This window comes from Drosophila biarmipes, chromosome 3R (genome assembly GCF_025231255.1).
Source record: "Drosophila biarmipes strain raj3 chromosome 3R, RU_DBia_V1.1, whole genome shotgun sequence".
Taxonomy (NCBI): domain Eukaryota; kingdom Metazoa; phylum Arthropoda; class Insecta; order Diptera; family Drosophilidae; genus Drosophila; species Drosophila biarmipes.
In genome coordinates, this window is record NC_066616.1 from 28,567,058 (window position 1) to 29,663,336 (window position 1,096,279).

The window sequence follows — 1,096,279 nt, forward strand, 5'->3', positions numbered from 1 at the left end:
TGCTGCAGGTTAGTCAGCCATATCGGCCAAAAGTTGCAACTTTCCAAAGTCGCCAAGGGAAAAAGCCAACTGCCATGCGATCCTCGGCTAATAAGCCACCTATGTGGATTTTTCATTCCAATAAAAAGAAGGCAGAAGGAGAGTGAGCGTAATGATGCAAATTTTGGCCAGGGCCAATGATGATTGTTATGATGCAATTGCCGGGACCCAAATAACTGCAATTGCGCGGTCCTGCCACTGCCACACAATAAAGACGCTTTCTGGCCCCCTCTATTATGCTAACTCGATTTGGGCAAACAGTCCGCCAAATTATTGTTATTATGCGGAAATGGCCGAAAAAAAGAAAACAGCCCCGGAGATAGCTAACAAATTGAGGGGGGACTTTGGGGGGATATCAAACTGCAAGCTCTTACGAAATTGGGCGCAGAAAATTGGCAGCCGACTATCGCACCATCTCGTTCGCTCGCCCAGCAGATACATAGATACATACTCTTACAGATATATGTAATATGTTAATGGCAAACTTTTTCATAGCTCGTTCAGAGCCGATACAAATCAATCATTATACTTGCCGGCAGTGTAATTTGTACCCCTTGCTTGTTTTCACTTCCTATTAAATTATATTTGGCATTTAACGAAGCGAGGTGGGTGCACCACCAACGGCAATTGACATCAATTACACGACAGGCGACTCCTGGAGCCGTTCCTCCGGGATCCGACGGGAGCAGCCCGGAGGAGCAGCCCTGGCCCCCAGGCATCAAGTTCCCCCCGAAAAAGGCGCGGCTCTGACAGCTTTTTGGGCCGCAATTTGACGCACGCCCGTTGTACTAGCAACAATAACAGTTGCAACAACTAAGCCAAAACTCTCCCAAGCCCAAGCTGCAGATACACCAAGAGAAAACATAATGGGAACTTAGTTAGTTCTGTACTAAAAAATAATTTATCCAAAATCGATTATATATCTCGAAGCTATTTACATTTGAAAATCGGTAATATGCTCTTGTACCTTTAAAAGAATTAAAATATAAATATGTATAAGATACTTTTATGATATATTTAATGGATGTATTTATTTAAAAAATAGAATTTGCTAAATTTAATAAACTTTATTAAAAACCTTCACAAAAACAGAAACTTTTAGCCTTGTGGTAATTGAATTTCTCCCAGTGCAGTATCTCCTGCCTGCCCGACGTGATTGAGTAATTTCGATTGTCTTGTGGCAGAAGTTTATCAAGCCGAATAATATTAACGACATGCCCCGGCTGCTGTTGGCCAAAGGAAAGGCAAATAATGCAACAGCCGCACGTCATTTATGGGTGCAATGTGGTGGTTTCCCCTCGGTGGTTCGGTGGTGCGGCGGAGTCCCTCCCAGTTGGTCTTGATAATTTTTCGGGTGTCGCTGGGGCAGCGTTTTTAATTATGTTGCAGCATGCGGCCGGGCAGAAAGTGCATTAAAATCCGAATATATTAAGTTGAAAGTCCGGCGGGGTCTTGAACTGTGGGCCAGCATAAAATAAATTGGTTTTTACCCGTCGATGATTGCCAATCCCGGCAGCGAGGCAGGAAAACCAATGACCATGTGGCTGGTTTCCATCCATAAATCAAAGGCGATGCATAAAGCGAGTTCTAAAAACAGGCGCCCACAAAAAAATTGTATATTGTTCCACCCCAGGAAAGCTGATCCGTCTTATCGATGGATTCTTGCCGAAAACTGGCATTCCTTTCGGGCTTATCAGTGTAACTCAATACAGCCGTCGTTTAATCAACATTCTTGGGTAATTTTTGTGGATTTTTGGGAATTTTCGCCCTTTGCGGCTTACGCAATTGAACAGGACTGGGGGATCGATACATGCTGTGCACTTTTTCAGCAACTGCACGGAGTTTGCGGCTATCGAATTTCACCAGGCCCCTATATCCACACCACATGCCTTTTAAAGGGCCGTTTAAAAACCATTAAGCCGCTGCGGCGCAAATTAATGAAGTTAAGTGACCGAAAGGGTTTGCCAAGGCAGCTCATGAGATTGAAAGATACAAAACGGAGACACGCTTAACAACAGTTAATGTCAGCGCAGTACTTGCAGATGGGCCATCTGGTAGAGTTATTAATTAAATCATTAATTTAATAAATTGCCACTGGATTAACTCGAAACGCATGACGCATAGAGGGGCTGCCAATGTGCGAAAACACTTTCCCAATCATCAAAGTCATTCATACGCCTTTCAACCGAAGGCGCGTGCAGCCAAAAGTACGACTATCCGAGTATCTGCAAGATGCAGGCGCTCGCCGTTGATATATTAATGATGATTTCTCGTTTTTCGTTCGTGTCTATTTGAATTGCATGATTCAACACTCAGCGGCTGCGGCTGCGGCAAACTGCAGCTAATGTGCCACTCTGTATCTATTTACATTGCCCCTATCTGTATCGGGGTATCGTATCTGTATCTCCGAGATACTGCATCTCGTGCACGTAGCTTTCGGCTTTCTGCCGCTTTTCGAAGGGGGCGTTTCTTTTTGTAATCCAATTAACGCGCCCCCTGCTCATCCATCGCCTTGAAGATCTCCCCCCGGATATTTTTCGTATTTATTGATTGTTTGCATAAACAATAATTAAGGTTGCGATGGGAAAGGCAAACTGTGCAAACTTTTACTTCTGGCAATCGAGTGCGAAGTCTCAAGTACATGCAAAATTGTGCAATCCCGATCCCTGGCAATTGCATCCCCAAGGTCGCTCTATAGATAGAAACGCTCGACGATCGGCAATCAAAACGAATTATACTATCAACATCAACATGCCCCAAATTGTCAATTTGAATTGGCGAGCGCTTAAATTTATCCCCCGCAGATATTTTTAGAGCTCTCAAGACCGCCGGATGATCGTAATAATGAGCCGATTCCACTGCCGATGATGATGATGATGACGGGGATCTCGTGAGGTGAGTCACACCTTTGGCAGAGTTCCCGTCGCCGTTGAGTGATGGCTCGTTTGAAGATTTATTCATGCCGCTATGCAAAATGCCAAAAAAAAAAACAAAAATAATGCATTCGAGTATATTTCTTTGGCGTTATTTACGTTCGCTGCGCGGGACATTTGACGCTAAATGCAATTTAAGACCAATAAAACAAAGCGTAAAAACTCTCATTTGAATACCCAGGCTCATTATGCATGCGGCGTCATATCGCCAGAACAGCGGGCAATTGCCCAAGCAAAAAAAGGCCCACAAAAAATCTAGAGGCCCACAAAAAATTGCAAAAATCAAGAGCCCATTTGCATACAAGGCTCCGCCGAAAGTTGGGGAGTGCCGATCGGTTCTTGCAGCTCCCTCGAGGTGACAACGAATCCAGCGGATCGACGGAGCTGGATTCGCGGGCATTGATGCCTGACACACTGACACTGACTGGTATTGAGCAGACTAGTGCACTCGAAAAAATTTGGTGTCCTCAATAGAATTAATAGAAATTATACACCACTTAAGTCCGATAACAAACTGACAGATAACTTTTTGTTAGAATTTAGGTCATATGATCAGAAAAACCTATGCTGTTCTGATTATTTTATGCAGTTTTTATTATTAGTTTTTATTATTATATAATATCATAGGATTTTAATTTCTATTTTAAATAAATGCCAATATCAAAAATATTTATTAAAGTAATACTAGGTATTTCACACTTCTATCTTTCAACCTAGTTTAACGACAGTTTAACGACTATTTAATAAATACTATTTAATTTTGAGCAATTTTAAACCTTAATTTGAAATTGTTTCTTTGGTGTAAAAATCTAAGTTAATTATATTCATGGTGATTTGTTTTCCCCAGTGTTGTCCCCAAGCTTCAACGGAGACTGACTGAATCTGAAGCCGAGGCTGCGCCTAATTGATTAATTGCAAAACAACAACGAAACACGATTTGCATTTGGATTTCGATTTTGGATTTTCGATTTTGCCGTATGCTGCTTAATTTTATTTTTTGCCTTTAGAATGCAATTGGAACTGTCAATTTGCATTTAATTCGGCGAAAATAAATTGCTGCCTGACTCACGACTTGGCTGCGGGGCAGCAGCGGCCGCAATTTGGCTTTAAGCTGCAAGGCTGAGATTATACATTTCTGATATGTCGCGAAATCGTATTAAACAATTTTCTGATACTGCTCGGATTCAAAAGCAATTTTCGGTGCGGCGATGAGTCGGATGAATAAATTTCGATTACCAATATTTAAATGCTAATTAAATCGGCCGCTAGGCTAGGCCATTAATAATAATAATTCGTTGACGCCGGCCATGAGCTGACCTTGCCATGGAAAACACATGCAAGTGTCACATAATGCAGCGGGATAACATGGTCGGTGGACAAGGGGCTTACGATTTACATTGTAGTCAACCAGCCGGAATCGCCACCTCCCCCGCAATCCCCACCTGAGTCGAAGGAGCTCGCTGACCGGAGCAGCAACAAAGTGTCGATGTTAACATCAAGCCGGCGACAAAGTGAGGCAGATAACTGCGGTTTTTAATCAAATCAAATGCAACGCCAGCAGTGCCACAGTAATGTAATAGCAACAGACGACAAACTACCAAGGCACTGCGAAAAATCATTACTAAGACGACACACTCAAAAATGAAATAATAAAATATATTTAAAATGTTTAAATAAAAAATATATATTTAATGTGTAATTTATCACATTCATGAATTATAATGACTTCATACCTAATACTTTTGTATATTTTTCGAAGACGACAGAAGATTATTTAAAATACCAAAAATGTACCCTAAAATAATAGAAAAAGTTGCATTTATTGCTATTAAAAAATCCAATTAATTTAATCAAAGCCACAAACCTTTTTTGCCGTGCAAAACCAAATGGAAAGTGTTAAAAAATTGATAATAATGCGGTGGCGATGTTTTTCACATGCCTGCGCACGTTTCTTCCCGCTTTTTGTTTTGCATACCGTGCTGTCAGGTAAATGAACTTATAATTGGCCATAGAGCGTATGCCTCAAATGTGTTGATGATGCGTTTTGCACAGCCATTGTGCAACGCCTTGATGCCGAAACGTTGAAAGTTGCCAGGCGGTCTGTCTTTCTCCCTCGCCTTCACCTCGAGGAGGCAACAAAGTTGCCCTCGCCTTAAACAATTAAAATGCTGCAATTTTTCAGCACATTTCAGCGATTATCGCAGCTGCCACACAGAGCAAACAGAAAGTGATAAATACTTGCATATCGATGTGAGTATCTCGCCACGGTGAGATAACCCTCGTGCTAAAAAAACACGAAACAGAAAAAAAACACACTGCAAAGCCGAGTAGCCCGCCAAAAAGCCAGGCTCAGCTGCAGCAAAAACTTGAGCAAATGATAATAAACTTTCACGCCCATTAATTGGCTTCGCATATGCACAGGCACATAAACAGCAGAGGTGGAAAATATTGTGCTAGTACAAGTTAAATCAGGATCTTAGCAGGTTTCAGGCTTGAGTGTGGGATAGCCTTAAAAAAGTACGTTGAGCTGTTATAGAATATTAAAAAAATAAAGTAGGAACTCTGGATCATATATTTGGTAATGGATTGTAATTATTTATATTACAAATGAATTTTTATTTGCTAACTCAAACCTTGAGTTTATATTTTTATTGGTAACCAACTCTATTTTACTGCCCTCTGCTGTACTTCTGTTTTATTTGCTGTTACCGCAACTGGCGCTGGCCACTTTTACAGCATGCAATTCGTCAGCCGAGTGCAGCAGCCTGGAAGCCTGCGAAATGCAGTGCCCGTCTCGGAAAAAAAGGTCATAAAACAGCGAGCAAAACAAAAGTAAAAACACTTTCACTGCAACCTTGAGATGCCGCCGCGGCATGTTGCACATCTCTCCCAGATCTGTCAGCGAATTGACCACTGGACACTCGTTCAATTAACCGCATTTATTTTTGGCTGCGTGAGTGATTTCGTTTCAAGTTCGATTACGCAAGCGGGCCGGCGGAAAAAGTTCTGTGCATGCAAAACAAAAGACTTAGGCAACGAACTCGTTTCGGCTGACCCATGCTGCCGCTGCAGTATCTGCTGCTGCAGCTTACTTCAATGGACTAAATTAACAAAATCATATATCACCGGGCGCTTGGTCAGCTCGGGCGACCTCCCAGCTAGCAGCAGGAAGATGGAAGATGCCTCCAGCCGGTTCGCCGCTTGTTGTTGGCTTGATTTATGCCTTGCACCAAATGAAATGAATTGTGTAACCTTTTTTTTCGCTGTTGTGCCCGGAATGACTTGGCTTCTCGGGCCGCAGAAACAGTACAAGGCACTCACACACAGGGCGAGTTAACGCGAATTTTCTTGTTTTTGGTCGTGGGCAGAAGCCGTCCCCACGTCCCCACGTCCCCCGTTCCCGTTTTCCTCCTTTCTGGCGGAATCTCCAGGGATCCAACACATCACATCCCCCCCCACCAGATCTGCATCTTGCGAAAGGCGGGGCCACGCAGATGTAGATGCTGCTTATCGCTGGCGGCGCATCGCGGGCACGTTGCGGCCATAAAGCAAATCAAATTGCAACAATTGTTGGTAATATGTTAATAAATTGTTGGCCCAGCAGCCTCACTTTCATTAAGTTGTGCGCACTGCGCAGCACCGAATGAGCTTCGTTTAAATCGAATTTATTGCCGGGCCAGAAGTCCCTGGGTTTCGATCGCTGCGATTCAATTCGATTGTCATCGCAATGTGGAGATGCCCGTTTGCGTATTTCATCAGCAGCATTTGCTGACTAACTCGCCAATCTCAAGGCAATAGACATTCACTGGCATAAATATTTAGCAGTTTCCAGGCAATCATGCAGAGAGGAAAATGGGAAAATCAATTCTTAACTTTCTCTATGAGTTTTAAAGATGTTTTTCTTATAAAATAATAATATATTAGTAATATTTAAGTACTTTAAATAGTAAGTTAGTTAGTTATTTTTAGGTTTTTAGTTTTTTTCCCCCCGAACTTCAACCTAAGTGCAGCAATTAACATTGCTAAACTGTGAGCCTCTCGACTGCAGTTTCGTTTCCAGAACTTCCCATCGCCGTTTACCAATTTGTGTAATTACGAAAAATTATAGAAACCACATGTCGCTAATGGTCGGCGATCGCTCGATGGATTTGCTGTCGACCGCAAGTATTCTCAGGCCCGTCAATCGCGCGGCAAGCGAAAACGGCTTTTCGAAGCTATCGCGGCAAACTTATGAGCATTAGCCGTGAGTTTGGCATTTTGGCCAAATATGGCGCTGGATTTGAGCGGCGATTTATGTGATTTGTTCGGGATTTTGGTAAATGCTGCCCGCCCGCCAATTGACTTGTTGTTGCCGCCCGGCCACGCTAATACAAAACTTTATGGGCCAAATCGCATTTGTTCGCCCCAGAACCAAAGCGGCTTAAATGCGGCACAGTAGCCGGCTTTTCGATGGCTTTTTGTAGGCCTTTTCTTGGCTTTTTGTTGGCTTTTCTATTTGTGAGGAGCAGCGTCATAAACTTGGGCATTAATGCGATGTGGGCAGTTGGAAAATGAAAAGTTAACTCCGGCGAGGTCAAGGCGAGGTATGATGTGGTGTGCGTCGACTGGTCGCAGGCACTGTGGCTCCTCGACCTTGATGTCCACGCAAAACAACTTAATTCCTGCTAGCTGCTTTATTTTTATTCGCTCCTTCTGAGCTGGCCAAACAAGCGTTGCTGATTTTCCACAATGGCTCCTCCTTCACCCTTCCAGTAATCCCGCAACCATGAATTATGCTCCGCCACAGAAAACATTTAACGAAATGAGCTGCGCGCAGGCACACAGGCCATAATCATGGCCAGAACCGAACGGAGCCGAACAGTACAGAACCTTGAAGTGCATTTTTAATGCCAGTGCTTGTCTGATAAGATTAAGTCATGAAGAAAAAGGGCTGGGTCCTGGTTGTTAGCACAGGGTCCAAACGCTGTCTGCGAAAGTACTTAGCCCAGGTCTCGAGTGTGTCTACATGACTCTCACTTTTCGAGGCGGAGTTGGGCACTTGGAAAAAATTAACCACGAGAATGGGTAGTTGGGGGTTTCCTTTAACACTAGAAAATATATATAAAAGAAATTATCAAACTATGAGACTAGAAAAGTATTATATTTCGGTTATTTCCATAAATCAGATTATTATCAATTTGTGGACTAGTTTACATACAAAAATTAAAACTAAGTATATTCTTTCGAGTTATATTTGATTTTGTGATTTATTATTTGTAATTGATCGATTTGCTTATTTTTACAGGTCTTGAAAGCTTAAACCAAACACCCATTTGCTTATTTTAGGACCTTTTTCGAGTGTAAGGGCAACCACTTTCCAAGGCAATTCAAAGAGCAACGTTAATGCATATTTAAATGTCGATTTGCAAATTGTGGCTAGTTGTTGCTCGATTCCATTCCATTTCAATTATGTTGCGCAATGCGTTGAAATTGCGCGTACTTGTTATTGTTGTGTTCGTTGTTCGCTTGTTGTTTCTTTTGGCCAAAAGAGTCATTTGGCTTTTGTGGCCAAGTTGTTGGTGCCTAGCTCTGGGCCTCCAGCAAATTGTTTCCGCGTGTTGCAGCTTAATTGTCTCGAACAACATAATTCGCCTTCATTTGCAGGCAAAGTGCCCAAAAAACAATTTCGGTCAAACAATTTTTATGTAAGGTAATTTCAATTTGTTGCCAAGTCGTGTGTGTGTGTCTGTGTTGGCCACGCGAATTCTCACCGCTTGAGACTGGGCCAAAACAAAAAACACACATATATAAAAACCAATCGAGTGAAAGAAGCCACAATGAGGGAGAAATAACAAATAATGCCAATTCATGCAGTTTAAAACATTTGTTCGACATTTCAAAGCCCCGACCGCCCCACAGAGAAAGAAAGCCCCATTCATTGGCACGCATTCGCATTCCCGTTTCCGATCCCGATCCCGATCCCGCCTCCATTTCCCCTGGCATTCCCGTTCCCAAACCCATTCCGCAACCCATATCCACTGGACCGCAGCCATAAAATGTCTTAATCAAGGCGAAAGAAGGTTGTTGACCTTGTCACGGAGTTTCCATTCCCAATTCCCCACCGGAGTGCCACTAAGCCAACTCCAGCCCCAGCTCCGACTCGAAGTAGTTACAACTTTGTCTTGGCCAAGCAATTAACTTATTTTTGCAGCTGATGAAGACAAACCGAGCCAGCTGATTGCAATCGGCCAGAGCCACACAAGTTGGCATTTCAATTTGCCATTTGAATGGTTAGGCCAGGCCAGCCCAGTTGGCCATGTATCTTCATTATTGGCCAGCACGTGCTGCCTGAGAATAGAGTGTTGGCCTTTGGATTATGAGTCTCTATCTTTGTTCTAGAACCCCTTGAATTTGGGTTAATTTGCTGCTCATCGAACAGCCAATTGAATCAAATACAAAGTGCTGACTAGCCAGCCAACTGGGACGGGCAATGATATCTAACTAAACGAAATGAGTCGCAGTGAAATGAAATGTATCCAGGCTTTTGGAAAGTACACGACTCTCCGGCTGTAAATACACTTAATGGGGGTGTAATTATTTTTTTATCGAGGTAAGCAGCATTGCGTAATTTTCCTACTGAATAGATGAATCATGATAATGACTTAGGAATTTATAGTATATTTTAGGATATTCTAAGCCATAGTTAGTGATTGAAAAACAATTGTGAAACGGGCTATGACTAACCTTACAATACCTTTAATACCAATAAATGCATCTTGGAAAATAAAACCCATTGTATTTATAATACGTAATGTATCCATAGAACTATTAACCCTTAGTAGCAATAATTTTAAGGTAAGCGTATTTGAAGATCCCAATCCCCCAGACAGCCTTTCTTTCTTGTTTCCTTAGGTGCTTGTTACTCATGTTGTTATTGTTGTGGCTGGTTGCGATTTCCGCGAAATGCTTGCCATGATTCACTGAACAAGCTCTGAAAGACATGTTCAGCAAACTGGAGCGGGAAATGGATCCGATCTATGGCTCCCAGGGAAACGGGGAGCGGGCGCCGAATGGATATCCATAATTTATATGTAGATTATGCACTCAAATGTACGATTTGATTTGCAACTGTCAATACGTTTGCCAGACCACATGTGAAATGTGATGGAAAGTTGGCCAGCAACTGCTGTGTCTCCTGTCCAGATTTTTGATATTTTCCTCTCAAATATACTGCAGCACTAAGCCTGGGCTTTTGGTGAAACACATTTACTAATTGCACATGCACAACGTTTATCACTCGACCAACGGCAAAGCAGACGGCGGTTACAAGGAAAACTCATAAGCATTATCATTAACAATATTATTGTTGTTGTCAGCAGCGGAGGTGCAGAGGCATCTGCATCTGCATCTGTGCAACATCTGCTGCTGGGGGGTAACATCATCAGCAAGCACAACAAACAAACAAACAAATAAACAGATAAACAGACGGACAAACAAACCCACGGACCAAAAGAGCCATCTCACCAGCGAATCCGAATCCGACGGATCCACAGAGGCACGGATCCACGGATCCGCGGATCTGCCTGCGCATAATCAGCAAGGCATTTAATAATTTTTATGTTTATATATTTATATACCTGTACAATATTGTTCGTCGCTCACCCACGCCGAACTGTCGACCGAATGTCTGGGAAAGCTGGGCTCGCCGGCGACTTTATGAAGCGTATTTTTGTTGATTTGTCGCGGGGTTTGTGTTAAGTGGCCATCATTAGTTAAATATGTGCATTTTTCTTTAAGGATTTTCGCCGGGCGAGAGAGATAAACGACTGAAATATGAACAGCTCGTTAATGCTGATGCACTTTTTGCCGGCCTTGCAGTGCTGGCTGCTTTCAAATTGCCGTAATTCGGAGGTGGCTGAAGTTGGCTTTCCTTTTTCAAAACGTCTCTGTCGCAGAATAATTGCACGGTCCAAAATGTATTACAAGAAAAGGTTATTTTCTTATCTTGATGTTATCCTTTGTTACTTTAAATAATCAGGATACGATTCAAAGATAAGATCTTAGTCCCCTTATAAGAAATTTAAAAGAAAAACGGTTTTTAAAAAAGGCTTGGATTAGAGCTTAATTTTAAGTTAAATAATAAAGTATTATTTAAAAATATATAATCTGTTATTGGTTTTATATCAGAAAGTCTTGGGTTTCAAAGCCAAATTATTATGCTACTCAAAACCTAAGATACATTCTTGGTTTTAGAATAACTTTTTTTTTCTAAATGCATATTCCTTCACCCATTTTCCCTCAGTGCACCGCCTCACCCTTTTCCAGCATCTCATGGCCTCCCGCGCAAATTGGCAGCTCATTGAAATGCATTTGCGGCAAGTTGCAGGAAATTGAGAGACAATTAACCTGATTAGCGTGTGCTTGGCAACTTTCGTGTCACAGCGACTACTGTGCGGCGATAGCGGTACATTTGTATCGTTAGTGGGCCCAGTTCCGCTCCAAACCGATGCGATACAACTCCACAAGCCACCCGTACCGCCCGAACTCCGCACTTCCCACTCCCATAGCCCATATACCATATACCATACACCATGGACCATATCCCAGCGCTTTTCCAATGCTTTCTGAGTCAGTGTGCCGGGCGAGATCATTAATCACAGCCTGGCCGGCATCGGGACCACAGCACGGATACGTAATTTAGTAGCCATAAATAAAAGAAACTACGGACTGCGCGCTGCGAGTGAAATTGAAATGTTTAAGCGATGAGACAAATGCTCGACTTGATTTGGTCGAGCTTTTTCTGGCGCTGCGCCGCTGAAATTAATGACATTTCGCGTGTATTTGGATGTTGTTTATAAAAACAGCATTCAATTTGCATTAGCAATTGGCAATTGATTGATGGCAGCAACGAAAGTGGTTCGAGATGGGACTGCCAACCAGAAAAAAGCGACCCACGCACATACACTTCTCAGACTTCTGCGTCTCTTTTCTTCGCACCCGGCAATGAAACAAAAGACTCAAGCAACGAACTTGAGCCATCGATACAATGGAAATCCATCGACAGCCCATCGAACCGCGGAATATGTTTTACTGGCCTGCTTTATGGCCCCAATAGAACATAAAATCCGAACTACCTGGCCGATGGGCAATAAACTTACCTTCCGTGCTGCAAAGGAGTGAAAGTCGCTCCCCCATCTTGCCGACGCATTGTCAACATGGTAACATCTTGGGGAAAATAGTAAAAATCAAAATTATTGCTAAAACAAAACAAAAACAGTGCCTGGCCGAGAGACGGATATTATCGCGTTGCTTTGTAATTTCAATTAATGGCTCAAGAAGTATAAAGTTTTTAAGGCCTCGCTGAGCTGGCATTTAATTAAAACATGTGACGGCATTTATGATGGGTGGGCGAGTGTGGCGTGTCATGCGTAATAAACAAAGGCAATGGCAATGGCAGCAGCAGCAACATCAGCGGCACAACAGCAACATCAGCGGCACAGCAGCAACATCAGCAACTAAAGCAAGTGACAGCAGCGGCGGTAGTGGGAAAAAGTGTGAAAGAAAAGCCCCAGGCTCTGCGATCGCCGAGCTCCGGAATTTCTATAGAAGTGAAATTTCTGCCATGCCTACGACGAGTGTGAGTGTGTGAGAACCGCAAGGCAATTAATTTGTGGGAAATACCCTCGACTTTCAAGAAGATGGCCTGGGCTAGTAGCTCAATTAAAACTGTATAGAAGTTTTAGATTTTTGCACAGAAAGAATAAATAACACCATGATTATTGTTTTATAAAATCGATTGTCATTGATCCTAATTTAATATCTATCCTTTAACTAAATGTATTTTTAAATATCTAATTTTTGTTTGATTTAAATTCTTCTTGATCCTGATTTTCATAACATAGATACATTAATTTGTAAGAGGTATTTTGGTATTGATTTAAGAAGTCCTTAGGAAGTATCGTGTCAGCTTGAAACATACGAAGCCTTATATCAAAAATATGACCATAATAACTAATATTTTAGGGTATCTTAGGGGTCGAACCTTCTTCCAGACTTTTTGTTGCTTTTCAGCGGCTTTTCAGTTGGTAGCGAAAAGCATTTTATAAATTAGAGCAACACTTGCCGCGCTGCCAGTGGCTGTTTTCCCTGTTGTTTTTGTTATTTCAGGTGCTGTTGTTTCTACCGCTTAAGCTTCAGTTTTTGCTGTCGTAGTTGTTTTTGTTGCAGCTACCGCCGCACCTTGCATGCGAAAATCTTTTCACGCCTCGGGCCAGGCAACATGCGAAAAACTAATTTCGGTGCACACATCGTTTGTCTCGGCTCTCCATGCCGGAAGATGTTTCAATTTTGTGAAAAATCGCAACAATTAAATGATTCAGGTGGCCCGATTTCTACTCTGTAATCATTGTGGCCGCCTTAGCCACACAGCAAGAAAAAGCGATCTCAATGGTGATCGATTGCGCTTTAATTGTTTTTAAGAGGCTGTACTTTTAAAAGCTATCGTATTTTAAACGCTTATTATTATTGTTATCCAACTAGACGTGAAGCAATAAAAGAAGAGTTTGCATAAGCAAAAATTAGATTATAAACATGAAGAAATATTACAAAAATGATTACAAATTAAATACAAAAATCTACAAAATATATCTCACACTTCCCAGAGGTATATCCATTTGTAATTGATCTCTATTTAGCGACTGATCGCCGCGATGACATCATTTCAATATTACATCGGCTCTCAATCCCATGCATAATTTGTCTGAAAATGGTCAGAAGACATTCGGCCATTAAAAGTGGACATAAATCTTGGGATTTGTGGGATTGTCAGTGGCCGGCCGCTGACAAATCAATCAATTCGGGGGACAGATCGAATCGCAAAAGTTGCCAGTTCGGCTGGGCCAGATTAGAAGCTTGTTTTCGTCACGCTCGACAGCGTTTTCCGAGCCACCAAAAAAAATGGCTTCCAGTTCCCAGTGGGCCATACACGCCGCACACTCGAGCGTAATTGATGGATTTGCCTAAATAAAGAAAACATAAACATCGCGGGGCAATAGTAGTGCGCAAAACGCAAAACGCTTTTCCAGCAGGTGAAATTTCCATCGTTATTAATGATGATGACTCTTTGCGCCGCCGCAAATATTTGACCAACACTACAAAACCAAGCCAAAAGCCAGATGTGTAAACTGACCCACAAAAAGCCTGGCTCCGACCCACTGGTCTCCCGGTTGGACAGTTTCCCAAGCGTTTAATGAAAACTGCAATGCAACAGCGCCCTGCGGCGACCCAAAATCCAAAAAAAAAATATGGAAATATGAAAAATAAGCAGGAGAAAAACCTGGGCGCCATAATTCAGCAAATGGCCAACACACTTGTGCAATTTCATAAAGCATTTTAGCCCAGTGGCCACGAAATAAAAAAGCACAGTTGCCACACATTTCCGCGTAATCATCATAATTTTTCCGTGTTTTTCATTTTTATGAATCTGTTGATTTAAGGCAATCGAGCCGGGCCCCCCAAAAAAATATTCAACGATAAAAATGTGGGAGAAATAAAATGGCACATTAAAACACATTTCAATTTGGACAACGGATGACGATGGCTTTATTTATTATTGATTAATGCCGCCAAGAGGAAGATGATCTGCGCAGAATTATTATGTAACTTTTGGCAGACTCGAGTGATTTATGGCCCGTGGCATTGGAGCATTGGATTGGCCATCGGGCCCGAGATCTCTTGCTCTTGGCTTCGTTTTCAGGCACACCGAAAGAAAATATGGTCAAAGAAAAGCTACTATTGTTACATTAATTCTAAGCTATTGGGAATCAATTTGGTGTCGATAGGATGAGTATTAAATGAACACTTTTCAAAGTATTAAAGCAAAATTTTTAGGTTTAAAAATAATAACTGAAATACATATTCAAGATTGTTAAATATTGAAAACATAAATCTAAACTTTCTGTTTGTTTTTGTGTATGCCAGGCCAGCCTCTGACTTCCTGTCCATGGTCCTCTGTCCATCTGTCCGTCTTTAGAGGAGAACTTTTCACATGCGGGACGAGGCGATGATGTCTTGAACTTTTGGGGGCGCAAAGTCGCAGCCATTTATTATCGGCGGTAAAAGTTTTTTCTTGCCATTTTTTTTGCTTTTCCTGACTGAAACATTTTACAGTTGTGTGTCATGAACTTTAATGTTGTTGCCAATACAAAAGCTGTAGGTGTTTGGCTGGCTTTTTTTTTTTTGCTCTATGCACTTTTCCAATGCGCCTGCCAATATGTTTAAATGTGAGCAGTTCATGGGAACAGCGCACGAGAAAGTCGTTGATTTAGGTGTCCGATGGGGTCACCCCGAAATGGAAATAAAGACCAGCAGAGCAGGGGAAAATACAAAGATGCTCGGACTGACATTTCTGGGTTAATACGACAATTTGCGGACTTTTGACCCAGGGTGTCAGTGGCTGCAATTAAGCGCACGTTTAATAACTCAATCGAAATCGCCAAATTTTCAAACCCCCCAACGACCCGCGTCAAAACGTGTTCGATTGATGGATCTGCCTCTGGACCGGCCTTTGACCAGCTCCATTATTAATTGCCGCCTTTATGAAAGTGTAAGCCCGGCCAAATCACGACACTTACCGTACCGAACCGCCTCTGGGTTTTCAGGCCCATTGCCGCAGCGTGTGAACATGATCACAGCCACAAAACGCTGCTCACCGCAAAGGCAACTTTGTGATCTTAATTCACAACAATGTCCGCGAGTTGCGAGGGGGTTCCAATGGAGGGACAAATGCCCTTTTACACTTTTACTGGACTAAAAGGGTTTATAAATATTTAGTTTTAAAAATAACCCCCAACCAACAAATATACCATACTGAACTACATTTATTCCCTTAGTTATTAGTTATGATCTTCGTAAGTTGATAAATCATGTTTACTATATAACATAAATTTACCAAAATATATTAAAAATATTTTAACTTTAATTTATTTTTTAATTTTCAATAAGTTTTTCTTTCAGAATAATATTCTTAAATTTTCTTGATATAGTAAAAACCTATACAAACCTAACTGCTACACAACATTGTTAGAAATTGAGCGGTAGTATTTTTAAGGGAAACAATTCTTCATAACTTATTAAATTTAACTTTATGTTTCCTCCTAGGAACCTTGAAATGACATGGTAAAGTCCTATAAACTCCCTACCACTTTTCACCCACCTAATTCACTTTCTTCAGCTATTTTACCAGCGCCTAAGGTAGTCTCATTGCCCATCTTTTCACTAGTGTATGGCTCAACTTAGTCGCTGGCAAAAGCAACCAAAACAGCGTCTAAATTTCTCACAGGTTTGTAATTTAAGAGCCCCACAACAGCCGGCGACTACAGCATTTACAACATATACGTATCCGAGCCCACGACGACGGCGAACTGCGGCGATCACCACAAACTAATTGCAAAGTTTAAATGCGATACTTTTATGCATTTTAAATATTTCAATTAGCTGGCACAGAGTGCGGCTGGCAGATGGCAGATGGCAGATGGCAGATTGAAAACCGAAATGGAAACGAAAGGCCGAGGTGGCTGAAATGGAGGAAATGGCAGAAAGAAAGTGCCAAAAGCGTGGGGCGCCAGCGAATGAAGTAAAATGTGTTTACACGAGCGCAGAGGAGAGGTCCGTTTGCTTAACCCCTGCGCCGAGTGAATATTGGCAAATTTATGAACTTTAAGCTGCATTTATGCGTGCGGCTTATAAGCAATAAAGGTAACTTAGTGCCAACAATGTCATAAAGGCCGCTGTCACATAAACCACGACGGCTTCGGCAGCGCGGCCACAATGGAAGTCCGTCGGAATCAATATGCGAATTTATATGCAGAAACTAAAAAGCGTAGCATCCCCGAGAGCGCCAAAAGCGAAAACAAAATTAATAATCACAAGAATTTCACTTTTCACGCAACGACAGCAGCAGCGGCAACATCATCATCGGCTTCGCATGCCTTGTCACCCACAAATAAACCGGGGAAAGGAATCCCAACCTGTCTATGCAAAGTTTGTATACTCTTTATGCTCATTTCAAAAGATAGAACTCTATATTTTCATTTTTACACATTTTATTATTTAAAATTCGTTCTAGTATTGTAAAATATTTTTAAAGGGATATAAATTATAGATTTGTGCATGGTCTTTTGAGATGTACAATATATAATCTGAATTATTTTCAAACTATTATCAAATTACTATTAAAAACAAACCTGATTTCGATTTACAAAAATTTGGATTTGCCTTGCTTATAAAATGAGTATACATCTCCGTCTGGAGATTATTAATATAACATTGTTTTATAATGGTCTATTCAAGTGGAACCAAACATATATATTTCATTTAATATAATTTCTAGTCTATTTAGGAATCTTATATCTCATTTCCACTTTTATTAAAGAAATTAATTTTTTTATCAAGTTTACTTTAGGAATCCATCATAATTTTAACTAACAAAAAATAAAAAGCTAAGTTTAAAGACAATCGATGTACCCCCATCGAGGGTATGAACAGCTGGGGCCAAGTGAAGCGCTGGGAATACAGTTGCATAAATTTATTGAAATTTGCATTTCGGTTTTCGAGGTTTTGCCGATGATGTTGTTGCTGCTGCTGCCCCGCTGCTGCATTTTCTGCGCCGCCGAGGTTTGGCCTATAAAAAATATGGCATCGATTGATCGCAACGCAAGATATTTCAATTAGCGTAAATACATTTTTGCCGTTGTTGGATGGGGACAATCGGACAGCCGGACGGACGGGCAGACGGACTGGGGACACGCACAGCGCTCCATGAAAGAGAAATCGATGATGTTCGGAAACAGAAACGGACAGACGACCCAATCGACCCAGTCGGAGATACGTTTTTGTGCCGTACGATGCGTAGATTAACTTATGGTCGTGTCGCCGTTAATAATGCCCGCTGATAACGAGCTGGCGATCTATGCAAATTTCCCTACTCGTTAGTCAGAGACAAATATAGGCAGGCACTCGATTTGGAATAGGAGCGCGTGTGTGGGGTGGGATTGTCAGCGATTTCTTCCCAGGATCGGTCTGTTTCTCTTACAAATATATGTATCTATGTATATTGCAAATCAGGCGAACACGATAAAACGTAGATCGAGGCAAGCAGGTGCGGCTTCCAGGTTTCATTAGGGATCTTCTGGCGTTATGGTCACATGCATCTGCTTCACACCCCGCAGGATGACCATGTCCAGGTTTTTGCTATTGTCCGCCAGGGCGTCGTAGACATCCGAGGAGTTCTTGATCTCCTTCTTGTTGATGTGGGTCACTATGTCGCCGGGTTGCAGACCACCACTGGAATTCAGGGGAAATATAATATATATTATATATATTTAAAAAACCTAAGAAATGGACTCACCTGTGCGCCGGTGAGCCCACGATGACCTTCCACACCAGCACGCCGTGCGTGAGATTGCTGGGCATGTTCTGGCTCCTTGACTTCAGCTCGAACAAGATGTCCGGCGTGAGCGTCAGCATGGTGATTCCCATGTACCGCTTCACCGGATAGCCTGTCTTGTAGGCCGAACCCTTCTTGCGCCGCTCGGCCGCCCGCTCCAGAAAGACCTTCACATAGTCAATGGGTATGGCGAAGCTGATGCCAGCAGTGACCTTCATCGAGTTAACCCCAATGGCCTCGCCATCCAGATTGACCAAAGGGCCGCCGGAGTTGCCAAAGGTGATGGCAGCATCCGTTTGCAGATAGTTGATGTCCCTGTTGCGGAGGCCAAGTTCCTGGGAGGCCCGTTGCGTGGAGCTAATGACGCCAGCGGTGACGGTATTGCTCAGAGCCAGTGGGCTGCCCAGGGCCACTACCCACTCGCCGGAACGCAGGGTACTGCTCTTGCCCAGACGCATTACAGAGAGATTGTTGACCTGTTGGGATAGATGGTCATGGATTAAAGGTTTCTCTGAGCTCTAAAGGAGCCTTTCACCTGTATGCGCAGCGTGGCCAGGTCAGAGGTCTGATCCACGTCCTCGATGGTGGCGGGAAAGGTCCTGCCGTCGGACAGGCGCACCTGAACCATCGTGTGCGGCTTGTTGATCACCACATGGGCGTTGGTTAGTATAAGACCGTTCTGCTCGATGATGAAACCAGAGCCATTGGAGGCCGTGATCGGCTGGCCGCTGAAGTAGTCAAAGTGGCGGGTGTCCTTGATCTCGATGTAGACCACCGAGTCCGCGCATCCCGCCACCACGTCCGCTATAAAGTTAAAGTCCCGCCGCCGGCCGGTCATCTTGGAGGCGGTGATCGTGGGCGTGAGATCCTCGCGCTGGATGACCACAGCACTGACCACGGCGCCCAGCGAGAAGGGCACAAAGAAGCGCACCAATCTCCGCCAGCCTTTCTCCTTTTGCCCGCCATTTTGCCGATCCTGCCCACTGTCACTGTTACTTTTGGGATCTTCATCTTTAGACGTTACGTGGCTGCTCGTCCTCTTGGGGGCATGGCTGTGGAGCACTGGGGAGGCTAGACAGCGTCTGAGGATCACTTCCAGGCGGTGCGTACCGCGCAAAGCCATCGATTTCTGTGATTATTCCTAGTTTGTTATTGTTATTTAATTTCTCACTTCTCAGCTGGCAGCTGATTTCAATTTGGCACACTGCCACAAGGGCTGCCTGCTGCGACACCCACGGCTATCGATAGGCGATAGGCAGTGCGAACAGCTGTTGGCCGCGATGCTTCTTCTTCGCACTCGCATTAGAGGTGGCCGTTCGGCTATGCTTCACGGGAATTTGGCTACTGGGCATTTAAACAGCTTTCATTGGAGCAAAAGGCAGTCGATTCATCAGGTGCTTATTGTAGTATTACTATTCAAAAGCCTGCTATCTGAAAAATATCTAATTGAAAGCGAATTTTGTTTTCCCTGTTTAAATAAGTAAATTACTATCTAGCTAATTTATAGCTGGTTTTCCCGCACTGTCACAGCTGTTGCTGCCGCTTCTTCTTCCTCCCACCAACACATTTCGCTTTGCATAACAGTTGCAGTCAATTGTTTAGTTAAATTAAATCAATTAAAATGTCCAAGGCGGCTGGCAAACTGAAGTCCCTGAAGAAGACAGTGGAACGCGTGACGCACACGAGCAAGCTGAAGACGAATATTCCCGCGGGCATGGCCGCTGCAGGACCGCCATTGGGTCCCATGTTGGGACAGGTGAGTAAGCCGGCTTTAAATTTGATATCCTAACTATATCCAATCCCAAATCCCCCAGAGAGCCATCAACATAGCCGCCTTTTGCAAGGACTTCAACGCCAAGACTGCGGAAATGAAGGAGGGCGTGCCGCTGCCCTGCCGCATATCCGTGAACAGCGATCGCAGCTACGACCTGGTCATCCATCATCCGCCGGCCACCTTCTTCCTGAAACAGGCGGCGGGTATCCAAAGGGGCACCATGACGCCCGGCAAGGAGGTCGCCGGCATGATCACCCTCAAGCATTTGTACGAGATTGCGGCAATCAAGATCCAGGATCCGCCCAATGCCCTGCTCACCATGCAGGTAAGTCCTTCCGAAATGGGAATCTGGCTCAGTTCTTTAACCATTTGATTTTCTTCAGCAAATGTGTGAGATGCTCATCAGCATTGCCCGCACCTGTGGCATCAAGGTGGTCAGGGAAATAGACCCGGCGGCCTATGGCGAGTTCCTCGAGGAGCGCAAGACCATTGTGGAGCAGCAGCGGCGCGAGTTGCAGGAGAAGCGGGAGGCCAAGATGTTGCGCACGGGATAGGTTTGCTATTCTGCACACTGCTTTTAATTGTTAAAATACATTTATACTTAAAGTGAAAGAACTAATCTATGCCAATGCGTTTGCGGTCCTTGGCGGCGTTCTTCTTGCGGCGCTTTTCCAGATGCTTGTTGAGTTTTCCCTCGCTTTTCAGCTTCTCGAACTGGGCCACCAACTCCTTGGCACGACGCTCCTCTGTGGGGGATAGAAAACATATTTTAATGACAGAATTTTGTAAATCTTTAAGTGCTACAAACATACTCTTTGTTAGGTAGTGAGGCTGCTGTCCTAAATTGTGTTTCTTTTGAATGTTGGCCCGCTCCTTTTTCAGTTTCTTCTGCTTGGTGTGCCACTTCTTATCCTCCACATTCTTGTTGATCAGCCGCTGCATGGTGTCCTTTATTTTGTGCTTCTCCTCATCGTCCTCCACCTCGTCCAGTTGCTTCTTCAGCTGTCCGACCTCCTTAGAGCGAATTTGGGCTACAAACTGGTAGTTCTTCTTGAAGGTTTCCGCATTGTATGTCCCTGACTTTTCATCGAAACGAGGATCTCGGAGTTCTACGGTTTTCTTGCGCTCCACTCGGTGTTCTGCTCCCAGAAATGGAACCTGTCGTCGGGTGCTCATTTCACGGGGACGGTTTTTGTTTAGGCGTTTTAGGTCGGTTTTGCTTTTGGGCTTCTGGGGTCTGGAGCTCTTGCCCCCCAGAACAGCCTCTTTGTACACCTTGGCGCCCAGTTGCTCTTTGAGCTTCATTATCTCCTCGAAGGACATTCCCTTGAGGTCCTCGCGAATAGCATTCTGAAGGTGGTTTTCTATATACCAGTTCTTTGCTCAATTGGGTAATATTTACCTGGGTTTCATCATCGCTGCTTGCCTCGTGCTCAGAGGCTGATGAGGCTTCACTGGAAGAGGACATATCCTGCCTAAATTTCCTGCAAAACTATATTTATTTGCCTCTAAAAGAATTTCACGTGTTATTGTTTTGTTTTCAAACAGCTGTTCTCTGATTTCGATAACGATTGGTCGTATCGGTAAGAGTTACCCAACACTTATTTAAGTTAGGCGCCATATTTGAAATTTAGTTTGATAGTAAGTTTTCAAAAATACTTGAATTTCAATTAACTAGGCAATTCTAATTGAAAAACCATAGATACAACACCAGATCCCATAAAAATAAACCCATATAGTTTAGAGTAATTCTCAATGGTGTGATTTATTTTTGATTTAATTGCAAGTCTTACATAGTTAGGTAAACAAATGTGAATTATTCTTAAATCGTTGGGGAACAGAAACAAGCAACGAAAAGATCGAGAAATATACACAATTAATTGTCACAACTAAGTCCAGAAGAGGATTTAAACCGGCTGATAAAGTTGTCTGGATTTTGATTTTGAAGCGAGCGGCAGAGTAACTAGAAAAATAGTTTTCAATATTTATTTATGTTGACTCTCTTTTAGCCAAAATTTGATTAGCACACACAGACCAATGAAAACTTTAAACAAGATGCCCTTAAACATTTAATTCTAAGCAATTCAGTTATAGTTACATTAGTCACATGTAAATATTTTATATAGTTTCCGTATGTTTATAAATATTTTGTTTATATATATGCCCTATAGTATATAGTTTTCTTTGTACACGTACACACAGATAAAGTAAACTTGATTGCAACAACTAGGAGAGTGTGTGGGACCGGATTATTCGTATTGACCGAGTGCGAATATTTGCCAAATATCTATCGTATTCGTATTTTGCTTGAGTTCGAGTTCAAAAATTGACTGCTGTGTATCTTTAGGCTAATATTTATATTTATACAATCAAACACAGTACGAAAGGTATTACTCATTCCCCATCAGTTGCCTCGTCTTCTGCCTTCTGTTCGATTTCTCTATGTTTGTGCTGTGCTCACAATCGTGTGGGAAATATCATATAATATTGCTATAGTTTGCTACGTAAATACACACCTCTGTGCATACATATATGTCTATTAGTTAGCTATAAAGTAGGTTTCAAGCTGATCGATCACAGGCGAGGACTAGTGGTGATCCTTCTTCCGTCCCTTGCGACTCCTGATGTCCGATGCCTGGACTGTAGCCTCAAAAATTCTTAACTTAGTAGTTTTCATATAGTATTTCATACGTTGACTAGCACGATTTGGTTGGGGTAACTACGTACACGCTTAGCTAGTTGTTTGGATTCGATCTACTTAGTTAGTTTAGTTTAGTTTCGCGGTTTTCGATCACCTATAGGCGAAAGACAGATAGATAGAGAGAAGGGATAGTATCCGACAAAAGGTTCAACCCGGGGGCTTCGCACCTTCGGGACCTTAAATAGATCACATATTTTGACATTCACTTATGCTTAATATTGCAACTGCATTTGCTTCTGCTTAATGCTCCTCCGCTTGTATATGGATAGTTATAGTACTTAAAACATATTTCAAACATATACATATACCCCTGCATTTGTCTTCGATTTCGATTGAATTTGATGGGGGTTTTGTTCATGAAATTATACTTTTATGGATTATAATAATAAAATGTTTTTGACATTGTTATAGGGAAAGGTTTTTAATAAACAGAACGCAATACAATAACGCCTTTTTGATATTCTTATAATCAACCACATTAAATTGAAATTTAAGCAGCATTCGCTGCTTTTTTTAAAACAATAATTTCATCAATAAAAACTCTTCCCAAATTCAACCTAAATCGAATGCCAAACACTGTAATATATACAGGTAGAGCACAACAAGTTTTTGTGAATTCGCAAACCCAAAATCCAATTAGAACTCGGTCATCCCCCCTCCGCACTTGTGGTCAGTCTCACTGCCCGTCGTGCTGGAGGGAGTCGCCATATTCTAATTGGAGGGCTTTCGTCATAACAACGCGCACAGCTTGGATCGCTTCTTGGACTTGTCCACCATCTGACCCCCGGCCGAGGAGGTGGATGACGAGGCGGACATGCGACCCATGCTGCCGGAGGCCTGCGGCTGCGAAGGACTCGTGGGACTCTTGTCGTCCATGTCCTCGCTGACATGGGACTCCAGGAGCTTGAGCGAGGTCTTCGGCTTCGAGCCATCCATGCTGTTGTAGAGCTTGGAGGAGAGCTTGGATCTCACCGCCTTGCCCAGGGCTCCGGTCTTCTTCATGCTCAGCCGGGAGCCACTGCGTTGGTGCTCCGGCGTGTGACTGTCCTCGCTGCCGTGCTGCGACTGCTGATTGCAGTTGAGCGTGGTCACCGTGAACTCGATGTCCTTGATCTCCTCATCCGCACAGGCGGCAAACTCCTCCACCGGCTTGTCAATGGTATCGTGATCGATCCAGGTGAGGCCCATCTCCACTTTCTCGGCCAGATCCTGCCAGTTGCGTCGGTTCTCCAGGGTGCCCTCGTAGAGCGGAGTGATCCAGGGGAAGGTGTCGCAGAGCACTCTGTAGAGGGGGAGGCATATAACATCGATGAAACCCACCTGCATCTTGGGCAGCTCGTCCTTGCGCTCCCTGGAATTTTATTAACATTATGAACCACACTTTATTTGACCTTCGGCGGGACTCACCTGTCCATCATGGCCACTGGCTGGGTGTTGAGCTGCAGCTTCTCGAGATCGCCCTGGTCGAAGAACTCGTCGGCCACCAGCTTGGCCACCTTGTGCTGAACTTCCCAAGGCTTGGCAATGGCACTCACATCGCAGGCTGTCATCATCATGCCACAAAGTACTGAAACAAAAGATATTTTAATAAAAGTCAAGAGAGTTCACATCAGAAATCGTTTAAAATATATTAAACTTTAAAAGAAAATTATTAAAAGTTGTATAAATACAAATTCCAAATGTGGAACATAGAAACTTAAAAAAATGGTGTAAATTGTTGAGTACAATCGCGAGTATGGCAAAGATTTAGACTCACAATCCTTCTTCTCCTCGCCCTGCCAGTCGAACTCCCCGTTTTCCACCAACTCGAGGAAAGCGTTGCGCTTCTTGAAATACATGGCCAGATCGGTGGACAGGATGGCGCTTTCCACTGTTTTCATTACCGAGCGATAGTCCTCAGGTGAGAGGGCCTAAAAAGAAAGCAAACACATTACTACCGGCAAGTCAAGTTCGCAAACAAAAAGCCAAGATTGCTATTCTATTCTTAAACTGCTATCCCAAAAAAACACCTGTACCGGCGACGTCACTTTAGAATAAGAATTGGGCATGTGCCTAAACACAAGTTCACCACTTATCCGAGTCAAGGTGGAGTTAATTCAACGCTATTCTGGTAGACAATGTATGTGGCTGGTTGAAGGTCGCCATCTAATCTTGGGGATACTATAAAAACGCGGATTTCTCAGCAGAAGGCATATCAGTTTACAATTGAAGCATCCAACATGAAGTTGTCTCTCGTTCTCTTCGTCCTCTCGGTGGTGTTGTACGTGGCTCAGGTGAGGGCTGCAGACAACTCAACCACCACAACAACCACCACCACGGAGGCCACCACAACAACCACAGAGGCGTCCTCTTCCTCGACTTCGGATGAGAACAGAAAGAAAGTTTATCTCAGCAATCTGAAGTACAGCATCAAGAGGAAAATCAGGGTGGGCACGACCGCCAGTTCCTCGAGCAAATCCAAGTCCAAGTCGAAGAGCTCCCGTGCCAATGCTCGCAAGGGTCGCCAAAATGCCAACAAACGCAACAGGAAGTCCTCCAACAACCGAAAACTCAACAAGAAGAACCGCAATGCTCGCGTGGTTCGTCGTTAGCCTGAGACAAGTTTAAATTTTCCAAATAAAGTGTTACAAGTTTTAAAAGATACATTAAAAGTCTCCATATTTTTTGGTAAATTATTGGGTAGTATGGCACAGCTGATTTAACTAATCTTTTTTAAAAGATTTATAGATAGACCAGCCTTTGTGATTCTAAAGGATGGCTTTCTATATATAGATACAATATTCCATTTTTGTAACCCTTTTTTTCAACATCTCCTAAGTGATTTATTTACCTGGAATATGTTATTTCCCTCCGAATTGAGTATCATCACGCACTGATCGAAGTGATGGTGCTCCATCGTGCTGGTGGTGTACAAAATAGCCAGTGGAGATTCTGTTTTGGTCTGGAAGGCATTGTTGGTGCCGCGATGATCCAAATCATGGCACAAACAGGCCACCAACAGGCCCAAAATCTCCAGGTCCGTCATGAAGCGCTCCATCTTTCCGGTTTTAAGCATGGCAAACATCGTTTGGGCCACGTTAAGGGCATGCCGCCAATTGTGGTACTTCACAGGACGATAGTTCTTTCGAACACTCAAGACCCAACGGCAGAGGACCTACAAAGTGGTTATTAAATGGGGAAAATAAATATATTTGTTAGTTTTCCGGCACTCTAGCTTTATTTGATGTAATTTAGAGAGATTAAAAAATTGTATTATATTGATAGAGGACTTACATCATAAGGTATTTGGAACTGAGATACCAGATTGCATTGCATAAACATGCGAAGAACCGCTCGACAGGTATCATCATCCACCAATTCAAAGTCTGAATATAATAAAAATGAATACAAAATAATAAAACTCAGTTATTATAGGTTTTTTTAAGTAATCTCTAGATAGATATAGAAGTCTTATGAAATTTCTTACCAGTGAAGGTGAAGCTGTACAGGTTGTAGGCCTCCGCCTCCGCAATCGCGTCCTGGGTGAGCTTCTCCGTCTGATCCTGGCTAGCGGTGGCATGGTAGCTGAGGCACTCCAGAGCCACCTTCTGCTTGGCCATCAACTTGCAGGCATTCTCGTACATCTGGGTGTTGTGGATGCCCAGGCCGCAGAAGATGGCGAAAGCCTCGAAAATCGAGGCATCCGACTCGGTGAAGGGAACGCCGTTGGCCTTTCGGAGGGGGGTATCAAATAATATTTAGTAAGGTATTTTAAAAATAATCTATTTTTGTTTTGGTAGTATCACCCACCTTGTTGATAAGTTGGGCAACGCCAATGACCGTCTTCTGGGCATTCATGATGGGCATGCAGAGGATGGCCTGGGTGCTGTCTATTTCATCCTCCGCCCGAATCTGATTGTGTTCCCTTACCCACTCGTGCACATCGCAGATGTTGACTGTCTGCCCGGTGGTGGCCACAAACTGGGCAATTTGGGCCAAAGTCGAGGAGCTCAGCTCGCTGATAGATGGCCTCGAAACATTGGCAGCCTGGTACTCGCCGCCGAGTTCGAAGAGCACAGTGAAACGGTTGCGCATTTTCTGTTCGATCAATTGAAGGGGTTGCCAAATACAAATATCAGAATCAATGGGTTGGAAAGGAGTCTAGGCCGCAGGTGGACTTACCTTCTCCTCGAAGCTATCGGCGGATTTGATGGCGCGGGTGGCTGGCTGATTGGGCTTCTCAATTATCTTCTCCAAATGGCTCTGCGGTGGAAGGGGCGAGAAGAAGGGCAGAGGGAACATTAAGTGGCTGCCACTAATGGAGCTCGTAACGGCTGCCCCAAGCCGCCAACTTGTTGATAAATTGCATTGCGCTGCATCGCACTTCCCTCCCAACACTTAGACAAACATTAGTGCAGGTTTTTGCAAAGAAATCAAATCAGTAACTATAAAATTCAATTTATAAACATTCCTCAAACAAAAAAATAAATTGGTTTTTAAAAGCTAAATGGAAAATAGGGATAAAATAATATCGGTATCTAGACAACTTTTGTCTTGAACAATCAATTTTGGAGGATTTCGTCTTGATTTCAAGAACGTTTTTTCTCGAATAACTAAGGAGACGCATTCTCATATTTTAGATACTGACTTTTTTGGGCTTCTTTTTGTGTGTATATTTAAGTTCTTATAAATACATCGTTTAATGTTTTACATTTTTAAAAAAATAAATTTAGAAAAAGAAATACATTTATAAATCTATAATTTCTGTTCTATCTTTCTATTTGATAATCACTCTTTCAACAAATGTTTTTTGGAAACTTTTTCTATTTCTTGTAGAGTTTTGTCCCAGTGTAATAGTCCTCCGCAAACGGGCAACATAAACCGCCCACTCCCTTGCCACCCGAGCATAATTAAGCTGACATGTTGCACATGACGGGCATGTCAGCCAAGTTTTCAGAGACCTTCCGTCCGTCCGGCGGGCCCAACTCGGCTGGACCTGCCCCTGGGGGCCAGTTGGGCTTTATAGGCTAATAAATTGTCCATTACACTTACATGCATTTGCATTATCAGCTGGCAGCAGATAATGGCTAATTTGGCCCTGCCATTTCCCCGAATTAAACAATCATCGCAATCAACGGCATTTATTGGCCAGAATGTCCGCTACATATCGAATTAATAATAATTTCTGTGAGAAATGAAGGGCTCTTGTTTAGTTCACATAAAGGTCACTCAATTCGATATTTACGGCCTTCGTTTGTTTACCGCTGGCCGTAAATTAATGCAGCCTGCAGCAGTTTAATTATCCGCATTCATCAAATTGGCCGAGCAAAATGTCTTTCATATGCCAGAGGCCAGGACATCTGTTTTACTCCTTTTACGGGCAGTTTCATTTAAAATTTTAATGCGTAATCCCTGGAGGAAGACCTGTGGCAATATTAATGCGCCCTGTTGGCCAAGGATGAATATGCAAATCAATTGTACATATGCGTAGTAAATTGTACGTACTTTAAGTGCATCTTAATTGATTTCAGAGAAGCATGATTGAAACGAATAAATATTCCTCCAAAAATCAATTCGATAGATATTTGTCTTTAATAAATATAATTTAATTATTATTAAACAATTCTTCAATTTTTATAGCTTTTTGTTTTGCAATAGAAACAATGTAAGAACTATTATTTTTCTATCATTGGCTTGTGTAAAACTACAACTTTTTAATGCATTTAATTTTTCAATTACTCTTCAATTAATCACTTTGTATAAATACTGCTATTTTAATTTTAACTGCTTGGGAAGTACTTGTTATATGCGTTGATAATTTATTGTAATATTCTATTTAAGAGACAATGACGTAGGTCAGTTATTAAGACAAATAATGACTCAAGTTATTTTCAAACCAGTTCTAAATGCCAATTAATTCAGTACCTACTTTACATGGCTCAGAATAGGTCGAATAGGTCCAATCGGCAGCCTATAAATAATGACAGGCAATCAGCGAGACATCAGCTCTAATGAAAATTGTCCAGACTTGTACATAATTTTCCCAAATCCCCCAAAGGCCACCACCACCGAGCTGTCAAAATTCCAGGCGATGTCTGACACTTCATCATTGCCGAATTCCCGCCACGTGGAAACGCCCACAGTCGAGTCCCCAAAAAACATAATGTAAATTGCACACTTTAATTTCCTTGGGGTGGACGAACACACCAACAAAATGGACCTCTCGGTGGCGTTTAAACAATTTTAATAAAAGCGACAGGCACACAAAAAATTAAATGGTCTGGGGACCGTGGGGCTTCTTTTTTTATTATTTACAGCGCATATTGAGACAAGCAAATAGTATACATTCATACACTTTAGTTGTCTGCAAAATAGCGCTTGATTAATTTTATTTTAAAGTGCACTAGTGTGTCTACTAAGAAATAAATGTTCTATAAAAACAAGTTTACATCAAGCAAAGCAATTGCAACTTTTAGTTAAAGGGGATAAGTAATAGCCTTTAAGTTGGTATGGATAAAGTCAGATACAATTCCTGCAAATCTTGTTCATAACGATAATAGTGATTAATTTGCATTATTAAATAAACTTCACTCCACGGCCTTACTTATATATAAGGGTTAACCATTACATTGAGAAGCACCTTATTTTTATTTTTTTCTAATAAAGTGTCCTTTTTTGAGTGTTCAATAAGAAGTGTAAATGGGCTCGTGTTAGGTCTACCTGGACCCATTGGACTTTCAAATAAAATAGCGATTATATCCTCAATTATTTGAGGATCTAGTCTATGTAGATAATATGACCATGAAGCTGGCGGAGTACCCACGACTGGAATTTAAGATTATAACTCAAAACTTGTTAGCTATTATGACTCGTGGTATAAATAAACTGGAAGCTCTGGTCTATGAGATAAACTATAGTTAATAGATTAGTCGACCAAATAAGAAATAATATTATAATATTAATTACTTATAACATTTTTTCATTATTAAATATTTCACTTACCGCTTCGCAACAGTCGAGGTCCACTAGGAAAACCGAGCACCTCTCGCACTTGAGAAGTTCGCGGGCCTCTGTCATGATTTTGGTGACGAGGCACTCGAGATTGTTCTGCTCCTCGAAGATGCTGCGGGCCAGATTGAGGAGGATTTGGTTGCGCCGGTATTCCTGCACGGACATCTCAAAGAGCTGGGCATTCTGAATGCCGATCCCGCAGAAGGTCAGATACCGACGGAAGATTTCCACGTCGTGCTCATCGAACTCCATGCAGCCTGATATAGTGTATATATTAATAAATGCTTTAAAAAGATGGCTACCATACCCACCATTCGTTTTGTTGATAATTTGCGCCACGCCTATGATGTCGCCCTCGTAATTGCAGATGGGCATGCAGAGGATGGCGTTCGTCTTGTAGCCGGTTTTCAGATCGATTTCGCAGTTGAAGCGCGCATCCTTGTAGGCCTCCTTGATGTTAATCATCTGCTTTGTCTGGGCCACCATTCCCGCGATTCCAATGCCAAAGGGAATGATAATCTCCTCGGCACTGGCCCGAGTCACCGCGTCCTTGAGTGCTGCAATCAAACGAGATTCAAACTCGAGTCAATCAAGGGGAAAACGGCACAGCGATGGCGAGAGCCATCAAAAATCATGAATAAAATTCCCGAATTAAAATTGCTTCACTCTGAGTATTTACATCTTTAGGTGGGAATCAGCGCTTTTTAAATGGAAATTATGCTTCTTTTTACTTAAGCTGTGTCTTTAGGTTTAAGAAGTGCATTCAACTCAACTTTAGTTTAACATTTTCTGAGACTTTTCTTATAGTATTAATAAATTTAGCTTATAAGTAAAGCCCTTTAAAAATCCCTTAGGCCTGCCCTGTATCTTTTTATAAGTTCCTAATGCCGCTACAATTGAAATTTAAGCACGTCCAACCTTTTTCCATATACTGCCTCGAAATTAGTTCAACCGTTGCGAAGCGTATTAGGACGCAGATAAAGCCCGTCGTGCATCTGAGTAAATATTAAATTTATAGGCAAAATATTCACTCTGCCATGCAAAAGATACAAGAGCGCAGGGCCCTCGCGGCAACACCGAAAAAAACACAGAGAGAATAATATATAAATAAATAATGACAGGGCCCCCGAAAATCCGAAATCCGAGGGCAAGAAGTCAAATGTGAATTTGCATGAGCTCGCCATGAGTGCCGCCTCAATCATAAGCTCAGTGGACCTGGGCCACATGTATCCGTATCGTATCCGTGAAATGGTAGATGTATCTTCGGCTGGGGGCAACACCCTCACTTTCAGCATTCCACATTTCCCAGCTCTAATCTTTCTCGCATTTTCCCCACTGAATTATGTAGCGGAAGCGGTGGCTTTTACTCACGGATCTGCGCCAAAGATTCATTACGAATGTAACGCACTTCGGTATGAATATGTCGGGCTGTTTGTTTTTGTGGGCGGAACCTGCGGGAGCACGTTCTCGGAAAATGTACCAGCCACTTCACATTTGAAGGCGACCTTTTGGGTTTTATGTGCCGAAAACTTTTAATGCCCCCCTCCTTTTTCAGCCTAATTTCACTAATGTGTTTGCCGGCCCCTTTTGGCCAGGCCAAGAATTATTTACCCGGCCGCTAATGAGTCTCAATTTGTATACGTCTAAGGGGTTGGCCTCTAAAACATGTTCAAAATTGCTTAAGGGTTAAAATTTAGAAAAGAGTGAGCTTTGTAGTTTCTAGATTGTTTTTCCATTTCTGAAGAACTTAATGTTATTACAAGGTTTTGTATTTGTAAAACCAAAGGAAATCTGATGATGAAACAATGTATTATTTCATTTTGAAATCCAACCTATTAAGAAAAGCATATATGCTGAACAACAATTCGACAAAATCTAACAATTAAAATGCAAAATGCCTATTTTCCTCGACCTTGATTGCTTTTGCCTACTCCTCTCTTATACATGGATTTCGACCATGTTTTCCTCAGTCTATCTGCCTTTTAACAGAGTCCTTCAGTCTATTCCCCCTGCATTTGTGGAAATCACTGAGCTCACTTGTCTCGCCTTTTCCCCATTTTTCATTCATTTTTGCTTTCTTCAGCCATTGTGCTACTGTTCGTTGTGTGCATTGTTCACCTTAATTAAAGCGGGATTACCTGTGCCACAAGGACTCCGCCCCCAAACACAGTGCACCCTTACAAAACCCAAAGTGTGTGGGGCAACAAAATTGCCAATGGAAATGTTGCATTTCCATCGCAGGCTCACCTGTCTTTTGAGTGACATCGAATAGCTTGGCCACCAGATACTTGTTGGTGGGCGTGCCCTTGGCCAAAAAGAGGGAGCCCCGATCCGCGTGGGTGAGCAGCCCGACATTGACCAGAATCTTGTGGCACAGCACGTCGATGTCCAGCTCGTTGGCCACGTCGCGAATCAGTTCCATGAAGAGCTCGCCCTCGTCCAGGTCCATTAGGTGCCTCCGGCTCTCGGGGAGCGACGATGCCGAAGAGTTCGAGAGACTCCGAGGGGATTTCTGCGGGCGAATTGACGAAACAGACACCATTAACGTTAATAGAATGCTTGAGGATTCATTGAAGCAAAACAAAATTTGCACAACGAGATCCAGATACGATCTAAATAAAATATATAAGCCTTTGTTTTTTGGCTAAAAACCGATATTTTTCTTTGACCTTTTTTGCCGTAACTTGGTAAAAATTGGTAAAAAACCTTAAAGTTGGACGTTTTTGGACGACTAACAAGCTCCATAATTAATCGCAGTAATTTTCTTACTAATTCTGAAAACTAAAAAATGTAGCAAATTTTGACTTTTTACACCATCGTATCTTTTGCAAAAATGTGTCAAAAAAAAAATTTTTTGGGTGTGAATGGCCATTGATTTGAAATTTTATTATGATTTCAACGAGGTATGACATTCCGTTTTAGAACAAATACTTTTATTGTTTCGACCAAAATACTGATTACTTTTGGTTGGAAAAGTAAGACTTTCGTTTTTGGCCAAAAACCAATTTTTTTATTTCCCCTTTTTGGTATAACTTGGTCAAAAATAGTCCGAAAACCAAAAGGCGATTTGTCTTAGACAGCTAACAAGCTATATAATTAATTGCAATAATTTTTTAGCTGGTTCTAAAAACTTAAAAATTTTTCAAATTGTCACTTTTTTTGCAAGGGGTAGCAAAGTCTTTTTTTTGCAAAAATTGGTCAAAAATAAAATTTTTTAGTTATAAATGCCAATTGATTCGAAATTTTATTGCGAGTTCAACGAGGTATGCCACTCCATTTTTGGACTATTATTTTTGTTGTTTCGCCCAAAACACTTATTATAATTCGGTTAAAAAAAAAATTCGTTTGTTGGCCATAATGCAATTGTTTTCATTTCCTTTTTTGGTGTAACTTGGTCAAAAATGCTCCAAAACCTAAAGTTCATACAGTTTTGAAGAGCTAACAAGCTAGATATTTGATTGCAATAATTTTTTGGCTGAATCTAAAAACTAAAAAATTTTTCAAATTTTCACTTTTTTGCAAGGGGTAGCATAGTCTATTTTTGCAAAAATTGGTCAAAAATAAATTTTTTTAAGTGTGAATGCCAATTGATTGCATATTTGTTTGTGAGTTCAACAAAGTATGGCATTCGGTGTTTGGACCAATACTTTTATTTTTTCGCCCAAAATACTGATTAGTTTTGAGTGAAAAATTAAGACCTTAGTATTTGCTGAAAATCGATTTACTTATTATCAAAAAGGTCAGATACCTAGAGACGCAATTCTTTCGACATATTTGTTATAAGTGTATATTATTTAACCATACCTATTTATAGAAGCACAAATTACACTCCTTCCCAAAAACATTCTAGGACATCTTGAGCGTTTTCTTGAGCCCTGCCAGTACGTGTCTGGACAGTAATTGAATTCTATTGTCTGGCATGAGAAAGCGGAATAATTCCGCTATTTAATTAGATTCCATATAAATAGCTTTATTATTAGCTGGTCATTATTATTTGGCAGGACGAGAGAGCAGGGAGCACTTTAAATATTTAACAGTGCATTTAGGGCAATAAGGGCTATTGTCTCCGCTCACGTACCATTATTTCTGTTTTCGATTTCTGGCCATTTAGCCCTGGTCCCCAATTTCATTGGAAATTAACTTGGTCCGGTTCAAAGGGTGACTATTAGCAGCAGTTGGCAGTTGTGCCTTTAAGCGGTTCCCCGGCTCCAGCTCCAGCTCCAGCTCCTCGTCCTGCGGCAATGTGGTAATTGAATACCGAAAAAGGCCCCTGGTCCTGAATCCTTGGAAGCCCTCTGAATACCCCGGTAGCCCGATCCTGTGACCTGTGCGTGCGAGAGGCCAATTAACCGAGTTGGGAGCTGCGAGCTGCGAACTGGGAGCTGGTTACATTGCGTGTGCCGTCCTCATCCTGGTCCTGAAAACAGGCCATCCCATTGCCACCCGCCTCCCCGTCATTTTTACTGACAAATTAAAGCTATTTACTGGCGGTTCTGCCCTTTCCCATGTGGCGCCTGGCCAGAAATATCAATAACTACAATGTGTATGAAAATAAGTATACTACTTAAAGACACTGTATTTTCTTTTGGTATCCCTTATTATCCTATTATTCAAAATTCTCTTTAATGCTCAATTATCTTTGTGTAAAACAAAATGAATTGCATTTCAATCCTTTTGTATTTTTAATCCCCTAACGAATGCCCTTTTTTGCTTAAGATATAAAAAGGGGGGATAAATAAAGTAATTAAATGCCATTAAAATCCGACTTAGCAGAAAAAGCTGGCAAAAAGACTCGTCAAATAATCTCCGCCCTGTTTGGATTGAACTGGAAGTTAGAAAAACATGGCTGTTTGTGTTCGGGTGGGAACAATGCAAATTCATTAAATAAAATGCAGACAAATAAAGGGAAGTGAAAACAAAGCCAAGCCAGACGGAGCGTTAAGTAAATTTGAACTTCAGCCAGTGGCATTGAGTGTTCCCCTTAAAACAACAATAAAATCAACGAACGACGTCGAGCACTCGAGCTGTTTTCATTATTGTTCTTTTTTTCGTACTCTTATTTTTTTTTTTGCAAAAGGAAAGTGAAAACATGAAAACGAAATGACTCTTAATGGGGGAAAACGTCCTGCATGGCATGAAAATTTCAGTGCCTATATATGGCACACCGATGCTGCCGATACAAATGCGGATAAACAACAGGGGCTAAGAACTGGAAATACCCTGAGCGGGGATTGCAGTTTGCATTGCGTAACATGCACTTAAATAAATTGACAATATCGACAACAAAAGGGGGGAGGCGCACACGTGCTGCACACCTGCTGCAGAAAAAAGTGGGGGGGAAAAACGAAGAAAAACTGCACTCACTAAGCCAGACAATCGCTGAAAGGTCTCAAAGGTTGGCTGCTTGTTGTTTTACCCAGGACACTGGCCTAGTTTTCCCCCATTTTCCCTCCTTTCACACACAACCACACACACACTCAGGCCGATGGCCTGGCTGAAAGAATTTTCCACTGACTTTTAGTTTTGATTCACAAGTGCCCAGGTGAGTGCCGATTTCCATGCGGGACTCGAGCGCACTTCTTGTTTGGCTGCGAGTATTCCTCTGTTTTTGCCCAACCAATTGCAGCTGAAGAGCAATTTGCAGTTCAAGTTGTGATCTAACATAATTTGGATGGATTTTCCAGAAAAGAAAAGTAAACATTCGGAAAACGCACTGCACGAGTGGGTCTCGATGACAGTTGCCAACGGCAATGAGTGGTTCAAAAGAGTTCAATTGAGTCATCGAGTTCAAGCACTCGCTCGATGGCCATCACGAGCATTTCGAATAAACAGGCAAATAAATAAGGTATGCAGAGGTAATTGAGTTTAACAGTCTTAAGTGTTCCCATTAGGAATTTGTAACCCCTTAATAAAACTAATCCACTCATTCGAAAAATATTATATAAGTATTGATTATCTATACCATTCCGATTTTAATCTGAAACTTTACGCATTTTTTAACTATTTAAAGTGTTTGATAAATTAAAAAAATCTAATAACACTCAAAAAATTCAAAAACTATTATAACGCCTATTGATTAAACATACCAATGATCTAGTAAATTTTTAACCATATTTTGGACACATTTTATTTAAAAATTTTAAGCCAAAGACAACATATATGTACTCTTATGAATGATGTATCACAATCCAGCACAAAAATTTACATTTAAAATCATTATACAAGAAATGAAATCAAAGTGAAATATTATTAAATATGTATAGTTTTTGCAATAATGAATCATACATTTTTCATGTGTGCCAATAAAATCGCTCACTCGAAATTCATTTCACGAAAAGGCCATTCTTCACCGAAAAAGGTCAGGTCACACATTCATTCCGCCGTGTTTTATTTTATGTTATTTTCCCCCTGAAGCGGCGTTACAGAAATATCAAATAAAAGTTAATTGAAAAATACTTGACGCCGACGTGAGGCAGCGATTTAAAAAACCTGCCGGCGGAGCTTGTTGTCAATAAATAAGCAATAAATGTATAAAGCATGCTTTTTTGCTGTCGATTGAAGGCGAGTACTCTCATTTTTAGTGCCTGAATTAAACATAAGCGTAGGAAAAGGTCCTGAAATGGCAATGGCGGAGGCAATGCCAAGTGGCTGTGTGAGTTTTTCCAATTAGGGAACTTCACACGCAGAAAACGCCAAAGAAAAGCCAAAGGAAATTTGTGAAAATATCAATTTAGTTAATTCGCTCGGCGAGAAGGCGAACAAAGTTAAATAAAAGCGGAAATCCAGCGCCGAGGCAGCAGCAGTGCCAAAAGTACAACAAAACAGGGCAAAACAAAGCAGGGCAAACACAAATACCAGCTCAAACAGTCGCTGGATGGCGGAAAGTAGTTGGTGAATGGTAGTCGGTGGGCAAACAGAGCTCTGGCTGTGTGAAAGGCTGAAAGGTTGGTGGCCAAGTGCTGGGGACCCGCTGCAATTGCCACTGCCACTTGGCAAATGCAACTGCATTTGCACTTGCCGCCTTTGTCTGGCGGGAAATTTCGGGGACAGGAGAGAAATGGCTGAAATAGATGGCATGGATTTGATGGTAGAGGACCTCAGATTTGGCGAGCAAAATTAGTTTAGTCAAATAACAAGGGCTAAGACAACTTTTAATCAAGAGTTGGATTTGCCTCTGAGTTGAAATTGATATTATAATTAGCTACTAGAACATGAGAAACTATTCTGTTAAAAATAATATGATTATAAACTTAAAAATTATGTCAAATTAATCTGGTACCTCCTTATCTGATATCTCTCTCCGATCTATTTTATAATAATAATATGATAATAAGACATACCTGCTGCACGGTGGGCGAGGCGGCCATCCACTGCTGGAAGAGATCCGAGGTGACCGAGGGTCGCTTGTGCGGCTTGCGATTCTCGATGAACTCCTGCAGCCGGCTGAGGGCCTCCGGAGGAGCCCGCTCCGTCAGCCACTTCTCGAAGGCCTCCGGCTTCTCCTCGAACAGCCGGGCCACCTCATCCACATCCTGCTGCGAGACCGTCGAAGTGCTCGCCCTGGCCAACCTATCCGGCTGACCCGTCTGGGTTTGCATGCTCGTCAGCGAGGGCGATTGGGTTGGGGAAGTGGCCATCAGCCTGGAGGCACCATCACCTTCGCCGGACGGAGATCTCAGCTTGATTTCCGGACTGCGACTGGTGGTGGTGGTGTTGGCCGCAGGTCGATTGTTATTGCTCTGCCGGTGATGATGCTCCAGCTTGACCTGATTGCCACTTGAGCTGGCGGAGGCGAGGGCTCCAGATCCCGAGCTGCCAGCTGCCGTTGATGTGGCCGTCTTGTTGGCGCCATTGGTCAGCGGTTTTGTCGAGGATGTCGCCAAGGACGAGGATGACGGGGTGGCGGCTATGGAGCTGCTGGTGGTCATTTCAACCGGAGCTGCGGCGCCGCCAGCTGGCGATGACACATCTGTCATGTTGCTGCTGCTGCTCAGTGTGCCGTGCCTGAAATCATTGCGGGCCAAATGGGAGGCAGCTCCTCCTCCTCCTGCTGCTGCTCCTGCTCCTGCTACTCTTTCTCCTAGTTTTTCTGATCCTTCTGGTAGCCTTTGCCTCGTTAGCCAGACTCCGAATCCTGCTGCGTCCGCTGATTAAGTCACGTACTCGCCCACTTATGGCGGTGCCCGGTGCTCCTGGAATCCTGGGGGATTTTCCCGGCCAACCTGTTGCTCTGCACACACCACCACTTTAATGGCCAGGTGCGTGGCAATGGGGTAATTGATGATAGGCCAGTCTCATCGGTTAGCCGCCAGATTTCGCTTCACGCACGTCTGCCCCTTTGTTTGTCTTTTTCGAGCGGCTTTAAATGCGTCCACTCGCCGGTTAACCGTTGATTTTTCCCTTTGATTGAGGAAAATCTGAAACAGAGAGAAAGAAACGGAGAAAGTTAGTATTTGATGGCGGATTAGGGGCCAGCTTAAATGGAACAAATGGAAAGTTTAGACGCAACTTTGCCACATTGCCACTTGAGGCTAATGGCTGGCTGCCATTAAGCGAATCGCTTTCGAAATTCTAGATGAGCAGGGCGTGGCCTAGCCGAGCCATTAACTCTGAGTGCGGAGGTCCTCCCACGTATCTCCTTATCAGTTGCTTAAAAATTAATGAGTTGCCGGGAAGTTTGCCAGGATATTAGAAATTCTTGCAGGTTCTTACGACCTAGCACTTTCACTGAATTTGGCTAAAGATGTTTTGATAAAACATATATTATAGCCAATAAAGATATAAAGGTTCTTTTAAGATGGTTTTACAAAAATATAGTATTTAATTAAACAAAATATTTTGAAATTATTAATCAAAAATACTTGCTATACTAGTTTTTTTCAAGTTTTTTAAAGCGCATTCCATACTTTCTTTCAAAACCCTATCTATAAAGAAGTGATATTCCACGCATATTAGCAAATACCTGAACGAATAACTCCAAAAATCTTTTATTTTACTAAAGGTTCGGCCCAAGAATGCAGGAAACATAAATTTCACAGCTCTCTACCAATTTGAATTCCGAATCAAGATTTTTTATACAACTCAAGTGTCCTTCTCGCCTGCCTTTTCAATTCCGAAAATGCGAATGTATCACATAGAATTTATTTGCGGGTAATAAATTCGCAGATCCCCCGGCGGAGTGGGGAAATCTCTTGGAATCTCGGCCCGAATGCGGAATGGAAATAAATTTAAATGCTTCAATGGGACACAAATTTATGGCCCGCCCGCCCCCGAAACCGAGGGCAGGGGCATAGGTAATTTCAGCTGACGTCAAATGCAAAAGCCAGGACTCGATAGGTGGCTTGCATTCACATTTCCGAGAGCATAGAGCCGCAAACAAAAGAGGAAAAATGTTTAAAATGAAAAAGGGGGTGGCTGGTGGAGGCGGGGTGGTGAAACAACGTTGCCATTTGTGCACATTTGCATTGAAATGGCCCTCGACATTTGCATGGTAAACACTTTCGGCGCTTGCCACGTGCAACTAGCAACTTGCAACTTGCCACTTGCATCGAAATATGCTGTACCGAACGAAGCCAATCCCATCTGCTCGTCATAAAGCAGCATCAAAGTGGGCCAGTCCGGTTTATTTCTGTACGTTTAGTACATCCTGTGAGGGTCCTTTGTCCTTTGAACATGCCACCTTGACCACCGGCGGCGATGACTTCCCGTGCAGCCTGCACTTGCTCGGACTCTCGACCTCTTCCTGCGGCATAAACAATGGTGTTTTGAATAAAACACTGAGCGAGAGGACAGGCCACAGTGGCCAGGACTTTATCACGCACTCGTTTGCAATTTCAAATTGGGTAATAAATTCCTGAACTCCGCTCTGCAGATGGGTTTTGTCCTCTTGTTTGCCCTGGGTGGCCTGTAAAATTGCTTTGTTCTCGCCGGGGCTTTCGTGGGCGATACTTTCGACCCCCCCGGCTTAGTTGCTGCTGTAAATTTAATGTCAACACTAAAGATTAAGAGTTTAATGCGCACTTTGGCAAACAAATTTTTTGTTCCCCCTTTTATGGCCAGTCGACCTTGCTCGAAGTGCCATAAATCGAACATTAAGTTGGCGAAATTATAAGCTTAGTGGCGCTGCTCTCGAGCACAATTAAGTTGATAAAATAAGGAGCAAACGAGAACTTGAAGTGAATTAAGCCTGATTTAATTGGAACCATTTTAAAGTGCAATTTAATTGGGCAAATGCGCCATAAAGGAATCAGTTATGCCGTGCGACCTCTGGCCAAACAAGAAACTCATTTAGAAATTCATCAAATTTACATTAGTATAACATAGCGTGCCAGCGGAAATATCTAGCATTTGCCTGAGCCATGCAAATATATTTCACTGCAAAATGCAAACAATTAGACGTAATTAAACCCATGCAAAATCTGCATTTGCCAAAGCGTTTAGCTGCCATTGAGGCACCCGAATCACCCACCGAAATCCCGGTGGAATCGACAATGCCACCACCACCGCCACAATCCATCCGTCCCACCGCGCCTGTCCATCAACCAAGTCAACATTTGCATAATTTAAAATGGAGCACTGACGCTGCGGTCGCCCGGATGCCTTCAGCAGATAGTTTGTTTCCTAATTCGACGGCAGAGCAATTAGAGCTGGTCATGAGCAGGATGAGGACGAGGATGAGGATGGGGATGGGAATGGGCTTCGGCTTGGGGATGGGGAATAGGCCTGTCCTGCGGGTCACGCACTCGCTTCCGGAAATGAGCAGCGGAAATCACCGTCGACGGCGCATACAAAATGGTAAAATGGGACCCATATGTGGGGGCCGTATATACTATGTAGTTGCGATTATATTAATAGCACCACCAAGCCTAGTTCTAATAAGTTTCTGTATGCACTGCCTTGCCCAACTTGTATTCTCATTCGAAGAAGCATGAAGTATTCAACATTAAATATTGAATATCTGAATATGTGTTAAATTAGATCATCTCAGTTCTAAAAGCGTACAATTTTAGAGATTTATTTTTCATGTTGTAAAACAAAGGGAAGTATTTTTTAATAATAATAACATATATCTTCAACTCGAAAAAACTTTTTCTCAATAAATTATTTAGAAGTATTTCCGAAATTTTGTTTTAAATTTAAAGAATATTATAAATGAATGAACTTGAACTCCCGTAACTCCTGGCAATTGTGTTTTCTACTAAGATGGTAATAAAAATTGTTATTAAAAAGAAATTCAGGGGGGGAGAAAGTAAGCCCAACTCATGCATATCTAAAGCTCCGCCTCGGTTATGGCCTTCGCTTTGCATAAAATGTAGCGCATTTTGTGGCATTACTTTCTGCATGAAACCACCAAAATAATTAGTATAAACCGGGGATTACAAGCCCTTTGTAATGTTCCGCTAGCATGCGAAATAGTTGCGACTGCAGCTCGCATTAAAATCGCCGGTGTTTATTGCAAATTGCAATCAGCCAGTCAAATCAGCCGAAAACAAACAGCAGAGCCTCGCCTCACTCATATTTGCCTTAATTAAAAAAATATGTGTAAGTTGGCTTCGGTGCTCATGTACACTTAACCAGAGGCAGTAGTTATTTTTAATTAAAGTGCGCCCCGAAAACGTGTCAGGGACGCAGGATCCGTGGCTCTCCCGGCTTACAGGATGCAGTCTGCAGGTTGTAGGTTGCAGGTTTTCAGGCTGCAGGTTGCAGGACGCTTTGCGGTTGGGGCCACGTCACTTTCCGAAGGCGGGGCATGCAAATGACTGAACGGGTCCTGCGGTCACCGCTGCCCAACCGAACCACCTCCACCGCCCAGCAGGACAGCAGGACACCTGCATCGCCCAGCGGAGACCATAAATAAAAGGCAAACAGCGAGGGGGCACTCGCAGAAAATTTAGAAAACAAATTAGCATTAACTACATTAAGTTTCCAGCTTTAAGGCAACTTTAACAGAATATTCTAAATAGAAAATCGTTTGACTCTTGGTGATTTTTTAAAGCAAATATAAAAACTATAACAAAAAGTTGTATACATATACATATGTATGTTTTGAAGAATTGTAAAACTGTGTCCTAAAATCTACTGAGAAAGTGATTCTTTGACATGAACTTGTGATATACAAAGGGATATAAACCTTAATTAAAGCTAATACACTTTACAGTGTTTCCATATTATAAGCAGCAATTTAATTGTAGTTAAAGATTCCTAATTATAAAATGTGAGCTATATTAATTTTAGTTAATTTCGTAAAAATTTAATTTTTGCATTATAGAAAACAAAATAAAATGTATCTCCTAGATTTAAATTTAGATTTATACCTCCTAGATTTGAAAATTAATAAATCATTCTAAAATAACATTTAATCAATATTAAATTTATGAAATGTTGTGCTCTTTAATTTTATACAACAGATTAATTTAAAACTAATTTTTTTGCTTATTAGGATTTTAAATTAATTTCATTGCGTAATCAACTAGGTAAAAATTAGCATATTAATTGGAAAATCCTCTTGAGACTTTCAGTGTGGGTCCATTCAATGGTGTTGGGGCACTGGGGCCAGCACGTTTGAAATTACGGAATTAGTGGCGAGCAGCACACGCAAACAGTTGCAACCACCCCCAAACACCCCCAATCACCCCGTCGCCAAACCCACGGCCACCGCCACATTGTTGCCATTTTGCAAGCGGAAGTGCCTATTACACGACGTGCGTGCAGTGGAAATGGCCGAAACGGGGTAAGTGGCAGGGGGGCACTTTCAGGGAGCTCGAGAAGGAGCTGGTAAATTAACTTTGCGGCTAGTTTGTTGCTCTGCAGCCGAGCTGGCCATGTCAGCGCCTCCCGTCGCATGTTTTCAATTTGCCAAATTGCAGCGTTGCATTTTGGACGCGACTTCATCAGTGGCTCTTAGCGGTGCTCTTGGCCGTTAGACCCCCTTTTTGGCCCCCTTTTGCATTTAAGGCATTGGCAGGACAGTCACGTAGCGGCCCAATGCACATGCACAAAGTCTGCCGCATTGCTGTTGCACTTTATAAGCTTTCAACGGCTGCCGCATCCCAGAGGAAATTTTGCCTTTTTGGCTTAACAGTGGAAAATGCGCCCAAGGCGAAATGATGGGCGGGAAGGGGGTGGAAAATCCTGGTGCTGACATCTCTCCAAAGCCAAACACCCCACAACCCCCTCTCGAAGCCCTGCTCATGTTGTGGTAATTCAAAATTTACATTTCCCACATGAGCAAGAGGCCTCCCCGAAACATTTTCTTAGACAATACTTGTTGCATAATAAATGTTTGCATGCCTCGGCTAGTTGCGAGGAACCTTCGGCTGGATTTTCTAAGGAATTTCAGTGGAAAATTAAAACTATATATTTAAAGGGAACCACAAGGAGTGCACTGATTATGCTGTTTATGTTTTCAGAAGATCTTAAATTAAGAATTAAATATAAATATTAAAAGATAATCCATTAAATTAAATTAAAATTAAATATGTAAAATATTTCGAATATGTTTAGGTGCTGTAAAAACTTATATTTTAACCAATAATATATTTTTGGTATAATTTGTTTGGCCATTGTTTCCCATTCGAAATTTATCAAAGCCAATTGATCAAAACTTTTTTTTGTATTACAAATTAATTACACTTGGAGATGAGAAGAACATTTCTGAACCTTCGGTCGTTTGCCGGATAAGTCGACATGTAATCCACCTGAAGTTGCCATTCAAGTGGCTCCTGACATTAGACCAAATGTGTACCGGCCACAAATAAAATGACATGACATGGAGAATCCCTCAACCTCAACCCCACCTTGTGATTGCCTTTCATTGTGCCAGAAATTCCTCTGTCGAACTGGAAATGTTTGCCCTGGGCATGCAAATTGGAATTTATTGTCAGTGGCCATGTGCTTCCCATACTGCAGATGTCAAAAATTTGCTATTTATTGGAGGTAAACTGCAATCGAAAATTGGCGAATCTATTTGCCTGCGGATGGTTTTCAGAGCGTGTGTCAGAATCCAGCAACCGAATGTTTACCATTAAAGAAACTCTGATTTCATTCTATTTATTTATTTATTTGAAGAGCTCCATAGATGCCTGGCTTTGTGCAATGTTTACACAGCAATTACCAGCAATATTGGCTCACCTCAGAGTTCACTTGAAAGTCCTTAAAGCACGGCAGCAGAAAATTCCTGGCTGCCAATATTTTTGCCGTTGGTCATTTAACAAACCATAAAATTCAATTAAAATGCAATTTCGTACGAAATGATGAATGGACCCAGTCAAATGCACAAAGTTTCTTGGCCAGCCACAATATTCTCCTCTTGCAAGCGTGTCAGCATCAGGGGGGAAATTCAAATCGCCAAAAGCTTTTCAGCAGATCAACTTTCCACCCACCGTAGCATCATTAATACTTGTCGCATCCACAGAGACTCAGTTTAGTTTTTCCCTGTTTTTTTTATGGTGGAAAGCTGAAATCTAGTCATGGCAAAATAATTGAAAAACTTTCGGCTGGCCCCGAAACAAAGTCAAGGCGAAGACAAAGTAAGCTGTGATGCTCCAAGGCATTCCGGCTTTAATTAAAATGGGGAAAACTCAAGGAGTAGTGGGCTCCTCTTTGAAAAACCCCCAACCAGAAGCTAAGTGAGTGCCAGGGGCCTGTGGTCTGTGCAGTGTCCGTCCATTAATGCAACACAATAACCAATTTACCACTTAGCTTTCAGCATTCAGCTCCTTGGCACTGCAATCCCAGGCGCTCCGAGTGTAAGCCGCCCTGACAGCACCTCTTGAATCCGGTCCGCCGGGTCCAAACAAGGCCAACTGCTCCAAACGGCTCCGGCGGGCCAACAAGGCGCATAAATGTCAACAATGTTGACTGAAAATAGTGGCCCGCTGACAGAATAATGCAGCGGCGACTCAACCGCTCAGCAGCTCGGCAAAGTGAATGGGACGGCTCGGCACTGGGTGCATTGTGTCCTGGGCTTTTTTGTGCCCATCTGCTCTTCAGTGGCCGGAATTTTGCGGGCTGGCCCTGGCGAAATGGCCTCTTCAGGCCGTCGAACGGGGAGAGATGTAATCCCACAAGGAAAATTGATTTAATCATTTTTGACATTGCCTTCGACCGATTTTTCAATGTCATGTTAAGATTTAACTTGCTGGCTGAAAGAGAACATTAAGATGCAGTTAAACTGTTCAGAAAGACACTTGCCCTTTCTCAACGTCCGATTTCTCAGTGTCATGTCAGAAAAAACTAAGTTGCAGTTAAATTGCTTAGAAAGGGATTTTTGATTTCTCAATGTGTTGTCAATTTAACAATATAACATATTCTGTCAGTTTTATTTGTTTAACCTACAAATTAAATTAAGCAAGCCTTAACCTCAAGTTAAACTGAATACAATTTCTGGGAAGCAGTAAAGCCGAACGTTAACCTGACTTTGAGAAACCGGCTCTTGGGACCTTTAATTTTAGGCAACCAATGTACTTCTTTCGCAAAATCACATGTCAAACTCATAATAATCACCCTGGAAGTCCAAAATCAAATAAAGTCACGGTCCTAGATAAAAGTTCGGCTGCCACACCGCATCCCGTTACCAATTTAAACAATTTAAATATGATTTCCGACGTTTCATGTGAGGAACTGGAGTGAAATTGATTTCATTGCTCTCTCTCTCGGGTGACACACACATCACAAAACCCCGTGGCTGTGCCCGGCGAGGTTTTGAGCTTGAAGTGGCAATTTAATACCACTTTGTCTGCCGGCGTGTTTGTTATTCAATTTTGCCATCGAAAACACACGAAATATTCTACGAAACAAGCCGCAATAATAACGTTGCTGCATAATTTGATAACACACCATTGAGGGGCCGTTGAAGACTGGTGTTTTGATGGGTTCCCTATCTATCTATATATATAAAATACACCATATCGTATCTTCCCCCATGTATTGTCACACGGAGACGGAGATTCTGTCAGGCATTTTGTGTTTGCACAAGCTTAAGTGGCATTGGCTTTGGCTTTTGTGTCTGCCACAGTCGCTTTCTCGCTCTCCTTGTCTCTGCTCCTGTCGCTGCTTCCGTTTCCGCTCCAACCACCCTCACCCACTTCCGGTGGCTCGGCACCTCGGCGGAGAGTAACCTCTATTGACAGTGCCTCTTAATGGCATCACAATATTTAGCCCTGGTTTTGTTTCAAGACAATTTATGGCTGATTGCATTGATTGATTAAGCGCACTTGTTGTTTCTATCCGTTTCGCAGGAATCGCCTGACATTCGCCCATTGCCGCACTTTAATTAGCTCATTTTCCTTGGCCAGGCTGAGTTGAATTCTAATTTTGCGGATTGTACACGAGTAAACGAATTTGCGGCCCACCAGCCAAACTTTGCAATTAAAACTTTCGGCAAACAAATATTGAATAATAAATTGTTTTACGCTGCAGTTAAAAGTTTTTCAAGGGGGGCGGTTTTGTAAATGCGACTTTAATTCGATTAGAGAGTGGAGATGGGAAATTACACAGAACTTTTGCGCAGCAAGTCAAGAGTTTTTAGCCCAGACAATGTCAAAGTCCAAACCAAACTGGGAGGCCCAAGTTGAATGGAATAAAGAGACGACTGTCAGGATGATTCGTCGTTGGAAGCCGAGGAAATATGACAGGACATAAAGCACATTAATTGCTCGCCATCGGGCACAAGAAATGCTCGATGTCAATTTAGCTCTGACTCATTACTATTCAGCCCGCACTCGAGGGTCCTGAAATCGACACTCAACGAGGGCAAGGACATCGGCGCTGTGACATCCGCAGTGAATGCTTCATAAACCAAATCACGGCCAGCCGTCGGTTGTCATTTTTCACATGAACTCAAGTTTTTCTGCAATATATAAAGTATACAACTATACATAGACAGTGTGTTCACATATTCTTTTGGCTGAGCTTTGCTCTTGTATTTGCCGAATTTTGTGCAAATAATTCGAGCACCCTAAGCCACTCACTGACTCAGCAGAAACAATCGAGAAATCCTTTGATTTCCTTGAATGACAAAATGCTGCTGTTATGTAGCTAAGCTGCAAATGACATTAGCCCCGGCTTACCAGGCAAATCCCAAATCGCAAATTCCAGTTCCCAAATCCCGGTTTCGTAAATACCGCACTCGAAGCCCTTGCGAAGTGAAGCCAAATCAGTGTGTGAGTTGCAATCACAGGACTCGGTCGAAGGTAAAATTAAGTCTAAACCGATTCGAGTGCATCGGTTGACCTAAGCCAAGCGACCATGAGCGGGTGTGTGCATCCCAAGGATCAGCTCTGCTGATTATCCAGCATTTTCACAGCTGACTTGAGCCCCATTCGATGTCCTTTGTGCACGGCCAGAGGGCGGTGAGCTTTAGATTCGGAGTCAAGACGGCAATTAATTGGCTTTTCAGAGGTATTCATATGGAATGAAATTAGTCTGTGATTGCAGGCCTGACTTGGTGGCATTCAAACACATTTACTCGGCCAAGCAAAATGGAGCACAAATGTGTATTGTCAAGTGTTTTCATAAGGTAATGAAGCTAAAATATGTGGGTAATGGAAGGTTTTTGGTTTAGGCTGTAATAACTTAAGAATATATATGTCATTTGCTTTAAGTTAAACTTCAACTTTATAAGTTTCAAAAGTCGTAAGGGGACATATTTTAGCTCATTTACTCAATATACAATAATTTTTAGAGAGTATTTTTGGTAAGGCTAGTAAAAGTTCTTATAAAACCGAAATAAATTTAATTTCCTCATCTATTTAAATCATGTTTTTTCTAGTTCTGTAAACAGTTCCCATGCCTAGTTCCCTTACTTTCTTAAACCATATTTCCTTTCATAAATTTTGCAGAAATTGATTATAATACAAATATATTAAGCAAAGTCTGTGGTCAGCAAGTAGAACAAGGTATTCATATTCAAATAGTTCGATGCAATCATTCAATCAATGCCGCCGTGACTCAACCGCCGGCGATGGACATTGAAATGCCATTAGCGTGTCCGTGCTTGGGAACCGCAACAACTGTGGTCAAAACGTGGAAAGGACACGGGACAGGACAAAACAGGACAGCCCGAGACCACAATACCGCATCGCTGAAAACTAATTAAAGTCCTATTCGCACACACCCACTTCCCTTCACTCACCCCATTTGAATAATACATTTTTTGCGATTTGCGGCGTTGCTCATACGCCGTGGGGTGCCGTGTTTGGCAATTGTCGGGATATATACGTATATATGCAGGAGACTACTTCGCACACACTTGTGACCCATAAATGTTTAATTTTATGCAGCTTTCTGTCGCCTCGTGGCAACATAATGAAACGCTCGCCGCATTGTTCGCCCCACAAAAGGTCAAAATGGAAAGTTTTAAAAGCCTTTTCCACCTGAGCTCCAGCCACTAAATGCTGTCGAAAGTTTTTGGCTCTCGTGGGGATTTTCGCAGCTTTTAAGTGGCAGCCGTCTGTAGTGTTTCATTAATTAAACACCAGGTCTGCCTGTTAGTCAGTCGCAGACTCAGCGAAAGGTAGAGTGTAATAATCAGGACTTCAAAGAAGTAGATTCTATAAACGTAATACCTCTCTCTCATACCTCTCAATTGTAATTATTTAAAAAGGGATGTATTATGGTGGTGCATTTTAAATAGTTTTCAGTGTTTTAAAATTTTATTAAGAACAATTTACTCTTAAATTTAAAGTTACCATTTCTTAATGCACCCACAAGTATGCAACACTTTATGCCCCCAAGCACATTATCCACCACTTTCAGAATATTAATGCTTCATTTTCTACTTTAAAAATGTTCAAATCCTCTATCAAAAACTTTATGACCAATTGAGTTGATAATTTTTATCTGTTCCCTTGCATCCGCCATTTTCCTTAACATTTCCCCCTGAACTTCAACCATTTTCCGCATTTTCCCGGCTGTTTGTAAATGGCTTCATCAGCTTAGTCAGCTGCACTCTGTTTGCGAAAAGCTGCCATGGAGGTGCACTTATATTCCAGCGGCGGGGAATCATAAGTTGTTGATTTCGGGACTTGCTTGCCACATGGAGCTTAAGGATTCCGCGAGTTGGGGAGCTTCTCAGGCTATCGATTTGTCATTTGGCAGGCGCTTATGCCTTCTATTTTTATACCAATAATGACTGCGAATTGTCGCTAAAATGTTTATAATGTTGGCGCTGTACATGTAAATTGCTTTCCCAGCAGGCCAATATATATAGAGGCACACATACACTCGGTGAAACATATATACTGGTAAGTGCTCAGATCTTTTGGCGGCGTGGAATTGTATTACGCGCCAGATAAGCTGCTTGGCATTAACTGCGAGCACTCATTTAATGAAACTTTTTTATTACTTCCTGGCGTTACGCCGGCCATTTAAATTGCCGCCATTCGATTGGAATCAATGGGATTTTTAATGCGATTTCGATTGGCAACTGTGGCAGAGCTATAAGAGTATTTATGGAACTCCTTCATCATCACATATGCAGTTTGACTGAATAGGCTTTGGCTGTAGTTAATGGAGACAATTTTAATAAGGATTTATATCTTTTATTTAACAGCAATTAACATTGAACATGTTTAAAAATCTTCTGTCAATTTGATGTAAGGAAATTGGTTGGTAAGTCAGTTAAAAAATGTAGTACACTGTGTGTAAAGGGAAATAAACTTGTAAACGTAACTATTTCTACTTTAAATTCTGTTTTCTTTTCAGTTAAAAAACCAACAAGGAAATTTTGTGGATTTTTTTCGGAGCCCATACAAGCATAACAGGGCACTGGCGGAACTGGTTTAAAAATGCAATTAAATTCGCTCGCACGATGTAGCTTGTATTATCAAAAGAAACAGCAAGTATCGAAACTGAAAATGGGGAAAAAAATGTGAAATTCAGTGGGAAGATCCCGGACAACAGGGAAAATATGGTTGAACATACGAGAACTGCATGGCAGCGACGTATTTTTTATGATTTTTGTCAGCCATTCGGTGGGGGTGCAGAATTTATGAGATCTGCAAAAAGTGCCGCATGTGCTGGCCGCTGCCAAGGAATCCAGCAGATACGATACGTGCTGGCTTTCCCATACATACATGGGTGTTTCGGAGGCAGCTGGCAGAATGAGTTTTACCCCCCATCGTAGGTAAACGGGCATAAATGTTTTACAAAAAAACTTGTTCGTGCCACACGTAGAAGGAATAACATGCGAATTAATTAATTAAACGTTAGTTAGGCTCCATGTTTAAGTGTCGCAGCTGCCGCCTGCGAAACACACATTAATGCCACATGCACGAGTGTCCTTTCGGCGGGGATACATGTGTGTAATGGATGGACGTGGAGGCAGGACCCAAATATAATTGACAGCTGTGATTTATGCACGTTAGCAGTAATTGGACATTCAACAGCATGGAGCATCGGCGAATCGACTGGGAAGGTGTCCATGGACACGATACCAAGTCAAGGTTAATTTAATGGTCGGCCAGCCATTTCTGGAAAAGGAAGCCAGCCAAAAAGCAGGGAAATCTTCATGGCCAACTGGGGGGGAGAAGAGTTTTCCACAGGCAGTGCACGTAAGTTTGGGTAGGTACACACACTTACCTTTTAAAAGGTCAAACTAAAATTTGCATAAGGATTTTTGCTCTGCTTATAAAAACAACAGAGGTTATCAAACCCCCTGAGGTAATATACTATAACTAAGATTTTACTTTTAAAAAGCTACTAAATAATTCTCCTACTAGCAATGTTATTAAACCTTCGGTTACAACCTTTGGGTTTAAAAGCAAAAAAACATTCAACGTTAATATCCCATATAATAATGTAATTAGAATAATCACAAATTAAAGAGTTAAAGTTGAGTGCCCAAACAGAACCCTCGGTTAGCCAGAAACCCACCCAAGCCTGCCATATATTAATTAACCATATTGTCTGAACTGACAAAGTAAAACCGAAGCGTTGCCAATAAAACTAAAGGGCCTCAGATTAGCCGAATACGAAAACAAAAGGGCCAAGGAAACGCAAAGAATTGCCAGAAATGAGGCAGAGACTTTGGCTCAAACATTAAATTTGATTGAGATTAATAGCGAAATAAATGCTAAAGATTATTATGGCCGGCGGTGGCCATTATCAGGGGAGAAGGGCAAAGAACAGAGACGAAAATTAAGCCAAACTTGGGTGTTAATCTCATTTCTTGTTACCGAATGGAATATATATAATTCCACTTTGGTATAATGCATTTTACCGACCTGTCGCTGCCACTGACCAGTTAATTGTGGGGCTAATTAACATAAATCAGCTGGAAAATGGTCGCCGAGCCCACAAATTCACTAACCCAAAGGAGCTGGGGGTGGTAGGCCTGAATAAACAATTGTGTAACTTCATATTGGACCAGAAACAGAACCAGTGGGCCAGACCAATTGGCATTTGGTATTTATGCCCCGGCTCGGAATGTGCAGTCCAGGAGTCAGTGTGTCACTCAGTTGCGGCTGCCCACGGATCCCACAGGACCTGGTCCTCGTCCTGGTTCACAGTCCTCGGTCCTCCCAACTGCGTGTGTCCTTTGCTGTCAGTTTGTTTGTGGCCCTGTGTTAGTTTGTTTGCTCCCGCTCTGCTCCTGCTGCTATTTATCATGCAACCATGGCACGTTTGTCATCCAACCCCTTTTTCGGCACGCCCTGCCCATACCACCGCCCCTTGGCATTTCCCGGGGGGCATGGCCCCGCCCTTCGGAACGCCAAAGGTCCCAGGCAGCACATTAAGTGGGCTGCTTTATGCTCTTTGCACCAAGCGGCGAAACAATTTCAGCGTACATAAATTTCATTTATGAAAATCATTTGCACAAACTTCGCCATCCGAAAAGTATGCTACAAAAATGTTCGTTGGCAACAGTGCGTATGAGCATTGTGTCAACTAGTTGTGCACACGGAGAAAAAATTTTTGCTATTAATAGTAAAAAGAAAGGAATACAAAAATAAATTGATTTTAAAATTAAAAATGTCCTATCTTAATCCCAAAATCCCAAAAAATAAAATTTACTAGGGCTGTTGAAATAAATATTTTAGTATTAAAAATTAGATCCGAATATTTTTTATATTTAAGAAAATAATAACATTTCCATTAAAGTTCTTAAAAATAATATTTCTGTTCTTAAACTAATATTATTTAAGGGACCGACTATTTTGTTTATCAATGCCCTTTACTACTTTGTATCCTCATTCGTTTCTCTCAGTGTGATTGAGCTGATTGCTCTGTACTGTATCGTGTGCGTCGCTTATGATTGATGTGTTCGAGAACCGCCTGCCCAACCGCCTCCTGCGTTTATTTTTATGTCGCCCGTTTGTGTGCCTTTGCATTGGCAATTTCGGCTGTTTCGTTGGCTTCCTTTTATGATTTCAATCAAGTCAAGTGGATTTGCATTCTTGTTTAAGTTTTCATGGCCCGCACGCTTCTGCCACTGTTATTATCGCCTTTTTATGTGTCTCTGTGTTTGCGGGGCTACCCGGTTTCCTGGGAATTTTATCGGAGCCGCGCATCTAACTGGGTCAACAACGGGCATTGTTGTAGTCCCTTCCCCCGGGGATCGGAATTTCCCACCCCAGGATTACTTACCAGGCGCTCTTGACCACGTTTTAGCGCGTCTGTCGGCAGCTTATTAGCATTAATTGTGAACTAGAATTGGATGTCCGAGGGGCGTGACAATGGCATAATTGTAATGGCCACAATTCGCTTTAATTAAGTCTGCGTTCTGGCCGGACTTGAGGTAATTTAATCCCATTTAGCTGTGGACTTTAATGCCCAACACTTGGCTTCAATTATTAATAAACTAAAACTTGGCTTTGTCAAGTTTTTGGCTTTTCATCAAGTAGCCTAAAACATATTTTGATAAATAAATTAAAAAAAGGAAGCACAGCAAATCTGAAGTACAAACATTCCATGGAGAAAACTTTGGCTGAGTGAAAAGTTTTTTGGAATTTCCTGCTTTCCTGTTGCATTTTGATGGCATGCAGAGTCCTCACTTTTTCTTTCCACTTTCCACTCTCTTCACTTTCCACCATTCATCAAAGGAATAGTTTATGACGGCACAAGGGCGATCGCCTCGGGTGGTCATTTATCAAGAGAAAAGTTTTGAAAAGTGAAAATCCAAATAAATTTATATTAACAACGAACACGTCAAAGTTCTCCGTTCGGGCGAAAGTTGCTAAGCGAATTAATTTCGTTTAAAGCCAAAAAATCCATTTAGCCGGCTGACCGCATGTTGACTTTCATTCGCCCTTGATGGCAGCTAATTGAGACTGACTTTGCACTCCGGTTCGGCTCAATTAATTGCAATCAACTGCGCTGGCCTGTAACCCTGCACTTTTCGCACAGTCAAATATGGAGTTCGGCTTAACCAAAGTCAAATGTTGACTGTGACTCACAGTGACTCAATTGCCTGTAAGCGGAAACCAACTTTGCGGGGACGAGAAAGAAAGTCTTTGCCAGCGACAGCCATTAAATATATATTTATTTCGCGTCATATACCTCGATATGTGAGCATTATCGACAGTAAATGTTATGGGGACCCGGAATAAGTATCATGTGCCAATCGAAGCAAGGAAGGCACTTAAGAAAAGCGGAGAAAAATTGAGGAGTTTAAGTATCTACATCTAGGAATTACATATTCGGGGACTCTCACAAAGCACTAGGGTTTCGGTGTCAATGTATAGATGTCTAAAAGTATGCCTCAATGTTTTATAAAATCAGAAAAGTGGCAATCTATATTTCACTGCATACTTTTAGGCTCCTTAAAAGCGATTTCAAAATTTTGATGACTTGTGTAGGAAAAAATATCTAGAAATTACACTTCATATTTATGCTTTAACTTTTTAATAAATATTTCATGAGCCTCCTCATTCCCCAAAAATAGATTTTCCAACTTTGGTGCCCAGTTGGCGACATGAAGGTATTTACCCAGACACTGTAGCCAATCCCCGGATTACATGATTTCTTATTTTCTGCCACCGTTTTCGCCCGTCCTATCCATTACTGACTCCGTGTTCAAGTTGTAACAACCTTCGCTTTAAAATGGCCCAACTTATGTATTGCACAACTGGCGCAAAAGTTTTACAATGGCAATCCGGAAACAAAACGAGGAGCTGGGACCAGGAGCAGGATGCGGAGACGGAGACGGATCCGGCGAGGTAACAGCAGCTGCTGGTTACGGCTACAGCACGAACAAGCCGGAGTCGTGTAAGCCGGGAAAAAATATAGTACAACCGTACAAAGTCAGGGGCTTGGACCACGGGGCGTATGAGTCTCCAGTTCCATTTGTTTTACCAGTGCAAAGGCAAAAGTTAGCCCTCCCCACAGCTGAAGGTGAAAAATTTAATAAAGCGCATCTGCAGCTTCACTTGTTGATGGTGATGGATATTTTGCGGTTTCCTTGGCCACTGCGGCTCTGGTTCTCCCCACTGATTTGGCCCTTTTCCCCATTCCTGTAGATGTTACTTTCCGCCCCGGGGACCCCGAGACAAGCTCATCAGACTGCAGAGCTTTCGGAATGCTCGGCTGCCAGTTGCGAGTTCCCATTTTATTACTTGATGTTTGCCCTATGAATATTTGAGGAATGCCAGGAATTTGCAGTTTCCATTTAATGCACATTTCCGCCAGAGTTACTCTGCAGCTACAAAGTGAAAGCCAAGGTATTTTCCATAAAGCAAAAGTTTCTGCTGCCGTAAAACTACACTACGCGACATGGGAGAAAAACTGGAACTAAAGAAATGTGATTTAAAAAATAAAATACTTTTTATATTTTAAAAAGCCCTCTAAACATTCCTTAACTACAAGAAAATATGTTTAGTATGTTCTTCTGTTTGTATTTAGGGAAATGCAACTTTTGTTATCTAGTGCCATCATTGCATTGTAAGATATTTTTTCCACAAGGCGTAGTAAATATGCATATCGAAATTTGCATACATTGTTGTGCTTTCATGAAAAACTATTTTTTATATTTGTTTATGCAATTTTTCCGACGAGATTCACACTTGCCTCGTAGAAAGTGTCCAGAATTTTAATAGTATAAAACGAGAGCCTGCCAAAAAAAGGGATAACACTTGGTTACTGTTGGTTACTATTCCCCTGACACTTAATAAAAGTCAATGTTTGCCGCATTCAAAAGTCCAGCACGTAGCCCGCAGGTGTCTGCCAAACGGAACGGACTGCAAGTGACTTACATTCGGTTGGCAACTTGTATAAATATTGCAGAATGGCCAAATAGACAAGCATGCAGGCGCACAGACCCAATCGATAAGGGGGAGGTCTGTCAAGTAGAGTCTTCTACCCACTCCAAATCATCGTTGCGGATAACCGAAGACGGCGATGATGATGATGTTTGGGGATGTGGGCGAGGATGTACGTGAGACCCTGGCAAGAGCGATATAAACTGCAACTTGGGCGGCGGTGCTTGCAATGTTTTCATTATATTTCAGCCCGAAACCGAAGGACGATAAAAATTTTGATGCTCGAGCATATAATTTTATAAGGACAGGACAGGCCAGGGCAGAGGAGGCCAGGCCGGCAGACAAACAGTTCCCAAGCTCGTTTTCCTCGCGGCAGTTCGTACAAATGTCGGCTTTCCGTTTCCGCCTCGCACATGGCGGATATTTTACAACTTCCGGCCATCTTTTACGACCTCAGTCCCCGCCCCAACCACCCACTCGAGTGCCAGGATAGGTCGTTAAATTTTAACACTGATGTGTTAATGCCCCCACGAATGCCTCTGCCAGCCAAGTGGAGTGCATCTCGAGCCAGCCGTTAGGGGCCAAATTTGTTTGACGAATTGCCAAAACATCGGAGCAATTTGTGCCAAGAGCGCAAGCACAAAGTTTGGCAAATAAATCGTCAAGTGCCAGCGAAGTAAAAACCTCCAATAATTCAGCCAGGACAAGTTGCAATCTGGCACCTTTAGCAGACATCCTTGCCTGAAGTGCAACGAAAGCAGTGGCAGGTAGCCATAAGTTGGTTTGCGAGGAGTCACATAATCAGGTGTTGTAGGGTGACAGGTGAGCTGAAGGCAGGTCAAAGGGCTACCAGATTAATGGCATGGGAATAGTGCTTCTTAGGAGTATTTAGGACTTTGTAAAATCAATGAATTAAACTTAAATAATAGAAGTATTTTATAGGTCCCTAATTAAATAATTTTTGATCTCAGCTGAGGGTATACAAGTTTCTTAATAAATATAAAAACCACAATTTTATATTTTTAGAAAACCATTACTTGTTATTGAAAAATAAGTACTTTAATATACAGTATTTTTGAAAAACAAAAGCAGTCGAAAATTCCCAAAGCCAATATAATATTGCGTATTTACAATTCTTCGTTAGACAAAACTATTTTTCACACTTGTCGCAGTCGCAGTGTCCCCAGGCAAATTACGCATACGCCCTGTGTACATCCAACGCAGTTAAGTTACAGCAGAAGTGTTCGATAATTTCCCACTGGGCTTCACAAATTCTGTATTGTGTAAGCATACGTTTATTGATAAATATTTAACATGATTTATTTTTATGCTGATCGTGTGAGGTGCATGAAAAGGTGCTAAATGGCTGCTAATTCAGACCAAAGTGAGAGCTTAAACGCGTGACTCGCCGCGTTGTTTAAACTCTGATTTAATGCTCCTAATGAAGTCTCTGTCTGGTTGATTAAATAATTTTGCATAAATCGCTGAGTGCTTGACACAAATTTTCCCATCAGCGGAATCAGAATCTTTTGATGGCGGTTGAGTTGGCTTCCCCCTCCTGATGATTTTGCCACATCCGTCTCACTATCCTTAACCGCTGTCATGTCAAGCGTTTATGTTAGTTGTGTCCTGTGGCTTCCTTTTTTCGCACAGAGATATATATATATGGCTGTAGGTATTCGAACACGTATACGCACCATCTGCATATCAATCAGATGCCACAGGGCTGTCACTCTTCTGTCACATTTCCCGGCGTGTGAGAATCCTGGCAGGAGTTGCTTCGTGTCCGGTTTTCCGCTGGCTTTTTGTGCTTCTGCTCTTGAAAAATATGAATCGTTCACGTTTTGCATATTTATCATGCGTTTTTCTGCCAGCCCATGTGAATGCTACATTTTCTGTTGCGGAGGTGGAAAATTCTATTTGCCTTCCGATAAGGAAACTCAATTAAAATGCTCGACGTGTCGCAAATCAGTAGAATATACATGGAGAACTTTTAACTTGATTGTGGCATACATTGATTTCTTTTCCAGTGATTCGCCAGCGGCACTCTTCAATGTTCGTAATTTCCCAGCATTTGTTTTTCGGAATGCACTTGGCAAATGTTATTGTTGCATGCCGACACTGTTTGCATTTCCCCGGGCGAAGCAATCGCAGTCGGTTGATGTTTGAAATCGATGCTTTCCCGGAAAAATGGAAGAAAGAACTACGTTTAAAAATATCTTTTCCCAGAAAAACGTCTCAAGCGTTACACTCCCTTCTGGAACTTATAAAAGACCAGACCAGAAATAGACTGCAGGCTTGAATGCGCTTCGAATTTGGTTACATATGGCCGTAGAAATATTATTCATACGCCCTGCTGGCCAGGCCAACGAGCGGCCAACCGCAACGCCAACTATTTATGCTACCAGGCTTCGATGGCATTATCAACTATGAATGGAAATGGAAATTGCTTCAATGCTGCGTATGGCAGCGGAGGAATTTCAATTTTTACGCTCCACGGAGGCCGCACAATTCGTAGCATACATCATGGTCATCAGCGACCCTGGGCACAAAAAAAGTGAATATTAAAATCCAGCCATTTGTTGAGTAGCCCCGCTTTTTTTTTCTCTATTTCCACCATTAGGCAAAACTTTGCGATAGGGTTGTGGGGGAAAAAAACTACAAGTAAATTGCACGCTTTGAAAAATCAGCTCGCATATTTGCCAAGAGTGTGTGCAATTTTTATGATTTACGTTCCATTCGCCATGCTCTAATGTTGTGGTGGGTCACAGATTGATTGCCGGTATTATGTGTGTGGTATGTGTGTGGCGGGGGGCTGAATTTTTTTGAATTTTATTGGCCAGCAACATGAATAGGCAGGCAGTTATGCTTGAAGAATTTCTACCTTGCCCTGGGGGGAAAATGTATATCAAGTATTGACTTGATGTATAAATTATTTATACAGGGGTGCCACAGAAAGCAATGGGACTTTACAATCACTTTAAAATGTTATTTTATGTGTCTAAAAGTATGCAACAATATATTTGAAACTCACCAATACAATGAGTTTATTCAGAAAGATGGCCGTCATTTAGTCACTGCATACCTTTAGGCACATATAATAATAATGTAATGTGTGCTTAATATTTTTTTGGAATTAATAATCTATTGTGTCTAGGCCAAAGTGATCTTGTGACTTCTAGCTCAAGCTTAGACACACATTGCGGCCAATGAAAGCAAGGATGCTTAGCCTTGCCCAAACAATTGCCCTGGCTTCCTTCCACCTACACAAGTCTAATATTTGTGATTGCCGTTTGTGGCCCATGATGATTGCCCTTTGAGCGGTCAATTTACATATGGATAAACGATTAGCAGCTAATAGATTAGTATCTTGTTTGCCCTGCTTGGGCAAGGGGTGATCGAAATAGCCTCCGCGGGTCAGAGCCCGGCGAATTCCCTTTAAAGTGACAAGATGTGTATCAAATATCAACACATTACGCATACGCCGCGTGGCGCGCTGAGGCCGACCGAGAGTGGCACTCAGCTGGCGGTGCGTGCTGGAGCCGCTCGCCGCAGAAGGAAGATTGATTGAATCCAGAAGTGACGATAACAAGCGCTGAGTAAAATGGAAAGCAAACAGCAGTGACGGCGGCAACGGCACGTAAACGGAATATTCAACTATTCAGCTGCTACAGATGGCACTCAGTTAAAAAATCTGAAGCACTTAGGGAAATCCTTGCTTTAATTTAATGGATTACTTTGTCTTCTTTATACTCAGCTTAAATTAAATAATATAAAAAAGGTAAAAGGAACTAAGATTGAACAAATTGTATTGTATATCAATAATAATTATTTTTCCATTTCTAAGAATGCCAAAGAATGTTATACATATACATATTTTTAAGATATTGTTTCAATATAATTATCTTGGTCATTCTAATAACCTTTGTTTTGAAATCCTTTATTGTTGTGCAAAATATTTCAGATATTTTTTAAACTATATTAAAATATTAACCTATTTTCGTCTCTTTAGGATTTGTTGAATCCTTTGTTTTACTATTTGTTTGGTATTTTTAGCATGAATATATATGAAATTATTTGAAAGTAGGCCTAATTTTATCTGCTGTTTTTTTCTAAGAATCTTCACTGTACCTTATGCCGTCGAGACATATGCGTGTGTGCGTGCTATTCAAATGTTTGGCTGACGCCATTCCTTTTTTTAGCCCCCCTCCCCCGCGCATTGCGTGCACATCGCAACTCGACACGAAATTTATGCACACGTTTATTGTTGCTTATGTTTGTTTCTGTGTGCGTGGGTGTACTTCCGTGTGTATGGGTGCAGGTGTGTGTGAGTGCTGGTATGTGGGTGGGCTGTGTGCTCAAGTAAAAGCAATATTTCTTTCACTTTTATGAGTTATCCCTTGCCGCGTGCACCTTGAACTTGTGCAGAGCCTTAAAGTTTGGCCAATAGTACTTGGGGCATACTTTCAGGCGCCTCTTCAACCCTCCAACGTATTTTCCGTTTTCCCGGCAGTAATTAATTTCCTTTTTATTGCATGCGCCTTTTCCTGTCCCCTTGAAGACCCTTGAAAAGCTGACCGTTAGTCAGTTTTTCTGGCTGGGCCAGACTTGCGAATCGGTTTTCGTGTCCATTGAAGCCATAAAAAGTGTAATTAAACACGAGGAACTAGTGTCACATGGCGCATACGTGACATGGGTCGCGTTTCCGTTTCCGTTTAATTGCTCATACGCAACGTGTGCAGCAGCCAGAAGGAGTCTGCCAGGACTCGCAGCAAACGCTTTACTCATCGTCGGAAATTTACGAGGCTGAAGGGCACTGCGATTTCCACTTTGCCATTTGCATATAGCAGCGTCTTTAAGTTGGCTTTTAAGACCTGTTAAGTGAGCCCAGAGCAGCTGATGCTGATGGCCCACATTAATCGCACATTGTGGCACATTTTGCAAAGACAAGAATGTAAAAACGGCAATTTAGATTAAGTCAACTTAATTACGGTTATTAATTAGCTCAAAGTTGGCAAGCTGTTAGTGTTATGTGTGTGGAATCCTGCTCCAGGTGCTGGGGCGTTAGGAATAATACTCCCACACACACACTGGCCGGAGATAATAACTCAACTCGGAGCAACTTGCAGCCTGAGGGCCCACTGACAGCAGCAGGAGCAGGGAAATAAACCCGAGCGGAGTTAAGCATCAACATGAGCTGCCTTGACAAGAAGCACTCGGGCGCATAATTACATGAACACGGCTCCATGTTCCGTGTTCCATGTGTTGTTGGTGGCCTGTTTATGGCCGCTTACGCTGATGCTCTTTTGTCCCATTTGTGCGGCCTTGCCGGCTAACGAAATCGTAACTGCTTTGGAATGGGACCGCACTGAGAAAAATAAACAAAACACGCAGTAGGGTAGAGAACAAATATTTGAACCTCAGTCTAAAAGTGTGCAACAAAAAATATAAAAATATTTTGTTCTTTTGGAGTAAAAATGTTCAATCATTGCATACTTTTGGGCACCTTTATAAGTTGTTATATAACTTTTAAGAGATTGGTGGCACACCTTATTTTCTATGTCTAAGGATATCAGTAGAAAATCAGACTTTCTTAAATATTTGATTTTTATATTGGAAGAAAGAAATTCGTAGAAAAAATTCAAATCATTAGACTATTTAAGTTAACTTCTTTAAAGCCAAAAGAGGTGTTTAAAAAGGATTGTAGAAATATATTGAGGAACTATGAACTTAATATGTGTTTATATTTGTTTGGAATTTTAAAAAACATAATCTGAGGCACCTCTGTTTGTGGTGAACGTCTTACAATGTACCAAGTTTTATCTGTCAAGTCCAAACCTTTTAGGTTAATATTGGGGATTAAAGAAAAACCTTGGATCATGGACATGTTTTGAAATCTATTCAACTAAATTCCCGTTTCTCCCAGTGTTTATCCCTTTATTTGCCCCTTGTCTTGGCTGTCTAACTGAATGCGTGTCTGTCCGCCGGCTTCCTGTTCGCTCGCTGGCAACCTCAAGCGCTCTTCACCTCTTCACCGCCGCTCAAAAAGCCAAGCACATGGGCCAAACAAAAGCGCAACAACGCAGGCAGAAGGAACACGACCCTCGAAACAAAACGAACGACAACAAACTTGGGCCTGGATGGCAACGAACTAATGTGGCATAGATTTTTAGCATAAACAGCGTGGAGCGTTTGTGGCAGCAACCCAAGGAGAGGCACTCGACTCAAGACCCCAAGACCTCAAAAGGAAGCGAGGACCAAGATGGTAGAACAGACCCTCGTATTCAATTGCAAAACCGCAGCTACCACACACAGTGTACACCCACATCGACACTTTACACATGTCCTTTTGCAGATTTGATGGCGAAACGAAGATGAGAGACATGTCCTGCGGCCTGGCTTATGTATTTAGTTACATTTGCCAAATGAAATATTCATACATTCGTGTGCATTTACTTGGAAGTCGTGTACTTCCGCCCCCAAAACCGTGACTATAACGGGGTAGTACACCCCCTTCTTCTATACGGATATAATCTCCCTTACCCGTCCCTTGGCATTTACAATTTGCTTACATTTCAGAATTTTCAACTTTTCTAGTGCGATATTCACCGTTTCGCATCCCAGCCTGCCATATCCACCCAGTTATCCTTTTCTGAATGTGTGCTAACATGTTTGTGTGTACTTGGGTTCCATTTTAGTTAAAAGTTTTTCCACTCAGTTTGCTGGCCAAACAAATGCGTTCTGCAGTTGATGCTGACTGTTTTGGGGGTATAAACGGATTATATACCCTAAAAATCTCGAAATATTATAAATTGAAAACAAGGAAGAACGCTTTTGTCGACGGCCTTGCTTGTTAAATGCACGTTACTCAGCTAAAGGTTGTGCGAGGGAGATGGAGATATGCATGCAGAAAATCGGGTTTTTTCGAGATTGCATTATTTGCTTATAACTTTTGAATGAGCTGTTCGATTTTAACAGTTTTTGGCATGTAGATGGGTATTTATAATCAGAATAAAATACCATTTACACTATTACAGAGTACGACGAATTTAGTATACCCTTTTACTGCACCAGTAACGGGTATGAAAATCAGATTAGTAGTACCATGTAGAGCTGGTTTAAACCTAACCATCTACTTTACCCTGCGCAAAATTCACCGCAAACGGGGACCGGAATGAATAGGCCATTTAAATAATAACAATTCCGCATGGACGACCGCAGCAGGGCATTAACTAATATCACTGGCAGTTTATAGTGTCCGCCGGCAGTCCTACGAAAAGGTCGAGAACGCAAAAGGGTTGCCGTCGGCCATTCAGGGTTTTAAAACTTTAATGTCAGCAAAATGGAATGAGAATGATTTCATTAGATTAGCGACGCATTCATGGGACATACAAACGAAATGACCGATTCATAAAAAACAGTCGCAGACTGTAACCATGTTTTCAAACGTCGATGGGATCAATACTTTCAGTGGGAACGGGGCAGCTGGCCAGTGGATTTGACAGCTAAACTCATTTATTTATTGCCATAAAACTGATTTCAATTTCTGCTCTGTCAGGCAATCAAACCTTCGTAACTCGGTTATAAGCCAGGTGAAGAATTTTAACACGATACCCCGACTGATTGCATTGGAAACCGATAAATGCTGTTAGTTTTAATTGAATTCGGGTTGCGCTGGGAAACGGGTTGAGTTAATTTTCAAACTGCTTTTCAATTGAATTTGGCCAGATCAACAAGAACAAGAAACTCTGAAATTATTCCTACCTGTGCAGTAAATGGTACTTTACTTTAAACAACAAACCGGCAGGCCAGGGAACCAAGAATTAAGTCGAAAAATGTTAATTAAATGCGACATGCACAAAATGAGAAGTCATCATAATCATCATCTTCATTATCGTCATAAGGCAGCCAAGTTGAAATTGTTGGCCAACTGGTTGACTTATTTATGCCGCACGATTACGCCAACCGCCAGAAAGCATCCAGCCATTTTTATTTCATTTTATTTTATTTTCCTTCCGAGTTTCCCAGCCTTTTCGAGACCACCGCTGCTGCTGGCCTCTTTGTAGTCTAAGGGCTAACCGTTCTGGTCGTTTTTTGTCCACCACTCGACACACTTTTAATCCTAATTAATCCTTTTCTGCGAAATGTTCAGCCCAAATGACCAACGGTCGGGGGAAAAACTTTGGGGGCAGTGAAATCGTCGACATCACCACCTCTACTTGTCGCAAATTAACTCAATGAGCGACTCTTGTTCCAGCGGCAATTGTTGTGGAATAATTTAATTACGCCGACGCTGCTCGGTCACTGGGTTCCCCGAAAGGGCATTTTCCCCGTGTGTGGGCGTGCCTTAAAACCAGGCTAACGATTTTCCAGCCCCGAAGCTACGTGGCTCCTCGAAATGTCGGGCTAAGTAATTGAGTCAGTGTGTGCGGGCTTCAAAGTGAACAGTTTCGCAGATTAACCAAAGACTCCGATTAATTAAAACCTGTTCTTTCAACGTCTGAAACTCCCAGGCTTATAATATTTGGCAACTTTAAGAACTTTGCTAGTAGTTTTGACAGCTGAAATTATTATTATTGCTGATATAAATGTGCAGAATCAAACGAGTTTTGTTTAAACTGGCTCAATTGCTTTTAGCCTGTTCTTTTATTTGTCTCCCACCCAATGACGATTTCTCATGAATTGATTTATGATTGGTGCTAAATATGCATGGCACAACTTATAATTATATTATCACCAGAGATACTTATAAATATTATCATACCAAACATTTGGCCCCATGCCTGACCCATTTTCAGCTACTATCGAGTGGCGCACGCGGCGTATGCGTAATCTACGTTATTAAAATTACCTGTAATTGCCTTCCGGCCACAACGAGTTCTAGCCGAGTGGCACTTGCGACCCAGTGAAAGTATAATTACGTGGCAAGTTCGGGCGCCACGTGGCCAGGCAGGTTTATTATTATATAATCGATAGCGGGCGGAAGTCGGTAGCAAAAGCAAAGTCGAGAGCTTTTAATTGGGAATTCGAATTTGTAAACAATTCGGGTTTGGCTTTGGCTTTGGGGCCACCACAACCAGTGATGTGAAAACAACACGGTCAACTTTTTGCACCACAAATGCCAGAACAAAAATATCAGCCAAAATAAAAGTGTTGGTCTAAAAATAGAGCAAATAGACGACGTTGGAAAAACTAAAAGGCAAGGACCGAACAATGGAAGAAAAAACAAAGGGGGAAAAACATACAGAAAGCGGTAACAGGATATACGAGAGCGCCGGGAAAAGGAGGGAAAATTGGAATCGCAGGACATGTGGGACAGTCAAATTTATGCGTTGGTGGGACCAGCGACACAACCTAGACAATAATTTTCGCCCAGGGAGTCGGCAAAAAGCGAACTTGGCCAGCACACACATAGAGTACACCCCTTATCTCAGCCGCACTCGTGTGTTATTTCCGGCAAAAAGCCACCAAAGCGACCAAGAAATCGGGCAAGAGGAAGAGGGAACCATGTAAACGTGGCCAAAAACTTTGCGAAAAATATCGCCGAGTGGCGGCTGAATCGCGACTCAAAATGGCTAAGACGGATAAGCGCCGCACAAAACGGCTAACGGTGAAGTTTTCCCCCAATTTCGTTCTATAAAGGTTGTTTTTTCGCTGCCACTGTGGTTTCGTACCCCCAAAAGTGGCAGCTAAAAGTCCGACGACAGCTGCAGCGGAACCAGTTGCCCTGCCCTCCCAAAAAAGTAAAGAAAAAATAAGAAAAAGCGATTGGGGGCGTGCCCGTGTCATCCGTCTTCGATAGTGTCTTCTGCAAAGATTCCCCAGCTGGAGCAAAAGTTTGCAACTATCCTTTGGGGCAGCTATTAATAGATCGAACTCCATCTTTCCCTCTTTCTTGCAGAGTTTGTTTATGTAGTTTGTAAGCGATTTTAAACGGCAACGTGGCGTATACGTAACATGACTTACCAGTTCCTTTTTTTCGGTGAGCCTAAGTTTTTCGGGCTTTTTACTGCAAGGAAATTGGGAAAAAGTTAATTAGTTTTTAGCAAATGTAATTTTTTATTTAAAGTTTTAAATGAGATCTCGAGGAAAATGAAAGCAAAAGGAAGTATATGTATCCTATTTTTTTGCTATATATATGTTAACTTTTATAATAAAAAAATTTTAACTTTAGTATTTTTAGGAAATTATAAAAATAAATGCTCTAATTGAGTGGAATTTTTAGTGTTTGATAATGAGGATTTTTTTTACCGCAAAAACAAAGTTGCTTTAACTGGGCCTATAAATAAATTAAGCAAACTGGACGTCAAATGTAATTAAGTAGACTTGGATTTATGACTAATTCCGTTCTAATTTCAAAAGGAGCAAATCGAATTAGTGTCCTTTCCTGTCCGAGAGTGTGGGTCCTTTGCATTCCCTTAAATATTCCCTTGCCAATGAAATCCTTCTCGCTCTCTGTTAATCAATAAACAAAAATGATTTTCTCCAAGGCGTTTAAATAAATGAATGGCTGATTAAATGAAGTCGGAAAAGGAAGGAAAGGAAGCGACTTGACAGATGGGCAAAAAGGAAGAGGAGTTCCCAGAGAATAAAATGCAAAGAATTCCCCAGAATTTGGGGAGCAAAATAAACTTGTGAAAACGGAGGAAGGATGTGGAGAAGGTCCTGCTGGATCCTGAGTACAGATGCCGACGCGACCAGCGAAATGTGCTCGGAGACACCGTTTTATGGCCAATGATGAAGGACGCAGGACCACGGACATGGCGGAATAATAACAAAAACAAATATCCGCACAAAAGCCAATGAACGTCAGTCAGCGGCAGACGCCATAAACATGGCCGAGAGCGAATTTTTGAGCCTTGGGTTTTCTGGCGAAAATGTTCCATTTTCCCACCAAGTGAAAGGCACGTGCCGGGCCCCAAAGAGTAAGATAGGAAAAAAGAGAGATACGAAGGAGGGCAAACAAATGCCGGGGAAAATTGCATGCGAAGGGTAATCGCCGAGAACGGGGACTATTTATAAGCGGGCCCCCACGAAAATCGGGACTTCATATACTATAAATCCGCGCGACCTTAACCTTATCCGCCATACACGCGGAAAACCCAAAGACAAACAGAAAACAAGGGGATTCCCACGAGATTCAGAGCGGCCCACTAAAGACAGGTGCGGCGCGGCACTTTGAAAGCTTTTAGCCGGCTCTTCCATTTACTTTGCAATACACCTCCCTGGGCATTTAGCTAATACAGATCTTCATTAGGGGCGAGGGCGACCGAAAAACAATTGCTGAGTAAGTGGATGTGAGGCATTAGGTGGGACATCAGGGCACATTTTCATATTAAGATTTCTAAGATATCTTGGTTCTATAAAAATACTAATGTTTTAAGTCAAATTAAAATTTTTTTATATCTTTATAATGATCTGTAATGCCTATTTTACCTTTATGTAGAAAATAAAATTGAAAAATGAGTAAAAAATTTTAAAGACAATTTAAACCTTCTTTCCCCTGAATTTCTTGGCAAAGGTATGTAACGAAATAGTTTCTTAACAATCTAGAAACAAGTTCCGTTCCAGAAGATAGCACCCACATATTACTATGCCAGACTAATAATTAACGTAATTGGAGTTCTCGAAAGTTGTCAAGAGTCGAGTTTATGACCCTAAAAGCTCCTGTTCAATTTGAAATAACTTGTCACGTTCGCTGGTGGCACAACAAAGAGCCAACAGCAGACGGATAAAGCCGGATAATACAAAGACGAAAGTGAGTCAATAAATTTGACAACATTTTTGTAAAAAATCCTCCAAAGGGGAAGCTGCCGGGGCAAGGAGTGGTTGGCCAAAGTGAGGGCATTAAAATAAAATAAAAGACTTGCTCAGACAGTTGCTCTTTGGAAGAGTGCGTGAGTGGGGGAGTGGGGGAGTTCAGCGGGCTCGGGTCCAGGGGATGATGGCGAACGAACCGTTGACAAAGTCAATGTTGTTCATAAAAAACGAAAACAAAACTTAATGGATTTCACAGACACTTTGGCGGGTCTCCAAAAGGGCGGCCGAGAAGAAAATTGCGCGCGAGAAGAAAAGTGGCAAAATGCGCTGAGGAAGCTCTCAAATAATTTGCGTTAGGCATCGCACGTCACGGGAAAGTTTTTGAGGCCATGCCGGGTTGTTGCTCGCGATTCCCCGTGGGGCGATCCGAAAAAATCACTCCAAGTTCTTTATTCGAGGGTGCCGACTTAGGGATATCTATCAGAAAATATCTGATGGAATTTCTGTTCACGCTCCTGTGCAAAGAAACCCTATTTTTTTACTTGCATGACTGCCATAACCCTTTATTATATCTAAGCTTATCTATCTAACCTAGGAGATCTAGCCTTTTCAATTCTTCAAAAATACCGCTTTCTATTAAGTTGCAATATAGTATCAAAAACAATGTCTCATTAAATTTAATACTTGCCATGTGCTGCAATGCATTAGATAGAATATTTTGTATTTTGGATGAACAGATGTAAACTTAAGTCGCCTTAAGTGTTTTCCACAATAGCTTTTGGTCATTTACGACATTGTAAATCCTAAAAGCAACTGCAATTTTTCTTGAATTATGGGAATCATTATGGTACAATGATACAGTATAACTATAAAAGAAAATACTTTAAAATGGTTGCGAGCTTTTACAGGATAGACAAATTGGTACATTACAAGAATATGAAATATCAGGGCCTTGGTTCTTCTGAGAACGGAGTAGTATAACATGAAAAGATTCTTTATAGATAGAAACTGGGCATACCCCACCTTATAGCGGTACTACAAAGTTGCTAAAAAGTAACGCTCTGTAGCGCCCGCTGCTAATTCTAATACGTATGACATTCAAGGGTAAAATATTTCATAATTCGCACATTTCTGGGGGATTTGGGGAACGCTAATAATTGCGTGCGAGTGTGTGAGTGTGCGGAGGGGCGAGTGTGTGTGGGGGGGTGCTTGTACGTACAGAGGTGATGGTATTTGCGCTGGTATTTGTGCTGGGGTCTGTGTTTGGCTTCGGTTGGTTTTTGTTTGTTTACTCAGCACTCAGCTGGGCCGCAGGCCCTCAAGCACCCACACCAGCGCAGCGCTAATACTCACCTAAACACACACTCACGCATTCAAATGCCTTTTCTTTTCATTTCGGTTTTTTGTATATTTTTTTGTTTGTTTTTTAGTACGTTTCTGTGTTTTTGTCGCGCTTCGGTTGCTGATAACACGTTCGTTGATAAAAGGGGGGTGCACACGAGAAAGTAAATAGTATATTTACGCGCCGCTTGAATTTCAGTTTCCACCCCGTATTATGCAAAAAGTGACTGGATTTTCGTAGCACTAGATTCTAATTCGCGTTTATCCTGCGCGTTTCTTGCCTTACGACCGGCGGCAGTTCCGTTTGCCGCGAAACGCGCACGCACACTTCCACTTCACTACTGAAAAGCAGCTGCTTCCTCCAGCTGGCGGGGGGCGTGGCGGGCGGCAGGCGCCAGGGGCGGTGGCGGGCGGCAGGTGGCGAGTGGGCGTGTCGAGAAACGTCCTTGCCTCTTGCCCACACGAGCTACGCAGCACGAGTACAACTTTAGCACTGAGCAGATAATTCTGTGCGGGACTGTCGCTGTCAGTGTCGCCAAATAACAATCTAAATATCTCGGGGATACTCTCGCCACAAGGTGGCTCTCCCTGTAAGCGATAGCGCTCTCTGCCCCTGTTTATCTCTCTCCCTGGCTCTCGCTCGTTCCTCTTTCTCCCTCTCTCCTTCTGAATTTGGGCTCTGCAGCGTTTTTGGAGCTTTTGCCCAGCTCCGGCGCTTCGTTTTCGCTGCTCCAGTTCGCCTTGGCGCCCCGTTAACAACTGAAAACTGAAATTGTGCCGCCAGCAGAAGCAGCTGGGCTTTGTTTACTGTTATTTGGCGCAAGAACTCTCTTTTCTCTCGATTTTTGGGGAAGAGAGAGCTCTCACGCAGTGGAGAGACCCACAGTAGCTCCAAAGTAAGGAAATACTGTGAAGTTAAAAAGCTGTAATTATCTGTGAAGTACTCATGACTGTGCAGTTAGTTAAAGATATTTTATCCACAAGCTCTTCTTCACAGAAAGCTTAAGCCGATCAATTTTAAATTTATAATTAAATAATTTGTATGTACTCGCATTACTTAAGATCTTGCTAACCAAAATATTAAGCAGGTCTTTACAAACCTAATTTTCCTTTTAAATTCTCACAAAATAATTTAAAAAAAATATTAGAATTATTAAAAAGGAATTCTGATACTCTTTATATTATTTTATCATTCCTATTCTATCAATTTCTTTAATAAAAATAGTGATATTATTTTTACTACATTCTGAATGTTATTTAAATAGCTTTATAAATTATGGAAAACTATTTTTACAAGCTTCATAAATTATCCTCTAAGCTTTCGTAGGATAGACTACCGCACTTTGACCACTGTGCACTGTGGAATATGCGCAGGCGCCGGACTTGTTCTGGTCTGGGGTTTGGTCCTTCAGTTTTTGAGCTAAAAGCCGCATAGTTGTTGCTGTCAGAGCTTCCTAACTCAATCTTGGGGAGCCATGACATTGAGTGCCCAAGAGGAAATGTTAGTAGGCAGAAGTAAAAGCCTACTTTTGGGCGCTAAATTTAACATTAACTCGTTATTTTAATATTTCAAAGATAATACTTCCATAAAAAGAGAAAACAAATAAAAATAATTCGTTTTACTTAAACAAAACTATAGTAACAGTTTTATTTAAGTAAAAAGAATTAAAAATAATAATTCTTGAAAGCCAGTTTAATAACGCTCTTTTTATTCTATAAATAAATAAGATATATGTTCGGTGAAGTATATGTGTACAAAAATGTTTTAAACGATTTCACAACTATCTAATTAAAAGTCCGCACCAAAACCAATTTCCTGTAAAGCGAGTTAATCCCAGCCACTTTATGCAAACTAAATTAAGTGCGTGTCAAATGCAGAAGGGGGATAATCCCACCGCTGTTTGATAATCCCTTCGGCGCATTAGTAGAACTCGCTCAACTTTGAGCTGGCTGGCTCCGTCGTTGTGGTCTCCGCTTGACCAACTCCCTGCTCCTGATCCGCCTGGTCATCCCCATCCGGGTTGTCTTCCGCCTCCGGTTCCGGCTCCTCCTCCTCCTCCGCCACCCGCACCCCATCCTCACAGACGGCGATGGGCTGGCGCTCCAGTAGGGGGCGTGGCAGGCGACTTAGGAAGGCCGAGCAGTAGGTCCGGATGATCTCGCACTCGCCGGGCGTCCGGCTGACCACAAACGCACAGGTCTGGATGATGTCATGCAGCGTGTTGTCCATGTACTGGAACACCAAGTGCTGCTCCTCCGCCTCGCCATGCGTAACCACTTTGCCATGCAAACTGCCGGCGGGGCAAATGAAAAGCCAATTAGCGGATTACCAGGCACACGCGAAAACCCATCTCACCCAACTGGCTTTCCGGGAATTTTCATTTCCAGCTCCTCATATTTGCCCAGCACGTAGTCGAATCGCTCTTTGGCCTCTGCGTCCTCCATCTGTGGGATTGAAAATCGGGTTCATTTGGGCGAAAAAGATTTCATTAACTGGGGGAAGCAGTTAAGAGGAGCAAAATACCGAAATGTGTTTAAAGTTCATGAGTTTGTGCAACATTTGCATACTATTTTAACAAGAGTTTAAGAGCAATAAAGGTAAGGATCAAACTTTATAATTTTTGTTGGATTGTATATTGTTAATTCTTTAAAAAATTTTAGATAAAATTCATATCATACTTGCCTCTTCTATGCAGTGATCGGGCGGAATGCATATCGCAAACTGTAATTGGATTTAAAATTATAAAATATCTATTATATACTCGAATGTTCATATATATACCCACCCCAACATTAGACATCCAAGTAAATCCCAGACAGAGCAGCAAAAATCTGGACAAAGCCATGGCTAAACCGTTCGCTGATCGGCCAAAAGCAAACTAATTCAAAAACCAGAGCTGGTCAGCGGATCGCAAATACAATTGCGAATTATGAGTATAAAATATTCTCGTTCATTGTTCTCGCTTCGCTTCGGTGTAAGATGTGACGTCATGATAATTAGAAAATACAAACAAAAAACTATACATTAGCAAACAATTGGGGACTCATAAAATCAAGTAAATCTCACACGCGAAGCTACCCATTTTTCATTAACATATTTTGCACTCAAACGAATATTTGTCACTCAAATGAGTTGTTTTCGGCTAAATTCAATTGACGCATATTTGCAGCCAAAAACACATTTATTTGCACCCCAGTCTAGGCAAATATTTTCAAATTGCATTTATTATGTGTCTAACAAAGGGGCAAGCTGCATAAATTCGTAATTAATTGGGATGATCTAGAGTAAACAAAAGCCGGGGAGCTATAAAACGCAGTGCATCTGGAGCAGAGGATCATTGAACAGAGCAAGTTCAAGTATATTGCTGAAAACAAACCGAAAATGAGAGCTTTCATTTTGTGGAGCTGGTTGATTTTGACCATTTTTGGCATGGCTTACGGTTCGGGGTCCACATCGTCTTCTGCGGATTCCAGTTCGACCGAATCCTCGTCCGGCGCAGTCTCCAGTTCCACTGCGTCCACGGCAGACTCCAGTTCCAGCTCCTCTACCGAAACCCCGTCCACTGGTCTCTCCAGCTCCTCGTCGTCCAGTTCGTCCAGTTCGTCCACCACCACCACCACCACAACGAGCAGCCCAGTCTCCGTGGATCCTTCGGCAGATACAAGTGCTGTAAGCAAGGATTCCACAGACACCTCAGGAAGTGCAGTATCATCTGAGGACACTGACGACAGCAAGGCTAAGAAGAGGGCGGGTAAGAATAAGAGGGCCCAAAGAAGGAGAAGAAGGGCTAACAGAAGGAGGCAGAAAGGAAGGAGGATGAGACGGGATCGAAGGCGTCAGGAACGAAGGCGTCAGGAACGAAAGCGTCAGCAACGAAGGCGTCAGAACGAACGATCCCCCTAGGAAACATCCTCGACAACAAAACCATTTACAGCTCTGAAATGGCAAGCTGATCTTATAAAATCGTTATTACTTTCAACTTATTTGTGACAATTTGTTTAACAATAAAATTCCAAAGTGCATTCCAAAAAAGTACTCCTTGTGTTTATTCTTAAAATGGGAGGAATAACCTCTTAAAATGTAAGTTTTGGTATTATCATTATTAACCATTTATAGTATCTGTTCCGGAACACCACGTTTTTGCGTAAGATATTATAATATTACATTACAATATCAAATTGATGCATAGATACCAGCACAATTTTAATACATTTTTTTTTCCTAATATTGTTTTCAAGTTATTAAACTCTAAAATTGTTTGTCAATGCTACAAATGCATCTTTGTCTTCTTAAATTCATGGGTTAACTTGGTTTTCCCTCTTAAATAATTAAATAAATAAGTTGAACTCTTTATTTCTAATAATCTCTGAAAAAACTAATAAAGGCAAAGGAATACCAGTCGAGCAGATAAGTTTCAACCTTCAATCTAAAAGTTAGAACGTGTTGACAGATGGCATTGACCATCTTGTGGATAGAATGTCAATAATAAACAGTACTCCAGGGTAATATCAACGAAAGCTTTTCAATTCAGTACTCTTCTTCTAACAACTTAAATACCAGTGGAAAAATGGCAGTACAAAAAAAAGAACCGATAGTTGGCAAATTCTTAGCATACAAATTTGTGTAGAAACAGCTGCGTAAATTCTTCCAATAATCGGAGGAAGAGCCTCTCGACCTCGATCGACCCACTATATAAGTCTTGGAAGAAACCAAATCACCATCAATCAACAAACCCCAGTCAGCAAATCCACAATGAGACCAGCCACTATTGCATCCACCATCTTCGTCCTGGCAACCTGCCTCCTGAGGAGCGGCGATGCGGTGACCTGCACCGCCGACCCCACCGTCACAGGGTGCATCAACTGCAGCACCAATCCCACCAACGCGGAGTGCGTGGCCGAGGCAGCCGCTTCCTCCAGCACCTCCACCACAACCACAGCGGCTCCAACTACGACCACCACGTCGCCCATCTCCTCGGGCGGAAAACGAAAGATCGTGCGCGTCACCGACCTTAACTACTCCGTCACCCGACGCATCCGCCTCAATCCCACCACATCCGGATCCACCAACCGCAGTGGCAGGTCCAACGGAAGACGCACCACCAACGGCAACGGCAACCGCAATCGCAGCCGCAACAGCAGGAACAATGCCAGGCGCGGAAACGCCAGAAACAGACGCGGAAACGTTCGCGTATTCGTTGCTTAAAATGTTAATCCGTCTTAATTAAACAAATTAATTTGGATATGAATTATTATTTTAATTATGTTCCTGATTGAACGCAAAAATGTTGAAATAAAAGAGGGTCTTATATCCATTCGAATATATAAATTATTATTTTTTTTAAGCTCTCTACTTTAAAATCAAATATTTAATATCTAAAATATATCTACTGGAATGGAATTATTCTCAAGTACTGGAAGTTTGTGTCCATAGTTCGAAAAAGGTTACTTTATTTTAAGACCCCACAAGTTTCTTCAGATTACTGATACTCGGAAAATATCTGACTGAATTTCGCTCCCAAAAAAATTGGCAATAAACGATGCCATATTATATTATATTTTCAGCTGTAGATAAACATAATATGAGTCCAAATATATTTATATAGTAAACCTAAATGGTTTTACTTGGAATTTTGAATCCAGATTTATAACCGTTGGTAATTGTGGTTCCTAAGCACTCTCATCAACGTTATCGAGTGCAAGGTGAATCTCTAACTCGCATTCTATTTCTTCGGTGAAGTTTCTGCGTGTTCTATTGATCCGACGAGTGTTCCCATATCTCATATTACAAATTGTTATATATTTTTTGGTTGTGCTGGGGGTGCGCGTGGTGGTAGTGGTGGTGGTGGTGGTGGTCAAAGGATCATCACTTGCTGCTGCCACAGCGACTGCCTCGAGCACACACCCCTCACCGGTGGGATTGCCGATGCAATCGATGCATCTTTTGAGGGTGGGATCTTCGGAGCAGGTCACAGCCATGCAGATGCGGAAAATGCCAACTGCCAGAAGGAGAATTACGGATAGGATGGTAGCTGCTCTCATCTTGGAACGCCTGATCTCGAGCTGCGCCTACCATGTGGTAGATTCGGCCTTTATAGGCACGCAACTTTTCAGCCAAAAGCTATTGCCAAATTTAAGCAGCTGGTTCTTAGAAATATTGCATTATTTGCTTATAGGCAATAACGACTGGGAAGAAAAATAAATTGTTCATTAAGACGAAGTAAATATGTGGATGAGAATACTTCATCAATTTATCAGTAAATTCCATATTTTTGGATAGCGCCTAAATTCGAGCAACGAAATTATTACGATCTCTGCTATTAACCACCTTTCGACCATTGACAAAATCATCCCAGATCTTAGCATAGGTAATAAATAAATTTGTACTGCTAGGGAAATATAAATTTCATAAAAAACAAACTTAATTGTTAACTGAAGTAATGTACTTTAATTGAGAGCTGCTCTTGCTTAAATCCAGATACCTAACCGATGATAATAACATTTCCGTTGGCCCTCCTCAGATTAGAGCGCCTGAAATTGTTCCGACGCCTTCGGTTGCGTTGGGATGTGCTGCTGCTGGAGCGGTTTCTCTTGCCCTTGATGCGGATGCGACTGGTTCTGTTAAAACGCAAATTGCTTATACGAAAGTACTTCGGTTTTCCGCCTGAGGTTTTGGAGGCAGAAGTGGAGGCCACTGTATCAGCACTCGCTGCCGAGGGAGTGGTAGTGGGCGCCGCTGTGGTTGTGGTGGAGGTGCTGGAGGAAGCAGCTGCCTCGGCCACGCACTCGGCATCGGTGGGATTGGTGGTGCAGTTGATGCATCCTGAGACGGTGGGGTCGGCGGTGCAGGTCACCGCATCGCTGCTCCTCGGAAGCCCGACTGCCAGGAGGAGAATTACGGATAGAATGGTTGCTGCTCTCATCTTGGAATGTCTGATTTCGGGTTGGTTTAACCATCTGGCAGAATCGACTTTTATAGGCACGCAGCTCTTCAGCCAAAGATTATTGGCAAATTTACCCAGCTGGTTCTTAGAAATGTTGCATTATTCCCCTTTTTACCGAGAATTTGCCATAACGATTGGAAAGAAAAAATATTGTTTATTAAGATATAGCAAAACTCACTTAAAAAACTGTTGCGAGTGCTTGATAATTTTTATTAGTCGAATTTTTCTTGCTTAGGGAATATTTTACCAATTAAGTTTTCGATTTATTTTTGGAGTAAGCACTCAAAAGGAACGCCAACAAATTTTTTTCTACAAAGTTTATATTTATTCAGAAATTAAAGGATATACTAAAGGATATGATCACTAAACATAAATATTATTTTTTCTAAATATTGTTATTCAAGTGCATTTTAAGATTTCATATTTTTCAACAGCGCCTAAGATCGAGCAACGAAATCTTTACCAACGCTCAGCCCAATTTCCTACCAACCAGCTTTCGACTATCGACAATATCATCCCAGATCTTAACGATATGAGGGGCTGGTATTTAACTAACTAATTTTCTAATAAGAACTGAATAACAAAGTTATTAACTTAAGGCTTTTTGTACTACTCGCTTAGTATTTTGACAGCTGTCGATATTTGGCAAAAGGAAAATGGCCATTCTATCGATTTGTTGGCGCAGCTGTCGACCGCTCTCACAAAAGAACCGTGAACTGTACAAGTGGTATAAAAACCATCGCTGGAGATCCAAAGATCATCATCCAAACCCATCTGTTTGAACTGATATCAACCATGAGGACAACCACTCTACTTTTGGGCCTGGGCCTTTTGGTCCTCTGCTTTTCGAGCCGCATCTATGCTGAAGACGATCCGACTGATGGCAGCACCACCCCAACTGACGGCAGCACCACTCCAACTGATGGCAGCACCACTCCAACTGATGGCAGCACCACTCCTACAGATGGCAGCACTACCCCCACTGATGGCAGCACTACTCCCACTGATGGCAGCACTAATCCCACTGATGGCAGCACCACTCCCACGGATGGCAGCTCCACCACCCCCACAGATGGCAGCTCCACCACCCCCACAGATGGCACCACCTCTCCTTCGACTGGTGGCAGCACCTCTCCCTCGACAGGTGATTCCACTAGTGCTGCGACAGGATCCACGGACAACTCCTCTGCGGACAGCACCAGCACCGGAAGCGGAAGCAGTGGCAATAGGGCTAACAGGAACCGCCGGAACCGCCGACGTCGCCTGCGGGCACAGCGTCGTCGTCGCCGTCAAAATCAGCGCAGGAGGAACCGCAGGAACCGCAGGAGGAACAGTGTCACCAGGAACGGCTGAGCGGTCATAACGGTGTTTGTTAATTTACTCAAAGAAAAAAGCATTAAAAAATGGAATTCCTAAAAAGTCTTATGTGTTGTTTTTCATTCTATAACTGATCCGAAAATAAATCTTAAAGCCAGAAAACTTTTTAGTCACATGAAAATATCTAACATCGAATTTGCATTTCACTTAAATTTTGTTGTTGAAATCTTCCGTACTCGCAGTTCTGCCTTTTTATGACATTTGCTTATCAGTTATGCACACAGACTCTCCAGTTTAATAAACCCATTTTAACGTGATTATCCATTAAAACACTTTATTTCCCTTGACCAATTGAGATTTATAAGCCATAATAATTCCCGATTTAAACCCGCTTCTGAAACTGGTTAGTTCACAATCAGTAGAACTTAATTATCACAGATCAAAGTTTGTTTACTATATAAAATCAATTTATTTACTTTACTTCTGGAAGATTCATTGGCTTATTTTTAGAAAATAACAAGTTATAATTCTCGCACTTTTTATTAGATCACATTTATTTGACTAAGCTCAAGAAACCTGATCTACCAAGTGGTGTCGACCTCAGCCTCATCTTTGCACTGGATCTTGATATTGGTACTCTCACCCTTCTCCAGCAGCCAAGGTCTGTCCCAGATATTCACGGTGCACTCCTTGTTGTCAGATCCGTTGGACAGTTCCACCTCGAATTTGTACAGGGAACCAGCCACCAGCTGGCTGGATGCAGAGGTCACATTCACCACTCTGGAATAAGTGGGATTTTAGTTAAATAATTGTTATAAATTTAATTTATTAGCGCTATACAATATATTTATTTTTAATTCGACACTACGAAGAATATGTGTACCATATATTTATAATTTTACGTTACCCATAAGCAGTCCACAGTTCTCAAAATACTTTGACAAATTCCCTCTATTTTTTGCTTATGATATCACCTCTTTTTCAATGCTGCTTTTATCACTATCTATAAGAAAATACATGTTCTTTACTTACTCGTACTTAGGACCAGCTCCTGCGGCTAGTTTGTTGAGGGTGGTGGTCAGAAGGTCCTTTGCCTTTGCTAGGTCATCTCCTTCTAGGGGATTCGGAGCACCAATCGGCCTTCTCTGATTGTGTTTTATTACAAATTTACAGTATTTTATTATTAAATAATATTTATTTAGTATAAGAAACAGTTAAAACTCACACCGCAGGCAAGGGCCAGGGTCAAACTCAGAACAAAGATCACTTTCGCGGCCTGCATTTTCCTCGAACCACTTGTTTTAAACTGAGTAAACACGGTGCTTAGAGACCGCTTTTATAGGAAACCGATATTGTCGGCGAGTACGGTGAGAATATTTCTTTATTTATTCGCGATTAGCACCAACCGGCCGCTGAGGTAAGAGAGAAGCTAGTGTGCATCTAAACCTGAACCCGGCGACAATGAAGCGGCTCGTTTAGCATCTTTTTACTTAATTTTTAGTTTATTGCCTTCCATTTTATTGGCTTTTGGACTTTACTGCGGTTTTATGATTTTATTTTACTTGTTTGCCCAGGTCAGGAGTGGTCGGTATATATCGGTTCAACGTCGCCCTAAGGTAATGTCTTTATTTAAGCCGGTCTTTGTGTCAACAGACACAAAGAACTCTGAGAAAAACAAACAAATACAGCTCACAAAATGTCAACTTTCTTATACAGCAGCTCAATTCATTTTTTAAATATTAAATATGGTATTCATCACGTTTTTGTCAGTCCATCCATCTGTCAGTACTTGAGTTCTGATCAGGGCTGAGGAAACATATACCATTTCCCTATCAGCAAAAATTATGCCATTTTTCGTTGGGATATACTTTATATTTATTTAAGAATTTGCAAAACGAATGTCCGGAAAGCAGTCCAGATATCTACTCTTTACATATGGGTAATTCCAGAGCTGAGCAATAACTAAATTAGTGTGAGAAATGAGTTCGCGACAAAGTGAATAACGCTCCGATAATTAACTGTCATATATTTAACAAATGCAAGTTAGGAACGAATTACAAAAGTATTTAAAATTCATTCTTGTCTATTTTAGTGGGTGGGGTTCCCCCACACGTTTGGTATGATTAAGAATAACAAAAAAATAATAGTTATGTTACTCATGTCTTGCCTTATCAATAGCCATTGCAGAACAATATGAATCCGATAAGTTAGGAAACTATATTAATAATAAAAAACTTTGCTGCTCCCACGCGGAGATAGCCAGTTCTATTTTGAACCACTCAGTAATTAAAGCGCTGAGGGAATTATATTTCGTAACATCCAAAGCCCCACCCGATGATATCGACGTTGACTAATTGAATTTCCACTATAAGGGACAGAGAAAGAGAGCTCGATTTAGTTTCTGATATATAGAAACAAACTGGTTCTGATAATAGAACTGGTTAACCAACAATGAACTCACAGGTAATCTTGGTTTTTAATCTACTTCATGGACCTGCTGATCCCTAAACAGCCTTTTCATGGTCAGTTTTTTGTAAGTATAAGGGATTCACCCTAGGTAGGGGCTGAAGCCTCAAAATAAATAGAATCTTAATGGCCGAAATAAGGCAGGAAAACCTTTTCAGGTAAGCTGTAATATAATACTTATGTATTTCGTAGGAGTAAACGAGTATTCGATACCTCAAGTGTACACATATTTCACAGTAGGTAATATTCAGTCATATATTAGTTAAAAAGTGCGATCCAGCTCGCCAACTTCGCCGGCGAACTTGATCTTGATGTTGGTGCCGTCCTCCTTCAACCAGGGCTGGGACCAGATCTTAACAGTAGCCTGCTTTTTGACCGAACCATTGTCCAGTTCGACCTCGTAGGTGTTGAGGGTACCAGCCACAACCTGACCCGTCACAGAGGTCACTTTGATTACCCTTATAAACGGAATGTCCAACATATTAGGGTAGGTTCTCGGCGAAAACATAATCTTAACTCACTTGTAGATGGGACCATCTCCGGCGGCCAACTGGCTGAGGGTGGCATCTAGGAGATCCAGAGCTTCCTTCCTCCTATCCCCCTCCAGCTGGGTGATACCTCCTACAATTGGCCCGGTGGACATGGTTATGGCAGCAAAATTCAACGAGGTATTCACAACAAAATTATAATCTATATCCCTCTGTTTATGTTCCGGTCTCGACGACTGAGAGACGACTACTGAAGCTTTTCGTAAAGTAAAAGCTTATATGGTTTCAGATAACAATGGAACTGTGAGAATTATAATGAGTAAGAGAGGCAGTTCGATAACAAAGAAAATACATTACACACCACAAGTTCTGATTTCCATTCCAAAATTAAATATGATAAACTACTTGGTTATAGAACCAGCAGCGATAGTAATAAAGATCTACCGAATACTATATAATTGATCCAACTAATTTGTAACTATTATACCATTCTGAAAACCTCAAAGATAAAAAGGTTTGTTTTTGTAAAAGTCGGGTTTATACAGCCATGAGCTTTGTTTATTTCGAAGGGAAACCTTTTTCATAGGAAGTGGAGTTGTTGTGGGCCGTAAACTCGACTGCCGAGGGGGAAGAACCCTCTACCAGGTGCGGTCCAGCTCGCCCTCGTCGCCGGCGCACTTGATCTTGATGTTGGTGCCGTCCTTAGGCAGCCAGGGCTGGGACCAGATCTGCACGGTGCACTGCTTCTTGTCGGATCCATTGTTCAGCTCCACCTCGTAGGTGTACTTGGTTCCGGAAACAGTCTGGCCGGTCACAGAGGTCACATTTACAGCCCTGAAATCGGGTGAAACAAAAATCAGTGGTTAGTAACAGTCGGCTGCTGGTCATATGTTTGGTACTCACTTGTAGTCGGGACCATCTCCGGTGGCCAACTGGCTCAGGGTGGTGTCCAGGAGGGTGAGGGCCTCCTTCCTGCGGTCGCCCTCCAGCTGAGAGACTCCTCCGACAACCTGCTCTGCATCGGCTGCCTGGATGGCAGCCAGGCCCATGAGAACCAGGCCCAAGAAGTACAACGATTTCACTCCGGTCATGTTGATTGCTCGACGATTGTGAGAAGACTGATGAACAGCCGGCAAAGTGGGCCATTTTATACCTGCCATCTCCGTGGGAGATCAACAGCGGAAAAACACAATCGCCAGATGGCATGATGAGGGGTATATTAGACTGGCGATCAGAACTATCATTAGTAGAAAAACCAAAAGAAATAAAAATTTAAATAAATAAATTATGATATACAATTTTTGTCCAAAAATTGTTGTTCACAGTTTAGAGTCATCAATATTTTCTAGAATTCTACCTATCTTGGGTATTAGCAAGTCTAGCTTTCTAGTCGCTTCTTATCTAAATATTGATAGTTTATATTCAAAGGTCCGCCCATTCGAATTAGCATATATTTACGTTGGATGAGAATGTATTTGTGCTAAATTGCCAACAAACAAAACCGTTCAAAATTATTCTATTTAGGGTCATATAACCCATGGGCGTTAATTAATTGATTTTTCAAGCGGGGACACGGTGCTTCCCAGTAGAAGAGGACCCCAGCGATCTTTAATTTAGAGAGCAGTTGCTGTTTTGATTGGAAAGCTGTGCAAATAAGCCGAAAGCAAACCACACGCCTCTATCTCAATACAAAAACTATACATACATATTCATAAACATGGCTTCAAAGCAAAGACAAACATCTGGTTTGCGGGAAATCACCTGTTATCAGTGTTACTATGAGGTCGGCCGATATGATTGGAGACAAACAAGTTCCTATGTGCAAGTACATAAGTCATTTCTATATTCTAGCGATTACATTAGAAATAATTTGATTGCAATTACTTGCCCAACTATTTGTCATGTTTAGCGCGTATGACAGCGACTAAATAACAAAGCTCAATTAATTATTAATAAATTAAAGCATTGTCAAATTCAAAATTAATTATTTGCACGTGGAAAATAATGATGCTCGAGTAGCATTGAACAGAGCAACTGAGTTCTGTGAAAATTATTATAAAATTGGTAATTTTTCGGAGAATTGAACAAGCAATACATTGACAGTCAACGTAAATTCACAGTTTGGCTCCCTGTAATTACAAATGTATGATTTTTAGATAGAGTTTCAAAAAGTATCAGATATTACATAAACGTATCTTATCACGGAACTTGGGAGCATCTTCCAATCTCAGATTAGATCTTTACAACACAATTTAAGGCAATGAAAAACCATTTAATGATGTATTTATTCCAGCATACCAATTCTTCAAACAAAAGCTGAGGTACAAACTTAAAAGCCTTACGAACTATGCTCTCTACAATATATATTTATGTTCAGTTTTTAAATAACGCATAAATCAACGATATTTTTCGATGCTCGATACCATGAGGTAATTTACTCCGATTATTTGTGTATATTAGGATAAGACGTTTCAAAAATACAAGTCTTCGGGCGAGTGGTTTAGGTAGCTTCCATCTAAATGTGGATGTGTACATGTTCCAGCAGTTGGGCTCGATCATAAAAGATGGCCGAGCACATTTCGCACTCGAAACTGCGGCTTTTCCGCTCCGTTTTACCAGCTGCCGCCGCCTTGGCAGCCGCATCTGCGGCATCGGCTGCGGACACGACCTCCGAGATGGAAAAGAATCCACTGCCTACATCGGCATTGTTGGCGCTGGCAGGTACGTTCACGTTGTAAGAATCTACCCCGTAACCGAGGTAAGAGGATGAGCTACTGCTGACCTTGGTGGCAGTGTTCGCTTTTTTGGCCGCCACTCCCGGAGATGGTGAAGATTTGCTGGCCACGCCTCCGGCCGTTCTTTTGCTCCCTGCCCTTGTTCCATTGGCAGTGATCTGACGCAGATGTCTGGAAGTCCTGGCAGAGGAGGACGACGGAGTGCTCCCACCATGAGCCGTGACCCTCTGCTGGCTCTCCACCATCTCCCGCAAGTCCGGGGACGTTGGTTCGATCTTGATCAGATTTTGCTCTTCCTCGGGCAAAAACTGTGGCGTGGTCGAGGATTCACTGGTAAAGCGTAGACGGGAATTCCTCTCGTGTTTTAGTGGCGAGCGCAAAATATCGTCCAGATCGTTAACCATGCTGGGGTTGAACTTATCGTACGTCTTCTCCCTAAGCAAGGCCGAATCTATCAGCAGATTATCATCGTACATAAGCTGCACCCGCTGCTGTTGCTCCTGCTCCTGTTTTATGTGCAAGGGACTGGAGCTTATTTGATTTGGTGGATGAGTGGCTGGAGAAATGATCTCGTAGTCATCGACAATGTTTGAGGCACTGCTGCGGGTCTTGTCCAGGCCCAAATTACTGGTCTCCGTGCGACTAATGTAGGTCTTGGAGCGAGACTTCTTCGTCGCACTGCCAGAGGATTCTCCGCTAGCGCCCCTCGTCATCTTGGCCTTTTCAGTGTGAATCATTCGGGGTCGCGAATTACTGACAGGTGGAGCTTTGTTAGCAGTCTTGTTGGTTGCTGCCTTCTTCCTGCTGCGACTGCTAGAAGTTGAGGCGGACGATGTGGAAACAGATGCGGCAGCAGAGTGGTTTAAACTTCCAGCTCCTTCTCCAGGCTTTGCCTGAAGTTTTCCTTGCTGCTTGGCCCCAGATCTTGTGTTGGGTGCGGCTAAACCAGTGGGGGTGGCGGGCTGCAGATGAGTATCATTGACCACCACCAGGGAATCGATTTGAAAGAGAGACACCTGGCTGTCCTGCAGAAACTTCTCCTCCCAGATTCGATCCGATTGCTGACTGCTGGTGGAGTCATATCTTGGCTTGGCTTTGCTCTTTTCCTGGGCAGGTTTTACTGCTTTGCCATTGGTCGCGGGCTTAGAATCGGCCTTCGGGGCTGTCGATCCCCTCTTTCGCTTCTCCTTCTTGGGCGACTCGGCCATGTCAAAGAGATCGTCCACATTCTCGACATCAAAGTCGCAAAGGTCTATGTCACTGGCGTACTCCTCGGCTTCGCCATCTCCTGTGGCCTCCTCCTCTTCGCCGTTGGCGTCCTTGTGCTCTGCACGCATGTGAGCAATCTCGAAGGGCTGCAGTTTACGTCGACGCTTGTACTTGCGCGGTCCCGTCTACAAAATATTATATTTAGTAAAGAAACCACGTGAAGGCCAAATAGTACTTACAATGGGTTGCCGCTGTTTGGCGGTGTTTGAGTCACTGTGTTGGATGAGGTGCTGGATGAGGTCATTGGACGAGGCCAGGTCCTCGGAGCAGACCGTGCAATGGTACGTATTACGCGCTACATCCAGACCAGAATGATGAGAGCGGATGTGTTCCCGCAGCACCACCCGTTGATTAAACGCACGCGGACAGACGGAACAGGCGTAGGGCTTCTCGCCCGTGTGTATCCGCTCATGCTTGCGCAGCGTGCCACCATCAGCGAAGGCCTTCCAGCAGTAGCGACAGCCATACGGACGCTCCCCAGTGTGGATGCGAACGTGGATCTGCTGGGAGCTACGCGATCCAAAGGTCTTGCCGCACTCGTGGCACGGAAACAGCTTGCCCGGCGAGGTGGTGCTGTGCGAGTGCCGGTGGTTGGAGAGCGTCCGTCCGTCGGGAAATTCCTCGTGGCACACCTCGCACACCACCGACTTGTCGCGATGCGAGGCCATGTGCCGCTTCAGGCGCGCCTTGTTGTGGAAGTTCTTGCCGCATTTGGAGCACGAGTGGCACTTCTCGCGCGAATGGTCCCATGCGTGCTTAATCAGAGCCTTGCGATCACGGCACTCCTTGCCGCACAGCACGCAGGAGTTGGCCTTCAGTTCCGTGGGGTGGCGGGTGTGCAGGTGCCGCTTGATGGCCTGCTCCTCGTAAAAGCTTATTCCGCATAGAACGCATCTTAAAAAGTAAAAGCATTTAGCAAGTCATTAGAGCTGTGATCATTCTACACTTACTTGAAAGGCGGGAACCGAGCATGGATCTCGGCATGGGCCAGCATCTCCAAAGCGCTGGGGAAGGTCTTCCCGCATGTGCTACAACTGTGACCCGCTGAATCTTTGGCAACCTCTACATCACCGCCAGCAGTGACATCGGAATTGCTTTCGCCGACCACCTGATCCGTTTGCTTGTTGTGCAGCTTGGCATGGCGTCGCAGCAGGTCCTGGCGATGGAAAGAGATCCCGCAATCGTAGCAATAGAACTCGCCGTACAGCTGCTCCTCGTTCTCAGACTCGCTGGCACTATCCTCTGCCGAGGCCGGATCGTACTCCGAGTTACTCTCCTCGAACTGATGCGTCTTCTGGTGCTCCTGCAGGCTGTTGTTGTCCCAGAACATCTCCTGGCACTGGTTGCACTCGAAGGGCGAGTCCACGCGGTGGTTCTAGTGAAGAATAAAGGAAACAATTAGTGGATGATTTTGGCAATAAACTGGTTAAGCCAGTTTAAGGTAATGCTGTCACATTTCATTTAAAGACATTCATGGTTATCCTCTGTACCTTCGTATGTGAGATGAGCGCCTTTTCCCGCGCAAAGGCCAATCCACACTGCTGGCAAACAAAGGGTTTGCTGTCGTCCAGCACCGGGAAGTTTGGCTGAGGAGGCGGGTCGACGGCGATGGGCTGCGACGTGGTGACCACAGGCTGAGACGCCTCAGCCTCCATGTACTGCCTCAATTCTGCGACCGCTGGCTTTTCGGAAATCACGATGAATTGGCTGCTCTCCTCCTTCGGCTTTAGTCGACTGATTCTGCCCCGAGAAGGAGCTGCTGGTGGAGCCACGGTGGCCGGGTAGCTGGCCACCAGCTGAACCTCGCCCTCGTCCACGATCTGATGATGCTGCTGCATCTCTTTTTGCGCCTGCTCCTGTTCCTGCTGCTGCTGATGCTGCTGGTACAGTGGCCAGTCGTGCTCGTAATAGTGATCATCAAGCTGTCGCTGCGACTGGTGCTCAAACTTAATGGCGGAAGAGGAATCGGCTGCGGCGGCCGCTGCCTCGGCATCGGCTGCATCCTGGGCCTCTGCGTGGGCCTTAAAGTGACTGATGAGCTCGGCCCGGCGTGAGAAGCGCGCTCCACACAGCTTGCAGAGATGCGGTCGATCATTCTGGTGGGCCAGCATGTGGTTGTTCAACGTGGCCTTCTTTCGAAAGCGACGGCTGCAGAAGTCGCAGGGATAGGGCCTCAGCGCAGTATACTCGTCCTGCTCCATGTCCAGCAGTTCCTGGGAGCTACTGATCCCAGCTATCTGATCGGCGGCTATTTCCACACTGCCAGGAGGGGAGAGGATCAAACAAATGGTTTAAAAAAAACCTCTGGAATGAAGGAACGCAGCTCTACTCACCGCTCGGCGCCCTGGTGCTGCACCCAGTCGTCCGTGATGACCTCCTCGGTGACCACTTGAGCCTCGTCGTCGAAGGACTCCGCGTAGGCCACTGTGGTGCCATCGGCGGTGACCAGGACTGTGCCGCCCGCTTCGTTGGCCGCCATTATCTCGCTCAGCTGGCCGTCGCGCGCCATGAAGATCAGATTCTCGGCTGCCATATGGTCCAGATCCTCGCCCGTTGGCACCGCTCCGCCGTCCGACTCCAGGATGTCCACCTCGGAGGAGTCGCCCGCGGAGACGTGGTGCTGTATCCACTGGATTCCGCCATATCGCTGGTTGTTCATCACTCGCTAGCCCTGCAAAGAATGCAGTTTCCTCAGTCCGCGGCGCGCATAAACAAATGGGTTGCACAAAAATAACCGGAGCGAGCAACAATTGGTGGCACATGTGCTCCGCAAGACCGAAGACGGTGGGAGAGGGAGAGAGCGACTACGGCGTTGCCAGACGGTGGATCGGAGTGCAACAGAGCGCTATAATCGAGAGAAAAAGCAAGCCTAGCTAGCTAAGATTTTAATTCAAACTAAAACAAAAATACAACTGCTAGTTTTAATCACTTTTGTTTATAGAGGCCAAGATATATAGATATATATAGATAGATATATATAGATATAAAGATATTGTTTTTATTTTCTCAGAAGTGGCAGCCTCTTGAAGGGTTCCAACAATGATAATCAAAATGTTCTCGGCTACTGCTACTTTATCTTTCCGTTTTTTTAAAACATATATTGTCAACTTGAACTTAATATAATTATTTCGCAACATCACTTTCAATACATAAATATAAAACAGAATTTATTTCGATTATATATCTAACTTCCTATTGAGACATTTAGTGTGAGTTGTTTTTCGATTACAATCTACATATTTTTATCTTGAAAATTTGTAGTATTTAAATCTATTGATTTTAGATCAAAAAATCTTAATAATTTACTTTTGAATAATAAATATTTCGCTTTAATTCTCGCATCTAGCTTTTTTGGCTTTTAAAATGCACATCACTGACTTCCAACCGCCGCGCACACCAGTCGTCTCGCTCGCACTGCCGGCACTCGCCCATTCTGCGCGCTTTGTTCGTGTCCAAGCTTTTTCAATGCAAAATATTCCAACTTATAAACACCAATTTGGACCATAAATGAGGTTAAGTCGGCGTTTTATTTATATTCCAGACGACAAGCTCGGCGTAAACGTAAACAAAGTGGCTGGATAAATAGTTTTAATCACAAATTGCGACAGACGGCCGTCGCGTTTGCGGCCAGACGATTACATCACACATCACACGCCCGAAATTCTTGCACAGCCGGACACTTTGGATTATTTTATTTTAATTTTCGCCGAGGTTCTCGGTGTCATTTTGAGGTTAAATTGGTCTGCGGACCACCGAGCGGTGCTGGTGCATTAGTTTACCTTAAATCCAATCCTTATGCCGTGCGCATTCTTCGCTTAATTGGTTTTTAAATGCAGCGATAAGTTTTCTCGCAAAATGCCCATGAACGACCGGAGAAAGAGGAATTGCCATTTCGTCGCCCTCTTCTTGTTCTTCTTCCCGCGCTATTCGCCCTGGCCCGCCCAGGGTTGCCACACGGTGTTCGACGGCGCTGCCACATCGCCGGAAATAGTTCACTGTTAACGGCAATTAGTGTTGGAAAATTGGCGCAAAAAGCATTTTTAATTAAGACACTTTAAATTGTAATTTAGTGCTTAAAAAACTAACGAATGTAATATATTTGTTTCACTGTCTATATTTTTTGACTTAACTTAAATTGAATATTTTATTTCCTTTGCGTAAATTAGACAATTCCGCAAGCTATACTTATTAAAAAATGGTTATTTTAATCAATTTATCGTTGCTCTTTCTTACATTTGATATTTTTAATACGTTAAATAGTTCGTAAAAAAAATATTGTTACACATTTTAAGAAAAAAAAAAAATAAATAAATAATAAATTTTCCCAATATGTTTTTTGCATCATTCGTTTGTTTGAGCAACAGGTATTGTTATTATTATTTAATTGCAAATAAAAATAAAAAAAAATGTTGTGCGTAATAAATTTGAACCTTTTGTTACTTGTTTTGTCCTTCGGCCCATTGATTCCCCCTGTTTTTTTTGCAACATCTGTTGGTTTCAGATCAACAATCATGATTCTCCGTTAACTAAACAATCTTCAAAAGTTAGTAAGCAATTTGATCAGAGTCTTTTGCCAATTTTCGCTAACAATTTAAACAACTGATTAAACAAACTAGGCTTCCGTTCGTATAAATAAGCCTAGCGATTGAGGAACTCTAATATTGCAAATTGAAAAACAAGAAGAGCGGTTAAAGTAGTCACCATGCTGGCATCGAAGTATCTTATCCTGATCGCAGCGATTTGCTGCTTTTTGAGTGGAGCTCTCGCTGTCACCTGCGCGGATGATCCCACAGACGCCGATTGCATCGATTGCACCACCGACACCACCAACGCTGAATGCACCACAACTACAACAACAACAACCACGGCGGCTCCAACTTCAACATCCACAACCACAGCAGCAACAACCAAAGCTGCCGCGACGAAAAAATCGGGGAACAGGAAGAGGGTTACCATTAAAAACATGCGGTATACAGTTAAAAGGAAAATTAAGGTTAACAAATCTGGTTAAATATATAATGAAGCATAATAAATGAAAGGAAAAATACACTAGAATTTTGTACTAATCAAAAATAAAATCGGGTTCACAATACAGGGGAAAACCATTGCATACTTATCGGCGTATAATTTTATGAACCACAAAACTGGAGAAATGGGTCTTACTTTTATGTGTTTAGCATTGGAAAAACAATATTTTCCGAACCTTAGTTTTATTAATTTTAGCTGACTTGGTAATCAATCTATTATAATCTAGACACCTGATACTATATAACCAAGCAAAATACGAGCCTCGTTGTATTGAACAGTGTTAGTTCAGCTGTATTTGATTAGGAAAACTGATTTTAAAATATACTTATTGGTTTTAAAGTTAATTTTTATTACAATTCTTCAAAAACGAAAGTTATTTTTTGTATTTCGTTCATGACATTTGTTTTTTATTCCTTAAAACCAGCTCTTACTCCTAACTCTCGCAAAGAAGTTGCTGAAGAAGTTGCGCATTCTGCCGATTCGTGATCTTCTGGTGGTGGACGTCGTGATCGGGGCTGCAGTTGTGACTGGATACAAAAGTTTGTGCAAGCACTCTATATGGGTGGGATAAGCTCGACAGTCAATGCAAGAGGCATCCGTGGGGGCTACATCGCAGGTCACAGCCGCAACGCCGTCCAGGAAATAGTAGAGAGCCAGGAAAAGCAAGATATACCTCAAAGACACCATTGTGGACATTCACTCCAAGACGACTGAAGAAATGTGACTAAATCATAGACTTATAAGCCAATTTCAAGATCAAGGTTTGCTCAGGTGTTTTTTGCGGACAGAACTAACACTTTTGATATTAGAGGGAATTATTCAATCCAACTTTTTACTCTCATATTAAGGGGTATGATTACTCATACGCAATGTAGACTTAGATAAGTATAGATTATGATTTAAGTCAGATATAAAATAAAAAATACTCCATATTCAGATAAATGGATCCATAATATTTAAGTATTTAATTAAATCGACAGTAATCATCGTTATTTTCAACATTTCGTTGAAACATATTAAAGTAATATCTTTGATTTCAGATCCTAACTATTTCCCCCAAGAGAGTGGTTCTCTTCCATTCGCCTCTCTCTTTTTCCCTTCAATTTGAAGAGCAGCAATGTACATACACATATGCAAACGAGCGCCAAAGCGCGCCAAACTTTTTCCACCCCCTCCCCGAGTGTTGCTTTTGCTTTTTGTTGCCTTTTCGATTGCTCTGCTTTTATTTTTATTGCTCTGCGATCCAAAGCGATCCGCTCGGCTTCTCTTTGGTCCGCTGGGCAGAAAAAGCAGAAAAGCAAACAGCAAACTGACAGCTATTTAATTTTCGTTCGTGGATCGGATCGGTTGGCCATAGCCTCCCCGAAAATACACATATGCACGTCTATATATATTTATACGCCGGATTTCGGACGGTGCGAGTGCAGCGGAAAAACTGAAACTGAAAAAGTCGAGGAAAGTGCTCGTGACTGGAATTCCGCATTTGTTTACCATTTGTGTGTTTTCGTGTTTCTGTTTGTGTACTATGCTCTGAAAAAGGGAAAACAATCGAGATTGGATCAACAAGATTGCAGCGCCACCTAGCGCTCGATTGGGTGAGTTTTGTGTGGATGGGAGCTGTTCGTTTCATGGATTGGACATTTTTTTTATTCTTTTTTTAAATGTTTTATAAATTAAAAATAATGATTTTTTGAAAATTAATATTTTTTTTATTTAACAACTAGTATAATGATAACAAAAATGGGACTGTAAAAATCCACATGGGGTACAAGGAAAAAGTAACCGCCGCTCTTTTGACAGGCGGCGACGACATAAATTGTCAAACTGTCGATCAACATCAAGGCGAAATATGCAAGATGCGTGTCTTAAATGCAAAGGAGGGCCTCATAATGCTGCCTGCTAAATGCTGTTGCAAATGGTCGCCATTTATGCAATCTGCGCAATCCCCTCCATTCCTGCCCCTTTTTAATCGCGATGCTGATCTTCGGCTACGCGTTTTGCATGCCTGCTCTTCTCTGGAATGCGTTTAATTCAAATTTGAATTTCATCGCTTGTGCGAGGAGCACTGAAAAAAACCTGTAGATTAACTAATACTGAAAAGTTGTGAGTAAAGGTCCCAACACGTTGCGGTGAAATATTCAGATTTAAAATGAATTGTTTTCTTTTTAGATATTTAAATCATTTAAATCAATTAAAAATATTTATTGTAGTACAGATTCAAAAAAGTTGAGCATACCATAAATAAAAAATTGTTTTAAAAACTTTTGAAAATCTAAATTTATTAAATGTCTTCAAATTAAAAAAAATGCATTGTTCTAAAAACCACTTTGAAAGTATTTAATAAATGTTTGTTTTGTAATGACCTGAATTCCTATTGGAACAACTTTGTTAACATGGTATGTTGTTGCTAACATTTTCTCTCAGTGTCTGCTTATTCTTCCCGAGGCTGCTGGTGTTTTGCTTTCGCTTGTTTTTACAACGCAAAACACTTGTCCGCCTGAATCCCAGTCGTTGGGAAGAAATCAAAGCTCGCAACTTTAATTAATATTCCACACACTGCCCCACAAATGTATACACACACACACTGAAAAATGTTGTTTTTGTGCTGGCCAGCAAATGGGAATGCATAGATTTATTTTACTGCATTTCACTGCTTTTATTTCTTGGCTATTTTGTGTTTTGGTACCGATCGCATAAGTTATTGTATCGGAGTTGGCTTGGCACACGACTCGGTCGGGGATAAACTGGGCTTCTTATGGAGAGCAATCCGTGAGGCAATCCGTCATACCGGTGTGAATACTGTAAGAAACGTGAATAAATTTGGGCTATTCTCGGCAGGAATTTATGCAAAATCGATTGAGATTTTTACGATTTATGTGACTTGAAGATAAAGTATATAACTGATATTTGAAAGTGCTAAAAATAAATGTTTGGAAGGAATTTATTTTAATTAAATGGATTTTGACCGAACGAGATGTCAATAACTTTTAAGTCAATTAAAATATTTATTAAATTCTAGAGAGCTGATAAAGATCTTGAACATCTATTCCTTTTTGAATATATTACAAAATATTATTAAATTGAACCTACGTATTTGTAATTTAACTAATATATTGTCAATGCCTTTTTCAGCCATCAATTCCAACTATTTCCCCAACTAAACACCTGACTTTCTCTGTGCCAAATTCTTAGCCCGCTTATCATTGGCCTGTTCATTTGCATTTCTCGTTCATGCCATCTGTTCGAATTCCTCGCCAGCAAATGCCATTAATTCGACTGCTCGAAAGCACCTGAAGAACACATGAAAAACCATACCCAGATGTTTCAAATGGGGCGTTAGAGATAAAAAACGAGGGGGGATGTACAATAATTGAGGTCTTTTCAAATGCAAATGCAAAATCAACAGGTTGCAGGCGATGAGCCGACGACAGACTTCTGACAAATGAAAACAATTGAACTAAATTTTAATTGTTGGCCATATTCATTGTCGCTCGGGGGTCTATGAAAATTCAGCCATTTAACGATCTCATCGAGGTCTTCATGCGCTTGTCAACAACTTTGTATTTATGTGCTGTAAGTGGCCAAAAAGCGAGGCTCGTAAAACGTGCGTGGCAGCGCCACAAAGTCGGTGGTTTCGACGGGTTCGGTCGCGGTTTCGGTTTTGGTGCTTCACTACTGGTGGTGCTCCTGCTTTCGGTTGGAGGTGCACCCACATATATCGCATATTTTTTTGGCACAAATTCGTACGGTCGACCGATCGCGATAAGCGAAAAACCGAATAAAACTAAAAACACCGGCGACACAAATGCTGAAAATGAAGAGGGGGACGCCAAAAAGCGCATTTAACATTGCGAACATGAGAAATGTCAGAGTGAAATCCATCAAAATGTCAGACAGCACACTCGATTCCTGGGAATTTCGCAAATATACAGTACGTTTCAGAATTTTAAGACAGGGAAAGCTGACAACAAAACGGATTTTTAATAGTAGGGAATCTGTCTTATACTAAGAAAAACCATTTCAATTGTTTTTAAAGCTGGTGAATGTATTTATTTCTTTGAAATTCACCTTTTTATAAACTAAATTTTAATTAGAAACATATGAATTCACTCAAAAATACTTTATGATGATAAACCTCGGTTATTTATGCCTAATCCTTTTAGATATACGACTCATTATGCTCAAATTACTAGCCAGCTTGATAAATTTTAATTTTAGCGCAATGATTTGTTCAAAACCAAACATGTTTTCTGCTTAAAAATGCCATATCTGTGTGGGTGGAATGAAAATTGGTTTTCGCGGTACAACACTGCGTATGCGTGTTGTCTTTAACTTTTCCTTCTCTTTTGTCAATTTTGCTCTCATTTTGTGTCAGCTGTTTGCTGTGCTACATTTTCCACAGCTGTCTTTCAATTTGCTCCAATTTTAATAAATATATATAGTACATCCACTGAAAGCAATTTAAAGAATTCACTAAAGGAATGTACTCTTTTTTTATAAATAAACTATCAAGAACTGTTTTGCCTCTTTCACTTAGCAACTCTCTTAGCTCGCTCTTTGCTATTTTTGTTTACTCTTATGCAGCTTTCTCCTTCTCTTTTTTAATTGAAATTTTTTGTTTTTGTCCAGCAAATTATTTTAATTGTTTACAAACGATCCTATTGTTGTTGCGCATACACATTGCCTTCTCTTTGACGCTGACGTATTTCTTTTGGCTGGGGCATATTTATTATACATTTTATTGGCATCGTTTGCCAGCTGAGCGGCCAGCGATTTCAATTTTTGAATAACTTAATTTTTTTTGTGCTTCTTTATTGGCCGTTTGACAAATTCGAAAAGCGAAAAGCGCGCTGCGAACGCTTCAATTGATTTATTCGATTGTATTCCGTATCGCGTGGCGCTCGATTGCAAAACCCTCGACCGACGCGGCGCAAACGATCTTGTAAATTGCTCGCTCGTCAAACATCAATCATCAGTCTGCGGACTCGCCCCGTTTTTCTCCCTGTGTAAGTGCAGTTCCAAGCGAGTCATACGTGATGAATAATATTATTCGAAAATAAATGTGATAAACTATTAAAAACAAAACATTAGGCTGGACTTTTAGGGAACTGAAAAGCCGAAAAGTAAAGTACATTTATTTTTGGTCGCTTAAAAATAGTAGTTGAAATATACGTAAGGATTAGTATTAAAATCAGAACTGGAATAACATAAAATATTTTTTTAAGAACTTTTTTTTTATTGAATTTTGTCATGTTGCTTACAGTACAAAATAAAATATAAAATAAATTTCTGAAATTAAATATTATATTAGAATAATAAATGAACATAAGAACATTTAAAAAAATGGTTTACCCATAGTTTTATAAATATGGGATATTATTTTAATATAAATATTCAAAAAGATAATACATCTTTCAATAGGCATTCCATTTTTCTGGACTAATTCATTTCTAGTACCTATAGATACATTTTATATTAAAAAATACTTTTAGCATTTCTTCTTTCGAATTTGTTTACTTCCACCCAAGTGAGATTAATTAAGCACAACTAAAGAAGAACAATGGTAGTTTCACATGAATCCGCAGACAGGTGCCAATGGCAGTGGATTTCAATGTCGGATGGGGAATCTTGGCAGTGCAATCCCCCGGGACAACTGTCTCCGCGGACGGCCGTGCTCCACTTGATCTTGGGTTATTTTTTCGGGATGGGATGGGATGGCTGCTGATGGATGTCGCCACGGGCACGAGCATGGGCACATTAATCCCGCTTCATGCTCAAAATGATGTCGCTGGGCACTGCTGAGGCCGATGTTGCTGCTGCCGCTGGCAACGGCGCATTTACCTAAATTGGAATATCCGGTAAAACGTAATGAAAATCGTAGCAATCAAGCCGAAAACACACACACACAGGGGGCAGCTCTCTCTCACATTGATATGCAAATGAATGTCACCATCTTAAATGGAATAATCGTCTTAAACGAAGGCAGAGCAGCTGCCCCAGCCAGAGGCCCGATCCCAATCCCAAACCCAATCCCATTCCCCGATTCCGATTACGATTACGATCCCCAAACGATATGCTTTAATTGCTTTTCTCAGTGTGCTGCGCAGAGAAAGAGAAAAACGTAGCCTTTTACGAGGTTTTTAATGACTTATTTACTTAATAATTCCATCTTTAATGGCTTGTCAAAAGCATCTAATATACTCCATACCATTTTCAATGTCATCCAGTCGTTCAAATATGAAATACACTATATTTAGAATTTCTAAGTAAACAAAACTTGGAGAGCAGCGAAAACTTTAAACTATTTTCCGACTCGATGAACATTTCCAAGAAGTCTAATTGGGTTACAATGTTGTAAACAAATCAGTTCTGTGTATATGAAGTGAATGCTTTTTGGGTAAAAGTTTTAGCACTGCGGATTTTGTTTTGATAAAATAATAAGTACATAAATCCAGTTTATAAAAAATGATATTTAAAAATTCACATTTAGTCATAACATTCTGGGAAAGCTAAAAATACATCGTATTTATCATCACTTTTCAAAACAATAGATTTTATTTATTAAATTTAATTTGCTTTTAAGAACAAGAAAAAATGTAAATATTTAAATATAGCTGACACACCATAGAAATTCACAATTCATATTATACAGACTTGAGATAAATCAACTCGTATTTTTTCGGGAGAAATCAGGAAAATACACAAAAAATTCTTTAATACATTTGCCTGGCCGCAAAACGAAAACTTTTTATCAAGGTTTCGACACAAATTCAATTCGCTTCGAGACGAGTAAAATGGTGTAGCGTTGATGTATTGATGCCAAACGATTGCGAAGTTCATTAAAGGGGCTGGGGCTGGGGACTTTCTGGGGCGGGGAGGAGTTTCTCGCGCCAAATCAGAATTGAAATCAATATGCGGCACGAATGTGAATTGACTTATAAATAAGAAATATGCCAATAAAAGTATCTGTGGCATTTCGGAACGAGCCACGAACGAGACTCCCAACTAGGGAGCCAAGTACAAATTGCCCCTGGGCAAATGTGTGTTCATTCTGTGGCAATTTTATGGCCCTTGTACTTAATAATTTAATGGACTAATTGCGGTTTGTGGTCACCGCCGCCTGTCGCACTTTCAACTGGGCTAAAAAGGAAGTTGTAAACTGGCAGTATTCCAGTGCTCGAAAAAAACAAAGCCCCAAACTCTGCGAGTGCATCTCTAAAAATAATTAATAATATGGGTGTTTGGGGGAGGTGCACTTCCGGGCGTGATTTTTGGGGGGAAATCGGAAAAGTTGCTGCTTCCGCTGGGAATTCTCTATAGAGTTTCCTTCTCAGACCGTTAGCCATAAGCCCACGCTCTGTACTTTAGTTTAAATTCCTCCCCTTCCCAACCATATTTATGGTTTCTGCTGCTTTTCGTGCTTTGCCATGCGCATATTTAATCAAATAAATTTGTTTAATATTAATTGTTGTGCCCACCTATCTATTTTCTATGGTCCGCAGGTCTCCACTCTATAAATGTGTCCAAAACTTTGACGTATCCGCCGGAAGCGCCTTAACTGGCCATAACAAGTGCAGAGCCCAGCAGGTGGAGGGACTACCCAAATCGAGTGGGAAATAAACAGAAAGACACTGCCATAGCCCACTGAAGACTTTTCCAGCGATTATTATAAGGAAGGAAGCATAATGTCTGTGGGTGAGTACGCGGATAATTGGAAGCTCGTATGAAGTGTCAATGGGAATTTATGATGTGGGAATTATAAGCAGAAAATTTGTATGAAAATGGATTTTTCTTATAAACTGTGTACTATAACTATATTGATCTTAAGTTATTATAATTTTCAAATTAAATTATATTTTAATCAGAATCCTACATATGCACTATAGATGTCATAGGAACAATCTAAAATTAAGACCATTCTTGAAATATAGAAGTACTCTTATAGATCTAATCTAATCTAATTGATCTTTTTGAGAGGTATATTTTAAAAATACTTTGATTTTGTATAATAATGGTATAATACTATCCTATAAATAAAACTGGTATGAAAGGTACTTTGGTTTCAACTCTATTATATACAAACCCCTCTATAAAAAGTGATAAACTAAATGGAGTTGTCCATGCCCCAGAGAACAAGACTTGGGTACTTCGATACCTTTTCTCCTGGAGACCCTCTTTATAGAGAAGCATGTCCAGAACACGACATAAACATGACAAACTCGTTCACGCCCCGGGATCACTTGACACCAAATCAAGCCGAGCTATTCGGTTTAGTCGGAGGAGTTTTCCACTCCTCCCCCGTGGAATTCCTAATGATCACGATCGGCCCACGAAACGGCGAGGCTACTGTGAAAGTGGACTGAATGAGATGCACTTCAGGGCGCACACACCAGCACGCATTGGCAATTTCCCAGAACGCCAACGCATTTATCTTTCGAATGCGAACGATTAGTCCGGGGGCCAGCGAACTAGAGCAATCCACTTAAGGTTGTCCCCAAGCGGAGACGAAACCCAAACAAACAACCGGGCGGGGCCAAGATCGTGTTCTGGGGTTAGTCTGCTGGTCTTGGAGTCTGGCAGGCCCACCTAAAATCGGCAAAGTGCGATATATTTTCCCAGGGAAAATACTAGCTAAGTGTATCTATTAGGTAGAAGATATCCACATCGAGGCTGTCGTAGGTCATCCGTCAATTTGTGTGCCAAGCAGTCATAATGGAGTTGGAAGCGAATAACAAATCAAATGTCGGGCACCATCTAATTAGTCAGATTTTTGTGCCCTGAAACAATGTTTATGTATCTGCAACTCACCCTTCACATTTCTTTCGGATTTCTTTGTTATTTTTATTTATGTCTGTTGACTAGAACAAATAATCGGGCAGCTGATATGGGAAATGGCGCAATTAAAGTACAAAACACAAACTCCCCGGGAGATTCGAGGAGAGAACGAGATACATTGGGTCCTCTCTTCAGTCGTCGGGGTCCGCTGCCCGCATCCATAAAACATTCTTATAAATAGTTTTTGTCGCCGGTGTCTATGTAAATCATTCATTAAATCTGCATTGAATTTCGTCCATTCATTCGGCTTATTTGCGCTTTTTAATTGCACCCATTGAGAGTGGAGTACCGGCTGTTTGTGTGCTCTATAGGGTGATTTTTATGGTTACTCACTCAAATTCCTTTCATTCAGTATTGGCAGGCTTAGGGTGAATGGAAAATGCCTGGGTTTTCCTCTCTTCATTGACTGTATTTAAGCTTTGGAGTAGTAAGAAGAATCTTTAAATTATCTACTAATAAATAATGATTTGTCCTTAGTAAATCATCAAAAATTTAAAAACTATTATGAAAAGATCAAAGCGTTCATAAATCAAATTTAATAAACTGCTTTGAGTCATTTGCAAAATATGATTTTCGTATTTATTGTTCTTAAACCATATATACACCCCATAATCTGATAATATTTCACAGTCTAACACACTCATTCCCCTTTTTTTCGCCTGCGTCACTATCCTTGACGCAAATAATTGAAAATGCAAGCGCAAATACATTACTTTTTCGAATTTTACAATAATATTGAGTCACTGCATTCGATTGCTGATCCATACCTTGTTCTGTTGTGAGGCAGACGCACCTAAAATACCAATTATACTTTGCGTAAATATTTACGCAAATTAATTTTCACTTGTCCGCGGAATTGCCTTTTGTTTCGCCAACATTCCTCGCGACTTGTCTGGCAACTTGTGGCGGTCGAAGATAAAGAAATCTATTAAGTCCGTCGGCCAGACATGGGAAAAGTGGACCAGAGACCCAGTTGGTCGCTCCATGGTGTCTCTCATTGCCAGTGACGACGTCATATCACTCAATATATACTGGTTCCCATATATTGTTTACGCAAATTCCCCTGTCATGTGCTTAATTGTGAGTACCAGCCGTTGGTCTGATGGATATCGTTGATTATTTTATGGCTCAATTTCTTCTGCGAATCATTCGTGAGCTGGCTAACTTATGGCTTTCCACACGCCAGCTGAAAATGCAGCCAGACTATGCCGCTCTAAAAATATAAACACACATTAGATGTCGCCAGACATTCATCTGCTACAAATGATTCTTCATAATTGAATTACATGGCCAGAGACAAGAGCGTAAAAATTTTAATTACACACCTCATAATCAAGCCGCAGAACAGGAGTGTTGAGTGCAAAGGAGCCAAGTGAGTGGGAGTTGGGTTGGAAAATAATCGGGGTATAAGAAAATGTGGTCTAGGGCATAGGAAGACTGGGAGTCCGGCCCCAAATTTCGTGGGGGAAATCCAAAGATGCATGTCGAGACTTAGTGCAAGATGCGTGGTTTTAGCTGGCCTACGTCTTCCTAAAACTATCCCTAATTCCAAACTGAACAAAGCAAATTTATGTGGACAGTTTCAAGGAAGTAAAGAGTTTTCATATGAGGTGAATAAATTGCAGAAACTTTTGTTAATATATGGTTTAGATGAAATTAGATTTTATTATATCATTATACTTTTAAAAAGGTCTATACCCTTAAGATAGTTTAAGAGATCCTAACTCACCGAAACTCCTCCAAGAGAGTGTCATAGTCCGCTTGAGGATCTCCTATTACAAGTGCAGTCCTAGCTAAATAAATCAAAATTGTACTTTCCTTTTGGGGCTGCCCGAAAGTAGAAAAAACGATCCTAAGTGCAAAGCGTTACAAGATCAACAACGTCATTATAAACGTCATCGGAGACACTCTGTAAAAAATTTCAAGAGCCGAGACTGGGGGATCGCAATGGGAATAGGAGAGTGCGGTAATTAATGCTCCGCTGATCCTCTGGGGTATCCCAATTGACATTTAACATCAACCTGTGGCTAGCTCCATTGCCACCACAATGGACCCCATAAAGTTGTGTAATCTCCCAGAGATTCGTTCACCCCGACTTGGATGCCTTGGAGCAACTGCGCAGAAAGATTCCCTGAATAAATCGCTTCCTTCTCCGCGAGTAAGCGAAGTAGGTAAAAAACTAAAAAGACACGCGCTTTATGAGGGCAACAGGGGATGCACATGGTACACGGACTTGGCACGGGGATGTTGCACAGAGAAAATCTCATTATTATATCAAAAACCATAATATTTTCAAAAACCATTTTGAGGTTAGGTTTTCGTAGTAAAAAGTACAGTCAACCTCAATTTTAACTATGCAGTAGTTTTCATAGTAGTAGTAGTTTACAATATTGTAATCTTAAATCCTACCAATATCTAACAAAAACTATAGTTTTTTATAAAGATTTTTTTATTTTCTAAAATACCACTCTTAAATATCATATAAAATCACTATTTTTCTCTTGGTGTAGTCTCCGACTTTTCTTTTTTTGGCTGCGAGTTTTTTGTTTTTCACGGAAGACCACGTTGTCATGTGCTCGGTGCGAGTTTCCATTAAGAAAATAATTAAACATTTGCCGTTGTCCAAAGCCCGAGCTGTTCGGGAGACTGACGGGTCCCGACTTTGGTATGGTATCGAATTGAAATCTGTTGAACAGATGTGGCCGCTCCTGCTGCTCTTGTTGTTGCTGCGGCGGATTTATGAACGGGGGCGCAGCGCATTTTATGCATTTCCAAACACCTTTCCGTACAGGGCTTATAAATAGCATTTGGTATTTGGCAACAATGGGTTAAAAGTCCGCCGCCCTCGCCGGAATTTCGATCGTGTCAACCGCAAGAGGCGACAAATACAAGACAGGCCGGGCCATAAAACCAAGATCATAAAAGTGTTTATTTGATTTCTGATTGCATCTCCAACACCTCCAGTAGCACTGCGCACCACGCACTTCGCAGGTAGCGAAAGAGACATCTTCCCAGCCCTCACCTCTCACCTTTCTCCCTGCTTTCACTTCCTGATCACATACACATATTCCTTGCCTGCCCTGCGACGCTCGAGGGCCTGTGTTTTGGTAACATTCTTCCCTTTGTCTTTGGCATTTCCGTTGTGGATTTTTCTCGAGTGGCCATTAGCATGGAGTGCACGTGCCCGAATCCCCGAAATCCCCTTTCGTGGACAACTATCGAATGTTGTTTTGGAATTTTTAATTACTAATCCTTGGGCGCATCCTTCATTTCGCAAGTTGTTTGTCCCTCGAGAGGGCGGCTTCTCAATTTTCAGGCCACTTTACTTCCGCTGGGCCGCCGTCATGCCGGAGAAACGGATTCGGCATCCGTGGGCGGAACTCTTAACAACTATTTTATGGACTTTTGTTATTTTTTGGTAGTTCTCTGACATGCGGATGGGGGAAAACTAAAATAACACTTTGGGATATGAGTTTTATAGGTTTTTAAAGCAGGCGACTTGGTCCGCAGCACATTTTATGATCTGTACAAGAATATATCAAACACCGGAAAGTACCAAAAACCTATAGTTTTGAAAGAAACAAAATTAAATCGAATTAGCTAGTACTGTCTTTGGTAAAAAGTCCACTGAAAATGGTGTAGAAATCACCGGCAGGCTGATATAATCCCAAACATATCCAAAGGTGTGCAAAAAGTGTTCAAAACATTTCCTAAATCACTTCTTCATTAATAAAAAAAGCAAATATTTGCACAAACAGATTGTATCATTCCAAAGAAATCGTAAGTTTTAAAAATTTTGTTAATCGTGCGATAAAAAAGCGGAAAACCATCGACTGAGCACCTGCTAAATAAGCTATAAACCACTCTCATTATAAAAGAAACACCCACCTTCTGCATGGCCCAAACAAAATTTCTAAATGATACAGCCTGCAAAACTTTTCTTACCAAACATTTTATGAGCCAAGATCTATTCCATTTGTTTGTGCAAACAAAACTTGGCAAATGGTTTGGTTCTGAGCATTTTTATGAATTCTAAGAACTAAAAAATGCTTCTTATAAATTTTCGCTGGGGAAAACGATTGTGAGCACCTGCCCCGGCACGGGCATGAATAATTTTTCATAACATAATAACAATTATGATTATGGGCCCCCTGCTGACATTGTGTCGCGCCATGTTGCCAAACTTCCGGGCAGACATTTCCCTGCATTTCCCTTTTTCCCCCTCGAAATCGGTGCGTTTTCGTCTCCCCCGCCTTTGGGGTTAAATCATAAAAACTGGAAAATAATAAACAAAAAGATTCAATTGAACGTGAAGGAAAACTCGTAGTGCACATAAATGATTCAAAATTTGTGTACCATGAGGGGGCGTAGATGGTAATGGTATGACTACTCGGAATTCGAATGAAAATGTCTGAGTAAATAGGAGCACAAGCTAGGGCAGCGAAATAAATTCAACAAAATAAATAAAGCAATGCACGCAATATTCCTGCAAGTGGCAAACAAATGTTAGGAGCCCTTCCTTCCTTGCATGTGTATAATAACATATATCTGCATAATATGGGGAGTGCCAGTGAGGAAGGTCTTGTCTGGCCAATCGATGGCAAGACAATTTACGGCCAGAATACAGCAAATCAAAAATTCACAATTACGCATTTCCCCCACTCACCGTGTTTTCCAACGCTTTCTGTCTTCCTGTTTGGCCAAAGACCTTCCTGGTCGGATTTCCAATCGATTGGTGGCATTATGCATACATGGCTGTATATTTGTTCAGGCCATTTAGGGCCGCCTTTCAAATCGGTTTTATTACCCTGTAATTACTTGTTCAATATTGTCTTTGATCAAGTCGGAACTTACAGGGAATTAAGGTAGAATAAATAAATTGAGGTACTTGTAGCATGCCTGGTTTTCCAGATATAAAATAACATCATTCTAGTAACCGAAAAATAACATAGTTTCTTTATTAAGCCAGGTTCCTAACTAAAATATGTATCTCTTAAAAATTAAAACATTTCAGATATTAAAATAAAGATTTAGAATATAATAAATCCGTGCATTGTAAAGTATCTTTGAGATACTTCTTCTCCTTTACCTACATATGAACCTACATTTAAACACAGGTACTTATTTTTAAAGACCTTTCCCCTTTCATTGAAGTGTGCCAAAACTGACCCCAGAGAATAGGAATAAAAGAGGACTATATATTGAACTATAGACGGTGCGTAGGAGCAATTAACCTGTCAACGCCGCAGAACAATCAGCTAGAGTGCCACAATTGGCGCCCAAACCCAAAGCCGGGCTGCCATACTCCTCTCTGACTAACTAGACAAAGCTGCCTGGCCCGCCAGTAGAGCGTCTACAGATTTACGACTCGACAGTTGAATCCAGATCCCCCTGGATCGCCTCTTTGTCCCCGGAACACGTGGAGCGTGCTGGCGAAGACAAGCGTTTGACATTTATGTGCAGGCAAATGCACTTCCCCAAGTACGCGCAGAAGGCAATCCGCTGCAAGTACAAGTACCCGAAGTACGGTTCAAGATCATTTGCATCCACCAGCAGCCGAAAAAAGTACAGAGGCACTAGAAAAAAATTGGGAAAAAATAAAAACTAGGTTTTTTAGGTCTAAATTCAACTGAATTTAGATACATTTGCAAGATTCAAAAATTTCCATTGAATCATAATTAATCTTAATTAATCTATAAATAGTACTTAAATACTACTAAAATCTTGTTTTTACAGTAGGGTTAAAGTAAACTTGTTTAAGAATTAAAAAGACACTTATTTTCCAGTGTAACTCACTTGCTCTTCAGAGGGCCACTCAAAGATCAACCCTCGCTGGCAGCCCCTCGCCTTTATGAACTACGAAATGTGCAATTTCTCCCCGGGTCCCGACTTTTACGATTTTTCCATAGGTCCCAATGTGCCGGGCATCTGTCTGCTTGGGTCGGACTGTTGGCCCAGTATCGATGGCTTCGACGTTTCTAGAGTCAGTCCACTTAGGAATTCCTGGACAGACCACATGGAGTCGCTCGCCTTTTGGCACTTCAGTTTTTCAGTTTTCCTAGCTGCTCTGGAGAAAAGTGAAAATGTGTTCCCTTAGCACAATTGTTGCTCTCCTCTGGCTGCAATTTTTAATGTGCCTTTCCCGATGTTGGTTTTTGTTTTTTGCCTTGCCTTTGATGCTCTCGAGTTTCCCCTAATGTGGCTGGAATATGTCGCCTGGCCATAGTTCTTATTATGGCCTTCTATTTTCAGACCATCATTGATGAACATTTTCATGTTGGCAAAAAGGGAAATGTTGCCAATGTTTTTGGGACAAGGGGAGGGAGGGGAATGAAAAATAAAATGCTATGTAGGATGTTTAAAAGTATGGGAATTATATTATAGAGGTCAGTGGAAAACCAAGAATAAATAAGATTCCAAGACTAATTTGTTTGGTTTTATTGATTTCGTGTTCTTTCCCATGACATATCAAAAGAATAATTCTCCCACCGCTTGGGGAAGGTGGGTTCAGTTCTCAGGGTCCCTCCCGAAAACCGTCTCATAAATGCTTCCTGACAGAGAACATCATCGCTGCGACGACGAACCCAACCACAGGCAACCACAGTCGGCGGGCCAACTCAAACTTTGACACTGATAGGACATGGGGAATACTAAGGCGGGAGCTCACCTCAGATGCTACACGTTATGCGCTATGGGGTAGATGGGTCTTCTATTTCTGCTATCGGAACTCATCAAATATGCACGACGAGGCCAAGACAAAACGTACGCTAGGAAAATGGGAAAGGGACTCGAAATCACGGACTCAGAACGTTGGCGATGATAATTTGATCATGCGAAAAGCGCACGCAAAAGAAAAACATGCGCAGGTACAACAACAAAGTGGTGGCAGTCGAGGAAAAGTGAGTTTTTCCTGATCGCCGATCGCCTGGCTGGTCAGGGGTTTCGAGAGGGGGTTCTACGAGTGGGTGATGGCAATATGGCAACCATATTTGAACACTGATCCCGTATGCGTGTGTGCGAGTGCGTGCGCGGGAGGGAGCGAGAGGGGGCGAGAGAGCGAGGGAGAGGGGGAATGTTTTTATGCCGCTGCTGATGTCGCTGCACTGGGAGAAAAATCAAGAAGAAGTTGCATTATGAAGCAGGGTATTTTAATGGTTACTTTACATCTAGAAAAACTCACTGACATAACATTAATATTTTTCAAAGATATATTTTTAAAAAATTCTTTCAACTTAATTTTATATATTTTTTTATAAATATGTACAATTGCTTATGACCTGATCTATAATTATGTAAAACATACAGTATTTCTAAAGCTAAAGTGTACCTGGTGTCACATCTTTTATAAAAAATCGATTAATACTTTATTTTAAAAACATTAAGTATATATGTAGGTGACATGTCCTCATATTTTAGAAAATTCCTTGAACTTTATAATATACTTCTTTAAAACATCGTGTATTTATGTAGGTCAAGTGTATCAGGTACCCACAATATTTTATAAAAAACAACAACAACACAAATTTGTTCATAAAAAACTTTTTTTTATCTTAAATATATTTTGAGAAATATACATTTTATAAATATATTTATAGAAAACTTATAGTGACTTGAGTGAAGTTAAGCCACTAACAATTGATTAAAGTCTTTAAAAAAGTAAGAAAAATGTTGGATCGAAAGAGGTTTTGGTAAATTCGTAGGATTTTTCTCAGTGTACCATGCACGTTGAGGGAATGGGCGAAGAAGCGAGCGTATGGTAAATAAAAACCAAAACATGAGGAGGGATTCTCTGCGCCGGCAGAGGCGGTGGCAGAGGCATCGGCATCGCCATCGGCGGTGGCAGAGGAAAATGCAGACGGCGCGGAGTGTTTTGTTCTCGTTGAAGTTTTAGAATTTATTCCGTTTCGGGATGTCAATGCAGACGCACGCGCTGCGCGATCCAAAGTGAAGTTAAATTCCAAGTCGACCCAAACAAACATTACCGCCTGAATTTGAATTTCGCATCGAATTTGAATTGAGATTTATTTGCCGCGTTAATCAACTGACAATAGTGCTGTTCGCCTGCCATTTTTGGCACTCCACGCTGTGTGTTCTGCTCTTCGCGCCCCAAGCGCAACTTTTGGCGCGTGCGCATGCGCAGCCAGTGAAAGTGCCAATGCATCGCAAATCCGAGCTCTGAATTGTGAGAGACTCGACGAAAAGCTTATAAACTAAGGAAAATATACTGCCCACAAGATCTCAAGATGTTTGTCACTGTGGATAACACAAACGCCTTCTTCTCAGGTAAAAATAGGGGAAGCAGGAAAATAAAAATAAAGAACATTTTACTAAAGTTTATTCCTAACTTTGAACGAGTTCATAATATGGTGTATGTGTTTCTCCTGGATTGTTTAAACATTAAAAAACCTTCCATAAAAAACTTATAAAATGCTAAGAAGTGTTTATGATTATAAAGATTCTCAAAATGGGGAAAGATATTCCATCTTTGTTTTCAGAAGTTCCAATCTGGATTTATTTTAAATAGGGCTTAGGGCAAAGGTTTTAAAATATTTATCTAACTTAATGAAGCAATTAAAAGCAATGTCAAACGTTAACTTTTATTTTTCTGGCTGCGTAAATCACAATATTTAAAACCCTCTTAAATCTAATTTCCTCTAATTTAACTCCCCAGACAACCCGTATTATTTTTGCAATGACACCAAGTCCCCGCGCACTCCGGACTCCCAGTCCTCCAGCCGGGGCTTCTCGATCTTCAAGCGGCGCAACTCGAAGGGCAGCAGTCCCCGGCCCGTGGTGGTGACCAATCCGGAACAGAAGCGCCTGATGACATCCGCCAATCTGGACACAACGGCCTCCATGGCCCTCGGAAGTCCCCGGGGCAGCTTCAATTCCCTCGGCGGCTTCACACAAGTGAGTGGATGATAAATGTAGAGTTAATGGAGCATATTCCGAACCGATTTCGGAGTACTGATTCGGATTTATCGGCTGAATCTGGCACTTCCTGTTAGGAAGGCGTAGAGTGCCCTTCTAATGCGCCGCCCTCTTCCGTTTTGCGTTTTTCAGCACTCGTTCGAGATGCAACCGATGCACATGTACCGCCAGCGATCTTCCAATTCGCACTCGGAGTTCCGGGAACGCCTGAATTCCTGCAACGAGACACACAGCTCCCAGTGTCCCGGAGGAGGAGGCGCTGGTTCGGTGGCTGGGGACCACGACGAGGTCTTCAATCCGCTGACATCGCCAACAAGGTGAGCAATCCCGGGAATCGAACACTCAAGTGGGGGCTGCGCTGATGACAGGATGCGATTGCAGCTGTTGACAGTTTCGAACCGCCCCCTTTTCCGCCCGTGCTAATCGTTGGTCTTCTCCTTTCTCCACCCCTTTCTTTTTTTTCCTCCGCTCGATCTTCAGCAGCAAATCCCATCGACATCACACCCTGCCAAGTGGCGGATCTCGTCGCCATTCCCTGGGAAACTGGGCCCAGCATCAGCAGCAGCAGCACCATCAGAACCAGGGAACCATGGGCCTGGGCTCGCCGGATGAGGTGCCCAGCATGATGGCGCCCCGCCCACCGCTCCTCTCGCCCAACAAATTCCGCAGCGGCTCGCATCGACGAAGAGGTGAGTTGGCGTTGACACTTGCATTTCCCATCTGCTCAGTATGCCGGGGGGCAGTCGCGAATTCCTATGCTAATCTGGGTTCAACAGGTACAGCAAATGCATGTAAATGCAAATCGTTTAGCTAAGAACCCCCTCTTCATTAGAAGATGTATATCTTAGGAATAATATCATACTTTTATGGGAACTTCATAGATTCTAGGTATCTATTTTTATTGTTACAACAATTCTATAAGTCGAATATGCCCATGTAGTTATTTTAATTTACCCTACAAGCTCAGCTGCCGCATTGACAAAGACAAAGTGTTGGGCAAATTGCATTCCCTGCCCTCGTTTTGCGTTCGCATTTCTGCACTTTGGCGGCTGACAGGCGTTCGCTGCCCTGTTTTTCCCCGCATTTCCCCACCCTTCTGGGGTTTTCCCCCCTAAACTCCTCGAGCAACCTGTACCTCGAAGCTCTGCATCACGTTTGCATATTAAGCGCTACTGCCAGCTCCTCAGTTGCCTTTTATTTTCATTTGTTTGGCCTGCCAGGCGCCATGGATCTGAGCCCCCTCATTTGAGCCACGTTAACAACATTGCAATGTTTACGCAAGTGATAATTGTAATCGTGTTTTGTCGCCAGAGCGTCGCCAATCTCTTTGTTTTGGCATTGTTTTCCCTTGCAGTCTAGTGTAGCTGGAGCTGCTGTTTTGCGGCGTAATGAGGCGATCGTGGACTGTATATAGGGGATTGTTGGCAACGCGCCTTCCTGGCTGATTGGCCTGACATTGACAGTCCTCCGCCGGGTGATGGATGCCCCCAGAGCGGGTAGCTGCATGCCAGATGCAAATGCCTCCTGGTTTGTGCCTCACCCACACACTCGTTTATCCAGCAAAAGTCAGAGGTTTATGGTTTATGAGTCGCTCAGGACTCCTTTGCACGATCATTGTGTATTCATCAGAACGTTTTCAAGGTTTCGCTTTCGTGACATGGCGATATGATGGATAATCTGGAGTTGATTTAAGGCAGTACGTGGATTCATTTGTGTGAGAGAATTAAAGCCAGATTTCGTGTAGTTTTCTTGCCTTCTTTGTTTACTTCATAACAGCAAATTCTTGAAGAAATTGCGTTCGGGTTATTTTGTATTATAATGTCAAGCGATTAACGGGCAAGTTGACCCACTTTGTAGCTATGGTCACTTGCAATCTATTCGAATCTATGCGCCATATGCAGAAAACTAGGCAATTCTCCTCAAGCGGCAATTAACCCACTACACCCACGAGCACTTCAGTCGTAACACCTAAATTTATGGCAAGCTAAAATCAACTGGAACTGAAAAACAAAGCCATATTTGCCCGGGGGGCAGGAGTTAAACGCATTTCCGCTTTTCCAATGGCATTAGCAATTGCAGTTTGTTATTATGTCGCTGGCAACATGGCGGATGGGCAACCTGGAGGAGTCAATAAACGCTGGGGGGCGGTGGGTGTGGCCGCATGACGAGCATAAATTGAAATTGAAGAACTGCACGGCCAATAAGGCACATCGAATCAACTGGCTGGAACGGAACTCTGCATAATTGATGGCCGCAGTACGGTGTATTGTACATATGGGAGGGCTTCAAACGTGTTAATGGCACGGAAGCGAAAAGGAGGGGGGAGGAACGGGGAGTTGGGTGGCCACCAACTGCTTTGCATATGGCGCGTGCCAACCAAAACGATTGGCCAAATTTGGCCCTGCCTCGGCCATACCGAGAAATTGGCAGCACAAACTGTGAATACATCAAAGCAATCCGTAGTCCGTTGTGCTGTTTACGCTGGCCATGTTTCCTCCTCATCGGGTTTCCCCATCGAAAGAGCTTCCAGTCAATAACACTCCAAGTAGGCTGCAGTATGCCATCTATCAATTGCACACTGTTTTAATTGCTGCCGTCGCCGCGGAATGTGGCAGGTGATTTGGGGTCAGCCATCCAGTATTCAGAATTCAGCATTCAGAGTTCCGAATCCAAGACAGAAGAAGTGCATTCTGCCGATGCATAAATGCACTTGTTTACCCCATTTCGGACTCCCCCAGCGTCTGGCTTCTGTTTCCAATTCCCGGAACATCTGCTCATCAGATTACGCAGAGTGTGCTGCCCACATCCAGCCACTTCAATGGGGGTTCAATACACTTGGGCCCTCTGCCTTGGGGGTTAGGTCTTTCCCTTCCTCGCTGCGCATATCAAACAGGCCGAAAAACGAGGAAAATAGTCAGGCAGCCGAAAACAGAAATCCTATCGAGGAGCTCAAGTGTCTTCCTTGGCGGCTGAGACCAACACCTGTTGCATGCATAAATACTAAGCTGGGATTTCGGCAGGGTCGGCGTAATTAACATAATTTTTGGTAGGATAATAAGGCCCACTCCAGCCGAAAAAATAATCATGTTCAAGAAAAATATTTCAAGAAGTTTGCTCACGTTTCCCTTTCTTCTTTGTTGGCTACTATTTGGCAGAAGTTGAGTGGAGGGAGATAAAGGATCTTAAGACTTATATAAAAACCATCAAATCTTTATTGAAATCATAAATCAAAATTGCAATTTTCTATATACTTCTTCGATGGCAATCCAGGTCCGCTTAAGTTCCCTCTCCCCTTTAAGATTTATGTCCAATTAACCTGCCAGAAGCAAGTCTTAGCTTGCCATCTTAGCTTAGCCATTTACAAAATTATATTTCTCGCCACATTAAGTTTTATGATGATTTCTTATTTTATTGCTGTTATGGCTGCCCTTGTCTGGCGTTCCAGCTGCTGCCATTTAAATGGCAGTAAATAAAAATTATATTTTTATATGTTTACAAGTTTTTGCCAGTTCCAGGCCCTATATGATACCTAACTGTTAGGGGCTACCATAAAGGGGGTTCCACGGGAGTTCTTTAAAGCTGGCGAAAAGCAAAGACAATTGGAGATCTGTTGATCGCTTAAAATGCCATAACTCCGTTTATAGCCCTGGGGGGCTGGAGGATCGGGTGCCCATAGGTTGTTTAAAATGGAGAATGCGTTGATTAAACGTCACGGGCACGTACAAAAACAACAAGCAAGGCGCGTTGGCTTTTATTATTTTATAATCTACCAATGCATTGTGTTTACCCGGGGTGGGAAAGAGAGGGCTATCGCCGAGAGAGAAAGAGAGAGAGCTAATTGATATTCTTGGCATTCAGTAAAGTCGGTAGCAGGCCCAAAGCCAAGTCGAAAGCCGAGCTTTTGCCAGTCGAAGTTGAAGGACTGTGGCAACTTGACGCTCCCAGCGTTGCGCATGCGCAGTTGAGAACTCTAAACAAAAATAAATCGCCTCCAGCTGCAGTGAAGAGTTGATATATTATAGCCGAAAAACCCTCTGATAATGAAGTTTTGTGCCGCGTCGTGCTGAGGTTTTGGAATTAATAACAACATGCTGCTGAAAGTGGAAGACATTGAAATGGAGACGTTCTGTTGCGGTGAGTAGCAGTTTATCTCCCAGATACAATGAAATGTATCCATACCCTGTGAGACCGAATCTCAATTATGCAACCAAGACAGGAATGTAGAAAACTCTAAGGCGCGGAATCTTCAAAGTGGCTCTTCGCCACTTAAAATGCAGGCCCTGAACTCCCCAACAAAAAGTGATTGAAAATAGAAAAAAAGGGTTCTTCGAGTGGAAGAAACTTTTGTATGGTAATTGAAGGACCTTTTGAAATAAGCAATTTCCCTTTTCGTTTTTTACCTTTTTTTTTCATTTGAACCACACTCCACTGGGGGCACGTGTTTGGAAAGATGAGGGACACGGCTTCAAAAATAGAGCACAGATTGAGTTTCCGCTTAAAACCGTCTAGACTTTGGGTTCATTTCCCTGCTGCTCCCCTATTTTCTAATTAATATCACAAAAAAAAAACGCGGAAAGGAAAATGTAAAGCCAGACATAAAAAGCGGGACATTGAGGGGGAAAACCAGGGGCAGCTGTGCTACCCCAAAAACGCAGATGTGCTGGGGCAGAGCGCGTGCCCTTCTTCGACTAGGCTTCAAAATAATGCTCATATTTCTGGATGCCATGTACACTCAGTTCCCTGCCCTTCCTCGTGCGTGTTTAAAAATAGCAAAAAAGCAAACAGCAATTATAAACTGAATTGAAAGGGCTGTGCGTGATGTTAATGCTGAGTAACAATCGCGGATCGGCTGCGAGGGCTGGGGCGAGGTGGGCGGGCCGGGACGGTAAAAGGGCAGCAGGTGCCGTCCTGCAGGCAACATAAATACAAATACAAATACTAGCACAAACACCAGCCCCCACCAGACAATAATAACAATAACAACGGGCCAGCGAGCAGAATGTGCAGAAAGTAACGTACAATTTGCAGTTGGCGCAAAAAAAAACAATGCGCAGGCGCAGACGCTAAGTAAACATGCTGAGGAGAACTCAGCTTAATGGTGCTGAATATTTTCTTAAAAATAACTCAGAGCTGTCAGTTTAACTATTTCTAAACTGGGTATATATATGCTGGATATTTTTGAAATAAACGTTTATTCAAATCTAGTTTAATTTCTTAAATTAATGATTTAAAGTCCACGTTATTTTGTTGTTTAAGAATATATGTTTTGTTTTAGTTTAAATAGAACCTATTGTAAATAATGTACATTTTTTCAATTCTTTGAATCGTACAGTTATTAAAAAAAGTAAGTTGATCACTGTATTACTAAATATTTAAAATTGTTTAACTAATCTTTAGTATTTATTTGTTTTATAGCTTTATTTTTGTTTCTATGGTTTTCTATATTTCGTATTAGCACTTTCTCTCAGTGTAGCCCATGGCAGCGACTGCGGCAGCGACGCACGCACCGGAAATCCCTCATAGAAGGCTGTCCATGTGTGCGTGCGGCTGCGACAGCCGAAGCTTGCAGCATAAATTGCATGCAGGAAACAAAAACAACACACATGGAGACGCTCGTGCTCGCTCTCACTCCCACCCTCTGCCGTCCCTTTCGCTCCCTCGGTCTTGTTTATTAAACGGAAACGAAAAATTTGACTTGATTATTGTCAAGTTATCATCGTGGTTGTTTTGTTTTTTTTTTAATTTTTTGATGTACGCTTGCCATAAAAAATAACGCTCTTGTTTACACTAGCCAGAAAAAATGCGGGCTTTTTATATTTAACGACTTGATTTATTTAGGACTTGTACTCACGCCTATTAACCTTGAAGTTCTTGTAATCCTAATGTACTAAATTGGTTTTTATGGCAAGTTTTCTAGAGGTCTTGTTACCACAGCAACATTCGTTTAAAATGCATTAAAAAATTCTGAAAAACCTATCCCATAGGCCAAGCATTTCCCTAAACACTTCTCTTGAAAAATGTATTTCCCACACCGAGGAACCAACGAGTTATCCCCATCGCATTCACATGAAACGATGTGTGCATTGTTTTAAATTGGCCAACAAAATATTTATGACTATATTAGGAGCCGCCTCCTGATGCCTGAAATGTTGGTTGTGAAATTTATGGCGACATTTATTGGCAGCCAGAACGCATAGATCAGTGGAATCGCTGCCAGAGTGACACAAATACCTTGCCCATTCCCCCATCAAAATGAATCGAATAAATAAGAAAATAAATAAAATAATACAAAAACCTCGGGAGCGAAACATTTGAATTGTGTTTGATGGAGTGTTTGACAAAGTTGTCGCTGCTCCAACTGGGGCGGGCATTAATCAACATTAGTGGGGGGACTCTGAGGTGTTGGCTGGATTTTCCTCCTTTATAAGACCACAAATGTTGAGTTTAACACGAAGCCCAGCATTTTTTTAATATTTTTGTTGAGAAATTACCATATCCCTCGGTTCGAGTTCATCTTGACGGATGAGGCGAGACATTTGACACCTGCTGCACAATTACTCAATGCCCTAATACCACGAATCCCCAGTATCTGGATCTATTTTTGTAGTTAGTCCCTAAAAAAAAGAGTTGCCGCCCATTGTTATTATAAGGGAATTATGGCGGCCAACATGTGTGTGGGAGTCGGAGTCGGGATATACACAAGGCACACTATATATATGGCTGACAATCCCCATCCAAGTCCAGCGCACAAGCCCTTTTATGACAGCGACAGCGCGGAATAACAAAACATTAATGTCAGAAACGTCAAAAATAACATCAGATATGAGGAACTTTTGCCTGGGACCTCCCAGTTGTTTACAATTCAGTAAAAACTGCCATTTAAATGCATTATGCATTTCTTGAACTTGGCTTATGTCAAGGCCCATCTAACGAGGCAGCTTAATGCGTTTTATAGCAAGTACTTAGTACTGCCTTTTATGAACTTCCCTTCGATGGACTTCGGTTTCCTTTGGCACATTTCACTTGTTCGCTGGATTTGATTACCGTCTCCCATTTCGCATTCCCATCTAGAGTTTACCAAAGAACTCTGCATGGTTGGAAATCTATATTCGGGGGAATTCTGGGGTCCGGGGCCTGGAGTCTGGCATGCCATTGCTTCATTTTCCATGACGCGGCACGCAGCGTGAAAATGCTGCTGCCCCATCCAGGGAATTTTCCCCTGCCACACGGCCTGCTTTAGTATTTGTTTTCCTTATGTTTATGGCTTGGAAAACGGTTCGATGCCTCATTTTTCTTGTAGCTATAGTTTTTGCTGTATCGCTATTTAGGGCCGAAAGTGAAATTTCAAAATGTTGTTTATGTTTGCTTTTAGCGGGAAATTCCTTGTTGGTTTTCGGAGGGAATGCGTAGAAAAGGGAGCTTACTCGATGCAACATTTTATGATGTGTTTTTAAATGTTTTCATTATTAGACGTTTCAATGAGAAAATAAATTTCTTCATTTACTGGGTCAGAGAGTACTCCATTTGGGGGTTATCCAGAAGAGGAAAAAAGTGATCTTGGTCGCATCTGCTTTGTGTTTAGGAAAGTGAAGAACATCATCATCATAGAATATCAGCTAAACCTCTATGGAAATTGGAAATATATTAGAAACAAATAGTACTAAGGAAAACCTTCATTTATAAACACATCTTTGACGACATCTTTCACTTAATTGGAGTGTTCATGCATCACAGTTGCCCAGAGCTATCATTAATCCGTACATTGTCCAATTCACTGACCTCTCCCGAACCCAAAAACCGAAGCACAGATTGCCTCCAGAAACGAGAGACAAATGCAGGCGCATTCAGAGGCAGAGAGCCAAATCAAATGCAATGTCATTTATAATCGTTGTGACTGACCATCCCCATGCTCAGTGCGATTTCCCTGCCCCATGACATCGTTTTCCCCCGGTGTCCAGCTGTCAGAAATTCTCACACTCTGAGGCAGGCAGTCCGAGAGACAATGAGAACAGCAATTTCCATTTAACGATCTGGGAGCTCGGATGCCAGGGGGCGGGGCGAAATGGCTGGACATGGCACCGAAACTAGAGCTAAAACAATTTAAATCACTTATGATTTATGCCTAGTGCGAACTAAATCTAAATTAATACAAATCTCTGCGAGCACGGCATACGGAATTTGGGTTAGACTTTTGTGAGAAAGGACTGCTCGCGGTTCGGGAATAAATGGGGAGTACCACATACTCGCAATTTCATAAGGAAGTCGACAATTAACCAAATCCCAGTGGAAGAGCTGGCCTCAAATTAAAAGATATATATGCGCATAATTAAGTTACAGTTGACATAATTAAATGATAATTGTTATGGTATGTAGGCACACATACATGTGGGCATTTTGAGTTATTTGCTGTTTGTTTGTTTGCCTCTCGAGGGGGAGGGTTAATTTGTGTGTCGTCCGGTGGCCCCTGGGCCCCCTCGAAAGAGCCCCTCCCGCCTTAACCCATTGCGTTCCGCCGCAGTCCATTTAATCCCGCATTCATATTTTTGTGTTCGCCTTTCGCTGATTTATGCCTCTTGCTAAATAAAAGAAAGAAGAACGAAATGAATACAAAAAGTGTCACCATCAGCGGTTGGCATTTATTCAAATTGTCTCTGCCCAAAATGTGCGGCCAGCCCCTCTGCATTTTACCACTCTCCCAAAACATCATCATAAAAATCAAGCCAGCCTGGGCTAAACTCACTTATAAGAACGCTGTTTTTGATGAATTATTTGGGAATTTATGGGGGTTCTTCTTCAATATAATGGGATTTCAAGGAAAATATATCATTTGGTAGAAAAATAATACAATAAATATATGAAATGGTGGCAACAAAGCTTTATCTAAGAGTTTTTGAAATTTAACAGAAAGTAGTTCCACTTTTGAGCTTGATAAGCCAACTGACATCTTCAAGATAACCCAATACTTTCCTCCGCTCGACTGAAACCAGATTCCGCAGCTGCCCACTCGCGGCGTTAGTTTTAATCAATTAATTAAAGGCGTAATCCTAGGCAGCCGCTGATTTGCGGTGGGTCAAACCACTGGCCCACAATTGTGGTTCGCGCAGTTAGTTCCATTCGAAATGTGGATGCTGCGACGACAAATTAGCGCAATGTTTGACTCGCTTCGCGGCGCTTAACAATTGAAAACATTGTATTTCGCTGGTTTTTTGTTCTTTTGTGGAATCTTAAAGCAAGTTTCGAAGCGAACAAATCGAAATCGAAGTGGAAATGCCAACGAAGGGCAGTTGTCGCCTCTTTAGCTGCGCCTCGGGACAGCGAAGGCCTTCCGGGGAGGAGGACTATGTGGACATGGAGATGAGTGAGTTCGGGATGCAGCGGCGCGATACGAGAGGTCCATTAAATTGTGATCGATCACAGCCGAAAAGGCAGAGTATTTTTGCAAATTGCAAGCGAGCCAGAAGGCACAAAGATGATGATCACGAACAAAGGGAGCATTTTGTCTTAACCAAAAGGAGGAGCGATTTAACAATTACCAGATGTTTCAGCACTCAGCCAATCCGGAATATACTATATAGTCCACGGAGCAACTCAATGTCAGACTGCGCTTTTCATTCCCTTCCCATTTCACTTGCAATTTTCAACGGCCGCGCTGCTGTCGCAAAACTGTCGTCTGCCATGTAATTGAGAAATAAATTTCAATGCAGCGACAGCCGCCTCCTCCTCCCTCGTCACAAAATCAAAGTTTGCAAACTGAAATGAAACAAAAGCCATTAAGGCCAAAGTCGGTGGAGCAGGATCAACAACTCAAAACAAAGCTAGTTCCCCACAAATCAAATATATCCGAAAGTAAACCTAGTTATGGTTTGGTTTTTGAGGCAAACTTTAAAGTTCACTTTAAATTTAATTGAATTTGAAAAGTTTTAGATACTTGAATAGAAAAGGTTTTCTGTTTTCAAATACTAAATTTGGCTTTAAAATGCTTTCAGAACTTTTATGATACAGAAAATTAACAATTTTTTTTTATATATTTAAAAAAATTTGAAGCTCAAGCTAAACTTGTATTCGGTCACAGTAATTAATCATTTAAAAGGGCCAAAGCAAAGCTTTCGCAACAGTTCCACTTAATTATGTTGTCAGGGGTCTTTTTAGAGGGCATCAAATAAAATTTGACAAAATTTTGCATATGAAGAGAGGCCGAAATGAAATGGAGCAAAATATATCCATACATTCCCCCTACTTTTTGCATTTCCACATCATATAGAACCGAGAGTTCCAGTTCCTTTGCCTTATAATGAGCACCAGCTGCAGGGAGACGGGAATATCTGGGCGAGAAGGGGGGCAAGTCGGGCAGGAAGAGCAGAAAAATAAGAGGCAGAGTGTACCAGGCAACAGGAAGAAAGAGCGAAGTAAAGATAGAGATACTTCTGCTGACGTCGCCGCCATTTGTGGGTGTCAAGAAGTTCAGATTCTGGCAAATGCAACAGTGGATTTCGGTTTGGCCAGGAGATAGCATCGCTTTGTCTCCACTTTCCATGTGCGTGTGCATCGTCCTCATCTTCATCATCATCAGCCGAGTGCTTGGGTGTTTTTTTGCCCCGAGGAGATTTATTTAAATGCGCTAAACGTGACTAAATTTATGGGGCAACCTGAAGCCGGCGGCGGGAAAAGTGTCGCTGGGACAACACAACTGATTAGTCCGGCCTAATTTATTTGGCTAAAACGGGAGAGAGTAGGAAAACAGCTTCCCCCTAGGTAATTTATTTTGTTTTATTTAGTTTCATCCGAAGATCTTTTGTTTTCCTTCCACTAAAATCCAAATCCATCTATGTATCTTCGGTCAGTCGCGATGAGATTGTCACTGCGGAATGTGGCTGTGTGGAAAGTTCAACAGATTCCTGGCATTATCTCTGAGTTCCTCTAGTGTTAAGCAAGATCTTTGGTGTATTACAACATAACTGATCCAAACTAAATATTTGGGGATTACAAATCGTGAGTGAGTGAGTGTGAAGTATGTGGCATATATTGATGAGAAATGAAAATAAAAATTTATGGTGTGAAAGAAGTCTAGTGAAAAAGCTACATTGTGGCTGTAACTTTCAAAAGAATTTGGAAATTATAAAATTTTTAATCTGTGCTTTCAAAAATAATGACTTACTTGACATATTTACACTTAATATACATTTTTAAAAATCAATCATAAATATTTAAAAAAAAAAATATACCTTCACCTGACTATCAACTTCCAGATGTTTCTCAGTAATCAAAACTATTCTCAAATACCTGACCCAAAACAAAGATAAGTGACAATTTTGATTCAGGTGACACAGTGCCTCACTCAAGTATACCCACACTTTCCCACTGCGTCCTTGACTATCGCATTTTGAAGAATAGCGGCGCTTGAATGGGGCAAAAAGTCACATTCCCCAGGGCAAAGTCAAATAGGATTTCTTCCGGGAGTGGGGACTGTTTGAAGAGGTTACAAATCAAGTTGGTCAAATCCTAAGTAAACACATTATTTATCGCATACACACGCACTGCATATATGAGTTTCTGTGTACATAATGGGAGATTATTCAGGAGGTCGCCTTGGGCCATGGGTTTCTTATCAGCAACTCCTCCGTTTTATTTGAGTTTTCGAGTCATTCTCGCTGACCGTCCCACGATCTTTTCCGCTCATTTTGCAGACAACTGCGGCAACGTGAACAACGCAAGTGGAGCGAGTGCATCCGGGTTCCTGAGTCCCACCGGCTACAATATGGACGACATCCTGATCATCACCGCCAAGCACAGCGAGCGGGCCTATCTGAGGGCCACTTTCCTGAAGAACCACTTCGACAAGATCACCAAACAGCGCGGACGGAAACCATTCAAGTAAGTTTAAAGTTCCATAAAAAATAAATTATTTAAATTTAAATGAGTTAAATATAAAATCTAGAGAGAACTTTAAATGTTCCCAATTTTAAATGTGATTAATTTCATAAAATAAGTTGGAGCTCTCGAAGTGCCTTAATCGCTTTCCATAGTTAGTTAACACATTTCATAATATTTATAAAATATATCTAATATATTTAATCTAATTTTCCAGTTTTCTGCACATCAAAATTGACGATGGTCCCTTCAGCGAGGAAATTGCCCAGAAGTACCAGAACACAGCGCTGCAGATAGTGATCCTGTGTCCCGCCCTGTTGGCCCTTCCCCACAGCTTCCTGATGACCCAGCTGTCGGCGATCATCCGGGTGGAGAAGGTCCTGGCCATCCTGCTGGACGTCAGCGAGGACAAGGTGAAGGAGATGCACAAGACGGCGCTGCCCAGCTACTACAAGTGGCGGCGGTGTGTGGTGAGGGACAATGACCAGGTGCAGATCAGCAACATCCTGGGCATAGCCACCGATATCCTGGGTCGAGCCCTATGCCAGCGCCCTCCATGCCAAGATAACTCCGGCGGAGGAGGTGGTGGTCTATCGCGCAGCTTCTCCAGCTGCACCGAGGGCTTCACCGTGCTGCCCAAGAAGGTGAAACTGGGTCAGAACAAGGTGGTGGCCCTGCTGGCAGAGCCGCTGGAGAAGAATGACACCCTGAAGCTGCTGGTGGAGAAATCCGGCGAGCTGATTGAGCTGCGCAACTTCAAGTGCCGCAATCCCTACACCCTGCAGTTCAACATCCCGGAGGCCTGCATGGAGATCTCCACCATGATCGAGATCCGGATCGAGAAGAACAATAAGAGTCTGGGCGCCAGGCCCATCAAGTGCGAGAGTCGTCTGCGGGAAATGGAGCAGCTGCTGCGCATCGAGGACTCGCCCATAGAGTTCATGTGCCATGCCTTGGGCATTGGACCCGTGGAGCGGGATGCCCTGGATCAGCACTTGCTGCAGTGCTTCCAGCGCAACATGCCGCCCAATTTCCACCTGCTCAGCGGTCCCAGCGAGCGGCAGCCGCACTTCTTCACCCGCCTGGAGTCCAGCCCGGAGGAGTATCCCACCCTGCTGCACTTTGCCGCCAGGTGGGGCCTCAACCGGCTCTGCATCCAGCTGATGGAGTGCCCAGGCGGCGACACCGCCTGCGGCGTGAGGAACTGCGCCGGACGCACCCCGGCCGAGTTGGCCGAGCAGGAGAATCACCACAAGCTGGCGCAGAACATTGTCAGCTTCGCCGAGTTCCATGAGCTGACCACCATGTACCACTACTTCAAGGGAGTGACACCACCTGGCGAGAGCAGTCCCAAGCCGAATGCAAATGTGGTCATCGAAGCTCATCCCGGCAAGGGCAAGCCACCCAAGCAACTGCCCGCGGCGGAGTACATGGAGATGTCCAGTGGATCGGAGCGGGAGAACACACCCGAGGTCAGGCCCAAAACAGAGACGCTGGCCATCTCGAATCTCAACTACATCAGTGTGGAGACGGAGGATGAGAACCTGCAGGCCTCCGTGGCCGAAAAGAAGGTGGAGTCCGAGAAGAAGCTACCAGAAGCCGGAGGCCAACCGGGTCCCGAGAAGACCACCAATGAGCTGAGGATCAATGAGCCACCCTACTACCAGTCCAAGGAGCAGAACCAGAAACCCAAGGATGTAGCCAAATCCCTGGATGAAGTGGACGGTGCTCCTCTCTACCAGACCGACAAGTTCAGCCAGGAGTGCTCCCAGCTGCTGGAGAACCAGCCAGGCAACGACTATGTGCTGCAGCCCTCCAATGTGCCGGTGGTCCAGGATGATGGCAACTACCTGTTCCAGCCCTCCAATCGACCCGTGGAGGAGCCCCTCAGGCTGAGTCGGTCAACCAGCGCCAGAAGCCACCATCAGCAGCAGCAGCCAGGCTACGGAACCCTCAAGCGCAGTGCCAGCGATGCCTCCGCCGCCAGCCATGCACGTTCCAATGCGGACGACGAGCTGGCCGAGATTATGCATGATTTTAAGAACAATGTGCTCTCCATTCGGGATGTAGAGCAGCTGGTGGAGCGCTGGAAGCACCGCAACGATGTCCAGCAGAGCTTCCGGGAGAAGCAGGAGCAGATTGACCAGCTGCGCCGCGAGTACGAGCGCATCCAGGAGCAGGTGAGGACGCACCTGAAGCGGGAGACTCCCTTCGAACGGATCAAGAAGTTCTTCTCGCGATCCAAGACGCCGGGTGGCAATGATAGCCTGCTGGATGAGACCAAGTCCTCGATAGCCACCAGCTGTAGCTTCAAGTCCAGTGGCGGAGTGAGCTCCGGCGTGGGAGCAGGACGACCCATCAGCTCGCTGAGCCTGCAGAGCGTGTCCAGCTCGAGTTCCTCCTCCGGAAGACTGAGTACCGGCAGCAATTGCAGTGGTGCCTCTCTGGGAGATTCGGGCACCCACTCGGATCACGAGGACCGTCGTTTTCCCCACTGCCGCATGATGGACAACTACATGGTGCCACCTGCTCCGCGGCCCGTCTTCACGCCCAGCTCCACGCCCGGTGACGAGCGCCACCAGATCGTCTTCCCCTCGCCCATGTTCAGTTGCCAGCGCCTGAATACACCCACCAGTCCCACGGGATCCGAGCACTACCAGATGTTCCCCTCGAACATACCCGTGTACGGCGTGGGCAGCCAACCGCTGGCCCAGTCCCAGAGCAACAACTACCTGAACACCATCGAGGAGGCCAAGGAGCAGGCGGAGAGCCAGCACTACCAGAATCACAACGGAGTGACCCTGCAGCCCATCAAGCTGAACGAGCGCTCCAACATCATCTACGGCAAGCTGACCAAGAGCAGCTCCGCCAGCGGATGCAGCTCCTTCAAGCCCAAGCAGATCCCAGTCCCCTGTCCCCAGGTGGGCAGCATCGAGGTCCAGGCCGAGGTCTACCAGAATGTGGGAGACATTGCCCCCGAAAGTGAGGCCAAGGCAGAGGAGCAGGCGCCCAACTACATGAACTGCTAGGCCATCCAAACGACACATATCGAAATCGAAAGATTCGACAGAAAGATTCATATACCTAAGCACCCAATTCCGATTATAAAAGCGATCTATTGATCCATCATATTTCATAAAATTTTGATCTGATTCGGAAACCTTGATATTTGCTTAGTCTGTAAGCTCATTCCTTGGCATACTAAATGAGAGGATGAAATGAGTATGAACTAGTTATCGTTATTCTAATTATACTTTTAAGACATTCGAAAGTGGTCCTTAGATCTTTGAAATTTTCAAAACTAAAATTGAAAGTTCTAATGTAAATCGCTTCGGATTATTTGTATTATCTCTGTAGTCTTCGGTTTCAGCAACTAATTGTACATTTGTGAAACGATTGCAAGCAACCAAATCAACATATCATTAGGCATAAATGTAGATCCTAAGTCGATACCAACGAACCAAGCGGCTGAAATATCAGAGCGATTCATTCAAGTTTAAGATTAACCCATTTAGTTTTAAGATTCCCATCTTTGGCATGCCGCTAAGCATGAAAAACTCGTTCATTCTACTATCCTCAGCCCAACCCCACAAAGTTAAACGCAATAAATTTTTTATATATAAGCAGAGCCAAACCTGTTTTCATTTGCCACGTGCGAAGGACGTGGTGTTTTGGGTGGAAATCGGGATGCGGATGTGTATGTGGGCTGTGTGGGAGGCCAAAGTGTCCGTGGCGAACAGGAAATCGTGCGGAATCCCCTGCAACACGCAAAATGGGATTGCAACTGCCAGCGTAAATTTCCCTTTTCGGGAAACAAATGCGAGTTTGCATTCATAAGGACCTGCTGACTGGAACGAGTTTCTCGCGCTGCCCGCTTAAATGATGGCAAAGGGAAATGGCAAAAGTGAAAATGTTTAAAAAGTAACTGAAATGTTTGTAGCACACTTTTCTGCTGACAATCTAATGGCCGCTAAGGGATTTATGTGCAGTGGAATTATTTCAGTTTATTAAAAACAGGAAATTTAAGCAAAGCATGAAATGAAGAGCTCGGAAAAACTACAAAATATAATAAGCAATTTTAATATTTTTGTTCAGCATAAGTCACATGGTAATTAGAGTCTGACCTCAGCGAGGTATGTATTTACTTTTCACATAACAATATTTAATATTCCGATTAAAAATTGCATATACGCTGACTGAAGCAATAAAGACAGGGATATTCACTTTGCTCGCCTTCAAAAGCATGCCACAAAAATGCTGAAATGCGAAATGTGGAAACCTCATGGGAGCAGCCTGTACCCAGCATCCATCCTCGTTGAGCTGCCATTGCCACTCGAGGGCATACATGCATCCACAAACTGCACATGAAAAATATGAAAAAGTAAAAAAAACAGATACGTATGTGCATGGATTCGCATTAAGCCGGCATCTCTTAATTCACACTCAATGGGCCGCAAAAATCTCTCGCTCCGCTCCCGATGCGTACGCTCTGCATAGTATTTTTCCCAGCTGACTTGGCCACTCGCGTTACATGAACACCCACTCCCACTCTCACACTCACACTTTCGCTCACAGAAACACACACCGATGTGCACACACAGTTGCAGGGCAGACAACATGGCCAGAATCAGTCGGCCATCAGTCTCTTGGCCTGCACCATTTCCGGATCCGCTCCGCTCTGTTGTTTGTTTTGTTTTCGTACTGTAACGCAGCGGGAGAGAGAGTGGGAGAGAGAGAGAGGGGAAAGCTCGCAAGGTGAGAGAAGAGCTTTTGGAGAGCTGAGCATTAAGACTGCCTTTATTTAAAATACCAATAAAAGTGATTTAATACCAAAATTGAAATTTAAAAAAAAATAATATTTGAAATCTTAAAAAAATAAATGAAACGTGAAAAGGATAAATTAGTAAAGAAACTTTAATCTAGTTTACAATAAAATACTCCAAAAATGAAACACACAAATCAAAAACTAACCATAAGATATCTGTAATTTCCTTACTATTTATTATTTATTGATTTAATATAATTTTTTAGTACGATAGCTTTATATGAATAACTGTTGAATGCTCATCATATCATAGCCCTCCATACCTTATAAGCAAGGTATTCCCAAAAGCGAGAGCAAAGCTGACTGGGAAAGAGAGAAAGCTGGCCAAAGAGCGCCGGAGAGAGGAGAAAGCTCTCCTCTGGGCAAGGTAAAAGCGAACAAGTGTGTATAAAAAGGACATTTCGTTCAGTCGTCGACTCTGTTAATTAAGCGAAACTGCGACGCAAAAAGGCGGAACGAATTTTACTTCACTTGGGAGGAAAACGTTTTCATTTTCCGCTGCAACAAAGTGTTTAAAGTTCAAATTGCCGTTTCCCATTTGGATAAATAGCCAGAGATTGTGCATCCTAAAATTGAATATAACCGCGTAATCACAGGACCACTTTCGAAGGGATCGTGTTGTGCGTGTGTGCAAACTCAGCAAACTCTTGCAGGCATTTGTGCAGCTTCAACTGCGTAGAAGCCAGGGAAAACACAAGTTAATTAGTTTTACCCACGCCGCAGAATCTTTGATTCGAGTGAAGTCCGGGGACTCTGTGCTAATTAATCCTAGAACCTGCTGGCTCCAAACCACAGCTCGGAAAAATCCAAGAGGCTGGATATGCGTTAACCAGGTGGAGGAGACACTGCTCGTAAATAATTGCAGGTAGGTGGCGAAGAAGCTGGCCCGTCAGCAGGCCCGTCAAATTTATGCCACATTTCCCCCTGCATCACCGTCACCTTTGCCGCCACGAAGAGGACGCATTAACCCTCGTCCTTGGCGGGAATTGTGTGCTCTTCTGGTTGGGATTTTTGTAAATTTTAATTATTTATTTCTGCCACTCGAGAGCGGCAACCGTTGCCACACGAGAGTGCCGAGTACTCGAAACTTTCTGCACAGCAAAGCATTTTTAATGATGTGCTAAACGATCAACTCGAGACCCCCGTAAGTCCGTAAGTCCTCACCTAGCAATGCAGATGTTAATCCTCTGGGTTTTCTAGGCATATACAGGATGTTGGTTGGCAATGAGAACACAGAAATGAGTTTTTAAAATTAAGGATATAGTCCTCTGTTTATTAGAAACTACCTTTGTGTTTTGTAGGTTTTTTAAAGAGTGTCAAAATATTTTAAAATATTTTTTCCACTTTGTTACCCATTAGTCTAAAGAGCGTTGAAATCTATTTACAAATGAGTTCCACATAGAAAGTTAGTTAAGACAAAAAATGACAATGTCGGTATAAGCCAAAAACCGTTGGCAGTACTCAGCTGAAGGAAACCATATTTATTTTAGCAGGCTCAGGAAGTGCATAAGAGAGACTTTTACTTCTTTTATTGTGATATAAAGTGATATAAATTAACTTTAACAATATAAAGAATGACTAAAAACCAAATACTAGACTTGTTTTACATTTTATTGTTATTTTATTGTTGTTTTATTTATTGTAAAGACCGAATTTTTACCGGACTTTTATCACTTATGGAGTTTTAATCACATATGAAGAAACTAAAAATTGAATGGCTGTTCCTCTCTTAATTTAAAAGCGTTAACAATTATTTTCACATAATAAAAATGTCATAACGTGCAAATCGAATCGCAAATCGATTGCATTTCAAAATATTGATTCGCTTTTACTTCAGTTGTGCAGCCCTCAACAAAGCTAAATGATTCTTAAAGTGATTGTGATCCTCCTGCTGATCTCTGGTATAAAGATGGCCAAGGTTAGAAAGTATTGTCGCGTAAAGCCCAGAGGATATGGCAACTGCCTCATGACAAACTACGTATTTTATTATTCCACTTCGATAAGAAAATGCCGCATGATTAAACTCAAGTGCGGCATAATCGGTTTTAATGCTTACGATACCAAGACAGCTTGCGAAAAGACCTGTATCTATGCCAAAAAAATTGAGAAGCGTCCTCCCAGAAGAACCACCACCGTCCGCACAACAACAAAAGAGGACACTATCTACGATGTGGAGGAGTATATTAACGGCAAATCCGATAGCAGCGAGTATTATGCCTATACCGGTTACGTGGTGGAGGAGGAATTCTACGATGAGTCTACTACGTATCGAACCGTTTAAAATAAAACTACCGACTATACCAAAAAGGGAATAAGTTTCATAGTAGTAGTAACCGATAAAACCGTCTTATATGAGGCATCTGATTACAGAGAACATGATTATATAGACAAGAAACATAAGAAAAAGTTATATGTTTCAAATGAGACTGTAGATTATACCGAATATGATTATGTGTATAGGGGTACTTTAAGCTATTCTTGTTCATTAAATGATTATCAAATATATCCCAACTAAAGATGTAAGAGAAAAATCTGGAAATGTGTAATTTGGTTTAAAGACCTACATTCAGCACTCTGCCGACTCAACGCATATAGTACTTTTTCTGGTGCTGGGTTTTTGTTTCAGCCTCCTCTTGGCTTGTCACCAGCGTCTTTGGGTCGAGTTGGCGGGCACTCATAAATATTTCAAGTTGTCAAGGCTGGCCTGTGTGAAAGAGTGTCCTTTTTGTAGCAAATATGTAAGCAGCCGCAACTTGTTAGCGTGTGTGCTGCACAAACAGCCAACGTTTCCGCATCGCCTTCTGTTTTCTGTGCCAGCCAGCGGCTTTTGCAACCGTTCCTCATCGTTTTCTTGGCCTAGAAGCCGTCGCATTGTTGCTATAATTTTAATTACCACTCGGGTGACTTTTGCGCCGTAAGACGGCGAGTGAGTGACTGACTGAGTGAATGAATGAATGAATGGCAGCAGACAGAATGGCTGAGTGGCGGCTAGAAAGCATCTGAGGAGCAGAATGCACATGTGGGCATATAGAAATTCCTGTTTAGGTATAATGCGGGCACGACAAACAATAGCCTGGCAATACAATGCCAAAAATTCCCGAGCAAAGCCGCATTGTTATAAGGCAAAGCCTCGGAGTCGAATGGAAAATATTGCGCATACGCCGCGTATGGCGGTGTGTTTTGGAAAATGTAACACACAGCATAATTGCTTATTTGCCGCTTCGGTGGCGAACTAAACCGCACAGACGAATAGATAACCCTCCGCCCCTTCCGCCCAATATCGATTGTAATCCATGCAAAGCCAATGACCACAGCGAGCCACCACCCACTGCCCGTCCTTGGGTGGTGGGAGGAGGTTTTTCGAAGGGTGGTGCCAAATTAAACTTTCCATAGTCAAGTTTTTAGCTCTGCAGAAACTTTTCTTTGCCGAATTATAATACCTCTAGAGCGATAAAATATGAGTTTAGCCTTATTGTGATATACTTATGTTCAAAGAAGACATTTAAGTTTGGAAATAAAACTGTTGAAGACGTTCCAGACTAATATTAAACAGCTTTAAGCAAGTTTCCCTGCAAAGTTTTGCCCTACTTTATGTTATTAGTTGTGGATTCAATTGCCTGGAATTTAATAAAAAAAATTGCAATGCTATTTTCATCTATTCCTTTGGACTGCCAGGAATTCCTAAGCCCTCTTTCATAAGTGGGCCTGCATAGACTGCATAGAAAGCAGCTTACACAAGCCAATTTAGCCTGATTCAAAGAGCCAAACTTTCGATGAAAATTCAGCGGTCCATGGCAAACGAAAGGTACTTTTTGAACACTATTACCATAATATTTGGGCAACGGCGGACGAGTTAAATGGCCAACGCTTGGCAGCTGCTCAAAGTGCAGCAACCGTAATTGCACTGGATGTAAGCGATAACAACGTTTTTAGGACGATCATTATAATCATGCAATTTGGCCCACGTCCTTTCAAGTACTGCAATGTACCGTCGTCCAGCCAAAGGGAGGGACTATATACAATATATACCAAGAATTGTTATTACAGTTCCCAAAGTCGTTTTTGCTGAACAAACACACACATATATTTATGCTCTATCATAAATTCGCCTTTTATTGATGACATTTAGCCAAGTGACTCTACAGAAAGAAAAAATATGTCTCAAATTCTACAGGTATTGGATAAGTCTATTTAAAAATCAATTGTTCTGGATTGATTTTTACGTATTTCCAAGGGATTTTAGTATCGGGTCACAAAACTGCAATTCTTGGTACTATAACTACCCAAAACTGCACTTCTAATTTTCATAACTGGACTAATTGGATCCCAACCTTTATGTGGGATACCTCTATGAATTTGTAGTGGCATTTTTTAGTAATCTACATTTAAAAATTTTTTTTATACGAGGGTCGAAATTTTAACCCATTTTCATGTTCGATTTTTTCGTAATTCCAATGACTTCCAAAATAGGTCTCCAAAACTGCATTTCTAACTTTCATAACTTTACTAATTGTATACCGATTTCAATGTGGCATACCTCTTTGAATTTGTGGTGGAATTCTCTAATGATCAACATTCAAATATTCATGTTTTACGAGGGTCGAAATTTTAACCCATTTTCATGCTCGATTTTTTCGTAATTCCAATGACTTACAAAATAGGTCCCCAAAACTGCACTTCTAACTTTCATAACTTGACTAATTGTATACCGATTTCAATGTGGGATATCTCCATGAATTTGTGGTCGAATTTTCTAGTAATCTACATTCAAATATTTATGTTTTACGAGGGTCAAAATTTTAGCCCATTTTCATGTTGGATTTTTTCGTATTTCCAAGGGTTTTAAGAATGGGAACCCAAAACTCCACTTCTAACTTGCATAACTTGGGTAAATAAATCTTGATTTATGCGTGGGATACCTCTTTGAATTTGTAGTGAAATTCTCTAACAATCTGCATTTAAATATCTCTGTTATACTCTGTTATATAATTTTAACGCATTTTCATGTTCGATTTTTTCGTATTTCCCAAGGCTTCTTGAATGGGAACCTAAAACTACACTCCTAACTTCCATATTTTGGGTAATTGGAACTTGATTTGTACGTGGGATACCTCTATCAATTTGTGGTGAAATTCTCTTATAATCTACATTCAAATATTTCTGTTATACGACGGTCAAAATTTAAACCCATTTTCATGTTCGGTTCGATTTTATAAATCCACCTCTATAATTTTTTCTATCTGCATCAATGGGCCTGGCCAGATGGGCTCGTCGTCTGTGTGGGCCGGCTAAAAAATGTATTAAAGGAAAACTCATTAACGGCTCGTGCTGTTACTGACCAAAGGCAAGGACCTTCGGCTCGGAATCCTCTGCTCCTTCGGTTGGTCTAGTGGTCTCTTGGTCGGTCGGTTTTGGTTAGTTGTTGGCAGGCGTTGGGACATCGACTACATATTGCATGTTGTTTTGGCTCAAATAAGCCCCAACAGGCCGGCAATTTGGCAACATTCGAATGGGCCTGGCTGGGGATTGGTATCGCCGTCGCATTTAAGTGTTTGTTATAAATTATTCGGCGCATTTTCAAACTGGACAACCGAAATGCAGTAACAGCAATGGCTTTTTATGCAATTTTACTGCACTGTGGCCGCCATCTGACCCCATGACGCATAGAGCATATGTATATACACGTTTGTGGCACACGTTGCTCACATACATAACTTTCCGGTTCGCCGACTTTAGATTTGGTTCAACCCCAAGGGGGTTTCCGGTTAAGGCCAGGTAGCAGGCCCGGCCCTAGGATGGAAATTCAATTTGCCAGTAGACATTTTAATTATGCAAATGAAAATGATTTGAGCTTGTTGCCAGCACCTGTTTGTGGTCTCATGGTGGATAAAAAGTTTTTCCATTAGATTCCAATTCCAGGTATCGACAATGTTGCAGCTGCTGTTGCATAAATCAAAGCCTGTGAAAAACACTTTCAACTAATTAATGGGGGCCATCATTATCGTTATAATTGGTTGAAAGCATAGGCTATGTCCATAAATTGTGTAGAAAATGCTCTGAGTTTATTCGTTTAAAGCATTAAAAATTGGCATTAAAGTTAAATAAAATTATTTTGCTTAATTCCACACATGACTTTTAGGCCACAGACAGCATGGTTCTGCTTTCTTATTTCTTAAGCTGGTTCAAAATCTTGTGACTGGCAAGCACGAAACTTTAGTTTTTAACTGCTTTAGCAACTTTCGAAACGTTGAATCACTCAGAGGGAAACTTGTTTTGAAATTAGTTTTTCCACTCGTGTTAATTGAGCTCCAATGAATAAGTTAGTGCTTAAGACCGGAAAACTAAAGGGTTTACGTGAAGAAAAATTAAAGCTGTCATGAGAATTGTGGCACATGGCGAGTAGTCGCAAAGTACTTTTAAAAGCTTTTATCCACAAAACAGCAACATGTTTTTTCTTTTTTCTTTCGCAACCTTGTAAAAGTCTGGGCTGAAAATTAGCAAAAAATGCAGATATACGATAGAGTTGCGTGACAGGATGGACCTAGACATGTCTGACATTTGGAAATGCCAGAAAGGATCAACCGACGAGTAAACAAATCGCAGACAATTGACTGACTGACGTGCTGTTTGCAGAGACACAGAAAGAGAGAGCCTGCCTCCGAGTGACAGAGACGGGCAGCCGGCAATTAGGATTCAGTGCACTGGGATGGGGTATAAAATACAATTAAGGGTCCATTCCGGGCAGTAAACAACCAGTCAGCAGCAAAAGCCATGTCAGTTATGGCTTCAGCACGTCGCAAAGATTATTATTATTATTATTATTATTACTGCAATTATTGGTATTGATTTTGCAGACGAACGAGAAGTGCAGAGAAAGAAATTGAGGTACCAAAGAGATTATTTTTTTAGATGTATACAATATTATTATATTATGATAGAGAATATTTGAGTTATAATATGTTAGAATGCTTTGCCAGTAAGTTATACTTCAACAACCTCTAAACTAATTTTTTATGTCAATCAGATCCTGAATATTTTATTCTTAGCACTAGTAAGATGTAAGAAATCCAGTAAATGGTTTTTTTTTTCTATCTGCACACCAGAAACCAGAAACCCATTGAGTAAATCATTCGCCTGTCGAGCATTAAAGCAAATTTATTGTTTTTAATGACGGCCCTCGAGTCCTTGACGGCGAGTGCTTTCAATTATTGAAAGGAGCAGACAGCCGGCACACACACGCACACACCACACACAGATACATTCTCGTTGGCTGTCTGCGAATGCTGCATATATAACCGAAAAATTCATTGCATACCCCGAGGCGTGGTGCATGTCGCTCGCCAATTAAACGCCCGTTGCCAGCGAAGAACGCCGACGATTCCGCTCATTTGCCCTCCTCACACTTGGCTTTCGCAGCCGGCAAATTCTAGTATGTTCGCGTGTCGAGTTGGCCTATTCAACTAGTTGGCCAAAGAAAAGCCGCTGGCGAAAATCCATCCCCCAACAGCCCATCAACCGCATCATTGAATTTAGCTTTTTGTACGAAACACTCGGGAAAGTGCACTGTCGAAAAATATTATAAAAAGCCTATCTTTTTAGATTTAATTAATTTTAATTTTAATAGATTTTTTAATGCATAAAAAATCCAAGTTTATTTAGGAAGTAATATATATTATAAATAACATTATTGTTTCATTTTGGATAGTTTCTGAAAGACTAAAAAAAGTATATTATTTATGGGTAAAAATAAAGTAGGTATATTTTTGATGTAGTGCAGTAAGTCTAAATTTATCTGTAAGGCTAGCTGGAAAGCGAATGTCTGCGCTCATCCAGCGGAAGTGGCATTAGCATTTGACATTTAACGAATTTCCAGCGCTCTTTGTGGCCTGCCTTTTTCTTACCAACTTGTCCAGAAACTGAAGGTCGAAGGTGGGGCAATGGGATTCAATCCAATTAGGGATAAGCATCGAAATCGATACCGTTGCTGCACTGCGGTCTCTGGCAATCTTGCATCTAGATCAATGGAAATTCAAATTTATTCCCCTTTTCTAATTGCCATTTCAGACAAGCCAACGACAATGCTGAATTGAGGATTGCAAAATTCTGCTAAAACTGCTATCGGAGATCATGTCAAACGTGAGTATTTGTTGAAAACCTACAGTCCAAGGGGTCAGGAACCTAAATCAGCTCTTGCAGCTTCTCTCCATGGACAAGTCGAATGGCAATGGGGTCTATGCGGTCAGGCCGAACAGCAGCAATGGCCACATGGACAACGATAATGGCCTAAACGGAGCCACCACCTCAACCGCAACAGGAACGGCTGGAACAGGTGCATCTGCGGCAGCCATGATGGCCACGACAAACAACATAAGCATAATGAACGGGGCTGCCGCCGCAGCCGCAGCTTCCGCTTCCGGTCTGCCCACTTCCGCCTCCAGCGAGGACCTCAGCCAGAGCCTTTCCGAGTACACGGATGCCGACGAGAGCATATCCGCGCCCACTGAGTTTCTGGCCGAGGTAGGAGCCATTCAGGTTACCCAAGTCCTAAAAAATAGAAAAGAAAAACTTAACCCGAGAGAGCCAACTAAAGTTTATATATGGTACAAACAGCCAAAGTTTTAGGTTTCCCGTGGGATTTTTTTAGGAATGAAAAATTTATAGGGGATGGCTGCTATTTCTTATCCTTAAATTGGATTGTTTCAAACCAAACAGTAAGCTAAAGAATGACGAATATACGAATATTTTTTAAATCAAGTATGAACGCTTTAGATATACTCATTGCTCAGTGAAAGGTAGTGCGAGAGAGATGGAGGTATGCATACAGAAAATCTGCTGTTTTTGAGATGGGTCACATTATTAATTAATAAAAATTTAATAAATGGTTCCATTTAAACAATCTTAGGCATTACAAAATTGAAAAGTTGTAGTCTTTATTAATTCATTTTCATTTAATTTAGAATATCTTTAGAATATCTTCAAAATAATATTATAAATTCTGTCATAATTTAGTTTTATATGATTCCTCATTCATTTTCATTTAATTTAGATATTGTCTTCAAAATAATATTACAAATTCTGTCATAATTTAGTTTTTTATGATTTCTCAAGTGTTTTTTTACTTCATAAAGTTTTATTATTTTTTCTTTACAAAAATATTAATTCGCTTAATTTATTCTAATCTTTTGTAACTTTTATTTGAACAACAGCTGTTGGCTACTACAAAAGAGCCCCCCTTCCATCCATAATCATTATCTAAGCGCGGCCCAGTTCCCCTTTGTTGCCCAACGCCAACAACAATGGGGATCCTTGGCAGGACCTTATGCAAATGCAAATTGCTGTGCTGCCAACGGAGATTGCGGATTTAAGTCAAAGTCCTTTCGGAAGGATTACGGCACCGAGCGCACTTGGCCAGCTTATTGATTGCTAATAAATTGCTTTCGAGCGCATTCAACTTTCAGCAGAGTCAACTTTTTGTGCGTCCCACAAAAGTGGGCCAGTGGATCGAGGGGGTGGTTGTATATATAGGCACATATATAAGCCTTTTGTTGTTGAAATGTTATGAGAATTTCAAAAGGACTTAATAGCATTCCCTTAAACGTGTACTGTGCCATATCCACCTTACTTCACTGTGCGTTTCTTGTTTCTCCCGCAGTTCCTATCTGCCGTGATGCTGAAGGACTACAAAAAGGCATTGAAATATTGCAAATTGAGTGAGTAGAATGAAAATCAGCTACCAAAGTGTGTCACTGTGCTTTCAAGATCTGCATTTACAATTTTATTGAGTTCAGAAATGGCACAGAAATCACTACAACTAAAGTAGGTGCCTCCTGAAGTTGAATATTATTTTTTATAATTTTGAGACAACGTGTTGCCAAAAAAGCATATTGATATTTAATGAACAACTTTTTTAATACACTACTTAACTAAATAAGATAAGTAAAAGCATTATAAATAAAATAAAAAATTCAAAATCAATCCAGAGATTATCTTAAATACTATATTGCTATTAATACCTCTTGTGTATTTCACTGGAAATACTTTTTAAAATGGTTTCGATTTTTGTCATGTCCTTGATACATTAAATAAAATTAAATTAAATTCCCATAACTTACAGTATTTTTTCCATTTCCACATATATAGTCCTGCAATACGAGCCCAACAACGCCACGGCCAAGGAGTTCTACCCGCTCATCCTGGAAAAGTTGAGGGCAGGTAAGTGGGCTGATGAATGGCGGGCGCACTCAATTAATCCTTATCTGTTTGCCCCAGTGACCACATCCAGCGACAGCGACGAGAACTACAATAAATCTTCATCACCCGACTTGGCTCTGGATCTGCATGCCTCCGATGTGGAGGCGGATGTGGACGGCGACGAGGCTGCAGAGGCAGACGAGGATGCGGATGCGGATGTGGATGCAGATGGCGATGGCGATGGCAGCGAGAGCAGCAACAACTGCTCCGAGGAGGAGGATAATGGATGGGGTGACGACGAGATTGACAACGTGGATGTGATGGATGGCGAGGAGGATGAGGAGGAGAGCAGCAGCAGTGGCGATGACTTCGAGCTGCCCATCGACGATGCAGGACAGGATCCAGTTGCTCTGGCCGTGCACAACCACCACTCTCATAGCCATTCCCATTCCCACAATGACTCGGGATCGTCCAGGAACTCGTCGAGCGGCGGAGGCGGGCGCAGCGACAACACAACGCACTCCTACTCCAGCCTGCTGCTGGAGGAGGAGGACGACATCGTGCCCGTCAGTCTCAACTTTGGCCTGAAGGATAATCCATCAGCCGACCTGGACGTGAGCAATGGCAAGTTAATAATTGAATTAATGTCTGTATATATTAATAACTTCCCACCTGTCTGCAATTCAGGCAACAAAGTACCCTCCGCCTCCTGCAGCGACTCCGAGTCCCCAACAGAACCGCTCACCCAGCGCCTGGCGGCCATCCTGCGCTCCAAGTGCGGCGTATCCGGTGGCGGGGGCTCCGATGAGACCTACTAAACTATGCATCTTGTATAAGCTTAATCCGACGCTGTGCAGGAATTATTTGGGTGTGGCTTATACTGGCGAACTGCTTACAGATGGACAACAGAGAGTTTGATTTTTTACCTGCTGCACAGCGGCATCCATATATTCTTGTATAACTCTATAAAGACACTCCACCCCCTTGCCCGGCTAGTCCAGTCCACTAGTGCGATCGCTTTACGAACCTAGAAACCGTCCCTAACTGCATACTCTCGTATATCGTATCTTGTATCTCCACTTGCAAAGTTTTCTCCCTAGGACAAACATATCGTACAAACTCTATAAGTACTTATATATACATCAATACCTATTTATACCACATATATACTGTACATGTTTAGCCTAGAGACGTAGTCCCAGAGCCCAATAAAGATATACTCGATAAGGTAAGCTGAACTTGGCGAGGCATTAGGGTTTAGGTGATTATATACACACACACGAAAGGCGAGACAGAATCAATATATAGATTTACACGTATATATTTTAGTAAGACACCCATTCAGAACGCACAGGACTCGGAATGCTTTATATATTCGCATTTGATAGAGATCGATTTTTTCCCCGAGAAACAGATGGAGAGCTGCGGAGCTAAGGATAAGTCTGATGAGTCTATGGAACAGACTGTGGAGGAGCGAACGAACGAACGTAGAACTACAACTGAAATGGTCCAAAGTCACAAACTACGTAGAAGAGTGTAAATATATATATTTTGTATCGATTAAGCCTGTACTAGGGTCTCTATATACGTTCGATTTCGTTTAGTAAGTTATACGAGGGACATAACTCTAAAAACTCCCCCAGTAATAAACCCTATAGCCATGTATTATTATTCGTATAAATATTTGTATCTGATATGTGTAGCTCTTGGCTAAGTTTTCCTAACCGTATTGTTGAAATATATAATCCAGTTGGTCTGTATGTTTATGGAGGACACTTGTAATAAAACGAGGCAAGAAAGCTGGAAAAGATCTGTATTTTTATGGGGGGAAGAGAAAACACACTTGCGATTTGATTTATCAAACATTTGCTTATTTATTTTAAATCCATTATTATCAAAGATCTCATTGTTAATCGTAAACTTCTAATTAACACGACTCGCTATCATTTCGTATATATTTTTCGCTTACTGGTTTTTATAAAACTTTGCTGATGATAATCGAAAATGGGGTGTTTTAAAAAGATTTTTTATAAACTCGTTTTTGTTTTACCTATGAAATGCATAAAAAATATACCAAAATTGCTGTGGGCCTCTTATGGCCTTGTATAATATTATAAAAAATTTCTCTGCCCTCGTTTCGAAATGAGCTACGTATATTATCTTCCACTTCGCCGTGTAGCATTCTGATATGTAACAAACTACTTTGATTAAATATTTCATATTTTCTTCGCTCTTTAAATACTGTTTGTTTTTGAATTCGTTTCTTATTATCATCATTATCATCGTCGTTCACGGCGTAATGATCTTTCAGCACCAATGAAAATTATACAAATCAAATACAGCATAACAAAATTCGTTCTATGTTTAAGATTATTTTGTTTTTTTTCGTTTTGTTTTAGCGTAATAAACTATTTTTGTTGTAAGTTGCTCAAAAAAATCAGGTAATGAAGCTTTGTTTGTTTTGTTTCGTGTTGTGTATTGTGTTTAGTTGGTGTCTCAAGTGACAATCCAGAAATATTTCATGATGAGAACTGGTGCTGCGCAAAAAAGTTTCAAGTAACTCGAACGGAAATACATATTGCCAAGACTCTCTTAAACTACCTATAGACCAAGATACACCTTCCGCGGTTAATCAGTTGCACCTGTGCTAACATGACAAGACTTACTATATTTTTAACAATATTTAACATACTTACTCATGGTTTTTAGATCTAAGTTTCTTGCAGTGTGTGTGCTGTCCTCTCGGGTTTAATGTTCGATTTGATTTTTAGATTTAATGCTGACAGTGAGTCGCAGCGTGTGCTTCATATAAACCTGCTATGCGTGTGTGTGGTGTGTATATAAAGAGTATAGTTCATATTTTATATTGTATATGCGCTTAAATTAGGTTCTCGTTAAAAAGAAACTTTCTTTTGAAAACTTCAGGTGTTGCTTGTACTGTCCAGTAGAGTTAGAATACAATTATACAATTACACATTTGTTATGATTAAGTGATTTCTGAGGGTCATTGGCACTAGGTTTGAAAACTAAAAATCGAAACTAAATATTACAAAATAAAATATAAAATCGTTTGGTTAGGATGGAGTTAAAAGTATTTTTTATTCAAAATACAACATTGAAACACATGCACTCTAGTGCGCGAAATAAAAACGTTACGACTACAAAGTAAAATTAAAACTAAAATTACTCAAATCATAATGAAAATACCTTAATTCTTATCGAGTAAGTATAACTATTACTATATGGAGGCATTCGATAACTCACAAATAAAATTATAGTTAAAAGGCTTGACAATAATGTTCAACAGATTACTTTGCACACAAACTACTGTCTGGGGGCAAACAAATTGTACGTTATATGCTTGGTTTATATTTATCAGTTTATGGTTATCAGTCAATGAAGTCAATGTCGGATGAGTAGCTACACATTTATGCACATAGCACCACATCTAATGCTCTTTGTTCGGTTTGGGTCAATTTCTAACTGCCGAAAATAAACGAAAAATTGATGGAAAGATACCTGATCTAAAGAAATGTGTTATATTCCCTTAGCAAGCTCTCGAGGGACCTCTAACAGACTTCTATTAAATTAATCGACCCACCCTACTAAATTTTGAGCTATAGCTGCTGATGATGGTACTACAAACTATTAAACTACAAGTGAAACGTCTCACGACCGCGCCTGCTTATCAAACTAACCGCTGCTAGGCAAGAGGCTTCGACTGAATTGCTTTTAAGCCACAGCTGCTATCCTTGTCTGTGGCTTAGTACCGCTTCTATAAGCAGTTCGTCGACTCTTTAGCGTCGTCAATGTTGGTGTGGTTCTTGATCAGCAGCTGGGCCGAGGGATACTTGTTGAGCTGCGCAAAGCGTTCCATCACGCACGACGAGCTGAGACGGGCCTCGGCGTCGTGGTCCCAGCACTCCTCCATTGTGTCGCAGAACACATTAAGACCCTGTGCCGAAAGAAAAACTATTATTAACTACTGAATTGGTTTAGATTTAAGGATGTGACATACCGGATGGGCGCGCCAGGAGCTCAGCAAGCGAGGACGCAGCTTTTTCATTACCACACTTTCTTGAACTTCGTCTAGCGTCGGCCTCTGGCCGAGTTCCGCCTCGAACGGCAGCTGGAACTCGCCTACGGGTCCGGCAATGTCACACCTCGACACCATCTCCCACAGGACCAAACCGCAGGCATATACATCTATGCGCAAGAAGGCGTCTCTGTTGAAGTTTATCGCACCCTCGAGCACCTCAGGGGCCATATAACGACGGGTGCCCACTTGGCCGTGTGTGTCGCCACAGGACTTGCCTGGCTGGAAGATCATGGCTAGGCCAAAGTCAGCTATACATGCCGTCAAATCGCTCTTGAGCAGCACATTCTTGGACTTGAAATCTCGGTGAGCTATTGATGGCTTAAGTCCATCCGTCTTTGAGGCAGGGATCTCCTCGTGCAAATGGGCCAATCCATTGGCCATGGACTCGGCAATGCGACACAGCTCTGGCCATGTGATGGTGTGCGACTTGAGGTAATCGCACAGCGATCCATTGTGCTGATAGGTGGATATCAGCCAGTACTCTGGCTTGTCCATGTGCTTCTCCACGCCCAGAAACTCCAGGATGTTGGGGTGACGCATGCGGGGCAACTTGTAGATATCGTGCTCCGTGGTCCACGACTCCTTCTCCTGCATGCGGAAGATCTTAACGGCCACATCCTGGCCGTGCAGCTTGGCCTGCCACACATCACCGAATCTGCCACTGGCCTTCTGCTCCAGCAGTTGAATGGGACGGTTGCTCAGCAACGGCGATGAGTTGGTGATCTCAGCCTCGTGCTGAAGGTTTGAATTTGGCATAATTAAAATTTGTGTTTTTAAAAAGCGAAAAAAGGAATACTCACCGTGGGTATCTCGTTGAAATGCGCCTGCTTGCGGCGTCGGTAGAGCAGCAGGCCCATGCCGACGATGACCATGAGCACGCTGAAGACGGAGGTGCCGATGTAGATATATATGGAATTGCTGCCGTCCTGCGTCTTCTCCTTGGGCACTGCAACGATACAAGGACACACACGGGAGCGAACATTAAAGAGGGCTTTAAACGCTGCCTGGCCCGGCCTGGCTTGGCCACAGGTGAACAACATCTCGAGTGGCAGGCAGCGGCATGCACCTGCAGCTGCTGCTGGGGGGTTGCTGTGAAAGGCAAAACGAAAACCAAAAAACGAAAGTTCGCCCCCAATTTCGCATCTCTTTTTCCCCTCATTTTGTTTCGAGATAAAAGCGAGCTAGGCCCAAGAACAAAACAACAAAGAGCGGGGCACAAAAGACGCCCTGGCAGCACAGGGCTCCGAAGTCAAAGGCAGCAGCAACATCCCAAAATAAAAGCAAGAAGAACGGCAAAAGGGCAGTCAACCGACTCGGGGATACCCAGTATTAGATACAATCTTAAGTGCTACAAATCATTCATATGTCTTCGAGAGACTACTTACCTGTCTTTTATATCTATCATGATTATTTTTTAGATTTCTCAGAAGAAAACGGTTTTGTTTACCTGTTAAATAAGGACAAGGTACTAACCGTATATGTAAAACATAACATAAAATATTCCAAGAATTGTATTTAATTGATGTAATTTAATAGTTGGAACTCGACCTTACCTAATCATGGTAAAATTACTTAATTTTGTTACATCCCCTTGAACAAACGCCGTATACCCGTACCTTTAGGGGCACCTTACTATAAAAATAAAAACGAACCAGTGAACGTGCACAGGAGGGCAGAAATTGCAACACATGCGGCTCCAAAAGGGGGTTGATGGGGCCTGCGAATGGCGAGAGTGATGGGGGAGCGGGTGCCACTTCGCGTCGAGAGTTCGTTAACACGAAAAACGTTGCCTCGGTTGGCAGGAGAGGGATTTGGTAGGCGAAGCGCACGCCTTCTCCTTTTGCAACTTGAAGATGCAATAAAAAGCGAGGCAAAAACGCAAACAAAAAAATATATGCAAACGAAAAAATAACGAAATTGGGGTAAACACTCCAAAGACAAATCCCCGAAGCAGCAATTCGAATCCAAATACGAAACGGAAACTGAACCCACCTTGTGTAGTGGCCTCCGTGGTGCTTCTAATATACTTCTGGTTGGAGTTGCAGCGCGATCCCTTGCAGCAGCAGAAGTGTATGTTTCCCTGCCGCGGCTCTGCGCTGGTCACGCACTCCGTCTGATTGCATTCGTGCATGTCCGTGAAGCAGCCCTTCATCTTGATTCGCAGGTCGCCTATGGCGAGGGAAGGAGAGAGTACCCAAATCAATCAGTATGCCCGAAAATAGGGATAACTCCCTTGGCAGGCTCACCCGTTGTCTCGCTGACCGACCAGAGGACATAGCAGCTGGGAAACTTATCCGCCTCCGGCTTGCATCTCTCGATCCGTGTTTCACATGGCTGGGTTGTGTTGCACATCTTCTCGTCAAAGTGCTCACATTCTATTTCAGTTGGCAGGATGGATCCTTGGGCCCCAATCAGGCAGCCGGCTAAACGGAAGTAGATAAAATATTGCTTATTAATATTTGTTTAGTTTAGCAATTTTAAAATATATAAAGCACATTGAGTGCCCTGTGCCTTGGCACAAACCTGGTGAGGGATCAAAGCTAATGGAGTTATTGGTTGCAAGTGCACAGTGCTTCGAGGGGGTGGGCAAATACAGCCTAGTGCATTTGGGAAATGGGCTTTTAAAGCGAGGCCGCTGAGCGAGCTCTTTGTGGGCGCTATCCTTTGTACACATATCGCATGCCCAACAGCAGGAGTCGGGTCCTAAACTGGGGCCTATGCCACTGAAAGCCACCCCATTCGGGCACGGAATTAGCCCCACTGGCCACACACCAGCTTTTGAGTGGGCATGGCCCCAATGCACGGATATGCAGTGCACAGTGGGCCTGACTGTGGGTGAATGAGTCATCTGGGTCACTGCCTAAGATATAATCGCGTCAGAGGTTCTAATTTAACGACAGTCACAACAAATTAGACTAATTTAAATGGTCTCAACATTAATTAGCACTAGACAAAAAATTCCCAGATAATGATTTCATAACTGAAATACAAATTGGGATGATAAGGCTATTATGAAATGTAATTCTTGCGGTTTAAAACAATAAGCAAAATGTATTTAATGTAGAATGTTATAATTATAACTAATAAATTTTGAATATATTATGTATTCAAATTTAAACAAATTTATAAAATAATAAGTCTTTTAACTGTTTTTTTCTTTCTCTCCTATTACTTGCCCACAATCTCAAGGTTGTTTACAAAAGATACATTAATCCTATCCCAACTTTTTTGTTTCCCCAGCTGCACTTTTGCCCCACTGTCCTGCGGGTAATCGGATCGCCAGATGTACGAGTGTGTATGCTCGCAAGCGTGCATGCTTTATAGTAAAGTAGATACATAAGCAGGCACATTATGCACACAGAAAGGGATGGGTTTAAAGTGGCGCTTGTGGGGAAAAAGGAAACAGCAGCAGCAGAAACAACAACAACAGCAACAGGGAAGGGAGCCCACAGCGCCGCAGAAAGAGAGAGGGATATGGACAGGGAAAGAGAGAGAAGGCAGGCGTTGGGGAGGGGTGAGAGAGAGGGAAAACCAGAACCTGTCATACAACAAGTTCCTAATGCAGCGAAATCCATTCAAAGAAATGCTCTGCGTACACACACATGGATCAAGATGGGGGATGGGTTATGCGATCGATTAATACCCATTATGAATTTGGTATACCAAATCTGACTTCTGTACTTATAAGATACTTTTTTGGGATCTTTGAAAGGTTGATCTTAAGTAAGCATATGGTGATAAAGGTAGCACTACTCTGTTTAAAAATTTCGTAAGAATTTCATTCTTTTCTATTGAGTATCCTGTAAATACATATCTCATTTAAAGGTTCCCATTTTCCATCAAGTATATAATAAAAAAAACAAAAATCAAAATGTTTTTTCTGAAGATTTATCATACACATTTTTCGGATACTTAAAGTGGTGATTTGTAGGTACATTATAGTAATGAAGAGTATCTTGTAGATACCCAACTATCTCAAGGGTTACCATGTTTATAGGGCTGAGATTAGAAGGGGGAAAACTGGGTTATCACAGAACGAATACACCCCATATCATTCTCAGGCGCCATGTGATATTAAGGCAGTAATCCCACGCCTCAGGCTGTACAAAATCACGCACGAGGGGCAATATGCAAGTGGGGAATCGAAGGCCTACGGAATAACACGCCAGAGTCGGGAGGTGTTGAAGAAATAACAAAATATAGTATTGTCAATAATGGCGACTGGGAATTAAGGCGCCAATAAGTGTGCACGCACACAGCCGCGGGGCAGCACATACATAGGTGCCAGCGTGTGTACATACCCAGCAGTAGCTGCGCCGTTAGATAAAGCAGATCGTTTTTGGACATTGTTGCCATCGCCACAGGGCCAACTTGTTTGCCAGCACTCGCGCTGCGTATACGTAATGCGGTTCTGGCGCTTCTCGAAGGGCCACTGGCGGAGCTGTGGGTTTTATTTTGGCACTGAGTTCCTGCTGTCTCCTCTCCGCGCACCTATTCTCGTGTATACTAGGTGTGTATGTGTGGGTGGCCGAGTGTGTGTGCGGTGCTGCTGCAGCGATTTTGCTGGCCACACGCCGTTTGCATGCGCATTTTTCGCGGCCTTTCCTCGACTTTTCACAGCAATTCGATCGTGGGTCTCTGGGGCTAAAGGTTATTTGGCAACGCGATGCACTCTTGCGTTTTTCACAGGTTTGCGGCCTGTTTTTTAGGCGTTTTTTTTACAAGCGAGCACGACTTCGGGTTCTTTTTTGTCGCAGCGGGGCGGCGATAGCGATGGCAGTTGGTCGATAACTTCGATAGGCAACCAGGGCTGGCTGAAGAAAAATACTAAATACCAGTATTTTGTGGCAGGTATTTTCAGCTGCGTGAAAGCTGTTCACACTCGCAAACAAATTCTGGATTTTTCTTGAGGTGAGTGTTGCTGCTGGAAAATTAAGTAAATAATAGAGAAATAAGCATTAAAACATTAAGTTTGTCGATAGCAGTATATTAGCAGAGGTATACACTCAGTTGTCTGATAAAAAGAGAGTGTTTAAACAGAGTTTTCGTCTCGAAAATTACCTGCTTCCCTTGCCCCCACAAACATGGCGTCGCTCTACAGTTAATTGCGTCTTCTCTTTTCGCAGGCAATTTCGCAAAGCAAATCAATCGAGTGAAAAATGACTGGACGCGGCAAGGGAGGCAAGGGATTGGGAAAGGGAGGCGCCAAGCGCCATCGCAAGGTGCTCCGTGATAACATCCAGGGTATCACCAAGCCCGCCATTCGCCGTCTGGCCCGTCGCGGCGGTGTGAAGCGTATCTCTGGCCTGATTTACGAGGAAACTCGCGGTGTGCTCAAGGTATGTGACTCCAGGTGGGTGGGGCTCCGAAAACCAGTTGTAATCCCTGCGACAATCCACAGGTCTTCCTTGAGAACGTCATCCGTGATGCGGTCACCTACACCGAGCACGCCAAGCGCAAAACCGTGACCGCCATGGACGTGGTCTACGCCCTCAAGCGCCAGGGACGCACCCTCTACGGTTTTGGCGGTTAAGCGCCCGCCCATGCCTCTACTTAATCACTAACCATGGGTTAACCTAACTACATTCAAATTACTTGATCCAATTGAATCTTAATCAGTAGTATTCACCATACACTTAATCAGACGCATATTCAATAATTCCACAAATATACGGACTAAATAAATCAAAAGATATCGCGTAGAGAGCACAAAAGTTGGGCATCCTTAATGGTTCTGGCGGTTAAAATAAGTAGAGGTTAACCATAAGGTTCTCTTGATTTCTCAAGATTAAAGGATAAGCAAATCGCTATGTATGTATACAGCTGAGACCTAACCGGAGGTTAATTCAACATTCCGAATAGAAACATCTTAGTAATTCGCGCAGGGAGCACACAAATGCTAAGCCTTTAATGGCAATCAGTAAGACCAATTTATATTTTTGTACATTTTTGGCGCAGCTTGTATTCGCAGAAGGCAGGACACTTGCAAAGAGGAGGAGGTTCCATTTTGTACTGGTACTGCCCGGGAGTACGACTGGAAATTTAGCGCTCCCAGTGGGGATCCCATCGAATCGTGTTGGCTGGTTTATGGTGGTACTGCTCCTCGGAAGAGCCGGCAGAGGTGTCGCTGCACCTACTACGAACGGCTGCTGGGATTTTGAGTGGGGAAACCTAAAGTCCTGGCTCCTAGGAGCTCTGCTCCTGCTGCTTCTTGAGCTGCAGGTAAAATTCACGCGGGGAGATGAGTTTGCCTTCTTCATCTTGCGCATCGCCACCACCACCTGCATCCCCATCTCCACCGCCGCCGCCGGACTCGTCCGCCAGCGACAAGGATTCGGAGTGCTTGTGCCGCACAAAGACCTGCATGGAGGAGTACTTGGAACTGGCCCGCAACGTGGAGTCCGTGGTTTCTGCCTCAAAGTCGGAGTTCTCCAGCGTGGCATCGGTGGAGGAGATCTCCTCGTAGCTGGACATGTACGACTCCATATGCATTTCGTTGAGTGGCACCTGGGGACTGTCTTCAGGCCGGGGTTTGAGGCGCTTTTTCGCCGGTTTGCCAGCGTTCGCCTTGCGCTCCAGGCAGCTGACAAACTGCGCCACATGACCATCGCCAGCGCCCCCGCCGCCACGTTTCTGTGACAAAGCCTCGACCAGGGTAGAGGGTTTCTGCCTTCGGTGGGAGCCATCGCCCACGCCCACCGTATAGCCCTTCTCGTAGCCCCGCTTCACCGGCTGCTCTTGCTCGTAATTGTAGTTATAACCATAGCTAGTGTCACCCTCGACCTCGTAACGCTGGCCAGGATTCATCATAGAACTATCGCCAATGTCTGTCTCGAACTGCACAGCAGGATTCAGCTTGAACTGGGGAAAGGTATATAAACGTTAAGGCGGAAAACGTATTCAAGATACTTACATCGCGCTCGTTGGCAAACTCGTGATCCGACTTTGACTCCCGGTTCTTGTTCTTGTCCTCCTTGGGATTGTTCTCAACATACTTTATCTCGCTGCGCACCTTGCGCACCTGGAGCTGTTTGCGTTGTACCTGCTTTTGCTGCTGATACTGCTCCTCCTCGTTTATTGGTTCCGACTCCGAAAGGCTGGCCTCCGCCAGCTCCTCCACTTCATCCTCCTCCTGCTCCTCCTCTTGTACCTCGCGGAGATGCCTCAGCTGCTGCTCCATGGATGGGTGCTTGATCTGCATGTGTGAGGCTTGCTGTAGCAGCTGCTGCTCCTTGCGCAAAGTGGCTATCTCGCTGCGGGGACTGACCTCTGTACTGGTGACAGCGCTGTTGACCAGCCGGTTGAAGTGAGCTTGCCGATAGCTCTGGGAACTGGAAAATAAATGAATTAATCATACGGAAAGCTGCTAAAAGAGCCAATTAAACTCACTCCTTGACGACTTCCGGCATGACCTCGTTGCGCACCACATACTCCCTGGAAACGTTCGTCTGGGAAGCTCCCTGCACGACCTTCTCCTGGACGTTGTGGTTGGAATCGGATCGCATCAGCTGGTGGCTGAGTTTCTCGTTCAGCTTCTCGGCCTTCTTGCGCAGCGTCCGCTCGAAGGAGAGCTGTTCCTCCAGAGCCTTGGTGTGGGCCAGCAGCTGGGACACGGTGACCTTCTTGTTCTTGGGCAGACTCTGCAGCCCGTTGACGCAACTCAGGTCGTACTCCGGCTCCTGTTTCTCCTCGGGCGGTCCACCCAGGTGGTCGCGAATGCTGCGCTGCAGGAACTTGCTTATGCCCTCGTTGTTTCGCACATTGAACTCCGTGATGGCTGTGTTCAGCTCCAGGCAATCGAGGATCAGATTGGCGCCAATGTCCGTCAGGCCGCACCCCTCCATGTCGATTTCTGTGGGGTATTTGAGGGGTATGGATAGCTCTACTTGTACACTACTCACTCTTTATCCAGGCGTCCTCCTTCAGGACCTCGGTGATCCACCGGATGCCGTCGTCGCCGATTGCCGGGTTGTCGGCCAGCAGGACGGTGCGTAGTCCACCAATTGTGTTCACATCCACACTGCGGTAGCGCAGCGACTTCTCCCATCCCTCCGAGAAACGAGTGATCTTTTGCATCTGGATATGTGGGGTAGGGTGTATGAAATCACAATACTGAACAATGTTAAGTAACTCTTACCTTGAGCATATCGGCCACATGCTCGGCGCCCTTGGATGTGAGTCCGCACTCGGAGAGATCGAAGACCTCGATGCGATTCAGGTACTTGGCTGTGTTGCAGACCACCTCGCAGCCCTTATCACCAATGTTGGACTTGCGAAAACTCACTGTTTCGAGGCATTCGTTGTCGGCCAGTGACTGTGGATGGAGGTTCTTCAGGAGAAGCTCTCGACCAGGGTTAACTCACATCTCACCTTGGCAATGGTCTCGATGTAGCCATCCTGCAGTGGCAGACCCTCCAGCTTTAGAACACTCAGATTCTTGTTGCTTGAAACGCAGTTGGCAATCGCCTGAACCAGGCTGTTGAAGATGAATCGTGTATAGATCACCGGTCTTTGGCGAAAGAGTCGGGCCCGCTTCTCAGTGTCTATGGGATCGATGTTGGCTGCCGGGAAAATCAATGAGATAAGTTTTTATTATATTAGTTTTGATTTTATATAGTTCTAGTATATAGTATATAATATTTTAATGGAATAATGGACTTTAATGGACTTTTCAAAGGACATATAAAATCTCTCCTAAAATGCACTTACTTTGTGGATATGTTCGGCGCAGTCGCACCACCAGCTGCTGGAGCACCAGGTCATAGTGGAGCGCCTCGGTCAGGAGCTGCCAATCGCTGACCGCCAGCTTGTCGCCGCACAGCTCCAGGAGAGTGGTGGTCGCATTCGACTTGCTCCGGATTTCCGGCACTGGCGTCAGATTCTTGGCCCGGCACAGCTCCAGATAGCGGAAGTGAAACGAGCGACTCTTGCTGGATTTCTTTACCAGGGGTGGGAGCGATACCACCACGGTATTGCTCTTTCGGGTCAGCTCACCGGAGTTGCCCTTACGCATCATAGTCACTTGACTCACGGACATGTTCTAAGGAATCAGTGATAAATGTTATTATAGTCAAAGGGTCAACATTTTAACCCTTTTCTTGGGCTTCTAGACTTGGCTTATTGGATCCCGATTATGACGTGGTTTCATCTTTGAGTTTGCGGTTGAATTCTCTAATATTCTATTTTAATGGAATTGAATTATTGGGTCTCGATTTAGACGTGGGATACATTCATAAATTCGAGGTTAAATTCCCTATTATTCTACATTTAATTATTACGATTTTAGGAGGGTCAAAATTGTATCCCATTTTCTTGCTAGATTTTTCGGTCCAATGGATTTCAGTATGGGGTTTTCGGTTCCCAGTGTACTTCTAGATTCTATAATTATAGTTATTCAATTCCGATTTTGACGTGGGATACCTCTATGAGTTTATGGTTGAATTCTCTAGTATTCTACATTTAAATATTTCTTAATAAAAGGGTCAAAATTTTAGCCCATTTTCAAGTTTGATTTTTCTGTCTTTCCAATGAGTTTCAGAAGATGGGCCCAAAACTGCACTTTTAGAATACATTACTTAAGTTATTGGATCCCGATTTAGACGTGGGATACCTTTATGGATTTGTGTCTAAATTCCCTATCATTCTACATTCAATTATTTCGTTTTAAAGAGGGTTAAAATGTTATCCCATTTTCATGCTCGATTTTTCGGTATTGCCAATAGGTTTCAGTATGGGGACCAAAACTGCATTTCTACCTTTCATAACTTGACTAATTGGATACCGATTTCAATGTGGCATACCTCTTTGAATTTGTGTTGGAATTCTCTAATGATCAACATTCAAATCTTCACGCTTTACGAGGGTCGAAATGTTAACCCATTTTCATGTTCAATTTTTCCGTATTTCCAGTGGCTTTCAAAATGGGTACCAATATCTGCATTTCTAACTTTCATAATTTGATTAATTTTATCCCGATTTTAATGTGGGATACCTCTTTGAATTTGTGGTAGAATTCTCTAATAATCTGCATTAAAATATTTATGTTTTACGAGGGTCGAAATTTTAGCGCATTTTCATGTTCGATTTTCCCGTCTTTCCAAGGGTTTTCAAAATTGGGTACCAAAAACTACATTTCTAACATTCATAATTTGGCTAATTTTATCCCTATTTTAATGTGAGATACCTCTATGAATTTGAGATAGAATTCTCTAATAATCTACAATTAAATATTTATGCTATACGAGGGTCAAAATTTTCACCCGTTTTCATGTTCGATTTTCCCGTATTTCCAAGGGTTTTCAAAATAGGTACCAAAAACTGCATTTCTAACTTTCATAACTTGACTAATCGGATACCGATTTCAATTTGGGATACCTCTTTGAATTTGTTGTAGAATTCTCTAATAATGTGCATTAATATATCTATGTTTTACGAGGATCAAAATTTTCACCCGTTTTCATGTTCGATTTTCCCGTCTTTCCAAGGGTTTTCATAATGGGATCCCGAAACTGCACTTCTAACTTTCATAACTTGACTAATTGTATCCCGATTTTAATGTGGGATACCTTTTTGAATTTGTGGTAGAATTCTCTAATAATCTGCATTAAAATATTTATGTTTTACGAGGGTCGAAATTATAGCCCATTTTCATGTTCGATTTTTCCGTCTTTCCAAGGGTTTTCATAATGGGATCCCCAAACTGCTCTTATAACTTTCATAACTTGACTAAATTTATCCCGATTTTAATGTGAGATACCTCTATGAATTTGTGGTGGAATTCTCTAATAATCTACCCTTAAATATTTATGCTATACGAGGGTCGACATTTTAACTCAGTTTCAGGTTCGATTTTTCCGTCTTTCCAAGGGTTTTCAGAATGGAAACCCAAAATATTACTTCCAGATACCATAACTTGGGTAATTATAATCCGATTTGAATATGGAATACCCCTATGAATTTGAGCTGGAATACTCTAACAATCTACATTCAAATATTTGTGAAAGCCAAAGCCTTTTAGATTGGAATCCCTAAAACTGCATATCTATTCTAGAGACGTTCTCAAAAAAGCTCGTACTAATAATACTATAATATTCATATAACAATATATATATTCTTCTGGAATAGCTCAACAAAAGGAGAGCAGTTGTAACCTTCAAAATTGCATAAGCCACGCACTTCCGGTCTCCACTGACCAGCGCTGTCAAAGCTCCCCCCCAAGAGTTACGATCCAGTAACGGGCTTGCAGATTGTAAACAAACAAAGCTCGCCCGCCGCCCACTTGCCGGTGGAATTTACGCTTGGCTAATTACTCGCGTGCCTGCAGTCTCTCTCGTTTCGACCCGGCTATATCTTTCTCTGCCCACTAGGGTTGCCATGGCTTTTGGCGACAGCGCGATTCGAGTAGAGCCATGAAGTCTCGTTCGCTGGTTTTCCAAACTCAACGCCAGTCGTCGAGCGGCTGTTGTGGTAAACACTTCGTTCAAAAATCGTTTTCGCCTGTTTCGAAAGTGTAAATAGCTTCAGTCGCTACTCTGTTCGTTCAGCCAAGAACTTGGAAGACTTCGTGTTCTACGGCACGTTCCGTTGCTATTAAGTGATCTGACCACCATCCAGGTTTCGAGGCCCTTACCACTCTTTTAAGTCGAGTTCCGGTTCGTGCATTGCCCAATTTCGAGGCGTGCGACACGTTTATTTTATGCGGTTTCATCGTGTACTCCATGTGTGTGTTCCGCGGGGTTCTTGACTTATGCCTAATTACCAGTGACGTCGAAGCCTTTTCGAAAAAATGTGTCAACCACGAAATTTGTCAGTTCTCTGGTAGTTGTTGAGAGACACTCGAGTGTGACACTGCAAGTGTTGGTTGGCTTCATGTAATTATCCTCAAAGTGAGCCAAAGGATATCCCACAAAAGGATACTCGGACCAAGGGAATATCTATTTTATAGGGGGTAAGTAAGCGGAACCGGTTTGCATTCGTGTCCTGGCATGTGGCGGCCTTTAAATGAGGGGGATAGTTAGGAGGCTTCCTTGTAGGGGTGAAGGAATGAAGACCTACACCGAAATAAATATCTTAGGGACCTCAGTAGAAATTCTGTGAGGAGTAATACAGGAAACAACATCTACAGACTGATCAACATAGAACAACTTTCAAGTTGTGTGATCCCAAAATAAAACCCCACATATTTATACATTTTTTAAAAGAACGAAAACTTTGACAGATATACAACTTATATACGAATTTTATAACAAAAGTTTTTAAAAGTGGAACTAGCGAACACTAATATTATATTTATAAAAATGTTTACATCTGTTTTATATATATGCTTTTATATCTATGCTTTGTAAGAAAAAACTAGGGAATGATTTATAAATTTTATGCGTTACCATTTCGCAGAACTTATAAAAATTGCCAAATATCTTAACTAGATAATTCGCACCTGGTTATTTTACTCGGTGCAGGGAAGCCTGAAGTTCAACCTCGAAGGGTTGGCCAACTTCTTTGCAGCACTGCCAGTAAGGTCAGAGTTTGTGTCAAGGACTTGGCTGCTCTTCCAAGACCAGCCAGTCGAATAGATTGTTTAATTACCCGCAGTGTAGAAATACTTGCAAGGCAGATTTTCAAATAGAAAAGTGCAAAAATCGAGCCGAGCCAGAAAAGGAGCCGGAGTGTAACGGACAAATTGCTCACGACACCAGCCAAAACATCTAAGCCAAGATCCAGAGCTCTTGGCTCGAACAGTGAGACGGATGCGGGCGTCGCTTGAACCCGGGCTATGAGTCAAAACCAAGCCACCGCAACGGAGCCATCTCCAGCTCCCCTGCCCACCAAAATCTCCTTTTGTTTGTCAGCCAGCAAACAATTGTTGGCTGCTGGCGTTGAACTTGACTGTCGGAGAGCCCCATAGTATACCATATATATAGGTATGTACATATCGGAATCGATGGGCATGACAAAAGGGCCCTAATACGGGGGAGGAAGTGTTCAAATTGGAGTACTCGGAACGCCAGGGGCCCGTTTGTTTGCTCGCGGGCCGGAAACTGGAGGCAACATTGGTCACAACACGATCCACACCAATCTCAATCTGCAGCGCAGCACTCGGAGAAACACTGCGATTGGAAATGGATAAGATTGACCAGGTTTTGTAGTGCAGAGATATCAGGAATGTGGGTAGAAAAAAAATTAATTCCTATCTTTCAGTTTTAAAAGTGCATAATACTGAAAAAATCCATCGATTATGCAAGATTAACACTATTTTTTGTAATATTTTAATTTTTTAAAATTTAATTTTATATATTTTTACAATGCAATATACATTTTTTTTGCATTTTAGTTTTGATAGAAAAACAGTAGTTTGGGATAAGTTTGAGATAGTTGAGATACTTTGGAACCGGGTGAAAAACAGGATATTGTTCCTATTTCCTAACTTTAATATTGTTCGAGAAATGTTTTCAATTTTAAAATTAAAACCGTTAGTATTTAGTTTTTATACCATATTACTTGGGTTTTTTTAAATAGCTCCATACCATATTGATAGCTTGTTCCCTGAATCTTCTATAAAAAACTTACATGATTTATCATCCAATATGGTTATTTTTCCTCCCATTTTTACCAAACCTTTTTCAACTCTATACCCAGTATTTTTCCGAGTGTGCATAGGTGACTGCCGCTCTCAGCCGGGCTTAACATATTTAATATAATTAAGTGAGCCCCTGCCTGGCTTGGAAAGTCATGAACCGGCGATTACTGGGGATGGCGTTGGCATGGGGCGGAGAAAGAGATCGGGGGACTTGTCGCAGCGGCAGACAAATCAAAATTGTTTATTGGGATTTCCAATTCGGAGGCGATTACCCAGGAGCCACCAGTTTTGTTTTCTGCGGTTACTTTTAACCCAAAAGCCACAAGATTGGCGACGTTGGTCATTGGTTACACCGCGCCATTTGGACACTTTTCGTGAAGGATTTCACTTTTGGCCCACTCGGACGGGGTCAGAACCTGGCCAAGCGTGAACCCTGCGAGCAGAGTCATTAGCACCGAAGTTCGCTCGGATTTTGGCTAGAAATGGGGATTGGGACCCACACGGGTGTATCTCCAGGTCGCAGATATACCCATCTGAACTTGCGGAAAGGCACCGTCGTCATGGTGGCTGGGCGAAGTGTTTTGTTTGACTTTTCGGCGACTCCTCAGCCGCTTCTGCCACTTTCCACTTACGTAAAAACCGGGGGAAATGTCAGAAGAGGCAGACCGCCGGCGGATTTTGCCGATCTCGCCGGGGCGGCGTAACTTATTAATTTGCCTTAATTCAGTGGGTTTTAGCTGTGTGGAAAATTGGCAGCAAGAAAGTGGAAGTGCGTCTCCCCACTAATGGAGTTAATTAAACTAAATGCGATTTTGAATGGTCTCATTTGGGGTAAAGTGATAGCCCAGAAATTGGGCTAAAAAAGATGTGTGGTTAAGCTTTGAGTTACCTTTTGATTTATTATATATATTTAAGTTGTTAAAAAGGTAGAAGATTTTTAAAGATATTTAGAACGTATAAAAATCTAGGATGGTGTTTCAATAGTTATTTTATAGCTATTAGTTCTTAATTAACTGGGATATATTTTTGAATTTACGTTTTTAAGGGGTATTTTTATACATAGTATCTAGTCCGAAAATTTAAAAAAAAACTTGTTGGTTGTGTTCTCATACTCACATTTATTTACTCCAAGTCTCCAATACGTTTGAAACGGTTATGAAACACACATGAACAATATGTATCTGCAAGTACACATGGGCATAGACAATAAATACTTTAATACCTGGTGCCGATAAAGATCTCCCCCGCGCCCAAAATCATCGACAGCTTTGATAACCCCGATTCGGCTGGGCCGAGGCAGTGCAGCATGAAATTGCCTGGCCAGCGGAGCATCAGCATCCCCGAATCGTCCAACTGACCAAACAACCCAATTGCCGTCGTCGTTACACAAACGTGCTGGCCACGGATGCATGGATAATTATCCACTCCATGGCGATGGCGATGGAGAGAATCGTCCGCCCAACAGCAGAAGATGCCGCAGATACAGATACTCGTACTTGAGGCTCGGAAAATGTTGCATGCGGCGCGTGTTGAAAGCGAAATCAGGCGCGTACTGTGATTACTTTTGAATCACTTAACCGTGATCAGTTAAGGCGACTCTCTAACGACCTTGCCTCGCAGTTGATTTTCCCGCGATAAAGAGGTTGATGCAACGTGCCACAGCGCTCGGTAATCAGCCATCCCAGAGATACACAAATCAATTACCGCCGGCGGAGGCATTTACGATTGCAGGCCATTAAGAAATAGCCAGGCAATTGCGAAATCAATGAACCACACACTTGGCGAATCTCGCGGATCTCCTGCTCCGATTGCAAATGCGCCTAACCGAGTTGAACTCGCAAACAATGGTTTTAATAATGCATAATGCATCTCCAACTCCAACGGACAAATGCAGTCATCGCTCTGCCTCCAAAAAAGATATGTATATATTTCACACGAACCCCATGTGAACAAGGGTTTATCGCGAGTCTCCTCGGGAGTGTGGCAACAGCATCATTATTATCATACTCCCATCATCTTTATAGCTCTATCTTGAGGAAAACTTTCAATTTTCACTCCACTTGAGCGAGAACTTATCCGCAATTTGTTGGAAATTTGCAATGAGACAAATCTGGCACATGAATAAGCCCAAGTAGTAATAATTGCCGGGCAGTTTAGAAAACGTTCCGGTCGTTAAACCTCGTACAAAATAACAACTAAAAACTAAGGCAGCCGCAAAACCCATAAAATTTCTTTAGCGGAATTCCAGGCTGGCGCTGAGCCAGCATTTAAGTAAACTGAAAGCCAATAAAGAGCTGACGCTTAATTAATTTCGGCTTTGAGCATAAAACTTTCGCAAAAAAAAGGCAGATCCACTGGCCAATTCTCACGCAGAACATGCGGACATATAGAACACCTGTAGACACGCAGACTGCGAGTCCAGTTCCATTCTGATTTCTTAATGCACGACCTAATTGAGTTCGCTTTTACATATTTTTCGGGCATGTAGCAACGGCAGAACGGGCACAAGTAACCTCTCTTCTAGAATTCCCCACTCGGAGTTGCCTTCTCGAGCGAAACTGGCGGCGGGTCATAGATCACAGACCATAAAACGTGCGACACATGTGTGCGGGGGAAAATGGGTTAACACTTGGCTCGCCTCTGTCGTAACACTCCGTCTATTTTCTAGGTGTCGTCGTAGTCGTCGCCGTCGCCGTCGCCGTCGCCTGAGTTTACCTGTCATGAGGTAGTCTCTCCAGCTAACCAGTAGCCCCACGATCTAGAAGAATGTACAACGAAGCACAGTCGCAGTCGAGTGGCCATGACTTGGGCAGCATGGCCTACAAGAAGGTGCGCTTAAAAGGACCCAGGCAGCGAAAGCCCCCTAGTTATATAAGCTGCAACCTCACCCAAGTCATAATACTCACCACACTAATCAGCTTGGTGGCCTCGAATCGCCCGCCGCGCTTCGCTATCGACGGGCAGTCGGAGATCGTACTGCGTCTGAAGGAGAGTCCTGAAACGAAAGTGGGTAAGTAAAGTAAAGATCTTCATTCATATTCTTATAAATATGGCTTACTACTGCCAAAAGTAGTCGTGCAAAGTGATCTTATGTCATATGATATCACCTTACCTTTATATCATTATAAAAGAAAAGGTTTGATTTAATATAAGTATTCAAGCTGATATGAAAAATAGTAGTGTGTCATGACTTAAAAATTTAGAGCTGAACTTTTATAATCTGTAAAAAGCGCCAAATGTGATCTAGATCTTAATTCATAAACCTGATGTCAAGTATCTTTATATGGTATGTTTAAAAATGATTAGCTTATCACATTCTTAATATTTTTATCTTTTCGAGCTTATTATTGTCTTAAAATGACTTGCTCACTTGTGGTAATAAATGTATTTCCTACATTTATGAAAATGGCAATCTTTAAATATATAAGAGTGCTTAATATAATACCTTCCTTTCTTTCAAGGAACCCTGATATACACCCTAAAGGGCTACGATCCGGACAACGATCCGCTGACCTTTGGTAAGCGCAACTCGCATGACAGCGAGATCATCAGGATAGAGAACACGGGTGGCAACGAGGCCAAGATCTTTCTGGCCAAGGAACTGGATCGCGAGCTGCAGGACGAGTATGCCATAGTGCTCACACTGACCGACAGTCACTACAGCGATCACAACTATGTGACGCAGAGCTTTCTGCTGCTGGTGGAGGACATCAACGACAATGTTCCCACCTTCCTGCCCTACCAAAATGCCATCGAAATACCAGAGGGCAGTGCTCCGGGAGTGGTGACCACGCTGGAGGCCACTGATGCGGATGAGGGCGCCTATGGCCAGGTGGTTTACTATCTGCAAGAGCTTGACGGGGATAACAAAGTATTCAGCATAGCCACCCACCAAGGGAAAGGCATCTTGCGGCTGGAAAGGGAGTTGGACTACGAAAGGAAGAGTCTGTATCAATTGAGGGTGCTGGCCATCGATCGTGCCAATCAGGGACCCGTAAACACTGGTACAGCTGCCATCCTGGTGAAGGTTAAGGATCTGGAGGATCAGCCACCGGAATTCGTGGAAGTTCAAGCGGTGGCGCGAATCGCCGAAGATGCTCCTGTGGGCACAAAGGTGCTGAGAGTTCGGGCCATCGACGGTGATCGGGGGATCAATAATCCCATAGCCTACGCCCTGGAGGCCAATGATCTCTTCGACATAGATCCGCACACGGGAGTAGTTCACACGCTGACTAAACTCGATCGAGAGGAACAGAGTGATCAGGTGAACGGAGCCCACATCCTGCGGATTTCGGCCACCGAGCTGTCCAAATCCAATAGCCAAATGGCACCCACCACTGTGCGCACTGAAGTTACCATCATAGTGAGCGATGTGAACGATGAGATTCCCACTTTTGGCGAAACCGTGTATCGTTGTGAGGTAAATGAGAATGCCCAGACCAACACCCCGCTTAATTTCATCGACGAGGAAGTACAAAATGTGGTTTTCGATCACGATGAGGGCAACAATGGCACCTTTCGCTTGTTTCTGGATCCGCCCAACGATCTGTTCGAGATCGTACCCGAGCTGGCTGTTAATGAGGCCAACTTTATGCTGCGGGTGAAGAACTCCAAGTCACTCGATTTTGAACAGTTCACCGAGGTCAATTTTACCATATTTGCGAGGGAGGTGGACGAGCCCAGTCGATGGAGGTGGGTTGTTACATCTTATTAAAGATTATATTTTAGATTTTAATCACATATCCCTTTTATAGTTCCGCCCATGTCCAGATTTTCATAAGAGATCAGAACGACAACTTCCCGGAGTTCAGTCAGACGGTCTACAATGCCAGTGTGTTGGAGAACAGTGAACAGGACACGACTATAACCCAAGTGCAGGCGGTGGATGTGGATTCGGGGGACTACGGAACCATGGGCATACGCTACACCAATCTCAGAGGAGGCATAGCTCACTTGTAAGCACTGCTAAGAACGCTGAACTTATAACTACTAATACTACTCTATACTTTTTTTAGACTCAATCTGAACCCCATAACCGGAGTGATAACCATCCAGCAGGCGGGTGGCACAGCCTTCGATCGTGAGATCATTTCCCGGCACTATCTAACCGTAGAAGCCATCGATAGCGCTGGTCAGGGCAACAGGAACACGGCCCAAATAATCGTGGACATCCTGGATGTGAACGATAATGCTCCTACGTTTCCCCAGCGGCAGTACGAGACCAAGTTGCTGGAGAACCAGGCCGAGTTCGAGACCCCCTTGCAATTGGAGGCCAGGGATGCGGATCTCAGTGGCACGGAGAACAGCCAGGTGACCTACGAGATTGTGGAGGGCATGTACCGCTCGAACTTCACCATAGATCCGCAGAGTGGACTGCTGCGTCCGGTGCACCGTTTCGATTTCGAGGAGCTGGTCGAGAGGAGCAGTGGGAGCAGGAGTGACAGCCAGTCAGGAGGATCATCGAGCATTCGGGAGATCGATCTCCTGGTGCGAGCTCGCGATTCCGGCATTCCCATGCTCTCCACAGTGGTTCCTGTGCTAATCTACGTGCAGGATGTGAACGACAATGCGCCCATATTCCAGCGCAGTTTCTATGCCAAAACTATTCCAGAGGATCTGCCAGGTGGAAGTTCGGTGCTCCAGGTGACAGCCGTAGATCGAGATGGATCCTCGCCCAATAACGCGGTGGTCTATCGCATACAAACTGGAGCCAGCGATAAGTTTATTATTAACTCGGAAACGGGAGTTATTTCGGTGGCCCAGGGAGCCAATCTAGATCCAGATCTCACGGACAGCAAAAGATCGCTTTATACGCTTTCAGTGGTAAGTCCACAGGGTTTTCCTTTTAACTTTCTCATAATATTTTGTATTTTTCCTCAAATAGATTGCTTTAGATGGCGGTTTGGGCAACTCCCAGCTTATGACCACCTGCACGGTTAACATCAGCATTCAGGATGTGAATAACAAACCCCCTGTTCTAACTGAAATGCCAGCTTTAAAGATTGTGGAGAATACTCCAGTGGGCACACTGGTCTATCGTATCCAAGCCACGGACTTGGACCAAAAGGCCATCCTGCGGTACAAACTGAACCCGGAACACTGTGAAGGTCGCAGTGAGGAGGGGGCGTTGGTGAAAGCCAGCGAGTACGACTTCCTGGGCGCCTTCGAGGTGGATCCTATTGAAGGAACCCTTAAGGTTATTAAACTGCTGGATCGGGAAAGAGTGGAGCACATTAAGCTGGCCATTGCGGTGGAGGATCTGGCGGCAGCTAAGGGCAGGCAGATCGCGGAGGGTACGTTTTTTAAACAGAATAATATATTAACTCCTCTACATGATATACATCTTTCTATAGGTTTCCTGAGCATCCAAGTGCTGGATGAGAATGACAATAACCCCAAGTTCCGGTTGCCCTTCTACCGGCAATCCATAACGGAGAACAGCATTAATGGAGCCATGATTGTGAATGTTTTGGCCTCGGATGTGGATAAGAATCGCACCATAACCTATGCTTTGGAAGGGAATCCCACCTATCGCTCACTGATGCACCTGGATTCGCAGACGGGGGAGATTGTGGTGGCCAGTAAGATTGATCATGAGCAGCACCAGTGGCTTAACTTCAGTGTGAGGGCCACCGACTCCGGAGTGCCAGCCAGATCCTCACTGGTGGATGTTTACATTACCGTTCTGGATGAGAACGATAACAATCCCTACTTTGTCGGGGGCAGCAAGAACTATACGATCAGTGAGAATGCACTTCCCGGAACCAGAGTGGCCACTCTGCAGGCTGGGGATGCGGATTCCGGAGACTTTGGCAAGATCACCTTCCTGATGGATCGCATCAGTTCGCAGGGAAAGTTCACCATAGATGCGGATACTGGGGTGCTGACGGTGGCCGATCGCCTGGACAGGGAGTTGAAGGACTCCTACAACCTGGTGATCGAGGCCTGGGACAACTATCAGTTCGGTTTCCTGGCCGGAGAAAGTCGGAATGCCTTCAAGCAGGTCTTGTAAGTTAGTGGAACTCCTCTAATGGAATAGCTTTATCACAGTCTAATATCGTAGCATTTCCTTACTGGATGAGAATGACAATCCCCCGGAGGTTAGCCTGCCTGACAGTTGTGTCCTAATCACCGAATACCATGAGTTGCATGAGCGAGTGGCCAGTATAGTGGGTAGGGATGCAGATGATCCGAGTTCACCAAATGGGAGATTGGACTTTGCCATCACGCAGGGCAATAAAGATGGTATATCGAATTTTAAGTAAAATTATTGCCAATATTTAAATATTATATAATTTGTGTAGGCATGTTTGAACTGCGTCAGCTAGACGCCTGGAATGCCCAGATATTCGCCAGCAAGAGTTTGCGCAATAGGTTTGGAAACTATAGCCTTACGATTACCACCCGAGATATGGGTCTTCCGGCAAATATTGTGCACAGCACGCTGGACATTTGCGTATCGGATTTCAATGATCACGCTCCGGTTTTTGTGAGACCATTGCATAACACAACTGTTCGGATTCCGGAAAACGCAACTGTCGGCACTCTGATACTGCAGGCTTATGCCAGTGATGCAGATATGGGGCAGAATGCTCTGGTTAGGTATCGCCTCAAACCCGATCCCCTGGGGAGCTACAAGATGTTCGAGGTGAACGCCAATTCAGGAGAACTCTTCCTGCGGGAGCCACTGAACCGGGAAAAGCAGAAGATTCATGAGGTATGGTATCCCGAAAATTGGGATTCTAAAATATGTTTTATATGCTGTAAATATTTTTTTATTACAGATCCGCATAGAAGCCTACGATCAGGGTTTACCCACCTCGCTGAGTTCCGACTTGGACCTCACCATCTATGTGCGGAATGTAAACGATTACCAGCCTCAATTTATTGTCAACGAAATATCCGTGAACTTTACTGAGCACTCGGATCCGGGTTCTGAGAGAATAAAACTACCCGACACCATAGACAAGGATCAGTTGGAACTTGATGACCCAAATGATACACCTAGTCAAGTGTGCTACTTTATAGTGAGTGGAAACGAGGCGGGATACTTTCGCCTCGATCCCGAGTCTCACATACTGACTGTTAATCGCGAACTGGATCGTGAGGTGGTGGCCAACTTTACCCTTTATGTGCGGGCCACGGAGAACTGTGGAAACGATTCCCTGGCTGGTGGTGGAAAGCGTCGTCGCATGGGTATTGAGATTAATAATAGACTGGGAGGCTTTCTGCATAACCAGCAGATGGGATATGACCGCTATAGACATTCCCGCCAACTGAGATCGCCGGAAAGCAACGACTACGAACCGGAGGATGGAGAGATGGCATCGTATGAGACCTATGACAGCAGTCAGGAGGAGCACTCTGTGCCACTGACACCTACTCACCCAGAATCTGATAGCACTGTGGTGAAAGTCAAAGTGCGAGTGCTGGATATCAATGATAATCCGCCGCGTTTCCGCTCCAAAATCTTTACCGGTGGTATAACGACAAACGCGGATTTCGGTTTGAAATTTATGCGTGTGGAGGCCACGGATGCAGATGAGGGGCAGAACGGAAAGATTGGCTACTACCAAGTAGGCGAGATCCGTCAGACTCTCTCTGAAGGTTTGGAGAATGTGCGCAAGGCTCCTTTTCTCCTCGACCAGGAAACGGGAGAAGTGCAGCTGAACTTTGACCCGCAAAAGGGTATGAAAGGGTATTTTGATTTCGTGGTCTTGGCCAATGATACTTCGGGAATGAAGGATGTGGCCCATGTGTTTATCTACTTGTTGAGAGAGGACCAGAAGGTACGCTTTGTGTTCAGACTCCAGCCGGATGAACTACGAGCCCGAGTGGACTCCTTCAGGGAGTAAGTACAGCTATGCCTTCAAGCAATGAAGCTATTTAAAATAATTTCCTTTTTCACACTCCTAGCACCCTCGGAAACATCACGGAATCCATTGTGAACATAGATGAGATTAAGGTCCATGAGAACAAGGATGGTTCGGTGGACAAAACAAAGACGGATCTGTACATGCATCTAGTCGAGCGGGAGGACAACTCCATATACGAGGTAACCGAGGTGCTCAAGCTGATTGACTCGCACATCGAAAGCCTGGATGGTCTCTTCAAGGAGCTCAATGTGCTGGACACGCAGGCGGCGGAGGCTCAGCTCCTGACCGCGGGACCCACAAGAGGTCCACTGTTCGTCTGGCTGGTGTTCACCAATCTATTCCTGGCCACTCTCCTGGTGGTCACCATAGCTCTTTGTGCCTCGCAGAGGAATGGCTACCGCAGGCAGCTGAGAGCCGCGAAAGTCAACATATTCCGTGAGTTCTGTTTGCATTACATTTTTAGAAAATTATATACTAATATTTGTAATCCCCTTAAGGTGGTCACTCCTCTATGTCCCTGCAACATCCTCAAGAACCTGCCACTCGTGTGCCGAATACCAACAAGCACAGCGTTCAGGGATCAAATCCCATTTGGCTCAAGGGCTACGACAACGAGTGGTTCAAATCAGAGGAAACTGGCAGGTGCGATAATGATATTTACAACCTAATCCTAACCATTTTCTAATGATAATATTTACAACTCCTTAGCATTGGTGGCCACGACTCACTGGATGATAACTTCCTGGCGGTGGCTACGCAGGATATGCACGAAACCCTCAAGGGAACTGCCAAGCTGTTCAACAACAGCAATGATCTAAATCGACACTTTAATTTGTACAACCAAATCGACAAGTTGACCAACAATGCTCAGATCCTGGCCCGAAAACTGGAGACCACGGAGTTATAGCACAAACAGTCCGCACTATTTATTGTACTTAGTTTAGGCTTAGTTTAAGATGAGCTCGTAAATCCCATGTAAATATATCGAAGCTCTTTAGGCAGTTTTAGTCCTGCTGTGTCCTATGGCAAGCAAATTCGTACAAATTAAGGAATCTATATTAATAAAGCAGTAAATATCAGATATAAAAGCCAAGGGTCTGCATTAAACTACCATGTTTTGGAATATAACTATAGCAGCAAAAAATTTCCTGGGACCATCCTAAAAATATGTTTTCTTCTCTTCAATATTTATAATAGAATAACCTATCAAGAACATTAGAAAGGTTATAAATTTCTAAAAATAATATGTTAAATTGGTATCTCTACCTATGTACATACTTTTAAATATCTACTAGAAGCTTGATCTTGTTAGGAGATAAGAATATAATAGCAGACTCACCTTTGGTTCAGGTCCTCAGATAGAAAACAGTGGATAGCCTTCTTCTCAGCAATGATGTTATAAAAAATATACGTATAGAGCACAACTGGAGCACAGGGGAGCCCTTGTTAGTGGATGGCTGGAGGAGCATGTGGCGACCACTTACCACGCGTTGATGACCCCGAGGCGCCGCTCTCAAAACAGGCGGCAGCTTACAAACGTACAAAAAAAATGTCTAATCGGGGAGTCGGCAGCTCAGATAGGCATTTGCATGCATCACAACCGAGAGCAAACGGATCGCCTGCTGAGACATGACATGGTAATCTCTGGGATGCGACCCACGGAAGGAGGAACTGCTGCTGCCACCACTCACCTTTGAACACGGTTAGGATCCGGACCAGATCTGGTCACTTGGCTCAGTGGCGCTGGGCTGGACGCTCGCTCCGATTAGATTCGATTGGGTTGGTGGTCGAGCAAGGAACACAAAATGGAAAACAGCAATTTTCAATGTAACCTCTGAATTTAAAAGCTCGACCGCAACTCGACGAAACGCACTGAAAGAAACCTTGGCAGGTAATGCGGGTTTCTCAATCGGCGGTTCTGCGGACGTTTTTGTATTTTGTTTTCGGGAGTTACTCGGAGTATGTGTCAAGGGAAAACGGAGAAAATTATGTTGTTTAACGAATGTAAGGCTCTGATTGTCTGGCCACCGCCTGCCGAGATCCCCGTCCCAATTTCAGTTCCCGGACACCATATTCCCCCAGGTTCAATGACAAGCCCGGTTGCTTTGGTTTTTTTACTAAAAATATCGTATTATATTTTCAGGGTAAAATATTCAGTTGCCATAAAATCAATCAATTCTTTTTTTTTTCATTTGCTTCGATTTGTTTTATTTTTTTGTTTCGTTTTCTTAAAGTATTTTGTTTGTTTTTTTTTTCGTTTATAATAGTTACACAAATTAGATCACAAAAATGCACGTAAATTACAAAATGAAATTGTACCTCATACCGAAAACATAGAGAAAACTTCAAATGGTGGAAACGAGGCGGCTACTGGAGGGATGTGGGTTTCGTAGGTTCATCACTACAGTTCTTAAAAGGTAGGGTTTATTTTTTGTAACAAAAATAGGGTTTAAAGCATATAATCAAATACATGGTTTCGTAGTTTCGCTACTAAAAAAGAACATAAATTTTGTTCGCGTCACTTGCACAGCGAAGTAGATCAGAGTAGAGTAATTAGTAATGAGCCCGGTAATCGGTGTTCAACCAAGTCAAGAACGAATTCACACAGCTATATCTTAATAGGGGTTTACAGATAGAGAGTGAGACTGTGGGGGAGTTAATCGTATATCATATATTACAGAGTTCCATTATGTTTAAAGTAGTTCCTTCTGCTCCTATCGTTTCGCTTCGATTTCCGCACGGCCCAAAACGAAAATCCCAATGAGAGATGCATGTTTCTTAAAGTGCGATGGGTGCTTCAACATAATGCCAAGTCGATGTGTGTGATACATATACAAATACATAGTTATCTAGTGTTATTAAACTTCTTTCATTCATTTAATACTTGCTTAGAGTCCATGTGTTAAATGAGAAATGAAATCTTACAATGGATGGGGATGGAATGGCTGGGGGGTCTGAACTTCTTTTAGTTTTCATTGAGGGCTGTGATTTGGGGATCGGGCTCCAGTGAGTGGTATATATCGTATTTTAAAGCGTAACAGTTTTCTTGCTTGTTTTGTGTATTGTTGTATAAATATATCTCGTTTTATAAGTGGTTGCTTGTCACTAGACTAAAGAAAATTACATTCCATTTATGTTCTATTTAATATTTGTTAATTTACAGAATCTACGTAGACAAAACGCAAGGTAAGAACTCAAAAATTGTCGGTCAGCCTAATTTTGCTTTTAAAATTTGTTAGGCTAAATTAAAATCGAACAAAGTTTCCGGCCATGGCGCAATGGCTAAATAAAAGAGCTTAAAAATAAATCGAGTTTACACTTTCACATTCTGTTGATTGATTTTTTGTTATTGATTTTTCCTTCTTTGTGGGTTGGTTTAAATTAAAGCTTACACTTAAACGTATGTGTACAGATATATTTAAGTAGTATTGTGTATATATAGTTATATTTTATATATATAAGTATATATAGTTGTATATATATTTAGTAATACGATTCGCGGTTTCAAACTAGTCCCTTGTACGTTGTATGTGTGTTGGTGTGGGTGTCGATGTGGGGTGTGTGTTTCGTGCCAACCAAGAACTAAACCAAACTAAAACTCTTCTGCTTTTTGATTTACTCGAAATTGATTGCAATCCTCGTTTGAGTGTAAGGTGTTCTTGTTGTAAATGCGCTCACAAAATGTTTAAACAAACTCTAGGCTTACTTAGGTTAACGAACTCTTCACTGCACTCAGTAGTTCGTGGTTTAATTCAGAATTCAAATTTGTTGCTAGATTTCCTACTGTTTCGGCTTCATTTTATCTGTTCGCTCCTGGTATCTTTCTATAATTTTCCGTTTTATATGTATAATAAAGCTGCTCGCTACAATCCTTTGTTGGTTCACTAACAAATTAAGTTTACTTTAAGAGTCACTATGCAATGCTACACTTTTCCGCGAATTTACATATTTTATGCTTCTGTGTAGGGATACATATACATTTCATTCTTATTGTTGTTTCATTAAGTTGAATTAAATATTTTTGGACATTTTTTCAAAGATTTTTTAATTTTTGTAATTTTTTTTCGTTTTGGGTTTTTCACAAAAACGCATAACTATATGATTTTCTTAAATGTTTTTTAATTATGCATATAACTTTTAAGCAGCATATAGAAGAGTGTGCCGAAACAGAATTGCAGTTAGGAAATTGCCAAAAGAAGAAAATACCGAAATACTCTTAGCGAAAGCTGCCCGAAAGTGAAGGGGAAACATTTAGTTTGGAAAATCTCTTTCTCAGTGAACTCTGAACGTTGCCCAAATCCGACCTGATGCCGGAATTAGGTCTGCACCAGGCCCCGGATGTCGGAGGCGCCGTTGCTGCTGCTGTTGCCGCCGCCGCTGCTGCTGTCCACGAACAGGGTGGCGGCATCGATGCCGGATGTGTTCGGCGAGTGCATCACAGCATCGGCCAGCAGGTCGTCGCTAACGTCCAGGAAATCGTTAAGAAAGGCGCTGTCCGCCGAGCCGCCGATCGTCTGCTGCAGACACTTGAGGTTCTTATCGGCGATCTCCAAGGCCCGATCCATGGCCTCGCACTCGGCTTGATGCACTGCATCGGCGGCACAGGTCCAAGGCGAGGTGGTGGGCGACATTGGCAGCGGAGGCACACATGGATTAGTACAATGAATAGCTGAACAAGTAAAATTCTGGTTAAATACACACCGGATTGGAACAGCTCGTTGAAGGCATCGTCCGGCAGCGTGTCGAACACATTGACCAGATCGTGCTCCTCCAGCAAGTGGGCGCCATTCAATGCTATGTCATCTGCAAGAAAATAAGGGTGTTATTAAGGGATCTTCTATTTTCTGTAGCTCCAAATGTATTTTTGTATTCGGTAGCTGCTAGAATGTTGTAAAACCTACCAGCATCGTTAGCGCCTATCAGCTCCGACTCACTGAGTCCGCCCAGGCCAGTGTCTTCCGAACTGGCGTACGCCGAGCTGTTCTCGCAAATGCCGAACATATCCTGGCCCAGCAGATCTGCCGTGTTGGCCAGGACAGTGGGTGCCGCATGGCCATTGTGCGTGATTGAGTTGGTTGGCTGGCCCATGGCATTGCCAAAGGCCGTGTTGAACGACGGAAAACTGTGCTGGTTATTGTTATTGTTGCTATAGTTCAAATTATTGTTGTTGTTGAAGTGCACACTATTGTTATTATGGTTGCTATTGTTGTTATTGTTGTTCTGATGGGGCAAATCACCACCGGCCGCTGCCAATTGGGCCACAATTTGGCTAATCTCCTCGGCCTTGATATTGGCATTGTCCAGCGAAAGTAGGCCTGGGCCCAAGTTTGTCTGCTGCTGTTGATCGGCCTCGAACTTGAACAGCGAATCCACCTCCAATTTGGGCACCAAGAGCGTTTCCTGCTGTTGCTGCTGCTGCTTAGGCTGGAAATCCCCGCTGAGTGGAGCCAGCGCTGGAGGAATGGACAGCTGGGACACGTTCTGGGCTGCAGGAAGCGCAGCCGACACACTTGCGGGCGTGTATGGCGGCTGGGAGTGCGAGGTGGCCGACGAGTGCGAGTTGCTGGCAATGGACTCCAGCGAGGTGGTGCTGCTCTTGCGCTGCATACCAGCCGATGGAACCAGCGGCAGTGTGTTAATGTGCCGGACGATGTGGTTAACCATTGGTTCGTTCGCCGGCTTCCTGCCACGCTTCTGCGGACGTGCCACAGCATTTGTGTTTGCCTTGCGCTTACGCTGCTGCTTCACAGGCACACTCAGAGCGGCCAGATCGGCGACGGGTATGTTTACGGGCACCTGCTTCGGTGCTGGACGGCTTCCATCCATTCCGGAACGCAGGTGACTGTGCACCTTGCAAAGGGCCAACGTGTGCAGCACATCGAAGACGGGAGCCTGACAGGCCGTGCCATCCATTCGCCAGGCCACGCAGGGCTGGAAAAGCTGCTGGGTGCTGTTGCTCACAATGTGGCGCTCGCAGTGTGCCGCCATGCTCAACGTGGGCTGCTTGCAGTTGGCCTCCAGGCAGCGGTTGCCAATTCCACTGCAAATGATAAGATAGGTCAATTATACCAAATGAGGCAAAGCTATATACTTACATTCCCTGCTGCTGGCCGGCGTGATCCTGGTACTTGATCAGCATGTTCTGGACGCACTGCAACCGCTGTCTGGCCGCTCGCATGGGTAGCTCCTGCAACGACCTGGTGGACAGCAGCTGCAGCGCCTGGCGCCTCAGGACTCCCTTGCGGACCGCAATCCGCTCCTCACGTCGGTTGCTCTGCGACAGCGGCGAGTCGCGGGAGTGATCCTTGATTGCAGAATGCAGCCAGTGCTGTTGCAGGCAATAGGGCGAGTCGGCCAAAAAGGTTTCGTTCTCACTTGGAGTGGCCGCATTGCGTTTGGAGGCGGGCTTGCGGCGTCGCTGGCGATGAGCCGTATCAGTGGACTTGCTTGGTGATGCTGCAATCGGCTCCTGGGGAGGCGGCATCAAAGTTAGCTGCGGTTTCTTTGCCACGACCTGGCTGTTTCTATTGTTGCTAGTATTAGTGATGCCTTTTCTGCCGCCTTTCGAAGCAATTGGTGCTTGACGGTTGGCGGTGCTTAAATTGGCCACTTTGGAAGACATTTGTTCAGTTTTCTTGGCTAATGCGGGTGCTGATGAGGTTGGGTTGGCTGGAACAGCTGTGGCTGCAACCTGCTGGGAGTTCGTTGAAGCAGGTGCTGCCGGAACAGGAGCCGGTGGGACCAGCTTGGGGCTGAGAACTGCTGGTGGCATCACTTTGAAGCTGGGAGCTAAAGCTGGAACACAAGATGTGGGCATCTGCGGTTGCATTTGCGCTAGCAAAGGCGGTGCGCTTATCTCCGGCGGAGTGGGCGGCGTTAGGGGAGTCACCAGTTTCACTCCCGCTGGTCGGGATTGCAGCGCTCCCTGGCCAGTTGCTCCTGAACCTCCTACTGCTGGTCCGCCCGCGGCTGGAGGCTTTCGGAAGATAACATTGACGGGTATCTCGTTGAGATCGCTGTCCTCCACGCTGTTGCCGGTGGAATGTTTCTGTGGAGCAGCGACCTGTGGTGCTGGCGCGGGAGCTGCTACTGTTCCCGTGTTAAAAACCATCAACGGTGGCGGCTGGGTCTGATTGTAGTTCGTTCCCTGCACCACCGGCTTGTTTGGCGACTCCCCGACATTGTTGTTGTTCTTTAGCTGGCTGTTATTGTTGTTGTTTTGGCAGGACAGTGGCAAGGACTTCTTCTTCTTCAAGCACTCCACCTTCTGCAGGTGTTGCGCCAGTGTGGTGTGATGGAATTTCGATGGCGGCAGGGGTAAACCACCCTTGGGCGATACGGAGATCGGCGCCACCATGGCGGTCACTGCAGCGGTGGCTGGCGGCAGAGTGGGCGAAGGTAGTGAGGCGGGCGATGTGGGCGGGCTGACCAACGCAATGGCAGCGGATTGCTGCTGCTGCTGCTGTTGCTGTTGCTGCTGTTGTTGCTGCTGAAGCAGCTGTTGGTGTTGCTGCAGGAGGATCTGTTGCTGATGCTGCGGGAGATGTTGCAGGAGATGCTGCTGCTGGTGCTGGACATGCTTCTTCTGCGTTTGCTGCTGCTGCTGTTGCGGTTGCTTTTGCCCGTTGTCGAGCAGCAGTGGCGTCTGCCACAGCGATGGAGTGTGGGCGTAGAGCGGAGGCGGTGCTGCCGGCGGCTGGCAGGACTCCGAAGTGGCTATCTTCTCCAGCTGCTGCTGCTGCGGCCGGACTACGCACACGTTGGTGGCCCGCTTCGGCGAGGCCTGCGACTGCGAGTGCGACTGTGATTGCAGCGGCAATGGCAGCTGCAACTGCAACGCCGGCGACTGTCTCTGAGATTGCGTGACATGATGGAAATTCGTTGTGGTATTCGCCAAAGACGCCTGCGCCTTTGCCGCTGCTGTGGCATTCAGTTGTGCCACCAGACTCGCCTTCCTGCTGGCCGCAGCTGTTGCTGCCGTCTGCCTCTTGTTGCTGCCTCTATTGCTGTCGCTTAGGCGGGCTCTCGATTTCTGCAAGGGGTAAGCAAAACAACTGGTTAAAAGGGGTTTGGGTGGACGAGGCATTGTTGCATAAATGCAATTCTATACTAAAGATGTGAAGCTATTGAGGGTTGCTGGTGGAAACCTGTTTGCTTTCAAGTTCAGGTTGTGAATTAATACCAATTGTTCTGGCAATCTACATTTCAAAATTTGTTTGCCAAATGATTAGCATAGGTTTGGCATTTATTAACATTATTTTGGAAGGCTCATAAATAACAAGTTTTTAATAACTCGAAGTGTATTGTGAATCCCTAGGTAGCTAAAACAAAGAACCTATTCGAATGTGGTAATTAAAAACGAATGAAAAAATATATGTTATATATATCCTAGTAAATATTCCTAAAAGATTGGATTGAAAAATATATTGGAATAATACATCTTTTTTACAGAAGACTACAATATTTAAATAACTGGATTCGAAACAGCGTTTTTCAAACTACCATACTTTACGGGTTTGGAGGGTAATATGTACAAAGATTTCATTAAAGGATCTGGGATACCCATCAGTATCTTTCGGATGGCGATTCCTACCTGTGCATTGAATAAAATGGGCGGAGTGACGGCCACAGTCTCTGTGAAGGCATAGGGATCCGCGTCCTCGGACGTCGTCTTGCCGGCGATGCTCTCCACTGGCGTCAGCGTTGCTGCTGCTGCTGTTGCTGCGGTTATCGCTGTGGCAGTCGCTGTTGCAGTTGCAGTTGCTGCTGCAGTGGCTGCTGCTGCTGCGGCGGCGGCGGCGGCTGCGGCTGTGGCTATCCTCCGGGTGGCTGTGCTCTTGGCTAATGTGGCTGTGGCGGTGGCTGAATGGAATCTGGAGGCTTGCTGACATGACATGTCCAATGTGGAGCCGTGCCGTTGCCGCTTTTGTTTCCTTTGCTTCCTCGGCTCTTCTCGGTCAGCTGCCTTTGTTGCTCTCTTGCTGTTGTTGCGGTGCTATCTGTGTGTGGTTACTTGACCTGCAATTCGAAAATACAAAATCAATAAGCTCAAAGTTCACAGGGGACGTCATAAATGGGCGTTGTCACGTGCTCTCAGCCAAAATGCAATTGCAACGCACACACTCACACTCGCACTCGCACTCTCTCTCCCACACACACACACTTGCAGCCGTGGCAAACGAATGGCATAATAAAAACAAACTACAATCAAAATAAATAAATCCGCTCGCCGAAACCAGTTCAAGTGAATCGCTCGTTGCTTTCTCTCCGCTCCGCTTCTGCCCCCTTTCTTCGGCTCTTTCGTCTCCCCTCCCCACCCCCCAACCCCCCCTCCTTTCTCCTCTGCTTTGGGTGCCGCTTGGCACCGCCGACGTTAATAACAAACACAAACGCTGATAGCGCAGCAAAATCGCAATAATTAAAAATAATAAACCCAGACAAACAATCGCCCCGAAACACTCGCGGTCAACATTCTGTTGACTTTGCTTTCAAGGTTTTTTTATTTTTCAAAAAAATATTGTTGGTAATTAACAAACACACTTTATTAAGTAATCTATTTAAAACCCTCTATTAATTATTTCCAATGAATTATTAAAAAAATAATACTATTCAAACTTATTTCTATTTTGTAAAAAAAAAAATTATAAGAAATAGCATATTTAATAGGTAAAATTAACTTAAACTCACAGTTATGTACCTTAAAAAAAAGAAGGTTATCAACTATTAAAAATAGTGACATCTTTTTTTGAGACTTTCAGTAGTAAAACTGCCATAAAATAGTACGTTGTGCCTATTTTGTTGCTCTAAGTGTAACTTTGACATTCCAATAACTTGATCACATATTTTTTTGTGTGTAAAGTCATAAAAGTCAATATAAATTTTAAAAGCCTTTGCATTAACAGTTTATCGCCTGGCATTTAAAGAGCCAACCCAAACTTTCCTAAAAATATTTTTTCCATTGAGGAAATGACTATTATTTAGCATTCGTAGCTAGCAACTTGACCCCAACCGTTGGCTGACCAGCGCAGCAAAAAAAAACGAGCAAATTTGCATGCTAAGCAAATGAAAGAAGCACGTTTGTGTGCACAAATATATGGACGGCGGCGATGCAAAAACAACTGCGCAGGAATACCAAAGACCACAGTCTTATTGAACCTAGCGAAACAGCAATTATTGGGGCGGAGAAAGAAAACAGAGGCGGTGAAAGACAAGCGGGAGAAGTCGAGAAAAAGATAAGCGCAAATCGGGGGCGAATTGCTGGACTTTCCATTGAAACGGGGAGGAAACCGAGAGATACAAGGAGAATGATTCGGTGCAGTTACTCACAACACCACAGCACACACCATATAAGGAGGAAGATGATATGGGAGGGGGTAGTGCTTCACATTTCCGCCCAGTGGGCTCTTTGTTTTCATTCGGTTTACAGCTTTTGATTAGTTTCGCACATATTGATTTACATTCCGGCTGGGAAGGCAAGTATTTTATGATTACACTATGGGCGCACACAAGCCGGGGGAACAAGTTATCCAACTTATAGCTGCGAGTGGAATGCTTCTTTGTCTGTTTATGCTTTCTTTACGTGTTCCGAGAAAGAAGGAAATGACTTTGAAAGCATTTGCCAGTAGCTCCCGCTCCCTTCACTTCCCTTCACTTGACTTCACCTCACAAATTCGAATCCGAATCCGTATTCGAAGGGGGCCCCCCTTTCCACACCCACTGGGCGCATTCAAGACGACTCCTTCGCCCCGTACGTGTGAGTGCAGGAGTGTACGTGACACTTTTGTTTATGCTTCCTATTTTTACTTATTCATCCGACGGACTGCGGGGGGACATTGAAAGATACATATTTAAGGCTAAGGCCTAGCGAGTACACGCCGCATGTGTATCCGTAAACCAAACAACTCCAGTTGGGGATGGCAAGTAATACCCTATCGATATCTTATCTATGGGTACTTGAGAATACGGCTTTAAAAACAAAGTCGCAAAAATATCACGCGAGTGCGGAACAGCCGACTGATTGAGAACTTAAGCTTTTTTCTATTATTATTGGACAGGAAGTTATAGCTCGAACCTTAAATATCCTTTCATTCCTTACTAAAACTAGGTATTTTTGTTATAATATACGAAATCTCAAGAATTCGCGAGAACTATGGATCGTTATATGTTCTTAAGCTTTTCTAAATAGGCAATAAGTTATCATTCGAACTTAAAAGCACATTCAATCCTTACTGAACCAAAATATCTTTTTTAAGATTTATAAAATCTCAAGAATTCGCGAGAACTATGCATTTGTATAAGAACTTAAGATTTTTAAAGAGACAGGAAGTTATCATTCGAACTTAAAAGCACTTTCAATCCTTACTCAACCAAAATATCTTACTTCTAATTCTTAAATCGATGAATGTTAAATACTGAAATATTGATATGATATTCTCGATAATTTGCTCAAAAGACCTTCTTAGTCAATTTACCAAATCGAACATTTCCATTTAATATAGTATACCTTAAAAAATATCATTCTTATGATACAAGATTTTTATTTTTAAATCAATGTAGGAACAAAACTTCCTTAGTTATCGATTATATTGAAGTGATATTCTCAGAATTACTCAGAAGTCCTTCTTGGTCAATTTACCATATCGAATATTTCCACTTGGTATAGTATACCTCAAAAAATATCATTTTTGCGATGTATGATTTCTACTTTTTAATCAATTTAGAAGCAATACTTCCTTAATTATCGATTATATTGATGTAATATCATTGGTAATTTACACCACAAGACCTTCTTGGTCAATTTATCATATCGACAATTTCCACTTGGTATACATAGTATACCTCAATAGCACCAAGTAAAGGTTTTTGATCTCAAAGCCCGCAGACGAATACGAAGTCCAAGATTTTAGCGTACAAACGCGAAGGAGAGGGGCAGAGGGAGATGGAGGAAACCGCACAAAAGCAAACTGTCGATAATTGCAAATAATGACGATGCTGGGAATTTGTTATTGTTTGCTTTTGTTGTTCTGCCGAGCGATCCCCAATCCCCGGTCCCCCGGCCAAAGCAAGTCGTTGCTTTTTGGCCATTTTAGGTCTTAAATGTTAACTCGTTTTTTGGTCCAACTTGGAAACACGCTCGAATGATAAGAAACGGAGACAAGAGACGAGAAAACAAGAAAAGCCAAAGAACGCCGAGACAAAAGCAGTCAAAGCTGCAGATACAGATACAAGCCATCGAACCTGAACAAAAACTCCAAGACAAGCGGGTAGAAACCTTACAAATAGCCGCTGGAAGCTACAAAAAACAGAGATCACTGATCTTTAGATGCTTAATTCTGAGCGCCTAAACTTTATACCGAACGAAGAGCGGCTAGGACGGGAAGTAATAGATGTCAGCCTAATGGAACCATGAAATCAAATGTCTTTCAGAATTGTAATTACAGCTTATTGCGACAAAGTACAGCCTAGGAAATGGCCTTCCAATTAACCTATTTCTACCTATTTATAAAGAAAATAAGTTCGAGTTTAAGGCGGAACTAAAATACAGAGGGGTTCTAGATGGTATTTTAATGAAAGCATGGCTAATTTCTATTGATTTCCTATATTTAGATATGCTTTGAAACCAGCATGTACTTTATCGACGATGAAACCCATGAAAAATGCGAAGAAAATTAGCTTTAAATTGTTCGTAACCAACTAGTTAATAAAAACTCCCATATAAATTACTCATATGGTTCTTAAAAACTTATGGCTGAACATAAATTATTCATTGAATTACCACAACTCTCATTAATCTTCTTCTAATTATGGGCTTTGAGATACTAATCAAAGTAGAAATGTTAGCAAAGTCTAAAACACATCAGTACAATTGTTTTGAATTAGTTTACTTCCATATAGACCAACCAGTTTTCAACGAAGAACGATTGAAATGGTATCTGAGTCATTTCCAAGTTTAGATTCCTTAATTTACCGACTTTTAATAGGCTTACTGATAGAATACCTGATGTGCAAACGCATAGGCAGTGGAATAATAGATCATGTTCATGGGTTTTCAAGGCGATTAGACGTCGTCTGCTGCTGCTCAAAGATTAATGGAAACTTTTGAGGCACCTTTCGGCAGAACTGCGAGCAGAAGCGAAGAAAACCCGCGAGGAAAAGGCATGTCGTGGAACACGAAGGTTTCGGTTTCAGTTTCTGCTGGGTTTCAATGGTCTGGCCAGGTAGTGAGCGACCAGGTAAGCAGAAAGCCGGTCGAGAGGTTAATTACGAGAGCAAAGCGTTTCCAGGCGTTACGCTCACTGGGCTAGGGCAGCATGAAAAGCGGCAGAGCTGGAAAACACACGACTACCAGTTGAGTAGTTGAAAAACTGGGCATGCATTTCCAACACATTTCTAAATGCCTGGGCCCTAACACCCTTGCTTCGCAGTGTTTTACAAATGTTTCTCAATGTTTCAACAGGTAATTTGTGAGGCATCTTGCAACATTGCTGATAACTGTTTATAAGAAGTGGTTATTAAAGGTAAAATCTAAGTTAGGAGCACTTAAATCATAACAAGAACTTTATACAACAACAATAATGATAATTGTCTTTTAGAAAAGGCTGTTCTAAGTTATTGCAATAACCATGTATCTGAACCAATAACTATTTTCCACTAATCTTTTTCATCAAACTATGACGCTTTCACAGCTTATTTAGGTATAACAATTATTAAGAATTTGATAAGATAGTGATTACTCGTAATGTAAACAAGTGGTGTTTAAAAATAAAGATGATTGACTGCTGTTTCGGTGTGTGGAACACGTTGCGTTACTGCCCCGATAAGAGTGAGATATGATGCCCATACTTTCGGCGGGCTTCCATGCTATTTGCAGACTCATCGACATTGACGCACAGCCGCAGAAATTGCATTTAAATGCACATTACATCGTCGCCGGGCGAGGCAAAGGGGCGGGGGGCCCGGGCCCGAACCCGAACCCGTTTGCTGCTTCCTTCATAACCGGAAACTGAAGGCTAAATTGTGCAAAGCGAAAAAAATGAGCAAAAAGAGGGAAAAAAGCTGAGGAAAAACGTAATATAATGACGATCGGGTGGGGGAAACCAGCAGGGCGGGGCGGGCCGGCTGAAAGCCACCGCAAAGGCAGCTGGAAATGGAGATTCGGATGGGGTGGTGAAACGGGCACGGGGGCACTCAGGGGTTAAAGCCAAGAGCCCAGAGCCAGACATGCGGTTCAGTTTGTTCAGCCAGCCAGCGAAGCCAAACGAACTTCATCTGCAGCTCCACTTGGCCACTTTTACAGCGCACGTAGGCCCGTCCACAATCCACTTCTGCCTCCACAGCAATGCTACAGTGGGCACTGCCTAGAGGTAACCCCCGGGGAAACCTTGGATGTGCTGCCAAAATGGGCCAAAATCGTTGTCATAACTCGGGGAGCATTTATCTTTCTTGTTTTCTCGGACACAAACGAACTCCGAAAATCGTGACTCATAGCCGAATATTATTTGGGTTTCACATTCACACATTTTGTCTCACTTTTCTCAGCTTTTTCGCGGTTAGGAACCAGTAACATTAATGGTTTCCGCAAAATGAATCACTAATTTATTTAAATAAATATCAAAATCAGTATATCTCGTTCTAAATCTCTAATATTATTATTTTCTATCTTTTTTTCGTTGTCATTGTTATAGGAAAAAACCATGCAAACATTATGATAGTTATTTTTAATATTTTATTTTAAAGAATATTTTAACGTGCAATTATTATCTGATATATGGTTTAGGATTTTAATGTTTATAGATGATGTAAACTGTTTATGCCATTTTATACCATTTTACTTTCTCTTACATTATAATATTAAATTGTAATCTCCAGAAGTAGTTTACAAGAGGTTTATAAAATTGTATACATTACATCCTTGGACCTTATCTTTTTGTTATTAAGCAATCACAAAAATAATGCAATAACTATGATTTTACAGCCATGCTACAATTATCAGGCTTATAGTGTTCTCAAAATAAAATAACCAAGGTTTACGATCACGATTTGCTTTTTTAATTAAAGTGTATGAAATTCTCTTTTTTTTTTTGTTGTTGTTTTTGTTAGTGAGCGGCAGCTGTTGTTGGTATCAGCAAAAAGTAAAAAAAAGCACACACATCTGTTCCGTTAAAGCCAAGTCAACGATTGTCTCGGTTTCTCACGGACTTTACTCAACACTCGTGAAGATTTTTGGCAATATAAACACACGGGAGGTGGGGGCGGGGGGTCATCTTCACACACACACATGCACATATATGTGGCCAATAAACAAATCCACGAAACTAAACAAAACAAATTACGAATTCCGTGTAAATGAACTTTGGGTGGGGAGAGCGCGTTTTGAGAGGGGGGAAGGGCACTCGAGAATCGCTGTTGCCGGCGTTTTTATGATCTCCCCGCCCCGTTTCCCCTTCCGTTTTTTCATCTTCTCTGCCTTGCACTCATTCCGCCCTCGCCCTTTTTCTGGCTCCCTTTTAGCGGCTCTTTCGCTTCCTGCCCCCACACGCCCCCCTCCCCACACGACCCCAACAAACACACACACACACAAACACTTGCGTTCGGAGTTGCACATGCAGGGTCGTTTGATTTGGAATTGCGTTTTGATTCCTGGCCATATCATCATTTTGGCCTTAACAGCTTTGTGGCTGATTTTCTTTGGTTTCTTTGCTTTGGCGATTTTTGATGCAAAACAAGAATGCGTCACGGCTCACACAAACACTCGCACACACACACACTGGGGCACGGAGACACACACTCGCATACTGTGGGGCCGAGACCGAGAGCGACGAGACGAGAGCGAGAAAATTTACCCAACCGTCTGATGACGATTCAAACGTCAAAGTGGCGCCGCGCAACGTACTTGGTTTTTGTTGTTTGAGTACCCTTCCCATGGACAGGGTTGTCATCGCACTTTGAACTGTAAGGCGGGCCAAAATAAGCGCATTTTAGGCGTAGAAAAAATGCACAGCCCTCGTAAATTATTAGAAACACTTAGTTGCAACCATTTAAAGCCAAATCATGTGAAACAATTCCAAAATAAGCCTTTTTGAGCACTTTTAGGCGGTCACCTCGGCAACCCTGGCCCGCCTCTCACACACACACACACAGTTACGCCAGCACAGACCTGGGAATTTTTTGCTGCAGAAAAATTTTCTTCGCACCAACAATTCCACTTTCAAATGCAATTTTCACCCCTTCAACTTGGCGCTGCGTACTCAAGACGATATCCTGGCTTTGGGCAAATGTGTACTGCAGTACTTTCTGGTGTTTTAATTGGGCATTCAACGCGTTTAACGATTAAATTTGTAATTTTTCGGTGCAGTCGGGCTGAGAGAACACGGGCTGACAAGATGGCGGACAGCTCTGTGCACTCTCCGCACCAACACAGGCGCGCGCACAGACACACGCACGGCCAGTCGGAACCAGTACCTGGGTGTGTTTGTGCGCGGCGTTGCCGGATCCATGCGAGGGCGGTGGCGGTACCACGCGTTGGTTATGTACCTAAATTAACGGCTATTTGAAATTGATTGTTGGTGATAAGAAGGAATAGTAGTTTAAAATGGAAATATTACGGAATTACTTTTTGAAATTAGGTAACTGGGAATAATATTTAAATACACTGAGTAACGCAGCATAATATTTTGGATTATTACTTTGGAAACCTTTGTGTCTCAGTTATACCAAGGTAAAATATCCATGATATAATACTTTTTATTACAACAATATTATTATAGAATACTTATAATCGTAGATATTTTAAGTTTCTCGTTATTTTAAATTAATATGTTATGGTATATTATAGAAATGTGATATATTTATAGTACCATTTCTTAATTTTCTGATACATATATTCGCAAGTTCCAGATATTATAAAAACTCACATGCTTTATAGTGCAGGGGCTTAAAGCGCGTTGCACAACTACGATTATGTTATCGCTCGAAAGCGCCTCTCTGGTAATCCACAGGCGGCGGCGCTTCGCAGGCCGAACTTAGTGTGAGTCTCAGTCGCAATCGCAGTCTCATTCGTTCCGTTCCGCTGTGGCTGCGGCTGAATACTTTATACTTTAAACTGTATCGCATCTGATCGATCCGGTCCGGCATGGGAAGTTTTCCAGCTCTACTTGTTGCTGTCGTCGGCGCGCTGGCATTGGGCGCGAGTGGTGAGTATGCACGGAACACGGAACGATCGTAAGCAAGACTGGCAGTGAACCTAATCTTCCAGCCCAGCTCGCCATCAACTGTGTGTCGAAAATCGCCAGTGGCCGGGTCACCGGACACTGCATCTCCATCCGGGAGTGCGACTACTTCATGCGGATCCTCGTCTCCGGCAATCTCAGCCAGAGCGATCGCACCCTTCTCCGCGAGAACCAGTGCGGCCGGCGGGAGAACGGCGTCCAGGTGGGTGATTCACCGGAGAGATTCCCGATTAAACTCAAACTTCCACAACTCAATGGATCGAGTCGCGGCGAAAAAAGATCGGTTTATATAGGCCTGTTCCGGTTTTCACTTTCACTGATTCAGCCTCCGTTTTCGGATTTTAAAAACCGCTTGAGGGGTCTTAGGAAGCCCTGTGGTTCTTATCATCCCAGATAAGAAATTGTTGATGGGATCGAAAAATCTCTATAAGAGTGCGAAGATAGTGGAATTTTTTCGAAAGCAGTACAGACACTTTCCCTTCTTTATGTTAAAAGTCAATCCGAAAAACCTTGATTTTACATATCCCTTTTAGTTTTTACTTTCTCTGTTTTTTTCTGTTTATGATCTTTATAAAAACTTTTCACTTTTCATTTCAAATTTCCATAAATATTTGTTTAAACTTCAAGTTTATATTAATTTTATTTTAAATTTTTTAAGTTTTGATGAATATTGGAATTTCTAATTTTAACTTTATATCTTGAAAAATACTAATCTTTATTTTTCTTTAAAAAAAAATCAGCAAGTTATTATTTTATTGCTCAAGTAAAATTTTAATATTAACTGTTGTTAATCAAAGATTTAAATATAATAGTTGGTAAGTTTTGGAAGATAGTATGATCGCATTCTAAAACTTAGTTCGTAAGTGAACTTAATATCGGTATGGATGAGATTCCAAGTAGTTTTAAAGAAATCATATTTTAGTCTCCTTATAAGCCCCATTCTCATTGTAACTCCCTAGGTCTGCTGCCCCAGTACCGCTGGCCTGGGAGCCCTGAGTCATCCTCTTTTACCCACGGATTGCGGGACGGTTCGTTGGCAGCGTTCGAATGATACGGACACGCGGATCAAGGAGTTTCCCTGGCTGGCCCTTATCGAGTACACCCGGGGTGAGTTGGCTTGGGGATTTTCTCTGCCTTATATGATATCTAGTAACTTCACTTCCTCCCCCAGGCAACCAAGAGAAGATCCACGCCTGCGGAGGAGTCCTAATCAGCAGTCGCTATGTGCTGACTGCTGCCCACTGCGTGGCCCAGGCGGCGTCCAGCGATCTGCAGATTACAGCCGTTCGCCTGGGAGAGTGGGACACCAGCACGAATCCGGACTGCCAGTTCCACCAGGACACCAAGGTGACGGACTGTGCTCCTCCGTACCAGGACATAGCCGTCGAGGAGCTGCTGCCACATCCCCGGTACACGCAAGCGGACAGGACTCAAGTGAACGACATTGCCCTCGTCCGCCTGGCCAATCCTGCCCAGTTCAACGAGTTTGTGAGCCCCATTTGCCTGCCCAACAAGCAGCTGCGGGCGGACGAACTGGAGGGCCTGCTCACCGAGGTGGCGGGCTGGCAGGCCACCTCCTCGCCCAGGATGCGCAAGAGCTATGTGACCATCACCTCCATCGAGGAGTGCCAGACGAAGTACGCCGGCCAGCAGCTGCACATCCAGGCCTCCCAGCTCTGCGGGCTGACCAATTCCAAGGAGTGCCACGGCAACGCCGGAGGACCTCTCATGCTCTACAAGAACGAGGGCTATCTGCTGGGTGGACTGGTGTCCTTCGGACCCGTGCCCTGTCCCAATCCCGACTGGCCGGATGTCTACACGCGGGTGGCCTCCTACATCGACTGGATTCACGACAGCCTGAGGGCGTAGGAGAGATCTTTGCGGTCACGAAGAAAGCCAGTAAATGTTTGGTGCCAATAACAAGTGTTAATTAAAGTGAACAAACAAAATAAATATATGAGTGTTTGAATTTAGAAATTAAATTTACATAAGCCGTTGAACAGTTCGTAGTATTTTAGGTTTGATAGTAGCTTGTATATTTCCCAAAATTTCAATTTTTTAGTATTAGTATAAGTATTTTAACAGTATTGTATATATTATATTGATGTTCTTAACGTATTCCTAAATATAATATATTTGAATTTAGCGCCAAATATTTTTAGTGTGGCAGCAAGGTGGCGTTTTCTCTGGCGCGAGAGGAGAACTTCCGGTGTTTTTCCGCTTGCGGCACCTGGTCACCTTGCAAATGAGAATAAAAAAAACAGAATAATTTTTGCAAGCTTACAGACTGGCAAAAAAAATCTGAATTTCGTCAAAAGTGTTAACTAAGTGCTGATTGCGTTTTACAAATGGCAGAAGCTGTAAAAAAAGGTAAAGTCCGCAGTGGGCTGATGAAGGCAGGCCACAATCCACTGTCTTATTAAATTATATTTTTCCTCGTCCCACTGCGTTTGGCAGAGTTGCATTTCGAGTTTTTTGGCGGTTTTAATTTGAATCTGATTGTCTCCTGTTCTTTTTTGCAGAGAGTAACGCTCAGCAGCGACCCTTGGATGGCGGTGGCGGAGGAGGAGGTGGTGGCAGCGGGGGAGGAGGCGGCGGCGGAGGAGGAGCAGGGATGCCCAAAAGGAAGCACCGCCGGGGCAAAAAGTCCAAGATGCTGCCCAAGAAGACCAAGAATCACTATCCACAGTGGAAACTCGATATGCCAGCGGGTGCGGGAGCCACGCTGGAGGGGAACGCCCGCCAGAACAGTCGCACCAAGCTGGTGCGCTCCCGATCCCTGCTCGTGCCGTACAACACCAACGGCTTCCTCATGGAGGAGCACATGTCCGAGCTGCACAAGGACGACTCCGATGACAATTGCTTTAACTCGCAGACCGAGGACCAGGTGCTCTTCCTCTCCAAGGAGTTCTCCAATGTGTACGAGCGGGCGCGCCTCGAACGCCTGGAGACCATGAGCAAGCAGGAGCTCATCCAGGAGTGCCTGCAGATCGAGGATCGATACTCGAAGGCCCAGAACGTATCCAAGGAGTTCGGCGCCAAGTTACGCGCGCAGGAGGAGAAGATGCGCCAGCTGTCGAGGGAGAATCAATGTGAGAGAAGCTATAAATCCCCTCAAGAATAAATTGTTTTAACCTGTAACTTTTACTTCAGTTCTTCGCTCCCACTTCCTGCGATCGTGCTCCACGTCAGCGGGTCCTGCAGCAGCTGCAGCAGCTGCTGCCTCGCCGCCCTCTGCAATGGCGCCCACGCCCAGCTCCGCCTGCGAGCTGCAGGCCAGACAACAGCCACCCCAGCAGCCCCAGGCCACACCCATGGACTCCTCCAGCGAGGACAGCGAGAGCGACAGCAGCAGCACCACGTCGAGCACCACTTCCAGCACATCCTCGAGCAGCAGCGATGCCCATGAGATGGGCGTGGCTGGGTTGAACATCGCCAATGGGCATGCCGAACGGCACGAGCGCAGCCGAACCCGTTCCAGATCACGGTCGCCAATCCATCTCAATGGGCATGCCAACGATGAGGAGCGCCAGCGCCTGCTGGACGGCAATCAAATGGATGAGGACGACAACTCCGCCGATGTCCCCAAGCCAGGCGATGCAGTGGTCAAATAGGATCGTGTGCGTCACTCCGACCTGTGTAAATAGAAGACTCAAATGTGGTAGAAAGTGGCGACATGTGGACAGCAACCTTGTTTAGTTTTTAAGTCATTTGTGGGCGCCCCAACCTTGGGGGACTTTACTTCATTCATCAGTTCATCATTCAGCGAAAGCATCAGCATCATCTTATCAACTGCAAGCAATGCAACCCAAAGGCAATTTTATTGGTCTGCCTGGTGTACAATACTTTGAGATGTTGCCTCAACGCGTTGATTTTAATGGAATTTTGTATAATGAAAACTCGATTTGTAGGTAAATAAAAAGTTAAATCGTGAATTCGAACAGGTGTTGGTGATTTTATTTTGGTGCAATACATATTAATGAACTTGGTTTCTAAAACTATCCTATCATTTTCATAATCAGTTCCAACAGCTTAATTGTATTATTAAATACTACTCATAAATTATTTTTATAGACTTTTTCCTAGTTTTAAAAGGAGTCCCTGCTTTGGCTTGACTTATCCTCCGAAACCTTGCCGGCTATACACTTCACCAAGGAGCTGTATTCGGTGGCGTAAAGCGTCCTGGAAATGCCCGCGTACCCCACTCCAACCAGTCGCTGTTCCGCCAAGGATGCCTGTGATTCTGCATTGATTCGCGTGGGTCCTCGAACTGGCATCCAACCGCTGACAGGCGAGCTATTGGCCAGCATAACTCCCCTTATGGCTATGTTGAGACCCATTATGGACAGGGCATCGTCACGATACTCATTCAGCATGGCATCCGACAGACCCAAGTCATTTATGGCGGTCACAACTTCCTCGATCTCCTTGAAATGTGGCAGATAGTTGGCATGTATGAAGTTCACAAAGTTCCTGGGCTCTGTGTTGAAGGCTTCGGTTAGTTCCTCGGGGCTGTGCAGCATACGTTTGTCCTCGTTGACTAAATAAATTCATGAATTAGAGGTATTTATGGAAAGGTTATCATGTGACTTACACTTGGGATTCAGCACTCTTCCTAAGGCATGCATCAAAGTAATGGATTCATCTCTGCCAATGGATTTGAGAGTGCTTTGCATCTTCTTTTTGCGACCCTTGGTGGCCACACTGACATTCAACTGCTTGGTGGGCATGCTGGCTACTCCTTTCAGGGAACTGAGATGCAGATTGATCAGGGCGTTTCTTATGTCGCCTTGGGCGCCTACAACTATTGAGTCAACCACAGTGGACGAGGGCATCTTGTAGATTGCTTTATTCTGCGGCTGCTGCATTATGGAGCAGAAGCTTTTCATGGACTTTTGCATAATTGTCGAGGCAATAGCATTGAAGCTAATGTGCTCTATGCGATGTTTGGCCTTCAGTTGGTCTGGAAACAGACGATAGCTGATGTTCAAGCCCCGGGACTTGGAATCAGCCACTATGAATACCAGGGGGGATTTGCCATAGGTTGAGTACTCACTAAAATGAAAGATTTTTGCATAAGGAATTGATTATTTTATAGGGTTTACTACCCACTCTAGTAACTCCTCAAAGTTGGCCTCCTTATCGCTGAGCAGGACGTTGGGAAAGTCCTCGACAAGGAGCAGTCTCTTGTTCTGCGACTCCAGCAGGGATTTGTAACGCGAGGCGCGCAGCAGGAAGCTCTTGAAGGCCTCCAGGTGGGAGCCCACATAGGAGTCACCACTGGGCTGATCGCCCAGAGCGTTGACCACCTCACAGTCGACGGGATTGATCCACTCCTGCAGCTGATAGCCGAACTCCTTGGACAGGCAACGCAACGTGGCGGTTTTGCCGGAGCCAGTGGGTCCAGTGAGTAGGCACATTTGGGCAGGGAACTTCTTTCGCACCGCCTCACAATGGCGCAACCAGTCGCGAAGCTCACCGATCTTCTTGGGATGCACGGCCAAATCTTCGCTGGTAGCCGGCGCAAAGCTGTCCATCCAGTTTTCCCTGACCTCCGGCGGTGGCCCAGTGCTGTCCGCATCCTGGTCATCATCTATGGCAGTGAGGTCCACGGACTCCACTACAGGAATCTTAGTTGGCGTCGATTTGGGGGTATTCCCGCTTTGAGACCTCGAGACTCTGGTGGTCACATTGCTGGCACTCCTTGTGCGCTTCGCTGGAGTGGCTTCCGAGGGCAACGGACTGGCGGTCAGGTTCATCTCGCTGAAGGCGCATCTCACCCAGGTTTTCTGGACCATTAAATCCTTAATAATCATATGGAAAAACAGAAAATTCAAATTGTTTACCTTCCTTGCGCTCATTTTTGGAAATTGGTGTTTCAGTGTTACCATTTGGAAATATCTTAGAATGCCATGAAACAATCGATAAACCTTAAAGTGGGCGCCAAAATTTAAAAGCAGCTTAAATTATTTGAACGAAGTTTTAGACATTTCTTGGATAAACAAATATTTATTTATTGGCTCATTTATTCTACATGAATTTTTAAGCAAGAAAACATTTATTATTAAAATTAATCAATTTACGTACGTTTTTAGGCTTTTCTTTTTATATTTATTGGACTTTTATTTACTGTTAAAGTTCTTTACCTTATATTTACCTAAAAATTAAAAAAAAATTATTGTACACTTCAAAACGAAATCTTAAAAGGAGATATAATAATTTTTTAAATCCCTATCTTTTATGTTCCAGTGAATAAAAAAGGGGAAACGTAGAGTTCCATCTTTAAAGTTTGACCAGTACTTATACGGTTGCACTCTCTTCTTATAGAACTTTTGGTACCGTTTCTTCAGTATTTTTGACCGCCTTTTAGCTATTGCATCATATCATTGTCGCTTAGTGCTAATTTTTGTTGTTCTGCGTCTTAAATATTGTAAATTTGTACTTTTTATTTTGTTAAAAATATATTGCCATGCATCTGAAAGTGGTTGATCATAATGACAGCTCCGACGATGAGGGCGAGGAGGAGATGCCCAATGATGATCCTGAGTCCCAAGAATCCGATTTGGGCGAGGAAGAAGAGCAGATGGAGGAAGATGAGGAAGAGTTGGTGGACGATGACGAGCAGCCGGATGCAGAAGAGCCCGAAACCGACGATGCTCGCCATCCGTATCCCACACCACCGCCCGAAGATGGCTCGAAAATGGATCCACCCAAGTCAATGGTACCAAAACCAAAAGCATCTCTAACATCGCTAGCATTCATGGCCATTACAAAGCTGGCCAGTCGTTCGGGATCCTCGCTTCAGGCCATCATAACATATCTCAAGGACAACGGTCACGAGTTTAAGGATCCAAAGAAAACCTCGCGCCTTATGCTCCGGGCTCTCAAAGTTGCCATGGAAAAGGGGGAGGTGGTCATGGTCAAGCGCTCCTTTAAGCTCACCGATAAGCAGAAGAACTCCTCCAAGGCTATGGAGAAAATGAAGGCCAAAAAGCAGAAGGAGAAGGAGAAGAAAGCCAAGGCCGAACAAATGCTGAAGGAGAAAGCCGAGAAGAAAGAGGCCAAGTCGAAGGCGAAGACCAAAGAAAAGAAGGCAGCCAAGGAAAAATCACGCAAGCCAACCGAGAGGAAAACAAAACAAGTAAGAATTTATTAAAAAAGATTTAAAATTATAAGTGTTATTTTTAAAAATATTTGAAATTTAAAATTTTTTCAAATACATTATCTATTGTACTGACATTATCTATTGTACAGACTGCAAAAAAGAAAGAGAGCAAAATAAAGGATGAGCCACCAACGGCTAAGACAGCCGCATCCGCTGCCGCACAAGCTTTGCTGGAAACCCCAAAGACCCATAGCCCGGAGGCTAAAAAGAAGCCGGCGAAGTCCAAAACTAAGGTCAATGCGGAACTGTCAGAAGCTGGGAAGTCGAAGAAGCCCCGCAAGTCCATCGGAACTCTGGCCCAGCCCAAGGCATCCAGGCCAAAGGTCAAGGCGGTCAAGAAGCTGGTGGCCGGCAAGGGAAGTATCTCCACACCGGATCAATCCTCCACCGATATATCAAAGGCCCAGGCCATGTCCACTCCCCAAGGACCCACCAAAGCAAAGCGCCAGCGCAAGGCTTAATTACAAACTATTTGTTTTTCCAACATATATGTAAATTATCGTAAATAAAAATAATATTTTCGTAGTGTCAAAATTAAAAGACATATTTTTCAGCTTATATAAAATTTTCTCAAAATTACTGAACTCAACTCTTCCCCCGCAAAAAACATTTTTCTCTTGAATTCAGTTAAACATATATTTTTTTAACATAACTTCGGTTCTATACACATTTGATATCGTTCTTACACATGGGGTACAACACAATTCTTTGCTACATTGAGAATTTAAATTGAATTCACTACTGAAACGAGTCCTTTAATTACTTTTTCAATATCCCCTGCCTTGCGAAACGTTTTTAATTGATTACTTCGATGCGGCGCATTTGTTGTGACAATTGAACTTCTTTGGTTTTTATTTACAAAAGCATATTGCGTATAAACATATACATAAATAGTAGAGTATAGATACAGATACAAGTACGCGGCTATCGTTAGGGGCTAAAATAAAACTTCACATGCAGCGCTTAAACATTAACCATTGAGATACATTCCTAGCACATGAGTTAAGCAACGCCTTACGTCTAATCTTAGTGGGACATCGATAAAGGAATGAATATCAAAGACGACGCAGTCGCAGTCATAGTCAGTGCCAAATAAAATTTGATCGTATCTTAACTAAACCTTAAGTCAATTCCACGCAGGGTGGGCATTTAGATTTATACAGACCCAAGAGCATAGCCAAGAATCACATAGTGGCAGATATAGATAGAAAGTAACCTACAAATTGTATCTTATTTTTTGCACGAGGGCATAGGAGAGTTTTTAGAAATCGGAAAGCAATTTGTTTACACGTCTAGAATAATTCCTTGCTTATTTTGTGGTACATAAATATTAAGCGAACGCAACTATACTAATACAAACATGAACTTTTAAGGAATAGCTTTAAACTATACAAAATCAGTAAGGGTAACAATCAGTTCTTAAATATCCATCGACCCCTCTCATATTTCTTGTTTCAATAAATATTTCTCGCTATGCCCAGGGTCTAGCTGCCTATAGTAGTTTCACTTAGTCTACTTGCTCTGCTCGAATCGCTGTGTCAGCGATGCAATGTTGGACTTTGGCGCCGCCGCCTTTACAGTAGGTGGCGTGGGCGCCGCTCCGCCATTGGCCCGCTTGCCCAGGGCTCCGCCCGCTCCTCCGCCGCTAAATGATGGCTTCGCCGACAGCGGCTTGGGCTTCTGAATGGTGGCCGAGGGGGCAGTGGCCGCCGCTCCCGCCGTCCCATTGGGCAGTGCTTTCGTTGTGCTCTTCATGAAGGATTTGGGACGGTTGGCGATGGCGCCTCCGCTGAGGCTCCCGCTGCTGCTCCGTTTGGCCAGTTGGACCACAGGTGCTGGCTGCGACTGACCGCCGGTTCCTGCCGGCGGCTTGAAGCTGGACATGCTGGGCTGCATCTGCGGCTGGGACTTGTCCGACACTGTGGGCTTTACCCGAGCCACGGGAGCATTCACTGACGGCGGGCGATGATATGTGCTGGTTGATGCAGATGGAGTGGCAGATGCATTTGCTGCCTTTTCCTCCAGCACACTGGTCGCCGGCTTGGGCGGAGCAGGTCGCTGGGGACTTCGGGGGGGATCTGCAGGAGGTGGAGCTGTTGCTGCAGGTGCTGCGGCTACTGCGGCTACTCCAGCTACGGGCTTCCCTGAATATATGGAATCCCCGTTGATCTTCTCCAGTTCATTGACTATCTCGTTCAGCAATCCCATATCGCTGCCATTACTGGCCCTGTTGGCCACCAAATCGCTCCGCTTGAGGGTCTGTGCCGCCGGTGGAATCTCATCGATCACCGAGTATATGTCATCGTTGGAGGCCCGCACTCCGTTCTCCACATACTCGCAGTCGTCGTACGTATTCTCCACCGATCTCTGGGCAGTGGCCACTGGCCTCTGATAGCCCGAGGAGCCTATGGAGTTTGTTTTCTTTACCACCACGGGTGGTGGCCTTGGAGGTGGCGACTTGGGCCTCGAGCTGCCACTGCTGTTGACCTGGCCACTCTTGGGCCGGGGCAGTCCCGGAGGTGAACGCATAGATCCAAAGCTCTGCAGCGGTGTCTTTTTCGTTGGCGATCGCATAGATTGGGCGCGCTTCACCAGATTCTGGGTCTCCTCCTCGCGGGGCGTGGTCTCTGAATCCGAGTTGGAGGACTCTGTTTGGGGAGCAGCGGGCACAGGCATGGGACCGGAGATTTCCAGAGTTCGTAACCGCTCCCGATCGATGTAAGTCTTCTCTTTTAGCGGCGGCTTCTCCTCCTTTTTCAAGAACGATGCAAATCGGCGTATGGTGCCATCTCGTTTAATATTCAGCTTGGGATCGGAGTGCAGGGGAACTGGTGGAGCAGGAGCGGATCGAGTGGGTGAAAGATCCTCTGTACTGCCCTTGAGCGGCACCATGGTTAATGTACTGGAGTCCAACTTGGGTGGCGAGATGATGGGACGTGCCGTTGAGCCAGGATTGGGCGGCGGCAGAGCAGGCGCTGGTCTCACCCAAGTGGCTTCGGGTTTCGGCGACGCAGGGTGAGCAGGTGAAGTGGCGGGCTTCACCACCGGCGGTGGCGGTGCCATCCTCTGTGGTCCATCCTGCTGCACCGTGGGCTGCACAAAGGCCACATTCGGTCCACTGTAGTTACTCGCCGGTGAGGATGCATCGTTCAGGGGTCGCAGAGTGAAACCATCGAATTTGCCAAACAATCCAGTGGTGGGTGTGGTGGAGTCACTTGGGGACTTCAAGAGCGCCGAGTCCATATCATCCGTACTGCTGGGAGTGGATTTCAGTAATCCATTACCAGGCGGTGGACCACTGCCATTTTGAGTGGTCCTCGTGGTGATGGGTTTGCTTCCTCCAGAGGATTTCAAGCTGCAAGGATAATTAAAGGGATTATTATTATAGGGAAAACAAGTTTAGAGATCAAAGCCTTCAAAGTGTATCTGTGTAACATACCAAATTGTAAAACGTGCATAAACCAAAACCCAGTGCTGGGAGGGTAAAACATAGCTTGCGGGCAAGTTAGGACATACAAATAGCAAGACAAATACAAAACCAACACCAGAAATTAAAACAAAGCATTTATTGGAGACACATACAAAATAAGGTCAACTTAAACTAGAAACATAACCGATTTTAGGGTTTTGTTAGTAGTCGTTAAGGATTATGGGCTTTGGTTATTTGATAGCAGCAGCACAAACGTGCAAACGGGTAGTGTTTTAATATGAACGAAAAAGGTGCCTTCGGTAAACCGAATTCAAGATATACCCCTGCAGATTTATTATGCCGAGAAAACCTTCTTTTAACACTGCCTAAAAAATCACCTATATTATTTTTGTATTTCTGAAATCTCCGATATAAATAAAAATTGTTTTAAAATGTTGAACTGCATTTCTATTAACTTAATATACAAATTGTTTGTACGCTACTAAAAATATAATATATAATTGGATTTGATTAAATTCTCTGTTTATTATAATTTCAGCACTACGAATTCACAACCAACTTTGTTTTGCTTTTATAAAACAGATATATACAAGTCAATAAGTCGTTCCCTTCCTTCGGTTTCGAATATGTTTTTAAAATATTTTCATTTACTTATATTATTGTAAAATCAAATACCTCTTTTATATGAAAAGCTTTTCTATATATGCTGAGTATTTTAGATGGAATTAAGCTAAACTTTTTAAATGAGGAGATCTGGATATCTCCAAGGATACTAAAAAGTACCTCTTTTTGAGGAGCTCTTTTATGTACATTGGGTTTTTTTTAGATTTTAAGGATTTTTGAGCTGGAGAGCTCCTAATATTCTGCAAGGATACTTAAAACACCCTCGGCCAAGCGCAAAGTCATGCAGTATTTTGTGGCAGTGCAAGCGAATTTCACTGTTTAGTAGAGTTTAGTTTTAGTTTTTGGCGCACCTCGCGGGGTCGCTTTGTATGAACTGGGCGCCCTCGGTGAGTGCCAGTGGATTGGTGGTGGCATTCAGCCGTGGGGCAGTGATGTCCAGCTTGCGTCTCAGTGTGCTGTTGTTCGTGTTGCTCTTGTCATTGTGCTTGTTCTTGTTAGGTGACTTGGTGTTATTGTTATTGGTGCAGGAGGATGAGGAGGAGGAGGAGGCGGAGTGGGTGAGTGTGGACAGTGGGAGAACACTCGTTGTCCGAGTGGATCCCTTCCGCCGCACCTCGAAGGTGCTCTGGCTCTTCGGCACAGAGGGCGGCTGAATGTGAACCTGATGCACTGCATCCGGATTGGACTTGTGGCGCGGCAGGGTGGCGTGTATATTAGTAATGGTGGCCGTGTTAGTTACAACACCGTCAGACTGGTGATTAGTGCTAGTTGGTGGTGGTGGAGGTGGTGCAGAGCGTGCGGGAGTCTGTTTACAGGCTAGAGTGGAGATGCTGCAGCTGTCGGAGCTGCTGTCCCCTTTCGAGCCGGTGCTGAAGGAGGAGGTCGATACATACATATGGTCCGCCAGCTTTCCGCGCGCAAATAATCCGTTCTTGTAGCAATAAAACAATGCGTAGAAGGTGGCCACCATGGGGAGCACGAAGAAGAACAGCACATACAGGAACTTCTTGAGGCCCAGAGATCCTGGAAAATAAAACAAAAGTAGTCAATAGGTTGGCTCAGAATAAATGTAAGCCAGGTGTAAAATACCATTTGGATCTGTGGCTGGTCCACTGTCCGGAGAGCCTCCGGATCCGTCCCTCGAGCACGACTCGCCGCCAAAGCCCACATCGCAGTGGCAGTGGCCTCGACTATTGCAGATACCATTGCCATTGCAATCCTCCGGGCACGGAGTACCCATGCCCTTCTGCCGCACCGCCGAAACTGGCAGGCATCGCTGATCCACGCACATCTTGTCCTCGCCGCACTTGGCCCCGTTGGGCGTCAGGCCGGGATCAGTGGTCTGCAGGCCCAGATCCACCAAGGCGGTGCGACAGGCCACGATCTTGCGCTCGTGACTGATGTAGGAGTGCGACAGTACAGCTGCCGACTCCATGCCAAATTCGAGTCGTTCGTTCAAGTGGATGCAGTACAGCATTCCACACTTTACATGCTGCTGCTCGCATCGCAAGAAGGTGCTGTTCAGGCGATTGTAGCCGCAGTTCCCGTACCGGGTGCCCTCCATGTTTTTGCTGTAGCAGTGCTCTGAGTTATCGCCCGTGGGTCCCCACAGAATCCGGCACTGCTTGGAATGCGAGCGACAGGAGCCGTGGAAACAGTAGGCCTGACCGCCATCACAGGGCTCCGTGTCCCGCCGGAAGACATCGGCGGGGCAGTACTCGGACTCCCCCGTGCAGTACTCCGGCAAATCGCACTCGTTTTCCGCCTCTCGACAGGCACTGCCCGCCAGTTTGGGACGACAGGTGGTCAGGTCGCAGCACTCGCCGGTGGCACAGGAGGCATTCGCGTGCAGCATGCAGGTCTGGGCATTGCAGCAGGCATTCTCACAGTGCTCCGGCAATCCGCAGTCGCACTGCTCCCCCGGCTCTAGGAAACCATTGCCACAGGTGGGCGATTCGAAGAGCTTTTCTGGCTTGTTCCTCAGGCAGTAGTTCATGCCGCGCGAGAAGGCTATCGTGAGCTGATCGATGCTGCAGCTGCTCCAGTTCACCGGGATAAAGGAGGTACTCGAGGCGGCCATCACGCACTTCTCATCCTTGCAATGGCACTCGGGCGTATCGTGCTCCATGCCAAAGTTGTGGCCCATCTCGTGGGCCATGGTGGTGGCCACCACCGCCGTGTTGGGGCTGTGCTGCATGCTCACTCCCCCGGAGTACTCATATGTGCAGATTGGACCCTTCAGCGCCTTGCCCACAACGCCGCCCTCGAAGACCTCCTTGGTCAGCAGCTGGGCATTGTCGTTGGGGTGGTCCACCACCAGTTTGTTCTTCCGGTAGTTCAGAAAGTTGCGCAGCGTCACGTCGCCGTCCTTGGAGAACTCGATCTCGTTGGCCTCATTCCAGATCACGACGCCCACCAGAGCCACATATATGTTCAGGGGCACATAGAGCTAAAAGTGTGTGGAAAATTATAGATTAGTTAAAGTATATGAAAAGAATCAATTAAAAAATCGAAAAACACAGTTAAAATTTAGAAAAATATTCAAATCAGTCTTTAACTTACAGCATTGATAATGTTGGCCAGGTTTTTGCAGTGCTGGTGCACCTTCTTAGCACTCTCCTGGAACGCCTTGTACACCTTGTTGTCTACGACGATGACCAGCTCCACGTAGCTGGAATACTTGTTGGCGTTGTACGGACCCCGGATCAATTGACTGCTATCGTCCGTCTGACGCCTCTTCCGGAGCAGGGTTCTCTGGAATTCCCCGCCATCAAGGCGGAGTGGCAGTGAGGGAATCCCTCCTCCTCCGAGTCCATTATCCTCCTCAGCCTTTTCGTGGTCGTGGTTGTGGTCGTCCCTGTGGCTATCGTAGCCACAGGTGGCGTTCGTTGGATGCATGTCCGCCTGTCTGCGTAGAACAAATCAAAGGTAATTTGATATTTCCGTGGCCCACAAAACAAATTAATAACGGAAGTGGCGGTGGCGCATAAACATAATGAATGAATAGGTCGGCTATGGTTACGAATTCCGTTCTGGTCAGGGATCTCTGGCAAATATACCCGAACCGGCAAATATTTGTGCCCCACAAATAGGTAAATATTTGGCCGACAAACCCCCTAACCAACCGGCCCCCGATACTCCAAAAAATATATTTCTCTTTACTGCCCTAACATTTATGACAAGTGAGTAAACATTATTTCGCCTGGGTCGAAAGAGCGCCAGAAACTCCCGATTAGATAAGCGCCGTTTAGAAAGCAGAATTATGCCCTGATCGGTAATACCCATTCGGTATCTTGAATTGGGAAAGAGGCACCATTAACTTTGATTACGTGGTTATACCATTTATTATATTTGTTTTGTTGGGATGACTTACTATATTTATTTTGAAGTTTATGATGGTACTTCTTTTAAAATGTAAAATATGTTTTTTTTTTTCAAGATAATAACTGACCGCCTAATAAGATATAATTTCTTAGTTCTATAAATATGTTATAATCATCTAACTTATTGAGAAAAACTTCCAATTTACCTGAACAGATAATGGTCATCCCGAAGTCTTCCCTTACCATCGACATGGGGATGAATAAAGTACGTTTGGCTGCCATCGAAAACGATGCCATCCAGAGCACCACCACAGGTGGAGAGGGCTACCACGGAATCAGGTTGACCACGAATGTGTCCCTGAGATGGGTAAAAAATGTCATGGGAAATTAGTACAAAGCTCCGAAGAACTTCAAACTAACAGAAAACTGCTTAACCAATTTTAATACATTTGAAGAAATTTAAGAAATGTATAAAAAAATTATTAAATCGGAACAAAACTTTAGGTTTTGACTTTTGTATAAAATTAATAATAATAATATTTCTAAAAAGTTTACATAATTGTTTTCATAATGCAACATTTTGTTAAGAATGGTAAGCCTGTTTTCTGTTTACTTATTTTTTAAAGAGGTACAAGTCTCTCTCACCTGATAGTGGCATAAATCAACCTCAGTCTTGGTGAAGTTGCGAACCACATGGCCGGGAGTGGCTCCTCGGCTGGCATTCTGGTATCGCAGGAAGTGGGAGTCCGGCAGCAGGCGATCGTTGCGCTGCAGGTCGATGGTGACTCGTTTGCCCTCGTGGGTGTACCTCAGGCTGATGTGAGGCGTGTGAAGGCCGTCCTGGAAGTCGGTGGAATAGCAGGGAGATAACGTTAACAAGATTAAGCCATTTGGTTGGTCATCCCCTTTTATTTATTTAATTTTTGCATGCAAATTGTGGGCGTGACAATGTGCCGAGGTGCGAATGTGTAATGTCCTGTTGGCCACAGGGGTTAAGTGAAAAAATCCACCCCACATTTTTCGGGGTGACTGCTTGTTGGAACTAATTAAAACGGGTTTGGCTTTTTGCCAGCGCACTCTGCAAACTCCAAACATTTTTTGGCCCACAGGCATTACAAGAATTTTCCGCTAATTTTTACCTCACCGGTAGACTTTATTTTCGGCTTCATTTTAATTTTATATAAGTCATTTTCATTTTATCATGTTTGTCTACACAACAAACACTCACAAAGGTTAAACAAAGAGCTGGCAAAAAGTTTTCAGTTTCATAGTTTACAAAACTGTTGTAAATAAATATAATATTAAAAGTTTTAGGAAGTTTTTAGGCTTCCCTGCAGCTAAGGTATAACTATAAAAACTCTTGTAATTATCTTCAGAATAACTGCAGAGTGGCTGATTGTTACTAGGAATTCTAGCTAGTAAAACAGAAGGTTACAAATTTTAAAAAGCAGCCAAAATGATGTAAGATGTTCTCATGAAATGCACACTTTAAATGACAGACCTTAGAAAATAGTGAATAATAATTGAATGCCACATAATGATATAATGTCCCATCTAGGGCATAATTTTCCCCCTAATTGCCCCAAGACTTGGCTGCGTCCTTGGCTACTTACGGTGGCATCCAGGGTGGTGAGCAGGCTGCGCTTTGTGCGTCCATGTTCCACCTGCGGTCGTATCACAGAGTGAGTTGAGAACTCGTCGAGGACGGTTGCAAAGTCGGCGGTGTGTGCTGCAACGGAGGGGGGGAAGGGGGAAAAACATTCATTAGGCTGATGTAAATGCTGTTAATTACAAACTACTTGGGCCGCACCCATTTTGTACCCCCGCCAAGGTGAACACAAAGTCTTTTCTGCTCCGGAGTGCGGTGTGTCTAATAGGCTTAAAGTCGACGCCGCCAGCCATCTGAAGCTCTGACAACTTGAGCCCGAAATTAAGGCGAAGCGAACGCTCTGCTCTGATAATCATTTAACATGTTGGCGGGCATGTTGAGATACCCTGATAAGACGCAGAGCATCAGTCATCTCGCTCTGGGGCAGTCTTTTGCAGGCCAGGGGCAGGGCTAAATTTAGCAGGTTCATAAATAATATTATATAGATACGGGGCAGACTTTTGGACAAGCACAGAACACGTCTAATTAATGCGAATCCGCCCAGACAGCGCAGATGGCTGACAACCCTGGCATGTATCTCACAGATACAGATACCGATGCGCCTGGCACTTGCATGCAGGGCGAACGACAGTCGCGGTCGGTAGTATAGTTCTGTGTCCAAGTTCATTTGAAAAATAAATATGGTTATCTTACATCTTTTCTGATAATTAATTTTTAACTATAATTAAAATTTTGCAATTGGTGTATTAGAATAAATATTATTTCTGTCAATTACTTTTTATTAGAAAACTTTTTTTTAAGTTGGAAACCAACATATATTTTACATTTTTTTTTGAAAAAAAATCGGTTATTGTGAATAATTGTTCTTCAAGCTCGGACATTTTAATTTTCTTCTTCGTTCTCAATAACTCTATATAAGAAAAAGTTTCGATTCCCGGTCCTACAATCTTAACCGCAATGTTGCATGTTGCACAAGTGAAAAAGTGGACACGCAGACCCCAAAAGCGAAAATCACTCGAGTCCTGGGGCCAACACGAGCAAACAATAAACCACGAAGACCAAGTTACCCCAGTTCTTTCTCCCCCAAAACAACTCTTCAATTTTTGCTGCTGCTGCCAAGTCACTTCTCCCTTTTTTCATGCTCAAAAGCCAACCTCCAGCGCCAAATGTCACACGCGTCAGAGGTTTTTGTTTTACACGACGCAGCGCGTCACAGAATGCTGAAAGTACTTGCGGAAAAAACGAGATTTTGTTGTATTTATTTTTACCACGCTCGGCGTTTAACGCAAAATCATGAAGAGCCCGCCAAGTTGTTCAAAATGTGATGCACATAAAAATATGTTTTTATACTCTTTATTTATGCTCAGCTTTCTTGTAAGAAAAATGTTTCTTTTTGCAAAAAATCTCTTGGGGGTCAAAGCAATTTAATGAGTTCATGTCTGTTATTAGTTCACATAAGTAACATTTTAAAAAGGAGAAAATTAGCTGGTGCCAGGTATTATTTTACAAATGTAAATCCTAAAATATTTTGGTGTTAACCCATTTATTATGTGTCTAACGAATTGAGATTATAAATAACATATTGATAAGGGGGAACACAAAAAGGGGAGAAAGCTTCTGAAAAAGCCTAAAATTCATAGACATTAAGGGTCACTCTGCTATATATAGGTGATTGATGGATCACACGCTGTAGAAAGCGTATAAAGGTGGGTTGTTTTTTTTAGCCTACATTGTTTAGGTATAATTTTAAATTTGGCATTCATTAGAAGAACAAAAACGTGTAAACAATTCGTGATTTTTGCTCATTTATATCAAATAAACTTGTTTATTTAGATGTTTTTCGTGCAAAACGGAAAACCGAATTGAATTCCTGGCAATGCTGAGTGTGGGGAATTGGATTTCCAAGGGCTGTGACCGGTAATGGGATGGGAAGTGCGACTACTTAATGGGTGAGACATCATAAAACAGAACTAATGACTGGCAGACTAATGAAAATTCCCTTTGACCCAAATGTATGCCCTTCCCCAGGCATCTGCTGGATACATCACCATATGGAGATAGGGGAGCTCAGGCGGCATTTGGTATTTCTGGCTTATTGTTTACGGAAAACAATTAACCCAAAGTAAACTTGAGTGATTGATTGGCTCAAATGACGGGCCAGGCCCCCCCTATACGCATCAGTAAGTTTTTCAGCTCATGTGAGTTAACTGCTTTTCTTATTTTCTTTTTCGAGGCAAGCGAAAGAAAGTTCTTCAAACTGTAAAAGTGTCTACAAGTGGGTGTCGAATTGCTCAGCTGATAAGCAGCTGCAGAAAATGCGATAAGGATGCGCCAGCATGCATGTCTGTTGGCAATCCGAGAATCCAGGACACCAGATTGTTGGACAACTGGCGCCAGGAGGCGCCTCAAGGACTATTGTCGTCCTGGAACACTCCGTCGAGTGGAAACTCATTAAAACTAGAACACAACAGAAGCACCCACGCACAGATAGCTCTCGGCGAGGGGATAATTTCACATACTATGCACTGGGGGAAATGTAATGATTATATCGATAATTAAAATATCTAAAATATATTTTAAAAATATTAAGATGACAATAATTATAAATTATTTCATATTAACAACAATATCGATTGTATCGGTATTGAAAATAAGAGAAATTAATACCAGAATTCATGGACTATAAATAAAAATTACCTTTATTGGACTATAAATAAAAATTACCTTTATTTCATAAAAAAATAATCATAAAATAAGATTACATTACAAAATTTAATTTAATATTATTTTAAAAATGCCTTATTCCTTAATTTCTTGACTTTTCTATTTCTATAATTTTAATAAGTTTTAGAATAGAACCTTTTCTTTCAGTGCCACTCTCAACAACTGTGAAATTATCGCTCGCTAAAACCAAGTCAAGCCGGGGACTTGAGCCGCAGGCAAACATATGGCATAAGGGTTTCTAACCGAGGGCGAACCAGGCCGTTCTTCCGTCAATCATCGCACGGGTCATGGATCGAGTGATGATGGATTTCGCTGCTAAAATAAGGAACAAATTACAACCCGATGCCGCTTCATTTTCCCTCATTTTTGACGAACTGATGTCGTCGCGCACTTTGATGTACCAAACATGCCGATGGATGGATGTGGATGTGGCTGATGAGCTCGGATGCGAGGTAAGGATGTTTTGGGCTGTCTGCCATAAACAATGTTTGTTTGGACTGGTTTGTTTGATTCTTCCTCCAGGGGGTAAAAGAGGGAAGACTCGGCAAAGCCCGCAGGGTTAAAACTGATTTCGGTTGCGGCTCACACATTTAATTTTATATCTTCTGTGCATTTGTCACTTGTCTACCCCCAAGGGGTAAAAAATAGAGGGAGGGGTTAATAAATAAATGCCTCTCCGTCCTGTCACCCTCGGATCTTTCCCAGTTCCATATAACAATCAACGGAGGCCAAACAAAAATTGTATTAATAACTGCTGGCGTGCCATAAAAATATGAAATGCATCCAATGGATAAAGCATTTAGTTTTTACAATGTGAAGTTCAACATTGAATTTCGGTTTGAATGGGGAAAGAAAACCATTTCCATAGCTCAAGCCATTTGAATGATGAAAAATGTGAAACCTTCTCGAGTGCTCGTTGGGCCATTGCATTCTTCAATTATGGCCCGGGGCATTTAAATATTTTAAATTATGACTGCCGGGGGCGCGAGCAGCGAAGATATGCCAAACTCAATTTGGGCAAAGTTCCTTAGGATGCCATCGTAAAACTTCCAACACTTTAACAGGGGGCCCCCAAAAAAAAATTGAGAGAGAAATATTAATAGAATCTCGATGCCATAAACAGATTAGTGCAGCCAAGGGCGTGGCCCAAGGGGGCGGGGATTTCCACTTTGGTGAAGGAAAAGCCATTTCCACCAATACCGAAAACCAAAACCAAAATCGAATCGAACCGAATCGAATGTGTGTGCCTAATTGATAAACAAGGCGAGGAGACGATGACGTCGGTTGGGGATATTCGGATTCGAACTCGGATTCCGATTTTGGGGACTTGGCTTCGACTTTGGGCTCTGAAACTGCTGCCGAATACAAATGGAAAATGCATACGTACGTTTTCCCCACTTCCCCTTCCAAAAAAAATGCATTTACTCCCTCGGCTCGAGTATAATTGAATAATAAAAAATGTTCAATTGTTTTTTGGTGCGCAAACGAAATAAAATGTTGGAGAAATTCAAAACAAACTCCCCGACAACAAAAGCAAACTCAATTGCAGGCAAGACGATACCACGCACACACTCATCACAATTTAATTAAATTGTTTGGGCCTTTAGAAGAGGGGTTCCAAATCGAAAACATGCTAACTCTTCTAGCATTAATGGAAGCGCATTTAAAGAAAAATTTTAAAAGGGAAATTAAAATTATTCATATGGATTTCATTGACATGTTTATGGGCTTGGGAACAATAAAGCATAGCTTTTATGTATATGTTTGATGGATAAATCAATGAAGAAATGTTTTGAATGACATGAGACATGAGAATAGAATTAAATATGAAATTTTGAATTAAAAAATAGCATAATACCCCTTATAAACTATTTTGTTTTCATTCCCCCAAACAAGCCATAGATTATATCTTTTGCCAACAATCTTAACGAGACAATTTAGCCATCAGCCACCTACTGAGCAGCACTTTATGAATACAAATCAGCGTTTATCCACCCAACATCTACCAAATGGCCCAAATCCGAAAGTAAATCTATCTACTCCTCTCCGAACAGTAGCCCGCAAAAACGCCTTTCACCTCGATTTTCAACCGACAAAAGGCCGCCAATTCTGTGCCCAGTCAACAAATGCAACAAGCCACGCAATCCGAAAGCCCGACACGAACGCCGAGTGAATCTGGGTTAAGCGCAAACGGCGCATGCGCAGCACCGAAAACCCCCGGGAGATGGGCTTCGATGATTCAAGGTTCTTCATGCACATATGTACATCTCTGAAGTAATATATGTATTGAAATGAGCTTGGAATATGGAAAGACAAAAAGAGTCTGCCATTTTGTTATGCTTTGTACCATTTCAATTGGCTTAAGTATTCTTGACATTCTTCTGAAAACCAAACTTTTTCATTCTAAGAGTTTTATGCTCTTTACCACTTTGTATCAATTGCTTGAATTTTCTTCTTGGTAATCTTCTGATAACTTATTGCAAAACTTTTGCACGTTTCTCACGTCTCACCTGATGGATTTCAGTGCAACTGAGAATACCAGCGAGACAGAAGCGAGATAGCCAACTTCCTTTTCATATTTTGTATTCAAATACATTAGAAGAACAAAGTCATACTTTGCAAATTAAATATGGTTAAAACTTCGGATTGTATAAAAGTCTGGTCACACTATGGTAAGATTTCTTTGCACTGAAATCAGTGTGACCATAACTTGGGCATAGAAAAATTTGAGAATAAATTGAAAAACTATTTTTTTGATATTACTTTAATTTTTGGTACATATAAGTTAAATATATATTTTTTACACTTTTTTCGAATAATAAAAATATAAATTAAAATGCAGAGTTTCTTCAGCTATTGATTTGCATAATATAAATTATTCCCTTTAATCTTTTTTTCCAGACTGACTTTTGCATTGATTTTCTTCGACATTATAATTTATTGGCTGACTTGCCATTTTTCTTGCTTCCCATGAATCCTGTCAAAGTTCAATCCCGACCTTAGGCTGTGCGGCTTTGGCCTGCAGCTCGCTCCTGCGCCTGGGGCATGCACATGAGGGCACCTTCTGAATTATTTATAAGCTGCCCTCGCTTCAGACACCATATCCACATCCACATCCCCATCCCCATATACACTTAAAACTACTTGAGTATAAATAAAACTTTGGCCTGTGCACGGAGCAGGATGAAATGAAAACAAGCAACTGCAGACACGACCGGGGAAACGGAATCAGAAATCAAATTGTAACTCGAGTGCGCGAGCCTCATGAAAAGGACAATGGAGGTAAATGCGATGGGGGCAGGCCACAAAAGCCGCTTTGTTCGAGTTGGTTTTACTTTTTATTCCACATCCCATTGCCGGGCTTTTCACTCCGGGGCGTGAAAGCACTTGAGCGACTGACAATCGTCGGCGAAGTGGGCTTGGCCCGGCCTACGGTTGAGCATGCACTCAGCCAAATGAAGTAGAAGGATTCTCGATCCCAGCATCTCATCCGCTGTCGGATTTGGAAAAACAAAAAATAATAAGAAAGGCGCCAGACAGGTAGAGAGCCCCATCCGATCAAATTAAACAAAGGTGGGGCAGCTCTTCTTTTCCAATCATCCCCATGACTTTCAGTTTCGGTTTATTCCTCGATTCTGTGTGGTCCAGTTGAAAACCGATCACCTGTCAGTCCCGAAAAGAGATCTTAACTTCATTATGCTGGCTTAGGAACCCTTTTCCTTCATTAGAAAGCCATAAAGTGGACTCTAAACTGCCATAAAATGCCAAGACATCTAAATAGGTAAAGGAAATCTAAAGATCCCCTGAGGAACTCTAAGGAAATGCTCGATCTTTTTCTGATTCCACTTTCTATAAATAGTATGTGGGGGCCCCAGCTCCCCATGTCTGCTTTATTTTTGTTGCACTTTCGCTTCAGTTTGTTTCTTTTTCAATTTTTCTGTTGGTTTTTTAGTTCCCCTCCTTTGGCGGAAATTAATTGCCTACAGGATTTGGCTGGTGTTGTGCATAAATTATACTCTCAGGCGGCGGTAATTTATATAAATCAATACCTCGGTACTTGTTGACAGGCTGGAGGATTCGTAGAAGACGCCAGCCAAGCAGCCGTGACCTTATTTTTATGTGCGCCACTGTGTCGCTGCACATTCTGTCTTTGTTGTCTGCAGACTTTAGATTAATTGGACTTAAAATTGCCTATTAATAATTATTATAAATGTATACTTATAGAAAGGTTTCAATTGGAGAAACGTGCTCATTTGTAGTATTTTATATGTATGAAAAAATAATTAGTTGTTTACGTGTGTGAATGTGTACTCGCATGTTTATAATTAAAAGTACACATTTATTTTATCTGCGAGTTTGTGGGCTATTTTCATTCAGTTATTTCTGAATCGATTGATGTTTTCTAAGGGTTTCTCATGTATTGTGCTGTTCATTGAGCCTTCCATCAAATTGGCTGGCCTGTCAATCCATATCAAGCCAATTATTTCCGCACATCACTGGACTAAATCCTCCTCTACCTAAGGCCGCCTGCCAAGCGAAAAACTCCCTAGGTGCAAAACTCAGAAACAAAAGATAAATATACTGTATTCAAGGCAATCATCTGCATTGTGCAAATGCAAGGAGGCATCTCGATTTGGCTAGAGATCATACATAAGTCTCTGCCGCACCTGCCATCTGCTTCTCTCTATTATCCAGGCTCCAGACAATAGCCTCACGGGGGGTTTCCAATCGCCTTTGGCCAGGTCAAAACTGACCATGGAATCTGTGCAAAATCTAATAGAACAAAGCAATGATTTCGAGTGCAAAACAGCAGGCGGCGGTGGAACTTCTCATGCAAGGCACTTCAATGACAAGGACCTCCATTATTTGATGCCACCCGTTTTTCTTTGGGTCTTTGGCGAGGAACTGCAGCTGCGCTGAAGGTCAAGGGCCTGGGCAATTAACACCCTGAGCGCTGGCGGGTGGCATTTAGCACACACAAACGCAAAACGCACAGGCGGCATTTTTCACAATTCCCGAGATTTGGCAAGTGTTTGCGAAGGTGACGGACCGGACCACCCACGGCTAGAATGCCTTTCTTGACTGCCCAGTATGCCACCTGCTTCTACCGAAGATGATCTACGGAATAGCCCACATCGCAAGTGACAAGTTAACGAGATACACTGGGAGAAAATATTTTTAAAAATATTTAATTCTCTTAAAATTAATAATCAATCATAATGATTGAGAATTATTCAACAAAAATTACTTTAATTTCAACATTCCATTAAAAATTTAAAAATCATTCCTTTATCTTACTCTTTTTCAATAAATTCTTAAATGGGTATTTTTAAATTCGATTTTTTTAATAAACATTATTTATAGGGCTTGTAAGTACTCAACCATAAGATATTGAAACATTTAAATCTGTAATGATTTTTCTCTAAATCCTGAATATTTTCCAAGTGTAATTTCAAGAGCATTTGCAGGTAGACACTTTTAGCTAATCCGTGAAATTTCACACCCGCTGTGGTTGATTCTCATAAGGACCAGGTAGGTAACAACCCATCGAGAATCCTGCCTACTCACCTTTATTATTTGGCAAAGGATTTCGATGTTTGCCTCCTGGACACCCAAATCCCTTCCTCAACCGCTCCTTCTCTGGGGTTCCTCATCCCCTGCGCATTGTTTGTTTTAGCATTAAAATTGTCAACTTTATTATCTGTGCCGTGTTGTTTTATCCGAGCTCGGCTCATAAAAAAAGCCAATAACATTGCCGCTGATAAAGCCAACACTATCGCAGCGTAAGAGGAAAAAGAACAACAGCGAGTACAACTTGTTGGTAAGTTGCGCAGATATTACCCACAGTCGGCCTCGTCATCAACTCATAAAGTGCAGAGAAATGGGAGGCAATTAAAGCTGTGGGCAAAAGGTCAACAAGTCGATGAAAAGTTTAACGTAATTGGAAATCGACACTAAATCAACAGTGGGCTGCTCTGCCTTCAACTGGGCTCTACCAGTTTTAAGTCCATAAAAGATAGGCCCTGGGGTTCTAATGGATGTGGAATTTTATCCACCTAAAATATTCTTTTTTAAGTTTTCTTTCTTTTAAATTTTTTATGGCCAAGTCAGTTTATACTTTGGTTTCCCAGGCTTTAAACAACATAATTTCTAATTCAAAAATACTTTTTTAATATTTTCTTACTTATAAATAAATATTTTATTGCCTAGCCAGTTTATATTTTAGTACTTGTAAAAGATGGCCAGTCTTTAAAAAATAAAAAGGCAAAGTTTAAGACATACACTTTGCATAAACTTTAAGAAAACTGGTTCACAGGCTTTGTTGTTAATAAGGAAACCTGTAAAAGTGGCAAAAACCAGATGATTTAACCATTAATTCCAGGTTCACTTCTTCCTACTTACTACTCTTTGTTTCATTTTATTTATGCCATTAGTGAGTGCGATTCTTATCGCCTACTTTTTTTATAAAAAAAAAATCTGTCAGATTTACAATATTCACAGCTGTTGTCAGTTGAGTATATAGGAAATAAAGTGAATAAATAAAATCGCAAGCATCGTAATGACGATAAGGCAACAGCTGACAATCATGATGATGTTGCTGACCGACTGACAGAGTGATTGCTGAAATAAATCTCAATTGCGCTATATAGACTCGTTATATGCAAAACAACAATGGCCAGCAGCTTGATTTATATCAGCTGGCGCCAAGCTGAATGACAGCCCTGTAGGGAGATTATTTAGGGTTTCAGCAACATTTTAAAGTCGCTGAAACATTTTATTTTGTTTACAAAAGGTTAATAATGTATGGGGCTTATTGAGTGTGTTAAATAAAGTAAACATTATTTTTAAAGTAATTATAAAGAACCACAACATTTACAAATATTCTCATGATTATTAAGATCATAGATAGTTTATATTTTTGAAATCAAATTTTTCTACTTGGAGATGCTCAAAAAGAGTTCTGGTATGTTTTATTCTCATGAAAATATTTTTGAGTTTGCAATTTGTGTGTAATTTTTCGGATTTTCCCATCCGTGTAGATACTTTTTCTGTATTCTTGTAACTTTTCTCTTTTTTTCTTCCATTTTTAGCCACAACCATACGCACAATGCGAGGAGAGAAAATTGCACATAAACATTGTTCTGGCCATTTTTGGACTGCAGAACCCCCTCTTTCAGATTGTAGGAGTTGCATACAACTGACCGATCGAAAGAACTTGGCTGGCGCAAAGTAAAAGCTGGCTACTTCTGCCGATTGCCAACATTTCCAATTGCAGTTCGCTTTGGCCGGGCCAAAAAAGGAAATAAAATGCACGCGGGACAAGAAGGTTGGGATGGCTCAGTGTTTCCTTTTCTCAGTGGCCATAACGGATTTTTATGTGGTCAATGATCCTTGAGCAAACGCACCCGCTTCCAGGGAATTTCTCTTTGTTTGAGGCCCTGGGAACAAGATATTGTTTGCATAAAAAGCGGAAGAAAATGAGGGAAAAAACCACTAAAAGAAAAAGTTCACAGGAAGGGGCGTTGCTGCATCCGTTGGCATATTGGGAATTGCATTGGGAACTGTTCCATTGTCCTGCGGATCAATGGTCCTAGGGATGCCTCCTTCTATGTGCCTAATGCCTGCTCCTCTTGTTCCCTTTATGTTGAAATTTCATTACTTTACGGCTAGTTGGTTTCCACCAGGAGTAATTATCATCAGTTTTCCCCAGCCTGGCGGAAAACTAGGTCACATTCACAACCCAAAACCTTGGCCAAAATGCAAGTTATGTGCCAAACTTTTATGAAAACTAACGAACACTGGCGTATCTTATATCAAGCATTTTTTCTGGTTATAGGAAAAACTTTCATATTTGAAAATGGAAAAAATTTGAATTAAACTTTGAATCATTATGAATTCTCCTAGGGTTTCAAAGCAGTTTTTGGCCTGGCCAAAAGCTCACATTTCATTCCATTTTTGGCTGCAGCCGTGTGTCAAACATTTCCAGTTCATTAAAATGTAGCCAACGAGTTTGCCTTAGCCTTGACCATTTCTGTTTTCAGAATTTCTAAATTTGGGTTCTGTAAATTTATTCAAGTGTCTGAACATAAATTGAAACTATGCGATTTCTTATGCAATAAAGAATAAACATACATACCTAAATAAATTATATGAGTGCAGGACAAAGAAGGACTTACTCGAACTTTGTACAAGTTTGGAATTCCAAATAACACTCTGGCGGCTAATTATACATTATTCAAAGCATTCTCGAGTCCTCTTCTATTGGGTGTATGAAAGATAAAGTCAACGAACTTATGGAACGTCTGCACAAGGCTAAACTTTCCTCCAGAAAAAGTCTCCCCACCACCAACAGTTCGATGGCCAAAAAGTGACTCAAAAGAAAATTTTTGCAAATATTTGTCAACTGGAGGAGCTTCTTATATGTGTGTCTGCACATAAGTACTTTTATGTATTTACACTTGCATATATGAGTACATAAGTACAATACTTGTTTATCGATTTTCTGGCTGTCAAACTTGGTTTATTTGGCACTCTCACAGAGATTTATTCAGATAGTAAAAACGGGTAAGCCCCAAAAAATAAATCTACCTTCTCCTCTGAGCATGAGAAATGGCAAAATGTAGGTGGATTTAGCCCACAGAGGAAGAAAGAATAGAAAAACAAATAAGAACCATATGCCATCTTATGACTAACAGCTGTTTGGCCCAAACAAAAGGCCATAATGCGAAATGACAGGCAAGAAGTGCAACAACAACTGGTATAACAATACCTTGGAAAAAAACAATAATTATGCTGATGACGACTCAATTCAGGTTGCAAAACTTTTATTTCGCTGATCTGGGATAACCTATATTTCAGACAATATTATCTTTAGACTCATGAGAAGTTGGTACTTTCTAAAAATGACACACTCAAGATCTAGAATTTAAGTACTTTTAGCTGACATAAATACCTAAACCTCTAACCAAAATTCGTATAAATTTGTAATGTCTGGCTAAAAATAAATAAAAGACAGAAGCCAAGGGGCAAACATTAAGAGGCGATTACCATCTGTTTGTGGGTGAGTCACTTTGCGGATAGGGTCGGTGGTTCTCGTCTGATCCCCAGACTTTGAGCAGGAAGTGCAGTTTTATGCGGTGGCTTACCTGAAAGAACAAAGAAGAAAAATTATTATTAAATTAGCATTGAGGAAAAGGATTAAGTAGCGGAGGCAGACAGCGGCCTTAATGATTAATAACCACTTATTGTGCGGCGCCGCGACAATGTATCTGTATCTACAGACCGCATAAAGGGGCTACAACTTTCCCAAGATCCGTCAACATCGAGACGCACACGCGTTTCAAATAAATCATACGAATCGAGACCGGTCTCCTTTTCTTTGGTTTAAAGACCTCCCCGATTTGTCTTGAAAAATGTGAGACAAAAAAGTTGACTTTGAATGAATGGGAGAAGTACACAAAGATCTAATATTTAATAGATAATACAAATCATATTCAATTATAAAATTAATAACAATTATATTTCATATTATTTGTTCATATTAAAATGAATTAAGTCTTGTTCTCAAATATTGCTAACAAATTTTTTCGAATTGTTTTCGATATCGTTTTTTGTTTTCAGTGTATCCTGCCACAACAGCAATTAAAGCGCACAACTTGTTGTTGCTTAGCTTCAAGTGAAATCGATATCATTTATCGCATGGCGGAAAAACGGTTTCGGGTGAACATTTTTCGAGTCGGGTTTGGGCGGTCTGTGGGTTTCCCATTGCCATTGCCACTCCCCCCGGCCGCCCGTCAAACTTTTCTACCCACCGACGACAGACAACTTTTCAAGGTCGTTCGCTTGGTTAACTTGAGTTTTGCGGTCGCCGATGGGTAGAGCAAAATTTTGCCAATTAACTTTGCAAAAAACACAACAAAGAAACAACAGCAACAGGAGCATCATCAGAACTTTGGTCTGCATAGGGGAATATATTTCACAGATACAGATAGGGCAGCAAAAAAGATACACGAGCTTGTTTACCCGCTGCTGTGCTAAATTGAAAAAGCAAACAGTATTTTTATTAAAGAAAATAACTGGACAACAAAAATGAAAGCAAATTTATTTTAATGAAGTTGTATATTTGGGGTTGACCTTCTAAATATGTAGGTTCACTTAGGTAAAAAGTTTCTATAAATTTGTATTAACGAGGTAAAAAATCTCTCAAAATTATTTTTTTATAATAAAAAAAGAGAAATATATTTTAGCAATTATAATTTTGCCGAAACTCATAAAGATCCCCTAAATAGCCAAGTGTTGCCCAATATGGTAACCATTGTTTATCACTCTGAATAGGCACACAAATAAATAACATAAAAATGTTTCATGATTCGGCAGCTGAAAATTTGTGAAATTCGCACTTTACTCACACCCATATGGTCAGCAAACAATAATTTGGCATTCAGGTTCGGCGAGTGGTTATAGGAAAAGCAACTTCAACCGAGTCTGCTGCCAATTAATTGACATTATGGTGGTGAGCCTGGCGTTTTTATTTTGTTTTCTACATCGAAAATATGAGTTTGGGCATCTCGCTCCATTAGAGTTTATCCGGTTGGGCGGCCACCGTCGACCAGCTCCACAAAAAAGGCAGTCGGAACGGGTTCAGTGAACGAATTTAATTGATTTGCTCTTATATATAAAGCAGTTTTTTTATATTTGCTGCTTGAAAATGCGAAAGTCAAGCTGCCAACTAATTGCTGTGACTGTGGATGGTTCAGTTCAATGAAGTACGTGATGGACTTCAGGAGCTTCACAAAAGAAATGCCGGATCTGCGCCGCTTCGTTGATGGGTCTCTGTATTTACGGTCATATAATTGCTAATTGCAGCAATGCGTTTGCTTTAATTAACAAAAAAGGGGCTAAAGGACCAAGCGGGGGACATTAATTAAAGACCAAGATTAAGCGAGCGAAAAGGGGTGGCATCCTCCCAAAGGAAATGCAATAAATTAAAAGCGTTATAAAAAGGAGAAAATAAAAAGGGAATTTCGCCCGGCGGAAAATGTAATAAACTCAGCGGGCGTAAGTGCTGCAAGCTTGTGTTTAATGCAACGAATAAAAGCTGAGAATTCCTCAAAAGAAAACACTTGCAAACTAAAATATCCAGACACGCCCACCCCACACCCACTTTTTGGACTGAAAACACACACCTTGAACCAACTCGCTTGTATGCAAATTTCACTCCCCTTTCACTCGTGAAATTTCCTGCAACGTCAATAACACAAAAAACAACAAAATAAATGGAGGGAAAAATTCACAAGAAAAATAACAAGAACAATGGGTCATGTGGGGCATGTGTCACGGACGTGTAACCCGTGTAGAACCCCTCGAGTTCCTCGCAGCAAACCCCCAAGGACACTCATTAAAGGCTTAGGCTCGGGGAACGCGCAGCCGAAAGCAAATTTGAGCTGGGCTCGAGAAATTCGTAGTAAATGCACAATGTATCTGCATCTGGGAGATGATAAACTTGCATCCGCATCTGGGCCCGTTTGGCTTGCTCTTATCTCTGGCCAAGTGGCTATACCCTTGCGACCGCCCAAGGACGCATAAATTAACACCCTTTCGGGCCTGTTCCTTGTTTTTGTTTTGACGCAATCGATAACAAAGAATCTGGCTGGAAATTAATTGCGGGCTCACAAAAATAACAGGGCACGACCCGCATGGAATGAAATATCCAGTGGCATCTACAGTTCCCAGAACTCCTCCTCCAAGGAACACCATTAAGAAGTGACAAGGACACACAACTGAAACGGCAGCTGCTGTATCCGAGAAACCAAAGAAATCAAAGGAAATGTGCTAAGTACTTTCTTAAGTAAAGAATTTATAAAAAACATATGGAAAAGAAAACCAAATATACGTAGGTTAGTCGTGAAATTATTTATAATAAATTATAATGGCCTTCATATAAAATATATCTTTATATTACATGGTCTTGAAAAACGCATTTCAGCCTATCAAATTATAACAAGAACTGCGTCAGATGTCGTAAAATTCCATAAAAAAACGATAAAAAGCCTTCATATGGGGGTTAAGCTCGCTTATACGAACGTCAAATTCTATCACTCAAGAAAAAACCATTCAAGGCAGGCCGCAGTCCGAAAAATATCAAAAGACTTCAAATTTCAGTTCCAACATTTCGCCACCAAGAAAATCTGCAACAATTACGCTATTTTCGGGCTAGACTATACAAATAATAAAAGTGAAATCTATGCTTAGAGGCGAGAAAATCAAGTAAAAATGTAATCTACGAAATCAATGAAACTTTCTTTTTACTGATGGCTGATGAAAGCGGTCGGCCAAAAAGCATGACGAGCGGAAAACCCGAAAGGCTTTCCAAGATCTATGGGAAATTGCATGACCATTACTTTCGAGAGAAACGGAAGTGCTCTGAAAAGATATGGCGATGACTTGGCCGAGGGTCTTATATATTGTAAATACATATTTTTTTTCCGCGGAGGTAATTGAAGCTAATTGGGTTAACCTTATTTCTTTGTGCTTAATTAATCCCGCCAAAAGTCTAGAGAACATGCACGATCACTTGACTCTCTGGCGCCTGTGCGAAAATATAGAAGCATATTTAAAATTTATTTTCTCTGGGAACTGGACTGACCAGTTTGGCCTGTAAAACATTTTTTTTTGCTCTTTGCCAGAATTGTATCTCATCAAATGATTCACCAGCCAGTTCTACGAAACGCCGCATTCGCTGTCATGCTAATGAGAAGATGAGACACTCCGCCCAAGGGGCAAGATGAGGCACGTCTGTACAAACATATGCACAGAAGCATGGCAAATGATTTGCCCCGGTGAATCTTCGCCAATGAACTCTGGGGGGCCAATGGAGAAGAAGCCCTCTCGCCACCTCTTTGACCCAATTGAGTTGAGCAATTCACTGATGCTGTTTATTAGATTTCAAGCTGCGCACAATTGTGTCCGTCACTCTAAGCTTGATTTGTCAACAGCTCGCCATTTGCATCCATCTGCGCCCGCACGCATTTCTCAGATAGTTTAGCTTTAACCGCGTTCCAAGCGTGTAACCGATGCCTTGTTCTAGTGTGTAATTAAACCGATTATCGCAATGGGGGAATTTGATCAAATGAAGCTTATTTAGCGGGCTGTCGAGACAGGAAGCTCGTTCCACTTAGATATGAAACCAGCGAGAAGATGGCGGTTGCATCTTAAAGATATTTTGAAAACAATCTTTCTTGCAAAATTACATTTCTACCATCTTTACCAACGGAAGTGCTTCCCTTTTAGGATTTGGTTTGTTTTCTGGATCATAATATATATTTAATATAAAGAAGAAGGACGATAAAAAAACCTCTCAGTGTCAATCTTCTTAAGAATATAACATTCATTCAAATTTATCATTTCGTTTAGTTCAAAGCTATGAATCATTTGCGAAACATTTTTTTTTTACAGAACTTTGTAATAATAATAAGAAATAATACTTGTGAAAATATTTATGCTTATAGCTAATAATTTTCAAAATTATTTTTGTGAGTCCCCAACATTTTTGTTGGTCCCCACAAAAACGTCGATTGTTCCACTGGACTTAAAAGTACCTCGTATAATTTTTATGGTATTTGGATAAACTACTGGATATGCTGACATATGTGCATATAATGCCGGCATTTGTTTGATGGCAAATGCACAGAGGCAAGCCTTCAGGCCACAGGACAAACATTGCGGCCAATTGTTTGCTTGTTCAACTGCCAACCGAATTGACAATTTGTCCACCGTTCAATCTGCCAGCAATTACACACGAAATAACAAGCAATCCGGGCATACCGAGAGGTTCTTCAGAATTCCGCGTTATGTAGGTACACAGAAGAGGGCTTGAGACAGCTTGTCGTGGCTGCATATTTGTTTGCGAATCGCTATCGACGACTGCAGGCGGGGAAATCGATGCACTTTGCGAAATTGGAGCGACTTCGAGCAGGGAAATTGGAGCGGATCAGGCGGAGAGAAGTCTTAGCAGTGGTCGCAGCGACACGCTCTACATCTTTTCAGCCACGCTCCACGGCAATTTGATGAAATGGCAAGGCGCAATTGACATTTTACGTAATCCGGCATTAATTGCCAGCGCGACCAATCAAATGTGCTGAGCCGTCGAGCCATTAAATAATAAATTCGAAAAACAAAGCACTACGAGAAAGGTCCACAGGGCGTCTTAAAAGCATTGTGATTCATAGAGCTTCCTCCTCCAGCCAGGTTGACTCAGAGCACGTGCACGGTGTGTCTTTATTAAAACTCGAAATGTATCTAAGTTAGTGGGGTTAGCCACAGTGGGGTGGCGTGCTCGAGGTGCGAGTGCTCATTGTGTAAGTGGTAAGCCAAATGAGTCATGTAGTAAAACAAGTGCAATTGTTGCAAATGGCGTGGGAAGGACACAAAAGGTTGCGGAATTATTTAAGGAGTGTTGAAGCCAAGGTTGCTTCTACAAGGACGGTAAATAAATAAATTACACTATATAAAAAGGGGTACTTATTCCGAAAAAGGGAAAAATATATATTAAAAGCTTACTTATAAAAAACCATTAAAGTCGAAGAATGACCCTAAAGAAATGATAGCCCAAACAAACCAAGCTTAATCTTTTAAAGCATTTTCTTTATTATTTTGTATTATTTAATGAGCTTTCCATTTGCTGCCTAATAGACCAGAAACAATAGCCCAAACTTTCCCCTAACACCATCTAGCACTCATTGTTTTGCCATGCCGAACACATAAAAGTAATCGACCCTATTGCCATAAATTCCACTAGAATACTTTATATAAATAAGCTCCCTTGATGTTAAATAGTTTTTTATCAGCTCGCCAAGTGCCTTGCGAGTGGCACATATGTAAGTGAAGGCAAGTACGTTTGTACATCCGGCGGAAATGTTGTGTTGAAGGGAGCTTTAATAAAATAAAGTTTTATTGAAAGAATTCCGGGAATGGTGTGTGCCAGGCAAAATTACCCCTCGATAAAATGGTCCTACAGATAGTGACAGCTTTAAATGACTAACTTTCCAATTCGCCTTGGAACTTCACGCTTTGCATAACCGCAATTAACTAATGTCGGTTAATGAGAGCCCGACAAAGAAAAATGTTGACACGTGCCAGGTGCAAATGGAGCTTGGGTAAGCAGGTGTAACAATTACTTTTGACTTGCAGGGCACTTGGGAAATTAAGTAACGTTTTAAAAACAGTTACAACTTTTTAGCACCCCTTATTCTTTAAAATGACTTTTTGCTTTTAGTTTTATAAGCCAAATCCAAATTTAGTTTAAATAATACAAATTTGTATTTATCTTTTGAGAGATTGTGGTTCCAAAATATTTGACATGTGATATATTCATCAACAGAAATTATTATGTCCATAAAAATTCCAAAGCAAATGCGTAATAGTTATGTTATCTTGCAGTTTTTATTATAAATTATTTAATATGATGTGTTATATAATAAAAAGTTGCATTACTGCCACTGAAATATATTTTTTCCGTCCTCATCTTCACTCGCCCCCCTTGTTTTTCACATTTATTAATTAACGCGTTTGAACAATGGAATCCACTCAGCTGGAGCAGAGGAGCTGTTGCTCTAATCTTTGGGCTTTGTCTTGGCGCGGAGATACTTTTCCGCAGTCCCCCGTAGTCCCTGCCCCGAAACTCTTGACCGTCGGGGGGCTACTTTATGGTTCGTTGGCTCTGCTCTCAATATATTATGTACTTCAGCCAGCAAGAAGCTCAGCGGCGACATCCCCATCTGCTTATCGCTCTTCGATAAATCGAGGAAAACTGCTCAGATCCCCGGGAGCAGAAGTATAAGTATAAAGTAAAACAAAATAACAGATGAGATGCAACCAGCCTCCAAATGTGTAGCACAAAATTTCCCGAGATAAAAATAAAATTTCATGGAGGTGGAGAGCCCACAGAATATTAGCGCCGGCCTGCTAATTCAATTAGCCAACGGTTGACGGTGTTTTTTCCGTTTCGGTGTTTATGGGTCGAAAATTTAGGTTTCGTTTTGTTTACAGGAGCCTCTAATGGTCGCCGGATGGCTTTTGAGGTTTACACCAAGTGTTTAGCATAGTGGAAGCATAATGTGACAACATCTTGCCTGACCTAACACAATTTTAATGGGCCTATAGAGAAGGGAAATAAAAACATGGTCGTTAGGTTCAGTGACTTTAATTTGTATTTCTATCATGTTCAGATTATTTTTTTTTCCACTTTTTTTTTAGGTTTGAATTGTTAAAATCATCAGTACATTATTTAAGATTGTTTTATAGGTATAATATAATTTTGTGCTTAAAAACAGACTAAAACTTGATCTAGAAACCATATTATCATATCATGCTAATTTATTTATTACAATATTTTCTATTATATTACATTTTTTAAATTATCATTCAACTATTTTAGATCATATAATTGGCATATCATAATTTTAAAGTTAAAGATCTAATAAAATGGTCTAAACGGGAACTAGAAAGCATATCATTTATGCTTAGCACATTTCTTTCACTGGTTTTATCACACTGACCCATTTCTAGCATTTCTAGCACCTCCATAAATTTTCTTGTTCCAGTTAGCTTGGTAGTGTAATTTACAAAGTGCGAAGCTCCCAAAAAACACCTCTACAGACCCGAAGGCAAACACATAAAATGTATTTACAGATGGCAGCAACAAAGCGCTGTTAACCAAAACTTGTACAAACTTTTGTAAAAAACGAGAACGTAAACAGAAATCGGGTGTTTTACAGTTCAGTGACCTCAAAAAGCAGCTACGTCATCATTGTAGAGGATGTCGCCGCAGTTCTTCATCGTCTGTTTAGTTTTCAAAATAAGCACAGAGCACACCTACGCACTGCCGGTGAAAGAGAGGGGTTTGGCTGGATAAAAAGAGACAGACCGATGGGCATGAGTGATTCCCAGTGCGTCGGACTGCGAAAAGTGCAATTTGCAAATGCAACTGCAACTGCAACAGTCGAAAAGTTCGCAAATGACTCACAATGAAGGTGAATTAGCAACTGTCCAGGCACGAAACGAACCCAAAACTGAACCCGAGCCCAGCTCACTGACCATAACCAGGAAGAGGTGCCAGCTTGCACTGCGAGAAACGTATGCTCTTATGAAAAATAATCAGAGAAATGTAAGGCTAATGCTTTGAAACAGAAAGGTACTAAATTATCAGATTTCTATTTTTAAAATTTTTTATTCTTTTCATTTTTATTTCACATTAAACAAAAAAAAGTAGTAGTGAAAAAAACTTTTTTTTTCTTTTTTTAAATAAATATTTTGTAACTTTTAATAGATAATATACAATTATCAATAATTTTAATAATTTAAATCAAAATAAATATACCTTAGATCTTTACAAAAATAGGAAAACTACTATCACACTTTAAAAAATAATAAAATCAAATACATTTTTTTTATTAATTTCAAGAAGAATAATTTTATGCTATTTGAGAGAAGGTGCAGCAATAAATATTGCTTAAATAATATAGAATTAATATACGACTTGTTCCTTCTTTGGGATTTGTATAAAGTGGTGGGATATTATTTTTTTCAGTGTCTATTCCCAGCTTGCTCCCGGATTCACTCTAGCGTGCTGTCCCATTTCCGTTGCGAATATTTTGTGCCGCCGTTGTCGTCGCATCCCATTACTGATGCCAGTCAGTGCACAACAAAAATCCCAATAGCTCTATGCATAAATTAACCTAACCGAAACCGAAACAGAACGAGAGAGTGAGCTGCAGAGTGCTATTTTCCATTAAGATCCCCGAGCTCGGTTTGTCCTCCGTTTTTATGATTATTTATTCACTTGATTGCTTTTGGCCTTTCACTGTTCTCTGAACCGCTCGAGTCTCATCTCCCAGCTAACCTCGCCTCAGTTCTTTTATTTTGATTAATCATCGAGGGGGCTTACCTTGTGCCCGGCTCATCTCCTTCACCTCAGCCTTGCCCTGCAGTCGCGCTGCACAGCCCCTTTCCATTATGCTCCCCTTCCTGGTTAAAATTCCCAATCAAGCGTTGCATTGGCATTGCACAATAACAACATCAGGCACAATTGATGCCTGACGGAGTGCACTGTGACAAAATACTGGTAAATTTGGGATGCAATTAGAATACCTCTCTAGGAAATGATAGATGTATATATTAGCCACAGTGACTAATGTTTGACTGAGATACAAATAGGTTAACTAAGGAGCCTCATCTTAATATCTGGAATTTGAACCCTAAAACCTCGTAGTAACATAAAAACTTTTTAGTATTTGATGTATAATAAGGTATTAAACTACCTTATAACCTTTTTTTAAACTACAATTTTCTATTAATTATTATCATCATACATATATCATGAAAAACCTTATAAACTTGCTTGCATTTCTCCGTGTAACTTGACTGCATTTCATCTCTCACGGCGGGAATTTCTTTGTTATTTGTTTGGCTGCCTGTTTAGAGGAAATTGCTGCTGCTGCTGCAAACAAACGTGATTTCCTCTGGCTGTTGGCATAAACAAAGTTGCTCAAGTGCTTTCTTGGGGCGTTCCTTCTTGGCTTCACTGTACAGGGTGCCGAATCTCTCTCCCACCGAATGAATGACTAATGCAAAAGCCACATTTCCTTTGCGGGGTTGTCGGGAAAACTCACCCTGGTTAAGTTAGGGAAATAGAGTCATAAATAACACGAGTTGCCCTCTAACCGAACACTTTGTTTCAGTATTTTTGTCTCGAGAGTGGTAAATACAAAAGTTATATCCTGCACCCTCCCCTGTGTTTTGTGGTGCAATTAAACCAGCTTTAATTTAGGCTTAATCTTGGCCCTGCATTGGTCACACACGTATGCACCAACCCCTCACTTTGGGATGATAATCGAGGGGAATCCCGGCCACGTGGCCAGGTCAAAAGTGAATCAGCGAGTCGGCCACGCTGCACGTGTCCTCTTTCTGCCACAATTATATAGTAATGACCCACTCAATTCAAGGCAAATCCATTTTTATCGATTTCTATCTGAGTTGTGAGGGGGAGGCCAATGGGCTGGGAATTTGATTGTAATATTGCACTTCATAGGGAACAAAGAGAGCTAAATGATTACAAAATCTTTGCACAAAAGGGGAATACTTTGTTAAAGTTCTTAACCTTATATATGATATTTGCTTCTTTAACTGGAATAAAAGACATGTATTTCATTGCATTCATTCTTCAACTACTTGATATATTGACAGTTTGCCTCATTCATCTATTATTTCTTAATTGCCGCGGGGTATCCTCTCCTCAAGCTGGACTTTCAAGTAGATTTCCTGGAGTCTATCCATAATACCCCTTTGTCAAGCTCTCTAAACACGTTCTATGAGGCGACGCAATTTATGCAAATGTCGTCCAATTCCAAGTCGCAGACCAGGAGACAGACACTACTAATATATGCATGCTCAGAGGCTTCCGTTGCGAGTCGAGACTCAGGGAATTGAAGAAGTGTATCGGAGGAGCTCGTTCCATTTAAATTCTTTTGACCTGACTCAATCAAGAGACGCTTGATGTGCAGTTCGGTTCAGTTAAGATCTGAAAATTCTGTAAATTGACTTGAGCCTCAATTATGACGGTCATTATGATCACTGAACACTTAAGTTACCTCTCAGCTAGCAACTAACTTAGGTAGGTGAACAACTATTTAGTTGGGCAGTTGCATTTCAATGCAGTTTACTTGATTCTGGCCAAGTTGAGCCGGCTCCCACGCTCTTAGCCAAGCCCATTTAAGACCCCAACAATGCCGCATACTAATGATCCTCCTGTCTTGCCTTTTGCTCGTGATAATGATAATGGTAAGTTGTTCAACTTGGGTAAACAAAGGGCGTGATAAAGAAAACAAACCAGACCTCTATCTGTTTTGGGGGCGTGCCTGAAGAGGTCCCAAAAAAGGCATGGGAATTATGCATAAAAACATGTAAGATGACAGGAAACGGACGAATTAAGTCATAGGAGACATAATACCGAACAACCTTTTATTATAAAGATCAAATTCTGATATTTTTTAGTGAGTATTAAAGGTACTTTACAATCTCTGCCATAATTCATACAAAATTATATCTCATAATGTAATTATAATAGTTAAAACCATTTTTTATTTGTTCCCCTGAGTTAATAACACTTTATTACACATTTTTTCAGATAATTATCTGGCCAACCTCCTACTCAATTTTGAGTAACGAGTCTTACCTCATCTAACCGCTTACTTTCGGCCATTTCGGCCTGTGGCTTATGCTTGCTGCTTTGCCATATAATTGCGCAAATGACATAAAAATGGTTAAGAAAACGCCAGCCAGTTGGCAACTGCAAATCGAACAATGGCAACAGCTTAGCCGCGAACAAGAAACGAGTTGCCAAAAGAAGAGTTGGCCAGAATATGGAGGTTCGAGTTCGGGCTCGAGTGTGCGCCTAAGGCGCTGACCTTTTGGGGCCAGAATTGATGACAATGAAAAGCACGTAAAAAGTGAATACACGCGGACCTGAAAAAAAGATTTAACAGTACCCCAGAAGTGTTGGAAAAAATGGTGACCCACAAAGAGGCTTTTTTAACCGTGAAGTAAAGGGAAAAAGTTGCCGAAGAAAGTTTTTAACTGACAGATAAATCTGCCACAATGAGAGTAAAAGTAAAGCACGCCGCTGCATTTCAAATCAATTTTTACTTTTGTAGTTTTTTGGGTTTTTTTTTTTTCGCGGACAAGGGCCAAACGAATCATTTGAGTTGCTAAATGTAGTGCTACGTGAGTGAAGGTAATCAGTGAATTAGCATGGAAAGTGCTGCCCAAGGGGCGCCTTTTCTATCTGGCAACTACGTGAGATTTTGATAAACGCCGCACTCAGATAAGCCAAACGCCCAACCTGCCAATGGCCGACAAACACCCCGGATGGCACTCATCAGAAATGGGCAAAACAAAGCGAAAGCCACTCCACAGATAACCAAGTGGCCAAAGTGGCAGGCTTCGAGGTGCGGATTGGGAGGGCCAAGAGGTGTCGCAGTGCCCGTCTATACATCTCTATCTATACATCTCTGTGCCAATCCAGAGGCCCTGCAACGAATCTCTAGTCGAACTGGCCAGCCGGCGTCAAAGTCAACAAAATAGAAGCTGGTTTTTCAAGGTTGTTCGGATGGGCGAGAGTTTAACAAAGGCGGGTTGGGGGGCTTAGCCAGGGAAATGGAACAGGGCACAGTGGTAATGAGTAACATTCATTATACATAAGTTTAAAAAAAAAATCCCTTAAAATACACACACTACTACTAATAGGATTATTATCCTAAAACCTGAAAACTCATTGTTCTATGCCAAATATTTCTATAAATTAATTGATTTTACATGGGAGTCCCATTACCATTTGTCTTATGCGATTTTAATGGTTCAAGCCTTTATGTGCCTCGCTTTGGAAGTAGCCCAACCCCAAAGTGAATCACAAACTGGTAGTTTATCTAACTTATTTCCACATTCCATTTGTGGTTTGGCTGTGGTTGGCACCACCAACACTTGCTCGAATTGTTATCTATTTTGCCGAAATAAATTTAAAACATTCTTGGGCTGAGCTTTTCTAACCACTGTACTTGTGCGTGCCTGCGGGTTGAACTTGATTAGGCAACAAACTCGATTCGAGATCCGCAAAAATATTGATTGGAATCAGTTTTCCATAATATGGTTGGGTAGCTAGAGAATACAATGTTCACCCACGTAAAATTGCATTTCTTAGTAATTTAAATAACTTACTTCATAAAAAATCTTTTGTTTCTAATGACATCTGTTTGCATTTTCCTGGAGAGGACCTACCACTTCTATCCTATTGCACCGCCATATGACAGCATTATTAAATTATTTCGGTATTTGTAGTGTTTACTAAACAAGTTCATTTATTATGAGCAATATTTCATATTTGTATAATTATCCTAACATTTAATTTTTAAAAATTTGTTAAATAAATTTTTATAAGAAATCAGATATATTACCCTAATAATTGATTTTCGAAATAGTTGTTTTTCAAGTAGGTTGTTTATAAGCAAATGTAAGATGCATTTTCAACAATGGATGTGTATAATTTTTTTTGGTAGTTCCTTATAAAGTGGGTTTCTATTTCCATGGTAACCACATAGGGTATTTGGAACATTTCCACCTGTGGGTAAGGTATCTATGTGGACATTTCCCCCAGGACTGCTCGGCACTCACCTTTTGGCTTTTGGAACGCTGTCGCTTCCGCCGGCTGGAGGATGTGTCGTTGCAAGCATGTGTTGAGCAGCAGCAGCGGCAGCAGCACCAAGTGCAAGTGCAACATCTTTGGAGCGTTGCTACAGGGCTGCCGTCGATGGTGTTGCAGGGGGATATTTGCTTTTCTGCTGGCGATAGTAGAACTTGCTGTTGCCGCGGGGCCAGAGTGCTGACATCACACTTCCTGCAGCATCTTTCGGGTTTGATGGGTTGGTTGGGCGGCGGCGGTTGGGGTTTCGTTTCAAAAACAGGATGGGGACTTTCGGAAAAAACTCCCTTGCATTTGCAACATTCAAAAAGAAACCGGGTCTCCAGCAACAACGACAACAACAACTAATCACGCGCGAAACCGAGAACAAAAACAACACACATTCACAAAGCGCTGCTGCTATTATAACGGCTTTTGCCTGGTGCTCTGTTTTGCTATCTGTTGTTGGCTCTCTCCTCGCAGCACCCCTCTCGCACTCGCTCTCTCGTGCTTTGCAGAACTTTTGGCCTTGCCTTCCTATTGGAATTTTCTAATCTGCGAGGCGTCTTTGTGGCTCACCGCTCGCCGAAATCACTTGCACATATCCGAGTCGGTGCCAGTTTAGCCTTTATTTTCGGGGCTTTAATTCAATTTACTTTAGCTCAATCGCCGCACACACACACGGAACGCACAGACACACGCGCGACGAGAGCAGGGCGACCGCGACACAACCTACCAGTTCGCTGTCCGAATTTGTTTTGAATGCTCCCACACGCACACACACGGGAATCGAACGGCCGACAACGTAAGTGCAACGTAAGCCAACGTAAGTGTGGGGCTTTTCTCTGCTAGACGCTCATCGAAGTTCGGAACCAGGGATGGCGAAAGGGGGACAGCAACAACGTAAGTGTCACTGTAGGATTTAACAGCGCTGTTAAGATGCTTCAAAATCTAACAGCGACAGAGTTTAGTCGGTATTTTTTTTTACTAGTGTGGGATATTTTTGTACTTGGTTTTTCGGGATTTGTCTGAAAAGGAAATGCACTAAAACAGCAGCAGCTATAAGGATGGTGTAAGAAACCCAGGAATCAGCCCAGTAAAGTACGGCACACCAGAGAGTTGGGTTCCCCATTTGGGCCTGCATCATATATTTTTTGAATAAAATCTTTCAATTAAATAAGTACATTTTATGTATGATCAGCTTATTTTATTTAATTTTTTTTTGTCAAATTTCCTTGGAGTCTTTTTTTGGCAACGTAATTATAAGAGTATAATCCACAATGCTCTTTCTTGATTTATTAGGGAATCTGTAAATTTATTTTTAGAATATTTCCTACCTAAAGCATTGTTACTAAACAGTGTATGTATGTTCGCCAAGCTGTTTCTACAATGGGCCCGCCTTGTGCGGGAAAACTTTTATTTATTTAAACATTTTTTTTTAACCCTTACACTAAACTTGCTCATCAGCCGAAAGAATTCCTAGCTCTAAGAAATTACGGCCTTCATACACTCCCTGCAGAAGATGTGCCCGCAAATTTGGCCATTAAACATTAAAATTACTATTGGTAGTGGTTTTATGGCCCTACTAACCTCCTTAGAAAATCTTCTGTCAATGGATTGGAGGGAAAGAAAGATTTACTTCTCGACGAGGCCTTTGCAGGAGAGGTTAGACTCCGTCTCCCAAGTTTCATCCTTGGCGCTGAGGCCCTTCCACCTGAAGCGGTACAGGCCGACAACCAAATAGTACGATTCTCATCGTCCTTGTAAAACTTTTCAATTACATTTCAGGACACATGGTTGAAATGAAATTTAAAATTGTTTCGTACATTTTTAATAAATAATATTCGAAAGAAGGAATAACTTCTCAATTAGGCCTTCGCAGGAGAGGTTTGACTCCGGCTCCCAAGTGTCATCCTTGGCGCTGAGGCCCTTCCACCTGAAGCGGTACAGGCCGACAACAAAAAATTTTTTCGTACATTTCTAATAAATGATATTCGAAGAAAAGAATTACTTCTGGATGAGGCCTTAGCAGGAGAGGTTAGACTCCGTCTCCCAAGTTTCATCCTTGGCGCTGATGCCCTTCCACCTGAAGCGGTACAGGCCGACAACCAAATAGTACGATTCTCATCGTCCTTGTAAAACTTTTCAATTACATTTCAGGACACATGGTTGAAATGAAATTTAAAATTGTTTCGTACATTTTTAATAAATAATATTCGAAAGAAGGAATAACTTCTCAATTAGGCCTTCGCAGGAGAGGTTTGACTCCGGCTCCCAAGTGTCATCCTTGGCGCTGAGGCCCTTCCACCTGAAGCGGTACAGGCCGACAACAAAAAATTGTTTCGTACATTTCTAATAAATGATATTCGAAGAAAAGAATTACTTCTGGATGAGGCCTTAGCAGGAGAGGTTAGACTCCGTCTCCCAAGTTTCATCCTTGGCGCTGATGCCCTTCCACCTGAAGCGGTACAGGCCGACAACCAAATAGTACGAATCTCATCGTCCTTGTAAAACTTTTCAATTACATTTCAGGACACATGGTTGAAATGAAATTTAAAATTGTTTCGTACATTTTTAATAAATAATATTCGAAAGAAGGAATAACTTCTCAATTAGGCCTTCGCAGGAGAGGTTTGACTCCGGCTCCCAAGTGTCATCCTTGGCGCTGAGGCCCTTCCACCTGAAGCGGTACAGGCCGACAACAAAAAATTGTTTCGTACATTTCTAATAAATGATATTCGAAGAAAAGAATTACTTCTGGATGAGGCCTTAGCAGGAGAGGTTAGACTCCGTCTCCCAAGTTTCATCCTTGGCGCTGATGCCCTTCCACCTGAAGCGGTACAGGCCGACAACCAAATAGTACGAATCTCATCGTCCTTGTAAAACTTTTCAATTACATTTCAGGACACATGGTTGAAATGAAATTTAAAATTGTTTCGTACATTTTTAATAAATAATATTCGAAAGAAGGAATAACTTCTCAATTAGGCCTTCGCAGGAGAGGTTTGACTCCGGCTCCCAAGTGTCATCCTTGGCGCTGAGGCCCTTCCTCCTGAAGCGGTACAGGCCGACAACAAAAAATTGTTTCGTACATTTCTAATAAATGATATTCGAAGAAAAGAATTACTTCTGGATGAGGCCTTAGCAGGAGAGGTTAGACTCCGTCTCCCAAGTTTCATCCTTGGCGCTGATGCCCTTCCACCTGAAGCGGTACAGGCCGACAACCAAATAGTACGATTCTCATCGTCCTTGTAAAACTTTTCAATTACATGGTTGAAATGAAATTTAAAATTGTTTCGTACATTTTTAATAAATAATATTCGAAAGAAGGAATAACTTCTCAATTAGGCCTTCGCATGAGAGGTTGGACTCCGGCTCCCAAGTGTCATCCTTGGCGCTAAAGCTCTTTTACCAGACGCTTAGTACGATTCTCATCGTCCTTGTAAAACTTTTCAATTACATTTCAGGACACATTGTTAAAAAGAAATTTAAAATTGTTTCGTAAATTTTTAATATATAATATTCGAAAGAAAGAATATCTTCTCAATCAGGCCTTCACAGGAGAGGTTTGACTCCGGCTCCCAAGTGTCATCCTTGGCGCTGAGGCCCTAACACCTGAAGCGGTACAGGCCGACAACAAAAAATTTTTTCGTACATTTCTAATAAATGATATTCGAAGAAAAGAATTACTTCTGGATGAGGCCTTAGCAGGAGAGGTTCGACTCCGGCTCCCAGGTGTAGGCCGCCCTCCGCGTCGTCCACAAAGTGAGCACGCCATGAGGATCACCTTCTACCCGATTCGATCTTCAATCAAGGTTTTTTTTTAAATGACTTCATTCAAGCATCTAGGAGAGTCCTTCGTTGAGCGGATGAGGGCTTCTTAAAAGAAGGAACAGTACTCCTTCAATAAAGATGTTTCAAGGCCTTCAAGTTGGAACACAATCTTTGAGCAAAAATGCGAAATATCCGGTGGAGCTGGAAAGAATCGGGGAAAAATGTTGTTAACTGTTAAATCCTTAGTGGATTTCTGAATACGGTCTGACTTACGTGGCTCTTACGTACACTTACGTTTGCTGAACTCGCGAACCAGGGATGGAGCGCTGGCAAACTCGGATTTCCCACCTAACCGAGTACGGTCGCCCCCCTCAGGGCTCCACTGTGCCTACAACAAACTCTCGTTTCAAAACAAAATCGGGCAGCGAACGGCAACGTCGCGGTCGTCGGACGGTCTAGTTTTCGTGTTTTGTGTTTGTTGTCAACCACCCCCGCCGGCAACGCCGCCCCTGGCAGCAAGCGGGTGTTTTTACGGTTTTTACGGTTTTGCTGAATGAAAAGGATCGAGTGTCCCGGTTAGCAGGGGCCCACTGTACGGAGTGAACGCATTGAGAGGTCCTACAGAACGCACTCGCTGCACGGACAGTTCATGAGAATTTGACATTTAAGTGGAAACTGCAGTGCGGCTTTGCGGGTGTTTTTTTGGCTTATTTGTTGTACTCTGTGGCGTGGGCATAGATTGGCGGACACACCCACCCGAAAACAAAAACAAAAAGTAGTCCAAAGGCCCCAATAACCGAACGTGTGTGTGTGTGTGTGTGTACAGTGGGCACTGTAGTTTGTGTGCGAGTGAGAGGAAAGGGACTCGAATCGAGCCGGTTTTCGCGAGTTAATTGACAAAGCAAAGCGGAGGAAAAGCACACAGCAAACATAGGCAAACAAGGGGAAACAAAGGCGATTGTAAAAGAACTGCCGCGATGTTCCAAACAAACTGAGAAAATCTTAGTGTACGCTCATCCTGCGGCTGCGAGGGAGACCACAACAATGCTGAATACCCTATAATTAGCTCCGTTACTCCAACCCCAAGCATCATGGCCAAAACCCCGCCCACCCACCGCCCCCTAGCAAACATGGCCAAATTCCTGGCAGCCCTCGTCACCTGCCTTTGGCTCTGCGCTTCGGCCAGCGCTCACAACTGCCAGCATCAGCATCCAAAGGCCCACGAGGTGAGTCCAAGTCCCCAGAATGTTTGCTTTCTCCCCCTCCTCCTCCTCTCCTCCTCCCTTTCCAACCAAAACAAATAACGTCCGGGGAAAGGCTATTTCGGGAATAGAGAGTTCTCACCTGCACACCCATGCGAAACACTGCCAAGGAACCACTATTTCAAAAAACCTATGCCAGCCTGGGCAGCCTTACAGATCCTTGAAGGGATTTTTGCAATCTTTTTACTTTAGTCGGGGGTTTTAGGTTCCCGATTAACCCAAGGTTGGGAAATACACAGTATAAAAGCAGAGACCAAGTCTGCAATTTTTGATTTTTCAGTAGTACAAAGTCATTTTTCATATTTTATGTAACTATTTTAAACCAACCCAACTATATGACATTTAAACACAATCGTTCAAATCAATTGCAAATTAGACCGCTTTAAAGGTTTTCTCGAAATTTTATTGACTCTAATCTAATCCTTGGTTTTTATATTCCTGATTAATCCATGGTTAGGAAACCATATTCTCTTTTAAAGTTCACAATGTGACCAGGTTAATGGGGGTTTTTTTTTTGATTTTTAAAGCGAATAGTGTGTACTTATGGATAGAGCTGTATTAAAAGGTCAGGTCTCAGACTGGAGAAAACGATTTAATACCATAGAGAGATACAATTTTATAGTAATTGGTTCTCTGATTCACAAATTCGATTCCAATCTAATAGAAGTGTAGTATTATTCAACTTATATCATGGTAACAAATTTATAATTAACCCAAAGTTAGGCAATCTGAAAAAGGGATTTGCTACAACCATGGCGATTATCAACGATTATCTTTGATTAGCTCAAATACCTTAACCTTATACCCACTCCAAAAAAACGAGCAAAATTTATCCGAAATAAATTTATAAATAAAAAGATTTTGTGATTTCCGGCTTATTGGCGATTAAATATGTTTTTCAACTTCAAAAAAAATTATATCCCTTGGTCATAGCTTATGACTCATAACAGATAACACCATTTTTACGAGTTAGTTGCAAATATTTTATAGTTTTTTTTATAGTACTAGCAAAAATCATGTTTAGTTTAAACTTGAAAATGCCTTTTACAAATTACCAGCTTTATGGCCTTTTTGTTTATTGCTGATGTAAGAGGAAAATACAGTTTGTAGGCGCATGGAAAAATCCGTTTGGAAAAAGCCAAAGCCGAAAAATGCTTTCGATGCTCAAATTTCTGGCTTGAAGGCTGCGGGCCTTCGGTTTTGTGTCCTTTGAGGTCATTAGAGCAAGTTCCTAATTGGTACTGTGTGTTCAGGGGAAATTTATAATTGATTGGTTCTGTGCTGTGCTGCGATGGAATGGAAAAAGGCCTAATTAGTGCACTGCCGAGGGGGACCGCTGAAATTGCCGTTCTCATGATTCTGGCATAGAAACAGAAACTGAAACAATAAGCAGGCGGCGATGGCAACCACAGCTTATTGACTAATTCCACCGGATGATAATAATATGCGCATTCGAGACTCAGTATTAAGTCAATGTGCAATGTGGCTTCGAGTCAGGTGGTGGCTGCACATTAGCAGGTAACTCATAACTGGCAACCCACCACGCTGGTGGTTAGCTAACCGCCTACACCACCTGCACCACATCCACTGGTCTAGTTAGGGTTTAATGTCAGACTCTGTCCGCCAACTTGTTGCTCCGGCTTCCCTGGCCAAGATCGCGATTTGGATTCGGATGCAGCCGTGCTTTTGTTTTTCCTCAAGGGGGGTTTACTGCTTTCCAATCAACGGCATTTTAATTGGCGCGTCGCCATAAATAAAGGTCGCAGTCAATTGCGCAAAAGGGGGAAATTTACATGATTACTGTATCTGCGGCGAGTGCGGTACAGTAGGCCCTCAGAAGTTGCAACTCGCAGCAAACCTGAAATTGCAGTTTCGCAAGTTCAAAATTATTTAATTTGTTGAAGTTGTGTAGAAATGTTTGAAGATGTTGTACGAAATTTGGAAAACTTTTTGTTTCTAATTTTTAACCACCTGACCTCGAACACGGTACACAAAGTAGAATGGTCGCCAAACACCACACATTTTTTTGGAGACTATTAGGTGGAATATATATTATTGACCTATCAATAAGTTTTAATGTCTCAAGGAAATGTGCTTTCTCAAAAGAATTTAATAAACATCAATTACCAATAAATTTTTTTTTTATGTTTTTGACAAACAAGAATTTTTTTGATTTTTTTTTATTAAAAGAACTTAAAAAATGGGAAACTCTAAAGTTCCACTTTCCGACGGAGAATTAATATTTTAAACCCTGGAAAAACCGGGAAAAAACTGCAACCACAAGGTGTTAATTAGCGAGTAACCACAGTGGGGTTCGAACAAGTAAAAGTGAACTGGAACGACGGGCGGGGGAAAATTAATTCAGCGACTGTCTGTCGATGGCTAACGATGCTGTCGAGGTCGCCCAGCGTGTAATTAATTGAATTATCTGTAACTTAAACTGTTATAAATGCAGAAAGCCGTCGTCGTCGCCCAGATTGCGTCTATCTCCGTGCCAACTGACTGCGCCGAATGTCTGCCCACTTGAAAACCATCCTGTCGAGAACAGTGATTGTGAAAGAGGATAAAGGGACATTTATAACTGACGGAGGCAGAGTCCAGCGACCGAGTGGGCGAATGAACCCGAATATAAATGCCTCCCAGCCAGTCCGAAATACCGGTCCAGCTGAAGCCGTAGCACTCAATTCTAATTAGTCTTATATAAATCGAAGGAAGGCAGCGAAAAGCTGCGACTACAAGCGCAATAATGTGTAAAAATCCCCAAATTGAATCGTTTGTCACGTTGCCAATGTGCGTGCCGACCCGTCAGCGATGTCGCGCACTGTACTGACCCCGTGAAAGCCGATAAACGCGGACGGAAAGAGCTCTTTAAACGCACGAAATTTCACTGGAACTTCCGAAAAGCTGCCAGTTTAAATAGACTTTTGGCTTTCATTAAGCTGAGCGGACGCTGCAGGGTCGTTCTATTCAGGATAAAATGCTTTTCTGCTCAGAAGCAGATTTTAATCAAGAGTTAGTTTGAAACGAGAAGTCTCTCCATCAGCTTTTTAATTAATTTTTGCCTAACAAGGGCTTGCAAGTATACTATAGTTATGTGAATAATAATAACAAAATTTCCTTGTAATATACTCATATTTTTGCAATTATTATAGGCCTAATAACACACTTGTTTGGATATGGCGACATCATATTTGTTTCTCAGTTTGGTAAATTCCAACACAAATGAAAATGCATTCCGTATTGCCAATGTGTTTTGCAAACATCTGCTTGTATTTCCATTTACATTTCAAGTGGATAGCCGTCTTGCCATGCATCTTTCTACGATTCTGCCTCTAACCATTCCTCACGATTAAATATTTATCAACTTGACGAACACAAAACTTTAAACAAACAAGTTACTGTGTAGCAAAACGCTTTAGACAGCCAACAAGAAGCCATTCAAAAAAAACTTTGGAGCATCCTCGAAGGGGAAGTTGCAGTACACACAAAAAAAAGTAACAAGTAAACTTGACCCAACCATCGATTTCTTTATTTGACCAACGAAATAGTTACTTTTCTAACAAAAAAATGGACAAAACTTAACTTTAAATGGTAATTTAACTATAAAATAGTACCAAAAATTATTGCTAATGGTTTTCATACTGGTTAACCTTTTTTATGTTACTTATTGATACATTTTACCCATTAATAATTTTGTGTGTATAAAAGGAATATCGAAGACGCATTTTCTGACCTTTTCTGGAAAAATGTAGGTGGCTGACTTGCTGCAGAGGAATTCAATGGATTGCAAGTGTAATTGGCCAATTAGGAATGACACAGCTTCAGTTGCAGTAACTGAAGTAGAGTGGAATTTGCATAAAAATGGAATTCGATTATTGCCACATCATAAAGGGGCAACAATGAAAAATATGCTCATGCTTTTTGATGCACATTTATTTTCAGAAAACCTATAAAATGGTTTCTAAAAAGTATTTTCCGAAACCATTATAAACACTCTGCTTATTTGGTAAATGAGTTAAATGGAAAACCCCTGTTGAAAAAAGTTAAACCCGAACTAATAAAAAAACTTTTGTTGCAAAAAAGTATTAAACTTTGTTTTCATATTTTCTGCATAACAGCATTTCTGCCACTTGTAGAAACTAATCAAAAAGTGTGTATAATTTGCAAATTAAAAAAGTTTGACACCCAGTGAGCCCTGTTTTACTCTGTTTTCTAGTCCAGAAAGTGAAGCTGGTGACGAACTTGTTCATAACGATGCCAGTTGCACTTGCCATCCGCTTTTTTCCTCAATCAATTAAAGCGCCGAGCAGCAGAGGGTAATATTAGTAGTCATAGCAATGGCAAATAGACGAGAGCTAGGTAGGAAAAAATCTGGAATTTATCTCCGGCTGGGGGGAAAAACACGTTTAAAAGCTGTTTGGCCAAATGGCTGATGGCGATGGATGTTCATGGTGATGCCGCTTCAGGGCCAACAAACGAAACTGTTTTGAAACAAAACACCGTCAGCTGGCAGCGAGCAAACAGTGTCTTCGGCAGGACGAGGACGAGCAGATTCTGGCCCAAAGTGAGTTTAAACTTGGCCGAGGTCGTCCCAGAGTCTTGCATAAGCCCCTTTTCGCACCAATCACTTCAGCATCTGCCATTGCAAACAGGCATTAAATCTCGCCTCCCCATTCATTCTCATCTTGTGCAACGTGCTGAATTCTGGTTCTCCATTTCAAGGGAGAACGTGCCCTTAATTGAATCAGAAACTAATTAGGCATTGTCTTACTGATTGTGCCACTGATTGGTGCCACGTTTGCATCTACATAATTTAAGGCACTTAAATTGGATGTGTTTATAAAGGGGATGAATGTTACCACTCTATACATTTTGCAGAATTTATTTATGGCCCATAAATTCCATTAATTTCACAAAGTTTATAAACAGCTTATCCTTAGAAATTCTTTATGAAAATTCCTTTTAAATCATGTTATTCAACATTTAATTTGCTGCTGTGCTGAACTATATTTTAATTAGGTTTAGTTCAAGTTATTTCTGTATTTTCTGTATTTAATGTAATAAAGGTAAACCACAAAAGCTTTCATTTTAAGTAATTAAATGATCATAAAACTGCAAGGTTCTGTTTTTTTAATTTTTATGGTGCCTAAACATAATTAGTTTTAAGGATTTTCACAATCAATTAAATTTTATCTAAAGCAATTTAATGCCACATTAAGTTTGGTGCATTGTATTATAAAATACTTTTTAAATTGCTTCACCAGCACATGCATACCCTCAATTAACAATACAAAAAGAAGCATAAACGAATGAACCTGATGAAAATTTCCGATGCAATGAAATATTCATTCCCTGGAATTTCCTTTTTATTTTTACACATTCCACCGCGCAAAAGCTGCAAATGAAATATTAAAATACACAAATCAAATGTATTCACATGGAAATTACTGCGACACAATAACTGGCTGGAATTTTACACCACATTTATTTGTATTACAAGCAGCAACCGGCGATTTCATGGAACTTTTAGAGCCTGTTAATGCAATTATTCAATTGGCCGGACGACTATCATCCCGAGCAAAACTCATCCAATCTATTTGAGTTTGCGGCGTAAATTGCGCCACTTGAAAAGCTGGTGATCCGCCCGGTCAGCTGGTGCTAAAGTGCCTTAGATTAGCTGCAGTTCATAATTTCAATTAAGTAACACACAGCTTTTTGCGGTCAAACTGTGAGGTAACGAACGAATTGAGTAAAAACAATCAGCAGTCGGTCGGCGAACAGATGAGTCAGTTTAAAAATGGGAAAAAGGCAGGCAAAGAGCCCACAAAGTGGCGCAGCATGCAAAGTGGCCATCGGCAAAACCCGGCTCAGAAAATATTACAAAAAAAAAAAGAAGAAATACAGATTGGTAAGCTGAAAAAGAGCGCGGCTGCTCGGGAGAATCCAAGAGTGAGAGTGTTGGCCAAACGAAAGTGAAAGCCCATAAACAAACGCTCAGTTGAAAGCCGCAATTTCGATTGATCTGCCGAACTTGAGCGAGCGTTGAACGCAGGTGACAGTCGGCGGAAAATTACACTCGAAAAAATAAGCCAGTTTTTATGAAAAAGTCCCCTTTTCAACACTTGGTTTTTATCATTATATTGCTTATATTTTTTGTCCCTTTAAATTTGATTAATATTTATTAGATAACATAGAGAAAAGATATAGTCAGACAGATTTATTTGGGTTATTAAAATAGAGATCAGGGTTGATTTTCTTAATTAATGTCAACACACTGTGGCATTGTTATCCGATATTTTTAATAAAGCTTGCATGAATATTTATGCACTTTTTACTTCTTTTTGCTTTGCCAAAATTCGCAATCCTAAAATTGGGTTATTGAAAACGGGAACAAAGCTGATTATATTATTTAATATCATCACATCATGGCATTTATGGAAATTGCATTGTTGTGTCGAGTCCAATACCCACATGAATATTTATTAGCGCTGAATACATTTGTCTAGACTGCCTAATTTATCGGATAACAAGGTGTTCGATTGATTTATTTCAATACCTCTAATGATCAATCAACTAAAATTAGATTTAAGGAATACGAAAATATAGTTAAAAAAATAATAATTTGAAAAAAAACTCTGATAATTTTAAGGCTAAAACTGAAACTGATTTAAGGAAATATCAAACAAAAAAGTAAAGGAAATTTAATTTTTAAACATTTTTCTTTATATATAAAGTGATGATCACTAAAGTTAGGTGGTTATTAGCTTTTGAATTAACTTCCCTAAATTGTTATGGCTCTATTATAGTAATAAACATTACAAAACCAAAAATGGTATTTTTATAACCACTTTAATGGCTATCATTTCCGATTTTCCCAATTTTCCCAGCCGTAAAGTGATTTTTTTGCGTGCACCTTTGTTGAGCGGAAGAGAGTGTAGCCGATGAAGACGCAGAAATGGTGGCAGTTACGGATAGGTTGGCGATTGGCAGCCGGAGTGACTGCCTCCGAGGCAGAGACAGACGTAAATAATTACTCAACCGCCGTCGATGATCGATTCCCGCGCCCAAATTAGCATGCGCAACTGGACAAACCGCGTTGGCGCCTCGTAATCCCAATCCCCCAAATACACCCAGAGCAAACGTGCGTGGCCTGCAGTTGGCCATTTATGACAGCCTTTTTATTTTGTTGAGCCGCCTCTTGTTTGCTTGGCTTTAAAAGTAAATACGGGAGGTAATCAGGCGGGCGCAGGCGCATGCGCAGCCAACTGTGGCCAAAACGAACATTTCTCTTTGCTTTTCTTTGCCTTTTTCGAATTGTTACCATTTCTGCTTTAAACGTGAGTCGCATGGCCAAAAGCTGGACACGCTCGAATGTGGCCCACAAACCGACAAAAATTTGTTTGCCACTTGAAATGTGTGTTAGTATGCAAGCGGGTTGGGCATTACGTCTTATCAACGATTGAATAAGCTTGAATGCTTAGAAAGTGTGGCCAAAAAATATGGTAAAATATAAAATATAACATGATCAAAAGAATATTTTTAAACTTTTTTTGTATGTATATCCGGTTTGTATTATGTTATTAAAAAGAGATTAGCGTATCCCAACCAGTTTTAAAGTGTTAAATAATGCCAGATAATTTTATAGACCAATTTAGACTTACATCATTTTGGCTTGCACTCAAATATAAATAGTTTCCTTTAAAGTTTCATGTTAAAAATATTATTTTTTTATTTTTGGAATAATTATCATTTAAAAAATAGAACTGAACCATTCAGCTTTAACGCTAAGACTTTGTTCACGTACCAAGTTGTTTGTAGGCCATATTGGCCATGATCAACTGGAAAAACTGATAAAACTCCATCTTCGTCCGGAGTCCAATTCAGAAGACTCATCTCTGAGCCAGCCTATCAATAAATATTAAAGATATTATATTTATTGTCAGAGATATTTTCATTACTTACCATGTATGGACAGGTGTGGTTGACATTGGTGAATGCCTTCATGAACGAATATATAAGATTGGGAATGAAGAACTTCCTGCGGTTCTTGAAGAACTGGCAAGCATCCACCCTCATCGCGTACAAAAACGGATGCCAACCGCCAATTTCGCGTTTAACCATTTTGAAATCTATATCAAGCTGCAGCAGATATGGCTTTTATATGTCCTTAAGGGGCTTTTAATTTAAAAATACCTCTGATACAGTTGTATTCAAAATCGCATTGATGCTGAGCTTGTTGCGATTGCGATCGATTGCCTTGATTTTGCATTGCAAAAATCGACCAATTCCTGGAGCACAAAATTCGCAGTTAAGTGAATTAAACTTGTAGGAGCCTCTGACCTTCAGAAATTATCATTGTTATCTTTAATATAATTTGACTTTGCGCTAAAACTTACATGGTTAGAACTAAGACTAAGACTCCAGAGTATGTATAAAAGAATAACTTGTGTCCTCTTCATGTTATGGAATAATACTGATATTTTTGACTGCTTCGTCGTCCATAATAGTTAAGTTTGCTAATTTTCTTTTAATAATGGTTAATATGTAATAATATTTGCCGGATTTTATCTGTGCAATTATTTTTGTGATGACAAAACAGTACTCCATCACGACAGAATAACAATAAAATGGTTTTGTTTTCTTAAATATTGACTAATCCAATAACAATAGATCTTACTTATAATTTTGACAGATATTATCTAAAGAATAAAACAGAGCCATTTATTTTTAGTGCCATGACTTTGTTGACGTACCAAGTTGTTTGTAAATCACCGAAAACTACGGGAAATTTAGCTATAAATTGGTCCTCGTCTGGAGTCCAGTTCAAAAATCAATATTATTTACCGATTCTTAACCAGTATTTTTTAAATTTATTTTTCCTTACATATTATTAATCCTAATATAACAATAAGGTAGATAATTCTCAATAGGTATTACCTAAAGAATAAAACCGAGCCATTTATTTTTAATGCCATGACTTTGTTGACGTACCAAGTTGTTTGCAAACCATATTGGCCATGGTCTACGGGAAATTTAGCTATAACTTGGTCTTCATCTGGAGTCCAGTTCAAAAGTTGCATTGCCTCACCAGCCTTTCAATGAAAGTTCAATATTTATTTATTGTTTATTATTGTAAAATGTTTATAGTGCCGTACTTACCACGTAGGGGCAGGTGTGATTAACATTTGTGTAAGGCTTCATAAACGAATAAATAAGATTGGAAATAAAGAATTTCCTTCGGTTTCTGAAGAACTGGCAAATGTCCATTCTTATGTCGTACAAAAAGGGGTGCCAGCCCCCAAGCTCGCGTTTGACAATCTTGAAATGGATCTCAAACTTTAAATAATATTTATTTTGATGTTTTTTAAGTACATTTTCATTTCCAAATAACCTGCAATATGGTTTTATTTAGAATCGCTTCAAGGTTCATCATGTTGTGCTTTCTATCGATGGCCCTTATGTGACACTGCTTCATGTAACCCATTTCTGGAGCAAGAACTTCGCAATTAAGTGAATTAAACTTATAGGAACCCTTAACCTAAAAAAATTACATATTAAGTTATCTGATCCTTAGACAATTTAAAGCTTGCTTACATGAATATAACACAAGTTATTTAGCCAAAAGATACACAAAACTTGTAGCCTGAACATTTCACGTTTTAATACTGGAATTTATAAACTTCGCAATCCATAATAGTTAGTTTTCTATTTTTTTTGTAATTATATAAAATTGCTAATGACATTTGCGTGATTTAATCTTTAAAAATATTTTAAAGGAATTACAGTACACGCTAACTAAGGAGGAAGGGGTATTGTTGATCATTATTTGTATTGATATTTAAAAAACAATTAATGGAATCAATTTTATAGATAAATATTATTAAAAGTTCAGAACATTAATTTTAAATGTATTTTTATTTAGTCTAACAAAGGGTCTTAATATAATGAAAATAAAAAGTAAATCGTTGCGATAAGCTAATGTATTTCTAACCACCTACTTAATGTGAATGTTGTAATTTATAAATATATTTTTAAACGCCACCTTTCGTTTGAAAACCGGCTTATTCTGAGCCTGTTTTGCGGCACTCATACGATTTTGAGCAATAGCATTTTACCCAATCATGTGAATTATATATCAATTAAACGTATTGGATGTATATTTTCGTCACTAATGGCGCCGCTTTATAAATAAACATAAAGTTGTGGTTAAAGCTGGCCATTGTTAGGCATCGTGGGCATTTATGTGGGCTGTCATTCAACTGTTTACGGTTCGCCTCACAATGCATTTGGGTTGCACTAATGCCGCAGAGATATTGGCACCGCTATACGTCCACCTTTCCCCTCTATAAAGTCTGATTCCACTCCCCCTTGATGACAGCAAACTCAGCGAGCTGCCCGTCTAAATGGTGTTGTGCGTCATCATCTTTCACCTGCCAAACGTTTCGCGGATGATTTGTAACTTGTGCGGTTTTTCAGATACTTTTTCAATGCACTCGACCGCAGCGGCAACTCTGGGCTTTGGGATGACGCTCAATGTGAAGATCGAACATTATGTTGGTTAATTTTTTTCGAGGGTCGTTGTCACGATTATGGCCAGCTTTGGAGATGTATCTCTTTGATGGTTTATGGTTTACGGCTAATGGCTTATGGTTACTTTACTTATATCCACACCTCATGACGCTGGCAGGGCGTTGCCTGGAAGGGATTATAGAGCACTTTATGCGTGAACGTTACTGGAAGCCTAATAAGGCATGGTTGAACTTTAAACTGTCAGAATGCCTTTTTAATCGCATTAAACTGAGATATAAAAATTCTGAAGATAAAGATACATTTGTGGAGATTTATTTGATTAATTATTGATTTCATTAAAGAGGTGCTGAGCTTACCAAGGTTTTTGTATTACAATACAATGCTCATTGTTGATTTTTGGATTCAAGAGGGATTACTGATACAATCTTAATTATTATTATTTTAGTTAGGTTTGTAAAACAGTAAATAAGACATTAATGAATCAGTTTTTTATTGGTAAACAATGATGTTAGGGAAATTAAATAAGCAATGACAAGCAGATATAGTCACGTTCGTTGACTTTGATGGGTGCGACAGAAGTCAAGATCCCGAGACCAAGTCGGACCCCGCGGAACCACGCCACTGTGTTTGCTCAGCTCATTTCAATGCCAAACTCTTTTGTCAGATCGCGATTGCCACAACTATTGTTGTTCTTGGATAAATAGGAATGTTTTTTTTTGCCCCTCCACGGGTTCGTGCAGGTGTCTAACTTTGCCATTTAGCCAGTATTATCCATTGGCAGTTACACTCCACACTTGGGCAGTGAGAACACCTAGCACCGAGCACTTCCCACGATGAGGGCCATATGCTGCTCCATTAATTAAGGCAGCTAAGCTGTCTGCCAGCGCATTTCTTGTGTGCAAATTAGCTTTATTATAATTTCAATTGCCTGCGTCGATAATGTTTTCGCAGTTGTTGCTGCCTTTCACTCCGTCTGGCTTTTCATTCACATATGATTGGCACTCTTTGATGGCAGGAAAGATACATTTACATACTTTCGTTTTCAAGCCCCCCTCAGAGGGCCACCCTGAGCACTTCTCGAGCAGCCAGAACCTTTTAAGACCGCTTTCCGGACAGATAGACAGACCGGGGACATACCTTAATGTATACATTTTTGATGAGCATATAGAAGCATATATACATATATATTTAGCAGCACTCAAGCGCATCTCCCAGATGTCGGCGACAATTTATGGTGATGAGTGTCAAGTGCTTTGTCTGTCTGTCGGCGGATTAAGTGCGGATAAAGGCCCTCCGCGCCATGCATATTCAACGAAGACATCTAATTTATTCCTAATAATTGGCACAGATTGCACAATGCGACCGCAGAGCAGCACGGTAATAATAACAGCGAATAACAATGGCAGCGCCGAAATAAAACCCAAAATGCAAACCAAAACCCAAAACAAAATAACCAGCCACACAAATCATTGACATTTCGATGTGCCAATCGTTCGACATTTTGGCGGGCAATTTAAAATTAATTTCCCTGCAATTTGCGCAGACCAATTACCTACGGGGAACTGCCTTTTGGTGTGGCCTTTGTCTGACTAGATGTCGTCATTTAATAGTTAACAACGAAATTTCGCTTTCGTTTAAGCTCCGCTGAGTGATTTCATGATTTCTTCTCGCCTTCCTCCCCCCATCACAGCTCTCCCTTTCCGTACTATCCATGCGATCTCATCATCCATCCATCTTTCGCTTTATAGGTCGTCCATGGCGTGCGCATCCAACTGGCTGATAGCGAAGACGACTCCGCCGGAGAGGGAGAGCCGTCCAGGCATAGCGTGCGCCGGCGCAGCGTGGCCGCTGAGCAGCCGCTGCGAATTCTGCTCGTCTACGACGACTCCGTCTACAGGTGAGTACCAGCTACACTCTGGAAAAAATATATAGACAAAAAATAAATAACATAAAAAAAAAATATGAAACACATTTGTGAGTAAAGATTAAGGCAATTTCGTTTGGGTTTCAAAGGCGTGGATGGTATACTACTATACTATAAAATATTATTATGTTAAAGAATTGTTTTTTAAGTGGTTTCGAACCTGACACACCACCAAAAATTTAACAAACAAATACAATCTTTTAGTCTTCATTTGATTTATAGTATTTACATTTATAGTTATATCCAAATAGTATATTTATGTTAAGGAAAAAGTCAAAAAATGTTCAATTAAATATTTTTGTCAAGGAAATTTTTTTATGTGAATTTTTCTAATGACATTTACTTAAAAAAAATATAATTTGCGTGTTGTTCACTTAATAATAAAACAATAAATTAAAAGAAGCCTGAGACTACAATACATAATTTAGCCCATGAAATCATTACTATTTTTCTTGTTATACAAATACACTTGTTTTTTTCCGAGTGTAAATCTGTGCTTCAGCTCTGAAAATTGGCTTTAATTGCGCTTTAATGGCAGCCAGCCAAGCGGACAAAAAACAGTTTACAATTTGACTTGGCCGAATGTCAAGTTAACATAAAGCCGCGCTAAAAGACCGGGTAAATTATTCACTCTCCCGAGCGCTTTGCTTTGGCCATGCACCGTTACGGCCGCTCCGGGTTGGGTAACAACAATATCTGACTTCAGGCCCAAATTCAGTTGGCCATGTGTGGCGGTGCGCAATTTGTCCAAATCAACGCAGTGGGCCGAGGTGTCTCCTAAGGTTGGCCATCGATTGCTCCATCCACATGGTCACTTGGCCACTTGGCCGGCGGCCACTGGGCACTGACCATTATAACTGGCCAGATTGGCCGACAGTTGGCTGGGTTCGATTGGCCAGTATTGGCAGCGGACAAGGTCAACAGGAAAGCGGAGAGTTGACTCGACTTGGCTTTAATTTTGGGTCTGAGTTTCAGTTTCAGTTTCGATTCGATGAATAATTTAGTGGTGAATAATTCACTCAAACAGGTGCTAACAGGTACACAATTACCCGGTATGAATATCAGACAGTTGACAGTAAAAATCGGGCGACCTTGGTGTAAAAGTGCTTTCGTTCAGGAATTTCCAGTTTTTTTTCCTTAATATGATTTAATTTATATTTTAGTGATATAACAAAATTTTAATATGGAAATCCAATTTGTAAAATACTTTCACCCGGAGTTTTTATTACAATTAGCAAGTGATTTAAAGTTTGTTTTGGGGTTAATTTGATTTAAGTAATACAATAAACCTAACATTATTTAAGTTTAACGTTAATATGATTTTGCATAATATAAATTTAAAATAATATAGTTATTTTTAGTACTGTAATCCCATTTGTGGTCCTTTTTCAAACGTAAACTTCTTTATAAAAATCTTAGGCCCATCGAATTGAGAACATCGTTGTTTACTTTCACTTTGATTGAGTAAACAATTCAATAATTGAAATATAATATTTTGATGACAATCTTTCCGTTAGCAACCCAATATTCCTGATTTCACCTTGACTAATAAGCTTAAATAACGAAATCAAGTACTGGCCCTTATAAATGGTTGCCAAGGCTTTTGTTATGCACAAAATGAAATTGCCTGCTTGGATTTCCCAGAATCCATACACCTTAGGAAAGACGACACCCACGTCGTCGCACAATCCTTTGGCTCCCACAGAATGTAATAAACAAAACTATTTTCTTGTTGTTTCATGCTCACCACCTGCCAGGCTGGAGGAAGAGAAGTTTAATTTGATAAATGTGAGTTGACATTGCTGGTTTTCTTGGCAACTTGACTGAAGACTTTGCTTTCACCCCTTCCAGGACACCGTGCTCCCGGAAGCCGTGCAGTTCTGGGAACAGGCGCTGATGGTGCGAGAGACCAAGGGCGTCATTCGCCTCAATAGGTGAGTTGCTCGCCGGCAAAGGAAAGCCACCGCACACGGTATAAAGTATTCATAATTAAATTTCAGAAAATGCGACAGCACCCAGGTGTACGTGAAGAACGGCCACACCCACTGCATTGACCACTGCAAGGCGACGACGATGTGCGGCGAGGTCCAGGTCCCCGACGCCCACTTGGATGTAAGTGTCCTTGGTTAGGTCTTCCACGAACTCAAATCAAGTTCAGCTCACGACAAATTCCGGAGAAAAATTATTAACTAGCCTCTGTTAGTTTGAAACGCCCAATTACAAAGAAAAGGCCTTGAGTAAAACAAATGCTTAACAAAATATTTGTAAATTTCAAAACTGGTTTAGGCAAGACCTGAGCAATTTCAGCTTAAATCACGGGTTACTTATTAATGTGCAAGTTTACAAAAAAACCTTTTGGCTTCTTTTAGGAATCAAAATATGGGAGCTAAGCAAGGTTTTGCATAAAATAATAAAATAGGTTCTAATATAGCGGAAAAAATAATATACGTCGGACTTTATGTATATTCAGAGATACTTTGTTGTTTAAGGCCTTATCACCATTGCTTGATTTATAAATATGTTCTTAACCTTATGAACCGGAATCAGGTGTCATTTAGTCAAAAACCCAGCTAAGTCATAAAAACTGAATACATTTTTACGTTAATCATATTATGGATTCCTTTCTTTTACTAACTGTTTTAGGCCTATCGTAGGCCCTTTTATATCTCAGAATCAGCCATCATCTAGTTAAAAATAAATATCGTACTTTATTTTTCGCCTAATCCAATTACAGATTCACTTTTCTGATATGAATCCTAACTTTAATTCCTTTTTCCAGGTCTGTCGCGTGTGCAATGCCACTGGCCAGAACTGTCGAGTTGATAGTAACACGCAGCCCGGCGAAGGCATCGAGAATGCGGACTTCGTCTTCTACGTCTCCGCCAGACAGACCCAGCGTTGTTTCAAGGGCCTGACGGTGGCCTATGCGGCCCACTGCCAGCAGGAGGCGGCTCTGGACCGCCCCATCGCCGGCCACGCGAATCTCTGCCCGGAGAGCATCAGCACCAAGCCGCAGGAGCTGCAGACGCTGATCTCCACCGTCAAGCACGAGATCCTGCATGCCCTGGGCTTCTCTGTGAGCCTGTACGCCTTCTTCAGGGATGATGAGGGAAAACCCCGGACACCCAGAAAGGCGGACACTGGCAAGCCGTATCTGAATGAAAAGTAAGTGATCATACTTCCAAAAAAATCAGATTCTAATCCTCAAAATCCCCTTTCAGATTGCAGATCCATCAGTGGAGCAACGAGACCATACGCAAGGTGGTGCGAGAGAACTGGTCTGTGCGTGGTGGCCATGTCAACAAGGTGGTGGACATGATGGTCACACCGCGTGTGGTTGCCGAGGTGCGGGCCCATTTCAACTGCAATAAACTGGAGGGCGCCGAGCTGGAGGATCAAGGCGGCGAAGGCACCGCCCTGACCCACTGGGAAAAGCGCATCCTGGAGAACGAGGCCATGACTGGCACGCACACACAGTCGCCGGTCTTCTCGCGCATCACCCTCGCCCTGATGGAGGACTCCGGCTGGTATAGGGCCAACTACTCGATGGCCACGCCTCTGACTTGGGGCAAGGGACTGGGCTGTGCGTTTGCCATGCGGAGCTGCAAGGATTGGATACAGTATAACCATGCCAGGTGAGGGGATGCTTTACTTTTATATATCCTAACAGATTTCATAAACTGCCTTCTATTTTATGTTCAAAGGGGCCGCTCTATACATCCCTTCTGCTCAAAGGTTAAGCAGGATCCTCTGCAAACCGAGTGCACAGATGATCGCAAATCTGTGGCCCTGTGCAACCTAATACGCCATGAGTTCGAGCTGCCCAAGGGCTACCAGAACTTCGATAGCCTGAATCATGTGAAGGATGGTGAAGAGGGCTTCTACGGAGGATCAGTCTCGCTGGCGGACCACTGTCCCTATATACAGGAGTTCACCTGGCGCAGCAAGAATGTGATTGTAAGAGGATCTCATTGCCGCTTCAAGGAGAACAATCCCAGTAAGTAAAAACCACTTACTTCAATCAGTTTATTTTTTAATTATTGATCTCCTGCAGAACCTGAGAAGAACTTCGCCCTGGAGAGCTATGGCGAGGGAGCCAAGTGCTTCGACCACAGCGAGTCCATGTGGGAGGAGAGATCCTGCCACCAGACGCGCGAGTGGCAGCACTGGGGCAGTGGCTGCTACAAGTACGACTGCTTCGACGGCCGGCTGCACATCCTGGTGGGCAACTACAGCTACAAGTGCTCCTTCCCCGGGCAGAAGCTCTCCATCCGGATTGCGGCCAACGGGTGGCTGCACAAGGGGGCTATTATGTGCCCGCCTTGCCACGAGCTGTGCGGCGCACAGTTTGCCGCCCAGGGGAAGCAGTGTCGTCCGGGCGAGGAGCCCGATCCGCTCAACAAATACCCGCGCGACAACCTCGCCTGCGGAGCGGGCGGCGAGACATCACGTTCCGTGGCCATAATCACCGCTGCTCTCCTGCTCCTCGGCCTGCGCTGGCGACTCAGTTAGGCTGCTCAGGGTGCAGTGCCGGTGGTGCAGTTTTACTTGCTCTATATGTATTTAGTGAAATTTGTACATTTTAGCTGTATGGTCTAAGCTCAACTTGTCTAAACGTAGGTCGTTTGTAAGTGTAATATTCCCAGCATCCGAACGGGTCGGTTTTATTAGCGAAGAAATGTAGCTGCGATTGTAATCTTTGGACAATTTTACACAGTTTGCACTAACCTTTTGGCCCACCTTAATAGTGTTTCATTTCCGCTATAGAAAAGTCTTTAAAATAATGCTCAAATATTGTCCTTGGATTACTTTTGGTACCTTAATTTTCTTATTTTTTTGGGCAACCGTTCAAATTGACCCCTTCCTACCAAACATTTAGCATATAATCGTAATTGTATTTTGTCCATCCCAAAATGTGATCTTTTTTAAGTGCGTCTTCGGATTTTCATAGCATTTCAAAATTTCAATCACTACAAAGTGGAGCATCCAAAGACAGTTCTATTCTTGAGTACTGATCTGTACATTCCAAAGCCTGTTGCGAAAAATATTTAATATTTGGTACGGTGGCATTTGGCAGTTCCAGTTGCTTGTTGTTAAATTCTTTGTTATTTATTATGAGAATATGGTTTTCGAAATTTGTTGATTGCCTTGTGATTTATGTATTCGATTAGTTTTCGCCTAAGTTCAATGTGTTTTTCTATTTCTGCTGCCTGTCAAGCATTTAAGATCTGTAAACCTCTCGATTTATAAACTAGCTCTTAAGAAACTAAACTTGAAATGTGAATAAACCAAGAGACCCGTGTACTCGCAACTTTTAAAATAGTTTTAACTTTATGTTTATTTGAATACCTAGGAGTAATCAAGCTCCTCAACAAGTTCGTAGAGGATAGCATTTCCATCAGTGTCCTTTGCGGATGATTCTGCTTTCGGCGGAACTTTTGGCCTACTACCCTTGGTTTTGCTCGGCTTAGCGGGTGTTTTAATAAGCTTGGATCTGCGAAAATAAATAAGATTAATTAAGATTTATATTACATATTCAGATGCTACATACGCCTTGGTAAGTTCATCCAGCATAGGAAGTAGCGTGGACCGCGAAACTCCGCGCGATTCCTCCTCGGCCAGTTCCTTGGGATGCGCTTTTCGCTTGTGCGAACGACAGTTGGAGCCGTTGGAGAAGTCTATGCCGCAGAAGTTGCACTTATACGGCCGGATGCCAGTGTGCAGAATGAGATGCGCCTTCAGGGTCTTGCTCCGCTTGAATGCCGATCCACAGACATCACATTTGTACTGCCGTTCATCTGAGTGGACCAATTTGTGCTTGTTGAAGGTTCGGCGGGTCTTGAGCTTCAAGCCGCATATGGCACACTCGTAGATTTGGGCACTGTGGGTATCGGAATGAATCTAAAAGAGGTATGAATGGATTATTTATCCAGTTTTAAGTTAATGGGAGTGCCTACCTTTAATCTAGCTTTGTTTTTAAAGCGTCGCAGGCACACGGGACACTCGAAGGGACATTCCTCGGTGTGGACCAGCTTGTGATCTTTGAGCCCGGTGACATAGTTGAAGCTCTTGCCGCAGATGTCACAAACATAGGGCTTGATCTGCTTGTGAACCCCCTCTATGTGCCGCTTCAGTGTTCCCGGAGTGGTGAAACGCTTTTCACAGTGCGGACAGGAGTTATCGGACTTCACTGCGGGGGGTAAATGGGTTCGGTAGTGGGAGGCCAGCTGAGTGGCCGAGGGGAAACATAATCCGCACTGGTTGCACAGCAGTTGTGGAAGATCTTTGGGCACGGTGTTGTGCACTTCTTCCATGTGACGCATGTAGGCTTTGGGTTTCTTGTACGGCTTGTTGCAAATGCTGCACTTGTAGATGGTTGGCTCCTCTGGAATCCCCTCTTCTTCATCTTCTATGAGATGCTCAGATGAAACATCTTCATGTGTATCGTCATCGGATTCTAGAGCTTCCTCCGCGGCTTTTGATTTAAGGAGTTCTGCTGGCTGCGCTGTGGATATTACTTCATAAGTTTCAATCTGGAAGTCTTCCACTTGGCCTTCTTCTATGATCTGCGATTCTTCGATGTAGTCCTCCTCCGCGATATGCTCTACTTCGACCAGGCAATCAGAGGCTTCGGCGACATAAGGCTTGACTTGCTTGTGAAACCCTTCTATATGTCTCCGAAGAGATGCAGGAGCGGTAAAACGCTTTTCGCAGTGGGGACAAGTGTTGCATAGCACTTGTGGGAGATCTCTGGGTACGGTTTTGTGGACTTCCTCCATGTGTCGCATGTAGGCGTTGGGTCTCTTGTACGACTTTTTGCAAATGCTGCACTTGTATGGGGCTGGCTCCTCGGATGTTTCCTCTTCAAAGGCATCGTCTTCGGGCTCCATAGCTTCTTCGACAGCTTTCGATCTAAGAAGTTCGTGTGGGCGGGCTTGGGATATAGCTTCATATGTGTTAACTTGAAAATCTTCAACTTGGTTTTCTGTTAGCCTTGATTCTTCGATGAATTCCTCCTCCGCTATGCGATCCACTTCAACCAGGCAATCTGAGGTTTCCTGCTGCTGCACTTCCTCCTCCATAGTTTCGACCTCTTCCTCTGCAAGGTGCTCACCCTCGTCCTCTAGGATTTCCTCTTCCATTCCAGCGGTTTGTAGTGCCTCTCCAGCGATATGTAGCTCCTGGACAAACTCTTGAGTTTGCTGCTGTTCCTGTTCTATCACTATAACTTGCTGTTCCATTCCATTGGTTTTGAGTTCTTCTTGTTTGTAAGGAGGAAGTGCCACTGCTCTGTACATTATATGCTTCCATTCGTCGCTGGCCAAGCCGCAATCCTCTCGTAGTTCCTCATAGTTTACCACAGCTTCCGGTTTTAAGGCCTGCAATCTGTTGAAGAGGATCTGTACTTTGCGAACTCTCTCCGAGAATTCCATGAGGCAATCCATCAATGTGAAGCACTCTGAGCACAGGTAGTTGCTCAGCTCATCCTCCTTTTTGATCTGAAAGATGTCATTCTGCTGTTTTATGTTGAATATACTACAAAATATTAGTTATTTACATCCACCCAGAAGTATTTGCCCACGGTCATGGCCAACATGCTCGTCCAGGAGTTCGGCTGCTCCTCCCTGGAGTACACATTCCGGTTGGTCGGATGATCTTGGGAACATAGGCGACACCATTTGTGCCAAATTGCTGGATCTTCATGGGTGGCTACATTTGCTGCGGAAGTACTCGACATGTTAGAAAACCATTTAAAATCACTCTTGTTTTGTTTTGATTAACAGCTCTGTCTTTTAGGAAATACCAGGGCTGGCCACGGCCCAGAAAACCAGGGACGCAAATGTTCTTCGGTTCCAGTTCACGAACCAGTGGATCCGTAATGGAATTTTTTCTATATTTCGAAAATGTATTTTTTTAAATAATTAGAATAGCATTATTTAGTATACCCCAATTGCTAAAACAAAACTTCTAGCCTTCATCTTGCGATGTGAAATGGTTTAAGAAATTACATGTATGTATTTAACAAGTTTTTATATAATTTATTAAGTCTTTCCGTAAAAACATTTAAAACTGTATACTTTATTCCTCAAAAATATATAACAATTTAAAACTCCGCTAAGAAAGCCAATTTTATTTTAAGTTCTTGATTTAATAAACCACAAAAATATGTTTTAAAAATATTTTTCAATTTTACAGTCCACAATTGTTAAGCACTTTCTTTTTCAAAAATCAGCGCCAACCCAAAAACAACCGAAAAAATAAAAAACAAATCATGAGCCATTTACAAAATAACTTATATTTGTAAAATTCAAAAAACGTTCTACTTAGATATTAGTATTTGTGTTATTAACTGCGTTAATTAGGTCCATCATCACTCGAGCTCTTTTAGAAGTTATGAGCATTCTTAAACTGTCCGTAACTCTGCGTATTCTCAATGTCAGCGGCATATACGTTATATAGTATAGGTATTTAAGCTTAGCAGCTCAGGTAAATTAAATAATGCACTAGACTTAAACTAGGTAAGTGTACGAAACAAAATACTAGGGTTTGTTCAACTGCCGTTGATGGCGTCCTCCGACTTCATCGTCGAATTGGAGAGTTCTCCGCCGGCCAGAAGATCGGCACTGGATGCCACGGCGGGCATTTGGGACTGCGGCACTGCCACATTCACTGGGATCATTGGCACCATCGGCACTGCCGTGGTCTCCATTCCCGGGGCGGTGCTGATGGTTCGGGCCAGATTCTTCTGCTGGCGCATCAGCTTCTCCTTCTCACGAGCCGCCTTCAGCTTGTCGAAGTCATCGCCCTCATCCTCCAGTTGCGCAGCCGCATTGGCCAGCAGATCGCTGGAGGACCTCAGGTCCATGTTCTCCACTGCAAAAATATAGGATATATATTACAAAAGAAATCTTATTTTTTGAAAAAATCAATGGCAGCGTGCAACTTCTAAATGGCTGGGGACTAATGCTAGGCGGGAACCAATATGGAGTTGGAATTACGGGTTGTTGGCTACCTACTTGACCGGGCAGAAACCCTTGTCTGCGGCCTTACGTAGTTTAAAATATTAAATTTAAAGGGCTAAGCTGGGGTTAGTACTTAACAAGTGGGCATCGCTTTTAAAAAACACATGCCAATCGCTCAACAAAATTAAACAAAACAAGAAAATTTTAATTAATTAAAATATAAAGTGTTTAAACTCAGAAAAATTTTTAGTCCTATGTTCGAAGTCATGTTTGTTAAAATAAAAATTAATTTTTAAGAAATGATCGTTTTAGCATTTAAATAATTTAATTTAATTTAGAATTTAAATAAATAACTTATGGTTAACGCAAAAACTGGTAAGATAGCAATTTTTGGATTTTATCATTTTAAATAATTTTCTGATACGCAAACTAAAAATAGTTGTAATTCGAAAATAAATCAAAAATCAACAAATAACACTAATTGGGGAGAAATCAGCAACGATTACGTAGAAGAGCAAGCGAAAATATTGAAACGAGTTAATATGGCCAATGGATGTGAACTTTACCGGGCGTGACGAACCACCTGAAAACCTGCGGTGCATCGGGCCTCTCTTTAAAAGTTCCCGAATTTGTTGAAAATGAAGATACACAAATGTTAAAATGAGAGTTTAAGAAGCGGCTGGGCATTCTAACACATCCGCTTGCGGGGATGTTGAAGAACCTCTGGACTCACCTGTCTCCCGGCTGGCTGTCTTTTGGGGATCGTACAGGGACTTGGAGCTCTCGCCCACTGGTGAGCTGGGAGCAGTGGCTGCATTGGACAGGAGCAAGGGACTGCCGCCCGCTGGAGCTGAAGTACTGAGCAGGGCATCCACTCCGCCCGGTGGGAAGAGAGTGGGTTCGTACTGGGACTGGGCACGATTATAGGAGGGCGGACGTGCTGGTATGTCCACCGGTTCCGAGTGGGCGGGAGGCGGCTGCAGCGGCCCAGAAGGGGCAGCTCCCGAGGACGAGCCCGCTGCAAAGATGTCCATGACATTGGGGCGCGGATCGTTGGCCCGCATGGATGTGATGGTGGCCTGCTCGTCCACCTCCTCGATGACCTGTTGGGTAATCCTCAGACTTCCAGCTGGTTTTCCCGCCGACGTAGCCGATCCCACAACTCCTCCCGAGAGGCTGGCCGAACTGGCGCTGGCCGGAAACTTGTAGGGCTGATCCTGGCTGGGCGTGGCCGATCCCGGCCTGCTGTCATCGCGACTGAGGAACCGCTTGAGTGCCGAGGCCACCGTATTCACCCGGGACAGAGTACCCGAGACACTCACTAGCGAGGGCGAGGATCCCAGGCGCATTTTGCCATTGCCAGCTGAGAAGTGTATGCCACTGGCATCATCAGCCTGGTTGGAGATAAATAAATTATATATTAGATTGAGATAGTCTTAGTGGTTAGTAGCTGGCTTATATTCTTAGTTCCGCTGTGCCCGGATTACTCGAAACCATTGAGTGCTCAAAAGTCAGTGCAGCATAAAGCATTGGAAAGTCGTGCAGTGCGAGTGCTGTTAGAGGCTTTAGGCTGTGGACAGATCTCTTAGACAATTAGAATCAAAAGTTAGTATTCACATTCTTAAAGCATAGAGACACAAACACCTTTCTAAGATTATGGTTAGACTGGAGGTGGGGCACAGTAAAATAGGCTCAAATAAACAGGTAATATAATAGATCACATCAAATTTATAATTGCATTCCCAAGCAAACTACATTTTTTAAATAATGTTTTGAAATACATTTTCAACATATTCTCCAACAGAAATCACTAAGGGTTCATTTTTTCAGGTCACCGCTAAGTAGATAGTCCCATTAGTAAGGCTTATCAACTAATATAATTCAATAAATACTTGAATAATTACTTGAGCCTTTACTGTGCCCACCCCTTATAAATACACACTCTGTACATCTAGATTAGGTTTTATATATACCAAGCACCGCTGTGATTCAGAATGCCAATGAGCGAACTGTGATCCCACAAAAGCAATGTCTCTTCGTGTTGAACAAGAAAAAGAGGTTAGAAACTTGTAATTTCGATATTGATTCGGATTTAGTTTCGATTTGGATCAGTTTGCTGGACGAGAGATGATGAATTTGGTTAACCAATCGAGAGTTCAGGTGCCAATGCTTCGTAACGCTAGGGAATGCAGCCAACGTTTTGATTCTAACCTCCTCGTCTGCCGAGCCCTTGGGAAAGTCATAGGTCACGGTCTGGACCCCGGAGTCCGCGACCGGACCTTGAGCTTGAGCCCCCGGAGCAGGGGGCTTCGCTTCCGCGGCGGCGGCGGCGGTGGGGTCACCACTAGCATTACCAACCATTTCATCGATCCGCACGGAGGACATGGTCGAGGGCATGGCCGCGTTCTTGGGCACCTCGATCTTGGCAGTGGACGGCTCCGGATGGTTCTCCCTGAATCTCTCGGCAGCTATGGTGTAGGGCAGCTCGTTGGGGAACACCTCGTCCCAGTACTGATCCTTCAGCAGCTCCGGATGGTCATGGTGCATCTCGTCGACGATGAGGTAGGATACCTGCAGATTACGATCCACCATCCAGTTGACCTAGGGCACATATTATATTAGTATTATGGCTATATCTTTAAACTATCTTATACCTACCTCGAAATCATCATCATCCTCGCCGAAGGGATTAATCAGGGACTCGGCCACCTTGAGCCAACCCATGTAGAAGAAGAACTGCAGCGTGGTGAAGACCGGAAAGTACAGATCCACCTTGTTCAGGTAGGTGGTATTGCCCACCACCTTGCCATCCGTCCACTGCTGACCCATGCAGCAGGTGAGGAAGTAGGAGTAGACCGCCAGGGTCACCACTTGCGTGTAAACTAGGGGCACACTGATGGTATCATAGCTGATGAGGAGTCCACACTGACCCCTAAACTTATTGAGCTCATCGATGATCGTCTTCACCGCGAAATCATCACGAATTCTGCCCTCCTTCCGAGCTCTAGTTATAATACTAGCGGCCCAAACGATGGGCAACCAGTGTTTGGAGGGTCTGGGAAAGGCCTTGTTCATGGTCTCTATAATGGTTTTCTCATTATCATTTAGCAGACCCGCCTCCACTAGATTGTTGAGGCCCGGAAAACGTTTCTTCACACGAGGGGAAACATTCGCCAGGACCATGGTCAAACACAGGCACACATAACGCATAATCGTTCGTCTCATCATACGTCCTCGTTCGTCCTGGCCATGCACATTGGAGCTGACGAAGACCGCAATGGGATCGGGCCAGGGAATGGAGGTGTACTGATTCCACCAACGGGTCATCACAATCGAGACGTAGAAACCCAGCACAAAGGAGAGGGGTATGAGTTCTCTATAACTATCACAGTACTGAACAATGGCCTCAAAGGTTCTGAAAGAAAGTAAATAGTATGAGTCACAGAAGAAGATGTTGCTTTCAGTAGACGATCGGTAGAGAAATGATCATATATGTGGTATTTTAATATCCACTGATTTTATTAGCACCTTTAATTTGCTTTGAATTAGTGGGATTTTTGATGATAATTTTAGGAACAGTGCAAGACAGACAAATAAACAGACTTTTAGGTAGTAAAACACTTTGTACATTCTCGTGACATTTAAATTGTAGAGTTTTTAATAATATTTCTCTTTCGATCTTTTGATGAACTTTATCCAATACTCACTCTTTTTGGTTAGCGTTGAGGCCGAAACGATACACCATGTTGATGGCATAGTAAATGGTCAAGAAGGCCAGAAGATCCAGCCAGACCAGCTTGTAAATGCTTCCTCGCCATCTGAAAAATGTTAAAGGGGTTGTGTTAAACTTATAAATTGGTAATTATTCCCCACTCTACTCCCTTGCCATCAGCCTTTATAAATAGACCGTGAACGTCAACTAATCAGCATACTCTGGCCCTTATCAGGCAATAAATACTTCTGCCATGGATCCGTTCCAGATCCCCCACTTGAAATTCGAATTTGCCTATATTGACCAGCGGCACTGTGTCTGTGAATGAAACGTCACCGCGAATTTAACCTGCTGATACGAAACGATAATTTTGGCCACTTGTTGTTGACACAAAACGTCATAAAACATATGCATGTGTGAGATTGGAGCCCTCGAAATATAAACATTGTCTGTAGAAATGTGCGACTGCCTTGACATGACGTCCAGACGATATTTATAAAGCTTATCAGCCGAGTAAAGCGTGATATAATGAACAATCAAACGATATCTTTGGCCGAAGAAAAGGTACTTCTGGCTGAACCAAAACAACAATTTATGGCTATTTTTAAGGAATTTTTGAAATTCACTTGCTTTGTGGAGAATAACTAGTGAGTCAGGCTGGGAGATTCCCCTTTTGACCAAGGGGCATTGTTATTGACCATTGTTAAGCGATAAACCCATATCAACAGCAGCCTAATTAGATCATCAAACTAGTTAACTGGCAGCCAAGTAGATTACACTAATATGCAGAGGGAAAATGGGGAAAACTCAACCCCCTCAAACTCATTATTAAATTATAATTCAGCCAACGAGCCCTGACAGATGTCAGAGTTATGAGAACACGGGTCTAGATTACACGCTTCCCATGGAGGGGGTGGCAGATACTTCTGCGGCAATTGCAGTTTGCCATATGAAGGAAAGTGGAAAAGTTCTGTAATTTGCATTCGCCGCCATTGTGCTTCTCGGCTGGTTATCCCATCCAATTGTCCAGAGTGTGTCAATGCTCTATAATTAGCGAGCGAGCTGGCAATTTCGCACTGTACTTCCACATCTGTCGATCGTCGGGTCGAGTATATAAGACTTTAACTTCACTCACCTGAGAAGCAATTTAAGAAAACAGCCAAAGCCGCGACAAGTGGCCACTTCGCTTGTGTACGATATTGTCATTTTTCTCTCCTGTTTTTTATTTCACCTCCAACTTAGTGTGTTTGCAGAGCTCTCTTATAGCTGAGATTGTTGTGCCGCCTGTCTTATCGCGACCCACACATCGCTGTTTGTCGAAAACGAAAGTTCCACTCTTCACCTGAAACCAAATAAGATAGAACACGATTTTTTATAGAGCTCTGGGTTATGTAATAACGGAGGAAGTACGGGCAATTACTCATAACAGTACCAGGAATCGTTGACAGAGCTCCTATAACCAGTACAATAATGCAATTTAAATTCTAAAATCGATTTTTTTCACAATTAGACATGCGACGAAAGTTGAGAAGGTAGCCTGCAGCGCGGAAAACAATTGAAATGCATTTAACATTTAACAGAAATGCAACAGCTTCGGGCTGATTATATTAATTGCAGCAATTTATATAGTCTATGCGGCTCAAAAGCCTCGATGCATGTTCAGATACTTGTGTATATATGTATCTGAGTACATCTCTGAACTGCGAAAACACTCAACTTTGCGTGTGGGCGATGTCAAAGTCATCGTTTGAGCATTTAAGCGGTCTCCATTTGATTTCGAGAGGTGTCTCTGGGGGTCAGCCTCCAACGATTAGATACCAATTAACCAAACAAACAGTCCCGAATGCCATCTAGGCACTACCTATTCTCTATTTTAGATTTCGGGGAATAACTGGGGGAAGTACATTATGTAATAGGGCCAAGATGAGCTCATTGAGTTGGGTTTTCCTCGTATAGAACTTTGTTTATCTCCCCTGTACTCTGATGAATTTCGGTCCCAAAAGAGAGACAGTAAAATGCGAGAACTTCTGCGAACCGGTGAGCTAATGATCAGAAATCACACCACGGTCTCGACGCCGAGCTCAAATTATATTACCAAGACCGATCCGACCATGTGCCATGTGATCCAATCCCGGCCTTTCTGCTGGGGAGAACATGACATCATGTATGGGTCTGCTTATTTAGAGGGGATCGCTAGGTATGCTTAAAACCGATCATTCTTTGTTCACAGAAAAAAATTAGATATCACTAGTATATAAAAAAATATTATATTTTACTGAAAAAATTTAAAACGATATAAATATTTAATTCAAAAGTAATTTTTAATGTTAGTAAAGAAGTATAATACTAAAAATACTTTAAAAATTGATCTTATAAATTTCTGTGTGTCTTTGTATACCTATATTAAGTTTGATTTATTTCCGACATGGCTCAGAAAACTCATAAAAAAAACAATGAAGTGACGTAGTCCCCTGATTACCAGTTCGAATTTGAATAGGTAGTCAAGGTAACTCATCGCTTTTGAGGGTTTACAATGCTTTGTGATTATTTTACTATAGTTTAAATATGAATTTTGTGTCTGATGATCTATCACTCCCTTGTAATCCAATGGAGCTGAAATGGCATATGTCTGAGAGCGTCTTAAATTCTGGGTAAACAAAGGAAAAAGCGATAAGAACGAGACTTTCGACTGGATATATAGTGGGTATAAAACAAATAAGCTAATTTATCGTATATGTGAACGATGTGTGCAAGTAAACAGACGCAAACAAGAGAATAGTTGTTTTGTTGGATAAATAAAAAATGCGAGAATTTTTGTAAGTGTCTTACTAAGCAAAAATATTTAATAAGAGGTATAATCTTTAAAGTTAATACTTCATAACCATGGGAAATTCCAGGTTCAAATGCTAATATTTTGACTGCAGCTGTACAAATCAATGCCATTAAACAACAAAGGAGGATCATTATTTATTGTTCCATTTTTGTGTTCAAATCTTGGCATATAGAGGGTAGTCTCAAAGCGAACCCTTTTCCATATTTCATCAGTCCCCAAAGTGGCACTCGAAGTGATAAACAGTCCAGTGTCATTTTGCTGATTTCTTTGTCTCTTATTGTTTATTAAGCAAACTTATCGATGCGCTGGCTTCGCGAGAACTGACCTCTTCCCTTGCCTTTACATAATGCATTTCGCTTTACGGACGCAATATTTGCAGATCAAACTTTCAACGTCAACATTGTTGACCTATAAAGACAAATATATCGGTCATATTTACGGAGACTTGTCGCCATTATCAGGCCCATTAGCATAATACTCAATATTCGTTACACTGATTCAAACTTGACGACAACATTCGAATCCAAATGACCGAGGTTAATGACTTTTTCGGCGAACATTCGGCTGGCGACTTTCGAGAGTTGTCAGTGGGCCAGAAAGGCGCGTGGCTAAATTTAAATTATTTTCAACCGAGAGCACCACATTGCATTTTATTAAAATTCTTGGCATTACAGACATTTCGCGTAGGAAGAAATAGAAAATTAGGTAGACAAGGCGGCAGTGGGAGGTAGTTGAAGTAGGAGATACAAACTTTAAATAAACTTAAAGATAGTGGAAATAATTCTTGAAGTAGAATATTTAAATAATACTTTAAAAAATAACTAAACTTTACAGAATAAACTCAATAATATTTATTTCAAGAATATTTTAAACTTTTTGTTCAAAGAGATAAAAACTATTTTTCTTTGAGAAACCCACAAAAATATTGTAATATTTGATAATTTTGTTTGCTGAGTCTGAGGGTCAACTATTTAAGTTGTTACATATTCACAATTTGATTTATTATTTTTCCGCTTGGCAATTGTTTTATCTGCGGTGAAGTTTGTTAATAGCTTCCTTTTGGTCGCCCAAGTAATTTGCGTAGAGATTGCAGTTGCAAAACCCAAGTGGATGAGTCACATGATGAGAACGATACATATATGATATCCACAGCACATGTAAATGCTATACCTAAGGGCATTTGAGTTTTGATTTTCACATTTTGAGTGGGTTGTCCGATTTCGGGACTGGCAATCGATTTTAAATTCGCTCGTCACGCGTTCGAGACCGATTTTAGTTGTTATTCCTGGCGGTGCAGTGTTATTAAACCGCTCCATGGTCACTTACACTTACATTTGATGTTGATTTGGCTTTGCTTCCACGGCACGCAAGCGGCGGAGCAACAATAAAGTTAACAAATTGGCAGGTAGCAAAAATAAAAGGTAGCAGAGGGCTCAAAACTAGCACTTTGTTGTTGATACTTTTAGTGGTGCAGGTATGGGTAGGGGTTTATGTACAGCGAGTATTCTCTCCACTTGGCCTTTATGCTTCACTATTTTACGTCGTCGTTGCCGCCGAACTTCTTACACAAACACAATCACAGACAAAGGCGGGCACAACTACAGGGACAAGACAGCGGCGGCCATTCAACAAAAATCGCGTTCTTAGGGTTTTCCGTTTCTGGCAAGAAGCCCTTTTCCCACTGGTTTTGGCCACTTCCGCGCTCAACGACCGCCAATGTGAAACTGAGACCACCGCCATGCGAAAATCATGCACTCGACTCGGCGTACAGCTGTGCTGAAAGCGAGTGCGAAAATCCGAGAAATGGGAGAGGCGAGGGAGCGAACAGAGCGTCAAACTGGTTGTTTTGAGAGCCGGCGGAGAGCCGAAAGGCAGATAAGCCGAGCACAGGGCGGGATTCGATGGAGAAAGGGGGTGGGCGCCGGAAATTGAGATACATTTTTATCTACATTGTTCTTGATTCGAGAACAGTCGTTCTATAAAAACGTGTGAGTGCATTTTTGGTTGAGAAGAAACATATTACATTGAGTTTTTTTTTTAAAACTTTTTTATATATTTACACGACTGACTAGACAAATAGTTGAGCTGCTGAGATAAACAATGTGCTGGGTTCAAGCACATTTAAAATGTTTTCAACTTAAAATTTTTTACTATATTTTAAACAAATTTTAAACTCAGATGGAATTATCAGAATGTCTGCTGGTGTATGCAACCTATACTATCAGATATATAATAAATTTATTATTAAAATGTAATTTTAATTTCAATTTACACATGCGCTCCCCTCTACCAACACTCTTGCACTTGAACCTCACATATAGCGGAATTAAAAAAGTGTAGCATACTTTCAGGCACTCGTGCTATAAGAGCTGCCTTTTATTTCATATAAACTTATTAGTGAGTATTTCTACATTCCGTTAATAAAAAAATAATAATTTAGAATATTGATAAAAATTCTTATTTATTTTTCTGCATATTTTAAGGGATAGAGTATTTATCTTGTAGCTCTTGCTCCAAAAATAAAATTTGTTTTTTGAATGTTTTTTGTGTTTCAAAAAATTAACCCAGTAGAAATTTTAATAAAACAAAAAAGTTGGGATCATTTTACAAGACTATATTTATTATTGTTTGCTATGTTGTGTTACTTGTGAGCTGATATGAGTGAATCATTACAAATGAATCTTGTAGAATCTTGATAATATGACTTAAAACTTATAAAAGGATTGTTTTTTTAATTTATAACCCAGGAAACTTACTCTCTGTGCTTGTATGCACAGCCCAACCAAAAACGCAACCCTCAATATGTTGTTTTTTAGTTTTTATTAAATTAAATGATTACATTTTAAATTAATTACAATTCGTACGTTTAACGCATTTGCCAAATGTTTGCTTCTTAACGTTTCAGACTAAATTATAGTTTTTTTCAACTTTTAAATTAATTTTGTTGGCTTGCCTTTGTTTATTTTTACAAGTAGTTGAAACATTTCACTAATACACATTCGTTCGCACTTATGACAGACTAATGACTTATGGTTAAGTGGTTGAATTAAAATTAGGCAAAGAGAACTTTAGTACGTTTAGTTTAGTATTTTACAGCGGCATCGTCTCTCTAAAAAATTTGGAAAACTTGCAGGGAACGATCATTTTCACTTAGTTATGTACATTTGAGACTCAGGTTCGAAATGGAGAGAGGGGAAGTACTTAGCTTAGCTTACAGAACTACTGTTCATTATGGTCGCGTTCTTATCGATTGGGATCTGATCATATATTACTGGGCGGTCCCCGATGGGCGCGCTGTCCGTGTAACGTGGAATGTCTAGAGCCTGGACGCGAGTGCACAATTGCATAATCGTTATCGTTATCGATTGGCATCGACCTTCGAAGTACGTTGGATAAGTTTGGATTTAATACAATACATTTCAAAGTGCAGAAAATGGGGAAGGTCAGGGGAAAATCTTCAAGACAGATTAGTTAGCAACTCTTCGAAATTGACTGTTAGTTATTCGATTGTATTTCTTTTGTGAAGGGACTGATAGCTATAGTTAGTTTAAGATATAGTTAGTTATTACCGGTAGACAGATGCAAGATACTATCGGTTAATTACGGTTGCAGTACTAGGCACGAAATGGTTTTTCATTCTAAGGTTTGGATTTTTCGGTTTTTGTGATCTGTTGTGTTGTAATTGTTGTTTCTTTTTTTGGCTGTCCAGGAGATATATATATATACGATACATAGAGATACGCAGATACAAGATACTTTGTTGGCATGCTTTGTTTTGTGTGTGTTTGGCTCCACAGCAACCGGAAAATAATTTGCGAGAGCAGAGCAGATGCATTTTGAAGTGTAGAATAGAGGTGTGTTGTGTGTGTTTTCTGTTTGTTGTTTGATTTTGTGGAGGCAGCTTAATATCTATCAGACCTATTTGAGTGTATCGTGGAGCCGCCGCTGGTGTAGCCCTTGTGGGCATCCCTGCCGTGCAGCGAGTAGCGGGAGCCGTACTGACTGCCATGCCAACTGCGGTACGGATCGTACTCCTCGATGATCGATGGCTCCTTCTCGATAATCTGCAAAGGTGGGAGATCGGGTGAGATTTATGGAAATACAAAGGTTTCTTAAGGATACACAGAGAAGAATGGGTATTAATTTTTAGTTCTGATAAGTTCTTGACCTAAGAAAAGGATTTCTAGTCATATCCTATTCTCAGCATAAGAACTCGAAAGTATAATGCATAGATTCCTTATTCCTTAAAAAGGCAATATTTTGTTTTCTATTCTCTGCAACGATAAATGTCAGATTTATTACCTCCGTATTAGCACAACTGCAGCTCATAGCAGTGCACAGGAATATGTTCATCAGCAGCATGATCAGGAAGAGTACACCCAGGGTGATGGTCAGCCACAGCAGCCAACTGGGTCGTATGCCATCCTCGCAGTTGCCCGAGATTACTGCTTAGATACAATAAAACAAATACCATAAATAACCCACATAGACATTTAAGCGATCTAAACTCACATCTAGCCTCGGCGGGATCGAGCACAAAGACCGTGGTGCCAGCCAAACTGGAGCCCTCCTCATTTGGCCCGAATTTCCGGGGCCCATTGGTGCCCTTGCCGAAGCCAGCCAGGGCCACATCGTTGCAGTCGTCGATCTCCACACAGCGACCATAGCACTGGATCACATCGCACTGCAGATGCACCTCGGAACCTGAAAGATTTATTCCAGAGAAAGTTAGAGTCTGGAGCCTAGGGGGAAAACTATGCGGCCTACCCTCGGGGAACTTGAACATCGAGGAAAGCACCGCCTCGGCAGCTCGTCCGTCTGCTGTGGGCACAAAACGACTGATGATCTTGGAATCATAGGGGCAGCTACAGGAGGAATATAGGTTATGATCAAAATATTTAGTAATACCTTGAAAAATATTGATCAAAATTAAGGAATATCCTTGAGTGTTTAAAGATCATAGTAAACTAAATCAGTTCCTAAATCATTATTAAATAAAAGCTATTATTAAAGATAATTTAAATATATTTTTTCTTTCAAATATATAATTGAAAAAGGCTTTTGGTCTTTATTATTTATTAATTTTGGAATTACAGCTTCCTTTTTTCCTAATCGAATCTTTAACAATTTTTCTTGTTAGGAAATAACACTTTCTGAGCTCTATCTATGTTAAAAACTTAAGATAATACTACAAAATATTTGATTAAAATATTTAAATAACTTTATATTTGGGATAATATTTATTGAGAATATTTTCTTACCCGCTGTCGTCGGTGAGTTTTTGGGTCCTGTTCTTCTTGTCAAAGGCGAAGCAGTTGCCCACACGCAGGCCGTAGGTATCTGGGGATTGTAAAACCAGAACAGAGCGTTAAGTACCGTCTCTAAATTCTTAATGGGAGCCCAGGGGGCTGGCACCACCCACCGTTTGGCTTGGAGAACTCGGCGCGGATCTTGTACTGATGCCCGTAGACCGTCTCACGCACTCGGTGATCGTTCTCCAGGAACTTGAGCACCACATGGGCATTGTCATCGCTGGGGAGGGTCAAAAACTGGGTTTATTAGGGTCCATATTGATTGGCGGGTGCTTGCTAACGGCTCTGTAATTACTCCGTGTGCCAGGGGCTAATTAAAAGCATGGCCAATAGACCCAAAAGCTTGGGCGAAGCTGCAGTGGCAGGTTCTGCAATTATGCAATCGTAATTGCAATTGCAATTGCAATCTACCTTTGCCGGTCATTGCGCTATAGACAGCTGCTTTTGTGGGCCAGCTAGGCAGCGATAGAAAATATGTGTGTGCACATGTCTAAAACTATTTGTTGTTCGCCTTGTACACGGCGGCTGGCACGATTTTAATGTTTGCGTTTACCACACAGATTCTGTTAACAATTTCTTTGCTTTTTTCCCGGGCTTAACAGAGCGCAACGTTTTGGAAAACCGTTTTTAATGCCATTTTTATTTCCCATCCGGGGTTTCTGTATCTTTTTTACTGAGAAAGACTTGCGTAAGTCGCTGTCGAGCAGAGTCATTGGCATTATGCAAATGAGCCGCGAGGCGAGAAGGTAAATTAAATTGTTTTTCGTTCACCTCAAGATGAGTATCGGACCCCTGCTCGAAAGACGTTTACCGTTAATTGAACTGCTGTCCAGTAAGCACTATAAATTTGTAGATTATTCTGCCTTTTTTGGAATTATTCTCTCTATTTTCTCCTGATTTGGCCCGCACAAAAGAGGCGATTGAGTGAAAGAATCAAAGTGTTTTGTGTTGTTCTGTGCGCTGCCCCCAAAGCTCAATGGCCTTGAGTTCTAATTCCGCACAAGAGGCAAGAAAGAAATTTCGAACAATGGCAAATGGCGGGTTAAGAGCAACACCTACATGCCTGCAACGCCGCCGAAGACCATCCATGGTCAGCACAATTTGCCATTTGATTTGGATTTCCATTTGTTGTGAGCCGCCGCTGAGTCTCTGGAAATTGGCCAGCACTTGGGACTGACGGAAGCTTGACCAAAGCCGAAAAAAAAATTATAGCACACACGGAGCAAATTGGAGCCGAAACAGAACCTAAGTGCAATTGTCTAGACAGGTTAAGCATTTCGCCGACTTACCGCGCGAAGCCCGATTTGCCACAGGTAATCACATAAAACTTATCGTCCGCCAATTCCAGAGTCTTGTGCACACGCACGGCCAGTTGGATGGAACGCTCCTCGGTGCGCTGCGGGGGATTGGGAGTCGTCCGTGGAGGATGGGGTGGGGATGGGCCAGGGGGAGGGCGAGAGAAGTTCATTTAATTGCCGGTTATTAAAAGTTTATGCCCATGACGTTAATGTTGATTGGCTGGAAAACCCGAGTTAGGTCCCAATTTATGCTCAGCCCGCTCAGGCTTCGCCTATAAAACAGGAGCATATATCTGCGGCACTCGCAGGAATAAAGATCTATGATTTTGAATACCCTTTGGACTTAAAAATATTTGGTTTTACATTTTAAAACTTTGCTTTTAACCTCTTCTGAATTTTTAAATAACCTTTAACTTAAAGCTTGCCCTAAAATGCCAATGTGTTTTTTTTAAATTTTAAAAATTATTTGATTATAAAACTATGTTGAAAATTATATTTGTAGAACACAGGTAGATACAAGTTTTGTAAAATAGGGAAATTGAACTTACTCTAAAAGTAGCTTTAGTACCCTGGTATCTTCAAAACATGTTGAAAAAGCAACGTTTATAGTTTTATGTGTTATGCAAATTTTGCATCTATAAATATTATTTATTATAAGGCTCTTATCAATCCAATCTTTACCCTCTTTTCTTAGCCAACAGCAAGGATGTGTTCTGCACTTAAAGGCCTTTCACTAATTTCTTGCACTGTACCAGTAAGTGGCTGCCCCACGACCATGGCTGCAACTTGCACTTGTGGCATGTTAATTGTCACATGATGCAATCGCACAACGAGGAAATGCAAAATGCCGCCAAGTGTGACGCATTTTCCAGTTGTTTATTTTCTCCTTAGCGTTTTTCCCCTCCTCAGCCATAATGGCTCTCTGTTGGTTTACTAAAGCTCATGCTGATGGGCTATCATGGATTTCGGTAATTATTTTAGAATCATTTTGAATATTATCTGCAGCTGGCTTGTGCAGCCGTATGTGACTGCAATTTCTGCAGATGGGCAACTGTTCCAAGAATCTCTGCGCTCGGCTGGCCAAGATTCACCGCGGTAATTGCTCTAACTGTTGCCCAAGGCTTGACTGAGTTATTTTATAGTGTTTTGTAATGTTTTTCCGCCGATAATATAGACCGGCCTTGACCCGCAACAGCTTTCCATATAAAAAGATGTACGTACAAAAAAGTACAAGTTTCTTTGTCACTTCTGAGTGGCTTACATTGCTTTTCCAGCAGCTGGCTGCCAAACCAGTTTGCATTTGCCCAGTAAATAAGTGTCAATGGGTGAGTAAATAAATATATATCTATATAACATTAATGGTTTAATCGTACGCCTCCGCTGCTCAGGGTATTAAGCGTTGATGAATGAATGCTTGGCTAGAGATTAGAGGTTGGTCAGTGGCTGGTTAAAGCGGTTAGCAAATAAACACAACATATTGCCGGAGTCAGAAATAAATACCTTGAATGGGCGGAGGAGCTCTCCGTTCGAGTGGAACCCAGTGATGTCACAATCCGTTGGCTAACTCATGCATCACGCAGTTGCATGCCGCAGCGGATGAGCTCATTATCAGGTTATTATCAACAGCCGAAGAAAATGGCAAAGTTGATTCCCCCTATGTGTGTACTATGAGCGACTCCCATTAACCGTCTAAGTATCTAAATGTGTTGAAATTGCCCGATGGCAAATTGTCTTGAGGCCGCCTCAGCCTACAGCCTACTGCCTTTGGTTATTGCATTCGCAATTAACATTTAAATGTATATAATGGGTGCTAGACACAGAACCATTGCTCCACAGCCATCATCAAATAATGGCAAGCCATCTCGCCAGAGGGGCAACCCACTCGCGCAGCAGCGAAAATAGAAAAAATAATAACAATAATAGTGGCCGTAATAAGAAATAAGTTCAAGTACGCCGAGCCACCACAATGCCGTCTTGAACTTTATGTAAAAATTGTTGGGCGTCTTGGCCATTGTCAGCGCCAATTTCATGCTCTGCCAGCTGCTCCGGAGCAGATTTAAAGATACAAGTAGGTTGGGGTTTGAGGATTGGAGGAGACGAGGGCGAAAGTGTAGTCGGATTGCATTTTTGCTGGCCAAGGTCAGGCTGAGGAGGCATCTCGCCGCAGCAATTAAAGTGGCTCGAAACATATTTGCCAAGAAATAGAATCGAAATTGCCGCCGCCGCCGCCGCGCACAAAAAACATTCTTTTGACACAAATTCCACGCAGCCGGCACAACAATAGCCACATCGGATCCAACATCCAACATTCAACATCCACAACAGCGACTTGGAATGCTGTCAAAGTCGAAGCGTGGAAAGCCGTGTCTGGGCATGTGAAATCCGCCGTCTGCAGTGCAAACTAGACGCCGGCGCAAGCTGCCAAGGCACTCCCTTTCAGAACAGCCAGCAGACATTAAGGTACAGTGGAGAGTCGATGTAGTGAACTCATCAACACTTTTCAAGGACCTATGACAGGGGGAAGGCTATGAATTCCCAAACTAAGGCACGTTGCCATCTTTAAAATTTTATCAACAAATACATACTTTAATATTTCAAAGATTTTTACTTAAATTATTTTTAAATTATTGATTACAATAGATATTGTTTAAAATTTTAAAATTTAGTAGACATCTCCACTGTTCACTGTACCACCTTATACATAAGCAGCGGATATATGCGTGTTTTGTGTACACGTAAAAATAAAATTCAAGCCTCGGTTGCGATAAGCGTGATTTAATTTTATGGGGGACCTCCCCTTTTTTTGTTCGCAGCCCGAAAGGAAGGTGGGCCTTGAAATGGCCCAGCAAATCTCCCCAGCATTGAATGCGGGGCTCTAGTTCTGCCCCAGGTGAGGCGAAAAGGGCAGAAACAAAAACGGAATACAGGGTGCGGTCGCTGGGATTTGACATTGCAATTAATAATGTTGTATGTGCTTGTACTTATAAGCATCTGGCAGCCAGCCCTGCGGATATGGATAATTTGCATTTCAACGCATTGCCGGGGAACCTGGCCACGGGATGACTATGGCTAATGCGATTTGCCTTTGTCTGGCAATTGTTCGAGTGCGTGTGCGAGTGGAAAAGCCGGACCTGAGAGCCAGAGATGCAGACCCACACGGAATTGCAGCCGCCGCCTGTCAACGCCTGTGATGCACGTAGGATTAAACTTGATTTTTATTGCCATCGTTACTATATAGACTGGCCAGCGGAGCAGCGTCTCTGCTGATTTGCGTTGATTTGGGGCCAAGACTCAAGTACACAGCCGATAGGCGGGCTCAAATTTATGCGCATGCGTGCCCTTTTCAGCCAGACAAGGTCCCAGACTTCGGCATCAGGCCTCGGTCTTGGTTTCTAGACCCCAGTCTATGGCTGTCTTTCAGCAGTCTGCTGTCTCGGCTGGCCAGTTTTCCAGCCGGCCCCTGCGATTGCCTCACAGTTCACAGTTGGTGGCTTTTCCTTAGCTGTCTGATTTTCGGCAGTAATTTGCAAATTATATGCGCTGGCTGACAAAATTAATTTGCCACTTGTCAAACGGTAGAGGGTAAACGAAAGACTTAGGACACGAACTTGCTGGCTGCGTGCGCAAGTGGGTTGCTTGGCGTATAATGCTGCTGCTTTGTAAGCCGTTGGAAGGGCTTCTGTTATTTCTCACCTAATTAAGTTCTCTAATTGTATAGTATTAGCAAAATAATATTTGTAATTTTCTCATAGAACATTTACGGTTTCTGAAGTACTTTATACCCAATTTTGAACCCAGGAAGCTATGGAAAAAAAACTGTCTTGACCTGGGGATATTTGGTTCTGTAATATTACATACATTTGAACTAGAGCTACCTTTGATTGTACCATATTTTTTAAAGATAGCTCCCCACTTCAACCCGTTTTACCCTTCCCAACATCAAGTTGTGCTTGGTTTTTAGTGATTAACTGGGTTAGGAAGCGCAGAGGGTTATGCTTACATTGCTTCCACTCACGTTGCTGACCAGGATGCCGCAGTAGTCGCTGGCGCCCTGCTTGGCCCACAGGTTGAGGCTGAAGGCCACCTGGTCGCTGCCATCGCCCATGGCCATGCAGCCGGGTGTGCGGTAGTCCCGGACGTGGACGGCGCCCGTGTAGCCGGAGCTCATCTTCACCTTGATGTTCATCGTGCCCGCCTTGCAAGTGGCCGTCACATGGGGTGCGAACTCGGATGGGGCAGCCGGCGGTTCCTGTGTGGTGACCTGCAATGAATACGAAATGCGTTACCATCTTCGGTTAATAACTTTGACCCGATTTCTGGACCCTGGGAACTAACGCGCCATCGTGGCCGGCAAATTAATGCCAACTCATTGGACAAACACCGGGAACACAGCAGCCACAGAGGAAAATTCAAATTAATTTTAAATGTTGAGCCAAAGAGTCAGCCGTGGTCGCAATTAATTGCAAAAAAAGGCAAAGGCAGCCGGAGATTGGCCAGAACTTTGGGCCAGAACAGCCGGCTGCCAAAGTTCTGCACGTTTTGGGTCAGCTTACAGCTTTCGGCCTTACAGCCAGCCGGGCGCACTGTCAAAGGCATTTGGCTTTAAGATAATTTATTGGCCTGCTCGACTTGGGCTGCTGTCGCTCCGTCGTGATAATTGAATTTGTGCTCCAGCTTTAGAGTCACAGAACGTTAGGGAATGGCCGTGGAAAGAATGGAGTGGGTACACAAAAAAACCATAGGAGAAAAGACAGACAAAATTCTTGGAAACTTGTTAAAAATAATCGTAAATAATGATTTCATTAGGTTTTGAGAAGCTCTAGCGATTTCACACGACAGGTCCATTAATTAATTGCTAAAGACCTTAGCTAATTGCTTAAGCTTACACTATTTTTATCATAAGTTTTAATTTAATTAATAATACCATAGTATTTTTAGCTGTGGATTATTCTTTTCTAGGTTGCCTAGATTTAATAAATAATGCTGTATGCTGGTCGTGATTTAAATAAGTGACATTTATGCAATTCATGTTATTGCTAAAATACTTTAAATAAGTTTAATGCAATTATTTTTTATCCTAATGCTCATATTAAAGTCAGCTTTTGACAAAATAATTTATCATTTATTGTGCAGCGGAAGGAGGCAAACGAAAGACTTAAGACACGAACTGGCTTGCAAGTGAGAAAACGTGTCTGTTTAAATAGGCAAGCAGACTCCAAACACAAATAAGGATTTTCTGGCAGCTTCCAGAAATCAAGTACTCGAAAAATAACATACAATATTTTTCCCAGTGTAGCTGCTAGATAAGCCTTGCCAGAGTTAAGTAAGCCATGTCATGACAATCGCCCGGACGCCGCCTTTGTGGTCCAACTGGGCCGTTTCACGTTTCGCCGGCCCTCGGGCGCTGTCCAAACCAAGGGGATTCCCCTCACAGCCTTTTCCCGGTTCCCTGATCTCCGTCCAAAAAGGCGAAAGGCCTTTGATTTATATTTACTTTCGAAAGCAGACAGCAGCCTTCCGCCCTTCGGCTTGCTTCAAGAATAATATGAAATTTTGTGCAGTCATTGAAGCAATTAATTTTGCACTCGATCCCGCGCCACAGCTACTGTGCGTCAGGTGAAATGCAGCCGGGTGACCCAGTTTGCAGCTCCAAAACGCTGACAGCGAGCCGCAGTCGGTGCCAAAAACATGTTGGCCAGTGTGCCACTTTCTATGGCAACTAGAACATCCACTTTGCATGCCATCAGCAATTTATTGTATCTCAATGCGCCGGCCACTTTAATCCAAAAGAGAAAAATACTATGGAGACAATGACAATGGTGGATCTGGATATGGATCCTCCGCCGATGGGGAGTTCAATGCGCTGCGAGGGTCACATGAGTGGGTCCCCAGAGCTGCGCCGGCGAACTCCCATGACAATTTGTCGTTCGGCGAGAAGGCAATTGTTTTGCATGGATTTTTGCATTTATTTTCTTGCCGCTGCTGCTGCCGCTGCGAGCGGCAGTCAATTAAAATACTTTTTGCATGCTCGTTTCACTATCGTTGAGTGTCGAGTGTGGCGGCGGAGGCGGCGGCGGCGGCGGCTTGTTAAAATAGCTAACCAAATGTACAGCATTTGGCTTTTGTATTATGCAACACGCTCTGATTGTGGTCGGGGTAAAATGGGGGGAGGGTGAAAAAAATAAATGCAAACCCAAATACAATTAGACACTTGCGCTGCCAGTCACGCCATAGCCAATGAGGCAGTGAGCCGCGGCTCTTGGCTTGATGGATTTTCCCCGCAGGACACTGCGGCCGAGTGATTTCTCAAACAAATTCCTTTTCCTTTCCAGCGAAACAAGCAACCAACAGCACATGCAAAATCGTATCGCAAAATCGAAACGCAGCTGGAAGCCCAGAGTCCGCCCAGGATCATTAAGTGGAGCTCGAGATGGAGGTGATTTATATGGCTGCCAGGGGTCAGGCCATAAACTAAAAGTGTTTAAGCCGCTTAGCTATTAAGCCAAGTGACGTGGGCAATTAGTACAGGAAGGCCAGCTCGTTCCTCTCATTCTTTTTTTTGCTGTATTATTATTTAGCCGGGGCAATTATCTGCTTAGGAATGACAAAACTGCAAGAGTTTAAGTGAAAAATGAGGTTCTGTCTAGGGCGGCGGTGAGACCGCCCTGCAAATGCCCTGCACGGCGGGAAAACATGGGAAATTGAGTTGGAGCCAAGCGATTTTTATGGATGTTCTCTCGTAAAACCGGAATGCTGTTTATGGCCCCGCAGACAAATGGTGAGTATTGATTTTATTTCTTTGCAAAAGGGTTATAAAATGTTGAGCAGCAGTTTCGCACGAAAGGAAGGCTTTATTTGAGGTTTTTGGGAGGGGTTTTATATTTTTATTTTTCACTCGAGGTAGGAAAACAAAGGTGGTGAATTATATCTTGTACTTCAATGTCACTTATGCTAAAAAGGCTTCAAAAAATTCCTAAAAAAAAGTTTAGTAAAGGTTTTATACTCAAAACAGTTACCTCTAACCTTATCTAATTATTTCCTTAAAAATTAGATAGCTAACGAAGTTAGTACCTTGCCCACCACTTTTTATTACTGAAAGGAAAGGAATCTGCTCTGAGTGAATTCCTTCAAATTCCCATGCCGAATTTAAGGCCTAAAACCTGATCACCTCCTTGGCTGGGCAATTAAATGTGATTGTGATTTATGTGCACTGCTAATTCCACTCAATTTACGTGGCCCGTACGCCTGGGTGTGTTTCCCTAACTTAAATATTTCGCAAGAGCCAGCTAGGTTTTTTTATATTTGTTCCCATTGATTTGGGACTTTAGTCGAAGCGATACAATCGCTCGAGTCAAAGCTATGGCCATATCCCAAGTGCAGCTGCGCATAGTTGGCCAAAATAGATTGCCAAACATATTCCGATCGCTGGGAGTCGAACCAAAAAAAAGTAAAACAACATAAAAACGACTTAGAAGCTGAAAAAACAAAACTCGTGCATAACAAAAGGTGGGGAGTTGCTTTTAACATACATATTTCGCGTGCATTTGAATTTCCGCTATGTGGCGCTCGGGCAATAAAGCTCGGCTCGAAGTAAATTATAACATAAAGCCCGGGCCAAGCCTTGCCGGCTTGGCTTAGGCCGACTGTTCAGTTGGCCAAGAGTCCAGCGAATGCTGGCTGATTGCAAATTGTCACGGTATTTTCGCTGGCAGCGCATAAATTGCCGTTTAACTCGCATTACAGAGCCGCCAGATGGGAGCATGTGTATCTGGCTTTTCGGCTTTGCCGTTGAAGCTTCGTCTCTGGACCTGGCCGAAAAGCTTAATGAAGCTGACATCGCATCGCCGGTGCGGTGGAAACCCGTTCCGAGCTTTGCCTGATTATATAATGCAAAACGGCCGGACGAGTGACAGCTGAAAGGGTTTTCCAACGGTTTTATCTTTTCGGTCGGTCAGGAGTTAGGGTTCACAGATAGATAAATAAATAAACAACCGACCGGGCCGGCGACTCCGCTAAGGAGGATAAAAGGCCATGGGCAATTAATGTCGCTGCGGCTTCAATTAAATTTCAATTGCCGGCGCTCTTTTTATTTGAAGTTCTGACGCGCTAATTCCATGGCACGTCGATGGTCCCTCGGTCCGTCGGTCCCTCCATCCCTCGGTGGTTACCTGTTGGCCCCACCTTTCTGGCCCTGTCAGCGGGTCTGCACGTTCTCCGCCACTCCACCAGTCGGTGGGTCAATTGTGTGCCTCATAATGAAACGCTGTCGTACCACTAATATAATAATAAGCACTTGTTCGCCTCCCATTCCCTTCTTTATTTCCAAAAAAATAAAAAAAATACCATACGTCTGGCCTTTTGTTGGTTGCTGCTGAAAGGCCATCAATAGAAAAGCTTCGGTTAACTTCTTCGAAAATAATGTTGAACAACATTCCAACGGTGTTCTTTGCCGCTCATTTATGTTGCCTATTTATCAATGGTCCAAGGCATCCAGAAGATACATTTGTATCTAGCCCAGCAGTAGCCCAAACCTATGTCTTGTTTTAATGAGTTTCGCTTTGAGCAGCTGGGAAATTATGCTAAGTACTTTCTATTCTTCAGGTTTACAAGGGCTGGGCTTGTTTTGAAAGTTTTCTTTTAATTGAATTAGCCCCCTTTTTTGGGGCCATCAAAAAAATTCTTATCATCATTTAACCAAATGCAGTGGGCTCAATTTTTTTCTAAAGAAAATAAGAAGCTTGAGAACCTAAGTGCATCTTTGTATTTTCAAGAGTTTATTTTTTTCATAATTTTTGGAGTGCAGGTAATAGCTACCGTGACTTGTTGAGATTTTCTAATTCAAATTAGCCCTAATTTGGTAGCCAAAAGTTCTAATCATTATATATTGCCTAATGCATTTGGCTTTTAATTTAATTATAGGTCTACAAAATTAGCTGAATCATCTTTAATAAGAGGTATTTGTAGACACCAAATATGCTATAAATGGTACAAAAAGCATTGCACCAAAAATTCAAGGCGTTTTACATTTTATGATGTTTTAAAATGAATTTCGATTATTTTATTTATCATTATATTCATTTTATAACATTAGAACTTTTTCCCTAAAAGCAGGTTAATCCAAGTGCATTAGCAGTCCCAACTTTCATCCCAAATTCGAAAGATATTAACCCTTAGTCATCATTTGTTTGATTGAAACAATCGCTTATCGTGATTTTGCCTTCAAAGTTGTCACACTTTCTTTGACCATCGCCTTAATTGCTGTCCAAAAAGTGTGGCTGCACGAAAAAGCGATTCGGAAAAAGTCGTTCCCAGCAGCCAAAGGAAAAACAGCCCTCGGTGTGTCGGCAATTTTAATAAATGTGCACTTTCCATGCGCATCATCTTGGACAGAATTTGAAAGCCAAGTCGGCCCCATACTGAGTTGAAAATTACCCAAAAGCCCCTGGGCCCCAAATGACAGTCGGCCGTGCAGCGCAGCGCTGAGAAAAGCAGAACGGGGCAATAGTTTTTCCCATTAGTTTCAAATAAAACCTACTTTTACCTCGGGCCCCGAAGCTGGAGCAGGAAAAGCACAAGCTCGAGCACAAAGGTAAAAACAATTGCTAAATTGTTTTCTATGCCGACCGACAGGCAGAGAAGCAGAGCAAAGCTGCAGGTGAACAATGCAAGTTAATCAAATAATGAACATGTGCTGGCCCAGCCGCAGGCGGCGGGTAGTGTCAGCCAAGTCAAACAAAAGAAAGAACTTTCTCCGTACTAAGCCGCAGTGCGACCGGCGACCACCGATGACCCAATATGCCAGACACTTTTGCATAAATTTTAATGAATTTCACGCTACACCGATCCGCCCAGCATTGAGCGAAATAGCAAATAATTCGCACTGCGAGTTCAACGCGGCGTTAAATTGCGCCAACTCAGTGGCTCGGATGTGCTTCGATACCACTGAGCTAGTGGGTAGTAGCTCAGCAGCGATGCCAGCTACATGAAGTATCCATGAAATGAACAATTTCAACAAATAAATAAATAAAACTATATGTTAGGATAATAAGCCAAAATATGGCAATTAAAACCAGCATTGGAAAAAATGAAATGCTATAGATACAGTAAATATCTGAATGTATACATACAGTTCAAGCTTAAAGATCTTTAATTGTTTAATTAATTATTCTCGTATATAAGAATATTTAAGTAAAATTACATGAAAATTGGAAGGTATAAACTGCACTTATTTTGCTCAGGTTTTCAGTTGTAGCTTAAGCAAATCAAAGAGTACAGCTAAAAGAATTACTGTTTTGAAAAGCTTACATTCCAAGCTAACGATCCACACCTCTTTTAGACAAACTTATTTTTTGATCAATTTTCTCATTTTTTATCTCGTTGTTTTTTTTGGTAAATTTGACAAAAATTTAACATTTTCAGGTTTGAATGCCAATGGATAGGAAATTAAACTACGAGCTCGGCGAGGTATGACATTCCTCATTCGGACTATTGTTTGCATTATTACAGCCAATACAGTGATTTTGTAGGTCAAAAAAGGGAACTCAGATTTTAGCCGAAAATTGCCTTATTCTAGCAAGTTTAGTAGGGGTGTTTCACAACAAATGTAGAAAAAAGATAAGGGGAAATCATCTCTGGAGAAAAAGTCCGATTCTCACCACTGAAAGTCACACCATTTCGGTCCGAAATCTTTCGTCGGTGACATAAACATGCAATTTTGTTGGCCATTTCCTTCTGGCCAACTCCCCGAGAGTTATGGCCGAAGAGCCATAGCATCTAACTGCGCACACTCGATCTAATGGCCCCGTCGCGGCCAGTCGACATCTCCACATTGAGAACGGCAATGGCAACGGCTTCCTGTCCGGCGGCCAGACTCAGACATCGGAATCGGGGCTCTCGGAGCTCAGATACTACTAACCCAGTGCTGGACTGGCGTTGCGTGCTGTGACCAAACTGGTTGCTCTTCTAATTGCCCCGGTCTGCGGTGCGTGGCCATCGTTTTGAGCTGACCAGGAGATCAGGAGACCAAAGACGCAGTTCACTTCATTGCACCCGGCATTTTGTGGTCAGCTTGCAGTGCTGCTCATATTTTCTGTTAATTAGAGCATAATGGGCCTGGCTTAAGGCCTGAAATTCATTGGCATTCTGCGGTTATCAGCGGCACACAAAAAGTAAATAAATCCCGGCTCAATTTGATAAAACCATCCCGGCCAACTGTAACTGGCGCAAACCGTTAGCACTCATACTCGTTAAAAGATGAGAAGAGAAACAAAACTTACCAAGAACCTAAAGAATTTCAATGAAATGGTCTAGACAATCGGCGAGTTTGTTGTCTAAGTCTTTTGTTTGCCTGCCGCTGGCTCATCTCAAGTTCTTAGAATAATATATAAGCTACTAAGTCCGGATAAACAATGAATCATATTTTTGAGCACATTCATACGCATGCTAAAGTTTTATTTTGTATTTTTTTATTGCCAGCAGGCAACCGCAGCAGTAATTCAGGTAGGGTTGAAGACATTCTACAGGAGGAGTGTGTGGGGCACTTGAATTGGCTTTTGGCAGCCGATGTGAAGCACGTGCTTGTCAGTCGAGAATGGTTTATTTGCGGTTTATTTTGATACCCTCGCAGGGGAAACACAACAAGTGGGCAGCTCAAGTTTCTCTGCTCTAGGCAAGAGTGTCTTTTTTGCTGGTCGTGATTGGTATTTGTAGAGCAAACAAGACTTCCTAGCTGAAATGAGGCTTCAAAATGTATTTTTTGCGATTTAAGTTACTTTGGTTTGTTGTACAAACTTGCTTAATGCTCTCTTTTAGCCTTTTAGCCTTTTATACATTTTTTTTTACATATTTTCTGATATAAGCATTTTTTGTCATATGAAAGCATTCATGGATGGACACTTGACTGATTTTAAAAACAAAATTTGTTTTGACTAAACTTAGCTTAACGCTCTGTTAATTTGGTCACTGTACAGCAGAATGTCAGTTGAATGCTTTTGGTAAAAAAATATAGATCAAATTTCCTTTACCCTAACCAAAAAGTTTGTCCAAGAGCACTTAACTTCAAAATTTGGCCTGATCCTCTCAGCTCCAACCGCAATACAAGCTACCTGTGGTTAAAGCGTCACTTCTGGCCAAATACGCCGGATTCCTGTAGTTTCTTGTTTCTTGTTTCATTTTCTGTTTTTTGTATAATTTTTACTTCGTATACTGAACGGTTGCTGGTTGGTGGGTTGTTCTGGTTGTCTTATATGGTTGCTGCCAGGCCAAAGCCATGACGACATGGCCATACAAACAGACTCGCTTGTTATGTACACATTTACGTATGGATTGCCATATATTCATACACATATATCGAATCGGATGGCTTCGAGAATTAGCATATTTCATTCGCTTTCAGCTTATTTCTGTCGCTGTGCGCTGACATTGAAACTGATTTTAATGGCCCGTAACAACAAAAACATGACAATGACAACAAGTAAACACGCACTTGCTAATGTGCAAGTCAATATTTAGCACCGAAAGAAGGCGTCAATTAAAGTGACTTAACCGTCGACTAAATTTGGTCATCTCTATGTCAAGTTAGGGGTGCCTTAAGCATATTAATCGAAGGAAAAGAAAATAAAATCAATTCAGCCACTGGGCTTTGTGTTAACAACCTTTCTGGTAGGTAGCCCAAAAGCTAACCGAAAAAGGCGGTAGTTCATTTATTGTTTAATGAGTGTGAAAAGCGGGCTGGTCGAGTACCGTAAGGCAACTCCAAGTTTTCAGTTTTCAATTTTAACCGACACTCAACACGCACACATGCGGCGAAATTAACTTTCGCATAAGCTGTTGTTTACACGGGTATTTCTGTCTGACTTTTGGGCCCCAAGCGGCGATGGGTAAACTTATATCATACACCGTCGTCATCATCATTTCCCTCACTTCATCATCAGCGTTAAGATAATAATTACCCGAGAGACTGCGTTTTGTTTGCCGTTGCTTTTACGTATGCTTCAAGGTTTTGTGAGTTTTGCATTAAGCCCCAAAGCCAAAGTAGTCTCTGTTTTTTCTGTACTTGAGGTCTTTCGAGCCGAGGTGTAGGTCGAGTGTTTGCCAAGCCCAGAGAGCGAATTTCGACGCCCACGCCCCCAAACCCGGTGTTTTTTATGATGTCATTTCATACAGCGGCCCCTGACTTCGACGGATAGTTCAACATACCCGTTATCAGTTTGGCAGCTGGAGTGGGCAGTGACAAGGGCGGAACTTGTCAAACTTTTAAAAGCCAAAACGTCAGGAAATCAATTGACCAGTCAAGAGAACAAGCAGCCATTGACAGTTTACTTTTGGGTAAGCTTAAGGGTGTTTTATGAGAAATAAAATAAACAATAAATCTGTACCTCAATTATTTTGTTTGAAGAGTATTAAGTATCTCAAAAAAAAATCTACAAAATGTATTTACACACATTTATGGATTTAATTGCATTTTCTTTAGGTAGGCCTACACATTTTTGTCAATACCAAACCTAGTTGTAACCATACTCTCATGTAATTTTGAAAGTTATGTGCTTATAGTTAAACTATTTTTAAAGAAACTGTATTGAAGGTTTGGCACAGAAACTATACAATAAATAAAAGCTGGTAAAACTGCCTGCTTATTTACCGAATTATGGCTCCGATCAATCGAGAAAAGTGCAGAAAATCCCCCGGATCGACCCAATCCAGACTTAAACTAATTTCGATCGATGCCAAGCCCTGGCAACTCTCACCATGATGGATTTGTGCCATTTCATAGGAAAACTGAAATCGAACCAAGCCAAATCGGAACTGAAACCAAAACCAAAACCCAGAGCATTCCTCACGAACAATGGAGCAGTTTTTTGGGGGGGTTCAAGAGTAAAGAAGGGGGCACAGTTGGGTAAAAGTTAAGATATCGGTCAGTGGCACATTGGGAGTACGACTGCGAAGTGGGCGGGGAATCGGAGCACTAAGCCTGCCCGCAGAGTTATAGTTATGACCGTGGCTGCGCGGCCGATTGCTATTGATAAACTGGCCCCAGCTGGCAGTCAACGTGGAGAGTTCATTAATTTGTCTGCCCTGGAAAATTGCCGTGGAAAAGCCACAGACCAAGTCCAAGAGCCCATAAAAAGGAGAGAAAGAGGAAAAAAGGGTAGAAGGGGTAGAAGGGCCAACCGGCAGTTAACCCCGTTTTCAGGGCCGTCGCAGAACATTATTGTATGCAAATGAAAAGTGAAATGTCCAGAAAGTGCTCCAATTATCTTTCACTTACCTGTCCGACCAGCAGCAGCAGCAGGGGCAGCAGCCAAAGGCCCTGTGATTCCGGCCTCTTGTCCGTCGTCATCGCGTTCGCTTCCTAAGTCTTTCGTTTGGCTCCTTTGTCCGGCGCTGTGTGTATCCTTTTCGGCCAGCTGCAATTACCCGGAACGTTTATCACCCAATTGAGCAATTGTGCAATTGTCTGGCCCTGATTATAGCCCACTTCATGCAACTCACGCAGTTGTCAAGCACTCGCAGCTGCATTCGATTTGGTAGGATTTATATATTTATTTTTAAATTACTCATCCCCCGGATGACTCAAGGCAACTACTGAGAACAAAAGCTAAGCCAAGATGAACTGAACTTTACGGAGGTATTTGCGCTTTATCACCTCGTTTTCATCTGGGCAGTTTGAGATGATTTTTCTAGATTTCTACGGGTCATAACTTTCTATGAAGTTTTAAAGTACGCAGACGTGACACGAGTGCATTGGTTTTCTAATCTTTTAGTATGCCCTTTTTTATCTGATTGCCCTTCTTTCTAAATCTTAATTATGGCCAACGCATCCCATTCTCACGTATTTCGATTTCGTTTTCGACTCGACCCCGACCCGATTGAACCGCATCTAATAAACTTTAAAGTGGAGTTTACTCCGAAAAGGGTTTCGCAAGTCAAATGAAACAATGAGTTGGAATGCCGCAAACGAGTTTGCTCGAAAAATGTTTTTATTTGCGCACAAAAAAGAGCACAAAAGTAGCCCGACTTACGTCATTGGCTCGAAATGTGACAATCAGTAATAAAAGGTGACATTTGTGATACACATAGTCACGAGTTCAATTTCCAACATGTTCCTTAAAATAATGTTCTTAATTTATGCTACTATTTCTTCATAGACATAAGTTATTTATGGCCCACATGTGCGATTTATAGAGCTTTTCTAACAGCGGAAATGCCTGACACACCTACACAAAAACTTGTAAGTAAATATTCTTGAATAACTCTTTCATTAAAGCATTTCCATGCATCTGGGCAGTTAAATGCAATACTCAAGGCAGTCTAAAAAGCTTTGAGAAAAAATGTTAGTCATTTTTATTAGTTAATGCAAAAAAACAGAAGCTGCAGCTAAGAGAGTTACTTTTTTCAGCTAAGAGAGCAGTTCGAAGAGCAGGAGGAGAACTGATTAAACTAGCAAATTCGCGCAAATTCCAGGCACTAAAAAACACTAATTTAAACTTTAACCAGACGCCTGTTAACAAAAAAACTATTTCCCCAAGTGGGCTATAATCAGCTGTAGTTTTCCATTATTAAATATCATTTGTTTAGTTAGCTTTTTGTCCACTTTAAAGTTTATACTTTTTCAGCTCTCAGCAGAGCGACGTGTGAGCAACACGTGAAAACAAGTTTTATGCAACAGCTTATTGTTTACTTATTGTTGTTAGGGCCGTTTATTGAATGTGTTTGTTTATTCGAAAAAGTTGCTTTTATTTGCTATTACTCAGCTACCTGCACTCCGCACTGAAAACACTTCTGGTTCTGGCTTTTAAAACGCGTAAAACACTGGGGTACAAAATTCTTTTAGACGGAACTTTCCGCTTGACACGTTAACGGATCGAGAGATTGTTGGCAACTGAATCGCAGAGACGGAAATCGCTCTAAGCCAAGCTTTGCTTTTTCAGCTTCGCTGCTTGTTTTGTTGTTTCTCTCTCTCTCTCTCTTTCTCGCTCCCCTTTTTGGCCACATCTTCGTTTGTTTTGGCCATTTCTACTATGTCCGCTGGTTCTGGCCATTGAAAGCACTGCCGGACCGCTGGAAAAAGTATTTAAGCCATGGCTTTGGCGCCCAAGCAACAGCTCTCTGGGTTTTGGCCCAGTTGCTCTCTCTATTTATATCATTCCGCCACGCTTAGTGATAAAAATATTACAATGTGCGTTGGTATCTAGGAGTGGAGTCACTGAGAAAAAAAAACTATCTTAGAAAAATGTATATAAATGTCAAAGAACCGCCCAAATAAAAATTCTGAATAATTAATTTTTTATTGACATTAAAACAAATATTTTATATTTTATTTAAATTTTTTTTATTTATAAGTTTAGTTCTTAAATCAGAGATTTATTATTACACTGTAAATACTGCCATTTTGCTTAAATACAACCAATATGAAAGATACATAACCGTAAAATATTTTGTAACATTTAAAATCTAAATATATCTCAAAGTAATACGGTAAAATTAAATTCTTTAAGTTCAGAATATTTGTTTTTCAGTGCATTTAGTAGTGGTGGTTGCTGGCGTTTGTAGCGTAACGCAGACTTCAATGAATCGATATGCCCGCAGGTTTCTCCTGCTCAGGCATGCGCACTATCTTTATAGAGGGTGGCGTTCGGCCAGTGTTGGTAAATGCCTCAAAAATAACGGTGTATTTCAAGGATTTCCTGCAATTTATCAATGAAAAGTTGTAATGTTTAAAAGCCAAGTTATAGTACTTTACCAGATTATTCTATATTTATCATTTAGATTATTTTCTTACTAATAATTTACACTTTAATTATTCTTACTCTCTCTTCTAAACTCTCTTTGTGTAACCAAACTCTCTCTCGCTCTCTTTGAGTACCCACATGCCTTTACATTCGCATTCCTTTTGGTGGGAAACTCTTGGATGAAAAGCCCACTCGCTCAGTGAAAATTTCATCACCGTCGTTGACAGTTCAGCCAAAATTCTCTAGCTCCGCACAATTCGCCCAGCCAAAATCTCTAAATTATCTAAACTACATTTTGTGCTCACTTTTGATCATTCAAAGTCATCGCTCCACGTTCATTCGCCATTTAAAGGAAAGCTAAAGCGCCCGAGCAGGAAAATTCCAGTGGATTTCTAGCTTTTTTCGGTAAATGAAAAGTGCGATTGCCAAAAAATCGAAACACGGCTGAAGTGAAAGAAGGAAAAAAATATATATGAAATTTCTGTATCAGCTAGTCAGCGTTGTTTGCACCGAGTGTGAATGCGAGCGTCTGTGTGGATTTGTATCTGTGTGCGAGTGTGGGTGTAAGTGTGTGTGTGCGTTCGTGTCTGTGTGAGTACGTGATAAGCGTAGACAGACGCCGTAACAACAAAAACTGAGGCCCCGAGGTTAGAGGGGCACCATCGCTTTTATTGAATTACAAGTAAAACAAAGAGCGCGACTTAGCTGGCGATTAAAGCGTCCTCAAAGGGGGGAGGAGGTGGGCTGTGAAAGGGGGTCTTAGGTGGGCGGTGGCAACCTGATAACCCACAAACCCACTGCCAGCGGGAGCCCAAGAGCAAACAGTCCTGAGTGGTGGTTTTGATACTGCTAATTGCTTGGGGAAAATTAATTAAAAATCCCAGAAAACCGAAAACTATTTGCCACTGGCCGCCTGAAAGTAGGCAACACAAAATTGTTTACACTTTGGTTTAGTTTTCGGTTGGTTTTCGGGCTTAGACATTTCTCTAGAGAATTTAAAATGTATTTGGTTTTTCAGCTCAGATATTTATGTAGAGCAGAGAAGACAAGTTTAATTTATGGGATGTTTGTCCCACTAGGTATACAAATAAGTTTAAAGAAAATATCCAAAGCGGTGTCTTCAGCTGGGTAATCTTGAGTGATTTATGGATATACATTTACGGACAATAGAATACATTTGAAAATAATATATAAGCCTATTTAAGTTTCTTTTATCAAATTATAATACATAGGTTTTAAAGAAGAATGGTACTCTTTTTTCAATACCCCATAAGACTAAATTCTCTTTTTTAATGAATATTAAAAAAAATTCTTTGAATGGTTATAGCTGGCATTTAAGCAAAGATAAAGTCATTAGCAAAGGCATATATAATTAAAATAAACCGTCCACCTTTATTTTAAGAGCTAAAGCCCTTTTTTATTTCATGAACTTCAAGTGGCATCAACTTTCTGGCTTTGCTAAAAGCTGCAAAAGTCTTTGACCCCGGACGGAAATAGCAGCCGCAATTTGCGTGAGCCAGCGCCCCGATCTAGACTGAAAACGGTTGGCATTTTTAATTACCATCGAAAAGACATTAAGCCCCCGTTCTTATGACAGGCCAACGCACATATCAGCACAAAGCATTCCCTGGCAGGGAAAAGCCACGGGAAAATGGGTTAAATGCGGCTGCAGGTGCCGCAACTCCGGATGGAGTTTCCTTTGAACCCTTTCTCGCATTCCATTGCATTGCAGTTTATGTAAGCGGTTGACAACTGCTTAAGCTGCCATAGAAAAGAACTTTAATTTGCCACTGACGTTGATGGATTGTAGTGCAACCATGCCGAGCCACCCACAAGACGAGGGTTAAGCTGGGCTATAAACTTTTTCCGGCACAGATTTGTGCAAAGTTCGGGGAGGAGAGAAACATTCAGGAGTAGTTCCAGCAAGCCTCCGGAAAAGTGGAAAACCAACCCGACAGCCGAGACCCTCAACACGTTACTGTGATTATTAATTCAAAAACTTTTCACACACACACGAAGCACGAAGAACTCTCAGACAACATGGCGTATGAAAATATCATGCCAAACACCGAAAAGGCAAAACAAGACTATCGATGCTAGACTCTTATGAATTATGTAAGAAAAGCCAGAAACTTAAGGGCCCTGTGCCCGACTTAATTTGCCAACTAACGAGGCTCAAACAGCAGGATAATTGAATAAGACTTAAAGTTAGCTGAGCTTGTTTACCCAAAAACCGCCTAGTCATTGCTGTTTTGGTGGGCCAAACAAACAATGGAGGTGCCCATCAATAATGAAATCGATTAGTCTGCCTGCCTGCGAGTTAGCATGTCTGCGTTGTGCGCTGAACTTTGACATTTTAGAGCCAAATGCCAAATGTCATGCCCGTTAAGTTCAGCTTTCGCACAGCTTCTGAGCAGAAAGTAAGCCAACAGACTGAGCGGCGTCCCCTGCGTATACGTAATCTGCTTAGCCACAACAACTCATTACAAGATCTTATGTCATGAGTTTCGGGGGCGAGGATTGGGTATACCGATTTTATTGGCGAAAAATTTGATAGTCTCCTGACTTTGTAATGAACTTCAACAATGTATGTGCATCTCATTCGAGCCACAAGGACATTTTCAACACGCTACTCCTTTTCCCAGCTCATTTGTATGCCTGAGCCCCACAAAAGTAGGCTACGAAAAGTTGCACAATCGCCTTGAATATTTTAGTTATGATAAGTGAATCAGCATTTCGCCGACCCCCTGGAGACCCATTAACGCAATTTTCCCGCACTTACCCGGGGACCGCAGAGAACAACAAAAATGGAAAAGGTTGCTGATTTGTTTAGGTGTTATTTACATACAACATTTGGTTATTTGGTTGCAAATGTTTCTGATTTTTTGCTATTGCCCCGGGATGTGTTTGTAGGGGTTGTGTGTGGAGTTGGGCGGGCTGTAGTCGCAGTTTGTTTGGCATGTCCTAGATAGCGGCCACTGCCAGTGCAATGAACCAAAAACAATGTTTGGCTTGGCAGTCGACGGCAGAGGAGCAGAAAAAAGAGCAACAAAGACGACAGCCAGTTGTCTCCCGGGATGTTAACCAGTCGCTCGCCCATTCATTCAGCCATCCAACCATCCAGTTGCCTGGACATCCTCTGCCTGATAGCTGTCCCAGTTGATTTGCTCTTTGTGTTTTCCCTTTTTTATTTCAAGTTACCGAACCGGGAGAAAAGGCGGCCAAATAAAGGGGTTTCCAGTTTGGCGATGGAAAGGTGTGCGGAGAGGAACCTTCAGACCCGGTGGATAACTCCGCAGCAAGTTCACACAAATATCTTTAAAATACCTTTATGTCTCCTTGACTCGCAAGTAAAAATCGTACTTGAAGATTTCACTGATTTTTGTTATATTCTTTAAAGGAACCATGCCATTTTCATAATGGTATATAGGTTCTTTCAAAGATTTGGTGTAGAAATTCTTAGTTAAATGTAACACAATCGTGTTTATATGGGTATTACACATTTCCAAAAGATTTTTAAAGTACACTTAAATACCGAATCCGAAAAATATAATTTACAATGTTCAAGTTTAAGAAGATATAGTATCTCTTGAATAAAGACATTATAAAATAGAATATTTTTTAGTATACTTTGGGCATTTAGGGAGGTATTTCCCAAATAGAAAGGAAAATTACTTTACTTGCTTTGGAAATTTTTTAAAAGTGTTTAGAAGTTAGAAAGTTTGTAATGTCGACAAAAGACTAGTTACTAAAATGTAATTTAAAGTTCTTTGAGTTGGGGAGTAAATCATCATTAAAGTGGGATTTTCTAAGATCTCTCTGGGATTACACTACATTTGTGTAACAGCCTAATTCTCCTTAATCTCTATTGCAGACCAAAGTAGCGCCCACACAGCCTGAGAATCGTAGCAAGAACGTAGAAGCCCTCAGCGACAACGGAGGCCCACTGTTCGACTTAATTGTCGACCACTGTCAATATTAGCGCCATCGCAACTGCTGGGTGTGGGCGAATCTGCGCCCCGCCACCGGTAAGACTGTTCCGAGAGCCGATTCGGGCCCTATGAATACGAACTGCCATCACCACCAGCTCGGCTTAACTCTGGCACCCACAGATATCACACTCTCACATATCTTTGGCCTTGCTTTGCTTTCATCAACAAATTGCTTTTCAGTTTTTCAACACCCAGCCATCCATCTCTCCTTTTTGAGTTTTCCCACCGAGTTGGTCCCTACGCATAAACACAAATTGCCCCACAGGCGGTCGGTGTTCGGTTTGGTTTGTGTGTGCTGGGGACCAACATTATAATATAGGGGCTGAAAAGTTTCAAGTGACACTGCTGTAGGCCTGCGGGCCACGATAATAATAAAATACATACAGAACGCGCCAGGCCGTTTTGGCCACAAGTGCCTGACATTGTTGACTTGGCCCGAAGAGCTTGAGAGCCAACCTAAAAATCCGATTGATTTCTGGCATTTTGCGCCACACAAAAGATCCTTGCAAAAATATAGTGGCCATTTTTGCGCTGGCCATTGTCCTCGAATGTCCTTGCCGCCTGCACCTGTTGCCACCGAAGCTCAATTTCAGCCCCACACTCCGTTCGTTTTTATGTTCCGCACGTGGTGCTTACTTTAATTAAAGTTTAATTTAATACACCTTAATTGCTGCTTTTAATAGCATTTTAGTTTTCTCTTAGACCGACACTCTCTCTGTCCGTTTTTCAAACCCACACACTCACGACATTTTGCTAAAAGCATTTATGCAAGTTTTGTAATTTCATGGTCTACTAAACTCATTACTGCAACAGTTTTGTAAGTGAATTTAAACCAAAACCAAGAGAGTATTTTGTACTAATCATTAAACCAGCTGACATATGAAATTTGAAATGAGTTTTCCACAGACTTCAGTACATTACATGGCGACTGTGTAATGTTTTTTACGATTTTTACCATCTTTCACTGTGAAAATGCACATTCGAAGTGACAAAATTGCGCATACGCCGCATAGCAACTCAATTAGGGAAAGTTTTTAAGACAATCAGGCTCAAACTGAAAACTTTTTTGGCAAACTTTGCCCACACGTAATCTCATTAGCTGTATCCCCTGGGATATGGTTATATAAGGGGACAAACATATCTGTTGAATGCCTTATTTTATGTTTGTGAGACGCTTTAAATTACTGTATGCCTTAATGTTCAATGTCTATGCACCATAAATATCAGAAAACAACTATTGTGAATGCCCAAAATTAAAAGCACTCTAGCTAATTAATTGAATAATTAATTAATTTGTGTTTCGCTTCGGTTTAATGCGCTGCGTATCGAAGGAGCCGAAAAGCAGCACCCTGAATTTCTCGTCGTTCAAATCGAGCTTCACTTCCAATGTTAATTTCCTGAAGAGAAGGTAAAGACCTTAAAAAAGGAAGTGCCACCCCGAAAAGGGGTGGCCCAGTTGAACGAAACTAATTTGGAATTTCATATGTTCGTCTATTTCTCTGTTTCTCTCTCTGTCTCTTCTCCTCCGGCGGTGCTTTTGTGCCACCCTTATATCACTTTTGATACCATCCTTCAACCTGCACCACCCACCACTGTGGGAAACCCACCAAACCAATCACTCGAACACTTGAATACACCACACCCGCCTAACAGATTCAGCTCGGGAGACTTGTCTTCCGAGGTAGACGATGTCGATCCGAACAGCCTGCCGCCGGCGGCACGTCCCATCCAGGACCAGCCGACGAAGCCGCCGGTTGGGGGTGGAGGTGGACCGCCGAATATGCCGCCACCGCCGGCTCCCGGCCAACCGGCCGGAGCTGCTCCGGAGCTGTCGCTGAGCTTTGGTGCCGGCAAAGCCCCGGCAACGGCGGCTCCGGCACCACCGCGTGGTGTCAGTGCGCCGACCAGTCCGGCCAAGTCGCGTGAAAGCTTGCTGCAGCGGGTGCAGAGCTTGACCGGCGCTGCCCGGGATCAGGGAGCCTCCATTTTGGGTACGCTTGGCTCGGCACCTACACTCAGAATAATTTACCAGTCATACCAGTCAAACATAACCTGCCTAGACATAAACATATAATCGTGCTATATCTCTTATACATTAAAAATATTTATGGTATACTGTGTATTGTCATCAAATTTGATATAAATTTATATGTTTATTGTTGATAATCCATGTAGATATTGTTTACATATATAGCTATTAGAAAACCTTTACCAGTTCCCTTGATATCAATCGAATTTTTCTAGAAATATTCATAAGTAGACCGATTATATCTAAACCTGAATTTAAACATGTGTCCATTTAGTACAAACTATTTAGCCCCTTTAAAATAGTCTAATAATTATGTTCTTGATATAAAGAACTCGTAAGAAGTTGTTTGGGACATCAAAAACCTCCATTAATTAAAGTTAGACAAACAAATAGGTTTCATCGAAAGTTATATTAAAACAGAGTTCCTAAAACCACCAACAAATTGAAATACTTTAAAGATCGTATCTCTAATGATGTTCTGTAAGCCTTAGAGATAACCATCTTATACCGGCAGAGATGTATCTATGACCTTTTTCTGAGTGTAGGGACTGTTAAACGGTCTCTGGGCATGGAAATGGACTGACATCTAACCCCAAACAGGAGCGGCGGTCCAGAGTGCCACACAGCGGGCTCCGGCTTTCAGCAAGGACAAGTACTTCACGCTGCTGGTTTTGGATGACCAGAACACGGACTGGTCGAAGTACTTCCGGGGCAGGCGATTGCACGGCGACTTTGACATCCGCGTGGAGCAGGCCGAGTTCAGGGCAAGTACTTTCGCATTCCTCACCCGGTAATCGGGGTAATTACTGTGTGTCCTCTGCAGGACATCACGGTGGTCTCCAGCGCCGACACCGGACCGGTTGTCACCATGGCCGCCTATCGCAGCGGCACTCGGGTGAGTTGTCCAGGGCACTGGAAGAAAATTTATACAAATATGAAGAAGGAAAAAATATTTTCCCTTTTAGAAAATATATTTTTGTTTTACTAAACTTGATAAATAATATTGAAATATGTTACATATATATATAAAATAAATGTAATATATTATTATACTATAGAGACTAGAGTAGATTTAGATTAGTAGTTTTTCCCAGTGTTCCCACCTGGGTAGTTTGCGCTTAATTGGTGCAATAGCACACTGCCCAGCAGTCGTAGATCCAACTTCTCAGCCGGGGATTTCATTGTCCGCCAGTGTTCCGCAGAGTAAGAGGAGCATTGAAAGCGTTTGGCCCAAGGACGTGGGTGGTTGGGAGCCTAGTGGGCGTCTTAGGGTGGCTGGGTGATATAATACGGCGACCAAGGAGCATTAAAGAGCTGGCAGTCTATCAACAGCCTTAGTGCCTTTTCCCTTATTTGCGTAGCACTGAGGTGGACACTCTGGCGCTCCATTTCCATTTGTTTATATCAAGTCGTTCTGTTGACTTTACGATGCTGCTGTTTCAGCAATTGTGGGTGTCACTGGCAATGAAACCCACTTGTAGCTGGGCAGGAATAAAAATAACGAATACGAATACAATTGCCAACTATAACACACTTGTGTCTGTCAGGAAATTAGGCGCCAACTGAATTGCGAGTGAGGAGCTTTTATTTACTTCAAGGTGTATTTTATTTACTTCAAGGGGAATGTTAATCATTTAGGGCCAAGTGAAATGGATTTATACAACATTTCGAGGAGGATTGACAGGATGTTTACCTTCTATGCTCTAGAAATTCAAATTTTACTTCTTTTACACCGCCTTTCTTATTTTTATTGCTCCCAAAAGTATGCAACACAAATAAGTGTTATGACGCAAAATGCCCACTCGACAACAGATGGCGCCAGCTGATCATTAAGGCCATTGAATGGGTTATTGAAATTGATTAAATGTTTATTTTTGGGCTTAGAAACAGAATAAATAAATATTTTAATAATTAATGATATATTTGCTTACTTACCAAGGGTTATAATTAAAGAAAAACTGTAGTTCGGTTTTCTAAATATATATTTTTCGTTTTTAAAAATTACAAACATTTTTTCAGCGTTTGGCCTTCTAAAAGCTAATTACATTTTCTCATTACAATTTAATTTTTATATATTTCTTTTGGAATATCACACCAAAACAGGTCGCGCGTTCCTTCCGGCCGGACTTTGTGCTGATTCGCCAGCCGCCGCGCGACGGATCCAGTGACTTCCGCTCCACGATCTTGGGCTTGAAGTACGGCGGAGTGCCCAGCATCAATTCGCTGCACTCGATCTACCAGTTTCAGGTGCGCACTATAGCTTTAAACTCCCTTTCGAGCTATCATTCGATTCCTTCTGCAGGACAAACCCTGGGTATTTTCCCATCTGCTGCAACTGCAGCGACGCCTCGGACGCGACGGCTTTCCGCTGATCGAGCAGACTTTCTTCCCCAATCCACGAGATTTGGTAAGTGTGCACACGGTTTTAAACACATTAAAAGCTAGACACTAATTAAGTTTGCTTGGTTACAAGTGCAAAGGCATCAATTAATAAATAACACATTAGGCATAACGTACTTATTAAAGCTCTGGACAGGGGGAGGCGGAGAGAGACATGGCATATAACAAGGACAAGCGGACGGGGAGGGACTATCTATAGGTGTGTGGGGATTACGGGCATCTACGGATTGCTCAGGCACTTCTTGTAGAGTTGCGTGCGTCGCCAGGCGCAGCGGGAAATCAAGCCATTGGGCGTCTGCCTCCTGTGCGGCATGCAGGCACTGTAGTCCGTCTCGCACTTTGCGAGCGGCGACCACTTGCAGCTGTCCGCGTAATTTGGGAACCGGAAGCACTGTTGTCCAAAGCAAGGCTGTACCTGGTGAAATAAAATCATAGTTGAGCAGAACTTTCAGTGCATTGGTTCTGCCATCTACTCACTGTGCAGTTGGCGCCCTTGGCATAGCCACCGCCGAAGCCGTGTCGCTCTGTGATCGACATCTTGGTGTACTCCTTGTAGTAGGCGCAAAGGTTCAGGGTCGGCAGCCTTCCCGCAACGATGTAGACCTTGCCGAGCTCCAGTCGTGCCCCACACATCGACTCCTCCCCGGGCGTGGACAGGCGACCATCGCGCAGCATTCGACGCGCCTCGGGAGTTGCCTAAAGAATATATAGTTCAGATGAGCCTTCCAATTACATACTTTAGGATGAATTAATGGTGTCTTATTTTTGAGCTAAAATAATTGAAGTGCATTTTTCTAATGTGTATGTATTTAGAACAAACTCTTTAAGATGGTTAGATTATCTAAATAGCTTCCCTGTTGCGCGTGCTTACCTTGTAGGTGCGCTTGATGCTGACTTTGTAGGTGGTCCTGCCCGGCTCGATGGTCTCCGATTTGCGGAAGACTCGCAGCTGCACCACTGTCGATGGGGTGTTGGAATTTATTTATTGCACTCTCCGCCTGAGATGGGTAAAAACTCACCGTAGTCCGCCTGGGCGAAGTGCGTCTGTGGGTGGGCGGGCTGGCACATGCAGGCGTCCACTGGGCGCCCGTAAAACGCGAGGACGGCGACCAGGACGAGTGTCAATAAAGCGCAATGCTTCCGAGAATCCATGGCTGCGCCGGTTTCCGAGCTGATAAAATGACTTTGGCTTTATGTCGCCGCCAGTGAGAAACCAAGATAACTACTGCAAGGGAAGCGGAAAATGAGGAAAATTGAGATTGCTTTTTGCAACCTTACGAAGGCAATGATTTAATGGGAAAAGACGTATAATCTGCTGCTGAAGGTCACGGAGAGTTTAATTATGTCTGTCTTACTTATGTCATTTGGCTTATCAATGGGGGACAGGCGGCAGGCAGCCTTCCATCAATCCGGCCATCAATCCGCTGCTCAATTATGCATTTAATATATTACACATACGCCCAGTGTGTCAGCAATTAATCGCACTCTCTTGGCACTCCAAGCCGGGATCATCAAGAGCATAATGGGCCAAAGACACTTGATTGGCAAATCCCATCCATCTTTATTCCGGCTCAGGCCCTAAGCCTCGAGCTGTACTCCCCCTCGCAGCAATATTTTCATTTTAGACTTACGCAAAGACGTTTCAGCTGGCAATTTAGAATGCATAAATCGCACAAAAGTAGTTCAATTGCCCGGGCATTTCAATTGAAAATTGTTTATGGGAAATTCATAGAAAAACTTGAGACGCACAAATCGAAATCCATTACAAAACCGCACAAATATCGATGCGATACCACACGATAGATGCACATGGAAACCCGTATGCAGTGCTCATATATGTATATGCCATACCCCCATATATTAACGCAAAAATATTGTATAATATCGAGAGTGGAAAAGGCAAGGCGGCAATCAGCGGCAGCTCCCGATTCAGCGTTGTTGTCGAACTGATCGACGCAGATAGTCAGGTTCCATATAGACAGACCTATGGCCATATGCCTATCTATCCAGGCCTCCCACCCTCCTTATGTGCAACGTCTACGGCCCGGCAATGTGGCAATTAAATTGGAATAAAATTGAATTAAAAGCATTTTGCGGAAAAGCCTCTGGAAAACACACGCATCGAGTGCGGGGAAAGCGGCAAATGGGGCGGGGAAAGCGAGGAGCGGACCTGGGAGGTGGCTGTTGCTATTGATTGAATGCAAGCCAAGCAGGCAGGAGTAATGCATCAAACTATTTATTAAGTGGCAGCCCAAGTGGCGGCCAGACAAGCAGACGCTGGCACTAATGGGTTAAACTGGAGCACACACTCTGGAAAATAGCGAGTTCGGCGAGAGATCACCCTCTGGAGGTCGTTGAGTAAACGGTTTTCTAACGATAGATTTATCAGTCATTATTTCTGAAGGCTTTTCTCATTGGCCGTTTACAATGTAACATTATTCTTGTTCTTATTTTTATGTTATTTATTAATGTTTTCTAAGAATTTTACAAGGCAAAAGAGTAGCTAACCCATAAATATATAATAAATCCAACGAATTTATATCTCTGAGTGCACTCGGAAGATTTTGCTGCTAAGAATATTTAAAAATATTATTGTAACCCAGAATTAACTCTACATTTAAAAGACTAAAATATTTATATTCTGTTTGTTATGGTGTACAAATTAAAATTTCAAATAAATCTATTTTGTTGATTTTTTTATTAAAGACAAATAGGTTCTTATTACAGGGATTTGAGTTAAATTTTTTCTTGGGTGACAGGAAATTTCTAAAAAAAAAAAGTCGTCAGAAATAGAGACAGTGTCGAAATGTCATGGGAGAATTTTCCGTGGAAGAAAAGCTCGACATGTTTTCCCCGACGCAGTGACACTTTGCCCGGCAATTAACGGCGCGGATTTGTTTAACAAACAGCCCGACAAGACAGTACTAGACGGCAACAAACATTGGGGGAAAATCGAGAAACAAAAAAGCAGAAAAACAAACAAACAGCCGGCCAAGGAGCAACAAAAAGTGGCACACACAGACAGACGTCATCAGCGTTTAGCAGATAAATCAAGTTGAGAGCCAATTGGCAGCAAGAAAAGCGTTTCAGAGGCGCGGGAAATTCGCACGATTTCATCGGGCCTTTGGGGACCCCTCTCTTTGTCTCTTTATTTCTATATGCACCCATGGCTGAATGCACAATTAGCCTGGTCATATATCACGCAGGCCTATGCAGCTTGGAGCCAAATGCAACAGAGTTTCCCACTTTTCGTTCGGCTGGAAAATGCTCCCCGTGTTTGTTGACAAGCCTAACACATGTCAATTAAATGTTATATATTATGGCACACGGCGGCCACTGGAACGTGCCGCATTCGACGTCACTTCACGCCTTTCCACGCCCCTCCTAATTGACACACTTGTCTGCTCTGAAGTTCTTGTGTCCTCGCCACCATCATCGATGTTGACATTTGACACTGGTTTCAGTTTCCAGCGGCTGCAGGCCTGCCACTCAAATATGCGGGCTACCATAGGAAACAAAGTGAAAACAATAGCTGTCCACAATTTCGAAAGAAATTAACTCAAACATCGGATCGGGTTCAATTGCCATTGATTTCCACTCTGCCCTCGGGCCACTTAAAGAATGCCGGGCTCAGCAAACTGGGCAATGTTTATGGACAAACATGGAAACAATGTCGTTCTAAGAGGGTAATAAAAAAATATTATTAAATTAATAAATGTGTATTTGTAGGATACAGTTTCCAAAGTTGGAAAGCACAGAAAAAATGTATAGATATCCGAGAATTATATTAGTATTCGTACAAACATGAATTTTAAAGTTTTTTGATAGCATGGAATTTATAAATATTTAAACTATAATCTGCCATAATCTATGAGATTTATATAAAGAAGAAATTTATGATCTGCCAACATTGTCAATTCTATAAATTTAAAATATATAAATACTTAAATACATCTGTTTGACAGACCTATAAGCCCATTAAATACAACTGTTACAGTAACCATTGTTTTAAATTTTCTCGTTTAAATCATAGTTACTGTTGGCAGTATATATGAATTTAAATCCTGCCCGAAAGCCATTTGGAATTATGCAAATTTTCTGATTAACACTGACTAAGACAGGTAGATAGAAGGCAGAAACCAGAGGTATTTCCCAGGTGTATTCAAGGGGATTTGCTAAGGTCAGACATGAAAAGGCCAAGGCTCGAAAATAAGGCAAAAATGGTGGAAAAAGGGTTCACAAAAAGGATTTTCTGGCCACCGAACTAAAGTAGCTAAAGCGCTTTTGGTTTGGTCCACCGTATTTTTCTCGGTTCGCGGAAAACTGCGCCAAATTGGCTCGCCAGCCAAAGCCGCATAATTAATGCGATTTTGGCTGCCGTTCGGTGTTTTGGGAAAGTGGCAAATCTGAGCTGGCCAGCGCTAGTTATCCGCTGAGAGGTTTGGTTTATGAGCACTTAATTGGGGCCATTAATACGGCTGCTAATGCGGAGTAATGTGTGTGTGTGTGGACGAGCCACCAAAAATTGACAGCCGGCGGCACTTCGCATAACAAAAGCCTAAATGCATCGACATAAAAGCGTATTTATAGCTCTCGGATCTTGACTCTATAAAGCACTGCACGCTCCCCCATTTACGATGCTTCATATTTTGCGCCTCCAAAAAGGGCATATAAAATTGTGTCCAATTGGATCTGCTTGGAAAGTCTTTAATTGCACTCGCGAGATTGATTTACTGTGTCGTTTTGCCTTATAAAGTAAGGAACAAAGTGCCATAATAAGCGTAACTGGGTCAGTTCATATCTAATTACTTAGTCGTAGATGCAAATTTGCTTGTACCTTGTCAGGGCTCAGAAAGTGTCCACTAATATTGTTAAAAACGACACCCTTGGTAAGATAATCTTATCTTATCGATTTATGTATTAAGTTGGGTCAGTTCGTATCTAATATCTGAAAATTTGCATATACTGTGTCAGGGATCAAAAAATATCCACTAAGTATGTTAAAAATTACACCTTTAGTAAGATTAAGTACTTTATCTGATGATAATATACAGAATTTTTATTAGGTGGATCATTACTGGCTTACTAACTATAAGGAAGCCTTAGTCAATATATGGGTCATTTGTTTACATAAGATTATACTGACTTTTCCTAGGGTAACTACAAATAAAAGATTAAATTGGATTTTTTTTGGTAATGTACTTCAGTTAAAAACAATAAAATTCCATTACTCAGTAGCCAAAAATTCGGATCGAATGACAATATCGTTCACTTTTCAGCGGTCATTTACTTTTCGATATTGCTTTTGCGGCGTTTCGTTTATACTTGTTTGCTATTGCCGATTGACTTTCTAAACAGTTGAGAATGGGTTCGTTATGGGATCAAACTGCGCAGTCTGGAATTTGATTTTGCCATTACAACGCGATGATGTCACTTTTTGGTGGGAAGGCGGGAGCAGAACCTATCTATAAGCCGAGATATCTTTTAATTAGACCACAGAAATATTTGCCTTGCAATTGGGCAAACAACTTTTAGTGGGTAAACCAAGAGCCTCGACTCTCCAGCTACTTAATGCCGTCTCTGCATTTCTGCAAATTTTCCTAACGATGCTGGGGAAAAACTTTCTTTGGCCGCCGGGCATTCGGTCGACTGCCTTTTCCTTTGTCGGCAGGCTTTACAACAATGAGGGAAAATTAAAGGAGAAATATCAAAGTCACGATCGGGCAATGGGCAATGCCATAATCGGCCCGGGATCAATGCGGCCCCAACAAAGGGGCTTATGAAAAATGCCGCAGCCTGATCTTTGAACTCCGAATTTTCGCTTTGCCAAGAGATATTTCCAAATAGTGTATGCATTACAGATAAAGATCCCCACTATTGGCATTTACATGCACTCAACGACACCTGAATTGCGCATATTTGAGCCGTGGAATTCGAGATGATAAGAACCACTAGTGGTTAATGGCTAATTGAATCATCGCCAGCTGTCGGCAGCTGGTTGACAGCTCCATTCAGGTGTGACGAAATCTTGTTTGGCAGACAACTATGCCAGAGGAATGTGGGAATGTTCGGTGCCCCTTACGCCTCATTAAGCCTTGCACAAGTATGCCGGCCAGCCAATCTGACATCATTGCCCCGAAAATAAGTCTTACGCAGCCTCTTCGCACTCGTTTTTGGCCACTCTCGACTGCAGTTGAGCAAACAAACACAAATTGCAAGTCCAAATTCGTCACGTTCTTGGGTATTTTATTTTGAAAAGCCCAAAACCCAAAATTAAAGAGCGAAACAGTAACGGCACACAGTGTCTGGCGGCAAGAAAATAAACAAACAGGATGCGTAACGTAAATTTAATTAAAAATGCTAATGTGTTTCGAAGGGGGGACCTCCGAAGGTCTGGGGCCTGGACGCGCCTCACATTGCATTGGCGGGGCCATAAAAATATAAATCTTTAATGAGCAAAACCCAATGCTGTTGCATATAGAAGACCGCAAAACAAACACAGGCATATATGTTGGCAAATAATATTTGTGGGCTCCGGATGCGGAATACAATGGACTCCACTCTGTGTGGGCTCGCATTTCGTTATCAAATTGCAAAATTTGCATAAAAATCAATAAACTGTGCAAATAACCCCGCTGGCAGCCGTTCAATTAAAGATTAAAGCGATTTTCTTTGACAATGCCGAATCGCTTTTCGTCAACTTGGCTGATTTATTTCAGCATAACAGGGCTCCATTTGCGAGCAAGTGACAGATCTTGTTAAAGACATTAATAAAATGGAGAAAAAGGAACAGAAAAACAGCGGGGAATCTGACAAATTGACGGGCCAAGGCCCACACACAGAAATCTGAAGGAATTCTGGGACCAAAACGAACTCATTGTCGATAAATTGTCGCCTGACTTGTGAAATTCACGCAACATCCAGACGACTGGGGGAGAAAAGTTATTAATGGAAGGCAATACCAAAGGTTCTTTGTCGCGCTGTCTTAATTGTACAATAATATTTAATTGCAAGATTTGCACAGGAAAATTATTAATGGGCCCTGGATGAGCCGAATGTGGGTGTGTCGGCATAAACAGTCCCGAAACCAAAGTATCTGTGTCTGAGTCGGCAGCCTTATAAGGCGAACTGTCTGTCTTACTTTTTTTTGGGTGGTTTAAAAGCATGCACCTTATATGGGGTATTGAATGATGTGCGAGGGAAAAGTTGCAATCGTCGCGACGGTTATGACAATTTTATTTGCGCGGTTTTTGCGGCTTTTATGCGATATCCACAAAACCACATCGATCGAGTTCTCGGAATTGCTGGCACAAAAATATAAACCTATAGGATATCAACATGGGAAATATATTGTTTAATTTATTACACCATTCAAATTAGGTGAAATTTAAGATCGAGAATACTAATTTTTGAAAAAACGTAAATGATTATCACCAGGTGTTGGCACACTAACGGTCAATATATTTTTCAGACAAATTGATTGTTAAATTGTTTATACCACTTTAGAGGGTATAAATGCATCACTTAAAATCCAATTTGAGATATGGTAAGCATTTAAGATCAAGAATAGCCAGATTAATACTGCAACTTTGTTAATTGTCAGAGAGGAAACTGCAGAAATGTTCATTAATTTATAGGGGTATGCAAAATAATTAGCGGATAATCTCTATTAATAGCCTATAAACAGTCGATGAAAATGTTCAGTGGCTGACACACTGACATTTAATATTAATTAACGTCGAGGCAGTCATTGTTTATATCTGTGTAGCCTACTAACCGGGATTTCGCTACCTCAATAAGTGGGGGAGATAATCTACAGGTGCCATATGTCAATATATGCAACAAGAAAACAAATAATAAATTCAAAACAAAACATGAATTTTACTACGATAACAATACCATATTGTGTATCTGCCGGATAACGTAAAAAATAAAAGTCAACTTGGCAATTTGTTGAACACTTTCCCAGAAAAGCGAAAAGCCAATACAGATAAAAGCTCATTTAAATGTCGCACAAACAGCGATGAGCCAACGGCAAAACCAAAGTCAAATGAAGGAAAAATTATGAATATCCAGGCGAAACAATGTGCGTTGTTGTCGTGCCAAAAGAAAAGGGGCATGGAAAAGCACTTGGAATGCATTTCCACGCATTTCCCCTGGGCAATTTCCCAAATCCCGAGATTCGCTTGTACATTTTACGGGTTTCGTGTGCGGTAGCAGATGAAAATATTTGATGTGAAGACATTAAATATTTTTAGCCATTAAATGGCCAATGCCAAAACACACATGACGTATGCGTAATATGGAAACACCTCTGCCTCATTTTCCTTGACATCCAAGTCTAAGTTTAATACCTAAACATCACCAATATGGCTGGACTTTACGATCAGACGATATTGCACAACCCAAGCGACTTGTATATTTTTTAATGGCTACAGTTTGTTTACAAATTGGCGACATCAAAAACTATTAAGACAAATCGAGAAGAAAACTGGGGACGCTCCAAAAGAGCTGGGAAAACAGATGCTCAGGCAGGCAAATAAAAACAAATTATAAATAAACGCAAATAAATAGAAATGAGCGTTGGGTTGGAAAACTGTGTCGCTGTGTCAACGTCGCCACATTTCCCAGCGCGCGTTTTAAATAGCCCGAAAAAAACGCGCCCGAGTCGCGCGTTTTTCATCTTCTAAATGCCAAGCAACTCTAAAACTAAAATAAAGTTGGGCAAACACAGCTCCGAATTTTGGCCTTTGAATAGGAGTTTGCTTTTTTTTTTGGGAATTCGCACCTCAGGCTTTCGAAAGCAGCAAACAAAAATGCAGGAAAATGGGAAAAAATTGCGAAATGGAATGGGTAATTTAATTAAAATATCTCCTTTGACTTGAAAAAGCCACTGGCAACTATTCCCATTATTTCTTCTTTGAGATGAAAACTTTTTAGAAATTTAAACACATATGAAACTCCCAAAAAAGAAGTGTTATATCCTAGAAGAGCTGTTTTTGACAAGTGGAAAAATCAAAGAGTAAATATAAACGTTGAACTAAAGCTTTAAATAGTTTTGCAGCAAATAATGGATTTAATTTACACAACATATACATAATTAACTCGCTTTTTCTAGAACCAAAATTAGCAAAATAAGCCTAGATTTTTACCTTTAAGTAGCACTCTTTATTTTCTGTATGTAACCAGCACTTCAGACTTTTAAACACTTGAACCCGAAGGCACGAAAAATGGGTAAAAATCGTTTTATGTATTTTCACCGGCACTCGCACTTTATAGAATATATATTCCCGATCTCGCGATTTCTCCGTCGCCGACTCTGTGGCGTTCTAGCTCGCTGCGCTTGCGGTTCTGCACTGAATCCAAGTCAACCGATTCGTCTGTTTTCTTAACCGAGGCCCCGAACCCGAGTACCCCAAAGATCTCACTCAAGTTGCTCGGGAAGCGAGAGATCGTATCGATGGGTTGAGAGTCCCCAGATACATATATACACAACTTGAGTGTTTCGCGCGGCAGTCGGGCGATCAAAAGCGCCATAAATTCCCCGTAAATGAGTGGAAAGTGAGTGGAGGAGAGTCGATTGCATTTTTCTTGGCATTATTTCACCTTGGCAGCTTTATTAATTGCGTGCAGGGGCCTGGTTTATGCTCTCGGCCATAGGCATAGTCGTAGATACTTGGCGCCATGGCCGAAATGAGAGAAAGATATTGCCACACGAAACCGCACAGAAAATAGCGCATCTGTCGTACCGCAAATCAACTAATAACTTAGCCATGCAGCTACGTAGAATCGCCGGCCATCCAACGATCCCACTTCCACTTCCTATGGCCATGTGGCGCACACACGTGCTGCCGCTCCGGTCATGCCTTATGGCGTACTCCACGCTCCACCTACAGCACGTTGCCATAATCTGCATAGCCGACCCGCTAACGCCACCGCACTGGGGCCTTACACCAGGAGAAAAAGTATCTCCACTTAAGTCTAACCTGAGATATATTACTATAATTTAAAATTGTTCATCAAACTACTACTAAAATATCCATTTTAATGTGAAACATACCTAATAAATATCATATCATATGATAATGGATACTAAAAAAAAAGAAACCAGATATATTAACTACTAAATAACTACTAAATTATGTAGAAAAGTATCAAATTAGGCAGTAATCATTAAGCTTCAAAAGAACCGAGCATTTAAGAGACTTTTTAGGATCAAAAAGGTGGAACACTTTGAAGGCCATTAGGAATACCATACTTTGTGAAAAATTTGTCAAATATTTTAGGGAAAATCTCTTGTAGTTATAACCAACTTAAATGTATAAAAGGTAGTTTGAATTAGCTTTTTATTATGATAATTTTCTTGATAACATATTTAAAAATTTTATTTTCGATTATAAATGCTGATATCTACAGGTCTTTTATTTTTCCTGCTGCACCCGTACATGGCTTTCTCAAGCAAAGACCCCCTTTTCCCCTATTAAACCCCCTCAGGGCACCACGGATGCGTCACAGTGCATATTTTAAGTTCGCTGATATAACCGTGGAGCAGGCCTCTAGACAGTGGGCACTCAGGCGGAATACGTAGCAGCTTCCAAGAATGCCGGCTATGTGGGGGTGTGACGTCTCATTCTCCGTCCATAGTCGACGATAATGTCCATAACCGAACCCACATCCAGCGCTGATATACTATATGTATGAACATTGTTTATATTCATTGAGAGATTTCTCGCACTCTGTTGTAGGGGGCTTTTCTTTCAGCACGATAGCCTCTCATCGGCGGCAATTGCGACAATTCTTCGCGCTGCGTCACTTTTGTTATGCTTTTCTTCTTGGCTTTATTTTGATTTATTCACCCCTATCAATATTCGAAATTAGGCCCATGTGTTTGCTTCTGATTTATCAACTGTTTAAATACGCTTCTGGCAGTGATGATTAACAAGCATATATAAATGCAATAACCATGAGCAATGCAGGAAAATTAATAAAATGCGAATTAGTCAAATGTTTGAGGGCAGTGCTTTGTAGATTTTACATATTAATATAGCAATTTGCATACGCCACTGATGACGGCCAGGCATTTTCAGTAAATAGCCTGGCTGACTAATAATCGAGGATTCTTGGAAATGGGCAGGCAAATCAAAGAAAATTTCCAAGGCCAGATACTTAATCGGAACTCGAGGAAAAATAACCAATGAATTTGGCACTTATCCAATGGATTAATAAGCAGCGCTCTCATTATTTCCGCAGCAAATAAAATAACAAAAGCCAAGAGCCTGAGTGCCATCATCAACGTATTGTAATTTATAGAATTCCAATCAGACAGCGAAAAACGTATTGTGATTGCCTCGGTATCTTCATTCGACATACTGAGAAAAAAGTTTGTTGGGATTTATTTAAAATGCAGATATCTATATCTCAATCTTACAATATTTAATAAAATACGTAAATCATTAATTCTAAAAAATGTTTTTGTTTAAAAAAACTTCTGTACTTTTATATTGACTCTATATTAAATTCCTTTAATATGAATATTTAATTAACTGATCATTTTAAGGTCGGAACAAAATGTATTTCTATAAAATAAATTTCTATTATAATATACTATTATATATTATATCTTAAATGGTATAAAAAATATATAGCAGTATAAACTGTTACACGAATTAAATAACTTTATTAGACTTGACCGTTCTCTTTTACTTCTTATTCGCAATTGCCTGGTTTTACATAGCGTCGGGTTTAACATACGATTACTTGAAGTTGGCTGCGATCAATATCGATACTTAACATTATACCAGAGTTGCCAGATTGGTCGCTTTATCACAGAAGATACTTGTAGATGCTAGAGACTATTGAATAGCTAGCCGTTACATTCAAATACTAGTTAATATACACTTACATCGAAAGGTTAGAGTTACCTATACATATACATAGCAGAGTTGTACATAGTTATACTTATAGCAAGTCACTAATCCTACTACAATTCGGCCATCCTGACTGGTTGATCACCTGATCAAGACATATTGACTTAAAATTTATGCCTATTTTATCTTTACAATATATAGATACTTAAGTGGTATTTTCTCGTTATAGGGTACATTTTTATTTCTGTTTTTTAGCTTTTTTAGTTTTTATCCAATGTCTTAAATTTTGCGCACTCCAAACACCTAAATAAGGACTACGTCCTACTTGAAAACCTTCGACGTCTTTTAATAAGAATCTGTCATTGCGCATCGCTTTTGCAATCACATATGGTCCTTTATGTTTGGGAATCAGTTTCCTAGCAGTTCCAACAGTCGAGTCAAAATTTTTCACCATTACATAGTCTCCTTTTTTATAATTTCTAGCCTTTACTCGACTTTTGTTATACAATTTTTCATTATAATCTTGAACTTGCTTTTGGTGGGCCTCAGCTTTTTTCCTTATCTTTGTTAAACTATCTAATTTCTTATTTTCATTTATGTCCTCTAGCTTTTCCTTAAGTTCATCCACAATCTTTCCTTTTTGTTCTACTCCAAACAGCATTTTACTCGGAAGTTGTCTTATACTTCTGTGCAACGTATTATTTAAAGCATGTTCTATTTTATCTATAACATTGTCCCAGTATACACCTTTACTTTGATCAACTAATTTTGCTATCATTGGTCTAAGGCTCCTGTTAATCCTTTCAACTTGACCATTGGCTTGTGGTGAGCCTGTGGCTATCTTGATGTGCTTCACATTATATTCTTCCATGAATTCTTCGAAGTCTTTAGATGTAAAACAACTACCCCGGTCTGAAATTATGCATTTTGGCCTACTATAGGCCCTAAAGTAATCTTTCAATGCCGTTATAACCTCCCTAGTGCTTGTTGATTTAGTTGAATAAAGTCTTACAAACTTTGTGAATCCGTCAACTACCACAAAAATGTGTTTTTTTGCTCTTGACGAGTCTACTGGACCATAATGGTCAATGTGTATTAACTCGAATGGTTTGTTTCCTTTGGGAATACTGTGCAAAAAACCTTCTCCTTTACCTGATTTTGGTGAAAACGCTACACACTTTAAACAATTTTCTATATGTGCAACGCACTTTTTTTTTAAATTTGGAAACCAATAAGTTTTTGAAATTATGTCCATCATTTTATCTCTTCCTATATGTCCTATTTCGTTGTGGTATTTATATAGTACCTGATCTTCCATTTCTTCTGGCACATAGAATAGTATCCTATCGTCATTTGCTTTTCTGTACACTACCCCATTTCTCATTTCAAATAATTTAAGTTCTGCCTTCTCTAAAATCGTTTTAAGCTTCTTAATTTTTAAATCCTTTCCTTGACAGATGACTAAATTTTCCTCAAAGCTGTTGGTTTCCACTATTAGAATATTATTGTACCTGCTGAGAGCATCCACATGCTGCATTTTATTTCCCGCTCTGTGACATATTTCAAGATCATAGTTTTCCATCTCCAAAGCCCATCTTGATATCTTCGGGTTAAGTTCTGCTTTATGGAGTGTTAACTTAAGTGCAATACAGTCGGTTACCAATTTTACATGTTTCCCTTGCAAATATATCCTAAATCTACGAAGAGCATAGATAACCGCCAAAGTCTCGAGCTCAAAACTATGTAACTTAGCCTCATCTGCTGTAGTACGCTTAGAGAAATAGAACACAGGATGTAACTTGCCATCATCTTTCCTCTGCAACAGTACAGCACCAAATCCTAGAGCGCTTGCGTCACAATGTAATTCCGTATCGTCCTTGTGATTATATAACGCCAGTACTGGTGACTCAATAAGTTTTTCCTTTAACGTGAGAAAACAACTCATCTCTTCTTCACCAAATTGAAATGGTTTGTCCTTCTTTAACAAGTCATACAAAGGTTTTGCTATTGTAGAGAAATCTTTTATAAACCTTCGAAAATATGAAGAAAGTCCCAAAAAACTTTGTACTGCCTGAACCTTCGTGGGAACTGGAAAATTTTTTACGGCTTCAATGCCCTTATCATCTGCCCTAATGCCATTCTCAGAAATCAAAAATCCCAAATACTTTATATTTGCTTTCAAAAACTCACATTTATCCATTCTAAGTTCTAATCTGTTCTGTGTAAGCCTTTTAAAGATTTCATCTAATGTTTCTAAATGTTCATTAATATCTTTGCTGGCGACCATTATATCATCCATATACACTACTACTTTGCTTTCTCTAATCATATCATCGAAGATTTTATTAACAAAGCGTTGAAAAACAGCTGGTGCATTTTTGATACCCATTGGCATTCTTAAAAACTCGAATTGTCCTAGTGGTGTTACGAATGAAGTATATTTTACAGATTCCTTATCAACAAAAACATGAAAATATCCATTTTTAAGATCTAACTTTGAGAATACTTTTTTGTCAACTAATTTATCTAATAAATCATCTATGTGTGGCAGAGGGTAATTGTCTTTCAGCAGTGCTTTGTTCAGTTTCCTATAATCAATGCATAATCTAATCTCACCTGTTTTTTTCTTCACTAATACTATCGGAGATGCAAATTCTGATTCGCTTGGTCTTATTATCTCACTTTTCAAATATTCGTCTAGTAATTTTTGAAGCTTGTCCTTTTCTGTATATGATAATCGTCGAGGACTGCAACTGAAAGGTTTTGCATTATCTAGACATAGTTTCATTTCTGCTCTAATCATTGGTTTTTCAGGTCTAGTTGCTTTCACATAACTGTTTTCCAGTATTTTTAAGAAACGACATTGTATTTCATAAGTAGTGCTTTTGTCCCAGTTAAAATCTATAGTTTCGCTGCTTGTAAAGTCGATATTAAGTATTTCGGTTTCAAAATTTTCAATTTCCAGTTGCTCATTTGTACCTGTAGTCGTTGGTTCTTTAATAACCGTTTTCTGTATATTTTGACTGTATTGCTTTGCATTTGTAAATTCAGTTGTTTCACCGTTAAATCTCATAACTGTCTGATCAATATCTTCGTTATTTTGCCTTGTAACTGTTTGACCTCTGCCTGTACTATTCTGTCCCATAACTGTTTGACTTACATTTTCACTATTTTGTCTCATAACTGTTTGACCTTTGCTTCTACTGTTCTGTCCCATAACTGTTTGACTTACATTTTCTCTATTTTGTCTCATAACTGTTTGACCTTTGCTTCTACTATTCTGTCCCATAACTGTTTGACTTACATTTTCACTATTTTGTCTCATAACTGTTTGACTCGTTTCTTCATTACGATCATTATGATTTTTTACGACTGCGTGTTCTGCCTTTAAAACTTTAGTCGGCAATTCCAAAACATTATCGGTTAAACAGTCATCTAAACACTCAATATTATGATTTACTTCAGCGACGCGCAAAGACAGATCCCTAGCGGCAATCGTTGTGTCCATTTTGGTTGTATCTTCTACAGTTATCATCTTTAAAGTTCTTAAATCTAAATTTAAATCACAAGCTTGCATAAAATTTCTACCCAAAATCACATCATGTATCATAGACTCATTGGCGACAACTGTTAAGTTAAAGTAACATTTTATTGTTCCTTTTAATACAAAACATAAAATTTTTCCGTAGATTTGTAATGGGCTTCTATTTATACCAAAATATTGTTCTTTGACTTCATGTAATTGGGCCTCTCTGGGCAACAAAGATATTTTAAGCAACGAAATTGGACTGCCAGAGTCTAAGATGCATGCTGTAACCATAGGAGATATAATTTGACTGTCAAAATGGATTTTAATATACCTTACATATTTATTTACAGCATTTCCCTTTCTTTCCTCACATTGGGCTACAAAGTGGCCATACTTGCCACAAGCATAGCAGGATCCTGGATTCCTTGCTGGTTTTCGACAATCCTTAGCGATGTGTCCTCTGGCGTTGCAGTTACTGCAGCGGAATCCTCTGGTGCTGCTCCTATTCTTGTTGAGCTCCTTTGACGCCGACTCATTTGACTTATCCAAACGGATACCAGCAAACGCACGGAGAATTTGCTTCGGATCTGTGAAACATTGGATCCGGGCCTGATCCCGCAAATTCTGTGCTGGTATTCCCTCGACTATCTGGTCAACCAATTCGTCTGGATCAATGTTGATGCTGCTTGCCAGCATTGTCTTTGCCTCAAAATACACCGCGAACTTTTCGCCATAATGCCACTTCAAGTCCTCAAATTTGCGTCGCGCCTCTGCTTTGGACAGTTTATCGCCGAATGCTAGGATCAGCTGTTCCAACAGATTCTCTGCCGGCTCCATAATACGCGTTGCATTTGCATGCAACCAGCGCTGGGCGATGCCTTTTAGTTTAGCCACAATCACCAATTTTACGCACACTGCATCCAAGTTGTACATTTCAGCAATGTTGCGTACTTGCTGGGTCCAAACGTTTGCGCAAGATGATCCATCGTAATCCATGATCATTTCTTTGGCAAACGAAAGTGACAAACTTGGCGATTCTGATTCTTTGTTTACAACTGCCATTCGTCGTTGCTCAACACCGTTGCCTACATCGATATCGGTGCCGCTATCGATATGAGCACTTCCATCAGCGTTTGGTATTTTTCCGCTCACAGCTTCCTGGAAGTTTTCGCATTGAACTGCTTGCTTACCTCCTGCTTGATTGCAGTTTTCGGGCTTGCTGATGACGTCATTGGCAACTGCTTGCGACGCAGCTCTTACTTGCCCAAGAATGTTCTGGAGCTCCTTTCTTCCAGCTTCGATTTCAGCGCGTATTTGTTGTAGCGACGATACTCCTTCGGCCACGGCAGGAATCTGATCCGACCTAGGGTCGGCATTCTCCGCAGAGAAATGCTCCCCCAAGTCATCCTCTAGATCAAACTCCTGAACGTGCTCAGCCGAGTCTTCGTTTTCAGCGTCCAACGGCACTGGGGACTCCGGGCGAGTTCCACGAACTAACGGGTCCACGCCGTTTAGTCGGGCCGCGAGTTCGGCCTTATTGCCGATTGTCGGCAAGTTCAGTGCCGCCAACCACCGTTTGAGCTGGACGACCGTAAATTGTTGTGCATCAATTAGATCCATTTTATGGGTCAGGACCACTTCTGAAGTTTATAGCAGTATAAACTGTTACACGAATTAAATAACTTTATTAGACTTGACCGTTCTCTTTTACTTCTTATTCGCAATTGCCTGGTTTTACATAGCGTCGGGTTTAACATACGATTACTTGAAGTTGGCTGCGATCAATATCGATACTTAACATTATACCAGAGTTGCCAGATTGGTCGCTTTATCACAGAAGATACTTGTAGATGCTAGAGACTATTGAATAGCTAGCCGTTACATTCAAATACTAGTTAATATACACTTACATCGAAAGGTTAGAGTTACCTATACATATACATAGCAGAGTTGTACATAGTTATACTTATAGCAAGTCACTAATCCTACTACAAATATTCATTTATGTTAGGCATAATTTTTAAAGTATCTTAAAGATAAAGTATCTTAAAGATAAAGTATCTTAAAGATGAATAGGTTCTATTTCTTCAAGAAAAATTTAAAAAAATATTTTTTTGAATATATTAATTAATTGTCGTTTTTTTCTCCTTGCACTTGCAGTTCCAATTCACCAAGTTCCCCAGCGTGCTGAAGGCTGGTCACTGCCACGGCGGCGTGGCCACCGCCCGCCTGGAGAACCAGAGCGCCCTGCAAGACGCCGCCGGCCTGGTGAGCGGTGCCGGCAACGACTCGCATTGTTATTGCACCATCGAGCCCTATATCGATGCCAAGTTCAGCGTGCACATCCAGAAGATTGGCAACAACTACAAGGCATTTATGTAAGTGACCGCAGACTGCAGCTAAAACCGAAAGCTGAAACCGCAATGGCACATGGGTGGCTAAGGGGTTGCGGGTTCCGCGGGGTCGAGTGGTCTGATGATCCCACAGCCTGGCTGATGGCCTGACCTTGCAACTGTCAGCAGACGGCAGACAAAAGCGACCGCTCGCAATTGGCAATTATCCTACCAAGTGCAGCGGCAAGAGTTCATTGTTTGGCTGGCCTGCCGAAATGAAATGAAATGGGGTGCCGGTGAATGGGTTCAAAGACCTCTGGATCTCTCCCCAAACGCATTATCTACGCCTTTTTAGCCGCTTAATTTATTACGCTTATGCCTTGCTCAACCGCTTTCGCTCTTTAACAGGCGCAAATCCATCACCGGCAATTGGAAGACCAATCAGGGATCCGCCATGCTGGAGCAAATCACTTTAACCGAGAAGTACAAAAGCTGGGTGGATGAGGTAAGTCGTCGGACGCGGTATGGGACACTAAATCAAAAGGGGAAATAAAGTTGTAAGGAGCAGCTGACTTTCCTTTTTTAAAATATTAGGGATATTTTTAAAGCTTTTAAAATTATTTACGAACTTACAGGAGTATAAAATTCTTTGCTATGTGTATTAAATAGGAGACAATTAGAAAATATAATATTAGGGCATTTCGAGACCGAATTCATTCCAGCCTATTAACAAGGCCCCAGAAACCCGCTCACACTACCGTTAGTGCCTCGAATTCTCGGCGAATTCATGGAAATCTGGCTCAGCTTGGCTTAGCCCAGTTGAGTTCGGCTCGCATTTATCAAACTTGGCCAATCAATATGGCCAAGGAAAATCGCTTTAAATTATTTGCGGCATTTTGGGTGCACAAATTTGATTTCGGCTGCTTTTCCGACTTCCCCGAGGGGTTGGCCAAAGGAGGGCCGACTTGGAACCAATACCAGAAATCATATTGCACTGTCGTCAGACGACCGAGTTTGCAGTGCCCTCGAGCGGCGGCACAACTTTAATGAGAGCTCATGAATATGCAAATGGCAAAACGGTTAAACGGATTTAGCCGCCAATGAGCCATGGGGTAACTGTAGTTTGCACTTAAACGTTTTTTAGACAGCCTCCTCATAATTGCCGAATGAGGTGCGAGCATTTCGAGACATGGGAAATCCATCAGATGCGGCATTTTATCAATGCGAATGCTCAGCCCGATTTCCTTTGCGTCTCGAGTGACTCACCCAATCAGCCAATGGCACTGCATATGTGCATTAATTAATGGCAGTTTGCTCAAGTGCCAATCATTAGATAAGGCGGCAGCAGTTTTTAGTTACATCTGGAGAAAAATGAGGAGATAAAAATGTTTATCTTTTGGTGAAAACGTGACCACTTTATGTATTTCCCTATCACAAATTACTTAAAATGTAAATTTAAATGCGAAATATTTTCTAAAATGTTTAGTTTAATAAAGAACTTATTTAGTTTAAGTGAATATATAAAAATAGGGAAAGTTCATCCAGTATTTTCCTATGCATTTTTTGTAATATTGAAGAAAATATTGAAGCGTATATTTGTAGGGTGTAGTGCGATTATTAGACTTCACTCTTCAGGTATTTAAATCAAAATGTTGACCTAAGTTATTGTCATAAATTCATCAGATCTGTTAGAAACAAGTCGTATTATTAGTATACTTTTACTAACTATCCAGCTTAATAGTTTTTCAAGAGCATTATACATGTTTCCTTAAAATTTATATTTCCAGTCCTGTCATAAACCCGTCAGATCTGTTAGGAACTTGTCGTATCAATAATATATGATAGCGAAGATAAATGTCGGTATGCAGTTTATTAGTTTCCCCAAGTGCAAGATAAAGTGGGTGGGCCGTTGACGACGTCAGCGGAATTCTAGGCAAGTCGGAATCAGCATTGGCATTAGCTTTAGCGTTAGCTTTAATCAAAACAAACTGTGTGTGTAATTAAAACCGGCACTGCCAACCGGCGGAAACCCACGCAGAAATGTTTGAGCCGATTCCCGTCTGGCTGCAAATGGAATCGAAAACACATTTTAGGGTCACGATGACTCAATCGCAATTCTAATCGTTCCGTATCCATTTCAGATATCGGAGCTCTTTGGCGGCATGGAAGTGTGTGGTCTCTCCGTGGTGGTGGCCAAAGATGGACGCGAGTACATCATCAGCGCCTGCGACAGCACATTCGCCCTCATCGGGGACACCCAGGAGGAGGACCGCCGGCAGATAGCCGATCTGGTATCGGGACGCATGCAGGTGCGCATTTTTTTGCTGTATATAACATTTAATTTATGAATTCCTATTTTTAATATATGATTTATGATATAGCACCAGTAATTTGAGTTATAAGTAACTTTAATTAAAAAATATTTAAATTCTGTTAATATTTTTTATGAATATACTCTACTTAAAAAATATATAATATATATAAAAAAAATAAAATATTATATATATATATATATAATACGTTCTATATTTAATAAATTTCTATAATGACGTTATAAGTAGAAAACTTTGATAGAAATTCAAAAAAAATATAGCGGAGAGTTGGCTTACGTTACTAGGAAAACAAAATTGTGATACAAATATTATATGGTGTATAATAGGAGTGCTAAGTATTTCATAGGAAATTTAAGTCTAAGCTTTATTATTCACTCCAATTTAAGAAAAAAGAAAGCATAAAAAATGAATCACTTTATAAATAAAACATAGAAATGTTTTTATCCGCAACCTACTTTACATTTCTAAGAAAATAGAAATGTCGGAATATAGAAAAACAAAAAATTCGAATAAACACTAGTTAAAAAACCAATTGAATTGCTAACTATTTTATAGGAAATCTAAATCTAAGCTTTGTTATTATCTTTATTTTAAGAAAAATAAAAGCAAAAAATTACTATTTTATATTATGACTATACACTTCTGCGAATATAAAAATGGTTATTTACAAAATTCGGAATTACAACAAATTAGTTTAATATTTTTATGTACATACAATTTGAAATACACCACTTTTGCGAAAATAGAAATGTTAAACATTTCGGAATTCGAAGTTACAAAAAATGTAATATAAATGCAATTTTAAACACCAATTGAATAAGTATTTCTTTAAAAAATCTTGTTTTTTTTCTAAGAATTCCTATCTGTATTTTATAACTACACCATTATGCGGAAGTAGAAATTTTAAATTTTCTTTTTTTTAAATACCAAATATGCGATAGAAATGTTTTTGGAAAACACCGAATAGATGGTTATGTTTAATTTTGGAACTCGGAAATACAACAAATGCGAAAAAAATTGTATCTGTTATATAGCTAGCTGACTTTAAATGTTTAATGAAGTTTTTTAATCCCCTTTATTATCATTTCAGAACGTGTGCCGTCCCAGCATGGCGCAGACGGGACCGGGCAAGCTGCCCTCCCGATCCTCGGTCTCCTCGCGGGCGGAGAGTCCCACGGACGAGGGCATGGCGCCCACTCCGCCGCTCCCAGCCGGCCCACGACCGGCTCCCATGGGCGGACCACCACCCATTCCGGAGCGCACCTCGCCGGCGGTGGGCTCCATTGGGCGGCTGAGCAGCCGCAGCAGCATCTCAGAGCTGCCAGAGGAGCCCTCCTCCTCGGGACCCAGCACAGTGGGCGGAGTGCGCCGCGATTCGCAGACCTCGCAGTCGTCGACCATCTCCTCCTCGGTGTCGCGAGTGGGCCAGAGGCCGCCGCAGACCCAGAGCTCCGTGGTGGAGGACGCCGAGGACACCATGAAGAACCTGAGGAAGACGTTTGCGGGGATCTTTGGTGACATGTAGGAAATCGCTAATAAGAAGCGCGGCAGAACGGCCAGCGAGACGAGCAGCGGCAGCGGGCCGGGCAGTGTGCCCAGCAGCGCGGGACCGGGGACGGGTAGCGGTAGCGGATTCACTGGCTCCTTCCTCGGCAAGCAGTTCTCGTTCGCCGGCGGCAAGGGAGGCGTAACCGGTGGCGAGGGAGGCATCATCTCCACCCAGCCCACCCAGCGTCCCAGCGAGGAGCCCCCAGCCATCCCGGCGACGGCCAGCTCAGCCGTCCGGCCGGAGAGCAGCGTTTCGATTAGCGGTACTACAAATACGGATACAGAAAGAGCCGGCGCCGGTGGCTACCAGCCGGTGACCAACTACGAGCAACAGGAGCGGGTCAATCCCTTCGACAAGGAGCCCAACAAGTCGGGCAGTGCGGCCAGCATACACACCACCACCTCCTCCTCCTCCTCGATGTCCTCGTCATCCATCTCCTCGCGGATCAATCGCAATGGCAATGCCATCAAATCGCCGCCTCCACCGTCGGGTCCACCACCACCGCCGCCCACAAATGTGATGGCCTCGGTGGGTGGCAGCAATGCCAATAGTTCCAGTGGCTACAGGAACAGCTTCAGCAGCTCCCTGAGCAAGGACAAGACCAGTTATGGGAACTACGGCAGCACCACCTCGGTGGAGACCATCACGCGGATGGACACGAACACCACGAACACAGGGGCCACGGCCACGGAGGCGGGCGAGGCCAGTGGCATCACGGCCATCACCAATATCAGCAATAGTGCCGGGATAGCGGCCCCGGCTCCTGGTACTGGTACCATTACCACCTCGGTGACCACCAACGACTGGCGATCGGCCATCGGCATGCGATCGGCCAGTGTCTACAGTGCTCCGGCTGCCGTGACCACCGTGCTGCCCGGAGACACCTCCGGCTACGATTCCAATTCGATTGCCTCGCAGGGCGAGGAGGGCCTCAACAATCCCAGCGATCTGCCCTCGTACACCCGACCCTCGTACTCGCGATCCGAGAGCAATGGTAATTATCTAGCCGTGGGCGTGCTACTGGTCAGCCTCACCCTGCGCAAGACCTAGGGATCCCTATATTACCATATATCATGCCATTTAATCTCATCATTATCGTACTAATTCAGCTACACCCCATATATACATACTTAATCATGTATGATTCATATTACTGGTATAATAGAGACCAACTAAATGTAATCGATTAACTAACCCTAGCCATGTAGGCAGCCGTGTCAAAGTGTTAGCCAAAAGCGGGAAGAGTAGGAGTTGTGTTTCCTTAGCCTAACTGTTTTGATTTTCCTAGCCAAGCTCAGTGAGTAAGCCAAATATTACGTATACGACTTGTGGGCCGCCCAAGTGTTTGTAAGTCTCAGCCATGATAAAAAAAAAAGTACAAAACGCTTGCCTGCACACACACACACCACACAGTACAGTACAACATTACAAAAGACTTACAACAGGAAACGTACAGTACACACTCGCTAGAGTGCACCGCAAACCTGAGTTCAGTTCCGGCTTTTTGGGCACGCAAAGAGAAACAAGAGAAAACTCTAAGATACAATCCAGAAAAAAACCATTTAAAAACACCACAAGAGTACTAAAGCTTTTAGAACATACAAAATTCGTTAGTATTATTAATGCAACCCCTTTTTTTAGTTTTAGCGTGTGTGTGTGCGTATTGCAGTAAATGCAGAGTTATCAAAAGATGAGCCACGGAAAACTGTTATCAAGTACTTGGGTCCTAAAGTCGCTCAAGCATCAGAATCGCAATATTCGAAATCTTCATTGTCATTCACTCACATATTGATAAAGCTTGTTTTTGGTAACGCTCATTTTGCTCATCCTCCCATCACCAAAAGTCAAGTATCAGATGTACAAAAGATTATCGAAATATAAAGTCAAATCAAAAGATGTTAAAACATCTTAATTTTGGTGAAGCACTTAAGCATCTTTCGACATTTATTAATGTTGAGATCTTCCAAAATATAGAATGTTATGCAGTTCTGTCTGTAATATAAAGCAATTTATTTGTAAAACTCATTCTTGTGATCGTCTTTTGTACACTTAGAATTACAGCTCCATTGGCTCACGTAGTGCTAAAGATAAGTGCTAATATCCGCACCCACGCCAAATTGATGTGCACTTGTCTTCGATTGAAATGACCCCCTATTAAACTACAATCGTTTTTACAGCTTCCAAGCACTCGGACCTCGATGTCATCTTCGGGGACAGCAAGACCACCCCGGCCTCCTATGGAAATGGCAAATACACCCGGGCCGCAGGATCCATCTCGGATGCAGATATGATTTTCGGGGGACCGCCCTCCAACTACAAAAGCGATCGCTTCGGGGCCGCCAAGAGCATGAGCATGAGTTCCAGTGGAATGGGTTCCGGAAACGGAAGTGGCATGGGTTCCGGAAGCTACAAGATCTACGAGGGCATCCAGAATGCGGCATTCAGCGACTTTAGCGACTCGGGCAGTATGAGCAGCATTGGCTCGCACACCAAGCGCTGGAGTGCCAGCAAGGAGGAGGAGGACGAACTGGACTTGAAGTGAATCCAGAGGAAATTCCAAAGTAGAACTTTCACCTAGAAACCATTCACACACATTAACACACTCATACGAGCAAACTATGGAAATCTATCTATTTTCTGCCTCTGAAGTTTCCTGGTTTCATGGGAAAAACAATACACTAAGCATATACTCACTCACTACAAGCCATAATCATTGGGTTACTATCGTTTCAAACCACCTTGATCGAAACACTTTCCTTTCGTTTGCCATGAACACACAAAGAACAGGCGAGGAAGCAGCAGAAAATGCTAAGTAGACACTGTAGTACACTACTAATATATAATTATAACCACCAATGCAACAACAATAATGCAAAGCCCATTAGATGTGTGCAATGAAAAACGTCGCCGATGACTTGACTGGTTTTGCAGCATGATAAAGTACATATAAAGAACGAGGAACCTATTTAATTACCATACTTAAAAACATTTTGAAACATTTTCCAAAGCAACAAAATTATATATTAAATATATATATTATTGAGAAAAATATTGAATTATATACCAGACATATTAAACCAATTGAGAGTTGATGACACAAAAAGTATTCGCTAGCATATATTACGTGTTAACCTGCTATCGAATCAATGGGATAAACTTTTAAATAAATCAAATATTAATGAATCTGTTATAAACCAACATGAGACACATATGAAATCCTAAAAACTATATAAAATAAAAGACAATATGCGCAAAGTATAACAAACAACCAAACGTTTAATACTAACATATACGCGATCTAATTATAATGGATAAATCGGTTAACGAACTATATGTATTCGGAAATTACTATGAGCAAATGTTACATACGAAACACACAAAAAACACACGAGAACAAAGCTACTCACACACAAAGTAAATGTTTATTACCACAAATATTATGATTATTATTATGATGTATTAGCAGTTAATGTTTACCAACAAGACGGGCCTGCTTCAGGGGCTTCGAAATGTATGGAAAGATATGGAAATGGAGAGTACCAAGCACGACAAGCAATGTTAAACTAGGCTGAACCAACTGGACAACAATAACGAACCAAACATATTCGAAAATCTAGCGATCCCATGCGATCCACATAAATTTACACGGCTTAGTCGGTACACGAATGTCGAGGAAAGAGCGGATAGAGGGTTTGGAGGCAATGATACTGACGAATATTTAGATAATATACACCAGAAGATATTTATTAATGTTGCAAGCGACAACAACAACGAAGTCATATTATGCATTCGAATACTAAACAATAGCTTCAATTGGTTGGGACTATGATTTAGCCACAGGTGTTTTGATAAATGTTTTTTGTTACGCACAGGTTTAAGCATTATTTAGAGCCATAGACAATTTTACATATGTTATATTTGAGGTAATAGTTACATTTCACTTGGGTTGTTCTCTCTTTTATCGACTAATTGCATTAGAGAATTTTAAACACTGTTATAGGCGGAGAATTATAACACGAGAATACTTGAAAACTTGTTAGTTTTGCAACTCTCTTCGATTTTAGTAGAATCTGCATTCGGAAATGCTACAAATATTTTAATCTAAACAAATTTACAACTATACAATTGAATAACATTTGTTTTTGGGCCAACGGGCTCGGTTACTTTATTCTATATCATCCTATCATCTATATCTACATCTACAAATATATATAAAATATGTATGTAATTATAAGTGAATCTTTGGCTACAAGTACTTTTTCGTAATCGTAAACATCATCATTTTACCCGAACTGGCACATATTCACGGAATGTTTTATAAACATATATTTATAACGACAAAATGTAGAACAGAAAGTACATGGTTAAATGCAGGCATCATTCGAGGAATTCGACAAACGTTCATATATCATGGCACTAGAACCACAACTCACTCAACCCATCCCCCATAACAATATCGTGCATCAAATGAACAGAAAGTGCTGAATACATAAATCGAGAGGGAAACTCAAAGGAAATACTCAAGCATATAGCGTATAACTTACACGACTTCTAATCTGTTGCAAAATATACCAAATAAATACTCGTATTATTGTGAAAGTATAGCAAGAAATATGTACTTATATGTTGTCTGTAATTGATTCAACTCCCAGTCTACCCCAATAAATCCCGAAAAAAATAAAACCAAGGGAGACCCACTCATTCGGTACTCACAAATTTACTGCAAATCTATATATATATATACTACGAATTATTCCAATGAAAAGCGGCAATTGCAATGGCTAAGAAACCGAAAAACAAAACCAAAGTAACAATAAATGAGTTGATGATTGATACAAAAGCAAAGACACAAATTGTTTTCCACTCGACGCACAATTTCGCGTGCGTTTACCTGCGGAATTGAGTTGGCATTGACATTAGGGGATTTTTCGGGCGGAAAAACGTCGGCTGCGTTTTCCGGCTAATGACACCAGGAAAAACACTCTCGCTCTCGCGCTGCGCTTTTCCAGTGCAACGAGGCCTGCAGCCTAATCTCCTCCTCCCAAGTATTGCCTACCTGTAAGACCATAAAAACCAGGCACTTCCCAGGGCCCAGGCTAGTCATCATTTGCGGTACATTCGATACAGACAGATTTAAAGACGAGCAAGCGATCTTCGAGATGCCACAACCAGGCGGGGATTACCTCATCATCGTCACATCTTTCTTGGTTTTGATCTGTTTCCCAGATCTTGCCCAGGCAGCCAGTTATCACTTGGAAAACTATGACCTGGATATGGATAGTGGCGGCATATCGAACTCCAGCAGCGAAGAGGAGTTCTATGGAGGAGTTACCTCCCTGGAAAGACCCATTTCCTGGCTGAGAAGTGCGAGCAACATGATCGGCACTCCAGCTGGCCATGTGGTCATCCAGGTGGCCAAGGAGCTGCTGCATCGCTCAGCCGGAAACAGTCAAGTGGGTCGAGGATAAAGGGCTTCACTTATTTATTTTTTTAATTTTATATTTCCACCTTAGGTTCTAAGTCTGAACCTCACCAATCTTCTGATCATCTTACTGCTCAAAGTCCTGATCTTCTCGGCTGGAATGCTGGGGGCAGGCCACTGGAGTGCCTATGGTTATGGCCATGGTCGCTCGAGTGATAGTAACTATGGTTTGAGTATTACTTCTGGTGATGATTACCTAATAACTGGATTTCTGGCCGCCCAAGGAGCTGGCAGAGATGAGTGTCTGTATGCTGCATCCTGTGCCTGCCCAGCGGCCGCCTATGAATACGCGAAGGCAGGACGTTCTCTTCTGGGAGCCATTGAATTGTTCCAAGGGTGAGTTAATGCAGCTTTAAATGTATATCTTTTCAGAACCTCATCAAGAAAAAAGTTGGTTATAAGAACTGAAAAGCCTATTAAATAATATAAGCATAATACCAAAAATTCATAAAATATACTTCACGATTTATTCATTAGATCTTTATTTTTTATAAATTATTAAACCGTTCCTCCAAGTGCAAATTCTCTATTTAAATTTAGATTAAAATAACAAGATATGATTTTTGAACATTTTACAATTCAAAGAAACTATATTAGCTTAGAAAACTGTATAAAAATTGTACTAAGAACTTAAGGTATCTTTAAATGGTAAAAAATTTATTAATCTCTTCCAACTCATCCTTAGTGTGCCGCTGGAGAAACCGCGCTACACCGATCTCATTGTTCTAATGGAGCGAGCCGCCCACGATGGCTTCCAGGGAAAGGTCTGCAACACCGCCCAGACCTGTGACGGGTTGCTTTAGAGTTAACCAATCGACAACACTATTTATGTATCTATTTAAATGTATATTAAATCATTAGGTTGTAGTACAAACGAGGTGCAGTCTAGAGCTTGGTTTTCTGCTTGTGGTGTACAGTCTCAAATGGTTCAGCATGAAAATCAGATTATTTGCTAAGTATTTTAACTATGCTATGTCTATTATTGTGTCTACTTCGGCTGTTTTTTGTGTGCTTCGAGGACTGAGGACTGCTAATCGGTATGTTCGAGGGATAGGATTAGCGCAGGATGTTCCGGTCCACATTCAGTTGCTCCTTGCCACCGGTTATGGCCTTCACAAACTCGGGATAATGCAGCAGACCATCGTTGTTGTCATCCGCAATCAGCAAAAACTTGTCAATGGCCTCTGTAAAAATAAAAAAAATATATTATAATGAATAAATTAAAAATACTAAATATAACATCTGCTGTGATGAATTTTTCAGTTCGCAATAGTTTTCCCTAGATAGGAGCAATCGTACCTATAAAGTGTTCCAGCTCATCAGTGGCATTTTGTAGGTACTCATCCCGCTCGTTGTTTTTAAAATAGCCATAGTTGTGATGCATGGCGGACTGAATCATCTCGAGTCCATCGAGTGCATTATTATTGTCATTGTCATGGGCCTAGAATAAACACAAACATTAATAGAAGGCTTTCATAGCCTCATAGCCTCTCATGACCTACCTTGAACATGTAGAATATTTTCTCCTCTTCGCTCAGATCCTCCAGATTGGCCTGCACACCCATATCCCTCAGATCATCATCTATGCGACTGAAATACACAAATATTTATAGAATTTTAACTACATTTTCCTTACTCCCCCTCCACTCACTGCTCCTCATGGGTGAGATGCTGGTCCACTCTCCTGGTCTCGCCCCTTGGATGATGTGGACCCCGCTTGACCGCCAGGGTTCCATCGAAGTTCTGGCTAAAGCTGGCTATGCAGATGATGAAGTTCAGCAGGTTGGATAGGTTGCACATCCTATACATTGTAGAGCGATTTTTGCAGGAAACTGTTGTGTGTTGAGTTCGGTTTTTGTGTATTTTCTGCGGGGTGGGTTGGCCAGGCCACAACTGTCAACTGACGGCTGTCAACGTGGTTAACCCTGCGCAGGCGCTGAGCTTTGCGATTTTGTGGCATGTTAACCCTGTCAAAATTCAAACATAGCAACCTCTTTGGCAGTTGTCCCGTTGGTTCAATAGCTCCAGGCACTATTATAAGTTGGGAGACCCCGAGCACACCGTCGCGTTAAATATTTATTAAAATTTCCATCAGTTAAGAGAGATTTCGAGAAAAAATGTGCGAACAGTACTGCGATAAGTTTGAGACCTTCAATCCGGAGGTTGAGTTTGCCAAGTTCCAGAAACGCAAACCCATCGTGAGGACGGCCCAGCTCTACGAGAATCTGCACAAGCGGGAGGATATCAAGTGTCCCTGTGAGTTTGAGGATCTCATTACCCATAATATTTTATTTTTATTTTTATATATTTCCATACCTACCAGACAGCTTCAAGGGCTATGGCGTGGAGACGGACTCCAACACCATGTACCGCACTTGCAACTCGGAATACGGTTACTATGCCCCCAATGCCTATACCATCCCCAAGCGTTTCTATCCACTACCCCAGAATTTCTCCAACGAAGTCGTTCGCTTCGGCATGTATCGCAATTTCTCCCTCAACACCCACATGGATCGCACCTTCTATTAAGACCTGGCTTAAAATCAAACCACTCTCGAATTGTTTTAATCTTTATAAACAATTTTACGGATTTCTAAGCCATTTTAAAATTTTATTCCGGTCAACAAGTGATGCCTCTTTCGCCGTACATTTGCCCTATTAAGCAACCTTAAGCAAATCTATCAATAACAAATTTCAAAATGTAAAAAGCAAAAAAAAATATATAACATTTTATAAAATCACCCGAACGTGACTGTCTTTGATTGTTATGTTAATTTAAGCTTTTTGCTTTGCTTTTTATAAAAAAAAAGAAAAAAGTAAAAAATAACCAAGCAACTCAAGACCAATGCAACCGTTTAAATTAGAAGTAAACTACCAACTGCTGAGCCTTATCATCAAGTCGACAAAATGAGGTGAGCCACATTAGCATAAGTCTGATAGCTGGGAATTCTGAATACCGCCTTCTAGTCAAACCAAGAAGCTACTCGATGCATTGCTATGCGACATTTACGGCAGGCAGGAACAGTTGGCCAGGCGAATGAGACGCTGCTGCAGAGATCCTGTCTTCCAGAGAGGATCCTCGAAGAGGAAGAAAGGACAGCTGGCACAGTTGGCCAGTGGAATGGTCGGAAATCGGGCCACCCTGGAGCGTTTGGATGTGCGCAAGCTCATCGATGTGTGCGCCATCCTGAAGGTGGAGATCCTGATGCTCGGCTATCTTCTGGAACGGGTCCTTGTGGCCAGGGATCGCCTGCAGAGACATCAGGAGGTCCTTTGCGAGTTCGTCACCGCCGTGCTCGTCGTTGAAAGCGGTGAGTTGGAGGTTTAATAAGAGTAAAACCCTTTAATGAAAATGGGTTACAATTTGACCCTCTCTTAAAGTAAATATTTGAATGTAAAGTGTTAGAGAATTTTAATACGAATTCATAGAGGTATCCCACGTGATAATCGGGATTAAATTGCCCATGTTATGGAATATAGAAGTGCCATTTAGGGTTCCCATACTGAAACCCATTGGAAATACGGAAGAATCTGACTGGAAAATGGGCTAAAATTTTGACCCTCTCTTTAAATAAATATTTGGATGTATAATGTTAGAGAATTTAAATACAAATTCATAGAGGTATCCCACGTGATATTCGTAATTAAATTGCCCATGTTATGGAATCTAGAAGTGCCGTTTAGGGTTCCCATACTGAAACCCATTGGAAATACAAAAAAATCTGACTTGAAAATGGGCTAAAATTTCGACCATCTCTTCAAATAAATATTTAAATGTATAATGTTAGAGAATTTAAATACAAATTCATAGAGGTATCCCACGTTATAATCAGGAGTAAATTGCCCATGTTATGGAATCCTGAAGTTCAGTTTTGGGTTTCTGTTCTGGACGCCCAAAGAAATACTGAAAAGCCATTTTCATGGCTTAAAATTCTGACCTTCGGGTAAAGAATATATTTTAATGTTGATAGTTTGACATTTTAACCACAAACCTAAATGCATATTTTTTAAATTCCTAAATGCTCAAAAGAGTATTAGAACATCGTTAACTGTTTAACTATCACCCCCCTTTTTTCGAGTGCACCAAATGTCAAAGTGTGTGTGTGGGTGGAAGGGGGCGTGCCACTGCGCAGGCTCCCCACTGACAGCTGGGGGCTTGGTTTGCTGACTTTGGCCTGAGTTCTGGCCACCGCCGTCAGTCAAGTGCGGAACTCTCAGCTGTGTGGATCGTGAAGTGCGGAATCGAAGGGCCTGCAGAAGATAGCCGAGAAGCCCAAAGCTGAACGCTGAAAAAATCCTCGCTAGCGTCACGCACCGTGCATGTATGTGTGTGTGTGAGTGTGGGTGAGAGTGGGTGCGTTTGTGCTAGTGTTAGTGTTTGCTTTTATTGAATGAACTTTGTTGTGTCCTGTGGCCGTTTCCGTGTGAGTGTATGTGTATGTGTATGTGCGAGCGTTGTGGGCAGGTGAAGCCCATGCGTGTGTGCAAGTGTGTGTGTGAGGCTGACTTGATGACGACACAGCGCAGCATTGAGACTGTCTGACGGGCCGCGCACACACACCAGCACATGCCACTGACTTTGTGTGCGTGAGAGTACTGAAATGTGCGTGTGTGTGTGTGTGTGTGGACCAGCGGTTTGAAATAACAAACGTGTAGAACTGGCCTCCACGAGCGTTTCAGCCTGTCTTATCTATGTTTTTATACCATACCCATCCCCCCTCTCTTTTCTACTTGCTAATGCCCCGCTACCCCTCCTTTCGCCCTTTTTGTCAGTGTGTGTGTTTCTGTTACCCTTGATATTCGTCGACCAAAATACCAATGGTGGCTAGAAAAACAAGGGCCATAAAAATGAGCGCGTGCAAAAGTAGCGTGCCATTACCATGTATTTATTTATTTATTATTTAACTTATGCAGAAGAGCAGGAAAACACACTTCCTAATTGAATTCGAAGGAGTAACAGCAGCGTGCGTAATGGAATAACACAATTTTATCGATCTGCCGTGAAACGAGCCTAGGAAAATGCAATTAAAAACTGCACTCGCCTAAAAGCATGCAATCGAAAATTTCATTAAAACCAACGGACTGTTTTAATGCCTTTTCCTGGTTCATTTCCCGGTGGCACTATTGGTTATAGCCGCCCCGCTCCCCCTATTTGGATGGCTTTCCACTCACATGAGGTGCCTCTTTTGGCCCTGGCTGATATGGCCAGCTTTGTTGCTGCCATTGTTGTGCAGTGTACGAGTGTGATTCATGTCACGCTCTCACACTCGCCCAGCGAAAAGGCTCACGAACTGGCTTTGTTTGGCTACAAAAAAAAATAGTTGATTGGGGATTGCATAACTACAAAGAATGTCCCACAAAAAAACAAAAAAAAAACGAATAAGCACGGCAGAAGAGTTGAAGGCCGCACGGCTTTAATCCATACATATCTGGGCCAAACCATTCATTATCCATTATGCAGCAGTTGAGCAACTTTGATGAGTGGCTGCCGTTTTGCAGTAGGAACATGGCTATGAACCAGCAAGGTTCAAAGAAACTTTAGATGTCAGTTCGTAATTAATAGCCACAGCAAATCTCCTTTGGCCCTACAACTACTTCCTTAATTAAATGCCGCGTGGCTTCAAGCTCGGTTTGCCAGGCCTTTTAAGCACAGAAAATCCTTAGTCTTAGGCTTGTTATTACTCGTCTGAGGCAGCTCGTGCAGAATTATACATTTAAATGCCATGAAATTTTAAGAACAAATTCCGGCTCACAGGTAATTACCTGGCCAAAATGGAAAGGGGGAGCTGTGGCAAACGTAACTACGAAAGTGGGTCAAGAAAGTGGCCAGTAAGGCGGGGGATCGATGAGTGCACCACAAGTCGTGCAATGGCATGGCTACACTAAAATAAAATGTTGGTTCTTATTAAGCTTAAAGCTGTAAGCCTTACCGCTCCAAACAAAGAAGCACATTTAAATAAAGACCAAATTTACAATCTTTTTTTGGATACCAAAATTTAAAAAGAAATATTGAGGTGCCGTAGTATAGATAGATAGAGTTGTTCTTCTTATATAATTTATATTTTTATATCCGAATTTTAAATGAGAGTTTGATGTGAGTTAATATAGATAAATAAATATATCCTTATAGTTGACCACAAAGACTCATTAAAACTATTTGGTTTTAAAGTAAATCCTACTTAATCCTTTAATATTTTTCTAGTGTACCATTAAGATACTGCTTAGTGTCCGCTTTTTCCACATTTTTCCCCCAAGTCAGCAGTCACCTGGCCGAGCTTTGGGAACTGGGTCTGCAGTTGCTTAGTTGTCAAGGTTTTCCTCTATATTTTTCCGCCCTCCAAAGTGTGTGTGAGTTGAATGTTTTTTGAGCTCTTCTGCAAGGCGAACGAAATAGTTTTCAATGACATTTGAGCCACGGCGGTTGGTGTCTATCTCTGTGTGTGTGTGTGAGCCAGACTACGGTCTTGGCCAAATTATATAACTTCAGCATGCCACAAATACCTATGCAAATAGCTTTATGTAAACCAATACGTATTTATAGATGTGCATGCCTAAGTGTAAGTGTCTCTATGTGTATTCATGTAAATCTTGTGTAAATAATACAATAGGCCACAGCAACAACAACAGCAACTTCAACAACTACTACTACTACAAGAACAGCCAGTAAAGCGTAAAGCAAAAATGTAAAACCATAAATAGAGAATCCCCACAACAAAAACTACTGCTACTACTACTAACTGCAGCAGCAACAACAAAGGCCGCTGCGAGCAGTGGCAGAAATCATAGCATACCGTCAGGCGCACGTTAACTTAACATGGGTAACTATGCCAAGCCAAGCACGAAGCAGCTAACACTCATTCTCTACCTCTCTGTGTGTGTACATATCAATTAATATTTAATTTATATATCAATTAACATACTTCTCTCAAGCCTATTAACTGTCGATCGATGTCTTTTAACTTGTGTGTTTTTTGTTTTAGCGCCTCTCAAAGCGAACATAACCAATTTGCAATCCGCCTTCGATCTTTTGCTCGTTTTTTGAAACAAAGACTTAACTCTCGCTCTCTCTCTATCTCTCTTTCTTTACCTTATTTGTTAAACAACGTTTAAAACCAACCAAATAACAACGAAAAGGTAATTTATGCAAAAGAAGTTCAAGAGGAAAGCTGCTGCATATATCATGAAATATTCGTTGGGCACACTTTCGCTAGGGTGGACCTCTAGAAAACACACTTTACTGAAAATTCTTATATCCAATATTAATAACAATATAATATTATATTTCAAAAAATTTTAATTGCTCCCAACTTTTGAACTAAATTGAAGTTTTACCCATATTCATTCTGTATATGGCTGGTAATCAAAAGTAGTCTCATTTAAAATATTTTGTAGTATACTTATGGGAATGTTTCTTGTCTGCATTTAAATGAAAAGATGGTTCTTGTATACAAATTTCACAATGCTTTCTGGTTTAAAAAACAAGTATTAGTAAAAGAAAACTTCAATTCTTAGACTAAGAAGCCGGTAAAATCAAGAGTACCTTTATAGAACGAAAATGTGCATATGTATATAATGTAAATACATATTTTTGAACAAAATGAGGTCCGCTCTAATGCACACATACCAAGACATCGCACATCCACACAGTCGAGGCGCACTTATACATAGAAACACCTACGTATTACTCATGGTAAACGCGCACAATTCTAATTTCCATTATTTCGCCATGTCGCAGTGTTTGGAGGCGTTCGACCCCATTTAACCCATTTAGCCCGTTTCTATATTCCATCCATCCCCGGGCAGTGCACACATAATTTGAATTTTCCGCTGCCCTTATTTGATACATAGATTCACCAGTTTGGAAAATTTACACTTTTGAATACAGCGATTATCCTGCAAAGCCCATAAAACCCCATACCCATACCTACATACATAGATACATCTGTTGCATGTTGGCCAAGTTGTTGCTGTTGTCTTTCCTGGTTTTTTCCCACCTATTTCAGCAATCATTTCACACTCTGCTGATTTCGCTTGTACGTGTTTGCCGTGTTTCCTGTTTTGGCTTTTGATTTTTTTGCTCCTCAATATCGCCGACACCTCTCACATTCTGCCATCAAAGTGTAATTACTGCTCCGCAGTTTACTTTATACCGACGGAGAGCGGTTTATTTATGACGCCCACCGCGTTTATGGCGATGCAAAGTGACACGAGCTGCTGCTGTGTGTGGGCGGCTGAAAAGGCTGAAGGATCCTGCAGGATACAGGAGCACTTTGGACATGTGCGCACACGTGTGCCAGTTCCGAGGGCTCCCAGAAATCCGAGCTCACGTTGAGCGGATGATAACGCAATCTGCTTATCCGGCTTGTCAGAAAGAATCTCATGGATTTCCGACTGACTTGGCTCTTAAACATTGATTGATAAATTACATATGCTGGCAAATTTTTCAACATTTTTTACACATCAATGAAAAATTAAGATATTTAAGTTTATTTTTGGGGAGGAATAATAAAGGATACTAATAAACAAGACTTTTTAAATCTCTGAATATATACCTTAAAGCCAAGTAATAGCATTCTGTATTACTCTTAAAGAAATACATTAATACAGTCAAGTTCAAGAAAATCAAATCTTAGTCTTAAAATAATTTTCGATTTAGGACTTCTACAGGGAAAATTAATGGAGTATAATCCTATTTTAAGTAACAAATAGTATTCGTTTATTATTGTAGCAATTCACCACTGGAAGCTTAAATTCTATTATATTCCTGCTCTTAAGCTTTCAAAAGACTATTTAACAAAAAAGTGAAACATTCTTAAGAAGAATTAAAAGTGTTTTCTGCACAAAAGACTCTTCTGCAGAACAAGCTCCGAACAATGCCCCAATTGCATCTTTAAATGCCATCTTGATTGGGTGCAAACTCATTTTCTTAAAAGTTTTAAAGTAAAGCCAAGGACCAACGAGGCTGTCACAAGCATGGATCCCTTATCAAACTTATGTAGCTTGCAGGAGCAGATGGAAAAATTGAGGGAATAATAAAAAACTTGCTTGCTTTTGGCAGGACACAATGTTCACTTAAGTTTTGAGGGCCGGGCTTATTGGAATTGACAGGCATTTTCAGTCCGCGTGATGCAAATTGATTGGCTTTGCCTTTTTTCCCACTGCCAGTACATGAAAACGAGACCCACGTGGCGTATGAGTGATGCTCTTGGGACGTAGTTCGGAAATTTAATCAAAGTTAAATAGAGGACAAAGCTGGTGTCGGGATTGCGAGAAGTGCAGCGGCAGCAACAACAAGTGTTCCTCGGGGAGTCATTATGTAAGCCATCAAAAGCAGCGTTTAGCCATCGCCATTTTTCCCCATTTTCCTTTGGCTTTCCCCCTCGGAAAGGGAAAACCCTTTGCATAATCGCCCTGGCAAAGGGCTTTTGTCTGGCACCGCGTGATAAAGGCGAATCGCAATCGCTAAGCCGATAATCATTGGGGTTAAGCATTGCAATAGTTTAATGAACCAGCGAGCATTAAATTTATCATCTAGATGGCCGTTGACTGGGGAATTCATTAGCAGCATCACGCCCGAATTGACACTAATGGCTCAGAACGTGCCTGGGCATATAGAAGAGCCCCTGGCCAACTGCATCGTAGATTGGGCCAGAAGAAAGTAGCCCCAGACACACAGACGCCCATGCTACCATTTTTGCAGCACTTTTGGGGTCATGCAATCCCGAGGGATAAATGTGGTTTAAGTACACAGCTTTGACGGCTTTCACAGAGTGGGACTGAATGGGGACATGGGCATTACATAAAGTAAGGTAAATCTCTTTTGAACTGCTCAAAAGGTGGCCAAAAGGGAAGCTGAATTAAAGTTAAGTCTTAGTGCCGCGTACTAAAATGTTTACGGTGGTATAAGGTTATGGCAGCACTGCAAGAAAAATGCTAAACACATTTTTATGACTCTTTTTAGGGTCTCATTTAGAGAAGACCTTGGCTGGGTTTGTTGTAAATTTAAAATATTTCACCTGATTTATGCCTAACTTATTCATGTGGAAAGTTGTTCCATAAATTATATATAATGCGAAGAATATAATAGTTTATTTAATATATTATTATTTAATAATTATTTTATAAATTCGATTCCTGTAAAACTTCAATAATTTAATTTTCCCTTCCTATCTTTAACTTTAGAAAAAGTTTAAATGTTGAAATGAATAAACTTGAACTTAATAGTCCCCAATGGATATATTTTTCATATTTTCTTGATTAAGTATTCCCTATATAAGACATATTATTTATGCTACTGCCATTACCGTAAATATTGCGCTTTCGTTCGCTTCTTCTCCACCTATATAAATAGCTGACAGGACCCATATTCTTTCGGCTCATTAAACCAACTGTCATGCCCTGCGTGTTTTTATGGCTGAGTACACAAGACCAGCTCGCACATCTTCCAGCAGGACACAAAAAACAACACAACACGCACGTGATGCTGGCCAAAGTTTGGTTCTGGTCAAGGCCCCAAGACTCAGCCCAAATGTGGGCTAACTATCGCAGCCTTGACTAGGCAAACACTCGCAGGATGCCAAGTCCTTGGGCAGGCGCGTTTAAAATAATTACACTCACTTGCAGGCTGTAAAGAATGGGGCTTCTCGTTGTCAGTCGCACATAAATCTGCCATGCAAAATGCACTTGCAGTGGAGGAAAAATAGAAAAATATGAGCCCCCCAACGGCGGCCAGTCCATAAAGAATGTTTTTACGTCCGGCGCCTAATTGGTGCGAAGTTGGGAACCCCATTACATAAGAGTCGGCGCAATTAGTATTTCATTAGCCTGGGTCGGGGTCTCCTGATGTCTGCTCCTCCAGGCTCCCAGAGGCACGCAATCTTCGCTCCCCCTAACAGGCCATTCTCCAATTTGCCCAGAGTAAACAAGCCCATGTTTGTTTAGCTTTAACTTCGGCAACGGCAATTCCTAACTGCCTCTTCATTATTCAAATGCCTTTCTCCGAAGGAGTAAACATCTCGGCCATAGCACACTTACTTCCCATACTTAGATGTGTGGATTTGCATAAGCGTGTAAATAAGCGATGGCAGGCAAAGGGAAAGATTCCCTGGCAATCATGTTTATCAAATACAGTTTAGCTTGCCTAGCAAGAACTTTTAATCAAAGAAATTCGAAGAAAAATGGGTGAAACCCAATTTAAGTAAGAATTTAGTGTGGAACTCCAAAAAAAAGAGGTCTCTTTAAAAGAGGTCTAGGTATAACAACTTAGGCCATATCCATATTTTATTTAAATTGTTTAAAAAATATATATAATTGAAACACAAGATCAATTTAAGAAGCTACAACTGTAAAAGTAATCTAAAGGCCTTCGCATAAGCGTATTATTTTTGAAGAAACATTTCAGTACCTCCTTCGAAGCTCTTAATGGATTCCCCGAATTTTTAGCCGTCAGCTTTCAAGGCAAACAATTACACAAATTTCCCGAGAAATTCTTAAGAACGGAAATTTTATTTGCAAGCATTCCATTTCCTCTTTATTTCTCACCCGTAGCTTTTGGGATAACCGGGGAAAAAACAGATTTTGGGTTTTAAATTGGACTCACGTTCTGCTCGAACAGCATGCGCTTGATAAGCTGAAAAAACACAGGGCAGAGGTAAAAATAAAACGGAAATCAAATTATCCGACATAAAGTGCGAGTCTATAGCCCACACGAGGGCATTGAAATCCAAAAGCTGGGAAAAACCACAAAAAAAAGAAAAGAAATATCGATTCGGGGGAAAAACCTAAGCGTAAGCCAATCTGAATTTATGCTGCTATCATAAAGTCAGCGAAAGACATCATATTTTTTATTAACTTGACCTTTAGGGCTGAGTGAGTGGGCGGCAGCTGTCTGAAGCCTAGAAGCCGATAAAGTTGAGCCACGAGGATACTGTTCTCATGTCGGGGTGTCAGCATCGCAGGGCTAACTATGTTTTACTTGGAATGCCGGGACACATGTGTAACAGCCACCCACTCACATATCCTTAGCCACCCACAGCACACTTGTCAACTGAAATAAATGTCATGGTCAATTTAACACAAAGACGGAGACTTGTGTGCTTGTGTCGACCGCTTTTCAATGGACTGTCCTGTGTCACTTTGACTTTGCAGGGGAAGAAATGATTGGGATTTTATGATCCTTTTGATAAAATTTAAAATCTATCTCAAGATATTTCGCCATTTTGCTTTTTGCTCTCAGTTTCTATTTTGGAGAGTACTAAATAAGTCTGTTTAGTTCTTAATAGAGAGCAATTTTGGATGTTATATCTCTGTTTTCTCTCTTCTTAAGAATTGTGGGCTTTTTAAGAAAGACAATTTTCAATATTTCAATCAATCCTTCATAAACGTACTAGTTTTTTCCGTGTTGGCTTTTCTATTGCTTTGATTTTAGCCGCCTTCACTGATGTTTTCTCGCAAGGATGTGGTGCTCACGACACAAATCGCATCCTTCCACAACTGCATGCCGCATTTTTGTCGCTCTCAAGTCAACTCGCCCATTTCGCAGACATTTCGCCACCATTCGGATCAGAGCACTTGGTTGATTAAGTGTCTAAGCTATACGAAATATTTAAATATAAATATATACAACTTTTGTATTCTTTCTTCCTCTCTCTTTTGCGCGCTCTCTTAAAAAACGTATCTTGTGCCACAACTACCAACTCTATATTATTATATTACGAATATCTATATATGTAAAGTTTGCATACTGCACGGATATTGTAAGTGCTAAGGATCCAGCAAGAGCCAAGAGCCAGAATCCTATTTGAATAGAACAACTAAACTAACCTAACCTAACACGAACCCAACCGACCGAAAGTATGCTTTATACGAATTTTGCTTAACTTTTGCAGACGATGCACAGCCTAAAATGCGTTTTAGCCTCTCACCACCGCCACAGAAAGCCATTAGCAGCGCCCGCCTAACCTCGCCCACCAAGAACAGCCGCAGCACCACCATCCACCCCGGCAGCTCCACCACCATCATCCCCGGCAGCAACAATAGAAGCCCCATCAGCGGAGGAAGCAGCTTCTCCACCATGCTGACCCGCAATGGCGGAGGCCACGGAACCAGCCCCACCGCCTCCGCCTCCTCCTCGGCCACGCCCACCACCTCGGCGGATGATGAAGCCACCTCGGACTATAACCAGTGGTTGCATGCCATGAAGCTGGTGGCCCGACTGCCCGGAGGCACTCCACCCGAGTTCCGACGCAAGGTGAGATTCGAGCGTGGGCTTCTGCCAGCATAAGGTCACAGGATGTGAGGGAAATATTTGTTTTATTTATTACTACAATCTCCGAAATCTGTTAACTAAATATGAACTAGATAGCTAACGTACGTTGTATCTTATAGCACATCGAGATACCTTTAATCAGAGTATTTCTGCCGACTAAATAAAATAAATTATAAATATTTATTTATTTATACCAATTTTTAGTAATATAATCGGAAAGCATATTTGTAGAATGTTCATTAGACTTTAGCAACTAAACTTGAATTATTTTTTATAATATTCCTTAATAATTGTTTTTATATAGGCATTATCTAATTTAATAGAAATGATTATTTATTTTATTTACTTACTTAATTCTTTTCCCCATCAGCTATGGCTCTCGCTGGCGGACAAGTACCTCAAGTCGAAGAACGTGGACTGGGCGCAGCAGCGGGAGAAGTGCTTCTGCGAGGAGTGGCGCGAGGACGACGAGGAGCTGGGCATCCAAATCGTCAAGGTGAGCTCCAGTCACGGACGACGCGCTTAATCGCCCCAGGGAATCATAAATGTTTCGCCTCCGTTTAGGATCTGCATCGCACTGGCTCGAATCTGTGCACCGGCCCCGCGGGCTCCATTAACCAGGCCAAGCTCAAGCGCATCCTGCTCGGCTATGCCCGCTACAACCCCGAGGTGGGCTATTGCCAGGTGAGTGCTCCTCGAAGCATGCTTGTCTGCTGTCTAACAGTGCAACACTTCGCGTGCAGGGCTTCAACATGCTGGGAGCCCTCATTCTGCAGGTGATGGACAAGGAGGAGGAGGAGTCCATGAAGGTCATGATCTACCTGGTGGAGGGCGTGCTGCCCACGGGCTATTTCTACGGATCGATGGGTGGCCTGCAGGCGGACATGGGCGTCTTCCGGGAGCTGATGCAGACGCGGCTGCCACGCCTGGCCAAGCACCTGCAGCGCCTCCAGGGACCCGTGGAGAACGCCTTCGAGCCGCCGCTGACCAACGTCTTCACCATGCAGTGGTTCCTCACCATGTTCTGCACCTGCCTGCCCATGTCCTGCGTCCTGCGCGTCTGGGACCTGGTCCTCATCGAGGGCAGCGACGTCCTCCTCCGCACCGCCCTCGTCCTCTGGAGTTTGTTAGAAGAGTAAGTCTTAAAAATGCCATAAGTATATATTGCCAATTTAGGCTAGGTAGAAAATATAAAATTAAAGTAGGTTTGTTATGCAGGTTTTTTAAAAAAGAAAAGATGAACAAATATTGTTTTATATTGGTTTCGCGTGTTTCTTGATTCGTAGGTTTTGTTGGACAGCTTTTATAGAGACATTTAGAAAAAGATGTTTAGTAATATTTTATAAAAGAAGTTTGATGTATCTTACTGTATTGTATTTTGATTACTTTCTTATGTTTTTTAATATTAAATTTTTATTTTTTGAAGGTGAATTGCAACTTTACTACTCCCCATTCAATAATTTTTCAAACTCAAACCTTTATTAAAGACATTCTTAACCATCTGGAGAGCATTCATCCTAATTGCGGCATTTTCGTAATTCTAATTGAATGCAAAACTGCCGAAAGAACGATTACATCAATGTGCATCCACCCAACGTCTGTGCAGAATGTTTGGGTCGGAGTTTTCGGTGGGTGGTTGGTTGGCCAAACAATCGCCGCAGTGCAAGGCGAGAATTTGTGTCAAGGCTGCTGGAATTTTGGCAAGAGTTTTTCTTGCTTGCCAAATGCAATTTAGCAATTCCGTTCGGTCCTTACCCGCCAGGAATTTCATGTTCAGACGTTGTGGAACTTTTTATGGTTCTGTGGAAAAACAAGTTTAGTAAATACGAGTATGAACAAAAAATAAAGAAGCAAACGACATTGAACTATGCTAAGTGTAAGCTAGAAATGGGTTTCAAGGGGGGAGGCCAAGGTCAGGAATCGACTGGGGAAATTGAAAAGATAAGCTCTTGAAGGTGGTTTTTGTATATTTTTTTAAAGACTACCTAATGGTTTTTACTTACTTCATAAGATCTTATCAATTTTATGTGATTTCCTTTCAAGACGTGTGCTTAGTGTCCGATCTGCGGATGAGTTCTATGGCAAGATGGGCTCCTACTCCAGTGAGCTGCTCAATGGACATCTAGTGGACTCCAATGGCTTAATAGAGCGAGTGGTGAAGCTGGGACCCATAGCGGATTTACGACAGCTCAGGGATAAGCACCTCTACAATATTGCCCCACTGCGTCACAAGCAGGGATTGCAGTGAGTTCTAGAAAATATATACGAAGTATTAAGATACAATAACCCTTTCTTCCAAAGGCTCTACTACGACGAGGAGGACACCCACTCGGATGAGGAACGCATGGCAGTGGCCACCGTTTTTGGCTTGAATTGGGGCAGACGTGGATCTGTGGGTCCGGCGGCGGCGGCGGCAACGGCGGGAAAGCAGCAGGTGGAGCAGAAGGACCGCCTGGCTCTAGACATTTCCCTGCTGAAGAAGCAGTATGATCGGCTGAGGGAGCGCCAGAAGCAGGCCCATGTCATCCTGACCACAGCCTGCTCCACAGCAGCCAGGCAGGGAACCAGTGGTCCGGCCGGTAGCTCCCAATCTTCAGTGCCGGTGAACCAGCTGCTCCTCGGTCGCCCGGCGATTGTGACCAACAAGGGCAAGCGGGTTGGTGCCCCCTTGGGAGCCATTCCACCCGCTCGCAAGCCATCCCTTCCAGCCGTGCTCCACACCAAGCCGGCTCCTGAGAAGCAGCTGCGACGGGGAGAGACCCTGCTCTGGCGGGACACAGACCCTAGTCGAAGGCGTCGGGATAGCCTCACCTGGAAGGAGATCAAGGCAGATCGGGCGGCCATGATGCGGGAGGGCATCGATGTGAGCTCTGTGAAGACCCAAAAGCTGCGCACGAGATTCGGGAAGAGCGACAGCTCCTCCTACAGCGAGGATAGCGATGGAGATCAGGACGCTGGACCCGCTGGAGGGGGAGGATCCAGCACGGACACCAGCCTCTGCGACGATGATGATCCCAAGTCCATGGAGAAGAGTCCCAAGCACAAGGCAAAGCTGGCGCGCAAGCTCAAGGAGCAGAAGCAGCTGAGCAGTTCCAGGGAGACGAGCTTGGATCGACAGAGACCCAAGTCCTGGGCACCCAGCAGCAATGAGATTCCCTTCATGCTCATGGGCACGGATAGTGGCGATGAGAAGGAGTCGGCGGTCAGGGAGGAACCGGAAACGGAACTGGAAACGGGAGATGCTGCAGAGGATAGTGCCACTGAGAGCGGTCGCTTTGGCTTTGACAAGGAATTGGATACGGTTAGCTTTAAGCTGGAACCACTGAAAATCCATAGCGATCCGGAGTTTCCAGACCCGACTTCCATTAGTACCTTACCCACGCCCAAGGAAAAAAGCGAAGCTGAAGAGGATCTGCTGGAGGAGCCAAAGGCAAAGCCCTTCGATGTGAGCGATAGTGGAGTGACCAATCAGTATTTCGAAAGGGTCAACAGCGTGGAGCGTCCCAATCGCCTGGAGTTATCCTACTCACTTAACGAGGAGGAGACGGACACCAGTGCCGTTTACCTGGAGGAAAGGGAGAAGATCGAGGGGCACAGTGGCGATAGGGAATACCAGTCGATGCCTCCATTTTTTCCTAGAGAAGATGATAGTAGTGTACAGGTGGCCGGCAAAGTGCCTCAGATACGAGATGACAACATTCCAGGTGAGAACAAGGATGACTACAAAGAGCTCCTTAATATGACGATAGGGGAAAATGCTAGCTACAAACCACCTCCAACCACAGCCAGTAGTTTGAGTAATGCGAGCCGGAAAAGAAGGGATCCGCGACGCAAAACACTCACCCGCTCATCGACCATTGAGATCGAGGAGCGATATCAGGCTCTCGAGCGGAGGATCAGCCAGGATCAGCCGAGTGGTGGCGACAGGCAGTCCAAGTACATCCCCAGCACCGCTGCTCTGGAGGAGCGGTTCAACACCCTCGAGAAACAACTAAGTGCCGAGAAGCAGCGCAAGGAGATGGCCGAAATGGAGGCTGACTATCCCAACAAATCCGAGCGAATTCCCTCCACCGCCGATCTCGAAACGCGCTTCAATTCCCTAACCAAGCAAATGAGTTCCAGCGAATCTAGTTCCAAAGCTCCCATTGATCTTAGGGACGAGGAGTCGCCTACCGGCAGCAGCTCAAAGGAGCAAAAGGATAGCGAAAAAACCAGTAAACTGCATAAATCCGAGGAGCTTGAATCTGAATCTAAAGAAACTACGGAAAAAACACAAACCAGCGATTTAAAAGAAAAGCCTAGCGAAGAAAAGGAGGCAGAAGAAAAGCCACGCCTTAAAAAGCTTCCATCAACTGCTGAGCTGGAAGATCGTTTCAATGCCTTAGAACGCAAGATGAGTGTGCAGAAGAGCAGCCCATCGAAATCCAAGAAAGAACCACCCGATGAAGAAGAAACTAAGGCTGCAAAAGAGCCAGATGAGTCCGAAAAGCCGAGGGAGAAGCCAACAACTCCTAACAAAGATGTTGGGCAGAAAAAAACCAAAACTACGGAGGTTCCTAAATCACCAACAAAAGACCAAGAACAAAAAGTAAAAGCTGAGTCTCCAAAAAGTGAAGAAAAATCCACAAAAGAAAGCCCTAAATCAGCAGAGGAGAACCAAAAACCAGTGACTTCTCCGGCTGGTAAAGAAAAGGTTTCGAAATCGGATTCAGAAAATGCAGAGGCTCCCAAGAAACCGGATCCAAAAGCTGTTGAAACTAAAAAGGCAGAAACTGGCAAGTCTCCCCAAGAAAAAGATTCCGAAAAGGTAGAAACCAGTAAAACAAAGGATTCCGAATCTTCCGAGTCCGATAAAAAGTCTTCTTCTGAAGAAAAATCAAGTGCTAAGAAAGAAGAATCTTCAAAAACTCCTCGAAAATCACCGCCCTCCACTGAAGAATTGGAAAAGCGTTTCAATGCCCTGGAGAAACAGATGAGCACCACCAATATGGAAACAACCAAGGAGTCTGAGCAAACAAAGTCACCGGATAAAAGTAAAACCTCAAAAGAAGAAGAAAAGCCAAAAAAGTCGATGAAATCGTTTGACGATAAAATTAAAGAAGTTAATACTGCAATCGAAAAAGAGCAGAAGAAAGTTAAAACGGAAGATCAAGCTGAAAAGAAAAGTAAGCCAGTTGAGGAAAACAAAAAGTTGGAAGACCCCAAAAAAAATGAAGAACCCTCCGAGTCTACAGAAGAGGGTCTACAAAAGGGAAAGAACCAGAGAAGAGCTTCCGAGCCACCATCTACTGAGGATCTGGAGAAGCGCTTCGAAACCCTGAAGCGGCGCATGAGCACTAAGAATCATTTGGGGACTACAAGCGAAACTGTTGATGAGGCTCTGGAGCGGATCCAACAGGAGGTGATCTCGGAGGCAGTGGAGGAAAAGAAGCCACCTCCCTCGACGGAGGATCTGGAGAGTCGCTTTGAGAAGCTACACGGGGGTGAGAAGAAGAAGGAGTCTACTGCGACAAGCACCACTCCACCCAAGCACGTAGACGTGGCCATAGAGGCGCATATTCCAGAGCCACCACCACCGCCTCCACCACCCAAGGAAAGGCCACCCATCCTGGCCGAACCCGTTCTCCACCAGCAACAGGCTCTGATCGAGGAGCTGCAGAGCAAGATGCGAGGCCAATCACCCGGCGAGGAGAACCTCAAGCCTAGCGAGATCAATCCGCACAGGCAGCGGCAGAGGAATCTCCTCCAGCGACCCACGCCCATGGGCGATGAGACATCGGAAGCACCTGCAAACACGGCTTACTACAGAGCGGCAAACCAAGAGCCATGGCAGCAGCGCATGGTGCGTCGGTTCTCTGATTTACCCTCCCGGGCCGATCTGGAGAACCGATTGCAGTTCCTGGAGAGGCAACTCTACAAGAAGTTCTACAAGCAGCGCTGTGCAAGTGATTCCGAGGTTGCATCGAGGGTCAAGCTGCCGCCCGACGACCAGCCCAGCACATCCCGCCAAGCGAAGGTCCTGGAGGCCGAGGGTCAGCTGGAGCAGCGTGTCCTGGCGCTGGAGAAGCAGCTGAGCGAGAACAGTCTCAAGTTGCTGGAGGCGATGAGGGAGCGCCAGCGGTCGGCGGTTCCCCGGAGCGATGACAGTGGCTCTCCGAGGCGCCTCAGCACGGAGACCATTGACGCCACCGGCAAGGAGCTGGTGAGGTATACCCAGAACATTGGTGAACTGGAGGAGCTGGACGCCCACAAGCCTATCAACATTAGCATTAACATCAAAATGCTGGTCAACAAGGATGGTGAGTCCAAGCAACCCAAAGGTGACTCCAAGCCCACCACAGAGGATCTCACTCGTCGCCTGGAGCAGTTGGAGCAGCAATTGTTGGAGGAGCGGGCAAAGAATGGTTCAATTCCGCCGGAAAGCGAAGTCCCAGAGGAGAAGCCACCAAAGCCAGAGGAAAGAGACGACTGCAAGAAGCAGGAGAAAAACTGCCACAATCAACATGTGAAAAGTGACGAAGTTGAGAAAGTGGAAGCTCCTCTAAAGGGGAAAATTGAACCGGAAGCAGTGAAGGAAAGCAAAACCCTGGAAAACGAGGAAAAAGCTCAGGCTCGAGCCAAGGAGGTGGTTACAGAAAAGTCTGGAAAGGAGGATAAAGCTGTAGTGGACGAAAAACCAACTAAAAAAACAGTTTTGGTGAAACAGAAATCTTCAGTTCAAGAAAAGTCAGAAGAAGAAACTAAGAAAAAACCAGAAACCAAAGTTGAAGTAGCTCAGGAAACGTCCTCCCAAGAGAAAATACTTCCAACTAAGAAGGAAGCACCCTCAACAAAAGATCCTAAACCTAAAGAAGCTCCTTCTCAAGAAGAGACCAATAAAAAGGAAAGTGAAAAGGTGAAGAATGAAGAATCCAAAAGTAAGGAAACTCCCTCTACTAACAAAACTGAAAATCCCAAAGCTGAAACCAAGGAAACCCCTTCTGAAACGGTTTCTTCCAACAAATCAACTAAAGAACTGCCAGAAAAGAAAGAAACTAGCAAAGAACTTCCCGACAAAATGGTGATCAACTCCAGCGATGTGGGACCCATGGATCCCAACAGCAAGACAGTGGTACTCCTGATGGACAATGAACCCAGAGCCTCGAAGGTTAGGAGATTGACTAGAGCCAACACCGAAGAACTAGAGGACCTTTTCCAGGCTCTGGAGAAGCAGCTTAACGATCGGAATCTCGTCAAATCCGAGGATGGTCGCCTGATACGAGTGGAAAGCAAGCCAAGTGCAGAGCAGCAAGAGCAGGCACAGGCAATTTGCGATCTCACCAAGGAAATTGAGGATTTCACCAGCGCCAAGCCGGAGGAGATAGAGAAACCCAAGGAGGTGGAGAAAGCGGAGAAAGCGGAGAAAGCAGAGCCAGAAGAACCCGAGGAGGACTACGATTGGGGACCCAACACGGTGAAACATCATCTGAAACGCAAAACAGTTTATCTGCCCTCCACCAAGGAGTTGGAATCTCGCTTTCGCTCCCTGGAACGTCAAATAAAACTGCTGGAGGATGTGGAAAAGATAGATGTGGAGCAGCGTTTGGTCGAGATCGAAAGGAAAATCAAACTGCAGTACTCGCTTTCCCACGAGAAGGACTTGAACAAGTATCTGGAGCTGTGCGAGGGCAAGGGTTTGGATGATGAGGAAACGTTGCCCTTGGAAACCCCCACGAAATCCGAGGAAACTGCAGCTGGCAGAGATCGTTCTCGAAGTCCTGGGCGCAAGGTGGCCACCAAATCTCCATATACTTCTCCATCGCGAAAGGTCACTACTAAATCTCCATATGTTTCTCCGACGCGAAAGTCTGCCACCAAGTCTCCATATGTTTCTCCTTCCCGAAAGGCAACCAAATCACCCTATACTTCCCCGTCCAGACTTCGCCAGAGATCACCTTCTCCCACCCGATCGCCGGAGAGGAAGTCCAAAAGAAGCCCCTATACCTCGCCAGCCCGTCGCAAGCCACATCCCAACGATCTGCCCATCTCCGATGACCTGGAGTACAAGTATCGGGTACTCGACTTGGTGCGCTCCAAGTCCAAGGAGAACTTGGCCAAGCGCATGAATGATCCCAACAGAAAACCAGCCATTCATCCCCTGGAAATGATTCTGAGTCCCAGTCCGGATGACAGTGCCATACCCACAACGGGCGAACTGGAGCACAGAATACGAGTACTGGATGGCAAGCTCAAGTCGCCGGCGAAAACTCGATCCAAGTCTCGCTCACGTTCGCCCACCATCGAGGACATAAAACGCCAGAAGATGCGGGATGAGCAGAAGCCCAGGACTCCCGTACACAATCTGGAGAGAATCGTTAGCTCTCCTGGTCGACCAGAACCACCCACTGCCGAGGAGCTCGAGGAGCGCATACGCATCCTGGAGCAGGAGCACAAGTTCGACTTCAAGACCCAGAAGGACTACAAGGCATTCAATCAAAAGCTCAAGGACGTCATCTCCCCGTCGCTCTCCTTCGAGGAGTTCCGGGCGGCCAAGTCTCGGGAGCAGAGCCCCCGCCGCCATGGAGCCACCACGCCCAAGTCTGCCCTCCGTCGCGACGATTTCGATGAGCCGTACTCCAGCAGTGCCAGCACCACCCACTACCGCCCCACCAGCCCCAAGGTCATTCGGTTTCGCGACGAAGACATCGACGAGGACGAGGACCGCTTCGAGGAGGCACCCAGGCCGAAGTCGCGGCAGACCAGCGATCGAATGGTGGGCAGCACTATTGACGTTTTGGACTGTTTGGCGGAGAATACTAAAATTCTTGAACGTATTCTTAAGAAGACTCTTGCAGATCAGCCATCGGCCACTCGCAGCTACGCCAGCAGCTCGGAGGGTCTGGACGCCTTGGGTAGTCGTCTAATGAGGGTAAGTGTGGCTTACGACCACCTCAAAGATCTGAAATACATCTATGAGATACTTTGAATACCTTCTAGGAAACCTCGCCGATTACCCGAACCGGAACCCACACGGGCGTACCGCTGCGCACGGGGGAGAACATCAACGACCGCCTGAGTTCCATCAAGAACTCCATCAAATCGATCGACACGCTGTGCGAGGAGAAGCCCTACCAGAAGGAGAAGTGCCAGCGGTACATCGACTCCCTCTTCTCGGACTCGCTGCACTTTGCCAGCAAGAAGAGTTCCCTGGAGGATCTCAGTCTCAGCCGGAGCCTGAGTCGCAGCGAGAGCCGTGGCAGGAGCATTCATCGATCCGGGGACTATGCTCCCTCGATAAGGATCACCTCGGAGCATCGATCTTTGGGTTCGGCGGAGTCCCGCAGGAGTCCGCTGGGCAATAGGGACACGAGTCCTTACCGATCCCACAGGGAGATGAGCCGGGAGCTGTCGCCGCGGCGGAGGCGTCTGGAGGAGGAGGACGAGGAGCGTAAGGATCGGGAGAGCAGTAGGGTAAGACGTGATAACTTGTTGCCAAATTATTTTGCTGATAATCGTAGCGAACTAAGTAGCGGGAGTAGTTTAACCGGGTTTAACCACAAAGTAGATAGACAACTAGAAGAGACGTGCGCCAAGTATGCGGACGATGCCAGACGCTCGGCCTGTCGCACACCGTTGAGCCACCCGTACGAGTCCCGCACCACAGCCACACGCCACAGCCACAGTCACACCGATCCTGTCCAGATCCAGGCCAGCACAACCGGATCAGCCAGTGCAACCGATAGTTTCCCCCGGCCCGTGTCGCCCTACCGCCAGCCCTACGATCCCTACCATCGGTCCCCAGGGGGTGCAGGTGGAGCCACGCCCCTTTACCAGCCCGGCAAGCTGGAGATCCGGCACACCACCGTCACCTCGACCTTCTACGATCGGTTCCTCACCGAGAAGCAGATCGAGCGGCAGACCCACTCCCGTCCGCCCAGCCGATCGCCAGTGGTTTCGCCCTCGGCGCCGGCCAAGAGCTACGCGGATTTGTGCAGCATCACATCCAGCACCAGCACCACCACTGCTTCTGTCACCACCTCCTCCTCATTCATGTCCAGCAGCTATGCTGGCGCCTCCTTTTCGCTGCCCTCCACCAGCAACTACTCCTACTTGAACACGGCTTCGGGTGTCTCCGCCACCTCTCCCAGGGCCAGTTGCTCAGATCTTCGCTCCACCACCACCGCCGCATCCTTGACCACCACCACCACCACTACATCTTCCTCCTATGTGCCCTACAATTTCAGCAGCTCCTTCACCTCTCGCCTGAGCGAACCCATTGCCACTTGCTCGGCCAGTGCTGCGAGCACTAGTTCCCTCACCCATTCCACGGGTGTTTACAATCCCATGATGTCGTTCACGCTGAGGGAACCCCTTGCCAGCGGTTCCCTGGGTGCTTCAAGTGCCTCCCCATTGCTACCGTTTCAGTTTAACCGAAACTTTACTTCCAACTTCGACAAGGAGCAGAACAAACAGTAGAGGAACCCACATCAATCGTTAACCGAAGGTTGTCCATTAACACTAACAAGCCTCGAAAACTTTTTCCCCAACATAAAATCGATACAGTACTCGAACAAATCAAGCTCAAAACTTATTATACTGAGAGAAAAATCAGTCTAAGAACAATACTAGTGTAAAGATATGTTTCATAAGCAAAATTAAAGTCTATTAGTAGAATTTTTAGCTACAAAAGAAAACTTAAGTTTATAAAGCTTGTGTTCTATGTGCAAAACTAAAAATCTTAAGTTTAGTGATATCCATTCAGAACTTTTAAATCCTAGAATTAAACGTTAAATGTTGTTACCTTTCCTTACTGCAAAATTACTTTCCTGATTTTAGATCGGTTTTTATCTCAGTAACTCTCGCTAAGCAATATAAATATAGTAAATATTATAACCAGTTATAGGCGAACACAACTACATATTCTCTATAAATATATACAATCCTGGCAAATCGGATATTTACTCTTCAAGCAACTCTTGCACCAAACCATTTTGGCTTATTGCAACTTACCTCATCTACATTGACAGCACCAGCAACCTAACAGATCATAACTTAGCAAAGATTTTTATACAATATATATCTACGCGTATACAAGGAGTATAGCTATCGAAACTGTAACCGAAAAGGGGGCGAAATGTTATTACATCTTTTTCAGCGTTAAAGTTTAGCTCTAATTGCCCTAACCAGAACACTCAATTAAACTTAAACTTTTCCCTACAATTTACTAATCAATCGGTTTACACTAGCCAACAAATACCCAGATTAAACACACACGGTGTTAAACTCTAAAGTGCATTTTTGGGCCGAGTTAGTCGCGGAAGCTGAGTATAATGATTAATCAAATTACGTTAACTGACTGACACGAGCCGTAAAATTAGTTTGCCAACATTGTTAAATATACACGCAGCCACATATAAATGTACCTATACCAATTGAATGATATATATTGTATTTGATTACATACCGATTGCAGTTGTTGAATTTCAATTATGCAAAGGACCCGATTGCGATTATGAATAAGCAAGCAAAGATAAACCCCAATGCAAATGGCCATAGAAGCCATTATCACTCGCGGCAGCGGAGCCGACAGTTAATCAAAACGATTAGGAAAATTCTATGACAAGTATTTCGATTTGAAATCGGCAAGATCCCCAGGCAAACTATATACCAATTGCAATTGTTAAGTAGGCAAGAGACGTCAACGGCCTCAGTTTATAGGCGCATAAATTTAATATTGTCAACTTGGAACTTCCCTTGAATTTCGTTCTCCCATTATGTTTGTGCTTCTTTTCTTGTTATTAAGACACGTTTGTAAGCCATTTTTGTTAATGTTTGATGTTTTTCTGAGAAAACCACAAGCTAACGAATTGGTACATAATAGTGAAAAATATTTTTATTACAAATTGTTGAAGAGTTTTAAGTTTTGAAATAAAATGAAAATATTTGAAACCAAAGTTGAGTGTTTACTTTCAATGTATTTCGATCGCCGGGAGAGAGCCACTGATAAGCTGAGATGATAGTAACGCCGCCTTATCAACTGAAATGGGTGGATGGAAATCTTTCAGCCCAAAATCAGTCTGAGATTGAAATCCGCGTGGCGTGGACGTGCCTTAGTTAATTCCCTTCAACCATGCAGCGATTTCTGGGAAGGAACAGTCGGAGCCTACTGCTGCGATGCGGTCATCGCTGTCTGGCCACCACTCCCGTGGAGGAGGTTCTATTCCCCACCAAGTCGGACTTTCCCAGCCGTCATATAGGGCCCCGCAAGACAGATGTTGTTGCCATGTTGGATACTTTGGGGTATAAGGTAGGAATACATATGTCCAAAAACCCCTTAATGAGAACCTTCAGATCGCAAAAATTATAAAGTAATTAAAATGTTCTGTTTGTTATAAACATTTCTTATATAACAATATAGGCCTTTAGTTTCGATTATATTAATTCTTAGCATTCTTCCTTGGGTTACATATTTAATATTTATATAAAGTTCTGAAAGCCAGTCATAAAATGGTTTCTTTAGAATTAAATCTAGCTTAACAAAGTTGATTTTCTAGGATATCTAGTAACCTCTTCTATAATCCCCTAGTCCCTGGCTGAGCTCACTGAAAAAGCCGTGCCCCAGAGCATTCAACTGAAGAGGGAACTCGACCTGGACAAACCCCTGAGTAAGTAGCTCCTACGTACATTATAATCCCAAAATAGCTGGCAAAATGGGCGCTGAGGCAATGGACCCCCTGGCGTGTTCGCAGGCGCTGATAAGCCCCTCGATAAGCCCGGTTCAGCGGGGTCCCTCGCACTTATCTGTGTTTTGACTGCCTCGGCTTGATCTTCGCTTTTCGTCTCCGTCTGGCTGACAACAATTCTCCACTTTGGCCCCACAGATGAGCACGAGCTAATCCGCCGAATCCGCGACATCTCGCTGAAGAATCAGCTGTGGCGCTCCTACATCGGAATGGGTTACCACAACTGCCATGTGCCGCACACGATTATCCGGAATATGTTCGAGAACCCGGGTTGGACCACGCAGTATACCCCTTACCAACCGGAAATTGCCCAGGGTCGCTTGGAGTCGCTTCTCAACTATCAGACGCTGATTTCCGATCTCACTGGTCTGGATGTGGCCAATGCCTCGCTCCTGGACGAGGGAACCGCTGCCGCCGAGGCCATGTGCCTGGCCACGAGGCACAACAAGCGGAAGAAGCTCTATCTCTCGAACAGGGTGCATCCCCAGACCTTGTCCGTGGTCAAGACGCGAGCCGAGGCCCTGGAGCTGGAGATCGTGGTGGGGCCCATTGAACAGGCCGATCTACCCAGTCGCGAGCTGGCCGGCATTCTGCTGCAGTATCCGGATACCTATGGTGATGTCAAGGACTTCGAGGATGTGGCTGCTTTGGCGAAGAAGAATGGGGTAAGCTAAGTTAATAAAAAGTCTGGATTGTAAATTTTATATTAATTATTTTATTTCTTTTCCTTTCAGACCCTTGTGGTGGTGGCCACGGATCTGCTGTCCCTAACCCTGCTTCGTCCTCCTGCGGAATTTGGCGCCGACATTGCCGTGGGAACTTCACAGCGTCTGGGAGTTCCTCTGGGCTACGGTGGTCCCCATGCTGGGTTCTTCGCCTGCAAGCAGAGTCTGGTGCGTTTGATGCCCGGCAGGATGATCGGGGTCACCCGGGACATGGACGGTAATGATGCCTACCGCTTGGCCCTGCAAACCAGGGAGCAGCACATCCGTAGGGACAAAGCCACGAGTAACATCTGCACGGCGCAGGCTCTTCTGGCCAACATGTCGGCCATGTACGCCATTTACCACGGTCCAGAGGGCCTGAAGGCCATGGCCAATCGCATCCACCACTTCACACTGACCCTGCAAACGGGTCTCCAGGGAGCGGGACTCGAAGTGGTCAACAAGAACTTCTTTGACACGCTGAACATTAGATTGAGTGGCAATCAGTCGCTGGAGGACCTCAAGGAACGCGCCGAGCACAAACGCATTAATCTTCGATACCTGGAGGATGGCAGTGTGGGCGTGGCATTGGATGAGACGGTCAGCGTGGACGATGTGGATGATCTGCTGTGGGTTTTCAAGGCGGAGGCAACGGTGGAACAAATCCTGGCGCGAGGCGATGTCCTCAAGAACTCGATTGAGAACTCCAAGTTCTTGAGAACTTCGCCCTACCTGCAGCATCCCATTTTCCAGAGTTATCACAGGTGAGATTTAGATCCTTTTAATAGTGAGTGGTTATAGATTTCTTCCTCTTTTACAGCGAATCCCGCATGGTACGCTATATGAAGAAGCTGGAGAACAAGGACATCTCCCTCGTACACTCTATGATTCCCCTGGGCTCGTGCACCATGAAGCTCAACTCCACCACCGAGATGATGCCCTGCTCCTTCCGCCACTTCACCGACATCCATCCCTTCGCACCCGTGGAACAGGCCCAGGGTTTCCATCAGATGTTCAAAGAACTGGAACACGATCTCTGCGAGATTACAGGGTATGACAGAATCTCCTTCCAGCCCAATTCGGGGGCGCAGGGAGAATATGCTGGACTGAGGGCCATTAGGAGCTACCACGAGCACCGCAATGAAGGTCACCGAAATATCTGCCTGATACCCATCTCAGCTCATGGCACAAATCCAGCCTCCGCACAAATGGCGGGCATGAAGGTGGAACCCATTAGGATACTGTCGAATGGTTCCATCGACATGGCCCACTTGAGAGCCAAGGCCGAGGAGCACTCCAATGAATTATCCTGTCTGATGATCACCTATCCCTCGACAATGGGCGTGTTTGAGGAGACGGTGGCGGATATTTGCACCCTGATCCACAAACATGGCGGTCAGGTGTACCTGGATGGAGCCAACATGAACGCCCAGGTGGGCTTGTGTCGCCCCGGAGACTATGGCAGTGATGTGTCGCATCTCAATCTGCACAAGACCTTCTGCATCCCGCATGGTGGAGGTGGTCCTGGAATGGGTCCCATTGGAGTCAAGGCCCATTTGGCACCATATCTGCCAGGACATCCTGTGGTCAGTCCATTGAGCAGTGAGGAGCACAGTTTTGGTGTGGTTTCTGCTGCTCCCTTCGGCAGCTCCGCCATCTTGCCCATATCCTGGTCCTATATCAAACTCATGGGCAGTCGAGGACTGAAGAGAGCCACCCAAGTGGCCATTCTGAATGCCAACTACATGTCCAAGCGGTTGGAGCAGCATTATAAGACCCTCTACAAGGCACCCAACTCACAGCTGGTGGCCCACGAGTTTATTCTGGATATTCGCGATCTTAAGAAGACGGCCAATATCGAGGCAGTGGATGTGGCCAAGCGACTCATGGACTATGGCTTCCATGCTCCCACGATGTCCTGGCCCGTGGCTGGAACCTTGATGATTGAGCCCACCGAATCCGAGGACAAAGAGGAGTTGGATCGTTTCTGCGATGCCATGATTTCCATCCGAGAGGAGATCGCAGAGATCGAGGCGGGTCGCATGGACAAGGCCGTGAATCCCCTGAAGTTGTCTCCCCACACCCAGGCACAAGTCATATCAGATAAATGGGATCGACCCTACACTAGGGAGCAGGCTGCCTTTCCAGCTGTAAGTTGAAAACTATTATAAATTATTTTTTATAATTAAAATTGTCTTATTTTTACAGATCTTTGTGAAACCGGATGCCAAGATCTGGCCCACTGTGGGCAGGATCGATGATGCCTATGGCGACAAGCATCTTGTGTGCACCTGTCCACCTATATTGCCTGATTTATAAGGCGCTTTAGCTCTAAGACAGGTATAATGCCCAATTGTTGACACTTACTTTTTAATGAAAACAAATAAAGGACTTTTTATATATAAATATATACATTAATTTTACTAAACCTATCTTATTTGGGCGAATTTGTTTTCTTAAATAATTATAAGACTTTTTGATTGATATAACTAATTAAATGCATTTTGTTTTGATAGAATATTTTAACCCAGTTTCTTTACAAACTATTTTACTTATACTTAGTTTTCTTGGCTTTAGATTCAATTTTCGTATCCTTTACATGTTTTCTATACTGTTTGTGAAAAGTATTAACATTATTTGTGGGTATAGTCCACTCAGTTGTCTTAGACTGCTTAGTAGGATCGGATGAATCGGTATATTCAGGTATTTCGACTCCCAATAATTTGCAAACCTTTGACAAAACCACATCCACATAGGTGGATATGATTAAATTCGCTTTTTTATCGTGTTTCGTAGGTTGCAGATTACAAATTACAAATTTACCACCGCGTTTGAGATTTTTCAGGGGAAGATCACCGCTGGGAACGATTTGTAGGGTGGTTCCTAGGGCAATATTTAAGTCAGCGATGGTGGAGTGCATGAGGCCCATCTCTAGGTCGTTTTCGGGAAGATCATGTTCCCAGTCCAGAACGTTGTCGTATAGGATACCCGATCTGCAGCTGCGACCTTTACTATCCATGGAAGATTTACATGGCCTGTCCAGAGATTTCTGACCCACTGTTTCCACAGCAGATGAGCTGACAAACTGACGTCTGCATTTCTTACATTGTTCGATGTAAATGTTGCCGTGTAACTCAGAAAGATACTTCCTTTCCAGACCGGATTTTAGGTGCAGACCATCAATGTTCTGGGAGATCACATACTGCACATAGCCACTTTCGATCAGCGCTATGATGGCCATGTGGGTTTTGGTGGGCCTGGCTTCATCGAAGGAGACGTTGAAGTCCGGCTTCTCGCCCTTCTCCTCCAGGGTCCAAACGCCCTTGGGTCCCCGGAAATCGGGAATCCCTGCGGATGTACTAATGCCAGCTCCCGTGTGGAGGACAACGTGCCCGGATTTCTTGATTAAGTCAGCTAGTTCCTGGCACTTTTTGGTCACATCCTCATCGCTGTCGAAGCTCTCGGGCGCTCCCAGGATTCCCTTGTCGTCGTAGGCGGAGAGACCATCCGCGTAGTTGCAGCTCATGGTTTGGTGTATATTAATAAGTTTAATAATTTATTATAATATTAATTTGTTTATGTTTTCTTTTGGGAAGAAGATGTCCATCGAGAGTTTGTTGTTTATAATAAGACCATACAACAAACGCTAAAAAATACCCCAAAACAAGATGTATTAAATTACACTATGCACTGCAAATTTACCCACCAATAATCAATAAAACCACTAATAAAATAATACCATTAATAAAATTTTAAACAATTTTTTGAATTTTGAAATGTTAAATGGTTGAACAAGCTGAACTTATTAAAATGTATATTCATTGTTTTTTAATTTTGTTGGTCAGTGTATTAGGTCGACATCCACATGTTGGGATTTTCAGCTTGCACGGTCACACTCGACCCGCGCGCCTGACGAAACAAAGTGTGCTTCTGTTTTCCAATTGCCGGCAAATAAAACAAATTTCGTCCAGGGCAACAGGAATTGCTTGTTTGATCGTTACAACGCTTGAGTTCACATCTCAACTCCCTCGGGCGAAGAGCAGCTGCAACCGGAAACGGAATAAGAAAGTAACCAGCCAGGACATAAACACAGAAACGCCATGAAGATCGAGGAAGTCAAGAGCACCGTGCGCACCCAGCGCATCGCTGCCCACAGCCACGTGAAGGGATTGGGCCTGGACGAGGTCGGAGCCGCGGTGCACAGTGCCGCCGGATTGGTGGGCCAGAAGGCAGCTCGCGAGGCTGCCGGCATCGTGGTGGATCTGATCAAGTCCAAGAAGATGGCCGGCAGAGCCCTGCTCCTCGCCGGTCCACCTGGCACTGGGAAAACAGCCATTGCCCTGGCCATTGCACAGGAGCTGGGCAACAAGGTGCCCTTCTGCCCGATGGTCGGCTCGGAGGTTTTCAGCAACGAGATCAAGAAGACCGAGGTGCTGATGGAGAACTTCCGGCGCTCCATTGGCCTCCGCATCCGCGAGACCAAGGAGGTGTACGAGGGCGAGGTCACCGAGCTCACTCCCGTGGAGACCGAGAATCCCATGGGTGGCTATGGCAAGACCATCAGCAATGTGGTCATCGGCCTGAAGACAGCCAAGGGAACCAAACAACTCAAGCTGGACCCCAGCATCTTTGATGCCTTGCAGAAGGAGAAGGTGGAGGTGGGCGATGTCATCTACATTGAGGCCAACAGTGGCGCCGTGAAGCGCCAGGGTCGCAGCGACACCTTTGCCACCGAATTCGATCTGGAGACCGAGGAGTATGTGCCGCTGCCCAAGGGCGATGTACACAAGAAGAAGGAGGTCATACAGGATGTCACTCTGCACGATCTGGATGTGGCCAATGCTCGTCCGCAGGGCGGCCAGGATGTGCTCTCCATGATGGGCCAGCTCATGAAGCCCAAGAAAACCGAAATCACTGGTAAGCTGTTGAATGTTTCATCTTAATGGAAACTAATTTATTATTATCGCAGACAAACTACGCATGGAGATTAACAAGGTGGTGAATAAGTATATTGACCAGGGCATAGCCGAGCTGGTTCCCGGAGTGCTCTTCATCGACGAAATTCACATGCTCGACCTGGAGACCTTTACATACCTACACAAGTCCCTGGAATCTCCCATTGCCCCCATTGTGATCTTTGCCACCAATCGTGGACGCTGTGTAATTCGGTAAGACTGAATTAATGGTTGAAAGAGGCATAATAATAGAATGCAGATATATAAACAATGTAATAATATGTCCGTTGCTATGGCAACAGTACATTAGTATAGAATTATTAGATTACCTTTTCATATATAAACGTTTTCGTCACTTTCCCTTTTCCAGTGGCACCACCGACATCGTCTCGCCACACGGCATTCCGCTGGATCTGCTTGATCGTCTGCTGATCATCCGCACACTGCTCTACTCCACCGCCGACATGGAGCAGATCATCAAGCTGCGCGCCCAGACCGAGGGACTGCAGCTGGAGGAGAACGCCTTCGCTCGTCTCAGTGAGATCGGAACCAGCTCCACGCTGCGCTACGCCGTTCAGCTCCTCACGCCAGCCCACCAGATGTGCAAGGTGAACGGACGCAGCCAGATCAGCAAGGATGACATCGAGGACGTACACTCCCTTTTCCTCGACGCCAAGCGCTCCTCGAAGCACTTGTCCGAGAAGAACAACAAGTTTATGATGTAAGATTTTCGATTCCAACTGAATTATTATTCCATTTGCACGGACTTCCCAATAAACAAAAGATGAGCAAGTTTGTTGTGGTTTTAAATATTTTAAAATAGGTATGAAGCTTAAACATTTAATAAATGGAAGTTTTAAAAATGGCGCACTTCGATAAATAAATTCGGCGCTTTCGATTTATGGTGTGTACACACTTTATAAACATGCTGTTTTATCGAAAAATCGTGCTCTGGTCACTCTGATTAGCTCATCCAAACGTTTTCAACAGCGTTTTGTTTTATTTCATAAATAAAACTTCCCACCGACTTTCTTGACAAACATGGCCTCGTTTGTCAAGTCCATAGTGCTCCTGGCCTCCTTGGCCACCTTTGCGTACTCCCTGTACGTGGTGGGGCTCCTGATGCTGTTCCTGTCGACGCCTCGCTCGATTTCGAAGGCCCACACCTGGATTTTCAATTTGCTGGACAACAAGTCGCGCCTGGAGACCGCCTATGGACCCGTGGTGTTCGACACCCTCTACCTGATCGGATTCATCTTCCAGCACAGCTTCCTCAAGTCAGCGCTGGTCAAGAAACTGCTGGCCAACTTGGGCTTGTCGGGGGCCGAGCGTACTATTTATAGCCTGACGTCATCGCTTTGTTTACATGTTTGTATACCTAAGAACTGGGCAAAAATAGCTCCTAACCATATCTTTGGATATTTCAGTATTTGATTGTAAACTGGCTGCCCGCAAAGTCGATTGTCCTGTGGCAAGTCAACGTGGACGAGAGTGCTCCCCTTTGGTGGACCTTTGTCGTCACCCACGGTGTCTGCTGGGTGGTGATCTTTGGCGGCACCTTGGTGATGGATCTTCCGGAGCTGCTGGGCATCAAGCAGGCCTACTATGATCTGAAGTCCTATGGACCGCCGCTTAACTACAAATCAAAGGAACTGCGCAATCTCTATGCCCATGTAAGGCATCCCTCGTTCGTTGGCCTTTCGGTCATCCTGTTCGCCACCAATGTTATGAGCGTGGATCGCCTGGTCATGGCACTGCTGCTGACCACCTACATGTACCTGGCCTGGTCCACGGATCAGAAGGATGTGGCCTACCAGAAGCTTCAGCTGCAGCGCAAGAAACTCGAACTGAAGGCTCAGTAAACTTAATCTCCCTAATGTTCTCACTAAGAATAAGTAGTAATGTGACACGAGTTTGTATTAAATAAGAGTTTTCTAACACTTTTATATTGATTAATGTAAAAATTTTTAAGAATATTTTATATATAAGCTTATTCTTTACCAATCACTGCTTTATAAACACTAACTCATTCTAACAATAGACGGATCAAAGGGTTGTCCTTTAAAAGGGGAACCTTCGGCATCCCAGGCAGTTCGTAAACGTTCCAGGGTCTTAGCTTGTTCTGGGTTCGAGGCCTGGAGTTCACTTTGTTCCTTATCCGCTGCCAGTTGCTGCACCCTAAGTTTTTCTATGGTGGCCTGGGTATCCTCCGGCAGGTCATCTATATAGCGCTCGCATTCAATTTTCTTGGGATCGATTTCGGGATCCCCTTCAAAGAGGCGCTCCCACCACAGTTCCTTGGATTTATCTGGAGGTATATTTATAAATAATAATTTAAGATTTTAGAGATTGTTTTAAGCAAATACCAACCACAACTAATAATCAACCGATTCTGGTCAATGGTCCACACAGCCTCGTTGTGTTTGATCCGCTGGCTCAGGTTTCCCTCGAGGATAATGATCTCGGGACTCTGTTTACTGCTTACTTTGATGTGCTGGGCTTTGATAAGGATGCTCAGCTTTTTTGCCGCTTGAAGATCCTTGGGTAACAGGATGTGCATCTCCAGATCCTTGAGGGTTTGTGACCAGCAATGGGTGTCGAAAACAGCTCCGTTTTTGTAGTCACTGGGGGAGAATGTGATCTCCTCATTAGATTTTTGTGATTCGAGATTTTTCTTGGGACTTTCAACTTCCATTGGGGATACATCTTCACTTTCCAGGACCACTTCTTCAATGGCCGGCGGAGCAGTCTCACCATCATCTTCCAATGCTCCTCCTTCGGCAGTCATCGTTTGGAGCACGCAATCCGGATCGTAGCGCTGCATAGCGCCATATAGGATCTGATCCCTCATGCCCTTGGGGAAGCCAATTTTATCCGACTCATCGCGTTTTGTGTGATAAAAATCGGTACTAAAGGGATGTCGAAAATCAATGTTATGGCTAAGATTATGGTATTAAAAAGTTTACTTGCGTCGCAGGAAGCCGAATATAGAGTCCAGGAATCCTGTAATTGTCTTACGATCCTGGAGAATCCCCATTAGCATGGCATCGTTCCTTTGGAAATCCATTTTTTCAAAGAAAAGATTTTAGTATATGGTAAACAACATTGAACTAAAGCCGGTTTTATTAAATCAGCTGCTTCATCGTCTATCGATAACGCAAATAAAAAAACAAAAAACTATGAAATGTTTAACCATTCAGTATTGCGATAACATTTAATATTTACTTAAGTCTTAGTTTATATTAAAAGAAATCATTTTATTTTAGTAAAAGAAATTAAATTTCTAAATTACAGATAGCAAGTTGGCAGTCCCACGTCAACATACATTTATCGATAACTCTGTAAATCCGTTCCCAAATTATAAATCTTTAAATAAAATAGAGTGAATATGATCGGCAGGCTGTCATTTTGGAACAAAGACAACGTTTCGAACGAGGCGGACTGTCTGGCTTGTCGTTTGGTCAGTGGGATTGGTCTCCTCGGGATCGGTGCCTTTCTGTTGGCGCAATCGAAGAAGCGCCCCAAGCCCCTGGAGAATTACACCATGAAAAGCTTGGCAGCAGGTGAGGCATTCAACTTGCCATCCAAAATCCGGTTCTTATGATCGCTTTCTTCTTCTCCGCCCCCAGCCGTTGGTTTACTGGGCGTGGCCCGACTTGGTAATGCGGATTTCCTGAAAGCAACCACGAAGGAAGCAAAGGAGCAGGAAACAAAAACTTCAAAGAACCCCACTGATCATCAGTTCTTTGCTAGACGTTAATTCAATAAAGTTTGTTAGTTCTTATATAAAAGGTGTCTAATTTATAAATATACAACCTTTAACTTCCTTTTCTAAAACCAAATCCCACAAAGTCCATTGGATTTTTTAGAATTGTAATATATTGTTACCTATTGGCTTTTAGTTCATGTTTACAAATAATGAAGGACGTCTAGGGATTTCGAGTTCTATGCTGCAGGCTTTATACCGGGAAAGGTAATCAACAAGTTATAAGGCAGTATAATAACATTTCTTCTCTACAAGTTTCCTAAATCATAGTTGTTTACTTGGCTCTTATTGATCGCAATATTTTTACCAAAAGTTGTTACTTGGCTTTGAATATGTGTGCTATACTAGGCTATTTTTGATCATTTTACCTTAACAAGCAACTTTAAATTTACAATTGATATATAGGCCACTGTAATCTCATCGATTGCCTTTCCCTACTTTCAAATGCCTAGCGTCCCACCTTGCCCAACTTGGTGTCAGTCTTTGGATTGGCCGTGATGTTTTGCACCGCCACAATTGTCTCGTTGATGTGCGTTTGCAGCTGGCGAAGGCTCTGGATCTGGAGAAGGCGCAGGATGCGCATTGGCAGGTCCAGGGCAGGTTCGTTGGAGGAGACCACGTCGTTTCCCTTGTCGAAGGGGAAGAGTGTGCCCACAATCGGCTGGCGGCCCTTGGCGGCGGGCGAGAGGCGTTCGTGCACCACCCGGGCAACCGCCTCCAGCTGCAGCAGGTGGTTCGGGTGGTGCGGCACGTTCAGCTTGCTGGCCAGCAGACGCACAGCATCCACGAAGGCCTTTTCCTGAACTGTTGGTAAGAAATGAGCATTAATAGGGTTCTTTTTTTATGTTTACTAATAGGATTATTGGTTACCATTAATCTTTCCATCGAAAATGGATTGCACCTTCTGGTGGGCCTGTTTGCCATTGCTCTGGGGAGCACCCTGTTTGCTGTTGATCGAGGCAAACTGTTCAGGATCATCCAGGAACTCCAGACGGACGGCGTGACTGAGGATCCAGGCCAGCTGCTCCTGCTGGGTCTCCAGAGGCGGCATGTTGAGATCCGCACAGTACTTCATGTAGCCCTCCTCCCACACCGCGGGATTGTCTATGTTGCGCAGCTTTTCGCGATCCTCAATGGTGTACAGACGGATTTTCTGGTCCTCCACCCAGAGGATGGTGCTGGCGAATTCCTTGCGATCTGAAAGGGTCAACAATTATTTGGTATGCGAACATCTAGCACGTTGCTTACTGCTCAGCGCCACATCGCCGGGCGTGGGGTGACCCAGGGCCTCCAGTTTCAGCTTCAGCATGGTCTCCTTTCAACCGCTATATTACAAAAATCGATACGATTCGCTTATTAAAAACCTCACAGCCGGTAATGCTTCTTCTTCCTCCAATTGGTTTTGCTAATTTTAACATTAAGTTATCGGTTCTTCTTATCGATAATTTCGCTTTAGTGATGGGACTGTTAGGAATAAAACAATGGAGCTGCTACCTCGTTGTTAATCTAGCTATTTTTCCATCTAGCTATTTTTCAATTTAAAAATATGAAGTAACGAAGTTTCGGTTAGGGGCTTGTTTGAAGAAAGGTTTCTTCAAACTTTAATGTTTCGCCTAAAGTTATGAAACTAAAATGAAAAGTCTCACATATATTAAAAATATTCACTTTACGTATTTCTATTTTTTCATAGAATTTTACAACTTGAGATTATAAAATGTTCATATTATTTTTAAGCAGTGTAGTGGTACAAGTGTCCTTTGATGTCCATCCAGTAAAGTACCATAGTTTAGTTTCGATTCAACTGATTCCAAGCCTTTCTTGCTTAAATAAATGCTGCACATAATATTTCCGTTCCAGGATTATCTTGTCCCATCCCATCCAGTTTTGTTTTACATCCTCCACTCGCGATGAGAAACGACAAAGACAAAGGCTGTATTGTATATCATATATGTATGTATATTAATTAAATAATTAAATTAAGTTTGAGGGACATACATTTACATCCTAGCAAATTATAGACTAATAACTACACGTTATATATCGAGATGCTGAGTTATAATATTTGTTTGCAAACAACTACACGAATACACGTATCAACAGCAGCACTTTCCTATTATCCCTCAGTGTCTTGTAGTCCCTCTGGATGCCCAAGGCAATCGCCCCGGCGTGCAGGAGGATCACCAGAGCTACAGAAGCTACAATCTGGAGACCAGACAGTTCGTTTTGTTTCGTTCTCTCTTATGTAGCACGTTTATTATATGTGATAAAGTTTAGTATACAAATTGGTGCACCCACCCATGTATCGTATGGGGTTTTTCGTTTTCATGGTTTATTGGTTTCCTAACGCCAAGCTTTTCGGGTATGGGCGTGGGTGTGTTCGTTATTAGTCGTATTTGCGTGCTTCTCTACAGCTTTAGTTCGATTTGCTTCGCTTTGTGTTTTATAGCATTTTATGGTTGTGTTTGTTTGTTTCTTTTCTTGGTTTTATTTGTTTAATATTTTAAATTAAGATTAAGATAAAAACCTAATTATGTATCTTGTCATTTAGGCCTTAAGTAAGTTTGATATAAAATAAAACGAAGCAGCAGCACTTCCAGCAAATAATACAGTTAACATAAGATTACAGCATTAGGGTTTCTCAATTATCAATTTTTTATGTTCATTATGTATGTACGTGTTATGCATATTTATATATTTATATCACCTAATTTGATTTTAATTTAAATTTCATTTCATTTGTATGCTTGTTTCGTTTCGATTCGCCTCCGAGTATGCGATTAAAACTAACAAATTGGAATTTTCGCAGACCGTCGGCCACACAACGTACACATAAACATAATACGAAATGCAGTGCTGCCACTCACATGTGCCTTCTAACATTGCGTAAAAACAAAAAATACAGTGAAATTTACATAATAGTTAAGTATGTACAATTGTTTTAATCATCATCATCATCGTGTCCTATCCTTTATCCTTCTGCCCTGCCCTAGTCCACACAAAATCCTTTAAACTGCGTGCAATAGGTCTCGTATTATATGGGGCTTGGGTTTCGGACGCTTCCGTATGCTTTCTGCCGGTCAGTTTGTTCAGTTTATGAGTTCCAATGCTGCACATTGTGGTAATATGTAGGTAGTATTAGTAAGTGGTAGAGTTTAAAAACTATTCTCTATGTATTTATATATCAATGTCTAGATGTACGTATGTATGCATTCATCCCTTTTACATACACAATTCATTCTCATGTAATTTAATGTTAATTTATGCATTTATTTATATATATATTTAATATACGATAAACCATAGCGTGCGTATGCATATGTATGTGTTAGTTAATCCTCCTTTCGCGTCCCGTCGTCGTTTTTTGTTATTAAATTTAATACAATAAGTATGCTGTGTGCTTGAATTTCGATCTTCCCTTCTCGTCATTTCTTCCGCATCAAGTTCGTCGTCTCAGTAATAATAATCCCCGATAGGATCTCTCAGTTGTTCTGTTCTAGCTTTCGCCCTAAACAACAGTGTTCATTTCGTATTATCATTATTTTGCTGCTGCAATTGCTTAACGCTTAGGTTTTAGTTATCATATTTACTATTTTAGATTTGAGTGAAAAAATATACAGTTGTTATTGTATTGACTGTTACAGTGATGGATACAGGTGAGCCAAATCCATCGCAGAGACATTCCTGCTGCTGCTGAGTTCCCGTTTACGTATCCTTGTGCTCCAAGGACTTTCTCCTTCCAGGCGCCACTTAAGTAAATTTACATGCCTTCTCTACACCGACTGCAGGGATCAGCTCCCCGAACATCGAGTTGCTCCCGGGCCCGCTGTTCCTCCACATCCACGTTTCCAACTCCAGCTTAGTCGACTGCCCCTCGCGGGGTGCGTGGCCAGTAGTAGGACGCTGGCATCATTGTCGTATACTACGCAACGGCTGTCGTTGTTCCTGCATTGGTTGGCGGCGGTGCCGCTGGCTGTGCCACCGCCGCTCCGGCGGACACGTTCGACGACGACGTGGGCGGGGCGGCAACGGAGGCCGCTGCAGCCGCCGCCGCAGCTGCTGCTGCCGCTGCACTGGCATTGCTCAGAGCCGCAGCTGCGGCCGCCGCTGCAGCCACCTTGCTCACCTGCTGCTGCTGATCGCTGGCCATTGCTGCTGCTGCCGCCGCGGATGATGCTCCCGCTGCTCCGGCCGAGGTGGCTGCCACTGTGAGGGTCGATTGGCTGCTGATTGCACTGCTGCTGTGGCTGCTGTTAGTTGTGCTGTTGTTCGTCTGGTTGCTGCTGGCCGTGCCGCAGCTGTTGCTGTTGGTGCTGCTGTTGCTCACGTCGTTGAACGTCGCTGCCGGCGGCAACTGCTGGCTGCTGTTGCTGTTCTCATCGTTCACCACTGCAGTGGTGGCTGCGGATGCGGCGGGTTTCGTTTCAGTGGAACTTGTTTCCGTCGACGCAGATTCCGCCTTGACTGCAGCTCCTCCTCCTGCTGCTGCTGCTGCTGCTGCACTGGCAGCTTGCTTCTCCGCCGCTCCTGGTCGCAGCTGTTGTTGCTGTCGCTGCTGCAGCAGGCGGAACTCCACGGAGTGTATGGGTCCTGTTCCTCGCGACACTTGGTAAAGTACCCGCGAAATAATCAAAGCCACCTGCTGATCCAGGATGTGCGACATGACCAGACCGAGCAGCCGCTGCTCCTGCTGCATGAACAGGGACCGGTTGTCCGGGTGCTTGGCCAGATGGAGCAGGGTTCCAGCCGCCCGCCGCAGCATGTCCAGGCTGGTGCCCATCGAGTCTGGATTCTCACGCAGGTAATTGATGCCATGCTGGTTCGCCACACCCAGCGCAGTTTGCTCGGCCTGTTCGATGAAGGCCACTAGATAGGAGATGCACGGCGACTGGAGCGCCACAGTGCGAGCCATGGCGCTGTCGGCGGCGGCCAGGTAGTGCAGCAGATTCACGGAGAACTCTCGCAGCACCTGATCTTCGTTGCGGCACAGATGTCGGGTGAGCACGGCGCATAGCTTCTCGAGCCGCGAGAATGGCGGAGTGGCAATCACCAGGTCCACGTTGGCATCCGTTACGCACAGCTTGCAGAGCGCCTCGAGCGCCAGGCGTTGCGGTGAGAGCGCCGTGTTGGGTCCGCACGACGGGAACGGATCCTGACCATGGGCACTCGGACATACGGCCCAGTGCAGCAGTCCGTCAATCAGGGGGCGGGCTATGAGCTCATCGTAGCGCGACAGCTCCAAGTGACCGGCAATGTTGGCCATGGCGACCAGCATATTCTCCCGAATGGTGATCAGGTAGTCCCACCACCATTCACGCTCTCCTTGCAGCGAGCTGCACGAGTCACTGAAGTCCGTGTCTTCCTCGCGATCGTAGTTCCGCGTCTTGGGCGTGCGACGCAGGTGCTCGTGGTTTAGTAGGAGCAGTCGTCCGAGTACCGCCAGGAACCTGGTGGACTTGGCCAGCACCGTCTCGTTGCCGGGCACAAACGTCAGGTTGCGGAAGATGTTGGAAAGGGCGATGCAGCGGCGTGCTAATGAGTCTTGGCTCTCGTTGACCAGGTGCAGGGACGCCTCGTCGCGTGTGTAGCACTCATCCTCAAAGCTGGAGTCACGCCTCCGCTGCAGCACACGCGCCACATCTTTGGCTGTAGTCCGGGGATCAAAGATGTCGGGATTCGATGAGCAGGGGGCCACGCCGTTGGTCAAGCGTTGCTGCGGCGCTTCAATGTCCATGTCAACAGGGCGACAATCGCTGTCAGCCGTTCCAGGCTCCTTTTTGACTTCCGCGATTGGCTGGGCGAATTCCTCATTCGCCAGCTTCGACTTCTTGCCCTCAGCATGGGGACCACTGCTGCTGCTGCCGCCGCTGACCAGTCGCCTCTTCTTGTTGAACGCCTGCTCCTCCGAACTATTATCCTCCTGCTTTATTTCCGGCTTTCGGGCCGTGGTCGACACTTCCGTCCGCGTTTTTGCCTTCTTTTCGGAGCGGACGTAGCGTGCAAATGGAATGTTTACAATCTCAGACTTGAAGACGTCGATTATGCCATCGAGAGGATCGGGTTCGGTGAATCCGTACGTCCAGGCATCGCTGCCCACGGGTTCCAGATGTTCGTACAGGCGGTTGGTGTCTATGTCCCACGCCTTCTGGCGCTCGTCCACGAAGATGTCGTGTTCAGCGTTCTGGATGCGCACTGGCACACCCTTCCGCGTGACCATCGTGTAGTTGGGCGTAAAGGAGAGTAGCAGGGAGCGCTCCTCGGGATTGGGCTGCACTCGAACCTGTCCCAAATCAATGCCCTCGTCGGCGTCTTCGGAGTCACTGCCGTTACCGGGACCGCCCTTTCCACTGCGATCCATGTTCTCATAGTGCCGTCTGCGGTTGTAGCTGCTTATGCTGCGCACACATCGCGACTGCCGTCCGCCGGTTCGCAGCTTTTCACACATCACAGTGCCGCTGTCCGCATCGTCGTCCGCCGCCTCCTCCGCCAGAAGCGAAGAGCGCTCCTCGTTTTCACGTTCGTCGAACATCTCGGCGAGATTCTTCTGAAAGTGTTCCAGCAGCAGAGTAAGCAGGCCGGGCAGGTTCGAAATGCCAAAGAACTGCACCGTAGAATCGTCGAACAGCAGTACATTGAGAACATCTAGCGCCCAGGTGCATTCGGTCAGCAGACCCGATCGCATAGCCATAAATATCCGCCATGGATCCACAGGGCACACGTCCGCCTTCGTAAGCCGCTTTCTCCGGTACAATACCGGTGTGGTCGACTCCACGCTATCGTGCGGAAATATCAACTCCTTCTTCACCAGCTGCGCTCCGCCTCCAGGCATTCCCTGCGGGCCGTATCCACCGCCGGGTGCAGTCTGATTGGGCGGAATCTGGTGCGGATGCTGGTGCTGTGCATGCTGATGAGGATGAGGGTGCTGATGTGGCGGAGGCTGCTGCTGCAGAGGCTGTTGCTGCATCACTTGGCCTGGCATTGGCGGTTGCTTCTGCGACATCATGCCGCTGGGTGGCACCTGCTGACCCACACCCTGTGATGGTGGCGGTGGCATGGCGTACGGTGGCTTGACCATTCCTCCGGGTCCCACTTGGGGCAATCCTGGCGATGGAACACCGCCATGGGAAGCCTGTTGCGGCGGTGGTTGTTGAACTCCTCCCGGTTGCTGCGATTGTGGCTGCTGTGGCGGCATTCCGGGCATCCTCTGCGGCTGTCCTGGGCCGGAGGGTGGACGCAGTGGTGAGCCGGGTGGTTGTATTCCTGGCTGCGCCGCTTGGCCGGCATTCATCTGTGCCCACTGTGGTGGCGCCTGAGGTGGCTGCTGTCCAGGAGGACCAGCCACCTGCTGATACGGCGGTTGCTGCTGTTGCTGTTGAGGCTGCTGCTGCTGCTGGGGCGGCGGCGGAGGACCCTGCTGTGGTGGGTAGCGGTGCTGATCCCACTGGCCCACTCCCGCTGGCTGCTGGATAGGCGGTCCATGCGGTGCGCCCTGCGGAGGCGCAGCACCGCGTGGTGGAGCACCTCCCCAGCTTTGCGGAGCAGGCGAGGTTGGGTATTGTGGCCGATACTGCTGAGTGCCGCCTTGCCAGGCACCTGATTTGAAAATAGGGAAATCATTAGTGATCCGACATAGAAACGAAGATCTTTTGTAGAACTTACCATAGATTTGAGGCCTAGCATTGTAGCCTGGATAGGGCTGCGAGTCTTTGATGAAATCGGGATGCCTTCGTGGCTGTGGACTCTGCGAAAAGTGGAACACACATACCATTAATAATATTCCAATGAGGATTAGCTCTTGAGGGCTCCTACTTGATCTGGTGGTGGTTGATAGTAGTCCTGCTGGGTGGGCCTGCCCGTGGGATAGGCGCTGCTGGGTGGTGCTCCCGGAGCTCCGCCGGCCGGGGGTCCGCCTGAAACTGTCTGCGCCGGCGGCTGAGGACCACCTGGCGGAGGCTGGCTGTAAGGTCGGCTGCCGTAGGGGCCGTACTGATTGGCACCAGTTGGAGGACTGCAAAAGGGATTGAAAAGGAGAAACGAAACCCAGAAGTTAGCAAAGCTTGTCAGTAATAAATCACAGCTCGAAAGCTCAGTCCAGTGAGTTCATATCGGGCAGCTACAGTACAGAGAGTGGTGAGTGTGCTTGGGGTCTGGTCTGGTCTGGATGTGGTGGATGTGATGTGATGTCGCTGTGGGTGTGTGAGGGTCTGTTTGTGGGTTAATTGGGGTGCACTCACGCTTCCCCCTCCGGTCCGTAGGGAGGGTACATGTTTCGGTTCTGCGGCGGATATTGTCCTGGACCCTGTCCGAATGGCTGGCCGGGTGGCCCAGTGGCGTTGTACTGATCGCTCGAGCCGTACTGCCCGTATGCCCCGGGCTGCGATGGATAGGGTGAGCCTGGAAGAGTGATTCATAAAGAGAGCATAATGATAAGAACAATTCCTCGAAATCGGAGTACTGCTTGCGCAACTGGAATATACAAAACGGTCTCAAAAATTCGAAACATCCGTCTGAAACTAAAAAGTTGCTAAAGTAAAATGCAAATAAATTTAGAATGAGTAAATCTAAGGCTAAAGTAAAAAAGTTGTATAGAACTAAAGCTTGCAAATTAGCGAATTTTGATTTTGATATTTCAAAAATTTGAATTTTAAAGCAACTGAAAGGAGAACTTAATATTTAAAACATCACAGCATAGTATTATAGATTAGAAGTGTTGAATGCATTACACTAGCCATGCAATATGCAATTACCAACTAGTTAGAAGATCAATAGCCAAACGTATCTTAAGAGTAAAGCAACAGAAAGACGAACAAAAAACGATGGCACATGAAGGAAAGTATGTGAAAATAGGATAAAAAGAAGAGATGAGGGAGCAAAATAAAACATGAGTATACCTGGCGTTCTAGACACAGGCGTTGGGTAGCCGGAGCCACCCGGCGGATAAGGTGCTCCGGCGGCTGGGCGCACATGCTGCTGAGGCGACGGCGGCACCTGACCAGGCCCATGTTGCTGTGGTGCTGGCGGTGGCCCACCACCGCCCACCGGCGGTTGGGGCTGCTGCCCCTGCTGCTGCTGCTGTTGCTGCTGTGCCGGCGGCGGAGGACCCACCGGCAGGCCAGGATGCTGATGCTGTGGATGCTGCTGCTGTTGCTGTTGCTGGGCTGCTGCTGCCGCCGCCTGTTGGGCTGCGGTGTGCGGTGAATGTGGCGGCGGCGGATGTGGCTGCGGGCCACCGCCTACAGCAGCAACAGCTCCAGCACCACCGGGACCAGCACCTGGACCTGCGCCTGGACCTGGGCCAGGACCGGCTCCCGAACCCGGGCCAGCGGCAGCAATGGGATCCTCGAAGGGATTGCTCACGCTTATATTATCGCCGGCGGCAACAGCGGCTGCGGCGGCGCCTGAGGGGCGGCAAGCGGCGATTTGGATGATTTGGTTTGGATGAATCGAAATGAATGAGTCAATGAATCACACACAAATGAATTGTTTGGTTGTTGTTGTTTTTTTGGTGGTGGAGATACATGGAAGCATCGTTGTTGTGATGGTGGTTTGGTGGTTGGTGGTGGTGGTGGTTGTGGAGTTATATATTTTAGTAGTGCGCCCACACAAACGTTACAAAAACATAAAAATGAATAAACAAAATACACACATCAAATTAATAATTATTGATCAACGTAAACATGTCAAGTGGTATACTTAAATACACGTATATATATGTACAGAATAGGTTGCCGAAATAGGTTCGAGAAGAAGCATATCATCTATCAGATAACAATTTAGCAATAAATGTGAAAACAAAGATACCAGAACATAAGATGGTTACCACAAAATAAACATAAAGTAGTATGTATCGGAGTGGCAAGATCAGTTATTAACTTTTACAACATCTGTAAAAATCGGTTTTATTATATGTTTAAGTAAATTGTTTAACACAAAAATTATTAAATAACATTTTAAAATAACTTGCAAACGATTTGTACACTGTTGTGATCAAATACTAAGGACCTCAAGCCACTCTTAAGAATAATTATACGAAAAAGGAACTTCATTGGATTCTTACCGGGATGAGGAGTCTGCGGGTTGTTCTGGGAAGGCGGACGCTGCATTTGGCCCGTGGCCGCGTAATCCGGCTGCGGTCCGCTGGCTCCCGGATAGGGACTGCCACCCGGATAGCCGGGATAGCCATCGATCGCCGCGTTTGGGGCAGAGCCTGGCGGGGCAGGGAACGAGTCCTGGGAGTTCGAGGAGCCTGTGGAGTTCGTGGTTCCAGCATCCAAATGTCCACCACCGATTGGTTGCAAATTGTATGCAAGTTGTTTTTTTTTTCGTGGTTACGTTTGAGATTGGGAGAGCAGACGAGTGAAAAGTGGTATAAAATATTGTCGACAGGAAGAAAACGGGCAGCAAATCAAAAACGAACCGAAAAAAAAACGAAAAGAAAATTTAAATTAAGCATCGGATGTTGAACAAAGTGCTAGGGCTAAACACTTACCTGGCGAAGGAACCGAGGCAGCCTTGGCCGTCTTCTTCTTGCTGCCCGCCTCCACCTGCTGGATGATGGGCAGGGGATCGATGTCGCCGCGGTCAAAGTGGCACTCGAAGGTCAGTAGGTTCTTGGTGTAGTGCTTGCGCAGCGTGTAGGCCGCACTGCTACTCGCCCCGATGCCCAAAAGTCCGGCAATGTCCTTCCAGGTCTTGCTCTTGGTCACCTGATGGAACGAGAGAATCGCAGGGATTTTAGTTAGGAACCCAAGGCAGGGACTTGAAAGTTCATGGCGCAAGTCTCGATCGAAAAAGAGATTTAAAAAAGGTTGCGAGCACAAACAGATCTGGTGTGGGATGCATTTAGCAAGTGGTGGGATACGAAAGGCTACGTAAACAAATAAGAAAATGAGGATGGGATGAGGAAACTACCAAAGGTAAAGGAGTAGAACACGCTCCATACAGAGTTCCAATTAAAACCAATCAACAAAATCATAAATCAGAAATTTGTATCATAATTTCTTGTTAAAATATCAGCTTTAAAAGTAAAAATTAAAATTTGCAATTTAAAAATGCAGATGCAAATAAAAAAAAGTAATGAACAAACAACAAGCTGAGTAAAATGAGAACAATCAGTAGTTAAAATCTTCATAATCCTACGTCGAGCTTGGAATTCAGGCTTTGGCTACTAACTGATACTCTATCAAAGTGTTAAAAACCGAAATAAAATAGGGACTACCCTTTATAAATTTGAAAAATGAACTTTAGGGCATGCCTTATAGATTTTAAGTATTGCAGATCACAAAGAGTTAAAAAGTGGAAAAGTGGATACCAAGTGGTGCTTGGATTCGGCTTAGAGCATGCAAATCTAGGGGAAAACCAAGGCTGTTCAACAATTGCTCTGGCTTTTTCCTAAGGAAAGCTTGTCCCGCTGCTGGGAAAGCTAAGCTATACTCAGGATGCAGCTACAATTTTGGACACATGGATCGGAGGCTGATGCTGGGGCAAGAGGTTGGTACATAAGTAGCTGGGTGGCTGTGACTTGACTAGAGTTTCTTGCTTTAACTGCAGCCGAATCACAATATTGATATTGACTCTATATATATGGTGGATATTTCTTGTTTGACTTGGATTTGGTTTGGTTTTTGGTTCGTGTTAACTACGTTGGTGGTGTTTTGGTTTGGTTGATTTGGTTTTGGTTTGGTTTTTTGCTAGTAGTAAATCTAAAAAGAAGTTAGTAAAAGGAGTTACTACGGCACCTTGCATACCTCGACGAATCCGCCACGTTCTTTTACATAAATATATAACCTATATAAATCGAGTGGCTGTTTTGAGATGGTGGGGCAGGCGGTGATCGGAGTGCGCCGCTCCTCCATGAACGCCCGCAGCTTGTCCAGCCAGCCGCGTCTGTCCGGATTGTCGTCCATCTCGTACAGCTTACACAGCGAGTCCGACTTCTTGGTGGTGGTGATGGTGCTGCGGAATGGCTCCTGCGGCACCGGAGCATGGTTGAACACCTGCTGTATGAGGAAAACAACATTCTATTAATCCGTTTTTCTTGTAAGGGCCAGATAAACTTACCGGGCTACCAGCAGGACGTGGCCAATTGGGAGGCGAACTCATGTCGTACTCCTCGCCAGGACCACCGCCGCCTGGGTGCATCACAACTGGATGGGGCGACGTGCTCGGCGGGGCTAAGTGACTTTGGCTATAGGGATCATTCTTGCGCGACTTTGGTGTGGTGCATTGTGGGTCCTCGCCGGATGCTGCATAAAATGGGAAATAAAATCAGTTGCCAATCTCTTCGAGGCTTTCATTCCGGCTGTACTCACCCGCTGATGCATTCGAGAGCGTGCTCTGCTGACTGACTTCGTCCATGGGCGTTCCATCCGGCCCGGTGGTTACGACTGCGGTGACCGCATGCATTCCCGCGGTACCCGTCGGTCCCGAAGAGCTGATCCCGTTGTCCTGAGATATATGCTCGGGGCCACTGCTCTCCGGTCCTCCTCCGCCGACGCCGCCCTGTCCCTGCCCCTGGGGCTGGCCGCCCTGGAGCATCTGCGACTGCGGCGGCGTGCTGGTGGGCGGACCCATGTTTGTGGGCCCGTGCGGAGGTCCCATGTGGTGGGGTGGACCCATCGGCATGCCTGGGTGCATTCCAGTGGGCCCGTTGCCGTAGCCCTGTGGGCCTTGCGGCGGTGTCGGACTTCCTCCGTAGCCGCCCTTGTGCTGTAAATGCTGCTTCAGATAGTTCAATGGTCGCGGCGATCCACTGCCCTGAGGTGGCGGAGGTCCGCCCACTACCGGTGGTGGCGGTGTGCCCTTGCCCTGTACATGATTGCCCACCATCGCACCGCTAGGAGCTCCGCCGGGTCCGGCTTGCTGGGGCGAAGGCGGGACCCACTGATACGGCGGATATTGGCCTGTGTGGTTAGGCATTCCTCGACCCGGATAGCCGCCAGCCTGAGCCCCCGAGGGCATGCTGTTGGCACCACCTGCGCCTGCTTGGCTGGTGGGTGGCGGTGGTGGTCCGGTGGCGTAGGCGCCAGGCGGATACTGCGGGCGTGGCGGGTAGTTGCCTGGAAATAAGCCAGTGATTAGTAAAGTTGTAAAGGGAGGAAGTTTTATAATTCTTTCTCGGTTTTAAAGTTTCAACTGTTCAATAGTTTGAACAATTGAAAAGAGAATACACATTTAAATTGAATATAGAGGAGCTCTTCAATCTTACCTGGTGGATATTGCTGTGGCTGCTGCGGCGGATATCCCTGGGCACCGGGACTCTGGCCCGGTCCGCCCATCTTGTAACCGCCGTGCATGTGCGGCGGCATCGGGTAGCCTCCTCCCGCCGCCCCCTGAGGTGGTGGTGGTGGCGTGGCCATGTTGTTGATGCCCTGGTTTGGCGGCGGTGCCGGTGGCGGTGTTTGCTGCGGCGAATTGCTCGCCGACGAGGCCGAATTCGATGCTTGTTGCTGCTGAGATTGCTGCTGCTGCTGCTGGGGCGGACCTCCTGGCATTCCCGGATGCGGGGGCATCGGCGGTGGGCCACCCGCTCCAACCGGCGGCTGTTGCATGGGTCCGCCGCTGCTCGACTGGTTGCTCGCCGGACGCGAGATTGGATGGTTTTGGGCTGCAATGGAAACGGGTAATTAGTGGTGTCTTTCGATGAATCAAATCAATCAATGAATACTCACCGACTGCCGGGGACATGGAACGCGAACCGGAGGAGCCGGTGGGCGAGGGTGTGGGTCGCATCACCTGTTGGGGATTGGGGGTGCCTGGCGGCCCGGAGCCCATGCCACTGTGCGCCCCGCCGCTGGAGCTGTCGTTGCTGTTTTGTCCAATTAGCTCCTGAAATGGTAAGGGAAAGAGAACCGGAATTAGTGGGCATTCAATCAAGTGCAATGGCCAACCAAATGCCGGCCGGCAGGTGGCATTTTCTGTAGTATTTATTTATTTAAATGAAAGTGATAGCAACTATGAATTAACCAAGCGGCAACCGCAATTAAGCAACTGCCAACGCACACAGATACAGATATATGTAGTACAAAACGCGGGCATATGACTGAGATTCGATTTGAGTTGGTAGTCGTAGTGCAGAGCAGCGTAAACATATTCATGGCAATCAGATGTTTCGGGTGGGTGTTTGGGCCCATTCCGATGTCAAATATTGTTGCCAAACGATCCCGGTATTCGGTGGATTAATGGGACACCGCCTCCCCTCACCGCCCGCGACCTTTCCTGACATTGCCCGAGGAATTTGCGACTCCTTCGCCGCTCCCACTCCCATTTCAACTTACCCCGTCGTCACAATTATTAAAACCCGGTCAGGGGGGAGGAATCCGAATTCATAAACGCCAAGCTGCTTGAGCAATAACAACTCTTAAAACAGTCTGCAGGCACCAGAACAGAAACTCGGTGCGATGCGACACGACTTTAACTTTTTGCCGCCTATAACTTATAAGAAATCAAGAAAAAGCTACACACAAACAGCCCCACCACTCTCGAACACTCGCACACCACAGCACACACTGGCACACATGGCAGCTACAACAACAGCGCCAGCAGACGTGCACATAAAGCTTAAGTCGACAGCAATTCGAAACACTCACACACAGGGCCGTGGCAAAAACCCCAGCGGAGAGAGAGCTCAGGAAGGGCAGGGGCGCCGCCAAAGGGGGTCCAAGGAAAGGTGTCTTCTAAAACATTCCATGAAACTATCAGCTTTCGAAAAGCTACTTAAGGAACTTTTAAACTATCTAAAATACACAAAATTATAGCTAAGTATCGTAAAAATTGTCTGATTTTTAAGTAAGTTACGACAGCATAGGGTATTGAACACAGGTCTGTCAAAAAAAAAGTACAAAAATTTCTTAAACAAGTTCACACTTAATATTATTTTTCACATTTTACATTGTTTTCCTGACTAACCAATATATAATGCTAATCTATTTTTATTTTGGCGAAAATTATGTATAATATTGTGTCTATAAAAGGGAATTTTTTTTTTTTTATGGAACAATGATGGATGGATGTTTTTAAAGTAAACTTGGCATTGAATAAAAACGATATTAATTCAAATCTTTCCAACTAGATTATATCTTTAAGAATTCCACTTTCTTTAGTTAGAATCTCATCCCCCCTAAAATATATTCCCACTGAGCCCCTGGCCAGCCACAGCGGCAGCAGAAAGAAAAATACAACGAACGAACGAACGAGCGAACGCTGTTCGTTTTGGTATCTGAGAAATTAAGTGAAGTGAAATGAAATGTACGACGACGAACTGACGGCACAAGGCGGCGGCATGGGCATGGGATTGGGATCGGGATGGTATGGCATGGTATAGTATGGTGTTGTGCGGACGACGGGGGGTGCGGAGAGGTACGGGAGCGGGGCATAAAAGCTATGTGGAACGAACCGAGCAGCCAGTCAGCCAGCCAACCAACCAACCAACGAGCGAGCGACGACGTCGACGACGACGGACGGCTGCAACTTGAAGCGTTCCAAGGGGGGCGGTTGGGCGGGAGAGAGCGGTACGGGACGGGGCTTAGGCGACGGATGGAGGCTACGACTACCCGGGGATCGGGCAAGTGGCTGTGGTAGTTATGGCGCGCTCGAAGCGAACGAAAGGCAACGGCAACGGCAAAGGCAAAGGCAACGGCAACGATGACAAAGACGTAGATAAGGAACAGAAACATGCGCACACAGATACACACCCATACCGAGGCACGTACTCTCTAAATGTTGGAATATAATAAAATGAAATAAGCAACGACCGAGGCACTGGCAGGCAAGACCAGGCCATTCGTATTCGCACTCGCATTCGCATTTTGGCGACGGGGTTCTCTCGAGGGGGGACCACTTGAGTTGCGAGACGGTGACGAGAATAGCAAGCAAGCAGCAGGCAGGCAGGCAGGCAAGCAAGCTGGCAAAATCAAAAGCAACGCTAAAGGCCAGGCCGGATAGAATGCTTTGTGCCCAGGGGCGTAGTGGGGCTAGATGTTAGGGGGGTGCAAACACAACAAGCGCGGCCCACGTTTGTAGTTTGTATCTGTATCTGTAGGGTATTCGTATCTGTATCTGTGTGTGCGCCTGTGGTCGCGTAGAAAAATTACTTGGAAAGGAAAACAAGCGCTGCGCATACAACAACAATGAAATCATTTATAACGAAAATAATGCGAAGCAAACACAAATAAAAAACAGATAAAAAATAAAAAGCACCTCCCACACCTTTTTTTGGCTAACCCCTTTGCCCACCATCCGAATTGATCAGCGAAATAAAGTTCAGCCAAGATTTGCGCGCCAAAAGTGTTGAGAGTTCGATTTTTGGGCACGATTTCAGAGAAGGGGACTCGCCCTTGGACCCCACTCGAAAAATAATAATAAAAAAAGAGGAGGAGAACCCATCATCTTTCATCTCTGGCTCTCAAGATGCGATGATGATGTAGCAGCATTGCCCGCAAGTTCGACTTTTGGCCCTCGAAAGCGCACTTCACCGCTTTTTATGCCGTGTCATCTGTGGACGTTCATTTAAATAAAGAATATGCATGTTGCTCGGATGGTCGGTTGGCTGGCTTGTTGGGATGGTAGGTATGTTTATGTCTGGCTGTCAGCTGCTGCCGCCGAACGGAGCCCATGGAACCGATGGAACCGGCGGTACCGGTGGCTCTGGTGGGACCTTTGTGGCTTATCACCTTAAAACCTTTAGCGATGAATGTGGCAAGCGTTGCAAAAATGGGGAAAAAAGAGTGAAAACACAAGGCAAAAACCGAAAACAAGGACTGGCATACATGTGCTTGTTATGCGGCCAGCGAAGAGATAAAAAATAAGGGAATTAAATGCACAAAGGAGCGGCACACACGAGCAACCAGCAGGAAGGGGCAGCAGGGAATTTATAAACACAGCCAGCCAGTTGGAGAGAAAAAGTAATAAACTCGGGGATATCATAAAAATGAAAGCAAGAGGAAGAGGGCTAACACATTCAGATGGTAGCTGGAAATACCCTAGCTATAAGGTTTGCGATGCTAATTAGTAGGGCTCAGATTAGCAGGAATTTCGATGGGGTAAAAAGTGTATACCCCAAACTAACTAATAAGATTCAGCATAAAGATCAAGTTGAAATGGTACTATTATGATATGGAAACTCATCGAATTAAACCTCGTTTCAATCAAGAAGTTCTCAGATATGAACTATTGATGGTAAAAATATTTATTTATCTTGCAGTAGGGATTATTATAATTCTACATATCATAGTTTTAAGGTAGTAACATCCAGTCTCTAACCTTATAAACCCCTTGGCTAGGGTATAAACCTCAAAAACTGCAGCAGTGGGAATGCGAAACAAACAAAAAATAGTTCACCACATCCCGCATAGTCTCGCCCCCTCGGCGTGCAATGGTTTTCATTTTGTCCAGCTTGTGCGCCGGATCGGAGGGGTTTAACCTCAGAGCCGGGGAACGAGATGTATAAAGAACACAGCCCAGCTGAGCGACAGCCAGTCGGACTGTCGCTCATTAGACATCCTCCAAGTGTGGAGGAGGGTCTCCGGCTACGTCTCCGTCTCCATCTCCAGCTCCCTCTCCGTCTGGGTCTGAATCCAAATCTGAGGCCGAGCGTTCGACTCCATGCTCATGCAATTTCTGTTTGCGCTTGCTGGAAATTTTATGAGCGAATCGAAAGTCTGTGCGATTGTGTTGCGCAAGGGAACAACTCAGGCAGGCCCACTGCACCGAACGCAAATGAATATACAGTCCTACTTCCCTGAGCTGATCTTCAAAAGAAATCCGACTGAATCTGCAAATCTTTCTTCCGAAAAGGAAGTAGCAAAAGTATAGTACGAGCTCAACCAATCTTTCCATTAAAACATTAATTAATCTTTTGCAGAAATAAAGTTTGGAATGGAAACATCAAAAGATTTGGTATACATATGTTTAAACAAATTGATTAATAGTTTCCTCATATTTTTTTATTAAATTCCTTAAATAAATTTTAAATTTTTATTATGTACAATATGCGTATACTTTATCAACACAAAAATCATAATCAGTTTCCGGAACCCCAAAAATTCCAGATTTTTTTACGATAATGGTTCGAGTTATAGAAGTTCGACTGTATATAGGAACAGACATTCTACTCTCGTATTCGTATACCAGCAGCAGAAGTGGCTTTGGATCTGCTCGGTTCGGTTGGGTTTGGTTCGCTTCGTATGTTTCGTATCGTGGCATTCGTTCGCTCGCTGGTCTTGCCAGCAGAGCATTCAGTCGCCCCCAGTCCCCAGTCCCCGGTCCCCCCAGCGCCCCCCAAACCACTTACAATATGGCAAACTGACAGACTGGCAGACCAACAGCCCGCCAGCCAGTGCCAGCAGTAAAAGCGAAAAAGAAAAACAACAACCAGCGCTGGCAGTCAACCACTTTGAGAGCTCAGACAAATGTCCCATGAATCGCACACTGGGCTCCAACCCAGAGTCGCAGTCGGAGCCGACAGAGCCGACGGAACCGGCAAGAGCCAGAGCCAGAGCCACAGCCGGGGCAATAGCAAAAGCCAGAGCCACGGACCAGGCCGGGCCAGACCGATCCAATCCAATCCGACCCGACTCTACTCGACGCCACTCGTTCGCATCGTTTCGTTTCATTCGTGGTGTGTATCCAAACGAGTGAACTGAAAAACAAGCGCACAATCACACGACCCTCTATATATAACTTTGTATGCGTTCATAACGAAGCAGTTCACGGAGAAATAAAAGGGGGGACTTTATAGGGGTTATAAAAAAAAATGTTTGAATTTATAGATTTAGAAGATATGAATCTGAAATGTACCTCTCATTATATACAAAAATCCGAAGCAAAAAACTATCCACCTATCGTTATTCTCTCTATCTAACTATCTTACTATATATATCTATCTAAATCTATGAAGCTATCTTCATAATATTAAGTAACAACGCAGAGCTCAGACTTATAAAGGTACATCATGAACATTTTTTCCATAATCTCTACCCATAGTGAGGGTTTTGGTATACAACTAGTTCCCAACTAGACCTTTGCATAATCAGCATTCGGAATCCTTTTTATAAGAATTAAATCAATTTTTTGATATTTTTTGCATCCATTTTTCTCTGTGCATCAGCGCCAACTGAAATGAACGTTCTTTTTATTTCGACGTTTATTTTTGCCTTTTTTCCTGGCTGCGCCGCCTGTTAAAATGAAAAACGATGATGATGCCGCCGCCGTTGCCGCTGCCGCTGCCAACAATAACAACGCAGCCGAGTCGCAGCAATGAGTGGAGCACTAAAATCCCAGTAACAGCGGACGGAGAAAAACCGGCAAAATTGTTCATTGGCAGGCAAACACGGGCAGAGGGTCCAGGGGTTATTGTTTGGGGGTACGGGCACGGAAAGGCTGGGCCATGTGGCTCAGGGGGCTTGTGGGTTCGCACTGGCAATAGCATTCGCATTTCGCATGCCGGTGTTCGGTGCTCGGTGCTGGGGGTTCGGAATCGGAGGCCCAAAAGCCCCAACCGTGTGCACTGCACCACAGACAATTTCGGGCGGCATTAAATGAATGCAGCAGTTGTGCTGCTGCTGCTGGCTGGCCCGCAAATTTCAGATGCTGATAGGCATGAAGATAGTCATGCCAATTGCCCACAGAGCGGGGGAATATGACGCAGCGCAGCAGTCTTGAATAAGTTTATAAACTAGGACACGTCGATATGGCCGCGGCATACATATGCTCTTGAAAATCAATGGAATTGGTAATGGAACTGCCAGTTGCAAGCCCAAAGAACGCGCCATATAAACGGTGTGTTTACTGTTCGCAGGCAACAGCAAACGGCTAAGAGCCATCAGTAGTCGAATATTATTGCTGGGCAGTTGGCTTTTGTTCTGCGGCGGCACATGCTGAATTTAAAGCGGCTTACAAAGCAGCTTAAATAACTATGGCAGAGAGGGAGGGACTTCCCCCAACTTTGAAATGGTTTAAAATGAATGTTGGCTGCGGCTGATTACAGTTTTCGTTCGTTTTTGCTACGTTTTTCGGTCGATTTCGGTTTGAATTGGCCAGAAACGCGGATTTAACCTTGCAACATCCAATTGTAATGTAAAGGAAAACCGATTGGTTTGATTTGGTAATGTGCAATTGGAGAGCAATAGTTGGAAAATATTTTGCCAAATTGATTTTGGTTAGGTATACCAGCTTGTAATATAATTATGCTATGGAAATTAAGGTCTCCGTTTTTAAGGTATTTCAAAAGGGAGGAAGCAAGAAGGATGGGGTTTATGAAATACTTTCAAGAGATTTTAAATGTTTTAGGTATTAAAATATGTTTCCTTGGCTGCATTGTAGAGTTCCGAAGAGGTACTATCCACTAAACCATGGACCCTTTGCAAATCCGTGAAATCCCTGCCCAAGGGAGGGATCGATAGCGACTAAAGAGGACCTGAGTTGATGAATCGCCGGTTCGAAATGAGAGTACACATAAAATGTAAACAACCCGCTAAACAACAGCAAAGGCAACAACAACATCAACGACGGCGCGAAGGAGATGGAGGTGAAGCAAGCACAAGAACAACAATGACCTTGGCATTGACCCAAATATATGGTAACAGACGCTTTGTGTGTGATCTTGAGTGTAGTCATGCGAGTGTGTTGGTTGCATATACATGCCACATACCAAATAAAAAGGGAGTGAGGGGCATAAGACCAAAATACGAAATAAAGAAATGGCATGGGGCGCAGGAGGATTGTCGAACGAGCCGGGGGGTGGAGCAGGGGCGAAGGAGGGGTATCCACGACGGCCGCGGACATGCTGAATGAATAAATGGGGTACAAAGCAAACGCACACATCCCCAGGCACTTCCCAAGCACAGCTGCGTCCAAAACAATAAGACTAGGGTCTACTAAAGTTTTTTAATAGTAACTTAGATATCAGAGATATCAAGAGGTGGGACCGACCCTATACATACTAGGGGTATTATAATAAAACCCTTTAATATATCTTAGATATCCTGGGTTCAAACTGAGTAACAGACCCTAAATAATAATGATAGGATCTAGTAGGGTATTATAACAAAACCTTTTAACATATAAAGCTATCATAAAATGGAAACCAATCGCGGACCCTCAAAATATGTTTACCTATCCGACAAATACCAGACCACTTTCCAAAAACCCCTCCCATTTCGATCCATCGAAAACAATCCCCTGGATAATATTACTCAGCAAATCCAAAAATGCTGATGACACGTGCATAAACGATCCCGAAAGCAGGAGGTGGGGTTACCAACCAGACTGTCGGCATTGCGAAAAATAAAGCCAAAGACAAAGGGGGAAAATGCCGCCGCCGAAAGAAATAGTAATCAAAACAAAATAAAAATCATTAAAATTCATAAAAACAAATCAAGACAGCCGTCGACAACAACAACGATAAGGCTAAAAGCAATTTTAAAGTTAAGGCAAAGGGGGCGTCGTCACGAGGATGGGATGCGATAGCGTTGGTTCAAGTTCAAGGGAAAAGCGGGCGGTGTTTAGGTATTAACAGAATGGGAAAAAAACAAGAGTGAAAAAATCACATAAGCCCACACAAAATATAAAGAGCCAAAGGGCAGGAAAAGCCGGCGGAGAGTAATCTCAACCCAAAAATGAGTGCGAGTACCAGGGTGGGGGTACGACTACCAGGGCTCCCCACCATGGCCAGGCCAGGCATAAACATTTGACCCGAACAACTTTTGTAGACTGCCTGCCTCTGCTCTTGTTGGGCAAGGTGGCACACGACCGAAAGCGGGGGATTGGTACTGGGGTACGCTCTTGGGGTGGGGGATTCGAAATGGGCATGGGCAGGGGAATGGGAACGGGAACGGGAATCGCAGGTAAAGAGTGCGACGCCAGCGTAGACGTATGTGTGACGTCACGAGTCAAGTTCACGTGCTGTTCACGCAGCACAGTTTATTGACCCACTTTCGATGTGTATTATCTAGAAAAGCTGCCAGCCCGAGTCGTGAATGGGGTGGGGCTGGTGGGGGGACTGCTACTGGGTGGTCGTCCCACGGCAAAACATCCGATGAATGTGCAAATAGCAAATGTGCCTGCCCCTATAAAGCGTTATTATCATAGCGTACTATGGGTAAATATACCAAACAACCACGTCCGATTAGAGCTTATTCATTGGGGCTTCTTCTTCGAACAAGTGCGTTTGTACGCTCTTTAACATATGAGGTATCATACTGTAAACTTTGTTATAGTGTATTGAAAAGGTATCGTTTTCAACGACTGAACAAGAATATACAGTACCTCTTTATAGTATGTAATAAAGTATTGAGAAGATGTCAAAGACTGAAGAAGAAATAGCCAATAAAGAACAAAAAGCTCACGCTTTATTTTGCATTCCAAGATTTGTGTATTATAAAAAATATATTTTTTTGACTTTGTTTTTCTAGCCCAGCTGTTAGATCATTATATATCTGCTTATCTGGTGGCTACATAAATCTTCTTTATGATTCCTTATTAAGAAACTTTTCCCATTGGGCTAGTACTACTCATAGTGCTTCAACTTCCCAGAGAATACTCCGTATTCCCCTAGAATCTATTTCCCTGAGGGATTGACTTACCTGATGCGGCGAGGGCGACGCCTGTGAGGGCTGAGGCGATGGACTGGGCGCATGGCCAGGACTGCTGCTGGGCGGCGGCCCGCCGGCTGTGACGTGTGGCGGTGGTGGCGGCTGCTGCTGCAGTGGCGGCACATGGTGCGGGGAGGCGGGCGGCAAGGGGTGTCCGGGACCGGGGCTGGGCGAGGACCCACCTGGCCAAGGTCGATTCGGTTCGGGATACTGCACAAGCGGATTAGGAACGTTAGATGATTGATTCTAGCCCGGAGCCAAAGAGACTCTCACCTGGTGCGTCGAGTAGGCAGTTCGATGGTTGGGTCCGCTCGCCGGCAGACCCGGCGGTGTGGGATAGCGTTGCGGGTACGGCGAATATTGAGATGTTGGCGGTGTGTTCTGCTGCGGCGGCTGCTGGCCGGCGCCGGGAGGTGGTCCGCCCGGCACAGGACCGCCGGGCTGCTGTCCCGCCTGCTGTTGTTGCTGCTGCTGCTGCTGTTGTTGTTGCTGCTGCTGTTGCTGCTGCTGCTGCGGCGAACTAGGATAGGAACCTGAATTTTGACCGTGAGCTGGCGGATAGGGTGACTGACCCCTGGAAGTGTTTGTCTGTGGATGGAAGAGCAAAATGGGATCAATAAAAGCCAAAGGAGTCTCATAAATATCCAATGAGTGTCAATGTTTAACCCTTTGCATGCACTGGAGGAATCCTTTCGCAATGCTGAGAACCTTTTTCGGCAACCGACTCACTGATTCAAATAATTTAAAGTCTTCTATTATAAATACAATAATTCCCTGCCTCTGCTTCTGATATAAACAGCCATTATAAAATATTCAATAAATCAACTCGCCCATAAATTTTGTATGTGCAATTTTCTAACAATTTGAGGATGTGTCACGTGGGTCCTTAGAGGGTTAAATTGTGGGAGCAACAGGGATGGCAGATGGGTTTTTAATTACAGGCATCTCGCTCTGTCTCGCTCTCTCTCTCTCTCTCTCTCTCTCGCTCTGCGGCTCTCTATTTATATCCTCCCACACTCCTTGCCCCTGCAATTCATCAATTATTTGCGTTTGGCTACGCCAATGTATTTCCGTCTGTGTGCGAACACACTGCACATTCCATTTTATTGTACATATCATTTTAATCGATATTCCACAACCAATTCCCGTAAATGCGCGCACACCCTCATGTGCTCATGTGTGTGTGTGTGTGTAAGTGTTCGGCTCGGCACAGTGGATGTCCTCGGATTAGGACACTCTCTGCATTGGAAATTTCCAGCAATTAATATTCGATTGCGCAGCTGGGAGGGAAACAAGACGATAATTGGAAATGACCCCGACGACGACTGCACAAGTGCCCCTAATTATTTGGCGCCCACTGTAGCGTATGTGAGCGAGTGTGTGTGTGTGTACACTGCACAATATTTAGGGGTAGGGATGGGAGGCGGGAGGGGTGAAAAGGAGCGACATCGACGCACCCTCGGGTGTGCTGTCACTTGACAGTCACAAATGCGCAGATTAAAAAGAGACAGTTCGAAAAATATGCTGCCAAAGGAACCTAAATGCTGGCAATAAAAAGTTGAAGTATTTACCACTATAACGGCAAATACACCCGGACATTCGCCTCTACACTGCAGGACAGAATGATGGTACTGGGAACTTTGCTTATCAAGTGTGACCTAACTTAACTCGGGAACTATGGTGTACTGCCTCAAAAAACTTGTGTATAATATGTACTATTTATTGATTTATATTTATCTCTCATCTGCTTATAAATAAATGTTTAAACGCCAAAGGATTCCTAATAAATGTCGTTTATAACTAAGATTCTTAGCAAAATGCCACATTGCTATGAGGGCGACCTAAGCTGTGCATGTCCTCTCCAATCAGTTCAAATTACGACGCTGTCCTGAAGGAGGACGCGTTACTGGGGGGCACGGATGCGGACAGTCGATTGCCTGCCACTCCTGGCTCCTGCTCCTGCTCCTGCTCCTGCCACACCGTGACCCGCCACACACAGCACCGGCACCAGAGGAAGAAATCCACTTGAGTGGAATATAAAGTGAAACTTACGGACGCACACACATGTGCATGTGCGGAGGCCAGGACAGACCAGGCCAGACCAGGCCAAGCCAAGCCGAGCCAACGACAAAGTTGCAACAAAGTCAGGGGAAAAGGAGCTCCGAGACGGAGAAGACACCTCTTCTCGCCGCGGTACGTGGCCTGTGCTCAACACAGACAACTGGAGCAGGACGAGCAAGAAGCAGGAAAGGCATGCCATGCCATGTGCCATGTGCGAGTGGAGGTGCCCCAGTGTGTGTGTGTAAGTGGGGGGGGAAGAGCTTTGGATGCCATTAATGAAAGGATTTTCAACTTGACGTGGTGCGACAAGGCGGACCAAGTCGCAGCACACAGCACAGGGCAGAGCACACAGCACAGCGACCGCCTGACATGGCAAGTGGAGAGGCGCTTGGCAAGCTCGCAGACTTTCAGTTCGCCCTCGCAAACACAAAACCCCACAGCGACGTACACACAAATGTAGCTGGGCAACAACATCGCTGCGAATGCCACAGCCCGGAGTAAAATGTGGCAATAAATCTAATGGAAACTCACAGCACTGAGGGAACGAACCGGAGAGCCAACCGGCCGGAGAGTGCTGCCAGCTCAGCTACTTCTGGCTATAATATTGGGCAACTATCACAGGATAGTGCACATACAGCAAGTGGTTTTCAAGACCCCTTATTAATTTATTTTTAGCCTCACAGCTAGCTTACGATAATTGGGTATTTCCCAACGCTTCACGTAAAACTGTTGTGGTTCTTTTAATGGCTAACAATGGCAGGTGAGTGGTTCCCAAACAGCTGTACAACCAAGCCTGATATTTTCCGTTGTTGGCTGATTATACATTTAGTGGCTAAGCATAGAAAACATGTGCCGAAATCAACAGGGAATATCATATCAAATAATGTCATATCATATCGTAATACTATGAAATGGTTAATCGTATTACTATAACCATTGTATTGATTTTGAGATTAATCAAAGATCATTAAGTTTCTGTCTTATTTTAGAAATTGATAGATGTTTTCTTGATATAAACCTTTAACCAGAAAATAGTACTTTTCTAGTGGTACAATATAGCCTTTTTCGGCTGTATTTCGACCCAAAAACAAGACAACACTGCTATCAACAGAGCTTAGTTGGCCTGGGCAAAGGTAAGGCACGGAAAGGTAAGGAAAGGCATCTCAAGGCGAGGAAGCCGGAGCTCTATAGCCAGCAACAGAAACGCAGACAGAACCAGAACCAGAGCCAGGCAACCAAGGGCCCAGGCCAGATCCCGTCGTTCGGGCAACGAGGACAACGGCGGCAACAACTACAGCAGTCGACGACGACGACGGTCCGTCGGTCTGCCGGTCGGTCGTTCAGTTCTGTTGGGTCGGTCCACTGCAGGGTGACAGGAAACATGAATGGATGGTTTTCGTGCTCCGCAGTGTGCGTGTGTATCTGTGTGCGGAGCGAACGAGCGAGGCAACGAGAAATAAAGTTAAAAAAAGGAAAAAAGAAAAAAGAAAAAGGGAAAACTCATCATGGATGAAAATCAAAAGCAGAAACGGCAACGGCAGCGGCAGCGGCGGGTAGAAGCTGAAGTGGAATTTGAATTAATGCAGCAAGGGTCGTACGGTGGCACAAACAGACAGGCACACACACAACCACACTCGCACACTCGCACACACAATGAGTGTAACGAACGAATGACGGTTGGAACGAACGTCGGTCGGCATTAAGTTCGGGGAAATCGGGATCAGAGGGGTGCAGGGGGTTCCCCCGTTCGAGTTCTGTTCTGAGCTCTGGGCCCTGAGCTCGGGGTTCGGGGTTCGGGGCTCTGAGTTGCGAGTTCCGAGCTCGGGGTCCGATGGTGGTAGGTTTTCCAGCTAAAAGCCGGCTACATGTATTAAAATATCGCGGGAACAAAAACAAAGCGCAGCAGCCAAGGGAGTGGTCCTGGTCCTGGTCCTGTTTGCTCTCCTCTCCTCCGCTCCCTCGCCTATCCTGATCCTGGGTTTATAATTTCATAACCAACAGACACAGATACACACACACACACACACACAGGCAGACACACACCCACGGGTGGAAGGCGATTGCATATAAATTGTGCGAGGGGAAAAACGTGGTAAATGCGATTTCGTGGCAGTAAAGGTAAAGCCGGCAGTTGTAAGGGTTGTATGGGGAGGTGGTAGAGGGTGGTATGAAATGGCATGGCAGTGGAGTGGGTGGGCGGATTGGATGTCCCTGCAGGCTGCTCCTGCTGTAGCTGCCGGCAAATGGAGGAGGAGGAGAAGGAGGAGGAGGGAATTACGTGCACAACTCTCGGACGGGCGTAATTTTTAATACAATGTCGCACTCTCCACGCGCCCATTCACATTCGCAGCAGTTGCGGAAAGATAAACAAGGCAACCGAAATAAACCAATGCAATCCCCGCCACCAACTGTCGCAAAATATTGAGCGATTACTTAGCCCCTGCTGTAATGCTGTTTAATTAAATTGAATAATAAGTGATTTTCGAAATAAGATTGTTTCAATCAATTGGGCATTGTTTTTGAAGGAACTGGTTTATGATTATATTATAATATTCCATTTGAAAGACCTTTAATATCATTATGAAGTTTATATGGGGATGTCTTAAATGAAAAATGTACAGAGAACTCATCCAAAGATAACCTCAAAAATTATAGCTTTTATGGAGCTCGAATTAGCTTTGATGAACTTAAAAAAAGATATATCTTAAAAATGAAAGGAATTGAGTACTTAGGTGACACAAGAAGCCATAAAGGAAGATACACAGTTATATTTTAGAGCAATGAACAGTTTGGCAACCGATATAACATATTTTCCAGTGGGATGAATCTGGAAGGGGAGGCCAACAGGAAGGGCCTTTCCAAGCGAAGGGCACAAAAAGGAGGCAGTCAGAGTGAAGAAGAGGCAGAGCCACGGCAAGCAGGGACAATAACAGTTAAGGCAACGGTTTTGTGTGCTCCACTTTTTGTAGGTCAAACTTTAAAGGCACTCCAATACAGGCACGCCAACCCATACATGCGAAGAAACAGCATAAACAAGCCGGCACACAGACAGCAGTTCTCTCCCAAACGAAAAAAAAAAGGGAACCCAAGAGGAGGGGGAGCAGGAAGAAGGCCAAAAAGGAACAACAAAGACACAAACATAAAAGAGCGGTTAATGCAATGCCGTTTGCTTTCCCCAAAAAATAGCAGACATGAAGGCGAAGACCCAAAGAGTACAAAGAGGCCTCTTAGCCTTTAAGCTCTTTAATGTATGCCAAAAAGTGCGGCTGTTGCTCTCCTTGTTGCACCTGTTGACCTCAGAGGAGAATCAAACGTCAAGGATGTATGAGCGGCATAACGGGATGCAGCACCACACTTGCACTCAAAGAAAGAGTTGAGGGTGTGGGTGGCAGGGGTAGCGAGGGAGTGCGAGTGAGCCAAGTCATGTCATCATCATAGTCGAGCCCTCCTCTTCTCCTCTTTTGACTGTGCGCGGTTTCACTTGATTTTCATTTTTATTTTGTTTTGGTTTCTGCTTCCTCCACAGCTTGCCGGCTAACCCCTCCTCCGCCTCCTCCTTCCGCTACCCCAAAAGAGAGAGGGAGGGAGAGTCAGCTGTGACAACAACAAGTTTCTCTGTTATTGCCTTTGATTACGGTGCCTACTTGGCCGCTGCTGCTGTTGTTGTTGCTGCTGCTGTTTCGGTTGTACCTCTATGTATGTTTGTGGTCGTGCACAGTACATATGTATGTAGTATATGGTATGTATTTATTGCATGCACGCGTAAGTCACACTCTGCCGGCAATTTGATTTCTTTGTTTATGCACACAAGCCCGGCGAGCGAGACAAACGACCAAACACATGACATTGGATAGCAGCGGTTTCTACACTCTTTTTTATACATTTTTTTTTATCTCGCAAACACACTCACTCACTCACTCGCCCATAAACAAAAGCTCTCGAAGGTCGCATCACATCGCAGCGCGTCGTACATGTCTAACCCTAGCGGATCGCTTTGATTTGTGTGCTCACATAGATTTGTTTATATTTCTCTGGCTAATCGTCGGCATCAAAGTTCGTTGACTCGCATTCGAGACATCGCATCTACAGCAGCACACCATTCGTGAAAATAAGAAAACACCAGTCAATCCTAATGCAGCCACATCGAATATGCCAAAAGCAGAGACGGAACCGGGTCGCCGATATGAGTTGATAAGGTTGCGGGGGTAAGCCCCCACCATACTAACTCACTACCCCGGTAATAACACAATTAACCGGTTTCCGTTCAAACCAAAACGTGAAATCGCATCACGTGCCTCGTTTGGGAGCAACAAACCCAACATCAACCAAAAAAGCCAACCTCAAGCGCATTATCGGTTGAACTGATAGCAAAAACGACATCAGGGATTACAATGAAACCCAAAGGTCTTTGATATATTAGTATTATGGGGTTCTTTTACCTCCAACTTGACGGAGAAACTTTAAAAATAAATATATCACATTAGGTATCTTATCTTCTCGTTTTAAAAAGGTGCTATGATAAATATACCATCTATATAAGAAAGACACTATTATGATCGAAAATTCCATTCAACAGAAGAGCTTCCTCAACATTTATAAGTATAGATCCTAAAGTGTATTATAAATTTTTAGTTATAAGAAGAAATAGATAACAAGTACTGTATTTCAAGGATATAAAACCATATACATTCCTTCTCTTTGTAAAAGAAGTAGTAGTAGTAACCTTTCTATATTACTTTTAAAACTAATCAATGCAGCTACAAACTTTTAAAGTTATTCCAATAAGATTCGAGGCCAACAGCCGTCGATAAGGAAGGTTGACAAGAAGAGAAAGAAACCCCAATAAACCCTAAAAAAAAGGTGAATGAATGGAATGCCTCAACATTTTTGTGTACGAAACTCTTTCTTGTTATTCCACTGCTTCTTCTTCCACTCCATTTTACCGTTGCGGTGCGGCCTTTTGTTGTTATTGTTTTGCGGCGGCAAGTGCCGGTTCTTACTGTCCCTCTCCCTCCTCCTCACTCGCCCGGCTTCACCCAACAGCAACAACAGCACCCGGCACTTTAACAGCGAAATGCCAAGGGGGTGGGGGAAAATGCAGGAGGAGGAGGGCACTCAGGGGGAGGGGCGGGCGAAAAAGGCGCGGAATCTCGGCACAATGTTTTTACGTTATGTGTGTCAGTGTGTCTGCTGCCTCTGCCCTTTTTCATTTCTTCCTCCTTCGAGTGGGTCTTGGCAAATCTTCAGTGAACTGAATGAAGTGCGACCAAGGCGAAACCCTAAAAAGTAACAGTAAATATTGCAGCCTCCCTCCCACACACCCGACCCACACACACACACCGTCTGCCGCAAATACATGTGCACAAAACGTGACGAGCCCCTCTCCGTGGAAAGAGTGGGCAGTGGGTGGGAGGGTCTGGGGCAGGGGGAGGGAGATAGCTAGCACAAAGCCAGCGACAACCACAACAACAACATTAAACACAAGCCGAGGAGGCCTGCACATGGAAATGCTCCGGTGGGTGTGAGTGTGTGTGTTTGGGGTCGATGGAATCAAATCAGTGTCAATGTCAAGACAGCCCTAAAAAAAAAGCACATATAAGGAAACCCCCGGCGATAAGATTCCCGGTGCTCAGTTCCCGCTTTATGGCCACAGAACAAGGTTGCCCTAGGCGCCAAAAAACCATCTCCGGTGATGGATAGCCAACATGCTATCCATTTGTTAATGGAACTTGTCTAATCTTCGTTAAAACGGTTTTTGTACTATGAAAAATTAAGGTTTCATTCCATGATTTCAAAAACTGCAAGGTCCTAACCCAAAAAGTTCCTTTTATTTCCAAAGTTCCAGAGAACCTGAAAAACTCTCCAATATTTCTTAGGAGATAGATGCGAATTTTGAAGTGAAACCTTTTTTTGACAATAAAGATAGCAGTAAAAAAAATCTAATAAGGTCCCTAAAAGATAAACGCGACTTTTAAAGGGCAATCTTTTTTTTACAATAAACATAGCAGTGAAAAAATCTAATAAATTTAAATATTACTTTTATACCGAACCCTTTCACAAACTTTCAAAAGAAATAATAGAAGCCTCATGCGTTCTATGTTGAACTGGACTAAACATCTTTGAAAATGAAAATGTAAAAGGAACATAATATATACCTATCCTTATAGAAATGACTTTACTTTGCTTAGATACAAGGTAATTAAATATTTTTTTTTAGTTTTTTATAATTAAGAAAGGATCTTCTGTCCCTAAAGAAAACCACATATTTTATATCTTGAAAAAAAAAGTTCGTCATATGGAATTCCCTAATATTATCTACAGATCCTACTTAAAAACCATACTCCCTTTCTTCTAGTAGACCAGCTTGCCTCTTCTGAAAGCCCTTACCATCGAGAGAATACTTCCTGTTCCTTCTTAGATCGTTAGCCCTTTGGTATTCCCCAATGGCAGCCCTGATAACCTATCATCAGTTTCTGGTAGACCAGCTTCCCACTCGAAACCCCTGAGAAACCCTATCAACCAAAGGATACTATACTATCTTCAGTAGGCAAAAGCTACTAGCGTAGCTCCCCGCTTGGAACCCCGGACAGCCATCATCACTTACCGGTGGTGGTGTCCTGTACTGCTGCGACGGTCCCAGCTGCGGACTGTAGGGCCGTGGCGGCGGTGCCCAGCCGCCCTGCTGCGCCCCGTACGGCGATGGCTGGTGCTGCGGAGGCGGCGGGCCGTGTCCCGGGGGCGGTGGTCCGCCTCCTTGCTGCTGGGCAGCCGCCGCCGCCGCTGCCGCCGAAGCGGCCGCCTGTTGGGGATCGTAGGTGTTGGCATAGCGGTGCTGCGGCGGTGGCGGCGGATTCGAGGACTGCAGCAGCGAGTTCAGCGTGGGCGTGGGACCCTGCGGCGGCTGTCCGGGTATGTAACGCTGCTGCGGCGGACGATTGGGCGAGCCGCCGGGTCCCGGCTGCTGCGGCGGTTGCTGCTGAGGATGTGGCTGCTGCTGCTGCTGTTGCTGTGGAGGCTTTCCACCGGGCAGCGGTTGGCCATAGCGATAGGGATCCATGTTGGGATCGGCGTGGTAGCGACCGTAGGCCGGATGCGGATGCGGCGGCGGCAGGTGGGCGTACTCCTCCTTGACGCCGGGCGCATGCTCAGGTGCTCCTCCGGGCGGCGGCGGGGCAGGTCCGCCGTGGTGCTGCTGCTGTTGTTGCTGCTGCTGCTGCTGCTGCATGTGGGGCGGTGGCGGATGCTGCTGCTGCTGTTGCTGGTGCAGATGGTGGTAGTGCATGACTGCAGCGGGATCCGGTCCTGGTGGTCCTCCAGGTGCGGATCCTGGGGGCGGTGGTGCGCCATAGGGATGTGGGGCAACATTTTGCTGCTGCTGCTGCTGTTGGATGCTGGGATCACTGCCGTTGTTGCTGTTGTTGTTGGGCGTGGGCGGGCCCGAGGTGGGCGGTGTGGCACCGCCGGCGCCAGGAGCCGCTCCAGCCGATGGGGGCGTGGCAGCGGGGGCGGGAGCGCCACCTTGCTGCTGCTGCGTTTGCGGCGACTTTATTTTCTCATTCATGGCTGCTCATCGGCTGCGCTGCTGCTGCTGCTGCTGGCTACAAAGCTCCCGGCGATCGGATTCTCCCGGATTGGTGGCGGCTACTGATGGAGCACCGGTAACCACCAACAACAACAACGCTGACGCTGATGATGACGACGACGACGACTGCAGCGGCGAGTTTGAGGTTATGTTAGCTGCAAGTTATCAAAAACGGGGGATTAACATTTGGCAAGGGGGTCTAACCTACTGTTGCGGGGGGTGACGGGGGCTCGCTGCCCACATATCACTGGGCCCAAATCGAGCGGGTTAAACATAAATAATTTGTACTCGTCCATGGGCTGTTGTGTATTGAAAAGTCCGCTACCAACACACACGCGCGCGCACACACACACGCTCGCACCAATACCACACAACAACAATTTATTTTCTGCCGCGTACGGTGGGCAAAGCACATCGCAGTGCGTTGGCAACCCTGTCGCCTGCCGCTCTCGCAGTTTGAGCGCAGCCACTAACTCGCTCTCGCTGGCATGCTCACTCTCGCTCTCTCTCTATGTTCACATTTGGCGGCTATACACGCACACGCCGTATCCCTTTCCGTCTCACTTGCACTTGCTGGCCAGCCAGGCAACATGCATACGCCGCACTCGCTCGCTCTCCCTCTCTCTCTCTCTCTCTCTCGCTTTATTAGTTTCTCTGTGTGAAACGAATGAAACGGGCAGCACAGTAATGATTTTTTCGTAATTATTTTCTATGCCGATTTTTCGCGTTTACACAGCACTGGAATGGAATGGCCAAGGGGCAGCACTCACAATTCAAATATGTATTTCTCAGATGCGGCAATTGTTTAACTTTTCTTTGTGCTCCAGGGAACGGGCGGTGAGGAGGGAGGGGGAGGGGAGTGGGGCTAATAGCTGGGACTAGCTAACTTTGGGGATTTATAAATAATTGCCGCGCCTGCTTGGCCGCGTTTGTTGCGTTGCGCGTTCACTTTGCCGCTGCCCGTGTTCGGTTTTTCTTTTTTGTTTCTTTTCGTTTCTCGCTTCTTGAGAGGATTTTTGCGGTTTTTCGCCAAGTGTTGATGATGATGATGATGCAAGGATTCGACATCCAATCATTTGCATATGTATACACACACACTCACACACGTACACACACACACAGCCTCCAAAGTGCATCGTCGAGAGGAAGGAGATAGAGAGAATGAGAGAGAGAAACTGAATTTTTCACTCGCCCTCGGGCGAAAGTCCGGCGGCAGATTGTTGTTGGCCAAGACGACTCAATATATACTTGGGCTTCGCTTTTCGGTTTCGGTTTTGGTTTTTTGGGGCTTGGGGCATTGCTTTTCTTAACCAGAAATCTACATACACGCACACCACTTACACATAGAAGAATATTCACGCATTGACGACCGTCCACAGACTGGCTATATATACTGAAAACGAACTCGCGTGAGGAGACAGGGACAGGGCAGCAAACTCGGTATACGAACGGAACGAAATGAAACGATTCGAGTAGTAGTAGTGCAAGGCAAGTCTTGTCTGTCTGGCGTTCTTTTTTCCTATCTTTTCGCTTGCTTGGGGCGCTGCCAAAACGCTGCTGCGGCGGCCACAATCACACGCGGCTGGTAGCCAGTGGGGCCCTGCACAGGCTGCACATACTTTTCACTTTTAATGCGCTGTATTTCACTTAATTTTCGAACAAATTCGCAGCATGACGACGAAGCGAGCCTGTACAAACGCGATAGTATCGATATGATGTTCGCGTTTGCGATAGCCTATCGGCGTTTGGTTTCGATAGCGCGGCATACATACATTCTGCGTTGTTATTAGAATATCCTTGGAGGGTGTTTCACTATGCTTGATCACATTTTTTCAATTTTCCTTCAGCCGATGTGCTATGTTCGGTGCGGCTTTTTAGTTTTCTAATTCGCGAGTATCGATACTCGGCCAGCAGCAACGCAACGATGAGCCGAAATCGATAGGGTTTCCTTTCAACTCTGGGACGCCATCATTTTTGCGGTACTTTTATCGATGCTAGTTATCGATGCCAAACGATACCTCAATTGGCAGGGATATTCTAAGATTCGATTTCACATTCGATGTCCGAATGTTAAAGTAATATGCTAAAAATATATCGTACGTAGGCTTTAACGAATTTAAATGAATATATAATTAATTAAAACATTGCTTAACAATTAAAAATACTCACGAATAATGGTAAAACAAAAAAGGAATATTTAGTTTGAAAGAATATATCTAATATTGAAATTTTATGGAGCGCCACTATCGATGTTCTCACAACTGCGCCAGCTCTCTGTTATTTTAACAGTACTCTTGGTGTGTTCTTGTAATCTGTTATTAAAAGTGAACTGCCTTACCATATTTGTTATACACTGCTTTCTTTTAACGGTTTTTGAATAATTTGATTTTAAATTATTGGTTTTCACTTAACTTTTCGACATAACTTAAGGGAAAATCAGCACTACGAACAGAGGTACTGAGAAATGCACAGCCAAAAAGTCCAGGCTGCGGAGTTGTAAGAAGGTGACCCGCTCACTGCAAAGTATTGCGGACAAACTAATTCGTTTGTCCAAAGAAATATATGTTTCAAAATGTTTTTATTTATTGCTATTTTTTTAGTTGCAATTAGATCGAATTTGTATTGTGTTTATAAAATAATATAAATATATTTTTACAGCGCACTGCTTGCGCATTAACAGTAATTGCGCTTAACAGCACAATGTTATGGGGCACAACAGCACTCTGAATTGTTTTGCATTGTTATCGAGTATTACTCGATAAAAATAAAATGGCGGCATTTCAAGTTAAGTTCAACGCGGTTAGGTTCAGTTTCGTTTTTTTTAAATATATCTAGAGCAAATTAAATAAAAGATTGCTGTTTTATGTAAGCGCAAAATGAGTCGCATTTTGCTAATTTCATTGCTTTTAATTGTGACGCTATTTGGCGGCTCACAGGCGGCGGCATTTTCCGTACGCCAAAACCGTTTTGATGAAGTTCCCGAACTGCAGACTCCAGCGCCAGTGGCTAGCCCTACGAAAACTACTAAGGAAGCCGAAACAGGTTAATATTGGTTAAATTGAAAAGTATTAATAGTAATGGCTTAAATTAATAAAAACTTTTCTTCGAACTTTCAAAATGGCGTAAGGCATAAACGGTACTTTTTCGAAAACTTCTCTCTTTGCCTTTCTTGTTTAATGTAACGGTTATTGGAACCATATCTTATTCTACACTGAAAAAAAAGCATCTAATGGTAGTGTAAAAATATTTTTGATAACAATATATTGATTGATAATTTGCTTCGAAATGGTTTTCGTTTGAAATAAGAAATGTTCCTATAAACCGACTAAGTATTAACAATTCTAAAAATTAAAAAATTTTAAATTATTTCCCGATTTCTTTCTGTGTAGTCACCAGCGGTCTTCTGAAAAAATGTCTGCCCTGCAATGACGGTGTGAAATGCGTGCCCCAAATCCAGTGTCCCGCCCACGTTCGCATGGAGAGCCAGGATAAGCCGCAGATTTGCGATCTGCCGGCTGGCAAATTCGGCTACTGCTGCGAGACGGGACAGAATCACACTGCCCCCAGGCAGGAGGAGAGCTCCTCCAAGGAGCGGCGATCCAGCATGCCCACCATTCTGCCGCCATCGCTTTTGGATGAGGCGCGGCGCAACTTCGAGCACCTGATGCACGGTATTGCCCAGATTCCCGTGCGCCGCGGTTTTCCGGACTTTGCCCACGGCCTGGTGTTCCATTCGACGGCCAAGGATGACCTGCACAACTTCGCCATCTCGAACAGTGCCATCGAGCAGGTGATGACCACCCAGTTGTTTGGCAAGAAGGAGCAGGTGCCCGTGGACGACTTCATCACCAACAATGTGCCCGTCAAGTTCACGGAGACTCCGTTGGCCCAGCACTGCCAGCCGCCAGTGGTTTGCCGGAATATCCGTTCGGTTTATCGCAGTCTCGATGGCACCTGCAATAATCCCCTGCCGCAGAGATCGCTGTGGGGCGCTGCCGGTCAGCCCATGGAGCGCCTGCTGCCCCCCGCCTATGAGGACGGGATCTGGACACCGCGTGCTCACTCCGCTGACGGCACTCCCCTCCTGGGCGCACGCAAGATCTCACGCACCCTGCTCTCGGACGTTGATCGTCCGCATCCCATCTACAATCTACTCGTGATGCAGTTTGGACAGGTTGTGGTAGGTAACCGGAGGGGCAGAACTCTAACAAAGATCTTAAAATGTCAACTACGCCTAATAATACTGTTTCATATATTATTTTATTTCCAGGCCCATGACATTTCACAAACCTCTTCGGTGCGTCTTGAGGATGGCAACCTGGTGCAGTGCTGCTCCCCCGAGGGAAAAATTGCCCTGAGTCCGCAGGAAAGTCATTTCGCCTGCATGCCCATCCATGTCGAACAGGATGATGATTTTTTCGCAGCCTTTGGAGTGCGTTGCTTGAACTTTGTGAGGTTGTCCCTGGTGCCCAGTCCCGACTGCCAACTTGGCTACGGCAAGCAGATGAGCAAGGTGACCCACTTTCTGGATGCCTCTCCGGTTTACGGATCGAGTGATGAGGCATCTCGTAGCTTGAGGGCCTTCCGAGGTGGTCGCCTACGAATGATGAATGATTTTGGGCGGGATCTGCTACCGCTGACAAACGACAAGAAGGCCTGCCCCAGCGAGGAGGCCGGAAAGTCCTGTTTCCACTCGGGTAAATCACTCTCCTGAAATATCAAATATGCATTTTGTCTTATGAGTATGGAGACTTTCCAGGCGATGGTCGAACCAATCAGATAATTTCCCTGATCACCCTTCAAATTCTGCTTGCTCGCGAGCACAATCGTGTGGCAGACGCCTTAAGCCAACTGAATCCCTCGGCCAGCGATGAGTGGCTGTTCCAGGAGGCTCGACGCATCGTGGTCGCCGAACTGCAGCACATCACCTACAACGAGTTCTTGCCCATCATTATTGGGCCGCAGCAGATGAAGCGCTTCCGCCTGGTGCCACTGCATCAGGGCTATGCTCACGACTACAATGTGAATGTGAACCCGGCCATAACCAACGAGTTCTCAGGCGCAGCCTATCGCATGGGTCATTCCAGGCAAGTAATTGGTAATTGGATTATGGCTGACATTTATGTTTTAAAACTTGGCCTGCAGTGTCGACGGCAAGTTCCACATACGCCAGGAGCACGGGCGCATCGATGAGGTGGTCAATATTCCGGATGTAATGTTCAATCCTTCGCGAATGCGCAAGCGCGAGTTCTACGACGACATGCTGCGCACTCTTTACAGCCAGCCCATGCAGCAGGTGGACAGTTCAATTAGCCAGGGAGTAGGGATTAACCTTTGTGCATTAGTTGCCTGTGGTTTTCTAATTGGCATTTACCTTGTTGTCCTTCAGCTCAGTCGTTTCCTGTTCCGCGGGGATAATCCATTTGGCCTGGACCTGGCCGCCATTAACATTCAGCGAGGTCGCGACCAGGGTCTGCGTAGCTACAATGATTACCTGGAACTGAGGGGGGCACCCAAACTGCAGGACTTTGAGCAATTTCCGAGCGAGGTGGGTTAAGTCATGGAACTAATTTATGCTTAAACGAACCAAAAATGAATGTATAGTGTATCTAATCCATTTACATATCTTTCAGATTGGCCAGAAGCTGTCCCGCGTTTATCGCACAGCCGACGATATTGATCTGTGGGTGGGCGGTCTGCTGGAGAAAGCCGTCGAGGGTGGCGTGGTGGGCCTGACCTTTGCCGAGATCATAGCCGATCAGTTCGCCCGCTTCAAGCAGGGCGATCGCTACTACTACGAGTACGATAATGGGGTGAATCCTGGCGCATTCAATCCCCAGCAGCTGCAGGAGATTCGCAAGGCTACGTTGGCCCGCCTGATCTGCGACAACTCCGACCGCCTCACCCTGCAAGCGGTGCCATTGGCCGCCTTCATTCGGGCTGATCATCCTGGGTGAGTAAAGTCCAAAATCACCAGGTCGATTTCTTTAGTGACTTGCTTGTTTCTTTGTAGCAACCAAATGATTGGCTGTGATGATCCCAGCCTGCCTGCTGTTAACCTGGAGGCATGGCGCACTTGAGATAATTTTTAAAATGCCTTTTTAATTTATTTATGGAGTTTTTAAACTGTGTTTTATACTTACGAATGTTCCGCCGAATTGTATATCCCCATTTTATGTAACTGCGCGGCTTGCCAAAGAAGCCAAAATAAAGCCGCGATCGATTAAGCTGATTTCCATTGCTAATTAAGCGCAAATTCCTTTGTCCCCGAAGAATATATTTGGGATCTCTGCCTCCATTTTGGCCCTCTGTCCTTTTGGGTATTACGAACATTTATATCAGTTGACCCAGAAGTTGTCATTCATATTCGCATTCGGATGCACTAATTTGTTAATTCAATTGACTCGAATTTGTTTTGCACTTCTGTTACTGTTATGATATATGTATGCGAATATTTAGATGTTTGTTTCTGGCCTGGTAGATTCGCTTTGGATTATCTAGTCAATTAGTGGCCGTTCGCATTTGTAAACAACGTGATATGCAAATACCAAGCTAAATTAAAATGTATAACAGAATATTATTAAATGTCTACATCAATTCCGCTCCATTTCGCAGTGAGTTCTGTGTGTTGACATGTATCTGTGAAGTCTTGTTTAACCTTAGATATTCGCTATTTGAGCTGCTATTTTTACGCCCCTTACGTAAGTCATGTGAACTAATCAGTTGGAGAAAATGTGCGCCGTTTGTACTGTAAGCTGACACTTAAACGCTTTCGATATTCAGCAAATTTCCAGTTGATAACCAATTTGATTATTGAACTTTCCAATTTATTAGGCAGACCCAAGTTTGCTTGCCTAATTTAATTTATTTTTCAAATTCTAAACTCGTATATTTGGGTAATTTTTGCGGTTGCGGCTCGATATGTAGATTAATATAATAAACAAAGGCTACATTTAAATAAGATGGAATGATGTTGTGGGTGTCTAGTGGAATAATACCGGTACTATCAGCTATTTTCTATGTTTATTTAAAAGTTTCCTTCGCTAATCCAGGGGCACGGTGCCAATAAGTTTGTCAAACAACTTTGATTTGATGCAGCCGACTGGCTTGGATGAGTTTCGATTTTTATTGCATGCTTTCGGAGCACACTTTTGCCCGACTTAAACTGGTTTTATGCCTCATATTTTCACCAATTAGTGAAGCTAAGCGCATCATAAAAACAAAAAGCGCTGCCTCCATTTAATTTGTCGCCGCTCTGAATGGGACGGGCCATCGATTTGTGAATTATAATTAAGTCGTAGCCGTGAGTTCACTAGATGTTTGGTTTTTTTTCTCATTTTTTTGAGCAGTTCAATTAATTTTTGTTTTTTCCAGAGACTGGAGAGCGGCGCGGCAAGGGATTAGCGTATGCGATCACAGGGGAAGCACAAACTGGGATAATTGTTTTACCCAGCATGGGCACCACGACGATGACGACGACGTTGTGTAGCTGCTGGCTGGGAGCAGTCATTCTTTATTGATGAACTTGCCAATGGCGAAATGTGACAATTGAAAATCAACCGATTAGGCGGGGCAAAGCCCGGTCTACTGACGCCCGTAGACGTTCTCATCGGAATAGGAAATGTAGAGGAAGTAGTCCTTGTCGAAGTGCTCCTGGTACAGTGCCCCCATGGTGGCCGATGTCGGCGGTATGACGTTGTTCACGAAGAAGAAGAGGGCGTCGTCGGGACGCAGATTGATGCGCTTGCGTATGAGGAAGTAGAACTGACCCACCGTCAGGTCGGCCGGCACCAGGTACTTCTTTTTGTCCAGCTCGACGTAGCGCGTCTTCGGGGCCTTCTCCACGATCACGGGCACACGGTCCGGGTACTTGCGCCGGATCTTGTCGCCCTCGTTGCGGCGCTTGTCGAAGGTGTGGTCCTTCTTGTACTGGAAGTGCATGTCCATCTCTGGGCAGACTGGTGTTCGAATCGAAACGGGCGAAACAAGGGTTTTCGTTTTGGATTTGGTAGGTCTATGGGAGCTGCCGTTCGTAGTTGCTGATAACTTTGTTTGGTACTCCTCACTAAACGGATAGCTTAGGCAGAAAAGCCAGTGCCTCCTTGCCTTATAAAAATATCGAAAATTAAAACATGACTCACTTTTCCATGAGTGAGATTCACTGTTGCATTTTAATTTAATTTAATTAAACGTATACGCGTTACGGTATCTGGTTTTAAATGATTTTAGACTTACTCGCACACGTTTTGTTTATAATTATTCGGATCTTTGGCACGTGCAACCATATGAATCATATGGGAATTTACCTGAAATGTCGTTAATCAAAAAGTTGCAGTCCTATAGAACCCAAGATTGATAGAAATATAGAAAAAAAATCGGGTTTTCGAGCGAAACAAAAAAAGTAATGGACCAAAAATGGAATGTTATACCTCGTTAATCTCGTCATAAAATTTCCAACAACTTGGCATTAAAAACTAAAAAATTTTATTTTCGACCAGTTTTTGCAAAAAAATGACGATGCTACCCCTTAAAAAAAAGTCAAAATTTGAAAAAATTTAAAGTTTTTAGAAGCAAGAAGAAAATAACTACGCTCAATTATGTAGCTTGTTAGCTGCTTAAAACAGTAAGTCTTATCTCTTTTGGACCATTTTTGGCCAAGTTACACCAAAAAATGTATGCAAAAATATTGGACTTTGGGCTAAAAATCAAAGTCTCCGCTTTCCAACCAATAATAATCAGTATTTTAGGCGAAACAATAAAAGTAATGGACCAAAAATGGAATGTTATACCTCGTTAAACTCGTAATAAAATTTCCAACAACTTGGCATTCAAACCTAAAAAATTTTATTTTCGACCAAATTTTGCAAAAAATGACGATGCTACCCCTTGAAAAAAAGTCAAAATTTGAAAAAATTTAAAGTTTTGAGAATTAGGAAGAGAATGACTACGATAAATTATGTAGCTTGTTAGCTGCTTAAAACAGTAAGTCTTATCTCTTTTGGACCATTTTTGGCCAAGTTACACCAAAAAATTTATGCAAAAATATTGGACTTTGGGCTAAAAATCAAAGTCTCCGCTTTCCAACCAATAATAATCAGTATTTTGGGCGAAACAATAAAAGTAATGGTCCAAAAATGGAATGTTATACCTTGTTAAACTCGTAATAAAATTTCCAATAACTTGGCATTCAAACCTAAAAAATTGTATTTTCGACCAATTTTTGCAAAAAATGACGATGCTACCCCTTGAAAAAAAGTCAAAATTTTAAAAAATTTAAAGTGTTGCGAAGCAATCAGAAAATAATAACGATCAATTATGTAGCTTGTTATCTGTTAAAACAGTAAGTTTTATCTCTTTTGGACCATTTTTGGCCAAGTTACACCAAAAAATATATGCAAAAATATTGGACATTTTTAACCAAGATACACTAAAAAAGGTAAAGGAAAAATTTAGTTTTTTGGCAAATAAAAGGTTTTTTTTGTAAAAAAAAATCGAAATTTCGTATGAAGGGCCCCAATGAAAGTGCAAACTTATTGATTCATTCAGGGTTCTAATGAAACAATGATACAAGTGGCAGTTTAGGCCCCCTAGGAGCTATTCCTCCAAGGCCCCTAGTCAGCGACCGCAAGTCGGCTCAACAAGTGTGTATGCGGGGCCCCACAAGGCGAAAGCTTTCACCTGGTCGCCCCAGTATCAACAGTATCAACAGCAGCAACAGCAGCACAACAGGGCACAAAGCTAAGGCAAATATGTGGCTCCGTGCCGTCGTCGCAGGCTGCTCGGCTCGTCGCTCGGACCACCTCTTGGGCTCCAGCGCTCATTTCGCCCTAGCTGCTGGAGCTGCTCGGTTGGTCGCGCTCGTCGCCTCGGCTGCTCGTCGTCGTCCCACTTCCGTCCGTGGGCACAGTTCGTGGTTCATTGGCTTCCGGTTTGGCAGGCAAAGGAATTAGTGCCCGTGCAACAGGTGTATGCAACAATTTGCCGAGAAAAATCCTCAGACGAAATCATCATCAGTTCCGGTGAGCAACATCAGGTGGTGATAATTCCTTTGTGGCTGGCTTTGTTTATAGAAGAGGAAATCGCGAAAATTAACGCGGCTGTGCGTGTGCTAAAGGCTTTTTAAACAACCAACCGTCTGACCAAATTTACTGAAAAACCATTATAATTCGGTATTTATTCGCCCATGTGATGGTCTGAAGTATTTATTCCACGATTCCGCCTGTGCATGTGAGTGTTGCCATAAAATGATCAAAAATCCATTCTCGATTTTAGTGGCGATAAGCCATAAACACGGACGGCTAATCTATGTGTCTATGGCCCCCGATTGTGTAGGTGTACCTAGCAATTACTAATTAAACCCACGGGTGCGAAACAATATCCCAATTGCACTCCCTAATCTGAGAGGTAATCAACTTAATGGTGTGTGCCAGAGTGAAATTGCAATCTCAAGTCTCTGGGATGAGCTGAGTTGGGTTGGGTTGAGATGGAATTCGATTTGATTCGATTGAAGTGGACTGATTTCGCGGGTTGATTTGTCAGGCGACAGGGTGTCGGCATTACCATGTGTCCGCTAATAGCTGGTTATTAATAGATCTCAAGACTCACAGAGACTTCATGGCATGCCACGTATTCCCCCAACGTTGATAATAAAAATCAATTAAAACCGAAATGCAATTTGCCGTCGAGTGACCACCGAAACAGAAAGTTTCTGCGGCCACTCAACTAGAACATTCTAATTTGATTTACGAGTATATGAACCTTTTTGTAGCTGCTCGAAAAGCTCCTACTAACTTGTTTTATAATGTTGTCAATGCGGTAATTAACATTAATTCGTTAAAAACGACACTACAACGTTGGACACTAGCAGCTTGTTCGCTGGTCCGGAATATTTTAAGTTCCCTAATATAAAATATTCACTTTGATTACTCCATTTAACTCGGTTTGCAGCCCTTTGTGGATGCCAAGGGCAGGGAATAGCAGTCAATTAGAGAAATTAGAAATTAGTTAAATGGCTGGCAAAACTTTGTTGGTTCGACTTGTGCGTCAAACTGGCTTTAATTCAATTGGAAATCTGCTAACTATTCGCTTTGATTCGCATGCAAATAATCGGCCAGAGCTGCCAATCAAACGGATTATTGTGTAAATAATTGATTTAACTCATTCGGATTTTTATTATCGCTTTGTAAACCCCTTGCGTCACTGGCACTGGATTTTCGTGAAGATTATTGTCGGATTTTCTGGTATCATTGGAAAATCTGTTTACCCCGGCCCTGGCCCTCGAATGCCAGCCAAGGTTCAGGGCAGCTCCTAGCCGAAGGTGATAATTAAATTTTATTTAATTTCTTTATTTCTTCCCTTCGAAGGGGGGCCCGGGGCTGGCCAGATTGTGCACTGTGGCCGAAAGATCGCGGCCATAAAGCTAGCTGGGGCACATGCGAGAACAAATATTTGTTAATTAAAAGGTAGAAACATGGCGCACACCTGTCGGCGCTCTTTTGAGGTCTCCCCCAGAAAAGCGTTGGAATTCAAGCAGTTGGGTCCCAGACCCTAGAGATGTATAAAGAACCCCCCCAAAAACTGGGCTCCCAGGCAATCTGGGTTTATGATACTACTAATTACGCGAAACTGAATGTTTCAATTAGCTGGCGGGAACTAAAATTAAGCACAAACAGAGCCGTAAAGCGTCACGGCTCGTGGGGGCATTCGAAATAAATGTATATAGGGCCTGGAAACGTGATACGGTCTGTCAACAGAGAGCTATAGACGTTGTCTAAAAATAATGCCATGGCTTGAATGCGAGCCATAACCATATGTTAATTAGCAAGCCCACCAGTATTTGCCTTACTTCGAGTCAGTGTCCTTTCGAGTGGCAAGTGGCTTGTGACTTCCTGCCGAAGGGCTGCTCTCTGATTGCCCAAGAAATTCGCTGCGAACAAGCTTTTGCCCATTTCGATGCGCCGTTCGCCTTTGTACGGATTTGAAAATCAATCAAACACGCGTCCGCGCCCGAGAGCGTGACTGGCCAATTCGCGACATGCCAAATATCTGGAATCGATGCTATTTATCTTTATCATTCGCCAGGCGAACGGGCAGCTTGATGGCTTCATTACGCAGTGACTGAATCCGAAACTCATTCCATTCCCTCGCAGGCCATCCGCAAGATGCACCGTCGCATGCGGGGCTAATTGGAGTGACTGAGTGCAGAGGGCAGAAGGCAGCCAGGATATTTGCCGAGGAAATGAGCCAACGATTATGTACTTAGGATCGCTCGACGACGGAAACGACAAAGAGCCATGGAAAAGCACACGAGCCAGTGCCCAAAGGAGGCCCCCTGGCGCCCCAAGCGCGGTCTGAAGTGTCTGACCATCGAGTTCCAGTTCCGCCTGCTCCTCCATCATCTGCTGCTCTCGTCGCTGTGCGGCCCGCATTGCGTATACGCCACGAGTGCCGTCGGCGAGGCGCTCAGTGCCAGCAACTGTCACGACATCCACCACGGATTCGATGTCTACCCCAATCCCAATCTCAATCCCACTTCCAGCGCCAACGGCACGACGGTGACACTGGGTCAATCGAGGGACACGCCCTCGGTGCCCCTGACTTTGCCGCCCTCCGGCTGGAAGTGTTGCTGCTGGAACGGAGGTAATCAAGTAAGTGTCCGATAGATGTACACCTTCAACTTAATTCTATATGTTTAGCGGCGGGCGACAGCAACCGATTGGCCTCCAGTCAGGGTCACTTCTGTCAGCTCTCCAGGGGGAGTGGTTTATTAAAAAATGGAAGAGAGCTCAATAATGCATGCCGCAGTTGATTATTTGTGGGAAGCGGAGTATTACTGGTAGAAGTAATTAAAATGGTAGCAAACATTTTCCTCAGAACATTGGCTTATGAGTAGATTTCTTAGAACTTTTCCTCCCTTGATGGCGGAGTTATATAGGTGAAGGAGATAATTGTTCTTGGAAAATAAAAGTTTACACTAAAACGGGAGTTTGTAGGAAACAAAGTAGATAGTTAAGAATTGTAGGAAAAATTTCATAGGAAAGGGTTTAAAAAAAGTATAGTAGATGGTTAAAAAATCCCATAGTTCACAGGAAAATACGGGTACCAAGTTTGTGGGAGTCATAAAGGGAGCTAATTGCTCCTAGAAAAACTAGATTTAACACCAAAAAAGTATTTGTATATCATGACCAGAAGGTAGTTGCAATACTTTTTCAAGAAGTTTTCCTGCCCTGAAAATGGAGGAAATACAGTATATACTTATCCTATAGTTATTAGGAAATTAAAAGCAAGTTTATAGTGGTAATTATGGTAAAAGAGCTAATTGTTCCTAGACAATTATCACCATTTGGTATTGCAATAATATTTCTAAGAAGCTTTCTTGCCTTATAAAATAAAGGGTTTGTAGGAAATATATTATAAATACAAATAATCCTATAATTCCCAGTTAACTAGTAGATAGTTGAGGAATCCTTTAATTCCCAGGAAGTTTAGATGTAATTATGGCTACCAAGAAATTATATTATTCATGTGTTTTAGAAGTTCTGGACATCTTAATAGGATCATATAGCATATGAATCCAGCATAGAATTTAACTTGATAAATTTACCAGGAGCCCGAATTCCACTAACTGTAACACAATTACCCAAAAAAGTAATACAAATAAAAATGTGTGCGCCAAAAAATCATTTTATTTGAGTGCAACATACGTCCTGAATTCTCTGCAGAGCAAATTTATTAAAATCTCCCTTATCCCCGGCTTGATTACATTCTGCAACCAGCTAAATCCGCGAAAATAGTTTTATGTTTGTACCATATACCACGTAGTTATGATCCCCGTGCATTTATTAGAAATAACACGGTCGTGCGTGGATTCTAGCTTGCTACATGTTGCCACCCACCCACCTGGCGCGAGTATATTAAAACCCCGTCTCTCCACAGGCGGAGGAGGTGGAATGCCGTTGCGAGGGCGACGGACTCAACCGCGTGCCGCAAACGCTGAAGCTGCCCCTCCAGCGGCTGACCATTGCGTCGGCGGGGCTGCCACGCCTACGCTACACCGGCCTGAAGGTCTACGGAGCCACACTGCTGGATGTGTGAGTTGGATGCGGATACGTCCTTTGCCCCCGGCCACCATATGTGCTCACTAATTGTCCTTTCGCCGCCACAGGGCCTTCACCGACTGCCTGCAGCTGGAACTGATACAGGACGGGGCTTTTGCTAATTTAACGCTGCTGCGCACAATGTAAGGCCTGATTATAAGTGCCAGTTGCAGTCATAAATGCCTTTTTCCATCTATAATTACTAACAGATACATCACCAACGCACCCAAGCTGACCTTTCTCTCAAAGGACGTATTCCTTGGCATTTCGGGCACCGTGGAAGTTATGTAAGCCCCTTGCAATTACCAAATTTTAGTTGGGGCCACCATATGGGGGTGATAACCGGGTGCCAAGTCAATAACCACGCACAGCTGTGTGATTTTATTTGGGCCGGAAGAAGGGGTTTATGTTGTGTCATCGCTAAATATAGCATTTAATGCCCACTTTTCCGGGGTCAGCAATTAGCTGCTGTGTTAAAGTAGACTACTTTTGCTTTTGATGTATGGATTCATGTCCATGTTTGAAGCTGTGCTTCAAGCTTTCTTTCTCCAGCAAAAACTGTTTTTCTAAGGCTTACGGGAAAACAAATATATGAAAATATGCGACAGCAGAAAATGCTTTTCCAAGGCTTATCGGTACACAAAAAATATTTTCATAAAACAGTGTTTCAAAAAACCAAAAGGAAAAAATATTTTCCATGTTTTATTGCATATTTATTCCTTCCTCTATTTGTTTTGGGGGGTATTTATTTACATCAACAAAACCAAAAGTAATAAAATATTAAACTGAAACTTGTTGTACTTGTTTTGAATGTACGTGTAAAGTGTTTGAATAACATAGGAAATGGTGGGAATAATCCTTTAGGGCAAAGCTCCGGAGAGAAATGAAAAGAGTTTTCTACACAAGTGTGCAGAGTTAAGTGTGTGGGAGTCTAATATAATAATAATAATATGTCATTTCCCACACACAGACGCATCATCAACAGCGGGCTTACCAGAGTTCCCGACCTGAGCCACCTTCCACCTCATAATATTTTGCAAATGATGTGAGTGCTGCGCTAAAAATACCATAATAATCTTGAACATTACCCTAATTACACCTGCTCTACCCCCAGAGATCTCGATAATAATCAAATCACTCGAATAGATACTAAATCCATAAAAGTAAAGACTGCCCAATTGTACGTATAAAATTGTTAGAACCATCCGAGTTGCAGTAATCTCTCAAGAACCCTAATCTTTATAGGATTTTGGCAAACAATGACATAAGCTATGTGGATGACTCGGCTTTCTATGGCTCTAAGATAGCCAAACTGTGAGTATTTGGTCAATTCAGCAATCAAAATAACTTAAGATTAGAGTAATAATTAAATATACTACTTTTCAGGTCGCTGAACGACAACCTACGGCTTGAGCACATGCATCCAAATGCTTTTGATGGCATAATAGATATAACTGAACTGTGAGTGCTGGGGGTTATTACTTATGGATAAAGATCTTTAATACTTTGTATCTTTTTTAGCGATCTCTCCAGCACTTCGTTAGTGGCCATGCCTTCTGTGGGACTTCAGAACATAGAAGCCTTGTACATTCAGAATACCCACACTCTGAAAACCATACCTTCTATCTACAATTTTAGGGTGAGTAAGTGGGTTTTCTGAGTTAAACTTTCATTCTAAAATTCTTGTATCTAATATACTTTGTAGAATCTACAGCGGGCCCATCTCACGCACTCCTTTCACTGCTGCGCCTTTCAGTTTCCATCCCGCCACGATCCCCAGCGCCATGCCGAGCGAATGCTGGAGATTGAAAAGTGGCGGAAGCAGTGCAAAAGTGATTCGGTTACCCGCAAGGAGAGATCCACTTTGGAGAACGGCTTCACCCTGCCCGAAGATTTTGGCACCTTTGGTGGCACCGATGACTCATCTACAGACTTAGTACCCATCACCTTCGCCTCCTTTGATTACATGGCCGATGATACGCTGATTAAGGGCACATTTCACGAGAAGATTATCCTTAATCCGGAGGACGACATGTCTGCCGAGCTGTGCGGCAATTTTACTTTCAGGTGCGAAGTCACCTTCTGCTACTGTAGGGATATTCTAAAGTTTACTTATTGCAGAAAACCCAATATTGAGTGCTATCCCATGCCCAATGATCTCAACCCTTGCGAGGATGTCATGGGCTACCAATGGCTTCGCATTTCCGTCTGGATTGTGGTTGCTCTGGCCGTGGTGGGCAATGTGGCTGTGCTGACAGTAATTCTATCGATTAGGTGAGTCATTCAATGTAAAAGAGAGCACTTAAAAAAATAATGAAAAATAATGTTTTTAAGATTTTATTTGTGGTATACACTTTTTCCGGGCTTAGTCAGATATTTAACTATACCTAATTTAGTTTTATATATATTTCAACACTTATTTTAAAGCTAGCTTATTTTTTCCTGAGTGCTGATAATCTCCTTGCATTCCAGACCCGAATCCACGCCAGTGCCACGATTTCTCATGTGCCATCTCGCTTTCGCCGACTTGTGCTTGGGAGTCTATCTGCTGCTGGTGGCCTCCATCGATGCCCATTCCATGGGGGAGTACTTCAACTACGCCTACGACTGGCAGTACGGTGGGTTACCCCTTCCGTCTCCCTGCACACTTCTGGCATTACCTTTGATTTACAATTGCCTCTTCGATATTTCACAGGGCTCGGTTGCAAAGTAGCCGGCTTTCTCACCGTGTTCGCCAGCCATTTGTCCGTGTTCACGTTGACCGTGATTACCATCGAGCGCTGGCTGGCCATCACCCAGGCCATGTACCTGAACCATCGCATCAAGTTGCGTCCTGCTGCGCTCATCATGCTGGGCGGCTGGATTTACTCCATGTTTATGTCCTCGCTGCCCCTGTTTGGCATTAGTAATTACTCGTCGACGAGGTGAGCAAGCACATAAGTGGGTCATCCGGCACCACTGAACTAACGCCTTGGCCATTGCAGCATCTGCCTTCCGATGGAAAACCGCGATGGATACGACACCGTGTATCTGATTGCCATCATGGTCTGCAACGGCGTGGCCTTCTCCATCATTGCCGTGTGCTATGCCCAGATCTATCTGTCCCTGGGGCGTGAAACCCGGCAGGCGCACCAGAACAGTCCGGGGGAACTCAGCGTGGCCAAGAAAATGGCCCTCCTGGTGGGTACACCTAGTCATAAGAACAAAGATATACACACAAAATGCCGACTGCCTCAACTATAGTATACTCCTTACTCACCTGAAGGTAGTGTGAGAGAGATGGAGATATGCATGCAGCACATTTGCTGTTTCCGAGATGGCAAACTTCATATCCTTATAACTTTTCAAGGGTTGACCCGATTTAAACAACTTGAGCAACGCAAGAATCTTAAGAACCTGCATTATTTTTAGGTATCAACACCAAGTATAATAACCCATGTATTTTAAACTCTTTTCAGGTCTTCACAAACTTTGCCTGCTGGTCTCCTATTGCCTTCTTTGGACTCACGGCCCTGGCTGGCTATCCACTGATCAATGTGACCAAGTCCAAAATATTGCTAGTGTTCTTCTACCCATTGAACTCCTGTGCGGATCCCTACTTGTATGCCATATTGACGTCTCAGTATCGCCAGGACCTTTTCACCTTGCTGTCAAAGTAAGTAATAAAGTTCGCCCTTAGATCATCCATTTGTAATTTTAAACCCATATCCATTCAGACTCGGTCTGTGCCGCCAGAGCGCCTTGAAGTACAAGGACAGCCTCTCGGGACATGCCACCACTCGATTCACCATCCACGGCTCCATACAGCGACACGGCTCCCTCACCTGCAAAATGCAGACGGTAATGGGCGCTGAGTCCCAGAAAATGCTGAAGAATACCGAGGATTATGTTTAAACCGAAGCTTGGGTATTGTGAACACACCCCATCCCACCCCGTTGTGATATATATTATACATGTTTTGTTAATCAAAGCTCTCTCTTTGTTCCGCTATCTGTTCCAGTATTGTTAGCTTCCCATGATTAATGATATTTTAAGCGCATAAGTTAAAGTTCTTGTCATACTTAAGTTGTTAATTCAAGTCTATTTGCAGTTGTACCTAATAATAGAAGTATTGCTGAGAGAAAGGAGCTTATCCCAGTCAAAGTATATATAGATGTCCAATAAGTCGTTTTTTCTTGATATGAATGTATTTGAATGTGTATAGAAAATAAGTTATGAATGTTTTAACTGTATAGGAAACTACATTTTAAATGTTTAAAAAGTATTTTACTCTTATGTCTTAACATGTTTTTAAAATATTGAAAATGCTGTTTTTAAATGTCAATAAATAAAGAAAGTGTATAATGTTGTAAAAAGCTATTAGAGTTAGTAGACCGTCGACACAAACTTTTTCTTCTGCTTAAAAAATTGATAATATTTTCAATTGAATTTTTGAATAAGGGCGCCCAATTTTACTTACATTTTACAAGCGATTCTACATCGCATACTCTGGCGCCATCTATCTCTTGTCTTATTTCAATTGAATCACTGAAAATGACCCTTTGTTCAGTCGTAAGGACTTGTTTTTCATCCCTGGCAAAACAGCTGACTTCAGAAAGGACCAAACAAGTAGAGGGAAAATGACGCGTCCTGTGATATTCCTGGCAATCTGTTCAATCGTTTTGTTTAAACTCGCCAATGGCTACAAGGAGGTACACGGACTGAATGGAAAGCTTTTCCCGAAGGCAGCGACTTTCAATTTCCCAGAGTATGCCTATAAGGAGACCAGCAAGAATGTGAGTCCAAGAACATATTGATTTTTCTTGTCCACTAATCCTTCTTATAACCAGGAAATAACCTACCATGAACTGGAGGTGACTTGTGACCAGCACGCCCAGTGCATAAACCTCAGTCCCGTGGGCGTGGCCAAGATCAACTGCATCCGACAGTGCATCTCGCCATCCTGCTACCAGGACATCTACGCCTTCAACGAGCTGGAGGAGGGCGAAATCGATGCCCGGCTCAATTCCTTCAAGGGCTGTGTCATACAGCGCATGTAGCAGCGACCCCAGCTGTTCAAGGAGTACTTCATCTTCAAGTGGCTGGAGCTCCCTGGGATTACCTATTAAATTTAGATAATGATCTGTGCCGAGGACATGCATTTAAAGGATTTTCATGGATTGTGAAAGTGAAAAAGGGAACTTGCTCCAAATTGCTACCGGAATTGTTTGGACTTTCTGTTGGAATTTAGATGAATTCGATTTCTGTAGTACCCCAAAAATTAGATTAACTTTTGTATCGTCTATGCGAACAAAAGACTGCCTTTCATTCTAAAGCCAAATTTAGAAATAAACTTTTTTCACTGAAGTTAAAGTACTCTCTTTCTCTTTTATTTTAAAATTGGGAATCGTAAGTTTTTTAATATAACTAATAAATAAAAATCTAAAGATATAATTTTCAAATTATATTTTTACTATTATATTTTATTTCCAAAAACTAATAGTACTAGATTACATATAAATACTGAAGTTTAAACTTACACTTTTTTAGGGTACTAAATAGTTAATAAATTATCTAATTATCTTAGTAAGTACCCTAATAATCCTCAATATTTTTTAGTTACTTGAGGGAAAATATTTATTATATCGGATTCTTTAGCTATTCATGGGAAAATGGATGCTATCATCTACAGTTTAAGTGGCAAAGCAATAAGGACCTAACATCATCCACCATTAAAATGCTTTCTACTCAGTCTCATTTTACCCCGGCTGAATGTTTGATTGGAAAGCAATATATTCAATTTCATGTACAATGTTTATGGTTCAAGGGAAGCGGGGAAATTGTAGTGTTCGAACAGTTACAGCGGCAATTTCCCAAGGAAAGTACAATTTAACTTTACGACTCTTGCGCCTATGACAACAATTGGCGTTGGCTACCCCCCAAGTTCCTTCGCATCCCTCCGATCCATCGCATTCCTGGCTTTCCCATACGCATTCCTAGATCAATCAAGCCAAATCAAGCGTGTTGTATAAATAAACTACCCACCCACAAGGCCCACTCACCAACACAGGCACGCACACGCATATTTGTGCTAGTGCGGCGTTTAAGTTTAGTTCGGTAATTAAAAGCCAAATGCTCATAAAACGAAAATTTATTAGCATTGTCTAAGCGAGTGTGTGTTTGTCGATGGCACACAAACTATGTCACTGCCTGGGCTGTGCGTGTGTGTGTGGGCTGTACAATTGCACATGGAAGGGGCGTGGCTGTAAAGGGGGCTGCTACATGAGGGCGTTGAAATCCCTATGGATTTTTAATGTGCTTAATTTGAGTGACAGCTCCAAAATGGGCACGATCGATTTCTGTGTGCTGACACGCCCCCCAGCCCCACCCCCTTGCAAGTGAATGCCAATGTCCACACACACGCCCACACGGAGCGAAAACGACTCCTATCCCCGTCATTGGGTTATGTTACCATATCAAAATAAATGGTTAAAAACAAAACAAAGTTCCTCTTTTACCACAACAAAAATTTTACATGGAATTTTGGAATGTAAAAAGTATTGCATACTTTTAGGAAACTTTTCTAGTGATTTTAAATCTCTAAGAACCTTTTTATTGAAAAGAATGATATTTCGCAATGGAATTATTCTTATAATTATAATAAATACATTTTTAAAAGCTGAAATATACAAAATAATTTGGAGATTACTAGTTTTTACGATAACATTTTTAAAATGATAAAAAACACAAGTTCACAAAAATTTTAAAAAGTATGCCTACAATTTATGTTTGTTATATTACCTGAATTTTATTTATAATATATCATCATTTAGCTATGTTTTATGTGTCAACCTTTGTTATATAAAAGACATATTTCTTTTCTGTGTACTCCCAAATTGAGATGACAATATGGAACTGATAATGTTAATTTCCTTCACAGCTCGCTCTGTCCCTATCAATTACACTGAAATCCATTTATTACCATCTGCATGTATGCAAAGCAATGCTCTCCGAACCCCCCGTAAAACCGAAAAATTCCAGAGCCCAGTTCGGTTCATCTCCTCTAATTTCTGGCTGAATTAGCAGTCGGGTGCCGCGCAGTCTTTACACTGGATATGAATCCTCCTGGCAAGCGCAAAGTAAATTCATAATTAATTCGTTTGCAAAGAGTGATAAAGAAAGAGAAGCGAAATTAGCGCCCAACGACTTGTACAGTGAGCCCTCTGTGTACACAAACAGCAAACAGCGTCGCACGCAGACAGGCACACAAAACACACTCACACACAGAAACCGAAAGCCGGAGCGTTTGGCAAATTAGCCAAATGCGTTATTTGGCCCACAAGCATTTCAGTTCAGTTCAGTTCACTTTCAGTCGCTCACGGAACGTCCTGGCGTTTGGCCGCAAAAACAGAAAAAGACCAAAAGTTAAGAGCCCAGAGCCAAGGGCCAGATGTTCGCGATTTCGGTGTTGAGATTGAAGATAAAATCAAAATTTTAATTAAATGTGTGTGGGAAAAGTGCGTGATGCGTATAGCAACTAAACATCTTGAATGATCTTTGGCAACATCTGGCTGCAATCAACTGATAAATTTATCAATTAACTAGCTGCTATCTGGCCGAAAGCTAAACTAATGAGGTTGTCGCGTTTCTGTGTTTGTGTGCAACAAGTCTGCGCTCTGACATTGGCCTGTTGCGGCGAACTAATCAAATAAATACGCCGGTTAATTGGGAAATGCATATTAATGAGACCCGGGCAGTAACTTCGCCCACGCCTTATCAGACCTCCCGTCAACCCATTCAACCCATCCCATCCGCCCACCTTGTGCCACCCATCCTCCCACCATCAATCGCCGGGTTCACTGGCAGCTGTTACCTCTGCGTAATTCACCTTTCGTTCTCGTGTTTTTATGGCACATTACTTTGGGCCCCGTTGTCTGGATGGCACCGCCGAAGTCTGATGAATCATAGAGAGTCGTGCGAAAACCTAATGTAGCCAATTGCGTTTATGTTTGCACTTAATCCGCGGGCTCAGCACTTCTATTAGTCAGTTTCGGCCGCCCGCTCATCTAAATTCGTTTTTAATTTTCTATCAGAATTTGCGAAATATTTCCCAGAGAAATCCGCCAAATGTGTGTGAGCCGTGATAAAACAATAGCAACAAAACAAATAAAGAAATTATGATGGAATGGCTGGTTGCGTAGAGCGAACGGGGATTACCCTTGCAGATACATTTCCATTCATAGCCTTATAGAATGTATAATTATTAAGCCAAACATAATCATGATGGAATTTACGTTAAGAATTTGAGGAATTCTTCACTTAAAATGTTGGAAAAGATATAACCATCAGTTTCAATTTCTAAGTTGTAGAATTTAAGTTTAACCAAGTGAAATAAAATAAATTATAGATAGATAGATAAGAGATGGAAAGACAGATAGGTAGATAGGTAGAAAGATAGATACATATATAGATAGAGAGATAGATAGATAGATAGATAGATAGATAGATAGATAGATAGATAGATAGATAGATAGATATATAGATATAAGATAGATAGATAGATAGATAGATAGATAGATAGATATATAGATAGATAGATAGATAGATAGATAGATAGATAGATAGATAGATAGATAGATAGATAGATAGATAGATAGATAGATAGATAGATAGATAGATAGATAGATAGATAGATAGATAGATAGATAGATAGATAGATAGATAGATAGATGGATAGATAGATAGATAGATAGATAGATAGTTAGATATATGATAGATAGATTGATAGATAGAAAGATAGATAGATATGAAAAGATAAAAAGATTGAAAGATCGAAAAATAGCTAAATGGTTAGGAGATAAATACCCTTTAACTAAAGCTTAAAAGCCCACAAATATAAAGAACACTCTTTTAGACTCTTTTGGGGATCCAAAATATCACTACCCCTTTGCCTCCCATTATAATACCCTCTCTCAGGGTATAGCAAATAATAAATTCGAAAAGTATCAGCCGAAAGATATAAAAAATGTAAAGCATTGAAAGAATTTTCACCCCGCCGACATTTGTGTACTTTAATCGACAGCAAAAAAGAATAACAACAAAACAAGTTGAGAAAAAGTATCGCGCATACGCTACGTTGACTATTCCGCTCCGCGTAGAGCGTTGGCTGCTGGGGGAGATTGGGTAGACTGGGTGGACTGGGTGGCCAGGAGGCGGGGTCCGTCTGGACGGGGGCCGGGGGAGCAGCCTCGTCGGCATCTCAGGTTGGACGTTCCGACAACCGACAGCCAACTGTCAGTTTGTAATCAACGCGTGCCAACAGCAGCAGCGGCAGCGGCAGCGGCAGCTGTGCGTGTGCATAAGAAAGTTTTCGGGGCGCCCACCCAGCCACCCAGCCACCCAGCCAGCTATCCGCTTATCCACCCATCCACCCAACGACCCATCCACCCCACCTCACCCCGTGACCTAGCCACCCTGTGATCCTGATCGATTCCGTGACCTATAACCCATTGATGGGTAACAAATGGCGGCATTACATCGCTGACGAAACCCATTGTGCAAGCCGGAGACTAATCACTTAACTATTTGTAAAGCAACGCACATGCAAGGGTACACGGAAAACAAAGTGAAGTTGACTGAAGATCACAGCAACAAACAGTGAAATGATAATTAAAACTAAAATCATAGTCTCACGGAAAAGACTTTAAGTTAAAGTAATAATATAAATATAAAGGAACCCTAATACACGTATGATTTCTAAAATAACTTTAAAATAGATACGGTTTAATACTTCAGAAGGGAGATTAATATACAAAAGTATGTTTTTATAAATTAAAAAAAAAAGTTAACAGACCACTAAAAATACAATTATTTGCGCTTGTGTAATATGTTTTTTTGCGCTATACCCGACCGCAAATCTAAAAGGTATTTTATGAGATGTCTATATTTAATAGGACAATTTTAATTAAGTGTTAATCCCAATGAATTAGCATGGGATTTTTAGATATATTTCTAAAATTAGTGGTATCGTAAAAAGAAGATTAATAGTTGGTTTGTTGAGTGGGTCAACGGAATAAATAATTCTTGTTTAGATTTGTGGGATTATGTTTTAAGAAATAGTTCCTTGGAAAAACTCGAGTATTTATATTAATACTTCTTGTTTGGGCCTTAAAAATGTGGTTCTTAAGAATAAATAGATATTGCTCAGATCAAAATAATATAAATAGACTAATATCTAATGTGATTGCCATTTTTCACTGTGCTGCGTCTGGGAAATACTCGAATTCGAGAGATGCAGTTTTGAGTACTGGCACTCGTACTCTCGGTGCCCGGAATGTGTGCTCAATCTATTTGTCTTACGGGTGTGGACGGGCAGACTTCAGATGGGGGAGATTGTAGACTGTAGTGTCATCCGATCGAAGGTCGCTCAAGCACCGCGATTCCGAATCCGATTCCCATTTGGATGCCGTTTCTTCGGCCGTAGGAATTCCTCTGGGTGAACATGTGCCTGATTTATTTATTGCCAGTCTTTCGAGCGATATAAACAGAGCACTGCGAAAACAGACGAATATAAGTTTTTCAGCCAGTCTGAAATTGAAATTGAATTGTAAATGGCAATATTAATTGGAAATCATTTAAATTTGTTCGCCGTTGTTTTGCTCGCTCTATGCATGTTTGGCGGCATAATTTATGGGCGCTAATTACTTTCGCCCCGTTGTATTTCGTGTGCTGTCCAAGGCCAATTACGCTTACTTATTGCAATTTATGTGGCCACAGTCCGGCCGTAATTGGAAATTGTGTAAGGTCGTCGCCGGCAGCTCCATTGTTTGTATGCAGCTCTGGTCGCCAGTCTGCTCTTGCTAGTTTTTCTAATGATTGGCTAGCCTAGCACAGTTTGATGAAGTGCATCTAACCCAGCCCTCCACCTTCTCTTGCCCCAGCAGAATCAATTTGTCGCATGTCGAATGCGGTGCGCATAGGGTCCACCCTAGAGACTAGAGCCTGACTTCATCGAAGACCATGCTGCTCTACTCCAAGTTCCTATCGACAGCTCTGACGGTGGCCAGCGCCAACAGCTCCTCCGATGGCCCTGTGCTGCTCATCCAAACCACATCCGCACCAGCTGCTGGAGAAGCCCTGACAGCCGGAGCCAAGGTGGCTGGTGGCGTGCCCTCGATGAACTCCTACCTGGTCAGCATGGCGTGGCCCAAATCGCTGGCCGTGGCCGTCTTCCTGGTCCTCATCCTGGTCACCGTGGTGGGCAACACACTCGTCATCCTCGCCGTGCTGACCACACGCCGCCTGCGCACCGTCACCAACTGCTTCGTGATGAACCTGGCCATCACCGATTGGCTCGTGGGCACCTGTGTGATGCCTCCCTCGGTGGTGCTCTACATAACAGGTGAGAACGGGGGGTGGTGGTGGTGGTGGAGTGGCCCTGCCCAGCGACTGCTGAAGATTTATGGCTCTGTGGGGGCATTACACTTCCAGGAGGAATCGAGGAGAGTGTTTACTATACGAACCTATCCGCTGTGCAAAGTTCCTATAGTAAACATTTGCCCAAATCGACGGGAGGCACATTTGGTCGATACCGATTCAATATAAAACCATAAAAAAATTATACAATTTCACTTTGCGAAAATATACAATTTTTTAGTTGCAAACATCTTAAGAGGGGAGCAAGTTTTTATCGGTTTTCATAGAAAGGCTTTGATAATTTTTTCTAAAAAAAGATATATTTCTCGGGAAAGATTTTTTTCTATTTACCAAATACATCTCGGAGACCCTTTCCATGGTGTTTTCCTTACAAAGTGTGGTTTTGAGGAAGTTATAAGTTGCATTAAATTTATTTAGTACAATTTCACACAGGGCCATAACATAAATTAAAGTGGGGAGAAGATAATGTGCTCACCAAAAGTTTTCCTTCCATTAATTGATTGTTTCGTGGGCTGTTAAAACCGGAAAGAGCATAAATCAAGTGAAAGCTCTTAAAAATACAAACTTCGGAAACAGTGTTGTCAGCGTCAAAGCCACACCTTTAGACACCCCGTATTTATTGGATAATTTTGTAAAAGTTTTTCATTGTTTTAATGAAGTTGTAAAGCAGTTCAGCCAAAATACTTTTTAAATTTCTGGGCTGACAGATTGGAAACCACATCGCTGTGTCTAAAAATATTAAATACTATCGATCAATCTCTTAATATTTTAAAAAGAAACTTTTTAAGCAAAACTTTTTTATCTCAAAGTTGATAAAAAACAACACAAGTATTTTGTGACAATTTTTAGATTGTTAAAACATGTAATAAAAGAAAAGGTTTTAACAAATCCATTTCTTAAATCCCACTGACAGTCAATCGACTTCGAACCCTAAGCTCCTCCATTAAAACTTTAGCCATCCAAAGAATATTTCAGGGTGATATAACTTAAACTTAAACTGCCAGTGTAACGCCTCCTTAATCCCGTCCAGCTGAACAAATGTTTATTCCCCGCAGGCACCTGGCGCTTCGGCTGGATACTGTGCGACATTTGGATCTCGCTGGACATCCTGCTCTGCACCGGCTCCATCCTCAGCCTGTGCGCCATCAGCCTGGACAGGTAAGAGTTGGCCAACTAATTTCTTAATTTGCCGTTGATGTCATAGCTATGGTCTGTGGTCCTGAGTCCTAAGTCCCGAGTCCATAGACAAAGGTGTAAAAACAGTGCAAAATAATTTATTTGTTGACGTTTTTATTGCTCCACGACCGTTGTCCTGGCCATTCCCGTTGCATACCCTTTGAGTGTCGGACGTTACAATGGCCAGGATTGGGTTGGGCCTTGGACTTCCATTTCCTCTTAGCCCTTTCTCCCCCGCCAGGCCACTGCTTTTGTTGGAAGTTTCAATTACATTTTAATGGCATTTCCAAGTTTTGTGTTGTGTCTCCGGCACACCGACTGGAGCTGATCCCCGGATCCGTGAAACTCATGCAGCTCCACCTACACCCAAGCCCAATGCGCTGTGTTTGCCTTTTGGCCCGGCCAGAAAGCCGCCTGCGGCTTTGCGAACAATATGTCCTGGCCTGGCTTTTGTTTTTACCCAGCATTTCTCCGGCCGTTTCTGTTGCGTTTATTGGCCCGGCTTTATTCGGTTTTTATTTTCTGCGTTTTTATTTCGCAGGTATCTTGCCGTCACACAACCCTTGACGTACTCCAAGAAGCGCCGCTCCAAGCGACTGGCCCTGCTCATGATACTCGTCGTGTGGATAACGGCCCTGTCAATCACGTGTCCACCCTACTTGGGCTGGTAAGTAGAGCTGCACGGCAACAAAATTACCCAAAGACTTGATCGATTGCCCATTCATTTGTTAAGAGAAGGCTTTTAATTTGAATTATGATACTAGATATGATTGAGAGTCGAGGAGCCCAGCTCCGAAGTTTCTAAAAGCTTAAAAAAATACTTCAAAAAATGATATACCATTCACAAATTACACAAAATAGTTGTATATTTATTTTTTTAATTCTTAAAAATTGGTTCTGTAACAATTACTTCAAAAAGGTTATACATTTTTGTATATTAAAAAAAAAAATTGTACTTATTAAAATGTACTAAAAAATATGTTTTTAAACTAACTTTAATAATGTGTATTATCATAATTTATTGTAAACAATAAATTTTTGTATGTTTAAAATTATTTAAAAATGAAATCCAATGCATGCAGATAGAATTTCAAATTAAAATTTAAGTTTGAAATATCTATTCTTTTCAAAAATATTATTTAAATGAATTAAAAAGTATGGTTTCACACTCAAAACTTTATTCCATTTAAGTTAAATTACCCTTACAATTCAATGCTGTTTCAAGTATTTACTATTGAAAACCCTAGATTTTTTATTGTGTACCCCCTTGCCAGTAGCCAAACTTTTTCCTTCCGGAGGCGTGAAAAATTTTTCGTGGCTTTATTTCATTCCATTTTTTTCGGTTTTGGGCTAATGGCTGTGTGGCCCAGTATAGATAATGTCTTGCAAAGGGGTCCCGAAATACATACGTTTATTTATATTTGTGCCTTTCGGCTGCGCCTAAAAAACATTACGTAATTGCTCGAGTTGTTGCTGTTGTGCCTGTGGTCTTGCAGCCATTACATTGAAGTTTTAATGAGTTGTTAATGACTTTGTTTGCTGCGGCGCATTTGCTTTGTTCTCACCTACACTCACGCACGGCGCAAGCCGCACACTTGGCTGTTGCATACTTCCAGGCGCCCAAATTAACCAGCACTCACTCGCACACAGTCGCAGCCAGTCACACACACGCACTGCCACACTCCCACACACACCGCAAAGTCAGCATGTCCTTAATGCCATTGGCCATGGCTTAGTGCCCCTCCGCCCGCCCCGCTCGCCGCCGAGAAACATGGCTTAAAGGGCACATTAGGACGGGCTGAGGCCGAATTACAGCCACAGCTGCAGGACATTGGAAAATTTTTGGAAATTTGTGCTGGGGGAAAATCGCAATTATAACGAGCAGCATCTGCTGCAATTTGCCATATTTCAGTTCTTTAAGCGGAATAGTTTAATAAAAAAATTGGCAAATGCAGTGGTAAAAGTATCTGATGGTTTGGCACAAAACTCTATGCAAAACCTCATTTATCTTCTAGTTGTTTTATTTAGTTGTTGGTTTTTTCCCCGGTGAAAAGCAAACCAAGTTTTGTTTGTTTATGAGCAAAAAGTTCCTTGTGCAAATAAACACTCGTTTAAATATTTCAATAAGTTGGGAAAGCTGTTCAAGCTTCAGTGTTTAAGCTAATAAGTAGTAGATATAATTTAAATGATTTAATTACTCGCAAGAGCTGCTTAAACTTCGAAGCCTAAACATATAACTTATTTGATTTTAATGTTTTAATAACTTTGAAATGTTGCTTAAACTTTGAATCAACTTTAATTACATTTAAATTGTTCAACAACTGCTAAACCTTCCAAGTTTAAAAAAATAAGTAGTTCCTACTAAGTTTATAAGTGGAAAACTTTCTAATAAACATTATTTTTGAATCAATTTTCCTATACCTTACCTGCACAATAAAGAATAGGTATTTGTATTTTTGTTATGATAATTTGCTATCTCAGCTCATATAATTATTGTGGCTCGATGCTCTAATGGTAACAGACATTTATGGTCGCAAACAGATAATTCATGGCCGCGACAATGGTATTACGACACCGGAAAATTCCATTGTGCGGTGACACTCTCCGTACTTGTCATTCAAAACCCCAAAAGTGCCCCACATTTCCTCCATAGTTAGTATACGTAACGGCGCCCGGACTTTACATCGTTAACTGGAAATCGCTTCTACGGCATATTGATTTACAGTCAGCTCCGATTTGTGTTGGCTGAATGACCATCACGCTGAGATGTTCATAAATAAAAGGCTTCCACGGAGGGACCTCGACTTTCGTTTTGGTTTTGGTTCTGGCTTAGGATTTGAATTCGAATTTCGCCCTGCTTAGCTCAGGCAGTTGTCGTTCCCCAAGTCCCAGTTCCCCGAACCGCAATCACAACCGCAAGACCAGGGTACATCCCACATCCCACATCCTTCATCCCACATCGCACATCGCACAGCCCGAAAACCACATGCAATTCGAACTGGAATTCAATTTGCCATTCACAGGTACGAGGCGGGCAGGCACCAGGCGGAGTTCGTGGACTGCCGCTACAACCAAAACAAGGGCTACGTGGTCTTCTCGGCCATGGGATCGTTCTTCATCCCCCTCACGGTGATGCTGTACGTCTACGTTAAGATTGGTTATGTCCTCACGTCACGGCGACAGCGCATTGTGCGCGATGCGGTAAGCTCTATTCCCACTACTGCCCTGCCATCCCTGGAAAAGACTCCCGAAATTTATCATGTCACACCATCTAACCAACTAACCAAGCACCTGACTAACCTGTCAAGCACTGGGGAAAAAGGAAAAGAGCAAAGTATACTCTGGCCGTGATTGCTTAACACTTCAAATGCAGATCTTCATTAAGCTGGAACTCTTTTCCGGGTATCCCCCATGAATTCCAAGTACTTATAGTAAAGAACTGCGGGGTGATATATTAAGCGGCAAGCTTTGATAACAGAAGACTTACTTATGGAAACAAGATAATAAATACGTTCTTGGATATAAGTGCCATACGAGTTGGGCTCTTATCTTTTCTTTTGTTTATAAAGACGTTGTTGTTCTGCGAACTTAAAGTTTTCCATTGTCTTCAAGACTTTTAAGCGGATTATTCTTTTATGATAAACTCTTAAGAACTTGGTTTTGCATAGTTAGCTAGAATTCGGCCACCACTTTGGAGTTTTATTATGGCAATGAAATTAAAAACTCACTAAACTAAAACTCTTTAGACGTGAACCCATCTTTTGTTTAATAATTCCAACCTATTCAACCGGCTCTTAACAGCCAAGTTGTAATTACAACCTAGTCTTCCTTCTGATTTCCCTAAAAGCCAAGTTAAAATTAAGCTCTCAAGACCAAAAAGAAAGTGGCAAAAAAGTAGGACAAGTAGTTACAGCAGTCCAATCCAATCTGGACTCTCTGTGTCCAGACATGCAATCTAAATTATTCCTGGCTTTTTTGTCAGTGCTTCGCTCACATTCCCCTCCATTGCTGTTTTCCCCAGAACTCGGAGCGCACGGCAGACTACGATGTGGATGGGGACAACTTCATCTCGGAGTCGGAGCACTATCACTGCACGCCAACCAAGTGGCTGCCGAACAGGAAGTCCCGCTGGCGGTTCAACTCCCTGCACGACCCACCACCACCAGGCAGCACAAATGCGTCCAAGGGACAGCAGTCCTCGTCCGTCAAGTGCTCCAAGTGCTCCTCCACTGGCACTGGAGTGGCTGGTGGTGGTGCTGGGACGCCAGTGGTGGACAAAACGCTGACGTTCAAGCACCAGCCCACCTTTTACGAGCTGGTCGAGGTGTCGCGTCTCTCCTCGCTCATCCACTGCTCGGCAATTAGCTGCAAGTACGGCGGACCCTGCATGCACTCCACGCCCTCGGGGATGCACTACGTCGGCACGGAGGCCTCCTTTTCGGACACCTGCCTGGGTGCCGCCTCCGCAGGCGCCGCCTCTGCCACCTCTGCGCTGGAGGTCGCCACCACCGAGAAGCTGGAGGCGGAGGTCAAACAGATGCCGCACCATCATCATCATGGCTCCCAGAACCATCATTCGCATCATCACAACCATCATCATCGCATGCCGATGCGAGTCTCGACCACGAAACGTGATAGCAAGACCGCCAAGACCCTGACAATTGTGATGGGCGGCCTAATTGCTTGCTGGCTGCCCTTCTTCGTCTATTATCTGCTGATTCCCTTCCTGCCGCGCCCCGCCGTCCTCGAGGACCTCATGTTCGGCTTCACCTGGATTGGCTGGGTCAACTGCGCCATCAACCCGTTCATCTACGCCTTCTACAATCCGGACTTTCGCACTGCCTTCTGGCGGCTCACCTGCCGGCCCATCTGCAAGCAGAAGCGTCCGCCCAACCACCTGGCCATGTTCCGTGGCTAGTTTGGGCCATCGCCTCCATCGGTAAGATCCGGTTTCCAGGCTACCGGGCTACCAGGTTACGGTTACGGAACACTTGAGAGTGTCATAGTCAGTGGGTCGCACAATCGAAGCTCCGCTTCCGGGGGGAAGTATCTCAGGCCATCTCAATCTCTCACTTCTTGGCTCATTACCCTCTCAGTTCTTACACCTCAAAAAATAGAATGAAAACAGCTTGGGGCCAATCAGGGGGTATCTACTTACAGGAGGCTTTCAATCTGACTTCTAAGGCCATATGACACTGACTTAAATCACCGTTAGCAACTGGATTGTTTTAAAAAGTCACAACATGACAAAAAGTGATGAATCAATATAATTTTATATAAAATGAAAACATAAACCTAAACGGAAAAAAAGTAGGCGCGTTATTTGATTTATTATGGCTTTATGACCTTTATCTAAATTTTTTTAACTACTATTTTTGGTTTAAAATCTCATGAATTTATGAAATGAATTAAAAGCAATACCCTTTACAGTAAAGAATAAAATCAAGTCATTTAGCCAAAAAATAAACCAGTGTCACGCGGCCTTAGGTATCTCAGAGTGTTTCTATTGAAAATCTATTTTCATTATCAACAAAAGTACTAGTATTGCTTATTAAAGCGATTTTTAAACTGAATCATAACTTTAAAGTTTTTAAAATTCGTATTAGTGCGTATAAAATACTATTTATGGTGTATATAAAAGTAATTCCTATTAAACCACATTTAAATATTTATTTAAAATAAAGTACAATTTTAATAATGAGTAGAAATAATAAAGAATGTGCATTCCTGTTTTAAAGACAATGCATCTTTTTGTCATAAGAAAGTATTCCGCTTGATGATACACAGAAAAGATAATGAAATATGATGTGAAATAGGGAATAACAAGTATGACTGCACATTTTATTTTAATAAAACAGGGGAGCACCAGCAAGAACATAGTTTAAAGGTTACTAGGTCAGTCCCTCCGAAAATGAAATCATTGTTTGAGCATAGTAAGCAAACTAAGTGACCTTTAAAGCCACCCTTGGCAACTACCTCACGAACTGAGCTTCTAGACTGGCATTCAAAGAGCAGATATCTAAGCTGTTTTCCACAAATAAAACCAAGATACTTTCCGTACATATTGATTCCGAGGAGATGGCCTTGTTAAGCCAGAAAGAAGCTGCCTTCTGAAGCCTCTTTTAAAGGCCACTCCAAGGGCGGTGTCTTAAAGACTCCGTGGACCTGGCCGGAAGTGGAGATTCTTTGCCAGACCAGATCCCCCAATCCCATAGATAGTATTTTCGAGTGTGTGCGTGAGCGTTGATTGTGCGAGGAACGAAACGAAACAAAAGACAAATTATAGTATTTGCGAGTCTTTGTTGCCTGACGGCAACTGTTGACCATCGGGATGAGCAGGATGATGACCATGGCGGTGGGGATAGGGCTGGGCATGGCATGGGGAGGGCGATGATGATGCTGATGGGATGTCCTCATCCTTATGCCTTTGTTGTGCGCGTCTAGTTTGTGTGCAGAGTGCGGAGAGTAGTTTCAGCTGCCAACGACATATCTGGCGAATCCTTTGTTGGCCAGGTCCGGTCAAGCCCGGCCTAACCCCGCAGGCACGGCACACAGTGTCCGGCCAACCCATTTAATGTTAAGCAATCGCACGGCACACAATCTCCGCACAGGCGAAAGTGAGAGTGAAACTGTAACTAAAACTAGGCCGGATTTGAAGCACTTGCACTCCAGCCTGCTGGGATTTTAAATGTCCTCGCTGGACCCCCTTCTGTGGACCACCCTTAGTCTCGTTAAGCATCGTAGCCCAACTAATTTGTATAGTTGTATTATACATATTTCATACTTGTAACCAGCTGCGTGTGTACTTTGTAAATGTTCACTTGAAATGGATCTCTGTTGAAGGACCTATGTGTTCTAGTAAATAAACTTTAAGTTCTACCCGAAGGCAGTTTTATTGAAGCTGGGGAAAATATGTGTGGAATGGGTAAGGAAAGGTGGCTTGCAGCCAGGTAATATGCCAAAAATATAAAATATGCTCACAACTCACAGCGGTGGTTTCGCCATTCAGCCATAAATTGTCACACGAAAGTTTTATGGACAATTTTCCGAACACGTCTTTTCGTTCAAAACGAAGGCAGTACGTGTGCTCTATGACACAGGGAAAGATTTGCCAAGTAAAAGCTTTGTGCACCTTAGGTTTTTTATATTTATTTCGAGTTGTTTGCACTAGAATGCTCAAGTTTTGTCTGCCGTTTAAGGATTTACCGACAAATATACAAAGAGCAAACATTATACATATAAGGTTTTTTATTTATGAGGAATTGTTAGGACTTACAAAGAAATAATAGTCTTCTTTATTTATGAGGAATTGTATTTGCTACAATATTTAATAAATATTTATTACTTAGTAAGGTTATTATTATTATTTTGTATTTTTAATTATTTATCTTTTTCTTTTTTTCCACTTGGAGACTTAGCAAGTTATTAAACTAACCTTAATATTAACTAGCCTTAACCTAGTGTTTCTTTTATTTACTTGCCATGATGTCTGGCGCAATCTTTAAATTTGCTCTGCAGTTTAGGGATTTACCAAATAATCTCCCAAAAGAAAATTAAAAAGCTGGGCTTCCGCTCCCATTTATATCCCTCTAGTGATAAGTATCTTTAAGTATTTCAATGTCTAAACTGCAGTCCGTGGACGGGTTGATAAAAGCATAGCCGGGCTCAAAGAGAAGTCTTAATTTATAGGACGTGCGGGGGCGGGTGGGATGGCGGGGGAGTGTCGCACATAGCGCACTTTCCAGCGCAGCCTTGACTTCATTTTTTTTGTGATTTATTATTGGAAGTGGTAACCCGGTGGCCGCCACTAAGTTGTTTACGGCCCAAAGGACGGAAGCAAAGGAAACGCTGAATCAGCCAGCCCCGGAATATGGCTTCGGAATACGGCTGTGACTGCGACTCCCGTGACTCCGGTTGCCAGCTGGGCCTGCGGTGGCGTTACATTAATTTAGCTGGAAATAAGGCGTGAAAAAAAATATATGCGGTCATCATAATTACATATAGCCAGTGCCAGGGCACCGCCCACACTCACAATGCGAGCCGCCCACACATGTGACTAATATAAAAGCATGACAGGATGGGCAGGAGCACCGCTCTGGGGCGGGAGCAGGGTTCCAAGGGGCCAGCCGCCCGCTCTCTAATGAATTGCAACACATTGCGCTGTCACATTTCACTTTCGAGTCGAGCTCAGCGGAAACGGCCTCCCTTAATGCCCCCTGTCAACGGCCTGAAAACTCGGGGCTCTGTACCTGCGTTCCGTAAATTTGGCTTTTTATAGCGAGTACTTGTGGAAAGAACAGGGTATCTTGTAATCCTGCGTATAAGGATAGATCGGAGAGGAAAGTGTTTGGGCTCCCCTTCAGCAGGTGGAAAAACATAATCAAGGGATATTAATATTAAAAAAAGAAATATGTTTAAAGCTTTGTGTACAAAAAATGTTATGAAGGATATATATATTTAAAAAAAAAATATTATGAAGTTTTAATTAAATTGTTATAAAATTTGATATAAATTATATATAAATACATGTACATGCAAATAATCCATCAAATTAAAATTTAAAAGTTTGTTTTTTATATTTAAGGATATTCCAAAAATTCCTTAGGATGAGCCTTATATGTACCGGTAATTTCCCTAATTAACTGGGTTATTTCTATACTCTGAACAATTTTAGTGAATTTCTCAATAAATAATATAGTTTTAGTTGAGTTAAATTTTATTTATAGGTAATACCTATTTCCAGATTAAAAGATCTAAAAAAAATATTACATAAAATATTACTCAAAATTTGTAAAAAGGACTTCGTTATTTTTAATGATATTCCTTGAAATGGGCCTTATATCAACCAATATTCCCCTGATCAAATGGTATATTGCAGTCGAACCACTCACCATCACCACTTTTTCTGGCTTCGCTGGGAGTCCTTACCTTTCTGACGCTTTGTTGGCTGATATCGCATAATGTGTTAAATTAAATGGCCGCGGTTTCGGGGGAGGGCAGAAAAAGCAGGGTGGTCAGGTGGATCTGGGCTCTGGGAAGAGTTGGATGCCATCAGCCAGGATGTCATCCTATTTTCAGCCGCCTGCTGACAGGGTGCTTACGTTAATGCTGTTTGCTGGCCCAAGATTTTCGGTTATGTCATCGCAGCATTTGTGCGTTATGAACGGCAAAAACTGGGAGGCCACCGAACAACAAGAGGAGCAAGAATATACATCGATATTTTGGAGCATTTAACAAGTGCTCGGGACAGGCAAAAGTTTGCAACCTCTCATGACAAATGCGCCGCAAATGTTTTTCGAATGAACTTTGGTTTTACTTCGGCTTCTTTTGTTTGCGTCGCCGTTGCCAAGTTGCTTTTTGCGGGCCAATGAGTCTGCTCAAGTGCCGCCCACTCTGCATTTCAGTTGGATGAGTTTTCGGGGAACTTGCTTGCCTGCTCAGCCGATCAATTAATGTTATCCAAGTCGGGCTCGGGCTCAATTAGAGTCTTAAAACTCCATTTAGCAGGGGCTCTTCCTCCTCCCCCGGGGAGGGCTGTGGGCTTGAGCTGGAGTTTCGGTTTGCGATTGGGATGTGGCAGTAGCTACAATGAAATATTCATGACGTTTTGGCGGGGTTGGCGCTCCGTATTTATGGTTATTTTCCGCACAAAACACAACTTTGCTCTCTAACCGTGCAGCTTGGTGTACTTTCCTTCCTTTTTTCAGGGGTTTTCCATCGAATTCGTCGACTGACTGGCTCCTGGTTAAATATAAATACACACAAGCAGTGCTCACACATAGTGTATGTAAGGGGATGGGGGAGTACCGAGCGGAACAGCATATATCTGCAGTTGCGAATTCAATTTTGAGACTGATCAATAATTCACGCCACCCCTCACTAACCATTGTTTCAGGGATCCGCTCTAGTCCCTTTGCCAGCCGGCGCCTTAAAGTGCCGAGTGCTTAAATAACAAGCCAGCCCAACCCAAACAAAACAATCTCTTACTCTTTGGGGAACTTTTGTCTTTTTGCAAATTGTCTATTTATTGGTTTCGGTTCCAAAAAATTCTGTTCGTACACACAACTATTAATATATATGCAGATTATGCGGATTATGTATATGATATCAGCCGGAATGGCAGAGACATGATATGGGGGCTGTGCGATGATGAGCTCCATCCGCCGTGTTGGCTTTTTTTGCTCGACGGCTACGTCGTCATCGGAAGCCCTCGCACCCGGAGCATCTGTTTGACTTGTTAGGCCTGACATGTGAGAGCTAAAATTCAGAAATTCAGAAGGATTGAGGATACTGTCGCAGGGGCCGGGGATGCGAATCCCTCACAGTACTCGCTGATGAGCACCTGACTTAAGCCCCATGTGGCAGCATTGATTGCCGTGACTTCACTTCGCACGGCCGCCGGCGGCGGATGGAGTTTACAAAGTGTAGATTGCTTGGTACAACACGAAGTTTAGTCCTACTTTCTGGGTTGGCTAAGCTGTTGATGGCCCGAATAAATTATGGCTTAAATTATGTCTAGAATAAACGGCATTATAACCCATTCGCACATTCGCTTACAGACACACACTCTGATTTACTTTTGATTAAGACTAAAGGAAAACTCTTGAAGTTCCAGCCGACTCCAACAACTATAAACTAAATCACAGTAACTGTTTTTAACTGGCATTCCGATAAAGCTGATTAAAGCTAATTCTCCACCTGATCCACCTAAAATATTCCACTGATTTCAGTTTCCGTTCATGTAAATCAATCGGTTCGTATCTCCCTGCATATGGCCTATGGTTTATGGCAGCCAGATATCATGTATGAGTGCCCTAAATTAGAGTGAGATAGGACCTACTTGCATCGTAAATGGCCAAAGGGAATGCGGAACTCGCTCGCACGGGGTCGGTCGGGGTCACCACCGAAAAGGTAACCACCCCACAAGCGCGCGGCTGAATTTTGGAGCACGAGCAATGTGCGCCATTTCGGTGAGCCGTATAAACAACTTTTCTCATCCATCTAAACTGTCTGTGCCATTGGCCAACGCGGGCTGTCTTGGCGCCCCAGCAAAAGGCCAACATCCAAGGCAAATGTTGCCGTTTCACAGGCGCCGCCCGCTGAGCGGAAAAGTCGCGCGGAAATTACTAAATCGATACGTGCTGCCGCGTATCAGATTTTCCGCGTTTTCCGCATGCAAAAATACCCGCAAACCGCGGCCTGCAGTTGCATATATGTGGGTTAAGGTCTCCTTATACGGGTTAACTTCCTTTAGCCGAACTTCTCAAAGCTAATTTTGTGTTTTGCAGGAAGTAAAGTAGCTATAACTCTGTATATGAAGATTTTTTGCTACCCCTTTTAATGGAAATATATTAGATCTTTGGTTAAGCAAGAATGAGAATATTGGTATTAATTCCTTGAAATGGAATAATTATAATAAAATAAGAAATGGGTACTGTAATAGTAACCAAAAAATAACTAACTCAAGGATAAAAATAAAAGTCTTTTTTGAACTTAAAAAAAATCCCAGCCTTCACTACTTTTAAGTCTTTAGGAAATGTGTATCAAATAATTATTATGAATATATTAAAAAAGGAATACCAATATTTTCTAAACTAAGGAAATAAAATGTTTTTTTAATTTTTTCTTAATCCCTAACTCTTTTAAAGGTACCTATCAAAATCTTGGCTTTACTTTTCCTCCAAAAGTTCGACTTGGGATGTTGTGACATTTCTGAAAGGTCAACTGAAACCAGTGGAATAATTTCTGGTGGGCGACGGTCGACTCTTAAGTGGCAAAATGATCCAGAATCGGAAGCAAACCCTGACGATGAAATAAATTAGAGGAGAAACTAGAGAACAATTACACATGGTCTGGCGCTGCAATTAGGGACCACACCTTATGACGTCGCCTACAGCTAATGAATAAGTTAATAATATGTTATGCGAGGGCAATTTGTTCAGGGCTTGTGTTGAGAGGGTTGTTTTCTGATGGGTGATGGGTGATGGGATGTGGGATAAGGCTGCCCTATCGCCTGATGGACATGGTGTTCGTGGGGAACTGCGGCTTCTGGCCGGCGCTGAAGAACCGCTTGCAGGTGAGGCGCCAGAAGGCCGCCCGGAAGTCGACGCTGTAGAAGGCGTAGATGAAGGGATTGATGGCGCTGTTGAACCACCCCAGCCAGGTGAGGGCCTTGGCCAGCATTTGGCTGGCCTGGTGCTCGGCCAGGAACGGGGTGATCAGGTAGTTGACGAAGAAGGGCAGCCAGCAGGCGATGAAGCCGCCCACCACAATGCTCAGCGTCTGGGTGGTCTTGTTCTCCTTCTTCAGCGAGGTAATCCGATTGGACAGCGATTTATTGGCACTGGTGGTCTGCTGCCCACCGCCGCTGGTCGATGTGGTGGTCACGCTCGCCTGGTGATGGTAATGAGGATGATGATGGTGATGGCTCCTCAGTCGCTCCTTCTCCCTGTCCCTCTCCCGCTCCCCGTGCGAATGCCGAAAGCTGTGCGGTCGCGGTGGCTGGCTGAGGGAGTGGGTTTGGATCTGACCACCCGGCGGCTGGGATTGCCACTGGGCGTCCAGGAGACTGCTGCCCGGCCCCATGCCACTGGTCATTGTGGTAATGGTCGTCGAGGCGGTGGAAGTGCGCTTCAGCGAGTGAGGTCGTGTGAGCTCGTAGCAGCCATTCTTGGGGCAGCCCAAGGAGGAGGCTCCTCCTCCTCCCCCGCCGCCGGCGGAGGAGGGCAGGGCCAGCAGGGATTGACAGTGGGCGGCGTTGGCTGAGCCTGTGGTGCCACCAGTGGTTATGGTTCCTCCCGCTGCTCCTCCTGCGCAATTGTCGCTGTCGCTGAGCATCATGTCGTGCAGCTCCTTGGCTATCGTCTGGTTGGAGAAGGTCCTCGAGGTGGCCTGCCTCTGGCGCTGGCCCACCGAGCTGTGCTGCTCCTGCTCCGACAGCTCGTTCTCCACGTCCGCCGCCGTGTAGCGCTTGAATTTCTAGACACGCAAAGTGCACAAGGCGGTTAAGTCAATGTGGATGATAAATAACTAAAGTGAAGTCAATGGGCGGTAAAAGCGGTGAAGGCGGCGAAAGCGGCCAAAGATGAAAGTGTGCAAGCGGATGTCACGCGAGCCAAAGCCGAGGCTTTGAACACTCTTGCAGTCATCATCTATTAAAGAAAAATCCCCTTTAAGGCTTAATATATAACCACACACAGCAGTGTTCCTTAAACTGCATGATGTGTTAATCTCTTGAAATTTAAAACAGCATTTTAGACTGGATTTAATGGCAAACGTTGCTTAGCTTTAGCCCGTTGGAAATGAATTTTAAGCCTATTTTAGAATGCACACCTGGCGTATGTAGTACAGGTGCAATAAACAGACATATCTACTTGCAAATTTCGAAATGTTTAATGCTGTTTAGTGAAGAATTTGAAGGGTTCTAGGGGATGGACCTGACGATTACCCTGGTTTTTAGCTAAGTTAAATATATAAAATAAAATATTTCTGAAAGCTTTTCAATACTCTTGTTATTATACTTTTTTTTTGGCACTAACTACATCTTACAATACATAAAAAGGTATATATGTTTTTAAAGTAAATAATATTTAAGGCCCTGTGAAACTGTGAAAAAATGAAGTAGGAGAGGTCCAGACCCTTTTAGAAAGTTTCTCGTAGGCTGGCATTTCTGGAAGTTATACTGCTGTTTTCTGTGTATTATATCATCTTGTAACTAAGCCCTTAAACTGGTACTTAACTCTTGGGGGCTGGAATCCCCTCTTAATGAAAGGGCAGTTGAAAACTCATTATATGAGCTACAAGGCCTGCCAAAGTTGGAGTGAAAAACTTGTGTTATAGCGGGCACTGAACCGGACGAACGGAATTCGGGCACACACTGCACATAATGCCAGGGTATGGTATTTAAATCTGTGTAAGCTCCTGGCGTTTGGGAATTATGGAGCGAACGTGCCGTGCAGTTTGTGCCGTACGTGGAGTGGCCTCTAAGCCGGAGTGGGTTGGGGCCTGGAATAGAGATGACTTTTGGGGGGGCTGGACAGGAGCAGTGGAGCACTGGAGCAGCAGTTGTTGTTTCGCAGCTGGAGCTGCATCTGCAGTGGTTTCCGTACACCCCATTTCGTATTCCGTATTCGGTATTTGTGCACTTTGTTGGCTTTGGGGGCGTGGGAATGTTTGCAGCATGGGTTTTGGGTGTGGGTGTGGGTTTGGGTTTGGCGATGTTGTTTCTAGATGGCTGCCGAGCTTACCTTGTTGTGAACACTTATGTCGGTCATATTGTCGTGCCTGGATGCAATGACACAGGAAATTCTTGCATACACATAAATCATCACCGCCATGGGTATGAAGAAGGAGCCCATGGCCGAGAAGATGACGTAGCCCTCGTTTTGGTTGTACCGGCACTCCCGCAGGTCCCTTCGTCCTGGCTCGTACCTGGAAAGGGGGAAATGGAGGTGAGCAGGATACACTTAATGGGCCGAGGAGACTTCGCCAGCGTCTGGTAATGCAGGAAGTTCTCAATTATTTCCCCCGCAGGCGGGGTCACAGGTCGCAAGGGTAGACAATTGCCACCTAATTATATTCAGTCAGTCCGCCCGGAGGCCTGAACTTTATTTTAATTAATTTACATGCACCCAGCAAAATTTGTGTAGCCCTGGAGCGACTGAAAAATGCCATTAAATATTGTACAGAACTTGTGTTTGTCCTAGAAATTAGGTTTAAGGTCATAGGGAAGTCATACATATTTTTGTTTTTATGGATTAATTTCCTGTGCTTCAGTAAACTTAGAAAATAATTATGAAGAACTGTTATCATTACTGGAAGAAGACATTTCCAAAAATGATTTTCCTTATATTTTATTCCTTTATAATTTTAAATACCATTTTATTTTGTTTGTAATATAAAAAGTAGCTGGGGTGAGGTAACCAGATTGGGTTTGGGTTTAAATATATTACATAAAAAAAGAATTAGGTATAAATAAACATTGATTTTAAGAATAAGCTGTAACTAGGGTATTATTTATCTTTTTTAAAGAAGTCAAAGCCTAATATTTTGCTTAAATACAGATTATTTTACTAAATCCCTTTGAAATTGGGGCTATCTTGCCTTTACACCTTTTTGCTTTTATGAAAATGGGCACATAAAATATTCAAATTCTCCAGGTGAACTTACCATCCCAGGATGGGCGGACAGGTGATGGCCAGGGCCAGCAGCCAGACAATTAGGATCATGATTAGGGCCAATCGTTTCGAGCGCCGTTTACGGGAGTACGTGAGCGGCCTGGTCACGGCCAAATATCTGTCGGATGGATGGGAATGCAAAGATTTACAATTCGGGGAATTAGATACATATAGAATATATATATAAGTCCTCTCACCTGTCCACGCTGATGGCGCACAGGCTGAGAATCGAGGCCGTGCAGAGGAGCACGTCGAGGGAGATCCAAATGTCGCAGAGCACCCAGCCCAGTTGCCACGAGCCTGCAATCAAGAATCCAAATTAAAAACTTTCGCCAGCCGGAGCGAGCGGAGGGCAACTTAAAATTCCGGTCCAAAGTCAATTTGATTAGCAGCGTTTTGTGCTCGGCTCTCGCCAAATGCCTCACCTAAGGCCAATTAAAGCGGCCAGCTCGGCCAGCACTTTTGGCCATGTTTTTGGGTTCCGTGCACATAGTACCCGTTAGTGGTTTGCTCCAGGACCACCAAGTCGCACTCCCCTTTGGCAGCTCAACTCTTTGTGGCCACTTTGAGCCGGTTCCTCCTGTCAAGCGATTAATTTTTAAATCAACTACCCCGCATTGGTCTCCGAGGTCTCCAAATGAAAAGTTGTTTTTCCAAAAAGCCAAGGAACAAGGAGCAAGTAACAAGGAGCCAGCTCATTAGAAGGAGATTGCCCTTGGGCCAGCACACATTGCAGTTTTGGTTCCGAGAAAATTGGAAGTTAAGTGCGAAAATTGGAAAATTTGGTAATTGCCAAAATAAACTGCACAGTAAGGAGGATTTGTATTTTAATTAAATTTAATTCGACGTTTTGCTCCAAGGTTGTGCTGTCAGATCCAAGGACTTTAGTATCCAGTGACTGTTTTAGCCCAGACTAACTTTAATTTGCTTAAATAAAGTAAATAAGTCCTCACTTTTAGTGCCTATCCCAACATTAAGTTTACTTAAGCTTTAATAGTAAACTATTAATCCTGGCCCTGGGTATATTACGACCTAACTTTATAATGAATGCCGAGCCACAAAAAAAATATAAAAGAATGTTGGGCTCAGTAAATTGTTTACCTTGAGGCAACCTAAGGGCATGAGTAATTATGACCGAGAGTCGAAAGGAATTTGCACATAGAAAAACTTTTGGCAAAAGTCAGAAAAAGATTGTCAAATGCAAAGGAAGCTGCTTTATCATAAATCTAAAATGATTCAATCAATTACAGTGTTTTTTAAAATTCAACCTCTGAATTTAGCAACAAAGGGAAACTATCTTCCAAGTGAATACATATTTCATTCCGTTTTCGGATTGTCAGTGGTGCGGGTGATTATGACAAACTTTCGACATGCCGTTTGCCTTTAAAGAATTCCACAAAGTTTTGGGCTCGGGAATGTTCCCTTTTTCAGCTTTTTGCCTATTTTTTGCCAAGGAAATTGCACGCCAGCAGAGGCAGAAAAAAATGAAAGAAATTCTTTCGGTTCAAAGAATACAAATCCATAAGGCGAGAGAGATACATACTCGCATATTCCACCTAGCAGCATTTACATAAATATGCGGGGCGTGTGCCCCGCCCCCATTCCTGGCACTCCTCCGCCAGTTCCTGTTCGTGTTCCTAGTTGGGTTCGTGCTACTTTGTTAGGATACACTGAGGACACTGGCTTATAGAACTTAGGATTGAAAAATCTGTGCAAAAACTCCCACCTAAGTCTTTTTGCTGAAAAGAAATGGCGACTTTTGAATATTTTCTAAACCAAATTGTTGTTCCCCGAAATTGCAAAATAATCTACATCTAATATAATCTTAATTAAATATTCCTACGTAAAGATAGTAGATTTTCTAAAATTTGTATGCTAGAATCTTTTTTAAATGAAAATAATTTTTATTTTATATTATATTTTATCTTTTTGAAAAATATTCCGCTACTCAGAAATAAAGGTGTTCATCTGAACATTGCTTTATACAATATCAAAAGAATTCTACACAGATCTATAACACCTTTCGAAATAGTTATACTACATTTTTTCAATCAATTTACAATCTTCATTTTCGTAAAGTCTTAAAAAGATTTAAAAATTTTTTTTTTAATTTGAATAAAATAATAACCTACCTATTACTTTTAAACCAAAAATATTTTCTGTGAGGAAGCTGGATATCATTTCTCTAAGTGCACGCTGGGCGTAAAGCTTTTGTTAGCAATTTTTTGAGGGATTTACCGGAATGGCATCTTCATCTTGTAATCACGCGAAAAGCCCGGCCAGCGGCGCCGCCCTTCGCGGAAGGACTTAGCCCCTGCACCCATCCCCATCCCCTCCAGATCCTCACCCAAAGTGCCTTAATGGCCCGGCCACACAAGTGCAGAACTCACCTATGAGATGGACGGCGACGGCGGGGGGCATCACGAAGATGCCCACGAGGAGGTCGGCCACCGCCAGGCTCATCACAAAGCAGTTGGTGATGGTGCGGAGGCGTCGCGTGGTCAGGATGGCCAGTATGACCAGCGTGTTGCCGATGACGGTGACCACAATGAAGGTGGCGAAGACGGCTATCAGGATGATGCCCTGCCAGGACAGGACCAGATCGTAGAAGTGGGCCCACTCGGCGGCCGCCGCCGACTCGTTGTAGTAATTAAATGTGGTCACTGGGGCCGTGGGTCCCGGCTCGGTGAGAGCCACTGCATCCAGCCCACCGCCAGCGGTTCCATTGGGGAACGCACTTCCCGTCCCATTGGCCGCGTCCGCATCGTAAACGATGGATATGTTTTCCGGCAGACCCGATCCCTGGCCCAATCCCCGCAGGGAGGAGGCCGCCACATACATGAGCGAGGGGTAGGGGGCGCTTGAATTATTCAGCTGCAAGTTGACAGCCATGGATCGGCCGTTCGAGTTCGCTATCGAGTGGGTCTATCTCCGGCCTAAGTCCTGCCATATCCCTCCATATCCCTGCAGCAGGAACTGGGCATTTTATTGAATGCTGCTCCGTTTAGCTGGAATAAAAAAGGGGTTTAGTCAATGGCTTTTCCTTTACAATCCCCATAAAAACGGAGAGTCAAAGGAAGGGAAAACCCCCATTTATACCACGCATATCTTGCATACATATTATTCTTGTTTTAATTTCACACGCATTATCTGATTTTTTCTCCTCTTCTCAATTTCCGACTTTAAATTGATTTCTCTGCATTGAAATAAAATTTCGCTTGGCATCGCCATCGTGGAAATTGTCAATTTCATTTATTTGCAATTAATCTGCTGAATCTCGAGCTCGAGCTGCATTGCAATTTACTCGCCTTTGTGATTGAAGTGAAAGGCAGTCAAAGGGTTAGTTAAGTTCTTAAGAAAGGCTTTCTTTTATCTGGCACACAGATAAGTTTTTTGACGTGCTGAATAAATATGTACGCAATTTAGTCACAGTCTTAACAATAGGTTTTGTAAGCTATTAATCAAATTGAATTTATCTAAAAGTATTTATTTGCTTTGGAATAAACAAAGGGCTCTGAAGTAAATTGTTTGAATTTAATGTTCAAATATTTATAGTTATTTTGTTATGGAAAAAGTATATTCAAGTGAATATTCTTCATCACAATGCACATCTATACTTGAAATTCTAAAAGTTCGAATAATATTTTTATAAATACCACAAGTGCCATATGTTGTATACAATGTAAATATAATTGCAGCGTGTGCCTAGTTATATAACAATTTATTAATAATAAATTTAGCATTTTATGGGGTATATTTGAGGAATGTCATTAATTAAATAAATACATTTCCACACAAAATAAGTAAATTTATAACGTTTTTGAAGATGGTTTTATATTCAAGATGCCAAAAATCTGAATATAATATTTTAATAAATTTATTTGGATTTATTTTAAAGGTGGATGAATCCACTTCTGTGTCTGAAACCCTCAACTTTGGTCGAATATTGCACTACAGTGTGTATTTTTTGAACGATTATTTACAGTTCGTATCCGCTGAGAAGTATCTCTGGGATGCCCGTACCATTTCCGAAAACGATAGTCACTCGTCCGCCGTATTGGTCTTTTCATCACCGAAACTTTTCCACCATTTGCGAGTCACTATTTCCACAGCTCTGCGACCCTCCACGTGCACTCGGCCGATAAGATTGATACTCGACGAGCGCTCTATTAGATTTCCGCTCAAATTATGTACGGCTTTAGGTGTAGCTGTTGCTATTGCTATTGCTGTGGCTATATTGCTTTGTATATTCCGGCGGAATATGCCGGAATACTGAAGGAATACTGCCGGAATGAACGTCGCCCGCCGCGGATGACTGTTGACTGAGTGCGAAAGTGCAGACCGAACGGCAAGGGCTGGCAGTTCGACACTTCTTGCCACTTCTGTTGACAATAATTTGGCATTAAGCATTATTTATTTAGCGCCCGATAGTGTGTGTTTGTGCTGATTGCGACGACTCCTTGTGAGCAAATGCCGGAGCAGTGCCTCGGTGTGGGTGCGATAACCAAATTAAAACTGATATCGCCATAGACTAGGTGGCGGTGGAAGGCGCGAAAACGAAGTCGAGCCATACACAGATGTGGTTTTCGGAATGGCAACTGCTTTGCGGATCTCAATGGAACTCGGTAGAGGAATCGAAATCAAGCCGCAGGCCAGCGCATTTCCCGCAAAAAGGGAATAATTCAGCTAAACAATTTGCATATTCAAATCTCTGTGTGGGATGGTACACAATATTAGCTTAAGACTTCGGCTCGACGGAAATACAGGAAAAAGGCTGCAAGTACCCCAAGAAGTGCGGGTGGTAAAATAATGAATTCCATGTAACCAGGGGAACATTTTAAACTAAGTTTTAATTAATGTATGCTTGGATACCCTCCCCCAAATTATGAATCGTTTACCAAACACTTAAATTAGAGTTTAATATTCTGGCAACGAAGTAGGGGGTTGCTTTTCCACTTTTAAAGCCAGATTTTGGGCGGGGACTCAGAAAATGGTGATATAGTTACTTTTTAGTAACAGAAAACCCAGATTTTTTAGAGGAAAAAATGGCTCATTTTATTTTAAAATGTCAAGGATAACTAAAAATAGTTTCAAAAAATATATAATATATTTTTGGGACCTTTCTTCTCAAGGTTTTTAAGACTGTAGTTTTTGACTAAATTCTTATACAATTTTTGCTCTAAAAATGCACTGTTTTGGCTGTCGTGATTCTAAAAAAGTTCAGAATAAGGAATGTCATACCTTGTCGAATTCGTTGTCTGACATTTGTCTAACATTTAAACCTGAAAAATTTTGATTTTTAAAATTTTTTGCATAAAATTATGTTCTATCGCCTGGCAAAAAAATGTGAAAATTGGTCAAAATTCTGGAAGTGATGAGGATTGATAGCATTGGTTATAAGCTGCTCGAAACAGTCGGACTTTTTGGTGTATGCCTTAATTTGGCTGAACTACGATTTAAAAACCGCAAACCGTTCGTTACATTTAATAAAAGGGTATCCACAAATTCGGTTATCCATCTTTCAACCCTTTTCTGAGGCTTTGAACGCTGACGCGGAATGGCCATAAAAGAGCTTATCGCTCACATGATAGCAATCTGGATCGGGGGCGAGGTGCCTGGAGGGAGACTTTTACTTTTTTATGCTGTGGCCTATGTGTAAATGTTTACCCGGCCCAGTGACGTACTCAAAGGTGAAACTGATTAATTAGATACGACGCAGAGCCCACGGCTGTCTGTCAGGGCCAAGGTATCGATCGGCTCCGAATGCAGTGTGTCATCCCCCAAAAGATAAGGTTCTCCTTCTTCGGCCATAATTTAGGTCTATCGATATCTGTAGGGTTCCAATCTCGAGTATGCAATTAGAACGGTTGGAAATCAAGTGTATTTCGAGGGGGCTTTGGGTCTGAAAATAGATTTATGAACTCATTGGCCAAGAAGTGACTGGAATTCCGGGCAGAAACTAAAAACGATCAGGGAGCTGGAAGCTTCTTTGGCGGCAAACCCATCGGCAATTGACCGCGATAAACATTGGCGTTTTTATGAGCACTTTGATTGATAATCTAATTCGTAATTCAATTGCCAAGTTCGCACGAGCAGAGCCACCTAATCTGGGCTCCATTTCCCATTGCCATTGCCAATGCCATTTCCAATTCCATTTCCATGACAATGGCAGCAATCAGCTGGAGCTTTACCCTTTTTGTGGGGGTAATAAACAATTTCTATTTCTTCAAAGTTTGCAAATTGAGTTGCCAAAATCCAATTACTTAGCTGGCAAGACCGTAACTTATGAATTTCTAATTGATACCAAGACCGAGCTCATCCTTTAAAAGATCGTGGCACAAGTTTCCGCTGCTTCTTGGCTCATCAATCAGTCGGGCACTCGTCTCCGGCATTAGATAAATCTGTATCATTGATGTTGGTGTCCGTGGAAGATTTATTTCACACTAAAATTTTAAGCCAGCGGCCAATAAACAATGGAACTGAGGGCTCTCTGTATACAGCAGCGATGCCAACTTTCCGTCTTTAAAAAATTGAGATATATCTTTGAGGAAAATTTAAATGAAGAGAATTAATTGTTAAACAAGAACATATATTGTTTTGGTTTTCAGGATATATTTTCTAATCTTAGAGGAAGTAAGATAGCACAAATGAGCATAAAAGTTCATAAAATATATTCTGTTTCTCAAAGTCTTAAAAAATTGACTACTTTTATGGCTGGTGTTGCCTGCAGATAAGGAAATTCGACTGTAGTTGTAAAAATAAATTTGCAAATGTATTCAAGTCGTACATTTTTTTTGCTTCTCTTAACATGCAAATTGGAATTTATTCATCAGTTATTTAAAACAAGTTTTCTCATTTTTAATAAGTACTTACATTTAATAGAATTCGCCGACCTTGGCCAATAAAAAAAGGACAGAGCTGACCGAAAAGTCAAAAATTTGCCAGCGCTTGTATACATATTTACCCCATTAAGCCGCTTTATTGCCGCCCCATCATGGCCAATTTTTTAGAGATTCTCCAGCACTTGGCAGCTGGCGGCCTTCACCTTATTTAGCTTTAATTGACCAAGCACCATTTCATTCGCGTTATTAAGAGATATTATTCGGAAACGCCAGAAGGGCACTTCAAGTGTGACAATTGCAAGGCCAGCTGAAATGAAATGACTTTGGCAAGAAAGAGCTCTCCGACTTTTTGCGGAATGTTTGGAATGTGATTTCCAACTTTTTTGCTACTAGTAGGAGGGGAAAAATGGAGGAAAAAAAATGCTGAGTTCCGTCAAAATTCATTCGACCGCCCACGCCCAGCTTCCCACTTCCGCAGAACATTTGTTGCAATTTGCGGCCAGCGTGGCGTATGTGTAATGTTTGTGTAATGTGCATGTGGAATAATATTTCATTTGCATTCGGCAAATAAACGATGGGTGGTTAAGAGGGTGCCTCCTTTCTGCTCCTGGCCAAAAGGACTCCCACCCGCTGACGTCAAAACACCCAGCCAGCCAATAGAAGCCACTATTTATCGAGACCGTCGGACACTTATTTGCGCTCTTTATTTGGCAGTGCCATCGAGGTGTTTTGCGTGAAAGCATTTATCCATTACCCGGCTGCTTGGTGCTCCTCTGATCTATGCAAATGTCACCGGGGAAGCCCCTCCCTGCCCACCGGAAAGGGTTCCGAGTTCCGAGCTCTGCGCTCTGGGCCCTGCAGCGAGGTCCTTCAGCTGGTGGAGAAGGGTCCTCACCGCTCTGTTTACTTACTTAATGCAATCGCTTTCCTGCACAGTCCTCCTCCGCTTTCATATCAAAACATTCCGCATTGTTTTATTGACACAAAGCTGTTATTATTTTTATTGCCCAGGTGGGTATTTTCTTTTTTTTTTATGACTCTTGTCTGAGGAGCCCCGAGTCCTATTTAATTGGATACTTTACAAGTGCACTACAAATGCAGCTGAAGGAGAGGCGGCCACTCGTTCACTTTCATTGTATTGTTTGATATTTTATTTCGTTTTTTACTCGTTTTTCGCTTATTATTATTATAATTTGTGGATATTTTTAACTGCGCGACAAACACTTTGTGCACGTTATCGGTCAGGTAAGCCGGCGGCTGATCAATTCGCTTTCGTTTACGGCTTCCGATTCGGTTGATTGAAGACCCATGCGGTGTTTGTGGGGCTCCTGCGAACCGATAGACAACCGCCTCGGTTGAGCGCTTGAGGAAAACTGAAAACGAAAAGCTGAAAGCGGAAAAACTGAAAAGCTGACAACGACGAGCGCAGAGTCGCCCGAAGTCGCAGTCGTCCGTAGTGTCTGTCACCGGGGGTTTTGCGTTTTTTTCCAGCCAACTCTACTGTGTGGGTGTGTGGATCCCAAGTTGGCGGCAAAATAATCCTGTGCAGCATTTAAACAATTGTGCAAACACACTTCAGAAATTTGAATATTCAAATCCACCTGGCAGTTAATTCCAGGAACAATGTTTAATTAAGCCGCCTCTAACTCCGCTCAGATAAGATATTTCGGTCCAGCGCAGGCCAGACGAGATACTTTTTACGACGAATTTCCAAATGAAAACATAAACTATTTCGCGGGTACTCAGGAAATCTAAATTAAGACTTTTATGGTAGCCTTATGGACATAGACATAGATATAGCGAAGCGTGCACAGGCGGCTGTGCGGCCCGGCTCTATCTATATGTGTGTTATATCAAATACTATAGCCATACGTACGTATTTCGGTCTGTGGGGCCTTTGTTTGTACATTTTATAACTTGCAGATGCGTCTCCACACGGATTTCGCAAACGCTCTTACTACACACTCATAATGAGTAGTGTCAACAGCTGCTGCCAGAGGTTGAATTCGCTGGGATTCGATTGCGATCCACCAGGATTTCGTGGTTCAAGGTGAATGCGTTCCACCCACAGTGGCGGCAAGAGGCCAAATCGGGTAGAATGCCCGATATGGAAGGTAAACAAAGGCATGCGCTCTGGGCCAAAATAATGGCAATGGCACGCGGGCTGAAGAAGGAGGAGGGATCCGCGGGCCAAGGGGTGAGTGGAACCAGCTGAAGTGAAACAAGCTGAATGAACGCACTTCTACGCGCTTTTTAGCGCCAACCGAAGATTTAAAATCTTGTTAAGATCTGTGCTCTACGAATACTATTCCTTTGTTCTATTATTTTTAGTTAGGGAAGCCCTCAATGAGCTCCACATTCAGAGACCCATTAATGTTGAAAAATTACTCATACGACATGTATGCCCGGAATTACTTCCTTTGACAAAGTTGTTACTTAAGGCAATTTTAATATTATTCAAGAAATGTGTTTATTTTTTAGGTGCTACACAATTAATGATTGTTAAAGAGCTGGAAACATGTTAAGCATTTAAGAAGTATTATAACAAAGAACGAAATTACTCATACGACACATTGGTCTAGTCATCATTTGATCTCAAAAATAATTCAAAAATAATATAATTATTATAAAAATTATATAAAAGATTTTTTTAACTATAAAAAAGTGTACAAAATTTAATAAAAATCCCCAAGAAATAATCGTAAGTTAAAGGTGTCTTTTAGTAACTACAAACTGTAATTAATTCCAAAAACTATATGCTAGTTAATATGAATAAATGGTATTATAAAAATGCAAGGCAATGACCTTAAATTGGAAAGACATTTAATATATTAGCTTGTTGCACAGCTTGCGGCGTGCTAAGTAAATCCCAATCAGGTCCAAAACCACTGCCTACCTTCGGGCTGTTGCCCCACCGTAGTTAACCATTTGCAAAAATCAAAACCCGCCCGGAGCCACCCGAAATCTTCTCGGCGGTTAGCACTGGACATCACTTAGATTGATTAAATGCGGAGGAGGGGCAGCTGTATCTGCATCTGTATCCGTATCCGTGCGGTTCGGGTACGTGACTCTGCGGAACGGCCGGGCATAATTGGTGTCCATGCAAAGGCGATGATCCCGAAAAAGGGCAAGAGTCATCTGGGGCAGGGACCGAAAAACGGCTTCTGGTCGTGGACAAAGTTTCGCAACATCATTTAATTATCAAATGCACGTACATAAGTGAGTTTTGCAGTGACAGGAAGGTCGTCGTCAGCCGCTTCCGCCCCCCTTTGCCATTTCCCATTTCCCGGCCAACTTGAAGGCTGAGTGAAAGTTTTTCCCCAACACAAGTTCGGGGCAAAACGAAAAAAGTGGAACTTTCCATTTCTATGCACCAGAAGCAACTGCCTTGGCAATCGCAATGGCAATGGCAATGCTAAATTGAGTTTAACAATTTGTCTTAGTGGCACTTGCAATGGATTCAGTAATTGCCTGACAAATCGCTTCCCCACTTCGTTGTGGTGCATGGCACTCACGCACTCGACCCCCGTGCCACCGAAATGCATGTGTACTCGCAGGACACGACAATTTGTCGCCTAATGTCCTGGCACCATGTGTACTCCAGCGTCATAAAGTTTTAATTTCGCCAACATAATTAGTCTGGGGAAATGGCGGAAGAAGCCCTATCCCAGCCTCCAACGCTTTCCCGGAACTCGACAAGTTCCATTTGCACACAGGGAAAAATATGCGATGTTGATTGAGAACTCTTACGAAATTTATGTTTGCAATAAATAAAAATCTAAAATCATGTGATCACTTATTAATGATGAATATAGGAAATCATTAAAAATCTAAGGTTATAAGATTTTATATATTTATAATTTCCTATTTTGAAGATATATACATTTTACTATCAATATTGTATATTGTTTGCTTTCCTTTTTTATATTTAAATTTTAAAAATCATAAAAATTTGTAAAATAAATATATTCTCATCAAATATTTTAAAGTGATTATTGAATCCGAAAAATTTGCATTGTTTTATGCCTAAGTGGAAATATAGTGTACAACAGTTCTTTAAGAAATCTTTTCATACTATAAAATTCCGCAAATATTTGTGGAAATTGGCAATATAAGTTCAAGCAACGAAGATCACTTTCCAAAACAATGATTTTCTACATTTTTGTTGAAAAAATGCCACATATTTTATCGGTTTCGCAAATCATAAATTAATCATTCTTGTTTTATAGGACATCAAAATGATTGCCCAATCTTAGTGACACATTTTTCCTTGTGCAGCGCCTGTTAAAGTTGCTTTTAATTGATAGGTGAACGAACCCGCTGGGTCCCTAATGTATGGCGTGGCCGCTTAGAGACGGCAAAGGCCAGAAGCTATTAATAATTTTCAATCAATAAGTGTAATATTATTCGCGTCAACTGGATCAGGGCGTAGGAACGCAGAGGGACAACCGAAACAGGATGCAGGGTGGTCGTCAGACAGGGGCTATATACTCCGATTACGGTTACCAGGCTGACACCAGTAAATGTACATATCTGTAGGTATATATTTTAAATTTGATTCTCGAGCACCCTCGACTTTTGCCATCTTCCTTTCAATTTATTGTGCCCCTTCGAGAGGGCCCCACCCCCCCACCAGCAGCGCCTCCTCCCGGTCATTCCGGCCTGGACTTTCCCATCCGGCCATTGTCCGTTAAGCAGATTTCGAGCTTACATTGCGTGTTGGTTTGCTGGAAAATTGTGGAAAAGCATACAAAAGACCAGGTCTGCGGCTCTTTGTGGGCGGCTTAGCCAACGGATGCGGTGGGGGCGTGGCACACTATGTGGCATGCAAACTAGTGAAACGAATTCAAGTGCCAGCCCCGCCCCCGTTTCGATCGTTTCGCAGGGTATTAATTGGTTAATCAAGTTTACAACTGCCTAAATATCCACTGGTGAAAATGGCTATTTCGCCTGTGGCCATCAATGTGCGGAAGCTGGGCGAACAAATGTTTTTGTGTCCCACGGAGAGCAACCGCAAAAGCCCCACAAACACTAAACGCGTTGACCACGGATGAAAACAGGAAACATTATTGGAAATTACGGGGCAGGCAGGCGGGAAAACAGGAAGGAAGGCGGCAGGGCAGCCCCAAGTGACCAGCGGGATTTATGCGCATATGAACCGAGATAATCTATTTGTAAATTATGAAAAGCATTGTGCTTTTCCATAGGAAGTTCGAGATTGTTGGAGCGGAAGAAAAGTTAAATATCTCTGGCCTTTGCAGCATTTTTTTTAATGGTTACTGTTGTCAATCAACACTTTGAGAGTGTCTTTCGGTTTTTTATTCATTAGTAAAGTGAACACTTTGGTTTTGGAAATGGTTTATTTGCACATTGTTTTGAAAAATAAATAAAGTATATAGTTCTATTATATTTTTGTAGCTTAAGTTGTGGGCATACATTATAATCTCATTATGTTTATGAAAATATTTGTATAAAAATCCATAAAACTACAACTATTTTTGTAGTCCTTGACATCGTTGTTATAATGTATCTTATAGTTGCCATATACGGTATACCTCCCTTTCGAAGCTAAAAATAAAACAACGTTAAACGAATCCCTTGATACTAACAAGGTGAAATAAAATCGGCTTACAACTGAAGGATTATTAAGTTGCGAGCTGGCGATAAGTACAAGCCCTTCCGCTGGCATCGCATCAGATATTTAAAATACGTTAAGGATAAGTACCACGGAAATGGAGGCCAAGCCCACCGGGGAATAGTGCAGGTTGTGTCAGTGGTTGGTGGCTGAAATGCCGCCCCAACTGCGGTGGCAGCCATAAATAATGCCACATGAAGTTTAAAATGCAATAATGAAATTTATTAAGAACTTATGCGGAGTTAAAACACCGAAGACCAGCCACGACCTTCGCTCGGCTATGGGCGACTCCTGTGTAAACACGGTCGCAAAGAATCACGGCAGCCAAGGATGGCAGAAGTCCAGATACCCTGGCAAATCGGTAAGTCCTTAAGTTGGCTGAAAGTTGTGCGAAAGTTGGCAACTTTTGCCTCGGCGAAAGTTGGTGCCCCTTCGGAGAAACGGATGTGGCGGTGCGGAACAGTTGACCATATGGAAGGGTATTATGGCAGCGTAATTTACGCAGCATGTTGCCACACACATGTGGCCAAGCGTGGCGAGATGGAAGGAGCCGGGAGCCGGGAGCCGGGAGGTGCGAGGAGCAGGAGAAGCCAGGGGCAAGGGACGAACATAAAGGCTCGCCCTCTGCCCACGGATGGATCCACAACTCCATGGCCAAGCACTTACGTAAATGCCTTACGGCAAAAGTTTTTCCCCTTTGTTGTTTTTGGTCGGCTGTTTTAAAAGTCCCAAATAATTGAGTTTTACGCATAATTTGCTTGATTTTATTTTACTTACAGATGCCCCGGAAAATGTGCCACGTGTGCAGTCCACCACAAAGGTAAACAAAAAGCAGAAAGCAATCAATATTGCCAGCGTTTCGCTCCGCCAACCTAATATGTATCTTCTGGCCGGGATTATCATAATCCAAATCGGATTCGCAATCGATAGTGCAACAAGCGGCAGTGGAATCCACGATTTTGACAAACACTAATTAAAATGAATTATTTAATGGGGCACAAGAGGAGGAGGAGCAGCAGGAGCAGCAGGAGGAGGTGCAGGGATTTGGGCAACCAATTAAAATGGTCCGTGTCCACGTCAGTTGGGATATGCATGTGCAGTCGGTTAGACACAGATAGCTGCAGCATAAATCCATTTATAATTAATTTTTACAAATGAACGCGATAATTAAATATGCTTGCATCTGAATTTACACGCGTATCCAAACTAAATGGCGGGGAAAGCAATTAAATAATGAATTATAAATTATTCCATCTGCGTAGGCAGGGGCCACGTGACCACGTGATTCTATTCAAAATCCCAGGAGGGTCTCTAAACTATCACTTTGGATTTTAATATAATAAAACTCCCTTTCATTACCAAAACATACCCCATCTTGTATTTTCATTCCATTTAATATTGTATAAGATACTAACATAATCATTTTGAAATCTCTAGAGAGAGTATCTAAATTATTAATCGGGACTTTAATATTGATTATATTTAACCCCTTCTTCTACACTACCATTTCCAAAACAATCCCCTTAGTAGGGCTAAAAGATTCCATTTAATATTGTAGATGATCATAGAGTATCTTCTGAGAGTACCTAAAGAGTATAAAAGTTTCTACAAATGATAGAGTACAAACCCCTTCCATTTTCAAAACAATCCCCACTTAGTTGGGCTTAAAGATTCCATTTAATATTGTAGATGATACAAACATAATCATAATACATGCTTACGCCTCCATATAAGTAATATATATTTATTTTTCTTTAACACATTTACAATTTATTATTGAACCTTACAATGCAGCTTGGCAAAGGGGGGAATTATTGTTTTAGATTCTATTATTACAGCTCGTTTAGGGAGTTTCTCCTGTTTCAGCTCCAGCTTCCACTGCTGATGATCCCCTGCCTCGGGATCATTCTACGTCGGCCGGAGCAATACCTCGAGTACAATGTATATAAGTAGTATATATTTAACACCTTGGTATTCGCAGAGGTAGGATAACAATTGTCAGATGTTCACTGAATATGAGAAAATGCATTTGATACATTTCATAGGATGCGTTTGGCCACTCAATAACAGGATGAAACCGCTCTCGGTGGTTCGGTGCGTGTTTTTGATGTGGTTTCTAGTGTTTGTTTTCGTTTAGTGGTCTCGGATGTTGGGATACTCGACGGTGGAAGAGCTTAGCATGCACTTGAAATACTGCACTGAACAATGATTAATGTTAATAACCAACCAGACTATAACATAGAAATATATTCATACTTAAATTATTACAATTTGCTACCTTAGACAGACGATCGAGCTTGAGACGGCGACCGCCAGTTGATGGGTCGCTTGAGTTGCTTGATTTCGGGGTGCGCACAACTTACAATTTAGTATTCAATTAGAAAAAATATATGTATTCATATTTTAATGGGTAGTATTTAGATTTAGGATAGTTTAGGACAGGATAGGCGGGGTGGGGCTGGATGGTGGGTTGTGGTGTGAGTGTTTAGTGTGGGTTTAACGTTTTGTACATGCCCAAAAAACTTTAGCAAAAACTTGAATATCACTCGTATTTATGTTAAAATTTGCAATTTTCAAATTCAATTCTCTTGCATGAAATAGGTTTTACAATAAACTTTATAAACGCCATTTAATCAGTTATCCATATAGTTATCAATATATATATATATGTATATGTATATATTACGCGCGTATGTATACAATAAAAATAGGGAGATGCTTAGACTACGATTTTCATTATTTTACAAGCCTATCCTGGGCATGCGTACTCATTGTTGAGGAGCCACACGCGAACATAAGTGACATGACCCTTGAGTGGTTTGTAGTTTATAAATTCGATTAATGCAGGGCAGGGGGGATCGAACATCAGAACATCAGAACCTCAGGTGGATAAACTCGTACACAAACTTGAATGATTTATGCTATGTTACACTTAGACCTGTGTTCAATTCAAACGAACTTAGATCCGAACTTCTAACACTTGAATGGGGTTTTGTGGATTTACAATTAGTCTGCCTGCCTCAAGCAATACAAAAATATCTATCGTACTTTGCCGTGGCATCGAGTTGGTGTCCCTCCTCTTCAGCGGTGCGATCTGTATGTACATTGAGTGTGCTTCCCAAATCGCAGGAGTCGTATGTGCTTGTTTTGGCACTGCTTTGGGTGACCAGTCGGGTGAGATAATGCATCAAATGCCGAACAGGTGAAATCTCCTTCCAATCCAAATTCAGCTGTACATCCGTCCAGTTCGTCCCTCAGTTCGTCAAGTTGTCCGTCAGCTAATCCTACTAATTTCCAGCTTAGCAGCTGCTGCAGATCTCCTGGGGTTCGGGGATCTGGATCTCGATCTGCGTTTCGATCAATGCTCGGCCCATAAAAACCGCCGGGCTCTCCGCTCGAGCGCTGGCCGGAGGACACACCCACTGAGGCGAGCTCAGTTGTTGTTCTTCCAGCGCGAGAGCAGGAGCCTCCAGCGGTTTTTACGCCTTCTGCTTCAAATTTGCCATATCAATAGATGGTTGGTGCTGTCCTCGCGGCCGGCAATCTCGCTCAGCGAGTTGGCGCCGGAGTTGCGGAAGTCCTCGTAGCCATCGCCGCCGGAAATGATCAGGGTGTTGTTCGTCTCCGACTTGGACTTGGAGTGCTTAATGGACCTTGAAAACAAATAGGATATGGTTAGAATATATCCTACTTTAATGCAGATCAAAAAGAAATATAGATATAAAGACCATATAGATGTGTAGATGTTATAGAAATAAAGATCTTATAGATATATTGATCCCAACTCACCCCTGTTTGGTGTACTCATCGCTGGTGGAGCCGCCTGCATCCCGACCTCCGCCTCCACTGGGAGCCGCTCCCTCCAGTCCCGTGGTTTCCACAAAGGTGAGGAACCTCACATGGCCCGTGTGACCATGTGGAATGCCTGTTGGCACAATGTTGATGGCACCCTTCTCGTAGCCCTGCGCCGGGATGGTGAGCAAAACACCCGCACTGGTGCCAATCCAGATGAGATCCTTGCAGCACAGCAACGAGGTGACCCGCAGACAGGCGGCCTTGTGCTGCCGGATAATCTCATCGCAGTTCGAGAGCATCTTGTTGACGGCGGGGGCGAGATTCACTTCGGTGATCAGTTGGTGGCTGTGGTTTAGGGGTCAAAGGTTAACTATTGAAAGGGCAAAGGATATAGTGATCTGCCACTCACGTATTGGAATGGAAACACTTGATGTGTGCTGAGTTCTGTATGGATATCCACACATGATTGTTTGAGACTGTCATGTTGGTGATCGGCTTCGAGTCCGATGAAATCTGTATTTGATTGATGACCTGAGGATAGGAAACAAAAGGATTTCCTTAGATTGTATAGTGGTAATTATAAAATTGTTCCCTACCGTCAAGGTCTCCACATCCAACACTTTGATAATGCCCTGAATGGAACACCAAAGTCGTCCGTTGACGTTCAGGAGCTTATTCACCGGACTGGTGACCGTGCCTATGGACAGGCAATGCGATGAGCAAGTATTCCAGGAGGTGGCTGAGAGGGAAACGAAGGGTTAATCAAGCTCAGAGGTTCCTGATTAGCAAATACCTACCACCATCTCTCAGGTAAACACAGATATCACCATTTGCTAATGATACAAACACACGATTGTCCAGGTACCTAAATGGAAAGCAATCAAATAAATATCCAGCTTATCTTAAGATACTTTGGACCAATTTCTCAATGTCATTTTAACTTAGAACCTTAACCTGACATTGAGAAATTAAAGTCCCCTAAGAACTATACTTACAAAATGGAATAGACGGCCGAATGGTGCTCGATCTTGATGCGGTTTTTCTTAATGCGAATATTGTCAGTGCTATTGTAGACGTGGATGCAGCCGTCCTCAGTGCCAATCCACATGGTTGATTGATTGCTCTCGCCTTCCTCGGGATTGGAATCCTGGTGCCCGTGATACGAGGGCGCAGGACTGGGAACCCGTTCCGCCAGAGTTCCTCCAGATCCCGTACCAGTGCTTCCGGCGACGTTTAAGGAGGCGGCTGCAGCCTCCGTTTCATCGTCGCTGGAGCTCAGATTCAGTTCCAGCTGAGGATCACTGCCGCCGGCGGAGGTCGCCGCAGGATCAGCAGGGTCACCACCACCACCACTGCCTGACACCGGCGTGGGCGTGGGCGTCAGCTTCTTCTTCTCGGGCGTCGCCGTTGCCGATGCGGAGGCACTCTGGAAGCTGGGCGAGATGCTCTTGCGATAATCCCTCAACTGCTGTGTGTAACTCTGGGGAGTGTTCCGCTTGTCCTTCTCCTCTTGGCCACCGGTTCCCGCCGGCTGTTCACCACTACTATTCCTACTCGAGGCCGACGAGCTGTAGGCCGGCACGGAGGCCACGCACAGGATGCGGGCATTGCAGACGCCATTGCAGCTGGTGACATTCGGCTCTGGATGCAGCGACATGATGCACACCTGGCCCACATAGCCGTCGCTGTTGCACACCCAGACATCCCGGTTGTCACTCAGCGTGGCGGCCGCACAGGTGAACTGGAGGCCGGCGCGGGTCTTGCGGATGGGTATGGAGGTGAGGAACTCGGGAATGGGATGTCGCTCCAGGGTGGCAGCTGTGGGGGATAGGAGGGTTATTGTTTATTGGAGGATATTTGAGATAGGTGTATATCTCTTACCCAGCTTCTGCTTGGCCTCGTTGAAGGTCTCCTCCCATTGGGTGCGCTTCTCCGTCTTGTTGAAGACCACTGTCAGCTTTTGGTTGCCATTTCTAAAGCAGAAGATGTAAGATTTTATTAGAAGGAACTATATAAATGTAAAAGTAAGGTGATTGTGTATGAAAGTAAGCTTGCAAGTCTGGATGAACACCTTTATAAGTAAGTACTCTAAGGTTTACGCCATGTAGGTTGACGTACAGAACCAGCAGATCAAGTTTCAAGCCGCTGTTGTATCTTAAGTTTCTAAACTTACTAACAGGTTATACAATATGTTCTTTCCTAGCCACATGATAGCATAAATAGTTTTTATTAAAATCCCACTTACGGAGAACTGACTGTCAGCTCGAGCATATTCAGCTGGGTGTCGTTAGTCTGGCGCTCGGAGAGCTGTCGCTGGACATCGCGATGGAGCTCGCGGATCACATCCTCCAGATACTGATGCGGGTACTTAAGGGTGACGGTTATGTCGGTGATCTGCTGCAGTTTATTGCAATCTTCGGCCAAAGTCTCGATTTCGCTGACAATGCGCTTGATATTTTCGTCCTTGGCTGTGGTACAGAGAACATCAATAGTTATGTATCTTAAATCCCAACATCTTTTACTCACATTTGACAATTTCCAAGCAGTCCAGCGAGATCTTGGTGAGGAACTTGTACTTGTTGGTGTCCAGGGTGGTGGCCACGGTGCCCGGGCAGACGCTGCTGTTGGGCTTGCGGATGGTGCCGCTTCGTTTCTTGATGCTGGTGAGGACAAGCAGATCGTTGAACAGGAAGAAGCCGCGATCCTTACGCGCCCCCTGACCCGAAGGCATGGAGACCAGGTCGAAGAGCAGGAACTGCCGCTCGGGGGCTATAAGATCGGTGATGCCCTCGATGACGCCCTCCAGTTCGCGCAGCGTGGCCTCCCTCTGTCCATTCTCCATGATCTCGCGCTCCTTGCAGTTGATGTGGACCAGTATGTCGTGGACCAGCTTGAGCACGTCCTGCAAGTGCTTCTTGTCCGGATGATCGTGATCGGTGTGCTTGATCAATCGCTGGAACAGCAGTTCATAGCTGGGGATGGTGGAAATTCATAATGAGGGAGGTATTCCTTTTTAGGTGTGTGTGGAAAACTCACTTGGGAAACTTTTGCACAGGCTTGATGAGCAGATTGTCCAGGGTGAGCTTGCCCTTGTGCTCCCGAGCTGTGGACTCGAGGAACTTGGAGAACGAGGGTCGCTGGTGCTTCATGGAGCGAATGGCGTTTTTGGCCCGATTGCAGTTGTTCACAAAGGATGTGTACACCTCCAGGACCTCCAGCTTCGAAAACTGTGGAATGAGATACCAGAATTAGGAATGATTTGGCAGATAAAATCTATATATATGCATATTCTTCTATATCTATATATAAAGTTATCCACTTGGAAACAGGAATCTAAGCCTTTACATAACCATCTTAAAAATAGTATACATTACCGTATCCATGAACGCATCGCCCACTTTCTGCTGAACATCCCAGTCATCCAGTCGGCTCTTCAGGTCGCCCAGGAACTTCTCGTGAATCTCGAGGATGTCGGGTACCATGAAGAAGATCTCATCCACAGTGCGGGTGTCTATCATGCCGGCGTGCTCAGGGGCCTTGAGCACCTTCAGATACTTCACGACGACGGTCTGCAGGGACTCCACGTAGATTTGCTCGTTCCTGTAGATCTCTTGCACCACATAGGTGCGTGTGTCCTGAGGAGAAACGAAATAAAAGGAGAACAATCAATAATAATTACCTTTAAAATATTTGTAAGGGTTAATTCGAGGGTTAATTGCGACCAGACTTACGCCTTCATAGCCGCCCAGATTCCATTTACTACTCATCTCGAACTGCGCCCGCCGCTCGGAGTCGTCCTCCGAGTCGGAGCAGGTGATCGAAGTCATTTTCTTTAGCCTGTCGCACTTGTCGTTCTGGTAGCCACTCCCGGCCCCGCCCCCTGAACCGGCAGCCGCCCCGAATCCCGCCTTGCTCAGCCGCGCCACCGTTGTGGTGGCCATCGAGACCGCCTGCGAGACGCTGCTGTTGATGTTGCCGCTGCTGCTGCTGCTGTTGTTGCTGGTGTTGCCGCAGGCGGAGATGTTGCTGCTGCTGTTGCTGTTGCTGGTGTTGCTGCTGGGCAACTGTTGCATGTGCGACTGCGATGGCGGGGCTTGGGGGAGCAGGGCGGCGGCAACGGTTTGGGAGGGCGCCGTCAGGGTGGCCTGCAGATCCAACAGGCTGAGTCGCAGATTCTCGCGATTGTGCGACATGCTCGGAATGTATTGCAAGGAGTTATTTCTTTCTTTTGTATCTTTCAGTTTGTCACTTGTTTAGGCCACTTTTTCTTTCACTGCTGCAACGCCTTTGAATTTTTAAAGCACCGCTGAAGCATTCTGTATGACTTTTATGTAGATTTTTGTTTATAGACACACGTCTGGCCTGGCCAAAACACCCAAATGGACTGAAAGTGCAACAAGCGTCTGGCAAGAGGCAAATTGCAGCTGGCCGAGGATGTTGCACATCCACAAAAACAGACACCCACATTCACACTGGCATGGAGAACAACCTGCGTAGTCGGCAAGTGGGAGAACCACTTGCCCACGTTTCACATGCCCTGCACTTGCACTCAGAGAAATGCCTCTAGATTTTGCTTTTAAGATTTGGTATGATAATGTAAATTAGAACAGTGTTTTTCAACATTTCGAAACGAAGTATATGTTAAGTATCCTATTGTTTTGATAACAATAAAACATTACAACCTCTTCTACAAAACATCTTAGGAAATATTATTCTTTTGAAGGTTGATTTATATATTTATATATATATATATATTAACAACCTAAGTTTTTAAACAGAATTTGAGCACATGATGTTAAGAATTTATGGGTGACTTTATGGAAAACATTTCTTTAAAAGGGATTTCCCCATCTATGATATAAACATTTCCAACCAAGTAACTGATTTTTGCGAGTGTAAGCAGCGACAGAGAGTCACGAGTCACTCACTCACAGGGACAGCCTTGAGCACCGCCCCACGCCCCTGCGGCCCACCGCCTGCATTGGGTGCGTGTGTGTCTGTGAGTGTGATTTGATAATGACACTGACCATGTTGTTGTTTGTCTTTGCTGACTGAAGGCCAATAAGGCGCAAAGGAAAAACAATGGGAAAGCGTGGGTTGGGTAGAGGATAAATATATCCGTACATAAGTACGTATGTACGACATAGCAAAAAAAACCAGTTGCGGTTCTGTTTTCTTGTTTTTCCTGTGAATCACGGCTAACTGCTGTTCAGCTGCGCTGCTGTTGCGTTTTTAATTGCCTGATTAGGGCAGCAAAAGGCCAGGCGAGCAACATGTTATCATGTGCGTATGTATGGGTGTGGGTGCTCTTTCAGATACACTCACGGGCGGGGGTGTGGATGTGTGTGTGGGAGGTGAGCTTGTTGCACCGTTAGTTATGTGGTCGTATTCTGCAGCATACATTTGTGCGCAGTTTAGATGGCCGTTGCAGTTACCGTTATACGAGAGGAGTGGCCAAAGACAAAGGTTAGAGCAGTGCAGGCTGCATAAGCCACACAATTCCATTTTACATTTCACAATCACACACACGCACACACAGGGAGGGCTGACAGGTAATTGATTTGCTCTCTCTTCGCTCCTCTCCTCCTGTCTGCTCGTGCCGTCTCGCTCGCACTCGCTTCAGTTGCGGCGGCTAAGTTGAGAGTTTATATTTGCACTCGATGTATATTATTGGCGTAACGCGGCGCAACAAGAGGTTGGCCTTGTGCACTCAGGTACACATACACATACACACACGCACACAAGCACTCAGCGAGAAGAGAAGAAAATGTTGATTTTGAATAAAATGAAAAGTGATTTTCTTCTCTGCCTTCGAGACATTTTCCCACGCACATAGCCATGCATTTGAAACACCTAGGCAAAATTCACCCACACACACAGACACAGACACACATGGGCATACTCCAGCGATGAATTAATTTTTCCTATACACGGATTCGTTGTTGTTTAGCCAATTTACGATTTGTTTTAGTTATTCCTATTTGTTTGTTGCCTTTTACACGCCGTTAACGGATTCCTCGCTCCACGAAAAAAATAAATAACAAACGAACGAGCGAACGAAACATGAACAATTCCGCCACACAATGGTCGTAGAAAAGCAAATAAGAATTGAAACGCGCACAGTGGTCTCTTTTCAGATTTCGCTGCTCTGTCGCAGTCGCTGCTGCGGCTGCTGTTGCTGCTGCTGCGGCTACTGCTGCTGTTGCTGCTGCGCGGGAGAGCAGCCACAGTGGCACATCCCAAAATCCAAAGGCCACAGACAGGAGTGCGCGATTCCGCCACTCGACTCAGCGAACACATTCCATTGTGCCATATACACACTTAATTTCCATTTTTCATATTCCAAGCGCACTGAAAAAAGACCAAACCACCCCACCACCACCCCCACTCCCACTCTAACAAGCACCCACCGCCCACTGTAGGCTAAGAGAGGCGGAGAGCGAGGCACTGGAGAGAATCATGCTTAAAACAAAAGCACATCACACACACACACACAGAGACACATATTGGCAATCATACTGGATTTAAGACTTTCGGTTTATCTGCTCTATAACAAAACATCAATTATCCATGCGAACCGAAAGCAGATCGTAAACACACTCAAAACATTGTGTGGTGCGCTAGTCTCAGCTGTTAAAGCCCCATTGGAATGCCATGCGCCGCTCCGAGAGAGCACAGGAAAATGGCTGAGGAGATGGAAGAGAGCGCCAGAGAGCGTGGGGTTTCCTGTGGATTTGCATGCGACAAGTGTCCGAAAGGGAAAACGGGAAACGGCCAAAGAAAGGGTTAAGTCACATACCGGATATTGGAAAAAGTCAGTTAGGATCGAAATAAAAAGGTATCAAATGTAACAAAAGGTCAGAACTTTTGTCGTATTAAGCTAAACAGACCTAAAAGGCTAATGTTTAAATTACTTGTTTTTAACATTCCCTAATTCAATCATCATACTAGTGATGAAAAGTTAAAGGGGTAAAATCGTACTTCCAAGCTACTGAAATAAGAATTTAAATCATTAAAGAAATTGTTAATTTAATGTGTTTCTAGTTAGCTAGTTATAAAACTAAAACACGCCTTATGACCCCTTTACAAATAAGTAACTATCTTCGATGCAGGCTATACACCGGAAATAGCTATTTCTATACATTGTCAAGCAATATCAAAAACCCAACAAGCACAACTTTTTCCATGTTGATTCACACTTATCCAGAACACTCATCCTACACCCACTATGCCCCCAAAATCAGTCATCAGTCAATTGCAATTTGCTGCCAGTGTAAAAATAGTTCGCTGCAACCACTGTGCCTGGAACGGAGTGGAATGGAACGGAGGGACCGAACCGAAGCGAAACGAAACAAAACGGGACTAGCACACTAACACACATTTCCAATGCGCACCGTTTTCTTTCTTTTCTTTTGGAGCATGCGCCTCGGAATTCACATGGCGCCGCTGCTTTTCCTCTGCCGCTGTCTTTTCCTCTGCCTCTGCCGACACCCACAACATGCACTCGTACTTAGCAAGCAAAACAAAAAGCGTGAGAAACTTTTAATATGTGTATGTGTGGAGGTGTATACAACAAGAAAGATGAAAGGGAGGATAGGAGAGCAGCAAGGGAGGAAAGCTAACGATCGCAGAAAATTTGCTCTTTGCTGGAACTGGAAAGTTTTGGAAGCGACAGCAAAGAGAGAAACACTGCTTAATGGAGGGGATTCCCCGATATCTTGAAACCCCGCTTAATCGTAGCATACTTTAGAGCGCATTTTTCTAAGCTTGGTTCTTGGTCTTCAATCTGGTACTTATGAAAAGGTTTACGGAAACTCAGAGCAGTTGGAATGAAAATAAAACTGAGTCATTCTATAATAAATGGTGCAGTTTTCCCAAAAATTGTCTTACATTCATATTACGATAAGAAAAATAATCATCTGATTTACGTTGTAACCCCATATGGTTTTCATTATTAATAAATAATAATTTCTTACCATATCCAATGCCTCAATAACTGTTTCAATTTATATAGAATTCTCAAGAATTTAAAGAAGTCAGAAGTTCTGACTGAAAAACATTCAATTGTGTTTCCATATTCTCTAAATGGCGGAACTGGAATCGATACTGATTCCTATAAAGTAGACTCACCGCTATTGTCTTCTTTCGCTGCTCGGATACCATCTTCTCACTGGATCCTTTTAGCAACTCGGCTAACAAAGCGGGCGACGGCTTTAGGCCAGCCTTTCCACCTCCTCCTGATCCCGAACCTGATCCCGAACCTGATCCCGAGCCTGACGCTGATCCCGAAGATCCTCCAGCTGGCGGAGCGTTCTTCGCTGCCTTATCGCCAGATCCCGCATCCAGACCCCGCTTGCCGGCATGATGGTGACTGTGGCTGTGACCATGGCCGTGACTGTGACCGTGGCTGTGGTGGTGGTGCAGACTGGGCCGCTCCGTGCTCATCGACTGGCTGCGCTTGCTGTGGTGCGACTTGGGGGCCGGAGCTTCGGAGGCGGCGCGCTTCATGTGGTGCAGCTGGTCATCCAGCTCCGCCTCGGTCAGGTTCTTGGCGGACACGGAGATCTGGGCGGCCGCGGAAATGCCCTTGCTGGTGTGCTCCAGCTGCGAGGGCGTAGAGGCTGCTCGGGCATGTGATGGCACCGGCAGGAAGGTACTCGTCTTGCGCACCCTCATCGAGTTGGAGTACTGCGGCAGATTGCGGGAAGGACCACCGGAGCCGCTAGTTGCCCCAGGAGCTGACCGCAGGTGCAAGCTGAAAGATAAAAGAGTGGGTCAGGGCTTTAAAATATTATAATGATGTTAAATATCATTTGAAGATGATACCAACTTGATTTTTTTTTAATTTTTCTATAAGTCAAATCAATATTTGAAGAGTAGGGAACTTGAAGAATGTAACTTGGAGGAATGCAACTCACCTGTCGGTTTCGCGCAGCTCCTCGAGGATCTCCTCGAAGTGCATCCGGTTGGGCTTCTTCATCTCCGCCTCCAGCATCTGGCCATAGGGACCCCTGAGAGGACGCTTCGAGAATCGCTTGTAGTCGTAGTCGCCTCCGCTGGGCGTGGGACTCGAGGTGATCCGCTCCCTCTCCCGCTCCCTGACAGCGCGGTCGCACTCGTTGTCCGAGGTGGAGTCGGTGCGGAGAAAGCTAAGGCTGCGAGTGGAGGCGTCATCCTTCTCCTCGCTGCTGTGGCAGCTGAAGTTGCTCAGCAGCTGGGCCTTGTCGCGACCCAATCCCCCACTGCCCCAGGATGGGGAACTCTTCTCCAACTCAGGGGTGTTCAGTTCAAAGGAATAGGAGCTTTGGGGACTGCTGATGTACATTTGCGAGGCACTGGGGGTGTGGACATCCGGGGACTCCGGTTTAATGGCATGTTGATTGGCCACCCCAATGTCCAGAGCCAGGCCACGTTGTGCTGGTTCCGTGGGCGCTTGCCAATCCGCATTGTCTATGTACATCCCCTTTCGCTTGGTCGACTTGTCCAGGTGCCTCTTCTGCCGCTCATCCGTGCTGTGCCGCGGTGTGGCTATGGCCTCCAGCGAACTCCTCAGATCCACGTTGGTCAGGTCCAGATCATCGTGGCTGTACTGCTTGAGATGCTGCCCCAATGAGGGATTCTTGGCTGTGGTGGCCACCTCCACCTGCGGCACATCCTCGATCTTTGCCAGCTCGTCACCCTCCTCGGAGGATCGACTCACCGAGATGGTGGGCACCAGGTCACTCCTCACCGCTGTGGTCAAAGTGGAAGGCGTCTGGGAGATTTTGCAGGCTGCATGCGGAATGGGTGGCTGTATGGTCTCCGGGACAATGCCGAACTCCTCAGGCGCCACCTCCACCCATTCCTGGGCCGGGGTCTCCAGCCACTCCTGGGCGGCACACTCATAAACAGGCACTGGTATCTCGCAGGTGGTGGCCGTCTGTAGGAAGTTATCCGGCGGTGCCTCCAGTGGCAGCTGCTCCTCCATCAAGGTGGCCAAATTGGGGGCACTGCCACTCACCGACGAGGTGGGTGGTGTGATCTCCAGCACCGGCTGTACTTGTGGCTGCACCTCCTCCTTGATCAGGCAATCGCTCTCCGATTGAATGGTGTCCGTCAGGGATTCCATGGTGGCATGCGCGGCTATCACACTGCTGGCGGTGGCAGCGGCCGCTACTGGGAACAGGATGCCCGAGCTGCCACTGGCAGTCAACTCGTTGCTGAAGATGTCCTCCTCCTGGATGGCGTCGTGATCGAGCGACTTCTCCTGGCCGTAATTTAAATTGATGCTTAGCTCCGTCTTTTTCAGGGGGATGCGCACCCAACCGGGATCTGGATGATGAGCCGCCAGCTCCTCCTCTTTGGAGGGCGTGGGACTGGGACTGGGCGCCTCGATGGCCTTGTCCCGCTTCAGGCGATCCCTTAGAGCGGTCAGCGTGGACTTGCAGTCGATTTGCGAGAACGAAACGGAGCGAAATGGTGCCACCTTGGGGTGCGCACTGCGTGAATCCGGCCGAGATGCTAGCGCCGTGCTCTCGAAACTGGCACTGCCGCCGATGGCCGACGCATCTACGCATCTGCTGGCCGCAGGTCGATGGTTCAGCTGATTCTGCTGCGCAGGTGGGGGCGGGGACTTGGACTTCTCGCGGTTGCTCAACATGAAGGCCTCCAGGTTGGAGAGACTGGTGTTTGGCCGCAGCGAGGCAAAGATGCGGGCAGCGGTGCTGAGACTGCCACCTCCACCACCCCCGCTTCCGTGATGAGAGCTGCCCGCCTCCGACTCGGAAGTTTGACTGGCGCCCGTGTCCTGGCGCTCCAGGTGGGATGTCCGTGGTTTTCGCGGCGGAGGCACTGGCGGCGGCGGCGGTGGTGGCGGCGGAGTGGGCGTGGAGGAGGCGCGGGAACTGCTGCCACCACCTCCACCGCCGCCACCCCGCAAAAGTTCGGTTAGCTCGCGCAGACGCTCTGAGCGATCCGACGTCTTGCGCTGCTTCTCCGGACCGGAAGTAGATGGCGAGGAAGAGGACGTGGACGTGGATGCGGAGGAGGCGGGAGCAGCTGGTGATGATTTACGTCCAAAGCCAAGGCGCTGAAAGCGGTCCAGGGTATTACGTCGTTTCTCCATTGTGTGCTGGAAAAAAAAGCGATCAAGGGTGGGAAGAATTCGAGTTAATCGTTTATTATTCATCGGCGGATTTTTCGGCCTGCCCCCGGGTCAATTATCCACATAGCCCCCCTCTCCACACTCATGTCTTTTTATGGACTAGCTGTGGGCGTACTTGTGATTCCACCCCAGTCCCACTTCACCCCGCCAACAAAATAAAAACAAACAAAACGCGCTGGCAATTCAATTCGATACACTGAAACACCAGCAAACATTGAGTCAACGCGGCGTATGTGTAATATCGGGAAAAAGGGAAGGGGAAACTACTGAAGAATTCGCGTTCCCCCAAGGATCCCAGGGGATATGCGGCATGCTAATTGGAATGAGCATGAACATTATGTATTCCGATTTCCGGAACCCAGGCAGCACGAGCCTTATATTAGGCGCCTTCTCAGATCCCAGCGTCATTATATTCGCTGCACAATGACACACATACTACACCAAGACCAGGCAAACCCCAAAGAGCACACAATGTAAGGAAAGCCAATGGTGCTCCATATATATTAAGCCGATTCGTTTATACACACACACACACAGTGATATTTTTAGTATAAACAACAGATCCCAGCCGCATATATAAAAGTACGTATGCCACATACGTATTTAAATCCAAATACATATAGGTGCATATATGTATGTAGGTGGAAAATACAGAAAATACAAGAGATCTGTGGCTATGACTGGGAATGAATGAGCGGACAGGCCAACTTACACTACACTGCTAGAAGGTTGCTATAGGTTTGGTGGTATACGGAACTATAATGGTCTTGATAAAGATATACTCGTATACTAGAGGGCAACATACTTTAACAGTTTCTATCAGTTCCTAAGTATTTTTCCTTATTATTAAAATAAAATACAGTTTCTAAGAACCACTGATCTCCTTAATAATCCTTCTCCTATCCAAAATTGTACCATCCCGACCATTTTCTCCCAGTGCACGCATTAAAAGAATCGTACAAATAACACAAAAGTAGAGCAATACCACCGAAAGAGATCTCTGGCGAGCAGAACTCTCGCCAGCACCACAAATCACAGGCGAAAATCCCACATTCTCCCGAACTCTCCCATCGAGCGGCGGAACGTGCCGTTCAGGTGGTGCCCATCCATCCATCCATCCGTACATATATGACTTATTCTCTGGCCCCAACTACAATTTCGGAGAGATCTTTTCCTCGCCCATTGAACGGAAAACAAAACGTACGAGTAACTATATGATATATGGGATCAATAAAATCGATCAAAACAAAAGGTTTATGGCTGAAAATTGCACTCCCTGACAGTTCGGTGATGAATGGCGGCCATCGAGTATTGGAGAATACATAAATACAAATATACATTTTATCTATATCGGCTAGAGGTTGCTTTGCTCTTGCTCGTTTTCATCCATTTTGGGTTCTATACTATCTCAACTCATTGTATTTCTTTCCCTACATTTTATCACACTGTGTGATCTACTGATTATTTCTTTAATTTTACTGATCTAAGACCTGAAATCTTCAAGATCCCTTTATTTTCTTGGCTATACTCACCCCGTTCTCCTTGTTAACCTCGTTTGGAGCATCCACATGGGAGTTGCAGTAGCAGGGCAGTAGTATATGGTTCCGCCTAACGTGGCTTGGACTATTATATGCAATTTGGTTTATGGGATTCACTTGGCTCAGTGCATTGCACTCACGACTGTGTTGCTGGGGTAGAGAAAACGTACTTTCCCGGTCGTTTTGTTCGGGGTTTATAACATTCGCGGTCACACGCGATAGGTCGGTATAGGGGTCGTAAGGAACTTTGGGCTCTGCGTAATATTGTACTTGCAAACGCGATTCACTCAGCGACTTCTGCACTCCGTTGCTCTTGTACACCACCACTTCCGGTTCCGGCTCCGAGTCGAAGGTCAGGCGACCGTGTCGATCATAGCACAGGGATCGCGGCCCCCGCACCAGGCCCCAAGTGCAATCCCCACTCGAGCCGAAACGACAGTTGTAATTGATGTTATTGCTGCAGTTTCCCTCGAAGGCATGGGGATTGTAGTCCTTGGGGAGGCAACAGCTGTTGTTGGCGGGATAGATTCTGGGTGAAAAGTGAAGGGAGTTGGCAGGTGGCTGAGGGTGATGATGTTGCTGCTGCTGCTGCTGCTGATGGCAGACCAGACGGCGGGTCTTCAGAGCAGGCTCATCGGATGCAGAAGACTCTATATAGCCACGCGGTTTGGGAGGAACTGGTGGCGGGTGGCGGTAGCTTCGATGGCTAACGGTGGCACAGGAATTGTAGTGTTGCAGTTGCTGCTGCTGGTTGAGATGTTGCTGCTGCTGCTGCTGCCTCAATTGCTGCTGCTGTGACTGTTTTTTGTCAATTGTATAACAACAAATTGCTGGTGACTCGTCGCTGATTTCGGATGACAGGGACAACACTGGCGATGACGCGTCTCCCAAAGACGATGTTGCTGTTGCTGCTGCTGCTGCTGCTATTGCCACTGTTGATTTTTCCGTTTTCGTTGTTGATGTATTTGGCTGCCGCTTTTCTATTTCTATAACCGGCGGCCGCGCAACGTCATCGTCATCGTCGTCAGCGGCAGCGGCATCCTCATAATGAGCATCATCGACTAATACGCGCCTCGTGGAATCGACTTCCTCCCCATCGAAGACAAAGCGAAACGACGACAAATCGGACACTGAATCGTAGTCCCCAAACGGCAGCTGTTGCCGCTGCTGCTGCTGCTGATGATGTTGCTGCTGTTGCTGTTGCTGCTGCTGCTGCTGTTGCTTTTGGCGGTCCACAGAGCTGCCAACTTGTTGCTGCTGCCTCTCCCCACAGCAATTCTCGCAGAGAATCCGTGAGCTTTTCGCAGCGATGCGAGGAGATAGCTTTTGATGCTGCGTGTTGGCAAAGTATTTGGCAATGGGATCGTACACCTCCTCATCGTTGTTGTTGTTGTTGTTATTGTTGTGGGCGAGATAGGTGAGCGGCGGATTGGCCCTGGCCTCCTGGCCCTGGGCGATCATTGATACGGCTGGTTCCCGGCCCGGCTGGTCATTCCATGAGAGCTTCTTGTAGCCACGTCCTCGCGCCACCCGTTGTCCCAACTGCGGAGTGGTGGGCAGGGAGCTGGACAGCTTCAGAGGCCCGAGGTGCGGCACCTGCTGATCGCCTGTTGAAAGGTGAGGTGAATGCAAGTAAAGTTTTGGCCTGGTTAATCTTGGTTGCGCTCCCGATCTTACCACTAATTGCCTCCCCCTCCAAACGGATCACTTCGCTGTCCACTGTCCTCGTGGAGTGGCGCATGCAGCAACACGAAATCAGGCGACTGCCCTTGGTCCTTCTCCTCACGGACTGCTCGACTTCTAAGGGTTGGAGTGCCTTGGTCCTCAAGTCACTAAATAATGCAATAAATAAAATATTTAATTTAATTTGTTAGTACTTGATACCTATTAAGCAAAGACATTGTCTATTTTTAGCCTTGGCTCATTTTTATGTCTTCTGATAAGCTAAAAATAAATCTTTTAAGCATACATACTTATATGTTTGGATTAACACTTTGAAAGATAAGTTTAAGGCAAACAACTTGAATGTTAGATGAGTTAGGTAACAATTCTTTTGGAATTTTGTTTAATATAATGTTAAGTAAAATATTAAAAATATCTAATCGATTGTAAGTCATGCACAGCTTGGGAAAAGTCAATAAAGTTATCATCTTTACTACATTTCTTTATGTAGCTAAGTTATTTGGTGGTCTAATATACCCCCCTTTGTTAATTTGTTTGTAGGATATGGCAAATGTTCGCCCAAAAGCATGCCACAAGCACTGAACCTCCAACTTTCATGCAAATTTTGGCTATTCTTCGTTCTTCACCTCTTCCAAGTGCTTCCATTTTCATTGTTTAAGTAAAAAGTTTTCATCGGCAGACCTTCGTATTTTCCTCGAGAGGGTATGTCATATGTAATGCAACCCTGACGTGCCTCCGGCATTTTATTCTTTTGATCTAAGGAAGCTGATGATTCGGCTAAGTGTATTCGCAGTAAAGTTCAGTGCCTCAGATTTTTAAAGCACACTGTCGATCTATTTTTGTCCGGTGCAGCGCATACTTCACTCCCAATGCGATCGAGGCTAGAGTAAAATTGGATATCACTGCATGACGATGGACGTCTTTCAATGGAAACATTTAAAGCAAATTTTCTGCTCTATTAATATGTTAAATATTGAAAATGCTGCTGGAGAGGAATAATTTGAGAAGCAGATAAATTATGCCAGAGAAATTATGAGGCATATAAAAATAGGTTCAACTCCCACATAAGCTTTCGAAATCCATCTCCATAATTCATTTGTGTTTCTTTTTTATCACCAAATTGCTGTTATTTTGAAAACTACAAATTATTTCTGCAGATATTTTTTAATTACCCCCTGTGTTTATGGCCACATTCAAAAGATAATAGCCATTTGGCCTCAGCCTCCGATCTGCCACCTTTCGATTTCCTCCATACGGAACCCGAGTGTTACGCATGCGAATTTTTAGCACAGACCATGCTAGTCAAGCCATGACCATGACATGCCCCTCCTTATATATTGTACCACTAATGCCACCAGCCACTACCACTATCCGTTGGCTGTCATTAAATACGTTTAGTTGGTTTCCCCCGTTTTTGTTGCATCCACTGGCGTGTCCATTGTCTTGCGGGTATTGGTTACCCGAGTTGGCCAGGCTTTTGTTTCAGTGGAAGACTTTTTCCTTGTCTGGCTGCTGCTGCTTTTGTTTTTCATTTTTTTATTTTTCTCCGCTGAACAAGTGGCTTTCCTATAATCTTAATTGATGTTGAACAAACAGCAGAGCATGTTGCACAAGCCGGAGACGTCTCCACTTTTTTGTTCGGGCCACAAAAATCGCCTGCAAGAGTTTACCATCAGCTATACATTGTTTAAGGAGAGATTTGCATGGGCTTCTTGGCTAACTTTAAAATGATAAACAAACGTTTTTAAGCCTGATGGAAAGAAATTAAAAAGGAAAACAATAAGCCAAGGAACCCTTCAAATAGAGGCGAGCGTAAGACAAAGGATTTCTTCGAAAATATCATCAGGAAATGTAAAGCTAGCACTTTTCGGGGTGTAAATATCACGCTAGTTGGGAGTCACACATTTGTCCCCAAAATATCATTCCGCCAGAGAACCAAAAATATCTTTTCCACCAGAACACCGCAGATACTTTGAGTGAAAGATGCTCATGGCGAAACAATTGCAGTGTCGTGCACAGTGCGTAACGAAAGCATAAGTCAGGGAAACCTCTAGAATCAAGGGAACTTCTTTGATACAACTCATTTTAAATTCATTATTAATAATGCTGAGCGCACCACTTTAATACGATAAATGGGAAGCCATTAAAAAATGTATTTTTAAAGCTGTCAAAGCCAGAAATGTGTTTATTATTCAACTCTTGCTCATCCAATAATTATGAAACTTTCTGTACCCGCTCATCTATATAGGTACGGATGTGCGGACGTTCTCGTGTGTACATTGAATTTTGTGTAAGGCATTTTTTAGCCGAGTTTCTGGGGTGTTAGTCCATCGGCTACAAATGTATCTTACGCAGCGTAATCACTCAGGAATGCAGATGCACAGATCTGTGCGGTCTGGTTTGGCCGGGGTTCCGTTGGGTTGTATTTATAGACCGGCCACAGCTTATCAGCAGCCGGACTTGCACTTGTCAAAGCAAAAGATACAGATGCATCCCATCTGTGGCGCGCAATTAGAAGCGCCCCAAGGTCGCTGGAATAATGAGATCCAACTGCCGGGCCGAGCAGCTGATTTCACTTATCTTAACTCAGCCGGAGAGCTCAAAGCCTCCAAAACAACTTTAGCACATAACTGTCGCCGAGAAATCCGTGAGTTTATTGTGAATTCTTTTTGGTGTACGCCAGCTTCTTGATAAATATACAAGTTTTTTGAGTGTTTGCCCATGGAATACCTGGCCAGATAAACGCCGCGCACAGAGATATCAGATCTGGCGACAAGGCGAAACGAGCGTCAGCAATCAGAAGTCACAGATAAACAAGATGTAAGAGTAAAAACCGAATTTGGGGGTTATAAGTAGAAGATATATAATAAATAAATTGCCGCCGCCACTCGTAAGTAAACAGAAATTCAATTAAAATCGTACTGTGGCCAAATCTAAATGGAGAACCATTAAAAAACCATAAAAGTTTTGACATGTTGCGAACATTTCGCTGTCAGCTGCAGAAGCGGTTCCATCTCTTGGCTTCCACCGCCGAACAATAATAACAATTAAGCCGGCTCCTCGGCCCCCCGGGTAACACCTATTTTTTCGCTCTTTTTCGTAACTATTTCATAGGCCTGCCCTCCGCACCAGATTGCCCGAGTGCCAGAGTCATTTTGACTGACACGTGACAGCGGGATCCGTGATCCGTGCCAGATGAAGCCCGGCCAGCCCCCCGCTGCACAGCCCCCATCCGTGGATATCCACATCTCCGCCGGCATGCAAAACTTCTTTGTTATGGACTTTATGATTAATCTGCACAGCTTTTCAGCGGCATATCAGCAACACCTCCAGTCCTGATGGGATTAGGAGCGCATCTAGCAGATCCCTTTCAATAAGGCACACTCTCTGTGTACGTATATATTTATATCTGCCCACCTCCGGAGGAAGCTATTGCAAGTCCCCGACCGTAGGCGACAACGCAGCGCCCCTTTCATATCCATCGCTCACCTGAACTTGGACTTGAATTGAAATCAAGAGTGGCCTGGCCCACAGACCTTGCCAGTCTCTTTTGCATTGCAAATCAAACGATTCTCCTCCCAGTTGCCTTATGAGTATGCCCCCCCCTCAGTTGGGCAGCTCAACTTGAAATCGTATCTTTCGGTTCAAGTTCAGATGGGTTTGGTTTGAGGGAGTGAGAGGGAGGGAAAAGCATTAGAATGAGTCTAAGGGACACTCGATACTAAACATAGGAATGCTCTGTCGCTATATGGTAGTTAGAATAGCGTGTTGTTGCACTGAGAAGAACATCATGATAACTACAAAACTAGCTTGATGATACAAGATGGTAACACCTTATTAATTTTGAAATACTTTATAATAATATGCTTATTAGGAATCTAGCTTATCTTCTTTTCTTCTTAAAAATATCTTACTATTTATAACATTTTTTATTAAATTTCAAAAATTGCAAAAAATATTATAATGTCTATAGAAAGAGGTTTCAGATTAAGAAGTTGCTAATGCTATTAGAATTTGTTAGGTTTTTTTATAAAACACATGTTTCAACATAATATCTTTACTTAGAGGTTCAAGATCAAAAATGTATAATGGTATACAAATATTTTAAGTTAAGTTTTAAGGTTAAGATAGAAACAATGATATTGTTTTTAGATATCTTTAGTAGTTCAACAAAAAACATAGTTTTTAGCATGATATAGGGGTTTTTCCCCCAGTGCCTTATCCATGAGTGCCCGTAGAAACCGCAGAATCGTAACCCACACCTCGAGGCAAAGGCGGAGAAAAATGGGCTCTCGGGGCGAGGCGCGTAATACCAGATGCAGCGGACTCGGAACTCCGAATTCGGCACTCGACTTAGGGAACAGCCCAAGATCTGGCTGGCCAAGCTGGAATTATGTCAGTCAGTCGGTTGGTTAGTCAGCTAGTCTGAGTCTGAGGCTGAGTCTGAGGCCGCCTGTCTGGGCCAGGGTTCGACATTTCACTTTTGATTTTCGATTTCGTACTTTCACGAGCCGCGTTTCTGAGTCTTTCGGCCGGAGTGACCCCAGAGTTCAACCCGGCTGAACCCGACTCAATGTAGAAGCGATGCAGATACAAATGGGACTGGGATTGGGAATGGGCATGGGCATGGAGCGGGAGTTAAGCTTTTGGCTGAAGTGGGTCTTTAGCTGAGGCTGCACAACATTCAATTAGTACATATTAAATTTGTTTGCCCGTTGTTGTTGGTTTCTCTTTTGGGCTTTGTTGTTTTTTTTTTTTGGCCAGTCCGAACAATGAAGCGGAACTTAACTCGATTTAAGTTTTTATGAGCGGTATTTTGTAGTTTGTATCTGCTGCCTTGTATCAGCAGACAGCGATAAATTGTGTTATGAAAGTGCACTGCAGATGCACTGTGGAGTGCAGGAAGACCCCGACTTCGCCTTCTCCTCCGACTCTTGGACTCCGACTCCTTCTTCGATCCCCAGATGATGCCAGTCGAGAGTCAAAGTTGAACAGCAACATGGACCGAAAATCTCGGGCCATTGATTGTTACATCGATTTGGGTGATAACTCTGCGGCAATCAGCCGACGATCGAAATTCAGCGAAAACGGCGAAATCACTTTCATAAAGTGAGGCCCATTGAAGAGTTCTTTATCTAATCAGCGATTAAGTTGGGGCTTATTCAAGACCACTTTTAAAGTGGGTTATTTCCGCATGAAGAAGATTACCGGAGGTGTTTTCTCGGCTCAAGCCGTTATGAGTCAAGAAAGGTATAAAGATGCAATAAACTCGGGAAAAAATACTTTCGGATTGCGACTTATAAAGTAGGTGAGGTATAAACATATATAATAAGAAATGTATCAAATGTAGTAAATATTTATTTAGGCCTTTTTAAACTGCGTGTGTTACTACTCATTGTTGATGTTATTTCCACATTTAATTCCCGACATCACTTAATCGTTTAACCTACCAAGAATTCAACAACAGATTTTTTTATCTAATCAAATAGTAACTAAGACCTTATACCAAGATCTCATATTTGAGTTACTTTTGCAGATAATTACGCATGAGAGGTGAGCACTTAAGGGGGTTCTACTTGTGAACTCTCTGGATATCTGATTCCCCAAATATGTCTTGGGTTGCGCAACCCGGATGCCTGATTAGCCACCTGATATGAAAGTTATTCTCAGGCCCCGACTGGTGCATTTCAATTATGTAAACCCCGTTTCCACATTGATATATGCACAAGGGTCGGTCGGTCGGTCGGTCGGTCGGTGGAAAGGTGGCCGCAGGAGGAGGTGTAGTCGCAGTCCCATCAAAGTTCGATCGTCGTCGTTTCCTAATTTTTGGGTTCCGGACTCCGAGTTTTCGCTGCCGGGGCCACCGCCTAAATGCTAAATGCATGCCGAGATGCAGATGGATAGCGTTTTGGGCGGTGTGGGCGTGGTCCCAGCTAACTACTGACGAGGTCGTGAGTATCACTCAAATTGCCTTGCCGCATTCATCATCGGCCAGCGGCCGAAACAGAAACAGTAAATGTAACATGTGAGCATTGGGGTGGTCCCCAGTTATTGCTGAAACATCATGGTATAGGGGCTCCCCTATGAAAACTATCTAGGAAAGTGAAAGCGAGACTTTTCTAGGGAGTATGGTGATTTATTCGCTTATTTTGTTGGATACCAAAATTGATTGACTATGACCTAATGACCAGAATCCGTTATTATAAGCATAAGATACAATTTTTTGAAAAACCAAGTCAAATTGTTTTATATAGCTTATAAGAACAAAATTAAAAACGATAGCAGGTTATGTTTAGTTCTGCTTCTGAATTTTATAACTAATAAATCTTTCTATAGAAATGTGAGAAAATTATTATTATTTATTTATTAACTAGAACCGATAAGCTAGACAGTTATACCTATAAAACGTTCTTAAGATCTCCAAAATGGTGCTTAAACTAATCAATCTTTCTATAGAAATGTGAGAAAATTATTATTATTTGTTTATTAACTAGAACCGATAAGCTAGACAGTTATACCTATAAAACATTCTTAAGATCTCCAAAGTGGTGCTTAAACGTACCCACTTTATTGGCCATAAAGTGCCTTATGGGTCCACCCTATTAATCAGCCGCACACCGGAGTCGGAGTCGGAGTCGAAGTCGTTGTTGTTGCCCCATTGGAGCTGTTAGTTTAGCCGGCTGAGGGGCGTGGCCGTTCAGCGCTGAACTCTTTTGGCAGAGACGACGTCGTTATATATGAGGCCCCGTAATGGGTTGAGCTCTGGCACATATACGAATATGAGCTTGGAGGAACCACTTGTCCCCAGCGACAGTTTGCCACTTTCTCACCTCCCCCAGGAGGAGGAGGAGGAGGAGGAGGAGGAGGAGGAGGATTGGGATGGATATGGAGGTGGAGGTGGTGGGGGGCAGGAGTTACCGATTCCCGACCAGGCAATAAAAGTTCACCACAGGGACAGGACAGCAGAGTCGCGCACATGGCGGGAATTGGCAGCTGGAGCTGGGGCTCCGCTGTTGGGCTTAGCATTTCATTACTTTATTTTCGAGTCTGGGCTCAATCTGAATCTGTCTTGCCAATAACAGCAATGCCACCACCAAGAGCAACAACAGCAAAAACAGCAACCGGCGAGCGGGAAAACTTTGGACTTGCAGTGCTCGTTTAAATGCGGCGTCGCAATCGCATTCGTTGTTTGAAAATCCCAAATAGACAGACAGAAAGAAAACAAGAAATAAGTATATTACTCTAAAGGTTAGCCGGGGCCTAGCGAATAAGGGATACCCTATAAATTAGATAAATAAAAGAACACCACGACTTGGAATGCAGATTCTATCAAAGCTACCCATATACTCAATGTTAGTCTATTATTTTGATTTCAATCTTTACCCTAGTGATCCAATTCGAAACGCAGAAATGGGCATAAAGATTTCTCAAACTATTTCTTATCAAATCTGCTAAGGTGTAAGCCAATTTATTATGTCTATTTAGCTAGCTAATTTTACAGACACCTGCTTACTTGATATTTGATACTTTTTTTGGGTGTGACAACAGGGAGGGGTTACCTATTATTCAAATACACAATATTAATCAATAGTGGTATGTAGTCATAGGTGTAACAGTCTTGTGTTTTTATTATGTTATGATCTTATTAATATTATATATCACAAGAAATTCCTTAAAAACATATTCAATATAAATCAAAGATGAAGGTCTTGGCATTTAGTAATATTTTAAATCTCAGTTCTCAAGATCAAGATCAAATTAAGTTGGTAAGATTGTGAAGATAGAAAAGTGACATTTCGGACCTAGTACCAAATCCCACGAAAGGGTATCCCTAGGTCTTAGAAGGAAAATCGGGAGCAGGAGGAGGAGCAGGCGGGCGAAAAGGAAAACAGAAATCGTTTTTGCGCAATCCTCACAGATCTGATAAGCAGTTAGAGAGCATTAGACCAGCCAGCACACACTCTCAAACGGGCCAGCAAACAAACCAAGAAACCGAGAGACCAAGAGACCAAGAAACCAGGCAGCCAACAGACAAACGGAGAAACACATCCGAGATCTAAAGAGTCTGGGCCTGAGTCTGAGGCTGAGTCTGGGGGTCTGGGTCTGAAAGACCAGCATCAGCATCAGCATAAAGCCAGCGTCAAGTCAAAATCCCCAATCCCCAATCCCCAGTCCCAACTAGCCCGACCGGGCTAACTTTTGAGTGTTGCAGCACTGACTGAGCTTAGCCGGCCTAGCCCCGGCTCCCAAGAGATCTCCTCCGGATCCCCAAGCCCCAAACCCAATCCTCAATTGCTCGAGAGTCGCGACGTAACATGCAACATTACATGCCTATAATTTGTTTTCACACAGCAGGACGTTTTCACTCCATAAGACATCAGAAAGAGGTCTTAAATGGTCACATTACTGCCATTTCCAACAGCGTTCAAATGTTCAAAGGCGACTGGCTGCATCTTCGCCAGCATTTGCAGCATTGCGAGGCGGGTTTCTGTGCTTTCTCAGTTTTCTTTGCCCATGCCTCTTGGCCAGATCTATGCTACACAGCCTGCGGCCAATGCAATAATGTTTGCTAACTGTTATTTAATATAGTCATTATTTGGCCACAACTTGTCCCACTGAGCAAATGGCACTTCATTCCCCAATTTAACCAACGCGTCCCCCGCGGCATTCTACCTCATCCACAGCCACATCCTCATCCTCATCCTCATCCTCTATTCACCGTTTTCTGCCCGAACTTTGGCAGACGCAATTGGGAAGAAGAGTGAAACCTACACTCAAAATAAAAAGGCTGAATTTCTATAATAGGGAATTTATGGAAAGTGTATTAGATAAATTATATGAGGCTTCAATAAAAGATTTATTGCTAATTTTCTAAGATTATTGAGATAGTAATGCATTACGTTACATTATTCCTAAGCAAATAAAACCTTTCACTTTTCTTAGAGAAAAGTATGTATTATGATGGTATATAATAATTTCAAGGGTTCAGAATATAGCCTTTTAAAAACTTTATAATTTCTCTTAAAGGTGAATCTGTCACCTTTCACTTTTATCTATTGGAAAATGGTGTGTCTTGATATTATGATATAATATAATATACTATCAAGTAATCAGAATATAAGCCCTTAGTAAATATTATTATATGGATAATATACCTTAAGATATCACCCCTTACTTTTATCCATTGTAAAGCCGTGTTTTTCGATAATTTACTACATGGTTTCATTTTAGGATTTTAACAAAATGTTGTATAGCATATAAGTGGCTTTAAACTTCGATTTGTGTGGAGAGGATTAGGAGTGTAATAAATAGTGGAATTAGTGTAGGGAAAGAGGTTGGGCGAATGCGACGGCGAATGGCTTTTGCCTCAGTGCGCCGATGATCGAATGCACAAGTGCCGGCGCTGGTCACCTCCTGCTCCTCGGAAGCCCCGTCTATCTGGGCATCCCTCCCCCTCCCCCTCCGCACTGCCCCTTTTCACAGCTGAGGCTAAGCCCCAATTTGGATTATTTGTAGACATTAAATAAGCTGCGGCCACTGCAAATGCAGCAGGAATTAAGTCGCGCCAGAGTTAAAAATATCCGCGAGACGTCTCGGGATTGTCCCATTGCCAGGTTCCTAGATCGAGTTGTGCCGATAAAGGTGCAGCTGCAGATCGGTTTTTTCTCTCTCTTGGAGTGGGAGCCCGCGAGGGCCCACCTCCCTGGGCAGGTAAAAGGCATCTTTACACAATTCAATCGAGTGGCAGACGGGGCATTTACATATGAATACCAAGTGTCCTTTACCGTTGTGGCCGGTAACAATATAATATGGGAGACAGCAATAACAAAGCTAACTACTACCAACTACCGACTGCTGCCTGCTGCCCACACTAAACAAGTTAACATTAACCGTCGGCAGCAGTCAACACCAACAATACCAATAACAATAACAATAGCAATAAAAATAAAAACAAAACACGAGGGGAGTGCAGGGTTGGGGCAAGAAAAACACAACACGAAAAAGTATCTTCAAAATACACTTATGCTGTCTTTTATGGCATATCTTTTACTTATTTGCCCGCACTTAAGTATCGCGGCGCTCGTCTCTGCTTTTTCTGATTTTTCCCCCCCTTTTTTTTTTGTTGTATTTTCGATTTTCTGCCTGTATTTTTTTCGGGTGTTTTTATTTTTGGTAAATGAAATGAAATCGAAATATGGGTCGTCGGCGCGCAGTCTGATTCCGATTCCGTTTTCGAGCCGCTCCACTCCCCCAAAATAATAACCCCGGTTCGCAGAGCGGTCGAAAAAAACTCCTGATCTCGAAACACACTTCCAACAAGAGATGCGAGCCAAATTTCGAGAGCATTATTGGCACGAATTATTAACCTTTTCTTTTGCCATGCTTTACTTTTTTGCTGGGATCTGTTTTTTTTTTCCTCTTTTGTTGGTGGTGCACTTTAAGCCCACATCTCATTGGGGCGAGAAATTGGCCCAAACATATACGTACGTATCTGCGGAATGAGCCACAATTCGGCACGAAAGATCGTTCCAATTGGAACATGAGACCGCGACGAGTGCGAGTGCCAGTGCACATCCATGCACTCGCATCTATAAGTCCAAAGAACTTTCACACAACTGGGTTAGCCGAAAATAAAGGCGCCCAACGATGCACTACGTACGTACTGTGGCTCTTATGGAGCTGACCTTGTCCACGAAGTGCGGCTCTGTGCGTGGTGTTGGCTGCGCCCTTGGTTCGATGGGATTTTTCACCTTTCTACCGATCACTGGGAGCACTGCGAGGCACTGAATCGGTTCGAACTCGAAATCCCGCCCGAATCGTGGTTAATCCCACTGATAACTGATTCACGTAGCGCCCTTTCGATCCGTCGCTCTTCGCTTTTTGGCGGCTTTTATCCGCGGACACCTCCGAACACGGCCAAATGTAATTGCCAAATGAAGATCACTCCAACAACCGGCCCTGTACTCGGACCGTGGTTGTTGTTGCTGCCGCCGACCGACACATGGTGAATATTCGGTCAGCTCAGCTGCTCGGCGGCACAGTGGTTCCGGTCGCTGGTCAGAGATCATGATTTTTCATGACCAATGTTTAGAAAATATATTTTTTTGAATTTTTTTGAGGCATTTCCGATTTTTTATTTATTTATATGATATTTCTTGATGTTTTTAAAAAGTTCTTGGGCATTTTTAAAATAGGATCATAGGAGAACCTTAGTACTCAGCTAGTATAAGTAAATTAGACTGATTTTATATCGTTAAATGCAGTCTAAGAAATGGCTTACCATTAATTTTTATGTATAATATTTTTTTTATAATATGCAGTATTCGAAAACACATATAATCTATATATTGACAAAAATATTTGTTAAACTATTACGGTTTTTATACAATTTCAAAACGCTACTTTTAATAATAATATTTTAATCTAGTAAAAAAAAATACTTCAATTTCAAATTTTCAATAAGTATAAATAACGGTTTCTTATAATCTAATTGGACTCCGCTGTATAAAACGCACTAGAGATTGCTGAGTGCTCATAATTGCGTGAGCCGTTTTGGCTTGATGTTTTATTTTCCATAAATTTTGAGCATAATGTAAATTTCTTTAATAAAAGAAATGTTTATTTTTAAATAATAAATACATGTTAATGTTTAAAAAATATAAAATAGCTTAAATTTTGTAACAGTTCATTACAGTATAATGCTATCGATAACTTCAAATTTGTATGCATACGTGACAACCCTAGTTCTCAAGCCGTTGTTGTTCTTTCAATTAAGCCACTAATATTTAAAAAAAAAGGTACGCCCACGCCCTAGAAAGCCAGATAAACTAGCTCTATGCCCAGGAATAAAACAGGATAACCTTAAGTACTCACCAGTAATTAAAAAACTGATGAAAATCCTGTGTTTAGACTGTGTTTTTATAGACCAAAATATTTGGGCGTTGACGCAGTCACGCATTCCAAACAGACTTGTGATTTCCCAGTGTTTACTCATGTTTTTTGGAACCTCCTCACAGAACCATGGTAGTGCTAGACTCCTGCTGGTCCCCAATCATCTGGTCGGATAATGTGCGGACTGGAAGCTACGCCGTGGCCGGCTATACGGCTGCACTGTCCGCCGTGATGATCACTCTGATCTCCTACATGCTGGCGGGCGGGGAGTCTGCGCAGCTCTACTCTCCGCTCTTCGAGACGGATATCCGCTCGTCCATGCCCATTGCAGGTGGCTTCTTCATCATCTACTTCCTGCTGATCATCCTGGCCTCTTACTTGGTCTACTACGGCATTAAGATCAGGTAAGTCTTTCTTTAAGTCTCTTATAAATGGTTATAATAACGATTGCATTCCCCAGCACTCGGGGATGGCTGCTTCCTTGGTTGGGACTCATTGGACTGGCCATTCTCTTCCAGTTCTGCTGGAGTCTGTGGCTCATTGGAGGCTATTATATTTATGTGAGTTCAGGCTGCTCTCTTATAAACCATAACTAATGATTGCTCTTTCTTGTAATCCCCAGCTGGAGCAAACTTTATCAGCTCTACTGAACTTTGTTTGGGTGGCCTACAATGTAAGTTCTTCACCTGAACATTGCAAAACCAATTTATTTACCCATTTTATTGCATATCCCACAGATCTACTGCTGGCTGGTGGTCTTCTCGCAGTACCAGATATTCCTGAAGATCCAGAACCCGAACATTGAGCTGCTGATGCCATGAAGGACTGCCACTTCCAAACATAAGCTCGAATATGAGAATACTTTCTCCCACTTGGCACGCTACAAAGAGTCCGTCCAAGCGCATTTTACACAATAAGAATTCCATTCATTTCCACAGATGCCTACCAAATAGTTTTATATAAATTTATATATTTTACACACCTTTATACACGATCAATTATACTAATGTATAAATCGAATGCCTTAGTCTGCTAAACGACAATTAAACAAATAGATTCGTAAAACTACTAGATCGCTGCCTATGCTACCGGGGTCCTTGGGGCCAATAAATCATTGTGGGCTTTTGAATATCAACGTTTATTAGCGTAAATTAAGTTTAGGTGTACTCTAATTATACGAATTTGTGTGTGTTTACATCGAGAAAGGTATTATTTGTACAGAAACTTTGAATGAAAACTGACAACCTTTTACCACAGAAGCAGGGGGATCTAAACTGGATGAAAGTGGGGCGGGTGGGGAATCGGAGAGGGAGCGGGTGTACGCGAGTCATTAAATATACATTAAGGTAAATCTTAGGATCGAATATTTTACAAAGCCTGGTGTTGGACACAGAGCAATGGGCTGGAATCGCTGGCCTAGTAGACTAGGTCTTCTCCTCCTTCTCCTTGTTGTAGCGCTCCAGTTCCTTAAGGAACTGCGCCTTCGGCTTCATCACGTTGGGTCGATCTCCGCGGCAGTTGGGGCAGAACCACTTGCCCTTCGGTTTGAGCACCAGGGAGACGCACGAGAAGTGGAACCACTCGATGGGGCACAGGTCGTTGTCGCACAAGATCATCTCGCCAAAGGAGATCTGCCAGAGGAAATGTATTAGTCTCGGAATTCCCACAGAGGGTGCACAGTAGACACTCACCTGATTGCAGACACAGTAGGTCGGCTCGTCCGGATCAATTGTCTCCGGCGGCGGCGTCTCCTCACGCGTGCTGGCATTGGCATTTGAGGCCCCAGAGCCGCGAACCTTGCGCTTCTTTTTCTTGCCGGAATTGTTGCCAGCACCGACCACGCCGGCTCCGCTGCCGCTGGCACCGCCTCCGCCGGCAGCTCCACTGCTTGTAGCCGCAGAACCGCTGGCCAAACCGCCGGACGCCGCCTGCAGACTGGCCTTTCGGCCCTGACCCGATCCACTGGCTCCGCCCAGCGATGATTTGCGCTCTCCACTGCCTCCCCCGCTGCCACTGGCCTCGTTGGCCGAGTTGGACTCGTTGCCGCCCATCTCCAGGGAGCCGCCGTTGTTGACCAGGCTCTCGTTTCGCCTCCTCGAGCGCTTGCTGCCCGTGCGCTGTAGATCTCCGCCAGCGCCGCCTCCTCCGCTGCCACTGATGTTGCCATTGGAGCCGCTGTTGCCTCCGTTGCTGACATGGCTGGAGCGCTCCGAGCTGGGCGTTGAGCTGCCACCGTTGCCCGAGGGCATGGCACTGGAACCGGACACAAGGCCACCTGCATAGCCGCCCAGGGCATAGTGATCCTTGGACGAGAGCAGGCCATTTCCGTTCAGGCCACCGTTGCCGGTGCCCGACTGGTTGCCCTGCTCGCGCATGGGGCTCTGCAGACGCTGCAGCTTCGAGGGCTGGCCATCCTCCAGCAGCGAGGCATACCGATCGCGCTCCTCCTTCAGGTCCAGGTTCTGCTGGTCCGTGTCCAGCTGGCGCAGCTTGCCATCGATTATCTCCTGCATGTGGTTGACAATCTGCATCTTTTCGTCGCCCAACTCCTGGGCCTGGATGAGACTCTGGTGCATCCGCGAGATGCTTCTCGAGCGTCGCCCGGCATCCGGCGAGTTCTGCAGGGACAGATACAGGTCGTAGTAGTGGTCCACGTCGCGAATGAGGCCTGAAAAACGAAAGGCGAACGAAGGGGGGTCGAGGTTAGGTTTTTCACTTTCCGTGCTGGGAAATCTCCGCCAGTACTCACCTCTGTACTGGACATCTATGTCGCGGATGCGGGACAACTGGCGCTGCACGTCGTCGGGCAGATTCTCCACGGAATCGATGTAGTTGTCCACATAGGTGGCCGAGTTGATGGCCTCCGACTCGGATGCAATGGGGTTTATCATGTTGTTTGGACTGCGAATCGCTCTATTCCCGCCGAGACATCGGCTCGGGGACGTGTGATCGACTGGGAGCTGCTCGTCCGGCGCTCTGGAAGAGATCGTCTGGCTATATATCGCTCGATTCCACTTAGTTCCAACTTTTTATATGGCGCTGCGAGTCGCAACTTGCGACTGTACTATGTGTGCGTAAGTATTATTGCAGATATATGTATGTATACAAGGGGTGGTGCTTTGCAACACTGGTCGGCGGGTGGTTTGCAGCACTGAATTCAGGGCACTTACCGACACTGCCCTTTTTCAAATTGACTTTTTTTAAATAAAATATTGCTTTGGGTTTTTAACTAAATATATAATATCTGTTTAAATTTATTTTCACACAAAATAAATGTTTATAATCCCTGTTTTAGATAAACTCAGTTGAGAGTGTGATATATTTTTCAGGTTACAATTTTATTTTAATAATTTTACCAATTAAATAAATGATATAATTTTAAATTTTTAATGATTATATAATTATATTTATTAGTTTTTAATTTTATGTTATTTATTTCTTAAAACAAAACAATAAAAGTGTTAGAAAACACATTCGAAACCACCCCATTTGTTACTTGCGCGGGAAACTACAGCAGTTTCAAAAATGTAAGTTTATTTATACGAAAATTGTATTATTATGCAATAAAAAAATGAGACATCTTGTTAATAATCCAAAGTGCAGTTCATAGGTTATTAAATAAAAACTTACTGTTTCTTAAAAAGAATTTATTTTCAACTTGGAACAGGAAGCCCTCTAAGATTTCCCAACCTTAAACATATAAAACATTTACCTTTTCCAAATAACTTTCCTTGATATTCTTTATTTGAGCGATATTTTTACATGTTCTAAGTACATAAATTGTAAAGTCTTACTTTTCCAATTAGTTTAGACGTATTGCCGGTTATTAAATGCATATTTCTGATTATGGAATATAATTCTACGTTCACATTATTATTTTTATATTACTATTAAAAAAAACACATTTTCACTAAATTATAGTAATGACTTCTTGTCTGCTCTTGCTGAGCCTATGGCAGCACTTCATGTGCAGTTGAGTATCTAGAACTACGTATGAGTATTTATACACAAATATATTAATATATTTTTGATGCGGTCGTTCTGAGTTTCGGCACGTACTTCTTGTGCATTTGGCTTAATTCTAGTTACGAGATGCGATTGAGATTCAAGTTGATATCACTTAGAAGCTTAAAAAATCTTTTAGAGTTTGTTGCAGTCCATTACATTCCTCTTCCTGAGCTTTGAGCACATTATTCTTGTGCAAACTGCTTTTATAGTGTATGTTTAGCTTATACCTATGACGATAGTGAACATCGCAGAACTCGCACCTGCGAAAAAAATAATTTTTAAATATATAAAATTATATTTAGAAACTTATTTGTCCCCTACCAATGAGGACGATCTGCAGTGTGTACATCCCGGTGAGTAATCAGTTGGGAGCGCAGAAGGAATCCCTTGAAACAGATATCACAGTGAAAGGGAAACTTATCGTGGTTGGCTTCATGTCGCCTTTTGGCAGATGGGTCCGTGAATGCCTGCTGGCAAACCGAGCACTTAAAGGGCCGGGCTCCATTGTGGGAATTCATATGTAAAGATAGAGCGTTTTTTGTGGAATAACTCTTCGTGCATTGGGTACAAATATGTCGATCAGGACCATCCGACTTTGATTTCTGGCGCGTGAGGATCCGGGAACCAGCCCCGTGATCTTTTCTGTGGTGGTTACAAAAAGATATTATACTAACTCCTTCAAAAAAGGTATTACCTACCTCTCGTGCCTATGACGACTGCTTGCATTTGGGAACGACTTGTTGCAATGGTTGCAGGGAAATGGTTTTTCGCCCTTGTGGCGGGCTCTCAGATGAATATTCCGGGTGTATGCATCGAAGAACTTCTTCGGGCACTCGGGACAATCAAAGTTTTTGGCGCTACTGTGGCGGAGCAAGTGCATCTGCAGCTGGCCCGGTTGGCGGAAGGAGTGGCCGCACTTGTCGCACACATAGTTAAAGGGCTTGGCTCGCACCCTCTCGCGTCGCCTCCGTTTTTTCTCCTCTAAGCTGACCCTTTGCCGGACAGGCTTTGGCAATGGCAGCGAATACTTCTGCTTGGTTGCATCCTTCCAATTGCACTCACTTAGCACCACCTTGTAGACCTCAGCTCCAGGATCGACCTTGCCAATCTCTTCTTGCGTCTCACATTTCTTAATGCTTACAATCTCATTGCAAGCACGCTTTGACTTTCTCGATGATCTTTTCCTTTCTTCGCCATCTTCCCCTGATGAGAAATCACTTGAATCCAGATCTAGTGAGATGTCCTTCTCATCTAGGACACACTCACTATCCGATCCAAGTTCTGGGTATTTAAATCCTATTTCGGGAACTTTATTAGCTTGCTGTAGAGACTCTTCGTAAAGAACATTTTCCAGTTCCGATTCAATTTCCTCTTCCGAGTTTTGCTTTGCGGCTTGCTTGAACTTCTTATCGATCTGAATGCATTTGTCTCGGAAATCTACAGACTTCTGCAGAGTTTCCTGGCATGTTGCACATATGTGATGAGGAAGTCCCTTTTCTCCGGTTTCTATCTGCGTATAGTTTAAAACATTTACAATATTATTAATATTTTGGTTAACAGATTAGCGAGGATCTATTAATCTATTGAAATCCATTTTTTTATTTTTGGAAAATAACTAAGTTCTTATTAGAAACTCAACATTTAAATATATTAAATACTTTTATATCCTCGAATGTAAACAAACTACATGTATTCGCCACTGCAGCTGGCTTATCGTCTGCGCTTTATATATAAAAACTTAAACTCATACTTGATAAGCACAATCATTTGTTGAGAATGAACTTCCCCTAAGAAACCATTAAAGATAGGAACAGATGTTATAACTTTTTTTAAGCTACATCCTATTTTTACAAAATAGCCTTAAAAAATTAATATCAAGGGTGGTTTAAATTTAAAACCTATTCGCATGCAGTTTTTTAGCAGAATATATTGACCCTTTCACCCTGTGCCCGACCTACCCACACCCCGGTGGTGACTTCAATGTGGTAAATGAGCGCAATGTTGTCCCTGTCATAGAGGTCCTTCACATCTCCATCCAAAGACACGACTTGAAAGCATGTGCGGCACTTCCTTTCCATCGGAGGATCCTTCTCCTGATCCCCATTGCTCTCCTCCTCGGAATGGCCATCAAAGAACGCGCTGTCTGGCGTGGGAGCGGCCATAAGTGTGGAGTTGGAAGCACTGTGGGCGCCATCATCCTCCGCGTCTGCTATGAGCAGGTCTACCAGCTTCTTGTTTACTTGCTTTGGGGATCGCTCTTTTCGGCCACTCTCCACATGTTCTTTGTTGTTCAAAGGCTGGTTCACCTTGATGGAGACAAAAGGTATACACAAACGAGATTAGAATATTCATGATACACCAGAGGAGTTGGAGGGACACACCCATTTTGAATCACCGGCAGTCCGGGACGACAACATCTTTTAAAAGGTGGCCGAAGTTAATGGAATTTCTGCAGTTTCGAAAGGGCTGCCGTTTTTCCGGTGGAAAGTTCCGCGGGCACTCGCAAAGGTCAAGAAAACGCTTTTGTTTTCACCGGTGTGATATGCTACGGACTTGTAAAAGGAGCGTTTGCCGCGCTTTCGAACTGCGCACTTCATCCTTTGCCGGCAAACTGCGAAATTTCTGCAAAACAGCAGCCGGCTTCGCAGGGCTGCACAGCCCCAAAGTAGGGGTTGTGCCAGGGATGCGGACATACGCGTAGTAGGAATTACTTCGAAGGGGGTTTTAAATAAAATATCTTTATTTACAATAAAAAAAATTATCTGTTTGATTGCTTGGTTCTACTTCTTTTAAATTCAATTAGATATATTTATAAAATTTATTTACAAATTTTCCCTTTCTCTACGCCTCTGGGCTTTTTCGGATACAAAAGAACTAGTTTATTATTGGCGCGCTTTTCAAAAATAAACTTTGAGAGAGTTCATCTGTTCATGGTCCCAGCAGTGCATGTCAACAAACATATATGTTGTATATATACAAATATTCAAAGATTTACCCATCCTCCGTGCCTCCAAAATAAAGCTTTTTTGTGCCTGCTCCTTGAAGCCCATCTTGCAAATGGGGGTCTTTGGTTAGCATGCTCCTTGTGGATCCGCTCATGGGACAATCGATTGGGGGTGTTGGCAAGCCGCTAGTCACAGTACTTGCACACAAAGGGCAGCTCTCCGCGATGCATGATCCGCACGTGAAGATTAACTCCTTGCGATCGCACTCCTTGCACTGGTAGTCCCTTAAATATTGTCGTCGCTCATCAGGAAATCCACGAACTCAGCACCAGAGGCTTCCGGAGCAAAAATTAATCCGATAGGGTCAGCTGTGGTCTGTATCGGAATGCTCTCCTTATCGAGGGTCGCCCTAGCAAGATGGGACACCTTTCGGTGGGACAGCATACCCTAATCCCCGTCAGCTTGTGGATATTGCACAGGATGCGGCTGTCGCCCTTGTCGAAGAGTGCCTTGGAATGCCTCGCCTCCTGGCCACAGGTGCGACACAATGCGTTCATTCCCATGGTATTCTTCCTGAAATTTCAGCCGCAGAATTTTACTCTGCTTTAAAAACTCAGTAAGCTATGTTTACCATTTAAATGTTTCCGAATTCGGTGAATGGCAAAAGTAACATACGTTTCCGTGGGAATCCCAAACGTTACACTGAGCTACAAGCAAGATGTGCTTTTTGGACACCGATTGTTAGCAATCACTGCAAAAATTTATTTAATAGAAACTATTCACAAAAAATATTTATAAACAATTATTTTTTATTTTGCTACGATTTTAGAACAATTCAGAATGCTTCATTTAAAAAAATTTTTTCTCTTATTATAATTTTATAAAATTGTTGATATTATCACGCTTTCGGTTTTCATATTCTGATTCACAAACTTATAACAAAAAGCAATTACTACGAAGTGATATATTAAACAGTGGACGTTATAACGAAAAGGAATCCATATTTAAAGTTTTTCAGAATTATATGTTAGGAAACATAAAAATATACAAAGATTTACCCATCCTCCGGGCCAGTTTGGTCCTCGACATCAAGCATTTGTGCCTGCTCCTCGACCTTATTCAGATGCTGTTTCGACTTGTAGTGGGTTCTCAGGCTGTTCCTCCGATTGAAGTGGGTCTGGCACAGTTCGCAGCTAGAAAGGCAAATAATTATTTACGTAGTTCAGATACAACACTACGATCTTTGACCTAAACCTACTGGAATGGCTGTTCTCCGGTGTGCACAACATTGTGGTGCTTAAGGGACGTTGTACTCTTGAAGCCCTTTTTGCAAATGGGGCACACATGAGGTCTCTGATTGGGGTGCTCCTTGTGCCTCCGTTCGTGGAACAACCGCTTGAGGCAGTTGTCGAACCGCTGGCCACAGTACTTGCACTCATAGGGCAGCTCGCCGCGATGCTTGATCCGCACGTGCAAGTTGAGCAGGTGCTGGGTGAACTCCCTGCGGTCGCATTCGCTGCACTGGAACTCCTTGGTGCCCTTGTGCCGCGTGAGGTGGACATTGAAGTTGCCCTTCTCGCTGAAGGTCTTGCCACACTGGTCGCAGAAGTAGAGTTTCTGATCCTTGGTCTCAGCTCTTCTCTCCGCGGCCAGCTTTCTCCGCCTGTCTTTTTTTTCCTCCTTGCTCATACTGTCCTTTGGCCTACCTCGTCTCTTTCTCATAACAGGTGCCACTACTTCTGGGACTTGTTTTCCGGACTCCTCTTCCTTGACATCTACGTTTCTGGACTCCTCTGGCGCTTCATATGAAGGCAGGGGTTCACTCTTCACTTGGATAGGATCCTCGCACCTCAGAGGATCCACAATATCAACCGTGATGTGAAAAATAGGCTCTTCCATGGCTATCGACGTGTTCCTTTCTAGTTTCTTGCTGGATTCTGGTGGGATCTCTACTGGCACAGTACTCTTTGGTAGCTGTAAGGTACTTTCAGGAACAACTTCCTTTTGGAGATCTTTCGGCAAAGGTCCCTTCTCCATTTGAACTTCCAAGTGCTCCTTTTTGTCCTGATCCTTGAACCAGGAGTTGTTAGTCACGATGCAGCGCTCCCGGAAGGCAATGGCCTCGGTGAGATCTAGCAGACAGGACGTACAGATCTCTGTGGGTACTCCAGGGTGATCCTCAAACTGGAATGGAACCTGGATATAATAGAGTTCCAATTTGGTGGTAAGATATCTACCAGAATCCCAGTCAACCGAAGGATGTTGTACAGCACTTCGCTGTTTTCCTTGTGGAAGAGAGCCTTGCCGAGATCCATTTCGTGACCGCAAGTCCGACACAATGTGGTCATCTTGCTGGCGTTCCTTTCAGCCTTAATGAGTTTGCTTAATTCATTTGAAAAGTGAGTTGTTTACTTTGGCAGAGAAGAATAAATAAGCCTTCTGCGTGAATGGCTGAAATGCCCGCAAAGATGGTGAATGGCAATTAACACTGTGCAACAAATTTAAATTACTTTATTCTAATATTTAACAACACTATTGTATCTCAAGAAAATCACAGTACTGTGACTAACGGTTAAAAATATATATTTAACATTTTTAGCATTTTTAAAAATTGTTTATATGTTTTCACTTTTGGATCTTCTGTCACTTTAGTCAAATATTTTGTACTTATGTAGCTGACTCCTTGCTTATGGATTTACTTTTTGCTTCCAACTCTTTCCTTTTGTGATTTTTGGTTTGAAAGTGGAGGTTCCGGTTTCTTTTGGTGATAAACGAGAAGTTGCATATTTCGCAGCTGGGAAATAAGTTATTTCATATTAAACTTCTTTATTGTTTTATTATTATTTCTTACGGAAAGTTACGATCTCCGGTGTGCACCATCTCGTGCTTGCTCCTTATTGACTTGAGATCGAACCTTTTGTCACAGTAAGAGCACTTAAAGGGTTTTATTCTCTTGCTTTCGTGGGTCCTCCTAAAATTAACCATTTTTAATATAAGCAGCGATAGGAAAGTTATTTTTGTAGTTACCTTACGTGACGAACCCGCTTTGTGGTACTTTCGAAGGTCACACCACAATATTTGCAGGGATAGGGCTTTTCTCCGCGGTGCTTCACCCGGATGTGAATATTCAGGATGTACCTGTTGAGCTCCTTTTGCCCGCATTCCGGACATTCAAATGGCTTGACGCCAGTGTGTCGCATTAGGTGCATGTTGAGGTTTCCTGTGTCCTTGAATTTCTTGCCGCAGTGATCACATATGAAGATTTTAGTGCCTTTGTACCGCTTTCGCTTCCCTTTCAAAGCATTTGGACTGGCGTTCTCTCGGTCTCTAGAATTTTTTGGCAAGTTTCTGGTATTCTCTTTGGATTTCCTAAGGGGATGTTTTTCTGGGGTGAGAGGTTGGACAGTGGATCCTGTACTTGAGTCGCGATCTTTCAGAGTTTCCACTTCTTCGTCCTCTAAGTACTCCTCCAGAATCTCGCCATCCGCAAACTCTCTTCTGCTATCCTCATGCTCCTCATCTGAAAGTGGCTGGTCCTTCACGTAGATAGGGTCCTCGCACCTGAGGGGATCCTCGGGATCAGCAGAAGGGTCTTCCGGACAAACAGGGTCATCTAGACCCTTGTTCAGTTTCTTGATGCATTTTGGAAGAACTATGGCCTGGTTCACGCCCTTGTAGGGCAGTACAACAGGCACAACATTTTTCGGGTACGGTACAATAACAATCCTAGTCTTCTTTTTGATAGTTTTCCTCTGATCGGCGATTTCAGTGCTCGCCTCGTTTGGCTTATCCTGATCCTCGAACCAGGAAATGTTCGTCTTGATGCAACGCTCGCGAAAGGCGACGGCATCGTTCAAGTCCAGCAGGCAGGATAGGCAGATCTTTGTGGGCACTCCGGGATGGTCACCGAACTGGAATAAAATAGGGGATCTTAATAATTTATAATATAATATATGCATTAAGGCGAGATAGCATACCCAAATCCCTGTCAACTTGTGTATGTTGCATAGGGCGTCGCTGCCTTCCTTGTCGAAGAGTGCCTTGAAGTGCTTCGCCTGCTGGCCACAAGTGCGACACAGCACGTCCATCCCAATGGACTGTAGTCTGTGATTAAAAACAAGTTATATTGTTTTGGTAAACTAAATTCCTCAAGCTCTCCTGTTTACCACTGTGGCGCCGTGGTTTGGGAATGGCTAAAACATACAGACGTCTCCATGGGAATGGCAAATTTAATACTGAAAAAAAACATGCATCTTCGAGAGAGAAACCCCTTTTTTGTTACATCTCTCAGCTTAAACAATTTGATCTTAGTTTACTTGAATTAAAAACAGGTTTTATTCAAACCGTGGTTGTTCTGTTGAAAAAAATACATTAGCTTTCGTGGTCATTGACAGATTTAACACTTGTCAACAAATGTAGAGTACCTCATTTAACTGAAATCTTGTTTTTGGATCTGCTATTGAACTCCAACTCTTTCCTTTGGTGTTGCTTTGACTTGCAGTGGATCTTCAAGTTGGAGGCGCGGGTGAAGGCAACTTTGCATACTTTACACCTGGGAAAGAAATTAATAGGACATTGAAAATCATTTTTGTGGTACTATTTACTATTTAAAGTGCCTGCTACCGCAATGGAAAGGGCGATCTGGGATTTTACTTACTGAAACTCTCGTATTCCAGAATGAATTTTCTCGTGTTTCGTCCTTTGAGACCTGATCTCGAAACGCAAGTCGCAGGAGGAGCACTTAAAGGGTTTTTGCTTCACAGGCTGCACTATGTGAGTCCTCCTGAAAGGAAATAAGCGAATGTTCGTAAGAAATCCAAGCAACGTAAGGAACACTTTCAAGATAGCTACCTTTCGTGGCGAGTTCGCTTGGTACTGCTCTCGAATTGCGCATTGCAGTATTTGCAGGCGTAGGGCTTCTCTCCGCGGTGCTTTACCCGGATGTGTATGTTTAGTATGTACTTGTTGAACTCCCTCTGACCGCACTCTGGGCATTCGAAGGGCTTGACGCCCGTGTGTCGCAGCACGTGCAGGTTGAGATTACCCTTGTCGTTAAATTTCCGGCCGCAGTGATCACAAACAAAGACTTTACTGCTTTTGTACTTCTTTCGATTTCTTTCTGAAGGGGAGTTCTCGTTGTTTCTTGACTTTTTAAGAGCGTTTGAGGAATGCCCATTGGGTATCCCCTCGTGATGCTCTTCTCCCACGACTTCAGATACTAGAGATTTGATAGTGGCTTCTGTATCTGAATCATCACCACTGTCGTCCTGGGTATCAGAGTTCTCCTCATCACCCTGTGTCCACTCCTCATCGTCCTCGAAATCTTCCAGTGCCTCCTCATCCTGTGTCTCCTCCTCTTCTTTCAGTATCTTCTTATCATCTTCCTCTGGCTTCTCCTCGTTGTCTTCTTGACTATCCGTAGCATAGAGGTCATCCTCCAGGTCCTCAATGAACTCCTCTTCCATATATACGTCGTCCTCTTCCTCTTTAACATCCTTCTTTATCGTAGATACCGTGTGCCTGACTTCTAACGGATTACTCACATCATCGAGATCCTCCTCCTCCTCCTCTTTAGTTCTGACCGATTTCACAGTGTTTGATAGTCGTTTGTTGGTCTTAATGCAGACCTCCCTAAAGGCTATGGCACTTTTAAGACTAAGAAGACAACAGGAACACATTTTTCGGGGCATATTCGGCTGATCCTTGAGCTGTGTAGATGGAAATGCATGCTTTTAATATAAAAACTATACTTTTGACATAAGAACTCACCCAAATGCCCGTCAGCAAGGCGATTTGCACGATAATTTGCTTGGACCCATTGAAAATATTAAGCGCGCCTTTGGTATATATGGTATCCCCACACAACCGGCATTGCGAAGACATTATAAACAATTATTTGTGCGTAAATTTGGAAATTTCTTCATCAGCGCGTCCCAATTGACACTCTGTTGTTATTATTCGTATTTAGCCATTCGCAGTGCTTGCGGTGACTGCGTGCCCGGGTGACTGTCAATTATTGGCGCCAAAATTAAAAATTCTCTAGTTGTGTTTAAAAAATAATCATAACACAGCTCTTAGATAATTGTTAAGTTTATTTGTGTGTCAAAGTAACAAAGTTATATAAGTATATAAGTATTTATTAACTGTATGGCTGTTGCACTGTCAAATATAAAATGAAATTTCCATTAAACAAGATAATCTTTTCAAAATGTTATGATCGTCAAAAAACATAAATGCCTAGTAGTGGTACATAGAAAAATGAAACAAAAAACGTTAATAATAGTGTTATTGTCTTACACGAAATTTAAAATAACTTAAAAAGCGGCAGTCCAGTGCCAAAACAAAAGGAAAATATTTACGCACAGAGATCTTTCTTAAATCAGTATAAAATATGTATCTCCCACCTCAAAGCATCCAAGTAGTGTTTTTAAAAATGAAATATCCCATTTTAGGTGTACAATATTTTCGGCTCTGTTAAGATCGAATCAATAAACGAGTTTCCTTCATCGTACTCCAAGCTTTGCTTTGCATCCAGGATTGCTGTTGCCCTCTTCTGGTGGTTCTGTGTGCTAATATGTTTCTTTAATTTTTCCCTTTCTGCAAAGTTAATATTGCACACAGCACAGCTGGAAGTAAAAAAGACCAAAGGTTGTACACTCTTTAATTTTTCAATTCAGTTTGATCACTTACTAATAAGGTTTTATGCCCGTGTGCAAGAACTTGTGCTTATTCAAACACGTCTTGGTGTTGAAGCCTCTGTTGCACTCATCGCATTTGTAGCTCCGGTCTCTAATGTGTCTTATTCTGCGGTTATAAAATCAAAGTTAATTCTTAAGATACATGAATGGTATGGAGTAAAAATCAACTAAGGGGTCTTATACTTTTATAATGATATTTATTAAAAAGATGGCCTACCGCTCGTGTTGGTTCTTAGCCGTACTGGTAAAGAAAGTATTTGGACAGAATTTGCACTTGAAGGGCTGTTCTCCCAAGTGGCGGACTCGCTCGTGCAGTTTCAACAAATGTTTGGAAACGAATTGCCTTTCGCAGAAAGAGCAGGCAAAATCCTTACGACCAGTGTGGCGCACCAGGTGCAACTTAAGGTTGTATGTGGTCTTGAAGGACTTTCCGCACTCTGTGCAGTCCAGGCATTGAGCTTTCCGGGTCCTTTTCCTTTTGGGCTTGGGAATATTCTCAACGGTCCTGTCTTTCGGTTGCAGAGGAGCAGAACCTGCTTTCTGAATGGTAAGCATTGTTTTAATTTGGATGATTTTACCTCCACGGCCTTTAAAATCATCTTTGCGAATAACATTTTCGCATGCTGCCAACGAAGAACCTAAAGGCTTTTTGACTTTTGCAATACCTTCTTTTGGAACTGATAATTCCTGACCATTTTTTGGAAATCCTATCGGAACAGAAAGTTTTTGAGTGTCTTGATTTGCAATACTGTATGGCTCCCATTTTTCGTAGTCAACCGATTCTTTATCAGTTTCAAATGCCTTCGTATTTAGATACTGAACTTCGGATACACTTAAGTTACGATCTTCTATGGTAACCTCTGATCCGTATGCATCTGTGCCTTCTAAGTTAGACCAAGCATCACAATCCTCTGATTCATGATCACTTTCATTTAAATCGTACTTGTAGAAGTTTTCAAGCTCTTTAGATTCTGGTGTTTCCAAATTATATAGTTTCCAATCTATGAGGTCCTGTATACTTTTTTGATTGTCGACACCTTGGGTGTCATAGGATTCCTCTGATTCTGTGGCGAAATACGAGAAATCCGCGTCTGAATCCGAACTTGACAGTTGAGACTCCAGATCCTGGGCACTTGGGACCATTCCTCTGAGATGTAGCATATTGTGGTTCCGTTGAATGCGTTGCCTCAATTCGGTAAATATACTTAGCTCATTCAGACAAGATGGGCAAATGTGGCGCGGCAGGTGCTCGTCCTCTTGTATCTGTGAATGGTTTCGGAGAATGAGAAACCCGGGACTGTAGTAAAACCACCCCAACTTACCCATAATCCAGTGAGATCTTTGATCTTGGCGAGAATACCACGGTTGAATATGATCGTGGGATTCAATTGGAAGAAAAACAAGGCACACAGACGACATTGTACAGCCATTTCAACGATACTATAGATATCTTAAGTCAAACTTTTTACCAATTAGGATGGGGTACCCATTCCCCAACCGTATTTTGACGGTTTTAATATTTTTGTACACTTTATTCCCGGAAATTACAATATCATAGTCAAGCTCCGGAATATTTTGTTTTGATAATTCTGGCGTTGCCAGATCGTCTTCAAAAAATAACTGTTTTTCCTTCAATGAAACCAGGGATTCGGAACTAGCAAAAGAACTTGTTGATTATAGAATCCAGTTTATTTAATATACATTTTCCACAAGCCAGATTAGTGTCTTTATCAGATATTATTATTATTATTAAGAAGTCATAAGCCATAATTAAAATTATTTTTATAACAAAGTTGAGCTCTCTATCGAACTGGAAATGGTGCTCGATATTGACACTTGTGAACATTTGGCGCCAACTGCGTTTTACTTAAGTGTACAGCTCCTCCTCCGTGATGGTTTCATCATAGACGAAATCCTCGAAAGGCTCCTCTTCCACAAGTTCTTCGTGGTTTGTGTACTGATCTTCCTCGATATCCTCGAGAAGTACGTCCATTTCGGCCTGACTATCCTCCATTTCCACCTGACCCTCCTCCATATATCCCGGCATCTCCTCGGGGTCTCCATCTGATTGGGATTCCGCCTTGCTACCCTCTACCAGCAGGTTCTCCCGCTTGCGATGGTACTTGGTGGTATAGTGCCGCTGGAGGAACGAGTTCTCCTTGAATTCCTTATTGCAGGTGACGCAGCTGCAAAAGAAACCCATGCTCAAATGTCTATTACGGATAAATGTTGTGGTAATCTTACAAGAAAACATCCGGTTGGTCGCTTTTGTGTCCCTCCTCGTGCTTGGCCCGACCTTTGTCGCTGTTGAAACGCTTACCGCATATCTTGCAGGCATGAGCCAGCTGGTCTGCGTGCACTAGCCTGTGAATGGGTGGATATTGAGATGGGTCTAGTTACTCCTGGGCGACTTAACCACTTACCGCTCATGCCGACAGCGGGTGGGACTATTGGCGAATCCCATGCCGCAGAACTTGCAGACATACGGCCTCTCGCCCTTGTGATGAACTCGAATGTGCAGCCGGAGCAGTGGCATGGTGTAAAACTTGCGCCCGCAGTCGTCGCACGAAAACTTCTCGGCGAAGTGCCGCAGCTTGTGGTCCTTCATGTTGCTGTGATCGTTGAAGGACCAGCCGCACTGGTCGCACACATAGCGCTTGATCGAGCGGTCGACCTTTGGCTTTGGTCGCCGCTTTCTGACCCTGCGACCTGGATTCCGCACAAGGGGCGGTGGACTGTCTGGTTTCTGGACCTCCGACACGCGGAGGCGTTTGACCATGACACGTGGAGATTGACTGTTGGGCAACTTCTGGTCCTCTTGTCGTGTTCGCTTGGACGGTGGCGAATTAATGACGGGTTTCACGTCCTCCAAGAACTCTTTATCTTCGTCCAGGAACTCCTTATCATCATCCGCGTCGCTCAAATCCTCCTCAACTTCCCGCTTCAGCAGTAGATCGTCATTTACACGCTGCTCGGCCGCTTTTCCCTTGGGAACTCTCGAGTAGAATGGCGAGGAGGCGGAGGTGTGTCCCTTGTGCAGCACCTCGTGCGTCTTTAGGCATCGCTGCCGGAAGGCGATGGCCTGGCTGAGGTCCAGCAGGCAGCAGGAGCAGATGTGCTGGGGCAGCAGCTTCTCCAGGACAATCTAAAAGTGACGAGATGGTCATAAATAGTTCGAGACTTCAAAGGGAAGCGACGCCACCTCTAGTCCAGTGATTTGCTCGATGGCAGTTCGAATGCGGTGGTTGCGCTGCTCGAAAATATTTTTCGGATGCGGGGTGAAGATGCGCTCGCCGCAGATGCGACATTCCGTGGCCATGGTAGCAAAAATGTATTATTTTAGCTAGTTTCTATTAAAAAAAATATTGCGCCGGTGAAGTGTACAGTGTGACTGCGGAATAGTCGATCCATAATGGCGTCCCGCTCTGGGAAAAATACTACATATACCAAAAATGCCAGGAGGCTGACACTGCTAAGCAGGGACAGCAACCGCCTTTAGTGAGACCTTATATTCGATGCTTGTTCTTCTTTATTTGACATTCGGTGGCCAACGTAATATTTTAAATATTTAAAAAATTTGAATTTGTTTACTTATTATCATTTATTTTTATAATTTATTAACTGCACATTAACAGAGTTTTACTTGGTCATTATGAACTATTTATTATTTGCTGACGGAAAGTACCTAGTTATGTACAATTGACTGGAAATAACTATTTAAACCTTTTTTTTTTCATTGCGCGACAAATTTCACAAAATAATAATTTCTCGTAAGTACTTATTTTACTAGTTAGGTTAGTCAAATAAATAAGCCAGTTCTGCAGAATGAAATTAGGGGAACCACATATATTATCTGCTTAGCCCCTTGTGCACAATGGATTGTTAGTAACTAGAAAGTCTGTCTTAAAGTGTAATTGTCAAATGTTTTGTTAAATAAACAACTCGAAATGCCCTAGAGAAGTGACTCCAGAACGGGAGCAGCCACGAAGCGCCAGCTCTCCCGCCACCGCAATTCCTGGAACTCCTGCAGACTGCGCTGGAAACCGGCCCGCGTCTCCAGGATACTCGGATTCTTTGGAAAATGTTCGAACCAAATCCTCAGCTGCTCGGCCAACTGAACATGGTCGCTAAACACAAAGCCATTCTCGCCGTGCTTCACCAGCTCGTCGAGGCTGCAAGAGAAGATTGGAGGTTGAAATTATCTTTATATTATTAAGGTACTAGAAACACCCACCACTTGAAATCGTAGGCACAGACGGGCAGGCCGCTGCCGAACATATCGACCACCTTCATGGGCAGGTCCAACCCGCTGGTGCTCCAGTGCAGGCACACACCCAGATCTGCGCTGGCCAGCACAGTGGGATAGTCCTCGATCTCCAACCAGGGGGTGATCACCGACACCTTTTGCCACTCCAGTTTCTCGATTTCCGCCACGTAGTGCTCTTTTTGCGGTCCCTTGCCCGTGATAATGCACAGCAGCGAGGGATATACGAGCGGCTCCGCCAGTGCCGTCTCCTCATAGGCCTGCAAGGCCTTCAGGAGTATGCCAAAGTCCTCGTCCGGCGTCCAACTGGTGCTCGAGACGAGAACAGCCTGTCGCTGCGGCTTGTATTGCACACTGCCGTTGGTCAGCTTCTGGGTAAGAGCAGTGGCCTCCAGCACATCTGACTGGTCGGAGTTCTTAGCCTGGAACTGGGGATAGTCCCGGGACAGCTTCAAAAAAAGCTCGTGCTTTTGGGGCAGGTCGATGGGATGGAATTGGGAGGGCGCTCGATCGTAAAGAACTTTAACGGGGCTGAAAAAATGGGTCATAGATAAGATTGCTATAATTAGGACTCTAGAAAGCCTCACCTGATCCCCCAGTTCTGCTGCAGATCCTCCTGCATGGCCCGCGTCACACAGAAGTGCGTGTGTGCCTTGGCACCAAAGTATCGCTCCAGTCGCCTGACCAGTCGGATGAGCGGGCTCTGCTCCCCCTTGGACATGCCTAGAGCCAGCACCGTGTAGGTGTAGTTGTGCCAATCGATGGCCAGCTTGGTCCTGGTGACGGCACAATACAGGTAGCAAACAATCAACGTGGGAATCCCCGGGGGATTCTGGACGAGCAGGAAACTGGGTCGCCCGATGGAGATGAGGGCCATCAGAAGGCTGAGTGTCTGCCAGAAGGCCTTGAAAAGCAGTCGCAGCTTGGGCGTGAGGTTCGTCACTGGCACCGCGGTCAGCTCGTGGATGCGGCAGCAGGGATGCTGGGTGAGTGCCTCCAGCGGCCGCGTCTCCAGATAGCCAATCACGTCCACGTGGTAGTTCTCCTCCAGCAGGCTCTGGGCATGGTACTGCATCCGCGGACTGCGTCCGATGTCACCCAGCACGATGACGCAGGCATTGCGCTTCTTGGGCGGCGCTTCCGTCATCGCGGGGCAGGAAAAATCCGTGGTTTATCTCTGATCTTCGGCAATTGCGCGTTTTGTTGTCCTCCGAAGGGAACGGTGGCTTCAGCCGGATAGCTGGAAAATGCCACGGATCTGGAAAATTATGAAAGTAGTAGGGGCATTCCTTGTTAAGTAAAAATGTAATGTTAAATGAATAAGATCGATTAAAATTAATACTTAGATTGTCTAACCAAATTATATTATTTTTCTAGTTTTTGAAATGCTGATACAACATTTTTTGATTGTTCTTAATACAACTTTTTAAACCAGCTGAAAGAATACCCTTGATGACACGGCATACCAACCTGTTTCATTTTTGCTCAGACAACTATGATGGTTGGAGTCCAAGCTAAATGAATAGTGATGCCACCTGGCCATATAACATTTCTCAGATTAAGGTGATTTGAATCTTATATATTATTTGACATTTTGTTATATTAAATTTGTTTTATAATAAAAATATCAAACAAGACTAGCATTTTATCTAAACTTGGAATGTTTTGGTATGACCTTGCTTGCGTCCCCTAAAAATGCCGCCTAAAAGGAGATAAGCTAAGTTCAGCGAAATCCACCCCTGATCGAACTGGCCACACTGTCGCCAACTGAATTTTCAAATCCAGTTCGCTACGTCATTCCCGCGGAAAATTCGGATTCGTTCGGACGTGACGTCGCGGCTCGTGAGTACGGCGCCTTTCTAACGGGACATCAAGCTCTGTGTTTATGTGCGCGTGTGCGTCAGTGTGTGTGCCTGCCCACAAAGCTGTGCTACAATATTTGCATTAACTAATGCCAACAAAATAGAGAAAATATCTATTAAAATACCAAGTGGTGAAGAAAAACCTAAGAATAAAAACCAAAAGTCTGACCATTATCAAGGTTTTATTACCAAGGACTTTCAGATACAATACAAACTCGCCGGTAAGTAAAATCTGGAAAAGCACTCCAACTGCCGTTATTTTACGCATTTTCGCCGGCAAAACAAGCCGGTTTTCCACCCTCCAGTTGGCGCCTGTCTGCTTGTCTGTGTGTGGGTGGCTTTTCCATAGGTATAAGTGTTTGTGTGGGGTTATTTCGAGCCATCGAATTTCGATGAAGTGGAAATGCAAATTTTCCTACACCGCACACACTACGATTTCCGAGCTTCAGCCGGTTTTGTTTTCCATTTATGCATTTTTATGCGCGTAGTATTTTCTCTAGTGCTATCATGAAATTTGTCGCACGACTGTCTGGGATTATAAATGAATGCGCACAGATGCGGCCAAAATATTAAAAACAAATATCTTGTAGATTTATAAATATTTTATTCATTTTTTGTTGAAGGAAGTTGGATAAGATCTCGTCTCTTAAAGTCAATTCTTAAGATACTAAATATGTATTTAACAATTGTCAAATTTAAACTAATATATATTAATAAATCTTATAAGCAGCAAAAATAAGGAGAATTCCTCTTTATTCAAAGAAAGGGTTTTTAAGAGTAAATAATTATTCTAATTCATAAAAAAACATTCTTTGACTTTAAGTTATTATTTTTAAAATAGGAATAATTATACATAAATATTTAGGTTTCATTGACATGTTTTTATGTAAATTTACTTTTTCAAAACTTTAAGGTTTTCAATAAACATACTGAGATTCCAAATATGATTTATTCGTACACAATATCATTTTTGGAGTATTCCACAAGACAAATTGTATTATTTTGGCCCCCGCTGTGCGAGTGTGTGTGCTACACCTAGTTTATCCCATTAGGCCCGTCTGCAATTTCTGATCCAGACGCGATACGCTCCGCGCAGCGTCCTTTTGCTTCCTGCGTCCTTCGCAAAAGGCAAATAGCCAAACTGCCACCCCCAAAAGTGGGTGGCGAACGGGGGGTGGTTGCACCGCTGCCTGGGTGGATGGCTGCTTTTCCCTGGGTGGGTAAATGGGAGGACTTGATGTTGCTGTTGCTGTTGCCGAGTTTCCAACTCCCATCTCATGGGGTTGGCCCGCAAGTTTCCACTCTTGATTTTTGATTTCTGTGCGGCTTTTTATTGCGCTGCAGAAGTTTTTGCGCTGCCGTCGCCCTTTTGCGCTCTTTTCCATTCTCTTTCCTTATGGCAGCATTTGGCATAGAAAACTTATCCTCGGTCTAGACACGAAATCAAAAAGGACATTTTTCTTACAGCGGTTTATGCGGGAAAATGTTATTAAAAGAATCAAATTTTTATATTTTTACGAGAATATCTCTAAAAATGCATGAAATACCTGAAATATTTATCTTTGTAATCAAATACCGGTAGATAAATATTCTGTGTTTTAATATTTTTTAAATGTGAATATGTATCTCACTCTTTCGAATAAAAAGATATATTTCCATTTACTAAAATTAATCAAGGTATCTCATTTTTTAAAGTAAATTAATAATCAGAAGAGCTTATTGTATTCTGCGTATTTCTTTATACTCGACATTTAAAACTCATTTTTTTCTTGCATTTCTAATTTATAATTTCCCATTCGTTGCAATATTAATGCAATATTCTCGTATAAACTTGCCTTGCGTTTCTTTTCATGCACGTTTGCTGTCTGCGACATTTTCCCCTTTGCTTTAGCAGGATTAACATTAATTTCATGTTGAATTTATGTCACCGAAATTTGTTTCGCCTTTGCAAAAGAAGGAAAAAACCTAAAATCGTATCTGGAAAATTGTTCTTTTGCAGCTACACCGGCAGACATATCAAAGAAGGGATTATTTTGGACTGAAAAATTCACTTTAAGGGCGCTCAAGAGCAAAAACCCGTGACAGGTAAGCTTTTGCAGCCGGTGCGTGTGTGCATTTGGGTGGTTAAAGGGGGTTTAGGGGGCTTAGGGGACTGGCGGTGGGTGGTGGGCGGTGTGGTTTCATGGATGACTAGGATGGCTAGGTGGGTCGGGGAGCGGAGGCAGTCAACCTGAATAGTCGATTATCGCTGCATCTAATTTGTATGCCAAAGTCGTCGGGCTGTATGGCCCGCATGCAGACCGCTCCAAAGGCAGGCGCGAGCTATTTGAATAATTCGCATCGTGGACTCTCGGATGCCTGGCATATATGGTCTCCAAATGGGGCAGAGATATTCCGAGGGAGGTATGCCGAGGAGGGGCAAAGTCGGCAAAGTCAGGGAATCCGAAGAGACGGCGCCACATGCATGTATGCAGGCTGGCAGCTGCGTGAGCTTGTAAAATGCCTGTACATAATGCCAAATATCCTAAACAAACTTCCGCTTCGCAGACGAGACGTGGCTATAATTAAAGGCATCGGGCGGCGGGAAAGAGGCGGCGATATCGGGGCAAGTGCTACGCATCCAGGCCCCTTTTTCTATTTTCGCCGGCACCTCACTCGTCTGATTTACAGCCCAGCACTGAGACTCACTACTGCTAAATAAGGAAATGTGGGATTTAGATTTATAGATATACCTACCTCAAGAAGACGGCACGCCAATATCATAATATCGTAATTATGGTGTTAGGGTATGAAGGGTATCAGAATTCAAAAAAGGTCTTGGAAAGGTGTACCTGAAAATCTAGTCTTACTATTTATGGAAATGTATCTTTAACTTTTAATTTTGATTTTGCTTCTAATTTTTTTTTTAACTACATTTTGTTTAACAATTTCAAGTATTATGTTAATATTCAGCTCACTGATTGTAATGGTTAGCATTCTAAAAAGAATTATTTTTTAAATTTAAAAATATGCCCATATATATTTTAAAAACACTTTGGGTCCCTTTAATAAATAAAAATAAATAAGAAAAAGTATAACATACATTTATAATTTTCAATCTGCTTCTGATTTCTCCCAGTGCCTTGCAAGATCTCTTGCAGGGCAGTGATCAACATCAAGTGCCTTGACATTTTCCAAATAACAATCGACAAATGTTCGCCCGGGGCAAACAGGGAAAATAGCTGCGGAAGTGCTTGTTGTCCTCTCGTAATCTCTTTTTCTCTAATTCTCGCGCTGCACTTCAATTCGTGAAGTGCTTTCTCCATGACAGAGAGGAGGGCTTCTGGCTAAAGGGGAGTACCAGGGTAATTGAGTTCACTCGCCACACGTGACAAACATGTGGAACAGCTTGGAGCGAGATGTGTGGACTAGGGGCTATCAAAAGGCAAATTACGCGGACCAATTCAGGTAGCAGAAGAAACAAAGAAAGATGAAAGATAGCTGGAATGCTCTCTTCGGGTCAATGACTAGAGTGATTCTCTGTCTTTAGCAATTCTTCTGCTGAAGAAAATGGCACATTTGGAGTTATTCTCTGTCTCTGTCTAGCACATTAGGTTTAAGTGCCAGAACTTTATTACAGTTAAACGTTTTGAAAAGATGGTATTATTCCACATACCTAGATACGATTTTTACTTAAATTAAGTACCTAAACATTTTTATATTTATAAATAACCTTATAACCCTTCGCTCTTCTTGAAAATATTTTGTAATATCAACTAACTTATCCTAGAGTAACATCTCAGTGAGGACACACGATGTTGTATCTGAAAGATTCAATTTCCCACTGGTCCTTTGCAAGGTGCTTGAAATTCCGTTAAAATGCCGGAGATGCAAGTTGCCAGCGGGTCATTTGTGTTGACGCTTTTATCCCCGCACATGGACACACGAATGACTGACTGACTGAATGCCTGACTGACTGGCAGCTTGAGTGACTGACTGACTGACCGAATAAATGACTGACTGACTGACGGGCATGCAACAATTGCGGCAACAACAAATATCTCGGCGGAGAGAGGCGGCAGAAGGGGAGGTGATGAACTTTTTCCTTACCACGTCCTCCGCTTCCAAATTTATGCAGTCCAAGTCCACCTCTTGAAAGGGGGAGGGCAAGGGATGGGATGGAACGGGATCTGATGGGTTGGCGGAAATATGTACCGGGTGATTGCCCTGGGCAGCGACAACTGCAAAGTGTTATTAAGTTGAGTTGTTCTTCTTGTTGTTGCGCTGCCATTACGGTGGCTCTTTTGTAGTAACTCTCTTTTGTGACCACAGTGAGGTGTCTGGATGTTGAACTAGTTGTGGGGAAAATTAATAAAAATATACTGGAGCTAAGAGATTTATGTAGATCATGTTAATAAAGTGACGTAAAAATTGGATATAAAGTATTTATTACATTTCAATGTTATAAAAGTATTTCGGATTTTTCCCATCGGAGATATCTATATCTACATATACATCTAGCCACAAGTTGCATATGACATGAAAATTAAAAAAAAAAAATATTTATATTTTAGGAGCCTAAATTTAAAGAAGCTAAACAGGTCAGCCAAACTAAGACCTTATAATCAACCGGTGAAAACTTTTCCTTGGTCGAAGCTGCACTGTATATTTGTGTTGTCACTGCTCTTTCCCATTGTTGGCACTTGGTGTTGCTTTGCTTGTTGCCTCCGGGCCATATTTTGCACCTTTTACGTTTATTGTGACATTATGCTTTGAATAATGGACGACACAGAAACAACAGCGACAGGGCAAACACTTTTTAGAAGTCGAAATGGAGAGGTTGGAGGGGAGATGGACTCGGCTGGGCCAGTGCCTGCCACTTTGGCTGTGTATTTTGCATCCTTTTTACATTATGTTTTGATTAAAAACTGAGCCACAGCTTCACCGCAGCAGCAGCTGGAAGTAAAAAACCAAAGGCAAAAAATTGGCAAATAAAAAAACAACTGAATACACCAAGAGAGGAAAATCACGAGAAGTGCAAACAAAAGGCCCGAGAGCAAGGCAAAGGCAAACAAAACATAACAAAGTGCGGTGTGTACAAAGTCCGGTCAAGGAAAGGGGGCGTGGCAGCCGGTAGGTGGGCGTAGAGGCGCAGGGGCGGTGGGCGGGTAAATAGCTGCCACTGCGGCGGTCACTTTCAGGACATCGGAGCGAGAAAAACATAAAAAATGCTGCGGCCAAGTGAAAAATGCTGATTAAAATGACCAAGACCAAGAGCTCCAGCTTGTGGTGCTCGGAAAATTTATTAAAAAGGAAATCCATAGCGAGAGATGATATAACACGAAAAAACATCATAATCTAGCATTTCACTTTAAATATCTGCCAGAGCTGCTAGGCAAATAACTCAAATGTCATTTTCAAATATCTCGATTACAGCTTCAGTGGCTCTTTTGTGTGAACTTAATTAAAATGTTCTCTCTGGCATGACTTTGTGGGAGAATGAAAGTGGAATCCAGAGGAAAATGGTTTTTCCAGATATGATTTTATAATGTGCGAAGACTCTTAGTTTCCAGTCCATAGATTTATATATAGATGAACTTAAAGGTATTTTTTTTTTTCAAACTGCAATATGTTTTTACATTATATTAATAGTTATTAAAGTTACTCATTTTTTCCCACTTCAGTTACCTTAATTTTTCTTGTTATACGTTATTTTTAATGGTCGAACATCAAATAATCATGCCCCGTGGCAATTTGTTCGAGCATGTTTGTTTTTAATGCCGACCGTGTTGAATCGAATTTTAATGAGACTTTCGTGCTGGCCATGTTAAACATAACTTCTTTTGTTGGCCACAGAATTTTCATTTTTCACTTGATGCTTTGGAAACCAATTAAAATTAACCCTCGAAAAAAGGGAAGGGAACACCATGTTACATGTGCCAGGACACGGGCCTGGGATATACATAGGTTACACAGGATACACAGGACACGGGACACGCTTCCCTCGGCTGAGCCGGTGGCTTGTCACACCTCCCAAAAAAAAAAACAGAAAAAACCCAGAAAATAAGGGAAAAAACCTAAATACAAACTGGCAAGGAGCAGCGAAACCCGACTCCTCTGCAGTTGGTAAACTCCGTTGCCACAAAGTGAGTGAGTCATTATGGTGGCAACAGGGGGTTTCTGTGGCCAGGATTTGGCAGGGGCACCCGAGGGGCGGGGAGAGGGGCAAAGGGTTCGACGTTGGCGCCTGTCAGCTTGTTGCAAATGAGGTTGGCCCATCTTGCCAGAAGGATGTGCTGGTGCGTGTGTTTTCGGGGCAGCTGCATTGTCGGGCAATTAAGCGCTGTTCCTGCCGCAAACTAAGCTGAGTGCACTGGGAAAAACTAACCGATTAGCAATCGAAATGCACTTTTCAGGAAATTCTAAATCGTCTATCGTTACCATAGAAATACTGATAGATTTGGGTAATATTATTGCCTTAATAGTATACTTTAACTTCGATTAATATTTACAACACTTGGCCGGTTTTTGTAAGATTCATAATTCATAAAAAACCATTAAAAATCATACATTTTCAAAATTAAATGAAGCTTCATTTTCTTTTGGCTCTAAAGAGCATAACTTTGTGTCATATTGTTAAAAAAAAAATGTGACAAAAAATATATTTGTTGTTTTAAAAGGGGGTTAAACTAATTTTTTATCTAAGGTGTCAATTTTTCACTTAAAAAGAGTTTCAAGTATTATTTCCTCAAGATAAATTTAACTTACTCAAAATATAAGACATTTTTTTTAACACATATATTTGTGGTCTATTATTTCGCTGCGCAAAATCAACAATATTAGATCAACCAGTTTAAATTAACAAAATGAATGGGCAAATATTTTTCATTTCATCAGCGGGGGTGGCGAGGTGCCAAGACTGTGATGGGTCTATTTCGTTGCCCCAGCCTCTTACTTCCACGTTACCGTCTTCAATTTGGGTTCATTGTCGTTGTTTCTCGTGGCTTGTAATCAAACAAATGACTGCGCCCAGGTGTTGCCGCAGGCGGTGCCACTCCCACCCAATAGCCACCCACCCACGCAGGAGCCACTTCTCCTCGCCACTTCCTCTATCCTTAAAAATCCACCTTCTTCCTTACAATTTGGAGGTAAAAAGTCCTCCATTCCCCCTAACAATTTGCAGGCATCCCTATACCCGGTGCCCTTAAGGCCTCTTTCAATGCCTGTCAGTCTTTTGGGCTTTTGGCTTCATTTCGCTCTTAACGTGCGTTCGCCTTCATTATTGGCTTTGGCAGGCTCTTCGTCTCGGTCGCCCCTCGTAAACCCCCATATGTCCAACCTCCTTCCAAGTTTCCCAGCGTCTCCCTCTTTACTTTTAATGATGCGCAATTTGTCGTTAATTTTTTGGGCATTTTGTTTTATGTTTTATTTTTGCTTCTCATCGTTTTGCAGCTGAGACTGGTCTCTATCACTTCCTGGTTTTTGGCTTCTACAGAGGGAGAAATGTAGAAGGGATATGGTATTAGATATAGAGTTTCTAAAAATCTTTTCTATGGAAAGTAATTTAAGAACACTTAATATTAACAATGTGTTTGTAACTCGTATAGAGTTAATACTATTATCTTTGACATTTTGCCTTAAGGAACCCCTATACCATTTTATTACTGTGTACTTCCCCATTCCACTTCCGATTCGTCTTTGTTTTCCCAGCTCTGACTTTGGGGAATTTTTGCTTTATGTGTTTGGGTCGTGCAAAACTTTCTTCGTCGTCATCATCATTTCATTAATGGCATTTTTAGTTGTAACTCTCTATTTTCTATTCCCCATCGTGTGGTTCTTGTTGCTATTGTTGATCTATGTCCTTTTTGGGGGCTATTAAAAACTGATTATGTGCTCCAATGGGATTGCGACTCCAAAGATAGCAAATGGCAGAAGCTCTAACATTTTCCATTAGATTTTCCGCAGCATTCTCAACCGGTTTCCGCCCATTGTGTTCATTAAGTTAAGCGCTCGTTGAAACTAAATGGCGCTTAAAGGATTCCGAAAACGGGGGAAAAAGAGGGAAAATCACAGGGGAGGGAGCTGGAAAAGGGGGGCGCATTACCAGCCACGTGGCAAACCCTTTTACGACTTCATTTTCATTAGCGGAGACCGTGCAAAGTGCAAAATCCAGGCAAAAATCGTACTGCACCCAGTAACCAATCCCGTTGGTTGGATCCCCCTCCTTTGGGCTGGCTCAAACTACTGCCGAACCCAAAAATAAAGCAGCCCAGAACAGACCTAACCAGAACCAGAACCAGAACCGCCGACCAAAACAAATGCCCCGCGGCATTGTGGCAACTGTGCATCTGTTCATCTGCTCGTCTGCTCATCCACCGCTGCATCTACTGCCACTCCTGCCGCCGGAAGTGCTGCACTTCATCAGTGGGGGGAAGTGGGTGGTCTTTTTGGGGGAAATACCTAGAGAGAAAGGCAAAAATTCCGGGGAAACGAAGATATAATCAATTTCTATGCTTATTTTGCTAATTCACCATCAGGTGTCTTTATAATTTAAATCAATTAGAAGTTTTTAAACAGAAAATAAAATTGTAAAATATATATTAAATGTTTTGATTGATAAAATTTTTTAAATAAAATATAACAAATTCAATCCATCTGAAATATATAAAAAAATATGTATTTGTTTTATTTAATTTTAAATTTCAATTGATATTAATGTTTTTTGACAATATTATATTACTTCCAATGAAATTTAAAGTACTAGAATTTGATAAACAATTAATTACCAATAACTCATAATAATTTAGTTGCATTAAATTTCAACATTTTCATTTAATTTCATTACCAGGCCACTTAAACACCAGTATTAATTGTGTGTTCTAATGCACTTAAAATATTCTATGCCCATTAGCGGTATGAATATTTAATAAAACACATCCCCATACATACAACTTAATATGCCACTAAAATGCACTAAAGAGCTAAAATATAAATGAAGATTTAATATGACTAGAATGCTATTGCCTGAAAATATACTAAGGCATACCAACTGCAATTCCTAGAAACACACTCCAGTTGCAGCAATAATTCCTGCTGCTGATACTTATTGTTATGATTGCGAAATGTGGCTCACAATGGAGCAAAGGAGCTGGGGGACATGGTGTTCAACTAGCTTTTAGCCAGGAGCCGGCTCATTTCACTCCACGCCCCATGAAGCAACGGGCATTGGCCCAAGCGGCACTCCGCCGGCATTCCACACACACTCCACGCCACGCTTCTAGTGGCCAAATCCAATTGCCATGCAAATGTGCAACAATTGACAACAGAAACAGGCGCCAGACGAGATGCGATCTCATAGATAGACGAGCGGATGGGGAGCAGATGCGAAGTGGGGGACACATGACGCACATGGACATGGACAGACAATTAAGTGTCAAGTTTTTCACGAACATTATAATGGCGGAGCAGCAGCAAGGGCGGGGAAAAGTGCTGAAGGGGGGCCAAACTGCAACTAGTGACGACGAGTGTTTTATGGTGTTTTACATTTGTCTCGCTATGGAGCGGATGCGAAGCGCGCTAAGGAGGCGGGGCAACCCTACACAGGGAGAAAATTCAAAATTTTGATTCAAACTGGAAATATATTTATTATTATTTAAAAATATGATGTGATATCTCTAGATGTATATGTTTACTTTAAAATCTATTTTTACTTTGATTTTTATTTTGTGCAAATTAAATGTTTAATTCTAAATAATAATAATTAAAAGATGAGCTCATTTTTAGAACTACTTTTTTAAAAAATCTAATTAAATAAAGTAAAAAATTACAGGTTTTTCAAAAATTAAAAGATAAATAGATTTATTGGCTTACCCAGGGATGTTATTATATACCTAATCTATTTTATCAAATTTAAAAAATATAGATTTTCTTGCAGTGTACTTGAACGCCATTGCTGTGACATTTGTCAACTGGCTGGCGAGGGGAACAAAAAAATCTGAGATCCATGGGTTAGGGTTTTGGGGAGGGAGTCGCAGACAACGGGGCGTATGTGTAACTTCCGGATTTTCTTGTTGTTATTGTGCTTTTCCTTGCTTTTTCTGTGCTATTCGGGATGCTGCCCGGGCAAAGTGGATTATGCTAGTGTGTAGTGTGTGCCGTAGGAATATTTCATTTGCCTGGCTCCCCCGTTTTGGAGTCCTCTCGAAAGCGAACCAGGCAGGCAAACAATTGCCTAACAAAAGCGGCTTACATACAACACTTGAGGCTCGCACAATTCTGGCTGTTGCTTTCTGGTTTTGCTTTTTGCTTTTTGCCATCTGATGCTGCCACTGCTGTTGTTGTGGTTGCCGCTGCCAACTAGAGTCTGACTGCAGTTAAATTACAATTGTCCGCTTTGTTGCACATTTGTTTTTTCTACCGATTTTTGCGCAATTTGCATTCTACTTGGGGGTTTTCTAGTCGCCATACTCTTTCCTACACGAAAAGAGTGTTAACGAGGTTTTTTGGCGGGTTAAAGTATTTCTGAAATACGATTAAACACCTAATTTGTTATCAATATATATATTTAATTTATATAATGTATTATCGATATACCAATTACGTAATTATTATTTAATGTGTTTCTTTTTTTCTACGTAATAAACTTTTGACGTATGGATTTGGCAGATACAATTTTATTATAAGTCGTAAGTTGCTCATCGTCTTTGATTTTAAAACAAATGCTGTTTTGATTATTACAAAATTTACTATAAATTTTGGGAAACAATTATAAAATAAGTAACATTTTGGGACTCCTTTTTTATAAGCTAAAGCAGTTTTAAAAATTCTCTAAAAATAGTGAGTATGTGGTGGGAAAACCTATTAAGATTTAAACTAGACCAATATAGTGAAGCATTTGAGGAATCGTAAATAAATCTTTATTAAATTCAGATTAAAAAATATTAAGAAATATCCTTTTATATTTATGGGTTCCTTAATCCCAAAGGGTATCTCAAATTCGATGCCTTTTTTTTGTTTCATAGGGGGCACAGTTTCTAATTCTGAGTTCCCTTTTCCTACCTTCCATATAAGTAATATGTAATTGTGTTTGGTTTGCTCGAAGAGAGATGCACACATTCAGTGGCAAAAAAGAGAAAGAGACGGGGCTAGCAAAGGAGAAAGAGATGGGGTATTGTGGGGCTCTGCCGGCTTTGTCACAATGTTTTTTCCGCCTTTCCCCGCTGCCGTTTTGCATTGTTTTCCATCTGGCGGTGTGTGCGACAGTGTTTAAATGGTATAAAATGCTAATCGCATTTGCCCCACACGGCGTTGATTTATGGCAGTGTGTGTGCGAAAGGATTTCTGCCTGCCATGTGTGTAGGTGTAAAGGATTAAATGGAATTTGGCTGCCAAGGCTTAAAATTTCATGTTAATTGTAACCGAATTCAAAATTAATTAATTAGTCATAAATCAGACGCGTGAGGGGGCGCCAAAAAAATAACCATAATCCAAAGGAGCGAGAAAAAGCAGCGCACACATTTCACAGCAAATGTAGAGCTGAAATGTGGAACCTACAAACAAACAAACCTCATTTGCATATGCAAGTTAACTTCATTTGCATGAAATGCGACGCTGTTTAAACTCAAAAAGGAGGAAAAGGAAAACAGGACCAGAACAGTAGGGAAATGAGGAAGGAAAGGCGAGGAAAGTGCTTGCACTTGGTTGACTTGGAGGACCAGGAGAAGCAACAGCAGTGGGGACTTGAAAATATTCACACGTAACAGCCGAGTAGCTAAATTGTAAATAGTCTTGGGTACAGTGCGTGACAAAATCTTAAGGAAGAATCTTAATATCCCTATGAATACTCCTAGAAGAGCTGCAGTGTCTTTTTGTGTTTATTAAACCAATCATGAAAAGTTGCATTAGCTCTTTCTTTTTAAAAATGGTACTAAAATACATCAGAAAATAAAATTAAATTGATAGAAGCAAAAAATATACATTTTGCCATACATAAAATAGATTGCCTACTTAATTTGACTTTAAAGTTTGATACATGTTTTTCATGACTGCTGCTGTGCACTTAAATTAAACAAAAATTATAGATAAAACCATAGTTGGTTGGCCAACTGACCTAAATGTAAAATTCCGATAAGAAAATACTAATGCCACTAAAGTGAGATTGAGCTACAATTGATTAGTGTTTTTAATTAAAAAAAACTTTTTTTACTTACCAACCATGATGATCATTTGTGTAGGTGTTTAGCAAACCAAATCTAATTAGGCAATTTGATCCGTTTGCCTTCATTAGGCTTTGAATTCCAAAACGCACTGCATTTGTGCATGCTGTGCGCTGTGGCACATCAAGTACATAATGTGGGTAAATGGCATACACACAGGGGTAATAAAACAGGAAGGACGAGGATTCTACAGGGGATTGGATGGAAAAAGTTCAGGCTGAGGACGCCAAGGAAGCTGCCTGCATTGCCGTAATGAAGCATCACAAACTTTTGTATTATAAGTTATTAAATTTCTGCGGCTGCTGTAGTTTCCGAAATGCACTAAAAAAATAGGAGTACTTGCAGTATTTAACTGCTCTCTCCATTTGGCACTCGGCTTAAATTTTGTTTAATTATTCGCCACGGGCTGGAGCCAACGAACCTGCGTTCGCTTCGACCTCTTCATTATTATTCTTTTCGCCCCCAAATTCATTTTCATTTGTGCAGCTCGTAAGTTTTCCCCATCGCCACATGGCATTCTGAAGTTATTTTTCCCCGGCTTTCCCCGTTGCTCCCCCCTCCCTGTCGCTCTCCTTTCAACTTAATCCTTGTTAGCTTTCGGCGAGAGCTGGTTTTCCTTCGTCTGTCGCGCATTTTATGCAAATTACTTGCTTAAAGCTTAAGGAATAAAAAATAAATGGCAAGTGCAGATTGGTCCTGCCACAAAGCCAGTCACGTCACATGTGGCTGGGAAAAGCAGAGGAAAATATGGCATGTCGGCTTTGGACTTATCGACTGGTTAACTTGAACCTGGCCGAAGAAGATCCCTTTTAAATGCGAGTTGCGTGACTTTTGGGTCCTTTTATTTTCGCCTGGCTCATCAGCGAAGTCATCATCTCCTGAGAGCCCCCATCATCATCATTCGCTTTCCTGTTGACAGTTGAGCATTATAAATGCCAACGAATTGCTACCTCCGACTTTTCCTTTATCTTTATGAATGCTCTTAACTTTCCTCCGCAGTAGGAGGTATGTACATTCCCCCACTTTATTAAATGGAGCATAATTTATGAGCGGGATTTCGTTTTATTGTCGCAAAAAGGAGACTCCTGATATGCATATCAGAAGATTGCCTCGGTGAATGTAGGGGGAACTTGTGCAGCCAGCCAGTGCTAATTGAAAGCTAATTAGGGTGCACCCTTAAATGGGGAAGCCCCTGTAATCCACACCCAACAACTTAAATCCCTTGCCCTGCCTCTATGTGGGTCACCCACATTTTGGTATCTAGACCAATTCAATCAAACTTGGGCCAAAAAACCACCCCGAAATCAACCCTTTGGGTCAACATTCCCAACTCCACAGGCCACAATCAAGTTCAAGGCATGCATGTAATAACCAACTCAATTACAGCCCTCTGGCAATCCGCCATCGATTTAATAATTGCCTGATAAAAAGTAAAAATACACGGCAATCGATAAAAACCATTAGCCATAAACAACCGGGAGAAATGGAGAACAGGAAACTACTAAGGCCATCAGCAAGAAATCAAAAATCGATTAAGCCCCTGATGAATTTCCCTTTCTCTCCTGCGGTTGGCAAAAAAAGTTTTAATTACGCGCAAATAACAAAAATAAGGAAAAAATGCACAAATAAAACGTGTATCGCTGTTAATATGGCTGAAGTTCTTGAAATTTTCATCGCAAATTGCCATTTAAAATGCAATCACATTAACCCCAGACATCCTTTGATCAATTGAGCCAATTGCGGAATGCTTAATTGCTGGTGCTTAATGTGCTTTTTTCGCCATTTGTGTTGCACTTACTTTTAATTGGCTGCGTCTGCTGCTGGAAAAAATTTGTATTTAAGAACAGTGTTAATTAATTTCGATAAAGCTGGGCTAATTAATTTTAAACAAAAAGTAAAGAGCTTAAGTCTTCTTAGGAGTATATTATATTTGATCCTATCATACTTTATTATAATTTTTGGACTCATTCCTTACCCCAACCTTGTTGCTTAGTGTAAGCATAACCGCCAAAAATAAAGGAAACACGTTTCGTCTTCCTGTTTTTGGGGCTGCATCTGAGATCTAACAGCTGCCTTTAAACGCAGATGAAACCGCCGACTGCCCGGATGACTGACCATTAATTTGAACAAAGCTAATGCCGAAAATTATATGGCCAACGGTATCCGCCAAAGTATTTGGGTTACCCTCGAAAACGAGCCAAGAAATATGAAAAAAAGAAAGAAAAACGGGTTTACTAGCGACTTGTTCGCGAAATAAGTTCCGCTCCCTGGGCCCCAAAAATCGGCGAAAGACCAACAACAACAGATGTCGGCGATCGCGATCGAGTTACCTGAGATCGGGGGCCGCTTTGCAGTCCTCTGTTGTCTCCTTTGATTTGAGCTGTGGCAGGTGCAAAAATCCATCTCTCATCAGGGCTTTAGGGGCTCTGTTGCGGGGCACTGCAAGAAATTTTGATTTATAATTCAGAAAAATATGATTTTTATTCAAGATACATAATAAATTACTAAAATATATGTTCGAGGTTTAATTGCTTGTTAATAAGAAGTGAATCTATAATAAAACTCTCAAAAAAGAATTATTATATTCAACAAGGGGATTTATTCACAATTCTATGATTTTTTATTCAAGAAAAACTCATAATAAATTACTTATATATATGTTCAATGATTAATTACTCATTGATAGTGAGTAACTTCTTAACAAAGCTGTTAATAAAGAATAATTATACCAAACCGTGGGATATAGTTCACAAATATGTTATTATTATGCATTCCAGAAAGCGCAGAAATTAATTATTATGATATATGTTTGACTGTTTATTCATTGCTGATAAGTGAAAAATTTATAATAAAGGATTTAAAAAAAATACGTATAACTATAGGCTATAGGAATATTATAGAATACGATTTCATATCATTTTGTTACATTAAAGAGACTAATATCTTAAGATTATTACCAAATATCTTCCATTCGCATATATAGCTTTAGAAATATAATCTGGTAGGATAATTAAAATATGAGAATGAAGTATTACAAGATATATTTTTCAGTGCAGGTATATCTGTTCCTTTCCCTGGCTTTGTGTCCGCTGCCTTAACTGATTTCCTTTGCGCTGGCACACCTGCTGTCCTGTCCTTGTTTGCGATCTCGCCATATATATAAGAACATGTGTATATACTCTCCCTAGTTGACTCACTCAGGTAGCCCGATGTGATCCTTTGTGGCCATTATGGCCCTTTCGCAATTTGTTTGCTTTGGTTGTCGGGCTCTCGGCGTAATCGAAAGTGCTTAAGTCTGTATCCTGCGCAGGACTCTCGGAGATTACGATCTGCGGCTTACAGGGGTCGGGCCTGGAACGGCCTCCCATCATTGTCCGTGTCAAAATAATTGCCATAAATTATTCCACTACCTGCTACTGTCTGGAAATAACCTCGACTCACTCGAACAAAAACTAAGGTCCTTGTGAATGTGTTAATTTCCTTGACTGCCCTTTGTCGAGCGCATTTCTGTTGGGCGTCAATTGAATTAGTTTCTTTTGTTTGGGCCATTGAAACTTTGACCTTTTCCCTATCAGCACACTGGCAGCATTATGACTTCATTTTATTTAAATATAAATTGTATTTGGATATGCTTTTATGCTCCCTTGCATAGCCATTTTCTCAATTTCTTTTTGCAGACCCTCGGCTCTTATCAACGTTTGATGAAGTGATTCCACTTCAGTTTCACTTGACCAAATAAAATTCCCTTCATTAAAATGAATGAACACCGAAAACTAAACTTGAAATTGCTCAGCCTCAAGGGGGAAGTGCTGAACTGAAGAGGGAGAAGGAGGCTTGGCCCATCCTCGAGTACATCTCCAGCGAGTTCATCTCGCAAATGCCCGTTGTCGTTGGGATTTACGAAAATTACTGCTGTGTACAACGGGGCTGGAGTACTTCAACTTGAACTGTCGCGCAGTTGGTATATTTTCGGAACAGACTTTCTCCGCCCACTGTCCCCTTTCTCCTACCTTCCTTCTCCACTCCCCAAGTCCCAACTGCATTTGCCAGTGTTATTCCAACGCCACTCGCCGTCGCATTGTTTGACAGTTCTGTCTCTATTCCTCCACTGCTTCCCTTCTATCCAATATCCAACTCCCCCGAAAACAGCCCAGAACCAGATAACAGACGAAAAAAACTTTAGTTTCCGACTATATGTACACACAGAAATTGGTGGGGGAAACAAACCGAAACCAAACTAAATCAAAAATCGATAGGAATAACAGCCTTAGTTTGGAGGCATTTTGGCTAGAATATATTGTATCTGAGGTAAAGAAGATTTAAAAGCATCTAAAATAGGTTTCAAAAGAGGTATTGCGTGCACCAAAAAAGTGTTTGTATGTACTTGACTTTCAGAGCTAAAATTGCATGCTTACCAAAGAATACTATAATGTTAGAGTGATAAAGGAAAAAACAATTTTTGGTTTCCTTTTCTTCCCTTAAAAATGATATGGAATTAATTGAGAAAGAGTTCCCTTGCTCATCATTTATGTTATGAATGACAATAAAAACCATATTCATATACACAATCCTATTGTTTAGTACAGTATTCAGCATTTTGAAAAGCATTGATCGTCCTAGCAAAGTGTCGAAACTTTTGAGAGTGACTTTTAACGTCGAGCTGGGGCTGTTCCGTCATTTTGCCAATAAATAGAATGCCTGACAGTGCAGCAGAGTTTTCCCCGTGCGCATCCGGCTGTCCGTTTTTATTTCACAGGATGTGGGATGTGGGCTCTGGCTGCTGTCTTTCGCTCATTTATGTTTGACAGACGCTGAGAAGTACGTGTTTAGCCGGAGTCCTTGGAGAAGAGCCGGGGTACACTGTGCGCCTGTCAAGGTAGCGACATTTGAAAATCTCTCCTGATAACCGCATTGAGGCTGCCTACTGACGCCCATCCTCCTCGGGCTACTCGGCTTATATACCCACAACCACCTATCAATTGAGGAAATATCAGTTCAAGTGGCCGGGCTATAAAACACAAAAACCCCTCCGAAAAGTGGGGGCCCAAGTGGAGCCCAGTGTGCCACTTGAATCGCCTCGAGTGCAAATGAGAAAAGACGGACGAGTGGCCGGAGATCCTGGGGTCGTCCTAGTTTGAGTGTCCTGTGTCCTCTGCTGTCCCTGGATATTTATCATTTTGCACTCCTGGCTCGAGTGACAAACGAGTGGAAAGCCAGAGACACATGCAGAGAGCTGGCCAAAGGAAAATATTGAAGAATGACTCGAAAATGGCCTCCGGTTTTTGGTCTCCGATTTTCGGGTTTCTGGTGTCTGATAATGTCGGATGTCAGTCTCTAGTTAAGTCAATTACAAATCGTCCAAGGCTCGATTTAAGTGGGGAGCAAAAACAGGAAGAAATTGGCTGTTGTTTGAAAAAATTCTATTCAATATTTCTTAGCACTGATAAAGTGGGTAATGATTAAGCATTTAAAGCAAAAGGAAAATATATTTATTAGATCTCTACGAAGATATTGTATTTTAATAGTCTGAAACTCATAATCTGTAGTTTTCCTTTGATTACTTTGAAGGAAAATTTAATTGCCTTCCGGTATGTTATCATTTTCCTATTGACTTGACCCCGTTGCAAGTGGTATTATTATCTCCAGAAATGTCTATATATATTGTACTGTTTGTAATGGTATAGGCATGGGATAGCCCATGCTATCTAAGTGTGTCAGTTAGTGAACTTTGTGTTTTTCCGCCTCTCACCGCATTTCAGGCAGTGTGATATTTACTTTCTTGCCCCACTCCTGGTGTTTTGTGACTCTGTTTGATGACGAAGTCGGGGGCGGCTGGCCTTATCTCCGCTTACTTTGCCACCTAGCGGTCGGCTCTTCCTGATTCTCCCCACTCCACGAGAGTTCTCAAATTCTCCCCCATCTCCGCGCCAGCTTTCTCCTCCCGATTCTCTAATTCAGATTGCCCGAGTGGCCGTGTTGGAAGTTGCCTAAAACATTTTTGTGATTCTGTCCGTCTGTTTTTCCCGTCCTCCTACCCGCACGTAAGTTTTTCAAATTTCCACTCTGCTCTAGATCCTGTGGCTCCTTGAACTCCTCCCCTCAAGTCCGGCCCACATTGCCTTAGATTTCTGCTTAATTTATGTTTCTATGCCGAGACCGTTGGTCTGTTTATCTGTCTCTTTTTTCCGGTTTTCTGCTCCTCCCTCAAACTAGTTCTGTCTTCTGTGCTCCATATTTAGCTTTTTGAATACCCTAGGGGTAGTAGGGGTATTTAAAATATAACTATGTTGGGGATAAGTAGCTTAAAAATGTTTAAAATTTGTATATTAGTAAAATACATGATTTTAAAACGTTTTGGATCATTATCACTGTATTAAAGGACTTCTATCTTTAAGATAGGTAAATATTTTTAATGTTATCTTCCCCAGAGTTAAAGGGTGTTTCCAAGTTCCCTACATGTTTCCTGCCCTTTGTATTCGCGACTTGGCTGGCTTTAAGTCTCATTTACCAGGTGTTCAGCTTCCTTTTACACCTGTCCTCCTGCTCCTGCATACAAAGGTCCTGCTGAATGCTTCCCTTTTAGCCTGCCTTCATTTCCATTTACTCGCCGGGGCAGCCCCATTTGTTGGGGGCTTTAAGTTTTCGGCTGCATGATAAAGTTGCCCAGATTGCGTCACATCTTAATGAGCAAATGCAGCGGGTTCTGGTTCGGTCTCGGGTCCAAAGTTGCAGGACACACACATAAATGGGGAAGGAGCTACTTACACACTTCCGCGACCAGGGCGGCGGCCATGATTAATCTCAACACTTTCCGACCCATTAATTTCACTCGGCTCCGAAGGGGCTGAATGCCATTCGGTGTGGTAATGGATAGGATAGCTGGGATGGTATGGCTTGGCATGGCATGGGAGTGGATTCTGCAGGGTCTGTGGGCTCTGCGAGTTGTCATGCGAGTGCTTCAATTCGCATTACTTCACACTCCCTTTGCAGCTGCTCTTTTTTTGGTTGAGAGATGGGGTTCCCCTTGCGTAACCCCAGTTTTCATTCGTATCTACCTGTGGGCACTTCACCTTTCCCCCCAAAGTGCGAGAACGACTCGATGTCCAGCCCCTTTTTGACACAAGGATGCGGATGATGATGATGCGCAGATGACGATGAGGTGTAAAGGTAACAAAATAGCAGATTGAAAGTGCCCTGGCGCATTATAAACATTTGCTGTGTAACTGGAAATTGCAATTTGTTTGGCCAGAAAATTGGGTGGTTGTTGTCGCTTATGGTCGTATGAGGAATGCGTGTCATAAAATGGCTAAAATATTGCCCCAGGCTGAAACTGACATTAGTTGGTGGGGGGAAGCATTGGTCTGGGGCGTATCGATAGGGGGAGTAGAACATTAGGACGTGACCTGGTCGGGGGAGTCCCATTTCCAGCCATCGCCATGGCAACACCCTAATCTATGTCCTGCCAGAAGCGGTGAGGAGTGTACCTATATATATTTATTTATTTTTCTGCTTTTCCGCCTTTTTTATTTCCCTCATTTCGGAGTGCCCTCTCCTGCAGGTAAGGTGATTTTATTAGTAATCTAGTTAAATAAACTTATATTTTTCGTTAAAGCTTTAAAATAATGGTACACAATGTTAGAATTGTTTATTATTTTTTAACATACCACAGATAAACAAGAAAACAAATTTTCCGAATTGGGGTTAATAGTTAATATCCCTATTAAATTCATTACGTACATTTTCTTCATTTAGTAAAATCAAATTGAGAATAAATTATGCTATTTTTTCCATTTCCTCAAAATTTCTCTGAAATAAAAAATTGAGTAAAGTAATTTTTAATATTATTTCTTTTTGAAAATTCTGTTTAATCAAAAAAGACAAAAAAGAGTAAGTTGTAGACTTATAGGGCATTCCAGTGTTCGTTTTCGTTCATTTTCCCATTATTTCTGACCAAGTTTTACGGATTTTCCTACCCCTCGTTGTCAGGATACGAAATTACATTTGTACCTGTAATTTATTGATGTTTGAATGCGTTTGCCTAGTCAGAGGGCATTCCACAGTTCGAGGGGTGGTGTTTTCGGGGGTTTGTCCTGCGTAACAGCTGTGTGTGAAAGGTGTGTGCGAGCGAGTGTGCTTTTGAAGGTGCCGATATGTGAGGGATAACCTTTCTGGGCTTAGTTTAAAGGTTCATTTGCTCAGCACCCCACCGTTCCGCTGGGGGCGTGAAAATGGCCAACTAATAGAATGTCTTGACCCGAGAAAAGGGTTGCCAGCAATTTGATTTACAGGCCTGCCCTAATGGCAGGAAACGGAAGTGCCATGTGGGGCGGCCATTTTTTGGCACGTGACAGCACGAAATGCTAATGAAGTGGCAAATGGAAACCGTTTCATTTGTTCTAGAATGCCAGGTGTGGATAGCAGAGAAATCTCACTTTTGGCAAATTGGTCGGGACAGATTTGCCAGGGAATCGCTTATAGTTTGCCGACTCCTTTAAGCCGTCACTCCAAAGGCCATAAATTATAAGTGACGAAGGATCTGGCCTGCTCGTTAACTTTGATGGCTGAAATCCCAGCAGCAGCCACGTCCGCATGTGTTGCAACTTATTTACATGCCACACACTCTGCTTCTTTGTGTGATATAGAGCTACATAGCTTTTCCTTGCCAGAACCCCCAATCTGTGCAACCAAGAACTTAATGCCACGCGCCAGACAACAAAGGAACACACTCCCCCAAAAAATGTGGATACTCCGCAAGAAAATGTAAAATTTATCATTTGCTGCAATGAGCTCGAATCCGGGAGATCCAAAGGAATCCCTTACTTTGACATGCCACCAGGGTTTTTCGTGTCCTGGCAGCAGGATGGGTTGTAAAATTTCTAGTGCTAGTTAATGAGATGGGTACCATAGTTTTTGCACAGGATATCCATAAATTTAAAAATATATTTATCCTAAGAAAATCATTTTGCTTAAAAATAAATTAAGATTTAATTTTCTTTGTTATCTTTTAATGTATACATATCATTTTATTATACTACTTAAATATTTTTCCTCATATTTTACTCATAAAACTCATAAAAATTTAATTTAAATTTCACAGAAATTCCAACTTTTATCACACAATTCAATCTTTCGATGGTATATTTCTCCAATAAAATGTAGAATTCACACAACGCAGAAACTTTGCAGCTCTGACAATAAAAAAGTTTAAAGTCCTTTTGCGCCATTAACCAGACTGAGACAAAGACTCACACACATTAGCATTCCCAGCCCCGAAAAGACAAAGTTGAGTCACCCGGGCAGCAGCCATAAAGTCTGCAGATTGCCAGAGCCAAATGTTTGCGTAAATTTTCCTGCAACAATTTTGCCAGTGGCCAAAAAAGGAGGAGGTTTCATTAGGGGATAGAGTGGTGCAGGGTGGTGCTGCAGGGCGGTGCTGCAAGGTGACACATTCCTTTAATGGCTAGCAAGTGGCTGCAACCACTCGGTGCTTGTTGACTTTTCCTTTTGTTTTTTGTCTAGAATCTTTCATTTTTCAATGCCAAAGGACGTAGGGCACAGCACAAAGGAACCAAGGAATCTTTTTCCATATCTCACTCTGGCTAGCTCTTTCCGCTCGGCAATCATATCGGGATCAGCATTGTAAATTGCCCGACTCGGGTCTCATATTTCTTTATTTCTCTGGCTGATTTTGATAAATGAGCCGGGGGAGTTGGCGAAATCTCCCTGGGCACAGCTTGTAGCATTTGATTGCCCCTTGCCTCGGCGAAAGTTAAACATTATTTCCTTATTTATTTCCCTCAACTTTGCAGTCTCCCCGAGAACCCTTTTGCACGCATTTCCTTTCGCTTTTCCTGCTTGTTTTTCCCCATTTTTGTAGCCCGAAAACATAAATTTGCTTTGTCGCAGCTTCCGTCTGGTCATGTTTTACTTTTTTCCTTTTTTGGGTGGTTTTTCCTCTTTACTTTCGCCCGGCCCGTGTTGAACAGTTTGACAAGCTCTGAACATTGGTAAACTTTTGCCCCGACCCTCGGCTGACTTCTTTTGCAAATGAGATTTCGTTCAGTTTGCTGTGATAAATTGTTGATGGCGCTGAATGTGCTTACACGGCTGGTGGGGGTGGGAATTTGCCAGGGGTGATGAGAGGTTAGATTCCGGTTTTTTTTGGGCATGATATTGGGTGGCATTTGTCGAGGAATTTTTGGTTAAGCTAAGTGAGGAATTTCCTTGATTCTTTTTTTTCGCTTCCTAGATGTTGCTTTGTCCTATCCCACTCTCGGTTTCCCTTTTAATCCAATTCAGTGAACCCAATATGGAAATTATTCTTTGGTATTTCCGGAGGTAAGGGATCAAATTTTGACCTTTAAAGAAACCTCAAAGATTCCTTAACATTTAATTCAGGATTTCCTGCAAATGAATAATAGAGTTAAGTTAAGTTTTTCAACCTGATTCGACGGGAGGATAATTATTCAAAAGAACGCAAAATAAAATGCAATGAAATATGCAAATGATTAAGCAATTGGGGGCGTGGCAATGGGTGTTTTCGGTGGTCAGTCACTGGAAGTAATTGTTGAAATTATGCGCTAATATTTTGCAACGACCAACCGACCAGCAACAACAAAGGCAATGGAGAATGTTGAACTCATTTGGCCATTAACTAAGCCAAAACTGAAATCCAATTAAAAGTTAAACGCCACAAAGGCAGAACTCAGGGCGCAGAGTGTCTGTCGAGCGCGAGAAAGGTGCTAAGGCACTGAGAAAAATATTTTAAAATGTTCAATGAAAAAGGAAATTCAAGCCCTAAGGAATAGATACAATTTTGAAATATTTTTACTTTGATGATGTAGTTTATTCACTTTTTACACATTACTAGTTACAAACTTGGGTATTCTGATTTTTTATTATAATATTAAGAACTTGTTTGAAATTTTTCTCAGTGTGAGGACTTGAAGAGCTCAATTTTTTTTCGCCGGCGCCTTGGTCAAGTTGAAGGCTTCCGGTCGAGCTGCAGTCGAGGCCAAAAGGAAGAAGCGAGCAGCAAGCAGCGAGCTTAGCATATTATAAATAACCTCCAAACACGCAAACCGTTTGGCCAGGTGAAAACAGTTGGGTTAGTTGGGGTCCGGGATGCCTCCCGAACGAGTTAACGAAGCCATTGGCCGTAGTGTTGCGTGCCCAAAAACTCTTTTGGGCCAGAACCTGAACCGAAAGAGAAACTTTTGCAGCTGCAGGACTCAAGGATCTGGGACTACGGTGCGCCGTAAGGAACTTTGATTAAGTTTTCCATCGACTTAAAGTTCCTGCCTGCGAGGCGTCGAAATTAACTAACCCGGAAAGGAGAGAAGCGCGCTGTAGATAGAGATAGAGGGCGGGATGGAGAGCGATGGAGAAGAGGACGTGCCTAGGTTCCCTATGAAGGGGAGCCCGGATAAGTATGCTATTGAGATTCTTGCAGGCACGTAAACACATTAAGCTGGGTGCGAGCGAGACGGCTACAGGGGCTAGAGAGTGACAGGACGATTGGATAGACCGAACGTCCTTTATGATTATTGTCTTAAAATTAATCAAAGTGCGTGCCTGAATTGGCCAAACTTTTGGCTGGCATATCCTAATAGATTTTCGGCCCTACCCCACCGCGCTTCCAGCTTTTTGTTTGTGTTTTGCATTTAATTGATACCCAAAACTCCAGCGGGAACAGTAAATATTCGCTAGGGAAGCTATAATAGATTTTAAATTATTTAAAATTTTAAAATATGTAGCAAAGTGTTTCTTCATGGTATTACATCTCTAGATATCAATATGTAGTTATTTAATACTTATTTCCTTTATCATTATAAAAAAGATGGTTCACCCTTCACTGCAACACTCCTACTTCACTATATATATCAAGAATAGTTTTACAGCTGCCAAAGTGTACTGTGATAATCCCACCCACAACATCCCCTTCAGCCCCAGGTCAAACTTTAATACTTTAGTGGGAGATTAATTAAATTACAGGCAATATTTGTTATTCAGAGGACAGAACAGGCCCAAGGATTTGCCTTCGAAGCGAAACAAATTGTTCTGGCGTGTGGAAAGTTTCCGGGAGCGACAACTTTACCACTTGTGGTGGGGGTTTGGTACGACAATGGATTGGATTGGGATGCTTTGGATGTGGGTGCCTTTGCTTCTGCTGGTTCCGAGTGTGACATGCCTCTGAGGTGGCAATATTTGACAATGTTTGCGGCCGATTTGTCGTTTGAAATGGCCGACACTTTGCGGCTTGAATATCGCAGGACACCTGCGGCGATGGTTTCGATTTACTGTTTGATTTTCGGCAGGCCGCATTGAGGTATCCACAGAAAAAAGCACAGCTCAAAGGCGGCGCACGTCATTTGCATAAGGCCAAGGCGCCGCAGCTAAGTGTCTCAAAAATCCCTTATCCTTACAAAGAAAAATATTTAAAAAAGGTAGTATTAAAAAATGTATAGAATTTTCGAAGATATTTTGGCTGTATTTTCTTGTTCATAAACTTTAAAGTTGTAATACCAACAAACAAAAAAATTAAAAAGAATTGTCATGGTACACCTTTGCAATGATTATTATTTAACTGGCCTCAAATTTTTCTCTCCGTGTTCTTCGCCCGCTTTTTTCCTCCATCAAATGTCAACCGCCATTTTATGTATTTTTAAATATACAAAAACAGCCAGGAAAAAATGGAGAAAAAAAGAGAGCGGAAAGTGGAAGCACATTTTTCAACTGTCATCAGTTTAAGCTGATGAAATTGCTGACTGACAGACTGACGGCCCCCTCCCCAACCGCCACCTCCACTTTTCCGTGCCCCGTCTTTATTTTCGGTTCATTTGCCATCATCGTCGATAATATGACATAAGTATACTCCCAAGTAATGTTCCTTCGCCAAAGTTTTTCCCTTTTCATCTTGGGCAGCCCGCTGTGTGGCTGAGCCTCGTTGATTTCATAATGTTTTCCGACTGCTTTTCTATTTTTTGATTTAGTGCCTGATATTGTTTTGTCCTTTCTCTCTGGTCCTCTGTTTCGGGAAATAGCTGGAGATTTTTATTTGTACTATTTTCCCACATTCTGCTTGTGTTTTTTTTTATTGGCTCTGCTGATTATGATGCTATTTTTGACACTCGATAAAGTCAATAAACACACAAAATGGTCTTGTTTAATAAAGGTCTTAGGATATAAGTAGAATCGGCATTTCTGGGATAGGGGAAGAGTTAATTTAATACATAAAAAATCATACACTATTCAATAATTAATATTTATTTATGTCTGAATGAGGCAATCCTTGGTAAGCTCCTAGCAAAGATATCATCCTATAGCCAGGACATTTATTATAGAGGGGGCCTATTGGCTTTATTGCTTAACTGTGCATTTGATTCATCGATTTCCTGTGGCCGACATAAATCAATTTATTTATATTTCCATTTCGCTTGTTTCTTCTCATCTTTTTTCCAGCATCGACCATATCGAATTGAAGCCAGCCGAACGGAACCAACTTTGGGGCAAAAGTGCGTTACGGTTCCGCCAATTAATATCGATGGTAAGTTGATTTTTATTCCCGAAATATTCTCTTGCTTTCTTTGTAATGCTTTTACCATAAATTGCATTTTGAAATAAAATTTCGTTGGCCGTAAACTCAATTAAGTCTATGCGGGTGTATAAACATTTCGAAATATGCAGTTTAATTAAATTTATGGCAGTGCCTTTTGATTTGTTTGTGGATATATTTGGTAGAGAATATGGGTTTAACAAAATTTAAGATTATTCAATGCTGTTAAAGGAGGAAAATAAATGGATTTCGTATAAATTCTATCACTTTGGATGTCTTAACTCAAGCTACACTATTTCTGAGTATAATCGATAAAAGTGCAATAAAAATTGTTTGAGCTGCACATAAATATCCCCAATCCCAATTTTATTCCATCAGGGAGTGTGTGTTTTCCGATTTTTTTAAGAACTCCAGAGCTTGCTCCATTTTTAATGCAGTTTGTTGAACTTTTCTCGTGCAATTTGTATTACTAATGCGAACGGCAAACAAAGATGAGTTGGGGAAAAGTGCTGGGAAAAAATAGGAATGGCAAGCCAATGAGTCGAATGATTCGGGCAATTGCGAATCCAAAGGAGCAAAGCTGCTGCCCCACAGCCTGGCCCAGATATCCTTCGGTTTGAGGCGGAAAGATGTCCGTAATAACTCACATCTGGCCAACAGAGAAGGGGAAGTCCTGGCAAAAGGATTAAATATGCAGCACAAGTCGGGACCAGGAAGGCTCTTAGTCACACGGAAGGAGCACCAGAAAACAGCAGCTGAAAAGTTTAGTTTAAGTGTACGGGCTTGGCTAAAACAACAATAACAACAACAACATCGCCGAGGACAGCCAGCAGAACTTGGCTTAAATGCGCTCATGTGCAAAAATGCCATTGTTTTGGATTTGGTCGTAAACAAAGCGGTGAAGCGAAGGCAAAAAATTCCCTTCTTTTCCCCTTTCTCTGTCCAAGAACCCGAGAAAAACTAGGCGAAAAATGGAGGAAAGGTTCGGACATTTTCCACCTCTTCCTGTCAGAGGCAGGGGGTGAAATAAAAGAAGGCGGAAGCCTCTGACTAGTACTGCAAATAAGCGTTAAAAGGTTGGTCAAACTCGGGGACCTGGTTAATTCCATGGAAGGAACACTTAAGAGGATAAGGAAATTAGGCCATTAAATGTTTAATGGTTATTATTGGGTTAATTAACTTGACAATTGTGAAGGCTAGGTTTACTACCATTGTAAAGTTTAAACTTTGAAGTATCTACAAAAAAATGATTATGAACTGTTTAAAAATCAGAAAAATTAGTTTTAAAAATATATTTTCTTTATCTTTTTTTTATTATTATATATTAACATTAAATAATCTATTAAATCGTAGATATCCCATTTTTCAAAGGGTATTTCCAAGTAACAATAGGAACAACGGCAGCAACAATGCCTGTTCAACACTTGAGGACTCTTCCTCGCAGGAACACACACAGAAATGGACTTTTCGAACACGCAGGATTGAAGGGGTGGAGAAAGTGGGTGTACGGGGTGTTGGCCACGAGTTCTAGATCCCTTTTAGTTCCATTTCTACTTGAAGAGTGGGTAAAAAGTGCTATTGGGTTTTTGGGTTCTTGCTTCTGCTTTTGCTTTCAACGTGCGTAGTGCTTTCCTCGAAAACTAAGGGGGGCTGTGCAGCAGGACTGTGCCACAAATGGCGTCACATGCTAAAAACCCAAATAGCAACAGCAACCACCGCAACAACAACTACAATGTCGAGAATGTTGGCTTGCAATCTCACTGCAAAAACTTTTGAAATGCTACAGAAAAAGCCAGACGACATGGGCGTCGGCCAAGGGGGTTTTTCGGCATCTCGAGTGACTACGAGTCATAAAGTACACAACACAACAGGGCAAACATGGAAAGGACAATACGCAGACATGCAAGTTTTCGGACGAATTCACAAAATGTCCGCCCCCTCAAAAAATGTTCGTTTCACTTGTTTCCTGCTTGAATTGCAGTCACATTTTTGGCATATGTCACCACACCATATGCAATTACGCAGTTACATTGAAAACATTTTAACCAAAATTGAATTTACTTGGAGTGCAACTCCCGCTCCCATCCCAAAAACTCAACAAAGCCGCCCATTAATAATTCCAAATGGTCGCCAACAAATTGACCATTCGAAGCTGGGCCAGAAGTGCCAGAAAACAGCAGCAGCAGCGGCAACAGTTTCGTAAAAATGGCTTATAAATTATTATGGCACAAAAGAAGTAAAAGTATTTGCTCGCTCACTTTCGCAGCGAAGCCGAGTTTATAAATTGGCCATAAAAACCAGAATGCCGGAGAAAGAGGGTGGTAGAGTGCCACAAAAAAAGAAAACTTTGCGACAAATTGGTGAAAAAAAGCTGCACTAAAATATGGGCCAGACTCGCCGGTGCCCATTTAAAATCGGGGGATTATGCGAAATGTGTTTAAACCGTGAATTTATGGTACGCTCTGTCTGGGTAATTTATTTAACCAATATTTATCTGTTAAGTGAAGCCGGCTGTATGTATTTCACAAATGTTTTTCCACCAAAATATATTGCTTATTAAACTTTATTTTCTTAATGTCTGAAATTCAGCTCTGTCGCATATGCCCTGAATATTCAGTGTTAAGTGGGCACTCAACAATGTTGTAAAAGCTTTAGTCAACAATTGGTCGTTGGGTTTATTTGTTTAAAATAGATTCTGTCTAAATATTTATGCTTTTAGTTTCAGAGAGTTCCCTTCATTGACCGCTGGTATTTTCCTATTTCCACTCCGTTTGCCATTTGTTTGGCTTTCATTTTGGCAAATTGATTTGTCCATTTAAATAAATTCATACTGTGTACACTCGCCGAACGGACACTTTGTTTAGATAGATGGTAACAATAACAGGTCCATTTAGTTGATTAATTGTCAATGGGCAAGTATGTTTGCCTTTCGCTGCGGGCTTAGGCCTGCGGCCTGATTTTACAATACACATATATATTTTCCCGATCCAACCGCTTTTCTTTCTTGCCACTTTTCCCTTCCTTGGCTTGCCTTCGTCATGTGGCAGCTGCCTTCGCATTGCAAATAAATATTTGATGGCATTTCGGATGCGCTAGCGCCGTCTCTCTCGCACAAATACAATATGGCCGCCGCCATTTTGGCATTCACTATTTCGCCATTTTAACCATTCCGCCATATTTCATTTCCGCTTCCTCCACGTGCTGGTTGTTGTTGTTTTTGCCCGGTGCCTTTGTTTGTTTGCTGGCTGCCATGGCGCATTTTGTGAAAAGTCAATTATTTATGCATGTCACGTTATTTTCCGGCAAAAGAGCACAAAAACTGAAAGAAAGGAAGTAGACCCCAGCAAACAATCATGAGTGGGGTAGCGCCCAGAAACAAATAGCACAAAAAAACCGAAAAAAGTATGAAGAAATTTGCGCTAAAATGGCCAAAAATTCAAATGTCACCGCCAGCAGCAACCGCATTTTCCCCGTTCCTAATTTTACTCCGCATTTTCCCACCGCGTTTCCCATTCGTTAGGTGGCAAGCTGATTATTAGATTTGACTTCTATGTGTGTGCACATGTCCTTGTGTGTCTTTGTATACTTTTTGGGTATATATTTTCGCTTGTTTAGAGAAAGCGATGCCAAAAAATAGGGGGGAGCTACTGAAAGGTACCAGAGAAGCACATGCCATTGAAGGCAATTGAATTGTAATTCAATAGAATGAAAAATATCTTCATTTGCTGCTGAAATACTTTTTCACTTCATTGTGTCAGCACAGTATAGGCGCTCATGAAATCTCATAAGCCTAAAATAATGAGGTTAGAAATGGGGTGAAAGGTTACAGAAGGAATAAATGTTGATAATAATAATTTAAAAGTCTTTTAAATTTTAATTCATTAAACAATGAATGGTATATTATATAACTTACTTCAAAATTATTGTTTTAGCTGTTTTTCTGATTTTTTCTGTCTGATTTTCTAATGACTTCAGGAGCAACTGAGCAGCCAGACAGCCTGACTCATTGTACTTCATCAATGCTTCCATCAATCAATCGATCTATCCATCAATCCCGCTCGGCTGTCATATAACCACTTGACAGCTAACCAGACTGGACATCGTAAAGTATATATGTGATGTGTGCCTTGCAGCTGCTTTAAACAGCAATTAAGTAGATTAAAAGCAAGCTCGTGTGCTGGCGGCGGTTCAAAGGGAAATGTAATCAATGGAATTAAATTTAAATTAAATTTAATAGAAAACACACAGTGGAGCAAAAAAAAAAGCGAGGCAAACAAAGGCCAGAATCCATCGCGAACTGGGCTCAGTGGGGCGTTAAATTGAATTGTTGTCACCACAATTTACACAGCCACGCCCACTTTTCCCCCATTGTGCTGACTCGCTTTTTGCTAGCTTTTGTTGTTGTTTTTTCTGTGTGCATTATCGGGCTTCTTTTCTTCTGTCATATTATTACATTATTTGCCATTTGCTTTGGAGCAGCCGGCACTGCACACACTCTCACAAGTTTTTCCCTCGCTTTTCCCCTTCATTGCCCGCTTTTCTTTGTCCCCGGCCACGGGGCGTATGCGTATTGTAATCAAGTCATAAATTTGCGCAACTGCGAATTGGTCTAAAGCGTTGCCAGGCATTTTCCTGGCCCACAAGCAGCTGTAAACCGCTTTTCAGGCCGCACGTGCCAGCCAAGTAACCAAACCAACTAAACATCCTGAGAGAGCCATTCAGACACATAAAGATTTATCTTCTGCTGGGTGGGCCACTCTTTTTGCCTCGTTCTCGGTTTTCAATAAGAAAGGATTAAGTTGAGTGGGAAAACTACAAACGACAGGCGTACTTTCCACCCCCAACCCTCTTTTCGCTACCCATGAAAGCCAATAAAAAGCAAAGATCGCATATCTATAAACCCACTTTTATAGAGGCCATCTCCCCGCGTTTTTTGCAGCCCCATTTTTGGGCGATAAGTGTTATTTTCAACTGCCAGCTGTGATTCTAAGCCAGCTCCAAGCCCCCAAAGAAAGTTTCATGTTACCAGGAGATGATGTGCCTCCCCAGAAATTTTCTTAGCCAGCTTTTTATCCACTTTTTGCTGGTAGCTCGCATTTTACCAGTATGCGTGTGTGTGTGTCACTTATAAATTCTCTTATCTCGACATTAAATTTGTCGGCTTCAATTTGGAAACCTTTAACTTTCGACCAGAGAAAGTTGCCTGTAATAAACTTCAAAAAAACAAGAGAAGAGGAAGGCGAAATGACAAAAGGAGTCAGGCCCAGCGGCGTATAAACAAGAGGGAAAAAATTTGAAAAATGTTCCTTCTGTTTGCTGCGAGTTTTCCCCATTTTCCGTGGGCGGGGAAACAAATTATGAACAGCTTGCGCCATATGAGAGGCACGCCCACTTAACTCCCTGAAAACCTAAACGTTTGCGGCACTTGACTTTTCTCACTTTTCCCCCACAGCCCTGACCTCTGAACTCCACCCCCTTTGCATACGCTTTTTGTGGGCTCGGAATGAGGAATTCGGAATTTGCAGCTTTGGCTTCATTTAATTTTCATAAGGCCAAATGGAAATTTCATTCTTCATTTTTCAAGTGGCTTTCGACCTGCAATTTAAGCAGCCAAGTAACCAAAAGTGGCTGATGAATCAAAGGGAAATCGAGTTGACTTTCTGCGGAATTTCATGAGTTGCACCCTGAGAGGAGCATTAAAAATCATGAGGCCATCAGGCTTAGGAAATGTGGTTGCTTTAATTGGAATCACAAGTAGGTACTTCAAGGGGAATTTAGAAGTTGTTTCGTTAATCCATAAAAAAATACAACAAAATATAATATGGGGATATAAGAGCCAAATAAAAATATTTCCTACATTTTTCCTAGTTTATTAAAAGGTTGGTTGATTTCACAAACTTTGAAAAATTGTATAAAATATTTACACAAGTTTTACTATAAGTTTGCTGAGTTATTAGTATTTATTTGGCGACATATATTATCTGTAAATATTTGTACATGCTAATTAAAAAGTTTTTGTTTCTAATCACTTTTTTATTTATGTTTTCTAATTTGCCCCGAGTTTGCTTTCCATCTGCGAAACAGGCTTGTAGCCTTCTTTTAAATATACCTAATAATATATAAAACTAATTTGAAGTTGTGGGAAGTCGGTCCTTTGGTGTTTTCCACTTCCCATTCTGCTTATCCGCACGAGTTTTGTGCAAATTCCTTTTAGAATTTCAATTAAACTTTGCGTCACTTTGTCGCAGTGCTTCCATCGCTGCCAGCAGCTGTCAAGGGCGCCGCCTAATGGAGCTGGTGGGAAAATGGTAGGGAAAAACGGGGGGGTGGGAAATCGTGGAAAACTCGGGCAGCGGACGGGGCTGAGTTTGCCGCGTTAGCTGTCAACATTTGTTGAACACAAAATTTCAGTTTAGCATTTTACGCTTGACGCTTTGACTAATGGCTGGTAAGAAGTGCAAGCGAGAGGGCCCACACAAAGGAGCAGAAAAGAAAGAGGGAGATGGGGAGCTGGCCCTAAATGAATAATGCATTTTTATCCACAATTTAGCCAACTTTGGTCAAACTCGTAAAACTTTTATTTTGCCCAGCCACTAACTAAGTCAGAAACTTAAGCTGCTAGCTAGCCTCCTGCGTTTTTTCTCGCTTTTTTCTATAACTTAATTGCGACCTGCATTGGGTTTCGGTTTTCCCTGACCGAGCCATTACTCGATTTCAATGCAAATTGTCTGGGGTTTTCCTTTGCTACACTTTTGTCTTTCGCCTAACTTCGTTTCCGTCTTATCTTATCTTGGCCTATCGCCTCCATCTGTGTTATGGGCCAAGTTGAGAGCCAAACAACTTCATTCATATGCATAAACTGCAATCGAAAACGGGGGGAAAATAGAAGAAAAACAGCTTTGCCCGAGCGTCTTTGGATCGGCAAATCCTTTGCTGGATGGAAAAATATTTCCCTTTTTTAATAATCGTAGCTTATGGAACCTTATAGACTTCCATTGGACTTGTGTGTGGGGATAAGGGACACACACTCACACGCAGGGCTTAAAGCATTCTGGGAATACATTTTTGTAATTTTGTTTGTTGTTGTCAGCAGTTTTTATGAGTTTTCTTCAGGCATGAACTTCCACAATTCCCAATAAGTACCAAGTCACATCCCACCCACCTTTTTTTTTTTTTCTACCGCCCCCTTTCTGCATGCTCACCCAAGTTGATCAAGTTTTATGGCAAAATATTTCCTGTCCAACGGCATTATCGATTATCAAGAACTATATACTCTTGATTTGTTGGAACTCATAATACATCTTAAAATAAACGTTCTGATAAAGATATATTGTATCTATATCTTCAAATTAACTTGTTCTTTTTTACTTAATTTAAAAAAATAACATTTCGAATAAATTTAATTTTTTGAATATGAGTTTTATGTTCTTGTTGAAAATCTTTAAATACGTAGAAAACCATATTGACTCAAGCCCAGAAAAGCTAACGACAGGGAAACGTCAGTTAAGCCATATTTCCGCTAGGCAATTTCCTTGAGCTTCCTAGCTGATTTCCATTTGGAAATCGAATTTGAGAGAGTGCATAGGGACGTCGTGAAGCCAGAGTGAGCCATTTTTAATGTCCGTGTTTGAGTTTCCCTGGCATTTCCCTGCCAAACCTTCGTTTTGCACCCCCAACATCGCTGCCCCCTTCTCATCCTCTGCAGCTGCATCCTTGCAGCGAGTTTTATGCAAATATGCGCAAATGTGTTCATTGCTTGAAAGTTTTCCCAGCCCCTTTGGGGAATCCAGCCCTCCCTCCCAGTTTTCCCAGCCAGCTGTCTTTGTCTGTCGGTGGGTCCTGCTTGTGGCATTCTCGTGTCATAATCTCTGACAACTATCGGCATTCATGTGGCAGCCAGCTGAACTGGCCCCTCTCCATTCCGTAACCCCCTAAACCCCTCTTTCCCCGCCCCTGACAATCCTCTTTGCTAACCAAACGCACTTGGCATCTGCATCTGCATGCCATTTGATTTGCTGACTTGGCTTACATTCTTCTTTTTTGAACACTGCTGGAAAATGGTATATCCAAATGCAGGACTACAATGCTTGAAGGTTGATTGTTATCTTATAAGAATGGGTTCGTTGTCGGTAGCCGGAAAAGTATAACATTTTACGGGTGAAATTGAATTAATAATTAATTTCTATCCATCGTATAGTTTAGTGTTTATAAGTAAATTTAACTTAAATTATACTAAATGTGATGTAATGTATTTATAAATTGTACCTTAAAAACTGAATCCTCTAAAAAACACTTATCATAAATCTTTGTTTAAAAAGAAAAGGAAAAAGTTTTTTTTTACTTTTATATATATAAAAAAAAATATATAAAAGATATATTTATACAAGAAGTTTAAGAACCCAGATCTTAAAACAAGTGGAATTTAGGTTATAATGTGTTATAACAGAATCTATTTGAAAGATAAGAAATTGTACTTTATGTTACCATAAGGTTTTGTAATTTATGAATATTAATATGTTTTTTGATCTTATCAAAAGTTCTTCTCAGTGAAGAAGGACTGCAAAAGAGATGGTATAATATGGTTTATGGGGTGGGGGTTTTGCAGGAAAAGCAGCTGCCAGCTGTGGTGGTATTTTTCCGCTTTGTATTTCCAGCTTTAGCAACAACTTTGTTGTTCACTCAAATGTGACCACTGGCCATTTCTCATCTTTCGCAGCTCCTTCTTTAGCTCGATGCCCTCGTACCCGCCATCCCGATGATATTCCCCCCGGGTCGTCCAGTCGTCCGGTCTTGCGGTTTTGTTATTAAGTGAAATTGAAACCTCTGGTCTCGACTTTGGCTGCCGTCTCAATTTTACTGGCATGTGCAATTTTTAATAGCTCCCACCGGTTTATGGGGTTTGGGCTCAGGTCAGGTTGGGTTCGCCTCGGTTTAGGATAGGTTTAGCTCCAGTTTGTCCTGTCACTTGGCTGGCTGATCCTTCATTGCCCTGCGGTTTTGGCCTTTAGCCTGTTTTGTCTCGTCTGCTCGCTTTGCTGCGGTTTGTTCCTTGAGCAAAATACTTTTGGCTCAAATTTCCTTGATTGACGATAACACTGTGTGTTGCTGTTTCCTTTTTTGCCTCTGCCAGTCTGGCAAATAATTGAACTTGTCATATAAATCCCAGCATTTTCAATTGTTTTTGTGCGGTCTGCCACCACTGCCCCCCTTTGCATGCTGGAAATTGCTTCAATTTATTGCTAAAATGTGCAGAAACGTTGAGAATCGTGTGTGGATAATTTATTCAATGGCTTATTGATGGCTTTAGTGAAAATGCTTGTAACAGATTTTGCAATTTCGCACACAATACAAAATCAATTAAATCCCGTCCAAGTCACATCATTCTGCCTTCTCTATATACACATATATATTTGTCTATATGGGCTTAATGTGCCGAAATGTGTTTATGAATCAATATTGCGCATACGCCCCGTTGAGCTGCGGTTTTTGTGCCCACAGGATGGGCCGACAAGCGAACATGCCAAAGTTGATTTCAATTGCAATGCAATCATTATGAGCCACGGATTCCCCAGTTCTACCCCCTCTTCCTGCCCTCCTCCATGGTTTTTCCATTTTCCGCCAGAGGCAGCATTTTCCTTTTTTTGCCGCTTTGTTTTCCCTTCTGTTTGTTTACCACTACTCACATGAGCAGCAGCAGCCGCTCATGGCCAGTTGGTCAGTCGGTTAGCCTGTGTTACACTGCTGCTGGCACATCACCACTGCCAAAAGGACCAAAGGACGTCGAGGGAAGCTGGGAAAAACTGTTGTTCTTGGCGCTCTCTCTTTGGGCATTTCCACCATGGCTTAATTAAAAACCCAATTTTAGCCGCTGAAATTGAAAGGAAATGATTGTCAGCAGCAGCGATTGTGGCTCGGGGAAATGGCCAGGGATATGAAACGGATAGAAATAAATGGGTTACTGTTTCGCCAGGGGCTAGAAATATTAACAACAAAATAAACAAATGAAAGGCAGAGTATTGGCGAATATTGAGAAGGATGCTCAAGCGATGTATCTGAAAGATATTTAATTTTGATGAGCAAAAGAAGGGTTTTTTAGTTGGAAAGTAAAATAGTTAAGTTTAGAAAGGATATGTAAATTTTAGTTTTGACTTGAATTATTTAAAATAAAATATAAAATTAAATAGTTCATGGTAGTATATTTTTGTTTTAAGTAAATTAATCACTATATTTTGTATTTACTTTTAAAATCTTATTAAATATTAAATAGTTTTTCAGACTTCCTTGAATTTCAAGAATTTTATAAACGTCTCAGAAGCTCTTAAGTCAAACATTCTCAAGAATGTCCTTTGTAATTGCTCTTCTATCTGGCAAGCTCAAGCCCTTTTTCCAGATGACCCATGTTAAAAGGCTGAATTTTCCGCTCAGCCTTTCGTGTACTACTTGTGCAACATTTGATGAAAGCGGCTTTCATGTTGTTCTTACTTTCCTTTCCTGTTTTCTTTTTGCCAAGTGCGCAGTTCCAGTTTTTCTATAACCTTTCCCCGTGCTTCTTTTCTAAAATCCATTTTTTTCTTGTTTTGGTTTTTTGTGGGAGAAGTAGGCAGCCCAGAGGAAATGTCAAAACAAAATGCCGCTTAATATGGCGTGTCCTGAGTTTTCCCGACCCACCTGTGCAGCCTAAAAGGGTGGTTTTCCGGGGGCTTTGGCAGTGGAGCGGAGGAGGGGGTAGGCCAAACCCATTGATGTTGAACTGAGGGGGGGGAACTCATCGATTTTCTTATGAGGCCAAAGTTTTCGCTTTGAATATTTTTCGAGCCTGCTGCCAAACTCACTCATGCAATCTGCACAACACAACAAACCGCTGACGACGACGATTGCACAATAACCGGCGCAAACACCCCTCCAGGAAGTTTAACCCTCCGAAAAATCCATTCGATTGCGATAAATTCCCCGGCATTTTTACGACCCGGGAACCCGGCAACCCAGGAGCCCGGGGGCCAAGTGCTCTCCGGGAATGCAGGCGACAGAATATCGGAATATATCCATGGGGCCTGCTTTGCCACCCCTCAAAACGTGTAACGCAATTTAAGGGCCCTCTCAAAATTGGTAACATTTCAACGCGATATTCGGCTTAGCCCCGTCTGCAAGTGGTGGCATGTGGCTCATTGGTTGTTTTCCCCGGTTTTTCTGGGTGGTTTGGGTGGGATGGATTTGGATTGGTGGTGCAGCACCAAACTCGATGCGATAATTTACATGCAGACAATGTGCTCCGCTTTCATTTGGTGCCATTTCATGCGATTCGCATTCTAATTTATATAGTTTATTATGTTTTATTTTAATTTTATTTGCCCGCTGGTAGCGATTTAATTGCAGTCATAAATTTCGCTTAGCTCCCTTGTGGCTTCCCCTTTGTTTTTGCTTGTTTATATAGTTTTTTTCTATGGTGATTTCGGTTTTTTCGGCTTTCCCAGGACATTTATGACCTAGTTCTAACGCTCGAAAATAGTAAAAATGATTTTAATAACAGCCTATGAGTTATATTTCGGCAGGATTACATAATACTAGTGTTTGGGCAGCTCCATAATAAATCAAAATTAATTGCACCTATTTTCGTTTTAAACATTTTCGGGGGATTTTCTTCCTTTGGCTGGCGGCCCCAAAAAGTCGGCAACACATTTTCAGCTTACTCACGTATTGCCTGCTGGAAACTTGAAATTGAAAAAAATGTCATCAGGGGATGGCGGAGGGGGGGAATCACGTATTAACTCGGCACATGTGTAAATCCAATTCAAAACATGCCACGTGCAACCCCCTCCTGGCCCAAACTAAGCCAAAAAACTTTTGCCAGCCAATGCAGAAAATAAATTCTTCTCCGCTTTTTTCTTTTGTCCATGTTTGCTGGCAACTCTTGCTGCAAAATACATATAACAAGTGAGTCACGATGCTGCAGAGGGGTGAAAAGAAATTTGGGTTGCTCAAGAAAAGCAGCTGCAGTCGGAGAAAGTTGACTTAAAGTTGGGATAACTAATGATCACAACAAAATTATAAAAATTTGGCTTAAAACTTTCTAAAATGTAGGATACATTTTTTTGTCATGCAGTTTTCTTTGTACTGTACCCACTTCTTTTTCTTCAATTATCTTTATATTCGGCACAACTATTATTCGCAGTGTGCTCACATTTGTCACGCTCGCCGTAACAAAACCAACCGAAGAAAGCGAGTCTCCATTGTGTTTGATTTCGAAAGGAGAAAATAAAGGACGAGAGTAAATGATGCGGCGAGGAAAATGCAACATTTTCATTTATGCAAAATGGCAAAAAGCAGGAACGCCATCTCAATGCTATGGCTTAAATAAATATATAAGCATCAGGGAAATTGCACAAAGATGAAAATTGCGAATGTTTTTCTTTGTCCAGCTCTTCAGCAATGACCGTTCGTTCGTTCGGCCATTAAAGGAAAAACTGGGTAGAGGGAGTGGAAAATGCAGAAGGGGTTGTTCAGTTACTCAGAAAACGAGACAAATGAAGCAGAAGTGGAGGGAAAAAAGCTGCTTGCCCATATAAATTAGCCGGAGTGGCCCACTTGAGCATGCCAAAGGCAATGTGTGAGTCTGGAGTTCCAGAGGGTGGGGAAAAACGTGAGGGGGAAAATGAGTTGGAGGGTTCTGTGGGGTGCCAAGTGCCATTTAGCATATTTTGTTGTACTTCTCCCTCTGTTTTTGGGGGCGCAACGCTCAAGTGAACCGGAGTCTGCGCCTTTAGAGCGGGAAAATAAGAAAACCCCAAAGAATGAGTCAGCCGGAGTATGTGAAAGTGGGGAAGAAAGTACGAAAGACAGAGGGAACTGTGCTAACCAAATAAATGCAGTTGAGTGAAGTTTTTAATTTGCATTAACAGCAGGAGGGGGAGTGGTATAAAACGGGCAGGGAGCCACGCTATCTTTTTCTGCTGCCAGAGCAAAACATTTTAATTTTACGCCGGAACACACAAAGGGAATGCCAGGGACAAACACACATGCACTGCGGGAAAAACAAGTTAACTTTGTGAAATAATAAATATAATTTAAATATATTTAGTTTCCTTATAATCATATAAACCAGAAAGAAACATAATCAAATTTAAACAACCTTTTAAAAATAATTTGAAAAAAGATTCTTACTCGTTTTCTGATGACATCTTAGTAAGGCTTATGAATTTTTTCCTGTGCACTCACACACCTCTTGGCGCCCATAAAGTGGCTGTTTCATCTGCGTAAAAGTCGTGCGAACGCGACAAATTGCCCCAAGGACAGGGGCAAAGTTCTTGGTCTATCTCCTTGACTGGCTCCCGAAAACAACGCCACCCACCCAGAACAACCACCCCAGAAAATAAAACCCAACGACCCCCTTTTTCGCCCACCGCTTTCTGCTGCACCGCCGAAAGACAAAGGAAAATGCCCCAAAGGAAGCCACTGAAGAAAATCGTTGGATCGGGAGAAAAGAAATGTAAACATCTGCATTTATGACTTTTGCGGCGGGCTAATCTGATGTTGAGTATGTCAAAACAGGAAGGAGGAAGGAACTCCAGGGAGAGGCAGGATGGGTTGTCTTCGCCTTGGGTGCCCATTAACCACCCCCAGATTCTTGGAGAAGGCCACATGGCTCCCCAGGAAGACCACAACAAACACGAAACAGGGCTCCTGGCTGCAGAGCCTGGTGAAGATTGTAATTAACATAAAATTAATATCAACATGGGGCTGTGGCAAACGGAGCAGGACTTACAGGATCATGGGCGACACTGTTTGGAGTGCATCCGGATTTTGTGTGAATAAGGTAGCAGCTTGTGGGTAAACATCGGGTGTATTAGGTTTCAAGGATAGGCATTCAGTTTATGACAGAATTTGCATTATTCCGGTAAATAATATTTAAGCGAAGAGAAACTCCCCTATAATAAGGGATTTTAGGTCGCAATTAGAATGTAATTTTAAATTGATTTGTAACCTCTTATTAGGATAGAAATTCAATGCTCTCCCTATTATCTTGCCCAGTAAAATTGTGCTTAATTAAAATCGCATTCCCAACTTATTTATAACTCTCTCTCTCTCTTTAGATAGTATTTCAAAGTTGTCAATTTTGGTATAAAGTTACCTGCAATTACCAAGCTTGCTGCAGATGTTCAACTGACATTCAGATTTTACTGCCATTTCGCAGTCGCTTGGCCCGTTGGGCCATTGACATTACGCTGTTCACAACGGCCATTATCAATTAAATCGGGTCAATTACTGGGCAGCGAGAAGAACGCGGATAAAGGCACATTCCCGCCCATTTGTTAACTGTGTTGTTGCAACGCGTTTAATTGCAAACAACGTCGACGCGAACAAATTGCAAACATTTTATTATTTTGCATGGCACACAGAGCCGGGTAAAAGGAAGGAAGGCCAAGGAACTGCGTTTCCCATTTTCCATTTCCCTTTAGCCCTTCGCCCATTTCCCTTTTGGCCAACTCGCGGTTGTGTCGAACAAAACGCAGAATTTGCTGAAAGGCGGCATAAATGTTAACGGCTCTACACATGTTAGATTCAACTGCAACACGCAAAGCTGCAAATAGTTTACCTGCCCGCAGTCAGTGAGCTGAAGTTAATGCACTGAAAAAAGTGTAGAGTATTTCTACCAATATTTAAACTTCTACATTTTTAAATTAGCTGAAGATGACTAGATATTATTTTTTTCTCGAAGAGAGTAAGGTTAAGTTAAAGACACAAGAAAAAAATTTAGGGAAATGTATCTTAATTTCAAATTAAGTTTCTCTGGATTCCCACAATTTTTGTTAAGTGCCCTTTTGGCCTATAATTATGCCGCTTCCGATGTGGCAGAATACCAGGCGCGACGCATTAAACAAGGGCCCAGACAAAGGAGGCTTTTCTCTAGAGGATCGGCCTCTGTCTCGCCCATTCCCCAGCTGGATTCCCATCGCCCTGCCCACTCCGCCCGACGCATTTGTCTGTCTGGCAGCCGGGTTTGCCTTAATTATGCGACAGCCAACAGTGCGAGCTACAGCAACATGCTGCTTGCTACATGCTACATGCAACGCCCAGCAGCAATAGCAACTTGCAACACCCAAAAGCAGCAGGAGCGGCAACTCCCATGTGCCAAATTGCTTTACAGACACCGTGCTGCCTGCAATTTCTCCACCATTTCCCCTGCATTTCCCCCAGCGGATTGATTTATAGTTTCAACCCCCTTCATCCCTCTTCGGCCATTTTGGGAGTTGTAATCTTATTTAAATCGTTGCCGATTTGAACGCGTCAATTTGGCCCTGGGCCAAAGTGGCAAAAACACCAGCAAACCCGTAGGCGACTAATTAAAATACGGCTCGGATTTGCGCTCGACGATTAATTATTTATGGTTTAAGTGGGTTTTTAAAATGTCATGCATTTTTAAAGCGCTCTTGCTGATTGATAATTGTCTGCCTAATTACATAATCGAGTGGGTAATTAAAAAAGTATAATTACAATTAAATTCCCGGTGATTTATTTTTGATGATTTGGATAATCGATTAAGAACTAAGTTATACAGGAATGTATGGGTGCCAATTCAATTTAAGCTAACATTTTTAAAACATTTTCTACTGTAGACATGAAATCGATTTCGCTTTAAATTAAGAAAATGTCATTAATTTGTGAGTGAATCGCAAAATAACATTTAAATTTCCCAGCTATTTATTTTGGGCAAACATTTGTTGGATTCGTTCTCGCCACAACTAAATTTCACATTTATTTTTCCCTCTGTCATTGCAGTCACGACAAATCAGTGTCAATCAATCTGTGGGAAAACGACACGAATTTCCACAAATATGCGCCGGCAAATAGAATCGTCGGACGCTATAATGAGCCATATCAGCGAACAAATATTATCCACGCCGCCAGCCACTGGAATGGGAAATGGCCAAAACAATGAGCAGCATCATCAGCAGCACTTGAGTAAATAGAAAATCAGTGTTCAGAATCAATACAAAATCAATATAAATAGTGCGGGGCGATAGACAGAAATTGATTGTCAACATTATTCGCTGTCGCTGTCGCGCAGAGCGATAAAAACCCGAGTAGCGGCAACAAAAGCCAGAGCCAGAGCCATCGGAGCGTTGAAAGCCAAACAAAGCCCGAGCTCCCCAGCGAGAATGGGTGGCAAGCACCAGGGATCCGGGGCAGGAGTGGGTAGCTCCTCCGGCGGCGGAGGCAGCCTCAACTCCAGCCTGTGCAACTCGGTGATGACGAGCGCCACCACCGCGAGCAGCAGTCTCACCCAGCAGCAGCAGCAGCTGCAGGCCAAGTACATCAAGTCGAAGCGCCACCAGAGCCGCTACACCAGCCTCCAGCACTCCGGCCACGATTCCGGCAGCTATCTGCACCTCAACTCGCTCTGGTCCATCTGGTACGGAGTGCTGTTGACCCTGTTCCAGGGCTACCTGGCCATGCACGGGGCCTACAGGTTCCTGGGTGAGTTGAAGTAGTCATTTCCTGGGGAAACTGCATTTCTCCAGCCTTATTAAATAGTTAAAAATATGTTTTGGTACCTTAATATTAAAGAGTTTTTAATGTTTCCATTTCACTTTGAAATACCAGGCAATATGGTACTTTTTTCATTATTACTCTAATATTTTTCAATATTATTTCAAATGAAACCTGGCATTTATTTTTTGAATATTTTTTAATAGTTGTGAAACTGATTTTAATGCAAACTGTTAGTTAAAAGAATATTATTTACTTTAATGAAATTAATTATTTTTTTTACACCCTATAGGCTGCTCCCTGATACCCTGGAAAATCGAGCCCGTGGCCGAGCTGAATCTGCAGATTGTGCTCTCCGGAGTGGTGTTCATCCTGCTGCCCGTATTTTTCACTTCGGCGGTGTTCAAGGTGAGTGGTTGGCTGTTGTGCTGGTCGCTTTGTCCATTGGGCTTTTAACCGGGATCATGGTCCTGCAATAATTAACTGTGTGCGCAAGAGTCCTTTATCTGCCGGCTTGTGCATGTGTGAGGTCCTCGGTTGCACTCAATAATTAAATTTTTTGTTGTCCCCGCCGCTGCAGTGCCTCCATTTTGCTGCTCTTTGTGCTTGTGTGAATTATTTTTAGTGGCATTATTCAGGTTATTAAATTATTTGCAAACAAAAACAAGCGGCGGCAGGACCAGGAGGAGCATACGCTCTGGCTCCTTTTCAGAGGATCCGCAAAATGGCTGACAACACACAGATGCACACATGCACATGGCGCCTTCCGTAGCACACACACATTAGGAACATTTTATTGGTGGGTCCAATGTGTCTGTGGCATACTTTACTAGCCCTTCGACCCCTTGCCCAGTGTCTCTGCTTTTATCAGCATAATAAATGCAATTATGGTTTTCCCCTATTCGATTTCCCTCTGGCCAGGCCACAAGTTTAGTGCCAATACCTCGCATATAGCTGGTTTGTGTTTTATTTATCATATATTTATAAATGAGTGCGGCAGACGATGATGGCCAAAGCTCGATAGAAAAATACAATCACCGACAAACTGCATTTTCCCACCACCCTTTACTCTTTCACTCCTTGCATCGGGTAAAAGCCACTTAAAATGAAAGACATATATGAAGAGGGACACAGGAAGGGAGGTAAATGGCGTCTGCACTGGGGAAAAAGGTTACCTTGTTAAAAATTAAAAAAAAAACAATTTCTTTTTTGTTAGTTTTTTGTTTTGACTTATTCTAAGCAAAATTTTGTGACAAAATTAAGAAAATGTGCGACCATGGTCTGAGATTTCAGTAGATAACCCTACAACGCTTTAACTGGTTGGGAATTATAGCGTCACACAATTATAATTTACTTGGTGACGTTATAATTCCCAACCAGTTCCCATGTATGTTTAAATTCAACAATGCTGCAGTTTTGCAGTTAGTTGAAATTAAATTTTATCCTGCAACTTTGGAGCTATTTAAAATTTAATTTATTTTGCACAATTTTTGAAAGTGTGCTTTTCCTGCCACTTTTGGCTTGGTCTGCTGTTGCGAATCCTGCTGTGGTGGCTGTCATTGCAGGTCTGTTTCTACACCCTCTCCCTTCTGAAAGTTTTCACAAATAATTGGCTTGTTTTTAAAACAAGCGAAATGAAAGGAAGCTGCCGGAATCTGGACAGGGAGATTGGTGGACTTTCGAGTGGAGTGATGGCGTGCTGGGGAGGACTCCAGTTTATGGCCCGCCACAGACTGTCCATTGGCTGTGACAGCAGACTGACCATAGATCCTATCACAGGATGTCTGCCAGCTGCAAGCGGCGTCACTTGTCCGCCACCATCCCCCACTCCTATTGAGTCCTCGACCGAATAATTCCATTAAGTACGGAACGGACCGCTTCAGAAAGAGTTGATTATATTATTCTGGAGGCAAGGGTAATAGTTTGGTAACGGAAATAGTGCTAGACTAGATGGTTGGACTTTAAATAAATGTAAAATGGATTTTGTAGGCAGCGTTGGTATCAAAGAAACTGTCAAGCTTTTTATATTTAATTTTCAAAAATAATGAAATGACATAAAGCAATCTAATATTAAAGTAGAATAAGTGTTAATTTCTGTTCCTGATTTGTAAGGTTTTTTGAATATAAAGCTCTGACATCCTCAAATGCTTTTTAAGCAACATTCAATCAATGCAAATTTTTAGAGAGCCGCTTTAAATTCTCTAAAACATATAGAATTTGAATTTTTTGCATTTCGTTTGGCAAAGCGGAAATAAAAATTCCACCTCAAAGCTCTACAATTTTCCATTGATTTCCCGAATTAATATTCATGGCTCTGGCAGAAAAATCTGTGCGTTGGCTTTTCGACACTACAAAAGAGTATACAAATTGTATGCAAATATTCCCTTTTACCGCCGCCAGACGACCGCAACACGAACAACATCATCGGTAGCAGTCAAAAAATGCTGGCAAAAGCTGCCTATCAGTCAGCGGCCAGACAGAGGGTGATGAAAGCCGAGGAAAGCGCGGGAAAATGGGGAAATTTGGGGGAAAAACTACCGAGAACTGACAGCCGAGAGCCCAAAACCGCCAACGAGCTGAATGACAAAGGGAGCTGAAAAACACAGACAGCCGGGGATAGGGGAAAGGGAAAGGTCCTCATCACACGTCGCCGAACGTTTAATAAAAGGCAGCAGCAGCAGCAACATCAACAACATCAACAGCAACGACAACGAACAGAAATTGGTTGCAAACTAAAATCCCAACATTGACCATTGAGGCGTGGCTATCAGGACTTTGGCAGAGTCCAGGAACCAGACTACCAAAATCAGGACGAGCAACAGGAACAGAAACAGCAGCAGAACTTTTTTTTTGCTTTTGCTTAGTTTTTTTTCTGTTTTTTCTATGCCAGCAGACCAGCAGAGCAGTCACAATTACGTCCAAGCTCCTAGGGGTACGAGTATGTGTCGAGCGATAAGGCTTGCGGCAATTGGAAAGTGGCAAACGCGGTGGAAAGTGGCAAAAACGGCGGCAAGCGGGCGAAGTGGCAGGGGCTGGAAAACTGTCACAGCCATAACAACGAGATGCGAAAACTTTGCGACTTTCATATTTGCACAGCATTCGAAATTAAACGAATGAAACGACGGGGTGGCAGCATGGAACCGCACCCCATATGCGGCAAGTGCCCCCTAACGAAATGGTTGACCAACATCAGGGGGTTCCCCGAGCGAGGAACTCTTTAATGCCGAGGAGCTTAGGAACATATGGGGGCTATGGCTAATGTTTATTGGGAGGGCTTACTTTGTTTAATTGCGGCAGGGTGCCTTAAAACCATTGCATATACCATTAATTACCATTGGTGGCTATAAGTGTGTTTAAATTTCGAATTTTATAGAAGAATATTTTTTTAAATTTGAAAATGGCACCTGCTTTTCAATGCCCAAAAAGTGAAATATATCTGAGGGCTTTAGCTTATGCTTATTGGGATCATTTTCTTCGTTTGATCAAGAAAGCATTCCTTCAAGCATTCCTTGAAGCATTCCTTGAAACATTCTTTAAAACATTACTTATTTTAGGAACTGATAGATAAATTAATATTTTTCAAAAATCTAATTGGCAAAAATAATATTTTCATGGATCATATTAATCATTTTAAGCGTTGTATCTCTAGTTAAAGTTATAAGATCAGTGAAAACTTTTTGAATTTTTCTTTTTACATTTTTAAGAGCATGCTATTTATTTGAGGAACAAATTCTATAACATATGGTATTCTTAAAATTTTAATATAATAGAACTACTATCCTGCATTTAATCCAACTCATTTTAATAACGATTGGTTATGCTTCTTAATTTCTGGGAATTTTCTGTTCTGGCTTACTCAAATTTTCCTTTGAACCTGCAATTAAAATGAGCTGCAGCTCAAGGCATAATGGAATCTGCTAGGCCTTCTCAAGTCTAAGACGTTAATGAACGGCTACACACAGTGACATGATTTAGAGATGAGGGAGCCGCGAGATGTAGGCACATTTAAATGCATTATCCGCCTGGCACTCAGCTAAAAACCCCCTTTTGCCCCCTCCCCGGTTGCACTTGGAATGCACTTCGCTTTTTGCAAATTGCAATCATTGTTGCTCGAAACGAGGCGAAACCAAAACCCAACCAAACCAAACGAAACAAAACCGAAACCGGAGCGCAGGAAAACAAAGTGAACGAGTCGGGTTCCATTTTCAGCTCCTGGTCGGGGTTCTTGCCTCAGATCCTTATTCTGATTCCGATTCAGATCCAGCTCCTTCATCATGCTGATGTCTGCTTGTTTTTAATTTAAAACCCCGACAGCTCGCATTTATTTATATATATGTATGCACGTGATTTTAATGCTCTTTTTTTCCGCTTTCCCCAGCTTTTTGCAGCTCGCGGAAATAAATGTGGTGGGAGCGTGAGAATATATAGTATATGTTTATGTATGGGAAATAATAGATGCATGTATATTGCATGTGTGCGCGTGGTCGTATATAAATATTTCATTTCGCCATTTGTCACGTGCAACGTTTCCTTTATTTTGTTGCTGTTGGTTATGCGCCAACGCGTCGTATGCGCAATGCTTTGCTTTCTCTCACTCTGTCGCTCAAATCGCGATGTGTTCGCATTTTGAGGGCATAAAAAATGCATTAAAACACACACAAAACAAGCCGAAAGCTCTTTTTGTCTGCCTTTTTTTTTGCTGCTCTACACATGTTCAATTGAAGTTTTCTCACAGTTTTAGCGGTTTATTTTTGTACACGGCATACATATTTTTTATTAATTGCCCCCGGCTATCCTCCGGGATGAGTGCAGTTGGTCTGGTGTGCGGTCAACCAAGGATATCGTCCTGTCAGTCCCTTTAGGTCAGGCAATTACGGAATGCCGTGTAATTTATTCAGTGAATATGGTAGAAGCCAGTGATTTTGAGGAACGCAATACGATATCGAGTTTCAGTGAACAGGCATTAATTAAATGTGTGATTTTAGAAAATTTAATTACCAGCTTGCATGGCTTAGGATTGATTGTTAATTCTGTAAAACGCGTTGATTATATGTTTTGAATTTTAATAAGCTGTGTAAAAAGTAAACTAAATAATTCAGCAAAAAAGACATTCATTTCTTTTTCCCCTATTTGCTTAATTTTATTTTTTTCACACATCATTTAAATGTTGTATTTGTTTACATGATAAAGCAAAATTGCTGAACTAAACATAAATCTCTTTAAAGTTTAATGGGGCTTAACATTTTTTTTGTAAATTGAATCAACATAAAAATCCCTAAATGACTTAAAACCCAATGATTTAACTTGCTGATTTAATTTGCTTCGATTTAAAGCTTTTGTTTAAATCTTCTTAGCTTTTAGAAGTACTATTGCTTACTTTCAACTTATTGTATTCAGCAGTTACGATGCTTGCTGGCATTTTAGCTAGACTAAATAATTCCACCGCATATTTGAGAAAATTAAATTGCATATGCATGCACATTTGGCAGGAAGTTGAGTGAGTCTTGGGAAATTTTCAATTTCCGCCCATGAGGCGAGGCGAAAGCGAGGTCGAATCAATAAACAGTCATTGCCAGGTCCTTGGTTGTGCTTAAGTTAAGCCACCTCAGCTGGAAGATCATTTGCATATGAGAACTATATTTCCCCCCATTCCAACCCAATGAATCGGTTGGTAACCCAGTTATATATGTGTATTTCATTTTAATAATGCCGAAATTTGTGTGTGGACTACTCGACAGGTTGGCAACTTGGCAAACGATGGTATAAAATTGGCCACCGGCGCCAGGGAAAGGCGCTGCACCCTCTCGCCGCATGATGGCCTGGAGGAGGAGTCGCGCGGCGGAACCCTGCGAGCACTTTGGACCCACGGCGGACCCACGGCAGCCTTTGTCCACATCCTGATTGCCCTCTGCCTGCTGCTGCCGCGCCTGCTGCTCGAGGCTCGCATCATTGAGAACGGATTGCTGCCAAAAGGTGAGTTTAATTAACGAAAAGCACTGAACATTGCACACGCTGAATGGGCGAAATCAGAAGCGGAAGGCGCTCATAAGTATGCAACAGAAACGGGGCAGGAAGCGGACGCCATGTTGCTTCATTTGCAGATGTGCACTTCCGTTTCCTGCCTTCCACCTTAATTCGTTCTTTATTTTATTGAAATACTTTTAAAAATGATTATCAGTTTTTTGTGTAATGAATGTTCTTGTTCAAATAATATTTATTATGTATACAAAAATGTATAAAGAAATATCTTGGTCACAGCTTTTTTTCAACTTACCCATTTTCCATACCCATTATTCTTCATCAGCATCAAGCAAGGGAACATTCTATTTTTTATGATTTTTCATTTAAAATTTATGGTGTTTTCCACTCAAAACCACTTCCTTCAGTACCACACTAGTCCTTCGAAAGCTGTTACCAAAAGCGTACTCAAACTTTTGATCCCCAGGAGTCGCTTTATAGCTATTTTTTTATTGCCTGTCGATTATGCACTTCCCGCGGAAGAGGAAATCCTGGGGAGGGGGCTCTGTAGCATAACCCGGGCACATTGTTGCCGAGCACGAATTGCATTTATCCCCACTTTCATTGTTGTCAAGCATACGCCACGTTGTACATTGTCATATTGATGGTGCGATGACACTGGCGCTGTCGCTGATGACAACTATTAAAATGAACATGAGTGCATGTTGAAGTTTCCCGGCCTGCGAGAGTGGGTGGGCGTGGGTGTGGGTGGGCCTTAAATCAATCATAATTTCCATTGTCCATGCCATCAATTCACAATTGCGTTTGCCATTCCGTGTTTTAATTCAATTTATTGTGCTTAAAACGAACTGCAATTGTCTGCAATTTTCATTCTGCACTCTGGGGACGCGGGGAAAATCAGAGCAGGCCAATTTAAACTCGTTGCCATATGAGTGGGAAATGGGCAAACTGTTTAACCAAGAAGTTTAGTAGCAGGATACTCTGAAGGACGCTTAACAAAGTGATCTTGGGGGAATAACCGAGGCAAAAAAATCCAAGGAGTACAAAGCTGGAGCGGCAGCTTCAAAGGCAATCGCTGGGGAAATCTGCTGGCCAAACATCTACAGAGTATATACAAATGTATACTATATAGTATATCTTTGTATGGTGGTATGCACCAGCGCTCGGCAAACAAAAACATAAACGAACGAGCGAGCATACAGGCTAACAACCACAGGAGTAAACACCAGCCACACACACACACCAAAAACAGGACGGGGAAAAGGACGAGCAGGGGGTGGTAAAAGGTTGACAGGGAGGAGGTGCACCCATTATGGCCAGCAATAAGCCATGTTAATAACAAGGCAACGGCAGCGGCAGCGGCAGCGGAAGCCAGCCAAGCGACCCAAAACTGTGCAAATGTTGGCCAACTGTGAGCAGGACACCAGTCGAATGAGTCCTGGGCCACATCGACAGGCCTCTGTTTGCCTATCATCCCGGCAGGAGCAGGAGCAGCAGCAGGAGCAGGTCCAGGAGCTCCTCTTGCACTGTTTGCCCCTCTGTGTACTGTTGAATCTCACATGAGGCCGTCGTCGCACAGCACAGTAAACTAATTCCACAGTTAATGACAGGCCGGTAAAAGTAATCGCGGGGAACTCACAACAGGTTGGATCACAGCGAATAAAGGTGTCCCAAAAAAAAATTAAATAAATAATATGTCCCTTAGTACAAAATATTTAAATAAATTGGGTTATCAAAATAGTCTTGGTGTACAACTTGTAAATAATTTGGGTTATTAAAATAGTCTTGAATCCACATAGCTTGGCCACAATTACACTCGCAATAATAAATAAATGGTATCATTTAATAATGACATAATTTAAAAAGTATTTTTATATTTGTAATATATTTTAAATAGTTAAAGGTTGAGTATAATATAAGTAAATAGAATTTAAAGCAATTAAAGAAATGCTTCAACAACCATTGTACACGGTTCGTGTGGCGGTAATCTTTTTTACTCATTGAGAGGATGCCAAGCGCTGGTTTAAGAAGATAAAAATCAAAATTAAAATAAACAAAAATCTGTACCAACCTACAGAAAAAGTTAAAATTATAACCACTTAATATAAACCGGTTAATCCAGAACTTAAACTTCCTAAGCCGCTTTACAAAGTACACATACCCTTTTGAGCCCAAACTTTCGCTAAATGGCCACGAATGGGCGGCTGAAATTGCAGAAGCGGGGTGGAAAAAATAAACGCGACTGTCGAAGCAATGATGGAAAGCTATAGCAGTAGAATCGGCAGGCAAATCAAAATTTACTACATTTAAAGTGGCTACGAGTCGCAGTCCCCGGCCAGCAGTTGGTCCGGAATTGTTGGCCAGTTTATTGAACTACTGGGAGCTGGAGAACAGAAGTGAAACAGTGGATGGCTGCACCACGGGATGGGAGAGAAGACAATGGCATCCAGCCACATCGACGGTCCATGGTTGCCACGCGGACTAAATTAAAAATGCGGCAGCGATGGGTTGGATTGGCATCATAAAAACCATGACGCGATGGGTTTAAAACCTCGCCGACTGGCTCACTGACTCACTGACTTGCATGCTGGTTCCAAGCTCCCTCCCTATGTGATTTTTCAATTAATTTCGTTGTCGACGCTTTTTTTTCCTCTTGTTTTTCCTGGTTCGATGCCACAAAGTCGATCTCTTGTCGCTGACAGACATTCAATGGTGGTCGAACCATGTCCTGGGGAGGTCGAGAAATTGTTTTTCCACCCGCTCTTAAATTAGAAAATCATTGGCACAAATAAAATGTGCAGTCAGAGCTAAAGTTGCACTTGGAAAAGGGGGTGGTACGTGAGGGGTCAAGAGGCCAGCTGGTCAAGCTAAGTGCAACGCCTTGTCTCGCGACTTCTCTTCGCCATTTTCACGCTCGACTGACTGGCCTGGCTTTTCTCCATTTTCTTCTTTTTCCATTTCCCCCCCTCCTTTTCCTTCTGTCCCCTGCAATTTGTCAACGCCTCTGACATCCTTAAAGACTTAAGCTGGCCAAGATTGGCCTGTCCGCCCAGGCTGACGATGATGCGCTTATGCCTGTAAGTTGGAGAATTATGATTCTCGGCCAGCAATTAGAAAATTGCTGCATTTTCCTGATTGACAGCCAATGATTGGGAAAAGGCGAAAAAAAGTAATAAGTAGATGCCCTCGGAACTTTTGTATTAGCATAATATCGGGGACCACAGAAAGATGAAGCAATTAGGCGGAGCGAATCATAAAAAATGCTTTTAAAAGTTTCGAGCAACTCGCATAAAAACGCTGCAGGGTGGGAAAGCCTTCAAAGGAGTGGAAAGTATGGCCTCAAATGCATTTCATGATTACGTTTCATTAAATTCACAAGGAACTTTAACGACTTTCAAGAAATTAAGTATACGCAGTGTTCGCTTTGCAAGTTGTAAATTATGCCCTAATGAAGAACTTATAAAAGTAAGGTGGTAAAGATAAAACAATAGAAAGATAAAGCCTAAGAGGGTAACTAAATATTTAGGATGGTTAAGTTTCCAGCTAGTCATAACCACTATTTAATGGAAATGTGCAAGCAAACCTAAGCTAAAGATTCTTTCAAGATTTTAATAGCCTGTTCTCTACGTACCCACTGACCCATCTGCCTCATTTACATAACAAAGTAAAGGAAAACTTATTAAAATATTATAATAAAAAAGTTCTCAACGACCTGCAGCTGTTGTTGGCAGAGTGGGAAAAGTACCAGGAAAAAGTTAGGTGCTCAAGGGAAGAGGGCCAGGAAGGAAGTGGTCACAATTCGTTAATTAATTTCATTAATAGATGACACCGAAATCATTACGACGGACAATTTTATGGCGAAATCACTTATACGCCATCCTGCATTCATAAATAATTAATGCAGACATTTCTGGCGAAAAACAAATGAAAATTCTGATGAGAATGGGGCAAGCGGGGAAAGGCCGGGGCACACTGGATGGAAAGCAGTAGGCCCCAGTCCAGCGCCATATTGAGCGCATAAAAGGCTGCTAAACAGGCTGGCTCAGATTATCAGGAGGAGGTTTGTGGATGGGTGGGGGGAGGCATGGATAGGGGTGTACAAGTGGGCGGCCTTCTCGGCGGGGCTCCGGAAGTGGCTCAAGACATTGGCCCCGGACTGTCCGTTGAGGGTGGTAAGGAGGGACAGCAGCGGTCAAAATAATATGCCAGCAACCTGATTCGCAATATTATAAAACATAGTTTTTACTTTTGGTCTTAAAAATATAAGTTAGCTTTAAAAGTATAGTATAAAAATAAAAAAATTGAATTTAAAAAAAATATTTGAACGAAAAAAAAAACTATGTTGTAAACTATTTTGAAATACTTTTGTAGGGAGTGTACTTTTTTTTTTAAATGAATAACGATTTTTCTCAAATTATTAAATACTCCATGGTTGTAGGTTACTTTGTTACGTGCGCGTAAAAAAGGTTAAAAAAAACATTTGCAAGTGCTGAAAATTGAGGTTCAACACGGGCTCATGACACTATAAAGGATTAATTTTATTTAAGAGATACATTTTCTACTTTTTAAAATAAACCTAATTAGTCGATATTTAAGCAAGTGTCTTATGGTCTAGGTAAAAGTATTTCCCCTTTACAAATGCGAGACAGCTATTCATCTGACCGCGACTGTAGATTGGCTTAGCTTCCAGCCGGAGAACTTATCATTATTCATGCTAAAGACTTAACGAGCGCGAGTTTGAGCTGCAGGAAGGGCCGGCGATTGGGATGAGGTGGTGGATTCTGGGCTCCGGGTTCCGAGCTCTGGGCTCTGGATCCTGGGATAATGTGGGCCCGTCTTATCGCAACTATTACCGCAGCGGGAAGTCCCCGCCACCGGTGGGCGTGGCCGGAGTTGGATTTGCGCATTTTCATTACTCTTATCCCCAGAGCTCCGGCATCTCTCGTTCTCGTGCTCGTTGGTGTTATTGTCATTGGCATAATCAAGAGGGAGGATGGGTGGTGTTGGGCGGCCTGGGTGTCCTGGGTGGCTTGGGTGGCTGTGATGGGAGGCCTCCGGGTTAATCTTGAGATTTTCAGTGTTGTCGGTTTTACGAGCCACTTGCCAGCATCGTCTTAGCCATTACAACAACGACAACGGCAGCAACGACATATTATTATGGCAGCCATTGTTGTAAGCCCGCCTCGGCTCGTGTTTCTTGGTTTTCGGGGCTGTCTTCGTCTCTGGGTCTTTTGGGCCATTGTCTTTAATATTTGCCCAGCAATTCTCATTTCAGCGGCTTTCTTTTATTTCCAAACCGCCCGCTGGGTAAATGTCCTTAAAGCAACCCGACTAATAAATTATTTTATGAAAGTGTTAACTTGGCAAATTTCCGCTTTCTTTTTTTTTGTCTCTGCTTTATTAACTAGGCCATTTTGTAGGTGCTATATGTGTACGCCGCGAGCGAAATCATAAAGTAAACTAATTAGATCCTTAAGAAAGCTCAGCACCGTCTTAACAGGCCTACGACAAACAAATTTGTGACTCCGTGGCGGATTTAACAGGGATTAGGGAAAAGTATTGAGGCTGTATTTCTTGAGAAGGAAAAGTTACCTGATTTGACCCCAGGGGTTTATTTTGTGACCGATTGCCTCACAAAGAACTGGTTAATTGTTTCGTTATTCCCTTGAAGGATTTTCTTGGAATTTATATATCTAATTCCAAACCAGCACAACATTTATAATACAGAAGTTGAAATTTACCAGTATATAAGCATGTTTACAGGCTTCCTTCGCTTCACAAAACTGGGCATTGTTCCCTTTAAAGTTCCCTGAAAAGGACCCAAAAGGGGAACTGTGTTTATCTCTCCGCCTGATTGGTTTCCATACTCCACTGGACCACTTCTTGTTAGGAGCTCAACTGGAGAACAGGTTGTCTTGCCAACCCCTGTGGAAAATCCCCAGTTGTCGGCTCACTCCAATAAATCGCAGAGCCCAGACTTGACCGTAATAAACATGAATATTAAGCTCATTCGCCGAGCAAGAGTTAAGCCAGTGCAGGGCAGTAATCAGTTCTAAAAATTCCAGGACGTACTTACACACAGCTGATGGCATTAGCAGATCGGGTGAAAAGCGGGGGCAGGCCTACATATGTTTCCTAATTAGACCTCCGAAACTGGCCGAGCATAGTGCCTGATGCTGGAATTGTGTGCATTGTTTTCCCATTTGGCCAGAATCGAAGGGAAATGGAATGGGGGTGAACACCCACTCTTGTGCTCCTTTTTTGCCTTTTTTGACCTGGCCAATACGGCGCAGTTTTCCCCATTGTCTGGACATTCCAATTCTTTTCGCCATCGATTGGGCTTGGTTTTGGCCCAGCTTTGATTGGTATTCATTGAGATTCCTGCTAAAGAGAATGCCATCCCCCTTGCCAGCCCATCCAATAATCAACAGGGCGTGGATTATAGAAGTCCTGCAAGTATCGATGCCTCATTTAATTAACGATTGGGGGTTGGAAGACGGGAAGCTCCTGCTCATTAGACAAGCTCATGTTTATGCACGGAGTATGTGCGTTTGTCCTTAACAGGTGCTTACCATGTAATCCTGCGTGATGTATTCCAATTAGATGCGAAAGCAACTTGCCGGCTCCGACCGAGTTCAAAGCAATTAATTCCGTATACTTGAGCAGCCATCAATCTAACGCTCTCTCTCTCTCGCTTCCTCTGACTTTCCGTTGCAGAGCAAATTTGGGCCACTGAATTGGACTTTGTTGTGATCAATCGACGCAATTTGATGGCCATGTCGGTGGTGGGGGCCACACCCTTCCCCAGGCACCACCAGAATCAGCAGCAGCAGCAGCACCACCAGGAGCACAGCCGTCTCAACCTGACCGCAAACAGCTTGGAGCAGGATGAGGAGGACTACTTCAACGATACCATGTTCACGGCCATCCGAGGAGTCCCGGCCGGGGGCAATAACAATTTGTTCGACCTGCGACCCGATAAGGCCAACGGCAGAAAGGCGGCCAAGACGACGGCTACTACGAAGACGAGGGCGAGGACAACTACCACCACCACTTCCAGTTCCCAACTGGATGCGGGCAAGGGCCAATACTTTGAAGTGCCCGATTTAATTAATCAAGATATTGACGAAGAGGAGCGCCAGGAACTGGAGGAGGCAATGAGGGGTGAAGCTGGAGATGGTGATGATGGGGATGCCGATGAGGAAGGAACCGTCATCATGCCGGATTTCGATGAGTTGCCGCCAAGAACCGCAGTTGGCACGACAACCACAGCCTCGTCTGCCGATGATGCCGGCAAGTTGAATGTGGAAAATTGGCAAAAGCTGGGAACCCTGGGCAAAGAGACCACAAAGAGCAGCTCCAGTACAACACCCTCTACAACCACCACGACTAGGACAACATCGACAACAACCACCACCACGGCGGCGACAACCACTGAAAGTACCAGCAGCACCACCATAAAACCTGTTGACATAATAACGTCGAGCAGACAACCACATCACCATCATGGAAAACCGCGGAAACACCACAAACATCACAACAAACAGAGGCAGCAACAACACAAGGATCAACAACCTCGTCGCCACCATGTGGCCTCACATGAGCAGGCGATCCTCGAGAGCTTTTCGCCGGAGGAGGAGACCACCACCAGGGACAGCAGTATCCATAGGGTGCGACCCGAAGTCCTGCCAGAGCTGCCCATTCCCTCCACGCCGGTTTCCGCCTCCAATTCCAAGATCATAGCCATCAAGCCCAAAAACCAGAAACGCAGGATTTCCAAGAGAGCAGCCGGTGTAGAAATCGAACCGGAGTACTTGCTCAACGATGCCAACATCAATTCCAGTGAATTTGTGGCCAAATCCAATGAGGAGGAGCCGGAAGAGGACTTCGAGCTGGAGGATAGTGATTTTCAGGCAGTGCCCGCCCTGACCCCAGCTCCTCCAGGTCCACCAGCGAGTGGCCCGAAAGCTGGACAGGATTACGTCCGCTTGGATGGCTTTGCCGGCATGCTGCAGCTCTTCTTTGGCATCGATAAGCCCATCGATGTGGCCATTTTCTCCCAGCCTCCCAGTGCCGAGTTTGTGAATCTGCTGTGCGCCCTGCTGGTCTGGTCAGTTCGCTATCCGGCGGTCTTTTGGAACACCTCCAAAGCCTTTGCCTGCGTCTTCAGCCTCCAGATGGTGGTGGCTGCTCTGGACATTATCCTGGGCTATGTGGGTGTCTCCAATCTGTACAAGCTGCAGATCTACGCCGAGGCCATGCCAGTCCATCAGCCAGGGCTCATCCTGAACGCCGTAGTCACCCTGGCGTTGTACCTTCTGGCCACCGCCTTGGTGGTGGCCTCCTCCATGGTCATGTACTTGTATGGGCATGGGCGACTGGCCACGCGGATGCGAGACCGCTCGATTATCACCCTGAAGAGCCACCAGACCTGGATCTACTTCGCCCACTGCGCCTCCCTGTGCTTCGTTTTGGCCCTGGCGGTGGTGAAGGCGCCGCTCCTCAACGATCTCAGTGCCACCTACAAGAACAACCTGCACTGTCCCACATTCCTGGCGGGTAAGTTGAAATCTTTATTGGGGATTTAGATGGGAACAATTTAAATTTTAATGCATATATCACAAAAGAATTCATGACACTTGCTTAAGGTTCTCTGGTAGGTTAGATAAATAATAAACATACCAGCTTCAGTTTAGTTTTTGTCTCGTCGAACTTAAAATATATTGGAAGTATGTTCAGGAAAACCAATCAATTTAAAGTGTTAAATTCAGATGAAGATATTCAGAAAGCAAATACCTGAGGGGTCGAGATACGAATCCGTGCAGTGCCTAATTCCCCAATTGATTAAGTGTGTTGAATCTGCATAATTGGATGGCCGAGGAGCGCCTTGAACTCGGTCTGAGGTATGTTTTGTGGTCTAAGCCAATTAGCGGGCTTGTTTGGACTTTGGATGGCCGATTGGCTGTGCGATTGGTTGAACATTAATCGCCGGATAGGTAGATAGGCAGATAGATATAACGATGGATAGACAGAGAACCAGGCGATGAGACAAAGGCGAGGGTATTGAGTGTCACTCGGGGCGAGACAATCGAACTGCAGAGTCGGTCCAATTAATCTGTCATATGCCTGAGCGTATTACGTTTCCACCTGTGCCATCTCACCAAAGTGACCTCTGACCTTTCCCCCCTCCCTCTCTCTCTCTTCCAGCTCTCGTTGGAGTGACGCACCTGCTGCTGTGGATTGTCATCTGGCTGTGCCTGACCATCAAGCGTCGCTGGCACTTTAAGCTTCCGCCGCTGGACAGCACTTACGGCGGATTGCTGGGCAAGGCCAGTGCCCAGCCGCTCCTCATGTCCAGTGGCCAGCGGGCGGGGAGCAACTCGAGCAGCAGCGGCTGCAACTCCACCAGCACCACGGTGAATGGCGGCGACTCCAAGCCGGACATGATGAGCACGGCCACCAGCACGGAACTGGGCATGGGCCTGGGTGGGGGTATGGGTATGGGCATCAACGGCGGCTTGGGCGGCACGGGCATGGGCCTGGCCGCCCAGGAGGACATCTACTGGCCCAAGCTGACGCCCAGCTCGCCCAAGCTGAAGGTCACCTTCAACGAAGTTACGAGTACGTCTGATGATGTCCTACTAATTGGTGACCAAGAACAAACTGATGGCAAGCGGTAAAAAATCGTTTTTTAGCTACCAACAACCAAACCAAAAGCATCACGGGTTCGAAGCTCCGTATTTTGTCCGTTCTCTTAACTCTAACCATAGCAACTAGTTTCATTTAGTTCTTCACACACCCACACACACACTGCACCAAACAAAAAAAAAATTAATAAAAAAAAATCAATCACACCCCAGCACCAATTTTCAGGAATTCCAAGTGATTTTGTGTTTTTCTGTTTGCCTAGACTACTGCTAATTCATTCATTTTGTACTTTATCGGTGTGTTTCCCTTGCACGTTCCATGTTGGGAAAGAACGAACCATTATTGAAAACTAATTGCCCAACACTAGTCATTAGTGCAGCGTTTTGCCACACCTAATTTTCCCCACATTTACCAGCACTTCCATCTTCAGTTCCGATTCGTGCGTGCTTCTGACATTCGCCCATTTGTATAACCACTTTTGTGTTTCGTGTTTAGTTTAAGCCTTTGTTTGTCCACTAAAACGATTGTTCAATTTCAAACATAACAAAACGATTTATCCATTTATATATATATCTATTTAGAGAGACATGTATGTATAGAGGATGATGGATAATGATGAGAAACTATTTTGTTCCGCTTGTCGCCTGTTTTTAAAAACGATTCTTTTCATTTTATTTTGTCAATTGTTTGTTTTACTAGAACTTAATTACTACTAACTCTAGCTAATTGAGTGTGGGCGAATTGGATTTCAATTAACAATTAAGAATTACTACTAAAACAATGCGCTCGCAGATTTTGTGTTGTTGTTGTTGTCGATGTCGCCGTGTTGTTGTTCTTGTCCTTGGTAATTTGTTTAACTAACTGGAAAACCATTGAACTAACACGGACAATGTTTGAACAATTTCAGGGCAGCAGAACTAACTTTAGAGATATTTGAAAAGGCTTTAAAGGTACTGCAGAGTGAATTTTGTGAACTTAAATGAGAGAAAATTATATTTGGCACCTGCTTTTGCACAGAAAATAGTTCTCTAACAATTTAAATTTGTAATATAATAATAAATAGACCTACATTTATATAAATAATATACATTCAACAGGAGCATAACGTTTTTTTTTTAATTTGTTTAAATTAAGAGTAACTCAGAGCAGCTAGAATAATTCAATTTCTATCTCTAAGCTTGTTCCGTTCCCTGAGTGTCCTGACAGACCTGAAAGCAACCAACACACGGCGACATTTTAATGTGATATTAGAACCCCCACTGACCAGCACATTATCCATATCCCCCCTCAGCCATACGAGCCGTGGAGCCTCGATATGTTTTGCCAGTGCTGCGGGGGAAGCTGACGACGGCGAGTACGCGACACTAAGGGCGGCCACCGCCGGAGCCGTCGTGGGCATCACCATGGGCAGCATGAAGCGGGGCGTCAGCAACACCTCGGTGGGGGTCAGCCTGCTCCACCTCTCGGAGTACGATGAACTTCCTCCGCCGCCGCCGCTGGCCAACAACCATAATCATCAGCAGCAGCAGCAGAGGCAGCAGGCTCAATCCTTTGCCCATGGACATCCCCACGACTATGCCAACCTCAGCGGATTGGGTGGCATCAGCGACGACAACATCTCGGAGGAGGGCAAGCTGCTGGCCTGTGTGCGCGACGACAGCATCACCTACGCCTCCACCAGGGATCTGGAGCCGCCCCAGCCGTCGGCACAGGCACAGACACCACCACCCCCGCCGCCGCTGCCCATGAAGGGGGCCCCCGTGGCCCAGCCACCAGCGGTACTGCCCCATTCCACCGGCATCTACGGACGGGCCCCTCAAGCCATGCCCGAGATGATGCAGCTGTCGCCCGAGCGCCATCACAATCCACTTCAGCATTCTCTGCAGCATCCACAGCAGCATCCTCTCCAGCAGAAGCAGCAGCAACAGCAGCAGCCACCACCGCATCCTCTCCAGCCACAGAGCAATCCGCACCAGCATCTAGTCAGCCCTTTGGCTCCGGTCACGGTCGCAGTTCACACCAACGAAGCGCATGTAAGTGGAGGAAGGGGTTACTAAATATAATTATAAGGTTATATCTTAGAGGTAGATGCTCTTTAAGATTTTAATCTTGGGATAATCCTTAATGCAAAACATAGAAAAAAAGTAACAACAAAGTGTGTTATTTACCAATTAGGGAGATTTTTTGGTATTTCTGGACTTCAACAAACCCCCAGTCGAGCAACAATGTTTGTGGATTTCTATAGATGACCTCTTAGATGTTGCACCCGAATTCCCAGTCCCATTAAACCGAATTCCCAGACTTTTGGGTGTACCCACGGCTAGGGTATTTCCCCGACAGCATAGGATGCAGTGCCCAGTGCATGGTGAATAATTTTGTGTTCTTGTTTGGGATTTGCATGTGGGATTGCGGGGAGGCGATGCGTCGTCATGTAGGGGCGTGTAGCATGTCACGCCCCCGGAGCAGGAGTGGCAGCAGCCGGAGATTTATGTTTGCTGTTATGAGACAGCATAAATCAGTGCCAGGGCCACAGACAGGGCGACATGGAATGGGGATTGGTCCGGGGCAGACCAGCGACAAAAAACACTGTCCGAATTAGTGCTCCAGTTTGATGGATGGGTCGAGGTACCGAGACAGTCTCCCCGAATTGATTTGGTTTCATTTTCACTTGCAGACGGGGCCACGATGAAGCAGAGCCCCTACAGTCACCTCCTAGAATCTCTCCTAGAATCACACCAACTGCTCCTAGACCACTTTCACTTACCCCCTGCTCTCTCTCTCTCTGTTCTGTCCCCTTCCCAGATCGCCTCCAGTTCCACACCCCGCTGCCTGCGCCGCGCCGACTCGGGCGTTCCCAACGAGGCGTTGACGCCCCGCAGCGATACCAACTCCACCACCGAGAGCACCAACACCACCTCGCCGCCGGAGCGCGCTCCCTCCGAGTCCTCCAGCGGCGTGCATTCGGGCGAGGAGCGTGAGCTGGAGGTCATCATACGGCCGCGGGCCAACAGCAAGCCACCGCCCCGCCCCCCACAGCCGCCCATCCAGGAAGAGCCCTACGGTCGGTGCACCAACATGCGCATGTCCAGCTTTAATGCGGATCCCACGGCCAACTCCTCCTCCTCCGGCGCCTCCTCCACGTCGACGGTGGTCATCAACAGTGCCACGCTGCCGCTGCAGCGTACGGTGCCGGAACAGAAGTTCGACTATACGGCTCACTGCAGCACGATGCCACTGCCGGTGGGCTGTCACAGCCAGCAGCTCGCCGGGAGCGGCGGTGGTGGCTATGCCTCCACCTCGGCGATGACCAGTTCCATGGGCCCACCATCGCAGGTCTCCAGCTTCATGACACCGAACAGCAACAGTAGCATGCACTACGCCAATGCCTCGGTGGCCCTGGGAAGTGGCCAACAGACGCCGCACACCACGCTGCCCAATGGAGTGCGCTACTCCAATCCGCACTTCCTGCGCCGCCTGCCGCACGTGACCAAGGCCGCGGAGTCGCCCTACGGACACCTGGGCTACGGAGCCGGGCACCATGCCTTCGCCAAGCTGCCGCATGAGACGCATCCCACCATTCCGGAGGACCGCGACTCGGCCAACTACTCCATGGCCTCCGACCAGGATTGCGGTCTGTATGTGACGGCCCAGCTGCACTAGGATGGCCAGGTATCCCTCTACTACACCAAGGACTTGGAACTGTTGCAAAGCGCCTTGCAATCTGTGTAAAATCCCTAAAATCCTTATAACCTAAGTTTAGCTGATTGCCCTACGACCGTGGCCTACATATGCTTCTGCTGGTGACCACTCCTCCATGGCATTATAGACGAACATATTAAATGAAATTTTAGGAGACTAACATATGTTGTAGTGCAATCGGAGCACAGATAGGAGCACACATAGCATTACCCATTACTATACATAACGCCCTAAGTTAGCCTCTCGGTTTTTGTACAGCTCCGGCCCCCAGAGAAGCCACACCAAATCCACTAATCTTCCAAGGATCAGCTGGTTACCCTATCCAAAACTATTCTCAATTTGCTTTGCCTTGACGATGATCCACTGAAGTATGTAGCGCTAACTGCCACTCAGATGACCCACGAAAAGAAAAGAAACGAAAAATTGAACCCAAACTATATCTAAATCTAAACTACACCTACATCTACGGCTAAATCTAAATCTAAATATATATATTTATATTTATACATGCTATGCTCGTATACAATGTGTAAGATAATAAGCTAATCGTGTTTAAGTAATCAATGTAAACTAATGTTTATCATATCATATATGAATGAATATCGATAGCTAAGTGTAAGACCCTAAAATATACTAATCTGAAAGGAATAAAATATCATAGCTCGATCATGTGCAAGCACTCAAAGTATTTTCCCCTAAGCAATTTCTCTTATCGAAGCAAAAAAAAAAAGGAAAAATATGGAATGGACATAAGGCATACGAATTTAAGCTGCAATTCTATGGTTTTTATTGTAAGGATAAACTGTAAAGTGGTAAATCGTAATTTCATGGCACTAACTAGCCCCAACGCTATGCTTCAGCTAGTCGGCATAGATGGCAGACACCCAGCAAGGCTTTGGCATATGTATTTTCTATGGTCTCTCAACGCTTATCGTTTAAGATGAATGTAAAATGTAATGTAACAAAGCGACAATATGAATATTATCTAATGTATGATACAAACGAGTACTATCCACGGCCCCATACATATCTCACACGCACAAGACTTTCGACCTTAACCTACTCCTACTGCACGCTGGAATGTCCTTTCCACCCATACACCCCGCTTATAAGGATTCGTTTTTGTGCCCCGCGTAAATGTAGTTAAATGTACTCTTATTTCAAATCGGAACTCGTCATAAGCCATAAAGAACATATAACATATTTTGAGGATTGTAGTTCCGAACCCATTTTTGTAGAGCCTTCAGTTAACCGGTCGTATTTATTTTCGTTATAAAGACTGATTAGTAATATAATACCTACATTTTGAAATGCACATCCATCAGAGAACTTGAAAAACTAGAGATTCGAAGTCAGCTTGAGAAATTCATAGCATTGATACGATAGTGGATAGGCCATAAATATAGTTTAGTATGTCGTCATTAACTTGGTTCCTTTGTGAAACGCACTAAACTATACGAGATATCAGCAGTTAAGAAAGAAAACTTTTGTAAAATAATTTCAAATTAATTAACGAATTATTCAAATAAAATATCCAAAAGAAACACTAAGTATGCCCCAAAAGAGAATTACGAATACTTGATTTAGTAACCTGGGTCACCAATTTTTTTGCGCAAGCGGGCAAAACTTGTAAATGAACGTAAGGTCAAACCCAGTATCCGATATGGCGCATGCATCCAAAAACATTTATATTTAACAATATAAATCAATGAATGTTTAAATTATTTATATATACAATATACGGATTAAATGGTTTATCAATGGTAAATAAAGAAATACCACCGCTTTATGTAAAACCCCAAAACTGTGCGTTTTTTATTCAAGGGAAGTTTTCCTCGTTCAAATAAAACTCCTGGTTATGCTTTATTAGAAAACAATTTTTAATGAATTTTTCTTTTGTTTTGTTCTTTAAATGTTGCTTTTCATTAAATTTTCTCTTTAGTTTTTAGTTTTACACAATTCAAGTTTCTGTGTTCATCAATATTAATAATGCTCTTCTCCGCAATTTTTAGTATAATTTAGTTTTTTGTGTTTTTATTTGGTTTTTACATATTCATTTCACAGTTTATTGTCGTTTCTCGACCTTCGATTGTTGTCGAGATATTAAAATACAATATAAGGTGTTCGGGGGCGCCCAGCGAGAGCGCAGACCTTCGCCCTTTAATCAATTTAGTTCAACATTTGCAATAAATGATATATTCTCGTGTGTTGATCTCCTTGTGTATCGTGTGTTTCAACGTCGCCTGTCATTCAAATTGAACTTAGTAAATTTTGTTTCTTGTATTGGTTGCCATTGAAATAACTTGCCATAATATATCATTTGCTTCATTAACATTTTCTATATGTTTTTTGTCTTTGGTGTGACTTAAATGTAACGAATTCTATAGGAATCCTAATAAGAATTTCTGTTATGACTGCGCGGTAGAAATGCCCCTGCCAAAGATGGAATATCTTGGAGTTTTTTCAGCAAGTTTATAAATCTCTGGGATGCCAATTCTTTTTGGCAAGGGCATTGAACGTCGAACTCGCCGAAGTTTCTGGTAGTTCTGTTCTTCCACTTTGCTGGTTTCGCCGAGTAATCAAAGCATCTTTGAATGTTTGCCGAAGGAGAGCAGTGGAAACAATATATAGGTAGAGATAGAGAGAGTTTTATCATAGAAAAGTTCGTATGAGGTTCGTGAAGAGCGGAGATTACAAATCTGATTATCTATAATGTATGTATCTGAATGTATGTTCCTTTGACTTATATATCGTATAATTAGTTGCTGGAAACCTCGCTGGTAGTTTTTACTTTTCCCAAATATCTGAAGCGCGCTATCCTCCTCATGTTTCGAAATTCGAATGCTCGATGCGTATGTTCTTTGTGAATTTTTGCAGCAACATTTTGAATGCATTTTTCCTGTGTTTCGGCATTTCATTACGTATCTCTTAGTTGTTTAGTTCTGATATAGGAAGCTGCTGCTTGGATGGATATGCACATGTCAATATATATATTTAACTTTACCTCAATCTGTATCTGTATCTGTAGCTGTAAGCAACTGTGTCTATGTTTAGCTGTGTGTATCTGAATGGATGGACGGAAAGGTTCAACTCAATATGCGTAGCCATGAGTGAAAGCAAAAAGAATGAGCTCTAAACAACTGGATAGGAACAATAGCTAGGTGTCGTCTCGTAATCATATGTAGCTATCCGGCTGCCCTCTGACTGCTGACCTATGTATGTCCTATGACCTATGTATAAAAGTTAACTGCTCCCATCCATCATCTCTGTCTGCAGGCCAGTGATATGTTTGCTGCTCCCCAGGAATGCATTGCAAAATGTTGCCCAAAAGAACGCCAAAAATATCTCAAATTAACATGCAGTAAATTGCAAACTATTTTTGGTTTTCCGTTACACTTTTCCATTGTCCATTCTCCCACTTCGATCTATGCTAATGTACGTGTATCTTTGGCAAGCAGGTAACGATTTTTACAGCTCACACTATTAACTTGAAGGTACTTGATGCGTTTTATTTTTCGAGGCAAGTTGCTTGGAACCAAGGCGACAAAAAGGATTCTAAACCGACTCTAGAAGCGCCACAAAGTGAAGCGAGGGGATCTACAGAAAAAACAAGGAGTTCGCGATATAGTGTATTCATATAGAGAGAGAGTTTTCCATTTGCCCTAAGTTAAATTATACGATACTGTGTGTATAACATCCTCATCGCCGCCATCAAAAACTCTGACATTTTGGGGTTGCTGTGGAGTTTTTGACGGGGCGCAGAGCCAAACCATAGCTATAAAGCCTAAACTCGGGGAAGCGGTTGTGGGTAATCGGTAATCGGTATCGGTTATCCGGATGTGGTGTGTTATGTAACGTGTGTGTGGATCCTATGTACAGCTTAAGTTCAGATTTTGCATTATTAAGTTAAACTTGCTCTCGTCTCTCTCGCTTGGTAAATATTTGTTGTTCTTCTTGTTCGATTAATACATATCTCATATCTCCCATTTTAGTTACCTATCTTAAGCTTTAACTTTATCGGTTTTATCGTAAGTTAGGCTTATTTAAGTGTTAGTGGTTCTTTGCTTGCTTAAACGGTAAAATATATTTATGTATATATCGATTTATATATGTATGTATATATACTTAAATAACTCCCTTCTCTGAAAATCTATAACTCCCTTTACTGATTTAGATTTAGCTATTTATTCAATAAACAATTTATATCCTTCTGCGTCTCTGCTCAGGCTAAGGCTTAGGCATGACTGACACTAGCACTTGAACTTTATCCACCTTCTCCTTGGTTTTCTCCATTTTTTCGTATTTTTTTTTGTCGTTTTTTGTTTGGTTTTTCTTTTATCAATAATAGTTGTAAGTAATAATAATCGCAGTAATCGTATTACGAAAATAATAGTGATCTTAGGTGTGTAATAATAAAAATTATTTTAAATATGCATAATTTACAAGTATCCTTTGTCAAATGTTATCCGTTATATAGGTGTATATGTATATATAGACTGCCTTTACATTTATCATTTATCTGTACTCCGTAGTTACGCTTAATCATTTTACTGCTCGCGCTTGTGTTCTCTGTTCTCGGTTCGTTTAAATGCAATTGTTTTCATGACTTATAAAAATTAGATATTTCTCTTCTTTTCTCTTATTTTTCTTGTGGTATGTTTCCAAGTCTTCCGCCGCCGTAGAATAGAAAAAAACAGATCAGATGTGGACTCAGCTTGGGCCAGCAACCTGCCGAATGAGGATCGGGCGGCTTCTATTTCTTGGGATCCGCCGCTGCAGGCTAACCTTTGGTCCTTTGCTATTTGGCTGCCGGGCTGACAGCACTGGCGAATGGTTACTGCAAGGATACAAGTATCTGTTAGCATGCCTCTTTAAGATACAGACCATCTGGTGGGTGGCAGTGTTTGGTAATTCTTTTCGAAACGGGCAAAGTGGGTTAGTAGTGGTTTTTGTCTGGAATTCGATTTCTTTTCAGTGTTGTAAAATGGCAAAGTGGCGGTATGTCTGGTTGAATATATAGCGCACTAGAGAGTAAGCCTGAGTTGATGTATTTAAATTGTATTTAAGTTAAGTGCACTTACTGACTTCAGTTCAGTTTAGAGTTCGCTTGAATTGAATTGTGCTTGGGTGCTTTAAAGTGTTTTCGTTGTTGTAGTGTTGTTAGTTGGTTTGGCTGTCGATAGTGTTGGAAACTGTTATTCGCCCGGCTCCTCCATAATGACTGATTCGCCGGCCCAAACGATCGGACGACCCTGGTGTGGTTTCAAAGTTGGTTGGTAACAGCACTGGCTTTCGTGGCTTATAAGGCTTACAAAAGTGAGCTAGGCCTAGGAAATGGCTATTAGGTATATGTATGTTTGACAGCTAGCCAGGATTTGCCATTTTGTATTCATGTGTGTTGTGGTGGTGTTTTACAAAATCTATGTTATTCAGAATTTTCAAATCAATTAAAGCTTTGTGGATCGTATGTAAATTATAATAATTAAAAATGTTATTTAACTACTCATGCACTAGGAAAATGCCAAGCAAAACGGGTTTGAGTGTGATTCGGTTCTATTAAATTTTGGTTTTTGATCGGGTAGTTGGGGATAGAGAAACATACCTATATGAGTATTATACGAGTCTATGTGAAAACTACGTTGAAGTAACGGTAACTTTAACGGTAACGGTGATTTATGGTGACTTGCGAAAGGTTATTTTCGTAATAATTTGGTTTTGCAGTTTAGTTTTTGATTGGTTTGCTTTTTTGCTTTCGATCAACTTTCAACTTTCCATTCAACGTTTCAGCATACAATGCGAATTTTTATTCTACTTTGCCTCATGGGTGTAGGTGTAGTGTGTGTGTGGGTTTTCCGTGAATTATATAATAAGCTTTTCATTTACAGGAGTGCGTATGTATATATTGCTAACTAAAAACAAATGCTTTGATGTTTACTATATTATCGTTTTAATTTCAAATTAATTTGGCTGGATCTTTAAACTGATCGATTTTAGTTTGGGGCGCTCTTTTTACAGGATTTTGCGACTGATTACTCTACAAAGTTGTACAACTCTTGTTCTTGGTAAATTGCTATGAACAAAACGTTGAGCTAAATACTATATAAATATATGTTCTGTGTGTGTAGGTTTATATAAATATATGCAAGTGTTTATTTTGTTTTTATCAAATTTGCGAAATTTCTATTTTAGTTTTTTCTTTTGTTTTTTTTTTTCTTGTACGATTTGAGTTGGAAAAATTCTGGTTTTAGCCGAGTTTCAGTTTTTTTAAGAGCTAGAGTTTGAGTGAGTCGAGTGAGGCTATGGATGAGCGCCTAGAGCCTAAGCCTATATTAGTGGGACAACTGACCAGGGAGGTGGTGCCAAAGAGCTTGTACCAGCCGATCACGATATTCGACAGATTCAGATCGTCGAGCATTATCTGCGCCACGCCCATAAACACCTTCTTCTCGATGCGTCCATAGTCGCCCCAAACGGTTATCTGGGGTTAAGTGAAATACGTTTATTGTATGTGAAATATGCGGTGATTTAGGAGACCCACCTGTAGTATGCAACCGGTGTAGGACTGCTTGAATACCAACTGCTGCTGGTACAGTGGATCCAGAGTTCGGCGAGCCGAAGAGGTCTTCATCTTGTCCACACAGCGTTTTCCCGACACCAGGTAAACCTTTACATAAGGAGCAGGCAGCATTTTTGACTGGGCTTTTTGCTGGCGTACATAAAATAGGGGAGTTATTCAAGGTCATAATCCTGATGTCCTAACTTACCTGTAAGCCCCTGGCCCGTATGACCTCCACCTCCAGACAGCCCTTCTGATGGCACAGCGACAGCTGGATGTCGCCCAGCGAGGGTGCTCCCAGCACTTGGCGACCCACCAGTTGACCTGGTCCCAAACCATCCACGAACTCATTGAGGGCTCCATCATTGCGCAACGAGGGGGAGAATCTATATGTGTGGGGGGATCGAGGTTCCGGGGGTTTTGGACAGGGGGTACATTAAAGAAAGAACTTTAGTACAGGATCGCTGGTATTGCTTTTCTTGTATCATCTCTCATCTAAAGATCTTTTTCAAAGTAGGTAACGTAATTTACACAAAGAAAGGTTTTGATTTTCGAGAAAGAAAGAACGTTTTATACACAGGGAGTTGTAGAAAGACAGTAAATATGTTGTAGTTTCAGTTGGTGGTTGCGAATGCAACTGTTTTGTGGTCTGAAATGGATCAGTGTGGTTGGGTGAGAGGTGGGGGTGACACTGGTGGTGCGGAGGGCAGGGAGAGACAAGTGGAGTCACAGTTCAATGGTGGCATGCAAGTGTCCTTCGTTTCGCGGATCAAAAGTGCAGAGAAGGTACTAGCTATATACGATCGGAGTCCTAAGTCTTCTAGGTCAAGAGAGAGCGGGATCTTTGGCGATCTACGGCTTTACAATCTTCTTTTTTATCTTATATTTTCTTATTAGTCTAATCCCTTCATTTACACACACATCGAGAGGTGAGGTTATCTTTTTATATACATATATATATATATACTATAGATATTTGCTGAAAATCATAGTTGAAATCAAGTTAAAAAATCACAATTTATACACATTACAAGACAGAAAAGTACACAAACAAGTTGAAGAATAAAACGGAACTCAAGGAAGGAAAAGTGGAATACACTTAGAGAAAAATGTACGCAAATGCAGGCTCGTTTTCAGCGGTTTATTATGTTGTTTTACAAGGCGCACGCACACAGACATCGAGAAAAGAGAGAAAGTGAGAGAAAGTTGCAGGATGAAATAGTATTTTTTTTGAAGGGGAAGAGTGGGTGATGGGATCGCCACACAGATTACCATATACAAAAGCCAATGGAGAAAGTGTTTGAGATTGAGTCGGACAGTCGGAGAGTGAGAGAACAGAGACAGAGAGTCAGAGATTCAGATATACAGAGATACAGAGACAGAAGCAGGCAAGATAGAGATCCTTCAGCCGGAAAGGTAGTTTACTTGCTAGGGCCAGGGACTGGCCTGGCCAACGGATGCGATCGGGAGACTTACGATGAGCCCTCGGAGCTAGTGATCGAGTGAATGCTGCCGGCACTGTAACGGGTCACCGGAGGCACCGGCGGCACCTCCACCGACCGCTGGATGCTGCCCGCCGAGCCGCGCGACTGCCGCTGGTGGTATGGATGTGGTGGTGGTAGTGTGATATGGTGGTGACCAGCGGAACTGGTCGAGCTGCCTGGTATTGCGAACTGTGCCTGGTATTGCTCTTGTTCTGCCGGAGACAACAATACATATTTATACAGATGTATGTGTGTGCGCGTATATACAGAGGTTGGGGGGGTGTGAGATCGTTAGATGATCCTAACTATACCATATGGGGTTATGCAGAAATGTCTAGGCAAAAACTTATATACACCTTGATATATCTAGGGATCTCTGCATATAATTTACTTTGTAATAATATTCTGTACAACTAAATTTTGGTTCTGAGTATGATGTTATTCCTAGGCGACGATGGGATAGCAACGCTGGCCTCTCGACGTTGGGCTCTGGGAAACCACAAATCTCGACGAGCGAAACCCCAAGGAGCAGGAGCAAGACAGAGTAGAGTCGTGAACAGAAATCGAAATACAAACTCAGGGCAAAATCAAGCGAGAACTGAATAACCATAAGAACACAGATCATAGAGAACACATTATATGTATATATATATTTATATATCGGCGGGAAATCATCAAAACTAGTGGCGTAAATGAAAACAACTATTGCGTAAGATCACTAGAAGAACTCAACCCGTCTGGTTGTGTCGTATAATTCTAGTATATTAAGACAGTGTTACTTTTGAAGCTTGCTTGTGACATATAGATACTGCACTTTTTTCTCCACTACATCGTGTGCAATGCGAATTTTGTTTGCTCTCTAGTTTGGCCAATTTTTCAGATGAGGAGTCTTGTTGCTGTTGTAGTTGTTGGTAATGCAGCTCTAGTGGTTGTTGGTGTGTTGATTGTTGTTGTGGCTGTTGTAGTTGTTGTAGTTGGATGTCTGCTGGCTTTCTGTGACAGAGCTCCCTGTATACATATACTTAGTTATCCGAATGGTAATTGCGCAAAACATAATCGAACTGAACTGGAGAATCTTGCGGGAGGCAGATGATAAACATTAGTTCGCTGATGGGGATACGAAGATCGAAGTCGGAATCGGAATCGGGATGTGTGTGGATGTGGATAAGATTCGAGACTCCGTGGTGGCGGGGATCTTGATCTCAGTGCTGGTTCACTCTTACCGCTACGCATAAAAAGCCCTAGCTGAAGCCGAATCACAGGCTTGAGCTACGGCGATAATTTATCGATTGAGGCTGCAAGAGATTGGTAGTAGCTTGGTATGTCGAGTACGAGAGTGGTAACGAGAGTATATAAGTTGGTAAGTAGGTTGGCTTAACTCAATGCATGCAAATCGAACAGAACGCTAGGAATAAATGTTGTGTGGCTTGGTTATACAAAGGATGGCATTAGCAATCGGTACGGTTTCTTGGTTAGTAATAGTAGTATAGTAGGTATATGCTGCTACGAAAGTAAAATGCAAACGGGGCCGCATCCACGACGAGTGTGTGGGCCGCGTGTCGCACAATCGAAAGCTTTGCCCAGTGGCCACGCATTTTCCGGGAAAACTGCGGCTGGGCAAAGCTTTCGGTGTGTTCCGCTTCGTTTTTGGGGGGTCTTGCAATTTCCCCCCCTTGTAAGCCTAAAAATACGTATCGACTTTGGATTGTTTGTTGGTTTTTGGTTTGGTTTAGTTGGGTTGTTCTGGTTCTGGTTCTGGTTTATATTTTTCTGGTTTGTTTGCTGCGCCTGCGTTTTACAGGAGGTCGGAAATAATAAATCAAGTTAACGGGGGGGGCAAAGGCGGGTGGTTTTTCGGTAACGTTCTCAAGTCATAGATGGTCATGCCTGCGATAGAGATAGAGCTTTGGCTGAAGCTTTGGCAAAAAGCGCGCGCGAAAAGTCAGAGAGCAGAGTGGATGAAAAGCCGGGGATTGAAGGACCAGCATCCTTATGTGCAGAGCGTGGGATTTGTTTTCGGGAGGGGTTTCTGTAACCGATGTTGTACTGTTACTTTACTGTTACGGTTGCGTTTCTGGGCCGACTAATGTTTATCATCTCAATCGACAGCCTAACTGGCGTTTGAAGAGTTTTTTTTATAGATTTTGATTATTTTCCTCCTCCAAAAGGCAACTCAAAACCAAAAAGAAAGTCACAAAACGATAAACAACCGAAAAGAAACTGATAGCATAGCATAGTTAAGTAGAGTAGAGTTGTAGTTTTAGATTAGAGATTATAGAGTAGAGAGTACAGTAGAGAGAGAGAAGATAGTTTTTGGAATAGAAAGTTGGACTTGTGCGCACCTTTCCCCGCCGGCGCCATCGCCGAAGAACTGCTCGATGGCGTCCGCCTCCGAGGACGAGCCGCGGGACAGGCCGCCCCCGCCGGCGCCGCCTGAGCCGCCGGCGCCACTGGCACCACCGGCACCGCCGAGACTAACGCCCAGTCCGCCACCGCCACCGCTTCGCAGTTCTCGCGTTATATCGCCGGGCAGCACTTCTTCGCTGCGGTGCACCGTGAACGAGTTCTTACCCTTCTTTCCAAAGCCCATACGTCTTTTACGACCTTCGAGTATGGCATTTTACACAGTTTTAGTATTCTTATTTGTACTATATATATATCGGTTAGTTTGGTTAGCTTGGCTATGGCTTATGGTTATGATGATGGCTTGGTTAGTGGTTAGTTGTTATCGAATGGCAAAGCAAAAATAAGAGACAAAATATGGGTTGCTCCGGCCGGCTTTCAAAATTTCCGGACTGAGCCTACGATAATACGAGCAACTGGTCAACTGAGCGAATGATCAACTGACTGATTGATTGATTGATTGACTGGCTGACTGAGCAACACAAGGCAACGGAACGAGAACGGTAAACGAGCGCAAACAGAGAACGGAACAAAGTCACCCTACCTGTGGCCGAGAGCTGCGAGGTGGAGTTGGACTTCTTGCCCATGCCGCTGCCTCCCTTGGGGGACCGCTCCTGGTCGACGCCGCCGCCCTTCTTCCGGTCGTTCCCGGTGTCCGAGAGGCTGCCATCTACAGGTATTAGAAAGATAAATTAGGTATCGAAATATAATGGTGGGATTCTAAAGTGTTATTAATGTTATGTTAATAGGAAGTTGATATTATTAACTATCCATTGGAGAATTCACAGAGTGTTATATGTTCCAATAATAATTAAGGATTGTAATGTTAGCGTCAGGCGTTTGTGGGTTAGTTTTTGAAAATTACACACGATAGGGTCACACTGTTTTTCAAAATAGCAAGAATATATTTAAAAAGTATTTGCCACTTTTTACAAAGAACTTGACACTAGCCCCAATCAGTATTTAAATGAAACTACCAACAGTTTACAAAAAAGAAAGAGATCTACGTTCTTGGACAAGGTGATCCTTTGATTGGTGTGTTGTCCGACTACTCACCGACTTTATCTTCGGCACCACCGCCCTCCGCCGACTTGGAGGCGCCAGGATCGTCGGCTCCGTTCTTGTCTTTGTCGTACTCGCTGAAATCGTCGTCCAGCATCGCATCGATTGCATCCCAGTCGATGGCGTCCAGCGGAGCATCCGCGTCCGCATCCGCATCGGCGTTAGCGTTCGTTGTTGTTCTGGTTGTTGTTGCGTTTGGTTCGTTAGTGGTATTCGTTGTTGTTGTTGTTGGATTTGTGGCAGTTGTTGTAGCATTTGTTGTTGTCGCAGTTGTTGTTGCGGTTGTCGTTGTCGCCGCATTCGTTGCATTCGACGATGTTGTGGTTGTTGTTGTTAATGTTGTTGTTGTATTTGTGATCAGATTTGTGCATGTATTTGGTGGTTGTTGTTGTTGTGAAGGTGGTATTTGTTGTTGTTGTGTGGGGTCAAGCGTCAGGTTGTTGGCGTCATTGTTGGTGTTCGTGTTTTGTTGTTGTGGTGTTGATGATGGGGCACGTTTAATATTGTTGTTGATATTGTTGGGTGATCCATGAAGTTGTTGTAGTTGTAGTAGTTGTTGTTGTGGTGGTGGTGGTTGGGGATTTGCAAAAGAGGAAGAAGAAGCATTATTAGCATTAGTACCACCGACGACAAGATGCCCAGCAGCGGCAGCAGATGTTGCACCACCGCTCCCACTACTAGATTTCGTCAGCTGCTCCGATGCCATCATCGATCCGCTATTGGCGGTGGTGCCTTCTTTCCCTTTTTGCCTAACTGTTTGTTGTTGTTGTTGTTGTTGTTGAGATTGTTGATTGTGACTTTGGCTAACACTAACACTACTCGCTTGGCTATTGTGGTGGTTGGTGGTGTGGTGGTTGCTATTGTGTGTACTGGTACCGGTAGTGTTGTGCGCACCACCGCTGCCCATTCCGTTGCCCTGATCCATTCCCATTTCCGAACCCGGCTCCATTGGTGAAAAGTTGTGGGCATTCTGCGCACTTGGCGGATGCGGCAGATTCCTTCGGCGCTTGAGGTAAGGTGCCGCCGGTCCGTACAACTTCTGCTGGCTGGTTCGCTGCAGATCCAGCGACATGTGATGCCTGGCATCCGCCAATCCCCGCTGGCGGTGAGCCCCCCGAAACAGGGATGGAGCCACGCCCCGACGCGTCCAGCCCACATCCGAGTCATAGGTAATGGTCACGATCTTGTCATCCGTGACCAGGAAATGCGAGTGACTCAACGGATTGTTGGCATCCACATTGGCCCCCATGTACGACTGCCGGATATTGGTCTCCGATCCATAGCGACGCGACATGGCCGCCGTGGTTGGTGAGTGGTTGGCATAGGGATTGGGATGCGGATAGGGATAGTCCCCCGACGAGGGCATCACCTCGTCCTCGTAGCGAATTCGACGGCGACCCCAGCTCTTCGTGTGCAGATCGTCGTAGTCCAACGACCTCGACTGACCCTCGTGGAAGAGTCGTCTTCGCTCCAGCTTCGGTTTCTTCAGGATCGAAGTGGGTTGCGCCTTGGCCTCCGAGATGGGTACGGCGGCCACCAGGGCGTCTTCGCTCAGCTGTCTTGATAGCCGAAGCACCGATTGAGTGGGCGGTGGTGCAGGTGTGGCCATTTGACCCCTGGCCCGACGATGGGCATTTGGGGTCGGGGTGTGCACATGGTAGGTGGGCACCACGCCCAGATTCAGCTGTGGTCCCGTCAGCCCGCCCAGAAAGTGCTGATCCACACACTCGCCACACATTGCCGGATCCACGGAGGGTGCTTCACCCACGGGATAGCCCATGGGCTGGTGCTGCGGATGCGGATGGGCATCCGCCAGACAGCAGGGATCCTGGCAAGCGCCAATCGCCAGGCCGGCGGTGGTCAGGTGCAGGGTGTGGTGTGTCGACAGCACCACCGGCTGACTTCCATTCTGGCAGTGGCTGCAGCTCTTGTCCTGGTGATCGCGCACATAGCCCACCAGCGAACTGGGCGTCGTGGAGGCGTGGTCGTGGGCATGGGCGTGGCCATGGTGGCCCGGGGGCGAGGAGCTGCGGAAGAGATTCGTGATGGGCGTGGTAATGCGCTTGAATTGCTCAAAGCTCGGCAGCAGTGGCAGCGGATAGGCAGCGGCGGTAGCGGCTTGTACGTTCGGTTTCTGTCCGTTGGACCGTCGTGGTGGATAGATGTCGATGTCGAATGGCAAATGGGGCGATGGCGAGTAGAAGGCGGAATGGAGTGGATGCAGATGCGCATGGGGATCGAGTGGATCGAGTGGCTCCATCATCTCCTCGGCCATGGTGCCGGGCTCCACGAAGAACTGCTCCACCAGCTGGCCACTGTTGGCATCGGTCACCAGCACCTGATGTGGTGGTAAGGGTGGTGCTGCTAGTGGTGGCATTCCAATCCCGGCGGAAATGGGCGGTGAGTCGGCTGCCGCCAGAGCAGCCAGTTGCTGCAGTTGCTCCAGCAACACCAACTGCTGGGCCCCGCCCACCGGCAGATAGTCACAGTCATCCACCTCGATGGTGTTGGCCCTGCCGGGCTCCGAGTGGTGCAGCCGGAGTCCAGTGATGGGTTCGCCTCCTGATCCGCTGAGGAAACTGTTGCGGACGCCAAAGAGGTTGCGCCAGTTGCGCGGGAAGCTAACGGTTATTGCGGGCAACGGTAACGGGTGGTATCGGGTGGAAACGGTTGGCAGCGGTGGTGGGTTTTGTGGTTTGTGGTGGAAACATTTTGGTTACGGGGCATGCAAAGTGTGGGGAAGAATATGTATTTATTTTAAACCCATCATACACCGATCCCAATGAGCGTGATTTTTCAAAAAGACAGCGCTCGTCGTGTGTGGTGAGTTTCGAGTGTGTGGTTAAAAAGGCAAATTTGAGGGGAAGAGAACGAACAACGTCCGAGGTCAGCGTTTGGTTCGAGGTGAGTTGTGGTGTGTGGTTTCGTTTTCCGTGGTGGGTTGTGGTGTTTGTTGTTGAGTTTCGTGGTGAGTGGTGGTGAGTGGTTGGCGTGTAAGCGTGTGGTGAGCACAGCACGCGAGAGAAGCATTGAAACACAAACACAAAGAGAGTACGCGCGACGAGAGCGGCGTTGTTGATTGTTGTCGAGATTTTTTCATTGAGATTTGATTTTTATTTTGAGCGGTTTGGTTTTGTCGGTTGGTTTGGCAAACGCAAAAAGTAAATGCAGAAAAGAAACTTTATGTTTTCGCTATCGTTTTTCGTTGGTTTCAGTGTGCGTTTCAACGTGTTGGTGTATCTGTGTGAGCGAGATACTGTGTGTGTGTCTGTGTGGTGTGTCAAAGAGAAAGTTGGGCGGTAAGCGCGCCAATTCTGAGTCTAATTTAGAGCCTAATTCAGGGAAATTTTGGATTTTGCTCGCAGCTACTACTCGGAAAGTAAATGTGTAGGTAGACCAATTGGCGTGTGGCCCAGAGCGGATTTTCAGCGTAATTTTGGCGGCGTAGCTTGGCTAGATAATAATGGCTAATGGCTTGGGCCTTCGACTGGCACTTCCTTCCTCCTCCTTCATCCTCTCCTCAGCCGGGCAGCCACTTACCTGAGTCCGCGCGAGGTGCGCGGTCGCTCCGACTGCGTGGAGAAGGCGCTGGAGGTCACGCTGACCACCGACTCCATGTCCGAGTCGCCGAACTCGCCCATGAAGTCCTTGTCCGGCGACAGCGAGTGCCTTGGCCGCATCCGGGCGTCCATCGAGTGCAGGTCGCTGTCCGACAGCCCCGTGTAGTGCCGCTCCCAGCCGCCCATCCCGGTGCTGCGGTACGTGGCCTGGTGGTGCGGCTGCCGTGTGCGATGCCGTCCGAAGCGGCCACCAGAGGCCAGCCGCTCGTCGAAGTCCTGTCCTAGGCGGTCCCGCAGCATGGCACTGCGAGAGGTCTGCGGCACCTGGGGGAGGAAAGTCAGGATTAGGATTCTTAATTTTGGAATAGAAAATTTCACTTTTAAAACCGCAAATTCTTCAGGAATAGGTTGGCTCAGTCTCTTGCTTTTAAATCTCTCTGTAATGGTTACCTGTGGTAGTTGCCTCTTCTTGGGGGATCCCGTGGGCGTGGCTGTGGCCGATCGCGACTGGAATCGCTGCTGCTGCGAGGCAGCCGCCGCCGCTGAGGACGCACCACCCGGTCCCTGGTAGACCGACGGGGCGTTGGGCGAGCCGTGAACTGGAAGCACTGGATAGTCTATGTAGCGGTCGTCGGGTGGCGAGAGGGATCCCCTACGGGGACTGGTGCTGCGATAGCCGTAGGCGGATCCGCCGGAGGGCACTCCGCCCACTCCGCCTCCTCCTCCGCTGCTGTGGTAACCGTCGCTGGGCGCTGCCGAGTGGCTCCGCTGGCTGAGGCTCATGCCACCGGGACCGATGGAGGAGCCGATACCATTACCACCTCCGCGACGATAGTAGCCGGTGGCAGAGGCCTGCAGGTGGTGCACGGCAAGTGGTGGTGGTTGCATGGAAAGTAGAGTGTGGTTTAGTGGTGCACCCTTTGGACACGGAGCTCCATGATCCCCACGCGGGGACTTTGACAAACATTCGGATCAGAGCTTATAACTAGGCATGTGAGTGATTCTGGGTGGTTCTGAGTGCTTGGTCTTTGTGTCTGGGAGTGTTTCGTGTCTTTGGTTAACTGTTACTGCAACTTCTACTGGAACATTAATGCAGATAAGTTCATATATATGCTTATACGTAGGTACTGAGTTAAGAGTTAATAGTTAAGAGAGCAAGAGATAGAGAGCCATACAAACCGAATAAGAATACACTTTCGAAACGAAATCAATCAAAATACATTTAGAGCCGCACGCGACTGGTAAAAATATTAGTGGGTTAATCGGTTAGTTGGGTTAAGTAAAAGATTAGCATAAACTCTGAAGTGAAAGTGCAGTAAGTTGGCAGTGGTTGTTTGGTCTAACTAAACTAGCTTTACTTGTGGTTTTGAGGATGGTCAAGATATAGTATGTTTTGTGAGTCAGGGAAATGACCCTAAGAGCTTTATAAGAAGGAGTCTCTTGGGAAAGTATCTCTTTTGAGGTTTAACTAACGAAGGATAGTAGATCGCACTTAAAGATAAACCTCTCTTAACTGCTGATATTTCTAGCTCGAGTTTGATATTATCTTTAACCCGGAAGTGTTTTCGTTGTCTGTACTGTTCTGTTTGTTAGCCTGCTTTTTGGCCATATTTTTAGGTGGTTCGTTAATTTAGCTTGGGTGCAAACCTGATTGTGGTAACTTTGTCCAATGCCAGATACAGTGCGGTAGTCGCGGGCCACCATCCCGGCCACCCGTTTGCGGCCCTGGGGCGACATGTCTCGTCGGGACCGACGCTCGTTTAGATCGAGCTGGATTCGGAGTGGTTCGGGACGAAAGGGTTCCAACAGGGTGGTGGGGAGTGGTTGGTTTCGGGTTGGATTTCAGTGGGGGTTCAGAATCGAGAGAAAAAGAAGGAGTAGACAATAGAGAAATTTACATATGATCAAAATGAGTGGAGAGAGAGTCTGGAGAGCACAGTGTGATGCGGTTTTAATGTGTGGAATATTAAATATCGACCTCTTACATTGTGTTTGTGTGAGTGTCACTGGGCTTTACTTGTTTTCGGGGGTGTCTCTTTTGGGGGTCTGTGTTCGATTAACTCAACGCACATCAAGTATACGCAACGCTACACACTTAAAGCTACGAGGTGACGAAGCCACAAGGAAAGCAGGGCGGGCAATTGGCAGGTGCTAAGTGATGGATAGATGGGCAAAAGCGGTACTCTACAAGGGCATGCAAAGCGGTTTTCAAGTTTTCAAGTAGTCGAGTATTCAAGTGCTCTTCAATGGCTGTTCGATCGTGGATCTTATGACAGAGAGATAGGTTCTTAGGAGACAGTATGTGTTCTCAAGTTTGGGTTTACACGGTTGCTTAACTTATAACATTCGGCTTATGAGACTTAGACTAGTTAGTTAGAGTTATTTCCATCTTAAATGCATTAGTTATCGTTAGTTAGCTGAAAAGACGCGTCCAAGTCGGGCTTGGTGTTCGGGGCTTAAGATTTTTAGTACAGAGAGTTAGTAGAACGACAGTTTAGACTTCGAAGAGATAGAGGCAGTAGTTCGAGAGATAGAGAGAGAAAAATTTAACACACGCACAACCAAACAACGACACCAATTAGTTGAATAAAAGTTTCAAACGAACTCAAAACATCATGATAACGAAAATACTTTGTACAATTGCTGGGAGGTGTCATGTCTTGTAGTTCAGTTGGCCAAAAACATGAACAGTCGGCAGCAGTCCGATTCTGTCCCTGACCATGAACCAGTTGGCATACGAGTATGTGTGTTCTGGTATAGGGGTTCTTGTGTTCGTGTTCTGCTGTGTGCTGTGGCATGCGAACTGATAACTGATAACTGACAGGAACAGGAACTGGAACCGCAATGGAGTCCTTTCTCATAGAGCACATGGCATGGTTATTCTTTATTCTTTTTGTTTGCGATTGCTGTGCTGATGATGGGCAACTCGTTGGGTGGCTGAGGGTGATGCTTATGCTGATGCTGCCCATGGCATGTGATATGTGAGTTACATTTAGAAAAAAACACACACATAGAGAGAGAGAGAGATAACAAACTATGGGAACCCAAGAAAGCACACTATGCAAAGCACCAACGAATGTATACTCTTGCTTTTATAAGGTCTAAGAAGATCCAGTCTTATCCTTATTTCTTTTGAATTATGTTAGCAAAGGAGTTTCAAATGATATTAATGATATAAAAAGATTCTGAAAGACTTTATTTTTTATTATATATAGTTTAATAAACTACTGGTAGTCCCTAAATGGAATTCTTTCATCATTATTGGCAACATCCTTATGGATTTTATTAACCTCATATAGTATCCATCCCAACTATTTCCTAAGCAAGAGTATACAGACAGTATGGTTTTCGTTTTTCGCATCAAAAGTGAGCATGTGTGAGTGAGAGTGGGTAGCGCAGTGGGCGGAAATGCTCGCTTGTATGTGTGTATCTGTGTGAGGGTCTGAGTGCCACTGGAAGTGGCAAGCTGCGATTGAAGTCTAATGTATGCGCGTGTAAGTGTCCCCGGCGTCCTCACTCTTGTTGCTGTCAGTTGTTTTGGCTTCGGATGCGAAATCCTCCCCAATTTCTCCGTGTGTACTATATACATATGTAATATCGTATGTATGAAATAATAAATTCAATTTCGGTTTTGTGGTGTTCAGTGTAATATGTCTCTGATGTTGCACTTCAGGCTGTTGTTGATGTTGTTGTTGTTAAAGTTGTTATAGTTGTTAGTTGTTTGATTGAAGTTGTTGGTGGTGACTGTTACCTCTAGCAGGGGCGGCGGACTCGCTGAGCTGCCCATCGACGAGATGCTGGCCCCCGGAGTCATTCCATCGATGTCGCAGTCGGACGTGGTGTCCGAGTCGCTCAGACGCGACATGGTGCTCGGCGGTGATAAATGATCTGTCGGTGTCAGTATCAGGCCGTCCACATCGCTGCCCTCGTCACGTAACTGTTTTCGTTGTTGGTTGTTGCATGGTTGTTGTATGATTGTTGTATGGTTGTTGTGTGGTTGTTATTTGGTTGTTGTCATAAATTTTGCGTCGCAATTTTGTTGGTTAACGTAACGAAACGCACGTGTTGTGGTTGTTGTTGTTGGTAATGGTGGATGGTGTTTTATTTTTTGGGTGGTGATGTATTGGCGGGTGCAGGACAAAAAACCAACGAAAAAATAAACAGATTATGACAATGCTGGAGTTAATAATTTTGTTTTCAAACCGGGCAGCTGCTGCGGGGGTGGAGGGTGGGTAATGGACATTACCAGGTCTGTTTTGGCCTTCACTTTCACTTTCGCTTTCATTCTTAAGACAGTACTTAAGTATAATAAATGTTATTTATTCAAAAAAGTGAAGGTGAAAACTAAACCAGCCTAAACATCGAGCTTTACAAAACCAATACAATAAATAATAAGCATAATTAAACGATAACATTTTCCATTCTTCTCCTAGCCAGTTTTGTGTTAAGTTTTTCACTCGCCAAAGCTTCGTTCGCGGGTCTGAAACTCTGAACTCTGTGTGTTTCCATCGTTTTCAAGTGTTTACCAACACCTATTTAACAACCAGGAAACGGAAACGAACGAACGCAAAATGGAAACCAAATGAACGAACTTAAAGAGCCGCGGCCCACACATACGAGATAGGAGGTGTCCTGGTGGGGCTGCAGCTGATACCACTCGGCCTCGTCGTCCAGGATGTGGTGCGCCAGATCGATGACCACCTCGCCGATGAAGTCGTTCGCCCCATACCGCACATAGTCCCACAGCGTCACCTTTGGAGATTAACCAAATGAATGCATTTCGTAGACAGGTATTAATGGGAATAACCCACCTCGAGCAGGCGGCCATTGAGGTCACAGCGTCTCAGACCGGAGTAGACAAAGGTCTGGCCCCAGCGGGGTTCGCAGGTGGTGCCCACCGTCTTGGTTCGCCGCTTGGATTTGTGGCTGCGATCGGGCAGAAGGAACACCTGTAAAAATTAAATAAGCATCCATTAATATGAAATATATTGAATGGAAATTAGAAGGGAATTAAAATAAACAAATAAATTCTTTCGGAAATGTATTCCTAAATTTAAATAGCCTAATCCATTTATTCTTTGAAAATAAAACCAAGGCACAAAATTGCTTTAAATTTAAGGTAGCACTTATTCGAAACTAAACTGTTTTTTTTTATTTTAAGTATTTAAGATTACGAAAAATTATTCAAACAATTTACCAAGAAAATCTTTTTCTTTTACTAAGTGATATGACTTTGAGTCTTTAGACCTAAGATAAGTTATAATAAATCTCCAGTTCGAACTGGTCTACTCACTTTAGCATAGGGATTGCGGCCCGCTCCGCTCTGGCGCAGGGAGAGGCCGGTGGCGCAGACCAGGGTCACGATCAGCTGCAGGGTGTTCTGGTCGTAGCCCAGCTTCAGCTGCAGCCGCCCCTCGATGGGGATGGGCTGTGTGGTGGTGCCGGAGCCGCTGCCCATGCCGAGGCCACCGCCCACCCCGTGGCCTTGCAGGTGGGCGGCGGGCGGACCCTGGTGCGGATGCTGATGCGGATGCGGGTGCTGGTGCGGGTGGTAGTGGTGCGGGTGGTGATGGTGGCCCGCCGTCGTTGTGCCGTGCAGGCCGCCAGGGGCGGAACCGGAAGCGGACGCGTGGGTGGGGCCGTGGGCGGAGGCGGGGGCGTGGACGCTGCTGGTGCTGCTGCCGCTGCCGCTGCCACTCCCGCTGCTGCTGTGGCTGTGGGTGCTGTGGCTTGGTCCCAGGCGCTGCGTCTGCCCGACGCCGCCACGTTGCCGGAGTCCAGATCCAGATCCTGAGCCCGAACCCGATCCTGCTACCGAACCAGGTCCGGAAACACTCGTGTGGATGTCCGGCGAGCCGGGCGAGGTGATCAGCACACTGGGCTTGTCCCGGTGGATTTCAATGGCCTCGACGGCGGGAGCTGTGTGGGGATTTTTTTATTAGAGTTAGGATCCTACGGTTTAAGATATATACAAATTGGAGTTGCTGTTAAGTCGGTTTGGCGTGTTCTTTGTGGTACTGTCAGTTTTTCGGTTACTATCTTGTAGTTTCTTTAATGGAAATGATGTAAAGGCACCAGCTTGAACATATCGTTCTTAGAAAATCGAACTAAAATTTGATCTGTAAATCGATTTATGTACCTCCTTTTATAGATCGATCTCTCATCAACATATCCTAACAGAACTCTGAGTAACGTGACACATGGTATTAATTAATTATAGTTATTATATCGTTTTGAATTATTATTGGAATAATTTTTTCTATCTGCTTATAAAGCCTGTATCTTTAATGTGTTTACTATAAGAAGATATAGGTATTTATAAAGAAACTATTACTTTAAAATAAGTTTAATGTGTTAATGTTATAATTCTTAACTGGAAAATGTAATGTGATTCATGTTCAGTCACACTTAGCCACGCTCTTTCACAGACACACAACCCCTATGGCAACCGCATCTACAAGATGTGCCACGACATAGTACCTTTGCGCTGGAGATATCGTCCGCCGCTGCTGACCACCGCGCTGCCGGCCATGCTGCTGGCCAGCCCGCTGTGCGGGAAGTTGGCCGAGGAGCGCCGGGCGGGCACACCGCTGTGGCCGGATCCGCCGGAGGCTCCGCTGATCGGACTGACGTTGCTGCTGCTCCCGCCACTGCCGCCGCCGCCGCCGCTGCCGATGGGCCGGCTCACGATCAGTTCCACCTGGGCGTCCAGGCGACTCTCGTCGATGATGTCGTACACCTCGTCGGCACTCTTGTTGTGCAGCCCGCGGCCATTCCACTCGAGGATCTCGTCGCCTGGCGGATGGATGATCGTTGGATGTGGATGCGGGTTCAGATGGGATGTTTGATCGCAGACAGATAGAAGAGACAGAGAGAGAGAGAGAGAGAGTCAGCAGATGAGATGGCAGATGGATGGGGGATGCACTTTACCTGGTCGAATCCGTCCCTCGAGATCGGCCACCGATCCGCGCTTCACCTTCTCCACAATGGCCCCGCATGGGCCTCCTCCCGTTCCCGCTCCCGCTCCCAGGGGCTGACCGCCGTTGACCTTTAAGCCTAATATATCCTCCCCGTCATAGTATTTACGCAATATCATGTGCCCGATCAGGCGAGTATTGTCCGCGGATGTTTGCCAATTCACCGGATTCTATTTGCATTTGTGGTTATGGATGGTAATTGGTTTTGGTGATGGTATTATATTTTTTTTTTTTTTGTGGGGTTTGGATATTTTTTTTGGTGGTTGTACAGTTTACAGTTCGGATTGCAGATGATCGTGCATAGATTTTTGAGGTTGTTGGATGTGGTGGTGCCGGTGGGGAGCCATCGTATGCGGGAAGTAGAATTGTTTTTTGGTTAGCTTGTTTTTTTTGGCACCGCCCGCAGGCCTTAGACATAGAACTTAAACCCTAGGTTAAACTTACAATTAGAGTTGGTAAACGATAAAAACATATGTATAACAGTAGAAAGTAACGGTTTGTACACTTTTTCACATTCAAGTTGGTTTTGTTTTTGGTTTCTTACAGGCTAGAAACGTGTTCTACGCAATCACGGATAGTTTGGCATAGCGCATAGATATAGATACATAGTTTTCATGGGTTTTCATTGGTTTTCCTACTTGTTTTGAGAACACACACGTTTCAAGAGTCACCTCAAGTAGAGGTACGAAATGGCTAAAATTTCGAAAGGTGGCTAACGACATTTAGAGGACATGCAGGGCGTGCTGAGGGGTTGGTTTGGGGTGTATCTGCATGCAAGCACAACACTTAGAGGGTTCGGAAAATTGTATCTTAAGGACATGCTAGATTATTGTACTTTGTGGGGGGGGGGGGGGGGGGGGAGTTCGAATATCTCTGGGGGTTTTGCTTTCTTTTCAGTGAGTTTGTATGCTGAAATTGTCAAGATGTTTGGTCGTAATAGCTGAAAGTTAGTTGCGAGCTGGGAGTGATAACCAAAAACGATATCATAGCTTGATAATGGTCTGGGCTTATGGTTGCTTTTTTGGACATGACAAGAACAACAAACAGAAAGGGATATCTTCTCATCGGGATCATCCGGGGGCTTTTCTTCACACAGACAAACGGAAAGTGGGTTTTCAGACGGGTGGCGGGGGATCAGAAAGAGACAAAGAGTGAGACTCTACACAGACACAATGCATTCTTGCCCATCTGGACCCTGGCCATGTGTACCTTGGGCCCATCTCCTCGATTCGAGTCCTCGCTGCTGGTGAAGGTGCTGCTGGTGTCGATGCCCGAATCCTTGGTGGCCGAGTCCTGGCTGCCCTGCCGCTCGGCCTCCCAGCGCGACCACTCGCCTCCCACCGGCACTCCCATGCCGCCCGCGTCCAGGCTCTTGCCACTGCTCAGTATGGTGGCCGCACCCACATCCACGGCCGTGGAGGGCAGGATTCCCGTGACCGGCGGCAGTGAGGAGGCAGTGGCCGCCAGTATGGAGGCCTCCTCGTCATGGGCATCGAAGCGCACCGTCTTCTTTATTCTGCGCTCGGTGAAGCGTCGCGAGTCCTGGGCCGCCGATGAGGAGGAACTGGTGGCCGGCTCATCCCAGTAGGCGGCCTCCGTGGAGCTGACCGAGCTGCTGCCGCCGCCGCCCCTCGTGGCGCCCAGCAGGCCACCACGCTGGCCACCCCGTGCTCCGGCCTCCGCCGCTGCCATGGACACGCCAGAGCCCGATCCCAGTCCCGCTCCCCGATCAATCACAATCTGCGGCTGCTTCGACTGGGGATAGTAGCTGCTGCTAGTGGTGCTGCTGCTGCTGCTGCCACCGCCGCCGGCGGCTGCCAAGGGCGGGGCACGTCGGTAAGCGCCAGCAGCACCACCACCGGCTCCAGCCGCTCCAACCGCTCCACCCGCTCCTCCTCCTCCTCCACCTGATCCGCTCGAGAAGTGCCGCTCGTGGTTGCTGCGGTTCAGCGAGTTGCGCTGCTGGACGTCCAAGCGAGCGGTGCGCGTCAGCGGATACTGCTCCAAGCGCTCGCGGTGCTGCAGCTGCAGCTCGTAGCGATCCCGCTGATCGGCGGAGGCGTAGAGCCGATGGCGGAAGTCAGCACCGCCTAGGGCACCACCACCGCCGCCGGCGCTGAGCAGATCCCGCTCGTTGAGGCTGCGCTGCTGGCGCCACGGATCCAGAGAGGTGCGCACCTGGAGGCGCCCGCCTGTAGGGGTGGTAGATGTTGATTGGGTGTGGCTATAAACGCTACTACGTGGGGTTGCTCTGGGGGATTTCTTTTTAGGGGGGTTCTTTCGGGGGGTTCTTGGGTTCTTCGGGGGATTTCAGGGTTTCGTTTTCTCGGGGGGACTGCGCCGCTTGCCTGCCATAGTTTGTTGTCCTTTTCAGATGTTTCAACAAATGCACACAATCATAATGGTAATCGATCGGTTGAGAAAGCAAAAGTTCAAAGCAAATAAATACGTATGATATAAGACTTAGTTTGGGGACTCTCATCCAGCCCAGTGAGTTGGAGTTCTTGTGGCAAATGGAGTAACGCCTGGGTTTTTCGAAAATTTCATAGAAGATTCAGTAAATGTAAGGATTTTAAGATTCTAGTATTTTTCAGATTAATGATACTAAGGTGGCTACTAGTTCTTAATGTGCTCTCTATAACATAAGGATAACCGATGGTTAAGAAATTTTCTAATTTCTTTAATAATTTTAGACGATTTTTTTAAGTAGTTAAAAACCTTATAACTAAATGCACAGAATAATTTGAGTTTTACGTAGGACCTAAAGTCAAACTAAAACCAAATTTTAAATGAAATAGCATGTGGCTTATATTTTATAAAGACACAAGTAAAAGTTCCATTGATTCGAGTTGATTCTCCATCAAGTGATGTCTATAAAATGTTCGAAAAATCAGCGACAGTGCCACAGTTTTGACCAGAACTGCATGAATAAGCTAAGTATGGGGAGTACGAGTATCATAAGTAGACCTACGACTAGAGCTACGAGTGCCAGCGATTGCTGGGACTAAAGAAAGTGCCAGGGGCCAGGGGAATATATGATTCAGGGGTTATGTGCCCGGTTTTCAGGGGTTCGGAGCGTTACGAGGTTTTGAAATACTTATCTGTTGTGGCTAAAAGTTGCAAGAGCATTAAGATACAAGCTAAGATTTCGGGGTAATCAGATGGTTGGCCCTCGGGGACAGTGTAAACTGACTGGTCGGGTGTTCTGTGTGTGTGTTGGGCAGTGTAAATTCTGGTTGAAGTAAGGAGGAAACGGGAAACAGCGTTACGATATCCATGCAAATTATTCACCAAGATTTCTTGTTTTGTCGAAATTTCTTTTTTTGTTTCAGTTCACATTTACAGGTAGGTTTAAAAACGTAGAAGATACATAAAAAAGTAACGAATACATAAGGATACAAAGTGTTGGAAAATCTCGTCATGTAACGACAACACAGGTGTTCACAGCCATAAAAAGAGAAAGTGTTTTGTAGACAGGTGTGTTTCTAGGAAATCGAGTGATGATCGAGAGGGAGAGAGTAGAATTTGAAGCGAAATAAATGCGGACTGAGCTTGATTGCATCACCACCAGCTTAGAATGGCTATTATCAAAAAATTCTAGGTAGGAGAAAGTGGAGGAGAGTGTGAGGGAGAAAGTGTGGGTGATTGAGACGATAGTGCTCGAACAAAGGAAACAAAGTTAACAACTAAGAAAATCGCACATTCCTTGCTTTCGCTAGTGACGTGGGTGTGTGGGTGGCGGGAGGGGGAAACTCATAAGAAAACATAACATCGAAGAGACACACACATTCAAATTAATTCGCATTAAATGCCTTTGGGCCTGAATTCAATTCTTTTCGCTTACATTTGCATGAATCTGTAGATCGCCGGGCGAGAGTACGGTTGGGACACCTTGAACGCCGCCAAAATTACCTGCTATTCGATGTTTATTTTTGGTTTTTATTTGGTTATATTTTATATTCATTGGGTGTTTTGGGGGTTTTGGTTTTTTGTGGCGGGCAAGTTGGTTGGAGTTTCATTTTCAGGGTAGACCAGAGAGAGAGAAAGAGTGGAGAAAAATATATGAAAACAATATTTCAAAGGTGATTTCGAGTGGTAAATGTGAGTTACACTAAGTCTTAACTAGCTTACTAGCCTAGCTTAGGGGTAAACTAAATACGTTCGTATCTCAGTATCTGAGGGATTTCAACATCGGCAATGCTTACAATACATATCTATGGTGTTCCTTACAAAGCTACATATATTACTTATAATTATGAGTTCTCATAAGCAGTCTAAAAGCTTTCCAACTTTCATTACTGATACATTTGTGCTCGATAAAAATGGCAGCCTACTTTTCGCCCTTGAAAGTAGGCAATAAAAGTTGTTGCAAACGCACTTCCAACCATTTCTTTAAAACAAATGCACACTCACACAGCCGCAGACCTGGACATGCCAACACTCAACACTCAGACAATCGCCTTGGGTGCGAAAGAAAAACTAGTTTTCCCCCACACACACACACACAACCATACTCTGGGATTTTTGTGGGCCATACCCCTGGCATACTTTCATTTGACTTTGGTCACGATACAAAACGTTTATTGTGCGCATAATGGGCAACAACAACGGCCGCAGCAGCAGCAAACTAAACAAAAACAAGTAAGTTAAAAAAATAAAAGTAAAAACAAGGGGGAATATAAAAAAATTACATAAAAACAGACCAAGACCAAGCGATAACAATGTAAACAAATGAAGGCACGAAAGTGAAACAAAGCCAGAGTAAAGTAAATTATTTGAGAAACCACACGCACAATCTGCTTTTGGGCGGAAAAACTTAGGGGGTGGGGTGGTGGGCCCAGCCAGGGAAAGGCGCAAGAGAACAAGAAAAGAAAGCAAAAATCAATAATGTACACAAAAACACGGTCATTTCTGTCCCTTGGCGACCTTTCTTATTGTTGTTCGTGTTGTTTTTGTTTGGCGAAAGGCTGCGCACAATCATCGCATTGTGCAACAAACAAAGAGTAGGAAAAATCAAACAAATTTTACATGCATGTGTGCGTGTGTGTGCCGCTGCTGCTGCTTCCTGTTTTATATTTTTGGCCATAAATTCAAGCCAGTTTGGTTGACAGCGGGGAGGAAGGGGGGCGGGATGAAGGTATAATGGGCGTTGGGCTGGCAAAAGGACAGTAAAACCATCATCATCATCAGCCGCCGAGCAGGAGAAATGGGAGAAAGCAGCCGTGGCTTGTGCTATTTTTAAACCAACCGCTCCAAACACTCGCACACACACGCAGGCGCATAAATAGCACACACACACACACACACACACACACACAGGGAAAACAAACAGGCGGCACTCTCTCACACACACACTCACGCACTTTCTGCGTGGGCCAGCCTCAATGTTCGCATTAATGTCACTCATACGCACAGTTGCACATGCAAACAAACAACAGCAGAACAGCAACAGCAACAACAACGACCACACACATCAACTGGCAGTGTTGGTCAACGATTTAATTAAATTCAGCCCCACTCCCCAAGGATCCTCGCCTCGGTCTGCTGGCATTTTAAAATAGCCCAAACACCCGTTCGCATATCCTGGCCACACGCACACTCACATACTGGCACACCCACGCAGGATGTGCGGTCTATATTTACTTATTCACAGCCTGGTCGCCCATATGCGACACATTTCGCGTTGATGTTGCGGTTGCCATTTTAGTTGGGAAAGTCCCCCGCCCCTGGGAAGGTTGGGCCCTCCGGCACCCATTGATTTTGTGTGCTTAATCGAAAATGTAATTCATTTCACAAATTTGTTGCACAGTTGCGGGCGGAATTTCGGGGGGGTGGGATTTTGGAAGTTTGTGGGGCTGACCATTGCACACACATTCACATTTTGCGGCTAACACGGAAGCTGAAACGTGTAACTAACACACCGAGAGCTCTCTATAAAGCGCATTGTATTGCGGCCAAGTGAGGTGGAGTTCGCATGAGTGTGGGTGGAGTCACCTGCCTAAATTCATTAAATATACTACAGTTTAACAGCTAATTATTTACTTTCAAATAATTTAAATATAAGCGTAGTTTATAATAGTCTTGTTAGGCTTAAAACTTTAGTAATTCCTCAGTAAAGAAATACGAGTCTAAGCAATCTCTCTTTAATTACAGTATTTTTATTTTTAAAGATATTTTAAGCCAAAGATCCTTTTTAGTAAGATTTCATTTCCTAAACAAAACCTTTATTTTTTGTAGACATTAAATTATAAAAAAAAAATACGAAAAGAGCTGGTATTTTCTGTTTGAACAAATATCTGTACCTCGCGAATTCTTCAGTAACTCATAAAAATATTTTATAAACCTTCTAAAAGGTCATTCGGCTGTATTTGTTTGTATAAATCAATTGATACTGTCTAAGAATACAAATATTAAATAATATTTTTTTAAAGATACTTTAGAGAAATATACTAATAATATAAATAAATCTACTAAACGAACAAATATACTAAACCAAAAATAACATTACCAACAGTATTTTTTCGAATAAAAGCCCTTTAAATACACATTATAAGAAGTTGTGCTCCACATTTTAATTTAATAATAAATTCAATTATAAATTCAAACTATACTTTGCTGAAAACCTAACCAAGGGAAATCAAATTCTTGGCTCATAACCAAAACTGGCTACTCTGCATTCTTCTTCGACGAATTCAACTGATTTTGTTGTAGTTGAAGCTGCTTTGCTGTTGTAACTGATTGTTTTTTTGGCAGAATTTCTATTTTTTGGCATTTGTCAGACTTTTTTGCGCGCTATAAGCATTTCTGTATACTGGGTGCTAATCTATTTGCATTTTGCATTTAAATATTTCATTTTTTGGCTGTCTAAGCGTTTTGTTTGTGGTTCTGAATGTTGTTCGCTGATCTGGGTGTGTGTGGCAGTTGTTGGTTTCTTTTGGTGGTTGTTGTGGGTGCAATTCAAGAGAAGCTTCACTAACTGCAACTGACACTCACCTCGAAAATCACGGCTTTCTTAGTTTAGTTAATTTGGAATTTCAGTAAGTTATATATCCATAAGTTTGCAATTTGCGTAGGTTTGCTTTTTGTATTTACGGATCCCTTAAGCTGGTGCTGCTGTTGTTTTGGAATTCTGTTTTAGGCCGCTGCCTAATTTGTGGTACAAATTGCTGAGCATGTTAGCCAACCACCCCGCACACAGACACACTCACACACACTCTGGGGCTCAGGTGGCACCAAGGAGCACCACCCAACCACCCCACCACCCCACACCCACACCCACACAAAGATTGCGTGGCAGTACAGTAAACAAATCGAGCGTTTTTCTTCTACCTGCTAACCAACAGCCAAATGGCAAAAAGAAAACAAAAATAAAACAATAATATTAAGTTGCCTCCGCTTTTCCTCTTTTTTCTGCGGGGGTGTGTGTGCTGGTGGGTGGCTGGGCGGTTTTTAGGCCCACCAAGCAAGTGCCTTGGGTTCGGGGTCGTAGGTGGGTGGGTGAGTGCTTCAGTGGGCGGTGCGGTGGGCGGGCGAGTGGTTCGGGTGGTTGGCCATATGCAAAAGCGTCCGTTGGGCGCCACAATTTGCGCAGTGTATTGTTAGTCGATTGACTGATTCGAGAGCAAATTTGTTTGCTTTTTTTCGCCCTGGCTGTTGGGTACGCTTTCGCTCGATTGGGTAGGATTTGAAGCGATCTCAAGGTCGTGGTTACCTTTTCCTCTTTTTCACTTTCACTTTAACTTTAATTTACACACTCTCTGCGTGGTTGTGGCTGGCCAATTAGCCTTGGCTGCTGCTCAATGCCAAGTGGTCAATTATTCATGCCTCATGGCCAATTAAGTGCATTTCTTTATGTTTAACTGGCGCCGCTCGCTCTCTGCACTTTCTTCACTTTCTCCGCCCGACAGCCACATGTCAGGCCTCCTGCAACTCCTGTATTTTATTTGGGGATTCTTGACAATTTCCGCCCAAGGTTATTTTTAACTCAACATTCACATTTCACTATGTTTGGCTTTCGTTTTCCGCCCGCTTTCGCCTTCGCTCGTATTTCGCTAAGCGGGGATTTTCCGATTTTCCAGCAAACGTATTTTTGCTTATATTACGGGTAGCAGAATATTTTCTATTTTTTTTTTGCGACACACGTGCGAATTTTGCGAGAAGGACCGCTGCGGCTGTTTACTCGCCTTTAAAGTTCATCGAAAACTAATTTCGTTTCGATTTCATAAAAAATCTCAATGGAATTTTCGCTTTACGCTGCCATTCGCTTTCCCTTGCGCCTACTCGCGTTCTCTCCCTCTCTCTCTCTGCCACTTTCTCTCGCTTTCTCTCTCGGTGGGTTTTTGTTATTGTTGTTCGTGTTGGAGCCTACAACATTTCCAATAACAATGTTACACGGCGTCCATTTTCCCATGGCTTTTCCAGTGGCGAACTAAAAATAAAGTTAAGCGCGTGGCCAACACCGCAGTCGCTGCCTCGGTCGACGCCGCAGCCAGCAGCGATAACATTGACAGCTGCTGCTGCTGCCGCCCACCGCCCACCACCCATTTCTCAGAGAAGCACCCGCCCACCGCCTACCGCCCACTTTAGGGTCAGCGGGTTTTTCCTGTGCTCGTGTTTGCCACCTTCAAGGCGAATCTCTGGCAAAGTCAACGTGTTTGTCTTTGCTTCCAGCAAAAGTGGGCGCTGGGCGGTGGGTGGTTGGTTTTTCAGCGCGTGCTGGATGCGGAAAAGCTGGGAAAAGCCACTGCCACTGCCACCGCCACCGCCACCGCCACTGCAAGTGCAAGTGCAATCCTGGCTGGCTGTAGTAGGCACCATGACGCTGCACAAGCCCAAAAACCAGGAGGCACTGAATGAAATGACGTCGCTGCGAGGGAAACCCAACTGGCAGGCTGGGAAAGGGGACTCCCCCGGTCTTGCAGACACCAGGAGGCGGAAAAGCCGAAAGTGGCCAACGTGACGCAGATTGGGATAGTTATTAAAAAGAGTTCAGGAGTTCACAGATGCCAAATTACCCGAAATAAAAGGATACAGGCAACGTTTTAGGGTTAAAAATAACACTAAAATAATTAAAAGTATAATGAAAACTTAGGCTGGACTAAAAATTAAATCCATTAATAACAGTTATAATATATATAAATACTTTTAAGAGTTTATTCCAGGTAATTTAGTTTAATTTTCCTTACTTGTTTTTAAAGAATAAATTTATGTTCAAAAAAAGGGATTCAGGTTTTTAACACTTTTAATGTTATTTTGAACTTTTAAATGTGGAATACTTGTTAAAAAAAATATAAATATTAAAAAAAAAAATCGGAAGCTTTTTCAATATTTCAATAAAAATAAAATGTACATTTTCTGCAAAAATTTATAGACTTTTGTGTTTATTTTTAACCTTGCAAGAAACTTAGATATTTTTCTGGTATGCTACCTTCTTTTATTACTATATTTTAGTTTTTAAAAATTAAGTAAAAACCAGAGAAACATATATTTGACTAATTTAATTTGTGGCCGTAACTGATTAACCCCTTTTATGTTTCCCCAATCGTGGGTTAAGCACAACTTTTTGTGGGTTTACGCGCGCTTCACGCCAACATCAGCTGCTCCGCTGCCTCGCCCGCCCACTTACCGCCCACTTGACCGCCCACCGCCCACTTTCGTGGAAGTGGATGTAAAAACAACGAAGGGGGTGCCAAGGGGGGTGGCAGAATACAGCGCATGCGCCTTACCTCACCACTATGGTGTGTGGGAATTTTCCAAGCGAGTCTTCGCACGGGAAATTCCAACGCATGACGTCTGGCGGTGGGCTATTGTGAACCGACCCACAGCGTGGTGGGTTGTCATGGGCACCACTGAGGTGGGTTCCGAGTGCAGTTGCACCGGGAACACGAACCACATGGCATCCACCCAGTCCAGCACCCACCTCCCCCCCACTTTCTCCGCCTCCCCCGAGACTTTCACTTCGGTTTCGATTTCTTTATCACTCTGCTGCATTTCGGCATTTAATTTACGGGATGCAGACATAAGTTTGCCCACCTGGTTATCGCCGAGGTTGCACGCCAGATCAGGTGGGTGGTGCCTTTTTGGGTGGTTGTGGGTGGGTTGAGTGGGGGGTGGTTGGTTGGTGGGCCTGTAACTTTTGTGCGCCTAATTTTATGCCCCACAAGCACTCACACTGGCTGTGAAGCATTTGCGGGGGCCAAAGTTGAAATCAATAATTATTATATGCTAGTTTGTTGGGAAATTGAAAATGACACAAGGAGTTGTGTGGGCGGTGCTTGTCAGGGGGCGGTGGGCGGTGCAAGTGCAACATGCTTGCCAGAAACTTGCGCGCTAATGTGCAGCAATAAAAAATTTAAATCACCAAGCGCCGCATGTTGCACTGCCACCGAAACAGGCACTCGAAGAAAATAAGTTAGAGTTCTTATAAATGTTACACTGAAAAGTGTAGTGATGTTATTAGTTAAGTTATGACTCTGTTCAAACTTATGAGCATTTATGAATTACTGTTGATCGTCATATCTTGAAACATCTCTACTTTTAAAATGGAATTTAATTTATATTTTTAAGACAGTTTATATTGTATATAAGTTGCAGTTAATAGGTAATGATTCTTAGTTTTGATGAATATTTCTCTGAGTGCATGCCAAACTGTCGCCTGTCGAGGGAGTGGAAAAAAGAGGGAGCGCGAGCGAGGGGGTTGGGCTTAAGGGTGGCAGAACTGCAGCAAGTGCCAACAAGAAACTTTCTAATTAGGATAATAAATTTGCCAGCATCGCACTTGACAACGTGGCCCGGCATCTCTCAAAACATGAAGAGCAGACGAAGGAAAGCCACCCCCTGAATGGCCCCTCCTCCCCCCGAAAAGGAAATGCCACCCCCTGGCGGAAGGAAAAGCCCCCGGCCCGAGCGACATCATCAGGCAAGTGCAGCTGCTTGGCCAACTTCTTGATGTTTTGTGGTGGCTGCCAAAAAGGAAAAGCTGCTCGGTCTGCTGCCTGCCCGCCCGCCTGCCTGCCTTGCCCCCCATTTTCACTGCCTTTCCCCGATGGAAAATGTGTTTTCGGGTCAGCTGTGTGCAACCTTCCTGCCTTTCACTGGCATATAATTTATGCTGATTGCATTTAACGGCCATCGCGAGGCCGAGTGAAAGTATGCAGCGTCCAGGAGTGGCTCTTCTGGCCGCTCTCTGTAAACAATTTATTTTTATTTTCGCCGCTTCCGCGGCACCTTCTTGGGCGCTTTTACCGTGCCACCGCCCCTTTTCCGCTCCGCCCACGCTTTTCCGCCACCCTTTTCACAGATTTTCCCTTGCATTCGCCGAGTCAAGTGCCCCCGAGATAAGCGCATCGAAATGTTTCCGCTACAAAACATTCCTCGCCATTCGCCTTTCGCTTTTCACTTTTTTCCCCAGCTTTTCCTCGCTTTTCCCCCGCGATTTTCCCCTTGTCGGTGTGTGTGTGTGTGTCTGTGCGAGCTCTCTATTTTTATAACCCCCGGCATGCACGTTGCGTTTTTCCTTTTGCGGGTGGCAAGTGTTTGGCGCAAACTTTGCCAGTTTAACAGCTTAAACTTTCATTTCTGTGCTAAGCGCAAATTTAGGGGTTTCCTTAGCCAGCTTAAATCGAACTTAAGGCCTTAAATTTAGCTTAAGGCTAGCTTACAGGTTGGGTTCACTTTAATAGACATTGAAAAATAAAAAACACATAAAGTATATACACCGATGAAACAGAAACACAGAAATATGAGGCAAAACAGAAATTCAAAAAGACATTTGAGTTTTGGTTTTTGGAAAGAACATCGAATGTTGGATCTCAAAAAACGAGTCAAAGAAAAAGACAACGCACCAATGTGAGACAAGAGAGTGCTACGTTTTCAAGAGTTTTGCTTATTTTTTCTTATAAAGGATATAGGATTTTTGTAGAGCGAGCGAGTCAATAAAAAAGTTTACACAGAGATAGATAGTGAATTTTAGAGAGAGATACATTTAGAATTGGATTTGGGGGGATTGACTTGCGGGGGATTCAGAGCGGAAGATATGGAAGCGATGGGAAGATAGATATCAGGGCATAGACAGAGTCGGGGATCTCAGAGATAGAGCAGAGATTGAGGGCAGGGATGGATGCGAATTGGACAAAACGTCTCAACTCACCGTCATAGTCCGAGCCGGCGGTCACCGTGGCCACGCCCCCCGATCCGGCCGCCTGCGCCTGCGCGGCCAGCAGCTGCTGCTGGAACTCCTCCTCCGAGCTGCTGAAGGATCTCTGCTGCTGCGAGGCGTACTGCGACCCGGCCAGGGCTCGCCGCTGCTGCTGCTGCTGTTGCTGCTGGCTGTAGGCACTGGAGTCCATGGCATGACCCCCGCTGATGGTCAGGTTGCGGGTCAAAGGTGGCGGCTTCTGGTAGCCACCCATCTGCCCCGCCTGCTGGCCATGCTGCTGCTGCATCGTCTGATGTTGCTGCTGGTGCTGCTGCTGCTGCTGCTGATGGGGATGCGGATGCGGATGTTGCTGCGGCTGCTGGTGTATCTGCGCCTGGTAGGATTGCTGCTGCTGATGGTGCTGCTGCTGTTGCTGCCTGGCTGCAAATTGCTGCTGCTGCTGCTGCGGATGTTGCTGCGGCGATTGGCGATGCTGCTGCGGCATTAGGTGTTGCTGCTGCTGCTGGTGCTGCGTGTGCGACTGCGACTGCGGCTGATGTTGCGGCTGCACCTGGCTGGGGTGCGCCAGGTGCGGATGCTGCCTCATCAGGCCATCCAGTTCACCCTGCAAATAATAAATAAAGTTTAACGAATGTTGCACCACCAAAAATGGTAATCTTAAATAACTTGCCAAATGACATCTATAAAAAGAATCAAAATCGTATTATAACTAATACAAATAGAGTGCTAGGAGAATGGACATATGCATGCAGAAAATCTGCTGTTTTCGCTAACACGCCATCTAGCGGTTATTCTCATAAAACAGCTGATTTGCTGCATGCATATCACCAACCTCTCGCACTTTTGATTATTATTTGCTTATAACTCGTTAATTAATGGTTCATTTTAAAATATTTTTATTTATTTATTTTTTAATAATCCAAACAAAATCCCATTCACTAAACTACCATAATGTTATTAACATATTTTAATATATAGTATTTTGCTTACCTGATAGTATCTTGGATCGTCGTCGGGATAGACGCCACCCGACCGCTGCTGCTGCCCTCCGTATCCCTGCTGCGCCTGCTGCGGATTCATGGGCTGCATCCGGGAGCGCTGCTGCTGCTGCTGGTGGTGCTGCATCTGCTGGCCGGGACTCATCATGGGGTCCATCCCGCTGTCGGAGGCCGAGAGGCGGCGGTTGGTGGGCTGCTCCTGCTGCGAGTACTGGCGCCGCAGCATGCTGCCCGCCCGCTGCATGGGCAGGTTCTCCTTCTCGGCGGCACTGCGCGTCCGCTCCAGCTTGGGCCGCTTGTCCGTGGTGTCGTGCGGATCCACGATGGGGTGCTGCGAGATGTCCTGTCGTATAAACCATATAAGCCACCCTGATAAACCAAGCTCCAGCATCTACTTACGCTGCTGCCATCCGGCTCGATGCGTCGGATGAAACCATCTTGCTGGGCCGCCGTCTTGTTGATCCACTGGCCAGTCTTGGACAGCAGCTCCTGCTTCTTGCGGCACAGGATGCACACCCAAATCACCTGGAAGGAGAAGTAAAAATATGAATTAAAAAGATTTCTTAAGGATTAAGTTTTTGGTGATCTGACTCCAAATCCCTTTCCCATTTAAAGGAAAACCAATCAACCCACATCTTTAAGAATAATCCTTGGGTTTCCTGTATGTCCGCAAGGATTGAGGCCAATCTAGTCTACCCAGGTGCTTCAATCATTCGACAACACACACCCAAGTTTCCGGCACGTTCCGGGGAATTTACACGAGCTCCAACGACACACTTTCAAATTTTCAACTAGTCTTTGGCCATGGACGAGTTACTAAATCTGAGTTTAAGCTGCATACAGAACCCACTGGATGAATCCGAAGAGGAACTGGAGGAGGAACAGGAGGACGAGGAGTGGGACGAGGAGTGGGAGGAGGAGGCGGAGGAGGAGGAGTCGGAGGAGTCGGAGGACGAGGTCGTGTTCGAGGATGGCTCCCGGTTGCTCTACTACTTCAGCCAAATTTTCCACTTTCTGAGCACAAATATCTTCATGACCACCTATGTGGAGCAGAAGGATAGTGAATACTTCGCCGGATTCAGTAATCTGCATTTTGTGTGTCCGATCCGGGAGGATCGACAGGTGAAGCGGCACCGCTTCTGCCACCTGACGGTCTGCTTCCACGCCTTCAGATCTTCCACATCGGCCTGAGGAGTGCAGGCGTGTCACAGCCAAATTGAAATTCCATTTGGCATTTGTTCGGAGTTGTTGGCCCATCTCGTTTCATTTTGCGCCCTGGCATTCAGCTCCCAACCCCCTTCTCCCGCTCCCAAAAAGAAAACCCACGTCTCTGCCCTTTTCTCGGGGCCCTCTGTTTGTTCGTATGTGTGTGACATTTTGGCAGCAGTTCAACGGAAAAACGTTTGGCAGCAGGGCCAGAAAATGATAAGCCGGGGCAGCGCAAAAAAGCAGAGGGCCAAACAACCAAGGAAACGGTTCACTGAGTTAAATAAAAATTGAAAAAAGTGTAATTGAAATGCAATGCACTGCGAGGGGGTGGAGCGGAGGGAGAGGTGCAGTGGACTCAAAAGAAAGAATTGGGAGGGACTTTCTTCAATGCCAGCTGGAGATATCCTGCCATCAAGGTTACTGGTTAAGGTACCCGAAAAATGTGGGACGAAAGATATTCAGCCATGAAGGGTATTTCATATGGGAACGAAAAGATATTTTAGAGAAAGGGATGTATTTTAAGAGGTCAAGTTATAAGCGGGGAAATGCTTCATATACATATAAAGTAAAGAATACATTTTTATTATCAATGAGGAGTGGTGTTTCTGAACTAGCCTAGACTTTAACAAGATAGACCTAACAATTTAAATATATTTAATATCAATCCCATGCCATTATCCCATTTTTTAAGCATCCTTGACTTCAGCAAGATAACCCCTACTGCAATTATAAATCTCCTCCTAACAAGCCAATTTATAGCACACGATTTGGTGTATCTCCGATGCCCAGAAAGATATTACACATAGTTATAATCTATTTCTGGCACCCCAAGGGGTTCCGTCATCTCATATCCTTGACCAGAGGCAGCGCTCGAAACTGAGAATTATTTCTGAATTATGAGTGTGAAATTGAGAGGCGTTGGGTTGGCGGCAGAGGAGAGATGGTGGCCTGGCTCTTGGGATAGGCAAATGTCCTCCGCACCAGCCAGTCGCCCACTCGCCCATCGCCAATTATCCTGGCCGCGATGGCGGACTGCGAGGCGACAAAGGGCATTTGTTCAGGCGCTCCGCGCGTCACTGGGGACAGTTGGCAACAAGCGGCTGTGGCCTATGGCAATGGCCATGTCGATGTGGCAATGGGGCGTATGAGTGATGGCTGCTTAGTCAAGCGGCAGCCGGGTCGCCAGTAATATTGGCACCAGCGCTGTCCTATTTGTCAATGAGCGGAAAATGAGCTCGACACCCTTAAGGCAAAATAAACTAGACTATTTTTCCGCTGTCACGCGCGCTGAGCCCCAGTGAAGGAAGAGGGAATCCTGGGTGGCTGTCAGGTGATTGGAATGGGTGGCAGGCCGACTCACCTTGTTGCTGCGCAGCGTCACCTTGCCGCCGCAGCGGGCGCAGCAGCGTATGTTGCAGTAGTGGCAGATGTGGCCCACTCCGTCGGCGAACTTGGTCTTAAGGCATATGTGACAGGTGGCATCCAGCTCGACGCCGGCCTTCTTCTGCTGCTCGGAGCGCTGTCTGATTTGCATCTCCAGCGTGACCACCTCGTCCTGTTTGCGCCTGCAGTGGATCAAGATGGGAAATCAACATGAGAAAGGAATTTCACACAGTACATTTCAGATATAAACATAATTTAACCTAAGATATTTAATGACTGACTAACAGGGATATATTTATGTATTTATCGATACTGTATCGATATCTTGTCAAAATATAAGCAAAGCAAAAATATTTAAGGACTGCTTAATAAATCGAATATTTTATCGATATTATATCGATATCTTGCGATAGAAAAATATATCATTTATATCATTTACGAGACTACGATACTTCCGATAAGCTGTTAATTGGGATTTTTGTCGATATACGATACCGGACTTTTCCGATATACATCCCCATGCATCCCTACTGCAATTGCAATCCCCCAACTCACCGCATGATCTCGTTCTGCTTCTCCTCCTCCTGCTTCTGCCGCATGAGCACGTTCTCGATCTGCATCCGCTCGTGGGGCGTGAGGTGCGACAGGTCGGGCATTTCGTCCATGGCTCCGGTCTGTGGATGTCCTTCACGGGAATTATGGTTCTGATCGGAGTTCGTTGACGTGTTTCGGTACTTGACTAGCGTTGGCTGCTCTACCTAGGCGCAGTGTAGTAAACTTTGGTTGGTAATATTTATAGAAATTTTCGGTTTACGTTTTCGATTGAATTTAAAGCTTTTCCTTGGGGATCTGATAAACTTCTCTCTTGTTCAGTTGCTTGGAATGCAGCTTAGCAATATTTATAAATACTTTGTGTTATTAAATATTATTATTATTATTTGGATTACTAAACCATTTCTGATAGAAAATCACAGAGCAAATTTCAAATATTTTTTATGCCTTTCTTTTGTTATTTGTAATGAACTTTTGTTAAATTTGTTTTGTAGACTTTTGGAAATTCGTTGAAAATTGTTCACAATGCACTCGTCGTCCTTTGTGTCCGTTTGTGTGTTGAATGTTTTATGTGAGTTTTATGCGGTCTGTTTGTTTGTGCGTGCCCTCTGACCCCTTTTCACTGGCGACTTTCTTAGTGTGCGCCGTTTTTTGTTGTTCTGCGAGTGTTGTTCCTCTTCCCTTTTTGCTAGACCTCCGTACTTCTTTGGCTGAATGCAAATTTGAGTGGAAAATTCGTTTCGGCTTTTTGTTTCATTTTTCCACCGCTCTATATCGTTGCCGGGCCTTTGTTGTTGTCTCTAATTGCTGTTGCTGCTGCAGCGGCCTTTGCCCAGTTGGTTGCGTCCCTTGTTGCTGTAGTTGCCCAGTGCGTTTCGGTGCCATTTTTGCGTTGAGATCGTTGCGAGTTCGCAGGCCCCGCGGTTTTTCAGGGAGTCGTCTATATTCTCCAGTTGTTCAGCACTGCAAGGAAGAGAAAACGGAATAGGAAATTAGTTTTAAAAATGTAAAACAATTTATTACTTGAAAAGTAGAGCCATAAACAAATAGGATTTAAAAGTTAACTCATTAGATCAGATCGGACTAGAAAAAGAGTTTTAAAATCCCTTTCAAATGTTTATTTTGATGTCCAAAAGTATGCTATGCTAAGTAATTTAAGCTCTGAGGTAGGATGAATACAGATATTTCCTTTTTTATTGTATACTTTTAGGCACCTCAAATAGCATTTTATTTCCAAAGGCCTTACTACCTAATATAACAGAGTTTAAAGGTTTCTGCTACTTTAATATTATAACAAACCTCGCCTAAATGTATTTCGATTTGCATTAAAAATACCTGATTCATTTGGTAAAATAGGTTTACAGAAAAATTGAAATTAAATTACTTTCTACTACTGAAGTGCTAAAATGGTGGCAAAACTCTTTCGTTCCGAGTGAAACATTTAATTAAACCTCGTAAACCAAATGCAATGCGAAATTTAAAAAACAAACAAAAAGTAAGCGCGGAGGAAATGAGAATTTTAACGAGATGAACGGTGCGGGCAACGCAGGCATAGGGGGTCGTCCCGGAGGTGCTGGGGTGGTCAGTATCTGGCCGCAATGCAAACATATGTAACTGTATTTATGGCCATCAACGTGCCAGGGCAAACAACCAGCCGCAAAACCGGGCAGGTCCCCCAGTGAGCTGGAGGGGTCGAAAGGATGCGGAGGGTAGTGGCCGGGCAGGGGCCACGGGGCACTGCGGTTGACACCGTGACGCACGAACAAAATGCGAGAATATATATGAGGCCATGCACATGTGCGCTGAGAGAAAATATTGTTATTAAATAAACCTATAAATGTTATTATTTCGTATGGAAAAATACTCTAGAAATTTTAGAAGTTAGTTAGAAGAGCACAAAAAAAATTAATGGGATGTCCTATATATCTAGTACTATTTTGGAACAGTTGGTATTGCAGTTCTTTAAAAAGCAATTTAATTGTTTGCATTTTTGGAAGATATACAGTAAAAAAAGAAGAATAAGAATTTGTGTGTAATATTTTATTTATTCTTTAAAAAGCTCCCTCTCATACACTTGTGACAAATTATTTTATCCAATTCTCGAAACATGCAAATATTCCTTTTACGGTTTAAAAACTCCTTTTGATCCACTATAGCATGGAATTCAAAACATAAAAAGGATATTATTTCTGATTGAAAAAGGTATTTAAGATTTATTATAAATTTAAAAAAATGGAATAGGACCTAGGCCAAGTCCCTGTTATTTTCCCCAGTGCACCGGCAAACACTCACGCATAAGAGGAGATTGCCTGGCCAGACAGAAGAGCGAAGGGGTGAGCCAAAGTGGGTGTGATGGGGGCCCGAGTAGGCTATTTATATATAGACAAACCCGATGGAGGACTGCAGAGTGCAACCGGAAGCAGACACTTCACTTGCAGGGGAGCCAGAGATGCTTTCATGCACCTCATTTCCTCCGGCTGAAAGGCGTTCGAAATTAGCATTCAATGGGCCAGGAAGCAATCCAAGCCATCGTAATTAAAAGCCATCAGGCGGCTGGCGCAAAATAAACTAAGCCAGATGCCCGTTAGATAGGCGGCTTAGCCAGGATATCGACCTCTAATCCCATCTGAAAGCCTGGTAAGGGATCAACTGAGACGGGAGCAGCTGCAGCAGGAGTTGGAGCCCCATGCAGCTTTGATTGCATGAATATTGCAGAAGGAGTAGCAGGTCAGAGAGGTCCGACCCAAGTGGGCATTGGTTATGACCCTCGCAGCACTGAGAACAATTTCCCACTCCCTGGGGAAATATGTACTTTGCCAGACTTTGTCAACTTGTGCGACCCACTTTCAATCCTATTTGGTTGGGAAAACATTAAAATCCATGTCGAATCATCAACTACATGCAAAATGCGATTGATTTCGCTCATGAATGTGTATTTATTGCTGCTTTATGGCGTATCCTTAGGGCAGGCAAACACACCAACTCGCATATTTACAGAGGGAGAAAAGCACACTAACTCTCTTTCAAAAAATAGGAGTAAAATAGATAAAAATCTTAAGCATCTTTGATAAGTCAAATTACACTTTATACAGTGATTTATTTAATTAAAGAAATCCTAACTAAGTAATCATAGCTCTTGTTAAATACTTAGATACAATATTGATCAAACATAAATCTTAAAAATATAATAAAATTGGAATACATTTTAGAGATAAGTTTTGAAAGAATATATAAAATATCCTGAATAATATAATGAATAATAGAAAAGGCTGTATATACATGATATAATATATCCCAAATCGCTTCTAAAATCCCTCAGCAACTCCTTTTTCTCGCCGTGCAGCTGCAACCCCCTCTTGGCCTATAACTTATGTAGTTCAAGCGAGATAAAATCCAGCTCCATGGTGTTTATGGGCCTGCTTTATGCTGCCATCCACAGAGGTCCTCCGGCGATGGCGTGTATCCTGCCTTTGGTATATGGCAGATGGCATGCGGCCTGTGGAACGGGCTGTCTTGTGTTTCAGCGGCAGCTCATGAATTGATAATGCAGCAGATGCAGCATGGGCTGCAACAACAGCGCCAACGTGCCATGCAAAATTGATGGCTGCGTTGGCTGTTTGTGGGGCTTAAGTGGCTGCTTTATGGGCCACGGCGGAACAGGACATCCAGTGAGGTCCTGCTGGCAGCTCCGAATTTAATACCGGAAATCAATCGCTGGGCTCCTCAATCAATTGATTAAGGCGCCAGTTATGGCCGAGTTTTCTTTTTATCCTGTTTCAGCTTCACTGTCTCAAAGTTTTCCCAAATAATGCGAGGAAAACACAAAAATGAGCATATTAACTGAGAGAGAGAGAGAGAGCGAGAGAAAGTCGAGGAAGAAAGGGAGAGAAAGCGGTTAACAATTCACCACACCGAACTCTACTCTCAATGCGCGCGCTTTCGCGCCAACGATTTAACTGCTCGGCAGAGAGTGAATTTCCCGGCTGAATTTCCCCCTGCGAATTTCCCAGCCACCTGCTTCGCAGTAGATAGAAATTTCATGCGCTGACCGCGCGAACTCAACTACAACAAAAACAAGACCCAGAGCCACAACAACAATAGCAATTACTAAAGGAACAAAAAGAAGGAAAAGCGCAGCAATAGAAAACCCCAAAGAATGGGGGGGGGGGGTCAGGGCGAGGGAAAACTTATCAGGCACAAGGATGAATTATAATAATAATGAAAAAAGCAGGGGTGCGGAGAGGAAGCCTTCTGCATTCCTTGTCCGTCCACCAGCCAAGGTTATCTCACATTACGCATACGCCCCGCGGGCCAAGGGGAAGCGGATGGGAAGGGGTTGGGAAGGGAAAGGGAAGTGGTTCGGAAGCGGTTCACATGGGAGTGTGTGCACAAATGTGAAAGTTCACCAGCCAGCAAGTGCTGAGTGCAACTGATAATTGACACTTTCAATTAGCCATCGCAATCAGCAACAGAAGCAGCAGGGCAACAACAATGTGCCCAGCGGCTGGAAAACCCCATCGGAAATGCATTTGAAAAGCTTGAAAAACATCACCGGGCAGTCGTCGGGGAAGCAACACAAGAAAGCCATCAGGCGAAAGGTCAAAATGCCAAATGGCCAACCGCAATCGAAAACAATGTGAATTAAACATGCGGTTGAACATCTTTTAATTTGACTATGTGTAAGACGGAAGTTTTAGTAGAGGAAAAGTAGAATGCATATGGGGCTAGATATATTTTAATTTTATAATTCTTAAGCCAGAAAAGCAAGCAGTGAAAGTGGTCTTAAAATGCCAGGACATCATTTGGAATTAAGAACCTATTTGCATTTAAAGTTTTCTCTGGAAGCGTGATGCATTAAGTGAGCAACTTAAGTTTCTCAGAAATGCAAAGCTAACAATTGCCCCTGTGCTCCTTGATTGCTTTCTTGGTAATTTCAATTACTCAATTCCCGGAAAAACTGCATCCCCCTCTGCATTGCTTTAAATTTGAGTCCCAGTTACGTTTTAAGTAGTTTGCACTTACTTTTTTCCACTAAAAGGCCAAAGTTTCAACCGGTTGCTCGGCTAGGAACTGGGTCATTTATCAACTGACATCACCTGTCAGCGGGGGGGTTTCCTTATCGAGCTAAGGATATACACCCTTATATATGTATTCCAGACCCCGTGACATCACCCCACCCATGGAGATCGCTCGAAATTTATGCAGATAACTGAGTTGGCGAGCGAATTTCTCATGGCGTCAGCCGTTTTTAGCCACCGGGTGCAATGGACTTGCAAAACTCGCTTTTCCCACTCGTAGTACTCGCACACACACACTCGCCCGGGCACTCACTTACTCACTCGAATAGAGCCATAAAGGAAAACGTGGCCAAGTTGCCGTTTGTGTTGTTGCAGCCAAAAACTATAAACGAGGCAATGACTTGGTGACTTTTTGCGGTCGCCTGCCAAATGGAACGTCTTGGGGGCTTCCCCGCCAGCCTGACTAATGGCCATTTTACATTCTATTTGTTTGGCCGGGCCCAGGGTCCATAATTGCACTTATTCATTCATTCATACTGGCGGCCAGGCTGTTGACTCGATTGTGGGCCAGGCCAGAAGGGATATCTACTACATGGGACTTTACCGGAAGAGGGAAGCTGGAACAATGCCACTTTGTCGCTGGGCTTGTTCAACTTTTTCAATTGCGCGCACAATTTCCATGCAATTAACGGCAAACAAATACGAGCGACGAAAGGGGGGCGGTGCATAGGGCATTTTCCCCCCCACCCCCCAGCAAGAGGAGAAAAGTGGCCAAAAGGGCGAGCAATGACATCGAAGCATAAAAAGCAATTTCATGCAACCCCCCTGGCGAGGGAAGGGGTGCAGGAGGGGTTCCAGTGTCAATGGATAGTTGTTTCAATGATGTCCAACCAGCCAGCAGAACGCCCACACACACACACCACGCCCACTTGTGGCCCACACACAAAGGCCCTGGCCCATTACTCATACGCCCCGTGTGCATTGTCAAACATTTATGACGTCCATTTTGGCCAGTGGGTGCTCTTGTGTCGTCATTACCATCATTTGTCCATAGCAAGCCCACAGCCATCCCTGCGAATCGTTGACGTTCGCCATTTGCCCATCGAATCGGGGAAACGACGGGGGAAAATCAAGGAAAATCGAGGCAAAGGAAAATCGATTCCAACTGACTGCCTGTTGCTGTTTGCTACTAGTTTACCTTTTAATTAAATTTAAGGCCCATCGATGGTGGGGCAGGCCGCCCCCAACCACCACCCACTCAAGCGTTTACTATTCATTATTGCCCAGTAAACAAAGAAGAGGAAAATTGCAGACAGGCGAGGGAACAGGGGCCACATTTGCCTTATATCTGCTGACAAATTCTCGGCCATTGTTTGGGGAAACTCTCGAAAAACATCTTCTGCTTTCCTTAAAACTAATCTAGTTTGCTATTTGTTTGTTTTACTCACATGCATTTCTCTAACAAGTTGTAAACGGCGTTGTCTGCTTATTCGTTGTTTGTTTTTCGGGTTTTGTCATGGTTTTTCTTGGGTTTTTCTTTGATTTTTCCTTGTTTTTTCTTTGATTTCCCTTGGGTTTTCTTTGATTTTTCTTTGTTATTATCATTAAGAAAAGAGTTTCGGTTCCTTAGTTATTTTATTTGGCTATTTACAAGGCTTTGTTTGACTTCCATTTACTTAATAAACTTGAAAACTGCTTGGTAGAAATTTACCATTATTATGTGTTATGCTTTTTTAACATTTATTATTTATATATATTTTTTGGTAAACACTGTTTCGGCTCTCGTTATTTGTTGTTTCTCTAGCGAGCTCCGCTGCTCTTCTAAGTGTAGAGTTGAAGTTGAGTTGTAATTATGTTGCATGCTGCCTCTATTGTTGTAACCCACACACACACACGCGCACACACGCAGGCAAAAGAGAGGGAGAGAGCGAGCGAGAGAGAGGGCACTGCAGCTGGCAGGAAATACTGGGACGTTATACTCGTGGCGCCAATACTGGTTTTCCACACACACTCTACACTCGGCGGAGGCCAAAGGCCATTGTGGGTTAGCCAAGTTAATCATACGCACTGTGGTACATAAAATAAATGTATTTCTGTTTGTTTTCAAACGCTTGAAAAGGAGAACTTGTTTTTACTTTAATTGTTTGCGATTCTTTGTTATGGATAGGTGTGTGGTGAGCTTTCCCCCTCTCTCTCTCTCTCTTTTACACCCCTCTTTTACAAGAATTTTCACCCACTTTAATAGTTGTTTATTTTATTTAAATAAATTAAATTAATGACTTTAATAAATTCTTATATTTTTTTTTTTTGATTTTTACTTTTCCCCCGCATCTCAAGGATACAGGACAACTGTTAACTACTCTGCTCTACTTGCTGCCCTGTGCCTGTGTGGCTTTATTTTTCTGCATATTTAATGCGTTCATCCGCACCGAATCCTGGCCAAAAGGATCACGGCCAACACAACAAAGGACCTCCGAGCCGAGGCGAGAAGTCGAGGAGCCCAGAGAGCGAGCGGAGAGAGGAGAAAGCAGAGTTTTGGGTGGGATTGCGTGGCGTTGTGTGTACAGAAAAAAGCAACCAGCTCACGAAAGGCGAAAAAAATAGCGTATCGGGGTATCCCAGGGAAAATTCAGCATTTTCTTACATTTCTATACACTTTTCTCGCCGTTTTTCTGCGCCTCTTCAGTTTTGTGGTTGTGGTCATTAGCTTAAATCACAATTGGTTTGCACTTAGATTTTATGTAGATTTGTGTGTGTATAACATATATTTTCATATAGCTAAATATCTATATGTATATGCAGGGCTATATATATATATATGCGTATATCTATGTGTGCAGCATTCCATATGCGCAAATGAATTTTCCGTTTGGCGAACTCATATTGTATGGGGCTTGTGTTGTTTAATTGTTGTTCTGCTGGCGCTCGAAAGCCCGATGTTGCTGGCTCTGCTGCCTGGTTGCTTGGTGTGTTGCCTGCGGCACCAACAACAACTAGATGGAGTGCGGCGACAACAACAACCACAGCGACAACGGCAACGGCAACGACAACGACAACGACAACGACGACGGATGCGACGACGGCAACGACATCACGACGGCACGACAACGACTGAAAACTGGACCCGCAGCTGGAGCTGGAAAAGCTGACTAGGGATGTGTGGCCCACCTACAGCAGGAATTCGCTTCGATTGTCGTCAGCAGTTCAGGAATTTCTCTCTCGTTAACCCCGCTGACGGAGAGCCGCTCTCGGGCACCCTCTCTATCCCACTCTCCCGTGGTGAATTCTTCAGGGAGTTGTTAGCCAGGCCAGCGGGAGCCCGTGTTTCTCTCAGTGTTATGAGTGGCTTTTCATATTTCATGTGCAATTTTAACACCTACTACAGACTAACTGCTCTAATAAATGCCAGTGTGTGTGTGTGTGGGCCCAACCCCCTCCCCCCATGTAACCGAATTCCCACCCCCCGGGGGAATCACAAGCGCACATAGTTGATTTGGGCAAACATTAAGCAACAACATCGTGTTGCATATTCATAAAATTCAACTCCTCTTGTTGCCTGGCTGCTTTTCGGGGGCGTGTGTGTTTATGGAAATGCGCTGGTTCCTCCCCTCCGCTGTTGTCCGGAAAAACCATTTTCATTGCATTCGGGGGTGGTGTTGCATCGGCAAATTGGAACGAATCACTTTTATTGCATACTTTGGTGGGCGGCAGAACATGCAGCGGGGCGAACCCTTATCGCATGATTGAAAAGATTTGCCAGCCCAATCGGGCTTAAAAATGCAATAAACTTAGGCTTAAAGGCAGGACCATTTTAATGAAAGTTTAACCTGATTTCCCTTGATTTAAACACTTAAAATTGTGTTTCTTCTGTAATCCTTTACCTAATGATCTTTCGGTTTACATCTCTGTAAATCAAGTTTATTTTTGGCCACAACATCTGACCTTAGCACATTACGTGCTTGTCAAAAATATCCAACACACAAAGCTCATACAATTTGTACACTTCTGTTGCATATTTCGGCAATTGGCTCGAGTTGTCGTCGCTGCTCTCGCTTTTATCTGCCAGCTTATCGCAGCCATCATGAGATTTGGCGTAAATTGTCAGAGCCACTCCAGGCTGCCAGTCAGTCGGCCCTCCTCCATTTTTGGCCCCAGTGCATTTCCTTTAACTTGGTTGCCCCTCAGCTGAGCAAGGAGGAGACTGGGAAAAACAAGATAAATATCTTGAGGCTTATACACATAAATTAATTAATTAAACTAATGATTTTGGCAATGACTTTGGGCAATGACAACACTATCAAGAATAAATGAACTATACCATAAGCCCTTTAAATTAAATTTAAATAGCTATGGCAATAGTTTTAAAAATATTTTAAGTACTGCTTCGTTTATAAGACTTGCACTAAAAATATTTAAATGCTGTGTATGTGCCTTAATAATAAATTTAATTTAATAACTCAATTTAATAGTAGTAATTTATTAAATTCGCTAATACCTTTAAAGGCATTTATATTAAAAATATATTATAAAAATTAAATAGTTTATATTTATTTTTTCAAATTATTCATTTATTTTTTTAAATGTTTTTTTATATTTTTTAATTCATTAGCACTTTAAAAACACTTTAATAAATTGTGAAATGCTGTTGACAATGTCAAAGTTCTTTACAATGCCTTTACACTCAATGATTATTTAAATTTTTTAGATTAATTAGAATTCTTAGATTTGATTAAAAATTTCTCCCAGTGCAGGGCAGCTGGAGGCAGCGAGATAAACGCGATTCTGGCTGTCGAAGCCCTTAGTCCATTGCTGATAGCCTGCTCACGTGCAGAGTCTTCGGCTCCCCAGCACACTCACACTCGCACACCCGCCGGCACACCCACACACACGCACGAAGGGGAGCGATTGGATTTCCGGCGGAGATGAGAGCACTCTCCGTGGGCGGCAGGGGGCGGGGCCGGAGTCTGGGAGAGCCGGGAGCTGTGTTGGTGGCCACCAGCATTTTCCGATGTTGCCGCTTGAGTTGTAAGTGTGCGTGCGCGTGTGTGTGCCTCGGCGGCTGACGTCATTGAGCTTTTTATTGATTTTCATTTTAACCAAAAAAAACAAAAATATGGCGAAGAAAACAGAAATACTTGGGCTAGGATGAAGGGCAGGAAGGCCAACAGATGTCATCCAAGAGCGTAAAAGGGGTTCTTAGAGGGGGTTTTTCAGCTGGTTTTCACCTCTACCAAGTAAATGGTAAACACTGATAAAGCAGCACCACACTTGGCATAGGACAACTTCCATTGTTCAGCATAGAAGTAAATAGAATGGCTTCAAATATGGTAAATACTTGCCTACAAATCGTGTAATTTAATTTGATGTTTGCCTTTGGCTCAACTGCGTAATCAGGCTGTTTATGCAAGAGTACACATATAACCGAATGTATTTTGATTTTTCTATTATTGTTTGGCAAACAATCGTTATGGCTGATTTTGTTATTTTTGTTGGCCGCTAGAAGCCATCGGAAATTAGGACTATTTCCTAGGAAATTGTGGAAGAGTTGCTTGTGAAGGTGTGGGTATCTGAATGGAAAGGAATTATTATTACTTCCTCTGTTGATAATTAAAATGTATTAGCTATAAGACATCAAGTTTTTATTTTACTTTATAAAGCAAGACTCAGAGTAATAAACTAAAATAAGATTAATTTTGTGCATTAGTTTGAGAAGAATGAAAGCATTTAGATTTAAGTTGGAAATGGACAAAGAGTACCAAATGAGGAAGATAAAAGATTACGATTTAAAATTGCATCACCCTTACCTTCTATTATCCCTTCTAGACCTCTTTGAATATGGTTCCAAATTTTTTAAATTATTAATTAAAGGCGCCATTCATTCTAATTTTCTCCTTACCAGTCTCTTTTGGTTCGTGTCCAGACTTCACGGCAAGTTCGCCGCATGTATGACAAATCCGTGACATCAACCAACAACGGTCCAATTCGCCGTATGCGGCGAAACCAAGGTTTAGGCAGAGAAGACAACAACCTTATGTCCCTGTAGTAAGCCGGTTCACCAACCATTTAATATGTTATAACCTGATTCCACTGGGTCATTTCCCAAATGTATAATAAGGCAACCCATGCATTAAAACCACGCATTTTGTTATTTGTTATACTAATGAGAACAAAAATGGGAAAATTCCGATTCCATAACGTCGGTAATTTTATTCCGATTTGGATGCGGAATACCTCTTTGAGTTTGTGGTTTAATTCTCTAATAATCTACAATAAATTATTAAGATTTTAAGAGGGTCGAAATTTTAGCCCATTTTCATGTTGGATTTTTCCGTCCTTCCAATGGTTTCCAGTATGGGGACCCAAAACTGAACTGCCAAATCCCATAACTTGAGTTTTTTTAATCCGATTTTGAAGTGGGATACCTCTTTGAGTTCGTGGTTGAATTCTCTAATAATCTACATTCAAATATTAAGTTTTTAAGAGGGTCGAAATTTTAGCCCATTTTCATGTTCGATTTTTCCGTCCTTCCAATGGGTTCCAGTACGGGGACCCAAAACTGCGCTTCCAGATCCCATAACTTGAGTTTTTTTAATCCGATTTTGAAGTGGGATACCTCAATGAGTTCGTGGTTAAATTCTCTAATAATCTACATTCAAATGTTAAGTTTTTAAGAGGGTCGAAATTTTAGCCCATTTTCATGTTCGATTTTTCCGTCCTTCCAATGGGTTCCAGTATGGGGACCCAAAACTGAACTGCCAGATCCCATAACTTGAGTTTTTTTAATCAGATTTTGAAGTGGGATACCTCAATGAGTTCGTGGTTAAATTCTCTAATAATCTACATTCAAATATTAAGTTTTTAAGAGGGTCGAAATTTTAGCCCATTTTCATGTTCGATTTTTCCGTCCTTCCAATGGGTTCCAGTATGGGGACCCAAAACTGAACTGCCAGATCCCATAACTTGAGTTTTTTTAATCAGATTTTGAAGTGGGATACCTCAATGAGTTCGTGGTTAAATTCTCTAATAATCTACATTCAAATATTAAGTTTTTAAGAGGGTCGAAATTTTAGCCCATTTTCATGTTCGATTTTTCCGTCCTTCCAATGGGTTCCAGTACGGGGACCCAAAACTGCGCTTCCAGATCCCATAACTTGAGTTTTTTTAATCCGATTTTGAAGTGGGATACCTCAATGAGTTCGTGGTTAAATTCTCTAATAATCTACATTCAAATGTTAAGTTTTTAAGAGGGTCGAAATTTTAGCCCATTTTCATGTTCGATTTTTCCGTCCTTCCAATGGGTTCCAGTATGGGGACCCAAAACTGAACTGCCAGATCCCATAACTTGAGTTTTTTTAATCAGGTTTTGAAGTGGGATACCTCAATGAGTTCGTGGTTAAATTCTCTAATAATCTACATTCAAATATTAAGTTTTTAAGAGGGTCGAAATTTTAGCCCATTTTCATGTTCGATTTTTCCGTCCTTCCAATGGGTTCCAGTATGGGGACCCAAAACTGAACTGCCAGATCCCATAACTTGAGTTTTTTTAATCAGATTTTGAAGTGGGATACCTCTTTGAGTTCGTGGTTGAATTCTCTAATAATCTACATTCAAATATTAAGTTTTTAAGAGGGTCGAAATTTTAGCCCATTTTCATGTTCGATTTTTCCGTCCTTCCAATGGGTTCCAGTACGGGGACCCAAAACTGCGCTTCCAGATCCCATAACTTGAGTTTTTTTAATCCGATTTTGAAGTGGGATACCTCAATGAGTTCGTGGTTGAATTCTCTAATAATCTACATTCAAATATAAAGTTTTTAAGAGGGTCGAAATTTTAGCCCATTTTCATGTTCGATTTTTCCGTCCTTCCAATGGGTTCCAGTATGGGGACCCAAAACTGCGCTTCCAGATCCCATAACTTGAGTTTTTTTAATACGATTTTGAAGTGGGATACCTCAATGAGTTCGTGGTTAAATTCTCTAATAATCTACATTCAAATATAAAGTTTTTAAGAGGGTCGAAATTTTAGCCCATTTTCATGTTCGATTTTTCCGTCCTTCCAATGGGTTCCAGTATGGGGACCCAAAACTACACTTCCAGATCTCATAACTTAAGTCATTTATATCTGCTTCTGATGCGGGATACCTTTATGAGTTCGTGGTAAATTTCTCTAATATTCTACATTTAAATTTGTCCCTTCAATATGAGTCTAAATTTTATTCTATTTTTATGTTTGATTCCTTTCCTATTTCCAGTGGATTTCAGAACCCAAATCTCACCTCCAGATTGAGTTGCAAAAGTTATTAATAAGTAATCCTAAGCCAATCCTAAACGTTAACATAGGCCCTTATCGGTTAACATAGCGATTCAAATACCGGTTAGCAGAGGGCGAGGCGCGAAACCGAGAGTGTGACCCTCCCGCAGTGCTGCGAGAATCCGCAACCTGCTGCGATTCCAGGGTTTTCCCGCACGGTCCCACCGCGCCAAGAGCGCAACAAGTGATTCTGTTTATGTTTTCGACAACTTCTCTCTGCGGAACCGAACGTGAGCGGACGTGTGCGGACGCGTCGCTGCCGGGAAAATCAGTTGCGTCGGCGTTGCGCGTTGTTGTTTACGTGTTAGCTGGAAGTGTGTGCGCGAAGGGCGCGCTCCTGAGTGTGTTTGTGTTGTTGCTCCCCGTTCTCAGCGTGTGTTTCGAAATACCGCATTGTTTAATTACAGCATTACGGCCGCAGCGGCTAATTTCAATGCAAACAAAAGCCAGTGTGTGAATGAAATTATGCTAAAATAGATAATAGCCGGAGGTAAAAACAAAAAATAGCTACATAATAATAACGGCAGCGAGAAGAGGGAGAGCCGTTCTGCAGCGCGGTTGCGTCGGCGCAGCAGCACATGTGTGTGTGTGTAGTGGTCCGGCTGGTTTTTTTTCGGGCTCTGTCTGTGTGCGTGTTTGCGAAGCAACAATTTAATTGCTATTCAATTTTAAAAGCAGTTCAATTACAAACCATTACAAATATGTAATTCGCCGTCGATTGCATTTGCATCGGAGTGCGTAATTGCATTTTTGGGCCACAAAACACAAGCACTGCAACTGTTGCTGGGGCACTGAGAGAAAAGCAAAGTGTTTTGGTATATTTTCAACATATGAAATATCAGAAAAAGTTATATTTAGTTAAAAAATACCGGAATTTATTGGTAACAGTTGGAAAAGTTACTTTTTTAGTACTGCAAGCGAAGAAATAAAGATTGTATCTTGATCTTAGAACTCTTAGAATCACGGTGTCATATGTATCTATAAGTTTGTATATCACATCTGTATCTTGTTTCCCTGCGAGCTGTGTGTAATGGCGTAATCGTAATCTTTGTGCCCCCTTTTAATGATTTAATTAAAAGCGTAAATTGCAGGCCGAAATTCAATTTGTCCGTTTGACTTTCCGTTCGTGTGGGTGGCATATTCTCCGACATTGGGTGGTTGTTGTATTTACTTTTTTTGTTGCCGCTGCCGCTGCCGCTGCACACACACTCACGAAGTAATTAAGTACGTGCGTCGCGTGCCGTTTTGAATTTTCTTTTTCCTCTGCGCCTCTGGCCCGGAAAATGTTCTCTTCTCGCTGCGCGTTTATTTGCATTTCCATCAATTCGAAATTCGACAATAAAAAATCGAAAAAACCAGTTGACCGTGAGATAATTTCGTGCATAATTGCCAAGTAGCAACAAAAAATAAAAAGAAACACATATAAATATGTGAATGATTGAATTGCTGAAATATTCAGTGTTTTTTGTGTTTTTCTCCCTCTCCCCCTCCTCTATGCATGTGTGTGTGTTTGCTTTTGCCCTTCGTCAATGAATAACGGCAGTTTGCGAGGTGCGAAGTCGAAAAAGAAGAAGAGCAAGCAACAACAAATTGCCATCACCTCTGTCAGCAGAGAAGAAGCACAAAAAAGGCAGCCAAAGAGCAACAACTAAGCCGGCATTGGAGGCGGCAAGAAGCAGAGGCAAAACGCAACTGCGACGTCAGCAGAGTGGGAGAAGAAGAAGAAGCTTGGTGGCCACATTCCAGCGTCATCAGCCGGCGGAGGCCGTCGCAGCCGCCAAGCCCGGGTCACCAGCGCCGAAATTCTCTCTTTCGCCAACGACCCCCTTTCCCCGAAGAAGCAGCAGCAGCCACATCAGGGGGTAAGTCAACCTCGAGGGTACAGCGATCCCTCTATAAGTGCTAAACGGTCGCCTGAGTTAACCCCATGTGAACTCACCTGTTCGACTCTATGACGCATACTACAACCGGTTTAGCACTTATCGTATTACTTTTAAGGTAAAAAGAATCTTAGATTTGAATACTTTGGCTTTCTTTGCAGTTCAAACTTTAGTTTTAAAGTTACTTACTTACTTAATACAATATTAAAACTATAAATAAATTGGAAATATTAAAAACAGTTGCTGATATATTCTAGTGTTTTGATATTTTTTGAAAATGTAATGCTTATGATATTATAGTCTTTTGTAATGGGTGGAAATGGTATCATTTTGATGATTGTAAAATATTGGTATAGGATCTGATAAAGATATGTCGGCATACATTTATATAAATTTCAAGAAAGGTACAAAGAAACCTTTGATCTCAGGATTTAAGTTTACAGAACATATATTATTTCAACAAAAGAACATTTTATAAAAGGAAACCTTAGTACTTACAGTTTTAGGTCAATATGCTTTTCCTATAAAGATTGGAACCCCTTAAAACGATATAAACATAAATTTAATAATAATAGATATTGTATTTAAGTAAAATCATATTTTATGAATGCCAAAATAAACCTATGAATAACCATAAAAAGAGGAAACCCCTAAGTCTTAGTACATTTACAATGATTTTTCTTTAAATGTGGTAAATAAGATAATAAATGAAATTATCAACCGTTAGGATTGTTCTTTATAGTGACCGCAGGCCCTCCGAGCCCACTCCACACTGTGGAAATAGTGAGTACATCAACGTCAATGTTGCGCTGCCATTCTTGAGCGGCGGCTCCCTCCGTGCGCCTTCGTGCTGCCGCTGTGGTTGTGTCACGCCCTCCGCCATGGGAAAACATTTTTGCGTAGAAATTACATATTGTTTCGTTTTCACATCCCAGCAACCCGATCCCCGATCCCCGCCCACCGTGCCACCTTGCCGCCTTGCTACCTCGCCAACTTGCCCCACTGCCTTTTTGGTAGCATGGTTACTGGGCTGCTAAACCTCTTTCCCCCGGTATTTTTATGGGTCGTCATCCATCGTTGTTCTGGCAAGCGCCGGCGGAAAGCCCCTGCCCCTCCATTTCCACCTCCATATCTGTATCTCCATCTCCATCTCCATACTCCACCTCCCGCACCAACTGGGGGCAGCGCTTTCTGCTCATCAAAGCACAAAAACATCCAACGGCGGCTGCCTCAATTATGTTAATTATGAATTGCTCCCCGGCTGTCTCTGTTCCAGTGCGGGTTTTTGTTTGGGTTGGCATGGTGTACCATGGGATGGTAAGGTACCGCCTGGGATGGGTTGTGTCTGCGCTCCAGGTGAGGCTGGGAGCGCAAGTCAAGCGGCTAAGTGGGCTTTTGGGTTAGCACCTGGTGCCGAGGTCGCCGGCGTAACCCAAATTCGAGAGCATTTCGCAAACTTGATTTGAGCCATTGCCAAAAATGGATTCATCTCCGCTCGCTTGATGATCTTTTAATGGTCCATAAACCTAATTTAAGACCCCGCCGATTCCATGGCAATGAACTTCGGTCCTCTAGAAATCCGCTGAGAGTTCAATCTTTCGGAAATCTATCTAATGAGTTGTTTCAGATGCCAGGGGACTACCTATATATAGGTCCAAAACAAATGTGATTATGTGGCAAATGTTTGTGTTATTATATTTGCTTTTTGTTTATGCTCGTTAAAGTTAATGATGTTTTGATTGGAACGTGAAATTATGAAAATGACTAAAAATATCAAGAAAAAAGTATTGTTAATTATTCCAAGGTTTTTACTCAAATGCGGGCTATATTTTATTTCCTTGCTTAAGAACATCATAACAATTAAGTGCTACGACTTTTGTTTAATGTACATTTCCTATCCCATCTGTGTGTCAGCCCGCATTTAACCCCTTTGTGCCCGTTCTTTTAAGCGAAATTTATCGCAGATCCAGCTGCAGCAGCAACAATAGATCAGGAACAGCCGCTGAGACCGCAATATTCCCCGGCTTACTTCAATTTCATCCGCCACTGGAGAATTTCGTAATTTCCAAATCACAATATTAATGCAGGCCCCCCCTCCCCCAGCCCAACAATGGGGAAAACGTTGTTGTTTGTTGCAAGCCGAGCAGCGAGCGCTGGAAAAGTGGCTGCTTCTTTTTTCGCTTCGTTATTTTTTTCCATTTGGGAAACCTTTTAACAATGGGAAACTTGCCCAAACCGCCGTCGAGCGTCGGAACTGCGTCCGAACAGCTCCTCGTTGTTGTTGCCAAAAGCAAGCCGGAAGATATTTCAGACTAGCTGGCAAGCGGGCCTTTAAAGGGGGCGGGGTGTGGCGCTGCATGGGTGCTGCCAGAGGCGGGTTCCATGTTTAGACAGAAACAAGTTTTATGCTTTGGCAATGATGACGCCGGAGCAGTGACTCCGGTCCCGACTCCCCGCGACTTGGACTCTCTGACCAGGCCAGGCCAGTCCAGTCCATCGGCTTCTGTGGCCAGCTGCCTCCGTCGTTGTTGTTCTTGGCCCACACTATTCGGTGGGGAAGGCTGCCCCATTTAGGCCGCCTCGATTGCGATTCCCGGCCCGAAAACCAGAGCCGGTCTGGAGCGCACTTGGTGTTGTATGGTTCCGTGGTGGGGCTGCGGTGCAGCCGCGTTGTGTAGTTTTGAACTAGTTGTTGCGTTGTGGCGTTTCAAATCAAGTCGAACCATTTGGGCGGCCTAGAGATGGAAGTGCTTATAAAAAGGGTTTGAGTGAGGGATAGTAGGAGAAAATTATATTATAATAATCTTGGTAAAGATATAAAGATGGTATAATTTCAAAATTAATATGAAATAAAATGATAAGATATGATGTGATTCGATTTGATATGATATAATACGATATGATACCAAATGATACGATATGATACGATTTAATACGATATGGTACGAAATGATATGATATATATGTTATGATATGATATGATTTGATATCATATGTGATATAATATGAGATTTTATCATATGATATCATTTATTTCGTCAATAATAACCCGAGTTCCATTTTTTGGGTTAGAATATCATCATTATCTTTCATCTATCTTATATTACTTAAAAGTATAAAACTCTTTCTAGAAATTAAAGATTAAAGATTAATTAAAACTACACCATTCAACTTTCTACGACATACTCTAATGTCTTGTAGGTTAAGGCTAAGAACTGATTTTTCCCAAGATACCCAATCCTAATACAAGATTTATAAGAAATCCTTGATTCTAGTCCTGTGATTCCTATAATGTACCACATATGTATGCCTCCCCTAACCCGATCCATCACGATCAAGAGCCCCAACCATACCTAATGCATTCATTTCGCTTGCACTGCCCACCAATTCACCTCATACATAGTTCTCCCATTACCTCGGCACTTCTGCGACCCCTTTCCCCGGGTCTGTCGCACTCTTTGGTGCTGTTCACAATTTGGAAATTAACTGGTTTGGTTGTTTTTGGCCCGGGATTCCTGTCTGGGCCGCAACGCTTTCTGGCCATTTGTATTGTTCGACGGCGTCGAGACGGACAGCTCTATACACACCAAACATATATATATATGTGTGAAGGATAAAGTGGGCTTAAAGTTTTGCCGGGCTCACTTTTAGTTGGTTCTTTTGGGGCGTTGAGGTTTTCGACCGGACCGTCTGGGATTGCCCGAAAACTTTTACCAGCCGAAAGTGGGCGGTTACGCTTAGAAAGGGGTGTGCAGCATTGGGCAGGGGGCGAGCAGTGGCTGGTGGAAGTCGGCCATTCAGCCGCGGCAGGAAGACAGCTCAGGAAGGAAGTTCATTTTGTGCAACTTAACGCTTTTGCCCCTCTCTTCTGCTGGTTTGAGAGCGTGTCTGGCCCGCATCCCCCACTCCCACTCCCCTTTCTTTCACTTTGAATAGGTTGCGGAGATCAGATATAAGACCTGATGGCCGGTTAAGATATAAAAGAGTTAGTGTCTCTAATAAGCTAGTAAAATAAGCTGGCTAATCGCAAGATCAAGCTGAAGTTGGGTTTAAAATGGAGAAAAGGGTTCTCGAAATAAGTTAAAACGTTGAAGCAGTGGTTGCCAGAAAAAGCAGTGCAAGCAGTCCATGAGTTATATATGTTCTCTGCCGGGTCACTGCCGCCTTTCAGACAACATACATTATTTTTAGAACTGTTTACCTTTCTTAAAATCTTTAATATTAATTTAAAACAAAGTTTTCTTTTAATTAGATTCATCATTCATCAGAACCGAATTGGTAGCACCTGAAAATTCGGAAATAATTTCCAGCCGCATTTGGCTTTTACTTGATTTCTCCTCATCCTTTTTCGCTGCAGGTTGCCTGCAGCGCATTTGTGCCAAAAGCAATTTGAGGAATTTCTTATCGGAATTTATGATCCTCCGCACCTTGGAGCACATAAATCAAGCCATAAACTAGAGACAGTCGCAGGAACATATGCGGCTATGATGGACCATGCCATGGAGAGCTGTTGGCCACTAATCCGCCATTCTGCTCCTCCTGCTCCGCCCACTCCACCCACTCTCCCCCCCTTATCTCCGCCGGTTAATGGGAATCCGTGGATGAGAAACAGGCAAATTGCCCGGTTTTGGCATCAGCGCCACTCACATAGATACACAAACACTAATGCGCCCGCACACTCACTAAATTTTTAATCAAGCTTGCCAGCAGCTGTGATTCCGCTGGTGGAAGCCATTTTGGAGCAGCCCCTGCCCCTGCCACACCCACTTGCCAACCACCCACCGCCTCCCCCCTAATGTTCGTCCTTGGACGAAAGCGCAAAAAATGCAATCAACGTCAAATGCGCTTCGAAACTTTGTGCAAAATAATAGAAAAGCCATTAATTTCACTTCTCGTCGAAGATGTTACGAGAATCGGGCAAAAGTGCGGGTTGAAAAAATTCGGGGGCGGTATGCCTGGGCATGGCCTGGACATATGGCGACATAGTCTGGGAAAAATCCGTAGAAATTGGGAAACCGTAGAGAAAAAGCAATGAAAGCTGTGCGGAGGAAAAGTAATTTTTAATTATGCGCATAACGTGAGTCAAACTTTGATTGGAATTACACGAAATCCGATTAATCGCTCGCTGCACATCCGTTTCCCATTCTTTGGGGAAAACTTTTTCCAGCTCTTAGAACGTCTGCCGTCTAGCCCCGCAAATGATGCAAAGTTCCCGGCTCAAACAATTTTCATTAGCAACAACAAAAACCGCTAATTTCACTTACAATTAGCGGTAAGCCAACATGTCGCATCAGTCGGTCTAGTCGTTGGGTGGTGCACGGTGGGTGGTGAGTGGTGGCGAGGCCACTCCACATATAACGACCGAACAAGTTTTCAACTAAAATAACCAAAAAAAAGTAGAGAAGTCTAAGAGACATTTGGTAAAATTATGAAGGGGATACCCATAAGGGGAAATAAGGTGTTAAGATATTTGGAAGAACTTCGTTATAATCCAATTATGGGATAAGATGACATAATAATCAGATAAAGTAATATCGAAATTTAGACTTTCATTAAATATGAAGGTTCTCTTCACTGGGTTTTAGCTTAACCTAACCCAATTTAGCTTGGATTCATATAATCATTAGACATATGAAGATAGGATAAGTTATATTTTATAATGTTCTACCATATATTCATCATTTTACTAATATTTCTTTTCAATCAATTATACCTGTATTATATTTTCTCCATCTCAAATACTATGTAACTGGTTTTGAATTTACCTTGCCTTTCTTTGTTATTTCCCCCTCCTCAGAAGAGTATTACAAAGTGTGTCTTCCCCTGCCTTGGGTCCACACAATTTGTTTAACATTTATGAGTGACAATGGGCAGTGGCCTTGCCGTGGGGAAAACGCAGAGGAGGGGCTCGGAAAAGGGGGCGTGGGGTGGAGTTGGGCCAACAGAGCAGTTATGTAATACAAAGTTTAGTCAACGGTCAGCGGTAATGCAATAAGCAACTTTTTCAAACTGCTGCCTCGCTTCGGACTCCATTAAAGTTGTCAAATGAAGTCGAAGTTTGATTGCCTGGGGCAGAGCGCTGACCTGCTGCCAGTTTCCTTACCCTCAGCATCCTTCTCCGCACTTCCCTTAGCCCACATCCCCTGGCCATCCTCATCCACACAACTTTTCCCGTGTTGACATGGACTTGATGCTGTCCCGGAGATTAGTGAAATGTCCTGTGATGTTTTCCTGTTAAACGCCATCGCAGTGTAGAAGAGTATTTATAATTGCCAGCCTTGGGGCTTAGACTTGTGCGAATCCGGTCGGTTGGATGGGCGGCCAGGGCCGCCCACAGCCTCCCTCGAGGGTTGATTGACAAGTTGTTTCTAGATGGGCAGGTCAAAAGGGAATGTCCTAAAAAGGAATCATGATGATAAAAGCAGTTTTTTTTATATTTCAGTGATAACCGAAAGCTTGAGCCACTATACTACAATATAAATACAATATACAATTTAATTTTAAAAACGATTTTTCTTATTTTGCCAAAAACTTAGCCTAGCCTAAAGTAAATACCACTTATTTTCTATTGTAAAATAACATGAAATGCGTTAGAAAGGCAAATATTTATATTTCATTTACTTAATAAATTAAAAAGGGTTTTAGACCAGAGAATATGCCAAAAATTCTAATATAAAATGAAATTAAACTCAGGGCCAATTAAATTTTTAAACTCAAGATATCATATCCCACCTGTGATCAAATTAAAGACCGACATGCAAAATGCATAGCCTGCGGCCGGGAAACTTTGCCGCCAACTCTCCCTAAAAGATGTGCTCCCACCCATCCTGGAAAACTCCTCCCAGAATCCAGTACCATCATATTTCGCCCCAGCGGTGTCTAACAAAGCAATTAGAGCCACGGATACGCCAACACCGTTTGAGTTTGCCAAGTAAACGTTGCCGAGACGCCCTGAGTTGGCCCTAGGGCAGCATATTCATTAGGCAACGAGGCGGAGGATTAGGGGAGGTGTCTGCAGGGGGGTTTTCCACCCAGCTGAAGGAAATGGGAGGGTTTTCCTCTCCCTAGCTGCTCGGTCTGGCTGCCTTCTTGATGGCTGGCCCAACTTATGGGTCACTTGTTCGAGAAATTTCACAAAACTTTGCCAACTGGTTGTTGTTGTTATGACCAAGCTGGAGGATTGGTTGGAATACTTAGAGAGCAGGGGTGGCGTAATGAGGGGGAGGGAGCGACTAATGAGAGACTTGGACTGGCACAATGAATATAATTAAATGAGTCCAAGGTGTAAACTAGCGAATTGTTTGATCCCATTCACTGGCTGTCCTCACTTCACCCACTTTCCTGGTGGTGCCACCACCACCTTTCACCGCTTCTTCCCTCCCCTGCTCTTATTTTTTCGTATCCTTACCGCCTGCCAACTTTCTGCCTGTTCAGCTAAATGTTGTTAAACTTTCATCTTGGGCTCAGCACTTTTTGCACTTTTCAAACAGTTTTCTTCTCGAATTCTTGTTCCCTGCCTGGCGGGCATTTTTCAGTCACCGACTTGCTCCAGTTAGCCAACTGTCAGTCAGTCACTTGATCGTTTAGAGCGTGACAGGTGGGATTTCGCTTATGTAGGGTCGAGATGGATAATACTCTATAATGGGGATGAGATTAACTAAGAGAGGAAGTGCAAATTGGGCATAAATCGGAGATGCTAAAGGTATCATGGATAAGATACATATATTATAAGATCATCTTGAGATGCAACATGAAGAGAGGGTTACGAAAGATAAATTATGGTAAATATTCTAGATACTGGTAAATCAAATTATAAAGAAAATACAAAATTACTAAAGTCTTAATTGAACTTAAATATTTGGGTTCCTAGACTTGAAACTTAGAATTAAAAATGTGCATAATAACTTAACCAATGTCCTAATTACTTGAGCTTCTGTTTAATTTGCTTTAGTCATTAGTAAATGAGTTTATATCACAAGGTTATTTTTTAATTTCGCTTAAACGTTGTAAAAAACCGAATATGCCTTCTTCGACTGCCCTCATCTCTAGTGTTTTGCTTATTAATCAGCAGGATAATGAGCGCTGTTCTTCTGCCAGGCAAAAGGGAAGAGGAACCCAAAGGGTCCCCTGACAGTCGCAGTTTAGTGTCTAATTAAAAAGTTCTCGGCCTGCGTGATTGTGTGCGTTCGTGTGTCACCCGGGCTAAGCAAAAAAAAAATAATAAAAAATTAAGACCGACTCAGAGACGAGGCAACTTTCTATGGCACCACTTTCGCTGTCCCCCGGAGATCCCAATGAATATTCTTGTTCTGCAGTGATGATGAAACCTGTTTCCGCTCCTCCGATTGGCCCCCCACTTTTTATGGTAATGAATGGGTCAGGCCAAAGTAGAGCTTTGATTTCTGATGCTGGTGCTAACCGCCAAGGCAAATAAAATAACCGGCAACCAAGCCAAAAAAAAGCAACTATTTCTTGCTGCGACATTGGTTTGCTTCTTCTCTATCGTGTTCTACCTTTGCCCATTTCTTCGGTAACTCCATTGACCTTATTCGCAGGTGTCTGTCGGTCTGCCCATAAGTCTTGGGCTCGTCTCTGGGAACCCACATTTCTTTCGGTACGAAATGCAACTCCACGGAAACAAGGGTTTTCCCAGTGCAGTTTGTGGCTTTCACTTCAGTTTGGTTTGGTTCTCACCTGCACATTTTCCGTGCTTGCTTGCAGTTGGTTTTAAATCTTTGTTGGACATCAAAAACATCTGCAATCTAATCACTATACCATTACCTAAAAGTCAATAAATATTACTATATATGTGTAGATCTCTGCCCTTTGTCTACAAACTATAGCCAATGATTGTGAACCCGTTTTTGCCATGTTGAAAATATGATGTGTTATGTATTTTATGACATGGGAACTGATGAGTCCAGTATGTTTGAGCTTCGATCGGAGCAAAAAGCCTTTGTTGTTTTGCCATTGTTTGTGCTGTTACCACACATTTCTTCGGCTCGAATGCGTGTGAAATATTTCGATAAATGTTTGTGGATTTGTGCGAGTATGTCAGCCGACTGATTTTCCGAGTGTGCTGGCCCGCTGACCGATGTCGGTCTTTTTATATCTCTGTTTTTGTTTTCCTTTTGCCCTGCTGCACTTTTCCCATTACCCTTATTCCTCTAGGCAGCCGACCATCCAAGCGTCCAGCCATTTTCACTCCTCGTCTCTTGGCGTTAACTTTTCCACGCATTGATGACGAATGGCCATGGAAAATGATGAATGTTTAATGGGCCAGTGCGAAAGCAAAAACATTTTGAGGTAACATATTGATGGGGCGGGGGTTGCACTGCATCCACTTCGTGGGGTTGGGCTGATCGGGGGTATAATGGGGGGTTGGGTCATGCATCATGGAGCGGTTCGTTGCCAAAAACTTTCAGATTCTCACATGTCAACAAAGTTGCCGGAAAATATTGTGTAGAAATTCAAGCGAAATGCTTTTTTAACTTTGTATAAAAACTTCGCAGTGAGTAACGTTCGGTATTTACTATGTATATATTTTGCAGTGATTAATAATCCACCCGGCTTGAAATTCCATTTTTAACAGATTATTTTCACAGCAGTTCGCTATAGTACCAAAGTATTCAATAAGTTATCCCCTTTCCGATTACCCTTTAAGTGCTTTAAGAACTAAGGCACTCAAGTGATAATCTCAAGAACGATAAAACACTCGACCCCTCAAAAACTATAACCAAAGTCAAGAGATCTCATTAAGTGTAGACCCCTTTCCACTTTTGTTTTTTAATACACTTCTGAGTGTTTCCCCCAAGAATCTCGTGACCTTATCTAGAGTACCTCGCTTTGCCTTAGAGTCACACTTTGTTTGCGCTAAATTCCCTGTGGAATTTATGTAGATATGTGGGTTTGTGTTATAAAAATTGCTCCACTTGCCTCGAACGCTCCCTCCTTTTAGCAGGTCGTTTATCACATTTTTTGCCTGGCTTAAGCAAGTCTATCAAAAATATGTATTCGTAATTGCAGCAACGCACACAGAAAAGTTGTAAGACTGCGGAAGGAAGGGTGATGGGATGGCTGGGTTACCACACATACACCAGCAAGAAAAACAAGAAAAGAAAATGCTGCCGCCGAGGTTGAGGAAAAGCGACATCGTTGTATGATGTCATATTCGCCAACCCAGTGTCTGTTGGTCTATATGTGACTTTAACGATTTGGCCAAATCCAAGGGATGCGGGAAAATCAACTAAAACTCAAACCTGGCCCTGGGCACCCTTTATGAATCAGTTACCAAGGCGCTGATGCTGCAATAAAAGGTGCGATTTATCATAATGGCTGACGCATGTAGCACACACACAAGATGGCATGGCATAGCACTCCCCCGCCCCAGCTCCTCTTTATATATTTTGCAATATAACGCAATGGTTCCTGCTGCGGATTGTGGATCCATCGATTTCATTTCTTGCCATTTTCCGCATTTTTCACAAATCTGCTTTTCCGCACTCCTTCGTTTATGGCCTGTTTGGAGGCTTGTACGTATCTCTATCTGTATGGGGTGTGTGTGGAGTTATCTGAGGCGGCAGCAGCCAGACGCCAGTTCATATTGATTACAACAAATTTGCCGTCGCCATTCGCTCGGAGTTGTCGCCTCGCCGGCTTTGAAAAATGAGAGAAAAAAACGTGATTATATAACTGATGTATGTATTTATGTGTAAGCGGGTAAGTACTCGCCTGCCTTTGTGTGTACTACATGCCGGTTTTTATTAACCTTTTCTGCTTGTCGGATATTTCCACGTTCCATTAAAGATCCATTAGGGATATTGAAATATGATTTGGTATAGTAATTGGAGATTTAGATAAAGGCATGATGAAAAGAAGGCATTCCTTTTCGGGTTCTTCTGGCATGTCTTAGTTACGTTTATCAGTTTCTATTAATGTTCGGTCTTTGTTGGATGTTTCCTTGAAGGATGATATATACATTAATGATATTGAAAGTTGATCCGTGGACAAGTGGCTAGCAACATTTACTCTCAGTTGATATTTTTGTTTGGAAAATATTTCTATTACATGTTACGCAACATAATTTGTTCAAAGAGCATTTTGCCACAACAAAGCATTCCCTTTCATCGTCTAGTTTGTCTTGATTGTAATCCAAGATTCTTTATCCAGATTGCTGTATTCTTTTGTCTTTTTTATACTTCAGCTCAGTTCCATTCTCCACGCTAATCGAAGTTACAGTTCTGTGGTGCTGGTTTCTAAGCCATGCGATTGGCGTTCTCTTTCCTAGCGATTCTTTTCCTGCTATTATTTTTCTGCCAAGTTGCAATTGTACACGGAGAAAAATAGATAACTTATTTATTTGTTTATAAAAAGGTAGAGATATAGGTAATTAAAAAATACTCAAAAGTAAATGAAAAGGAAAAAATGAATTTAGAACTAGTTCTTTTTGGAAGCATTCTTTTGCCGCGAATTCTTTAGCAATTTCCGCAAGATGCATTCTTAAAATAGTGTTTTAATTGCATAAAGAGACAAGTTGTGACATAGCATATAGGATCTAATAAAACCTAGTTTTGATTTGCAATTTCTTGTAACCTTTGGGTTTTTTTCGCTCTGCTCCACTCCCACTGTTGGGAAGTAGCCCCCGTCGACTGGAAACCGCTCACTTGCTTGACATTTAGTGCCGGCTGCTGTTGGCCATGTCTTGGGCGTTGGGCCCGTGGGTCTTGGGTCTTCGATGGGGGGACTGTAATGGGGAATCGGGGACGGAATCGGTGGCCGGGAAAGAGACAGCAGACAGCGGCCGAATCCGAATCCGAATCCGAATCTGAATCTGAAACCGAGACTGGGACTCTTTTGCTTTGCTCTTTTGGCGACGACGGCTGCTGTCTGGAATTTCGTTGAACCGGTTTATGTGTGTGGTTTGCCAGTGGCTGCTGTGGCAGTAACTGCTTTTGCTGCTGTTGCTGTTGTTGCTGGCGTCTGGGTAACTGGCTCCGAAAATACAAAATACTTGCACAGCACACGGCTTTGTGCGATACTTGGCTAACCAACTGGCCACGCCGCACTCACACACTCGTACTCCGGCATAAACATGGCTAGCACACACATAAAACAGCGCGCATATTTGTCGTTGCGGATTATTTCATAGCACAATTCTGTTCCACTGAAAGCAATCGGGGGCGGCCAAGTGGGCGTAGATGGGTCGGCAAATGTCTGTGGTCTTCCTTTTCTCGTTGTTCTTACACCTCCCTTTCTCTTTTTTTGCTGATTTTTTGATTTTTCTGGATTTTGCTCTTTTGCCGAGGGTTTTCGGTGGCCGTTAATTTACATTGCAAAAATTTCTTTTGACTTTATACGCAATTTGCAATTCAATAGTTTATAGATTTTGCCATTGTCAGTAGCTGCGCTGGGCGGTTGGTATGCTGTGCAGAAAGATGTGGGCTGTGGGCTGGGCTTGGGGGTGGGGCTGAGTGGACATTATTGTGGGTGTCGCACATGCTTGTAAGTAGGTAACTGGAGCTGCTCGTTGTCAGGATGGACTTTCCATTAGGTCTTTTGATTTTCAGATAGTCACTACTCTTTAGGCATTTGAAGATTGAAAAAAAATAATACAAATAAAAGAAATAATTATAAAAAAGTATTCAAAGATAATCTTTTACGTTAGTTTTAAATAAATTAAATAGAGATATTTTTTAGTATTAAATAAATTATTTTTAAATGTAATATAATTATTCCTAAACTTGTTATGCTTATAAACTTTTCATCTTCTCTTTCAGATTAAAAATATCAATAGTTGTAAGTACATCCATTTCCAATATTAAAAAATACCTTTTTAATGTACGATTTCTGCTAAATTATACTTACCAAAGGCCACAAAGACTCCTGCTGCTTTTAATCCTTTTCAACTGACCCATTGACCAATGGTTTGACATCTGCCAAATACAGATCTTCTCTGTGGCCCACAATTTGAAAAATCTAATCAGTTAAAATGCATCCGAACTTCCTACAGAGAAGCCAAACATTGTTCGAAATTTCGGCGTTGGTTGTTCGATATGTTTAGAGCCCGAATGATGCCCGCAAACTATGCAAACCGGCTAAATGCAATTGGTTTTCGGGTATTGGCCAAATTCCTCTGCTCCCCGGCACTCCCTCCTGCTCGATGGGAATTGATTCGAATGCAAATTGATAATGAAATATGCCATGGGAAAACGCATTAGAATGAATGTGGACCCTGTGGCAGCAGCATTCTTATCGCTGTTATGCCAACACCCAGTGATTTTCCACCCTCTGATTTGGTCATTTAATGCAATGCGGCAAATAAACGAAATGCGGTTAACGCAATGACAGTGCGATTAGCCAAAACCATTGTGGCGGAATCTGCAGGAGATGTGAAGGGAGGATGAGGAAGATTGGGGCAGGTTATAGGGCCGGCAAACGAGTCCTTTCCTCGGTTTCAGTGGGGCAGTTGCCACTGCCACCTGCGGTTGCTTAAATCATAATCTACACATGTGTGTTGTGAAAGTCAAGTTTGTCTGGGGCAACCACAATTGGTCAACATGGACTAGAGTGCCCCGAATTGCATTTAAAATTTAATAACCATGAGATTATCTTTATTTAATCAAGAGGATTTTAAGCATTAACAGCAAACCAGAGGCTCAGACTTAATAAAATGTACAAATTACCTTACATTGGAAATACCAAATATTATTATCAAGCAAATCAAACATCTGCTTAGCATACAAGAACTTTTCATCAATCGAATCAATACTCAGGCGTCCACAATTACTCGGATGATTTGGCAATCTCATGATTTATTCAATTTCATTGGGAGAGAGAGCAGTTGACAAAACATTTCCCCGTAATAAATCTCAATTCGGAAGTAAGTAAGAAATACTTGCACAATAAATAACAATAATTATGCAAGAAATGCTTTGAATAAAAACGAAATTTGTCCTCGGCTTGCTTTTCTCTCTCCACTTTCCCCGTTTTCCGTTTTCCGTTTCCCATTTTCAATGATCCATAATTGCTATTAATTGTGCTTGAGATTTGCATAGCAAATAAATCTGGAAGGGAAAATGCAAAACATAAATTTCCCACAATTGCTTGACACTTGAGCCGAGTTTGAAAGTTTATTCTTGTGGCTGCTGTCGCTATTGTCGTATTGTCTAATTTATTTAGCATTGTGTAAACTTGTTCAAGGTTGAATGGGCTTTTATGCCAAATGGAAATTAAATGGCAACAGCAGCAACCTCAAAGAAAAACATTTGAATTACGTCGAAGACAATTCGAAATGCCAAAAGGCAGCCGAAGTTTGCATCGATTGTTTTGGGGCCAAGCTCGAAATCAAATTGTGCCAAATTACTTTGGCCAACCAATATTGTTGCCATCCCACTCGCCCGCTCCATGTGTATCCCTGTCTCTGTCCGTGCGGCTGTCTGTGGTCCAAATGAATAATTTGGCATCGCAGATAAACGAAATCAATGTCCACGAACCGGGCCCAAAACCAAATGGCAACATCTGCACACTGCGCTGGACGCCGGGCTCTGGTTTCTGGCTCCGAAGGCCCATCGAGGGTAAAATGGTGGCTATATAGTGGGCTAGTGGAACCTCTGGGCCACTCTGGGGAACTTGTTATTGAATTAAAGTGACTTGATTTACGGCGCGTTCTGGTCAAAAGCTCTTAATGGCATTGACCACGACTCGTCCAGCTAGCCTCTAGCTCTCTAACCCGCTTTCGGTGTGTGTTTGGCTCCCACATCCCTCAGCTGGGTCATCCGTTTTCCGAAATGAACTTGGCGCTTTGTGATGTTATAAGCGTCAACGGTTCGTATGCGTGATAATAAGTATGCGACATGTTGCGCCATGCAGTGGAGATGAGTGAAAAGGGTTTTGTGCTGAAAATCGCGATGCGAAAGTGTGCAAAATATAACGAGCTTAAATTTAAAATGCTGCATTTTCGACTTAGATAGTTAGGAAAGTCCAAAGGTTATGAGTGGAATAACCATCTAAATAAAATAACCTAAAAAATATTTACTTTTAACTTAAATAGGTTAGCATAGGTTTTTTTAAATTCTTCAAAATTATTGATCAAGTTCAATTATTTTTAATATAATAATCAGTATTTCTAATATTGAAAATAGAACGTAAAAAAAATCTGAAACACTAAACTCTTCTTTTTTATGTATTCTAAACATGCCTTAACCTGAAACCATACAACATTTAGACAATCTTTAAATATATCTAGCTTTTTAATTGAATAATAAAAACGAGCTAAGCACTTTAATTCCTTTGCTATCCAAAAACACTGACTGTTGTCTTAATGGGCTGATGGGATAATGCCTAATTGAGACAAATTCAAATTAACAAACTTGCAACGCAACGGTGACATCTCTCCTGCAGGTTGCCAACTTTTGTTTGACATTGTTTGCCCCTTCCCAGAACCTGACTGCTTGTTGTGGCAGCTGATAACATGGTTATCGTGGTGGGACCCATTGTTATTGCCATCATTGCGGGTGTTGGGTGTGGCAGGCGCACACGAGCACGCGTAACTTAACTGAATTTAACTAAACTAAGGCGAACCTTAAATGACAACAGATAGCGCTAATAATTTATGCATGCTGCATGTTGCAAGTGGAGGGCTGCCACCCACCGCACAGGCGTTATCTTGTAGTAGCCACGCCTCCTCAACCGCTGAGCACGGTCGCCACATGCACAGTGTACACAGGCACCGCCCGCACACGCTGACAAGGCTGCACATAATTTAATTAAAATGAAATCTCGCACGGGGCGCTGAACTGCAAACTGTGAATGCAAATTATTATTAATTACAGCAGAGCGACGACAAATGTTTATGCCCGCCATATGTGTGCCAGTTGCCCTGTCTCTGTCTTCCTCGGGTGGGGCTTGCAATGGAGGTGGCCGCGTGAGTGAGTGTTCTAAGACAAATTCATAAACGATGTTTATTATGGGATTATTACTGATAGGGCAAGAGCAATATGCTAAAATATATACTAAAACAGCAAAGGGGTGAGGCTTAACCTAAAGTATTCGATATTTCACTGCCGAGGCTCGGCGGACACGCACAGTATACAAGTATCGGATGACATTTTCACACCGATTAGATGCCCCATTCCAATTTCTTACCGAAATAAAGGAAAAAATGTGATTGTCATTTTGAGTTTATTATTAGGGAATGCAAGGGTTTAAGTGTAATTTCAAATATTTTGTTTTTCCAAGAAAACATCGTGACACGTGCACATCTCTAGTTTTTCATGCATGGCGAGACACAGCGGCGCCATCTGTTGACAGTTAGTCGCAAAAACAGCTTTGGTTAAGTGCATGGGTGTTTATGTGCGGTAAATGAAATTAAGAGAAATCTAAACACATTTGCTAGCCATTTATCCTAATGCCAGCTACTTTGGAATCTCACAGGTTCTAGCTGCAGCGGTGATTTTTCCTCGTTTTTCTAGCTTGCACTTCTGGCACACTTTTTCCCCCCGTTACACACTAAAATACTTTCAAGCCCAAGCAGTTGGTTAAAGCGTTTTTTTTTAATGGTAATAAATTTACTAACTAAAATTTTCGTTGGTGTTTTACACACCCAGAAATCCCTTTAATATGTAAACAAATTTGCATTGTAAAATACATCTGCGTATTGATAGTAATTGATTCAGTGGACTACTGAGCCATGGGTTGTGGCTTTTTTATGAGTCAATGATGTGGGTTTTGATGGGCTTCTCATTTCCAATTATATTTATTGCGTAAACACTGATATGTTTACTGATTGTGTGCTGGGTTCGTTAAAAACGTATCAGTTATTATTTTGCTGCAATGCAATTTGAAACCAATATTTGAACAGTGGATTGCGGGTTTTAATGTTTAACACTAATGGTGTAGAACTAAAGTAAACAGTAAACAAGAGGATTAGTTTATTATTTTTGATAGGAAATACAATAAAAAAAGTGAAAACTAAGAACAGTAGCAATAGATCTCGATGGGTTCTTCTCGGGCGCAGAAGGACTGGTGTCTATATTGATCGGTTCTTGTTACGTCTCCCAGTACAGAACTATCATTTTTGGAGAGAACGGTGGCATCGAAGTGGCCACTTCCCGGCTGGGTCACCACACGCACGGTGATGGCATTGCTCTCCTTCTCCTTTTTCCTCAGATAGGCATCCTCCACCCTGAGGAGTTTTAACTGATGACACTGCTTATAGGGTAGTAACAACTTATTAATGCTCGCCACGGCGAACTCGGCAGTCTTTTGGATTCTCTTTGCAATCCATGGTATCTTGATGAATCCATCGCACTCGCAGTAGTGCAATGGAATGCGGGCGGAAAAGCAACTCCGCTCCTCGGGAATGGGCAGGAATAGGGAGACATTGTGCTCATTTCGCAATCGCAGGGTTCTATTCCTAATTCGCTCGTCGCTAAGGTTCTCCAGATTCACCACATCCTTCAGGGTCTCGTGGATATCATAAGTGGTCACCAGTCGATGGGCGTTGGCCCGAAGATTTTCCACAGCCAGGGGAAATCTTTTGGGCAGCCATTTTGGATATATGGCCACCAATGTTGGCAGCGAGGTCTCCCTCATGCCCTGAAAAGTTTTCACAAAGGGACCATAGCGCAGACCGTGATCGGATAAAATGAGAACCAGGGTTCTTTTCAGGATATTTCTTCTTTGCAGGGCGCGTAGGATCAAATAGTATTGCAAATCTGTCTGTTCGCCGTACTGAAAATAATCGTGGACGCCCATCGTCTGCCAGAAAAAGGCAAAGAATCCCCGATCTAGGCTTCTAGCCTGCATATGGGGCAGCAAGCGGTAGATAAAGTCGTACAGGACATGATGATATACTCGATCCGCACTGCAGGTTATCTCCTCAGGACCTCTGGCGATGTATTTGGTCCACATGTGGATCTCGTTCATTACGCTTCTCAAATAAAAGTCTGTGGGCTGGCGCCTAAAGCCGGGTCTTACGTAGTTAAAGGTGCCACCCTTGCGAGAGTCCTCGCCAAAAATGGTGGCGTAACCAGCCGCCTTGAAGTCCTTCCACAGGAGGCGGCACCGGTCGAAGCTTATCTTGTAGTTTGCCCCAAAACAACCCCTTGGGGATTCCACCTCATCCACACTCTGACCACTAAGGAGCGGTAGCAGATTGGGATAAGAGTTTTGGCCAACCCGGTTGTAGCCCCAGAACTCTGTGTGCGGCAAGCGATCCAAAAAGTCCATTACTCGACTGAAAGAGATATGGAAAATAAAAAGGTTAAATGATAGCGGTTTTGGACATGTAAAAAATTTACGTTTTACATGGTAATTTTTTAAGTTATGTTTATAACTAAGTTTATACTTTTCGACGTCTTAATAACACAATTTAAATACTTGCAAAATGAAAATGATACTCAAAAAGCTTTGAAAGGTTACAAAATGTGTACTGGCGTATCCTTTTGTTTTTAAATTTTTCGCGGCCGAATAAACCCGATGCGTTTTATTGACATTGTTTCAACAAGCGATGTTTGTACATATTTTAATTGGATAAATTATGAGGGTAAAGATACCTATGTATTTATTGTTGCTTAATCGGTGTTCATGACAAGGAAAATAAAGTAATTTGTTTTTAACCATTTAAATATAAACAAAACCGTTCGGTAAAGAGCTTTATAAATGTACTAACCTGAAGTAGCGAAGATAGTGCATGTGGGAAATAGAATCGATGCCCAGGATCAAAACGGAGAGTCGTTTCACAGGCTTCTCCGGGCTAGGAGCTTTCCTTGACTGATCCCCTGGCAATGGCAGGAACAAAAGAACATCGTGGTAAACCACACGGCCGAAGTCCTTCCAGCACCAGACCCTCAGTGTTATATTGCCCGACTTAACCTCAGTGAAGTTACTATACCTACTGAAGCGAAATACCTTCGATTCCAGGTACTTGTTGAGAAAGTCGTTTAATCGCTCGAGGCGATTGTAGGCGCAGGTAATTTCGCTCAGCCTCCGAACTCCGAGCTTCTGCCAAAGTTCCTTCGCTCCAGCGACCAACTGTAGGTAGTTCCGTCCGCCAATCGTCTTGGCCTCCAACAACTTGATCATGTAGCACCAGTATATGGGCATGGGTGTCATATAGTGCTGCGCCATGGGCGACAGGGGGTCCATGGCAATCATCCGGCATTGCGAAGTGTTCACAAACAGATTCCTGGTGTCCGGCTTGCCCTCCAAAGGCGGCTGAACGCCCTCAACTTCATTCTTAAATGGTCCTTGGTAGAAAAAGAATAGGTAACAGATTAGGCACAACAAGAAGAGGTTTAAACTATTATTCTTTATATCAACCATAAAATGGGTAAACCCCATTGTAGAATTAAATTTTCTGACTTGTCTGTAAAGGCAAGAGATGAATAATTATTTTCAGGTATCTAGATCTGAAAAATTGGTTATGTTTACTGATTGTTTACATTAATTTTAAATATTAGTCAAGAGCTTTGTTTCCTTTCTCTCTTTTGCAACAGTTTGTTCTTTGTCAATTAGCATAGTTTACAGTTTCAGTTGCTTGGGCCTTCTCGGCTTTATTTGTGTTTGCCAAAAAGCAGAAGAGTGAAACCAAGAACAAGGGACACTGAAAAGGCCAAAACAAAGACTAAATAATGAGACCCTCGAGAACCCTTCAGTGATTGAGTTGGTAGTCGGGTGCTTTAATTAGCCTAACTTGATTGGATTTTGCACTTGCAGTTCGCTCAGTTCAGTTTCGCTATCCTTCCCATTCCCAACCAATTTGTAAGATAAGACTAAATAGTTGCTCTCCACTTTTCAAAACAAATCTGTTCACTAGAAATAAGTGAGTTTAGAGAACAAGTTAATAGATACATATCTAGGAACAAAGTAGAATGTCGAAGCTTATTCGTTATCCCTTTTAAGACTTTATTTTTTCATTAACCCTCTGATGGTTCAAACCGAATGCTTTAAGTCCAGCTGAAGATCTGAAAGAGTCTTGAATGTCTGAGTGGGAAGCACCTTTCCTTCCCAGCGAGAGTAACCGGATCTATTTCACATTCAGAGACAAAATGCGAATTGTTCTTCTCATTCAATTTTCATTCTCGTTTTCTTCTTCCTCCTTGCTTCTCCATGGCCGGAATGCTTTTCCGTATGCGAAATTCGCGCTGTTTTGTTTTCTTTAATTTTCCGCAAAACGGAGGCAGCAAAGCGCCGGCTTCCTGCCTTCCTGGGGCCCTTTTCCATCCCTTCCTCGGTCATGTCTCGTTTGCAGCATCCTGTATCCCGTGTAAAACATATGCATACATTTTATACCATTACAGCATAACAATATTGCATTTGCAGAAACATTTCTCTCACTGGCTCTAGCCCACAACCGCGCTACCCTTTTCGGTCCTTTCCTTTTTTTTTTATACCTTCTCGTCTTTTTCCCACCGCCAACTGTCTTGCGTTATGTGAATCCGGCGCGAATCCTGTGAATCCTAGCGACCTCCTGCCGCCATCCTTTGCGCTTGCCCACGTTAGCTTTGAGCTACGATTTTCCTGGGCATACCCTGTAAGTGTTGCAAAACGGTATATTTTTTGGTAGTGTTAAAAATACCCATTCAAAGTCTTAAAACAAGAAAATACTGTCTTCTTTTGGTATTTTTTTGTATTAATAAGTATTATATACTCGAAGTGTTTTAACTGTAAATTATATTCGTATTTCTGGTATTTGTTACCACAAAAGGAATTTTACAGGATATCCTTTGGGACGCACAACCCCTATAAAAACTTCTGCCTTGCCTTGATTGTTGTTGTTTTATTTCGTTGAATTTCAGTTTCAGTTTTTTGGTTTTGGGTAAAGGTTTTACCTGCGCTTACCCACCCCCAGCCACCCACCGCCCACCAGCATCTCTCAACTCTTCGACTTGGAAGAGCCACCCACCCGCTGCCTGCTCCAATTACTGTTTGCATAGTTGAGTGTCGTCTGCGGAAATTTGTTTATTTTACGCGCATTGCGTTTCGCCTCGCCTCGGTTCGGTTTGGTTGGATAACCCGCCCACCCACAGGATCCTTTGGCTTTCTCCTTTTTAGCATCGCAGGAATCGGAGGAGCAGCGGGCACAATGAGACATGACGACGGCGTATCCTACGACCGACTCGCTAAGACAAACTGACAGCTAAATGCGTCAGACTCGTTGCAGATTTCATTTGGCGTGAATTCTTCCTTACATCCCCGCGCTCGTCTATATTATTTTCCTCGCTTTTTTATGGTTTTCCTCCCTTTTTTGCCAATGTATTTTGCATTTTTGTAGCTTTCGTTGACATTTCCCTCGGCTGCGAAACCCTGTGCATTGAGCAGGTTTATAGCTTCCTCTCCTGCTGCTGCCACTGCTGCCAAACGGTGCAAGTTACAGTCGCAGTTACAGTCAGAGTTGAATGCGACAAAAAAGAGGTAGCATCAAGAAATGTCAGACACAGCCGTGACTACCGAAAAAGGCAGAAAAAAAGTGTGCAAAACATAAACAATTCGTGGGAATGGCCAGGATTTGGGAGGCGTGGGACCGTTCACCACTGCGTATGTGCAATAAGTTGCTCATCAAATTGCGTTACGTATACGCAGTGTGTACGCACACAGCCATAGAAGGAAAACCTAATGAAAATGTCGTTGGGGCTGTGGATAACATGAGAGCTTGCCATGAGATGAGTTTTTGTTTGCCCACAACCATTTAAGCTGTTGCCTTTTAAAGTAATTGGAAAACTATGGATTTTATAGGAGGATTAAACATTTAAAATTTTAAAAATTGTTTTAGAAATTGAGATGTTTTATTGATTTTACGAGTTTTTATTTATATTTTCATTCGAAAAGTTTATATTTTCTTTCTATTTAAACTTGCTCAACCATAGAGTTGTATTAAAATGAAATCAGATTTCAGACAATCCAAATTGGATGAGTTCGGCTTAGTGCAGCAATTGATTCAATTTGCCTTCTCATCCTGCAGTGGAAACTGAATAGCCCCATGGCGATGACAACGGACAGACAATTTTGGCCTGGTCATGAAGAGTTCGAGGAGGGCTTCAATCACTTGACATGTTCAGCAGTCAATTTGTGGATTGCTGGGATTGCAGCTCAGCTCCTCCTTCTGATTTTCCTCCTAATACTGCTACTTTTGCTTAGTGCTCATCATCTGCCAGTGTGCTCATCCTTTTGGCCCTCCTTTGGAAAAGTACCTCCCCCACCCTCCCCTCCTATGTCCCTGTGGCATGTTGCAAGTCCTTGTGCCGGCTGACTGACCAACCAGCCAGAAGAGTCGAGTCGAGTCCAGTATGCAGTTGCCCTGTGGCCAGGTATGCCGACCTGTCAGAGGACCCCAGCATATGAGCATCCGTCGCAGGGAGGAGGATGTAGCTGCTGTGGTTGCTGCAACTTCTGCACCTGCTGCTCCTGCTCCTCCTGCTGTTGTCCTGGCCAACAACTATGCGTTGACAGCGGCCGCCTCGAATCCTTTGCCTAACTTGTCCTGTCCGGCAACGCAGGTTGGGGTGGAGATAGAGGTGGGTGGAGTTTGAGCCTGCTGAGTTTGGAATGAACAGTTAACAAGCCGATCATCATCCCTCATGCGGCTTGAAATATACCTGAATACACCCCACGCAAAAGGTTAATACTTATTATTAGCTAACTTGGCCTTTACTGAATAAAAGATTTTGAAACCAAGATACAAAATAAATTGTATTATTAATTTATATGTTGAATTAAAAAGTTAACTGACTTTTATAAAAAATTAATGGAGAAATGGAGATAAGTATTTTCATTTGAGAACGAACTTGGAATACAAATAGTTGATTTGGATTCATATATTTTATTCTCCAAACAGTCACACAATTTAATCTTAAAATATCTACAACAAGCAAGAATATATATGTATCTAAAACCCTTCCTCAAAAGCTAAACATAATATTAATTATGAAAACCCTCTAACATTTTGGCTCTGGACATTTCTCCCTTTTGATTGCTGTTTGTCAGGCTATACAAAATTACTCGGGCTGTCCAAAGTAAGGGGCGCTGGAGGGGCGTTACACAGGACCAACTTGCTGCCAATAACTCAACTAATTGTCGCTGCAAGTGGTCCTGCTCCCCTTTTCCGTTCTTGCCTCATGGATTTACGCCCACCCTGCTGGCAGAAAAATGAGCTACGAATTGTTAATTTCGAGCTGCAGCTGAGCAAAGAAATCGTTTTGGCAGCCAGGCGAACGCAGCCGAGTGGCAGCATTATTAAAGCCTTGTCAGCAGCAGGAAAAGCTGGAAAAGCAGCAACGGCAGCAGTGGCAGCAGCAGCCGCACGTGGCGCAAATTGTGGCATAAAACGGTAGCAAAGACACCTGCTGGCTGCTCTGCATATTAATAAGTTGCTCGGGCCACGCTTTTCCACCTACCATAATGTATATTTCCTCCTGCTCCGGGCTCGAGCCAGGTTAGTGGGTTGGCTGTGGCCCAGCTGGCCATAGTTGGGCATTCATTAGACTCGTTGGCCGATTGCTGTGGCCGTCGTTGTTGGCGGTGTTGGCCAACGGTGCGTATACGTTGTCGCTGCTGTTACTGCGGCTGGTTGAGGCCCTCGCTTTAAGTCTTACACCATTGGCCAATGATTTGTGGCTAACGTTTAAACTTAACTTAGTTCCTTAGTTCCTTCATGCATTTGATAAAAAATGTTAAAAATTGTTCTTGGGTACCCAATACTACACTTATAGTTTCTATAACTTAAGTTGTTGGACCCCGATAAAGACGTAAGATGCCTGTATGAGTTCGTGGTTGAATTCTCTAATATTTTATATTTAAATATTTCATTTTAGGGAGAGTCAAAATTTTAGTCCATTTTTATGTTGGATTTTTCCGTCCTTCCAATGGGTTCCAGTACGGGGACCCAAAACTGCACTTCCAGATCTCATAACTTGAGTCATTTAAATCCGATTTTAAAGTGGGATACCTCTTTGAGTTCGTGGTTGAATTCCCTAATATTTTGCATTCAAATATTTAGTTTTTAGGAGGATCGAAATTTTAGCCCATTTTCATGTTGGATTTTTCCGTCCTTCCAATGGGTTCCAGTATGGGGACCCAAAACTGAACTTCCAGATCCCATAACTTGAGTCATTTAAATCCGATTTTAAAGTGGGATGCCTCTTTGAGTTCGTGGTTGAATTCTTTAATAATCTGCATTCAAATATTAAGTTTTTAAGAGGGTCGAAATTTTAGCCCATTTTCATGTTGGATTTTTCCGTCCTTCCAATGGGTTTCAGTACGGGGACCCAAAACTGCACTTCCAGATCTCATAACTTGAGTCATTTAAATCCGATTTTGAAGTGGGATACCTCTATGAACTCGTGGTTGAATTCTCTAATATTTTTTATTCAAATATTTTGTTTTTAGGAGGATCGAAATTTTAGCCCATTTTCATGTTGGATTTTTCCGTCCTCCCAATGGGTTTCATAGGGGGAACCCAAAATGGCACTGCCAAATTTCATAACTTCGCTAATTTTATCCCGATTCGGTCGCGAGATACTTCTATGAATTTGTGCTTGAATTCTCTAATAACCTACATTCAAATATTCATTTTAAAAGGTGTTCGAAATGTTATCCATTTTTCATGTTAGATGTTTCCGTACTCCAAGAGCTTTCAGAATGGGAACCCATAACTTCAGTAATTGGATCTTGATTTATATGTGGGATACCTCCATGAGTTTGTGGTTAAATTCTCTAATAAGATACTTTCAAATGATTGTGTTTTTAAGGAGTATATATCGTCTCTGATTAAAATGAAGTAAATAAGGCTTACAATATTAAACTTTCTGTCAGAAACCGTTCGACTCGCATAAAAACAATAGATTCGATGGTACTACAAAAAGCTTAGATGCTCCCAAAAAAAAGAAGTCATGTCCGTTCTAAGTTGACCAAATTTGTACCGCAATCCCAATGGTTTTCTTGTGTTCTTACCAATCGAAGAACACGAACGCTAATGGCCTAAGCTGCATCTGAATACGCAGCAGTGGTGGTGAGCATAAAAAAATGGCGATAGTCTGGCGACAGGATGTCGGCAGTCGGCAGTCTGCAGCAGGATTCCGTGTCCTTTCGGTCTGTGCTTTCAACTGCATTGCCGCACTGCTGAACTTGAGTTGGATCCCTGGGTTTGAGCGGATTTCATTGTGTGTCGAAGGGCGAAGGATGTGGGGACACGGGAAGGAGTCGGCGAATACTGACGCCAGGGACTCCCCACAGTCCCATCTCCCCGCTGCCGATGCTTCTTGTTCCTCTAACGACTCTGTAGCCAGTTGCCAAATTTACTTCAATTTTTTATTTGCCGCCATGGCACGTAGAGCGTGCTAAATTTTCCGCACGCATTCTTCGCTTTATCTCTGTCTCCCTATCTCTCTACCTATATCGTTATATCTGGGCATGGAACTCGGCCCTCTTCATGTATCTGACCATCCCCACCCAGTGTACTCTGTTTTTCCGAATCCCCTGTAAATTATGAACAAAGCTGGATTGTTTTATAATATTTTAAAATGCCATTCATTGTTAAAATTAATGGGCTAATTGGGCATGAAATACGCATAATTGATGGCTAATTTCTGATTTCTGATAGATGATTAGTCTTTGTTGAATGCAAATTATGTTGTATTTAATTAGTTGTCGTAAACGATTCTTTATCGAATTAAGTATAAAAATAATTGGAAGTTACATATGCTTTAAAATGTTAAAAAACTAAAGAAGAACTTTAAACCATCAAATCATTTAAATAATTTGTTTTCTTTATTTGTTGTTTGCAAACAATTAAAAACTAGACTTTAATTGTTGGAGAGCTTTATTTTCAGCCACTTGCATTTTTTAATAAGAGGGTATTTCGCATTTTAAACTCATCCCCATGGCTATCCTTTTTGTTCTCGATGAGTGCACTCCATTGCCGGTGGCTCGCTCGGCCCGTCTGGCAGTTTGCCAAAAAACTGTCAAAGCAACACGAGACAATGCCCCCCTGCCGCCGGCCAGAACGCCGCCCCTGGAAAGTCGAATATCCTGCCGGTGGACAGGGACATGTGTGAATGCCAGGAGAAGCTCGCTATGAAAATTCTATACAAATAAAAATGCAATTCACACAAATGGACTTTTCCTACCCCCCATTTCGTTTCGCTGTAAAACACTGACATGCCCATTGGGCCATGGGCGGGGTTCAAGGGGGGTTCCAAAAAAAAAAATCAGTGATAAACGTGGACAAGCGGCAAAGATTGAATTAGTTTGTCTGACTCTTTTTGGGTTTTGTCGGCAGGAACAAAAGTGGACAGTGGAATCGAGTGATTCAGGGGGGGAATGGGTTTAGGGATACACTTTGGGTGCCATAGTTCATTTGTTGTAGTCTCTGCCTCGCTTGAATTTCCTGTCAAATGCATTTATTGATTTACTCCATAAATCTTTTGTTCAATGGTTTCAACGAAATGCAAAAAGGGAAAAACATGAATGACAGCAAATCTATGGCATGGCATCTAATTGAATTTTTGTTTTGTCGCCCTAATACTTAATTGAAAATTGCCCATCAAACGGAGATGCATTTTCAGATTACACCGTTGCTAGGGATTTTATTATTGTTTGTTGAATTCAACATTTTTTATTTTTATTTTTTATAAACACATTTATTCTGGGATGACACGCCTAACTGACTGCCAACTGGAGTGAAATGGTTTATGGATTAGATTTATATTGCAAACATTTTTAAATTAATTTGGCAAGTGACTGTAAATCACCGATAATTGTAACCAAAACAATTTGTTTTGCGGAATTAGTTCATATATTTTTTAAAGGCTTCGTATATGGCTTAATTGTGAAACACTATTGGCCTGCACTGTTTTTGAAGAGTATTGCTTTTTTATGCATTCCAGTTTTGTTACCACAATAAAAAGTGCATGCCCTTTACCGAATAGTTGTCAATAATTGTTCGAGCAAACAATTTCGATTTCCGCAATCCTTACAACTTTGCGATGATCACGTTTCATTGTTTGGGCCTGCAAATAGTTTTCTAATAAATTGGATAAACTCGAAAACCCTTCGACAGCAACCACAACAAAATTGCTAACAATGCAAACGGGTTGGTTCAGATTTGGGGACTTTTCTGGCCATTTTCAAGGCAATTCCGTTCGGGCCGACACTTTGTTATTAAGCCGCCCATGGGGCGTATGCGTTATATGCTCGTTTACATATTCATGAATTGGCTATTCTCAAGACCGAGTCTCGATTATATTTTGAGTAATGACCATGCTGCCCGCATTCGATCGAAGGGGGTGTCGGCCTGACATGTTTCATAAATATTCAAAATGCATTTTGTGCATCCTCTTCGCTCCATGACATTGATGCTGATGCTGCTGATGTGCGTGCCATGTGGGCTCAGGCTGAGATATCCTGTCCGAAAAATTCCAGAAAATACTTCAGTTGTGTGAATTCATTGCTCCCGAAACGGACAAAAATAAGTGAGAATATGTTTTTTATCGGTTCAATGTGAAGACTAACTGATACCTCTTAATCGGTTTAAATAGTATAATTATAGAATAATGTAACTCTTTTTAGGGAAGGGAAAATAACTAATAGAAGCCAGAATACAATGGTCGTATGACACTCTAAAGCCAATTGGCTAGTTTAATGGAATAATGGTCTCTTAAATCCATTTTTTTAAGTTTAATAAATTTATTTTAATTCAAAATTGATCGAAGTGATCGAAGATTATTGGTACCTTATAAATTTTTTTAATTTTCCTAAAACGTATATTTCCGCACATATCCTCCCCTTAAGTCGAGTATCCCCCAACAACCGAACTTTAATGGGTACCAGATGACTGCAGTTTCGTCCTGTTCGGACTGACCATGACTGATGTGCTGCTGAAAACGTATTTATACAATTTATGCACTGCCCACACCAGAGGTCCTCGAGTACTCAACTTGACAAGTGGATTCTTCACTTTATGACCGGGGCGAACTCAACAGCTTCACGGATGGACTGCAACTATTTCGAATCCATTTGGGAACACCCGAGTGTTTCTTTGCTTATATCTTGATTTATTTATTTGCTTAGCCAGGCTCTTCGCAAGTAAAACAAACGATATGTGTTTGTCTATTTCGAATGGGGGGCAGTTGGATACGCCTTGAAGCCATCAATTAGGCCGAAAGCCAACTGTTGTCAATTAAATGGGAATGACAGGAAAATTGGCATCTCCGTTTTGTGGGCCGAAATAAACGTTAGGCGACTAATTGGGTCTTTAAAGCGCTCGAAATGGTCTATCAGATGTGAGAGAGAAAGAGGAATGAACTCAGGTGCCCACTCGAAGATTCTCATTAATTTCGGGGAATAAACTGTTAGATTGTCGGCGGAGAATTGACGGGTGTGAGAGGAAGACATTTACCTTTAGCTCATCATCAAGGGAATCTTCTGCCACCCCACCTGCCCCCACAAAAAGTGTTTAATTACAGGGCACAGCAAATCCGCCAGCATATTGACCCAGCCAAGTGGAACGTGTCGAGTACGGTTAGTTAGAGCGAGTAAGCAGCTACGCTGTCTCCCTCCCTTTCTCCGTGTCTAACGCTTAACCCTTTGACAAGCTCTCAGACTCAACGCAAAAAAAAATGGAAAACAGCAAAGACAAATGAACAGATAGCAAATGTCATTAGTATTCAAGTTTGGGTCCGAGGCGAGGGCTAAGCAAAAACTTCTAGGTGTAATCTATAGAGTCCGATCAGGGGTAAAAATATGTGGGATATTCAGAAGACAAGATTGCGGAAAATCGAAAATATATCTATTTTTGTCTTTTCGAAATTATGAAATATTTTCTTCAGAAGAGTAATTAATGAGTACCAAAAGTTCTGAAACTAAGAATTACTCATTATTTAATTAAGAATATTTTGTTCTTGAAACAATCAAATCGGAAATATATCTATATTATGAAATATTTGCCTTTTTAATTATAATCTTTTATAACAAAACTTTATTAACATTTGTAAGAAAATGAGTTCAAATACTTCCAAAACTAAGAGCAACTCGTTCTCTAAGTAAGAATATTTTGTTCTTTAAACAATTAAAGTGGAAATATATCTATTTAGTTTTTTTATAAATTATGAAATATTAAGTTTTTCATATTGTAATTTCTTTTTACAAAAGTTATACATTTGTAACTACAATTAGTTTTGAAACTTTTACCAACTCTTTCTTTAATTAAGAATATTTCGTTCTTGAAACAATCTTGATTTTAATAATTTTTGAAGCCACCCTCCGCGACTGTTCAGTCTTCTTTGCCGCCTTATGTTTGCTCTCGTCCTGGTTTGTTGTTGCTGCTATCCTTGGTCGTTGGTTCTTGGTCCTTGGTCCCTTCGCCATCTGTGGGTCACACGCATATGCATGGGGCGCCTTTGGCCGGGAGCAATGGATTCCGTGAGGTTGGTGGGTCGGTGGAATCAGAGTGTTTTGGTGTGGCACTCATTGGTGCGTAGTCTGCCGTCGGCGACCTTTCGGTTGACTTTTCCACTTTGACGAAATTAAATCTGCAATGCTAAAATGATGATGGACGGACTTGTGTGTGTGCGTATGTTACGCTCGAATGGCAATTGGAAAAGCGACCAGAGGAAAGTGGAGGGGAGGTTCGTTGGGGTTCAAGCTTTTGTATGCGCCGAGGGTTAGCATCAATCTTTACAACATTTTTAATTATTAATATATATGCTTTGAAAAGCCATTTATGTAAACCGACTAGGTTTACCAGTAGTACCGATCTTAAAGTGATTAAAAAGTAATTTTAAGTTTAGATATTAATGTTGTGAATTCTACGGAAGTACCACGATAAGAAATCTTGACAGCTATTATTAAATCTGTAAACTTGACGGAAATAATAAGAACGTGATATCTTATGCTGAGTAAAGAAAGTAATGTTGGTACGTGATAAGTAAGTAGGTCTTAATAAGAACACGTATCCATTTCTTTAATGATATTTCACATAATTTTCACAGAAAATATACATAATAATGCGTTTTAAAGCACAACTTAACCTAGTAAGAAAAGATAAACACAAGATAAGTTGGTAGATCATATGCAAGTACGCTTTATTTGTATTAAAGATACGTTCATATCATTCTCAATTAATATACGGCTATAAATGAATCTGGTGCAGAGAAGATAACTTCAGGGCATTTAATCCATAATTAAAATGATTATTAAGTGAAGCACTTAACCACAGTTTGGGGTTAGCTCGAATCCCTTAATGAAAGATTAAATGTTAAATTCAAATTAGAAACACCTTAGCGCACATGATAATTAATATATGACCCAAGGGTAAGATAATGTTATCGCAGGCCAAAGTACGAGTTATGTGAAAAGCCACAATGAGTGTACGTACACGTTTCAATTTCAAACATTACTCGCATTTGTGGATGTCCTTGTTCCCTCGCCCCGAGCCTCGACTAAGGCAAACGTCCAGCATTTTAGTCCATTTCCATGTCCATGTTCAAGTCCAGATCAGCTGGGTGGGCGAAATCGGAGGAGATGCGAGGGAGTTACGGAATCAAAAGCGGCGACCGAGGCAAAATCAGCAGCAACAACAACTGCAATGGCTTTAGAGTGAAACACTTTAGTAATTGGTAGCTTATTTCCATAAGCTAAGGGGTGTGGGGTTCAGGGGTTCAGGGCTTGTAGCGTCTAAGGGAAGAACTAAAGGAAGTGAAGGGACAGGACAGGACAGATCCAGGGCCAGAAAACAGGACCGGAGTTTGAGTAGGAGAACAGGACTAAAGCCGGAGCTAACGGCATCACGATTATGCACAAAAGCCCGACTGTCAGGCTTAATGTGAAACGTCGCACAAATGAAACAAATGCAAAAAGCGATAGGTTGGGATAGTAGTACAGTAGCGGGGAGGTAGGGGCATTTCCCGGGAAAAAAAATGGAAATGACACATCTTACACATGGCTTTAATGCGAGGTTATACAGTATTGTGTCTGCGTCCTTTCGGCCAGCCAAACTTCAAGAGAATCTTCAGGATACATATACATATATATCTCGGGTCTCCCGCAGGTTCACGTCTGAAAGGTGACTATATTCTCGTGGGTGTCTCCCGAAGGACAGAGAGAAGGTAGAAAAGAAAGCAGGAAAAAAGGTTCCTACTTTGACATAATTAAACGCATTTGAAAGATGAAGATGTCGCCCTGTCGCAAATGGGCAGAACAAGAGCAAGATGAAGATGTTGATGGTGACAGCAGAGCCTCCCACTCCCCCTTTGGAGGCTGATTCATGACATGGCCACGTAAAGGCGAAGGTGTGGCAATCTGCCACCTCGATAACCTGCCCCACAATCCCCCACTCGCCACCACACTGATGATGAAGCTGATTATGTTTGGCTCTCTGGCTACATCCTATCTTCCGCCTCTTTGGCCATATCTTCATCTTATATTTTTTACTCGCTCCTATGAAGAAGATGAAGTGCCTCTTGGTCTATCAATAATACACTGCGGGAAATAAGGGGGACTAAGGAAGGATTTCTAAATAGATAATGATAAATAATATATACTAATTAACTCACTCTGGTGAACTTATATTCTTTAAGATAGGGTAGGGTAATTGAGTTTGGAGAGGTTTACACTAAAAACTGACTAGTACATCATCTAATGATAAAGTAAACTCCTTTTTTTACAATTTTAAACATTCCCTTTATCAAATACTTACTATTTATAAATCATATCATATTTAATAATAAATCATCATATCATTACTTATTACTTAGTAATTTCTCGCAGTGTCTCCTGTGCTAGAGCAACAGCATTTTCCATCATCTTACCGTTGCTAGAGCAAGTTGAAAAGATTTGTGCGGCATTCGAGGCATTTTATTTGAGTTATTTAGTTGGTCGACTGATGATATTTCCCCCTCGATCGTACTGGTTCCACTTGCCAAGGCTGCTGGCATTTTATGGCTGCCATTTCTCTTATTTAAGGTGCGATTCCTGTTCCTGCTCGGCTGATGCTCCCCCCGCGGTCGCTGCTGCTGTTGTTGTTAAATCCATAAATTATGCAGACATTTAGCAGCAGCCACGAGACCGAGGAAAATTACGTATACGCCGCGTGTTCGCCGCTTGTCCGTTCATAATTTAAGTTTTTCCCGCTTTCGGCAGTTGGCTCTGGCTGCTCTTTGGTTTTTCCTCTTGCCATTGTTGTCTTGTCGGCTAGCTGATGTTGTTCTTGTTTGTCAACATGTCTCAGGGTGTTGGCAGCGGTTTATTATTGTTGTTGCCGCTGTGGCATCCATATTTCTGGGCGCTTGTGATTGTGTGTGTATGTCGGTTTTTATCTGTATACCGCCTGCGGCAAGGCGCCTGATAACTCTGATGACGTTGATGAAAAACTTTTGATTGATGTGGTGGCAAAAACTTCATGTTTGTCATTAGGCGCAACTAGAGATGGCTGGTCGGGCGGGGTAAGATGTTTCGTAAAGGGTTTCCTCCCATCCTGGATATATATTTTTGGGCAATATCGGTGGGCGAACTCAAGTTTTTGGCATAACAAACGACAGTCGGCAAAAAGTTCTTTCGCAGCGCGCGAGTGTGTGGATGCAGCGCACTCGAAGAGCTTTGCGAAAAGTTTTGTTTATTAATTAATTGAGGGCTCGTGCATGTGAGTGCTTCGAAAGAGTTGCTCTATCCGGGGTGAAAGTTCAAAGCATTCACAGGCAAAGAGGTTTTTGCGTGGGGGTAATGTTAAATAATAGGTTAATCCTATATTAAGATCATTTTGCTTCAGGAAATACAAATTAAGAAGCTTTCTTTTTTATAGATAAAATTGTACCATACGTTGTTTAATATTAACTAACTAACGTGGGATTATATGCAAAATCCTTTCCTGAATTTATATTTAAAAATGTTTCTAATTAAAACTAAAATGGCTGAGTAGATAAGGTAGATATGCAAATATCCCTTACAATGCCTGACAGTTTTTGACATTTCCATTTGTGTGCGAGCGGCAGAATGAAGAGGAGCATTGAAAAGCTTTGTATAAATCAAAAACAAAGTTTGATTCGGCCAAAAATATAAAGTGAAAACACTTAAACCTTGACATGGAATCAGTTACCAGCCAATCCAAAGTTCCAGCAGCCACCTGCATATTTGGCAACCTTGGCAACGCCTAACGAGACCTGATGGTGGGGCACCCTTATTTGGAGCTGCGGTTGTAACTATAGTTTTACCCGGGGCCCTTAACTATACCTGGTACACCCCCGTACACCTGCACACCTGCGCCCCGGACCCCCAGACTGCATCCTACAAGTCGGAGCCATTCATTACGCCGTGTTTGCCTTTGCCTAGTTGCAACCAACAATGCCACACTTTTCCCCACTTCGTAGTTCTTGTTTCTACTCTACTTTTTTAGTTCCACTTTTTTTTGCCCTAGACCCTCTCCTCCATCTCTATTGCCGTTTTGTTGGGCACTTTTTAAACTTTTCTCGTTATTTTTGCACATTCGCTTGGGTTTTATGGCCACTGCTACACTAATTACCTTGTTTTTCGGAGAATTAACTTTTCGATTACTGTTGCCACAGTTTGTTACTGCTGCCAAGGAGAAAAATAAGGAGAAGCAGGCGCTCGCAAGTGCAGTTTGCAAAAAAATATTGATGCCAATGTTGGGGGTAAAAAGGTGGTGGTAGGGTGGAGAAACTGTTTAACGAGTAAATTGTTTCTGCGATGGCCTCTCTGAATGCCACACATTTTCCGAAAAATTATGGAAATATGCTGAAACGCACTGGAGAGCAGCAAATCACAGACAGAAATTGCGGCTGCAAATTTTGCGGTTTGGCAGTTTGAAAGTCCCGCCTCTGCCCCCTGACCTCTGCCCTCTGGCCTATGAAAATTGGGGTCGACCTTGTTGAGTTGAAGTTGATTTTTACAAAGTGTGCTGTGCTGCTCATATACATATATGCATGGCGTTCGAGTATGGTTAAATAAGAACACTTATGAATAAAAATACCATGGGGTAACTCTCGTTTTCGTAACTTTATAACAGCTCCATAAAATACGATATTGGATGGTGTGCAAAATAACTTTCCTGAAAAGGTTGTAGTGCTTTCATAAAGTTTTGAAAAGCCTCTTAATAAAGCAGCACTGATAAAGCTCTTAAATCAAATTAAATCTTCCCAATAGCCAATTAGGGCATTTCAATTAAGAGCTTATAAAAGGAATACTTCTAAAGTAGTTATAAACTTTTCAAGCCTTTGCTTTGACTTTAAACTTTCTCGCACTTGCCAACTTGTAATTTTCTTTAAACTTGCCACTTTTCATGAAACTGCAATTAACTAATTAATTCTTTCTTGTTTTCTTTCAGAAGCCGTTGGCGTGATAAACAGTATTAAAGGTAAGAGTATTTTTAAACTTTAAAATAAGGAGTCAATCCTAGTCCTTCTTTGACTTTCAATAAGTTCTGCTTAATTAAATTCCGTTTGAGTTTGCCCAAATTAAAGTTTTCCCCTTGCATTAAAGCATCTTTCGTTTCCTCTTGTGTTTGCTTAAGTGCACTGTAATGTAGGGATGTGGTTTTTAATTAAGAAAGAATCCCCCGATGACACATTAAGCCCCGGGCATTAATCTAAAAACATCGAAGTGTAATTTGTATGTGGAGAAGAAAATAAACTATTACGAGTCATGTTAAATAATTGAAACAAATGGGAGAGTATATTTTGCAATTGCTTGAAGTTAATAAGCTATAAGTTAATCATCTTCAATGTTACTTATTCAGCACTTTTAAAACCTTTTTAATTTTATTTAATTTAGATACAATTTCGATTAGTTTTTCTTGATGTGGGCACACAAATGGAAGCATTCAATTTTCCAGCCAGCATTTCCCCTTTCATTCACTCATCTTTCTTCAATCTGAGCTGTCGGCGGAGCTTTTCCCATTCAGTTCTCGCTTTTAGGTCCCTTGAAATAGGGAACATCTTCATGAAGTTAATTACAAGGAAATGCTGCAGTGATTTTTGCTCGGAAGCAACGCCCCAAAACTGGCCATCGGCTCCAGATTCCAGATGTTTCCCTCTGACTGACCGTCGTTTACATTTTTCCTTAGCATTTTCCTTTTCTTTTCTTTGCCTGATTTTTTTTTGTCCATTTTCAAATGTAATTACATTTCATTTTTCTCGCTTCGCTCCTTCTGGCTCCTTTCTGCCCTTCATATTCCCCGGATCTCTGGGGATCTGGGGAACCGGGAACTGAGTCGTTCATTATCCGGGGCCCTGTCCATAACATTTTGTTGCACAGTCGTCGCTAATCTTGGCCGACAAGTTCCTATGCCCCAACTGCCCGCCCCTCATTTCCCCGGGCTATCTGTCCCTGCTTCTTGGCGACTGTTTAAATGTCAGTTAAAATCCCATAAATTCTCCTTAAATGACTTCTGTCTGCCGCAATTTCGTTGGCCCAGCAATGCCCAGCACTGCCCGGCTGACCCTGGCGACATTCGGACGGATATGGGCAAAATGGCCAAGACGAATGGCCAAGAAGAATTGCAGTTGGCTTTGGGCCGGCGCTGGGCAGCTGAATTAGCTTCTAAGAGCCGGCAAATCTTGGAAAAACTTAAGCTTTAATTCATTCCTAACTGAGAGGGAGATAAGAGCTCACTTCTCTTCATTCGTCTTAGTTGGCCAAGAATCAGTTGGCCAAGTAGCAGGGCAAAGCCCGGATTTCTTTGGCTTTCTACAAACTCAATGACGCAACATGCACTTGCAACTTGCAACTAACAACCTGCAACTTGTGCAATTGGTTCAATAAACTCATTAAATGCTCTCAACTTTCTGTTTCTCGTTTTAACAAAGTTTTTTTGTTCCGCTTTTCCTCATTCTTTGTGCTTTTCGCAAAGTTTTCTGGGCAGAAATGGCGGTCATTCGGTCGCCTTTTTGGCTCGTTTTCAACTTGTCGCATTATCCTTTTTATTGTCGTCGACATTTGCAACGCATTATCCTTGGCAGCTATTCTTGTTTTGTTTGTTGGATTGTAGGAGATTTTCTTTATTTTTCCGCCTTTTTTTCGGTATTACGCCAGCGGCGAAGGTCTCATAACTTTGTTGGGCAGTTTGACTAATGTGCGCGACATAAAAAATGAATCAGTGAAATGGGATTGCATCAAAGTGAATTTTAAATTCCTTAAAAAATGGACGGGGAAGTAAATCCAGTTCATGTCATAATTAAAAGTAATTGGATTCGTTTGTAATTATTGTAGTATTTGTAAAAAATTTGTAATCGATGGAAAAAACAATGATTGTACTTGATAATGATACTGCTTTCAAGGATTATTTTCTTAGAATTGTTGTGTTAATATGTGTTAACTTTTCATCTGTATAAATGTATGTAATAGTTAAATGTAATTGGATTTGCTTAAAGTTTTTACTAATTGTTTTTTAATAAAACTACAACGGTTTTTTTTTTTGAGGAATATATTTTGTTTTCATAACAAGTTCATGCTAAAACGTAATTGGATTTGCTGGAAGGATCTTTTTCCCAGTCCTGACATCTTTATCTGTTCCCTTTCTGACTCATTTTAAAGATGCGAAATGCACATAAACCATTCCATGATCTCATTCGCACTTGCTCCCATTCCTTGCCAATAAATATCTGGCCCAGAAGCATTTAACTTATTTGCTATTTGCCTATTTCTGGCTGACTGGCTGGCTTTGTTCCTGCTCCTTGGGCTCTCTGCCAAGCAGGCGGCAAAAACAATAAATTCTGTGTGGGGAATTTAAGCGCGGCCACATTTTAATTTGTGGCAGCAACAGCCGCAGCAGCAGGAGCAATAGGTACATGGAAAAGCCACCAGCAGCCACCGATTCTATGCCTCAGCCTAACACCTTGGTCCTTTCATACCGTTGCAACCCCAACCCCGACCCCAACCCGAACCCCATCTTCCTCCAGTTTTCCGGGGAAAAACCGCAGCATTCATCGTTGCCAGGCTGCGGCCAAAGCCTCAACCATAACTATGATAACGAGTGGCTCAGACGGGGGAATCCGGAGTAAGTGGCGGTGGGGGAATGTCAATTTATTTGTTGTGCCCCACCAACCGCAGCTGGCTGCCTTGTGTTGTGATTCTTTTGGAGGTTTTGCCAATTTGTCGGCTTCCTATTTTCTTTTTTTTTTTTGGCTTGCTTTCTTTCTTCGCATTTCGTTTTTCTTCCTGTAGGGGCGTGGAAATTCTTTATGAAAACTTTGTTTACAACAATCAACTCGGAGTCACCCCGTCGCCTACTTACTCCGCCAGTATTGAGTTGACAATATTTTTAATAGAAACTCACAGACTGCCAGCCCAACTTTTCTGTTCCCACTGACTTTGGTAGGAGGGTATGGGCAGAGGGGCTGCGCACCAAGTTGGGAGGACTCCCAGGACTCCAGCCTGTGTTTGTGTTTCAATTTGTGTGCCTTTTATAGAATTATGCACTTTTACCAGCTTGCCTTGAGATGCACAAGTTGGCCAACAATTTGGAGCCAATTGAGTTGCAACTTTTTGGTTTTTCCCTACCGTTGTCAAACTGCATGCCAATGGGATGATATATGGCTGGATGGTAGAGGTATTCGGAGAGAGGAAGTATTTCATATCAAATTTTAATTGAAGTGCCAGACTAGATAGTACTTCACAGCCTTTGATTTTCAAGCTATTTAAGCTCGATATTCGAAGGAATTTTATTTATAAAGAAGTTATTCTCTAGGAAAGCTTGCTTCAATGGGCAGTACATGTTTTGAAAAAGAAATACCCCATTAACAACTTGATCTAACATGCTTGAGATACTTGTGTACCCAAGCAACAACCTTATCAATCTCCTTTTAATTATCTAATTCGTTTTTGTAATTTCCCCGACTAATTTGCAATTCTAATCCCTAGGCAGCTGCACTTCCGATTCGGATTTTAACTCTGATTCCAATTCCATTTCCATTTGCCGTAAAAAGCAGTTTGAATTTGTTTTACTTTCCTTCCATTCGTTTACACTTGCTCCCCCCATTTGGCAGTCCATAAAGAGTTCTCCCCCCTCAACAACCTCTCTCCGCCTTTATGCCATTAATTTCTGGCTAAGTCGGGGTGGTAAAAGAGCGGTTGTTTGGTGTGGGTTTTCCGGCCAAGGCAATCCCATCATCCATCGAAGGCCATAAAAGTTGGAATGCGAATGAGAACGAAATGGCTTACTCGCAATTTACGCCGTTGTGTTTTTTGTCTCATTAAAAGCTGTCAATTGTTCGTCATTGTAATTAAACAAGGCTTTTAAATGGGTAAACATTTTGTAAATTATATCGCAGGGGCTTTCCTTAAGTGCAGAATGCAATTTAAAGAACTCCATTCGGGTTGACAATAAAGTTTTGCCACTTTTGTTCAACACCTCCTCTTATATGGCGGCCTCTGGCAATTTGTACTCCTTCTTATGCCCATTTTATTGCGAAAAGGGCGCCGAAAGTGTGTAATAAAGCTCGGAGGATATATGTGTGTGCCTGTATATGTATGAGGTGATCTTATTCCGTTTCCTGGGGGCGTGGTCAGTAAGCTGCAGTGGGCCCTGCTCTTCGGGGACTGCAGTTGCCCCCATCTGCAGCGGCGATTATTAAGGGACAAAGTAAGGATTCGTTCTGGGAGTCCTTTTGGCGCAGCGTCATTGTCGATGATAAATGGGTAAGACACAAGGAAGGAAAGAAGAAAGGAATCGCGGACTATTTGCGTAACTGAGATAATTGAAATTTAAGTAAAAGAAATGCCAGTAAAGTGGCGAAGAAATTGAATAAATATAATGCGATTTTTCATATAACAAGAATGTAACGTTTGGATTTTTTATAACTTTTTTATTAAAACATAGCATGTTTATGAAAAAATTAGGTAAGAACTGGAGGATTACAGCTACTCGTTCGACTTCTTCTTCTTCACTCTTCGGCAGAGTTGCAATCTTGCTTACCAAGTGTGACCTTAGTTCTTTATGATTCTATACTCGCAGAAAGTAACTTTAACATTTACCATTGACTACTTCTACATCCCTACCAACTCCCATACACAATCATCTAAGACCTTGATAAGCTGATCAAAAGCATAAACTGAAATAAAACCAAATCAAATACTATCCAATAAGGGAAGAGGCTAATAAAAGCGGAGAATATTCATGAAAGCTAGTATTATCCCCACTTCTCGTACACTTCTTCCGGCTTTGGCAGACCACTCACCCTGCCCCAAAAAGAGGGCTTAATGCATTATGAGCTTTTCGGCCTTTTGTGCTGCTGGCTCCTCTTCCACTTGAGTTGTGTCAATCCCCGGCTAAGACTCTGTAGCCACAATCAAGTTCATTGGCCAAATCCAACCACACAGGCCAGGGTAATGGGAGACTCGGAGGGACTTATTGTGAAGTATCTATAAAAGTCATTAGACTTAAAGTTTTTACTACGCCAAAGAGGGAGAGGGAGGTGCGAACGACTTGAGGTTAACCTGAAGTGATTCGGTTGCGAATTTTCACACCCCTGCCAGGATATCGCCCGACCATCTTACAGCAATTTTTATTGTTTGCGGAAGGGGGAGATGCGAGGGATAAAAGGACAAAGGCTGAAGGAAATAGAAGTTGCTGCGAGGACATATGGGAAAAGCATGTGAGCAACTCGATAAATCAATATTTGAGTGTGTCTGTCCTATGCCCTCGGTACTGTGCCCCCCTTTTCTGCACCAAATGCAATTGTCTCTGAAGAGGGCAGCTTCCTCCAGTCGAGATTGGTTCGAGGCAACTTGAATCCTGGACGCAGGATGAGTCTGTCGAAGAGGATGCGTCTGCTGAGCCCGTGGCATTTGAGGAAATGGGAGATAAATTTGCTTTTAAAGCGCTTTAAGTGTCGCTCTCGTTGAGTGAAGCCAAAAAATAAAACAAGGAGCCGGAGGGGGCTCTCCACAAAATCCGGAAAAGGACGTAACGTTCGCATTTTTTTCATGTTTTTTGTTGTTGTTGTGTGTCTGCAGAGGAGATGATTGCAGGCTAAAGTGGGGTACGCCATTCGCCCCCGTTTTTTCACTCATAAAGTATTTCAATATTGTTACAGATTTTTTCCTCTGCTCCTGACTGGGGCGGATTTTGTCATTATTTGCGTATTTGTTGTGCATATTTCATTGTTTTTCAAGCACTGTGTCAACTTCAAACAAGATGCAGCCGAAAAATAAAATAATCGCTGGCTTAAAAACAGCCAAACCTTAACTCTTTGCATAAGCTGTTTCCTACGTTTTTTTGTGTGAATTAAATCAAATTGAAATGCAGAAAAAAGCATACATAAATCCAATATAAAAACGTATTAAAATTGTATGTAAATCTTTATGGGAAGTGTGTATTTGGATTTGCTGGGCGCTAGTGCCCGAAGGGTTGCAACTTGGGAGGCTGTTTGAAAACAGGCCCCCCTCAAGTGGAGAGTTCCACCTACAGATAATCTGTTTCTGTTTCCAACCCACGCGTATTTTTTGCAACATTTACATTTGCATTAAATTTCAATTCGCAACGAGCGACGAGGAGGAGCGATCTCCGCCCCGATGCTTTGCCAGGGAATTTATAACTAAATCCCCGGCATAAGCAGCTCAAATCCAATGGCATTTGCCATGTTCACCCCGTGCCGCTCTTGGAGCCCCATTGATGATGGTGGCAGTGCCCACAAAGGAAGTCAGCCGTTTGTGCTGGCCATATGTTGACTGGCGGCTGCAAATCCGCCGTAATTTGAATAGGACTACAAGCGGCGGAATAAAATTCGATTCAGATCCCCTGGAATCTATTTAATGGCCTCCGAAAGGGTTTTCCCTCCGATTTCGAAATGAAGAATTTAATTCTATCATCACAATTCAATTTGTTATTTGTGTCATTTGTGAAATGTGCAGTATCTTCTTCGGTAATTCCTTTGATTTGCAGATTTAAGCACTTAATAAAGTTAGTGAAATGCTAGCAACAAATGGAATACAAATTCGAGCTGCTGATGCAGGGGATTTCTTCATTTTCCCTGGTCATAATTAAACCCCTTTGTCTCGCTAACATAAGTTGTCTGTCACCCTTTGCACAGAGTATCTATTTTTCATATCTATTACCAACATGTTTGGCTCATTAAACCATAATTTGCCATAGATTTGTTTGGTTCCGTGCATTTACAAATCAATTTTGCCATGCTGCGGGTAATATAAATCATGGACTTGTCCTATTTCTACTATTTTCCATCACATGTACAGCTTTGCAATTTTATGCTGACCCTTTTTTGCTGTTGATAAGTGCACTTCACGTCCAGGGCGACGTACGTGTGTCCATTTAGTTTCATATATAAATATCCCTATGTACAGTGTATGTGCTTATGCCCACACGAGCAGTAAAATATATAGAAGTGGTATAAGTGCTCCCCGAAATCACTTCCAAGACTGCTGCTTCTGCTCCTTACTTGCTCACCCGCTTCCTTCCACTTGCACTTTGGTGACTTTGTCGTCTTCCTCGTCATCGCCATCTTTATAAAGCACCCCTGCCACATTTTTGCCATCGTCGGTTTTTGTTATTGTTTGTTAATATATAGTTCTGCTCACTGGCGTAGTTGTTGCCATTTCTACCCAGTTGTTGCTGCTGCGGTGCTCTGTGTATGTATTTTGCTCACGTAATAACGATAATAACGCTTATTTCTTTCATTTCTTTATACTTTTTGCCAACCACTTCCGAGGTCCCCTCTTCTGTTTTTTATTTTCTTGTTTTTTTTTGGGTGGTAAGATGGTAAGATGGTAAGATGTACTAGTGTGGGCAGAAGGGCAAGATGTCGTCGGGAGTGGATGCTGCTGCTGTCATGTAATTCTCTTAGAGCTTTAGTAGCATAATATTTATTGTGAAATTTTGTGCAGGGTATGAGAAGGGATGAGGTATATAAAGAAGATTTTATAGTGTTTTGATTCTTACTTGATTTTAAATTGAAATATATGGCATGTGCGGGTCCACGGAGGGGAATATGAGGTGTAGAACCCCTCTAGAAAAGTCAAAAAATAGCACTAAAAGGGTATTACAATTAAAATATTTAATTTATTCCAAATTGTTGATTTATACTCAACTGAATTTACTACGAGTAATATTTGATATGCAAGTTAATATTACGATGCATTTAGTATTTAATATCGACAGATAAGTTATGCTCAACCTAAGTAGGTTTTTTATCAAAAGTTTACGAGTTAATTTGTACAATAGTATTTAAATTTAATTATTATATATTGTGACAGTTTCAGAAGGGTTTTTTGTTAAATATATTACATGAGCAGGTTTCATTTTTCATAGAATGGTTATAATAACAGTTCTAGTTACACCAAGTACCCACTAGTCGTATACTTGATGGGCTTGACTTCCCGATGCTTTGGAGCATCAAATGCGCTTAACTGCTTCACTCTGCCAATCTTTCCTCGTGCTTTTCCCATTGTGACACGCGTAAGGGGGAAATGGCAAGATGAATGGGCCAAAAGCAAATCAGACAAATTGATAAAAAGTCACAAAATGAAGTCAGAGCAAATCACAATGGCAGTCACACGAACACGGAGCGCCGACGAAAATGATAGAACTCCGTGTCTGGAATGAAAGTTATTGTTATTCCGGCGGATTTAGTTTTCGCCTTAATTCATGTTTGTTTTCTTTACGGTCTGTTTGTTTTTCTTTTCATGGTAAGCGAAAATTCAGTTTTGGGAGTCATGGTCACGTAGTGACTTGTAGTGGATCAAATCTACGTGGTTTCTCGTCCGACCTTACACAACAAAATCGAAAATAAATATGATTTTTCTTTTTTATAAGTGGAAAATACATTTTAAAGAGACTGTTATTTGTGTTTGCACATAGTACGCATGTTATGTTGTCACTTTTCAAATTAACTTGCCACTCAACCGCCTCTTACTAATGCCCACTTTCAATTAATCTTAACTAATTGGCCAGAGTTCGAGACTAATGGTTGTGAGCCGTGTGATGGACTGATTTAATTAAGTTTATATTCGATTTAAGCCTTGTTTTTTGTGGGCCACATCTTCATGACTTTCTTTGTGTACGTTGCCATAATTATCCATTCGTTGTCAGACATAATTGAACTGCAGTCAATGGCAGCGCCAGGAAAAGCCACAAGATACATATCTGCTCACATGCCTTTAAACATGTAATATATGTGTGTGGACTTGTGTATATTACCTGCCACGTCACTTGTGGCATGTTTGCATTTGCCATTTCAGGCGCATTAGGGGGCAATTAAATGCTGATGTCTTTCAACCGTTTGTGTAATGCCACGTTTGATGTTTGCCCCTCGATGTTCGATAATTTGGAGTGGAGTGAAAAGTTGCAGGCCTTGTAATTATGTGGGTGGCATTTGGGGCACGTACAACAAACAATCCCGTAAAATATAAAATACTTATCAGCTTTTGCTCTCGCTTCTCACCTGGGCGAGGGCAGGGCGTGGAGTTGTGGAAAATCCTGCCGGGCCCTAAGTAGTCATCATCAGTCATGCGTGCGCAGATATTTTAAGTGCTTTCTCCCGGAACGTGCCTCTGGAGCTCTCTGCTCCTGCTCCTGCTCCCGCTCCAGCTCCAGCTCCTCCATTCCTGGGATGCTTACTATGTATATAGGGTGGAGGCGGGGAGCCAGAGATCCAGGTACTATATTATAATGCCTATGCTTACAGCCCCGCCTGACTGGTATTGCAATCATACAGAGAGAAAAAAGTGTTAGGATATGTTGATAATTTTAATAAAATTCTCTCTAGAGCGCCATCTTTTTTTTTTGGTATCAGTTTAAAATATTTTTATCCCGCTCCCACTCAGAGTTATTTTAGGCGCTATCTCGCTCTTTGCTTTCTTTTGAGATTTGAGAGATCTTTTAAATAATATAATATTTGTAGTCAATATTCTATCTAGATATGGGGGTTATCCATAAAATCCCCACCATCTTTCAGTTTTGACTCAAAGTAATTTTAAAGGTCATCTCGCTCTTCTCGCTTTTTCGATTTAAAAGAGTATTCAAGGGGAGAAACTTGACACTACTATTTAAATATTCTATTGATGCTTGTGATTTTTTTCTGTGTGACAACCATTCCCTTCCAACCGACCCATCGATTGCCCATCTAACGGGCCAAATGCTTTAGGCCTCGCCGCGCTGCAATGTCTGGTTTAAGGGCCATAATGAATGGCCACTTGAAGCGCGTGAGGGGATAAAGTCGAGGGGAAATTGTCGAGCAGGGTTGCCCAACTGCAATCGAGATGATAGCAGTCGATTATCGATGGCAGAAAGGGGGAGCATAATGCGATTTAAGTTCCAGCAGAAGAGCTAAATTATCCATATTTATGGCTAGTACTTACATCTGCGGTTCAAGCTGTACTTTCCCTGGTAATTGAATATTGAAATATTTGTATTTCAAAATGATGTATAGAATAGTTATATTATAGTACCCCTCGGGCCCCTTTAACATTAAGGGGCAAGTCGAATTCCAAGGCCTAGCACACTCTATACTCGCACAGAGACCAAATCTAGATGCACTCTCAAAGGCTTAAATGCACAATGCTAAGTTCGGTCTCATATGCATTATGAATGCATTGAATTAATGGGATGACTATGCACCTGTGGTCCTGTTGTTCCTCCGAGTATTGTTGCTTCAGTTATTATAGTTGTTGATACTACTGGTGGTGTTTTGAATTTGGTTTTGTAACAGGTTGGCTTTTGCTGTGGCTATTGTCACAGCTTTGGCTGCTGCTGCTGCTCTGTGCTGATAATGGTATTGCTATTAAAGTGGAACAAGATGAAGCCGAGAAAATCACAAACAAAGCTCCGAAAATCTAAGCAGCACACACAGTTTTCCCTTCTCCTCCCACTACTTGCTTCCGCCCACACATTTTCCAGCGCCCTTCCCCGCCCCAGGAGAACAATGAGTTTAGAGCAAATACAGAAAAATAAAGAAAAATTGCTGTTGTTCTGTAAGGAAAAGCACACTGCATTAGAGCCTGACGCAAAATAAACAAACAAACAATTAACCCTGTGGTGTCAACGGGGGTCTGATGAAAACGCCATAAAGTTAATAGTGTAGAGGAAGATTTGGCAAAGAAAGGTTAAAGTTTTGGTGGATTTAAATTATTTATATATATGCTTGGAATAACTTACTTAAATACATTTGATATTTGTGGTGAAATTCAGTGTTGTCACAAGGTTCTTTATACTAAAAATTTCTTTTGGCTTGTTAGGAAAACTAAAAGATTTTCGATTGAAGACTCTCTTTTACGCAGTGAATAAGTAAGAATACCCATAAATTTCAATAATCCTCAGTGGGTTAAATATTCTTCGAAGTTCGAACTTCCCTCAAGGTCAGGCCAGCTAATACATTACGGGTCATTTATTTGAAATGCTCTCATCTTGGCCATTTCCCTCCCCCACTGCCGCACTCCTTGGCCATCCCCCGAGCTGATTGTCAAGTGCATGAAATATATCAAAACATTTGGCTGTGTTTGACAAGCAGTCAAACTCCTTGAGCGGCCGCTCGTCAAGTGCTGGGAAATCTGCCTCTCGACGGCACTTTCCGACCACCCCATGAAACCCCAGCCCGCCATTTTCCGCCCCGAAAGAGGAGAACAAAAAAGGAAAAGGCAAAAAATAAGAGGAATTCGCAAGAAATTTCATTTCCTGGTGCTCAACTGGCAACGGTGGTTGGTGGGCAACTCCAAACCCCAGCCCCAAAGCTCTGAACTCGACCCCCGAGCTGTACTCATTTGGCTTTAACATAAAACCAATTTAAACTTGGCCAAGTGGGCCGGGATGGGTCCTCGGGAAGGACTGTTTAACGTTCCTCAATATGCAGACAGACAATAACAAACTACCAAGCTTCTTTTCGGATGGAAAACGAGAAAGAAAACCATTTTAATTTCATTTCAGAGCCGTAATTTTAAGTTCGAGCTCCCACCTGTCCCTGCCCAAGGAGTGTGGTTGTGGGCGGTCTGCCACTTAATACTCGTGGGAAAAACAACAATGGTAATCCTGGCCAAAAAAGAACAAGAGCGAAAAAAGTACCAACTGACGCGCCAAGGCAAACAGCTAAAGAAGAAACTTGATAATAACTCGAACTCGAACTCGCTTGCTTTCTGGCTTTATTCCTTAAGACCCGAAGTTTTCGTGGGGCAACCTATAGCTCCACCTTCCTTCTTGGCAAGGATACGGATGTGGCACGTTTGCCCCACCCATCCGCTCGCTCATACCGTTTTGTCTTTCATAATTGCAGGGGGTTTGTGGAAATTAAGCGACTCGCTCATAATAAAAACCAGCATCCTCGACGATAACGATTAAGGCAACAGATTTATAGACACACACGCCATGCTTTTCTATACGTGCGGGTTGTTTTTGGGAGGGATGCGAGTATCAGATTGTGTGTGTTTTTGCCCCAACAGGTGCCAAAGTCGTTGCTTTTTCCCTTCGCTTGGCAAAGGCCTCACTTTTAGCCCCGATCCCAATCCCGATCCCTCCTTAGTTAAGTGCAAGTGCAATTTAAATTCCAAATTTGTTAAACTGTCACAAGTGTTTTGAATACGAAATGAGGGAGTCTCACAGCAGGACAGCACGTAACGAAACCATAATATTTGTTAGGAAGTGGAAATTATGGTAAGGATCAACGAGAAATTATGTTATTAGGTTTCACAAGACTATTATAACATTTGCTTATAATACATGGTTTATGAAACGTGTTTTTTTAAATATTCTATAAATTCTTTAAAAAACATTTTTTCATATCCATGAGTAATAACATAAATGTGATTTATTTTAAATAGAGTGGCCAGCTTTGCTTTTGAGGAAACCCTATGTAAATAGTGTGACCAGCACTCTTTAAGAAGTAGTTTGTTCTGAAATCAGAATCCGTAAACCTGTTGCGTTAATTTACTGCAGCGCTTCTTCTCATTTCATTAATTCTTATGAAGTATATTTTTGAAACGCACCTTCCCTGGCTTATAAGGATTGTGTGAGGCCGGGCTAGGCATAATTATACAGCGCAAATCTGTGAAACTGTGAAGGGGCGATGAACGATGGCGGGTGCTACGGATCGGGAGCTGGAAAATGGGTGGGTGGCTGGTTGGCGTGGCAAGTCAGGTGAATGTGAAAATTGCTTAGTAAAAAATAACAAAAACAAGCCCAAAGAAAGAGGAAACTTTGACTTTCGAGCATGGGGATGGTGCCTAAACAAACACGGACAGGACAACTTTGAGTTACGATGGCACACGCACGTAAAACAGTGTGTGTGTCGGTATGGGTGAGTGTTGTTTGTGTTTGTGCTGCTCTTAGTGTGTGTGTGTTTGTGTGTGTGTGTGCCGTGCATGAGTAATAGTAATGATGTTGGCCCACTCAAGAAGTAGAACACCCCCGACCAGGGCTTATGAATAAATTAAGAGGGAAAACGCCACCCGAAACACCCGTCGCCCCCTAACAAAATGGGGACAGAGGGCGCAAATAAAAAAGAGCAATTTAAATGCGAACGGAAAATGTTGAGGCATCTCCAAGGAGGCCAAAAGCTGAGTGGGTGGCAGGTGAGATAAGGCCGGGCGGCAACTGAAGATAATGCCGTTTAAATAGAATCCCTGGCAAAGGTTTTTCGCCGGCGACGCTTTGGGCCAAGTAAACTGCAAGACATAAAGAAAATGACGCCACTGACACGGTGGCATAGCTAACTCGAAGAGGGGGGAGGGGCTGTCACCTGAGGGGAAAGGTGAGGCGATGAGGCGGCACTCGCACAGGTGATTTACATAGCATACTTAAGTGGAGCACTTTGTGAGCCCCGCCTCGTCCCTCGCATTTGGGATATCATCATCATCAGTCCCAACAAATGTTACACGCACACACACAAAAAGCCGGGGAAAGAGAAAGATAGATGGCAAACGAAAGAGATGGCAATAAGCTAGGCAACAGCCAACTGAAATCGTAAAAAAGGAGCATTTTATGAATAAAATGTATTACCAGCGACAGCATACGGAGTTTGACATTTTTATTACGCCAGCGAGGGCAGAAATCAGATAAAAAGAACAACGATGGCAAAGATGAAACATTGATGAGATACACTGTAAGCCAGAGTTCTTAAGCTCAAAATATGGTTTGAGCAATATCAATAACATAAACCAATGCGAGTTTATAACCCATATTGTACATAAGCTAAAGGGATAAATTGATTTACTTTAGTACTTTGATTTACTGGCATATCAAAATCCCTATTCAGTAAAATGTAAAAATAACTTTTATACAATCCTTACACATCGTTGGATTTTATGGAAAATCGTTTCCTATATTCGATCTTTCATTTATTAAACCCAAAGTTATATTATCCGTATTATGATGTTATGAAAATATTTATAACCAATCAGTAGTTCTTTAAGGAAAGGGCTTTACAGGTCATTGCACTACATTAAAGAGGACGTTTTTGATCTCCACAAAAAAATGTTCCATGGTAAGCTCTTCTTTCATAGTGAGTCCATTCGTGCGGCTAAAGTATTCGGTTGGGGAACTGTGAATAAAGCGAAGAAGTTGCGGATGCCACAAAGTCAAGTGTCAAATTCGCCAGCCAGGCAGCCATTCGCAGTCGTGGTGGGATTCCCCGGATTAGCGGCGAAAACCGCGCAACAGTGGAGGACAAACAAGTTTTAAGCATTAGTCGTAATCGGGGGGCCAAGGAAAAGCATGGGGTGAACCGCTCCGGGTGACCCGAAGCGCACCTAATTCAATTACTATTGCCACTCCCAAAAGAAAAGCGCAGGCCAGGCAGCTCAGGACAAAAGCTGAGCTGGCTAAACAAAATGTATTTTAAATAAATATGATTTATTATGTTGGACATGCCCGAAAAAGGGGGGTGGATGGATGGATGGTTGGATGGATACGACCCAACTGGGGAGGCAATCTGCTGGAAGGACTGCTGCCAAACGGCTGTGCACTCAAAGTAAATTCGACTCAAGGTACACAGGGTTTTTTTTATGGTGCCACGAGGAGGGGATTGGGGCAAACGAGCGAACCCCAGGGAAGGATTGTGGCTGTGCCACCGCTCGAAAGGCTTGAATCATCAACAGGTTGGTCGGGTATTCGCCGGGGATTGGCCGGGATTGGCCCCTGTTTCGGCTTTGGATTGACAAACGTGGAAAGGAAAATACGTAAATGCAATATAAATTTACTGTATGATTGATATTGGTTATGCTCCGCCGAACGCGTGTCTATATAAGAGGGGTTGTACATCGTATATGTACATATGGAGGCAGCCTTAATGGCCGTGGCATAATATTGACACAGAGCTCAAGAGAGCTGGCCTGGAAAATAACCAAAAAATATATGGTCAGGAGATGGCGAATTATTAGTGGTGTGGGGGGACGCTCTTTAGCGTTCATTGGAGTCTGAAAATTGAGGAAAATGTTGCATATCCCCCAAAGACTTTAAGCCAGTGCAAGTGTGACTAAGTAACTGACTTGTTTGCTTCAACGCACAGTTTTCACATTCATTTAGAGTCTTAAAAGGAATGCATTGCGTAAAGAAAAATATTTCAAGATAAAATCTGTCGCTTTGTGTAAAACATTTATTTCTATTTTATTTACACTTCAAATACTCAAAATAAACTATTAAAAAGGGAATATACTTACATGAGTAAGTTTGCATATTTGATTGCATTTCAAGCTTGAAAAGGTGCTGAAAATCTGGCAATTATTTCGCCCCGGAAATTTCTCCGTATTTCTGTGCAAGGAGATGCCAGCCACAGGACAGCATACATTTATGTAGCAACTTAATGCCATTCAGTGCAAAATGTCATTGCGACAGTCATTAGTTCCTGGCTCACCTGGAGACAATGGAAGCCCATTGGACATTGCCTGGTGGGGGGGTCTGAGCCCATAATCCCCCAAGATTAACGCACAATGGCTGCGAATCCATTCAGTTGGGGGTAACATGATTTAGTCGTCCATAAATTACCACTGTTTAGTTCCAATCAACGGGACAAAGCTCAACTAAACTCCCGGCCAGCAGAGCCAGTGAGAATTTCATTTGAAACCGAATATAAACCCCAAATATAAACCCCAAACGATATATCACCAGGGGAAGTGGAAAGTGGGGGTGGTGGCGACAACCAGTTGAATATGAAATTCAATTTATATTGAACAACAGGGAAGGATATCAAATCTGGCGGGTCCTATCACACATAACTTTCAAATTTATTATAATAAAAAAAATAATTCATATTCTATTTTTTCCCCTATTCCTATAAATAACCAAGTTGTTATCTGGTTTAGTTTACGAAGTTAGCAAATTCTAGTTTTATATCCGATGCACCAGCTTAAGCACAGTTTGTTCGCCATTAGAGTATTCCGAGTTCCTGTTTGAACTTTTGGCCTGCGGCGGTGGGGCTTAAGGGACGGATCCCCTTTCGTGACGAGGGGGTATAAGTTTAAGGCCAAGCTCGACAGACCCTCAGCAGACCCGAAAACAAACCCGCTTAACCCTAAAATGTTGAGTTTATGGTCAGCGCCGGGCGACTGCAAAACGCTTGTAGGTGAATTTATGGACCCAACTCAGCCAGACAACCATGCTTACACTCTGGAGGTGTGTGCTTTTGCTTTGCTCGTGCTTGTGCTGTGCTGCGATGTGCTTGTGCTTGTGCCCGTGCTCGTGCTGGCCATTTAGGCTCTTGGCCGAGGGTTGTAAGCAAATAAACCCACACAAAACATGGTCCAAACTGAAAATATTTAGTCGAGCTTTTATGCATAACTAATTGGCTCCGCCTGGTTTTGGTTCTCGCTCGTGTTTGCTGCTGCTCCTGCTTATGCACTGGCAGAAAAGTTTGGGAAAGTTGAGATGATAATTTATTTAAAAAAAGGAAAGGGTGAAGCAAATTTGACTATGAAATCCACTCTCAATTACCAAAAAAAGGTTAAAACATTGAGTTTAAATAGAAAGATTTAAGTTACGTTGGTTGAATAATAAATTTAATTCTATATTTTATTCGTTTTCTAAAGAATTCGCGTTTTTAATATTATTTAATGATTTATTTTCGAGTTAAAAGTTGTTGTTAAATTCATGAGTTATAGACGACCCCCCTTTTCCCCAAGTGTACTCCTGCTCCTTCGCCCGTTTGTGTGGTCATCGCCTGGATGGTCCGTCTGCTGGTTGCCAGATATGTGCGCCTCTGGTCCACGGGCTCACAATGCTGGTCCTCGGTTAGGTGGTGCGTGCCGGACAATGGACAAACGGACGGACGTAACAGGAATGTTGGCGCCTTCGGCGATTCCCTCCCTCGGAAAAACAACCCCCAGCCCCACTCCGCCAACCCGCAGTTAAAGTGCACAATTTGCCACAATGTTGCTTGTTGCCTCTTTATGCTGCTGTTGTTGTTGTTGTTTTCGTTGTTCCTGTTGCTGCTTGTCATCAACAACGTTATGTTGTTATAGCCATCATCATCAGTAGCCCCACCAAAACCACCTCCTCCAGCCCCATCATCCGCATCATCGTTGTCACGCTCTCACTGGCCTGTGTGCATTGTCAGCTAATTGAATTTTCAGCACGAAATGAAATTTAATTTATCTTTATTGTTTGTTTATGCCATCAAATGGAGGGAAAACAAAAACAAGCACAAAGCCGAAAAAAAATCAAATAACCATATACAACACCCTAAAGTTGTGATAACATGTTTTTAATATACCCTGAGGGGGCTCAAAGGTGTTTAATTCTAACGTGATATTTTATGAAATTCCGTACTGAAAGTAGGACCTTTTTAAATCCTTTGCTTAAAGAATGAGCTCTTATTGAGTCAGATTTTTAAAAGGTAATAACCCTGCTAAGAGCATTACTATAATATTTTGCCTTCGAAAGTACCTCATTTGTCTCGCAAATCTGTTGGTTTAAGCTTATTGGTCTCCAATTTTGTTGAAACTCGAAAGTAAGCAAACACTTTACGTTTATTTTGTTTTTTCTTTGCAGACCCCAAAATGAAGCTTCCTTTGGGGCTTTTGTTGATCTGTGTGGGCCTGAGCCTGACCAAGGGTGAGTAAATTGAAAAAATTCGAAAAGAATTTCCTTTAATTAAATCAAGTTTAATTTTTCAACTTCATTCAATCAGGGGAGACCAACCTACCACCTGTGTTCACCCAGACCCTGAATAATATTATCCTTTACGAGAATGTGACTGTGGGTACAGTAGTCTTCCGGCTGGAAGCCTACGATCCTGAGGGAAGTCCTGTGACCTATGGAGCCATTGGTGCAGATCACTTTAGTGTAGATCCGGTTTCCGGGAACATCACGCTGATAAAACCACTGGATCGCGAGGAGAAGGACACCTTGAAGTTCCTGGTTTCCATAAGGGATCGCGTGGATCCCGAGGGAGAATCAGAGCGAGATAATGTGGTCGAAGTGCCAATCACTTTTATCATTCTGGATCTGAACGACAATCCTCCAGAGTTTCAAAATGTGAGTATACGATCTTATCACCAATTAAAAATCGGTTGAAATTCTATATCAAGAATACCATTTATTATAATATTTATATATTCTTCTTTAGACCCCTTATGAAGCCGATGTAAACGAGGATGCTGCGGTGGGAACTACTATCTTTGATAAGATTTTGGTTAAGGACAGAGATATTGCAGGAGATAGTCTGGATTTGAAATGCCTACCACAGCAGCAAAGTCCAGAAGCCTGCAGCAAGTAAGTAGCTCTTGAAAAATATCTTCAAAAACAGGTCCTATAATTAAAATTCCAAACCAGATTCCGTCTGCATGTGACCAAGAGAGAAGCCACCATTCTAGAGGCAGCTGTTGTGCTCAATGATACCCTGAATTACAACCAGCGGATGGTGTACCACTTCCAGATCGAAGCCACCGATGGTCCCCACAAGACCCAAACCACTTTTGAGGCCAGGGTGAAGGATGTGCAGGACAATCCGCCCGTCTTTCAAGGCTCTCTCTCCACGGTTATTGATGAGGACAGTCCCATTAACACCTTGGTGCTCACCGTCCATGCCAGAGATGGTGACACTGGAGAGCCCAGGAAGATTGTCTATGATTTGAAGACAAGTAAGTTTTGAAGCCATCTTCATAACTACCTCCTAACTCAAATATTTTTTCATTCCCCCTAAGATGCCAATGACTACTTCCTGCTGGACGCTCAGTCGGGAGAACTGCGCACCGCCAAGCCCTTGGATCGAGAAGCTCTGGAGGATTCCACGGGCATTATTTCGCTGGTGATCCGTGCAAGGGAGCTGGTGAACGGGGTCCCCAGCGATGATCCCCTGACAAGTGCCACGGCCAAGGCCACGGTTACCATAAGGGATGTTAATGACTCTCCACCAGTGTTTAATCACAAGGAGTACTCGGTGTCCCTCTTGGAGAACACACCCCCAGGCACACCACTCGCTTTGGACATGAGTGTCAGCGATGCTGATGTGGGCATCAATTCAAAGTTTGCCCTGCGCCTGGACGACGTATCCGGGGTGTTCGATGTGGAGCCCAAACTGGTCACCGGCTACTCTCAGGTCAACATACGCGTGGCGAACGGCACACTGGACTACGAAAATCCCAACCAGAGGAAATTCATCGTACTGGTGGTGGCCGAGGAGACGGACACCAATCCGAAGCTCTCCTCCACGGCAACGATTACGGTGAGCGTCCTGGATGCCAACGACAACAAGCCGGTTTTCGAGCAGGAGAGCTACTCGGCATCCGTGTCGGAGGCGGCGCTGCCGGGTCAGTACATAGCCACCATTACGGCCAGGGATGTGGATTCCGGAAGCTATGGCGACTCCGGCATTCGCTACAGCCTATCCGGAACCGGAGCCGAACTCTTTCATGTCAACGAGCGTACAGGTGTTATTAGCCTGGCCAACTGCCACGGCGAGGGGGAGGGCAACCGGCGCGAGCGACGTGATCTGCACGACGATGAGAACGAGGCGGAGGAGACTAATGCTGGTGGGGATGGCGAGGGCCATCTGGAAATGCTTTCCATGGAGGCGGCTCCCAGGGAGATTGGTACCGAGCCTACCGTCCAGTACACGTTAATCACCCAGGCGCCAGAGGAGCCCGAGAAGCCAGAGGCGTCGTCATCGTCCGATCCACTATCAGCTCCAGTTGCACACGCAGCTCCATCTGGAGTTCCCGCAGCGACTGCTAATGACGACAAGGCACCGCAGACGTGTCTGGACTACGAATCGGTGACCACGTACTTCTTGTCATACAAGGTGAGTGACTGTCTCAATCTTCGTGAGCGAGTGGGTGGCAAGGTTTTTATGTGCGTAACTCGGCAGGGGCAATGGGAATCATGCGGGATGTGCTTCGTGTAGGCAGATCTCTTCCCAACATGTAGAACATAAATAACGAGAGGATTAAAATTCAGGACTGCGGTGCTGAAACATCGCCTTACCCAACACCTTAAGACTGATTAAAGGAATTTAAAATAATATTTAAGGGAAAGAAAAAATACAATGTAATTTTGTTACCCTGTTTAGTATTCGTTTTAGTTCATTTAAAGCTATTATTTACCTTCTTGTTTTTATAAATCAGTTTTTATAGTGTGCATAAGCATAACACCTGTTAGGTTTAGCCCGCATTTAAAAACTTTTCTATTTGCATAATGTTGTGCACTTTGTTGAGCAAACAATTATGATAAGTTGCTGAATAAATTAGTAGCGCAAACAATTATTATTCATAATCCTCTTCAGAGAATTGTCCGATTTATTTACAACTAAAGGCCACTAAATTAAAATGAATGTGCATAAATTAATGTAGGGCATTCACTCATTTATAATATTTTTACTAATTCTGAAAGCATATGGAATAAATGGTGAATATCTAATGCAAAATCTGGCGGTTTCTTTACAGGCCACCGATGACAATGGGCGTGGTCAAGCCTCTGTGGTTTCCCTGCGGATTTCTGTGACGGATGCCAATGATTCGCCGCCCGTTTGTGAGAGTCCTCTGTACAGGGCGAGTGTGGACGAGGGTGCCGTGGTCTTCGATTCCCCGCTGATTGTCAAGGCGCGGGATGCGGACACCATGTCTAGGATCAGCTACCGAATCCGTGGCTCAGAGCAGGTGGAGGCCATCTTTGGCATTGATCGCGAGACGGGTCAGATTAGCATCAGGCCGAATGCCACCCTGGATGTCACCAATCTGAACAGCGATCAGCTCATTTTCGCCGTGGAGGCCAACGATGGTCTCTTCTCGGCCCACTGTGGCGTGAATATCACCGTGCGGGATGTCAATAACCATGTGCCCAACTTCGAGCAGCAGAGCTACAGTGCGGTCGTGGAGGAGAACTCGGAGATTGGAACGAGCGTGGAGCGGGTGCATGCCACCGATTTGGATACGGGCAAGAATGCTGAGCTGCGTTACCGCATCCAGCAGGGCAGCTTCGATGACTTTGGCATCGACGAGCGCAGCGGCGAGGTGTTCGTGTCCCGGAAACTTGACTTTGATCGCCGCAACACCTATCTGCTGCAGGTCCAGGCCTCCGATCTGGGAACACCCAGTCTCACGGGAACCGCCACGCTGACCATAAATGTTCAGAACAGCAATGACAAGGATCCGTACTTTGTGCCAGCCACTCAGCATGCTGAGGTGCGCGCGGATGCTCCTCCTGGACAACTGATGTATACCTTAATCGCCCTCGATCCCGATGTGGCCAGTCATAATGCACTGGAGTTCGCTGGCACTGATGACATCACCGCCATTGATAAGGAGGGCAAGGAGCTGCCGCATTATGATCAGTTTAAGGAGTACTTCAAGATCGCCAGGGATGGAAAAGTTTCGGTCAACAAGCAACTAGATCGCAATCTGTTTGCCGTGATGAGGATTAATGTTTTGGTCACGGACAGCACGGCTCCGAATGTCCAACAGGTGGGGTTTCACTATTCAAAAACCTTTTATATTATAATCCTAATATTTGATTTTCAGGGTCGAGGTTTGCTGATCATACAGATCATTGATGTCAACAAGATTCCACCGGTGAGCAAAATTATAATAGATTTTGTTTTGGAAATTGGATAAAAATGCGGCATAGTCCAAGTATCATAATTTAATGTATATTAGTATAGCTAGGTAGAATCAAAATTTTGGTTGGCCAATTCAATTTCATCCACACTGTCTGGTCCCAAGCTATTTAAATCCTCTTTGAAAGAGACCAGAGTGGCCAAGTGAGTGTGGTGATCGGAGTAGATATTACTGAAATTAAAACATATAATACAAATCTATTTGCTTAAGAAACCTTAGGTACACCTACAGTACAGAAATGCTGCAGGCAATCTTGACACCCATCTTGAGTACGAAAAAGATAAATACAGCCGTACTCTCCGGATACAGATAGCACAAACTTCCGTAGCCTAAAATAATCTCGTAAAGATTCAGGATGACATTGTCTATGGCCTGCAATATGATGGTGGGCATGAGCATCTCAGCCTGCGAGTTGGTTAGGATAGGGTATCTAAAATGGAAATGTGTAACTAAATTGTTAATAAACATTGGAGTCACTCACATGGCCACAATGTTGGATGCCAAACCAACGAAACACAGGCAAAAGCGTACAACTATAAGGCCACTGATGAGGAATGTAAAGATCTCTCTGATCCAAATCTCTTCCCCAGAGCTGTCTACGCCTATTTTAACATTTCTCAAATCGGCATACAAGCGATATACATTCAAATAAGTGGCACTGTGCAGTATGGCAAAGATATTGATGAATAGCAGCTTTAGCTTGGTATAGGGAAGCTCATTGAACATTCCTTCCATGTGTGAGGATTGATGAAAAAGCTAGAAATTCTCCTTACAATTTTAACACATAATTTTGACTCTATTTCCAATGATACAAATATAAACAATTATTATAAATATATGTATTTACAGCGCTTTAATGCACCTTGGAGCGTGGAGCAGCCGCAAATCAAGCTGCAGATGGTGGAGGAGCAGCCTGTGGGCACCGTTCTGACCACTCTCCAGGCCACCGATGAGGATTCCAGCATTGGGGAATACAACATAAGTGCCAACGACTATTTTGCCATTAACCAGACCAGCGGAGTGATCTACACCATTGCTCGTCTGGATTACGAAGCAGTTAAGGAGGTCAAGTTCCAGGCCACCGTCAGTGATACGGGTGTGCCCGCCCTGACCTCCACCGCTGATGTGGTGGTGGATATTATCAACCTGAACGATAATGACCCGAAGTTCTCTCAAAGCGATTATTACTTCAATGTCACTGAGAATTCACCGCGGGGCACGGTGGCGGGAAAAGTGGAGGCCCAAGATGGAGATGTAGGAGTCTTTGGCGAGATAACCTACACACTGATTGGGGAGAACAACAAGTACTTTAGCATTGACGCTTATACGGGCAACGTTATGGTGGCCAACTCCTCCATTCTCGATCGGGAGCAGATCAAGGAGCTCACCCTGTCGGTGGTCGCCCAGGATAAGGCTCCTGCTGCAGTTCAAAAGTCAGCCACGGCTACGGTGAGTTAAAAAACTTATAATGTATTTAACTTTAATAATAAATTTAAAACAATTTTATTATCTTTAGATCCACATCAACATTCTGGATGTCAATGACAATGCTCCGGTTTTCACGCGAGATGTGTACAACTCCACGGTGGCGGAGAATGCCGCCTATCAGCCGCCTGCCGCCCTGCTGCAAGTGCAAGCCATCGACCAGGATGAGGGTCTCTATGGGGATGTACGCTATATCATCACGGCTGGCAACGAAATGGCCCTCTTCAAGCTGGATGCTCAGTCGGGCATTGTGTATCCCGCCCAGAGTTTATCTGGGAAACACGGAGCCTACGAGCTGACCATTTCGGCACGCGATACCCAGGGATCGGGCACCATGGAGAGCACAGCTAAAGCGATTATCACAGTGCTCAGGGTCAATCGCCACAAGCCGGAGTTTGTCATACCCGCGTTGTCCAACGCCACCATTGAGATACCCGGTGATATTGTCCAGCCGGATTACCTACTGCTCACCGTTAGGGCGATGGATAATGATACGGAGGAGAACGGCAAGATCAGTTACCACCTGCAGGTGAACAACAGGAATGAGCAGCAAACTGGAGAGTTCAAGATTGACGAGGTAACAGGGGAGTTAAGAGCCAGGACGCAACTGAATCGCAAGAATCGAGCCAAGTAAGTCGCCGCCAATTTGACGAAGTTTCCTCTATAATTTCTTATTGTTTCTTTAGCTACGACATTATCCTGGTGGCCCGGGATGCGGGTAATCCTCCATTTGAATCCCTTCGCCTTCTCAGCGTTAGCATTGTGGATGCCAACGAGAATCGACCAGAGTTCCCCGATGCCTCCAATCCTTACAAGGTATCCATCAACGAGAACAGCGGTCGGGATGTGAAAATCGGACACATTCAAGCCGCCTCCAGGAGCAAGCACAACCGTGACATCTTCTATTACATGTTGCTGGGCAATGAGGATGGGGCCTTCTATGTGGACAAACTGACGGGTGATATCTACACCAACAAGAGTCTGGATCGCGAGGAAACGGATGTGTACACTTTGTACATCCTGGCCAGCATCAAAGCGGACCTGCATATCTCCGAAGAGGAACGAGCAGCGTTCTCCATCAAGACCCTGAATCGGGATAATACAGTCGCAAAGGTGGCCATCACCGTGCTGGATGTGAACGATAATCCCCCCGTGTTTGAGAAATCCACCTACTATGCCGGAGTAAATGCCAATGCCAAGATGGGTGCAGCCATAACCCTAGTTAATGCTACCGATGCGGATCAAGGAAAGAATGCCAAGATCGAGTTTATGATTGTGGCGTCAAATCTTTACAAGTTTGGGGCAACCAAGGCGACAGGTTCGATTGTTCCCAGTCCGTTTGCCATTTCGCAGGATGGTCGCATCTCGGCAAACACCATTATGGCGGAGTACAATCAGGATCGTTTCGAACTGGAGATTGTGGCCAGGGAACTGGAGCAGCCCCAACGTTCCGCCAGCACCAAAGTTAACGTGAGTGACGGGAAAGTCATCTGTTGAATAAATATCCATTATTAATAAATTATTTTCATTCAGATCTGGGTCTTTGATGGCACCCAGCTGGTGCGTGTAATCCTGTCTCGTCCGCCGGAAGAGGTCTACCAGGAGCAGGAGGAGATCATTGCCGAACTGCGCAATGCTACCCAGCATCGCATCATCGTGGACGAGATACGCTTCCATTTGGACTCCATTGGCCGCATTCGCATGGACTGGTGTGACCTGTACTTCCATGCCGTCGATCCTCAGACCCAGCAGATTGCTCCTGTCGATGAAATTCTCAAGGATATCGATCGGAACTATGATTATCTGAAGGTATTTCCTTTTTTGTGCTTTTGTTTAATCTTATTTTAACTTATGTTTTATTTTTTTTTAGGACTACTATGCTGGCTTTGCCATAGAAAACGTTGTGCCCGCCTACATAGCTATAGTGCAAGATGAGTTTGACCTGGCAGTGGCTGGACTGGTGGCCCTGGTCATTGTCCTTTTCGTAGGCGTCATTAGTTTCATTGTCTTGTGCTGCTGCCTGAAGCACTGGAATCTATCTGTGCCTGTAGAGACGCGTCGTAAGGAAGCACTGATCAAGAAACAGATCATCGAGGATCTGAATACTACCGAAAATCCGCTATGGATAGAACAGTAAGTGTCTGTAGAATGTATACTAAGATAGATTTATAATTTCTGTTTGTCTTCTTCCCTCAGAAAACTGAAACTCTATGAGGAACAGGAACTGACCATGCAGGTCTTCTCGGAGCCCGATCACATCTCCAACTCTGAGGCGCCGGGTCACCTGGAGCATCGCAGCTCACTTGAGCAGGTCCACCATGTGGGCCAGTCGGTGGACAACACGTACGCCACCATTCAGCCGCGTAACAATCAAAACAGGCTCACTGGCAGCGGTGGTGCCGGCGGTGGTTCGATGCGCAGTGGTGGTGGCGCCAGCGCTGGAGGAGTGGGTGGTGCTGGCCTGCTGCTGGCCCGCGTCGATCCGCACATGAATGAGTTTGCGGACTATGCCACGTTGCGGAACAATCGGGCGCCATCGGTTAGTAACTTAAAAGCCAAAATATAAACCATAGATCTAACATTAAGTACTCTATTCCCTTCAGCTGTTCGAGTTCACAGGATCCACTTTCCAGGCACCCATACGGGATGGCGACGATGCTGTGGCCGAGCTGATCTAAGCCTCAATGGGAGCTGCTGCCCAAAAAGATGTGTAAATTATGTAGTAGCTGTGTATCTGTGTAGTAGACAAGCCCTTGCCGTGGTTTAGTTCAAACCGAATCGGATCTGTTGCATCTTTGAGTTCGCCGTTGCGTTAACACCAACAACAATATTCTAGACACGTACATAGCACATATAAATACTTATATACATAGCGTAGTTGTATCTGGTAAGCCAGCGTTATATCTAGAACTCAAGTAACCAGGATAGAGAGCCAGGTGCAGAAGCAAAAACAGAAGCAGAACTACAAGAACCCATAGAGGAAATTCTCCCGCATTAATAATGACAATAATATATATGTACTATTATATATTGACAATGTCTAGCCGTAATGAAACGATATGAATATGTAAGAGTTACTAATGTACATCCTACATCTGCATCTGCACACTTCAGTCCACACGAATACTTCCGCGATATTAGTTTTAATGGCGTTCCAAATGCGTCGACAGCCCTAAGTTGTACCACTAAAAAAGACTAAATTATTTGCTCTTCCAATTCCGTACTACGTTTAGTTGTGTCGCTAACATTTAGTTACCTAGCTCCTAGTTTAATTAGCCAAACTTGCTCATACTCATAAGTTCAGATCTTAAGTTGGAGAGAATTGGAAATGTGCAACGAACTAAGTTAATTTTGACCGCTGTTCGATTCCTCACGGACAGAGCCAGAAACTCATTTATGTTTGCATTTACATTAAACATATTATACAAATAAGTAATTTGAAGTTTTATTATTACGGTTTTTGGATTTTCCACCTGTTGATATTTGCATTCAGGCACTCTAATATAAAACTTTTCCGGGAGTTGCCTGGCGCTACAAGGTTGCTAGCCAGTGCAGGGAGAATAACAAACTCGCACCCTTAGAGATTTTCCCAGCACAGGCATTTCTGATTTTCCAATCAACAAAATCGTCGGGCCAAGCTGTCGAATTCCCGAAGCACACACAAGTTTATATTAAATATATATTTTGAGTTTTAAATTGAAACAAATACCGGCGAGATGGAGGAGCTAGATATTACCAGCGTGGGTCAGTTCCAGACCCTGGTGCGCTACAACAATCCGGTGCTGGTGGTGAAGCACCCGGACAAGAAGGGTGGTGCTCCGCTGACGGAGATTGAGATGAAGAGGCCCCAAACGGCGGGCGCTCTGCTAGATTCCAAAAGGGAAACCGAGGAGATACTGAATTCCATTTTGCCACCGCGCTGCTGGGAAGAGGATGGCCAGCTGTGGCAGCAGTCCGTGTCTAGTACTCCAGCTACACGCCAGGATGTAATAAACTTGCAGGAGATGCTGGACACCAGGCTCCAGCAGACCCAAGCCCGCGAAACGGGGATCTGTCCCGTGCGCCGCGAGCTCTACTCCCAGTGTTTTGGTAAATTAAGCTTAATCCCATTTACTTGCACCTTCATCTAATCCTCCTCTTCCTAGACGAGATCATTCGCCAGGTCACCATAAACTGCTCGGAGCGCGGCTTGCTGCTCCTGCGCATCCGCGATGAGATCGCCATGTCAATGGAGGCCTATGAGACACTATACTGCAGCTCCGTGGCCTTTGGCATGCGCAAAGCTTTGCAGGCACACGAGGAAAAGGAAATGCTCCGTGATCGCGTCAAAACCCTAGAACTGGACAAAGAAGCGCTGGAGGAGATTATCGCAGACATGAAGCTCAAGCAGGAGCAGGCGGAGCGGCGCAATGCCGAGCTGAGGGCCTCCGAGGAGAAGAAGTTCACCGAGGAGATCACGTTCTTGAAGAAAACCAACGCCCAGTTGAAGGCTCAGCTGGAGGGCATAACCGCACCCAAGAAGTAGACTGGTATTACGGGGTGTGTGGTCTATGCGATTTGCATTTGTCACTTTAAAACTTTGTTGGACTTATTGAAATTAAATTATTTGAGCAACTTAAAAGTAACTAAGACTCCTCAGCAGGAGTGGGTACCTGGGCTGGCTCCTCGGTAGTTTCCTTTACGGTCTCTTCCCTTTGATCCATTTCCGCCTCGTCCACACTTATCTCGTTGAGAATGGGCGTGGGCTTGAAGGCTTCTGTTGTCTTTTTCTTAGACACTGGTACTTCTTTAGCTGCTCGTTTTTCTGGTGGCTCCTCGGAAGCTTCCTCTGGAACGACATCGTCGTCTTCCTGAGGCAACTGACTGCGCATGGCTAGCAGCTCCTCTTCGGTGGGCAGGGTGCCCTTGAGTTCCTCCATTTTGGCCATGTACCGCTCGTAAACAAACTGCGCCATTTCGGACATGTTCTCTACCACTTTGATAGATTCAGTGGCCACATCAGCACTGGCCAAACGCTCCGTGGGGTATTTATCATCGGGCACCAGACTCAGCTTCAAAGGTCGCTGTGTGAGCTAAAAGAATGCGGTTTTTAAAACTCATGAAATCTACAAAATGCATTTTCAACTTACTAGTTTGAAGGTCTGTTGAAGTTCCAGACAGTTCTTAAACAGGGAAACCCTGCCAAACACATAGAGACCAAGTCGCGCTCGACTCATGGCCACCACCAGACGCCGCACATCCCGCAGATGTCCCACCACCTTGGTGCGCACTAGAGAGATGAGAATGTAGTCGTTCTGCTGGCCCTGGTACTTATCAACGGTGGTGATCTTGTGCGGCCAACCGATGAGCGGATTGTTGCCACAGCGGGCGTTAATCACGTCGCGGATGAGATGCTTCTGGCCGTTGTAAGTGGTCAATATAGAGATCTTGGCCGCTGGATAGCCCAGCAATCGCATGTAGGTGTATACGGCCACAATATACTCCGCCTCAGCAAGATTCTGTTTGGATAAGAAACTTATTATATTGTGAACTGACTGAGTAGTACAAATATTTATTCTCACCTGATAGAAGTAGGGATTGGGCTCGCTTTCGCCCACTCCCTTGAAGTCCTCCACATTGATGAGCTGATAGTCGTGCGCAAATCCTGGGTTGGCCTTTTTGTACTCATCCCGCTCGAAGATGTGCTGCAGGTCCTCCAGCTTCTTGTAGCGCCACTTGTACAGCGAGCAGATGCTGGCCCGAGCACGACCCTGTCCATCCAGATCTACTGTAGGGACTCCGAGGCGCACCAGCCTGGTGAACAGGCTCTGCTCCATGTTGGAGTACTTTTGGAAGGCCATGTTCTTAATCACGGGCGGCAGCTGATGATGATCCCCGATCATGATCCAACGTTTCAGACGATTTAGTCCATCCAGCGGATTCTGTAGCAGCAGGGGAATAAAAGTCTCGATCTCCAGGATCTGTGCGGACTCTTCCATAAGGATGTTATCATATCGGAAGCCGAGATTGACCAGCTCTTTACGTTTCAGCGCTGCATGTGTACAAGTCATGGCAATGATCTTTGCCTCTTTGACGAGCAAATATTTGGAGCGATCAAGACCCGTGCGCAGCAGTTCAAAGGCACGGAACTCCTCCAGTTCGTTGAAAATGTCCGAGATGTATCGGAAATTGGAACAGGCTACGTCCATCAGCTCCTCGTAGTTCGCACCTTTAAACAAGGGTTGTGGAGCATCCGCGAAAAACTTAGCAAAGGGAAAGTCCTTCTCGAATACGGCTCTCAGCTTCTCCACGTCCGTCTCGTCCCTGTGCGCCCTCATCTGACTCTGGAACTTCTCCCATCGCGCCATCACGTTGTACAGGTAAAAGTAGCCAGCGGTCTCACAGGTATAAGCATTGTCACCACTGACACCGAGCGACTCCTGCAGCTTCTGCACCTGGCTAAGCAGATCCACTCGCTTGGCCAGCACATAGTTGACTCGCCCATAGCGACTGTAGTCCTTCTCGGTCTCCAGAGCCTCCTCTCCATGACCAAGACGCAGCAGATGCCGCTCATCGATATCCAAGGCCATTATCTTTTCGAACAATTGGTTAAGCGCCTGATTGGAGTGGGTGACAATCAGGGTGCGTTGGCTGGGGTGGTTGTGATAGATATTCGATATGATTTGCACGGCCACATCAGTTTTACCGGTACCAGGAGGACCGACCACCAGTGTCAGTCCCGGCTGCATTCCCGCACGAATGGCTTCCACTTGAGTGGGTGTAAAACGGATAGAGTTTCTAAAACGAAATAGTAATATTAATCATAATTATTATAAATTAAACAAAGTTTGAATTTCTATACTCACTGCTTGGGTTTGTCGCTGGGATACGGACCCCTGGCCTCATATTTGTATGGCTGCACTTCAATGGTTTTGCTTAATTCCTGCTCAACTTTCTCCTCACCCTCCTCTTCATCGCTGTCCTTGTGGATAGGCACATCCTTAAATATTAGTCGATAGGGCGGTTGTCGCTTTTCCTCCGGCACTTCACACTTCAAAGTATAGTTGGGAAAACTGGCCTCCAGATGTTTGTAGTCCAGGAAAGTGTCGTTGAACTCCAGACTGCGCTCTTGATTGGACATATTACTATAGTGGGCGGCCCCGGGGTCACCATAGCCCAGCAGGATGTCGTGCAGCCAAGGCGGAACCACGCATTCTGTGTTCATTAAGTGACGTATGGTCTCCAGCACGGCCTTGAAGTTGTTCTCTTTGGGCTTGCGGCGCATCAGGATGTTGAAACTCTCGTAGACATCATCGGCGCCCTAAATTTAGCAGTGATTAGATTAGGATTACAAAGGAGTGCGTAGAGACTTACCTCCTGAAGGTCGTCCATATCCTGGCGGTACTGATTCGAGTCCAGCCAGACGCGATAGCAACGCTGCTCACCTGGCAGCTGAGGCCTTGGCTCAGGTCCATCTTCTATGACCCGGCCATTGGCATCCAGCATGCCCTCCACCTCGCAGCCTCTGACACTGACCAAACCCACCTGAGGAATAAATGGCTCCCGGTGATTGTACTTGGTGCCATACGGTTGCGTTGGCTTCACGGTTATCAGGAAGCAGACGTCGTGTTTCCGCAGGTTCTCCCACTCTGCCTTGATCTCTCGCCGCACGGAGAGAGTTACTCCCACATCTGCACGCACCCTTGAGGGCTTCTTTTCACCCAGATGCGGTTTGGCCACTTCGACCACCGCAAAGCTGGCTATGGGTAGAGCCATTCTTGCCCAGCCGCCGAAGACGACATCGCCATCTTCGGACTGCCAGGGCAACATGCGACTCACGGCATCCTCAATGTCCTGCCGGATCTCATAGGTGGATTCCAAGCGAAAGAGGTTAAAGTTGCGCAGCAGATAGTCGTGGAGTGTCAGGAACTGCAGATTAAGCTTGGGCAGTGCCAGACAGCTGTCACCGGAATAATACTCCGAGGGCACCACGTTCTCATCCCAGATGATCTGCTCGGTGGGATACAGGGGCATCTCGTTAAGTGCCTCCAGCTGCGAGCAGCGTCGCTCGTGGCGTGTGATCAGCAACTCACGCAGAAACTGCTCGTCCACACGGTGCCAGTCTAAGGGAGCAGCCACCTCTTCGGGAACCAGATTCAAGAAGGTGGCAATCTGCAGAAGACCCTTGCCATCCAAGCCACCGAAGTGCTGCTCCAGGGACTCCCGATTGTCCACTGTGGCCACATTGGACAGAGCAAAGACCCGCAGGCTGGGAAACTTGGCGAACACCGCCCGCTGCAGCGAGGTGATCTTCTTGTAGTGCAGCTGGGTCATGTCGTGATCCGTGAGTGAGCTGCCGGTGACGTCGTTGATCTCGAAGCGGGTGTAGAACTTCAGCATGTCCAGGAGCTGTAGGTATGGAATAACATAAAGAAATTATAAATTTCATTATAAATTTAACATCATTTAATAATCAAATTACCCATTAATCTAAACATTTTGTACTGTGTAGAACTAACCCTCAAGCCTGTTGATCCGCTCCTGCTCGAGTCCCCAAACGCGTGTATTGAATGGAACGTGTTTTGTTGTTTTACTACCTGCCTGGCCTCGTGAATTCTACAAACTCACGCAAACATTAAACAATTCTCTGGGCATTACACTCTCTTCCTCTCTTAATTTCAGCTGCACTACAGGTATTCCAAGCCAGACAAACTATGTAAGCCAAGCCGGTTGGTCTGCCCCAAAAGGTTGATACGTCATCAGTTTGGGCAAGACCACTCATACACTGGCACGAGCTGGCTATTAACTATGTGTGCGTGAGAGCGACTGCTAATTAGTCGAGCCAGGTGAGCGGAAAGCGGAAGTCCTAGCAGGAGAAATGGTGGACTTTCCCTGGTAACCCAATACGAGCGAGTGTGTTCAATGGAAATCTGTGCTGAAGGTTAGCTGAAGGGTGTTTCAGACTAACTTTTGACTAAAGGAACATGTTTAAAGAAGGTCCCTGTCTTTATTTTACCCTATCCTCCCTTTTCGAGTGCTTGTGGAGGTGCGAGAGGACAAGTGTGTTGACAAGGCACGCGTCATCGGGGGATTGCACACAGCTGCATCTTATCTCACAGCATCATCTAGTCACATCCTGGAGAAGAGCTCTAGAGAGGGGGAGCTCTGGAGCGGGCTGGAGGAGCAAACAAAGCCTTCGCATACCCATAGAGCCAGACATTGCCGGTTCCTGCCTCACTGGTGCCCACTACTTGCTCCAATTGATAATTTCCGTCGCTCAATTTAAACAAGAGAGCAGGGAGAGGGAACAGAGAGTGGTAGAGAGGGAGTGCATTCAAAGCCCTGCTTCAACTTTCTATACCCTCTATAAGAAATAGAGGGTATATGGTGTTATGTAATAGGAATGGGGAAGAACATCCGAACTGTTCCTTCACTCTCTTCAAAATGTTTGAATTTATCTAGAAATGCCAAAAGTTTAGTATTAATCCGTTTTCTTAGTCAATTATCGCGTTGTTAACTAAGATAAGAATTTTAAGGTAAATAAGTAAGATAAGATATTCATAATGCAAAGTACGGGTATTGTGCATTATACTTGTATCTTTTGGGCTGGCTTTGAAGTTATTTAGGCTAGTAAAGCCAAAAATGTGTATTAAATCCAACGCAATCAAATTTTGAATTACTGTAGAACATACATTTTTCAAATGTTTAGGATTTCTATAGAAGGCGGGAAGCTTCCTACTATCAAAACATAGGCATATACCAAAAATTGATGAAATCTGACAATGAATAAAAGGGATATCATAGATGGTTTCCAATCCTTTGAGATAGAATAGCCGGATACAACGGGTATCCGATATTCGGGGCCTCGACCACCGCTCCGTCTGGTTTTCAGAGCGAGAGGGAGCGCTTTGGTGGGGGTTGAGCGCTACTCTCGCAACACTCCACTCTCTCGCCGCCTTAGTGACTAGAAGTTAAGAGCCAGCCGCAGAGAGTCATTCGCTTTTGGTCGTCGCCTCGAATCGGTTGATGTTTCTTCCTCGATTCCCAGTTCCCAGTTCGATTCGAATATTGTATAAAGAGGAAGTGAAGCGCGCATTGTTTATTAACCGAATGTGAGTCTGAAATCCAGACCAAAGTGCCTTTGTGTGTGTGTTGTTATATGGAAAAGTGTCGCCTTACCTAAATTCTGGCATGCCAGTCATGATCTTGGCTCACAGCCGGCAACTTGATGACGCATTTCTTGGCAAGCGCAGATCCACATAAACGACTAAGACAACAGCCGCTTACCTCTGTGCATTTGTATCTGTATCTGTGACTGTGCTACTAAGCAAAAGATGCTCGTAAAAACGCTTGGCGCGCATTTTGCAGCCGGGCTATATGCAAAAAAATGCAGCTGCTCCGCTCTGCTGGTTCCCCTGCTGCTCCCTGTGCTACTCCTGCTCGCCAGCCCCTGGCCGGTGAGCAGTCATGTCTCAAGTGGAGGATCGCCATCGGATCCCACAACCGATCCCAGCGTTGTGTTGGTCAACAAATGCTGCGAAAAGTTCGAGATACACGTGGACGGCGAGTGTCAGCAGGTCAACGAAACGGGTGAGTCCAACAGCTGGTCAGGCGGAAAACTCCTCCTGCCCCGTCTCGGAAAAGTTACCATAACAACAACACCACGCCAGTTGTCCATTCAACTTTATGGATTTTCCCTGCTGGCATGCAACACATGTGTATATGCAACATTAAATGGCCCATTTGTTGGCTATCAGTGGATCAGTGGAACGCAGCCAGCAGCCAGCAGCCAAGGAAGCCCCATCCCCCATTCACTTACTCCAAACAAGTTCTCGGCGCAAACACAGAGCGGCCCCAATCCTGATGAGAAATATGATTTATGCTGTGGGGCATGCTTCTGTTTAAACTGCTAAGTAGCCACTTGGTGGGGGAATCCCAAATCGGGAATACCATCTTTTGAAAGTAAAAAGAAGCGGAAAATCCATTAGCAAGGTACTAAGGAGGGTTCTGTTTATGTTCCTTTTACATAGAATAAATGTAGAAGAGGAATTTTAGTCATATATTGTCATAAAATAAACAAACAAGCAAGAAATAAAACAATAGGTGCCATATCAACCAAGTTACATCTCTAACAACGCCTAGAATACTGAACTAAACATTAACGACCTTGGACCTTGTCACTTAAGTAACACATAAAAATGAAACAATAAAAGTTGAATCATTGTAACCGACAGAATTGCTCTAATCTCGGCGGATTTTTAATTCCATTTTTCCCATGCTCAGAGCAAAAAATCAGCACATGCAATCTAATTTCCGTGTTCCCCGATTTGATTAACATATCAATGGACAGAGTGGAACAAAAGTGCACCTCAACAGGAGAACAAATCTGCACAAATTGCGAAAAGTCAGAAAGAACAGCTGATGAAGATGCAGTGCAGCGATCACGTTCGTAAATATTTATATAGGCTCCCCCCTGTTCCACTAATCCAACAAAGGCGGCGAGAGCTTGAAGTGCCTTAATCATTCTCCATCGTCTGTGCTCTCTGTATATCTTTGGATTCCATTTGCAGACTACTTCAAGCCCATGTTCACCAACATTGGAGGGGAGCCAGCCCATCCCAAAGGCATGAAGTTCGTCATCGGCATACCCAACTGTGGATCCATGCAGATGTGGCCCATATACCACTACCTGGGGGTGAGTCTGAGGTATGTCATTCAGCTACTACAGATATTTATAGGTGCTTTTAATTTTTCCAGAGCTCTGATAAGCTACTGCTCCTAGCCGATGGCAAACTCAGGCACTACACTAATGCCGAGAATGAGGAGGATGAGCGTTATGGCGTAGAGTCGGATTATGAGGAGGATATTGCCGGCAGTCTGGAGCCAAGGTATCACGACTACGATAATGGATTGTACTGCATCGATAAGGTATGATACACTGCAGTTGAACCTTATGCAAAATTACTGATTCAATCCATTGGCAGGCCGTTTCGAAAACTGGAGAAAAGCTTGCGCTCTTCGCCAGGATCTGCCTGGCTCGCAAGGAGATCAAGTGGAGTGATTCCAACTTTCTGCTCCGCAAGATCTTGAACCCCATATTCCATGGCATCTCGCTCATTATCCTGCTGGTCATAGCCATCATCTACTTTATACTGCCCACACTCAGGTGAGTATTGCTCCGAATTCGACTCCCTTCATGCGTTAATCTTGCATCCATTTAGCAGAGATCTGGTGGGCAACATTGTGACAACGATAGCCATGTGCCTGATGGTCAGCCAGGCGGCGGATCTGGTGCGCATCTTCACCGAGCTGACCAGCCATGTTAGCTTCATTGTGGCGGACATCATCCTGTGCTTCAGCCTGCTGGCAGCCTTCTTTTGGCTTAACAGTTTCGGCTTCTACATTTGGAAGACTTTTCGGTCGAGAAACGTCTTCCTGCGGGTCACGGATGGCAGGAAGTACTGCTACTACTCCGCCTATGCCTGGGGATGCACGGCTACAATGGCTGCCTTGGCCGTCTTTGCGCATTTCTTCCTGGACGCCGACTCGTACAAGCGGGAGCAGATGGTGGGAGAGCAGGAGACGATCGGCTGGCTTGGCATCTGCATATTTTTTGCGCCCATTGCTTGCACCATTTTGGTCAATATATTCTTTTTTGTGACCACCAGGAAGCTGATCAACCGCAGGACGGTCTATGGTCGCATTGCACACAAGCTAAAAGCCAAGTGAGTAAATTTCCTCAAAGTATTGTTCATAAACGAGTAACCTATCAACGCATCTTCTATTTCCTCCAGCTTCATCATGTTCTCGCTGATGCTGTTGGTCATGTCCATAGCCTGGCTGTTTCTCATCATGTCCTGGCTGCAGCTGGAAGGCCTGCTGTATGCCCACATCGTGGTTAACGCGCTGCAGACACCGCTGCTACTCTACATCTGCGTGCTGCGCCAGCGACATGTGACCTTCCTGCTGAAAAAGACGTGTTGCTACAATGAGCCACCCTCGGCGAATGACTGGGGCGACGAGCTGCACTACATGAACGGCAACGACTACTGATGAGCCAACGTCCACACTAATTTAAGTGTTTTCGTAGTTTAGCAATGTCCAACATTGAGATTTGTACTTAATTTTAACTAATTTATGCTGTACGAGATATTAATTAAAAGAAAAGTCTGACACTCACCTGACCGAACAGTTTGCCCTCCTCGCGCCGCACCAGGGGCGACAGCAGAGCCCGCACAATGAGGTGGCAGTCGTCCAGAACTGTGTTGAAGAAACGACGCGTCGGGAGAAGGGCCTCCAGATCGATGATGAACTCCAGAAAGCGTTCGCAGTAGTGAACCACGTTGGAGGCCACCTCGCCCTCGGCGGGAATGCTTTCGAGGATGTGCAGGAAGTCAATGATGAGGTTCTGCATGAAGTGTCTTTCCCAGACGACCTCGGGTTTGCTGTCCTTTTCCTTTTTCAGCAGGCGTTTCCAGTACTTTCGCCACTCGGGAACCTCTCGAAGCTCCTGCTCGCGGCGGCCTGTATGGAAATTCAATTTGATTAGTTTTGATGGGTCAAAAAGTGGTCTTGGGAGTACTTACGCGGCTGCAGGCAGTGCCACATGGACAGGGAGACCAATCGCTTGGCCTGTTCGCGACATAGCTCGATCTCCATGCTGTTGAAACAGTGATTGATAAACATCAGCAGGGCCGTTCGCTCCCGCAGCGAGCTGCTGGCCTCCTTGGCCTTCTTTCCAGGCAAACAGCTTTCCAGCACGTGGCGAAAGAAAGCGGGATACTGATCAGGTAGTTTTTCAAACACACTCCAGACCTCGACACGTTCCTTAAACTTCTCGTTGGCCATTATCACGATGGACATGAGGTGGGCATGCGTGGCGGTCTCCCGCTGGTAATGTGGCCACAGATACTGCTCCAGGTACTGACTGAACTCCAGCATGTTGATGCGCCGCGCACTGTGGGCACCGCCGCCTCCGATTTCCTCGTTGTAGATGCGCTCGATGATCTGGGCACTGTACGGCTTGTGATCAGCCTTCGTGTCCGGCGTCCAGTACTGCGAGGCCAGCTGTGGATGTTATATTAAGATTATAAACCGCATATATGTTTTGTCCCGCGGAGCACCCACCTGCCAAATAACGTCCGAGTTGAGCTGGGCCACTGTGAGCGCTCCCGCCTTTTCCTTCGCATTCTTAGCAGCGGGTGCGGCCTGTTGGGCCTGCGTTTGACTTCTTCGCTTCATGGATGGCTTATAAAATGGCAGAAAAGAAAAATAAACACGATATTCTGCACCAAAACAAAAACTGCCGGTTGCAAGTGTGACCGTTTCGAAAGCGGCTAAAAATACCACAGTGACAATACCTTGTTCACACTATTGTCAACGTGCAATCGTTTATAGGCTAGGTCCGCTGTAACATATTTTTATAATCCAAAAAATTAAATAGTGTTACACGTTTAAAATGTTACAGAACAATAGTAATATTAAGCTAATTAAGTGAAATAAAATTAAAACTCGAAAGTCATTGTAGTTCGAACTAAATATTTGTTTCGCGCTTTAAAGTCTTATTACTAGGCATTACATATGATTGGCGCTTCAAAAAGAGTATATTTATGATGTTATGGTTAGTAAACGCGTTTTTAAAAATTGTTTAGCTTTATGATAGAATAAATATTGTTTATATTGGTACGAGCTTTTGTAATTTTTTTTTTTGAAAAGAGTTTTGTGGAAAAAGATCATTTCTGGCGTACTGCACTATAGATACCCCTAATGTTTGACGATGTGGCATCCCCGCGAACGGTCACATTATTTGTCAGGTCTGGCAGCACGGTGAAAGGTTTTTGTTTACTGCACGCCGGCTGCAGTTTTTAGGAATTGAAGTGTTATTTATTCGTAATTTAAGAAGACTGCTACACATAGAAAGTCGCCATGTCGCAGCCCATGCCGCCAGAAAACCTAAGTGTGAGTAGTGAATACAAACCTCATACATTTTCGTGCTAAATGAGCACCTTTGACTTCCAGTTGCAGAGCCGCCTGTTGACGGTGCTTAACCTCCCGCTGTTCGATCGCGTCCACGAGCTGAGCATCCTCTTCGACCGCTGCTCCCTGCGCCAAATCCAGGAGATCTTCCCCCACATAGTGCACTCCATATTCGGCATCAATGGCAATCCGCTGGGCTGGGGCCTGCGGACGACGACGCTTGAGAACAATCCGCTGCACTTCCAGACGCTTCACCAGTTCTTCGGCGTGTGCGGTCCCTGGATGCACCTCTGCCACCGCCTGCTCCTGGATCAGTATAAGTTCGATCTGGACATCAACCTGCTGCCGGTGAGTGGAGGTCATAGCTACAGCCTCTTTCCCCTGCTAAGTCATCCCCGTTTCAGGCCAAGTTCGTTAGCATGCTGCAGTCTGGCCAGAATCCCCAGTTTTATGCTGAACTCATCAACATAGACGCGATGATGCACCAAGTTGCCACTCTCTCGCTCAACGCCTTTGACTTTTATGTGATCCACTTTGTGCTGTACGCCCTGCAGCCGCTGCACTCCATCAATCCCATCGCCATGCAGATCCACAACGTGCGCAGCAAGACGATCTACCTGAAGCTGGTGTCCGAGTATCTCAACAACTTCCTGCCCCTGGTTCCCGATGCACGCATAGAGCCAGTGCACTTTAGTAGCGGCGTTAAGGCTCCACAGCCGCTGCCCGCGCAGGCTTTGCAGCCGCATAGACAGCCGCGCTATCTCAAGATCCCGAGCTCGTATCGCAATGGCGGGAACGTGTCGGGCGGCGGAGGCAGTCCGAACACCAGCGGTGGCAGTGGGAACACCTCACCGCAGTCCAACAGCCCCAATGCCAGTGCAAATAGGGCCTACGCTTGGCGATCCGAGAGTGTACTCCACTTCTTTGTGGACATCTGGCTGAGGTATGACATCGAGTCGGAGCACCATCTGCCCAGCAGCGATTTTGTGCGCGGCGTACGCACATTGGTTAAGCAGGTGCACTTCTTTGCCAACGGTGCTCAGCTGGATCACAGTTCGCTGTGCGCCCTACGCAAGGTGTCCTTAAGCATGGTGAAGGCCAGGATCTATGCATTTCTGTGCGGCTTGATCGATCGCTGGCCTCTGGACAGTTCGCTGATGGTGGTGCTGGAGCTCTGGCTTAGTTACATCCAGCCCTGGAGGTACACAATGGCGGCGCTGAACAACAAGACGTAAGGAAAATATTGTGAGCCTAAGTATTTAAGACAACTAAAAGATTTTCTCCCCCTCAGTCCTAGTCTTGCCTACAAGCCGCCCATTTTGTCCTGCTTCGATGGCTTCATCATGGACAATCTGATTATGTACACTCACATATTTATGCAAATGCTGCCGCACTTTGGGCGCTTGGATTACACCGTTTATCGAAACGCTTTTATGCTGTACCGCCTGGCCACAATGTTCTCCCAACATGACTTGGTAGAGAGATTACAGCGCTTTGAGCGTCTTCATGCGGGCAACTCTTATGGATTTGACTCGCCCCAGCGACAAGTCAACATGATGAAGTAAGGTGGCCGTTGTAAGAAAAACGATTAAATTTTATAACAAAACTTTCCTTTCAGCAAATCCTTTTCACCTGGCTCGCAGTGGAATCATGTGGTTAACACAAGCTCCACCAAGCTATTTAGCCATGCCATGCAGAAGCAGATGGAGAGCTTTCTGTTCCTGATCAGCATGGCACGCAACTCGGTTCTGAGAGACATTGCTTCGCTGCGAAACGACATTGCTGAGCGGCAGCGCTCCGAGGGATTCCTCAAGAACTTCTTTAACAAGCTCTTCGGCGAGTGCACCCAGGATGAGGTGACCCTGCGCGAGTTCAGTCGCATTCCGGAGGTCTTACGCCAATGCATCGACGCCTTCTGTAGAACTTTTAATGTAAGTTGCTTAGTTAAAATTCGAACTCTATTGCTAATAAAAGATATTTGGCTATGTAAACAGGTGGATCAAGCCAACCTGTCGATGCATGAAAACCTGCCAGAGGAACCTTGTCCGCCAGCCTCTAGCACGGTGCAGAATTTTAGCTTCTTCAACTCTAGCGACTCCCTGGACACCTCAAAGTTGAATCCTCACCAAATGTCGCTCAATGCGTCCAACATGCATGCCACCGTTGACCCCGCAACGCTGCCCATCCAGTCCAATGAAGTCAAATCTTTGGTTAGACTTCTGCACTTCATCTCTGAAAAGATTAACAAGAAGGTAAGGTTTACTTAAACTACTTCTGGTATTTCATAAAATGGCGTTACGAACTATTTCAGTATGGCAGCCAGATACAAGCGTATTATGTCCGTGACGATTACTGTGGAAAGGTTGCGCGGCAACTGCTGTACGCTCCAATGACAGAGCAGTGGTTTGACAAAAGCTCCGGCCAGGCAGACATATGTGAAAACTTGGTTCCCCCGCGAGTTTGCTTACGGACTTTGGGTTCTATCCCCTCTCTTATTACAATCGGTTGTGCCCTAATCTTTGGGCAACTGGTGTGGGGGGCACCAATAGTAGGACTAATACTTCTGGGCACTGTGCTGCTAGTCTACACCTTGCTGCAGGCACTGTTTTCCTAGTTTAATAAATTCAACTAGATAGATACATATTGTGACATTTATATATTTTTATAAAACTAAAGAAACTACGATTACAATTACGATTAGTGTTAGTATTATGATTATGTTAGTGCATGTATGACTGTATCACTCGGTTCGCGGCCGAAGGGCTAATCGCAAAGTCTGATCGGGCACTGTGACCATGCGGAGAACGCTGTCGACGGGCCGCTCGTTGAGGCAGCTCATCTCGAACTGGGAGGCGCATCGGCCCAGCAGGGAGTGGAGCTGCTTGAGTGCCACCCGGCGACCGATGCAAGATCGCTGGCCGATGGCGAAGGGCAGGCTGCCGTGTGACTGATGCACCTGCTCCGACTTCCCGATGCACCAGCGCTCCGGCACTATCCGTTCCGGCTGCTCGAAGTGTGATGGATCTCGACCTGCCGTGTACAGGGAGAGCAGCACCATGGTCTAAATGGAGGAATGGTATGAGATTGAGTTAGCTTTTTGCTTTACTTATTTCACTCACATCTTTTTCGATAAAGTGCCCGCCCAGCTGTGCATCCTGCGGCAGGTAGCGACCGATAAAGGGGGCTACGGGATAGAGACGCAGGGACTCCTTGATCAGGCCATGCAGCAGCCGGGAATCATTGGTGGCTTGCTCTTTGGCCAGGCGTCTCTGGAGCAGTGGCTCCTGGGAAAGGGCGAACAAGGCCCACTGGCTGCTGAAGGCGGTCTGGCGAAGGTAAATCTTGAATTAGACAGAGGTTTCCATTGTTGATTGCACTAATGCTTACCGTATCACCTGCTGCAATGACCAGGTCCACAAATATACGCTTAATCATCTCTTTTGGGACCTGCGCTGCCTGGAGACGATGGTATAGGGCCTCATCGTGCGGGTTCTTGTGATCCTCTTGCACACCAATGCAGTAATCGATTATGGCAGCTCCCTCGCGGAGCACCTCATCTACATTGGCTTCGAAATCGCGCCAGATGGGCAGGCGCAGAATCTGGGCCAAACGGGGCGGGAAGGTCATCAGCCGCGAGCTATGCTCGAAGACCTTGTGCACGATCTGGGTGAAGTAGTCCAGAGCAGACTGGATTTTGGGGCAGGTGAGGACGCTGTGGCCAAACATGATGCAACAGAGCACTGGAATGAGGTAATATGGGATTGGATTTATGAATATTATAAGTATATTATATAAATATTGAAAGAGACTTCTAGATAGAGGTTATATAAGTATGGTTATATGAATACTAGAAGTATATTATATAGACATATATATAGAAATATATATTATAGTATATAAGGATATATTTAAATAGTAGGAACAATATGAAATCCATTTAAAGATGCAAGTTAGAACCTCCAATATGATAGCACTTCCTAATCCCTGACATCATACCTTCTATAGACCATCGGTAGAGCTGCTGTTCCAGCAGGGGCAGTTCGTAGCGCCGTATCGCACCACCCTCCGCTGGCGGTAATGCCGCCGCCTCCGCTGTGCGACTCCTCCACTGCTCCACCATTCGCCTGGTACAGCTCTCAATATGCACGTCCATCCAATTCAAATTGCCGTTGAGCAGCAGCCGATTAAGTATGCGTCGGTTGTGCAGCCACTCCGCTCCCTCCCTGCTCCCATGGATAAAGAGAAGAACGGAGATCGGTTTCATAGTCACCTCATTTGCAATTCATCGGACTCATTTGGTCCACTCCACTTACATGAAGAACAGTCCCCGTTGGCAGGCATGCTGCTGGTTATACAGCGTCCAGGCATCCGGCAGCGGATGCTGCGGATACTGACCCTCGTGCTGGAAGACTCCGCGCATCAGATTCGCTGACGACACGAAGACTGCATCTTGAGTTCCGCCCAAGCGCTCCCGGAAGATGGGTCCGTACTGCTTGTGCCTCGCATCGACGTACTTGTGAAGGCTGTGGCGGGGTGGAGAAAATTTAAAGTAGGGATCCTCGGGATCTTTATACTCATATGTCGAACTTCTATAAATCGGACCATCTATATAATATGTTATTTTGATCACATTATCCTTATCTTATCATGATTACTTTTGAATTCACCATTATTCTCTGCTAATATAATATCACTTTTACCAAGTTAGTTTTAAGTATTATACTTATTAGAATGAAGTAGATTTAAGCACTTCTTATTTTTAAATGTAATCACTTTTAAGACTTTCGCGTGGTAATAGGTATTACCTAAAGTCCGCAAAATTAGCTTTACCGCTTAACATTGAAATTGTTCGGTATAAACAAATTGAAGCAGCTTTAAGCATTTTTTTTGACACGATTAGCTCTTGAGCTAATTATTTTTTGTGATATTCCGACTTTTAGAAGTTCAACTATAGGGATTTACTGCGTGGCTCCTCCGGCGGCTATAAGATCCAGTAGGGTTCCGACCATCGGAAGACCCCTGACCCTGGGAATGGGCACATATTTGGCGACGGGGGAGAGTTCCAAGCCGGGAAAGCTGTCCGGCGGCGGCTTGCTCTTCGCGCGGAAGAGGCTCAGGCTGAGGATGCGCACCAGGAGCGCGTCGAGCAGGTGTCGCAGCCACCGAAGCGGACCCGGCCGCTCCCCCTTCTCTCTCATCACAGCGGGGGGTAACCACCAACCACCAAGCACCTGCACCTGCTCAGCTGCAAATGCTCTGCTTGTGCTCTAGAAAACGCGTCCCGACAAAGGGCAGGCCAGGGGCAGACTGATTCGACCGACCTCCCGGAGAGGGCCTTTTAACCCATCGAGCATGAAGAGTGAAGCACGGCGAATGGAGTATGGGGAATCAAGAGTCGAGTGCCGGTGATCGGCTACCTGCGCTGCCTGGCCACGATCAGTATGACGGCGATGCCGGTGGGCATCGAATCCGAAGAGCTGAAGAGCATACGGACAGTGCTGCTATCACCGCCTCGATTGATATATGCGCAAATCGGATCGGCACTGGATCGGCATTGGATCGGCTCATCCAGACGAGCTGAGTGGACACTAAAACTCTGCTGGCCATGCAAATTAGCCACCACCAGCTGCCAGCGAGGGCGCGCGAGCAGGCGCGGCAAGGAGGGCGAGAAAGTTGAGGTGACTTAATTGCCAGCTTTTCTTGCAATGTTTTGGTCGATTCTGTGTCAAACCCAAGCAGCCTGCTTTCCGGTGGGGATACTAAGCAATCATTCAAAAGTGATTACAAAATCATACAAAAATGTGATAGCGAACAATATTTCAAGTTTTAAAGTCACAAAATATAACACACATATAACGTAATGTCTATTTCATTTATCCAAAGAAATTTTATAAATATTCTGCATAATTTAAGGATAGTATACATTTAAGTCTACTAATATCCTTGAAATACTTAGGAGTGTTTCAGAACATAAATTATATATTAAAACTTAAAACTTAATTATTTTAAAAATTAAATGTTTGTATATTTTTTTATTTTAGTTGTTTAAAATTACTGATTTTAAAGGCCTATTTCTGAACCGGATTTAAACGTATACACCAACCACCATCATTTTGTAGTCCAGTGTAGTTGTCCGTTATTATGAATTTTCGAACTCGGGTTTGTTCGAATGTTTTTCGAGCTGTCGGTGAGAAGAGCACAGCTAGTGGTTGCAGTTTAATTCAAATTTAATTTTCCCGCCCAATTGTTACTTTTGAAGTGTCTTTAGCTAACTTAGTTAGGGGTAAATCGAATCTCAATTTATTTAAATTTATTTTTAATTTATATTTTGGTGCATACAAATATAATGGAATACTCAACACCCTTTGAAATGATTTCCATTTTAGGCAGCCACCTCAATAGTTTAACCGCTGCTAAAACATAAATAATAATTCCATTGCGATGAACTCATCAAAAGTATTTAAAATGTTTATCCTGTCCACACGATGGGGTTCCCTGCCACATATTCGGTTTATAAGCCTGTGCAATCATATTATTTTAAATCAGCTAGGTGACAGCATGAATTGCTCTTTTTTGCACAGACACCGTAGATTTGGAATATTTCAGTGGAAAGAGCGGAGGAGTTGAATGTGCGACATTAAAGGCGCCATATTTTGCATGTTTCAGTTTAGTTGACACTAAAAATAAATCAAATAGAAGCAAACGAAAGCCAGATAAGCCCAACAAATGCGGCATCAGAAAGTTGACAGAAAACAAGACCAGCAAAAATAATGGGAAAAAGAGAGTTTTATGGTTGAATTGGGTAATGAAATTTATGCATTTATAGTATACATTTGAATAGTTGGTTATTAAACGAAGGAAACATGAAAACGTGACCTGAGAAATAACTTACTTCTTGACGAAGGTTGCAAAAAACCGAGATGAGGGTTGGGAGTTAAAGACTTGTCGGGGAAATCGCGGTCATATTTATGGGGCATTTAAGGGGGTCAATGTCACCCTCAATGAGAAACCCACCAAGCGAAAAGGGTTGAAATAAATAAATATTGTTTTCCGCCTTTGCGGCAGCACACGCGACATGCATAATAATACAAGAAATAATATTGGGTTCGGGGGAACCCCAACTCATATAAAGATAATATATAAAAACATGGAGAACAACAAATAATAAAAAGAACAAGGACCCCCCTCTTGAGTTAATGCAATAATATAAGAGCAACGCGAAATGAGCATAAATAAAAATATATGAAAAGGAGGTGGGGCGGGAAACAAAGCTCAAAGCAGCATGACGCCATTTGGAAAGTGACGCCTTCCGCTTTTATTGCCAACTGAAAGAGGAGGCACCGTGGGAGCCCGGAAGTTGGGAACGAGCTTTTTGGGGGAGGTGGGGGGGTTACTGAATTGGATTGCCGACTCCATGGGCATTCCATGGTGAACTCCACCGAGTAAATGGAAGACTGTCTTCTCCTCAGCTGGAAATTAAAGAGCTGAGATGGATGAGCCATGATTTCCTGGTCCATTTATATTGTGTCTGAATAGTTCGAGGATGGGCACGTAGCGATGTTTGCATTTGTTAATGCTAAATTGATTTTATATCAGGTATTTCTCATCTAGATGGGGATCAGGGAATACATAGCAAATATAGCAAGGATGTTGTTACAGATATATAAACTATTATGTTTGTTTGTTGTTGTTATAAAAAGCTTACAACTAGGTAATTTCTAGCAGGAGTTTTCTATAAAGTTTGCCAATTTCTCTGGACTAAATAAAAAGGAATATTATTAGAAGCAAAGCAAAATACAGATTAGGTTACACTGGAAAGTTTTTAAAAACAGTTGCATTGCTTAAAATAACATTTAAAATATTTGTATATATACCAAGCATGAAAACAAGGAAACTAGGGTTTGCCAGCATATAATTTCTCTTACAATTCATTTAAATCTACCGAGCAATTTTCCTGGACTTAATCAAAAGGATTCCCAATAAAAGTACATCCCCACCACAAATTACAGATTAGGTTACAAATCCGAATACTTTTCCAGACCAAGAGGCAAGTGGGCGAAAAACCACAGAGCTCCAGGGCGACTCCAGCTCTGGTCCAACTCTGCTGGAGTATCCTGAGCGAATCGTAAGCGGAAGTCCTTACAGCTTTTGCATATCCTAAAGTGCCACTAAGTGGTGCTATCATTCTTTCATGTGTGTGTGTGAGGAATGTGATGGTTATCACACCGTACAACAACATTTCTATTCACATGGAGATGGGGATACGAGTACACTTGGATTTGGAGATACAAATGCTCACGGATGGAGCCCGGCACTCTGTGCATCCTGCAGACATCCCATTTGTGTGTTTGTGAGTTTCAAGTATTTGTTGATTTCAGTTCCAGTTCCCCTTCCCCGACCCCCACTCACATTCCGAATCCTCGATTCGCTGCGGTTTTTGTATCGCTGACCATGGCAGAATTTCACTCTCTACTACATTTTTTGCTCCACTCAAAGGACCCTCCATCCAGCTCCACCTCCTGGGAAAACCCCACCCAACTGGCACCACCAAAAAGTGTCCAAAACATAAATGACATTTATATTGGTTATAGTATTAGAACGCTCCGCTTGAACGTGCCAACATTTCGGGTCATAAAAATAAATACAAAAGCAACAGCAAACACTGCTCAAACAGGAACAAACAATTTATACCAGTGGCTAAAGAAAGGGAGGTCAAGCCATGAAATATGAGAAGTCGCACGCATCCAGGAGTGTGTCCTTTTTTTTCTTGGCATATAAAGTCCGTTTCATAATAGGACGACAGTTGAGATTCGCAATAACCCTAGGAAAATAGCTAGAAGCATACTTTTATTTATTTACCCTCTGCTTGAGACATCGAATGTGTTTCTCGTCGAATTAGGTGATGGATATTATCTATAGAAGACTAGATAAAGAAGATAAAAGCTTTTTTGTTATCTTTTAGTAAAATGTACTAATAATTACATATTTTGGGCTTAAAATCATTTGTATTATAAAGAAGCATTATTATTAATTTATGAAAAATACTTTAGCATCTACATTGAAAGATACCTATAACTAGAAAAGTAACTAACTAACTAAGATACCTTTAAAGTTTTTTTTAAAGAAATCTTTAAGACTCTAGAGTGAAAGATTTGAGTTCGCAACCTTATAGATACATTTAACTATAAGATATGTAACACTGTCTATATTAACTTTTTTAAAAATATTGAAAAACACATTTTCTGAGATTCTTTTTTTATGTTTTACATTTTTTTTATTATTATCAAAAAATCGAATTGTATCCTATAGCTAGTTTCCCGTGCTAATAGTCATGAAGCGCGGTGTATTTTACAGCGAACGAACAACATCTCTGTGTCTATATTTAGAATTGGAAACTTTTGGCCAAGTAAAGGGGCAACAGAAACAGGAGCGATAACAATTTTCTGGTCACGTGGTCAACGGCGTGAGCTGAAACAGGGCTTAAAGAGTCAGAGTCAGAGTCAGGGTTCGAAATTGCGTATACGCCGGGTGCGTCAAAACGCAAATGTCAAAATCGGCCAGGCCGAGGGGTTGAACTAGCCGAAAGGGGTGTGCCATGGAAGGGGGCTTTGTGCCCTCCCGAAGGGGGCGTGGCAGTGGGCGTGTAAGGGGGTTCGTTTGTTTGGACCCCTCGAGTGGCTTAGGCTATGTGCGTGCCTTTGGCATATTTGTGTGCCAGCCACACACATCCGAGGAGGCACGGAGTGATAGCCAGAACCAGGGGCTTTTCCCCCCCAAAGGTATAGTGAGCGATAGCGAGGAGCAAGTTCAATGGCTTCGGTCATAAATCCATCGCCGTGGCCAATGCAAATAAACAAGACCACCAGCGAGGCAAGTCGGGGAAAATGAGAAAATCGGTTGCTGAGTCTTCCCGGAGCAGGCAATATTCGCCTACCAGCGGATGGATGGCCAAGCACCAAAACAACATCCAATCCGCACACCCACGTGGCAAAACGCAGGCCAGGATGCATGCTACGAGCTGATTAAATCCTTTTCGATACGTTGGCCTGACTTCGGCAAAGCAACCAGATGATTGGAAAGCGGAGTTCGCTCCGGGTTTCCCTTTAGCCGGCCAGAAAACAACGTGGAGCAGGGGATTTGGTAAATCCCTGTTGTGCAAACACGCAGCCAGCTAACAAAAATTATTAATTGGTGCGAATTCAATACTCGAAAATGTGCATTTTCAATATTTGCACAGTACGAAAGCAATACGGTTTGCAGCAAGCATTTTAATTGCGCAAAATATTAATTAGAGCAGATAAACAAGCTTTGGCCTCGGGTTTCAAGAGGTAAATAGAAATTCGATAGATTAAATATGCATGAAAAGGTTTTTGGGAATTTAACTAAAGGAAAAAAAATATATATTTCTCAAAATTAGAATAATATAAAAGCAAAATCGAAGAAAGCAAAAAAAAAAGACTATTTGGCATGTTAAGAGGGTTGGAAAAAGCGATAGAATAGGTGTATCTACGAGGGTGAGGATTACTTTATAGGGTATGAATCAGATTTGTTAGAATATATACATTTTTTAATCTTACAAACAAATTTAGCCTAACTTTTGCCTACTAAATGTTTTTAAAGTGTATTTACACAGTCGAACCCTTATAGTCTTCAAAACCGTGCAATCTGTAGGTGACAAAATTTTCAGTTCTACGTTTTTCCATTTTAGTCTATCATCTCCATCAACCTAAACGCCTCCTTTTTTGCTCGGCTCGTCAGTTGTTCTTCCTTTGGCTCACGTTTTTTTGCCAGACGCTGGGCAAAAGGGTTTTATTCCTTGGCTCAGTCATGCACGATGAGGGACCCAAAACACAAATACGAAATTATTTTCGTTTTTTCCCTTGTTTTTCGGTTTATTTTTTGGAGGGTTTTAGGCCTTCAAGCGCCTGCTGCTGCTGTTGTTGTTTATCCTGTGGGCCTAAATCATATTAATGAATTTTCTTTCGGTCATGTTTTGGACCTCGGTCAAGTTTGGCAAGGGTTGCGAATGAAAGTTTGGGCGACATTAATTACGCAAAATTAAATTTAATATCCTCGCATTAGCCGTGAATCAAGAAACGCCTCACCGGGTTTTACTCACTTTTGGAGGAGTTTTTCCGGGGGCAAGGGCATACTTTGTGGGGTCACCACTTGAGCGGCTTAGTTTAATTTATGTTTGAAAAAAAGGGGGAGAACAAGAAATAATAATTGCCTGCAATGCGAAATCCGCTTTTGGTCATTAGCGGGGAAACCCTTTTCTGTTTTTTTTTTTTTGGTGAACTCTGGCCAAGGGATGAATGCGTGAATGTGGGGTTGAGGGTTAGAGGTCAGCTCCCATCGGAATTTATTTGCCTCGCGCATTGCGGACCTCATTAGCAATAGTTTTGTTTGGCTTTGTCTGGTTTTCGCTTCAGCTCAGCTTTTGGGGGGCCGGAATGTTTATTTTGAATTCCCCCCTATTTTCGGCCAATCCAGACATAAATCATGGCCCGGACTGCACTGACAGTTGCGGCGCCATCGACGATGATGATGGCATTTTGTGGGCATACTATTGGGCTTTATCAGTTTGCCGGCACTACAATAATTCCAGACCTGGCTCCGAGCTGCGGCCCAACTAATTAGCCCACAAATGTGCGACAGGGGGTGCAAAAGGGGCACTGGGCAGGGTCCATAAATAATGACGGCTAATTTAAATGGATTGCTAGGGGCAACAAACGCGAATCAAGTCATTTCATATGTAGATCGCTGGAAAACATTGGCAGGAGTTGGGCTTTCTGGTCTCTTTGATGAGGTATTTGTGTTTTATTTGTCTGTTCTAAAGTCCTAACTTGTTCTTAAACTTCTTTAAGCTCCAACCGTTTTGCCAGCCTCCCTTTGACCCCTATACTTTTAATTACTCCTCTTTTACTAAACCCTAGCTACATAATTGTATTTTAAACTCCTGCCAGTTTATTATATCTATCTTGCTTTGACAATTTGCCCACTTACTCGGTTGCTGTGCCTACCATTTCAATTTTGCATGATGTCTACGCCCAGCGTTTTCCCCATTTATCAGGTGCCCTTGGTAATACTAACCCATTTATTTAGCAGGGCAAAAAATAGTAAAATACAAAGTACAGGAAGTTATTTCCACCATCTCACTCATCTCATGCCCCACCTGTTTTCCTTCTTTGGCTTTGACTGTCATTGTGGGGGGCTACAAGAAGGGGTTCCAAACACAGGAGGAAAGAAAGGGGTGGCCAGAGCAGGAGTGAAAGAAGGGGTGGCAAAGGCAGGGGGAGAGGAAGGGGTGGGCTGACTGGTTAAACGAGGAGGCCAATCAAGCTGCATGAGTGCATTCTACTGGAGCTCAGCTGCATCTTCCACACACACGGAAAACACTCGCACAAACAGAGCGGCAGGAACACGTGTGTGGCATCGTCATTAACGGTACCGAAAGGATAGCCGTTTGAAAGGAGAGAATCGGGGGTCTCAGACTTTCTCCGCTTTCACCCTGCCCCTTTCGCCTTCCTGTTGTCTTTGCTGATTGCCTGCTAAAGGCAGCTGGAAAGGAAGAAAGGAAAGGAAAGCAGACTTAGTTAAATCCGAATTAAGTCAGACATCCGATCGGGGAAAGAATCCGCAGTATATCAACTTACTAACTAGACGTGAAACAGAGGAACTTTGTTGATACTGGATAATGGTACAAAAGTAATCTAAGGAAATATTTTAAGAAATCTGCCAAGCAAGTCAGAATATTACATTTTTTTCTCGGAAATAGTTATTGCAAGTCTTGACATTTTTGGCCAAACTACATTAAAAATGGGAAAAGCTAAAAACTTATAATTTTCCACGCAAAAAACTCCGTATTTTGGTCGAAACAACAAAAGTATTGGTCATAAAATGAAATGTTATACCTTGATGAACTCGTAATTACATTCCAAATCATTTGGCATTCACAGCTAAGAACTTTTATTTTTGACCAATTTTCGCAAAAAAAATACGATGCTACCCCTTTTAAAAAAATTGAAAATTTGAGAAAATTTTAAGTTTTCAGAATAAGTCAGAAAATTATCAGGATCGATTATCTAGCGTGTTAGCTGTCCAAAACAATGTTTCTTTTATGTTTCGGACAATTTTCAACATAGTTACACCAAAAAAGGTGATAGAAAATATCGATTTTTGGACAAAAAACAAAAGACACAATTTTGCACACAAAAATTAGCAGTATTTTGAACGAATCTAAAAAAGTAATTGTCCAAAAATGGAGTGGCATACCTTGTTGAAATCGTAATAAAATTTTGAGTCTATTGGCATTCACAGCTAAAAAATTTTATTTTTGACCAATTTTCGCAAAAAATGACGGTGCTACCCCTTGTAAAAAAATTGAAAATTTGAAAAATTTTAAGTTTTTAGAATCAGCTAGGAAATAATAGCGATCCAATATATAGCTTGTTAGCTGTCTAAAACAGTGCTTCTTTTAGGTTTTGGACCATTTTTGACCAAGTTATACCGAAAAAAGTTAAAGAAAAAGTAGATTTTTCGCAAATAAACTAAGATTGTTATTTCTCACCCGAAAAAATTTGTATTTTGGTCAAAGCAAAAAAACTATTGCTCCTAAAGCTAAATGATATACCATGTCGAATTCGTAATTTAATTTCGAATCAATTGGCATTCACACCAAAATATTTTTATTATTGTCCAATTGTTGCAAATTATACTTAATTTTATATAGTTTTACAACCGAGTTTTATAATCGAGTTTTAACTTAATATTTTATGCTGAACTCTTGTTCTCAAGAATTCTTTGCAATGACGTTGTTTTCCTTCTGCAAATATTATGGTCAATGGGGCAGTGAAGTAGGGAATTTGATTTGAATTCGATTTAGATCCAAAGCGGATTTCCGAGTGCGGTAATTGCATATTTCGTGTTAAATCGGTTTATCCCAGTTCGAAATGCTAATTTATTTGCCAGCCTGCCAGCGTGTGTGTGCTGGAGAGCAGCACTACCATTTGTGAGTGTTAAGCCGAGCATGAATAATTCAAATCAAAATTAATTTGTTATTAGTTTGCAGCAAGCACGAGCAACAGGCATGAAGGCGAAAGGATGTGGGGCGAAAAACTTGGAAAACCAATAAGTATGGTCGGGCATAAAGCCAACCTCATTAGCAACTATGTTTGTACTCGGCCGAGGGAGATGGTAGAGCTAAAAAGAGGCAGCGAGAGAGGGGCAGGCTCCAGAAGCGCCTTCAAAATTTACATAAAACACTAAAAATATCTACAACCACGAGCGACGACAAAGTAAAAAGCGAAAATACGTAAGAGAAAAACTAAGAAAAATGAAATTCAAATAAACCTTAAAATTGACTTAGCAACGACGACAGCAGCAACAAAAAACAAAACCAACAGTGGTGACAGAAGCAGCGTCAGCAACAGCAGAAAACCAAAAAAAAAAAAAAAAACTGAGTAAAAAAGCTCCATGACAAGACATCAACAAACAATCAAGCCATGGAGAAAAATGAAAATGAAATGCAAAACGGTTGAACGTTTGCCTTATAGGGAAAAGGGGAAAGCTTTTCTTATTTAAAGCAGTACCTATTTTTTGTGAAATTAAATAGCTTCGATCACAGTCGTTCTTAAATCCTCGTTAGCTTTTTACCTTACCTTATTTGTACTCGTACTTTGCCTTATGGGGAGTTGGTAGGAACCTACTTCAAATGCAACACATCGAACTCAAACAGGTTGGTAGACCAAAAGCCAAAGCGAGGGGTGGTTGAGCCATTACTAAATGGTGGGTTATAATTGGAAATATTTTCTACAAAAGTCAATATAAAATTTCTAAAAAATACATTTAGTTTTAACTATAACTGAGTTACCGGATCTTTAAAAATGATATAAAGTATATATGATACACATGTTATATTATATATAACAAAAATTCTAACTTATATGTTTTATTTAGTTTTTTATTATATTTTATTAATTTTATTTTATGTTGGGAAATAAATATTAGTTTTATATCATTCATTATACTTATATAAAGGTACTGAAAAATAATCATTCAAAATAATTTGTACATTTTGAGGGGTCACAACTTAGAAGCTACTTACATTTGGGGCCACTTGTTACAAACTGAAAAATAAAGTATCTATATTTCTGCAAAGTGATATGAGACCACAGCACAAAAACCAATACTAACCGCATATGCCCTCAAAATGAAGTATAGTATGACTTCCCATTTAATTACGACCTATTGTAATATCAATTATTTGAAGTTCAGGGGGGTTCTACCACCGCCCAGCCGCCCCACCACCCTTCGAACATGTTCGAGTTGCCGTGGAGCCCGTTTGGAGCCGGCTGCCATTGTGGGGGGCCGCCTCTGCCTGCCCTCTGCCGCGTCGCCGCTGGCATTGGCGCTCGGCGTCGCTGCTCGGCTTCAGTCCTCAGTTTGTTTATAAACTTTGTGCTGTGCGGATGTGTCTGTCGCTCCTTGGTCCCCTGTGCGCATCGCTGCGAGCTACGAACTTCGAATCCGTAAGATAGCCGCCCGGCGGTACGCTCTGCCCCGTCGCTGCACCTCCGGCGCCACCCCCTCTTCGAGAAAAATCTTGGGGAAAAGCGCGCGCGCGACAAGTGAAGCGCACAGGTTATTCTATCTGCGCTCGCATGGGTGAAACGGCAGTGAAACAGTGTGTTTATTTGTGTGATTTCTTTTGTTTGCTGGCCAATTGTGGGGCTTAATTGAATGCTTGTCTCGTATGGGCCAACAGAACCCGCTGGCCGAGAGCAGAAAAAACCTCAAATACAGCAGGAAAAGCCAAAGCCTACTCGAGTGTTTCGCAACGCCATAAAAAAAGCATATATATTGGAAATAATACAAAAACCAGGAGAAATACCAAAGCCCACGGCACACACACGCACATATCGACGAGAAGAGAAGCTAAGCCAGAAAATACTATATATATGTATATATGTTTATATAGCATACATATATAGTGTATGAAAACCAGTTTTGAACCGCCGCAGCAGCAGCAAAGCAGCGCAGTCGCAGCGTTTTGGACGAGGTGAGCACTTGCAGTGGTGTGCGTGTGTATCTGTGTGTCTGCCTCGCCGCCCACATGTCGCGTCTTTCTCGGCCAGCGTCGCCGTCAGCGTCGCAAACTGGCTTTTGTGTCGTATGTGAAAAGTTACTTTAATTCGATCGGAGAATCCATCTGTCTCCCCCAAAAAGAGGAAGGGAGCAGAAACCCCAACAACTTGTTGAGGCATTCTCCATTGCGCCAACCAGAACCGGAGACAGCTCCAATTTGATTCTGGACGTCCAGCAAATGTAAATCATTTCAAAGATACAAAGATACAACAACAAAAGCTAGTAAACTAAACTAATTTGCACAGTTTTGCTTTTGCCAAACTTTGTCTCTCTCTATGCTAAAAAAAAACCGATAAAAACAAGTTAGTTTGGCAAGTCGAACTGCTTATACGCTTGCAGTTTTCGGAGATGATTTTGGGACGAACCTTTAAAAGCACACTTAACATTATGTGTATTATTGGATAAAAGTTTATCCAAAGTTAAGTCATTACCACTAGGTATTTCAAAAAAATACCAGAGTTGTATTTATTTTGCGATCTGATCTATCTTCTGATTTTAAGAGTCCTTTTTTTAGAAGAACCCTCAAAAAGCTCTATAAGGATAGGAGCACTAAGCATTTTATGTATTATAGTTTACAAGTTTGGGTTCATTTTTTAAAATGTTAAAGTAAAGTTAGTTCTACTTCATTTTTTCAATTCTATAAAGCATCTCAGTATTATAATTTTGTTCTCCTCTATCGTAATTAAAATCCCAAACTCCAAGTTGACTTTATCATGTAATATTTTCATCTTACCCAAAGATAGTACCCCCAATTAGGGTATAAAAAACTAATTTAGACAAGATGAAGCAACAACAACCACTGATAGCAAAGGCAGAACAACAACAAAAGAAACAACGGCCGAGCACAAAAAGCTTCGAAAAAGTTTTTAATTGTCAACTTTAAGCCGAAGCCAACTTTGGTGGAATGTAGAAGGAAGAGTTGTTTTTTTGGCAGCGCTTCTGCCTCTTTCACAGGCTCCTATTTAGCCTTGTGGCTCCTATTTAAGCTTGATAGATAGAAGATATAACTATGGGTGTATGTTAAATGTAAAAGATACTATACGAAAATTGCCAAGACTTTTTGGCGGAATAATTATTACCAAATTCTACTGTCAAAAGAATGAAATGAGCGCTGTAATCATCATATTTTCTCATACCGTAAGGATATTAGGTGCTTCGACTTCACCGAGAAAACCCTCCACCCTTTTACGCACTTACTTAATTATGTTTCAATCCCGGTATCCCGATCTACCCCAATATTCCCCCGGCGCTCGCGCCTTTTTAATTTGTTTGGCCTGCTTTCGCCGAGTCCTTATGTACAGCACTCGTATTTCACAGTTTGCCTCAATTACTGGCTCCCGTCCCATCTCCTTGTGCTCCCTTTGCCAGGGACCTGCATCCCATGCATCCACTTTTATATGGAACTTTTGTTTTCATGCCATTTTTCATATACTTTCGCTAGCTACGCACAAATTAAAAGTTTATGCTGGCCGGAGAAAGGCAGAAGGGGGTAAAAGTATGGAGACTGCAGTGCATCTGCCACTGGAACTGGGACTAAAACTGGCAACTATCCATGCTAGCCAGACTTAATGCGCAACAATATTTTTTCTATCGCACAGCAGCAGGCTAAAACTTTGTCCATGGTCCCCCAAAAATATTCCTCTAAATATATATACACACCCCATGCCATCCCTATATCCTCTGCCAACACTTTCACCGGGCAAATATTTGGAATACATTTGCTGGAGTTGCCAGGGGACAGACTTTTGGCATAATTTGTATGCAAAAATCTCAAATAATATACATGGCACGACACCCATGCATGTATGTATCTGTATCTACGCATCTGAGGGATGTCCCTGCTGGTGACAGTTTATAATTTCAATCAGTGTCACACTTGTGACAACTTGTTATGTTTTATTGCCTTGGCCAGGAAGGAAGCAAGTCCATATGCTTGGCCCCTTTAAACAAATTGAGTGGAAATTCATTTCATGATCTCCGTTTTAGCCCACTGCCTCCCACTTTAAGTCGCCAAGCCAATGAAAGAAAAACAAAGTGTATTTTCTTTAATTATTTCGCATGCCGGACACATGTCGAGCAAGGCAAATATTCACAAAAAGGCAAAAACAAATGCATATATTTATGTGGGGATAACTTTCGACTTGCAACTTTTGCCAAGATAACAAGAGGTTAGGCTGGGGGTTGTGCTCTCTGTGGTTGAAACAGAGATACCTACCAAAAATAGTTCTCTTTGTTTAGAGATATTTGCCTAGCTTGTGGCATGGTCACGGACTGTAATTGCAGTTCTGGCCAATTGTGGACAGAACTCTGGTCAGGTGGGTAACCTGATTGCCCCGCAGTCGAAACCAGAAATATCTGAGAACTTTAATTAAATTGCCAAAAATATTTGCCCCATTGGACAAGGAAGTTTGCAAGCCAAAAGAAATTAAAGGAAAATATGCAGCTGGTCAAGAATCATTGCACAGAGTAACTTCCTTTTTATAAGATACATTTACTTTTAGTTATTTACCACCCCGCCTAGCAAACAACTTATTTATTTGTTATCTTGTGACGCCCAGGAATTGATATAATTAAAAGTGATTTGTTGCAATCACTGTGAAGTGCAAAACGCTTGTACAATTTTCCAAGTTTCCTGTCAATCAAAGTCAGTCAAAGGATAAGCGTGCTGCAACTTGATCACAGACTGAAAACTGCAATCTGCAAACTGCAACAAAGGCAGCTAAAGTTTAGAAGTCGGGGGGCAGTTACGCAGCTGCTATTGTTATGTTCCCTTGAAGACAATTTCAACTAAATTGCAAGTGCGGCAAATGTGGAGCACTCGAAGGGGTGAAACCAGCCAGCCCACCAGCCGTCCTGCCAGTCAGCAAAAGATACAGATACGTTGCTGATTTCAGGGCGAAAATATTTGCTACGAAAATATACAATAACCCAAGTCTCGACGATGAGTCAGAAAATGAGGCTCTCTGCAGGCCGAATAAATATTCCATAAAAGCGAATTGAGCCTGGGAGGGAAATTTAATTCAATCGACGGCGACGGACTTTAAGAATCTCGGGATTGGCGAGTATTTGCATAAAATCACAATTAAAGCGATTGCCGGCTGCCTTTAATTGTTTTGTATCTCTCAGATACATTGTGTAAGCCACGCCGCATGCATTATATCTTTATCGGGACCCCGTCTGGCTGGCTGCATTTACCCCCTCAGTCTGCAAAAAAAATGATCCAGGCAAAATAAAAAACGTGGAGGCGTCGAAGCGAATTTATGACTCACGGGTTGATTTTTCTCTCCATTTTCCTGGCCACAGCAGCGTGTGTTGCTGATGTATCTGTATCTTGCCACTGCAACGGCAGCGCCGTAATTGTCGCTTACGTGTTAAAGAGGTGAGGTCGAAAAGTTCCGGTGGGTAGGGAGAACTTTTTCATCTTCAATTTGCATCATTTTTTCCATCTTTGACTTGGGCACGCCGAAATGTCTCTCTATGCGTTTTTGTCTGAGCCCCAGTTGCCTTTGAGGCATGCCACAAGTCTGGCCGCCCCCTCACACCCGCCGCCCCTGCCTTCAGCCACTCACAGGTGTGTGCGTGAGCTCGTGCATGTGTGGGTGGAACGTGCCACAAGCTGCCAGCTTCAGGAAAATTTCTTTTCTCATTTCTGCTCGTTCTGCTTTCTCCATCATGTATTTATACCTGAATTTTAGAGGGTAGCAAGGGATTTTTGGGTTTATGGAAATTTAAACTTTTAAGAATTATAAGACAATAATAATATGCTAAGCTAACCTTGCCAAAAGTTAAATTAATTAATGGTATTGCTGTCTAAGCTACTTATATGCAATGTTGATTACATAACTTTTCTTATATAAAGGTAGTTAAAAATAAGAGATGTGGGCTTAAAAATGTGAAAAATATGAAATGTATTTTTGAAATGTGATCCTATATTGTTTTGAATCTATGTGTAACATTGATTTCAGAGCCCTATAAGTAATGCACTTCACTTCGAAACACCCTAACTATAAAACAGGGTATTCCTTTTACTTTATCTCCCACTCTATTATTTTATTTGAGTTTAATGGGTATCTCACCTGCTGTTACCCCCATTCCCGACATAAAATTTGTTTTATTTTTCTTTCGGCTGCCTGTCTGCGGCTTATTGTGTGAATTACTGCCGGGCCATTCTCCTTGCGTCGGGGCCTGGAAAAAATGAGAAGTAGGGTTTCTCTGAGGTGGTCTGGGTTGGTCTAAGCTGCTCGGATTACAGCTATCAGCTGCTGCCGCCGCCCTCCCATTTACACCCCACCCCCCTAGTGGGCGTGGTCGACATCTTGACTTTCGGGAGGTTCTCATGGGGGCGGCGGTTTCCGGGGGAGGTCATTGATGCCCCATTCGGCATCAAAGCCAAAGCCAATGGCCTGTCAAATTTAAATATAATTAGGCATAAATTGTTGCAAGTTGTAAGGCAATTTACTGCGGCCACGTTTGAGTGAAAATCTCGGGGGAAAGAGGACCGATGGGTGGTGAATTAATTACGTGAAAATGTTCATGACCAACGGCTTATAGCTGAGATTTTATGAAGTTCAAGATTGCGAGTGTAAGCTCTTTAATCGGAATGAAATTATAAGGATTTTTGGAGTTAATTTAAATATGTTCAATTTAAGTGATCAACCTTTAAATGGATGTTTCACTTTAATTTCACTTAGGATAGTTGTCAAATGACTGTTACTTTTAGCTTCCTAACAACCTTGTCGTGTCTTGTTTTTAAATTGATTTTACCTCGTAGCACATGTCCCATGTCCACTTCTTCATTATTCATTTAAGTTCAACATGAACATGGCTGCATTACCTCGTATATTTTTACTTTTCTCCTCCCAGTTTCCTAGCAGCCTTCAAAGTATTTTGGTTAACTGAACTTTTGGCCCCGCTCCAGAAGGGATGCCCTGTAAATATTTCCATCGAATGTTGGCTGCCTTTAATTGCAATTCGATTTGAGTTTTAAATGAATACAAAAACGGGCAGCAAAGTAAAAAGTTACAGGGAATATTATTGATGGAGAGGCATCACGACAGGTTGGAAAAGCATTTTATATGCAGTGATGAAAATCAATCTGGATGGAAGTTTTAAAATAGTTTGATTTTTTCAACATTTTATGGGAAATTTCAGGGCTTTTATGAGAGGGGTGGTGGCAGTGGCAAGTGCAGAGTGGGTGAAAGTGGGTGTGAAAATGTACTGGTAGCCCGTATATCAACACAAATTGTGGCAATTGATTGCGAGTGGCAAACACAAAGCCCGGGTCCTTGAATGCATGCGCCTTTAGCTGCCATCCCACCAGGTAATAAACCACCACCTCCAAAACCCCTTCCTAACCACCTTCCAAACCCCTTCCAAAACCCCTTCCTAACCACCTTCCATGCCCCTGTAGCACCCCCTTCCAAGTCCATTTCATTATCCACAGATTTCGCATTGCCCAAGGAGTTCGGAGCAAACAAGACTCCTGCCATAAGTGGGTTTAGTTTAATTTGTGGCCAAATGTGAGCACATTTCGTGCAATTTCAATGGGCGGAGGGTAGCTAATTGAGAAGGGGGCCAGCCAAACAGGGCAACTATGTAGCAAACAAATGGAAATTATTGAATTCCAAATGCGGGAGACTGTGGCGGGGATGAAGACCATGTTAACAGGATTATTCACTAAGCCAGGAGAAGAATGTCGAGCATAGAATTGTGCATGCAAGGCAATGAGCAGGGAAATTGTAGTGGTTTTGTCTTCAGGGCAATGGAGAACAAATCCCTAAATAGAAGTTACAAGATGTAACCTGTAAGCAAATGAAACCCCTGTTCTATTTTGAAAATAAAACAGTATTAGATGGTACTTTAAAAACCTACTTTAAAATTTCAATTCGGCACTTCTTAATCACTTCAACAGGGAAGCCTTCCAAAGGTGTGAAATACTTGCTTTGTATTCCATTGAAGCTCTTCAAAAGTGTGACTTAAATGTTAAGCCTGTCCTTGAATATTTTATGATTGGCTGTAAGCTTGGCAAATGCCACTTGGCTTTTGGCCCCTGACTTTTGGCCCGAAAAGAGCAACTTGTATCAGTCAAAGTCCTACTCGACTGCACCGAAATACACCGGGTAATAGCAAACATATTTGAGATGTGAAGTGCTCGGCATTGATTACACTCAATTGGAATGGAAACCGAAAACTTGAACGATTTATTTGCCTTAACATTGCAGGTCACGCCCAGTGCACTAACATGGCCCCTCCGAAACGAAGCAAGGAGAGCCAGCCAAAAGTCAATGGGAAAATGTTGGTGGCTCGTTAAAAAAATTGGGAATTTTCTGATTTATTTGCGCAGCGAGCGCGAAATGAAAAATTGCGTAAGCAGTGGAATTACTTTTGAGAATCGAAAAGGGGGGCTTCGGGGGGCAGCATCATTAGTAGATTGCGATGGAAAAAGGCGGGTGCCAGCCAAGTATTTGCACAAATCTAATGAGTATTGGCTGAGGAGCGAGGGACTTCCGTTTTATTATTTTATTTTTTGCCCGTTTTCCACTTTTGAGATGACTTGGGGAAAATGTTTGCTATTTCATGTGCTGGGAAAAACAAACGAGGGAAGGAAAAACCCTGCCCCCACCAGATAAGAAAGTCGAGCACTTGTCTATGGCCATATCTTGGGCTCCCTCCTTTCCCTTGGGGCAGCCACTGCAGTCGGGGAGTTTTCACCACCCGCCCACGCCCACATATGTGCTTAGGGGGCGTGGCATTGTCTGGCAGCTGCTGCCCAAAAATGCCAAGCTCCAGGACCTCGGTTATGAGCTTTTTCCTTGTCGTCCTTGTCTTCGTGGTCTCTTGGTTACTTTATTTGTTTGCAGCTACTCTTGGCCTTAGAAGTACTTCAACTATTTGGAGAAGGGAATTGAATCCTTAGAACATGAACTTGAGCATCCTTAGTTAATATTAGGAATCCCTTTGGTATGGACAAACCTTTTCGTGCTTCAAGAAATTACCTTAAGTATGCTTTCCTGGTTGTAAGAAAATTCTTGGTAATATAAATGTAATAATGTTTTATAACTAATAAAAAAACGTATATATCTAATCTAAAAAATAATGGGTTAGATATAATTTACAGCTAAATCTACACATCTCTCGATTGCAAAAGGATATCAAAGGTGTGGTGTGCCATGACCAAAAGCACAGACCTTCGGTATTGCCTTGGTATACCCTCAGGGTATTACGAATTCGCAGGGAATTTTGTTTATGTTTTGCTTTGTTAACCATTTTTGGGTGCTTTCGCTGTAGTTTCTGTTGTTCTGTTCCATGGCCATTGGCTCCATTATTTTGGCCTGTCTGCCCTCGGGCCAGGACGAAAATATGGGGCCCTGAAGAAGGGTTCCGGGGGAGATGGGCAGCAACTTTATTCTGGGCTGGAGGAGCATAGTGGTTTGTTCGGCTGCGGTTGGTTTTACTCTGGCGGGAGCCCCGTATTTCATTATCTATATATGTACGTATGCCCGGCGAAATACATTGAAGATTCGCATTTCGTTTTTATCGCATTTCTTTGCCTCATCATCTCTGCATTATGTTCGCCTGATTAATTTTTGAGTCGCTTTTCGGATAGGAGGCGAGTTCTTGGTCAGGACCAGTGGGATATGCTTACTTTCCCACGCATTCACTCCTCCGGACCCTGGACCCATGGGTCCCCCAACCCTTAGCCTTTTTTGGCCCTCTCCTTAATGGCAGATTTTGCCTTAATGTTGCGGTTATTATGTGCAGTGTGCTTTTCTTGTTGTTTGCCTTGGTTTGTTGGCTGCGCTTATTAATTGTGTAATTTAGTTTTGGTTGTTGCCTGCTTTCGTGATAGCCAGGCCAATTAAGGCTGGCAGGAGGCCAAAATTTGTGGCAACTTAGTGGGGATTTTACTACTGACTTTTGTATTTTCCGGAACATTGTGATAAAGATTAAGCGGTTGCCCAAAGAAAATTGATAGTGAAGAAGTTTAGGGGGTAATTAATTGGAAGATGGAAGGTTTGAGGGATTTAGAAGTGTAAACTTTAAAGGATAAAAAGGATGTTTTACTCAATTTTAAATTCTGTACTGTCTTCCCCCTTGAAATGAAACCATCTCCATGCCCATTAGAGTCCACTCTGAATGTTCTCCTTCTCATTACATAATGTTCCGTGCTATCGGCATCCCTCAGAATGTTTACCCTCTGGAGTGTGCCACTCAAGGGCACAAACCTCAAACACTCGGATCGTTTACACTCCCCTCCGTGTTGGCTGTCCCCATTTGGCTGGCAAAATTATTGAATTTTTCGCCTAATTTACTGCGTTTACTTCTTTTTATATTCATAAGGCGAATACTTTATGTGTTTCGCCAACGTTGCGTATACGTAACGTAATTTATGAAGCACTAGGGTCGGGGTGTGCCATAAAAACTTTACCCAGGCAAGTCAGCAAATCTCTGAAGCGCGAAGTTCATTCTTCCCCCCAGATTTGAGTTCGACTTTTCCCCCGCCTTTTTGGGGGGCAGCTTCAGTTTGTTTGTCGTTCTCGTCGCATCTCAAATTGAATTCGGGGCGGAAAACTTGTGCTTCCCTCTCCTTGTGCTGATGACAAGTTTGTAGCTCCCATCTCTCAGCTACAAAGTATATTTGTTTGCCTGGCTTTGGGAGTTTTAATTTAGTAATATCGATAAGGCGCAGTACCTACAAGTTGTCGAGAGTGTTACATAAACGAGTTTCTGTTGCCGATGCAGGGCAAACACTTTGCTTATTAAGTGCCTCTGCACTTTGTTCGTCTCCCAGACAGCAAAAAATGGTACAAAAATGGTAAAAGGTGGCAAAAAAAAAGAGGAGAAACGTTAAAACCAATTCTCATTCCCATGCCGGGCATAAGGCACGCACTCGTCAGGCTGCAGGCTGGGGGCAAAAAAAAAAGGAGAACTGAAAAACCCGAAACTTGTTTAACAGCATTTTTCCCTGTCTGCTCCGATCCCTTTCCGCCGCTCCTCCGCCTACTCCGTCCTCGAAAGGAGGCGGACCCCAACCGTAGATGGACTGGACATTGCCCTATTATACAAAGGAGGTGATCAATCGATCGTTAGAAGGCATTGGAGGGCTTCTCAAAAGGAGAAGCAGGGACAAGAAGGTAGTGATTATCGATCTCTTAAAAGGGTTCAGAGTCCTAAGATATGGTTATACCTTTAACTAAGGTTATAAACATGTATGTATTTAAGCTTAGATTCAAAATATAACTAAGTATATTTTTATATCTTTAATAATGCTGATATTGATAAATGTATCTTAGCTTTAGATATTTCACTGATTTGCTTTAGATGGTAATTTATTTGAAGAACCATTTATAAGAGCTCCATACATAATCTCGAGTACCCTTTTATATACCCTTCCTGAACCTCCCCATTAAAAAGCCCAACAAGGCAGCGGAAAAAACGAGTTGGGTATCAAGACAAATGCGTACAACAACGAGACGATAACATGGCACATAACAAGCCCATATGAGTTATAAAGCGCAGCTTATAGAACTCCGTAGACACCCCTGCCATTGCATTTCGCCCCCCTTGGCAACCCTGGAAACTCTGGAAACCCCGCAAACCAAATAAACGCATTGTGTTTCGGTGTTTTTTTGAGATCTCTTTCTGTTTTTTTCGCCTTCTGTTTTATTTCTGCAACGTTTCTGTTTCTGTTGCTTTTGCTGTTTGCCGATGTTTTCGCATCTGCAGCCGATGCCTCGTATAAATGCATATTGGTGTCGTCGCCGCTGTCCCGCATCGCCTGTCTCGGTCGCACCCACTGCTGGCGTCCCCCTCCCACTGCCCACTACCCAAATACGGCGAAATGGGCAGCCGGTATAACAATAGCAACACTGAAGAACGAGTTGGTCGAGGCGACCTGAGAATGGAGATCTGAGCTTATGGGTTTTTCATGTAGTCGGTGATTTTTCGCCGGAAAGCAACAACATGAAAAAGTGAAAACAAAAGCATTTCGAATTAAAAGTTTACGGCCCCCTTCAACCGGAACCGAAGTTTTATGTTATTATATGGGATAAGAGCTGTGTAATGTGATTTTAACTGATTTGCGGATTGACAATGACATCGACTGAGGTTCAACAGCAACTGGGTTAATACGATGCTCGTTATTCGTTTTATTGGTTCGTGGGTGTAAAAATATTGATACAACATTTAGTACCTCCATGTTTCTATTGATAAAATCATATATTTGTTCTACTTTCAGCTTTCATGAACTCGTTTTCCGTTGTGTAATTTTAATTGGCTTAATCACAGAAATTTCACTCCATAAGAGGTAAGAAATTTATATTATTAAGTCCTTACCGATTAAGGGTATCCTTGTAACCAGTTAAATTAAAATCCTTTACTGCTTCATTGTAAGCCAAAGGAGAACAATCCCACCGCCTTGTCAGCTGTCAACATTGACGTCCATTTTGTATTTTCATTTTCATTTCCGTTTCCCTTCCATAGTTGGTTTATTTTGCCTTTTTCGAGTGTCATTTCAGGCGAATTGTTAGCCGAGAAAAGGGAGTGGAAAATAAATATAAACATAATTTTTAATTGCACCCAGTGGGAGAGTAAAGTTGCCAAAAAGACAGTTAGATGTTTGTTAGCACAACTCCCTTCGACCCATTTTTTTACCCCCATTTCACCAGGGGAACAATTAATTCGACTGCAGACTGGGGAAATTTCGTATTTGCATGGATTTTCATGAAAATGTCGTAGAATACAAAAAGTTCTATGAAAAAGCTTATGCGGTGAATTTCATAAATTCTTATGGTCTGAAAAATGATTTCTAAAACTTTAACCGTTGAATGAAAATGTGTTTTCATAATCGCATGAACCCATTATTGAAACTTGGGACCACTGACAGCTGCTTCAGAGTTTGACATTTGTATTTCACCGTTAGACGCTTGCGGTTGACGCTAGGGTTGCCACTCATTAGCAGGAAGCAGAATGGTCGGGTGGGAGGCTACAAAAGGCTGTTATAAAGGCGAATGCTCACTTTGAACCTATTTAAATTTTAAATGTGCCACCGCAAGATGCCACACTCCCTCCCACAGGAAAATACACCCCCCCTGCATAGCTAAGTGTTGAAAAGTTTTCGCCGAGACTGTGCCGAGATTGGTACACAATGAGAAGTGATTACACACTCGCCCACTTTCGCCACCCTCTTTTGGCCTCGTTAAAGCAATAAAAAATAAACTTTGGCAATTAATTTAATTTATGCGGTATTTAATGTGCACACAATGCACGAGGCACTCAGTTTGCACGCCTCTAGGCAAATATTGGCCAAAAGTCCTGTGTCGGTCCTTTAAGAGAAAGGGAAACTAACGAATTTTCAGATCTGGCAGGGACTACTCTGTTTTATTGTTACTCAAATTTGAGAAATGAGCGATACGCTCGTATAAGCTGTGTGCGGCTGGAATCTTGCCTCATCATCGTCGTGCTCATCACCATTTTGTGGTTAATGACTTGGGATTCATATCTTTATTAGAGTGTGAGAATATCACCACAAAAGGGTTTTAGAACGTGCTTGCAAAGACAATCAAGATAGCAGATTCATTACACCAGAAGGCTAGAAAGTGGAACGAAGTTTGAAGGATACTCTTAGTAATTCTATCTTGTGTGGGCCTTTACTAAGGTGGAGGTTTATAAGTAATAGATAGCATTCTGAGAGTTTATTGGCGTCTTTAATTAAAAGCTATGAATATAAAGACATAGCTTTGCAATAAAACATTTTGTTAAGAGTGTAATAACTTCTTTGATTTCTTATCGCTCCATTGGTTTTCCATTTATTACTAATTCGGAAATGTAGCCAAATCGTTTATTACGTGTTTTACTTCTTTTTCTTATTTTTCCCTATACTGTCAACACATTTGTGATTCCCCCAACGCGTAGCTGTCTTTTTACTCACATTGCTTCTTGCTTTTCATACATTTTCCTTTGAAAAACGTGACTTCGAATTTGCTACAAAAAAAGTAACAAAAATAAAGAACTTTTTATCTGTCTCTTTGTTCCTTTTTTTAATTTTATTAAGCAGTGTTCATGTCTCTGCCGGAATATTTCATGACAAGGATTATTACGCAGGCGATATATGCGTGGCAGGAAGCCAGTGGAGGGAGCACCGCCATTAATCATTGCTCAACTTTATAATTTTGTCAGGGCTTACCCGACCCTATCCTTCGCAACCCCTCTTTCCGTATTCCACTCCGTATGCAACTACAATTTTTCATGCAAAATGATGTCATTAAACAAAGAACAGAAACGAACCGGCGACAATAATGAGCCGGAGCTGTGAGCCGAGTCTGGTGGGGATTGGCAATGGTGGGCTGGTGGAGGGGCTCGGGAAAGGCAGGAAAATCGTGCGACTAAATCCCAAAACAATTTATACGGACCCAGCGAAAGAGAGGGTCAGAGTTGGAGAAAAGAGACAGACAACGAGTGAGAAAGTGAAAAGTGACATAAACGCGGTAATACCAAGGAGAGGCCACATAATGAAGCGAACGCGACTTGTTATTCGCTCTTGGATTTCGCTGGATAAAGCGCCCAAACTCCATACATATAGGATAGGATCCGCTCCTGGTTTTGCTTCTTCTTGGCTAGTCCCCTATGCCAAGAAACATGCTGCAATTCCCTTTTAACTCCCGGCGAGGGTGGGCTCAAAGATGATCTCTAAAGTAATATAATATAATTATGATCAAAAAACGTGGTCTTTCCAGGGTTGTCGCCTATAATATATACATATTTTTGAAAAATTGTTAGAACAAAGTAGATAATACTAATGAAATACAGTTCTAATAATTGAGAATAAAATTCACGACTTAATAATTTTAAAATTCGAATTGAAATTGTATTTTATTTTATAAAAAAAAAAAACAATACAGCGACACCTTAATTAAAGCAATACAAAATCCTGATTAAAAAATGAAATCCCTAAGCCCCTTAACACCATATCCTGGCAAGTCTAATTCAAATAAAATATATCCAACATCCTGCTATTGGTAATTCCCTGTTTCTTGGAATAACCGCTATCTTCCCGAGAAGAACCTCTGGAACCACCCACTCGTTAGCAACAGCAGCCGCCCATGGAACTTGGCTCATGGCCTCGTGGCCCATTCAGCTGCGGCCCAGGCCAAAAAGTTTGGCCAAAACGGATGCGTCAAGTTGAATGGCTATAAAAGCGTTGAATGATGTTGCGATGATGATGGCTGGGGGTTGGGTTGGCAGTACCACTAGCAGTGTTCCAAAGCGGTTTCATGGCAATGGGGGTGGCGAGGCGGTAAGGGGGGCTGGCGAAAGGGAGGAAGAGCATTACGTATGCAAGTCGGCTAGGCAAACCAAACACAGACACAGGCACGCACACACAAACGCACTTACTCACCTCTGAAAGCCTCCCACCCCCTTTAGCCAGTCCCTAAAAACCCCCGCGCCAACCACTCCTATAATCCCCCAGCCTCAACCCACTGCAGGCCCCTTGGCTCGACAAACATTTAGTCAGATTCTGATTCAGCGGCGGCAGCTGAATGACGACGAATTTTGAATACGAATTTCATTATACGCAGCACTCAATTATTCAGTAATCAAGCTAGGTCAAAAACGGGGCGAAGAGGACGTGATTAAGCCCAGAGTTTCTGCACAGGAAAAAAACTGTCCTTTTCCATTGTTTTCCTACGTTATAATATATAAGATATCATCAATATCTCCTAAAATATTCCTTGGGGTTATAGGCTAAGATAGTAAATAGTAACCACACAGAAACAAAGCGGGTCTACATCAATTTGATATGCGCAAGGTAAGTTTCTGTTTTTTAGACACATATCCTATAGGGTACATTTTTTATATCCCTTAAAAGTATCTATATCTTAAAATATATAGATATTTTCTCAATGAGGGGCAAATTTCAGTTCTCAAAATATTTAACAAATAAAAATATACCTAGTTAAACTGTTTCTTATAAGAGATACCCTTTGTTACAATCATTCCAAATGGGAGTAATTTTTTTTCAGTGCACTCATTCTGCTTCTATTGTTTTGGTTGCTGTTTGTCTGGGCCCTATTTGAACAAATTCACTGCAGTTTTATACAGTTACACGCCCTTTAAAACCAGACGGCTCTTCCCTGCCCAACCAACAGCTAATTAACAAGGTCCAAATCGGTTGGGGGGGTCGACTCATGGCCAAAAGGGGCCTGGGCTTAGGGCTTTTGGAGTGCAAAAAGGTGGCTCACAAATTGCCAATTGGTCTGAATTTTCGATGAAGCTGTTTTGTTATTCTTGTTGTTTCCTTTGAGCAGTGCGACTTCATCAAGCACCTCCCAAGCCCCCTCTCAAGCCCCACCCATGTTAGTTGGCAGCTAGTCGCTGCTGGCTGCTGGTAATTATAATTATGCATGTGTAAATTCATTAATTATGCAGGCCAAAGTTCGCTGGGAGGGCAATTTGCCGCAGCAGGGAAAAGGAGGGGAGGGGTAGCGGCGGAAGTTGGTGGATATAGCAGAGTGGTTTTATGTCAGCCAGTTGGTGATGAATTGTAGTTGATTTGGCCTCCTTCAATGCGGGGGAATTGGTTGTCAAGGGCTGAGCAAAAGTCGAGAAAAATAAATGGCATGATATCAATAAGGTTTATTTTGGCTTTAGCATGTCGAAGAGATTGATGGGTTGCAATTAAAATCAATGAAAGTTACAATAAAGTCCTAGAACTTTTAAAACTTTAAATTTATAACAATATGTGCTGTAAAATAAAAATACAAATAAATTCTATCACATAAATATTTTAGGCAAACTTAAAACCCAAACCCTTATGGTATTTTAATTAAAAATATTTTTTTTGTTTCAAAATCTTATAGAAACGAAACAAATATTTCCCAAGCAAACTGAAATTTAATAACCTAAGACAATATTTTCCGTAAGGTTCCTCAACTATTTCACTTTATTGCTTCACCCACATTTATAAATTTATGTATTTTCCTATGGCTTCCAAATTCTGCTAGACAATTTCCCTTTTGAACCAGACCTCTCTATCATCCCCAGCCTCTGTGTCCAATTTCCATTCCATTTCATTTGAAAGTTTGCATATTCAAGCCCAAAACTAATTTCAGGAGTCACTGCTAACTGAAAAGAAGTTGTCAACTCTCTGGCCGCCACCACAGGTATGGGAAACAGCACCAGGAGCTGCGTCCAGAGCTCCCAGTTTTCCATCTGGCTTTTCTTCTGGGCCTGCTTCTTTATGCTGTTTCGCCTCGCTTTGCCTCCTTCTTTTCCCCGGCTTTTTGGGTTGACACATTGCCTTGTCGCCCGTCAGTTGGCCGAGTTTTCCGCAACAGAAATAATATATAAGCAGAATGCTTAAATAAGCTCAAGCCAGACAAGGGAGCAAACGAGGGGGCCAGGGGAGGTGGCGACAACAGTAAAAGCAAATTTCCCACCCCCTTGTCCTCGCCGCTCCTGTCTTCCATCCGAACAAGAGTGACGAATGACATTGGTAATTGGTGCTAAAAATTGTCAAATTGCAAGCGGAAAAGTCAGTCTTGTCCACAATTCACAAAAACTTTTCACCAGTTTTAAAGCTTTAAGACACACATTCATATAGATCTACCAGGATTTGCATGTATTTGCAAATGTATATAAATGTAGTTAGCGAGAGAGTGCAAAAAGTAGTTTAAACGTCGTCTGTGGCTGAACTACATCTGTGTTAAATGCATTTAATTGTTTGTTTTTTGCGTATACCCTCTGCAAAGTGGAGAGCAATTTAACTGCGGCATATATGAGCTAGCGAAGGCTGTGCTACCTACCTGGGCACTACCTGATTACATCACCGGATGTCATCGGTCTGCAGTTATTTCGCAAAGAGAATTGGAAAACGCCTGATGAATGATTAAGCTCGGTAATGAAATATCATGATTTTACCACAGGCAGACATAAATAAAGATTTTTTTGCTCATTGAGTGGTAATTGCAGTGTCATGAAGTAAACACCATTCAATTCCACGAAATCTTTCAGTTTTGTGGGATTCCAAGTATGCAGGGAAGGAAGATTATGTAAAAGTTTAAACTAGGGTTGGTTCTTGTTGCTAATACCCATCTACATGCAAAAAATTATTTAAATCGGACCATTTATTAAAAAATTATAAGCTAAAAACGAATTAAAAGCTAGGTGGCGTGTTTGTGCAGTAAACGGCTGATTTGGTGCATGCATATCTCCGTCTCTCTCGCACTCCCTTTATCTGAGTAACGTGTATCTGATAGTATTTCTTGTTTTTGTTTTTACTAATAAATTTAAAAAACTGATGGGTAACTCCTGGTCGCTAGTTCTTCACGTTAAAACCTATTTGCCATGTTTATTATGCCGCCTGTTGATTAGCGCTACTTTCCGCCTGCGTTTGCCCTTCTGCCTCGCGCTTTATTTGCATTTCATTTATATGTTTGAAATGCTATTCTATGAACTCTCAATGATGCCAGCAATGAAAAAATCCCTAGTAATGAAATTAAATATATATGAAAAACACAAAAAAAGATGGAGTGTGCAGAACAGCACAACTGAGTGAATGAGAACAATACCGCAGAGGCGTAGTTTTAAATTACAATTTCCGCAAAGCCGCAAAACTTTTTTCCTACCTCGATTTGGGTTGGTTATGTGTTGATTTTCATGGCTTTTAACTTTAAATGCCATTGAGGTGGGTGGCTTGAGCCGGAAAAAAGGCAGGTGAATGGGGGGTGGTGCAACCGCTGTGGTCAGCTAAATGGCCACCGAAAAAAGCAGCAGAGGGTGATAGCGGGAAAGAGCTCAAAATAAAATTATACGGCAAACAGGCAAAAAGAGGAGCTAGGAATAAACAAGAAAAAATTCGAAATTGAATTGTTCCGTATTATATATTCAGGGGAGACCGGCCAACGGGGCGTATGGGTATTGTACTAGCCATTCAGTTCGCATTTCGTATCGAGTTGGCCAGATCGATGCGAGCTGGCATAAAAAATAATTGAAATGGAAGCGAAAACTGACAGGACGAAGAGTGAATGACAATGCCATTAATGGCAGGGACTTGATTTGGTTGGAGCATTTGCCCGCACATCGTCATGGCATACTTATTTGCTTAGTTAATTAATCGTATTCAATCCGCAGTATTTACAGCAAAGAGGTGTTAAAAATGCAAGCAGGTGACAAATATTTGTTGACAAATTTATTGAATAGGTTTTGAAATTTTCTAATGGTTTTCCATAATCTTTATAGCTGCCCTGAAAATAGAATGCAAATGGGTCAGCTCTTAAAATATTTTATCCGAATTTTATGGGGTGATTTAGGAGGTAATAAATAGAAAACACTGGAATCTTCCCTCTTCTGATATTTTATAATTTCCAGCAATCTAATAATCGTCATCACATAGTCAGCAATCGAAAGTTTTCCATTAATCCCACGCTAAGTTGTGATGCTTAATCACCAGCTCATCGTACACAGAGAGAATTTTTTATACTTTATAAAGGCGATTTTACTTAACTAGATTAGTTAGTCACCAAGAAGATATGATAATATTACAATTGTTGATGTTTATAAATAGGACCCAAGAAAATGTTAGGTTTTCTGTGTACCTCACCTTTCTTTTCCCACCGGCATTCAATTTCCCGAATGAGCATCAACATGCAACAACAATACCTTTACCTTTAGTTATAGCCAGCGAGCAACAACAGCAACGTAATGACCCCAAAAGCGATTCTATTAATAGTAACCGCAAGCACAGCTAACCGTAAATTATGTTCTTTAGTCCCTGCGATATATGCTTGTAGCCCTCCCCGAGCCGCCCTGCTCCCTTTTCGCTTTTTATCTGTGACAGGCGCAACATACGCCCACTTAAATGGTTAGACAAGAAAAGCAGAGCCCCCCGCTGTTGTAAAGCAATTTCTTGTATCGGCCTTTCTTTTCCATTCTTCTGGCATTTTCATCGGGCCTCTCCCTCTGGCCCACGCACATGGATCCCCATCGCATGTATGCGTCGCCGTACACTGGTGTGTGTGTCACCAAATGTCATTGACACGATTTGCTTTATGCTGCAGCTCGCTCTTCGCAACACACCGCACAAAAGCGAAACAGCAACGGCCACAACAACACAAACAGCGGGGAGGCACTGAAAAGAAAGTTATTGCTAAGCCAAATCAAGTATATAACTCTTGGAAACAATTTGACGAGCTAGAACTAGTTGGGAATTATAAAAACGCAGAAAAAAAATTGAACCCCAAAAGCGATCATTTTCCATACTCGACGAGCTAGAACAAGTTGGGAATTATAGCACCGCATAAGAGGAGAAAAAAGTAAATACTGTGCATCTTACTCACTTTTCTGTATATCCAATTTCTAAGATTCTTCTCTTTTGCTGTGTTATAATTCCCAATTAGTTTAAGCTTGGATATTTTGAAAATTAATAATGTAAATTATTGTATTGTTCATAAATTTTTTCATCATCTAGAGTACATTAAAGCTGTCAAATATATATATATATATATATATATATATTTTATATTCTATATACATTTTTTAAGTTAAAAAATTTCAAATTATTAGCATCTTTCTCTCTCAGTGTAGATGCATGTGCGGCAACGTTTACTTGGTGTTTATGTGTTCGTGCTGTGGAGCCACCTCAGCATTTTTCCACCGTCTGACTTTGTTTGTCTTGTCTTATTTCCACCTCTGCATTTCACTTGCGCCCCCTTTCATTTCGGCGCCCCTTTCATCCGCCCCACCGAAAGCGCGCGTGGGAGCGAGATGGATGGAGCGCAGATACAGCGAGCGAGAGGGAAGACCGCTGGCAACTTAGATTGTTATCAGTTTTCAAAAAAGGCGCCGACCCTACGTACAAATTCTTCTTGTTGCTGAGAGCTTTAAAAAATTATTGAACCAAATTCTGGGCCAGCGGAGCATGTTGAAAAGCGGAAAGAGCCAGCCTTCAAAGGAAAAGGGGTGGGGTTGATGGTGATGGGGAGGGATATTAATGGAACAGGTGCAAGTTCGGTTGCATAATGCGAATTTAGAGCGAATTGCCAATGGGCCCCATTAAAATGTCGCCGTCAATCAGCCAGACAGTCAGTCAGTCATTCATTCATTCACGTTGCGCATCAGCTGAGCACATTAAAAATGCATTAAAGCCAAATGTTTGATTTACATTTTGTGCCGCTCATTAGCAGATTATAGCACTTGGCCATACATGTGCTATATGTCAGGTACATATGCCATATATTATGTGTACTTGTGCACGTTCACGGGCGTAAACTCAGTTTAAACTCTCTTCAAATGTGTAAATATGCATTCCAGTAATTTTAATTTACATTGTATGGTCCGTGGTCCGAAATCAATCAGAATACCCGTTAATTATAATTGCATTCTTTGGCTTGCGCACTGCCGAGCGGTTAATGTGCCATAATTAACTGATTAAATCGAATTATTAATTTTGCACTTGTCATATGAGCATTAAATGGCACATTTATCAGTGCGAAAGGCGCTTTGCAAAAAGTTTTTCTTTAACATGTGTGTAGGGAGGTCCAAAGAAACTATTATATTTACAGGTCTTCCAAAACTCAAATATTTTATCAGCATTACAAATATTTTTGATAAATGTTCTGTTTAAAAATCCCATTTTTTTCTTAATAAAAATGTAACATATTACATTTAACCAGGCTGCAATTTTCAAACAAACTGCGTTTATGCGCATCTTTAACAATGCATGTACAACTGTTAAAGTGTAGTTGTCTGCCGACCGCTTTTCCGGGGGGACACCTAGCCCCTTCCCGCCCCCCAAAATATCCCTATTCAGTGCATATCGCATGCCGCATAAATTTATTAGAAAGAATGTTCTGCCAACTGTCAAAATGCCCGACAATCTTCCCCCACCCCGACCCCCTTCTAATCCGCTCGTGTGCAGTTTATTTGAGGAACGTGAAATGTTTTGGTCTCCTCTTCGTGTTAGACGGCCACATAGACCAACTCTCATCCCCATCCCCACTCCGATCCGCATTTCCATAACCATTCCTATTCCCACTATATAAATATATGTGAATGCTGGTGTGGGCATGCATATGGATGATTCTCTATGCTGGCACTGGGAAAAACCAGTTGGAAAGTGAGTAATCAAATTAGTTTAGTTAGTTTTTTGAGTAACCTTTACTCATGTGAATAGAGATCTAAAATATGGTTTTCGAAACGCATCCTAAAACATGTGGATTCTTATAGCATGGGTTCTTAAAAGTGCAATAAAAATGAAAAATTTTTATATGCTTTCAAAAGAATCCTGAAAATGTTGAGTGCCCAACTTTTCTTATAACAGGGTTTCCTAAAACTGTCGTATCAAATTCAAACATTTTAAAAATATCTAACATATATCTTTGTTTTTTATGCTTTCAAAAGAATCCAGAAAATGCTTCATTTTTCTTATGTCAGGGGTTTTTAAAATATAATATAAAATGAAAAACCATCATCAATATCCAGCATATTTCTTCAATAACTTAGAAAGTAATTACAATAGGCTGATGATTTTTCCGAGTGGTTTCCTATATGTAGATGGGTATATTTGTTCGTGCCGGAGCTTGCATGTTTACTCATGTATTTGCATTTCGTGTGACATAAATCACGCACCCGACACGCCGCCCAAGGCACTAAGCACAGACCATGAAGGGGTCTCTATAGCAGGGGCATGGTGTGGAGGGCAGGGAGGTGGCAAGGTGAAGGGGCAAGTCGGAGACAGTGGAGAGCGGGAGGCGGCGAAGGGTAAACCTGGGCGACACCTTCGGGGCGACATCCATGGAGCTCAATCCAGCTGAAGTTGCCCCATCCCACCGCCTGTTCCTCCGCCTCGATTTCGCCTTGCCGGCGGCAGCGGAAATGTCGCGCTGCATTTTTCAATGAGTGCGTTGATTATTCTCGACCCCCAGCCTCCTCCACTGTACCACCCAGCCCCCAGGCCATCTCCTTCGACGTCAATATCACAGGGAGAAAATGTCAAAAAAGGAAGGAAAACAAAAGGTCAAAAAAAGAAAAGCTTCAGATGGAAAAAGCATTGCGACAAGGCATGAGAAATTAATTAAGCTTCAGCAACGTTAGCATTGGGCGCGATTTCAATGCTCTGAAATTGAAAGGATGCTGGAAGGATTGGATTGTATATTATACGAATTTGATCTATTTGATAGAAAAACACAAGCTTTAAGGGATAAAGTTGAGCTTCTTTAAAATTAGATAGATTTTAAATTTATTGGTAGTAATATGTCTATAAATAATAAGACAACTTTTTTGATTATCTTCTAATTCTCTAATTTTCTAATGTTAAAAAGCATTTTTTTTTAATTCTATTAAAACGATTTTTTGAAAAGAGCATTTCAAGTCTTCCTAATGATACTTTTTCCCAAACCCTTTGGATATTGCTTGAGGTTTTCCTCGCCAAGCGCAAGAACTTTATTAATTTTACATTTTATTGTCGCTCTTTCAACTTTGTGGTCATTTTCCCTTTTGCCTGTGGCATTTCCCTTTTGCTTTTTACCAGACATTAAAGATTTTGCATTTGGCTCGTTCAATTTTCAACTGCATGATTGAGCAACGGGAAAGTAATAAGCCAATCGCCCTCAAACGTATTGATAGGAATTTTGCCCTGTGAAAGGAGTTAAGTTGCTGCAATTGGCCGGACATTGCTGTACGGAAATCCATTTAGGCATTAGCCCACAGCCGAGATTCCCGGCTAAGAGCATTATGTGGACCTTCCTCCGGCAATCGTTTGATGAGCAATTTCATGCAGATCCGACTCCATTAAGTCGTCGACTACCTTCGCAGGGCCCAAGGCAGGTGAAATTTAATTACACCACATCCCAATTGAAATGCCTGCGACAGGGATCAAGGTGGAGACGGAGACGGAAATGGAGGTAGGCGGTAGATGGTATCTGGTAAATATGGAGGCTGGGATGGCCTGTCGGTGCCATCCCATACCCCTTGCTCGTTACCCACTTCCATTTGCATTGATTTGGCCCTGGGCCTGTCGCCACTCAAAGTGTCGGATGGCACACAAACCGCACTCAGGCCGACTTGATCAAGGTTTGCGTAGGCTGGTGTACTAATATGTACATTAGGGTGGCCCTTGTGAGGGTCCACTTACGTTAATATTTAAGATCACCTTATGGTATAATCAAAAGTTGATGAGGAACAAGAGTCACTTGGGTAATGTTATCTTTTTATACAGATAAGGAGTTGATAAATATATCTTATAATGAGTTTTTCAAGGTTTGCGTAGGCTGGTGTACTATGTACATTAGGGTGATCCTTGTAGTGTGCTCCTAATGATAGTATATAATCAAAAGAGTTACTTGGGTAAAGACATCTTATAATGGCTTGATCAAGGTCTACTACTTTGCTCATTAGGGTGTCCCATATGAATAGTAATATATTATAAAACAGCTTTAGTTTAAGATGTTATTAAGGGTGGTTTTACGGAATTCAAGTTTTTGAGGGAATGTTATATTTAGAACTCATAAGGAAAACGTACGATTCCACCTATTACATACATAAGTTGTCTAATTTTAGGTAGAAGCGAAACACCACCCTAATGCTCATGCATATGCATATCTATCCAGTGCGAGTCAGTGGCTTCTTTTATGGCACACTTGAGCGGCAAATCAAATCATCGCTTAACCCCCGGGGAGGCGGCTCCACTGCCGTCATGAGTCGCTGATTCAATTAGCGCCCGAAATAGTTATCGAAATGGATATGGGAGTGGATGTGTGCCTGTGGCCGTGGCCGTAAGTGTGCGCAGAAGTGGCAATGGAACCGATGCCGGTTGCCAGTTGCCAGTTCCCAGCTGGCTTGGCCGTGTAATTGCTTATAATGTGCCCATAAATCGGTTCCGATTCGGGGATCCAGGGGGCGAAAAGGAGAAAGCATACCCTGTAGCACAGTGTTAGTGGGCCTCCATCCGAATGCGGCTGAACTTGTCCCGCAACAGATGCACAGCGCACCACTGACACGCAACTTTTCCCCTAACAACCACGACACTAGTCAGCAAGAGGAAAGTTTTTACTTCTAACTCAGATATGTAGGAATTTAGTGAGTGATTCTCTGTGTTGAATAACTGTATATGTATATAGCTCCTAAAAAACAAGGTTAAAACTATCTTTTACTTTAGATCTTTTACTTTTCGCCGAAAATCTACTACCCTGTTGCATGGTGTAATAAGCAGTGGAGAAATGGCGGAATATACAAATTCTAAAATGCATGCAAATGCTTTGCCACTGCTAATAATGGGCATTATCATGATGTTGATGCTGCTCAGCCGCCTGCCCTCCGACCTTTCCCCTCACCCCTCACCCATCCCCCCTTTCCCTGCTTAACCCCCCTTAGCCCCCTGTTAACCCTTCAGCATCCTCGCCACGCTCCGTTTGATGATGATGAAGCGAGCTCCGGCTGGGTAACTCGATAACGATTCCAGCCAGGCAGCCACTCCTTTGGCGGTTCCGGTGGGTTGGTCGTGGGGGCTGGTGGGTGGCGCTTCCAACTAAAGTATGCAGCCTGGGTGGAAACTGGGAGGGAGCAGACTGTCGCCTGGTTTGGCTTACATCCCACCCAGCCCACTCCATGGAGACTTTGTGTGACTCTGACATGCATTTCTCATGATGCGAAAATTTTGTTTCACTTGACATTTTGACATTTGACAGCTGGCGCAAAATTAACGCAACTCGCGGGGGGCGGAGGGCGTGGTGCTAAAAATGCAATAACATTCTAAGCGGGCGGTGAAACTCTACGAAATTTCCCCCGTCCTCTTTTTTTTGTGCAGCACGGCACCAACTGGCATTTTCCCACAAATTTATCATGTTCGACAAGTGGCTATGGGGTTAAGTGGGGTGCTTTTCGGGTGGTTTGTGGGAGGGTTTTTGGGTGGCGGGGAGTAAGTTGCGTGCTAAATGCTGCCAAGATGCATGGCGATGATGACTTAATTGAATGGCAGCCCGCAAGCGAAGTAATCCCCAGGGAGGGGGGAAAACGGGTGGGAGAACGAGAAGGAAATGGAAGAGGAAAGCTGATAAGGAGAGAGATTTGGCCGATGAGTTGGCAAATTTGAATTCGCCGGAATTGGATGTGTGTAGATGTATCTGCTGGTGAAGAGTACATACCCAGGGCACTTACCTTAGCCTTGTAAAATTTAAAGAAATTTCTATGCACTTTGAAAAAAAATTAAACACTAATCTCAATAATATTATCTTTAAGCTAAATAGAGCAGATATTTAAAATATATACTTACGGGTATTTACAAATTATTTATAGTAGTTCTAGTAAAATGCTATAAATTTAAAAACGTTATGTTTTCATTTCAAAACCTCTTGAAATTACTCTCAAATGTAGGCTACATTTTTGTGGCTCCTCTAGCCCTCGGGGCTTCCAATTTGATTTAATCTTTTGATAGCCAAGACTTCTGACATCGACCGCCCCCTGAAGGCCAGAACCACCCTCCTTCTACCCCCCTCAACATGTGCATTACGTTGCCTTCGGTCCACCGACAATAAATCCTTCTTCATCTCCATCTTCAACGGGTTATTGTTGATGCTTTCGGTTGTTTCTGCAGGAGCTGTTGTTGTCCTTTGTTGTGCGGTTGACGGAACACGTTGTCAGACTGTCTGTCTCTGTCCCTCACTATATGCCATCTCTCTCCGTTTCTGGCTCTGGTTATACACATGTCAGCTTCAGATATATCCATTCATTGTTGTCGGCGCCTTTCTTCCGATTCGGGCCAGAAAGGAGAGGGAAATTGTTAGGACGAGGAATCCAATTCGGCCTGATTTTGACACCCGGCCATAGGGAATTTTTGTACGGAATTAGAAGTCGGGGAAAATGAGTTTTGTTCTTCCAATCAGCTTTTTATTCCATGGAGGCATCCTGATGACAAACAGTTGGGATGTGTTCCTAACAGAAAGACGTCCTTCAGCTTCAGACTTACACACCCTACATTTTATGATAGTTTTTTTTAAAATATACTTACAAGTTTTTAAGCTCCTCAATTGAAAAATTTGTCTTTTTTTCCATCTTAAATCAATTTTTAACAATTCTTTAACAGCACTTCTTCGTAAACCGAAAATTGGAAAATTTATTTAGAAAAAATGTGCACTTTGTCATTTATCCCTTTGCCTGGATTTATGCGTGCCAGAGCTGTCACACGTAAAGACTTTAAGGCAAAAGAGTTCCGAATGGCAAATGCTAAGCTTTTCCCATTTCATAGTTGCTTTGCCTGTCACATAAAATACCATAGAAATGTGCATAAATATATCGAAGAATGCAGGACGAGCAGCAGATAAAGCAATGTGAAATACGAACGACAACGACAATTGACCCACAAATTTTAAGGCCAAAACAATTCTCGATTTTGGCCCGGTTTCCTCAGACTTCTTTATGAGAGATTGGGCCAACAAGTCGACTGGCTGGACTTGAGATAAGTTTGAGTTTTATCTTGAATAGCATCACAATAGAGGGCAGAGAAAGGGTTAGAAGGAAGGTTAACAAGATGGACAAACAGAAGAATGGACAAGACAACAAACTGCTGGGGCAGAAGTCTTCAATTCGATTCTATAGGAACAACCTTTTTGTCTGCTTTTGCCTCTCTAGATCGTTCATAAGCCCCTTTTCCTTTGATTTTCCCCTTTTCTTTTTCATTTTACAAACGAAATAACTTCAATTTCTAATAAAAGAAAATAAAAGAAGGTAAAATATAATTTAAACTCAATTTATTATAGCCTTATGATTTAAAGCCATTAAACACCTCCATCTGATTATAATGGCTGCATTCTTCCCTATAACTACACTGTATTTGTACTTATTTTTGCATAAATGAAGCTCTCACAAGCTATCCAAGTAGCGCCAAACAAACTGGTAAAAGTTCTTCAATGGCATTCAAAAATTCCCCAAAAAAAGAAGAGCAACAGTAGGCAAAGGCGCCTGGGGACTGTAGGAAAGCATTCCAATTGAAAGTCACAACAAACGAGCTGCTCTTTGGGGCCACGCCCCCTCACTAGCTGCCGCCTCCGCTCCCGACATTGTCTTTGCTGCTCATAAACTTTTTGGCTTTCGGCACGTTTTGCCATTATCCATATGCTGCTGCTGCCAAAACACCCCTCCACGCCACCGCCCATGCTCGCCAAGCATGCTTTGCATATGTGTGCAGTCGCAACCGGAAACGGAAATGAAGCACAAAAGTTCAGTGCTGACTCCTGGCAGCCATAATAGTTAACTACACATTTGTTGGCCCTCGCAGTTCCTCCACCCCCATCAGCTATTGTTTAAAGTGATTTTATGAGCCCCGAGTCCGACTCCTGACCATGATTTACCTAACCCGAGTCGAGGGTAAAAAAAAAATAAAATAAGGGCCGAGAGCTCATAATTCATGGCCGGCACTAATTGTCCATCTGTCTGTCTGCGCTACTGCCTGTGTAAAACCATAATTAAAAGCAGACAAAAGGAGGGACGACGGGCTGTTATCATCTGTTTGCAGATTTGGAGTTTTATTTTGTTTACTGCCAGCCAGAAATTGAGCTCAGGAGTCCCGAGAACTGTTGACGAAAGCGGCTTTAAATTAAGTCCTCTGTCCAGCTGATGGCATATTGCGCATACGTCATGTGGGCCACAGGCTAGGGGGTGGGTAAATCTGCTCGAGGCCGCCCCCTTTGTGCTTAGTAGCTGCCTTCCTCTTGACCAACCGAACTTTGTCACTGCTGCTGCTGCAGTTGAAGGGGTTGCCCTGAGATTTATGCTCCGAACTGGCTGAAAGCACTCGAGGTTGGGCCGTCAAAATATGACATAGCCACTGGACCATCTATCGAGGATAATAATTAAGCGGTTTGACAAGTGCCTGCCGAAAGTGGCAGGAAAATGGAAAACTGAAAATTTAAAATTGTGTGAAACTCGCTTAGAATTAAAGCTCTTAAAAAATTATTTTTAATATTAAACGAGTTTTTTTTTGTTTCTAGTAATTTATGAATCTTTGGCAAATTGTAAGCTCCTAATTAAAATTGGATAAAAATTATTAGTCACTCATGTGTTTTTTATGAACACTTATATACAATTTTTTTTTGGTTGCCTTTGTTGGCCTAGATTTAATCAGTAAATTTGTTGATCACTTTGTATGCCATTTTAATCCTTGCTTTACATTTTATTCTAATTCAGCCAACTGAATTTAAACATGAAATGCTTAATTAGTTTAAATAGTTTTCAATAAATTTCCCCAATTTACCCACTTGACATAACGCGCTAATAACTTTTGCCTCAATTATTCCCATTGCAGAAGTTTGGCGCCCAAGTGAATTGCAAACAAATCAGTGCGGCCAGCAAATAAATAAATCATTTGAGGTAAGTTTCGAATGCAGCGCGATAGTGAAAACAAGTTTAAAAAGCTGAGGGCGAAACAAAGAGCGAGAACTACAAACTGAAAGTCATTTGCAGTGCTTACCCTCGCCACATCCGCAATTTCAATTACACAACTTTTCGTGGAGCGTGGAGCATTTGCTCATTAAACCAAGGGGAATCTCCAGCACAAATGTGGAAAACTCTTAGTAAAGGCCATGTCAGACTTAATGGTTTAATTAAATGGGATTTTAACTAAAAGGGCAATGGGTTGGGGCTTAAGAAAATGGCACACAGTGGCGAAATCCGAGGGGTTTTCATAACAAACATGGCACTCCAGCGTTTGTCAGCACTGTGCGAAACTCAAGAGATCTCTAAGTTGCTCATACGCCACGTTGCCTTCGGCACTAGCTGAAAAAGATGGAGCAGCGCGACGAGCTGCAGCAGATGTTTGCCTAACCATCCGCATAGCTCAAAGGGGGGAATCCATCTACAAATTCACCCGCCGTTCCAATCCCCGGAAGATTCTCATCAAAACGAAAGCAAAATGCAATTCGAGCAATTTTCAATTTTCATTTTTAGACCCAGAGACGGATAAACCGCTCAACAAGAAGCTATGCACACAGAGAGAAAATGCCTAGACTAAATTGGGTCTTTTTATCAATAAAATATAAAAAATAATTTAACTAAGTTAAAACCAAAGGAGTACATTATAGGTGGGTTTATATCATTTAAATTGTAAAATGTTCTAGGCATATTTAAAAATGTTTTCATAGGATATACAAAATTTGTTTTTTTTTTTAATTAAATCTTAACTCTTTTAACTTTGTATTCTTTGGCACTTTTTTAAGGTGTACTTTTCTCCATTTATGTATAAAGCCCCCTTTTTAGCCCCGCTGCAAACTTGTCGCGCTCGAAAATTCCCATCATTCCTGCTGGTCTAAGGCCAATTTTTCGATTTGCCATCCTCGCGCGTTTGGCGAATTGCAGTCGGGCGTTAGGCCATGCCCCCTGACCCCCGACCCCACCCCCTTTTTCAGCAACGATCCCCTCGGGCCTTAAGCAATGCGTTAAAATCGAAAGAGGAAGGAAAAGCGAAAAACTTTGGCTAAAGATTCTTTTTGCCTCTTGCCACTTTCAAGTTTTCCATGGCCTTTTCCCCATTTTGCTTTTGGCCTCGTCTGCTTTTCCAACTTTCGCTGTTGTTGAGCGCAAAATGAAGGCATTAATGTTAGATTTTATGGATTCTTTTCGCTGCTCCTCGCATTTCTGTGAAATGGCATCGGGTTTCCCTTTCGTTTGGTGTTTTTTTTATTTATATATCTCCTGTTTCTTTGGGTGAAAATATAATCGCGAAGAGTACTTAAAACTGCGGCAAATGAAGCCGCGTTAACAACTGGCAATGAGCTTTGGGGCGTCCGTTAAGTGCATTCGAATATCCGTAAGCTACTCCGGTTAATCTTCACTTGCTTTTTTAGTTCTTAGTTCTCTTTAGACCTGATCCCTTTGACGTAGTGTAAGCTTATAGCCAGCTAGTGAGTGGAAAATGAGTAGAAATAGAGTGTGAAAATTACGGAGTTAGAATAAGATGATTTTAACCAATCTCCCTTAATTTAAATGAGTAAAATAATTTAATTTTCCTATCTTATTATTATATAAAGTCTTTAAAGTGTATTTAAAGCCACAATAAAATTGTTCTTTAGAATATTCACTAGGGCTTAAAATCAATCATATATGTAATTTTGGCGCTTAAAAGTATGCAATTAATTAAATAGAGTCGTATTTCTGAACGAATTCAATTTATCTTTGCGTTTTTAAAATATTGATGCCTACTTTTAGGCACTTAACAATTTTTAGATTATGTTACTATCCAATACTTTTGTGTTATGATTATGCAACACAGAATAACAAATGTGACTAATTTTCACTTAAACAGCTATTAAACTACAATCAACATAAAAAGCTTTCATTTAATTCATTTCCCGCAAATAGTTTTTGCTCTACGCTCTCCCCACAAATGTAAATTTCCGGAGCGAAAAATATATAGTTTGCTTGGCAAGCGATTAATATCTGACCCGGGCAACAAAACTGACAAATTCTCACAATTAGGATAGCCAGACGAGGCTTCTTTTCCCTCTTTCGCCCTGCTGTGGAAGCTTTGCAAATATTTGCTCGCAATTTTTCATATTAAACGACAGGCAGAGGGGCTGGTGGAAATAAAAATTGCAGGCGGGGCTTACAAAAACTCTGGGCCAACTGTGATCAATCTTCATGGCAGGCGGAACAGCGAGTGGGGTCGCAAAAATGGGAAACCAAGCGGAGGACAAGGCAGTTGCAACACATTTTGGAGGTCCCCAGGCTGTGCTCAGCCTGCCATGTCCTGTCCAGGAAGGGGGTGAAAGTCGAGGAGAAAGTAAATAGAAAGAAGAGGAAGATGGCAGATGGAAGATGGTAGATGGGAGATAGAAAGGAGCAGCAAACAAGCAACAGGAAGAGCAACCTTCGACCATTGGCCCCAAGCCGGGAAATTGCAACATATTTGCAATTGTCGTTAGGACGCCAAAAAGGACGAAAGGACCAGGGGAGGAGGTCTTTTGGCGGCGGGCAATTGCCCAAATGAATGAAGATGAAGTGAACCGGGCTCGGGCGGCACTTGAACTGCCTGCCAGTCGGCCACTCCTCGCCCAGGATTGATTGGCCTCCAGTTGAAGTCGCCTCGGAAGGGGTGAAAAAGTGTCACTTCGCGTTTGCCCTTCACTCCGCCCGGGACACTCTGGCTCCTCTTTTTGCCCTGAAATTAGTTGGCCTGTCAGAAACTTAACGAGGCCAACGGGCGACCAACGATGAAGACGATGATGATGGCCTGGGCCAAGTCTCGTCTCGTCTCTCGAGGGCTCGGTGCAATCAAAGTGCAACAATGGAGGAGCGGAAAAAAGTGTTTGAGAAGTGGAGAGAGATGAACTGCGTTTCAGTTCCGGAAAAACTTACTATGCTCCCTTCTTGTTTTCTTTTTAAAAACCCTCATTAAAAGGGGTGCTATAGGTGTGTTTTAGGTTACTATGCCTATCCCTGTTCATTACGGATATCTACTAAATCTAGTAATGATATTGAAAATATTTAAATAAATTTATATAACAGTAAAAATTTACCATTTCTAAAACAAAATAAATATAATGTTAAGACATTTTAAATCCTTTTATAAACATTTTTTCGTCACACAACTCAAGATATCAAGAAAATCCATTAAAATCCTTATAGAATTCCTAAGTTTTAAAATAAATCAAGTGTAAACTTGTTTTAAAGCCTTTTTTAAGCAACTTTTTACCCCCTGACCCAAATCGATTTATTTCAATTTCCTTTCCATTTATGCCAGCCCCTTTTTGATCCTCTTTTTCTGGCCCTCCCATTGTGTTAAGCAAATATTTTACGTTGGTTTTTGCCGACCCTTATTGTTGTTTTTCCGAAACTATTGCTGCTTTGTTTTGCAATAAACACTTCGTGCTCCTTTCAGCTGAGCAACTGCCCTGCCCATTGACATTACCATTACCATTACCCCTGCTGCTGGCCTGCCCGGCTGCTCTTTTCCGACCTGCGACCTCCGCCTCCGCCCTTCACCGCTTGCCAAATGACTTTGGAATAGTTTCTCTCATTTCTTTATGGTCTCAAACCATTCCCTCTGTTGCGGTTGTATACGTAGTTGCTAACCTTTGGCCTTTGCAGTCATTTGTACTACTACCACTCTCTGGGTTATTGCGATTGTGCTGTGCTTTGTCGCTTATCTGCTTTTCAGGTGCTTTGCTGCGTTCTTGCTTTTGCCTTTGCTTTTGCATTGGCTACCTTGTCATTTCACAGCCTCGGCTTTGTCGCTTATCTGTTTCCCTTATTACTATTACTTTTCCTGATCTTTGTTGTCCTCGCTTTGATGTTGTAGTGCTCTTGTTGTCCACCTTTTGACCTCACAGTAATTTAAATTGAAAAACTTCTGTTGGTTTTCTTAAATTTTGAAAACCTATCGGTGATTAACATCTTGCAGAATGTGCAACCTGTGCTGGTTTTCCCATCAACTAAAAGCTTTTAAAGGCAATGTTTAATTAATTTCATCCCAATTTCAATCTCTCCTACGTTTTACTAGCATTTTGCCCAGTTCGTTCACAGAAAAAGTGAAAAATGTTAAAAATTAATTTGCATATTTAAAAAGGAGCTGCGACCATAAAAACGCTCGTTTATTATTCAATTATATTCCAGGTTTTTTTGTAAATGTTTGTAGGAAATGCATGATAGAAAATATGGGAAAAAGAATGGTGGGTTTTCCGGAAAATCACGATGCTTTGTTTGCAATCTAACCACAGTGAAGCCACGAACGGCGTAAGTCAACAACGGCGTTGATATCCCTCATACGCCATGTTGGTCATATTCCACATACGCACTGTCTGCCGGCCTGCTTGTGTGGCTAAAACTCGTGTTGGTTTTACCGCAACAATGCACCAGCCTTTTGGCCATTTGCTGAGTCTGCTGCGCGGCCCTGAGCGAAATTACCTTGTCGCTGTGGCTAAACTAGCTACCTGTCGTTTTTGTTTAATGCACACTACCCTTAGAGCCTGAGGGTATATTCCATTACTGAGATCCGTGCAACAGGGAGATACTAGCTTTTCTAAGGACAAATATACTTTTAATCGTCTTAAAAGTTCCCTTTCTTTGATTAGGCTTACTTTAAGTACTACCGATAATTTTTTAAAATAGTTAATACAAACTCTACAAATTCTACACGAAACTAAATCTAATTGATAAATTGTAGTATATCTTATATATAAGACTTAAAAAATATTCTTATACGTTTAGCTTTTTCAAAAATATTTATTTTATAAGTATTTAACATTGACAAAAAAGTAGCAAATATAAATAAATATTTAAATGTGCATATTAAGTACAAAAATTATAAAATAAATAAATTGATTTATTCGGTTATAAGTATAACATACTGAAATATTATATAAATATTTTTAGGTATGATTTTACATCATCAAATAATAAAATATAATATTCCTTATCTCATAGTAAACTATCTAAAACATATCGCTTATAGTTATTCGTTGTTCCTGCCCTTTGCATCTCGACCAACTGTTGAGCCTAAACGCTGACCCTTCACCCCGACTGTAGCCCCAAGTCTAACCCTTCTTTCCCCCCTTCCCCTTCCCTAGACCCCTTGGCATAGTTCTTGGTCCCAAGGCGCCTGCAACTATTTATAGCCCCCACTCATCTGCCGCTCGCTGCCCACTTTCCGCTGCTCTCGAAAGCGTGCTACAGTTTTTGTAGCTTTCGCTGAGCTGCTGCCCCTTTCGCACCGCACCCCTCCCCGCCCGAGCAACCCCTTCTGGCCACTCCTTGCTAGCCACTTGTCAACTGTTGACGCTTCTTTGTTGTCTGCCTCTTGCTGCCGGCAGTTGCTCTGTCTCCCTCGCTCCCTCGCCGCCGGCTGTTGTTGCTGTTGTTCTTGCCGCTGCTGTTGATTTGCCATCTCTGTCTGCCGCCTCACGGGGCTGTCCATTTATCTGTTAAAGCACAAGGCAAACAGCAAACAGCCAACGGTAAACGGAGAGTGGGGAAGCCGAAAGGAGAGCGGAGAAAGGGGAGCCGAGAAGCAGAAAAACAGGAAGCAAGCAGCCGTGTACAGCTCTATCTCTCCACCTCTGCCTTATACACTGGAAGAAAATGCGTGGTATATTGCAGTAATATAAGATTGGGTTAATTGAAATATCCATTTAACTTTTTATCTATATTCTATATATTAAACTTTTTCGAATCTCAGAAGATTAGGAATTAAAATATTATAAAGTTTGAATCCTTACATAAAAAAAATATTTCATGAGTTCGGGGATACTCTATTAAAAAAAGGGTTTTTAGCTCTGGCCTTATTTTATTAATTATTTTTTAGTTAAGGAATGAAATTTGTAAATATATATTTAAAACTTATATCTATTAAGCAAATTTAAGTTTTCTTAATATAAACATTTTGAATACCAGAAAATAATAAATAAATTATAAAAATATTATAAAAACGGTCATATTGTATTTGAAAACATCGTTTTTCTATTATGTACTGGCTTATTAAATTTAAAATAATAATATTTATATATTATCTTAGAGTTTACAAGCATATGGAATTTAACCTTTTTATTTACCGTCTGTTTTTTTTTAATACTGATTTATTTTTTTTAAGTACACCCAATACTTATACAAATTAGTTTGTGCATGCAAGTTTATTCAACTTTTAGAAAACTTGGTGACTAAAATTTTGACATATTGTAAGGGGAAATGAACAAGCTTGGGGTGGATTTGGTTTCTAAAGAAAGATTTGGTTTCATGAAAAAGAGGTTCAACTTGCTATTTAGTTAATTGTTTTTTTGTGCCATGTAGAAAAGGACACGGGTGTGGCCTCCATGCATGGCAATCCAATTATCATACGGCCCCTCGGCGCTGCCATGGCGCCCGGCGAGTCTAATTGGAAACAAACAGCTTGGCCCTGTCTGCATGGACACACCACCCCCTACCATGCCATAACACCCACCACCCCCACCGTCCTGGCCCGAACGCCAAGAGTCCAAGTCAAAAGCCAGGCCAGTAAAAAGTCGAGCAACAAAAACAGCAGCAAAGAAAGCTGGCAAAAAACGGGATGGGTGGAGTAAGGGAAAAACGAATTTAGTAGATTTACATTTCCCCAACTCCTCGGGGTGGCCCATAGAATTTCCAATGCAAAACATTGCGAGCCCCAAAAGAAAAGCTACAGCCTTTGGCCGAGCCTGCGTTTATTTAAAATTCATTCATTTGCAGTTTTATGCCACCAAGTTGTTGCCCACCAAGGGTGTGGTAAATACAACAAAAAATACAAAAAATGGATGGGAAAAATAACGAAACACATTTCCCGTCAACGATGAAATCGAAAATATTGAATTGAAAAGCCAAACTCGATGTCACAGACTCCCATTCCGCCCAGAAAAAACGTTTATACATTTTTAGGTTTTTTCTCCCCTGTTTCAGTTTGGGCCACAACATAAAGTTGATCGACCAAAAAGCGAGGAAAGCGGGACAAAGAACGCGTTGAAAAGTTTTCCATTCCGAAGGGATGGTCAGCGAGGGGGGTGGAGGGGCTGGAAAATCGGGTGGGACAGATTCAATGAAGCAAAGCGTGTGCCTTGCAGCTTTATTCGCGGTTTTGTTTCCGCGAAAAGTGTTTCACAAATTGGATTGATCCCGAAAGTGAAAGCGGAAAAAGGAAACAAAAGCAAAGGTTGCTCGTGTTAAGTGGAAAGTGAAAAGCGAAAAGTTGATGCAGCCACAAAAACGTACTTAGAAGTGATTAAAGAACATTATTTCGCTGGCTGCATAAATATCGAGAGTTTCCTCTGGCAAGGAGAATAAATTGTTTGCCTTGGCAAAACCAAAAGCCAAGCTCTTTAATTTTAAATGAAAATATTTGCCAAACAGATGAGAATTTAGATTCCAACCACAAATATTTCATACATAAATGTAGATTTAATCTGTTCGTTGCCAAGGATATTCATGGCTTATTTATTTTTATTTGCTAACTAAAACCTGTCAAAATTTAATTCGATTTAGCACAATAATATTTTCCTAATAAAATGCACCTACTCTCTCCTCTTTTATAAAATTAGTATAATTTAATTATGTTGGCACTTTAAACAGAGTGTGTATTTCTTGAAACTAAACTGCCAATTTCTCTTTAATAAACTGCCCTTGAGCAATAAATTCTGGTGTTTATTATGGCACTTGCCCATAAACACTATTTGCATTTTATTGGCAGTATATAAATGTAAGCATTAAACACATTTTCACATCGTTTGAAAAGTCAAAGCCCTTTGAGTTCCCGGAAATAAGTCGAACAAAAAGCGTTATGAATTCAGGGCTTTACACTAGCCGTCGTGGTTTTTGCGCCACTCCTCCAGTTGACAAACAAAAAACCAAAACTATGAAACTACGCAAACCAGCCCCAAAAAATATGCAAACGAAAACTTTGTCGCAGAAAGGCTGAGAAAAAAATGGAGAGGAAAAACAAAACAAGGGAAAACACAAATGGGAAAACAAGTACGTCATAGGGGCGTGGCAGGGGTGGGCGCTTTGCGATTCCAATGCGACCGCTTTTAATGCAATTTGTAAGTGTCGTGCGAGTTGGGCGCGTTTTAGACGCGTTTCGAGCGCGACTTGCCCGCGACTTGGCCTGCATAAATTTGCAAAACAAAAGAGAGGGGTGGGGGGTGGACGGCCAGGCCCTATTCGTAATTGTCGCCGACCCACTCCCCCTATCTCCCCACATTCCCTCTATGCACTGAAAGAAACATTTGCTTTTTTACCGGTACTAAAACCTGAAAATAAGATAACTAATTTTTTAAATGTATCTTCAAGTTCAAATATACCCTTATTGAGACTTAAAATGAGCTATACTACATCAGAAAAAAGTATCATTTAATAATATAATAATAACATAATTGGCTTTGCAAAAATATCAAATAAGACATCTACTAGTACATCTATGACTAAAGGTATCTTTGAAAGTCATGAACCATATGAAATAATTATGATTCAAAAAGTATTCAAATAATAAAGAAAATGAAATTATGTAGATGTGCATATATTATAGTTTAAATGTACAGAATGCTAAACTTAAAAATTTTTATTCCCAATTTTCTTAAGTTTTCCCATTTTGTATTATATCTTTTTTTTAAGTGTACCCTTACTTCCCCCAGCATTCGATGGATTTTTGACAGCAATCCTTGTTAGGAGGGCGAAAAAGGGCTCTACTGTTGCTATAAATGCTGTTCGAAAACGGATTGCAAATGCCGCTTGCGTTTTCGTTGTTGTTGCTCTGGCTGTGTGTAGCTCTTGTTGGCAACACGTGCAATTTTCTGCCTGGTTATATGCACTTGGCCAAGTGTTGGCAACGTGTTTCGGGTATTTTTGCATCTGCATCTCCATCGATGTGTTCGTTGGGTGAAGAAGTGTGTGCTTGTGTATCTCGTTTTGCGTTTTATTCCAATTACCAATTTGAATGGGATTTTCGTTTTAAAGCTGGACTTTAAGGAATAAAACTCTTAAAGCTTTAATCGAAATGAAGAAAATCTTTCTCAGGGGTTTAGTTGGCTTTAAAAATAGATTATTTGTCAATATCCTGACATAATATTAACAAATGAACCCCTTGATGTATTTAAGACAGGCTAAGAATACAGCTTAGGTAGCAAGTGAAGCTTCCTCTGAAATTACCTTATGCCAGCTTGCAAAACACGTGCTTGCCACAGGTTTATGCCATTATGCCTTGGCTTAACCCCTCTTTGCTTTTCCGCCTTCGAACCCACTCACCTAATGACCTTTCCCAGCCACGCCCCCTTACCTTGCCCGCCCTCAACTGGTTAACCACATCATAAACCTGGAGGTGGCTCCACCGCTCCGCCGCCCCCTTTGCCATATTGCCATTTTGCCCGGTGGTGCATGAGTGTGTCTTTAAAAGACCACAAAGCCACAATTCACACTCTTGGCCAACTTTCACATTTCCCCCGCAGTTTTCCCGTTTGGCGTGTGAAAAACTTTGCAGACTTCGCAGCTCCCACAGAAGGAAGAGGGAGCAGCTCCACTTACTTGGCCATTGAAGTGCAATTAGCTGTCTGCTAATTACATAGTCTCTGACCAAGACGCGTGGCGGGGCGGGAGTCCTGCGAGGAGGTCCTGCCACGCCCCTCTCGATCTCGCCGCCTGCCATTGTGGCTTCTGTATGCTGTCAGCCTCGTATATTTTGCACTTCGCACGGGGCGCCACTCATAATGAAATTATGAAGCCAACGTGCACCAATTTCATATTGTGGCGGGGCTGCTTGCTTCTTCAACCCTCCGCCCTTTTTTGCAGCTCCCGGTGAACTTTCCTAATTGAGTTTCATGCAGTCCTGGCTGCCAGGACAGGATAGTAAACCATGCCGGGAGCTGCAGTCGCGTTTAATTGCATTGGCGAAGGGAGCGCGGTCCTCAAAAGCCAGAAGCCCTTGCTCCTCCAGCAGCTGAGCAACCGCCAGCAGGTTGACAATGAACATGGCCAAAAGGGGACTATATATAGACGTACATAAAAACCGAGGATGGGTTGGCCCAGGGTGGTATCCCCGACAAGTGTTGCCTACTTACTCGCGTCTCGCCTCCGCGGGCAGTCAATGGGGGCATAAACAACCCTGAACAAAGCCGGCAAGATGGAAAAACAGTTTCTGCAGTAACTCAGCTATGCACTGGGGAAAATAATATAGGTCAAAACTCAGAAACCCCATTTTGCAGATTAAATATACCAGTTTAAAATCTACCTATAAAGTTAGGCCACACAAAACTGAAAACCAATGGAAAGCGAAACTATAATGTTCACTATTAATTTCATAGAGAAATACATATTTTTGACCTTTATTCTACTTAAAAATCCCATTATAATGTTATGGTCTCACTCTATATGAATTTTTCCTGTCAAAATCTGCAACTTTCGTAAACGATTTATGACTATAAAGTTTGATAACCCATATTTCACTGAAGAAAACCCTCTTCGGATAATTTCCTCCAGTCCACTGAAGTTTATTGTAGCTACGCCTCGATATAAACTTGATGTGAGATTAGTGTTTTCTCACTGGAGGCCACCGCGTTGCCTACTTAAAAAAGTGCAGGGCAACCCGCTGAAATTTATTGCCAGACCAAGAACAGTTAGTTGGCCATTTTCGGCTGCTGGCAGTTGGAGGACCCAGAGCCGGAGTTAGCGAAAAGCTTTTAAACATTTCAACATTTCTCACTCCCGCTTAATGACTGCCGGGCAGGACATTAAACGCTTGTTGGCCGCATTAGGATTTCCTCCCGTCTCCTCCCCCTACTTTCCCCCATTTGCCCAGTTGGATGCGAGTTGCAGCTGCGAAATTCACTCTGAAGAGCTTTTCATTCGCAAGTGTTGCCCGAAAGTATGCAACGAGTTGTGCCAACAATGAAATTTGACTGGCGAAACTCCCAAGGACATGCCACCCATCCCCATTCCATGCCATCCCGGTCCCCACCCCCAAAAGTGGGGGCGTGGCTCCGGCTTTCAGTGCGAAAAACGGTAAGAGCCTTGGCCACAGCATCCGATTGAGGAGAGCTGCGATAATGGAGACATTTGCTCAACAATTTTAAAGGCATCCTGAATGCCAGGGGGGTGGGCGATTATTTAATGAGAGAAGCTTAAACAAAACGTTGAGAAACTTGAGGTGGGAACGGGGCGATTAAGGTCGTTGAGCTATTCTTAAAGAGTGGTTGGTAACGGCGGAGTTATAATATAATAGGATATTTGAGGGTTCTTAATCTTAAATTAAAATATTAATTTAAGTAAATATTCATTTTTATTTCTTTACTATATATGAGAACAGGTATTAATATTTCCATGGTCCTCAATCTTGAATTTCTACGATTTTTCTTTTTTTATTAATTTTAAACTCTTTAGTTACACTATCTAATATGTCTCTTAAATTTATATTCATTTCATAAGAAAATCGCGATAAAAGGCAACCCAAACCGGAAATTGCCAATATTCCAATTGGATTTTGGCAAATGTCAAATGATGTTGATAAGGAAAATGGCGGAGATAGTCGAAAGCGAACCAAATTGGCTGTCATTAGTTGGCACGAGCTGAATTCGGGTGTAGATGTGACTTTTCTCTCTGGGATCTAGGGGAACCGCACCTCCATAACTCGTCATATCATACCATCCAGTTATGCTCTAATTAGACCATACAACCAAACCCACGCAGACACACAAAGTCAGCCACACATATGCACGCACACACCGGAGTCCACAGCTCGCACTCATCGTGCATTACAAATTGAGGGACCAGCGTTAATTCCACTCCCCCATATTCGCCATTGCTGCTCCACCTGCTCCTCCTCCTGCTCCTTCTCCTCCTGCTCCACCTGCTCCTTCTTTGTGTTGCAACTGCCAAGTGCCTGGCACTTCACCACTAACGAATTAAAGACGAGAGGGACAGAGGGGGAATTAGAGCGGGAAAAGGGGGAGCAGTTAAAAAACACGATAAAAAACGTAAAAAATATAAACAAACAGTTGGGTGTGTTAGCTTGGGAACCGAATCTTAAAATACCTTTCAAGACTAATTTAAAAGGTATACCTGATCTACAGAGAAGGAAGATAGATGAAAAGCTCTGAATGAATTATATATTGTATATTGTATTGTATTTATAGTTCTGTTTATTATCAGTTATATCTGAATATTATAATTAGTAAATTAGTGATCATAATAGATTCGAAAGGGATAGTAACAAAATGACACGCTTTTTTCGATTTTCCAAATATTATAACTATATATTTAAATCATTATTAAAAAACAAAAAAATGGAATATCTATTCCTTATTATCCCTTATTTTTACAAAGATTTATGAAACTAATCGTAAACTAATCGAAAATTCACGTCTAAGAAAAAAGCTTTTTATAAATATTTTTATGTATTGTATTTTATATTTCTTATAAGCACATCGAATCCCTTTTCCTTAACATCAATTTATCAACCAACAAACAATAAAAAAGGTTCTTTTTAGGAAATAATTTATCTTATTTAAATATCTTAGAATAAAGAACGAATGTTCGAATAGAGAAGTAAATCTAACAAGACCATACATTACAGGACTGCAATGGTAATAAATGTAAACCTTGGTTCAACCGCCTCTCAAAATAGATACCTTTTCCAATATATCCCCACTTTGTCCCCCCAAACGGTTGCACTTAAGTGAATTATACCCTTCGCCAGGGTATAAGGACACACACGAAAATGCTCGCCATTATTATTTTGCTTGCGCTTGTTACATACATATTATGCGGCTGTGCTGCTGTAGTCGCTGGCCTTTGTTGTTGCTGCTGCTGCTGTTTCTTTTCTGTATTATTATTATTTTACGCGCATGCATAAATTCCAGCGAGAAGCGGAGCGAGTGCAGTAAAGAAGGAACAAATGCTGTTTGTTTGCCTTATTATTGCAGCGGAATGGCCAGGGGCGGTGGGAGAGGGGGGCTGGAAAGGGGGGTGGGTGGTTCAAGGCAGGCAGGTGTGTGTTATTGCAACAGTAAACACACAAGGCAAACAACAACAAAGACACAAAAGGTGAAATTAAAGTAAAAGGGCGGGGGAAGGGCTAAAAAGTGCGGCTGCTTGTTAGTCCGACAAACCGGAAGTGACTCACACATGTGTACACAGAGCACACACATACAAGCAGCGTTTACCTTCAACGGAAGCTTCAAGTGCAGTGCAGCTTTTCTTCTTTGTTTGGGCGCCTTTATACTTTTTACCTTGGCTAAAAAATAACACAAAAGTTTTTGGTCGAGCATCAAGTGGGGAGGCAGCTGGAAAATCTAAACATTTACCAAATTCTTTCACAAAATCCACTTATCTCCCCACTAATTGCCAAATATTTCTGATTTGTGGCGCATAAATATTTGAAAATTTGTAAATTTCATTTACATACGCTTAGCCAGCTAAACCATCATAAATCCAGTCCGGGCAAACGGGCAACATAATTGCCAGTCGCGGGATAATTGAGTGGCCTCCAGGAGCGGCAGCCTGCCGGGCCCATTAAAACGCAGTTAGTTTTCAATTTCCCCGGCCAGGAATTTGATGCGCTCATTAGCATCGAGTGACCCTTGGTCAGACGCCCTCTTCGAGCGCCAGCAACAGCCCGTTGAGAGCACCCTCTCGACAAGGAAATTAATGGGCGCAGGGATCCCATTCAGAAGGTTCCGGGATAGGGGCTTCATTTCGTCGATTCTGCTTCATTTGAATCGGGAGACTGCTTTTCAGATACTTTGGCCCTGACAGGCCATCAGCTTTTCCAAACAATCTGCTTGAATTTTAGCTTTAACGCCTTTAATTTACGGAAAAAAGGAAGTAGAACACACACAAAAAGTTTGGGAGTAAAATTAAGCCATTCTGATAGTTAAGTTGCTATAAAAAAGCTTAGAAAGTATTCAAAAATAGTGATTTAATAATAGTAAAAGTACCATAAAATAGTAATTTTGTGTATTTTTATATTCTGAGAGTAACTATTTCAGTGGTAAAATTGGCTATTAAAAAATGTAACCATTATAATGTTAAATTTGACCCAATAGCTTTTTTATGTGTGTAGTTGCACAACTAATTGGTTCCACAAAAAGTATTCCCTACACATTGTTACAGTGATTGATTTCATTTCACTTTATTGTTTTCCCATAAATTCTCTGTGGTTTTCAGTCATTTAATTTATAGGCATTAAGAGTAGAACCATTAATGTATCTCTGTTTCTGATGGACCTATTTGGGTATCTGTAGTAAAGTATTTAATGATTTCTCTGTTCGTGATGGAACGATTTCGGTTTAAGCATCAATTATTTTTTTACTAACCCCCAGAAGTAAATGCATATATATTGGTAAAATTAAAATTCGGTGTGCTGTCTCAAGTAAATGTTTCCGTATCGAGCTTAAATATTTTACTTGGTCTTCCATAAACTCTCACTCATAAACCCCCCAAATCCACACACACACTGAACAAATAGCAATAAAAGCGGAAAAATAATCAGGTTTACGGCTGCTCCTCCGGAATCTGCTCCTGCTGCGGCTGGATGGATGCCACAGCTCGCCGGAGTGCCCTTCAGGCGTTTGTTGTTCTGCCACCGACGCCGAAAAGTTTGCCACTAAACAGAAATTACCCATACGCCGCGTGGGCCGGCGATTGAGAGGGGCGCAGGGAAAGGGGGTTGGGGCTCGGATACCCTCTCCTAAAGTGTGGCACGATGCTCCGGTTTTCATAAGCACATAAATCTGCAACTTGTGGCGCATAAACAAGCTGGCCGTTCGGCTAGGCAGGCAACTGAGCCAGTTTCGTGGCTTTCTGATCCTTGGGCAACACTCTAAAATGCATTAGCAGCCAATAAACCATCTTGCTGTACCACACAGCACCAATAATAGGGCAGAGAGCTTTTCTTTAAATAAATTTAAGAGTTTTTTAATATACCTTCCATAAAAAATATAAATATATTTGCTAAACAAAAATAAAATTATATCCAATAAATCCATATTTTACAATGTTTTTCCCCTGCTCTTTTACTTACAGGCAACTGGAATCATAATCATGCCACCCACCGAACTGAGGAGACTGGTCCTGGTCGTGGTCATCGTCACCATCACCTTGTCAATTGGCGCCGGAGGAGTCCTGGGCGAGAGTTCGTCCAGCTGTGGACCCAAGTTCCCGGCGGCGTGCAGCTGCGGCAACGAGTTGTACGAGAGCGACATGCAGTACGTGGTGAACTGCACGAACGCGGGCCTGGTGAACACCAGTGTGCTGGAGTTCATGCCCGACCAGGTGGAGGTGCTGATCTTCACGGGCAACCGCATCACCGAGCTGCCGTGGAACGTCTTCGGCAGCATCAACAACTACAAGCAGCTGCGCATCGTGGACATGAGCAGCAATCACATCCGCGAGATACGCGGCAAGAGCTACCACCATGTGCCGCGCGTGGAGCGCCTGATCCTGAACCACAACAATCTGAGTATCTCGCGGTTCGAGGACGAGGTCAACCACCACCATCCGCGCGTCTTCTCGAACTTCATTAACCTGCAGAGTCTGCATCTCACCGATGCCTTCGAGGACAACAGCTCGCCGCAGCTGAGCGAGGATCTGCACGACATCTTCGTCAACAGCCAGCTGGTGAAGCTGCAAAAGCTCCACCTGGAGCAGAACGAGATCACGCACTTCAAGGATCGCAATGTCTTCTGCGACCTGCCCTCGCTGCGTGACCTCCACCTGGGCGATAATGGCTTGAGTGACCTCAACTTCGAGGTGCGTTGCCTGAACAATCTGCGCTTCCTCGATCTGGAGCGCAACAAGTTCACCTTCGTGAAGCCCACGGACTTGCGGGTGCTCAACGAGCTGGAGGAGCGTCCCAATCGCACGGCCAACCTGATTGTGGACTTTAATCTTAATCCCTTTGTCTGTGACTGCCGCATCGCTCCCTTCCGCACGTGGATACCCAACACCCAGGTGACGGTGCGCAACAAGGACAGCCTGACGTGCACCCACTCGTCGGGCAAGTCGGCCGCCCACCTGCTGCAGATGGACATGGGCCAGTGTGCGGAGGCCATGGCCGCCGCTGCCACCATCCTCAACACCGCCGAGGAGGAGCAGCGCTATGGCGGGGCGGAGGCGGCGTCCATCCAATCGGAGGCCCACATCAGCGGACACACGGCCACTCTGATCTTCCTGCTGATCGTGCTCAGCATGATCCTGCTGGGACTGCTGGTGGCCCTGGTCTACGTCAGCCGGGACAAGTTGAAGTACATGATAACGCCGGTGTTCGACAACGTGGCCAAGAAGGTGCAGTACACGTCGATCAAGGACGAGGACTGCCCGGAGGTGCATGTCTAGGAGAATCATCTTAGTACTCCACAGGATCAGCACAAAAGTATAGAGGAGGGGAAAAAAGCCCGGTTTCCACATTCAAATCTGGTTGAATGCCATTCACAAAATTCGTTCACACACAAGAGTTCCAGTGATTTGAAGTGTAATTTCTAAAAATTCTTATAATCCAGCAGCTTCTATTAATATCATAGACTAAGGGAATTCGATAACCACATAGGATTGAATTGAGATCCAAAACCGGGCTTAGATCCTCAGTTTTCAGTTTTTGCCATTCGCGTTACGCAAAACGTGTGCCATTCACAGCGGAGGGTTACAATGAGGAAACAATTGGATCATAAAACAGGAGTCCTATGCCGAAATCAGGACTCCCAGCCTCTTGTTTCGTAGTACTTAAGCCAATTGTTGCATTTAACAGCGTATGGAATGTGGCCACAAGAATTACTGCAACACAAACACAGACAACACACACAATTTCGTTAGTTTTAGCGGTTTTCTAACTTAACCTTAAGTCAGTTATGCTTTCTATGGTTTCCACACAAAGGAATCGTACGAGAGGAGGAGGCAAAGCGGGCCTGTAACAACCGATTTGACCACACATATATAGTGACATACATATATATATATATAGAAACAGACACATATATATACATGCATATATCGTAACAAACACTTTAGTGTTATCTGTGATTTAAGTTTAGTAGCTTTACTTTGTTGAAACTCTGCAGAACGAACGTTTGAAATCGAAATTGGTCAAAAACAAACTTGAATTCTTTTTATAGCTTAACAGATAATTCTACACTTAACGACATGTAAAATGTTTCGATGCTTAATATGTTATTAATCAATTAATTTGTCAATTATACTAGCTATACGATGATTTCACCCTTGATTAACTACCATTAACAAGCATTTTTTATAAATAAACTTTTGAAAAATGAGCGAGCGTGTTTTCTATTTGTAGAAAGTGGGGGGTGGAGAGGCTGTAGATTTATAACTATTTTAATGATAAGGTTTCAAAATAAATTTTTGAGAAAGGCAATTTGGCGGTTTTTTATTTAAAATTCAAATTTCGATAGCTTTGCACATCGATATGTCCGATACATTTGTGTGCGACCATAGTGGCAGCCCTGGTCTTCGATAGCGATAACAACCAGCAACAGTTTGTAAATAAAATAATTATTAATTTATTGTTTATCTTGTGAGTTCTGGCTCCATTGCTATAAACCAAGGTGTTTTGGAAGTTGTAGTAAATATTTTTAATAACTTAAGTATTAAGAATCTTAACTAATATCTTAAAAAGTGTTTGGGAGTCAAGGTCACGGTGGGCACTAAGTTAGGTCTGAAAACTTAAGGAGTCCCTTTAAATATGGAAGATTCTTACATATTTTCAAAGAACATATAATAATATTTGTACTAATTACAGCTGTTTTTATGTGAATTTCAGTTTCATTAGGAATTGGGCTTTCAAACCCTCCACGTATTTGTTTATTTGCATATTTTTGTGTGCCTGTATGCGTGAGCGCCTTAAACAAAATCGTATCGCTTATAGATATTCTGCCAGTCTAATCAGAATCCAGCGCCATTATGCAACGTCACCGCGCATTTAACACCAGAAATTGCATTTAGCCAGTCACATTTTATTGTAATATTAAAGATCACACCGCCGGCGGAGACAGACAGGCAAAGTGCGTGCTTATCGCTTAGTAAACAATTCCAAACACGCGGTGATAAGGGCTCACTTTCAGTCAGTTACTAAAGTCAGCTCCTTACAGATGCTCCGCAGCTGCCGCTTAGCCCTCGCCGCTGCCAATAGAAGCCTCCGGGATCAGTGCCAGTTGCAAGTCCTTCGCCACCAGCAAACCGCCAGCAAGATGGAGAAATTCGATCTTCCCCAGCGGTTGCAGGGCAGCACGCCCAGCGTTTGGAACGAGTACATTGCCCTGGCCATGCAGTACAAGCCCTTGAACCTGGGTCAGGGCTTTCCTGACGACGCTGCTCCCGAGTATGTGACCCACTCGCTGGCCGACATTGCCAAGGACGAGAACCCCCTGCTGCATCAGTACACGCGCGGCTATGGCCACGTTCGCCTGGTCAACGCGCTCTCCAAGCTGTACAGCGGTCTCGTCGGCAAGCAGCTGAATCCCCTCAGCGACATCTTGATCACCTCCGGCGCCTACGAGGCTCTCTACTCCACCATCATGGGGCATGTGGACGTGGGCGATGAGGTTATCATCATTGAGCCCTTCTTCGACTGCTACGAACCCATGGTCAAGATGGCCGGCGGAGTGCCGCGCTTTATTCCCCTGAAGTTGGTAGGGAACACCTTTAAAATATCCAAAACAAGACTCTTACATTCCAAATTTTCAGCGCAAAACAGAGGGTCCCATTAGCTCAGCAGACTGGGTGCTGGACGATGCTGAATTCGAGAGCCTGTTCAACTCGAAAACCAAGATGATTATACTGAACACACCCCACAATCCCATTGGCAAGGTCTTTAACCGAAAGGAGCTGGAGCGCATTGCCAAACTCTGCCGCAAGTGGAATGTTCTATGTGTCTCCGACGAAGTGTACGAGTGGCTGGTCTTCGATGGAGCGGAGCACATCCGCATCTGCACGCTGCCGGGCATGTGGGACCGCACCATCACTTTGGGCTCCGCGGGCAAGACCTTCTCGGTGACCGGCTGGAAGATCGGATGGGCCTACGGACCCGCCCCGCTCATCCGCAACCTGCAGATGGTGCACCAGAACTCGGTGTACACCTGTCCCACGCCCCTGCAGGAGGGTGTGGCGCGAAGCTTTGAGGTTGAACTGGAACGCCTGGGCCAGCCGGAGAGCTACTTCCTCAGCCTGCCGCGCGAGCTGAAGGAGAAGCGCGACTTCATGGCCAAGTTCCTGTCCGAGGCAGGCATGCGACCAACCATTCCCGAGGGCGGCTACTTCATGCTGGCCGATTGGTCGCCACTCACCGGCAAGGTGGACCTGAGCTCGGAGCCCGACAAGCACCGGGACTACAAGTTCACCAAGTGGATGACCAAGAACATGGGCCTGCAGGGCATCCCGCCCAGCGCCTTCTACAGCGAGCCCAACAAGCCGCTGGGCGAGGACTTTGTGCGCTACTGCTTCATCAAGAAGCAGGAGAACCTGGACAAGGCAGCCGAGCTGCTCTCCAAGTGGAAATAGTCGCCGGACAATAAACGCTTCGCTATCAGTTGCTTTGTTTATCTGGGAGTGCCGGAATGCAGTTCCCTAACCTGGGCATTACGTAACCGAAAAGGGAAACAACCGGGTGCTGGTGTGGTAGCCTTACTCCAATCTCCATTTATTATCAATCCAACAACATGTTCATCCGCACCATACATTGGATGTGTGTTAGCTAGTGTCTCGCTGTAGCGTGTGTATCGGGATTTCCGTTTTTAGTGTGGGTTTTTAAACTAGAGTGCTCCGCTTAGGCATCGTAGACGGACTTCAGGGCCAGCTCGGGCTTGTCGTAGCCCAGCTCCTCGATGGTGGGAATGCCCAGCTCCTGCAGCGTGGGAGTGATTTTCTCCAGCAGATAGGGATAGAGGGTGGCCTTCTGGTCGCCGCACTTGTCCTTGCATCCCTCCAGCCACCTGATGGCCAGGGCGATGTCGTTGACGCGACGGGTGGCGCGCAGACCGGCCTCGATGACCTTGGGGCTGGGCACCAGATCCATGCCCAGCAGGTCGTTCATGCCCTTGCGGATCTCCCAGCCGTCGATGCCCTCGCGGCTGAAGTACTTCTCGTAGCGCTTGTCGAACTCCTCCGCCGACTCCTCGGTGCCGTGCAGGCAGCGCACGGCGGCCACGCGCGACGAGGTGCCGACGAGGCCGCTGCGCATGGCGCTAGCCAGGGAACGGGCCGTGATGCTCAACATGCTGGCGTTAGGGGGCAGAAAAAATGCTATTTAATTGCACAAATTTTGGTTAAGTAACAGCTCGGACTCACTTTTCTTGTTCTTGCTACTTTTCACACGGGTATGACAGATGTGAGTGGGGTCTGGCAACGCCGACCAGGGATGGGCTGACAGTCTAGCCAGGACAGCAACCCCAACAGCAATCGATAGGTGTGTGTAACCGCTAACAATACCACATATTTGGTATATTTTGCATGGTATATTTTGCCGAACCGGTTGGCATTATCAATCCGCCACTGCACGGCCACACTGGTGCTCTCTACAAAAAAAGAGGAAACTCTCTGGAAAAAATCGCGTGAATAGCCGATTTAATTAAGGCAAACAGAAGAAATAGCAGGTTGCAGCATTGCGAAAAAGGTAAGCCAAACGAACAGCCTTCGGGCGCGTCATTTGCAAGCGTACACATTACGTGCGGGCCAGGCAAAATGCCATGCGCGTTTCGGGGGTGACTAGAAATCAAAATGGCGTACGCGGTGCAAAAAGGCAGCAAGCGTCGCAGTTGGGCAGCAGAATCACCGGCTGGAAAAGCGCATTTTCCCCAGTTTAAACGCTAATACTACGCCAAACTAGTCAACCGATCGAATAAACTCCTTATCACACCCACTTCCCATAACTGATACATCCGGTTTGTCACAACTTGCAGACAAAGGGCGAGCGAACGAGCGAATAAAATGGCAAACGCAGACGGGCAGTTCAACTACGGCCAGCAGGGAAATGGCGAGAACTTCAACGACGACAGCAGCCAGCAGCAGGACGACGAGGACCAGTTCGACGGCGATGGCGGCGTCAAGATCGAGAACGTGGGCGAGAGCCCCAAGTTCGTCCGGCTGCGCGGCCTTCCCTGGTCCGCCACGCACAAGGAGATCCTCGACTTCCTGGAGAACGTGAATGTGACCAATGGCTCGGCGGGCATCCACCTGGTCACCAGTCGCGTCGACGGCAAGAACACCGGCGAGGCCTACGTGGAGGTGGCCAGCCAGGAGGACGTCGAGGAGGCGCGCAAGCTGAACAAGGCCAGCATGGGCCACCGCTACATCGAGGGTTGGTTTGGTTCCCACGGGGGTTGACTGTACTCGGGTTTCGGCCAAGCCAGCCAATTATAGGTTTATATCATATATTTAGACTTTTCATAGCCTCGGCGACGAAAAATTTGCTGATCTTCTTTCATTGGTTCATTGACCTTTCCATTTTAAACATTATACAGGCACAAAAATTACTTGTTTTTGCTTTGGAACAGCTTTTAAATAACTTATTTTATGATATTTAATCAAAACTACAATTCTTTTATTGTTCAGAGGTAGAAAGTTCGTTATAAAGGGCAAATATTGTGTTGAATGTAGGTTTCTTTCATACTAAGTTACACAAATTGCTATACTATTTTTATTTTTAATCAAATGTTAATATGTAAACTAATTAGGTGCAGCTAAGGGCTATCAGTTGAACCATATACGCTAAATTTAAAAAAATACTTTGTTATTAGACCATTTTTTAAGAGACAGTCGTGATCACTAACATGTTTTAAATTGTTTCTTCAATACTCTAGCTTTAACCAAGAACTCTACTAATCTACCTCTTTTATTCCCTCCCTTAGTTTTCACCGCCACACCGAAGGAGGCCAAGGAAGCCATGCGCAAGATCAGCGGGCACGGCACTGCCTTCGTTGTGAAGCTCCGTGGCCTGCCCTACGCCGTCACCGAACAGCAAATCGAGGAGTTCTTCTCTGGTGAGTGCCCCTGCTCTGTCCCCCACTTCCTCACTTCAATAGGAACATGGAGCAAAGACAGTGGTTGACCGCATGTATTTTCTTTTTGCACTTCGTTAAGATATGGCCTACGGTCCCCCTTCATCTACACTCTTCATATCAGTTACACATGCGCTTCCACAAAACATATTTTCGGGCTAAACTTGCAGGCCCTTGCATTTGTGTGTAACGGGTACTCGGCGGCTCCCACGCAGCTCCTTTCAAACGTCAGCGCGGTCACGTCCGCTGGTCCGATAAATCATTGTTTCATTGGTCACATATACAACCCAGTTCACCTGGTTAAATTCACGATCATTATTCACCCCCCCTTTTAACCGAGCTTCTGCCGACGTCTACGAGTTACAGGAGCTGAGTTTTGTACCTTGTGGTCCGGGCATCTCGATTGCAACATTTACCCCATCTTGCTTGCAGTTCGTGCTGCGACTGCAAGGCCTTTTTTATTTGAGCAACTGATTTGCCGAGTCCTGCTGTGCAGGAACCAAACTATAACACTTATCAACCTCTGTATTTCTGTTTCTCTATCTAAGCTTAATCTTGCATAATGTATATATATATGAAATCTATATATTTGTATAAATCTTTGTTGGTTATCGTCATGGGCAGGGTTGGAAATCAAAACGGATCGGGAGGGCATACTTTTTGTTATGGACAGAAGGGGTCGTGCAACTGGGGAAGCTTTTGTTCAGTTCGAAAGCCAGGACGACACTGAGCAAGCCTTGGGCCGAAATCGGGAAAAAATTGGGCACAGGTGGGTTTCTAATTCATCATATCTTCTACAACCAAACAGCTGAAATTAAAACATTAAGTGGTAATCGATTGCGAACTTGTTGCAACACACAAGTGAAAATACAACACCAATTTTCCATAGATTATTCACAAATAAATATATATAATAAACCACAAAAAAATATACTCTTATCATAAATAATTTCTATTTCAGTCACTGAGAAACCATTTAGCAACAATTACCTATAGCTACGGGTCTGGTGGGGCTCTTAATATTTCTTTAAGCGCCAGCATGTGCTTACTCTAACATAATAATCGAAAACGTGAACACAGAGTTATTTTAACTAGTTTTCTTTAACTGATTTTTAATTATTTTATTTCTTGATATGTAACAGTCAAACATAAAAAATCAATGCCACCGACCCTAGCATATTTTAAAGACATCGCTTATAATATATTTATTTTTTGCTCTTATCCATGTAGGTATATTGAGATTTTCCGCAGCTCAATTGCTGAAATGAAAAGGGCCACAGGCGCCGGCGGTGGTGTCGGTGGACGCCCGGGTCCCTATGATATACGTGATCGCGGAGCCAATCGTGGTGGCAATGACTTCGGAGGAGGTCGCAATGGTAGGTGTAAAATGTATATATTTAATATCAAAAAACTTGTATAACATTGTCTATTGTTCCTTTTCCAAGACTGGGGCAACAATGGCAACTTCGGCGTTGGCGCCAACAACATGCTGGGCTTCAACAACCTGCCCAGTCTGATGAACTCGGGCAACTTTGGCAACAACCAGGGTGGAAATAGTGGCAATTTCGGTAACAACCCCGGACCCAGCAATTTCGGCAACTTTGGTGGCGGTAACAATGGCGGAAACTCCGGCAACTTTGGCAACAACGATGGCGGTAACGGCGGCAACTTTGGAAACTTTGGCAACAACGGAGGCGGAAACTTTGGCGGCAACAATGGCGGCGGCGGTGGCTTCAACAGCGGCAACAACTTCAATTCTCCCGGAGGCGGCAATAATTTCGGCAACAATGGCGGCTCCAATTTTGGCGGCAACAATGGCGGAGGCTTCAATAATGGCGGCAACTTCGGCTCGTCGTCTGGCGGCGGCAACTTTGGACCGATCGGCGGTGGCCGCAACAACAACAACAGCGGCAACTTTGGCAACTCCGGCTTTGGCAACTTTGGAGGCGGCAACAACATGGGCAACGGCGGCAACGGCAACTTTGGAGGCAACAACGGCGGCGGCGGTGGGTTCAACAATGGCTCCAACTTTGGCGGTGGCAACTCCATTGGAGGTGGTGGCAATTTTGGCCCCATTGGCGGCGGCCGGGGTAACGATGCCGAGCATTATACAATCCACATGCGGGGACTTCCGTACACTTCCTTCGAAAATGATGTGTTTAAGGTGGGTTGAGGATAGTCTAGCTTCTAGATTAGTACATATTAATAAGAGGTTGTATATACTTTTAGTTCTTCGAACCCATTCGACCCGCCAATGTGCGCATCAACTACAACAAGAAGGGTCTGCACAGCGGGACCGCTGATGCCTACTTCGACACCTACGAGGACTCCCAGGTGGCCATGAAGCGTCACAGAGAGCAGATGGGCTCGCGCTACATCGAGCTCTTCTACGACGGCAAGACCCGGGGTGGCATCAACGGAAACAATGGCGGCAACGGAGGTGGCAACGGCGGCGGAATGGGAATGGGAAACAATGGCGGCGGCAACGGGGGCGGCAACTTCTCGCGACGCATCTAAGCTCTTCCATAGTTTGATTACATTGAAATTAATGTAGACGCAAGTATTTCATATATTATTATGATGAAGCTGAAACTGTAAACTGCTAAGGCACCCCCTCCAACCACGTAAACACTTAACAACCCAACAGATTTCTGACAGAGACAATTGATTGGTCAGACTTAGGAAACCAATTTTCTGATTGCAAGCCCTTGTAACATCCAGAATAAAGAGCACACTTTTATTTAAGTACTCTATTCTCTAGAAATTTCAATCGTACTATTTAAGTTTCAATTAATAATTTAGGTTTTTTCTAAAATAAACTTTTGTTTTTAACATGAAAACGAACGAGCGCTGGTGTGTTTCTTTCTTGGACGCGGAAGAGGAAAATGTGGATGCCACAATAAGTGCACAGCTGCTTAGGAACATTTGATTATGCCATTTCAGCAAACAGCAATTGACAATGTAAATAAAAGAGCGAGTTGGGAATTGCATAAACATTTGCTTTTCTCGCAATAGATTGAGCATGTTTTGCTGCATCAATAGAAAATGTGGGTTAAGAACTGATGTAATAGTTTATTTATCTTATAATTACGAATGTATTTTCTTCTGGAAGGTACTGCCTTAAAATTGTTTAGTAAGCTAGGACTTATCAAATTTGTATCCCCACATTAGCTTTAAATATCACCAGAATTATAGTGGTATTTTTCCAGCTTGGGGTTCCATTTAAAGATATCTTAGGACCAAAAGTCGCATGAACATTTCACTTTCCTTAAGACACCGCTGACATTTCCGTATCTCTGCTGCGAAAGATAGCAACCTGTCAATAAATTTGTGTGTCTATTTTGATCCAGTGATCATTTCTCATAATTGTACCAATAAAATGAATGCTGAAAATAGATAAGGTATTACGTAGCACCCAGGAATTTGCCTCGCGCTGGGTTATGAGATCTCGTAAAGTAAAGGAAAACGTATTTAAATATACTTATACTCGAAAGGGGCTCTCGACCGACGGCGGCTTCAAAGTTGCTTCAGCTTTTTGACAGGCCCGTTGTGACACAGCTTTTCTTTTTGCGATAAATATTTACTTAATGATGGCTTTTTGCCTTTAAGATACAGGAATGATATCATGCTAATCACTTGTATCTATTTGATAGGCCTTGATGCGCGTGTCGTTAACAAAACAAGGGAAAAAACTGCCAATTCGAGATACAAATAAAACAATTCCAGCTGTAATTGGGTACTTTTTGGAGCAAAAAACCTGGCAAAATAATTGCTTTTCGAGCCGCTTATTAAAAGTTAAGCTGAGAGCATTGGCAAATGATATTGACTTGTTGTATTGTGTTTCATCGCTTCTATTCATAAATGTTACTGTGTATTTTCGTACATTCCCGTCATAATTTTCACCCTGCTACAGACGCTACTTCAAATGGCCAACAGGTGCTAATGGACCAACCACGCTCGCTGATTTGTTTATTGCGAGGCAGACTTTAATTTTACGCAACAAGCGCACAGATGCCGGCTCAATAAAAGTAGAATTTTCGGATTACAGGGGGAAAAAAGAACAAGTCAGACGGGTTCCATTATTTTTGTTTGTTTTTTATACAAAAAATTCCCCTGATCTGCGGTTTTGTGGAAACCTCTCTTGAGATTTTTAAGTGGGTTAAAATGCAAATGGGTAGGAAATGCAAATTTGGTGTCAGGGAATCACCAGAAAGATTTCCCATTGCGTAGAAATACCAGAAATATGCCAAGGACTTTGGGTTCCCGAGTATTATTATGTTTCCAAGAGATGTGTGCTCAAGGTGTGCCCCGTCTTGAAGACTTTTTTTATAACACTCCACCAAATCCCATTCATAAACGCGCCGAAAGTCAAATCTCCAGACTCGCTCACACAGATTTTTATTTTGGCCCATAAAGAGCTAGTTTTAGATAAGCATTTCGAATCGAAATCGTGGCGAGCTACCGTTTGCACTCCACTCTCTTTTTTCGGGGGGTTTTGGTAGCGCTAGCGTGCCTAACGAAAGGCAAATTGTCCAGCAAATTGGGGAAATCGTTTTGGGGATTATCAGGAAATAGGTTTCGGGAGTGATATGGTATAGTATAGTATAGTAAAGTGTTGTATAGTCTGTCAGCTGATCGATGAGAGCGAGCGAATATGGAAATGCTACACTGTAACAATATGGACGTCATTAATCTTGGCCGAGACCGAGACCGCGACTGCGGCGGGTGATAAGCAGTGGCAGTGGCTCCAGCCCAAAACCAACACCACCTATTCAGATCCAGCGAGAATGAGCAGTGGCGACGACGGCGACGACGACGACGACGACGCCAGTCAATGCCAGAGCGCGAAGCGGTCGCGTTGACAGCGGTAGCAGCTCTCCAATAATTCCCCAATACAATACAATACCATATACTATTCCGTTCCGGCGACTCGACCAATATCGCCCAATGCTAATTGCCCGGCTGTGATACGCGATTCGGTTCCGAGTTTCGAAGATACATCCCTCAGATACCAGATACAAAGTGAGTGCAATCCATGCGATACCCTGTCTTCTGCCCACTTGGTATGCGAAATGGAAATGGAACCACCTCGATGCGATCCCATTCGATCGCCCCTCATAACAACAATAACCGAAGCGGGCAAACACGCGCCACAGGTGTGAGCAGGTGGAGCGCGAAAAGCGGTGTCTGTGTTCTCATTATTCTGATACTGAGTTCCCATTGGCATTCGTGACGTTTTTGTTTTGCATCTTTGCGACGCCGCTTTTAATTGATTTTATAACGACCACATAAGACCGTGTTACTACAGTAAGCTGTTGTATATAACCATATGCAAATATGGTCACAAAAAGGTTTACAGTCCCCCCGAAGTGCGGAATATTTCGGTGATATAGGGGTATACCTATGTGGTACAAATGCTCTACAACCGATTCTTTTGTTTAGCGCATTACTTCGACTTTGTTGTGTTTGCAAAAATAATTTGGCGTATATTTTTGGCAAGCTTTGGGATTTTTTTGCACTGTCTGATGTATTTTTAGTCCACGGCAACGAGAGTGCATTAATGTATCTAAAGTGTGCGTACTTATAGAGGGTAATTCTTGGCAGATTAACTTAAGGGCCTGGCTTAAAATCCCCTTAAAAAGTATTTCAAAACTCGAGCAGGCAATCTGGGGCGCTGTTCCATTCCGCTTTAAACGAGATTTGTCTTCCCCATAGAGAGTATAAGGTTTCCCTTATCTGCCAGAACAAATATGTGCACTCATGTTTGTATATTTTTCAAGTGCTCTGCGAAATCCGTGCCGTAATGGCCTGACTCAGATTTGCCATTACTAGAGTATGTGAGCTATGTGGAGCATTTTTCTGAAATGTGTTTGGAAATTCAGTAAAAAAGTGTGCTCGAACCGTTTCCTCATGAAAGTGTTCCTACGGAATTCCGAGCACTTACCTCATTAAAAATTCAAAAGCTCTGAAAGCAAATTCATAACCCTAATTGGTTTACTACGTACCAATCCAATTCAGCAATCACAGAGCTATAAAATAATTTGAGAGCCATTTAAATTCGTCATGAATATCATCTGGTTTTTAGCAGAGCAATATAAAGCAAAATAACGAAAAGGAAAATAACCAAATGTATATGTAAACGTATTTAAATGTATTTCGCCGAATAAGTAAAAGCAAAATCTGTGCCGCAGCCTGATAAATCCACTTTTTACTTGCCATTCGGGTTTTAAGGGCCCCAACTGAAGTCCCAATGAGACGATCGGGCAATACGAATTCGCAAGCCCATAAATTTGCCAAAACAGGCGCCATAATAGTGACTGGAGATTAAAATAATGTAATAAATCTTTTGCATTCCTAAAGTTGGTCATAGAGGCGAGGCATCTAAGGAAAATAATACCACCATAAATTATTCCGCCATAATCCACTTTACGCTAGAATGGCTCCTGCACATTGCCATGGTATTTGATGTCAGGTTTCCCGGATGATAAGGCTATAGCTATATGGTGGGGTCTATCGTACAGTCGGAATCAAAACAAACATTGAAATGCCACCCAATAGATGGTATACATAGGTTTATGGTTTGCTATACATTTTATTCCCCCTATCAATGAGATTAAATGTAGCAAGGGGTTTACTTGGAATACATTTTATTTACTTATCAATGGGTTAAGTGTGTCACCGGTTATGTTTTAAAAAGTAGTAAAAACATTTACAAGTTCTATTGAATACAGTTAAAAGAATAATTTTAAAGTTAGGAACTCCTATATGATGGGATACATCATAGAAAGGAACTAATATACCAAAGTTAGGGACTACTTATGTGAACAAACGTTAGGAACTACTATATCAAATATAAGAAATATTATATAAAAGTTTGGAACTATTAAGTTAATGTTAGGAACTACTATATCATCGTTAGGAACTACTATACCATTGTTAGGACCTACTATAACAAAGTTAGGAACATCTATATCAAAGATAGCACTACAGTAACAAAGTTAGCAACTACTATATCAAAGTTGGATAATACTTTAAACACTAGGAACTACAATATCACATATTATATATTATAATATTATATCAACGTTTTTTAAAAGTTAGGAACTACTTACTATGGAGCTACTATATCATTGTTAGGAACTACTATATCATGTAAGGAACTACTATGACATTGTTGGAAACTACTATATCAAAGTTAGAACTACTATATACAAGTACGGAGCGATCATATCGTGCCTCTTTGAATTAACCGCTGTATTTGCCCTGTTGTACACCTGTTATTATCGTATTTTGCTAATTTTTGCGCCACTTATCAGTCGAGATACTTGCATAGCTCGTTGGGCACACATGCTCCCATCCTGAATTCATTAGCCGATACGATACCACCTTCGCACTTGCTTATATTTTATATTCATTTCGGCAATTTTCGATTCTTTGCAGATCGCCGAGCACGACTCGACAGCACTCCCTTTGATAAGAAGATAATTAAAGTGTAATACATTTTCCCGATCCGCTGGCTTTCATTCGGGGTCGTCGCTTTTCGCCGGTGTTAATTAAGCCTTCACACACTTAAGTGTGCCACTTGAAATGTCCGCTCGGGGCACATACGAGCCTCTTAAGCACTGCCTTATCGCCAGCCGGATTCGGCCAACGGAGTAGACACCAGTAAAAAGTGATCTCACAGATAACGCCCAATCGGAATCGGAATCAGTATCAGTAGCAGTTTCCCAGGCCGTTTTGCACTCCGCCGGCGGCTGGTAAGAGGCCAGCAGAGTATTCGTAAACAATCTTCGGAGGCGGCCACATCGGCGGATCAACTCCGCTCCACTGAAAGGAAGTGGGTCTTGTGACTTCGTCGGCGTGGTGCAGATAATTGAATTTAATGCACAAATGAGCCCAAGGAATGTGCTTTCATAAGTCCCGTATGTGAACAAGTGACGAATGCCATTCCTGCCCTGCACTCACTGCATTGTCTGCCCTCTGTGATCGCCGAGAGAATTCACTTCCGAGTCGCACTCATCAGCCCGTCCCGAGATGAAGGCGACCAGGAACGGGGGCCAGCTGCTCATCGCCCCGTCGCCGCACAGCCCCTCGGCCCGCCTGCTGCCCCTGCGCACCTACTCCAACGCCTCCTCCCTGGGCCACCACCACGACAGGAGTCCTCTCGATGGGGGAGACGAGGAGGAGGGTGGCCTGGGCTACCACCACACGCTGGTAAGTGAAGTTGGGGCAGGTTGTCCAGTATGCTATATGAGGGTGCTAGGAACAGAAATATTATTATAATGACTTTCTTTAAAGGCTACACAGAAAGAAAGTCAGAAAAGGCTACATACCAATATAATAATTCTAACTTCCATTCTTCAATGCCTCATTAAAGATAGTCAAATGTGTATGAAGAAATTAATTCAAAAAAGAAATAATATTTTTGAAAAACATCTGAATATTTTGTAATTCTTTAATGAATCATGTTCATCAAGTTATTAAATGGCTTGGAAAAAGAAAGGTTAAACTGCATCTTTTAAAGGCCATAGCCTTTAGTCATGATAATCCCATACAGATTTTAAGTTTAAGATCGATTTCGCAATCAAAAGCCACAACGGATATTATGAGCCATTAGTGAGAATTCCAAATGTCATTCATGATTATACAACTAGATAATTTCACTATGGGTGGATATCATTTTCATTCAATCTTAGTATAGGCATACGTCACTCCATACCATATCGAGGTTTTAAATTCACTTTCTTATTGACATGTTTGTTTGCGGTTAGACACATTAAGTGGTTGATATTATTTTTTCTTGATGATAAGGGTATTACAAACAAATTTCCGTAATTGCACTTTTTTATTAAAGAACTTTAGATTTAAAATTGTGATTTTGCCTTTTTGAATGTATTTTTGTGAGTCTGCATAAAAGAATAATATTTGTTTATAAATGTACAACAGCTTACTCATTAAAAATATCTTTACACATTCTTCTTATATTCCTATAATTTATAATATAATTTCCGACTCCCATTCAAATTTACTGTGATTCATAACGCACACCACTCGTCTCAAGTTATAAATTCAGTCCATATACTTTATTGGGGGTGGCGTGAAAACTCACCAGTTATCACGACAATTTTATTGATCGAGAATTGATTGATTGTTTTACAATGTCAATCGGATTCATGAGCATAAACTTATGGTATATTATCGCGGCAATTTCAGAAAGTAGCACCCAGAGCTTATATATTAAGTGGGGGTAACACCCAGACAAATGTTCTACCGAAACCCGAAAATAAATATTCGATTATTAACAGAGCCGTAAATACCCGCGCTAATAGGAAAATACATTTATCTATTTAAAGCCCACAATTGTGTTTGCATTAGAATCGCCCACAACGATTCAGCTTGTTTGTTATTAATTTTTTTATCGTAATTGGTTGGCTGGAAACCCCGAGTTGATAATAAATTGCCGTCTACTGAATTTTTATTTACATAAACACGTTGGCATGGCGCTTAGATTTGGCAATTCCAACCTTGTCACAGCTGGTGGCATTAATACGGGGGATTACTCGATTATAAATGTATTTGTTACAGCAGCCAAGTTGATTAAATGAAGTTCTCAGGTTAGCCACTGATCTCTAGATACTCTCATAGATGATTTATGTAGGGTACATTGTATATTAAATAGTAATATATGAGTCACTGTGTGTAATGTAAAAAGATCTCATCTTAAAGAATGCATATAGTATTATTTCCTGAACCAAAGATATTTCTCGTGAGGGTATAATTAAGTTCGCTACGCCTTTACACACATGTTTCTTGTTTCACTTTTTCCGCTCATGTGATTAACATGTGACTATTTGCTGGTTTTTATTTTATTTGCTTCCATATTTTTTTAATTTCTGTCATGTGCTATGACACATGCTGCCCAACATGCGAATAAGATGATGATATTGAACTTGGGGATAATGTATTGACATATTTAAAACTTATATCTTATTCATGTAAAAGTAGTCTGATGAGGTTTTTCCATTCTCCAGCTAAATCCAACGCAAACCAATTTCACTCAAGCGTTGTTGAGACACTGTAATTAGCACCTTGCGGTAATTGCAACAATGAATGTAGAGAACAACCATATGTTTAACTTAACTAAAACCCTGAACACCGTTTAAATAGGTGATCTTATCTTTGACAGGGCTAATTTAAAAGCACTCGCTCGGACCTGCAATTAAAGATCAGAGATGGAAACCCATACATAGTACTTTTCCCAGTGGTAACTCTAAATTTATTGCACTGCAGGCAATGAATTGCTGATCGATTGATTACCTGATAGGTCGAGGCGAAGTATTATCCACTTGGATTTGACGGGTTCTTATCGACGCTCTATAGAACCATCCATCAAAATCGAAACGTTATCAGTGATCACCTCTATTTAGTAAACCGTTTCGGGATTGCCAAAATAAAATGCGCCAATTAATTTGTTTTTACTACGCTTTTGCTTTGTAATTTATGTTTTTAATGGGCCATTGAGATATGTTTTCTTGTGCAGATCATAAAGTAATTTAGCTAAAATTATAATTCTTTATAGCCCGGTATTTGCGTTCACGAGCTGCGTGTGTATCTTTTCCCCATGGATACCAGAGAATACGGTCAGAATATATAGGTAAATGCGAAGCACGATATTTATTCAAAGATTTCATTCAATTTTTAATTAAGTTCGGTAGCTTTTGTACCCCATCCTTGCCTCGGTTGTTGTTGTTGTTTGGACCCTTATCGCGGTTTTTGCGGCTCGGAAGGTGTTTCTAGCACCATTTGAGATGCTGGCTCTCCAGTCGCCACACAGTTTTAGCCAAGATCACTTTGTTTTATCGCAGGCCCGCTAATTCCTATCATATGAGTTCGAAAATGTCGCTTCACAAAAAAGTAAGTGAATTATCATATCATCTAAGTATCTCTGTTACCTCGTGTGTCCAAGAAGGAACTTAAATTTAGGAATAATTATTATGAAGAAGTTAATTCCGTGGAGTATGACACATGTGCTTTTAATTTCCTGGAAATATTTTTTAGGGGATCAGAGTTATTTTGTGTTATATAACTTTTTTTTATGATTTCATCTAAGCTGGTGATTCTATTTAGGATGGTAGTTATCTCTTTCATTAAATAAATGAACCAACGGCAATAGATATTTATACAGCACAGGGGAAGTATCTACACCAATGAAGTGCATCTTGGGGAACCACTTCTTTCAGGATCTTTGTAAGGGTTTTTCTATACTTTAAATTTATAATTCTTTTTCGAACACTTACGGAGTCAAAAATATTATAAAATATTTTATAAGACTTTCTTAACTAAACTAGGAAACTCCTTGGATACAACATCCATCTATCAAATTGTATATCAAACTTAACAGATACATAATGCTCCGACACTGCTTAATTGGTCAAGCAGTGCGCCGATATCTAACAGAGGGTGACAGATCGCGATAAAGCTTTCACTCTCTTCACATGGGCCTCTCTTAAATGCCTATAACTATATCAATTTTCCCTGAAAGTTATGGACGTGTTAGATTATGACCTGAGTGCTCTGTTGTCACCCAGACCAACAATCTATAGCCATTTAGGGTTACCATTATCGCGAATTAGGGGTAGTACTTGTAGATTGACTAAGACAATAATGAAAGCTAAAACAGTGCAGACGAACCAAAAGAACCGGTACACTTAAATGTGATAAATCCAACAGATGCTCCAAGACATGTGACCCAATGCCTAGTCTACACATTGAGACTATTAAAGCAAGTAATCGCAATTTATGCGGCTTAAGTGATCCGTCACAGTGGGCTAAGAACCCTAATTTACGAAATATCTAAAATTCCAAATGAATAAAATAGAGTACGCACATCTAAGGATGAAATTATGTGCTCTTTAAGATATGAAAGATGTATTTAAATAAAAATCAAAGAATTAAAGAATATAGTTTGAGGAGAATGTTTGATGAGACCTGACACATTAGGCTCAGACCACTGTGCACCGCACTTCGTGTCAACCCAGCGCTTGGCATTTTCACTTTTTCGCCGTTGAGCAGACCAGAGATTATTAAATTTATGAAATTCTATTGATGTTTACACGCAAACTTTGACCGCTCGAGAGTGACTGGTTGTGCATGAGATGTATCTCATGAGAACTATGTCTGTACTGCAGATGTATCTGGCGACGGGCGTCCGCAAACTTGAGACTGCTGGAAGACCAGACGAGTGCGTCGGTGTCTGTGTACTAAATTTAATGGAATCTTGAGTTTAAGCGGGACCCGAGCGGTCTATCCTCATGACACTATTCAGTTGGACCTAAGACTTGGCTCGGCTCGCACGCAGCTGGAAATTCAGATACAGTATCTAAGTATTTCGCGGAATTAGAATTCGAAAACGGGAAATGGGCAATATCTGGGCCATGGATGTGACGAAGCCCTATCGATCCCAGCTGTGATAGTGCGCCATCGATTCGCGTTAGAGTGCTGCGACCATAAACCCATTAAAAACCCATTCGAACTGACAACAGCAGTATGGTTTATTTCGGCGATAGGCAACGCGATCGCAATCGCGACCGGAGCAATCAGAAAGTCGAGAGAATCATACACGATGAAGAGTTTGGGGAGGAGAACGTCGAGCTGGTGGACTCGGAGTGGGCGGACTTCGAGAAGTTCATTTGCCAGTTGCGCAAGCGGCGGAACAGTGCCATGTCCATGGAGGAGGAGCTGCGTCACGTGCAGCGCCAGCCCAAGATCAAGTCGCACGCCTTCTATCCGTGTCCTCCGCCTGCCGAAAATGCCCGCGACTCGGACTCCTCCGACGAGGATGATCCCATCGGATACATCGACACTCTTGTAAGCATATATGGGGTGTCAGGGGATCTGGAATATAATACTGTTTGGGGACAACCAATCTTTTGTTTGCCACCAATTCTTATCTCTATATCTGTCCGGGGAAATTGCATGCGTTTCTTATAGGCCATATACAGCGTAGGGTAAAATATTAGTCATCTTGGTAAAAATACAAAAAGATTTGTAAAAAGATATGGTGAAATTGGATTTTTAAGCAGTCAATTTTTCATGAAAAATAATTTTTTCTTTAAAATATTGTACACCTTTTATTTTTCTTAAGCTGGTAAGCACTGCTTAAATTAAAAAAAAAGTAATTAATATAATTTTTTGGTAAAATGTTAGATACAAAATATTCCTATTTAATCAGCTTACCCTCATGGTTCGAATTCTATATCAACATCAAAACTTTAAAGAAATATATCCCTCTTTATTACCACATTAAATACCATAAAAGCACTTAAATTTAAAAAAAAAAGTGCTTCAATTTAATTTTATTACGAAATTTGATTTTATTACGAAATTTAATTGTATATTATACAACTTTTAATGTACATTTCCAACCGCAACGTAGCCAAATATACAAACGTCTGCGAATTTCCGTGATTATACTGCCAATAAGTCTGATTATCCGACTTTCTTATTATTATTGCCCCTTTTTGATGACGCAAAGAGCGTCCAAATATTTATCACTTATCACGTAGAGGTAGTAGTAAAACGTTTGAGTTACAAACCCATTGTTTGCAAACTATTAAATTGAGCAGCCCATTGAAAAATCACTGCGACCATATAAGAAATCAATCATACGCACTGTGGGTCTTTTACAAGGAACATGGTTTATTATTTTTCATGCTAACAATGTTTTATTTGCACATTTTCGTCGTCACAAGCGGTTCGCACATCTGCCGTGAAACCATCGATCAAAACAGAGAAACTTTTGATGATTTCTGAATGGTTTTCCAAGCTTTTGCTCGCCGCTTTTCCTGGCGATTTTCCCACTTTCCATTTGCATCTGGGCCTGTGTAAAGGCAATGCAAAAACAGTGTGCGACGAATGACAAAACAAGCAAAGACATTAGCTATTTTTAATCCGATTATAACGAAAAGTGTTTATTATATTTAAAGGAAAGCAACAAATATTCCTATTCCATTGCTAAAGGTAGTAGGGTGGCGGAAAAGAGTGACCGTATTGGTGACTCGTAGGTGAGAATTATTAGAGTTTACTAACTAAAAAACTCCCCAGCACTTAAATCACCCACATGTTCTTGTTTCAAGATCAAAATCCAAATTGATAATCCATTATCGTGCAATTAAATTTATGAACCATTTCGAAAGAGCCAAAAAATGCGCCTTTGATTGCCGAGAACGAGCAAAAGTTGAAAACAAATTTCCGAGATTCATATTTTGTTTACACATCTCTTAGCCATTTTTTCATTTTTCGGTGGGCCATTTTTTTTTTTTTAGTATCGGCACAGCGTGCTACCCTGGCGCAGCGTCTAGCCAAAAGAAAATTTCAATAATTTTCCACACCAAGAGCGCCGAAAGCTCGACAAGTCAGTTTAGTTTCAAAAAAGTTTGGGCCAATACAAGAACGCTCGGTGGCCGTCGGAGAGTCAAGATCGAAAATCAATAGATAATGGAAATCGTTAAAAAGTGCCAATAGCTAGTGGAAAATACATAGGAAAGTGCATAAATTAGCTTTTCCGGTTCGATTTCGACGGCGATAACTCAAATTTATATGAAACACACGACGCAGCCCGTGTGAAATGTTAAAAATAAATGGTAATGCATTTTACAATCGCCGTGTATCCAAGGGCAGTGGCGTCCACCTCTAATTACGTCTGGCAGTGAGCTTCAGCTTCAATCCGTTGCATTGCGATTCGATTGTACCGTACTGCTGCATCCGAAAGATAACCAAACCGAAAGAACTAAAAATAATTGGCGAACAAGATGCGACACAAATGCTTGGCCAACAGCCGCGGGCATGTCAAAGGCCGCCACCCAGATCCCAGTGACTGTGAATTCTGAGTAGTGTTCGAGTTGTGATTACGATTGCGATTTGTGTGATCGTGAGTTTGAGTACGGGACCTCGTTCGTGTGCACATCGCTTGCTTCATGTTTAACAACAGCCACTCGCACCAGGATGAGTACATTCGCGAATACGCCTTCGAGCCGGAGCTGCTGATCAATCGCGAGGACTACCAGCGCAAGGAGGAGCGCTCCCACAGGGCCGCCTCCTCGACAGCCTCCACCGCCACCACCCCCATCCGCCAGCGCTGGGATGAGGTCATTGCCAAGCAGAGGGAGCACAACCGCCAGCAGAGCATCGAGATCGATCCGCCCGGCGATGACAAGAACCAGATCGAGATCGAGATCGAGGCCTTCTACTATGTGAGTGGCCCGCGAGCCACCTGCCCATGGGGGTACCAGGGCACTCATGGTCATAACTGCAAAAAGATGCCTTCAAGGCACAAATCACATCGAAATTGATCTCTCACATCCTGAAGAATTCGCGTCCTTGTTCACCATTAAATTATTCCCCCATATCCTGAAGAATTCGCGTCACTATTCCTATTCGAAAACAGAATTAGGATGTTCGAGTCCCCTCAAAATATAAATCATATTTCTATACGAGGCAAAAAATCCTCAACAAAACCGAATCGCACTGAAGTATGTCCTTCAGATCCTGATGAATTAGCGCCTTTTTTATCTAAAAAGTTATTCCTTCAAACCCTGAAGAATTCGCCTCCCTATTTCCTTAGAAATTAAATCATAAGGAGTCCTCAAAACACCGAATTACACTGAATTATAGCCTTCACAACCTGAAGAATTCGCGCTTTTGCTCACCTTAAAGTTATCCCTTTAAGTCCTGAAGAATTGGCGTAACTGCTCCCATTTAAAAACTGAAATAGGAAATTCAAGTGGATACTATTATATTAATATGAAAAGGACATATTTTAGTTTTTTTAAATAACATTTATTTATATTTTTATTTTTAATATTATCATTTCTATAGCTCTACCGAGAACATTTTGAAAATCTTCCCTATACAAACACTAATTAAGATAAATTCGCATATTATAATTAGGGCCCAGTTGTCTGCGAAAACCATTGTTCTATATATATTCTTGACGAGGCGTTTAATTCCCACATTTATAATGCCTACTATTTATTTATTTTATTTTCCCCGTCTGCAACGAACAACCTCTTGCATTGACCCTCAAGGCATGCACAGAAAAAAATAACCTCAAGGTCTGCCCTTCAATTCGCAAATAAATCAGATTCGGCAACGGAATTTATAAAATTTCACTTATGCCGAAATGAATCTTGATTTTCACTTTCTCAAAAATCGTTGTGACCCAAATAATGACGTATGTACAAGACTTTGTGCACAAAAAGTTGCAGCTGTTGGGCTTTTCAAAATGTCTAGCCGAAAGGTAGCACTTGGACACCGATTAGGTACTTTTGAATTTTCAGTTAAAAATAAATAAAAAATTTAAAAAAGTTAAAGTTTTCTAGAATATAAAAGAAAGTTTTTTATGGACTTATATATATATACTAAAATAAATTTTCATTGAAGTGTTTTATGTTAAACTTGAAAGATGTATTTAGGTACACAAACAGGTACTTAAAATACTATACACCATCTCGATTTTTCCCAGTGCATCTGTCTGTGCACTTCCTACTCTGACATCGGTTCTTTTGCTCTTGGCATTTGTCTAGAATGCCCAAGGCGAGTGTAATTGTTTGTTTTCAACACAGGTAGCACAAAAAGCTTCTTTGTTTGCTTTTGCAAACATGCACTGGTGTGCCATAAATATAATTAGAACAGCATACATTATTGTTATTATTTATTAAAGCTCAGGACTCGACTAATGGCCGTTTCTCTTCGCAGATGTATGGTCGTTATACCAAAGATCTAGGAGAATTTGCCAAGGATGAAGCCAGAAAGCTCAAAATACTCGAAAAGCGACGAAAGCAGGAAGATAAACAAAGGAATAAGGTAAAATTTAATAGAATCTTTGAAGCATCGACTGCCCATTCCCGCAAAAATACAATGTTAATAATGGTCTTGTGATTTATTGAAATGCAAACTAAACGAGAACATTGAATACTTAAGGTATGCTGAGGAAAAACCTAGAAAATTTGAAATGTAGTTGAGATCTCATGGCTAAGATCTTCCCGTACGCATCAGTTTATAAAGCAGCAGTGCTGGGACATACTTTCAGGAACTGCTGGGCAAGCACTCGACCCGGGCGAAGCGGGTGTCCTCATGGGTCTGGAGGCACACGGTGGCCCGGCTGGGCGAGGACTGGGTCTTCCTGGCGCTGCTGGGCATCATAATGGCGCTGCTCTCATTCATCATGGACAAGGGCATATCCATATGTACCAACGGTAATGGTGCCATTAATCGGTTCCCCAGCCCGTTTTTAGTACCCATTGTTTTTCTTTTTTTTCCCCTCATATATTCTATGTTCCTCTAGCGCGAATTTGGCTGTACCGCGATCTGACGTCACAGCCTTTTGTTCAGTACATAGCATGGGTCTCGCTGCCGGTCTGCCTGATATTATTCTCAGCCGGCTTTGTCCATCTCATCGCCCCGCAAAGTATAGGTAAGCGTCGGGGTGATCATAGTATACTACATCTCAGACATAGTATCTTTCTCAACATACACATATCTCTTCCGCAATAAAACGTTCTTAACCTATGTCATAGCTCCACTTTTATTATAATATCATACAATCGGAGTTTCACTTAGTGTAACCAATGGAGTGTATTTTTTTTCCAACGATTTCATATATAGTACATCAGATACTTCTATAATACATCCTCCTAATAACCGTCTCTTTCTTAGTCTAACCAAAGTAGTGGATTATTTTCTGTATATTTCTTAAAAGTAGACCGCTTGAGTGAGTAAATAAGTAATTGCCTTAAATTGTCGCACTCTGTCATTTGAGCTGACGTCGGTTTTCCAAAATTGTAGAAATTGTATGAATTTTGTGCTTACTTACTTTACTTCTATGGTTGACTAGGGCCAGGGAAACGAGCGAATCTAGATGGTTTCCCACATACGACTTCTAACCAAGCCACCTCTCGAGGAACTCTTAGGGTCTTTTGTAGCAGAACTCTCCTTCTTGTAATCTTACCTATTGATTTCGATTCAAAAGTACTCATAGTACCACTGCACCCTGGCAGCTGCCCACTCCAAGCACCCTTGGCACCTCCAGACCGAGAATCCATTGTGTCTACATGTTATATACTCGAACCACTAACTGCACCCCCAGCAAATACTAACCCCTAACTATAGATGTACAACTACTATAATAACTGCGAGTATGATCAATGCAAATCTACATAACATAAACAAACTGTGTCTAGGTTCCGGTATACCCGAAATGAAGACCATACTGCGCGGCGTTCAATTGAAAGAGTATCTCACATTTAAGACACTAGTGGCCAAGGTAATTGGTTTAACGGCAACTCTGGGCAGCGGTATGCCATTAGGAAAGGAAGTAAGTATAAGAATTGATCTCACACTGCATGCGCACACCGCCGCGGCGGCCAGACAAGTGCAATTTGGAAAATCAATGAAGACCTTCGTAGTATCCGTATCCGTATCTGTATCTGGTATCTCCGTATCTCCCCAGGGTCCTTTCGTACATATAGCAAGTATTGTAGCACAATTATTAAGTAAACTTGTCACATCATTCCAAGGCATATATGAGAATGAGTCGCGAAACTCTGAAATGCTGGCGGCCGCCTGTGCCGTGGGCGTGGGCGCCTGCTTTGCCGCTCCAGTGGGTGGTGAGTAGTCTGTTGTCATCTGCCTCCTTGATCCTGACCTCTGACCCTTGAACCTCTCCAATACCAAGGTGTGCTCTTCAGCATAGAGGTCACCACCACGTACTTTGCGGTGCGCAACTACTGGCGGGGCTTCTTCGCCGCCGTTTGTGGCGCCACTGTCTTCCGGCTGCTGGCCGTCTGGTTCCAAAACGCGGATACCGTTCGGGCCCTGTTCCTCACGAACTTCACCACCGAGTTCCCCTTCGATCCCCAGGAGCTGTTCGTCTTCGCCTTGATTGGGTAGGTCTCTCTATGGTATCTTAAGCTATCTATTATATCTTAAGCTCAATAAAGCCATTAAGTCAATATAATACATAACAAAAACCAGTTGATTTATACTTAAAATATTACTTTTGATTATTATATAATATCATTGACTGGCTATATATAACTTATTAAATATTTCTTCTCTTTTTCTTCAGTCTCGTTTGCGGCTTGGGTGGCGCCTCTTACGTTTGGGTCCATCGAAGATATGTTCTATTTATGAGATCTAACAAGCGGATGAACAAGTTCCTGCAGAAGAAGTAAGTTCCTAAGATCACGTTTGAAATACCATAATAATATTAAATGTTTAGAATAATTTTTTCTGTATTACTACTTGAATATTTATCCTAACTCCACTTACAAATTGTAATTTGATTCTTCCCTTTTTCAGTCGCTTCTTGTATCCCGGATTCCTAGCCCTGCTGGTCTCCAGCATATCGTTTCCCCTGGGCACTGGTCAGTTCCTGGCCGGCGAACTGAGCACCCACGAGCAGGTCACGCAGCTCTTTAGCAATTTCACGTGGTCGCGCGATGATCTTACCGTAGAGCAGGCGGCCGTGGTGACTCACTGGATGACCAGCTATACGAGTGTGTTCGGAAACCTGGTCATCTACACCCTCTTCACGGTGAGTGCCGGGAATCTTTGGACGTCCCCATTACTAACCATAAGTGTTTTATCCCCCCAGTTCATGTTCTCCATTATCGCCTCCACGATACCAGTTCCTTCGGGCATGTTTATACCAGTTTTCAAGATAGGAGCGGGCTTTGGTCGGCTGGTGGGCGAGTTCATGGCCGTGACGTTTCCGCATGGAGTACGTTATGGAGGCAGACTGTCGCCCATCATGCCCGGAGGCTATGCCGTCGTGGGAGCAGCTGCCTTCTCCGGATCCGTCACCCACACGGTCTCCGTGGCCGTGATCATCTTCGAGATGACCGGCCAGATCACCCATGTGGTGCCCGTGATGATCGCCGTGCTGGTGGCCAATGCCGTGGCGGCCCTGCTCCAACCGTCGATATACGACAGTATTATATTGATTAAGAAGCTGCCGTACCTGCCCGATCTCCTGCCCTCCAGCTCGGGCATGTACAGCATATTCGTGGAGGACTTTATGGTGCGGGATGTGAAATACATATGGCACGGCATCTCCTACCAGAAGCTCAAAGAAGTGCTCAAGCTGAACAAGACGCTGAGGTCCCTGCCACTGGTGGACAGTCCGGATAACATGATCCTGCTGGGGTCTGTGCAGCGCTACGAGCTGATCAAGATGATCGAGAAGCACATAGGGCGCGAGAAGCGAATGGAGGTGGCCCAGAAGTGGCAGAAGGAGGCCCAGGAGCGGGCACTCGAGGAGGAGAAGAAGAAGCAGGAGGTGGAGCTGAAGATGCGACGTCCCTCGAGATTCGAGGTGCTGCCTGCTCCGGATATTCTCAGTCTGCGGCAGATAGCCAATGATGAGATGCTGCCGCCCAAGAAGAGGGCGGAGACCATGCATGGCTCGCTGGCGCCCAGGAAGTCCATCCTGAAGAAGACCAACTCCTTCAACCTGAAGACCTATGCCCAGCCCATGGGCCACAGTCCCAGCATCACACCCTACACCACCATCACCGGCAACTCGGAGTTCCGCATCCGCTCCGCCTTCGAGGCCATCTTCAAGAAGTCCACCACGCTCCAGGATGTCCAGCCGGATCCGGAAACGGGCTCCCTCTCCCCGGCCGCCAGCAACAACGAGGTGGAGGTGCCTCGAACACCCAGCACCCCGGGCGTTTCCAAAAAGGTTCAGCTGGTGAGTGAAGCACATGTACCTTCTAGGGATTGGGTTGGTTCTTTGGGATTACCTAAGTTAAATGGGAGATGTAATGCCTCTTTTCAAGTCTGCACAAAGTAATTGGGATTTTGTTACCGATCAAATTATGCTGGTAAGTAACTCATTAGGCGCACTCATATCACTCCATTCATTTTCCTTGTGAGGTCTGTGATTAACCCACTCTAATATCTGCAAGCAAGTAAACCCCATTTCCACGGAAGCCTCAACATTGGTAAGGATGTAAAACCAGAATCCTGAAAGTATTATATCGCTATACAAATAGGATCAGCAAAAGGTAGAACTAAAGTACTGCTAAAACGAAAAACATTTCAATTTTAAAAAAGGATAAAATCTAATCTTTATATTATAATATTTAAAATAAAGCCTGCGGAAAAGGGTAGCACGGATATAGCAATATCAAATAGTGGGGATAGTCCAAGCCAGTCACCCAGTATTAAATTTAAAACAAACAAAGTTGCAGATGTAAATAACTCTCCTAAAAAGGCCAAAAAGTGCACGAAAATAAGATTTGCCCATGAAGTGGGGGTAAATGGTTCGCCAACTCGAACGAAATGTGAAATAAAAGAACCCAACGAACTGGGATACTCTATAGAGGATGTGGATGAAACAAAAGGTGTAGAGGTATGTGAAGCTATGGCACCTTTTAACTAACTCGTAATGCATTAATAACCACTTCATTATAAAACTAATAAAATTATCTTATCTATCTTAATTACCTTAACTTAACCAAACAAGAGCATTCAAAAGCCGAAGTCAGTGCAGTTGGTATGTCTAAAAAAATGGGGTTTATTTAGGATTTCACTCTTTTGGATAATAACAATACTTTTACTATATATTTGCAGCCCAGGGAGCGTGTCATCGACATGTCGCCGGAGGACCAGAAGCAATGGGAGCTGGAGGAGATGCTGAAACCCATCGACCTGCAGAAGGCCAATGTGCACATAGACCCCTCGCCCTTCCAGCTGGTGGAACGCACCTCCATACTCAAGGTTCACTCGCTGTTCTCGATGGTGGGCATCAACCACGCCTATGTGACCAAGATTGGCAGACTAGTGGGCGTGGTGGGTCTCAAAGAAGTAAGTTCTATTAAGTTTCATTTAATATCACTCCTCATAACCTCTAATATCTTAACAGTTGCGCAAGGCCATCGAGGACATCAACAGCAATAGCTTTGTGCCCCCCGCCCGAGATGAGGACGCCGACGACAAGCCGGCGGTGGAGAAACCCCTGCTCTCCACGAACACCAGCGACAAGGCCGTGGACATGACCGTCACCTCGATGGACTCGGCCCTGTCCAACTCCGAGAACTGCTCGGACATCGAAATGGAGCACATAAAGCACACGGATCAGGGCACAGTATCGCTCGCCATGCCGCCGCAGGACAACCCACCGGCGGAAGCAAAAACCACAGAGAACGGCAATCATGCTTGAAGCACGATGATCGGCCGATCACAGTAGTGCCTACGATACGTATACGTAATATGTTTGTAAAGATCAGCTAAAACACACCTATCATAAGTTACGTCTTACACGAGTTAGTCATCAATGTTATTATGTATTTATATCTCGTTAGTTCATAATGTCAAAGATATCGTGATTTATATTTAAGTTGAAAAAATGAAGTCAAGTCACCAACGAAGGATCAGTTTGTTCTTATTTGGGGATTTTATTTTGATTTTAAGCAACTTAGATTCCTGTTTAAAAAACGAAAATAGAATGGGGGAATTAAAAGATCTATAGAAAAGGAACCCAGTTTTGGAATCGTAATAGTTTCAAGTAAAGTGTTTTACACATTTTGTACACAAAGCACTAAAAATTGGAAGTGGTAAAATTCAATTTTAAGCTAATAAATAAAATACTTGGCAAGGTTTAGGAAGGTATTTAAACTAATACCTTGAAATGTTTAAATCGTTAGTCAATCATTCAAACAAACTTTTGAATTCGCGCCGATAAGCCAATAACTGAAATAAAACCTATCGATACTGCCAAAATCGGAAAAACTATCGATACCCTTCCCCAGCTGATCCAAGCAGTGTTGGAGAACTCGCGCAGTTTATTGTGTATTGCATCTATCTTTTTCTATGCAAACTTAAAAATAATAATTATCGCCCCGAATTCCTCGAGATTAGCACGCAGTGAGCGGGGATTTCGGCTGCAGCCGGCTGCGAGGTGTGTGCCGGGTGTATATATAGCCACAGGCATCCCAGATCCCGGCGAACTTTTCCTCTTTGCGTGGCGGGGTGTGGTTAAAGGCAAAAAGAGAAAAAAAAACTGAAGACGGAGTCTCGTCGTCTCGAAAAGCCTGAAAAACGCCTCCGGGCGCTAGAGACAATACAATAACAATTCGGACCTATAGCTAATCATTTATGCCGAGCGCAGAGACGGAGCCTAATTAGCATATCAAATTGGATGACGGCACTGGCCAGCGGTTGCCATCTGCCGCCGCTGCTGCCGCTGCTGGCAGAAGAAAATAATAAAACCAAAACACATAAACTTTCTGCCTTCTGTACTCCCCAGTTTTGGCCAGTGAGGAGCACCCAGAGGATCCGCACCCAGACGACTGGCCGGCAATGTGCTGGGCAAGATGTCCCGGCTCGCTGATTACTTCGTAATAGTCGGCTACGACAGCGATAAGGAAAGTGAGTACTTCCAGATATCTGCCATTGGCAATCCCCTGATTTCCTGACTTTCTTCTATTTCCGCGCCCGCCCTCCAGAGACCGCCAGCAATGTGGGTGGCCAGCAGCCGACGTGCGGCAAGATCGTTCAGCGTTTTCCAGAGAAAGATTGGCCGGACACTCCGTTTATCGAGGGCATTGAATGGGTGCGTTTCCACAAACATTCCACACATATCTCGCGCTCTACCCTAATCGCACATATGTTTCGACAGTTCTGCCAGCCGCTGGGGTGGAGTTTATCGTACGAGAAGCAGGAGCCCAAGTTCTTCGTCTCCGTGCTGACGGACATCGATGCCAACAAGCACTACTGCGCCTGCCTCAGCTTCCACGAGACGGTGGCCATCACCCAGACGCGCAGCGTGGACGACGAGGATGAGACGATCGGGAATAGCCGCCTGCTGGGGCTCACCCCCTCCTCGACGGATGGCATCGTGGCGGCAGCCACGCCGGCGCCCATCACGCACCACAGCGTCATGTATGCACCCAAGTGTCTGGTGCTCATCTCGCGCCTGGACTGCGCCGACACTTTCAAAGTGAGATTGGAATCTAGTTTCTAGTGACTATTATACATAATTTGCCCCCACTTGCAGAACTGCCTGGGCACCATATACACGGTGTATATCGAAAACCTGGCCTACGCATTGGAGACCCTCATCGGCAATATACTCGGCTGCATTCAAGTTCCGCCGGCAGGTGGACCGCAGGTGCGCTTCTCCATAGGAGCTGGCGACAAGCAATCCCTGCAACCGCCACAGAGCTCTTCCCTGCCCACAACCGGCAGTGGCGTGCACTTCCTCTTCAAGCAGCTGGGCATCAAGAATGTGCTGATCCTGCTCTGCGCCGTGATGACCGAGAACAAGATACTGTTCCTGTCCAAGTGCTATTGGCACCTGACGGACAGCTGCCGGGCTTTGGTGGCTCTTATGTATCCCTTCCGGTACACGCATGTGTATATACCCATTCTGCCGGCGCCACTCACGGAAGTTCTGTCCACACCCACACCCTTCATTATGGGCATACATAGCTCCCTGCAAACTGAGATTACGGATCTGCTGGATGTTATTGTGGTGGATTTGGACGGCGGTCTGGTTACCATTCCGGAGTCGCTCACTCCGCCTGTTCCTATACTTCCCTCGCCGCTGTGGGAACAGACCCAGGACCTGCTCAGCATGATCCTGTTCCCGAACCTGGCGCAGGCGGATCTGGCATTTCCCACGCTGGAGCGGCCTTCTGCGCTGGCCAAGACTGACGCCCAGATCGACAAGGAACTTCGCGCCATATTCATGCGTCTTTTTGCGCAACTGCTGCAGGGGTATCGCTCCTGCCTAACAATCATAAGGATTCATCCTAAGCCGGTTATTACCTTCCACAAGGCTGGTTTCCTCGGTGCCCGGGATCTGATCGAGAGCGAATTTCTGTTTCGCGTGCTGGACAGCATGTTCTTCACCACGTTCGTGAACGAGCGAGGGCCTCCCTGGCGTGCCTCCGACGCCTGGGATGAGCTCTATAGCTCCATGAACGAGTTGCTCAAGTCTGAAGCGCAGAATCGGAATCTCGTAATTATAAATTGCAACCAAAAGGTATTCTTTATAACTAATACTATCCATCTTTCAGATACTCACACATATCCAGGAATTGGGACGGGTTCTTTACGAGAACGAGGGCACTGTGGCTCATATTAACTATGCCCAGAAAGTCCTGCGACCGCCGGAGGGCGCATTCCAGCGGATTCACCAGCCCGCCTTCCCGCGCATTAGTTCGGAAAAGGTGGAGCTAATCATCCAGGAGGGAATACGCAAGAACGGAGTGCCGCAGCGCTTTCATGTGACGCGCAATCAGCACCGGATCATTCCAATGGGACCCAGGTTGCCCGAGGCCTTGGATGTGCGTCCCAATGTACAAAACTCTGCACGCCGTCTGGAGGTGCTGCGCATCTGTGTGTCATATATCTTCGAGAACCGCATTACGGACGCCAGGAAACTGCTGCCAGCTGTGATGCGCACCTTAATGCACAGGGATGCGAGGTTGATCTTGTGCCGCGAGTTCTTCGGATATGTGCATGGCAACAAGGCGGTGCTGGACCATCAGCAGTTTGAGTTGGTTGTGCGATTCATGAACAAGGCCCTGCACAAATCCACCGGGGTCGACGAGTACACAGTGGCTGCTGCTCTGCTTCCCATGTCGAATATATTTTGCCGCAAGTTATCGACTGGGGTGGTGCAGTTCGCCTACACCGAGATACAGGATCACGCCATATGGAAGAACCATCAGTTTTGGGAGTCCACCTTCTTCCAGGATGTCCAGGGTCAGATAAAGGCGTTGTATCTGCTTCACCGTCGTCAGAACGAGCACCAAAAGGAGGCCAACTGTGTGCTGGACGAGGTTCCGCTGGAGGAGCCAACGGCACTGGAGATTACGGCCGAGCAGCTGCGAAAAAGTCCCACCATTGAGGAGGAGAAGAAGGCCGAGCTGGCCAAGTCGGAGGAGTCTACGTTGTACAGCCAGGCGATTCACTTTGCCAACCGTATGGTCTCCCTTCTGATTCCGTTGGACGTGAATGTGGATGCAGCTAGCAAGCCAAAACCTGCGTTTCGCCTGGAGGAAAATCAGAGTGTTTCCAATAGGTAAGACCTGTAATATCTATTTGAAATTATGCCTTACCATTTGTAATTGCAGTATTATGGGCTCTCACAGCCTGAGCGAACATTCCGACGAAGGATTCGAGGAGAACAATGCTCTGGAAATTGGCGTCACGGTTGGGAAGACAATTTCGCGCTTCATTGACAGCGTTTGCACCGAAGGTGGTGTGACCTCCGACCACATACGCAACCTGCACGACATGGTGCCGGGTGTGGTGCACATGCACATCGAATCCCTGGAACCGGTTTACCTGGAGGCCAAGCGCCATCCACACGTGCAAAAGCCGAAGATTCAGACACCATGCCTGCTGCCAGGTGAGGACCTGGCCACCGACCACCTGCGTTGCTTCCTCATGCCGGATGGACGCGAAGACGAAACCCAGTGCCTGATACCTGCCGAGGGAGCCCTGTTCCTCACCAACTACCGTGTGGTGTTCAAGGGCTCACCCTGCGATCCGCTATACTGCGAGCAGGTGATTGTGCGCACTTTTCCGATTGCCTCCCTGCTAAAGGAGAAGAAAATATCGGTGCTGTACCTGGCCCACCTGGATCAAACACTGACCGAAGGACTGCAGCTGCGCTCCAGCAGCTTTCAACTGATCAAGGTGGCCTTCGACCCAGAAGTAACTCCCGAGCAGATCGAAAACTTCAGGAAGATATTGAGCAAAGCGCGCCATCCGTTCGATGAGTTTGAGTACTTCGCTTTTCAATCGTATGGAACCATGCTCCAGGGAGTGGCCCCACTGAAAACAAAGGAAAAATACTCGACCCTAAAGGGTTTTGCCAAAAAGACGCTGCTCCGCGGTGCCAAGAAGGCTGGATTCAAGCAGAAGCAGCAAACCAAGCGCAAGTTGGTCTCCGAGTTTGATTACGGAAGTGCAGATGCCCAGGAAACTCAGTCTATGGACGACGAGCTGGAGGATCTCGATGAGTTCGAAACCCAAAACAATGCCATGCCCAGATTGCTGACCACAAAGGATGTAGAGCGAATGCGGGAGAGGAGCTATGTGCAGGACTGGAAGCGACTAGGATTCGATGCGGAGGCGCAGCGTGGTTTCCGCATCAGCAATGTGAACACCAGCTATGCCACCTGCCGTTCCTATCCGGCGATTATTGTGGCACCCGTTCAGTGCAGCGATGCGGCAATAATGCATTTGGGTCGGTATTTTAAGGGCCAGCGCATACCACTGCCCACTTGGCGGCACGCCAACGGAGCACTGCTCATTCGGGGCGGTCAACCCAACAGCAAATCGGTCATTGGTATGCTGAAAAACACCACGGGAAGCAATACAAACGCCCATCACGATGTCACGCACTACGCGGAGCAGGATAAATACTTCCTGGCCCTGATCAACACGATGCCAAAGCTGACGCCACTGGCTCACAATCAGTACTCGGGCATGAATCTCTCGATGAGCTCGTTGATGGGCCACAGCTCTTCCGACGATCGGCAGCCGCTAACGCCGGAACTCTCACGCAAGCATAAAAACAATCTGGATGTTAGCGATGGCAGCAAGGCCAGTCAAGGAGGCAAAGGTGGTACGATGAAGGGCAATCCGAAGAACTCATCAGCTCATCCCTTCCGCAAGATGCGCTTATATGCATTGGGTAAGGCTAGATCTGCTCTTTCCTTCAAAGTTCCCCCTTAATTTCTGTTCTTTTGCTTTTTCAGGAGAGAAGTCCCAAGCCAAGTCTAACATGAATGTGGACTTCTGTGCGGACTTTATTCCCGTCGACTATCCGGACATCAGGCAATCGAGACCGGCCTTCAAAAAGCTGATTCGCGCCTGCATGCCTTCGCACAATACCAACGAGGCCGATGGCCAAAGCTTTGCCAAGATGGTGGAGCAGTCCGATTGGCTGCAGCAGATCTCCTCGCTTATGCAATTGGCTGGCGCCGTGGTTGATCTCATCGACCTGCAAGAGAGCAGCGTGATGCTTTCGCTGGAGGATGGCTCCGATGTCACCGCTCAGCTGAGTTCAATAGCCCAGCTGTGCTTGGATCCCTACTACCGCACTCTGGACGGCTTTCGCGTGCTCGTGGAAAAGGAGTGGTTGGCCTTTGGCCACCGCTTTGCCCATCGCAGTAATCTGAAGCCATCACATGCAAACACGAACATAGCGTTTGCTCCCACCTTTCTGCAGTTCCTGGATGTGGTCCATCAGCTGCAGCGCCAGTTTCCAATGGCCTTCGAATTTAATGACTTCTATTTGAGATTCCTGGCATACCACTCGGTGTCGTGCCGCTTCCGCACCTTCTTGTTTGACTGCGAGCTTGAGCGCTCGGACTCGGGCATTGCCGCAATGGAGGACAAGCGGGGATCGATGAATGCCAAGAGTATGTTTGGAACCGGTGGCATGGCGACCAATGGTTCCGACGACGAGTGCAATGTCTATCCCCTGGATATCAGGAGCCAAAGGGCACCACTGAATCGTATTGGCCATTCCATCTTCGATTATATCGAAAGGCAGCACAACAAAACGCCCATATTTTATAATTTCCTGTACTCGTGCGACAAGAGCCTAATTCTGCGACCGCAGAATAATGTGGCCACCTTGGATCTTTGGAGTTATTACACCAACGAGGAACTGGCCCAGGGCGCGCCGTATGATTTGGAAGTAACGACTGTGGATGACGAAGTCGATTTATCCGAGATGAAGGGCAAACGCATGGTCGTCACCGCCGGCTATGACAACATGGAGAAGTGCAATCCCAATGCCTATGTCTGCCTGCTCAGCGAGGTGAAGCAAGCGGAGACGGAGCGCGGCCATCTTCCCCAAAAGTGGCTGCATGTTTGGAACAGCCTGGTGGTGCCGCAAGTGGAGCCCGTTACTGGCAACGCCTCGCTAGGCGACATATACGTGCAGACGCATCAGCACAAACGATCCACGCTGGAGATTATCATGAAGGGACGGCTGGCGGGCTACCAGGACAAGTACTTCCATCCGCATCGGTTCGAGAAGCATCCCTACACCACGCCCACCAACTGCAACCATTGCACCAAGCTGCTCTGGGGCCCCGTGGGCTACCGGTGCATGGACTGCGGTAACTCCTACCACGAGAAGTGCACGGAGCACTCCATGAAGAACTGCACCAAGTACAAGGCCATCGATGGGGCTGTGGGCCCGCCGAATGTGAACATGTCGCAGGGCGACACGGCCAGCATCGCTTCCAGTGCCGCCACCACGGCGCGCACCTCCAGCCATCACTTCTACAACCAGTTTAGCAGTAACGTGGCCGAAAATCGCACGCACGAGGGGTGAGTTATTGCCTTTCAGAGCTTATAAAATCTAAAAGTCATCTAGGAAAGTTCCATGAACAAAACCAGTTGTCTAGATAACCTTTTTAGTGGGTTCACAATATCTAATATATTTCGTTTTCATTTCCTTAGACATCTGTACAAACGTGGCGCCTTGCTCAAAGGATGGAAACAGCGCTGGTTTGTTCTGGACTCCATAAAGCACCAACTGCGTTACTATGACACCTCCGAGGACACTGCTCCCAAGGGCATCATTGGTATTTACATTTAATCATCCTATATTAAATACTTAGTAGTAATATTTTATACACCTTTGCAGAACTGGCTGAGGTGCAATCTGTAACTGCCGCACAACCTGCACAAATTGGCGCCAAACGCGTAGATGAGAAGGGATTTTTTGATGTAAGCTGAAGCCAGAATAGAAAGCCCTATTAAGCACTAACCTATCCCAATCAATTTCAGCTGAAAACATCAAAGCGCACCTATAACTTCTACGCAGTCAATGCGAATCTGGCACAGGAATGGATTGAAAAGTTGCAGGCATGTCTACAGTAGATCGACGTGGGTAACTCATCCTCGTTTCATCACCTAAATTGGTTGAACTTCCCTTTGGGCGGGAAGCAAAGTTCTGTTGTAGTATAAATCAGTATGTTTCCAGTTCGCTGCGTATGTATTATTATTTTGAATCTGTGGCTCTGCCAGCATATCATAGCTAAACTATAGTATCACTTTAAAATTTCCTTAGTTGATTTGAGAAATCGCCTCGTACCCATTAACATAATCGTTAGCAACAATTATGCCAAGCAACAAGTGAGAAGTTAGAGAAAGAATGAAATCCATCTGTAAATGTGAATGTAAAGAAACTATAAAATTATGTGATTATATAAACTAACATAAAATCAGACTATATGATAAATGATAAACGATAAAATGGAAAAAGCCACAAGTCCCGCAAGTTTTTGATATACTTTTTTTTTATAAACTTTATAGGTTTATAGTGAATTTACCAAAGATTATTCCACCTTTGTTGCGCAATTGAAATGCATTTCTTGGTTGCTTCCTCTAAACTAAACCCTATTATTAAACGCTTTCCTTTATTTATACACACTACATGATAATCAATATAATACATACTTTAATGCAATTATTTGTGGCTTACAAACGATAATATACATTTTTAAACAAATGCGCTTGGTATTTATTATTGTTTACGTTCGATTCCTTCGGGGAAACTTTCCCACCGTCCAACATCCATCATAGGAACGTTGTCCAGTAGACAATGTTGAGTATAAAGAACGAAAACGGGAAGAAAAAGCGCGAGAACTTGTCTATATAGATGGCTGTGGCATGGCCGTGGCAGAAAGTGTCGTACTGGGGCTCAATAATCGATTCCCGGTGATGCTGTAGGGCGGACTAAGAGAGATACTGCACCTGCAAATAGGTTCATCTTCCAACTCACCTTGAGGTCGTCCAGGTCGCTGATGTTCTCGTCCGAGTAGCCCTTCATGGCCTTGGTGGCCACCGGTCCCATAAAGTTGTTGACCACCGCGAACTCCATCAGCGAGAGGAAGACGAACACCGAGCAGGAGGACATCCACACGTCTATGGCCTTCACGTACGACACCGGCGGCAGCGACTGTTGCGACTGGGTGTTCTGGGTGGCCAGGGTCAGCAGCGAGGTCACGCCCAGGGTGACGCGGGCTGGGATGGCCTCCGGCTTTATCCAGAACGATATCCACGACATTACCACGATCAGGGCCGAGGGTATGTAGGTGTGGAACAGGTGGTAGCCCAGGCGTCGTCGCAAGTTGAACACAATGGCCAGGCAGGTGAAGTTGCCTAGGGGAAGGAATAATAATAATAATATAATGAGTATTACATCATGATCTCGTTTTATGATATAGGATTAATATGCTCACCCGTTGAGTACTCTATGGTGCAATCGGTCGTGTAGTTATTGGATATGTCCAGCTGCGGCAGCTCAATCTCCGCATTGACCACCAGTGGGTCGGTCATGTTCCAAATGAAAACCAAATCCTCCACCGTATGGGATACTGCCAATCAGAGCTCGTTAGGTTCTATGACTTTTACCATACGAATGAGTGTTATTCAAGAAGCGGAATGGTAACTTTCAAGCAATAAGGGTTTGGGCAGGGTCAAGATATTGAAAACTCCACTTTTCCACCTACAGCTCTCGATCATCATGGAGCAGATTTGTGTGTCATGTGGATAGGACTCGAACTTCATGGCGCAGGAGAGGACCAGCGTGAGTTTGGACATGTAGAGCAGCGTCTTGTCGTGGTACAACCAGAGATAGTGGTTCGGAATGCTCATCTCGTGGAAGGTGACCTTCTTGGCGTTCTTGAAGAAGCAATCGGGCCGCCAGATGCTGTGCAGCCAGTCGACATCCAGTATGCGATACTGTTCGCTCATGTTCTCCGGCAGCCGCAGGCGAGGATCGCGCCAGCTTTGTGCAAGGAAGATGTCCGTCACATAGGTCTGCGATAGGGAATGCCATTAAATGGAACATGGAATTATGAGAATAGGATTTGGAAATAGAAATATTCTTAATAATGAAGGTGTTATAACAGACTTATCCACAAAACACATTCATATGGGATCTAATATTGTACTATATTTTGATTTTAAAATTATTATTACACATCGATTCTTAGATCCTAAAAAATTTGATCTTTGTATGTCTTCAATATTCTTATTAAATAACTTAATATTACTATATATAGAGTGAAACCCAGTTTGATCTTCAATATGATACCCCTAAGTGTTATACCATAACTCACCATGGACTCCTCGTTGATGGAGTCCAGCGAGAGGACCGTGACATGGAAGTAGACGACTGTGGGCTGGCCCAGCAGCTTGGGAGCCCGGTTCTTGTCGTAGGTCTTGGACGGGATGGGCAGGATGTCCGGGAGCGACAGGCTCGACTCGTAGTGGGACACGAGCTCGGCACTTTCCGTATTGTTTCTGCAAGCGTGGAACAGCCTTGTAAAATCTGATGAAAGTGGGCAAACGCACTGGCACACCCACCTGAAACCATGAACACAATGGCACTGCTGGATCGATTGCTCCAGCGCGTGCAAGTATATTGCCACCGCAATGAGGAACCTGAATTCTACCAACTTGCTACTTGGCCTTTGCATTATGAGCACACTACCTTCGGCTTTGGTGATATTCCTCTGGGACACATTGCTCCCGCAGTCCATGTCATTTGGGCACGTGGCTCATCTCCTAGTGCTTTTCGAATCGGAACTGAATTCTGGAGAGGATTACTTAACGTGTGCGCCGTGCGGGGAATTATATTTTACTTGTTCTGCTGCAAAAACCAATAAACAAACGAAACGGCAGAGTTATCGCGACGATTGTGATGTGTGCTGCAAAGTGTGATAAATTGATTTCTAAGGTTTCATTCGCTTTCATTGGCATTCGCCCACACTACTTTTCAAATTGACAACTGACCCCGGCCAGCGAAACGGCAAAGAGGAAATGATGTGCGTACCGACTGACAAGGGCATTAATTAAAATTAGCTTTGTATTTGCGAATAATATCGGTGAAATATGAAAGACCACTTGTCTCCGCGAAATAACGAATGTTACCGCCAACGACCGATGGCACAGAACTGTTTTATCGGGCAAGTTCCGGGGTTTGGTTTCACCAAAGTTTCTAGTTTTTCTAAAAGTGTTCTGGTTTTGGCCATTAAAACACAAATCACCTGACTAACATAAGAAGTTTAAATATTTTAAAATAAATTATTATTCTTTGGCCGATTTTAAAACATTTATTAATAATTTACAAAACGTTAAGGTTAGCGTAAATCTAATTAAAGTTCAAATAGCAAAACCGAAACGGGTAAACATTTGCAAAACCGGAACTTGACCCTTTGTAACGGTTGGCGTTGCCAACTGCCTGTCAGGTCTGGCAGCGCTGGCGCGCAGTCAGCTGATCGCAGAGTTGGGAGGTCAAAATATTGATTGTTTCACTTGCCAAGGGTTTTTTTGGCAATTCAAAAATGTGCAAGTGCCGAGAAACCCACAAATAAACACCAAAATACTAGGAGAAAAGCGAGTACGAACCACCCACACCCCAAATAACATGGACTCCTGCGATACAATCGCAGGTGAGTGACGAAAGCCAGAGATTGAAAGTCCATCCCGGTGCTATTTCTCACGGGGTGGTGGGGGTCAGGGGTCATTTTCCTTTGTGCAGTGACGCGATTTCGCTGCGGCGCATTGTGCAACTTGTGGATATTGATTAATAGCAAGAACGCCGAGATACACAAATAATGGTTAAACGAATTTCGCATTTTTTTTCCAAAGGATAACAACATTTGGAACCACAACCACTGCGCAGAAAACTCTCTTGACAAGTGCGAAAATTGGAAAAAGCCGTCACCATGGAATCCCCTCTGTTTCCCAAGGCCAACAACAACATGGGCATGGACAAGATGAGCTCCAGCCTGAACAGCAGCACCATGGAGGACACCACGCCCAGCGATTCGGGAGTTCAACTCCTGGACTCGGAGAACAGCGATGTGATGGTGGAGTCCATCTGCTCCTACGAGGAGAACCTGAGACCCCTGCCCCCAGTGGATCCGAACTCAAATGTGACGGCAGGCCCGGAGGAGTCCATGACCATCAGCGAGTGCTCCACGTTTGACACCACGGAGAAGATTGTGTACCGACGGAAGGTGCACAAGGCCTCGTCCGCCTCGAAGACTCCAAAGAAGCGAGTGTCCTTCCACGAGGATATCCTGAAGAACACTCGAACCGACAACATTCACATAGAGCATGGCTTTATTACCTACAAGAACGGCCGGAAGCTGGCCTTCGCCAACTCAGCGGGCGTGGCCGGCGCTCCGGGACGTTACTCCTGGTGCCCGGATCGGGAGCGGCCAGAGGGACCCAATGAAATCTGTGCCGCTGGGCGGGAGGACGATGGCGAGGAGGCTGGGGGCGGCGGAGGTGCCAGGCGAAAGAGACATCTGGTCTACCGGAATGCCTGCTCCGATGTCCTGGACTACGACAACATTTTCGACACCGATGAGGCGCCTGGTTTGCACTATGACACCTCGGGTGTCTTCGAATATGGCCCAGCAGGCGAGAAGCAGGAAGAACCACCGCATCTCTACAAATGCAACTGCAGCAGCTCAAACTCCAGTCTGGACTCCGACGAGCAGGACAAGAACTCCAATGCGAGTCGCAAGCAGTACGAGCAGGCCAAGAGCAGTTCCTGCGATTGCATTGGCATGAGCAATGCCAACAACAATCTAATCGGTAAGATTACTTATCAGTTACAAGTATACGAGAAACCTCCCACTTAACTACTCTTTATCCCTTACAAACCAGGTGAAAACTGTTACTACTCAGAGCCCAATATCGGAGATGCAGACAGCCCCAAGGTCAAGTCGGTTTGGAACAAGGAGAAAAAGCCCAAGTCGAGCTGCTTGAAGAAAACCAAACGACAGACGAACGTCATCATTGAGCAGGATCTCAACGGGCGGGTGAAGAAGTTCAACGTGCACGACATCAAGCACCAGTTGCTGGACAACAGTAGCAAGATGATCTTTGGCTCGCTGAAGAGCATCTTCACCATGCCGCTGCCGGAGCGCGGAGTGCCCGAGGGCTCCGAGGACCTGCAGGCGGTGGTCGAGTGCGTTCCAGAGCAAACACCCGAGCACAAAGCGCGGCCCGTGGCCGAGTCACCAACCCTCAAAGCTAAGCCATTCCTCAGCAAGAGTCTCGATGGCAGCAAGCAGGCACAACCAGTTAAGAAATTCGTGCACAATGTAGACGAGCAGTTGCGTCACAAGAACGAAGACGACGGTGCCAGCTCCACGGAAGTCTCGCCGTTGGAGTCGAAACAGTCACTGATGTTGCACCGCCAAGATGAATTCGATAAGGAAACAGTGCCAGTGGGCAGCGCACAGGGCGAATTCCGCAGCAAGTTTATAATCAACTGCGAGAGCACCGTCTTCGAGCACACCGGAGTATCCTACGAGACGGGTGAGCCGCAATCCGAACTCTCCTCGGGCATCCAGCACACCAGCGTGGCCAGTTTGCTGGAGCAGAACACTCCCATCGCAGAGCCGGCAGCTAGTCAGATCAAGAAGTCGTTTTTGGACGCTCCCATAGCCAAAACGTTCAGTAACTTCTTTCGCAGCTTCAAGGAGAGTTCAAGTGCGGTGGCCACACCAGTTGAAAAGGAGCAGACAGTCACTGATAACCAATTCGGTAAGAAAACGAGTTCTTATTTGATAAGTGATTAGTAACCCTATTGAATGACAAGACTTTAAAATTCAGACATCCCATAATCATGCATCTATTTTTTAAATATTCTTCAAAAACTAAAAATATCAAACATGGTCCTATTCCAGCTTCAAAAACATCAAAGCCGCAGCAGCCAGCTCCACCTGCGGGCAAGCTTCCCCGGGATTACTCCTCATCCACCATATCCGAACCCAGTTCCAACACCAGCAGCAACCACAAGATCGTGATGAACCCACAGCTGGGCACTGCCGAGCGTCATTCCCGTCATCTTCCCTCTCCGCTGAAGAAGCGGGGACAACCTCTGCAGCCACCACGTTACTACGAGCAACAGCATTCCCATCACAGCCGGAGTCTTCACAGCCCGAGCAGCTATTTGGCAGCAGGACGCGGTGGACCAGGCGGCAGTGGACGCGACTCAAAGAGCACCATTCTCAGCGAGGAGTTCGACGATATACTAACCATCACCACCACGGATACGACTAACGATAAGCGTTCGATGGACAGCGATCTAGTCATCGTGGACTATACAGATGTGGACTACGCTCACTTGTTGAAGCCGCCAGCTCCGGCGGCCAAAACCTCGCTTATAAACCGATTCCTTCGCAATGTGACGCAGAAGAAAATAATGGAGACCTCCATCCGCAAGAATAATTTCTTCGCCGACAAATTGCGAACCGAACAGAGGCACACGGGCTCCGATCTCTATGTAAAGGGTGCGCGGCCAAAGAACTACGAGTTGATAGATGACCTTAATGCAGAGATTGCCATGGAGATCGAGATGTGCGGCACTAACTCACCGCGCCGGGAGCTGGCCATCAGTCTGGAAAACGATTTTCCTGGGAGTTCATCTAATTTTGAACTTGGCATAGGAGAGATCTCGATTGATGTTTTCAAGGGAAAGTCCTTGCTAAATTTACATCAAACAAATGAGCAGCTAATGAAGGTGGGTTACAGGTTTTTAATTATACTACAAAACTTAAGAAATATTAATAAAATTCTATCATCTCTCTCAGGTTTTCAAACTTTACACAGGCTACAGTGTGGATGGCATTATGACACCTGTTCTGGTCCTCCTCACAGACAAAACTCTGTATGTGGCAAATATGGATCGGAATAATCTGTGTGTGAAGTTTGTGCTGGCCTACAAGGACTTGGATGTTATACTGGTAATATATTTAACAATTTTCTCCAAAAAAATTTAATTATTAAATACTTAAAATACTTCCAGATGGGACCCTTTGGCAACACCGTTTTGCTCAGCAACAGCACGCGGGACATGCAGCAGGTGCTGCTCGCAGGTGGACCCTATCCCGCCGGATCTCTGGTGGCCAATCTGGAGCTATGTGCCCGACGCAGTGGCTCCACCCTGCCTGCAGTGGGTCAGCTAACTCTGGAACACTTGGCTCCCCTTCAGGCTTTTGTGCGCGCCAACAGTTGTGTGGGCGTGGCCGAGCACTGGCTGTTCTATGCCGTGGTTAATGTGCCAGCTGGCGGGGCAATGCGAGTGGAATCGCCTAGCGAGCTTTTGGGTCCGTCCATCAAGGGATTCCTCATGCACCGACGGCTCAAGCAGACCACAAGCACATCAGCAGCCCAGAGGATATACTGGCAACCAGGATTCTTCCTACTAAAGTTCGTTGAACCTTTGCGTTGAAAAGAATATGATTTAACAAGTATTTTTTTTGTAGAGCCGGTGTGTTGTACATGTTTAACGACTCCACCCAGAGGCTTCCCAGCTGGGCCGTGGCCCTGGCCGAGTGTCAGGGCGCCCAGCGAACTGTCAAATCAGAGCGTCCACATTGCTTCGAGATAACGTTGAAGGGTGAGCTCCTGCAAATGGCAGCGCCCGACGAGTATGTGGCCTCCGAGTGGCTCCAGGCCCTTCTGCAGTCAGCCAGTGGTGTAAGTATATAGTACATAATAAAATAAACACTTTTTATAACTTTTTTCTTCGCTTTCAGCTTGTGGTTCAAGATGAGAGGCACAAAACCCTGGGCTGCACTTTAATTGTTACAGAAAACCATCTCATAACCCTGCGTGAAGACTTTTCGGCTCCTTTAAGACAGATAAGCCAGCAGGCTAATGGTCAGGTAGACACTCCGGAGAACAAAGAGGTCGTGCTTGAGGAGGATATGCTCAGTGTTTTTGAAACCAGCAGTTTGGTAAATATGGATATTTATTAACTAAGAAAATTATCACCTAACAATATTTTTAAATTCTAGATGGGCTCCACCATAAGTACGCCCACGCGCACTCAACATTCGTACTCCTCGCTGAGCTCCACGCCCACTAAGCAATCACACGAGCCGGCTGCTTCCAAGGAAAATGCAACATCACCTGGAAAATCGCAGCGAATGACCAGCGTTTATGGCAAGAACTCCGGCTTGGCGATACTCACCTGTGCCGACATTAAAGCCATGACGGGCATTAAGATAACCTCACGGAGCGAGACTTGGTGGTGCATCCTAGAGTTCTCCTGTCAGGAGGCTCCCTTGGAAAACCTAGACGATTTGGTGATCTTCTTTGCCAGCAGCATGGAAATGCAACGCTTTCTGCGGTTGCTCGAGCAACTTTGGCAGTCTAAAAATGTGGGTTCACCTCTTAATATGATATTGACAACTTAATAATGAGATGTATGTTACCTTTACAGAACGATCTATTTCCAATAACCATACTGGACGACGGCGACTCTCTGGCAGAGCAGTGCAACCAACTCTATTTGGACACTAATAGGGCCTGGGAGCCCCTGCTAACGGCTGCTTTGGGTTAAATCCATGGCCATGGCCAATATATACTCCATTTACAAATAGAAAATTATATATTTCCATATAACTCAAGCGTTAAATATTCTATCCTGAATACTCAAATAGCTAAAGAACAGAAAGTATTGGTATCTTATAGTCGGTATTATGTATTATGATTTTGTAATGCCTGCCCTCCGCTTGACTCATTCATTCATTTGCGCTTAGTAACGAATCATTTGAATAATTTTTGTGATATTAACCTTAAAACGCTGATCTTGGTCTACTTTTTTTGTAGGTTATTTAGTTTGTACTTGTTTTCTACATTCATTATTTCTTACCTTTTATAAATACATTGTGTACAAATATTGCACAGAAAAATAAGGACAAATATTATGCATACGTAATCTAAACTAACTTATACGAAATATTGAGAATGTAATCCGAATATTATGTTTTGGGGGTGCTCTCTTGGTCCAAGGATCATATCCATTCGACATACGAGAATAACAATATATGGCTATTTATAAAATAAACCAAACATAGTCGTCTATAAATGTGCATTAGGAGAGGTGTGCAAGGTGGAGTTAATCTTTTTTTGCAATGCTGTGCCTGTCTTTTTCAATTAGCATAGATTAAATACCCCTACCAAAGCCCGACTTTTGCCCGTAAGCCTTTCAGCCCACTAAAAGCTCATGATAATTAATAAAACGAATAAACGCCATTAAGAAACGCATTTTTATTCCATTCTAAGCTCCTTGAGTGATGGTCCTTGGCATTTCCAATTATTGCAAGTGGTGATAGGGTTTATCTTGACCGCTTGGCAAGGGAAAGGAAAGGGTTGTCGTGCTCCTAAGCCGGGTATTAGTTGAAAAGATTTGTACGGGGAGTCTGGGGACCTGCATGGTCGCGATGGTGGATGGGTGCCTGAGAGGATGCTGAATAGGGAAACGAGTTACATACAGACATCATAACATTATTATACTGGGGGTATGTGTGCATGCACTTATGTATCTGCAGGTACGTTCTGCGCCCATGTGTGAGTGTATCTGAGTGTCTGATAGTGCCGGTGATCGAGTGTAAGGAATATTAGCCGATGTGCGGAAACATTTCCCCGGTCGCCGGGCAGTACAATTCATAATTGGAAAATGTGCATATAAATTCAAGACAAAACACATGTAACAGTTGCAATTGCTCGAAAATCAAGCTAAACAAAGCATTGCATTCAAGAGGTTCAATTCAAGCGCCCTGAAGAGAGAGAGGGCCAGCTCGGGAGAGCGGGCGAGAGTGGGAAGGCGAGAGAGTGAGAGACGAAGCAAGGAGAATGTGAGAGAACGTAAAAAACTCCAACCCTCTTAATAAAACGAGTAGAAGACAAGACTGCAACAGGAAAAAACAAGAATGAGCACGACATACAGACGGGCACACACAGGCATTTATGCAAGTGCCAGTGTGTGTGTGCATTAACACATAAAAACCGAGTGCAGAAACGACTAGCCAATGCCCTGTAGTTTTATTTTGAATTTGATGTGGGTCTGATGATCGTGATAATTCTGGAAGTATTTTTAAAGTTATTTAAAGTACTAGTATTGAAAAGATTAACTACATTCTTTAAAAAGTTTTAAGAGAATTTCGAACAAGAGGTAAGAAATTGGAATATCTTTAAATAGATTTAAAAAAAAATCGAAATTGATTTAATGTTTATAGGGTATTAATGCCTCAAGGAAAATATATCATTAAATTGGTATACGATTCGATCAATTTATTATGCATGTTGCCACTCATTTATGTAAATTTCTTAAATATGTGATATAAAAGATTAATCTACCATCTTAAATTCCCATAAAATTCAAGACGGATTAGATCAGTGACTTGAAAATGGGTCGTAGCTGCTAGGGGGCGGTATTGAGCCGATCTCGAACCCTTCGTGGGCCTGGAAAAAATGAAAACACTTGCAAGCCGGGGGGAGGCGGACAGGGGCAGAGGCGGAATCAGAAACAGAACTTGTCTTAGTGCCGCGGCCTGCTTTCTTTCGCTGCTGGACTCACTTTCATTAATACAGCACACAGCAGAGGCAGAATCGAATGCAACGAGAGCAATGCGCCCGAGAACGCTCTGCTCTCTCGCTCACTCCTCTCCGGCGCTCCAACGCACCGCTGCCCATCCTCGACGTGGGCAAACAGATCCAGATACATGCACACAAGCACATAGCCAAACATAGATACTTGAAAACACACGGTACATACGCCGGTACATACGGACATTCACATGTAAGCGTATAAGTGCACAGCAATACCACACAACCCCAAAAAGTTGGAAAACCAAATAAAAATACAAGGCGCATTGTGTGTGCGTTTTCTTGTGGCCACTCGGCACCGATCTGCGCATACCCTACGTGCAAGTAAGTGCGGAAGGTAGTAAAGTATCTCAAAGATACGTTTTTGTATCTCAAAAATACAATCTTTAAGATTTCGGTTCTTTGGAATACCATATTTCACAGGGTAATTTATAAGTTCACTAGAAGCTATTATAACTTCCTAATTTTACCCTTCCATAAAGGGTATAGGTTTTAGCCCCTGATCATGCAAATATTTATATTTCATGCCAGTTAAAAAAAGTGCAATCTTTATGGCCTCTTTGGATCGCGCTCAATACCAAATCCCACATTATTCGAAAAGTCATCCTGCTTGGCGTTGTCAATTTATTTGTTGTTGCTTCGACGACGGTCACAAAAAGTAGCTCATCTCTCGCTGGAAACCAGTTTTTATGCTTCGCTCCCAACCGGTTTTCATCCTGAAAACTTACAGCGAATTTCGTGTCTCGCTGCGTGTCTGGCTGCGAGCATGAGGCTCAGTCTTCGGTCCCAGCCGCAGTCCCAGCATAAATTGCACTTCGCCTGCACGGATCGCGCACGAGCATTCTGCCCAGCAATCTGGCTGGCCAACTGACCAAGCCAAGCCAATCTCGGGAGCAGGGGCCTGGGGCCAGTGTCATATGCCCGGCGCTCGGTGCAGCAGCGAAATGTAAGGAACGTACAAATAAACGCGCATTTTCCAGAGAAGTAGAAAAACTTCCACCCTCAAAGCGGCACACACAGCGCACAAACACACGTACAGCAGTCGTACAAACACACGGCGAACTAATACAAACATGTAAGAATGCTGCAGTCGAGCAGTGGCGGGGTATGCGACCAGTTTGCTACCCAGTAGAAGGCAGGGAATCGGTCAGTAAGGCTTTTCAAAAACGATCTTCCAGATATGTGAATTAATTCGTATCTAGAAAATACCTAAGCATAGAATGGAAGCTAATATGTACATATTTTTAGACTTAAAGTTGGTAGTTTAACCCCCAGTTAATCATAACTTTATTTCATGGGTGAAGGTTACAGTAATCAGAGGAGATACTATAGCAAGAGCGACATTAACCATGAGCCTAAATCGCTGAACAAAAGCTATCTAATATTCAAGATACAAAAATATTTAGACACTCTTAACTGCAGGTTAAATTAATCAGGAGATACTGTCAGAAACAAACTTATTTTTCAAGAAATATAAAAAGGTTTTATTAACTTAACTGCAGGTTAAACTAACCAGGAGAGATGGTATATTCAAGAGTACCATTACCAATAAGCTAAAAACTATCTGTTTCCAAAAAATTAATAATGATTCTCCCATCTTAACTGCAGGTTAACTAGCCCGGAGAGCGGGGACAAACAAGTGTGCCATTAACCCCAGGCGCGCAGCAAACTAACCGGGAGAACACGGAGCCCCGAGAGCGGGGTGACCCAGCCCAAGCCAGCCGACACACCGATATACCCTGCATGCCCCTGGGCACTGTCACTGTCATTTGCGTCGCAGCGCTGCCGCCGCCGCCGCCGCCGTCCGCGTCGCAGTGCCTGGCCCAGTGTTTCCGCTTTCTTTCGCCTCGTTGTAATGTTACTTTTAGTTTGATGTCGGAGCCTCGTCAAGCCGGTCGCAAGCGAAACCGTAAGCGAGACTTTAGTGCGATTCCGCTCCGTTCCGCCGGGGTGTGTGTGCGTGTTTAGTTCGAGTCGAGTCGCGCTGCGTCGCGTTGAGCTGAGAATCGGAATCGGAATCGGAATCAGAATCCCCGAGTCCGAGTATCCAGCGGATTCGAGAATCGAGAATCGAAACCGAAAGTGGTTCTCCGCGTGCGAGTGAGTGAGTGTGTTGTGTTTGGGCCCGCTTTTCTGCTTTCCTGCTTTTCTGCTTTTCTACCCCCGAAAAAGCAAAGCACAGCATAAAACTGTGCGCTCGTACGCGCGCTGTGTGTGTGTGTGCGTTAGAGGCGAGTGTGTGTGCGTTAGAGGTGAGTGTGTGTGTGTGGGAAGGGAAGAAAGGAGGCAAGCAAAAGAAAACCAACCCCCACCAGCGGCGGCGGAGAACAGGAAAACAACAACAGAGGCACACCACCGCCAACCGCCAACAGCCAACCGTCACCACCCACTCTTCGTCATCGCCTTTCTCGCTGGTTGTAAAGGAAATAATCACAAAAAATTCGGAAATCCAAAATAAAAACCCAAATAATAAAACAGTGCTTAAACCGAAACCAATTTGAGGATAATCCCCGGGCCCCCGGAGGCCCCCTGATTCCGCAATCAACACAATAAGCTCCACTGCCCGCCGATCATCCCCGATCCTGACATGATGAACTTCTCCGCGTTCGGCGGCCCCTTCTCCGGCATCCACCAGTTTGCCGCTAAATTCGACGCCCAGACGCCCGGCGCCTTCGGCACGCCCCCCGCGGCCGCCGCGAATGCAGCGGCCGCTGCGGCAGCGGCCGGCACCGATAACCATGTGCAGCGCTATCAGACCAATGGCAATCACTTTAATCAGAATGTGCCCAACGGTAAGTGCATCTGCCACACACACACAGTGTGCCACCTATAAATGTAAATACGAACGAGAGTACAAACCGAACCCAGAGCCAAACCCAAACCCAAACCCCCTCGCGATCCCCTACACATGCACATGCACATGCAGGCACATGTGTCTGTATAACATAATCACTAAAAATTTATTTTATTTTTATCGATTTATTTTCGCCCGCTGCGGGCAGCGACGCCGGCGTCCTAGCGTCAGGGGGTATACACTCTCACTCGAGCGCAGCGACCGCGGCAGAGGCAGAGGAGGAGGCAGTGGCGGAGGCAGAGGCAGCGGCAGCGGCAGAGGGGGTCGGCTAGTGCCTTGCCTAATGCCCTACACAGGGCTTTGTTTTGGGGCGAAGGAGCACACTACTCCTGTGGCTAAAAGCATATTGGGTATTTTATATAAGGATAAACAATATTGATATCATTAATGTCTATTAAATTAATTAAGTAAATTTATTACCATGAATTTACTTTGCTTCATAAAATAATAATGGGTTTTATTTTATTTATTTATTTCAATGATATAATAAGATATAACAATACAAGTTTGCCCCCTAAAATGGTTAGTTCCCAAAAAGGCTTACAGATATTGCCATCTAGTATAGTATTTGAAAATTAAATTGGTATTTTTTATAAAAATCTTTTATAATTACCAAACTAAATTTTTTTTTAGGGTGAACGTACTAGTAATCCCCTATTAAAAACATATCTACGCCTTTGGAAGAGTTACACCTTTTACAATATCTCTAGAAAGGTAGACAGGAAATCCATAAAAACTTGGCTAGAAAGCCCAAAAAATAAATACACTTACTTGCGGAGTTAGCAAAAATAAGCACCAGAACTTAACACAAAGTGCTTATGCCTGGTAAATTCTGCAAAAAACAGAACAGGCTATACAATTTCATAATAACTTTCTTTCTTGCACTCTTCTATAAAATATCATAAAATACAATTTACAGAAGGAAATAGTAATGCAGGATATTTTGCATGCTAGTTCGTTGATGAGTGGCTATAATTACCCCTATTTAAGTGCAGTTAAAACTGGGATATTCGATGCCCCTTTAGGAACGACCACTTGAGATCCGAGCATTACTTCGCCAGCGAAAGGTGGCTTCCATCTGGATCTGCTTACTGGCATTCGCCTAGCGACATGTGTGCGAGTGTAAGCGGGTTTTCCACCCCCAGCCCCTAGGAATGCTCGCTTGCTGGCCAGCGAAGACATCTTCTTCAGGCAATTTGTAAACCGCACTACAGTGTTTCGGGGGTTGGTCGGCGGGGTGGAGCGCAAGTATACCCTGTCATCAAAGCTGAATTTAACGATTTTTTCGTCGTTGTTTTTGTTTTGCGCTCTTTTTTAGCCGAGTATATTCCGCTCTATGTTTTGAGTCATTGCCACCCACCCCCAAGTGGGTGTAGCTGTGTGTGTGTGTGGGCTATAGCTCTTGTTGTTGTTGTTTGCGTGGCTCGAAAATGCAATGAACTCCAATAACTTTTGAATTTGCTGCATTTCACTTTGTTTTTTGTGCAGGGGTGGGTTTCACCGCTCTCTTCGGCTACTTAGGCACACACATAGAAATACAATTAAATGCATATATGTGTGCGTTGAGTGGCGAGTGAGAGTGTGTGAGTGTGGGTTTACAACCCCCAACCCCGAGAGCCAGCCTTTTGCCTTTTTAATTGCACTGACTTCCTGCCAAGTTGCAACTTTTTTCCCCCATTTTCCCCGGTGGAAGGGTGTGACCGCTTGGCCGATCCCACCCCCGGTGCGTGGCGTACATAACCCCTGTGCTAACCCCTAACCGCAGGCTCCTTCTTCTTATCAATTCTAATTAGTTGCATTTGCTTGCATAATTAGATTCCCAGGCAACCCCCATCCCCGCTTCATAATTATTTTTGCCCTGGCAACTGCACAGATACTTTCCACTTGCATTTATTGGAAAGTGCAGAACCCAGGCCCAAAACCCAAACTCCTCTGCATCGCTTAGGTTCATTGATCCCGGCTTTGGAGCTACGCATTATATTTCCAGTTTAGCGTTTTATATTTTTTACCTGCTATAACAGGAAAATGCGTTTGCGAGTGAGTGTGGCATGTGTGTGCTTGTATCCGTATCTGTATCTGTATCTGTATCTGTGTGTATGGCATTATAATGCAGCTCTTTTATCTCTTCCCATGCACACTGCACTGCGTGTAATCTACGGGTCTGGCTCTGGGTATTTGCTGGACGTTGTGTGCCGATGATCCCAGGTCTCCCAATCCCAATCTCTATCCCGAACCCAGGCAGGTAAAATGTCCCACGTACTCGCAGCTACTGCACTTTGCCGCTTTTCTCGCTTATTAGCTGCATTATCGCTGCCCTGCGACTCTGCGACCTGCTCGAGGTTTATCTTTCGATACCTACCCGATAATTTGCTCGGCTCGCTGGTATAAATCATTATTGGGTTACCAGGAAATGTGCAGCCGTAGGTGTAGATACGCCGGACCTTCGGAGTCGCCCTCCGGGTATGGGCCTCGAAATGTAAACAGATAAATGAAGTACCTGGCCAAGATTGGGAGAAAGGTCGCTGGCAGTTCACGTGTTGGAAAAACCAAGGAAGCGTGTGATTACAAAAGAGAGATGTATAAATAATTTGAAGATTTTTTCGTACGAAAACCTTTGTAAGAGTATAAACTATCCAAAACTATTAGTTTCAAGGCAGTACTGTGTTCTAAGCATTTGATAAAACTTCGGATCTGGGCTCTTGGAACTTTTTTTTATAAGAATATAAACATTATAATGAATAATTTTAGAATTGTGCCCCTTTTTTTATATCTAGAGAGTCGAACCTCAACGAATTTTAGCAAAGTATTTGTATTTTAAAATATTTCAACTTTAATTATAAATATATACGCAAGTCTTAAATTATTCAATCCGATAAATAATAATAATCTTTATACCTTGCTGTTTATAAATACTAATTTTAATCGAATTGCCTAACTATCTTATCAATTAGTCAACTCAATTTACAATTTGCACTCCTGAATTTCCAGTAGTGGAAAGGAAGCACTTAAGTTTTAATTGCCTGGAACCCTTTGGCCTGGAATATTACGGCTTTCAGTGGACACCGGGTATCATGTTGTCGAGGACTCAGCGGTCTGTCCTTTATTAACGTCCCCCTAATGCTCAGCAGACACCCCAGCCATAAACCATTTGCATTTTTTATGTACATATGTACGTAGTTATGTACCTATGTGCCGAGTAAATAGAATGTATGTGCTTCGTGGGTGTGAATGACTGGTTACACCCCCAAATCGTTGCCTGGATGTATGCAACACTAAAAAAGTGCGCATGATAAAGCAATTACGATGGGCACACATGCCCCATCCCCGAAGCCCTTTCATTTGAATGGGTATAGATAAATAAATATTAGCCCTCATTGATTATTTATTTCTTTGTTTTCACTCTTCGACTTTAAGCCTTAAAGCGGGCGTTGAGCTTTCCATTTTTTTCATCTTCGTTCTGTTGGCGCTGATGACTTAAACTCTGCCGATGGCGCCGTTTACTTTGTACCCCTCTCGATTTCGTATGATTTCTCTCCCGTGGAAATACACTTGGAAAAATTGAAGTTTCATCATTGTCAAGAAAAAACCTTTCTCTATCAAGAACCAAATGATTACATTCTTAATTTAATCATGTTCTTTAGGGACGTAAATGCTTTGTATCAAAAATGTAATCATCTAAAAATGAGTCAATATATCTACTTAAAATGTAACATATGTATAAATACAGACAACTTATTGCACATTAAATACAAAATATTAAGATTCGTAAATGAAAAACTGAATTAAAGAATTATTAAATATTTATTTATTTTATTACTAAATCTTAGTAACTTGAACCAATGAGTGCTGCATATTTTTTGCGACTGTAAACATCCCTCACCCTCTCCTACTTTCCCACCCCCACTCTCTCTGGCACTCACTCTCTCTGCTGGGGGTCAAGTTTCGCCCAACTCCGTTAGGGGTTGCACTTTTGCCCAACCACGCCACGCTCTCTCACTCTCCAGCGTTCTAGGCACTCTCTCCACTCACCCAAGCGCTCTCCCTCTCCCGCGCGGGCGCTCTCACCGCTTTCACTGCCTCGCCTCTCACGGCCCACGCACACCAGCTAACCAGCTAACCGTTCGACACACATAGACATGGACAGGAGCAGATAAACGCCATGTTTTTCAAATCGCTGCCAGGCGCATTCCTTTCCATTTTGTTCCACTTTGCTGGCAGCCAGCGATCCGCCCAGAACCCCACTTTTCTCTCTCACTCTCTGCCAGTCGCCCACTCTCCCATGGACACGACATTCTCCGCCACTCTCACCGCTCTCTCACTCTCGCTTGGCCGTGTTTCCGACTTCACCGACTTTGACTCGCCACTCCGGCTCCGCTCCGAGTCCCGATTCACGATTCCTATCCGGCGAGATACTCCTCTCCTCCATACGCCGTACGGCGTACTTTGTTTTCCCTGTTTTCCCTGTCGTTGTCGTCATCCCGTTCATGGGAAAGTGAAGTGAAAAGTGAAATGCCACGAATGCCGGTTGCCAGTTGCCATCCACGCACGCCTCCCGCCTTTGTTGTTGCCATGGCTCCGTATTTTCGGCCATTCCGGCCGATTTTTCCGGCTGCCTTTGAACCCTTTCGATGATTGCCGTTTAATTTTCATTTACTCAACGCCTTTTTGCGGATGCCTCAACAAATCCTGTAGAGCGCTTGTAATTACTTGATATATCATTAAAGTTATGATATTTCCACTATTATTATTTTTTAAAGTAAAATGTGTCAAACTAAAATTATGATTAGGCCTACTAAAGTCTTAAAAAACTTAATTTAACAATTAAAACATTTATTTTTATTATAATATAAATTGTTTTAATCACAACTCTCTCTTACTCTCCCTCGCTCTCTCCCTCTCTTTTAAGAGTAATCTGTTCTCAATAACTCAATCTACGAAAATAAAAAATCCATAGCCTACTTTTACGACCAATTCATCCAAGCGTATCCCTGTGTGTACCCCATGCATTCCCAGATTTGCATAAGCAAGAAGAGATTATTCTCAAATGACCTAATAAGTAGCACATTTTATTTTGTTTTTTGGCCTTAATTTGTTTGTACATTCACGCGTAATCATTTGCATAAGCATATGTTTTCAATTTAAATCACTTCTGCCTCAACGATTTTCTTAAAGTACCACTTTGGGACTCGCTTTGTCGCCGTCTAAGGCCTATGCCAAAGAATTAAAGCATTTGGAAATATGTTAAGTTGCTGGGCCCAAGGTCGAATGGTAATTTATACAGAGAGACCAGGACTAGGGCAGGCCTCACGCACGGGGACCCGTAAATTTCACCACGTCAGCGAGAGGAAAAACAAGAAAAGGAAGTTTATTTTTCTCGACATTTTTTTCGGGTTATGAATAATGTTATAAAGTATAAAGTAGAGCTTCCTGAATCCTTCCATCCAAAATCCGGCTTGGTATGTACCTCGAAAGGGAAGCAGGAGCAGTCTGGGGCAAGAACATGTAACCAAAACCAGGCAATTGGCAACAGCCCCAGAGTGTTATTTATAAAACCGAGCACCCGGCTAAGAAAGCGCCAAGAAGCACGGAAAATTCAACTGCGGAGCGGAGGAGGTGGGGGATCGGGAAAATGCACACCCACCCACCGAGAAGCGTCCGAAAAAGTGGGGAACGCTTTTCCTATGGCATACATTCGGGCGTGTGCGCGGCCGGCATTTTCAGTTTCAGTTTTAATTTCCTTTTTCCTATGTATGCGTTGTCGGGGCCCCGAAAACACGTGTGTGCCTCAGTCTGCGTGTGCCTGTGTGTGTGTGTGAAAATTTGGCCTTGGCAGACGGCTGTGTGCGTTGGTGTTGGTGAGGGGGCGGTATGGTAGGCAGTGGGCGTGGCGGGGGGGCGACGACAGGCAGCAGACAACAACAGTTCGTAGGCACACGCACGTTCGGCGAGTAGGAACAACGTGGTTACTACACTGAGCCGATACATATATACGGTCTCTAGGGTGGAACTTCCCTGTTTTCGGAACCTATGATATAGGGTTAAATAATTTAAAGCAAAATGTTTTATTATTTTATAGGGGTTATACCATTATTCCTTATCACTGGTTGATTAAATGGATTTTTATTATATGAGGTAAAGATCAAATTGATGCAATGCCTATTGAACAACAACCTAGATAGTTTTGGGATTCTACAAAATATGTTTCTATTTCATGATTATATATTGTTATCCTAACTTGGAGGAACCTCTATTTAAAAGGATTTGTTGAATATAATCATATATATAAAGTATAGATCCCTTCAATATAATGCAGATACAGTTTTATTCTCCTAACTTGGAAGGGAACCCTTTTAAAACAGTATGGTTCAGGTCCTTGAACAAGGTGCAGAAATGTAGAGTATTATAGGAACTTTTACCGAACTTAGTTGTTAAAAAACTAGTATGATATGTTTAAATATAGCATAAGATATGACACCTCTTATTACTTTCTTATCGGTAATTCCATTACATTACACCAGATAAAAACATTGATAGTCTTGATATTTTTCTTATCGATAAATAGATTATACTCCCTGACAAATAGGTTCCAATAGCCAGGCGTATACGCAATGGCCCATGGCGTATGAGTGATAATCTTCGCCAGACATTAAATCCAATTTCTGCCAACGTGTTTGTCTCAGTATCTGGCACTCCAGCCCAAGTCCGCCCCAAAATGCGTATATACTCCGAAAATGTGCCTGCCCACACACAAGCACCGCGTTACTGGCCCCAGATACAGGCGCATATATAACTACAGGGATGTGTAGTGTATGTAGTACGTGTGTCGTGCCGCAGCGTCGTTACTTTGTGCCGGCACCCGATCTCCATTCGGCTCGCCAGCTGAGCCGTGGGATTCGATTCGCTCGGCGACTCGCTTCGTTTGGCGGAGCCGGCCGGAACCAGGAGCCGGAGCCGCCAAGTCGGGAGACTCCGGCCAGGCCAGGCCAGGCCCAGTCGCTTGTAGTTAGTCGGCCAGAAAGCGTTGTGCGCGAGCGGCGGCCGAATTCGCCAGTGAAAATCCTCAAAAGAAAAGCTAATCCTAAGTGTAAAACCATATAGTATATACAATCGTAGAACCAAAGGCTGTGCTCACCATGTGTAAATATCAAAGACCACCTAACCCCTACCCATATTCCCTATTTACAACCCATAATACATTGTTATATCTGCCTGTGCTAACCCGAAAACCCTCTCTGCTTTCAGTTTCGGCTGCCAACAACATGCAATATGGCCAGAACATCTCCATACCGTACTCACAGCCGCAGGGCGATCTGAACTTTCTCAATGCAGCCGCTGCGGCCGATCATAAGGGTAAAATCCATCCAAAAATCGAACGTGACCGGGAAGAAGGTGAGTCGCCGACCCGAAAACCAGGGGACTGAGTGGGCTCCCTGGCTAGAAAGTGGGCCTGGACTTGGCTCTGGGACTGTTAATAGGGGTCTGGGCACTGGGGAAGCTGAGCCGAGCATGTACTACACTTTCGGGTTGGTATATGTGTATTTCAAGGACGCAGTCATCACTCGTCGTGCGTCTCCCTTCGGCTTCGTTATTTATAAATGTTTTTGGGCCTGTCTGCTGTCCCCCAAGCGGGTGTGGGTGGTTCGGGTGGTTGGGGTGGTTTCTGTGGGTGGTGGTGGCTGGTTCGAGGGCTATAATGGCACCATAGCATACTTTTTCATCCAGTTTTACGCCGAGCCACCTTAAACAAGTGGATGTTGCTTTCCTCATCCTATTTACGCACGCTGCAAAGGCGAAAAGTTTGCAATTGTTAATGTAGGGGGGGCTGGGAATGTGTCCTTGGCAGTAAATGGTTACTATCCTGGGATTTTTGAGAATAGACAGCCCTTTCCGGTCACAAGGTTTCGAGGTATTAAAATATATTACAGCTTGGCTGCTCTGGTAATTATTAAATATATTATATAATGACACCTGAAACATTATTAAACTCTTATCAATTTGTAATTTTGATTTTGGAAACCGTCTAGCATAAAAAATTGAAGTGATTTAGGTAAAATTAGTAAATTATTTGAATTGAATTTGGTTATTTAAATTGAATTTTAAAGTGTACCACCACAACACTTTATCAGTGGAAGCTTTTCGTAAAATCTGGATAAGCTGCCTAAGGAAAAGTGAAATCGGAAATGTTCTGTATGCCGGAACAGAGCAGAAAAACTTGGTTACCAGGCAGAAATATATATGTATGTACTTGTAGGACAGCTGACACGCCCCCAAGTGGAAAGGGCAGAACCGTGGCTCACTTGACCTTTGGGAGATTTCAAATTCCTACTAAAAATATGAAATATCTACCTTTCAAAAGCATAAATTCTTAGTACCAAAAAGTATGCAATAAAATTTGAACACTAGGGTGACTCAAAATGAGTAAGTAAGTAAGGTTTTGTTGGGATAGGGTGGCAAAGAAAGAATATTTGAGAAAAGTAGGGATGTTTAAGAGCAGGCCTTGGGGAAATAAAATAGGAACAAAATGCTGAGACCTTAAAATATTCAGGAAAGAGATTGCAAAAAATTAAGATTTAAAAAGTTAGTTTCTTTTCAAAGTAAAATATATTTTTAAATCTCTGCAGAGCGAATATTTGAAACTACAACATGCTGTTTTTTGCCTCTCCCCAGTCCTCAACCAGCAGATCCTGCAGAATGTCAACCAATCCTGGCAGACGCTGGCCAACACGGCCAACACGGTGGACTACTCGTCGCACCTGCTCTCCGCCACACTGCCCATCTCCATACAGCACTTCCTCAAGTACTCGGAGACCATCAAGAAGGAGTCCACCGGCGATGTCCTGAAGAACGGCACCAACCTGGCCAGCCTGGCGCTGGGGGGCGTGGCCCTGACACCCAGCAACAATGGGGCCAACGGCGGCCATCACAACGGACTGGTGGGCATGGACCACGGCGGTCACATGACCAACATGACGGACGCCAACGGGGCGGCGCTGACGAATGGCGGCACCAGCAACGGGGTCAATGGCAATGCCAACGGAGCGGTGACCAATGGCGGAGCCGGCGCCGTCTCCAGCACCGGGTCCGTGGGCACCACGAACGCCAGCGGAGGCACGGGCACGGCCAGCGGCAAGAAGACCAAAAAGAAGAAACCACCAAAGGAGAAGAAGCCGCGCCCCAAGCCGGGCGAGATCCGCGAGACGAAGGCGCTGGACGGCTCGACGCTCTACTGCTGCCCGGAGTGCCAGATGGCCTACCCGGACCGCAGCCTCATCGAGCAGCACGTCATCTCGCACGCCGTGGAGCGGCGCTTCGTCTGCGACATCTGCAACGCGGCGCTGAAGCGCAAGGACCACCTGACCAGGCACAAGCTCTCCCACATACCGGACAGGCCGCACGTGTGCAATGTGAGTGGCCCAAGGGCCTATCCCAATCTTCCTAAAGTCCCATTATCCTGTGATAACACATCAATAGAATATTATAATATAATTTAATGTAAAATACAAGATCAAATAGTTAAAATCAGTTTTTCTTTATAAAATGTGTATTATATATTATATTTTGATACATTTTTTAATAACATGATACTTCTAATACCAAAAAAAAAGAATAACATTTATTTATTATATATGTATATATCTATACCTAAATACCTTTATTTAATTTGTATGTATAATTTAATATTTTGTTATAATATAATAGCAAATTAAAAAAGACCTTGTTGATTAGAAAATGTAGGGTATGTTGTGGTTCCACATTCTAAGATCTTATAGTACTTATAATAATTTAGAAAAAAAGAGACAAATCGGTGATAAGCTTTAGAGACTATAAGTGCTGATTCGTTAGAACGAATATATTAAAAAAAAAGTTAATATTTTGAGTTGGATGAGTTCTAATCCTTAAATTCTTTTCCCACAGATCTGCATGAAGTCCTTCAAGCGCAAGGAGCAGCTCACTCTGCACATTGTCATCCATTCCGGCGAGAAAAAGCACGTATGCATTGAGTGTGGAAAAGGTGAGTGGACTTTTGATCTTAGTAGTAAATGTAAATATTTATTAATTCTTCTTATAAACCCCTAGGTTTCTATCGCAAGGACCACTTGCGCAAGCACACGCGGTCGCACATCGCCCGGCGGGTCAAGTCGGAGGTGTCGGCGCAGAACGTGAACGGGTCCTCCGGCGGCGGAGGAGGCGGCGGCGGCGGCGGAGGCGGCAACAGTGCGCAGAGCAACGCGCTGCACGGCTCCTGAGGATCGTACAAGGACTTCTGGTAAACTCCCAGACGAATTTCAAGCCATAAGGGGCGGCCGGGCTGCTCCCACCGGAGGCTAGGGGGATCCGTGTATCACAGGGAGACTCAACTGACCACCATTGGGAGCAGTCGTCTGCGGCTGCCTTTGAAATTCGCTGGGGGCTTACCGGGGGTCCTGCTGAGCGTCACCCAACTCCAATTACAATAACCCTCAAATAAACACGAGTTATACTTACTGGATGCAAGTATTAGTACGATTTTGTTCACGACACTTTCAGTTCTTTAGCTTTAGTTCTTTCAGTTGAGATTTTCGCACAAAAAATGAAAAAAGAATAACAGTCGAGCAAAGTATAGCAATCGAAATGTACAAATCAGCAGAATGACAGATTTAAATTCGAGTTTAGTATGCGCATATGTTAAGGGAGGAAGATAACGCCGCTTTAGTGTCGCTTTCGTTTCTTTTTGGGGATCTGTGATCTGTAGTCGCTGCAAAAACGATGATGAAAAGAAGATGAGGCGATCGAAAGCTGTTCTAAGAATAAGTTAATGTGTCTGCAACCGATTCACTATACATGTATGTGCAATTTATAATCCTTTTGATTTGCCTTTTGTTCGTTTGTTCATTACTCTCCCTAGAGGACCGCAGGGGAACCTACACAAGATTCTTATTGAATTGTGCACATTTTTAAGGAAGTAAGAAGCTCTACAAGCGAAATTTGTACTTCTAGTCTTGTATTTTATTTTACCGATAGGCATAGAGAGGGAAACCCGAATCGAGGTCATGTAATCTTAAGCTTTTAAACTTGAATGTTCAAAGGAAAGGAAAAACCTTCGACGCAGAGTCACGACACTCACACCAAACACTAGACAAAAAGCCGCAATACGCAATACGAACTTGCATCTGGCAAGCCGAAATGCCCAACTTCCAGCCATCGTCATTGCTTGCAACTGCAATATGCAACACTACACCTATATCCAGCTTACCAATACTGATTACCGATTACCGATAACACTGATAACCACAAATAGCGTTAAGAGCCACTTATACAGCCCATAGCAGCAGCAATAGCCATAGGTCAAAACGAAAAACAATCTTACCGAATCGCTAAACATTAACAATTGCAGATGCAACAGCAAGGAGCAACAATAACCGAGAACACAACTGTATAAAAGGATATTTTTATATATATAAATACAAAAAGAGAGAGCATATGAAAACCGAATAGGAATAAAGGCATAAAACAATAACCGAAATAAAGTGCAAACACTTCGAGCAAGTGACAACGTAATTTACTGTTCAAATACAAAGCATTTTGAGATTAACGATAAACGATTAACGATAACGTAACGATTAAACCGATTCAAGAGCAAACATAGCAATGCAGCATATTGCAACCCTGTAACTTGTATAGTTATACGAAGCTTCAACTAAATACGCTAGCCTACAGATACACCATATATAGATACAGATACTGATACACACACCTTCCTTGTTTCCGTCGATCACTCGCAACTCGCCAATGGCCCACTGGGCTCAAACCTAAGAACCGAATCGAATGGGTTAATGTTTCACATTCCAAGTAGAGGCACACTTTAGAGCGATAGATTCGGTAGATACCTCTGGATAAATCGCCACTTCCCGATGGGTTTGAGCCAGCGCGACATTGCCCAGCATTTTTCACGTTCTTAACCCCTTTTCCGGCACATCTCTCACCAAAAAGGTACTTAATCGGTACGAAAACTCGTGCATTACAGCATGCTACAGTGCGGAACGTAATTGAAACACTTGCAGTGAAGTACAAATATTTTAACTACACACCCACGACACCACAGCAGTTTGCAGAAGCGGTATTAGCCAAAAGGTAATGGGAAAACGAAACAGAACTAAGCAAATCTAAATACAGTTACTACAGCATATTATTAACGAGTTCTTTTGGCCCCAAAGCCAGGGGCTGGCAACCCCGTTCGTAAACAATAACGTGACAACATACAAATATAAATAATTAAGCAACCTTCACGGCGAACAGGCGCTATTATTTTGCCATTGATTTTCTTGGTCTCACTCATTCACTCACCCACTCACTCTCTCTTGACACACTAAATCGAATAAGAGATATAAAACAATAAGTTTATAAAGAAAAAGTTGCAATAAATGACAAACAAATGAAATTAAATCACTCAGGGATAAAGCCTCCAAAAGAAAACAAAAAACATAAAATAAAATGCAATATTTTAAAGGAAACGTAATGAAAAACGAAAAAGAAAAATTTAATCTAAAGAAAAAGTACATTTTAAAGTTAAAAATATTTTAGTATAATAACGAGAAGGACAAAGGAAAACAAAAAAATGAAAAATGGAAAAGTTTTAGAAATTTGCACAAATTTTGGCATTTTATAAACGCAAACCAAGCATCAACCACAAACAAGGCATAAAGTACGAAACAGATGACGAAATAGAAACATATTTTCTCACACCTCATTGGCTTATCGAAGGTATAAAATCGACAATTACAGGATAGACCATCACCGACTTCATAGGCAAACGGTCCGTGCAACTTTTAGTGCATTTAAACAGAAGGTACAGAAAGTACAGTCAGTACAGAAAGTACAGTCAGTACAGTCAGTACACAAAGTACAGTCAGTACAGCAAATAGATGTTAGAGTGAAAGTGAAAAACGCGAGCAGTTCGTATCTACAGGAGCTACATAGGTAATGCGGGGGTGCGCGGCCAAAGATGGAGTTAAATCGTAGTTAGAGGGGATCAGATCGTTCGTAAAGACCTTTTATACAAACCGAAAGAAGAGTTAATACTACCGATTCGAAAACTGTACGTATTGAATTTATGTTTAGTGTCTGCAGCATGCGGGGGATGTGAGGCGGAGGGAGCGACGGCGGGGAGCTAAGTACATTTAAGGGTTAGATTTTCTGCGAAAGGACTGAAGTTAAGGCAACGTAGCGTTTAAATGCAAAATTGAATTGAAAATTGAAAGAGACAAACCGAGTGTTATGGATAATGGAGCGTGCGCGCATGCGATTGGTGACGAAAATTACTTGTTTAAGGCTGGACTTATGTAATTTCGAGCGATAGAAAGCGATAGTAGCGAAACAAAACATGTAAAATGCAGATACAATATTTTTATAATTAAAAACGGAACCCCCCTACCCGAAAGCGAACCCAACCCCTGATCTTAAATATGTTTAATTCAACTGCAATTATCGTTAAAGACGTATTTACTGTTTGTGATCCAGAACTCATTGATTAAACGTAAATTGTTGCATGGGCAAGGTTTGAAGCGCAGGTCCCCGGGTTCGCAAGGCACCCACAAGTACCCGCTGCCCGGGTCTCCAAGACGAGGAACCACGAGTCAAAGGCCGGGTTCAAAACCCGGCAGTGCGGCCTCAACGACTCGCAGCCATGTTTCGGGGGCAAGCCGCGGGGCCTGCCCCCGAAATGTACCTTCAAGGACCGAGGGTCGGGAGTACTTTTGGCCCCTCTGCGAACCCTAGAAGTAGAGCAGGAAACAGTAAATTGTACTTAATTGAAAAGGATATAATAAAACACCGCCACTTTGAAATATATTTACTTGAATCAAATAATATTAATGAGTATGTATAACTTTGTACTTGAATAATATTTTATTTATATTTACCTTAAGTCAATAAAAATTCTAATAAATTATAATCACCCAAAAATGCGTTTGGTCGACTGTGTTGGGAGTTTTAGCTTTTTTTGTGGAATGGTTATCCACTGAAATTACTGATCGAAGAAATAGGATTTCAGGGCGCACATTATTTTGCACCTGTAAAGAAAATTAACACTCTTTTTATTGCTGTTTTTTAAATATATTTAAAGTAAATAGCATAAGGATTTATTTTTTATGAAAAAAGGACAGTTGCATCTTACACTTTTCAAAAATAAACTGTAATTTGGCCAAGGTAACGATGTAATTTACATGTAGATAACTCAGACAGAGTTGCCACCCTGCCAACTTCAGCAGGGACTTGAACCTAACACAGAGCTCAGTTTTAGAACCAAAGTAAGCCATTTCCTGAACCACCGGTTTTATAACTTTGAGTTGGCATTTAGAAAACTAGGATGTTTAATAAACTATCTATACGTCATCAATCATTTAATTATTATCTACAAGGATTATGACCCCCACTCCTTTTTGGAGTCCCAGAAGGTAGTTTAAGGGGTTTAATTACCTTAAGGGATACAATTTTCAATGATCCTTACTTTCCCTCCCAATGGTCTGCTACGGCAACAAAATGTCGGTATTTCCCAAAAATGCATGTGCGGTCATACTTCTCTCTTTACAGCGCTCTCTCACTCTCTCTCTCCCGGGAGAGCGTGAGCAGAAATCTTGCATCTCGCTTTTTCACTGACACTTACGTGGCCCTTACGTTGCTCACCCCTGCGTTCCCCGACGCGGGCTGCCAATGTGACCGCTGCCCGTTTGGGAAAAGAGCCGCGCTGCCAACTGGACGACGTGTCGTTTTGCCCGCCCCGGAGAAAGGCCCCTCGAAAACGGCGCCCCCGCCCCCCGAGCCCACCAGCCGTCATTCGTCGGAATCATTCGAACTTTGAAAATGGATCGGTAGCTGGGAAGGAAACCTGAAGCGAAATACGCAAAGAAAACGGCTTTTGTCCGCTATTCAGCGATTTTTTTTGTGTTGTAATCAGCAGAGGAAATTCTACGACCAACTCCGCCCCAACCACACCACCAGCCAGTTCCAGCCACTTCCAGCAGCCACAGAAACAGAAAAAATAGAGCCCCGCACCAACACCAACACCACTACCGAACACCTCCACCACAACTACAACTACAACTACAACCACAGCAACAACACAACTGCACAGCCAAGCCCACAAAGGAAAGGTGAAACGCAGAGCGCAGAAACAGAAAATAAACCAAGATAGCCGAAAATCCGAAAAACCGAAAAACGCACGGTGCAAATAGATAAACCCATTTTTTGCTTGCGCCCTCCTCTTCGCCCGTGTGCCTATGTGATGAGAGAAATCAGCAGCCACCATCGATTACAACAACATCAACACCAGCGACGACCCAACCACCAGACCTGACCAGCGAGCGAGAGCGGGAGAGCAGCTGCAGAATCGAATAGGTTTGCACACCTAGAGAAAGATAGCAAAGCAGCCGCCGCATTTCTTGGCAATTGGATTAAAAAGCAGAGGAAAACAAAAAACAACCCACGGGCCACCATTTTGAATGAGCTGAGAGGGGGCGAGAGAGAGAGAGCGCGAGAGAGCGAGAACTGCTGCTCATTTGTTGCACCACGCACTGCAGCTGGCCGCGTACCGTAAACCCTTCCAGCTTGGAAAATCCCCGCTGCAACTGCGACTACAACATCATGGTGGAGCAGGAGGAGCCCAAGTCCGGGACAGCTGCCCCCGGGGCGAGTGCAGCGCTGCAGCGTAGCCACGCCGCCAGCACCGCGAGCAACAACAACAACCCCCGAGGATCCGGGGACAGCGGCATCCGGAGCGGCAGTGGCATTTCCTGCAGCAACACGGACAACAGCTGCAGCCAGAGTCAGTCAGGTGAGCACTGGAACGCTCGATCGTGGGCCACATGTGGGGAGTTCTTGGAACTGGGGTTGGAATTTCCAACCGAAGAAATCTGTAGGGTAACGGTCTAAAACTGGAAAACATCTTAAGATATTTACCTGTTTACGAGGTCTTAAACGTTATATATTTTTGAAATATTAATATTGAGATAATATTCAGGTGATCTCTAGATTGATTGTGGGAAACATGTGTGAAGTTCGTAGAACTTGAAAAGAGCTACCACACTCGAAATATCCAGAGAAACCTATAGAGGTCTGTTAGAACTTCAAACGTTGCAATATATGATGTGAAAAGTGGATCGTTCGTACATAACATTAGATACACACTTTTATATGTACATCCTATTTACGAGGCTTGAAACATCAGATATTTCGTAAGTAGCCAGATTGAGTCAAGTGAGCCCATTAACATTAAAATCATGGGCAACATATGGAACTAAGCATAGAGCATTGAACTTCTTCATATCGAAATTTCTAGACGTTTGATACCACGCTGTTGGTCAAACGGTGTGAAGTTAGGATTCAAGAAATAAGAGAGAGGTTGAAACTTCCAATAAGTATAAAGTATGATGTGAAAGATGAGAATGAGCTATTAGATATGAGGTTATATACCTCTAAAGATACTTTCTTAGCAACTCCAAGAAGCAGTTCTAAACTAAAATGATTAATAGAAGAGGTTAAATCCCTGTTCTGGTAATGAAATTCCCCTTATATGTGGAAAAATGTAATGTTAATTGGGGAGAAATATTTGTATTTTGTATATATTTTATCGAATTCTAATTAAAAGATATTACATTTGGGGATATAGGCATACATAAGTATCTAGGTACATATGTGCAAATATCGGTATCTGTGAAGTACGAGTACATCCCACTCTCACGTACTCATGATGCGATTTTTAAGAACCAAATTTAAGGCAGTATACCAAGTAAGAAGCGTAATAAAGAAAGTCAAGTTCTTGTACGCTTGGCTTTGTTGATTGACGCAAAAAGATACAAATGAATACTAACATTTCATCAGTTATTATGTGTACTTGAGTAGATTTCCGACTTCTAGCTCCTTTTGAAGGCTTCCAGCAGTTGGGAATCGGTGGCCTGGGGTTCCATGGGACCCCTGCTCCCCGCCCAGTCCCTCCTTTCCAGTTATCGCCAATGCTGGGCCGCGCAGAACTTTCGTTTACCCTTGCTAATCAACCGAGCGAACTAGGGAGCATTGACTGGGGCAAAACGCGCACCGAGTGCCAGTGTATTTCCTTGACGTCACGAAAAGTTCGAGAACATGCATGTTGTCTGCCTGCCGCCGGCTAACCCACCGCCCCCACCACCCGACCCACCCTCCCAGATCCCCCCCAGAATGTGGGGTGTTTCAGTTGTTTTGTTTCGCCCAGAGAACCACATTGCATCATGCGACTGATGCCATTAGGCGTAATGTGTGTGCCCTAATTTGCAGGGTATTCCAGCATCTGGGTTTTGCATCCACTAGGTAGTAGGGTTAGGGTATTACTAGTGTAAATTAGTCCTCTTAAGCTTTCTTGTTACCAATTAGGTCACTAAATACCCTGCATAAAAGATAGATATTTATAGAGCATAATAATTTGAAGATGGGTTTTTAGTACCCATTTCTTACTTTGTCTGCCTTATGAAACTAGGCAGTTTAGTCAGTAAATATACCAGATTTGGTAGAACCACTAACATTCCCAAGCTGCCTTTGTTATGCAGTTACTGAAACTGATCGTAACTCTACTGTTCTGAAAGATAATGTCAGGAAACTTGACAGTGTTCTGCCCAATAAGAGTAAAGACCAGTTAGGCTACTGAAAACCTTTGTGACATAAGGTTTTACGCCGATTAATTGACATTTTCCGAGGTGCTCATGATTATAACTACTATAATCTTCCATTGGAATGCCCAACCGAACGAGGGTATTCCAAGCTTCGGTTCCTGGTTCCAACACAACCACATCCACCGAAGAGCAGCAGCTGCTGCGGCGGCGAGAAAAAGAGAGGGAGACGGCACGAGTATCTGTGCCAGCTAGCCGAGACCGAGAAATTGAGCGTGTGCAGGCAATTAATGGAAATGGAAAATGACTCACGGGCTGATCGATTGAGCGCCGTGCACTCTGCTGCCCGTACCTGTATGGGTGATTCGTGCTCGAAATGCATCGACGTCGAAATGTGAACAAACTTCCAAAAGCTGCAGCCAGCCGCATAAAACGGGTATAACCTTCGTGACGTTTATTGCACTTGGTGACGTTTGTCGCAGCCCAAAATAGAACGACGGGCCAAAGCGGACGAACGAACGGGCCAAAGCGGAGGCAGCGATGAGAGCGCGGCCTCCCACACACAAGCTCCCCGTTAGCAGTGTGTCTTTTCTGGAGAGGATTACAGTTGCTGGGGAAGGGAACCCTTTCCAGCAATCAACTGAGTGGAAAAGGCTGTCGACTGGAGTCTAACAACTGGCCATTATCAGAGGCTTCCCACTCTGCCTAGAATCTAGACCTTTTGGAGGACAGCCAGTAGTGGGGCCCCTGGTGCCTACGTGCAGCCTCCGATTCATAAAAGCAGCCCCCGTCCCCGGGCAGCAGCAGCCCCATCTCTTTCTCTCTTGCGCAAAAGCCCTGCGAGAGAAATGTATTTTTTAGCTTTGGCAATGCCGCGCTCGGCAGCAGCAAGAAAAAACGTCAGCTGAAACCCCAAAGGCATATGTTGTTGTTTACCCGTGCAAAAACGAAAACAAAGCGAGTTAAATGTAGTTTTTGTTTTGCTGTTTGCCCTTTCCACTTGTTTGCTTTCAAGCAGAACTCGCACATCACACCACCTTCCATGCTGCGCTGGTGTTGGAGCCGCTCTGGCCCCCACTTTCCCCCTGGCCTTCCTTACGTTTTCGGCCTACGTGCGATTTGGCATCTTGCTCCCGCACTCCAAAAGCAGTGGGGCTCTCTTCCTACACTGGAAAAATATGGGGAGTCACAATTTTAGATCTCTTTTATAGTACAGTTAAAAGTAAACAATATTTCTTTCTGTGTACCTTGCACTCTCTTGGATTGGATTCAAGCGATTACATGGAACGCATTGCATCATGTAAGGCTCTCTCCGGCGCACCGGTCTTTTCCAGTGCCGCTCTCTTAATCCTCGCCGGCTCTCTTTGGGGCCGCCGCCGTTTTGTTATTGTTTTTCCTGTTGCTGTTTTTGTTTTGCTCGCGACGGTGGGGCGGCCACAACCACAAAGCTACTTCTTGTCAAAACTGGTTCTGTGTCCAATCAATGATGTGGCTTTATCTGCGCTCTCTTTTCCGCCGCCGCTGCGGATGTGTGCGTGGGCCTATTGGCCAGGTTGGGTGATAACACGGCTATCGGCGACGCTGGTATCGGTATCGGTTGATCCGGCCTAAACTAGTGTGCCAATATTTACATTTACCCTCCTCGAAAGCCAAGAATTCGATCGGCAACGCAGAGCTAAGGTTTTCCTTTCGGCCATCGAGTTCTCGGCAAATACGTTTGAATTTATTTAGACTCGGTGAATAAACCTGGTCGGCAATTGCTTGTGCATTCGATTTGAAACCGGATTTTGGCAGACCAGAGGCGTTTCTCTTCCGGGCTGTTTTTTTGCACTTAATTTGTTTGTAATTAAAAGCCTGTGTTATTGTTTTGATTGTCCTACGCCAAGCGATATTTCTGGTTGTTCAGCACTTGCAAATTTTTGAGACCCCCATAATAATCATCTAACTATCTCGCTTGTGCAGCAGAAATTACAAACAGCAGGGGTCAGAGTAATGGGGATTACTATTACTTAGGAAGGAATTTAAGCAAAAAAAGAACTCAGCTAAATTGAAAAAAAATACGTTGAAAATAACTATTTAGATGGAAGTTTCTATTAAAATTGTTATTCATGAGAAACAGTAATGATTAACTTGAATCTTTTAATTTAATAGCCCCATTATGAACCCTACTATCTCGCCCACCACTGTTTATCTGTTACAACAACTCTCGCTCTCGTTCGGGCCGCTCTCTTCTCTTCGGCTCTCTTCCTCGCGCACGGCGGTAGTTTCTGTTTTCGGTTTTTGTCGCTCCAACGAAAGCGGGCGCGTGTTTGAATTTGATTCTTTCCTCGTTGGCGCCGCGCGTCGTTGGTCCGCAAAGACTTGTCCGTGTTTTTCCATTTCTTTCAAATTCACTATTTCGGCCAATTGGTTTTCGCTGCCACCGCCGCCGCACACCCGAATTTTCCCAAGTCGCCGGTACTACAAATCACCATACGTTCGAAATCGAAATCCCCCCGGCCGTTTAATCTGAAAATTTTCCGTGTGCTTCCAGTAACCATTCATTGTTCCCACTGTTGTTTTCGTTTTCATCTGGAAAACGGGAATCGGGAAGGGGAGTGTGTGCTTCCAATCGAAGATGATCCAACCGGAATAGGGTTAAAATTAGCCCAAACTAAGCCAAATTGAAACTAAAGCAATATAATATTCGAGAGCAGGCGGTTCTATCTACGCATTGCAAAAACGTGCCGCCTAGAGGGAGAAGAACAAGCAGCCGAACGGGCGTTGCTTAGACAAATTGCGTTGCGATTAAAAGGCGAACGGCAACAAAAACATCAGAGCAAACAACAACAACGGCAGTAGCGGCAGCAAACATGTTGGGTAAATACAACAACAACATTAGCAACACAGTCTAGGAACGGGATGAGAATCGGAGAAAGAGAGCGGGCGAGAGCGCCAGAGAACTTTCACGCACACACTCGCACCTGGCGCACACCCACGGGGCGCATGTGCATCTGTGTGTGCGGGGAAACGTTTCGAAATGCCGGTTTTTGCATTTTTGTTATTGTTTTTGCCCGAACAAGTTTTCCGCTTTATATTTTACAGCCTGTATCTATTACAATGTATGTTCGCATATTCTTGGCCCCCCATTGTCTTGACGAAGCGCTCTTGTAATCACTGCGTAACGGTAAAGATAACTACAGCGACCTTGTCGAAACATAACTGGGAGTACATAACAGTATGGCCAACGGGAGGGGCTATTCACTAATTTAAAATTTTATTGTTTTATCTCTGGTGTGTGCTGGGCTCTCTCGCCATTTTCAAACATTTTTTCGCTTTTACAATTTCATTTGCTGCGCAATAATTTTCTGCTTCTTTACAGCACACCAGCACACGCGTTCGGATAGCGTACGTGTGAGGGTGCTTGTGTGTTAGTGCTGCTGCCCGTGAATTCATGCTGGCGAAAGAGGAAGGTGGCTTTGAAAAAAAAGGGGAGCCGGTTGGGGGAGCAACACATTAAAAATGTTATTTTTTGAAGAAGATTATAATTTATATTCCTCATTTAAAAGAATATAGGGTTTTTAGATTTCACAAACGCGACCTGTTCAAAAATACAGTGATAAATCAAAAAGGACATTCATTTTTTGTATTATTATATAAGTCTGTCTTCTATTTAAAAATATTGTCTAATAGATAGCTAATTACATAGCAATAGCAGCCGTAAGTCTAAAGCTAGAAATATACATTTTAAAATAAGGTGTAGAAAAACATTAAACGAACCACCTTCAAGGGATTCACGCTTTGTGACGTCACAGCCTGCAGACTTTGAGCACTGCTAATTGGGTACTTACACATCGTCCCTTGGCCACCTTCCCGCACTTTCACCCTGCCATGAAGTAACACCACGAGAGAGGGAGAGAGCGGACCCACCTTATCTGCCTCTACCTCCTACCCACTCCCACTCCCTCTACCAAAAGCTCCTCATGTGCGACCGCATGGGGTTCCTCCTTCCCTTTTTATTATTTTCCTGCTTATATTTGAATTGAAATCGGCGAACGACGCAAAGCCAAGTGCCAAAAGCAAACCTTTTGCTTTGCTCTGCTCGCTTTTTGCGTAGTTCGCCCGTCTTATCGGCGGCCTTTTGTTTATTCGCTAATCGGGGTGGCCACTGTGCTTTGCGTTTCCTACCTAGACATTTGATAACTTATTATGGCACCGCCTTCGGTTTCGATTGTAGCATGTTTGCTCCGAAATTTCAATTCCTCAAGGTTTTCTCTAGACGCTTTCGATTCTTGTTTTGCTTTCAGCTGTCTGTTATCTCTAGTCTGTTGTTTTTTATATTTTTTATTTTTTATTTCCACCTGTGGAGATGTGTCCTTCAGCTCGGTTTTCTAAGGTTTTGAATGGAACTCTAAACTTGAGATCAAAAAGTATTAATTTTTTTTCTAATATTCAAGATATTTAATACACATTTCTCTGAGGGTAGAAAAATACTATTACTACTTGTTGATGAAAATACATATACCATTATTATCTATTGTAATGGTACCAAAAAAACTCTTGATAATATAAATACCATTATTATCTAGTATTATGTTACCGAAAAAAAAAACTGGAAAATACATATACCATCATTATCTAGTATTAGGTTACAAAAAAAATAACTTAAAAATACTTGAACCACATTGTCCATTATTAGGGTATTGCAAAAAGAATCTGAAAATACATATACCATTACCCATATCCAGCATAATGGGAAAACTTATGTGGAAACCAACTGAAAGCCGGCCGGCACACACTGGGCAGTATGTATTTCACTAGCTTATTTCACTCGGATCAGGTTCTTTCACATAAGTGGTTTTGTGTCGCCAACGTTTGTCTAGTTGCTGATGAAATGGGACAAGGGCATTTCATATAATCCCCATTGTCGTCATCACCTTATCGACTTGCATCTGAAGGGATCGGGTCGGATGATGTGTTGTGACGGCTGTCCCAGACATTCAGTGCCGGAACTGCGGAAATTGTTTATGCAATTTAAATAAAAATACCTGCGTCTTCAGCACTCACGTCCCCATGTCCATCAGAATGAAATGATTTGGCGAAAAATCATAATTAAATGCGCAGAATATTTGCGTGGGAGAGAGTCAGAGAGTCCGTCCGATAAACGGGAGAAATGCTTTTTATTGTCTGAGCGTTTATTTACGCAATTGATAACAATTAAAGCTGACCAACAAATAGGCCAAATTTTATATTTAGAACAGAGCGGAAAGCGTGCGAGGAATCAGAGAAGTGTGGGCGGGCGAAGGGGGGAGGATCGCTCGAGGTCGAATGGACGCATTTCTGATTGGACATTTCTTTCGATGAACGGATGGTAGAATCATCAGTCCCAGAAGTGGATTTAAAGGGCAACGACTGGTTTCTTTGTTAGGAGCTACATATAACTACTTCAGATAGGAAAAGACACTCCTTTTTATGCTACAGTGAATATGGGAAGTTGGAAGTATATTGGGATCTTTCTTATAAAGGTTTATATTCAATTATAAAAATATTTAGGATTAAGTATGTTCTGGACTTCTTTAAACCTTCACAACCGAAAACCAAATGGTCAATAAATTATAAGTTTTTTAGCCTTAGATACTAAGGATACGATCCACTCTTAGGATATGAAATATCTATTAAAAAAAATATTCATTGTATTTACAAAATGCCTGCTAGAGATACAATCCACTTTTTCCTTTTGGGCTATCATATTTTATTCAAAATACAACCATGGTATCCAAAAATATAATAATTCTTAGTAAAAAACGTTAAGGTTTTCAGCTTCTGAGGTCCACTGTAGTTGACTCCACTTAATTAAGATAGGAAATGCCACTTATAATATAACGATATAACGATTGTATCCCCAAAATTTCATTATAAATGACTCAAATTTAAAGCGTTAAAGGAACCAGTTAAAATCTTCATCTTCGGAGACCCCCTGTAGTTGACTCCACTCGACTGCTCTCCAGTGGAGCGATACTTATTTGCACTGCGACGTGCCTCCGGGCTGATTAGGTCTTAGTCGCTCAGCCAGATCTTCGGGCAGATACCGCCCTGGTGCAGCCGTTGAGGGCTTTATAAATAGTCGTCAGACTATCGACAACAATTGAAGAACAGGCACAGCACAGCACACGCCCAATCAAGCTGATCGCCGGTCCCCAGGCCGCCCTACTCCTCCGATCTCCGGGTTAGCTCCAGCCCAGAAGTTCTCTATATAGAGAGGCCTGTGCTTGCGGCTGTTTACACATTATTTAATTTTACATATTTATGCACACTTGCTGGCGACTTGTTGTTTACGACACGCGATTTGCTTTCTACGCAGTTAGTGCAAAAAGTACGAGTATTTCTTATTTTAAATTCCCTCATTATTATTTTTATACATTGATAAATGCAGAAAAAATAGGCATATGCAAATATGGCGAGCGATGGCGATAAAAAGCGTAAACCATGCCCGTGGGGCCGATCCTTTTGTGGTATACGTTTATTACCAGCCGAAATGCAGAATGCGAAGGGTTAGAGTGGCGAATTGTGTTCATTATGTAAAATTAACTAAATATCACCAAACTAATTATTACAAATGGATTCCCAAAGTGATATATTTGGCCTTTTACTGCCCACAGATAATGAAATGAGACAACTTTTTAGTGAATCACCAGCAAGCTATTTCACGTTGATGACTTGTTCGAATTTAAAAAGAAATGGAAAACGTGTCAGGGAATTTTGGGTAGCTTTCAAAGTATAAGTCGTCTGTTTCTATAATTTCTTTGTGAAATTAAGTTATTTTAGAGGTCCAGTTGTAGCTTGAATTTTAAAGTGAAATGTTAGATTGTATGTTTACTTTGACAATTTATCTGACGATATTTCTGTTATTCTCTGCTTACAGACGGGCAGAATGAGCTGACGCGCTACAGCAGCGAGGATGTGTCGGGCAATGAGTCGAGTGAGGCGCCCAACATGACCGAGATGGAGCGGCAGGCGGAGCTGAACAGGCACAAGGAGGAGATGCAGAAGAAGCGACGCAAGAAACGCATCAGTTCCTCCCTCCATTCCTCAACGTTCCAAGGTGAGTATCCCTTGCTCGTGGAATAGCCATGAAAGATGCATTTCTAATAGCTCCCTATCTAACCCTTAGAGCTGTACAAGCTGACTGGCGAGATTCTGGGCGAGGGCGCCTACGCATCGGTGCAAACTTGCGTCAACATCTACACCGATCTGGAGTACGCCGTGAAGGTGATCGATAAGATACCGGGGCATGCGCGTGCGCGTGTCTTTCGCGAAGTGGAGACATTCCATCACTGCCAGGGCCATCTGGGCATCTTGCAACTGATCGAGTTCTTCGAGGATGACGAGAAGTTCTACCTGGTGTTCGAGAAGATCAACGGGGGTCCGCTGTTGACGCGCATCCAGGAGCACATTTGCTTCTCCGAGCACGAGGCATCGCAGATAATCAAGGAGATCGCCTCCGGACTGGATTTTCTGCACAAGAAGGGCATTGCCCATCGTGATCTCAAGCCGGAGAATATCCTGTGCGTCAAGACGGACTCGCTGTGCCCGATCAAGATTTGCGACTTTGATCTGGGCTCGGGGATTAAGTTCACCACGGACATCTCGTCGCCAGCAGCCACTCCCCAGCTATTGACACCAGTAAGTTTGGATTACAGAAGACTTAATGCATAAATACTAATACTGGTTTTTAGGTTGGCAGTGCCGAGTTCATGGCTCCGGAAGTGGTCGACTTGTTTGTGGGTGAGGCTCACTACTACGACAAGAGGTGCGATCTGTGGTCCCTGGGGGTCATAGCTTACATCCTGCTCTGCGGCTACCCGCCGTTTTCGGGCAACTGCGGCGAGGATTGCGGCTGGAATCGCGGTGAAAACTGTCGCACGTGCCAGGAGCTGCTTTTCGAGTCCATTCAAGAAGGTGCGTCGATTATACTATACCCCAAAAGCAGATATAATAATAATTATTTTTCCTTTCTTCAGGACACTTTTCCTTTCCGGAGGCCGAGTGGCAGCATGTAAGCGATGAGGCCAAGGACCTGATTTCCAACCTGCTCGTCAAGCAGGCTTCGGATCGACTCAGTGCCGAGGCAGTATTGAATCACCCCTGGATTCGTATGTGCGAGCACGAGCCGCCGGCCAGCAAGCAATCAGGCCGCCACAAGGCTCTGCAGACGCCCAGCAACATTCGACGGTAAGTAACAAATGAATAATTGCCTAAAATATACAGCATTAATAAGCTATTCTATTCTATTCCCCTTCCAGCAATCACCAGTCGGCTAGGGAGATCTCGCAGTTTGCCGAATCGGCCATGGCCGTCAAGCGCGTGGTCCTGCAGCATTTCTCGATGCGCTACGACTACATGAAGGAGCGCCCGAACATCTACCAGCCGTCGCAGGCCTACATGGATGCCTACAGTGATGAGAACTACAATCCCAAGCCGCCGGCTCATTACACTCGCAATCGCTCGCAGCGCAACCCGGCCACGTCCCTGTGCAGCTACGGAGGACGCATGTCCTCGATGCATGGCCAGCGGGCCAGCAGCCGTCAGTCCTCGCGGAATGCCTCTCGCAATGCTTCGGCAATTTACCCCAACAGCGGAGGCTTTAAAACACTCAATGTGCACGAGGAAGATGACGACGATGAGGCTCTGGAGGCCTTTGGCCGCATCGACGACGATGACGATGAGTGGGCCAGGTCAACAAGGCAATACCAGCAGCAGCGCGAGCTGCAGCAGCAGCAGGAAGCGCTGGGCGAAGGTGGTCACTACAGGCGACAGAGTGGAAGCGAGGGCGACGACATGGAGGAGGAGGAGGATGGAGAGAGCGAGGACTATCAGCACTATAAGCATTATTGGCGCGAGTTGGACGAGGACGAGGGCGATGACTATCTGTATGAGCAACAGCAGCAACGCGTCGACGATATAGCCGAGGAAGAGGAGGACGAGGAGGAGGTGGAGAAGCTCCTCGAGGAGGAGCAGAAGAAGGAGGATGAAAATCAACAAGCTGACAATCTGAAGCTATCGAAAGCTTACCTAGAGCAAGTTGGCGAGACCAATGTGGAGAAATCGAAGCCACAGCATGATAATGGTTTGTATGAAAAGGATGAACTTATTATGGATAATAAGCATATGGAGAAAACAACCCAGCAAAGCGAATTTGCTAAGCTCACCACAATGCGCAAAGATGCGCAGGAGGAGGAGAATAAGGAGGAGATTATGCAGCAGGAGGAGAAGGACAAGGAGACAAAGGAGGAGAAACAGCAGGATGATGTTGATGGGGCTAAGAGGCAAGGACCATCAAGTGATATTAGTGCTACTACCATCACCGATAATAACAAGCAGCAAACACCAGTTATGACTACAACACAGATTACCAACTGGCAAACTTGGGATGCAAATGAAGATGATGATGTTAAACTATTGGATAGTATTAGTGATTTAAATGAAAAGCTACCTGAAATTTATGAGACTGCAAATATTGTTGTCAACTCAGCGGCAGTGCCAGCAGCATCAACACCAGCAGCAGCAGCACCAAAAGCAGCACCACCAGCAACATGCCCACCAACCGATAAACCAGAGGAAACCAAGGATTCGAACGAGATCAAACCGACGACAACTGCTGCTGAGGGGACAACAATGCGAACGACTTTTGGCAAGGCGGTGGAGGAGCAAGAGCGAGAGCAGAAGCAGAAGCCTCCGACCCAATCCCAGACCACCACGGGACACAACAGCAAGGCCGGCCGCAATGTATACTTTGCTGTCGATGCATATCAGAACGACGAGGATGCCGATATCGACGAGGATGATGACTACGATGATGAGGAAGAGGAGGGGGATCTGCGTGAGCAACGCAAGCAACCGCTGCCCTCCATTGCCAATGCCTACACCAGGAAGCAGCGACAGCAGCACCAGCGCTACATTGTGCCGCGCTACCAGACTGCAGATCCAGTTCCTCTGAAGCAGCAGGCCGAGAACTGGCGCTACCGCACTCATCACTCGCAGGAGCAGCAGCCGGCAGCGGGCTATCGCAAGTACCGTCCGCCCTTCAGCACCGGAGGCGGCGGTGGCCACCACGGCAACCAGCAGCGCAATTACCTGGGCAGCTTCTCGCACAGCGGCGGTGCCGCTGGCTACAAGATTGCACCGATGATGCAGCCACCGATGCAGCCGCCACAGCAGCCGCCTCCGCGGCACAATAGCGCCGGAAGCAGCGGCAGTGGCAGCGGCAGCGGTGGATCCCCGCCATCCGATGAGCAGTCGACGATCCGCAACTGGCGCCAGGATTGCGTCTACGCCCGCAGCTACGGCATGCAGCAACCGTCGGAGCAGCAGCAGCAGCGATACAACCGCTCGACGGCCCAGCGGGCCCAGCAGCAGCCTCGCATCGGCAGCGGTCGCTTTGCCCACCTGCAGGCGTCCCAGTTGATGGAGGAGCTGCCGGACATGCGAATCGGCCTGTCGCCGCCCAGCGAGAGTGTCCTGCTCCAGCGGCGCCTGCGCCAGCAGCAGCGGGCCAACGATCTGTCCGAGTACTGCGAGCCGGCCACCGCCAGTGGATAGGTCGCTTTTGGACAGATGACTCTGTTTTTCACGCACATTCTCTGAAGAAAAATCAATTTTCCAGTTCTACGATTCTTTTTGGTGCAACATTTCAGGCACACACTTACATTTCAAGCAAAAGTGTACGAATACAATTTAAATTCAATCAATTCCCCCCAAATGCAAACAGAGTTAACAAACAAAAAACACAAAAAAAGAAAGAGTGAATGAAACATTGTAGGAGGAAAGTGAGAGTGGCAATTGTCTACGCTGTTTTGAAGCAAGCTAAACAGTCGTTCGAGATGAAAACAACAGAAAACAAATACCTTTTTTTATAAAAAAGATTCGAAAAATTGTAATTTACATTGCAGTATAATTTTTTATTGTGAAAAATAAAAACGAATACGAAAAGTGTTTGATCAAGAGATGCATAAACACCCCTTAGACTTTTCTGTTCTTTGGTGAAATTGATCGAATCCTAAGTAGTCCTTATAAATTATAATTGCATGCCTCTTGAGCCGAAATCGATGTTCTTTTTAAAAGGCCCCGTTCCAAATACCAAAATGTACAACAAATGAAAATTGTTAAAATTTGTATAGTATGTTTTTATTTCTCATGACAAAAATTGTTATAAGAAAGAAGCGGGCAGCAAAGATAAGTTGAGTTTATAAAATCAATTTAATTGTCCAAAACTTCGAGAGTCTCGCCAATTAGTTTGACCCGAAATTTACACTTAAACGCAGCTAAATCTGGTTAGTTATTTCAAAGAAATTGATGAGAACTTGAGTATCTGTCAGTTCCTTGGATGAAACTTGCCCGCTGACAGTTATTTCTTTTCGAAACTGTTGAAAGATATATTTTTTTAAGCCCCCGAGAACTCCTCCACACTAACACCCACACTAACACAAACTCTTGACATTGCTAGTTGCTCAACATTTTTTGCTGGGCGTAAATGAAGGGAAAGCATGCAAACCAATTTTGTTAAATACATACACACCTATAATATTTAAAAAATTGTGATATAAAATGTAAATGTAAATGCACCTGAAGAGATCTATCTATCAAATGACGCTGTGCCATCAACAACCACTTCTAGGAGGAACATTTTCCACAGTCTTTGTTTGTTTACGTCCCACGAAATCAATGTCAAGTGCATACTACACACCAATACTTCTATTTTTCCAAACCAACAGCAACTTATACTAAAAAACTTCCAAAAAATATATAAAAACCTAATAAAAGCGATAAAAAAAGAAACGATATGAAGCGAAGCAATGCTAAAAAAATATGATTGTTCATTATTTTGGCTCAAAACGCGGCTGAGAAAATGTTGCCAACGGCTGAGTTTTGAGTTCGGTTTAAGTTTTGAACATCTAATAATGATAATAACAACAGCGTCCAATTAATTTTAAACTATTCATGCAATCGATTCCTACAGAAGCAATCAAAGTTGCATTGAAACTGAAATATTTAAGTGGAGAACTATCGCTTTCGTTTTGTTTGTAAAACTGTGAGGAATGTTTCGCAACGAAACAAAAAAACAACAAGAAAGAATAACTTCGGAAAGCCGAAGTTTGTATACCCTTGCAGTTAAAATAAATAATCAACATTAATAACACCATTTTAAATTTTTAGGAATTGTTGCTAGCTTCAGTGATTGAAAAAAAATATTCCATTATTCTCTGATGGTTTCCTTGACAGTTGTATGTTAGAGTCGTCCGATTTTTATTAAAATTAATTTGAAAGTTTTTAAAATTTAAAATATGATATTCCCAATATTATAAGATAATATGCCAAGAACTTTTGTTTATGGGGTCGGAAACGTCTCCTTCACTGGGTGGCAAACTTCTGTCAGAAATCATTATAACCTCTGCAAGGGTATAATAATAACTATGAGTTAATTTGACGAGCAGCGCTGCTGAGAAAATGATAAACTACACTCAAACAAATACCACACCACCTCGGCTTAGAAAAAGTCCGTTAAACTAATGGGTACACTTGGGAACACCAACGAGAGACCGGGGAGAGTCCTTCGAGCAATTGGATTAGCCGACCGATTAGATCAATAAAAATTTGTATGAAAACAATTTGTTTTAAAATTATTGCTATACAAAATTGAAGAAAATTCAGCCAGGAGAAGAGAATACCCAGCCCGCAATAAGGAGAAGAGTAGATATTGTTTTATACATAAAAACTCAATAAAATCGCAAAATACATAAAATGTTAAGCCATGTGTTTATTTCAGGCAGCAAAGCAGAAGAAGCAGACCCAGAAAGCATACTACCCAGTTAAAATACAGGGTATTCTCGCCTATGGACACAGTATAGGTGGGAGCTTTGGTTTCGGGAAAATGTAGAGCCATCAACTCGGGGCTCGTAAAGTTGTCTTGGGTGCGATTTTCCTTATCCAAGCAATCTTTGAGCAGTTTGTCCAGAAAACGAATCCTTTTGTACACACAGTCGAATCTTGTGTAGTAGTCGTAGATGGAGGTTCCATTCTGGAGGAACTGTCCCCTCTCGCCCACTAGAAACCAATCTTTGTGGTGCAGCCGGCTCTTCCCTATGGAGATGAAGAAGGCTCGAGTGTCATTCTCCACGTGGAAAAAGGAGTACTTGTGATCCTTGTCCTGGTTGTGGTAATACAGCTGTGAGGTTGGCTTCTTAGCTGCCTTGGGCTTTCTCTCGTGCTTTCCCCGGCAGAAGACGACGAATGTCTTGTCCTTGATGGGCCAGCAACGGGGATTTAGCACCATGTTTGAGTGAAAAGAAAGTGAACGGATGCTATGTTCGAAAGCAATTCTACACAGGGGAGTCACAGAAACCATTTCGAATCTCAGTGTTCTAGTAGGGTTCCTAAAATCATTAAGAAATTCACTTCGAAAATCTATGGAACTTAAAGATGATGATTTTCTTAGTTTAGGCATATGTTAATGTTAATTATCCTATTTTATATATATTTATTAAATATATTTAAGAATATGATTAACAAATTTGATATTAATAACGTTTTATTACAATTCAAAGCTGCACTTTCGGGAACTTTTGAACTGACAGTGTGACCATTAGCGCCAAACGGGAAATCACGAAATGGCCAATTTGCAAGCGATAGTATCGGTTCCATCGCCGCACTGCAAGTTTTTGCAACGTCGGGAAAAAGTTGTCTGTCGATTTTCCAGTTCGGTTTTGTTACTGTTATAAAATCAGAGTTACAGAGTAAAAATGGTTACTTCGTAAGACTATATCAATTGCATACTTGCAAGTTCGAATTGTGCATTTTCGGGGGCCGCAGCTGCGAGGAGAAAACCTCGCCGCCCCCGCGAACTGAACTGCCTTTGAGCTCCCTTTTGTTCCCCACAGCAGCTGTTGACCTACCCACCCCCACCGCCCACGATCTCTTATCTCAAGTGTTTCCGGCACCGATTTCTAATTCAGAATTCTATACCGAGCATATCATACCGAAAAGTTATTTGGGAAAAGTGAATACGTTTTTTAAAATATTATATAGGTAAGTGGTTTTGGGGGTTTTGTTATCATAGAACAGCTGTTCTCAGTTTACCCCCAGTCAAACAGCTGTTTTTCAGAACTTGACTTACATTTAAGAAAATGTTTCCAAAACTATTACTTGATAAGAAAGCTAACTATTTTTAAGAAACTAAAATTAAAAAATAAAAAATAAACCCCATAATTTAATTGCTACTGCCACCTATCGATAAGTAGTCATATCGATACTTGACCCATCCCTATTGCGTTGGCTAAAAAAACTGAACTTAATTAACAAGACAACTACATTTTACGACTGTTGCATGCAACGGAGGTGTTTGAGCAGTGTGTGATACCGATTTTTACTTATTCTGTTTTTTTTCAAAACAAAAATATAACGTAATATATACGTTTAATACCTTTTATAAATATTTGTCTGTTGTTATTGGTTAAATAAACAATCAATTACGGGTAAAGTTACTCCAAGAAAAATGGCCTCCTCCGAGGCCAAGGGTAAAAACCCTTATTCGGAGCTGAGCAACGTTAAAAGGCCGAAATTATCGCCCTTAAATAAAAAGAAAAAACCTACGGATAACAATTTAGTAGAATCGGAAAGCGAAGAAGTTGTGATGAAAGAAGTCATTGACCCTGTAAGTCATCCGAGTCCAACCAGCCAAGTAAGTGGTAAAGCTATAACGGATCCTGCTAGCAAAGAAGAGAAGAGAGAAAGTGGAAATTTGGAAAACAACGGATACTCGTACAGCAGCGCTCACAAGGGACCCTTTGTGGTCTACATAGACAAAATTGGTGAAACCAATGGCGAAAACCGACCTAGAAGAGTTCCTATAAATCCTCTTGAACTAAATGCTGTCCTGCTAAAATTAAATATTAAAGATATAATTTCAGTAAATAAGATTGGTTATGGGCGCTGCAAGGCTGAGTGCAAGTCAGCAACGGCAGCTAATAGCATCCTGTCCTCAAATCTTAAAAGTAATGGTTACGAACCTAAAATTCTTAAGCATTTCATTTTTAAAATGGGTATTATTTTTAATATTCCGACAAAATTTTCCGACTCTGAACTTAAGGAGTACATTTCTTCTCCAGTACCTATTCAAGAAATAATTCGTGTGAAGACTAAGGACCGAGACAATAAAGATATTTTTATTAACACTCCTAGGGTTAAGATTCTTTTTAAAGGTACTCAAATTCCCAACGAGATTGTCTTCCTGTACACCAAAATTAATGTTAGTCCATATGTTCCTTTTAGTCAATGTTTTCGTTGTTTTAGATTTAATCACTTTGCTCAGCATTGTAAACAAACTGAACAAAAATGCAGTAAATGTTCTCTTTCGCATTCAAGAGAACAACAATGTAATCAACTCGTTTGTGCCAACTGCAAACAAAATCACCCAGCCACCTCTCTTGAGTGCCCTGCTCGTAAGAGAGCGTACGCTATCCAGAAATGTATGACTATTGAGAATTTATCACGAAATGAAACGAAGATTAGGTACCCCTCTCTCTTCCAAATTTTAGATGAAGTCGACACCAACGACTTAACCCACTTCCCCCAGCCAACATGGCAAAGAAAATCTGCCAATCCAGTGTTACAAAATAATACCAAAATAGCTACCCAACAAATATTTGCACAAAACCCTTTTAATAAGGTTGTTAAGAACTCTCTTAACAAGAAAAACGAAGATAAAAATTCACGCGACACTATGATCAGCTGGAAAGCTGCTCTTTATGAACATGAGTACACTCCAAACGAAAAGTTTTCTCTCATTCATTCTAATCCACCTAGTTCCTCACCCTCTAGTCAACCTTTTTTAGACAATCCAGCTCTTGAAGCTGCGGAGAATAGCTTAAATCAATTAGCTTCTGAAATATCCTCATTTCTAGTCAACGAAACAACCAATTTAGTACCTGAATCAAGAAACTTTTTAGAGAATTTAAGAAACAGAATAGCACTTACAAACTCAAAAATTGATTTGTTCAAAATTAATCAACTTGTTTAATTTTGAATAATAACTTTTTTATTTATTTATTTATCTATTTACTTATTTTTCTGATTTTTTTTTTTTTTTTTTTTTTTTTTTTTCTGTTAAATTAATTGTTTTTTATTTATTCGTTTTTCTTTTCTCTTTCATTTGTCTATCTGTTTTCATTTGAAAATAAAACATAAAGTTATATTATTTAAATGACAATAAAAATCCTACAGTATAATATTCAGAGCTTAACTGCTAATAATAACAAACAATTACTAGAATTATTCTTAGTAAACAATAACATAGACATAGCAATTTTATCAGAGATATGGATTTCCAATAATTCCATGTGTAGCTTGGCAAATTATAATTTTGTATGTAAGCCGCGTAACGATGGTTATGGAGGCGTTGGAATTTACTTAAAAAAACACATACGCTTTAAACAAATCAACTGTGATATTAGCTTAGAAGTCATTGGTATCCGTACAATTAACCTAAGAAATAATATTAATATTTTCAGTGTCTATGCTGCTCCCAGCACAGACATTAATTCTTTTCAACAAGGCTGCGATGATCTATTTACTATTGCTGCTCAATCGAGTGGTCTAACTGTCATAGGTGGTGACTTCAATGCCAAATCCAGCATTTGGGGTAATAATACTCAAGATGTCAGAGGCGGTATTTTAGAAAATTCCCTCTTACACTCCGGTTTCTTTTGCCTTAACAACGGCTCTCCAACTTACTCCCATAACCCATCCTATACTTCAACACTCGATCTCACTTTCATTAATAGTAGCAATCTTTGTTCTAACTGGTCCTCAATAAATTCTAAAATATCAAATAGCAATCATTTCCCAATCTTAATTGAAATAGACCAAATTTCTGCTTCGACTAATATTATTAAATTTAACCATAATAAAATAATCAAAGACTTTTCCAAAATTCAAATTACAACGTTAGATAGCATTTCCAACTTATCCCAAACAATACACTGTAATAATTCAATTAAAATAAATACAAACAATAGATATGTTCCAAAAAAGTATTGGGACGAGGTATGTGAAAAATTGTTTAGATTAAGAAACGCGTGCAGACAAAAATATTTTAAATCCAAACTACAATCTGATGCTATTGCCTATATTAACAGTAATAAAAAACTTAACAACTATTATTATAAAATGAGAAAAGAAAACCTCAATAAGCTAGCAGAAGACATTTCTAACCCCTCTTCTCTGAAAGATATGTGGAACAAAATCAAAAATCTTAAACTTTTTAAACAAATTAAACCGTCAAACAGTGCAATATCTGACTCAGAACATAGAGATTTTCTCAATCAAATAGCCACAGCTCCCAACACTGCGATGTGTCCTGACGTATCTTTTTCTCCTGATCTGCTTTATAGATATACCAACTCTAATTTCTCAGCGCGTGAACTTCTTGACTTCCTTAACTCTCGTAACCCAGACTCGGCTAAGGGTCTTGACAACATTTCATACAGAATGCTTCTATCTCTACCCTTAAGTCAAATAGAAAAACTGGTATCCCTGCTAAACATTACTTTAGACAATGGGTTTATTCCAGATCAGTGGCGGAAAATAAGGGTTATACCTGTTCCCAAAAAAAATCTAGACTCTTCAATTATTACCAACAACAGACCTATCTGCCTTCTAAGTGTGACTTTTAAGTGCTTAGAAGGTTTGATTAAATTGCGGATGGAAGAGTACATTAATAAAAATAAAATTCTGCCACCAAGATCCTATGCGTTCAGAAAAAACCATTCTACTGCCCAATGCATCAACGATGTAATAAATAACATAGCCAACCTAAAAGCTCGTGGTTTCCACGTTACCGCAGCGGTTTTAGACTTAAGTAAAGCCTTTGATGCCGTCAATATCCCTATTCTGGGTAGCAAATTAGTTAGTTTGGGTTTCGACCACAATCATATTTATTTCATTATAAACTTCCTTAGTAAAAGAGTTCTCACTATGGGTACTGCAGAGATAACTGTAAACAAAGGAGTTAGTCAAGGTAGTTGTCTGAGTCCAATCCTCTTTAATTTATATACAGCTGAGCTTCACAGCTTAAGTAATGACCATGACAGTATTCTGTTCCAGTACGCTGACGACTTCTTTCTAGTCTGTTATGACAAAGTCTTTTCGATGGCTGAAGAGAAATTAGAACAAAAAGTAAATAGGTTTATGGAACTGTGCAATATTAATAATCTTACTTTTAATCCAGACAAATCAGCCACCATTCATTTTAATCTAAGAAAAAAACCTTTAAGTATCTTGTGCAATAATATTATTTTAAAAAATGTAAATAGTATAAATTATTTAGGTAGAGTCATAAGTTCAAACAACTCGTCTGTTCAGCATGTAAATAAAACGATCTCTAAATCGAATCAAACGAATATGTTTATTCAAATGCTCAGTGGTTGCCGCTTCGGAGTACATCCAAGCAAGTCACTACTCTTTTATAAAGCATTTATTAGAACTAGATATGAATACGCCTGCTCCTCTTTTTCAAACATATCAAAATCAGTACAAAACAATATAAATAAGCATGCTAATTTCCACCTTAGAAAGGCCTTAGGACTTATTAAATCGACTCCAATTAATATTATTTATAATCTTGCAGCTGAACTTCCTCCAGCTTATAGGATTAAATTCGCTACAGCGAAGGAGTTGGCCAAAACGTTCGCTCATGGACTACCATCTGCGTCGCTTCTGTCAAACTCCTTTGTAGCCAAAAATACTAGTTACAGTAGAATTTATGCTGAATTTAAAAATATCCTGGATAGTATTGCTCCTATTTGTCCTTACTCTCTGTCCACACGCAAGATTTCAGTTGACACAAATTTCTTTAAAGGTACTTGTACAAATAAAAAAATGGCAAACGAGACTATAATTCTCTCTTTATTTAAAGAAAAAATAAGAAGTTTAACCTCAAAAAATATGGAAATCATCTTCACGGATGGTTCTGTGTCGGAAAATTTTACAGGAGGTGCCTTTGTCCACTTAAATTCCAATTCGATAAAAAGTTTCTACACCGACAAAAAACTATCGTCGCTGACTGCTGAACTCACAGCCCTAGAAAAAGCCATTGACTTCGGTATTTCAAAAAAGTTCTCCAAAATAGCAATTTTAACTGACAGTCTTGGTGCCATCCAGACAATAAAGAACACGAACTCCAAAAACTGCATCTCTCAATGCATTCTGAAAAAAGTCATAAACAACCCAACCCTGCTATCCATAGAATTTCACCACATTCCAAGCCATTCCAATATTTGGGAAAACGATCTCGCAGATACAGCGGCTAAAAATGCTAAAATTAACGGCTCTTTCGCACCCGTCAGATGGACCCTTAAGGACGCAATCAATCATATGTTCGCGCAAATAAAACAAGACTGGGAGCGTGAATACAGTCTGTTCTCATTAGAGCGTAACAAGGGTTACTCTCTCCTCTCACCATATACCACTTCCAAGCCTTGGTTTAAAAACAAAGAACACCTATTCAACCGTATAGAAACGAAGACTCTAAACAGAATCTTAAGCGGACATGCTTTTGACAAATACACACTTTCCAAAATGAAAGTCTACGATAACGCCCTATGCGATTCGTGTAACGTTAATGAAGACATTTCGCATATTTTGTTAAATTGCTCAAAATATACACCAACAAGACAAAATTATCCAACACTACTTAAATATAACGATATCTATCGTTTACTTGGAAATGAACCAATTGAAAATTGGACATCGATTACCAGTTTCATTCGAGCTGCTAATATTAATATCTAATACAACACACTCCACACTGCTCATTTAACACACTATAACACCATCCACGCTTATACCAACTCACAAAATCTCAAAATTAAAATTTCTCACACATATTGATAACATTTTCATCGCTTATCGTTCATCGTCATCGCTCATCGTTCATTGTCATCATAACATCACCAGAAACTACTGCACGATATTTACATAGCTGTCCATTAAATTTTGTTTTTCTTGAAATTTAATTTCATACATTGGCAGTGGCGTTAACCCGTTCCAACGGGGCGGCCAAATAATTCTTCCCTCTTCACGGAAGGAAGTAACTTAATATTTAAAAAAAAAAAAAAACAAGACAACTAATAACTTATTTAGAGCTTCCGTGTGAAATCTCGTCCTCCCTGTATCCGGAAAGCCAGTACAATTTTCCACTTTTCCGGACTGCTATTGGGTTTTCTTCACAAAGCCTGAGGGTTTTCCGCTGACGGCGATGAAAAGTTCGAAGGAAAATTGCTGCTGACAAAAAGTGTGTGTATATTTGACAAGCAAAGAAAAAATGTCATATTTCAAATTCCAATTTGAGCTTTAAATCGGTTTTGTGCTTAGGCAAAAGATATAAACACTAGGAGAGCACTTTTAACTGAACCACAGTGAACTTTGGAGCTATACGGTGCACCAGATACATTCTCGACCCCAAGTGTTTAACCCACTGTTTGTTTTTGTGTCTGATTCCGGACAAAAAGCAAACTGGTCTCCCGTTAGACAGTTAACCCACGTACGCCCGTAAATAAAACATTTTTCGTATATATATACATACTTTCAGCACATTTTGGCCTATGTGCGCGGCTACACTTCCTTGTTGCTCCGTTGACGTTAGCCTGTAGACGCCCCAAGAGCCATGGACAGCCTGGAGAACGAGCAGGAGGAGGTGCGCCACCAGCCGAGGGTCAGCATGGCGTACGGCAGTGTGGCCACCAGTCCGGCCAGCCAGGAGAACCGTAAGCTGGCCCTGCTGCTGATCCAGATATTGCTTATCCTCTTGCATCTCTTACAGACTCGCAGTATGCCATGTACTACAATCAGCAGCGGGACAGCGCGCTTTCGGATAGCTACATGCTGATGACACCGTTCCTGTCCAGTCCGCAGGACCACGCCCACACCCATTCGCCGCCCACGTACACCGCCCTGGTGGCGCCACGTCGCGAGTCCAATGCGGGACTCGAGGCCATGGCTGGGCGGTGCGACAAGTGCAGTTCGCTGGCCGGACTCTGCCGCTGCGAATCGTCGGTGGTGGCCAGCACCAGCAGTCGCTATGCGGACTCCACCCAGGATCCGGCACAGTTCCTAGAGCAGCCCTCCTCCTCCACAGCAGCGGCGGCGGCCGCCAATCCGCCCGCTGACCATGCCATTCCACGACCCAAGCGCAAGAAGACTGAGCCACTGAACATAGAACAGGACGGTGACAATGCTGGCGACGCGGTGGTGGCCTCCATCAGCGGCACTTGGCCCGCCGGCGCCATGGAGGAGCATGCCATGGACGCCACCGCGGTGGTGTACGAAATGCCGTCCAGTTCGCTGCAGCTGAGCAACAGCTCCTTCGATACGTCGGCCAGCGCCGTGAATGCCTACGATGATGTGACTTCCAGTGCCTCGGACACGGAGCATGGTCAGTTCGCCAATACGCGTACAACTAACACCACAACGACTACGTCAGCTTTGCAGGCGCACAAGAAGAAGGCTAGCCGCTCCAGCGAAGCCTCCAACTCCTCAACAAGCGCCGCCGTTGATTCTGATGCCACGCCAAGCACGAGTGCGCAGTCGAGGAGGAGGCAGGTAAATCACTTCTCCTACCGCTGCTCCAGAGCCTTGGAGCCGGAGAACGAGAGCAGCGACGATGGCTGGGACCTGCGTGTACACAATCCGGCTCCACCCATCGAGCCCACAGTTACGATTATACGCGGTGGTAGGCGATCCATTGAGGCGGAGTCAGGACACACGGATCACAACTACTACAATAGCCGCCGTCCTGTGGCCGGAGCTCCGCCGGATAGCACTTATATGCGAGCAGCCTACTGCTCCACGGCCACCCACACCACGCGCAGTGTGGATTATGGATCTCACATGGGCCAGAGGCCGCCAGCGGCTGGATCACCGTCCACAACGTCGGAGCTGGGGCAGGGAGACGGACAGGAGCAACAGCTGCAACTTCACCCAGAGGAGGAGATTCGGCAGGAACAGCGCCCTGGCGAGCCGCCTGGCCAAGACATGAGGAGTATGTACGGCGCTCACGGCGATTCTGGAATGACATGGAGTCGTGCGCGCCTCGCAGATGATGCAGTGCCACCCAGGAAGCAGCCCCGGCTGGAACTTTCAGGGAGGACGCGATCGAAACTGTCGTCCACGAACTATAATTCTTTCCATCCGGGAAGAAGCAGGCATCGCACCTTTGCTGAGCATCAGGGCAGCAGTTCTGGCCAGCAGCACAATGCCATATCATTTCCACAGACTTCAACGCCGAATGCGAATGGTCCCTGTGTGATCACCTATGTCGGCCGACCGAGGGAGAGGCAGCCCTCCGTGGATCTTAGCAATCTTCCGTCCACTTCCACGGGCCGGCGTGGCAGCCACGAGAACCGTGGCGACGCCGTTGTGCTGACTGCTCCCGATTTGCAGCTTGACGATTGGTCATCGGATGACGATGACGATGATGTGGTCTTTGTGCACTCTACCCGTGAGCCCATACTTTCGATTGACTTGACTTCAGACGACGATGGCTTAGCCAATGATACGCAATTGCAAAGGGATAGGGAGCGCGGACGAGACAGGGAGCGGGAGCGAGACCGGGACCGAGAACGATTCCGGAATGGAACTCAACACAATCCGGAGGAAGCAGGAGACGAGAGGAGACCCGTGTTTAACTATGCTTACGCTTTGCCGTATGCTCGCCGAAGTGAACGTCGGGCAGATGCAAACCAGGATGGCACCTCGGCCTTCTCATTTTATAGTGGCGCTCTAGCGGATCGGGCTGCCATTTCTGATCACAACTACAGCTACGAGCTGGATCAGCTGATGGATCCCAATGCCAGCCACTTTTACCCGCCGCGCTGCTCCAGTATGGATCCTCAGCGCTACTTCCTTCCGATCAACGAGTCCTCCATGTGGATGCAAGGCCATCCACAGGCTCCACCGCCGCCTCCGCAGATGCCACCGATCTTGCTGCCGGATAACTCTTCAGCCGACGCATTTATACGCCACCAGCAGAGGACACTCACTTCCACGCCAAGCAGCTCCGCCAGCGGGCAGACCTCTTCGCAGGAAGCTCGACGGAGACGCAGCAGTCCAGCGAACGTGTATCACCGCTACCATCCGTACTATCTGCCCCACTATGCGATCACAACGCTGCCAACTGTAATGGAGGCGGATTACTCGCCCAGCCTGCAGCCACATCCCCACTTCCAGGGCGGTCAAGGCGGGAGCAGTCGCAGTTCTCTGAGTGGAGCTTTGAATGCTGCTGCGGTGGCAGCCACAGCGGCTGCGGCCCAGGCGCAAACGTTCAGTGACCTGTTATCGCAGGCACATAACGAGGGAAGGGCTGCGGCATTGGAGGCCAGTATGGAGGGCAACCGGACGCCTCCGCACGTCATGGTCCATCCACAGCAGCACCAGCACCAGCGGCAAACTATCAATCCGCCTGCGCCGGGGGCAGCCTCGAATGGCAACCTGGGGACACCTGTTTCCCCGCCACCACCGCTGGAAATGTACTCCGGTCGGAGCACCATTCCGCACTGCGGATCTCCGCCCTTTAGTGTGCGACGTTCGGAGGCTGCCTACAGCAATCGACAGCACTATCAACCGCAGCCCCATCAAGGCCACCAGGCGCCGCAGAACCAGATGCATGCTCATATCCATCCGCCGCATCGGGCCAGTGCCATTGTGGCGACCTCGCTGACGCCTGCGCCACCCTATCCAGTGCATCAGAACCTCTGGTACCGTCAGCAGAGCATGCAGGAGATGCATCGTCGCCACATGACGCCCACGCCCATCGATCTGTCCTCGAATGCTCCGCTGCTGACAAGCACGCTGCGCAACGGGTACCTGCACAGCATTTGCAGCTGTGTGCATGCGAGAAATGGCCCGGTATCCAGCCTGGATCCCGCCTACTATCCACCTTATGAGGCTGCAACGTCTGCTGCCGCTCCGCCACCACCTCAGCAGCAGGCACCTGCCACATCTGGCGCTGCTGGCGGTAGCGGAGCACCGCAGCCGAGTATGAGACACATGCAGCTACAGCCGCAACAGCAGCCACAGGGTCAGCAATCGCCACCGGTTACGCAGTATATGCAGCGCCAGCGGGCCATCCACCACCACATGTTCCACCACCACTACTCGCCGCTGCATCTGGAGATTGGGCTGGCCACGCCGCTCTCCCTGGGTTCCCGCATCCTAATCGGACCGCCTCGTCCCAATCGGGGAGCTACTTTGGTAGGAGCACAGGGAATCGCAACTTTATTTAGATTCATTAATTTATGTTATATTTTTTAGGAAACCATTGAGAGGAACACCTTGCCCCACAAATACCGACGTGTCAGGAGGCCCAGCGAGACGGACGAGGATGCGGAGAAGTGCGCCATCTGTCTGACCCTCTTTGAGATTGAGAACGAAGTGCGGTAGGTTCAGTCCTGTATTTATCTATGAACTACCGGTACTTAAACGGAAGTTTACCCCTTACAGTCGCCTGCCCTGCATGCACCTTTTCCACACGGACTGCGTGGACCAGTGGCTGGTTACCAACAAGCACTGCCCCATCTGTCGCGTGGACATTGAAACGCACATGGCCAACGATGCCATGGCACCCAGCTCCACTGGCGTGACAGATGCCGCCAATACCGCCGCCTTATGACATTGTGTGCACGGAATCTTCATGTAAATCCCTTCAGACTGAATTTGTCGCGCGGGCATCAATGCAAGAACAATGAAAGTAGTAGTCGTAACACCCAATATACATACCTTAAATGTTTAACCCACCGCAACGCATGTAATGGGCGGTTGCCTGGGCTTGCTGCCGTGTTGCGCTGAAAAAAATATCAAAAAGCTAACTCTGTTTGGCTCAATGTCTGTCTAAGTATCTTAAGTGATTCGGCAAATTATTTCCTATACATATGTACAAATTGTCCACGTTTTGTGAAACAAAATTCTTGTGATAAGAATTTCATAAATATGCGTATATTGTTATAGTCTAGTATTCCCACGACGGGCGTAAATGATCATTTTGGCCCAGGCTTGTTGTTATATTTTTAATTGTCTCTCAAACTACCACATAATACCGGACCCAAGTTATATATATAATTTTAAATTCATATTAATATTTATCAGCCTGCCTAATTTTAAACTATTCCCTAATTATTTTCAAATTACTTATTATGTTTTATGTGTCACAACAAACGTAAAGTAGGATATTATTTCATTCTACTACCAAATTATACATATTCCTTTGAACTTCAACCGACAACTGCTCAATATCTCATAACGTGCCATATAAGTGAATTGATTCGATGCAATTTTAAAAGCTTGAGCTAACATATTGTCCAATGTCTCTATTGTAAGTTGCTTTTATTTTACTATCAAAGTTTTGTAAAACTTTCTAAATTCTATGTCGTCCAAGACGGCAGAAATAAATAAATAATCGAATTATATAAATATTTAATTTTGTTATTAATCGCCCTTATTAAAAAAGGCTGTTGTTTCTTATTGGGATGTTTTATTCTTCTTTAATCAGTTCTATTCTGCGACTTTATTTATTTATCATTAACAGTTTAACACGAAATTTAAATACGCTACTTTGTTTAGAATCCTTCGTGCAACCTAATGAAGATTGGTAGCTACATTTAGACGGGTTTAAAAGAGGCTTCTTAATTCAACACTCTACTATGATGACTTGATGGGCCAATTTTTTGTACAAACAAATGTTATGGCAAAATATGTATGTATACTTTAAACATATTTCTAAAAAAATTGGTTTATCTATTTGCTATAAAGCAATGTTCTACTGCGTAAATATGTAAACAATAGTTTTTAAAAACTTTACTTTAAAATAGCGGTCGGCGGCGTCCCAATAAGCGGGAATAGGAAATAGCTCTACTCAGCCTCTGCCGCAACACGTACAAATGAAAGACTTTTGTCTTTTTTTTCCGTGCCGAGCGCTGCTTTAAGTCTAGGAGATTAGTTTATAAGTTATTTCCTTAAACTATGCAAACAGGTATGAATTGTCCATTGGCTTCCATCCTTTCAAATCGACCCACCCAGCGAGTGCAGCTAAAAATCCTTGCTAGCATTAGTTCCACTCTAGGCTGTGTTACTGGTTCCTGCGGCCGCATCATCATCGTCATCCGCATCCTCTTTGGTCAGGTCGGCGAAGAAGTCCGATGCGTTGGTCACCTTGGAGGAGGGCAGATTGTGCCGCTTCTCCTTGTAGGCGTTGTGCTTGTCGTTGTACTTGATGTCCCCAAAGTCCTCGAAATACTTTACGTTCCAGAACCGCACGTCGTTGTTGTGCGAGGAGGAGGCGAGCAGCTCGCCATTGGTGTTCACGTCCAGCGACTCGATGGGCATGTTGTGCTGCCCGACCACGCCGAGATTGCGGTACGGTGCGATGTGACAGGCCCGAATGTTGCCATCCTCGCCGGCCACACAGGCTATCCTGTCCGTGATGGGAATCATCAGGCTAATGGGACTCTTGATGCCCGGATACATGTCGCAGTGGTAGCCAAACTGGCCCCAGTTGTAGGTATACAGGCGTCCCTTGGAGGTGCCCACCACCAGCTTGGAGTCGCCGCGATAGATGCCCATGCAGCTCAGCTCCTCCTCATACGGCTCTGATTGCACATACATCTTTCGTGCGGCGATGTTAAACGTGGTCAGGTAGCCATCGGCGCTGGTCGCCAGCAGGAGCTTGCTCTGGTCATTCGTTGTCAGCTGGGTGATCTGATCATCCAGCTCCTTGAGCTCGAAGATGGCGTTCTTAGTGCGCAGATCCCACAGCTTTACTGTGCCTGCATCGTCGCCAGTTGCAAAGAGATTTTCGTTGACCACGTGCAGCGTGTTAATGGCATCATCGTGCGCCGTCTCGTAGAGCTTCTTCAGCTTCTCCGTCTCCATGTCGGTGACCATAACACACTTGTCCTTGGAGCAGGTGAGAAGGAAGCGCCCATCTTCGGTGAACTCTACGTCGCGGCAGGCCTTGGAATGAATCTCGATGGTGCGCAGCAGTTTGTTCTCCTCGTTGGCGTACTCGTATAGGTGTACATCCCCGATGATGGTGGCCAGGGCAATGATGTCGCGATCCGGATGGAAGCAAATGTCCGTGATGAAGTCCTCCAGCTTGATTTCTGGCGGCGCACTGCGTGGCTTCTTTATGGCGGCTATTATTGCGCGTACAGTCTCGTCCGTTTCGTCCTCCTCGTCCAGGTCGAAGGTGGCCTCCGATTCCCGGGTGCTGCCCGAGGGGCCGTCGTCATCCTTTCGCCGCTTCGCACTTGTTGCTTCCCCAGCGGAGCCAGCGGCCGCATCCTCTGGCATTGAATCATCAGAATCGGAGTCTGCTGCATTGGGATCGAAGCTGTCGTCGCTGCTGATGCTCTCGTTGCCATCGTAGCTGCTGTCGCCATCGTTCGGCGGCACCGGGGCACCCATGTCCACCAGGTCGTACTCGTCGTTGTCGCTGTCCGACTCGTTCAGCACCTCCTGCTCGATCTCCGCGATGACGCCCACCACCATGTCCTCGTCCAGATCGTCCAGCTCGTCTTCGTCGGAGGGGGTCTTAAAGTTGTTATGCCTGTGCGGGGGAAATCCCGAAGGAGATTATGGTTCTGGTTAGCTAATGATGCAGGGTATGATGAAACACTCACGTATGCATAATTATCTCTGGCCGAAGTAGGGAAAAACGCACTTCTTTCTACCCACGTTTGGAAATTGTTTGGATACCACGGGAACAAGAGGAAGAAGAAAGCATGTCGCGTACAGCTGTTCTAGGGTGATGGCAATCTAGCTACTTTCTAGCTGTAGCTTGCAGGGTTAGTTGCCATGTTGTTGGAATAGCACTAACTTTGAATAAGTTTTGAAAGAAATATTAAAGGTTTTTAGTCCATAACCTTATGTTATCTAATAACCTTATAATATTTAAAAGTAATATAATTATACATCTTATCATTATCATATACTTATATGTTAAGAAAAATTATTTAAGCAGGCAAATATTAATCGAATATGAGTAAAAATAAAAATGAAAAGTTCACTTTCTGCATATATATATTGGTAGTTATTTTTCTTAAAAAACCTGAGTTTAAATCAGATTTTAATTTTATTTTGGCATCTTGGCCAGTGGGCTTATTGTATTATAAGACAAGACTTCAGTGATCGCTGATCACCGATCACTGTATTCTGGTGAACGCTCCGATAACCTGTGGTATATTTAAATATACCATAGTACGGTCACACTGATTCCTATTCACATTTGTTTCCATTGGCATAATTGCGCGGGTTTTTATCCTCAAACTGTATTAAATTGTTTTGTTTACTATTTGTTAACTAGTTGTTTGCGAAGTAAGCGCTAACAGCTGAATGCATCGCAAGTCGTCATGTCCAAGAAGCCCGCAGTGCCCAGAAAACAGCTCACACTCAGCAGCTTCATTGGCCTGGATAGCAATTCCCAGAGTCAGCCAAAAAGCAAAGGTATTTGGTGTATTTCTGGCGGAGTAAGAAATCTAATAGTTTCTCTTTTAGTGGCGTTCAAGACTAGTATCTACAATCCAATCTTTCTGGACTCCTCGTCCTCCGATGAGGATTCTACCCAGGGATCCAGTCAGTCCAGCAAGGACACTGCCTCTTCCAAGAAATCCAGCAAGTCGTTGAAAAAGGTTATATATCTTAACTCTTCCGAATCGCCATTTGCCTCGCTTCCTGCCAAGAAACCTTACATAGACTCGCCTGACAAATCGAAAAAGAGTGAGAGCAGCCACTCGTACAGGGGCCTGTCCGAATCCCCTCTAGAAAAATCGCCGTTTGAAGATTACCTAAAAAAACATCCACAGAATGAGAGGAAAAAAGCGCCCTTTTCGCTATTGGATTCTCCTGCTGCTGCAAAGCCTGTGAAGAAATCGGAGCTTAATTTATTTGAGGATTCTGCAAAGAAATTGTCACAGAATAATAGAAAGTCCACAGACTCCCCTCTGCAAAAATACTCGTTCGAGGACTCCCCAATCAAGCAGAATGGAGGAAGGCACCCTTTACTCACACTGCCTGATTCACCGCCACCTCCACAGGCTGCTAGGAAACCCGAGAAGACATCCCCCAAAAAACCACCAGAAAGGAAGCCTTCGAGGGATAGAATCATCATTGAGGATTCTCCTAAGAAACCTGAGAGAAAGCCCGCCCTTTCCACTTTCCTCGAATCCCCGCGAGCTTTAAGTTCCTACAAAAACACAGGCAGTAGTAAAAATCTCTTCGAGGAATCCCCTGAGAAAAGTGGCAGTGGGCCGTCAGGCTACAAACTGGGTTCGGCAAAAGAAAACGCCATTCCATCTAAACCTACGACTGTCACTCTGGAAGGGAACAGTCTCAACTCTTCTCCACCTCCAGCGGCGCCTTTGAAGCCCCGACTCAGTGTGACTTTTGACAATTCTCTGGCTGATTACCTAAAGGATTTGGCCCAGAACGACAATTTCAGCATCGATCCCACCAAACAAAGCGTTGAGGCGCAGAAGAGTTCTCTGGGCTTCTTTCGCACAACTTACATTGAGCTAATGGAAAAGTATTGTTCTCTGATTGACCAAATTCCCGCCATGCACTTTAATGAAATTACTGGCTTCCAGCCGAACACGTTCCTCAAACTCAAGGTAATGCGACAAAAGTTCAAGGCAAGGACGCAGCTGCTCCAGAAACATATGGATAAGAATGAAAGCAAGCTAAAGGCCGAGCAAGAAGCTCTGGAACAGGAGGAAAGGGAAATGCAGGAGGAGCAGAGTCAGTTTAAGGCTTCAAGTTTAACAAGCAAACCATTATCATCCCCGCCAGAAAGTAGTCTTCGCGCCTTAACCCTTAATAAACCCACAGAGAGCAAGAAGGAAAAGTCAAAGGATTCTCCGCCTCCGATGACTAGACGCCAGCAACTCCTCCATGATCTTTGCGGGGAGCCTGATGATTTTTCGCCGCCAAGTGAACCGATCAATTCGCCGCCTATACCCAAACGCCAGCAGCTCATTCACGACCTTTGCGGGGAGCCAGATGATTTCACACCATCCCCGCAGAAAAAAGATCCACATCTATTGCGAAAGTGTGAGGAACTTGTTCACGACTTGTGCGAGGAGCCGGATGACTACTTGGCCCAGAGCATGATGCTGGACGGCGACCTGGAGGAGGAGCAGATGAACGGGCCCACGCAGCGGACCATAGTCAGCGAGGTGGATGATGACGACGATGACTTGGAGGGTCTGCTGGCGGACATTGAGAACGAGCACCAGGAGTTGCAGGGCCGTAAGTCGGAGTTCAATAACTACAGCTACAGGGACTTGGAGGCAGTTAAGGTGAAGGAGAAGCCAAAGGAGCTGCCAACGAATATTACCCTGGATGACGATGGCTTTCCCGAATACGATGAGGAAATGTTCGAGCAAATGCACTCCCAGGCTGCTATTAAGAACAGCATTCGAGGTGACGGCCCCAGCAGCAGCAAAAGCGTTGTGCCGGCCAAGCTTTCCAGTGCACCGAATTCGCAGAAGCTGTCCGGGAATTTCCACTCCAACGTGCACAATGATGGCATCACAGGCGAGTTCGATGGCCAGAAGTTTGAGCACTCCACCCGCCTCATGCATGGCCTGAGCTACAGCTTCGGTCTGAAGAGTTTCCGTCCCAATCAGCTGCAGGTGATCAATGCGACCCTTCTGGGCCACGATTGCTTTGTCCTGATGCCAACGGGAGGAGGAAAGTCGCTGTGCTACCAGCTCCCTGCTATCCTGACCGAGGGAGTCACCATTGTGGTTAGTCCGCTGAAGTCGTTGATCTTTGATCAAATCAATAAACTGGCTTCTCTGGATGTGAGTACTGGAAAAATTACAATCATGAATAGTTTAGAGGATTGATTTTAATTGTATTTTACAGATTTGTGCCAAGAGTCTGAGTGGAGAACAAAAAATGTCCGACGTAATGGCCATCTACAGGGATCTGGAGTGTCAACCACCTATGGTCAAACTGCTCTACGTGACGCCCGAGAAAATCAGCAGCTCCACCCGCTTCCAGGACACACTAGACGCCCTGAACTCAAACAACTACATAAGTAGATTTGTTATAGACGAGGCGCATTGTGTTTCCCAGTGGGGTCACGACTTCCGGCCGGACTACAAGAAGCTTGGAGTCCTGAAGAAGCGGTTCCCCAATGTACCAACCATTGCCTTAACAGCCACAGCCACGCCACGCGTTCGGTTGGACATTCTAGCGCAGTTGAACCTGAAGAACTGCAAGTGGTTCTTGTCCAGCTTCAACAGGAGTAACTTGCGGTACAGAGTGTTGCCCAAGAAGGGTGCCTCCACGTTGGAGGATATTAGTGGCTACATTCGCACCAAGCCGGCGCATTCCAGCGGCATCATTTACTGTCTTTCCCGCAAGGAGTGCGACGAGACGGCCAAGAAGATGTGCAAGGATGGCGTCCGGGCGGTGGCCTATCATGCGGGCCTCACGGACAACGAGCGGGAGTCCCGCCAAAAAGATTGGCTGACCGGAAAGATCAAGGTGATCTGCGCTACCATCGCCTTTGGCATGGGCATCGACAAGCCAGATGTGCGGTTCGTTTTGCACTACTCGCTGCCCAAGTCCATCGAGGGTTACTACCAGGAGGCAGGTCGCGCGGGACGAGACGGCGAGATGGCCGACTGCATCTTGTACTACAACTATTCGGACATGCTCAGGATAAAGAAGATGCTAGACTGTAAGTGGTCTATATTTCAGGTAGTTTTGTCAGTGTATTGATACCTTTAATTCCGATTTCAGCCGACAAAGCTCTCCAGTACAATGTGAAGAAGATTCATGTGGACAATCTTTATCGCATTGTTGGTTACTGCGAGAATCTCACGGATTGCCGGCGTGCCCAGCAGCTGGACTATTTCGGGGAGCACTTTACCAGCGAGCAGTGCCTGGAGAACCGGCAGACCGCCTGCGACAACTGTCTCAACAAACGAGCCTATCGAGCGCTAGACGCCTTGGAGCAGGCTCGCAAGGCAGCGCGAGCTGTCAAAGATCTGTGCAGTGGCCGATCCCGCTTCACTCTTTTGCACATAGCCGACGTCCTGAAGGGTTCCAAGATCAAGAAGATCGTAGACTATAACCACCACAAGTCACCCCATCATGGCGTCTTGAAGGACTGGGATAAGAACGACGTCCATAGGCTGCTGCGCAAGATGGTCATCGATGGCTTCCTTAGAGAGGATCTGATATTTACGAACGACTTCCCGCAGGCCTATTTGTATCTGGGCAACAACATCAGTAAACTAATGGAGGGCACGCCCACCTTCGAGTTCGCCGTGACCAAAAACTCCAAGGAAGCCAAGGCGGCAGTGGCCACCGTCTCCGATGGCGCAGCGAGCAGTAGTGCTGATGGCAAGTCAGATATGCGGGAGATTCACGAGCGGTGCTACACGGATCTGCTGGATGTGTGCCGATCCATTGCCGGCCAGCGGAACGTCACCATGGCCAGTATCATGAATATTCAGGCCCTGAAGGCCATGGCCGAAACACTGCCCCTCACCGAGAAGGACATGTGCAGCATTCCGCACGTTACCAAGGCGAACTACGATAAATACGGCGCAAGGCTGCTGGAAATCACCAGCAAATATGCCTCCGAGAAGCTATTGATGCAGGCCCTAATCGACGACGAGGAGGAGGAGAAGGCGGCCGCCAAGGAGAAGCCCAGCACCTCGGGCTGGAACAACAACGACAGTGTGGACTGGGACAGAGCGGTGGCCTCGCAGGGCGGGGCCAACACGAGCGGTGGCAGTGGGTTCAACTCTTTCCGAGCGGGCAAGCGAAAAAAGGTCTACAAGGCGGGAGCCAGCAAGAGGTACAAGGCGAATACATCGTCGCCGGCGGCCAGGAAGACAACGTCAGCCAGGGGTCGGGGTGGCAAGGCGGGCGCCAAGCGAGCAGAGAGCACAGCAACCTCCTCATCCGGCTGGAAATCGAAGAAAACAGGAAGCAGCTTCGGCTTCGATTTAATGCCATTGCCAGGATCAAAATAACTCGAGATGGTTGGACCATCAATAACATTAAGGGCTGCTAACAACATTAGAATTCTCTGAGTAAGCAATCTCTATTTATTTTCGGTAAACCTCCTTTGTTCTTACGCTCCATTAAAGTTTTTTAAGTTCAATTAGTAGAATTAAGAGCTTAGTACTACGAATTTTCACATAAACTTTCATTTTGTTAAACAATAACAACTCTATATTAATAGCCCCCCACAAGAAAAACAAGAAACGGATGCAGCTGTGGCCCTCAACACTGTACATTGGTTTAGCCTAATCCTTACTTAAGTACTTAGTAACCTCCATTGGCGTCTCCAATAGTGTCTCATGTCTTGGCTGTTTGTCGCACCTTGTCCTCGAAGTCGTAGGCGCCCATGGACCATATGAGGTTGGCGTCCGTCTCCACCTGGACGAACTCAGTGGCATAGGTGTTGGACGTGCTCACCATGCCACCGAACTCCATTTGTGCGTGATCTGGGAAGGAATTAGTAGAAGATGAAAGAGGTCAGGAGGATTTTATGCCCTTACATAGATTCCACTTGAGTCCCGTGGTGGTGACATTGTACGCCGGCGAGCCCACGGGCATCAGGGAGCACCACCGCTGGCTGGTGACCAGATCGACGGGCACCTGTATTGTGTGCTTGCCCGGTCGCAGCAACCACGTCACCGAATCCCCGCTCAGCAGGAAGACATTGCAGTTGTCCTTCTGCGATTTGTACAGTGTGTTCAGGTTGGCCATGACATGGTCCAGCCGGCCGGAGTTGTCGTGGAACACGACCACATCCCGGATCTTGCGTTGCGCCATCACTGGCTGCAGCACGGCGATGGCCTTGGTGAAATCCGTGGCATCCTGATCGGGTGTGTGCACCTTGGGGGTGGTCTTGAAGAAGTCCACCGTGTCTTCGGTGATGGAGTCAAAGTCGCCTGTTATCACGTCGAGCGGTTCGAGTGGTGTGCTGGCGCCATTCGACTTCTTTGACATTGCCTGACCCACGACAAAGTCACGCCAGTGGTTGGAGCCTCCATCGACGGCACAGCGGACGGCGGCTAGAAGGAAGTGGTTGGGTAATGGCGCTGAGCTCAGGCCTTGCTGGCTACTGTTTTATAACAGCTCCAAACTTACCATTTCGCCACAGCAACTTCACCACGTGCGCCGGCACCTGGATCTGGCGGTTGAGCACCACGCAGACATGGCCATGGTCGCCCAACTTGAAGTGCTCGTTGATCAGGTTGCCCGGCGTCCACTTGAACTCCTTGGGCGGTATTGTGTGGTCCATTTGCTGCCGGAATCCGATTGTTGTTTTCGTGCAGAGCAGGCGGTGGGCGGTGTGGTGGGTGGTGTGCGGGTGCTGGGGCGCCGGCCTGCCAACTCGCGCGATTCGGGTCAGACCGAATCCCTGGCCGGAGGAGCGGCGCATCCAGTTGAAGGCGGCCCCGGTGCCGCGCGGCGGTGTCATTGTGCGGCAGCCCGTGCCGTAGATTTGAACCAAATTCATAAAAACCTGAAGGAATACGCCTGGACAGGCTGTCACTAGGATAATGTTTTGAAAGTTCGTTAATAATGCGGAGTCTGGTCACACTAGCCGCAAGTGGGCAGTCCCCTAGGGATGGTGCAAAGCCCGGTGATGTGGCGCCAATTTCAAATTACTGATAAGGTCTCTATTATTTTAAATTTAATGTTAATCAATGTTTGTATATTAATATTTCACTTATTTCTTTTAATCCTTATACTTTTAATACTTTTAAATTACTATTAAAAAAATATTAAACTTAATAATGGTCATTATTGCAAAATGGTATAAATAAAATTAATGTTTTTTTTAAACATTTTTTCCCCGCCAGTTTATTAAAAATGTATTTAAATAACAAATTTTATCGGTCAAAAAACACACATAATAAATTAAAAATGTTCTTTCGTTAGTCAACATCCACTCAAACCTATTTAATCTAGTTTACATTTCAAATAATTAATTCTAAAAATACAATTTATTCTGCATACGGCTAGCAAACATTCCCGTGATTTGTGCCAACTATTTAAGCCAATTATTTTGACCGCAGCAAGCATACTCATACATTTTAATTTGATGCCCACATTCCGGAGCATGCTGCCTCGACCAAATGCTTATTTTTCATTCAATAGACAAGTTAATCCCTCGGTAAACTTTTGTGGCTTAGGTTAATGAAGCCGCTGGCTGGTTGCTGATGAACAGCGGAAACAAAAAGCTGGCCAGGCCGTCGGGCGGCCAGACTTATCGGGGGTGCGGTGGTGCGGGGTCGGGAAAGTCGCAGTCGTACCACAATACTTTTGTGCTCGAACCTCCGATGCCAGCTGTATCAATATTGTTACAGTTCATTTTGTTTGACCTACACAAATAAAGGCATTTATACGGATCCTGTGGCCGGGCCATGAGCACATCCTCGCCAGAACCCCTGGCCATGGCCTTTGGTCAAGCCCCCTTTCTGGATTCAGATTGACAGGGGGCGTTGCTATCCGCCCAGTTTCCAGGGGGCGAAGTTGAATGGCTTTGCATGCCACGTCTGCAATGCATTGTCCAATTGTTAAACCCAACCATTTTATTCCTGTCCAGCTGTAAACTTTTAAAGCTATGCCGCATTAAGCGGAAATGAAAAACCATTGGCTTAATAGTGAGCATTTAAGGAAGAAAATAACTGGAGCTAACTGCGAAAAATGTAAAGAATCAGTACAATGAGAAGCTGTCAGACTTTAAATAAATGGAATTTAATTCAATGACTTCTTTATGGCATTAACTATTATAGTAGTTAATAAAAAAATGGTTACAAATTTGAAGAGTTGGAGGGCTTAAGAATAAAAAGGAAAATGTTACAAACAACTTTTAAAGTTATTTTAAAAAACGTTTAATTTTCAGTATAATTTTAATCATTTCTTCAGGAACTTAATTACAAACGAAAATACAAATAATTTTAACACCTTGTTTTTTTTTACAATTTACGTTTTTAATCATCAAAATTTAATAATTTAAAATAAAACACAAAAATACGTAAACATTTAAAAAATGATAACATACTAAGGAGCTAATAAAAATAATAAAGAGTTAATTGAATTAACTTTAGGAATGTTGTTAGTTCTTGTGAAAAACCCTCATCTCATAACCATATAAATACAAAAATAGTTTTTTTCTTTTGACAATTTTCTTTTCCAATGAAAGTTTCCCCCTAAGAGCGCGTAGAATTTAAAGGAACTGTAACGACGCGGAATCCTTGAAGAAGTTGCTTCTCCCAAAGCAGCCATAAATAAATAAAATTACACTTGTACACGCATGCCTTTGGCGTATTCGTTCGCCCTCATACGACTTTGAAACGAATTACTTGCGTTTGCCGAGTGACTTTGATACCCTATAGCCGAGGGTAGTTACCCTTCCAAAACCCACACACTTTCCACAGCCAGCTTAGCCATGTGCCCAAGCATCCCGGATTCGGTTTAACTATTTGGCAGAAAGAGCAAAGGTCCAAAAGATTTACGTTTGCATTTTCTGGGACACTGCGTTGCACTCACACACGCACGTCAAGTGCAACATGTTGCGCGAAAATGTGTGCAGAGGCAGGGATTTATGTCCGCTGGCTTCGAGGTATAAATCTGCGAATTTAAGACCTGGCTGCTTTTAAAGATAACAACTATTAAATTCTCAATGACTGGGTTCGTGCTCTATTTACCTGGCCGGCAGCTCGCTTTCGCAGGCGACTGCAACTGCAACTAATTGCTTGCAGCCCGAATATGTGTCACATATATGGTTTTTATGGTTGGAGAAATTAAAACCCAGATGCAGCATTGCGCAGTTAATTCAGATGGCACTGCACTCGCAATTCAATGCTCTAGTCACCCATTTTCAGCACTGGTTATCCTGGTTATCCTGTCCCATCTCCATCTCCTTTTTTCCCTCAGCACTTCACGGTTCAATGCACCTTGATGACGTGAGTAGAAGTTATTAAGTCACAATAGGCGACGGCTTGCTGTTTGCCAGAGTCGGAGGTCTATTTGACGGCGGGAGTGCTGGGCTCCCGGTTCCGAGGTCCTCGAGCATAAGACCCACCTGCCGCAGACCCGGCAGACAGCCAGCGCCAAGGATGCGACAGGAAATTCATCAATGTCTCCACCGCCTGTCGCCTGCATTCGACTTGCCGAGCGCGGCAACATTTTTACCCAATGCCTGGAATTGCCAATGACGTAGGGAGGCGGGAAGATGGGAAAAAGGAAAGATATAGTCGAGGGTCCCGACCTCAAGATACCATCTTCTTGGACAGATACTTATGTTAAAAAAGTGTAGCATACCTTTCTGCGATTTTTTTAGCTACTCAAATTTTCTGGGGGAAAACTAAAAAGTATTCTTTTAATTATTTAGGTCCACGTTTTCAGCAGAAAAGTTTCTATAATTTAATGATTAGAAACTTAATTTAATATTTAAGGCCTTAAAAAACAATTAAAGGCTGCTTTAGGATAAGTGTATGTAAGTATTAGAAGTTTTGTGAATTTCAAGAGTTTTCTATGCGTTTTAAAATGAGATGAGTACAAAAATATTAAAAAATTATTTTTATGAATTTTTTAAAGTATGAAACCCATTTTTATTTTAAATTGCTTACCCAAAGTACCCTGTGTAAAATAATAGAGGAAGTAGCTCTGCATAAAAAGAGAAGAACATGTTATTTACGATCCAGAGACAGAGGAAAACCGCATAAACGGATGCCGGGCGTCGCGCTTTTCCCGCCCAGAGGAAATTATGAATTTAGGTGCGGCTGCTGCTGTTTTGCCTCGTCGCTGCGAACTTTATTCAAGTGTCGCTGCAGTTTCAGCTGTCTATATAGAAAATCCTCCCTAGTGCCAGGGTATCAGCTCGGGGATTATCCTTCAGTTTGGCTGGGAACACTTGACGGGCAGAGCAAAATGTACAAGTTGATCCTTTGTCAAATTAGTGGAGCGCACTCAAATGCAGGGAAACCACAGGCTGAAAGAAGAGGACCGCCTGGTTGGGTCAACTTTGCAGAACCTCGCTGACCAAACAACACTCCGCAGCTCATTTGCATATTCAAATTCTGCTTACTCAAGCCCAGAAACCCATGTGTGCGATACTTATGCTTAGCCAACCCTCATAAAATAAAAACACTTCTGCTTTTTTTACCATATACATAGTTATATTTGATCATTCTGTTCTTATTCCTCGTTTGCATTGGCCTGGCGCTATGCAAATTGGTTTCATTTCTGCGTTTACAATTATTGTATTACGTCAAATTAGCTTAATTATTACAAATATTATTCCGTAATCGAACTTTATGGGCGCATAAATCACATGGCGTATGCGTTATATTAGTATGTATAGTTGCACATACTTTTTGCCCTTATAGGTATACATATATATATGTATATGCAAATGAAATGAATAATCATAAATCTATGCAGTTTTGATTTGCCAAAACGGATTTTGTGTGGATTTGCGGCATAATACGCATATCGCGTATTTTGTTTGCATACTCAGTGGCTTTCGGTCGATTGGCATTCGATTTCTCATCCCTAGTTGCCGTTGTAGTCCTCGATGAATGTGTCGATGATGTAGCGCTTCACCTCGTTGATGGAGGTGCGCTTGTTGCTGCACTGCAGCCGCTCCTGGTTCTCCGGCAGGACGAGCAGTTGCTGCAGCTCCCCCTGCGACGGGAAAAAGCGAAAGTTAATGCCCAGAAAGCACATAATTGCCGCCCATAATTGTTTCATTTGCACTGTCAACGGGAAACGGGGCGTATGCGCTATCGACGACATGCAGGCCGAGCATAAATACGCCACGGGCGTCAATTTGTTTACATTTATTGGTTTTTCGGTTTTTATTGAATGTTTTTCGGAATGGAAGAGCAGGGGAAACACCTATATTCTCTTGTTATTCTTCGGCATAAGAGTCCTAAATAAATATTTAAGCGGTTGTCGGAAATATGTTTTTAAATATTCCAACCATACTGTTTGTTTTACATTTTTTGTTTATAAAAGAACATCTTTAAAAAAAAAGCTTTGAAAATTAAGTGTTATGATTTACAAAAAAATGTGTAAAATAAAATCTCCTAAATTCGAAATTGAAAATCAGGAAAATCATTTTCCCTAACCCCTGATATTGTGATATATTTCTATACTTTATAGTTTTTTTAAATATCTGTTATATAGTTTTTCTCCCAATCCTTAGAGGCACTCAGCTAAACGACATGGTAAAGTTTTTTTCGCTGGATGTCAAAGTAACGAGTGGGGAAAATGAAAAAATACATGCCTCCCCCGGGAAATATGATATAGTGTCTCTATACTCACATTAAAGCCGCGTCCAATTTCCACATCCGCGTCCACGGGCAACGTGAAGAGGCGCTTGGAGACAACAAAGCTGTTGGTCCACGCACAATCGACGTAAATCGATATGAAATCGCCGTTCTGTATGCTGCGAGGTGAATGGAAAACAACGGCAAAACAATAATGGCAAAGTGAGCTATTCGCAAATAATTAAACTATATAGGTGGATACATATTGCTGCACTGTTAGTATGTAGGAAAACCCCTGCCCCCAGAAAAACCCACGCATACAGTGACAGTGAGAAATGTGCCGACGGTCGATGACAAATGGCGCCCACTCGAACCGAGTGTCAATTTGGCTGTGTGTCGTTGTAGCCGGCAAAAAGCAAAAACCAAAACAGGGACTTCGATATTCATGTTCAGGCCTGGTCTGTATACAGCAGCGGTCAGAATAATAGCAATGATGGTTAAATCTATAGTGTTTTGCATTTATTAAAGAGTTATTTTTCGATTTTAGTTTCTAAGGAGCTACGTATTTGATTCATATATTTATATAATATAAAAAAAATATTCTAAATAAATAAAAGCATTATTTGTGATCTTAGTCTATAAAAAATTATTTGGATTTTCTTGTAACGTTTCTTTTAATCTTCAGAAAGGGTGGGCAAATTAAAAAAATTTAAAGCGAGAAATAAAAAAAAATATATTTTTTTTTGTGGTCTTTCAAAATAATAACAAATTATTATTTTGGGACACTTTGTCAAAACTTAAACAATACGTTAAGGAGCTCAAAATTATGTTGGTACTTGATTCACTAAAACAAAATCTTATAAATCAAAAAGATAAAATAGTTGGTTGCTATACTTTCCACCGCTACTGTCTGCCGGCCTACTATTTGCATGTGTGTCAAGTGTTTGCCAGTGTGCGTTTCAGGGCACAAACATTTATGCTAATAAATTGAAAATGCAAATAAACGAAAGTGTCAACGACGATGGCCATCAGATCGAAGTGAGTGCCATTGGCCCACACACAGGCAGTGATTGCCAATCATCACAGCACATGGGGAAAGGCGCAGCCACTCATCGTCACTTTCGCCCATCCTCCGAGTCCCCAAGCCACCCCATTCCCCACACACGCTTCCTCACCTGATGGCCACTTGGTGCCAGCGATAATCGTATAAATTGAATTTCACCGGCAACATTTCCGTCGCATTGTCCCGTTCGAGGTACAGACGCAGTCCGTCCTGGCAGGCCTCCAGGTAAAGGTTGTGGGTGGCGTTGCGAATGGAGAATATGGTGGCCGTGCTCTTGCTATCGTTCTGCAACATAAAGAATATTTGATTCTCGATTCTCATTTCACAAAGCACTCTTAAGAAGCCTCCACCTTGGATCTCAGTGTGACCATCAGGGTGAAGTTGAGCAGGTTCCGCCAGCTCCTTATGTAGCCCATGTTGTAGGGCGTCGAGGGGGTGGGACTGAAGGCAGTGCCCATCAATCCCACCGTGGTGATGTCCGCATTGGAATACGGATCCGGGTAGGAGGAGGCGTAGGAGGCATCCGAGGATTGGGTGGGCAGCTCCTCACCTTGGGGCAGCTTCTTGTAGAACTTAAGCAGATCACTTATATCATCTGAAAGATGATAATTTAGAAAGGAAAATTTCATTTATTTTACGATTTCTAGAAGAAAACGTTCTCAAAATATTTTTAAGGACTCAAAAGTGATCCAATTTTAAAATTCTTAAAATTTTAAGTTCTCAAAATCGAATGATTACTTCTCACCTCAAAAGACCAAATAGAGAATACTTTTATCTTTTTATCAATTTTGAGAGTACTTTCGTCTTGATTTCAAATACGTTTCTTCTCAAAAATGTTATGAAGACGTGTTAAAAATTTATACATTTTATAAACTTTATTCCTATAAATATTAATGAGATAATTGATTAAATGGCTCACCGCTGCACTCGAAACTGTTGCAGTTGCGCTGCTCGATGTTGTACCCCTCGCAGAGGAGTGTGGACAGGGCCACGCTCTTGGCAGGCCTGTGTTTTTTGTGCTGATTGCTGGCACGTGCCTTCCTGGTGCCAACTCTGGAGGCGCCTCCTCCTCCACCAACTGCAACTCGACTCCCATCCCGGTCATTGAGTGCACTCGGCACAAACCTGACACCCTCGTCGGCCACTGCGCCTCCTGTTACCCCATCTCCTAGTGGTTCATTACCGCCGCTTGTTTCTCCCGGGGGACTGGGATTCGGACTCGAGCTCGCAGGGGAAGGGGCACGGACTCTGGTCTGCGGCATTATCGTCGTCGCTTGGTCAAATTTATGCAATGACTCGTCGCCACTGGCCCGCATTATGAGCAGGTCGTTCTCATCCTCATCATCGGCCAGCAGATCGTTATTGCCATCGCTGAAAGTGTCCGCCTCCTTGGACACGGTCAGCTCAACGGCGCCCTCATCGTTCGCCTCGTCCGCATCGTCCTCGTCATCGTCCTCCAGGTTTATGTTCATGTTCATGTCCACCAGCGGATTGTCTAGCAGGCAGCGCCGGAAGCGCTGCTGCACCCCCTGACCACAGGTGACGCTGCACAGGGTGAAGTCGCTCCAATCGTCCCAGCCTGTAATTGATTGCCGATTGTTTGCAGTGAGTGGGGGAAAATACAAATGAAGGTGAGTACGATTAAAAAAATGTTGCATTTTTGGCTACAAAAATATTTAATATAATGTTTAAGATTTATATATAATTAAATATTATTTATAAAATTTAAATAATTGGTTTTTAAACATTTTTTACAGGCCTATTCCTTTAAAGAATTGAGATCGAAAAGGTTGAAAATCGGTAAACCTATGATATTATTGACCTCTTTTTCTACTAAGAAATGGCAACCACTGTTTTAATTTCATTTAATTAAATAAAAAACCTTCCCCATAATTAAATTATATTTTTATCTTGCCAATTAATGCCATATTTTTTCTCTCTGCTTGCGTATTTGGGAATCCCTTTTATTCGCTTACTAAGGGCAATAAAAATAAGACATCATCGTGCCAAATTTTAGTGCTGCTTGTTCCTCGGACTAGAGGCCTTTCATTCAGCATCCGCAATTCAAGGCAGATCCTCGGTGGGCGTGGATGCCTCGCCGCTTGACACAAAAGTCAAGTGTTGCTTCCCTCGAGTGGCGGTGGTGCGGATTGCCAGCTTGAGAGGATTGGGGGGAGCAGGAGGAGGAGGCCCTGCCCCACATCTGCTGTATCTGCAACATCTGCTGCGTCATCGAGAAGTTCCCTTTTTACTATATGTATGTGCGTATTTTTCATTTTATTTTATTTTGCTCTATTTTATATTCTGCCCCTTTTAAGGGCGAATGCCTCTCCAGCGGCTGGCGGCGATTGCTATCAATCTTCATCAAAGATTAATCTCCCATCTGGGCTCATGAAGTCACAATAGACTGACGAATAAGCTGAATAAGTTGAGGAATTTCAAGTGTTGGCCGCATTTCACCCACTGTTGAATTACTTAAAAGCCCAATTGAAGAGCGGCGGGGCCATAAGCGGCTTTAAATAACAGAGTCGCTGGCAATTATGTAGCGATATTCGAGCGGGTTGGACGTTTCGGCCCTCCAGTGCCAATTACCACTGATTGCCCCATGCGAGCCAGAGCCTCCTGACCAGTGGCCTCTCGTTGGGAAACTCTATCCCGCCGGGTTCATCCAATACTCGGCAAACATCCGACCGGAGCGATTTGCTCAACAATGCAACAACTAACAAGCGAAATGCGATTAACTAACGGAAGCAACGGAAGCCTGGCTGGGAAGCCAGTCCTGGGGGCAAAAGGAGACAATCGGGTGGGGACAGGATTGATGCACTCAGAAATAATACTCCAAAAGCAGGAGAAATTTTGAATATATTCAAGTAGTTATAGCACATAAAGTAGGCCCTTTAATATATTACCAAGCTCAGAAAAGTATACTTTTATTAATTTTCCTCGAAATCTAAAAGATTCCTGTATTACTTCACATTATCTTTGAATTTTATCTATATTTTTTTACTCCTAAAGCGGACATAGGAAAAACTTTGCTCGCTCTCTGCCGCCACACTGACAGTGTACAATGAAACATCAGGGAAAACTTGCATTGATGCTTATGTTAATTTTTCCCGAATTTCGACCTACAATTTTTTTTTACATTTGAGTATATTTCTTTACCCACTGCTTGTTCTTTGCCGCCACACTGACAGTGTACAACATGATATGCTAATAAGTGTCGTCTATGTTGACTGTTGGTTCCCATAGGCTATCTGCTTTAGATAGAATTAAGCTAATTTTGTTTCAAACTTATAAAAACTTTGTTTAATATTATAAACAAAATTTAAAATGATAAATGTAAAGCCTAGATAAGTTTGCAGTGCATGGCCTGGACACAGGAAGTGGCCGCTTACCCAAATGCTTCCAGATATGATTCTCGAACTGCGGCGTCCAGCGATGCAGACCGTTGACGCTGATTTGCAGCACATCAGTGGCGCCGCCCACGGGCGGTCGTTGCAACTGGGCTGGCCGGCTGGCAGCAGGACCACCACCACCTCCCACTCCTCCCGCTCCTGTGGAGGATGTTGCCGTGGCAGCGGGCAGGAGTTTGCCGAAGGCAATTAATTCAGCCGGCAGCATTTTCAGCATGTTATTATCGAAACAACGCACTGGCTGGAGGGTGGCATTAAGCTGGCTGCAGGATGTAAAGTAAAGTGGCAAACGTAAAGGGTAAAGTGGACAAAATGAGGATGGACCCCTGACCATGATTGCTTACCCCTCGTACTGAAAGGCTGACTCAGCAGCAGCAGCGCCGCTCCAGGAGGAGGAGCCTCCACCCGCGGAGCCTCCGCTGGACCCCCGGCTCCTGCTCCTGCCCGAGCTCCAGGACATCAGGCCGCCGGCTCGCGGGGACATTGGGTCCTCGGCGTCCCCACCGCCGTTGGCCATTTTCAGCAGCGAGGAGCCCTTGTATATGGTTTCCGGCGTTAATGTTATTAAAATCGTGTCCTGTGCCGCGGACTCCACATCCATGTCGGAGAAGACCCTGGCGGCCAGGGCCTTGACAATCACCGGACTGCTGCGAATCAACTCGGCCATGCCCTTGTGGGCACAGGGATGGGGCAGAGGAGTGCCCCCGGCGGAGGCCAGCAGCTGCAGGATCAGGAGGAGCAGCAGGGGCAGGGGCACCCGCGAATAGATGTCATCGGCTCTCCGCATCACGGGTGCACCTGGATTTGGCCCCTCCATGGATCCTTTATCGCGGCGATAAAGAGTGTCCTTCCTAGCAACACTCGCCGGTTGGCATGGCAGCTTTTTATCGCTTTTATCGCTGCGGTGGCTCAATTTACTTTCGGCAAAAGTCACGTTCCGGCTTTGATTCCACTGGGTTCCAGGTGCGGATGCCCGGATCCGCCCCTCCTCTCCAGAGCCGGGGCACTTACACAGCACCTGCATTCATCGCTGGCCTGCGGAAAAAGGTAGGAAAAAACACACAGAGCGTGATTGAGATGGTGGTGCCGGTGGAGGATTGCCAAAGGACAAAAGGACAAAGGAGCAGCAGAGCCCCAAAGAGTCTCCAATTCTATTCAAATAATGGAGTCGGTTTTTGCATGATAATAGCTGCAGTTGCAGGTTGCAGTTGCTACTTTCTGCGATGATTTATATGAAATGTTATATCGCTTTCTGTACGTAAATTTAAATCTCTGCCGGTTGCCCCAAGGGCGCTTATGCAAAATATCGAATTCGCATAAAGAGCATTTTCTTTCGTGCCAAAAATGCATTTCTGACTCACCTTTTTGTTTAGAATTCTGTTTGTTTTCTGCCACAGAATATTTTCTGGGTTATTTTAAAAAATTGTATTTGTTTTGGAGAATAAGGTTCTAAGGTCCAACAACACTTTATGAATTTATGTACAATAAATCCACTTAGCTAAAAATGGCATAGACTTAGGTTTGGTTCCAATTAAACTGAAAAATATTCCATTTTACCTAAGGAAAAGTTCTAATACATTGCTTTCCAGATTTATTTATTTAAAAACTACTCTAAGCCACCTGACTTTCAAATCGAAAAGGTGGTATACGAGAATTTATAGCGGCTATAAAAGGTTTTCATGGTAACAAGCAGCTAAAGGACAAAGATTACTCGGGGACAGGATCACAGGATGCAGGGCTTGGGGCCATCAAAGCAGCAGCATCCTGGTGCAGGAAATAAATATCTGGATTAGGTATTTTTGCAGCAACGGTGAGCACACAATGGCCAGCAGAGAAACCAGCGGAAGATGCACTTCCCTGAGTACCCAAGGCAGTAGAAAAAGTTAAATCCACAACATAAACTTGCAGTCAAATAGAATTTTTACGCACATAAGCACTGCAATCGCTGTTGGCCGAAACAATAAGGCAACCAAACATTTTCGGGGGAGATAAATGTGGCTGTTCCGAATTTTCCGGGAACGTGGCGCATCCTTTTCTATCTTTTTCGTTTTCAGTGCGAAATGGAAAACACGAGCAAATATGGCACAGAATGCAAAATTGTGGGCCCTCAATTGTTTTATGGCCAGTTTTGTTCTATTGGTTGGCCCAGAAAATCGGCGAAAAGCGACCGAAAGTTAGCAACTCTGTGCCGCTGTCCCGCTGTCCCGCATTTCCGCTTTCCCACTCCCATTTCCGCTTCCGTTCGACTGACCGGGCAGGTCGTCACTCACATCCATTCAACGTATTCTATTCTCCGGGGGCGGCAATCAGTGTAATTGTTATTGTTTTTTGCCACCCCCTCCCCTAATCCATTTTGTTTTGCCTTCGTTTTGCTGCTCAGTTGAACTTTTGCAAATTGGCAAAGTTACTGTCTGCGACAATCTGTTAAAAGCTTTTGAATTCCAAATAGACTTGCCCAAGGTGGGCCAAGGCAGGGCACGTCCCTCTATAGATAAATATATATGTATAGGTACATAAATCAGGCGGAAAAGTCGGCTGGCAAAGCTAAATGCATATTTTATGCCGCGATTCTGTGGCCAGCCATTGGGGAATACTCGGACATCCCATCACCGAAAATTAGTATTGTTTTCTGATTTTATGCCTTTATTGCTTTACTTTTGTCGAGTCCTTGTGGACTTTTTGGTCTTAAAGAGAGCAAATCGAACCCACACACGCATTGATTTGGATTTCCCTTTGAAGGCCCGGAAAAAGGAAACATCAAAATACTTGTTTCCGCCCACGCTGTGACACTTCAAAATAGGCGGACATTATTATGAACAAATTGAAGAAAGTCAACTCAGGCATGTGTGTGCGTATGTGCACTGAAAACAATTATTTTCTATGATCAGATTTAGATAACAAATACCATATAAAATAATGTTTTCTAAAAAATTATATTGATAGCAATCAAACTTATATCCCTAAACTTATATTTAAAACAAACATTCACGAATGATTTAATTTTACCTAAGTCAATATGAAATTGACCTCTAGTCTCGTAAAAATATATTTTCCAATATAATACACTTAAGTTTCATATACTCCCCAAAAAAATGTATTTTCCTTCCTGTATCTGTGTGGGTGCCATTATGGGAGCGATGCTCGACATGATTGAATATCAAAAGGCAGTTGGCTCAGGCAAATCTCCGGCATGCTTCGAGTGGTCCCTGGTCCCTGGTCCCCGGTCCTCGGTCCGCCTGACAACAATGTGAGCAGCGGGATGCGAGTTTAACAAGAGTGGATCCCCCAGGACTCGTAAAACTGATAGCCACCCCCCACACCATGGTCGACTGGGCAAGTTTAAAGGCTCAGCACGTTTGGCCAAACTTCCACAAGTGGGTCCCTTTTTTTTGGGTCAGGGATTGGGGCCAGAGAACGGGAACAAGGGCAGGAATATTTTGTACCCAAATTATGCCTGGAATTGCGGCCTCCGTGCCAGAGGAACCCCATCCCTCGGACGCATCAAACTGACTGAAGTCCCCGGCTGTTCCACACGCACACGCAATTATCCTCGGGGACAACTGTCGCCTTTTATCTGTGCGAATGATTAAGCTCCAAGTGTCTTGAAATTAATTTTATAGTGCCTGAAAGCCCAGGAGCAGGAATACGAATACGTATCCAACGAATCCCTCGAAACCAACCGGGCGTATGCGTAATCTTCCCAGCCATTAGTCTGATCCGCATAGTGCTAAAATAGTTTTATCTGCCACGCGCTATCTTCGAGATACTTAATTCCAGCAGGTCCCAATATGTAAATCACTTGCAGCCGGAGTTCGTGTTTCACTGGCTCAACGTTTCCTGCCCAGGAATTTGCCTAAGCTCCTCTGTGGCTATATTAAATTCCGGTCTTATTGATTTCCTCTCTCTCGTTCTCTGGAGTTAAGGTGTTCGTTCTTATATATACCAAGGATTTTTCACCTTAATCCCAGCTCAATTAACCGGCAGACTTAAATCATAACAAATTGGGGTAACTGAAACAAATATTTACCGGGGATATATTTCAATTTTCGTTATTTGAATTATGCAAACTCATTTGAAACGAAACTGAATTTATTGCCGGCTCGAGAGCAACCCTGAAAATTTATGCGCACAATTATTTTGAAAATCCCGAATCTCTGCCAGCCTCATATAGTACATATACAGGGAGGTTCCGTTCCTCCACTGGCAGGGCCCTCAAAAAAGCCAGATAAAGTATACCTGCAGTAGTAGCGATTATCTGGGCTGACGGGTGTCCAATTAATTAAAATCCGTGCGGATTATTTGCCGAGCGTATTTGCTAATTGGGCCAGCTTCGAGCCCCTGATTAGACTCCTCGGCAAATACGAGTCCTTTTTGGAGCCCAGGACTGGCGTCAGCAGTTAAACGTTAACCCGCCCGACTTAAGTGGCCTCTTCCCACCAGCTTCCAGCTTAATGAGTCCTTCGAATGCGAACTTTATAGTCGAGGTCGTCCGCCGTTTCCGCTCCCCAAACTCCCTTGGTTTGGCCGGGTTTGCAGGCCCCTGGTGGAAATTGTAATTATAATGCCACTTAATGGCATAAGAGCGTCTCTGTTCTTGTTGTTTTCTATGGCTCTTATCGTTATTGTTGCGAATGAGCGAGTGTAGTGGGTTATATACTCCCCGAAAGGTCGATGTTAAATGGATTAAACAGGCCAACTTAGGTGCCACCATCCGAATCATTGGGTTGTGCTGGGGGCGTACCATTATCCATTTATCCATTATCTATGCCGGGCTTATTTTTATTGCAACTGCGAGGAAAGAAATTCGCTGGCCCCGGAGATAACCGCAGATATTTTGCGCTGACAGAGCAAAAAGTTGCCCCATTACAAAGGACTGCACATTAACCAATGGCATGTAAATGGTCTGATGCCCCCACCCACCTTAACCCCCTAAGTCTCCCTGGCCCACATTAACCCATTTGGCAAAGCTGGCGGACGGACAGAAGCGACTGTCAGTTGCCAGCTAGCATTTACCCATTTACCATCTAGCATTTACCAGTCGAGCGAGAGTTGCCAGCGGCCATTAACAATGCAATTTTGTAACAATATGAAATTGTGGCTGTGGAATGGCTCAAAGCGAGCCTGATGCGATGAGGTTGCCCTGCAATTAGGCAGCCTGCCGCACGGACTGGCACTCCACCATGTGTGGCTGAGCCACCGCAGCAGGCCGAGCACATGCATCAATCTCAATCTCTACCTCCAAAGAGGCTGCCACAAGTTGGAAATATTTGGAGTTGGTCGCTTAGCAGCCCATTGAGCAGCGATGTGTAACTTGAACAGTGGAGGATCTCAGGGATTTAGGTGTAACTATCCAGTAATTCCAAGAAACTGGCGTAGGCCTTTTAATAATAGACATTTTTAATAAAAGGTCATAAGACCTTTTTTTTTAGAAATTTTTTAAAATATGTATAATCCTAGAATTTATTTGACTTTTAAATTAAATACAATAATTTACCTAAGGAATAAATATTCACACTTTTCGCAGCTGATAAGATATCCAGTTTCCGGTTTATTATGTATTTAAAAACTTATAAAATAAACGTTTTCTCTGTTTGAAAGTCACTATAAAACACTCTTAAATATGTTCAACTTTTGAGACAGCTCCACAGTAAAATGTAAATATTGGTTTAAACTCTTTTTTAATTTCTTTTTGAGAAAGTTAAAAATAACACCGGATCACACAACTATTTAAGCTTGTAATCTGATTTGCAAGCGCACACAAATTAGATTACTCTGTGGTCGCTTTGTTGCACTAATCATTCGGAAACTGCATTTCGTTTATATTGTTTTTTGTAAGCGAGTCCTTACACCCTTTTCTCTCTTTTTAGGTGGTTGTTTTTATTTATTTGCCACTTTGCACCGCATTGTTTGCTAATTAAATTTGGCGAATCCACAAGCGCACACTAATTGCAGTTTTTATGGCCTTGCTGACACAACATCGACACGAGGAGTTCGGAGTTTGAAAGCCCAAGTTCGAAGTTTGATGGTAGTTTTTGAATATATTTCTTATTTTCCCGCTTTCAGAGGTTTAAAGGAGAAGCGCCACGAACCAACTGACTTGGCCACGGCCAGAACAAGCCCTTTTATAGGGGTCCATGGAATCCATAGAGCAGCGCCTGCGCGGATAATATTTGGTAGCTTGCTCCCTTTTCCGTTCGCCAAAACACAAAGCCGGCTGTTTGGCTGGCCATCTCTGGCTCTTGGCCCGCTGCTCATTTACCGCCCACCACGCCCCTTTTTAGGGCGTTTGTTTACACGAGGACAGCTGAGGTCGCTGCAACAAAGTTTGAAGCCATCCAAGGCACTTGCCACTTGGCACGCTGCTGTCATCCCGGCGTTAAGGAGCCCCACTCATGTAGATATATACACACATAGATGTATATACTCTGCGGGGGAACTGTGTACTTCGTGGTATTACATTGAAGTTTTAATTGAATTGCGGCTGCAAGTTTTAACTGCATTCTGTGGGGAGAATCCTCTGCGTTTTCGCAGGGCCGCAAAAGGTGCGAGAAAAAACTTGGCCACAAACTTTCAGACTTCAGCGCTCTGAAGTTTTTCACTTTTCATCTGTTGGCAGTGCGTGGCTTGTGCTGCTGTTTAGCCCTTTTAAATGCAGTTAACAAATGCTGAAAAGCCGGCGTGTGGATAAGCCCGCATTCAAAATAGCTGCGCCTGCAAGTAGGCAACAGTGTTTTCATTTCCGCTTGCCGTGGGTATGAGTCCCTCGTTTGTGTGTGTGTGCGCGCAAGTGTGAGCGTGTGAATCTGTGTCGAACACCTGTTGTTGCCATTGTTGTTGCAGCCTTATCGCCTTCTTGGCCATTTCGTTTATTTTGTGGGGCCGTAAAAGTTTTGATTTCGCCTGGTGCTCGCCTTGCTTCATTGTTTCTCCCAGCCAAAGGTGTCTGTGAACTTTGGGAGGGGGTAGACACTCCATAAGGCAGTGAAACTTTTGAAGATTAATGTAATTTTCAAAAAATTAAGTGCCACAAATATAATATTAGTTTTTTATGGGTATAAAAATAATAAGAAATGAAAGTGCATGCTAAGATTACACAATTTTTAATAAAAGTATTTATAGATAAGTAAACTTTAAAAAAATGTAGCTAATTTAATAAAATTATAACTCTTTTTAGGTATAATTATCAAAATAATTTATTTAATATATTACATAGTTAGATTTTAAAATTTCAAAACAAATTTAGATGTATATTTAATAATTCCTTTCTCATATTCATATTTTGAATACCTTAGACTACGGTATTTAAGGCATAGTTACTCCTTTCCATAACCTTTTTTTCCTCCGCTGCTATCTGTTTTGTTTCTCATGTCGCACCATTGTTGGCCTGTCGTTCTGGGTGGCCTGGCTCCTAAGTACCCCCACCAGGTGTTTTGATTTATTGCGGTTTGGTTAAGTGCGGGCACCAACTTCATTTAGGTCCCCAGACCCTGGCCAAAGTTTTTGCTGAGCAGAGCGAGGATTATAAGCAACGGCATGTTAAAAAGCAGGTTTAAAAGGTCCAAGCTGTGGAAAAGCTAAAAATGATTGCTCAACATTTACGGCAAGTTTGATTTTAATCTTGAACAGAGCATTTACAATTTTAGCAATTAATCATGTTTATTAGATCGTAAACATTCGGAGAGCAGTTTAAAATTGTATTTTACCCAGACATCCACAAATGCCGCTTCATGAACTAATTAAAATGGTTGCAATAACACGAAATCAATGGCTTTCACATTTCGTATATTGCAAATGTAATTTTATAAAACCCGAAACCCCAACTCAACTGAAGAGGGAGGAGCAACCAATTTTTGTTTGAGTCCCATTCACACCCAATATGTGCTGATTATTTATGCCCTTTATCAGCCAAAACGCCGCCAGTGTGCTAACCCATTTAGCTGATTTCGCACTCACTGGTGAACCCACTCCCGCCCCCAATAGCTAAATCTGCCACGCCCCACAGATCCTTTGTTCATCCGATTCGGTTTGGAGCCCACTCGGCAGAAGCTAATTACAATTACGGCCCATTGAGGAGCGGGGGGAATCGAATCCCGGGACTCCCACTTGGCCAGCGAGCTCCGAAACATAGCCATGCATATTTAATTCTCATAGCCATGCTCCACTTCCAATCCGCCACTTCCGGCCACCATTCTTTTGGCGCTTTGCAAGTGTAACTTAATTTGAGGGGGGTGGCTGGGGGCCAAAACCAGGCCAAAAACCATTTGGAACATGCACAATTTTGACACCAGCCAGTCGTACAGCCCAGTAACAAGTGCCATTCACATGGACCAGGCGTTTTTCATGGGAACTCAATTAATGGAGCATGATCTTAATGGGCTCCTACACCGACCGGCGACCATCTCGACCCATCCGAACCCGTCTCCATGTGGACGCTGGCCAACGAGGCGTACAAACACATGCCTCTCGCTAAGTGCGCCAAATCAGCAGAACTCTAATTGGAGGCGGATGCCGTTTCGTCCGTCAAAAAAGAAGGGGGAGGAAAAGTCGGCTGAAAAGACGTGTATTTTAGACGAGGGCAAAGCCAAAGCATGCTTTTCCCCTTCCGATTTCCTGATCTGGTGTGCGATGAATTGGCGAACGTTTGCCGAGCAATTAAGAGGCCGGGCGTCAATACTCCGATGAGTTGGTCCTTGCTTTATTGACCCTCGTGCGGCTTTGAAGTTGCCCTGTGGGTTAAAGCCAGTGTGTGGGTTACAAGAACAAAAAAATAACAAATATCTATGGAATTTTTTATTAGAGAACTGCTTTTGGCTAACAAATAAAATAAGAAAATAAAAGAAAAACTTAAATTTATATTTTGTATGCATAAAATAGGGAAAGTAATAAAAAGAATGTTGAATATCATAGTAATTAACTCAGAAAAATTTGAAAATTTAAAAAAAGGTAAGTATATTATTAGACCAAATAAGGGACAATAAGGAATAGAAGTTTAAGGTAAGTATAACTCATTAAAGTCGTATTAAAACCAGGAAAACTTTGAAATACTTTTGACTTAACTTCAGTTGTTCTGCAGCTCTTATAAGTACATAAGAGCACCATCGTTACTTCAAAACTCCAATAGAAAAAGGTAAAGAAACAAGACCCCAAAAGCGGCAACACCGAACTCCCAAATCCGATATCATTTACACTTTCCAAACGTGAATTGAGTTGAGAAACGAGTGCAATCTTGGGAATATTTAAATATTTATTCAGACGATTCGGGGGCCAAACGTTCGATGCCCCACGTGATTTTTACCTTGGCAGGCAAATGCAATCAGAGGCCATAAAGTGGGGTGCCTATGAGGAGGAGGCGAGGGCACTCGACTCCTGGCAAACGAAGCTAATATTTCAGGGGATCGCACGGCGCGAAGCAATTGCTTTCCGGCTGCCAGGACTCGCTCGAGTGTTTACTGGCAAATTTGTAGCTCGTAGCCGAGCAGATGGCAGTCGACAAAATACAATTTAAACGTGCAACCGGCGGCAAGTCCCGTGGCTTGTCATGGATGCCTATTCCGCATACGAATCCCTACCCTTTTTGTGGCGCAGAGTCGCAGCTACTATGCAAATGTGTTGCGTTCTGCGGGATATCTTCATACAATAATCTTATCAACGCATCGGCTGGCATGTGGCATGTGATATGATGATATGGCATATGGTGCAACAGGGTTATGGGGGAGTTGGGTGTGGCAATGGGTGCCAAGTTGGATTGCCGAACCGCAGCCACTTGGCATTTTGCGGCTGACAGGTTTATGATGGATTGCCAACGCGCCCTTTGCCTCGGAATGTTGCGAAAGGATTTTAATACGCATTTGCGTTTATGCTGGGAATTTCGTTTTTTTTTCCAATCCTCTTATATGACTAGATATACACGCATCAATTTCTACAAACAATATTGTTATAAGAGCTTAAAACCTATTGATATCATTGGCTTTGTGGGGCTGATGTGGTGATAACTTGCTTATCCCATTGAAGTACTTTGCCCCTGGCTAACTGAGTTATCCAATCAAATCCTCAGACTCATATTTTCCTTCTTAATCACTGAGTGCTTAGCAACAGCCATTCAAAAGTGGCGACAGGCGACATATCCCTCAGAGGAAGCCAAGTATCCCTCAGATACTTTTTGTGCTGCCGCACGCTGTTTATGTTTTGTGCTCGTTAATGAGATTTATTGCGGGCCACTGTTACAAAATATATATAATACGAGTATTATTACCCATATCAGGGCGGGAGCAGCGAGACAAGCAATTTAATTTTTAATTTTCCAAATGAATGCCTCCAAATTAGGCTCGTTGTTGGGGAGATTATCAGAGGCAATGCACGTGAGTGGGCTTTCTGAACATGGGATGCCATCTATTAAAGTGTTTTTTTTAGGACTTTAAGCCACTGTGAAATGTTGAAGCCGCCTTAAAGGGATTTTCTTCGGGGTTTTATCGCTTTCCGAGTGGTTGAGCAGACCCAGAGCCCACTCCCTTCACACTTGACCGATATTCAATTACCCTGCAGAACGGCCAGGGTATCGCATGCGCTTCGAATTTGTTTTTTTCCCACTGACCATTATTTGCCCGCCGTTTGAGCCATTTGCTGCTGTGACTGATGAAGCTGAAAAGCCTACGGAAACACAAAAAATCGCGTGTGAAAATGGGATTTTCCCTCCAACATACTCTTAACCTTCAGTGGCTGCGGTAAACGCTGCTCATTTGGCCAGATAATTTATTTTCGCATATTAATTTTACCCAGCTCCCGGACAAGTCGCTGCGAAATGGGAAATTTGTGATAAATGAGCGGCGCTTAAATGCCCGGGGATGCCCCGCGAGGGCCCCGGCTCAAGGAAATTATTATCCTGAAACGCCCATTAGAGAGTGTGTGCTCAAAGATATGGCACGTGTATGCATATGCGGACATATATAATGTACGTATCCGTACACTTAAACTATAATTTAGGCGATAAGGCTCAAATCTACATTCGAATGCTAAACGACTAAGAAGCTAAAGTTTTGGGAGGATTTTTTGGGTAATTTATGGCCCTAAGTTTGGGTAATAGATAAAGAAGTATGATTTACCTAGCCAAAAACAAATGTAGAAAAAAAGAAGATAAATGAAAAAGAATCTTTTAAAAACAAAAATGTTTATCAAGAAATTTATGGCAATGTCTTCAGATATGTATTTATAATCTGTATATTGCCAAAAATTAATGAAGAATTGAGATTTTGTTATCTAATAATTAGGCTTAAAAAAGGTAACAAAAATATAAAATGTATTAATAATAAAATATTTATTTTAGTGACATGAAAAGGTTTAAACAGGTTTCATATCTAAACATTGTTTTTTTAATATTATGTAAACCAGCTTAATCCATTTTTTGACTGTAGGAAAGTCGCCAATTTAATTGCTTTCTGGGCTCTCCGGAGCGGATCCCTGACGTTGAAAACAATGTGTCATATGCATCGCAGATACTCGTACAAGCCGTTGACGGCTCCCGAAATCGCTGAATTTATCAGGCTTACACGGCGGACAAGGGCAGCCAAGTGATGGATGAAGCTCGCCTGGCTAATGGAGAAATGAAATAAATTAGTTGTGGTTCATTCGGCACCCCCTGAACTATGCCCCGTCGTACTTATCTCATTAATTGTCCTGCTCCTGTTCCCGTTCCGGTTCCTCGGGGCAAATTCTTAGCTGCGCCTCCGGAAGTATGCCACGCGCAAGATGCTTCGACATTTTCCGCCACGATGGCGTTATTAATTTCCTCAATGGCAGGACAAAAGGACAACGGCTTCGGCTTCGGCTCCATACATTTTTGCGCATGGCTCGATTATTGAAAAATTCTTCAGCCATCACGCCGAGAATGGCAAACTGACAACACGGCCGGGAAAAACAGCAGAGCCAGCATAGCCAGTAGCGAGAAAAACAGGACCTCTCAACTCGAAGGACCTGCAGGCTGCACTCGCCGTCGCCGCATGCCATTCAAGGCGCAGAACAGTGGGAAAAACATGAAAGTATGCCATCAAGGAACGGCCCTATGCAGATCGTGGAAATAAAGGGGAAATTATGACGGAGGTGAAAAGGTTGAAGGGCAGGAAAGGAGGACAGCTTCGGAAAACAGGATAATTTTAAGACTCAGACTTTTAAATTAATTTAAATTACATTTTTAAGTTCCTTTTTTGGTATAAGGAAAATGTTTAAAATAAAGTTTATATAGTAAATCTTCTTTAAGATTAAAGTTTATACATAAGAAAGACTTGTAAAATATTAAATTTAATCTAATGTAAATTTATTTTAATATGTATTTTTATTGTAAAATAAATTTCTGTTAGGCACACACTAAAAATGTTTATACAATAATAAAAGACTTCAAGGAATATTAAGTTTTTTAATAAAATAGATACAAATTTAAAGTGTACGTTACCAAAACATTCAAATAAGGTTTACTATACTTCAATATCTGTTCGTTTAATCACTATTTATGAATAATATCCCCAAAGTCCCCTCTAAAAAAACATTTAAAAACCCATTAGATGACTTCATATCTTTTTCGCTAATCGAATCACAAGAACTTTTAATTTGCAAACTTTCTAATAAACTCCAACTTTCAATTAAAAAAGCCTTTGCCTGGTTATGAAAAAATTCGTAGAAAATAAAATAAAGTAAACAACGTCTGCCTGCGCGCCAAACAAGGCAAGCCAGCATTTGTGATTTGTTTTATGGTGTGACACATTAGCGAAATTGCGCTAAATAATTTTCGGGCTATAAATTTAATGATGCATTAAGCGCGAAGTTCTTGAGGCGTCGCATCCTGCCCAGCCCCGTGGGCGTCGTTGTCCCAACCTCTGCGCTCCCCCCGCCATTTCATTCCGTTCATTTGCAATCATTTGGCGGGTCGTGACTCCAGTTTTTGCCAAACCGGAAGTTCCCGGCCGCTTGCCAACTTCCGCCGAGGCTGCGACGCGTCGTTGGGAATTTTAACATTTCAACTTGGCACATTTGGCGAATTATTCAAATTCTTGTCATTGCAGCAAAAGGAAAAAAGTCTCTGGAAAGTGAAAAAAGTCACAAAAAAGTCGAAAGAAGGCGGCCAAAGAGAATGAAATGAGTAAAATAAACTAAAAGGCAGGGGAAAAAGGGGCGCCTCATGGAATTGGCAAGGATTTATGCCAGCCTGTGTGTGCAATGTACATATAAATGTTACGTTAGGAGGCCTTTTTTCGGTAGCTGCTAGCTGGCAGCCAAGTTAAGAGCGCAAATAAAATGTTTGCTCACATTTTTGTAATTTTGGAAAAATTGCTCCTTTATTGCCGGGGCATGTTTTCCTCAGGATTCCTTTATGGGAATTCAGAGTAAAAGGAAAAGGTTCTAGTCTTTCGGTGAGAAGGACGACAAGTGTCGCATTGTTTTATGTTTTGCTTATTTTTTTGCCGAGTGTGCTGCCTGAATAATTAATATTGCGCATACGACGTGTTGCCGCCGACTGGCAGTCAGCACATCCTTGGCCATCCTGGCGCTCACTTTATTATGCTAATCAGCGCCGACTCTGTGCATATGCAAATTGCAATATCTGCCAACGAACTCCAAACTGCGAGTCATTAGCCTGCCCAGCCATGGCAGAGCGAGAGTTTTCCCTTGTCTCGCGCTGAGCATAAATTATGATTGCCTAATGCCACATAAATCAAACCGACGTAAGGCCGACTCCTCGGCACTCAAGATTTTGATAACAGCAATACATAACAACTGCTGCCGAGTCAGCTAATTTGTCAAACGAGGAAAGTCGAGCTTTGGAATTTTGTCACTTAATCGCTGGAACAACATTACCAGCCGGGGATTTGCAAATCAGGCAAATTTGCTTTGAATCTCAACACAATTTTAATTGATGGTTGCCAGGGAGCTAGGGCAAAGAGTTGCACTCCCTTCAATTATCAACTGCCATAAGGTACTAATTACTCATTGGTTTGCGATCAAATTATATTCCACACCCAAAAAAATAATCCACCTTAATTTTAACAAATCAGCATATTTAGAATTTTATAAAAATTTTATAAATTATAAATAGCTTTTTTATGGGTTTAATCAGTTTACCTATTTACCAAGAAAAATAATTTTTGAAATGTAGGAAAAATAAAACATAAAATTAAAATAAGTTATGATTTTATTAAAATCAGGGAGAATATTCGCATGGTGTACCTATCGTAAGCCATTTAAATAAATTTCTATCTCAAATGAAACAAAATACAACCACATGTTATAATTTAGTTAATGAACTTAATTAAACCCTTCTTGAAAGCTGCAATAATTTTAACGAACTTAAACTTATCAAAGAACTTGTCTTAAGAAATTAATAAATTTATTTTCTCAATTGACAAATAGGATTTATGGTTTCCTAAGCCTAGACAAATCGCCAATAAAAATTATTGTCTAAATTGTATTAAATCCTTTGTAAAATCGACAATTATAACGCTTCAGGCAAAATATTCTTAAACAGTTGATAAGCTGACTGCCGTTTTGCCACAATTAAACGAGAGACAAAGCAGCTGCCCATTGAACTCAGGGGAAAATCAATGCTCAGTGGCCATTAGCAGGAAGCCCCTTTAAAGCCCAGGACAGAGAGCAAGGACGCAGGACTCCTGTTGCTCCGAATGATGTACTGCGGATGTGGATGCCTCTCCGGCCGGACACTGGGCTCCGGACTTGGCTGCGGTTCAAGAAACTCACAAGTGACACTTGCTCGAAAGATAAATGCGAACGTAACTTTTGCCATCAAATGTTGCCAATCTACGGAGGAGCTGTAGTTCCACTGCAATTCGGTAGAGTTACCTTCGTCCATTCAGCACTCGAGCGAGAAATGGACGACTCCGGCTCCTGGCCCTGCCCATCCCTGGGTTCCCCTCACCCTGAATTCCACTCACAGGCCCGGGAAGTCACATTTACTTACTGATTTATGGTCGCTTCCGTGCTCCGGGTTTTATCTGTTGAGTTTTTGGCGTAATCATTTCAAGTCAAAATGTTTTCAAAAGGCCCCACTCACTCAGCCCGGCAGGACCCCGGCTCGAGTCCTGCGATGGCGATGGCGACGGCGATGGCAATGGCTCGTTGATAAATGACAGCAAGTTTATCTCCACATTTGCCCATAAATTCCACACTACAAAGTGGTAGTCCCACTTCGACAGGAGCCTGCTCGGTCCTCCTTTAAATTATGTTTGCTGCGAAAGGATTGCAGTTAGCATATTCCTGGTTAAACGAGTGAGAAGTGAGTACCCCTAACCGGACAGGATGCGCCTTGTATGTCAGTTTAGTTGGGGCATAGCCGAGGAATTTATGGTCAGAGGAATTTTCAAGTGAATGCCGCACGATGTGTGAAACTCCGAGCCTGGGGGGAGTATTAAAGCGAAATATTAATAAATAGCCGGGGCACTCTTGTTTGCCCTGGCACTCGGTTATTATTCTTCGATATATGCATGGGGTTCGCTTTGAAAGGAACTGAAGCCTTTCCCCCTGGGGCCCAAACAATGTCCGCACCCAGCTGAAAAATTGCATTTGCATTTGCTAAATAATTTACCACACACAGCCATATGTACTGGCCTCGGGGCGCCTGTAAATTGAAGACAAATGGATCCAACTGGCCAACCGAAAGGGTTTTATTTTCATATTCTTGTTTTTATGGCTTGGCCCAGAGCCCCAAAGGGGAAAGTGTTTTGAAACAAACACAAACCAAACGCAGGAGCGTTCTATTAATGACCCAAACTCGATGGATTGCAGGGGATTTTCCGCCTGCTAAACGCGTTGACGTGCTGTTAATTAATATTAAACTCATTTCCACATTCTGGCATTGAAATGCCAGGAGCAATCGTTGGGGCGGAAATACACTGACAAAAATGACCTATAAGATTCAAGGATTTCATTTTACATCTAATGCGATTTTTGTTTAATATGGAAATAATAAATTGCCACCTAAGGTTATCTTAATAAACGTATGATTTAAATGTAAAATGAAACATGGGTTTAAATAAACGCATAATAAAAAGTATAAAGTCGAAGGACTTTTTATATATTTCTACATTTATTTACATTAAATTTGATAATAAAAAAAGTTAATTTAAAGAGTGTAAGCTTTGATTTCAATATGAAACTTTTTTTATTGCCGTAAAATATATAATATATCTTGAACCTTGATTTAAATATTTTAAAATTGAATTAGGCAATTTATTATGTTATCAATTGAACATTATAATTTTGTATTTTATTCAATTCTTGAATAGGAAATTTATTTTTGTATTTTATTTTGTATTATCTCTTCAATTTTTGATCAGTGTACAAATGGGGACTCCCCCTCCACGATTCCGGTCGCGTTTCATTGAACGTGTGTAATTATTTCATGGCTGTCCTGCTTTCCTGCTGTCCTGCTGCCAGACTTCAGATCCAGCTCCCATTTCGAACTGTCCAAAATTCACTAAGCCCATTAGGAGGTGGGATTACTTAATGAGAAGGCCGTAAATTCCGGGCCAAGCCGCCACACATAATTCAGGCAAGTAGCGTATATGTTTGCCATTTAAATTTAAGCGAGTTAAGCACACTAGTGATCCTGTTTGCATGTCGATTTCACACATTACGCATACGCCCCGTCAGCCGGCGTGTCCTTAATTACAATTGATGCTGATTACCAGGCAGATCACGCAGCCAGTGCGCCAAACTAATTAAAATGTTTATCAACTTTGTAATTGTCACACCCTCCAGTTGTGGGCGTACGTGATTGTGGAGGCAAAAAGAATTGATATTCATTTGATTTGTGGCTAGAACGACTTTATTCATTGACTGCGAGCAGTAAACTCATGAGTTCCAGGGGGGATTTCTGGCACTTCGAGGCATAGGCCGCCTGGCAATCGCCGCCTCTGTGGCCAAAGTGCTCCGAAGTGTGGTACTCCCGATCCGAGGACTGTCCCAACTGGTCCACTGAAGTGGAGGGACGCAGTACTATGTCCATAATCTCGCCCAGCAAGCCACTTTCGTGGTTCAGAGGCAGTGCAGCATGCTCACAGATCAGTCTCAGGAGGCAACTCCTGCCCGGCATACCCATGTTCTCGAGCACCATCTCTATGCCCCGGTAGATGATCCAGCGATACAATGCTCCATAGGTGGACTCCTGATCCTCCTCCCTGCCCGTAATGGCCATGGGCTTGAGGTAGACCCTTGTGATCTCCGTGGAGTTGGTGGGCAGATAGTACTCCGCCTTGAGCACATAGCCCGAGGTCACCGACTCGAAGTGCAGGCCCTCCACGGGAATACCTATGCCACCGATGAACTGCACACGCGTGGGACTCGTCGGCGGAAAGATCAGCGATCTGCTCAAGCGTTTCAGGTGGCCCTCGCCGGAGCAGCGGTGCAACCAGGTGAGGAGGCACACAAAAACCAAGGAGAACTCCAGTCTCATTTTGCTTCTGCTACGGTCGAGAATTAACCGAGAACTGAGTCTCAACGGCTTGGGATTTTCACACCTCAACTCGAAGTCTACTCACTTTCTTCTGGCCGCGGCTTGCGCTTTCCACTTGTTTGTCTTGGCCAAAGAGGCTTTTAAGGCCCGAAACCAGTGCAATTAGCACTTTGGTGGCAACTCACTGATCTAGTTAAACCAATTTCACTAACGACCATGAAACAGGCGGCGCCAAAGTGCAATGAGAACTTTATAGGAGTATTGAGTTTAAAGCTTAGAATATCTTTAGGTATCCATAGGAATAAAAATTACGAGGAAAAATCACTGGAAAAAATTACCAAAAATATTTTATCCTAATTTCAGCTTTAATCAATTTCTGTGGAACTTGGCATGACATGATTTATATGAATAAATAGTGGAAATAGATGCCAATGTCATGCGGTCATACCCCCTTCAATCACATTTATCTGGAACTAGAATCGTATTCCCGGTGGCACTGTAAATATTTACCCCATTCATACGACTTCGACTTACAATCTCCTTATAGTCGCAAGTAATCCAACTAGTTTAAGCAACCTCACATGCAGTAAAGTGCACAACTGCATGAGCGAAACGGGGAGGAGGATGCGAGATGCGTACGAGGATTGCCGGGGAATGTGTGAGCATTGGCATTAAGACAGTAAAAGGAGTGCTGGGATGATTGGGATACGGATTGGGATTGGGATGGGGACCAGGATTGGGTCCTCTGCCGGAATGCGGAGCGGAAGTTATGCCCTCAACGACTTGAGTAAGTTAAGTGAATTGCCGTTGCATCGGGCACAGCCAGGGAAAAGCAGCGGAAAATGCGGGATGAGCTCTGAAAAGGCGTAGCCAGGGACTTGAAAAAAGCGTAGGAAAAAAAAAACAAAACAGAACAGCTCCCCAGGATGTGCATCCCCTTGGGCGGCGACACTGACCTGGACAGGAAAACGAGAAAAGCTACGAAAGAGATAGAGAGATTAGGGAAAAGCGAGAATCAGCACGAGAACTGCAAGAATATTTTCACTCCGGGTGGGGAAAAAGGAAACGCACAAAAAGCACAGAAGCTGGAGTAAAAACCAGTTGATTCCCCGATTCCCCAGACATTCCTCTGCCGTCTAGAGTCTAGACAATGTATTGTGTTGTATTTTATCAGAGCTATTTATTAAACGGGCGATTAAACCTTAGGATGACATTGCCATTGCTTCACATAACAGGGTTATTGCAGAACATGCGGTTTTATCTATTCAAAAGATTTTCAACTTGTGGGACTGGTATGACATTATAGGTGGTAAAAACATTTAAAATAGAAAACAAATTTAATCAATTATAGAAAGACTTAAAATTATAAAAAACTGCATGCTTTTATGATAACATTACTTAGGACAGAGCCTGGTATTTTAACAATTTAAAAGATATTTTATCTTAAGGATTCTAAGCATGATACATTATTCTTAACATGCATTCATTAATAATTATATAAACCGCTATTTGTAGTTTATAAAGGAAGTTAGTTTATACTATATTCTTTTTCAGATTTACCAATACCCATGACTTAACATGGTATGTTTCTTATTTAAAAGATATTGTACTTTAATGATATTTTATTCAATTAAATTTCAGTTTTATCTCCACTTAAACGACGCCTTGGCCAGTTAAAATTATTTATTTGGATTATTTTCGTTTATAATGTATGCTCTTATGAGTAAATTAATGTGTTTCCATTTTCTGGAAGTTCAAATGTAAATAGGAAGTACCCAGGCAAATGCCCCTTTAAGTAGATTGAAAGGCCAGCAAGAGAAGTAATTTATCCATAGTTTTTCTTGGCATTTTCATTCCCATTACCATTGCCACAGCGATTCCCGAAACTGGAGCACCGCAGGGCAATAAAAAGTTGGACAATGCAATGCGGCAGTGTGGAACTTGCAGCGGAGGCCACGAAACTTTCACCTGCAGCACTTTATGTGCATCGTTAGCCGTGCCGTGCGAACAGAAGTGAACTGAACTTCGGTTGCGGGCTAACGAATATGCAAATTTAGAGTAAAAACTTGCCATTCGAATGGCGTTGGCCCCCACAAGGCATTCGGCTATCGATTCCCAACGAGCGAGCCAAATCAATTATGTTGACAGGCCGGGGAAGCCATTCGCAGAGGTAAATGGCAACAGCTTAAATGGCAGAACGTTTAGGAGACGGGCGCACGTGTCGTATGCGTAATGCGGGCTCCCCGACAGAAGAGGAATGCATTCATCACAGCTTCGGATGGGCTGGCTAGTGGGTGGCTGGGCGGCCATATTCGCAAGTGTCGTCGTCACATCTTGACCTCGCCGAGCCTCGAAATTACCTCGTTAGTGCTCCAGGGTGCCGCAAATCCTTTTGCCCACCCAAGTGCGGGAGAGTAGGAACTCGTCTGGCAAATGAATGTGTCTTACTTATGCTTATTTAGTTTCCCAGCCCCGGAGAAGGAGCATGGGGTAATGAGTTAAATTATTATGCAAACGACGGCTCCATGTCTTGAGCTGCAAATGTGTGCTCCACATAAACAAAACACTCGAAATGTGTGCCGGGGACAAACACAGAGCTCCTGGAGCCTAGAGCAGCCAGAAGCCAGGCGAAGAAGCTGCTTTCTGGGAGGCCAGGCGACATAAATGTAGATTAGACTTGGCCAGAAGTGGGCCAGGAAGCAGCTCCACTCAGTGCAAGTGGCGTCATTTGGAGATCTTCGTGGCATGGGAGTCGCCAGTCCCAAACCCAAAGCCAAACCATATATGCCATACACCACCGGGCTCCGTGCATCAATGCCAGCCATACTCGTATTATTTATGGACTTTGCACACAATAATTGGCAAGCTTTCCGCTCCAAAGCGCACTGGCCAGCAATGGGACAGTTTCGCATTGGGATCGGAAATCAGAAATCGGAATGGTATGGTATGGTATGGTATGGTATGGTATGGGAACTGGGTTGCAGGGGGGAATCAGAAACGGATTCGAAGGGGGAGTGGTTCGTTGACTCCAGGCCAGTTGAATTGTTCAGTGTTTCGGGGCTATAAAAAGCATCACTGAACAGGTGTATTTGGCAATCAGTTCGAATTGATGATTGTCAGGCAACAAAGGAATATGAAAAATGTGTGCAAAGTCGACAATTAGGATATCGGGTAATTGGGTTTTTGCTAAAAGAGGATAACTTAAAAGTAATAAGGGGAGAAGTAAGAGCAACATTTTGAAATGTGGGTGTATATTCTGCAATGAAGATATCAGGTATCATATTAAGATATGATATGATATGAACCTATCAGCTAACGAGCATAGCCACTCTTTGACCCTTTCATAAAAGAGTCACTAAAAAGGGAAACAACATTCTAGTAATGAAGAATTTTTAATAAATTGTTCAACTGAAATATGACAACAGGCATCACGCTTAAAGGGTGGAAAATGCTAATCTAAAATCATTGGAAACGGCTGCCACTGACATTGATGATTTTGTAAATTCTTTGTTTCCGGGCATCAGATATGCCCGTATCCTTGATCTTGACGCTAGACCTCACAGCTTCCGAGAGGAAATCAATTTACAAGCCAAATATTTGGGCCATAACAAGCCCCAAAACTGGCCCTAATTATGCATGGTCACCATGCGGGTCACTTGCCGCATTTAAATGCAAAGCCTGATGGGTCAAAAAGGTGTCCACGTGTCCGAATCCGTACTATATGCTGTTCGCTTGTTTGGCACGGCCCGAATGTTTGGTGAAATGTACACTGGACAACGCACATACACATATGCAAATGACCGGAACACAGCAAACATCCTCGTTCTAATCGGCAATCCTGTTTGTGTGTGTTCTTTTTGTTGATGTCGAGTTGTCTTTGCTTGTGTTGCTGATTTTGCCCTGGGAACTTCAATGCTGCGCCAACGAATCGATAGTATCCGGAGCCATAAAAGGATTTATAGGATGGCTGGGAGGCTTTCAGCTAAACAACTTTGTCATTTTGGTGGTTAATGGGAGCTAACTCAATATACCCTGTCACTAATGTGCAAATATAAGGGTATATATTTTAAAACACTCATTCTTGTTGAAAATATACAGTATAAATAATAAAGGTTAATTTTTCAGCCAAAATAATTTAGTATTTTCGACGTAACAATAAAAATCACAGTCCAAAAATGGAATGTCATACCTTGCTGAACTCGAAATTAAATTTCCAACCAACTGGCATTCACACCTAAAAATTTTAATTTTTTATCAATTTTTGCAAAAAAAGGCGATGCTACCCCTTGTAAAAATGTCAAAATTTGGTAAAATTTTAAGTTTGTAGAATCAGCTAAAAAGTTACTGCGATTAATTATGTAGATTGTTAGCAGTCCAAATCGGTGCGTATTTTTGTTTTCGGATCATTTTTGACCAAGTTACAACAAAAAAGGTAAACAAAAAAATATTATTTTTCACCAAAAATTTAAGGACTTTCTTTCTCAACGAAAGTAATCAGTATTTTGGGCAAAACAACAAAAGTAATGGTCCAAAAAAGAAATGTCATACTTTGTTGAACTCGTAATATAATTTCCAATCATTTGGCATTAACACCTAAAATTTTTTATTTTTGATCAATTTTTGCAAAAAAAAGGCGATGCTACCCCTTGTAAAAAAGTGAAAATTTTGGAAAATTTTTAGTTTTTAGAATCAGCAAAATAATGACTGTGATTAGTTATGTAGCTTGTTAGCTGACCAAAACAGTGCATCTTTTAGGTTTCGGACCATTTTTGACCAAGTTACAGCAAAAAATGTCCAAGAAAAATGAAAGATTTTCCAAAAACTGCACTCTTAATTTTCCACCCAAAAAAATCTGTATTTTAGGCGAAACAAAAAAAGTAAAAGTCCAAATCTGGAATGTCATACCTTGTTGAACTCGTAATAAAATTTGCAACCAACTGGCATTAATATCTAAAAATTTTTATTTCTGACCCATTTTCGCAAAAAAAGTACTTTTTAAAATCGAAACAAATTTCGAGAAATTTTTTATTTTAGAATAAGACAAAAGTTTAACAAGATCAAATCTCTAGCTTGTTACCTGTGCAAAAATATTGTTTTTTTAGGTACCACATCGTTTTTTTAATCAAGTTACACCAAAATAGGTGAACGAAAATTTTGGTTTTTGGCCACAAAACCAAAATCATAATTTTTTTAAAATAGGAGGATTTTGAACAAAACAAAAAATTGCTGAATTACAGTTAAAATATTTCAAGCAAAATATGCTCTAACAATTTTCCGAAGTAAATGGGAATTCATATTTCCATATCTTGGCCTAATTGATTTTTATTTTATGTAAATTCCTAAACATTCTCCTGGGTTCGACACTGCCGTCTAACAAGGTTAAAGTCTGCCCAACTCTTGTTAAAAGTTTCGGCACTGACCGAAGCTCTTTATTTGGTTACCATGCCAAGAACGTGGGTGGCTCGAAGCCCTTTAAATGAGATCAAAATGAAACACCCCGCCGGGGACCCAGCACGGCAACAGTATTCAAATATTTAATCCACCCGGGCAGACTGCACTCACAATAAACCCACTAGCCCACTCACCCACTCGGCATTGGTGGGGCACACAACCCACATAAAGAACAGCTGTGTCCACCGTGCAGAATTTCATGACACACCGAATGAAAAACCAGAGAACTGGGTTCTTGGCAGGGGGAAAATGGCATGGGTATGGTCTTTGGGCTTGGGTTGGGCATGTCGACTCCCTGGCCTTTTCGTGTTTAATTGAGTTTGAAATAGGTGCCAGCTTCTCTCCGGCAACCCAGTTGGTGGGCTCTAAAAATTGGCTTAGTTGTGGGTCCCCATTGCAACAGAACCCCTGGAATATCTGCTACACATATGGGCTCTTAAGGTCTCCACCAATTTTATTCCAAACTTGATTTAATGCCTTTGAAGAATTTGTGGCGGCATAAACAATGACGATTGCCTATAAAGTGGCTCCGTTAGCCGCCCCGGCATTCGCTGTGGAGTATCAAAATTTAATCCGTAATCGGCCCAAATCCTTCGCCCCCTTCCCGGCCAGTAATTCCGTTTTATGTTTGCCCCACAATCCTTTCGGCCAATTCATTTATTTCAATTGTTGCCGGCGCTTCCGCTGTTCCCAATAAAGACCGTAGTCAACTATACGGCGTAATAAGCACTTTTTATTCTGGAAGCATTGTGAGCGCGGCATTTTTATTGTTTCCGGGGGCGCTTGGATCGACAGTGGGTTAAGCCCCCAGATTTTTTGGCTAAAAATATGGCAAGGGGCTTAAAGCGGCAATAAAAGTCTGCCAAAGAAATCTGTGGGTATTTAAATAGTTGTCTCTGTTACATATTTGAAAGTTACATTTTTACATTTCTATCTATCTACATTTTTAATTGATTGTTTTGTATACTATAAATAGTATAAGGTGGCTTTTTTAGCTCAGAACTTGGTTACATTAAAGTGAAAAAATAAGATAAATTAAATTTTTACAGATTTTGGTACTTCAATATGTACAGGTTGCTTTAAATATTTCTTATCCCTAAATAAAAAATGCAATTTTTTTAATATAAGAAGCAAACCATTGTAGGAACCTTAAGTTCCATTCCTCTTCCAAATGGGCGTGGCTGATGGTGCGCGCTCTTATTTGCCGACTTTGAAAAACCCAAAGCCAAAAGTTTGCCAACATTCGTTTCATTTTATAACCCGAAACGAATAAAACAAAGCAAAGTTTCAAACTTTTTGTTTAGTCCTCGAATGACATCGTTGTCTCCCGACTTATTTTTATGTGCCAGCGGCCCGCCCCGAAGGTAAGCAGGTGGTGCCCGAAATTTACTTACCAAGTACTTATTTGCCTATTTCAAAAGCCATTTGTATAAACGGCAACGGCTCGGCAGGCTCGTCACCCCCAAATCCCCCAAGTCCCCGAGAAATGTAATAAAATAAGCCTCGACTTGACTTGGCAGCTGCATAAACAAATACCTGATAAAGATGGCCGGAGGAGCACAGGGTCCAAGAAGGGGTCCTCTCTGGACCAGGGCCACTCGAAGGTATTTGCATAAAATGTTGCAGCATTAGCCCAAACCCGACCCATTACACATTGGGACAATCAGCGGAATCCCCCGCGAGCTCGGGTATTTTTTATTAAATTTTATTATTATGTTTTGCATAATTCTGCCTTTTTTATTTTTCCGAAATGGCCCCCAAAAAATTAGCAGAGGTATGCCATGGCGGAAAAACCCTTGGCACTCAGCCTGGGGGATCTTAGAAGCCTGGCCAAATACTTTTTGGCAAACTTCCGAGGCTCTCTTCAAGTGGAAGGCTTTGATTTAAATGTACACAAATTCGCTTAATGCCCGCGAATCCGAGAACTTTAACAAGTTCCGGCGAAGACCTTAAATAGAAGCCAGCCGAAGGCTATATTTACAGCACCCCGGGGACTTTGGAAATCGGAGCCAGCGAAGAGACCGGCAAAAATAGACGCCAAAGTTCGCAGCGCGACCGCAGAAAACTCGAATGCGACAATTAATTTCAGTGAATTATGACCGCAGAGTGGAAAATGGCGCTAATGTGACGGCCTTTGCCAATTTGCTGTTTGCTCTGTGCAGTTTTCGGTTTTCGGTTTTCGGGGCCAGAGCCGAAAAACACGAACAGCTGTCAGAGGGCGTCCGCTTTTCGATGGCCAACTTTTCGGTGGCCCGCCGACCGCAACCCCAAAAAGACAGTCGGTCCGAGGACAATGCCAGGGGAGATCCGCCGTTTCCATGGCCCCCGGTTCCCTGGCGTGTCGTTCGCAATATGACAGCTAGAAACCGAAACCGAAAAAGAGCTGGAACCCTGGAAACGTTGCGTATACGCGATATGCAGCGCATGCAGCGAACCTTCGAAACTGTCACAGCCACGCCAATCTGGGCTTAGAAACACGGCGTCGATCTGTGTTGCCATAATTCATAGCCAAACATTTCAGCGCCGCGGCTCTAACTCTAACTCACACCCACTTTCCATTGTTCGATGCACGTGCCCGGGAAAACACAAAGGATGAATCCGGGATAACAGAAAAAAGCCATGGAAAAACGCAACAAAATGGCAGCCGGAATGGAGGAAAAACACGCGGAAGTCGCGAGCTTAGCAAGCTGAAAATGCTCGTAAAGTACAATGAACCGCAGCAGCTGAAAGGCGGAGAATTCTGGGTGTCTGAAGCCGGGATGTGGGTGAAGTTGAGTGGATCTGTGCTTGTGTCCCGGCGAAAAGCGTAGAGGCGTTTGCTTTATTTACCCGGAATCCATGGAGCATAAGATGGGGTACGTACTAGTCGCGAAACTGATTGTAACAGTGATGCCAAGTAGATGTGAAAAAGAAAACAGTTTTTTTTTTCAAATTATGTGTACACACTTTTTGCGAAACTCATTGTAACAGTGCTGCCAAGTAATTACGGACAAAGAGAAATTTCGTTTTAAAACTATTTACCAAGAGCTTTTTTGTGTAATTCTAAAACTATAAAAATAGTAAAAATAGTCAGAACACCTATTTAAAAATAAATATACATGTCTTAAAACAATTATATTAATAAAAACCTTTCAGGAGAAGGGGCACACTTTAACCTGTCCAAACTTTATTATTAAGTGTACTACTACTTTCTTGGGTACTTATTTAAATGAATAGTTCGTGAGTTAGTTAAGAAAGCTCACAGGAGTGAAAGGGTTTAGCAATGGAGTGAGTATCGTAGCGCAAATCTCCCAGTCAGGCCACTCCACAAGCAGCACTCTCACTTGCATTCCGGTTTTTCCGCTGCACTTGGCACCATTTATCCCCCGTGAGTGACACCTGAAAGAGTGACAGATGGTGGTGACGCGGAGCTGGAGCAGATCCCAGCTCCTGCACTTTATTCCCGCTCTTTATTCGATGACAACAATTGAGAACCACAAGCCGCAGAGTCGCTAGCCGCCGAATCCCTGGGTTAATTTAATGTTGTTCACATCGCAGTACTCCTTAACGTCTTTGTAGTTGCTATAGGGTGTACTCCTGGCCTCCTTTCGCTGGATGGGTGTGGTCAAGTCCTCCCGATTGTGTTCCCTTCTATGGTAGACGTCGCTCATCTTGCGACCCTTGCAGACCGTAAACTCGCCCTCGTCAAAGAGTTTGCGTCGCATTTGAAAGGTCATGTCGGGTGTCAATATTGCCACGCTTTTTAATTGTGAGGTGCACAGGGAGGTGTTGCTCGACCCCGACTGGGTCAGACTATCCGACTCCAGTTTGGCCGCCAGGGCCATCTCATCTATCGACTGGGTCTTCTGCGGATACGGAGTGGACGCCCCCTTGGCGTGCATGTTTCCATAGTCCCGATTCACGGACACCCGTTCATTGACCAAGGTGGAGCTTATATCAAAGCCCAGGGGAAAGTGGAACAGGTTCTTGGTCTGGCCCTTCTTCATCTTGGTTAGGATGCCTATTTTGGTGGACTTCCTGCCGGCCGCATTCTCAGTTTTGAATTCCGTACCGGTGAAACACTGGCTTTTCCCGAGCATCGTTCCTCGTATGTCTTTCTGTTTTTTATTCAGTGTTCTTAGGGTTTTTGTTTGTATCGTGTTAATATTTTGGCTGGCTTTAAACTTTATATTCTAGGCCTATTTAGATTTCCAAAGCCTCTAATCAATTCAATTCTTCAATATTTCTCTCTAAACCAAAAAATAAATACAAATACAATTACGCTGATAGTCAACTCAAACCAAGTTAGTCTAATTATGTTGAAGTAAGGGCTAAAATGGGTCACAAAAGTCGCCAATCTTGGAAACTATAAACAAATCAGGCTTCGAAAAAGTTTCTGCCACCCAAAAGTTGATGGCGCCCGCAGTTTGAAAGTTTTCCATTCAATTCACTTAAGACTCTTTTCGCCTTTCGCGTTTGCATTTTGATGTGGCAATATTTTCCCGCCCCGCATTTTCCACTAACTCGTACCTTGATGGCCCCGTTTGCAGTGAACTTTTCCCGGCCAGAGGAAAACTGGGCGGAAAACCCAGGCAGACCGACGACCGACGACCGTCGACCAACGACCAACGGAGTCGTTGCAGCTAATGGTGTTTATTGCATTTACTCCCCAGCTGCCACTTAAATCGGCGACACTGTGGGCGGGTTTTGGTCCGGGTTTGGTGGTTTACCAGGTGGGGTTCTGGTGCTCCATGCTGGGTGTGGGCAGGAGGAGCAGCAACACCTGCAGCTACGCAAATACCCCGCAGGCGGCAGACCGATGGACGTTGGACTATGGACTCTGCAACCCACATCTCCATCCACATCCGCCAGCCAGCTGCCTTCTCCGCTCGTGTGGAAGAAAGTGCAAAGTAAATGCACAACACAAAGTCTGCCTGGCGCCGCCTCTGGTGAACAGGTGAACCAACCAGGGGGCGTGGCAGGTGGCAGGAGGCAGGACGAAGGACCAAGGCTGCCACAACTGCGGGTGCAGCCAAAAGAGCAAATCGCCGAGCAAGAAAGCAAGCAGCCCAAGCTGTTGTGGCACAGATTTGGCTGACGCAAAGTTTGATTAAATCACATGACAGCAGTGGAGGGAGGAGGCTGGCCAGCGGCTTCTGGGACATGGATTCAAGTGGCTTGATACCAGTGCACAGAGAAAAAATTGTAGTCCCCAAGCATTTATATATTTTAAAATTCAATTCAGATGTCTAAATTCGACTTTTAAACACAGGGAGTGCGAGGGAGACGGGGACATGCATGCAGGAATTCGGCTGTTTTCGAGATGACACTTCGTTGGCTTATAACTCCTTAATGAATGGTCTGATTTAAACAATTTCTTTCTTTAATAAATTAACAAAATTAAAAAGAAAACAAATTTTATTAAACAATTTCGACCTCATATAAACGGATTTTCCGATTTTCAGTGCAGTTCCACAGAGCCAATGAGCCAGTGACTGCGGGCGTCGGGAAAGTAAATAAATTCATTAAACGTTTAGAGCTCGCCAGGTGGCTTGGTCCGGTTGCCTTTTGTGTCCGGGTAAAATATTCAGTTACCCGGATTAAGTGGATTACCATTCAGCGAGCTGCATTGTCCCACAATCTCAGGGGCTCCTTTCTGCGCGGCGGCGTATAGTATTGCATTTTGAATGCCATTTGGGATCCGATAACAGGAATTTTGGGGGTTTTCTTCTTTGTTACAGGGCTTTTTCTGGGCGTCGCGGATGGTACTTGAGGCTCATAGATCTCGCGACGCATCACTGGCAATTTTAAGAGGACCTTGAGGGGCACAGGATAGGAAAGTAGAACTATAGTTCGTCAGTAGACACGTACAAAAAGATGCGGATACACAAACGGTAAGGGGTGCGGACACGTCTACGACAGACACAAATGGGATGTGGTAACGTCTAGAAGGGGATGGGGCAACGTTCACAGATGGGATGCATAACGTCTGTGGATGGGATGCGCTGACGTCTATGAAGGGATGCGGCAACGCTCACAGATGGGAGGCGGATGAGTCTATGGCTGGGTTGGAGTATCCTGGGAAGCATCCGGGCTGGGCGGATTGAGCAACAGTTCCCAGGTATCCTCCTCCGAACCGGAGCCAGAGGCTGGAGGATCATCGGACTTGGGGGCATGGCAGCGGTTGCACTTGGCGCGGTACCAGAAGTTCAGGTTGAAGCAGAATCCACAGGGCCAATCGGTCTTCTGTGGCCGCCAACGACGGGCATTGCTCGATGCCCCCTTGTCCTGGGCAGCGGTCAACTTGGCCGCCTGGCACCTGTTGCAGCTGGCGCGCCACACGAAGTTGCTGTTCCGGCAGATCATGCACACCCAGTTGTCGCTGGCCGGCTTCCATCTCAGCGCCCGCTGGCGACGTTGGTTCTCCGGGCAGTTCAGCTCCTTGGGATAGATGTAGCGCACACTGCCCCGCCGGGTGGACAGATAGGCGGGCAGCACGGTCAGCGTCTGACCCATGAACTTGGCTCCACTCAGACAACTAATGGCCGCCTGTGCCGAGAAGGGAGTCGTGTAGGTAATGGTGGCCTCCCCCTTGGAACGCCCCGTCATCTTGTTCTTGTAGACGAATATCTTCGGTTTGTTCGTCGCCTCGTCCGTCTTGATCATGCCCAGCTTGCCGAAGAACACGATGATGTCGTTCTTGGTCACATTCAGGCGCATGCCCAGCACAAAGATCGTGTCCTGCTGGATGACGTACTGCTCCTGGCCCACATTCAGGTAGGGGGTGTGCCTGGCCAGCGGCAGGCGGGGCATGTAGTCGGCGGCGGTGCGGGGAAAGACCATGTAGGAGGTGTTGCCACCCATGCTGGGCGAGAAGGGCGGTCGCTGTTCCCGCTGCTCCTCCTCGGTTAGCTGGCTAAGTGCTCCAAACTCCCCCATTTCGGTCATGTCGCCCCTATCCACTTGCTCGTCACTTCGGTTGCTGTCCATCCCCTGGTTCAGGGACTCTCCCGTGGGGCACGAGGATGAGGTGCTGGCCACCAGAGAAGAAGAGGGTGAGATGGACATGGGCCCTTCCAGCTGAGCCGCCCTATCATCCTCTCCTGCCTCATCTCTGCAGAAGCGTTCCCCATTCCGACCTAGTAACAAATTTCCAGTGGCATCGCCGCTTCCGTTCTCGTAGCGATAGATATCATTGAAGGCCCTGCGGGGACTCCGTTGCGGATTGGGATTGGGATTCAGGCCAGGTCCCATCTCAAGATCCATATAGTTGGCGTGGAACATCTGGTGCTGGTTCGGATTCGGGTTCGGATGCTGGAGCTGCTCCTGCGGCTGCTGGTCAAGTTCTCCGGCTCCGGTGTAATTTTGAGCGTAGAAAGGATTGGAGTACACCACACTGGCTGCCGAGTTATCCATTGCAGTTGAATGTATTGCTTTAACTCCTGGTTGTGGGGCCTTTACTGCTGATCAAACACGAACCGATTCCTTGGGGTAAATAAAAACTACTGAAATCTTTGATAACATCCAAGAGACTAGGAGTAAAAAAATGAACTGTGTTCTGGTGTTCGGATTCTGTGATAGATTGTTCAGTAGCCTACTCAAAATACACATTTTTGATAATATTATTTAGTAAGATAGTAGTGTTGATAGTATTTCTGGAATACTTATCATATAAGAAAATATAATGTATGTATAAAAACTCAGCTAAAAAAATATTGCATTTAATTTTAATGTGTTTTGTTATTTTAGTCTAATAGTTTGCAATGCTTCCTTAAAAATAACCACTCTTTGTGTGATTTTTTAATCTCAATATAAACACACACAAGAAAATAATCCGAAGGACTAACAAAAACATTGCAACCTGTGGAAACAAAAGCCCGACATTCAACCGTTTGGTGGCTGAAAAAATATGAAAATAAACTCCACAATGGCTGCATTAATTTGATTTAATTATGTGGAATTTATTGAGTGAAAAAATATTAATAACCGAGGTAAAAATGCAATATTGATATTCAATTGGCTGCCTCTGTAACACACCCATTTTCCATGGATTTGACCTGATTTTTCTATCCTTACTTTCACCTAGAGAACTATGCAAATTTCCGTGATTGGCGGCTGGAAGTGAACACCCAACCACTTTCGCAGCTCACTGATGACTTTGCACTTCGCTTGCCCTCCACGCGAAGATTGATTCATAATTTTTGCACATTTTCACTTTAATCAGCAAAGTTTGATTACATTTTCACAGGGTAGGAAGGTGATTTTCCCGCACCTGAAATCAATTTGGAGTTCCAGGAACGCCCTGCCCAATTCCCCAAAGATATCCGAGACTCAAAGCTCATATTTATTGGAGCAAAGAGTCGTCGTTTGACCGGCACTCATCAAGCCAATTAGCTGCCAATTACCCCACTAATGAGCGACCACATTAACCCGAAACGGAGCCAAGAATAATGCCCTGCCACAGCGAGGAGAGATGTTTATTAATATCCCAGGTCTCGAACCCGGACGCGCTGATAGACGCAACTGCCACGTTTGTCGCCCGGGCGGCGAAACATTTTCACCCGCCATTCGCTTTTATGGCCGCCTCTTTACGACCAAGTCCGCTGACCTTATCGCCCGATTCCGGGTCTCCCAGAGATCCGGTGTCCTGGTGTCCAGGATGCCAGGCCCCCGTCTTCATTAGCAGTCTTCTCCCTCTTCTGGGGTGTCAATTTCTTGCGAGTACCGGACGGGGGGGTCATTAGGTCAGCTTCTCCAGCAGCTTTGCTGGCTGCCCACTAACTTTTGCTTTAACCCGTCAAAAATGTTACCCTGGAAATTAGGTAGCGAGGCGAACAACCGCCGACACAAAATTAAAAATCAACCGTCTTGAAGGGAAAACAACAGGGGAAATGGAAACTGTTGCTGCTGCTGCTGCTGCTGGATGGTTAAAAGTTCCTATTCCGCTGGCAAACTTTTGTGTGCGCTCATAAAAATCGAGACGGGACAGAGGGCAAATTGTCTTGCAGGATAATTGCACAAAAGTTTGACTTTGAAGCGGGCTCGTAATTGAAAAGACAAAAGCACAGCGCAGCGCAGGAATTGGCCCGGAATACGAGCTGCAGTGGGATATGGCTGGGTTTAGGGTTTCTGGAGCCATGGAGCCATGGAGCTCCGGGAACTCTTCATCATCAGCATCATCGCTCGGTGAAGTGCACACTGCAGCTTTCATGTTGTCTTTCGTTCCGTTTGCAGCGGAGGAGCGGCTAATGAATTGGCTGCCTGCCGAGGCAAAGCAAACAGAGAGCACAGCTCGGCAATCTACCTGAATAAACTGACACGAATCGGAAGGTGCATTGGTTGTCCTAGGAGTACACCATGCTGTATGGTGTAGCCACCCCCACCCAAAGTCCAATTAATGGAGACGCACGAGCGGCGCTGAAAATCAATATGCATAAAATGTAATACACATTTAATTGAGACAGATTGCCTGCATTCATTACGGGCTGCAATGGGATACGTGCAATTAGGGGTTTAACTGTCTGGGCTGGGTCTCTAGAGAGCACAACCTAATGTTTTTTAAGAGATATAAGCAGTGGTCTAGCCAGGATACTGTTTAACATAATATAGTTGTCATATAATTTAATCTGGGATGGGTGTTCAGCCCCAAACAAAGCTTAACTATCATCCACCAGCTCTTCTTTAAATATGAAATATAGAATATATTATAACTCAGTTTTGAATAAGTAAAATCCTTACAAACATGAGAACTATATAGTAGGAGGTGCACAATTTTAAGGTTGCAATAGGTTAGATGATATCTCAGGCCTAACTGTCTTGGGGGCTTAGCTTTATAAGTACTTTGAGCACATCTTTGTATTTCTATGGGATATAAGCATTGGCGTTAGTGATTTTGTGATTTTTGGGAAAACAAATTTTGTAGCATACTTTTTGACACTTTAACCTTATAACCAGCCATGATTTCAAAAATCAGAACTAAAAAATACTAATTAAGTTAGTAGAGGGTGATTGCAATGTGGTCCGTAATTATAAGGTCTGATAATTATATTCCCAAATTAAAAGTGCTCCAAGGCCCCCAAAATATACAAAACCCTGCTAAACATAAGGTCAAGGCCCCGGGCTGAATACCTAGTTATTCGCGAACCATTTGTGCATGGGAGCGGAAAAAGAAAGCCCTGGCAGTTGAGTTCCTCAGCTTTTCGGGGTTTATGCAGCTGGCAGCACAGACACAAAATAACAAGCAATAAAATGTGTACGTGTCTAAATTTTAATATGGTTTCCGTACCGACCGTATGTACAATCTACATCCAGTTGAAATGTTCATGTACACTCGCATTCCCCTGCATCTGCGGAATGTGTGGGTGGGCGGGTGTTCTGCTCGGGTGTGTTTGCTAGCCCCTGTTTATTTGACTTGCTACTTATTTATTACGCAGCATAATGAAATTTCACGTAATCCTCATTAAAGCCAGAACAATGGCGCCGGGACATGGGGTTCGGGCAAACAACTTGAAGGCGTCCGCCCACTGTCCCGTGTACATTTGCACATTCAAATCTCAGTCATGACTCAATTTCAGCCAAAGTGTGGCTTTCCAGAGCAGCAGGATGAGGATGGATGGGGATGGAGCCCCTTCCTTCCGGATCCCCACAGATTATCGACTTTTAAAGCACAGGCTGAGCAGACGTCTCCATCGCCCACACGTCCAATACAAATAAATCAGACAAAGCATATAAATCTAAATTGTATCGCATTGTGGCGCATTTCGCCTCACCTTCGGCTGCTTTATTGGCAAATTGGCGGGCTGAGGCATTGGCCTTTGTGCGCCACTCGTCCTGGCTCCCACTTGGGAGCACCTGAGTCGAGTATCGGTTATCGGGTATCCTTTCGATTGGCTGCCACGTTGATTTCCCATCGATTTTCACTGCAGCACTACAAGTCGCCCCCTGCCATTCAGCCAGTTTTTTCTGCGGTTTCCATTGTGCTGACAGTGCAATTATCAATGGAGTATGGTAAAAGCTGAAATTTCAGCACTTTCCAGGAAAAGTTAGAAAGGTTATATAGGTAAAAGCACCTCCTCCTCACCTCCTCTTCAACAAACTAGGCAAACCTGGGTGAACTCCACCACCAGCTCCACAAACTGCTCCGGCTGATCCTCGTAAACACAGTGACCTGCGTCTAGAATTTGGACCACCGTGTTGGGGAAGTACCTCTGCATTATGGAAATACTGGACGAGGTCACAAACTCCGACTGGGAACCGGCGATGAGCAGCACTTCGCCCATATAGGGACTCAGTCCTCCTATAGTGGCCTCGTAGTCAATCATCAGTTCCGCCCAGGAGCTGAGCACCGCCTGCGGATTCACCGACCAACCAAAACTACTATCCTGCAGCTTGCGCAGATTCTGGATAACCCGGCGCAGTTCGGACCCATCTTGGACCACGTCCTGGAAAATGGGCAGGATGAACCTGCGTCCCTCGGAGAGCGAAAGATTCCGCGGAATGGTGGGCGCCACCTGAATCATCATCTCAAACACCTCCCTCGTGAGATAGAAGTTACTGGGCACCGGAGCCGGCGTCGTGTCCACCAGGATGACGCGCTCCACGAGCTGCGGTTGGGTGAGGGCCAGGGTCATCATGGCCCGGCCGCCCATTCCATGGCCCAGGGCCACGATCTTATTCAGACGCTGGTGACCCATCAGGGCCTCCACGTCGGCGGCCAGGTGGAGCGGCGAGTGACCCGAGATGTGCGGGCTGAGACCATGATTGCGGGCATCCACGGTGATCACCTGGCGCAGGCCATGCTGGCTCAGGTTGCTGGCCACATGGCGCCAGGATGGGCGGCGCCTCCATTTGGTTCCTCGGAGAGCTGTAGGAGACGTACTCCAGCCGGGTTCCCTGCACAAAAGTCGAGCGGTAGTGGCGCAGCGCCTGGCTTCTGGCCAGGATCGCGCTGAGGATTCGCTGTCTTGCCATGATCACGGAGAATTTCGAAAAGCCTTCACAGGCTTTCTCTGCGGGAAATACTACTTCTGTAAGTTTAGGATTTATTTTACAAAAATCGCTTTAGTTTCAAGGTTTGCTCTAATTTCACAAAGGAAAAAGAACATTTTGGACAAAATTTATTCAAATTGAATTGTCAATTGTTAACGACAGCCTAGCGATTAAAATTCTTGAGCTTTAAAACAAAGTCCAACACTAACACATTGATATTGATTATTCATCTAACAAAGTCACCACTGTATTTTTATGTGGACATTACTTTGTAATAGTTTTTATTAAGCAAAAGCTCTTGATAAGAAAATATATGCTGTTTAATATAACAGTTGCTTGAAAAATACCCAATAAAGTAGTAAGAATTGATCAGTTTGACTATATTCCTTTATTTAAAAGGGCTTACAATCGGTTTTACAATGCATATCTTTCGGACCTTACAGAACTAATCTATGGCTCTGTTTTTGCCACCCTTTACATTTATTTATTGCAATTAAAAGCTTGGAGAAATGCCGGCTGCTTCGGCAAAAGATTGTTAAGCAGTTCGGTGTGAAAACCGAATAGATGGACACTGCTCTGGGCCAACCTCAAGAAAGAGAGCTGACTCAGCGGCTTGGTGGTGAAGTTGGGCTGCGTCTGGCTAAAACTGGAGTCCGGAGAGAAGTAGGCCCTATGTACCAGGTCCAGAAGCAGATGAATCGTGTGTTGCTTAGCCAATAGCTTGTTGTCAATATGCACTTTCCAGCAGAATTGTTGTAGAGTGCCATTGATGTCTTCTACGTAAAAGTAGCGAGGGCTGAGTGGAGTATCGTTGAACTCCTTGCAATTACTTGGCTTGTAACTATTCAGCATATAAAATGCCAAATGAATGCCCAGCGGGGTCATCTGAAAGAGGTCATGGCTCTCCAGCTCAAAAGTGTGGTTCGCCAGTAATCTATAAGATACTATTGCAGTGTTATTCCTGATGGATACTGTATTCGGGTTCGAAGGTCGGTAGTCTGGCCTTTTAAACAGTCGCCAAAGACTAAACTTTCTATTGGCATATCTTTTCATGTCGTCTCGGTCCGAGAACTCTAGATCTTTAAAATAATCGGTTACGTAATCGCGGCGATTTACGTTCTGTGGAATGCCACCCAGGCTCAGAGTAAAATTATTTATATTTTCCCGAAGAGCTGTAATCTCTGCGGTGGTCCAATTTAGAGGGTTTGCCTGCAGACTAGTGTTGATTTGCTGGCGAACCGATTCAAAAATCTTGAGAACTTTGGCCTGCAACTGACGCACTTTTTCGGGGCCCAAGAAACGCTCCTCGTACAGCAAGTTGACGGCTAGACCCATCCGTGCTGCCACGAATTTGACACAACTTTGAGTCGCTTCGATTTCGGGAAACCCAAGTGCTAATTCAAAAACGTGTTCAATTTCTTCTTTATCCTTCCAATCACTGGCATCGAAGCTCTTCAGTAGCTCTATGAATTGTAACAAGTCTCTCCAGTACATAAGATGCACTGTGGTGTTCTGTGAAATAAAGCGACCGTAGTAGTAGTTGAGAAACTCGCCCAGGGACACTTGGAACCTGTGCTCCAGTTCCTCTACAGTCAGTACTGTCTCTGGTTCTAGACCATCGAATCTTGAAGACAGGCAAATATTGTACACCCGCTGCGTCTTCCACTCCAGGCTGCCCGCCTCAAAAGTCTGTTTATTCAGTTCTTCGAACATAGTGATGAACTCGGTTATTACAGTCGGCTGCTTCACTGGTTTTATATACCGAACTGAATAGTTTTGAAAATTCTGGCAGGGATCGGCACTCTCATCCATATTACTAAGCACTTTGTTGAGGATTTCGACATTTGGTTCGGCCTTTGGGGCTTTATTATCTTCAGCGGCTGCTAGAACGCTGAACAGCAGAAGGCTGATAGTCCAAAATGTAGGTCTGATTCCATTCATCGTGAGGAGAAGACTAAGTGTGCCGCCAGAGAGAATAGTCGTAGTAATTGATTACTTTTGAGAAGAGACCCCAGAAGAGACGCCAAAGATTAAGCTCTGCTTATCAAGTAAAACGAAATACGCAAATGTCCAATTTAAATGCAATGAAAGAAAGCGTTCCTGTTGATTTCATCGACTATAAGATACCTGTTACTCAAAGAAGTGGGAGAGGGATGGATATGTGCTTCCAGGAAATATGTTTTTTTCCTAAAGCGCCACCTAGCGGCGCCTAAAATGTATTTTTGACTACAAATACAACTTGGACTAAAAAACTTTTCAATATTCTAAAAATCATAAATACTTGGATACTAAAATGATATAATCAAGAGTACTCTCTTTAAAAAGTATGTTCTATTCTGCAAATCTAATAAACAAGACTACTTAAATTATATAAAATACAAAGCCTGAAATGCACGTATTAATAGTACCAAATTTATCTTAGCTTTTAAAAGGAATATGGTTATTTTTTTCAGCTGTACCTGGGAATATCCCGTATACGCCCCGTTGCGGCTGTCGTCTCAGCACACAATGGTATTAGCCAAAATCCACTGGGGCTAATGCCTCGTTTAACGCTCGGCAGTCTAAGCGCTTTCATGTCGCTTACAGTTGCGGCGGCGAGTACAAATCCCCAAATTGCGTAATAAATAAAATGCATTTGCGTGGAAAATTAGGAAATGGCACAGAGCGGAGGAGGGCAGCGAATTCAAATTTCCACATTTTCATATTTTTACATTTTCATAATGCTAGCTGGCTGCGTTTGCCATCACAGAGGGGCATAAATCTTGGCGAGTGCTCAGACACAGACACAAACAAATCGCCCCAGACATTTCTTGTTACTTGAATTCCCTTTTGCTGGCACAAATCGAAAGATTACGATGGAGTCTGTTTGTTCTTTAAATGGCTGCAAATGAAATGAGTGCACATTTTTGAGAACTATTTTTAACCGGAATCTGCAGCCTTTGAACTTCGAGGGCCGCGTGAATGCCGGATTGAGCCATCAGAAAGTGGGAACACTCCAAGTCTGTCTCCGCTTGACGGCAGTACTTGATATCCAATTTCAGGCTATTGACACAATGAAGCACCCTTGAGTTGTACTCCGCTGGCGGAGGAGAACATAAAGCGAACTAAACAAATAAACTGGAAACCTCATTTGGAGCCATAAAAAAGGGGAACTTTCGAATGCAAACCGAAAGTTGAAGACGTGTTCTTGTTTCGCCCCTTTTCCAATCAGCCCCATTGAAAAGTTTAGCGACAATGAAATCCCCGAATGCGAATGGATACGACTCCCCCGCAGGAATCAGACCTCCAAATGCCCATCAAAGGCTTATCGTCAGTCTGTCGGCGCATTCCATTCTAAGCCTCGGACGCTGTCCTGTTGCCACGCGGCTAATACTTGGCAGGATTGGGGGAATGCCTTTCATCTCCATGGCATCACAGTAAGTGGGAGATTGGGAGCGGGAAGCCGGCAAAATTATCCGCGCAGGTGCACTGCATTCCCGATTCAGCAGGAGAGCTGAATGCGGAGAACCAGTCCTCGGGAGTCACTTATAAACAAAAACAAAAGCATGCAACAGATAGGTACTTCCAACACAACTTGCAGTTGGGTATAACTATTAGTTCTTTTAACAATGACATATATTTTTATTCGGAGAATATTTAATTTAATTTTTAAAGTTACTGCTGTGATATCCTTTATTTTGAAAGATTATTCAGCTTATTTTTTAACTTCCCAATACTAACCGGTTCGTTATTTGTGAGGTTCGTGTATCGGATGTAATGAGAACACTTTATTTAGCCTAGGGCAGAACCAAGAGCTTATTACCGTTTTAGGTTTGAAAATTGGCTAGTTCTTTGAATGAAGACCGCTGTTTTCAAATGTCTCGACTATCAGATACTTCTTACTCAACAAGCGTTTTAGTGTATCCGACATATGGTTAGATCGACCCGGCTGAAAAGAAAACAACCTTATACTTACAATGTTTGATAAAAAATATGTATTACCCATTTACTAAGAGCTTTATTCGAAAAATATTATTAAATAATTCGACACAGAACTACTTCGTGTAGAAACTCTTTATATATTGTTCAGTAAGTGTTTTGATCAGGAGATACAAAACTCATTGGTTTTGAACTTGAAATATATTCCACAAATCAGTATCAGTTAAATGAAATGGTTTATATGATACTGTCAAATAGCCAGTATGCTTCTTCTGTATTAGATATTACTTTTAAGACACATTTGTAAGCCAGAACACCAGAAATCACCTCAACCACCCTCGACAAAGGACGACCAATCAAAACGCGCCAAACTGTTGCCAATCCAAAATGGCCTCCAAGCAGATGCTGCCATCCTTCGGGGAGGAAAATCCAATAAGCAAAATCCAGAACAGGACCGAGCTGACTTCGCAGCCCGTGAGGACAATCAGAATTTATTGCAACTCAGTCTTCCAAGCAGAACAGACCCAAGGTCTGGCTTCCAATTGCAGTAGTTATCCCATTCAATCCAATCCGACAGACAGACATGCAGCATCCGCATCCCAGTGACCAGCCCACCTACATGCCGGAGGTTCCGTTCCAGCCGCTTTGGGGCCAGGAGGCTCCTCCGCCCCCCATAGTGCCCTACCAGGAGCTCATCGCCGGCTTTCCCTGCACCGACTTGTGTGAGTACCTCTGGGCAGAATATCCATGAAAAAATTGTATAACATTTATTTCGAACATCACAGCTCTGTGGCAGCGATCGCAGGTCACACCCTTGGTGGCCCAGCGTCCGTCGACCAATGGCAGGGCCAATGGGTCCACCAGCTCCTCGAAGAAGACCCGTCGCCGGGTGGCCAGCATGGCCCAAAGGAGAGCTGCCAATATCCGCGAACGCCGACGGATGTTCAACCTCAACGAGGCCTTCGACAAGTTGCGCCGCAAGGTGCCCACCTTCGCCTACGAAAAACGTCTCTCCCGCATCGAAACCCTCCGTCTGGCCATCACCTACATAGGATTCATGGCGGAGCTGCTCAGTGGCACTCCATCGAACTCCCACAAGTCCCGGTCGGAGGTCTATGGCTCCATGAATGGACACCACCAGGCGCCACCTCCGGCAATCCATCCGCACCATTTGCACCCCGCGGCGGCCTATCAACGCGACTTTGCCTCGCCCTATAACCACAGCTTAACCTAGAGATGTTATTAAAAAATATCTCATTAGACTAGAATAATCAACTAGTCGATAATTATAAAATTAGTGTATAATACAGAAGAATTAGCTACAGGAATTTCTGTAATTCATTGTTGTGTGCTTTCTGATCCGTTTGGCCCACTTACTTATAGATAGAAATAATAAATAATGTTTGTTTAAAAAACAATAAATATCCTCTTAAGAGCAAATATATGATATCATTACTGGGAATTCTGTAAGATGAATAAATGTGAACTATCATATATATATATTTAGGTTTGGTTTAACCTAAATTGATAAAAAAATATATATTTAAGGAATCTCCAAAAGAGTTTTCTTCATTGATCCCTTTTTAGAAAAAAATAAAGAGGAAAATGGTTAGATAAAAATCAAATGTTATATTCTCGATAAAGAAAATAACATAAACTGTAATTTCATAGGTCGTAGAGGTACTTAACTTTCAAATAATTAGGGAGATAATATAATTAGGTAAGCGAAAGGGTAAACAAATTATTCCCTAAACATGGTGGTGACTTTAAAGTCAAAAGTACCACCGACATACACCTGATAATCCCCCTAAACACAACCCGCACTTGTTACCAAAAATCCTAGGCATAACCAAAGCGAACCATATCGTGATTTGCGTGCGAATCTCCACAGCTGCTGGAAGGGAACACATGTCCACGACCATTCGGCGGTCTTGATGAAGTAACATTGCATACAGAGCGATGAGGCTCCCTAAACGGAACCCAAACAGGAGAAAGAAAACTATTATACAAAATTTGACAAGGCAAACAAAGCGTGAAATTATTATTAATAAATTGCGGCACTCGAAAGGGGAGAGTGCAAAGGGGAGGGCAGCTATTCAAAGTCAATTGTAGCAACCCCTATTTGAGGATAGCCCAGAAACAAGTGTAACACTTGAGGGACGGCCCGCTCCTGGCTAAATACCAAGGAATTTTTGCGTTCAACGCCCATTTCGAACAGATTAGCGCCCCTCGCGCGGGCACCAAATTAATTCGGAACGGATATTCGGGTTCGGAAGTCAGAAAGTAGACTGCTACCTGGGGGTTGGCTTCGCCCCTTGCGGCTGATGTTTTGGTAGTTTGGTGTACAATATGTTTTGATGAATTTGTGACACTTCATGCCGAATTAGAGCGCTTTCGGGGTGGCTTGCCACACCCCTTCCCCTGTAAAGTGGCCTCACGTGTCGGCGATTAGCGCATCAGTATCTCTATATTCCTAGATCTTAACTCCCTAAGTTGATCTTTCCGTCACCTGTGGTGTGGGAAACTAGCTTAGTATATTAAAACATATTTTATTTAGACCCTGCCACGTGTTCCTAGTTAACTTTTCCCATGGAATATCGTCGTGTTCATCCATCGACTGAGATTGACTATGCGATCCCTCCCCTTGCGCTTTGTATGTCAAATCGCTATGACAAATTAATTGAATTTTGCTACAATTTCGGGGATTTTTCGCAATTTTTCGACACTTTTTTCGGACTCAATTAGGGCAGAATCCAATATATATTAGGTCATGATAGATGGGACTTAAGAGGAAACATAGCAGATGTTTTCCGAGCGAAACAGTTGCAAGGCTATGAGTATTCGGAACTAAACGTTTCACTCTCGTTTTGTGCAAATTTTTAGTGTGTTCTAGCTGGCTTATCTAAGATAGCTTGAAAAGCAACAATCATGTTTGCCTGACTTCGTAAATTTCAATCATATAACCCACATTCCCTATCTGCACGCACTTATCGATTCTTGTGTACACATATACGTGAAAAGAACTCGCCGGGTTTTCTTAGTTGTCATAAAATTGCCGGCCCAGGTTCAGTTTGCAATCGGAAGCCAAGGAGCATGTCGAACCCAATTCTACTTACGCAGATATCCCAAGATGCCTCTCTACCGACCTGGCTGGATCAGAAGGATCTGGAGGCCTTGGTGAGGCAGGACATTGCAGAGTTTAGCAAAATCGAAAACATTCGATGCAAGAGGGAGGTTCAACTGGCCCAGCCAGCACTCTGTGCTCATCTTCAGGTACTTTTAAGGGGTAAGTATCTCAAAAATATTATGTTTCTTTTTAAATTAACACAAACTAAGTGCAGACAACAAAAAACGACAAGTGAGTTACCTAATCAAGTCACCAGAATCGATAGCAATCGGTTTAAAAGTGCCCATAGAAGGGGATTTCACAGTGGAGCGTCATATTTACGAGAATGTACTACCTTCCCTGGAGGAGCTGTACAAAGATGCGGATAAGATCATTCGCTTTAGCCCACCAGTTATCCAGTCAAAGCAAAAATCCAACCATCTCTGCTTGGAATACATCTTAAACAAGGGCTATTCCGTGGCCAATGGCCCCAAAGGTCTGTCCGCAACCACAATGAAAGGTGTTCTATCGAAACTGGCTGCTTATCACGCCGGAACAGCTTGCTATATAGCGAAGAATTCCAGCAAGATTAGGGAGCTTCCAAAGCTTGGGGAGAACTCGAAACTGGGGAAAGAGGCTGCCGAGCTCAAAAGCTTGTACCAAATGAGATTTCACGAGAGTCTCCGCGCGAACGAGGCCAGAGAGTACGAAGATAAGGTGGTGAGTACTATCAAGAGTCTACCTATAGATACCCCTCTATTGTATTAATTCCAAACCTGATTCCCAGAAATCATTTCAAAAGTATCTGAAGTCGAATACCGAACTTCTGGATTTGAGAACTTCGTTCAATGTGATTCTAAATGGATCCTGCTGGCCGAATAATGTGCTCATCCAAGTCGATGCTTTTGGCAATGTTAAGGATACGCTCTTCAGTGACTTTCATGCTGCCAAATATGGTCCAGCTGTATATGATCTTTTTAGCTTGCTCCTCACGGCCCCGGCTGAAAAATCCACCCGATTTGATGGCTTTGTGAAGTATTACCACGACCGTTTGATCGAAAACCTGACTCTACTGAGGTTCCAGGGAAAGAAACCCAGCCTTACGGATCTACAGTTGGATCTACTGAGATACGGTCATTGGGGTAGGTCTAGAAGTATTATCTTTTTATGGTAGAAGCTTAAATTGCTTTTTAAACAGCCTTTGAGTTTGCCACTGAAGTTCTGCCCATCTTGCTCTCGGATTTTGGCAACAACGACGTGGATGAGCTCTTCAAGAACCCTGTGTTTGGATCTCAAATTAGAGAACTGCTACCCTGGCTAGAGAATCGTGGATACTTCGAAGAAGACTAGACAACGACCTAGTTACAGTCATTACCATCTTTGATAAGAATAACTATGGTTATAAATGTTTGTATATCGTAGAGTACTATTTCATTATACCTAGTAGGTATTACCGAGGATGAGTTTCAGAATACGAATAAACGCAGGCACACTTCTAATTTAAACAGCTTTTGGGGGGCTCATCAACCTGTTTGATTGCGGGGGGGAGGAAATTTGATAAGAGGTTCGTGAAGAGAATACTTAGGGGCATAAACAAGGTCGCTTTTGGCCAGTCATCGCTGCGAAAATGTCGCCGTAATAATGAACCGGCACAAAACCTGATCATTAGAGTTCAAGCAGCAAGATCAAATAGCTAGACTCCGTCTACGTAGAACGACTGATTGGGCACTTATTTCTTGCCGGTCGGGCATGAATGTGGTTCTTGCATCATTAACAGTCGCGGATCCGTGCAAACAGGTCCACCCCGATCGCCAAGCATTCCCACGCGACGGACTTTAATCATCCACTGAAACTGAGCAGAAGCTTTGAACCGAAAAGCTCCAGGTGACTAGAGCAATATAAAGCAGCCCCCCACCAAAGTGGAGCAAGTTACTCCGTCAAAAGTTAAACGGAATGGTTCAGGGAAAAGACGACACGGAGCAACTGCCGGCTTGGCTGGATCAACAGAAGTTCGAAGAGTTCATAGAACGCGATTTTCCGGATCTTAAGAAGATTAATTCATACCAGCTGGAACCCTCGGCAGGAAAGGGGGAAAACTACACAACTCAACTACTGAGAGCGAATTTTGAATTGGAACTGAAGGGTAAGTTAAATACTTTGAAAATATTACGAAAAGGTATTGTTCTAAGCACTTCATTTGCCTTCCCTTCAGATGGCTCCCAACAGAGTGTATCGTATATGGCTAAAATCCTGCCGAATACTGGAAACCGCGATAGCGTCGCCAGTTGGAAAGTATTCGACAAGGAGCGCCAGACCTACGGACAATTTATCCCGGAGTTTGAGCAGATGTACCGAGAGGCCGGAAAGGAGATTACATTTGGACCCCGCTACTACGAGGCCACGAGTCAACCGGAAGAGGAACTGATTGTGCTGGAGGATCTGGGCAGGCGGGGGTTCAAGAATGTGGACCGTCAAGCTGGCTTGGATATCCTGCACACAGAGGCCATCTTGGAGAAGTTGGCCCAGTTTCATGCCGCCTCCGCCGTGCGATTCGAGCTCAAGGGAGCCTATCCGGCGGATTACGATCGTAACCTGTGCAGCCAAGATGATAGCTTTAAGGATTTCCGGGAAAACCAAACAAAGGCCTTCGTTGAAGCCTTTCCCCTCTACGATGCCTCCCATTTGGCAAAGGCTGTGGTAAGGATTTGTCATAAAGTATCATCGATATTCTTATTAATCAGTTTCCATTTCATAGGAAACCTTTGGTCGTCAAGCGGAGGACATGTTCCAGGCTTATGCTCCTCAAATCGAGGGAGAGTTCCGTGTCCTGAACCACGGAGATGCCTGGTGCAATAACTTCATGTTCCAACACGATGGGAGGGGTCAGCTGCTGGAAACCTACTTTGTGGACCTGCAGATGAGTCGGTTCTCATCGCCTGCCCAGGACCTACTCTACTTTATACTCTCCTCCACCCAACTGGATATAAAGATAGCCAAGTTCGATTACCTGATAAGGTACTATCATGAAAAGCTCTCAGAGAACCTTAGGCTACTGAAGTACCCAAAACCACTGCCTTCACTTAGGAGCCTACATCAATCGATCTTTACCCACGCAGATTGGAGTAAGTTTTCCTATTAAAAAAAAAAAAACTTATTTAAGTTACTAATCCCCTCTTCTTGACAAACAGTTCTGCCCGTCATATCACTTTTGCTGCCCATTGTGCTGGTGGATTCCAGTGATGATGCCAATATGGATAGCCTGATGGACAGCGAGGGAGCTGGAGAGAAGTTCCGGAACAACCTGCTCCTAAACCCCCGCATCATAAGACACCAAAAAGTAATACTTCCCTGGGCCTTTAGCCGGGGAGCCTTTGAAGTCACCAATTAAATGTAATAAACTGTTGATATTATTTTATAGCTAATTTATAAATAACAAAGAACGCTAGACAATCGCATTATCAGCTCCTAAACTTTATCACTGATTTATTTTTGAGAGCTGAGCGTTGGGTTTATCAGCTGTACCTCTGTTATCACTGAGCGCTTGCTGAATTCGAGTGAATCGCACCCCCTCAACGAATGTTTTAAATTCACTCAAACATTTCTATTAAGGTAGAGCGTAAAAGCCGGTGATGAAATAATTTAAGTGTATCAACGCCGATCTCGACGGCATAACTAGAGGGGCACTTTCGCAGCCAAACATCAGTTGACAGCCGTTCCCGCAGCTGAACGGACGTACAAAGTTCGCGGTTTTTTGTCAAACAAAAATCAAGTTTCACGATGGGATCGCGTAGTTCCAAGTCGAAAAAAAGCTATGAAGTGGCAGGCCCAGCCAACCGGAAAAAAGCCTCTCTAAAAAGTTCGCCCATCGAGGGGTCGCCCACTCAGTCAGACCTTTTGAGCCCCGGCCCACCGGCAATTGAGGAGCAGAACTTGGGGCCAGAATGGTTGAACGAAACGCAATTCGAGGAATTACTCGCCGCCAATGTCGCTCAGTTCTCAAAGATAGTGGGTTTCCGGGTGAAGCCCGCCATGGCCCCCGGGGAAAACTATGCCACCCTCATGCTGAGGATCAGCATAGATGTGCAGCTCACTGGTGAGTCTTCGCCAGCAAAGACATACTTTTGTTAACCCAAGAAAATACACTATCTTGTCGCCCTAGAAAGCGCCATAAATAGGCGCTTTCATTGGAATCGAAAAGTTTGATAAGTAGTATCTACAACTCATTTATAGCCCGGGCCAGTGCACAATAAATGCTTGTTGTTTGGGTCATTTTCCAATAATAGCAAGTGCATGTCCAAAGACAATTAGCTTCTATCGAAAGGTGTTATCGTTCATATTTCATATAACGAGTTTTTAAAACCCGATCTGTCTGCTAGATAAGAGCACCAAACTGGTCTCCTTCATGATGAAGGTTCCGCACAAAACGCCCCAAATGGAACAAATGCTGGCCATGGCCAACTTCTTCGACAGCGAGAATGCAGTGTACACCGATATAATCCCCAAGTTGGAGGAGCTGTACAAGGCCAAGGGATTGGACATCAAATTTGCACCCAAGGCTTTCAAACTGGACTCCAAAAAGGAGCCCAATTTGGCCAACACAGTGCTGATGAATGACCTGGGTCAGGATGGCTTCAAGAACCTAAATCGCCTGGAGTGCCTCAATCTGGAGCAAACAAAGTTTGCCCTTAAGAAATTGGCCCAATTCCATGCGGCTTCTGCTATGAGTGTTCAGGTGAACGGACCCTTTGAGGATAAATTCGTAAATGGCGTCCTGGGTGGCAACAAGGAGGTCCTGATGGCATTATACGAAGGAATGATTGCCTCATTCCGCACTGCCTTTATGGCAAATCTCAAGAACTTTAAGGATGGAGAAAGCTTTAGGCAAAAACTGGTAGGTCTTTACTTTACTAGCTCTTGATTATATTACTTAAGCAATATTTCCAGGAGTCTGCGTTTGCCCAGATATTCCTGGACTTTGACCATCTGATGAAGAGCGATCCCGCCGAGTTCAATGTCCTGAACCACGGCGATTGTTGGATGAATAATCTGCTATTCAAGCTGGACTCCAAGGGGAAAGTGGAGGACATGTTGTTTGTCGATTTCCAGAACCCCAAATACGGCTCTCCCACGCAGGATTTGTTTTACCTCATCATCACCTCGGTGCACATAGACTACAAGCTGGATTACTTTGACTTCTTCATCAGGCACTATCACGAGGAGTTGACAAAACACCTGAACCTACTGGGTTTCGCCGGTAAGCAACTTTCCCTCCGGGATCTTCACATGCTGATGTACAAGCACGGAAGTTGGGCCCTGTTCCCCGCGATCAGTGTGCTGCCAGTGGTGCTCCTGGATCCCAATGAGTCGGCCACCTTTGACAATTTCCTGGGAGACACCGAAGACGGAGCCAAATTCAAGAATCTTCTGTTTGCCAACAAGCGCTACCACGGTTACATTGAAAGGATTCTGCCATGGCTGTACAACAAGGGATTCTTGGAAGCCTAGTAAGCTGAAAGCGGAGCGTTGAGTCTTGCTTAAGTATTCACAATTCTCCCTTTTAGCAATCAGTTCGTTCCACCCGAACAGTCTTCATCGGAGAACTCTGAAAATCCCAACCAGATATTGGACTGGCTTAGTGTCAGCGACTTCGAAGAGGTAATATCCTCCTCCGAACCAGAGTTTAAAAAGGTTCTTGGCGGATCTTGGACTTCGGCGACGAAACCGGGAGACAACTTTGCCTCTAAGCTTTTGAAAGTTGATATACAGGCAGAACTGAAAGGTGGGTACCTAGAAATATGATACAAAACTGGGCTAACTATGATTATCTCACAGATAGCACTGCCAAAACGTTCTCCTACATACTGAAAGTACAGCCCAAGTCCGCAAGTGACAATTTTACGGACGTCAACATGTTTCCCAAAGAAATGGAAATGTACCGAAAATATGTACCCGCATTCGAAAAACTTTATAAAGATGCTGGCCTAACAATCACTTTTAGTGCAAAGTCCTTCGTCCTAAGTAAACCAGTTAGTGAAGAATATCTGCTAATGGAAAATCTGCAAACCAAGGGCTTCAAGATGGCCGACCGCAAGAGAGGATTGGACATGGAGCACACCAAGAGCGCACTGAAGAAGCTGGCCCAATGGCATGCGGCCTCCATAAAGCACAAGGAACTCAATGGTCCCTACTCTGCACTGTATAACGATGGAATCTATATTGAACAGACGCGAGACATGTTCCACAATATGTTTGCCATGGCCAAGGATTCGTATATAAGGATATTGGGGGAGTTTGAGGGTGCTGAGGAGTATCTGCCCAAGCTGGTAAAGTATTAAAAATTCTACGATTATTTTCATTTCTAACCGAAATTATTTTTATAAAGCCTTGGATTTTGGACAACCACGTGGATCAGGTTATTGAAGATGCCAAGATCAATGAGAAGGAGTTCAATGTGCTTAATCACGGCGATGCTTGGGTAAACAACATCATGTTCCAATACGACTCGGAAGGTCGCCTAAAGGAAACCTTTCTGCTGGATCATCAGAATGCCAAATACGGCAATCCAGCTCAAGATCTGTACTACTTCCTGATGAGTTCCGCGGAGCTGGACATCAAGGTCGATCAGTTTGATTACCTGATCAGGTGGTATCACGAAAATCTAGTGGAGCATTCCAACTTGTTGAAATACAACGGATATGTGCCCTCCCTTAATGAACTTCACACTATCTTGATAGAGCATCCAGCTTTCGGTACGTATGTGTTATAATTTTTATAATTTTTTTTACTAACTATTATATGTTGCAGCTGCCGGCACTGTAATCAGTACCTTAACCGTTTGCCTGACCGATGAGGGCTTCAATCCCGAGATATTTTTCATCGAAACTCCGGAGTCCGAAAACTTTAGACTACAGCTGCTCGGCAATGATCGCTATAGAGCCCATATTGAGCGGGTGATGCCTTGGCTTAACAGGAGGGGTCTACTAGATCCTTGAAAGATCTAAAGATGTGATATACCTTGTTTAAAAATTGAAATGCATTTTTTTATCGGATTCCAGAGGAATTTAGTCAAAAGTTATAATAGAATTGATTGTTCTGCATTATACCTGATATTGTTACAAATTATTTGAAATAAAAAGCTGTTGAAAATATTACGGATTTTCTGTCCACGAGCCTACCCTAATTTTTAGACCTCTCTTATCGGTACATTAAAAGAAAGAAAGATAGTAATAGTGAATAGTAGAAATCAACAAAATATTAACCGATAAGAGTTATAATCTGATAGTTAAGGCCATCAGCCTAATCTTACTTATCAATAAGAAATGTTTAAGTTCATTCTGATTAGCTGGACAAACGCAAACAATGAAAAACTGATGAAATAACAAAAGTTTCGTTAATGGCAAGTGCTATCAGCGCTATCAAATAAACCATTGATTAGAAAATGCATAACTAGGGAACCCAGTCGTGCGCCGAATACCAGTTTGCCGTCGATCGGCCAGCAGAACGGACGCGAGTCGCGAGTTAGAAACTCTTACTATAAAAATAAAAGGATACTAAAACTTAAGATGGGTTTAAGGAACTCCAAGCCAAAGCAGAGCTATGAGTTCAAAGCTGCGGAGCCAGCTCCAAAGGCGCAGCTGAACTCTGACCCCCCAGCTCCGGTCACCAAGTCGCAGCCAGAGATCGATCGCAGCCATCTGGCGCCCAAGTGGCTGAATCAAACGCAATTCGAGGAACTACTAGCCGAGAATGTAGCTGAATTCTCCAAAATTGTGGGTTTCCGGGTGAAACCCGCCATGGCCCCCGGCGAGAACTATGCCACTCTCATGCTGAGGATCAGCATAGATGTGGAGCTCACTGGTGAGTTAACTGCGCAGATGGCAAAGCGCACTCCCTAACTATCTTTAGCACCGATTCTCGACCCAATCTTGTCCAGCCAGAAATAACGTCGCAGGTGGGTGGGGTTCCGGTTCTTCGCGTAGGTCTGCGATAAGTAATCACACAGTACTTGAGTACAAGTACGATTCATTTATAGTCAGTTGGCAATAAATGTTTGACCATTGTTTTGCCTATCACAATGACAAGGTTTATTTTACGCTCATGGCCCACCACTGACCCACGTTAAATGATGCAATAGTACAATTATTAGCATATAATTGATATTCTTTCCAGACAAGAGCACCAAGCTGGTTTCCTTCATGATGAAAGTTCCTCATGAATCCGAGCAAATGGAGCAAATGATGGCCCTTGCTAACTTTTTCACCACCGAGAATACGGCCTATATTGACATTCTACCGAAACTGGAGGAGCTCTACAAGGCCAAGGGTCTGGACATCAGGTTTGCTCCGCGAGCATTCCGAGTGGACGCCACCAAGGAGCCCAAGCTGGCCAACACGGTGCTGATGAACGACCTGGGTCAGGATGGTTTCAAGAACCTAAATCGCCTGGAGTGCCTGAATTTGGAACAGGCCAAGTTTGCTCTTACGAAATTGGCCCAGTTCCATGCAGCCGGTGCCAGGTTGGTTCAGGTGAATGGACCCTATCCGGATGTATTTGTAAATGGCATGCTGGGAGACAACAAGGAGGCCGCAATGGCCTTTATGGAAGGAATGTTGGCATCTTTTCGCACCGCGTTTCTGGCCAATCTGGACAAGTTCAAGAACGGAGAAGCCTATCGCGAGAAGCTGGTAAGAATGGATATTAAGTAACCTTATATACTTTGTTCTGATCCAAACAATCCTATCAGGAAAAAATCCTTGGCGGCCTAACCACGGAGTTCATGAAAATTGGTATCATAGATGAAGAAGAGTTCAATGTCCTGAACCATGGCGATTGCTGGGTGAATAACATGCTCTTCAAGGTGGGCGCCCAGGGGAAGTTGGAGGACATGGTCTTTGTCGATTTCCAGAACCCCAAATACGGCACCAACACCATGGACGTGCTGTACTTCATCATGACCTCGGTGCACATAGACTACAAGCTGGACTACTTTGACTACCTGGTCAGGCATTACCACGAACAGCTGACCAAGCACTTGAATATTCTGGGATACACTGGACACAAGCCATCTCTGAGGGAAATGCACATGAAGATGATCAAGTACGGGGGATGGGTTCTATTCCCAACCATTGCCGTGTTGCCCGTGGTTCTCCTGGATCCCAGCGAGTCATCCACTTTTGACAACTTTCTGGCAGAAAGCGAAGCTGGCGTTAATTTCAAGACCTCTTTGTATGTCAACAAGCGGTATCATGGATATATCGAACGAATTCTGCCATGGTTGGAGAACAGGGGTTTCCTGGAACCGAGGTAAGCATATTTTCTCTTTACTTAACCATCAAAATAAATAATATTACCGTTTTAGTACTGAACCAATTCTAACTCAACCGCCTGCATCGGAGCCTGTACAGCCAGAGCAGCCTGAGAATCCTGACCAGATCCTGGACTGGCTTAATATAAGCGACTTCAAGGAGATCATCTCAGCCAGCGAACCCAATTTTGAGAAGATCGTAAGCGGTTCCTGGAAATCAGCCACGAAACCTGGTGACAACTTTGCTTCCAAGCTCTTGAAGGTTGACATCGAGGCTCAGTTAAAAGGTGATATAGCCGCTACTAAAAAATCTTAAAATTCTCTAACTTATCCTCATCCCCACAGATAATACCGTCAAGGCCTTCTCCTACATCCTAAAAGTGAACACAGGCGCCGGAATGATCAACTTCGCCGATCTTAATCTGTTTCCCAAGGAGATCGAGATGTACAGCAAATATGTGCCCGCGTTTGAGCAGCTCTACAGGGACGCTGGATTGCCCGTCACATTCAGTGCCAAGTCCTTCCGACTCAGCAAGGATGTCAGCGAAGAGTATCTGATTTTGGAGAACCTGCAGACGGCCGGTTTCAAGATGTGCGATCGCATGAAGGGAATGGACTTGGAGCACACCAAGTCAACGTTGAAGAAACTGGCTCAGTGGCATGCAGCCTCTCTGAAATACAAGGAACTTAAAGGACCCTACCCACCGAAATACAACAATGGTATTTTTTCAGAGCAAACCGCTGATATGTTTAAGGCTATATTCACCCAAACGAAGAAGACATTCATGGAGGAGGTGGCCAAGTTTGACGGCGTTGATGAGTACCTGCAAAAATTGGTAAGCCATTCAATCGATTTTTACAAACTTAAATAACTAAAAAACTTTTTTCAGCCTGCGATTATGGACAATCATGTGGACAAAATTATTGAAGATGCCAAAATCAATGAGGACGAGTTCAATGTGCTCAATCACGGCGATGCTTGGATCAACAACATCATGTTCCAATACGACTCGGAGGGTCGTGTCAAGGAAACCTTCCTACTGGATCACCAAGTCACGAAGTACGGAAATCCTGCCCAGGACCTGTACTACTTCATAATGAGTTCCACTCAGCTGGACATTAAGGTCGATCAGTTTGACTCTCTCATCCGGTGGTATCACCAAAACTTGGTGGAACATGCTAAATTGTTAAAGTACAATGGCTTTGTACCCTCTCTAAAGGAACTGCATATCATCTTAATAGAGCACCCAACTTTTGGTAACTTACAAAGTAGTCCGGATGCAGAAATGAGAACTGACAAAATGATTTTCTTTTAGCGGCTGTAACCATGCTCTCCACCCTGACGGTTTGCCTTAACAAAGCTGATGATAATTTCTCCGCCGATGGCTTTTTGGGAGAGAATAAGGAAGCAGAATCCTTGAGATCGGCACTTTTCAGCAACGAGCGTTACAGGGCCCACATAGAGCGCGTTATGCCATGGTTAAATAGACGAGGACTTCTTGACGCTTTCGCCACTGAGAAAGCCCAATAATTACTCTTAGACTAGACTAAAACAATAAAGAGCTTTTTCATCAGCTGTATATGGGAATATTTACTATTTTAACAAACGACTATATAAATGTGTGATCACAATTCTATCCTGCCCGAGGCAGCTATCATTTTGGTACCTTACTTAAGGGCAAACTTAACGGCCAGCACAATACTAGAAACGAAGATCACAGCGAGGGCTAGCTTCCTAAGATTGGCACGATTAACGCCCTTGATTGTCCGCACTACTTCTATATTTAGGCGGAATACGTTGCGACTCTCCTCGATGAAAGCAGCACGCAGATCATCGTCAAAAGCTCCATAATGATTGTTGAAAACGCGCCTGAGTTTGGCCTTTAGAACGGAGATCTACAAGAAAGGTTTTCGAAATTACTTTCTATCAATACCCTTATCTAGATCATCTATATCCTTATCCATTTCATATAGCTTAGTAAAAAAGATAACCGTGAGAATAATGTACATACCTTTTCTGGAAAATAGGTGGCCTCGCAGCCAGGGGGACAAATGGTGACCTGGGCGGGCATAGGTCTGGCCTGCAAGTCGTCTTCTTTCAAATTGGCATCCGCAGCCCTGGCGGTTGCTACCTCCGCCTCCTTGTCGGCCTGCTTCTGCTGCTCCTCGTCGGCGCCCTTGGAGAAGATCCACAGTTTACGAGCGATCATGCGCTTCTTCTGCAGCATCTGTCCGCCGGACATCAAGGCCATGTACATCTGGTAGGAGTAGGCAAACAACAGCAGTTCGTTCTGGGCGGCCACCTTCTCCAGGTGCTCCAGATACTTCTTGACCGCCGGGCGGGGCTCGTAGGTCTCCCTCCAGCCGGAACCATAGAAGTAATCGAAATCCCGCTCAAAGGCCGCTGTCCTGTAGAACTCCTTGGGCAGCAGGCGCTCCGGCAGATGGGTCTCGAAGAATTTGTACAGTTCGTAGAAGGCCAAAAGGCCGTCGTACCAGACCTCGTCATCGGACAGGGCTGGGGTGAGGGATTACCATACTATAAAATATAGTTAAATAATGGTGGAGTAGACCCACCTAGAGCGAACTTTGCATTGACCAGCACATCGGTCAGGTTATGCACATCCTTTGTGGCTTCACGCAACTCCTTTGTGAAGGCCATGTCCACGAATTCCACATCCTCCACATTCTCTGGGGACTGACTGTCCGCTGTTGCTGCCTCGGCCGCTGACATGGTGCTTTTGCGTTGCTACTTTTTCAATAAATAAGTAAGAACTATGTGTTATCTGCGTGATATTCGGAAAATACGCCTTTGTTTTTGTTTTGTTTTTAACTCCGGGCCAGTGTGACCGCTGCACGAAAATATACTAAATGAATTAAATAGAAAAATACCAAGGAGTGGAGCGCATTTCTCTGCCAGCCAGTCAAGGTCTTACTCTTCGTTTCGCTGTAGCTTGAATATTTTTATTTTGTTTAGAAATTTAGGAAAATCATAAGTTTAGGTGAAAAGTGTTTACCCAGCAGCAACTGTAAGTGTGGCCTCTGCTACGAAGCCCTCAATTACTAGTAAACTCGAAGAACACGATAAACTTAAGATCACACATGAATTTACAACCTACTATTCTTTTTTCATTTCGCCTGCAATTAAACACACCCACACAACACAACAACACACACCGACTGCAGTTGAGAAAGCAGGGCGACACACCACAAAAACAACAACAACAACAACAAGTACAATAACGCTTTTGGCTTTGGTTCTGCACTCTTACCCATCCACCCACGCTCTCCGCCTCTTAAACCATCCACCCGCCTTTCTTTGCCTATCCCCATCCCACTCCACCCACCTGTCTACCCACCCACCCACTTGATTTGTCTCTGAAGAAACCCAAAAAGCAATGTCGGATCTCTTTACCACTTTCGATAGCAACGGCGACGCCGAGCACCACCTGCACCACAACTCCACATCGTCCGGCAGCGGGCACCACCACGACCCACCCATGGCCTCGCCCTCCCAAAACAGTCCGATGACCAACAACAGCAACTCATCCTCGCAGAACGGCGGTCCGATTTCCGGTTTGGGCACGGGTACGGGTTCGGGCACCCCATCCGGTGGTAGCAAGTCATCCAATCACACAGCATCCGCCGGCGGCTCCGAGAACACCCCCGTAAGCTGCTGGTTTGCGCCCTTAGTACTTCTTGTCTTAGCTAAACCTCCTGCCCCTCGTTTTAGATGCTTACCAAGCCGCGACTCATGGAGCTTGTCCGGGAGGTGGACACCACCACGCAGCTGGACGAGGATGTCGAGGAGCTGCTGCTCCAGATCATCGACGACTTCGTCGAGGACACCGTGAAGTCCACAAGCGCCTTCGCCAAGCACCGCAAGTCCAACAAGATCGAGGTGCGCGACGTCCAGCTGCACTTTGAGCGCAAGTACAACATGTGGATACCCGGCTTCGGCACGGACGAACTGCGTCCCTACAAGCGGGCTGCCGTCACGGAGGCTCACAAGCAGCGCCTGGCCCTCATCCGGAAGACGATTAAGAAGTACTAGAGCTGAAGGATCGAATGAGGCAGGATCGGGTCGAGGCTTGGTGTCGGTTGGCCGGAATTCCGTATGCGTACGCCACCCGCGCACATGCCACAAACTATATTTTAAGCTCCATTGTAGACTAAAGAACAAATTTACCCCGTTCTATCGTAGTTGTAAAGGAATAAAAGTACACACATGATTTTACATTCAACAATTGGGCGCTATTTAAATAGTGAATATTCTTTTTTCCCCCATTTCTTGGGGAATGTATCCAAATTCACTTCTTAAGTATACAAAATAAAGGATCATATATTGTATCCTGAATTAGTTATAAATAATTAAACTGTTTCTAAGAAGTCACCCTAATTATAAGCCCGTGACTTTTGCTGAACGCTCCCATGTTGCGGTATTTTTCCGTCACTTGGTATTTTTCTCGATTGAGGATGCTAGATTTTACAACCCTCACTTCAAGGTCTTACCATCAATAATGTTTTTTCTGATTGTTGACTTGGACTATTGTTAAAAAGCCTCTTATTGGCCAAAAAAAGGAGCTCGCCATGAAGCTGCCTGTGATTTGTCGCACCTGCGACTCCACGGACACCGACAACCTGCTGAAGCTGGCCACGCCCTCGAAAAAGTATCCGGACAAGCTGCTCTCGGATATTCTCTGCGAGCTCACAGATATAAATGTAAACAAAGCTCGGAAAATAAGTTAAAATTATTAAAGTAATACTATACTTTCAGCTGGATGCCATGGGAAGCCAGAAGATGCCGCAGTGCTTGTGTAGCTGCTGCACTAAGAAACTGCTGGGTGCCTATTGCTATGTAAAGCAGGCGCTGGCCGCCAACGAATTGCTGATGAAGCACCTGAGGAACGGAGCTGCTCCATCGGCCACAGACTGCCTGCAGGAGGCGCCCATGGAGCTGTGTGCCGATCAGCATGTGGAGGTCAAGCTGGAGACGGAAGACGAGGAGTGTGGCGACAACGATGTCACCATGACTTGCTCTGAACTCCCAGAGCCGGATGAAATGGATGTGGAGAGCAAGAAGTCCGTGGACCCTCTGACCATGATTGAGACGGTGAAGCTAGAAACGGAACCAAAAAGCGTGCAAAAGCTTTCGGAAGACGAGGCCGCATCGGACTCTGATGATGAGGAGTGGGTGACACTTCCAACACTCCTAACTGCTTTAATTTAACCACCACAAATTGCAGCTCCCTGGATAACCTGCCGCTGGGCAAGCGCATTCAACAGTGGAAGTTGGGAAGGAAGCCAGTTTTCAAATGCCACGATTGTCCTAGAAGCTTTAAACGAGCCGAGTTCCTAAAACGCCATGAAATCTGCGTGCACAAGCAGGATACCCGCTCGTTCGCCTGCTCACTCTGCATTCGGAAGTTCAGCCGCAGCGAAGCTCTCGAAGCGCACTTGAAAGTCCATCGGATCTCCAAGCGATCGGCCAACTTAAGCGAACATAAGAAGGCCAAGGAGGTGGATCTGAATCTCTGCAAGCCGCATGGCTATAAGCTAATAGAGTGTATGATCTGCCAGAGCCAGTACAACAAGATTGCCGATCTGCGGCGGCACTTGGAGGAGCACCCCGAGATAGTCAGTCTGGGCTGTCGGCCAAATGTGGAGCCGCACGAGATGGCGGAGCTATTTTATCCCGACTCCAAGGACCTCGATGAGGAGCAGTTGATCAGCCTGATTCGCAAGGATTTGGCGGCAGGCATCTATCAGCGATTCTATTCGATAACCAATCAAAGTGGTTACGAAATGGACCTGGAGAGCTCGGAGACGGACAGTGATCTGGACGGAGATCCCGAGGATCAGCAAAAGAGGCGAAAAAGGGCGCGCAAGGCCAGCTACAGCTGCGAACTGTGTCAGCAGAAGTTCCCGCGAAAATATCAGCTCTATGACCACCAGCGACAGAGTCACAGTTGGTCAGAGGCGCCTCATGTCTGCGGGCGGTGTGATGGACGTTTTGTGAGCCTGCAGCTGCTGCGGCACCACAACGAGTCGCAGTGCAGGAATGCGCAGAAACGTTTTCTCTGCCACAAGTGCCCGCTCCGCTTCCGATGGAAACACAACCTAAAGACACACTTCCGCGAGCACAGGATTACAGTAAGTTAAAGAATCTGCTAGTACAGAACCCACTACAAATATCTACTTTACAGAATCAGACCTTCGAGTGCCCGGAGTGTAAGCGCGTCTTTGACAAAAAGAAATCCCTCACCGTTCACCTGCTCAGTGTACATGCAGAGGAATCGAAACTGATCCCCTGCCAGTGGTGCAGTCGCAAGTTCTACCGACACGACTACCTGATAAAGCACCTGAAGCGTCACGGACTCAAGGAACAGGACATTCCACTGGCTGAAACCTTGATAGCTGCCACCTCGCGGCCGAATGGAGCGAAGCGCATCACCTGCCGCATGTGCAACCTGCATTTCGATCGTATTGTGGATCTGCGAGCCCACATTCAGCTGGAACTGAAGCTGTCCCTGTCCCTGCACCAAAGCTACGATTCCCTGCATAACTACTCGATAACAAATGAGTCTGGCTTTGAGCTACAGCTAGAGGATTCGGAGACCGAGGATGAGTTGCAACCAAGTGGAGTTAATCGACCCGTCTACATCTGTGAGCTGTGTAGTGTGCAGTGTAAGCGGAAATTCGAGATGATCCAGCATCAGCGGACGATGCACCGTTTTGACAAAATGCCTCACGAGTGCGATGACTGCATTTTTAAGTGTGTGTGCAAGGTGGGTTTTGTAGCTTTCCCTTTTTCAAACACCTTCTCAAAATACCTAATATTACAGAGCATTATGGATCACCACCGGCAGGGCCAGTGTTGCAGTACAGAAAAGAAGCATCCTTGCGACAAGTGCTCCTACAAGTTCATGTGGCCGGAGAACCTGGAACAGCACGTTCTTCTGCAGCACAGCCAATCCTCCGCCAGCAATAAAACGTGCATCAACCGAACGTCTACTGCCGGTGACCTGGACAAGGATGCCGCCGAGGATGGGGTTCCGCTGCTCCAGTGTCCGCACTGCGATCGCACCTACCAGATGAAGTCGCGCCTAAACAACCACATCCGCGATGTGCACATCAATGGCGACCGCAAGCGCAAGGAGGCGATCAAGCGCTTCCTCTGCTCCTTGTGCGGCAGGGAGACAAGATCCGCAGCCGCTCTGGTGACCCATATGCGCCGTCACACTGGCGAGAAGCCGTTTAAGTGCGATCTGTGCGAGATGGCCTTTCCGCGGCACTCTGAGCTGGCCTCCCATCGCCGAATGCACACCGGCGAGAAGCCATTCCATTGCACGGTGTGCGGCAAGGATTTCGCCCGCTCCGACAAGCTCAAGCGCCACATGCTCACCCACAGCGGCCTAAAGCCACACAAGTGCACCTACTGCGAGAAGAGCTACCGCCAGGCCAAAGACCTGAAGCTCCACCTGCAGCAGCACACCGGCGAGTGCCCCTTCGTGTGCGGCACCTGCGGCGAGCGCTTCATCCAGAGCAGCACGCTGGAGAAGCACAGGCTGATGCGACGCCACTTCGACGAGGTGGAGGCGTGGCTGAGACGTCAGAAATAGGGGCTCTTGCAATAAATAATGTTTGGTCTAGTATAAAAAATGATACATATTTATTCTATTGGTCATGGCGGGGCTTTCATATGAAGTCATTGCCAAAACAATTTAGATTACATTTTAAAAGAGTATTTGAACACAAAAGTACATGTTTTAAAAAAGAGATATTAAGGTTACAAGGGAAAAGCCGTATTGTAAGTAAACTTTGGATTTAGCTTGGAATGGCGACTTTTGCCTGATCTACAGCTCTTCAGAACCAGCACGCGGTTCGATTTTGGCCAACTCCGTGTCGAAGAAGAGCACGGCATTGGGTGGAATCTTTCCGCCGCCCGCTCCACTGGCTCCGTAGCCCAGCTCGGGGGGAATCGTTAGCTTCCGCTGCTCGCCCTCGCACATGCCCAGGATGCCCTGGTCCCAGCCCTTGATCACCTGGCGCGCGCCCAGGGTGAAGGAGAAGGGAGTGCCGCGGGAGTAGCTGCTGTCGAACTCGGAGCCATCTTGCAGCGTGCCCTGGAAAGTTTCCAAATTCGGGGTTAGGTTTCGGGTTGCTGCGATGCTCCTTATCTGATCTGCCTTACCCTGTAGTGTACGTGGACCAGGTCGCCGTTCTTGGCCTTCCGGGTGCAGTTCTCCACGCGCTTCTTGACCCCAATCTTCACCTTGGGCTCGCTGGCCACACAGGCGGCCACAAAAACGGTTATTAGCAGAAAATAAGTCAACTTCATCTTATCAGGAGCTTAGCACAAAACGAACTCAAGCAGATAGCAGTTCACACCTTATCTTTTCAAAATGAATGTTTCCACTGCCACTATGGTTAATGGTTGACCAACACTGACTGCGGCTCTGCCGTTTAACAACACTCTTCGATAACCGATAATCGATTGCCTGACTATTATCAGGAAAAATAAATAAATAATATAATATAAGCAAAATGAGTTCGGGGCCCATGCGCACGCCCGTCTCGCAGATCATCCAGAGCAAGCACGACCAGGATGCGGAGGAGGAGCCCAAGAAGAAGTCCCGCGAGGACTGGCGCAAGGCCAAGGAGCTGGAGGAGGCCCGGAAAGCGGGAACAGCTCCAGCCGCCGTGGACGAAGAGGGTCGCGACATAAATCCGCATATTCCACAGTATATATCCAATGCTCCGTGGTACTACGGTTCGGCGGGGCCTACACTCAAGCATCAGCGTCCGCAGCACGAGGACGAGCAGGGACAGCTGGACAAGAGGGCTCCCAAGGGTCTCAACACGTCGCGCATCATCACCAAGTTCAGGAAAGGCGCCTGCGAAAACTGCGGTGCAGTTACCCACAAGCGCAAGGATTGCCTGGAACGGCCGCGCAAGGTCCAAGCCAAGTACGCCGAGTCCATTGTCGTCCACGACGAGCACTTGGTCAACGAGGCGGCGGTCAACTATGACGAGAAACGAGACCGCTGGAGCAGCTATGATCCGGCCAACCACAGGGAGATCATCGAGGAGTACGAGAAGGTGGAGGAGGCCAAGCGACAGCTCAAGGCAGAGAAGCTCAAAAATGGTATGAGTAACATTCTAATAATCCAAAAAGTTATTACTATACCATTTTTTTCAACCCTTTAGACCCCGATGCCGAAATATCCGATGAGGAGGGCAACGAGGACAAATATGTGGATGAGGTGGACATGCCGGGCACCAAGGTCGACTCCAAACAGCGCATCACGGTGCGCAACTTGCGTATCCGTGAAGACACAGCTAAGTACCTGAGGAACTTGGACCCGAACTCAGCCTACTACGATCCCAAAACGCGCTCCATGCGTGACAATCCGAATCCCGCAGTACCCGAGGAAGAGTATGTACCAAAGTCTTATTCTGAAATATATATATTACCTAACTTTATACTCTTGCAGAGCTGAGTTTGCCGGCGAAAATTTTGTGCGCTTCTCTGGAGACACCACAGCCCAGGCCACCGCCCAGTTGTTTGCCTGGGAGGCTCATGGCAAGGGAGTTGATGTCCATCTACTTGCCGAACCCACTAAGCTGGAGCTGCTGCAAAAAGAATACGAGCAGAAAAAAGAACAGTTCAAGTCGAGTGTAAGTATTTCTTTGATCAGATGACAATCGCATAGTTTCCTATACATTTATTTTCGATTACAGACTAAAACGCATATTGTGGAGAAGTATGGAGGCGAGGAGCACCTGCAGGTGCCGCCAAAGTCACTGTTACTGGCACAGACCGAGGAGTACATCGAGTACTCCCGCAGCGGCAAAATCATCAAGGGTGTGGAGAAGCCCAAGGCGCGCAGTATCTACGAGGAGGATGTGTACATCAACAACCACACGACCGTTTGGGGCAGCTTCTGGAACGCCGGTCGCTGGGGCTACAAGTGCTGCAAGTCCTTCATCAAGAACTCCTACTGTGTGGGCATGCAGGAGCCAGAGGGCTACTCAGAACAGCACCCCACCAGTTCCAGCACAGTAGCTGCCGCAGAGCCGGGAGCCCAAGTTCAATTTAAGGTACCTGAAGTGCCACCAGAAAGGCCCGCCTCCGAAGTAGACTCAGCTCCGAGTTCAGAATCCTCTTCGTCGGAAGAGGAGGAAGTAAAACCGGAGAAGAAAAAGTCCAAGAAGAAGTCGAAAAAGCGCGAGAAGAAAAAGAAGGCCAAGGAGCAGCGCAAACAGAAATCCAAGTACAAGGAAGCCAAGGAGGAGGAGGAGAAGTCCAAGAAAAAGGACGTTTCCGAGGAACTTGACGATCGCAAGCGGGCGTACAACAGCATGTACGATGTGAAGGCGCCCACAGAAGACGAGATTGAGGAGTGGAAGAAGAAGCGGCCGAGGTCGGAAGATCCCATGCTGCAGTTTATGTAGACAATAAAATAACACTAACTATCCATAACTAACACAATTTCTTATCTTAAAAAGTAAAACGAACCAAGAAGAAGTAAGAGAAACGTCATCTTTAATATTAAACAATCGCATACTGCTCGTAAAGCAGCTCTCTGATCTTGTAGTACTCCTCGGACAAGCAGCCCTCCATGGCCACTTTGCCGACATCAACGCGCCGCAAAGCCAGAGTTCCATTGCTGCACCAGAGCACGCCGCCGGAGAACTCCGAGTTGATGTTATTACGCATGAGAATCTGCTTAAAGTCGGAGAGCTTCAGTTCGTTAATGAGCACAGAGTTGTGGACTGGAATTTCATCCTCGGCCAGCGTCTCCAGGGTTAAGGTCTTGCCTTCCTGCACTGCTGCGTCCTGCTCCACCGTGACGTCCATGGGTGCTTCGATGGCCTTGACACGCATGCCAAGACGACCATCTACCCACGCCACCTCTGCGTCCTTGCCCTTTTGGAACTGCAGCTGGGAGACAAGTCCCTCCGTCAGGCGCACCTGGTAGATGTGGATCTCAGTTGTGACGTCGATAATCTCCCCCTTCTGCGGAGTGAAAACTCGCGCTCCGACATTCTGCTCGCAGTGTCTGGCCACCACTTGGGTGCCCTCCGCATTGCCGTGAATGACAATAACCCGCCGTGGCCGGAGCTGGGAAAGAATCTTCAGCATGGACTCGCCGTCGGAGCGACCTTCGAAATCGATCCTCTGAATCTGGGCATTCACCTCGATAGTTTTGCGTTGGTTTATCAGCTTAGTGGGCTTCTCCAGCAGCTGAACATCGTTGTCGCCGATGCCTCCGTTAACCTGTTGATCTGCTCCTACGCCAGGTTCCTCCTTCTTTACATTTTCCTTGTTCTGTTCCTCCATGGGAACATAATCGTAGCCCCCCGTATCAGCAATTCGGTAATCGTCCAGATTGATGATCTCCCCGTACTCATCGTACTTCACTTTCTCCTCGTGATAGGGGAACATCACATGGTGTCGCTTGTTGGACTTGAAGAAGCCGGAATGATGACGACCCTCCGGCCGGACCACAATGTCGTGCTTACCCGTAATGACGCTCATCTCGATGTCGTCTTCGGACTCGGAACTGCTCTCCTCCTCCACATCGGGTTTAACGATGAGGGGATTTAGTTTCTCGCCCTGTGTGCGAATGTATTCCTCCAGCTCGGCACCTTCTAGTTCAACCCTTCGCCTGACGTCCAACTCGATTTGCTTGCCCGGCGTGCAGTTCTCTACCAGTTCCATTGCCAAAGTCCCGGGAGAGGTTCGAGTGGTCAGGATAATGCTGTTGTTGGCATTGCTGGCCCATTGCACAAAGAGGTCCCTTGTGAATCCGCTCTCCAAGTCTGGAGTGCTGGCCAGCACTACTTTTGGACCCGCCGGCAGCTTATAGACATCCGCCAGCGAGTGACAAAGCTGGATGTGCTTGAACTGGAAGGGATTGTTGCGGGCTCCCTCGAAGGCCTTTGTGAGTTTGTCGCTCATCCATTCGATTTGCGATTTGGCAAACTCAATCACGTTATAGCTGACATTGTTGAGAAGGGCCAGGGAGTAGGCCATCAGACCAGATTCCTTGTTCTTCCAGAGTTGGTCCAACATGTGGGCCAGCTCTAGGACACGTCCTGCCGTGTCCACGGCTATCAGTACATTGCCATTATTGCGCACCGTCTGCAGGATGTTGGTCATCAGTTTTTCATCGCGAGCCCTTCTTCTGGCCTGCTGGTACTGTGCATTGTAGGCATCGGTGATGAGCAGCGAGGGTCTCTGTAGCCTGTCCAGCTCACAACCGCTCAGATGACGCTCCTTCTTGTGATTGAAGTCGGTGGCGTAGACAATATCCTCCTCGCCCACCTTGACAATCTTCCAGATGGTGCCGCCGATCATGTGTCCTGCATTCAGAGGCGTTATGGATATGCCATAGCCCTTGCCCTTCAGCGAAACCGTTTGGTTGTACTTTAGCTGGGTGATCTTCTCGAAGGCCGTGTCCACGTCGTCCAGCGAGAAGAGGTCGAAGTCGCCCATGTTAAAGTGCGACATGTACAGGTCGTACATGAACATTTGGCCCATTTTGAACACGGGAATGGTGGCATAAATGGGGCAATTGAGTCCCAGCTTGCCCACCAAGTACGGCAAGGCACCCAGGTGATATGCATCCGGATGTGACAGCAGCACAGCATCCAGGGTGTGCACTTGCCTGGAAATAATGGAAAATGTATTATTGTTGCCCTGTATTTTCCTTTCGTTTACCTCTTTAGCTCCTTGATGAAGTTGGCGTCGAACTTTTCGTCCCACCCGCAGTCCAGCAAAATCCGTACATCGTCTATCTGGAGGATATAGCACGGCGGCGACTCGTCCATCGCCCCGGATATAGTGTGCAGCTTAATAATGGACGTCATTTTAAGCAATTAAACCGCCTGCACATTAAAAACGAGAAAATTAAGCAAAAAACTGGTCGTTTTCCGCCGGTCCAGGGATGCAGAACAAACTTTCGCAGCGTTGCCAGACTGTTTTGGCATTATTTATAAAGGGAATATCAAATAAAAGAAGAAATAACTTCTAAAATATTTTTAATTTAATTTATTTATTTATACGAATCTTATCTAACAATTACTCCCTTTTATATAAAGAGTCATATAAATTCCGTATAAAATACTGAATAAAAAATTGTATATTTGACGTTGTATGACCTTATCATTCGCTTATCCATGACTCAAAATTAATATTTGTTCAACTTTTTCATACATACATACAACAATAAATCTTATCTGCATTTTAATAAGCAAGGGCGCGCAGTCGGAATTTTTATATGAAACCGCCAAAAAAGTCAAAAAATTATGTGGATATACAGTGGATACTCCTAGAATTGAATTTCAATTCAACTTTTCACAGATATAAATTTATGATTTCAAATTATATATATTATTAATATGTTAATAAAATAAAACAATTGTTAAAAAAATTAATTTTAATAGAGCTAATTTGAGCGACTAGCAATGGGTAACTTGACAGTTTGCCCTATTGCGTCTCCACTGTAGACGTCTGTGCGTGGTGATGAGTGTCATCCCTGGTCGTCAGCTGTTTTTCGCCAACCGCCCGCGAATCTCGATTGCGTCCGGAATTAGGATGCGGAATTCCCACAGAAACCGCTGAATCAAGAGTTCCTGCCAACGATGTTCGTGCGGCTCTGGCTCCGGAGCTTCCACATCTATGACTTGCTCCTCGCCATCGGGCTGATCACCCTCATCGTGTACTTGTGCCTGCCCTTCCGGTTTGCCTCGCACTACGAGTACATCGAGGAATCGCAGATCGAGGAGGCACTGCTGACGCAGGTGACCCGGAATGTGTCCCTGCAGGAGGTCTTCAAGTGCGACTACTCGGAAATCATTGCCGAGAACAGGTTCGTCTACCATCTGTCCCACTACCACGGCTCGGTGCAGCGGGGCGCGGAAATCCATCCTGGTGGCGAGTTCCGTCCGGAAGGATGTCAGGCACGCTACAGCACCGCCATCATTGTGCCGTACAGGCAGCGCGAGGAGCAGCTGCACGCCTTCCTCACCTACATGCACAATTACCTGCCGCAGCAGCTGATCCACTATCGGATTTTCCTGGTCGAACAGTTCGATCACAAGCCCTTCAACCGGGCGATGCTCTTCAACATTGGCGCCCAGGTGGCAGCCGAGTATGGATTCCCCTGCCTGATCCTCCACGACGTGGACCTGCTGCCCCTTAATTCGGGCCAGATATACGCGTGCACCGAGCGTCCCCGGCACATGTGCTCCGCCCTGGATCACTGGCGGTTCCGACTGCCCTATCGAGGTCTGTTCGGCGGAGTGGTGGCCATCAACACCGTCCAGTTCCAGCAGATCAACGGGATGTCCAATCTGTATCACGGCTGGGGCGGCGAGGACGACGATCTCTACGAGCGCTTGCAGGCGAAGAACATCGACATCTGTCGATTTGCCATGGAGTTCAGTGAGTACACCATGCTGAAACACAAGCCGGAGCGACCCAATGCCAACCGTGTGGCGCTTCTGAGGGCGGCGACGCTGCGCCAGCACTCGGACGGACTCAATTCGCTGGTCTACAAGGAGGTGGAGCGACGAATGCACAGCCTGTTTACCCACATCCTGGTGGAGACCTGAGGGAGCCAGTATTTGTTATATTTTAGCTTGTAGGCCAAACGTTTTCTTAGTCGGTACCTCCAATTGTTTTTAACTTGGATGCACTTATCTTAGCATCCGATTAGCTGCCGCCTTAGACAATGCGTTCCGAATCGATCGTGATATCTCACTCACTAGGCTAAGAAGCTGGGAAGGATGGGAGGAGTCAAAGCTGTAATTGAAGTACAATGCAGATCTATGAGATTAACCGGGTATCGCCATGTTAAGCACGCTCTGCCTCTGCCAATAATAAATGGAATAAAATGTGAAAACCGGTTTGTTTTCTTTTAAAGGAAAGCGGTTACTATTAAATTTAAAATTGGGATAATCTAGGTAAATATAAATAACACTATTCGAAATGTAGAGTTGCTTAGACATTGGTTATCGCACTATTGCTTATTCCATTATCTTGACACTTGAACTTTGTTGCCTCTTCACATTTTAAGTGGGCCTCAGTCCCATACTACAATCTCTGGTGTATTCAGCCATGGGTTTTCTAGGCGCATTGCTAAAAGCACTTATTTTTGGGGCGCTTTTCCTGGGAGCTGTATTGCTACTCCCTGGACTGCCTCCTAACACCACTTTTCCATTTAAGGAATATGAGTAAGTTGAAATATTTGTGAAGGGTTCAATAATAACTAAACCTCTTTGTTTTTCGCAGTATCAAGCCACCCAGGGAACTTAAGGGAGTGCTGAAGCCGAACTTTCACCTGAATGGTGCCCGGCAGTTGTGGAAGGATCGGATCTTTGGACCAGAGTGCCTTCTAGCTGTCGAGGACAAGATATTCACGGGCATTCACAGTGGAGAGGTCCTTCAACTCAACAGTGAAAAGAATATACAGCCTTTCACAAAAATAGGTCAACCCTGTGGTACGATAGCACGTTCGATCACCATTATCTACAGTACTGATGATATGCTCCCCAGATTATATTTTTGACGATGAGCTGTGTGGCTATCCTGTGGGCTTGGCCTTGGACACCCAGGGCAACAATCTAATTGTAGCCGATTCATATTATGGAATATGGCAAGTTAACCTGATTACGAAGGAGAAGACCAGGTTGGTGTCCGCTGAGCAGATCCTGCCTGGCAAGAGTGTGAACCGCAGGGCTAGGCTGTTTAATTCGTTGGCAGTCAGCAGGAAGGGTGATATTTACTGGACCGATTCTTTGTCGGATGACTTTGTACTGGCTCCTTTCGCTAATCCTTCGGGTCGGTGAGTTTAATCTATAATCTATCTGCACAACAATAACATACTTCCCCTCCTTAGACTCTTCAGATACGATCGGGAAAAGCAGACAAACGAGGTACTCCTCGATGAGTTGGCCTTTGCCAACGGCTTGGCTTTAAGTCCCAGTGAGGACTTTATAATCCTAGCCGAAACGACGGCCATGCGTCTGACCAAGTACCACCTCAAAGGACCTCGGGCGGGTCAGAGTGAAGTCTTTGTGGATGGCTTGCCTGGATGGCCGGATAATCTCACCGCCGATAATGAGGGAATTTGGATTCCTTTGGGCGTGGCTTCAGATAGTGAGAATCCCAACTTGTTCGCCACTTTGGCTCCCTATCCAAGGATACGATCCTTCCTCGCTCGCCTGGTCGGTCTACTGCAGCTTCCCTTCCGAGTTTCTAACCAAATATATCCGAACAATATTGGGGCTCGACTGTTCCACTCTTTTAATGAGATGGCCTCCAGCAATGCTCCGAATCGCAGCACTGTGGTTCGTGTGGATTGGAACGGAAATATTGTGAGATCCCTTCATGGATTTGATAGATCAGCTTCGGGGTTATCTCATGTTCTGGAAATTAAAGGACACTTATACTTGGGATCCCCTTTTAATCAGCATATTGCTAAAGTTAAACTACCCAAAGATGTGGTGAAGTCTGTTAAAGGAGCTGAAGCTAGGGAAGACCAACTAATATAGATTTTTAGGGGTGAATGTGATGTGAAATTGAATATCTGTTAAATAAAAATATACTTTTAAAGTAGAGTGGTTTTGTACTAATTTATCGCAGCAATCGAATTTAATATTTTTATAATGATGACTCTTGGATGTGGAACTCACGCACCTCTGTACTTCCTATGGATTGGAATGGAAACATAGTGAGATAATAGAGAGAAAACTCTTTAAAATAGTTATAAAAACTAATCAAATTTCAAACTGAATAAACTATTACAAATAAATAAAGTTATATTTGTCTTAACAACTTGCTCATATTTTTAATTTTATTTGTAAAGAACTACTAAATGAATTTAAATAAATATAGTATTTAATCACACCGAAAACCGTTTCGTTAATTTGATATATTTTGTAAAATATAGGTAAGGAGCAATTGCACAGAACATAGTTGGTTGGCTTTTGTCTAGCTAATAATAATACATATTCTATTTAACTATATGCATTCGTTTCGTCTCACACTTGATATCGATTGCGGAATGTGGCAACGAGCAGGAGTCCAAAAGACTTGTGTTAAAATCTACATAATATAATTTAAAACATTTCTAACAAACACGCACACACAATTAGACGGGACATTCACACACTTGCACAGATAAATTTATATGTATAAATAGTACTATAAGTGAATAATAACAGGTTGAGTCGTTTTGCTCGATTGCCAGTGTTTTTAAATTCTATGTGCAAAAAGTAATAAATGGATATGACTCTCCAAGGATTACTTTTAGCGCTTAGAACTCTGGACCCACAAAGCGGCGCAACCTGGTAACTATAGTTTGCCTGGTATATTAAATACATGGAATATGGAGTTCTATCAATTGTTATTGGCTACGACTGCGTCTAGTTCAAGAAGTTAAGTATGTCTTGCTGGGAGAGTGCGTTGAGGTTCTGGTTATCCGCCGGCAGCAGCGGCTGCGTCTGCGGTTGTAGCGTAGGAGCTTGGCTGGGCTTTCCCAGGAGTTGCTGCTGCTGCTGCTGCTGGATGTTATTCAGACTATACCCAGTTGGGTAGATGTAATTAACCGTGGGCTGCTGCAGCGTATACATATTGGCACCGTTTGTGTTGCTGGGCTTTGGAGCTCCAATGGCTGGTCTTCCGCCAGCGAAGGGATCCAGGTCGTCCAGCGAAAAGGAATTGTTGTTGCTGGCCTGCGGCGAGGCCAGTTGATGGTTCATCACCAGAGGATTCGCACTGTGCCAACCGTTGTTGGTATGCATTTGTTGTGTGGGAGCTGAGGCAGGAGGAGCTGTCACTGCCGTTGTCCCCAGACCAGTGAGGTTGCTCTGCATCATTGAAGACAGAATATCTGGCCTGGCTCCTGGCGGCGACGATATAGTATTGTGCGATATTCTGGAATTACAAAGGATTTCTTGAGTTTCAGCTGCCTTTGTTCGGTTCCGTCTTGATTGATTCCTACTTGAGTTGTTCCCTGGCCTTGACCGGTGCCAGAGGAGCGGCCGTGGAGGCATTTGGCTGGCCCACAGTGAATCCGGAAAACATGTCATCGTTGTTCTTGTTACCATTACCGGAACCATTGGGGGAGATAGTAGAGCTCTCCAGCTCATTGGCCAATATTTCGGAAGCATCTTTGGGTCTGTTTGGTGGATGATTATATTGTAAAAAATTCTTTTCAAAATTGAACTGAATCTTACTTATTGTCTCGCTGTATGGTAGAGAGCTGCTGCAGTTTCTCCCGCTGCTCTTGCTCCACACGGCCCAACATTTCCTTTATCAAGGCTATAATCGTGTTAAATTGCGCTATGGTGAGGCCGTTCTCCACACTAAGGGGTACCAGGTAAGGAATACATTTATGTGCCATCACATCCTTTGTAATTCCCAATTTGGTATTGGTCATGGCGATTTTATAGATGCCTGAAAGGGTTAAGGAAAACATTTTAGACAACTGACTGCGATTGTTTCGGTAGACTTTAAAGCTCACCAATAATTCCCATAATGATTGCCGGCTCGCGGCTTTGAATTTGCTGCAAGAAGGGCAGAATCTCGTCCAGCACCAGCCACTTATCCAGATTTTCCAGGAGCTTGCCAATGGATATCAGACAGTTAACCTTCACCGAGACATTGCTGCTTTGAAGGCACAATTTTTTGATGCGCGGCAGCACAGAGTTCTTCATGGCGTTGTAGTCGATCAGAGTGGAGAATGTGGGGAGGACCGCCAGACAGAGATCCTGGATTTGGGGCATGTCGCATTCCAGAGATCGATACAACAGCGGCAGCACACTCTGTTTCACCTCTTCCGCCGGCGTGAGCTTCAGCAGCAGATCCATCTTTTGCATAAAGATCAAAAGGATCTGAATGGGATCCGTAAGCTTGAAGATCGGTTTCAGGTGCGGGAGAATGTGGTCGCAGTACTCCCGCTGGCTGCTCATCTCCGCAATAAGCAGGACATTGGGCAGCACGAACGGAATCATCGGCGAGTTGACGAACTCTTTGACCAGATAAGGAAGTATCGAGTGTAAATTGACGCGGTGGGGCAGCGTCGGAATAATCTGCGGTAGACCCTTGTAGAACTTGGACTTCTGCAGGTTGTCCCACTGATAAAGCGAGTCCAAATAGCTGAGTGTCTTGACGCCAACGTCCTGAAAATAAGCGATCTGCTTGAGCTCATGCAGCTTTGGGCGCAGGCTGGCACTGGGATGCAGTAGCGCCTTGAGGCTCTCGGTCAGCTCGCTGGGTACTGCGTTCATGGGTGGATACTTCCGCTGGTTCAGATCATTAGCGTAGCGCCGAAAGCTGCTGTAATCACTGCCAAACATCTTCAGCGGCTTGCCGGCATAGATGGTGAAGATGAGTACGCCTATAATGAATCAATTTGTAAAAGTAATTAGTTTTGAAAATGAAATGTAGTTCAAGAAAAAGATAATATAGCAGTCTTATCAATTTATCTATATTACTAATCGCATTTGATGTATAAATTATCTACAAAAACAACAGGTTTGGCTTTGGCACTGACTCATTTAAACAAATTAGGGCACAGCTAAAAGAAGAATGGAATGTGTGTGCACTTAGTTAAACAGATAAACACTAAATAACAAATAAACATAAATGAAAAACTTTTAATTTGCTTACCCAACGAAAAGAGATCACTGTCTGGGGTGTTGATACTGTTTAGTGCCAATTCCGGCGCTGTGTACTCCAGACTGGGCTGTGCCAGGACGTGCAAGGAAGTGGTGTACTCCCGGAAGGGCCAGTGGGGCGTGCCATTAGTGGCCGGTTGGTTGGCGATACAAAAGTCAAAGCCAAAGAGCTTCCAACTGCGGTTCTTGTTGATCACGATCGTCTCGGCGCTGATGTTGCGGTGGATAATCTTGGCGTCCTGGTGCAGGAACTGCAGACCATCGAAGAGCTGAAGCAGACCGTGTCGGATCTCCACATCGTAAAGCTTCTTCTCAGAGCGCACATTGTCGCCCACTACGTTGGCCAATGAGGCAAAAACGGGCTCCGTGGCAAAGGCCAGGGAGTCCCGGCTCTCCTCCAGCGGATGCTGTACGGTCAGGACATGCGGATGACGTATTTTGGTGAGCTGCTGAACCCCTCGGCGCAGTGTTTCCAGCATGGTCTCCCTGTCATCCTTTGACCAGCGCTCAAGGGACTTTTTCTCAAACACGAACACGGAGACCTCCTGCTTGGTGCTCTTCTTGTGGCCATTGTACACCTTCCACATCAGGCCTGTTCGGTGGGGATTGGGTTTACATGATATCAGCGGCAATATGTTGGATTCCGTGCGCAGTGGAGCGCAGCTAAGACTCACCCACTCCGGCGGTGCACACCTGGTCCAGCACCTCGTACTCCCGCGTCACATTGTTCCCGGGCAAAACGCCGGACAGTGTGGACACCGTCTGCACAGCAGATGAGTAGAACTTGTTTATCATGTCCATCCTGAGCGAATTTGCAACTGCAAATCCTTTTGTTTTAGCAATCAATATTTATGGGGCCCTTGGTACTTCGATAACTGATAGCGATGTGTTTCTGAACCTATCGGTCTATCGGCAAAGCTGTAGTGTGACCGTGCTTTAGAATATATTAATTTATTATAATTTACGATCGACTCGCTTAAGGAGGACTAAAAAAATAAATTTCAAATGCTTTAAATTAAGAATTAAAACTGTTAGTAAATTATGCTTTGGCCCATTTGTACTCTGCATGCATTTAAAATTGATTCTTGACAGAAGCGTTTACTGTACTTCGATTACAACGACTCATAACTCCGCTAAATATCGAGCTGCGATAACCGTGACTCGTGACCAGTGACAGTTATCGCCCTTCCCCAATCGCAAAGCAACAGCTGTTTCCACTTTGTATTGACAAACTTTGTTGTTTACGCCGTGTGCAAGTGCAATTGAGTGAAATTAGCGCGTATAATTGAGTCGGGTCAATTCATGTGATCTCGCTGCGTGTCCCGAAAAGTGTAGCGCGTCGAGTGATTCACGATGAGCACGGACGAGCTGCTGGTGCGCCGCGAAAGGAGCGACGACTCCCAGTCGCTTTCTCGCTCGCCAAGTGCCTCCGCTCCGGTACCGCCCCCCAGTGGAGGAGCCGCGCCTGCGCCCAGCTCCTCCACGTCCACATCCTCGCTGGACCGCCTACGCAACACCTTTAGGCGCACGGAGAGCATCTCCTCGCAGATCTTCAGCCACATCTCCACGCAGTTCTCGAATGCGGCCGCGGCAGCCGCCAACTCAGAGGTAATTGATGGGACCACCACGTACCCGTATCCGGAGCAACCCAGCCCACCTGTTGGGCCACCCACCCCGGATCCAGCTCCGTTGCCATCGCCGTCGAAACTCCTAGCCAAGAGAATGAAACGCGGTGAGTTCCAAGCATTGTTCATATGATGATAAGCAGCTTTGTTTTTGTGTGGCGTTATCTATAGTAAAGTGTTAGATATATTAGGCACACTTATAATATATTATTATGGTTGATATATGGCAATATTTCGGTCACATTGCCATTGTTTTTGTATAGAATTTTTAGCTTAGCTGCGGGATATTTATTTTAGATTATAACTATTTTTTAAATGACAATAATAAACATAAGTAATGGGGTAATACATAATAATATAATGATAATATACAAAATGGTGATTATATGACTAAAAAGAAACAAGACCCACCCTATTAATTCTAGTGATTTAATAACAAATACGATTTTATAAAATAAAAATGTATGAATACATTTTGTGCATCAGGGAAAATTACTTTCTTTTTTCCCATCCGAAATTCATATAAAAACAGTTTTAAAAATAAATAATAAACATGCGTCGTAAAAATGTCACCGGAAATGAATGTGCATCAGATGTATCTAAAGTTTAGATATAAACCTTCGAGAACACCCCCAACGAAAGCTCCCGAAAAGCTCGCCAACTTCGCGACAAATCAATAGGATAAAGAACTTTATGCCAGTCTTACTCAACGCGTACACAACAGGATAACGCAGCCACCTCAAAGCGGCGAGAATTTTCGGTTATTTGGTTATTTTCACAAAATAATCCCTCTTCCAAAGAGGTTTTCGAAAAGGAAAACACTTTAAGGTAATACAGGCAGTTCCAGAAAAACTGCCAAAGAAGGAAACTTAAAACCTTTCGAGCAGTAACGTCGATACATCTGTATATATATCTGTATTTTTATGGACGCCCACGTACACACACATTGCAGTTGCGAAGCCCCAGCAAAATGCGTGGACTCGTCGAGGATACGAAAAAGACCAAGTTGTCGTCCACGAACAACAACAACATCAGCAGCAACAGTCGCTTAAAGTCGGCTACTACTGTGCCAGGATCAAGTGCCAGTGGCAGCAGCTCGAAGACACTGAGGAGTGCGGTGAAAACCCCGACGATGAGCAGCACGACGTCATTGGCCGCGGGAGCAGTGGCGGCCAAGAAGACGCCTCAAACGGGGCCACAACAAGTTGGCAAGTCTGCAAAGTCCTCGACGGCAGCGGCAACAACAACTGCTGCCGGAACTGGAGCAGCAACAACAAGGGCCCAGGCAGCGGCGGCCAAAGCCCAAAAGGGTCAGAATCCACCCCCACAACAAGTGCAGCCCAAGCAGCAACAGCAGCAGCAGCAACAACCACAGACACAGCAGCAACCCTTAGTGTTGCAGCCGCAGCAGCAACACCAGGCCAACAACAGCAGCAACACGATTGCCCTGCCCAAAGCCTCGCATGCCAACACCAGCGAGGAGCTGGCCGGCGGTGTCCAGGACACCATATACCTGTGCAACTTTCGGGTGTCCGTCGATGGCGAGTGGCTGTGTCTCAAGGAGCTGCAGGACATTGATGTTGCCGGCGGCACAGGCAGTCAGGCTGTGCAGACGAGTGAAAAACTGGGCGGAGGAGGCCAATCCCAGTCTGGCTTTGGATCCAACTACAACGGGGGCTCGAACTCCAGCAAGCGCAACAGTAAGCGCTTCTCCGGATTGTCCACCGGCAGTGGAGGCGGCGGAAACGGCGGCAGCGGCGGAGGCGGCGCCCTGGACATCACGGACAATGGTATTATGGCAATTGAAAACCTTATCGGCCGCCGACTGTGCGACATGGTCCACAGTGGCTCCTCGGCACTCGGCCAGTCCCAGTCGCACTCCCAGTCGCAGTCGCACCAGAGTGTCGGCCTCTTCGCCGAGTGGTCGCATCTCTGTAGGTCGCTTCTTGATGCCTCTGTTGCCCAGCACGCTCCTACTTTGTAGTTCTCTTCATTTGTCGTTGTCTTCTGGGATTTCAAGGGTCAACTGAATCAGAGGATGTCCAAGCCATGCCTTTCTACGGGTCTTATTTGATAATATTACACTTTTTATTAGTTTATTTCAATTCTTTGCATTATTTTTCTTTCCTTAGTCACCTCACTCATTATTTTTCAAAGACTAAAGTATGTTTGATTTTTTAAGGTGTTGCCTTTTGATTAATTTCTTATAATTATATTCTTATTAAAATTACCAACTGAGATATGTATCGAGAACGAAAACCTCTAGAAAAGCATGGATGGTTAGATCTGGGTTCTCGATTTGGTTGGCCCTTGCAATCTTTGATCACTTTGCATGCCTCTTTGCATTGTTGCACACTTAGTTGCTTGCTCTTCTGAAACTCAAGTTAAACTCAAAGGGTCTATAAACAGCTTAATTAGTTCGAAGTCTTGGGAAAATATGTCTTTTCCCATTTCCTTTTTACAAGCTAAAATTCAAAGGGTTTATTGGCTTATCAAAAAATATACACTTAACAAAATAGTGACTCAAAAACAAAAACAAGTGAAAACTAAGCCAATTAGATGTCGTCGAAGGTCGTTTCCCAGCTGGGCGAATCCTTAACCGACTAGAGAGGGATTTTTTAATGAATTAACAGCTAAATTACTAAAGTAATTAAGTAAACGCACCTCTGTGCCGCCCCTTAGTCGACCCGACGAGGGTTCCCTTTTCTCTGAGGACTTCTTCCTGTGCAGAAGAGGATCATCCGAAGAATCGTTGTCCGTTGCTGGTATAACAATAGAGTTCAATATTAACTGCAGTTAATATCACGAAAAAAGCCGGTCCACTTAAACTCACCAATCCTCACTTTTTTGTTCGTTCGCCTTTCCGCTGAAGACTGCTTTCTGCTTTCTTCTGAGGATTTGGTCTGCTGGTGACTCTGGGTTCAGGATCTCGAAAGCTGGCTTACTTCTGATAACTTACCTCTTTTCTCCGGCTGGTCTGTGGGTCCTTTTGCTTTTTCCGTTTTTCCTCCTGCCTGGAGTGCTTTTGTCGCATCCTATCCTTGTCCATGGCGATTAGATCGCTCTCCGAGGTGGGAACGGCGGATTGGGTGGGCTTCAGAGCGGGTTTAGTGGTAGGACGGAGAGGCCGGTGAGAGGAGGAATCGTCGGAGAGAAGCTTGAACGTGGAAAGCGGCTTGGCCACCTCATCCCGACTCTTGTCCGGCAGATAGTACTCTTCTCCTCTGGTGCGGTTGAACTTAAGGGGCACACACTTCTTGTTGAACTGGCAGCCCAGCGAGGAGGTGGAGGTGTAGGAATCTAGCTCCGGGTTCCCTGGATAGCCTGCAAATTAAGAGGGCGTATCAGTGGTCCTACAGCCATTACCCTTTACACTTACGATCATTCTGAACCGATCTTTGAGAGGTTGAGCGACCAGATCCGGAGTAGTAGTATCGGCGATCGCCATCAGACTCTTTCCTGGGTTCTTTCTCTGGCTCTTGAACTATCATCGTCTCCCTAACTTTCTTCTTTTTCTCCTTGGGCGGAGGAGCCTCTGCGTCCGTGGGAACGACCCTCTTCTTCCTGCTCCTTCGCATGCAGCAGCAGATGATGAGCAGGATGAGGAGCAGGAGCAGTGCCAGGAAGGCGGCAATGCACCAGATCAAGGTGTCATCGTTGTCGCATTCCCGGCACTCCTCCACCTCATCCTGGCGAGTGTGCACCTTCTCCAGTCCGGTGAGCCACTCGTCTTGGTGCTCCTGCTCCTGCTGCGGATCAGGGGCCTCCTGCCAGTGGATGGCAGAGCGACTCAACTTACGGGAATCTTCTTTGGAGGAGGAAAATGATGCCGTCTCCTCTTTCTTTTCCCGGGAGTCCTGAGATTCCTCTTCAGAATTCTTCTGCTGCAGCAGTACCCTCTCCTGGATCTGCAGTACGCCTCCCAATCCCGGGTAGAAAACCTCATCGGCATAGTGCATCTGCAAGTTCTCCCTAAGCCAGGCGAGCAGCTGGCGATTGTAGTTGACCTGGCTGATGCCCTGAAACCGATGACAGCTGGTGAGGGTTTGAAAGAATTTTACGAGGATATAGGCGGATCTGGGAGAGCGAAGATTGTAGATGCGTCGCTTTCGGAAGGGCAGGTAGATGTTGCTCAGGAGGCCACTTTCATCCGGCGTCTCCAGGCGGGGCAGTGGCACCAGCATCGAGCCCTGATCCGGCTCCTGGGATATACAGCTCTGATCCAACTGGGCGCAGCTGGAGGCATCCTCCTGGTCGTGGCAGCTCTTGGGCAGCTTGATAGGCTCAATCTTCGTTCCCTTGAACTGGGTCAATATATCCTTGTTCGGAGTACGCCAGCCATTGCCATTCGTATTCAAGGTAGTTCTACACTGCCGATAGATGGTCACCAGGCGCTCCACGGTGTTCAGTTTGATCCTTCCGGCATAGTAGGACACCTGGGCCATGGGCACCAGATAGTAGCGAAGATAGCCACCCAGAGCGTCGTAGAAGGCTCTCTGGAGGATTAGTCGCGTGTCATCGTCCGACATCCGCTTCACAATCTGGTTAACAGTGTTGAAGTACCGCAGTAACATGTTGACGATGCTATCGGTGAGCAGGCATTGTGGGAAGGATTTGGGCACCAGCAGCTCAAAGTCCTTACGGGCGGAGATCAGGGCAATGTCCTCGGTGGAGAAGCAGTTCTTGCGGTAGCTCCCAAATAGATTTGTGCCCAGAAAGGTATCCGTTTCCATGGCACTCCTTGGGGCCTTCTGCAGCTCCTTGGGCAGAAGATCCCTCAGCAACCATTCCGGCTGTTGGTATCTTCTGGGCGGTGCGTAGGGAGTATCCTCCTTCTGCTCCTCTTCGATCCTCCCGTTCAACCCGTTGCGATAGGCGCGCAGCTCCGAGCTGAGCATCGATTGCAGGGTCAGTTCGTTCTGGAAATCGTTGGTCGGCACCTCCAAAGTGGCCAGGTCGATGCTGTATATGGGACAACCCCCGGGAGCCAGGAAAAAAAGCAGCCAGGAGAGCACATAAAAGTTCATTACTCAGTTAAATCAGTTTGTCAGTTGTTTTTGAAGCATATTTCTGCGCTGACCGATCGAGATTTAATCCTAGGACTCCATGGTTCCTCCATTTGCAGCCAGGGATACGGCAGAAATAGAGCGCAGCAATCTGGTGAATATTTGCAAGTTGGTGGTCAAGGAGCTGTTGGAGCAGTCCCTCCGCTATGGACGCATGCTGGACTCGGATCATCTGCCGCTGCAGCATTTCTTCATCGTCATTGAGCACGTCCTGGGCCATGGCTTGAGGCCTAAGAAGGGTCTCCTGGGGCCGCGCAAGGAGCTGTGGGACCTGCTGCAGAGCGTCGAGCACTACTGCCCGGAGGCGCAGGACATCACGGCCAGTGTCAGGGATCTGCCCACCGTTCGCACCCACATTGGCCGGGCTCGGGCCTGGCTAAGAATTGCCCTGATGCAAAAGAAGCTATCGGACTACCTGCAGGCCCTCATCGAGCACAGGGATGATTCACTGTACGACTACTACGAGCCGCATGCCCTGATGATGAGCGATGAGGTCTGAGTGTGCCCAATCCTCTGAAGAAATCCCTTTTAACACATCTTTCCCTGCTCCAGATCGTTGTGATAATGGGCATTCTAGTGGGTTTGAACGTAATCGATTGCAATCTGTGCGTCAAGGAGGAGGATCTGGACTCCCAGCAGGGCGTCATCGACTTTTCGCTGTACCTGCGTTCCAGTTCACGGAATGCCGATGCCGCGCCGGAGGACAGTGCTCCGCCCGCCCTGCTGGATGCCACTGGCCAGGGCAACATGATTGCGGTGCTGGACCAGAAGAACTACATTGAGGAGCTCAACAGGCACCTAAAGTGGGTTATGGCTGTTCTTTAATGGAGCACCTGAGCTAAGTTATGTACCATCTTTCAGCGCCACTGTGGGCAATCTTCAGGCCAAGGTAGAGTCGCTGACGACCACGAATGCCCTGATGAAGGAGGATTTGGCCATTGCTCGTAATAGTTTGTTGGCCCTGCAAGCCGAAAACCAGGCCATGCGGCAGTCCACTCCGGCGGCGGATAATACTTCCACAGGTTCAGGGGGTTCCTCCGACAAGGACAAGGAGAAGGCTTCGGAGGAGCTGCTGGAGGAGCGTCGCAAGACCAGCGAGTTGGAGAAGGAACTCAAGCTGCAGGTGTCCCTCAAGGCGGAGTCCGACATGGCAATGAAGCTGCTGGAGAAGGACATCCACGAGAAGCAGGACACGATAGTCTCGCTGCGCCGCCAACTGGACGACATCAAGCAGATCAACTTGGAGATGTACCGCAAGCTGCAGGTGAGTAGTCCACTCGGCATCATCAGGATGGGTTAGTAAGGCTAATCTCTTGGGCAGCTAGATTACTATCTCCCTAAGGGATTCCTTGTCTAACAGCCCATCTAAATCACTACTCACAACTCATCTGCCCACATTCATTCGCTCATCTGGTCCGTAGCTTTGCCATAATTTCCCCTTCGTTTAGCATTTGTTTATAATTTAATCATTAGCTCCAAGTTAAATCGGTTTAAGCCTTAAAGTCAAAAAGTAATCCCGTCTAAAATTCAACCAGGAATGTGAAGATGAACTCACACAAAAGGGCGAGATGGTCTCGCGCCTGCAAACGAAAGCCTCACAAATTGGTAACATTTTACAATCGCTAGAAAAGAAATACGAATCGAAGCTCGTCGACCAGCACCACTATGGATCTGGGTCGGGATCGGGATCGGGATCAGGAGCTGGAGCTGGGGGCGGATCCATTGGCGGAGACCGCTCCCCCAACACCAGACGACAGCAGAATCTGGAGAAGTTCGAGGCGCTCACCAAGAAGCACAAACAGGACGCAGGCCCGCCCATGAAGCGGATGCACCTCAAGATGGACGCCTTTCCGCCCTTCGATCCGAGCAAGTACCGCAAGTCGCCGCGCCAGCCGGATGCACCCAATCCGGAGGAGCTGCCGGAGAGCAAGGATGCCAAGACGCCCACGTCCGCCAAGTCCCTGAACGATGAGCTGGCCGAGGCGGCGGCTGTGGTGAGCCAGCACTTCGGAGTGGATGCATCTCAGAGCGATTATGTCCTGTGCCGGGAGCAGACAGCCGAGGGAGATACTTAAGCCGCAGCTAAATCTAGAATAAGACTCCTTGTTTCTAAGGCCAGTTTCGGTTTTCACCAGAACTAAATGTATTAACTTTTCCGATTTCCACAAATCGATGTAATATCCAAATTTGAATTTAATTTTCTTTTTCCATTTCTTGATGGCTGAAATAAGGTTTTTATCTTTACTGAATGAATTTAGTGCCTGACTGCATTTATACATAAGGAGAGATTTAATTTATTAATCTTATTTAACATGTATAAGGAGAAATTATTGTTGAGAGTTCATTTCAAACAAATTTGCTACTCTGATTTACTGTATAAGCTACAGATTAATTATTCCACCATGTGAAAATCGGAACAGGCCTGCATTGCTCTCAACATCCTTGGGACCTGGACAACCACTCAAAGTCCGCCTCCAGGTCCCGGACGGAACTTAAAGTGCAACTACCTAGACAAACCTAAAGTTATATAGCCCTATAGCCGGTGTGTGTACCATATAGGATGCCTTTACGCCCTAGACCAGATCTCCAAAACGGATAGAATGTATTGTTAAAGGTTTTGAATTACTACAGTGTGCAACCTGTTAGCTAAATTATCTTCCCAGAGCCCCCGTAAACAATGATTATATACGATTATACTATAGCGACGTATGTATGTATATATGTATAGTGTGATTAAGAGGCTTCAGATGTTTATTATACATATGTATGTACGTATGGACCCCCCCGCAATCGCTTATATTGTAACTATACACCCAGCCTAGTCGAATAAAAAAATATTGTACTTATATACTATGAATAAATATTGAGACTATATGAATCTACAAGTCCATGCAATCTATTATACGCGTTGGAGCTTGTGTATATATTCTAATACTCGTACTCTCAAAATCGATCCCAGATGAATAAAACTTATCCGAACCCCAAGTCTTTCATTTCCACCCTACTAACACCTAATGACGGAACATTGCGACGTTGGTACATCCGCTTATTTTCTTCGTTGGCAGGACTGCAAGGCCTCGTTAACGCACAAAACCGAGCTGATGACCAAGTTGGAGGCCCAGAAGGAGGACATGGCCGGTATCATCGATCAGCTGGAGAAGAAGTAAGATCCCTGAGTGGCTGCTGGGGATTGTAAAGGGGGATAATTGGCATAGTTTGAGTTTTACACCACAAAACATGTTGGAAGTTAGAGTTAAGCCACTCGGATAAGCCTAAATTCCACGTGGCCTGATTCTAAAAAGATCTGGATTAATTCTCTGTCAATATGCAATATAAATTCTGAGTATTCACTATAAACATTTAAGTAAACCACATATATCCCTCCCCAGATGGACCCATGACAAGAGCAATCTGGGCGAGATTCTAAAGACCACGTCGCAAACGCTGACCACGCAGGTCACCGCCAGCGAGGAGCGGGCTGCCCGCGCGGAGGCGGAGTCCAGGATCGAACGCGAGTGGCGCATCTCCCTGCAGGAGAAGGAGCTGAAGCTGAAGGAGAAAATATCCAATCTGCAGGGCTGCCTTAAGGAACTGGCCGAGGAGAAGGAGAGGAACGGGAAGCTGAAGGCTGATCTGGACAAGGTCCGCACCCAGTGGTCAGAGGCTCAAACCACGCTGGAGGAGCTGGGCATCCAGCTGAGCGTGAGCAAGCTGAAGGTGTCGGAGATGCAGGATCAGGAGCGTCGCCAGCGGCAGCTGCTCTCCGGCTCCGCCCAGTCGCTGCAGGCCATGCCGGAGGCGGTTGGAAGCCCCGGGATCTGGGCACCAGACTCCATAGCCACCCACTGCACCGCCTGCGAGCGGGAGTTCAATCTCACGCGGCGGAAACACCACTGCCGCAGCTGCGGGGAGATCTTCTGCAAGGCCTGCTCGGAGCACACGCTGCCCCTCATCAATGCCCAGGGTCAGCCGGGAAAGCCAGTACGCGTGTGCGACAACTGCTATGCCGCAAAATGATAGGGAATTGTGTGTGCTAGACATGCCTGTATGTTTGACTAGGAATCTTAGCCGCGGAGTGGACAGTTCCAGAAATTGGATAGTACTTTTTGTTAAACAGTTCCATTAAATGGTGACCGTGTTTGAAAGTTAAATGTGAATTTTATTAGATATATATTTAATTATTCCAAATTTTCATAGAACTGTCCAATAATAACCGCCTAGATGAACTCGCATCCTTGGTTGTGACATGTAGTTGACCATCGACCTTGCGATAAATTCCCAGTCATCCTTTTGACGATATATATTACGTTGATTGTGTTTTGTAATCAAGTTATAATAAACCATGTGTTAAGGAACTCGAAAACTAAAAAATAGTTCAGAAAGCAAAAATTTTAAGAAAATTATAGTTTTACCGCTGTCATTGCAAAATTATTCAATCGTATACAAAACGTTTCAAAATGTTTTTTGAAAATACGAAATATGTTCAAAATACTTTGTTCCCTGCGACGCTCCTTGTGCTTATTTGCCAAATCGGAGCCTAAGACTCCAGCAAGCTGTATATCTAGGATTTGGTTCGGTCCCCTTCCCAAGGATTCCACCTGGATTAAGCCTGGTCGCCTACACTACCTTGAAAGTGATGTGGAAAAGCAAGTGGACATTATAAAAACCATAGATGGTGTGGTGGTGCTGTTGTACAACAAATCCCGGGAGAAACTGATCTTCGTACGGCAGTTCAGGGGAGCGGTTTACCAGGGCATTTATTCAGCAGGAAGTTCAGCCATGGCCGAAGGAGAAGCCAATCTGGAGAAGTGTCCTCCGGAAATGGGGGTAACTTTGGAACTCTGTGGTGGGGCCGTTGACAAGGATATGAGCCTAAAGGAAATAGCCAAGGAGGAAGTCCTGGAAGAGTGCGGCTACGAGGTGCCCACGGAATCCTTGCAGCATGTTTTTGATTATAGATCGGGCATTGGAACGTCTAGCGCTGCTATGACTTTGTATTACTGCGAGGTGTGCGATGATCAGAAGGTCTCGGAGGGCGGTGGAGTGGATATGGAGAACATCCAGGTGTTGGAGCTGTCTGTGGAGGAGTCAAGGAAGCTGGTGCAAACAGGAGCCACCACCAATGGGGGTCCCTCCTGCTTGCTGGGACTACTATGGTTCTTTCTCTATAAAGATCCCAAGGCAGCCACTTAATAACGAAAGACTTATAATGATAATATTGCTTAAATAAATTAAGTAGAGCTTAAAAATAAGGCTATCATATTATTTCATATTTTAATATAATCATATAGTGGTTCCCCCTGTAACGAACTTTTCAAATTCAAAAAGTATGACCATCTACTCCCTTGCCTCAAACGTCAGAAAAGCTCCCTGAAGTGAAAGCTGCCATCTGATTGTGCCTCCCCGTCGCCGGTTGGAGCTTTCCCAGTCAGCTGTTGATAGTGCCACTGCCGTGTTTCTGTGCCCAACGTCCAATTATTCAGCATGGAAAACGTTTCCAAGATCTGGCTGGGCCCCCTGCCCGAGGACTCCCCCTATGTGAAACCCTTCCGGCTGTACTACGTCCAGAACGGCGTGGAGAAGAACTGGGATCTGCTGAAGGTCCACGACAGCGTGGCCATCATCCTCTACAACACTTCTCGCCAGAAACTGGTGCTGGTTCGTCAGTTCCGACCCGCCGTCTACCACGGCATCATCTCCAGCGCCCAGGGCAGCTTCGATAAGGTGGACCTCAAGGAGTTCCCGCCCTCCATCGGGGTCACCTTGGAGCTGTGCGCTGGGATCGTGGACAAGTCCAAGAGCTGGGTGGAGATCGCCCGGGAGGAGGTGGTGGAGGAGTGTGGTTACGATGTCCCTGTGGAGCGCATCGAGGAAGTCATGGTCTACAGGTGAGGGGGTGTATGTTTAATAACATATATTGCAGATGTTTTGAGTTTCAAGGACTCCACCTAGGCACTTTTAAGGCAGACATTTTCCATAACTTAAAAAATAAAACAGTTTCAATTAAGACTTAAAAGAATGGTCGGTATCCTATAGCCCCTAAAACACTTTATAAATAGATCCAAAGTTTTTCCAATTACTTAATTGATTTTTCAAAAACTTCTCCAAAATTTTAGCTTTAGTTTAATCTAATTTATTTCTATTATATTAAATGAGCCATTTTAGTACTATAGATAACCTAACTCGATAAACCTACTTACTAATCTACTACTTGACCATAAACCGCACTTGATACCACAACCTGTATAAGTTAATCAAAATAGGGAAGCTTGTAAAAGTAATAATACATAAGACACACAAATGTGGTAAAACATAAAAATAAGTTTAACCATTTTTTTAAAACCGAAAACAGTTTATTAATTTCTTGAATCCCTTCCAGATCTGGCGTCGGCTCATCGGGTGCCAAGCAAACCATGTACTACTGCGAGGTGACCGACGCGGACAAGGCCACCAGTGGAGGCGGCGTCGAGGACGAGATCATCGAGGTGGTGGAGCTGTCCCTGGAGGAGGCCAAGCGGATGATCCAGCAGGGCGCTGTGAACAACAGCCCTCCCAGCTGCCTCATGGGCCTGATGTGGTTCTTCGCCAACAAGGCACCCGGTGCCAAAGCCTAGGGCGAAACATTGCTGTTGATTCACCAAGATAAGCGGCGGCCGTGATAAGAAGATAAGATGCGTCCGCATCCGCAGCGTTGCCTTAGTAACTCGTATTAGCCAACACGAATTCAAATGCTTTCCATACCCGCGAGAACATTGTGAGTGCGCCGAGCGCATACGATAATACCGAATATTGAAATTCCCGTGCCTGTCGAGGCTAAACTTATGATATGTACTGTGTAATATGTAATAAACCCAGGCCAGCTGTCCGCTCATGAATTCGGTCAAGACGTCTCCCACTTCCACATGCACATCCTCAACCACATCCACTTCGAGTTCCACTCCCACCGCGGCAGCCAAGTGCATAAATCGCCTATAAATCAAAATGCCGCAAGACGCTGCTGCTGCAGAAGCTCCAAACGGGTTCCGCTTTTCTCCGATCCCATCCGATCCGATGCGATGCGATGGGACCGGGGACCCCATCCCAATCCCGACCCATCCGAAGCGAGCCGAACCGAAGCTGTGTGCCGTTTTTGGGCCCCTGTCAGGCCGCGTGTTGCTGGGATCAGGTTACTTATTTATACACGGCCAGGGACTTTAGCTTCCATGGTCGCTCCTGGTACTCCTGATCCCAGAGAAAGAAATATCATTTGGCTAGGGGTCATTTCATATTCGCACTTTCTATATTTCTTACCTTATTTTTAAATACTTGTTTGATATGCTATGATACTTTTCAATTGGTATTACAAGCAGAAGCCTTTTTTTTAATTTATATATTTATATCTATAATATTTCGGATAGTTTTATTTATATCTCTATATCTTTTATGGTATAGTGCTAAAATATCATTTACTATCAATACATACAATTATAAACTAAACTATAAGTAGATTCTTGTTAATCATCCAATTATTTGCCGTGTACCAGCATCTATCCATCCTCCATTTCCATCCATCCCGGTTCAGCGGTCATGGCGAGTGGTGGCGTGGAAATTTATTTACCCCAGAGCCATGATTTGGCAATATTTCAACATTGTAATAGAATTTCTTTCAGCCTTTTCAGAGTTGACTTCCTTTTCGGCGGATGCCCCTGCTCCTGCCCCAGATCCCCCTGCCCCAGCCACTGCATCCAAATCCCAAATCCCCTCCTGCATCCTTCGCATGTGCGTGCATTCGATTTGCCGCTGATTATCAAGGCCGGTTCTTTGTGTTGTCTGCTGTTCGCTTGCGTGTTAACCTCATGTAAATTATGGACCCGAGGCGGAGGAGCCGTCGGCAGCAGAGTCAACAAAAATGCGAGTGTTGAAATTATATTTAATTTGCATATGTTGGCGGACGACCGAGGCAGGCCAGGAGGCCCCTCAGGGACCTGGGGATGCAAATGAGTTGGGGGAGTTCCACGTGGATCAGGTGTAATGTCGACAAGAGGGATTTGTCACGTGAGCAGTGGCTCTCAAACTGTACGCATAGTACAGCACTTGTAAATGAATGATTGAGGGTGTTGAATGGATATTTAATAGATAATAAACAAATCAATAGCTACAACAAGATTTCTGAATTAAAAAAACATTAAAAAATATGATTCTTCCCCTCAACATATTAAAAAATATTATGAATTTAATTAAAACAGAGCTTACATTTGAATACTTCTTACATCAATTATTAAGCATTCAGGTCTTTCAGTACCATTTTAATAGACGCAGATACTAATTAATTTGATTGGTTTCCTTATCTACGGTTTCCAGAGCTATGTGAACCCATCGATTGCCTTAAATTGATTGTGAAGTCTGTGAAAAAACTTAGATTGATTGCGGTTACAGTTCCCTTGGAACCTCTAATGAATGAAAGCGGTTTCTTTTGCGTTAATTTAATGGCCGTTGCGTATTCCAGAGCGATTTCTTTTGATTTGTCTGGCGACAGCCACGCAGCAGCGACTTATTGCTGTTGCAGATACTGCTGCTGCAGTGTTGCAGTTGCAATTGCAGTTGCTTCCCCATCACACTGCAAACCCATCTGTCGCCTGTCACCTGCTCCCGTTTGAAGTGCTCGCCGTTGCTCCCCAAGGTGCAAATCGAAGTTGGTGGAGCCAACTAATTGCCTTTCCACGCAGAAAAATAAGACCGTCTTAAATCTATATAATGTGAAGCAAGAGCCATACACATTGAATATTTTTTTCTAAAGCAAGTCGCATCTTCTTGAGTTTCAAATTCATCATAGTTATTTTCTGAGTGGCTTTACCTTTTGCCTCTGCTCAGTTGCGCAAGTCCAAAGTACAGAATTGCAATTATTTCATAATCACGTCCCAATTTATGTGCTGCCGGAGCAGCGGCGGCGATAGGCCAGAGATTGCCATTTCGAATCAAAGCCTCTTTCTATTCCTGCGCACCCAACTGACCTCCAGTGGCTATAGCCATGGCTCCGGCTCCATGGAGCCCCTGCCTCTGAGAACCCAATCGCCATCGCAAAATGGCGTCCGCACACGAACGGGAGCGAAAAGTCGCTGGGGAAGATCAGGGGGTAGTGGCTTCAATTCTGGGCTGGGAAGACGGAAGATCAAGAAATCGCGATCATGAGCTGCTGCTGCGCGGCTCGGTTTCCAGTGCGCATGCGAAAATTAAGTGCAGCCAGCAACAATCATAACAACAACAGCAAAATTACCTGTAAAACAGTTATGGTTTTTGTTGTTGCTGCCGCTGCCGCTGCTGCTGTGGAGCAATAATGAAATTTTTTATCGGATTTGATTATAAGTTGCCCAGCTACATCCCGACCACCCCGCCACCCGTCGTAATCTGCCAATAAGAAGAAAAGTAAGCAAGGTAGGAACACTGGGAAAAAGGTTGGGATCTAGGAAAATTGTATTTTAAAGATTGATAACCTGTCTATCAACCATTTTTGGAGACGAAAAATGTCAACCTCTTAAGGAAACAGTTAAACATAATTCCCAAAATATATTATATAAAGAATTTTATAATATATTTATTATCTCACATTGTCAGGTCCTTAAATACGTATCCAAAAAAATGCAAAAAGGATTTTATGTTTCTAATATCTTATATATTAGGTGCTTAAATAGCTATCTAGTGACATCTCCTGGCATTTTTTGCAGTGTTCTCTGCTGGTAGCTGCCTAGCAGGGAATGGGATTGGGCTGGCAATCCGCGGGGATTCGGGGAGCACTATGTAGCCGCCGCTCATTGATTCCGCCTGCCGTCCATCGGCCGTTGTCCGTCGTGATGCACTTTAATGAAATGAAATCTTATACTATCATGAGGCGCATGAACTGTAAAGCCGCAGCTGAAGCTGAAGCTGTGCTGAATCTGAAGCCAAAACCCAGAGCAAAGCCAAAGACTCCGAACTGCAGACCAAGTCCGCAGCTTTGGCCACTCAAAATGTATAATTATCTGGCGGTTTTATCCGTTTGCCAATATTAAATTTCTCATCACGCCCAGAGAGAGGAAAATGCAGTTGCAGTGGCTGCTCCTGGGTTGGTTCTTGGCTGGGCTTACAGGTGGGAGGCAGGGGGATCCGGATCTGGAGGAGAGGGGCTGGAGCTGGAGGGGATGTCCCGCTTCATGGGCACGGGCGCCGTCAAACAATTAATAAAAGGCCAAATGTCTGCAATGAAATTTATGCGGCTGCCTTTGCCATCGAGTTATATATAGGCTTCGGATTTCGGTGTGGCGTTTTGCTTTTCCGCTCCTGACGCGGCAGTGGCCAAAAGGAAAAGTCTTCGCCGGCAGCTTTACCGTTTTGAATGCTCAGCGGACTTTCTAAAATCGATGCCACCGGCTTTGGGGTCGAGGGCTTCTTGGGGCGTTGTTCCTGCACCTTGCTCTCGGTGGATGCGATCCGGAGATATGTGCTCCGCAAGGTGCGGCACCCGACAGATTGGGCACAGACTGCCATAAATGTGTGTCAAGTAGCCGGAGAACAACGAGCGAACATAATTATGGTTATTAGCCGCGAATCAGTTTAGAATTTATAATTAATGAAGCTCAGTTCGCAGGGCATTGGAAACAATCTGCAAGTTCGTGTCTTAAGTCTTTTGATTTTGGCCTGAAGAACTGTTGTACAATATATATTTCAAACATTAGAAAAATTAAATAAAGAGTATTTTATAAAAAGCCAATAATCTTAATACGGGAAAAAATCTTAAAAATATTAGACAAGTTTTTAGTCAGCCCCGACAATAGTCGCCTGGCCATTAACCTTTAGTATTGATCCATTTCCCAGCCTCGGGCATCATTGAGAGTCGGAAAAATTCGGCACTGTCGTTGGCTCTCTGCACGTGTTGCCATTTTAATTGCCAGCAAAGTGACAACAAATATTTTTGGCCAAATGCGTATAATTGAAATTAAGTCATAAATGGTTAAAAATGCCGACCGAGCGCGGCACATTGGACATGGCCAGCAAATACTAATGAAGCCGGGCCAAGTCGGTCCAGATGGCGAAAAAATTTCACACTCTTTGCCTTGATTTATGACAGTCCGACATAGCACATAACATAGCACGAACAAGCTCCCTGCAAGGAAACCCGTCGTCCAGTGGCTCCCAAACCGCTGCACCTGCCCAACTGATTGATTTGCGGGCCTTTTGCACTCTAAGCCAGCTTTAATTACGCGCACTTTTCGGCCTCTTCTCTTTTTCCGGTTAGCTTCTCTGCTTCCCCTATATTTTCTCTTGGCCTTCTCTTAAATTCGTAGTCTCTCCCAACTTCGTCACTCTCTTAGCCTCTTCTTAGACCCGAGTTAGATATGTGCTCCGCCCCTTTAAGCGGAAATCGAGAAACCACAAACCGCAGACCGCGAAAAATCCACAAAGAAAGTGCCAAAATGGGGCGATACGAATTTACTTTGCCATTGGGCTTTAATTAGTGCTTTGGGTTAAACTGCCTGCGGTCAAAGTGACTCATTTTCCGACATCTGTGTGGTCCATATTAAGATACTTTAAGCAGAACGAGTAAAGTTCAATATCTAGATATTTCATTTGATTAACCCTTCAAACAAGTGATAAAATGTTATGTATTTGTATCGATATATTCTGCAAAATCAATTTCTACTTTGGTTAAAGTTAGATTAATCGTTTTAATGACAGAATAAAGGCTTTTCAATTTTTTAAATATTTTAAATGTTTTCTCATCGACTAGTATTTTCAATATTGCAATTTATAAAGATAAAGATCATAGTAAGATATAACTTCCATTTCGTTTTAATAACAGAGTAAATGCTTGTCAATTCTTAAAATATTTTAAATATATTCCAGTCGTTTAGGACTTCCTATATTCCTATTAAAACAGATATATCAGTAAAAAGATCGCCCCGATAACAAAAAATCCCATTTATTTCCTTCAACTTCTTTCATACAAGTCACGTGAGCATTTAAGGGGTTAACAAGCCGCTGAAGGAGCGACCACACAATTAAAAATCATTTGCATATCAAACAATAAAACAAGCACTCCAAAAAGAACAACACAAGATGACTAAGGATGGCTGGGAAGTCGGCGAGGGAAAAGTGAAACTCGGCCTGATCCGGCTGATAAGACAGGCCAACTGGAGGGAAGGCCGCCTGCACGGACACACACAAGTAATGGCGCATTAAAAGTCAAAGTCAAAATCAACAAAGCACCGAGATGGCCTAAACAAGATCCTGATAAGGAACCAATACCAATCATGATGGGAAGATGGGATGGGATGGGGGCTTGGGGATCGGGGACCCCGGCAGCTGCCACCGGCGACGTCCGGCGATTCGGTGATTCGGTGATTCGACGATCTCGACGACAACGTTGACCGCAACAACTTTGTTGCCGCTCGCGAGTTGTTGAACTTAACGCGAAATCTTTCCGCATGGCCCTGCGCCTGGGAAAATAACTACAGTCAAGCTTCTATATCTATATCAGTTGGTTCAGATACCAAAAAATTATGTCGAAAATCCACCAAATCCAGATCTTTGTATCCAATCCAATCTTATCACCAAAGTAACATTAAATTTGGTCATATATTTTTGGAGTAGGTATCATAATTAACAATAAAATGGTATGTATTTTCAAGGAAAACTATTTCATAGGGGGCCAATATAAGATATAAATATGATATGCTATGAAAAAGATTGATTTTTAGGATATGCAGTCAGGATTTGAAGGAATTCACCAACACTTTTAAGTACCAAAACAACCTGCATCATACTGCAGTTCTACTGTCTATTAAATACAGAAAAAAAGAAATATCTCCTAAACGGCAGCACATTTCGGCAGGGGCCAGCTTCCACTTCCAAGACTGGCCATGAGACTTTGTATGCATTCTGGAGGAGTCCAGTTGAGTTGAGTTGATCTGAGGTGAGCTGAGCCGAACGGACAGCGATCGTTGGTTCTGGTCGGTTCGGCTGGGTTATCTGATTTTAATTAAACGGCATCGCATAATAAATTATCTTCATTAGGGTTGCTGGGGGAATCGCTGGGATCCCGATTCCGCTCCCAACGCCGAGCCGAAATGAAACAGAACCGAGTTCGGTCTCGAAGTCCCAGGTCTGACGAAATATTCGAACGCTCCACTGGCCGAGCAACCCCCTTACTTTTACGCTCCTGGCCAAGAACCCCCTCTAACCCATTCCTATATGGCCATAAATCAAAACAAACCCAACCGGCGGTGCAGTGCGTGTGTTCCGCTCCTAGTCGCTCCCCTTTGGCCATCGATCCGCCATGGGCTCATGTTCATTAATGAAAAACCGGACCAACTGTCAAACAGAATCTGCAAATCATTCGACGCGACGGCAGTGCGCCGTTGACAGTTGGAAAAGCGCTGCCGCCGGCCCGGGAAAAATCAACACATGCTTAGATAATAAAAAAATAATAAAATAAAAAAGAACCCCAAGGAAAAAGTGAACAAGATCGTGTGGCTAATTGGGATCAGACGAAGATTGAATGTGCTTTCGCTATACGAATATACAAAAATCTGATAAAGTATTCTTAAAATGTTATTCAAAACTTAAGAATATAACAAGAAGAAATAATAATATATTGATTTACCTGAAATGTAAGCCCCTTTTTTAAAAATATAAGAATGTTTAGAATATATTTCCAATCTTTAGAATTTGGATCTTTACATTCCTCTTATTTTTGTATCTTCCTTTTTTTTAGACGGGGAAACCATTTAACATTTTTTCACACATTCTGAAACTAAATATTAATCAAATTAAACCTTTTTTTAAGCAATCCTATCGCAGATAAACTGTGTTCATATAGAGAGGAACAATTTGTACAAATCATGTTTTGACAATACTTCTTTGAATCGTCAACGCAGAGTGGGCCATAATGAGTGGTCAACTGGCGTTATCTCTCAGATCGTATATCTTTCCGTAGAATAGTGCTTGGTGCTCTAAACAAGCCGATCTAACCCCGCGATGAGAGTATCTGGGGGTATGTGGAATCAATCGGGAGAAGATTTAACTGGAAGTGGAGCACAAACCGGTTGCACATGGTCAACTGATTGACGAGTTGCGTACCTCAAATGTGCAGCTAACACGCACACAGGTGCGTGCCCCTCATCCAGGGGATGCATCCATCTGTGTGGGTATTTTATTTATTTTTTTGCCTTTTTTTGTTGGATTTTCTTTATTTCCATCATCAATAATGGCAGCCAAAGGAAGCGCATGTACATGTCCATGTAGCGCTTAATGATCTTGAAATCGAAGTTGCATTAGCATTGAATGTGCGCCTGCGCATGCGCAGCAGTCGCAAAATGTTTCAATTATTTGTAGGCATTCGAGAGATAAAGCGGCAACAACAAATTATGAATAATCGAGTTCATTAATCAAGTGTTAATCTTCATGCATGGTCCGCATTACAGAGGCGAAGCAGAGAAATAATGGGGGATACAACGTACAACACCGAAAATCTAACCCAAAACAGCCTCCAGCCGCAGAGTCGAAATCTCTAATTTATTGCCTTCGTAGCATTTGGCTAATGAAGACATAAAAACCGCAATCAAATTAAATATTTTTCTTCATGGGAACAAAATGTAAACGGACCGCATTACTCATCCAACATCTTAGTTGGCCTGGAAATTGTTTTCGAACCCAATGTAACCTTGTCTGGGCCACCGAGTGGAACTAAAGTGCTTGGCGCCCTTTAAACCCTTTGTCTCAAACCGAATCGAAGCGAGAATCAAATTATATTCTCCTTTCTAGCTAGAAGTTTAATGATTTTCTGGTCTAAATTCCATTTTTGTGCTAGTATTTTAATTAAGATTTAAGAATAAAGTGTAGTGCTGCGTTGGAAGGCGTGAAAATGTAATTTATGAATAAGAGATTGTGAGGGAAACGAAAATATTTATAACGAATTTATCCCTATAATATTTTAAAAATTGAGTAATTGTTTTCGAAAGGAGAAATTATATCAAGGCGTAACTTTTAACATGTTTTTTTAACTGGTCCAATTTAAGTTCCAAAAGTCTGGCATACTCTTCATAATCGTTAACCAAAATGACGGCTCTCATTAGTTTTTTAATCCAAAACTTCAATATCTCTGACCCGAATTTCGCAGCTTAAAAACCGGAATTAACCTCCAATCAAATGCAAATGGTTTGAGCACAAAAAAAACCGAAAGCAGGAAAAATCTCGAAAATTGCAGAGCTAAAGCCGGCGGACCACGCCCCCCTAAAGCCGAGCTTCCTCATTTCACATAAGTCAAACAAAATGCGCCCTTTGCTCGGCGACTTCGAGCTCGCCTCCAGATTATGGCTCCCCTTATTAGGGCCGCATAAACCCAAATTAAATTGTCGAATTAAGGCAACATTTAACGGCGCACCACGAGGCCCACAGACGTGCGGCTGGGCCAAGGGAACAAGTTATAAATTTAAATTAAAACATATACAATAAAATGTAAATCTCGCGAAATAATAAACGTCTGCGCAGCGACTCTAAATGATGTAAAGCCCGCACATTTATACTCGCAGTTGGCTAAATGTACGTATAATGCGTCGCGGGGACCAACATGGCCACAATTTGCTGCTCTTGTTGTTGCCACAAATTATATGGTTGGTCCAAAAACCTGCGAATTATGTACGGGGCTCGTGTACAGTGAAATATGAATTACGCGCACCGCGGCGAGAGGGTGACGAGGATCGAGGAATCTTGGCCGGCCAGAAATTAAGTTAAAAATAAAACTCAAGTTGAAGACCAACTCGAAAGGTAACAAAAAACATGCAGGCCACAACTACTGTAGGTAAACACAAACAATAACAAAAACACGCCAGCAACATCCAAAAAATTTACAAGTCACTGGCACTCACACACGCGGATAGATATACGGACATGGGGCAGGGCTGCAGAGCAAGTTTGGGTTTGGAGGAGAAGAAGACCTGGAAGGAGTATAAAAAATCAAATTAAACTTCTTACGGATCCCGCTCGGGGTCTTCGAGAAAACATAAAGCTCCCAAAGTCCGAGAACCAGAGCATAGTAAACACAAAAAACCCAAAGCACACACATATGAAGCATAAAACCGAGGCGTCGTTGGATCTAGAGATGGGTTCGTGAGGTGCCCTTTAGAATATACACTTCCTTGCCTTTAATTTATATTAAAAACAACATATATTATACATTTAGAAAAGCCTAAGATAGTATTCTCATAAATATTGTATCTATTAAGCTTAAACCGTATCTTGATCTTCAAATTGGTAACTCTTAAGTTGGTTTCAAAAAGTCTTAAAGCTTTTAATCCCAACAAAAATGTTGATAATTATAATCCCCTTTAATCGTTCTGTATTATTTGATTATGCTGATTAAGCATATTAAATTAAATTTTTATGTGTTCCGCACCGTCAGAAAATTGTAATAAATTCCCATGTGGTCCCCCGTATAATATTCCCTCCATCATTTCGAAGGTGCCATTCACGCTGTCATCCCCATTCTGAGCCTCGGCGAGGCGCATAATCCAAAGAGCCCAAAGGGGCTCCAAAGAAACATTTGTGAGTCGAGCAAATAACACTTTATTTCATTCATTTAACAGGTTTCATTTATGAGCGGCCAACAACACCAACGGGCAGTCCGTCAGTCAGTCAGTCAGCATCCGAGTTCTTCTCCTCCGACCTCAGCCCCAACTCCCATACCATCTCCAAGCGGCCCAGTGGTCAACGCGATTCAGCCCGGCTGCTGCAGCCCAGGTTGGCGATAGAGCTCGGAGCCAGTGCCAGACTAGGTAATGTTCCCACGAAACAGGTTGTGGGTCCACCTCAGCGCAGCTCGCTCCATGGTCCGCGGTCCGCGGTCCTGCAACCACGGAGCCCGGGGCGGCGGCTCGAGCTGAAGTGTTGCGCCTTCGTGCATGGCCGAGAGCTATGGGCCACCGCCGCTCCGGCTTCGGACGGGCTGGGCTCGCTTCTTTTAGTCCAATGGGTACTGCTGCCTCAGATGGGCATATCTGTTTAATGAAAGAAGATGTAAGAGAGAAATTAGATTATAAATAGATTAAAACACTAGATAGTTTGACTGTTAATACTTAAAATATATTATTATTATATACAAATTATTATTTTATGTTAACTAAATTCGGAAGAAAAGTTTTTTAAATAGGTTAAGGGTTTATATATAGATTAATAACTAAGAACTCTAAATAAGGTCACATAATTGATGAAGACTAAAAGATAATATACCGACAAACCTAAGGTTCAATTTTCTATCTGGTTTCCGAAGACCAAGTTCTCAAGATATATTATTGACCTTATATGTTGGTTTGTATTTCTAATATTTTTGGAAAATGTAAAATATTTTTAAAATAAATATATAATTACTAAGTTCCAAAAGAGAAGGATTAGTTGCATTGCTGTTCTATTAAAAAAGGTTCTGTAAATATTACTAACGAAACGCTAGAACCTTCGCCAGATGAAGTCTAAAAAGTGACTAATAGAATTATGTTTCCTAAGAATTGTGTGATGAGTAATCCCCATGTCTAGACCCCCTCTTCAACGTTCTTGCCCGTTTTTTATTTACAGCTATGTGCGAGTCGGGCCGAGTGAATATGGCCATGGGCAAGGCAATGCAAGCCGAGTGGAGTCAGGGCTGCCACTGCAACTCGAAGGGGCGAGGAAGCTGCAACTGCAACTGGAAGTTGGTAGCAGCACCTGGGGCTGGGTTTCGGCCAGGTCCGCTGATCCGCCGCTCGCACTTACTGCCGATGGCAGCGCCAAATCAAAATCTGTGCACAATTATGGCCTACACATCTGGCCAGTGAGCCAGCCAGCCAGCCAGCCAGCCAGGTCGGAATGGAATGGTATAGTACGAGTATAGTATGGTACGGACCGGGCACGGTACGATGCTCGTGCTCCTCATAAATATTTAACGAGTTTCATTTTTAGCCAGCATTGTCTGCGGCATTTGCAGCATTCGCCGCGCCATTAGAAGATGCGGACGCAGACGCTTCATGAGCTCCCAATTAGTGTTGGATTACATATTTGTAGCCCGATCCTGTGGCATTGTAACCAAATTGGAACATATAAATTATGGACAAATTCGGCGGGAAGCCGAGCCGGATAAATGGTGGGTATTACTCGTACAGCGCGGCTGATGCTGAATTATAAGTTCATTTAAAGCATTAAAATTGGAAATTAAATCGCAATGAATCATCATAAAAAAATGAAATAAACGGAGCGAACGCTGTTCGACCTAACGCCCCGGAATTGCTGTGAATAAACGAGATATTCCATCTAGCTGGCGCACATTGTTAGCAAACAAATTTCATTGTACCTGGGAAAACCTATTTGTTGTATATATCTCCAGCGCAATCCATCAAAAGGAAAGGGGCTCCGAGGAGCAGCGGGTTGTCCGGCGTCCCTCGGAAATCCCTCGATTCCCAAATACCGCTGCCCATTAATTTATGGTTGTTATTACGGTGTGCTGGTAATCAACACGTTCCTTCGATGACCTTGCACTATACGACCATCGATCGTGTGATAAATCGAGCGGAAATCATTAATAATCAGGCAAAATCAAAAGCGTTTCTTCGCCTAATGATTGGGATCGCTTGGGATCCCGTACCAGATACGAGCACTTATGTAAAACGCCAACAGCAATTTGAATTATGACGATTTAAATGTAGCATCGACAAGAAAGGAAAGCCCGACGAGAGGCTGAGGGCCCAGCCCATAAGCAAAGGTGCACTGGGGAAAATACTAAGGTATATTTGACAGGCGACCATAAATATTGGAATGATTAATATAAACAAATATTTTAAATAATAAGTTATCAATGCAAATATATATAATAAAAGTATGTAATACACATTTTGATCTGAGTTTAAGGATATATAGAGAAATGGTTTAGAGAGGCTTTATAAAAATGCGTAAAAAATAAAACCATATTTTTATATTATCTTGAGACGATGGGAAATAAAATTCCATAGTATATGTACACCTCAATAAACATTAAATATATTTTTTTTAATTCTTCCTAGATGTTATTTTCTCTGGAGAGCCTCAACCTGTGGATTCCCACTCCCCAGAGTTCCCGGCGCACTTGACGCTCTTTATCGAGTGGTCGGCGGGGCGATGAAAGTTCAAATCAAAACGATCTTGGACGCGACTCCATCTGCAGATGAGCCCCGAAGTTTGGACTGGTGTAACGCCGGCCTGAAGTATTTGATGGCATCTGGCGCGTCTTCGTTTGGCGTCCCGATGACAGCAAAATTGCAACTTCAGTTGCCTCCACTCGGGCTGCGGATCCCGGGGCCATTGTTTATTGGTTTTCGCTTTGGCTAAATTATATGGCAGCCATATAAAAAATATCGAGAAATGCATATTTATAAGCAGCCAGGCGGAGCACCGGGGCTCCGGCTCACGTTTTCATTTGCCAAGGGGCAGGGAGCCGGGAGCAGGGAGCCGCGAACATGCGATGACAAAACGACACGAAATCCTTTTTTTCACCGGAGTCCCCCGCCTGTGGCATTGTTGTTTCTTGTATGACGGGATGCGACGCTTTTGACATGATCGGACATTTTCGCAAGCACAAAAAAAAGGAAATGCAAGGGGGTAGAGAGGCTGCCATAAAACCAAAGCGCATCAAGTGCAGGTTCCTAACCTATCCACAGCTCCATTCCGATTCCGATTCCCATCCCGACTCGGGTTCTGAGTTGTCCCTGCTCCTTATTGTTCCTACTTAATGTCTTTAATATTCATGACCAAGCGAAAGTAAGCGACTTTGTCTCGATCGTGTCCAGCAAATCGAAGTCATCGACCGCCGATCGCACAACGTGTTGTGCCTCGGTTTTAGGTTGCTTTCGGTGCATGGCAGCCGCGTCGAAATGTCGCATGCGTGTTTTTGGTATCTTTATGTGGTCGGGGGCACCTATGGGGTATACCGATTTATTTCGGAGTCTTAAAACATCTTGGTTTTGTAAGTTTGTATAGTTTTATCAAATATTTTAAGGATAGGATTGTTAAAAATATATTTTTACCATACCTACATATGATATCATATTTTCAGATATATTTGATTTCCAGTAATAATATGATATTATATAATTAAACTTATAATGCACACTAACATATTATTCCTGAAAAACAAACAGTAATTTCATATTATAATGGAACAAATTGGTGATAAAGTATATATTTGAAAGACTTTCCTAAAGAATATATTGTTTTTAAAACTTATAAGGTAAAGCCTAATAAGAAATAAAAAATCATTGAATTTTAAATTAAAGCTTTAAAAAATAATTTTTTTTATATTAGAACTACAATATTTTATAGGAAAATCAATCGAATAAGAGTAAGATGAGTTGGGAACCCACAAGATAAGTGCCGTCTCACGTTTCATGTAGAGTAACACCTCGTCGCCCTGGCCTTTCTTCTGGCTGATTAAGTCGAACGCGTAATTCAGCTTGGATGGATGTCTTAGTCCCTGTCCTGTCACCTCATCGCCCCCGATCTCCGCCAGAAACCCCCTGCCACATGGAGTGTGCCCGTGCATGTTTATGAGCTTTGATGTTTGTATCGCGATGTGTGGGAGTCGGATCGGCTTGCATTGGATCAGCGATGAAACATAAAACCTTTTATGGGTAAAACTTAAGCCCGGGATCTAACAGGGCCAATAACAAGCTCTTCTTTTTCGTGTCTGTGTGCGGCATACAAAACAGCAGCTGAGAGGCCCACTTCCGGTGCATTCGGACATGTGTGAGTGGTGCTGACCAATCGATGCAAATGCTTTGATTGTTTACGCTTCGAAAACTTTCCAAGAACGCCACTCTTTCGGACGTCCATCAGTGGGTCTCCCCTGGGCTTTCCCTCGCCCCAGCCATCCCCACTGGCATTTCCTCCGGCCCGACTGCCGACCGGTGGCCAGCAACACACCTTCTGGCGGCTGCCAGGTTGGCCAAGAGGCGGCGGCTGGGAGGAGGGCAGTTGGCGGACGGCGGCTGGCGACCTGGCCAAGTCACGACTTCGGCAAAACATAAAAATATCGGCGGCAATAAATAATAACAACGATTTTCCAGACTATCTAGCCAGCTCGGCCGGACTCAACGAGCAGATAGGAGGAAGAGCGCTACACAGGAATAAATTGTAATACGTCGATGAGATGTTACCCGGTTGAAGAGGAAACTAGAAAAGGACGCTCAATAGAGCAAGTTTAACAGAAATATTTAAAGAAAGTACAGGAAATATGATATATTTTTAACTACTTGATAATATGTCTAAAATACTTTAAGGTCAGTTAGTGGAAAATTATTTTAAAAAATATAATATAATTTAATATGAAGAAAACTACAGTCTAGTGTTATTGAGTTTGACTTAGATTTTTAGAAAATAAGATTGAAATATGATCTGATAAAATTAGATTTTTATGGCAGATAAATTAAGGAACACAGTCATAAAAACGAATTTGCGTATTTTTTGTATGCTATAATTTGTAAATGGAATAATAAGCATAAAAACCCCCATTTGATTTGCTTAGGAATGATTGTTAATTATACTATTTTATGTGATAAGCATATACTTTGGGCCGATAATGACCATATTGAATTTTATTTAAATGGCTTGGGATCTCAAGTATTATTTTTCTTTATATGTACCGCTGGGGGACGGAGAGGGCAGCTCCGAGGGGCGGGCGGACTTCATACTACGCCTGTTGTGCCATTTGCATGGCACTCTGGATTTTTATTTATTACACACACACCGCATATGCATGGCCATACAGACACATGTTTTTGGCATTTTATTGCCGCGGCTAATTTGCCATAAAGAAAGCGCCAAAAATTATTTGTTACCAATAATTTTGCTGCCTTTCTTGTTTTCGACTTGAATTTATTTTGCATTGAAAATGTGTTTGTCAGATAGCGTGAGAAATTCTCCAGGCTTTGTGATATTTGAGACCACATGCAGGGCGGCGCGGCGAAAGGGGGCGTGGCTGGCCAATAGCAGCCCACACCTCCGAATGAGGTGTGAATTATCTGAGGCCAAGGCTTAGAGAACCGATCCGATCGTATCGTCTTTGATGTCTCGTATATTCAAATCAAAATACATTTATGCAAATAATTATGGACAGAGACCCGCTGGGCGTTTTGACAGTTTTTCGTGGATTTTCATAGTGTTGGCCATCAAACTGCCGTTAAATGGCGAGTTTATGGGGCCCAATGGGTTGGCTGGGCTGGCCCACGAGCGACAATGATAATGAGAGGCGCATTTCGAATCGATCTTGGCAACTTGTTTGGCTTAATTCACGACCCATTTGGCCAACGCCACGGCTGACATTTGTTGCTTGTTTTCAGATTTCAACTGTCACATAAATTTGACCCCTCGACCAAAGGAAACCAGCGACCGCCGACGACCAGCAAAATAATATCAATTAAATCGCTGAATGGCAGATTCTAGCATCTTTTGTGGAAATTTGAATTCCTAATGGCGTTTAGTGTCCAATAATGAGGGACATTTGTTTTATAATTTCATTAGCCGCTTGTCCGCTTGTCTCGATTCACTGCCATAACTTATTATAATTGCCTTTTGATTTTATAATGCGAATGCGAACGAAAACTCACTGGCGATTTGCATAAACATTTTATTGTTAAATTAATAAAAATTTTGTGAAAAGAGTGGGGACACAATGCGGCGATCTCCCAGCCGATATCGGAAATCGAATCTTGAGATCTTTTGGCTGACCAATGACATCGACAGCGATTTTATATTGATGTTTATTACAGGTCCCAAAAATTGTCGCTTGTTTCGGATTTTTATTGTCTGTCGGCTGCGCTGACAAGTGCTACATGTTTTTTCGCTCGTTTCGATTTGATTTTTGGTGCTTTTGATTTGAATTTTGGTATCTTAGATTTCTCCTCAGCCAAATGCATATTTAATTTGATTGGAAATTATGGCAACTGTTTTCACAATCTCTAGAGGATGTATACTCTGCTTAGTGCCTGTGTGAGTGGCGGAAACTTTTGGCTTAACCCTAATAACCTTGTTGCTTTTTAGTGGGACAGCAACAGCGGTTGCTGGTTGCTAGTTAAGGCAAGACAAATTGACAAATAACATAACCTCACTTAACCCGGCTTGCAACGCCTTTTTGTTGGACAAAATACGAAATACCAGTAGCATGCGACCTGGCCTAAAACGCGGTGTGTGGCCTGGCCATAGAAAAAAGGCAGGAACAGCTCCTCCGAGGTGGAGCCAAGCGGCTGGCAGCTTTAATTAGATGCCTCATGGGAGTATCTTTTTTCCAACCTTCTGCCACTTCGATACAGTGGGCTAAATCGTAGACTGGTTTACGTCAGATACTTTATCTGGCAGATGTAAGTGAAGTTATGTTCGATATCTTTACAAATTGATCCATAAATAGATGTACTGCTCGATAAATATTCAAAAAAAAATTCGTATATATGGGAAAAACATACCTTAAAAGATTTAAAAAATATTCTTATCCTTGTTATGATGTAATGTTTTCTGTACATTACAAACGGAATTTTATATAACTTTTTTTAACAAGTCTTCAACTTATTGACGTAATTTTCCTAAAATAAATATATTAAACTCCAGCCTTAGATTATTATTCATTAAGTTTAGTTAACTTGGGTATGTTTGTATATTAGAAGTAATGAGTAAATTTAGTGAAAATGAATATAAAATGCAATTTAGCAACCAACTCTAAATGATCCCTAATAACCCCTTTAATGCTTCCACACACCTGCACCACCCGGCGTATACGTGATATTTGTAATTACTTTCTAAAACATTTGGCTACATAAATTCCAGTGCTCATTTAGGAAATCGCTTGCCATTCGCCAGGCGCTCTCCTTAAAATTGGCCACTGGAGCCTGGAACTTTTTGCAACCAACAATTTCCCCGCTAACAACAACAACACGAAGCAATCCATGTAATGGCGACAATTCGCATACGCCCAGACAACCCCGAAAAAAAAGAGGGAAAAATCCTGAAAAAGATACAAGAAACGTAACCGAGTCAGCGAAATAAAAAGGTTAATTGAGGAAACATCAGCGGACGGGCGTGATGTGAGCATCGCCCAGGTTGAGGGACCGATTTGATTTGAGCCAGGCGGCACAAGCAGGTCGCTGGGGTCACCACATACCCATACCCCATATATATTGGGGGTCCAGCTTTGCCAGTGCCTACTGTACTCTGCTGTATTGAGCCTGGCTCTTGTCAGCGTCTTCGGTGGCAACTTGAACCAAGGACCGGGGCCATCTGCCCCCCGATCGGGGGGCATAAAAAGGGGGTTTTTTGGGAGCTGCAGCTGAGGCTGAACTCCTCCCTGGCGTGCCTGCCAATTGGAAAACAATACCGTTTCGCTTGTTTTGCTCAGTTCCGTTTGATTTACAATGCAACACAAAAACACAAAACAAGCCAAACGTTTGTCTATTGATTGTTGTTTGCCCCAGCTTGTTGTTGGCCACTTTGTGGTAGGTAGGTGGAGTAAGCAAAGCCAGGCCAACATGGTCGCCGTCATCGCCGTGGTTGCTCCAGCTGCTGGTCGTGCACATTTACAAAATATTACTAATGTTGCTAAGCTTATTACATTTTAAAACTATTTTTGAACAATTTGTATACATTTTTCAAAAATTTTAAAACATAATTTCTAAGAAAACTAGTTCCATATGATTTTATTTATAGGCAGACATAAAAATGTTCATTTTTAAGATTTGTTTTTAAAAATAACACTTTCAAAGATGCTTCCTAGGAGTAACAAATATTACAGTTTTTTTTTAAATTAAAAAAATAGTTTCAGTGTTTATGTTCTCTAAAGCCTTAAGCCTGATGTCTAATTTTTTTCCAGTGTCCAGCTGTCGTCAAGCTGGAAAATATTTGGCTCCAACCGCACGATACTCTGTTCCATCTCCGTGGCCGTGCCCGTGGATTTGGACTCGGAGTCGGTGGGAGGAGTGGGAGTGCGGAGGGTCTGGGCCTCTCATTCGCTACTTGCTAACAACAAAAGTGTAACACAAAATCCGTGAGTCGATGGCTGCAGTACATAGGCCCCATCCCCATTTCTGCTGCCATTGGACCGATCGCCTGGCCCCGTCCGCTCAATGTTTTGCGGATTTAGCTTTTCAATTTCATTTTATTTTATTTCATTTTGTTTACCTCCCTGTCGGCCCGTGGAACGTGAGTTGGGCGGCGATTTACTTATTTTATGCCAAACTGCAATCGCTCTCAACTTTTTATAATCCGCAACTTGTAATTTTCGATCGAAGCTCTGCTCCGAGAGGTTCATAGAACCTGGCATTTCCGCCCCTCGAAGCCGAGCCGATCTTAGCCCGATGCCCGATGCCCGATGCCCGGTTCTGCAGATCCCCAGACCCCCAGATCCCATAACGGTGACCGGGCCTCCAACGGCAATGGCCAAATCATTGCTCAATCGAAAAGCGTCCACAGTACTCACGATTGTGCCACTTACGCGGCCAGGCGATAGGCGATAGACGATAAATTGCCCGATCGGGTCTCGGATGATGATAGCTATGCTATAGCCAGGGCTATATAGATGGGCTGGGGCCTGGGAAGCGGAGCTGACGATCGCTTTGATTTCCAACTTAGTTCGATTAAATTTGCTGCTTTAATGAAATCATAAATTATGCCGCCATTGCACTCATTGCCTGGCAACTGGGCACAGTGGGTCCCAAAGGGGTATTGGATATTGGATTAGATACTTAAAGGATCCAGGAATTAATCATATATCTTGAAGATTTTTAGATGGGGCTAACCATTTCCGGTAATATTTGGGATGATATAATATAATTGCAGTAATGGAATGTTTATCTGCTTGATATCAACAAAATAATAATGGGGATTAGCAATTATAAGATTATTAAAATCTTTTTTTTTGTATTAATAAATACGTATCTTGCATCTTTAAGCTTTATTTGATGGCACGTTAGATATACATTTTGGGGCTTATTGAAATGGATTCACCACTGTGCAACTTGGATGTGCTCGGCTCGCAAGTCATAGCCAATTGACCAGCTGACCGCCCTGGCCGCCCGCTTGGCCAAAAACCTATTTGCGGTTTAATCGAATTTACCGTCCATGCCCTGCCAAGAAACAAGAGGAGGAGATCCCGCCGGGCGGGGGAACTCAGCGTGGGACATCACTTGTTGCAATTGGCCGGCAACCGTTAAAAGCCGGAAAAACTGAAGAAGCTGCACTGGGAAAAATTCCTATTAAATACAATTTATAACTAAACTCAATAAAAAAGAAAAAAATAAGAATCACAGATTAGACCATTTTAATGTAGTCAATAACATTTGTAAGACTCTTTAAGCTCTAAAAAAATGTAAGGATGATCTATATAAAATTTAGAAAAGTATTCCTTGAACTTGTATACATTTTTTCAAGTGCTCCCTTCGGAACAAATGGACAGATGGAGGCTGCTCCATGTAGGATTCGCGAAGCGCTGCCATGCGGGCTGTGGTACATTGTGGCTATTAGGGGAAACCAAATTCGGCATTTTGTGTCGCCGGCATTATGATTGCATATTTCAATTTTGGGCAACAAAAGGCAATTTTCTCTCGGACTTCGAAGGACCGCACTGAGATTGTGGAAATGGGAAACTGGGAAACCTCGAACCAAAACGGACCCTCGCTGCACTGCACTTAACTATTTTTCCGCCTTTTCGTCATTAAATTTTAATTGTGTTTTCGGTGAACGCCCATTTCGAGTCGGACTCCAAAGTTAAAGTTAAAGTTGAGGCTGGAGTCCGAGGCCCAGTCGATGGTAAAGTTGAACACTTAGTGGCCGTGACGGGGATCGATTTCATTTACTTTCGAGTGCCTGAGTGTTAACTGTTTGGCCAAACAGCGGGCCAGTAGAATGTTCTTGTTGTTTGCTCGGCGTCGAGTCAACAACTGGCCTTTGTTTTTGTTTGCAATTTGTGGCTGACTTGCAGCAGTTGGAGTCTTACTTCTAATTACGAATTCCTTACGCTTCGTTCCGAGGCGCTGGGGCCGATGCTGGTGGTTCTATCGCCGCACTATGGGAATCGGCATGGGTGCTTCGTTCCATTCCCGATGGCTGTTTGGATTTTTAGCATTTGAGCGTTAAAATTTGTTTGCCCAGCACACGGCGGCTGTGACTGCGTGTAAATAGAAAACGGACAAACGAACCAGCCAGCCCAACAAACAGACTCCGAAAGGAACACAAAGAAGCGTGAAGAAAGGTTTTTAGTTACGTTTTGTTTGGGCCACACGAGCTCGTACATGGGAACTCCATCAAACGCAAGACAAATATGACTTTTATAAGCCATGAAATTATAATTTGGCTCTCGAGAGTGGTAAGTGGCAAATGGGCGAACTGCATACACCATCCTCTATTTGCCATACGTATTAGCTCTTGGCTCTCCGCCGAGATGGGGCGTGCGAACCACGCGAGTCCACGGCAACCGACCGAATCCGCATCCCCAGATGCCAGGCTTTGACCCATCAATTGGTGGGGAAACACATTTTTTTACACCCTTTGGAAAGGGTTTTCAGTGTGCGCATCTAAGGAATTTTCCATGCTCACTTGGGATACCATTTATCGCATTTAGCATTGGGGAAAACGGTCTTGAAGAGTTTCAATGGGATAACTTACTTATGTTTTCTTAAAGATTTAGAAGACTTTTGTGGGTATCTTAACTATTTAAAAGGTATCTTATCTATGTTTGATTTGTAATATTTTGTAGAATTTTTTTTTTAAATCTTTATTTTTTAAAGCTGGTTTCCCGGGCATTTTCATTTTATTTATTCTATCATTACATACATGCCAGGAATTTTTTATTTCCTAATTTTAGCCCAAAGCGAGCAAGTCTTAAATTCGTTGCTGCCCTGACTTCAGGCTCCCATTTCTTCACTTCTAATTAAAATCGCCACAGAAAGTGTCAAGCCCTTGCGGCTGCAAAACAAATAAACATCTGGGTCGCCTGTGACTCGATTCTGTGTCTGTTCCGAGGGACATGGACATGCCAGTGGTAAAGAGGAGGCGAAAAGGGGTCCCCAGGGGTCTGGAGCAGGGACAGTGTCGTTTTGGGGTCTCTAATCTGGCTTGTCATCGCCTGGCAGCTTTCTGTCTGCGTCTGCGACTTCCACGAAAATGTGCGGCCTGACTAATGAGCGGCCAAACCGCGGGAAAAATGACAAATTTTGTGCAGTTGGGCCACAGAAGCTTTGGCTTTTGGCAGCGCGATTTGTAGGGCCCCGTTTAATATTTAAAACAAAAGACTCAGGCAACGAACGCGACCCGCTGAAGGTGGGGGGCGGGGGGCTTACAAGAAAAAACACATAAAGCACAGAGCCATGGGCACGAAACAAACGTAAACGTAAACGGAACATTTTGCCAGCTCGGTTTCATGTAACTGCCATTTTTAACACTTAAATGAGCCACAGAAACTGCTGCAGCAGAGCGGAATCGTCATCGTCCCTGGTCTTCTGGTCTTCTGGCCAAATGCAAATGAAGCCAACGGATCAGGGCCAGGCAAATGCAAAGAGCTAACAAACCGCGAAATGGCAAATCGCGAAATGCAGTTTCGGTTTGCAGCCGGGCCTGCAAATGTTCTGCAAACAACTTTGCCTTTAACTCCGACTAATTTAATTGATGATTTCCACTGGCAGACATCTCGATGTGCCTGTGGTCACAAAGAGGTGTCATCGCTTTCCTCGGCTTGGGTTTTCCTTTTTTTTTTACTTTTTATGTCGTGGCAGCAAGAGCATGTCAACGCCGTGTTCATTAATGTCAAGCGAACAAATCGAGTCAAATAAATTGAGGCTACGCGACGTTTAATTAGAGGCAACCAAGCGACCGCCACTTCCGCATTGGGTATCCTCCGAAAATAAAACCAAAACCACACAAAAAGGCATATAAACGACCAGGCAACCGAGTAAAATGTATAAATCTTAAGCTGCGAACGCAATTCGATTGGCCGATAAATGCAATAAATCCTCGAACTCAGCCTCCTGCAGAACTGCTGCTGGGCCAGCAATCATGCGTTAATTTAGTTGCATGCGAGGATTAATTAATTCCCAACGTTTTTACTGCCTTTACTGCCTTACTGCCTCGGTTGCCCCGGCAGAAGCAGCGGGTGTTGTCAGGATTGCCGAGTTGCGAATTGCGGAATTACGGTTCGGCCGTAAACGTTGGTAGCTCCAGCTCCGACTCCAACTCCATTTCCAGCTCCAGCTCCGGCAATTGACGTTTTATGGCCCAGAAAAGAACTTATTTCGTTTGGAGGCCATAAAAAAAGCAGGCTACCCCACAACCGCAGTGTCTGCCCGGTAGACAAAGTTGGTTGGCTTCGATCATAGCCAGGCTATATTTACATAGAATCTGCCGCTGTGGCTGCCGCAATTTCGAAATTCCATTCCCAAGCACTGGAATTTGATGATCGGATATCCTACACACAGAGAAATTTCTTATTGGGCATTGTTGGAACTACATTTTTATTATTATTTATTGATAGATTATTATGTACTTCTAAAAATATTACAGATATTTTATCTTGAAGAAACATAAGTAAAAGATGAATGAAAAATTCAAGTTTATCTTCCTTAATTTAAAACATATTAAATAGACGGAAAGGTAAAACTGATTTTATAGTAAAAGTATATCAAATATGAGGAAACTCTATATAGTCGTTGCTTGTGTTGCGACTGAGTTCATTAATGAAAGTTTACTTTTAAAACCAAATACAGTCACTTAGTCGAAAGTTAAATCAGTTTCACAGGCGCCTAAGTATAAGCTAATATGTACTTCAGATATTTGATATATTTGGATTATCCAGATAAAAGTTATGATTATCCCTGGCTCTCTATTTTCCTCCGAGTGTGTCCTAATCCACACTACGAACCCCAAGAGGACGACTTTGGCACGCAGACTCGTCGGCTGCTATCTGGAGTCGCTTTTGGCCAATTCGAACCTCTTCAAAATCGCATGTTTGCAACTGCAATCGAGCTAAATGGCGAAACGTTACCCATATGTCTATATGTCTACATGCCTATCTGTCCGTCCGTCCGACGGTCCGTCCGTTGGCCAGTCAGCGTTTCTGGTGTTTGGGATTTCGTTGTTTTTCTTACTCTTTTCAGCTTTTCTGGTGGCTGCTCCTTGCTTTTCCCGCCATTGTATTTATGGCTATTCATTTCGTGATCTACTGATTTCGCATGTGTTGGATGGGAATCCAGAACAGAGCCGCAGATCCCGGGATGAACTTGCAGCCTCTGCGGCCTCGTGGCCACGTACTGTGCCGAGTTGCTCGAGCAGAAGAAGATACAGATATAGATGCAGGCAGACAGCCATATTGCCCGGTCCGCAGGAAAACGAAATAATAAAATAGAAATCATTAGGGCCCCCAAAACACACATAGTAAATCTCATCAAGAATTTGTAGCAATTTCCTGTCCAATGATTTCGAAGTTCGAACCTTGGGAAGCGGCAGCCCGAAGACCTTGGCCAAAAGTCCCAGCTTAGACTGAGTCATGTTGCCGCCCGAAAGTCCCCGGATTCTATATCTTCCTCTTTGGGTCGTGTGCACAGTTCATCATCGGAACATAAAAATTCACTGCGTTCGTAAAAAACGAAAAACAAAAATGGGGATCCAAAATCTCCATCTCATGCTGATGAGGAGAGCTCCAGTTTCAAAACTCACACTCTGCAGCCGAAAAATCGAAAAACCAAAAATCGAAAAATCGAAAAATAAACCAATGCAAACAACACGTGAGAAAATCTTGAGCGCGGGGTCCAAGAACTCGAACGATTTTTATTTCTTGTTCAGCGTCTAGGGCGACGCTTCCCCATTTGTATCGCATATGAGAAGGTATATGGCCAGGAGAGTCAGTCCCTCGGCTGGCTTTTTGTGTTCAGTTCTTTGGTTCGTTTTTTTCTGTTTTTATTTATATTCTCATCACAACTGATTGCGCTTCGCTCGATGCGATTAGTGTTAAAAGGTATTAAAGCGGCAAATGCACAGCACACACTCACATTCGAAATTCGAATCGAGAGTGGGGCTCACGGGGACAGATCCGCCGGAGGCAATGGGGGGAGGGGGGTAGCGGCAAGGGAGGGGTTTAGGCCATATGAAAGGCAACAAAACGTTACAGTTGCCACTGTCCCACTGTGGCCCGCTTTTTTGTCCATCGCCCATTGTCGCTCAATTTGACACTGCGTTCAGCGCCTCAGTCGCAGTCGCAGTCTCCGTCGACGTCCGCAGTAAATTTGTTGTCATTTGATATGCGAGTCATGAGGATTATTAGGTTCAGCCGGCGAAGAAGAAAATAAGCGGCCGTGCGACCAGGCAATATAGCGAGGAGGGCTCGAAAAGTAAGATATTTTAAATAGATTTTGGGTTTCTATAACATTCAACAGATATAACACTTAATTTGACTTGAAATTGCAAGATACTATGCCAAAGGTTAAAGCAATTTGGTAATTACATACTTAGCTTTTCTCAGATCAACTCTACTTAAACATAATCACATACAGTTCAGTTTCGAAATATTTTATTTTTTTGGAAACAACCTTTGTGGGGTATAACCTTTATATTATGAAAAGATGCAAAGCTGAGATCGGCAAACACTACAGTAATAATTCCTTTATATTTACTACTTTATATAAAAAATTATCCTAAATTAAATTTTAAAGGGATTTTTACAGCATCAATATGGCTTTTTCCTTCTTTTAAATTCCTTAAAATTGAAATCCTTAAATTCTGAAATTCTGTCTTCTTGTTCCCTAGTTCCACAAAACTGGTCGAGCCACCCTCGCCTGCGTTTAAGCCGGCACAAAGAAGACATTTGCCTGTGTCACTCCGGAGACAGCAATCCCCTCCGGTCGGCGGACTTGCGTTCTCGATCGCAGCCCATTCCCCCGGCCCCGAGAGCCCCATCATCATCATCATGGTCGTTGTCACCATCAACGGGCTGTCATTATGGTCGTCTTTATGGTTTTATACTTTTTTAATTTGGAGCAAACTGTCGCTGCGATCCAAGCTGATCTGAATGCCGTTGGCCAGGCTTGAATCGACTTGGCCCGTTCGCTTTGATTTTTTGGGGTTTTTCGTATGGGTTCCTTTCTATTTGGGATTTTAAATTGCTTTTAATTTGAGTTATAGAACGTTGGCTCGTTTAAGCCAGCATAAATCGGGATTTGAGTTCTTTTATGTATTTATTTTACCATACAATTTACACACTCCATTTGCCGGGCCAGAGAACTCTTTTGGGGGCTCTTAGCTCTTGGCTCTTTGACTTTTCTGTGGCAGGTACGCACTTCATTAAGGCTTTGTTTGCCAAAGGTGTCGATTGGTCTGCCCCCCACTCCCGGGGAAAAGCCATATTTGTCATCATAAATATGCTGTGGCCAAACAAAAGACTGAGGCAACAAACTTGGCTTGGCTTGGATTGGGAGATTGGAGATTTGAGATCGGAATGGAAAGAATCAAAACGACTGACACCTCATTTTGTACTCGGTAATTTCTCAATAAACGGCCGCGTGGGCAGATCCTAACCCAGAACCTGGAACCCATCCCGGAGCCCACTCATTAAGGAGGAGACCACCGCGGGAGACAGGCGTACATACGGCGACGTGGTTAGATTAGATCAATACAAGTGCCACCGTCCCCGCAAGTGGATCTGCATCATCCGCATCTGGACGCCTGGAACTCTGGAGCTCTGTAACGCTGGACTCCCTGCCCCCGGAGATGCGGTTTGTCGATGTGTCTTCGCGATAGGCATTTAAATCTCTGCCGACCATTCGTGTTTTTCCTCGGTTTTCTTACTTTTTTCTCGTTTTTGCCCGCACCTTGAGTAATGTTTGGGTTTGTGTGTTGATTTTGCACTCGAATGTGAAACGCAACGCGGCTCAAGTGGAGCATAGCACAAAGTGCTTAAATGTTTTCGATTGTTGCCGCTGGCTGTTGGCTGCTTGCCGTTCTTCGGCGTTTTCATTCTTGTGGCCAAAAGAGCAAACAGTAGGCTCTGTCAGCCGGCAAGTCAGTTAGCCAGTCAGCCAGGCAGTCAGTCCGTCAAGCCGGCTTCTTCTTTATCATTTTGATGAAATCGGTAACCTGGGAATGCGTTGCACTTGTAATCTCCTCCTGCTTTGCATGCATCCTCCGTTGGGTGAGTGAATTATGTGGCCGGTACTCTGACGGTCAGTCTTCGACTGACATGTCTGCGGAAAATGGGCCCATAATGAAGTGTATTTGCCTTGCATTTTTAATCATTGCCCATTCCCAAGCCCGAGTCCACGGCAGCAACTTGCCACACTCGTTGCCGCCTGCAATTTGCAATTAAAATTCAAATTAATATAATGCACGAAACGAGGCTTTCAAATGTTTCGCTTTTTGTGGCTCACTCGTTAAATGCGCTGCTCCAGTTTGTTTTATTCGTCGCGTACATGCCGCGACTCGAAATGTTTTTTTCGAAAATGTTTCGAAAAAAGTACGGCGTTGTAAGTGCTTTTGGGCCAGAACAAGTTTTCCGCCGAGCCGTGAGTAGTGGGCTTTATTTATTTATAAGCCTTATGGTAATCTTGAACTCGCCTGCGAGGCGTAGTCACTCTGAATTACCCGGTGCACTAAAAGCTGGCCAAAAGACTTGTCCAGAATGGCAGCTCAAGGTGAGAAGAAACGGAGCCGAGTAATGGAAATTTATTACATTCCGCTAAAAAGATTTGGTAAGGGATGTCAATAAATTCAGCGCGCAGAAGGTCAGTTCTCAGGTGAGTTATGTGGCCTAAGAAGGAAAAACACTTTGTTGTCTTACAAAAAAGTCTAAGCTAGGTAGTAGATTCAAACATTTTTATTGGTAAATAAGACTTTTCCATGGTAAAGTGACTATTTCATCAGTGGAGTTCTTGTTTTCTTTACTTTAATTTAACCAAGTAAAGTTTAATTTAAAAGTCATTTGATACCTTTTAAAGACATTTATTAGAAAGTAGAAAACATACCCCAAACACTCTTATTTGATCGGCGAGAGGGCTTTAATCCCGAATTAGCATAATCAATCACTTGCCAACCCAAAGATTACTCATTACTCGCTCGAAGGTCTTCATTTTCGCATGGCCTAAGCTAATAAATATAGTATCTCACGGCACGATTCGAACGTGGAATGTCGCTGCGATCGCCCCCGTATTAACCCCCTTCAATCCGCTCCCGAACCGCCCCAAAGAAACGCCCCCGTTTATGTTAAATTTAGCTGTTTCTTGGTTTTTTGTTTCTGATTTTTTCCCTGCCTTCATTTACAAAATCTGTGCGTGCGCTTTTTTGTCTCTGGCTTGTTTCAGGCCACGCAAAAGGTAAATACATTTTACATTTTATTTACCCCTTCATTTGGGGCTCATTTTTCTTCCATTTGGTGGATAAACGAAAAGAGAAACGCATTTGACACATTTTGCATTTTAAACGTTGACAACTGCCGGCCAAGTGTTTGTTGTGCAAACACGGAGTCGGTGGAAAACCTAAAGCCAAAGTCAGATGCAAACAAAAGCCATTCCAAGGTGAGATTTCAAATCCCGGGCTTATGGGCTTTCAGATGCTGGGCACGTGAGGAGTCAGTTGGCTGAGATTCATCATCACAGATGAGTTACAAAAGAGGTGGCGTTGACAAGTGGAAAGTTCGAATGCAGATTCTGATTTATGCGGCCTGTCCGTGCCGGCCATTTGCCTGTCCCACTGTTTAAAGAATTTGTTAATCAATTAGTCATAATTTACGGCTCAGCCATAATCAGTGGACGGAAGGCAATGAACTAAGGCACACCAGACCTCTGCACTTGTTGCACCGTCTCCTCAGCCTCAGCCACAGCCTCAGCCGAGAGATACAAAACGATCTCGGTCTGTCCGCGCGTCTGTCTGGCAAAAACACATTTGCCACAACGCTAATGATGCATTGTGGCTTGCATGTGTTGCTGCGGCCTCTTCTTCTTCTGGCCCTCTTGGGCTGCAAAAACAACTTAAGCGTTTAACACGATCTTCAATTTGCGCGGAGCAAAATATAAGAAATAAGGCAGCGAAAAAAATGAAACTCCAAAAGAAAGGAGAGGAGGACAACCCAGCGAATCGCCGAGAGACCAAGTGCATTGGGGACGAGACGAGCGGCTGAAAAAAGTCGTGCAGGGCAGCGCCAATTGGCATATAGCCACAGTGGACCACTCAACAGGTGGATAAAAAAGAAAGAAAACATCTTAAAGTTACTAAAAAATATTTTATGAAATTAGAAAATAGAAAAAATAGTTTCTACTAACGAATATTAGTATTAAATAAATTAAACCTTATTCCAGAAATAATGATAAAAAGTATTTATTTCCCCTATAATTCCTTTGTTGGTCAGTTCTAGAACAAATCTAGTTAAATAGTTGTTAGTTCTTAAATCAGTACTCACTGTATGTGTACAGCTGGCGATGCACCAGCTATATAAGCAATGCCTCATGCTGTGTCGTAATCGCGAGTTCGTTGCCTAAGTCTTTCGTTTTGCCTGCCACTAAATATATCATCGATGCGCCCGCGCCCCGCCACCGCACCCCTGCGTTCCTTCGCCGAGATTGCGGCTTTAAAAATATGTTGAGTTAAGCTAAACGATGCAGCTCCAGCAACCGTCGCCGAAGGAGCAGCCAGCGCTGGATGAGGGGCAGGAGCGGAGTGAATCGCATGTATACGCCCATCAATGCTGCCACCGCAGTGGCAGGTTGAAATGTTGCGCCAAGTCCGCGAACTGGGCACGAAAGCGAAAAGGAAACACAAGGATTTTTATGCCAGCTCGGCACCCTTTTGCAATGCCCCTTGAATCCCCGCCAGAGCCCACCGCTCCTCCTCCTCCCCGCAATCCAACTTGCAACTCCGACTGTGGCAATCGGATCGCGTACTTTGTGCTGTTCTACACGCATACAAACAACAGCAGCAGCAGCAGCAGCGGCAGGTAAGCAATGAAATGCAGGTGCTTACGGCCTCCGTTTGGGCCAACCTCCGCTCCTTGGAGCACTTTGTATGCCTCAGAGAGAGTCTTGTACGAAATTAACTACAAACAGCAGTACAAAATATTTTAATTAAAAATTCCTAATCGTGTGCGAAGCATTTTTTATCTGATTTCAGTCTCCCCCCACCCATTACTTTTGCCGAGGGTCCTCCTCCACCACAGGCAAACGGGCTAAAAATGTATTAATAAGAAAAACGCCAAAGGTTTGCGTGTGTGGAGGATAACCCCTCGTCCTGCTGGCCGCCCCTGCGAGTGCCCATCTCATCTGGAGATCTTCCCTGGCTGCTGGCCAGGTCCCAGACGTATAATAAATTGCATTTGCCTACCAGCGGAGATGCAGATATGAGCTTGGCATGGAGTCTTCGTCTGCTCGTCTTGGCCGGCTTGGGTTTCGGTTGCATGCAACGCTTGCAACTGCAGCGACGACTCGGCAGATATTTTTGCATCTAGATACTTTTGGCAGTAATGTGCGAAAATTTCATTGGGTGTCGAAAAGTTAAGTAGTGCTCGCTGCCGCTGTCTTGGCCATGTGGCCGGTGTTGGTGCCTCTTTTTGAGTCGACTTTGGGTCTTCTTTTACTCGTACACCTTTTCCTCTGTCTCTCGGCAGCAAATCTCAGGGTTGCCTTGGCAGATTGTCTCGCCCCAATCTTCGAGCGCTGCCGTTTACATTTAATGTGAGAACTAAACATTTGGCTTTTGAGCCTTCAATTTGTATTAAGTTGTTTGCATCCTCGCATCCAACGGATGGCTTGCCACTGCCGGCCAAACGACCAGTCGTCAACTTGACTGGAATGGGAAAAACTATGCTGCGCAAATCGCTGGTTCGGGCCGGGGGAAAATTGCTGCGTTTGAGCCGAACGACTGTTATCAATTTCGCCTGGCTAATTGGTTTCAAATTTATGGACCCGTAATTGATATTTATGTTTGTCCTCGCTACGCGATGCGTTGTCAAACGGCCGGCGGATGGGAAGTTGGGGCAACCAGAGGCATGCCTGCGTAATTGGTCAAGGTACTTTGCTATAAATCCTCCGCTGGCATTTACTACATCGGCTTAGCGGCGATAGACCTCCATAGATTGCGTCCAGAGGCTGGTGCCTGGGGATCCGGATCCCAGCGACAATTTAACCGTCTATTCACGTATCTGTGAAGGAACGGTTATTAAAGTGCCAGCAATGAATGAGATAAGCCGGAGCTCTGGCAGAGTATTTTTCGTTCTTTGAGTTGCAAAACTTAAGCAGGGGATTTCGAAAAATGGTGAAATATATTTGGTGCGAAGGACCAGCCAGCTTGGACAGCTAACAGGCTAGACTATATAAAAACTAAACATTTTCCGAAATTTTCTTTTTCTTAAGAGGCAATTTTTTTCTAAAAATTGGTAAAAAATACAAAGTTTTATAAAACAAAACATTTTTGAAAATGTTGACTTTTTTACAAGGGGTAGCATCGTCTTTTTTTACCAAAATGGGTCAAAAATAAAATTTTTTAGGTGTGAATGCCAATTGATTGGAAATTTTATTACGAGCTCAGCAAGGTATGCCATTCCATTTTTGGACCATTACTTTTTCTGTTTCGCACAAAATACTGATTAGTTTTGTGACGAAAATTGAGATCTTAGTTTTTTGTCGAAAACCCAATATTTTCTGGGACCTTTTTTGTTATAGCTTGGTCAAAAATTGTCCGAAACCTAAAATAAGAACTGTTTTGGACAGCTAACAATCTAGATAATTGATTGCAGTCGTTTTCTTTCTGATTCTGAAAACTTAAAAATTTCTTAAATTTTGACTTTTTTACAAGGGGTAGCATCGTATTTTTTACCAAAATGGGTCAAAAATAACATTTTTTAGGTGTGAATGCCAATTGATTGGAATTTTTATTACGAGTTCAGCAAGTTATGCCATTCCATTTTTGGAATTAGTTTTGTGACAAAAATTGAGATCTTAGTTTTTTGTCGAAAACCCAATATTTTCTGGGACCTTTTTTGTTATAGCTTGGTCAAAAATTGTCCGAAACCTAAAATAAGAACTGTTTTGGACAGCTAACAATCTAGATAATTGATTGCAGTCGTTTTCTTTCTGATTCTGAAAACTTAAAAATTTCTTAAATTTTGACTTTTTTACAAGGGGTAGCATCGTCTTTTTTTACCAAAATGGGTCAAAAATAAAATTTTTTAGGTGTGAATGCCAATTGATTGGAAATTTTATTACGAGCTCAGCAAGGTATGCCATTCCATTTTTGGACCATTACTTTTTCTGTTTCGCACAAAATACTGATTAGTTTTGTGACGAAAATTGAGATCTTAGTTTTTTGTCGAAAACCCAATATTTTCTGGGACCTTTTTTGTTATAGCTTGGTCAAAAATTGTCCGAAACCTAAAATAAGAACTGTTTTGGACAGCTAACAATCTAGATAATTGATTGCAGTCGTTTTCTTTCTGATTCTGAAAACTTAAAAATTTCTTAAATTTTGACTTTTTTACAAGGGGTAGCATCGTATTTTTTACCAAAATGGGTCAAAAATAACATTTTTTAGGTGTGAATGCCAATTGATTGGAATTTTTATTACGAGTTCAGCAAGTTATGCCATTCCATTTTTGGAATTAGTTTTGTGACAAAAATTGAGATCTTAGTTTTTTGTCGAAAACCCAATATTTTCTGGGACCTTTTTTGTTATAGCTTGGTCAAAAATTGTCCGAAACCTAAAATAAGAACTGTTTTGGACAGCTAACAATCTAGATAATTGATTGCAGTCGTTTTCTTTCTGATTCTGAAAACTTAAAAATTTCTTAAATTTTGACTTTTTTACAAGGGGTAGCATCGTCTTTTTTTACCAAAATGGGTCAAAAATAAAATTTTTTAGGTGTGAATGCCAATTGATTGGAAATTTTATTACGAGCTCAGCAAGGTATGCCATTCCATTTTTGGACCATTACTTTTTCTGTTTCGCACAAAATACTGATTAGTTTTGTGACGAAAATTGAGATCTTAGTTTTTTGTCGAAAACCCAATATTTTCTGGGACCTTTTTTGTTATAGCTTGGTCAAAAATTGTCCGAAACCTAAAATAAGAACTGTTTTGGACAGCTAACAATCTAGATAATTGATTGCAGTCGTTTTCTTTCTGATTCTGAAAACTTAAAAATTTCTTAAATTTTGACTTTTTTACAAGGGGTAGCATCGTATTTTTTACCAAAATGGGTCAAAAATAACATTTTTTAGGTGTGAATGCCAATTGATTGGAATTTTTATTACGAGTTCAGCAAGTTATGCCATTCCATTTTTGGAATTAGTTTTGTGACAAAAATTGAGATCTTAGTTTTTTGTCGAAAACCCAATATTTTCTGGGACCTTTTTTGTTATAGCTTGGTCAAAAATTGTCCGAAACCTAAAATAAGAACTGTTTTGGACAGCTAACAATCTAGATAATTGATTGCAGTCGTTTTCTTTCTGATTCTGAAAACTTAAAAATTTCTTAAATTTTGACTTTTTTACAAGGGGTAGCATCGTCTTTTTTTACCAAAATGGGTCAAAAATAAAATTTTTTAGGTGTGAATGCCAATTGATTGGAAATTTTATTACGAGCTCAGCAAGGTATGCCATTCCATTTTTGGACCATTACTTTTTCTGTTTCGCACAAAATACTGATTAGTTTTGTGACGAAAATTGAGATCTTAGTTTTTTGTCGAAAACCCAATATTTTCTGGGACCTTTTTTGTTATAGCTTGGTCAAAAATTGTCCGAAACCTAAAATAAGAACTGTTTTGGACAGCTAACAATCTAGATAATTGATTGCAGTCGTTTTCTTTCTGATTCTGAAAACTTAAAAATTTCTTAAATTTTGACTTTTTTACAAGGGGTAGCATCGTCTTTTTTACCAAAATGGGTCAAAAATAACATTTTTTAGGTGTGAATGCCAATTGATTGGAATTTTTATTACGAGTTCAGCAAGTTATGCCATTCCATTTTTGGAATTAGTTTTGTGACAAAAATTGAGATCTTAGTTTTTTGTCGAAAACCCAATATTTTCTGGGACCTTTTTTGTTATAGCTTGGTCAAAAATTGTCCGAAACCTAAAATAAGAACTGTTTTGGACAGCTAACAATCTAGATAATTGATTGCAGTCGTTTTCTTTCTGATTCTGAAAACTTAAAAATTTCTTAAATTTTGACTTTTTTACAAGGGGTAGCATCGTCTTTTTTTACCAAAATGGGTCAAAAATAAAATTTTTTAGGTGTGAATGCCAATTGATTGGAAATTTTATTACGAGCTCAGCAAGGTATGCCATTCCATTTTTGGACCATTACTTTTTCTGTTTCGCACAAAATACTGATTAGTTTTGTGACGAAAATTGAGATCTTAGTTTTTTGTCGAAAACCCAATATTTTCTGGGACCTTTTTTGTTATAGCTTGGTCAAAAATTGTCCGAAACCTAAAATAAGAACTGTTTTGGACAGCTAACAATCTAGATAATTGATTGCAGTCGTTTTCTTTCTGATTCTGAAAACTTAAAAATTTCTTAAATTTTGACTTTTTTACAAGGGGTAGCATCGTCTTTTTTACCAAAATGGGTCAAAAATAAAATTTTTTAGGTGTGAATGCCAATTGATTGGAAATTTTATTACGAGTTCAGCAAGGTATTACATTCCATTTTTGGACCATTACTTTTTCAGTTTCGCACAAAATACTGATATTATTTGGTGGAAAATTATATCTTTTGTTTTTTGCCCAAAAACCTATATAAGCTAGATAATTGGTCGCCGTCTTTTTCCGGCTGTTTCTGAAACAAAAAAGTTCCTAAATTTCATGAAGTCACTTTCTAGCTGATTCAAAAAACAAACCAAGGTGTAGTATCGTGATTTTTGAGAAAATTGGTCAAAATTGAAATTTGTAGGTGTGAATGAGGTCAGATATTACTAGTGCTTTTCGTCTACTTTTCGATGGCTAGTCGGGCTTTTTATAGTTGCATCGTTAATATTATGACCCGCTAGTGATTTATTTTACAGCTCCCTGCGGAGGTAACGCCTCTGGTCGTCCTAGGAGGCAACTGCGGCCAAGCCCGCCTCCTGGGAGGGAATTAGCATGCAGGCCCCGAAAATGAAATCCGTTTTGTTCGGATCTGTTCTCATTTTGTTCGACGGCCAGCACGAAACGAAGTGAAACGAAACGATACGAAAACAAAGAACGCGCTAATTAAAAATGCTAAAAGTTTTAAGCTCTCTGCGAGCCGGGCCGAAATTCCAGCCTCCTTTTCAGCTGTCCATTTCGACTGGGAGACTGCGACTGAGTGGAGCTCCGGCTGATGGCCAGCTTCCATTCCCAACGCGATCAGAAGTGAATTTCGTTTTTTCCAGCTCGGTTTTTGTATTTTTTTCTTATGTTTTCGGATCTTGTTGGAGAAGTAAACACCGCACGGCTGTCGATTTCTGTTCGCTGTCAGTTGGTGCTTGGGGGTTCCGGGGGTTCCTGAGGCTGCCGGGGGTCTTGGGCAACCCTGCCGAGGTCCAAACCATTCATCTTTGGCCGGTTCGAAGGGCCTCGGTTAGGTTTTCGATTTTCAGTTTTCGGTTTCGGCCGGTCATTTGTTGGCTTGGCGTGTTGCTTATCCCGACGATTCTGTTTGAAAATTTCCAACGAAATGCTGGAAATGCTGCCGCAAACCAGGACTCAACATGCTGAGTTTATAGGCATTTTAATTAGTTGAAATTTCTCGGTGGCTCTGGGTCTGGGAAAAGGGTAAGCCGAGAAATCGAGGGGAAGCAAGGGACCACCTAGGCAACGAATGTCTCTCCTATGTAAACATAACTCTGGGCCCCAAATGAGCAGCTCGTATATCTATCTCTCGCCATGCTCCCCAACCAAATTGATTAAACCTAATGAAGCTTAATAAGCCCGAAAATCCCCCGTAAATGAAGCGATTACTCTAAAGCAATCTCATCTGAGGATTACGATCTTCCCATGAATGAGGTATTCAATTTTCCAGAAACCACAAAAAGGAAGAACTCACCCATGCACCGGACTAAAATTAAAACGTCGACTTAAGCCGCGAACGAGAAGGGCGACATTCATCCGGACAGTGACAAGTGTCCAACCCCGCAGACGAGCAGATCCTCGCCTGATTTTGATTTTTATTTCGGTTTCGCAGAGGTTATTGTTTGTTTAATTGCGGGCAAGTTGGGTTGCAGCGGGGCGGTGTAGTGTACACTTGAAAATTGTAACAGCAAAAATGATAAATGATTCGCGCGGCTAACCCTCCACTTGCACAGCTGTTGGTTTCCACTTCCTCGATGCGCCGCAATGCCAGTGCGTAACATTTGCCGCAAATCAAAGGCGAACCGCTGATGACACGGCGGCGGTGGTGGTTGGGATTGGGTTCGGACCTGGGTGCTTAGGAGGTGGTGGTTTAGGTGGCCGGCCTGCCTTGGGTGCACTTACAGCCACGAAAATGTAATAAAAACGTGCGTCTTCACTTCATGTAAATCATGTCAGGCGGCGGCGAGTAGCGCGAAATATTTACCCGGCACGGAGAAAAAATTTACATAATTATTAACTTAACCCTAATAAAGCAGTGTGTTGTAGAGTGAACTGCAACATTGGCTTTGAAATATTTTATTCACTTAAATTACTATAAAAGCATTTGTAACATCACCAAATATCCCATAAACCTTATATCAGCAAACAAAATTGTAAATTTTAGATTACAAGATCTTTATTTGCCTTAAAAAATAAACATGGAACATTAGAAAAAATATATAAACAATTTCTTTACTTTCCAAAATTAATTAAAAATGTCATACTCCTTCGTATTATAAGATATAATATTCTTAAAAATATATATTACATTAGACAATCTACAGTTCCTTAAATCTTCGTAGATATCTTTTATTTGCAAAAGTTTTTTGTAACTGCTTTTCTTTCGTATTTATCTCAGTAATTTTCTGAGTGAATCATTATAGCATTTATATCTAACTAATTTTCTTATAAATAGAGCTTTCTTCCAGTGTGATGATGCTGCAGTGCAAGTAACATAGCAGCCGCGGCACAAATGAGGAGCACGGCATGCAGATCATCCTGACCGCAGTGCGATCGCAATCGCCAAATGGAAGGCAAGGTGTCCCACTCGGAGCTGGAGCTGGAGATGGAGTTGCAGTCGGTCCAGGGCGTCTCTGCAACGCTTGGGATACCTGGGATTGGGTGCTGGATTCGGGGTACTGCGACTGGTCTACTGCCTACTGGCGGTGGCGTGAACGTGCAAACATGTTGCACATGAGAGAGGCTGCCGCTAAAGTACTTGTACTTGTCATATTGTTATGGATTTATGGCAAACACGTATAGCGCTATAAAAATGACATATGCACGTGTATGGGTTAAAGTATGGGCTCGATATGAGGACTCCTTGCCCTGCCTTAGCTCCTTAGCCCTTCCCTGGCCCGGCACCGCAATCGCCGTGGAAATCGCCATATCAGTGGTTAACAGTTGCGCATCTTGGCGAAAGACATGAGCACGCGCAGCCATCTCGATTACTCGCTCGCGTCGCCGCAATCGAAACTCAACCCTCCCCGATTTGCGATCCCTATAAATGTATCTTGCAGATCTTTTGGTTTTCATCCCCCTCCCATGGCCGCTAATTAATCGCCTTTGTTCGTGTCATAATGCGATGCGTCCGAAACATGTTTGCCTTACTGATTTTGCAATTGGATTTTGTTTTCGGAGCGCCTAGGGGTGGATTTTTTCGGGTTAAATGGGGCGTACCTCTATTATTTTCCTGCTCGTCGGCTGAACATGTGTGAAGTTCACAAGTGCCTTGATTTTTTTCGAGTAAGGTGGTACAAATTGCCGGGTCGGGTCAGGTGGCCACATTGATGGATGGTGCGCAGTGAAAAGTCTGTTGATTGCACAACCGAAAGTGGTAAGTTCGGAAAGCCCGGGGATGACAGAAGGCTGTGTTCTCAGCTTCTATCGATCGATCATCAGGGAAGTCGCTATTAGGTTGTCTTAATATAAAATCTTTTCAATAGATCAAGTAAAAAATATTGTTTTTTAATTTAAAAACATTTTTTAAGCGAAGAACTTGTAATTTAAAACTGTAACTTAACAGATTTTCTTTACTTACATTTAGATCAGGTACGAAATCTGTATCGTTCCTTGATCCTAAAGATAGATTAGCTAAGATATTGTTAACCCCAACCCTTAGTCCTATCCACATCCATTTAATTCAATAAAATCCGATTATTTTCTTCCAGTTCAGCCACCCCTATTTTGTACCGAATTTGCTAACCTCTCAGTACTTAGCCTAATAGTGCGAAGTGCCATTTAGGCCAACATTCGCAGATCTTTAAAGTAAATATTGCGCTCGTTTTTGTGAAAACTGCTGCCCCCGCTGAACCCACTTTCAATTCCCGGTCCCTCGGCTCAAGTGCTCTGCCAAGTGTCCGTAACTTCTCGCCAAATATACGGCCCATAAATCTCGTGACCCAGCACAGTGCCAATAAAAGCCTTCATAAACAACTAACCTAAGGCAACGATTCTGCCGGCTAAGGGCGGCCACTCTGCAGTAAGCACTAACCAAAAACCACTAACCGCAAACCGCCACCGCTGCTGCAGCACAGTAAAAAATTAAATAAAAAGAAAAACGAGGAGGCGGAAAAAACACTTGAAAAATCTGTCATAAAATGTTGAGTGGTGTAAAACCAACTGGTTGAAATTGCCAACATATTTGCCTGTTTGTTTAATGAACTCGCCCAACTGGTCGACGAGGGTTCGTGGGTTCCTGGGTTCGAGGGTTCGAGGGGGTGACCCTTCTTCAAGAGGGTGGGTTCCACATTTTGATTACTCAATATGCTTGATTTTATGGATCTGTGCCACCGCGCTGCACCACTTCTGCAGCTGTTCCATGTGGCCGAAAAAAAAAACCGAAAGAAAGAAAACGAAAGCTAATCCCAACAAAGAAATGCCATTAAACCCGAACAAGTGTCCAACAAACCGCCAACACAAAATTACAGTCCCCCAAAAAAGTTATGGGAGATGGCCACAAAGACACCTGTAAGATGTTGTCTGCTATTAGTTGAAATCAAAACGAAAACAATGTAAGCCCCAGTGAGCGAAAATATAATACCTCAGGGGAGGCCAGAGAGAGGGGAAGTCTCCAGGGGCTAGAGTAAGCCTCGACCACCAACGCAAAGCCGGTCGTCGCCTTTTAGCCAATTTTGATATAACCGAAAGCGTCAATTATACGTGAAATTTATGATGCCGTGTGAAGAATAACACCAACTTGCAACATATTTGGACAACGTGGCCGTTGGCTGTGCCGTCTCGGTGGCCCCTACAATTGCCGCTCTGGGGTCTCTTGTCGCAGATATGTAAGCTGATAATGGGCATTGTAGTGCAGTTTTTCTCCGCTTCTTTCCAGCTTTTTGTGGCAGGCCAGGAAAGATGACAAAGGAGCTGCTGGCGAGACCGCTGCCCAGCACCAGTACGCCCACCAAATAGAGGCTGCAGCGACCCAAATGGTCGCGGGAGAAGACTAGAGAAGACATTTTGGGCACACACCAAGTCAATTTGTTTTATCTATTGTCGAACAAGAGTCATGTCACAACGGCACAATGAGATTTACTATGTGTTGTTGCAGCTTGTTGCAAGCCGTTGTTGTTGGGCCGGTGGTGGGCAGGCCAGACAATGGAAAATCAGCAACATGATTCGATATTTAGATATGCGCCTCAAGAAATATGAGCCGCTAACAACAGCGGCCAGAGCGGCGGTGGCAGTGGCAGCAACAACAAAGATGCTGCCGCCTGTCTTGTTGGCCGCATGTAATTGCCAAGTTTGTTGCTTAAGTCTTTTGTTTTGGCTGCGCTGATAGGCCAGTTGCATTTAAATTTGATTTATACACTTTCGGCCAGCAGATAATTGGATGGCAGTCGCCGCTCTGTCTGAGCGGTTCTCATAATTGGCTAGCTTTTCATTTTTATCGTGTAGACCTGGTTCCCAGCCAAAAAAAAAAAAAAATATATAGATTGTGGGAGAGTTCCTCCAGATTAGGTGTTAATTGCCAGTCCCTTTGGGGGCTGCTATAACTAGAGCAGCAGAGTGCACTCATAGAGACGTAATTAAGCTGGAATCGTCGAATCTTCGAGGAAAAACAGCAGCCCTGAGCCTCGGGCGCGCATGCGTGCAGCAGCCGAAGCGGCAGCAACTCCATTAACTGCCGATTCCTCGATGCAGATTCAGATTCCGGGCCCCGGGGCTATATACACGGCGTGCGACCAATCAGCGGCTGGCTAAAGAGCACTGGCCGAAGAGCAAACTGGTTTTCTCCGAAGAGAAAACAGAGCAGAGCGCAGCGGTGCGAGCCAAGCTCTGGGGATCTCTGGCCTGGGATCTGGGCGAGCTTGTGCCCAGGGGCAATCAGTCGTCAGTCGAGGCCTGAAGCGCACGCAGCACTCAGCGGAAGTCGTTGCCACCACTTTTTCGAGGCGCTTTCGGCAGTTCAGCGCGGTTCGGGGTTCTCTTAAGACCTGTGAGTCCACCACCAGTACAACGCTCTCGCGTGACTTGCTCCGCCCCGTGGATGCTGCTCGAGGGCTGGAAATGCCGCAGGATTCGGCTAACGCGTTTAGTCGAGCGCCGTGCTTCGAGCGGTGATGAGCCCCCTTTCTGCCCACGGTAAACCCAAAGATACCTCTCGAATTGGATTACTGTGAACCCGAACTCAAAGCCGAACCCGAACCCGAACCCAAGCCATTGTGAAAGTGTTAAATGTGCCGCAATCGAATTAAATTGCTTGCTGATTACAGCGAATGATGAAGAGCAATCAACTGAGATGCTCGGTGGATGTGGAAGAAAAGCAAATCGAAAGATCGACAATCAGCCGACATTTTCTGTGTGTGTTTTCAGTGATTAAATCCCGAGCCGCACACATATCCATGCGATGTGTGAGCGAAGAAAGCGGAAATACCTTTCAATTAAATACAATACAATACATTAATATATCAAAATACAATGCCGTAAAAAATTGTGTTTAATCAAAGGCGAAGGAAAAAGTAAAAGTGCAAACAATGTGAATATGCGAATACACGAGTGCCCCATTCCGGGGAATCGAATCGGTGGCCACAGTGTGCTCCATTGATAACGCACACAGGCGGGCGGCACAGGGTCACAAGCATAGCACGAACTCGGGCTACGAAGTGGAATTGAAACATGCCAAGTGAAAGGGAGAAAGAATGAAAACAGCCAACTAGTTCATAATGCGCGGAGATAATACAAATAATAATGGGCACACGGAAAGAAATCTCTAGAGGAACTATATGCAGTTTGTTAGAGCTGGGATACTACAAATAAATAGTCAAAGTCTTTTACTAACTATAAAAAATATTCAAAAATATATTTTATCATCTTAAAAAAATATATTTCTTTAAGATCAAACCCCTTTTTTCTCTTTGTGCTGGGGGAGAAAAGCGAGATAGTGAAATCAGTAAGGTTCTGAATGGGTGGTACGAGCTTGGGAAAGCCCCTGAAGCAGAGAGCGATGAGAATGCTCCATGCACTGCCTCACATTAAATGGTGTACCAAATGCTTAGGGAATTATGTATTTAGCACGCTTCAAAGAATATTCGGAACTGCTTAACCAATTATTTGATAAATCAGGGTATATAAAAATATCGTATCTATATATAGGGTATACGACAGCCTCCAGAACTTCATACATCACTTTGCAAATTGCCCAGCGAAAGTGCAGAGAGTCAGGGGGGGAAGGTGCCTAGCTGCATCATCCACTTGCAAAAGCCACTTCCGGTCATGCCCTGCAGCAGCGGCAGCATCTGGGTTTCGATTCAAAGTCAACGACTTCCGTTTCAGGCCAAGCCGGGAGGAGGCCCCCAAGCAAATTACTTAATTAAATGGACAATTAACACCCGGGCAGGAGGAACCAGGGCGGGATGAGGGGCCAAAGGCCACTGGAAGGGGGCAGCGGGGGCTCGGAATGAGTAATGTGGGCAAGAGTGAAAATATCTGTAAATTAATATGCGCACAAGATGCAAATTGTTTGTGGCCAAAGACACGGCTCCATGGCGGCAGAGGCAGCAGAGGCAGCAAATGCAGCAGCAGTAACAGCGTTAAATTAACATAAATTGAATTGCATTTGCATTTGCTGCACGTTGCCGCTCTTTGCAGCTCTTTGCGGTCTGGCAAGAGTAAATGTTGCTGCGGTCGCTGGCGGCACTTGTTGCTGCACTTGCTGCTGCAGCAGCGATGTTGCCACTGCAACCGCAACTGGAACTGCGTGTCAATTAGCTCAGTTGATGGTGCACAGTGAAATAGATTTCCCCGGCAGCCCGTTTCAATTCCATTTCGTTCGACAATTGTTGCAGCCACATCTACAAAACATCATCGCCCATTATCATCGAGTGGAAGTGTTTTAAGTGTGAACAAAACAAACGAGAAGAGTACACACTAGAAGTCGCCACATATGAATAATAAATAATTGTGTGATAACAACATTAACAAATCAACAAAAAAAATACAAAAGTGGGGAAGGCAGAGTGGAGAAAATGATACAGTTTCCAGAAAACGAATCAAACCAGTGCCACCCAGAACAAGTGTAGTGCATGCAAACTTGGACAAAGGCACTGAAATCTGCATACATGGGCTAATTAGGGCTGCCCCCAGAGCGACGAATTTACATTTTAGTGCGGTGCTGCGATACGAAGTGAAGCGCAAACAAACTCCATCTAGACCCAGAGAGCCCATCCCCAGAATGCACAAAATGTTTAGGAAACATTTTCGGCGAAAACCAACCTCGTTGGCGGAATCAACAATAGAATCGACGGCCGACAGCCTGAGAATGCCCCAGGAGACGGCGACCAGAAGGCAGCGTCCGCGGCACCGGGAACCCAAAATCGCTGCCCTGCCATCGGCCATCCGCGATTGTCGATCATTAAAGTCTGCCTGCAACTTAATTGCTTTAATTTTAATACTGTTAGTCCATAAGGTAAGCAAACCAACATGCAAAAGGCAATCGAACCCCAGAGCAATAATCGAAAAAAGCCCCAGATCCCAGATCCAAATACATGCGGGTGTAGTGTCTCGGCAGAAAACAAAAATCCAAAAAAAGAAAACTACAAACGCAAAGTTGATTCAACCCATGTGAATTGGCAATAGCTGAGGGCAAAGTTTTGATGGGGGACGTAAATAATGATGATTTGGGTTTATTTTTGAGTGATTTATCAACTCAGCATCCAGAGGAGTTTTGTTTAATGAGAGCTTTTACGCTGGATTTTCGCAAAGCAGTAAATCAAAATTAAGTCAATATAGGAAGGGTTTTTAGAACGATCTCAGACGGAAGATATAAAATTCCTCATAGCTATAAACAATTTTTAACAAATTTTAAAATATTAAAAATAGTATCGAAAACAATACACCGGAGGTAAGAAAATAACATAGTATTGAATAACAAGTATCAGTTAAATTTTAAAACATTTTCCTAATGGTTTTTAATGTTTTTGTTCCTCGAAAAATGAAGTTGTTAACACCAGTTTACAGAATATAATAAAAAAAAACTATATGTTCGGTTACCATGCACAAGAGCCATTAATTTTCCAGCCACTTGATACCTGCACTTACCCAAAATATTACCCAAGCTTGAAACATTAAACTGGTATTTAAATAAAGTCATTGGGTTTCTACAAAAAGCCTCTGAACGAGAATTCCGAGCCAAGGTTTAATAGGATCGCGGCATCGAGGATCCCCCTCGAAAGCGATCCCCCAGATAAGTGGGCCGTTCTATCTCCGAAAACCATCTCTCAGAAAAGGTTCCCACATGGCAACGGTAGTCGGGATTCGCCGGAGTTTTGGTCTTTTAGACTTTTTGGGGTGTAGCCGTCATAAAGTGTTACACAAAGTGCCTAAACATGTATTGAGATGCCAGCGGAGATGCCCCGAGCGGCAATTAAACAGGCAAGGAGGCGAAAAGAGGAGTTGGGGCAGAAGAACGGCAGCCAACGGTTCAGAAATACATAAAAATTAATCGTTGGCCGGGAGGTTATACGGAGCTCTGCGCGCGGGGGTCTCTCGAGGGGCCTTAACAACAATTTGATTAATACGCCACTGATCTCGAGAGCCAGACATTAGAATCCGAATCCGAGGAGCATGCGAGAGTCCCCAGAACAAGAAGACTACACCGAGATGCCGACCGTGGGGCAATCAAATTGATTACACACATTTATCTACTTGGAAGAGGGGACTGGGATTGGGATCGGGAATGGGTATGGCATTGCATTGATTTAGGGTAAGCGAGGCGATAAAAGTCGCCGGCAGCAGTGGTCCAGCGGTCCGAGTGCAACTATTTAGTTGTTAATGAAGTAAATAAAAGTTAAATATTTTGTAGCGGCGATTTATGGCCGACTTCCAGGGAAAAGCAGGCAAAGCCGGCCAGCCAGTCAGTTGCGATAATATCGCCTCGGTTCACATGGGCTTATGGCCATGTCAGTTGAAATTAACCCAGTTACTCGGATGCCAAGTCGGGATGCCAAAAAAGCAGAGTGAGCCCGAGAAGATCTCCCTCATTTGAGCTGACATTTATTGATCATAAGCTGCGTATTAAACGGACTGCGAAATATGCATAAAGTCCGGAATATGCCCAAAATCAGAAGAAGTGACTTGGCACACCGAGAGCCCCCACGTTGCAGGCCAAGTTAATGGCCCTGCCAACTGCAGGCTTAATTAAAATTTAATTTCACATTAAGTCCGAAAGTCGGCTTCATTAAGCGTCTACCATTAACCATATCCCCAAATCCCCAGCCCTTGTAAAACGTGTGGCGCCGCAGCACTAATTCCTTAAGCATTTCTGGCGGTTTATCTAATCGAATTGATTACGTCAAAGTTTGTCCGGAATATTAGCGGATGCACCTGCCCGAAGAAATGTGATAAATAAATAGTAAGCAGAACGAACCGGTTCTCGATCGATGGTTGAGAATCCAATCAGCTTGAGCTGCCAGTAGAAGTCGCAGTCGCGTCTCAGAGGCCCAAACAAAAGGAAATCTCGAGAAAACCAAGCCAAGAGAAACCCATACACAAACTGGTCGAAAACGCGGGGCTCGGAGGGAGCTGCATTTGATTGATCTATGGCATGATCAACAATGCATGTGGCTTCAAGTTTGGCTTTTTGTCGGCCTTTTATTTTTACTCTTTTGCTTTTTTTTGAGGCTCCATCTGCAGCACCTGCAGCTCGCAAACTGGCCAGTGCCGTTAGCCAAGATGCTGAGCTAAATTGCAATTTATTTCTAATAAACTTATCAACACTGCCAGCTACCAAAGGCCATGACAATAAATTCACTGAAATATGAAACCATAAAAGCAGGAGTCCCCCGGGATGGCCAGGAGTTTTCATTAGCATATTTTCCGCGAAGCAGAACCCATCTGGCCGCCTGGTAATGAACCCTAAAATACAAAGTTGATGGTCAGGTTGCGGCTTCCACTTGCAGAGCCTTCGGCTCCTTTGGCTAAATTATGATAAGCGATTTGCCGGTGAATAGTTAAACTTTACGGGCCATTTGTCAGTGGAAGCGTTCTGTGGCCGAGAGTGGTAGAGAAAGATCGGCGATCTAATGTGTTATTAATTTTATGGCAAATGCTCCTATCGATGGACCCCTGATTTGTGGCCACTTTGGGGGCTACGGCCACAAAGGCATTCTAAATTACACAAACTGCTGGATACCTCGTTTTGATTAAGTGAGCCGAACCGAAACAGTTAAGCCGCTTTTACCAGGGGCCGGGGAAATATTTCTCATTATTTTCGAGTTTCATTTGCTGCCAGATTTATCAGGCTCCTTTCATTTGCCTGCCACTCGCCTGGGCCTGGCTCTGGCTCTACCGATTCTCCACTCTTGCAGCGATCCATCTATTTTTGTTTTTAATTAAAACCTCTACCGCAGCCCAATCAGAGCGCCCTAGGTGGCTTATTAGCTTTTACAACCAGCGAACGAGCTGGGATCAAATCCATAAAGTGTTGAGCATATTTTTCGATTTGGAATGTAAGCTGGGGGCGGGGGATGTACTGGGATTCACTGGGGCTTCGTTTTGGGGCATGATTGATTCGATCGATTTGGGATCTGGGAATACGCTGATGTACTGGCAGTTTCGTTAATTTTGTTCATGTTCTCCACTTCCACCACAGATATCCGCAGCTGGTAACTTCGAGCTGGAAATATTAGAAATCTCAAATACCAACAGCCATCTACTCAACGGCTATTGCTGCGGCATGCCGGCGGAACTAAGGGCCACCAAGACGATAGGTAAGTCCAAGTGCCAGTTTATTAAGCCCCAACTGCGAGGTGTGTGATTTTTTATGGCCTTTGCCGTGTCAAAGAAAGTTAAGACCTCGTAAAAATTCCATATTGTGACCCATAAAATAGTAACATAATTATATATTTTTTATAATTAATCAAATAAAAGAATATGAAAATGTATTTTATAAATATTTTATTACTTTTTTGGCATTTATTACAAAATGCGATCCTATCATAAGTATTACCAAATGTATCTTTTCCTTTTACTCAAAAGTATCTCATGAATATTTCAATCAAACTTCATAAGTTCTTTAGATACGAGATATATTCTTTAAAATCCATCCGGATTCTTAAGTTCTCAGATATTTCCTATCTTGCCCACCCGAAATAGACGGTCAAGGCTCGTGGCCTATCAGCAGAATTTGCACTCTGCAAATTTTTGCGCTCGTACTAATGAATTCCCTCTTGTTTTTTACGACGCCCGACAATTATGCAATCTTTCTGCATGTCTATAGTATACGCTACAGTGAGATAACCCGTGCTGGAATTCTAATTTCAGGCTGCTCGCCATGCACGACGGCATTCCGGCTGTGTTTGAAGGAGTACCAGACCACGGAGCAGGGTGCCAGCATATCCACGGGCTGCTCGTTCGGCAACGCCACCACCAAGATACTGGGTGGCTCCAGCTTTGTGCTCAGCGATCCGGGTGTGGGAGCCATTGTGCTGCCCTTTACTTTCCGATGGACGGTAAGTGCACCATTTCCCACTAACCATAAACCATATGCCATATATTATGCCATGTTCCCATAGTAAGACGCACGCTTTTGGCACGAGCTCTCTACTCTTTTTTCCCCAGCGTCGTTGTTTTTTCCGTGGGGAGAAGGCAGCTTTCATTATTGTTTTTCGACTTTAGATAGCTCGGTTCCGCCTGGAGAGCAGCCGAGCTGAACTGAACGCTCATGGGCGATAAGGTCGAGCCGGCAACAGAAATGTGAATGAGCCGACAGCTCGTGCCGGATTGATAAGAGTATGTGTTTATGAAAGAAATGGGGAAGAAAAACCCAGAGGGGCATAGTCTATGTGGGGTTTCCGAACAGAGGAGCAGAGATTCCCTTTACTTCCTGTGGCCAAAATCTCAAGATTCCCCAAAATCAAGGGGCGTGAAAATTCCAAGGTTAGCAGCAAAAGCGGCTTACTCATTTCGACCAATTCACCCAAGACCCTTAAGCACCCATCATCATCTTGGTCTTCGTCAGAGGAGATTCTACCCGCGGTAGCCGAAAAAAGCAATTAAAAATTGTGTTTCATGTTTTATACTTCTTTGCCGGGCACCTCCTAAGCGGCTTTCGGTTAATTAAGTGAGCATAATGCGGGCTTATGACTGCCAAACTGGGAAGGTATAAAACAGACAGACATATGCTGCAAACACATGGCCCCAGAAACGTATAAAACAAACGTGGCCTGGTCCGCTCTTAACTCGGCTAAGGCAAAAATGTAACCTGACTGGGTGTAGTCGCAGAATTGAATTAAAGTTTTGCTTTTGCTCGCTTTTTTTCATTTCGTTGTTATGTACGGGTGTTGTTCTGGCCGTTGTTTGCTGCTGTTTTGGCCGTGTTCGCAGCTAACTTGGTTAACAATTACACGCCTTGGCCAGGTCGGTGTCCAAACCAAAACTAATGCGACTGCGATCGGTAAGATGGACCACTTGGATAAAAATGTTAAATGTACTACAAATTAAATGGAGCTCAGATACATATGAAGTGCTTTAAGCTTTTATTTATGTAGTTATATTAATGATGAAATACACTTTTATTGGCCTTCTCCTTCATTTAAAAGGGGTTTTAAAAACCATAAATAATATTTCTTTTAGCAACTATAATTTTTAACAGTATTTAAATATTTAAATATAAAATGAAGTCCAATTGAAGAGTTTTTATCAATTCTTCACAAAGAATTTCTTAATTACGTTATATATCTAATATCTGATTCATATTTATTGAGTTTGAAATTGTGTTATTTATTTGTATTAATTCTTTAAGAAGTAGTTTTCTATAAAATAACTTAGGACCAAGCTCACCTTTAATTACAGTTTTACAAGTACTTTAAAATGCCATTAAATTGCTAATGAAATTATGGCCTAAAGTCGTAGGAATTTATGTAATTGAACCGCAAATTAATTTAATTATTTTTCGAGTGCAGTAGAACTTGCAGAATCGCAGTCGCCGCGGACGCTGACGTCGGCATGCGCATGCGCCGCCGCTTACATTAGGCAGGGGCGACTGTGGCTGGGCTGGAGGGGACTGTGGGGCTTGTGGGGGAGCAGGCATGCGTCAGAGCCGGGTCTTGGTCTTGGGTCTTGGTCCCAGTCTTGGGCTTGGGTTGGGGCTTGGGGCTTTCGTCTGGTGGTTGCCTGTTCTGTGCCTCCACCAAGCCCCGCTCCAGAGGCAGGCAAAGTCGTGGCCTGAAGTGCGGACAACCTGTTTCGTGGGAACATTACCTTGTCGCGCTTGTCGCTCGGCCGATGGCGATGGCGATACGTTACGCTTCGCTTTGGTTTCGCTTTAATCTTGTGCCTTTGCCAGTGCTCTTTTCCCCAGTTCCCCTGCCCGCTCACATGTGACTGAGTCGAAAAAAGCCAACCGAACCCGGCGAATTCTGCATACCACCAGCGTAATATTCGCCTGCAGACAGTCAGTCAGTTGGTCTTTTTGTGTGAGAGGCACCCTCTCAAGAAGCCTTTCACAAAACCCATGAAAATCCTCAAAAACCGAAAGACAAAATCAAGTAAAAAGAGCTGCCGATATGGTCGCAATTGTCCCACTTTTTATTGAATGACTTCTTATGCGGCTGCCGCAGCTGCTGCTGATTGAGTGAATGGCATGTTAAGACTCATAAACATGACTTAGGAAATACTTGAGGCCCGGCCTCAAGAGCACACATCATCACAAACATCATATGAGATCGGCGGGCCTTCGATGTAACTGTCAAACACCGACTTCACCTCAAACATTCGAAGCCCCAAACGAAACCTCCATTTCACTTGACAATATTTTCCAAGTTCCCAAAGGCCTGAAGATCTGGAGTGCGCGTGCGCAGCCATTGAGCGATCTCGAGTGGTATTTGTGGTGCCTGTGTTCCACTTTTCGCTCAAGATCCATGAATGACTGCCCAAATAAAATAGTCATGTGCGTTTTGCTTTGTGGGCTTTTTGATCCATTTTGCTACCCCCACAAAAAAGCATTTTGTTCGAGATGAAACACTTTTGGTAAACCCATGGCTTCCATTAATGAAAGTGCTTGGGCAAGGTTCTTCAAGACTGTGTAAACATGTCGGTGGCCAATTCACGGCCTCAGGAACTGGCTTGCTAAATGCTACTTGATTTGATTGATTTATGAACAAGAGAAAATAATTTCAACCATTTTATTAAGATAGATCATAACCTCTTGCCATTGGCTCGCTTTTGTCTGGGCGTTCGCATGGCATTCTATGAAATCCAAAACCATCACCATTTTCAATTGATACACTTCCGCTGGCTTTGCCATGTGCCACATACATCCGCTTAGTCAGACGGATCATGATTTTAGCTCGAGCCCGGAACAGAACCCATACATCAATGGAGCTGGAAATTCGAGGCGGCCAATTATGGATGGATGGATTTGCAAACTGTGTCAAGTTGTTGTCGCCGATGTTGATCCGACTGCAATTAGCCAATGTCTGCTTTGGACTGATTTAGTGTCGCGCCGCCAGGGCAATTACACGGGCATCCCCCTTGCGCTGCCCCATCGACTTGGCCACCGCCTCCCACTGCTAAATGAGCATTTCCTGGCATCCAGCGGCGGCATCCAGACATCGTCGACGTTTAATTGCTTTCTGCCCAACGAGAAATCTTCTACGAGCGCTCAGCTCGGGAATTACAAAAAGAAACAGCGAATCTTCATTTTTTATAGACCCATTCCAAGGCGGAGTTGCAAAAAATCAAAGGGAACTCCAGCATTCGAAGGTCGAAAATGTGAATGCTCTGGAAAATTCCCTTTAATATATATTAAAAATACCACATAAATGTGTATAAATTCAAAAACCTCGTCTTAAAATACTTTTTTTTTTGGGCTTAATAGTTAGGAATACCTCCGCATACTTACTGAAATTATAAGAATATCTTTCAGATAGGGTATGAAAACAAAACAAATCAAAAAATCCCAGAGAACTGCGTCTGTGTTGCTTTTTCGCATTTTGTGTTGGCCAATTGCAATGCCATGGACAGCGACATGGACATGGCCGAACTGAAGTCTGTTTAGAAAGTCTGCTTCTCCTGCGTGAAATTAAAGTGTTTAGCTTTGCTTTGTTTGTTGTCTGATCGCTTTGTTCGTTGTTGGTCTCTCGGTTGCTTCGTTGTTGTTTGTTTGTTTGGTTGTCGGCCGTTGCGTTGTCTTCATTTGCATGGCGGGCAGCCTGAGATTAAACTGTCCATTAGAGTCAAACTTGAAAACTCCAAACTAAATGCCACCTTTCCCTCCTCTCTCCACGTTCAATTACAGAAGTCGTTTACGCTGATACTGCAGGCGTTGGATATGTACAACACATCCTATCCAGGTAAGTGCGGTGGCAATTGCAGACTTGTGCTCGTTACCACAGCCCCTTGTTGCAAGTTGCAAGTTGCTGGTTGCTAGTTGCATGCCGCTTGTTGCACGCTGCTCGTTATTGTTTGCCAGCCAAGCATTTGGCTTAATTAGCAAGCCGAGACGCAGAAGGGTGCACTCAGAGAAAATCAGTCGAAGAACAGCACGTTTATAAAATAAAAGAAACTTGACTAAGAGAATAAATATACTTTTATGCATTTTGTACCTTCAAAAAGAAACTCTTTGGTGAAGTAGCCAAAGGGTTCATAAATATTTTAAAATTATAAAAATCTTTTCCAGTAAAATATATATGCCTAGTTTATTATTGTACAAAGAAATCTATCTATAAACAAATGCCTCTTACCACCAATGAAAAAATCAAGATAGGGAACAAAGTCGATTAGATTTTTTAGTTGTAGGTTGTCTTTCATTTTCTCCCAGTGTACCCTTAAGCGCCCGAAATGGTGCCAACAACTAACTAAATTCTCCTGCCCACATTCAATCTCCTCCCGAACGCCCCTGCCCACACTCCATTGGAACGCCAACGTTGATGCCACCAACAACGAATACGAATTCGCATCCGAAAACCGACGACAACCACAACAATTGTCATGCCATGGTCGCCATGGGTCGCTCCTCCAATCGGAATCCCAACTCCCAACCCGACTGCCAACCCAACCCGAATGAAATGCAGATGCGGAGAGGTTAATTGAGGAAACATCATACTCGGGCGTGATACTGCCGTCGCCGGAGTGGAAGACGCTGGACCACATCGGGCGGAACGCGCGGATCACCTACCGTGTCCGGGTGCAATGCGCCGTTACCTACTACAACACGACCTGCACGACCTTCTGCCGGCCGCGGGACGATCAGTTCGGTCACTATGCCTGCGGCTCCGAGGGTCAGAAGCTCTGTCTCAACGGCTGGCAGGGCGTCAACTGCGAGGAGGCCATCTGCAAGGCGGGCTGCGACCCCGTCCACGGCAAGTGCGATCGTCCAGGGGAATGCGAGTAAGTAGCTCCATCCACTACCTACCTGTTTTTCTCTATACAGTTTATACACCTCTTGTAATTACGACCCCCCGAGCCACCCCATTTAACGATGTGATTATGACACTTTTTGCATGTGGCCAGTAAACTTTGGAGCCGGCTTAATGGCCCTGGCCTCCAAGTCGCCACTCGGTTGGCCATTGACAGCCGGGCCATCCCAGCCATCCGAGCCAGGCTCACTCGCTCGCACAGTTATAATAATGGCCAAGAGTGGTTTTCTTTTTGCGCGAGATCGGTGGCACAGAAATGGGTTCTATAGCTCACATGGGGCGCTTTTTACTGTCTTCGGCCTTTTTCTTTATCGCCTCTTTTTTCGAGGCTAAATGTGTGAAATTGACAGCAGCGTTTCTCTCAGGAAAATGCCAATCAGTCGATGGGGCAGGCTGTGATGGGAAGTATCTAGGGGTTTAATTAGGCATAGTGGTATATAAGATAAAATCAGATATCTGATTTCTTAGCTTATATTAAAGATAAAATTACATATATTTATATAATCCTTTTCCTTAAGTAAACAAAATAGATTTTTTATTATAGCCATTCAATTTGAATGTGAATAAACTGCCACTTGCAATGCACTGATCCCATCGCCCCACTTCCCAATCAATCCGCATTCCTTATTAAATTGTTCGCACTCGGTAACTGCCCATTTGGGAGATAACCCGAGTGCTATAAAGTTGTAACCAGGCATATAATCTGCAATCAAGTGCCAGTGCCAATGCGATTCCCGGCCAGAGAGCAGGCTAATCAAACGCCCGCACGATGGCCAAACGCTGATCGGGCCAGGAACTCCTCCTGGTCCTCCATCTCCCTCCTTCTCTGGCTCCTTCTACTCCGCTTTCCTGGGTAGTACTTTCAGTCCGCCCCTTTGGAGCGGTCATGCCCAGACGCTGGCTACATGGAGCGACTGGCACAGCAAGAGGTTTAGACTCAAGTGTACTGGAAAAAACTTCAGATCATTGGGAAATATATGTTAGGAGACATATCTTAAAGCTATCTAAGAAATAAGTTAATGTTTTTTAAATCTTAAATTCCCTTTATTGTTCACGATTCATCCTTTAATAGTAAAGATTTTAAAGTTTTTTGATTTTTATCTGAATTAAAGCTTTGAGCAAATTTAAATATAGATTTAAATATATAAAATATTATTTTAAAAAATCATAATTTATTTAATTTATTTCTAGTACTATTCTCATTTTTATTTACGTTACACTTCTTTTTTCTCCGTGCACTTCCAAGACCCCAGACCGCAGCACGAAAAAACGTTTGTGCCTCGGTGGTTCCTGTTGCAGTTGCAGCGGCAGCAGCAGCAATGGTTGTTGCAGCTGCAGCGGCAACAGTGGTTGTTGCCCGTTGTTAATGTAGCAGCGTAACACAGAATACGTGAGCCGGCGGAGCCATGATTGCATTTCTCGACTGCATCATGATGCTCCGTCAGGCATCCCATCCAATCCTCCAGTCCAGTGCGGTCCGTCCGCCATCTATCCAGCATCCACCACCTCCTCTCGTCCTGGTTCCAAATAGCAATAATTAGTGTGGCCTAGAAAACATCAAAAGTCAGCAGATTTCCGCTTCGCCGCAACAATTATAAGCCAAGAAGAAAAATTACTTTTGCTGTTTGCACGTTGCTGGCCCATTTGTTGGCCAGTAGAACCAGAGGAGCCGATTCGCAGCCAGATAACAACAGGCTGCCGTTTTAATGAAATCATAAATTACCGCCATGGAACGGCGATGTCGACTATCGCCGAGCATGACGTGATGCCCGGAGCTTGTAGAGTTAGCACCTCGCCGGGCGATAACTCGATACTCCTCGATACTTGGGTACTTGGATACTCGGGTACTTGGATACCCGATGCCCCGGCAGGCTAACTTTGATCCCGCTGCACTTTGGCGTGTTGCGGCGATAAAATCGCAGTCTTTTTTTCTTTAACTTGCCCCAAGCTGGAGCAGAAGTGGCCATTTGCCGCCAACTGGCTGCACTGCCACTTTAGCATTTGATGCATCAAGGCCAAAGTTCAGAGTGACCCAATTCGGTGGTTGGCCAGAGCCAAATGCGTTCCCAGGCCAAATTGAAATGTAAGGAAACACCAGGGTCGAAATCGCCGAATGAATAATGGGGCAATGTTTTCCCAAGATGTAGATAACCTTCAATGTTCTCTTGGCTTTTATAGCACCATCAAAAGCTAGGGTTTCCTTACAATTACAGAATACTTACCAAAGAATAATTAACTGCCACAAGTGTCCTACTTTACTATTTCATTTCAATAAATTTATTTCAATTTAGATTTTCCCTATAGATAATAAACAGATTCTTCTACAGTCTCTTTTTCCTTTCTTAAATATGTTTCCCATAGCTTATAAGATCTGTATGCTATCACATATTTTCCTGCAATAAGCTCGCATTTTAGCTAGGGTCCTCTACGCTCCATTTTGTACTTAAAGTTACACTTGCTCATCTGCTTTCCCAAGATGCACACCTGAACACTCTTATTTATACCCCAACGAATGGGGATCACCTTTCGGTGAAGGTCTTCGCTGCTCCACTTTGTAACAAGAGCTAAACCTAACTTTTCCCAAGCTCCCAGGAATCCTTCAACTTTGAGCTAACCTTTCGCCTTACCAATCAGCCAGTGCGGGCCCAGACTCATCACCACCATTCGATTTAATCCACAGGTGCAGACCTGGCTGGAGGGGTCCCTTGTGCAACGAGTGCATGGTCTATCCCGGCTGCAAGCACGGTTCCTGCAACGGCAGCGCCTGGAAATGCGTCTGCGACACCAACTGGGGTGGCATATTGTGCGACCAAGGTGAGTTACCAGTGGAAATGGGGAACGGGGCGAGGGCACAGGCGTATCATCGATAATATCGATGCCACTGCCTCACATATACGCACATGTTTCATAGTTTCTCTGCTCTTCTGTGCCCTGAACAGATTTAAATTTCTGCGGCACCCATGAACCCTGCAAGCACGGCGGCACCTGCGAGAACACCGCTCCGGATAAATACCGCTGCACTTGCGCCGAGGGCCTCTCGGGCGAGCAGTGCGAGATCGTGGAGCACCCCTGTGCCACCAGGCCCTGCCGCAACGGCGGCACATGCACCCTCAAGGTGAGTCCAGATCCCAGTTTCCAGATTTATGCACTCGTTCGCAGTGCCATAAAATAATTTAATACGCTCTGGACGAGGACCCCCCATTCGGCACTCATCTACGCGGCACTGGAAAAAACAAGTTATCTTTCTTAGAATTTTATAGAACATTGAAAATGGTCCAAAACATTGACCCTAATTTAAAAGAAAACTCTTAATGTATATTCTTAGAGAGTTCATCCATAAATTTATAGAGGTATCTCACGTCTAAATCGGAATCAAATTACCCAAGTTATGGAATCTAGAAATGCAGTTTTGGGTTCCCATTTTGAAAGGTCTTGGAAATAGGGAAATTTTTAACATGAAAATGGGTTAAAATTGTGACCCTCTTTTCTAAAAACTATTTGAACGTAGAATATTAGAGATTTCAACCACAAATTTATAGAGGTATCCCACGACTAAATCGGAATTAAGTTAGCCAAGTTATGGAATCTAGAAATTCAGTTTTTGGTTCCCGATCTGAAAGCATTCGGAAATACTAAAAATTCCAACATAAAAATGGGTCAAAATTGTGACCCTCTTTTAAAGCAAGTATTTTAATGTAGAATATTAGAGAATTCAACCACAAACTCGTAGAGGTATGCCACTTTAAAATCTATATTCATTTAACCAAGTTATGAGAGTTAGAAGTACAGTTTTGGGCTCCTATTCGGAAAACCAAGGGTAATACGGAATAATCGAACATGAAAATGGGTTAAAATGTCGACCCTCGAAAAATCGTAATATTTTGACGTAAAAAATTAGGGAATTCGACTACAAACTCATAGAGGTATCCCACGTGTAAATCAGAATTCAATTGCACAAGTTATAGAAGTTAGAAGATCAGTTTTTGGTACCAATTCTGAAAGTCACTGGAAACACGGAAAATCTGAACATGAAAATGGGTCAAAATTTCGAAACTCTTTAAAAAAAATATATTTGATGTACAATATCAGAGAATTTATTCACAAATCCATAAAGGTATCTCCCGTCTAAATCGGTTTCCAATTACTTAAGTTATGGAGTTTAGTAGTGCAGTTTTGGGGTCCAATTCGGAGTTCCTTATGCATATTTTGAAAGATAATGAGGTATCCCACGACTAAATCAGGATCTATTAACTTAATATCAGGTCTAGGCACTTTGTTTTTATGCACATAACTTGTGGAACCTATTTTGACGAGTGTAATTGTTATCTTCCAGCCGTCCAACCGACGAACCGCGACGCTCGGCAGGAGCAACATGGGCAGGCCGGTGAGTCGGCGCAGCTCGATGCGCAGCCTGGATCACCTGCGTCCGGAGGGGCAGTCGCAGAACGGCAGCAGCTCCTCGGGATTGGGACTAGCACTGGGCTCCCTGGGCTCCCTGCAGCTCCAGCAGCAACTGGACCCCGACTTCACTTGCGGCTGTGCAGCCGGATGGACGGGACCGACATGCGAAATAAGTGAGTTTTGATTTAATTTTATTCCGCAGCACGCGATTAGCCACAGCCCGGCCAGTTGGCCAAGTGGCTGGCTGGTGGTTGGAGGTGGCTAGTTGGAAGTGCCGATGTTGCCGCTCGATCATGCAATTGAACACACACGCATTTGGCTGTAGCGAAATGAAATGAAGTGAAATGAAATGAAACGTAGCACGCACAGGCTGTTATTGTTGCCGGCTTGGGCTTTTGTTTTGGCTTTATTATGATTGTTGGTGCCACGGTGGTCCGAGTCCAAATCCGAGTTGGCCAGGCGAATTTGGTTTGCTTCGGTTTTGCATTCCAATTGGAGCACGACCGACACATTCACCAGAAACTATTTGCTGGCCAATGCAATAAGCCGCAAGCTAATTGAGTTGCCATTCCCAAAACGAATGAGTCGGCGTTGAAGGATTTACATTTGGTATGGAAAGCTCTGGCTGTTGCCAATTAAGGGCCTTGGCAAGAGCTGTCTTTATTTATGGGAATTTCAATGGCTTGATTGTGATGTTAATGTCACTGCAAGTTGCATGTGTTGCTTGAATTTCATTGTAAGCTCTTTTGATTTACCTGAACATTTCATATTTTTCTGTATTAATCAAACTCTTTTTTCGTGGGAAAATACGAAACCTTTCAACTTTCCAAAAATAAAATTTCATAAAAGCTTAATTAAGTTAAAAGTTTCCCAAACTGCTGATCGGCAATCTGACCCTATTTGCAGCTAATGGCCAGCCAAGGGTCAGAATTGTATTTTTGGGGTGTCCTTCTTATCGGACCCTCCGTAAAGCAAACAAATGAGTTGCGTGCTGCTGTTGAGGCAAAAAATTGGGCTGGGGCAGGGGAAGGAAGCGTCGTCTTCTGAAGATTTCAGGCAACCGATAAGCCGGGCACGCAGGCTCGCTGCTTTTTTTTACCAATACCCCAATGCCCAGCCACCAGTCAGTTCAATGACTTGAGCCCGGGCTAAGAGCCACCTGCTCAAGCTTCTGCTGCTCGAGAACTCAACAGCAAAATCAACACATTCACCGAGAGAAAATGAGTTCCTAAGTCAACATCAAATAGTAATTAACCAAGTGGTTGTAAGCCTAGAGAAAAAGGCGAGAAAGCAGCAAGAGTTGTTGTTATTTATAGAATTCATTTTTGTTAAATATTTTTTAAGTATTGGGACCATAAAATAATTGAAAAATATCCTAAGACATTGCTTTCAGTTTTCAAAAAAAATATATATTCGATCGTTTAAATATGAAGCTAGTAAAAATACTTTATATATTAAACTAAATAATATTCTAAAATATGAAGCAAATGATTCTTAAAACATCTTAAGTCTTGCCCTCAAGCTGTAGATGGGGGTAAATCTGGTTTTTATTTTGCATGAACTTCCAGTATTTTCCCTCAGTGCTTGCACTTTATCTGCGAATGGCACTTAAACAATCTGCTTGAATTTCCCCTCATCCTTTCCAGATATCGACGAGTGCGCCGGGGGTCCCTGCGAGCATGGTGGCACATGCGTCGATCTAATCGGCGGCTTTCGCTGCGAGTGTCCGCCGGAGTGGCACGGCGATGTCTGCCAGGTGGACGTGAACGAGTGCGAGGCGCCGCATTCCGCCGGAGTGGCGGCCAACGCCCTGCTGACCACCACGGCCACGGCCATCATCGGGAGCAATCTGAGCAGCAGTGCTTTGCTAGCTGCCCTGACCAGTGCGGTGGCCTCCACCTCCATGGCCATTGGACCCTGCATCAATGCCCGCGAGTGCCGCAATCAGCCAGGATCCTTCGCCTGCATCTGCAAGGAGGGCTGGGGTGGAATCACATGCGCCGAGAACCTGGACGACTGTGTGGGCCAGTGCCGCAATGGAGCCACCTGCATTGACCTGGTCAACGACTACAAGTGCGCCTGCGCCCCGGGCTACTCGGGTCGGGATTGCGAGACGGATATCGACGAGTGCGCCACCTCACCCTGCCGGAATGGTGGCGAATGCGTGGACATGGTGGGCAAGTTCAACTGCATCTGCCCGCTGGGCTACTCGGGATCCCTCTGCGAGGAGGCCAAGGAGAACTGCACTCCGTCGCCGTGCCTGCAGGGCCACTGCCTCAATACGCCCGAGGGTTACTACTGCCACTGCCCTCCAGATCGCGCCGGAAAGCACTGCGAGCAACTGCGTCCGCTCTGCTCCCAGCCGCCCTGCAACGGTGAGTAAAAATAGAACAGCACAGACCTCCACGAGGCCATGGGAACCGATCTCGCCCCGATGAAGACATCATTAAGCTCATCAATCGCAGATTGCCAGCTTTTTGTCGTCTTTCGAGGGATGCGAGATTCCGCGGGCATACACTGGGAAAACAAGTGGGGCTAAAGATCAGTTAGAAACTAAGTTGAGGTTTTTGTTTTATATGATTAAAAACAAGGGATTTTTCAGGGAAAAGAATAACAGAAGAATAGGTGAATTAAGGATACTTATTTTAAGAATAACTGAGTTGTTGAACTGAATTGTAGTTATTTAAGTGGAGCAAAAAGATTAAATAAACTGTTTCCCTTAGAAATGTATTTTTTTTACAGCCCATTTTTCAAATTTCGGCTGCCTAAGCTAAATTTCTCAAAGTGTAACCCTGCGTTAATAAGCCTAATCATGTCCCCCAATCCAACAGAGGGCTGCTTCGCCAATGTCAGCCTTGCGACAGCGGCGACAACGACGACGACAACAACCACATCGGCGACAACCACGAGGAGGATGACCAAGCCAAGCGGATTGCCCTGCAGCGGACACGGCAGCTGCGAGATGAGCGACGTGGGCACCTTCTGCAAATGCCATGTGGGCCACACCGGCACCTTCTGCGAGCACAGTGAGTAGTCCGCATCCACGTCCACTGCCAAACCGCCTGAGACGGCAAACTCATTAACTTTCGCGCAGATCTCAACGAATGCTCGCCGAATCCTTGTCGAAATGGGGGAATTTGCCTTGACGGCGACGGCGACTTTACATGCGAGTGCACGTCGGGCTGGACAGGTGAGTCTCGGTCTCGGTCTCGGTCTCGGGATGGTATGGGATATGATGGGATGAGTCGCGTTGAGATGAGCTCAGCTGAACTGAGGCGAACTGAGCCGCGTTTGAGACGGGTGCGCTTTAAGCGGCCAGGCCGCCAAAGTGAACGTCAAAGCGTTGCAACAAGTGCAGACGGCCAAAGAAGTGGAAAGCCGCAGGCTAAATACCCTTGGGAATGGCTGGTTAGTTAGTGGGGATTAGCGAAAGTGGTCCTTAGAAGGGGAGAAGTTATAAAAGAAAATATACCCATAAGTTTTAACAATAGTCAATCAACTGTGAGGATATTCTCCTAGGTATTATGTAGATAGGCATTATTGAAAAGAAAAAATGGGAAATTAAAAAATATATAATATATATAAAAAATAAAATGTAATACTAATATAATATAATATTTCTGATAATATGAGATTTAAAGAGCTTAAAAAAACATTATTTTTTAACAATTTCTTTACTTTTCTTTCAACTAGGTGTAATAAACAAGAATTATTTTAAGCCATCCCAGTAAACATTTACCGCCTCAGCGAGTAGTTTTTACTACTCCTTCCGCGAGGGCATAAAAACCTGCTGTAAGCCTGGCTGACTGGCGCATTATCAACGCTTGGGGGCTTTAAATGGGCGCGAGACGAGTAAGACTCGCACTCATATGAGTGTTGGCCACGTTAAGAGCTACGAGCGCTACGCTCTCACACAGACGATCGAGTCGGTCGCATTTATTTGAACATTGAAAGTCGGCAGTCATTACGGCCTCAAATTGAAGCGAATGCGGCTGAGCCGCAAAGCTTTTAAAAATGGAAAAAAAAACTATATCTGCGCGTTAGTCGCAGTCTTCGTAGCCGGCGAATGTGTATTTGCCACATGTGGCAGCCAAAACTCCCAGGGGGGCCAACCTCGCGGCTAGGCCGAACCTTTGCCATGATTTATGTTTGTTTTTAATTTGCGATTTGCATATTTCACGCGTTTCGCTTTTTTGTCACAGATACAGATACAGACGGAGATACAGAGAATGAAAATAGATTCGGCCACAGTTTAGATACAGACAGAGCCACATCGATCTATGTCGGCACACTTTTACTTTTCAATTAGTTCGAGCCAAGCCAAGCGGTCATGGCAATCCTCTTTCTATGAATTACGACTCCCACACTCCCAATAAGTTTGTTGCCTAAGTCTTTCGTTTCTTGGAAGTCTAGTTTGGGTAAAAACGTTTAGTTTTGTAAGATCTGCATTGGCAATTTAAAGGAGGGGATCTAAGCACAGCTTCTTAAAGTCTTGCATTTCGACCAGGTTTGTTGCCTAAGTCTTTTGTTTTTGAGAAGGAAAAATACTAGGAAAATTACTGCTGGGCTCATATTATATTATGATTTATATTAAAAATATATCAATTATATTTTTCCAGGTAAACGCTGCTCGGAGCGGGCCACGGGCTGCTATGCCGGTCAGTGCCAGAACGGCGGAACCTGCATGCCCGGAGCGGCGGACAAGGCTCTGCAGCCGCATTGCCGCTGTGCGCCCGGTTGGACGGGTCTTTTCTGCGCCGAGGCCATTGACCAGTGCCGCGGACAACCGTGCCACAACGGCGGCACCTGCGAGTCGGGAGCGGGCTGGTTCCGCTGCGTCTGCGCCCAGGGATTCTCCGGCCCGGACTGCCGCATCAATGTGAACGAGTGCTCGCCGCAGCCCTGCCAGGGAGGAGCCACCTGCATTGATGGCATTGGCGGCTACAGCTGCATCTGCCCACCAGGACGACATGGCGTGCGATGTGAAATTTGTAAGTCCAGTTGTGATATTAAATATAACAGTTTAATAAGAAATCTTTATTTATTTTTTAAATAACTATAAATATTTTGTTCTCATCTCTACTTATAGTACTTTCGGATCCCAAGTCCGCCTGTATGAACGTGAGCAACACCATCTCCCCCTACACCGCCCTGAATCAAAGTCAAAACTGGTTGGACATTGCTCTGACCGGAAGAAGCGATGACGATGAAAACTGCAATGCCTGCGTCTGCGAGAATGGCACCTCCCGCTGCACGAATCTCTGGTGTGGATTGCCCAACTGCTATAAGGTGGATCCGCTCTCCAAGTCCTCGAATCTGTCCGGCGTTTGCAAACAGCACGAGGTCTGTGTGCCGGCACTCAGTGAAACCTGTCTCTCGACGCCCTGCAATGTCCGGGGAGACTGTCGAGCACTGGAACCTTCGCGACGGGTTGCGCCTCCCAGTCTGCCGGCCAAGTCCAGCTGCTGGCCCAATCAGGCGGTGGTCAACGAGAACTGCGCCCGGCTCACCATCCTTCTGGCCTTGGAAAGAGTGGGCAAGGGTGCCTCCGTGGAGGGACTCTGCTCTTTGGTGAGGGTCCTCCTGGCAGCCCAGTTGGTCAAGAAGCCACCCAGCTCATCTGCCCAGGAGCAGGGCATGCTCATGGTGCTCTGCGATCTCAAGACGGGCACCAATGACACCGTGGAACTGACTGTGGTAAGTGTTGCGATATTTTTTTATGAATAGGGGTTGAGGGTTTATCAATATTCCTTTAAAAATACATAAAGGAATATATATATACTATACCATCATCTACAATAACTAAATAAATCCCACCTCCATCTTTCCTCTTTATACTTCCAGTCCTCCACCAAGTTGAACGATCCCCAGTTGCCGGTGGCGGTGTACCTGCTGGGCGAGCTCCTGAGCTCCCGGCAGCTGAACGGCATCCAGCGTCGCAAGGAACTGGAGCTGCAGCACGCCAAGCTGGCTGCTCTGATCTCCATTGTGGAGGTCAAGTTGGAAACGGCCCGCGTGGCCGATGGATCGGGCCACAGTCTGCTGATTGGAGTGCTGTGCGGTGTCTTTATAGTCCTGGTGGGTTTCTCGGTGTTCATCAGTCTGTATTGGAAGCAGCGGCTGGCCTATCGCACCAGTTCGGGCATGAACCTGACGCCCTCGCTGGATGCACTGCGTCACGAGGAGGAGAAGTCGAATAATCTGCAGAACGAGGAGAATCTGCGGAGATATACGAATCCCTTGAAGGGCAGTACCAGTTCCCTGAGGGCGGCCACCGGAATGGAATTGAGTCTCAATCCCGCTCCCGAACTGGCTGCCTCGGCGGCGAGTAGTTCCGCGCTGCACCGATCGCAGCCGCTATTCCCGCCCTGCGACTTCGAGCGGGAGCTGGACTCCAGCACGGGCTTGAAGCAGGCGCACAAGCGCAGCTCCCAGATCCTGCTGCACAAGACCCAGAACTCCGATATGCGGAAGAACACGGTGGGCTCGCTGGACAGTCCGCGCAAGGACTTTGGCAAGCGGTCGATCAACTGCAAGTCCCTGCCTCCCTCCTCCGGAGAGGAGGGCTCCGATGTCCTTGCCACCACTGTGATGGTTTAGCCGTGATCTCACCAACAAGCAAGCAAACAAGAAACCAACCAGCCGCCCACAGCCAGCTCAAAGTTCCAATTGCCACAGCACGGGCGCGATTTCCAAGTGCATTAGTAGCTTAAATTAAACTAGAGATAGATTTATGCTTAGGGGTTAACCCACAGCGAAGTGGTTCTGCTGAAATCGATCTTATATAGCAACTATCCCAAAACTCCAAGTCTTTCGAGGTAAGATTGGTACACAAATAACTTAGCTAGTTAATCAAACTTGTCCAAGTTTATTTGTGTGCCTGATCTTATCTCAAATTGAAACCAGTTTGAATGACATTAGAGCTTAGAAATACAAGTATAAATACACCTTATTCTTTCATATTTTTTTTTGTGTTTGGAGCTGAGGAACTTTTGCAGAACCATATCGTTGTGGACACCCAAAAATAAAAGTTAGCTAGTGTAATTCCTAACTCTTCTCTTCGCTAAGCAACATCCTACACAGTGTGATATTTAGTGTAACCCAGGCGCGCATTTACAATCGTTTAAAGTATGCAAGATATATAAAAAATAGTAACTCCTTGGCTAGCACAAGCTGTACATAGTTCTCATTTAGGATCAGCGCGCTATATAAGATGTATAAGCTGTAAATACTGTAAATTAGCAGTTACCGTTATTGTATTTTGTCTATAGATAGCATCCTAGTATTATGATAAGACCCATCCGCAACGCGTTAGACTTTAAAAGTTGTTTGCAAGTGTACGCAATAATCTAGACCTAGGATCGTAGTTAGGTAGCTGTGTAACCGGGTAAGATTCAAGCGAGTTCGCATTGTATTATACCTACGAGTGTAGTAATATTTATTTATTATTTTAATTTTGATCTAGAAGCAATAAAGCAATATCAATAAAGATAGTAAAAGAGATAATGATGCAATGTTTTTTTATTTATGGGGAGATAAAAAGAGGTTTGTATGGTAAGTATTTGTTAGTTTTAAGGTCTTTATGTGCAGCGTGAAAATATTTTTAAAAATCCCGAAAATATTTCCAAGTAAATCAGACTCTTACAGGTTCATTATTTTTCTTGAACATTAAAGCATTTTTTATAAAACCTGAAACATTCTTATGGTCTAAGGCGGTTATGCTGGACGTTTTTTGCCATCGACATCATTTCCTGTCATTTGGACTCGTCGGGATCGAAGAGAAATATGTTCGGCTGGGATTGCGGCGATCGCATTTGAAATATGCGCTAATTGAATGTGAAAACCAAATGCAAGTTGGGCACTACAACGGATCCGAATCAGGTGATCGCGGATCGGGACACAAATGGTGGAGCCGGCGAAGCAGATCAGAAGGCCAGGAGGAAAGAAAGCGAAATCGACCAGCGAGCAATGCATTTTGCGTTGTTCGGTTTCTAATTAAAATACCAAAAAGAGCCGGTCCGAAACACACTCGCAAAACTAAGCTCAGCGGATGATCAAGGCCCCGAGGAGTGGATACAGATACAGATACGCACAGATGGGGATACCGAGGAGGCGGCGGGGGTTCCTGCCACAACGTGCGTAAATTTCGTCAGCGGTAAACTCGGCTCGAACAAAACGAAATGGCCGGGTTCTGGGGTGTACGAGTGTGTTGTTAATGAAGCAGAAAATGCCAGGAATTTTCGCTTGATTGTGGCTGCTTCTCGTCCTCCTATGTTCGTTGATGCACAGAAAAAAATAAAACAATACATGTTGCTTCAGAATGCGACGGATTAAGGTTGAAATGGATGCGTTACAAATAAAGTTAGTCAACAGATTTCGCTTTTAGACTTCTTATGATAGTTTTTGTTTTGGCAAAAGTTAAGAAGTACAACTAAAACCATAATAAAATATTTTATTGTCTCCTAAAAAAATTCAAAATCTATTTCAGTTCAAAAATAATTTAGGAATATTTGGTTTTCTTATTAATGAGAGTAGTGTTTTCTCAGTTTGCAAACCTCCTGAAAATATTTTCAGTGCATGGCGGCTCAAGTGTTGTATTTAGTTATTGAACAGTGCTATCCCAAAGGCCTGGGACTTTGGTAGCCGCCCTTTTCGAACCGCTGCAGCCGGGCGAAATTTTCGCGGCATTTTTGGCGCTTTTTTCTGTATTATTTTTCCCGGCCAGCAGAGTCGCCGCTGATGTTTCGGTGGTTGTTGCTGTTTTTTAATTAACGCGCGATACGTTTTCAACTTTGAAGGGCCAAGGAGCGCACATGATGGGCATATAACTCATTGGAATTATGGAGGAATGAAGGGAAGTTCGAGTAGAAGGAGCAGCACCACCACCACCATCGGAGGAAACGGGCCGGCTAAAGTTGCCGGGCCAGAACAGAACGTACATAAACTTTATCCGTCTATAATCTAAATATGTTTCTCGGTTGCTCTTTGCGCCGTTGTCGTGGCTGTTGCAACAATTTGCAGCAAATTGAAAGCCAATTACGTTGTTTGCAGCATGCCAAGGCAGCGACGGTCGCTTCGCATCGCATCGGATTGGGTCGAGAGGCAGGCTTATGGCCACATAGCCTTATGGCCAGGGCCCCTTGGCCGGCAGACAGGCGAAATTGCGAGGCACACAGCTCTCGTAGACGACATAAATATCAAATACAGGTCCATAAATTTGAAACCAATTAGCCAACTTAAATTGATAATAGTTAGCCGCTGCTGTCAGGGGGTTTTCCGGAGTTGAGGGTAGCTGGCATTTGCCTACTTGGCCCAGAGGAAGCTGCCACCGACGCGAAGCGAGGACCTCTTTGGCGATCGCTAATGGCACTGCCATTTGATGACATACGTCGCTCGTGTTGAGTCGCCAATTTTCGACCGGCAATTGCCGGCCATATATGTAAGGCCGCAAATGCAGCGGCTGAGGCAGCAGCAACTGGCACTGCCACTGCAGCAAATGCAGCGTCTCATATGTCGCATGTCGTGTCTGTCGTGTCGTTCTAATCACAATTGCTGCCTCTGCCGCAGCGGCTGCGCCTTTTTATGGCGCTTTTATGCAAAACAACTTAATTTCGCGGCCCGATCCGTTTGCCACAATGCAGCGCGTAAAATATGCACTCGCAGGCAGCAGCAGGAGCGGCAGGAGAAACAGCCACTGCGGCAGCAACATGGCTCGCAAACGAAAGACTTAGACAACGAACTCGTACAAATGTTTCGACCATTTGCCTGTGTGTCGAGCTGTTATAGAAAATTATCTGAAACTGATTTGATATATATTCAAATAGGCGCTGTGCGACACATGTTGCTGCTGTTACATGCAACATTTGCCGCATTTGTTGCACGCAGCAGCAGCAGCAGCACAGAGCTCCCGGAGGAGCCACATCCACAGCCAACTGGTAGCCAGGTTAGACTTGTCGTTGTTATTTGTATGAAATGCTGCGGATAACATCGCCAGCAGTAAACGTTTAGTTTGTGTTTTAATTAAAATATTTTCATTTCCCCTGCCACGGCGACAGGCGAAGATTGCCGCTGAGAAACACGCTGCGACTGGATCAAGATCCAGGCACATCCGCGTCTTGCCGGACAAGTGGCATTTATAAGCAGCATTATAAACTAATTTAGGTGGGGAACTGATTGGCTAATAGACCTGGGAAACGTCGGAGAGAAAGTCCAAAAAAGGGATCTGCAAAGAAATGGTAGAAAGAGATGTTTATCTAATTAAATGTTATTTTTTATTTAATTTTATTAACTCAGTACTTACTGTTTATTTCTTTATAAAGTATCTGAATTAAACAAAACAATAAACAATTGTGATTAACACTCAAGTTCATTTTTTCAGGGTGTATTTAATTTTTTAAAATAATTAGTTGGGAACTTTACCCAATCAACCACTATAATCCTACCTTAACCGAAACAACTCCCGAATAGAAAATGAAAAATTTGATTTGAATGTCAAAACATTAGGAGTTAGTCCCGCTGGCAATTTAACCCCTCTTAGCCGGCCATTAATTGATTTACCAAACCCCACATAAGCCACCTCGGAAAAGAAAGAGGAACCAAAGGTAAAAACCAGTGAAAAATCACCCATCTGCCGCAGAACCACGCTTTATAAATGTCGGAGGCGACATTAATGTAGCGCATTTGTCTAATTAGACAAGCGTTTTGGGCCTGATGCTCCGCTCTCGCTCCACGCCAAATAAATTAATCAGCTAATTGATGAGCATAAATTACGGGCATGCAAATGAGCTGGCTGAGAATCGCGGCTCAGCCCGGCTTATTGATGGCCAGGCCAAATTAAATTGGGCAAATGAGCGTAGCCGGGCCATTTAGTATGTCAATGGCCGATGCTGAAGGGCCACCCACTGGGATGAGGCAGGAAGAAGTAGATCTCTGGCCAAATCGCAGCTTGCCAGGTGCAACGTACAACTCAATTAATAACAATTTCTCTGAACAACAAGCCAGGGCGAGCGAGGAGAGTGCAATCCTTTTTGGCCAACATTTGATTATCTCACGGCCAGAGTGGCTCCTCCTGGAGCTTGGAGCCGGGAGTTTTGGGGCCTGCAGCTTGTGGCTCTTGCTATCGGGTGCTGCCATCGGGGCGGCGCGGTGTTGCGGAATTAGCCATCGCCAAAGCCTTAGCTTCAGCCTCAGCCAGAGCCACTCTGGGCCTGAACTTTGCCAGTGCACGAGGTCGTGGCCAAATTGCCAGGCCATGCTCGGCACCGGAATGTTAGCTGGCTCTTTGCTTTTTGTTTTAATTGAAAGCCGTACGAAATGGAAAATGGTAAATGGACTTTCAACTTACCAGCTTAGTAAATTACCCACACGTCAAGAAAATATTGGTATTAACTTGATGTTAATAATACAATAATAATAAATGTTATACTTAAAGGCCTTACAAGCTTATTAATTTGTTAGGAACAAAATATATACTATTTTCTACTGACCTTATGTGAATAATTTATTGTCAAGAACATAAATCCAGGATGGGAAAAATACATTCTTTTAATGTATATAAAGAAAAGGTGTTATAGTTATTACCAATAACTTACTAAAAATAAACCAGCTTATCCAGAACAGTTTTTTAAATTTTAAATAAGAATATAGTAAAATATAAGCATTTACATAGCTTAGACTTCCTCTTCTGCCTTAATTTTCTTAGTTTACCAATGTTTTTATGGCTTCGGGTATATATAATCAAATTTTAAAACCCTTTTCAGATAAAATCTTTCATATTTTCGGTGCACCCAGCGCAGCCAGACTATTTCTAATTTTGAGACCCGAGTGCATTGCAGGGCAGTTGGAAATTTATGGCGGGCCAGGCGGTGTCGAAAATAGCGCCAGCAACTCCGCGACAGGCGAGCGATGACGACGACGACGACGCGGACGATGCGAGCCCGATGTTGATAGCCATAGCTTTTCGCCGGCTGGAGTTACTTTCTAATGCTGCAGTCACAGTACGAGCGGAGATGTGGACGTGGATGAGGATGCATTGCACACGAAAGTCATAAGCGCAGCGGAGGCAATTAAGTTCGAGCGACAAGTTGCGCCGCTGGAAGCCAGGAAACTCGGCTAGGATCGGGTGGGATCTGGTGTGCAGGGGTGTGCAGCTGTTACATGTTTATGGCTCGAAACGGATCGCACGTAATGGGATTTGCGCTGAGCGACAGCGATAGCCTGTGACTGCACCGGCAACTGCAACAGGCCACATGTAGTACGCCATGCACCCGGCCCAGTCACAGCCACATCCAGAGGTACGGATCCAGGGGCTGAGCTATATGGCTAGAGCCAGAGCTTCGACTCCAGCGCCTCAATAAAGCCGATCGCATTACCAATTAGGCGTGCACACTCGGCTAAACAGCCGCCTCCTTCTGGCAAGTGGAAATTGAATTAGTTGTCGCTGCATATGCGTGACTAGCTGCTGCGCGGGGCTCCATGTTCAGCACAAGGATGCACTGGAAAAAATTGTGGGTTCCCCATCAGTTCGTTCTGCAGAAGTTTACTTTTAATATTCTTTAAAATATTTTTAAAACCTGCATATTATAAAAAATATAAGAAATATATATTTTTTTAAGTTTTACAATCCCAAATAATCACTTTTAATGTGGGTTACTTACTTACTTACATTTAAAAAATTCGATGGTTTATTAAATGATACTTTATTTTTCCCTGTGCATGATCAAAAGCCCGCGAGCTAGAGCGCAGCAGTCTGGTTTGGGCTTGGGTTTGGGTGTCGCCGCTCGTATGTGTAAACACTTTTTACACTTTGCCACATTCCTGCGCCGCGCGCATAAATCAGGCGGTGCTCGCCTGTCAATCTGGAACTGCGCCATCGATAGCATCGGGGTCCTCGTGGAGTGGAGCTGGCCGGAGGAGCTTTTAGCAAGTGCCAACAGCTGGCCGGGTGTGCGCTGGTTGTGGCTCCGTTTTCTATGCCAATGCGGATTATACCAAGTGCTTGAGGTTCCTGTTTGTCCATGCTAATGCTCCTCTTCGTCTTTAGTCATATAAAAGTCCCTATCTCTAGCTGAACTTATTTTTATGCAAATATAAGACGATATCTTATGAGGAAGGTATTTTAAAAATAACAATTTTAATTCCAACTTGGATGAGGTATTCAACGATTAAAAAAATATATGTTATATTAAGCAATATTAATCTTAAGACCTACAAAAAATTAAGGTAAACAGCCATTAAGTATTTCCAACTAATGTTTAAAACCGAGCAAAAGTAAAAGTGGTCCTAGCCACATATCAAACCAAATCCGCCTCAATTGGATTCCTTAATTAATCTACTGGTTCTCCACGTCTTGCCCAGGTGAAGCTGAGAGCCGCCCGAAAACCAGATGCGCTCGTTGATCAGGTGCGAATGCATGTCCCCCAGGGCGGGCACCACACGGAACCGCTTCCTGAAGCAGCGATGCGTGAGCACATTGGTGACGACCCACTGTCGGTGGACGGGATTATGAAAGCAAAGGGCAGTTTATTGGTTTTGAGCACTTACGGCCAATTCGTGTTGACGTTGCAGCCTCCTCATGCTTTCGTGGATTTCCAGGAGCAGCCCGTAACGCCGGGCGCCATCCTCCATCATCCGCAGGGCAAACGCCAGGGAGTCGATCACAATCACTTTGATCTAAGAAGACAGTTGTGATTTTAGTGAAGGTTTTGTAAGAGATTAATTCAGAGATTCATTTACAGAGAAAGGGATTTCACAAAGGAGTTAAATACAGAATGATTGAGACTTAATACATTAAAAAGGAAATATATAATATAATAGAACTAACATCTGGATGATCTGCCACATGCCTGTGACAACTGAAAACGGTGGCCAGTAGCTGAACCATATTGGGACACCTTATATAATGGATTTTCTGCAGCATTTTTAGGGCCTTAAAGTCTGGTACTTTGTGTTCATACTGCTTCTCCAGTTCCTGAGCTAGACCTATAATTATAATTTATTTTAAATAGTATAGTAATATAGTTAATCCCATCAACTTACCCAGCAATCTGTCGGGATGGAAATCCTGTCGGGTGTCTATGAACAAGGCACTTCCTCCCAATCCTCCAGCTGCCTTGGGTATTTGTACATTCAGGCATAGTTGTAAACTATTATTAAATAAAATATTTTAGTATACGAATTAGTTTATATCAAAACAACTCACCACATTTGGGTTTTCCCAGTGCCCGAATTCCCAATTAGTTCTACAATGTGACCCAAGGATATACCACCTCCGAAATAATGGTCCAGGGCTTTATTACCCGTCAGGATCTTGTTCAGGGCACTTTGTGAGAGGTCCCAACAGGAGTTACCGAATATATTCAGGTTTTCCTTGGACCCAGATGGACCCTTATCCATAGTTCCTGTTTGCAGTACCTTCGACTCCTAGAAACTCAGTGGGTTTGTACAGATAGAAACTCTGACAATGCAGACACTTTACACATTGGTACATATGCCATTATAAGTTCTTAAGATAGTTTAGATTCAGCGAAAAACACTTTTTATGAAAGATTACCAGAAAGTAAAATCAAAACAATCCCGCCATATGACTTAACAGTACTGTGAAGAGCTAACATAGAAGCTATGTTAGCTAACTGTCAAAATCAGCTGCTGTTACTTTAAAGTCTGGTCACACTGCACAACATATGTTTTTTGTTTACAAGTTTATTTCCTGCGACGCGATTTTATTGGACTTTAGTCATTCAAAATGTTGAATTTAAAGCACCTGGCCAGCCACGCCTACCGCCAGTACGAGCTGGTGACCTGCATCAACATGCTGGAGCCCTGGGAAAGGAAGCTGATCAGTGAGTATCGTTGTTCCTGGGTACATCCCCCTGCTAATCGGGATTATCTCATCCTTCAGATGGATTCTTCCTGATCATGCTGTCCCTGGTGATCTTCTCCAGCTTCATGTATCTGCCGGACTACATGCAAACCCTGCTGCAGTTCGTAACGCCTCCCACTTGGCACAGCGCCCCGGAAAATTCAGCCTATGTGGCACACAAAATGGCACGGAGCTAAGTTCCCACATATCTTATACGTACATCCGGTAGAAACCCTTGCCCACACATACTCCCTGAAGAAAGACAACCTTGATTTAACGTTTATGATATAATTGTGATTCACCTCGACTGGTCCAAGATCTGTAAATATTTAACCGTGCCAAGAAAGAAGCGTTTAACCCAGTTCACCATGGTCTTTCTATATCGCAGGCAGATTACAATGGCCTCCACGATTCGCAAAGCGGATGTGTTGAAGAACAGGCCAACCAGTCCTCCAAGAGAAACTGAAGGAGGAGATTATTGTTTAAAATAGAAAGTAGTTCCCTAAGCTTTGGAAACTTACTCAAGAAATCCAGGATAGTTTTTGTTACGCGACGAACATAGCGTTGTGTGGGCAGCTCCACCAAAGCCACTCGGATTTTGGAGACATCATCTGAGGCTTCATCATCCCTGGAAATTAACAGGAGTATCCATTAGATAAGCTTATTTACTTAAACTTAGAACATTCCGTTGCCAATTAATGTTTTTAAAAGGAGGCTTTAGTTATAAATGTACTTACTCATCCGCCGAGTTGTAGATAATGTTGTACTCCGGCTCCTCGCAGGAGCTCATGCACTCGCAGGACTTGCGCTCCGTCATGATCTTGTCCCGTATCCGGGTGAGGCAGATCAAGCCGCGATAGTCGCAGGCAGGCAAGTTATTCTGGCCAGGAATGGCCATAAAGTGGCTGGTGCAGTTGCAATTGTCCAGCTGGAGGAGCACGGTGCTTGAAATCATATAAAGAACATGTTTAAAGATATCTTAAATAGATGTAGTAGTTGATAATCATTACCACTCCACCACGCAGCCCGAGTAGCTGTAGAACTCGTAGATTCCCTGCCTCTCCGGCACATGCTCGTTGCCATAGCGACACCGCCGCTGCTCCATGCTCAGATCCTGGACACTCTCGTCGTTGTGCACCTCACATTCAGGATCAGCTCTTTGTAGTGGCCCAACAGCACCGTTTCTCGTATCATGCCCTCGGAGAACTGGTAAGGCACATCGATGGGCGCATGGACGTACAGCTGGATGTCGGCGGCGGCATGGAAATTGAGGTGTCCTGGTCCCGTCACCCGGTTATTGGTGAACTGGACATGGGACACCTTGCGGGCCTGATGCGAGTTGAAGGAGTAACACAGTCCGTACTCCGTGGGCAGGGGCAGGAACTGATCGCAACAGTCAAAAAGCTCGTTTAGGTATGTGCAATTCACCAGTAACTGATGGCACTTGGAGCGGAACTGCAGGGATTGGAGGATGTTATTTAAAGCAAGATACAGCTAGGTGTGTATATAGTCCAACCCACCACATCCACGAGCAGGGTGAAGTTGGCAGGACACCGCATCTTGGAGCAGTCCTCGCAGCTGCTGCAGACCCCTCGATAGAACACAATTTCCGAAATGAAGTCATCCATGTGCATGTCGTGCTCCACGCCAAAGTGTGAGTCACTCAGGTCCCAAATCCTTTCGGCGTTGTAAATCTCACACACAGTAATAGCCGGAAAAGTGGAGTTCCAGTTCAAGCTAAACCATAGAAATTACTAAAGGTATTTCTTTTGATTCCCAACTTACTATATGGTATCCAAGTTAAAGGAGACGGAGGAGGACATATAGCTATGAAGCAGGGACATGGAGACACTGGCGAAGAAGGGAAGAGTATGGTAAAAGGTTACCAAGTAGAGAATCCTAAATAAAAGTAGGTTTTCAGCAGGAACTACCTTATAATAGTATAACACCTTACATTTTTAATAAAAAACCGTTGAGGCGGCCAAAATGCATTGTGAACTATCCGGCTAAAAAGAGCAAACTGTTTGACCAAGTTTTTCTTTCGTGTCCTTTCGGCGACGAGCTTTCCATAACAATGGGTTATAAGATATCCATCTAACCATTGTTTCCTCTTTGGCCCACATTAAATAAACTACCCTGTTTTATGGGCTTGGATTTAGTTCAATGTTAAAGCCACCATGAAGCAGACGAGTCTAGTGATTGTTTTTTAGGACTTCATAGAAAACATTAATCATATTTGTTTTTTAAGGGTAGGTCAGTCTTGCTAGCTACTGGTTTTGCTTGGCTTTTAATTGTAACTGAGTTTAAGGCGGGTCATATGATCTTATATAACTAATAAATGCAAATTCTAGCATACCCGTTATTGGTGAATCAGAGATATAGATGTGAGTGCTTATAAAGTGACGTGAGAAGTTTTTGGTTCTATTGAGAGGGTTCCTCCCTGAAAGATTAAGGCCCGAGAATTATGTGGGAACTAAGACGTCATTTATAAAACAATAAGATATGACTCTTAGCTAAATTATTTATATTACCCTGAAACTCATCCTATGATACCTTACGGCTAAGAACTAGACGGGCCTCCACAATTACTATTTTTTGGTATTGCTGTGATCAGTGATCAGTTATCACTGTGTGAGGTGATACTCCTAACAACCTTTTTCAACTCCACATGGTACTGTTTATACTATCGATCCCGAGTATGATTAAGTTCTTAAACGCGCACACTGAACAGATAAACTTGTTACGAACCGGAGATCTTCGGTTACTGAGCTTGTAGCTCCGATTCACGTGATCGGGAAAGCGCAAAACAAGCCAGACATCGTATATGATCAATAACCGATTTCAATTCCATACCGGCGATCTTGTGAGTATTACTGGTCAATTTCATCCGGTTGGGTAATTCTAACTTAACCAGTACGTAGCACTGACACCGAAAGAGTGGCTTAAGTGTGGGGATCTTGATCTTGTTTGTGAACGATACGAGTTTTGATGGGTTGCCTCGACAAGTGCAGCAGCCGACCGCAAATTAAAGCATACCAACGAAATTACTCCTACTGGTGACTCACAGCTTGGATAATTAAATCGATCAAAAAGCTTTATTAAAAATCTATCTTAAAAATTTTGAAATTTAATGCAGCTCCGTAGCTTCTGGGAAATCACGAGTCTTTGGAGTGATCTTATTCTTCGAAAGATATGGGGCTTAGAACCTAGATATGTGGTAATTAAAATACCTATTAAAGTACCTATTAAACTAGACGGAATTTAAAGAAGTACGAGTCACTGCCCCACGTCTTTTCGAAAAAATCATTTTATTATTGAGAAAGAGTTTTATATCAATTGTATATATTTTTTTGGGCTTGCAAAAGGATTACTATTGTCTATACAATTTATGGTAAAAAAGAACCGAAGTTCCCAAAAAATCGCTAGGCGCCTTTTAAAATAAATTCCTTAAATATCTTATTTTATACCTTGGTAAAAAAGACTTCCACCGAGTTATTTAATATAATAATTTAAGAACATTTATTTATAATTTTTTTTTTTAAAGCACTTTATTATGTTAACTTTTCGCAGGTCCCGTTGAGTTATTAAAATGCCATTTGATTATTGCTGCTTACATCATGTATTAAATAAAATTACAAAGCTAGGGAATCCATTAGAGTAACTATGGCAAGGGAGCTTAGCAATAGGGATATAAATAAGGAGTGTCTTTGAAATCAAGGAGTCAAGTGGTTCTACTGCAGGTTCTGAGTGATCCAGGGAAGCATGTCGATGACGCTGGCGAAGACTCCGGGCTGGTTCTGGTTCCTCCCGCAGTGGCTTCCTCCGTAGGAGACCACGGCGTACTGGACCACTCGGTAGGTGTTCTTGAAGCGGTGCTTGAAGAACACGGGGCCGCCGGAGTCTCCCTGGCAGGTGTGCTTGATGCCGGATCCCGTGGCGCAGATGTGGTTGTCGTTCACCTCGCCCTTGTTGTAGTACTGCCGGCACTCGTCCAGGTTCTTGCGGGTGATCAGGGCCTGCTGCAGCTTGGAGGAGGCACTGCCCTTCTCGGTTCCACCCCAGCCGGCGATGAAGAAGCTCTGGTCGTAGTCCAGTTCCTGGGAGCGCTGGTCGATGGGCAGGCACACGGGCTTAATGTGGGATTTTTCCTTGACATCGCGATCCAGCTTGATGACGGCCACGTCATAGCTGATCTGGCCGTGAACGTAGTTGGGATGCACATGTATCTTCTCTATGCCGTACTCCTCGTAGGGCGGCAGGCAGACGCGGTTGGTGCCTCCCAAATAGTGGCAGTCCTCCTCCGACTCCAGGTCGTGCTCGCCCAGGCGCACTGCAATTCTATAAGAGATTTACGCAAGTTAGTCATCAGTTATACAAGTTTGAAGAAATTATAATTGTTTTTATATTGATGAGAGCATTAAAGATAAATTATTTCATCATCTTAGGCATTAGTTATTATATTTGTTGGATCCCTCTGTAAATTGAAGAATCTTTACCACTGATATGGGGAACTTACAATTCAGGCTGGGAGATGATGCAGTGGGCGGCGGTCAGGATGTGGCGCTCGCTGATGAGGCTTCCGCCGCAGAGGAAGGGCCGTGCTCCATTGATCTTGTACTTGAGGAGTGCCACCCAGGGAAAATCGCCGGGCTTGGCGGTCTTTCCCCCGCTGACCTTGGGGTTGCCCTTGTTGCCGCAGTTGGTCACCGAGTTCAGGAGTTGCAGACCCTGGCGATCATACCGGCTCAGGTTGCCACCATCCGATCGCACCACCTTCCTCTGGGACTCCTGGTTGGAAGACGATTGCGGCGTGGCCTCATTGGGGCAGCACAGGTGGAAGTCCTGCGAATAAAATTGCGTTGGTTAGAAAATTTTAGATTCACTTTGTTTAGTCGATAAAGAATTATTTGTGTATCTTAAAAAATTGAAATCCAACCAACCCACCTTCCTATTTGTGGCACTCCTGCATTGCATCTGACTGATCTGGTTATGGATGGTCCTGGGTATGTTTCGTCCGTAAATCCCAATGATCCTCTGCACGAAAGGGCAATCCTGGTACTTTATGCACTGACCTGCATTTCCGTTGGGATTGACGCAACTGCTCTCTATAAAACAATTGGGTTTTAAACACCTCCCTGTAGTTAAGTCTCTATAACAACTCACGGCTGAGAACCAGCTGGGGCAATATGCACACGACCACTGCCAAGCTCAGCATCTCCGTGAACACCATCCTGAGTGATTCCCGTAATCAGTGATCAGTGTGGGAGGTGCTCCTGCTATACGCCTAAAACCTGTCTTTAGTCCGGATGATAGGGCTTTTCCTTTGAGAGATCTCGTTCCCGGTCACCACCAAGTGCTCCAACGTGTGCGCTGAACAGATCAACTTGGAATGAGCCGCCGGTCGTCGTGTGCCGAGCTTTTGTAGCTCGGATTCGCGTGCTCGGGGAAGCGCCAATCCAAGCCAGACATAAGGCATAAATGATCAATAGCTGAGCGCAACCCCAGATCGGCGAGACAGGTTTTGCGGCACCTCCACAGCAGCACGGGGTTGAGGGGCTCGGAGCAGGAGATATAGTAGTAATACTATACTATAGTGCGATACTCGATGGGGCACAATTCTGTTTGCTTAATGACTTTACTACCTGGTGCCAGGTACAATATAAACTAAAGGTTTATCACGAGTTACATTAAAGGATAATCTTTCAGATTTTGACATAATTTTCAAAATTATTTACTTTATATCTATAGTATCTATAAAAAATAGATATAAGTATCTATAAAAAATAGAAACAAAATTATAAATAAATTGAGGCAACTAAATCATTTCTACAATCGATTCTTATCATTTGTATATTTCAAATTAATATTTAGCTTTATATTATAACCATTATTTTCTTTATAATGAATCACTAATTTATTAAAACTCATAAATTCCATAATATAAATAAATATAATGGAGAAATATATTTATTATTTGAAAATAAAATGATATTGGTAATAATACATATTATAACTAGTGATACAAGAACGAACCAATAAAAAAAATATTAGATTATATTAGCTTGGAGCGTGGGAAAAGCGATTAAATTCCAGGAAACCCCCTGGCGAGTGGGTCGCTCTCCCGTTCGCAGGCGGTCTCTCAGTTTCCCAACATCGCCACCCCTCCGAACCACTCAATCTCCACCAGGTCGATCTTTGACCAGGTCTCGGGGACTGGCACGCGTCAATAAAGTTCAACAGGTGGGCTGAGCATCCATTAGAAGCGGTACTTTTTTCCTCAATTAGTATGCTCTGCGATTCCCATTCACCTGGCTACGCCCATGGTGCGGATCGTCGCACGCTACCTAGTCGCCGGCCGAAACCCGTTCTTTGGATATGAACATGATGTGTAACATGGAATTTCCAGATCAGAAAATCCCAGCATCGGGTATGATCTCTAAATGCGCCATGCGTGCAAAAAAACCCCCGAAAATTGCGGTTTGCAATAACACTCCTGCTAACTTTAGAGCCCCCGTCACTTAGGATAGGTCGGAAACTCAGGGCCCTGCAAAGTTCCCTCTTTAATAACGCAGTACTTGACTTCTCATGGGGAAAAATAAACACTAATCGAGGCTTATCTCGGTACATTGGAGGGTCTAGCAATCCGATTGAGCTCGTATATTAGCCACCTTATCGCGATTGATTAAAAGCACGATGCCTACTTAGCACCCTCGAAGTTGCTTAGCCCCCTGGGCAACATAGTGCCACTTGATCACTCAAGAGTTTTCAGCGATACTACTCACACGTCACAATTACACAATAATTCCGATTGTTAATATTCACAGAAAATCTGAAATTATTAGCCGGTCTGAGCTGAGCTTGGTTTATAACTAAACGAAAGCCATTGAATAATACGATTTGTTTATAATTCATAGATGGGAAATGAAAAAATAATACATAAATCATTATTCTAAACCAAAAAGTATTTTTATCATCTCTCTTAATTCACATTTCCCCATAAAAACATCAGGTGTCATAAGTTTATGTTACATGAATATTTTATATTTTTGGGTAGGCCTAATTACTAAGATACTCCTAAAAACTGCGTTTGAGAGGTGACTCCCCTCACAGCCCATTGGCCGCCATGGTGTCCGTGATCCACTGGACGTACTCCCCGACATTGGTGTAAAGCCCGGGAAGGCTAATCTGTCCGCAGGTGACCACGCCCTGGCTCACGATTCCGAACTCGACCATTTTCGGGGCAAACTCGCCCAAGTACTTGGCGGGAGCCTGGAGTGGACCGCCGGAGTCACCTTTGCAGGAGTCCTGCAGGTCGCCACCGCCCACACAGAGCTGCGTGGAGGGCACGGCCCTTCTGTAGGCCTGGGAGCAGGCAGATCGCGGCTGCAGGGGCACATTCGCCTGGAGCAGCACATCCGAGGAGGAGCCGTTCTCCGTGGTGCCCCAACCGGTAACGAAGTAGGTGCTAATCTGCTCCGCCTGCTGCTTCAGCTCATCCGTAATGGGCAGGCAAATGGGTTTGATGTGCTCTGTTTGGAGAATATTAAATTAGTGGTAGTCATGGAAGGATTTTCATTTAGTGAGCTCACTTTGAAAGGGAACGCTTTTGCTTAGGCGCAGCAGGGCAATGTCATTCATGATGTGGCGGTTATCGTACTTCTCATGGATCAGTTGCTTCTCAATGCCCACGTCCACCACCGGCGGAGCACACTTCTTCTTGCGTCCCTGCTGCCGGCAGTCCTCGTCCGTGGAGATGCGGTGCTCACCCAGGCGAATCTCGTAGCTAAGGGTTGGGAATATGAAAAGATTATAATGATATTCTTATAAAAAATATGTACATATTTAACATATATATTATATTTAATTTAGATGGATTTACAAATTATATATATACTTACAGAGCATCCTGGAGTCCGTAGACGCAGTGGGCAGCAGTAAGGATGTAGCCTGTGGTCAAATATACATAAGACTTTAGTAATATCAAAGGGAATATCATATGGAAAACCTACGATCTGAGATCATGGCACCGCCGCAGAGGAACTTGGACTCCCCAAACTGATTGTAGCGGAGCAGGGCCATCCAGGGCCTGGAGGAGAGCTTCACCTCGTAGCCATTGGCCACCCGCTGACTCAGGAAATTGCCGCAGTCGAAGCCCTCGTCCTTGAACACGTTCATCACCTTGGAGTTGTGCTGGATCTGGGCGGCGGCACAGCAGAAGTGGCGCTGGAAGAGGAGGTAAGCATCGTCAGTACCAGTTTAAACAATTATCTGATCAATCTGTTTTATATTTCATAGAATTCTTAAACTAAATGTTTCTGAGAACTGTTTTGTTTGTTGTTGATATGAGCTATAAAGTTGAGTTGTTTATTATAAAATATATATTTAATTACTTTTTTTAGGATCAGTAAGCTACAGGAAAACTGGTACAACAAGTACTAAAGTCTTATTTAATTGAATGAGTATTTATGTGCTAATGTAGTAAGAGGGGGATTTTTGTTTGATTCGATTAAAGTCAAGCCAAAGCACATTTCACAGATTGTTATATTTGACTTTATGATATTTTTCCAGCTCACCACTCCATTGAACTCGCCGCAGGAGGCCTTCTGCAGATAGCTGGCGTAGTCCGGCGGCACTTTCTGTCCGGATTTCTGGGCCTGCAGGAGCCGCTCCTCGATGTTCCGGCAGGAGGAGAAGGGCATGCACTGGCCCTGGTCGCCGTCCGGTGTCTGGCACTCGTCGGCGTAGGCTGACCCATGTAATGTACATCAATATTAGCATTGCACTGAGGCGGACTCCGGTTCGGAGAACTGGAGAATTCCTCTAACCTGCTCGGGCAGATTGCACGCCCATCGCCGACACGAGGGCAATGCCATATAAGACTGCGAGGCTGCTGCCTATCATCTCGCTGGAATCGCTGACCTGGACTGCTCGGAACCTGTAGTGTGGCGCGGAATTCTGGGCAAGCAGACGTCTCAAGCTCGACTGGGAGATAGCCAGCTGAGAAGTTGCGTTTTATACTCCCAGTCGATGGGAGAACGCAATCGAGATTAAATCAGAGCTCAGGCCTCTCCTCTTTTTTGGGGCTACCTCAATCTCTCTCCCCGTGATCCGGAATTGACAATCAACCATTTATGGGAATATCCAAATAATGTCAAACATTTGTTTATACTTCCCGAGACAACAACAGAACGAGTTAATTAAAAGCGATCCCAGATCTCTCATTCTCTCCCAAAAAAAACTTGTATTTCTCTCCTCAGAAAGCTCTGCGAACAAAGAGGCTCAGAGATCTCAGCAAACAGTACTTATAAAGGACCCCCTTAACCAGAATCGCGTGTATTTAACTTGTGTTTTTACTTTATTGTTTATCGCACATCATCATCTAGTCAGTGGTACAATGGCTGAATCGGTCCGATCGATCTTTAGGGATAGGGTTTCTAGTTACTGATACATTAGCTCGACCTTGGTAACAATAAATTATAACAAAGCTGCTTAATTGCGTTAATAAATATCAGACATGGCTCAACGAAATAAAAATCATAATCGTCACTCGAATATATCTACAGATATATGGGAACTAAACGTTGGAAATCATAAGGTGTTAACTTAGATAGTTGGTAGTTGGTTAACGGCAGCGAATTGAGTTGTTTTACATGTGGAATCGGTTGGATGGTTGGTTGGTTGGTTGGTTGGTTGGTTGGTTGGTTGGTTGGTTGGTTGGTTGGGTTGCTCTCACCAGTTCTCGAAGCAGTTAGCTCTGCTGTCTAGCCAATTTTTCTAGGCGGTCGGTTTGCAGTGGGGGGTTCGATAATTTACATGAGTTCCTCGCTCTCTGTGTGTCAACGAAAGGAACATATAGCAATAGATAAGTCAATCAATTGTCGAATTTCGGGTGGGTGATAAAGCGTGAATTTGATTTTGATTCGGTAAATAGTTAAGTATTTATAGCTCGCTTGATGCCGCCGTCAGAGTTATTAGTAGTTTAGACAGAGCAGATCAGTTGGGAAGCTGGGGAATGCACAGAGAATGCAGGGAGCGATATGGCAAGCGGCGGGGAATGGAACTGCAAAGCCAATTGGGTGGTTAAGTTACAGCAAACCAAAAACATAGCACAGATTAAATACAGATTAAGTAGGATAGTAGTGATAGGATAGAATAGAATACTGCGTAATTGCTTTTTGAGAGGCGTCGTGGTCAACGTCACAGTCAATGTCGTCGTTTTGGTATCGGTACTTCGGTATCACAAAATTAATAACATGATAATTTATACAAGTATAAAAACACGGCATACATATATAATACTATGAACAATTTGAAAATACACTTAAGAATTAATCCGCTGACTCCGTCAGCAATCTGCGATGGTCTTCACTCCACCATATTGCTGGCCCATGGTCTAGTGGTATTATTAACAATATTTTTTAAACATTTTTAGTCAACAATATGGGGGCTGCTCGAACCATTGCTCAGATGCCGACTGACGCTGTCAGCGGACTGATCAACAAACATTTAAAAAGAGTGAGCACTTGAAATCTATCTAGTCTAGAGTAGGCTTGTTAGTAGTCGGTTGGTTGGTTGTTTGGTTGGTTGGTTGCTTGGTGCCGATGGTGTACGCTTGGAAGTAGTAGAGTGTGTTAGATGCAAAACAGAACGGTGCCATCAATCAGTTGAACGCTTTAATGCTTTTTATTTGATGGCGGCAATGAGCGGGCTTTCTTCGCCTAGAATAAATAGAAATAAAATTAATTTTCACTTTGTTTTCCATAGAGTTTAGTGGGCACTAATTCACGAGTCTTAATGTAGGGCATCCGCGGCCAAACCCATGAAGCCGGCATGGAACTCTCGTAGTTGAAGTTGTACAGTTGGTTCTCCAGCCACTTGCGCTTGTCCTGCGGCTCCGGATAAGTAGATGCCAAGCCTGGGGAGAATATATCAATTTAGTAAAATACTCTTGTATAAAAGAGGCTTAAGTGGTTCTTATGTTACCTCTATCGTAGGCACACTTGGTCACGCCAACGGCAATGTTCATTGACACCTCACGGATGCTAGAAAGGGGAGGGTACAGCGATCCGCGCTCAATGTCGCTGGGCTCCACGAAGTTGGCCAGCTCCTGGGCAGCGATAAGGAACATTTCATCGGGTATGTGGTGGGTGCCGGTGCAGATCACGCCCAAGCCCACGCCGGGGAAGATGTAGGCATTGTTGCCCTGGCCTGGGTAGAAAGTCTTGTCGCCGACCTGGACCGGCGGGAACGGAGAGCCCGACGAGAAGATAACGCGAGCCTGTCATTAAAAATTATCTCATTAAAGGATTTATCTCGTATGGTTCGATTGAATTAACTCACATCTGTGTGCTTGTAGGCATCCTCGGCAGTGCACTCCGCCTTGCTGGTGGGATTGGACAAGGCAAACACCACGGGCCTCTCGTTGTTGTCCGCCATGGTGCGCAGGATCTCAGGTGTGAAAATGCCGGCAGCGGCAGAAGCACCAATAAGCACCTGTGGAAAATTTGTAGATTAGCAAAATATCTATAAGAAAGAGCACAGTAAGTACTCACGCTGGGCTTGATGGTGGATACAATCTCGGCAAGATCGGACATGGGGTTGATGTCCTTGGCATAGTGGATTTTGTGGCCATCCAGGTTGCCCACCTTGCGGCTCTTGGTCAGCAGACCGTCGATGTCCACCATGTAAATTCTGTTGTAGGCCTCCTCGATGGGCACGCCTTCCTCCACCATGGCCTTGACTGTAAGATCGGCAATGCCGATGGCCGCCTCACCGGCTCCGGCGAACAGGAAGGTGTAGTCCTTGAAGGACTTGCCGGTAATACGCTTGGAGGCATACAGGCCAGCGACGGCCACGGAGGCGGTGCCCTGGATGTCGTCGTTGAAGGTGCAGTAGGTGTTGCGGTACTTGTCCAGGAACCTAAATGCATTGTGGTTGCCAAAGTCTTCGAACTGGATCAGGGTGTTCTGGCCATAACGCTGCACCACCGCCTCCATGAACTCGTCGATGAAGTCGTCGTACTCGCGTCCCACCACTCGCTTCTGGCGCAGACCCACGTACAGGGGATCCTCCAGCAGATCGATGTTGTTGGTGCCCACGTCCACCAAGATGGGCAGGCACTGGTGGGGCTTGATTCCGGCCAGGGCCGTGTACAAGGCCAGCTTGCCCACGGGAATGCCCATGCCGCAGGCTCCCAAATCTCCCAGTCCCAGGATGCGCTCGCCATCCGTCACGCAAATCGCACGCACATTCGGCTCGGGCCAGTTCTTCATCACATCGAAGATGTGTCCGCGATCGTTGTAGGTGATGAAGAGACCATGGGGACGCCTGTAGATCAGGCCAAAACGCTGGCAAGCCAAGCCCACGGTGGGCGTGTAGACGATGGGCATCAGATCCTCGATGTTCTCCGAGAGGAAACGGAAGAACAGCCGCTCATTGCGATCGTACAGATCGCTGAGGTAAAGGTACTTGTTCAGCGGTTCTGTGTAGCGGTTCACGGCGATCTTGCAGAGCTGCAGCTGCTCCTCCTGGGTCTTGAAGCGAGCCGGCTGCAGGCCATGGATGCCGAGTGTCTGGCGCTCCTCGAGGGTGAAGGCCAGGCCCTGGAAAAATAAGGGAGGATGAGTAAGTTGATGTATTGCATGGGAAAATCTCCAAAATATTCTTCAAAGAGTTGATTGATGTAGATGATATTTAAGTTTTGAATAATAGTTATAAATATATACAAAATTGAACTTGAATTTCAATAGTAAGCCAAAAGTGGTGCTATCTTTAAATATTAAGCAAATATTTTACATACGCGATATGATATGATATGAATATTCAAGTTCATGTGATAAACAAATTGATTATTGATAAATTACCACTTTATCAGGGCTAGTGAACTGCCATATTTTTAATTTTAACAGGGGAACTTATCAGTAGGAAACGATTGTAATTTGTTATAAGTTTTTGGAGGTATCTTAGAAGGGTGTTGTATAACTTATCCAGTATTTTCTCACCTTGTTGAGTCGTGGATCACGGATGTGATCTATGCCGCGCACCTGGGAGGGGCAGATGATGTCGCCCACCACCTCGTGGTAGTGCCGGGCGGCGGGAACTGTTGCGGGTGCCGCCGCAGTCATTCCTGTGGCTGAAGTGCTGCACCGGCACAATTTGCCCACAGTTCCACACAAGCTGCAATTGCAAAAGTGCATTACGTGCGTTATTATCTGTCAACAGAGCAATTGGAGCACCCCCTGGGAGCCCTTGACTTTGAGAGGGGATCGCGAACGGGCAGCCCCTGTGTCAGTCTTGACATTGCCCTGGGGGAGGTGCTCCGCCCCATTTCCCACCCCCTCCCTCTACTCATATGCGGAATAAGAAAAGCCATGTTCAAGGCCGACGTCAGCTGCTTTTTGTTTATCACCGCGCTGGGCACGCCAAAAAATAAAATGAAAAGCAAAAAAGAAGGAAACTAAGCCGTATTGTTTACAGCTGTCCCCCGGAATTCAAACGCCGGCGATAAGGGGGACGGATGGCCTGGCAACATCACGATAAAATCTACCCACAGTCGCGCTTATTAGACTAGCAACGAATGTCATTATAGCTTTCAGCTGAGTCTCTAATATATCATTATTCTTAGGGTTTGTACATTATAAAGGTTTCACAAACCATCAGTATACTTCTTACGTTACCAGATATCATAGTATTAATATAGTATATCATTATAAGTAGAGAAAAATATTAAAAACTCAAGGATAATTAATATAAGTCCTAACGTGATATCATTTATTTTGATTAGGGAACTCCAAAGTAACCCACTTTGAAGAGTGTACAATTCAGTAGGTTACACAACAAATTAGTTCTGCCCAGTTTTGATCATTGAACTTGAAAATGTTTTGTTCCTGAAATAGAACTCGAGAAGATTAGATTACAGAGTGCCTACGCCAACTACTTGCAGTGAAGGGCTTACAAAAATAAATTATGGCCCTTGACAGTAGGCCAACAATTAATTTAAACAGGTGCTGTGGGCGTGCTTAAGGCAGTCCTTATATTAGATCAGATTTAGACCTACTTTCTTGACCCCTGCTGTCACATTTTGCCAGCTCCCGTTCCATTAGATGGTGCTAATTACGAGGGGGGCAAAAGGCGGCGACACAGGCGTGTGACTAATTCGAGTTAGTGGCTCATTGATGGAATCATGCTCGCGGGGAATGGGAGCGGGAATGGAAGTGGCTTGGTATCGGATTTTCGGTCAAGTTGGAACCGGTTAATGACGTGCGCCGCACTGGAAACCCCATGACGAGGCCCCCGAGATCCCTGGCGAGCACTTCGGCCTGATAATTATCGTTTAGGTAACGCCGTCGCTCGTCAACTCTTCCAACTGTTTGAACGGCACTCACATGAGCCCCGCGTCAAGTGCTAAACAATTTCGCGTATCTGTATCTGAGCCAAATACACGGAATAAGTGCGTGTCGTAAATGCCTTCGAGTGATATTACCCTGTACCGCACGCGGCTACCACCAATTATCTTTAGGGTCCCAAAAGCAGCCCTATGCCTCGCTAGAACTGGAGTTTGAAGGCGAAGCCCGAGAGAGTTCATTAAACTCTTGCGCTTTTTGTTAGGCGAAATTCTGGCTAACACTCAGGGGGGAAAGGGATGCCAGACAGCCGACCAGCTGAAAGCAGAAAACATTTCTGATGAACTTGGCAACGAAAAACGCTTACGAAGCACACATTTGCTGGGTATACACACTAAATTTAGAATTTCGCCAGACCATCTTTCGCATATACGACATGTCCATGTCCATGGACGCGAAGGTGTTGCATATGGGCTGCACAGGAAGAAAATATTAGGATATTATATGCAAAATTTTAGAAAATTTTTAAATTTTTTTAAAATTTCTACAAAAGAAAGGCTTTTTAGAGCCCCTTTAGAATGTTTTTGAGGCACTCTCCAAAACCCTTTTTTCTCCCAGTGCATACCTATTGATTTTTTCAGCTGTTTGTTGTTTTGGCAGCTCGAAAACGCTTATGCAACTGCAAGGGAAAAGTGAAAATTCTGAAAACAGCTGTTCGCCGCATAGGAGGAAGTGCGCGAAAGGGAGGCAAGGCGAAGGGTCAATGTCGGGCCATGTGCGAAAGCAGGGCCTCTCGCTCGCACCCAGGGAATCCCTGCGGCGTGTCTGTGTGCCAAAGAAAACGAAAGCTGCGCAAGAGAAAAAAAAAATAGGGGAAAAACTACAGGAGGGGGGTTGGTGCACACACACAGCGTCGCCTTGGCGGCGATTCGTCTGATCCGACTAGGTCACTGGGCTACCAGCTGGGGCAGCTCCTCGTCCCGAGTCGCCGAATGTTGCATAATTCCCGCCCCCAGAGCGGACGCACACACACTCGCGCATCCTGCCCGAAAAGTCCTGGCGAAAAAGCTTACCTGGGTCGTGAGAACATCTTTTTTATGTTTTACAGTGCTTTCTTTTAAATTGCTGGGTGTGACACCTGTGCGGCTTGCTGGGGCCAATACTTTCGGTTGCGTTTGTCAACTGCGCGATGTGCCACGGTCAGCACCGACGACGATTTTCCAGGAATTAAATTACGAACTGCGCCTCTACGCGCGGTTTTTAACCCTCCCAGAAGTTTACAAAAACAGAACTGTGAGACCAGGTCGCGAGGGGTGCCAAAATATCGTCGTACATATCATCGATTTCTTCGAGGCATCGGTAATCGACAGAGCTATCGATGTTTTCAAAGCTTCTGTATTCGGTCAGTCTATCGATTTTGTACTCTCTCTATCATCTTAACAGCGCTGTTAATACCTAACAGTGGCCCTGTGTGAACAGGCTGTTTTCTGATCTATCCAAGACTCGACCCATTTTACCTTACATAGGCTTACTAGTTTTTAACATTTGTAAAATCATATTAAATTTCAATAAGTTTTGGTTTTCCTAATTTTCATTTATTCCTAATTTTTTTGTTTGCCTCAATATTACTAACATCTGTGTCCGGAATTTCTTTAATTTTCAGAGAGCTGTAAATTATGTTTTCGACCCAATAGAGCTTGGTACAACCCAAGATAGCAGTAATAATAAGCCATATCAATCTTTACAAAGTTGCCATTGCTTATGTGATACGCTATCCTTGTTTCTTTATATTTATTGGGACTCCCCTTTCTTTATTATATTCGAAAATGTAAAAACAAAATGAACCATCGCCTCAATCGATAGTTTTAGGATTTTTCCGCACTGCCAAGAACACCCCACTCTTGGCGGCTAAGGCCACCACCGACGAACGGCCACACTGCACTCGAAAAAAAAACTTTGAACGCAACGCACGGACGCTCCGCTGTCGACGGAAATCGCGAAGGGCGGATGAGCTGCGCGAGTTTAATGGAATAGCTAGCAAGCGAGTTGTTCGCCAGTTTCCGCTTCCGCTGCGACGCACGACCCCTGCAGGCTCTCAAAGGATATTCGACGCAGTTTCCGCGAGGGAAATGCAGCTTCAGTGATGAGACCGCAGAGTCACGCGTGTGAGGAGCACGAAAAGTGAGAAGAAAACGAAACAGCGATAGGCGAAGCGTACGCAAAACAAAGGCGACGAGGCATTTAAACAAAATCCGCGAAAAGTGTTAAAGTCAGTAATGTGCATTTAGCAGTTTGCCAAAAACAAGTTGCACTGCTCCTTTGTTTTGTTTGGTTTGCCTCACACGCGCGCGCCTGTGTGTTGGTGCGCGAGTGCGCCAGTGTGAGTGTGTTTGTGTGCGAGAGCAAGGACAACAAGAAGCGCGTGGAAGGAGGAGGCGAAGGAGAAGGAGGAGCAGGAGCAGAGGAAGAGCAACAACTGTGGAGCTGCAGCTGGGAAAAAACACTCTCCTGCGATGGACACGTTTCGCAAGTGGCTGAACAAACCCAAGGTACAGTTGTTGTTTACTCGTTTCTTTTATTTTCGCATAAATTATGAGCGATAACCCGATTAGTAGTGCCTGCTTATCACTAAAAAAAAAAACAATGAACAACAAAAGAGAGTGGAGCAGAGCGTAATTAATTAAAAGAGTGCGGTGCGGAGAGGTGCGGAGCGCGGAGAGGGAGAGCAACAAATGGTGTCAAAGCACGGTGCCTGTGTGTGTACGTGTGTGTTAACTGTGCCGCTGTGACGTCAGCGCCTGGCCCTGGCTTATTATACGCTAGCCCCCTCTCGCTCGCACTGCCGCGGCCAGCTGGGCTCCAACCGCATTTCGTTTCCGATGATTAATTCGCATTCGCTGACGTTGCAGCAACTGCATCTCAGCCTTTGCACAACATCTGTGCGGCGTGTGTGCGAACTGCACTCTCGATTCGAATTGGAAACACTCACAGGCACACGTACCCGAGTAACAACAAAAACAAATATGGCGCCAGGCCGTTCGTGTTGCAAATTACCAGCAAAAGCAGCTAAAGCTAAGCTAAGGCCCACTAATTTATGTATCTGCGCCTGGTAATTTGGGATCTGTTCTGTTCCGCTCTGGGGGGGAAGTCCCGCTCTGTCGCCGTGTGGAAGATCACTCGAGATCGCTGGGAAAACAGTGTCAAAGCTCCAGCGATTGGAGGAGTCTATTTTTAGCCCACCTCATTCGAGCAGTTCCAATTTACAGTCTATGCTCGCGAAAGCGGATCTTAGAACGAATTTATCACTCTTAAAACCTCACAGATACCGTGGGGTATTTATTATTACCCATTACTTGAAGTACACTGTTTAAAAATGACATATTTTGAGGATGTGTGGTTTCAAGATTGCACAAAAAAGTTAAAATATGTAACATGGTATATGAAAAATATCCATTATTAACCACTATTTAGGAACTATGTCTAAAAACTACATATTTTAAAGATATGTGGTTTCGAGATTGTACAAAAAAGTTATAAAGTGGGATGATATAGGAAAAACATCAATTTTTAGCCAATATTAAAGGACAGTCTTATATATTTTCAATATATGTTTGTCAAGATATAGTACAACAAAGTAAAAGTACTAATAACAAATCATATTTTATTATATAAAGTCAATGATACCATTAGTTTTTCTTTATTTTAACAAACTCTCCAAGTATAACCCCTCATTTCAAAATCCTTCCTATTTTCCTATACCATATCATATATGAGTTTCAGTTTTTAAGGAAGGTAAAGTTCCCCGCTACCGAAGCCGGCCTGTTTCTATTTTGAGAGCCCCTTGCTCTCGGACGTCTGGAATATACACACGGTAGATGTGAACCGCCAGACCCTAGCCTCCAAAAATACATCGCCGATGGAGCGACTTTCGTGCCCCTCTTCCAATTTTCCTCCCGATCGGTCGTCAATCAGTCAATCCGTTTGACATTTTGATTGCCGTCGCCAGATTTCTATTTATACGGAGTGTGTTCGGTTCAAGAGTAGGAAAATGGAATTAGAAGCAATTTACACGCAAATCCATTAAATCAAAGGCAAACACCCTATATGGCGGTGGCTATGGCTGTGGCTATATGGATACATTGTTTGTTTGTGCGACCTCGGTTACCTGGTGTGTGGAGGTCAGTGTCGAGACCCACGGTTGCGGAGGGGATCCACACGGGGGAACCGAATCCGAATCAAATGGCAAACAGATGTCTGGTCTGTGGGCAGAAGGGCCTCGGATGTTTATGTTTTCCAGTGCTCAATGGCCGGGAGGAGCCCGCCGGGCAGCGTAGACCGTATTGTTGTCAGTACTTGTATCTGTATCTGGCACTTCGATTAGATAAGATTGCGCCGAGCGGAGGAGTGAGTGGGGATTTGCCTGCGCATCACGTTCAATGGCAGGTGATCGAAGAGGCTAGGTATTTATCGATTAAAGGGTGGAAAGTGTCGCTTAAGTCACAGTTTGAAGTGCTTTGGATTTTTGGGTATTGGCATAGAGTAACATTCCACTTACAATTCGTACTCAGTGTTGTTATTCTCAATAACAAAGTGTAAGAGGTGGAAAATCAAGTTTACTGTTGCCAATTTTTATTGGCAGTTAAATTTAAGGCGCCGCCCATGATTCATCATTAAAAATCAAATAAAAATTAGGAAATACTCGTTATATTAAGAGCAACAAATAAATCCAATAATAAGGTTTTGTATTTCCTCAATTTTCAAATAACTCTTTGGCCATAAGTAATTGAAAACCTCGTTAAGACTTCGCTGCTTGATTTATTACGCTCTAAATGCATTCGGAAATTCCAATTGGCTCTGCAAAAGTGATCAAAGCAAAATGGAAATACGGTTTTCTTTGGTTTACTTTCCGGATGCCCGGCAGTTAGTTGCTCTCTACTTTGCTTTGTTAATTAACACACTTCTCCCCATCGGCCTCGAGCCAACCATCCACCCACCCAGCATTCCCCCAACCACCCACCATGCAACTCATAAATAACGGCGGGTTTTCCTTATTTTCTTGGTGGTGGAAAATGCCTTCCAAACGAAACGGAAAATCCACACAGACGTCTAAAGTTTCTGCTTTTCTTTCGTACTTTTCGTTTTCTCGGTGTCTTTGTGTGCAACAACTCTTTCGTCTGGCATCTCAACATCACTGCTCTTCTTTTTCATTCATTGACTGCACACAATTTTCCCGCAGTTGCTTCCTGGTCTTCTCTTTTCTTTCTTTATTTTCCCGTCTCGTCTTTGTGATTGTGTCAACTTTCTTTCTCCTGCAAAGTGAGATTCTTTTGCCCGAGGTCGCTTTTGTTGCGATTCGAAAATAAACAGAAACAGCGAGCCGCAGCGTTGCCAGATGTGTCGCAAGGCATTGCCATATCGCATTGCATAATCCGAGATTGCTTTGCTTTGTGGCGTGTCAACCCTGTCCGCCGCATTCTATTGCAGAGAAACTATCGAGCACAACACTGAATGAGCAATTGAAGGTGATTTTATCACAGAGTAGGTTTCGGTGCGCTGGGAAGACAATCAGGCAGATAACAGCACTATGTGGCATTGCCATTTGGAGGTAAATAATACGAGATTGCTTTGCATTGTAGTGTGGCAACACTGTCCTGACTTCTTTACAGGGTAAAGCGATTGTACAAACAACCTGGAATGAGTAATTAATGTTACAATAAATTTATAATAATTTCTGCTTAAAATAGAGACACCCAGTCATGTGAAATACCTTCAGGCAGGGTATTGCAGTGAATGCAATTGTTTTTTAGCCCGTCTGTGCATATAAATTTTCATAAAAATGAAACCGACGTCGCGGCGAAGGCAGACAAAGGCGCGGAGAAACCGAGACAATGGAGGCTGGGAAAGAGGCGACTGCCCCGAAACCCAGATCCCAAAAAACGCGATCGGATACGCAGTCAATGGAACTGCCAACTGGCGAACTGGGGGCCACCGAAACTCCGAAAGGAGGCGGCACGCGCCACAGGCGTCTGTAATTGATTATCTCTGATACAGCGGACTGCCGATCTGTGGTCCCAAAACCAATAGCATTACATCACTCGGCCATATTTAATTTGCTTGCATAAATACAATACGTATTCCCATCTAAACTCGTACACCACATACTGTATATAGGAAGTATTGTACAGACGATAAAGCAAACACTTTTATAATTTTTTCCCCGCTTGCCGCTAGATACTTGATTATAAATGTTTGGCGATGAATGAATAATATATACGTAAGCATGTATAATGATATAAGGCAGAAATAGTGGGTGCGGGCTGAAATCGTGCCTGCTGGCTGATCAGCACATGGCTCAGATTCAGATTCGAATTGGCAGTCAGATTGCGATGCTCGCTGGCTCTTCCCAGTGCCGAAACAAAGGCATTCATAGGGTTCTCCAACAAAGACTGGGTAATTCTTGAGCTTGGACATATTTTTTTGACTTCATGTTTGCCAAACGATATCCCTCGTATGTCTTGGCTTTGTGCGCTTGCCAGAAACTCATTTGAAGTTGGCATTGAATTGTTTTACGGCCCGAATCGCCAAGAAACAAAAGTAAGCCATAAAAAAGTGAAATCCATGGGTGGCTGGCGATGTCTGCTGTTTTTTTAATCGTTGATGGCTTGGCTTTTTGTTTCGTTTCTACAATTATTTTCGGTTGTTTCTCAAATATACTTCTCTCCCGCGAAGACTCGAACTCCCCCGGTTTTTGGAGCATGTTGCAAAGGTGTGCAATTAAAGTCAGTTGCGTCGTCAGCACGAAATCGGCCATTAACACAATAAACTCTGGCAGTCTGACTTGTGGCTCCAAAAATTTTTTAAAAAAATTACAACAAAAATTATCCACAAAACAATTAAGCGTGAGCTGGCAAAATGGAAATTACAACAATAAGAGCCGTTTAACAATTGAGCCCAAGAAAGTCATGACTGGACGATAGTAACCAGCTGAATGAACCGCGCGAAGCGAGGGGAGTCTGGGCTCTGCTCCTCAAGCAGCTTTATAAAATTCACTTATTTACGCTTTCTTAACCCAAAACTTGTAAAAATGAAAGAAATAAGAGCCCAGAGTAAATACTTTTCTGGCAAAGGCGAAGGAGAAGCCAGCCAGGTTAATTGCAGCCGATTATAATCCTCATTTCTGTTTCAATGATGCGGATACAGTGCGTTTCGCAATCCTAACCACATTATGAAACGACCTTACAAGTAAATAATTACGATAAGTAGAAAGATAAACAGCAGAGAAACCTGTTCGGGGAGAGCTATTATTAACCAAAATGTGGGCAGCATTATATTTACTTGGGTTTGGTTTGCTCTTCAGGCTCGTTTAGAACCACAAAAATTGGCTTATTTCTTATCATATAAAAAGGGTTACAAGTTACAATAGTAAATCATTGAAGAAATTATCATAAAGCCCAGTTTGCTGCTTCATTTTAACCCAGTTAATGCAATCTCCACCATATTTGTTAACACCATTAGGCGCTTTACTGTTCTGAAACCCACTGCACAATATATTACACCGCTTGTACAAATAAAGCCACTGCCTGAGGCTCATTTTCACCATCTGTGCGCCATGAATGGACTCGGTGCGTGTACGACCCGTTGGACAAGCAGTGCAACAATGTAGTTGTAACTCGGCACTCGCTCCAGTATCTGTATCTGTAAATGTATCTGTATCTGTAAACGTATCTGTGTCTGCGTTTGTTTACCTGTGGCTGTGTGAATGCCTGCCAGTTGCTCGTGCCAGCAACAACAACCTGTTTCTTTCGGTGCACTTAATTTGGGCCATATTGACATGTGCCGCCACTGCCGGCGTCACCGTTAACGACTTTTGCTTCTGCTTCTGCTCGCCGCTGGCCCCAATTCGCTGTTCTAGTCTGGTTAAGTAAAGTGAAGCATGGCGCAAAGTACAGCAAAGGCCGCCGAGGTGGGCCACAAATGTCTACTGTCGCCTGTCGACTGCCGCCTGTTGACTGCCTGCCAACATTACGAAAGTCTTGATAAACAGCCTTCTGATGGAAGGCACCTGAAAGCGACTCCAATCTGCCGACTGAAAGACAGACATTTGTCATTTCTAATCGCTAATCAAATTGTGAATTAACCTGCTGATCACTAGGGGGTTTGACAGGTTATCATAATTATCATTTCATCGGAACCATCAGTATTGGATATTTAATTGGGAGTAATCCAGGTTCTGATGAAAGTATTTAAAACATTGCCTCGAGATAGACATTTGACATTATCATTTTCATGACTAGAGGTTACTAGGAAATCAGTTGGGAATTTGACATAGATTGGCACATTGATATCAAAATAGTTAAGATAATAAGGCAGCCATCATCCGATTAAGCGGTGATTATAACTTGATAAATTGAATTGCTTTCAGCAACTATCGTGGCAAACAGCATTCTTGTGGAATTCGAAAGAAAGTGACTCATAGATGCCATATCTACCACTTGTCTTCAGGTTGATATAATGTGTTTGGTTTGTTTTATATTTTTCATGAAACCAGATAAGATATTCTAGTGAATAAACTCTTATATTGCCTTTTGCGACACCTCTAATAGATTACAGCATCGAATTCCACACGTTGCCACTTGAGGTCGTCGTTTTGTCAATCTCTCGAGCGTAATCCACTGAAACGATAGCACGTGACCTGACTTGAGGTTGTCTTTCCATTCAGCTTAACAATTTTATTTGCTTTGGATGAGTTAATCAACTTGTTTTGAGTATCTCCTTCCCTGAGCCCGCCTCTAATTTCCCGGGGGAATTACAAATAACAAAACATTAGTCTGTCACCTGTCGGCTATGGCTTGAATTTTTTCCACTGGGAAAGTATAACAAATTAACACGAAATTAGTTGATAATACTGAGCACATATGCCCAGGTCCCTGGTGTCCAAGTGTTCGTGCCCCATGCGCTATTTAGTGGGTTTAAGTGACGCATTAGGTCGATCCAGAGAATACAGATAATAATACGTAATCCATGGAAAAAGTGTGAGCGTCATGTATTGAAGAATTGAGCACACGAAGCTTAGTAAAAACGTGTCGACATAAGAGATTGTACAAAAATAATGACTAAGAAGGGAATATATTGTCATGAACCAAAGAAAATTGAATTTCATAAGACCCTTTGAAATTGGGGTGATAAAACCATAAGAATCTCAAAAGGGCTTAGTAGGATTATATCTTTTCAACACTGCCCTATTAACATAATGTTATTAATAAGACACTTTTTTAAAATATTTACAATTCCTTGGGACTTAAGTATCAATCCATTTGAATAGAACTGGGCAAACACCAGCCTAGTCAGTAAGACCTATTTAAATTCGATTTATTTTCATTAGGAGAGTAGCACCGCTGATAAGTACAATACAAGGCAAAACAAAATTGTTATTCCTCCAGTCATGACCCAATAAGTAATATTGTTATTATTATGGCAAACAGGAAATAATTATATGCGCATGATTACGGCGATTATCATGATTCCGACTAAGATGTAAGGGAAGTGTAAAGCGTAGATTCTCGGAGATCATATAGATTAGCTCGCTATCTTAATAGCTGGGTTCCGAGTTTTCCCATGACACTAATTTCCACTGCAACTTCGATAGAAGCTTCGCTGAGTAATTTTCCACAGATGCTGACTTATGATTCTCGAGCCCCTCCAACGATCGATATTTAGATGGTCCGACCTTTATCGGTCCGTGGAACATATGTAGCCCATTTATGTCGTCCATATCTTTACGTTTGCGATAAGATTGTGTAATGTATATAGGTATCCGAAACGAAAATCAAATAATTTACTGCACGCTCGCGGCTTTGCTTGGTTGAGTTCCCTTTTCTGTTTGCCACAAAGTAGCTCGGTTCGATTATTTTCCTTATTTACCCTCCTTTTGCGGAAGGCAGGGCTCGTGAATGTTGGTTAAACACTGGCTAGCAACTTAATCCGCATATTTACTCGGTAATTTCCTGTTACTGCTGCCGCCGCCGAAGCACAACAAATAGTTTGAAATTACTTTACAATGTTTTCACATTGATTGTGGTCGTCGTGTTATCACAATTGACTGACGGCTGTCCAGTGAGCCGAGTGATTGGTGGGGCTTTGGGCAACTTATTGATCACTTTTCCCCGGCCACCGGCCTGATAATTTCGTATTACGGGTCAAACGTGGCTTAGAAACCATCTTTCTGGCCTCTCCACCATCCCTCCGAGCCGCACGGCCATTGCTCAACTCGCAAGCCAAGGTGGACCACTTGGTTCATTGGCCATCTCGGCGGGGAGATTGTGCCAAGGCAGACTACGTGCCCGCCACTCCGCCAGCTCGCCGCTCCGACCAATATGTCAATTATTCGTTACGCTTTTTGCCAGACGCGCAGACAGTTTCCCAAAATAAAAACGCTTTTCAAATGGCCAAACCAACGGTCGGCGCTCGATGGTCAGTCGGGGGAAAAGTAAAAGCGGTGAAATTTTCACATTCACATCGAGTCGATCTCCTCGAGGAGGAGCGAGTGCAATGGCCACCGCAGCTGTGGACTGGATGGCAGCCACTCTCCACTCTCCTACTTTCGAATGGCGGCGAACGGCGGCTTCCATTGCGGATTGCACTGCGCTCGCCCGCCCGCCAGACACCGCCGGCCATTGCGTCCCACTTATTACCTAATCCCGAGCCGCAGTCCCATTCCTACTCCCCGCTCCCGACCAAGAGGCCCTGCGGATTGGAGCGTCCAGAGCGGTCTTATCAGCCGACCGCGACACTTTGTTGCCCTGCCGCACGGTCAGAAAAAGCTGCTGATATGGGTGTTTTTAATTAAGTATTACTATTATCAGTCAGAACTAGAGAAATTTGAATAAAAATTAATCCACAAAAACCCTAAGTCTAGAAAAATTCGAAAATATACCAGATATGAAGACTAGGCAGATTATAGGGATTTTAACTGAACATTAACCTTAAATATTTACTATTATTTAATGAATAACATTTTGCAAAAGTTATAATATTAATTCTAGAATTTCGTTTATTGTTAAGTAGTTTAAGAAAAGCTGAAACCATTTTTCATCTAGAACACTTTTACCTAGGTTTTCCTAGACCCTTTTGATCTTGAAATCTATCTTGAGATCTACCTGGGGGAAATCAACAAGTTTTCTCTCCTTAAACTTTAAACTAAAAGCATAATTCGGTTGTTAAATATTTTCCTGGCGTATTTAAAAATCAGTATTCAAAACTACAAACTATCCTCCCAAAGACTGATAAAATCTCAAGATCTGCGATAGTGAAAAAGTCTTAAAAAGTTGTATAATTACGAAATGTGGTAACACATTACATGGTAAAGCCCTGATGACGTGTTGAGAATAATAATAAGTCTTTGTAAAATTTTCTCAGTGCACCGCTCGGTTGCATAAGGCGGCAAAGCGAGTCTGGGCCTGCGTTTTTTCTCGCCGTGTCTGTGGCCGGCATATCAATGAGAGGAGCGGGAGATCGGATGCGCGTGTGGACGCCAACGCCCACGTACTGCACGTACGGCTGCCAGCTGCTCCGACTGGAACCCACTCCCCTCCTGGAGACCGCCGCTCGGTTACTCAATTATCGACACTTCCGAGTGCCGGACGAACGCACTTTAACCCTCGCTGGAAAGTGAAAGCGATTTGCGGTGCGGTTTATCTCCTCAGTTGTCATTGTCGGCCTGGTGGGGGGCATTATCGGGAGCAGTGTCAAGATTAATAAATACCAGTGGCAGAGCTTCACAGGCAGCGGAAAATCCCAACACCATCCATTGGGGGAGCGAGAAGCCGTAGGAAATGCGGTTGGGAATTCAATTCCACGTTTCGATACGCACAGCTCCAAAAAGGTGGAAAGTACCCCTGAAGTTTAAGGTTAATCTGATTAGTGGTACTAAAGTTTCAGTATCTTTTCCGAAGTCTATAAGAGTGCTAGCAAGTTGGGAGTCTCGGTAATCCATGAATATTGGGTGTCGTTTCTTATATCTTATGTATACGATAATATTTCTTATAAATTAGTAGTATTTTTATTATTTAAATAATATTATATTAACACAATACTTTTTAAAATTTTACTATATTTTCTTATAAAGGAAATCCAGAGTATTGGATGTTTTTACTTATATCTATACTATATAATAACATTTTTTTCAATTAGTTAAAAGCTTTCTAGTTTAGCATAACATTTATTTATAGAGCTATTTTCTTTGATCAAATCTACGCTTTAGCAATATGGCATTTAATTTGATTATAAAGATCTGTATCATCCCCTGGAAATGTATACCAGGAATAACCTGTTGATCCGATAATAAAAAGACGGAGAAAAACAAAAAGTAAAATAAAAACAAAGCCAAAGAGCGGTGACAAAGTGATTTTCAAGACGAGAGCCCCCACTGGCCCCTGTTTTATCGCCGATTGCGACACATTTTGGGGCCTCATGAATATGCAATGGGGTCGATGATGCGACCTCTTTCTCCGGCCGCTTCCCCGCTTTCCGCCCTTTCACCGCCCGCCAGGGGCCCTCCCGCCCATCCATTATTATCCAATTTATTTAATGGCCTTTATTGGCATTCGTCTCTTGGGCGCATTTTGTCATCTCTTCCGCATTGATTTGCCTTCGCCAGCTGTTTTTGCCCTTCTGCTTCTGCATTTACATTGGGTAATTTCGATATGCAAATTTTCCGTTCGATTTGTTGAGAAATTGAATTCGTTATGACATAATAAACAGCAAAAAGACCGCTGGTTTGGCTGGCTCGAGATCGTATCTGAGGGGATATAAAGTGTTAATTTTGTGGTTCGTTCAACTCTTCTCGGCTTAGCGAAAATAAAAATCCTTAAGGCGACTTCCGGTTTGTGCGTTAGCAAGGGTATAACCCTCGTAATTTGTATAATTCACTGCGACTTTGTTTGACCAGCGAGAGAGTTGAATGCACCCTCCATAATTCGGTTTATTTCGGTTCGGTTTATGGTGCTTTTGTGCGGATTCGAGTTTTGTATTTCTTGGTTTCGAATCGTTATCTCTACCATTAGGTCCTGCATAAAGAGTTTCCGTTGTTCCCTTTCTGTTGAGAAAGCTATCTGCTGCGTTGATATTGAATCTTTATACTTACGCGAGCAGCTTTCATTTGTTTATCAGCCTCATTTATTTATATACGGTTTGACCGTGACTCAGTTTTCACTCGGTCTATCTCTCTCCGTCTGGTGGATGGTCTGCCTTATAGCGGGGGTGTAGCGAATTTCCCATTAATTCATCCGCCGAAGATGTTGTAATGCCATTTCAACGCATTTCGAGGGTCTCCGCAGGAGTAATTCGCTAAATGTATCACTCTACTCATACGAATGGCTGATTAACCGATTCTTGGAACTTAATCGTTGTTTTGCTTCGAGTGGTTTTCCCCTATATCACAGGCCAGTCGAGGGGGGGGGAGTACTTTATAAGTATTACAGGTTTTCTATACTTTTCTCACACTTTCAAACAGTTGTTTTCATTGTTTTAGCTGCGACGCATTTTCTGCCGCTTTTCATTGCCGGTTAATAATAGTAATAGAACGATAATTTCTCCTATCTAAACGTGTTATGATTTTTAAAATACGTCAGTCAGACTATGGGAGTGCGAAAAGCATTATAAAAGTAAATATTTAAAATATTATTCTATTATAATTGCTTTATAAAATGATTTTTGTTGGAATTTCCCAATTGTCGCCTGGCAAATTCACGTGAATTCATTTTCATCTATTGACTGCGAAAAGTTTTTTAGCACTTGCAATTGATATTTGAGCTAATTAAATTAGGCGCTTAATTTGCAGTTTGAGCAGCGGGAATTGTGCAGAAATTGAATTCAATTGATCGGTAGCGCCCAGCTCAGGAGGTATTTTTCCAGACGTATCTCAATTAACCGATGACAGCAGGTGCCGGGACCAAATTGAATCGTTAGCGGGGTCGTGACTCTTGGCCCGGACCCACCTCATTTGCCATTTCTAGACGCCGCTGCTCCAATTGCGAATTTCTAATGGAAATTAAAGCGAAACGAAGCAACAGCAGCTGTCTAAAAGTAGGAATCTAAAAACCGTGCGAATATTCAATGTCAAGTGCGTGTTTCGGCGAGAATCCTTTGCGTCAGCAAACCCAGCAAACGTCCTGCCTTTGGTCCTTCGAGTGCAAATTGCCTTGGGGGCAATGAGGCCAGATATTCGCATAGATACAGACACATACCGTCTGGCCTGCGTCCTTGCCACAGGCTGCCCTCAAGGATAACTGGGTGGGAAGGCAGCCTGTTGCGCGTGGCGAGGTCACCGCTACGGCCATCTGTGACGTCAGGCAGCTGGCCTTATGGTCAGATGGAGAAAATCACAGCCTTTGAGCTGGAAAACGATTTAATTTTCGGTTTGCATAAATTAAATTTAGAATTTAGATGCATATCTGAAATTCAAATTGCCGGCTTGGCGACAATGTTATTAAAGTGTTTTGCTTTTTAACACAAATTGTAATAATTTGTACCCTCAAGTTACATTTAATTATATGCTGAACAGGTAGTTAAATAGTAATTTTAACATTTTACTAGCAAATAACCTGTGATCACCTTTTTCACAAGTTAAAGTGTTTATAAAATTGAGTTAGATCAATAGACCCTAGTCATTAAATATGTAGAGTTAGTTAGGACCTCCTAATATAAATACTCATCACTAATTCATTATAATTTATTTTATTAAAGCACAAATACCTGTTATAAAAACAAAAGCAGTTTCTTTCAGTTTGCAATTAGAAAGTTGAACCCACAATATCTCACGGCTCTTAATGGAAGGCTTAACCGTAATTCTCGGACGCCAGTTTGAGTACTTCCTTTTAAGATTTGCATTTTGCGTTCACTCTGGCGTCATTTGTTTTCTTTTCAACTGGAACTGAAAGTGGTTCTCACCCACACCAAGTCGAGCAGCAAATTTGGTCCCACCTCCATAAGTGCGATACGGTTCTGTATCTCTAGATGTCCATGCGACTATGTATCTTTGTATCTACATATCTGTGCGGTTGCTGTTTCTGTTATCGGCGTGAACAGCAAGTTGCTCTCTGGCGACGGGGGAGGGGTTACTCACCCTTAATTAGCTGATTGAACACAAACCAGTTGAAACAACAATTAAAATACCTGACAAAGGCAGTTGCCAGCCATTCGGTATGCAAATATCTCGGTGGATAAACACAAATGTGCTCAGATATTAGCAAAGTCGGATATTAATCCAAAGGTGTGGTCTGTTTTAGGGGTAAACAGAGTCAAAGAACCTTTGCTGGCGACGCAGCAAATGCTGTTTTGCTACATTTTGCACGCCAATCAATTCCCCAAATGTTTGCTTTATTTCTACCTGCGTTTAAATTTGCCAGAATTTAAAGTGCAAATAAAAGTGGCTAATACTTTATCACGACTGTTCAAGAGCCATCGCAATGAATAAGTCACGAAGCTTCATTTCCTCTCTGGATGGCATAAATGTGTACATTTTAGCTTGGCAAGAAGTGCCATCGAAGTCCTTGGAACCCCCTGCCTCCTCCAACTTCTCCGCGTTCCGCTGGGCTCGAAACAAGCTTAAAATTTTTAATTACCATTTAACTTTTGCCTTTTTGTCAGCCGGCTGTTGCCGGGGTTTTTAACTCTTTAATTGCACTGGGGACTTAGCTAAACATTTTATGTATTTATGAGGCATGTAAATGGCTCTTGAGAATAATTCATTATTAACTTGAAGGCTAAGTAAATGCTGATTGTGAAATATGCGTGTGACATGGTATAAGGATACTTTTGATACTAAAGGTTCAACATTCATTTCAATGTGAAAATGTTATAAGAACGATATTTGTACTCCTTATCATAAGCTTAGATAAAAAAGTATTTAAAAATACTAACAAGAAATTATTATAACTTGAACATGGTGTTTTCATAAGCCACATGCTTAAAGGATTCTCTGAAACTGAAGGTTAAATGCAATTCTATTATACCCTGACCTTGTTTTCCGATATTTCTTATCATAAGCTTCCATAAAAAAGTGTTTAGAAAATACTTATAATAAAGTATAATATTTTAAACATGGTATTATATGGGGTTCCCACCAGATAGTATAAGAATTATTTCTTATCAGCCAAAGCGTTCTTTCCTTATCCACCATATATGGGACTCCTTCGTATATGGAACTCCCAGAACCCCGATCGCACCCCTGAGAACCAGTTGGCTTCCAAATTGCGACGCTAATTAATGGTTACAACGACTGGCACTTACAAAAGTGGCTGGCGTCGACAACGTTTTGGCCAGCGTCGTCATGACGGCCAACAGGGAATCCGCGGGGGCCGCGGTGGATTCTTGGGCAGTCATTGAACTATTTACGCATGGCCTTGCTCGGTTTATATAATTTATAATTCTCAATTAGACTTCTTATTCGTTTTTTGCTGTCATTCTCCTGTATTTGTGCGGCTGAAATGGAGAGTCCAACACACGCCAGAGCCAGAATGCGAACCTCAAACATTTTAGAGCTTTGCCCATTTAATTGTTGTGTAAACAAATGGCAAAACAAAAAAGGCAAACAAACTTCACCCTTGGGCCTATGACGAAATGTGAAAAACAGAAAACTAATACGATATTCTGCATCGATTCAGTCGAATCGCGTGGGGTGATTCATTCATAGCCACTCACTTGCATTGGCTCATATGGAATCGTTATTACTTTTTCATATTTCATGGCGTAACTGCACGGAGAAAAATGGGGAAAAAGTTAGTGACTGTTTTTGTTTTCTAAGAATATCTTTTAATAATATAAAAATATTATAAGACTACAAGATTTTTAATATTAACCAATTTAAAAGATCTGAATACTTATAGTATTCACTAAGTATCAAACTTTTTTCAACTGTGCTTTCTGAATAAGGAAGAGCAATCTGAAAGATACATGTTTCAATTCTCAGAATTTAACGTTTAATGAGTATTCGAAGTGCAGGCTGATATATTCTCAGACTGTTTTCTCTGTGTGAAAATCTAACTGGTAGCGTAATTAGTCTTTGTTGTGGCACCAATTTCCCTTGAACAATTTGCCAGCCATACTAGCCATTTAGTACACTCGTATTCGAATGCGAGTTGAGGTTTCGTTGCCACCTCGAATACCCAAAACCTCCGGCTCGCCGAGTGAGTGCCTCCAACTGGCAGCCCAGCGATAAACCTGCCAAACTGCGCAGTTTTTGAGTCTGAGGCGGGGAGTCAATGCTTTTGACTCGGACTCGACGTGTTTACCTTTATAATAAACACATTTCGTTTCGTGCATTTGTTTCCTTTCCACCACGGCCAGCTGCTCTTGCCGCTTTCGGTGTTTGAGTTTAAGCGGAGCACATATGCGAAACACTGAAACAACCGAACGACCGAACAACTCGCAACAAAGCCCGGTGAAAACAAGTTCAACCGCCGATAACTTGCTTTATCGCCAGGCTCTCCGAACTCTTCCCTGGCCTCTAATGTGATCTCGTGCGACTTGTTGGGGCTGGCAGCCCCGCTTAAGTAGAGCCACGTGATTTAATGGATCATTGAGATTTCAGGCACATACTACTCTGCAGCTAAGCCCACTTGTTGCATGTGGGCTGGCAAAAGCTCATCTGAGATTGCATCATCTTGATGGGTAGGCTTCCTCTTTGCTGTTCCCTATATGAGGCGGGCAATTTGTATTCGCAGTATCAGCTTACAGCACAGATTGCGAAATCGTTGGTGGCGATCTGACAGCTGAGATCGAGAGTGTAGTACCAGAACTTAAGATAAACATTGGTTTAGGATCACCCTTAAAACTATAAAAAATAAACCTACTCCGGGACTGATCGCTATAATACTTCATGCACCCATATTTCATCAAATCTATATATATACTACTTATTTATAATTTATTTCCCCCTAATAACATTGTAATAAATTCTATTTCGGCACTATCTTTCTCACCAAACAGTGTGATTTACCATTTGGAACGTCACTGTAAGTCCCCCGTATTTACATACGTGATTTGTGGATCTGTTGTGAAATCAACGAAAATTAGTGGTGCTAATTAAGCCGGTCGTCTGTATGCCTGAATGATAGCTTCTACGTGTTTAGTGGCTCGTTGAGTCATTCTTATCGCCACTCGGCCATCGGCCATGTACTACCATATAGTGATACCTTCATCGCAACCCCCAGTCCCTCAGCCACTGCAGCTTTCACACGATCCCTCAAGTTCAGCGATTGCCCGTATAAATTTGCTGCACTTGGCCAGCGATAAGCTTGGGGAAACCGGGAAGAGGGCACCTTATCTACGGCCAGTTTCTCATCGAAATTGCATCTTCATTTTACTTTTGCAGGCTGATGACAAATCCCTGCTGGCCCGCTTCTTTCATGCAGATCGATCCCTCACAGCGGTGGCCAGCGAGCTGGACAGCTTCGATGGACGAGCGGAGCCGGATCGGTGCACCAGACTGGTCAGCAGACTGCGACAGAATCAGGTGGGTTCTTAGGATCACATTATAATACAGCATTATACTTATGCAAGGCTTCTTTCCCCAGGACAAAGTGCTGGCCATCACGAACTTGATAATGGAGGAGCTCCTGGGCGAAGATCGCGACCCTCGCGCCTTTCGCGCCAAGTTCCCCGAGGAGGTGCTCCAGGAGAATCTGGCCGGCCAGCTGTGGTTCGGCGCCGAGTGCCTGGCCGCCGGCTCCTCCATAATGAACCGGGAGACGGAGAGCAAGGAGATGCGCCCGCTGGCCCAGGCGGTGACCAAGAGCCTGGGCAACGTGCGTGTCCTGCTGAGGGATCAGTGTTTGAAAAACAATGTGCCCAACAGCAAGACACTGCACCTGGACCTGAACGACTCCACCACGGAACAGCTTTACGAGAGTCTGAAGATCTTCGATCGACTCTTCGCCGAGTTCGAGTTGAGCTACGTGAGTGCCATGGTGCAGGTGAAGTCCCGCCATGAGTACGAGATGCAGCAGTGGATAGGCGTGCTCTTCTCGGAGACCCTGCAGCGGGCTCTGAAGATCGGGCTGCTCGACCAGGACATGGTGGATGCCTTCGATCCTGGTTTGATGTTCTCCATTCCACGGCTGGCCATTGTTGCTGGTTTGGTGGTCTACGCCAAGGGACCGCTCAACATGGACATGCCGGGTGATCAGCTGTCGGAGATGTTCCGTCCCTTCCGCACCATTCTCATCAAGATCCGCGATCTCCTGCGCAATCTGAACAACCAGGAGCTGTACCAGCTGGAGAAGCTGCTGTGCACCAACGAGGACATCAATACTAAGGTGGGTTTTGGATTGAAAGCTAAGGAAAATTGAGATTAAATGCATTTTCTCCTCTTCATTCAGGTGCCCCTTGGCTCAAGCAGCATTGAGGCGCCCAGTCCGGAACACAGCTCCCTTCCTACAACGAGCAGCACTCAAAACCACAACAACAGCAGCAGCAACAACAACCACAGCAGCAGCACCACCACCATCACCACCACAACCAACGCGGGGACAACAACAAATACGCACAGGACTGTGGAGCGGCTGGTGGATCAGCGAAACAACAACAACAATAATAGCAACAGCAACAGTAGCACCAATCCTGCCGTGGAGGGAGCTACGCTGCGCTCTCCGTCCATGTTGTCGCTGTCGCCCACCAGCACGCCCACCGCCTCGCCCGCCCCATCGCCCACGCCCTCGCACTCGATAGCCTCCACCTCATCGGCGGCCACCAGTTCCACAAATCCGCCAGCGGACTGGACCGATGGTGATGATGAGGACGAAGACGACGAGGAGGATGATGATGAGCTAGAAAGCAGTGACGATGACACGGACGAGGAGCAGCTGCTCAAGGACATTGTGGCGGCTGACTGTGCCTCCGGTTACCTCATACCCAACACCAATCTGGGCAATCTACTGCAGCCCCAGGAGGTTCCTCTCACGGACAACTTCGTGGCCAGCGAAGATGATGAGTACGGAACGGGGGAGCTGCAGGGCCAGGCGGAGGAGGAGGAGCCCAGCACCAGTGCTGCCATGCTGGCGGCCACCCGCACCTTGCAGCGGCTGCGCCTGCCCAGCAGCGACACCGATCCTTTTGCCGAGCCCACGACAATCAAGGCGTCCCAGGAGCAGATGCAACAGCAACCGGCCCTGCCAAGCGGACGCCACCGGGAGAGTCACAGTCAGCGGTACCATCAGCGCCACCACCAGCACCACCACCACCATCATCATCACCATCACTCACATCCGCATCAGCATCGCCAGCCGCATCCGCATCGCACAACGCGCAGTGGTCGCAAACGCTGCAGCCTGGAAGCGCCCGAGGCGGAGCCAAGTCAGCCGGAGCGGGAGCAGAACCTGGCCAGCGGCGACACCAGTGCCGCCTCCTCGCTGTCCGACGATGTGTCGCTGGCCATGCGCAACACCACGGCACGCCTAAAGTTCAAGTGAGTAGCTGTGGTGGGAATATGTTTTTAGAGTATAAGATTTTTAAAGAGTTTATCTACAATTTTATCTACTATTATTATTTTGATTGATTTAAACTTACAATCATATACAATATAGGGATCTATTAATTGCTATTCATTAAACATTAAATAAATTGTGTTTGCGTAAATGTATTAAATGAGTCACAAATGAAACACTTATTGCTTCTAAGAAGTCATAAAAACAATACAATGATCATTTGAGGTTTTTTGTTTTCTTATAAAGTAACCATTTATGATAAGGCAAACATTTTCTTGGAAATAATAATTTAATTTAATGTGATACTTTGGAGGAGCTATAAAATTCAAAACTAATGCATTTTTCCACCCTCAGGAGCACCGAAAACCTGCTGCACCGCCTGTTTGTCTGCATCGCCGGCGTGGCCGACCAGCTGCAAACGAACTTCGCCTCCGATCTGCGCCAGATCCTGCGCAGTGTATTCCTCATGAACATGTCATCCGCCCAGGAGGAGATCGACATACCGGAAAAGACAAAGGAGTCGGAGCTGTTCGAGTTCCGGGCCTCCGAGAACGATGTGATACAGGAGAGCGCCGGCTCCAACCAAAGCATTTACTCAGCGGAGGAGGTCAATCCCGAGCTGGACAATGTGTTCAGCGCCGGCGGTGGCAACCAGGCCACCACGGGCCAGCGCCATTCCGCCGGCGCCAGTATGCAGCGAAATAATACCATCGATCTGGTGGGTCAAGCGAGCGAGGGCAGTCCCAGTGGAGCAACGATGGCCACCAGTCGTTCGCATGTGACGCGCAGCCGGAGCCTTGGGGATCAGGACGCAGCCAGCACGGCCACCGGCAGCAGCGCACAGTTGCGTCAGCAGGAGCAGCAGCAGCTGCAGATCCAGCTTCAGCGGCAGCGCAACAATTCCGTGGGCAGCAACACACCCTCCAGCGCCTCCTCCACCAGCTCCAGCTCCGAGCAGAACTCCCCGGTGAGCGCCAGGAGCGGTAGTCGCCGGCGCCTGCAGAGCAACAACGAAACCCAGATGCCCTCCTCGGCCACGTCCGCCTCGGCTACGCTCTCTCCGCCGGCCTGGATTCCCGATGGCAAGGCGCCGCGCTGCATGGCCTGCCAGACGCCCTTCACTGCCTTCCGCCGGCGTCACCATTGTCGCAACTGCGGCGGCGTCTTCTGTGGCGTGTGCTCCAATGCCTCCGCTCCGCTGCCCAAATACGGACTGACCAAGGCGGTGCGCGTCTGCCGGGACTGCTATGTGCGCGAAGTGCGCTCGGGCGGGCGCATGGGGGTCCAGGGAGTGCAGAGTGTCCAGAGCGTCCAGGCCACCGCCTCTTAGGACTGGCCCATGGCGCTAGCCGGCGCAGCTGACGACCAAAAATGTGGCCGAATCGGAGGAAAAGCAAACTGTGAATCGCAATTGTTCCGCAAACATTGTTTTCTTTATTTTATACGTAATCCTAATCCCATGCCAGGGGGCCACATGACCACAGCCAGGGCTCGCGCATATAGAACATATATATCTTAAATATATATATAACCATAGCTATATATTTTTTATTTCCAAAACAATGACCAACTATAAGCGTCTATCAAACGAGTGTACAATAAAGCATCAGTCTGTACTAACGCGACACTTTGTTCATATCAAAAGATAGCGCCAGCTTTGAGTTCGGCTTGCATTTTAAGAATTTTAAGAATATCACATTTTGTTTCTGTTCTTCGTTTTGTTTTCGGGGCTTAGGGGGAAGCACCTTTTAGTGTGGACAAGAGTTTTCTACGCGTAAGCTTTAACCTTGCAGAATCCTTTGTCACTAGCCAGGGCCTTACTATATATTGCAGTTAAAGATATAGATGAAATGTATATTTTTCTAGCGTTGAGTATCATTGTGCGAGCGCATCGAGCTGATTAGTAGCCGTTAATTGTAGCAGAAATTTTTGCGAAAACATTTTTTGTGATTTATCGTAATTTAATATGTATTAATTCCCATATGTTAAATCGTTTCTATCTGACCTAGCTGGAATAAATAAGTACGTAGATGTATGTGGCAAGATGAAATCCTTAAATTGAATTTCAACAATAATAACAACTTCATTACCACTAAAGATAAACATATATATATATATTTTCTGATTCAAACTTGTATAAAGAATGTAACGAACGAGAAATCTGTATATTGAGTTTAAGATATATACGCAATTTTATGCTTAAATAAAAATCAATCAAATCAACTTTGTTTTGTATTGTTTAAGGGGGACTAGGATCACAATGCATTACACTCAAACGTCACACTGATACACTTTAGTTTCTCGTTTATTTTTAATTAATTTTTTTTGTTTGGTTTTCTGGAGGATTTATTCGTTATCCTTCGTTGGTTGATACCCAAAAGATGAAGTTGGCGAAGCAAAAGTCTGCTCACTCCAAGTCCGTTTCAGTGATGAACTTCGAGGAGCGCTTTAGGGATAGTATAGACCCGGCCCAAATAAACCTGGTGCACGATCTTGACGATAGCTTCTTTGGCAACTCCTACCAGCTGGTCCAGAGTCTCAGCGACCGCAACCCCTTTCTGGCGGCCAAGTTCAAGTTGTATGTGGACATCCTCTCCAGACTTCACGGTCACTATTGCAATGAGGTGGAACAAGGAAAGGCGCTGCAGCTGAAGGTGAAAACGGCGGATGAGAAGCTTAAGCTGGCCCTGCAGACCACCGCTACCTCGGAGGCGATGATGGAGAGCCTGCGCCAGTCCCTGGAGGAGTCCTGGCGGAACGAGGACGCCACCAAGAGTCGAGAGGAGACCATGCAGATGCAACTGATGTCGCTGGTCCAAACCGATCAACCAACTTCCAATAGGGCTATGAGCGATGCACCGATAACAACCACTGCGTGAGTTCTTTCCGTCCATTTTAAAACTACAATCTAAAATGCATTTATTTTTTCCAGCAAGGACACCCACATCCAGCGCTTGGTCTTCCGGGAGCGGGATCGCCTGGCCGCCGAGCTGAAGGACTACCAGAAGCGGCTGCAAACGAATCGCCTATACTCCGAATCGCTGGAGGGGATGATAGAGGTATCCAGGGAGATGATCACCAAGCTCAATTCTCGGGTGAAGCAATTAGAGAGTGAGATTTTTCGGCTGGAGCACAAGCTTAACGTGGAACAGGATAAGTACGAGGATCGGCTTTTGCATGTTAACAAGGAGCTGGCTCAAGTGGTGCAGCAAAACCAGGAACTCCAGGCGGCCGACAATACTGTGGCAGAGCTGACGACCTCCAATGAAGCACTGAAGCTGCGCAACGATCGTCTCCAGCGGGAGAACTACAACTTCTCGAAGTCTCTTCGCCTGCTGGAGGATGAAAAGCAAAAGCTTTACGTGAACTTCAAGGCGGCCGAGGGATTCAAAGATGTCCACAGGCGGAATATTGCAGAACTTGACTTGTCCCGCCGCGCAGCCGAGCGGGAGGCCAAAAAGAAGGCGGACGAGTCGCTGATCCTGGAGCGACGGTTCCACCAGCTGTCCAAAAAGAACGCAGAGCTTAACGACCAGGCTCTGGTTAATCAGTAAGTGGTAGTACATCCATAAAAACAGTTGAGTCTTATATCCCTCTTGTAGAAGCGAGATCAAGGTTCAGGAGAAGACCATAATGGTAGCCAATGGCAAGCTGGACGAGGCTGTGCGCCAGAAGGATGAAATTGGTCGATCACGGGACAAGCTGAGAGTAGAGATCACCCGTCTCAATGATACAGTGGCCGGAGTGCGGCACGAAATCGCTACCATTCGCCACCAGATGCAGGATCTGCAGAACGATCTCCATCGGGCCAACAAGCAGCTGGACGAGAAGGACGTGCAGGTGCAGAAAATAGCCCGGGAAAAGAAGGAGCTGATCGTGGAGCTCAATGATGCCTACAAGAAGATCGATGGCATCGAAGGTGAGTTCTTTAAGAAGAATATATTATAGAGTATAATTATAAGTGTACTTTTCCAGAGATACTTGCCGTGAAGACTGAGCGATTGGAGGCCCTTCAGGTCGAACTGCAGCAAAAGCAGGTGGACTTCGCAAACGTCAAGAAGCAGATGGAGGTCATCCACTCGGAGAAGGTGATGCTGATGAAGACAATGGACATGTGCTCCAGGGACCGCTCCGTGCTGCAGAACAACGCCACCAAGCTGACGCACCAGCTCAACCAGATGAACAGCGCGCTGGCCACCAACGAGAAGGAGATCTCCACTCTGGGCAACCAGATTGAACAGCTGAACCGTACCGTCAAGCAGAAGCAGAACGAGATACACGCCAAGAGCCGCCTGCTGACCAGCACACGGTCCGATCTGCGGGAGATGAAGATCCGGGTGGAGCAGGCTCAGCACACCATTGACACCGATGAGAAGCGCTTCAAGACCATGGCCTGTGCCCTCGAGGAGGTGACCAAAGAGAAGAGTCTGGTGGGCCTGCAAATGGTCAGGCGGAATGATGAAGTACGCCTCCTGAGGGAGAAACTGGAAATGATGCAGAAGGCCATCGATCGGGGAACCATGCAGTACAACCAGAGAATCGAGGACATCCGATTGCTCAAACTGGAGGTGGTCAACCTGCGCTCATCGCACGAGTGCATGCAGCGCGAGGTGGGCAACAAGGCGGCCATGCGCCATGATGTGGTCCGACTGGAGCGGCAGCTCAACCGTGAAAGGCTCAGGGTAACAGCCTTCTCGGAGGAGCTGGCTCGCCCCTGTCGCATCCACCGCTGGCGAGTCCTGCTGGGGAAGGATCCGCGCCGCTTTGAGCTGATACGCAAGAATCAGCATCTTCTGAAGCGCAACATACGCATATCCGTGGAACGGGATAATAAGGCCAAGGAGCTGGCGGATTTTATGCGGTTGCACGAGGAATTCAAGCGGCAGATTAAGCATCTGCCCGATCCCAGTGTCCTCCAGAAGCTCTGCGACCAGCAGCGCATTAATCGCCGCCAGACCCGCCAGATAAAGGCCATGAAAGCTGAACTCAGGATCAACGATATCGATCTGAAGGCCAGGGAACGCCTCATAGAAGGTTTCCAGAAGGAGCTGCGCTTGCATCACCAAAAGATTCCGGAGTCCTCTATTGGTAGGGTGGATGTAAAGGTTCCCCCCGCTAAACCAATGGATAAATTCGTGGATCATATATTCGACTTTACTTCCACCTGCGAAGATACCCCTGAACCAGATGAGGGACTGGAGGGATTGAAGTTACACATAAGTGGTTCCAGATCCACTGTCGGTAGGGTATCTTTTACACTTTGAAACAATTTCAAATAAATAATTTCCTTTATAAAATATTGCTGTGTAGCTGATATATATCTATATATAATATCTACCTTTTCAGAAGGAACTTGAATGGATATTACTTAAAGTAAACTGGTGACCATCTTGAAACCAGCACCCAGAGTCCTTGGTAGTTGGGCTGGTGCGGAGTAGCAATGCATCTGCTCCAGCAACTGTCGCTCCTCCAGGAGCTTCTGCTTGTGCTTCTTCTCCTCTAGGAGTTGGGTTTTGGTTAGCGCCAGACTGGCACGCATCTCCTCCAGCTTCTCCTTTTTGGACTTCTCATCTGCCTCCCTGGCACTAAGCTCGGCCTTTAGAACCTTTAATTTGCGATCCTTGGCGGATAAGTTAGCCTGTTAGGAGATGGAAAATAAGTTTTCCTGCATATAACAATCCTCTCCAGACTCACCTTAACGCTATTGAGCTCTGCCCTTACTTTGTGGCTGGGTAACTTAAGCATGAACTCCCTTAAAGCCGCGTATAGCTGCTGGGCCTCATTCAAGGCGCGTTCCTGCTCCAAGGCAGCCACGTTCTGCTGGAGCAACTGCCTTCGCAGGATACTAATGCGGCCGAGTAGATCCATCTTTTCCGGATCCTTGCCGCTTAGGAGACGCCAGCGGTGGACATTCATGGGCGTGACCATCTCGTCCTGCAAGGCACGCGCCTTGATCCGCTCCTGGTTGAGCATGCGGTGCATTTGAAGCAGTTCCTGGCGCAGATCTGCTGCACTTTCCCTATCCGCCCGCAGGACATCCCTCTCCGTTCGCAAATTCTTTATCTCCACGCCCATCAACCGCATGTCATCCTGACACTGGCTGCACTGCCTCTGGGTCTGATCGTACACGGTTTGGAGGTTCTCCTGGCTGCGCTTCAGTCGCTCGTACTCCTCGTTGCGTTTGGTCAGCGCCGCACTGATTGCATTCTTCTCGTTCATCAAGTTGTCCACATCCTTGCGCAAGCGCGCCATCTTTTGTTCGTCCTCTTGGAGCGACTTGGCATGCCGATCGTTCTCCTTGCGCTTGTCCAGCAGCTCCGCCTTGGTGTGCTGCTGACCCAGTTGGGCGTGCCGGATGTCATTGCGCAGCAGGCGGCGCTCCTTCTCCATGCGATCGATCTGCAATTGCAGCTTGGACAGCTCCGCATCCCGGTAGCCAATCTTGGCCTTGAGTTTCTCGACCAACGCCTGAAGATTGACCAGTTGGTCACGCAGCTTCTTTCGCTCCTCGTCGGCCACCTGGACACTGCGTTGAATGCTCTGGCGCTCGGCAGCAAGGACATCGTGTTGCTGCTGGAACTTGGAGCACTTTGCCTCCAGGTCGCTGATGGTGCGTTTCAGTTCGATCTCGTAGTTCTCCTTCAAGTGCATCTCATCTACGAAAAAAAGAAACATGTATGTTTAAGAAGATCAATAACTTTGAAACCTTACTCTGCAGTGCGTCCAACTTGTCTATCCAGTGCTGAATCTCGTCGAGCTTTTTGGTCTTCTCCTTCTTCAGTTTGTTGGCATCCTCATTCAGTTTTTTAAGCTTGGTATCCATGGTGCTGATGGTGTCTTTCAGAGCACGTATTTCGTGTAAAGCTTCCTGATGCAGTGCGTTGCTCTGCTCGAGCTGTTGATGCTCAGCCTGCAGTTCCCGCCTCAGGGAATCGCGTTCCTTGGTCAGGTTTTCGTTGTTCTTCTCGAAGTGGTGCACCACCCGGCGCATGGACTCCAGCTCCTTGTCCTGAGTGCCCAGTTGGGTTCTGTAGAATAATGCTTTTTAGTTGAATATACTCAATGAGATCCCTTACTTGAGCCTTATGTTCTGCGTTTCCACTTCTCGTTTGGATTCATCTAGACCCGCATACTTCCGAGCAATCGTCTCCTGTGACTTGGCCAGCTTTCCATTGTCCTGGCGCACCTTAATCAGTTCATCCTCGCGCACTTTTAGCAGATTAATGCGTTGGTTCAGAGCCCGTTTATTCTTATCTCTCTCCTGCACCGTGTACTCCAGATCCACTGTGATCTTGGCCAGCTTGTTGTTGGTGGCATTATGCTGGGTGTTAAGGTGCTCTAGGTTCGTCTTTAGGGACAGAATCTGCAGATTCTGACGCACTTTCACTTTGGTCAAGTGCTCGTTAGCAGATTTCATCTGGGAAATTTGCTCCTGGTAGCGCGACTCTTCGCTTTTCATGGTGGAAAGTTCCTTGGACAGGGCATCGCTCTTACGTTTTAGGTTACAGGCATCGCTAGAGGTCTCCTAGAAATCAAGAAAAGATCAATTGGATGATAAATTAAATAAAAAATTGAATTTTACATCTAGTAGCTTGACCAACTCCTTATTCTTGGCCTCCAATCCTTCTATGGTGCTGTCCAGTTCCGTGGCATAGGTGCGCTGCAATTGCAATCGCTTGTTGAGATCGGCAATCTCGGCGGTGAGTCGCTCCCGCTCCTTGCCATCATCCCGCTTGCTCATGGCCAGCCGTTTCTCATTGAGATGTGCCACCATTTGCTCCGATTCGTCCAGTTTCTCCCGGAGACTTAGGACCTCGTCCTGGGCGGATTGCTCTCGGATTTGGGCAGCGTCCTTCTGCTTCCAAGCTCCCTCTATTATTTTGATATACAATTTTAGTAAGCTTATATTATTAATTCGTCCTATTCTGGTTACCTATGACCCCTCGAAGCTCCTCAATAGTGGCCATGTCCATTTTGGTCACCTTAGCTGCATTTTCCAATCGCCCTTCGAGGCTTTCAATCTCCTTTCGCAATTCCTGGGATCGGTCCTTCTCGATTCGCAGATCGCTTTTGTAGCGACTGCCGCAGATGAGCAGTCTCTGGACATTATCCGCATTGTTGGGAGTATCCTTTTGCCGCAAAGCTTTGGTGGCCTTTAAATATTTATAAATTAGTCAGTCTTTTGACTTTATAGGTTTTTTAAGATAATACCTCGGGTATTTTCTCGCACAACTCCTTGTAGAAATCATCATCGAAATCATCTGGCACCAGTGGCTCATCTTCTGATCCTGAAGCCTTCGACATCCTTGAGTTTTTACTTTCTCCTAAACCTTATTGAACAAACTCATAGCCTTAACCTTGTCCTGGCAACAAGTTGCCATACCGGCACAGCTACCAAGGGCAACAAAAAAGGTTTTGTTTACTGGATTTTATTAAGGTAGCAAGTATAAAAAGCGTCATTGTGCTCTTAGTAGCTATGGAAACAAAGTACATGCCTTGGCATTTTCATGTGAAGTCATTTTAGCTATTGGATTTAAATATTCCCTGGGGCTTTTGAGTAAACTTTGGAATCTGGGAATAATTACTAAACTACATTTTACTAATATTAAGCAGCTGACGCATACTTCAGTTACTTAAATCTTAAAATTAAAATAATAACTTAGGAGAGACTTGCTGACATCACAATAGCTTCGATGTTGGGACTATGGCCACTCATCCTCGAACGGAGCATCATTAACCGTGTGGAAACTGAGGCCAGTGCCTTCAGGTTTGTGCCAGGAGGGCAGCAGAACAGTTCTCCAAAAGGATCTGCAACTAATTATTAGAAAAAGATAGTTTTACCCTAGAAAATACAACTTGCCTGCCTCGCACCAGACCCAAAAACAGCTTCCAGTTCTTTTTGGTGCCAAAGTTGTAGGGATTAATATAAATGCGTTGCTGCTGCAGCAGTCGTTTTCTCTCCGCCTCGTTGATGTGGGCCTCAACACTCGTCTCTCCGCGACTGATGAGCTTGGCATGCCAGATGGAGAGGCTGCCAAGAGCCAAAACCACCGCCACATTTGTGAAGGCCATAAACCACAGGGCTCGTCGCCGACCAGGCGAAGGTGCATCCTCATCCACAAGGGGTGTTGGTAGATTGTGTATTGCAGGCGGCAGCATAAACTCATCGTACTCATGGGGATGGGTCTGCCAAAGGCAATATATGGAGTTATGCTGCTTAGTAACTATGGCAAAGATGTTTTACCACAGGAATGATGTGTCCACTGAGGTTAAACTTTACTGGCTGACCCTCTAGGGGTTCAATTTCCGTCCAGGTTTCGCCATTGTCCAGCCAGAGGTACTTGTGGCCAATCTCCAGACCAAACAGAATGAGGAACAGGCAGCCCAGAGTGGTGTACGCCATATAGAGGAAGAAGTACCGATGATTGCCGTAGCCCACACAGTTGTTGAGCCAAGCTTCACATGGAATATATTAGAAGAAAATTAGGGAAGCGATAAGTGCAGATACTCACGGCAGTGGTGATCCATCTTGAGGATGCAGCGATTGCAGACGGAGCAGTGATGCGTCCTTGGTGGTTTGGGGGCTATGCACTTGCCGCACATGCTGACCGCTTCCACCAGGGACACGCCTTCCGGTGGATGACCCGCCGGTGTAATCACAGCCATAACGTAGTGGAAAACCACATTGAGCAGCAGCCAATTGCCCACGACGAGCAGGAAGTAGGTGACCAACTGGCTCTTGGCCCACCAAAAGGGCAAGCCAATCCAGTAGGCAATACTAACCACTGAAGTGGTCAAGGCAGCCACGCCAACCACAAAGAACTATAGTAGAATAAATTATTGGATCATAATTAGTTTGGAAAAAAATAAAACAAATATTATGCAGCATAGTGTTACCGGTCCCAGGCAGTGAGTGTAGTTGTCCACGAACCAAAAGATGGGGGTCAAACAGACGTCGGAGGCGTAGGACGAGTTCATGTGGGCGTTGAAAGTCAGGGAGTGCCAGCAATGTTTCATATAAGACCAACGAAGCCGGCAAATAGCGCTGTTTAATAAGTAAACAATAAACAAAACATTGCACTGAGTGCTCCAATTGGAAAGTGTGAGTTGCAAGGCTTACAGCAACTCCTGGCTGGAGTGACCTCTCCAAGTGATGCGCGCCATTCTTATCTACGTGTCCTTGCTCCTTTTCCGTTTTATTTAACTTATATTACAGCATTTTTAAAGTTTAATAAACTATTTTGGCAAAACAATAAAGTTTGCACCGTTTTAGTGTGACCCTTTGTGCAAAAAATCCAGCAAACAGCTGATGCCTATCGATTACCGATAACACGACTATCGCTTTCTGTTCGATCAACGTTTGTTTTGCATTTTCCGGTGAAATTGCTAAGTTCGTATAAAAATATCATGCGTTCACGGAGCAGGAGTCGCAGCCGGCAGAGGGAACGCCGCAGATCCGTTTCCAGGGGTCGTTCCCGCTCGGAGAGAAGAACTCACCACAAGCCGCAGCCAAGAAGATCGGTTTCGCGGGAGAGGGAAAGAGACAGGGAGAGGGAGCTCCACAGGGAAAGGACTTCACATCGCAACTCCCGCCGCTCCAGGGAGAAGGAGGCGGTGCCCCGCCGCCGCAGAAGCCGCTCCGCATCCTCCAGCAGCTCCGGCAGCAGCAGTCGCAGCTCCAGTTCCTCCAGGAGCCCATCCAGAAGCCGAAAATCCCGCCCAAAATCCGTGGAACGATGGCCCAACGATCGGTTCCACGAAAACAACGACAGGCGACAGAATCCCTTCCGGGGAAGGGCTCCTGAGGGCAGTTTCATCAATGACCCAGCAGAACCCTCGTCCAGATCGCAGCACAGAGGCCGAGGAGCCTCTAATCACCAGTTCAAAGGCGATTCCAAGGCAATGAATGCCCGACGGAACCAGAGAGTTCGCATCGCCGAGGAGGGCGTGCCAGACGTCTGGGGCAAGAGCCCATCCCGGCCAGAAAGCGACGAGGTGGAGCTGGTAAAGGGCTCCTACGTGGGACCCAAGAAGAAAAAGAAAAAGGGCAAGAGCAAACACAAGAATGCGGACAAAAAATCCAAGAAAAAGTCAAAGAAATCCAAGAAGAAAAAGAGCAAAAAAGAGTCCAGTTCCTCGGATGACTCCTCCAGTTCCTCCAGCAGCGAGGACAGCAGCGATGACTCCAGCAGCTCCAGTTCCAGTTCAGAAAGCGATGACGAGTCCGAGGAGGAAGAAGTTTGGCTGGAGAAGACTGCCGAGGGTGTCAAGAAACCCAAGAAGAAAAAGTCAACCACCAGCAAAAAGGACAAAAAGTCCAAGAAGAAGAAAAAGAAGCGGAAGTCAGAGGCCGAGAAGTCCAAGAAGAGCTCCTCCTCCAGTGGCAGCAGGTCCAAAACTAAGGATAGTGCCTCCCACAATGACGAGGACGTGGGTCCTTCGCTGCGAACCGGTGGCAGCCTGAATCAAAAGGATTTCGGCAAGGCCTTGCTGCCCGGAGAAGGTGCCGCCATGGCTGCCTACATTGCCGAGGGCAAGAGGATTCCCCGCCGTGGTGAGATCGGCTTAACCTCGGACGAGATCGCCAACTTTGAGTCTGTGGGCTACGTGATGAGCGGCAGCCGGCATCGTCGCATGGAGGCGGTGCGTATCCGCAAGGAGAACCAGCTGTACTCGGCCGACGAAAAGCGGGCGCTTGCCATGTTCAGCAAGGAGGAGCGGCAGAAGCGCGAGAACAAGATCCTGTCGCAGTTCAAGGACATGATCCACTCCAAGCTGCAGGCCAAGGACAAGAAGTAGCCGAGCCATCATAATACACTCAGAAGTGGGGGATATTTGGCTACCCCTGACCCAACGACACACTTTAACTTTATAAACTTTTAACCTCAATCACAATAAATACAAATTGTAAATTACTTTCATATTTTCTGGCTTAACCAAGAAATACTTTTTGTACTTATTCCCTATATAAACTTAAGAGCGAAAATATATTTTTTATAATGCTGGATATTACAGTAATTATTAAATTCCTTAAAAAATACTTTTTTAAGTGAAAAACCGGTAATTTAAAAAGAAAGGCACCCTGTTTTCCACAGATGAATACCCCCAGTGCATTCGGTATTTTATCGTCTGGTCACACTGCCGCAATGCTCGAAAACGTGGGGTTGAAAAACCTTTGACCGAAGCTGCGCCAATTCCGTCATTAAACCGCAAAGTTTGCACAATCCGGCGGTTACCTCGATGTCTGCACTTATTTACCAGACCCATTAACCGAATTCCGCGCGACGGAGTGTGAATTTTCGTTCAGGCCGAGAGTTTTGTGCGAAAAGACTCATCTGCAGGGGGTGGTGTTGGTGCGAGCGAGAGGGCAGCTGGCGAAGGCCGGAGCAAAACAAACGTAACGCTAACCGGCGGCGAAGAAGAAGAGCAGGAGCGATAAGCCGAACACAATTGAAAAATACATTAATAAATACAAACACACGCACACCCGCACACTCGCAGGCACACCCACAAGCACACCCGCTTCGTTTAATCAATTAACGGGACAACGGCCGAGGAACCGCTACAGTCCGCTCTCAGACGTCGCGTGCGAAGATTGTGTCACCCCAGCCAGCGGGAAATACTAAGAGCCATAACTCCTGGTCGCAGCCCAGCCCCGAGCCACCATGCCTGCCGTCGATGAGCTGCAGTCGCCGTCCAGCGAAATGGTCCTGCTGACCCCCAGTTCCGGCAACCCGCCCTCCAGCATAGCCCAGCCGGCCACTGCCAGTCCCCCCGAGAAAGCCCAGGGTCGCGAGGGATCCGCCGAGTCGGACAGCAGCCGGGTGGTGATCAAGAAGCAGCTGGGCCTGCTCGAGGGCGTGGCCATCATCCTGGGCATCATCTTTGGGTCCGGCATCTTCGTCTCCCCCAAGGGCGTGCTCCTGGAGGTGCAGTCCGTAGGCGCTTCGCTGGTCATCTGGGTGCTCTGCGGTCTGCTGTCCATGATCGGCGCCCTGTGCTATGCCGAACTGGGCACTGCCATACCCAAGTCCGGCGGGGATTACGCCTACATCTTCGAGGCCTACGGTTCGCTGCCGGCGTTTCTCTATCTCTGGGATGCCATGATGATATTCGTGTGAGTTCCGCTGGTCAATTTGTTTAAGTTACGTTGTATATGTTATCGCCGAAGTTTCCTTATCTCTAGTTCGAGCGAAAACATAAGCAAAGTGTCCCATTAGTTTCATTAATCGGTTTTGAATTACATAATAATCATTAGAAAACTGATAGCAATTAAAACCACTTTATGGGTCGGTTCCGATTTTTACATTCACACAAAAAGGTTGTTAGGGAATTCCGAAAAAAGATTGGTTTTATACAGAAGATGATTTAAAGTGTGGTACTAACTTAATTCCAGACACTGAACCTTATTTTCAGACAGGTTCAAGTTCAAAAAAATTCCTAGATTAGTCTAAAAAGCAGGAATAATTTCGGATCGCTTTGGCTTTAGCCGGTTTTTCAAGGTTAAGCCATATATTATAATATATATAGAAAGCAAAAGCCAGCCTTATCACACAATCTGCACTCCATAAGTGTATTTATTGGGGCAGTTCCGTAAGTTCTGCATTGACCGTTTTATGGCCTGCTATTTTTGCCATTTAGGATCGGCGATAAGCGCGAATATCTGCTTTTCCACTTTTGCATGCGGAGATTATCAGCAGGGAATGTGTCTGGATGCAGGCTGGTGTAAATTTGCCACTGATTAGTTTGTGCTCTTATCTCCTGCAGACCCACGACCAATGCCATCATGGGCCTGACCTTCGCCTCCTATGTGCTGGAACCCTTTTTCGGCGGAGCCTGCCACATTCCCAAGATAGCCCTGCAGCTGCTGGCGGCCATCACCATCTGCTTTCTCACCTACCTGAACTCGTACTACATGAAGGTGACCACCAAGATGCAGAACGTCATCATGTTCACCAAGATCGCCGCCCTGGTCATGATCATCCTGGTGGGCCTGGTCTGGATGCTGATGGGCAATGTGGAGAACTTCAGCAGACCCTTCGATGACACGGAGACCGATCCCGGCAAGATGTCGGTGGCCTTTTATTCGGGCATCTTTTCGTACGCCGGCTGGAACTACTTGAACTTCATGACGGAGGAGCTGCGGGATCCGTATCGCAATCTGCCGCGCGCCATTTACATCTCACTGCCTCTGGTCACCGGCATTTATGTGCTGGCCAATGTGGCCTATCTGGCCGTGCTGTCGCCCTCCGAGATGATCGCCTCCAACGCCATCGCAGTGGTGAGAATCTAGCAACCCCGTTCCTGTTTGCAAACCGGTCAGATTGTGATTTAAGATTCTAGAAAAAATCTTTCAAACTATGTTTCAATAGGCTTTTGACGAATCTAGTTAAATATTGTATTCCTTTTTAAATTTGTTGTTTAAAATGACCCTAAAAATGCTTCTAATATACCTACGGATTAGTCTGATTTTCCTATACATGCTTGAACATCGCTTAAATGAGATAGATTGTAGAAAAGTTAAATTATTTGATCGGAATTGCAAATGGCAACAAGCGTGTATGGGCTTAATTAAACCAGAGCGGCTTGTCGAATGATTCTAATTGATCTCCTCTCTCCACAGACCTTCGGCGATAAGATTCTCGGCGCCTTCTCACTGGTCATACCCATCATGGTGGCCATCTCCGCCTTCGGCGGCCTCTCCGTCCACATCATGACCTCCTCCCGCATTTGCTTCGTGGGCGCCCGCAATGGACACATGCCGGCGATTTTGTCGCACATCAGCGTGAAGAGCTACACCCCGCTGCCGTCGCTCGTCTTTCTGGTGAGCTGCGCCCCTCAATTAGCGCACAAAATGATGTTATGTAATTAATCCGTAATTGATTTGACTGTGTCCCGCTCTGCAGTGCTTTCTCTCCATTGTGATGCTGGTGGTGAGCGACGTGTATGTGCTGATCACCTACGCCAGCATTGTGGAATCGTTCTTTATAATGCTGTCGGTGTCGGCGGTTCTGTACTTCCGCTACACACGTCCGTGCATGGATAGGCCAATTAAGGTGAGTTTAGCTTAGTCAGTGTTGCCAAAATGGATATAAAAGCTCAGTTTAAAAATAATATTACATTTTCTAGTTCTTTAAACATAACTCAAGTCGAAGTTTGTTGATAAATTGTAATAGAATCGTTTAAAGTAGCATATACATTTAAAAAGGATTCACTAAATTCTTGAAATTTGAATACTATATTTACTAGGCAACACTGATCCGAAACAAACTATCTAGTATAATCTATTGTTATTGCTGTGACAGGTCGCTTTGTGGATACCGGCCCTATTTGTCATCGTGTGCGCCTTTCTGGTCGTCGTACCCATCTATGTGGCGCCCTACGAGGTCGGCATGGGGGTATTAATCACCATAATTGGCATACCCTTCTACTACGTGGGCGTCGTGTGGAAGAATAAGCCGAAATGGGTGCAGCACACGATTGGTGAGTATTCCCTCACATTAACCCCGATGTGTGGCATTGTCCGACATTTATATGGTTTTCCTTTGTAGACTCGCTGACTTTCACTTGCCAGAAGCTCTTCATGTCCGCCAAAGAGGAGAAGCAGGACTAACTGCCTCCCAAACTAACCAAATCGGAAGTCATTTACCAAAATCAGGAGCTATTCGGACTTCCAAACGTCTATCAATTAAATCTCTATATATTTGTGTGAACGCTTGAGGAGGAGAACTTGGACTCGTTGAACCTGAATACGGAAAAAGGAAATACCTAAAAAAAGAGATAAACCTGACATCACAAGGACTGCAACACAAAGTCAATACTGTTTCATATATCTATATTTATAAACCATGACAAAAACGTTTACCTACAGTGCAAACTCATCGAATAGTAGTTTAGTTTTGATTTAGAGCTTAGCATTTATTTTGCACTGATTAAATTCTAAACCAAAGCCAGCCAACCACTGTTTGCCAAAGGTGCGATATTCAGACTGGAATTTGCCATATAAAAAAAGTTTCTCACCCTTTTTGTTGCATATTGTTTAAAATTTTTGGTTATTATATATATTGTTTTGTCCCTCATTTTACATTTTACTACCTAAGTGCATTGCAAATTGTAATAAAGATTTTTGTACGTTTCAAAGAGCTTTCGTTGGCTTTTTTTTGGGCCTTCTCGCGAAAGTATGCTATGAGATGTGCGGGTGAGATAAAGAAAACAATTGATAAGGTTGAATTGATTGAGCATTGCGTGGGATATAAGCCATGCCTCCGCTAATCAATTAGGGCTGATAAGTAATGGGGCTATTTTAAGCCATTCATGACGGGGAACTTGCGATTTTGCCAAAAATAAATCGCCGCCTGTCCTGGCCTGTGACATTTCGGACAACCGGAGGCTTGTGGAATGACGCCAACGCTATATTCGGCCACTTCTGATAGAGTATTCTATGCGGATCCGTAGCCTCAACTAGGTGTCTTTAATTGATAAAACTGTAGCGCGTATTGGGGATTCTCCACACGGTTCTGCGGGTGCGCCCGTCTACGCGAAAACTGGGCGAGAGTAGTGGATTGATTTGTATGCGACGTATTCGGCGTCTCGTTTAATGTCTTTTTAAGTATTTATATGCAGGCAGTACGTCTAGTTACCAGATCGCTCGTAAAATCGCCCAGATTGGGTTTGATGTTTTTTTATTATGGCCAAATAATTGAGTTATTGCGACGGGCCGAGCATCCCAAGTGGGGCTCCTGGGGATCTTGGGTTGTAACTGCTTCATTAGTGATCTTAGATGCTTGCTATTTCGCTAGTTGGGGTTGGGTTGAGGCCTGCTAATTGCCGGCACGTGAGCTCCGCCATAGAAGAAAACACCTTTGGCTGTGGACAAACTATTCCACATTATTGATTGATGTGGACAGCTGATACGGAGGCGTAATCTAGCAAATATTGGTGTATTCTGCTTGCTTTGCCACTGGAAAAAAGGTGCTCTACTAAGTGAATCGATCTTATGAGTTAGGAGAGGAGTTCCTCTTCGGCAAACCTGCTCATGTGATAATCATGCGATTACCTCTGGCAAATATTGACACCTTTTGGGCCATAATTCGAGATCCGGACAATCGTGTTCAAATAATTTGAATTAGAAATGGGAGAGCCCGCCCATCCCCGAATGGAACCGGTAACTTAGATATTTGCAAAGCTAGATTAACTGATTTAAATTGGATTAATAAAGAAATATTTGGGCTAGCCTTAATTAATAAAATAAACATACCCTTGGCGACTAAAAAAAATATAAACACTTTATAATAAATCAATATAAAATAAAAATTCAAGGTACGATTTTAAAACGTTATAAACAAATCGTAAATAGTTAAAAACTAATAACATATGATCATGTTTGAGGAGTAACCACTTGGCTTATCATGATTAATGACTGGATAAAAAATCATTTTGTATTGAGCAGCGGTAGTAGTAGTATATTTTCTTTAAATAATAAATATTTTTGATTGATTGATACCTCTTTCCGAACAATGAAAAAATCCCACCTCTTTCATCACTACCTATCAGCAGCTTTTATGACAACGCAAACCCCTTCTAAGCCTTGGCATTTGAATGTCTGGTCTGTGATATCTGGTAAATCAATTGCAAATATCCGAGTTCGTGTGACTGCTCAATACCCACCATAAAGATATAAATAGATATCAAAATAGATACATTTACAGCTCCGACATGCCCACATGTGGATCACGAACTGCCCATACAAGTGTCAGTGTAACGCACAGAAACCGCACAGATCAGTTCAGAGATCTGCTATAAAAATCGAGAAAAACCGAAACTTTAAAACGTGCGAAAATCGCTCAATGAATGCAGCGCTTTGCCTCGGCGGCGATCGATAGCTCTGTTTTTTTATGTGAGGACTCCGCTTTTAATTAGCGACTTTCGGCGTGACGTTGTCGCGACTCGTTGGCTTAGTAACGCCAACTGACTTGGCCGAAAGCAAACAAATAAATCGGCAAATTGTATGCAAAACAAAATATTATCATAAATGATCGAGGGCGGCATTAGGTGCGAATTATGACGAGTGTTACCCTTTGATTATTTCGACTAGCGTTGATCGACCTAATGACGCCCTTTTGTGGCAAGGGCTTGGCGGTGCGATTGAGTTTGAGTTTCCGTGACGTTAAGTATACGCCGGGTGTTGTGCGTTAAGTATACGCAGGGTGGTGCTAGTAGAAATTTAATTTCCGCTAAGTTGGCCGACTTAGTGGGCTGGCTTGCACCGTCTACCGATCCTCGGTACCCCGCACCCCTGACACTCCGATTTCCCACCGATCGATCGATCGTCGGCCGTTCGCGCGACCATTTTTCACCGGTATGGGTGCGCTTGTATCTGTGTGAGCGGTGCACGCGCTTCGGGCGGGGATTTCAGCTTTCGAATTTTCAAGTAGTTCGTTGACTGCCCGCTGAGGAAGTTGTGAAGGTGCTCCGCCAGCGGAACGTCCGCGCAGTCTAGAATCCGTCACCCGATCGGAAGGTGCTACAGCCGCTCGCCAGGAGTCGAGAACTTGGGAACTTGGAGCGCCGATCGTTTTGCAAATCCACCATGAAGCTAGCCGCTTTCTTCGAGACCTCGTTTTTGGTTATCTGCTGGTCGCAAGGTAAATGCATTGCCATTTCTACGTAGTCCTGTGACTCACTCGTGTGTGTCGGGCTCCCAAACGGGCAGAAAGATATTGTGAATCAAAACAAAAATAGCCATAAATCGATATCTATTCGCGGAAGTTCTTTTGACTAAGAAAGGTTATATGGATAGTCATACCCCCTGGCATTTTTAAAATCCGTAAACTGAGCAAAATATTAGGAAAATTATTGTTTTAATCCATATATCATCTACTTTTATCTTTATATTCTTCTACTTTATGTATTTATTATTTTTTTTTTTACAGAAATGTAAAATCTAATAGTAACCTTTTTGAAATTAGGTAACATTGCCCCATTCCTATTTATATCATAGCCATCAAGTTCCGATTACAGCTATATATAGATACAATTTTCTTTGTGCAATAACTTCCTTCGTATCTATTACGAAATGTCAGTGGCTGATACTGGTGGATCTTGGCATTAGCAGTCATAAGTACACACTTCACGAAACTAATTTTGCCCAGTTTAATGGTGTTTATTCCACTTGAAACTGTCAATTAATACATTTTATTGGCCACCGTTTGATTTAGATGTATTGCCCCACCTGACGGCAGGTTGTTAGGGTTTTCTATTTCGGTGAGCTATTAGCACAAAAGCAATCTGTTATCTCTGCGGAAGCTCTATAAATATTATTTACATGCTAAACGCACATCTGTAAGCTACACTTTAAGACTGTGACACATTTATTTATTTTGCTAAATACCCCTGCTTAAAGTTAATTGAAAGGCTCGATTACAACGTAGCAATAGGCCAAGTAATATGTTTATATGGGTGACATAATGCCAAATGGCCATACCTGACAAATACTAATTTTAACTAATTTATTACCTAAGACTTTGATAGCCGGGACTGAAATAAATAATATAATATATTATTACTACAAACAAAACACTTAATTAGACTAATTCATCAGTCGGCGAGGACTGTGCTCTATCGACGACTTGTGCACAATGGAAAACCGTGTCATATGATATGTTAATTCGCGGCGAGCTCTGCAAACTGAAATTATCACCAATCACATGCAAATTAGCCTTTAAATAAGTATTTCCTTTCGCCGGGCAAAAGATTCCATGGAATTTGTGGCCAGCTTTCGATCGCTTTGGAAAATAATGAAAACTGTTTGCTCGCGCCATTATCTGGATCTCTGTCAATATCAATCGCGGCGATATCTAATTGTTGCCCTTGACGCTCGAACTCTCCGAGCTTTCCCTGGAAGCCTGTTTACCCATTTAGTTATTTGTTTGCCCAACCCAGCCAGGCCAGCCAGCCCCATTGACTAAAAAAAGAAAGACACCTTAAATATGTGTGCCCGCAGTCGCCCATTTATTATGTCGTAATTCACAAGTGCTCGTATATGTCAGAGATAGCCCCGGGAAAATCGGGAGAAGGTCAGCCGAGGGGTGAACAGCCGGGCACGTGATCACTCATCAATCGTGGACTCAAGATCGCCGATTGCGGGTGGCTCCGTGACGGGGTGTCTGTGTCCGCGCCTGCAGAACGGGAAACTCTTTAATCATTTTGTCCGGTTCAGGACTAAGCGCGCATTCCAGCGGCTAATTGATTGGGGTGTTATTTGTGGAAAAATAGCAGACATATATCTAGATATTCTTTTGAAATGGGATATACTAAGGTGGCAAAAGAAAGTCTTCTAGGTCTGATAAACCCTTAAAGATGTGGAGCTAAAACCATGTTTTTAAGGTTTAAAGATTGCATTTTTTCACTCCCCTTTCATATGCATTCCAAGCTTTATTTATATGTGGGGATATAATAGTTTAATTCCAATACTCTATTTTTTTGTAACAAAAATCGTAATTCACATATTCCATTCCCTTCCAGCTGCCAGCAGTCATGTCTTCGGCTACTCTGAGCCCAACCAGCGTCGCTGGGCCCGTCACCATGGTCACTGTGCGGGGAAGACCCAATCACCCATTGCCATCACCACCAGCCGGGTAAGACCGTGAACTTAAAGTCCTTATAAGCGGATCCAAAACATGGCCTATTTGCTCCTTTCCAGACAATGCCCGTTCACATGCCGGCGGTGGACATGATTGGCTATCACAATCTGCTGCCATATCCCCTGAAAATGCTCAACAATGGACACACGGGTAAGAGGCTTCACACAGAAAGAAATTACCTGATATATTTGAAAGCCTTTTTATGTTTCTAAGAAGAAAACAAATCCATTGACTGATAAAACAATTTTATTATGCGTTTTTTATCAAACAATTTACAAAGAAATTATCTTAAAGATCTAAAAAAAGCCTTATGCATAATCTTAAAATCTTACCAATAATAAAGCTGCTTGCACAGATTTTTCAGTGTGTTATTAGTGCTAATTGATCCCCTGCCTTGCAGTGTCCATCAGCATACCCAAGGTGAATGTGACTGAGGTGGGCGAGGACTTTCTGCCCTACATCCGCGGCGCCAAGCTGCCCGGCGAGTTCGAGGTGGAGGGCCTGCACTTCCACTGGGGCGACAAGAACAACCGCGGCTCCGAGCACGTCATCAACGACATCCGCTACACCATGGAGATGCACATTGTGCACCGCAACAAGAAGTACGCCACCATCGGGGAGGCCCTGAATCACCCGGATGGTGCCGCCGTCCTGGGATTCTTCTTCAACGTGAGTGCTTTGCGGCAGGGTGCTCATTTCGAGTGATTTGTAAACCGATTTGTGTTGCTTCCACAGCTCGACGAGGATGAGGGTCCTGGCCTGGTCACCATTAACCGCCACTTGCACCTGATTGCCGATGCCAACCAGGAGGCCACGCTGAACGTCACCTTCTCGCTTTCCTCGCTGATTGCTGGCGTGGATGTGGACAAGTTTTACACCTACAAGGGTGGGTATTCCTCTATAAAACTTTTAAGGGATCTAAAATAATTTTAAAAGATATTAAGACGTTTCGGTTTTAAATATTACGAATTATTCAGTCTTGTAACCGAGCAGCGCTCCCATTTCCAATTAGTATTCAGTTCGGGTTCCAATAGTTTATTCAATTAATACCCACTGGTGAAGTGACATCGAATCGATGTCTACAAGCGATGTTTATCTGTGATGTCACTCAACTTATGTATTTGTATCTCGCAGGTTCCCTGACCACGCCGCCCTGTTCCGAGGCCGTGACCTGGATTCTGTTCCCCGATCCCATCCCGATTTCCCCCAAGCAGATCTCCCGCTTCCGCCAGCTGTCGGACACGCAGGATGGAGCCCTGGTGGACAACTTCAGGACCCTGCAGCCCGTGGGAAACCGCAGGATCTTCGCCCGCACAGGACACGTGCGTCACACCTCGATTGAGGCACTGAAGCACGAGGGCGAATATCTCAAGTACGACTGGTTCTACTGATCCGAAGCGATCGACTCGAGCTGGCAGCCGGATGTGGAGCACTGTGCCATCCCATATTAGGATACCTCTAAGCTAAGCATTTAATAAGTTACACTAACATTTAGTCTAACCATTAGAAACTTTATGAAGTCAGGAAAATAAAATATATTAAATATATATATTTGTTTTTTAATATATTCAAATTTATAATATTTGAATGTTCATCAAATTGAAAATTTTAGAACAGCGTAGTTCGTTTTTTCAGGTACTGCATTTAAGGCAACTATCTCCCCATTTAGTAATATAAAACTTTCTACGTGATCATGTGCGATTTACGACCATATAAGGCCAGGGAGGTGGGAATGTCCTCCACAAAGAAGCTGGCTGGAAACAGGTCAAAGGTCTTGTGGAGTAGATCTAGCAGAGTTCGCTCCACGGTTTCATCCACCAGGGGACGCAGTGCCTCGAACACATCCTTCCAGTTGTCGTTGAAGAACTGATTGGTACTCTTTTCCACCTCCTTGCTGCGCCCGTTGAAGAGGTTATCCATTCTGGTACGCACTTTGCCCACCTCCAGTTTTACCTTCACGGAAGTCACATTGTAAAAAGTGTAGCCTCCCTTTTCATAGAGATGTGTCTTGGTGCTCATCAGTATGTCCAGGTCATCTGGAAGTGGTAATAAATCAGGTTATTATCTAAATATATGTAGTAATAATGGGCTTACCAATTTCCATGACTATTTTTCCGGACCCCTGAAGCGGAACTAGTAAAATGCGTCCCAGCATTTTGTAATGTCCATCCATTCTCATCTTGGGCAGGTAGATTTTAGTCAACCAACTGAAGTCTTTTTTGCTGACTCTGGTATATAATAAAAAATATTATAAGATCATAATAGTAATAAAAATCCAATATATGTTTTTTATTCTTGATTTAGTATGCTACTAAATGCGATATGGTTTTCCGGTTATAGGTGTCAATTCAAAACTGCAAAGCTCGTCAGAATCACTTAAGTGTAACAAACTGCTTGATTATTGAGAAATGGCTTTAAACAGCCTTAAATGACGTTTCAAAACTAATAATTGTTACAAGCGTAGTAGCTGTAGTGCACTATTAAATCATGTAATCTATATGTTTGGGAATTTCCCTGAAAAGATGTTCGCCTATAGGAGCACAACGACCTCAACCGAGCAACTTTTGATCGCTCTTGACAGCTTTGTTCTACGGATAGCTACTCACTTGCTCTCCTTGATCACCATCTTGCCAAAGCCGCTGATCAGCATATCGGTGAGATTGGCCTGAATGGTGGCCACATCGCTGTTGTCCTGCTTGAAGACCAGTTGATCCTGCCTCATGGGGTCAATGGGCCCAAAGGATTCCTCTAGCTCAGGTATGCCTTCGGGAAATAGCCAAGACAGTCAGTTGAACTAAGGGTATTATAACATTAACGTATTACCTTTGGTCACTTGGTTCATAAATCCCTGTATGGAGCGTGTTGAGCACTTGGTAAACTCCGGTTCATAAATCTTGCACGACTCAATGTAGGAGGCTGCAAAGAAATAATTACTGGGTTAAGATTGTATTATAACCAATGCAGAAGAAAGCTTCTAAATAAAAAAAATGTATTTTAATATTTTGAAGGATTTTCCCAGCGTAGAATAGCAGTTGGACTCACGCTTTTCCGTGTAGAAGGCAGCGCACTGGACTCCTTGGAGGCCCGCGTGGAGCAGCATCAGTAAGCCAATTAGGAGCATGGTGAAGAGCTGTCGTCTCTGTCGGAATTACAGTCGCTATGCGAAGGGTTCCCTAATCGAGTTTGATACGCGCGAGCCACGAATGAGATACAACTCAAAGCGGTGCTAGCTTTTATCTGGACAATATATATAGCCGATGCCGGTGACTCGCGCGCAATCGATGAATTGAATCTGGAGCCTCCGGGTAATACCAGAATAGAGCGATTTTCATTTACTCGCTATGCCATATAAAATTTATTCCGTATTTATTGCACGAGAGTGCGAGAAAAAAACACGCAAAAAAATTTCATATTTTTGAATAAAAATAAAAAGAATCCAATTACAATTTCATATTCATTTAAAAATGTTGAACTATTTTGGTGGCATTTGAATAATGAAGCTTATGTTCCATAACCATGAGCTGTAATAAATGTTTTGAAAATACATTTTAGACTAAATACAATTTTTTCTTCAGTGTTTTGACTGTTGTTATGCGACTCTGAAAATGTAGCGACTTACCTTGCCACCGAACCGGTAAGTTAATTTAATATCTATCTGGAAAATACGCTGACAACTACGGCAGCAGCAGCCAATGTTTGTACAAATACTCGTATCATTCTGCTTTCCTCGGATCTGGGCAATATAATTGCTTCAAATGGGGTGCAATAAAAAGCTTCAGCTGCCGTAATAAACACATTAAATGGAGCGACGGCCGCATCTTTCAAAATGATCACAATGTTTGGTGTAGCAAATTACTAATACAATTATTAAAACTTTGGACTGGACTACTACACCAAGTATAAGACAGGAGACTAGCTTCGGCAAACTGAAGTTTCTGTACCCTTGCCATCACCAAAAACCAAGGTCCAAAGTTTTCGCCCCAAAAAAACCAGTAATATGGGCGAAACAACTAAAGTAATGGTCCAAAAATGGAATGTTATACCTCGCCGAACTCGTAATGAAATTTCTAATCAACTGGCATTCCCAACTAAAAAATTTTATTTTTGACCGATTTTGTCAAAAAAATGCGATGCTACCCCTTGTAAAAAAGTCAAAATTTTCAAAATTTTTAAAGTTTTTCGAATCAGTCAAAAAATGAGTTCGGTCAATTGTTAAGCTCGTTAGCTGTCCAAAACAGTAAGTATTTTAGGTATCGGACCGTTTTAGACCAAGTTACACCCAAAAAGGTAAAATAAGAATATCAGTTTTTGGGCAAAAAAATGTTTCTTAATTTTACATCTAAAAAATATAGTATTTTTGGTAAAACAAAAAAAGTAATTGTCCAAAAATGGTAAGTCATACCTTGTTGAAATCGTAGTAAAATTTCTAATTTACTGGCACTAACATTTAAAAATGCTTAATTTTTACTATTTTTCGCAAAAAAAGAAAGTGCTCTGATCCTTTTTAACAAAGTTACAGCAAAAAAGGTCAACGAAAAATATCGGATTTCTGCCAAATAACTAAGCAAATAGTCCCTCCGTTGCAATCTTCTGACTGAAATTATTATTATGTCGCGGCCTTGAATTGCAATTATTGTTTTATCGCTCTGGATGTACTATATATTTGACGGAATTTTTCGGAGGATATACATTTTGTTTATTTGTGAAATCCAAGTTAACAGACTGGGATAAGCGAGTTCATCTATGCTTGTTATTTGGCGGATATCCAAATTTTGATTGAGTCTGAGTGAGGTTTTTATTTATATATAGATTCAGTTCCATGTCAAAGCTATTTGGAAGCAGTTGAGTATTTGAAGACATTATGTGGATTTGTAAACTACCTGTATTCACTCTGCTCCTCGGACCTCAATGTCTAAACGGTTGTACTTATGGCAGGGATACGCTCTGAACGGCATCACCCAAAAGTGCCTTCATAGATGAAAATGGACCCTGGTCTTCCCGCAAATTAAGTATACACAAATCGTTTTTTGCCCAGTTGGCTCAGTTCAATTTAACTTACTATTTATACTCATAAATATTAGTATAAATCATTGAAGTCCAATATTATCGCGCAGTTTAGCTATTGTTATAGCATTTATTTTTTTAAATTATCACAATTTTTGCTTTAATAAAATTATTAAACTTTGAACGTACAGCGTTAATCGCTTCACTAATTTCGAGGCCATTAATTGTCTGTTTATCGCCAAAAATTATTTTTTAAGGGAAGTCGGTATCGCAATTCTGCGGATGTAACTCAAGCGGCATCCGAAACTGCCAAATATCTGTATTTTGAATTGCATTTGCAAAAGCATAGCTGACACTTGGGGTACTTACCGTCGCAAAATATATGTAAACAGGGCCTAGGACAAGCCCAAATAAATCAAGTTGTTTTTTACAACACACAACAAACATAGTTAAAGAATTTTACAACATTGCGCTTGTCAATATTAAGACTCAAATACAATAAGTTTATCGAACATTATTCTAGACATCCACATTTTCTGAATGATGTCATGGCCATGTAACTATGATCCGTTTATTATTTTTATTTTTTATTATTTCCTTTTTTCTTATCATGTTTAAAGTACATGAAAACTTTTCGCACTGTGGTCTTAGAAACGTTCAATGTATAACGATTTGATAAAAACTGTATTTTTTCCACTTTATAAGGCACTGCTTGTTTCTTTCCTCTTGTAGATTACAAAAATAAAAAAGAAAATGTTTGTAAACTAAACATAAGCATTGTTTTTGTGTTTTATTTTAGAAACCCTTCTTTAAATTATAATCTATCATTTCATAAAGGGTATATATCCGTTGCCTGGTCTAATACTTCCTTTCTTGATTTTACATATTCTGTTAGCTCTTATTTTTATTTACTCTACAAAATTATATAATATTATAATACGAAATAAGTACAGGAAAAATAGGTGGATCATAGGAATGTATAATTTCCAAAATGAAAGAACTCAAGTTCGTTCTTTAATTAAGAGCTTCTCTTCCTCTCTTCTTGTAAAGAGCGCAACCTTCCTGGTCTTGAGATAAGGAAACAAGCGATTAGCAGGCCTTAGTAGCACACTTGGTACAAGTCTCCCGGGATATATATAATTCTCTGGACTTATCACAACTACACTGGTATACCCCTTGATCTAAACCCCTATATATTTATTATTGAATAATTGAATACAATTATTTTAAATGTTTTTATCAAGAAGTCCTCAACAAAAAAACCCTTTTAAGAAGGACTATTTTCTGCGTTTTATATATAGTAATTGATAGGATTGTACACTTTATTGAAGTTTCACTGTCATGCCCTATACATGTGTATGAGACTGTACGACAGTATATGCGAGCCAGAGGCCTTTGCGAACATTATTTTGCTGAAGTCCATTTAGTTGAATTTTGAAATTGCGCAGAGTTAGATGAATTATTAAAGCGACAATGTGGATATGTAAGCTCGTAATATTTTATCTCCTCTCCGGATTCGTGGCGGCTCAGATCTGCGAAGTCACCCGGTATAGAGTTGATAAAGGAGTACGCAAGGTATGCGGATCATCTGGGCCTCGTTTTTTAACCTAATTGTAACACTTGTGTATCCGCACCGCTAGCAAATTAAAGTAAAGCAGTGCTGCCCGGGCTATAAGAAACGACAGAACACAAAACTTATATGCGATCCAAGATGTAGGGTGAACTGTAGAAGTGGCACCTGCTCGAAGCCAAATGTGTGTACCTGCCTGAAAGGCTATGTCAACCTCAACAAAGAGCCATCTAACTAGTAAGTAAAAAGCATTTAGCTCACAAATGCTGCAAATAATAATTTAAAAATTCCCTTTTTTTTAATGTATTAAAAAAAAAGATAGAAGTGTCTTGTTATTTAAAGACAATTCATGAAATATGTCGATTTGTAGAATTCATTCAAAAGTTGATAAGAAGTGATGAAGAAGTCATAACTTTAGACAAAAAATGTTCTCATAAAATGAGAGTTCTTTGGATAATAAATTATAGTTTTCAAAATATTTTAAAAAACATCTTGCTTACGGAATTGCAAATCATTCGTAATCCTTAATTCTTACAGTTGTGTGCCCGAATGCAAGGGCTGTAACAAAGGAACCTGCACCTCGCCCGGCCACTGCCGTTGTTCCTCTGGTCACCTGCTGGACCAGGAGACCGGTAACTGTGTGCCCCAGTGTCCGAAGGGGTGCTCCAATGGCACCTGCATTTCGCCCAATAACTGCAAGTGCAACCAAGGATACGCGATGGACGCCGCCACCCAGCAGTGCCTGCCCACCTGTACTGAGGACTGCAAGCGGAACAATGGCTTCTGTGCGGCGCCCAATCGGTGCCAGTGCAATCCTGGTTACATTTCCAAGCCGAACTCCGAATCCTTTGCGTGCCAGCCGGTCTGCAAAAATGGCTGCAAAAATGGAGTTTGTCGCGCTCCCGACGTTTGTGAATGCAATAGATTCTACAGGAAGGACGCCGATAAAAACTGCGCCCCAATCTGCGACAACGAATGCGTAAATGGGGACTGTACGGCGCCGGATGTGTGTTCTTGCTGGCCGGGGTATACGAAAATTGGTGACAATGTCTGCGTGGCCATTTGTCCGGCGGGCTGCCAGAACGGAGTGTGCGTGAAGCCAAATGTGTGCTCCTGCAACGCAGGATACACCATGCAAGAGGGTGTCTGCAGTCCAGTTTGCGAGGAAGGATGCGAGAACGGTTCCTGTGTGACGCCCGGCGAGTGCTCCTGCAACGAGGGGTATGCCAAGGTGGGGAACAAGTGTGTCCCTGTTTGCCAGGGTGGATGCAAGAACGGATCTTGCGTCTCGCCGGGAAAGTGCTCCTGCAATGAAGGATACAGCAAGGAAACGGAGAACAGCTGCGCACCAGTTTGCTCTAAAGGATGTGAGAACGGATTCTGTGCTTCTCCTGAAAAGTGTTCCTGCAACAGTGGATACCTAATGGATAGTGAGGAAAAGTGTGTTCCAGTTTGCACAGGTGGATGTGAGAACGGATTTTGTGCTTCTCCTGAAAAGTGTTCCTGCAACAATGGATACAAAATGGACAGTGAGAACAAGTGTGTTCCAGTTTGCTCGAAAGGATGTGAGAATGGATTCTGTGCATCTCCTGAAAAGTGTTCCTGCAACAGTGGATACCTAATGGATAGTGAGGAAAAGTGTTTTCCAGTTTGCACAGGTGGATGTGAGAATGGATTCTGTGCTTCTCCCGAAAAGTGTTCCTGCAACATCGGATACGAAATGGACAGTGAGGAAAAGTGTGTCCCAGTTTGCATGGGGGGATGTGAGAATGGATTCTGTGCTTCTCCCGAAAAGTGTTCCTGCAACAACGGATACCTAATGGATAGTGAGGAAAAGTGTGTTCCAGTTTGCTCGAAAGGATGTGAGAATGGATTCTGTGCATCTCCTGAAAAGTGTTCCTGCAACAGTGGATACCTAATGGATAGTGAGGAAAAGTGTTTTCCAGTTTGCACAGGTGGATGTGAGAATGGATTCTGTGCTTCTCCCGAAAAGTGTTCCTGCAACATCGGATACGAAATGGACAGTGAGGAAAAGTGTGTCCCAGTTTGCACAGGTGGATGTGAGAACGGATTCTGTACTTCTCCAGAAAAGTGTTCTTGCAACAATGGATACAAAATGGACAGTGAGAACAAGTGTGTTCCAGTTTGCTCGAAAGGATGTGAGAATGGATTCTGTGCTTCTCCTGAAAAGTGTTCCTGCAACAGCGGATACCTAATGGATAGTGAGGAAAAGTGTGTTCCAGTTTGCACAGGTGGATGTGAGAATGGATTTTGTGCTTCTCCTGAAAAGTGTTCCTGCAACAGTGGATACCTAATGGACAGTGAGGAAAAGTGTGTCCCAGTTTGCTCGAAAGGATGTGAGAATGGATTCTGTGCATCTCCTGAAAAGTGTTCCTGCAACAGCGGATACCTAATGGATAGTGAGGAAAAGTGTGTCCCAGTTTGCACAGGTGGATGTGAGAATGGATTCTGTGCTTCTCCTGAAAAGTGTTCCTGCAACAGTGGATACCTAATGGATAGTGAGGAAAAGTGTGTTCCAGTTTGCACAGGTGGATGTGAGAATGGATTCTGTGCTTCTCCCGAAAAGTGTTCCTGCAACATCGGATACGAAATGGACGGTGAGAACAAGTGTGTCCCAGTTTGCATGGGGGGATGTGAGAATGGTTTCTGTGCTTCTCCTGAAAAGTGTTCCTGCAATAGTGGATACGAAATGGACAGTGAGGAAAAGTGTGTTCCAGTTTGCACAGGTGGATGTGAGAATGGTTTTTGTGCTTCTCCTGAAAAGTGTTCCTGCAACAGCGGATACCTAATGAATACTGAGGAAAAGTGTGTCCCAGTATGCACAGGTGGATGTGAGAATGGATTCTGTGCTTCTCCTGAAAAGTGTTCCTGCAACAGTGGATACCTAATGGATAGTGAGGAAAAGTGTGTCCCAGTTTGCACAGGTGGATGTGACAATGGATTCTGTGCTTCTCCTGAAAAGTGTTCATGCAACATCGGATACGAAATGGACAGTGAGGAAAAGTGTGTCCCAGTTTGCACAGGTGGATGTGAGAATGGTTTCTGTGCTTCTCCTGAAAAGTGTTCCTGCAACAGCGGATACCTAATGAATACTGAGGAAAAGTGTGTCCCAGTTTGCACAGGTGGATGTGACAATGGATTCTGTGCTTCTCCTGAAAAGTGTTCATGCAACATCGGATACGAAATGGACAGTGAGGAAAAGTGTGTCCCAGTTTGCACAGGTGGATGTGAGAATGGTTTCTGTGCTTCTCCTGAAAAGTGTTCCTGCAACAGCGGATACCTAATGAATACTGAGGAAAAGTGTGTTCCAGTTTGCACAGGTGGATGTGAGAATGGATTCTGTGCTTCTCCCGAAAAGTGTTCCTGCAACAATGGATACAAAATGGACAGTGAGAAAAAGTGTGTCCCAGTTTGCATGGGGGGATGTGAGAATGGTTTCTGTGCTTCTCCTGAAAAGTGTTCCTGCAATAGTGGATACGAAATGGACAGTGAGGAAAAGTGTGTTCCAGTTTGCACAGGTGGATGTGAGAATGGTTTCTGTGCTTCTCCTGAAAAGTGTTCCTGCAACAGCGGATACCTAATGAATACTGAGGAAAAGTGTGTCCCAGTATGCACAGGTGGATGTGAGAATGGGTTCTGTGCTTCTCCTGAAAAGTGTTCCTGCAACAGTGGATACCTAATGAATACTGAGGAAAAGTGTGTCCCAGTATGCACAGGTGGATGTGAGAATGGATTCTGTGCTTCTCCTGAGAAATGTTCCTGCAATAGTGGATACGATATGGACAGTGAGGAAAAGTGTGTCCCAGTTTGCACAGGTGGATGTGAGAATGGATTCTGTGCTTCTCCGGAAAAGTGTTCCTGCAACATCGGATACGAAATGAACAGTGTGAACAAGTGTGTTCCAGTTTGCTCGAAAGGATGTGAAAATGGATTCTGTGCATCTCCTGAAAAGTGTTCCTGCTATGAAGGATATACCAAGGACACAGAGAACAGTTGTGCACCAGTTTGCTCGAAAGGATGTAAGAACGGATTTTGTATTTCTCCGGAAGTTTGCAAGTGCAACGAGGGCTTTGTCTCTTCAGAAGAATCGGATACGTGCCTCCCTGAAAAAGAATTGTTAGCAGACTTAGATTGCGATCAGACTTGCCGGAACGGAACCTGCCTGGAAGGGATGTGCACGTGTTGGGACAATTACAAGCTGCATCGAGACAGGGACGATAATCAAAGTCTTTACTGCCTCCCAATATGCGACCCCGAGTGCATCAACGGATACTGCGAGTCCCCAGGGACGTGCGCTTGTATTAATGACGAGATTCTTCAAGATGGGTATCGCTGCCAGTCTGTCAACTATTTCGATGACAAGTTGTCATCCAAGCACAATGGAAACACAATAAGGCGCTTTAAGTGGCTTTTTATTACGATTGCTTTGTTAGCTTTCATTTTGGCGGTGGTGATCGCCATGCTTATGATGCACATCTTCAAGAAGCGCTCCTATTACGTGGGCAAAAACGGTATGCTACAGTTAATAAAGAGTTGTTTCCTAATTTTAAGTTTTTTTTTATTTTTTCAGAACAACAACTTGGCGTCTACTTCTCTCCCAAGAGAGCGGATATAATTCGAGCATGATCTTCATTTACAATCCAGCATTTACTCATTACTTAATAAAGGTTTTTGTAAGAATATACTATTGAAAAAATTTTATCGATTTTATTTTATTTAAACAATTGCACAACTATGGGAAAATTTCTGATGGCATTCTGTGAGTAAGATGCAGCTTATATCACTGAACTGTTCTTTTTTCAACAGCTTCCTTTGGGCCATATAGTTGCTGAGGCGTGGGAATGTCCTCAACGAAAAAGTTGGCAGGAATAAGGTGGAAAACCGTGGACATAACGTCGTAAAGGATATTTTCCACCGTCTCAACGATAAGTGGTTTTAGGGCCTCGTAGAAATCGCGCCAGTTCTCGTTGAAGAACTCATTGGTGCTGCGCTCAACCTCCTTGCTGCGACCATTGAAAAGGTTGTCCAGGTAGGTTCGCACCTTTGTCAGGTTGAGTTGAACGCGCACCGCAGTCACATTGTCGAAGGTGAAGCCGCCCTTTTCATACAGACGTGTTTTGGTCAGTAGCAAAATGTCAAGATCATCTGTGGGATCGAGAACGTGTGGGTATCGTATCATTATTTGAATCTCAAAGATAGATTACCGATTTCGATGAATATTTTGCCAGAGCCACTGAGCGGTATAAGTAATATTCGCCCCGCCATTTCGTACTTGCCATCCAGTCTCATTTTCGGCAGATATATTTTGGTCTGCCAGCCAAAGTCCTTCTTGCTGACACTGCAAAAGATCAGGTTGATTATATAGATTATAATGACCAAAACACTTAAAACAGAACAATAAATCTCACGTAAAAAATTAATTCACTTTGTTAAATGCCAAACCCAATTAATACATCACACCTTTTAGTACATAATAATTTAACGCCTTTTTGTGCATCCAATAAAGTTGTAAAACATTTTCCATCACTAACAAGCTTGAGAATTTAATATCTTCACGTATTCTGCGTACTAACCGACTCTCCTTGACCTTTGTGTTGGCGAAACCCTTGACCACCAGCTCAGTGAGATTGGCTCTGATGGTGGCCACCTCGTTGTTATCCTGCTTGAAGACTATGTCCCTCACTCGCATGGGATCAAAGGGCCCGAAGCGCTCGAGCACCTCTGGTATTCCAATGTTCAGCTGGTCGAGAAGCTTCTGGATGCTGTTCGTCGAGCACTTGGTGAAGCCGGTCTCGTAGATCCGACAAGACGGCAGAAAAGCAGCTGGGGATGTGTTTTGGCTTTACATAGGGAGGATTTGGGCAGCAACGATATACACTCACGCTTCTCGGTGTAGTAGGCAACAGCTGAAGCGAAGGAAATCTCGTTCAGGCACAAGATGGCCATTAATCCACCCCAAATGGCGAACGATCGGCGGCCATGGCGCGTGCTGTTCATGCTGCCGTACTAGCAAGTGTCTAATAATTAAGTAGTTAGGTATCTAAGTATCTAAGCAACTTGTATCTTCCACTGTGACAGCCGCTGCTCAGTCACATCAAACGGTGTCACGCCGTGGAACCGACTAGCCGGCGCCTGGCAGTGTGCCGGCGTTTTATTCTCAGCTGCCAAGATCCGAGATTCAAAATCCGACATCCGAGCTCTCAAATATGGTAACGACTTACAGCAACTTAATGATGCCGGGGCCAAGTGCGACTCACTTTGCTTTATTATATTTATATTTATTTCACTTGTTTCCTGACTACATAGCAAAGAGAAAAATTATTCTGCTAGTTAGAAGTACAGATAAACAAGATTTCCTAAAGAAATTTAAAATATATTCACTAATATAGAATCAGATATATTTTTTTTTTAAATAATTTTTTAGCAACAGGTAGTATTTATTTTTTCACCATAAGTTTTTATTATTTTATGCGCCATGATAGAAAACTTTTCTCCAAAGCTAAAATTGTTAACATCCTATCTAATATTGATATGAATAAAGATCACAAGAACATATTTAAAATAACATTTCAAGCACAGCTAAGGTACCTTCTCTCTACGATTTAGTGGAAGTCTTTGATCAAGTAGGTGGCTGGCACAAAGTTAAACGTCTTCTTGAATCGATCCAGAAGCACTCCGCTTACAGTTTGCTCCACGGCGGGACGTAGAACCTCGTAGAAATCGCGCCAGTTCTCGTTGAACAGAGTGTGGGCGGTGTCCTCCAGATCCTTGTTGCCGCCAAAGAGATTCTCCAGCTTGATGCGGAACTGCTTGATCTCGCGGAACGAGACCTTAACATTTTGCACATCCGCAAATACAGCCTCCGCAGTGGCCAGTGGTTTGACGGCCATTTCCAGATATATCAGAGCATTTTCTAGATTGAACCATTGTTTAAACAATTCCCAGAAAAACTGTATGATTTCTTACCAGCTTCGAAATAGCCTGTGCCATGACCATTGAGATTAAGGGCCACCACATGTCCTTTGACTTTGTACTCGAAATTGAAACGCAGCTTGGGAACGGTGATCAAAGCCTTGGCCACATAGTGACTTTGGTCCCAGCTAAAGCATTTGTATAGGAAAATTACCAAAAATGCCTATAATATTAAATTTTAGATACCCTCACCCGGCTTCCTTGACGATGGCTTGGCCAGCGCCTGCCACATAGACCTCTTTGAGATCGGCATTTATGGCTACAGCCCTGTTGGCATCCTGCTCGAATTTAACTCTCTTTATGTAGAGGGGGTCGAAGGGTCCCACCGCATTGTTGCCGGGAATGCCATCCTTCCACTGACGGAAGAAAGACTGGAAATTGGCTGCCAGACAGGTATTCAAACTGGGATCGCCCACAATGCAGGGAGTTAAGAATTGGGCTGAAAGTAATGAATTAAAATATTAATTAAATTATTTAAAGATATTGAAAATATATTTTTATTCGACATGCTATAAGATCATTCTTTCTTTATTTTAACTCTTTTAATTATATATTAATTGAATTCTGATTATTGGCTTACGTTTCTCGGCCAGGTACTTAGCCCCTTCGGCTGCCGCCAGAAGGACCGAAAAAAGGCTCAGGAACTTGGCTACTTTTATAAGCATCTCGCTGATTTTATTCCAAAATTTGATGACTAGAAGTGTTTGCTTTGAATGCACTGGCTAAAATGACGATTCTGTCCGGTCTCCGGTAATTTTATTCGAAACGAACTGCTTAAATGTACAACTTTTGAAATCATTTCTTTGTTTTGCTGTTTTATATATATTTAGTTTATTTATTCCTGCTCTGTTTTCGGAACAATTAGTAAGTAAACGAGTTTGTCAGCATTAGACCTGTTGTGGTCGTACAGGGTGCCCAAATCGTTCGAGTCATCTGATACCCTAACCCGAAAATGCCTTAAACTTGACATGTATTACTTAGCCTTTGCCTCGGCGCCGAACCTAAAGTCCCATATGACTGTTCTCTATATATACACATGTCTAGATACATATTCTAGCCGGCGATTGTCTCACTTTCGCTGGAGCTGAACTGGTTCTGCGAGACCATTAAAAATTGTCAGATCACTGTGACGATTGCAAACCGAATGCTGACGGATTTATTGGGTTTAATAGGTCTCCTTTGGGCAAATGTATTTCAATAAATCATAAGCAGTACCTCTGCAAAGTACTTTTGCATAGATCCGTACTTAAGTAAGGAAAAGAAGCCAAACGAATGTTCATATTTATCTGCATGCAACCATGACCAAGGTCTGCGGTTCTTGGGTTAACGAACTCGTGGTTTGGTGTCTACTTGACATTAACGACTACACCGAAAGTAAATGAATTATTTATAAAGCTAAATTTGGTTATTTGGCATACACATTTTTTTCCTCATACGCAAACAAAGAGCTAAAAAAAAGTTTAATTATTTGTTATTGTTAGAGTTCCCAAGTTGTATACCTTTGTCCACCATTTTTGTCAGTGTACAAATATTTTTTATAGCTGTATAAACGAAATAATATTCAAAAACCTCCTTAAGTGTTCAAATAAATTAAATAACCTAATGTAGGTGGACAATTGGAGTTGTTTTGCTTGTGGCTTAGAAGATTATCTATTTTGTTTTTAATTAAATCTTACTCTACTGGTTGTATTGGTAACAAGAGACTATATTTGTTTTTTAAATATTCTTCATGTATATCTTAACACCTATAAAGTATCTTATATCCCACAATACATCTCAAGAAAACTAGCAAAAAATCATCGCCTATTTTCGGCATGTCTTTGACGTAATAACAGCAACCAGTTTTCTTAGCCGAAGCGTTGACTAGGTCAGTATACCAGCATTTAAGTTTTTTATTGCTTTCTTTTCCTTGCCCCGAGTGTGAATTTTGACAGGCCCGGAGAAATGGCCCAGTACGCTGTCAAATTGCTTGTTGTGGTTGCAGATTGTTATTGGGTAGTGCATTTAGCTGAAAACAAGGTGTCTGGCCAGGTAAATGCAATCGATTAGCAGCTGAGGGGGAATTGTCTTGCATAATTGGAATGCCTAGCAAGTGCAGCACTTCCGCACCTTTGCCAATTGGTTCTGTTCTGGATTGTGGTTTTCAGTGATGCTGAAGGTACATTTAGTTCTAAATAATATATCTAGGGGGTTGTTTCTAAAAAATGGTTTTCAATATTTTAAAATTAATATTTGTTTGCACCTCTCTTATGGAGAAATATAATATAGGGGTTCCAAAGAATGGTTCATAGGTTTCTTGTAAAGACATGTTCAAATATACAAGTGATTAATTAAATACATTTAGTCTAACTTATTTGAACTTTTTAATTAATATTAAACAGGACTTTAAAGTATAATTTATCTGTGATGTTTTGTACCTAGATATATTTCCCTTTCGATAAGGTACCTAGTTCTCAGCACTGGTGCTCCTCTGATCTCATTGCGTATGCGTGAGTGGTGCGGTCTGGAAGCATAAATCGCTGGCCAAGAATGCGAGTAGACGACGTTAACAACCTGCCTGGAAATTACCTGTAGAGCTGAGTGAGTGGGTATATCGCTCGTGAGCTGTGCTCGAACTCACGCCCAGCTGGCCGACGACCGACGACCGCTTTCGATTTCTATGCTGCATTCCAAGCCAAGTTGAATCGGTTCTCGGATCGTATCGTAATGGATCGGAATGGGAGTTCGGGTCTGGGGTTCGGTTTCGTTTTCAGATCGCAGCTGATCGCCAGATCCAGAGACTTCGGCCCGACTTCAGCTCGAAGCTTTAGTTTCTGCCATGGTTTTGCGTTCCCCCTCTCGGCCCGCCTTTGCAAAATGTTGGTTGTGGTATAAAAAGCGTTGCACGCCCTGATTTTCTTTTGAGTTTGTCGTTTCGATTCGCAGAGTCTCGAGTGCAAGTGCAGAGCGTATTTTCCATTTTGGCAGTGCATTACCCGACTGAGAGATTGGTGAAAACGGTTCGACATTGATTGGTTGGTTCTAAACGCAGGCAGAAAGATGAAATTGGTAAGATGGCAGCAAGGTCGCCGAAAGGTGAAAGTGTGTGACATCGCAAGAGACTCCCATATTCAAATTGATATGCAAAAGGTGCTTTGCGAATTTGCGCAGTGAATATTTAGAATGCAATTTAGCCAACCGGTTTGATCAGTGTCTATGATAAATAGTAACTTAATTGCTGGTTTATTAGTCAGTCATGTCCTTGAGTGGAATGCTGGCGCAGTGATAATCAGAGCAACTAATTGAGGTACTTAAGCCAAAGTAAAGTTCAGTGGTAATGGCAGCTCTTACAACGCAGTGTTTGAGCTATGCAAATTATTTGGTTGTTGGTTCACAAAGCCTTTGTTTGTTTGCCTTGCAGGCCTTGAGCTCGGTGCTTTTGCTGCTGGCGGCCCACGGTGCGTATGCGCAACATCAGGACTACACCACCCCGGTGCCCATTCTCAAGCAGATCGACAAGCACAACGACGACGGATCCTACACGTATGGCTACGAGGCGGCGGACAAGAGCTTCAAGATCGAGACCAAGTACGCCAACGGGGAGGTCTACGGCAAGTACGGCTATGTGGATGACCAGGGCAAAGTCAGGGAGATTGAGTATGGAGCCAGCAAGCGGGGCTTTGAGCCCGCTGGCAGCCACATCAATGTGCCACCTCCCACGCTGACCAACAGCAATCCCTACCCGCTGGGACCCAACGAACTGGACGATGGCCAGTACCGCGAGGATCCGTCGGTGTACTACAAGGACCAGAAGTTCAATCGCCCCCTCTCGCCAGCCAGCAAGTTCAGCTTGAACGACTTTGGACGTGGCCAGCAGCAGCAGGCCTATGCGCCGCCCCCTCAGCAGCCCGCCCCCCAGAGACCCTACTACAATCCCGCACCCCAGTACTACAATCCCCCTCCCCCGCAGCCCCGCTACTACCAGCCCCCGGCCCAGAACTACTATAATCCCCAGCAGCAACAACCCTATAGAGGTCTGCCCGAGCAACATCATCCCTCGCTGAGGAACCTCAACCTCTACACGGGCTCCTACAGCATCGACTATACGGGCCGGAAGTAGGAGGGACCTTCGGATGGGGGGATCACCTTAGAGTTGGGCCACAGAGTCAGCGACTGAAGTGTCCGAGGACAATGTCAACTTGTTACTGCCAAAAAAATCAGTCACTCCGCACACCCCACATGTATCTATTAATGTACACTGTTTATATATGTTCTTGTACGAGTATGTGTGTAATAAATCGAGTTTCGAGACCTGAAGCGTTTACAGAGAAAACAAAGGTGTTATAATAAGGGTATTGGGTCATAATTATATTTTCCCGTAATTTTAGGAGCACCTTAATAGTAAATTGCTTTGATAAAGGGAGCTTAATTGGGCTCATAAAGTGATTATTGCTAAAATTAAATCATCTCTTATCTTTTCGTTACCCATTGTAATTCAACCAATTATTCTCAGTGCCCAGAAGTATTTCGAATATCTGTTTTGGCATTCAATGTGGCCAACTACCAGGTTCCGCCTCAATTAAGCCGCCCCGCAATCGAAGCTGTAGCAAAATCAAGCCGATTGAAATAAAGGCAAAGAGCCCAGCAAGTGGCCAATAATCGTTAGGCCATTACGTCAACACAGAATGATCGAGCAAAACCAAAAAAAAGCAAAACTATAGCCGATTCAGATAGAAAACCAAAGTGGATTTGCCGTTGACTGGAATTTGGTGCACTTATGCAATGTGCTGGCCCAAACCACTTTCAAATGCACTGCCAGCGACCAGTTGGCCATAAGCCGTAGCCCATAAGCCTGGTCTATGGTCTATGTACTGGGTGCTGGGTGCTGGAAACACTGCCTTTGTCTTTTGGGTGTGTGGCTGCGAGTACTGGCGGGCAGTGGTTGGAGGCTCGGTGGATAATTGGAAGTCACCCGGCGAACAAAAGGCGGACGGAGAGGTTAAGTCACCGAGGTACTTATCTGTTCGTTGGCTTTAATGAGCTTTTAATTATGTAATTTAATTGAATATGGATCAGATTTAATAAGGGTTTTTGATTTAATTAAAAAATGTGATGGGCAGTTTCTTGATAATGCAAGCAGGCATTAGTTACGGAATATTCAAGACTAATTTGAGAAGAATTTTAGTAAAAAATAACTTTTACCCTTTAAAAATAAACTTATTTTAACTCCATTTTGGTAGAAGTTTTCTTATACCTTCTTTCCACTGTGCCTGCTGGCCAAGTCAAAAATGTGAACCGTTTTGCCAGCAGCCCCAACGAAGAATCAAGTCCAGACTGCACCTCCTATAAAGCCGTGCACAAACATACATTGCAAGCTTGGAATTATTTGTATATTTTCAGCATTTATATAATTTTGCAGAGCAAAACTGCGAAACTGGTCTGCAGTTGCTGCTGGTGCTGCTTGGGCGTTGGCATGACTCAAGAATTTCCTGAAAAATCGCTGCTTTGTTAAGGCTGAATTGTGAACAGCTGCTGCATTTACTGCATTTTCAGCAGCAGCTGAGGAGGCACAACGTTCGTAGCATGGGATTGTTATGGTTGCCATTCAAAAATGCGCTGGCGAGCCATAAGTCGAGTCCTTTCAGATACTCCAATTCCTTTTGCACTTCCTGGCAATCGAATTGAATACCTTGTTAGCCTTTGTATCGATTTAAAGAGCTGGAGAAATAAAAATGATTGGCAGAAATCAAGAGAGAAAATATTATTGCAGCATCGTAAAGAATGATTCTTAAGATGACCCTTTACAAATTATTTTTTATACTTTTTATATACATTTTTTTAACATATTTACAAAATTACTAAAATTAAGAAATTCAAATAAGAAAAGTATCTTTACTTTACTCTTAATCTCTTAAGTAAGTATCTTTTAAGAGTATTTCCCATTCGATTGGTATCTTTAGGTTTCTTTTCGCGAACTCTTTCGACCTTGATCGTGCCAGTGCGTCTACGCATGCGCGCAAGTTCAGGTGCACGCCCATTTGCCCCCCAGTCCGCTTCCCACGAGTAGAAACTAGTCTTTAATGGTATGCTTTCAGGGGGAAGGAGGTGAACAAGACAAATAACAACCGCACGCACTTGAGGACTGGAAATCGCCCTGCGTCATGGGCGGCACTTGAAGGAGGTCTAAGAAGCTCAGAAGGGGGTCTCCGGGGGCAGAAGACAACCGTTGGCGGTTTCCTGGTCTGGTATGTGGTGCAGGGGCTAACCAGTTTTGAACCCAAGCGAACTGAACTATCGCCTTCCCGCGGCGGGTTGCATTTCTGCCTTGTCCATGTGGCTTTCAGCACCAACCGAGTGCTACTCGCGGTGTGTCATTAATTCCAACGGAATTACTACGGCAAGGCCACTTCGAGTGGCTGCAAAAAAGTGAAAATAAAGCAGGCGAAGGCGTGGAGTGCAGCTAACACTCTCAAAAGTGACACGTTGCCTGGTTCTGATTCCGTCATAAAAAAACATTCCCCGACATGAAGCATACGCACTGTTGAACCGGAGCCAAAAACATGGCAGTAAATTCTTGAAATACTTTACAGCCGGCTAGCTGGCAAGTATTTTGGGGATTAATGGTTTTTTAAATGATTTATTAATAGTGCTACAAGTTTTATATGACCTTTCTTCATTCTTTCCTTTAAATTTGGCGTGTGTATAAAATCACACACGGTCTTGTTCCCAAGGGACCTTCCTATTTTTTCACCCTAGGAGGGAGGATTGGCATTTTCTGACCAAATTCGCAACACTTCACTTCACTTTGTAGACTCTTTCATTCATTAGCCACATTGTCTGAAGACTTTGCCTCATTTTTTACAATTTATGGGCCTCAGTTTTGATTAATTGTTACTGGATGTGGATGGCCACATCCCAATGGGCCTGGGATAGTTGCCATGGCGTACGGAAGGTCGGGTTTGGAGTAAGAGTGCCACGATTTTGAAAGTAATTTGTTAAATTTATTATTAAATTGTTGCCTGGCTTTTAATGGTAACAAGTGGGTGATTTAATTCGAATGACTGTTGGGTCAGAGAAAAACTTGAAATTGCTGAGGCAACCGAAACTGAATTTTTGGAAGCCGTTGAGTGGAGTTTAAGCTTTTGAAAGCAACATTTAAATAAATATTTTGTTAAAGACTTTAAAAAGAGCTTTCTTTAAGTATTTATAAATAAATTTTTTTTTTTTAAAAATATTGATATACGTATCAGAGATTTTTCATATCAAAGGCAATACCGTTTGCTTATATACCAAAATAAAGAAAACGCAAGTTTATTATGATATTTAAATCCATAAATCTCCAGAATTTAGATAACAAATTAATTAATTTCCCAAATACATTAAAACATGTATGATCTTATAATATTATAATTACAATATTTCTTTAATATATGGTAATTCTGGCCATTCCTGTGGTCATGGCTAGGAAAAGCTCGCCAAAGCACAGAGAGAACTCCCGTGGAGACTCTATCTCAAGCTCGGCCAAGCTCTGCAGCCTCTCTCCACAGGTATCTCTATATCTTTTTCTCCAGAGAAACACTCAGCTGCTCTCCGTCCTTTCGTTGGTGAAGTTTTGTGGTGCTGTGGCCGTTGGAGTGGCTCGGTGGTTCAGTGGATCATTGGTGCCACGCGGTGGGGGATGAGGGGATGGGAGAGGTAAAAAGGTTTTCCGCGACCGGTATATAAAGCGAAATACAACAACCTGGGCGGCTCAGTTGCCGTCGGTCCCAAGTTAATAATACTCCACACGATCTCCACCGAAGTCGGTCCGAAGATTTGGCCGATTTGCCCGAGATAGTCACCCGGTTCATTAGGGGATTTGGAATTGGATTCGGATTCGGAATCGAAATTGAAAGTGCTTTGTTGTCTTCGACACTCGATATACTACAACTGGGTGTTGCCAGCGAAGGCCTTTTGCGATTGCATTCAGGGTTTAATCGATTCGAAATAGCTGGCCCCACAAAAGCCAATCAGCGGATACAATTCAACAACATGAAAGTGGTATGTGAGTGGGCGGTTATATAGATATGTCGGTGGGTGGTTGGGTTGGTAAATACCAAAGGTCGTTCGACAATCTAAATGCGTGGCTGTTCGAATGGGGGTGTATTACCTCAGGATCCCTAGATCCATGAAATAGGAGAGCCGGAGGAGGCGTTACTGGATCTTGCGTCATCGCCATTGCGGCGACTGTTGTGCAAATATCGCATAATTTGCTATGCAAATCGAGCCAACCGTTAATTTGCTCCCAGCCCCGATTGCCTCGCAATTGTTCAGCTTGGCTACAAGCGACATTTTCCAGCTCCAGTCTCCCTCCTCCAGTTCCACTAGCCAGCCCCACTTGGCACCCAATTTGGTAACTGGATTTTGACATAATTTATGAACGACGCAGCTTCTTGAGAAAAAAGTGTATGAAAAATAAATAAATAGTTGCAGGAACTTCAATCAGCACTCGTTGCACTAACAAGCTGCCTTCAGCCGCATAGTTTTCGCGAAAATATCAAAGGCAAACTCTGGCTCAGTTCACACGCGGCAGTCAGCTTTTTGGTCAGTTTCTGGCTGGTTTTCGCTGCACTGGGTCCCCCGAGCATGTCGTGGCCTGGATGTATCTCCATCGCTGCCTGTATCTGTATCTGTATCTGCGCCTGTATCTAGCTACCTGTCCGTCCACCTGTCCGCGCCAAGGCTGCGGCACATGGAGCCTAGATAGTGAAAGGTTTCGGCATGCGGAATGGCCAGAAAAAACCCATGGTCCGAAATGCCAAAAAGGAGTAGAGCCAAATAAACCGGAGACCAATTCTGGTCATCGTAGCTTGTTTGCGCTGTTGTCAGGCTGGATGATGACTCCCTCCACCAAACAATGGTTCTAGAGGGCTTTTGTTTCGAAGCAATTGGACTATGAAAGCTTAGGGTTGTTGTACTAACTGGGCTATGAGGCAGGAAGTAAAAGACATCCCTTCCAAGAGTATTAATATTTGAGTTCTTGCTTAATGCCAAGAAAATTTACCAAACAAATATTTCAATTTATAAAATTTTCCACTAGCATAATCTTTTGATTGCTTTGAAAGGTCATGGTGAGCCAGAATAAACTCATAAAATAATGAGTATTAGACGAAATTCAAGCAGGTGCCATATGATTATAAAATAAAGCTGTGGAAAATTTATAATATTTTATTAAGCAAACTGTAATTTACTAATTTGAAGACCTAACAAAAAGTATATATACATACATGGATAGCTCCAGATTTTTGTTATAAAATCCACCTTAGCTTCCCCTTTGATTCAGTAATTTTCCGGCAAATTTCTTTGGCATTTGCACGCCGCGAATGCATCTGATCGCTGCCGCAGTTGCAGTGGCAGTTGCCTTTGCATACTTGCAACACATTTCGGCAAGTGTGGGAACTTTTTCCCAGCTTCCCATACATAATTTGTGTGTGCCTGCCTCTTTTGGGTTTTCCTCTCCCCGAATTTGCTGCCGGATTACCCAATCGCAGCTGCGATGTGTGCGCAGTGTGGGAGTCACGGGGCTGGCCAACGATAATTGGCATTACCCGGCATCTTAGTACCCGGTAGCATTTCTCCACGCCATACCATACCATACCATTCCGAACCATGCTGGGCATTCAATTAATCCCATCCAGGTCCATCCAGCTGAGCAGCCATATCGCGTGTCACTGGGCTGGGGGTTTCAGCTGGGCTCGGCCTTTATGCAACTTCCCAGTGGGATCTGCACTTCGGGAAACAACAGCTTAAAGTACACATGATTTTTGGAATGTAACTATGAGTTAGGTGAGGTAGAAGGTTTATACCCTACGTTTCTTATCTGAGTGACTGCGAATTCGGTTTAATTTAGATTAATATCAATTTAATAGGCTTTAAATTAGCGGGTAATTCACCCAATAAAAAACATTTTTCTTAAAAAAACAAAGTCCCTTGACTTCTAGTCAATAACGAAAAATACCTATATCACCATCTATTACATTTTAAAAACTAAAAAGTTCTTATTAAGAATGTTTGGGTCTAGAAAAAAATGTAAATGCTTTGCTTAATCATTCTTAAAATTACTTCTATATTATTTATATTCCTTTTTTTTATTTCCTATCAATTATTTTTTATTTTTTGTTATCAAAGTAAAATAGTTTTAGTTAAAAGTAAGCATTTTTTTGAGTGTGAGTAACTGAATCCGGGCTATCGGTTCCTGCTTGGCATTGAGGGTGTCATTGGCCGGCGGAAAAGTGAAAGGCAGCCTGACTTAAGACTTTTGTAGACATCGTCGCCGTCTGGCATTCTTGGCACCACTCAGACACCGATGCACTGTCAAGGTGTTCCGCTGGCCCGAGGGGAGGTGGAAGCCCAGCCTTTCTGATGGACAGGGTGCAATTAGCTAACCGGTTGCCATTTCACTAGGCAGATTTATTCCCATTGTCGTATACTTGACTATAAGATGATTGGTGTCTCTTACAGATGCAACGCGTGTTCTTTGTGGGCTGCCTCCTAGTGGGAGTGGGCATGGTGAGGTCACAGGACTATCAGGATTACCAGGAGAACACACCAAGGACGGCGCCCCTTCGCCTGCGAGCAAATGCCGCTCCTGCCCGTGCGGAAGCTCCTCGAGCTGATCCCGTGGCCATCCTCAAGCAGATTAACAAGTGAGTGATTTATTATGTAACTTGTCTTTAAACATGTATTTCTATTAAAACTTAAATTTAATATTATTTCTTAAACAAGTTATTAATCAAATAATAATCGTTCTCCCCTTTCAGGCACAATGAAGACGGCTCCTACACCTATGGCTACGAGGGTGCCGATGGATCCTTCAAGATCGAGACCAAGCTGGCCACCGGCGAAGTCAAGGGCAAGTACGGATATGTGGACGAAACTGGAAAGGTGAGGGTGGTCGAGTACGGAGCCAACAAGTACGGTTTCCAGCCCTCCGGAGAGGGCATCACAGTGGCGCCACCCACGCTGGTCGATGAGACAGCCAAGGAGGAACCAGACTACGCTGATGAGCCGGTGCCCCAGCGTCCCCAGAAGCCATATGTAAGTTGGGAGATCCTTTTTTAAATAATTAATGTGGTATAATTAACATTTTCCTAGCGTGTTCAGCGACCCCAGCCACGCCCACAGCCACGCCCGCAACCGCAGCCCCAGCCTCAGCCGCAGTATGTGCAATACGAGGAGGAGGAGGAGCCACCACGTCGGGTCCAGTATGCTCCATCGCCTCAGCCGCAGCATCAACCCCTGCCGCAGCCCCAGCCGCACCACCAGCCTTCGGTGGGTCCGGCACCACCTAGACTCCAAGTTCCCGGCGCCCAGCGCACCACCGATGTGCTGTACTCACCACTCCAGCGTCCAGCTCGTCCTGAACCAGACTACTCCCAATCCCAGAGCTTCGGCGAAGGACCCTCGAACGTGCGGATTTCCCGGCCCGTCTACGCCCTGCCACCCGCCTCTCCGGCTCCTAGCAGTGCCCGTGCCCAGGGATTCCTGGCTCCCGCTTCCGGAGGTCGTCCGCTGCTGGAACCCGTGGGCTTCGGCCAGGCCCAGCAGCCCATCGCTCGTCCTGTCCAGCAGCAGCCGAGCTACCAGCCACAGCCGCAACCACAGTCCCGCAGTGGTGGTGGTGCAGGTGGCTCCGGATTGCTGGACCAGTTAGCCCGGGATTATGCCTTACCCCAGGGTAACGCCCAGCCTCTGCACGACATCACCTTCGGGTACTACTGAGGTGGTCGGGGCTTTGGAGGTGGTCACCCAGCAGTCCCCTTTCTCCTGATTAACCCAGAGATTCCTTGCTTCTAGGTCCTAATCGCAAATGCGTGCCCTGTCCCTGAGATTTTCTAAGCGATAATAAAAATTCCCTATTAATAAATTAAATGATTTTTTAACGTGATATAATTAATATGATTTCTGATAAAAGGTTTTACTCAAACTTGGGGATACTCTTGTTTGTCTATTTTTGTAGCCTACTTTTCGGCATCAAATATAAATAAATTAAATTTTGCATAAAGTATCGAATGGTATCACAATTGTTATTTTCTTGAACAACAAATATTTCTGTCAGCTTGTACTTTAATCTTAAAAAGATAATTTTAATTTAAAATCAACCAAATAATTTAGTATCTATCTACATTTTTAAAATCTCCATTTACATGAACTTTACACAGGCTTACCCATATTTTAAAGCCTACTTTTAGGCACTGAAGGTACAAAAATATAAACAAACCCCCCAGATAAGCAGTAAAACCCTCAGTTTGTATTCAACGATTTATTTAATTTAAATACTTAAACGTAAGATGGGAAAGTTTAATCACTGCTAACTGCAGTTCTCGTGAGGCTCCCAACACGGGGGGTTCTTCGGATCGGAAATGTTTATAGAATGAGAGGGAGAGACAGCAGATAGGTTCGGAATAGGCAGGAACGGTTTGACTAACTCTAGGATACGTGGAGATGGACGATTGGGGCGTGGTCCACAGCTTCCTCATCGTAATCATCCTCTACTGATGGTAGACTGCAAAGAGATCGGTGAGAGGTGAGAAAGGGGTTCCCGACTCTATGTGGGTGGTGCAACAGCGCAGGAAAGTGGGAGTGCGAGAGGATATACTAGATGGTGATTGGTGGTGCTGGGGTTCGATTTTCATAGCATGCTGTGCTTAGGTTTTCGGATGCAATTTCTGGGGCCTGCTTTATTGCCAGCCTTTGCGTGGATGCTCAATAAATTAATAATTACGATTAACGATTGCGATAACGACATAACATAAATAAGTTATAGGTAAATGCTGGACATGACTTAGAGGGCTATAAGCTAAGGACTACAGGCGATCTCCCGCTAGACCTCCAGCAGCCGGTTGAACATCAGTGGATCCTGTATCTCGTAGTCCTGCGGCCGGAAGACGCGCTTCCCCTGCTTTCCACTAGACGCCACCTGGCGGCGCACCTTGTAGCCACCGCTGTGTCCTTGGTGGTACGACGATGGTGATGCGCTGTACACATACTTGGACTTCTGCACCACGGGCGGTAGGTACTGGAAGTGTGGCGACTGCTTGTGCACCTGCTTCTCGATGGAGTAGACGGGCCCACTGCCATGGCCATTACCCTTCCTCTTGGCCACCTCCAGGGCGGCTATGATGGGCGACAGATCCTTGAGGGCCGTACTCTTCGAGGCATGATAGTTCTCCACCCGGTAGTCCCCGGCCACTGGCGGCGGTGGCGGTGGTGGTGGTGCAGCTGCTCCGGGTGGTGGATAATCATAGCCCTCATTGGGATGCTTCTGAATGTAGAGCTCCTCGGCGGATGGTCTCTTGGCCATTTGGTGGTACACATCCGCTGGATTCTTAGAGGCCGGATTGTAGGCAGCCGTTATGGATTCCGTGTGCGAAAGGGACTCCAAGGTGCCCAGGTTGTTGGGCAGTGGTATGCCGTAGCTATTGTACACCTCGGCCTGTTCCAAGCCCGTTCCCGTGGGCACGCCTGTGTCCAAAGCCACCGTTTTGGAGGCCGTGTACTCCGTCTTTCCATTGGGCAGCAGGCTGAGGATCTCCTGGAGCTGCAGAGCCGCCTTTCGAGCTTCCTCATCCGACAACTTGGTGTGGCGTCCGTAGATGTTAAAGTCATTGCTATTTGCACTTGTTGCTGCCGTTTTGTGGTTGATGTTTGAGTGGGTGGGTGGTGTGGGTGGTTGTTTTTTGTGGTGATGTAGTGGTTGTCATGTTGTTGTTGTCGAGGTGTGTATGCAATGAGTGAGATTTCATTAGATTTACCAAAATAAATATTTGTGTTTTAATGTTTGGGTATTTACACTTGGTCGGGTCTGTTTATGTAAGAGTTTTGTGGGTAGACAGGCAAAATGTATCTTCCATTTTTAACAATTAAAATTAATTTAATAAATATTAAAAACTTTAAAATATCATGTATCAAATATAAGGAAAATACATTTTCTCTGTTAAGTGTACTTTATGTGTTAGATGACTTTGCTTCAATATTTTTATACAAAATGATGGGTTTACTTTACACATTTTGTACATTCTTGGGCTGCCTTCGGGATGATTCTGATGGTGATCACAGATGAATTCCGTTTTTAGTTTGGGTTAGCTGTATGAGGAGAGTCGGCAGACCGTGCTTAATCGAAGGCCTTTCGCTGGACTCTTTAATGGCCCACTGGCCAAATGCGTATGCGCAATTTTATCAAGTATGCGACATGTGGCCACTGCAAATGGCGCCATTAATATCTGTACATTTCGCTTAGGCTCTACTCGTTGTTAACGGATACATACGTGTGACGTGATAATTTATTAAAACATGTTCAGATGTCTCTATGTACAATGAATCGATTAATGTTCGCTTGCGCAATGGGTTTTAAAAAATCGAATAAACTTAGTCTAGGAAATGTGTCATTGGAACAAGTTATAAAGGGGCCTGCCCGCACGTTAATGGTCGGATGGGGAGAGATTTCGACGGGTAGTGTTGATTTTCACAGAGTTTACAATGTCTCTCTGGGATTTCAGCCTCGTCTTCGCGAGTTATGAGCAAGTGATGATGGGGCTTTCACTTTCTTCTCGTTGTTCGCTACGTGCGGAAATGAGATGAAAAAAGGTCGGTGTGAGCGGGGCTGTGGGTATGCAAATGAAGTTGAGTGATTTGCGATTGCAAGCCAACGCCTGTCATTGTCATCTCGAGGATACTCGCTGGGAAACTTTTCAATTACATATTTACATTTGCAATATTTAGGGACTTTGACACAAAAACCCTAAATCTAACCTTTCTGGTACTTGATATTTTCTAATTATTTTAAATATGCCAAAAACCTTTTGCTTTTCAATCTAAATACTATGTAAAATATATGAGAGAATATTTACATATACTTATAAGTAGGAGGTAAAAAAAACATCCTTGGAGATTAAATATACTTTTGTAGGTTGGACCTATTGGGTCAGAAGTTTTATATAGATTTTTGGTTTCCAAAGATTTGCTTTTTTTCTTTTCGTAACATATTCACGTATTTATAGAACTGTGGAATATAATACATGTAATAAAGCATAAATATCATTTTAGAATAACCCATCACCCAAGTTAGTAAAGCATGTATGTACAGTGGGGATTATTTACATATGACCAAGCCCCGTGGCATCTGTATCTTTCCAGACCCGGTAGCTACGCACCATCTTGTCCGTAGGCCGATGGCAGGTAGTTGCTGGGCGGCGACTCGAAGGCCGCCGGGTGGCTGACGCTGAAGGGCGCTCCGCCGCTGTAGCTGGCCCCGCCCACCGGCGGCAGGTACTGGTGGGTGGCGCTGCTGTAGGACGGCGGCTTCGAGGGGGGTCCGTAGCTGGCGTGCCCGGTGGGTATCTCGTACGTGGTGATCGCTGCAACGAGACCAATGCGGAGGCATTCGGTAAATATGGATCGCAGTTGCAGACGACGGAGCAGACGGAACGGGTTGCTGGCGAAAACGAAAGTTGCCGGCCAGGTTCATTGCACGCCGCATGCTCCGATTTGGCCATTGGATCTGCTGCTAAATCGGAGCCGCTGGCCGGGAGTTGCCTCTTCCGTTTTGGCCAGGTGCGGCCGTGTTGGTTATTAGGCGGCTTAATTGTCATGCATCTAGTTCAGCAACTGCGTTACGTAAGCGAAAGACAATATGTTTTGATTTCACGGCCCAGTGGGCAATGGCATATGCATTGTGATAAAAATAATAGTCCCGCGACCTAGTCCAATTTCTTGGAAGGAGAGTGTATTTCATCGAAATATATCTTCGCTAGGTATTTATAAGAAAATTATTTTAAATTATTTGAGGGGAACCTTCATATGAAATGTAAAGTTGGAAGATATATTTGATATGTATCGCTGAATTTTAATTTAGACCAACTGCATTATTTAAACTTGATCTAGATTTTTAATGGGTTATATAAATTTGCATAATTGGAATATATGTCTTACTGATTAATACTTTGAGCAGCTGTTGAATGAATATGGATTAAGTTTAATTATATATCTTAAAACATGAAAAAGTTTAAATATCATTTGTTAATGTTGTATTTTCTTCTTTCTGCTAACCTAATCTTTTAACCGCCTAACAATGCTTTTTTCTCTACGTGTACTTACTCTCGTGGTGCAGGACGGGTCCCGGAGCGGAGACGGTCTTGTGACCGCTGCTGCCGCCGGAGGAGGCGCCGGACAAGGAGGTCAGCTTGGCAAACAGGCCGCCGCCGCCGGAGGAGTGACTAGTGGCGTAGGTGTGCGAGTTGATGTGCGCCGAGTTGATGATGGACTTGCCCACGTCGGTGACCTTGTCGCCGCCGGCGGCCACCAGGTTGCCGCCCGCACTCAACGCGTAGCCGCTGCCCTTGATCAGCTGACCCTTGAGTGCGGTGACCCCGCCGGTGATGGCCTTGACCGCCTGGAAGATGGTGTTCAGCACGGACTTCTTGAAGGACCAGGGGTCGTAGTCCACCGAGTTGCCCTGGAAGTGGAGGGGAGATATTAATTGCTGCACAATCAGCTCGTGAAAATGCGGCTCTCAACTTACATGGACAACAATCTCGTGGGACTTGTAGCCCTCCCCGCCCCCGCTGCTTCCGCCGGAACTGCCGGAGGCGATCGAGGCGGAGGCCTGGCCAATTCCGGACAGCAGGCCCGATTTCAGGTGCGCCACATAGTCGAAGCTGCCGGATCGCTTTTGCACCTGGGATTCCTTCACGCTCTCGCCCGGTTCACTGTCCAGGTCTGTGTCCTCCAGTGAGAGGGATTTGTCGGTGGCAGGCAGAGAGTGGCACATCAGGGGCAGGGCGGCCACCAGCAGCAGGCTCAGTCTGAAGACCTAATTTGGTTAATCATTATTTAATAAATTGTCTTACTGGAAAACCTATTTAAAAATCATGCGAAAATGGATCACCTATCTCCAACAAATGACTGTAAATTGCGCAATACTTTTATGAATCTCTTCGAAATTTACGTGACAGCTCCAACAATGGCCCCAGACAACGAGGAAAATTCAATTGCCGAAATGTGTGGCTGCGGTGGTTGCACCATCGTTGCTTTTTTGTTGCCGGTTTTGCCCGCTTGCCACATCTGTGCACTCATTTGTCAACTGTCGCACACACACGCATCCATGTGCAATCATAATCTGCCACTTACCGAAGATACAAATGCCACTCGTAATCCTCGCTCTGCAGATATGCAAACCCACCGAAACCCCCATCCCAACCCCCCTTATAACTTGGTCTACAGTTGAGTGATCTTGGTCTTATTGGAGGAGGTGGATTGGGGGTATGGTCATAGCCAATTTGGCCAGGGGGGTTAAGTCACTGCTTTGGCTGGCGGCGTTCGCAGAGGTTTCATGCTCCATCAAACTGTCAATATGCTAATTGATATTTAGGCTAATGCTTTAAGGAATCTGTTTAGGTTGGCGGCGCTATTAAGACGTAATTGAAAACGATGGGAAAATTTATTAAAGCAACTAGTGGCACATTTTATCACTTCCTTTTAATCCTAAAATAACTTCTGTAACTTATTGTCTCCATAAAAAAAATTATTTTAAGTGCTGAGCTACTATTCACCTAAAAAAGACGTAAGAAAATAAATATTGGTTTGAAAACGTCACAGAACTAATAACTGAAATTAAATCATTTTTTTTTGTGTTTCTTCGATATGATTTTCTTCACAAACTCGCTTTTCATAGCCTAACACCACAAAATCTTATTAAATCTGCGATGTCTGTCAAATACCTCCACGATTTTGTTTAACACCATAATGGTTCGTGATCTACAGCCATTTCCTCCTGTTGAACAATCATGAAGAGTTAAAACTGAGTTACATTTCTGAGAAATGATAGGAAACATTGATTTGAGCAATCCACTTACTCCAAAATAATGTGAAATATTATCTTGAAGTCAAAGCCGAATCAGGTCATCGAATCGGTTGCGGAATGACCAATAATTGATATTGATACTTTTGACAAATGCGTTTTAAATTAGTTTTTATTTGGGTTAAAGTGGAACCGCCTCGAAAAATAATTATTAAATTGGCAGCCTTTCTCCCCGCGATGGCGCAACCTCGATAATGACTGGCCAAATACGCTGGAATTTCTTAGCCCTGGTCCCAAACAATTGACCCATTGCAATCTGCATACAAATGCACTAATTAATCAAAATAAATATTGTTCTTCGGTTTGGCATTGCATAAGCATAATAAAAATAATTGAAAGTTAATGGCAGAAACTATTATTATTTATGGTCCAACTGGGTAATTAACAAAATGCAATTTCAGTGCGAAATTCGCTTGAATTCGCTGGCATATTGAACTATTGGCCAATATTTGCCAACCCTCTTCTCTTTGATTGGTTTTTTCGTTGTTTTCGTTGGTTTCCTTTTTGAATTTTTTGTGTTTACTCATTGTTATGGCCAATATTTTGTCTGGCCCGAGAGTGAAAGTGTTGTATTTGCCGGCTTTGTGGCTCTCACACGGAGTATAGCTCTCTTTTTCCGTGTTCACAAGCAATTAGCATATTTAATATTATTTAATGTGCAGTGAGCAGAAGGCCTACATTGATATACATATGTATTTTTAAAAATTTTTTTTATATAAATTGCTAGCTGGTAAATTAATTGCGGTAGGTTCAGTTTACGGACGCGTTTATTGTATCTACGTGTGCCTCGTCTTCGTTTTCGGTTTGGCTCAGCTACACCTGGGCCCTATTCAAATTTCTTAACGATTTTCGAAAGCAACCCGCTGACGGGTAGAAGCCAGCAGGTCTGACATAATAATTATGCACGACATTTACCTTCACACTCGGTCAAATGGTCGGCGCTTCTTGGCACTCATGACATAAGGTTCCGAGTGAATGAAGGTCTGCGGGAAGATGACCAGCTTTTCGAGTGCGCTGAAGCATCGATTGGGATTTTTGGGTTATCCACTGGGGTTGCGTAACGAAAGCATCTCTATAAGTCACGCAGCGCGGCCGGGAGCTTAGCTAATAAAGTCAGCCATGTGTGGCCAACTTAAAACGGGTTTCGCTGCAGAATGCCTTGCACTTGAACTTGTTTGCCAAAGAAATTGCATAAACGAGATATGGAGATGTGGGTGGGGGGGAGTATCTGTATCTCCCAGATAGGCTAGCTCAATTAGTCCAGTGTGCGAGGCAACTTTCACTGCAGTATCCTTTGACTCACCTTCATTTCGCTCGGCTGTTTCACTCAAATTGGGCCTTGGATTAGCTGGGGCGGCTAATCGAGTTCAAAATTCACTTTTACCGATGACGTCCTCGGTTGGGTTTTATTATAATGTAACGCTGCCTCTCTTCACACCAGCTTTCTTCACTTGGCCAGCTGCAATTGGCACTTGGCCGCACTTTTTCGACTTCGATTTCGAACCGTTTCGCCTCACGTTTGTTTTGTCATCGGCATTCGTTTCAGCGGTTTGGAGCGGGCGCACACAAAAATTTCACTCTCGACTTTCTTTCACCGATTCGAGTCGCCCGATCTGGCGGATTGTATCTGCTGCGGCTATGTATCTCGGCAACGTCTGCGCTCGAACTGTGCTCGAAAGGCGACGCGTGCGCCTTATTTAAAGAAATCACCGGAGAGCCGAGGCGCCACTGCATTTTGAGTGCTTTTGGGGGTCTTTTTGGCACGCTCTTAGTCGTGGGGCTAAGAGTGCTGCCCTCTCTTTCCCGCTCTTTCTGTGTGTTACAATTTATTTGATATTTTTTTCGGCACTTCCATGACAGCCTCTTGGCCATAAACGAGTGTCTGGGGTTCAATGCGTTTCGAGTGGCATCGACAGCGGCAGCGGGAGCGGCATCGACTTTGGGCAACATGTGGCAATCTGAAAACTGCAATGCGGCTCATTAAGTTCGGTGGCCCAAACGTGTTCGACTGCTGAAAAAATAAAAACTGCACCGTTGACTTCGTTTTCTGACATGGCCCAATCAAAAGACTGAGGCAACGAACTTGAAATGGAGTGATCGCTGAGAGGATCGCTAATGGAAAAGTCGGCACCGAAAGAAGTGAAGCAAGGACAAGACTTGAATTTGAATTGACTTTGATCTTAAATAACACATGATTTGATAGACTGAGCACTTTAAGATCCTCGTTAATATTACATATATATTATAAATCAGAGGCCATTCTAGTTAAATGAATCACTAACTATAGTTCAGTCGTTATGGTAATGAACCTTTACGCTAACAGTTGGTAATTACATATTGGCTTTCTAACAAAAATAAAATATTCTAATACATATATTTTATAAAAATGCAAATTTACATTTTTTATGACGCTCTTTGAAGTTAAAGCTGTTGTGACTTCATCGAAAGCGGAAGGAATATTCTTTAATTGTATTTAACTGTTTTTATCATCAAAACTAAATCTTTAAAATACATTTTTTCTACGATAATGGATTTTATTTCTTTAGAAGGGTTACTATTAATATATATATATACTTATTTTAATGAATAACATATATTTTAAAATATAATAAAACCCTGATTGGGATTATTTATTCTTGACCTGGAGTTGACTTGATCCCAGAATCTAGCTTAATTGAGAGCAACAACCTTGAACCCAGGCCTACTGATAGAAGCCTTCAACTGCAGACTCCGAAACCGAGCCCCAGAAAGCAACACAATGCGAACTCGAGGGCAAGCCATTATCTAATGTTGCGACAAATAGGTCCAAGTCAACCTTTGGGCCCTCCTCTCGCCGAGAGTTCACTGTCACTATGTCAGAAGCGGTTCATTTGTAAGCGCGCCAAACAATTAGGGCTAACAATGGCGGGCGAACAATGGGCTGACTAGTTGGTAAGACAGTGGGAACTGCCTGTCGCCCAGTTCCCTGATGACAAGTCCTATGTGGCCAAATCCGCAACACATAGTACCACCTCTCGCTGGACTGCGGTTATCTAACCGAAAGTGAAATGGGCCCAGACCAGACCGACCAACTGCAACTGCCAGCTGAAGTTGCAACTGCGAATCGCAACTGCAACTGCATAAATGCAAAACGCGAAATGAACATGAAGAAAACTTGGCCCAAACATAATACTTAAGCACTCGCAGTTAACAAACTGTAAATTTGTTAAACAGCAAAAGGAAAACAAGACGGGGCCAGGCAAACAGCGGCAAAGTAATGCAAATGAAAATAAGAAGAAAATCCCCGACTCATGTAATAGCCAGCGAATATATACAAATGGGACAAGATAATTGCGATTGGGGGCGGTGCAGGCGTAAAAGTGGAAATACCCTATGAAAGGGGGAAACAACTGGAAAGGGCTGACCAGTATAAGTTTTAGTTTGGAAAATACTTTAGACATTACCTAAGAAGAACTTTAAAGAATGGTATTTAGGAAATTGTTTTATGTATAAAATACATTTTATTATTTTTAAAATATCTAATGGTCCTATGAATATTATGACAATATATTTAGTGTGTACTTATTTCAAAATAAGTAACTACTGACTAATGAAACTTCAAATTACTTTTTGCCTTTGAGAAATAAATACTTTGCTAGCTAATGCATGCTGCAAAGTCTCAAAAAGCTCTGAAGGCCATTTGCAATTCGTGGAAATTCGCCATTCACCGCTTCCCTCGCCAATTGTTTTCCTAATATTGTTTATATATTTTGCCCACTGTTTATTGGGTTGTCAACTTAAAGAGTGGAGCTGGGAGCCATAAATGTTTCTTCGCCGGGGATAATTTGCGGTTAAGTTAAATTTCCGCCGAACCGACAATGCGGCCATTCAGTTCAAGTTGAATGCACAGAAAGTGAATCCAATTCAGCAGCCCGCACCCAATACATTGCGTATACGCCACCGCCGCGATAAAAAAGAAAATTCATCGGCCGGCAGCCGGTCAAATTTGAACAGGAAGGAAGTGGCTCATTGGCTTTAACGTACAATATCGGCAAATGACAGATGGAAGACGCGATGAGATAATACGGGAATGCAATAAGTCAGCTATTAAAATATATTCATTACTGTCACGGGAATTCGTGTCCTGAGTCCTCTCATAAATAAATTCATAAGGCGCTTGGCTCCCGAGTGCCACTTCCTGCCATTATGGCGTTCGGGTTTTTTCTATCTTTTTATATCATCATCCAGCCAAAGTCCGAGGCCAAAAAACACACACATATGCTTTTAATTTTTCACTCACTTTTCATGGGGTTTCCTCGGCTGTTTTTTTTGTTAATTGACGTGGGGCAATTGCCAGCGCGGGCAGGCAAAACTACACAAGCGCAATGCGAAAATGTGTTGGGAAAAGTTTTCAGAGTGTAACGTGAAGTGCGATAACAGGCCGCTGCGCATTGGGAAATGCTAGAAAATACCCGAACATCGAACAGCCACCAAAGAGTCCACTCCACTTCCTCGACTTCCTGCTGCAGTTGCTCGTTAGTTGCGCAATGAACTTCAACTTCAAATTTGCAAAAAAAAGAGTCGCGGTGCCGGCGACAAATATACATATCTGCAATCCATATCGGAAATGAACCCGTTTTCGGCATTTATTTTGGTCGATTTCTATTATATTTTATTTTTGTGGATGCCTATTCGAGAGGAAACTGCACGGCATAGTTCAATTTGCCGTGTTGTATGCATACAGATACCCATTTGGATGTGGAACGCCAGCCAGCTGGCCAGGAAAAAAGTGAAAGCCTGGCTTCGGCTCCCATATATTTGCCTAGCACTCCAGCAAAGGGGGCATCTCCATTTTTCATACCACTCCCGGCCAGCCGAAAAATAAAATCAAATGAAATAATGCAGCTGAGATGGCGGCTGTGATGCAATCGATCCGCCCGACAAATTGAGCAACAGCTGCGATCTCGTCGTCCTGGTTGCCTGTTTGCCAGTTTGCCTGCCTCGAATGTGTATTTTCGAGGCGAACGCACAAGAAATGCGATTTCGTGTGGCGCTGTCATGGCTGAAATTGCATTTTGCAAAGCGGTGCGTCCACATTTTTCTCAGGTGCCGTGCCGCTTTAAGTGTGCCCCGTTTGAAATTATTATATTGAATGTGCAATGCAATTTCATTATTTATTCAGTCGGACATTCGGAGCCCCTCGGACACACATGCATGAGCAAGCTGTCATTAAGCCAGCGTTATTTCACCATTTTCACATTAACTTGACCCGGGAGTTTTGGCCGCTTGACTTGCCCTGACTTTTGGGCCATCCTCGCTCGATTGGCCAATCCGCCGGCCAAATCACCCAGGTGCCTTATTGGTACGAAGCTGTTTCCCGGGCGATTAATAACTATTAGGTTAATTGGATCAAGTCGTTGGGAAAATGGCAGCCCATCAACCATAACTCTGCGCACACGCAGTTTTTCTTTTGGCACCTCTTGGTAACTAATGGCTTACATTATAGTTAATTGTGTAAGAAAACCTAAGGCAGACACGCCACATTGGACAATTACCTAGAATAGTTAAAAACCTTTAAAGGAGGAGCATTGCTGGTAATTTCATTTAATTTCACATATATTTTGCAAAGCACAATTAACCACTTTTGCTTGGACTTTTTCACATAATAACTATTGCAATACATTGTGAAAAGTCTTGACCTTTTCCAATAAATTACTTACTTTAACTAAACAGGTTTCACAGATAAACGTATGACTCAATGTTTACTAATAAGATGCAATTTTAAAATTTGTGAAAAGAATTTAGTCTACAAACCAATTTATGCAAAATGGAATTTAAGATAACAAAATCTATTTGTCAATAAAGAAAATAAGACTTCAAGTTACCAGTTTAATAGTTATAAATATAATTTAAAAATATTTTAATTTATCTTTGTCTGTATAGTCCACATTTTTTAGGTCGCCTACAAATATACCCCAAAATTTATTATAGCCCCAAAGTATGCAAAAAAATTTAACAAAGTACGGCTCAATAATTGAAATGATATTGAAAAGTTATCAAATAGTTGAGCAATGCAATTTCTTAGAAGCAAATAAGAAACATGATCTTAGCGAACTGATATTCATTGACCACAAAAAGATACATATTTTCATGACGAACAGTTAAGATTGCAAACACGTATAACTATTTACACGATGCTTTTCCCTCTTTTTATTGCATTCTTGATACGTTCTCGTATTTATTTAATAAAAGAATTTCTCATGAATCAATGATACGGCTGATGATTCTGCGAAGCCCCCCATATCAGTCATCTGCTAATAGAAGTCAATATGGGTAGAAATGGTTAAGAGTCAACATACTACTAAAATAAGTTCAGGGTTTTCTGCCGAACGACATCCACTTTTGTGGACCATAAAGCACTTAACAAGAAGTATCCATTCATTGCAGTGAAGAACGACATGGCAAGTATTTGCAGTGTGCGATGCAAGCTGCGGTTTTTTGTCCGGCGTTCTCGGAAATACCAATTGAGTCACCGTCTTTCCCAACGTCTTAGCACGCTTCGGGGCGGCGACTCGGTGGCTAATTTAAGCGATTTCGATCTGTGACTCCCATGACGCGTGCGCCGTCGGAACTGACGTGTGCGGCACCCGCTCGGCATATCAAATCCATTAGATGGACTAATAGTGGTGGCCGAGAGCAGGTGGCCTCACAGAGCTTTGGTGGGGAGCTTTGGGCCCGGCTTCACTTTTACTTTCAGCGGAGGTTGAGTTGAGGTATCAACAGGTGTTAGACGGCGTGAGTGCGACTTAGTCGACCGAGGAAAACCCTACAAGTGTCGGGTTTGCCCCCAAAAGAGAAGGTAAGGGTGATGCGTTTGCTAAAATAAATTCGGGTTTTTTATGGATGTTTGGGAAATGATATATTAAATATATGGATCCTAAATATGTGTATGATCCTAAAATAAAATTCCAATTAACAATTTTGTTTTTCAGCAACAGAAAAAAACATTTTTTTAGACCTCTACAAAATAATTACGGCGAAAAAAATGGCTACTTTTTTATATAAAAAGTCTCAGAGATAGTACTAAACGGAAGTTTTTATTTGGCAATTTTATTACCGAAAATGTCATTAATTCTCTAATCTGTAATGTTCAAAAACAAAAATATAGACAAAAATGTTAAAAAAGGTCGGTTGAAAAGAAACTTGTATACACATGAAATATATATAATAGTCTATTTTATTCAAAGAATTCAAACATAAAGTGCATTAATGCATTGTATGACCTTGGCTATGGAACAAACACTGATAACTTGGTTTTAGAAAGATGTTAGCGGAGCAAACTTATTTAACAATTAATAATAAAACAGTAAAACTAAAATGCTATCAGCTGGCCGGAAGTACAAATTCATACACTCATATTTCAAAACATTATTTTAGCTTAATTGATATCACAATAAGATTTGCTTGTTAAATGTCAAAAATATCATACAAATATTTTTCGCTTCAAAATACAAAAAAAAAAGTGTTTATACACATGCAAAAAATAAATTTGCCTTGAGGATTAGGAAAATTTTGTAGAAAACAAAGTTTTTATTTTTTCATTGAAAATTTCCACGTTGTTAAAAAATTTGCATTATTCCAATGTTACATTGGTTTTGTGCATCAATAAAATTAACAAAATTTCAAGTGTTATTGACGCTTTAAAAAATTAAAAAAAAATAGTTAAGGTCCAGATATATTAGTGTAAGCCAAATTCTTAATTGTGATAAACCTCATGTATTCAGATTTTTGTTTAAATATATAATTACCTATAGCAAAGATCCAAATTTATTTTAATATTTTAATGAAAGTTTTTATTTCTTGTTCCAGTTTTTGTGCCAATTTTCTCGGCCAGTGTAAGATGATTCCGACTCTCTAGGTTTATCGCGAACCATTTCATGTATTCAGTAGATAATAATGACCTATAGACAAGATGTAAATCTATTTTTTTAAACATTTTTTTCTTCTGATGTGGCTTTCTGAGCCATGTTTTTCTGCCAGTGTAGGATGATTCAGACATTTAAAGTTGGTCCCGAAGCAGTCGCAATTAGTAGCGCAGCGCATAAGGCGAGTCAGCTGTCCGGGCGTCCCGCTCCCTCGACCGGGGGCTCTCTCACTCCACCTCGTACCGCTCCCCGCCTGCCGTCCCGCTGCCGCACAGCGCCCTCTCCCGCTCGCACGCTCGCAAGCTCGCCTAAAGCTGCACTTGTCAATTGTTTGGGCCGCTCGAAGAGTCGGTCTCTTGGGGTCTCTTGGGGCCCGAGGGCCCCGCTTTTCAGTTCCCTGCCAGACGTGCGCTCTCGCTGTCGTGTGTTCTCGATCGCGAGAAATCGAACAGAAGTCGAACTCGGATAATACCTCTGGATCTCCCCCGGCACATGGAGATATGGTGAAACTCTGCCTTCCGATCGGAAAATCCCAGCGCGCGTCTCCATACGACTCAAGATCAGTGGCCGATTCGCAGATGGCTTGAGGTCCATAAAAGCGCAGGCCACTCGCGATTTTCGTGTCACTCAAAGCCGGTCCTCAGAACCGAAAAGTTCCCGACCAAGACGGGGCCTTACCAACTCGGTGCAGCTTAAGCCTCCGATATTATAAGCCGAAATTCGATCAAATCAAGGGCCTTCATCGGTGTGCCAGCCAAAAACGGTTCCACTAAAGCGGCGAGAGCGAAACTAAAGTGAAAAGCAAACCGACTAATTGAAGTGTCTGTCGGTGACTCGCAAACGTGCAAAGGAAACAAACAAAACGGAATAGGCAACATATCACAAAGAGCCACCGCACAAAATATTTATAAATAAATACCCGCCGACGACAACTACGGCTACAGTATCACCTGCCAGCGATATAAAGGCCCGGCATTAACATTTAGTCGTGCCAGTTTGTTTATTCTTTATATGCGCAAGGCCCATAAAAAGCACAGATCAACAATAATATCTTAACAGCCACAGCGGCGGCATAGAAAACAAAGTTGTAGCAATAGAGGAAATCGGTACAAGCCTCCACCGATCCGCCAATCTCCTGCTGTATTATAATCCCCGACGCAGACGGTCACCGTCCATAGAACATTTCCAACTGAAAACGAAAACCCACCTGGTAAACCTCAAGATGATGATGATGACGCCTATGTGGATAACGATGCTCAAAGTCCTGGTGCTACTGACCGCCTTATTTACCTCGGTGAGCCTTCTCTTGCAAATTTCCCAACAGTCGAACCTTTATAACTATAAGTCAGTTCTCTAATATTTTTTAACAATTTTTGAAAAATGGAAATTGTAATATGGTTGAAAGTTGTAGCATCCTTTGGGACAAAAAACATTCTTAAAGTTATCTTAACTCTCAATAACTTGTTTTTTTAGAGACCGGTGTTAAGTTCCAGTTATGAAAGTTCGACTGTTTTGCTGTTGTTTTTGTGTTAGTCTTAAAGTCTGCTTAACATAACTCTCATCGCATTGCAATATATTTCGGGCTATGGGCTTTGGGCTACTTCCTCAAAAATATCATCTTCTTTCTAAGTTACTTTAGATTTAGATTTTCCGTAGATGTCATAGCATTTCCATAAGCCGAAGGGCATTTTTCAAGTTTATACTTAGTAAGAGATTGAAAACCTGTTCGCATTGCCAACTGCAAGTTATGTGCAATTTTCTATCTCTATATCATAGGCAGTGCAATAATATTAATTGACATCAACAATGCCAGACACTCTGCACACGACTTTTGAGGTAATTAACTGCCGCCCAAAGGGATGATCATCGCTGTGAGAAAATCAATTAAATCGTAATAGTGCCATAGAATGTTAGGAAATTCGTTTTGAAAAGCGCCTCTGACCTTGTCTTCCAGGTTTTCCGTGAATTCCACCCCGAACCGGTTCCAAAGATCGTTCTAAGTTCTGGCTAAGTTCCAATGGGTTCATGGAAAACCTAGAGCTGAGGTGGAAACATTATCTAATGTTTGTTTGCCTTAGTTGCCTCAAACCAAAACGCTGATGAACGCGTTTAAAAAAAGGTTGATTGCTAAATGCTTGACAAGCTTGGGAAAAAACATTTCCGAGAAATAGCATCAGTTTCCCAGGCAATAAGGTTCATGTGGGGTGGAACCTAAGTTTTGGGTTTTTTATCGGCAAGTTCCAAGTTAGTTTTGGGGTTAAATCTTTAGTGACCCAAACTCCGGATAAGGAAGAATAATAAAATTATTTTGGGTAAGTGTGCCATACACGAGATTAGAGACCATTATCGAGGTTTAGTTATACAACAGCTAATTATGTGTATATGTTTCCTTTTTATTTCGGTGTGCGTTGATAAAGCAGACTTGTCAAGCTATTTTATTTTTATTGGCCTTTAAAAGTACTTTCTTATTCCTTTTTATTTCTTCTGATTGTGTTCCTGTTAAACTTAACTCAAGATCCGCTTGTACATTTTATTATTCTAATATTATTTTAATGTCGGTCTGGCACTCTTGCAAGCCTCTGCTGATAACCAAATCATTTTCGATCCGCCCCTAAAATAATACGTTTGCAGGGTAAATAATTCAGAATGGGTAACACTCTGGACCTGCGATTGTAGATTGAGATTTAGGCGTTTGTATCTTAAAGGTTCGGGTCCTAACTGAACGCTACTAGAGAACCGTGGGCGAGAGAAAAACTGCGCTTGCCCGGAAAACATCTGTTCAAACCTTTCAAATACGCAAATGTAGTGCCGACTAGGAAGGCAGAGACGAAATGAAGCGAGCAAACACCGACCCACGAATTTATACTACGTTGTCTTGGCAATGTTGATGAACCGCAAACAAAACTCTCACCTGTATCTTTCAGATAGTTTATATCAATATCGAAATAATGAAGCGTCAAGAGGCCGAGTTGAAGGCAGCGAAGGCAGAGGCCGACTTTCAAGCCCTTTTGGCTTGCACGATGGAAACGGAGTCCGGAAGGTCAGGATGTTACCATTTCCAGGTGTGAGAACAGAGTTCCAGGGTGTTCTAAAAAGTCAAAACCAAGAAACAGACCAGATCCACTAGTCGTTGCATACCAATTTACTACCCAATATCCCAAAATCAAAATGTGTCTGTGTGGTCAACTTTGCTGAACCTAGTCTAAAGTCTTGTCTTTTTATTTCGCCATTTTCGCTACAGTTCGAGGCCAAGGAGTATGACGGTATCATCCAACAAATATTTAAACTAAATAATGAAAAAGGAGTTGTACTTTTTAATGTAAGTGTACCTGCACTTGACTTAAGCGTAGATCTTAGAAAATTCGCCTTTGACAGCCATAAAGCAGAGGGCTTATTGAAATTCATTTTACAAAAGGGGCTTACTTAAATTGTAATCCTTATTTACATTAACCTGGTTGTAGTTTTATACTTAAATTACTTTTCATGGCGTATCAGAGCTTCAAAGGCGAATTTGCGCTGCTTTCCTTTCTGGCTATATCATCCTGTATTGCATCCCCATCTCATTGCTCATGCGATCTTTTGTTGGCTTGTTGGTTTGTGTTGTCTTTGTGCTTTTTCTATGCCAATCGGTTAAAGACTAACACAGGCGAATTTTACCCGTACAGACGACGACCGCGGACAGTGCATCCCTCATGCCCATACCCACCCAGCGGGGCGGTACGTCCCAGAATCAGTCCCCGATCCCCGAACCGAACCGCCATTACCATCAGTATCACAGCCTGAGCCAGTCAGACCAAGATCAATTCTTCAAAGTGCAGCGCTCCCCGGACGGCAAGCTGAATCTGGTCTTTAACGATACGTTCGTCTCTTTGCAGAAAAGCGCCGAGGTGCAGTCCGACCAGCCCCATCTCCAGCGACACCCATCGGACAGTAAGTACCCCCGCCCACAGGCTATACTCGATTCTCAGCTACATTCGATACCGTACTAACATGCTGTACAAACAACTAACAACTAAATCGATCCCATACTCACTGGCCAACTGCCTCTGGCGCTTGCCTAATTTTAGCCTTTGTCTTCCCCGATTCCCCCCTAGCCACCTATCGGCCGCCCCTGACTCCGCCCCTGACTCCGCCCCAGGCCCTGGCCAATGCCACCGACAAGCTGAAGCCCTGCCGCAAGAACAGCAGCGATCAGTTGAAGACCTTCTGCACCGAGGTGGACGACTACCCGGATCTGTCCAAGTTCAAGGCCAAGCTGGAGCAGACGTACGCCAAGTTCTTCATGAACGAGCCGCAGCCCACGGACGTGAGCTCGCGCGTGGGCGGCGACTCCGACGAGCTGTACCTCTGCAAGAGCACCAGGAGGATCATATATCCGAAGAAGGGCCAGAAGTCGGACAACACCTGGCAGTTGATCGTCAATGACGACGAGTACAAGCAGGGCATTCAGATCGAGGAGTGCGAGTGAGTTGGATACGCATATGAAAACCACTTCAATGCTTGGGGTTATCCTTGCCGAGTTCCCTAAAAAATACTGCATCCTGCCCAAGGAAGCGTAACATAGATATCCCCAAGCACGGACTGTATATCGCTTAATCAAAAATATCGCTTAATCCACGAACTTTTTCCCCAGGCAAGAGGGCAGCACCTGCGATTATGCCTCCAACTTTCCGCAGCATTATCGCCCGATCTGCAAGCAGCACTACATACAGCAGACCCTGGTCAGTATTCAGGGCGACGACGTGAGCCAGGGCTCCTTTAGGATCCCGTCCTGCTGCAAGTGCGCCCTGAAAGTTCTGTGAGTCCGCCGACCGGCGCCTCTCCAGTCGATTGTTGCGTAAATGTGATTTTGAGGTAAGACCGCGATTTATTCGTACATGGAATTTGAAAAGGTGGACATAAACAGAAAACGACTAAGGGCTTGCTTGGCACGCGGAGCTCTTCACTTGACCAACTTGCGCAGGGTCCAGCCGACGGCGTAGAATCCCACCAGCTTCAGGGCCATGCCCTTGGCCTCGGCCTTCATCAGGCACTTGAACTTGTTCTCGAAATTGCCAACAGCGCGATCCATCGAAGAGGTGAACAAACAAAGGTTTAACAAAATATGTTGAAATGGAGATTTTTGGCGGAATACTTTTCAACGAATTCAAATGAAATGCAAGAGCGCTTCCTGTGCTCGGGACAGACAGACTGATTTTAAAGACTAAGACTGCCAGACGAACGACTCTCAACTGCCCACTGGCCCCCTGGCAACTAGATCTGGAAAATATTTAATGCTTTCTCATCTGTTCTCTTTGCAGCCTCAAGTTGCACCCATCACATAGAATGGCAGGCCAAACTATCCAGGGGTCGTTGAATTATTTGATAATCTGCACACAAAATACACTTGTAATCTGCCCCCGAACGCAGAGCCCACACATAGACTAATGTGCATATTATTTTAGAGTTTTAAATCGAGTCACTGTAAACATATTCGTGTCATATATTCGTTTTTGGCTTCCCCGTCTGATGTCTAAGCCAGAAATGCATGCAATTAATTAGTCCTAGAATATAAAAATACCAACACAAAACAAGTAAAGCAAGAAATATCCATAAAATGTATGTTAAAGAGAGATAATGTATAATAAATGTATGCGAGTACATGACAGCAAAGTAAAGTTCTTTGAACCCACCGGCGAGTACCTGGTGGACAATTTATTTGCTTATTAACAATAATTCGGTTCGCCCCGCAGCGCCAACCAATTACACCCTAGTGCAAACACAGGTCCCAGGGGGTGGCTTTCCTTTCACAGTTTCAACGGCGTAAGGATAACATGCAGCGCCTGCTTTTGGGGCTTTGGAGTTGCTGAGTGACAGCGGGGCGTATGCGCGATGTGTCTTGGCACATGTAGAAATCAATACTGTTTATCGATTCCGAAGACACAGCAAACTATGTCAAAGTTACGGGCGCACAATGCGAATGCTTGGTGACTCCCATTCGGATTCCTCGTGGGCGGGCAGAGTGCCGCCATTTAATTACTATTATTAGGTATCCTTCCCGTTTGGCCAAAAACCAGTGTCGTGTGCTGGCCGATTGGCCCCTGCCCAGGGTCATCAATCATGCACTTCCCCAATAGCCGCACACCCGAGTCCATGTCAATTAGCAACCATCCATATATCTTCCCCAGCGGATTGTGGATATATGTGCATTGGGAGTTTGGGGTGCCCTTTGTAATGTACTTTTCCTCATTACGCCACTGGCTCAGGTCCGCGGATTGTGGTCACTTGGCGTCCCTTCGTGTTTTGTACTGGTTCACTGTGAAAAGAGTTGGGAATTTGTAGTCGAAGAAGTCATACCTCTTGTATAAAGGGGTATTTTTCAGGGAGTAAATGAAGAACTGGTGCCTAACCAAGAATTACGCATACTCTATGACCCAAGGGGCTCTAAGGGAGATAATTCATTCAAAGAAAGGTTTTTATAATATTGTTCATATTTCATGACCAAGATTTAGTAAACACACACCTTATATGCATAATCACAGGCAGACATTTCTTATAAAAATGATTATAAGTCGTTGAGTAAATGAAGAACTGGTGCCTTACCAAGAATTACGCATTTTCAGTGACTCAAGGGGCATTTCTCGAAGAAAGGTTTTTTATTATATTAGTCATGATGCACCACAAAGGTGCTTAAAATAAGAGCATTTGATGTATAATCATAGTTGGGATTTCCATATGTGTATATGTTTTATTAAAACCGTTCCCTTATAAATCTTAAATAACTAATTATTAATTTAAAGTGACTTATTAGACTTTGAAATATGAAAAAATTCATTGAAGATACTATAGGTTCTTTGAATGGTAGTATAATATAGTAATATAGTTCTACTGCTATACCATTTTGTAGAACCATACTACCCGAACACCGAGGGAACTAACAACAATATGGACAACATGCAGGACAGTCAGACAGTGTCGGCGTTTTTCGATGGGAATGGGATTGGGATTGGGAAGGAAAGGAAAGGGAACTGGGCGAGTGGGTCGCCTTCGCTGCCATGGGCTCGTAATTGCCGCAGCACATTTGCATGGCCGAAGGAGTTAATGGGGGTTGCCTGATTTGTTTGTTGGTAGCACTATTGCCATTGCCAGCTACGCCAGGCGTATTGTTGTTATTCGGTTGCTGGCGCAGGTGTATATCGGTGCCGT

The 1,096,279-nt window shown here is 43.5% G+C and overlaps 141 protein-coding genes across 297 annotated transcripts in view; 69 read left to right on the top strand and 72 right to left on the bottom strand.

Annotated features, from left to right (window-relative positions):
• Nucleotides 1-17,520: 17,520 nt before the first annotated feature.
• LOC108024756 (serine protease HTRA2, mitochondrial) lies at nt 17,521-19,806 on the bottom strand. The gene is made up of 3 exons (XM_017094865.3): nt 18,932-19,806; nt 18,358-18,872; nt 17,521-18,293 (listed from the first exon to the last, which is right to left on the bottom strand). The coding sequence occupies exons 1-3, from the start codon at nt 19,517-19,519 to the stop codon at nt 18,128-18,130; spliced, it is 1,269 nt and encodes a 422-aa protein (XP_016950354.1). The 5' UTR covers nt 19,520-19,806; the 3' UTR covers nt 17,521-18,127.
• A 128-nt stretch (nt 19,807-19,934) lies between these two features.
• Nucleotides 19,935-20,789, top strand: LOC108024758 (39S ribosomal protein L11, mitochondrial). The gene is made up of 3 exons (XM_017094867.3): nt 19,935-20,152; nt 20,211-20,495; nt 20,554-20,789. Exons 1-3 carry the CDS (start codon nt 20,018-20,020, stop codon nt 20,722-20,724), a joined length of 591 nt encoding a protein of 196 aa, XP_016950356.1. The 5' UTR covers nt 19,935-20,017; the 3' UTR covers nt 20,725-20,789.
• LOC108024757 (ribosomal RNA processing protein 36 homolog) lies at nt 20,722-21,728 on the bottom strand. Its single transcript, XM_017094866.3, has 3 exons — nt 21,573-21,728; nt 20,983-21,520; nt 20,722-20,916 (listed from the first exon to the last, which is right to left on the bottom strand). Exons 1-3 carry the CDS (start codon nt 21,636-21,638, stop codon nt 20,786-20,788), a joined length of 735 nt encoding a protein of 244 aa, XP_016950355.1. The 5' UTR covers nt 21,639-21,728; the 3' UTR covers nt 20,722-20,785.
• A 181-nt stretch (nt 21,729-21,909) lies between these two features.
• On the bottom strand, nt 21,910-68,903 carry LOC108024702 (cGMP-specific 3',5'-cyclic phosphodiesterase). The gene is made up of 14 exons (XM_017094783.3): nt 68,171-68,903; nt 65,024-65,066; nt 37,202-38,278; nt 32,109-32,373; nt 30,173-30,418; nt 29,853-30,118; nt 27,033-27,113; nt 26,661-26,948; nt 26,338-26,581; nt 26,145-26,236; nt 25,702-26,025; nt 24,628-24,781; nt 24,279-24,438; nt 21,910-24,222 (listed from the first exon to the last, which is right to left on the bottom strand). The coding sequence occupies exons 3-14, from the start codon at nt 37,835-37,837 to the stop codon at nt 23,601-23,603; spliced, it is 3,378 nt and encodes a 1,125-aa protein (XP_016950272.1). The 5' UTR covers nt 37,838-38,278; nt 65,024-65,066; nt 68,171-68,903; the 3' UTR covers nt 21,910-23,600.
• Nucleotides 24,762-25,475, top strand: LOC108024701 (protein new-glue 1). The gene has a single exon (XM_017094782.3). The coding sequence runs from the start codon at nt 25,091-25,093 to the stop codon at nt 25,460-25,462; it is 372 nt and encodes a 123-aa protein (XP_016950271.1). The 5' UTR covers nt 24,762-25,090; the 3' UTR covers nt 25,463-25,475.
• Nucleotides 68,904-69,846: 943 nt separating the features above from the next.
• On the bottom strand, nt 69,847-71,022 carry LOC108024343 (uncharacterized). The gene is made up of 4 exons (XM_017094245.2): nt 70,945-71,022; nt 70,842-70,880; nt 70,515-70,603; nt 69,847-70,449 (listed from the first exon to the last, which is right to left on the bottom strand). The coding sequence occupies exons 1-4, from the start codon at nt 71,002-71,004 to the stop codon at nt 70,080-70,082; spliced, it is 558 nt and encodes a 185-aa protein (XP_016949734.1). The 5' UTR covers nt 71,005-71,022; the 3' UTR covers nt 69,847-70,079.
• Nucleotides 71,023-72,911: 1,889 nt separating this feature from the next.
• Nucleotides 72,912-73,364, top strand: LOC108024345 (protein new-glue 3). Its single transcript, XM_017094246.2, has one exon. The coding sequence runs from the start codon at nt 72,912-72,914 to the stop codon at nt 73,362-73,364; it is 453 nt and encodes a 150-aa protein (XP_016949735.1).
• A 330-nt stretch (nt 73,365-73,694) lies between these two features.
• Nucleotides 73,695-74,236, bottom strand: LOC122818518 (uncharacterized). Its single transcript, XM_044092705.2, has one exon. The coding sequence runs from the start codon at nt 74,198-74,200 to the stop codon at nt 73,829-73,831; it is 372 nt and encodes a 123-aa protein (XP_043948640.1). The 5' UTR covers nt 74,201-74,236; the 3' UTR covers nt 73,695-73,828.
• A 404-nt stretch (nt 74,237-74,640) lies between these two features.
• Nucleotides 74,641-75,202, bottom strand: LOC108024459 (uncharacterized). Its single transcript, XM_017094377.2, has one exon. The coding sequence runs from the start codon at nt 75,079-75,081 to the stop codon at nt 74,641-74,643; it is 441 nt and encodes a 146-aa protein (XP_016949866.1). The 5' UTR covers nt 75,082-75,202.
• A 200-nt stretch (nt 75,203-75,402) lies between these two features.
• LOC108024346 (uncharacterized) lies at nt 75,403-76,893 on the top strand. The gene has a single exon (XM_017094247.3). It carries the CDS (start codon nt 75,898-75,900, stop codon nt 76,453-76,455), a length of 558 nt encoding a protein of 185 aa, XP_016949736.1. The 5' UTR covers nt 75,403-75,897; the 3' UTR covers nt 76,456-76,893.
• A 47-nt stretch (nt 76,894-76,940) lies between these two features.
• Nucleotides 76,941-77,806, bottom strand: LOC108024429 (cystatin-like protein). Its single transcript, XM_017094347.3, has 3 exons — nt 77,645-77,806; nt 77,452-77,564; nt 76,941-77,199 (listed from the first exon to the last, which is right to left on the bottom strand). Exons 1-3 carry the CDS (start codon nt 77,699-77,701, stop codon nt 77,001-77,003), a joined length of 369 nt encoding a protein of 122 aa, XP_016949836.1. The 5' UTR covers nt 77,702-77,806; the 3' UTR covers nt 76,941-77,000.
• Nucleotides 77,807-79,044: 1,238 nt separating this feature from the next.
• On the bottom strand, nt 79,045-79,639 carry LOC108024542 (cystatin-like protein). The gene is made up of 2 exons (XM_017094510.3): nt 79,407-79,639; nt 79,045-79,343 (listed from the first exon to the last, which is right to left on the bottom strand). Exons 1-2 carry the CDS (start codon nt 79,526-79,528, stop codon nt 79,148-79,150), a joined length of 318 nt encoding a protein of 105 aa, XP_016949999.1. The 5' UTR covers nt 79,529-79,639; the 3' UTR covers nt 79,045-79,147.
• Nucleotides 79,640-79,904: 265 nt separating this feature from the next.
• Nucleotides 79,905-80,548, bottom strand: LOC108024540 (cystatin-like protein). The gene is made up of 2 exons (XM_017094509.2): nt 80,277-80,548; nt 79,905-80,207 (listed from the first exon to the last, which is right to left on the bottom strand). The coding sequence occupies exons 1-2, from the start codon at nt 80,531-80,533 to the stop codon at nt 80,012-80,014; spliced, it is 453 nt and encodes a 150-aa protein (XP_016949998.1). The 5' UTR covers nt 80,534-80,548; the 3' UTR covers nt 79,905-80,011.
• Nucleotides 80,549-81,624: 1,076 nt separating this feature from the next.
• Nucleotides 81,625-87,306, bottom strand: LOC108024539 (uncharacterized). Its single transcript, XM_017094507.3, has 6 exons — nt 87,157-87,306; nt 85,711-86,048; nt 84,868-85,636; nt 84,328-84,752; nt 83,557-84,271; nt 81,625-83,502 (listed from the first exon to the last, which is right to left on the bottom strand). Exons 2-6 carry the CDS (start codon nt 86,034-86,036, stop codon nt 81,889-81,891), a joined length of 3,849 nt encoding a protein of 1,282 aa, XP_016949996.1. The 5' UTR covers nt 86,037-86,048; nt 87,157-87,306; the 3' UTR covers nt 81,625-81,888.
• A 1,464-nt stretch (nt 87,307-88,770) lies between these two features.
• On the bottom strand, nt 88,771-89,144 carry LOC108024543 (uncharacterized). The gene has a single exon (XM_017094511.3). The coding sequence runs from the start codon at nt 89,099-89,101 to the stop codon at nt 88,820-88,822; it is 282 nt and encodes a 93-aa protein (XP_016950000.2). The 5' UTR covers nt 89,102-89,144; the 3' UTR covers nt 88,771-88,819.
• Nucleotides 89,145-89,733: 589 nt separating this feature from the next.
• On the top strand, nt 89,734-121,667 carry LOC108024544 (uncharacterized). Of its 6 annotated transcripts, XM_017094515.3 has the most exons (7): nt 89,734-90,000; nt 95,908-96,100; nt 105,912-106,150; nt 106,304-106,488; nt 106,652-106,860; nt 117,856-118,042; nt 118,257-121,667. In XM_017094515.3, the coding sequence occupies exons 2-7, from the start codon at nt 96,091-96,093 to the stop codon at nt 121,066-121,068; spliced, it is 3,642 nt and encodes a 1,213-aa protein (XP_016950004.1). In that variant the 5' UTR covers nt 89,734-90,000; nt 95,908-96,090; the 3' UTR covers nt 121,069-121,667. The 6 variants fall into 6 exon arrangements, with proteins under 6 accessions (XP_016950004.1, XP_016950001.1, XP_016950003.1 ...); XM_017094512.3 differs by lacking the exons at nt 89,734-90,000; nt 95,908-96,100 and adding an exon at nt 105,103-105,523; XM_017094514.3 differs by lacking the exons at nt 89,734-90,000; nt 95,908-96,100 and adding an exon at nt 105,103-105,523 and having other exon boundaries at nt 106,655-106,860.
• Nucleotides 121,668-123,286: 1,619 nt separating this feature from the next.
• Nucleotides 123,287-134,680, top strand: LOC108024545 (putative surface protein SACOL0050). The gene is made up of 7 exons (XM_017094519.3): nt 123,287-123,729; nt 130,929-131,000; nt 131,061-131,381; nt 132,517-132,574; nt 133,005-133,076; nt 133,134-133,679; nt 133,743-134,680. Exons 2-7 carry the CDS (start codon nt 130,992-130,994, stop codon nt 133,871-133,873), a joined length of 1,137 nt encoding a protein of 378 aa, XP_016950008.1. The 5' UTR covers nt 123,287-123,729; nt 130,929-130,991; the 3' UTR covers nt 133,874-134,680.
• Nucleotides 134,681-134,904: 224 nt separating this feature from the next.
• Nucleotides 134,905-141,932, bottom strand: LOC108024726 (activin receptor type-2B). Its single transcript, XM_017094820.3, has 6 exons — nt 141,456-141,932; nt 139,401-139,577; nt 139,147-139,323; nt 137,955-138,100; nt 137,074-137,889; nt 134,905-137,010 (listed from the first exon to the last, which is right to left on the bottom strand). Exons 1-6 carry the CDS (start codon nt 141,508-141,510, stop codon nt 136,831-136,833), a joined length of 1,551 nt encoding a protein of 516 aa, XP_016950309.1. The 5' UTR covers nt 141,511-141,932; the 3' UTR covers nt 134,905-136,830.
• Nucleotides 141,933-142,002: 70 nt separating this feature from the next.
• On the top strand, nt 142,003-142,868 carry LOC108024778 (histone H4). Its single transcript, XM_017094894.3, has 3 exons — nt 142,003-142,065; nt 142,281-142,493; nt 142,556-142,868. The coding sequence occupies exons 2-3, from the start codon at nt 142,314-142,316 to the stop codon at nt 142,685-142,687; spliced, it is 312 nt and encodes a 103-aa protein (XP_016950383.1). The 5' UTR covers nt 142,003-142,065; nt 142,281-142,313; the 3' UTR covers nt 142,688-142,868.
• A 162-nt stretch (nt 142,869-143,030) lies between these two features.
• LOC108024371 (protein Cep78 homolog) lies at nt 143,031-161,654 on the bottom strand. 2 transcript variants are annotated; one of them, XM_050889294.1, is made up of 12 exons: nt 161,298-161,654; nt 161,091-161,225; nt 160,946-161,030; nt 153,637-153,725; nt 151,847-151,911; nt 145,864-146,194; nt 145,525-145,715; nt 145,292-145,468; nt 145,056-145,230; nt 144,544-145,006; nt 144,068-144,485; nt 143,031-144,015 (listed from the first exon to the last, which is right to left on the bottom strand). In XM_050889294.1, exons 6-12 carry the CDS (start codon nt 146,189-146,191, stop codon nt 143,341-143,343), a joined length of 2,427 nt encoding a protein of 808 aa, XP_050745251.1. In that variant the 5' UTR covers nt 146,192-146,194; nt 151,847-151,911; nt 153,637-153,725; nt 160,946-161,030; nt 161,091-161,225; nt 161,298-161,654; the 3' UTR covers nt 143,031-143,340. The 2 variants fall into 2 exon arrangements, with proteins under 2 accessions (XP_050745251.1, XP_016949763.1); XM_017094274.3 differs by lacking the exon at nt 151,847-151,911.
• LOC108024593 (cadherin-23) lies at nt 148,499-160,669 on the top strand. 2 transcript variants are annotated; one of them, XM_017094601.3, is made up of 13 exons: nt 148,499-149,101; nt 153,399-153,740; nt 154,192-155,422; nt 155,485-155,685; nt 155,746-156,553; nt 156,615-157,023; nt 157,084-157,738; nt 157,794-157,975; nt 158,035-158,447; nt 158,515-159,581; nt 159,647-160,041; nt 160,104-160,248; nt 160,315-160,669. In XM_017094601.3, exons 2-13 carry the CDS (start codon nt 153,497-153,499, stop codon nt 160,511-160,513), a joined length of 5,949 nt encoding a protein of 1,982 aa, XP_016950090.1. In that variant the 5' UTR covers nt 148,499-149,101; nt 153,399-153,496; the 3' UTR covers nt 160,514-160,669. The 2 variants fall into 2 exon arrangements, with proteins under 2 accessions (XP_016950090.1, XP_050745245.1); XM_050889288.1 differs by lacking the exon at nt 148,499-149,101 and having other exon boundaries at nt 153,310-153,740.
• Nucleotides 161,655-163,622: 1,968 nt separating the features above from the next.
• Nucleotides 163,623-176,013, bottom strand: LOC108024594 (uncharacterized). 5 transcript variants are annotated; one of them, XM_050889290.1, is made up of 6 exons: nt 175,854-176,013; nt 168,200-168,624; nt 165,702-167,638; nt 164,508-165,646; nt 164,308-164,409; nt 163,623-164,194 (listed from the first exon to the last, which is right to left on the bottom strand). In XM_050889290.1, the coding sequence occupies exons 2-6, from the start codon at nt 168,500-168,502 to the stop codon at nt 163,923-163,925; spliced, it is 3,753 nt and encodes a 1,250-aa protein (XP_050745247.1). In that variant the 5' UTR covers nt 168,503-168,624; nt 175,854-176,013; the 3' UTR covers nt 163,623-163,922. The 5 variants fall into 5 exon arrangements, with proteins under 5 accessions (XP_050745247.1, XP_050745246.1, XP_043946799.1 ...); XM_050889289.1 differs by having other exon boundaries at nt 175,800-176,013; XM_044090864.2 differs by having other exon boundaries at nt 175,763-176,013.
• A 540-nt stretch (nt 176,014-176,553) lies between these two features.
• Nucleotides 176,554-178,787, top strand: LOC108024350 (serine protease easter). Its single transcript, XM_017094252.3, has 4 exons — nt 176,554-176,798; nt 176,861-177,036; nt 177,794-177,941; nt 178,006-178,787. The coding sequence occupies exons 1-4, from the start codon at nt 176,738-176,740 to the stop codon at nt 178,701-178,703; spliced, it is 1,083 nt and encodes a 360-aa protein (XP_016949741.1). The 5' UTR covers nt 176,554-176,737; the 3' UTR covers nt 178,704-178,787.
• Nucleotides 178,788-179,061: 274 nt separating this feature from the next.
• Nucleotides 179,062-180,775, top strand: LOC108024808 (protein HEXIM1). Its single transcript, XM_017094930.3, has 3 exons — nt 179,062-179,204; nt 179,357-179,926; nt 179,988-180,775. Exons 1-3 carry the CDS (start codon nt 179,183-179,185, stop codon nt 180,446-180,448), a joined length of 1,053 nt encoding a protein of 350 aa, XP_016950419.1. The 5' UTR covers nt 179,062-179,182; the 3' UTR covers nt 180,449-180,775.
• LOC108024809 (cell cycle checkpoint protein RAD17) lies at nt 180,766-182,724 on the bottom strand. The gene is made up of 4 exons (XM_017094932.3): nt 182,681-182,724; nt 181,947-182,623; nt 181,429-181,889; nt 180,766-181,374 (listed from the first exon to the last, which is right to left on the bottom strand). Exons 1-4 carry the CDS (start codon nt 182,693-182,695, stop codon nt 180,923-180,925), a joined length of 1,605 nt encoding a protein of 534 aa, XP_016950421.1. The 5' UTR covers nt 182,696-182,724; the 3' UTR covers nt 180,766-180,922.
• Nucleotides 182,725-183,181: 457 nt separating this feature from the next.
• LOC108024652 (histone H1-gamma, late) lies at nt 183,182-184,539 on the top strand. The gene is made up of 2 exons (XM_017094712.3): nt 183,182-183,975; nt 184,089-184,539. Exons 1-2 carry the CDS (start codon nt 183,304-183,306, stop codon nt 184,458-184,460), a joined length of 1,044 nt encoding a protein of 347 aa, XP_016950201.1. The 5' UTR covers nt 183,182-183,303; the 3' UTR covers nt 184,461-184,539.
• A 281-nt stretch (nt 184,540-184,820) lies between these two features.
• Nucleotides 184,821-218,684, bottom strand: LOC108024651 (disintegrin and metalloproteinase domain-containing protein 12). Its single transcript, XM_017094711.3, has 8 exons — nt 217,931-218,684; nt 192,990-193,105; nt 192,022-192,216; nt 191,583-191,734; nt 190,616-190,961; nt 189,143-190,502; nt 188,947-189,076; nt 184,821-187,354 (listed from the first exon to the last, which is right to left on the bottom strand). Exons 1-8 carry the CDS (start codon nt 218,034-218,036, stop codon nt 185,512-185,514), a joined length of 4,248 nt encoding a protein of 1,415 aa, XP_016950200.2. The 5' UTR covers nt 218,037-218,684; the 3' UTR covers nt 184,821-185,511.
• A 3,414-nt stretch (nt 218,685-222,098) lies between these two features.
• On the top strand, nt 222,099-240,749 carry LOC108024685 (leishmanolysin-like peptidase). The gene is made up of 9 exons (XM_017094762.3): nt 222,099-222,937; nt 235,252-235,400; nt 237,185-237,215; nt 237,279-237,361; nt 237,428-237,539; nt 238,207-238,592; nt 238,649-239,062; nt 239,132-239,424; nt 239,482-240,749. Exons 1-9 carry the CDS (start codon nt 222,803-222,805, stop codon nt 239,937-239,939), a joined length of 2,061 nt encoding a protein of 686 aa, XP_016950251.1. The 5' UTR covers nt 222,099-222,802; the 3' UTR covers nt 239,940-240,749.
• LOC108024281 (uncharacterized) lies at nt 230,720-231,432 on the bottom strand. The gene is made up of 4 exons (XM_044090856.1): nt 231,370-231,432; nt 231,167-231,313; nt 230,936-231,112; nt 230,720-230,878 (listed from the first exon to the last, which is right to left on the bottom strand). Exons 1-4 carry the CDS (start codon nt 231,430-231,432, stop codon nt 230,720-230,722), a joined length of 546 nt encoding a protein of 181 aa, XP_043946791.1.
• On the bottom strand, nt 231,907-232,674 carry LOC108024687 (uncharacterized). Its single transcript, XM_017094763.3, has 4 exons — nt 232,568-232,674; nt 232,365-232,511; nt 232,133-232,309; nt 231,907-232,065 (listed from the first exon to the last, which is right to left on the bottom strand). Exons 1-4 carry the CDS (start codon nt 232,622-232,624, stop codon nt 231,907-231,909), a joined length of 540 nt encoding a protein of 179 aa, XP_016950252.2. The 5' UTR covers nt 232,625-232,674.
• On the bottom strand, nt 235,337-243,227 carry LOC108024684 (zinc finger protein weckle). Of its 2 annotated transcripts, XM_044092343.2 has the most exons (5): nt 242,986-243,227; nt 241,385-242,926; nt 240,979-241,328; nt 240,777-240,921; nt 235,337-235,418 (listed from the first exon to the last, which is right to left on the bottom strand). In XM_044092343.2, exons 1-4 carry the CDS (start codon nt 243,163-243,165, stop codon nt 240,777-240,779), a joined length of 2,217 nt encoding a protein of 738 aa, XP_043948278.1. In that variant the 5' UTR covers nt 243,166-243,227; the 3' UTR covers nt 235,337-235,418. The 2 variants fall into 2 exon arrangements, with proteins under 2 accessions (XP_043948278.1, XP_016950250.1); XM_017094761.3 differs by lacking the exon at nt 235,337-235,418 and having other exon boundaries at nt 240,740-240,921.
• Nucleotides 243,228-243,700: 473 nt separating this feature from the next.
• On the bottom strand, nt 243,701-252,658 carry LOC108024742 (bestrophin-4). Of its 5 annotated transcripts, none has more exons than XM_017094842.3 (8): nt 252,268-252,658; nt 249,238-249,444; nt 248,098-248,208; nt 247,049-247,805; nt 246,749-246,991; nt 245,124-245,784; nt 244,957-245,001; nt 243,701-244,301 (listed from the first exon to the last, which is right to left on the bottom strand). In XM_017094842.3, exons 2-8 carry the CDS (start codon nt 249,306-249,308, stop codon nt 243,979-243,981), a joined length of 2,211 nt encoding a protein of 736 aa, XP_016950331.1. In that variant the 5' UTR covers nt 249,309-249,444; nt 252,268-252,658; the 3' UTR covers nt 243,701-243,978. The 5 variants fall into 5 exon arrangements, with proteins under 5 accessions (XP_016950331.1, XP_016950329.1, XP_043950332.1 ...); XM_017094840.3 differs by having other exon boundaries at nt 246,602-246,991; XM_044094397.2 differs by having other exon boundaries at nt 246,602-246,991; nt 252,262-252,658.
• A 1,080-nt stretch (nt 252,659-253,738) lies between these two features.
• LOC108024705 (uncharacterized) lies at nt 253,739-273,443 on the bottom strand. 3 transcript variants are annotated; one of them, XM_044092211.2, is made up of 11 exons: nt 273,302-273,443; nt 271,812-271,950; nt 261,561-261,806; nt 257,537-257,643; nt 256,358-256,467; nt 256,197-256,275; nt 255,703-255,800; nt 255,448-255,639; nt 255,238-255,380; nt 254,854-254,999; nt 253,739-254,311 (listed from the first exon to the last, which is right to left on the bottom strand). In XM_044092211.2, exons 2-11 carry the CDS (start codon nt 271,881-271,883, stop codon nt 254,197-254,199), a joined length of 1,308 nt encoding a protein of 435 aa, XP_043948146.1. In that variant the 5' UTR covers nt 271,884-271,950; nt 273,302-273,443; the 3' UTR covers nt 253,739-254,196. The 3 variants fall into 3 exon arrangements, with proteins under 3 accessions (XP_043948146.1, XP_016950277.1, XP_016950276.1); XM_017094788.3 differs by having other exon boundaries at nt 253,739-254,999; XM_017094787.3 differs by having other exon boundaries at nt 253,739-254,999; nt 261,546-261,806.
• Nucleotides 273,444-274,487: 1,044 nt separating this feature from the next.
• LOC108024776 (synapsin) lies at nt 274,488-282,895 on the top strand. Its single transcript, XM_050888761.1, has 8 exons — nt 274,488-274,680; nt 278,150-279,675; nt 279,921-280,258; nt 280,897-281,060; nt 281,120-281,191; nt 282,400-282,543; nt 282,599-282,703; nt 282,833-282,895. The coding sequence occupies exons 2-8, from the start codon at nt 279,581-279,583 to the stop codon at nt 282,893-282,895; spliced, it is 981 nt and encodes a 326-aa protein (XP_050744718.1). The 5' UTR covers nt 274,488-274,680; nt 278,150-279,580.
• On the bottom strand, nt 282,261-292,064 carry LOC108024777 (tissue inhibitor of metalloproteinase). Of its 2 annotated transcripts, none has more exons than XM_044092823.2 (5): nt 291,849-292,064; nt 283,716-283,918; nt 283,568-283,653; nt 283,174-283,392; nt 282,261-283,111 (listed from the first exon to the last, which is right to left on the bottom strand). In XM_044092823.2, exons 2-5 carry the CDS (start codon nt 283,846-283,848, stop codon nt 282,917-282,919), a joined length of 633 nt encoding a protein of 210 aa, XP_043948758.1. In that variant the 5' UTR covers nt 283,849-283,918; nt 291,849-292,064; the 3' UTR covers nt 282,261-282,916. The 2 variants fall into 2 exon arrangements, with proteins under 2 accessions (XP_043948758.1, XP_016950382.1); XM_017094893.3 differs by having other exon boundaries at nt 283,716-283,921; nt 291,849-292,063.
• Nucleotides 292,065-298,193: 6,129 nt separating this feature from the next.
• LOC122818597 (uncharacterized) lies at nt 298,194-300,080 on the bottom strand. The gene is made up of 2 exons (XM_044092821.2): nt 298,429-300,080; nt 298,194-298,373 (listed from the first exon to the last, which is right to left on the bottom strand). The coding sequence occupies exons 1-2, from the start codon at nt 299,710-299,712 to the stop codon at nt 298,362-298,364; spliced, it is 1,296 nt and encodes a 431-aa protein (XP_043948756.2). The 5' UTR covers nt 299,713-300,080; the 3' UTR covers nt 298,194-298,361.
• Nucleotides 300,081-300,096: 16 nt separating this feature from the next.
• Nucleotides 300,097-304,283, top strand: LOC127011541 (synapsin). Its single transcript, XM_050888762.1, has 5 exons — nt 300,097-300,117; nt 300,253-300,470; nt 300,834-300,930; nt 302,567-302,734; nt 303,849-304,283. The coding sequence occupies exons 1-5, from the start codon at nt 300,097-300,099 to the stop codon at nt 304,281-304,283; spliced, it is 939 nt and encodes a 312-aa protein (XP_050744719.1).
• A 431-nt stretch (nt 304,284-304,714) lies between these two features.
• Nucleotides 304,715-309,152, top strand: LOC127011616 (synapsin-like). Its single transcript, XM_050889422.1, has 2 exons — nt 304,715-305,301; nt 306,485-309,152. The coding sequence occupies exons 1-2, from the start codon at nt 304,725-304,727 to the stop codon at nt 306,847-306,849; spliced, it is 942 nt and encodes a 313-aa protein (XP_050745379.1). The 5' UTR covers nt 304,715-304,724; the 3' UTR covers nt 306,850-309,152.
• A 277-nt stretch (nt 309,153-309,429) lies between these two features.
• LOC108025206 (uncharacterized) lies at nt 309,430-310,663 on the top strand. Its single transcript, XM_017095538.3, has 3 exons — nt 309,430-309,760; nt 309,821-310,125; nt 310,475-310,663. The coding sequence occupies exons 1-3, from the start codon at nt 309,467-309,469 to the stop codon at nt 310,590-310,592; spliced, it is 717 nt and encodes a 238-aa protein (XP_016951027.1). The 5' UTR covers nt 309,430-309,466; the 3' UTR covers nt 310,593-310,663.
• LOC108025204 (multiple coagulation factor deficiency protein 2 homolog) lies at nt 310,615-311,674 on the bottom strand. Its single transcript, XM_017095536.3, has 4 exons — nt 311,441-311,674; nt 311,292-311,379; nt 311,089-311,230; nt 310,615-310,973 (listed from the first exon to the last, which is right to left on the bottom strand). Exons 1-4 carry the CDS (start codon nt 311,596-311,598, stop codon nt 310,846-310,848), a joined length of 516 nt encoding a protein of 171 aa, XP_016951025.1. The 5' UTR covers nt 311,599-311,674; the 3' UTR covers nt 310,615-310,845.
• An 89-nt stretch (nt 311,675-311,763) lies between these two features.
• On the top strand, nt 311,764-312,530 carry LOC108025205 (piercer of microtubule wall 1 protein). The gene is made up of 2 exons (XM_017095537.3): nt 311,764-312,045; nt 312,113-312,530. Exons 1-2 carry the CDS (start codon nt 311,907-311,909, stop codon nt 312,316-312,318), a joined length of 345 nt encoding a protein of 114 aa, XP_016951026.1. The 5' UTR covers nt 311,764-311,906; the 3' UTR covers nt 312,319-312,530.
• Nucleotides 312,531-312,553: 23 nt separating this feature from the next.
• On the top strand, nt 312,554-334,989 carry LOC108025202 (titin). Of its 11 annotated transcripts, XM_017095533.3 has the most exons (11): nt 312,554-312,701; nt 312,757-313,100; nt 322,677-323,038; nt 323,427-323,552; nt 323,621-323,740; nt 323,800-324,191; nt 325,100-325,300; nt 325,358-331,808; nt 331,881-331,964; nt 332,033-332,506; nt 334,509-334,989. In XM_017095533.3, the coding sequence occupies exons 1-11, from the start codon at nt 312,697-312,699 to the stop codon at nt 334,653-334,655; spliced, it is 8,706 nt and encodes a 2,901-aa protein (XP_016951022.1). In that variant the 5' UTR covers nt 312,554-312,696; the 3' UTR covers nt 334,656-334,989. The 11 variants fall into 11 exon arrangements, with proteins under 11 accessions (XP_016951022.1, XP_016951021.1, XP_043948730.1 ...); XM_017095532.3 differs by having other exon boundaries at nt 325,358-331,964; XM_044092795.2 differs by having other exon boundaries at nt 331,878-331,964; nt 332,033-334,649.
• Nucleotides 334,990-335,122: 133 nt separating this feature from the next.
• Nucleotides 335,123-338,892, top strand: LOC108025398 (glycine dehydrogenase (decarboxylating), mitochondrial). The gene is made up of 6 exons (XM_017095873.2): nt 335,123-335,342; nt 335,622-335,700; nt 335,917-336,443; nt 336,513-337,246; nt 337,303-338,632; nt 338,691-338,892. The coding sequence occupies exons 1-6, from the start codon at nt 335,166-335,168 to the stop codon at nt 338,799-338,801; spliced, it is 2,958 nt and encodes a 985-aa protein (XP_016951362.1). The 5' UTR covers nt 335,123-335,165; the 3' UTR covers nt 338,802-338,892.
• LOC108025397 (NAD-dependent protein deacetylase Sirt6) lies at nt 338,655-340,115 on the bottom strand. The gene has a single exon (XM_017095872.3). It carries the CDS (start codon nt 340,006-340,008, stop codon nt 339,031-339,033), a length of 978 nt encoding a protein of 325 aa, XP_016951361.1. The 5' UTR covers nt 340,009-340,115; the 3' UTR covers nt 338,655-339,030.
• Nucleotides 340,116-340,371: 256 nt separating this feature from the next.
• LOC108025524 (ruvB-like helicase 1) lies at nt 340,372-342,230 on the top strand. Its single transcript, XM_017096049.3, has 3 exons — nt 340,372-341,399; nt 341,452-341,650; nt 341,808-342,230. Exons 1-3 carry the CDS (start codon nt 340,583-340,585, stop codon nt 342,160-342,162), a joined length of 1,371 nt encoding a protein of 456 aa, XP_016951538.1. The 5' UTR covers nt 340,372-340,582; the 3' UTR covers nt 342,163-342,230.
• A 170-nt stretch (nt 342,231-342,400) lies between these two features.
• Nucleotides 342,401-343,383, top strand: LOC108025538 (nurim homolog). The gene is made up of 2 exons (XM_017096066.2): nt 342,401-342,805; nt 342,865-343,383. The coding sequence occupies exons 1-2, from the start codon at nt 342,479-342,481 to the stop codon at nt 343,297-343,299; spliced, it is 762 nt and encodes a 253-aa protein (XP_016951555.1). The 5' UTR covers nt 342,401-342,478; the 3' UTR covers nt 343,300-343,383.
• On the bottom strand, nt 343,351-344,561 carry LOC108025536 (nudC domain-containing protein 3). The gene is made up of 3 exons (XM_017096065.3): nt 344,404-344,561; nt 343,808-344,346; nt 343,351-343,745 (listed from the first exon to the last, which is right to left on the bottom strand). Exons 1-3 carry the CDS (start codon nt 344,502-344,504, stop codon nt 343,459-343,461), a joined length of 927 nt encoding a protein of 308 aa, XP_016951554.1. The 5' UTR covers nt 344,505-344,561; the 3' UTR covers nt 343,351-343,458.
• A 179-nt stretch (nt 344,562-344,740) lies between these two features.
• Nucleotides 344,741-345,279, top strand: LOC108025548 (uncharacterized). Its single transcript, XM_044090929.2, has 2 exons — nt 344,741-345,000; nt 345,067-345,279. Exons 1-2 carry the CDS (start codon nt 344,826-344,828, stop codon nt 345,195-345,197), a joined length of 306 nt encoding a protein of 101 aa, XP_043946864.1. The 5' UTR covers nt 344,741-344,825; the 3' UTR covers nt 345,198-345,279.
• Nucleotides 345,280-345,293: 14 nt separating this feature from the next.
• LOC108025547 (RNA transcription, translation and transport factor protein) lies at nt 345,294-346,620 on the bottom strand. The gene is made up of 3 exons (XM_017096079.3): nt 346,452-346,620; nt 346,074-346,400; nt 345,294-346,007 (listed from the first exon to the last, which is right to left on the bottom strand). The coding sequence occupies exons 1-3, from the start codon at nt 346,510-346,512 to the stop codon at nt 345,652-345,654; spliced, it is 744 nt and encodes a 247-aa protein (XP_016951568.1). The 5' UTR covers nt 346,513-346,620; the 3' UTR covers nt 345,294-345,651.
• Nucleotides 346,621-347,138: 518 nt separating this feature from the next.
• On the bottom strand, nt 347,139-379,161 carry LOC108025213 (trithorax group protein osa). 2 transcript variants are annotated; one of them, XM_017095560.3, is made up of 16 exons: nt 378,774-379,161; nt 376,455-377,587; nt 368,063-368,377; nt 367,781-367,999; nt 358,871-359,027; nt 358,408-358,806; nt 357,512-358,258; nt 357,261-357,445; nt 356,948-357,199; nt 355,690-355,906; nt 355,258-355,446; nt 354,092-354,598; nt 353,435-353,594; nt 353,010-353,208; nt 352,860-352,941; nt 347,139-352,793 (listed from the first exon to the last, which is right to left on the bottom strand). In XM_017095560.3, exons 2-16 carry the CDS (start codon nt 377,409-377,411, stop codon nt 349,123-349,125), a joined length of 8,256 nt encoding a protein of 2,751 aa, XP_016951049.1. In that variant the 5' UTR covers nt 377,412-377,587; nt 378,774-379,161; the 3' UTR covers nt 347,139-349,122. The 2 variants fall into 2 exon arrangements, with proteins under 2 accessions (XP_016951049.1, XP_043946866.1); XM_044090931.2 differs by having other exon boundaries at nt 356,939-357,199.
• A 1,043-nt stretch (nt 379,162-380,204) lies between these two features.
• Nucleotides 380,205-383,664, top strand: LOC108025518 (chorion peroxidase). The gene is made up of 8 exons (XM_017096039.3): nt 380,205-380,474; nt 380,822-381,612; nt 381,703-382,129; nt 382,192-382,519; nt 382,578-382,752; nt 382,822-382,980; nt 383,066-383,385; nt 383,446-383,664. The coding sequence occupies exons 1-8, from the start codon at nt 380,309-380,311 to the stop codon at nt 383,510-383,512; spliced, it is 2,433 nt and encodes an 810-aa protein (XP_016951528.1). The 5' UTR covers nt 380,205-380,308; the 3' UTR covers nt 383,513-383,664.
• Nucleotides 383,665-384,913: 1,249 nt separating this feature from the next.
• LOC108025147 (gamma-aminobutyric acid receptor-associated protein) lies at nt 384,914-385,533 on the bottom strand. Its single transcript, XM_017095423.3, has one exon. The coding sequence runs from the start codon at nt 385,377-385,379 to the stop codon at nt 385,017-385,019; it is 363 nt and encodes a 120-aa protein (XP_016950912.1). The 5' UTR covers nt 385,380-385,533; the 3' UTR covers nt 384,914-385,016.
• A 1,719-nt stretch (nt 385,534-387,252) lies between these two features.
• On the top strand, nt 387,253-395,865 carry LOC108025480 (lutropin-choriogonadotropic hormone receptor). 3 transcript variants are annotated; one of them, XM_050888814.1, is made up of 17 exons: nt 387,253-387,659; nt 389,514-390,079; nt 391,368-391,522; nt 391,597-391,671; nt 391,738-391,815; nt 392,499-392,573; nt 392,643-392,708; nt 392,774-392,842; nt 392,915-392,989; nt 393,050-393,167; nt 393,234-393,595; nt 393,650-393,802; nt 394,001-394,146; nt 394,224-394,452; nt 394,513-394,708; nt 394,987-395,183; nt 395,245-395,865. In XM_050888814.1, exons 2-17 carry the CDS (start codon nt 389,726-389,728, stop codon nt 395,420-395,422), a joined length of 2,526 nt encoding a protein of 841 aa, XP_050744771.1. In that variant the 5' UTR covers nt 387,253-387,659; nt 389,514-389,725; the 3' UTR covers nt 395,423-395,865. The 3 variants fall into 3 exon arrangements, with proteins under 3 accessions (XP_050744771.1, XP_016951482.1, XP_016951484.1); XM_017095993.3 differs by having other exon boundaries at nt 389,582-390,079; XM_017095995.3 differs by having other exon boundaries at nt 387,253-387,451; nt 389,582-390,079.
• A 111-nt stretch (nt 395,866-395,976) lies between these two features.
• Nucleotides 395,977-396,883, top strand: LOC108025161 (uncharacterized). Its single transcript, XM_017095437.3, has 2 exons — nt 395,977-396,303; nt 396,358-396,883. The coding sequence occupies exons 1-2, from the start codon at nt 396,148-396,150 to the stop codon at nt 396,565-396,567; spliced, it is 366 nt and encodes a 121-aa protein (XP_016950926.1). The 5' UTR covers nt 395,977-396,147; the 3' UTR covers nt 396,568-396,883.
• A 4,471-nt stretch (nt 396,884-401,354) lies between these two features.
• Nucleotides 401,355-409,037, top strand: LOC108025107 (octopamine receptor). 2 transcript variants are annotated; one of them, XM_044090916.2, is made up of 6 exons: nt 401,355-401,431; nt 402,451-402,908; nt 403,999-404,101; nt 404,661-404,786; nt 407,143-407,320; nt 408,141-409,037. In XM_044090916.2, the coding sequence occupies exons 2-6, from the start codon at nt 402,527-402,529 to the stop codon at nt 409,035-409,037; spliced, it is 1,686 nt and encodes a 561-aa protein (XP_043946851.1). In that variant the 5' UTR covers nt 401,355-401,431; nt 402,451-402,526. The 2 variants fall into 2 exon arrangements, with proteins under 2 accessions (XP_043946851.1, XP_016950859.1); XM_017095370.3 differs by having other exon boundaries at nt 401,397-401,431; nt 402,448-402,908.
• A 6,999-nt stretch (nt 409,038-416,036) lies between these two features.
• On the bottom strand, nt 416,037-427,798 carry LOC108025500 (D(2) dopamine receptor). Of its 2 annotated transcripts, XM_017096017.3 has the most exons (6): nt 427,049-427,798; nt 421,686-422,303; nt 419,493-419,595; nt 419,288-419,413; nt 418,366-418,549; nt 416,037-417,097 (listed from the first exon to the last, which is right to left on the bottom strand). In XM_017096017.3, the coding sequence occupies exons 2-6, from the start codon at nt 422,185-422,187 to the stop codon at nt 416,126-416,128; spliced, it is 1,887 nt and encodes a 628-aa protein (XP_016951506.1). In that variant the 5' UTR covers nt 422,188-422,303; nt 427,049-427,798; the 3' UTR covers nt 416,037-416,125. The 2 variants fall into 2 exon arrangements, with proteins under 2 accessions (XP_016951506.1, XP_050744851.1); XM_050888894.1 differs by lacking the exons at nt 421,686-422,303; nt 427,049-427,798 and adding an exon at nt 419,721-420,156.
• A 5,632-nt stretch (nt 427,799-433,430) lies between these two features.
• LOC108025276 (rho guanine nucleotide exchange factor 17) lies at nt 433,431-460,828 on the bottom strand. 4 transcript variants are annotated; one of them, XM_017095641.3, is made up of 16 exons: nt 460,596-460,828; nt 449,926-450,080; nt 448,243-449,855; nt 444,486-446,677; nt 443,698-444,322; nt 438,942-439,202; nt 438,604-438,794; nt 438,094-438,539; nt 437,813-438,035; nt 437,449-437,540; nt 436,563-437,385; nt 436,365-436,432; nt 436,164-436,306; nt 435,977-436,098; nt 435,562-435,912; nt 433,431-435,425 (listed from the first exon to the last, which is right to left on the bottom strand). In XM_017095641.3, exons 2-16 carry the CDS (start codon nt 449,987-449,989, stop codon nt 435,266-435,268), a joined length of 7,374 nt encoding a protein of 2,457 aa, XP_016951130.1. In that variant the 5' UTR covers nt 449,990-450,080; nt 460,596-460,828; the 3' UTR covers nt 433,431-435,265. The 4 variants fall into 4 exon arrangements, with proteins under 4 accessions (XP_016951130.1, XP_050744532.1, XP_043948031.1 ...); XM_050888575.1 differs by lacking the exon at nt 460,596-460,828 and adding an exon at nt 450,558-450,673; XM_044092096.2 differs by lacking the exons at nt 443,698-444,322; nt 444,486-446,677; nt 448,243-449,855; nt 449,926-450,080; nt 460,596-460,828 and adding exons at nt 439,299-439,891; nt 441,527-441,796.
• An 828-nt stretch (nt 460,829-461,656) lies between these two features.
• LOC108025449 (uncharacterized) lies at nt 461,657-462,891 on the top strand. The gene is made up of 5 exons (XM_017095947.3): nt 461,657-461,729; nt 461,949-462,227; nt 462,284-462,383; nt 462,446-462,496; nt 462,561-462,891. The coding sequence occupies exons 2-5, from the start codon at nt 461,953-461,955 to the stop codon at nt 462,642-462,644; spliced, it is 510 nt and encodes a 169-aa protein (XP_016951436.1). The 5' UTR covers nt 461,657-461,729; nt 461,949-461,952; the 3' UTR covers nt 462,645-462,891.
• Nucleotides 462,892-462,945: 54 nt separating this feature from the next.
• On the bottom strand, nt 462,946-464,919 carry LOC108025448 (inhibitor of growth protein 2). Its single transcript, XM_017095946.3, has 3 exons — nt 464,573-464,919; nt 463,515-464,491; nt 462,946-463,454 (listed from the first exon to the last, which is right to left on the bottom strand). Exons 1-3 carry the CDS (start codon nt 464,712-464,714, stop codon nt 463,248-463,250), a joined length of 1,326 nt encoding a protein of 441 aa, XP_016951435.1. The 5' UTR covers nt 464,715-464,919; the 3' UTR covers nt 462,946-463,247.
• Nucleotides 464,920-465,545: 626 nt separating this feature from the next.
• LOC108025546 (zinc finger protein 271) lies at nt 465,546-468,450 on the bottom strand. Its single transcript, XM_017096076.3, has 5 exons — nt 468,213-468,450; nt 467,790-468,137; nt 466,530-467,341; nt 466,153-466,473; nt 465,546-466,091 (listed from the first exon to the last, which is right to left on the bottom strand). Exons 1-5 carry the CDS (start codon nt 468,246-468,248, stop codon nt 465,944-465,946), a joined length of 1,665 nt encoding a protein of 554 aa, XP_016951565.1. The 5' UTR covers nt 468,249-468,450; the 3' UTR covers nt 465,546-465,943.
• Nucleotides 468,451-469,255: 805 nt separating this feature from the next.
• Nucleotides 469,256-471,260, bottom strand: LOC108025434 (zinc finger protein 189). Its single transcript, XM_017095924.3, has 5 exons — nt 471,014-471,260; nt 470,035-470,960; nt 469,835-469,969; nt 469,408-469,527; nt 469,256-469,349 (listed from the first exon to the last, which is right to left on the bottom strand). Exons 1-4 carry the CDS (start codon nt 471,122-471,124, stop codon nt 469,518-469,520), a joined length of 1,182 nt encoding a protein of 393 aa, XP_016951413.2. The 5' UTR covers nt 471,125-471,260; the 3' UTR covers nt 469,256-469,349; nt 469,408-469,517.
• An 82-nt stretch (nt 471,261-471,342) lies between these two features.
• On the bottom strand, nt 471,343-472,960 carry LOC108025431 (zinc finger protein 689). 2 transcript variants are annotated; one of them, XM_044093375.2, is made up of 5 exons: nt 472,943-472,960; nt 472,754-472,880; nt 471,804-472,687; nt 471,628-471,747; nt 471,343-471,570 (listed from the first exon to the last, which is right to left on the bottom strand). In XM_044093375.2, exons 2-5 carry the CDS (start codon nt 472,862-472,864, stop codon nt 471,444-471,446), a joined length of 1,242 nt encoding a protein of 413 aa, XP_043949310.1. In that variant the 5' UTR covers nt 472,865-472,880; nt 472,943-472,960; the 3' UTR covers nt 471,343-471,443. The 2 variants fall into 2 exon arrangements, with proteins under 2 accessions (XP_043949310.1, XP_050744521.1); XM_050888564.1 differs by having other exon boundaries at nt 472,754-472,958.
• A 123-nt stretch (nt 472,961-473,083) lies between these two features.
• Nucleotides 473,084-474,747, bottom strand: LOC108025433 (zinc finger protein 568). The gene is made up of 4 exons (XM_050888565.1): nt 474,546-474,747; nt 473,628-474,484; nt 473,434-473,559; nt 473,084-473,328 (listed from the first exon to the last, which is right to left on the bottom strand). Exons 1-4 carry the CDS (start codon nt 474,657-474,659, stop codon nt 473,202-473,204), a joined length of 1,224 nt encoding a protein of 407 aa, XP_050744522.1. The 5' UTR covers nt 474,660-474,747; the 3' UTR covers nt 473,084-473,201.
• A 163-nt stretch (nt 474,748-474,910) lies between these two features.
• Nucleotides 474,911-477,053, bottom strand: LOC108025038 (zinc finger protein 354B). The gene is made up of 4 exons (XM_017095294.3): nt 476,797-477,053; nt 475,692-476,737; nt 475,467-475,580; nt 474,911-475,402 (listed from the first exon to the last, which is right to left on the bottom strand). The coding sequence occupies exons 1-4, from the start codon at nt 476,902-476,904 to the stop codon at nt 475,225-475,227; spliced, it is 1,446 nt and encodes a 481-aa protein (XP_016950783.1). The 5' UTR covers nt 476,905-477,053; the 3' UTR covers nt 474,911-475,224.
• A 139-nt stretch (nt 477,054-477,192) lies between these two features.
• On the bottom strand, nt 477,193-478,876 carry LOC108025485 (zinc finger protein 771). The gene is made up of 4 exons (XM_017095999.3): nt 478,677-478,876; nt 477,898-478,619; nt 477,719-477,838; nt 477,193-477,660 (listed from the first exon to the last, which is right to left on the bottom strand). Exons 1-4 carry the CDS (start codon nt 478,791-478,793, stop codon nt 477,342-477,344), a joined length of 1,278 nt encoding a protein of 425 aa, XP_016951488.1. The 5' UTR covers nt 478,794-478,876; the 3' UTR covers nt 477,193-477,341.
• A 235-nt stretch (nt 478,877-479,111) lies between these two features.
• Nucleotides 479,112-480,995, bottom strand: LOC108025526 (chitobiosyldiphosphodolichol beta-mannosyltransferase). The gene is made up of 3 exons (XM_017096051.3): nt 480,326-480,995; nt 479,709-480,269; nt 479,112-479,646 (listed from the first exon to the last, which is right to left on the bottom strand). The coding sequence occupies exons 1-3, from the start codon at nt 480,883-480,885 to the stop codon at nt 479,427-479,429; spliced, it is 1,341 nt and encodes a 446-aa protein (XP_016951540.1). The 5' UTR covers nt 480,886-480,995; the 3' UTR covers nt 479,112-479,426.
• A 554-nt stretch (nt 480,996-481,549) lies between these two features.
• On the top strand, nt 481,550-544,964 carry LOC108025200 (protein tincar). Of its 5 annotated transcripts, none has more exons than XM_017095520.3 (10): nt 481,550-481,821; nt 483,600-483,685; nt 507,256-507,340; nt 523,124-523,822; nt 524,127-524,242; nt 529,573-529,807; nt 536,531-538,372; nt 539,021-539,489; nt 540,753-541,494; nt 542,264-544,964. In XM_017095520.3, the coding sequence occupies exons 4-10, from the start codon at nt 523,504-523,506 to the stop codon at nt 543,119-543,121; spliced, it is 4,581 nt and encodes a 1,526-aa protein (XP_016951009.1). In that variant the 5' UTR covers nt 481,550-481,821; nt 483,600-483,685; nt 507,256-507,340; nt 523,124-523,503; the 3' UTR covers nt 543,122-544,964. The 5 variants fall into 5 exon arrangements, with proteins under 5 accessions (XP_016951009.1, XP_050744619.1, XP_043949091.1 ...); XM_050888662.1 differs by lacking the exon at nt 542,264-544,964 and adding an exon at nt 542,136-542,254; XM_044093156.2 differs by lacking the exon at nt 483,600-483,685.
• A 52-nt stretch (nt 544,965-545,016) lies between these two features.
• Nucleotides 545,017-589,610, bottom strand: LOC108025198 (uncharacterized). Of its 28 annotated transcripts, none has more exons than XR_007764754.1 (25): nt 589,164-589,610; nt 587,968-588,211; nt 581,505-582,464; nt 580,927-581,131; nt 578,757-578,882; nt 578,350-578,700; nt 577,351-577,963; nt 566,412-567,394; nt 565,156-565,372; nt 564,706-565,020; nt 563,519-564,144; nt 563,037-563,174; nt 562,843-562,977; nt 561,977-562,162; nt 559,873-559,995; nt 558,676-559,077; nt 558,206-558,549; nt 554,660-557,286; nt 554,148-554,273; nt 553,543-553,804; nt 549,925-550,102; nt 549,699-549,866; nt 549,507-549,638; nt 548,242-548,412; nt 545,017-547,997 (listed from the first exon to the last, which is right to left on the bottom strand). XR_007764754.1 is itself a non-coding variant. In XM_050889431.1 (24 exons), exons 3-24 carry the CDS (start codon nt 581,612-581,614, stop codon nt 547,995-547,997), a joined length of 8,370 nt encoding a protein of 2,789 aa, XP_050745388.1. In that variant the 5' UTR covers nt 581,615-582,464; nt 587,968-588,211; nt 589,164-589,609; the 3' UTR covers nt 545,017-547,994. The 28 variants fall into 28 exon arrangements, 1 of the variants encoding a protein (XP_050745388.1); XR_007764772.1 differs by having other exon boundaries at nt 554,660-554,742; nt 589,164-589,608; XR_007764755.1 differs by lacking the exon at nt 553,543-553,804 and adding an exon at nt 551,193-551,412 and having other exon boundaries at nt 548,242-549,638.
• On the top strand, nt 579,053-579,868 carry LOC108025201 (APC membrane recruitment protein 1). The gene has a single exon (XM_017095523.3). The coding sequence runs from the start codon at nt 579,162-579,164 to the stop codon at nt 579,546-579,548; it is 387 nt and encodes a 128-aa protein (XP_016951012.1). The 5' UTR covers nt 579,053-579,161; the 3' UTR covers nt 579,549-579,868.
• Nucleotides 584,925-585,240, top strand: LOC108025037 (uncharacterized). Its single transcript, XM_017095293.1, is given in 3 exon segments — nt 584,925-584,974; nt 585,052-585,116; nt 585,119-585,240. Coding segments are annotated over 3 exon segments (237 nt in total).
• Nucleotides 589,611-595,041: 5,431 nt separating the features above from the next.
• Nucleotides 595,042-657,616, top strand: LOC108025036 (cadherin-87A). Its single transcript, XM_017095291.3, has 18 exons — nt 595,042-595,319; nt 596,373-596,691; nt 609,486-609,504; nt 631,040-631,069; nt 648,635-648,697; nt 648,774-649,120; nt 649,212-649,357; nt 649,418-649,725; nt 649,789-650,885; nt 651,526-652,542; nt 652,600-652,650; nt 653,545-654,144; nt 654,212-654,810; nt 654,867-655,650; nt 655,714-655,989; nt 656,051-656,313; nt 656,377-656,719; nt 656,784-657,616. Exons 5-18 carry the CDS (start codon nt 648,643-648,645, stop codon nt 656,856-656,858), a joined length of 5,961 nt encoding a protein of 1,986 aa, XP_016950780.1. The 5' UTR covers nt 595,042-595,319; nt 596,373-596,691; nt 609,486-609,504; nt 631,040-631,069; nt 648,635-648,642; the 3' UTR covers nt 656,859-657,616.
• On the bottom strand, nt 613,622-616,076 carry LOC108025306 (uncharacterized). The gene is made up of 2 exons (XM_017095704.3): nt 615,380-616,076; nt 613,622-614,944 (listed from the first exon to the last, which is right to left on the bottom strand). The coding sequence occupies exons 1-2, from the start codon at nt 616,048-616,050 to the stop codon at nt 613,678-613,680; spliced, it is 1,938 nt and encodes a 645-aa protein (XP_016951193.1). The 5' UTR covers nt 616,051-616,076; the 3' UTR covers nt 613,622-613,677.
• On the bottom strand, nt 652,706-653,506 carry LOC108025307 (uncharacterized). The gene is made up of 3 exons (XM_017095705.3): nt 653,177-653,506; nt 652,925-653,125; nt 652,706-652,866 (listed from the first exon to the last, which is right to left on the bottom strand). The coding sequence occupies exons 1-3, from the start codon at nt 653,428-653,430 to the stop codon at nt 652,740-652,742; spliced, it is 582 nt and encodes a 193-aa protein (XP_016951194.1). The 5' UTR covers nt 653,431-653,506; the 3' UTR covers nt 652,706-652,739.
• A 166-nt stretch (nt 657,617-657,782) lies between the features above and the next one.
• Nucleotides 657,783-658,801, top strand: LOC108025332 (putative inner dynein arm light chain, axonemal). The gene is made up of 2 exons (XM_017095760.3): nt 657,783-658,269; nt 658,326-658,801. Exons 1-2 carry the CDS (start codon nt 657,897-657,899, stop codon nt 658,703-658,705), a joined length of 753 nt encoding a protein of 250 aa, XP_016951249.1. The 5' UTR covers nt 657,783-657,896; the 3' UTR covers nt 658,706-658,801.
• Nucleotides 658,721-668,483, bottom strand: LOC108025329 (RNA helicase aquarius). 2 transcript variants are annotated; one of them, XM_017095756.2, is made up of 8 exons: nt 668,287-668,483; nt 667,746-668,226; nt 667,340-667,683; nt 661,534-662,568; nt 661,026-661,480; nt 659,742-660,957; nt 659,310-659,678; nt 658,721-659,252 (listed from the first exon to the last, which is right to left on the bottom strand). In XM_017095756.2, exons 1-8 carry the CDS (start codon nt 668,398-668,400, stop codon nt 658,806-658,808), a joined length of 4,461 nt encoding a protein of 1,486 aa, XP_016951245.1. In that variant the 5' UTR covers nt 668,401-668,483; the 3' UTR covers nt 658,721-658,805. The 2 variants fall into 2 exon arrangements, with proteins under 2 accessions (XP_016951245.1, XP_016951246.1); XM_017095757.3 differs by lacking the exons at nt 667,340-667,683; nt 667,746-668,226; nt 668,287-668,483 and adding an exon at nt 662,679-662,937.
• Nucleotides 664,161-667,338, top strand: LOC108025331 (probable G-protein coupled receptor Mth-like 5). 2 transcript variants are annotated; one of them, XM_017095758.3, is made up of 6 exons: nt 664,161-664,749; nt 665,730-665,854; nt 665,917-666,087; nt 666,144-666,325; nt 666,381-666,884; nt 666,954-667,338. In XM_017095758.3, exons 1-6 carry the CDS (start codon nt 664,494-664,496, stop codon nt 667,210-667,212), a joined length of 1,497 nt encoding a protein of 498 aa, XP_016951247.1. In that variant the 5' UTR covers nt 664,161-664,493; the 3' UTR covers nt 667,213-667,338. The 2 variants fall into 2 exon arrangements, with proteins under 2 accessions (XP_016951247.1, XP_016951248.1); XM_017095759.3 differs by having other exon boundaries at nt 666,384-666,884.
• Nucleotides 668,484-668,972: 489 nt separating the features above from the next.
• LOC108025035 (sphingomyelin phosphodiesterase 4) lies at nt 668,973-671,826 on the top strand. Its single transcript, XM_017095290.3, has 7 exons — nt 668,973-669,117; nt 669,178-669,483; nt 669,540-670,366; nt 670,427-670,696; nt 670,754-671,066; nt 671,130-671,387; nt 671,447-671,826. Exons 1-7 carry the CDS (start codon nt 669,085-669,087, stop codon nt 671,747-671,749), a joined length of 2,310 nt encoding a protein of 769 aa, XP_016950779.1. The 5' UTR covers nt 668,973-669,084; the 3' UTR covers nt 671,750-671,826.
• Nucleotides 671,827-671,875: 49 nt separating this feature from the next.
• LOC108025440 (cytochrome P450 315a1, mitochondrial) lies at nt 671,876-674,529 on the bottom strand. The gene is made up of 6 exons (XM_017095935.3): nt 674,098-674,529; nt 673,449-673,658; nt 673,132-673,358; nt 672,523-672,875; nt 672,255-672,461; nt 671,876-672,196 (listed from the first exon to the last, which is right to left on the bottom strand). Exons 1-6 carry the CDS (start codon nt 674,331-674,333, stop codon nt 671,876-671,878), a joined length of 1,554 nt encoding a protein of 517 aa, XP_016951424.1. The 5' UTR covers nt 674,334-674,529.
• Nucleotides 674,530-684,591: 10,062 nt separating this feature from the next.
• Nucleotides 684,592-730,013, top strand: LOC108025458 (SLIT and NTRK-like protein 1). Of its 4 annotated transcripts, XM_017095959.3 has the most exons (4): nt 684,592-685,195; nt 695,519-695,587; nt 712,574-712,638; nt 727,771-730,013. In XM_017095959.3, the coding sequence occupies exon 4, from the start codon at nt 727,789-727,791 to the stop codon at nt 729,079-729,081; it is 1,293 nt and encodes a 430-aa protein (XP_016951448.1). In that variant the 5' UTR covers nt 684,592-685,195; nt 695,519-695,587; nt 712,574-712,638; nt 727,771-727,788; the 3' UTR covers nt 729,082-730,013. The 4 variants fall into 4 exon arrangements, with proteins under 4 accessions (XP_016951448.1, XP_043950972.1, XP_050744332.1 ...); XM_044095037.2 differs by lacking the exon at nt 712,574-712,638; XM_050888375.1 differs by lacking the exon at nt 695,519-695,587.
• Nucleotides 730,014-730,197: 184 nt separating this feature from the next.
• Nucleotides 730,198-732,283, top strand: LOC108025523 (kynurenine aminotransferase). 5 transcript variants are annotated; one of them, XM_017096046.2, is made up of 3 exons: nt 730,198-730,238; nt 730,848-731,387; nt 731,443-732,283. In XM_017096046.2, the coding sequence occupies exons 2-3, from the start codon at nt 730,848-730,850 to the stop codon at nt 732,253-732,255; spliced, it is 1,353 nt and encodes a 450-aa protein (XP_016951535.1). In that variant the 5' UTR covers nt 730,198-730,238; the 3' UTR covers nt 732,256-732,283. The 5 variants fall into 5 exon arrangements, with proteins under 5 accessions (XP_016951535.1, XP_043950902.1, XP_043950913.1 ...); XM_044094967.2 differs by having other exon boundaries at nt 730,201-730,273; XM_044094978.2 differs by having other exon boundaries at nt 730,225-730,304.
• An 81-nt stretch (nt 732,284-732,364) lies between these two features.
• Nucleotides 732,365-733,140, bottom strand: LOC108025068 (cytochrome c oxidase subunit 5A, mitochondrial). Its single transcript, XM_017095325.1, has 2 exons — nt 733,042-733,140; nt 732,365-732,971 (listed from the first exon to the last, which is right to left on the bottom strand). The coding sequence occupies exon 2, from the start codon at nt 732,968-732,970 to the stop codon at nt 732,521-732,523; it is 450 nt and encodes a 149-aa protein (XP_016950814.1). The 5' UTR covers nt 732,971; nt 733,042-733,140; the 3' UTR covers nt 732,365-732,520.
• Nucleotides 733,141-733,243: 103 nt separating this feature from the next.
• Nucleotides 733,244-737,594, top strand: LOC108025410 (heterogeneous nuclear ribonucleoprotein H2). Of its 3 annotated transcripts, XM_017095890.3 has the most exons (7): nt 733,244-733,366; nt 733,653-734,050; nt 734,601-734,732; nt 735,375-735,519; nt 735,981-736,126; nt 736,196-736,914; nt 736,980-737,594. In XM_017095890.3, exons 2-7 carry the CDS (start codon nt 733,681-733,683, stop codon nt 737,265-737,267), a joined length of 1,800 nt encoding a protein of 599 aa, XP_016951379.1. In that variant the 5' UTR covers nt 733,244-733,366; nt 733,653-733,680; the 3' UTR covers nt 737,268-737,594. The 3 variants fall into 3 exon arrangements, 2 of the variants coding, with proteins under 2 accessions (XP_016951379.1, XP_016951380.1); XR_007764568.1 differs by lacking the exons at nt 735,375-735,519; nt 736,980-737,594 and having other exon boundaries at nt 736,196-736,338; XM_017095891.3 differs by lacking the exons at nt 733,244-733,366; nt 733,653-734,050; nt 735,375-735,519 and having other exon boundaries at nt 734,613-734,732.
• A 1,958-nt stretch (nt 737,595-739,552) lies between these two features.
• Nucleotides 739,553-757,183, top strand: LOC108025313 (chloride channel protein 2). 11 transcript variants are annotated; one of them, XM_017095715.3, is made up of 17 exons: nt 739,556-739,772; nt 742,191-742,964; nt 751,506-751,613; nt 751,840-752,005; nt 752,095-752,223; nt 752,990-753,123; nt 753,259-753,415; nt 753,484-753,694; nt 753,877-753,978; nt 754,110-754,344; nt 754,405-755,502; nt 755,591-755,635; nt 755,720-755,755; nt 755,908-756,165; nt 756,280-756,309; nt 756,387-756,620; nt 756,679-757,183. In XM_017095715.3, the coding sequence occupies exons 2-17, from the start codon at nt 742,785-742,787 to the stop codon at nt 756,973-756,975; spliced, it is 3,420 nt and encodes a 1,139-aa protein (XP_016951204.1). In that variant the 5' UTR covers nt 739,556-739,772; nt 742,191-742,784; the 3' UTR covers nt 756,976-757,183. The 11 variants fall into 11 exon arrangements, 10 of the variants coding, with proteins under 10 accessions (XP_016951204.1, XP_016951211.1, XP_016951206.1 ...); XM_017095717.3 differs by lacking the exon at nt 739,556-739,772 and having other exon boundaries at nt 742,868-742,964; nt 751,821-752,005; XM_017095713.3 differs by lacking the exons at nt 739,556-739,772; nt 742,191-742,964 and adding an exon at nt 747,167-747,617.
• Nucleotides 757,184-757,581: 398 nt separating this feature from the next.
• LOC108025242 (myotubularin-related protein 13) lies at nt 757,582-765,306 on the top strand. Its single transcript, XM_044092087.2, has 11 exons — nt 757,582-757,713; nt 758,062-758,183; nt 758,261-758,367; nt 758,434-758,754; nt 758,812-759,777; nt 759,836-760,845; nt 760,898-762,468; nt 762,533-764,120; nt 764,253-764,377; nt 764,440-764,522; nt 764,583-765,306. Exons 2-11 carry the CDS (start codon nt 758,129-758,131, stop codon nt 764,673-764,675), a joined length of 5,919 nt encoding a protein of 1,972 aa, XP_043948022.1. The 5' UTR covers nt 757,582-757,713; nt 758,062-758,128; the 3' UTR covers nt 764,676-765,306.
• Nucleotides 765,233-767,730, bottom strand: LOC108025244 (glycine receptor subunit alpha-4). Of its 4 annotated transcripts, none has more exons than XM_017095593.2 (7): nt 767,638-767,730; nt 767,169-767,454; nt 766,922-767,105; nt 766,310-766,619; nt 766,040-766,174; nt 765,580-765,959; nt 765,233-765,533 (listed from the first exon to the last, which is right to left on the bottom strand). In XM_017095593.2, the coding sequence occupies exons 2-7, from the start codon at nt 767,342-767,344 to the stop codon at nt 765,375-765,377; spliced, it is 1,344 nt and encodes a 447-aa protein (XP_016951082.1). In that variant the 5' UTR covers nt 767,345-767,454; nt 767,638-767,730; the 3' UTR covers nt 765,233-765,374. The 4 variants fall into 4 exon arrangements, with proteins under 4 accessions (XP_016951082.1, XP_016951083.1, XP_016951081.1 ...); XM_017095594.2 differs by having other exon boundaries at nt 765,233-765,521; nt 767,598-767,717; XM_017095592.2 differs by having other exon boundaries at nt 767,598-767,717.
• Nucleotides 767,731-768,078: 348 nt separating this feature from the next.
• LOC108025243 (uncharacterized) lies at nt 768,079-773,242 on the top strand. Its single transcript, XM_017095590.3, has 10 exons — nt 768,079-768,256; nt 768,456-769,412; nt 769,485-770,369; nt 770,513-771,348; nt 771,419-771,571; nt 771,634-772,037; nt 772,094-772,307; nt 772,367-772,567; nt 772,628-772,993; nt 773,056-773,242. The coding sequence occupies exons 2-10, from the start codon at nt 768,533-768,535 to the stop codon at nt 773,173-773,175; spliced, it is 4,059 nt and encodes a 1,352-aa protein (XP_016951079.1). The 5' UTR covers nt 768,079-768,256; nt 768,456-768,532; the 3' UTR covers nt 773,176-773,242.
• Nucleotides 773,243-776,024: 2,782 nt separating this feature from the next.
• LOC108025334 (transcription factor che-1) lies at nt 776,025-792,007 on the top strand. Of its 2 annotated transcripts, none has more exons than XM_050888420.1 (6): nt 776,025-776,169; nt 776,832-778,015; nt 785,320-785,466; nt 786,745-787,481; nt 787,993-788,089; nt 788,155-792,007. In XM_050888420.1, exons 2-6 carry the CDS (start codon nt 777,811-777,813, stop codon nt 788,322-788,324), a joined length of 1,356 nt encoding a protein of 451 aa, XP_050744377.1. In that variant the 5' UTR covers nt 776,025-776,169; nt 776,832-777,810; the 3' UTR covers nt 788,325-792,007. The 2 variants fall into 2 exon arrangements, with proteins under 2 accessions (XP_050744377.1, XP_016951252.1); XM_017095763.3 differs by having other exon boundaries at nt 776,051-776,298.
• Nucleotides 792,008-792,871: 864 nt separating this feature from the next.
• Nucleotides 792,872-806,404, top strand: LOC108025265 (probable serine/threonine-protein kinase MARK-C). Its single transcript, XM_017095626.3, has 6 exons — nt 792,872-793,885; nt 802,591-802,770; nt 802,840-803,351; nt 803,405-803,627; nt 803,690-803,900; nt 803,972-806,404. The coding sequence occupies exons 1-6, from the start codon at nt 793,696-793,698 to the stop codon at nt 806,265-806,267; spliced, it is 3,612 nt and encodes a 1,203-aa protein (XP_016951115.1). The 5' UTR covers nt 792,872-793,695; the 3' UTR covers nt 806,268-806,404.
• A 1,943-nt stretch (nt 806,405-808,347) lies between these two features.
• Nucleotides 808,348-809,088, bottom strand: LOC108025264 (uncharacterized). Its single transcript, XM_017095624.3, has one exon. It carries the CDS (start codon nt 809,068-809,070, stop codon nt 808,483-808,485), a length of 588 nt encoding a protein of 195 aa, XP_016951113.2. The 5' UTR covers nt 809,071-809,088; the 3' UTR covers nt 808,348-808,482.
• Nucleotides 809,089-809,379: 291 nt separating this feature from the next.
• On the top strand, nt 809,380-821,185 carry LOC108025341 (uncharacterized). 2 transcript variants are annotated; one of them, XM_050888419.1, is made up of 6 exons: nt 810,025-810,196; nt 815,751-816,012; nt 816,310-816,484; nt 816,541-819,968; nt 820,029-820,153; nt 820,218-821,185. In XM_050888419.1, the coding sequence occupies exons 3-6, from the start codon at nt 816,385-816,387 to the stop codon at nt 820,384-820,386; spliced, it is 3,822 nt and encodes a 1,273-aa protein (XP_050744376.1). In that variant the 5' UTR covers nt 810,025-810,196; nt 815,751-816,012; nt 816,310-816,384; the 3' UTR covers nt 820,387-821,185. The 2 variants fall into 2 exon arrangements, with proteins under 2 accessions (XP_043947091.1, XP_050744376.1); XM_044091156.2 differs by lacking the exons at nt 810,025-810,196; nt 815,751-816,012 and adding an exon at nt 809,380-809,750.
• A 39-nt stretch (nt 821,186-821,224) lies between these two features.
• On the bottom strand, nt 821,225-823,500 carry LOC108025473 (WD repeat-containing protein 55 homolog). The gene is made up of 2 exons (XM_017095986.3): nt 823,391-823,500; nt 821,225-823,317 (listed from the first exon to the last, which is right to left on the bottom strand). Exons 1-2 carry the CDS (start codon nt 823,396-823,398, stop codon nt 821,829-821,831), a joined length of 1,497 nt encoding a protein of 498 aa, XP_016951475.1. The 5' UTR covers nt 823,399-823,500; the 3' UTR covers nt 821,225-821,828.
• Nucleotides 823,501-823,983: 483 nt separating this feature from the next.
• LOC108025379 (recQ-like DNA helicase Blm) lies at nt 823,984-828,914 on the top strand. The gene is made up of 4 exons (XM_017095851.3): nt 823,984-824,213; nt 824,265-826,570; nt 826,635-827,457; nt 827,520-828,914. Exons 1-4 carry the CDS (start codon nt 824,120-824,122, stop codon nt 828,761-828,763), a joined length of 4,467 nt encoding a protein of 1,488 aa, XP_016951340.1. The 5' UTR covers nt 823,984-824,119; the 3' UTR covers nt 828,764-828,914.
• LOC108025380 (thiamin pyrophosphokinase 1) lies at nt 828,816-830,277 on the bottom strand. The gene is made up of 3 exons (XM_017095853.3): nt 829,890-830,277; nt 829,295-829,813; nt 828,816-829,240 (listed from the first exon to the last, which is right to left on the bottom strand). The coding sequence occupies exons 1-3, from the start codon at nt 830,260-830,262 to the stop codon at nt 829,092-829,094; spliced, it is 1,041 nt and encodes a 346-aa protein (XP_016951342.1). The 5' UTR covers nt 830,263-830,277; the 3' UTR covers nt 828,816-829,091.
• Nucleotides 830,278-833,925: 3,648 nt separating this feature from the next.
• LOC108025509 (uncharacterized) lies at nt 833,926-845,579 on the bottom strand. The gene is made up of 8 exons (XM_017096031.3): nt 844,998-845,579; nt 839,848-840,538; nt 839,486-839,766; nt 837,010-837,669; nt 836,441-836,685; nt 836,203-836,375; nt 835,083-835,206; nt 833,926-834,440 (listed from the first exon to the last, which is right to left on the bottom strand). Exons 2-8 carry the CDS (start codon nt 840,525-840,527, stop codon nt 834,309-834,311), a joined length of 2,295 nt encoding a protein of 764 aa, XP_016951520.1. The 5' UTR covers nt 840,528-840,538; nt 844,998-845,579; the 3' UTR covers nt 833,926-834,308.
• Nucleotides 845,580-855,974: 10,395 nt separating this feature from the next.
• Nucleotides 855,975-856,955, bottom strand: LOC108025181 (uncharacterized). The gene has a single exon (XM_017095490.3). It carries the CDS (start codon nt 856,953-856,955, stop codon nt 856,329-856,331), a length of 627 nt encoding a protein of 208 aa, XP_016950979.1. The 3' UTR covers nt 855,975-856,328.
• Nucleotides 856,956-865,800: 8,845 nt separating this feature from the next.
• Nucleotides 865,801-866,582, bottom strand: LOC108025034 (uncharacterized). The gene has a single exon (XM_017095289.3). The coding sequence runs from the start codon at nt 866,483-866,485 to the stop codon at nt 865,898-865,900; it is 588 nt and encodes a 195-aa protein (XP_016950778.1). The 5' UTR covers nt 866,486-866,582; the 3' UTR covers nt 865,801-865,897.
• A 1,203-nt stretch (nt 866,583-867,785) lies between these two features.
• On the bottom strand, nt 867,786-869,957 carry LOC108025074 (uncharacterized). Its single transcript, XM_017095332.2, has one exon. It carries the CDS (start codon nt 869,799-869,801, stop codon nt 868,443-868,445), a length of 1,359 nt encoding a protein of 452 aa, XP_016950821.1. The 5' UTR covers nt 869,802-869,957; the 3' UTR covers nt 867,786-868,442.
• Nucleotides 869,958-873,119: 3,162 nt separating this feature from the next.
• Nucleotides 873,120-874,503, bottom strand: LOC108025137 (protein ABHD11). The gene is given in 3 exon segments (XM_017095410.3): nt 873,120-873,413; nt 873,466-874,217; nt 874,219-874,503. Coding segments are annotated over 2 exon segments (882 nt in total). The 5' UTR covers nt 874,356-874,503; the 3' UTR covers nt 873,120-873,413; nt 873,466-873,472.
• A 350-nt stretch (nt 874,504-874,853) lies between these two features.
• LOC108025032 (uncharacterized) lies at nt 874,854-876,314 on the bottom strand. Its single transcript, XM_017095288.1, has one exon. The coding sequence runs from the start codon at nt 876,312-876,314 to the stop codon at nt 874,854-874,856; it is 1,461 nt and encodes a 486-aa protein (XP_016950777.1).
• A 2,228-nt stretch (nt 876,315-878,542) lies between these two features.
• LOC108025163 (protein Fer3) lies at nt 878,543-879,726 on the top strand. The gene is made up of 2 exons (XM_017095439.3): nt 878,543-879,013; nt 879,077-879,726. The coding sequence occupies exons 1-2, from the start codon at nt 878,875-878,877 to the stop codon at nt 879,523-879,525; spliced, it is 588 nt and encodes a 195-aa protein (XP_016950928.1). The 5' UTR covers nt 878,543-878,874; the 3' UTR covers nt 879,526-879,726.
• A 1,091-nt stretch (nt 879,727-880,817) lies between these two features.
• LOC108025138 (uncharacterized) lies at nt 880,818-882,769 on the top strand. The gene is made up of 4 exons (XM_017095411.3): nt 880,818-881,577; nt 881,633-882,117; nt 882,185-882,539; nt 882,596-882,769. Exons 1-4 carry the CDS (start codon nt 881,385-881,387, stop codon nt 882,745-882,747), a joined length of 1,185 nt encoding a protein of 394 aa, XP_016950900.1. The 5' UTR covers nt 880,818-881,384; the 3' UTR covers nt 882,748-882,769.
• A 394-nt stretch (nt 882,770-883,163) lies between these two features.
• LOC108025049 (uncharacterized) lies at nt 883,164-884,858 on the top strand. The gene is made up of 4 exons (XM_017095306.3): nt 883,164-883,540; nt 883,610-884,094; nt 884,153-884,519; nt 884,586-884,858. Exons 1-4 carry the CDS (start codon nt 883,351-883,353, stop codon nt 884,783-884,785), a joined length of 1,242 nt encoding a protein of 413 aa, XP_016950795.1. The 5' UTR covers nt 883,164-883,350; the 3' UTR covers nt 884,786-884,858.
• A 237-nt stretch (nt 884,859-885,095) lies between these two features.
• On the top strand, nt 885,096-888,545 carry LOC108025497 (uncharacterized). Its single transcript, XM_017096011.3, has 7 exons — nt 885,096-885,490; nt 885,774-886,288; nt 886,342-886,901; nt 886,959-887,176; nt 887,230-887,720; nt 887,780-888,146; nt 888,202-888,545. Exons 1-7 carry the CDS (start codon nt 885,175-885,177, stop codon nt 888,387-888,389), a joined length of 2,655 nt encoding a protein of 884 aa, XP_016951500.1. The 5' UTR covers nt 885,096-885,174; the 3' UTR covers nt 888,390-888,545.
• A 140-nt stretch (nt 888,546-888,685) lies between these two features.
• Nucleotides 888,686-892,281, top strand: LOC108025422 (uncharacterized). The gene is made up of 7 exons (XM_017095906.3): nt 888,686-889,254; nt 889,567-890,081; nt 890,141-890,700; nt 890,756-890,988; nt 891,047-891,537; nt 891,592-891,958; nt 892,018-892,281. Exons 1-7 carry the CDS (start codon nt 888,960-888,962, stop codon nt 892,230-892,232), a joined length of 2,676 nt encoding a protein of 891 aa, XP_016951395.1. The 5' UTR covers nt 888,686-888,959; the 3' UTR covers nt 892,233-892,281.
• LOC108025423 (uncharacterized) lies at nt 892,266-893,555 on the bottom strand. Its single transcript, XM_017095907.3, has 3 exons — nt 893,279-893,555; nt 892,714-893,219; nt 892,266-892,597 (listed from the first exon to the last, which is right to left on the bottom strand). The coding sequence occupies exons 1-3, from the start codon at nt 893,433-893,435 to the stop codon at nt 892,370-892,372; spliced, it is 891 nt and encodes a 296-aa protein (XP_016951396.1). The 5' UTR covers nt 893,436-893,555; the 3' UTR covers nt 892,266-892,369.
• A 48-nt stretch (nt 893,556-893,603) lies between these two features.
• On the top strand, nt 893,604-894,948 carry LOC108025075 (transcription initiation factor TFIID subunit 12). Of its 4 annotated transcripts, XM_044093752.2 has the most exons (4): nt 893,610-893,730; nt 893,888-893,935; nt 894,129-894,369; nt 894,435-894,948. In XM_044093752.2, exons 3-4 carry the CDS (start codon nt 894,202-894,204, stop codon nt 894,753-894,755), a joined length of 489 nt encoding a protein of 162 aa, XP_043949687.1. In that variant the 5' UTR covers nt 893,610-893,730; nt 893,888-893,935; nt 894,129-894,201; the 3' UTR covers nt 894,756-894,948. The 4 variants fall into 4 exon arrangements, with proteins under 4 accessions (XP_016950823.1, XP_050744378.1, XP_043949687.1 ...); XM_017095334.3 differs by lacking the exon at nt 893,888-893,935 and having other exon boundaries at nt 893,604-893,730; XM_050888421.1 differs by having other exon boundaries at nt 893,609-893,730; nt 893,888-894,369.
• A 273-nt stretch (nt 894,949-895,221) lies between these two features.
• On the top strand, nt 895,222-898,351 carry LOC108025388 (zinc finger protein 271). The gene is made up of 5 exons (XM_017095860.3): nt 895,222-895,423; nt 895,479-895,891; nt 895,948-896,854; nt 896,908-897,489; nt 897,547-898,351. Exons 1-5 carry the CDS (start codon nt 895,292-895,294, stop codon nt 898,321-898,323), a joined length of 2,811 nt encoding a protein of 936 aa, XP_016951349.1. The 5' UTR covers nt 895,222-895,291; the 3' UTR covers nt 898,324-898,351.
• A 3-nt stretch (nt 898,352-898,354) lies between these two features.
• Nucleotides 898,355-899,124, bottom strand: LOC108025386 (FK506-binding protein 2). Its single transcript, XM_017095859.3, has 2 exons — nt 898,896-899,124; nt 898,355-898,827 (listed from the first exon to the last, which is right to left on the bottom strand). Exons 1-2 carry the CDS (start codon nt 899,040-899,042, stop codon nt 898,558-898,560), a joined length of 417 nt encoding a protein of 138 aa, XP_016951348.1. The 5' UTR covers nt 899,043-899,124; the 3' UTR covers nt 898,355-898,557.
• Nucleotides 899,125-899,177: 53 nt separating this feature from the next.
• On the top strand, nt 899,178-901,242 carry LOC108025385 (pre-mRNA-splicing factor Slu7). Its single transcript, XM_017095858.3, has 4 exons — nt 899,178-899,849; nt 899,912-900,140; nt 900,199-900,382; nt 900,446-901,242. The coding sequence occupies exons 1-4, from the start codon at nt 899,249-899,251 to the stop codon at nt 901,157-901,159; spliced, it is 1,728 nt and encodes a 575-aa protein (XP_016951347.1). The 5' UTR covers nt 899,178-899,248; the 3' UTR covers nt 901,160-901,242.
• LOC108025478 (probable cleavage and polyadenylation specificity factor subunit 2) lies at nt 901,234-903,668 on the bottom strand. Its single transcript, XM_017095991.3, has 2 exons — nt 903,432-903,668; nt 901,234-903,378 (listed from the first exon to the last, which is right to left on the bottom strand). The coding sequence occupies exons 1-2, from the start codon at nt 903,578-903,580 to the stop codon at nt 901,257-901,259; spliced, it is 2,271 nt and encodes a 756-aa protein (XP_016951480.1). The 5' UTR covers nt 903,581-903,668; the 3' UTR covers nt 901,234-901,256.
• A 607-nt stretch (nt 903,669-904,275) lies between these two features.
• Nucleotides 904,276-905,616, top strand: LOC108025552 (beta-1,4-N-acetylgalactosaminyltransferase bre-4). Its single transcript, XM_017096084.3, has one exon. It carries the CDS (start codon nt 904,355-904,357, stop codon nt 905,324-905,326), a length of 972 nt encoding a protein of 323 aa, XP_016951573.1. The 5' UTR covers nt 904,276-904,354; the 3' UTR covers nt 905,327-905,616.
• A 131-nt stretch (nt 905,617-905,747) lies between these two features.
• LOC108025060 (adipocyte plasma membrane-associated protein Hemomucin) lies at nt 905,748-907,333 on the top strand. Of its 2 annotated transcripts, none has more exons than XM_050888631.1 (4): nt 905,748-905,947; nt 906,006-906,214; nt 906,270-906,554; nt 906,613-906,826. In XM_050888631.1, exons 1-4 carry the CDS (start codon nt 905,832-905,834, stop codon nt 906,690-906,692), a joined length of 690 nt encoding a protein of 229 aa, XP_050744588.1. In that variant the 5' UTR covers nt 905,748-905,831; the 3' UTR covers nt 906,693-906,826. The 2 variants fall into 2 exon arrangements, with proteins under 2 accessions (XP_050744588.1, XP_016950806.1); XM_017095317.3 differs by having other exon boundaries at nt 905,752-905,947; nt 906,270-906,558; nt 906,613-907,333.
• A 176-nt stretch (nt 907,334-907,509) lies between these two features.
• Nucleotides 907,510-911,270, bottom strand: LOC108025447 (SCY1-like protein 2). The gene is made up of 6 exons (XM_017095945.2): nt 911,071-911,270; nt 910,389-910,988; nt 909,241-910,116; nt 908,954-909,173; nt 908,719-908,895; nt 907,510-908,651 (listed from the first exon to the last, which is right to left on the bottom strand). The coding sequence occupies exons 1-6, from the start codon at nt 911,195-911,197 to the stop codon at nt 908,141-908,143; spliced, it is 2,511 nt and encodes an 836-aa protein (XP_016951434.1). The 5' UTR covers nt 911,198-911,270; the 3' UTR covers nt 907,510-908,140.
• A 334-nt stretch (nt 911,271-911,604) lies between these two features.
• LOC108025346 (protein RUFY3) lies at nt 911,605-921,104 on the top strand. Of its 6 annotated transcripts, XM_044091747.2 has the most exons (7): nt 912,597-912,849; nt 912,974-913,811; nt 917,147-917,580; nt 917,640-917,890; nt 917,949-918,351; nt 920,153-920,250; nt 920,477-921,104. In XM_044091747.2, exons 2-7 carry the CDS (start codon nt 912,992-912,994, stop codon nt 921,102-921,104), a joined length of 2,634 nt encoding a protein of 877 aa, XP_043947682.1. In that variant the 5' UTR covers nt 912,597-912,849; nt 912,974-912,991. The 6 variants fall into 6 exon arrangements, with proteins under 6 accessions (XP_016951289.1, XP_016951290.1, XP_016951287.1 ...); XM_017095800.3 differs by lacking the exons at nt 912,597-912,849; nt 912,974-913,811 and adding an exon at nt 911,605-912,128; XM_017095798.3 differs by lacking the exons at nt 920,153-920,250; nt 920,477-921,104 and adding an exon at nt 918,623-920,066 and having other exon boundaries at nt 912,583-912,849; nt 912,974-913,955.
• On the bottom strand, nt 914,483-917,111 carry LOC108025348 (uncharacterized). 3 transcript variants are annotated; one of them, XM_017095806.3, is made up of 5 exons: nt 915,401-917,111; nt 914,981-915,345; nt 914,855-914,924; nt 914,686-914,783; nt 914,483-914,624 (listed from the first exon to the last, which is right to left on the bottom strand). In XM_017095806.3, the coding sequence occupies exons 1-5, from the start codon at nt 917,046-917,048 to the stop codon at nt 914,577-914,579; spliced, it is 2,229 nt and encodes a 742-aa protein (XP_016951295.1). In that variant the 5' UTR covers nt 917,049-917,111; the 3' UTR covers nt 914,483-914,576. The 3 variants fall into 3 exon arrangements, 2 of the variants coding, with proteins under 2 accessions (XP_016951295.1, XP_016951294.1); XM_017095805.3 differs by having other exon boundaries at nt 914,855-914,927; XR_006367625.2 differs by having other exon boundaries at nt 914,589-914,624; nt 914,855-914,911.
• A 462-nt stretch (nt 921,105-921,566) lies between the features above and the next one.
• Nucleotides 921,567-922,339, top strand: LOC108025515 (uridine diphosphate glucose pyrophosphatase NUDT14). Its single transcript, XM_017096036.3, has one exon. The coding sequence runs from the start codon at nt 921,567-921,569 to the stop codon at nt 922,278-922,280; it is 714 nt and encodes a 237-aa protein (XP_016951525.1). The 3' UTR covers nt 922,281-922,339.
• A 155-nt stretch (nt 922,340-922,494) lies between these two features.
• LOC108025517 (uridine diphosphate glucose pyrophosphatase NUDT14) lies at nt 922,495-923,962 on the top strand. Its single transcript, XM_017096038.3, has 2 exons — nt 922,495-922,975; nt 923,467-923,962. The coding sequence occupies exons 1-2, from the start codon at nt 922,572-922,574 to the stop codon at nt 923,699-923,701; spliced, it is 639 nt and encodes a 212-aa protein (XP_016951527.1). The 5' UTR covers nt 922,495-922,571; the 3' UTR covers nt 923,702-923,962.
• Nucleotides 923,963-960,924: 36,962 nt separating this feature from the next.
• On the top strand, nt 960,925-986,930 carry LOC108025435 (protein serrate). 4 transcript variants are annotated; one of them, XM_050888857.1, is made up of 15 exons: nt 963,509-964,127; nt 965,454-966,073; nt 969,257-969,374; nt 969,928-970,115; nt 973,904-973,958; nt 974,679-974,994; nt 977,704-977,837; nt 977,963-978,138; nt 979,357-979,597; nt 981,071-981,799; nt 982,256-982,450; nt 982,519-982,614; nt 984,044-984,415; nt 984,514-985,121; nt 985,269-986,930. In XM_050888857.1, the coding sequence occupies exons 2-15, from the start codon at nt 965,840-965,842 to the stop codon at nt 986,022-986,024; spliced, it is 4,218 nt and encodes a 1,405-aa protein (XP_050744814.1). In that variant the 5' UTR covers nt 963,509-964,127; nt 965,454-965,839; the 3' UTR covers nt 986,025-986,930. The 4 variants fall into 4 exon arrangements, with proteins under 4 accessions (XP_050744815.1, XP_050744814.1, XP_016951414.1 ...); XM_017095925.2 differs by having other exon boundaries at nt 963,509-963,750; XM_044095594.1 differs by having other exon boundaries at nt 963,509-963,604.
• A 5,598-nt stretch (nt 986,931-992,528) lies between these two features.
• Nucleotides 992,529-993,995, bottom strand: LOC108025169 (DNA repair protein RAD51 homolog 3). The gene is made up of 5 exons (XM_017095447.3): nt 993,625-993,995; nt 993,462-993,568; nt 993,247-993,404; nt 992,967-993,095; nt 992,529-992,909 (listed from the first exon to the last, which is right to left on the bottom strand). Exons 1-5 carry the CDS (start codon nt 993,816-993,818, stop codon nt 992,733-992,735), a joined length of 765 nt encoding a protein of 254 aa, XP_016950936.1. The 5' UTR covers nt 993,819-993,995; the 3' UTR covers nt 992,529-992,732.
• A 92-nt stretch (nt 993,996-994,087) lies between these two features.
• On the top strand, nt 994,088-995,026 carry LOC108025066 (serine palmitoyltransferase small subunit B). 2 transcript variants are annotated; one of them, XR_007764655.1, is made up of 3 exons: nt 994,088-994,264; nt 994,324-994,605; nt 994,673-995,026. XR_007764655.1 is itself a non-coding variant. In XM_017095323.3 (2 exons), exons 1-2 carry the CDS (start codon nt 994,168-994,170, stop codon nt 994,479-994,481), a joined length of 255 nt encoding a protein of 84 aa, XP_016950812.1. In that variant the 5' UTR covers nt 994,088-994,167; the 3' UTR covers nt 994,482-994,650. The 2 variants fall into 2 exon arrangements, 1 of the variants encoding a protein (XP_016950812.1); XM_017095323.3 differs by lacking the exon at nt 994,673-995,026 and having other exon boundaries at nt 994,324-994,650.
• Nucleotides 994,583-996,239, bottom strand: LOC108025067 (pickpocket protein 19; the record flags this gene model as incomplete). Its single annotated transcript, XM_044092857.2, is given in 7 exon segments — nt 994,583-994,746; nt 994,806-994,912; nt 995,022-995,228; nt 995,295-995,427; nt 995,430-995,739; nt 995,805-996,021; nt 996,070-996,239. Coding segments are annotated over 7 exon segments (1,308 nt in total), but the record flags the coding sequence as incomplete, so codon positions are not given.
• A 1,537-nt stretch (nt 996,240-997,776) lies between these two features.
• LOC108025057 (serine protease grass) lies at nt 997,777-999,687 on the bottom strand. Its single transcript, XM_017095313.3, has 4 exons — nt 999,448-999,687; nt 999,229-999,389; nt 998,801-999,126; nt 997,777-998,622 (listed from the first exon to the last, which is right to left on the bottom strand). Exons 1-4 carry the CDS (start codon nt 999,512-999,514, stop codon nt 998,016-998,018), a joined length of 1,161 nt encoding a protein of 386 aa, XP_016950802.1. The 5' UTR covers nt 999,515-999,687; the 3' UTR covers nt 997,777-998,015.
• Nucleotides 999,688-1,001,299: 1,612 nt separating this feature from the next.
• Nucleotides 1,001,300-1,003,277, bottom strand: LOC108025043 (serine protease grass). The gene is made up of 6 exons (XM_017095299.3): nt 1,003,110-1,003,277; nt 1,002,858-1,003,030; nt 1,002,294-1,002,507; nt 1,002,183-1,002,231; nt 1,001,874-1,002,067; nt 1,001,300-1,001,813 (listed from the first exon to the last, which is right to left on the bottom strand). The coding sequence occupies exons 1-6, from the start codon at nt 1,003,183-1,003,185 to the stop codon at nt 1,001,389-1,001,391; spliced, it is 1,131 nt and encodes a 376-aa protein (XP_016950788.1). The 5' UTR covers nt 1,003,186-1,003,277; the 3' UTR covers nt 1,001,300-1,001,388.
• Nucleotides 1,003,278-1,003,620: 343 nt separating this feature from the next.
• Nucleotides 1,003,621-1,009,924, bottom strand: LOC108025392 (NADP-dependent malic enzyme). Of its 2 annotated transcripts, none has more exons than XM_017095868.3 (7): nt 1,009,700-1,009,924; nt 1,007,286-1,007,460; nt 1,005,837-1,006,886; nt 1,005,625-1,005,777; nt 1,005,268-1,005,562; nt 1,005,071-1,005,199; nt 1,003,621-1,005,002 (listed from the first exon to the last, which is right to left on the bottom strand). In XM_017095868.3, exons 1-7 carry the CDS (start codon nt 1,009,714-1,009,716, stop codon nt 1,004,968-1,004,970), a joined length of 1,854 nt encoding a protein of 617 aa, XP_016951357.1. In that variant the 5' UTR covers nt 1,009,717-1,009,924; the 3' UTR covers nt 1,003,621-1,004,967. The 2 variants fall into 2 exon arrangements, with proteins under 2 accessions (XP_016951357.1, XP_016951356.1); XM_017095867.3 differs by having other exon boundaries at nt 1,003,621-1,004,113; nt 1,005,035-1,005,199.
• A 632-nt stretch (nt 1,009,925-1,010,556) lies between these two features.
• LOC108025240 (lateral signaling target protein 2 homolog) lies at nt 1,010,557-1,031,329 on the top strand. Its single transcript, XM_017095586.3, has 5 exons — nt 1,010,557-1,011,175; nt 1,026,997-1,027,137; nt 1,027,199-1,027,939; nt 1,028,003-1,029,087; nt 1,029,461-1,031,329. Exons 1-5 carry the CDS (start codon nt 1,011,140-1,011,142, stop codon nt 1,030,434-1,030,436), a joined length of 2,979 nt encoding a protein of 992 aa, XP_016951075.1. The 5' UTR covers nt 1,010,557-1,011,139; the 3' UTR covers nt 1,030,437-1,031,329.
• A 26-nt stretch (nt 1,031,330-1,031,355) lies between these two features.
• On the top strand, nt 1,031,356-1,034,405 carry LOC108025236 (cilia- and flagella-associated protein 58). The gene is made up of 4 exons (XM_017095583.2): nt 1,031,356-1,031,981; nt 1,032,039-1,032,656; nt 1,032,709-1,033,025; nt 1,033,082-1,034,405. The coding sequence occupies exons 1-4, from the start codon at nt 1,031,488-1,031,490 to the stop codon at nt 1,034,368-1,034,370; spliced, it is 2,718 nt and encodes a 905-aa protein (XP_016951072.1). The 5' UTR covers nt 1,031,356-1,031,487; the 3' UTR covers nt 1,034,371-1,034,405.
• LOC108025241 (cilia- and flagella-associated protein 58) lies at nt 1,034,406-1,037,438 on the bottom strand. The gene is made up of 7 exons (XM_017095588.3): nt 1,037,318-1,037,438; nt 1,037,040-1,037,259; nt 1,036,689-1,036,978; nt 1,036,183-1,036,631; nt 1,035,818-1,036,134; nt 1,034,801-1,035,762; nt 1,034,406-1,034,744 (listed from the first exon to the last, which is right to left on the bottom strand). The coding sequence occupies exons 1-7, from the start codon at nt 1,037,408-1,037,410 to the stop codon at nt 1,034,475-1,034,477; spliced, it is 2,601 nt and encodes an 866-aa protein (XP_016951077.1). The 5' UTR covers nt 1,037,411-1,037,438; the 3' UTR covers nt 1,034,406-1,034,474.
• An 81-nt stretch (nt 1,037,439-1,037,519) lies between these two features.
• LOC108025238 (palmitoyltransferase ZDHHC16) lies at nt 1,037,520-1,039,393 on the bottom strand. Its single transcript, XM_017095584.3, has 6 exons — nt 1,039,227-1,039,393; nt 1,039,004-1,039,151; nt 1,038,619-1,038,928; nt 1,038,351-1,038,562; nt 1,037,967-1,038,292; nt 1,037,520-1,037,914 (listed from the first exon to the last, which is right to left on the bottom strand). The coding sequence occupies exons 1-6, from the start codon at nt 1,039,268-1,039,270 to the stop codon at nt 1,037,809-1,037,811; spliced, it is 1,146 nt and encodes a 381-aa protein (XP_016951073.1). The 5' UTR covers nt 1,039,271-1,039,393; the 3' UTR covers nt 1,037,520-1,037,808.
• A 41-nt stretch (nt 1,039,394-1,039,434) lies between these two features.
• Nucleotides 1,039,435-1,041,111, top strand: LOC108025239 (NKAP family protein CG6066). Its single transcript, XM_017095585.3, has one exon. The coding sequence runs from the start codon at nt 1,039,514-1,039,516 to the stop codon at nt 1,040,903-1,040,905; it is 1,392 nt and encodes a 463-aa protein (XP_016951074.1). The 5' UTR covers nt 1,039,435-1,039,513; the 3' UTR covers nt 1,040,906-1,041,111.
• A 129-nt stretch (nt 1,041,112-1,041,240) lies between these two features.
• LOC108025476 (large neutral amino acids transporter small subunit 1) lies at nt 1,041,241-1,045,248 on the top strand. Its single transcript, XM_017095988.3, has 6 exons — nt 1,041,241-1,042,223; nt 1,042,874-1,043,387; nt 1,043,730-1,043,930; nt 1,044,013-1,044,162; nt 1,044,412-1,044,589; nt 1,044,658-1,045,248. The coding sequence occupies exons 1-6, from the start codon at nt 1,041,772-1,041,774 to the stop codon at nt 1,044,717-1,044,719; spliced, it is 1,557 nt and encodes a 518-aa protein (XP_016951477.1). The 5' UTR covers nt 1,041,241-1,041,771; the 3' UTR covers nt 1,044,720-1,045,248.
• Nucleotides 1,045,249-1,047,558: 2,310 nt separating this feature from the next.
• LOC108025527 (carbonic anhydrase 2) lies at nt 1,047,559-1,051,295 on the top strand. Its single transcript, XM_017096052.3, has 6 exons — nt 1,047,559-1,047,750; nt 1,049,630-1,049,742; nt 1,049,808-1,049,898; nt 1,050,149-1,050,417; nt 1,050,484-1,050,634; nt 1,050,883-1,051,295. The coding sequence occupies exons 1-6, from the start codon at nt 1,047,696-1,047,698 to the stop codon at nt 1,051,137-1,051,139; spliced, it is 936 nt and encodes a 311-aa protein (XP_016951541.1). The 5' UTR covers nt 1,047,559-1,047,695; the 3' UTR covers nt 1,051,140-1,051,295.
• LOC108025528 (uncharacterized) lies at nt 1,051,269-1,052,995 on the bottom strand. Its single transcript, XM_017096053.3, has 5 exons — nt 1,052,791-1,052,995; nt 1,052,572-1,052,664; nt 1,052,355-1,052,511; nt 1,051,843-1,051,976; nt 1,051,269-1,051,784 (listed from the first exon to the last, which is right to left on the bottom strand). Exons 1-5 carry the CDS (start codon nt 1,052,867-1,052,869, stop codon nt 1,051,432-1,051,434), a joined length of 816 nt encoding a protein of 271 aa, XP_016951542.1. The 5' UTR covers nt 1,052,870-1,052,995; the 3' UTR covers nt 1,051,269-1,051,431.
• Nucleotides 1,052,996-1,056,187: 3,192 nt separating this feature from the next.
• LOC108025461 (fibrillin-2) lies at nt 1,056,188-1,061,042 on the top strand. 32 transcript variants are annotated; one of them, XM_050888716.1, is made up of 5 exons: nt 1,056,202-1,056,327; nt 1,056,393-1,056,559; nt 1,056,860-1,059,663; nt 1,059,862-1,060,854; nt 1,060,914-1,061,042. In XM_050888716.1, the coding sequence occupies exons 1-5, from the start codon at nt 1,056,226-1,056,228 to the stop codon at nt 1,060,967-1,060,969; spliced, it is 4,122 nt and encodes a 1,373-aa protein (XP_050744673.1). In that variant the 5' UTR covers nt 1,056,202-1,056,225; the 3' UTR covers nt 1,060,970-1,061,042. The 32 variants fall into 32 exon arrangements, with proteins under 32 accessions (XP_016951451.2, XP_050744673.1, XP_050744684.1 ...); XM_050888727.1 differs by having other exon boundaries at nt 1,060,159-1,060,854; XM_050888712.1 differs by having other exon boundaries at nt 1,056,860-1,059,564; nt 1,059,664-1,060,854.
• LOC108025462 (protein takeout) lies at nt 1,061,026-1,062,475 on the bottom strand. Its single transcript, XM_017095963.3, has 4 exons — nt 1,062,226-1,062,475; nt 1,061,917-1,062,166; nt 1,061,548-1,061,681; nt 1,061,026-1,061,488 (listed from the first exon to the last, which is right to left on the bottom strand). The coding sequence occupies exons 1-4, from the start codon at nt 1,062,338-1,062,340 to the stop codon at nt 1,061,124-1,061,126; spliced, it is 864 nt and encodes a 287-aa protein (XP_016951452.1). The 5' UTR covers nt 1,062,341-1,062,475; the 3' UTR covers nt 1,061,026-1,061,123.
• A 287-nt stretch (nt 1,062,476-1,062,762) lies between these two features.
• LOC108025185 (circadian clock-controlled protein daywake) lies at nt 1,062,763-1,064,060 on the bottom strand. Its single transcript, XM_017095493.3, has 4 exons — nt 1,063,896-1,064,060; nt 1,063,508-1,063,754; nt 1,063,310-1,063,443; nt 1,062,763-1,063,256 (listed from the first exon to the last, which is right to left on the bottom strand). The coding sequence occupies exons 1-4, from the start codon at nt 1,063,978-1,063,980 to the stop codon at nt 1,062,946-1,062,948; spliced, it is 777 nt and encodes a 258-aa protein (XP_016950982.1). The 5' UTR covers nt 1,063,981-1,064,060; the 3' UTR covers nt 1,062,763-1,062,945.
• A 2,150-nt stretch (nt 1,064,061-1,066,210) lies between these two features.
• Nucleotides 1,066,211-1,067,611, top strand: LOC108025073 (uncharacterized). The gene is made up of 2 exons (XM_017095331.3): nt 1,066,211-1,066,363; nt 1,066,716-1,067,611. Exons 1-2 carry the CDS (start codon nt 1,066,355-1,066,357, stop codon nt 1,067,412-1,067,414), a joined length of 708 nt encoding a protein of 235 aa, XP_016950820.1. The 5' UTR covers nt 1,066,211-1,066,354; the 3' UTR covers nt 1,067,415-1,067,611.
• A 3,447-nt stretch (nt 1,067,612-1,071,058) lies between these two features.
• LOC108025087 (tyrosine-protein phosphatase non-receptor type 23) lies at nt 1,071,059-1,075,204 on the top strand. Of its 2 annotated transcripts, none has more exons than XM_017095347.2 (4): nt 1,071,059-1,071,334; nt 1,073,795-1,073,979; nt 1,074,094-1,074,370; nt 1,074,428-1,075,204. In XM_017095347.2, exons 1-4 carry the CDS (start codon nt 1,071,326-1,071,328, stop codon nt 1,075,052-1,075,054), a joined length of 1,098 nt encoding a protein of 365 aa, XP_016950836.1. In that variant the 5' UTR covers nt 1,071,059-1,071,325; the 3' UTR covers nt 1,075,055-1,075,204. The 2 variants fall into 2 exon arrangements, with proteins under 2 accessions (XP_016950836.1, XP_016950837.1); XM_017095348.2 differs by having other exon boundaries at nt 1,074,437-1,075,204.
• A 372-nt stretch (nt 1,075,205-1,075,576) lies between these two features.
• On the bottom strand, nt 1,075,577-1,082,845 carry LOC108025540 (uncharacterized). 2 transcript variants are annotated; one of them, XM_017096070.3, is made up of 5 exons: nt 1,082,494-1,082,845; nt 1,079,853-1,080,143; nt 1,079,429-1,079,786; nt 1,078,486-1,078,689; nt 1,075,577-1,075,838 (listed from the first exon to the last, which is right to left on the bottom strand). In XM_017096070.3, the coding sequence occupies exons 1-5, from the start codon at nt 1,082,497-1,082,499 to the stop codon at nt 1,075,825-1,075,827; spliced, it is 873 nt and encodes a 290-aa protein (XP_016951559.1). In that variant the 5' UTR covers nt 1,082,500-1,082,845; the 3' UTR covers nt 1,075,577-1,075,824. The 2 variants fall into 2 exon arrangements, with proteins under 2 accessions (XP_016951559.1, XP_016951557.1); XM_017096068.3 differs by having other exon boundaries at nt 1,075,577-1,076,959.
• A 6,629-nt stretch (nt 1,082,846-1,089,474) lies between these two features.
• LOC108025470 (protein spaetzle) lies at nt 1,089,475-1,094,751 on the top strand. 13 transcript variants are annotated; one of them, XM_044095575.2, is made up of 8 exons: nt 1,089,476-1,090,388; nt 1,092,019-1,092,156; nt 1,092,336-1,092,413; nt 1,092,760-1,092,906; nt 1,092,970-1,093,024; nt 1,093,162-1,093,558; nt 1,093,728-1,093,948; nt 1,094,395-1,094,751. In XM_044095575.2, the coding sequence occupies exons 1-7, from the start codon at nt 1,090,317-1,090,319 to the stop codon at nt 1,093,894-1,093,896; spliced, it is 1,056 nt and encodes a 351-aa protein (XP_043951510.1). In that variant the 5' UTR covers nt 1,089,476-1,090,316; the 3' UTR covers nt 1,093,897-1,093,948; nt 1,094,395-1,094,751. The 13 variants fall into 13 exon arrangements, with proteins under 13 accessions (XP_043951511.1, XP_043951510.1, XP_043951512.1 ...); XM_044095577.2 differs by having other exon boundaries at nt 1,093,189-1,093,558; XM_044095576.2 differs by lacking the exon at nt 1,094,395-1,094,751 and having other exon boundaries at nt 1,089,475-1,090,388; nt 1,093,728-1,093,916.
• Nucleotides 1,093,939-1,094,320, bottom strand: LOC108025471 (uncharacterized). Its single transcript, XM_017095983.3, has one exon. The coding sequence runs from the start codon at nt 1,094,163-1,094,165 to the stop codon at nt 1,094,037-1,094,039; it is 129 nt and encodes a 42-aa protein (XP_016951472.1). The 5' UTR covers nt 1,094,166-1,094,320; the 3' UTR covers nt 1,093,939-1,094,036.
• A 1,472-nt stretch (nt 1,094,752-1,096,223) lies between the features above and the next one.
• Nucleotides 1,096,224-1,096,279, top strand: part of LOC108025235 (endothelin-converting enzyme 1) — a 6,647-nt gene continuing 6,591 nt past the window's right edge. Inside the window, exon 1 of the mRNA XM_017095582.3 lies at nt 1,096,224-1,096,279. This exon is cut by the window's right edge and continues 583 nt beyond it. The gene's annotated coding sequence lies outside the window, so the exon portion shown is untranslated.

Excerpts from the sequence above, each read along its gene's own strand:
- LOC108025546 (XM_017096076.3), bottom strand. The coding sequence starts at position 468,248 with ATGTTGTCGTCCCGGACTGCCGGTGATTCAAAATGG. Across the intron at positions 468,138-468,212 it reads CTGCCGGTGATTCAAAATGG|GTGAACCAGCCTTTGAACAA; the intron begins GTGTGTCCCTCC and ends GTCTCCATCAAG. Across the intron at positions 466,474-466,529 it reads AGTCGTCATAGGCACGAGAG|AAAAGATCACGGGGCTGGTT; the intron begins GTAGGTAATACC and ends TAACCACCACAG.
- LOC108025204 (XM_017095536.3), bottom strand. The coding sequence starts at position 311,598 with ATGTATAGGATGTGCAACCTATCCAACCTGCTGAACTTCATCATCTGC. Across the intron at positions 311,380-311,440 it reads CATCTCACCCATGAGGAGCA|TCGCATAGATGATGATCTGA; the intron begins GTGAGTGGAGGG and ends TGTGTATTTCAG. Across the intron at positions 310,974-311,088 it reads TGAGCTGGAACACTTTATAG|AGGCCATTGACAAGTTTTTG; the intron begins GTACGATTGCTC and ends TTATTTTTACAG.
- LOC108025497 (XM_017096011.3), top strand. The coding sequence starts at position 885,175 with ATGGGATCGCGTAGTTCCAAGTCGAAAAAAAGCTATGAAGTGGCAGGC. Across the intron at positions 886,289-886,341 it reads AAAGCTTTAGGCAAAAACTG|GAGTCTGCGTTTGCCCAGAT; the intron begins GTAGGTCTTTAC and ends CAATATTTCCAG. Across the intron at positions 887,177-887,229 it reads TATACAGGCAGAACTGAAAG|ATAGCACTGCCAAAACGTTC; the intron begins GTGGGTACCTAG and ends ATTATCTCACAG.
- LOC108025213 (XM_044090931.2), bottom strand. The coding sequence starts at position 377,411 with ATGAATGAGAAAATAAAGTCGCCGCAAACGCAGCAGCAGCAAGGTGGC. Across the intron at positions 368,378-376,454 it reads AGTACAGGACACCACCACCG|ACAAACACTTCCAGGGGTCA; the intron begins GTAAGTGATGAT and ends TTCCATCCACAG. Across the intron at positions 353,209-353,434 it reads TACGGACCGGAGGGGGAAGC|TCCTCCAACTGGTGCCAATC; the intron begins GTGAGTGCACCC and ends TCCCTTTTGCAG.
- LOC108025485 (XM_017095999.3), bottom strand. The coding sequence starts at position 478,793 with ATGGCCACGGAATGTCGCATCTGCGGCGAGCGCATCTTCACCCCGCAT. Across the intron at positions 478,620-478,676 it reads AGCAAATCACTGGACTAGAG|ATTGTCCTGGAGAAGCTGCT; the intron begins GTGGCGTCGCTT and ends CGTCACTTTTAG. Across the intron at positions 477,661-477,718 it reads GACCAACCGGATGTTTTCTT|CTGCGTCACCTGCAATAAGG; the intron begins GTAAGATTACCA and ends TTTCTTTTGCAG.
- LOC108025476 (XM_017095988.3), top strand. The coding sequence starts at position 1,041,772 with ATGCCTGCCGTCGATGAGCTGCAGTCGCCGTCCAGCGAAATGGTCCTG. Across the intron at positions 1,042,224-1,042,873 it reads GATGCCATGATGATATTCGT|ACCCACGACCAATGCCATCA; the intron begins GTGAGTTCCGCT and ends TATCTCCTGCAG. Across the intron at positions 1,044,163-1,044,411 it reads GCATGGATAGGCCAATTAAG|GTCGCTTTGTGGATACCGGC; the intron begins GTGAGTTTAGCT and ends TTGCTGTGACAG.
- LOC108024809 (XM_017094932.3), bottom strand. Across the intron at positions 181,890-181,946 it reads AACTTTGAGGAGTTACTAGA|TGAGTACTCAACCTATGGCA; the intron begins GTGGGTAGTAAA and ends CTTTCATTTTAG. Across the intron at positions 181,375-181,428 it reads AAGAGTGCTGAATCCCAAGT|TCAACGAGGACAAACGTATG; the intron begins GTAAGTCACATG and ends GAATTTATTTAG.
- LOC108024651 (XM_017094711.3), bottom strand. The coding sequence starts at position 218,036 with ATGTTGCACTTGCACTTGGTGCTGCTGCCGCTGCTGCTGCTCAACACA. Across the intron at positions 190,503-190,615 it reads TGGCCAACATTATCAATGCT|CTCTATGTGCCCCTGAACAT; the intron begins GTAAGTTAAAGA and ends ACACACTTTTAG. Across the intron at positions 189,077-189,142 it reads ACCAGCCACAGATCCAAATG|GATCTCTGGGCCTCAAGAAG; the intron begins GTATTTTACACC and ends TTTATTTTCCAG.
- LOC108024778 (XM_017094894.3), top strand. The coding sequence starts at position 142,314 with ATGACTGGACGCGGCAAGGGAGGCAAGGGATTGGGAAAGGGAGGCGCC. Across the intron at positions 142,494-142,555 it reads AAACTCGCGGTGTGCTCAAG|GTCTTCCTTGAGAACGTCAT; the intron begins GTATGTGACTCC and ends GACAATCCACAG.
- LOC108025198 (XM_050889431.1), bottom strand. The coding sequence starts at position 581,614 with ATGGACGAAATGCCCGACCTGTCGCACCTCACGCCCCACGAGCGGATG. Across the intron at positions 557,287-558,205 it reads CGCACCTCGCGCGGACTCAG|CTTCCCGCGCAACTGGCGCA; the intron begins GTAAGTGGCTGC and ends AATAACCGTTAG. Across the intron at positions 549,867-549,924 it reads TACGGGCCAGGGGCTTACAG|CAAAAAGCCCAGTCAAAAAT; the intron begins GTAAGTTAGGAC and ends TATGTACGCCAG.
- LOC108024701 (XM_017094782.3), top strand. The coding sequence starts at position 25,091 with ATGAAGTTGTCTCTCGTTCTCTTCGTCCTCTCGGTGGTGTTGTACGTG.
- LOC108025032 (XM_017095288.1), bottom strand. The coding sequence starts at position 876,314 with ATGAATGGAATCAGACCTACATTTTGGACTATCAGCCTTCTGCTGTTC.
- LOC108024756 (XM_017094865.3), bottom strand. The coding sequence starts at position 19,519 with ATGGCTTTGCGCGGTACGCACCGCCTGGAAGTGATCCTCAGACGCTGT. Across the intron at positions 18,873-18,931 it reads TGGCCACGCTGCGCATACAG|GTCAACAATCTCTCTGTAAT; the intron begins GTGAAAGGCTCC and ends CTATCCCAACAG. Across the intron at positions 18,294-18,357 it reads GTGGGCTCACCGGCGCACAG|TGGTGGTCTGCAACCCGGCG; the intron begins GTGAGTCCATTT and ends CCTGAATTCCAG.
- LOC108024758 (XM_017094867.3), top strand. The coding sequence starts at position 20,018 with ATGTCCAAGGCGGCTGGCAAACTGAAGTCCCTGAAGAAGACAGTGGAA. Across the intron at positions 20,153-20,210 it reads TGGGTCCCATGTTGGGACAG|AGAGCCATCAACATAGCCGC; the intron begins GTGAGTAAGCCG and ends CAAATCCCCCAG. Across the intron at positions 20,496-20,553 it reads ATGCCCTGCTCACCATGCAG|CAAATGTGTGAGATGCTCAT; the intron begins GTAAGTCCTTCC and ends GATTTTCTTCAG.
- LOC108025447 (XM_017095945.2), bottom strand. The coding sequence starts at position 911,197 with ATGGACATGATAAACAAGTTCTACTCATCTGCTGTGCAGACGGTGTCC. Across the intron at positions 910,989-911,070 it reads GGTGTGCACCGCCGGAGTGG|GCCTGATGTGGAAGGTGTAC; the intron begins GTGAGTCTTAGC and ends CCCACCGAACAG. Across the intron at positions 910,117-910,388 it reads CAGTGATCTCTTTTCGTTGG|GCGTACTCATCTTCACCATC; the intron begins GTAAGCAAATTA and ends GATTCATTATAG.
- LOC122818597 (XM_044092821.2), bottom strand. The coding sequence starts at position 299,712 with ATGGATCTAATTGATGCACAACAATTTACGGTCGTCCAGCTCAAACGG.
- LOC108025480 (XM_050888814.1), top strand. The coding sequence starts at position 389,726 with ATGGAAAAGCACACGAGCCAGTGCCCAAAGGAGGCCCCCTGGCGCCCC. Across the intron at positions 391,816-392,498 it reads TCGGGCACCGTGGAAGTTAT|ACGCATCATCAACAGCGGGC; the intron begins GTAAGCCCCTTG and ends TCCCACACACAG. Across the intron at positions 392,843-392,914 it reads GGCTCTAAGATAGCCAAACT|GTCGCTGAACGACAACCTAC; the intron begins GTGAGTATTTGG and ends ACTACTTTTCAG.
- LOC108025392 (XM_017095867.3), bottom strand. Across the intron at positions 1,006,887-1,007,285 it reads GTGATCCACGACTCAACAAG|GGCCTGGCCTTCACCCTCGA; the intron begins GTGAGAAAATAC and ends TTATTTTTCCAG. Across the intron at positions 1,005,778-1,005,836 it reads TATCCACCATCAAGCCCAGC|GTGCTTATTGGTGCTTCTGC; the intron begins GTGAGTACTTAC and ends AATTTTCCACAG.
- LOC108024371 (XM_017094274.3), bottom strand. The coding sequence starts at position 146,191 with ATGTCCGTGAGTCAAGTGACTATGATGCGTAAGGGCAACTCCGGTGAG. Across the intron at positions 145,716-145,863 it reads GCGCCGAACATATCCACAAA|CCAACATCGATCCCATAGAC; the intron begins GTAAGTGCATTT and ends TTTTCCCGGCAG. Across the intron at positions 145,007-145,055 it reads GGAGGACGCCTGGATAAAGA|AAATCGACATGGAGGGGTGC; the intron begins GTGAGTAGTGTA and ends AATACCCCACAG.
- LOC108025540 (XM_017096068.3), bottom strand. Across the intron at positions 1,079,787-1,079,852 it reads CCCACGAGATTGTTGTCCAT|GGCAACTCGGTGGACTACGA; the intron begins GTAAGTTGAGAG and ends CTCCACTTCCAG. Across the intron at positions 1,076,960-1,078,485 it reads ATCGGCCTACGGACAAGATG|CAACAAGTGCAAATAGCAAT; the intron begins GTGCGTAGCTAC and ends ACAAAACGGCAG.
- LOC108025242 (XM_044092087.2), top strand. The coding sequence starts at position 758,129 with ATGTCCCGGCTCGCTGATTACTTCGTAATAGTCGGCTACGACAGCGAT. Across the intron at positions 758,368-758,433 it reads TTATCGAGGGCATTGAATGG|TTCTGCCAGCCGCTGGGGTG; the intron begins GTGCGTTTCCAC and ends ATGTTTCGACAG. Across the intron at positions 759,778-759,835 it reads AAGCGCAGAATCGGAATCTC|ATACTCACACATATCCAGGA; the intron begins GTAATTATAAAT and ends TCCATCTTTCAG.
- LOC108025388 (XM_017095860.3), top strand. The coding sequence starts at position 895,292 with ATGAAGCTGCCTGTGATTTGTCGCACCTGCGACTCCACGGACACCGAC. Across the intron at positions 895,424-895,478 it reads GCGAGCTCACAGATATAAAT|CTGGATGCCATGGGAAGCCA; the intron begins GTAAACAAAGCT and ends CTATACTTTCAG. Across the intron at positions 897,490-897,546 it reads TTTTTAAGTGTGTGTGCAAG|AGCATTATGGATCACCACCG; the intron begins GTGGGTTTTGTA and ends CTAATATTACAG.
- LOC108025243 (XM_017095590.3), top strand. The coding sequence starts at position 768,533 with ATGGAATCCCCTCTGTTTCCCAAGGCCAACAACAACATGGGCATGGAC. Across the intron at positions 770,370-770,512 it reads AGTCACTGATAACCAATTCG|CTTCAAAAACATCAAAGCCG; the intron begins GTAAGAAAACGA and ends GTCCTATTCCAG. Across the intron at positions 772,568-772,627 it reads TTTTTGAAACCAGCAGTTTG|ATGGGCTCCACCATAAGTAC; the intron begins GTAAATATGGAT and ends TTTAAATTCTAG.
- LOC108025307 (XM_017095705.3), bottom strand. The coding sequence starts at position 653,430 with ATGGAAGGAATGTTCAATGAGCTTCCCTATACCAAGCTAAAGCTGCTA. Across the intron at positions 653,126-653,176 it reads GCATCCAACATTGTGGCCAT|ATACCCTATCCTAACCAACT; the intron begins GTGAGTGACTCC and ends TTTCCATTTTAG. Across the intron at positions 652,867-652,924 it reads GCCTGCAGCATTTCTGTACT|TAATATCTACTCCGATCACC; the intron begins GTAGGTGTACCT and ends TTTTAATTTCAG.
- LOC108025433 (XM_050888565.1), bottom strand. The coding sequence starts at position 474,659 with ATGTCTTCGCAATGCCGGTTGTGTGGGGATACCATATATACCAAAGGC. Across the intron at positions 473,560-473,627 it reads AAGCGAACTCGCCACGAAAG|GAGGACTCACATAGTGCAGC; the intron begins GTAGCTATCTTG and ends ATTTCCTTTCAG. Across the intron at positions 473,329-473,433 it reads TCTGGAATACGAGAGTTTCA|GTGTAAAGTATGCAAAGTTG; the intron begins GTAAGTAAAATC and ends TTTCTTTCCCAG.
- LOC108025060 (XM_017095317.3), top strand. The coding sequence starts at position 905,832 with ATGGGTTTTCTAGGCGCATTGCTAAAAGCACTTATTTTTGGGGCGCTT. Across the intron at positions 905,948-906,005 it reads TTTCCATTTAAGGAATATGA|TATCAAGCCACCCAGGGAAC; the intron begins GTAAGTTGAAAT and ends TGTTTTTCGCAG. Across the intron at positions 906,559-906,612 it reads TTCGCTAATCCTTCGGGTCG|ACTCTTCAGATACGATCGGG; the intron begins GTGAGTTTAATC and ends TCCCCTCCTTAG.
- LOC108025448 (XM_017095946.3), bottom strand. The coding sequence starts at position 464,714 with ATGATAAACCCCATTGCATCCGAGTCGGAGGCCATCAACTCGGCCACC. Across the intron at positions 464,492-464,572 it reads CATAGATGTCCAGTACAGAG|GCCTCATTCGCGACGTGGAC; the intron begins GTGAGTACTGGC and ends TTCGTTTTTCAG. Across the intron at positions 463,455-463,514 it reads CCTACTGTGTCTGCAATCAG|ATCTCCTTTGGCGAGATGAT; the intron begins GTGAGTGTCTAC and ends TTCCTCTGGCAG.
- LOC108025057 (XM_017095313.3), bottom strand. The coding sequence starts at position 999,514 with ATGGTGTTCACGGAGATGCTGAGCTTGGCAGTGGTCGTGTGCATATTG. Across the intron at positions 999,390-999,447 it reads GCCCCAGCTGGTTCTCAGCC|AGAGCAGTTGCGTCAATCCC; the intron begins GTGAGTTGTTAT and ends ATTGTTTTATAG. Across the intron at positions 998,623-998,800 it reads ATCATCTCCCAGCCTGAATT|AATTGCAGTGCGCCTGGGCG; the intron begins GTAAGTTCCCCA and ends AATCTCTTATAG.
- LOC108025386 (XM_017095859.3), bottom strand. The coding sequence starts at position 899,042 with ATGAAGTTGACTTATTTTCTGCTAATAACCGTTTTTGTGGCCGCCTGT. Across the intron at positions 898,828-898,895 it reads TGGTCCACGTACACTACAGG|GGCACGCTGCAAGATGGCTC; the intron begins GTAAGGCAGATC and ends GAAACTTTCCAG.
- LOC108025329 (XM_017095756.2), bottom strand. The coding sequence starts at position 668,400 with ATGAAGCGAAGAAGTCAAACGCAGGCCCAACAGGCCGCACCCGCTGCT. Across the intron at positions 667,684-667,745 it reads GTGGCACTGCCTGCAGCCGC|GCCGCCGCGAGCAGGAGCTT; the intron begins GTAAGTACTCCC and ends ATTTCCATACAG. Across the intron at positions 659,253-659,309 it reads TTCAACAGACCTTCAAACTA|CTCACACAGCGACCTTTGAA; the intron begins GTAAGTTGAAAA and ends GCATTCTTTTAG.
- LOC108025163 (XM_017095439.3), top strand. The coding sequence starts at position 878,875 with ATGCAGCATCCGCATCCCAGTGACCAGCCCACCTACATGCCGGAGGTT. Across the intron at positions 879,014-879,076 it reads CTTTCCCTGCACCGACTTGT|CTCTGTGGCAGCGATCGCAG; the intron begins GTGAGTACCTCT and ends CGAACATCACAG.
- LOC108024544 (XM_017094512.3), top strand. The coding sequence starts at position 105,484 with ATGTTTGTCACTGTGGATAACACAAACGCCTTCTTCTCAG. Across the intron at positions 105,524-105,911 it reads CACAAACGCCTTCTTCTCAG|ACAACCCGTATTATTTTTGC; the intron begins GTAAAAATAGGG and ends TTAACTCCCCAG. Across the intron at positions 106,489-106,651 it reads CCGCTGACATCGCCAACAAG|CAGCAAATCCCATCGACATC; the intron begins GTGAGCAATCCC and ends CTCGATCTTCAG.
- LOC108025478 (XM_017095991.3), bottom strand. The coding sequence starts at position 903,580 with ATGACGTCCATTATTAAGCTGCACACTATATCCGGGGCGATGGACGAG. Across the intron at positions 903,379-903,431 it reads TTCATCAAGGAGCTAAAGAG|GCAAGTGCACACCCTGGATG; the intron begins GTAAACGAAAGG and ends CATTATTTCCAG.
- LOC108025422 (XM_017095906.3), top strand. The coding sequence starts at position 888,960 with ATGGGTTTAAGGAACTCCAAGCCAAAGCAGAGCTATGAGTTCAAAGCT. Across the intron at positions 891,538-891,591 it reads ATGAGTACCTGCAAAAATTG|CCTGCGATTATGGACAATCA; the intron begins GTAAGCCATTCA and ends AACTTTTTTCAG. Across the intron at positions 891,959-892,017 it reads AATAGAGCACCCAACTTTTG|CGGCTGTAACCATGCTCTCC; the intron begins GTAACTTACAAA and ends ATTTTCTTTTAG.
- LOC108024687 (XM_017094763.3), bottom strand. The coding sequence starts at position 232,624 with ATGTTCAGGCTACAAGTTTTGTGTATCTTTTGGCTAAATAACTTGTGT. Across the intron at positions 232,512-232,567 it reads ATAACTTGTGTTATATTCAT|GTTAAGGGTTCCTATAAGTT; the intron begins GTAAGCAAGCTT and ends TAATTTTTTTAG. Across the intron at positions 232,310-232,364 it reads TAAATAAAACCATATTGCAG|TTTGAGATCCATTTCAAGAT; the intron begins GTTATTTGGAAA and ends TATTATTTAAAG.
- LOC108025265 (XM_017095626.3), top strand. The coding sequence starts at position 793,696 with ATGGTGGAGCAGGAGGAGCCCAAGTCCGGGACAGCTGCCCCCGGGGCG. Across the intron at positions 802,771-802,839 it reads CCATTCCTCAACGTTCCAAG|AGCTGTACAAGCTGACTGGC; the intron begins GTGAGTATCCCT and ends TCTAACCCTTAG. Across the intron at positions 803,901-803,971 it reads ACGCCCAGCAACATTCGACG|CAATCACCAGTCGGCTAGGG; the intron begins GTAAGTAACAAA and ends TTCCCCTTCCAG.
- LOC108025087 (XM_017095347.2), top strand. Across the intron at positions 1,073,980-1,074,093 it reads ATCCTCAAGCAGATTAACAA|GCACAATGAAGACGGCTCCT; the intron begins GTGAGTGATTTA and ends CTCCCCTTTCAG. Across the intron at positions 1,074,371-1,074,427 it reads AGCGTCCCCAGAAGCCATAT|CGTGTTCAGCGACCCCAGCC; the intron begins GTAAGTTGGGAG and ends ACATTTTCCTAG.
- LOC108025440 (XM_017095935.3), bottom strand. The coding sequence starts at position 674,333 with ATGAGAGAGAAGGGGGAGCGGCCGGGTCCGCTTCGGTGGCTGCGACAC. Across the intron at positions 673,359-673,448 it reads CAACGGGGACTGTTCTTCAT|GGAGGGAGCGGAGTGGCTGC; the intron begins GTAAGTGGAGTG and ends CCATGGGAGCAG. Across the intron at positions 672,876-673,131 it reads CTACCGATGGTCTATAGAAG|TGCTCTGTTGCATCATGTTT; the intron begins GTATGATGTCAG and ends ACCTCATTCCAG.
- LOC108025240 (XM_017095586.3), top strand. The coding sequence starts at position 1,011,140 with ATGGACACGTTTCGCAAGTGGCTGAACAAACCCAAG. Across the intron at positions 1,011,176-1,026,996 it reads AGTGGCTGAACAAACCCAAG|GCTGATGACAAATCCCTGCT; the intron begins GTACAGTTGTTG and ends TTACTTTTGCAG. Across the intron at positions 1,027,138-1,027,198 it reads GCAGACTGCGACAGAATCAG|GACAAAGTGCTGGCCATCAC; the intron begins GTGGGTTCTTAG and ends TTCTTTCCCCAG.
- LOC108025202 (XM_017095525.3), top strand. Across the intron at positions 323,741-323,799 it reads CCGAGGTGGGCTATTGCCAG|GGCTTCAACATGCTGGGAGC; the intron begins GTGAGTGCTCCT and ends CTTCGCGTGCAG. Across the intron at positions 325,301-325,357 it reads CGTCACAAGCAGGGATTGCA|GCTCTACTACGACGAGGAGG; the intron begins GTGAGTTCTAGA and ends TTTCTTCCAAAG.
- LOC108025536 (XM_017096065.3), bottom strand. The coding sequence starts at position 344,504 with ATGGATTTCCAAAGGAACGATGCCATGCTAATGGGGATTCTCCAGGAT. Across the intron at positions 344,347-344,403 it reads TTCGGCTTCCTGCGACGCAA|TACCGATTTTTATCACACAA; the intron begins GTAAACTTTTTA and ends ACATCCCTTTAG. Across the intron at positions 343,746-343,807 it reads TCGGTTGATTATTAGTTGTG|ATAAATCCAAGGAACTGTGG; the intron begins GTTGGTATTTGC and ends ATATACCTCCAG.
- LOC108025341 (XM_044091156.2), top strand. The coding sequence starts at position 816,385 with ATGGACAGCCTGGAGAACGAGCAGGAGGAGGTGCGCCACCAGCCGAGG. Across the intron at positions 816,485-816,540 it reads TCCGGCCAGCCAGGAGAACC|ACTCGCAGTATGCCATGTAC; the intron begins GTAAGCTGGCCC and ends CATCTCTTACAG. Across the intron at positions 819,969-820,028 it reads CCAATCGGGGAGCTACTTTG|GAAACCATTGAGAGGAACAC; the intron begins GTAGGAGCACAG and ends TATATTTTTTAG.
- LOC108025147 (XM_017095423.3), bottom strand. The coding sequence starts at position 385,379 with ATGGACATGCACTTCCAGTACAAGAAGGACCACACCTTCGACAAGCGC.
- LOC108024702 (XM_017094783.3), bottom strand. The coding sequence starts at position 37,837 with ATGACAGATGTGTCATCGCCAGCTGGCGGCGCCGCAGCTCCGGTTGAA. Across the intron at positions 27,114-29,852 it reads ACCTCGACTGTTGCGAAGCG|AGCCATTTGGAGAAGATAAT; the intron begins GTAAGTGAAATA and ends CTTCCACCGCAG. Across the intron at positions 26,949-27,032 it reads CCGATAGCTTCGAGGAGAAG|AAAATGCGCAACCGTTTCAC; the intron begins GTAAGTCCACCT and ends TTGATCGAACAG.
- LOC108025397 (XM_017095872.3), bottom strand. The coding sequence starts at position 340,008 with ATGAGCTGCAACTACGCGGATGGTCTCTCCGCCTACGACGACAAGGGA.
- LOC108025379 (XM_017095851.3), top strand. The coding sequence starts at position 824,120 with ATGTCCAAGAAGCCCGCAGTGCCCAGAAAACAGCTCACACTCAGCAGC. Across the intron at positions 826,571-826,634 it reads ATAAACTGGCTTCTCTGGAT|ATTTGTGCCAAGAGTCTGAG; the intron begins GTGAGTACTGGA and ends TGTATTTTACAG. Across the intron at positions 827,458-827,519 it reads GATAAAGAAGATGCTAGACT|CCGACAAAGCTCTCCAGTAC; the intron begins GTAAGTGGTCTA and ends TTCCGATTTCAG.
- LOC108025526 (XM_017096051.3), bottom strand. The coding sequence starts at position 480,885 with ATGACGGAAGCGCCGCCCAAGAAGCGCAATGCCTGCGTCATCGTGCTG. Across the intron at positions 480,270-480,325 it reads CAGCAGAACTGGGGGATCAG|CCCCGTTAAAGTTCTTTACG; the intron begins GTGAGGCTTTCT and ends CCATTTTTTCAG. Across the intron at positions 479,647-479,708 it reads TGTGCCTACGATTTCAAGTG|CCTCGACGAGCTGGTGAAGC; the intron begins GTGGGTGTTTCT and ends CTTCTCTTGCAG.
- LOC108025346 (XM_044091747.2), top strand. The coding sequence starts at position 912,992 with ATGCGTGGACTCGTCGAGGATACGAAAAAGACCAAGTTGTCGTCCACG. Across the intron at positions 917,581-917,639 it reads CCCTGATGATGAGCGATGAG|ATCGTTGTGATAATGGGCAT; the intron begins GTCTGAGTGTGC and ends TCCCTGCTCCAG. Across the intron at positions 920,251-920,476 it reads ATCGATCAGCTGGAGAAGAA|ATGGACCCATGACAAGAGCA; the intron begins GTAAGATCCCTG and ends ATCCCTCCCCAG.
- LOC108024726 (XM_017094820.3), bottom strand. The coding sequence starts at position 141,510 with ATGGCAACAATGTCCAAAAACGATCTGCTTTATCTAACGGCGCAGCTA. Across the intron at positions 137,890-137,954 it reads ATTTCAACGAGATACCCACG|CACGAGGCTGAGATCACCAA; the intron begins GTGAGTATTCCT and ends TCAAACCTTCAG. Across the intron at positions 137,011-137,073 it reads GCTCCTGGCGCGCCCATCCG|GGTCTTAATGTGTTCTGCGA; the intron begins GTATGTCACATC and ends CTTTCGGCACAG.
- LOC108025462 (XM_017095963.3), bottom strand. The coding sequence starts at position 1,062,340 with ATGAACAGCACGCGCCATGGCCGCCGATCGTTCGCCATTTGGGGTGGA. Across the intron at positions 1,062,167-1,062,225 it reads TGCCTACTACACCGAGAAGC|CTGCTTTTCTGCCGTCTTGT; the intron begins GTGAGTGTATAT and ends ACACATCCCCAG. Across the intron at positions 1,061,489-1,061,547 it reads CAAAATATTCATCGAAATCG|ATGATCTTGACATTTTGCTA; the intron begins GTAATCTATCTT and ends TCGATCCCACAG.
- LOC108024542 (XM_017094510.3), bottom strand. The coding sequence starts at position 79,528 with ATGTCCACCGGGCCAATTGTAGGAGGTATCACCCAGCTGGAGGGGGAT. Across the intron at positions 79,344-79,406 it reads GGAGATGGTCCCATCTACAA|GGTAATCAAAGTGACCTCTG; the intron begins GTGAGTTAAGAT and ends TCCGTTTATAAG.
- LOC108025306 (XM_017095704.3), bottom strand. The coding sequence starts at position 616,050 with ATGGGGTTTACCCATTTTATGGTTGATATAAAGAATAATAGTTTAAAC. Across the intron at positions 614,945-615,379 it reads CACTATCTTCGCTACTTCAG|TCGAGTAATGGACTTTTTGG; the intron begins GTTAGTACATTT and ends TATCTCTTTCAG.
- LOC108025066 (XM_017095323.3), top strand. The coding sequence starts at position 994,168 with ATGTTGAATTTAAAGCACCTGGCCAGCCACGCCTACCGCCAGTACGAG. Across the intron at positions 994,265-994,323 it reads CTGGGAAAGGAAGCTGATCA|ATGGATTCTTCCTGATCATG; the intron begins GTGAGTATCGTT and ends CTCATCCTTCAG.
- LOC127011616 (XM_050889422.1), top strand. The coding sequence starts at position 304,725 with ATGTCCTCGTCATCCATCTCCTCGCGGATCAATCGCAATGGCAATGCC. Across the intron at positions 305,302-306,484 it reads CTCGCGATCCGAGAGCAATG|CTTCCAAGCACTCGGACCTC; the intron begins GTAATTATCTAG and ends TCGTTTTTACAG.
- LOC108025138 (XM_017095411.3), top strand. The coding sequence starts at position 881,385 with ATGTCGAACCCAATTCTACTTACGCAGATATCCCAAGATGCCTCTCTA. Across the intron at positions 882,118-882,184 it reads GAGAGTACGAAGATAAGGTG|AAATCATTTCAAAAGTATCT; the intron begins GTGAGTACTATC and ends CCTGATTCCCAG. Across the intron at positions 882,540-882,595 it reads ACTGAGATACGGTCATTGGG|CCTTTGAGTTTGCCACTGAA; the intron begins GTAGGTCTAGAA and ends CTTTTTAAACAG.
- LOC108025332 (XM_017095760.3), top strand. The coding sequence starts at position 657,897 with ATGGAGGAGCTAGATATTACCAGCGTGGGTCAGTTCCAGACCCTGGTG. Across the intron at positions 658,270-658,325 it reads GCTCTACTCCCAGTGTTTTG|ACGAGATCATTCGCCAGGTC; the intron begins GTAAATTAAGCT and ends TCCTCTTCCTAG.
- LOC108024539 (XM_017094507.3), bottom strand. The coding sequence starts at position 86,036 with ATGAACAACCAGCGATATGGCGGAATCCAGTGGATACAGCACCACGTC. Across the intron at positions 84,272-84,327 it reads GCTCGGTTCCCGCCTTTCAA|ATGCGTTCTATGCGGAATAA; the intron begins GTAAGTGTAGAA and ends TTACTTTTTAAG. Across the intron at positions 83,503-83,556 it reads CCAAACAGCGGCAACCCATT|ACGGGACCGCGCAAGTACAA; the intron begins GTAAGTACTATT and ends AATATTTTGTAG.
- LOC108025068 (XM_017095325.1), bottom strand. The coding sequence starts at position 732,970 with ATGTTGAGCATCACGGCCCGTTCCCTGGCTAGCGCCATGCGCAGCGGC.
- LOC108025449 (XM_017095947.3), top strand. The coding sequence starts at position 461,953 with ATGGTAGTGCTAGACTCCTGCTGGTCCCCAATCATCTGGTCGGATAAT. Across the intron at positions 462,228-462,283 it reads TACTACGGCATTAAGATCAG|CACTCGGGGATGGCTGCTTC; the intron begins GTAAGTCTTTCT and ends TGCATTCCCCAG. Across the intron at positions 462,497-462,560 it reads TTGTTTGGGTGGCCTACAAT|ATCTACTGCTGGCTGGTGGT; the intron begins GTAAGTTCTTCA and ends CATATCCCACAG.
- LOC108024742 (XM_017094840.3), bottom strand. The coding sequence starts at position 249,308 with ATGACAATATCGTACACAAGCGAAGTGGCCACTTGTCGCGGCTTTGGC. Across the intron at positions 248,209-249,237 it reads TTTCTTAAATTGCTTCTCAG|ATGGCGAGGAAGCATTTACA; the intron begins GTGAGTGAAGTT and ends AACATTTTTCAG. Across the intron at positions 245,002-245,123 it reads GACAGCCAGCCGGGAGACAG|AGAGGCCCGATGCACCGCAG; the intron begins GTGAGTCCAGAG and ends GAACTTTTAAAG.
- LOC108024757 (XM_017094866.3), bottom strand. The coding sequence starts at position 21,638 with ATGTCCTCTTCCAGTGAAGCCTCATCAGCCTCTGAGCACGAGGCAAGC. Across the intron at positions 21,521-21,572 it reads GCAGCGATGATGAAACCCAG|AATGCTATTCGCGAGGACCT; the intron begins GTAAATATTACC and ends AACCACCTTCAG. Across the intron at positions 20,917-20,982 it reads GCCTCACTACCTAACAAAGA|AGGAGCGTCGTGCCAAGGAG; the intron begins GTATGTTTGTAG and ends TATCCCCCACAG.
- LOC108025074 (XM_017095332.2), bottom strand. The coding sequence starts at position 869,801 with ATGGATAACTCGGCAGCCAGTGTGGTGTACTCCAATCCTTTCTACGCT.
- LOC108024281 (XM_044090856.1), bottom strand. The coding sequence starts at position 231,432 with ATGAAGAGGACACAAGTTATTCTTTTATACATACTCTGGAGTCTTAGT. Across the intron at positions 231,113-231,166 it reads TGAATACAACTGTATCAGAG|CTTGATATAGATTTCAAAAT; the intron begins GTATTTTTAAAT and ends TATCTGCTGCAG. Across the intron at positions 230,879-230,935 it reads ACCACACCTGTCCATACATG|GCTGGCTCAGAGATGAGTCT; the intron begins GTAAGTAATGAA and ends ATTTATTGATAG.
- LOC108024429 (XM_017094347.3), bottom strand. The coding sequence starts at position 77,701 with ATGCAGGCCGCGAAAGTGATCTTTGTTCTGAGTTTGACCCTGGCCCTT. Across the intron at positions 77,565-77,644 it reads CCCTGGCCCTTGCCTGCGGT|AGAAGGCCGATTGGTGCTCC; the intron begins GTGAGTTTTAAC and ends AAACACAATCAG. Across the intron at positions 77,200-77,451 it reads GGAGCTGGTCCTAAGTACGA|AGTGGTGAATGTGACCTCTG; the intron begins GTAAGTAAAGAA and ends CACTTATTCCAG.
- LOC108025380 (XM_017095853.3), bottom strand. The coding sequence starts at position 830,262 with ATGAATTTGGTTCAAATCTACGGCACGGGCTGCCGCACAATGACACCG. Across the intron at positions 829,814-829,889 it reads GAAGTTGCTGTGGCGAAATG|CCGCCGTCCGCTGTGCCGTC; the intron begins GTAAGTTTGGAG and ends ACTTCCTTCTAG. Across the intron at positions 829,241-829,294 it reads GGGACTCAAGTGGAATCTAT|ATCACGCACAAATGGAGTTC; the intron begins GTAAGGGCATAA and ends ATTCCTTCCCAG.
- LOC108025276 (XM_050888575.1), bottom strand. The coding sequence starts at position 450,673 with ATGCCGGAGGCACGTCAGGGTTGCATTACATATGACATACCCTCTCGA. Across the intron at positions 444,323-444,485 it reads GAGCTGCGCGAAACCGACAG|CTTGCACCTGCGGTCAGCTC; the intron begins GTGAGTTGCATT and ends TTTATCTTTCAG. Across the intron at positions 439,203-443,697 it reads AGCGAAAGAAGACAATAGCG|GACACACGCACCTATGTGGT; the intron begins GTGAGTCTACTT and ends GTTTCTCCTCAG.
- LOC108025398 (XM_017095873.2), top strand. The coding sequence starts at position 335,166 with ATGCAGCGATTTCTGGGAAGGAACAGTCGGAGCCTACTGCTGCGATGC. Across the intron at positions 336,444-336,512 it reads CTTTGGCGAAGAAGAATGGG|ACCCTTGTGGTGGTGGCCAC; the intron begins GTAAGCTAAGTT and ends TTTTCCTTTCAG. Across the intron at positions 337,247-337,302 it reads ATTTTCCAGAGTTATCACAG|CGAATCCCGCATGGTACGCT; the intron begins GTGAGATTTAGA and ends CCTCTTTTACAG.
- LOC108024345 (XM_017094246.2), top strand. The coding sequence starts at position 72,912 with ATGAGACCAGCCACTATTGCATCCACCATCTTCGTCCTGGCAACCTGC.
- LOC108024808 (XM_017094930.3), top strand. The coding sequence starts at position 179,183 with ATGGCAGAAGCTGTAAAAAAAG. Across the intron at positions 179,205-179,356 it reads GGCAGAAGCTGTAAAAAAAG|AGAGTAACGCTCAGCAGCGA; the intron begins GTAAAGTCCGCA and ends TCTTTTTTGCAG. Across the intron at positions 179,927-179,987 it reads GCTGTCGAGGGAGAATCAAT|TTCTTCGCTCCCACTTCCTG; the intron begins GTGAGAGAAGCT and ends CTTTTACTTCAG.
- LOC108025500 (XM_017096017.3), bottom strand. The coding sequence starts at position 422,187 with ATGGCTGTCAACTTGCAGCTGAATAATTCAAGCGCCCCCTACCCCTCG. Across the intron at positions 419,414-419,492 it reads TGCGCCATCAGCGTGGACAG|ATATTTGGCCGTGACCAGGC; the intron begins GTGAGAGGACTT and ends TCCATCCGACAG. Across the intron at positions 417,098-418,365 it reads ACATAAGTGTTCACAACAAG|AAATTCAAGCGCTACACGGC; the intron begins GTAAGCTCGGCA and ends TTGCGTGTCTAG.
- LOC108025169 (XM_017095447.3), bottom strand. The coding sequence starts at position 993,818 with ATGGATAAGGGTCCATCTGGGTCCAAGGAAAACCTGAATATATTCGGT. Across the intron at positions 993,405-993,461 it reads CCATCCCGACAGATTGCTGG|GTCTAGCTCAGGAACTGGAG; the intron begins GTAAGTTGATGG and ends TTATAATTATAG. Across the intron at positions 992,910-992,966 it reads AACGTCAACACGAATTGGCC|TGGGTCGTCACCAATGTGCT; the intron begins GTAAGTGCTCAA and ends GTCCACCGACAG.
- LOC108025471 (XM_017095983.3), bottom strand. The coding sequence starts at position 1,094,165 with ATGGATCGCGCTGTTGGCAATTTCGAGAACAAGTTCAAGTGCCTGATG.
- LOC108024684 (XM_044092343.2), bottom strand. The coding sequence starts at position 243,165 with ATGTCGAGTACTTCCGCAGCAAATGTAGCCACCCATGAAGATCCAGCA. Across the intron at positions 241,329-241,384 it reads AAAACAAAGCTAGATTAAAG|ATTCATTCCGATACCCACAG; the intron begins GTAGGCACTCCC and ends TACCTCTTTTAG. Across the intron at positions 240,922-240,978 it reads CTGGATGAACTTACCAAGGC|ATCCAAGCTTATTAAAACAC; the intron begins GTATGTAGCATC and ends TTATTTTCGCAG.
- LOC108025470 (XM_044095576.2), top strand. The coding sequence starts at position 1,090,317 with ATGATGATGATGACGCCTATGTGGATAACGATGCTCAAAGTCCTGGTG. Across the intron at positions 1,090,389-1,092,018 it reads TGACCGCCTTATTTACCTCG|ATAGTTTATATCAATATCGA; the intron begins GTGAGCCTTCTC and ends TGTATCTTTCAG. Across the intron at positions 1,092,414-1,092,759 it reads AAGGAGTTGTACTTTTTAAT|ACGACGACCGCGGACAGTGC; the intron begins GTAAGTGTACCT and ends TTACCCGTACAG.
- LOC108025238 (XM_017095584.3), bottom strand. The coding sequence starts at position 1,039,270 with ATGGCGCGCATCACTTGGAGAGGTCACTCCAGCCAGGAGTTGCT. Across the intron at positions 1,039,152-1,039,226 it reads CACTCCAGCCAGGAGTTGCT|CGCTATTTGCCGGCTTCGTT; the intron begins GTAAGCCTTGCA and ends CTTATTAAACAG. Across the intron at positions 1,038,563-1,038,618 it reads CAAGATGGATCACCACTGCC|CTTGGCTCAACAACTGTGTG; the intron begins GTGAGTATCTGC and ends TTCCATGTGAAG.
- LOC108024685 (XM_017094762.3), top strand. The coding sequence starts at position 222,803 with ATGGCCAAAACCCCGCCCACCCACCGCCCCCTAGCAAACATGGCCAAA. Across the intron at positions 222,938-235,251 it reads AGCATCCAAAGGCCCACGAG|GTCGTCCATGGCGTGCGCAT; the intron begins GTGAGTCCAAGT and ends TTCGCTTTATAG. Across the intron at positions 237,216-237,278 it reads AGAAGTTTAATTTGATAAAT|GACACCGTGCTCCCGGAAGC; the intron begins GTGAGTTGACAT and ends CACCCCTTCCAG.
- LOC108024540 (XM_017094509.2), bottom strand. The coding sequence starts at position 80,533 with ATGGCAGGTATAAAATGGCCCACTTTGCCGGCTGTTCATCAGTCTTCT. Across the intron at positions 80,208-80,276 it reads GGAGATGGTCCCGACTACAA|GGCTGTAAATGTGACCTCTG; the intron begins GTGAGTACCAAA and ends ACCCGATTTCAG.
- LOC108024776 (XM_050888761.1), top strand. The coding sequence starts at position 279,581 with ATGCGCTGCGTATCGAAGGAGCCGAAAAGCAGCACCCTGAATTTCTCG. Across the intron at positions 279,676-279,920 it reads GTTAATTTCCTGAAGAGAAG|ATTCAGCTCGGGAGACTTGT; the intron begins GTAAAGACCTTA and ends CCCGCCTAACAG. Across the intron at positions 281,061-281,119 it reads TGGAGCAGGCCGAGTTCAGG|GACATCACGGTGGTCTCCAG; the intron begins GCAAGTACTTTC and ends TGTCCTCTGCAG.
- LOC122818518 (XM_044092705.2), bottom strand. The coding sequence starts at position 74,200 with ATGAGAGCAGCTACCATCCTATCCGTAATTCTCCTTCTGGCAGTTGGC.
- LOC108025528 (XM_017096053.3), bottom strand. The coding sequence starts at position 1,052,869 with ATGCTCCTAATTGGCTTACTGATGCTGCTCCACGCGGGCCTCCAAGGA. Across the intron at positions 1,052,665-1,052,790 it reads TGCCTTCTACACGGAAAAGC|CCTCCTACATTGAGTCGTGC; the intron begins GTGAGTCCAACT and ends ATTTCTTTGCAG. Across the intron at positions 1,051,977-1,052,354 it reads ATGGTGATCAAGGAGAGCAA|AGTCAGCAAAAAAGACTTCA; the intron begins GTGAGTAGCTAT and ends ATTATATACCAG.
- LOC108025458 (XM_017095959.3), top strand. The coding sequence starts at position 727,789 with ATGCCACCCACCGAACTGAGGAGACTGGTCCTGGTCGTGGTCATCGTC.
- LOC108025107 (XM_044090916.2), top strand. The coding sequence starts at position 402,527 with ATGCTGCTCTACTCCAAGTTCCTATCGACAGCTCTGACGGTGGCCAGC. Across the intron at positions 404,102-404,660 it reads TGCGCCATCAGCCTGGACAG|GTATCTTGCCGTCACACAAC; the intron begins GTAAGAGTTGGC and ends TTTATTTCGCAG. Across the intron at positions 407,321-408,140 it reads AGCGCATTGTGCGCGATGCG|AACTCGGAGCGCACGGCAGA; the intron begins GTAAGCTCTATT and ends TGTTTTCCCCAG.
- LOC108024459 (XM_017094377.2), bottom strand. The coding sequence starts at position 75,081 with ATGAGAGCAGCAACCATTCTATCCGTAATTCTCCTCCTGGCAGTCGGG.
- LOC127011541 (XM_050888762.1), top strand. The coding sequence starts at position 300,097 with ATGTTAGGCATAATTTTTAAA. Across the intron at positions 300,118-300,252 it reads TGTTAGGCATAATTTTTAAA|TTCCAATTCACCAAGTTCCC; the intron begins GTATCTTAAAGA and ends TTGCACTTGCAG. Across the intron at positions 302,735-303,848 it reads TGGTATCGGGACGCATGCAG|AACGTGTGCCGTCCCAGCAT; the intron begins GTGCGCATTTTT and ends TTATCATTTCAG.
- LOC108025264 (XM_017095624.3), bottom strand. The coding sequence starts at position 809,070 with ATGGTTTCTGTGACTCCCCTGTGTAGAATTGCTTTCGAACATAGCATC.
- LOC108025313 (XM_017095713.3), top strand. The coding sequence starts at position 747,297 with ATGGTTTATTTCGGCGATAGGCAACGCGATCGCAATCGCGACCGGAGC. Across the intron at positions 752,224-752,989 it reads CATCGCCCCGCAAAGTATAG|GTTCCGGTATACCCGAAATG; the intron begins GTAAGCGTCGGG and ends AACTGTGTCTAG. Across the intron at positions 756,621-756,678 it reads GCGTGGTGGGTCTCAAAGAA|TTGCGCAAGGCCATCGAGGA; the intron begins GTAAGTTCTATT and ends ATATCTTAACAG.
- LOC108025348 (XM_017095805.3), bottom strand. The coding sequence starts at position 917,048 with ATGAACTTTTATGTGCTCTCCTGGCTGCTTTTTTTCCTGGCTCCCGGG. Across the intron at positions 915,346-915,400 it reads AAGATCGGTTCAGAATGATC|GCTATCCAGGGAACCCGGAG; the intron begins GTAAGTGTAAAG and ends CTTAATTTGCAG. Across the intron at positions 914,625-914,685 it reads GACTAAGGGGCGGCACAGAG|TCGGTTAAGGATTCGCCCAG; the intron begins GTGCGTTTACTT and ends ATCCCTCTCTAG.
- LOC108025517 (XM_017096038.3), top strand. The coding sequence starts at position 922,572 with ATGGAAAACGTTTCCAAGATCTGGCTGGGCCCCCTGCCCGAGGACTCC. Across the intron at positions 922,976-923,466 it reads GAGGAAGTCATGGTCTACAG|ATCTGGCGTCGGCTCATCGG; the intron begins GTGAGGGGGTGT and ends AATCCCTTCCAG.
- LOC108025200 (XM_017095520.3), top strand. The coding sequence starts at position 523,504 with ATGGGTGGCAAGCACCAGGGATCCGGGGCAGGAGTGGGTAGCTCCTCC. Across the intron at positions 529,808-536,530 it reads GAACGGATTGCTGCCAAAAG|AGCAAATTTGGGCCACTGAA; the intron begins GTGAGTTTAATT and ends TTTCCGTTGCAG. Across the intron at positions 539,490-540,752 it reads GAACAAACTGATGGCAAGCG|CCATACGAGCCGTGGAGCCT; the intron begins GTAAAAAATCGT and ends ATCCCCCCTCAG.
- LOC108024545 (XM_017094519.3), top strand. Across the intron at positions 131,382-132,516 it reads CCACTGAGTTTCTGGCCGAG|TTCCTATCTGCCGTGATGCT; the intron begins GTAGGAGCCATT and ends TTTCTCCCGCAG. Across the intron at positions 132,575-133,004 it reads ATTGAAATATTGCAAATTGA|TCCTGCAATACGAGCCCAAC; the intron begins GTGAGTAGAATG and ends CCACATATATAG.
- LOC108025035 (XM_017095290.3), top strand. The coding sequence starts at position 669,085 with ATGTCGCAGCCCATGCCGCCAGAAAACCTAAGT. Across the intron at positions 669,484-669,539 it reads TGGACATCAACCTGCTGCCG|GCCAAGTTCGTTAGCATGCT; the intron begins GTGAGTGGAGGT and ends TCCCCGTTTCAG. Across the intron at positions 670,697-670,753 it reads CGACAAGTCAACATGATGAA|CAAATCCTTTTCACCTGGCT; the intron begins GTAAGGTGGCCG and ends CTTTCCTTTCAG.
- LOC108025552 (XM_017096084.3), top strand. The coding sequence starts at position 904,355 with ATGTTCGTGCGGCTCTGGCTCCGGAGCTTCCACATCTATGACTTGCTC.
- LOC108025206 (XM_017095538.3), top strand. The coding sequence starts at position 309,467 with ATGCCACAACCAGGCGGGGATTACCTCATCATCGTCACATCTTTCTTG. Across the intron at positions 309,761-309,820 it reads GCTCAGCCGGAAACAGTCAA|GTTCTAAGTCTGAACCTCAC; the intron begins GTGGGTCGAGGA and ends TTTCCACCTTAG. Across the intron at positions 310,126-310,474 it reads GCCATTGAATTGTTCCAAGG|TGTGCCGCTGGAGAAACCGC; the intron begins GTGAGTTAATGC and ends ACTCATCCTTAG.
- LOC108025038 (XM_017095294.3), bottom strand. The coding sequence starts at position 476,904 with ATGGCTGTACAATGTCGTCTGTGTGCCTTGTTTTTCTTCCAATTGAAT. Across the intron at positions 476,738-476,796 it reads AAGATCTCACTGGATTATGG|ATACAAGAGGACGAGCACCT; the intron begins GTAAGTTGGGGT and ends AACCATTCACAG. Across the intron at positions 475,581-475,691 it reads GCTAAGAACCAACACGAGCG|AATAAGACACATTAGAGACC; the intron begins GTAGGCCATCTT and ends TTATAACCGCAG.
- LOC108025434 (XM_017095924.3), bottom strand. The coding sequence starts at position 471,124 with ATGACCACATTGTGTCGGACTTGCGGTCACGAAATGGATCTCGGCAAG. Across the intron at positions 470,961-471,013 it reads TTCGGTTGACTGGGATTCTG|TTTGAGGATCACCCTGGAGT; the intron begins GTAGATATCTTA and ends GTTCCATTCCAG. Across the intron at positions 469,970-470,034 it reads ACCGGAGAACAGCCATTCCA|CTGCGAACTGTGCCAGACCC; the intron begins GTAGGTTTAGGT and ends TTGCCTTTCTAG.
- LOC108025385 (XM_017095858.3), top strand. The coding sequence starts at position 899,249 with ATGAGTTCGGGGCCCATGCGCACGCCCGTCTCGCAGATCATCCAGAGC. Across the intron at positions 899,850-899,911 it reads GGCAGAGAAGCTCAAAAATG|ACCCCGATGCCGAAATATCC; the intron begins GTATGAGTAACA and ends TCAACCCTTTAG. Across the intron at positions 900,383-900,445 it reads AAGAACAGTTCAAGTCGAGT|ACTAAAACGCATATTGTGGA; the intron begins GTAAGTATTTCT and ends TTTCGATTACAG.
- LOC108025244 (XM_017095593.2), bottom strand. The coding sequence starts at position 767,344 with ATGGACTGCGGGAGCAATGTGTCCCAGAGGAATATCACCAAAGCCGAA. Across the intron at positions 767,106-767,168 it reads CATTGTGTTCATGGTTTCAG|AAACAATACGGAAAGTGCCG; the intron begins GTGGGTGTGCCA and ends CCACGCTTGCAG. Across the intron at positions 766,620-766,921 it reads CCATCAACGAGGAGTCCATG|ACCTATGTGACGGACATCTT; the intron begins GTGAGTTATGGT and ends TCCCTATCGCAG.
- LOC108025548 (XM_044090929.2), top strand. The coding sequence starts at position 344,826 with ATGATCGGCAGGCTGTCATTTTGGAACAAAGACAACGTTTCGAACGAG. Across the intron at positions 345,001-345,066 it reads CATGAAAAGCTTGGCAGCAG|CCGTTGGTTTACTGGGCGTG; the intron begins GTGAGGCATTCA and ends CTCCGCCCCCAG.
- LOC108025241 (XM_017095588.3), bottom strand. The coding sequence starts at position 1,037,410 with ATGTCGAAGGCTTCAGGATCAGAAGATGAGCCACTGGTGCCAGATGAT. Across the intron at positions 1,036,135-1,036,182 it reads ACGCAGAACATAAGGCTCAA|AACCCAACTGGGCACTCAGG; the intron begins GTAAGGGATCTC and ends ATTATTCTACAG. Across the intron at positions 1,035,763-1,035,817 it reads CAAGTTGGACGCACTGCAGA|ATGAGATGCACTTGAAGGAG; the intron begins GTAAGGTTTCAA and ends TTTTTTTCGTAG.
- LOC108025515 (XM_017096036.3), top strand. The coding sequence starts at position 921,567 with ATGTTCAAAATACTTTGTTCCCTGCGACGCTCCTTGTGCTTATTTGCC.
- LOC108024343 (XM_017094245.2), bottom strand. The coding sequence starts at position 71,004 with ATGGCTTTGTCCAGATTTTTGCTGCTCTGTCTGGGATTTACTTGGATG. Across the intron at positions 70,881-70,944 it reads CTTGGATGTCTAATGTTGGG|TTTGCGATATGCATTCCGCC; the intron begins GTGGGTATATAT and ends ATCCAATTACAG. Across the intron at positions 70,604-70,841 it reads CCGATCACTGCATAGAAGAG|ATGGAGGACGCAGAGGCCAA; the intron begins GCAAGTATGATA and ends TCAATCCCACAG.
- LOC108025181 (XM_017095490.3), bottom strand. The coding sequence starts at position 856,955 with ATGAGACTGGAGTTCTCCTTGGTTTTTGTGTGCCTCCTCACCTGGTTG.
- LOC108024705 (XM_044092211.2), bottom strand. The coding sequence starts at position 271,883 with ATGACGACGGACAAGAGGCCGGAATCACAGGGCCTTTGGCTGCTGCCC. Across the intron at positions 257,644-261,560 it reads GCGGCATCCTGGTCAGCAAC|CGCACCGAGGAGCGTTCCAT; the intron begins GTGAGTGGAAGC and ends AATCCCCCGCAG. Across the intron at positions 255,801-256,196 it reads AAACTCACCGACGACAGCGG|CTGCCCCTATGATTCCAAGA; the intron begins GTAAGAAAATAT and ends TTCCTCCTGTAG.
- LOC108025538 (XM_017096066.2), top strand. The coding sequence starts at position 342,479 with ATGGCCTCGTTTGTCAAGTCCATAGTGCTCCTGGCCTCCTTGGCCACC. Across the intron at positions 342,806-342,864 it reads CGTCATCGCTTTGTTTACAT|TATTTGATTGTAAACTGGCT; the intron begins GTTTGTATACCT and ends TGGATATTTCAG.
- LOC108025034 (XM_017095289.3), bottom strand. The coding sequence starts at position 866,485 with ATGCTCGGGAAAAGCCAGTGTTTCACCGGTACGGAATTCAAAACTGAG.
- LOC108024346 (XM_017094247.3), top strand. The coding sequence starts at position 75,898 with ATGAGGACAACCACTCTACTTTTGGGCCTGGGCCTTTTGGTCCTCTGC.
- LOC108025331 (XM_017095758.3), top strand. The coding sequence starts at position 664,494 with ATGCTCGTAAAAACGCTTGGCGCGCATTTTGCAGCCGGGCTATATGCA. Across the intron at positions 666,088-666,143 it reads GATTGTACTGCATCGATAAG|GCCGTTTCGAAAACTGGAGA; the intron begins GTATGATACACT and ends ATCCATTGGCAG. Across the intron at positions 666,326-666,380 it reads TTTATACTGCCCACACTCAG|CAGAGATCTGGTGGGCAACA; the intron begins GTGAGTATTGCT and ends GCATCCATTTAG.
- LOC108025075 (XM_050888421.1), top strand. The coding sequence starts at position 894,100 with ATGTCGGATCTCTTTACCACTTTCGATAGCAACGGCGACGCCGAGCAC. Across the intron at positions 894,370-894,434 it reads GCGGCTCCGAGAACACCCCC|ATGCTTACCAAGCCGCGACT; the intron begins GTAAGCTGCTGG and ends CCCTCGTTTTAG.
- LOC108024543 (XM_017094511.3), bottom strand. The coding sequence starts at position 89,101 with ATGTCCACAATGGTGTCTTTGAGGTATATCTTGCTTTTCCTGGCTCTC.
- LOC108025435 (XM_050888857.1), top strand. The coding sequence starts at position 965,840 with ATGCACAAAATGTTTAGGAAACATTTTCGGCGAAAACCAACCTCGTTG. Across the intron at positions 977,838-977,962 it reads TGGCATATTGTGCGACCAAG|ATTTAAATTTCTGCGGCACC; the intron begins GTGAGTTACCAG and ends TGCCCTGAACAG. Across the intron at positions 982,451-982,518 it reads CGGCACCTTCTGCGAGCACA|ATCTCAACGAATGCTCGCCG; the intron begins GTGAGTAGTCCG and ends ACTTTCGCGCAG.
- LOC108024593 (XM_017094601.3), top strand. The coding sequence starts at position 153,497 with ATGTACAACGAAGCACAGTCGCAGTCGAGTGGCCATGACTTGGGCAGC. Across the intron at positions 153,741-154,191 it reads GAGTCCTGAAACGAAAGTGG|GAACCCTGATATACACCCTA; the intron begins GTAAGTAAAGTA and ends CTTTCTTTCAAG. Across the intron at positions 157,024-157,083 it reads GGGCAGGCAGATCGCGGAGG|GTTTCCTGAGCATCCAAGTG; the intron begins GTACGTTTTTTA and ends ATCTTTCTATAG.
- LOC108025201 (XM_017095523.3), top strand. The coding sequence starts at position 579,162 with ATGGACGAGTTACTAAATCTGAGTTTAAGCTGCATACAGAACCCACTG.
- LOC108025431 (XM_044093375.2), bottom strand. The coding sequence starts at position 472,864 with ATGGACGTGCTGTGTCGCACTTGTGGCCAGCAGGCGAAGCACTTCAAG. Across the intron at positions 471,748-471,803 it reads AAGCGGGTTCGTCACGTAAG|GAGGACCCACGAAAGCAAGA; the intron begins GTAACTACAAAA and ends GGTTAATTTTAG. Across the intron at positions 471,571-471,627 it reads ACCGGAGATCGTAACTTTCC|CTGCGAAATATGCAACTTCT; the intron begins GTAAGAAATAAT and ends CTTATTTCCCAG.
- LOC108025423 (XM_017095907.3), bottom strand. The coding sequence starts at position 893,435 with ATGTCAGCGGCCGAGGCAGCAACAGCGGACAGTCAGTCCCCAGAGAAT. Across the intron at positions 893,220-893,278 it reads CAATGCAAAGTTCGCTCTAG|CCCTGTCCGATGACGAGGTC; the intron begins GTGGGTCTACTC and ends CCCTCACCCCAG. Across the intron at positions 892,598-892,713 it reads CCACCTATTTTCCAGAAAAG|ATCTCCGTTCTAAAGGCCAA; the intron begins GTATGTACATTA and ends CCTTTCTTGTAG.
- LOC108025523 (XM_017096046.2), top strand. The coding sequence starts at position 730,848 with ATGCTCCGCAGCTGCCGCTTAGCCCTCGCCGCTGCCAATAGAAGCCTC. Across the intron at positions 731,388-731,442 it reads GCTTTATTCCCCTGAAGTTG|CGCAAAACAGAGGGTCCCAT; the intron begins GTAGGGAACACC and ends CCAAATTTTCAG.
- LOC108025205 (XM_017095537.3), top strand. The coding sequence starts at position 311,907 with ATGTGCGAACAGTACTGCGATAAGTTTGAGACCTTCAATCCGGAGGTT. Across the intron at positions 312,046-312,112 it reads GGAGGATATCAAGTGTCCCT|ACAGCTTCAAGGGCTATGGC; the intron begins GTGAGTTTGAGG and ends CATACCTACCAG.
- LOC108025236 (XM_017095583.2), top strand. The coding sequence starts at position 1,031,488 with ATGAAGTTGGCGAAGCAAAAGTCTGCTCACTCCAAGTCCGTTTCAGTG. Across the intron at positions 1,032,657-1,032,708 it reads GACCAGGCTCTGGTTAATCA|AAGCGAGATCAAGGTTCAGG; the intron begins GTAAGTGGTAGT and ends TCCCTCTTGTAG. Across the intron at positions 1,033,026-1,033,081 it reads GAAGATCGATGGCATCGAAG|AGATACTTGCCGTGAAGACT; the intron begins GTGAGTTCTTTA and ends GTACTTTTCCAG.
- LOC108025036 (XM_017095291.3), top strand. The coding sequence starts at position 648,643 with ATGAAGCTTCCTTTGGGGCTTTTGTTGATCTGTGTGGGCCTGAGCCTG. Across the intron at positions 648,698-648,773 it reads GGGCCTGAGCCTGACCAAGG|GGGAGACCAACCTACCACCT; the intron begins GTGAGTAAATTG and ends TCATTCAATCAG. Across the intron at positions 654,145-654,211 it reads AAAAGTCAGCCACGGCTACG|ATCCACATCAACATTCTGGA; the intron begins GTGAGTTAAAAA and ends TATTATCTTTAG.
- LOC108025049 (XM_017095306.3), top strand. The coding sequence starts at position 883,351 with ATGGTTCAGGGAAAAGACGACACGGAGCAACTGCCGGCTTGGCTGGAT. Across the intron at positions 883,541-883,609 it reads TTTTGAATTGGAACTGAAGG|ATGGCTCCCAACAGAGTGTA; the intron begins GTAAGTTAAATA and ends CCTTCCCTTCAG. Across the intron at positions 884,520-884,585 it reads CTTTACCCACGCAGATTGGA|TTCTGCCCGTCATATCACTT; the intron begins GTAAGTTTTCCT and ends CTTGACAAACAG.
- LOC108025043 (XM_017095299.3), bottom strand. The coding sequence starts at position 1,003,185 with ATGATAGGCAGCAGCCTCGCAGTCTTATATGGCATTGCCCTCGTGTCG. Across the intron at positions 1,003,031-1,003,109 it reads CGTGCAATCTGCCCGAGCAG|CCTACGCCGACGAGTGCCAG; the intron begins GTTAGAGGAATT and ends TACATGGGTCAG. Across the intron at positions 1,001,814-1,001,873 it reads CAAAAGCGTTCCCTTTCAAA|AGCACATCAAACCCATTTGC; the intron begins GTGAGCTCACTA and ends TTCTCCAAACAG.
- LOC108025461 (XM_017095962.3), top strand. The coding sequence starts at position 1,056,226 with ATGTGGATATGTAAGCTCGTAATATTTTATCTCCTCTCCGGATTCGTG. Across the intron at positions 1,056,560-1,056,859 it reads AACAAAGAGCCATCTAACTA|TTGTGTGCCCGAATGCAAGG; the intron begins GTAAGTAAAAAG and ends TAATTCTTACAG. Across the intron at positions 1,060,855-1,060,913 it reads CTATTACGTGGGCAAAAACG|AACAACAACTTGGCGTCTAC; the intron begins GTATGCTACAGT and ends TTATTTTTTCAG.
- LOC108025527 (XM_017096052.3), top strand. The coding sequence starts at position 1,047,696 with ATGAAGCTAGCCGCTTTCTTCGAGACCTCGTTTTTGGTTATCTGCTGG. Across the intron at positions 1,050,418-1,050,483 it reads TCCTGGGATTCTTCTTCAAC|CTCGACGAGGATGAGGGTCC; the intron begins GTGAGTGCTTTG and ends TTGCTTCCACAG. Across the intron at positions 1,050,635-1,050,882 it reads CAAGTTTTACACCTACAAGG|GTTCCCTGACCACGCCGCCC; the intron begins GTGGGTATTCCT and ends TGTATCTCGCAG.
- LOC108025547 (XM_017096079.3), bottom strand. The coding sequence starts at position 346,512 with ATGCTGAAGCTGAAACTGGAGGCCCTGGGTCACCCCACGCCCGGCGAT. Across the intron at positions 346,401-346,451 it reads CGGCGATGTGGCGCTGAGCA|ATCGCAAGGAATTCGCCAGC; the intron begins GTAAGCAACGTG and ends TGACCCTTTCAG. Across the intron at positions 346,008-346,073 it reads TTTCGATGGAAAGATTAATG|TTCAGGAAAAGGCCTTCGTG; the intron begins GTAACCAATAAT and ends TCTTACCAACAG.
- LOC108024652 (XM_017094712.3), top strand. The coding sequence starts at position 183,304 with ATGCATCTGAAAGTGGTTGATCATAATGACAGCTCCGACGATGAGGGC. Across the intron at positions 183,976-184,088 it reads CCGAGAGGAAAACAAAACAA|ACTGCAAAAAAGAAAGAGAG; the intron begins GTAAGAATTTAT and ends TCTATTGTACAG.
- LOC108024594 (XM_050889290.1), bottom strand. The coding sequence starts at position 168,502 with ATGTCATGTCAGCAAGCCTCCAGATTCCATTCAGCCACCGCCACAGCC. Across the intron at positions 167,639-168,199 it reads CCATTTTATTCAATGCACAG|AAATCGAGAGCCCGCCTAAG; the intron begins GTAGGAATCGCC and ends TACCCCTTGCAG. Across the intron at positions 165,647-165,701 it reads GCCGGCCAGCAGCAGGGAAT|TGGAATTGGCAACCGCTGCC; the intron begins GTAAGTATATAG and ends TATCATTTGCAG.
- LOC108025161 (XM_017095437.3), top strand. The coding sequence starts at position 396,148 with ATGACGCGTCCTGTGATATTCCTGGCAATCTGTTCAATCGTTTTGTTT. Across the intron at positions 396,304-396,357 it reads ATAAGGAGACCAGCAAGAAT|GAAATAACCTACCATGAACT; the intron begins GTGAGTCCAAGA and ends TCTTATAACCAG.
- LOC108025334 (XM_050888420.1), top strand. The coding sequence starts at position 777,811 with ATGATGAACTTCTCCGCGTTCGGCGGCCCCTTCTCCGGCATCCACCAG. Across the intron at positions 785,467-786,744 it reads CGAACGTGACCGGGAAGAAG|TCCTCAACCAGCAGATCCTG; the intron begins GTGAGTCGCCGA and ends GCCTCTCCCCAG. Across the intron at positions 787,482-787,992 it reads ACAGGCCGCACGTGTGCAAT|ATCTGCATGAAGTCCTTCAA; the intron begins GTGAGTGGCCCA and ends CTTTTCCCACAG.
- LOC108024350 (XM_017094252.3), top strand. The coding sequence starts at position 176,738 with ATGGGAAGTTTTCCAGCTCTACTTGTTGCTGTCGTCGGCGCGCTGGCA. Across the intron at positions 177,037-177,793 it reads GGCGGGAGAACGGCGTCCAG|GTCTGCTGCCCCAGTACCGC; the intron begins GTGGGTGATTCA and ends GTAACTCCCTAG. Across the intron at positions 177,942-178,005 it reads CCTTATCGAGTACACCCGGG|GCAACCAAGAGAAGATCCAC; the intron begins GTGAGTTGGCTT and ends TTCCTCCCCCAG.
- LOC108025518 (XM_017096039.3), top strand. The coding sequence starts at position 380,309 with ATGAGTCGCATTTTGCTAATTTCATTGCTTTTAATTGTGACGCTATTT. Across the intron at positions 380,475-380,821 it reads TACTAAGGAAGCCGAAACAG|TCACCAGCGGTCTTCTGAAA; the intron begins GTTAATATTGGT and ends CTTTCTGTGTAG. Across the intron at positions 383,386-383,445 it reads ATTCGGGCTGATCATCCTGG|CAACCAAATGATTGGCTGTG; the intron begins GTGAGTAAAGTC and ends GTTTCTTTGTAG.
- LOC108025410 (XM_017095890.3), top strand. The coding sequence starts at position 733,681 with ATGGCAAACGCAGACGGGCAGTTCAACTACGGCCAGCAGGGAAATGGC. Across the intron at positions 734,051-734,600 it reads GGGCCACCGCTACATCGAGG|TTTTCACCGCCACACCGAAG; the intron begins GTTGGTTTGGTT and ends TCCCTCCCTTAG. Across the intron at positions 735,520-735,980 it reads CGGGAAAAAATTGGGCACAG|GTATATTGAGATTTTCCGCA; the intron begins GTGGGTTTCTAA and ends TTATCCATGTAG.
- LOC108024777 (XM_044092823.2), bottom strand. The coding sequence starts at position 283,848 with ATGGATTCTCGGAAGCATTGCGCTTTATTGACACTCGTCCTGGTCGCC. Across the intron at positions 283,393-283,567 it reads GCATCAAGCGCACCTACAAG|GCAACTCCCGAGGCGCGTCG; the intron begins GTAAGCACGCGC and ends TATATTCTTTAG. Across the intron at positions 283,112-283,173 it reads CCAAGGGCGCCAACTGCACA|GTACAGCCTTGCTTTGGACA; the intron begins GTGAGTAGATGG and ends TTATTTCACCAG.
- LOC108025185 (XM_017095493.3), bottom strand. The coding sequence starts at position 1,063,980 with ATGCTTATAAAAGTAGCCAAGTTCCTGAGCCTTTTTTCGGTCCTTCTG. Across the intron at positions 1,063,755-1,063,895 it reads TAAGTACCTGGCCGAGAAAC|CCCAATTCTTAACTCCCTGC; the intron begins GTAAGCCAATAA and ends CATTACTTTCAG. Across the intron at positions 1,063,257-1,063,309 it reads CACAGGCTATTTCGAAGCTG|AAAATGCTCTGATATATCTG; the intron begins GTAAGAAATCAT and ends GGTTCAATCTAG.
- LOC108025509 (XM_017096031.3), bottom strand. The coding sequence starts at position 840,527 with ATGCAGGTGCTGTGTAAGTGCCCCGGCTCTGGAGAGGAGGGGCGGATC. Across the intron at positions 835,207-836,202 it reads TGGCACCAAGTGGCCATCAG|CATACAGAACGGCGATTTCA; the intron begins GTGAGGAAGCGT and ends TTCACCTCGCAG. Across the intron at positions 834,441-835,082 it reads AAATTGGACGCGGCTTTAAT|GGGGAGCTGCAGCAACTGCT; the intron begins GTGAGTATAGAG and ends TTCCCGTCGCAG.
- LOC108025524 (XM_017096049.3), top strand. The coding sequence starts at position 340,583 with ATGAAGATCGAGGAAGTCAAGAGCACCGTGCGCACCCAGCGCATCGCT. Across the intron at positions 341,400-341,451 it reads CAAGAAAACCGAAATCACTG|ACAAACTACGCATGGAGATT; the intron begins GTAAGCTGTTGA and ends TTATTATCGCAG. Across the intron at positions 341,651-341,807 it reads CGTGGACGCTGTGTAATTCG|TGGCACCACCGACATCGTCT; the intron begins GTAAGACTGAAT and ends TCCCTTTTCCAG.
- LOC108025239 (XM_017095585.3), top strand. The coding sequence starts at position 1,039,514 with ATGCGTTCACGGAGCAGGAGTCGCAGCCGGCAGAGGGAACGCCGCAGA.